A 1,116,384-nucleotide genomic window follows, 5' to 3' on the forward strand; every position below is an offset into this window, starting at 1 on the left:
TCCAGGCTCCTGGCTTCAGCCTGGCCTAACCCTTGCCGTTGTGGTCATTTAATGAGTGAACCAGCAGATGGAAGACCTCTGTCTCTATCTCTCCCTCTCTGTAGCTCTGCCTTCCAACTAAATAAAATTTTCAAAAACAAGAAAAGTACATTTAAACATTGTGGCGTAGCAGGTTAAGCTGTGGCCACTTGGGGAGTGAACCATGGATGGAGATTCTCTCTCTCTGTGTGTGTGTGTAACTCTGCCTTTCAAATAAATACTTTTTTAAAAATAACTCAATTTAAAAAGAAACTAAAAAAACTGAGAGAAAGCCTCAGAACATCCTTTTCCTTCAAATTCACTAAAATCTAAGCTGATACATTTGGCTGTATGTGTCATGTTGAAGTATAATGATCCATCTCTCTATTTTTTTAAACAGACCTCTGTTTGGCATTAATGTCACTGGGGAAAATGAATTTTATATTCCTAACCCAAGTATAAATTTAAATTATGATTAGACATTGTAACCTTCATGGCAGTATTTAAACAAAGCAAACGATATAATTGTTTAAAAATGCTATGAATATATGTGTATTTAAAATCTACCCTTAGTTATACATATGATTACTAAACATATAGTGCAAGATATCACAGAGTACCGGTTCTCAAATGTTTTAGTCTCAAGATCTCTTTAAATTTAAAAACTTAAAAAGCTCTCATTTCTGTGGATTACACCAAGGTGCTTCAAAAAGTTTGTGGAAGATCAAATTGAAAAATGAATATGTATTTTGGTGCAAAAATATTGAAATTAATGCATATAAGAGGTCTTCAAAAAGTTCATAAAAAGGCATACTATGAAAAAACTATGCATGGATCTCAAACTCTCATTTTGCCATGAATTTTTGAAGTGCCTTTATATGTATCCATATCTATTGTATTAAAATTTAAAGCAGGGGCAGCACTGTGGCATAATGAGTAAAGTCACCACTTGCGATGCCAGGATCCCATTTAGGTACTGGTTCAAGTCTCAGCTGCTTCTTCCCATCTATCTCCCTGCTAATGCACCTGAGAAAGCAGCAGAAAATGCCTCAAGTTCTTGGGCCCCTGAACCCACATGGGAGACCTGGAAGAAGCTCCTGGCTCCTGGCTTTGGCCTGGTCCAGCACTGCCTGTTGCAGCTGTTTGGGGAATGAAGCAGTAGATGAAAAAAATCTCTCTCTCTCTCTCTCTCTCTCTCTCTCTCTCTCTCTCATTCTCTGTGTCTTTCTCTCTGTAACTTTGCCTTTCAAATAAACAAAACCTTTAAAAAATGCTGATATCACAGTGTTGCAGAAAGCATATTTTAAAATGTAAACCGAAAACATTTTAAACAGAAAAAGTTGAGATATATGCTTATTAATTAATTTAAATAATAATAAAGCTAATGCATACATTTTTGGGAGTGACTACCTTTTTCAAGAAAACAGACATTTCTAACAAATCTCTTTTCAATCTAGCTTAATACAGACACTTGGATTCTCATATTCTGCCTCTGCATTCAATCTGTTGTGATATGTTGTTATACCTTAGGTATTAAGAGATTCGACCTCATACAATTCATAGTTTAAAAAAAAAAAAAAAAAAAAAAAAGGAGGACTTTGCAAAGCCCAGATAGAGTCTCAATGACCTCTAGAAGTCCTGAAATCTCACTTTGAGAATTACTACCAAACAGCAGTTTGCATTTCATTTAATTGAATGCCAAACATTCCCACACATGAGTCAGCTAACATCTAAAATTACAGCCCTTCATTCATTCCAATCAAAAACTCAAATTCAGGCCGGCGCCGCGGCTTAATAGGCTAATCCTCTGCCTTGCGGCGCCGGCACACCGGGTTCTAGTCCCGGTCGGGGTGCCGGATTCTGTCCCGGTTGCCCCTCTTCCAGGCCAGCTCTCTGCTGTGGCCAGGGAGTGCAGTGGAGGATGGCCCAAGTGCTTGGGCCTGCACCCCATGGGAGACCAGGAGAAGCACCTGGCTCCTGCCATCGGATCAGCGTGGTGCGCCAGCCGCAGCGCGCCTACCGTGGCGGCCATTGGAGGGTGAACCAACGGCAAAAAGGAAGATTTTTCTCTCTCTGTCTCTCTCTCACTGTCCACTCTGCCTGTCAAAAAATTAAAAAACAAACAAAAAACTCAAATTCAACAACTCAAACCAAACCATCACATGTATATAGGTTTTTCAAAGCATTTACTATAGCAACTCTGATAAAACTGATATTCTTATTTGAACAGAAATAAAAATATTTGACATTTAATTTATATCCTTCAATTCAAACTTTTTTGGGAAATTTTGAATATAAATGTGTAATCTGTAAAAAAGGTTGGTAATTAGTGTATAATTACCAACCAAATTTTAGGTATACTTACAATGAATGGTGTGCATTTCCTTTTATATACATAATTTAAAGTGAGCCTAATAAAACAAGTAATTGCAGTTTTATTTATTATCTAAATAAATACTAGTTTCTAAAATTAGTGCATTGTGGCACAGTCAGTTGAGCTACCTGCAATGCTGGCATCCTATATGGGCCTAGTTCAAGTCCCAGCTGTTCCACTTCCAATCCAGATCCCTGCTAATGGCCTGGGAAAAGCAGAAGATGGCCCAAGGGCTTGGGTGCCTACCACTCCAATGGCCATTGCAGCCATCTGGGGAGTAAACCAGAGGATGGAAAATTCTCTCTTTCTCTTTTTGTCTCTCCCTCCTTCCCTCTCTCTGTAACTGTTTCAGATACAGTTACACAGAGAGAGAGAGAGAGAGAAAAAAAATGAAAAAGAGAGAAAGAGAGAGCTCTCCCATCTGCTGTTTCCCTCCCCAAATGGTTGAAAAGGCCAGGACTGGGCAGGCTGAAGCCAGGAGCCAGGAACTTCTTCCAGGTCTCCTACATGAGTGGCAGGCCCAAACACTTGGGCCATCTTCCACTGCTTTCCTAGGCACATTAGCAGGGAGCTGGATAGAAATGGAGCAGCTGGGATTCAAACTCTTGCTGGCATTGCAGGTGGCAGCTTAACCCATTATACCACAACACCAGCTCCTAAATAAATCTTTTTTTAAAAAAGTTACTGCCTTGAGATAAAATTTTACGTATACAGTCATGCACCACTTAACAATAGAGGTATGCACTGAGAAATGCATTTCAGGCAATTTTGTCTTTGTGCAGATGTTACAGAGTATATGCATACTTACATAAACCTAGGCTATATGGTATGGATTATTGTTATTAGGCCATAAACTTATATTTATGTTATTCTACTGACTACCGCACAAGAAACTGCAGCACAGTGGCATTTGTGTCCCTAAACACAGGCACAGCAAAATACACTAAGCAATAGGGATTTTTCTGCTGCATATACTCTTTTTTTCTATTGAAAGATCACAGCTGTATTGATTTAATGTTTAATCTTTGGTCAGTATAAATGTTCAGATCAAAATTAAGTCATGAACTGTTTACTAAGATTCTAACATTTTCTTCTCAGTATGTCTTCCTACGAAGGGGGAAAAAATCATCAGAAGCTTTTGTTCTTTGCCTGTGAGGGCATTTATGAAAATCCTACTAAACTACAAAAGCAATTTTCTACAAAACTAAAATTCACTACAAAGTCAAACAGGTAAATAAACAACAAAATCAAACTGATTTCAACAAAGTCAAGTCATATTTCCAAAAGTAAAATCTATTAAGAACAAGTAATACACATGTACATGCACAAAAAATTACAAGAAATGATGATCATGCTTAGTAATGGAAGCAGAATAATATCTAATTATCCCAGACTTGTGAATAATTAAAATCAAATTCATATGGTAGTACAAATATCATATATAATTTAAATAAGCTTATCAAGTATCATTTGAATACATACCATATTTGGTAAACTTATATTACCTTTCATTTTCTTTTAATATCTCTTACAAGTACATGCCAAAATAGAAAGCAATGTAATTTTCATTTATGGGTTAACAGAGTAACAGAAAATTTCTACTGCAGAAGTTAAAGGAACTTTTAAGGAGAAAAATAAATTGCCAAAAATTAATTGATGAAATTAATTAATTAATATAACTTATAAAAATGAAAAATAAAGTTTTAAAACAGATGCCGAGAGGCGGCAAGATGGCGGAATAGGCAGGAAGCACACTTAGTCCGGGGGGAGAGAAAGTTTAATATAAGTGGAGATACTGCAGGGTCAAGGAAGAGTAGGGGATGAAACAGCAGAGGAAACTCTTCCGGAACTAGTGATTCACAGTGGACCTGCGTGGAGAGCGTGGGAGCCCAAGTTCGGGACACCAGCGGCAGACTCAACGCACCAGCGCTGGAACGCGAGGTGAGCCGAACCTCCATAGCCCGAGATACCAGCAGGCAAGCAGAAAGAGGAGGCTAGAGGGAACGAGGCTTGAAACTCCGTGGGGAAAAGTTCACCAGGCTAACTAGAAGAGAGAGAAAAAAAAATAAAAAAAGTGACTGATACGGACACAAGTTTCTCTCTCTCCGCTCACCTCTCAAAGGCGAGCAAGACAGAGCAGGCGCCATTTTGGACATACGTCATAAGCAGGGCGACCTCAGGTCTGCACCAGCCCTGAGCCTAGCAGAAAAACCTGACTCTGGGGGGAGGGGTGAAATAACAGGAGATTAGCATCTAACTTGGCAACCCAGTGGGAGACTGCAGGAGAATTGGAGCCCACACTGAGGGCAGCAGAGATTCCCTGTGTGGTCCTTGGGAAAGAGCTTCCAATCTCTGGCTCCTGTGGGTATATCATTTGCCTGCTAACTACCTGCAATTACGTTCAGCTGTGCGGAATTACTTCCCTTTTAAATCAACAAAAGAAAGAGAGATTTACCACACCTAACCTGGGAGTGTCATCCTTGACACACCCTCAACCCTGAGGAACCAAACACAGCTCTCAGTCCACACTCATCTCAAGCCTCTAAGGCTCCACTGAAAGCAGACAGTCCACTTAATATAGAGCCATAGTGTAACAAGAAAAAACACCACAGTGAAGAAACCAAATATCTCCAACATGCCAAACAACAAACGCAAAAACCAAGCTAACAAGAACAAGGAAGAAACTATGACGCCCCCAAATGAAAAAGACACCCCAATTCAAGATTATGAAGATGATGAGATCGAAGAAATGCAAGAAGCAGATCTCAAAAAATTGATAAGAACATTAAGAAGTTCTCAAAAACAAATTCTTGAACTACAGAAATCCTTCATGGACAAGATAGAAAATCTCTCTCGTGAAAGTGAAATATTAAGGAGGAATCAAAATGAAATGAAACAACTAGTGGAACAAGAAACTCTGATAGTGACTAGAAATCATAATGAAATGAAGAGTTCAATAGAGCAAATGACAAACACATTAGAGAGCCTTAAAAACAGAATGGGCGAAGCAGAAGAGAGAATATCAGACTTAGAAGACAGAGAGCAGGAAAGGAAACAGGCAAACCAAAGAAAAGAAGAAGAAATTAGAAATCTAAAAAATATTGTCGGGAATCTACAGGATACTATTAAAAAAACCAACATTCGGGTTCTAGGAGTTCCTGAAGGCATGGAGAGGGAGAAAGGATTTGAAGGCATTTTCAGTGAGATACTAGCAGAAAATTTCCCAGGTTTGGAGAAGGACAGAGGCATCTTAGTACAGGAAGCTTATAGAACCCCTAATAAACATGACCAAAAGAGATCCTCACCACGACATGTTGTAATCAAACTCACCACAGTGAAACATAAAGAAAAGATCCTAAAAGGTGCAAGAGAGAAACGTCAGATCACTCTTAGAGGATCTCCAATTAGACTCACAGCAGACTTCTCATCAGAAACCCTACAAGCTAGAAAGGAATGGCGAGACATAGCCCAGGTACTAAGAGAGAAAAACTGCCAGCCCAGAATACTATATCCTGCAAAGCTCTCATTTGTGAATGAAGGTGAAATTAAGACTTTTCATAGCAAACAGAAACTGAAATAATTTGTTGCCACTCGTCCTGCCCTGCAAAAGATGCTTAAAGATGTGTTACACACAGAAACACAGAAACATGGTCACCAATATGAAAGAAGGTAAAGGAAGGAAACCTCACAGCAAAAGATCACAGGAAGCTCAATTTCTCTTTGACATAGAATTAAACTCTGATGCTCTGTTAAAGCAATGTGTTAAAGTAATCTATTATGTTCTCTTGATGTCTGTTAAATTCTAATTGTTCAAAAACAGCTGAATTTTTATTAAGAGCTATGGGTTATTTAAATATGTGCTTTTTTCAAAAATTTGAATAATCACCTTGTAACAATGATCAAATTTGGTCTATGTTATGTCATGATTTTAAGAAATCTTATTTCAACCAGATATTTTGGATTTTGAGCCTTCTTGGCATTCTTGACAGACATTCAAAAAATCAAAGTTTCAAACAATCTGGTCTCTAAAATCTCCAGTAAATCCTGGACTTTGGTTTTTCCAGTTTGGGCCCAACTGAAAAAATCGAAGGACCTATGTCTCTCATCTTATAGAGACACCAACTAATCAGTCTATTTGGAGTATATTAGAAGTACTGTCAAGATGTGATGTGGTACCAGACTTTAAGTTTCTATAATGGAAAATGCTATTAATACAAATGTTTGAGAATTAAAAAGTCTAATGATCTTGTGTTACTAGACATGATAGTTATCTTAATGAGAAAGCCCCAGAGGCTTAAAGGGTTAAATACTTGTAAAATCCTACAGGTGCTTTCAAAAATACTGTGAAGTAAGCAAGTGCCTCTTGTTGGTTGATGAGTTTATAATTTTAAACATGGCGACTTAAAGTCTTTTGTCATCCACAGTTATATATGATGTGCTGCTCATAAAACTAAAGCGTTGTTGGTTCTGTGTTTAGCTGTCCTCCTATAGGTTCCTATGGACTTTTTCCAGCCACTTTTATTGTATTCAGTACTTTGGGATGGCTCTGTAAACAGATGAAGCCAATAATGTATTAACAGTACCAACTGAGAGAAAGTATGGTTAACTGAGGTTACTAAAAAGGAAAAGCAATTCAAATCAATTGGCAATCTACAAAAAGAGTTAAAGATTTTAAAAGCTATTATTAAAATTGCTATATTGGTCTATTATGCTATATTATATGTGTGTACATATTGTATGTCCACATGGGGAAATTTTATTAAGAGTTTTATTTTAAATGGCTTATAGATAAGATTGTCCATAAATTTAAGCTGCTAAAATCAATCAAAGATACATTTTAATTTGTGGGACCTGAATCTGTGTATCATATGTTTTAGACTTGTTGGTAGAAAGAAACAAAACATTTTAGATGGTTGTGCTTAAGTTTACTGGCTAAACAAACTACACCATGTTAGATATTTAAGAGGTGTTTTCAAATACATGATTCTTAAAATTTATAGAAGGCATTGGACCTTCTGGTAAATGTTTTCTTAAGTTGTTATCTAATGGTTGAAACAGTTTGCTAAGTATTCATGTGATATTGCTATTGTCAGCAAGCGATCTAGGACTTGCTCCCTCATTTCTCTATGCTAAGCCCAACTTGTTCTTTCATTTCTCTATTCTCTTCAAGGTAGGAAACTAATTCTATTATGAAGGAATCTGTAGGATGCACAATTTAATCTTTAGACCTTATAAAAGAGATGGCTAACATTTTTCTGCAATAGCATAGCCAAAATAAGAACTCAAATAATAATCTCATAGCTAGATTCACTTCGCCATCAGCCAAGTATACAGTAAGTAGAAAAAACCTCCCTTTCAGACCAAAGGGAAAGAAAGTTTTAAAGTGAGAATATAATTTTCCTCATGGGCATTGTCTACCTTAGAAAAACTACTACAGAACATGCCTGTGACTATAGACTTGTAGTTCAGGCCACTGAAGATTAGAGATGGGAAATGGGCACTCCCTTGACTTGCATCCTCTGGTCTGCTTTAACACAAACCAGGAGGAAAAGAAAGCTCGGCATCAGAAGCAATGGGTGGCAGGCCTATTAATGGCTGATCTGTACAGTGATCTGCCCTCAAGGAGACCCAACAGGCCAGTCCACTGCAGTGGCTTTCAATGTGGTAAGCCTGGGCTTCAGCAGAAGTCAGCTTGTGAAGAGCCCTGGCAGCTCTGCCAAGAGTTGGATCACTGGAAATGGACCTGCCCTGGAGTCGAAGGATGCCCAGGTCAGAGCCACAGATCTTATTGGCTCTAAGCTGAAAAGCCCTTCACTCAGCCCAACTTCCAAAGTGACCACTGCAGCTGAGGGGATGGTCAAGTAGTGTCAGCAACATTGCAGGCAGAACTGTAAATTTCTTGTTAGAGATGCCCCCTGCCTTTACCTGGCCAGCTCTCCTCCCAGGCCAGCCAAGTAATGAAAGTCAACAGAGTGCCTTCCCCTAGGAGGTTCACACCTCCCTTAGGATATACCCCATGTGAAGAGATAGATAGGTCTGGGCCTCTGAATTTACAAGGCCTAAAGCCCACCAGATTATTATCAAGCCCCTTCTATCAGGTTCTATTTGCCTCTCAATCAGAAAACTTAATTGTAGCTTAGACAGCACCTTTCTTAGCTCCTCTAATAATGACTCTGTCCTTTGTTCTAGGCCCTGTCTAGTGCACTTGGGCCTCATTCCTTTGTAATCATAACCTCTACTCTACCACCAATGGCTCTACTCCCAACCCGTGTGTACTGATGGTCCTCTTCCCCACTTAATGCTGTATAATTGTTCAAACCTGGTAAATGCCACTCTTAGGATCATTGGTTACTATCCTCACTCTGTCTTTTATGACCTTGTCTAAATATGATCAGAGTCGGCAAACTTGGAAGGCTTCCATAGCCTTGGCAACTCATGACGACAGCCTGGGATGGTTACTGGCGCCATAAACTAGAGTGTCAATTTGTTGGGTCAACAACAGGAGCCACTGTGCACTTGCTCCTCATGTGGGATCTCTGTCCTTAATGTGCTGTACATTGTGATTTAATGCTGGAACTAGTACTCAAACAGTATGTTTCACTTTGTGTTTCTATGTGGGTGCAAACTGTTGAAATCTTTATACTAAATTGATCTTCTGTATATAAAGAGAATTGAAAATGAATCTTGATGCAAATGGAAGGGGAGAGGGAGCGGGAGAGGGGAGGGTTGCGGGTGGGAGGGAAGTTATGGGGGGGGGAAGCCATTGTAATCCATAAGCTGTACACTGGAAATTTATATTCATTAAATAAAAGTTTAAAAAAAAAAAGATGAAAATAAAAAAAAAATAATCCCTCAATAAAAGCTGTGCAATGATAAAAAAAATAAAATAAAAAAAAAAAAATAAAAAAAATAAAACAGATGCCATTGGGGCCGGCACTCTGACGTTATAGGTAAAGCCGCTGCCTGCGGTGCCGGCATCCCATATGGGTGCCAGTTCTAGTCCCGGCTGCTCCACTTCTGATCCAGGTCTCTGCTATGGCCTGGGAAAGCAGTGGAGGATGGCCCAGGTCCTTGGGCCCCTGCACCCTCATGGGAGGCCTAGAGGAAGCTCCTGGCTCCTGGCTTCGTATCATCACAGTTCCAGCCATTGCAGTCATCTGGGGGTGAACCAGAGGATGGAAGACTTCTCTCTCTCTCTCTCTGCCTCTCCTCTCTCTGTATAACTGTGACTTTCAAGTAAAATAAATAAATCTTAAAAAAAAAAAAACAGATGCCATTATGACCTTGTCTAAATAATGTCAGAGTTTGTGAACTCAAGAGGCTTCCATAACCTTGGCAGCTCATGACAAGAGCCTTGGGTGATCACTGATGTCATAAATAAGAGTGTAAATTGTTGGGTGAACAGCAGGAATCACTGTGCACTTGCTCCCCATGTAGGATCTCTGTCCTTAATATGTTGTACTGTGAGAATTAACAGTAAAACTAGTCTTCAAACAGTACTTTAAACTTTGTGTATCTGTGTGGGTGCAAACTGTTGAAATCTTTACTTAGTATGGAGCTGATCTTCGGTATATAAATATAATTAAAAATGAATCTTAGGGGCCAGTGCTGTGGCACAGCGGGTTAACACCCTGGCCTGAAGCGCCAGCATCCCATATGGGCGCCAGTTTGAGTCCCAGCTCTGTGTTGTGGTCTGGGAAAGCAGTAGAAGATAGCCTAAGTCCTTGGGCCCCAGCACCCGCGTGGGAGACCCAGAAGAAGCTCCTGGTTCCTGGTTTCGGATTGGCGCAACTCCGGCCATTGCGGCCAATTGGGGAGTAAACCAGCAGATAGGAGACCTCTCGCTCTCTCTCTCTCTCTCTCTCTCTCTCTCTGTGTGTGTGTGTGTAATTCTGACTCTTTCAAATAAATAAATCTTAAAAAAAAAAAAAAAGAATCTTGGTGAGAGGTGGGATAGGAGAGAGAGTAGGATGCTTTGGGGGTGGGAGGGTGGGAATGGTGGGAAGGGCAGCTATGGTCCAAAAGTTGCACTTACAAAATTTATATTTATTAAATAAAAGCTTTCTATTAAAAAAAAAAGATGCCACACAATTATTATACAGTGACCCTATTGATCTGACTACAAAAGGCATGTAAGGAAGGTATGTTCTATCGAAAACTAAGGGATGAATGTTGCTTTAAAGATCTATTTTGCAGATAAACTATTTGCTTGGCCTAGTTTTAAAGCTAATTACAAAAATGCATTTTCTTAATGGTCCAGATATTTTGCCAATTCTTCCAACTCAACAGAACTTCCAATGATTTTCACATTCATTGCAGACAACAAATTTGGTCATCTGTTCATCAGTACTATGGGCTTGCACCTGAGTGTAGGTGCAGGTCTTCTTGTTACATTTGCTACACGTGAACAAGTCAATCTGGGTTCCACCTGTCTTGGCCACCAGATGTCCTCTGATGGCTTCTTTGGCCAAGTTTTTCCACATCTCCTTGAGCTCGTCACTAGCCATTTTCTCTACCACCATTCCAGCTAATCAGGAGGAATATCACCACACAATGCATTTTTCCATAAATTTGGATTTTCTGCAACTTTAAAAAGAGTCGCTATTCTATTTTGTACTCTGTTTGAATTTCCTGTCTGTATTCCTTATTTCTTGGTTTATAACTTCCTCAACTTGAGACCCCAGTTGTTCCTCATCAGCTCCAATAGCAACATATCAGCTCCTGTTCGGAGAGCTGCAGCCAGCATCTCCCTACACTTCAACTGCACAGAATCAGAAGTGCTTGATGCGGAGGAAAAGACGAAACGTAAGGATCTCAAGCATTTGTCTCATCTTTGCTGCTGCTTAGGTTGCCACTGGAGCTTTTTATTCTCTTGCGTCAGGGCTACTCTGTGATGTAACTACAGATCTTTTTTCTTTTCTTCAAGGTCTTTTTCTGTTGATGGTTCATCTAATAACTTTTTCCAGGATTTGATGAGAGACTTTGCTAAAGATGGAACTTCTTCTTTTTGATTCTCGTGGACTATAACAATTCCAGGGTCATAGGAATATTTTTAAGTTCCTTCAGCAAATCCAATGCTCCAGCCATGTTCTTCTGCACCATCTTGTCCATCTTCTTGTAGGTGCGGAACACCTTGTCCTCCATGGTGCTGGCAGGTCTTCCCTGCAACCAACCCACTGGGACTGCAAAGTGGCAGAAGCTGGGATAGAGAGGACGTAGGCAGGAGTGAGACCCTGTGTCCGGTGAGCTCCACACAGCAGGATCCGCCCTCCGTGTTTTTATTTTTCAGTTTATGAAGCTTTTGTCATCTTGGGGTCTTGAAGACCAAGGAAAGGCCTGCCCCTCCCACTGTTAGTGAATTCCTAGAGTTAGTAACCAACCTGTCTGAGAGCACACCTTTGACATGCAACCGACCAACCCTGAATCTGTCTCCCATCTACTGCTTTTTGCAATTTCAATCACCCCCAGGCTGGCACTTGAACATTAGGACCCAACCCCATAACCCAGAGCATGCCAAACTTACTCCAACTACCTAATCCTAAACTTACTCAGCTTGCCGGTGAAAATCACAACAAAGGCCCTGGCCTCTGCTTTTCCCTGTCCTTCTGCTTCCTGACCAAACTTGCTGCTTCCCCACACGTCCTCCTCTTGGGAACTGCAAGTGTTGTGTCCATGTCTGTCATCTAATCCTAGGTGATTATAACAAATCCCAGGTACATCTTAAATCAGTTAGGCAACTGGAAACTGACCCCTAATACGATTTCCACAATAGAAAGCTGGAATCCTAACAACATTTGAAAATTATCTCACAAAACCCATTTAGTACGCGTTTTGCAGGAAGGAAAAAAAAAAAAAAACCTTTAAACTTCTCTTTGACTTCAACTAATATAATCAGCATTCTGCCAAATACCAGTCTATAATTACCCCATGTTCAGGAAGGGAGGAGGACATTTGGCCCAGCAGTTAGAATTGCCTGGGTTTGAGTCCAGGCTCCACTCCTGATTCCAGTTTCCTGCCTATACTGGGAAACAGCAGGTGGCAGTTCAAGTAGGTGGGTCCCTGCCACCCACACAGAACACCTGGATTGGATTCCCAGCTTCTAGCCCCAGTCTTTACAGGCATTTGAGGACTGAACCAACAGACAGAAGATCTCTCTCTGCTTCTCAAATAAAATAAAAACAAAATCTGATGAATCAATTTGAATACCAAGTGCCCCTCATGCCCCCTCACATCCCCATCCTATTAACCTTCTAGGACTATCACAGTAGCTTCCTGTCTGTAGACCTGTCACTCTGTTGTTCTTAAGAGAAAGCACAATTCTGATGAGATAGCCCTGTTTGCAAACCTTCTATGGCTCCTCATTGCCAAGATCTTCTGCAAGCTCTCTAGCCCAGATTCATTTTTCACATCCTATCTTTCTCTGTTTCATAAACTTGTCTTGGGATCTTCCTTCATGTATATCCTCTGGTGAAAACTAGCCACACTCTTTTGTGCTATTCCTCACACCATAACACACCCAGAGGATTCTGCTTACCCTCCCACCAAACCTCCATCATCCTGAATTGTGACATCCTTCAGCGCAGAAGTCTGTTATATGCATCCCCATATGCAGGTTCTGCATGGGAGTTGCATATACTCTTATAGGACAACTGTTCTGTATACAGGCCAGTGTTGACTGAAAAGTTGTCATGTGTGTGGCACACAAATGTGAAAGCTTAGATTTCTACTACACACAAAGTAACGAAGGTCATCCAGCTTGAGATTTTAAATGAATGAAGTTGTGTGAAACACTAAATACAAAAATAGAAAAATTCATGACATTTCAATGATGCTCCAAAGTCCAAGCCAACAAAAAAAGGGAAGGAAGGAAGGAAGGAAGGGAGGGAGAGAGAGAGAGAGCGAGAGAGAGAGAGAGAGAAAGAAAAAAAATGTATTGTGCAATAGCACTAATTTCTGATTCTAGAATTGTCCTGAGGTAGGCCTAGTGGTTAGGTCTCCCTTTGGGAAAATTATATTTTATGTCAGAGTACCTGAGTTTGAATTCCAGCTCCACTTCCTACTCCTGGCAAGGCATAACCAGAAGACAGCAGGTAATGTCTTAAGTAGTTGGGTCCATGCCACCCAAATGGAAGAACAGGACAAATACTATAAACTAATAAACAAATAAATAATTTTAAATTGTTAACTAAAGAAAAAAAATAAAGTTTACATTGCCTTTTCTGATTGATTGAACTATATTTCAAAAAACAAATAAATGTTTTATAATAATTAAGAAAGAAATAATAGAATTGGAAAAAATCATCATTTAGCAATCCCACATGTAATAAAGAGTTGAGGCAGTAATCATTAATGGATTAAATCATTAATGAAAGATTGATGAGAAACTTTATGATGTAGATTAGGCTGTGGCTACCTGGTCTAACAATCCAATTATCACTACAAGTAGGACTTTAGATGCTGGGTGCAAACTACCCTAATACCATATGAAACACTCAGCATACCTATGAAGTATTCTTTTTTTTTTAATTTTATACTTTTATTTAATGAATATAAATTTCCAAAGTACAGCTTATGGATTACAATGGCTTCCCCCCTCCCATAACTTCCCTCCCACCCGCAACCCTCCCCTTTCCCGCTCCCTCTCCCCTTCCATTCACATCAAGATTCATTTTCAAATCTCTTTATATACAGAAGATCAGTTTAGTATATATTAAGTAAAGATTTCAACAGTTTGCCCCCATATAGCAACACAAAGTGAAAAAAATACTGTTGGAGTACTAGTTATAGCATTAAATAACAGTGTACAGCACATTAAAGACAGAGATCCTACATAATATTTTTTTAAAAAATTAATTAATTTTCTATGCCATTTCCAATTTAACACCAGGTTTTTTTTTTTTCATTTCCAATTATAAAACAAAATCAGAATCTAATCAAGCCATAAAACTGACTTCTAGGGCAATTAAGACATCATTACCCTTTTACCTTTACCCCACTTCAGGATGCCTGGGTTTAATGCCCTACTCTGGCTCCCTACTCCATCTTCCTGCAACCTGGGAAACAGTAGATGATAGATGGTTCAAGTAGTTAGGTCCCTGCCACCCATGAGGGAGACCAGTATTGAGTTCCCAGCTCCCAGCTTCAGCCTGGCTCAAATCCAGCCATCATGGACATTTGGGGAGTGAACCAAAGGACTGAAAAGTATTGTCTGTCTCACTCTCTCTTTGCCTCTCAAATAAATATAAATAAATAAATAAATAAACTTATTAAGAATGTCAAAAATTGATATCTAAAAGAAAAAAAATTATTTCACACTTAGGAGCTTCCAGGAAACATGAAGACTAGTTAAATAACACCACAAAGAAGGAAACAGATGAATCTAGAATGTGGGATAATCTCTAAGACAACTGCTGTGGTCTCTGCAGCAAGTTAGTGATGAGACAAGAAGGACAGGGGAGGGGATAGGAGCTCTGGATGAAAGAAATAATGAATTCTATTGGATCCTGGTTCAAAGATCACACACACCTATACTAAGCCTTGTAAGACAATTGTGGACATTTGCCCTTATACTGGTATTAGACAATACTGAAGAAATATTGTTATTTCATTAGATATGATAATAGCAACATGGTTGGCATTGTGATGCTGCGTGTTAAGCCCAAACTTGGGATGCCCGCATCCACTATTGGAGTACTGACTTGAGTCCTGGCTTTCCTACTCTTATCCAACTCCCTTAATATGCCTGGGAAACAGAGGATGATGTCTCAAGTACTTGAGTTCCAGCTGTGCACATAAGATTCTTGGATGGAGTTCCTGGCTGCTGGCTTCAGCCTAGCTCAGCCCTGGCTGTTTCAACCATTTGGGAAGTGAACCAGCACATGGAAGATCTCTCTCTTTTTCTCTCTCTCTGCCACTCTGCTTTTCAAATGAATGAATGAATGAATCTGGAAAAGAATGATCTCCTCCAATTAAAAATAAATAAATAATGGCATCTTTACATAAGTAATGTGTTTGTATAAGAAAGTGTCCAGGGCCGGGCTGTGGCACAGTGGGTTAACGCCCTGGCCTGAAGCACCAGCATCCCATATGGGCACCGGTTTGAGACCTGGCTGCTCCACTTCTGATCCAGCTCTCTGATATGGCCTGGGAAAGCAGTAGAAGATGGCCCAAGTCCTTGGGCCCCTGCACCCACGTGGGAGACTGGGAAGAAGCTCCTGGCTCTTGGCTTCGGATCAGCACAACTCCGGCCTTTGTGGCCAATTGGGGAGTGAACCATCGGATGGAAGACCTCTCTCTTTCTTTCTCTCTCTCTCTTTCTCTCTCTCTCTCTCTCTCTCTCTCTCTGCCTCTCCTCTCTAAAAAAAAAAAAAAAAAAAAAAAAAAAGGACATGGGAGAAGAGGCCTGCAGTATGGTTACCAACTGGGACCTTTACTGTCTACACAGCTGGTTGCTTGGGCACACAGCACACCCCAGGAAGCATGTAGGAAACCCTACATAACAGAACAATCCTTCAGGAGAAGAAAGGGTGAGTGATTTTTTTTACTGGATTCTTCCTGCCACTGTCTCTCATTTGTCAATACTTGTTCCATAAAGGAGGACATGTGTGTGGAGAAAAAGCTTGGGGTGCAGTGGAGTGGAAACAGAGGCAGCTAACTGGGATTTATTTATTCTTACCATTTAAGACTTGAACCAATCAATGACTTTCAGGTTGAGTGAAGCCTCATCTATTAATTTAATGTCTTCTGAGTCAAATAATCATTCTGCTTAATCTTTGTTCGTCTCAAAAATAATTCATTCAGGCCAACATCATTATTTTTGATTAACAAAATTATAGTCTCATAAATACATTGCTGCAGAGACTGAATGTAGGAGATGGCTCCACCATGGTGTCTTACACATATCCACACAGGCCCTGGACTCCAGGCCTGGCTGCTTGTCTAGGTCTTGGTGGATCACCCTTTGTGCCTCCTAAAATGTGAGATCCTAAGTGGCTTGTGAGGAGCTGCTGCAAGGCTGTTTTTCATTCACCACCACCCCCGACCCTGCCCTGTCTCCCAGTCTATGAGGAAGCCCTTGTGACATTTTCTCATTGCCCCCTGCCACCTGATGATGTGTGAGACTCTCTGCCTCACCCTCCTGACAGTACAGCTGAAGACTGGAGCATTGCTTGGCAGGTACATGACATTAACTCCTCAGCAGCAAGGCATCCAGCTAGCAGCCATCTGGCCTCTTTGGTGTCAGAGTCACCCTGGTGCAGAGGGACATCAGAGCTGGCACTTTGAGCTTCTCTAACTTTCATTGTCCGGTAAATCATAAATTATCTGAATCTAAACAATGATTGATTCATTGTTTCCTTACTGACCAAATCTATCAGGCTTGCCTTTCCCCCCAACACATTCTAAGCAGGAAATTTCATACGGTTTAATCCTAAAGGGAGTCTTTACTCTTTTGTCTTTGCCCTTTATTTTTCTACAGTGTGGATAGTCAGACACCAATACACAAACTAATTGGAAGACGTGGAAGGCTTAGACTTTTCAGAAGAGGGACCATTCTCTTTATGTCGTGGGATAACTTTTGGCTAACCTTCAAATGAATGAAAAGATGATTCTTGCAAGTTCAATCAGGATTCAGATCCCCTCAAAAACAAAGGTCAATCAGAAGTGTTTTCAACAAAGTCCCTTTATGTTCTACTCATAGTTAGACATTACCTATGTTGGTTTTCGAAAGTCTTAGGAAAACTGGAATAAGAAAGAGATACATCAAAGATCAAAGGCCTCTCTAATACCAAGGGAAGGGAGGGAGGTAACCAGAGTGCCACCTTGCCCTGGCTTCCAACACCTCGTTCTCTTACTGATGCCAGTTTGAACTGGGTCCTGCTTACTTGAAGAATGAAGCAGTGGGGGCAGGAGACTGACTTGACTTGAATCCAACTCCCTGGTTGGATCATGTTGATGCTGGGTGGGAGTAGCCACTCAACCCCTTGTTGGGCCTCGCTGACTGCACAGCTGTGATATGCCCTGTATTCCACCACCTCCTTGAACTAAGTTTCTGTGTGTGTAGGGTCAGCTCCTTGCTGAACCTGCTGACCCCACCCCAGCAGGAAATCAGACAAGGGCCTGTTTCTGCCAGATGAGGATTGGAAGAGCAGCCTCCTGATCAGCCAGCCAACACCACCTTGTGGGGCATTCATTCATTCAAAAGGCAGACTGACAGAAAGATCTTCCAGCCATTGGTTTACTCCCAGATGTTCATATGGGATGCTAGTGATGCAGGCAACAGATTTACCCACTATGCCAGAGCGCTGGCCCCTCAAAGCACTCTTAATGCAACTAATGTCTACAGAAAATGAAAATTTTTTCTATGTGTGGAATATTTATCACATTAGAAATATCAGTACTACCAGATAAATTCATGTTTTGTGCATTTAGAATTTTTATCTTTTAATATTTTAATATAAAATATTTGTATTACTATTTTCCAATTTTCAGTTAATGTTATTTAGTATCAAGTGATAATTTTCTCTTTTTTAAACTTTTTATATTGTCAAATAGAGATCATTTTTACATGTTGTTTAAATATATACTCTTATCAATGAGTTTGGTATTGTATCTACTTTTATAGAAAACCTCTGAAACTTTTAGTATAACCTCATCACCAAAAAGTGATTCACCACTTACCTTTTTTTTTTTAAGATTTATTTATTTGAAAGTCAGAGTTACACACAGAGAGAAGGAGAGGCAGAGAGAGAGAGAGAGAGAGAGAGAGAGAGAGAGAGGGAGGTCTTCCATCCAATGGTTCATTCCCCAATTGGCCACAGTGGCTGGAGCTGTGCCTATCCGAAGCCAGGAGCCAGGAGCTTCTTCCGGGTCTCTCACGCAGGTGCAGGGGCCCAAGGACCTGGGCCATCTTCTACTGCTTTCCCAGGCCATAGCAGAGAGCTGGATCAGAAGTGGAGCAGCTGCGACTCGAACTGGCACCCATTAGGATGTCGGCACTGCAGGCGGTGGCTTTACCCATTATGCCATAGCACCCCCCCCCCCTTATTCTTATGGTCACTCATCATTGTTTAAAACTTATAAATATTATAAAAAGACACAGAGTAAGTTATGACCTACAACTTACAAGAAATTTCTGGGGTTTTAAAAATCTGAGTCTTGACTCTGTCAGATTTAGAAACTCTATGAAGCTGTGGCTCATTTCTTTTAACAGAAACTTTTTAAAATTTCTTTTGCAATGTCAAGCCTTAATTACATTTTTTCTCTCTTTCTAACTTCTACATGCAAGCCTACTTGGTCATTCCAGACACACTGATTCAGGAAAATCATGGCATATGCTAAAATAACTTGAGAATACTCAGGCTCTCAAAGGAAAGGCAAGAATTTGATAGCTGTCTTCATAAACTTCAAGGGCCATTCTGAACAAGAGAGATTGCATTTATTCTGTGTGACCCAAGAGGAGAGAATTAAGATAAACGAAATGGAGTTACAAGTAAGAAAATTTTGATTTACTATATATACAGTCACACTTTAGCAACTACAGGACTCTAAACAGAGAGCAGATCGGGTCAAGAAATAGTAACTTCCTGTTAAGGAAAAAGGCTAAACAACCACATATTGGTGTAAGGATCTTTCTGTCTCTATAATCTCATTTTTATTCTCCTACTTAGATACATAGGACATGTATTAAAATTGCCAATTATGGATGAAAATAATGAGATTCTGATAGTATTTTACTTAGGATTCTTTGTAAATTATAGAACAACTTGAGATAGCCTAAGCAAAAACAAAATTCAAATACATGGGTACATCAAAAAGTTCTTTGTCCAGGTTGATAAGTCACTGGGCTAAATCACTAGGTGTTTAGACTAGTGATGTAGAAGCCACTTAAGACACCCATGTTCCACATCAGAGTAACTCGATTCAATTCCCAGCTCTGACTCTTGATTTGGGCTTCCTGCCAATGCAGACTCTGGGGAGCAGCAAAGATGGGAGACCTGAATTGTGTTTCCATCTCTTGGCTTTTGCAGGCATCTGGAAGAATGAACTAGCAGATGGAAGCTTTCTTTCTCTGTGTCTGTTCCTCTCTCTTTCTGCCTCTCAAATACGTTTTTTTAAATGTTCCTGAGAAAATTGCATTAAAAGATATGTTTACAGAATTTTTTTGAAAATACTTGCGTAGCTTTTATAAGTTGAATTTTATTCCATGAGCTTTTTTGAAGACTTCTCTTCTCAGATTGTGGTGGTGTTTCACAGAATTTATGGCCACTATAATGCACTTGGGCTCCAGGGTGGACTGAAGCCATCTTACCCTCTCCGTCTTGACTCTCTCAGACAACTGCTGTGTTCTCACATTCTACAAATGTATTTCCTTTTATATTTTTCTTTTTTAAGAATTATTTTTATTTATTTGAAAGGCAGAGTTATAGAGAGATTGGGGGAGAGAGAAAGATAGAGAGATCTTGCAGCTGCTGTTTCACTCCCCAGATGGCCCCAATGACTGGGGCTGGGCCAGGCCAAAGCCAGGAGCTTCTTCCAGGTCTCTCCTGTGGGTGTAGGGGCCCAAGGACTATCTCCTAATGCTTTCCCAGGTGCATTAGCAGGAAGCTGGATTGGAAGTGGAGCAGCCAGGACTCAAACCAGTACCCAAATGAGATGCTGGCATTGCAGGTGGTGGCTTAACATTTTACATTACAACAGCCCTGCAAATCTATTTTCTATGCTTCCCATCCACATGAAAGGTAAAAGATATATCACTTAGGAGATCAATGTAGAATGATTGGGTGTTTCAATTATTTGGGACATAATGGAGCCAGTTAATCACATCATTCTACCTTCTGAGTTCGAAATCAAATGAGAAATAGCCACAGCAAAACTGGATCGGAGAATGTGGTCTGGACTGGGGGCAGAAATATAGTTTTCCACAACCTTCCTTTGGATGTAACTCACTCAGGCCAGAAAGATTATCTGGCAATTGCATTTCTTGCATCTTAGGAATGGGTCTAACCCGGTGAGTTTATCATGTGCCAATGCCACCCAAGAGGTAAGCACACTGCACTTGCAAACGTGCAAAAAGAAAATAAAGGATTTGGTCAGACACATGCAATAACTTACTAATTGAGTCACCACACTGATTCCCACAGGGATGAGGAAAGGAGAGAAAGGACACAAACTTTCTTCATATTATTTCCAAGAGACTGAGATTTCTCTGTGCAGACCAAGGCAGGTATGTGGAGGTGGGGAGCAAACAGGCTTTCCACAATTATCAAATCTTTGTCTGGAGATAAGAAGCTAATTTGCTCCCCTTTGAACCTGGTATTTATCTTGAGCCAATCAATTATATCTTTAGCAGGGTCTCTAAATGGGAAAACAGCAGTGTCCATGGATAATCATTATGGATGGAGAAGCAATTCCTAGTAAATAATGGCTAGGCACATATTTCATTGTTACACTCAGAACACACACACTTCTCTCTTTACATGATAAAAGTATTCCTAACTAATGAGATCCAAGCACCCCATCTTCCAATGCAAGTGCACACATATACACCCTTACACTCACACCTGCTCTGCAATGGAAGACCAAGTGAATGGATAATCCATTACATGTGACAGTGATGCTGTCTGAAGGCTTTTACTCACCTTGTGTATCATTTCCAAGTGGTGTTCATTTCCTCTTCTAACACAATTTTCATTTGCTTCTCATTTTTTTTTTTTACAATTGGAAGGTTGAATTAAAAACGAACATCCTCCCCCCACCCCTGGCCCTGATCCAACATACACTACACTCAGGGGCAATGCTCATGTACAGAAGTAGCAAAAGGAAGAAGGCTTCACATAGTCGTTACTGGTCTAGAATACATTGTTTTGCTAGACATGCTAGTTATGGTTTAACAAGCAAAAGAACAAATGGCTTGAATGGGCATAATTTTGACTCACTTCTGCAACAAATTTCTCAGTGACCCAATGATAAACTTCCAGCTGGTGTTACTTTCCTTCAGATTGTGTCTGAAGATTTCTTCAGAATTGAGTCTCCATTCTCATCTGGTTTGAGTCAGATACAGGGCCAGATACCAGGCTTAGTTTTACACTGTCTGCCTTTCTGGGTAGTTTTGCATTAATTTTGATTATGTTTGTTAAAATCCAACACTGCAAAGCTCATTAGGTAATGTCTGAAAATATCCAGGCTTCTGAACTGAATAGTTGGGACTTGCCCACTCCACTCAGGCCTTGGTTTATCTGGTTGGGTGAAGTGACTCTGAAAGTTCTCCACACACAGTGCTCACTGAGACATGAGGTATAAACTCTGGCCTGACTTGGGGGCTAGCCAGAAGAGCAGACTCCCTTCTTTTTAAATTAGCAATGGCATCTGGACTTTGTTCCCCTAGTGCCACCAGTAGGAGGTGTTTTGGTAGGATGGGGGTGGGTAGGTAGGGTACTGGACAGTGTTTCCCTATATACTGTTTCCTCCAGGATCTCCTCATTCCTGCTCCCAGGATCTTGAACTTTTCAGTTAAGATGTTTAATTATTTGATTCACAAAAAGAAGAGTCAGTTGAGGATTGCACTACATCAAATCACAAACACTGAACTTAGAATCTGAAGCTATGCAGCAATGGCAGTGGCATTGAGTTCTGGTATCAGGAGTGCCAGTGACAGTAGTGCTGGGAGAAGCTTCTAATGTCTGGTGACACAGGGGTGACTGCTCAACAGTGAAAACAGCCATGGCCTGATTCCAGTTATTTATTTATTTTTTAAAGGTTTAGGTTTATTTATTTGAAAGACAGAGTTACAGAGAGAGATAGAGACAGAGAGAGTGATCTTCCACCCGCTGGTTCACTCCCCATGTGGCTACAACGACCGGAGCTGTGCTGATCCAAAGCCAGAAACCAGGAGCTTCTTCTGGGTCTCTCAGGTGGGTGCAGGGGCCCAAGGACTTGGGCCATCCTCTACTGCTTTCCCAGGCCATAGCAGAGAGCTGGATTGGAAGAGGAGCAACCGGGACTAGAACTGGCGTCCATATGAGATGTCAGCGCTTCAGGCCAGGGCTTTAACCCACTGCACCACAGTGCCACCCCCACAGTGTAATCATAGCTGTCCCAGGCTATGGCCTTTCGTGATTGTCACTCATTGTTTTTCTTCTTCTTTTTTATTTTTAAGATTTATTTATTTATTAGAAAGTCAAATGTACACAGAGAAAGAAGGAGAGGCAGGGAGAGAGAGGCCTTCCATCTGCTGGTTCACTCCCAAAATTGGCCACAATGGCCAGAGCTGTGCCAATCCGAACCCAGGAGCCAGGAGATTCCTCTGGGTCTCCCACGTGGGTGCAGGGGCTCAAGGACTTGGGCCATCTTGTACTACTTTCCCAGGCCAGCGCAGAGAGCTAGATCAGAAGTGGCGCAGCAGAGACTCGAAACAGTGCCCATATGGGATGCCTGCACTGCAGGTGGTGGCTTTACTAGCTATGTCACAGCGCTGGTCACTCACTGTTCTTCTAAGTCTAGTCTTCAGTCTTTTCACTGGTTCTATGGGCATTTGTAAACGCTTCCAATAATTGCTTTGTCTTTAAGGTATACCAGAGTCATGTTTTGTCCTTGGTAACTAACAACTTGCCTGTATTCCACTCAGCTCCCAGTGGGTGAGGCCCTTGGAGAAGTGACCTAATGGTCAGAGATATACTCCTAAGCAGGAAGAGTCACTGCCGGGGAAGAAGGGATGGGCAGATACCACAATACCTCTTATTTTGCAAGAATATTTATCAAATTGCTTAAGATCATAGAGGAGATTAATATCAGAATTCTAAGAAGAACCTAAATATGTTGCCAATCAATATTGGGTTTATTTTTTTGTCCTGAGGATGAATTCTAACTTGTGAATTAATAGTTACCAAGGAGGCCTAAAGTTATAAATACAAATATCAATATTAGGACTTTACAGTCTCAATAATTTGTTCTTTCACCAAGTTTAAAAGCCAATTAAAGGGGCTGATGCTGTGGTGCAGTGAATTAAGCCACAGTCTGCAGCATCAGCATCCCATACAGGCACTGATTCAAGTCCAGGCTGCACCACTTTCAATTCGGTTCCCTGCTAATGCTCCTGGGAAAACAGCAAAGGACAGCTCAAGTCTCTGGGCCCCTGTACCCATATGGGAGACCCAGAAGAAGCTCCTGGCTCATGGTCTTGGCCTCACCCAGCTCTGGTCATGGAGGCCATTTGGGGAGTGAACCAGCAGATGGAAGACCTCTCTCTCTGTCTCTCTTCTCTCTCTGTAACTCTTCCTTTCAAATAAATAAATATTTAAAAAATAAAAACAAAGTAAAAATAAAACACTGAATTTAAACAACTTAGTTCTTTCAAAATAACTGGTTACTTAATTAAATGTTACTATTTCCTTAAACTTTGTAAACATATCCTGAACACTACTATTCTAATAGAGGATAGAGGAATGAATTATTGATAAAACTCACAGGTGGGGCCCTCGCTATGGTACAGTGGGTTAAAGCCCTAGCCTGAAGCACTGGCATCCCATATGGGTGCCAGTTCTAGTCCTGGCTTCTCCTCTTCCAATCCAGCTCTCTACTATGGCCTGGGAAAGCCGTGGAAGAAGTGCTGAGAGACCTGGAGGAAGCTCCTGGCTCCTGACTTCAGATTGGCCCAGCTTTAGCTTTTGCAGCCATTTGGGGAGTGAACCAATGGATGGAACACCTCTCTGTCTCTGCCTCTCTCTGTAACTTTGTCTTTCAAATAAATACAAATGAAATCTTTAAAATAAAACCTCACAGGTTTTTTAAAAAAAAGATTTATTCATTTATTTGAAAGGCAGAGAGAGAGAGAGAGAGAGAGAGAGAGATCTTCCATCCGCTGGTTCACTCCCCAAATGGCTGCAATGGCCACAGCTGGGCCATTCTGAAGCCAGGAGTTGGTAACTTCTTCTGGATCTCCCACATGGGTTCAGGGGTCCAAGTACTTGGGCCATCTTCTGCTGCTTTCACAGGCACATTAATAGAGAGCTGGATCAGAAGTGGAGCAGCTGGGACTCAAATTGGTGCCCATATGAGAGGCCTGCACCGCAGGCAGCAACACTATGCCATGGTGTCAGCCCCTCATAGGCAATTTTAAATGATGTTACAAATACTTTAATACATTCCACCACATCATACAAAATAAAACTGCAATTTGAGTTATCTCCATTAATTGTTTAATTCTGCAGAGGAGATAATCTTTGAAATTTAAGCAAAATAATGAAGGCAAGATTTAAATAATCAACCCAAATGATTAAGAGCGCTATTTTTTTTTTTTTATTTGACAGGTAGAGTTATAGACAATGAGAGAGAAACAGAGAAAGGTCTTCCTTCCATTGGTTCACTCCCCAAATGGCCACTATGGCTGGCGCTGTGCTCATCGGAAGCTAGGAGCCATGTGCTTCTTCCTGGTCTCCCATGCGGGTGCAGGGGCCCAAGGACTTGGGCCATCCTCCACTGCCTTCCCCTGGCCACAGCAGAGAGCTGGACTGGAAAAGGAGCAGCCGGGACTAGAACCCGGCGTAGCAAGTGGAGGATTAGCCAAGTGAGCCACACGCCAGCCCAAGAGTTGCTATTTGAATTCTACTTGTACACAACTAATATTGGAGTCAAGGAGCCAGTGATGTGTCTCAGTGGGTTAAGCCACCACTTGTGACATTGGCATTCCATATGGAAGCATTGGTTTGGGTGCCAATTGCCCTGCTTCTGATCTAGCTCCCTTCTAATGTGCCTGGGAAGGCAGTGGAAGATGACCTGAGTAGTTGGGCTCTTGCCACCCACGATCTCTTGGCTCTTGGCTTCAGCATAGCCCTGCTCTGGCTATTGTGGCCATCTGGGGAGCTAACCACTGAATGAAAGATGTCTGTGTGTGTGTGTGTGTTTCTGTTCCACCCTTCTGCCTTTCAAATAAATAAGTCTTTTTTAAAAAATTGGAGTCTAATATTCTAAGTAAACTGTACAGTAATGAACAGAGATTACCCTCTGAGCACCATTAACTAACATTAGCTGCATGTTAAATAAATGGAGGACTTTTAGACTTCTGAAGACATGAATGAGGCCATTAGAACTCTGTAAATGTTCCTCCTACTCTCCCATTTGCAATAACAGGAACAAATCATAAAGGATTAATATTTAAATGCTTAAGATTATGTGTTTCAATACTTTTAAAAACCTCAAGCAACTCTTTTTAATTGGCAAATCATTGTATACTTGCAGACTTTGCCTTTGTTGTAGTAATGAGCCAGATGATGTCTACCCTTTTGAGAGCCAGTCGTCATCCATGGTTTATGAAGAAAGCAATTATATGAAAGGGCTTCAAAAATTCAGGGAAAATGTGTATTATGAAAAACTATGCATGGGTTTCAAAATTATTTTGCACCAAAAAATAAACACTTAAAATTGTTATCTATTTATTATTTATTCATTTGAGAAGCAAAGAAACAGAAGCAGGCGGACAGTGAAAGAGACTCCTGTCCACTGGTTCACTGCCCAAATGCTTGCAATAGCTGGACCAGGCCAAAGTCAGAAACTAAGAATTCAATACAGGTTTCCCACATGAGTAGCAGGAACACCATGACTTAATCCATCATGGCTACCTGCAAGGGTTCACATCAGTAGGAAGCTGGAATCAGGAGCTGCAACTGGGAGTTGAACCCAGCAGATATGGGACATGAACTTCCTACTTATAATTTTAATTGTGAGGCCAAGTGCCCATCCCTACATTTATTTTTTAATTTTATTTTTCTATGAACTTTTAAAGGACCCTTGTGTAGGATAACTCAAATAAGCAACAGTGATAAGAACAGGCATATTTTATTCTTTGCTTCAGGATTGGAAGTTCCTGCAATTCAGCTTCAAAATAAGAAAGGCAACAGGTAAAATATATTCCCATGGAATTAAAGACTGTTAGTAACCGTGATATTCATTGGTCAGCAATTACTATAACACTAAAGTATAGTGACCCAAAAGAACAAGCTTCTATTTTTGTTCACATGTCTATGGATTAGCTGGTGTTGGCTGATTCAGGCTGGGCATGACTGGTGTGATTCTGTTCTGCATGTGCTTCATTCTCTTTGAGCCACAAATGAAGCAATGATAATGCTAGTATTTCTTAAAGTAGAGACTGTTGAAGGTTTACTGTGTGCCAGACTCTGCTAAAAATATTTTTAAGTATTATCTCCCTTGTTTCTCACAAAAACACTATAAAGTAGGTACTATTGCTATCCAAATTTTATAGATGAGGCAATGAAGCAGGACCTTTCTTAAACCTGGCTACAACAGCTAGGTCTGAGCCAAGCCAAAGATAGGAGTCAGGAACTCCATCTAGGTCTGTCACATGGGTGGCAGGGGCCACCTTCTGCTGGCTTCCCTGGAGAATTAGCAGGAAGCTAATGGGAAGCAAAGTAGCTAGAACTTATGGCTCCAACCAGTGTCACAGCAATAGCTTAATCTGCTGTGCCACAACGCCAGCCCCAGAAAATAAGCCCTTTTGAAAGAATAAACAACAGACAGAATTGGGGACAGGGCTAGGGGGAGGGTGGAGTTATGGTGTTCCTGGGAAAGCAGCAGAAGATGGCTCAAGTCCTGGGGCACCTGTACCCAAGTAGGAGACCTGCAGGGAGTTCCTGGCTCCTGGCTTCAGCCTGGCCCAGCCCTGTTGCCAGTATTTGGGATGTGAACATAATGGATAGAAGGTCTCTCTTTCTCTCTCTCTCTTTCTTTAACTCTTCCTTTCAAACACATAAATAAATTTTTGCAGGGAGAGAGAGAGAATTGGGGATGGAGGAGATAGAAGGGAACATTTTTGATAATACTTTGTAAAAATAATAAATATATTTTGTTAATAAAAAGAAGGTAAAACCTAGTAAATGTTGACATTATTTATAATTTGGAAAATGTGAATTTGTTCAAAAGTAAAGTATTATTTATACTAAAGGTTTACCTACGGTGATGAGAGAACTTATGCATATAATCACTGTTAAGGATCATAAGGTTGTTAGAGATTTCAAAGTGGTAAAATACAAATATTAAATGAACATGTATTGGGGCCAACATTGTGGTGTAGTGCATAAAACCACTACCTACAACACTAGCATCCTGGTTGTGTACAGGATCATTCAGTTACTTTTTTTTAATATTTATTTATTTATTTGAAAGTCAGAGTTACACAGAGAGAGAAGGAGAGGCAGCTGGTTCACTCCCCAATTGGTCGCAACAGCCAGAGCTGAGCCGATCCAAAGCCAGGAGCCAGGAGCTTATTCCAAAAGGTCTCCCACGTGGGTGCAGGGGCCCAAGGACTTGGACCATATTCTACTACTTCCCCAGGCCATAGCAGAGAGCTGGATTGGAAGTAGAGCAGCCGGAGCTTGAACAGGTGCCCATTTAGGATGCGGGCACTGAAGGCGGTGGCTTAACCCGCTTTGCCACAGCACCGGCCCCTCCTTCACTTCCAACCCAGAACCCTGCTAATGTGTACCGGAAAACAGCAGCAGATGGCCCAAGACCTTGGGCCCCTGCAACCATGTAGGAAACTTGGATGAAGCTCCTGGCTTGGCCTTGGTGGTTGTGGCTATCTGGGGAGTGAAACAGCAGATGGAAGACCTCTTTCTCTGTCTCTCCTTCTCTAACTTTGACTTTCAAATAAATCTTTTTATAAAAAATAAGCATATATTAAAGATTTTATGTAACTCATTAATGAGAATCCAGAACACACACCTGACCTGGGGCTGGCTCGATAGACACCCCGCCCACTCTAGCGCAGGCCCTTTCTAAAGTCTTGAGCTTCTGCTAGCAAGAGACCTGTGCTCTTGCTCACGGCTGGGGTTGGAGGTCAGGGTGAACATCTTGCAGACCAAAGAAGGAAGATGCTGGAGGAGATTTAAAAGGACCCAGAGAAACCCAACCACCAATGGAAGATATCCCTGCTGTTGCTTGGGATCTTCTCCATCAATAACAGCTGCCACCACCAAATGGAGGCGAGCCTCTGCAGATGTGAGTCATCCAGCTAGCTACAGAGCTGCACTTGGGTGGATGCAATCTCAAGAGAACTGACTGATTTGGCCAAAGAAGTCTACCCAGAAGCTAGGAAAAAAAGGGACACAATTTGCAATTGTTTTTATGGGTGTTAAAGGACCTGGACAAGGAAATCAACAGCACCGTGTCTGGTGGAAAGGGGACTGATGATTCCATGACCCTGTGGTCACAGAAGTTCCAAAGAGGAGCTTATTTAGATATAGCAATTACTGCTTCAGATCTGCGCACCACCCCCACCACAGTGCATGAGACCAAATCAAACTCCCTTTACTGTTTCTTGAATTTATTTTTCAGTCAGTTATGTGAAATAGAATTAAGTACTCCTTTTCTTCTCCAATTGAACCTTTAAATCAGAAGATTTGGATGTGCTACAGTATGAATATTAATAGAAAGTTTCTCTGTTTCAAGCTCTTCTGTAAAACATGTAGAAAACTGCTCTTCACATTCTTTGTAAAACTGTATTGTTAAATACATGTGTGCAATTAAAAAATGAGGTTACTGGCCGACGCCACGGTTCTCTAGGCTAATCCTCCGCCTGTGGTGCTGGCACCCCAGTTCTAGTCCCAGTTGGGGTGCCGGATTCTGTCCCGGTTGCTCCTCTTCCAGTCCAGCTCTCTGCTGTGGCCTGGGAAGGCAGTGGAGGATGGCCCAAGTGCTTGGGCCCTGCACCCGCATGGGAGTCCAGGAGGAAGCACCTGGCTCCTGGCTTTGGATCAGCAGCAGCATGCCGACCAAAGTGGCCATCTGGGGGGTGAACCAACGGAAGGCAGACCTTTCTCTCTGTCTCTCTCTGTCACTGTCTAACTCTGCCTGTGGAAAAAAAAAATGAGGTTACCAATAAGATATTCCAAAAAAAAAAAAAAAAGGGGGCCAGCATTGTGGTGTAGCAGGTAAAGCTGCAAGTTGCAACATCGGCATCCCATATAGGCAATGATTCATGTCCCGACTGCTCCACTTCTGATCCAGCTCCCCGTTAATCGCATGGGAAAGCAGTGGAAGATGGTTCAAGTGCCTGGGCCCCTGCACCCATGTGGGAGACCAAGATGAAGTTTCTGGCTTCTGGCTTCAGCCCAGCCCTGGCCAACGCAGCCATCTGGGGAATGAACCAACAGATGGAAGATCTCTTGCTGTCTCTCCCTCTCTCTTTAACTGTATTTCAAATAAATAAATAAATAATTTTTAAAAAAAGGATATTCCAAAAATGAAAAGAAATAATACATGCAAGTAGTCAGGAATGCTGATGTGAATTTGCTAATAGATATACCAAAATACATAAATAAATAAGTCCTATAAGTACTAAATTATGCTTGGGATAATCTTTTCTACAGAAAGAAAATCAGTTGTAACTGGTTAAAATTTATTTGCATATCTATTGATAAGAATAACTTGCATTTTACTGTCAGTCAGCTTCCTACAGCTTCCTTGCTTGTCAAATATAGCCCAGCCAAGGACACTCCAAAGCACAGTTCTAAAAGATTCTAATACCTTGAAGGCTAAAGACAATGTCTACCAGTGCCTTGAAAGAGCCCTCAGTAATCGTGCCCTTTTCAAAAACTTTCACAGTCCTTCCTGACAGTTTTTCTAGGACATCCAGGGGGAAAATTGGCAGAATCTTGCCAATCACATGAAAATTTACCGGGTTTGAAATATGTTATTATTTTTTTTTAAAGACATGAGAATCTGTAAGACAAGAAATAATTAAGGAAAGTTATAATAATATTTTTAAAAATTCTTCTCCATTGCATTCTTCAAATAAGCCTATTAATCAGTACAAAAGCTCAGATGGAAACTGAAAAAAAAAAGGAAGGGAAAATTATCAACCATTTGCCAAATTTGTATTTAAAAATGGTATTATATTACTAATGACAAGTCGTGATCATTACTAACAAGCTGAGGATCTTGTTTATGTTAACAGATCAAATGAGATTCAGGCATCTGCAAAGAAATTATAATAATAGTTAATATGCACATGAAATGATGTTCAGCATCACTAGTTATTAGGAAATGCAAATCAAAGCTGCAATAAGATACCACTTCACACCCATTAGGAAGAGTATTATTTAAAAAAATAAGAAAGAGCATGAAAGTAAGAAGTGTGAGGATGTGGAGGAATTGGACTCATCTTGAATTGCTGGTGGAAATGTATAATTTTGCAGCCCCAATGGGAAACAATATGATGGTTCCTCAAAAAGCTAAGCATGGAATTACCACATAATCCAGCAATTCTTTTTCCTAGGGCAAAACCTGCATGGCTTAGTTAGGTTTATACCCCAACCCTAACTTTCTTTCTCTCTCCACTCCCATATATATATATATATATATATATATATATATATATATAACTTCCTCTAGAATTAATAAAAATTTTAAAAAGTCAGAGTTGTTTTTCCTATGCCAAAGACAGTGATACCAAGAGGACTTGCAGTGTTGCTAAATTTCCCTCAGTTTATTACCATTAGATCATTCCACCTTTGTCCCAGCCTGTTTCTCCAAAGGTCTTTCTACTTTTTCATCAAACCTAGTATAAAAGCATACAAGTCAGGCCCATTTTCTTTGGGTCTTCATTTCCTTATGAAAGTTCTCATGTCACCTGAAACTGATATTAAATAGATTTGTGTGCCATTAACCTAGGATGGTTGAAGAAAAGCCACCTATTTTTCCTATTGTCAAATTGTAGAAGCAATCTGAGTATCCATCAACAGAAGAATAGATGAATAAAATACAGTATTACATACAATATAATATTATTCAATCCTTATCTATTTATTTATTTATTTTTTTTGACAGGCAGAGTGGACAGTGAGAGAGAGACAGAGAGAAAGGTCTTCCTTTGCCGTTGGTTCACCCTCCAATGGCCGCCACAGTAGGCGCGCTGTGGCCGGCGCACCGCGCCGATCCGATGGCAGGAGCCAGGTGCTTCTCCTGGTCTCCCATGGGGTGCAGGGCCCAAGGACTTGGGCCATCCTCCACTGTACTCCCTGGCCACAGCAGAGAGCTGGCCTGGAAGAGGGGCAACCGGGACAGGATTGGTGCCCCGACTGGGACTAGAACCCGGTGTGCCGGCGCCGCAAGGCAGAGGATTAGCCTAGTGAGCCGCGGCGCCGGCCTTATTTATTTATTTTTGACAGGCTGAGTTAGACAGCGAGGGAGAGAGAGAGAGAGAGATGAACATGTCTCAGCTCCACCCAGAAAGGCAAATCACCTAATTGAGAAAACCCTATAGATGGTAAGAAAAAAAAAATAAAAAAACTCACCCTAACTACAAGGAGGCTGTTGTTACAGATGTACCCTTGGATTAAAATCTTTGGGCAGAGTCAGCTCCTGGCTGTCCTGTCCGTTGGTCCCTTGCAGCATGTTCAATAATCCACCTTAGCTCACTCTGACTGTTCTGGTAAATTCTTTCACCACCCTCAACGCTGGCCTCCATCTTTAGCTTCCTGAGACATTATGCTAGGTGAAATAAGCCACACACAGACAGACATACATCCTATGATTCCACTTATGTGAGAAACAGAATAATCAGATTCTAGAGATAGGAAGTAGAATAGAGGTTTCGAGGACTGAGGAGATTGGCGCTGGGCAGGTATTGTTTAGTGGGCACAGTGTGTTTGTTCTCATAATGGAAAGTTCTGGAAAGGAATGGTGGTAGTAGTTGCACAACAATGTGAATAAGTTTAATGCTACAGATTTATATGCTTATAAGTGGCTAAAATGGTAAACACTATGTATGTATGTTTTACCACAATAAATAAAAATCATTGATTAGAAGTCAAGTAGGCTTGAAAGCTCATTCAGAGCTCTAAATACTCCAAATTGGCTTCCATTTCAATTTTCTCTCATTACTTTAATTAGTTAATATGCACTTATTAAGAGTTTTTCTGCTAAATACTGTTCTAGGCACCGCAGAAAATTCTAAATTATAAGGTACATCTCCTTCTCTAAAATCTATCCTTTAGCTCTTCTTAAGTTGGGACTAAGGGAGAATTGTTCAATTTGCATATTATTTTGTTTTCTTTTGTTGAATGGGAAGGGATTGTTAATAGGTGTGCTGAGGGAAATAATTCTTCTTCTTTACTAGTAAATGTGTTTTATCATTAAACAAAGTTAAATGGATTTTTTAACTGTGGGACTTCTCATAGACTTTAATATGCTAATGTGTGTTTTGAATTTCCCCTACAGAATTTAATGAGTGGGATTCCTAAACTTATTTGATCAGGAATTTTTTGTTCTCTTGTAGCCCAATTAATCAACATCTCCCTTTGTACTATGCCCAAAGAAACTGAGCTACAGACACACCAACTACATGGGGGATTCTCTTTATAAAGGTCTAAACACATTACCTAATCTGCCATTACAGTATAATGTATTTTACTCCTAAAAATGTATACATGACTATTTTAAATATTAAAAAAATTTAATGTATATTAAAAATTAAGTAGGGATAAAATAATAAATTTCTAAGGGAATTTCCTACCTCAATTTACTTCAATATATCCTTTGGTAACATTTAATATTCTGGAAACGTTTGGAGGAGAAATACTTGCTAATGCAGATTTTGCAGAAGAAAATCATGATGCTGACTGTGATATGTAACTTTCTAAACATTTTTTATGATAAAAAAAAATAAAACAGAGGTGGTAGGGCATAGTAGATAATACTCCAATTGGCATGCCAACAGTCCATGTTGGAGTGCCTGGGTTCAAGTCTTGACTCCACTACCTACTCCAACTTCTTTCTCATGTGCACCCTGAGAGGCAGCAGGTGATGGCTCAAGTAGTGGGTTTTTGTCACCTGCATGGGAGACCTGGATTGGGTTCTTTGCTTTTGACCCAGTCTATCTCCAACCATTGTGGGCATTGGGGAGTGAACAAGCAGATGGGGAGTACTTTCTCACTGTCTCTTGAATAAATAAAATTTTAAAGATTTTTTCAAACTGGAACTTTGATCATCATTCTTAACAAAACAATTCCTACCAAGTTGTACCCAATCAATAGCTTTAAGGGGTGGGGGGAGGTCAGGAGTATTGTGGCACAGTGGGTTAAATCAACACTTGAGATATCCACATCCCATATTGGAGTGCTAGTTAGAGTCCCAGGACTTCCAATTATGATCCAGCTTCTTCCTAATGCACCTTTGGAGGCAGCAGATGATGGCTCAAGTTCCTTGTCCTTTGCCATCCATGTGGGAGACCTGGATGGAGTTGTAGCCTCCTGGCTTTGGCTTGGCCCAAAGCCAAGCCTGTTTGCAGGCATTTGGGAAACAAAACAGAGGATGATTCTCTCTCTCTCTCTCTGTCTCTCTCTCTCTCCTCCCATCTCTGTATCACTGTACCTTTCAAGTAGATGAAAATAATAAAAAGATTTTAAAATACAGGTACAGGGGATCTGTGATTTTCTACCTTTGGAAAATCTCATAACTTTAAGGTTGCATCTTAATTCATAACTTTAAATATGTCTACATTTCCCCCATTATGAGACCTGGGCTTTAAATTACAACATTCAACAACATACTGCCACATTTTCTACATATTCTCTAATTTCGGTGTCATTTCTTCAAAATTAAACATGGTAGACCAATTTAAATACAATGAGCATCTGATTAAAGTTAAAGATATAGCAAATTTGAATTCAGTTCATTATTTTAATGTTGGTCTCAATTACATTCTCATCAGTAGTCTCTCTTTAATGTTTATAAAATATCAAAGGTAAAATGCATTAGAATATTTGTATAATTAAATAAACATTATGAATGGATAAACATGATGACATTGCCAGGATCAAATAGCTAGCTGTAGGCCAAAGCATCCTATCATGGTGTGAAATGTTTGGGTAATGGTGAAGAATCAAAGTCTAAATTCAACATAGGAAAGAGAAGTTTTAAAAGGATTTATTTATTTATTTGAAAGGCTGAGTAAGAGAGAGAGGGAGAGAGAGATCAATCTTCCATTCACTGCTTCGCTCCCCAAATGCCTACAACAGCAGTATAAACACACTGAATGGTGGTACCAGTTATCTGAAAGTCAGGTGTTTGGAAACCTAGGGCTGTCTGAAATATAACAACAATGATACATATTATGAGAATTCAAGGATTTATTCCTACTGGATAACTATGGAGGCCTTCCTGGAGGAGGACACATTTGAGTTGGAGTCTGAGAGAGAAATGAAACTCTCACAAACATTTCCAAACTGAAGAGAGATGCTGAGATGTGAATGTCCTGAGTGTATTTAGGATTGTAATTTTGTGGTGCAATGTATAAAGTGTATGAGGAATAGAGAAGTAAATGTAACTAGGAAAAATAGATTGAAGCCATATCATTAGCACTAACAAGTTTAGACTTCATTCTCTAAGTAATTGGGAGCCAAGGGAAGTTTTTGAGCAGAGGGCATGATCTGTATTTCAGAACAATTACTCTGGTGGGCCCATAGGAAATAGATGAGACTGGAATGAGACAGGGCAGCTAATTAGGATGTTGTAATTATCTAGTGAGAAGCGATGAAGACCTGATTGAATGGAAAGGAAGAAATAAATAGGACAGGCATTTAAAAAAGAAAATTAACTGAGCTAGGTGAGCAAATCAATTGGAAATGCATTCAGATGCAAGAAACAGAATTTCTGCTGAACAGGGATTAATACACAGGACCTCATTTTACTCAAGTAGATGCAGGTGGCTGGTTGCTGGTGTTGGTACAGAGGTTTGACAATATTGGCAACAGCATTTCTCAGTTCTCTCAATTTTCCTGTCCTGTTGTTAAGCAAGTCTCTCCTCCACAGACAATTTTAGCTGTGATTGACCAGAGCTGGGTCACATGGCAGCCTCTAGCTGCAATAGAGGCTAAGGAAATGGGGGATAGGAGTGTCTTATTGGTCTGAGATTAATTATGGTCCATAACTAGACATTGATCACGTTGTCCTTTTGAAAAACCAACTAGGGGCCGGTACTGCGATTTTCTACCACCTGTGGCACCGGCATCCCATATGGGCACCAGTTTGAGTCCAGGCTGTTCCACTTCCAGTACAGTGCCTTCCCCAATGTGGGCACCAGTTTGGGATGTAGCTGCTCCTCTTCTGATGCAGCTCCCTGTTAATGGCCTGGGAAAACAGAGGAAGATGGCCCAAGTACTTAGGTCCCTGCACCTACATGGGAGATAGGCATGAAACTCCTGGTTCCTGGCTTCAGATTGGCTGAGCAACAGTCATGGAGGCCATTTGGGGAGTAAGCCAGAAGATGGAAGGTTTCTTTCCCTGTTTCTGCCTCTCTCTCTCTCTCTCTCTGCAACTCAGCATTTAAAATAAATAAACCTTTTTTTAAAAAAAGCCAAACAGATCATTAACAAGGAATGCATAAGCATTGTTTTTAGGTGGACAACTAATAAAGATGGCCAAAGCAACTAATTGGGTATGGAGTGCAGTAGGTTGAATAGTGTTGCCCCAAAGTTCCTGTCTATCTAGAACTTAACAGTATGATCCTAAAAAATAGGATCTTTGCAGATGCAAACAAGGTAAATATCAAGATGAAATCATACTGGATTAGGGTGAACCCTAAATCCAAATTGAGTGCCCTTAAATGCCAAAGAGACAAAGGTCAACACTAAGGAAAGATTTTAATTAGTAATTAACTACTGCAATTGGAGAGATAATCCAGTATGAACTGAACCCAACTTTGGTTTGTTTTAAAGAAAGGGGGGGTGGGGAGGTAGGGAAAGGAGCAATAAGGGACAAAGTCAAAGATTGGAAATTTAAAAAAAGTGGGAAGGTGAGATTGGTCCAGTGAAACCTTTCTGGGTTTGCTAAGGGGTGCTAATTAAAATTGGGTTTTTCCCTTCCCACAAAGACTAAAAGACAGGGGCCTTATCTTCCAGTGTTTGCTGGAAAAAATAGTAGATTTTTTTGGCAGCCTTGAGATTACCTAAGCAGGAACGTAAAGTGAATGGGGTGTTCATTGTAGACATGCTAGAAATTCTGATAGTGTTTGCTCAAGTCTTTTAATGAGGGTGAAGTAGGGGCGGTGGTTGGCTGATGAACAAAATCATTTGTGCTGGCGGGCACCACGGCTCACTAGGCTAATCCTCCGCCTGCGGCACCAGCACCCCAGGTTCTAGTCCTGGTCGGGGCGCCGGATTCTGTCCTGGTTGCTCCTCTTCCAGTCCAGCTCTCTGCTGTGGCCTGGGAAGGCAGTGGAGGATGGCCCAAGTACTTGGGTCCTGCACCCACATGAGAGACCAGGATAAGCGCCTGGCTCCTGGCTTTGGATCGGTGCAGCACCAGCCGTAGCAGCCATTTGGAGGGGTGAACCAACAGAAGAAAGACCTTTCTCTCTGTCTCTCTCTCACTGTCTAACTCTGCCTGTCAAAAAATGAATAACAAAAAAAAAAATCATTTGTGTTGTGAGATGGCAGTTTTATAGACCAAGATTGAGGCCTAGTTAAGAACAAAACTCAGAGGAGTCTCACTGGAGTTTGGACAAAGAAAACTCTATCTTAGAAAACTGACACAATAATCAGAAGGCCTTGTGAAGATGGAGGCAGATACGGGAGTTATGCAAATCACAAACCAAGGAATGCTAAGAACCATCAGGAGCTGGAAGAGGCAAGGAAGCATCCTTCCTTGGAACCTTGGAAAGGACTATGGCTCTGCTGACACTTGGATTTCTGCTGCTTTAATTCACCTAGTTCATGCTAATTTCTTACCCAGCTCTAGGAACCTAATAAGGTACAGGAGGAAGTTTCTAAAAGGACATTAGAAAGGCTTTAAAAGCAAAAGTTCTCAGCCTTCTCCTGCCCTCTTCTCTCCCAACCTCTGAGTTTCCCTCAAAGCAAGTCAAGTAGAATTCCTCTTCCCAAGGCAGATCATAGAAACTGGAACCGCTCTCTTTTGAAGCAGCCATTGAACCTAGAAGGTCACTTTCCAGAAAGTCTTGCCCCATTCCTGGGAGGAAGGAACACTTCTAAGACAGGCCAAGAAGAATCTGGAGAGCCCTTGTTGGGCTTCCTCACTCAGTTGATCACTGTTAGATCACACACGTTTGTCCAATCACACTTCTATACGCTGCCCATTTGTCATCGAAATAAAGCATCAAACTGAAGTTCTCAATGGATCTTTGGGTCCTCATTTCTGAAGATACCACATCCTATAAAACCTTACTGAAATAAATTTGTTATACTTTTCTCTTATTCACCTGCCTTTTGTGCTAGGAGTGTCTGTCAGCCATGATCTTTATGACAGCTGAGCGAAGGTCTGACACCTTATATTCCTATAATGTTATAGGAATAACTTGGTTTTAAACATGCTGACATTTGAGAAAAATCATATGGAGATGTGAAGCAGGAGTTAGGATTATGGATTTAGAATTGAGGTATGAAGAAAGAATAAAGAGACTTCAGGGGAAAGAAGTAAATCTAACAATCTTTAATAACATAAAATAGACTATAATTATAGTGCTTAATTGAGACTTTAACACAATTATTCCTCTCTCCCATCTCCAGATATTCCTCTGTGGCAGGAATAGAAGAGAGAGCATGTACCATTGTGGGTTAATGAAGATAGCCTAGAAGGACCAATGAAAATCCATAAACTGAATCTGGGAAGACTCACTAGTGGCTCTGTGATTTCCCATTTGCCTCAGAGGTAAATTCGGCAACACTTTAAAGACTGCATGGTGGATTACTGTCTCTATTAGTTTTTTCTTTAATAAGAAAACAATATACACTAAACATGGCACTGCTTTATCCTCAGTGCTTCTCACATATTAATTCATATTTCTAGTATTGCATTTATCCCACTGCATTGTAATTATCATTCTGTCTCCTCTTCTAGATTGTATTTCTTTTTCTTTTTCTTTTTTTTTTTGGACAGGCAGAGTGGACAGTAGAGGGAGACAGAGAGAAAGGTCTTCCTTTTTGCCGTTGGTTCACCCTCCAATGGCCGCCGTGGTAGGCGTGCTGCGGCCGGCGCACCACGCTGTTCCGAAGGCAGGAGCCAGGTGCTTCTCCTGGTCTCCCATGGGGTGCAGGACCCAAGAACTTGGGCCATCCTCCACTGCACTCCCTGGCCACAGCAGAGAGCTGGCCTGGAAGAGGGGCAACCGGGACAGGATCCGTGCCCCGACCGGGACTAGAACCCAGTGTGCCGGCACTGCAAAGCGGAGGATTAGCCTGTTAAGCCACGGCGCCGGCTTAGATTGTGTTTCTTGAAGGTAGTTTCCAATTTTTTTTTGTATATGTATCTAAATTGCTTGGCACAATATCTAGTATTTATGCAATATCTACAATATCTACATTTATGCAACCATTGAATGAACTGTAATAACAATAGGAATAGTCAAGGCACAGACTCCGGGGCCAGACTACTTAGGTTAAGTCTTGGGTCTGCTACTTTTTAGCTTTGTGACCTTGGACAAATTACTAGACAACTCTGTGATTCATTTTCCTCATCATAACGTAGAATAATAATAAGGCCCTTGTCTTACTTTGCTCAGGCTGCTATACCAAACATCCATGTACTGAGTGACTTCAACAACAAACTTATTTTTCAAGTTCTCGGGGGTGAAAAGTCCAACATCAAGATGCCTGAGGTTTGGTATCTGGTGAGGGCCCTTTTGCTACTGTGCAAACAGCTTGCTTCTTACTGTATATTCTTGCTTGGCTGAGGAAGAGGTTCTCTCTCTGGTGTCTCTTCTTTTCAGGGCGCTAAACCCATGGATGAGGATCTATTCTCATGATCTGATTACCTCCCAAGAGGCCCACCTCCGAATATCATTGCATAGGGGATTAAGGTTTCAATAAATGAATTTTGGGAGATCACATTCAGTCCCTAATAGCCACCTCATAAAATTGTTGCAACAATTAAATAAATACATTCAAAGCACTTAGAAAGGTACTAGTCTCAATACATTACCAATATCTACAAATATGTTGCTAAGTTATTAAACAGAATAAAGTCATTTGACCTTCCATACTGCTACCCAATCCTGACCTCTTTGTTATTTTATTTTACATTTTCCTTTTTATTTCTCTCATGAGAATATCATAATTTGTAAATAAACTTACTTGTTTATTGGTAAATAAGTTCCATGAGGTCAAGGACCTTGTTTGTCAAATTCATTGTCCATCCTGTGCTCTGCACAGCATCTACACATGGCAAAGATTACATTACTCAGTTTGTTAAAGGGAAAAAAATATAAATGAATGATCCATTTTTGCTTTCTGTAAAGTCCACCTGCAATCTTTCTCATATAGCCAGCATCGTACTTACTAGTTCAAAGATAAACGAAAGGCAAGGTACAGTAGTAACAGACTTTCAGACAGATCTAGGATAGCAGGACTTCCTATTCATACTGGGACTAACTGAAAATATTATAATAGCTCACATCACTATTTTCACATTCTTATAGTTCCCTGTGTCAGAGTAAAGACTCCAATCTAATACTTTCTATTCTGACTTTGACATCTTTTATTGTAAGATCTTGGGGGCAGTTTTGACATTGCAATAACCAACAATCACATTATGTCCTTTGGGAAAGACTGAAGCACTCTCTGGAATTGGGTTAAAGGTTATTTAATGTAAATTTTCTTGTTTTAATATGATTTATTTATATAAAGAGTGAATGTTAAAGAATTGGTTATTTTTAAATGGATCCTTCTGCTGGGATACCAAAAGTATTTGTGAATGAAGGTTAACAAAATCTATATGGCATTAAAAGGTTTCAAAACTGAAATGCAAAATATTCTTATTTAACATAAAGACCCTCATGTGACTTTGCTCTGCCATCTTTCTATATGTTTGCCCAGAGAGGACAGCAACAAGAGAATATGTAAACATTTTCATCATTTCTAACTTGCCATCTGTGACAATTCATTGTGCTGAAATCAAAAAGAATGGGATCACTTTTCCATTTCCTTAAGGTCACCAAGGACAGCAAGCTCAGGACATACTGTATTTGTCAGAAGCAAAAGAGATGACTGGTGAGGTGGCATTGACGAATCTGTTCTAGGTTCAGCTCATTTTACTGAAGAATGTGTGTCCCCTTCTGACATTTATCAAAAGAAATTCAATTTTATAAAAAGAAGGATGTCAAATAATAGTACATTGCTAACACTCATTCTGCTGCTGTCAGAAAGGCTGATGGGGGCAAAGAGAAAAAGAGTGGGTGGAAGAGAAAGTTAGTCCAGCAAGAAACAAAGAAGGTGGAAGGTCAGGCTGATATACTTACAGGCTTGATTTTACATCTCTAATTAAATCATCTATTTGTGAGATCCGTGTTAATGCCTGATTCACACTTTACAATACCACTTTTCATTATGTCCCATTATAAGGAATGACATGAAGTGCTTGGTTTTTTCCTTTGTATTTTGTTGTTGTTTGACTACAGTGCTACTGCAGCAGGGAGGAAAGTTAATGGTAAAACCCCATAGCATCAGGTACAAAACATGCACCCTGTGGACAAGCAATCAATATTTCTTATGATAATGATGATGATTTTTCTCAAGCAGGGAAGGATATTCTGGGTCAAAACATAAAACCTAAAGTTGTGGCAGAGAGGTGGTAGGAAACAGAAGTCAGATTAACATCAAAGGAAAAAGTCCTATCAGAATAGTGATAAAGCTGACAAAATACTGTCACAAGTAATAGTATTGGCTATACTGCATAAAAATATTGAGTTATGGTACAGATTAAATCCCTTTCCTGGTGAGAGGTTACGGCAGGCCATAAGCAATTAGGCTGCCTTCTATGGAAGACAGGAAACTTGACTAACAGATCCAAACACCAGGCAGGGAAGATGGGTTTAACACTAGGAGGTGTGACACCAACTGTTAACACAAATTGACTTTTCCCAAAATGTTGGATAATTTCAATCAGGCACTGAAATACACTTAAAAAAATTCTCAGTGTTTTCTGTTCTTAAACTAGTCATTGGGTTTAGCAATAAAAGCCAAAGGAGGTTGGTATTAAGTAAATGCTATTGATGTATATATTCCAATCAGCCTCCAGAGATAAGTGTGGGGACACTACAGAATATTTAACCATGAAACAGCATTTGGAGGTGACTTAATCAAGTGGCTGAGTAGGCAGGCAGCTCTGGGACCTGTAAATAGTGCAGGACACATGAGTGATAAAGTGTTGGTGCTTGACCGATTCTGAGTCCTGTGGTCTCCATAAGATGCCTATCTGATGCAATCCAAGACAGTCTTGTTTAGAAAAGGAACTCTAAGAAGTTACTAATCATGGCCAGCGCCGCAGCTCACCAGGCTAATCCTCCGCCTGCAGCGCCGGCACCCAGGGTTCTAGTCCCGGTCGGGGTGCCAGATTCTGTCCTGGTTGCCCCTCTTCCAGGCCAGCTCTCTGCTGTGGTCCGGGAGTGTAGTGGAGGAAGACCCAGGTCCTTGGGCCCTGCACCCCATGGGAGACCAGGATAAGCACCTGGCTCCTGCCTTCAGATCAGCGCGGTGCGCCGGCCGCTTGGAGGGCGAACCATCGGCAAAGGAAGACCTTTCTCTCTGTCTCTCTCTCTCACTGTCCACTCTGCCTGTCAAAAAAAAAAAAAAAGTTACTAGTCAAAGAAAAAAATACTTCAGAGCATTTTTCCCCCAACAACAAAGGCATTGTGCTAAGTCTAAGAAAAATCATAGCTATTGTGCTCAACTCCCACATTTGTGCTTACTGTTTGTAATTTTCAAATTCAAGGTTTTCAAAGCTATGTAGAATATTTTTAAATCTATCTGCTCCATTGAGCAAAAATAAACCAAACTTAACAGCAATATAAACTTTCTGCTCCCTCTTGGAAGATTTTTAGAAGAATTACTGCCATATTTAGATGATCTGCATGGGTTTAATACAGCCATTTTCACAAATATTACTACAAGCACAGCTTTCAAGGTGTAAAAATTTGTACTGGGCTAGCCATAAACGTGTGCTGTGGATTAGCCATAAACATTTGCATAATTCCTTGTGCAGGCAGTACAGGGAATAAATAACAAATGAAAAAGAATCAAAGAGAGTTAACACACACATTTTCAGCCCTTTAAGTAAGGGTTGGCAAACTTGCTAAGAGTCAAAAGGTAAAAAGAGGCATATTTGTTTGCTATGCCGTACACTCTCACAGCCAGTCAGCTCCACTGTTGTAGCACAGAAGCAGCCATAGACAAGTGCGTGTGGCCATGTTCCAATAAAACTGTTTACAATAAAAGGCCTCAGAGTTTGGCCTTCAGATCACAGTTTGCTGACTCCTGCTTCATGTGAAGACACTTCAAACAATTCACAGAAAAATGGGATTAAAGGATAAGGCTCATTTTCCATGAACTATCATCATCCCCTCCCCTTTCATTTCTTTCCATTCACTTCTAGCACAAAGGCACAGCCTTACAGTCAAAATGCAAGACCAAACTCCATAAAGAAAGAGTCAGCGGAAACAAGAATCAGCTGAAACTCTTGAGTTTCACTATGAATGAAACGCACACTAGGAAACAGGAGTGCTAACAAACCATCACCCATCTTGTGCCTGTGTGATCTTTCTAAAATGCAAATGTGGTCATGGGGCTCCCTAGCTTAAAATAGTTTAACTGCAGCCTAAACCCTACTCTGGCTTTGTCACCACAGGCTGTCCCTGGCTGACCCTGATTTCCTGACTGCCTCATCTCTTGCTGTCACTTCCTCCTCACATTCTATGCTGCTGCTGCTACAGGGAAGGACTTGCAGTTTCCAGAATGATATCTGCCCTCTGCCTTTCAACCCACACATTGTCATTCACCTGAAACACTCTTTCTGAAACGTCTCTGGCTTTGCCAAACCCAAGACTGACATTAGGTGACTCCAACTTCCTGATGGGGTTCCCAAGACACCCTCTGCCTATCTATATCATATTATTCTCCCCATTATCTTTGGATGGTTATTGCTGGAGATGAGTTGAAAATTCTTGAAATCTAGAATTGCATTTTTTAAAGATTAATTTTATTTATTTGAAAGGCAGAGTTTCAGAGAGAGAGAGAGAGAGAGAGAGATCTTCCATCCGCTGGTTCAATCCCCAAATGGACACAATGACTGGGGATGGGCCAGGCTGAAACCAGGAGCTTCTTCCAGGTATCCCACGTGGGTGCAGGGGCCCAAACACCTGGACCATTTCCAATGCCTTCCCAGGTGCATTAGTAGGGAGCTGGATCAGAAGTGGAGCAGCTAAGGCTTGAACTGGTGCCTGTTTGGGATGCTGACATGGCAAGTGGTGGTGGCTTTACCTGCTACGCCACAGCACCAGCCCTGGAACTTCATTTTCTTTCTTTTTAAGGGAAAGTGTTTATTGGAGAAAACCCAGCAGACTGGAGGGAAGGGGCAAGGAAGGAGAAAGCAAGTAAGAGAGACAGAGACAGAGACAGAGGTCAGGAGACAGAGAGTGAGAGAGAGAGAGAGAGAGAGAGAGAAAACTTCATTTTCTCAAGGCATGGTGCCTAGCACATTGAAAATACTCTGTGATTTTACATCAATCAGTTGATCAATTAAAGGAGCTTTTGGCCCTATAACTTATTACCAGCTGTAGACAATTTATTTTCCTTTGCATATTATCTATAAATGATAAATAACTACTTGAAATTGTTTTTTGACTTTTTTCTTTGAAAGGCAGAGTAGCAGAGAAAGACAGAAAAACAAAGACAGAGATCTTGCATCTGCTGGTTCACCCCCCAGGTGACTGCAATAGTCAGGATGGCCAGGCTGAAGCCAGCTGCTGGTAACTCAATCTTGGTCTCCCACCAGCGGTTGCAGGAGCCCAAATACTTAGCCCATCCTCCATTGTCTTCCCAGGTACATTAGCAGGAAGCTGGATGGGGAGGAGCAGCCAGGACTGGAATCACAACTCAAGATATGGGATGCTGGCGTCCCAAGTCGCAGCTTACCCTGCTGTGCCACAACAATGGCCCTGAAAAAATATGTGTAAATCAGTTAAATCGCTATGGGAAATAAAATAATTTTCTCTCTACCATGCATGGTTCTTAGCTGAGACTCCTTATAACAAAAGATTAGCCAGAGGAAAACAAATAAAAGTTTCCTAAAATGGGTACCTCCTATCTTACTCTGGTTTTTGGGCTGCTATCACAGAATGCCACAGACTAGGTAATTCATAAAACACCTAAATTCATTAACTTGTGCTTCCAGAGGTTGGGAAGTAAAAGGTCAAGGGCCTGGGATTTGGTGAGGACCTTCTTGCTGCGTTGTCCAGTGGCAGAAAGGCAAAAGGAGGTTGAAATAGAGAGAAAAGGGAACTGAACTTTTTTTAATACAATTCCCATGGCAACAAGTCCATGCCCCCCATAACATAATTAATCCAATCATGATTGGTGGCCTAATTACCCTTCATTGGATTAGACCCCACCTTCCAACACTGTTGCATTGATGATCACGTTTCCAACACATGCTTTTTGGGGAGCAAATTCAAACCATAGCACCTCCTGTATATTTCTGTAAGGTACTCACAGAAATCTCAGAGAGGATAATATGCAGGGGGCAAATCTCAGGAAGTAGATCTTAAAAGTATATTCTAAACTTCAGGTTTAAAACATCATGCATTGGGGCCAGCATTGTGGCATAGCAGGTAAAGCCACCGCCAGCGACAACAGCATCCCATATGTACCAGTTTGAGACCGCATTGCTCCCTTCCAATCCAGCTCCCTGGTAATGCACCTGGGAAAGCAGTGGAAGAGGCCCCAGGTGCTTGAGTCCCTGCACCCATGTGGGAGACTTGGAAGAAGATCCTGGCTCCTGGCTCCTGGATTCAGCCTCACCCATCCCCAATCATTGAGGCCATTTGGGGAATGAACCAGCAGAGGGAAGACCTTTCTCTCTCTCTCTCTCTCTCTCTCTCTCTCTCTCTCTCTCTCCTTCTAACTCTCTCTCTGTAACTCTGCCTGTCAAATAAATACATCTTTTAAGAAAAGGCCATAGCAGAGAGCTGGATGGGAAGTGGAGCAGCTGGGACTAGAACTGGCGCCCATATGGGATGCCGGCACTTCAGGCCAGGGCATTAACTTGCTGTGCCACAGCGCTGGCCCCCCTCAAATAAATACATCTTTAAAAAGTATATATGACTCATTGCTCAAATAAAGGGAGAGGTGTGTAGGGGAAAGCTGGTTATAGGAGATGGTTGGGAAACAGTCTGGTAACCCAGAGCAAAGTTTGCTAGCCTTGAAGAGTCTCTTGTGATTTAGGCCTCCTTCCTTTCCTGGTATTGAGAAGGAACTCCCTCACGATGCAGATCTGCTAGCTAGGTGTATACTTCTCAAATAAAAGGCTGACTTCTGCTCTTGCTTTCAGAGCTTCTCCACTGTATGCTGCTTCCCAAAATAATCAGCTCAAAATAATCCTTATGCAAAAGAGGCATGCTAGGGTAGCATATTCAAGCCTCGTATAGTCGTATTTTGTGATGGTGTGTCCTGAATCCCATCATTTTAAGTTTCTTTCGGATCGAAATGAAGCATACAGCTTTGTGTTGTGATTATTTGAATTAGTCAGCTTTTCATTACTACAGTGAAATTCCTAATACAGAAACTTACAAAGAACATGGAAGTTTATTTAACAAATAATAGTTCTGGAGGATCACATGCATGATGCCTGCGTTGCATCAGTTCTGGTGAGGACATCATGGCAAATGGTGAATGGCAATGATGGGAGAGTGTGTCAGCACAAGTGGTCACATATTGGGGGAAGGGAGAGAAAGGAGTCCCACAGTCATGTTCAAAGCCTTGCCCTAGTTGATCCAATTAAATATGCATACATTCTCCCAATACTGACTTCCTGTAGGCCAAGTTTTCAGGGAACACAAATTATATTCAAGACTTAGCGTTATTGTTTTGTCTTCTTAGAGACAACATTAGGCCACTTGCTGCACTATGCATCAGTATTCATGAGGCCACTTTGCAGAAGGAGTGTTTGGCCTAGCAGTTAGGACACCTGCATCCCACACCAGCACGCCTGGATTTGATCCCCAGCTCCGGCTCCTCACTCCAGCTTCCTGCTAATGCAGTGGTGATACACCCACATGGAAGACTTGGACTGTGTTCCAGCACCACCCTGGCCATTGTGGGTATTTGGGAAATGAACCATAGGATGGCAGCATATCATTCTCTGTTTCTCTGCCTCTCTCTCTCTCTCCCCTTCTCAAATAAATAAAATTTAAGAATAAGTAGGCCGGCGCCGTGGCTCAATAGGCTAATCCTCTGCCTGCAGTGCCAGCACACCGGGTTCTAGTCCCGGTCGGGGCGCTGGATTCTGTCCCGGTTGCCCCTCTTCCTGTCCAGCTCTCTGCTGTGGCCTGGGAGTACAGTGGAGGATGGCCCAGGTCCCTGGGTCCTGCACCCACACGGGAGACCAGGAGAAGCACCTGGCTCCTGGCTTCGGATCAGCGTGGTGTGCTGGCTGCAGCGTGCCAGCCGTGGTCGCCATTGCGGGGTGAACCAATGGCAAAGGAAGACCTTTCTCTCTGTCTCTCTCTCTCACTGTCTACTCTGCCTGTCAAAAAAATAAATAAATAAAAAATAAAAAAATTTTAAAAAAGTAAAGCCACTTTGCATTTATGCCATGGGTAGGAATTTTTTTCTCAATCAAATAAAACCAGGTTTTATTTGAAAAGCAATTAAGCATGTATAGGGTCTACAAGAGGCAAGAACAAACACTAAAAACAGAGGTCTATTAGAACAGAGTGTAGGAGACATAAATTTGTGCTTCAATAGGAAACTAAGCGTTATCTACACATAACGTGTTCTTCTGAGTTATTAGATTCCAGCCTTTCACCATCTTTGAATTATTTTATGGCTGTTTTTGATGATAGTGATGGAAACTCTTTGGCTTCTCTGACTCCTCTGACTAGGCCTCACCCATGGGCTCTTCCCATGGCTGGCTAGTCCAGTTGTAGCAAGAATCCTGGTGAGTCAAATGTAGCAAAAACCCGATGCCCTTCGAATCAGATCCCCTTCATAACTCAGATTGCTCTTTCCCCACCTCTATATCTTATCACCTTGGCCTGCCTCCAGGAAGAATCTTGCTAGTAAGAAGTCCTCTAGCCTAGAATTTTCTGTCTACTGAACCGCATCTTACTCATTGACTATAAATTCCTATTTTTCCTTGTTGTATTCAGAATGGAGCTGAATCCTATACTGGGATCTCTTTCCTCCTATTGAGTAGTTCCTAAATAAAAATTGCCTTCACTGTTGTAACTTCTGCTTGGTTCTGGTTTCCTCTGACAATAGACATGCACATTCTGTCTTGTCTGACAGAGTTCAAGTGACTTCCCATCCCCTGTGAATAAAACAGCTGCTTCCATTTGCAATTTCATTCCTTTACTGCATAGAACACTGTTTCTTTTGACTTTTCCCTTAATCTAATTATAGAATCTATCTGATAACCTCACAGAATGAGAAAAAATAAATCTTTAACACATGTTCATTTTTATATCTGTATGAGAATCATGACTTCACCTTTTCCAGAATATTATCTTTTAACACTTTTGGAGGTTGCACTGAGCCCAGCATATTCCTGGATTAGAGCTAGATAACCTTTGTAGGCAGGGATGTGCCCCTTCACAGGCAGTCTGAGTCTAAGGGAGTCTTTTGTTGCCTCACAGAAGCGAATCCAAAAAGTAAAAACAGAACTTCACTCGGCTTGGTGGTTTGGTTTTTTTTTTTTTTTTTTTTTTTTTTTTTTTTTTTTTAGTTTTTCTCTGTACTAATTTAATGTTCTGTGCTTCGATCTTGTTTTTTGTGGCCAATGAGTTACTCACCACTGCTGACAGTTATGATTGGCAATTCATTGTTTTTTAAGATTTATTTATTTATTTGAAAGGCAGAGTTGAGAGAGAGAGAGAGAGAGATCTGCCATCTACTGGTTCACTCCCCAAATGGCCACAAGGGCAGGAGCTGGACCAATCCAAAGTCAGGAGTCAGGAGACACCTCTGGATCTCCCATGTGCATGCAGGGGCCCAAGAACTTGGTCCTCTTTTGCTGCCTTCCCAAGCACATTAGCAGGGAGTGGAACAGGAAGCAGAGTAGCCAGGACTCAAACTGGTGACCATATGGGATGTTGGCACCACAGGTGATGGTTTAACTCACAGCACCGGCCCCAGAAATTTGGTTTTATGGCCTGTATAAATGGATGACTGGTTATAGAGCTCTCTGTGAGGTAAGAGAGAGTGGGGAATCTGGGGTGTTGATCTCTTCTTTTTTTTTTTTTTTTAAGATTTTATTTATTTATTTGACAGGTAGAGTTACAGACAGTGAGAGAGACAGAGAGAAAGGTCTTCCCTCCGTTGGTTCACTCCCCAAATGACCGCAACGGCCAGAGCTACACCGATCTGAAGCCAGGAGCCAGGTGCTTCTTCTGGGTCTCCCACGAGGGTGCAGGGGCCCAAGCACTTGGGCTATCCTCCACTCTTCTCCCAGGCCACAGCAGAGCGCTGGACTGGAAGAGGAGCAACTGGGACTAGAACCGGTGCCCATATGAGATACTAGTGCTGCAGGCAGAGGAGTAACCCAGTGCGCCATGGCACCGGCCCCTTGATCTCTTCTATTTTTCAAATTTCCATTTTGAGTTTTTGGAGAAACTAATTCAAATGTATTTAAGAATCAAGTTCACAAAATTCAGGTACATATTTGGCAAATGGGACAAGTTTAATATTGTTTTAATAAAGAAAAAGCTATGTCTTCTTTCATTTATCACAGTAAGAGAATAATAAAAGTACAAATATTCATTCTACTTGGATATGTTCTTCCTTAACTTTAAATCGATTGAATAAATTCATGTATCTGAGAAAAGACGTGTATAAAGAATATATACAGAAGTCTTACAATTCCATAATAAAAAGACAGTCTAACTTTAGCTCTGCTACTACTGAAAAATGCTGTTGATCATGCACAATTAACCATTTCCCACTTTTCTCTTGAAACACAAGTTGGTTACTTTGGCCAAAAATTATAATGAATATGCAGTTTAGACTATATTTAGAAGCCACAGTTTCAGAAAAATGCAGCTGTATATTTTCATTTTTTGAGGAAAAGTGGAAATATTTTTGGTTTCCAAAATGCTTTCTGCTTTTCACACTTAATGAGGTCTTCAAAGAACTAAAATTGTCTTTGAGATTTCCGAGAGGGTCCCTGTAAAATCATAAAGACTTGTACTTTCATCATGTAAAGAGAGTTCCAAGGCATTATTATCTTCACTTGATATATTATTATTTTTTAAAAGATCATATTTATTTGATAGGTAGAGTTAATAGAGAGAGGGAAAGACAAAGAGAAAGGTCTTCAATCTTTTGGTTCTCTCCCCAAGTGTCTGCAACGCTTGGAGCCGGGTCCACCTGAAGCCAGGAGCCAAGAGCTTCTTCAGGGTCTCCCATGCAGGTGCATGGACATAAGCACTTAGGCCTCCTTCTACTGCTTTCCTAGGCCATAACTGAGCACTGGATCGGAAGCGGAGCAGCCAGAACTTACTGGTGCCCATATGGGATGCTGGTGCCGCAGGCGGAAGCTTAGCTTGCCATGCCACAGCGCCAGCCCCATTTTCTTTAATATATTATTATTGATGAGCTGGACAGAAAGAGTTGTCAGATCAGAGGAAATGGGGCTGGCATTGCGGCACAGTGGATTAAAAAGCCACTTGCACCATTGGCATCTCATATTGGTTCAAGTCTTTGTTGCTCTGCTTCCCATCTAGCTCCCTGTATGCCTAGGAATGCAGTATAAGATGGCTCAAATACTTGGGCTCCTGCCACTCACGTTGGATACTGTCCATCCTGGACCACTAAGACCATTTGGGGGAGTGATCCTACAAATGGAAGATCTCTCTCTCTCTCTCTCTCTCTCTCTCTCTCTCTATATATATATATATATATATATATTCCCCTTCTCTGTCACTCTGCTTTTTAGAAATAAAAATAAATCTTTTAAGAAATCAAAAGGGGGCTGATGCTGTGGCGCAGCGGGTTAATGCCCTGGCCTGATGCACCAAGATGGCCCAGATCCTTGGGCCCCTGCACCCATGTGGGAGACCAGGAAGAAGCTCTTGGCTCCTGGCTTTGGATCAGCACAGCTCTGGCCATTGCAGCCACCTGGGGAGTGAACCAGCGGATGGAAGACCTCTCTCTCTGTCTCTACCTCTCTGTAACTCTGTCTTTCAAATAAATAAATACATCTTTTAAAAATAATAAAATAAATCTTAAAAAAGAAATCAAAAGAGATACTTAGACTTTCCTAGTTTAAAACTGAATGAGTGAAATCTTGCTAATACAAACATTTCAGAAATTGAAGTCTGTATGTAAATTTCCTAGAAACTTATCAATGTTCTCATGGCCCATTATGTTTTTATAAAAAATATTGGTGCTGGGGGCCGGCACTGTGGCGCAATGGGTTAATGCTGTGGTCTGAAGCGCCGGCATCCATATGGGCGCTGGTTCGAGACCCGGCTGCTCCACTTCCCATCCAGCTCTCTGCTATGGCCTGGGAAAGCAGTAGAAGATGGCCCAAGTCCTTGGGTCCCTGCACCCACATAGGAGACCCAGAAGAAGCTCTTGGCTCCTGGCTTCGGATCGGTGTAGCTCTGGCCATTGCAACCAATTGGGGAGTGAACCATCGGATGGAAGACCTTTCTCTCTGCCTCTCCTCTCTCTGTGTAACTCTGACTTTCAAATAAATAAATAAATAAAAAATGTGTTAAAAAAATCTTGGTGCTGTTTTGCCCAATATTAGACAGCAGTGTGCTCTTGTCAGTCATAATTTCAATTATTTTTATATGCCATTTTAACTAAGGTATAAATTATATACTATACAATTTCACCATTTAGAATTTATACTTAATTATTTTTAATATGTTCACAGTTATAAAACCATCACCACAGCCATTTTAGAACACATTCATCACCTCAAACAGAAATCCTGTATCATTAACAGTCACTCCTCATTTCCCTCTAACTACCAATCCAAATTGCTGAGTCAGCAGGTTTCATCTAAATGCAGTCATACCAATGTGATCTTTTGTGATTAGTTTCTTTCCCTAGCATAACATTTCAAAGTTCCCTATTACTGTCAAATGTTTCATTCTAAGATTTATTTATTTATTTGAAAGCGACAGACAAGGACAGTGATCCTTGATCCACTGGTTCACTACCTGAATACTCACACCAGTCAGGACTGGGACAGGATGAAGCCACGAGCCCAGAACTCAATCCAGTTTTCCCGTGTGGATGGTAGGAACCCAAATACTTGGGCCCTCATCTACTGCCTTCCAGGTACATTAATTAGCAAGTAGCTGGATTGGAAGGAGAGATGGACTTGATCCCAAGCATCCCAATATAGGCTATGGCCATCACAAGCCACAGCTTAACCTGTTATGCACAGCACCCGCCTGATGTATATTATTATTGCAAAGTTACATGTTTTTCCATGTATCAGTACTTCATCATTTGCTATTGTCAACTATTATTCTACTGTATTCATACAGCATATTTTACTTAAACATTCTTCAGTTTGTGGGGATTTGGGTTGTTCATACTTTTTGACTAGAAATCTCACTGCTATAAGAATTATTTATAAGCTTTTTGTGAATGTACATTTTTATTTCTCTTGTGTATTTACTAAGATGTGGATCTACTAGATTATACAGTAACTCCATGTTTAACTGCCAAACTGTTTTTCAAAGTGTCTCTAATACTCTACATTCTTACCAGTAGTGTATGCTGGCTTCAATTTCTCTACACCTTTGTCAACAGGTTTTTTAAAAAAATTTTTAAAGGTTTATTTATTTATTTGAAAGTCAGAGTTACAGGGAGAGAGGGAGAGACAGAGAGAGTGCTTCCATTCACTAGTTCATTACCTAAATGGGTACAATGGCCAAGGTTGTGCCAGGCCAAAGCTAGGAGCCAGAAGCCTTATCCAGGTTTCCCATGAGTGGCAGGGGCCTAAGCACTTGGCCATCTCCACTTATTTTCCAGGCCATTAGAAGGGAGCTGTGTCAGAAGTGTAGCAGCCAGGACATGAACCAGCTCCTAAATAGGATGCCAGCATTGCAGGTGGCAGCTTTACCTGCTATGCTACAATGCTGACCTCTGTCATTATGTTTTTTAAATTATAGCCATCCTAGTGGATGTGAAGTGATATCATCATGTGTGTGTGTGTTTGGGCCTTTTCCTGATAACTACAGTGTTGAACACCTTTTTATGTGTGTATATAATTTTAAGAATATTCATATTCTTTGTCCATTCTTAATTGTCATTATTATTGAATTCTAAGATTTCTTTATATATTTTTATACAAGTAGCTTATCAGATATGAGTTGCAAGCATACTGTCACATTCTAAACATTGTCTTCTCACTTTCTTTTCATAATACACATAAAATTTATACATATTTAAAGGGTGCCATGTAATGTTTTGATATATGTATATATTGTATAACATTCAGTCAGTGGAAACATATCTATCGAAACATTTAACATTTCTTCATATTGGAAACCTTCAAATCTTCTAGTTTTTTTGTACAGAAATATAGAGTTCATTATGTATACTCACCCTTCTGTGCAATATAGCACCCCAGAACTTCTTACTCCTATTCCTTAGTACCTGTTAGTCAGCTTTTCCCATCTGCCATGGGGGCTGGCACTGTGGCTTAGCAGGTAAAGCTGCCGCCTGCAATACTGGCATCCCATATGGGCGCCAGTTCAAGTCCCAGCTGCTCCACTTCTAATCCAGCTCCCTGCTAATACACCTAAGGATGCAGCTGAGAATTGCCCAAGTCCTTGGGACCTGCACCCACTTAAGAGACTCGATAAAGCTCCTGCCCCCTGGCTTTGGCTTGGCCCTGCTCCAGCTGTTGTGGCCATTTGGAGAGTGAATCAGTGGATGGATGATCTCACTCTGTCTCTCCTTCACTCTGGAACTCTGACTTTCAAATAATCACTTATGAATAAATATAATTCAGATGGAATTAATAAACTTTAACATAATATAGGCATGGGGAACCTTTGTTCTGCCCAAGGTCATTTAGAGGTTTATAAAATTATTTGCAGGCCATACAAAATTGTAAACTTAAAAATTAGCATGCTATATTTTAATTGAATTTTGAGTGTCTCTTGTGGTTGCCTTGGCAAGATCAGATGAAATGATTTTGTGGGCCTTATACAGCCCATGGCCTTGTCCATCCCCGATGCAATTAGTATACTTTACCAATTAACATCCTGTAATATACTTTTCTGACATTAATTTCCATCTGTCTGTACTTACTCGTATGGTATACATACTCAAAGTATAGTCTTTACCAGGCACATAGCATAGTATCATTTTAAGAATTTAGATCTTAAGTTACTCCAAAATGCTATAGGAAATAGATTTGATCAGGCAACCAAACCAATGTCATGGTTCACTATCCATAAATACCATCGCAATTAATGATAATTAACTTTTACCACAGGCTGAGTGCACTGAAATTACTTCTGTCAGTTGTGCCTGCAAGCAACTAACTCAATGAGGTAGGTAATCTTGGTTTAACAGGGCATAATTTGAGGAATAGAGTGAGCGAATGACTGACCCCTGATTTCTCAGAGGATCAAAGTCAGCATGCAGACCAACATCCTGGAGGACAGCTCTGCAATATTACTTAGTACTTGAAAGGCCATTCTTGGGAGCCTTTTATATATTGAAGACAATTTTGGAGAAGTAAAACACATGCATATAAATCATGCCCTGGTCTGTTTGTTCTGCGATAGCAGAAATACCACAGCCCAGGTGGCTTAAATAACAAGCTTATTTCTCATGGTTCTAGGGGTCAGGAAGTCCAAGGTCAATGTACCAGCAGCTTCTGTAAGGCCCATATCCTGATTTGCAGGTGACACCTTCTTTTGAATCCTCACAAATGGAAGAGGCAGGAAAGATCAGTGGGGCCTCTGGTAAGGGTGCCATTCATTTGGGCTTCATCTTCATGATCTAATCATGTCACAAAGGTTTCCAACATACAAATTTTGGGGAGGACACAAGCATTCGGCCCATAACAAAATCCCTCAAGGAAGTGTACAGATGAGATAGCATAATAATCCTCAACAGTGTCCTTCCCAAGCTTAGTTGTTACTCAGTATTCACAGTTTCCAGCTGCTTTCTATTTACCTAAAGGAAATAGGTATATTGTGAAACAAAACAGCCACAAGGAAGCTGTTCAAAACTCATGTTTTGGTGCTGGTGTCTAGCTTTATCCTTCATTGTCTAATTCTCCTCACCTTGTTCATGATTGCACTCTGACTATAAAAACAACCAGTGCTGGGTGGGCACTTGGCCTAGCCGTTCAGATGCCCTTTGGGATGCCTGCATCCATATTGGAATGCCAGGGTTCCAGTCCCAACTCTACTCCTAACTCCAGCTCCCTGCTAATGCAGGCCCCAGGAGGCAGCAGGTGATGGTTCAATTAGTTGGATCCCTGCCATTCATTTGGGTAACCCAGATTGAGTCAACTATTGTGGGCATTTGGGGAGTTAGCCAACAGATGGGAGTTCTCTCTTTCTCCCTCTCTCCTAAACCTCCCCCTGCTCCAATCTTCCTTACCCCAACTATCTTTCTCTATTTCTGTATCACAAATCAATAAAAATAAATGAAAACTAAAAATAAACCAACCAAACCAATAAACTACCAACCAGTGGGTGCTATTGCTAGACCCAGAAGATTGAAATAGGTCACCAAAGGGTATCAGAAATTCTTTTCCCCAGGAGATCCTCAACAAGAATATCTGCCTAGAGTGAACTATTACTGAGAATGTCCTTGAGGATAGAACACTAACAGGTAGCACTTTCAGGACTATAATTCCTGAAAAAAAAATTTTTTTCTCCTTCATGGTTGGTTATAACATCTAAACAGTTAAATCCGACCTCTTCCAATCAGTACTTGTCTGCCACCCTCCCTTTTAGAGAAACTGATTTCTGAATAATTCTTCTTGTACATGCATTTTAAAGGTGTGTAATTAAATGGTAACAGGTTGTTAGGTAGCTGATGAGGTGTGAACCAGCCACTAATTTGTTTTCTTTATTTACAACTTGCCTTGCACTTGAAGATGACAGCATGGTGTTTTTCATTCCCTGCTTACTTCACCAGATTAAAAAGTGATTTGTGAAGCCATTTTTAATTCCTCAAGTTCCATTAAAAATGAATATCCAGGGGAGTCTTAATCAAGACATAATAGGCACTCAAATGTGATCACACAATAGCACTTCTAACGTGGCCCTGATTCAGGTATAATGTCAAGGGTTTGCCTCTAGTGCACTGAACTCAGCGGCAACGCTGACCTACAACTTCTGAAATATCCTCCCTGCAGATGGCACTGACTTCATTGCAAACATTTGCAGCTGGCATTCTTCAATGCTTTAGAATTGACCAAATAACCTAAAGGGAAAATTTGTTAGAAAATTATTATTATTGTATTATCAGTAAAATAGTTTGCTTTCCCCTTCAAATTGCTTTGCATTCTATTTAATGATAAAATTCTTAATCATTAGTTTGAGAAGAAATTAAAATAGTAACACAATGGAATGAGAATGGCTAAAAAACCCACAAGACTGAAATACTGAATATGTACCTGAAAGAGAAATGGCTGAATGTGGAAGCAGTATATAACCAAAAGGAGCCATTTGGAACCAGCAAGCACACTGAACTATTGGATAGGTTTGAACTCACAAATAAAAATAGAAACTCTGTACTTACATTCTTAAGAAAATAAAACCAGAAGTTAAGCTACAGAATAAGTGAAAATATCATGCCCAGAACTGCCTACAACAGCTGGACAGTTACCAACATTCAGTAAAGCATAGATGTTAGGTGAGTGAGAACATTTTATTTTCTACCTGCCAGGGCTACATCAGTAAATCAACTGAGAACACAGAGACCTCTAGGATATTAGTTTTACATACAAGTATGTCTCAAAGCATTGAATCTAGAAGCTTACATGGTGATCACTTTCATATAACGGCCAATGCATATTGAATTCCTGATTTACTGCTTATTAAACATTTAGGTACTATTTATAAAACATTTTTTATTTATTTATTTTGAAAAGCAGAGACAGAGAGAACTCCCATCAGCTGGTTCACACCTGAAATGCCCTTAATAGTTGAGGTGGACCAGGCAAAAGCCAGGAACTAGAAACTCAATCTGGGCCTCTCACATGGGTGGCAAAACCCATTACTTGAACCTGCTGTCTCTAAGGACACCATTAGCAAAGCCTGGACCCAGGCACTCTGATATGAGATGCAAGGCCTCCCAAGCAGCATCTTAACCACTACACCAAATGCCTGCCCTGGCTCTATTTTCAGTGATTTATATTATTAACCAATGTAATCTTTGCAATAACTCTGAGTCACTAGAGGTTGACTCTGAAAGTCTGAAATGTTCTAAAGTCCTAAACTTTCTTGGCACTATCATGATGAAAGAAGGGGAAAATTCCACACCGTGAAACTTTGTTTCATGCATAAAATATTTAAAAATATGGGATGAGATTGCCTTGAGGAGATATGTATAAGGTGTATATGAAACATAATTGAATATGATGCTTAGACTCAGCTCCCTTACCCAAGATAGCTTATTACTTATATTAAAATATTACATTCCAAAATAAAAATACAAATCTTTTAGTCCTAAACTTCTCTAAGACAGCCTAGCATTGGTTTGAAGGTCCTTCTCTCTCTGTCTTCCTTTCAAATAAAATGAAAATAGATTAAAATGTAAAAACAAAAGATAATCATAAAAAATATATTTTACTGACCCGTAGAATACTAATTAGTGTGCATCTATTAAAAGTTTTCTTCAGGGGCCAGCACTGTGGCACAGTAGGTTAAGCCTCTGCCTGTGGTGCTAGCAACCCATATGGGTGCCGGTTTGAGACCTGGCCACTCCACTTCAAATCCAGCTCTCTGCTATAGTCTGGGAAAGCAGTGGAAGATGGCCCAAGTGCTTGGGCCCCTGCTCCCACATGGGAGACCCAGAAGAAGCTCCTGGCTCCTGGCTTCGGATTAGCCCAGCTCTGGCAGTTACGGTCATTTGGGGAGTGAACCAGCAGATGGAAGCCCTCTCTCTCTCTCTCTCTGCCTCTGCCTCCCTGTAATGTCTGCCTTTCAAATAAATAAAATATTTTTAAAGATTTTTTATTTATTTATTTGACAGAGTTACAGACAGTGAGAGCGAGAGACAGAGAGAAAGGTCTTCCTTCCATTGGTTCACCCTCCAAATGGCCGCTACCACTGGAGCTATGCTGATCTGAAGCCAGGAGCCAGGCGCTTCTTCCTGGTCTCCCATGCAGGTGCAGGCACCCAAGCACTTGGACCATCCTCCACTGCCTTCCTGGGCCACAGCAGAGAGCTAGACTGGAAGAGAAGCAACCGGAACTAGAACCTGGCGCCCATATGGGATTCCGGCAGCGAAGGCGGAGGATTAGCCAAGTGAGCCACGGCAGCGGCCCAATAAAATATATATATATTTTTTGACAGGCAGAGTGGATAGTGAGAGAGAGAGACAGAGAGAAAGGTCTTCCTTTTGCCGTTGGTTCACCCTCCAATGGCCGCCGCGGTAGCGCGCTGCGGCCGGCGCACCGCGCTGATCCGATGGCAGGAGCCAGGTGCTTCTCCTGGTCTCCCATGGGGTGCAGGGCCCAAGGACTTGGGCCATCCTCCACTGCACTCCCTGGCCACAGCAGAGAGCTGGCCTGGAAGAGGGGCAACCGGGGCAGAATCCGGCGCCCCAACCGGGACTAGAACCCAGTGTGCCGGCGCCGCAAGGTGGAGGATTAGCCTAGTGAGCCGCGGCGCCGGCCAAAATATTTTTTTAAAAAAGATTAACGCAGTTATTTGACTTTGATATCACCTCTGTAGTTTAGAATCCTTCAGATAATTTCCCATCATTTTTTTGGATGAACAACAACATTTTAAACTAAGTCAATCTATTTTCCTAGCACCCACTGCTCTTGCTCATGATGTAGAAGGATGAGGAGGGCAAAAGCTGCATCAAAAGCAAACTGTCGGCTCACTGGGCCACTCCCTATCTCCTTCCAGGAAAGAGACTAAAATAGGTACATACCAACATTTTGGCTAGAACTGTCCAAATTCTACCATTCTCTTGGCTGGTGCTGTGGCTCAGTAGGTTAAAGCTCTAGCCTGAAGCGCCGGCATCCCATATGGGCACCGATTCTAGTCCTGGTGGCTCCTCTTCTGATCCAGCTCTCTGATATGGCTTGGGAAAGCAGTAGAAGATGGCCCAAGTCCTTGGGCCCCTGCACCCGCGTGGGAGACCTGGAAGAAGCTCCTGGCTCCTGGCTTCGGATCAGCGTAGCTCCGGCCGTTGCAGCCATCTGGGGAATGAACCAGCATATGGAAGACGTATATCTCTCTTTGTCTCTACCTCTCTCTGTAACACTCTCTTTCAAATAAATAAAATAAATCTTTTAAAAAAACAAATTCTACTATTCTCCCTTCAATGAAGAAACATTCTCTATCCGAAAGTCAGGCCTATTTTCTGGATTTTTTTTTTTTTTTCAGGGCGTGGGGAGGGAGGGTCAGACATTCCACCTACTGTTTCACTCTTCAGTTGGCTGCAATAGCCAGGGTTGGTCCAGATTGAAGCCAGGAACTCAGAACTCAATCACTCAATCTGGGTCTCCCACATGGGTGGCGGGGGCCCAAGCCCTTAGGGCATCATCTGCTGCCTTCCCAAGCATAATAGCAGGGATCTGAATCTGGAGAAGAACAGTGGGACTGGAACTACTACTATAGGGGATGCTGGCATTGCAGGGCGGTGCTTAACCCACTGCACCAAAATGCCAGCTCCTGAAAATTTCCTCCTCTTTAGGAAAGCCTTTCCATTGTGTGAATCTAGTCAGGGGGCAGATTCACATATTCAGATTTATATGAGTGAGAAGGCATTTGCCTCTTATTAAATAGAAGGAATGCCTTGAAATGTTGCTGTGCGCAAGATATCCTAATTGTCAGCATTGAAATCAGTCACATGGAAAAGTTGATCCTGTTTTAAATACAATGGATGTCACCTTGGACACACGTGTGTGTGAATTCGTTGATTCATTATTGAGCCCCAGTTACTTGCAGGTCAGACTGGCTTCTGCTCCACATGGTTCCCTCATGCAAGACAGTCATCACAACGCTCATTCTACTCACTAATTTTCTCCCCAACCCATTAAAAATATGTGGTTATTTTGAGGGAGGGGGAGAGAGAGAGACCAACTTCCCATCTGCCAGTTTATTCCCCAAATGCCACAATGCCAGGAGCCAAGAACATAGTCTGGTCTCCTACAAGGGTTGCAGAAGCCCAACTACTTGAGTCACCATCTGCTGCCTGCCAGGGTATGAATTAGCAGAAAGCTTGACTGGAAGTGGAGCTGGGAGTGGAACCCAGCGACTGTGATATGGAATGGGGGTGGGCATCTCAAGCAGTGTCTTAACTACTGGAATAGGCCCCTCCCAGGGCTTGCATTAGCAGGAAGCTGGAGTCAGGAGTTGGAGCCAGGAATGAAACTCAGATACTCTGATGTGGGATACAGGCATGCTAACCATCATTCAACTGCCGGGCTGAAGGCCCACCACTACTTCACTAATTTTCAGTGGGAACCAGGAAGTGGAAGCCAATGCTGCCTCTTCTCCATCACTGTCATGGAAGCATACAACAGGATATGTGTGACACTGGTGACTCAAAAAACCACTATCCTCACAATGTGATATACTCCTCTAGAAAATGAATCCCATTCTTAAGAATTTCTAATCTATGAGAATAAGACCCAAAAGAGGGGCGTGTTGAATGGGGGTCCACCAGGGGTGTTGCTCAGATATATGAAGCTGGGCTGTCCATCAGAGCAGGGACTTGATGGGCACTGGGTCCTGGAATAGGGGAGGCCACCGGAGAGGGGGTGCATGCAGACAGAATTCATGCAGAGCAGCCACGACAAACCTAGTGTACCTCACGCTTTCATCCAAAGCCACGGTGTTCTGAGCCTGCAGGAGGCAGGCTCTGTGGACAGAGATGAGGGGAAGAAAAAAACCCTGTATCTTCCTGGGCTGGAAACCCTTTACTGAGAGGGGACAGGAGGTCCAGTCCATAGGATTTAACAGGCTGCCAAAGGGATCCGTGTGCAAAGAATTGTTCAAGAGTTCTTGAGGCTGAGTCATTTCTCATTCTTATGTGCTTCAATACCATTTTTTTCTTATCAACAATCTCTCTAAGAACTTTTCCAATTTACCTTTTTTTTTTTTCTTTTTTTCTTTTTTCTTTTTTTTTTTTTGACAGGCAGAGTGGACAGTGAGAGAGAGAGACAGAGAGAAAGGTCTTCCTTTTGCCGTTGGTTCACCCTCCAATGGCCGCCGCGGTAGCGCGCTGCGGCCGGCGCACCGCGCTGATCCGATGGCAGGAGCCAGGTACTTCTCCTGGTCTCCCATGGGGTGCAGGGCCCAAGGACTTGGGCCATCCTCCACTGCACTCCCTAGCCACAGCAGAGAGCTGGCCTGGAAGAGGGGCAACCGGGACAGGATCGGTGCCCCGACCGGGACTAGAACCCGGAGTGCCGGCGCCGCAAGGCGGAGGATTAGCCTGTTGAGCCACGGCGCCGGCCCCAATTTACCTTTTTGACAAAACTTGATACCCTTACAGATGGATCTCTGGTGCTGTTCTTAGACGTATATCTTATAAAGTCTGGGTTGCAGGGACTCTGGGAAAATGGACTACCTGGAGAAAAATACACAGACCAGGGGACGGATGAGAACAAGAGTGTGATTTCAGTTTAGAACATTGTGATGGATTTGAGATTGTTGATGGTGCATTTAAAATCTGCAAAATATTTTACCAACACATCCACTGGCCTTTAGCCAAATGCCAAAAATGAAAAAAGAAAAGAAAAGGAAAGGTGAAGCCGTATAAACATGATAGTGTGTAGTGTTGCTGCCATTTATCTCAGGCTGCTCAATACTAACTTCAATCCATCTTCTCCCATGAAGGGGTATTTGTAAATTGCATCAAAATGATTCTAGACCATCAGGAAGGCTGAGCTGCCTGAACTCCTGGAAGCAGTTAGAGAGGCTCTTACTTGTAATGTCAGTTGGCTTCTTATTATTCAACATGTCAGCCAAGAGGAAAAATGCCCATATATTTGGGCTCACAGCAGTGCAACAACACATCCCTTCTTGTAGGAAGGATTTTAAAGGGAACATGTTTACCTTGAAGTGCCTGATTAGAAGGAAGAGGTATGTATCTGTCATCAAGAGTTCCTAACTGTTTTTGTTTAACTTTCTGCTGCAGGTATTTTTAAAGTACTCTACAACATATCATTCCAGTTGTGTAGTTTCAGATTTTAATGGAAACAGCACAGTTCAGAACACAGTGAAGATATTTTAGTGATTAGAGACCAAGTTTAAATTCTATTTATCTATGCATTTTGGAAATGTTAGGAAAAAAAATTTATTCTCTGCAAGATTGTTTCACACTCTGTTGTCAAGAATGCTCAAGAAGAGAATACAATTTCCACTTGTTTCTAAACAATTTTATATCAGTGTTCTCTTGTTTTGTTGTCATATATATGCATACAAACACACACACGCATACACACATGCACATGCATACTGGGCTAAAAATGTCAGTGAAAGATAATTTCAAATATATATTATTATATTATCCTAAGCCTTTTAGTTTTCTTTTTTAAGATTTATTTGAAAAGCAGAGTGACAGAAGGAGGGAGAAACAGAGAAATTCTGCATCCACTGGTTTACTCCCCAAATGACCCCCATAGCTGGGGCTAGGCCAGGCTGAAGCCAGAAGCCTGGAACTCCACCCATGCTTCCCAAGTGGGTGCAGGTGCCCAAGTTTTCAGGCCATCTTGTGTTGCTTTCCTAAGTGCATTAGCAGGGAGTGAGATCACAAGTGGAGCAGCTGGGACTCAAACCAGAGTTCATATGTGATGCTGGCATCACAGGCTCAACCTGCTTTGCCACAATACCAGCCCCAGCCTTTTCACATTTAATTGATGACACATATCCTATGACGGAAATCTTACCTGAGAATACAACGCATCTTTTCTATGATTTTTGTTCTTTATTCCTGCTACTCTTCCTTTGTTTGAAAAAATATATAAGAATTGAAAGCATCTGTAGAAGAGACGTGATTACATTTCTCCTCTCTGGTATTTATTGCACTAATACAGGTTAAGAGAATCCTATTTTCTTTTTATTTATGTATTTTAAAAAAATTATCTATCCACTTGAAAGGCAGAGCCACACACAGGCAGAAACAGAGAGAGAGAGAGAGAGAGAGAGAGAGAGAGAGAGAGAGAGAGAGAAAGAGAGATCCTCCATCCGCTTGTCCACTCTTCAAACGGCCACAGTAGCCAGGACTCAGCTAGGCAAAAGCCAGTGAAAAGAAGCTCTATCTGGGTCCCTACATGAGTGCAGAGGGACCCAAGCACTTAGACCATCTTCCCGTGCTTTCCTAAGTGCATCAGCAGGAACATGGATTGGACATGGAGCAACCAGGACTCGAACCAACACCCATATGGGACAGCAGTGCCACAGGTGGCAGTTCAACCTGCTGTGCCACAGCACTGGCCCTAAGAACCCTATTTTCTAGATTACCTTTTCTTATAGCCTTCCTTGGGACTCTAAAACAGAGGTTACTAATATATCAGGTAGTTAATGGGAACATTGAGAGACATTGCTACAAGTGTAACAATCAACTAAAAAATCACTCTATCTTGAGTTGTCAGGTTCAAAAGACATTTGAGCTCAACCCAAGTGCACTGGTAAGAAGCCAGCAGATTGCTCTCTTTGGAGAAGAGTCTGATATTTTTTCCCCAGGAAGATTTGATATGGTGCATAAAATTATTTAAAAAAAAGACCTTCTCAGCAAAATCCCATTCCTATAAAACTGAAGGAAAGTTTTGTCTCAGAGAGTTTTCTTATTAAGAAGAGTGATAAAAATACTATATTCCAAAGGATTAGCGTTACTTGGATGAGGGGAAAGGGTAGAAAATACTTGAAAATTGTTGCCACTTACAACTCGTGATCCCCCTGGGAATTTTGTTTATGGATTATCAGGAACCAGAAACTAAGATTTTAGGAATAAGGGCTGGCATTGTGACATAATGGGTTAAGCCACCTTCTGCAATGCTGCCATCTCATGTGAGTGCTGGTTCGAGTCCCAGCTGCTCCACTTCCCATCAAGCTCCCTGCTAATGCACCTGGAAAAGCAATGGAAAATGGCTCAAGTCCTTGGGCTCCTGCACTCATGTGGGAGACTCAGAGGATGGTCCTGGCTCCTGGCTTCAGCCTGGCCAGGCCTCAGCTGGCCTAGCCCCAGCCATTGCAGCCATTTGGGGGAGTGAACTAGTGGATAGAAGGTATTTCTGTCTCTCCCTCTCTCAGTCTATAACTCTGACTTTCAAATCAAATAAAGCTTTAAAAAATAAAAAAAAATTTAAAAAAAAGATTTTAGAATAAGTGAAGGGAGTGGGAGAATGTCAAGAGACCGGTCAGCCACCGGTTCAACATACAAACCAATTAGAGTATTGAAACTAAGCGAAGTTCTTCCTGTACTGTCTTTGAAAAGCATTAAAATCCCCCCCCCCCTTTCAAAAAAAAAAAAGTTTTGCCACCTGGAGAATTCACCTCCCTCATCGAGAATCTAAATGAAAAAGAAAAAAAATAATTTTTTGAATCCTTTCCAGACAGGAAGGTCTTTTCTATAGTTTGCATTTCAAAAACAATGAAATTTATTGGTTTGCTTTCTGCATATAGAGTTATATTGTTGAATATAAATTTTCTTTTTCAAAATCCCCTCCCCTGACACTGTATAAAACAAGACAAACTTCTCTACCGACTGACTCTAGGACCTGGAATTGCCACAGTAGTTCCATCTTTTGATTTTGGCAACAAAAGAGTCTTGTTTTGATGTATGTCAGCCACTGAGCCTACTGAAAGCGCAGTCCTCCTGCTCGGCGCTGAATTAAAACAATGAGGACAAAGGTGGAGGGTAAAGGAGAGGCAGTTTCATCTGTTGATAGATGAGGAGGCAGCAGACTGACATTTTAAGAACGGCTGTGCTGCTCAGTGAGGACAGCTGGGGTTTTTAAAGAGGCTGTGAAGGTTGGACTGCTGAGTCTCTTGAAGCCAGTGCTGGGTCTGATACAGGGGCCTTGGATGCTGGTGCAGTTCTCTGGGAAACTTGTTTGATGGTTTGACTTTATTATGAAGAGGATATAGCAGAACACCTAAGTAGCTACAAAACATTATTTGACTGAGATCTGAAAGAGGCCAAGTATCAAGTTGAGAGATTTGTAGCGTTTTCTTAATCAGGATGGAGCCCACTCAGCACAGAGACCATGCTTACTGTGTCCTTAGTTATTTGTACCCATTTGTATTTGGTTACAACAAAGTCAGACCTCTGTCCTGCTGACTGGGGAGGGCCAGATTACTTTACCACTGCAGCTGGCTTTTTCAAGTCCCGTTTCTGGAACCCATGAGAAGCTCTACTTATCTGTTTGTACAGTTTAGTCATTCACAAGCTCAGTGGTTTGCTTTTATACATCAGAGTATGAAAAGGAAAGGAAGGATGCATTTGGTCTGCTTACAGTCCTTTTGTAAAGTAGAGCAGATTGCTCCAAATCCCTAGTGGAGTCAACATCTGTGTAGGAAACCAAGATACATCCAGGTACTGTTGCTTGGTGAGGGCAGCCTCAGGTAGGGCATCACTGACGGGGGTTCTAGGCAGCTGTGGAAGGAAGATCAAGGAGCCCTCCAAAAGGGCTCGCCTGTGCCTCTCTGTCTTATAGTTAAAACGCTTATGCAGTGCCTTGAAGGATTAACCAGGTCATGAGTGGTGCACTTTTCTGCTAGTGCAAGAACAAGTCATTGTCCAAGATGGGTGGTTTCACGTGGGATAAGTGGAAGTAGTTGATCTGTATTTTCAGCTTGCTACAGATCTGGCTGGCTCTTGTTTGTGCTGTTGGATGTGTTTTACTAAGTCTGTTTTCTAGAAGCTGTGTAAGGGCAGACCACCGTTTCTGCCACATACCTACTTATGACCCCAAGATTTACAAACATCCTCTGAGGGCAGAAATGGCCAATGGTGGATGACTCATCATGCAGAGAATTGACTGTGGGTGCTCCTAACTTCTGATTCCTGTTTTATGTAAAAATGTATTTGAAGGAAACCACACTTTATACATCAAATAATATTCTGCCAATGACATGTTCAGTTTAAGATATATATTCCCATATAACATAAATATTGACTTCAAAACATCATAAAATCTGTATATTTAACACAAAAAATAAAACTTCCTATAAAGCCATGGCATCAAAAGGTTAAATATACTTTAAAACTATAATTGCAGTACCAAATGAAAAAATGGCTATTATCGGTGAAGAATAGGAAAGATCACTTAGCATTTTTTAAAAGGTCCTCAAAGCACATTTTTTTCTCTATACAATTTCTTGTTCCAGATTAGTTAAAGAATTTCTTTCTTTTTTTAAAGATTTTATTTATTTATTTGAAAGTCAGAGTTACACAGAAAGAAGGAGAGGCAGAGAGAGAGAGAGAAAGATCTTCCATCTGCTGGTTCACTCTCTAATTGGCCGCAATGGCCAGAGATGCACCGATCCAAAACCAGGAGCCAGGAGCTTCCTCCAGGTCTTTCCATACAGATGCATGAGTAAAAGGACTTGGCATCTTCTGCTTTCCCAGGCCATAACAGAGAGCTGGATCAGAAGTGGAGCAGCCAAGTCTTGAACCGGCACCCATATGGGATGCCGGCACTGCAGGCGGCGGCTTTCCCCTGTGCCACAGCACCGGCCCCTAAATAATTGGTTTCTTTCTGAGAATTTTTAAACTAGAAGTGTTAATAGGCACCACCACCACCCAAACCCTTCAAACCAAATCGAATAGTCTCCACACCCTCTTTACTAAGCATTTGCTCTATGCAAAGTCAAGTGATAAGAGACTGTTGGGGTGATGCATGATTTCCCTCTGCCCTCCGGAGGTGTGCTGGAATTAATTAACTGACCATGGATTATATAGGAAACCGTTACTCATATTTATTAACACGCAGAGGGAAAATCACAGCACAGAGGAGAACCGCAAGAGTAAGACTGGGAACAAACATACTCTTCTTCTATAGGGAAGCTGGAGAATGGGGAGTGCAGACAATTATGAGGGGGATAGGAAATCATTGTAGGGGAACTGAATGTCTACAGAACATACAACGGCCTGGGGCCAAGGCCAGTGCTATGTCATAGTGGGTAAAGCCACTCCCTGTCACGTCATTCCAGCTCCCTGTTAACCAGCCTGGGAAAGTAGCAGAAGATGGCATATGTCCTTAGGCCCCTGCAGCCACGTGGGAGACCCAGAAGAAGCTCCTGCCTCTGGATTGGCCCAGCTCTGGCCATTGTGGCCATTTGGGGAGTGAACCAGTGGACAGAGACCTCCTCCCCTCCCCATCTCCCCCCACCTCCCCTCCCCATCTCCCCCCACATACACTCTCTGTAACTGTGCCTTTCAAATAAATAACTAAATCTTAAGAAAAAACAATGGCCTGGGGCCACAGAACAGACTCTGGACTGTAAATGTATGTGACTAAAGTCTATCCAAGTATGTAGACAGACTGCAGTCTTTCTCTCTGTCAGGAATTTAGTAATAAAATATTGTTTCTTTTTTCGTAGGGTCTGAACTTCAGGCAGGTAAGGGCTCTTTGTGGAAAGTCCCTCCCTCCCTGCCCTGGGAGTAGGGCAGGAACATCATAGGGAGGTCAGAAGGACTTCAGTTCTGAAGTAGGCCTCATGGCCTCTGAGCAGGCCAAAGCCCGTCTTTGGGGTATACCTTCTGAGTCCCAGTAGGATCTACACAGGCTATCTAATCTTATCCTTACTGCAATTCACTGTTACCACTATCCATGGTGTAGAGGTATCAGATTCCTCATTAAAACTTATTTCTACACAGTAGAAGGAAAAGTTCTTAGCAAGGATGGCTCATATTATTATTTTTCAAGATTTATTTTATTTATTTGAAAGGCACAGTTACACGGAAAGAGACTGGGGAGAGAGACAGATAGATATCATCCATTGGCTGGTTCATTCCCCAAATAGCTACAATGGTCAGGTCTGAGCCAGACCAAAGCCAGAAGCCAGGAATTTTTTTCCAGGTCTCCCACGTGGATGCATTTGGGCTATCTTCTGTCACTTTCCCAAGCACGCCAGCAGGGATCTTATGGGAAGTGGAGCAGCTGGGCCTTGAACTGGAGCCCATATGGGATGCTGGCATCGCAAATGGTGACTTTACCAGCTACACCACAATGCCGGCCCTGGCTGTGTTTTTTCTAAAGTGAGTTCTTCTTCCTTCCCATTCTTTATTTTGTTGATGTTTCTTTGCCCCCAGAAGTTCTGTTATAGCTGTTCTGACCTTTCCTCTTTGTTAGACTGAAGTTATTTTTGTTTTAAGAAAACTTTTATATAATAAATATAAATTTCCAAAGTATAACTTTTGGATTATAGTAGCTTTTCCCCCAATAACCTCCCTCCCACCTGCAACCATCCCATTTCCTACTCCCTTTCCCATCCCATTCTTCATCAAGACTCATTTTTAATTATCTTTATATACAGAAGATCAACTTAGTATATACTAAGTAAAGATTTCAACAATTTGCACCCACACAGATACCCAAAGTATAAAATGCTGTTTGAGTAATAGTTTTACCATTAATTCACATAGTACAGCACATTCAGGACAGAGATCCCACACAGGATGTAAGTGTACAGTGACTCCTGTTGTTGATTTAACAATTGACACTTGTTAGTAATCACCTGAGGCTCTTGTCATGAGCTGCCAAGGCTATGGAAGCCTCTTGGGTTCACAAACTCTGACCTTATTTAGACAAGGCCATAGTCAAAGTGGAAGTTCTCTCCTCCCTTCAGAGAAAGGTACCTCCTTCTTTGATGGCCTGTTCTTTCCGCTGGGATCTCACTCACAGAATCTTTCATTTAGGTCATTTTTTGCCACAGTGTTTTGGCTTTCCATGAGGATGGCTCATATTAAAGCAGCTAGTTAGTGTTTTCTCTAAGCTGAGTTAATGGCAGAATCATAGCCCATGACTTATGAATTTAACAAAGGAGAGAATAGAATGGAATAAGGCAAAATAGAGCAAAACAGAGAAAACTTAGCAAAACTGTAAAAAAGTGGGATTAGGGGGCCTAGTTGTAGCTGGTAAAGATGTTGCCTGCAGTGCCAGCATCTCATACGGGCACCATTTCATTTCCTGGCTGCTACACTTCCAATCCAGCTCTCTGTTATGGCCTGGGAAGGCAGTAGAAGATGGCCCAAGTCCTTGGGCCCCTGCACCAGCATGGGAGACTGGGAAGAAGCTCCTGGCTCCTGGCTTCAGATTGGCCCAGCCCTGGCTGCTGTTATGACCATTTGGGGAGTGAATCAGTGGATGGAATATCTCTCTTTCTCCTATAACTCTGCCTATCAAATAAATACAATATTTTTTTAAAAGCAGCATTAGGAAAGATCTAGGAAGTAAAATTTGAGTACAAAGACATAGTAATCAGCAGTGATTATTTCAAACACAGAGTTCGCTGTATGTATTTGTTCATTCTTATCTGATAAACATGTCTTGTCAGGCATTGTGCTAATTTTGAGAATACAAGGAGGGAAAGACATCTCCTAGCTTCAATAAGCTTACTGTCCATGCAAGCTCATACTTAAAGTTATTTTAAGTTCATACTTAAAATAACTCATAAAAGAAAAAAACAAACATAAAAACTTCTTGAGGAAGTCTGGGGTGTTCTTAGAGAAGAGATTTCCATTTAAAATGGAACAGGCAACGTGTGCGGAGCCACTGAGGAGCAGGGCGGGAGAAGCAATGTGTAATTTTGCTGCTGCAACGAAGAGCGCAGGTTGAGGGCTGTGGAAGTGAGTAGGGAAGATGCGACTGGATAGAGGCCTGTGCTAGATAGGAATGTGGGAGAAAATCATAAAAGGTCTTGTTTGTCGTGCTAGGGAATTGAGATTTTATCGTGTGAGCAACAGGGAGCAGCCAGGCATTTTAAAAGTGAATATAATATAATCAGTCACATTTTAACAAACTCCTCAAAGTCCTGGTCTTCTATTACATGTGGAGTGACTATTGGTAAACTAATACGTGTAGATTTCAAATAGCTAGTAGAAAAGACTTGAATTTGTTATTTCCACAACAAAGATATAATGAAGGATCAGCATTGTGGTATAGCAGCTTTAGCTGCAGCCTGCAACATTCCAGCATCCCATATGGCACTGATTTGCATCCCAACTGCTCCACTTCTATTCCAGCTCCCTGCTAATGCACCTAGGAAAGCAGCAGAAGATGGCCCAAGTCTTTGGGCCCCTGCACCTCAGTGGGAGACCCAAATGAAGCTCTAGGCTCCTGGCGTTAGCCTGGCCCAGCCCCAGTCATTGTGGCATTTGGGGAGCGAACCAGTGAATTGAAGGTCTGTCTGTCTCTCCCTTTCTCTGTAACTCTACCTTTCAAAACAATAAATCTTTAAAAAAATATGATAAATGTTCAATTTAATGGATATACAAATCATTCTGATTTGATCATCACATAATGAATATACATCCTAAAACATCACATTGTACCCCATAAATTATTATGTCAATAAATTTTTAAAAAACTCTTCTGGGAACTTGATGGAGTTGGAATAATCTAGGTCACAGACAATGAGACTCTGGTGAGCTGCACCTCTGTGAGCACAGCCTGGCGATGAGGACACCTCAGCGGCAGAAACAACATATCTTAGCAACTGAGGGATGGGGAAGGGAGGCAAGGGGGAATTTATGATGCTTCCCATATGTCTGCCTTGGGCAAATGGGTGTCCGGTAGTATCACTCTTTGAAGAAGGAATTCATGGAAAGGGAACAGATCTTTCCAGAACCTCTCTCAGATATTCTGTTCTCTATCAGACCCTAAACACTCTTTTTATCAAAAACAAACAAAACAAAATTTAACATTCCGTTGACTACCTTGAAAATTTTAGAGTTAATAGAACCTACTTATAAACATGATTTAAAAAACTTCAACACATGGCTCCAAAGTAAGGTAAAATATAAATAAACAGAAAGTAATTGAGATCTATGTCTATATGTGTGTGTGTGTGTGTGTTCAGATATGGCTACATGAAAGTATAATGCAGCAATCAGATATTTGGGCCCACATGTGGAGACATTGCCAGTGACCCAATCACACCTACAAATCACTACACAACTGCCTGAGAGAGGGCCGATCTTACCAGTCTATCATTTAAATCACAGAAGTTTTCTTTTTGCAGTTTAAAGATGATGGCACGTTGCAGAAGCTTGATAGACAGCATGTCTTGGTTGCAGTATAGGAAAAGGCCTCTTATACTTCAGCCTGGCTTTTCAAGAAGGAATGCAATGTTCTAAAGAATTATTTGAGACAAAGAGACAGAGGGGAAATTCCCATCTGCTCGGTTACTTCCCAAGTTTCAGCAGTGACCAGGGTCAGAGCCAGGAGCTGGGAAGTCAATCCAGGTCTCCCTCATGGGTGGCAAGAATTCAATTACTTGGGTCATCATAATTGCTCCCCCTATATGTGTTAGAAGGAAGCTGGAGTCAGCATTGGAGCCAGGTGTTGAACCAGCTACTCTGATGAGGGACACAGGTATTCTCACTGTTAGGCCAAATGTTGACCCCACTGCTACTACCATAGGAGGTAGTAGATTTAGCCAGGTTGAACTAGATGAGGTAAGGTATATTCCCAATACAAATAGGACACAGAAAAAGGAAAACACAGGATGATCTTTGGCTGTGTGGAGTTGGTGTGCAAAGCTGACAGGTATGTTATGTTTCATTTGGAGAGAGCCTTGAAAGTCCACCAACAAACTGAAACTTTAATAATAATCCCAGTTGAACTTCTAGCTTGCTTTGGTTATTTGCATTAATCATCATCTTGAAAAATTTTATTTTGCCATGAATATTGAACAGATCATCTTTAGGCTAGCACTGTCCAAATTATCTCAAATTTTAAAGTGATAATGTACAAATTAGTGAGATTTTATTTTTCAAATTGATAAAGCTCCATTAAAGAGAGTTTGAAGGCAATAAGTGGATATAAGAATGAGGTTTTTTTTCATATAAAATTGGGCTTAAAAGATCAAATAAAGCACTTTGTACAATATCTTTTGTATAATAATCTGCAAAGAAGACATTTGCAATCTCTGCTGGCAGTGATGTTAGCACAAGAGTAAAAAGTCTCTAAATTTTGGTAGGAGAGGAGAATGAATTCCACTACACAACTGCCTGCAAGAGGGCCCATCTTATCAGTCTATCATTTAAATCACAGAAGTTTTCTTTTTGCAGTATAAAGATGCATTAGATCATACTATTTACCAGGGGTAGGCACTGTGGTACAGTGGGTTGAGCCACCACTTATGAGGACAATATCCCATATCAAAGAGCCTCTTTGAGTCCCAGTTGTTCTGCTTCCAACCCAATTTCCTGCTAATGGGCCTGGAAGGCAGAAGAAAATGGCCCAGGTACTTGGGTCCCTGCCACTCACATAGGAGATTCAGATGGAGTTCTTAGTTCCTGGCTTTGGCCTGGCTCAACTCTGGCTATTGCAGCCATTTGGCATTGAACCAGTAGATGGAAGATCTCTTCCCTCCCTCTCTGTCTCTCCCTTTCTCTTGGTTACTCTGCCTTTGAAATAAGTTAAATAATAAATTGTAAAAAAAAAAAATTACCAGTCTTAAGTTATTTGTTAATTATTCTTACAGAAAGACAATAAGAAATGTTTTACTCAAGCAATAATCTCTGAGAAAAATTTTCTCTTTCTTTATGCCTGTCTCCTTTTTAATTTTATTTTATCCTGAAGTGTCCCATTAGCTTTTCAAAGCCATATCTACCTTCTCTGTAATTGTCCATTTGGCTACAGAGCCAGCCCACAGGAATCAGGAATAAGCTTAAACTACTTCCACGCATTTAAAATTTCATAAATAACGGAGATACAGTTGATGGTTGCTAAGCTACAGTCAATTCCATTTCATCCTATCCCATTATAATTTAGGTCTGTTTGGTTGTAGCTTTTTTGCTTCCTTTCAGTCCTACAGGGAAAATCTTTTGATGACTGAACTGCCATATCTAATAGTACCTATTCTAAGGCAACGACTTTGAGGTACTGTATTTCATGCCATTCTTTTCAAATCTTCAAACAAAAGAATGTATAAAATTCCCATGCTACCTCACCACTGGCAAAATTAAAGAGAAGGAAAATGAGTAGAGCTGAAAATTGCTCTCTGGTTCCAAAATGACTCAACTTCAAGACACTCAGAGGAGAGGGCACTAAGTTAAATCAGTTCTTCAGGTGAAAATCAACAACAGGCAAATTAAGAGTCAATACCGGGGGCCAGTAGTAGCTGGTGAAGTTGTCACTTACTATGCTGGCAACCCATATAGGCACCAGTTTGAGTCACAGCTGCTCCACTTTCTGCTAATGGCCTGGGAAAGCAGCAGAAAATGGCTCAAGTCCTTGGACCCCTGTACCCATGTGGGAGACCCAGATGAAGCTCCATCTCTTGTCTTTGGACAGGCCCAGCTCTGGCCTTTGCAGCCATTTGGGGAGTGAGCCATTGGATGGAAGATCTCTTTCTTTCTCTCTGTAACTCTGCTTTTCAAATAAATTAATTAGTTTTTTTTTTTTTTTTTAAAGTCAATACCAGGGGCTGGTGTTGTGGCATAGCTGTTTAAGCTGCTGCCTTTGACACCAATATCCTGATGCTCTACTTCTGATCCAGCTCCCTGATAATGGCCTGGGAAAAGCAGTGGAAGATGGCCCAAGTGCTTGGCTCCTTGCTACCCATGTGGAAGACACAGAAGAAGCTCCTTCTGGCTTCAGCATGCCCAGCCCTGGCCATTGAGGCCATCTAGGGGAGAGAACCAACAGATGGAAGATTCCCTTTCTCTCTCTCTCTCTCTCTCTGTCTCTCTCTCCCTCTTTCTCTGAATAACTCTGCCTTTCAAAACAAATAAATTTTTTAAATAAAAGTCGACACCCAGATGTTGTAATGTCTCAGTCCTTTAGCCCAGGAATTCTGGGAAGGTTCCATCCTCAGATTCTACTCTGAGTACTGGCCAGTATTCAGAATAGGAATCTGCAATCTACAGCAGACAAACTGCAGTCCTCGGCCCACAGACCCTATCTGGCCAACCATATGTTTGTGGAAAAAAAGTTTTGTATTAGAACACAGCCATGCTCATCCATTTCACGTTGTTTATGGCTGTTTTAATCCTATGACCACAGAGTTGAGCAGTTGCAACACAGACCATGTGGTTTGCAAAGCGTAAAATATTTACCGTCTGGCCTTTTATAGTAAGCATTTGCTGATCCCTGGTCTAGAATACTATGACTGACTTTTTAAAAGTCTGCTTATATTGAGGAGGAAAAATATGCATTTATCATCCCTACATTTCATTCGAAGAAGCAACAACAACTTAATGGGAAATGGGAGATGTAAACGAGTAGCTTCAGCATCAAAACCAAAGCCTGGCTTTCTCCACCAGGAAAGGAGGACACTGAATAAATTTGCAAAGCAGTTGGTGGCCAGGATTCAGAGGGTGATGTCACATAAAAAGCAATGAATTGTCACAGGGATGATTAAAGACTTGTGCAACCAAATCTGTCTTTCCAAATATAAGTACATTAAGTTTCGTTTTCTATTCTATGGGTTCACTTATACTCATTGGAAATACAGAAAAATTGGGGATTAAAATCCCCCATGAGTTTCCTAAGGGAATGAAATAGACATAGTGGTAGGAATGACTTCACCTTACCTTGGAAATGTATGCATTTCTCTTTCTCTGCACCATCCCTCATGTGCATACACATCCCCTCACACTCTCAGTTCTCCTCCTCACACCAAGCTACTGATCTTGGGAATAATGACACTTCATACTACTGAGATACTGGTGTCAGAACTGGAATATACAGACAACCCTTATCTAGGTGGTCAGTAGTTATTTGAATTGATTTTATGATTTGTTTATTTGAAAGTCAGAGTTACTGAGAGAGGGGGAAAGTAAGATTTTCCCTCTGCTGATTCGCTCCATAAATGGCTTCAACAATGCCAGGAGCCTGCAACTCCATCTAGGAGTTCTTGGGCCACCTTTCGTTCTTTCCCAGGTGCGTTAACAGGCAGCTGGATTGGAAGTGGAGTAGTTGAGACTCCAACCAGTGCTCATATAGAATGCCAGTGTCACAGGAGGTGACTTAACCTTCAATTCAGTGCTTATGAATGGACAAAGGGAGTATTTCCATGACTCCCTGGATCCTAAGGGCATATTCCTATCTCTTATAAAGTCTGAATAGAACCTAACAAAGATCATCTAAAAATGTTTGAATATTTTTAGAATATAGTGTTAGGTATGCTTGTCAGTTAAAATGAAAAATCTCAATTTTTGGAAGATACAAATGCTCTATAGATAAGCAAATTAACAAAGTAAGAGCTGCTGGGTACTTGCCAATGTGCCTTGAGGAAGAAACCAGTGAAGTAAAGTTAATTTCTTCCTCCAGAATACTGACAAAGGAGAAGCAAGAGTCATAATACATCCAGACTTCAGGAAGGCTTTGATACCGTTTCACATGACATTTCTTTTCAACAAGCTGGTAATGCATTGCTTGGATCACAGTGCTGTCAAGTGGCTGAGGAGTTGAATCAAAGAATGGCTATCAGTGACTTGCTGTCATCTTGAGGACATTCATCAAGTGGTGTCCATTCATAAGGGCTGGTTGTGGACCAGAGTTATCCACAGGGTGATGGAAGTGACACCAAGTTCAATAGATCTGATGATAACACCTGGAGCAGCTGCTTATACCTGGCAAAAGGGGAATAGTTTTCAATGACCTTGATTAAGTCAGGCTGGTAGAGGGAGATGATCTGGGAGCCAGGATGCTAGGTCAAGACACAGTGGGCAGGTGTTCTATACAGGAAGGCCTAGGGCATGTTGCAGTCAAATTCAACAATGTTTTGATTTCCAAAATTTTCTGAAGCATGGTAATTAATTAACAGCTCTCCATGAGGCCAAGTGACTTGGAGCTACTTTTATTATGCTAGTTTCCTAATTTGCAAAGTAGAGACTCAGAGACCTGTTTCACAATACTCTTTTAAAATTGAAATAACCTCTAGAGAGTGCCTGACAGATACTCAATACTGAGTGTTAGTTCCCTTCCTACTCCTTATTTTCCCACTTTTGCTCCAGTGAGACCAGTATGGGGAAGGAAAAGCCCTCATTACAATGTAGAAATTCAAAAGAGAAAGAAAGTCTTCTAAGAAAGAAAAATATTGGCATTCAACCGGAAACTACTCTCTGCCATATCAAAATATTACCCCCTCATTAACAACATCTCAACTATCGAGTGGAATACTTTTGGAAGGATGTCCCAAATTATACTTGTGCCTATAAAGTGTTTAATAAATTCACCTTCAGCAAGTTTGGAAGGCAGAGAGTTATTGCTTGTTTCATATTGTAGATCCTACCAAAGATTAGTCCCTTGCCTGTGATGGGCAGCCAGTAGCTGCTTGTTTTACTTGCCTTATGGATTGTGGGAAGGAATGGATTGAAAAGATCAGGGCAGTGGTTGAGATGCCTGCATCCTGGGTTCAAGTCCCAGCCTTGATGGTTCAAGTATCTGGATCTCTGCCACCTACACACCAAGACCCAAATTGAGTTCCTGGCTTCATCTGGGTCAGCCCCGAGCAGCTGGAGATATTTGGGAAGTAAAACAATGGATGGGAAAATTTCTCTGTGTGTCTGTGTTTGTATCTGTTTCTGTCTTTCAAACAAATGAGAATAAAGAAAACCTATTAAAAATAGGCAGTTGACAATATCTCTAAAGCAGTTGTTCTAATCCCCTGTGGAGATTAGATATTCTTTTGAGGATGAGGAAGGAAAAACAAAAGCTGGTGCCACACATTGAATATGATTTACTCTAAAGTCATTATCTACATGTAGACAGAGGTCAGGCTACATTCCCATTAGCAATATAACCACACAGACCCTCATAGGCAGGGTGTGGGTGGGGGGTGGGGTCCGGCTAAGTAAGTTGGCTGGCGTTCTTGGTGAGTCACCTTCAAAAACAAACTAAAAGATGCCCTTAATTATAAATATTCTGCTTGAAGAAGATGAGGTGAAAGGGCTCCCGCTCCAAATTCCCTAAGTTCAGTTGAGGAAAACAGACTCACAGTCAGATAATAAAGTTCTTTGCATTTATCACCTTGTCCCTTCATCCTTACTCTACACTTATTACTTCTATTTCACTGAAATAAATTGACAAATCAAAAGAGTTTTGTCACATTCTCACCACCAAACCCAACACCCTATGTGCAGCTATAGCCAAAACTACCTTTTTTCTTGTCTGAATCCAACTTCTACACTTAATTTAGCTCCTCTCATCCTGCCTTATCAGATACTCCTCCTCTGATACATCATTTTTACTGCATACATGCATATCCTTTAACCTAAAAAACAGAATAAATAGACCATTACTGTGTCCCTCTATTAGACATACTCCATCTTTTTTTAAATTTTTATTTAATTGAAAGACAGAGTTATATAGAGAGAGAGTCAGAGAGAGAGAGAGTTCTTCCATTCTGCTAGTTCACTCCCCAAATGACCGCAATAGCCAGAACTGAGCTGATCTGAAACCAGTAACCAGGAGCTTCTTCCAGGTCTCCCATAAGGGTGCAGGGGCCCAAGCACTTGGGCCATCTTCTACTGCTTTCCCAGGCCATAGCAGAGAGCTGGATTGGAAGTGGAGCAGCCGGGACTCAAACTGACGCCTATGTGGGATGTTGGTGCTGCAGACTGGGGCTTTAACCCACTGCACCACAGTGCCAGCCCCAACATACTCCATTCTTTACCTTCTCTAACCTCAAAATTCCAAAAAGAGTTTCTCCTATAAACACATAAACTATTTGTTTATTTGAGGTAGAGGAGGTAGGTATCAGATAGGCAGACAGAGCTCCCACCCACTGATTCACTCCTCAAATATCCACAACAGCTGGGGGTGGGCCAGGCTGAAGCCCCCACATGAGTGGGAGGGACCCAATTATTTAAACCGTCCTTTGCTCTGGAAACATCCCAGAGTGTCTATGAACAGGAAGATGGAATTGGGAGTGGAACCAGCATTCGTACCCAGGCCCTCCAATATGGGATGCAGGAATCGCAAGCAGCATCTTAGCTCCGGCACCAATGCCTGCTCCAAGTTACCCATATTTTATGTATGCTTCCTCTCATCTATGTTATCCTTGAAGGGAACTCAGTTAGGCATTTATTTACTATATTCAAATGCTGACAAGCAAGATACTCAAGACTCTCACACTGATAAAAACCAATGGAGAATTCAATTCCTGTCTGTAGATCACTTCCAATGTACTTCAAAACACTTCCTTCACTTCCCCTTGAAGGCCCCACCTTCCCTGGGATTTTCTTCTGCCTTACTGGCTGTTTCTCCTCTCCTGACCTCCAAATGTTGGAGCATCCCTAAACTGTGTCCACAAATTCTCCTCTTCAGTCTCTGTATTTGCTTCTGGAGATTGTATCCAGTCTCCTGACTTCATAACTGACAATTCCCAAACACATTACATTACTAGCTAAGACCTTACCCTTAAATTCCATACTCAGGGCCAGTGCTGTGGTATAGAAGGTTAAGCCTCCACCTTAAGAGCCAGCATCCCACATGGGCACCAATTCCAGTCCCCACTGCTCCATTTCCAGTCCAGCTCCCTGCTAATGTGCCTGGGAAAGCAGTAGAAGATGGCCCAAGTATTTGGGCTCTTGCATTCACATAGGAGACCTGGATGAAGCTTCTGGCTTCAGATCAGCCCAGCCCTGGCAGTTGCTGCTATTTGGAGAAAGAATGAGCAGATGGAAGATTCTCTTTCTCTGTTATCTCTGACTTTCAAATAAATACATTTTGAAAGAGAGAGAGTGAGAGAGTGCCAGTAGATGGTAGCTCTTCTCTCTAAAAAAACATTGAAAAAATAAAAATTAAATTCCATACTCATCCAACTGTCTTCCTGAATATCCACTTAGCTGGCTAAGTGACATCTGAGATGCGACTCTCTCAAAACCAGATTCTTAACCCTCATCCCTCCTGCAGCAGCTCTTTTCACACACTTTTCCATCTTAGCTAATTCCTTTCTTTAAGTTGATCATATGCAAACACTGGAGTCATGCTCAATCCTTTGTTTTCAGTTCTCCTGACTCTACCTTTGAAATGCAAGTATATCAGACTCCATGTCCACTGTCAGCATTCCCAGCTTTCACCCTCTCACACTTTCTCTCATGCCCAGAGTAGCCTAAGGCCCCTTAAACTGTTTAGGGGATTGAATTGTGGCCCTGCAGGTAAGCCACCTCCTGTGATTCCCACATCTCATATGAGCAATGCTTCAAGTCCCAGCTGCTCTATTTCCAATTCAGCCCCTTGCTAATGTGCCTGGGAAAGCAACGGAAGATGGCCTGAGTGCTTGGGCATCCGCCACCCACATGGGAGACCTCTGTTTCTGTAAATGAGCCTTTCAAAATACATAAATGAAATCTTTTTTAAAAATTAAATTGTGTAAATATTCTGCTCAAAAAGCTGCATTGTCTTTCCATTTCATCTAGAACAAAATCTGTAAGGCCCTACAAAGAGTAGTGCTGACAACCTCTCTGGCTTCATCTCCTACATCTTCATCTCGTACTTCTCTCCCTCACTCAGTCCTTTGTAGACACCCCATCCTCCTTGTATTCCTTTAACACTCTGTGTGGTGGAATGAGAAGGCCATGCCAAGATGGCCGCTGGCAACAGAAACTGCCTGGCAACAGGCTGTGATTGGTTAGGGCATAGACTGTCCCTTGACCAGATTGGCTGCCTTGGCTATATAAGCTGCTGTAGTAACTGAAATAAATGAGTCTGCAGGCTGCTTGCCTCAGGCTTGCTTTCACCCGACTCCTGGGGTCTGTGTGGTGACTCTGTGCCTCTTGCCCCCACCATGATCTTCCTTTCAGGAACAAATCCACGGCAACATCTGGTGCACCAATGTGACTGAGAGACAGTGTGTCAGACTCAGCGAGGTCCCCCCTTGATTTCAGCAAGTAGGCCCCTTGGCGTTTTGTGTGCTGTTCGGTTCTGTGAGGGTGAGCACAGAAGCCCCTCCTACACCCCTTTCCTTGTCCTTGTCCTCGGTCTAAGTGACCCCAGGTTAGGCACACACCGCCTAGAAGGGTAACACTGCTTCTCGGTTCCTCCTTATACTTTCGGTTAGCCCGACGAATTCACATAAGGGACTGATCATCCCAGAATTCAGAACCAAGTCATCTTCCCTCACTCAAGAGAGGTGATGCTCTGGAGACACCATGTGGGCATATGGTCTTGACCTAATGAATCAAGGAAGTCCCCCATTAAGCACAGGACATACATACGATCTGATATACCACTGTCTGTTCGTCTAAGTTAGGGAACCCCCTGCATAATGCCATCAGCCGCTGAGATGCCAGAATTTGCTTTGTTATGGCAGCAGTGCTGTATACATGTCTTTCCTTTGGCTAGAGTTGGTGTGGCACGCCGCTTTTAAGCACTCAAACATGGGATAGATACCCCCCTCTCAGAATCCTGAACATAATGAATCTGTGAGTGATAAGAGCCTGACACTCCAGTCCCTGTCTCACTGACAACAGTTGATAACTTAGGGAGAGAGAGCTCCGACAGTGAAAATGACATGACAGCAGACAACGCAGCAAAGCCTGGTCAGCCACCCCCCACATACTCGTGGGATGAACTTAGATGACCTCAAGGCGATAACCCATGCAAGGTCATCCCATCCGCACCCAGTGAGGATCCCCAATTTGTGGCAGTCCTCGGGCACCCCAGGCTCTCAGGGCAGCTGCTAGACCCCATCCCACCTGCATGTTTGTTGTTAATCTCAAAGTGGACACAGAATTGAGGTCCTGGATTCCAACGCCTGTAAAAAGGCTTCTGCTAAACAAGGGCCGAGGATATACTTGTGTCTTTCCAGAGAATGCGGGACAGCCTATTTGTACTATTTGGGTACCAGCCAGAAGCATCAAGCCTGCAACTGACAGCCAACCAAAACCAGCTGAATAACACTGAGAGTCCACCTTAGAGTCTGCCTTGTTAGTGGATGCACCTGCCCTATCATCCTACCCTGAGAAACTGCCCATAGCCACATCTGTTACTGTTTTATACCCCACTAGCTCTGGTCAGCCACTCAAATGGCCCACAGCCTGTGTGCAGTCATGCCATTCCTGATTACCATTGTTCCTCATCCCTACCCCCATCTGAGCAAGCACTCCTGTGGTCTCCCGTTTTGAGCGCTGGTTAGTCAATGATGGGTAAGATCCCCTGAGGGAAAACCTAAGACAGGCACAGCTGTGTACGGCGACCACATGGAAATGGGGTCAACAATAGTATGGCCAAGAATCATGCCTCCCATTACTCAAAAATAAACGAAAAGGGGTAAATGTGGTGGAATGAGAAGGCCATGCCAAGATGGCCACTGGCAACAGAAACTGCCTGGCAACAGGCTGTGATTGGATGGCTTTGGAAACTGCCTGGCAACAGGGTGTGATTGGTTAGGGCATAGACCGCCCCTTGACCAAATTGGCTGCCTTACTACATAAGCTTCTGTAGCAACTGAAATTAATATGTCTACAGGCTGCTTGCCTCAGGCCTGCTTTCACCCGACTCCCAGGGTCTGTGTGGTGACTCCACGCCTCTTGCCCCCACCACGCTCTTCCTCTCAGGAACGAATCCACAGCAACAACTCTGAACACAATTCTGCCCCATGGCCCTGCCTTAACTGCTCTCAGAGCCTAGAACCCTTCCTGTCCATAAGTATACACGGCTCTCTAATTCACTTCATCTAGATCTCCTCTTAAATGTCTTTACTTCAAATACATCAAACAAAATTACACAAACCTACTTTATCCCATCACTCTACATCCTAAAACAGGGTTAAGTAGTTCTATTCTTAGCACTTACCACCATTTGACCAATATAAACTTATTTATCTCCTACCATTAGGATATAAATTCCATACAAACAGGAATATGTTTGTCTCTTTTATTCGCCACTTTATTCTCAGTGCTTCGAACAGTGCTTTCTACTGGCTAAGTACTCAAAATTATTTGTTGCATAAGTGCTGCCTATTGCAATTGCTTAAAACTTCAACCTTTGTCTCAGGAGATTGAGCTAAAGCTAGAATTATTTAGAGTAGTTTAATAATCAGCTCATAATGCTCAAATTTCTCCCTGGAATAATCTAGAATAAATGTGTAAAATAAATGGGAGCTACTGACCAGGATATTTTGTTGTGGATAATATTTCCAAGAAAACATAAAAAATGGCTTTCATAGCACAGTACATTAGTTCAGAACAACAGACCCAATACACACATGGTGTGTGAAGAGCTTCGTTTTAAGGAATTTGTTCATCTGATTATAGGGGCTTGGTGAGTCCAAAACCTGCAGTGCAGACTGGCAGGTGGAGACTTAGAGAAGAATTACAGGCAGGCTCCTGGCAGGATTCTTTCTTGCTCAGAGGTGGTCAGTCTTTGTTTTATTAAGGTCTTCAATTAATTAAATGAGCTTCCCACACACATATATGGAGAAATATCTAATTTACTCAAAGTTATGAGTTTCAATGTTAATCCCATCTGACAGGAACATGCAGAATGATATTTGATCAAATGACAATTGACCCAGCCAAGCTAACACCAAAAATTAGCTCTCAGATGTAGATTATTTTAACCACATAAATTTTTGATTTGCTATCTTTGTCTCTTCATTCATCTCTAAACTCCCTGAGAAGGGTGATCAACCAATGTGTAAGGAATTTTCTGAAAATGAGGCCAAGGGAATACAATGAGTGGCAATCAGCATTATTCTTCCTGTTTAAAATTGCCCTTATGTTGGGGAAGCCCTGCTAGATCCTCAGTTTCTTTACTAAAGTAGTTTATATTCTATTTTTTTTAATATTTACTTATTTGAAAGTCAGAGTTACACAGAGAAGGAGAGGTAGAGAGAGAGAGAGAGGTCTTCCATCCACTGGTTCACTCCCCAATTGGCTGCAATGGCTGGAGCTGTGCCGATCCAAAGCCAGGAGCCAGGAGTTTCCTCTGGGCCTTTCCATGCAGGTGCAGGGGCCCAAGGACTCAGCCATCGTCCACTGCTTTCCCAGGCCATAGCAGAGAGCTGGGTTGGAAATGGAGCAGCTGGGACTTGAACTGGCTTTATCTGCTATTCCACAGTGCCGGCCCCGTTCATATTCTATTATATATATATATATATATATATATATATATATATATATATATATATCTCCTTTAAACAAGTTGAGAGTTGAATATAGAAGGTCTACCAAGAGCAACACTTTTACTGGAAATAGCCTAATAGAATCTCAGGGTTTTCATTGACAATGGCCTATAAGAGCAATGTTAAAGATGGCTTTTGGGCTTGAATAAAGTGTGAAGCTCTAAGATTTACAGAAGCCTCAAGCCCCATAAAAAGTCCACAAAGTATACTGTGGTCATTGCAAACCATGAGAGTTTAGCAACCTATGTTATCAGTCTGAAACTACAGAGTTTTAGAGATCCCTGTAAAACATGAGGCTGCCCATGATTAGATTAAATACAGGATCTCTACCTATATATGTATATATATGCACATCTGTGAGTATATGAGGGTAGTTCAAAAAGTTCATGGAATACTGGAATTAAAACCTATTATTTGGGGGTGGACATTGTGACATATTGGCTAAGCTGCCACTTGGGATGCCCACACCCATGTTGGGGCCCAAGTTCAAGCCTCACTACTACTCTGTTTTCAATTCAGCTATCTCTCAATGTGCCTGGGAAGCAGCAAATAATGGCCCAAGTTCTTGGGCCTCTGCTTGCTACATGGGACACCCAGATGGAGTTCTTGGCTCCTAGCTTCAGCCTGGCCCAGCCCCAGTTGTTACAGCCATTTAGGGACTGAACCAGTGGATGGAAGCTTGCTTGTGCCCACTCTCTCTCTCTCCTTCTCTGTGTTACTCTGCCTTTCAAATAAATATGTGGCTAAATACGTTTTTTAAGCTAAGTTTTTTTCTTGCAAAAATTCTTGAAATCCATGCATTGTATTATCATAATATACATTTTTCATGAACTACTTGAAGTACCTACTGTCTTATATGTGCATGTGTGTGTGTGTGTGTGTAGTGGGCATATAGGTGATATATGTATATATGTGTATGTATTTATACTATGGGTAGATGTATATGTAAATATGCATGTAGTGGGCATGTGCCTTTGTTTTATTGAAAATAGGGCTCTTGATTAATAAGCTTTGATGCTAGATAGTGTTTTATAGTTAATCCCTAAAGAGTGAAATGCCATGGGATAAGATGATGGTTTATAGTCATTTAGTGTACCAGCATAGATTTGGAAGCCAATAAACACTTGACAGTAAATGACTAAGTAAAAAATTTTAAAGACCTCATGTGGGTAAATCTAGTGTATGGGCTGTGTTTTTCAGTAGCTGATAAAGTGTTTCAACAATGACTATCCTATATTAATGAAAAAAGTTGAATAATCTTTAAATCACTCTATTTTATTGCAGTTTAAGTAAGAACTATTAAAATATGAAAAAGGGACATTGCAGATGGGGTTCACTCCCCAAATGGACTTGAGAAGGGGAGACCGTTCTGGGTTACGAAGGTGAATGCAATCTATTCCTGAGTCCTTAAAAACAGACAAGCAGGCTCAGCTGTAGAAAACAAGAGTCATAGCAGCATGAAAGGGACTCCAACCTCTGCACCAGCTTTGAAGATGGAGAAAGGGGGTCATGAGCCAGGGAGTTCAAGTGGCCTGTAGGGGATAGAAAAGGCAAGAAAACTATCTGTTTGGAGATGAAGCCTCCAGAAAGGATTAGAGTCCTGCCAAGACCTGTGTGACCCCTGTGTCACATTCATAACCTACAGAACTGTACCATAATAAATTTGTGTTGCTTGAAGCTCAAGTTGCGGTTTTTTGTCATGCTAACTATGGAAAACCAGTAGAGGGTTTTTGATGTTTTTGTTTCAGGATAAGAGAACACCTCAGTATATAAATACATATATTTATGTATAAAATATATCCATAAATATATATATATGTAATATATCCATAATACATGTATATATAAGTATTTATACACATATATATTTCTGGATATATGATGATTGACATCAAAGTATTCATCAGACTCCAAGAATCAATGTTAGAGCATTGGATATATTCAACTGTAAGAGTTTAAATGGTGGGGCTGGCACTGTGGTACAGTAGGTTAATCCTCCGCCTGCGGCGCCGGCATCCCATAAGGGCACCAGTTCTAGTCCCGGCTGCTCCACTTCCAGTCTCTGCTATGGCCTGGGAAAGCAGTAGAGGATGGCCCTAGTCCTTGGGCCTCTGCACCCACATAGGAGACCAGGAAGAGTTGCCTGGCTTCTGGCTTCGGATAGGTGCAGCTCCGGCCATTGCGGCCATTTGGGGAGTGAACCAACGAAGCAAAGACCTTTCTCTCTGTCTCTCCCTCTCACTGTCTATAACTCTAACTCTCAAATGAAATAAATTTTAAAAATCTTAAAAAAAGTTTCAATGGTATACTGGTGTACTTGAAAATAGACAGATGTGTCACATATTGCTTTTTGAGTATCTCTGCTTCCTCCCTAGAAAATGTATTGTTTTGGGTAACAGTATTTACAGGCTGGGGGTTGGGGGTTGGACAGGCCTTGAACAATGGTCCCAGATCTGGTAGCCAACTCCTTGCCCTCTACAAATAGAATAACCAAAATGTTGCTTTGAAAACCACCAAGTCAGTGTAGAGCATCTGGTTTCCAAACCAAAGTCATTGCTCTGGCTGTACAGAAAAACATGGGATTGCTGACCCACCAGTATTCACTATGGAGGTTATAAAATGCTGATGTTCCTCAAATACCGGATAACTAAGTACTGCTTTATGTAGCCACATAACTCATTCAATTTACACTTCAAGTGTAAGTCCAAGTCACTTGTGCCACAGAGTATCAATAATTAGGATGGGAAGGACTTAGGGAAGACCGACATTATTCAGGCTTTCACTTTGACTCTCCACTTCATTCCTAGGCATGGATGTAACCCATGTGCCATCAAGTGTGTTGCGAGGCAGTAACCACAAGAAGAACATTTCCACTGCTTCAGCTACAATGATTCATCCCTCAGGAGAAAGCTCTTTCCCAGGCCATTCCATCTGTTTTGCAAGTGGAAAGGCTGTTTTTTTTTTTTTTTTTAAGATTTATTCATTTTACTTGAAAGGCAGAGTTACACAGAGAGAGAAGAGGCAGAGAGAGAGAGAGAGAGAGAGAGAGAGAGAGGTCTTCTATCTGCTGGTTCACTCTCCAATTGGCCGCAACGGTTGGAGTTGCACTGCTCTGAAGCCTGGAGCCAGGAGATTCTTCCAGGTCTCCCATGCGGGTACAGGGGCCCAAAGGCTTGGGCCATCTTGCACTGCTTTCTCAGGCTATAGCAGAGAGCTTGATAGGAAGTGGAGCAGCCGGGCCTCAAACCGGCACCCATATGGGATGCAGGCACTGCATGCAGTGGCTTTACCCGCTACGCCACAGTGCCAGCCCCTGCATCTGCCTTTGTATTAAATTCCATTGTTGTTTTTGTGCCAACTTGATTTCTGAATTTGAAGTTTCAGGATTGCAGATGAAAAGAATTTTAGAGTTAGATAAGGAGGGGTTAAGATGCAAGAATGCCCCTTGCCAATCTTACAGTGTTGACATGCCGAATAGCTGATTAGACAAAAGTCACAGAAAGAAAAAGAAAAAGCCACTACTGCAAGAAAAGATCTCACAGAGCAGTCAAGACATGCATCTTCACTGAAGACCAGACCACAGAATTCAAGGAGGCCTTCCCGCTTTTTGACTGGACAGGAGATTGTAAGACCCTGTACAGCCAGTGTGGGGATGTGATAAGGGCTCTGGGCCAGAACCCCACCAATGCCAAGGTGCTCAAGGTCCTGGGGAACCCCAGGAGTGATGAGATGAATGTTAAGGTGCTGGACCTTGAGTACTTCCTGCCAATGCTACAGATTGTGACCAAGAGCAAGGACCAGGGAAACTACAAGGATTATGTTGAAGGCCTTTGGATGTTTGACAAGGAAAGGAATGGCACTAGCATGGGTGCTGATATCTATCATGTCCTTGTCACACGGGGTGAGAAGATGACAGAGGAAGAAGTAGAGATGCTAGTGGCAGGGCACAAAGGCAGCAGTGGTCATATCAACTACAAAGAGCTTGTCCGTATGATGCCAAGTGGCTGAGGACATTCTCAGGATCCTCAGAGCCAGTGCCTTTCTGTGTGTGAGATTTTGTATCAGGTTCTCTGGTCACAGCATCTTTCTGAGCTCTCAGATGATGCTTGCTGTCAGCATAGAATAAGTCAACTTGCTCTCTGTGCTACATCCCCCCCCTCCAAAAAAAAAGATAAAAAAGAGAGAGAGAGAGAAAATCAACTGCAATGGGATGGAGAATTCAACTTCATTGTGGTTGACACCTATTTATTTATTTATTTATTTATTTATTTATTTATTTTGACAGGCAGAGTGGACAGTGAGAGAGAGAGAAAGAGAGAAAGGTCTTCCTTTTTCCATTGGTTCACCCCCCAGTGGCCGCTGTGGCCAGCGCACCGCGCTGATCCAAAGCCAGGAGCCAGGTGCTTCTCCTGGTCTCCCATGCGGGTGCAGGGCCCAAGCACTTGGGCCATCCTCCACTGCCTTCCCGGGCCACAGCAGAGAGCTGCACAGGAAAAGGAGTGACCGGGACAGAACCAGCACCCCGACCAGGACTAGAACCCGGTGTGCTGGCGCTGCAGGCGGAGGATTAGCCCATTGAGACCTATTTATTTTTTATCTAGAAGCTGTTTCCCAAGGGAAAATAAAGACTAGATATATACATAAAAAATAAATATGACTCAACAAAGGATGTTATAATTATATTTCATTTCTTCAGTCTTTTGGAAACTTTTGATTACAAGTATCCTTTCTGCAACTCTGGCAGATAGACTGGAGACCAGCTCCTATAAGTGAATGTGCCAAGTGTTTTCACTGTATCTCCTAAGAATGATTTGGTTTTTAATCTGAAAGCAGGAGAGAAAGAGACAGAGACAAAGAGAGCTCTTAAATCCACTGTTGCAGTCCCCAAATGCTTACAAGAGCTGGGGCTGGCCAGTCTGAAGCCAGGAACCCAGAATTCAGTTTGGTTCTCTTGTATGGGTGGCAGGGGCCCAAGTACTTCAGCATCATGAGCTGCCTCCCAGGGTTTGCATTAGTGGGAAGTTGGAATCAAAAACAAAGCCAGGACTTAAACCCCAGTATTCCAACATGGGATTCTGGTAACCCGAGCAGCACCTTTAACCACTGTGCAAAACACCTTCCCCTAACAGCTTTTGTCACCATCACTCAAAACATTTATATAGGTCCATGCTGTTGATGATTTCCCACACTTTTGCCAAGTATCCTTTTTGATTTGAGAATCACTTTCTACCAAAGATGTAATACCTCAGAAAATACCATCTGCTTAGTGTTCCCACCATGTACCAAGGAGCATGCTTTTGATTGCATCAGACTATCCCAACAAAGCAGTTTAGAGAAGAGGAACTGTTCTTTGCCTCTCCTAACAGGAAATCTGGAAGGGATTCCAGGTCCCTGGAGGGGCTCATCCATCTTTCTCCTCACTGATCTTCTACACATGTGCTCTTCCAAGACTCTAGGCACAGCTTCCTCATACCACCAAGCCTATGACGAAAGGACACTATTTCTTTCTTTCTTTTTTTGACAGGCAGAGTTAGACAGTGAGAGAAAGAGAGACAGAGAGAAAGGTCTTTCTTCTGTTGGTTCACCCCAAAGATGGCCATCACGGCTGGTGCACAGCGCCAATCTGAAGCCAGGAGCCAGATGCTTCCTCCTGGTCTCCCATGCAGGTGCAAGACCCAAGCATTTGGGCCATCCTCCACTGCCTTCCCAGGCCACAGCAGAGAGCTGGACTGGAAGGGGGCAACCAGAACAGAAACCGGTGCTCCGACCAGGACTAGAACCCAGGGTGCTGGTGCCGCAGGCAGAGGATTAGCCTAGTGAGCCGCGGCACTGGCCAGGAAACTATTTCTTAGATGGTCGCAGAAAACTGTCTCCTTTTAAATCTTTGCCAACAGAAATGAGTCCCTAAACCAACCCCCGAGAAAGAAGCTGAGGTTGCCTCATTTGCTTTATTTATTTATTTATTTATTTTTAAACTTTTATTTAATGAATATAAATTTCCAGTGTACAGCTTATGGATTACAATGGCTTCCCCCTCCCATGACTTCCCTCCCACCCACAACCCTCCCCTCTCCTGCTCCCTCTCCCCTTCCATTCACATCAAGATTCATTTTCAATTCTCTTTATATACAGAAGATCAATTTAGTATAAAGATTTCAACAGTTTGCACCCACATAGCAACACAAAGTGAAACATACTGTTTGAGTACTAGTTATAGCATTAAATCAAAATGTACAGCACATTAAGGACAGAGATCCCACATGAGGAGCAAGTGCACAGTGGCTCTTGTTGTTGACCCAACAAATTGACACTCTAGTTTATGGCGCCAGTAACCACCCTAGGCTATTGTTATGAGTTGCCAAGGCTATGGAAGCCTTCCAAGTTTGCCGACTCTGCTCATATTTAGACAAGGTCATAAAAGACAGAGTGAGGATAGTAACCAATGATCCTAAGAGTGGCATTTACCAGGTTTGAACAATTATACAGCATTAAGTGGGGAAGAGGACCATCAGTACACACAGGTTGGGAGTAGAGCCATTGGTGGTAGAGTAGAGGTTATGATTACAAAGGATTGAGGCCCAAGTGTGCTAGACAGGGTCTAGAACAAAGGACAGAGTCATTATTAGATGTGCTAAGAAAGGTGCTGTCTAAGCTACAATTAAGTTTTCTGATTGAGAGGCAAATAGAACCTAATAGAAGGGGCTTGATAATAATCTGGTGGGCTTTAGGCCTTGTAAGTTAAGAGGCCCAGACCTATCTACCTCTTCACATGGGGTACATCCTAAGGGAGGTGTGAACCTCCTAGGGGAAGGCACTCTGTTGACTTTCATTACTTGGCTGGCCTGGGAGGAGAGCTGGCCAGGTAAAGGCAGGTGGCATCTCTAACAAGAAATTTACAGTTCTGCCTGCAATGTTGCTGACCCTACTTGACCATCCCCTCAGCTGCAGTGGTCACTTTGGAAGTTGGGCTGAGTGAAGGGCTTTTCAGCTTAGAGCCAATAAGATCTGTGGCTCTGACCTGGGCATCCTTCGACTCCAGGGCAGGTCCATTTCCAGTGATCCAACTCTTGGCAGAGCTGCCAGGGCTCTTCACAAGCTGACTTCTGCTGAAGCCCAGGCTTACCACATTGAAAGCCACTGCAGTGGACTGGCCTGTTGGGTCTCCTTGAGGGCAGATTACTGTACAGATCAGCCATTAATAGGCCTGCCATCCATTGCTTCTGATGCCTAGCTTTCTTTTCCTCCTGGTTTGTGTTCAAGCAGACCAGAGGATGCAAGTCAAGGGAGTGCCCGTGTCCCATCTCTAATCTTCGGTGGCCTGAACTACAAGTCTATAGTCACAGGCATGTTCTGTAGTAGTTTTTCTAAGGTAGACAATGCCCATGAGGAAAATTATATTCTCACTTTAAAACTTTCTCTCCCTTTGGTCTGAAAGGGAGGTTTTTTCTACTTACTGTATACTTGGCTGATGGCGAAGTGAATCTAGCTATGAGATTATTATTTAAGTTCTTATTTTGGCTATGCTATTACAGAAAAATGTTAGCCATCTCTTTTATAAGGTCTAAAGATTAAATTGTGCGTCCTACAGATTCCTTCATAATAGAATTAGTTTCCTACCTTGAAGAGAATAGAGAAATGAAAGAACAAGTTGGGCTTAGAATAGAGAAATGAGGGAGCAAGTCCTAGATCGCTTGCTGACAATAGCAATATTACATGAATACTTAGCAAACCGTTTCAACCATTAGATAACAACTTAGGAAAACATTTACCAGAAGGTCCAATGCCTTCTAGAAATGGTAAGAATCATGTATTTGAAAACACCTCTTAAATATCTAACATGGTGTAGTTTGTTTAACCAGTAAACTTAAGCACAACCATCTAAAATGTTTTTAGTTTCTTTCTAACAACAAGTCTAAAACATATGATACACAGATTCAGGTCACACAAAGTAAAATGTATCTTTGATTAATTTTAGCAGCTTAAATTTATGGACAATCTTATCTATAAGCCATTTAAAATAAAACTCTTAATAAAATTCCCTATGTGGACATACAATATGTACACACATATAACATAGCATAATAGACCAATATAGCAATTTTAATAATAGCTTTTAAAATCTTTAACTCTTTTTGTAGATTGCCAATTGATTTGAATTGCTTTTTGTTTTTAGATTACTTTAACACATTGCTTTAACAGAGCATCAGAGTTCAATTCTATGTCAAAGAGAAATTGAGCTTCCTGTGATCTTTTGCTGTGAGGTTTCCTTCCTTTACCTTCTTTCATATTGGTGACCATGTTTCTGTGTTTCTGTGTGTAACACATCTTTAAGCATCTTTTGCAGGGCAGGATGAGTGGCAACAAATTCTTTCAGTTTCTGTTTGCTATGAAAAGTCTTAATTTCACCTTCATTCACAAATGAGAGCTTTGCAGGATATAATATTCTGGGCTGGCAGTTTTTCTCTCTTAGTACCTGGGCTATATCTCGCCATTCCCTTCTAGCTTGTAGGGTTTCTGATGAGAAGTCTGCTGTGAGTCTAACTGGAGATCCTCTGAGAGTAATCTGACGTTTCTCTCTTGCACCTTTTAGAATCTTTTCTTTATGTTTCACTGTGGTGAGTTTGATTACGACGTGTCGTGGTGAGGATCTCTTTTGGTCATGTTTATTAGGGGTTCTATAAGCTTCCTGTACTAAGATGCCTCTGTCCTTCTCCAAACCTGGGAAATTTTCTGCTAGTATCTCACTGAAAATGCCTTCTAATCCTTTCTTCCTCTCCATGCCTTCAGGAACTCCTAGAACCCGAATATTAGGTTTTTTAATAGTATCCTGTAGATTCCCGACAATATTTTTTAGATTTCTAATTTCTTCTTCTTTTCTTTGGTTTGCCTGTTTCCTTTCCTGTTCTCTGTCTTCTAAGTCTGATATTCTCTCTTCTGCTTTGCCCATTCTGTTTTTAAGGCTCTCTAATGTGTTTGTCATTTGATCTATTGAATTCTTCATTTCATTATGATTTCTCGTCACAATCACCATTTCTTGTTCCACTAGTTGTTTCATTTCATTTTGATTCCTCCTTAATATTTCATTTTCATGAGAGAGATTTTCTATCTTGTCCATTAAGGATTTCTGTAGTTCAAGAATTTGTTTTTGAGAACTTCTTAATGTTCTTATCAATTTTTTGAGATCCGCTTCTTGCATTTCTTCTATCTCATCATCTTCATAATCTTGAATTGGGGTGTCTTTTTGATTTGGGGGCGTCATAGTGTCTTCCTTGTTCTTGTTACCTCGGTTTTTGCGTTTGTTGTATGGCATGTTGGAGATATTTGGTTTCTTCACTGTGGTGTTTTTTCTTGTTACACTATGGCTCTATATTAAGTGGACTGTCTGCTTTCTGTGGAGCCTTGGAGGCTTGAGATGAGTGTGGACTGAGAGCTGTGTTTGGTTCCTCAGGGTTGAGGGTGTGTCAAAGATGACACTCCCAGGTTAGGCGTGGTAAATCTCTCTTTTTTTTTTTTTTTTGATTCAAAAGGGAAGTAATTCCACACAGCTGAACGTAATTGGTGGTAGTTAGCAGGCGAATGATATACCCACAGGAGCCAGAGATCGGAAGCTCTTTCCCAAGGACCACACAGGGAATCTCTGCTGCCCTCGGTGTGGGCTCCAATTCTCCTGCAGTCTCCCACTGGATTACCAAGTTAGATGCTAATCTCCTGTTATTTCACCCCTCCCCCCAGAGTCAGGTTTTTCTGCTAGGCTCAGGGCTGGTGCAGACCTGAGGTCACCCTGCTTATGACGTATGTCCAAAATGGCGCCTGCTCTTTGTCTTGCTCGCCTTTGAGGGGTGAGAGGAGAGAGAGAAACTCGTGTCCGTATCGGTCACTTTTTTTTTTTTCCCCTCTCTCTCTTCTAGTTAGCCTGGTGAACTTTTCCCCACGGAGTTTCAAGCCTCGTTCCCTCTAGTCTCCTCTTTCCGCTTGCCTGCTGGTGTCTCAGGCTTTTGAGGTTCGGCTCACCTCGCATTCCAGCGCTGGTGCGTTGCGTCCGCTGCTGGTGTCCCGAACTTGGGCTTCCACGCTCTCCACGCAGGTCCACTGTGAATCACTAGTTCCGGAAGAGTTTCCGCTGCTGTTTCTTCCCCTACTCTTCCTTGACCCTGCAGTATCTCCACTTTTATCAACCTGTGTGTCTTGCTGAACTATCAATGTGCTCCCTTCCTATTCCGCCATCTTGCCCCTCATTTGCTTTAAATTAATCTTGACTCATCTGCTGGGAAATGGGCACAATTTTCTTGAGCATTTCATCCTCGAGGGCCAAGCAACAAAATCAGAATTTTATTAAGCTGACAGAAGTGAATGTTTCTCATGTAGACAATCAACTATGCCACCTATAGCCCAGGGAGGGCTTTCTTTGGTATGAATCAGAAAAACCTAGGGTGTTGGGTACAAGATTCCCAGTGTCAGAGATTCTGATTCCCAAGGAGTTCAGGAGTCATCTGCATGTTCACATGCTTCCAGATTACTCAGATCTATTTGATTCACCTAATAGTTTGAGACACCACTTTAGGAAAATACCAAGCAGTCCTTTAACAGACATATGTGTGTGCGCATGTGTGTACACATGCACACACACAGTCTGGTGTTGCGGTGCAATGAGTTAAGACCCTCCTGCAATGCAAACATCCCATATGAACACTGGTTCACGTCTTGGCTGTTCCTCTTGTGATCCAGCTCCCTGCTAATATGCCTGAGAAGGCAGCAGAGGATGGCTCAAGTACTTGGGCCCCTGCCACCCATGTGGGAAACCTGGATGGAGCTCTTGGCTCTTGCCTTTGAGCTAGACCAGCCCCAAATGTAGCAGTGATTTAGGTAATGAACCAGTAGATGAAAGATTGATCTCTCCCTTTTTTTTTTTTTTGACAGGCAGAGTGGACAGTGAAAGAGAGAGAGACAGAGAGAAAGGTCTTCCTTTTGTCATTGGTTCACCCTCCAATGTCCATCACGGCTGGAGCGCTGCGGCCAGTGTATTGCGCTGATCCGAAGCCAGGAGCCAGGTGCTTCTCCTGGTCTCCCATGTGAGTGCAGGGCCCAAGCACTTGGGCCATCCTCCACTGTACTCCCGGGCCATAGCAGAGAGCTGGCCTGGAAGAGGGGCAACCGGGACTAGAACCCGGTGTGCCTGCGCCACAGGCAGAGGATTAGCCTATTGAGCCGTGGCGCCGGCCATCTCTCTCCCTTTCAAGTAAATACATTTTTTTTAAAACGTGCTAATTGATAAATATTTACTCATATTAACTGTATGTTACTGATTCACATGCATAAATCTACTGCTAGGACACAGTACTCTTTTTTTTTTGAGGAGCTAGATATATTGATTGAATGTTATATAATGTATGCATAAATCAAAACAGCACATGGCAGTTTGTAAGTGTGTCCAATTTTTATATGTCTTTTAAAAATATTTTCCTAAAATAAAAATAAAATTGTCAATAAAAATACTATACACATAATTGATGCTAAAATTCATATCAAAACACAATAGGCCTTTTAGCTTAATCAATCTTAAACAACAAAAACAAAGCCATAGGCATCACAACACCAGATTTCAAAACACACCACAGGGCAGCCATTCTTAAAACAACATGGCCCTGGCACAAAAAATAGACATGAAAACCAGTGGAACAGAGCAGAAACCTCAGAAACTCGTCCACATGTATATAACCAGCTAATCTTGATTTAGTTTAATGTGCTAAAATCACTCTCTGGAGAAAGGACAGTCTCTCCAACAAACTGTGCTGGGAAAACTGAATATATGCATGCAGAAGTGTGAAAGACCCCACCCTAAACCTTTTACAGAAATCAATTCACAATGTGTCAAGGATCTGAATCTACAACATGATACCATAAAATGACCAGAGGAAGTCATTAGCACAGGCAGAGACCTCCTGGGCAAGAACCTAGAAGCACAGGCAATAAAAACAAAAATAGACAAATGGAACTACACCAACCAAGAAGCCCCTGCACAGCAAAGGAAACACTCAACAAAGAAAAGAGGCAACCAACAGAACAGGGGAAAATACTGGCAAACTATGCATCTGACAAAGGATCAATATTCAGGATCCACAGAGAGCTCCAGAAACTCAACAACAACAAAACAATCCCGTCAAGAAATGGGCAAAGGACAAAATAGGCACCCTTCAAATTCAGATGGTCAACAGACACATGAAAAACTGCTCAGGATCACCAACAATAAGGTAAATGCAAATAAGAACCACAATGAGGTTCCACCTTACACCCACAAGAGAATGGCTATCATCCAAAAATAAAAAAAAATAATAAATGCTGGCAAGAATGTGGGGAAAAAGGTACCCCAATCCACTGCTAGTGGGAATACAAAGTAACACAACCACCATGGCAGACATTATAGAGGTTCCCCGGACATCTGAAAACAGATCCACCATATGACCCATCCACCCCACCCCACCTCCAGCAATCCGTCCAAAGAAAATGAAATCAACATACAAAAGAGCCATCTGCATCCCTAACATCCACTAAAGCTCAACCCACAAAGGCCAAAACATGGAATCAACCCAGATGTTCACTGACCAATGACCAAAGAAAATGTGATATACTACACAATGGAACACCACTCAGCGGCAAAAGAAAAAAAAAAAAAAGAAAGTCTGTCATCTGCAACAAAACTGATGCAGCTAGAGCCCACCACCCCCAGTGAAATGAGCCAGTCCCAAAAGGCAAACACCACACGCTTCCTCTGATATGTGGTAGTTAATATAGAATACCAAAATGGAATTGACATCTTATGATTTGATTACTGTTTATAATCCTGTCTATATTCCTGTGGAACAGTGGCCCTTCTACTTTTTGCTCATTGAACATTATGGTTAGTGGTGGATTAAGCATGTGGTTATAAAGCAAACTGAAGTTGTGTTATTGCAAAAATAAAAGGAAAAACAGAAAAAAAAAGGATGGAAGTTTGAAGGAGAGAGGGAAGTATAGTTATCTTCTTTGAATTGTGCTTATGAAATACATGAAATCCATTTTCTTTACGTTAATAAAAATTAACAAAAACAAAAAACAGACAAAATAATAAAAAATACACTAAGAGAAAAAATAATTAATAAAAAAAAACCTTCTGCTTTGTGAAAGACACAGTGAAAATAGTTCAAAGATAAGCCATAGAGTGAGAGAAAATGTTTGTACAAGATATGTCTGGTAAAGGAGTTGTGTACAACATATATGAAGAACATGTAAAACTCAACAAGAAAACAAACAACCCAAATAGAAAGCAAGCAAATGCTCTAGCCAAACGCTTCAGTGAGATGTGCAGAAAGCAAAAAATGACATGAAAAGATGACTCACATAAGTTGTCATTAGGGAAATACAATCAAAACAACAATGAGACATCAATACATGCCTATCTGAGGAGCCAAAAGCCCAAACACTGACAACACTAAATGCTGACAGAATACAGAGCAAAAGTCATTGTTGATGGGAATGCAAAATGGATTTTAGACGGCAGCATTGGCAGTTTCCTAAAAAACTAAACATGACCTTAGCATATGACTCAGCAATTGCCTTCCTACATGTTTTTTCCACTGATTGGACAATTAAGTCCAAATGAAAAGTTGCACAATGGTGTTTATTGCAACTTTATTTTCATAATTGCCAAAAATAGGAAGAATCAGCAAATCAAAATATTTCCTTCAATTATTGAGTGGATGGGCAAATTTTGCTACCCTGAAATACTATTTTATGTTTTTCAAATAAGGAGCTATTAAACTATAAAAAGATGTGAATGGATCTTAAGTGCTTGTCACTAAATGAAAGAAGCCAATTTGAAAAGGTTACCTGCTAGATGAGTCTAACTGTATGCCATTATAGAAAAGACAAAACTATATCAACAGTGAAAGATCAGTGGTTGCCAAGTTCAAGGGGTAGATCGAATAGATGAAGAATAGGGGATCTTTTGGAGTGGTGAAACTTCTGTGTGATTCTGTAATTTTGTATCTATCAATGTACTCATTTATGAAAATACATAGAACTTTGCAGCACAGAGTGAACCTTCCTGTATTCAAACTAACATATACACACACACACACACACACACATATATATATGTTATGAAAACACACACATATAATTTAGAAGGTCAAGGAATCTCAGGATGGAATTACATATGTGAGAAAACCATCTAGGCCGGCGCCACGGCTCAATAGGCTAATCCTCCGTCTGTGGTGCTGGCACCCCGGGTTCTAGTCCTGGTCAGGGCACTGGAATCTGTCCCAGTTGCTCCTCTTCCAGGCCAGCTCTCTGCTGTGGCCTGGGAGTGCAGTGGAGGATGGCCCAAGTGCTTGGGCCCTGCACCCACATGGGACACTAGGAGAAGCACCTGGCTCCTGGCTTTGGATTGACGCGGTGCGCCAGCCGCAGTGGCCATTGGGGGGTGAACCAATGGCAAAAGGAAGACCTTTCTCTCTGTCTCTCTCTCTCTCACTGTCCACTCTGCCTGTCAAAAAATAAAAAATAAAAAAATAAATGTTTAAAAAAAGAAAGAAAACCATCTAGTCGTATTACAACTGTATGAAACGCCACATTGAAGGAAATGCAGCAAAATGTTGATCTAAGTAGCTTTGGGAATGAATGGGTCTACAAAATTAAAGGCAAAAGAAGCCATGTACAAATACTGTGTCCTTGTTGAAAGATTGTTTCCCACAGGGATATGGGTTAATAATTCTGATATTGCTATATAATATGCTGGAAGTGAACAATAAACTGGCTGATGGGAGCCAGGTTTGTACTCTTGGAGTGAGTGTGTATGTGTAAGCCAGAGGAGGAAGCTAGAATGTTCCATATGGTAATAGATGAGAGTTGGAGAGCTTGGTATGAGCCACATTTAGCTTAAGACAGACATAGATGGGACACAGCATTCTTAAGCAAAGCAAAGGAAGCCCACCTATGAGTCAACAGAATAATGCAGAATGCACCAGTACAACTTCTGGCAAACGTGAGGCAGTAGCCTGGTGTCCTGGAGCCTGAGCTCTGGATTCAGACTTTAGGTGTTCAAATCCGATTTCCTTCATATATTAGCCATGTGAGCCTGGGAAGTAATTTCTCTTACCAGAAGTCCTGGCTGTTAAAACAGATAGGAACACTAACACCTATATCAAAGGTTGGTAGAAGACAATGATATGATGCGTGTAAGGTGCTTAGCACATTGGTTCCCCTGGACCAACTCCTTAATACACCAACATCATGAAACGTGCAGATGGAGCCATTATTATTTGCTTCACCCCACATTTTGGCTGCTACTGAATCTTCGCATGCTTGTCTCTTGCTAAGTGTTTTAAACAGGCCTCTACTCTGAATGTCAGTTCAAAGAACTGCCACATATCATGATGTGAAGTTCTATTATTTGTTTTCCGTCCCTTGTTTGTTTACCTCACCATCAGCTCTAAAAGGACTGTGTCTTGTTCATTCTGATTATCTAGAACCTAGCTGCTGGAACACTTGGTTATTTCAGTGACAGGGTTTTCAAAGGTTTCTAGACACCTGTTTCTTACATTTAAGAAAATTATCCAAAAGTAGACATTTGGTACAGTGGTTAAAATGCCACTCAGGAATCCTTCATCCTATAGAGTCCGATTTGAGGCCTAGCTTCCTTGCTTCTGGTCCAGTTTCCTGCTAATGAGCTCCCTGGAAGACAGCAGATGATGGTTCAAGTACCTGGGTCTCTGGCACGTAAATGGAGTTCTGGTCTTGTGGCTTTAATCTGACAGAGCCCTAGCTAATATGCATGTTTAGGAAGTGAATCAGTTGAAAGAATTCGCCATATATCTCTCACTTGCTCTTTCTCTTTTTGCCATGTTTTCTGAAGGAAGCTATATTTCTTTGCTTATTTCACTTTGGCACTTTCATTTCTTTTCAATATACACATGTCTGGGCAAGGACATGTAACTTCAACCGACTCCATGGCTTCTGATTACACAGGCTCTCCTTCATCTCCGTGGTACATTCACATGATACACACCAACTTAAAGAGGCTTCTTTCTCGGTTTTCATTGGGAATCAGTCGAGTAAGGGGTAAAATATTCCATATCTAAATGTGCGATGTGAGGGTAGAGTACCTTGATTAACTTTGAACAAATCCACCAGAATTGTAAATTGGCCACGCAGCTTTGAGCCTCCTATGGTTTTCCCCACTTGTTAAGGTGAATAGGTGAACCTATTCTGAGGTTTTAAATACTAAAAACTGAAAGCTGGTATAGATAATAATTCAAATGGTTAAATTTGACATTTAAGGCTTTCATTTGAAAACAAATTAAGGGATAGGTGTGCATATTCATAAGTCCATTTGGATTTAAAGCATTAGTTACTTAATAATTTAAAAAATTATACACAATTTTGAAAAGGTTGCTTATTTTTATTTCTTTGAAAGACAGAGTGGCGGGTCAAGAGAGGCCTTCCGCCCTCTGGTTTGCACTCCAAACATCCACACCAGCTGGGGCTGGGCCAGGCTAAAGCCAAGGAGCCAGGAACTCCCCAGGTTTCCCATGTGGGTGGTAGGCATGTAAGTGCTTGAGCCATCATCTGCTGCATTAGCAGAAACCTGGATCAGAAGTGGAGGTAGAACTCAGTCCCGGGCACCCCAGCATGGAACCCAGTGTCCCAAGCAGCAGCTTGACCTGCTGAGCTACCACACCCGTCCCAGGAATAATGTTACTTTATATTTTTCATAATGCCTAAATTGGCCAAAAGATCTGTCTTAAAAACAGATACTATTTTTTGACAGGCAGAGTTAGCGAGAGAGAGAGACAGAGAGAGAGGTCTTCTTTTTTCTGTTGGTTCACCCTACAAGTGGCCGCTAAGGCTGGCCTGCTGCGGCCGATCTGAAGCCAGGAGCCAGGTGCTTCTCCTGGTGTCCCATGTGGGTGCAGGGCCCAAGCACTTGGGCCATCCTCCACTGCACTCCCGGGCCACAGCAGAGAGCTGGCCTGGAAGAGGGGCAACCGGGATAGAATCCGGTGTCCCAACCGGGACTAGAACCCGGTGTGCCGGCGCCGCAAGGCAGAGGATTAGCCTGTTGAGTCACGGCGCTGGCCAAATTAAGTCTGTTTTAAAAATTCATAATAGTAGGGCCGGCGCCGCGGCTCACTAGGCTAATCCTCCGCCTTGCGGCGCCGGCACACCGGGTTCTAGTCCCGGTCGGGGCACCGATCCTGTCCCGGTTGCCCCTCTTCCAGGCCAGCTCTCTGCTGTGGCCAGGGAGTGCAGTGGAGGATGGCCCAAGTCAGGTTGGGCCCTGCACCCCATGGGAGACCAGGAGAAACACTTGGCTCCTGCCATCGGATCAGTGCAGTGCGCCGGCCGCAGCGCACTACCGCGGCGGCCATTGGAGGGTGAACCAACGGCAAAAGGAAGACCTTTCTCTCTGTCTCTCTCTCTCTCACTGTCCACTCTGCCTGTCAAAAAAAAAAAAATTAAAAAAAAATTCATAATAGTAGTACAAAAACCTGACCAGGTCCATCCAAGCCATTTGTTACAGAGGTCAACATCTGCTGCTAACATCACATTTATCCCTATGGAGTTTGACCAGGAAACATACCCCCGTCCCATAATGATAAATGGGTTTACTTTCAATCTCCATCCAGTTTTGGATGCCTTGTCAGAGCTGTGCATTTTCTTTGTTGGATGACTTCTTGGGAAACTTTGGCAGCATCAGTTATGTTTTGCATATTATCATTTTTGGTCTTCCGTATGAAGTAGAACATCTGAGTTCAACTTGCTTATCTGATTACATAATTTGTAGTGGTTTTCCCTCTAGTAAATCTACTAGTACATTGTTAAAACTTATTCATGTTTCAGGGCTGATGGGTTAAGTAGAATCATTATTTTATTCCTAATAATTCATAGGAGCCAAGGTTTCCAAATGCAACTACAATGGATCAAGGGATTGCTGTGTGACTCAGGGCTTGAATGCCCAGGAGCGGAGCAGCCCAACTCAGGGCTGAGCTTTCTCACAGGCACAGAGGAGCTTCTGTTACACATCCTACCTGCAGGAACTGGGGTCTCTGTCATAAGGCCCAGCCCTTGCTAGACTGGGGGACCACAACCTAACTGCAGAGAGGACAGTTGGGTTGCTGTAGTAATCCAGGATTTGCCAATAAATTTCTTGGCTTCTGAAAGGCTGTTCATTCAATACGTTCCAAGTATGGTGTGGGGGCTGAAGCCAGGAGTGAGATTTAAAAAGTTAGCTGGAGGAGAGAAAAAAGGATAAGGTTTTGAGGATGTCCAGTGGGCCCCTCAGACATAGGTAGAATGTCCTTCACAAGCAGGCTGCCAGCTCTGACGGGAAAGCCTGGCTCCAGACAGGCCGGCATCTCCTCCACTCACAGCTTCTTGTGCTGCATGTGTGACCTTGGGCTTTTAAGTCACACTTTCAAGTTAGTTGTAATCTTCTGCCCAGAGCTGACAGAGGGGGCTAAGCCCCCTGGGGAGAGTCTGGCTATCTCCAGGAGACCCCCACTATCTCCATAAGCCTCAAGCCAATCAACATAGCATGTGAAACCCCCGTCCAGTGGGCACCCCCAAGAATGCCTTAAAAACTCTAGGTACTTCCCAGGGGTCAGTGCTGTGGTACAGCGGGTTAACAACCTGGCCTGAAGTGCCGGCATCCCATATGGGTGCCAGTTCAAGACCTGGCTGCTCCACTTCAGATCCAGCTCTCTGCTGTGACCCGGGAAGGCAGTGGAGGATGGCCCAAGTCTTTGGGCCCCAGCACCCACGTGGGAGACCCAGAAGAAGCTCCTGGCTCCTGGTTCCTGGCTCCTGGCGTTGGATTGGCACAGCTCCGGCCATTGTGACCAATTTGGGAGTGAACCAGGGTATGGAAGACCTCTCTCTCTCTCTCTGTGCCTCTCCTCTCTCTGTGTAACTCTGACTTTCAGATTAATAAATATATCTTAAAAAAAAAAAACCCTGGGCATTTCCTGAAAGCCAGCATACCGTTTGGGCACTCTGCCTGGTCTCCTCTCAGACCAGATGATTTTTCTGTCACTTGCCAATCAAATAAAAGTTTCTGCCTCTTTGTAAATTGTTCCCTGGCTTCTTATTTCTATGCTGAGCTGAGGAAAAGAACCCACAGAACTCCTCCTGCAACTGCCCTCCCCTCCATGACCAGTAAGAGTTCTCCAAGAAAAGGAACCTGTGGGGGCTCCAGGATGGTGGAATAGGGACAGGAAGGTCTGGCTCATGTGGAGCAAAATTAATACTTAAAGGGGGGTGGAATCTGCAGCGGGAAACCCAGCGAAAACAGTAGAGACGGTCCAGGTCTGTGCCAAAAGAGCAAACACGCATCAAAAAAAAAAAAAAAAAAAAAAGCAGAAGCTTTGCCCTGGGAAGAGAACTCTGGCCCTGGCAGACCAGGTGAGAGGGGAAATCCACAGGTCCATGGTGCTGCAGACAGCCGCTGGAGGGAGAGCTCGGTGATCTGCTTTTGAAGTTCTACATGAGCCCCCTGGGACAGCAGAGGCAAGAAGAGAAAAATAAATAAGTAAATAAGGTGGTGGCCTACCTCCTCCCCCTCCCCTCCCCACTACAGCATAGACCTGCAGCCAGTCGGGAGAAGGGTCACACCATTTATTTATTTATTTTTTTTTTTTTGGATGCAGGCGAGTGACTGCTGCCCCCATCTCCTCTGTGCAAGACCAGCAGTAGTGGGGGTCACCTCACCCCCAACCCAAACAGTGAGGGTCACAACAATTCAGGAGAATTCTTTCCCCCTCCATGGAGGCTCTACCTTGCCAGTTGCCCAGCAATGGGAGGGGAAGGGAACCCCATCTATGGGAATCTCTTACCTGCCCACCACCATCAAGAAGTGAGCAGGGCTCCAGTAGGTGAGGGTTCTGCATGTCCATGATCCACAGACCTAACCAGAGGGAAAAAACCACCCTGGGAGCTGAGTCTAACAAAACAATGACTGCACAAGAGGAGACAGAGTGTGGCTTGGCCCTGGGTAACCACAGAGCACGTCCCTGTACTCCTTGAGCTCCTTGGTTACCTTTAGCAGCTCATAACAGATGGAACCATGCTCATAGAAAAGACTCCACAGATCAAATATGCAGTTCTCCTGTTCTCTGAATTGTCTCTCCCCTCTTTTGACTGCTTCTTTTGATGTGCCGAAGCTTCTTAATTTTCTATAGTCATATTTGTCTTTTTCTCTTTTGTTGCCTGCTATTTTGGGGTCCATAAAAAAATCATTGCCTATGCCAGTGTCTTAAATTATTTCCCCTATGCTTTCTTCTAGTAGTTCCATGTCTCACATTCAGGTCTTTGATCCATTTTGGGTTGATTTTTGCTTAGGGTCAGAGATAGGGACAGAGGTTTGCACGAGTCTTCTAAATATGAGTATCAGTTTTCCCAGCACCATTTGTTGAACAGACTTTCCTTTCTAGAGTATATACTTCTGGTACCTTTGTCAAAGATTGTTGGCTGTAGATATGTGAATTTATTTCTGGGATCTCTATTCTGCTTCATCGGTCTATATGTCTGTTTTCATGTTAGGATCATGTTATTTTGGTCATAATAGCTCTGTAGTATATCTTGAGATCTGGCTTGGTAATGCCTCCAGCTCTATTTTTTTTGTTGTTCAAGATTTTCAAGATTGCTTTGACTATTAAGGATCTTTTGTGCTTCCATATGAATCTTAGTGTTTTTTTTTTCCCTAGTTTTGTGAAGAATATAATTGGCATTTTGATGAAGATTGTTTGAATCTGTAATTTGTTTGGGTAATATGAACTTTTCAATAACATTAACTTCCAATCCATGAACATGAGAGGTCTTTCCATTTTTTTATGTCTTCTTGAATTTCTTTCATAAGTGTTTTATAGTTTTTTTTTTTTTGCGAAAATCTTTCACGACCTTGGTTAAATCTATTCCATGGTATTTTTTGCAGCTATTCTGAATGCTATTGCTCTTATAATTACTTTCTCAGTGAGTTAGCTATAGGCTTATAAAATGCTACTGATGTTTTACATGCTGATTTCATATATCACAACATGATTCAATTTGTTAGTCAGCTCTAAGCGTCTCTTGGTGGAGTCCTTAGATATCTTTGAATACAGACCTGACAATGGAGATGATTTGACCTTTTCTCTTCCTGTATGTATGTCTGTATTTTTTCTCTTACCTAATAGCTCTGGCTAAAATGTCCAATACACTATTAAACAAAAGCAGTAAGAGTGGATATCCTTGCCTTGTCCTAGGTCTCAGAGGAAATGTTTTCAGGTTTTTCCCGTTCAATAAGATGTTGGCTGTAATGTTTTCATTTAAAGACTTTATTATGTTGAGCCTATATTCTTTCTATCCCTAATTTTTAAAAGTTTTATTGTGAATGAAGCTTAATGTTGTCTGATTATTCTTCTGAATCTATTGAAATGGTCATATGATTTTTATTCTTATTCTGTGGATGTGATGAATTAAGTTTCTTAATTTACAAGTGTTGAACCATTCCTGCATCGCTGGGATAAATCACACTTGATCATGATTCAAGATACTTTTAATCTGCTATTGGATTGAATTTGCTGGCATTTTGTTGAGAACTTCTGCATCTATGTTCACTCAGGATATAGGCCTATAGTTTCCTTTTTTTGTTGTGTCCTTGTCTGGATTTGGAATCAAAGTAATGCTGGCCTGATAGAATGAGTTTAAAAGAGTTCCTTACCTTTCAAATTATTTTTGGTATAGTTTGAGAAAAAAGTGGTATTATTTCTTCCACAAAAGTGGGATAGAGAGGCCAGAGTGGTGACATAGTGAGTAAAGCCACCTACCATGCCAGCATCCCAAATGGGAGCTGGTTCATGTCCCAGATGCTCTACATCTGATCCAGCTACCTGCTAATGTCCTGAGAAAGAAAAGCAATGGACGATAGCTCAAGTGTTTGGGGCCCTGACACTCATGTAGTATGCCAGATGAAGCTTCTGGCTCCTGGCTTCAGCCTGTCCCAGTGCTGGCCATTGCAGCCATCTGGGGAGTGAGCCAGTGGATGGAAAATACCTCTCTCTCTCTCCCTCTCTCTGTAACTCTTACTTTCAAATAAAGTAAATAGGTCTTTTTAAAAATTAGAGTAGAATTCAACAATGAAACTATTTGGCTTTTCATTGCTGGTTTTTAATTACTGATTCAATCTCATTAATTGTTTTTGGTCTTTTAAAGTTTTCTATATCTTCTTGGCTTAATTGATAATTTATATGAATCCAGAACTTTATTTCATCTAGGTCTTCCAATTTGTTGTCATATAGCTGTTTATAATAGTCCTGAGTGATCAATTCTTTTTATTTTTTAATATTTATTTATTTATTTGAAAGGCAAAGTTACAAAGAGAGAGGGATAGACAGAGAGAGATCTTCCATCTGCTGGTTCACTCCCCAGTATCCACACCAGCTGGGGCTGGGCCAGGCTGAAGCAGGAGCTAGGAGCTTCATCCCAGTCTCCCTGGTAGGTGAAGGGGCGCAATCATCTGGGCCATCACCTACTGCTTTCCCAGGCACATTAGCAGGGAACTAGGTCAAAAGTGGAGCAGTTGGGACGTGATTCAGCACCCATATGGGATGCTGGTACTGCAGGCAGCAATTTAACCCTCTGTGCCACAGCGGCTGCCCTCCTCTCCCTCCCCACCCCTCAACCCGGTTAGTTCTGTTTCATGGCACCAATTTTTTTCCCCCACGACAAATAACTAAGTATATTTTGGTGCTAAATAATTTTGAAACCCATGCATATTTTTAAAAATAATACACATTTTCTGTGAGCTTTTTAAATTTTTTTTTGTTTTAATATCTCCTTTTTCAGAAAAGGAGATCTCTGAAAATATTTGTAGTTAGGCTCATAGAGAAGACTCCAAGTGTTCTTGAATACAGGTTTCTGGCAGCTTTAAGATGAATAGACTAGGTAAGAATTTTCAGAACTCTAAGGAAAAAGAGTGGAAAAGTCCATAAAATGGCTAATGGAGATCAAACAAAAATAGTTACATGAGATTGGATGAATTAATGAAACTTTTGGATCTCTATGTCTTTTATTTAAAATATCATTGGTTTTGCATTTGAACGTTTCACCCTCTAGGTTTCTTCAGGGAAAGGTTTCCTTCAGGGAAATTTTTCCTGTGACTTCTATGGTGTACAGTGCTTTGCTAAAGTATACTTTTGTAAACTGAGATAAAAGTGTTTATTCCTCTTCCCCTACTTAATTCCTCTAAAATGCAAAAACTTTTATGAGGATTCTGGGTTTTCATAGCAATGTGATTGTTTGTGTGACTTCACTAAGTTTTTGTCATAACAGGATATAGTTGGAAACACTGGCATATCAAAAAATTGTACATATAGGGTTGGAACTGTGGTGCAATGGGTTAACATCCTTGCTTGAAGCGCCAGCACCCCGTATGGGTGCTGGTTTGAGGCCCGGCTGCTCCACTTCCAATCCAGCCCTCTGCTATGGCCTGGGAAAGCAGTAGAAGATGGCCCAAGTGCTTGGGCTCCTGCACCCACGTGGGAGATCCAGAGCAAGCTCCTGGCTCCTGGCTTCGGACTGGTGCAGCTCCGGCTGTTGTGGCCAATTGGGAAGTGAACCATCGGATGGAAGACCTCTCTCTCTCTTTCTATCTCTCTCTCTCTCTTCCTCTCTCTGCCTCTCCTCTCTCTGTATATTTCTTACTTTCAAATAAATAAATAAATCTTTAAAAAAAATTATACATAGAATGCCTGGTTCCACAGGTTCTCAGGCTTGCAGTGATTCATGGAGCTTTCATGTCCTAGTAAACTCAGAAACTTCAGGAGATCAAACACTGTAGTTTTCAAAAACCTAAAGCTGCTTTGGATTGGCATCTTAACTTAAAGAGCTTTTCCAAATCTATTATTATTATATGGTAAAGTAGCTATTGTTATTGTACTTAAAGCAAATAGTCATTCAATAAACTATAACAGACCTACTTTTAGATCACCACCCTGTTTATTATTTTTCAAATGCAAACTTCATATTGTTTATTGTATATCTTCCTTTATGAGCTTTGTGCCTATAGCTGTCAGAATTCTCCAGAAGTGCAATTTCCATCAAGATAATGCTGGCCTGGCACTCTGAGATTATGGCTCACACCTACAGAATAGAAAAAGTTAAGTTTAATAATGGACTCCAGGTAAAGTTAGCCTCAGAACCACTTCTTCTAAAACTTCCGTGTTGCTCAAATGTGGTTGAAAGTGTTTTTGACACTAACTCCTGGTGATGAAATACCAGCCAGATCAACAACCACGTCAAATCCAACCTGGCAAAGAGGGACAGACAGGACCAAGCTACAGGATGATTGATAAGTGGCATTTTCAGAAAAGATCTTGGTCAAAAGAGTGAACAAAAATCAACATGGAGTCACTGGTGTCAATCCTAAACACAATTAGATAAAGCTGGGAAGATATAAAGGAAGGGGTCTTGTGTATGATTTTCTGATAGTGATTGTGCAAAAGACTTTGCTAGAACTATATCTTTTGGATGGGTCCCCATATCAGAAACAGATGCTATCTAGATGTGATACTTGTTATTCTCACACCTAATGCTAGAACATTGTCACCCAAGGCTGGCTGATATGTTTGATAGCAGCAATTGTGAGCAGTTCATTTTGGGCAATCCACAGCAGACCCTACAGCTCACTGTGTGCTGCCATTTCTTGTCAGGGAACTGACCTTGTTACAGCAGTTCTACAAAACTGAATGGTTCCCGCTCTCCTCACAGCTGCCCAAAGTGGAACCTTTGCCCTCATTAAAATACTCATAGCTGATAATTCTGGAAACATCTCCAAAGCTTTTCAAGATATGCACATCCAAAATAGTGCTATGTCAGATTCCACACTTGGTCTAAATCAATGTTTTACCACTGGTTTGGGACTGAAGTTCCTGGTGACAGAAACTACACTAATCACAAGTATGGCAAACCTTTATTGTTGCTGTGGAATGGTGATGCATATTCAAGATGCAGAGTAGGGGCTGGCACTGTGGCGCAGTGGGTTAGTGCCCTGGCCTGAGGCGCTGGCATCCCATATGTGCGCCGGTTTGAGACCTGTTCAGCTCTCTGCTATGGCCCAAGTCCTTGGGCCCCTGCACTTGTGTGGGAGATCCAGAGCAAACTCCTGGCTCCTGGCTTCAGATCGGCACAGCTCCGGCCGTTGAAGCCATTTGGGGAGTGAACCAACGGGTGGAAGACCTCTCTCTCTCTCTTTCTCTCTCTGCCTCTCCTCTCTCTGTGTAACTCTGACTTTCAAATAAATAAATAAATCTTTTTTTTAAAAAAAAGATGCAGAGTAAATGGGCCAAACTCTATCATGGTGTGGAAAATCTCCTTTAATCCTGAAATGCCTCATTTTACCCCTTAAAATCATGAAGTAGCCAGAGCAGTCATCAGCCCTACTCCCTCAGGATTGAGGAGTAACAAGAAATGGGGGTTGAAATAGAACCCCTATTCATGTGTCCCTGAAGCAGAGGCAAGATATTTTCTGGACTTAGCCTTTCACACTGAGCTCAAGGTGTCCTTGCTATTACTTTAGGGTATTGAAAGGAATTCACTGACTAAAGAGAGTTGTGCAATTGGCCCAGGGGAAATTCTCCAGTAATTCACATCTATTTGATATCTTCTCACAGGGCCTTGTTTCGAGGGAATTCTAGTACAAGGTGGGAAGAAATGGGCTGGCGCAGTGGCACAGGAGGTTAATCCTCCGCCTGCCTGTGGCGTTGGCATCCCATATGGGCACCGGTTCTAGTCTCGGCTGCTCCTCTTCCCATCCAGCTCTCTGCTATGGCCTGGGAAAGCAGTGGAGGATGGCCTGGGTCCTTGGGTCCCTGCACCTGTGTGGGAGACTGGATGAAGCTCCTGGTTCCTGGCTTCGGATCAGCACAGCTCTGGCCGTTGTGGCTATTTGGGGGAGTGAACCAGCGGAGGGAAGACCTTTCTATCTCTCCCTCTCACTGTCTGTAACTCTATCTCTCAAATAAATAAATAAAATCTTTTAAAAATTTTTAAAAAACCAGGTGGGAAGAAACTACCACCTGCATGCAACCCCAAGACTGACCAAAGCCTGCTTGGCCATCATAAAAATCCCCCAGGACAAGCATGGCATTGCCAGTCAATCCAAGGAAGGCCACTGTTGTAACACTGCTTGTCCTCATTACCTCCTGAGATTTAATGAGAAATAGCCACTTAATAGATTCCTGGGTTATGTCACTGTTTTCTGGCTAGGATTGTTTTAGGAAAAGAAAAGAAAATGGGAGTAGGGGATGCATTGTGGTGTAGCATATTAAGCTGCCACCTGCAGCGTCGGCATCCCAGATGGGCACCTGTTCGTGTCCAGGCTGCTCCACTTCCGATCCAGCTCTCTGCTAATGCACCTGAGAAAGTAGTGGAAGATGGTCCAAGTACTTGGGCCCTGACCCCATGTGGGAGACCTGGAGGAAGCTCCTAGTCCTGGTCTTGGATAGGCTCAGATCCAGCCATTGCTGTCATTTGGGGAATAAACCAGAGGATGGAAGATCTCTCTCTCTCTCCCCAGCCCAATAACTGTACCTTCAAATAAACAAAATCTTTAAAAAAGTAAAGAAAATGGCAGTAAGTTCTGTATATGTAAGCTTTTATGCTATTGTAGCAAAGCAAGTCAATAGAGAGCAAATGGAATACACCTAGAATAATCGTTATGTTAATCTAAATGACTATTGGTTCATGTAACTTAAGTAAATCTTTGAAAGATAAGCTGCTTTAGATTTATTCAAGGAAAAGAGGTAAGGATATTTTCAAAACTGTTAATATACATTTATGCCTGGGTTTGCTGGGCAAGAAATGTTCTATGTGTGAATAAATAATTCAGAAAGTAAAGGAACCAATAGATGGCAGCAAGAAATAGAAAGGAAACTGCGAGCATGAGAATGTAGTCTTGGTACGGAAGGTTAAGAAAGAGCATTTTTTGAATGAGGAAAGGCATTGTGTATAAAAGTGTTGTCCCAAATTGGAATAACTGGAAAGAAAAAGATAAGGACAAACAATTGTGGAACTACAAGAATGTTGTAGAATGTTTGTGGAAGTTGAATGATGGGTAAGATTCGGTTGGTTGAGATTAGAAGGAAATTAGAGGCTCTTGGCTGGGGTTCTCAGCTCCCCAGATGGAGAATTTGCTTTCTGTCCTCTCTCCTGCCTCTAGTGATTCCTGTAAGAATTCTCTTCCTGGCCCCAGTCTCCTAGGCCTTCTCTTCTGAACAAACTAATTCAGTTTATCTCCTTCAGAATACAGCAAACCCATTTCCAAATGGTAATGCGACAGATATCAGTTCCTTCAACATCAAATTCCTCTTGACAAAGCCACCTATGGTCCCCTGGATAACACAGGTGGACATTTCTGGAACAGATCACCCCTCCTTCTGCTGGATCCCTGCAGCCAGGATGTCAGGACACCTGAACACCCCAGGAAACTGACAATCTTCACACTGATGTAACCCCTTGTCCAGGATGAAGTAGCTTCAGAAGACGAGACCGTTGGCCAAATGCCAAACATTTGTCATTGTTGATTAATTGTGTATGTGTGTGTGGTGGTGTATGTGTGTGTGTGTGTGTGTGTGGTTGTGGTCGATGTGGAGGACTGCCCCAAGGCACTGGGAAAGTCAGGAAGAAAGGGCTGTTTAAGCTCCACAGCACCGCCCAGAAATGTAGATGACCTGGGTAAACCTGTTGGATCATGGGTAAAACCCTAGGAAGGGACTGCCTCTATAAGTTTGCATTTTGAATTACAGTCTGTAACAGTAGTTACATTAGCCAATTCCTAGCTGTCCTGCCTAGCTGCTGATCCCTTTGTAGCACTTCAAGAAATCTAACTCTGTGCACTCCATCTGACTCTCTGGTGAATTCTTTCACCACCCATGATGCCAACCTCAATCAGTTGCTTCCCATGACTGATTTTGCCCAATCACATTGCTCCATAACTATCCACTTCTCTCATCAGACTTGGCACAACAAGTCATCTCTGAGTCTGTAGGTCATCATTTCTGAAATCTCTTGCATAGTATAAAAACTTCAGTAAATAAATTTGCTAGACTTTTCTCTCATTTACCCATTTTTTGTTACAGGGCCATTCAATCATGATCCTTGTAATAGCTGAGGAAAACAAATGACTTTTCTGCCCTACACCATGTTGTAACTCTCATTTGCTTACTTTAAAACAGGTAAAACTCTATTAGGCACAAAGCTTGGTGGAAAAAGTACTTAATAAGTGCTGGGAAAAAAGCCTGCTGATTACTGATCATGGATTTAGAGTGGACGTCCATGGTGATAAACACCTCTGTGCTGTTTATGTGGAAGTGAGCATTGCTGCAGCTCTGATTTGATTGATAGCACTCACCCTTTGCAGATTGGAAACCCTAATTAAAGTCAAAAGGGTCTAAATTGCAAAGCATGGATTGTCTCTTAATTAAAGGGAGAGTGCAATTGAATTAAATGATCTGGTAAGTGTTTAAATGACCATGCTGAATCCTTAGACTCACCTTCCATTCCTGTCTTGCCTAGCTGACGGGCAGGCACTACAATGTCAGGACCCTGCCTGGAGAAGGAAACTTTGGGCTACCTACAAGGGAGGATTCCTCCTAACTCTGTTGCTCCTCAATTCCTATCCTTGTCATTTCTTTTTTCTCTTTCCTACTTGAGTTCACTCTTCCCTAACTTCCAATATTATCACATATGATATAATTCCTGCCATATCTATGTCCCACTACTATTTTTATGTTGTTAATGGTTTATTTTATTAATGTGCACAAAGAGAAAGTTTATATGGCTACTTTAAACAAAAAACAGTATAACTTGTGAGAATCACTTTAAAAATAAAGAACAAGAAAGTTCTTGACCTCTAGGCTGCCAGAAATTCAGCTCCACTCTCACAAAGCTACAGAATTCAAGAAGGGCTCCTCTCTTGGTCCCTGGTGGCTTCTTGAGTCTTTCCTCTCTTTAATATCTGCTTGGTATGGATGTGGTATAACTAAGGTAGTTAGTCGAGGCCTGTTAGCTAGAAGGAAGAGGAAGAAGAGGAGGAGGAGGAGGAGAAGGAGGAGGAAGAGTAATGCTAACTCTCTACCTATCAACCCTTTTCCAGGATGTACCTGCTTCATCCCAGACCTAAAAGGTGTGTGTGTGTGGGGGGGGTGCCATGAAAATATGGATATTAAGTTTCAAATGGAATTTATGGAGACATCATAAAATTTCCAGGTGGCTTGCTGCATGTAGAGGCATCACCCCTTAACTCATAAAAGAGGTCAACAAATAGGAGAACCCTGTCTTTCACCAGGGACTATGGTGTTGCTTTGGTGTCCACTTTCCTGCTCCCCCACCCCTTCTCCCTTTGGGCAATCCTTTGGCCCACTCATGACAGGTACTTCTCCATGTGGGAGAAGACCCAGCCACACTTGTGTCTGAATGTATAGTTTCTCTCGCTGTTAAATAAATCCTGTTCCTATCTGTGCATTAATGTAAATATTGTCACTTAGAAATCTTACCTTCGTAAGAACCTGGAATACAGATTAGAATGTTCCTGCCCACATTAGCATGCATTGAAAGGCTGCAAAATTATAATTCAGATCCTATTGAAAGCAGGGCAGCTATTCCATCCCCAGGGATGAACATCAGATACTATCCCGATATCTACAGTCCTGCACTTCCAGTCTCAAAATAGACGTGAATGTCTTGTTACCATCTTGTTCACTCTGTATCAAGTAGAAATTTCCAATTTTTCACTTACAAACCACAAACAATTCGGATTAACGGCTTCCTGATTTTATTTTCCAACCCTTATAACCCACTCAGGCACTTTGCTTTAGGACTTTCTGCATGTCCCTTTAAAATTGCTGCAGTGAGAATCTGGAACTGACATTTAGCAAGCACCTATTTTAAGGTAATTTACATGGCCTATCTCTACTAATCTTCATAACCACCTTGAGAAATAGGTATCATGATCCCTATTTTACAGATGTGGAAATTTTGTAGAACATTATAGTGCTAGAGATTCCAATTGCCCATTCATTCACCCCTACTCCGCGCTGCCCCGTGAAACCTGCTGGAGGTCTTTGAGCTGTCTCTTGTCGGCCGAATACAGAGAATACAGCAATACAGCGGCAGCATTGCCTTGAGAGTCCTGCTTGCTCTAGTCCTGGTGATAAAATCAAGTCAGCTCTGCTGTGCGGTTGTGTGAGTGCAGCCTGTTGAAATCCTTGCTTAGTATATACTAAGTTGATCTTCAGTATATGAAGGCAATTGAAAATGAAACTCGATAAAGGGCGGGATGGGAGAGGGAAAGGAAGAGGGGAGGGCCACAGGAGGGAGGGAAGTTGGGGGGGGGGGAAGCCACAACAATACAAAAGTTGCACTTTGTAAATTCACATTTATTAAATAAAAAAAAAAAAAAAGAAAAAAAAATCAAGTCGGCTGTACATAATACTCATTTTCAGTTTGGGATCACCAGGGCCATTTTGTCTAGAGAGGGTTGATGGCTTTCATCTGAACGCTGATGCCTAACAAGAGGCAGGCGCTGCCTGGAGTTCTACACAGGGAGATTGTTTCTGGGCTTGGCAGGAAAAGAAGATTAATTAGAAAAGTCTCCCGCGAGCGCCAGAGCATGGAATGACAGCACAAGTACCATGAGTTTACCATGCTTCCTGGAATTACTTGTGCGTTTAGCCATTTCCCAGGTTAAAATCTACATGCTCAGTACTTTCCTTCTTGTATTTATGGCTCAACAGAGCTCTTTTTGTTTTTCATGACTTCTCTGGCTTCCCAAGTTTTAAAATTTAAACTAAATTGCATGAGGACACTAGGAAATCTCGGTTTATTTATCTTCTTTATATAACCCAATATTATCTCTTTACCTAAGGGGGCGTTAAACTAATACAGGTCCTTACAGAAAGAGCCAGTAGGACAAAAGCGCCTGCGTTTGATTTTATCATCTGTTAAAAATGCAGTTCACAAAACACACAATAAGATTTTGCCCATTTTTGTGCTTGTACTGCTAAATCCAAAATTATTTGCCTTTGACTGAACAAATCCAATATTAAGTGGATTATATAATCCATTTGCAATCTCACAGATAAAATTTTCCCAAGTGGTAAGACTAGCTTCAGGGTTCAAACACACAACTGAGGTTGTTTGTCTTAAGAATTTTACTGTTTAACTCATTGGCTACAATTCAATAAAAGCAATTTTTAAAATTTATCTATGGCTTTTAAAGCCCCTAACAATTGTTTTTCTTCTTTATTAAACTTAAGTAGGCCCCAGATATCAGTTTACAAAATGGACTTCTAGCCAGTATCTGAAAAAGCTATGTTTTCTAATATCCATAAAAAATAGAATATATGAAATGCTTTTCCCTGAAATGACTTTTTTTTTAAAAAAAAGAAATCTACGTATAGAATATGTTTGCTGGAGAAGGAGTAAATCATACACATAGTGGGGTTACAATTAAAGTTACTGATTTATTATGTTTCAGATAGGGAAAGCACAATAACTTTTTCCAACAAAAAGCTTTGACACACACCTCAAGAGCTTGAAGTTCTTAGAACTATTTTATATGTGTGAGTCATTCATAATTAGATATTCTGTGCTAAGCATTTACATACTAATTCTTGGCTTAAAAAATGGTTCTGGAAACTAAATTTACCTGCTACAAATTGTATTTTCTCAGAGCGTGCTTTCTCAAGTACCCCCAACTAACAGCTCATGAATAAGAGAGAGCACAACTCATAAGACAGCCTCAAGAGAATATTCATTTTAATTGCATTGATCTTACTTCATAAGGTTAAACACAATTGTTCCCCAAGTCATATATCATTTTTTATTGAGGTTAATGTTGAGTCAAGATCTAATTTCAGCAGCTTCTTAAAGGTATTTGAACTATTTCCCTAAGCTACGTGATGACACTTCCTATTCATTTGAAATTCCAATTCACAATGTCTTACTCCACTCATACATGTTATACTTGTAATACTTATTGTGTGCTCATTAAATCAAGAAGTGTCAGAAGTCTTCTGTTTCTGAACATGGCAAACTTGAGAACAAAATCCATGCATGAGGTTGAAAACTTTAAGTAGATATGCCTCCTATTGAGGGGTGTCGTCTTTACCCCTGAAATTTGGGCAGGCATGGCAGCTTCAACAATAGAGCTCAGCAGAAGTGACGCCCAGTGATCTAAGACATTAGGACAGAAAGGCCCATGTAGCGTGTCTGCAGGAATGCTTCCTCTTAGAGCCCTGGTGTTACTGAGTATGGGGCTCTGATACCTGAGGGTGACCTTGCTGGAGAGGCTCCAGGGACATTTTCCAGGGGCCACGGATGGCTGAGGCCAGCCTTCCTGCCCTCCCCACAAAGGCACCACGCATGAGGGAAGAAGCCTCCAGATGGATGATCCAGCCCTCTGCACCACCCCCAGTGCTGGAGGCTCCTCAGCTGAGCCTCACAGATGTCATGGGATAGAGACAACCCACGCTTACTGTGCCCCACTTGAATCCATCCCCCACCAAATCCATAAGCACAATGATAGGTATTTTATGCCTCTACACTGATATTCAGCAGCAGATACCTGGAACATAACTTGGAGATGGAAAAAACAAGGATGTTTTCACAATAAAGCCCAAAACATGTGGCATGTGTTAAGGGGCCAGGCAAGTGGAGGCTTGATGGACCTCGAGGGACACGAAGTGCCGGGGTTAAGGGCATTGAGAGAAACGCCAGGGAAGCTGGGAAAAGTACTCTAATGAGCAGACACAGCCAGGTGTCCAGGATACCTACAACATTGTATTTGTTTAACATTTTATTTTTTATTCTTTTTTTAAAGATTTATTTATTTTTTTTATTTGAAAGTCAGAGTTACACAGAGAGAAGGAGAGGCAGAGAGAGAGAGAGAGGTCTTCTATACCCTGGTTCACTCCCCAGATGGCTGTGCTGATCTGAAGCCAGGAGCCAGGAGCTTCTTCCGGGTCTCCCATGAGGGTGCAGGCGCCCAAGGACTTGGGCCCTCTTCTACTGCTTTCCTGGGCCATAGCAGAGAGCTGGATTGGAAATGGAACAGCCGGGACTTGAACCAGCACCCATATGGGATGGCCCTGTAGGCGGTGACTTTACCCACTACACCACAGCGCTGACCCCTGTTTACCATTTTAAAACATGGGAAATAATATTTATTTTATTCATAGATAGAGACACATGTAGTAAAAATCATACCTAACATGGAAGTGATAAACACAAAATACAATATCATAATGATGTTTGGAGAAGTAGAGATGGAAGAGAATCTCAAGGAGCTGCCATTTTGATTCATTTCTTGTAAAAATGTCTGAATCTAGGGATAGAGTGGTATTTTGGTTTTTCACTCCATATGCCTTCCATACCTTCATAGCATTCATTATAAAAAGGAAAAAAAAGGCTTGGGATAGCATTCTTACTTGGTTATGAAAGAGTTGTTTCTTGATTGTATCTAATACTGTTTATAAGGATTTCCCTCTTCCCATTCTGAGGTACCACACCAACACAAAATATCAAAGGATATTCTGTGGTTATGAAATACTGGTAACAACAGAGCACAAGTATTACTACACAGGGGCACTTCAAAGAGTTTGTGACAGAGAGGGCATTACAGCACAGCTGGCCCCTTGGGACACTGGCATCCCATATCCAAGTGCCCATTCACATCCCATCTGCTCTGCTTCTGATCCAGCTCTCCACTAATGTGCTTGGGAAAGTAGCAGCTAATGGTAAAAGTGTTTGGGCCTCTGTTGCTCATGTGGGAGATCCTGGTGGAGTTCTTGGCTCCTGGCTTTGGCTTGGCACAAAGCTGGCTATTGCAGTCATTTGGGGGATGAACCAGTTGATGGAAAATCTCTCTCTCTCTTTCTCCCCCCCTCCCCCGCCTCTCTGTGTTTGCATTGTGATGTAACAGATAAAGCCACTGCTGGCAGTGCCAGCATCCCATATGGGCACTGGTTCAAGATCTGGCTACTCCACTTCCCATCCAGCTCTCTGCTATCACCTGGGAAAGCAGTAGAAGATGGCCCAAATCCTTGGGCTCCTGCACCCATGTGGGAGACCCAGAAGAAGCTTCTGGCTCCTGGCTCCTGGCTTCTGATCGAATGGCCCATTGTGGCCATTTAGGGAGTGAATCAGAGGATGGAAGTTCTCTCTCTCTCTCTCTCTCTCTCTCTGTAACTCTGCCTTTCAAATAAAATAAATAAATCTTAAAAAAAAACTATTAAGACTTCTGAGAAAGAAGTCAACAACGTAAAAAAAAGGAAGGAAGGGAGGAAAGAAGGAAGAAAGACACCCCATTTGGGTGCAGGTTCAAGTTCTGGCTGCTTCATTTCTGATCCAGCTCCCTACTAATGTGCCTGATAAAGCAGCAGAAGATGGTCCAAGTCCTTGGGCCCCTGTACCCAAGTGGGAGATGCAGAGAAAGCTCCTGGATCCTGGCTTTGGATCAGCCCAGCTCCAGCCATTGTTGCCATTTGGGGAGTGAACCAGTGAACAGAAGTACCTCTCTCTCTCTCTCTTTCTCTCTCTCTCTGCCTCTCTGTAACTCTGCCTTTCAAATAAATAAATAAATCCTTTTTAAAAAATGTGTGGAAAATGGAGTCAAAGTATTTTTATTCTGGTACAAAAAATTTAAAATGGCAATCCAGCCAGCGCCACAGCTCAATAGGCTAATCCTCTGCCTGTGGCGCCGGCATCCTGGGTTCTAGTCCTGGTCAGGGCGCCGGATTCTGTCCCGGTCACTCCTCTTCCTGTCCAGCTCTCTGCTGTGGCCCAGGAATGCAGTGGAGGATGGCCCAAGTGCTTGGGCCCTGCACCCACATGGGAGACCAGGAGAAGCACCTAGCTCCTGGCTTCAGATCGGCGTGGTGCGCCGGCCACAGCGGCCATTGGAGGGTGAACCAACGGAATGAAGACCTTTCTCTCTCTCTCTCTCTCTCTCACTGTCCACTCTGCCTGTCAAAAAAAAAAAAAAAAAAAAGGCAATCCTTTCTACTTGCTAAGCCAAAGACCCAAGTGGTTTTTATTCATTCAGCACATATTTAGAGATCGTCCACTAAGCCAATTACAGATTCTGGGTACAAAATGACAAATAAGACATGGCCCTGACTTTAGGCACCTGACATCTGACACCACACTTGTGTAGACAATTATTACACACTCATGATGGGGGTGAGCTGGAGGTTGCATAAGGTGTGCCAGGAACTTCTGTTCAAGTAGAGCAGCCTCTTGGAAAGCACAGAGCATCCAAGGAGACTTCTGGAGGAAGGGCCATGAGAAGTAAGTCTTGGAAGATGACAAGCAGGAGATAGGCAGAGGTGAAGGACACTCACGCCAGAGGCAGCATCACATACAAACTCACGGTCGAGCAGGAACGCACAGCAGTACAGGCTTCCTAGAGGCTCAGGGTGCCTGAAGCCCAGAAATCCAGCAGATGGAGCTGAAGAAAGATGCTGAGTTAAGGTCACAAGTTGTGTAAGATGCAGTGCTAAGGGTTTTGGACATTTCCCAGAAGGCTATGGAAGAGCCACTGAAAAAATTTCAGCAGAGAATCAACAGGATAATAACAACTGTTCTAAGAGATCTACAGCTCTATATTAGTAGGAGCTGGACTCAAATGGGGACAAGCAGAAGAGATGTTGGGAGTCTCCCAAGCCTCCTCGGGCATCCTGCTCTGTAGAAAAATTCTTTCTGCCCTGGATGAAATTTTCAGTAGTCTTCACCACTTCCTTGGTCACTCTGCAGCAATACAACCTCTATTCAGTTCTATCATCCCTTATCCAAATCCAATTCATCCTCCACTTCCCAGCTGAAACTTCCCAAGGCTTGGAAAGCTACAGAATGGGCCATGAAATAAGGCTATCCTTAAACAACTTCTTTCTCAACCACTGGTTACTGCCTGGGACCCTTCCACAGGTATCTGCTAAAGGGAAGCCTTTTTGGTGAGGTAGAATTTGACTGATGCACTGGGGATTCAAGCTGGTGTCCTCTGGCCATGGCAGAGTCCAAAGCTGTTTTATGTCACCGTATATTCCTGAGACAGCCCCCCAAGGACCCTCGGATCGTAGGTCACATGTCGTAGGTAGTGCTTCTCTTCCAACCAGCTGCTTGCTTCTCCCATCTGGGAAAGTAATGGCTCCAGGTTTCAGGTAGTCTATCAAGTGGTCTAGCAGCTCTCCTCCACTGAGGATGAGTCCAGGCAAGCTCTCCTCAACAGTGTCTAACTCGAGTCATCGGGAAACAGAGCACTTGTCATTGCTGGAGTTGGAAGGTCAGCTGTCTCCAGGGCAGCTTCATCTCTGTCCAGCCTCCTCATGCAGATCTAGGCATAGACTTTCTTTTTTTAAACTTTCCAGACATGAGCCAGTCATGAATGTTCCCTGCACTCCAGAGAATATTTGTCAGGCTCTTTGACACCCCTCTTACTCTGGCTATGAGGAGCAGGAGAAGCACCTGTTGGTGACACACTAACACAAGAGCACATGAACACACTCACAGCACCCCCAGAGCCCTCTCTGGACACTTTCCATGTCAATTCGGTTCTTTTGCATGCCCAGGGAGAGAATGGGTTAATGCTGGTGAAGCCAGTGTTACCATCTGTCAGTATGACTTGCCTGCTTCAATGGTGTAGAGCAGAGTTTGTCATATTATGGCCCACAGGCCAAATCTGATATGCCACCTGTTTTGGTAAATAAAATTGTATTGCAAGCACAGATATGCTCATTCATTTGCATATTGTCTATGTCTGCTTTTGTGCTACAATGGCAAGGTTGAATAATTACAGCAGAGATCATATAGTCCACAAAACCCAAAATATTTGCCATCTGGTCCTTTACAGGGAAAGTTTGCTGACCTCTGGTTTAGAAGTACACTGCTCAGCATGGTGGCCACTGACAATACGGCTACATAAATTTAAATTAAACTAAATATTTAGTTCCTTAGTTGTACTAACCAGAATGCCAAGCGCTCAATATGTGTGCATAGTGTTACTGTATTGGGCAACACACATTTCTATCAGTGTAAAATGTTCTTTTTTAAAAGATTTATTTGTTTTTTTGAGAAACAGAGTTACAGAGAAAGAGAGAGAGAGAGGTCTTCCATCTGCTGGTTCACTCCCCAAATAGCTGCAAGTCCAAAGCCAGGAGCCAGGAGCTTCTTCCAGGTCTCCCATGTAGGTACAGGGCACAAGCACTTGGGCTGTCTTCCACTGCTTTCCCAGGCCATTAGCAGGAAGCTGGATCAGAAGTGGAACAGCCAGGACTTGAACCGATACCCATATGGGATGCTGGCACTGCAGGCAGAGATTTAATCTAGTATGTGCACAACCTGGGAGGCAGTGGGTGATGGCTCAGGTAGTTTGTTCCATGAAAACCCACATGGGAGATTCAGACTGAGTTCTTGGTTCCTGGCCTCAGTATGGCCCAGTCCTGGCTGTTGTGGCCATTGAGAAAGTAAACCAGCAGATGGAAGTTCTCATTATGTCTGTTTATGTCTCTCTGCCTTTCAAATAAAATAAAGCAAAACAATAAATAAATAAGCTTGTGCATAGAGGAAAATAGTTTGACTAATGGCTATTATTTGATGTAAGAGTGAAGAAGATTTTTGTTTTGTGTTGCTTACTTAATATGGGAGCTGTTTGAGTGTATTTACATGATGAGAGGATGGAGTTAGCAGAGAGAAAAAGTGGAAGAGTCTGAATCAAAGGGGAATTAATGATGTAGAAGCTCTCTGAGAAAGAAAGAGGGACTGAGAGAATGTATTCTGATGGAGAGAGCACATTTTCCACTTAAATAGGGAAAGAAAGCTCACCTGGGAACAGCAGCTAGTAAATTCAGGAGGATGGGGCAGGAGTTTAAAATTCTTACTTGACGGCCCCTATGTTCTTGTCAAATATAAGCAAGGTCCCCAGGAATAACCACAAATGTAAAGAGTTCCAAGAAATCTTGTTCTTCTTTACATCAGTGATGGACTCTTTAATCTTTATCCTTGGAAGTCAAAATTATTTTTGTTCTCACCTTAAAAAGCATGGTGTTGCCGGTGCCATGGCTCACTTGGCTAATCCTCCGCCTTGCGGCGCTGGCACACTGAGTTCTAGTCCTGGTTGGGGCGCTGCATTCTGTCCTGGTTGCTCCAGGCCAGCTCTCTGCTATGGCCCGGGAGTGCAGTGGAGGATGGCCCAAATGCTTGGGCCCTGCACCAGCATGGGAGACCAGGAGGAAGCGCAGCACTGGCCATAGAGGTCATTAGGGGAGTGAACCAATGGAAGGAAGACCTTTCTCTCTGTCTCTCACTGTCTAACTCTGCCTGGCAAAAAAAAAAAAAAAAAAAAAAGCATGGTGTTGGATCCTGAAATTCATCTCCAGCAGATTTGCTTCTTCCTTGCTTGCTTGCTTGGATCACTACACACCCACTCTTGCTCAGGTTGGATAAAGGGAACTGCAGTCCAGGGAGATTAGGCTAGAGAAGATCATTCATGGGCTCCTGGGAGGGCTGGATTTCAGCCAGGAGTCTTTTCGTTTGATTACTGTTTTCACAAGTGGTGATTTTGTGCATTCCAGTAAATGACTCAAAGAGATTCTCCACTAGAAACTCTTAGAAAAATAAGCTCTGTCTTGCTCTAAATTTTTATCAGCAAATGAAGTAAAGATATTAAAAGTTATCAGGAAGGTAAGGCAACATAAAAGATAATGAAATTATTATTTAAAATATTCTCCATGTGTTAAAATAATAGTCTATCCTCTCTCTCTCTCTCTCTCTCTCTTTTTCTCTCACTCTCTATCTGTCAAATAAAAAAAAATTTTAAAAAATGGGCTGACTCCATGGCTCACTTGGTTAATCCCATATGGGCACTGGGTTCTAGTCCCGGTTGCTCCTCTTCCAATCCAGCTTTCTGCTGTGGCCCAGGAGGGCAATGGAGGATGGCCCAAGTGCTTGGGTCCCTGCACCCAAGTGGGAGACCAGAAAGAAGCACCTGGCTCCTGGCTTCGGATTATCGTAGTTCTGGCTGTGGCAGCCATTTAGGGGTGAACCAGTGGAAGGAAGACCTTTCTCTCTGTCTCTCTCACTGTCTAACTCTATCTGTCAAATAAAAAAAATTAAAAAATCATAGTCTAAATAAACAAAAGTAATTTTGAAAGACATAAACATACAGTTCTGCATTTTGCTTTCAATTGATTAATTGCCAGAATATATGCCCAACATGCATGGCAGGTTTGGTGGAGTGGTTAAGATGCCACTGGAACACCCACAGCCCATATTTCAGTGCTTGTATTTGAGTCCTGGCTCTGCTTCCTGCACCCTGAGAGGCAATGAATTATATCTCAGGTAATTCAGTCCCTGACACTCCTAGGCTGCTGGCTTTGGCCTAGCCCAGCCCTAGCTGTTGCAGATGGAAGATTTCTGTGTCTGTCCTTCTGCCTTTCAAATAAAAATATAAATATAAATATAAGTACAAATATAAATATATATTTGTAAAGAAAATCCAAGAAGTAATTACTTATTGTACTGTATACATATGCCTATTATAATACTCTATTAAGCAAAGTAGTAAGATATTGGCTCAAGCAAGGACAGACAGTCTAATAACATAATCCAAATCAATCAGTGATATGTGATTGAACCAACCGGCACTGTAATTCAGCAAGTAAAAACAGGAATATTTAATAAATGGGACAATTAGTTGTATAAAAAAGAGAAATATATTTTTACCTCATACAATATACACAAATCAATTCTAGTTGTATCAAATACGTGAACGTGAAAGGCAAGTTTGAACCCTACACAAGAATAACTGTATACCTGAGATATGGAAAGGTTTCTTAAGTAAAACAACAACAAAAGCCTTTAAAAATATGGATAAACTTGAACATAATGAAATTAAAATGATTATCAAAGGCATCCTAAGAGTATAGAAAATATATGGTACATACTAGAAAAAGCTATATGCAATACATTAAAATGACAGATTAATATGTGTAATATGTAAGTGAATCCAGTAATCAATAAGAAAAAGACATTTCAACTTAACAGAAAAGGGCGCAGAGGCAGTTCCCAGGGAAGATACAAGAACAGCCAATAAACAAATAAAATGTTCAACCTCATTAGTAATCAAGGAAAAACAAATTAATATCACAGTGAGGTACCATTTTATCCCCATTACAATAGAAAAACCAATTAGTCTAGTCTTACAATATTAAGTGTAGCAAGAATGTGAAACCACAGACCTCCTACACCGTTGCTTGCATATTGATGAAATGACATTGGAAAACAAGTATCTTTCAGTAAAGAGGAACACGTGTGAACTCTGCAACTCTTCAGATCAATACCTTAGGGAAACTCTTGGACATGTGTATAAGGAGGTATGCAGGAATCTTCACAAAGCTTTTTAAAGGCATAAAAATAGAAACACGTCAAAACATCTACCATCAGGGAACCGGATAAATGAGGCAGTGAATATTAACAAACTACAGCTATATGTGGGGTTGTGGATGCATCTTGAAGATGATACAAATGGGAAAAAAGTCAAAGATAGTAATGAACATCATGAGTCTATTGATATGAGGTTTAAAATTGGATAATATCTACAATAAATGGTTTAAAGATATGTGATGGGGCTAAAATAAACACAAAATTGAGAGTAGTGACTTCCTCTGGTGTAGGAGGTGGACATGGTCAGGAAGCCATTCTCCCTTGGCTTCAAAGGTATAAGAAATGTTCTGTTTTTCAAACTAGTTAATGAGGACTCTGGGGTACACTTATTTTTTTCATTATTTCTTTAGATTTACAAGTTCATAATATGGGTTCTTTGGTATATATAATTTACAGCCTAAAAAAATAAGTAAATAACACTTATATAAAATAGACTTCAGAACTCATTTTAAATGTTTATTTTTTTTCATCTATTTGAAGGGCAGACAGATATATATATAGATATATATAGATATATATAGATATAGAGATATATAGAGAGATATATAGAGAGATATATAGAGATATAGAGATATATAGAGATATATAGAGACAGACAGATAGATGGAGATCTTCATCTGCTATTTCACTCCCCTAAAGCCTACAACAGCCTGGGCTGGGCCATGCCAAAGGCAGAAGGCTGGCACTCAATTAGAGACCCAAGTATGCTTCTTTCTTAGCATACTATCCTCAATTTTCATCCATGTTGTAGCACATGATAGGATTTCTTCCTTTTTATGAGTAATATTTCAATACCTGTCTATATCGCATGATTCCATTTATATGAAGCAAACTGATAGGAACCAAAAGTAGAACAGCAGTTGTCAGGGACTGCGAAGGGGCACAAATGAGGCCCTTCAGCCTACAAGATGAAAACTTTGTAGAAATCTGTTCTATAACACTGTATTTGCTATAGTCAACAATTCTGTATTGTACAGTTAACATTGGCTTGCCAGGAAGATTTTACCTTGTATGTGTTTTACTATCATAAAAATAAATAGCTACATAAATAAGTAAATAATAAGTACATTTTTTAGAGAAAAGAATGGGTAGGGTGTTCTAAGCTGCTCAGACGTCTAGAGTTCAGATCGTTGCAAATAGTGTGTGATGCCCCAAACCTGTAAGAGTATCCTGGAACCCCACTTTTTGTTGTGGCACCCTGAGAGGAGAATGGCTGCTGGAGTTTGTGTCAGGGCACTAAGTGGTCTAAGTGGTCTTGAGTATGTGGCATATAGAATGTTCAAAAACGTTCAGTTTGATCTGAAGCAGGCTAACTTGTCTGTAGATGTTGGAGGAGTTGTTCTTGGGAGGTGAGAGACTTGTACTCCAAAGAACTAGGCCAAGAGGGCTAATGGTGCATCAAGAAAGCTATTGCCTCCCCTAAAATGCTCCAGAGCTCCTCAGCAAGAGAAGACGATGTCTCATGAGGGGGTGAATCAGGTCCCCCAGGGGCTGGGTGACCATCTGCCAGGGAAATCATAGGAAACTTCCTTCCAGCTCTGAAATTCACTGACTAATGACAACATCAATTAAATTAACAAATGATTCCACATTAAGCCCTGAAGTTTCAACATGGACTCCTCTCCTCATGCTCTGTGCTGAACGTGACTCCAGATATGGGACAATGTTTCAATCTTCTTTAGCCATCTCTGGTGAGAATCAACATGGTGCTGACACTCTGGCCTCCACAGTGGATGCCAGGCAACCTTCTGCTTGGAGAACCAGGCTCTTGTGGATGGGAATCAGACAAATGCACTTCACCAGCCTAAACACAAAATGTTGCATTTATCAAAAGTGTTAATAGGGCTATTGGAAGGGCAAGAACAGCCAAGCCTGACAGAATCCAGCCTGGGAGAACAATCAGGCAGATGCTCTTAATTTCTCTCTGCCTCTTTGAATCTCTCAATCTCTGTGGCTACGTGGTCGTTTATGCTCTTAATCAGTCCATCAACTTCATTCTTCTCTCAGCAGATAAACCTTCTCAGCTTTCCTAGAAGCAGTGCTGCCTCACAGGTGTATTTGCAAGTTCAGACCAACTACACATTCTAAACTCCTGGTGCCCTGCCTCGATCGGCTGAGTTTGGGTCACGTGTCCACACCTGCTCTGCATTGTTGTGGTCAGCGACAGGTGGTAGAAATGTGATCTCAAGGTTTCTTTCTACAGGTTGAAGGTAAATCTCAGGGAATAGAATAGAAATAGGGAAATAGAGAAAGTCAGAAATAGAATAGTTAGTGACCCAAACAGACAACTCAAATATTTTCAAATCTCTAACTCACAGGGCTTTTTGAGGATTAAAATTGTGAGGACACAGCATGTGGTCCACACACATGCCCAGTTAATACTGTTTTTCTCTCTTGGTGCCCTCCCTCATTTTACAGCCTCAGTTCGTTATATGATTAGAATGCAATATTGTGATTCTCTTGGTGTTTTTGAGAGGATCATTAATATATATGAAAAGACTTTGCAAACTTAAAAGCAAATATAAACATAAATAACTGCTGTATACTACTCTACTAAAGTAATTCCAGGCACCTGCAGCTCGAGTTCCCTGATGGAGCTGATTTAGCTCACCCACTATTACTGCTGTGGTCTCCTCTTGTCACCTGCCTTACATTTGTGAGTCTGTCCAGTCTCTAGGAAGCAGAGATGCACTGTCTGAGTCATCGACTAAGCTCTAATAAGAGCAAATTACTAATTTTCAAGTTGGAATTAGCCGAATTTCTACAATTAGTTTTCTGCCCAATTTTCGTTACCCTTGCCCAGAAGGCAAAATCAATGGAGAAAATGAAAGTTCAGCTATGTCAATAAAATACAGCCAAGCAAGACTACTCCGGCGATTGTGGCTCTTTTGTTCACAGCAATCATCAACTGACTGGCAACTGATTGCAGCCACACACTTGTTTTGCTATTTCAGTCACCTTAATGAATAAACTGGAACCAACTGTGTCCTTATAAGTCACTTCTTATTTAGTCATTATTCTATGAGTACGCAGTGACGGGCTAGAAACTGTTAATTCAGCTGCGTGTGTTAGGCATAGCTCATACTCAGCTTCTCAGGCAGAATGGCAATACTAAATTAATTTAATTAGTATTCCTAGTAAAAGATGGAGGTCAAAATGTTAGTCACTAGCCCTGGAACCTAAAAACAAAACAAAACAAAAGCCTGATAAGGTAAAATCAAGAACCACAGCTATATCCACATTATATATTTTTTTGTTATTCTTAATAAAATACAGAATTTTATAATATTGTATGTTGAAATTATTATAAATGAGATAATTCACGTAAACAAATTCCCCTAATAATTTCAATTTCTTTCACTGCCACAAAAAGATATCAGTGATTTTTGAATGGCAGTCTCTCTAAAAGATATCACATAAATCTAAAGCAGTTTAAAAAAATATTTTAAACTAAATTCGGCATTTGTAAAGATGTCCTGAGAAGTTATACAAGGTTGAGACCACAGGAATGTAGGTACAGATGCCTAACTTCCTCATGGGTCTCATTTATCACAAATGCTAGCTTTCACCAGAATTTTATTCTCAGTTAATGGTCATGGTCAGTAGCACTGAAATACACTGTATGTGGCCCTGAATGCAATAGTGTGGAGGGGAGGAGAATAGAGCAGGTCCTAGAGTCAGAGTGACGGCATCACATACTGACTTTTCTTTCTTTTTTTAAAAAGATTTATTTATTTTTATTTATTTGAAAGGCAGAGTTACAGAGAGAAGGGGGGAGACAGAGAGAGAGAGGCAGAGAGAGAGAGAAAGACATTTGCTGGTTTACTCCCCAAATGGCCACATCAGCTGGGGCTGGGCTGGTGCGAAGCAAGGAGCCAGGAGCCAGGAGCCAGGAGCTTCTTCCAGGTCTCCTATGTGAGCAGAGGGGCCCAAGCACTTGGGCCATCTTCTGCTGCTTTCCCAGCACATTAACAGGGAGCTGGCTCAGGAGTGGAGCAGCCAGACTGGAACCAGCACCTATATAGGATGCCAGCGTCAGCATCGTAGGTGGAGGCTTAACCTGCTACACCACAATGACAGCCCCAAATACTGACTTTTCACCATTGACCTTGAACTAGGTACTTGACTTTTTCATGTCCTACTTTCCTCATTTGTAAAATAGGGATAGTAACAAAACTTGCCTGTAGGCATTACTGAGAGGACTAAGGGATAGCAAGTTTTGTCACTATACTCGTACATACAACATACTTGCCAAACAAATGTTAGATTTAAATTAATTGCAATTACAGAGACCAAAAAATTCAGTTGAATTATTGATTCCACATGGATCTGGGTGGTAGGGTCACATACTACCAAGGTGATTTGAAGTTCATTGAATTCAAATTTGTGGCTTAGTAAGGTTCCAATTTATGTCACCAACTGCTAAGGTAACTATTAATAAATCAAAATTATGATTTTTTCAAATCTGGTAATATTAGAGATTGATTATAATTACAGTGCTTCTCTCCTAACTATCCCATTTGTAAAAAATAAAAGTCAAGGAGCCAGCTCTGTGCCGTAGTGGGTAAAGCCACTGCCTGCAATGCCGGCATCCCATATGGGCACAGGTTCAAGTCCAGGCTGCTCCACTTCTGATCCAATTCTCTGATATGGCCTGGGAAAGGAGTGGAAGATGGCCCAAGTCCTTGGGCCTCTGCACCCACATGGAAGACCTGGAAGAAGCTCCTGGCTCCTGGCTCCTGGCTTCAGCTTAGTGAAGCTCCGGCCATTGCAGCCAACTGGAGAGTGAACCAGCAAATGGAAGACCTCTCTCTGCCTCTCCTCCTCTCTGTGTAATTCTGACTTTAAAATAAATAAATCTTAAAAAAAAAAAAAAAAAAAAAAAGACCAGGGACTCACTATGTAGTGCCTAAGATATAACATTAATTTGGAGTCAAATAATATAAGTCTAAGCCAATTACTTGAACCTTTCAAATGTGTTTCTATGTAGTGACCAAAAACATAATTTAAAAGCAAAAGAGGAGTTGTTTAATATGTTATATCTTTGAAGTTCTTTTTAGAAAGTATTAGGTAAACTTTGATATTTGACCTATAATCACCCATCACTTCTCAGTGAAACTTTCGCTGGGAATCTCAAAACCATCCCAATGGGGTTAAAACAGGCCTAGAGGCTGAGAAATTCACTTTATGAGAAAATATAATCTATGGAGCTCTAAGGTCTGAGTTGGTGTGATTTTATATGACAAAGCCAATTATAGGCATACTCACTCTCTACTTACTGAGAGCTCATTTAAACTAACATCATTTTATATAATATTTCTTGAGAACTAAATCCTTTGCTTCTTAGGTAACTAAACCTCTTTTTTTGACTTCAAAGAGAATTTTGCCTACCTTAGAAACCAGATCATGTTTCCAAGTATATTACCCTTATATGATCTCCTTTTTTCTCTACACTTCTTTTAAGTTGCTTGATGTCTGAAAATTCTGATGGACATCTACTAATGGATAGATTCAACTTCTATGTTAGTTTGTGTTAATGCCACTCTCTTATGCCTCAATGGCCAAAGTAGCTTTTAAGAAAAGTTTTGCTGGAATGCTTCTGAAAAATTATACATTATAATAGATATAATAATCATTTTTAGAAGGGTTATTATTTGAACAGCAGAGTGACAAAGGGAGAGACAGGAAGAGAGAGAGATTTATCTACTGGCTCACTCCCCAAATGGCTGCAACAGCTAGAACTGGAGCAAGCTGAAGCCAGGGGTCAGAAACTCTATATGGACCTCCTATGTGGGTGAAAGGGACTCAAGTACTTGGGCTGCTTTCTGCTGCTTTCTATGACACATTAACAGGGAGCTGGATTGGAAGAGGAACAACTAGGACTCAAACCACTGCTCTGATATGGGTTCCTATTGTCACAGGCAGTGACTTTACCCACTGCACCACAACACTGACCCCTAATAATTATGTTGAAAATATCAGGGGATGCATTATACTAGAAAATTCATTTAGTCCATAGAAGTGGCATGATGAACAGATACATCCACAAGTATTCTGGTTTTGCTATATGCCACTTAGTAACATCCTTTTTAAAGGCGTGGATGGGTGCAGTAAGAAAGTAGAGAAGCTTTGTCAAAGACCTTCAGCAATTGTTTGATATTTTGAAAAATTGATGAAATACAGCCAATTAGCACTTCTTGTTCCTTTCCAGTGAAAATGCATAATCAGTATTCCTTACATTTCTGAAGAGTGAGCAGGAATAAAGCTTTCTGTCTTGGCAAGTCAAGGCTAATTTCACACAGCAGATTCATGCAAATTGTTATTTCAGATGAAGATGTCTCAAGTAAAGGTCAAGAGAATGCCCCAAACTGAATTTGGTTTCAAAGGGCAAATAAGAACTCCAGACTCATTTGTTTTCATCAATATTTTGTTGCACCCACAACGCACACACCATAATCAAATTCAGCCAGAGCAGAGGAGCCTGACCATAGCTCCCCAATGTATGTGTCAACGTGTAGCCATGTAATAAACATTCTGTGTCCCCCTCGCTGCTGCCAGTCATCATTGAATCCAGTTTGGAAATTAATGCCAAGCTCAGTTATTTGGAGTTGTATTCTTAATTAATTGAGACTATGTGATCATAACTAAGACTTTTGGCAGCAGTGGCTGGAACAGACTTATTAATGATGATCAATTATGACCAGGTGGACTTTTTGACAGATGATTCTTACCTGACAATATGTGTGAGGGCTTTAATTAGGTAAATAGAACTAACAAGCTGACCTCACCATCTGCTGTCATTTCTCTCCCTGGGTAGAGCATTGCACTCACTGCAATATGGACTTCTAGTTCTCTTCAGTGCAGGCCCCTTCAATTGGCCCCACCCAGAACTTATAGTTATCCTCAAGGATAGCCACTGTCATGGTACCTGTTTATAGCCTATTATACCCTGATAGTCAGAAGACACTTGTCTGAAACCAGCTGATGAGGATCTAAGTAATTCCGTTCTTGCTCCAAGCCAAAGGATGCATATCCGGCCCCTTTCTCTTTTGTCTGGTCAATAATAGCTTTGCATTAAGGAATTGTGAGCCCTGAAAAGCTTGCTTTGCTGTGATGGCTATAGTGATGTGGTAGACAGAGTAGGGGAGCTGCTTTAGCCAACTCAGATACCCTCAAAAACAGTTACAGGTGGAGGCCTGCATCTGGGTTCTTTCTGGCAGGCACAGATAACAATTATAGATCAGCGAATGAAACTAAGGCCAGCAAATTTTGCAGAAGTATGTTCCAAGGGAGGCACAGGCCAGTTGAGATGATATGGTATAACTAGTTTTAGTGTAGGTGAGCTGGAATTCTTGTATGCATGCAAACGATGCTGTCTCTTTAATTCTCGATTTAATATGCCTACCTTCCCAGGATGCACCTGTCACCTACAGGACCAGGGCATATGCTAAGACACCACTCCAATTTACATATCCAATGGGGGGGTACCATACCCATCCTTATAAAAAGAGGTGGAAGAGGGAAAGGGCTCTTTCTCTGCCATGGGCCTTGCTTAGAGTTACTGCTTCCGTCTTTGCTCTTTCCACACACAACTCTTGTGTGTGTTACTCTACAAAGGAGCTGGGCAGGGCGGTGGGGGGTGGGGATAGAGGGCTTCCCAATTATTGGTACCATTTTGGTCTTTCTTTTCTAATTTATGGGCAATCCTTTGACCCACTCATGTAGGGTATTTCTCAGTATGGGGCAGTCCACACTCACACATGAATGTGCGTTTGATTTCAGGTGTGGTGTCTTTGACATGTGGGGCTGCATGTTCTCTGGAGAGAGACAGCCCTTTCTGAGGACAGCCCTGTTCCTCTCTTTTGCCCTTTAAAGACCATTATTTTGGAAGGCAGAATGGCTCTAAACTCACAATGTTAATTATATTGTAATGATCCTATAATGAGGCAGGGTTGACTGAATGTCAAGTGGAAGTCTCATTACTCATGTGCCATAAACCGGATTTTTTCTGTTTGGCTGAGTTCCCCTTTTGTCAGCATACATTATTCTTGAGCTACACCACAAAGTCGAGGGAGTTGGGCAGCTCTTAGGTGGGTCTTGGGTGAAAGCATTGGTCCTCTGTTCCTCCCAAGGAGGAGGGTCTTGTGGCCCTTCTCTCAGTCACTCATGTCTAACTTCCCGCCTAAGAGGACCCTGGTGTTTGTTGCTGGAAGGGTGGGCACAAGTGGCTCACAGGTGTGTCCCTGCTTTTCCCTCACCCTCAGAATTAGCCTCAGCCAAAGGAAGCTGGGTTACACCACTCCTGCTGCTCTGAAGTAGGCAGGCATACAAGTTAAAATGGATTGGATTTGTGAACTGGAAGACCACACCTTCGCCACACCCCTGTGTGGCCTCATGCCCCTACCTGATGCCTTTGCCACGCCCCTGAGTGGCCTCATTCCCCTACCTGGCCACACTGGGGTGCCCACCAGCCAATCAGGTTAACCACTCCCCTTTGGAGTGGGTTAAAAGCCTAGGGCACAGTGTGCCCAGCTCTGCTCTTCTCCCCTGGCCTCTTGCCAGGACAGGGCTTGCTGTAGCCCTGCGCCTCCAGGGCACATGGCCTTTGGGCCATGTGCTCTAGCCTTCCTGGCCTAGATGCTATCCACGTGGCTGGTTCCTGGTGCTTGGTATGAACCCCCATTCACTTCTCTCCCCTAAATAAAGCTCTCACTCTCCTATGCACCTTTCTTACTAAATAATAGCTTAAAACGTACCATGCTGTCTTGTTTATCTGTGCCGGTATTTAGAATTCTTCTCTAAATATTAGGCAAGAACCCTCTTGGGCTTATTAATATTGGGGGTTTAGTAATAAGCCTGTGGTGAAATCATAAGGCACCCCAAATTCTGTTAGCACATGTGGCACCCCAGATAGAATTTCTAGAGAACTTTAAGGGGCCACATTTTAGTGTAGATTTTAGGGGTCTTGTCCGATTTCAGCCCCACCCTGACTTCCAGCAGTTGCAATGCTCAATGAGTAGTCAATGTGGGGGTAAAAAGGCCTGCCCTTCTCATCTCAGACTAACCCAACTGTATAAACCACATCTGCTCCAAGCTTGCTGTGGAATCTTCAGCAAGTGCATCTCAGCTCAACTTCTTCCTTCTGCCTAATCATGCTTCCCTTACCCAGATAAGAATCCTGCACTCAGATCTTTCTCAGAGTCCATCTCCTGGACACCCAAGGTGCACCATTCGGTCGGGATACAAGGTCTTACAGATAAACAGCGGACCTATTATTGTGCTGAATTTTGTGTCTTAAGATTCACTCCACATTTCCATGCATCTTCTCTGTGGGTAAGAGAGTGATTTTATTTTGCATCTCTTTATGGACTCAGTTTGGTGAAGGCTCCATCTTGTCTAGGGTATAGATAAAACACTTACTCAACCAAGGGTTTCAGGGCACTAATCAGTTTTGGTGTGCTTCTGGTTATGCCTTGTCATCTGTTGCCTCAGAGTGTTTATCTATTTCCCCATGCCATGTACTCTAACTCCTGGTTACTACCCTAAGTTACAGTTTTCTACACCAAGTCACTTTGTGTATTTTAAGATGTTGGTTTTGGAAAAGCTAAAATTGAAATGCTTGTAAGACCTTCAACCAGAGTTACCAATGAGGTTATTCGATAGAGAAATGTTGAATTCGCTGAAGAAGGGTGGGTGTTAGGAAAAATTGCTGCAGGAAATCAAAGAACAAGAAGAGGTTAATTAGGAAAAAAGGAAAGAGAGCGAAGAGGAACTAGGATGACTTGGGTACCTCAGCCGAGAGGCCTGGGAGAGGACGCAGAAAGAGCTAGCTGCCAGAGAGAAAAGCGTCTAGGGTGTCCTGGGAGTCGGAATACTTCCAGAAGGACCAGCTGGTCAGTTGTGGGGTTTTTAAAAGACTGGTAATTCACAACCCATAACGCTCAATCTTTTAAAGTGTGCAGTTTAGAGAGACCTTTGTATCCATCACCACTGTCTACCTCCAGACATTTTTGTCCTCTCTGCTTCCCAAGAGAAACTCCACATCCATCAACAGTCATTCCCTCCTCCCTTTCCCCAGCCCCTGGCAATCTCTACCCCACTTTCTGTCTCTGTGAATTTGTCTGTTCTGGACATTCCATATAAATGTAATCATAAAATATAGGGTTCTTTGTGACTGGTTTCTTCCATTCAGCTTTTCAAGATTTATCATACTGTAGCATCAAGAGAACTTCTCTCCTTACTGCCAAGCAAGAAGGAATAGACCACATTCTGCTTACCATCCATCAGTTGATGAACATGTGGGTTGTTTCTACTGTTGGGCTATCGTTAGCAATGCTGCTAAAAGTATTGAGATATATTTGTTTGAATGTATGCTTTCAGTTCTCTCAGCTATTTTCCTGGGAGTAGAATTGCTGGGTAATTCAGGAACTCTGTGTTTAACCATTTGAGGAACTGCCAGACCGTTGTCTAAAATGGATTCACTATTTTATATTCCTACATCAGCAGTATATGAGCGTTCCAATTTCTCCACACCCTCACCAGCACTTGTTACTGTATAGCTTTTTGATCTGATCACGGCTATCTCAGTTTGTGTGAAGTGGTATCTCATTGTGGCTTTGATTTGCACTTCCCTGGGGCTAATGTTGTTGGGCATCTTTTCACATGCTGATCGTCCATTTGTATATCTTCTTTGGAGAGAAGTCTGTTCCAATCTGGTGCCGGTTTTTTGTTTTGTTTTGTTTTGTTTTCAAATCAGGCTGTCATTCATAAGTAAAAGTTCTTTATATATTCTAGATACACATCCCTTACCAGCTAAATGACTGGCAATATTTTCTCTCATTCTTATGTCCTCTTTCCACTTTCTTATCAGTGCTCTTTGAATCACAAGTTTTAAATTTGGGTCAAGTCCAGCTTAACACATTTTAAATGTTGCTGCTTGTGCTTCTGCTGTCACTGTCAACTGGGCTTGGAGTGCTGCTGAGAGAAAGGGTAAAGAGAGGGTAGAGAAATAACCACAGGTTTGTTGACAAGGAAGCCATTTGTGACCTTGCAAGGTTTACCAAGTGTTGGGCTGGACCCCTGATGGAGTAAATGGAAGGAGTAAGGAGAATGTGTAAATCAACTCCTGCTGTGAGGCCCAGGAGGTGAGAGAGAAAACAACCTCCACTGGAGAGGGCTGCAGAGGGGCTGCTCTCAGGGAACAGGGCAAGTAAGTCCAGGGAAAGTCCACCAAAGAGCTTAAGGACATGGGACAATTTATCAGTCAGTATTTGGGAGTCAGAGAGGGCAACAGGGAAAGGTTGGGGCAGGTGGATGAAGGGTAGACTGGGTCACTTTAGGGGAAGCCCAGAATAAACAGGAATTGGCATTGGAATTCACATACTAGAGCAAGAGTCAGAACTCACGAGGTGGTGACGTCAGATAGACACTGCTGGGGAAGAGAGAAACAGGTGTAGTGCTCTGGGCTTACACAGTGGGAGACTGAGATCTGCTCCCCAACATCCCACGTGTAATGGAGGCTTCCCCCAGATTCCTGATGTTGCAGTCTAGGTAATGTGCCCCCAATGGAAAAACCTGCTATGTAAATGGTTATTTTTTTCTACCTTAAAAGAACATTTCAGATAAAAAATCCTTTGGAGTAGGTGACAGAGTCAATATCAAATCAAATCCACGTATTGGATTCGCTGTCACTTTTAAATGTGCATGTTTGGTCTGGATGGTTTGAAACAGGATTTAGATCAGCCCCTAGTTTTGGGAGAGTGTAATCTCCAAAAGTATTTTCAAAGCATCACGTAATCCTTTCATATTTTCAACACATTGCACATGCACACACACACAAACACACAGACACAGAAGACTGTGAAAAGAGTCTTTCCTGTATATGTAAAAATGTTCCAAGTGCTTAGATGTTTTCCCATTCCACCTATGGTTGCTTATCATGGCACAAAGATCCAACAGGAAGTCTTTGAAAACGTGATTTGAATTTACTGCAACAACTTGCACCAGTGTTCAAATCCAAATTCCACATGAATGTCTTAGGGTTTACTCTAAGCTGCTTAAGTCTGTGGATTAAACTTGACAGAATCTCATCCCACCTGCCATAATAATCCAAGGGTTCAAAATGCGTAAATGGCTGTGTTCCATCACCGGTCATCTGTGCCTTCAACAAGTGGCTTCCATCTCTAGCCCCAAGAACACTGCTCCAGTTCTTCCCATTTCCAGCTGACTAGGAAAGGGGGCAATGGCTACAGTCCTGGGTAGCCAGCTTGCATTTATGAGTTACCCCAGAATTTTCAGAAATTGCTGATGATCACTTCCCATTGACCTGACTTTAGTCACCTGCCCATTTCTAGCTAAAATGGAAGGCCTGCAAATGTAGTGTTTGCTACGAGCACAGCTAAAATACAGAGGCTCAGGACCGAAGGAAGGAGAAAATAGCAGGGAGTTAACAGTCTTCATCAAAAGAGGGAACAGCTGATGTACGTAAGTTCTCAGTATCTCCTCTGTCCTTGCCTCTGTGGAGTGCAGAGGGGAACTTCCTACTGAACAATCAACCTCTTCTGTCTGCTCCTTACATGGGAGAGAGGCGACAGACCTTCGACTCAAGAGTACGGGAACTACATAGATTTGTAAGGGCTTTGCTATGGATTGGCTCTGTGATTTGAACAAATTGCTTACGGTTTCTGTGTCTCTGAGTCCTTATTAGTGTGATAGGGATGAAAGAGATTGGAACACTGCCTGGGTTACAGCAATCGCTCAATGTTTATAGATGTATATCTATTTAAACAGCCACTGAGACTGATTCATTGCTTTTGAGCTAATATTTTGCATTTGCTGTTTGTATTGTTCTAACATGGGTAGTACTTTTCAGAGTAACTCCATGGCCCTGTTTAATGAGCTCATCTCTCATCTTCTGTAGCAATTGCAATTTCATTTTTTCTTCCTTCCCAAATTTCCCTCTATTTCTAACAACTTCCTGCTTCTGACCTTGGCTTACTCTATGCATCCCTCCTAATCCTTTCCAATTTATCTCCTCCATGTTTGCCCTCAAATGCCATTCTTCCTCTTGCTTTCTTCAAATGTGAACATACATCAGATATCACATGATATCTGAAATGGTAGCAGCCATACACATGAGGTGACATGCAGGAGGAAGAGATCCACTGAGGCCAATGTGCTAGAAATATAAAAGAGCTAGAGGCTGGCACTGTAGCTCAGTAGGTTAATCCTTCCCTGCGGTGCAGGCATCCCATATGGGCACCAGTTCTAGACCCAGCTGCTCTTCTTCTGGTCTAGTTCTCTGCTATGGCCTGGGAAAGCAGTGAAAAATGGCACACAAGTGCTTGGGCCCCTACACTCACATGGGAGACCCAGAAGAAGCTCCTGGCTCCTGGATTCAGATTGCAGGGTCTTGGTCCACCCGTACAGGGTGGACTGGGTCCGAGGAAAGGTAAGTGCGCTGCTCGCCGGTTCCCCAGCCTCCCCATCCCGGAGACTATCAGATGCAGCAGGGAGCCAAGTCTAGCAAGAACTCATTTATTTTGCATGCAACAGAGCCTTTTATAGCACAAAACTGTGGAGTCATTGGGGCAGGGCTAAGGGCCAACCAATCACTTAAACGGTCATTTTACTGGACAATTTTTACAGGACTAGCCACATGTCTATACACTTGTTACTAGTTTTGTTACCTCCCCTGATGTTGCATGGTCAATTAGCTTTAGTGGTAAACAACTTTGGATTCCACCCACCTTACTTCCTCTGGGCACCATCTTCAAATTGCTTCGTGTAACTAATTTCCCCACACAGATCATTCCAGCTCCAGCAGTTGTAGCCATTTAGGGAGTGAACCATTGGGTGGAAGACCTTTCTCTCTGCCTCTCCCTTTCGATCTGTAACTCTACCTCTCAAATAAATAAAATATTTAAAAAAAAAAAGAAAGAAAGAGCTAGAGTTTCTATCAGCATTACAGAAAACTGAACCACCACTGGCAACCACCTAACTCCTCATTCCTCATCTTTTCTACCTCAAGCGACACACTGATAACCCATCACTGATCACATCCATCAAACATTCTGTTGCCTTGTCACCTCATGTGAGTGGTCTGCCATATTCAGCTCCAGAATTAGTATCGGAAGCAGAAAAACAAAAAACCCTTACTTTAAATGTACCTTTGCGTCACACCCCACCCCAACTCAGCTTTGAATTCACTGGACCAGTTAACCTGCCCAGCATGGGGTTGCCCAGTGCTCCCTACAAAGCTCCTGAACTCTGTCTTTGTGTACCTGCTTGATCCCTCATTGAGACAGGGGATTCCAAAGAGAATGATGGGCTTCTCAATTGCTCTCTGATATAAGGCACTTCCATATCTTACCTGTCCTTTTGTACAAGTAAACTTCTGAGTCTTTTCAGCCCAAATATTCCCTCCAAGTATCAGCTTGCAGAATTAGTCTTCTTTATGTTTTCTACCCTTACTTCTGGTTTGAACAGCTGATGGAACTACACTTCTTTCCCGGTTAGAGCGGCCTGAGCTTTGGCTGCCTGTGACTGCTATGTAGAGGCCAGCACTTTGCTCTCCTTGAGAAGACTTCATGGACACTGACGGGCAGCCTGTTAGCCTCCTGAGCATCCACTGCCCCTGGTTTCCCTGTAGAGCTCCCTTGCCCACGTCTGGGAACCCCGTCCCTCCACTCATCCTGAGCTCAAAGCATGCACAAGGCCTTGAATGGAGGTGTCTGTAAGATTAGGATGTTCTGCTTTTCTTCATCCAAAACTGTGCTCAGCTGTTAGCTTTTGTAGCTAATCAGCAACCTCAGCAGCAGTTCTGCCCTGGTAGGTGGGTGCAGTCCCACTTGCCTGGACATGTCACAGGAAGATTGTCACATCTTAGCCACAGAGCCTTTGGTATCTTGATAATTATCCTAGTTATTTGGGCTTTCTGATTTTTGCTTTAAGCAATACTATTCAAGTCCTCACAGTTCCCTTGTTTAAATTAAAAAGAATGAACTCTCAAAAGGTATTTATGAATATATAATAGGCTCAAAATAATTGTTGAATGAGGGGGCAGTGAGTTACTGAGGCCACGGAAACCCATAGGTCAGAGTAACAACAGGGCTTTCTTCTTCTATTTCTGTCTTCTGAACAGCTTCAGGGATTTTGGCCAGGGTGTAATTGATAAGGAAAACAGGAGTCTTTAATTCTCTCCAGTACTGTCTTTTTTGATTAACAGTATGATTTATGGCTAAGTAGTTACATGAAAAAAATGTGTTATCTTGGCATTTAAGCTGGTAATTCCAAATGTGACACAAAATGACCTGTACACTTCTTGTGGCAGAAAATATGAAAGGGGCTTAATGTAAAATCCAACCTTCAGGGCGTTTTGTGGCCACCTCTACTGCTCAGCCTCCGCTCATGCCTGACGGGTCCCATTCTCTGGTTCTAATCCACGTGTCTGGTTCACCGACTGTTTCTTGGCTCATTACATTTGACAGAATTCCCAAGGCTGTGAGACGAAGCCTCCTCGGCACTTCTTTCTTTTTCATTCGTTCTTAAGGACATGAAGTAGAGGCAGGACACATTTTCATCTTCTCATTGCAATTTTTAACGGAATGTCAACAAGTTTTTCTTGTTATGTGTGAAGTAATAGTTAGTCAATAAGAAACTGCTGGGGCATGAAGAAAAGCATGAGAAAAAATGGTAGAAAGAGATGGCCAATTGAGCTTATTTGATGAGGAGAGAGATCTCAAAGGCTGTCCATCTCTGGACTTGAGTCAATAATTGCTCATCTGACTCACTGTCAATTCTTTGGAGATAGAGTTTGCAAATGTGACTTCTTGCTATTGCAGATGAGTTTTTGAGCCTTATCAAACACTGGTCTTGGAGTGCAAAGATTCCTGTAATGAAATCTACCAAGGCATTAATCTGAAGTCTCCTAAACAAAGAGAAAGGCCTGAAGAAGCCTGCTTCACAGTGTGTGGCAGTACATGAGGCAAGAGACCCCACCTCACCTCTCTATATTTCAGCAAAGGTTCTGACTCTGTAGAATCAGAGAAATAATTGAGTATTTTTACCAGTGGAAAAAAATCAAAGCTGTTTATGAGAATGAGCAAAAGTATATTTTCAGAGGAAATTGTATGTATCCACAAACAAAGCAGCTAAAAAATTAAATATAAGAATTCCAAATGCATCAAGGGTCATTACAGCAATTTACATTATAGCAGACATTATGGTCATTTGCTGCCCCTGTGTTTTCAGAATTTCACCTCTTCTTAATATTTAGCCACTCATTTCCTTGGTACCCCGTGGACTGCTATCCCCCAGAACTACTCTAATATGACATCATTCAATATTTCACTCTTGACCCACCTCTTCTTCCATCCAATGCTCACTCATTTTTCATTTCCTCTTTGGCTTTATCCAAATGACCCCCAGTCACATCCTTCCGAGTCTTTTAGAACCCACAAGGTTTGAACCAAGATGAAAGATGAAGGCAAACTGTATTTGCTTTTCTAGAAGTTAGACCCTGACAACTATTAGGGAAAGTCACAAAATTACACCATTTGATTCCATCACAAATTCACAATCTCCTATTACAGCTGGCCCTCCACACTGTCCGGGAATTCCTATGTTTATTTAGACATCCATAGCTCCACAAACTTTGGCCCAAACTTTACAACTCTCCTTACCAGTTCACTGCCTTTGTTTTCATCAAATAATTCTCCTGTTAGGATAAAACAGGGTCACTGGGAGTGAACTCTTTTTCTTTTTTTTAAAGATTTATTTATTTGAAAGAGTTACAGAGAGGCAGAGAGAGAGAGAGAGAGAGAAAGATAAAGGTCTTCCATCTACTGGTTCACTCCCCAGTTGGCTGCAATGACCAGAGCTGTGCCAATCGAAGCCAAGAGTTTCCTCCAGGTCTTCCATGTGGGTGCAGGGGCCCAAGGACTTGGGCCATTTTCTCTGCTTTCCCAGGCCATAGCAGAGAGCTGGATAGGAAGTGGAGCAGCCAGGACTTGAACTGGCACTCATGTGGGATGCCGGCATTGCAGGCGGCAGCTTTATCTGCTACGCCACAACGCCCGCCCTGGGAGTGAACTCTTTAAAGTCCCTAAAACCTACTGTTCTGTAATCAGTACAAAGATCTCCAGAGGATCAAGCTCTCCTCCTGGTCAAGTACAATCCCCTTTCTGTTCCATGGACCCCATTCCCTGTCTGCAGAACAGCTTCACTCATGCTGTAGGCCAACTCTCCCTTCCAGCACACCCTATAATTTCTATGACAGACTATCATACTCCCTGTGTTGCTGCAACAGAAGACTGGAGGCTGAGTACTTTATATGGTGGAGGAGTTTATTTTGGTGACTGCTAAAGGGCCAGTGTCCTCCTAAGGGCCCCTGGCTGCATCACAATGCAGTGGAGAAGGGACGCCTCTGTATGCAAGGCAGGAAGACACTGAGGAGGGACCAAGAGGTATCATTTTTCTAAAAAAGATGTTTACTTGTTTGAAAGGCAGAGTGACAGAGAGGAAGAGACAGAGATCTTCTATCTAATCATTTACTCCCTGGTGAGGCCAGGCTGAAGCCAGGGACTCTACCCAGGTCTTCCACATGGATGGCAGGAACCTGAGCAGCTGGGCCATCATTGGCTTCCTCCAAAGCACATTAGTAAGAAGCTGGATTGGACGGGTAGAGTGACTGGGACTTGAACCAGCACTCTGCTATGCGGTACAGATGTCTGAGGTGGCAGCTTAGCCCACTGCAGCACAATGCTTGCCCCTAGGCCCTGTATTATAACAACCTGCAGGAATGAACACAGCTCCGTTCCTCCACAGCATTAGTTCATTTGTGTCAGTGGCACCCCCCAATATTAAATTACCTTCTGGTAGGCTCTGCTTTTTTTTTTTAATATTTATTTTATTTATTTGAAAGACAGGTACAGAGAGAGGTAGAGATAGAGAGAGATGTAGGTCTTCCATCTGCTGGTTCACTCCCCAGAAAGCTGCAACGACTGGAGCTTTGCTGATCAGGAGCCAGGAGCTTTTCCCAGGTCTCCCATGTGGGTGCAGTGGCCCAAGGACTTGGACCATCTTCCACTGCTTTCCCAGGCCATAGCAGAGAGCTGGATTGGAAGAAGAGCAGCCGGGACTAGAACCAGTGCCCATATAGGATGGTGGCTCTTCAGGCCAGGGTTTTAACCCACTGTGCCGGTAGGCTCTACTTCTTAAAGATGCTACCACCTGAACACTGACACATGGGTCCAAGCTTCCAGCACCTGAACCTTTGGGTGACCAACTATATCAAAACCATTGCTTCAGTCTGCCCTCCCTGCTTCTCTGACTTCACTCAAATCACTCTTTTTTTGTTATCTTTTTTTTTTTTTTTTTTGACAGGTAGAGTTATAGACAGTGAGAGGGAGAGACAGAGAGAAAGGTCTTCCTTCTGTTGGTTCACTCCCCAAGTGGCCACTACGGCCAGTGCTGTGCCGATCCGAAGCCAAGAGCCAGGCGCTTCCTCCTGGTCTCCCATGAGGGTGCAGGGCCCAAGCACTTGGGCCATCCTCCACTGCACTCCCGGGCCACAGCAGAGAGCTGGACTGGAAGAGGAGCAACCAGGACTAGAATCCGGTGCCCATATGGGATGCCGGCACCACAGGCGGAGGATTAACCAAGTTAGCCACAGCACCGAACCTTAAATCACTCTTACTGCAGCCCCGTGGGAGCCCTGGCTGGCCTTCCCGTCACCTCCATTCTTTGCACCTTTTAATCTATTCTCCTCATCATGAATGAGTGATCTTGCACAGCAAACCTTCTGAAGCACAGGCCCGAGCAGTCCTTTCCTTGCACTTAAAATCCTTTAACAACTCTGTATCTCCCCCAGGAAAAAGGGCCAACTTCATGGCACAGCAAATCATGCCCTGCAAGCCTTAACCCTTGCCTGCCTCTCCAGCTCCATTTCTCTACCCTCACAGCTCGACCACCTGATGCTTCAGCAATCAGAACCCACTTACCATTCCAGATCTCTCTAGCTGGAATTTCTTTTCCCTGTCTTTTCAGCCCTGATTGTTCCCAAGTCTTCAGTAAAGGGCGACGACCTCTGTGCTGTGCTCCCCAGCACACTTCACTCTGTCGTGCTCACTTAGGTTAAATCCCTCAGTGTTGCCACAACACTCTCCTCAGGACCTTCCTGCTCTCTATTGTGCCTTTGTCACTTACTCATCTATGTCCTTATTTATGTATTTATATCAAATTAAATACAGAAAACATTAAAAATACCCAAAGGCAAGCAAGAAAGCAAGAAATGTACAATTTTTAAAAAGATTTTATTTATTTATTTGAGAGGAAGAGACAGACAGAGAGAGGGAGAGACAGAGAGAAAGGTCTTCCATCTGCTGGTTCACTCCCCAAATGACTGCAATGGCCAAAGCTGAGCCAATTTGAAGCCAGAAGCCAGGAGCTTCTTCCGGGTCTCCCACATGGGTGCAGGAGCCTAAGCACTTGAGCCATCTTCCACTGCTTTCCGAGAGACTGGATCAAGCAGAGAGCTGGATTGGAAGAGGTGCAGCTGGGGCATGAATTGGCACTCATTTGGGATGCTGGTGCTGCAGGCAGAAGCTTGGTTTACTATCCCACAGTGCCAGCCTCTGATAGTTTTTTTTTTAACTTTTTAATAATTTATTTGAAAAGTAAAGAAGGAGAGAGAGAGAGAGAGAAAGTTCTCCCATCCACTGGTTCACTCCCCAAATGGCCGCAATGGCTAGGGCTGTGCCAGACTGAAGCCAGGAGCCTAGGGCTTCTGCTGGATTTCCATGTGGGTACAAGGACCCAAGGACTTGGATCATCTTCAGCTGCTTTCCTAGATGCACTAGCAGGGAGCCAGATCAGCTGAAGATGATACAGCTGGGTGTTGAACTGGCACCCATATGGGATGCTGGCATTGCAGGCGGTGGCTTAACTTGCAATGCGACAACACCAGCCCCTGGTAGTGGCTTTATACATACATAATTGTTCAGTTAGCAGTGTTGTGAAATATCTCCCCATGTCAATAAATATGTGCACACACCATAATTTTTAATAGCCACTGGGCATTACATTGCATGGATATTTTATTAAAGCTATTCCCTACTGTTCACTTTGAATACTTCAAATTTTCATTATTGTAATCAATGTTACAATGACTATGCACAAATATGTATGCAAACTTCTGATAGGGATATTATTTTGCAGTATGTTGCTAGAAGAAGAATTTTTGAGTCAAGGAGAATTTTAGAGTGTTGGCTGGCATTTTGCCCAATGGCAGAATCACCCTGTTAGTTAAGTGCTAGTTTGTTTTTCTTCCTACCCAACAGTCTGGAACATCCTTCAAGACAGAAATGTCTTGTTAGTTTCTGCGTCCCTAGGACGGTATCTCTACCGCATATCCAAGTCACCATGTCACATATTCATGTGGCTGACCGCTCTTCTCTAAGAACAGGGCAGCGCTAAAGAGGACTTCCGGATCAAGAGGCACAGACAAACTTGGCTCCAGTGTTTTCAGGAAATGAAGACAATCTAACAGTACGTTAAGTGGAGTGGACTATGTGCTGAATGGCTATGTACCACGTGGAGTCAGCATTTACAGGCTGTGTCATTCATCCGGAGACTGTGTACCACCCAGAGGCACTCTTCTGATGTTAAGCACGTACCTGTAACTGTTCACATACCTACCTCCATTTTTCCCAATTACAAGGAAATTCCTGGAAAATGGTGACAATTATACTTCTTTGTATATTCTTCTTAAGCCCTTCACAAATATTTCTTTTATCACCTAGAAGAATCTAGTTTTGATCAAACAACTACTAGGAGGAGGGACAAGGTCTTATTCTGCTCATGGTTCCAGTCTCTGATACAGGGCCCGATAAGAGAATAACTACCTTCCCTGGTGAGCCTCAGCACACTTGAACGTAGCTGAAGGTGATGCACTGCTAGGATCACTCACACGTGGCCGCGAGTGGACAGTCTTGACCGAGACAGCTGGTGTGCACTGTCAGGAGCCACACAAAAAGCCACATAGCATTTCAGCACCCTAAGTAAACGTATGTTTACTGTTAACACCTGGCTTCTACCCTTCAACCCATCAGTTCCTGTTAGCACTATGATCCTAATATTCTATGCATCTGACTTGAACAAATTTTCTGAATGACATGTAGCTCTCCAGCAACTTTAAAGAATGTCGGACTTTTCTTTAAAGGCCAGTAATAGGAACATGGGACACAAAGAAATTCGTGTCTGGGAGCCATTATGCACTCACTGCGGTTGCTTGAGTACTTCTGACTTGAATTTGGCAGCAATCAAGTATTCAAGGTTCAAGATGAATTCTAGTCTCTTAGCCTAAAAAGCCTGAAATCACAGCTGAGCACAGTGAGGTGGAGAAGAAATGAAGCAGGCTCAAACTCATCAAATGATGTAAAACTGCTAATCCTTGGAAATCATATCCTGGAACTGGCATTGTGGTATAGTGGGCTAAGCTGCTGCCTACAGTGCCGGTATCCCATATGGACATTGGTTCGAGTCTCAGCTGCTCCACTTCTGATCCAGCTCCCTGCTAATGCCCTGGGTAAAGCAGCAGAAGATGGTCCAAGTGTTTGGGCCCCTGATACACATGTGGGAGACCTGGGTGAAGCTCCTGGCTCCTGGCTACAGCCTGGCCCAGCCAGCCCCAGCTGTTATGGTCAAGTGGGGACTGAACCAGCAGATGGAAGAATCTCTATTTCTCCCTCTTTCTTTCTCTGTAATTCTAACTTTCAAATAAATAAATCATTTTAAAAAATGAAATTATACACAGCTAAATACTCGAGGCCAAGAAGGCTGCTCATCCTGCTCCTCTCCTCAGGCACTCACCTGTCCCTGTTTACTCTTAAACTGTTCTTTCTCCAGTTCTCCCTCCTGCTGTCCTTCCCCTTTAACCCCGTGGGGCCCTGATGCCACTGAAGGCCAATCCCAGTTTTATCTTGAGCCCCCTTTCCCCCCATTTCTGCTCTGTAAATTGCATTCTGGATACTCTGACTATACCTCTTTACCAGGAGTGCTTGGCACTATGCAGTGAGACAAAGGACAAGTGGCAAGATCAGTCCACGAGGTTTACTCCCAGATCAACCAGAGGAGACTGGTCACTCACTTGCCTCTGCCATAGGTAAGAAGCCAGGGATCAGAAAAAGAGCAAGAGGAAATGACACCACACCCTTCCCCAGGACTGCCTCTGAAAGTCCTTTCAGGGGCCGGCACTATGCCGTAGCAGGTAAAGCCGCTGCCTGCAGTGTCGGCATCCCATATGGGCACCAGTTCAAGTCCTGGCTGCTCCGCTTCCAACCCAGGTCTCTGCTATGGCCTGGGAAAGCAGTGGAAGATGGCCCAAGTGCTTGGGCCTCTGCACCCACATGGGAGACCTGGAAGAAGCTCCTGGCTCCTGGCTTCAGATCGGTGCAGCTACAGCCAACTGGGAAGTGAACCAGTGGATGGAAGACCTGTCTCTCCCTTGCTTTACTTCTCCTTCTCTCTCTATGTAACTCTGCCTTTCAAATAAATAAATAAATCTTTATAAAAAAATAAAAAATAGGAGTCCTCCCATGGCTGGCAATCTGAAGTCACTATTATGGCAAAGCCACTGCTGTAGAACTGATACTGGCTAAAAATATCCAACATGGATGCTGACTGCATTTCCTTGACCTATAGCCTATCATAGTATCACTGTAATAAACTGACCATGGCTGACACTCCCATTCCCATCATGCACTGAGGCCATGACGCTTCTGAGACTTCCTAAGAAGGACTGAAAATAGGCAGTCACCAAATCTCTGGAAATCTCTACCCTTTCTTGGAAAATTCCATCAAAGCACACCCCCTATGCCTCCCAGATCACATAAACAGATGACCCTGAACCTCATGGATTGTAGTTCACTTCAGAGTATGCCCACGTGTCTTTTTGTGTACTTTTGCTTTGCTAATCAATCTTATTCCTTTGATAACCTTTATCTATATTTCATCCTCAAATTCTCTCATGCATTGGTCCCAAATCTGGACCCCTTGGCACCCCTATATCCCCAGCACATGTTCCTCCCAGAATTCAACAAATTTCACTCTTGAGGCCACTCCTGTATCTCCTTGACCAGGATCTGTGCACTTTTAGAAAATGTTTTTGTTTTTCTCTGATTAGCAGAACCATTAATTATTTTACTATATGTTTGTTTCTGGCTTCTCTTTTGTAAATAATGTACTATTTGTCTACTGTACTAACATATTTTCTTTCCTTCCAATACTGCACATCTTAATAGCATCTCATTTATTTTTGTTGATCAATTTGGATGAGTTCTTATAAAATAAAGACATTAACATTGTGTTGTTTGCTGCAAATGTTTTTTTTTTTGTTGTTGTTGTTGTTCCTTTTTTGCTTTTATTTCGGCCATCTTTTTTCTTTGACTTACAGAATTTTTGAAATTTCAACTAATTCTTTTGTAATTTTTTAAAATTCTTAAGCTTAGATGCCTTATCAAAAGGAATAAAAAGGAGTGAAAGGCAGAAGTTAGTGACTATTCAATTGCATTTGTTCTTGTCTTCAGGCCTGGTTATCAGATCAGCTCAATGAATGGGGTCAAAGGTCACAGTCAGGCCTGCTCACTTCCCCACCTGTGAGGAAGGAGTAACAGAGGAGGCAAAATGAGAGGGACCCATGCGTGGGTAGAGAGCAGGAGGCAGAAGGTGACAGCATTCTTGAATGTATGCCTAACCCTTGACTTAAATTCTATCACAGCTGACCACCGGGGATGCTGTGTCCTGTTCATGTATACACTGTTGGACTGTTAACCCCAGGTGATCCGGAAGCAACAACTAGTCCTCTTTGTGGACAGTACTGTGTTCCCAAGGCTTTCCCTGCTTTGTGCTACTCTGTGCTTCCTATTAACAGCCAATGCAGGTTTCCTGCAAACAGCTGTACTTTCCTTCTCCAATATTTTCATTGTAAAAATGTTAGGCAGCAAGTTAGAAATTAGCTCATCTGCGTGAGCGAGGCCTAAGGAAGGCAGAGCACCGTGGAAAGGAATGTGGCCACCTCTAGCAATCTTAGAAGCATACCTTGGAAGTAGCCAAGTATTTTACACGGCAAAGTTCTGCCAATACCCAATAACTTTACAAGTGGTCCCAACTTTCCCTGAAGGAGGGCACCCTAGGAGGATCCTCTCTACCTGGCACCAAGTGGGCTTTCCAGTCTGATAACATTGGGCAATAAAGTCTTGGGAGGAATTTTACCTATTTCGCACCCAGAAAACCCTTTGTCCAGTAGTAAATGTGGGGGCTACAAAACCTAGACCCTGTTCCCTTATAAAACCCAGTCTGAATACAGACTGTGTGCTCAGCTCTTTCCTGAGATCCTCGCCTGGTCTCCCAGGTGGATTTTAGCTCTCAGCTCTTGGCTGAGATGCCCACCTGGCCTGTCAGGTGTATTCTCTCTACTCAGCTGTGTATCCTTGGTTATTCCAATCTTAATGTCTGGGCACTCTCTCTCAGATCTCATCTGGAAAGGTGCTCATCTGTTCTGACAGACTCCCTATCCCATTAAACCTTGCTGCCTCGCTTCCTGAATTCTTTCTTGAGTGGACACAAGAGCCATCCTGCTAACAAAAATACTTTTAGCTCTAGGCTGAGTGGACACTTTTCTAACTGCCCTCTAGCTAAATGCAGGTAGTTCCAGGAACTTGTCCCAGAATCTGGTTCTTTTCTGGATGGCATCTTTATTGGCTCAGGGAGAATTGTACCCCTACCCAGACTGGGGTCATCTTTTTGCCTTTCAATCAATCCTGCTCTTGTTTATCTCTACCTACGTCTTCCACTTTCTTACACACAGGAAGACAAGAACCTGGATTAAATCTAGCTGGGGGTGTGTGTGTGGGGTCTCTAAGCCCAGCTGGGCTTTCACTCCCCACAACATAATTTGGCAATTTCCACCCCTATATCATTGTCAATATTCAACCCTGAAAATTGCCTCGGAAGTGTATTGCTGGTGGCATTAACATTGGTACAATGCTTTGAGGCAGTAAACTGCCAATAGACAAGTGTAAGAAACCAGAATATGCCATCCCCAAATAGGCTAGAAGATACGGCCAAAGATGATTTTGAGCTGATTATATAGAAAAATAGCAGACATAGGAGATCTCTGGAAAGAGGTTTTTGTAAGAGAAATTTACATCTATACAGGAAATCATCATTTGGAAGGTGTCTCTATCTCTGTACCGGATAGGACAGATGATGTTATCACTAGAGACCCTTATTGATGGGAGAAGATGGATTTACTTATTTTCTTTTTTTAAAGATTTATTTATTTACTTTGAAAGTCAGTGTTACACAGAGAGAGGAGAGGCAGAAAGAGAGAGAGAGGTCTTCCATCTACTGGTTCACTCCCCAATTGGCCACAATGGCAGGAGCTGCACTGATCAGAAGCCAGGAGCTTCTTCTGGGTCTCCCATGAGGGTGCAGGGGCCCAAGGGCTTGGGCCATCTTGTACCGCTTTTGTAGGCCATAGTAGAGAGCTGGATCAGAAGTGGAGCAGCTGGGTCTTGAACTGGCACTCATGTGGGATACTGGCACTGCAGGAGGCAGCTTTACCTGCTACACCACAGCGCCAGCCCAGGAAGATGGATTTAATATGTATCACACCTTACTCTTGTTGGTGATACCTTTCCTGGAATCTTCCCACCCCTTCCACCTTCCTCTCACTGTTTTTAGCTAAAGATGATATTTAAGCCTGAATCCTCAGCCACCTTTTCAAGGGTTACTTTTTTCCTTGGGTATCTCATGTACACAAAAGCTTTTTTGTTTGTTTTTTAATCTATCTCTTCTTACTGGGGAAGTGTACAGCTAAGAACTATGAAAAATGGCGGGAAATTGTTTTTTGGTTTCCTACAAAGCAATACTATAAAAACCATCATTGCTTTGCCCTTGCAGAATCCATTTTATGGAAATAATGCAAAACATTGAAAAAGCTGTATGTAAGAAGGTCACAGTGATGTTATTTTAGTATAGAAAAACTGGAAACAGTAGGATGTTCATTAATAGGAGAATGGCTAAAGAAACTGAAAGAAAACATATTCTTTGCTTTTTAATATACATTTAATAATATGAGAACAAATATGTATATACTGTAACATTAGGGAAAAATAAGGGTGGTGTGTTCACTGTGATTACAACTACGTAAAATATACATTTGGGGAACTGAAACCATCAACCCTTAAAACAAGTTCTTATGCAGTGCCTTGAATGCATAGATGCTAGATACCATCAGTTTCCTCCCTTCAAGTTTCCTCATCCTGCGTTTAGCCTGCAAATCAACCTCAATGACTTGAGGGAATGGTGCAGCTGGCCCTTCAAAATCCTTAATGATCAGCTCTGCAAGGTTCTAACCAGGGCACTCGGGAAGGTATTTATTTCTCCTATGGATAACATTGTGATGTTCCATCTTGTAAGAGGGGTTTCTTTTCCAGGAACTCCAGGCTTGGAGCAACAAGTAATTACCATCTGCATGTAGCCCCCAGACTGACTGAAGCTCACTTTGCCATCATCAAAATTCTCAGAAGACCTTTGACCAATCAAAGGGAGGTTAGGAGCACTGCATGACCAGGACATGCATTGAGCACCTCTCAAACCCAGCTTTGGTCTCTAAGAACTTTCAGCCCTAACCCCTCTGGGAACCTGGGTCCTGAGCAATAGCTGCCCAGAGCCTTCCTCTGGGCTCTGCTTTAAAACACCTCCTTTCTTCCACCATCCTGATGTCAGTGATTGGGGTGAACAGACCCAGTTTTGGGGGGTCTATAGCAACTCCTCCAACCAGTTTTGGGGATTGTTCTTTATCAACCCCTTGTGACCTATGTCTATGGGAACCTGACTTCGCTATTCCACTGTTCACTAGCATAACTTTACTCTCCTAAGAAGCTCTTGCCCAGGCAAGTAACTTCATTGTTCTAAATGGGACTTTGTCAACAGACCCATCAATTCATCAGTAGAAAGCATCAACTGAGTTTCTGTCCTAATAGTCAGGACTCAAAATCCTTGCCTTTCTATCTCCGCCAATGCTAAACAAATACACTATCACCTTCATCTTATCATAATCAAGGCCTGGCCAACCTTGGACAAAAGTGCAAAATTTCTATAAAATCTAATCTTGCTCTTCCTCTCTGTGACAGTACCAAAGCTCTCTCAAGGTAGGACACTCCTTTATGGCAGTAGGCAAAGAACTCAGCCTTGTATTTGGGAAACCAGCATTCAAAAACGTAGAAAAACTATGTAACACTTATAAGAAAGACAAAGGGAATATTGAAAAAAATGTGACATTGTTAATTTTTAAAGCTCTTGTAAAGATACTCTTATATTAAGGGCAAAGCTTACTTTTATCAATAACTAAGAATTCACTTGGTCTGAGACACCTTTTAAAGCTGTGCAACTTGTTATTCTCTTTGTTGTATTTGGTACAACAATCAATAACAATACAGAGAAAACCTACTTAGGTAGGGAACTGAGCTATTCATATTGTAATTATGCTTGTAGAATCAAAATACTTACAGGCTCAGTTGTAATGAAAATGATCCAAAGAGGCTCTGAAATCACTTCCAGACATGATGAAAACCAATCAGGTGGGCTTTGACAATGGTCTTGAAATGTGTTTTGGTATTTAATGAGACAGACATGGTTTGCTTAGCACTGAGTCACACAAATGCCAGTGTCTCACAAAAGTAAAAGCCAGGTTTGTTAATAGGAATCTTGTAGTCAATGAGTTTTGCAGACTTTGTTAAATACTCTCACTCAGATTTCCTATCATTTTATGAAAATCGGGGGAAAAGCTGGCTTATGGATTAAGCTTGTCATAGCTGGCAACGGCAGCATCCACCATTCCATTGTCCATCTGACTTGACAGTTACCTTTTCTGTCCAGTTCACTAATACAAACAAACTTAGATGGTTTGACTTGTTAAATTGCCTCCAAGTTAGGCCAATTAATGGTTAACTGCTTATTAGGGGTGGGGAACCATTTTTCTGCCAAGAGCCATTTGGATATTTATAACTTCATGTGAGGCTTATACAAAATTATCAGCTGAAAAATTAGCCTGCTATAGATTTATTAACTCTTGAGTCTGACCTGTGGTTGGTTGCCTTGGCAGGGCCTGACCAACCGGTTTTGTGGGCCTCATGGGGCCTGCATGCTGGATATTCCCCACCCCTGGCCAGGTGAAAGTTACCTCTTCAAGGAATATTCACCCACATTGTTCTCTTTTCAACCTTCGTTCTCTATGATACAAATGAATTGCAGTGGGGCTGAAGGGCATTCTCCAGGGTACAACAAGGCCAAAAAAGGGATCCGCCGACAAAGAAGTCTGATAATTTTACTAATGATAGTGACAAGCAGCTTCTATACCAAGTCAAGACAAGCCGACGTTAGGAATAAAGACAGAAATATTAAGATTAATCTAGTAATTTTATTTAATATTTACCATTCAGCAGCAACCAACATGAACATCTGTGCTAACAGAATCTCTTGAAATCTGCTATATAGCTGATTCAGAATTACACGCACATGAGTCAACTGTTCACTGCCAAAAACTTAAAAAAAAAGGCTCCAGGAGCAAATAACACTGATTGATACTGTGCCCAAGCACTAGTCAAGGGATCTGTTAAATTACACAGGAAAAGGAAATCAAAGAAGCTTTGTTATCTTATGCATGTCATCTTATTTAAATGGAAGGTTTTACTTTAAAGCAACAGAAATATGGAGTTTGCTATACATATATATATATATTTTTTAAGGATGTAATTACAAACACAAAATGTTATCATCAAAAGCAAAGCCTATTTCAAGAAATTCCAATTGTAAAACTTGCAAGATACAAAGCTAAAATTCATATGTTCCTTTTCTCAATTATGAATACTTTCACTAAACATAAATATTTTAACATATATTAATTTTTCTGACATTCAAAATTGTAAAGTCAATATGGCAGAATTATTGTTAAAAGCACATATGTACAAATATTCTTTTTCCCATACATAAAGTATTTGGCATAATTATAACAATCATACTGCATCCACAACTGTTTGCTTTTATTTTTACTTTTTTACACATAATGGTATCTCTTATTAAAATTAACCAGTTATGTACAAAAATACTTGAACATTTATTATAGAAAACCTCTATAACCAGCCTCAACAGCATATACCTGCTGAATGGTTTCATTAAGAGAGTATAAAAAAGTGGTCACTGCCTTCCAGGTAAGCTATCCACAAAACAAACACAGTTAAACTGAAATGAGCTTCCCAACAAAAGAGGGAAAATATTTAACAGTATGATTTAAAATACAGTTCATATCTATTGTCAATTGAGTGTTATATTATAAACAGTCAGTGAAAGAAAAAAATAAAGATACAAAATACATTACTACAGACAAGGTGCTTTTCCCACACTCCTACAGCGGTGGCTCTGGCATCCCTATCTAGAGCTAAGACGCTACGTTGCAACATTCAAGCTACTGTGGTCTACAGCCACCCCCTTGGACAAAGGGACACAGGATCAGCTGAGAAGACAAGCTCCCCAGAGCTGTGAGGAATTCCTAATTTTTGTGCAGGACTGAAAGCTAATGCCCTTGCTTTTTCAAAGTCCTTTTGCCATTTAGTCATGCTGAATATATTTTCGCCAAGGTTTTTTCCTTCATCTACGCTATTGATCTAATACTGTCCTGTATTGATTCCTGAATTCCTGTTAACGGGACACAGTCATTTGTGCCTGTTGAAATACTTGAACGTTTGTTCTTCAGTGACATATTTTACATAGGAAATCATCAAGTAAGGAAGCACAAAATTCAAGTAAACATTTCTCCTGGGGTCTTTTGTTTAATTTAGCTGATTGGAACTCTGAAAGCAAACTGCACCTTGAAAAGAAATACAGGAGATACCAAGGTGTCAGCGTTCTAGGAATTTAGCAACCAACTCACAAAGTGGAGTTTTAAGAATGTAGGCTGTCAAAGGTCAACAGCAACCTTAAGGAAGGGTTTTGCTTCAAGAACAAACCAACCTTCAGTCCCAGTCCTTGCAACCCCTTAAGTGCCTTACCCTTTAATTCCCAGGATGCGAATTCCTCACCTGATTTACCATCAGGCCCATCGTGTTAGCATGTGCACTGACTTCATAAGCTTTCTGGGAGTATCAAGTATTCAGTGAAAAGCATACAACATTATCACGCATCGCATTGGTTGACAATATCGGATTGGACTGAAGATCGAGCGACGTAAAAACGGTGAACGTAAAAAGGTACAAAAGGAGTCTTTTTCGCTATTTACCACAGTCCAATGAGACCATTTCAATGCATTTCGGCCACACTTCATGGAACCTCTGGCGTCTCAGATCAGCAATTTTTAATATTGTGCAACACTACGTTAATAAGCAGGTTTTTCGAAATCCCATTCCTTTAAAGGAAAGAGCCGAGTTAAGTGATTAAAGTGCCTACGCTAAACGTCTTCTCGCCACCCCTCTCTCTTCGTAAACGCAGGACTTATAACTGCGAGACCTTCCTGGGCAGGGGCCTGGGCCGCGGGCCGGCCTCCGTCCTCCGGGTGCCATTCTCCAGGTGGCTGGGCCGCGACGCCAGCGGCTTGGGTGGCAAGGCGGGCGGCTCGGCGGTGGCGGGGATGGACAGGCTGTGCGGCAGCGGCACCGGGCGCCGCAGAGTCCGCTCGTACACGCTGTACGGCGGCGGCGTCTTGCTCTCCTTGCGCACCGGCTCCTCCGGTCCGCCGCTGTAGCTGGGCACAGGCGCCGGCCCCGACCCGGGCGCAGGTGCAGGCGCTGGCGTAGACGGTGGGGCCGACTGTTCGTTCACCTGATTCTCGAAGCCTGAGGTTTCCGACGTGCTGCACCGGCTGAGCGAAGAGATCCCGCTGCTGTAGCTGCCCGACAGGACCGGGGAGTGATACTCCACTGGCGAGGGGGTGAACGACTGCACGGAGCCCTGCTGCTGGAGGGAAAGCCAGGGCTGAGTCAGGGAGGCTGACACGGGCTCTCCAAAGGGCCCCCCAGCTCCAGAGGAAACCCTAACCCCTGGCACTCAGCGGGAGCTAGAGTGGAGGCCCAGCCTTTAAAGAGGGGAATTAAACTGCATCAGCCTAAGTCATTTACAGCTAGCTAAGAGGTTAAGTCCTGGGGTCCCTCGGCACGGTAGGATGACTATAGATGATAGCATACTGCATGTTTTCAAAAAGCCAGAAGAAAGGATTTTGGATGCTTTTCCCAAAGAAAAGATCCATGTTCGAAGAGATGGGTGGACTTACCCAGATGTGAACATTACAGAGTATACACCCCAGAAGTGTGGGCAATTTTATGTGTCAACAAAAATTAATTAAAAGATGGTGAGGCTGCGAGGCGCGCCCTAATGCATTCTGACTAGCTTCCTTATTGGGAGAGGAAAGGGACATTGCACACATATCTGCACAGAGGAGACCACGTGAGCATCCGGGGAGGCCGCCCAGCTGAGAGCCACCGGAAACCCAGTCCACTCACACCTCGATCCTGGACTTCCAGAACCGGGGAAAAGAATTTGTCGTTTTTTATATTTAATTTTTATCTGTTTTACTTCTTTGAGAGAGAGATATACTGACTGACTGATTTCCATCCGCTGGTTCACTCCTCCAGTGCCTGCAACAGCCAAAGCTGAGAACTCGATCTGGGTTTCTTGGGTAGGTCTCGGGCACCCAACTACTGGAGCCACCATCTGCTGCCTCCTTGGGTCTGCGTTAGCAGGAAGCTGGGCTCAGGAGCTGGAACGGGGAATCAAACCCAGGCACTCCAATATGGGATGCTAATGTCCCAAGTGGCATCGCAACCACTGTGCCAAGTGCCCACCCCGTTTCTTTTGTTCAAGACACCCATCTGCGGTATTCTGCCCGAGCGGCCAGGCTCCAATCTGAGCGCCGTCGTTCTCAGCACTGAGCGTTTACATCGGGCCCTCATTCACTGAGTCCATTAACTGCCTGTATCACTCTGCACTGCAGGCCAGAAAGAGGACGGCAGTGGTCAGGATGAGCATTCAGAGGCACACAATTAGTCGCACGGTTTGAAGGAGAGGGAACGGGTTTAAAAAGCACTGGGTGCGCTGTTGCACCTCTCTAGCTGGGAACTGCAGGATTGGCCATGGGCTGGCTTGAGGCCCTGTGGAGGGGAGCTCAGCGGAGGCGGGAGAGGCACTGCAGTCCCTGTCCTCTGCTCTGCCATCCTCACGGCAGGCTGCACACTGGCAGTCCTTGGGCTCTGTACTTGACCTGTGAGCAGCTTCAGAGCAGTGTTTCCTGAAAACCTAATTTGGTCGCTGCGTTTTCAAAATAAGAGAACTTCATGTAAAACTCCAGATTCCTTAAATGGGCAGAGTCTTCAGTTTGCCACAGTCTCTGCTCCCCCACAAGATGCTCCACCCAGCCTCCTTCCCTCAATTATGTCAAGGTCTGGCCTGTCTAGCACTTGAATTGGCTGCTCCTCCAACTGGTACCCTAAGAAGAATGAGTGCAAAGAAATGCCCCCCGGGTAATGCTGCATACGATCTACTCTCTATGTACATTCAAAGTACATTAGTGTGTCAGCCTTACAGAACAGAAAGTTGAGAGCCTGTTCAGCCCACTGTTTTCTAAAATTAGGTGACCACAGGCCACTTTTCCCCTTATCAACATCATGTCCTACAAAACTACTGTTCTAGGGAATACACCGAGAAATGGTGCTCTAGAGTAACTTTATCTTAGTCTCTTATGTCTCCGATAGACACGAGTCCCTTTATTAAGTCAGGGTGTAAATTAAGCATGGCTAATTAAGATACTGAAATTCACTACCGTCTTTGAGCCCAAATTCAAAATAAGGCAGGTTAGCTCAGTCTTCTACAGTTAACACTATTAATTGCTTAAAAAAAAAAAAAAACCATCCAATTCGATCAGTTAAGGGCAGCCAACTGCATCCTCAGCACAGGAAAGCTGGTAACTTGGAAGCACTGTGCCCCCTAATGTATACCAGGAGTTACAGCACAGATCTTCCATCCATTTTGTCTTCCTTCAAACCCGGTATGTAAACACGGTCAAGACTGCATCTGGCCAATAAGAATGCACACAGGTCTGCAGAGAGATGGCAGCCACCAGCTCACTAACAAGGGCTCCATGGTAGCTACTTGAACAGTTTCCACGCCCCCCTCCCTTTTTTCAGAATCAATCACTAAGACTTCTTATTGTCTTATGACTACTCTGCAAAATCAAGTTGAAAACCACAGATGATAATTCCACAGCAGCCCGTGGGAGGGCTCTGGGAGTCAGGGGAAAGTGAAAACGTGCAGAAGTCACGCTGCTTTCCTTCCCTTCCCATCAAGATGACAGGCATGGGATTCCAGAGCAAATCTGTCACATGAACTTTCTGATAACAGCTGTACTGCAGAACGACAACAAAACGAGCAGATAATTGGCTCTTACTGGTGCATTTCTGCATCAGACATTTCGGCAAGGCAATGGAACCACACTTCACGGTGCTTCTCTGCTCTTTCTTCTTTGGTTTGGTTTTCCAGGGTCTCCGTTTCTATCTAGCAGCACAGATGCCTCCGACCACAACCTGCCCTTACTTCTTTGCAGAGCTGATTTGTCTTTTTCACAGTAGAGGGAGCTGTCTTAGCAACAAAAAGGACATGGAGTGTGTGACTCCCAAGTCACTCAGGTACAAAATTGTTCTGTCTGCACTCATTGCAATCTCCAATTTGCCTCTGGTGCAGCAGCTCTGAACATCAACCTCTCATATGTACTGACAAGCCCTGCAGCCAGTCTGATTCAATTTGGATGGAGACTAAATATTATTCTTTATTTTCATGGGGGATTTGTATGTTTAGAGATGTTAAATAGCCTATGTCTACATGCCAGTGCAAACATCTGACCTCTGCAGCTTTCGAGTTCTTGCCTTTGAGTTTTTTTTAGCTATTTTACCAGCTTGTATCTTATCAAGGAGGATGTATTTCTAATGTAAATGAGATCCTTGGTATAAAATAGTGGAGGAGAGAAAATTGGGTTTGGCTTTGTTGAAGTCAGGTAGATGATGCAGGCAAAAAAAGAAAAACCCACACAGAAGAATATTTAGTAGTTCTTTGATTTTTTTTTTTTTAAATCTAAGTATGTGTATGTGCTTCAAGTCAAAATATCAGGCTGAGGGGCTGGCCTTGTGGTGCAGTGGGTTAAGCCATTGGTTGAGATGCTGGCATCTCATATTAGAATGCCCATTCAAGTCCTGGCTGCTCTGCTTCCAATCCAGCTCCCTGCTGATGTGCCTGGGAGAGCAGTGGAAGACCGCCCAAGTGCTTGGGCTCTCGCCACCGATGTGGGAGACCAGGATGGAGTTCCTGGCTTCAGCCTGGTTGTTGAGGCCCTTTGACAAATGAGCCAGTGGATGCAAGATCCCTTACTCTCTCTTTGTTGCTCTGCCTTTCAAATAAAAAAAGAAGTAAATAAATCTTTAAAAAGACCAGGATGAAAATGTCCTAGAAGATACACAGGAACCACATTTCTTTTCTGCTTCAGTCGCACAGATGTACGGGTGTTAAGTTCTCACTGCTGCCTTGCGTCTATCTGTGCACAAATGGCTGCCTTCAGGGGGAAGGTCCAAGGCTGGTTTTGCACCCATGATTCCCTCCCCCTTCCTTAGATGAGGTTGCTCTTGTCTGTGCAAATTACAGTATCTCTTGATGTAACTGGGCCTAAGTGTTGGAGGAAAAAGGACCAGTTTCTGGGCCATCTAAGGAGGGGGCTTTACCTTTAATGGAGATCGTCCTGCAGGTGAGGGGGATACTGATGTCGTTGTGTGTCTTGCTGGTGAAGCTGTGCATGGAGAGAGAGAGAGAGACAGCACATTTCACTGAAGGAAAACCAGATGGTTGATTATTGCAGATGCCCTCCATGTGTACCAACCCAGTGAGAGGACTCAGTGCATGTGAACCTAAGAGAGGTGAGGTTAGGGGCTGGGGACAGACAGAAACAGAACGAGGCCTGCGTGGAACAGATTTCTCACACACGATGGCATTACCAACACATGGGACAATTAGTGAAGCATTATCAGCACATACATGATGCTCTGGCCAAAGTGACAGGGCCCCACACTAGTCCAGTGTCCTTTCCATCTCTCCCAAGTCAGATGCTTCTGCATCGCTCCACGTATTGTATCAGGTGCTTTTAGGTATGAGGTGTCTTGGGGCCGCCCTTGGGACACAGCTGCTGACTTTGGCCTGAGCAGCAATAGGAAGACCAAGACCATCCAGCAAGCTTAGAATAGGCCCATGGGAATACATTTAGTCAGTCCCTACTCTCATATACCCAGTCTCCCTGCAACAAATAGAATATCCTTGGCCATGGCTATACAAGAAGAGAACAGTTTTCCACGTCTCCCCCTAATGCCTGTACTCAGCTTTTCCCTTTACTCTGGACTCTCTGGATTTCACTGTCATGGCAAAGAAGGGTTCTCTTCTTGTGTCGCCCACTGCAAGTTTCAAGGGCACAGCCTGTGTGCTGGCATGGCTGTGTGTGTGTGTGCGTGCGTGAGCGTGCTTGTGAATCAAAGCCAGCTCTCTGCAGCGTACCTGTGAATGGTAAAAGCTGGCCATGACACAGTCAACAGGGTGAGGATCAGCCTCACTTCCCAATGCCTCACAGAGAGGCTCTAGCAAATCCACAGTGTGCTGCTCTGTGATTGGCTGCTAATCTCCCCATTGTCACAGTAAGGTTTGAAACTCATTAAAAAACTACAAAGAGGCTGAATGGAAGACAGACAGGTACAGAGCCCACAACCACGGGTGATAACATAAGGACAGACCAGGAGAGCAATCCGTGCAGCGGGGCAGCAACCCTGCCAGGTGAACTCGGAGCACTTGCGCGCTCTGCATCCTAAGGGATCAGTGAGAATGGTGCATTATCACATTGTGGGTGGTGTAGCTTCCTTATGGCACACTGAGGCCTGCTGTCAGCACACGTCACCTTCCAATACCAGCCTAGCTTGTCAATTGCAGGTGCTGATGCTAAGAAAGCCATGCATGCATGGAGAAGCCAATCGCGGCTGGGAACTCTGTTTCTGTTCCTGTAGCAGAAGTCAAGGTTTCCAGCTCCTTGGGACCATCTTCTTGACTCAGGCAGTTGCTGGCACCAGCACAGTGGCCGTGGCTCCCAGTGCACACTCACGGAGATGCTTCTCTGGCAAGATGTTTACCCACATTGGCCTAAACAGTGCCCTCAGCAACCTCGTCTTCAGGTTTGAACTGGCATGGGGACCTAGCCACCATTGAAGCTACTGTTCCTTCAAAATTGCTTTGCAAGTTTTCAGTTTTAGGGATGCAACCAGGCTTAAATCGGAAACTATACAAATACAGGAACATCATGAATGAATACAAACAATTTGGCTGATGAGTCTTACTCTTCCATGGTCACACTGACACAGGAAACGCAGGTGATCAATCTGTTTAATGTGATTTCTTGTTCTATTTAAAGATCTCACATGCCTCTCAAAAATTATTGGTGACTAGACGTTTAGCTTCGGGTAGTATATAGTTTACTTTAAAAAGTGGTAAAATCAGCTTTCTTTTCTGAGTAAGAAACAAAATTGAGACAAGGATGAGATGGCTGAATACAGTGAATGAAGCGTGGATGATCAACTTGAAAAGTCCCATGAAGGAAACAGTGTCCTACTTTTCTCCTTGTTGGTAGACCTGTGCTTGTAAAGCGTCACCCCTGCTTTAGAAGTGCTGAAAAGAAACCCCGTCCCCAGGACAGGCAGAGGTGGTCAAGTAGGAAGGGCCGCTCTTACAAGTTGCCATGTGTAGCCCACCAAGGAACAACTGAATCAGAAGGAAGTGGGGCTGGATGTTGCTATGCATTCACCAAGGAGGTCTCCTAGCCATTTTCAGTGGTCCCCAAAATCTAGTGACAGCTCCAGCAAAAACCAGTCGATGGCCCTTCCCCAGAAATACAGAAATCCTGATCCAGTGGGTCTGAGGTCAAGCCTGAGAATAAACTGCCACCCTATGGGATATTGTCCCCTGAATCAGCTCCTTGAAAAACATTGCCCTTGAACTCAGACCTCTCCAGGCAACAGACGACTGTGAGGCTAGGTTACTGATTCCCCGGACCGCTGGGCAACCTGAAACCTGGGTGGTGGCAGAATAAGGCTGAAGAAAGTGGCCAAGTTAGCAGAGGTTGAGAGAATGAGGGAGTTCAAGCGAAGGTGAGAGGAAGCGTCAGTGGCTTAGCAAGGTGAGAGCATTCCCCAAATTTTGAGGATGGTGCTTGGAGGAGAGCACCCTACAAAATTTGTCTGAGGGGTTTATTAGCAACGGACCATTGCCTGACGCCGTGCGACGGAAGTTCAGGAAAGGGAGAGAGCACCGCCGTGAATTAGCAGCTGCTAAGCGTTTACCTCAGAAAGCAGACGCCTACCTTTCTCTCAGGAATTCAGAACAAGGTGGAGTCAATAAAAGTGATTTGATAAAAGTGATTGTTCAAGTGCTTCAAATACCCACCAGTCTGTGTGGGTCTCGGAGGGACAGGGGGAGAGATAAGTTTCCCACTATCCGACATGTTCTTGGCTTCCTTCCCACTGTCCAGGCTCCAGCTGCTAGGAGTGGGATTCACAGCTGGAAGGGAATAACACAGCTAAACACACACAGCCCGGCTTTGCCCTTCGAATGCTTGGGATCTTAGAAGAAAGTCAGACTAAAGTCGACTGGATTTAAAAAAAAAAAAAGGAAGAAACTTCCTGAATACTAAACCTTTATTTAATTGGCTCCCTAACAGATTTGACATTTAATTGGGCAAATGCATGTCTCTTTTGTCCCTCAAGCTGTCAAACAGAACTACAAATCTCTGCACCAAAATGTAGAAACTTGTGGAGAATTTCAAATGTGTTTAGGCTCTGGGTAAGAGATGGTGGATGTGGTCACTAGTCTAACAGGGTTTTGGTGGAAATTTCTGGACAAGTGGCACCAAGAAAGAGAGAAGGCCATCATGTGCTAGTACGTCAACTGTCTGGCAGTACCTGGCAAAGAACAGCCAAGCCACCCGGAGTCACAGATCAACCCTGAGGAAAGGCCTCTTGTACTGGAAACCAGTGGCTCACAGTGGCAGGACCAGGTGTCTTCCAAAAGTTCTTGGAAAATGCATGTTGTGGAAATAAAACTATGCAGGAATTTCAAAATCTTTTGCATTAAAAAAAATTAACTTTGAGCTCCATTTTCCACAAGCTTTTTGAAGAACCCTTGTGTGTCCTCAAAAAATAACCTGGCACACGGAGTGTTCTTTCACAATCTGCTGGCTCCAGCAAAGATGCAGTAATACGGAGCAACCCTGTCAGGAACAAGGGCAGGAGTCCCAGGGTTATAAATAGAGGCTGTGGGATGAGCCTTCCATCATGTTCTGGTGCCAGGAGCTCACTCCCTGGGCAGACACTGCCATCTCCTGGACATGATGGGGATTTCAACATCGAACCACTATTGTTAACCATTGGATGGGATGGAGTCACTCTGAAACATACTTTTTTTTTCTCCTTTCCTTTCAATTTTGCTTTGTGGCTTTTTTTTGGGAGAAGGGGTGGGAAAAATACCACCTCCCTAAGTCCAACTGGCAAAGATCAATGTTTGACTTCTAAAGGTAAAGCTAAATTTGTGGTTTACAATCATTTTGGCTAGGCCCTCACTCATTTCTGGCTCTCAGGGAAAAGTTTGAAGTTCATGGGTCAGAGGACCCAAATGACAATACAGTTTAGTTTTCAATGAGGGCAATGGAAGTGCCCTTTAGCGAGACATTTCATTAGTGACTGCTGATTCACTGGCCTGCACCACAGCTCCTGTTCTTGAGGCCTGGGCCCCAGAGAGGTAAATGAATGACCGGCAGTGGGACTCCCCCCTCACACACACCATGTGTGCGTCTGCTTCTCATTTGTGTGTGAGTGTGACCTGCAGGCAGGCTGCACCCCAGGAGGCACTAGACTGTGGCTCTTCAACAGTGTGGGATTCAGATGTCCAGGAGCCCTCTCTGAGTCACCAAAGTCACAAATGAGCTGATCCAATGAGCTCTGTGAGGAACAAAGGATGGCGACCCCAGAATCAATCTGGAAAGCTCTGCGCTGGTGGTGTTGCCCCGGTAGCCCAATTGGCCACTTTGTTTCAGGAAGAGTAGGCATTGGGAGGTGACTCAGTGAGGGACAACCAGAGCTGTTCAACAGAGGAGATGCTCAGAACAGATTCTGCTGTTCAGTCTACAAGGACACAACTGAGGAAGAACGGATCGTGAACAACTACCCTTCATGAATCCCTAACGGGTCCTGAGCTCCAGAGCACTCTCTTCCACATCGACACACGGAAGACTGGAGGAAATGGGGACAAGACAAACCCTTGCATGCTGCAGCACAGACAAGCGGCTGACGTACTCACCTTTCTCAGGGGCAGAGAGATTGGGATCACTGCGTGGTAAGCCCCCATCTCCAATGTGATTGAACAGCATCCTCTGGAAAGGTACAAGAGTGTTTTTACGGCCTAAGATGTGACATGTGAGACCTTCTAGAAAATGAGATGATTGTCTCCTTACCCCAGGTAATTTGGTGGATGAGCCCATGGACTGGGAGTTCAACTTCATATTTAAGGAAAAAGGGGAGAAGAGCCTTAGCTTTCAAGAAAGGGAACCTAGTGTTTAAAATATTTGTGTGTGATTTTAAATATAAATGGCAAAAAAAAGTGTTCATTAAAAAATGTAGGGGAAAATAGTAGTAGTTAGCAACTGAGCTCTGGTGTTTCTTATGGGTACAAAAGGTTAGGGCTGGCAACATGAAATGCAAATTAAGAATTAAGGGGGGAGGTGGCACTGTGGCATAGTGGGTTAAAGCCCCAGCCTACAGCACCGGCATGCTATATGGGTGCTGGTTCGAGTCCCAGCTGCTCCATTTCCAATCCAGCTCTCTGTTATGGCCTGGGAAAGCAGAAGATGGCCCAAGTCCTTGGGCCCCTGCACCTGCGTGGGAAACCTGGAAGAAGCTCCTGGCTCAGTTCTGGCTGTTGTCATGTGAGGAGTGAACCAGTGGATAGAAGACCTCTCTCTCTTCGGCTCTACCTCTCTAACTCTGTCTTTCAAATAAATAAATCTTTAAAGAAAAAAAAATGAAATAAGGGGGAAAGATCAGCTAAAAGAAGTCTCTAGTGAATGGACTTTAACCCCTTCACATTTTAAATCCTGTGTTAGATTAAAACAACAATAAACAAACCATAAAATAGCCACAAGGTTTAACCTACAAAAATGCCTATTTTACATGGCTTCCCCTGATACATTAGAGGAAAAAGTGCCAAGTCCTTAAAAACAGAGTCCTGCAGCAATGTGTATTATTGACATTTTGGCAACATACAAAGCAACTGCTTTGGATTTCATCAAGAGCAGAAAGCTCGGGGGGCTAATCAGGGAAGGCTTTCCAGGGTTCCCCATGCTGAGCAGACAGCACAAACTGTGAAATCCCCTCGCAACATCAAGTGACAGAGGGAAATCAAACTGGTTAGCTGCTCCAGCCAGACGCGCTCAGAGTCCATTTCTGCACGACCTCCATGTGGCACAGGGGAGGTACCCTGGGACTTCCAGGAAGATCACACAGTCAGCAAAGATAAACCAATCAAGCCAAATCCCACTCACTCATCCACTTCCAGAGGCAGCTACGGTCTTCTGCCAGGGTGGTGTAGAAAGACAAATTAGCTGGAGTAGAAAGAACTATTTTTGCTGCTGTTAAATTCTTCCCAAGTCATCTGTTAAAAAGTAGGGCTGCTCATGAATCTTCAACTTTAAAGCCAGCCAGCTCCACAGGGCTGTCAGTGTAGTCCCCTGTGTGGCCCCAGGGGTCACACGGCTCTGTGCAGCTGAGACAATGGGCCCAAGGACCTGACAGCAGCAGGTGTCTGTTGAGGGTCTGAGAGTGGAGGCCATGGCCTCCTGTGGACTAAGAGGGACCAATCCTGAACCGAATTTGGGCAGCAGTGAAGGCCTTGCTCCCTTATTCCTGTGAGGAAAGTATGGAGCAGGCCAGAGTGCTCACTGCTTTTCCCTCCCTGCGTTAAAGAAGGATGATGAAGGCACAGAGAAATTGCTCCTGCACTCTTGGGTACCCCGGAAGGGAAGCAGCTGCAGTTTTCTTAGCTGGGCAACAGAAAAAGGAAGGCTGCTGGCTTGCAGCGTGCTTCTCAAGGATCTTCTGCTAACATCAGAAGTTCTGCAGACCAGCTACCTACACATGCAAACACACACACAGACAATGCATTCAACGCTACCCCTTGCAGTGTTTAAGTAGCAGCCATGAACTAGAGAGTTGGGCCAGGAAGGTAAAAATCATCTCCCATTTCCCCTCTCAGCTTTAGTGCTCAGGTGCAACCCATGTCTTCCCATCACACCTGTGACTCAGGCCAAAATGCCTACCAGAGGCAGAGGCCATGGGGGAACCTGCACCCAGCTGGACCTATGGCCTATCACTGCCCAGCTGGCTGCTTTTGGAAGCTATGCTGTGTTTCTGCAGAGGGACAATGTCAGCAATTCCAGATTTTTCCTTGTTTTCTAGTTTGTCCATCCCACAAGGAATACCTACCTGAGAAGGCTCCACAGGTGTTGGATAAATGGCACTGCATGGTCTCTCTCTTGGGGACAGGCAAGAGTTTTCTCTGGAATGTTTGTGTTTGTCAGACAACAAGGGGGAAGCTGGGAAGAGAAGGAAAGAATCATCAATGGTGTCCTTGCTCCTGTGTGGAGGAGAGGGCCTGTGTGTCCTGAAGCCTGGGTTCCTGAGGGTAGGCTGGGGGCCCTCGGTCTCCCCCACATGCTGGCACTGACCTCTGGCACTCGATGGAGCAGAACTTGTCACATTAGGTGAAGCAGAGTGAGTAGAACTCAAGCTTGAGGTAGATGGACTTGGCTGGAAACACATGGGGAGCTGTTAGCATATACTGGCGAGAGCTTCTCACCACACTAACACAACAGGTGAAACACAACCATCAACATTGCTTTTCAAATCAAGAAACACGGAGGCCACTTAGAAATCTAGAAAAACCTTACAAACTCAGGCTAAGAAGGGCTGCCTGAGTCAAACAAGAATCTGAGATTCTGACTACTACCAAAGGGACGCATTCACATTAGTTTCAGCTACGATCTGGGACCTGGTACCAGTTAGTAATGCACTCCCTGGCTAAAGTCTATGCAGAACGACTTCTGGCCTAGGGTACATAAACGAGGGATTGCTTCCCAAAGGCACAAAACATGCCTTCTCATGCCTTCTGCAAAAATGTATTGAAAGTACCAGTTTGGAAATAAGTATTGCTGGTCCCTTTCCAAAGAGAGTGGCTAGGAAAATTTCAGCTTAGTCTTACTGTACCGTCATAAATACCATAATAGCGGTGTTTAGGTAAAATGTTCTAAGTGTCACAATGGCTCTCCTTGTGTAAAATGAAACCTTTTTCCTCTAGACATTTTCCAACAAGTATGTCGGCAGAGAGACTTTTGTGACTACATTTCCTTAAAGAAAAAATTCACTTATTAGAAGTGCTGGGTGGCAGTGAGCATGTGGCGACAGCCGCAAGAGCTCTGGAGTCAAGAAGCCAGCTAGAGGTAGGGCTCAGAGCCAACGCCGCACAGCTTGTCTAGCTTTGCCCACTGCTTGCTCACTTGCTTCTTAGAGCGACGGGCAGCAGTGAGAGAAGCGTCTCTGTAGACTCAACACCAATAAAGCAATGCGAGTGTTTAGAGCTTTGACCTTAAGCCAAATGCTTGCTTGCAGGTCTGTTCATGTGCACGGCAGACTGGACAGAAACTCCCGTGATTGAGACAGAGGAGGAAGAAACACGAGCAGACAAAAAGCTGATCAAGTACCTGCATGTTAAAGACTTCATCAGAGCTTTCTGATTGCCCTGTAATATTGCTTACTTCAGCAGAGGCTTGTGAGGACAGTGAGGAGGAAGAATACCGGTTGACAGCTGGGTAACTTAACGGGCTGTTTCGGGGGGAAAAACGATTGTTAAGTCAGTCTGTGAAATGCACTTTATCACATGCTGGCGTGATAGAAAACCAAAGGGAAAACACATCCATCCCATTCCTGGTGTCTCCTGTTTGTCTCGACATAATCCAGTGTTTGACTTTATTTCTCGGCCGGCTGTTGTTTTACCAGTGGCAGATGTCTGTGGCTGCCTCGCAGGTTCATTATTTCATTAAGAAACAGCATCTTTGACAAATTGTGCAATAAAGAATGAGAGAATCAATCCAGATCACCTTGTGGGGATGCCAAATTGTCAGGTAGTATGGAAGAGGACTTACCTGCGCCTCGGAATTACCCTGGTGCCATCTGGGCTCATAGAAGCAGGGGCGGAGTTTCTGCACACACGAGGGCTTCCGTTAGGGAAATGCACAGGGCTGGCCTGAATGCAAGCAGTGAACTCCTGCAGGTGTGGTTAAGACAGAACTTTAGTTACTACAGCAATGGGATGGGCAACCCAACTCGTGTGATACTTGAGTAGACTAGATACATATCCTCATCGTCGTGAAATTTTTACAGACCCATGAAGGTAAGTTCCAGAACTATTAAGCTTTTCCTCCTGTGACACTTATTGTTTTCATAGCAAAATGACAGGCACGACAAAGAGCAGACGATGCTGTTTTAATGTGGAAGGCGCTAAGTAAAATCATGCAGTTTGGCAGGAAAACCAACAGATGTCGCTGTGGGATACCTCACCGGCTCTCTAACAAAAGCTGAAAGCAGTGGCCAGACCACCCCGCCATCCACACTCAGTACACGTACCTGGATCCCTAAGCTCGACTTCATCACAAAGAACTGGTCCACCAGCTTTTTGTGAAGGGGTCTCATATCCTGAGGCACAAACTTCTCATGCACAGCCAGACCAAATTCCAGAATCTGTGCCTTGATGATGACATAAGGAAAAAACCCTCATCAGTGAATGCCTTTCACTAAGGCTGCTGTCGACCCAGCCCTGCGCTGTGCATTTGCCCGCTTCATTGCTAATCCCTTGGCTCCCACAAGAGAGGAATGGGTGTCCCTTCATGGGGGGTGTGGCGGGGAGGAGACTGAGTGTCAGAAAAGTCCTACATGAACTAAAAGACAACTGAGGGATTTGAACTAGGGTCTATATGATGCCAGAGACTTGATTTTCCCACGGCTCCCAGCTTCTTCCAGCTCTAATTACAAAGCTTCTTGGCAGTTCTTTGTCCCTTGGGCCCCTCCCGGTCCTTCTCAGGATCCAGTAAGGAATGAAGGCAGGACTGCTCCCCAGACAGGCCTCCCCTCTCTGGATGGCACCTGACTCTTGTTACTCTCCTCTCTTGCACTAGGTTTCTCTGTGCCCAGCCCTCCCTCTGCCAGGGAGGGAGGAACATGTGAACAGGAATTCGGTACCGGTTGTTGCTATGCTTCTTGTTTTGTTTTAAAATATTATTCCTTGTTCACATATGATAATGCCACCAGAAACCAGGTCCTGCTTTAATAAAAAAAAAAGTGTTCCTGCTGTGAGGACCCAAACAAAGAGGAACATAAACAAGCAACTTTCCTTTGTTTAGCTATCAATACTGCATGCTCCTTTGATTTGAGTAATGCTGTTACATTAGAAAAAAAATGCCCCTAAGTTCCAGTGATCAAAAGCTTCCGCAAGCAGGAAGGATACAAATCATGCAACCCCACCAGCTCTTTCATCTTTGCTGCCAGTGTAGATTCTAGGTTGAAGACTGTGGTCAAACAGGACTAACCCTCTGTTAGGGCAGAGGTCAGCAGCCTAGGGGACCAGGTAGGGCAATCAGGGCTCTGGAAGCCCACCCATTGTCAGCGTATTTGCATAAACAGCAAAACACCCTTAGGTAAACATCAAGGACACCTGCGAAAGGGAGCTCTGGAGGGTTTGAGGCATCAAAGGGCAGGCTGAGCTCTGTGATGAGGCCGGGGCAGGGATGCAGGAGCTGAGGCTCAGGGCCACTGGCTGCCAGGTGACCTCCCTTTTGTTCAGATAGTGTTGTAAGTTGAGTCTCAGGGAAGCGGACTGTGCCACAGAGATGAGGATGCTTGCTGCCTGTGAGAGTGAGAGGCAGAAGCAGACTGCACAGAGACAGAGGCGGGGCAGCTGGGTGGGCCGCCAGCCTCTGTCATAGCCATTGATCGCTTGTGGCCTAGGCCAGGTCCCAGGAACATGACCAGGAAAACAGAGGCTTCCTGGTCTTGTTTTTCTTGAGAGGCTCCTTGACCCCAACTTTAACTTGGGAAAGAACTCAGGCTGAACACAACATACATGGTTTTGGTGGAAAGCAAACCACTCACAAGAGACTGTGCTCAGGTAAAACACAGATTTTGGAAATTCAACAAAGGATAAAGTCATTCTATAGCCAAAGTACTGGACGACCTAAATTGTCTATATCCACTCAGGGTCACACTGGGAACTTGACTTATTTGCACTTCCATGAGGTTCAATGTCAAGTACTCCTTTTCTTTTCTTCCAGAAGCTATCCCTGGCCATGGCCCTCAACCACGGCCACTTCTCTCCTCCCCACGCCGTATTAGGTAAGGTGGACTAAACCTATGGAGTATATACTATGGACTCATCATGTTCTAACCTAAAAGAGCATTCTTTACTGACTAATTTGGTATTATCAAGTGTGAAGAGATGGTTTTGTCACGTTTTTCCATATCCATCCCAGTTTTCATGGAAATAAACTGTCTTTATTTCCTATTTAACTCAGCCTTCCAACTATAATTTCTCCTACCTCCAAGGTTTTCAAACTGTTTCCTGCCCAAGAGCTACCAGACATCACAGGCAGCAGATAACTCACTCCAGTTCTTCATACTCGCTGGTATCAAATAAATGAAAGTAAATTGTGGTCCTATAGAGTAGAAACCTAAAGAGTAAACTGTGGTTCTATAGAGTATAAACCAATGGTTTGTATTTACTTTTACCTGTATCATGTACTTCCTAAATTGAGTTTCCAAACACCATCTTGAATTAAAGAAAAGCCTATCAGTTGCCCACTTCCCTATGCTACCAGATAAGCAGCAATCTCATTCATGCATACACATATTTGAGTTGTCTTGAACTTACTTAGGCTCCACCTTTTGAATGACAAATCAGCATCAAGCATATAGCAAGTTCTTAGAGAACAAAGAAAGCTCTAAGAGATTCTATGAAATTGTTATAATGAGCTACTGGTCTACTCCTTGTTAAACCAATTTTTGCATCCAAAAGGGAAGGAAATGTAGAATTTAGTAAGTTGGGATATATTACAAGTGAATCTGTACTCGCAGACTGCCAGCATCCATTAGACTCCTGATGCAGTAAACCACACAGCAGGGTCTCTGGGTGAGCAGGCACCTGTCCAGGCAGGACAGAGAGAAGGCGGCTGGCTTCTGCTTCCCTTACCTGCTCAAGCATCAGCTCTCTTAATCGTGCAATTTTCTCCCCATCTTCAGGGTGACTTAAGATATATTCTTTGACAAAGAATGCCTAGTAAGAAAAGGGACAGCTGGTTAACTTCAGGCGAGTTACAAAGGAAGCAAATGACTTAGCTGTTGTTTTTAAAGACCTGGCATCTTTGGAGAAATGACATCATCAGAAACTACATCTGGGGACAGATGGAGGGATGTCTGGTGTGGGCAGCTGGTCAGAAGGGAACCAAAAGGAAAAGAAAGATCAGAAACTGCATGGCAGCAATAAACAAAGAGTAAATTCATTCTTTGACATTCTACCCTAAACTAAATTTCCTTAAGATTCAGTGTGACTAAGATAGTGGCCTCACCTTCCAGGTTGCTGTCTTTCTATTTAAAACTAAGGCGGGGCTGGGGTGGTGGTGGTGGTGCTGTGGCATAGCAGGTTAAGCTGCTGCCTGCAATGCTGGCATCCTATATGGGTGCAGGTTCGAGTCTCAGTTGCTCCACTTCCAATTCAGCTCCTTGCTAATGCGCCTGGGAAAGCAGCAGAGGATGGCCCAAGTGCTTGGGCCCCTGTACCCATGTGCAAGACCTGGACAGAGTTCCTGGCTACTGGCTTTGGGTTGGCCTAGAATTGGCTGTTGCAGCCATCTGGGGAGTGACCCAGCAGATGGAATATCTCTATATCTCTCTATATCTCCTCCGCTCTCTCTGTAACTCTGTTTTTCAAAAAAATAAATCTCAAAAAAAAAAAAAATCTTTAAAACGAAGAGGGCAGGTGGTGGTTTTGTGACACAAAAGGTTGAGCCAGCACTTGCAACACGAGCATCCCATAACAGGGTGCCAGTTCAAGTTCCAGCTATCCCACTTCTGATCCAGCTTTCTGCTAATATTTCTGGGAAGGCAGCAGATGATGTCCCAAGTACGTGGGCCCCTGCAACCCTACATGGGAGACTTGGATGGACCTCCTGGCTCCTGACATCAGCCTGCCCCAGCCTTGAATGTCTGTGGGCATTTGGAAGAGAGAGAACCAGCAGATGAAAGATCCCTCACTCTGCCCTTCAGATACGTAAATGCACAAATCTTTAAAAACAAAACAAAACAGAGGGCAGATGAAATGTCTACCTAAAGTATCTTTGAAGCAAGATTGTAATTTTCTAAGCCCATGGATCTCTTTACTCTGAGAAATAAACATTTCTTAAACAATCCTATTTCCCACTACATTTATTTATCTAAGGACTAACTTTCCATCTCTTTATCTTTCTGTCTTGTCTTCAAAATACAACCTGTTCGGAAGATGGAGTAAATGAGCATCACAAATGACTGTGTTACTCTTTTTAACAAAGGACTCTTTCTGTGGTCTGTAGCCTTTGCCTGCTACAATATGGGTATATATTTTGAAAAAAGATTCATGAACCCCATGAAATCACATATGAAAGCTTTTCCAATGCAGCATTGAATCCTTACCTCTTGGTACCTGGACACTCCACCGTTGACTGCAGCATCGATGACTCCGTTCAGGCACATGGTCAGGGGGTTGATATTCTGCATCTGTCGTGTTTGACATTGACCAATCAGAGTCTTCAGCTGTTGATTCTTATTTTCCAACACTTCAATTGCATTTTCCAAAGGACTCATTTCTACCTGAGAGGCAAATGAACAAAAACAGATATTGAATTTTGTGACATTCAAGAAGAAAGACAAAGTAGATTATCCATGTTCTGAATTATCTGCGCTCCCCTCAGCTCCTATCAATATGGCTACTACCAGGGGCCCTCCAATAGAACAGACAGGATGTGGAAGTCAAGATAGCTATTCATTAGTAAGGTCTGAAAAGCCTAGGTAGCTCATTACTCCGGATAATCAACAATTATCAATTTCTTATTAGCACTGCAACAATTAATTGAATCCTTAAGACAAAAATCCAAGCATCTTGTGCATTTTAAAGCTAGTTTTACTTTTCTTTTGAAGAGCTAAATATTCAGAGACTCTGAACATTATTATCACCTATCTAGATGCTTATTGGATGCAAAGTTTCATGGGAAGGACAAACAAGCCTTTACAGATTCCCCTGATGTCAATGAGCTCTCAGCCCTTTTGGCAAGATGGGACCTAGGCCCATATGGACCCCTTATGCATAGGTAATTGCATCAAAAGGGGGCACAAATTGGCAAACATTTGGGAGTTACAGAAAACAAGATCATCATATTTATTTAAAGATCTCTTTGTTGACAGAGAGCCAAACAGAGTCATAATGACTTAAAAATTCTGAGTTGTAGGGAGGACCTAATTGTGAAAAGAATACAAATATTCTTCAAATGTGTGACATTGAGATTGCTATTGTTAATGACATTCTCCTCAAAGAGAAGGTGTGCCAAGCTCCTAGCAGTGAAGTAATTCGGGCTTACCATAGTACATTTAAATATGGCTTCCTTCAGTTTAGGGAACAGCATGGCTTCTTTCAGTTTAGGGAATAATCAGAGTTTTAAAAGTCACTGAAACCAACACTGGAAACTCTAGAATGCTCCGACCATATCAAAATTAAGAATGAATAGAACATTCAACAAAGATACTATGAAGAGAAGGGGAAATAAGCCAGAGCATATGAGATTTTATACTTGATCTTAGCCAAAAGGCCGAGAAGCGATTGCATATGATATATATATATATATATATATATATATATATATATATATTTGGACAGGCAGAGTGGACAGTGAGAGAGAGAGAGACAGAGAGAAAGGTCCTCCTTTGCCGTTTGGTTCACCCTCCAATGGCCGATGCGGTCGGCATGCTGCGGCCGGCGCATTGCGCTGATCCGAAGGCAGGAGCCAGGTGCTTCTCCTGGTCTCCCATGCGGGTGCAGGGCTCAAGCACTTGGGCCATCCTCCACTGCACTCCCGGGCCACAGCAGAGAGCTGGCCTGGAAGAGGGGCAACTGGGACAGAATCCGGTGCCCCAACCGGCACTAGAATCTGGTGTGCCGGCGCCGCAGGCAGAGGATTAGCCTATTGAGCTGCGGCGCTGGCCACATATGAGATTTTATAGCATCTACAATTTCAAAGAGCCCATGTCTAGAATACAGCAAAGACATAAAAACTAGTATGAAAAAGGCAAACAACTCAATAAAAATGAACAAAGAAATTTAAACACTTTAAAAAAAATCAAATTTGCCTGCAAACATATGAAAATATTTTAAGTCTCATTTATGATTGAAAATGTGAAAAATGTGAAAAGTGACACCCCCCCTTTCAACCCTAGAATTATCATTTTTATTATTTGGCTTAGTGAAATAAGCCAGTCCCCTAAAGACAAATATAATACGTGTTCCCTGGTTTGTGGTAACTAATATATAAAGTATAAAAAAAAAATGTATAAGAATGAAATTGACATTTTGAGATTTGATTATTATTCATAGCTCTTATCTATACCCCTGAGGAACAGTGGTTTTTCTACTTACTACTTGTTGAATTCTTTATTTAGAGGAGGGTTAAGTTTGTGATTATAAAGTAAATTGGAAGTATGTCACTGCAAAAACTAAAAGATGGGGTCGGCATTGTGGCACAGCAGGTTAAAACCACTGCCTGCAATGCTGGCATCCCATTTGAGCATGGGTTTGAGTCCTGGCTGCTCCAGTTTTGATCTCGCTTCCTGTTAAAGTGCATGGGAAAGCAGTGGAAGATGGCCCAAGTTCTTGGGTCCCTGTACCCACATGAGAGACCTAGATAAAGCTCCTGGCTCCTAGTTTTGGTCTGGTCCAGCCCTGGTCATTGCAGCCATCTAGAGAGTAAAACAGTAGATGGAAGATTCTCTCTCTCCCTCTCTTCCTCTTTCTCTCTCTGTAACTCTACCTTTCAAATAAATAAAAAAATTTTAAAAATTAAAGAAAAAGAAAAGGAGGAGGAGGGAGGGAAGAAGAGAGGGAGGGAAGGAGGGTAGGGTGGGAAGTATCATTATGCTCTTAAAACTGCACATATGAAATACATGAAATTTACTTCCCTTATAGAAATAAAACATTTTAAAAAAAGATTCTATAGCTTGCCTCCAAATCATACCACTAGTGAATAGAAGAATCTAGATTTGAATCTAGAATACTAACCACTATTTTATATATGAAAGCATTTTGAGAATAAACATGTCAGAATAGTATCTGATACCCAATACTGGAGAGAATGCTGGGACAATAGATATTCCCAGAAACAGCTATCCCTTCAGAGGGGCAGAGATTAATACACCCCCCTCGCTGACCCACAAATTAGAGGTTATACCAGAGGTACCCGTGATAAATTCATTCAGTTTTAGGAAACAATGCCAAGGAGACATCAAAGAAATAAGCAAAGTATGTGCAGAAACAATGTTCAGCAAAGGATTATTTTCCTCTCTTCCCCAGACTGATCTTTAAATACCGTTTACCACTAACAAGAGTCAGGAATCAGGGAAGAAATGGCAGCTCTCGGGCCTCAGGCAGGAGATGTGTAACTGAATCTGGACCACTCTGTCATTCCAGAAAGCAAGGGAAGTCAGGGAGGGGGTCCTCAGAGGAACTGGCCTGCGATCCAGTCATTCTCATCACTGGGGAATGTCCTTAGGGGACAGAAAGGCAAGCAGGTAGAACCGTGAAGTACATGGACTAAGAATAATTACTCGGAGGAAAAGGTGTTCCGTTACAGAATGCTGTTAGCAGGAAGTCCCCAAAGACTTCTCACAGTAAGTAAACCAGAATCCACAAGGCACAATCAGAGAATGTCCCTGAGAAGCTCTGTAACGAACTCTCTGGTTCTGAACATGGAAGTTTCAGAACCGAGGCTTCATAATATAAACGTGTTCCCTGTAGGAGGGACCACATGACCCTCACTCAGAGGCTCCATCTGAATGATGACTGATGTGGGGAAGGATCTGGAGGTTGGAGCGAGATGTCTCAGAAGTCTTCCTGCTTCACTAAGGGCATCCTGAGTGCCTTGGCGATTATTATGAAGTCAGGTCCTGGGCCAGATTGCTGTTCTGCACGTCTGATCTGACAACACAATCCTGTGTACTAGCGCAGTAACACAGACCACTTGGATACTGCCACAAAGACACAGGGGCCAATGTGTAGAGGCTCTTAGTGGACAAACTGTTCCAATTTGAAATTCAGTAAGAATTACAGAGTTCGTTACAGAGTTCAAACTAGAACAAAAAAATACTAAAAGGGATAAAGTATTGAATTGTACATCAACAGTCAGGACAAGGGCTGATCAAGTCACTGTTTCTCATAGTGTCCCTTTCACTTCCACAGGTTTCCTTTCTGTGGTTGGTTAGTTGTCACCGATCAGGGAGAACATATGATATTTGTCCTTTTGGGACTGGCTTATTTCACTCAGCATGATGTTTTCCAGATTCCTCCATTTTGTTGCAAATGACCAGATTTCATTGTTTTTGACTGCTGTATAGTATTCTATAGAGTACATGTCCCATAATTTCTTTATCCAGTCTACTGTTGATGGGCATTTGGGTTGGTTCCAGGTCTTAGCTATTGTGAATTGAGCTGCAATAAACATTAATCTGCAGATGGCTTTTTTGTTTGCCAATTTAATTTCCTTTGGGTAAATTACAAGGAGTGGGATGGCTGGGTTGTATGGTAGGGTTATATTCAGGTTTCTGAGGAATCTCCAGACTGACTTCCATAGTGGCTTAACCAGTTTTCCCACCAACAGTGGGTTAATGTCCCTTTTTCCCTAAATCCTTTCCAGCATCTGTTGTTGGTAGATTTCTGTATGTGAGCCATTCTAACTGGGGTGAAGTGAAACCTCATTGTGGTTTTGATTTGCATTTCCCTGATTGCTAGTGATCTTGAACATTTTTTCATGTGCCTGTTGGCCATTTGGATTTCCTCTTTTTTTAAATTTTTTTTTGACAGGCAGAGTAGACAGTGAGAGAGAGAGACAGACAGAGAGAAAGGTCTTCCTTTTTGCCATTGGTTCACCCTCCAATGGCCGATGCAGCCGGTGCACCACGCTGATCCGAAGGCAGGAGCCAGGTGCTTCTCCTGGTCTCCCATGGGGTGCAGGGCCCAAGCACTTGGGCCATCCTCCTCTGCACTCCTGGGCCACAGCAGAGAGCTGGCCTGGAAGAGGGGCAACCGGGACAGAATCCGGTGCCCCAACCGGCACTAGAACCCGATGTGCTGGCGCCACAAAGCGGAGGATTAGCCTATTGAGCTGTGGCACCGGCCTGGATTTCCTCTTTTGAAAAATGTCTACTGAGGTCCTTGGCCCATCTCTTAAGTGGGTTGTTTGTTTTGTTGTTGTGGAGTTTCTTGATCTCATTGTAGATTCTGGTTATTAATCCTTTATCTGTAGCATAGTTTGCAAATATTTTTTCCCATTCTGTCGGTTGCCTCTTCACTTTCCTGACTGTTTCTTTTGCAGTACAGAAACTTCTCAATTTGATGCAATCCCAAATGTTAATTTTGGCTTTGACTGCCTGTGCCTCCGGGGTCTTTTCCAAGAAGTCTTTGCCGGTGCCGATATCTTGCAGGGTTTCTCCAATGTTCTCTAATAATTTGATGGTGTCGGGTCATAGATTTAGGTCTTTAATCCATGTTGAGTGGATTTTTGTGTAAGGTGTAAGGTAGGGGTCTTGCTTCATGTTTCTGCACGTGGAGATCCAGTTTTCCTAGCACTACTTATTGAATAGACTGTCCTTGCTCTAGGAATTGGTTTTAGATCCTTGATCAAATATAAGTTGGCTGTAGATGTTTGGATTGATTTCTGGTGTTTCTATTCTTTTCCATTGGTCTATCCATCTGTTTCTGTACCAGTACCATGCTGTTTTGATTACAACTGCCCTGAAATCTGGTATTGTGATGCCTCCGGCTTTGTTTTTGTTGTACAAGATTGCTTTAGCTATTCTAGGTCTCCTGTGTCTCCATATGAATTTCAGCATCATTTTTTCCAGATCTGTGAAGAATGTCTTTGGTATCTTGATTGGTATTGCATTGAATCTATAAATTTCTTTTGGGAGAATGGACATTTTGATGATGTTGATTCTTCCAATCCATGAGCATGGAAGATTTTTCCATTTTTTGGTATCCTCTTCTATTTCTTTCTTTAAGGTTTTATAGTTTTCATCGTAGAGACCTTTAACGTCCTTAGTTAATTTTATTCCAAGGTATTTGACTGTTTTTGTAGCTATTGTGAATGGGATGGATCTTAGAAGTTCTTTCTCAGCTGTGGCATTGCCTGTGTATATAAAGGCTGTTGATTTTTGTGTATTGATTTTATATCCAAACTCTTCTATGAGTTCCAATAGTCTCTTAGTAGAGTTCTTTGGATCCCCTAAATAAAGAATCATATCATCTGCAAAGAGGGATAGTTTGAGTTCTTCCTGCCCAATCTGTATCCCTTTAACATCTTTTTTTTGCCTGATGGCTCTTGCTAAGACTTCCAGAACTATACTGAATAGCAGTGGTGAGAGTGGGCATCCCTGTCTGGTACCAGATCTCAGTAGAAATGCTTCCAACTTTTCCCCATTCAATAGGATGCTGGCTGTGGGTTTTTCATAAATTGCTTTGATTGTATTGAGGAATGTTCCTTCTATATCCAATTTGCTTAGAGTTTTCATCATGAAAGGGTGTTGTATTTTATCAAATGCTTTCTCTGCATCTATTGAGATAATCATATGGTTTTTCTTCTGCAGCCTGTTAATGTGGTGTATCACATTGATTGATTTGCGAACATTGAACCATCCCTGCATACCAGGGATAAATCCCACTTGGTCTGGGTGGATGATTTTTCTGATGTGTTGTTGTATTCTATTGGCCAGAATTTTATTGAGGATTTTTGCGTCTATGTTCATCAGGGATATTGGTCTGTAATTTTCTTTCAATGCTGCATCTTTTTCTGGCTTAGGGATTAAGGTGATGCTGGCTTCATAGAAAGAATTTGGGAGGATTCCCTCTTTTTCAATTGTTCTGAATAGTTTGAGGAGAATTGGAGTTAGTTCTTCTTTAAATGTCTTATAGAATTCAGCAGTGAATCCATCTGGTCCTGGGCTTTTCTTTGTTGGGAGGGCCTTTATTACTGTTTCAATTTCTGTCTCAGTTTTGGGTCTGTTTAGGTTTTCTATGTCTTCCTGGTTCAATTTAGGTAGGTTGCTTGTGTCCAGGAATCTATCCATTTCTGATAGATTTCCCTGTTTGCTGGCATACAAATTCTTGTAGTAATTTCTGATGATTCTTTTTATTTCTGTAGTGTCTGCTGTTACGTTTCCTTTTTCATCTCTGATTTTATTGATTTGGGTCTTTTCTCTTCTTTTTTTAGTTAGTTGGGCCAACGTGGTGTCAATTTTGTTTATTTTTTCAAAAAACCAGCTCCTCCTTGGCTGATTTTTTTGTAATTTTTTTTTTTACTCAATCCTATTGATTTCTTCTCTGATTTTAATTATTTCTCTTCTCCTACTAGATTTGGGTCTGGTTTGTTGCAGATTTTCTAGATCCTTGAGATGAATTGAAAGCTCGTTTATTTTGTGCCTTTCCAATTTATTGATGTAGGCACCTATTGCTATAAACTTTCCTCTTAACACTGCTTTTGCTGTATCCCATAAGTTTTGGTATGTTGTGCTGTTATCCTCATTTACTTCCAGAAAGTTTCTGATTTCTCCTTTGATTTCTTCTATGACCCAGTGATTTATTCTTAGGTGTTGAAATTTAACTGAAAAGTGATCCCTGTTAAATATAAGAGTGGGAATAAGAGAAGGAGGAGATGTACAATTTGGGACATGCTCAATCGGACTTGCCTCAAATCGTGGAGTTAGAAATGTGCCAGGGGATTCCAATACAATCCCTTCAAGATTGCATGTACCAATGCCATCTCACTAGTCCAAGTGATCAATTTCAATTCACAATTGATCACACTGATAGGTCTAAGAGTCAAAGGGATCACATAAACAAGACTAGTGTCTGCAAATACTAACTGATAGAATCAAAAAGGGAGAGAACTATCCAACGTGGGAAGTGGGATACACAGCAGACTCATAAAATGGCAGATGTCCTAAACAGCACTCTGGCCTCAGAATCAGCCCTTAAGGCATTCAGATCTGGCTGAAGAGCCCATGAGAGTATTTTAGGCATGGAAAGCCAAGAACTCTGGAAAAAACAAACAAACAAAAACAAAAACCTAAATGAAAGATCTCTGTAAGTGAGATCCCAGTAGAAAGAACAGGCCATCACAGAGGAGGTACCTTTCTCTGAAGGGAGGAGAGAACTTCCACTTTGACTATGACCCTGTCTAAACAAGATCAAAGTCAGCGAACTCAAGAGGCTTCCATAGCCTTGGAAACTCATGACTTGAGCCTAGGGAGATTTCTGACGCCATAAACAAGAGTGTCAAATTGTTAAGTCAACAACAGGAGTCACTGTGTACTTACTACTCCTCATGTGGGATCTCTGTCCTTAATGTGCTGTCCAATGTGAATTAATGCTATAACTAGTACTCAAAAAGTATTTTTTTTTTTTTTGGACAGGCAGAGTGGACAGTAGAGGGAGACAGAGAGAAAGGTCTTCCTTTTTGCCGTTGGTTCACCCTCCAATGGCCGCCGCGGTAGGCGTGCTGCGGCCGGTGCACCGCGCTGTTCGGATGGCAGGAGCCAGGTGCTTCTCCTGGTCTCCCATGGGGTGCAGGGCCCAAGCACTTGGGCCATCCTCCACTGCACTCCCTGGCCACAGCAGAGAGCTGGCCTGGAAGAAGGGCAACCGGGACAGGACCGGTGCCCCGACTGGGACTAGAACCTGGTGTGCCGGCGCCGCAAGGCGGAGGATTAGCCTACTGAGCCGCGGCGCCAGCCATCAAACAGTATTTTACACTTTATGTTCTGTGTGGTGCAAACTGATGAAGTCTTTACTTCATATATACTAAATCGATCTTCTGTATATAAAGATAATTGAAAATGAATCTTGATGTGAATGGAATGGGAGAGGGAGCGGGAGATGGGAGGGGTGCGGGTGGGAGGGAAGTTATGGGGAGGGAAAGCCATTGTAATCTATAAACTGTACTCTGGAAAATTATATTTACTAGATAAAAGTGTTTATAATAAAAGAAATTCAGTAAGAATAAAACAGCCATCAATTTTAAAAAATATGCTTAAATTTGTACGTTACTGATAACACAGAAACAAAATCAACAAAACGAAACCTTTTCTGGTCTTTTTTAGTACGGTGCTAGGGAGCCAAGTTATTATTTTGAAGCTGGTAAATAAAGGGAAAGAACAAAACATTCTCTTTTCTTTCTTATACCTCTTCAAATAGATGATGAGGAGATATTTCTCTTTGTAGAAGTATTCTAATGAATTAATAAAGATGGAATGGAAAAAAAGTCGCCATTTTGAAACTCCTAAGGGGTGAACGGATGTAGGCAATGGTCATCAGTAGCTGCCAACATCACCAAAAGAGACAAAAGAAAGACAAGAGAAAAAAGACAACCAGAAACACACATCACCCATGAGACAGACTTACAAAAACAAAAGCAATAAAATCCTAGGAAGCCTCCAGATCTAACTACAGGTGTACAGGAAATGTAGGTGACAGAGAAATATGTTAAATGGCACCACTGAGATAAAGTCTAAAATTCAGACTTAGGGAAACACTGTAGAATAAGCAACCTATTTTCTTCAACAACGAATTTCAAGTAGATATAAGGGAACATACAGGTAGAAAGAGACTTGCGAAACATTTCAGTGCAGCGTTTATTTGGATCTAAATTTAAACAACAATGAGTTTAAACAAAAAGGCTTTTGATGAGGTGGGAATGAATACTGGGTATGTTATGATCAATGAATTATTATATTTTTGGCTGTGCTAAATGACATTGTGACATTGTAGCTTTTGGTCTTTTATTAAACAAATAAATATTCTAAAGTCTTTACAGATGAGATGAAATGATGTCTGAGATCTGCTTCAAAATCCAATGTGAGATGGTGTAGGTAGAACTGCAGATGAAAAACTGGCCCTTGTGACAGCTGTTGAAGTAAGATGATGGGAAAATCTGGTCCATTCTATATTTTTGCCCTACTTTTATATGATACAACTTTAGTTTCAAAAGGCTGCTGTGTTACTGAACAGACTGAGATACTGGATACTGGTAGAAGCCAACCTCTCAGGAGGTTGCTGTAGTTATGAGGCACTAGATGGCGCTATCAGCGTGTGCTAGTGAGGAGAGGTTGTAATCTGCACAATCAGGCAGAATAAATGTTTATTTTCTTTTCATCTAGTTGAAAGGCAGAGTGACAGAAGACATAGAAAGGTACAACGCATGAGAGAGTTCCTTCATGAACCGGTTCACTCTCTAAATGCCTGCAAAAGCCAGGGTGCCTGGAGCCTGAAACTCCATCCAAGTCTTCCATGTGGATGGCAGGGACCCAAGTATTTGAGCCAATGTTTGCTGCCTCCCAGGACAGCCTTAGCAGGAAGCAGAGATGAGCTAATGTCCCAAGAAGTGGATTAACCTGCAATACAATGCCAGCCCCTCTGAGTCTATTTTGAAAGTGGAGCTACATGACTTTCTGATGTATTTGATATGTTGGGTTGATATTACCATTATCTTTAGTTGAACTTTTAAAAATCATATTTATAGATTTTAAGATATAAAATGTCTTTTAAAGAAATTTTAAAGTGAACTTATGTTTTAATCAGAGAGGGAGCTTGAAAGACTGAATGAGTTTGAAAACAGAATTAATTTTAAAAATGATGAGGAGTGGCTGGTGCTGCTGTGCAGTGAGTTAACGCCCTGGCCTGCAGTGCTGGCATCCCATATGGGAGCCGGTTCGAATACCTGTTGCTCCACTTCTGACCCAGCACTCTTCTGTGGCCTGGGAAAGCAGTAGAAGATGGCCCAAGCCGTTGGGTCCCCGCACTCCCGTGGGAGACCCAGAAGAGGCTCCTGGCTTTCGATGGGTGCAGTCCGGCAGTTGTGGTCATCTGGGCAGTGAACCAGCAGATGGAAGACCTCTCTCTCTGCCTCTCCTTCTCTGTATAACTCTGACTTTCAAATAAATAAATATTTTTTAAAAATGACTGAGGAAACTATTTCAAAGGCACTGATATCTCATTACCATTTTATTAACTATTCCAGATTTATGAAATAAAGGGCCACAATTTCTCTGGAAATCTTTACCATCTCATGTCTGAGATTTTTTCAGGTTTATAAAGGTAAGATGGGGTCTCCCTAGCAGAGCAGGAAACCCTCAGCAGGGTCTGGTGCACTTTCCTTGAATCAAACGTCTTAATATTTCTGCAGTGAGACATAGGCAAAATGAAGCTAACAACTAGTGTTATGATAGAAGAGCTAACATGCATAAATAAAGGAGTTTTGGAGCCAAACTGGTGAAAACATCTTTTGATTTTTCAGATTTTGGTATTACAAATAAAGAATTTCAATTCTTTGGACACAAACGTGTTGGGGTGTATTGTGTAATTCCATTCTTGAAGACTTTATGCATGAACAATTAAACTGACTTTAATAGAAGGGTGACATTCTAGGAAGCGGGAACAAGAGCAAGATACAAAGGCCGTTAGGAATGGGCTGTGCTCAGGGAGGAAAATGGCCTTGTGTGATTTCCTGTGACACAACATCAGATTACGTATCTTGATCAAGTAGCAGCTGATGTTTGGTAATGCTCCTTTTATCATTATCAGCATACTGCTTTCTATTAGTACTTTGTGTGTGTGTGTGAGAGAGAGAGAGAGAGAGAGAGAGAGAGAGAGATTGATTTAAAGAACCAGTGCCATTGGTGAGACTGCAGAATTTAATGTTCTGGGTAGTAAGTAGCTGAAAATGCCTTCTGGATCATTAATGCAGCGTGGGTGGTAAGAATATTTCTGACCCCAGGCCATTCATTAAGAGGCACAATTGGGGTACACCTTGTCAGCAAACAGCTTTTGGGGAACCTTGACTCAAGACTCAAGACTGTACAAGAACACGAACACACTGATACAATCTGCTGAATCAAGGGCAATTTGTTTAGGGAGCCGGACTCATGTTTTGGCCTTGCAAAATGAAACTCCCATGACATCCTTAGCTTCCTTGAACATGATAAGCTGAGGGTGGTTTCCATGCTGAGAGACTTCGGGTTGGACAAGCCACTCTTGAAAGCCAGTTTGGGCAGGAGCTCTTACTCACTGACAGAGTGAGCTTGCTACCTAAGTAAGGAATGGGTTAACTTATATTTTTGTAATTGGCATGTTTTCTTTTGGAGAGAGGACTATGGCCATCAGAGGGTTGGCCTTGGCCACAATGGAGGAACCAAAGGAAGGACAAGGTATAGGGTGAGATGGCAGGACTGTGGCCAGTGTCAAGGTGCTGCCGGTCTCCAGGGCAGCAGAGGAAAGGGTGGGTCGCCCCCTGACCTGGCTATCTTCAGCAAAGGCCTCCCTGTTCTCCATACCCAGGGTGGGCGTAGGTGCTGGGGGCATGTTTGACCACCAGAGGGTTCCTGTTCCGCTGGTGATCAGGTTCAGTGACAGCGACCCTTGGTCTCCAGCCAGTGCTCTAACCAGGACTGCTCAGGGAGACCAGCCACCCCTTCTACCTGGAATTGCACCAGCAGGGCATGGACTTACGGTTCATTATACACTGCACTGGGCCTCCTTTGGCCTACAAGGAGGCCAAGGCTAGAGAAGGTCAACACAACCACTTTAGGATCAGAAACATCTGGGTTCCAGCCTATCCCTGACATGGGATCTCTGGCAAAGGCTTTTGAAGTCTTGTTAAAGACTGGAAGAACAGAGATAAGAACACTTCATGGCTTTGATGTGTTGATTAAATCAGATAATGCCGATAAATGTAGCACTGACCTGGCACACAGCAAGCCCTGAAGGTCATACAGCTCTGATAATTAGGAGAACTGGAATTCCAGGTGTTGTGACTCGAGTGCCTGAGTAGTTTTGCTCCCATGCTGTGATCTTAGCTGTCTCAAGGACTCCCTCTGGCTGGAAGCAGTAGTACAATCCTGATGCCATCTACAGCCTTGGTTACAGCGGTATCACACGCATTCACTAACTAGGAGGGTGTTCAGGGAGTTTGCATCAAAAGCACAGGTCGGTAATACAGGGCATGCCTCTGGGCGAGCAGCTGTGAAGACAGGTAGCTGAGAGGGAGCGATTTCCTTACCACTTCACGCTTCTCCACTTCAAACCAGCGGGAAATGCCGGGCAAACTCTGCACCAGGTACAACGATGTTCTCTCCACCCAGAGACTCTACAAAACACAAACAAATTAGGTCTCCAAGCTGCCTGTCCAGCCATTGAGCTCTGAAGGATGCCTGCCATGCAATGTTAGCTTTTCTTTACTCTTCATTCGAGCGCTCATGAACTATCACTGGAAAATATTGTAGAAGTTTATGTGAATAATTCCATTGCATGCCCTCTGAAATTTTTTCTATGTAGAACAGATGACTTCCTACTTCAGACAACAAAAGTCAGATTTAAATAAGCTCTTTAGTCCTCTAGCTCTAGCCTTTTTTTTTAATCTGGGAAAAGGAATAGTATCAGACAGTCAACACAAGGTTACAAGAAGAGATCCTGAAGGATGCGGGTTGGGAATCACAGGGCTCCCTCTTCTCGTTTCAAAGCTGAAGACACCGAGCCTCGCAAGGCACTGAGACCAGCTCAGAAGCCAGATTGATTACCCGCAGACCCTGCCCTAGCATGAACCCACACTCGAACCTCCACATCCCTCTGAAGGCTCACCCACAGGGCCACACTTGCTTTTGCCTGTTGGAATGGCTGCCACCTGGGAGGATGTGTGTCTCACAGCCAGGGGGACCACCCTCAGGCCACGTGGAACCACAGGTGCCTCAGGCAGGAGCTGTGGGCGATTACAGGTCTCCCGTGGGGAACTGGGGTCAGCATCTATGACTCAGCTTTTTTATTGAAGCAAGTGTGTTTCCAAGAGGATAAAAAGCTCGGCAATAGTCCTGAAATCATGCCACTTATTCAAACAGCAACAACACATGGAAGGATTTCTCTGGTGCCAGCCTAGAGGTAGTGAGATGAGTGTAGCAGAGCCCCTGTGACGAGAGCTGGCGGAGTTCCACGTGACAAGGTCAGCAGATAAATAAGAGCTCAGAGGGAAGGGAAAGGGTGCTCCAGGCGCAGGGAGAAAACAGGGGGATGCAGGCGTGCACCCTGGGGGAGGAGGACAGCCGTTCCTGGAGGAGGTGACACGTGAGCTACCCCGGGTGAGTAGGAGTTTGCCAGGAGGAGAGGGGGTGGCAGCGCAGGCAGCAGGAAGCAGCTGCACACAGAGCTTGTGAAAGGGCAGGGCGAGAGGAAGGCAGAAGCTGCGTGTGGATGAGTGGAGGGGGAGGGTGGGTGAGTGGGTGTGGAGGAGGCCAGGCTTCTGGAGGGGCAGTTTGGCGCCAGGTTCCAGGCTGCTGGAAGCACAGAAATAAGGGTTCAGTGGAAAAAAAGCAATGGAGAAGGATCAGTTCTGGTGCTGAATCCGCCGGTAATTGGAACGTGACTTTGAGCAGGTCAGGTTTCTGACCCCTGCGCATCCCTCACTTGTCATGCACTAGAAGCAATTGCAGGGAGAGCGCTATCACACATGAACGAGACAGTTACTTGATTTCGCAGGGCAGAAGGAAAAAATGTAGATTCCGAAGGGAGTAGAAAATGATCACAGATCTTTTCAACAATATCTCCATGGTGTTTTCCAACCATCTCCTTGCCTTGGTATTTAACTCATCAAACCCCCCCCCCCCCAAAAAATAATAATAACCTGTTCTTTATTCAGCCTCAGCATAACTTTGCCAAACCACCCCTGCTTCCCCTTCAGTGCTCTTGCCTAAGAAGAATTCCTGGAGTTACTTCTGGGGGCACTGGGAACTGACAATGAACCCACAATTACAAGTTCACTTTCTGTGCTTTGTTTAGGTGGGGAATACCACACTACTGGGGCTCTACCTGGTCTCACTGTGTCACTGTTTTTAAGGAAAGGGAGGATTGCAATTCTTCTGCTGAACCATCTTGCCTCTTTCCCCCCAGCAGGGCTGTGATAAATCTTATCCTGTTCTGGCTGAGAGCATGCCGAACTAGTAAGGTGTGGAACCACTAACAGCGAGGACGTCCACACAGGCAGGATTTGCTTTGCCTCCAGGTCCTCTCAGAAGTCCTAATTACACAGGGTTCTACAAGAAAAAGCAGCAAGAGCTTAGAGGGAAGGGAGAGGGTGCTCAAAGTGCAGGGGGAACACAGGTTGTCGCAGGCACACAGAACTGACCCACCGCACGAGCAGCCCACACAGCTGCTCTCTCTTGTCTCCGGATTCTCCTGCCCCAGTGCACCAGGTATTCTCCACTCACTGCACTCCCCTGTATCTGAAAATAAATACCCCAAGGGTCCCTGACATGGGCTCAACAGGAACGAATGGCTGAGCTCAGCCCCGAGTTCTCAAAGAACAAAGGACCAGTGGCATCGGACTTGTCAAAAAAGGCTCATTTCAGGACCTCCTCCTGGAACAGAATTCCTGGGTGGGGACCAGAAATCTGCAGGGTTAGAAATGACCCCTTGTCACTGATGACCAGCATGGACCCCTAGACCAGATGGCTTCTGGAGTCCCTCCGTGGATCATTTGACATCATCCCGAGTGCCCTGAGGAGCTCACGGGCTATGAGGCGAGGGCAGGCAATGAGAACTGCATGGTACCTTGAATTCGTTCTCTTTGTCCTTCGTGCCTTTGTGAAATGGTCGGTCATAGCGGAATTTCCAGATGTGGTTCACTTTATAGAAACTTTTGATGTTGTCCGGCACACCCTCTCTCTGCAGCACCTCCTGGCTCTCTGGCATGGGAGTGACAGCGTAGATCTGCAGGTCTGGGATTAGAGAGTCAAGGAAGGAACCCGAATTGGCAAGCTCCATGGGGTTCTGGCTCCAGGCGAGCCGTGCCAGATAGAAGAGAACAGGTAACAATCTGGGGTTGCCATGTCAGTCAGTTGAAGTCGTCTAAAAATTGCCAAGAAGATGCCAAGAACTCACTTCATAGCAAATCAAGTCTCAAACGACAGGCCTTGAACTAGTTCTAGGCAAGTGATCCTCAGACAGTGTCAATTTGAAAGGTCCATGGTCTGTGACTTTTTATGTCACCAACTGTGTTTTAATGAAGGTGCCAGGAGGCACTCTGAGTGAGAAAAGTCACTCATCCTTAGTGCATGCATGGCTCTGTAAATCTTGTTGTTATGATAACGTGTAAATACTCATAATGCAGCCATGACAGGAAGGAGAACAGTGATGAGGACTTACGTTCGTACCTGTGTGCTCCCTTATCACACGTGTGGTATCCACTCTCCCGATCTTCAAGAGCAGACTATTTAGTTGTAGGTGATATTGCAAAAATCATATTAAACAGGTATCCTACTGTATGTGTACCTCCTCCTCTTGTCATTCAAAAAAGGATAGCAAAAATTTTCCTTATGTAATTCCTTGCTTCTCTTGCATTTTGGTTTCTGCTTTGAAACAGTCACCAAAATTCCTAGTGGGAGTTTCAGATTTTCTTTACAATCACTTATTTTAGCAAGAGGCAGAGAGGTTCAGAGAGGAGGGCTGGGGTGACTGGCCTTTGCCTAACGTCTATGTAATTCCAATTCAGATGTTTGTGTTTTGACAAGGGGAGTTGAATTACATAGCCATTACTAAAAGCAGTCCAGGTTGTGACAGCTAAGAACCCCGAAAATACCCTGAGGTACCTCTTTCTCTTGCTGTTCTCATTCCAGAATGAAAACACCAAAGGAATTGGTGAATTATGTGTAGCTGCCAATATAATGTTATCATTGAACTGAAGCCATTCCCACAGAATGTGTCAGAGGAAGAATCATTCTAGGGGACATCTCTAAGAAAGGGCTTTAAAAGGAGGGCTGAGAAACAGAAGACTTTTAATGAAAGGAAAAACATTCTGTCACAGAATCTTTAAGGGGTTTCTTATCAAGGGGCATCGCGATAAAAAATTCAGTTGAGAAGGAGCTACGTGAAAATTAAGCTGATGCAAAAGAGGGAAGCGTAAGAACATGGCTGCTCTAACAACCTCGCATGAAAATGCTTGGGAGCTAGCAGCCAGCGTGCAGTGGCTGGCAGGCAGCCCTTCTGGGTGTGGATACACTGAGCTTCTGCCTGGAAGATGGTCTCGTCGGGCTGGTTGGCGTGCTGCATGGCGATGGCATGGGGGAACTCATTCAGCATTCTCTGTTGGAAGGCCTCCAGCCTCTCGTAGTCATGCCCTCGACACACAAACTCCTTATTCTGGAGGTGGAACAAACAAAAAATCAGGACCAAATAATTCAGTACATTAATGACAGAGAGAAGCCAAAAAGTACGGCACAGGCAGTAACTGAACACATACTCCACATCACCACCTTAGAACAACAAAACCACACTGCAATGGGCTAGAAAATTTGCCCAAATTAAAAATATAGGGCTGGGCCGGCGCCGTGGCTCACTTGGTTAATCCTCCGCCTTGTGGCACCAGCATCCCATATGGGCACCAGGTTCTAGTCCCGGTTGCTCCTCTTCCAGTCCAGCTCTCTGCTGTGGCCCAGGAGGGCAGTGGAGGATGGCCCAAGTGCTTGGCACCTGCACCCTCATGGGAGACCAGGAAGAAGCACCTGGCTCCTGACTTTGGATTGGCATAGCTCAGGCCATAGCAGCCATTTGGGGGGTGAAGCAACGGAAGGAAGACCTTTCTCTCTGTCTCTCTCCATCACTGTCTAACTCTATCTGCCAAATAAATAAATAAATAACTAAAAAAAATTTAGGGCAAGGATCCTTAAGACCTAGGCAAGGCCAGCGCTGTGGCTTAACAGGCTAATCCTCCGCCTTGCAGCGCCGGCACACCAGGTTCTAGTCCCGGTTGGTGCACCAGATTCTATCCTGGTTGCCCCTCTTCCAGGCTAGCTCTCTGCTATGGCCCGGGAAGGCAGTGGAGGATGACCCAAGTCCTTGGGCCCTGCACTCGCATGGGAGACCAGGAAAAGCACCTGTCTCCTGGCTTCGGATCAGCACGATGCACCGGCCGCAGCGGCCATTGGAGGGTGAACCAACGGCAAAAAAAAAAAAAAAAAAAAAAAAAAGACGTAGGCAAATGTCTCACTCTTGCTAGCTCACTTGCAAGAGATGCAAAGGGCTGTCTGAGTTCAGAGCACCCAAGTACAAGAACAAAACGAAGCAATCGTGTTCCCTCTAAATGTTAATGAACACAGGTGTTAAAGACTATTTTTATAAATTGGCTATCAAACTCATGTGGATAAAGTCACAATTTGGAGGAAAAGGAAGTAAATGAAATCTCTAAAAATGTACTTTATTGCCTTCTAAAAGGCCACTGAGATCAGCCTTAACATTTTCACTCATTAGAGCCTCTTTGTTCCCACTTTCAGAGGCACTGACACAGAAATGTCCCTGCTGTAAGCAGCTCATCGTAGCTTCCTGCAGTCAGGAATCCTCAGAACTGGCCAAAGTTAGAATTGGTATTTTTAGGGTCTTGCAATTTTCTGAAATATCTATCTACCTGTCTGGGTGGGGGGGGAGAAAGAGAGAGGGTTTCCATCTGCTGTTTTACTCCCCAGGTGCCTGCAATGGCTATGGCTGGGACAGGGCTGAAACCAGGAACAGGGAGCTCAATCCAGGTCTTCTAGTTGGGTAACAGGAACCCAACCACTGAGTCATCACTGCTGCCTCCTTGGGTCTTCATTAGAAGGATTCCATTAGTAGAATTGAATCCAGGTTTTCCAATGTGAAATGCACGCATCAGAACCACAGGCTAAAATGCCCATTGTTGTTTTTTGCTATAAATATCTCACATCACACACAAAGGGACTTCAAAAACTTCATAGAAAATGGAATTAAAAGATAATTTTGGTGCACAAAATTTCAAAATCCATGCATACTTTTATATAATAAGTATTTCTATGAACTTTTTGGAATCCTCTGTATACATGGATTTCAAAATTTTTCGCATTAAACCAAACTTACCTTTTAATACCTTTTTTTCTGTGAAACTTTTGCAGTGCCCTCTTACACAATTATTCTGTGGTTCAGAAGTCTCTCATTTAGGTAAGAATGGTGAAGGTTATTTTTTGAGTAGACTAGAGAGCTAGGAAAATGGGCAGGTTTTCAAAAGGTGCCTTAGGGGCCCACACTGTGGCACAGTGCAGGCATCCTATATGGGTACCAGTTTGAGTCCTGGCTGCTCCTCTTCTGATCCAGCTCTCTGCTATGGCCTGGGAAAGCAGTAGAAGATGGCCCAAGTGCTTAGGCCTCTGCATCCACGTGGGAGACCCAGAAGAAGCTCCTGGCATGTGGCCATTTGGGGAGTGCACCAGGGGATAGAAGACCTTTCTCCCTGTCTCTCCCTCTCTCTGTAACTTTATCTTTTAAATAAATTTAAAAAAATCTTTTTTTAAGTGCCTTAATCAGTTGGTTAGATGTTTGGAAACTCTTTCTGAAAGTTTAATGATGATGAACTTGAAACTGTTGAGCCCAGACATTGACTAGACACGTTGCAAAGATCTCACTTCATCCTTACAAGCTTGAGACGTAGTTACCCATCCTAAACTCCATTTTATTTTTAATATTTTAAAAAAAGATTGATTTATTTATTTGTTTGAGAAGCAGAGTCACAGACAGAGAGGGAGAGACAGAGAGGTCTTCCACTTGCTATTCACTTCCACTTGCTGTTCACTTCCTAAATGGCTGCAACGGCCCAAGCTGAGCTGATCTGAAACCAGGAGCCAGGAGCTTCTTCCAGGTCTCCCACGTGGATGGATGGCCATCTTTAACTGCTTTCCCAGACCACTAACAGGGAGCTAGGTTGGAAGTGGAGCACCCAGGTCTCGAACCAGGGCCCATATGAGATGTCAGGGCTGCAGGCGGAGGCTTAACCTACTACGCTACAGCACAGGCCCCCAGACTCAATTTTATAACTGGAAGAATAAGCTCCAAATCTTTAAGTACTTTTCCATGAGTACTAGATTTAGCCTCAGATCTGAGCCAAGGCCGGAGCTCCATCTACTCTGCACACGTCCTGTTATGCCCCAGAAAACATCCTAGGAGCTCCCAGGATCAAGAAAAGTTGTAGATTCTCACATCCTGGAAAGAAGGTCATATTTTCTGATGAAATATTTTGAAAATTCTATTGAAAATACAAGAGATTTTCTGGATAAATAAAAGACAATATATCTCTTTTTGTCCATTACAAGAGTCCCCAAATAAATACCCAAATATTCCCATAACTGAAATAGTTAAACAATAATGTTTATACATAAGTATAGTTTGTAAAATCCAAGAGTTAATCTAAACATATAGATATCCAAAGGTACTAGGAATCTATTTGGATCTGGTGTGTGTGTGTGTGTGTATTTTAAAAGAAATTAAAAGGAGAAATGGCATTGTGGCACAGTGCGTTAAGCTGCCCCTTGGGATGCCCACATCCCATATCAGAGTACCTGGGATAAACTCCCACCTCTGCCCCAATCCAGCATCCTGCTAAGGTGTACCAAGATAGGCAGCAGGTGATAGCCCAAATACATGAGCCCCTGCCACCCATGTAGGAGACCCAGATGGATTTCCTGGATCCTGGCTTTGGCCTAGCCTAGTCCTGTTGTGGGCATTTTGGGAGTGAACCATCAGATGGAAGAAGTATCTATCTGTCACTCTGCCTTTCAAATAAATAAAAGAGAATAAGCAAACATTTAAAAGAGGAAATACAAGGGGAATTGAGTATTTCTTTCCTCCGATACTATTTTTTAAAAGAAATCATGACTTCACCAAAATATAATTCCCATACTACAGCCAATTTATCTTTTTAAAATGTGCAATTTAGTGATTTTCATTATATTCATAGGGTTATGCAACCATCAGCATAACCTAATTTCAGAACATTTTCATCACCTCAAAAAGAAACTGCACCCATTAGCAGTCACTCCCTAAACTCTTCTCCCAGGCCCTGGCAAGCATGAAACTTTTTTCTATTTTCTGTGGGTTTGCATAAAATGGAATTAAGCCATGTGGCCTTTTGTGACTAGTTTCTTTCAATTAACATAATATTTTCAAAGTTCATTTATTTTGTAGCACAGATCAGTACTTCGTTCCTTTTTATTGTTGAGTAACATTCCATTGTACAACTACAACACCTTTTTTTTCCTACATTCTGAACAGCTATCTGGCCTGTTTTATTCTCGGGCTATTCTGAACATTCAGATGTAGGTTTCTGTATGGACATGTGTCCAGTTTTCTTTCACATATACTTAGGAGCAGAACTGCTGGGTCAAATTCTTCTGTATTCTTTAAAGAACTCACTTTCCATGAAAGGAAAATAACACTTAAATCATATAATTATATAGACATTAATTTACCTGAGCTTAAAACTTTGCTCAAAATTGATCAAGCAATTAAAGTTTTAATTATTTAGTTTCAAAGATTTTTATTTATTTACTTTGAAAGTCAGAGTTACAGAGCGAGAGGGAAAGGCTGAGAGAGAGTCAGAGAGATCTTGCATCTGCTGGTTCACTCCCTAGATGGCTGCAATGGCTAGTACTGGGCTAGGCTGAAGCTGGGAGTCAGGAGCTTCATTTGGTCTCCCACATGGGTGGCAGGGACCCAAACACTTGGGCCACCTTCCGCTGCTATTCCTAGGCCATTAGGAAGAAGCTGGATCCAAAGTGGAGCAGCTGGGATACGAACCTACACCCATATGGGATGATGGCACCACAAGCAGCAGCTTGTGTGCTATGCCACAACACTGGCCCCACAGGAAGTTTTAAATGTTAATATTTATTTTTAAATCAAAGAACAGACTACAGTCTAATTTCCTAAAGAAGGTAAGGCCTTATGAATGTGAACAGTGCAGTGCCCTTTAGAAACCAACAGAGGGTGACTCTTCTCTTTCATTTAGAAGGAAATGTCACATACCCAGAAAAGCTGTTTTAAAAAACCTGATGATACAGATATTGATTTATTCTAAATTGACCTTTTAACAACGATTATCAGCTAATGCAGGTTTTCAATTTGCTAAACTCTTTTTAACATTATTGTTCCCAAACTGCTTCTGATTTTTAAAAATGCTACACTTTAATTAATGGGAAGCAACTTCCTGTGCACTTGCCAGCAACATTCAGGATTGGACTGGGGATGCTTAATGACTTTTGTGGACTCTAAGTACTTCTGCTTGCATGGACTCTTTATTCTATAAAAATTATTAAAAATATATTGTATTACTGATTTGGTAGACAGAGAAATATATCCACATTATGTATAATACAACATAACATACAGCATGTTATAACATTTTCTTCAACCTAAAAGTTCTTTTTTTCTTCTGAAATTTTTAAATCAGAGGTGTTGTGGGCTGGTAAAAATATTATGACCTGTAACCTCTGTGGCAATTATGCATCACGAATCAGCTAGGCTCGGGTATGATACACAAGACAACAAACAAAATCTGTCACTTTGAATGACTGTGCCAACAGAAGAAGGGGATCGACTGCAGTAAAGCCCCCTCTGTACCCCACTGTGGGGTTCCTCCCCTCCTGTTCTGCCTACAGCCCCTGAGGACCTCTCACTCTTTGTGATACCTAGACCAGCCCACGTGCACTCCTCAGAGTACTAGCAGGTCCACCCATCCCAAACCCAGGCTTTTACATTCAGAAAGTGCTCTGAATTTGCCATTGTTTTTGAACTGGAATCCAGCTTGCCCCCAACTTCAGGAAGGCCTATCTATCCAGTGATACAGGTGAGACCAGACTGCAGCAGCCCAAGCCACTGGTGATAAAGGTACAGGAAGAGCCTGGTGTGAGTCTGGCTAAGAGCTCACTGAGGGACAGTATACCTGCTAACCTAGAGGGAAAAGGGCGGGGATGTCATGTTTCTCTCTCCTTGACCACCCAGCACCGGTGTCCTGTAACTAGCTGAGAGAGGGCAGGCACTATTTAGGACATATGTAACAACTGTGCCAGCTTGTATCTGTTCCACCAGCAACCAGCCAAGAGTAGATGCCTGAGTTTGGCTGGGAGACTTGACAAGGGGCTGGTGCTTGTGACTTTGGGATTCTTCTGTGCTGGGACAGACTGTGAAAACACTGTGGCTGCGTGGGAGGGCGTAGGGTGTGGCTGGGTCTCTGAGCAGTCACTGTGGGTAGCTCCACAAGCTCAGGGCTCCCTGATTGCCTGCTCAGAGACATTGCTCTGGGATCTGTGCTCACACTGAGGATGGCAGTGTGGATGAATATTGCATCCACTGAGGCTAGCACCTGAACACCTGAACACTCTCCTTGGAGGAGAGGAAGTGAGCATTGAGACTACGCCAACAGAACTGATCAAACCCTTCCCTCTGATAGGAAAAAAAAAAAAAAAAAAGACTTACCACGCCCAACTTGAGTGTCACCTTGGACATTCCCCTCACCCTGGAGCACAGAACAGAGCTCCTGGGCACAAACCTCTGGGTGTGCACTGACAGAGCAGACACTTCCAAAGCCACAGAGACAAAGTCCAAAGATAAAAGCCATAAAATCCATCACAGGAGGAAAACAAACAAACAAATATCTTTGCAAATGCCCAAAAATAAACACAGAAACTCAAGAAACAAGAATAAGGAAGACAACATGATGCTCCCAAAGGAACACAACAACATGCAGTACTAGAATGTGAAAATGAAGACATTGAAGAACTGATGGAAATGGAATTCAAAAAATTGATTGTAGGATTATTTAGAAGTAATCAAAAACAAGTCCACAAAATAAAGAAATCCATACATGACATGAATGAAAATTTTTCCCATGAAATAGAGATTTTAAAGATAAATCCAAATGCAATATTGGAAATGAAGAATTCAATGAATCAAATAAAAATGTGGTGGAAAGCCTTAACAACAGACTCGGAGAGGCAGAAGAAAGACTATCTCTGGAAGAAGACAAATCTCTGGAAATTTTAGTCAGGCCATAAAAGGAAAAAGAAAAAAAAAAGAAGAAATTAGAAAAATAAAATTAGTGTTGGAAATGTATGAGATACTATCAAATGACACAACATGCAGGTCTTAGGAGTTTCTGAAGGCATGGAAAGAGAGAATGGATTAGAAGGCCTTTTTAGTGAAATAATTACAGAAAACTTCTCTATTTTGGAGAAAAAAAGGAATGTCCAAATACAGGAAGCACACAGAATTCCTAGTAGACATGACCAGGAAAGATCTCCATGACTCACTGCAGTCAAACTCTCCACAGTAAAACATAAAGAAAAGGTTCTAAAATGTGCACAAGAGAAACGACAGATTACTTTCAGAGGATCTCCAATCAGACTCACAGCAGACTTCTCATCAGAAACTCTACATTCTAGGAGAGAATGGTGAGATATATTCTAAGGTTTAACAGGAAAAAACTGTCAACCCAGAATAGTGTACTCTACAAAGCACTCATTTAAGAAAGAAGGTGAGGGGCCGGCGCTGTGGTACAGCGAGTTAAAGTCCTGGCTTGAAGTGCTGGCATCCCATATGGATGCCAGTTTGAGTCCCAGCTGCTCCTCTTCTGATCCAGCTCTCGGATATGGCCTGGAAAAGCAGTAGAAGATGGCCCAAGTCCTTGGGCCCCTGCACCCACATGGGAGACCCAGAAGAAGCTCCTGGCTCCTGGCTCCTGGCTCCTGGCTTTGGATCGGCGCAGCTCCGGCTGTTGCTGCCATCTGGGGAGTGAACCAGTGGATGGAAGACCTCTTTCTCTGTCTCTATCTCTCTCTGTAACTCTTTCAAATAAATAAAATAAATCTTTAAAACAAAACAAAACAAAACAAGAATGAAGGTGAAATAAAGAGTGTCCATAACAAACAGAAATTAAAAGTATTTGTCACCACTTGTTCAGCCTTACAAAAGATGCTTAAGGATGTGGTATACATAGAAACACAGAAACATGGTCATCACTACAAAAGTAGGTGATGGCAGAAAATTTCCCAGTAAAAGTACAAAGGGAATCCAAAGTAAACAATAGGAATATGTAAGGAAAAAGGGCAGGTCCAAGTTATAACTATCAATAGTCACCTTGAATGTAAATGGCCACAATTACTCAGTTAAAAGATATAGACTGGGGGCTGGCACTGTGGTGTAGTGGGTAAAGCCTCTGCCTGCAGTGCCAGCATCCCATAAGGGTGCCAGTTCAGTCCTGGCTGCTCTACTTCTGATCCAGCTCTATGCTATGTCCTGAGAAAGCAGTACAAGATGGCCCAACCCATGTGGAAGATCTGGAAGAAGCTCCTGGCTCCTGGCTGCAGATTGGCGAAGCTCCGGCCATTGCGGCCATTTGGGGAGTGAACCAGCACAAAGAAGACCTCTCTCTGTTGCTCTTTCTGCCTCTGCTTCTCTGTAAATCTACCTTTCAAATAAAATAAATAAATCTTAAAAAAAAGATATGGAGTGGCTGAATGGGCTAAAAACAAAACCCATCTGTTTGCTGCCTAAAAGAAACACATCTCACCAACAAAGACACATGCAGGCTGAAAGCAAAATGATGGAAAAAGATACTCCATGCTAACAACAACCAAAAAGGAGCTGGTGTAGCCATCCTAATATCAGACAAAATAGACTTTAACATAAAAACTGTTAAAAGAAACAAAGAAGGGCATTGTGCAACAATTAAGGGATCAATTTAACAGGAAGATGTGACCATAATAAATGTATATACACCTAATTACAGGGCACCTGGCTATTTAAAAGAAATGTTGATGGATCTAAAGGGAGACATAGCTCAAACACAATAGTAATGGAGGACTTCATCGTCCCACTTTCAGCAATGGATACATCAACTACACAGAAAATCAGCAAGCAAACAGCAGAGTTAATCAACACTACAGACTAAAAGGAACTAATGGATATCTATAGAACTTTTCATACTAGATTGGCAGAAGACACATTCTTCTCACCAGTGCATGGAACTTTCTCTGGGATAGACCACAGTCTAGGCCATAAACAGAGTCTCAGCAAAATAAAAAAAAAATCAAAATCATACCATGCATCATCTCAGATCATAGTGGAAAGAAGCAGGAAATCCACAACTCAAGAATCTCTAGAAAATATGCAAGCACATGGAGACTGAACAACATGCTCCTGAACGAACAGTGGGTCACAGAAGAAATCAAAAGAGAAATCAAAAAATTTCTGGAAACAAATGAAGATGACAATACAACATATCAAACTTATGGGATATAGCAAAAGCAGGGTTAAGAGGAAAGTTTAGAGCAATTGGTGCCTACATCAAGAAATTGGAAAGACACCAAATAAATGAGCTATCAATGCATCTCAAGGACCTAGAACAACAATAACAAACCAAACCCAAAACTAGTAGGAGAAAAGAAATAATTAAAATTAGAGAAGAAATAAACAAAACAAACAAAAACAATACAAAAGATCAGTGAAATGAAGAACTGGTTTTTAATAAAAAATAAACAAAATTCACAGACCATTGGTCCAACTAACCAAAAAAAGGAGAGAGAAGACCTAAATCAATAAAATTAGAGATGAAAAAGGAAATGTAGCAATAGATACCACAGAAATAAAAAAGAGTCATCAGAAATTATTACAAAGAACTGTATGCCAACAAACTGGAAACTTAGACGAAATGGAAAGATTCCTGAACATATACAACCTACCTAAATTGAGCCATGAAGAAACCAAAAACCTAAACAGACCAATAACCAAGACAGAACTTGAATCAGTAATAAAAATCTCCCAACAAAGAAAAGCCCAGGACCAAATGGCTTCATTGCTGAATTCTACCAGACATTTAGAAGAACTAACTCCAATTCTTCTCAAGCTATTCAAAACAATTAAAAGTGAAGAAGTCCTCCCAAATTCTTTCTATGAAGCCAGCTCGCCTTAATTCCCAAACCTGAAAAAGATACAAATGAAAAAGAGATCTGCAGACCAATTTCTCTAATGACTATAGATGCAAAAATCCTCAAAAAATAATAGCCAATCTAATCCAACAATGTATCAGAAAGATCATTCACCTGGACCAAATGTGTTTATTCTTGCTGTGCAGAGATGGTTCAACATTCACAAATTATTCAATGTAATACATAACATTAACAAACTGAAGAACAAAATGTTTATGATTATCTCAATAGATGCAGAGAAAGCACTGATGAAAATAAAACACTCTTTCCTGATGAAGACTTCAAGCGAATTGGTATAGAAGGAACATTCCTCAATACAATCAAGGTAATTTATGACAAACCCATGGTTGGTGTTCTATTGAATGGGGAAAAGTTGGAAGCATTCACACTAAGATCCAGAACCAGACAAGGATGCCCACTCTCAACACTGCTATTCAATACAGACCTAGAAGTTTTAGGCAGAGCCATTAGGAAATAAAAATCAAAGGCATACAAATTGGGAAGGAAGAATTTAAATTATTCCTCTTTGTAGATGACATGATTCTATATACATGGGATCCAAAAGACTCCATGAAGAGGCTATTGAAACTCAAAAAAGAGTTTGCTAAAGTGGCAGAATATAAAATCAACACACAAAAATCAATAGTTCTTGTATAAATACCCAAGGCCATGACTGAGAAAGACCTTCTAATATCCACAGCATTCACAATTGCTGCAAAAAAATTAAATACCTTGGAATAAATTTAAATAAGGACATCAAAAATCTCTACTAGAGAATTACAAAATATTAAGAAAGAAATAGAAGAAGACACAAAAAAAATGGAAAAGTCATTCATGTTCATGGATTGGAAGAATCAATATCATTAAAATACCAAAAGCAATTTACAGATTCAATACAATACCAATCAAAATACCAAGGACATTCTCAGATATAAAAACATGATGCTGAAATTTATATGGAAGCACAGGAGACCTCCAACAGCTAAAGCAATCTTATATAACAAAAACAAAGGGGAAGGCATCATAATACTAGATTTCAAGACATACAACAGGGCAGTTATAATCAAAACAGCCCGATATTGGTACAAAACAGATGGATGGAGCAATGGAACAGAATAGAATCACCAGAAATCAACCTATGCATCTATAACCAAGTTATCTTTGATAAAGGAGCTAAAATAATAGTCTATTCAACAAATGATACTGGGAAAATGCAGAAGTATGAAGCAAGACTGCTACCTTACACCTTACACAAAAATCCACTCAAAATGAATCAAAGACTTAAATCTATGACCTGATACCATCAATTATTAGAGAACATAGGGGAAACCCTGGAAGACTTTGACATAGGCATTCAGCAAAGTAAAGAGACAAATGAAGGGATGGGAGAAAATATTTGCAAACTATGCAATTGATAAAGGATTAATATCCATAATATACAAAAAGCTCAAGAAACTCAACAACAACAAAACCCTAACTGGGTTTCTTAACTAGAAATGGGCAAAAGGGATTCCAATTCAATCCTATCAAGGTGGCGTGTACCAATGCCATCTCACTAGTCAAAGTGATCAATTTCAGATCATAATTGACCATAAGGATAGGATTAAGAGTCAAAGGGATCACATAAACAAGACTAGTGTCTGCTAATACTAACAGATAGAATTAAAAAGGAGAGAACAATCAACATGGGAAGCGGGATACACAGCAGACTCAGAGAATGGCAAATGTCCTAAACAGCACTCTGGCCTCAGAATCAGCCCTTAAGGCATTCGGATCCGGCAAAGAAAAATGACCTAAATGAAAGATCTCTGCGAGTGAGATCCCAACAGAAAGAAAGGGCCATCACAGAGGAGGTACCTTTCTCTGAAGGGAGGAGAGAACTTCCACTTTGACTATGACTTGTCTACATAAGATTGGAGTTGGTGATATCAAGAGGCTTCCATAGCATTGGCAACTCATGACAAGAGCCTTGGGTGACTACTGACACCATAAATAAGAGTGTCAATTGTTAAATCAACAACAGGAGTCACTGTGCACTTACTCCCCATGTAAGATCTCTGTCCTTAATGTGTTGTACATGTGAATTAATGGTATAACTAGTACTCAAATGGTATTTTTCACTTTGTGTTTCTGTGTGGGTGCAAACTGTTGAAATATTTACTTAGTATATACTAAATTGATCTTCTGTATATAAAGATAATTGTAAATGAATCTTGATGTGAATGGGATGGGAGAGGGAATGGGAGATGGGATGGTTGCAGGTAGGAGGGAGGTTATGGGGGGAAAAAACTGCTATAATCCAAAAGTTGTACTTTGGAAATTTATATTTACTAAATAAAAGTTAAAAAAAAAAAGAAATGGGCAAAGGCTTTACATAGGCCTTTTTCAAAAGAGGAAATTCAAATGGCCATCAGACACATGAAAAAAGGCTCAGAATCACTAGCCTTCAGGGAAACGCAAATCAAAACCACAATGAGACTTCACCTCACCTCAGTTAGAATGGGCCTCATACAAAAACCAACAAATAATAAATTCTGGTGAGGATGTGGGGAAAAAGGTATCCTAATGTGTTGTTGGTGAGAATGTAAACTGGTACAGCCACTGTGGAAGACAGTATGGAGATACTACAGAAATCTAAATATAGACCTACCATATGACCCAGCAATCCCACTCCTGAGAATTTACACAAGGGAAATGAAATCAGCATCTGAAAGAGTTATCTGTACCCCCATGTTTACTACGGCTCAATTCACAATAGCTAAGATATGGAATCAATCCAAATGTCTGTCAACTGAAGACTGGTTAATATGTGCGCCATGCAATACTACAGATAGGTAAAATATAGAAAGGAATTCCTCTCATTTGCAACAAAATGGATGCAACTGGAAAACATATTTAGTGACATAAACCAATACCCAAAGGAAAAGTACCATATGTTCTCTCTGATCTGTGGTAACCCTAGAACACCTAAAAGGTAATTTATGGAAATGAAGTAGACACTTTGAGATTCGATGTCTTTGAACAGCCCTTGTCTCGACTGTTGAGGAACAGTTTTTTTTTTTTTCATACTATTTGTTGAAATCTTAATATAGGGTTAATCATATGTGTATAAAGTTCATTGAAAATAAATCTTAATAAAAAATAAGAATGGGAATAGGAGACGGAAGAAGAAGGGTGGGAATGTGGGTTGGATGGTGGGTAGGGTGAGAAGAATAACTGTTCTTAAAGTAGGTTTTCAGCACACTGCACTGATCTGAAGCCAGGAGCCAGGTGCTTCTCCTGGTTTCCCATGTGGGTGCAGGGCCCAAGGACTTGGGCCATCCTCCACTGCACTCCTGGGCCATAGAAGAGAGCTGGACTAGAAGAGGGGCAACTGGGTCAGAATCCGGCGCCCTGACGGGGACTAGAACCCAGGGTGCTGGTGCCGCAGGCAGAGGATTAGCCTGTTGAGTCGTGGCGCTGGCCATCCATGGAAATTGCAGACTAGATAGGGAAGCTATAATTGCACCAAATTGTTCAGAAAATATAGTCAACTTAAAAAAGAATACTTTGTATGAAATCTTGGGAAACTATACAAAATTAAGCATTCTCAATTAATACAGTGGTTGCCAACTAGAAAGCTAAAAAATCCTGTGTTTCATAGAAAGGCAGATGTCCTAAACAGCACTCTGGCCTCAGAATCAGCCCTTAAGGCATTTGGATCTGACTGAAGAGCTCATGAAAGTATTTTAGGCATGGAAAGTCAAGACACTCTGGCAAAACAAAACAAAACACCTAAATGAAAGATCTCTGTGAATGAGATCCCAGTGGAAAGAACGGGCCATCAAAGAAGGAGGTATCTTTCTTTGAAGGGAGGAGAGAACTTCAACTTTGACTATGACTTCGTTTAAATAAGATTGGAGTCGGTAAACTCAAAAGGCTTCCATAGCTTTGGCAACTCATGACTAGAGCCTTGGGTGATTACTGATGCCATAAACAAGAGTGTCAATTGTTAAGTCAACAATAGGAGTCACTGTGCACTTACTCCCCATGTAGGATCTCTGTCCTTAATGTGTTGTACAATGTAAATTAATGCTATAACTAGTACTCAAACAGTACTTTACACTTTGTGTTTCTGTGTGAGTGCAAACTGTTGAAATCTTTACTTAATATGTACTAGTTTGATATATAGAGAATTGAAAATGAATCTTGATGTGAATGGAATGGGAGAGGGAGCGGGAGATGGGAGGGTTGCGGGTGGGAGGGAAGTTATGGGGGGAAAAAGCCACTGTAATCTATAAGCTGTACTTTGGAAATTTATATTTAGTAAATAAAAGTTAAAAAAAAGAAACTGCAAAAAAAGTATATATTTTGCAGAGATTTATTGTAGAAATTGTCTCAAGTGATAAAAAAGCACAAAACCTGTCTTATCAGATGTCACCAATATCTTAGTTTTATTGATTGGAGATCTGTATTGGAAACAAGAATGCAAATTAAATAATATATTACTTACTCTCAAGAAAAAAGGAAATTTTTTCCCATAAAATCCGACTCTGAAGAACTCCGGTTCCAGGCGTTGCTGGTCCATAATTTTATCATACAAAGAGGCCTCCATCATCTGGGAATGCAGAGGAGATGTTCTCATCTCAACATTTTATCTAATTTTTCAGCTCCACCAACTTGCAGAACAGGACTATCTCTTCTCCAGCAAGGAAAATTTCATTTTAATTCAGTTGGCAGAAAGGAAGACTTGACTCCTTTTTGAAGGGTTTAAGGCAGGGCTCTGCAAATTTAGTCCTAATGTCCAGAGCGGAAATATTTCCAGGTTGGCAGTCCTTATTGTCCCTGTCACAACTACCTAACTCTGTTAGACCCACAGGCTCCTGTTTGCTCATTTCTGCTTTAAAAGATCAATGCATTACTGCATGTTATCACTACAAAAAGACATTTCTATGCACACAGAGGAAATGTCTTCTTCACAGTTAGATAGAAATTAACCTGAACTGTCAGAAGCAAAGCCTTTCTAGAGAATTCGTAGGCCAGACATACTTACCCGTGGACTTGCTTCCAGCACCTGGCAATTCAGGATATATGGAAGGTGCAACCCTGTCCATATTACACAGGGGTAGGCCAAGAAACCAAACCAAAGGAGGCCCATCGTGCAAAATGCTGTCTGGGCCTAAAGCTCTTAAGTGTGTCTTTGACAATGTTGATACGATGAAGCCTATAAAGCTTATGACTTCCCATTCATAGTTCCATCGTCCCCAGGGTTTCCAGGGAAGGACTGATATTGCACTTGGAGCTTCCGCCCTCGTCCCCCTCCCCCCGTAATAGTGCCCTAAAGAGCAATTGACACAGAGTGTAATGCTTTGGGTTTATAAAAATCTTAGTGACTATGATACCCAAGGGCTCTCACGGGTAAACATTGTAACCTCATTTCTATTACTAGGACAGGACACCAAGAGAACGGCCACATTTTCACATAAACCGGCAGCACCTGCCAGCCTCAGCAGGATGGACTGAAGTTAAAACAAGGTTCTTCTCTTTGGTTTCCACGTTAGGAGAAATACGGATGCAGTGCTGACATGAAATATGGTGCTAAAGTACAGAGTCAGGCCCTGCTAGCTGAGTAAGTTACTCGCAAGTGTAAAGGATTTTATGAGCTGTTAAAGGTTTATGGGTCATCTTTTAAATGGCTACCTTAAAATTAAAAGGAAATGTCATAACTTTTTTTTTTTTAATGTATAAAACATGATGACCTCATTTTAGAAATCCTCCAGAGCTTAAACACTCATCAGGACCTGGTATATTACAAATGACACTGAGTACTCAGACTAAGGACTTGGAGGGCAAGGACTGGTTTGAGCCTCAAAGCAAAGAAGATAGAAAGTATTTGGTTGATGGATACAGATCATTGAAGTTCTTGAACTCTGGGGTGTTAAGATCTTAGTTTAGATTTCACAAATAAAAATATATTTCTCATACTAAAGAGAGTTGATGCCTACACAACCTGGCCTTAAATTATTTACAAATGGGTCATCTGATCATTTCTACAATTCACCCTTGCTGATTATGATACCAAGAATGGTATTTGTCACAGAGATTTAAGTATAAGTGGGAAGCTCTTCAAACAGCGTAGAGATTTTGCACAATAATCTAAAAGTTAATCGTGGATTACATTGTGTGTTTCAGATGTGGTATTTTGGAAACAGACCAATGGCTCATTTTTTGTCCATTAATCAAAAATGTTACACAGATCACTTTGCTATTTCTTTGCATAAATAGCTGAGTATGCCTTAAAGGAAATACTTATTGGAGTACGTTTCTACAAGGCCTATCAAGATGATCACAAAGTTTTCATAGAACCATACAGGAAAGCAAATCAAAAAGGGAGGCCACATCCAGCTCAGTATGTGTCTAGGCACCTTACCCTCATCTTGCTCAGGTTCCTGTAGTCATAATAATTCTCATACTGCTCTGCAATCTTCCGGCACAAGATAATGCCATTCTCCCAACACTGTGGACAAATGAATGACATCAATATAACTACCCCACCACACTGACTTACTTTTGCCCAAAGGCAAGGACACAACTGCTTATAGATCAAGCAGCTTTGCTCTTTAATCTTTGAAACATGTAATAGCACCACTATGATTTTAAGCAGGAAAACACCACATAATGAACATGTAGACTATTAGACGTCTTTAGGAAGTTGGAAATGATAATCCACCACAGTAATCATTAACATATGTGCATAAGCAATACTTTCTGGTGTTGTTTCACGATCATTATCTCGACATAAGTACTGTTCCACCTGGGCAAAACAGATGGCTATAAACGGGTTCTCAGTGCTAAGGAGGGAACTGCACTGACCCATAAGGTCCAATTATCTGAGACTGGCACCCTGCAACTCAGCTAAGTTGCAATTGAAAATTCTGAGGGGTCTAACTCAGTTGGTTATTTCTGGCAGAAATGAAAAAAAAATTCTTTCATCTAGCATATGCCCAGCAGACTTTTACTGCAAAGAGCCAGTCAGTCAATATTTTAGGATTTGAGAGCCATCCAGTCTTTGTCACAAGCTCTCAATTCTACTGCTATAACATGAAAGCACCTGTAGACATGAAAGAACACAGCTGCATCACAAGAAGAATTTATCTATGGACACAAATGTGAATTTCATGGAATTTTCACAAGCCACAAACTTTTACTCTTTTGAGTTCTTTCAGCTATTAAAAAATGTGTAAGTGATTGGTAGCTGTGGGCTGTACAGACACAAGGCAGTGAGCCATTTGACCTGTAGGCCAATAGACTGTAACCCCTGACACTGACACCATTATATGAAGACTGAGATTTGGTAACAGCTATGTCTGCAGGTAGAAATTTTATAGCAGGAGGATACAAAAAGACATTTCTTTTGCTATTAATATAATAATATGTCAGTGTAGTTAGATAAATAATAAAGCAGGATATGCAAAGCAATTTCCTTGCATCAAATTTTTAGGTATACTCAATTATGTTTTGTTTAACTTTTGCAATTTGGAAGATATATTTAAAATCTCAGACACTTACCACCAAGCAACCAAAGTATTCAAATAAAATAAACAGTGGTGGTCAGATTCACAGTTTTTTTTTTTTTTTTTTTTTAAAGAGTATTGCAAGTCCTTGAAGAAAGAGGGCTTGAAAAAGTGAAGTGGTATACACAGAATCATGTTGTTAGGACAGTGAGGTTTGCTCAACATATCAAGGCAGCTCCAAATATATGAAAGGATCCCAGAAAAACCTGGGAGAAAATCCAGTTTCATTTATTTTATCTTTAAAAAAAAAGCAAGTGGAATGAGGCAGAATGCATACTAACTTCAGGAAGGGGTGAGGATTCAGAGAATAAATACCTAGGCACTGTGGTCTGTTTATGTCCTTCCAAAATTCACAGATTGAAATTCTAACCTCCAGGGTGACTGTATCAAGAGGCAGGGGTCTTTGGGAGGCGATAAAGGTGGAGCCCTACGAATGAGATCAGTGGCCTTACAGAAGAGGCCCCAGAGAGCCATGTCCCATCACTGAAGAGCAAGAAGGCATCACTGAATCTTCCAGAGCCTTGATGTTGGACGCCCCAGTCTCCATAATTGTGAGAAACCAATTTCCATTGCTTATTCGCTACTAGTATATAGTGCTTGTTAGAGCAGTATCCATGGACTGAGACTTGGAGAGTCAAAACCTCTCGTGCAAAGTTTCCTAAAGTGCAATGCACAGTTCTTTCATATGGGGACATCCTGGAGTCCTTCAGACTGCAGGTTCACCAGTCACACCTACTTTATCAGCTTGTCTGGGCAGGGCTTGGGAATCAGCATTTGAACAGGCTCTGATGTGTATCTTATGCATATCAAACTGTGAGGACCCCTGCTGGAGGAGGTGGGTAGCAATACACTCTAAAGGAAAGGGACACACATAGTCAGCCTAGGAGAGATCTCGGGGTTGGCAGGGCAACTTACTTTGCCTCTGTCGAAGTTCTGGATGATGGTGAGGTGCAGGTGCTCCTTGCGTTGCCATTCCGTTTGCATGGGGTAGGTTAGGAACTCCCTGAGGGGCCGATCAGACCACTCCAGTAGCTCATCATACAACAGGAGAGTATATGCTGCCTCTGTAAATTGGGTAGTAATGCAATGTTTGAGGCAAGACCCCAGACCACTCCTACTCATTTGAGACTGGTTTTGGCCAAATTGGAGAAAATACTGTTTCTGAATTTCATGATGCAGCAAACAAAAACAAAAACTAAACAAAAAACAACCAAACCCTGTATATAATACATGCAATAGCAGCTTAATGAATGTTGATGACCCCTGCAAGATAAAAGTATCTGAGACCTGTATTGCATCTTTTGGTTTCCTGTACTTTGCTTCTCCCTTTTTTGTGTATTTTGTCAATGTCCATATGCTACAAGGTCAGTATGCTACTGGCATCATAAAGATGTTCAAGGATATTTTGGCATAGCTGATTCAAAGATATGCAGGGAAGACAGGCCTTTGCCAGGATGGTTCATTAGTAAGTCCCTTGGGGACTGCCAGCACTTTCCAAAGGGCTTGCTTAGGAAATTAAAAATGGTAGCTAAATTCTTCTGCATGGTAAAGGGCTGAAAAATTGCAGCTAGTGTTTGGGAGGGGGAATCAAGGGGCAGGTAGAATGTAGAAGGGGCAAAGAGAATATATAGGAGCTGAGTGAAGACAACAGAAAGAAAAAGTTTAATGACATAGTAAGGGATTGGAGAGGGTAGAGGTGTTCAGTGGCAGGGGGAGGGAGAAGACATTTTTGTAGTAAGACCCTCACAGTTGGCCCACAATTCTCCAGGAAGGGCTATTGAAAACAGTACATGCTGGTGCAGCTGGATTTCCTATAGAAAGAGAGGGTGATTGTTCTGTAAACACACAAGAGGCAATGCTGACCTGCACACTTAGCACATACTTGACAAATGGGCAGTGCATTTAACAAAATATCTGCCATTATACAGGCCTCCCCTTTTCCTGAATCATAAACATGACCAAAGAGATTGAGAGTAGGACCCAGAATTCATCATCATGGATAAGGACTACACTGATTTTTCCTTTAACATTGTAATGGTCAACTCATTCACTAAACTGAATAAAATGGACAAACCCTTACAGTATTAATCCATTCAATCACCACTCCAGATGTCTTACAAAAGACACAATAGTAGCTTTTAACACAATATGAGAAGAAGTGGGAATTTTCTTCCTTCATGTATTTGCCTTAAGGGTAACTACACATAGAGCTCTAAATTCCCATGTTAAGTTCCAATGCTATGATTTGGTTAGCTCTATGCATAAAATAAAGTTGTAGCAAGAAAGTTCCAGGTCCTTATCACTTTCCTCACGCCTGTTAAGTGTCAAAGTCCCAAGAGGCACAGTCTATGATCCTTTTTTCCTTTGGTGAGTAAAAATTATTTCCTGGCTTCAGTTACTGTTGCAACAGTTTTCATAACCCAACAGCATTCTCTTAACTGCTCCATGCAGTTTGTGCACTGTTACCAATATGATCTTTCCACACAAGTGATCATATGTCAGTAGCTAAAACACAAATTCAGGCTTCCTAAAGGATCTGGTCCTAGCCAACCTCTCCACCCACATTCTCCCACTGTCCTTTGAAGAATCTCTGCAGGGAAGGAAGGATGTCTCCTTTCCAAAGCATTAGTAGCTGCTGATCCTCCAGGCCCCACAGTGAGAGCCCCTGGACCCCATCATCAGTTTTGAGCAATGAAGCAAGATGCTCAGACAAGCTGCCCAGCAGGGACAAGGATGCCATCTGCTTCAAGGGCACCTTCTGATCCCCTTCTTGTGGAGGCTGGACATGCAGTGCACACAGAGAATGCCCACAAGGTATCAGGTAACTGCTGGATGTTGAAACAGAGCTCAAACACTTTAGCATGGGTTGCATGGAGGACTTCTCTGATCATACAGGAATGAGAACATCATATCATCAGACATGTGCTTTTATTTTGAATAGCCTTCTAGTTTTCTCTGAACTCTCCAAGATGATCTCTTATGTTTAACTCCCTACTCCCATGTCCTTATAATAAATGCTAACCATCTAAGAACCTCCTCCCTGACCCTGTGTCTGTGTTTTCTCAACCATACCCTTTGGTCTTGTTGGGTGAGCAAACTGTAGCTTCCCTCAGGCCCCGGGCTACTGACCAACTCCTACTTTCTGTTGACTACTTAATTCATAAGTAATCCTTTCTCTTAAGTTGTCTGTGCATTTCCCTAGCAACTCGCACTCAGAAAGTGCCCTAGAGACAAACCAAACCGAACATTTCACAGGATCTTTGGAGGACTGCCCAGAAGGGTGGCTTACCAGGCATGAAGGTCAATTTCGTAGAAAAAGAGAGAATGATGACTTAGTGTTTAATGGATGCAGAGTTTCAGTTTCAGTTTTAAGGATGAAGAAAGTTCTGGAGGTAGATGGCAGTGTTGGTTGAATGGCAATGTGAATGTATTTAACACCATCAAGCTATATATGTGTAAAATTATTAAGATGCTAAATACTATATAATGCATATTTTATTGCAATAAAAACACAAATAAAGAGCAATGATTTCCAACTCCAGCTGCTTTTCTGATCTAGCGTGCCCTTAGAAGATCAATGGGCTGATGGAAAGTCAGGCATGGGTGAGTTGCCTGCAGGAAAGTCTGGGAAAACAAGGAGATATCAGCAGGCTACCCAAGCAGGCAGACCTATGGCTGACGGTGCCATAGGAAAGATGTGAACACAACATACCTGTTTTAGAATGGCATTTGGGAAAATTACAGTATGCATCTGAGATCAATGGCGTGCGAGGAAGAAGCTGTAGAACATTTTTATTAAATAAGACATATTTATCTTTGAAGCGTGAACACAACATACCAATGAGGCTGATTTTGAACACATTAACAAACTGTAAATGTTGTAGTGCAATATGCTGCACACTTATTCTTCTGTATCTTTAGAAGACAATGTGTACTGAAAAGGGAAGAATGAATCACATCCAAAATTTCCAACAACCTCTTGAAAAGTGTTTATAATTTTGAACAAAATTCTTCACCACATAATTAAATAGGGGCCATCTCATTCCATCATTGTAAGAAATGTTCAGTAGGGGACCCATCTGCTGAAACAAAGAGTCCAGGGAAATAGTAGAGATGAATTAGCACTGCTGCAGAAGATGAGAAGAGAGTTAAGTCATGTATCCTATAAAGATAGAAAAGTTTTCTCAGGAACTTCACTTTCTCTAAGGACACATGAAAGTGGGGACATAGAGAGTATAAACAGCTTTATGTAGAGAGAATTTATTTCTTATGACTTTGGGAAACATAAAAACTGCAAGTTGAGTAAAAAAATTAAAAGAAAAAAAAGTTCCCATTTCTGAAATATAACCAGAAAAATTTGGACTTTGTTTCAGAGGACCAAAATAGATCTGTCACAGATCTGGAATAACTTGTCCTTGGTTCCCTTTCTCATTCCTTTTGGTATAGATTTTAAAATGAAACAAGTCTACTAGGTTGTAAGCTTAGTGATTCAACAATTACTAAATTGAAAGAGAAATTTTGCTCACTAGGTATTAAAACTTAATTAATGGGTACATTCATTAGTGATGCATTTATTTAAATCTCATACTGCTAGGCACTGTTCTAACAACTGAGAATATGAGGACAAGAAAACATCAAGTCTGCCCTCAAAAACTCAAGGAACTCTACTACCTATATATATATATATATGCATATATATTATATATACATATGATATAAATTTCAGTATATGAATATATATACACTTCAATATAAATGCACTGAAATGGATACTCATCTCTACATATTATTCAAATATGGGAAAATGGAATTTTAAAATTTATCTTGGTGCAAAAATTTAGCAATCCATGTATTCTTTTCATAATAGCATTTTCCATGAAGTTTTAAAAAACACTCAATGTACCAAAACAAAGGTATCTTAAACTAATTTTTAATTTTAATTTAATTTTAAATGAATTATTTGAATCACTTTTGCATACAAGATTTTTTTTTTTTTTTTTTTTGGACAGGCAGAGTGAACAGTGAGAGAGAGAGACAGAGAGAAAGGTCTTCCTTTGCCGTTGGTTCACCCTCCAATGGCCGCCGTGGCTGGTGCGCTGCAGCCAGCGCACCGCGCTGATCCAAAGCCAGGAGCCAGGTGCTCATCCTGGTCTCCCATGGGGTGCAGGGCCCAAGGACTTGGGCCATCCTCCACTGCACTCCCTGGCCACAGCAGAGAGCTGGCCTGGAAGAGGGGCAACCGGGACAGAATCCGGCACCCTGACCAGGACTAGAACCCGGTGTGCTGGTGCCGCAACGCGGAGGATTAGCCTAGTGATTAGCTTAGTGAGCCGCGGCACCGGCCTGCATACAAGATCTTGTAAAAGAAGTCAGCCTTCAACATCTGGGGGTCTTTCCACAGATGAAAAATACCGGAAAAGAGGATAGCAATTTAATCTAGCTGTTAGAATCCCAGTTGGGCTGCCAGCATCCCATATTGGAGGATGAAGATTTGAGTCCTTCCAATTCCAGCTTCCTGCTGATGCACACCCTGAGAGGCAGCAGGTGATGGCTCAAGGAGATCTGAATTGAGTTCTTGGCTCCTATCTTTGGCTTGGCGTATCTTTGGCCTGGCAATTGTGTGCATTTGGGAAGTAAACCAGTAAATAGGAGCTTACTCTCTTTCTCTCTCAAATAACTAACTTAACAATAATCTAAAAAAAATCCCTACAAAATTTATTCGGGCTGAACATATAAACTTTTTTCTTCCTGTTATTCCCTAGATGATACAGCATACCATTTACACAGCACTTAGATGGTTTTAGGCAATATAGTGTAGAGGTGATCTAAAATGTAGGGGAGGATGCAGATTCTATACAAATACAAAGCCATTTTGTACACAAAGATACTTCAAATAGTTCATGGACAATGGAATTGGAAGGCGAGTTCATTTTAATACCAAAATTTTTGAAGTCCATGCATACACATGTAAGGGACGTGAGTATCCTCAGATTTTGGCATCTACAGTGGGTCCTGGAACCAATCCCCGGCACAAAAAGAGGGAGAAGTGTGTACAACTACGAATAAAAATGATATGATAAGCACTTTAAAGGAAATGTGGTGAAAAAAAAAGATGGAAAGATCCAATCGGCCCATGAGAGAAGGATGGAGGTGGGGCATGGAGTTGGTGAAGAGACTTCCGGGGGAAGAAGACCTTGTGGTGCTGATCCTGAAAGATGACAGGTCTGCGGGACAGGAGGTGAGATGAGGCTGAACAGACAGATGTTGGTGCCTATGACAGCTGTTACATAAAGAATTTTTACAGGGGTTGGTGTTGTGGAGCAGTGAGATAAGCAGCTGCCTGTGATACTGTCCTCCCATCCTGGAGCATGGGTTTGAGTCCCAGCTGCTCTGTTTCTGAGCAGCTAATTCTCTGTTAGTGTGCCTGGGAAGGCAGTGGAAGATGACCCAAGAACTTGTGCCTTTGTCATCCATGTGGGAGACCCAGATAGAGTTCCTGGCTCCTGGCTTCAGCTGGGCCCATCCCTGGCCATTACAGCAATTTGACGAGTGAACCAGTGGAGAGAAGATTCTCTCTCTCTCTCTTTCTCTCTCTCTCTCTCTCTCTCTCTCTCTCTCTCTCTCTCTCTATCATTCTGATTTCCAAATAAATAAAATAAATCTTGAAAACAACAACAAAAGCTCACAGAAATGGTGGGTAAGTTTTTTCTTAAAGGGCCAGACAGTAAATAATTGGGGCCTGTGGGCCACGTGGTCTACATTTCAGCTCATCAGTTCTATCATTGCAGCAGAAAAGCAGCCACAGACAATGTGAAGATGAGCAGGCACGGCTGAGTTCTTATAGCACCTCCTTTACAAACCCACGTGGCTGACCTGCAGGCTGTAGTACACTGACTTCTGTTCTAGAAAGTAATACCGGTTAAGAGGCAATCCGGACAAAGAAGATGAAGGCCTAACAGGCAGTGACAGGGGGAGCAATAAAAAGGAAATGGTTAGGAGAGATGCAGGGGGCTTCAAAAAGTTAATGGGAAATCCACATTCTCTTTTGATTTCATTTTTTCACGACCTTTTTGAAGTCCCCTCATCCCTTAGAAATAGAATCAACAGAACTTCATGAATGATGACTTCAAGGAGGATAAAAAGAGAAGAGTCTAAGATAAAAAGCTCGTCAACCCCTTCTCTAGTTGTAACCCTGCTGTCAATTTATGTCTTTTACAAAATAAGGTTTAAATTCTTTATTCAAGATCTGTCCTAATTGAACCAACATCAAGGTCTCCAGACTGAGTCAACAGGGATGCTAACAACAGAGATAGTGCAGCCTTAGTGAGAGGCGGTGTTTAACTTTTTCCGAAAGGATTTCGTTACTCTTCTCTTCAAATTTTTTCATGTTTTTGAAACACAGAGAGAGAGACAGAGAGAGAGAGGCATGATGAAGAGAGATCTTCCATCCACGGGTTCATTACAATGTTTGCAACAGCTGTGGCTGGGACCAGGCGAAAGCCAGGAGCCAGGGACTCCATCCGGGTCTCCCACAAGGACGGCAGGGACCTAGGTACTTGGGCCATCACCATTGCCTTCTCTAGTATACTAGCAGGAAGCTGGATCAGAAGTACCGTAGCTGGGACCTGGACCAGCACTCTGATGTGAGTCACTGGCATCACAAGTCTTGGCTCAACCTGCTAAGCCACAATGTTTAGTCCCTCCTTTACTTTTTTAAAGCTGAAGTGAGAGCCATAATTCAGGAGTTCCTTGGAGGAACACAGTGGCAAAAGACAAGGATCTGTAGTTTTAAAGTTTAATTAAATGTTCCTGGTTCTGGTTAACATGGAGTAAACACATTTCATTCCACCTTTCCCACTGACCACAATTAAATCCTCTGGATGGAATACTCCAAAAATGACCAGACAATGTTGAGTTATGTTTTTATTTTTATTTTTTGCTTCCAATATCTCTTGGCTTAGAAACCCCTATGTCTTAGAATTGGAAGTGGGAATGGACAGAAACAAATTCAAGAAAATCTTCTCTAGTCAGAGGGCTGGGAGAAAGACTCCCTGAGGGCTGGATCTCCTTATAGTCTTGTGGCCCCTAAGCAGGAACAATGCCGCCAACTACAGTGGTGGCAGCAGAAGCAGTGTCAGGAGCAGCAGCAGCTTCAAGAGAATTAGGAAGCTTTGCTGCCCAGGCCCCAGCAGACCAACTGTGGGGAGTCTATTAGAGAGTTGCGGACTACAGAGTGCAAGGGTTTATGCAGAGGCCTAAGTCAGCCAGGATAAGGTCTGTGCTGTGCAGATGTCCAGCAATCAGTTCCCCTTACAATGTGACTTTTCAATAAACTCCAACTGGGACCAAGGAAACATCTGTTGTACATTTAGAGGGGATATAAGCTTTATATCTTGGGAGAAAGTGATTAATGACTCCATTGTCTGAATAATTAACAATCTTATCGTTTGCCTCTCGCTGAATACAGGTAACATTGGAGTATGGGAATGTTGGGTACTCTCTTTAATTGATAATCAAGTTTGTTGACTATTATCAGGCACTCTTGGATTTTAACATGATTGATAACCACACAAAAATCTGTTTTGCTTAAGCCTGATTCAACGTGCCCTGTAAGAAAAATATAAAACCTATAACCAAACCCAGACTCATGGAACAGCCAACTCAGGTAATTGACTGGTTGTTTCCAGGTTTAAATCCTCAGTTTGACTTGTTAAATAAACTCTGATATTGAGAGGCTGAAGTTGTGGTACAACAAGTTAAGCTCCTGCTTGGGACACTGGAATCCCATATGGAGAGTTCCTGGGATGAAGTCCTGCCTCTGCCAAGCACTAGCTGCAGCCTGACCCAGCCCTGTTTTTGTGGGCATTTGGGGAGTGAACCAGCAGATGGATGATCTCTTTCTCTCTCTCTCACTCTTCCTTTCAAAAAAATATTTTAAAAACACAAACAAATTCTAATATTTAAAAAACACACAAAAATTCTAACATTGATTTTCTAATCAGACTCTGATTATATTGGTCAACAGTGTGAAGCAGATCCAGCTTACTTTTGTAGCCAGGGTATGAGGAAAGAAATCCTTGGGAGCTGGGGGAAATGGGGAGGATCATAGAGGAGAGGGAGCTGAAGAATGAAGTCTCAGGTTCATCTCCAAGGTGAGTATGTGTAGAACAGACCACAATCAGCAGAACCAGTATCAGGGCCCAGATCTCTTCTTGGGAAGCACAGTGCAGGAGGGACAATAGTAGAGTAAAGGCTTTGAAAACTAAAGTGACAGTAGAATCACAACCTTTGGAAAGTAGTTCAAGACTTGGGATTTGAACCTAACTATATCTCTATTATAGTGTTCAAAAAGTCAATATTCCCTTGAAGTCTGTAGCAGAACCAGTGTCACATAACATAATATTCAAAAGGCCGAGGATATAATCCAAAATTAGTTGACATTCAAAGAACCAGAAAACTAAACAACTCTCAAAGGGAAAAAGCAATTAACAGATGCCAACTCCAAGCTGAGTCATAAGTGGGAATTATAGACAGGACCATGAAGCAGCTATTATAATCATGCTCCACCAAAAGTAAACGTGAAAACCATGACAAGGTGAAGGTCTTTGCAAAGAAATTAAAGTTAAAAAAGAAAATGAGCACATGGAAAATTTGGAACTGAATTATATGAAAACAAAAATAAAACTTTTACTGGAAAGGCTCAATGGAGATGACAGAAGAGAAGCAGTGGTCTTTGAAGACAGACCAATAGAAATGATGAAATTTAAACAATACAAAGAAGAAAATGAGAAAATCCCAAGTGACACTCATGCCACTACAATCCCAAAGAGAGGAGAAGGATTGGGGAAAAAACAATATATTTGAGGAAATAATGCCTGAAAATTTCTCATATTTGGTAAAGGAAATAAATATACAGATCTATGAAGCTCAGCAAATCCAAACATGCTAAACTTAAATGAAAATCATACTTATACATTTTATAACCAAACCACTAAAAACCAAAGATAATACCTTGAAAGCAAACAGAGAAAAGTTACACATTACAAATGGGGGAGTAATTTAAATGACTTTGGATTTTGCATCTAAAGCCATGGAGTTCAGAAGATAATGGAACTATATATTCAATATATAAATTTTTTGAAAATATAAATTATATAACATATTATATGATATATAAATATTACATAAATTTTTATTTTTTAAATCTTATTTGAAAGGCAGAGAAAGAGAGAGACAGAGAGATATCTTCCACCTGCTGGTTCACTCCCCAAAGGCTCACAATATCCAGGGCTAGGCCAGGCCAAATCCAGGATAATGGAACCCCATCTAGGTCTCCCACTTGGGTTGCAGAGACCAAAGTACCTGGGCCATTACCTGCTGCCTCCCAGGGTGTGCATTAGCAAGAAGCTGGATAGGAAGCAGAAGACCAAGGACTTGAACCAGATACTCTGATACAGGATGCAGGCTTCCCAAGTGGCTGCTGCAACAAATGCCAGCTCCAGAACAATATTTTAACTTTAATTTTATTTTTTAAAGACTGATTTATTTATTTGAAAGGCAGAGTTACAGAGAGAGAGAGAGAGACAGATATCTTCCTTCTGCTAGTTTACTCCCCAAATGGCCTCAGTGGCCAGGACTGGGCCAGGCCAAAGCCAGGAGCCAGGAGCTTCATCTGGGTCACCCATGTGGGTGCAGACACCCAAACACCTGGGCTATCCTTGGCTGCTTTCCCAGGTGCATTAGCAGCAAGCAGGATCAGAAGTGGAGCAGCCAGGACTTGAAATGGAGCCCATATGGGATTTCTGCATCCCATCAAGGTGGCTTAATCCATTGTGCTACAATGTTTGCCCCCAGGACAATATTTTAAAGCACTGAAAAAAAGAGAACTGACCATCTAGAATTCTGCAACTAGCAAACACATCCTTTAGAAATAAGGTCGCAATAAAGATATTCTCAGATGAAGGAAAACTAAGAAATTCTTCATTTCTAGATCTACTTTAAAAGAAATGCTAAAACAAGTTCTTCAGATTGAATAATGAAGCTTATAACAGAGGAAAATCAAGAACTTCATGAGTGGAGACAGTAACAGAAATGTAAGTACATGAGTAAATATAAAATTATTATTATTCTCTTGAATTCTTTAAAATAGATATGCCTGCTGGAAACAAAAGTTATGACATTATTTGAGGGGTTTTCAAAGTAGGTAAATGTAACTCTATATAAAAATCATATATATCTATGATATATCTATGATATGATATATATATATATAGGAGACATACATATTAAAGCAATATACTTAGAAACATGTATCCAATTAAAAGGAAATTTCAGTTTTAAAGTAGATATGCTTGCATCCTCAGCTCTAATTACAAAAAGCAGAGGAAATACACCTGTGTCTAACAGCTCACCTTCCCCAATTTGAGTCAAAAATCAGAATTACCTGTAAAGTTCTGGGCTTTGAGATGCAGGTCGTAGAGTTTGTGGATGTAGCGTATATACATCTCCTCCTTGTTCAGTTCAGTCTTATAGAAGTTCTGTAACACAAGAGCACACCTATGGATGATTCCTCAAAAGTCACACCATAGAGGCTTTCTTTTAGTTTGCTGAAATTTCAAGAGAACTGATGTATTTCCCCAAGTAAACATTGTTTGAAAATGAAGTAAGGAGGCCTAGCAACATACTGAATTCAACACAGCACGTAGGAAACATTACCCCACTGGAGAAATTGGTAACTCTTGGGTTACTGACTACCACTGATTCATATTTTCCTTGTTGTTTTCTATTATTTTTTGTTAATTTAATAGACAATCAGCTTATTCAACTAAACAGTACTAAAACTAGGTAACAGACCAACCTGTTCATTCAATTTGTTGACTAATAGTTTTATTTTAAATTTCTAACTTATTTTGCTCTACAGGTAAAGGTCTCTAATATATATAGGTAGGATAAATAAAAGCAAAATTAAATCATTTTCCCCCTTGTAGAAGTAGGTAAAGAGGATAAGTAAATAAAGATGCTCTTTATTGTTATTCTGCATTTATTATTTGTGTTAGAGTGTAAATGTTTCCAGTTATGTTCAAAACACAAAGGGACAAGAGATTTTCATTTCCAGTTATTATCCTAGGACCATGCTTACTGAAAATATTTGTTTACTTGTAAAAAAGTATCTGGACTTCACTAAACTTTAAAATGTTTTAACATTATCAAAAACTCAATGTTGACTGACTGGGACATACTATGTTGGCATTTTAAGGGCGTATTGATAAGCACCCACACATGTTCCTTAGCACACCGGGAAGCCTAACAGTCCTCACTGACCTTGGTAACACAGGAGTAAATGTATATGAAGTTAGATTCCAGGACAAACACGATGTTGTGAGTTTCCAAATGAGGCACTTCTAGGAGCAGATCACTGTATACTATGAAATTCCTGCTTAACACATTTGAAGGACTATTATTTACTGCTATTGTTTCGACTAATGGTACAGGGTATGTAGAAGAAGCAAATGTGAATAGTGACAGGGGCCAAAGGTGATGATTTGAAGGAATGACAAGCTTCTCTAAGGGGTAGAGACCAGGAATTTGATGAAGGAATGATTGTCTTTTCTAAGCCAGACAGGCCAAGAATTCAAAACATTTTTGAAGCTGATTAGCTAGATGGTACCAGATCAAACTAATCAATGTGGCTGCTTAAATTGTCCTTGAACTTGAAACCAGATGACCTCCTATCAAATGCACTTCAGTGCCTATCTCATGGATGTCCAGTCTTCAATCGAAGATTCTTTCAATCTGGGTACACTGACATTAAGTTGGATGCAGTATTAAAATTAAAATAAAAATTTTTTTCTGCAAATTTATGCCATTCTTCTCCTCCTTTTCATTTTGTTTCTTTTCTTTTCTTTTCGAGATTTAAAAAGTAAGATTTATTAGAGTCAAAGACTCCAGTCAGAGTAGCATAGAGGGGGGTTTCCAAGAGAGGAAAAAACCCAAAGGACCCCATGGCACTGGGATTTTAAGTACAATTTTGAGGAAGAAGCTCAATCAATAAGGTGGGAACAAACCCAACAAAAGACCCGATTTAAAATCCTTTATCCTGTCTGGCTTGCTTTTGATAAAACAAAAGCATCAAAAGGGTGGGATACCTAATTTGTTTTCGCCTAATTTGTTTTCACAATAAACTGGGAGCTCAGAAGGGTGGAGTCATCACTCCCTTGTTATTCGAATGTTAAGATTGAAAGCTCCCAAGGAGAGGGCAGGCAGGCACTTCTGACCTTGCTAAAGATAACTTTTGAGGGGAACATTTTCCACCCTCAATTTCCAGACTGCCTATTTACCCATGACTCCTCACATTCCCTTCTCAACAAGAATGGACCCTGACTTCTTTTTTTTTTTTTTGACAGGCAGAGTGTGTAAGACCCTAAAATAATGTTAACAAGGGTAAAAGAAATTGGGCAGGTTTAAAATGGAGTTGCTTGTGAGCTAACTGCATACTGTTCTGCTTCTGTGCAAAATGGCTGGGCTTGCAAAATGCTTTCATGAGATAATTGAACTTTAGTTGAACCTGTAGCATGTGATAATTATTTTAGGAGCTATGTTAAGTTTTTGGGAATCATAAAAGCAGAAGTTGATCGAAAATGTACCCAACCTATGTCCTGATGACCCCGTATTTGTGCTTGCTCAAGTACTTTGTTCCTTTACCCTGGAAAAACCCTTTACCTTGTGATCTTTTGTCATGCTGTAAAAATATGCTAATGTTGTGGTTTTAAGCCTTAAATACTCTGTGCAATTGATGGTCGGGGTCGTTCTCTCAGCACTGCTTTGTAGTGTTACTGAGACGACCCATTTGCAAATGAAATAAACTTTCCTCTGCTTTTGCATCGATTGGAGTGGAATCCGTGCTTCTGGGGGTCTCTCTCTGTGGGACACCAATTTTAGGGTCCTACAAGTGGATAGTGAGAGAGAGACAGAGAGAAAGGTCTTCCTTTTTGCCATTGGTTCACCCTCCAATGGCCGCTGCGGCCAGCACTTTGTGCTGATCCAAAGGCAGGAGCCAGGTGCTTCTCCTGGTCTCCCATGCGGGTGGGGGGCCCAAGGACTTGGGCCATCCTCCACTGCCTTCCCGGGCCATAGCAGAGAGCTGGCCTGGAAGAGGGGCAACCGGGATAGAATCCGGCGCCCCAACCGGGACTAGAACCCGGTGTGCCGGCACCGCAAGGTGGAGGATTAGCCTGTTGAGCCACGGCGCCGGCCCACCCTGACTTCTGTTAGGGGAACTGGGCAATGATCACTCTGGCTGCTTCATGCTGAAAAGGGGCACTGCTGGGAAGGGCAGTCAAGACAGGGTTCCAGCAGATGCCAGCTTGCAGAAACTGTTTCCATCCAAGGTTTCCTGTGCATGGCCACCTAGAATGTTACTTTTTCAAGTCTGTAGAAAATGAAGCTAATAAACAGTTTAAAATGACAATATCTAAAACAAGGACAGTCATTGTTACAGGACCTAAGAAAGGTGCCATCTAAACCACCAGCAAGTTTTCTCATTGAGAGGCAAACAGAAACTGACCAAAGGAGCCTGGTAATAATCAGGTAGGCTTTAAGGCCTTGCCAGTTATGAGCCCCAGACCTGTCTCTTCACATGGGGTACATCCTAAGGGAGGTGTGAACCTCCTTAGGGAAGGCACCCTGTTGACTTCCATTACCTAGCTGGCCTGGGAGGAGAGCTGGCTAGGTAAAGGCAGGTGGCATCCCCAACAGGAAATTTACAGTTTTACCTGCAATGTTGCTGACCCTACTTGGCCATCCCCTCGACAGCAGTCGTTACTTTGGAAGCTGGGCCGAGTGAACAAGGCCTGCAGCTCTGAGCTGGAGCCCTTTGACTCCAGAGCAGTTCCACTTCTGGTGACCCAACTCTTGGCTGGCAGAGCTCTTCATGAGCTGACTTCTGCTGAAGCTCTGGTTTTCCATATAAACCAGTGCAGTGGACTGGCCTGTTGTGTTTCCTTGATGGCAGATCACTGTGCAAAGCAGCCATTAATTGGCCTGCTACCTATCTTTACATTGCTTCTGTTGCCTAGCTTTCTCTTCCTCCTGGTTTTTGTTAATCATTTTGTTTCTTAAAAAAGCTAAGCAAATAATGCTATTCATATCTCTCGTATTATAATTCAAATCATTTTAATTAGCAAGAACTGTTGTACCATACACACTTCTAATAACCCCATTGCGGGTTTTCATATTGCTAGAGGATGATTTGCTCTAACAGCTTTCTTGCAAAAAGCAGCTTTCTTTGAGAACAAAGTAAGTGATCACTCATAAATGAATAGTTCTCCTTAGAAAAACCTCTCCAGGTAGCAGAAGAGCATCTTTCACATATGTTTGGTAAAACTTGGGGCACAAAGAACAAAACAATAATTCTACTTCTAGTATTAGTCATGTCAAATAATACATAGTTTTACCAGTTCAACCCTGGATTTTAACTCTGCACATGTAAAGGATGCAAGAGCTCTCTTGAATACTCTCTTACTTGGTCCTACCACATGGTTGAGGTAAACCTCTAGGAGGAAGTAAGGAGTTGAAGAGAACCACATTGCTGCTAAAAGCATCAGGAATTTTCCATATGGAGCAGAAGCTAACAAGATTAGCCTCAAAATGATATATCTGGTCCTTTAATAAGTATTCTTGAGATAGCTAGGAATTAGAACAGCTTTCAAAATGTTAACACTTTCTGTAATGATGATTGGTCAGTGCAGATCTATCAGGATAAATTTTTTGTCTCAAGGATCACTGCTGGGGGCCACTGATTTTATTAAGTCTTCAGCTTATTCTCACAAGGAGACTAGAAGTAAATACACTTAGCAAAGAGTATTAATTCTTCCACCAAAGGAAATTATCTTTTTTATATCAATTGAGAGAGAAAGAGCACAGGGTCTACATTTATTCCTTCACCTCCAATTGAAAGGCACTTGTGGAAGTAGATGGAGACAGTAGAAGAGGATTCCTTTGGAAAATGATATATAGGGGCTTTGCTTTGGGGTTATTGCTTTGTGCTTGGGGTAGAGCCAGGATTAAAGTGACAAACTGAGAAAACCAAAAGCCTATAGAGCACCTGGCTTTCCTCCCCTCTTAGAATCAGTATACAAGAAAGGGCATGGAGAAACCTCAGGCTGAGGGCCTTGACCATGATGCAAGGCTGTTTTGCTGGCAAGAAACTGGGGAAGCACAGATGAGAGATTTCACACAGAGACTGATCAAGCTCGAGATTGGAAATGAGCATTAGAGGAGTGGGGGCTGACTTAGTGAGTTTGAGGTCATGACCTGGAGGTCACTGTTGGATCTGATAACAAGAATTACAGAAGGAAAGTAAATACCAGCTGAACAAGACGTAGCCTGTTAGAGGACCCTCAGGTCTCACTATTTTTAGGGACTGGTATTGGAGGTGGATATGTCACAAATTAAAACTGAGGAGGAAGGGGCGGGTGTAGTAAAGATGGGTGTAGGCATACCCTCAGGGATGAGGATCAGTACAGCAAGAAATTGGGGAATCAAAAGGAGATTGTCACAAGAAAGAGAAAGAACTGAGCTTTGAAGAGGACTGTGAGAAGAATAAAGAAATAAAAAAGACAGAAATTGATGAGCTGAACCAAGACAGAATCAAAGTGGTGGTAACACAAACCTCAAGGTGTAGGCAAATACAGATCAATACAGCATGTATGGGATTCAAATCACCAGACTAAGAATAAGAACAATGGTATCAGTAATTGGAACAAACACCGAGGCTTCACCAACTCAGCAAAATATACTATAACATTCACAGAGTTAGAACTGAAAACAGTCACTCTTTTATTTCAAATATGATAAAGGAAAATGGTCAAAAGTATTAATTTACTGTATTTTAAAACATGAAAAAGAAATGTCTAAATGTATTTTCATCCCTTTGCTCTGTGGTAAGAATACCATTCTAAGAGTTCATCTGTGACATTCTGTATAAATTTTGGTTTGCCCAGGATAGTTCTGGGTTAGCTTGTTACCCTTCAATAACTTTTAATTTTATTCTAAAAAATGTCCTGCTCAGATGACAAATTCTATGGCTATCCTACTTATAATGTACACTTTAACAACAGGGCTATTATGAACTCAATTTCAAAAGAACCTAGTGAATGAAAGTTAGCATGTTCAACAGAAAACTGTCATTTGTTCACACAAGAAGAGACCACTACTATTCATTAAAATGTAGAATGACTTCTCTGGGGAGAAGGACAGAGAAGTAAAATGAACTTTCCATGGAGAGACTGAGCTTTCTCCTAGGAGACAACCAAAGACTTGAGGATTGAAAGCAATGTACCAGAAGATCCCAGGGTCACCTGGGGCTCCACAGGGGTCTGCTAGTGAAGCTGTCAGGAATGCAGCAGGTGCACCCTGCAGGGTTTGGAGCTGAGGGTTCTCTGGGCATTAAGTCAACCTGAAGTTCACCATGTTTCTTTTAAAACCACTTACAAGAAACATCCAAAAATAAAAATTAAAAAGTCCATTACAGGTCACAAACAAAACATAGTATTTCTGTGGAAAACAATAAAAAAGGATAAAAGGAAGAAAAAGGAGATAGGTTACTAACCAGAAGGCTAACTGTGCAGCCAATCTTTTTGCCATCTACCTCTCCCATTTTCATGCAGTCCCTAAAAACAAAAAACAATAGTTATAACTTCCTTTCAAGGGAAAACATAGTTTCTTCTTTTAGAAAAAAATATACACATATTTGCAAGTGCCTGTTCAGTTAAAGGCTCCAGGGACTGTTGGTCTCTGGGAAGGTTGGGCAGCCAGAGACTCCCGAGCTCCTGCTGAGAATTTCATTGTGGATCAAGAATGCACAGGTTGCTCAGGAGGCAAGAGGAACAGAGGTGTACTATCACATGCCTCCTAAAGCAGGTGGGAGATAGCGGGCTAGTCCGGCCAGTCACAAGGAGCATGAGAGTTTAGTTTGCAAAATGAAACAAAATCATCATGCATTTAAGTGGGTCGAGCTGTTATAGCAGTTTAGATAATATAAACATCAGAGAATTATGTCTTTGAAAAGTGATAATGTTAGTTTCATTCCCTCTGCCCTGCCCTCTTTTAAAAGAACAGCTTGGTTATGCAATCATCTGTTTCATTGCCTTCACATTAAAATGAGCTAACCACAGGGTGTTTTCTAGTTGATGAGTCTAAATGTTTAAAAAAATTACTTACAATTTTTTTTTGAGGACCCTCAGGAACGCTGAGAATCCTCTCAACTCAACAAGACTAAGAAAGAACTATCAGAAACTGAACCAAAAGAAACAAGTCCAAACTGTGAACAAGCTGGTTAAAAGTCTGTTATCTTAATGCACCAGGCTCTGTGGTCTAATTATCAATTTTCAAAGTGAGAATCTTTAAGTGGAATGTTGACTGTATGCTAACTATTTGATTTTCTAACTGGAGATTAGCCTATCTGGAAGATGTGGGACTTGGCTTACCTGTAATCCAACAACCTCTCCATTAGACGGGTAACAGTGGCAATTAATGAAACACCACTTTCCCTCCATGTTTCCCGCTCAATTTTCTTTAGTAGACTGGAAAAGAAAGAACCCAGGGCATTTTCAACATTTATTTTTATCAGTCACCATGACAACCACTTTACTTTCATCAGTACCTTAAAGGCCTTAGCAACCACTGCAACATCTCACAAGTAGCACAATTTGCAAACAACATCTTACCTAGGATAGGGACCAAATAGTGGAATTCTAATCCAGGAAGCATTGACAAAGCAAATTGATTTTCAGATTATCCAAGTCATAAAACATAAACACATGCACATAATCATATTTTCAAAATAGACAAGCACCTTACATTTCAAAGACATTTTTCCCTAGCTTCTCTCTTAGACTGAGAGGCATATGCCTCACCACAAAAAATAGCACAGTGAACAGCAAAAACAGAAGAACCTCCAAGTTTGCTGTTAAGTAAGATCTGGCTTTATTCACATAAAAATGTTTTCCTACCTCTCAGTGGAATGCATCTTCATCCAAGCGATTTTACTGCAATGCAACGGCTACAGGAAAATCCTTGTACAGACGGTATGACGTTTTGCGTTTCTTCCTTGCGCTTAACATTTGCCCACTCAATACATATTGTACTATCTGTGCACTCACTCCACAGTTTCATTCATTTTGCCATTAATCACAGAGGATTTTCTATGTGGTTCTTTTGGCAGACTGATGACAAGTAGCGAACCACATCTTTCCTCCTACATTTCCCCTACTCCTAAGTACCTTGGAGCAGAGGTACCATTGTAAACACAAAATAATAACAATCTTCATAATCAGGACCTGTTTTACTTTCACTCCTGCCTCTTGGCAGATTCACAGCCTACTTGGCAAAGGCTTTACAATTGGACTTTCCCCAAAAGATAAAAGTAAGGACGCAAGCACAGCTGTATGAGAATAGTTCCCTACCCCTCTGAATTTAATGATCTTCATTTTAGTCTTGTCTCTCTTTCATCTCAGCTTCAGGAGTAAGATGGGGAGAAAACATTTCTTACAAGTACAGTCTAAGCATTATATATGTAATTAGTGGAAACATCAGCATTAAAGGAGACAAGCTGTTTTGTCAGAGCTTTCTTTTGTCTGGGGCCATGGCCTCTCCCAATTTTCCTCCTCACGCCCCAACTTTTTCTTGCTGTTGCCATTCTAGAGGCCACTCTTCTATCTTGTCTTCTCACTTGTTGCCTCTGCATCCCCGATCATTTGTTTCTCTGGTTGATTCTAAACTCTCTCCTACAGGAAGGGTGGGTGGGTTGGTGGGTGGGGGTAGTCACTACAAACAGAAGGGGTGGAGCTTGCCATTCCCCAGGGCAGACTCCTTTGTTTGTTGCAATAGGTTGCCTTTTAAAAATCTCCCAATTAATAACTGTTTCAGTCTCAAATGAATGGCAAACTGTATGGAACCAAGTCCTCAAATGAAATTCTGCCTGCCAAAGCAGTGCAAGATGATGTAGAAATTTTCCCAAGTGACAGCCCACACCTCATATATTTTAGAGGCTAAAAAACAAAGAATCCAAGTTAAGTAATAATTCTAAAAATATACGGAGGCTTCTTTTATGGGCATGAGTTTCATTAACTTGCATAGCTTCCTGAAACAGTAAGGATTCTGAGCTACAATCACTCTTGTAACAAGAGGCAGACTCTGCAGAGCCTGTTTGCCTGACTCCTGCAGAGCAGGACCAGTCCACAAGCCAGTTCACCTGCATTCTCAGCTGGGCTTGCTCCTTCTGTTGGGACGCTTGCCATTTCCCAGTCTGTCTGAAACAAACAGAGGAGAGGCTACCCGCAAGAAAAGAATCTTTCTAGATCTCTTGGCTGAGAGAGCGCATGTTCATTGGATCTACAATCACATGCCATTCCCAAGTTGAGTACACCTGGACCTCCTCTAACAACAGTGAAAGCTGATTTCTCATTGCTAACTGCAAAGTCTGTCCTATTACCTGCAATGGGATTATGTAACATTGGGGATCAGACTGAACTATGACCCTCTAGCATTACACTGCTCACCAGGCTTTTATTTGAAGAAAGAAATGGGAGTAGGGAGTGATTAGAATTTGATCCTTAATCTACCCCTCTGTACCACAACAGGGTCATGCTCAACCCATCACCCTGATGTATCACACTCACATCTGTGGACACAACCCAAAGAGAACAGTTGAATCCCTAAAGCTTAGTATTTACACACCTAAGTTTGTCTTAAACAGTAAGTGTGTGATAATTAAATAAACATGTTTGAAATAATTTGAAGTCTTACTGAATTATGTGGTGTAACATAGGAGAAAGCAGAGTAAAAGACCAGGAGACAGCTGGGGTGCAAGTTACTTCTGGGAAGTCCCTTTTCAGTGTTCCCAAGACTGCAGGTAGCCCTACTGTGACCTCCTACAGCCCTGTCACTGCTGATCCTACAAGAGTGTCTGACACTGGGGTGGCTCCATCGAGATCAGGATAAGTAGAATTTAGTTATGGATGCTGTTCTGGATACTACATTGGTTATCTATGATAGGTATTTTCAGCGTTATCAAAAATAAACAAGTCCCACCAATTTCAGAAATATGTAGTGTGGATAGGTGAAGAAGATAATGTTGGAGGTCAGGGAAATAGGAGCTGAGTTTTCAGGAAGGAAGGTACTACACAATTTAAAGTTTCATTCCAGGCCGGCGCCGTGGCTTAACAGGCTAATCCTCCGCCTTGTGGCGCTGGCACACGGGGTTCTAGTCCCGGTCGGGGCACCGATCCTGTCCCGGTTGCACCTCTTCCAGGCCAGCTCTCTGCTGTGGCCAGGGAGTGCAGTGGAGGATGGCCCAAGTTCTTGGGCCCTGCACCCCATGGGAGACCAGGAGAAGCACCTGGCTCCAGCCATCGGAACAGCGCGGTGCGCCGGCCGCAGCGTGCCTACCGCGGCGGCCATTGGAGGGTGAACCAACGGCAAAAAGGAAGACCTTTCTCTCTGTCTCCCTCTACTGTCCACTCTGCCTGTCCAAAAAAAAAAAAAAAAAGTTTCATTCCACCCAAGGGGCCCCATTTGGCAAATACTTCATTTTAGGCAGCAGTGAGCCACTTTCAGCTTCTGAAAAATGTCGAGAAGTTTCAGGCATGAATTATAGAGAAGAAATGAGAATGTATACCAAAACAGCACGTGTTCCTAATTCATAATGCGTGCAGTGACTCATTGTGATTATACTAATTCATTGTGATTTCCATTGCCCCAAAAGTATCTTAGTTTTTCCTGAAATACAGATTTTTACTTTGTTTGCTGAGTCCACAGAGTAATGGTATTTATTATTTTAGATTTGATTCATTGTCAATATGTTGATGAAAAGGGTATGAAGGAAAAATATTTCTAGCAATATGATAAAAATCAACAAAAGAATAAAAAATCTCCACTGAATGAATCAGGTACCTTAAAATAGTCCTAATTATAGAAGTTTAAATATTTTAATTATTGGTTTGATTCTAATGTCAAGGTAAATCTTCTATTTCAAAGTCATATTTATACGCAAGCAATCTAAATTGCATGCTATCAAGTCTTTATTAAAGTAGATAAGAGGCACTATTGAACTATGTGTATTTATTAGTCTTGTAAATTTACTATAAATAATTAATCACAAATCTCAAGAGATTCATTGCACTGAGTGCTTTCTCATCTTAGCTCTTTGTTCAACCCAAGGACTAGTAACTGAAATGAGTGTAGTTTTCAAAAAAGCAATTTATTACATTAGATGAGGTTTTAATCAGACTCCTTGCTAAACTCCAGCTGTCATGAAAGACAGGTGCTTTGTACACTAGAATGAACAAGGGCTTGGTGAATAATTATTAAAAGTTCTGGTTTAATTACAGTATCAGAAGAAAATAGTATTCTTCAGGGTTCTGTACAAAGAACGAAATTTTATCACCCACTGCTACTACATGAAATCTCTATACCCTACCTTGGTTTTTCCACTCAATCTAATTTTCCTGAAAGCTTCAAGAATGATTTTGAACCAGGCAAGATGATATCTCTTCAGATTATCCGTCACTAATAATACTTTTCAAACCTATACATTCATGTTTCCACTGTTGGAAATTAATGATCATAGAATGAACTGCAAAATTTTGCATCTGGTCATCCATACTAAAGCATTAATGTTTAGCTATAGGTGAAATTTGGACCTAAGTACAAATAAAAATATGTTCTGTAATAGAAAAGTGTATTGCTGAATTATTTTTGCACTTCTGAAAGAGCTGCAAACATTTACCAAGCACAATGAGCTAATTCTTCCTACCAAAAGAAAGACTTTATCAGTATTTCAGGCTTGAAAATGACTAAGATCCATCGAAAGCCATGAAGAAATCAAGTGCCAGAAGTGAAATCTCAAAGCACTAAAACATTCCCATGTGTCCTCCTGGGCCATCTGAATATAATGAATAAATACTTGGTACAAAAACAATCCATTCTGTGATTATGATCAGATTCTACAGGAATGGTCAACCTCAAAGTCCCTTTATAGAATTCCAGTATTTTTCTATCTTCCATGCAAATCCAAAACACAGAATACATTAAAAATAATTTGCTTCTGTGATATTCTGAGATGATACGCCAAGAAGCATTCAGGAAGCAATTAATAATGTGAAGTGAACAATCAGAATTGATGAATTCAATCAAGTGTTGAAGAAGATGTAAACTAGGTTAATTTTCCCCATGGCAAAGCAGCCAAGGATATCTTGTTTTGGAAGGTACTGTACGCAAACATTACAATCACACTCCTGTTTTCCTCTCCCACTCATAACCCTACTAAAAGTCATCATTTTGCAGTAATGGCTTTAAAATGATCATGCATGAAAAGAGTGAGATTTGTTAGGTAAGACAAGCAACCTGTCCCAATCAGGGACTAAAATAAGGGGACATATCTAACACCAACATAATAAGATCCATTCGCCGGAGTTAGGCAATTATCCGGTATTTCACACTTCACAAAGACAAAGCACTCCTGAGAGACCCAAGCTGTCTTTGCAGCTCTCAGCTACAGCAGTGCAGTGCGGAGTGGCTCAATGCTGAGACCAAATCCCCTGCATAGAATGCACTTGAAATAAACACGGTACTCACATACTGTTGAAGAGCTCCCGGTAAGTTTCATCACCTTTGCCTTCTGACATCAGGCTATCCAACTTGTCAATCAGCTTGGCTTCCACCTGAAACATAACCCAAATATTACTCTCTCTTTCCTCTTCTCCACAAGTAGGATTTCTCGGCAGATTAAAACATACTGATTTATGCCAGGGAAAAAAGCTGCAGTAAATTTTACAAAAGCGACTTTATCAGCTTTGGTGTACAGCAGACATCCCTTTCCAGGGGGCTAATTTAGATGGAGTTACAGGACTTCAACTCCCAGTCTGGTGGCAGCTACTGCTGCCAAAGACATGTTTCTATTTCTTGATTCAAACACAAACGCTTGCAGCCCAGTTTAAAGCTTGAGTTCCTTTCTAAGGGCTACCCAAACTGCAAAAATTCCATTTTTCTTTTACGTCAGCAAATGAAGATACATTAATTTAAATCCTTAATGTGTTTTGCATTTATTTTCTCTCTCAAAACAGTTCAAGGCTGCATTCCATCTTTGTTGAAGTTGAGAACAGGTCCTATCCATGTACAGATGGTAGATCCACAGAAATATTCTCAGTCCTGAGCAGCAGGAAAGACACATGACGTATTTCCTAAAAACCGTAGGCAAAACATTTGTATTTTCAAGGACATGAATCCTTTGGAACTTGATTATTAGGAAGGGAGAAAATATCCCTTCACCTATGAGTGTCTGAGGCTGGAAGGGGAAGAAAATGACAAATCTCTCCATCACCAGAGAAAATTAAAACCATTAGGGATTAGGATGGGCTTTGACTTTGTCAAAGGACAAAGCCCAATTACTCCTTTAAACCAAATTTCAATCAAAAGATAAAGAGGGAAAGAAAGCAGGTCCTCCTCCCACCCTGCTAGTATAATTTTTTAATAGCCTTTCATTCCACTATTGGATTTCTTGAAAATACATACATCCACCAACAGAAGTGAAACACCCATAGGACGGTTCTCTATGCTTTTGGATTACCCATCCAATTGACAACCATTTCTAAGATTTGAGGAGGGCTTCATTTGGAGAAGCATGAAGGAGGGGCAAATTCTGGAGTACACAGGTTGATGTAGCCTGGGTAGTAGGTCAACTGTCTCCAGCTTGAGGGACATGGCATGGGAAGTGCAGCTGACTCATTATGCAATCTGATTTTCTAATAAGAATGCCTGTCTTCACAAAACTGAAGCAGAGCTATTAGAACCTCTGTCAATGAGAAATGATAGGTTTATCCCCTCGGAATTTCCTTCCCAAGAACTTCCACTGCTTTTTCCTTTAAGTTAATTCTCAGTGCTTCGAGCGAACAACAATAAAACACTGCGAACCAAATGCTCAAAGCTAAGCCATTCACCAAGTCCCAGTGTGCAGACCACTGAGAGCTCAATGACTTTAAGAATCATTAACCCTCTGATTCCTCTGTGTTGTGTCCAACTGGGATCAAATGAAGCCTCTGCAAGTTCTTAAATACAGACTTGGGAAATCAAAGAAAATTTAGCTGAAAGGAATTAAATGTTTGTTTCAGGCTTCCCTGGGGGATCAGGGTACCACAGGATCTGCTATATGGCCTGGCAGTGTACGGGCCAGCCTGGAATTCAGGTTTGCCAGCTCAGCTGGTTCATTTCCCAACTCAGGTTTGGATCAATGATATATGAAACTCTTCCAGTGCTTCTGAGGAGCACACCCGCCTACCTGTTTAAAGTTGCCACTCCGCCTCTGCTCCCAGTCCATCATGTCATGAAAAATAGGAATCATGACATTCCGGAGATCGGGCTGGGGTATCAAGGTCACTTCAAGGAAGGGGCCAATCAGGGCAGGGATAAAATGAAGCTTGTGCTCTCCTAAAGTGAACAAAATAATTGTGCTTCAGTATATTGAGTCTTAATAAGACTGTAAGAAATTAATACCATAAAATTTGCTTATAACTCTTGCCACAAATTTCTAAGAATATTTCAAAAGGCCCATGGAAAATAGAATTAAAGATAAGTTTATCTTGGTGTAAAACAATGTTGCAATCCATGCATAGTTTTTTTCAAAATAAATATTTTTCCATGAACTTTTTAATACCTTTCCTTTTCAATTATGGTTGTCTCTGCAATCAGGAACAAGAAAATCCATAAGCTGCAAATAAAAATTCTAAAAATGATCAGGAATTGATTATGCAAATCATTATATATTAACACAATAATGATTTTATGCAGTCATTGGAAGTGAAGCTAACATGGTTGAAGTTTTCTAATATTATCAAGTGAAAAAGCAAGCTACAATGCAGTCTGTACAAGAACATCTTTTACATTAAAAAATGCATACAACAGTCAGAAAATTATTATCATTCAACATTAACCACAGTGGTTATTTCTGGTTGGTGATATTACAGGTGATTTTTTTAATATATGAGAAAAGATGTTTCTGATCTATATCATAAAATTTTTCTAGTGTTTTGATTTTAACATAATGAACACACAGCCTAAATAAAAATCTAAATGGTGATCTCCAAAAAGAAAATAAGCACTTTCAGAAAAGACTAAGATATAACAATAGTGAACTCAAATGGCATGCTGCCAAGGATCAAGAGGTATCATGCTGCTCATTTAGAGGAAAGGAAGGCAGGGGATGGTCTGGATGAAGAAGATTTCATGGGGCAGGTGAGTGTTAAGTCCATTGCTCTAATCCTCTATGTTCAGTATCATAGGAGCCTCTAGTGTTACAATGAGAATTCTACATGCCATAAAAGAGAGTTCAGCCTTCAACATCATGGCTGAAAGTTGACAATCCCAAGACAACAGGACAAACTGAAAGCAGAAGACAGACAGCTTCATGAAACAGGTTCATTTCCTCCATATTATTCTTTTCTACATTTGATCTTTTGTAGTGAGGGCTGAATACAAAGTCATATTGCCCACAGTAACTTGTATTTGCCAATTTCAGAGTTCAGTGCCTTTAAATCAGCAACAGTGTTTTCTATTTTGATTTTTTTCATGAAAGAAGGAATTAAGGTAGCCCCAGAACTCAGACAAATATACAAGTGGCAATATGTACATCCAGGGTGCAAATGTATAGTTTAAACTTCTACTGACCTTAGAAGGGTTTAAAAAGGGAATAGAATATAAAACAGAGAACTGGGGACTAAGAGAATGATGGCTAAGATGGACATGGGAAAAGCTCAGTGTGTGTATGTGTGTGTGTGTAAGTGCCTTGGGAAACATTAACTGCCTTCAAAAGGGGCCTCATTGGCTCAGTGACTGCCTTTTTCTCAGTGCTATGGGACACTAGCAGGAGCATGGCTAAGTCAGGAACAAATTTTGCAAATCTTTGCATAGAAGGTAACACTGGCAATAGTTTGGGGTTGGAGAAAGTGGGCAGAAAATAACTTCTGGACAATCAATGAAACTGCTCAAGCATTTTAAAGTCAAATTCATAAATTTCCCTCCTTTAGGCTAAAAAATTCAGCATCAAGGAAACATTTTTTCTAATTAATTATACCCCATAGCATTTGTTCTTTATTATATCCTCAGAGGATGAGGGTTTCTATTACAATAAAATGCTGCCTATCTCAGGCACACACAAATAATGCTACTATACGGAGCTGAATCTTACAGACCATACTGCCCCAGCCTCAGGAGTAGGACGATAACCTGGCTGTTATCAACAAACAGCTTCGTCCCAGGCCCCACAGTGGGCACATCACCTAGCAGGGCCATCTATGGCCCTGAAGGGAAGAGCTTTTCTAAAAGGGCCCTTATGAAACAGGAAATAGGCTTGAAGCTGACAGATGCCGTTTTCCCACTGCCTGGAGACAGCCTGCCTGGGAATAAAGTCAGTACATAGCGTAAGGGACAGTTAAGACACAGTGAGCTCTGAGCTGGCTTTTTCAAACAGTCACGCTCAAATCCAGATCTGTTTACAACCTCCCCACTACATGAGGCCATGTGCAAGAGTGCTTCAAAAAGGTCATGGAAAATGGAATTTAAAAAATCAGCAAAGAATGCCTAAATCCATGTGCAGCTTTTTCATAATATGCATTTTCCATAAACATTTTGAAGATTCCCCATGGGTATGGATTTCAGATTTTTTTTTTTTACATCAAAGTAAACTTATCTTTTAATTCCATATCCCACAAGCTTTTTTTAAAGTACCCTTGTGCTACTTTAACATGAGTTTAGCTTGGTGTTTTGGGCTTTGGTTTTTCCAAATGCAACCAACAGAGGTCTGATACACCAGTTGGCATGTGAGCACCAGTTCCCTCTGTTAAAGATTTTGCCTACCTCCAAGAGACCAATAGGACAATAACGAGAATGTGAGACTGTGTTAAGACATCCAAGGGGCTGAATTCTGTCTCAGTTTACACTTATCTGGAAAAAGTGCCTTCAACAGAGGCCACTGATCTGAATGTCTTTCTATCTTGATATCAAGAGGGCTTTGAATCAACTTTTGGCTGCAGTCTGTGACAGTGTCCCAGGGCTGTCCCAGACATCTGTCTCAACCAGGGACTGGATGTCCTTGCCCTTTCCCTGCATCTTGGGTGCCCTACAGACTGAGGTCCTCACGCTCTCTCCTGGCAGATCCACTCCTTTAGCCGGTTCAGATCCCAAGCCCTGCAATATCTGTGATGGTCCCCAGAGACCTCACACCATCAGGGAGATGCCCTCTGCAGCCGCTGGGGACCAGGTTGATTTTTTCTTGGGTTTGGTGTTTGTGTGAGCCAAAGTGTTCATCAGCCACGTGCTTTGAGCATTCTCACAGAATACAGCCCTGGATGCAACCCATAAGCCCTGCCCATCTTGAAGTCCTTTTGCTTTCCATCACTGAAACCCATAGTCCCCTCCTCTCTGAGGAATTATCAAAGGCATCATTAATTGCTTTTCACAATCTCTAAATAACTTATCCATAACTCATTACATGTGAGGAAGAAAGTTGGTTTGCAATTCCTTTTGTGTTCCTACCTCTGCTTATTTTATTAAAAAGCTTTATTGGCTTATTTTACTTTATTTGAAAGGCAGAGAGAGAGAAGGAGAGAGAGAGAGAGAGAGAGAGAGAGAGAGAGACAGTTAAACACACACACACACACAGAGAGAGAGACAGAGAAAGAGAAAGAAAGACTGGGCCAGGCTGAAGCTCGGGGCTCAGAACTCAATCTGAATCTCCCAGGTGGGTAGCAGGGACTCAAGAGCCAACACCTGCTGCCTCCCAGGGGCACATTAACAGGAAGCTGGAATTAGAAGTCCAGCCAGGGCTTGAACCTAGGCACTCTGATAACAAATGCCTCCTTAGGGTAATCCTTTGTTTTTCCCAAAGGATTGCTTACTTTTCCTCATCAGAGCACGGATACAGCAAAAGAAATTTGATTATTGGTCTTTATATATTTTACTTTTAAGACCAACACCTCACTGAAGTATCAATTATTTCCCCATCTTCCCAACACACATAATAGCTGGAGCAGGTAACTAGCAGGTAGCATTTGCAATTCCTTTCCTCGGCTATTTTTGTCAAGCAGAAAGCAGAAGTAACACGAACTCAGTCACTCTTACTGTCACTTTACAAAGCCTAAAGCACTGAAAAGCATATTCAAGTGAGGGGAAAAAAGAGAGAGGGGGGGGAAGATATGCCTGGGAGGGCAAAGGCTGGAAATTCTGACATTAGCAGGTCTTCCACCTGCTCTATGATCCTGGCCCAGGAGATGGTTGCAGGGGTTCAAGGTCTGGCCACAGATCATTGGACCAAAAGGACCACACATGCTAGGACAAAGGCCATCTTGGGATTTGATCAGCAACCAGGAAAGCCTCTCTTCCAAGATAGCTTACATAGCTTTTGGGGGTGTGTGTGGGGGGTGGGGTGGGGGGGGGGAGGAGAATGGGAGAGAGAGGGAATACAAAGTAAAACTTAGTTTCTTGGGCTGGCGCCCTGGCGCAGAGGGTTAACGCCCTGGCCTGAAGCGCTGGCATACCATATGGGCACTGGTTCGAGACCCGGCTTCTCCACTTCTGATCTAGCTCTCTGCTATGGCCTGGGAAAGCAGTTAAAGATAGCCCAAGTCCTTGGGCCCCTGTACCCACGTGGGAGACCCAGAAGGAACTCCTGGCTCCTAGCTTCAGATCGGCGCAGCTCTGGCTGTTGTGGCAAACTGGGGAGTGAACCAGCGGGATGGAAGGCCCCTCTCTCTCTATGCCTCTCCTTTCTCTCTGTAACTCTGACTTTCAAATAAATAAATAAATAAATCTTAAAAAAAACAAAACAAAACTTAGTTTTCCACCAGCCGGGACAATTTTCCCATACCTGAGCCTGCAGAATGCTCTTCAGAGTGGATACATTGCTATTGTACTCTTTAAATCTGGCAACCTTTGGCCTCTCTCATGGAGACTGCCATCAGCATACACATATTTTATTTGCCACCATTAGCTTGAGTATTTTTGAATCTCTTTTTAAAAAACTTTTCCATTTAGATATTTTATCACCAAATGTTCTTATTTGACAGTTTATTTTACTATGAAACATACAGTTGTAGAGAACAGCAAGACAAATCCTCCCATACCTTCAACTAACTTCTATAATTATCAAGATTTTTCTGATACTGTTTCACCTAATACAGATTTTTTTTTGACAGGCAGAGTAGATAGTGAGAGAGAGAGAGAGAGAGAGAGAAAGGTCTTCCTTTTTGCCATTGGTTCACCCTCCAATGGCCACTGCGGCCAGCGCATCTCGCTGACCCGAAAGCATGAGCCAGGTGCTTCTCCTGGTCTCCCATGCGGGTGCAGGGCCCAAGGACTTGGGCCATCCTCCCCTGCCTTCCTGGGCCATAGCAGAGAGCTGGCCTGGAAGAGGGGCAACCGGGATAGAATCCGGCGCCCCAACCGGGACTAGAACCCGGTGTGCTGGCGCCGCAAGGCGGAGGATTAGCCTGTTAAGCCACGCCGCCAGCCTAATACAGAATATTTTAAAAGCAAATCTGAGACATTATATAATTCTCCTTGTACACATCACCTTTAACAGAGAAGACATTTTATAAATATAGATTTGCAATGCTTTTATTACACCTAAAATTCCTAATATTAATAAAAAATCTGGCATATTATTAAAAATCCTCCTGATGGTCTTAAAATCTGCGTGTATAATTAGTTTCTTTCATGGTCTACACACTACATTTTGTGGCCTAATTTTTCTAGCACCAGTAGGAGAGTGACAGAGATGCCATACCCACATTCAGAATGAGGTGCAGGAATGCAGAAGAGACTTATTTGCTGAAAACAAACTTTGGGAGCAGAGAATTTGTGCCAGCCTGAACAGGCTCTTCAACCATAGCAAATTTAATTCCCACCAAATCAACAAAGCAAAATTTTGAGCTATGTATGGCAACAGCAAAATAAACTTCATTTAAGTGGTTTCTTTTCTAAACCATAGATTCAGTATATTTTCTCCTTCTCTAATTGGCAGCCACATGGTCTTGTTTTGAAGTATTGAGGGCAGCTGCTACTTGGGCTGTTGGTGCTTTATATTTATGCATACAGAACAGCCTGCTGGGGAAGTATTGATTTTTCTGCAGCAGTTACAAGACACTGTTTGTAAATGTGGAACAGAGTCCACTTTATATTTAGGAAAGACATGAGTTCATCTAAAAATAGAAAGAAAAAACAACCTTGTACCAAGGTGAAAGCCAAATATGGGACACAGTAATGAAGACCAACCTCTTTTCTTGCCAACTTTTCTTGCAAGTATAGGTACAAGTTGATAACATTTTTGGGGGGAAATACATGTTTTTCTTTCTCTCTTGACAAATATTTTTTATTCGACAGGTAGAGTTAGACAGTGAGAGAGAGAGACAGAAAGGTCTTCCTTCCATTGGTTCACTCCCCAAATGTCCGCTACGGCCGGCACTGCGCCGATCCAAAGCCAGGAGCCAGGTGTTTCCTCCTGGTCTCCCATGTGGGTGTAGAGTCCAGCACTTGGGCCATCTTCCACTGCCCTCCCAGGCCACAGCAGAGAGCTGGACTGGAAGAGGAGCAACCGGGACTAGAACCCGGTGCCTAGACAAAATGTTTTTAGTACTTCAATTTAGAAAATGAAAGTACAGAAGAATAATCCGTTTAAGGAAAGGTATTTACTTATCAGTAGTTGGTCTTTATTCTTCAAAAATAAGTTATTTTATTAAAACCACAATGAGATACTATTTCATAACCAAAAAGTGGCTATAAAAAACCAGAAAGGAGTAAGTATTGGTGAGGATGTAGAGAAACTGCAACTGTTGTGCTCTGTTAGTCTGAACGTGAAATGGTGCAACGGCTGCAGAAAACAGTAGGGTGGCTCCAGATAAATATGGCCTTTTCCAAATACTGACGGGGTTTCTGGACTCAGAAGGCTTCCATAGCCTAGGCCACTCACGTCAAGAGCCTCAGGTGGTCACTGATGTCACACGTAGAGTATTAATTGTTACATTAACAATAGCAGTCACTGTGTACTAACTCCCCATGCAGGACTTTTGTCCTCCATGAGTTGAACTATGAGAATTAACTGTAAAACTTGTTCTCAAAGAGTGTGTGTGTGTGTATTTTATATGTGTACAAATTGTTGAACTCTTTACTTAGTTCTTCTGTGCACAAAGTTAATTGAAAATGAATCTTCATGGAGAATGGGACTGGCAATGGGAGAGGGAGGGGGAGGAGGGGTGGATATGTGGGTAGGAGGGCAGGTACGCTGGGAAGAATAACTATTCCTAAAGTTACACTTATGAAATTTATATTCCTTCAAAATAAATTAACAAAATAAAATAAAACAATCTACCAGAAAAAATATTTTAAAAAATAGAATTACCATATGATTCAGTAATTCTACTTCAGGGTATATATCCTAAAGAATTCAAAGCAGGATCTCAAAGAGATATTTGTACACCCATGCTCACAACAGCATTATTTACAACAGCCAAAAAGTGGAAGTAACCTAAGTGTCTATTGATAGATGCATGGACAAAGAAAAGTGGTAATCTATTCAAGGGAATATCATTCAGCCTTAAAAATAAAGAAAATTCTGATGTATGTTATAACACAGATGATTCTTAAGGATATTCTGCTAGTAGAAATAAGCCAGTCACAAAAACACAGATATTGGGGCCGGCGCTGTGGTGCCGTGGGTTAAAGCCCTGGCCTAAAGTGCTGGCATCCCATGTGGGTACCGGTTCTAGTTCCGGCTTCTATTCTAATCCAGCTTTCTGCTATGGCCTAGGGTAGTAGTAGAAGATGGCCCAAGTGCTTGGGCCCCTGCAGCCACATGGGAGACCCAGAAGAAGCTCCTGGCTCCCAGCTTTTGATTGGCGCAGCTCCAGCCGTTGCGGCCATCTGGGGAGTGAACCAATGGATGGAAGATCTCTCTCGCTCTCTTTCTCTCTCCCTCTCTCTGTCTCTCCTCTCTCTGTGTAACTCTGACTTTCAAATAAATAAAATAAATCTTAAAAAACCACAAATATTATATGATTTTATGTTAGGTACTTAGAATAGTAAAATTTGTAAAGACAGAAATCAAAATGGTGGTGACAGGGGCAGAGAGAGTAGGATGGGAAGTTAGTTTTTAATGGGCCTAGAGTTTCAGTTTTGAAAATCAAAAGAATTCTGGAGATGGATGTTGGTGGTGGTTGCATTACAATGCAAATGTTCTTAGTTACACTGATACGTACAAGGAAAAGTGGTGAATATGATAAGTTTTAAAAAATATTTCATTTGAGAGAAGGAAGAGAACACCCGTCTGCTGGTTTACTTCCCAAAAGCCCTCAATGTCCAGGTCTGGCCATTCCCGGCTAGGAGCTGGGTTGCAGGATCCCAGTTACTTGAGCCATCAACGTTGGCTCCAAGGATCTTCATTAACACGAAGCTAGAATCAGGAGCCCAAGCTGGGTATTGAACCTAACTGAAAAGTTAGGACAAAACTCCAGAGAAATAAAGCAGAAACCAAGAAATGAAGTGAAAATTTACACTCACCCTATGCTTGAATTATGTCATGCTGGGAAACCACAACTGGATATAATGAGCCTTTTCTAACATAGTCCTAGGACTGTGCTAAACCCGTGTTTAGGGTTGAGACAACAAAGAAAGGGGCAGTGTTGTCAATAGTTCATATTTATTTCATAAATTTTCCTCTCTTCTTTGTTCTAAAACAAAAATATTTCTACCTCTTGATTTTTATGTTAAATTACTTCTCTGAGTGAGGGAATTTAACTTAACAATAAGACACCATATTACTAAGTGGATAGCTACTGTGGTTTGCATACAGATGTGCATGGAAATAAGCATATGAGGCAATGATGAGAAGAGGAAACCTGCCATGTTTGTCACCACTCTGGGCATCCAATCAGATCCACCCCACTCTCATAGTTTGAGCTCTGAAAAGGGCCTGCAACTGCCTCCAAAGAGAATTTCACTGCAGTATTCTTTGGTAGACACTACCTGGTGAAATAATGCCAAATGCAATACGGACACCACGAGGGCCTTGGTGTGTTTTTGAAGAAAACAAGGACATAGAAAATCAAGGCATCGTGAAGATTAAGAGAAGCATTTCTTTTTTAAGTGAGATGAATGTCTGATACTATTTTTGAGATGAACCAAAAGGCAGAAAATGGTTTCTACTGGATGCCATTTTTGAGATGCTAACTTGCTTTTTTCTGAAATCAGCAAAAAGCTTTGAACACTGAGCTCAACCCTTGTATATAACAAAGCTCCCTCAAATTGATCTGTATATTTGAGGGACCCTGGTCAAAGAAAATCACTCTGTACCATGAATGTAAATATAATGACAGTTGTTCTTTTTTACTCCAAGAAAACAAATACTGTTGTCTCCAAGATGGATGGGTCCAAGAGAAGATACTTTCAGATCATTATACATTCAAGTCAAATCAGTCAATCATTTTAATAAATCACAAGGACAAATTAAAATGCAGTCATAGTAAAAGAACACCAATACCTTGCATAGCTAACATACAAAATTAAATAAATTATGAATCTATAGCAAGAGACATTTTACTAATGCATTTTATTTTATTTTATTTTTTGACAGGCAGAGTGGACAGTGAGAGAGAGAGAGAGAGAGAGAGAGAGAGAAAGGTCTTCCTTTTGCTGTTGGTTCACCCTCCAATGGCCGCTGCGGCCAGCGCATTGCGCTGATCCGAAGGCAGGAGCCAGGTGCTTCTCCTGGTCTCCCATGCGGGTGCAGGGCCCAAGCACTTTGGGCCATCCTCCACTGCCTTCCCGGGCCATAGCAGAGAGTTGGCCTGGAAGAGGGGCAACCAGGACAGAATCCGGCGCCCCAACCGGGACTAGAACCCGGTGTGCTGGCGCCGCAAGGCGGAGGATTAGCCTATTGAACCACGGCGCCGGCCACTAATGCATTTTTAAACAATTTATTTTTCCAAGTATTATCCTTTTCTGTTCAAGCAGATCTATGTCATCAATTTGCTAGAATAAAGTGCTCCCTCTGCTCTGGCAGACTAACAAAATTGGATCTAACAGTCTCTTAGCAACTGAAGATGCTTTTAAAATCTTTTGATGATCTCTTTATGATATAGGTCAGTCACTTCCAGTATTTAAGAGTAGTGATACTCAAGTCAATGTTTTATGAAGTTTAATCTGAATGTGTTATGATTCATAGTCTCAATTCAGAGTTCTAGAAATTTTGACTTGCTACAGTCCCAAAGTCTGAAAATCTACCTCATTACTGGAAATAGTGTGTGTAACACTGGAGCTATGCTAGATTATAAAACCTATCATTAATTAACAATGAACCACACAAAGGTAAGATGATTTTTCAGACAGATAACCAATTTAAAGAATTAGTTGTAACCTTATTCAATGCCAAAGTGCCAATTATTTTCTGTAGATATCTTTATTGATTTAGACATTTGGTTTCCAGCACTGTCATTGGTAAATTGTCCTTGATTTATACACTTAAAAGTACAGTGACAAGCTTCACAATGGCAATGGCTTCTCTTCTCATCTCTTACCTAGGTTCTGCCACATGCTGAAAATTTCACAACCCATTGTGACCCGCATGTCACCATACCTGAAATAGAGAAAAAAAAAATCAAACCTGACACAAAGCCTCTAGAATACAGCTATGTTTCTTTAGGACACAAGCCATCATTCTGAATCAAAAGGCAAGATGTTTTTAATTAAAGATGTTTAATATATGTCTTGGTGCCTCTGAATCAAAGCCTTATTTAAATCTTTCCTAAAACATAGGTTTTTTTTTTCCACTATAATAATTGTGAATCTTGAAAGATTCAGGGAAAAAGAAAATATGAAAATAAGTTCAAAATATTAACAGTTTCAGAAAAGACTGCTTCTTGTCCTCTTGGTCATTGCTTCTCTACTGTGTGATTTCCAATTATAGACATTTGATTTATGAATCATTTGAAATAAATATCATTTAAAAGGCAACATTTACCACCTGATTATACATTGGTACTTACTTTTCTAATACCTTTTTCTTTTTGGAAGGTGTGAACATCTCCAATTGTAGACATAACTGGTTTATAAAAATGACTGCGAGATAAAAGTAGGAATCCCAGATCTAAAACAACAAGATATTTATTTACTTATTTTCATTTTGTTTGAGATAAAGACAGGCAGATAAAGACATGTATTTGTTGGTTCACTCTGCAAATGTCCGTGATAACTAGGGTTGGGTCACGCCAAAGCCAGGAGTCTAGAACTCAATCTGGGTCTCCCATGTGGGTGTCAGGGACCCAAGGACTTGAGCCATCATCTGCTGCCCCCCAGGGTGCAGCTGTACAGGGCTATATAGGAGGCGGAGGAGCTGGGACTCAAACCAGATACTCCAAGGTGGAATGGAGGCATCTGAAATGGCATCTTAACCACAGTGCCCACTCACTCCAAGAACAAGATACTTAAATACTATGGTGGTACAAAAATATTAACAGGTGAAGTAACATGATATCTTGGATTTGCTTCAAAAGTGATTAAGTGGGCCGGCGCCGTGGCTTAACAGGCTAATCCTCCACCTTGCGGTGCCGGCACACCGGGTTCTAGTCCCGGTCAGGGCGCCGGATTCTATCCCGGTTACCCCTCTTCCAGGCCAGCTCTCTGCTATGGCCCGGGAAGGCAGTGGAGGATGGCCCAAGTGCTTGGGCCCTGCACCCGCATGGGAGACCAGGAGAAGCACCTGGCTCCTGCCTTTGGATCAGCACAAAGTGCTGGCCGCAGCGGCCATTGGAGGGTGAACCAACGGCAAAAAGGAAGACCTTTCTCTCTGTCTCTCTCTCACTGTCCACTCTGCCTGTCAAAAAAAAAAAAAGTGATTAAGTGGATGGGAGTATGTACAGTTGAAATAAGACTGGCCATCAGTTGGTAAAGAGTCAAAGCTGAATATTGGTGTATGGGGTTTTTTATACTATTCTCCATTTTTTAGAAAGATTTATATTATTTATTTGAAAGACAGAGTTATGGGGGCAGGGGGAGACAGAGAGAGGTCCTTCCATCATCTGGTTCACTCCTCAATTGGTTGCAATGCCGGGGCTGGGCCAGGCTGAAGCTAGGAGCCCAGGAGCTTCTTCCGGGTCTCCCACGTGGATGCAGGGGCCCAAGCACTTGGGCCATCTTTTGCTGCCTTCCCAGCCATATTAGCAGGGAGCTGGATTGGAAGTGGAGAGTTGGGACTCAAACCTGCACTCTTATGGCATGCCAGTACTGCAGGTGGCAGCTTAACCTGCTAGGCCACAGATTTGACCCCTATTCTCTCTCCTTTTACACAGTATCTGCTTGATTTTTTCCTTCCTTCCTTCCTTCCTTCCTTCCTTCCTCCCTTCCTTCCTCCCTCCCTCCCTTCCTTCCCTCCTTTCTTCCTTTCTTTCTTTTAAAAAATATTTATTTTATTTACTTAAAAGGAAGAGATACAGAAAGAGATGGAGAGATAGGGACAGATATCTCCCATCCGCTGGTTCACTCCCCAAAGGGTTGCAATGGCCAGGGCTGCGCCAGGCTGAAGCCAGGGGCCAGGAGCCAGGTCTCCCATGTAGGTGCAGTGTTCCAAGGACTTAGGTTATCTTCTGTGGCTTTCCCAGGTGCTTTAGCAGGGAGCTGGATGAGAAGTGGCGCAGCCGGAATTTGAACCAGCACCCAGATGGGATGTTAACACTGCAGACAGTGGCATAACCTGCTGCACCACAGCGCAGGCCCCTTGATTATTTTCTTGACAAAGAAGTATCATAACTAAATACCATTTATGTATTGCTTCAAAGCTGTATCTCAGGTTTCATGAACTCTGGTACATTCTAAAGGGTAGATGCTTTGTTTCTCTTATATGTCTGGGCATCTTTAAGCAGGTTGAGGTGTAAGATGGATTACTTTATTCCTGTTTGAATTCATTTCTGGGACTCCTTTTACTGTAGAACTTAAAAAAATTCATAGACTTCTTTGAATATGCTAATTGCCTTAAATTCAGAAAATCTATAAAAATTCCCTGCCCGGACAAACCTCATCAGTCTAAGTTTGCTTATACTAAAAACAGAATCAGAATGAGATCAGAATAAAATTTGCTGAAATAAAGTTAGTGAAAAAGAAAGAAAAGTCACCAAAACAACCCCCCCCCCCCACCATGTGGAAAGAAACAGCCGCTCTATTGACACTAAATAAAATTAAAGACAAATAAAAAAAGAATAGGACGAAGAGTTAAAGATCTGTTATAAAGACTTTTCACACAAAAAAGAAAATAATAAAGCCCCAAGCAAAATAATGAACAAAAGACAAGATAATTCACAAAATAAGAGTTTTAGTTAATACCTGCTATTTAGGCAGTAATTAATAATTAGAAAGAAACATAAATTAAAACAAAGAAGATTTTTCTCTTTAATTGTCAAAAAAAGTGTTAGTATACTAGAGATGCAATATAGCATCTACAGTTAGAATAGCATGATATAGGATAAAAGGCAGTCAAATATAATTGGTAAAACCTTTTGACAGGCAGAGTGGACAGTGAGAGAGAGAGACAGAGAGAAAGGTCTTCCTTTGCCGTTGGTTCACCTTCCAATGGCCACCGCGGCTGTCGCGCTGTGGCTGGCGCATCGCGCTGATCCAAAGCCAGGAGCCAGGTGCTTCTCCTGGTCTCCCATGTGGGTGCAGGGCCCAAGCACTTGGGCCATCCTCCACTGCACTCCCGGGCCACAGCAGAGAGCTGGCCTGGAAGAGGAGCAACCAGGACAGAATCTGGAGCCCCGACTGGGACTAGAACCCGGTGTGCTGGCGCCGCAAGGTGGAGGATTAGCCTAGTGAGCTGCGGCGCCGGCCACTAATAAATATTTAACCAAGGAAATAATTAGAGAGGTAGTCCAGGCTTAATTTTGTAAGAATGCCCAGAAGAAGAGCTATTTGTAAGAGATAGATAGTGGAACAGGTCAAGTATCAAAAAGTAGAGCTATGATATGAAAGTTTGATGTACTGTTATAAGATACAAGATAGAGAAACATAAAATCATTGAAATCCCATTGGTTTTATATTACTTCCTAGTTATCTGAAATTTGTAGTAACATAAAGATCTATTTCCTTATAAGCACAACATTTGCCGCCAAGTTAATAAGTGAGGCAACCATCATATATTGTTCATAGACTATAATATAATTAATATAACATTAACTATTCATAAGTAAAAGTAAAGTGGACCAAGAAAATGCAGTAGGCAATTTCCTAAAATACAGAGCAAATATTTTAGTCCAAGTAGGTCAGTCATCTAAAGGAACACTTACCTTATAATCAAAGTTTTCATTTAAGAAATTCTTACGAAGTGCATCAGAGAGGTACAGAACTGTTGTAATAATAACGCTAGTGATAAAAAAGAATACAATTTAAGTTTAAAGATTCATATTAGTGAAAATCACTTAATAGATGAGAATAAAAACCAACCAAGATGAAAGAAAACCTTTCAGCAAGCATGTTAGATAATTCATACTTGAAATAAAAGAGACATCAAGCCAAAAAGAAAAGGAAAAAGAAATCTATCATCAAAGTCAGGTTCTTTGTGAGAGGATACAGAGTAAGAGCTAGGAGCTTAGAGATGATTCAGACAGAAATACTTTGATATTTTGATGTTTTATAAGTTTTAAAATTAATTTTTGAATAAAGCAAATGATTTAGTACAAGCAAAACATTCTGTATTGATGATCATGGGATAAACCCACACTTCTCAAAAATATTGCAAAAGAAAATAAGTCCAAAGATGAAATGGATAGGATGAAATGATAAAGAATATAGTGTATTTATTAGACATTCTCTCTCTGGTGTCCCACGTTTAAAGTGATGGAGGGCATGCAAGAGCTGCCAAAGGAAGATTCCATCTTTCTCAGGACAGCAAGGTTGCCACTAAAGAAACAACTACAGCCTGTGAACTTGTCTATTACTCTGTGCTAAGCTGTGTGAAACCGACAGAGCACGTGACAGTCATTCAGAGGAAGGCACCGCTAGGGCAGGAGTCGCTCAGAGAGGGGACAGGTGCACTCTGTGTCCTGCAGGGGAGACTGAGACAGCAGAACCTGGGGGCATTCTTGATGAGTTCCAGTATTCTGTCATTTGTTCTAAATCTCATTTTTACAGCCAGAGGAGTACATAGGACACAAAACACCAAAGTCTGTGACAAAATAGAATTAAAAGATTAGTTAATTTCGGCGCAAAATACTTTTTGAGATCTGTGCATATTTTTTTATGAGCATTTTCTGTGAACATTTTGAGGACTCTTCATATGCATGGATTTCAAAAATTTCTGCACCAAAATACACTTATTTTTTTAATTCTGCTTCCCATGAACTTTTTGAGGTATGCTCCTACATTCAAGATCGAATGTATTCATATTTCAAGTTGGTTCGTTTAATGTTAGATGTAGCATAATATTGAAACAAGAAAAGCCACTCATCCAATTACCATTCACTAGATACCAACATACAAGTGGTTGGTATTTAAAACTTCTTTGGCTTGTTCTGAGATGCATGCATAATGCAGTGTTGTGATGTGATGAGGCCCAAGTTCTCAGTATAAGATTTGGAATGGAAAAAGTAGTTGTATGACCCAGGGTAAAATGGAACAAAACCAAACTTCACCAACTTCACTCCTTGGAATTTACTATTTAGAAGAATGTTTATAGTCTTTGAAGGGCATCCATGTTCATTATTGCTATCTGCTAGGAAACTCACTATTACAGGATCATTGCAGTGTAGGGCTGCATGATTGAATGTGGAAGTTTAATATACAGGGAAAGATACCATTTCATAAGTGTCTGCTCTCCATGCTCAGGCACTATGTTACACGCATGTATACTTTGTCACTTCTTCCAATGAACTTTACTGTGAAAGCTAAGTATCTGAAAATCTATGAGACTGAGAAGTTCTGTGTTTTCTTCAGCCTCCCAGATGACAGATATCATTGGTGAACTTTACATTAAAAGGACAAATCATCTGCAAATAATGCTAAAAAGGGACAGTTTTTCACAGATACTGACAATATCCAGCAGTGATAATTGAAGAAATCATTGAATTTTCCAAAGTATTTCACCAAAATGTTAGTATACAGCATTAAAGTTTAATTATTAGAAAATGAGATGCTATCAGGCAAGGAAACACTTAGCATCTAGTATAAGGTCTTTGGACTTCTAAGTTTAAAGAACAGGCTTTGTACCCATAAGGTGTGGTTATAAGCACTAACTTCCTGTCTTGACATTTCAAAGGAGAAATACACACATTCCTACCATCTCTGAGCTTTTACATAAAAAACTGACTTCTGCCACACCTAGACGGCATCCTTGTTCAGAAACCATAACCTCTGGCAGTGAAACATGACACAGCTGGGGTTGAGAAGGCTGGGCCAAGTGTACTGAAAAGGAGCCAACATAACTCAGTCTTCTGAAAGAGGTCAGTCTGTGGCCAGGGCTAGTAAGTTGTTATTTATACACAAACTATATTCATGGTTTCTTGAACTGCACTTTCTAGTAAACAACATGGCCCATCCATGGCCTTACACAGCTTGGGCCGTGCCTGGCATCACCTGGCAGCTTTCACAATACAGGTATCTGGGTCCCACCTGGACACCGGGATTGTCAAAACTCACAGGTGACTTTTATGTGTACCCAGAGCAGAGAACAACTGCTGTAGACCAGGGAAGTGCTTCAGTTTGTAATGAGTGATCTGGTTAAAACCATATGGGAGGCCGGTGCCGTGGCTCACTAGGCTAATCCTCCGCCTGCAGTGCCAGCACACCGGGTTCTAGTCCCGTTTGGGACGCCGGATTCTGTCCTGGTTACTCCACTTCCAGTCCAGCTCTCTGCTGTGGCCCGGGAGTGCAGTGGAGGATGGCTCAGGTCCTTGGGCCCTGCACCCGCATGGGAGAACAGGAGAAGCACCTGGCTCCTGCCTTCGGATCAGCTCGGTGCGCCAGCTGAAGCGCGCCGGCCGCGGCGGCCATTGGAAGGTAAACCAACGGCAAAGGAAGACCTTTCTCTCTCTCACTGTCCACTCTGCCTGTCAAAAAATAACATATATATATATATATATATATATATATATATATATATATATATATGGGAGACCCGGATGGATCTGCTGGTTCCTGGCATTGGCTTGGCTCAGCCCCAGCTGTTGCAGGCATTTGGGGGAGTGAACCAGCTGATGGAGATCTCTGTTTCCATCTGCATCTCTCTCTCTCTCTCTCCCCCACCTTTCAAATAAATAAAAACAAGTAAAAAAGAAAATGCAGATTATGATTCAGCAAGCCTACAGTAGGACTTAAGTCTCCATTTTTAATAAGCTCCAGGTGTTACTAATGCTGCTGTCTGCAAGCCTCCCTCCAAACCCCACCCCTTAAGTGAAAGGCAAGATCTAGAGTCCTGAGTCACACGAAACATTCTGCTTAGCACTCTCCTTTATTCTGAATTTCAGCAAGATTCTTTTTATTATTTTTTATTTGAGAGTCAGGCAGGCACATAGGGAGAGCTCCCAGCTGCTTGTTCATTCCCCCAAATGAGTACCACAGCCAGGGCTGGGCCAGACTGAATCCAGAAGCCTGGAACACCATCAGGGTCTCCTACGTGGGTGGCAGGGGCCCAAGCACTTGATCCATCATCTGCTGCTGCCTCAAAGAATGTATCAGCAGGAAGCTGGATCCGAAGTTTGGAGTAGCCAGGACTCAAATCAGGCACTCTGATGTGGAATGTGGGTGTCTTAACTAGCATTTTAAACACTAAGCCAATGCCTTAGTAGGCAGACTTGTATGGTAATTTAATGGAGCACAAAGTCCTAGTTTCTAGGACTAGTTTCTCTCTTATCAGAACTGCTGTATCACTGAAACCAAGAGACACAAGATATATGGTTCAGCAGCCTTTCAATGGTTTTGGAAAACACTGAGATCTGGAAAAATTTTATAGAACCAAATTAAAACTGAAATATAACAAGTAAAACATTATTAGTTACATGCTCACAGAATGTATCAATGTAAATTTCATTAATTGTCCAATTTAATATGTATGCAATTTTTATCATATTTTTAAAAAGTTATTTTTTTATAATCTCAGGACTTTCAGCATTTCCATAGATGCTGAGACATCACAGCCAATCAGAACTAAATGTTGTACTCTTAGGCCAGTAATTTAAGAAGTAAATGCAGAAAATACTTTTAATTTTTTTCTCCAGCAAAAACAGAGCTAATATGCTATGTGGGTCTATTTAATGTCTGACACGATGAAGAGCAGGGCCTCCAAAAATAAGACTGCCCAGGGCTAGAAAGATCTTAAAATGACTCTGCTTCAAATGCTTTTCAATTATGTCTATAACTTTCAGCCCAAGTCCCAGAGGCAGCTCCTGGGGCTCTCTATGGGAACTCAGCACTGAGACAGTTTCCTGGCACACAAGTCCTCAAGCCAGCTAAAGGCATTTACACATTATTGCTCCTTCAAGGTAGTGGATGCCTGTGGAGCCAAGGGACCTTTCTATACTTGTTCCAATTTATCTAAAACCATGTGGCTCCTCTGGTTTCATTCTTTCAGTCATTACCTAGTTTCTGCATATGGGGATATTCAAAAGCCAAGAAAGGTTTGCAATCTGCTGCCACAAATGGCCAAATTACTGATTTCTGCTACAAAAATGCAGGCACAAGGATCACTTTTGACAACCATAATCTATAGGCACAGCATGATAAAATTTATACATAAAAGGGGCACCAGTGCACAGGAAATGAAAGCTATTGCTTCATGGTTTCCAGTTGCTACCTCCTTCTGCAATTTAGGGATTAGCTTCAAGCAACCCTATTTCTCCATTTTACTCCCCACCCCCATAGAAATCTTATCGTCTACTGTCCAGTAGTTTTCTCTTTAAAAATTATTTATGTATTTATTTGAAACAGGAGGAGGGAAAGAGGGAGAGAGAGAGGGAGTGGGAGCGGGAGAGAGAGAGGGAGAGTGCAGGGAGAGAGAAGAGAAGAGAGGAGAGGAGAGGAGGGGAGAGGAGAGGAGAGCATAGGAGAGGAGAGGAGAGGAGTGGAGAAGAGAAGAGAAGAGAAGGGAAGAGACAGAGTCCTTCTTCTGGTTTACCCTCCAAATCCCTGCAACGGCTCAGCAGGGGCAGGGAACTCAATCCAAGTCATTCAAATGGGTGGCAAGGACCCCACTACTTGAACTATTACTGCTGCTTCCTACGGTCTGTACTAGTAGGAACCTGGGATCTGGAGTCAGAGCTGGGCATGGGACCCAGATATTCCAACATGGGACATGGGAATTGTAACCACTAGTTTAAACACTTGCTTCCTTTTTAAGACATTTTGAACAGACTGAAATTAGATGGGTAAAGCTGAACCAAGTGGACAGCATACCATCAGCTAAAGTGGGGATGGAGGAAAAGGGATTTTGATTGAGGTTGATGTGGGAAGACATAGAGAATGAAAAGGCATTTACATTAAATGATTATGGAAACTCTATTAACCAGTATCCCAATGAACAGCACTGGTAGAAAATCACACACATGGGAAAGCCTTCTGCTTTAACTTATTGGGCTCAAATTATAGGAACACTTTTCCTTCATGCATCCATTCTCACTACCAACTCCCCACAACTCACCATGTATAGGTGATTCTTGTGTAAATATTTGCTGTAACTAAGTTTTGCCACACTCATCAAAGTAATATATAGTTTTGATAAAAATCAGTATCTTATCCCTCCCTAGACAGTAAAATCCTTTAAGGATAATTAGTCTTAGTAAACAAACAACAAACAAGTGTAAGTAGTTGTGTCAATCAACTCACAACAGATTACCTACTCTACCACTCAACTTCAGGGTCAGTATCTTGTACTGTCTTCCTTCTGTTACTGTGGATGAACTGTCGATGCTCCTAAGGTAAAGCTTTCCTTGCACTACATCAATGCTACCCTAAGAGGGGGTAAGCTTTTTTCATTGAGAAAAATCTTACTACAAAAAACATCAGCTGAACTGTACTGCATGCCTACATAGTTGGTTTATTTTCAGGTGTAAGATCATTGTGGACAGCTAACAGTTCTTGAACTGGTACATACAGCAATACTGTACTGAATCCCATCCTCCATTGTATGCCCAAAGACACTCTTCCTTAAATTATCCCTCTTTTACTTAGCACGATGAATATTTCTGTCTTCAATGGGCCATTCCTATTAGCAAATCAGCATGTTACAATATCCCATATTTTAAAAATAATCCTCATTCTGATAAGTCTTTCCAGATGTAGCCCTATTTCTCTGCTCCCTTTTATAGCAAAAGTCTTTCTAAAAAGCTGTCTATAACTCCTGGCCTCTCTTGAATTTTCTCTGCTCAGGCTCTCACTGTCACCACTTGAAACAGCACCTGTCAATGTCACCATCTATCACACAGCCAAATCCCAGAGCCAATGATCTGTCCATATTACCCCAATCTCCCAGCAGCTCTAGATCTCCTTTCCTTCTTGAAAGACGTTCTTCATGGGTTCTTATGCTCTGCTGGCACCTTACCTTACGTCATGGGCTTCCCTGTTTCAGTTTCCTTTTCCAGATGCTTCTCCACTTGCTGATGTTTAAGATGCCAGCATGCCACAGAGCTCCATCATACATGCTTTTGTCTTTTTAAGCTATGCTTTTCTTCCTGGGTGCTATTCAGTTCCAAGGCTTCAAATCACATCCATATGCAGATGACTCTAAATGTACATTTCCAGCCATGACCTCTTCCCTGAGTCCCATACAGGCATGTATAGCTTTCTCTTCTACATCTCTACGTGGATATCCAACAATGGCTTGAACTCACACTCAACATAGAATCCTTAACTTTCTCATTGGACAGCATTTTTCATTGAAATGAATGGCACCTCAATTTTGTCCTTTTACTCAGGTCAAAAATCTAGCGGCCATCTCTATTTCCTTTTTTTCCCCCTTTCCCACCAATATCCAGTCATCTGCAGCTCTTGTCATCATTCATTTTCAAAATCCATCTTGTCACTACCTTCATTGCTAACCACCAAACCATCATCATCTCTCACCTGGATGGCTGCAGTATGCTCCTAATTGGTTCTTCCTAGTTTTCCCTTTGTCTCTGTACTCACCAATATATGGATACCATGTTCTTCCAGTCTCATCTTTACTGGTTCCTCCTTATCCACATTTCACTCATCCCACCAGTCTTTCAGTTGCTTGAAAGTGTCATATCCACCCTGACCACAGGGTCTTTGTATATGCTATTTCTACTGACAGGAACATTCTTCATTTGCTATCGGCCTGCTACCTCCTGCTTTAGCTTTCAGTTAAAATTCATGCCTTCATCAAAAATGCTTCCTGTTCTGATCTGGGACAAAGTTCCTTTCATGAACACACCTTTGTACAAGTGCTGTTTATCCTTATGGTACCTTTCTGACACAGATGAGTCAGTGAATGAATGAATGACCTCCATAAGAATCTCTGAGTTAGTAAATCACTTATTTGCTACAGAGATCTCATTTGAAACCTGAGATGGCTAATGTATGAGATGTTTGAAGTCTGCAGGTGGGCGTGATCAACAAAATAAGGACCTGCAATTTCATCTGAAGGACAAGAGAGTTTTTACATTCCTCAGTAAGTATCTTATACGATTCATCTTCTTGAAAATATGTATAAAGCTGTGACTTTATTTTTGTACTTTATTTCTCAATGTGTACAGGAAGGGGGTGGAGAGAAACTTCCCTGAAAGTGTCCTGTATTTTTGGCACCTAATTTCATCTTCCTTATGTTTCTCCTTTCCAGATTGAGCAGCTGAGCTCATCAGAAACATCTACCAGGATCTGAGGATGGCACAAGACAGCTTTGTCGGCGTAAGAAAGAGAAGACATGCTTCTAGTCCTTGTGGAGCTTCCACTGGACACTTCTGCTATGTTACATAGTAGACATTCAGGTGGAAAAAAACAAAACATCATACAAATTGATGGAATGATTGAATGTTTACGTGAGAAAACTAGTATTCTGGAAGAAAAGGTGGCCAAGCTCACAGGTGTAGATCTGCCTCCAGCAACTTGCCCCTTCCCAGTTTAGCAAGAGGGATTTTTTTCCTTTCCGGTGTATGCTCTTTAATATATTTCAACTACCTGATTTTAAAAAAAATTAAATATTCATTTATTTACTTGAAAGGCAGAGTTACAGAGACAGAGAGGAAGGAACACAACACAGAGATCTGCTGGTTCATTCCTAAAATGGCACAATGGCTAGGGCTGGGCCAGGCAGAAGCCAGGAGCCAGGAGCTTCTTCCAGGTCTCCTATGTGGATGCAGTGGCCCAAGCACTTGGGCCATTCTCCACTGTTTTTCCCACTCCATTAGCAGGAAGCTGTACTGGAAGTGGAGCAGCTGGGACACAAACCGGCATCGATATGGGAGTCCAGCTTCCCTGGCAGTGGCTTAAACCACTATGTTTGTCTTTTCTTTTTGACAGGCAGATGGCGAGTGAGAGAGAGATAGAGAGAAAGGTCTTCCTTTGCCGTTGGTTCACCCCACAATGGCCACTGCAGCCGGTGTGCTGCAGCTGGCACACTGCGCTGATCCGAAGCCAGGAGCCAGGTGCTTCTCCTGGTCTCCCATGCGGGTGCAGGGCCCAAGGACCTAGGCCATCCTCCACTGCACTCCCGGGCCACAGCAGAGAGCGGGACTAAACCACTATGTTTGTAACACTGGTCCATCAACTATCTTTGATATCATTCACAAATCTACTTTTCTACCAGTATTATACAAGTTAATATTTTTTTACAGGAAAAGCACAAAGAATTGAGGGCCTGTTTCTCATTTACAAGGCAGGATAGATTTCATATGTCTTCATAATTTGAGTGAGAAATGACGAGGACAATAAAATCAGGAGAGGAGAAGGGGAACAGAACAGTATACAGCAGGCAATCTGCTCCTACTTGGCAGGTGTCTCACCAGGCCCTGGAGTCCTGTCCATGAATTCGGCTGGACTTGGAGCCACCAGCCATTGCCAATGGAGAACCAGTATCAGACTCCCTGGCACTCACTAGGGTAACAGTGGAATAATAACATTGCGTTAAGTAAAGGCCCATAGCAGTTTTGTGGGGTTGCTATGGGAGTAATCTTCGGCAAAAATGTATTACATAGAGCTCATCTCTAATTAAATCATGTTCCCTGTCTAGTCAGTGCTGTAGATGAAAATCTTCCACATGTTATGTTTACTCAAAAACAAAATCTGTACTTCTAAGTCTGTTACTTGCGTGACCATGAGGTCTTCCCAAATGGAGCTGGGACTTTTAGATGGGGCAGAGAGAGATGGTATTTAATATATAAAAGACACGCTGTTGTCATGGTTTTTCTGCAAACTCAAGCACAGTCTGTGTACTTAAGGAACAAAAATGTCAGATGTGCTTTCAGTTTGAATTTCTGTCACTGAAAATTCTAAGCCACAATGTCCCTCTGCACCAGGGACAGGCTGAACGCCGAAATGCTGATGTATGTGATGATGATGTCAGCAGCCTGTCCTCTTCCCATCTGGCTTCCTGGATCACTTCACTGTGATCTGGTCAGGGTGTCAGAATGCTTGATCTTTGGGAACAAAGCAGGAAGCATAAGAAAGACTCCTGGGGCCAGTGCTGTGGTGTAGCAGGTTAAGTTACTGTCTATATAGGAGCCTATATAGGAGTCACATCCTATATAGGAGCCAGTTTGAGTCCCAGCTGCTCTACTTCAGATGCAGCTCCCAGTTAATGAGCCTGGGAAGGCAGCAGAAGATACCCAAGTGTGTGAACCCCTGTACCCATATGGCAGACCCAGATGAAGTTCCTGGCACCTGACTTCAGCCTGGCTCAGCCCTGGTCATTATGGCTATTTAGGGAGTGAATTAGCAGATCTCTCTCTTCTCTCCCCCCGCCCCCTGCTCTGTAATTCTGCCTTTCAAATAAATAAAGAAATCTAAAAACAAAACAAAACAAAACAAAAAAACAAAAACAAAACAAAACAGAAAGAAACAGAAAGAGAAAGCTCCTACTTAAAACTGTAGTATCCAGACATCCTAGTGAATAGATAATTGAGTCTACTCACAGACAACAGATGAAATATGCCAAATTCTAAAGGAGCTATTTCAGTAATGTCAATTAGTCTTCAAACTGGGAAAGCTGCTGCTGTACTGATGTAATATATGCCATATTATGCTATTTGTTACTTTGCAAAGTTTGTAACACATTGTTTTAACACCTCCAAGTCTATAAGCGGATACTGCAGCAGAAGCCATATTGAGCCTATCTAATCAAAATCGAATGCTGTGTTCCTGGAGCTCACAGCACCACCATACTGGGCATCTGGAGAAGACATATGGGGACTTTGGCCTGTGGAGAGATACTGAGAGAACCCAACCATCACCCTGAGCAGGAGGATGTTGGCATTTGGAGAAGGGGAGGAAGCAGAAGCAGGTAAACATGGACTGGAAAAGTGAGAATGCTAATGAGACACAGAGTAAATAACAAGTCTGGAAGTGAGGGTCAGGCCTGTTTCCTAAAGGATTTGCTCTTTACTCTGCATCCTGAGACGGTGGAGATGGGCAGCTGGGGGAGCAGGTAAATCCACGACATTGGAGTCTCTAGGAAAGTACCCTGTTACTCTGCCCCCTAATCTCCTTCCCCACTCTAACCCCTTCCAGTATTGCCCTCAGGTCATTTCCTTTTTCAACGGACATCATGCTCACAAGAAGTTAATTTCATCAACTCCCAGAAATTCAAATACCAACTTTACACCAGTGACTTTCCAAACATCTGCATCTGGCTCTGAACCCCATGTGTATGCCTTTTGTTGAGTTAAAAAGAATTAAGAAAGATAAAAAATAACTAAAATGTCCAGCAACAAGGTATTGGTTAAATTAGCTATGGTATGACAATTCAGTGGCTTATTATTCAGCTGTAAAAGAAAAGACATCCAAGAATGAGGAGGCTTGTATCTGCTAACATGGCAGAAAAACTGCCAGGACTTTCCAGTGTGAGAGCAGTGTACAGAGCAGTGTGTATGTTATGCTGCCTGCTAGGCATAAAGGAGCAGTGGAAAGGTATGCGAGAAACAAACAGAAGTGTTCACCAGAGATAGGTGGAGGGCAGGGGAACAGGCAAGGTGTGGGAACGGAGCTTCTCAAGGCATACTCAGGTTGTTTAATTTTTCAACGATGTTGATATATTCAAAATAAATTGTAACAACATCAACAACAAAAGGCCAAGAGAAGTTAATTCAAAAGCCAAAACAAAACAAAACAAAACAGCCTTAGGACTTGGAGGTTTCAAACTGATCAAACTAGGAATACCATTCTGTATTCTTCTCTGTACAATGAGCTGCAATTGTCATCGATTTAAATGAGCCTCTTACTTGTTAGCAACCAAGCGCATAACGGTCCAGTCCTTCGGGAACATCTCCGGGCGAATCAGTATTCGGAACACTGTGAATATCTGCAGCAGGAAGTCCTGCAGTAAGGAGGAAACAGGTCATTTTGTTGATTTACTATAACTGTAAATACAGACGCTAAATAAACGGAGTGCACAGCTGTAGCCATTTTCAAAGCATTACAGAGAAGAAGGGAACCTTATTTCAATAGTTTATGCAGGGGGGCCAGTGCCGTGGCTCACTTGGTTAATCCTTCACCTGTGGTGCCAGCATCCCATATGGGCGCTGGGTTCTAGTCCCAGTTGCTCCTCTTCCAGTCCAGCTCTCTGCTGTGGCCCGAGAGGGCTATGGAGGATGGCCCAAGTGCTTGGGTGCCTGCACCCGCATGGGAGACCAGGAAGAAGCACCTGGTTCCTGGCTTTGGATCAGCGCAGCTCCAGCCATGGCGGCCATTTTGGGAGTGAACCAACGGAAGGAAGATCTTTCTCTCTGTCTCTCTCTCTCACTGTCTAACTCTATCTGTCAAATAAAAAAATAATAGTTTATGTAGGGGCCAGCATTGTGGTGCAGTGGGATAAGAAACTGCCTGTGATGCCGGCAGCCTATATGGGTGCCAATTTGAGTGACTGCTGCTCCCCTTCACGATCCAGCTTCTTGCTCATGTGCCTGGAACAGCAGTGGAAGACGGCCTAAGACTTCCACCTACATTGGAGACCTGGATACAGTTTCTTGCTCCTGGCTTTGGCTTGGCCCAGTCCTGGCCATTGCAGCTATTTGGGAAGTGGAGCAGCAGACAGAAGATCTCTCTGTGTCTCCCTTTATCTTGTGACTATCTTTAAAATGAATAAACAAATATGAAAAAAAAAAAATAGCTTACGCAGAAGAAAGAATTATCATCCTTCTCATTCTTAGCATCTAAACTCCCTGGCTTGCTACCTTTCCCAAACATTCCATTTTCCTTTCTCAGGCATAATGGAAATGACTTATAATTTCCATTTAGATTTTGGAAATAAAATTAAAAACTCATAACAAAAGCAAGCAAAAGTATTCCCTTTAATGTATTAAATGTCATAAACATCTGAATACTCTGTTAGATGTGTTAGAGAACAGTCTAACAATTCTGATTCAGTTCTGCTTTCCTTAAAGTGAATGTCAAAATTGAAAAAGTAATGTTTATCAAAAAGCATGTTTCATACAAACCTATCTTTTTGAGAAGGTGTCTCAAGATGTAGTATTAATGGGATATATACAAGTTTATAGCATCTAGGTGAATTTCCCAGGGTGTGCAGTGCAGAATCAACTCTGCGCCAACAAGTGCATAGAAGCCCTGAGTGTCATGATACTACTCAAGCGATGCCAAGCGCCAGGACACTGGTATTTACTGAGATGTCATTTTTAGATTGGTCACCTGGAAGCACTCTTGACAAGAGGCTATTATCAGATACGGAAATCTCTTCTTTAAAAGAGATAGGGCCCAAAGTGCCACCACGCAGGATACTTACCAAATATCAGGGTGGTGATGTGACAAATGTAATTAATGAAAAGGAGTTTTCCCTACTCAAAAAAAGATTGGTTCAATCTAACTTTGACTTAGATTTAGTAACTAGAAAACTTGAAGACTTTTTTAGTATTCCTAAATGACCCTAGGAAAATGCATTTCTCTAACAGTTTGAAGACAACAGTATGGTGTTGCTTAAAAAAATAAAAAGCAACTCAAAATATAAGAGTTTTATTTATCAAACCCAACAACACATTATGTTAAACATGTAAGCTGCTTGCATATATGATTCTGGTTGTCACTCATATCAACAGAAAATAGAAAGATAGAATCTAGAAACTGAGAACCATGTGGTAGGTTTTCTTTTCTTTTTTTACATGCTCTAACAGCTTCGATCAAGCCTGTAAATATTGTGACAAGAACTAATTTAGCGTCCTTGGCATCTACACATATGCACAGATACGTAGTATGCGCCATGTGGAAACATGCCCACTTGGTTATATGTCTTTAAATGGCCAGACAGATCCTTCCTGTGTCTCTAGAGTCACAAACAATGGTTTCCCAAATGCGTCCCACTTCCAGTCAGAGGATTTTGGGGAATGTGGCACATTCGAGCTCTCCCTTGGGGTGGGAGATCATTAGCCTACCAAAACTGTGAGCCACCACTTTTAATGTATTTCTATAACTTCTTTTAATTGTTTTTTAGTTGATTTTTCTGAGTTTCTCAGGCACTAATACCTCTAATCCCCATAAAAAGTAGGTTTGTTTTTATATTCTCAAGAGTTATAACCCACTTCAGTTTCCTATCTTATTGCATTTGCTGACAGATATTAAAGAAAAATCATGAAAGTGTGAACAAATTTGCCTTTCATTAGTTTGGAATAGTTTCAGTTAATTCTTTTTTTTTTTTTTTTAAAGATTTATCTTATCTATTTGAAAGAGTTACAGAGAGAGGTAGAGACACAGAGAGAGGTCTTCCATCTGCTGGTGCACTCCCCAGAGGCTGCAATGGCTGGAGCTGCACTGATCCAAAGCCAGGAGCCAGGAGCTTCTTCCAGGTCTCCCACGTGAGTGCAGGGGCCCAAGGACTTAAGCCATCCTCTACTGCTTTCCCAGGCCATAGTATAGAGCTGGATTGGAAGAGGACTAGAATCGGTGCCCATATGGGATGCCGGTGCTTCAGGCCAGGGCTTTAACCTGCTGCGCTCCAGTAAATTCTAATATATTTGTTTCATCCTCTTGCCTCAAACCCTTAACAGAACTGGAAGTTGGAGGCAGCATCCCTGGAGGTGGTGGTGCTGTTGTGAGGTGTGTGTGTGTGTGTGTAGTTGGGCAGTGAGGTTATGGTGTCAGCTGCACAGAGAAAAAATAGGCAGAAAGGATTGACTATGGGAGGCAAGACATTTATTTCACTGGCTAGCAACTTCAGTTGTTCTTGTGTAGTGCAGAGAACACTGTTTTAGGGCTGGGCTCTAAAGAAAAGTTATTCCAAGTGCAGGAGTTGGGAAGAGACAGCCTGCTTCTGTGCTATCTCATTTTCCTGTTGCCATTCAGCTCACAAATAAAAGCCTGTGGCAGCATGTGACACTGTACTAATGTTATGGAACAACATAAATCTTTATGTCTATCAAGAAAACTGTTCAGTGTCTCAAGTAGCTTTCTTAGGCATCTACTCAAGCTTCTTCCACATTTATAGAACACACTGATTTATAGAAAATACATTTTAAACAAAGAACAATGTACTGAGAATCAGAAATCCTAGCTCTGCAACTACTTGCAATTAACTAGGCTCAGTGACCTTGCCAATTCATTTAACCTTTCTGGAACTAATCTCTCACAATTAGAAAAATGGGGAGGGGGGCTTTATGGTCTCTTATAGATAGAGGAATTAAAAAAAAAGAATATGATTATTTTTAGTTTCCTTATTTCTAAACTGTAGGGTAATGTTTCATCAGATCACATTGTAATAACACAACACTTTTCCTTTTGCTATTTATTGTAATTTATTTCAGCAAGTACTTGTCCACTACCATGTGCCAGGCTTCATTTCTTTTTTGTTTTTTTAGCTTTTATTTAATAAATACAAATTTCATAGGTACAACTTTAGGAATATAGTGATTCTTCCTCCCATACTTGTCCTCCCCCCTCCACTCCCATCCCACCTCTTACTCCCTCTCCCATCCCATTCTTCATTAAGATTCATTTTTTAATTATCTTTGTATACAGAAGACCAACTCTATACTAAGTAAAGATTTCAACAGTTTGCACCCACACAGACACATATAAAGTACTGTTTGAAGACCAGTTTTACAGTTAATTCTCATAGTACAACTCATTAAGGACAGAGGTCCTACATAGGGAGTAAGTGCACAGTGACTCCTGCTGCTGATTTAACAACTGACACTCTTATTTATGACATCAGTGATCACCCAAGGCTCTTGACATGAGCTCAGGCATCATCTCTAACTAAGTTCTAATATTAAAATACACTAAGTTCTGAATACTAGATTTTTTATCATCTCTTTTCTTCCTACCCCAAATAGCAGGGTATTTCCTTGTCTGGCCTCTCTCAGTACTTTGCACTTGCGTCATTTCATTGCATACATGGTTTTGCATAGATAGCTATGATTATTTTACACAGATGAGTATAGCCAAGTAACAGATTCCTTCTGTAATTTATTTTATTTATTTATTTATTTTTTTTCCTTTTGTAATTTAAAAAAGAACACTACCATGCCTATAATATTCCTGTTTGGATGGCACACAGAAATAATTATTTCATATGCCATCATTTCAAAATTGGCAGACTGGGAGAATTTATTTTTCCTTGTGTTTTCTTCATTTAGCACAACATGGTAACTAACTTGTATTATTGGTATTCTTCAAATCAGAGTTCAAAGAAACAGGGAAAGGCTACTTTATAAAAGTATATTTTTGGGGGCCGGCACTGTGGCATAGTGGGTAAAGCTGCCTACTGCAGTGCTGGCATCTCATACGGGTGCTGGTTCAAGTCTTGGCTGCTCCACTTCCAATCCAGCTCCCTGCTAATGAGTCTGGGAAAGCAGCAGAACATGGTCCAAGTCTTTCTGTGGGAGACCTGAAAGAAACTCCTGGCTCCTGGCTTCCGATTGGCCTGGCTCCAGATTCTGCGGCCAACTGGGGAGTGACCCAGTGGATAGAAGATCTCTCTCTCTCTGCCTCTGCCTCCCTGTAACTCTGCCTTTCTGATAAAGAAATCTTAAAAAAAAATACCCAAAAGTAGATTTTCTACAATGCAAGAGGCTCAAATAAAAAAGTTTTTATAAAACCCAAAACAATAAAAGGCCCATGTGAATGGAAGGAAGGAAGGAAGGGAAAGAAAGAAATCAAGAGGAGATCTAAAGAGAGTTCAATAGATCAAATGACAAACACATTAGAGAGCCTTAAAAACAGAATGGGCGAAGCAGAAGAGAGAATATCAGACTTAGAAGACAGAGAACAGGAAAGGAAACAGGCAAACCAAAGAAAAGAAGAAGAAATTAGAAATCTAAAAAATATTGTCGGGAATCTACAGGATACTATTAAAAAACCCAACATTCGGGTTCTAGGAGTTCCTGAAGGCATGGAGAGGGAGAAAGGATTAGAAGGCATTTTCAGTGAGATACTAGCAGAAAATTTCCCAGGTTTGGAGAAGGACAGAGGCATCTTAGTACAGGAAGCTTATAGAACCCCTAATAAACATGACCAAAAGAGATCCTCACCACGACATGTTGTAATCAAACTCACCACAGTGAAACATAAAGAAAAGATCCTAAAAGGTGCAAGAGAGAAACGTCAGATCACTCTTAGAGGATCTCCAATTAGACTCACAGCAGACTTCTCATCATCAGAAACCCTACAAGCTAGAAGGGAATGGCGAGACATAGCCCAGGTACTGAGAGAGAAAAACTGCCAGCCCAGAATACTATATCCTGCAAAGCTCTCATTTGTGAATGAAGGTGAAATTAAGACTTTTCATAGCAAACAGAAACTGAAAGAATTTGTTGCCACTCATCCTGCCCTGCAAAAGATGCTTAAAGATGTCTTACACACAGAAACACAGAAACATGGTCACCAATATGAAAGAAGGTAAAGGAAGGAAACCTCACAGCAAAAGATCACAGGAAGCTCAATTTCTCTTTGACATAGAATTAAACTCTGATGCTCTGTTAAAGCAATGTGTTAAAGTAATCTATTATGTTCTCTTGATGTCTGTTAAATTCTAATTGTTCAAAAACAGCTGAATTTTTATTAAGAGCTATGGGTTATTTAAATATGTGCTTTTTTCAAAAATTTGAATAATCACCTTGTAACAATGATCAAATTTGGTCTATGTTATGTCATGATTTTAAGAAATCTTATTTCAACCAGATATTTTGGATTTTGAGCCTTCTTGGCATTCTTGACAGGCATTCAAAAAATCAAAGTTTCAAACAATCTGGTCTCTGAAATTTCCAGTAAATCCTGGACTTTGGTTTTTCCAGTTTGGGCCCAACTGAAAAAATCGAAGGACCTATGTCTCTCATCTTATAGAGACACCAACTAATCAGTCTATTTGGAGTATATTAGAAGTACTGTCAAGATGTGATGTGGTACCAGACTTTAAGTTTCTATAATGGAAAATGCTATTAATACAAATGTTTGAGAATTAAAAAGTCTAATGATCTTGTGTTACTAGACATGATAGTTATCTTAATGAGAAAGCCCCAGAGGCTTAAAGGATTAAATACTTGTAAAATCCTACAGGTGCTTTCAAAAATACTGTGAAGTAAGCAAGTGCCTCTTGTTGGTTGATGAGTTTATAATTTTAAACATGGCGACTTAAAGTCTTTTGTCATCCACAGTTATATATGATCTGCTGCTCATAAAACTAAAGCATTGTTGGTTCTGTGTTTAGCTGTCCTCCTATAGGTTCCTATGGACTTTTTCCAGCCACTTTTATTGTATTCAGTACTTTGGGATGGCTCTGTAAACAGATGAAGCCAATAATGTATTAACAGTACCAACTGAGAGAAAGTATGGTTAACTGAGGTTACTAAAAAGAAAAAGCAATTCAAATCAATTGGCAATCTACAAAAAGAGTTAAAGATTTTAAAAGCTATTATTAAAATTGCTATATTGGTCTATTATGCTATGTTATATGTGTGTACATATTGTATGTCCACATGGGGAAATTTTATTAAGAGTTTTATTTTAAATGGCTTATAGATAAGATTGTCCATAAATTTAAGCTGCTAAAATCAATCAAAGATACATTTTAATTTGTGAGACCTGAATCTGTGTATCATATGTTTTAGACTTGTTGGTAGAAAGAAACTAAAGACATTTTAGATGGTTGTGCTTAAGTTTACTGGCTAAACAAACTACACCATGTTAGATATTTAAGAGGTGTTTTCAAATACATCATTCTTAAAATTTATAGAAGGCATTGGACCTTCTGGTAAATGTTTTCTTAAGTTGTTATCTAATGGTTGAAACGGTTTGCTAAGTATTCATGTGATATTGCTATTGTCAGCAAGCGATCTAGGACTTGCTCCCTCATTTCTCTATTCTAAGCCCAACTTGTTCTTTCATTTCTCTATTCTCTTCAAGGTAGGAAACTAATTCTATTATGAAGGAATCTGTAGGATGCATAATTTAATCTTTAGACCTTATAAAAGAGATGGCTAACATTTTTCTGCAATAGCATAGCCAAAATAAGAACTCAAATAATAATCTCATAGCTAGATTCACTTCGCCATCAGCGAAGTATACAGTAAGTAGAAAAAAACCTCCCTTTCAGACCAAAGGGAAAGAAAGTTTTAAAGTGAGAATATAATTTTCCTCATGGGCATTGTCTACCTTAGAAAAACTACTACAGAACATGCCTGTGACTATAGACTTGTAGTTCAGGCCACCGAAGATTAGAGATGGGAAACGGGCACTCCCTTGACTTGCATCCTCTGGTCTGCTTTAACACAAACCAGGAGGAAAAGAAAGCTCGGCATCAGAAGCAATGGGTGGCAGGCCTATTAATGGCTGATCTGTACAGTGATCTGCCCTCAAGGAGACCCAACAGGCCAGTCCACTGCAGTGGCTTTCAATGTGGTAAGCCTGGGCTTCAGCAGAAGTCAGCTTGTGAAGAGCCCTGGCAGCTCTGCCAAGAGTTGGATCACTGGAAATGGACCTGCCCTGGAGTCGAAGGATGCCCAGGTCAGAGCCACAGATCTTATTGGCTCGAAGCTGAAAAGCCCTTTACTCAGCCCAACTTCCAAAGTGACCACTGCAACTGAGGGGATGGTCAAGTAGGGTCAGCAACATTGCAGGCAGAACTGTAAATTTCTTGTTAGAGATGCCACCTGCCTTTACCTGGCCAGCTCTCCTCCCAGGCCAGCCAAGTAATGAAAGTCAACAGAGTGCCTTCCCCTAGGAGGTTCACACCTCCCTTAGGATATACCCCATGTGAAGAGATAGATAGGTCTGGGCCTCTGAATTTACAAGGCCTAAAGCCCACCAGATTATTATCAAGCCCCTTCTATCAGGTTCTATTTGCCTCTCAATCAGAAAAATTACTTGTAGCTTAGACAGCACCTTTCTTAGCTCCTCTAATAATGACTCTGTCCTTTGTTCTAGACCCTGTCTAGCGCACTTGGGCCTCATTCCTTTGTAATCATAACCTCTACTCTACCACCAATGGCTCTACTCCCAACCTGTGTGTACTGATGGTCCTCTTCCCCACTTAATGCTGTATAATTGTTCAAACCTGGTAAATGCCACTCTTAGGATCATTGGTTACTATCCTCACTCTGTCTTTTATGACCTTGTCTAAATATGATCAGAGTCGGCAAACTTGGAAGGCTTCCATAGCCTTGGCAACTCATGACGACAGCCTAGGGTGGTTACTGGCACCATAAACTAGAGTGTCAATTTGTTGGGTCAACAACAGGAGCCACTGTGCACTTGCTCCTCATGTGGGATCTCTGTCCTTAATGTGCTGTACATTTTGATTTAATGCTATAACTAGTACTCAAACAGTATGTTTCACTTTGTGTTTCTATGTGGGTGCAAACTGTTGAAATCTTTATACTAAATTGATCTTCTGTATATAAAGAGAATTGAAAATGAATCTTGATGCAAATGGAAGGGGAGAGGGAGCGGGAGAGGGGAGGGTTGCGGGTGGGAGGGAAGTTATGGGGGGGGGGAAGCCATTGTAATCCAAAAGCTGTACACTGGAAATTTATATTCATTAAATAAAAGTTAAAAAAAAAAGATGAAAATGAAAAAAAAAAGATTTTTGAAATGATTGTTTACTTTTATTCATTTACAGACACACAGTGTTTACTATGTGCCAGGCACTGTGGTAGACACTGGTGACACTTGGTCAAGTAAGATATAATCTTGATTTTAAAACATTCTTAGTTATGGCTGAGGGAGAGAGGAAGAGAGAGGGAAGAGAGAGAGAGAGAGAGAGAGAGAGGGAGGATACACAAGCTCTCTTATTCTCTGATTCACTCCCCAAATGTCCTAACAGCCATGGCTGGGCCAGGCTGTTGTAATGACAGGAGCCTGGAACTCAACTCAGGTCTCCCTTATGGGTAGCAGAGACCCAAGTACTGGAGCCATCACCTGCCGTCTCTCAGGGTGTGCATTAGCAGGAAGCTGGGATTGGGAGTGGAGCAGGCAAAATGTATTTCTGGAGTGCCTGCAACAAGCCATGCCACAGTCAGTTGAATGTTTTTGCTTTTATGGAGCTCGGAATGTGGTGGGAGAGACGAATGTTAAATGAATAACCACACAGTCATGTCACACTTTACAAACTAGGATAAGTCTGAGGGCCAAGTATTCCACACAGAGGGATCAACAGGTTCAGGCCTCAGAGGCAGACAGGGCATAAGGTTGACTGGATTGCAAGGGGCATTGGCAAGAAATGGTGCTAAAAGGCAAACAGGGCTAAATAAAAGATGAACAAATTGAGATAAAGAAAAAAACAAAAAAATAAAAAGGACAAATAAAAGACAAACCTCATTATTTTTGCAAGGGAAGGGGTTTGGCAAGTTACCCTCAGGGCAGCAATGTGGAGACACTAATAGGTTTTATGCAGATGTGTGAGATCAAATTTGTGTTGTGGATTTTTTTGACTGTACTACACACACACACACACACACAAACTGCTTTGTATTTACATGTGATACTATGATATTGAGAATGACACAAGGCAGAAATTAAGTTTATGAAACAGAACTGGTAAGACACAGAATGGAGAATTCAGGGACCATGAAATTTGAAGACATCCAGGAATTATAGCATTGTTGAGGAAGGCAGACAGACAGAACCTGTCTTCCTTACACTTGTGTCAAGCGTACTGAACAGCATAGAATTCTCTATAAACACACTTCATCCACTTATGACCTAGACCATAATCAAATAGTATTTAAAAAATTTGTCACAAATTTCAAATGTGCAATATGCCTGGAATGAACTTCAGATTCAATTACAGGGTGTTAATAATCATTGTCACATTGAAACTTACATCCTTAAAATGAAATCTTTAAGAATATATATGCAAAATAACTCCCACATGATCTTCAATCTCTGAGAGCTATAGAATGGTTTTCTCTCATCGATATATTCAAATAAAAATAATGAGTCAAAATAATCACTTGTCGAGAGATGGCTTGTTTAAGCAGGCAGAACTTTATTAAGAGGACTCACTCGTTCCACAAAGACTTAGTGTTCCAGGCTGTGATTCAGAAGCAAAGATAGGGTCCCTACTTTCAAGGAGCCCAGAGGCATTGAAAGCAAGGTACTAGTAAATAATTACAGGGCATCAGGGTGTGCTGTCAGAGAGGGGGACCTGTGGCCTCTGAAGGCTTCAAGAAAGGCGAACCTGGGCTGAATCTTGTAGCATGAGCTGGAGGCAGGGGAGGGATTAACAGGGGCATGCATCAAGCAATAGAAATGAAGTAGTGGTAGAACAGGCATGTCAGAATTGAAAAACAAAAAAGATTCAGAGGAAGTAAAATTCTACCTATCTATCAAGATAGACAGATATTGTTAGCTAGGAATGCACATATAGTTTTAAGTGGCTGGAGTGGAAGCTGTTTGGGAGGAGGTAGAAGATGAGACTGGAAGGTACATGGAAGATAGGGAAGATGTGACAAAGAAACTGGACTTGAACCTGTAGGTAATGGGAAGTACTTAGAGTTTTAAAGTTGGATTGAAGCTTGATCAGAGATGATTTCTGAAAGCCAGTGGGCCGGTATATAGGAGACAATGGCAAGTTATAAATGTGCTGTATTTAATTTCCAGAACATGTATAATCTCAAGCTTAGGGCAAGATCCCTACAGTTCTATATGAAAGTCATAATCAACAACGAGCAGGAGCCTTGCTGTTGTATATTCATGAAATACCAACCATATGGACAAAACTTTAGCTCCCAGGATAAGGTGGGTGTAAAATAAAACATTACTGACTATATGAAAAGAAAAAAAAAAACACCTAATCACTACCTAGTATTTGCTTTTGTTCATTTTAAAATAATGTCATGTTCTAGAGAAGGAAAAGATTAAACAATACAGAGCAGCAGTCCTAAGGCCTTTGCTCCTACACGCTTGTGTTTAGACACTGTGACTCACGCCACTCACACACACAAGGGCCCGAGGACCAAAATAAGAAATGGCACAGTGTTCAAAAGGCCAGAAGCCACTTCAACAGTAACCGTGGAGGTACCTACACTCTTCAAGCATGAAGTAAGTGAAAACATCCCTAGTCTTAGTAGATACTCAAGAACTACATACTTTGAAAATTCATTTTGACTTAGAGAACCACTAGGAAATGCTAAGACAAATCTTTCTTTGAATTGGTGAAAGAAGAAAGGGAAAAAAATAGTGATGCTAGGAATGAAGAATAAAAAGATGTTCATTTGAAAATCTCAATAGATAATTTGCCAATTTTAATTAAAATTTAAAATGTCTATAACCTGTGGCCCAATAATTCTACTCCCAGGAATTTATTCTACAGCAATAAAAGCACAAGTCCATGAGATTATTTACTGCAAGATTCTTCCTAATGGCAAAAATCAGAAACATACTGCTCATCAGATGGGAATTAATAAATTATTTAGCATCCACATAATGAAACTCACAAGAATGAGATATTGGGCTATTTAATATCCATAGAGATGTTATTGTACAAAAAAGTATAGACCAATATGAACAATATGACTATATTTAAAATATGTATGGAAAGCACAGGAAAATAGTTTATAAGGATACTCTTCTAGGTGTTAACAGTAGCTACCTCTGGGGATTAGGGCATGTATGTGTGTGATATGTACTTTGATTGACTATTTTTTAAAATTATTTGAAAGGTAGGGTTACAGAGAGATGGAGATACAGAGAGAGAAAAAGAGATTGTTCATCTGCTGATTCAATTCCCAAATGCCAACAACGTCCATTACTGGGCAGGGCTGAGACCAGGATTCTGGAACTTCATCTGCATCTCCCACGTGGGTGCAGGGGCCCAAGCACTTGGGTCATCTTCTGCTACTTTCCCAGGTGCATCAGCAGGAGCTGGATCAGAAGTGGAGCAGCCAGGATTTCATTGGTACCTATAATGGATGCTAACATCATAGGCTGGGGCTTAACTGCTGTGTCACAATGTTGGTCTCTGAATCACTACTTTTTAAAGCAGTACCACTGCTGAGATTGTAGTGTTTAATGTCAGTATCAGTTACATTCTATTAAATCTCACTCTGTTAAATTGTACATCGTCGTATGGTATGGTCCTTTTATTTAATAATTTCTACCCAAAATGTAGATATAAAAACCCCAATTAACTTTTCCTCTACTAATGGCCTTTCTGAGACATCTCTACTCTATGAGTAGGCCTACTTTATTACCTTTAAAGTGTTGACAGATGAGATTTTACATAATGTGACAGCAAAAATTTTGGTTTAGGAAAGTCTACCAAAGTTTAAGGAAAAGCTGAGTTTAGCAAAGCACTCAGATGTAAATAACTTCCTAACTCTCCCAAATACTTGGGAACCATAACATTAGCAATCATTTTCATGGGGGCAGGTGGAGGGGGATGCTGCAGGAGAAGTCAGCTCCCCGTGTCTGGCTCATGGCTGGGGGCAGGATCAGGAGGTATTCTCTAATTTTCAGCCATTATCATTGTTTGCGTATCACACTCATTTATAGCTTGATGATTTAGATGCCCGTGGTAACACAGATTGCTGAATTACTCTTGATATTCCTAATGTCCAGCCAACATGCTCAATAACTGCTTGTGCAATCAGATAATATGTAGGAAAAGAACATAGGTCTATCTCATGAGATCGTTTTAAGGATGAAATAAATTAATATTAATATTTGCTTAGAACAGTGCCTGGCACATACTAAGTTGTCTATAAAATGTTGGATAGTAGAAGTCCTTGGGTCCCTTTTTGCAATATCAAAATCCCAAAGTGCTCCGAAATTTGTTTTGTTTTATAATACATTTGGCAGCAAAACTACCTTGTAGTTTTGATTTGTAGTCTTTACTTATACCACCTACAGTGAGTATTTTATGTCACTCCAGGTCCTATCAAAGGGGTTCTATCATACATCGCATGTGCACCAGATGCTCTCTCTGAAATTTAAAAATTCTGATTTTTTAAATACATTGAATACAAAGGACTTTGGATAAGGGACTAGAAACAAGTATCACTATATTTGAAAGAATGTTGTAATACAGGTTTCAGAACTGGGAATATTTGAGTTTGAATAAAATTAAGGACATGAAATATTTACTTGTAAAAGATAAACTTTCAAGACATATACTAAAAATAGATGAATAATTAGCCCTTAGCAAATTTAATAAATGTCCTTAGCTCACATTCACTCATTCCTTCCCTTCCATTCTTACTAAAAATGATCATCTTTCCAGCCAAGGCTAATTCTGTTCCCTCCTGCTGCCTCCTCAGGGACCTTACCCTGTAGGTTAGCAACTCTTTCTTCTATATCCAGCTTATTCTTCTCTCCTTGTTACAATCACTAATGTTTAAACTCACTTAATTCTCTCCTGTCATAAATCTGGCATTTAAACTTATTCTCCAGTAGCCACCTTGTCTTCTTCTTGAAGCACTGCATGCATCTACCTATTTTTCCTTTCATTCCTCAATCCAGCACAGGTTGGCTTCCAATCTCACCACTGCATGACATTGCTCAGGACTGCATTAAAACACCTGTTCGTGATGTAATTTGACCTCCTTTCAGCAGCAGGCACTGTTTACCACTCCTTCCTCCTTAATCCTTAAAATTCCATGTGTGGCCTTTGAACTTGATGCTCAACACACTCCTTGCATGGTCACATTGACTCATGATGCAATTCTTCATTGGCTGATGCTTTCTAAATCTGCATCCTGCAATCTCTTTTTCCTAACTTCAGATGCTGTCTAATAGACATTGTCACCTGGATGTCCCTTGGGTGACCAAATTCAGGTTGAAACTGAATTTACCTGTTTTCCTAAACCTGTATACTTGATCCTTGTGTGTTCTCCATGGAGTGAAAGGCACCAACTTCCAGCCAGTTATCAAAGAGCCAGGAAGTCATCTTCAACTCCTTCTTCTTCATCACCTTTTTACATAATCAGTCATCAAGACCTGCCAACTCAACTTCCTGAATGTCTCTAGTATCTGAGACCAAAAGTGTCTCTATTTCAGGGCACATATTTCCAGTTTAAATTACTAAATCAAACTCTTCACAGGGTTTGACCTCCTATATTGACCTTGACTAATCCATTTTCCACAGTGTAACCAGACATGAGATCGTGTCTCCCCCTCGTTAGAACTCTCAACAGCTTCAAAAGTCCTCAAAATAAAGTCCATACTTATTCATAAAGCCTTATGTCTTACAATCTCTTCCTTAAACTTTATATTCTATCAAACAATCAACAAATATTTCTTGAATGCCTATAATGTGCTAGGCATGGTCTGGGATCTGAGGACACAGCAATATACCAGCCAAAAGTCCAGGCATCAAGGAGCATATAACCAGGGAAAGCAAACACAAATATTCCAGATTCTAATTTGGAACAAAGAACCAAGAGAGGGTGGGAGTATGCTACGTCAGTTAGGATACACAGGTGACATTTTAATCGAGAGATCTGGAAGTCCCAGCCAACCATATGTCTAGCACACTCCTACTAATCTTTCCGATTTCAGCTGAGATTTCCCTTGGGAAGTTTTCCTGTTGTCTTGAGTCTGTGTTGGCAGCAAGTCTCAGGTTCTCTGTAGCACTGTGTATTGATTATACACTTACTACTCAGGGTGCCAATGTCATTACTTCTCTGTTTCCTTGTCTACAGAAACAGGAAATCTCATGTCAGGGGACATCCCTAGTGCCTGGTTCAGTGCTGACCGTCCTTGAGGTGCTCAATCTGTATTTTCCGAATGGGAGATTAATTAATATCATCAAATAATACTGATCCACAGGCCCAGTTGATTTTAAAGAGGGAAATACATCCTCTGAAAAGGAGTGTTGATCAACTGAAATAAAGACCACATAAAACACTTCACTATTTCCATTTGCTTTAATATTTTTTTTCAGGATTTATTTATTTATTTGAAAGGCAGTGTTACAGACAGAAAGAGAGAGACAGAGAGATCTTTCATTCGCTGGTTCACTCCCCAAATGGCTATAACAGACAGGACTGGGCCAGGCCAAAGCCAGGAGCCAGGAGCCAGGAACTTCCTCCAGGTCTCCCACGTAGGTGCAGGAGCCCAGGCACTTCAGCTATCTCCCACTGCTTTACCACATGCATTAGCAGGGAGCTGGGTCAGAAGTGGAGCAGCTGAGACTCAAACCTGCACCTACATGGGATGCCAGCACCACAGGCCATGGCCCCACTGAGCCAAGGTGCTGGCCCCATGCTTTACTATTGTTAATCTAAATACTGAGGCATAAAACTCAACATCTAGATTACTCATGTCTTTCAATTTATGCTTCTCTGTTACTTTTAAATTCCAGACTCTGTAAAAATATACAGCTTTTGTTGTGCATGAAATTTTGGAATCTGAAGTTACAGACTTAAGAAAAAACTAATGATTCTTCACTCTGTTAAATACTCAACTTTCAATGAAAGTTAACTGCATGATGATCTTCTCTTTGATGTCAGGATTTTTGTACTGACAATGGGTGAGTATTAAGGCCTCATATCTACTCTTAATTCTAAACTCAAGAATAAATGAAAGAATGGCAATCTACTGACTGCTACATAGGTGACATCTGCCCCACAGGATTCTGTCCCATATGACTCTGGCAAGGCTCCCAGATAACAGAAAACTTCTTTTGAGCTCATGCATCACCTTCTAGGCACTTCATAATAGTAACTCCTAAACACTGTCCACGTTAAAAAAAATCTACAGATCTTCCCCTGTGGCACTCACTGTGAAGGTCTCCAGCCAAGCAGACATAACTGTACTTGGTGTCTTATAATTCTCCACCAAACAGTTTCTAAGCAACCCTCCCAATGTGATAGTTAACACATAAAAGTTGTCTGGGAAAATGAAGAGATGGAAAAATAGGTAAGTGCAGATGACTGGTCAGTCCTCTCACTGAGGACCATTAACTTGTAAGTTTTTAGTGACGCCTTGAAGGTAGCACTACAGTCTCTATAGTTTCAGCAAAGATTGGATTTTTGTAAGCTTGGCAGCCTTATTTTCTATCAGTTGGTCAGGCTATCACTGTATATTGATTAGATTGTAGCTGGTAGGCAATGTCATGTAAGGACCACATGCTAACCGATTGTGCAACTGGAGCTCCATAGTAGACAACATCAAATACAGCTCTGCTTCCATATTCAGAAAGTGATGCCAGACCTTCTCTATGTGGCTAACAGCGAGGAAATCAGCTAATGGTCTCTGTTTGCTCAGGTAATATTTCTAGGTCCCCATAACTATAGTTAGTCAACTTGCTTTTGTTGCCTTAGTTTTATTACTCTGTTTCTAGTTTACTGAACTTCGGTGAAAAGCATTTCAAATCCAAGGTCCTTCTTCAAAATAAGAGTTAACTGCTTTGCAGGAATAATAGAAATTGTAAAGAGGTAATACAGATGAGCACATCTGTGTTGAAACTGAGAAAAACCAGCTTAAAATTTAAAGGAAACAGGTAAAGCACTGTTGAGAAACTATGTGAACAATGACAGACAGAACAAAAGAAAATAAAAAGATATATAAGAGAGAATATTTAAAAATGTCACTTACCCTTAATTCCTCCTTTGTATTGAAACTGTCAAGGAGCTGTTGATAATGTCTATCTGTCATTTGCCGTAAAAGGGACAGGAGACAAGCAACAAATTCCCCCTAGTTAAAAATAAAAAAGGTATACATTTTAGAAGGCGCATAAAAGAACATCAGTAACTTACTCTGAACTGCCCTTAATGAGAATACTGTAAAAAAATCACCATGATTCAAATTTATCCTGAGAAGTCTTTTTTTTTTTAAGATGTATTTATTTATTTGAAAGGCAGAGTTACAGATTGAGAGAGAGAGAGAGAGAGAGAGAGAGAGAGGTCTTTCATTGCTGCTTCACTCCACAGATGGCTGCAACAGCCAGAGCTGCACTGATCCAAAGCCAGGAGCCTGGAGCTTCTTCCTGGTCTCCATGCAGTGCAGGGGCCCAAGGGCTCGGGCCTTTTTCTATTGCTTTTCCAGGCTATAGCAGAGAGCTGGATCACAAGTGGAGCAGCTGGGACTCAAACCGTTGCCCATATGGGATGCTGGTGTTGTGGGCAGTGGCTTTACCCACTATGCCACAGTGCTGGTCCCAGAAGTCTTCTTAATTTCCATTACTTATAATGTCACAGCCAAAATTTCTCCCTACGGTGACTATCATTTACTTGGGATATATGCATTTTTCAATTTCAAGTGGATTCTTTTTCTGTTGGGTGGAAGCTTTTCACTCAAAAACTAACTCCATACACTAAAAAGAGATAAGGCAATGAAGCCCTTGACCATTTGTTAGGTATTTAAAATACCTTTGTTCATTTCTTATTTAAGCCTCACATGAATGATGTTAGGTAGGGTGTATAATGCTCATTTAAAGAAAGCCTAATGCGGTTTCAGTTGGGCTGAAGACTTGCCCAAAGCCAACAAATAGAAAGCTGAAGAGCCAGAGTTATCCTGAGGTCTTTCTGACTCTAAAACTCTTCCTCCAACTTCATCCTCCATTTATGAATTCATGTGAATCCCTCCACTGTGTTCAGAGTTCTGGTCTGCTCACTTGCAGAGGGCAAAGAAAGCCACACATTGTGTCATACTCATTTCAATCTTCATTTAAAAAGTAGTTTTAGGGGTGGGTGTTACAACACAGTGAGTTAAGCCATTGCTTGGGATGCCTGCAGCCCATATTGGAGCACTGGTTCAAGTCCTTGCTGCTGTAACCTTCTGATCCAGCTTCTTGCTAATGTCCCTGCGAGGTACGGGATGATGGTCCAAGTACATGGTTCCTTGCCACCTACGTGAGACTCACAGGAAGTCCTGGCTCCTAGTTCTGGCCAGGCTCAGTCTTAGCTATTTGTGGACATTTGGGAGAGTGGACCAGTAGACAGAAGATATCTTTCTCTTTCTCTCTCCTGCTCTGCCTTTCAAATAAGTAAATAAATAAATAAATAAACCTTAAAAGGTAGTGTTAACAGATGCATGTTCATGTCCCAGCTGCTTCTCTTCCAATCCAGCTCTCTGATTATGACATGGGAAAGCAATGGAAGATGGACCAAGTGCTTGGGCCCCTGCACTTGCACAGGACATGTAGAAGATGCTCCTGGCTCTGGGTTTCAGATTGGCCCAACTCCAGTCGTTGTGGCCATTTGGGTAGTGAACCAGTGGATGGAAGATTCCTTTCTCTCTGCTTCTCGCTTTCTCTGTCTGTAACTCTACCTCTCAAATAAATAAAATAAAATAAAAAAAATCTTAAAAAAAAAAGAAATAGCACTAACATAATAATTACTCTTTGTGCTTTGGACTACATGTGATTTACTCCTACAAAGTCCAATTCTTAAAAATTAATGATGAAAAGAAAAATATCCATAGAATCTTTAAAGACATACATAAAATTGCTATCACTTAAGTTTTCTAATTTAAAATACTTGTGTTTCCAATACAACCTTTTTTGCTTATCAACGAGTTTATAGACTTTTAAATAGAGCAATAATGTTTAAAACTTTATAAACACAAAAGGAGAATCAGTGGTATCTGACTATATATTTACAAAAGTGGAGTTTAATTAGGAGTTGTTTCTTTGAATTTACATGGAAAGAAATTATAACCTCACATGTAAAATAAAAGACTAAAAATCTTGAAAAGTGGAGTTTTCTAACAGAGACAGCCGGTCAGCAGAGTTAAATCTATCTCCAATAACTCCCATGGGAGCTCTGAGGTCACCACTCAACAGCATATCAGGGTAACCAAAAATTCAGGCTGGCTCTTTACATGTCATTTACAAAACAGAGCCATGATAATGAATTATTCTTTTATACTTATTTGGACAAATATTCAATAAACTGATCACTATGGGCTCACAGAAATATCCTTCATGTTCAACATACTACTCTGCTAATAAACAACAACAAAAAAAACCACCCCCTGATACTTAGCATAAGAAATGAAAAATTTAAAGGCTACCTTTCTGATATTTCATGCAGGTGTGTGAAAACGATCCAAGGCTAGAAAAGTAACTGTTTAAAAGGGCTGAAAGAACAGTGCCCTGTGATCACACTCAACTAGGAATACAGCCTTTTCTCAATAGCCAAACTGAAAAGATGTGACAATAAATAGGGTATCAGCTAGAGACCTTTCAGTGGTGGGAAAACATGGCTACTTGTACAAATGTTGCTCTGGTCTTACCTCACAAAATTCAAAAGAAAGGCTTCAAACGATTAATTTCTAAGAAATTTAGCCTTACCCAAGATTAAATCTCATTTTTTTTTTTTAGGAATTAAAAAAAAAATCCAACTGCCCAAAAGTAAAATTCACAAAATTCAGCATTCAATCAAACATTACTAGGTAAGCAAATAAGCAGAAAAACATAATGATGTGAATGGTTGATTTTAGAAAAATCAGTCAATTGCAAGAGATCCAGAGCTGACACAGATCAATACATTTGATAGGTAATGACATTAAAATAGTTATTATTACCATATTATATTTATTCAGGAAGCTAGTGGAAACATTAAGTGTGTTAATTAGACTCACTGAAGACATAAAAGAGGACTTAAACTGAATTTCTAAAGATTAGAATGTAAGAAGAAAATTTATTCAGCAGGACCAATAGCAGGTAAAATATTACAGAAGAAAAGATTATTAAACTGAAGGGAGTAACAGAAATTCTCCAAAATAAAGCACAGAGAAAAAAATTAGAAAAACAATGGCTAAAGCATCAGTAAATCATAGGACAACTTCAAGAAGAACAAAAAAAAATAAAAGTAACTGAACGTCCTTAAGTGGAAGAGTGACAGAAGGAACTGAAGACAGAGGTAACAAACTTTTCCAATTTTTTTGAAAACTATAACCTTATATACCAAAGAATTTGAAGAAATCCAAAGCATAAGAAACATGAAGAAAATTATACCAATGCACATCATAATTATACCACTTACGGTCAGTGATAAAAAAGATCTTAACATCAGGATGAAAAAGGCACATTTCATACAGAGGAACAATGATAGGGATGAGAGAATATTTTTCTTGGGAAAATGTATGCTAAAAGACAGTGGAGTGGCTGGCGCCGCGGCTCACTTGGCTAATTCTCCGCCTGCAGTGCTGGCACCCCAGGTTCTAGTCCCGGTTGGGGCACTGGATTCTGTCTCCGTTGCTCCTCTTCCAGTCTAGCTCTCTACTGTGGCCCGGGAAGGCAGTGGAGGATGGCCTAAGTGCTTGGCCCTGCACCCACATGGGAGACCAGGAGGAAGCACCTGGCTCCTGCCTTCAGATCCGCACAGTGAGCCGGCTGTAGCAGCCATTTGGGGGGTGAACCAATGGAAGGAAGACTTTTCTCCCTGTCTCTCTCTCTCTCTCACTGTCTAAATCTGCCTGTCAAAAAAAAAAAAAAAAAAAAAAAAAAAAGACAGTTGAGTAACAATCTTAGGGAAACAAAAGGCAAGACAAACAAAATCCTACAACTATCCTATCCTGCCAAATATTTCTTATAGACTTTTCTTGCATTCTCCCAACCTCCCCACCACAAACCGACCTTAAACAAACACACAATATCTCTCTCTCTCTCTCTCTCTCTCTCTCTCTCTTTTTTTTGACAGGCAGAGTGGACAGTGAGAGAGAGAGACAGAGAGAAAGGTCTTCCTTTGCCGTTGGTTCACCCTCCAATGGCCGCTGCGGCTGGCGCGCTGTGGCCGGTGCACTGCGCTGATCCAAAGGCAGGAGCCAGGTGCTTCTCCTGGTCTCCCATGCGGGTGCAGGGCCCAAGCACTTGGGCCATCCTCCACTGCACTCCTGGGCCACAGCAGAGAGCTGGCTTGGGAGAGGGGCAACCAGGACAGAATCGGGCGCCCCAACCGGGACTAGAACCTGGTGTGCCGGTGTCGCTAGGTGGAAGATTAGCCTGTTGAGCCACGGCGCCGGCCTACAATATATCTCTTACATATGGCCCTATGCTGAACTGAGACACTTGAATTATAAATTCTGCTTAAGAGAATTAGGTGCAAAGAAACATTTATAAAATGTAAGAAGCTCTGGAGTTTAATTAGTTGAGGGTGTGAGGAAAATGGCTACTTATGCTGCTTTATAAAATCTGATTCTAAGTACAGTACAATAAGACTTTTTAAAGGAACTGATTACAATGGTACTTTTTCTTTCTTTTCAGCTAGAGAGAGCATTTTAAAATTTAACGAACAGTTGGTAGAAGAACAAAAAGTACAATCCTTTTAAATTTGTACAAATAGGGCCACTAGTATCTGGAATCATGACACAACAGAGCCAGTCCTCTTGCACGGCCTGGGAAATTCATCAGACCAACATGGGGATCTGTTTTTACAAAACCCAAGTGTTTCTACTCTTCATGGGCACTTTTTCATACAGATGTTCAGAGAGACTGAGAAGGTCGGTGTATGACTACCCAGTAAAGATGCCCAGAGTAAAGATACCCAGTAACAAGCCAAGAGGATGTCAAATTGAATCAAAAAGGACAAACAATGGATGTCAACATTGAGATGACAAAGATATTAAAATTATTTGATACCTCTCACTTAAAAGTTAACTAAAAATGATTCATAATGTATCAAAATATAAAGTCATAATACTCTTGGGAAAAAACAAAGCAGTAACTTTCAGGCTATAGGGTTAAGCAAAAACAGTTCTTACAACTTGACAACAAAAGCACAATCCTTAAAAGGAAACAATAATAAATTGGACTTGATCAAAATTAAAAGTACTTGCTTTGCAAACCCTGTTAAGGGGAGGAAAAAAAAGCTGAAGAATGGTACAAAACATCTTCAAACCACATGCTGAACAGTAATCTACACAACACCTAGAAAATATGAAGAACTCTTAAAATGCTACGGAAAAATCCAGCTACAAAATGGGAAAAACCATGGAGATATATTTCACTGAAGAGTAAATATCAGAAGGCAAATCAGGATATGAAAAGATGTTCAGCATCATCAGCCATTATTCATTAGGAAAATGCAAATTAAAACCACAGTAGGATATCACCATGTACCCAGCAAAATGCACTCCTCTAAAAACAAGGTGACAGCATCCAATGCTAATGAGGACTTTGAGAAACCAGATTATTCACACATTGTATACATGAGAATACAAAGTTGTACAGCCACTAGGGGAAGAAGTTGGGTCATTACTTTAAAAAAGTGAACAGGTAGCTACCATACGATCCAGAAATTATACCCCTGGGAGCCCATATTAGAGAAATGAAGACTTTTGTGCACATGAAAACCTACATGTGAATGTTTATATAATAGTTTTATTAATAAAATTCTGAAACAACCCCAAAATCATCATTGGATAAATGGTTAGACACACTGTGGACGTCTATACTATGCAGACACACTGTGGACGTCTATACTATGCAATACCATTCAGCAAAAACAAAACCTCAAAACAATAACTACTGAAAAATATAGCAACCAGCTGAACTTCCAGAGAATCATGCTGAGCTTAAAAAAAAGTCACAAAAAGCTATATATTGTATGATTCTATTTATATAACATTCTTGATAAAATTATGGAAATAGCAGTTAGGGAGGAGGTGGAAGTGGTAAGGTTCAGCTATAAAGATACAATGAGGGACATTGGATTAAGATGATGGAGTATGGTGGGAGCTTACAGCTCTAGAGTAGGAGGAGATAATTTAAAAAAAGTGGAGAGAGTGCAGTAGCAGGGAGGAGTTAGGGAGAAAATGGTAAAGCAAGCTCCATGTAAATTAGAGGGACAAAGTGGACCTGCGTGGAGGGTGTGGAAATGCACAGATCAGGACCCCAGCAGCCAAGATCAGCACCAGCTTTGGAGAGTGAAGCGAGACCAGACTGCAGCAGTCTAAGCCACTGGCGATAAAGCTGCAGGAAAGCCTGGAGGGAATCCGGCCTGTGGGGGATAGTGTACCTGCCTAATTAGAAGAGAAAAAAAAGGGGGGGCACGTTTCTCTTTCCCCAATCACACAGCAATGGTGTCCTGTAACAAGCTGATATAGAGTGAGTGCCATTTTGGACATATGTAACAGCTGTGCCAGCTCGTGTCTGTGCCCAGCAACTAGCCAAGCATAGACTTGGGCACTGTGTAATGATTAACAGATCAATTCAACAGGAAGATGTTACTATTATAAACATATATGCAACTAATTACAAGGCACATGGCTATTTAAAAGAAATGTTAAGGGATTTAAAGGGAGATACAGACTCCCATACAACAGTACTGGGGGACATCAATACTCGACTTTCAGCAATGGACAGATGAACCAGACAGAAAATCAACAAGGAAACAGTAGATTTAATCAACATTATAGACCAAATGGACCTAACAGATATCTACAGAACTTTACAACCTATAGTTGCAGAATACACATTCTTCTCACCAGCACATGGAACCTTCTCTAGGATTGACCACATACTAGGCCATAAAGCAAGTCTCAGCAAATTCAAAAGAATCAAAATCAGACCATGCATCTTCTTGGACCACAATGGAACGAAGCTGGAAATTGGCAACTCAGAAATCTCTAGAGCATATGCAAACATATGGAGACTGAACAAGATGCTCCTGAATGAACAGTGGGTCTTTAGAAGAATTCAAAAGTGATATCAAAAAATTTCTGGAAACAAATGAAAATGACAACACAACATATCAAAACTTATGTGATATAACAAAAGCAGTGTTAAGAGGAAAGTTTATAGCAATAGGTGTTTACATCAAGAAATTGGAAAGACACCAAAGAAATGAACTATCAGTGCATCTCATGGATCTAGAAAAACAACAGCAAACCAAACCCAAAGCTAATAGGAGAAAAGAATAATTAAAATTAGAGTAGAAATCAACAATATTGAATCCAAAAAACAATACAAAAGATCAGCAAAATAAATAGCTGGTTTTTTGAAAAAATAAACAGAATCGACACACCATTGGCCCAACTAACGAAAAAAAGGAGAGAGAAGACCGAAATCAATAAAATTAGAGATGAAAAAGGGAATGTAACAACATACACCACAGAAATAAAAAGAATCATCAGAAATTACTACAAAGAGTTAAATGCCAACAAACTGGGATACCTAGCAGAAATGGGTAGATTCCTGGACACACATAAGCTACCTAAATTGAGCCATGAAGACAAAGAAAACCTAAACAGTCTCATAACCAAGATGGAAATAGAATCAGTAATAAAAGCCCTCCAAACAAAGAAAAGCCCAGGAATGGATGGATTCACTGCTGAATTCTACCAGACATTTAAAGAAGAACTAACTACAGTTCTTCTCAAGCTATTCAAAACAATTAAAAGTGAGGGAATCCTCTCAAATTCTTTCTATGAAGCCAGCTCACCTTAATTCCTAAACCTGAAAAAGATGCAACAGAGAAAGAGAATTACAGACTAATTTCCCAGATTAACACAGATGCAAAAATCCTCAACAAAATTCTAGCCAATAGAATCCAACAACACATCAGAAAGATCATCCACCCAGACCAACTGGGATTTTATCCCTGGTATGCAGGGATGGTTTAACATTCACAGATCAATCAATGTGATATACCACATTAACAAACTGCTGAACAAAAACCATAGGATTATCTCAGTAGATGCAGAGAAAATATTTGATAAAATACAACACCCTTTCATGATGAAAACTCTAAGCAAATTTGGTATAGAAGGAACATTCTTCAACACAAGGCAATTTATGACAAACCCACAGCCAGCATCATAGTGAATGGGGAAAAGTTGGAAGCATTCCTACTGAGATCCAGTACCAGACAGGGATGCCCACTTTCACCATTGCTATTCAATATAGTACTGGAAGTTTTAGCCAGAGCCATTAGGCAAGAAAAAGAAATCAAAGGGATACAAATTACGAAGGAGGAAGTCAAACTATCTCTATTTGCAGATGACATTATTCTATATATAGGGCATACAAAAGATTCCACTAAGAGACTATTGGAACTCATAGAGGAATATGGCAAAGTAGCAGGATATAAAATCGATACACAAAAATCAACAGCCTTTGTATACACAGACAATCCCAGGGCTAAGAAAGAACTTCTAAGGTCAATCCCATTCACAACAGCTACAAAAACATTTAAATACCTTGGAATAAATTTAACCAAGGATGTCAAAGCTCTCTATGATGAGAATTACAATCATTAAAGAAAGAAATAGAAGATACAAAAAAATAGTGTAGTGAGTAAAGCCACCGCCTGCAGTGCTGGCATCCCGTATGGGTGCCAGTTGAATCCCCACTGCTCTGCTTCCTATCCAGCTCTCTGCTATGGCCTGGGAAAGCAGTAGAAGATGGCCCAAGTCCTTGGGCTCCTGCACCCACGTGGGAGACTTGGAAGAAGCTCCTGGCTCCTGGCTTCGGATCAGCCCAGCTCTGGGTTGCAGCGATCTGGGAAGTGAAGCAGTGGATGGAAGACCTCTCTCTCTGTCTCTCTGTAACTCTGCCTTTCAACTAAATAAATAAATTTTTTTAAAAAAATTATTTATTTGTTTAGTTGAAAGGCAGAGTGGGAGAGAAAGAGAGAGTGAGGGAGGGAGAGAGAGAGAGAGAGATCTTCTATTTGCTGGTTCACCCCCTTGATGGATAGCACTGGGCCAGGCTGAACCCAGGAGCCAGGACATTCATCCAGGTCTCCCACAAGGCTATAGGGGCCCAAACACTTGGGCCATCTTCTGCTGCTTTTCCCAGGCCATTAACAGGGAGCTGGATCAGAAGTGGAGCAGCTGGGACAGGAATCTGCACCCATTTGGGAGGCTGGCATTGTAGGTGGCAGCTGTGCCTGCTATGTCACAACGCTGGCCCTGGAAGAATATTGTTAATAAGACCTAAACATTTTTTCCCCTTTGGTCAACTGAATGTGAGTTTTAAATAGATACATGTGTGTATATACAGCCATATAAATTTATAAATATCTAGATATAAACTATCAAATACATTATTTTTAATATTTTGTATGATTCATGTACATCAGACTTAAAAGAGCAGTGCTTGAAGGCATTTTAGAATCGACCAGATCCAACCTTCTCTTTACATCGAGGAAACAGGCCTAAAGAGTTAAGGTCCTGAAAGCCATAGTGAATAATTCAGAATCAGAACCCAGGCCCCTGATTCCTATTGTTCTACTTCACTATTTTCAGGTCCTCACACAGTTTGATGTATAAGAAGAGAATGGTGGCCGGTGCCGTGGCTCACTTGGCTAATCCTCCGCCTGTGGTGCCAGCACCCCGGGTTCTAGTCCCAGTTGGGGTGCTGGATTCTTTCCCGGTTACTCCTCTTCCAGTCCAGCTCTCTGCTGTGGCCCGGGAGTGCAACGGAGGATGGCCCAAGTATTTGGGCCCTGCACCCGCATGGGAGACCAGGAAGAAGTACTTGATTCCTGTCTTTGGATTGGTGCAGCATGCTGGCTGCAGCGCGCTGTCCGTGGCGGCCATTTGTGGGGTGAACCAACGGGAAAAAAAGGAAGACCTTTCTCTCTCTCTCACTAACTCTGTTGTCAAAAAAAAAAAAAAAAAAAGAAAAGAAAAAAAAAAAAAAGAAAAAAAGATGGCCGGTGCTGTGGAGTAGCCGCTACCTGCAATGTCAGCATCCTACATGGGTGCTGGTTTGATTTCCTACTGCTTCCCTTTTTTTTTTTTTTTTTTTTTTTTAACAGACAGAGTGGATAGTGAGAGAGAGAGACAGAGAGAAAGGTCTTCCTTTTTGCCATTGGTTCCCCCTCCAATGGCTGCTGCAGCCGGCGCATCTCGCTGATCCAAAGCCAGGAGCCAGGTGCTTCTCCTGGTCTCCCATGCGGATGCAGGGCCCAAGCACTTGGGCCATCCTCCACTGCCTTCCCGGGCCATAGCAGAGAGCTGGCCTGGAAGAGGGGCAACCGGGACAGAATCCGGCACCCCAACTGGGACTAGAACCCGGCGTGCCGGCGCCGCAAGGCGGAGGATTAGCTTGTTAAGCCACGGCGCCGGCGACTGCTTCACTTCTGATCCAGCTCCCTACTAATGCACCTAGGAAAGCAGCGGAATATGGCTCAAGTGCTTGGGCCCTTGTACCCACATGGGAGACTCAGATGAAGCTTCTGGTCTTGGTTTTGGCTTGGCCTAGTGCCAGCCACTGTGGCTATCTGGGGAGTGAACCAGTGGATGAAAGATCTCTCTCTGTCTCTCCCTTTCTCCTTTGACTTTCAAATAAATAAAGTAAATCTAAAATTAAAAAAAAGAGAATAAAAAATGACCAAGCTGATTAGGATATTAAAATCATTGATTCATAGAAACTGGGTAAAGAACCAGTAATAAGGCTGGATTTCTGACATTAAAAACTGTTCATTCCAGTGCTGTTATCGCCACATAGGTGGCTTTCGCCTGTGACACCAGTAACCCATATGGGTATCATACGGGGTCCTGGCTGCTCCTCCTCTGAGCCCACTGCCTGCTAAAGGCCTAGGAAAAACAGTGGAAGATGGTCCAAGTACTTGGGCCACTGCCACCCATGTGGGAAGTCTGGAGGAAGCTCTTGGCTTTAGCCTGGCCAGCCCTGGGTGTTGTGGTCATCTATGGAGAGAACCAGTAGATTGAAGATCTCACTGTTTCTCTCCCTGCCTGCCTCCGCATCTTTGACTTTCAAATAAGACAGAATTCTTGAAAAAAATCTGCTCATTCCAAGTTAGGAAAGAAGCCTCCTATCCCAGTGGCCCTGTAAAAGGAACGCAGCCTGATGAATGTTTGAAATGCTCACAGGTCTTTTCCCCAAGGCCAGACTTCCCCACGTCTAACAGAAACCCACTCTCCAAGTGACATAAGCAGGCTGTGTTCTGTGTGCCACTCGTTTCAGGCTCTTACAGTGACATCCTGGAACTGGAGCCGCATGGTGGAGCCCGAGGGCTGGGGCCGACTGGTGATCTCCAGGATGGTTCTCAGCAGGATGTCCAGCAGGCTGGCCACGATCACGTCTATCTCCTCCAGCACCGATTTTTCCTTAGGAGAAGAAAAGCATGTGCTCAGGAAAGTGTGGCTTAATTCGTTTCTGGAAATCTCTCCTGGAAAAGGGTGAAAGCCCATTCCCAAATACAGAATAGAAGGGTCTAAGAACTCAAGAGCATAAGAACGCTGGACTTCACCTGAGGGAATGACCTTTGACAAAAAACAAAAGGCAGATAAGTAAAAGGCTTTCAGGGGATACCTGAGATGCAAAACAAACAAACAAAAGAGTTGGCATGATCCCAGCTATGTGCCTACCAGGGCATGCGGCCCTGGGTGAGCTGGTATCCCTCTCTGGACCTGGTTCTTAAAGTCTGTAACTCCTCAGTTCCTGGCTGTGTTTACATTTGCTCTTCTCACTACTGGAGTTGCACAGGTCATTTTGCAAAATTCTATTTTGTATATAAAAAAATCCCTACATGTAAATAGGAAACAGGGATCAATTTAGGCAAATGTCCCTGGCTACAGAGAAGACCTAAGATTAGCAGTCATGGCAGGGATTTTTCCTGAGGCAAAGTTAATCATATCCAAGCCCCTAGGACATAAGAAACACAAACTTCTCTGCACTGAGTACCTGTGGTGGATCTGGGTTCTTACACTGGCAGAAGACCAGACGCACATACATATGTTCCTACCAAGGATTTTGTTAACTGGCCATGGATACTTCTGGAAAGTGAGTTTGAAAGAGCCTTTGGCTAGGATTTTAATTCACATTTACAAGAAAACTCCCAAGGTTTTTCCCTTAATGAATTTGTTTCTGCTCTCAAGTCCTATCAACTAAGTCCAAAAAACGGACTGCAAGGAGCAGATGCTTGGCCTAGAGGTTAAGATGCTGTTCAAGACACCTGTGTCTCACATTGCAGTGTCTGGGTTTCATACTTCACTCCGGCTCTTGATAGCGGCTTTATGGTAACACAGACCTGCAGTGGTGATGGTTCAAGTGATTAGATTCCTGTTATCCACATGGGACACCCGGATTGAGTTGCCGGCTCCCACCTTCAGCTCTATTTAGGCATTTGAGGAACAAACCAGAGGATGGGAGTACTTGCTCACTGTCTTTCCCTCTGCCTTTCACATTAATTAAGTTTAAAAAGGCTACAAATTCCAAATAGAAATATTCAAGGAGAAACAAAAGGAAATTACCTCCACAACTGCTGATATTTGATTTTGGCTTTGAGTAGTAAACTATTTAATCTACTTTTTACTCTCCATCTGTAGTTTGGTAAACCATTCTCAGTAGGCATGGCAAGTCTGTTCTCTGTTGAACAGTACAAGGGGGTTTTAAGGCAGAACCAGCACCTCTGTCCAGGTCATCCCTGGGTCTGGTGGGAGGTAAAGGTGAACTGTCCCCTTCTGGGCAGGTCCTTCTTATTACACTTTCAGAGAAAGGTGCAGCTTCTGCCTTTTTCTCTCAAGTACCAACTTAGTGTTCACACTCCTGGGGCCCCGTCTCCAACACCATCCCTGGGGTCTCACCCTGGTCCACTTATCTTTGGAAACTGATCATGAGTAAGAGCAACAAAAATGGGGAATCTGTAGCATAGAGGAATATGGAGACGGAGAAGCAAGGCTCAGGACTGGTCACCAAGCTGCTTTTCAGAGCCCATTCCAGGTGAGCACAGCACCTAGTTAACAGCTGCAGATGGATAGGACCGGAGCAGAACATCCTCCCTGTGTGGATCCACACCAGACCCCTGACCCATGGACACAAGTGCTCTGAGCTGTCCATTGTAAGCAAGCCTGCATTTTTTTCCCATTTCGCACTGTACTCTTTAATGCAATTGCATTGCATGAGGAGTCAAGCGCATCAGCAGAAATCTCCAAAACTGAAACAACTTGGAAGATTACTACTGGGGCCAAGGAATAGCTGTGCTCCAAGATACCCCGGTCTCCTGGGGCTGTCCTCTGCTTCTGCAATCTCTATGGGACCAGACCCAAGGGTCATGGCCATCACCATCACCATCACCACGCAGCTTTTCACAGAATGGGCCCCAGATGACTTGACTTGCAAGCAGTAATTTTTCTTGCCATGGAGACTTCATCACATAAAGATTAAAGACACATGTGGGAGCTTTTCTCTTTCTAATTTTTCTCACTTCTTCCTTGAATACAAGCTTAGGAAACCCAGGTTATTTGGGGTTACCACAATCTCACAAGGTTTAAAAAAAAATTCTCAGAAGAGAAGCAAAAAGTCCAGCGCAGCTAGAAATAAAAGTCAGAGTCTCAGAGAGTTCCTCTTTAGTGTGATATCTTTGAAGATTTTTCAAATGCTATTTCCAGAAGGCATTGGATGGGAACTACGTACTATGACCTGTATTTACTTACTGAGCTATTTTTCTTGATGAGACAAAATACGTTGCTAAGGATACGAGCGCACATGATCAAGTCCTTCTGCTCTTGCAAGTGGATGTGGAGGTGATGCAACACGACAGGCAGGAGAATGTACCGGGAGTCTGAAGAGAGAAGAATCATTAGTGTCACATCTGTTAAGAGTCCCACGCAAACCTCCAGCGGATCCTTATCTACTTTTTAATCCAACTTTAATTGGTAAAGGACAACAGAAGTAATCACAGGGCACTAGTTCTACAAGGTTTTTATTGAAAAACAGCAGTCCCCTTCCCCAGAGCACCATCACTGCACCCAGGAGGTCTTTGACTCTTTCATTCGAAATAGGTTTCTCCCCCTGCCCTGTGATTATTTGTTTTTGCCTCCAAATTTCTAAATCATGTGCTTCGTGAGCTACTTCCTGAATTTTCTTCAAGACAGACCATCTACTGACTCTTACCACAGTGGATGCGGATTGGCTTTAAACCTCTCCCTTCATCCCCAGCCTTTCACAAAATTACATCACTATTTCAGATTAAATGAACATTGTAGTTTTGCTGCCATTCTGATTTCCAACACTTTGCTCATGATCGAATTCTTTGTTTTTCTCTGTCTGAAAGTGGTTGGGAAATTCTTTGTCCATGGTAATTCGATATTGCATGATAAGTGCCTTGCTCTGGCCCTCTCAATCCACAAACTCATGCCCTTCAGTTCTGGGAGCTTGCCTTGAATCCTAGGGTGGTTTCCTCCCCTTTATTTTTCTGTCCTCTGTCTGCAGCTTCAACCACATTCACATTGTGATTTGCTGGAAGTGCCTTCTATTTTCCTCAAATATTTTTCCATCATTTTGTCCAACTTTCTGGTTAATTTCTTACTCCTCCAATCCTGCTAATAATCTTAGTTATGCTGTCACATATTTCTTTTTCTTACTCTTAGGACCAGTGTTATGCATGTGTAAACTAGACACACAGGGCTCTGTGCTCAGAGGGGACCATGTTTGCTTTAATGCTCTGCTTCCTTGAAATGTTTTAAAAGTTTTATTAATTTTACTTGAGACACACACACACACACACATAGCTCCCATGTTCCCTTGTGGCTGCTCTATTCCTCAAATGCCTGCAACACCTGGGCCTGGCCTGGGACTGGAGCCAGGAGCCAGGAACTCAACTCAGGTCTCCCATGTGGGTGACAGGGACCCAACTACTTTGAGGTATCACCTGCTGCTTCCCAGGGTCTATATATTTGCAAGAAGTTGTTGTCAGGAGCTGCAGTTGGGAACCAAAGCCAGTCCTTTTGATGTGAGACACAGGTGTCTCAACCACTAGATGAAACACGCAGTCTCTGCCTTAAAATTCTTAATTTTCAAACAATAGGTCTACATTTTCATTATGCAGCCATTCCTATTAACTGTTCTGTTTTTATAGCTTCCTATTCTTGTTTCATGAATGTACAGATTTAATATCTTCTTGGCTTCCTGAGTTGCCTTTTTTTTTTTCAAGTTATTTTTCTGTTTCTTCATTCTGGCCTCTGCTTTTCACCTTAGATGTCCTTCTCCAGTATCTGGTTCTCTTTTGTTGCCCATTCACTTTTGCAAGAGGGAGCCTAAAAGGTTCACCAGCAAAACCAAAAGTTTTGCAAGTGTGTGGCGTGGTGCAGCCTCACCGAAGGACCGGAAGCCTCTGGGGTTTCCTTGGGCAGGGCACCTCCCTGTTCCAGTGTCTGAGATGATTCCTGACGGCTGCTCCGCTTCCCTGGAGAGGAGTCTGCCAATCTGCTCTCTGAGGAGCGTGCGCCTCTCTTTAGGTAACTTGAAATCCACAAAATGGGGGATGGGAATCTTTCTGTCTAAGTTTTTAATTTTTCTGTCCATCTAATCTTAAGGCGTGGAGTCCAGTGTGGAGCCTCATTCCCAAGCCCAGGTTGTCTGACGCTCCTGCACCTCTTATCCAGACCAAACCTGACTCTCTGTGGAGAGTAAACCTTCAGCATTTTGAACAAGAGGGAACAGGAGCAGGACAAGGCAGGATGCTGACCCTTTGCACATGTATGGCAAATAATCTTCAGCGATAGCCAATACTTCACTTTCTGATGCTTTCTGGGGCTGCCTGGCTCTTAGACTGCACCGTGAGAGAGCGCGCTCCTTAGCTCTAACACAACTCCACGCACAGGGCGCCTGCACTTCAGCCTTCTTTGACTGCCAGGTCGGTGACCCACCTCTTTGTAAAAACCACAGCTTTCTCAAAAGTGTTAACACCTCCTCTCCCATTCTCATATGCATGTGAGCTTATACCTTCACAAAAATACTCCATTCCTAACCGGAGACACAAAACTCTGTTTCAAAACTTCAGCAAATCAGTTCCTGCAACATATAAAGTACTACTTCATAACCAGATAGGGTTTATCCTAAAAGCAATATTTAACATCTGAAAATCCTATCAGTACACTAAAAAGCAGATAGTATCAGGAAAGAAAGATAAATACAGTTGGTCTCTGTCATTTGTGCCAGTTATGTTTTATACATTGCCGAGAACAATTAAACAGCAAATACTAAATGACTACTCCCAGGGGAAAAATAAGAGTAAAGACTGACATAAACATAAAGATTCAGATATACACAATACACATGTCACATAGAATACAATCTAAAACAACTCATCTGGGGAGACTTTATTTTCCTTATTTTACAGAAGAGAAATGAGCTCAGGTGTTAAGTGACTTACCTGAGGCTGTCCCACTCAGAGGTGGCACCTGGCCAGACAGCTGTTGCTGCTTGCACTGCCCTGCCCCCTACCACCTCCATCCTCTGGTCATTTCTGTTTGAGAGTGGAAATGAAGGCTGAGGGCCACCTTGCTCCACCTCAGCAAGGGAATGTGTGCACCCAGTGACTTACGTTTTTCTCAGCTCAGTGTTTATCTGCGAACGACTGCAAAAGCGCTGTGAGTTTTGATTTTGGGACTGCAAACAAGCTTTAGTAAGCAGGTGGATCTGTAATTATGGGATGTGCCCCAGACTCTTTCCCTGCATTGCTTGGTTTTTCTAAAGGATGTCGTCTGTGCCACAATTCAGATGGACTATTAATGGTTCATAAAAACCCATGTGCCTTTAAAATAGTTTGTATAAATTATAATTCCACTTGAGTCACTCAAGAAAAGATACTGTATATAATGAAGAAGCTGAACTTGGAATTAAAAACCTCCACACAAGGAAAATTCCAAGCCCAGATGGTTTCCCTGGTAGGTCTAAGACATAAATAATACATTAGAGAGAAATACAATGTTAATGCACTGGAATTCTCAACATTGTTACCAGGCCAATCTTCTCAAATTGATTGATACAGTCAATACAATCTCAGCCAAAATCCTAGCAGGTTTTTTACGAAAAGAAATCAACAAGCTGAAGCCAAAATTGATAGGAATATGCAAAGGACCCAGGAAAGCCAAAACTGTTTTCAGAAACAACAAATTTGGAAGACTTCTGCTACCTGATTTCAGAACTTTTTATAAAGCTATAGGAATTAAGATAGTAAGGACGGATCCACAGATCACTGGAAAATAATGGAGTGTAAAAACAGATAGCTGATTTTCAACAGATTCTCTTATTACCAAACTCTACTTAAACTCCCCTAAACACATTTTCAACTAGGCCTGACTTTTGAACTCCTGTGTTCATCCCTGCATTGTCTAATTTTAGCAAGAGTCCTAAGTTATAATTTAACCAAAATATCCCAACTTTGATACCTTATTGGGTCCTTCATTCTCAATCACTCTGTAGGTGATAACTGATGACCCTGGCCTGTGTTCAGCAAGAATCCTGTTACATCATTTTAGTCTGAATCACCCCTTATCTATATTTCATCTTAGTAATTTATTGTCCATCAATGCCCATTCTGATTCTTGGTATAAATTTCACTTGCCCATGCTGTATTTGGGGTTGAGCCCAGTCTCTATCTCCCACTGAAAACTCCATTACAGTGGTCTCCACACTTAACAAGCATGACCTCCACTTTTGAATAAAGTCTGCCACAACATCTACAACAAGTCTCACTGAATAATTCTTTTCTTTAACAAGTGCCATCAGTCTAATGGAGAAATAATTGTTTCAACAAATGCTGATTGAACACTCAAAAGCAAAAATAAATAAATAAACCTTGGGGGTCAGCATTATGGCACAGTTTGGGACACCTTCATGCCATATTGGAATGTTGGTTTGAGTCCTGGATCCTCTACTTCTGACCCAGCTTTCTGGAAATGCAAACTTGGGAGGCAGCATGTGATGGTCCAAGTAACAGATTCCTGCCATTCACATCTGAGAACTAGATAGAGTTCCTGGCTCCTGGCTTCAAGTTGACCCGGCCTTGGCTATTATAATTATTTGGGGAGTAAACCAAACATTGGAAGATATATTTCTCTCCTCTCTCAAATAAGTAAATAAATATTTTTTAAAAAAGAACTTTTTGCCTTACCTCACATCAAAAATGGAAATTAACTGGAGTGACCCATAGATCTAAATGCAAGGAGTAAAGCTAAAAACTTTTGGGAGGAAAACAGGAGAAAATCCAAGTGACCATGAGTTAGACATTTTTTAAAAATTATTATTTTTTGACAGGCAGAGTGGACAGTGAGAGAGAGAGAGAGAGAGAGAGAAAGAAAGATCTTCCTTTTCCATTGGTTCACACCCCAGTGGCCACACTGATCTGAAGCCAGGAGCCAGGTGCCTCTCCTGGTCTCCCATGCGGGTGCAGGGCCCAAGGACATGGGCCATCCTCCACTGCACTCCCAGGACACAGCAGAGAGCTGGACAGGATCCGGCGCCCTGACCAGGGCTAGAACCTGGTGTGCTGGCGCCACAGGTGGAGGATTAGCCTATTGAGCTGCGGCGCTGGCCTGAAACGTTTCTTAAAAAGTTACAAAAGGGCCGGCGCCGCAGCAGAGAAAGGAACTGAAAACTTAAATATCAGGAATCACTGCCTGGTGATGTTAATTAGGGAGGAAGATAAAGCTTATCTGGTATGTTCCTGCAGGTAGTGAGATTCAATTTCTGAAAATTCAATTTGCAACCAACTGTTAAGAAAATATCTACTGCCAAAGAAGTATTAGGTGAACACATAATTTCTGTGTGGTGTGGATAAACAGAAATACCTGACTAGCCTGCAGATTTGCTTTTCCAGGTTACTGATTTGTTGAAATGCTAGCTCTAACCTTTAACAGAAAACACCTGGACCCATCAAGTAGGCTCTTCCCTAAAAAAGGTAAAACAAAATAAAAAACAAAAAAACCCCACAGTTGAACACATACACTAACTTTTCTTACACTTAGCAACTGAATTGTAACACAGATTCTACTCTTAAAAGGGCCAGGACACCAATATTCCCCACTCGGGTCCTTGATTGTGTAAAGTGGCTTTTGCTCTCTACCTGGACACACTTGATAGTATAAAGCCAGCTCCCTTCAGTCTTTTCCAATGGGCATGAAGCTAGGAAGCGGTAGCTAAGAGATGCTGGTAAACTCCCTTCTTCAGGTTAACTTTGAGGAAAGCCAGACCTTTGCTTCCTCTATCTACAAGCTTTATACAAGGATCCTTTTTATCGACTTATTTACACCAGGAATTGAACTGTCAAACTCACAGCCAGCCACAAAACCTGTACATAAGTAGATGCTGCAGCACAGACATACACATACCCGGAGAGGGACAGACCGCAGATTCAGGGGGCTACATTCTCATGCGGACAGCATCAGAGCCGTAGAGGAAAGCAAGAGGGGCGGGCTATGGAGGATCTGTGTGTCGTTTACAGATCTCACCCAATGGCTTCAATCCCACCTGGATGCCTCCACCGTGGAGCATCCTTCCTGAGCAAAACGCATGCTGTGCGTACTTTCTGCTTCTGTCATTTGCATCTTCTCCTAGCCTGGGACTCCCATTCAAACCACTGTTCTATGGTTCACCCTTCCATCAACAGTTGCTTCTCTAATTTTCTTTTTTTCTTATGCATCATTAATTCAGAAGCTATTGCTGCTATATCCTGATTCTCAGTGCATGAGCCAGGGCACAGTAGTCACTCATGAAACACCTGTCAGGCACCTATGTACACCAGACACTATTATGGAGGCTAGAGCTAAACTTGTGACTAAAGGAAATATAGTCCTTGCCCTCTGGGAAAGGCAAACAGACATTAAACAGCCAATTTCCCAATTTTTTATTGGGTTACAGTTGTGCTGGGTGATTGAAAAGGCAAAACACAATACACTGTGAATGTAATGATAGAGTGGGTGGTGTAGAAAGGTGTCTTGAGAAAATGAGAGTGAACCTTGGCCCTGAAGGGTGAGTGGAGATTAACTGGGTGCTGGAGGAGCTGGAGAAGGTGGCTTCTGAACAGATGAAAGTGGTAAGGATATGGGAAAGGCAGGTGGGCAAGATCCGGAGCCCAGAAGATCAAATCCTGCAATGTGTCTGCTGAATGGAACAAAATAACCAGGATGTGCACAAGGAGCTGGGAGTGCATCCTCCAGCATTTCTCTGAAGGCACTACTGTGACATGGATGGCTGGGCTAAAGGCCACAGGGGAAACACCCATGGAAGTGCTGAGGCCACTCAGCCCAGGTGCAGCCGGACTGCACATGCAGCAGTGGGGTTGAACAGGGCTGATTCTGAGAGATGCTAGGGTGGCACATAAGGAGGCTTGGTGACTGGCAGAGACGAAGGGCTGGGCAGTGGTTTCAAGGGTGACTCAGAGTTTTCTAGGTGGACAGGTTGCCAGGACATGAGCAGGCTAAGAGAGCACAAGGCTGACATTTCCATTTTAGACAGGCTGAGGTGAAAGAGCCCGTGAGACATGCACACAGAGATGTTGTCAGGATGGATGGACGCTCAGGCCCAGAGTGCAGAGGAGAAATCTGGCCCAGACCCACAAATCTGAGAGTTGTGCAGGCACAGGGAACACTAGCGGGGATGCAGTGGGTGGGATGCACTCTGAGATCTGCTCACATTTACCTGCTACATAGCACCCTGTAAACTTTCCCATCACAACTGCAGTCAGACCTTCTTGCTCGAAGTCTGCTTTTGTGCTAGGCTATAAGCAAAGGGCAGGGACACTGTTAAATTAGCTCTAATATTTCCAAAATAATGTATTACTAATATGAGTTTAATATTGCTGGAAGCCTGCCCACCATGGATATTGCATGAATGAATGAATGAGCTTCATCACTGGATATCAGAGGCAACTGAAATGGAGCCTGACATTTTTGTCTTCTTGTTCCAACACAGCTTCAATGGGAAGAGGGTAGGAAGCCCATGCTCGCAGTCCAGTTGATTGGTGGAATAAGGCCATGCCAAGATGGCCACTGGCAATGGAGCCTGCCTGGCAACAGGCTGTGACTGGATGGCTTTGGAAACCACATGGTAATGGAGCCTGCCTGGCAACAGACTGTGATTGGATGGCTTTGGAAACTGCCTGGCTGTGATTGGTTAGGGCATAAACTGCCCCATGACTGGATTGGCTGCCTTTGGCTATATAAGCTGCTGTACCAACTGAAATAAACGAGTCTGCAGGCTGCTTGCCTCTGGCCTGCTTTCACCTGGCTCCCGGGGTCTATGTGGTGACTCCGCGCCTCTTGCCCCCACCACGCTCCTCCTCTCAGAACAAATCTACCTCAACAGTTGACAATGACTGCTAGCTGGTGCATGCCCTGAGCACTAGAACAGAGTTATTCCCATCACCATGCAAAGCATCAAGCTGCTGGGGGACTTGTTTATCTGCTTACCCTGAAACTGTGCAGATGTGAATGAGTGACAGAGGGGAACACAGGAGAGTGGGCCAGGTAGGAGGCTGCGATAGTTACAGGAATGGAGACTCAAAGGGACAGTACACTAATGATTTGTTCACTAAAGGCTTCCTTGAGATCCCAGGTAATTCTTTCAGTTATATTCTTACAGTGAATAATCAACACAAAATCTGTATACTTTTCTGAATGGCCCTTCATTCTCCCTCTGCTCATGGAGAAAACAGGGCCTGATGCTTGCGACTCTGTCTACTGCTTTGCAAGCCCTGACCAGCAGGAAAACTTCCAACAAGTGGCTTTTTCTTTTTTCTTTTTTTTCCCAGAGGTCGGGATATTATCTTTATTTGGAATTTATTTGTAGGATTAGTCAAGAAAATGTTCATCAAATTAATTAACATGAAAAGTCTACCATATAATATCATCCAAATAATGGTCTCCTTTGGATCCCTGTTACACCACAGACTATACAGCACATTTTTCATCTACTGCCAAAGAGAAAAACTTTTACTCCAACAGAGACAAAGGTAGTAGAAAAGCTTTATATTATTATTTAAGACAACTTTTTTTTTTTTTAATTTTTGACAGGCAGAGTGGACAGTGAGAGAGAGACAGAGAGAAAGGTCTTCCTTTGCCGTTGGTTCACCCTCCAATGGCCGCCGCGGTAGCGCGCTGCGGCCGGCACACCGTGCTGATCCGATGGCAGGAGCCAGGTGCTTCTCCTGGTCTCCCATGGGGTGCAGGGCCCAAGGACTTGGGCCATCCTCCACTGCACTCCCTGGCCACAGCAGAGAGCTGGCCTGGAAGAGGGGCAACCGGGACAGGATCGGTGCCCCGACCGGGACTAGAACCCGGTGTGCCAGCACCGCAAGGCGGAGGATTAGCCTAATGAGCCGCGGTGCCGGCCTATTTAAGACAACTTTTAATTGAAAAGATTAAAAGATTAATTTTTAAATATATGGATAGTATAAATGTTCATAGTTGATGGTTTTTGTTTTCCATAATATTTGGTCATTCACTCTGTCAATGTAGCTTTGCTAAAAAATTTAAAAAGCATATAAAGTAGTAGAGATGGCTGAAGTGCTTGGGCCCCTGCACCCACATGAGAGGTGGGAGAAGCTCCTGGCTCCTAGCTTCGGATTGGCCCAGCTCCAGCTGTTATGGCCAACAACAAATGGCATCTTTCAGTGAATGAAAATTTAGTCACTCACAAGACAATAAAAGTCGATACTAAATGGAACCTGAACTACATTCTATGAAGGAAAAGCCACAAGGTATCCATCCATTGTAGATTATTTTTACTGTTGAAGTTGTCAAATTAAGACTTATTGATATCCTTCTCTTAAATTATGGCCTCAAATTGGGGGATGAGGGAGGCATTAATTCTTAGGCTATACATTAAAAATAGTTTAATAGTCTACATTCCTTTCTCTCCCCCTCACCCCACTCTTTTTAAATTGCAACCTGATATCAAATAATTGCCAATGCAGACTGAGGAATTTCTTCTGACAAGAAAAAAAAATACATTTAATTACTTTATTACAAAATTCCTACCCTAAAATAGTTGAATTTTTATTTTAGTGGCAAAAGAAACTAGCATTGTTATGCTTCTCACAAATGGTACATTATCAGTGCATTTAGGTTTTTATATTTACTTCTATTATCTGAGTGGATTTTGCCTGACAAGTAGATCAATTATCCCCAACTAGAGACATATATAACTTTCTCTTAGCAAGAAAATAGCCCAGCAATGACTGCAGACTTCTGCTAACCAAATCAAGTATCAAGCAAGGGGGACAAATGCAAGGTCAATGTCAAACCCATTGCACCAGCAGAATCTGAGCTTGCAGAGTTTAAGAGACCCAATCCATGACCTCTTGCTACCATGCCCTAAACTGCTCCTCTCTGCTAACAGACTCCACACTTCCTTTCTCCACAGCTACTATGCATCAAATCTATTCTTTTGCTGTTGACAAAGCAATTCCAGTAAAATAATTTAGACTTTTCTGTGGCAGGTCTCCAAGAATAGCAAGAATATGGGGATGGAGATGTGATGCAGCAGATTAAGCTGCTGCCTGTGATGCTGGCATCCCATAAGAACACTGGTTCAAGTCTTGACTACTTTACTTCCAGTCCAGCTCCCTGTTAATGTGCCTGGGAAAGCAGAAGGCATCCCAAGTGCTTGGGCCCCTGCACTCACATAGAAACCTGGATGGATTTCCAGGCTTCTGGCTTTGGCCTGGCTCATCCCTGACAGTGAACCAGTAGGTGTGAAGTAGGAGTGAACCAGTAGGTGAAAGATCTTTCTCTCTATCTTTCGCTCTCTCTGTAACTCTGCCTTTGAAATAAATTAATATTTTTTATTTTTAAAAGGAATAATAACATTTAGGGAAGAAAGGAAAGGAGTACTAGTTCTTAATTCCTTAAATAAGTATGTCTGGACCCCAGATGATCCAGACATTGAATATCACCTACTGAGATTCCAAACATAGCTACCTCCTTCAGTTAGGGTCAGGTGCCCTTGCCTTACCTCGGGGACGTGACCAAGGGGATGATTTGGTCCTCTTGCCTGACTATGGAATGATTCCTCTTGCCTGCCCTGTCCAGCCACGAAGCTGCACAGTCATCTTTAACTCGACCTGACTTGAATCTTCCTATGACATCATTCCATTCTATCTTTGGTGCTGACCTTAGTATGTGTCTTCCTTTCTGTCTTCTGTTTGTGTTAACTGCTTTCTTTCTTTCTTTTTTTTTTCATTAAAATATTATTCATTTGAGAGGCAGAGAGAGAGAGAGCGAGAGAAACAAGCCCTAGCTTCCTCCTGTTGTTTACTCCCCAAACACCCAGGCTGGGGGCTAAAGCATCAGGAATGCAATCCAGTCTCCCTAGTGAGTGGCAGGATCCAGCTCAACCACTTGAGCCTTCACTGCTGCCTCCAGGATGTGCAGTTGCAAGAAGCTGGTGTCAGAAGCCAGATCTTTGATTGCTCTCAGGTACTCTGAAGGGACAAGCAGGCATCCTAACTGGGATCTTAACTAGGCCAAACACCTGCTGTGCTAATTTCTAATCTAAGCTCAATCAAGAAAGCACATTCTGGGGCCAGTGCAGTGGTGTAGCAGGTAAAACTGCTGCCTGCAGTGCCCGCATCTCATATGGGCACTGGTTCAAGTCCTGGCTGCTCCACTTCTGATCCAGCTCGCTGCTATGGCCTGGGAAAACAGTAGAAGATGGCCCAAGTCTTGGGCCCCTGCACCTGCGTGGGAGACCTGGAAGAAGCTCTTGGCTCCTGGCTTTGGATCAGCCCAGCTCTGTCTGTTGCAGCCATCTGGGGAGTGAACCAGCGAATGAAAGGTTCTCTCTCTGCCTCTTCCTCTTCCTCTCTGTAACTCTGCCTTTCAAATATATATATATATATATATATATATATATATATATATATATATTTAAAGAACATTCTGCAGCCATGTTGTTTCCTTTGCATGCATCCTCTGCTTTTTTCTCCTTGGGATTTGTGATGGTTAATTTTAATGTGTTCGCTCAACTGGGCAATGGAAAATTTCCAGATACTTTAAGATACTTGGTTAAATATTATTCTGGGTGTCTGTGATGATATTTCTGGATGAGAATAGCATGGGAATGGGCAGACTGAGTAGAGCAGATGGTTCTCCCTAAGATTGGTGGGCTTCATCCAACCAGTTGAAGACAATGATGAGAACAACAGGCTGAGTACAGAATTCACTTTGCCTGACTGTCTTTGAGCTAAAAGACTGGTCTTCTCTGGCCTTCAGACTCAGGCTCAGGCCACGCCTAGATCACTGGCCCTCCTGCTTCTCAGGTCTTTGGTCTTGGACTAGAATTATGTCATCTGTTCTGAGGGGTCTCCAGCTTATAGACAGTTATGGGAATTCTTCAGCCTCCATAAGTGTGAGAGTCAATTTCTTATATCAAATCTTTGTTTTTTCTTTTTTGTTTTTGTTTTTTTCTTGACAGGCAGAGTTAGACAGTGAGAGAGAGAGAGAGAGAGAGAGAAAGAGAGAGAGAAAGGTCTTCCTTTTTCCATTGGTTCACCCTCCAAATGGCTGCCACAGACGGTGCGCTGTGCTGATCTGAAGCCAGGAGCCAGGTGCTTCTCCTGGTCTCCCATGCGGGTGCAGGGCCCAAGGACTTGGGCCATCCTCCACTGCACTCCCGGGCCACAGCAGAGAGCTGGACTGGAAGAGGAGCAACCGGGACAGAATCCGGCGCCCCAACCGGGACTAGAACCTGGGGTGCCGGTGCCGCAGGTGGAGGATTAGCCAAGTGAGCCATGGTGCCGGCCAAATCTTTGTTTATACACATCATATTAGCTTTGTTTTCCTGCAAAGCCCTGACTGATACAGGATTTTAAATACAATGTCAGCTTTTAACACTTCCTGGATCCCTTGGTGGTAGGTGGGTAACACTTGACATTTCCAAAATGTTTTGAAATTTCTTAAAACATGGACAAATTGTACTCTTTTCTCTGGCTAATGTGAACTCTCCCAAACAGATCAGGTTATTTATTTATTTTTTTTCAGATTATTTTTTACTTCTGTAACCAATTCTTTTCTGCTGATCAGAAATAAGCTGAGAATGAAAATCTTCTTCATCATAATCTATGTTCAGAGAAATGGAACTGGTATTATGTGGGTCAAAAATTAACCTGTTTTTTTTTAGCAAATACCTATCCAGTCAATATTCTATAATGTTTTTATCTCTACTTTATCTCACCTCCATTTCATGTGTATAATATTAATGAGGAAAATGACATTTAATTTATTACCTCTATTTGGTCAGGATGTACATACATAAGTGCAGCATTTCTGTGTCTCATTTTTTTTTTTTTACTTTCAATAAATAAATAAAATTCTTGAGATTTCTGAGAGCTTTTCACTTTCTGACATGCAGCTAAGCCATCATTGCTTTTAAATATGTTGTTTCCTTTCCTATGTGGTAAAAGGAATAACAGTCCCTCACAATGTCCATGTTTTAATTATGAATGCTGAGAGAGAGGGAGACAGAGACAGAGAGACAGAGACAGAGAGTGAGTGAGAGACCGAAGGCAGGTTTGATTGAGTGAAGGATTTTGAGGTGGGAAGATTATTCTGGGTTCTCAGAGTTGGCTCAGTGTAAATCAAGGGTCCTTATAGGTGACAGATACAAGTGAATCGGTCAGAGGGACTTGAAGATTCTGCAGTTGCTGCCTCTGAGAAGGGCAGGGGGCCATGAGCCAAGAGATGCAGGAACCCCCTGAAGCCTTAAGACAAAAAAATGAATTGTTTCCTAGACCTTCCAAAGAAGAACGCAGCTCTAGCCATGTTTGATTTAACTCAGGGAGAGCCACTTTGGACTTCAGCCCTACAGAACTGTAAGTTAAGAACTGTAGGTAGTTTTAGGCCACCGAGGTTGCAGTCATTGGTAGAGTTGCAGTGGGAAACTGCTACAGTCACCAAAACATGAGTCTTATTTGACCAGTTTTGGTGATGCTGTTCATTTCTTCATGTTTATAGTAGAAGTTTTTTTAAAAACCTATTTCTTTTCATCTGGATATTGTTAACAATGGGGAAATATGATAAAAAAAAAGTGTATTTTTTGGGGGGAGGGAGAGGTCCAAGTATTACATCCAACTCCTATACCTGCTATCTTGAAGGGACTACTATAGCAACCTCCCTGATTATGTCTCTTTGCACCCCTACCACAGCCTTTGTTACCCAGTTTTATATTGGTTACCTCCTCCTCTTCCCCTCTGCTTGGACAGAATCTGCCTAGATCTTGTGAGATCACACCCTTGTAGGATCACACCCTCCTCTTAACCACAGTCCAAGATACCTTGTCTGATTCTTTGACACTATTTGTAGAGCCTGCTATTTGCATTGCTCATCTTGTTTACCTTCCAATGTCTTTTTTTTTTTTTTAACCAGACAAGAGACACGCCTGTCTTCTCCAAGTTCAAGGTTACTGACTTAGCACTTCAAAGTCACTAGAAGCACTTCCCAGGTTTCCTTAGCCCAATCATGGGGTCCCGCAGGATTTAAGCAAAGGGTAGTTTGAGTCTTGGAAGCCTCCCGGGGATACTGCCTATTCTTTTCCAAGAAGATATGCTTCTTCCTGATGTGTCATTCACACATGACAGTTGCTGTTTGCTTCAATGATGACTCAGTAAACAACTAGCCAAGCTGCATCCTGCTAGGGCGGTGGTGAGAGAAGCTTTCTTCCTTTGTTGCTTTTGCTTCTGCCTAACAGTCCTCCACAGAAGTATCCCCCATGGTGCAAGCAGGTAGGATTGCCCCCTCCCTGTCACCCAGCATGAGCAACTTCTTTGACATTGGCTCCAAGCCTCTCTACCAGGGTTCTGGCATGGACTCCTATATATTTCCTGGGTTTCATGAGCCCTTCCATCCCTTACTCCTGGAAATATTCTCATCGACTTCCATAAGACCCACTGAATTTGCTGCTGAATCAAAGCAGATTCTTCCCTTGATCTCTCTCTGGTCCTGAATTTTCCACCGCCTATCGAGTGCCATGAGTCAACTGGAGAAGGGGTCACAGACAGAGCACAGCTCCCAGAGGCATCCAATCAACGCAATTTCCCCACACCTGGAAGTAACTATGATTACCTGGGTTGCCCTTCTGGTGTAAGATTTTAACCTAACAGAATTATCTGAGTGGGGGAGAAATACACTGGTAATCACCAACTTCCCTATGACAAGAAAGAGCTCTCCTTAGTTTGGTGAAAGCAGAGGTGATTCTTAAGTTATAACTGGGGAGCCTGGTGGGATATCCACACTCCCCATTCCCTGGTTTCTTCAGGCCACAGAAACCCTGGGCTCTGAGCAGCAAAGTTTGAAAACTACTCCAAGAAATACCTTTTCTTCAGGATGGGATTTCCTTTACAGTGTTTGAAGCATTATTTATTGAAGAAAACAAAAAAGAATACATATCAGAAGTCTGGCAAAAGGAAAAAAATAAATTAACCAGGATTTATTATTTCAGTGGAAGATTATACAACAGTAAAAGAAAATCTAAAGCTATACCTAGTATTTCATTACAATTAATAAAACTACACTACAGTTTGAGCAGCTTTAATCTAGAAAATCCCAAATCCAAAATACTCTCAAACCCACAACTTTTTGAGTATGGACCTGGTGCCACAGTGGAAAATTCCACATCTGACCGCATATGACAGATCAATCAAAATGCAAGTATACTAAAAAATTGCATAAAATTATTTTCACATTATGTGTAGAAGGTATATATGAAACATAAATGAGTTTTGTGTTTAAATTTGGGTTCTATCTCCAAGATACCTCATGAAGTTCAAGGACATATCCAAAAGTTTGTAAAATGTAGAATTAAGTGCTAAGTTTATTTTGGTGCAAAAAAATTGGAAATTGTGCATACTATTTTCATAATACACATTTTCTATGTACTTTTTTAAGATTCCTTGTATGCAAGGATTTAAAAAAAATTTAATTTAATTCTACTTTTCACAAACTTTTGAAAGCTTACACATGTAAGTATTCCAAAATCCAAAATAGTCCAAATGTGAAACACTTCTCTTCCTAAGCACATAGGATAAGGGATACTCAACCTGTATTAAAAAATATTCAATGGAATGATACAAAAACAATATTATCATAAAAAGATGAAAAGAAAAAATTGGAAAAATTACAAATAATACAATATTTTTATAAGGATACAATAAAAGCATATAAAATAGGGACTGATATCTCTGACAGTAGAAACTGCTATGAAGGAAGTGAGAATATATACAGTAAGACGTTGGGTATATTTATGATGAATGTCTTCATACAAGATCTAATGCAAACCCTAATAATGTTAAACTTTATTAATGATTTCTCCATATTGTGCTGTACTCTTATCTGAATGCTTAAAATGTTTTTCAATAAAATAATTTTAAAAGGTTTGTTTACTGTATTTGAAATCCCATTTTAAAAAATGATACACACACACACACACACAGTCATCCCTTAGCATCTGTGGGGGACTTATTCTAAGAACACCTAAGATACCAAAGTTTGTGTATGTTTAGGTCCCTTAAATCGAATGGCACAGTATTTGATATAACTGACATACAGTCTCCTGTATGCTTTAAATCATCTCTAGATTCTACACAACACCTAATACAATGAGAATGTTATGTAAATTGTTCTAGTGTACTATTTAAAGAATAATGACAAGGAAAAAAAGTCTGTAAAATTCAGTACAAATGCAGATTTTACAAAATATTTTCAATTTGTGATAGGTTGATGGGGCCGGTGCTGTGGCTCACTCAGTTAATCCTCCGCCTGCGGCGCCGGCACCCCATATGGGCGCCGGGTTCTAGTCCTGGCTGCTCCTCTTCCAGTCCAGCTCTCTGCTGTGGCCCGGGAAGGCAGTTGAGGATGGCCCAAGTGCTTGGGCCCCTGCACCTGCATAGGAGACCAGGAGGAAGCACCTAGCTCCTGGCTTTGGATAGGTGCAGCGCGCCGGCCATAGCAGCCATTTGGAGGGCAGGGGGGTGAACCAACGGAAGGAAGACCTTTCTCTCTGTCTCTCTCTCTCACTGTCTAACTCTATCTGTCAAATAAATTTAAAAAAGAAATAGATAGGCTGCATGTGAAAGCTAAAGCTTGAGGAATCTGAAGACATGGATGGCCAACTGTACATGCAGGCATATGTAAAAATTCTCAGCCGGTGCTGCGGCTCATTTGGCTAATCCTCCACCTACGGCGCCGGCTTCCCGGGTTCTAGTCCCGGTTGGGGCGCCAGATTCTGTCCCGGTTGTCCCTTTTCCAGTTCAGCTCTCTGCTGTGGCCCAGGAAGGCAGTGGAGGATGGTCCAAGTGCTTGGGCCCTGCACCCTCATGGGAGACCAGGAGGCAGCACCTGGCTTCTGGCTTCATCGGCGCAGCGTGCTGTCCATGGCAGCCATTTGGGGGGTGAACCAACGGAAAAGGAAGATCTTTCTCTCTCTCTCTCTCTCACTGTCTAACTCTGCCTGTCCAAAACAAACAAACAAACAAACAAAACCCCAATTTTCAGTACAATCTATTGTAAACAGTTGTTTTATTAGGTGAAGTTGATGGAAATTGCTTAAACTTTAAAATGACGTTGGTACTTTATTATTTTCTTCAGGGAAAAAAAGATGAAAACAAGAGACAAAGGGCCTTAGTTACACATACTGTGACAAAAACAATTTGGTTCCTGGTCATTTTCTGTTCAGATAAGATAAAAAACGACAGTACACCAAAACTTTCATACAGTCAGAACACAAACCAACGAAGGACTTCTAACAATGGAAGAGACAAAGATCACATCACGACCCTGAAAGAGTCTCTGAAGAAACAAAAAAAGGAAATCTAGGGTAGGAAAAAACAATGTCCCACACCACCAACAGCAGTGATTAGAATCAACAATTTAATCATCAGTTTTCATTCTGTTCATAAATAAAGTTTCAATGGCCACACTTTTCTGAATACTATACTTACCATCCACATAATGCTTCTGACAAAGTACTTTTCTATTTTTATTTTGAATGGCTAATGCTGATCCATGATGACTACAAGCTGTAAATGATGGCTTTCTAGAGACTTCCAAGAGACTACCCCCCCTACCTGGGTTGGTGTAAAGCTGGCTTTCCACTGTTTTTCCGATACACTGTAGTTTAATGGCTTGCAAGGAATCGTCTACGTGCATGATGGTCGGCAGACTGCCCAGAGTATCCTGAACCAAGTTGGCCACTTCCCGGACATCAAACAGCTTCAACAGTTCTGAATACACAGCTGGGAAGGAGCTCAGGAACACAGCCTTAAAAAGCAGAAGAAGCTGAAATCAACTCCCAATTACATCAGGAGAAGCAACCTGCAAACCATCAGGAAGTGTAAGGATGGTGACAATTATTTTTGAATGGTAGGAAAACGAATGTTAAATTGTTCAGTTATACCTATAAGCTAAAAGGACAAACATTTGAAAACAAAATAATAAAGTATAGTAGAATAGGGCAGTTTTTTGAAATGCACAGAGAAAAAAATAAAACTAGGTGATTATGGAAAATCATTGACATTAGCAGAATGATAGGCAAAAATCTCATAGACTCAGCAAAACAGCATAATCAAATGACAAAAATGTTCCAGCAAGATCTGGTTAGCAGTGACTCATGTTTCTTTCTGTTACTGGAGCAGCTTTCTGAGGTGCTCATTTAAATCTCATTTATCTTTAAGAAATTAAATACGCTATTCCCGAAAGAAACCAATTTGTGACTTAAGAAAAAACAGGATGGAGCATCGGAAGACCTGGGTTATATGTAGTACTAGTTTTGTTTTTAATCAATTCTATAACCTTGAACAAATCATTTCAGCTTACGAGGTTTTAGGTTCATGATTTGTAAGATAATCACTGGAACAACCCCTTTGGTTGTTACAAGGTCTACTGTAAACAAAGAACTGTGTGTGCAGACCAAGAATAGTATTTTAATTACTATTGATTATATTTATTTGAAAGGCAGACAGAGGGAATGAGAGGGCTCCTATCTGCTAATTCACTCTCCAAACACACAAACCAACCAAGGCTGGACCAGGCACAAGTCAAGAGTTGGAAACTCAATCCAGATTTCCCATGGGGGTGTCAACAGCCAAAGTACTTGAGCCATCAACTGCTGCCTTCCCAGATCCACATTAGCAGGAAACGAATTAGGGCAGAGCAGGACTTGAACCCAGGCATTACGACTGGGGAAGTGGCACCCCCAGCAGCATCTGAACTGCTACACTAAAAGCCTGTCCTTAATTACAGTATATTTTATAAATAAAGAACTCTGATAACTATTTTCTATGAAGAAAATAAGATGCTAATATCAACTCCTAAGGGGCATCCTAAAAAACTGGGCTAGGATTGTACATCAAAACAAACAAACTCAGCCTTTAAAAATTCCATAAAAGGAGGGTATTGGAAGTTAGAGTGGACCAGCTTTTCCCTGTGGGGAGAAGAAGGCACTGATATGCTGAGATTCAAGTGTTGCTGGAAAGTAGGTCGAGTCTACATGTGCTAATAATTCAAACATGAGATCAAATTCAAATTCAAGGATTTTAGTACTTCTCTACGAAGCAGCAGCAAAAATATGTGGAAGAGCCATGACCTGGTTTTGTGCCAGAGCCACCACAGTGCTAATGGGTACAGTCAACAGTTACACTCCTTGTCTCCTGAAAACTGTAAATTTACTGAAACATATTTAAAGCCAATAACTTGGTATTCTCTGTTAAAGACTACATGTAGATAACTTTCATTTCAGTCTGTAAAGAACTGAATCAAATAAAGTTTAACAAAATAAAATGAGTCCAGCTTTCTTATTTCTGAAAAGTCAGTTAAGTCATTTTCCCCCAGGTATCCCTTAATTTATCCATTTTTTCTTTATACTGCTTTGTTTAAAAAAAAACTTAACATGCTACAGTAAAAGATAGATTTATACTACTACTACTACTAAATAGGATAAAGGAACAAGAACCCTGTGATGACAGCAGAAAAATGGCTGTATTATGACAAGCTAAGGGTTTCTGCTGCAAATAAAAAGAAAAGTCCAATTTAATTTTGACTGTTCTGGTAGCTAAGACAAAAAAAAAAAAAAAAAAAGGAAGATAATTTGTAGCACAGTCTTGGGCCATGACTCCTTTTGACAGTCTTCTGGGGATTCTAGGACTGGGAGTCTGTCCATGAAGTGGGTAACCAGGAGTCACTGCTACACCAGCTGAGGTGGCCCTTAGTCCACGCTGAGCAGGGCTACCATGGAAAATGTTATCAGAGAATCTGGTTTACACTTCAACTAAATAAACCTCTCCAGGAGAACCAGGATGGATCTCTACTGATCCCACCTGAAGGATTGTTGGGACAGTGCTCTGCCTTCAGGTGACAGGACTAGCCCTCAGTTGCAGCCCACATGGAAAAATGTAGAATGGAGCAAGGAAACTGGGTTTCTACCGTTAAGGCAGCCCAATAATAAAATTTGGACCAATGGATTACCTTAACTGTGGATATGTAGGCTGAATTCTAATATGACTCTCATGATCTCTGCCCCTACCTGTTGTTCCTACAATTACATTGTATTACAGGGTAAAAGAGACTTTGTAGACATAATGGAAGGTACTAATCAGTTGACCTTTAAATATAGATTACCCAGGTGGGCCTAACCTAATCACAGGAGTCTCTGAAACATAGAGTTTTCTCTGGTGGTAGCAGGAAGAGCTTTCAGAGAGATTCAAAGAATGAGAAGAATTCAGGCCGGCACCGTGGCTCAACAGGCTAATTCTCCGCCTTGTGGTGCCCACACACCAGGTTCTAGTCCCGGTTGGGGCCCGGATTCTATCCCAGTTGCGCCTCTTCCAGGCCAGCTCTCTGCTATGGCCCAGGAGTGCAGTGGAGGATGGCCCAAGTCCCTGGGCCCTGCACCCGCATGGGAGACCAGAAGAAGCACCTGGCTCCTGGCTTTGGATCAGCGCAGTGCGCCGGCCGCAGCGGCCATTGGAGGGTGAACCAACAGAAAAGGAAGACCTTTCTCTCCGTCTCTCTCTCTCTCACTATCCACTCTGCCTGTCAAAAAAAAAAAAAGAGAGAATTCAACACACTGTCATTGGCTGTACAGATGCAGTGGCCATATATCAGGGATACGAGTGGCCTCTGGAACCTGGGAATACCTCTTCCCTTTCCCCCAGCCATAGATGTCAGTCATCAAGGAAGTAGGACTTCTGTCTTAGGAACACAAGGACATTAATTTCTGCTAAAAAAAATCATGGATGCACATTCTCTGAAGCCTCCAGATAGGACACCAAAGCCAACACCTTGATTTTGGTATTAGTAGACCCTAAGCCAAAAACCCAGCCAATCTCGTCCAGACCTCTAGCTTACAAAATTATCAACTAATAAATAAGACTTATTAAAGCCAATAAATAAAAGTTGTTCTAAGCTTGCAGTCCCTATGAAGCAACTGAAAACTAAAAGACTGGATACCCTGCTTCTTTGAAGAGAGGTGTGGGGGTAAAAAGGAAACCTTACATGAAAAGAGGTGTGTAGCATTCCCCTTTGTCCCAAAGTACACAGGGGTAAAGCTCCTGTTGCTTGATAAAACAAAACAAAGCAACAAAAAACAAAAACAGAAACTAACCATTTCATCATTTTATATGAATTTTTTCTTAGCATCAAACTAAAAATTATTGCATCTGAATTTACAAGCAAGAGATATTGCACAACTGTTGAAATCTTTACTTAATATATACTAAACTGATTTTCTGTATATAAAGAGAATTGAAAATGAATCTTGATGTGAATGGAAGGGGAGAGGGAGCAGGAGAGGGGAGGGTTGCGGGTGGGAGGGAAATTATGGGGGGGGGGGAGCCATTGTAATCCATAAGCTGTACTTTGGAAATTTATATTCATTAAATAACAGTAAAAAAAAAATTTAAAAAAAGAGATATTGCACAGAATGATAATGACTTCAGCAGAGTTTATGAGGCTATTCAGAAACATTATGTATACATTTTTATGTTACCTTTTATTTCAAAACTAAGAGCAAGAAAAATCAAATATGATTCTTTAGAGATTCTTTGGTTGTGGAATTGAACAATCTTTGATTGTTGGATACAACCTAGGGAATCAAGAGCAGAGGTAGTCAGGATTTGCAGATACAACAGCAGAGTTTCTCTACTCTGCTGTAGCGTGGTAGCTCATGTCACTTTAAGAAGATCATTATGATTCAGTGGAAATACCTGTACAATTAAGTCTGCAGAAGGAAATGATCTGTTCAGTGCATATGAAGTAAGAAACCATGATGTGAGATTATTCTTAAGAGTCAGAAAATATTTTTCAGATGTGAATTAGGCAAGTTTTATCACTGTAACTGGTATAGATGGAAGAGAAAAAGTTCAGGATGAAAATCCAAGTTTTGAATTACTTTTGTAGAAGACATAAACTTCTGAGAACACTAATATCAAGAAATCCAGGGTCAGCCTGTGGGATTATCCTTCTCAGATATCAACTGTTTTTAAGTATGGTACATTTAGTGGGCAATTGGGACTGAAGTCAGTAGTACAGGGATTGCACTGTTGACTCCAGAGGCCAAAATGACAGTTCTAGGAGCCTGGGCTGTGCTCTTGCCCAGATGGTAGATGACTCTGCTGCTGCAAAGTGGGTCAGGAACAGCCCCTAAAGAGTCCAAAAGTATGACACTGTTATCAGAGGGCTGGTACATTTCTGCAGTTTTGCAATTATACACTATACCTTCCATATGTCATATGGCACCAAATTAGAACAACACTGCTAAGGATTGAGTTTGGTCTTCTAATCTCCCAATTTTAGGTCTTAGTTCTCAGATAGCATAATCTCTAGTTTCCAGGGGGATGGTAAGAGGCTGCTTCTCTCTGTGACATGTTTTCCATCAAGTCATTAGAATTAAAAGTATACAAAGAGAATTAAGATCATATGGAAAAAGATAATCAGAATTATCTCTTAGGATACGTTCAAGTTCATGCTATTTGGAAAGTGGATGGATTCTGGTCTCAGAAGAAAACAGACAGACGCGTGGGGACACTCCAGATAATAGAATCTGGCAGCAGCAGCTCAGCAGTGGTCTTGTAAGATCAGTCCCAGGACAATTAGGGTCAAGTTAAATAAAGCAAAACAACACCAGAATTTGGCCAAGTCCAAGGCAATGATTCTCAAGCTGATAGATTAAAATGCAGCGTGAAGCTTGGGGAAAGCAACAGACTGGCTCTCATGAAATTCCTTCCCCAAGGCTGACGGTGACAGTGCATCCAGTCATTAGTGTATCTTCAGCTGAATGGAATGAGGCTGATGCCCTCAATGGCTCCACCACACAGACAGTAAAGTGTCTGGGGAAAGGCAAGTCCCCTTCTACTCGGGTGGCACTGAGAAGGTGGGAGATTTTAAATCTATTCATAAAGATGGTTAAACTACAAAGAGAAACAGCAGCTACAGCTTTCTAGTGGAGAAAACATTCAATTATGCTGCTGTGGAAGAATAAGCAAGTTACACTCATACTTTTCTTCTGTTCTGCAGAGATGAATAAAATTACCTGGGACTGAGATAACGCTCCAGACCCTTTGCTCTCTTGTGAAAGGAAGAAGCGGACGGACATGAGGAGCTCCTGAATGCAGCAGCGGAATTCCTCTTCATTCTGCCCACCAGTGGCCAGGGAGAAGAGCCTTCGAGATTGCACTATGTATTTAAAAATGTACTCTTGTGCCTTAAAATGAAAATTTTACAGTTAGCTTCCAAGGACGTCAAGGGTAGAAATAATGATATAACATAAATAACTCATGGTGTAGCATTAGACTTCTAAATTGTTGACTTATACACTAAGGGCCTGTGAGGTTTTTGAATGGTATTTATGTGCAGAGGAAATAGTCATTTTCCTCTAATGGAAGAGAAATTTACACAGCTTTGAAACATTCTTCGTAATTCTGGAGAGTGATGAGCACTAAGAGATTTCTATCCTCAGAAGGTTCTTTAATTTAGCCAACAAGAGATAACAGGTTTTCAAAAATGTTTTTCCTTGGTAGATCCTATTCCCATTTAGCATTTTACCCTCAACCAGACCAAAATGATAAATATATAATTAACAAAATGGTTTTATTTTACTTTCTTTGTATTTATTTGTTTGAGAGGCAGGCAGACACACACACAAGCTACAGAAAACTCCTTTCCACCGACTGACTGCTCAAATGCCCGCAACGGATTGGGATGAGGCTGGGCCTGGGTGGCAGCCAGGAGCCAGGAGTCAGGAGCCAGGAACTGAGTCTAGGTCTCCCAAGTGAGTGGCAAGAACACTACTGGAGCCATCACAGATGTCTCCCAGGTCTGCATTAGTGGAAAACTGGAGTCAGGTGCCTGAGCTGGGTACTGAGTCCAGCTACTTCAATGTGGGGCATAGGTATCTTAACCACTAGGTCTAACACCTGTCCCAAACAAAATGCTTTTCTTGTAAAATGTATACATTATCTATTTTTATCTGCTGATACCAAAGAGGATGACATCCAATAACAGCAATCAGAAGATGGCTAGGGCTGTGACTGGAAAATGCCTTCCAGAATTATTTTTTTTAGCAAGTTTGCAAGTAGACATTAGCATCTCCATATACAGTTGAGCATATTGGGCCCAGAGGTATAGGCAGTGTTGAGCCACAAGCCCTAGCAAAACTTGACTTCACCTTTGTGAGCCCTACTAAGCCACTCTACTCCTAAAATTTAAGGTAAATGGTTCTCACATGGTCTCTGTTGGGTTGGGAGAATTAAGAGCCAGAAACTTCTAAGCTTCATTGCTCACCTGTCATCCTTTCTCATAAGTCCTCCCTCCCCTGCCAATTCTAGACTTCAATTCAAGTGTTCTGGAGCCCAGAGGAGCAAGGAACCAATCCTGAGCGGGTTCCAGTGGACAAGCCTGGCAAAGATCCCTTCAAATCTCATTAGCTCTGGAGCAGCCATAAGCTGATTAAGATACTTGAATTGAAATGTCAGTGATACGTCAGCCCTGGTACTGTCAGTGTGTGGGTGGCCAATGAGTCTAACGTCACCCTGTCCCAGCTTTGCTGAACTGCATCATCCGCCATCTCGTGTGTTTTTACCTTCAGCACCTCCTGGATGTGCTCCTGGCGCTCTGCCTCTGTGATCCTGTCCACATACCACTTGAGCACTTTGATGAGATCTCTGCAACACAGGGAGCAGCGTGTTTAATGTTTAAATCCCAAGTGAATGCCAACAAATCCAGTACTTACATGTAATATGAGGAGTCTTCTTTCCCTATCAGCTCGCATATTTATTTGCAGTATGATGTAATTTTTTCTAAATCTGCAGCTCAACATCATTGTCCCTTTTTGAAGCACAACACAGAAACAACTTCCCCTCCCTTTGAGACCAGACCCCCTATTCTGGACATATTCCACCAGTCACGTTTCTGGCAAGGCTCCTAAATGGGTAAACACAGACATCAAAGAAAAGGACACTGCCTAAGCAAATGCCTGGAAATATTACTGTCGTGGACAATTGGGATTTCTTCCCCAGTGGCCAGGTAAACAGTGCAATGGAATATCATCAAGCTTCAGAGAAAGAGGGTGTCGGCGGGATGAATGCAGCTCTCCCCTCCAAGTTAGACTTGAAAAGCCAATTCTATGACCTGTCAGAAGAGTAGAGCTTATTGTCAAGGTGAGCTTAGAAGGAGAATTTCTAGAAAAGTAGTCTTTTCAAAAGAAATACAACAAATCCCCCCCGAACCCCAATTCTCAAGATTACAGTCTTGCTACCTTGCACATTGGGCAGCTTTTGGTTTCTAGGAAACAGTTCACACAGCAATGTTTGTCTCAGTCAGAGAATAATCCTTGAATGTGCCAGTAGATAAATGCTGCTTTGAGGACAAAATCTCAGTGAGTTTCTGACCACCCACAGCCAGAGAGGATTCCACAGGCCTCGTCTGTCTGGTTAGGACTGACTCTCCTGCCTTCTCAGCCAACTTGAAACATCAGATATTGCATTCTTGTTCATTAGCTTCCAATGGCCATCTCAGTTGCAAGCGGTGCTCTTCTTACTCTTGGACCCAGGGTGTTAGGCCCAGTGGGCCAACATTTCAAAACTATCCCTACTGATACATTTCACCCTCTACAAAAAGTCATGTTGTATTTGGCTGCTGTGGCCATCTGGGGTTAAACCAATGGATAGAGGTTATTTGGAGGAATGACACAGAAAGGCTGCTGCCTTCTGGCATTTATCAAGCAGGCCCCAGCTGGAGCAGAACATTATTCATTCACTCTTAGCCTTCCTGGCACAATCTGAGCTGATAGGAAAGGAAGAGAAATTAAAATGGCAGCAACCATCAAAGGGCAGATTCCAACGATTCAACTGCTTGAGGCCAGAGACCAAGTCTTCACATTATCACCACCAAGAAAGAGTTGTCCAATGGTATCCACAGGGGATTGGTTCTCAGACACCCTTGTAGATACTAAAATCTGCAGATGCTCTGTTCTTACATAAATAGTATAGTATTTGCATAAATCTATGTATATCATCCCGTATACTTTAAATCATCTCATCTCTAGGTGGCTTAGAATTCCTAGCACGATGCAAATGCTACATGAATACTGTTACACTGCATTTTCTAAGGAATAAGGACAGGAAAACCATTCTGAACATGTTTAGTAGTGATACATTATTTTTCCAAATATTTTTGAGTTGTGGCTGTTTGAATCTGGGCACATGTAACCTCTGGCATGCAGCCGGCACTTAGTGAATATTAACAGATGAATGGATGAATGATGTCAAACAGGTATGAAGGCAAAGTATGTGTTCTATGAGTCCGTATTTCCTAAAAATACATCTATCTATAGTCAAGAAGTGCACTGATTAAAAAGATGAAATTTTCAGACATTTTACACCAAAGGATAGCAAGTAAAATATAGACATGAAGAGGAAAAACTTTGTATTTTAGGTCTCAGGAACATAATTCAGGTAATTCTTTCCCCCCCTTTAAACAGAATAAGTTCTAGCTATTAAAAAGGGTGTGTGAGCAGGAAAGATACTGTCTCAAGAGACACTTCAGTGCTGTGCCTCATTTCTTCCTAGACACTCTTCTACCTTTCCCTTTAGAGCTGCTTCTGCTTAGAAAAGCTCAGCAGGAACGACTTCTGAACCAATTACAAGGTAAAGCGCCTTACCTGTATGCAAGGGCCCCAGCAAAATGACTCTCAATGTAAGTGTCCATTACAGGTTTGAAGTGATGAAATTTGCTATCTTGCAGCAAGTTTATTATGTGAACCTAAAAAGAAAACTGAGCTTCATAAAACTGAACACAAATTGGGATTTTTGAGGTTCTTTATAAAACAGACACTTAAAGTATCAGGTGCAATACTTCTGAAACCATCTTCTTACAGTCAAGATTGAGAGAAAAACTGCTAAAAGGTTAATGAAATAAATTCAAACTTACCAAAGAATCAAATACTTTAGACCCATATTTTTGGGAATTTTCATCTAAAATTCCAAATAAGGTATCCAGTGTATCTTGCAGAAACTGTTAAAAGAAGTAATCAAGCAATGAATGAAACACCATCAGTCCTTCCCCTCCAAAAGTGTATTCTACGAATTTGCAAGAGGAGTAATGACATAGTATTTACCTTCACTATCTCTGAGCCATCGATTTCTTTTAACTTCGAGAGACAGCCTGTGATCTTGTCTGGGTGGGTTCTCCATTTCAAAAGATCAAGCATATCACCTTTCCAAACAGAAAAGGAAGATTAATCACCACAACACAGCAGCCTCTCATGTCAAAATGTTCTACAGGTGAAGGTTGAGTTCTTAAGCATCTGGTGACCACCTTGCCCTTGCTCATATCACTGGTTCCTCATGATTCTGACTAACCCTCTCCAGGATGACATTTATTTCAGTGCATCCTAATGATTCCCTTCAGGGGGAGAAGTTGCTTAGACCAAGGAGTCCTTCTTAACTCCTTGACTAACTGTGCTTTCCATGTGTTCTCTATCTTCCTATTATAGTAGTGCATTTATTTGTCTATATCCCAACTGGACAGTAAACTCCAAGAAAAAAAATGCTGAACTTGATATTCATGTATTTCCAGCACCAAGAACAGAAGCAAGTAGGAGTCAAACATTTGTGGAGTAATTTTCTGCACCCTCCTGGTAAGATGAGAGTTCTTGAGAGCTGGGAACCTGTTTTATTCATGATTGGATTCCCAGCTCACAGTTTTCCCCTGGCAACCAATTCTACCCAGCAACAACAGTCTTGTTGACAATGGAACCCAAACCGTGCAAGATTACAAGGTCTCTGCACAATGACAATAGGCCCAGTGAATTGTCAGTTCATCTAGTGAGATGCTGGATCTGACAGTGCCAGCTCTGGACCTCCGTGCAGCTGCCTTCCATTCCCAATTTTGGGCAAGCACAGCCCCCAGACCTTCAGTGTTCTCCCTCTAGCAAACTGATGTGTGGGCCCTGAATCCAATAAGTCCTGTAAGAATCTCTTCACCTGGGGAGGGAATAAACTCTTCCCTCATCTTTCTTGGGCAGAAGCTAGAAGGGTGTTGGGGTGCCAGCTTCATTAGTCATCAAAGAGAGTGAGTGGGTAGTGGTGGTTTCAGGAGGCCTGGGAAGGCGGTGAGAACCACGGAGGGGCCTGCAGAGCAGGAATGCACAGAGCAGGGCAGGCTTCTGTGCTCACATGGCTGAGATGCCAGGAGGATTTTTCCATGGGGAAGAGTGAAGAACTCACTGCAAAGCACTTGTTTAGGAGAAAGCCTGATTGAGACTTGCTGAGACCAACAGAGAAACTAAACACCAAAAAACACAAAAACAAAAACAAAACAAAACCCCCCAAAACAATCAAAAAACCCCAAGCAATCAAGGAAGTAGTTAAGAGGAGAAAGAAAACACAGATTCAGTGAACAGAAATGAGAAAATGCATACAAATCAATGGAGGAGAAGCCATCTCCACTAAAGCCAGATTTGGGAGAAAAACTCCCCAAAGGATTTAACAGTAACAAATTTCACATGAAATAGGAATGTTTGCCCACAACAAATGGGGATAAGAGAAGGAGAGGGATTTAAAATGAGAAAAAATGGGAGAATTTTTAAAATATGCAATTGGTGATTTCATAACCAAAAATTCTTGAAAATGTTTAATATTCAAATCTAACTCAGAAGCCCTGGGGGCAGGATTGAAAACTTTTTAACAGTGATTGGTTATATTTGGAATATCAGCTATTGCCACAGAGTGAGACTCAGGCTGACATGGGCAGGGCTCTATTATGCTCCCTGTCTATGTGCTGCCTCCCTCCCTCCTACTTCCTTCTTCCTGCATTGCTCCCCTCCCAGGCACCTTCTTTTTCATAATCCCTCCATGCATTTTCCCCTGCCAGTCACTCCTCACTTCCCACTCCACCTCCATCCCTGCTCTCTCACTTCCCTGGCCCTCCTTCCCTTCCCTTTGAAGGGGAGGGCAGGGCTCTCTGCCCAGTGGGAGGGGTGTGGGGAGGTAGGAAGTGGCTCCATTGGCCACAAGGTGGCACCGCAGAAGCAACAGTGGGATACCAGGAGTCCAACCCCCATGAGCAGGGCAGGGAAAGAGATTACAGCTATCCTGACAATCAGATCAGGGTGGGACCGTCTATCTTTCCTGCCAGAAGACTGACAAGTCTCCAGACTGCTCACAATGGAGTTGTGAGTCTCAGTAAATTACCGTCTCCCATGTCTGAATTTTAGCCCCTAGAAGATATGTTGGCTGCAAACCACTATTAACAATGTGAATTTTCTACATTCCCATTCAGTAAATACTTATTACGCATGTACTATGTGCCCAGCTACGAATATCTATAAAAACAGGTGGATGACATGATCTGTACTTTTAGGAAATTTAAAACCTCTACTTGATCTAGCAATTGCAGGTGTTTAGCTCAGTGCTGTGGCCTGGTATCCTATGCATGAACAATGTTGGGCAACAGAGAGTGGAGAGTTATACTCTAGGAATCATGAAACACAAATCTGCTCTAATAAACTGTTTGGAGAGACTACATAACTTATTAAATGCCCAACTGGAGAGGAAATGGGATTTGTATATTTTCCAAATCAAGTAAAATGCATGCATAGCAGTTTAATCCCACTTTGGAACTGTATTATTTCTACACAGAGATATGTGTCTGGCACATCAATATTAAAAAGATCAACTAACTTCCTTCTTTCTTTCCATTTTGCAAAACATGGTATTCATTCCCTTGGCTCATTTTGAGCTGTCTTACATTGACAAGGGTAATCAAAGTCAAAATGGCAATTAAGTGTTTATCAACCTCCAAAAATGAGCCAGGCATTGCACAGAATTCTGATCCTGCTTCCACATAGGGAATATAATATAATGAATTCTTTTTTTTTTTTTTTAACAGGCAGAGTGGACAGTGAGAGAGAAAGACAGAGAGAAAGGTCTTCCTTTGCCATTGGTTCACCCTCCAATGGCCGCCACGGCCGGCGTGCTGCAGCCGGCGCACCGCGCAGATCCGAAGGCAGGAGCCAGGTGCTTCTCCTGGTCTCCCATGGGGTGCAGGACCCAAGCACTTGGGCCATCCTCCACTGCCTGCCCGGGCCATAGCAGAGAGCTGGCCTGGAAGAGGGGCAACCGGGACAGGATCCGGTGCCCCAACGGGGACTAGAACCCAGTGTGCCGGCGCCGCATAGTGGAGGATTAGCCTATTGAGCCGTGGCGCCGGCCTTGAATTCTTGAACAATTTATCTAATCATATGTACCTGAAAATGTTCTCTTCTTTTGCAAAGTAGCAACTTGCATTTTCAGCATTTGGTTCCCTCTGTCCTAAACTCATGCTTCTATCTAACATCCTAAATCCTACAACTAGAATGCATTTAGGAGTCAGGGCCAAGTGTTTTGATGACAAAGAATCTATTGTCAGGCTTACTTGTGTGGTAGCTAATGCCTCCTAAAACATTCATATCCTAATTTCTGAAAATTGTCAACATGTGTACTTTATCTGGCAAAAGACTCCACAGATGTAACTAAATTAGAGATCTTAAAATAAGGAGCCTACACTGGATTATACAGCCCAGTGTAATCACAATGGTTCTGTTAGGTAGGAAGTCAGATATGAGCTTATGTGTGTGGTGACAAAGGCCTAAAGAGAAGACGTCTATGTCCAGCATGTGCATCTCAAGGTCATCCCGATGACGGTTCAGGGGCAGCCCATTATTTGCATCCTGCCTTGCCCCCTTCTACCCAATAACCTGCCAGGTGGGGGTCCCTGCCCCTTCTGCCTGATAATCTTCCAGTTGCAGCCCAGTATCTCCATTTCAAATACCCTGCTCTGGATCCTGATTCTCCAGGAGGTCTTGCTCACCCTTCCTCTAACTCAGGGTGGTGCCAGCCAGGCTTCCCCCTGTCTGATAACTTCACAGGGAAAACTCAGATAGGAGTTTTTAGTATTTACATCCATAAAGTCTTTTGTTTCAGGAGAAGATGTGTGAAGAAAAAGACCCATCTCCTTACCCCCCCACCCCCACCCCCCGGCCTCAACGGGACTACGTGCTCAGCCCTCTGCCTCTCTGCTGAGCCGCCCACCTGGCCTGGTCAGGTGTATTCTCCACTCAACCATATAACCTCGCTCTCCCCATTTGAGCGACTCGGCACTCTCTCAGGTTCTGTCTGGAGAGGTGCCCATCCATTCTTACGGATGTCCCTTCCCAAATAAACCTTGCTATTTTACTTTCCACTACTCTCTGTCTCACGCCTGAATTCTTTCTTGTGCGAAGACAAGAACCCTGCCATTCACCGGTAACAGTTCTTTAAAGATGGAAGAGGGCCAGAGTTAGAGATGTGAAAATACTTCGCTGCTGGCTTTTTTTTTTTTTTTAAGATTTTATTTATTTATTTGAGAGGTAGAGTTATAGACAGAGAAAGGGAGAGACAGAGGGAAAGATCTTCCATCCACTGGTTCACTCCGCAAATGGCCAAGCACTTGGCCATCTTCCACTGCTTTCCCAGGCCATAAGCAGAGAAAGAGCTACTTCGGAAGAGGAGCAGCCAGGACAGGAACTGGCGCCCAAGAGGCTTAGTCTACTATGCCTCAGCATGGACCCCTAACTGCTGGCTTTGAAGACAGTTGGCAGTCTTGAGGGCAAGGACTGCAGGCAGCCTATAGAAAGTAGGAAAAGTAAGGAAAAAAATTCTGCCCTGGAGCCTTTGAAAGAAATGCAGCCCTTTGAAACACTATAAATGTCCAGGAACAGGAGATTGTTTTATGCAGTTATTTATTTATTTATGAATGAGACAGAGAGAAGAGAGGAGGGGGGAAAGAGAACGAGAGAGAGAGTGAGCGAGCTGAGATTGGGATGGGCAGAAGCAGCAGCAGCGAGTTAGGAGGTGCTAGGTCTGTCAGGTGGGTAGTAGGGATCCAATTACTTCAGCCATTGCTGTTGCCTTCCAAGGCGCATATCTCCAAGAGAAAGGAGCTGGAGCCAGGAACTTAACTCGGGCACTCCAATATGGGACATGTGTATCTTAACAACTAGGTTCAGGAGTTTTTTTTTTTTTTTTTTTTTTTTTTAATTAAGATTCAATACCTTATTATGCAGCGATTATTCCCAATATAATCAATCTAGTTTATTAATACAATACTCAGGATGTTGGCTGGAAGCCTTACATGGCAACCATGAAGAACTCAAAATATTTACTTCTTTCATTTCAGGCCATGCTTTCACAACAATTTGCCAAGGATAGGGTTTGCTTTATTAATCATAACTTGCTAAACAGTCAGTGACATAAAAAGTAATGCTAGAACAGAAAAGCAATATCCATCTCATTAAACAAAAAACAGCCTTTAATCTAGAGTCTGCAATTAGCACTGTTTATGGAGCTATAAAAAAAAAGAGATTAAGGTGGTGGTGTTTTTTTCTAAAGCAGCTGAGTTTTGATGATTTCTTGGATCCAATGCTGGGAGAATTTGGAAGCCCTTGTTAAATTGCATGCATTCAACAGATCCTTGAGTTAACAACTGTTTTCCATTTTATTAAGCACAAACAAAAGGATCAACAATTTTTCTAGTGCAAAGTTCTTAAATATAATTGTGTGCTTGCTGACTGTGCCCACCAACATTGACATGAACACGCAGGTACAGGGGCCTTCAGATAAAACAGTTGTTGTACATTACCATTTTGTGTGAGCTTTGTGGAACAGAGAAGAGATGTTATCCAAAAAGATTCCTTTGTAGCCTTCATGGCTTGATTATTATTCCCAAGGAAAATGCCCTTGGAAAAGGGAAGTTTGAGGTAGCGGGTAGTATCCTGAAGGTTTGTATTTTCTTCACACTGTGAAAAATATTAAAAAAAATAAATTAAAAAGGGAGGGGAAGAGATCTCATAAAAATTATTAAGCATAATTTCCATTTCCAGTGTTTATGAACTGGGAAATATTCCAAGAAGCATTTTAAACAGAATTTGGCTTTTAAGTAACCTGTAATGAAAATCTATTAAAGAATTAAACATGACTTTTGGATCCAGCTTGATGTAAATCTCAGTCCCAGCTTTGTCACGTGCCATGTGAGTGTCAACATCACGTTATTTAACACTTGGGCTTTCGATTCTGTCTCTAGAACTTCATGGTATTGTTCAAAGAATTCCACTGCAGGAAGCCTTTACCACCACCCCTGTGTGTTGGAAATCATATTCACGGTGACCGGAGCATTTTTAGAAAGTGCTTACATTCTTCTAACATGGAGATGGTTAACATCTGAGGTAGTCGGTGAAAGTTCCTGACTTTGAAAGCTGACAACTAAGAACATAGTATTTCCATCATCTAACAGTCCCACTATGTGAGGGAAATCTTTACTTCACAGAACATGTCAGCACACAAATATAACAGGAATGACAGGCTTAGAAAATAGGATTTATATCCCTACTTGTCATTATTTCTGAAGTCAGGGATGGTCACTTAGCGTAACCACCAGGAGAACAGTTGATGAAGAAGGATGTTCCTAAGGTGTCAGCACAGTCAGACACAGGTTACTTCCCACTGGTGACAGGACAGACAGAACAGCACATGAGGGATCTGGCTGCGATCACATCTCACCACCTACAGTGTATTCTTACCAGGGATGCTCAACTTCTGCGTCACAGGAAGCACAAGGGACACAGCAGCACATCAAGCAACAGAACAGAAGCAAAGGTAGAGTAGAAGGCGGGACTTCCTGGCTGTGTCTTTTCCAATAAAGGGGGGGAGGGGCCAGTGTTGTGGCCCAGTGGGTGAAGCTGCCACCTGCTGTGCTGGCATCCCATTATGGGTACAGGGAGTCCCAGCTGGCTGCTTCGCTTCCGATCTGGCTCTCTGCTACTGCCTGGGAAAGCAATAGAAGATGGCCCAAATCCTTGGGCCCCGGCACCCATGTGGGAGACCCAGAAAAAGCTCTAGGCTCCTGGTTTGGATTGGTCCAGCTCCAGCCATTGCTGACATTTTGGGAGTGAACTAGCGGATGGAGGACCTCTCTCTCTCTCTCTCCCCACTCTCTCTGCCTCTTGCTTTCTGGAATTCTGCCTTTCAAATAAATCAATAAATCTTAAAAAAAAAATAAAGGGGTGGGGAGGGAGAAGGGAAGGAGGGGGAGGAAGGGAGGATATGGTGGGAAGTATCGTTATGCTCTTAAAACTGTATATATGAAATACAAAAAAGTTACTGTGTAAATTAAAGGAAACAAAAAGCAAAGAAGGAGGAGAGTTTGAGGGAGGGAAGAGGGAAGGGTGGGCCAAGTATGGTTATCATTTTAGGATTGTATCTATGCAATACATGAAATCTGTTCTCTTTATAGTAATAAAACTTTAGAAAGGGAACATTCAAAAAAAGGGATGTTTGAGATCAAATGGAATATTCTAGATCATACTTAAGAGGAAAGCCTGATGTGACATAAGGTTCTGAATTTGTCCCATTTTTTTCAGAAATTTGTCAATTGAAATAGTTCTGGATGGGTTTAGTGATTAAAAAAATTAACCAGAAAGTATATTTAAAAATGTATATTATCTTCCATCATTTACTTAAAAAGATACTCAGGGCCGGCGCCGTAGCTCAACAGGCTAATCCTCCGCCTTGCGGTGCCGGCACACCGGGTTCTAGTCCCGGTCGGGGCACCGGATTCTATCCTGGTTGCCCCTCTTCCAGGCCAGCTCTCTGCTGTGGCCTGGGAAGACAGTGGAGGATGGCCCAAGTCCTTGGGCCCTGCATCCGCATGGGAGACCAGGAGAAGCACCTGGCTCCTGGCTTCGGATCAGTGCGATGCGCCAGCCGCAGCGCGCCGGCCACAGCGGCCATTGGAGGGTGAACCAATGGCAAAAGGAAGACCTTTCTCTCTGTCTCTCTCTCTCACTATCCACTCTGCCTGTCAAAAAAAAAAAAAAAAAAAAAGATACTCAGAACATCTAGAAAAATACATACTATATGTTAACAGTTAACATCATTTGGATAGTACAGACATACTGCTTTTATTTCCATTTATCTGTATACTGTGTTTGTAAAGATAAAAGGTGATTTCACATTAAAAATTTTAGGTAAAAGTTAAGAAAAATAGAGTCTGTATAACTTATTTTGTGTATAAACTTAAAAATTCACATGAAATTTATTCCTAGAAATGTATTCAAATATTTTCAATACTAGTATCTTGGTAACAGGCACAAGTTTAAGCATAAAATCCCTTTGATATTCTAGACTGTTTTGGGTGATTCACAAAAGAACTCTTTTATTTTTAATAATAAATTTTTGGGAAAGACCTCTCTAATGAATTTCAAGCAACAGAATACTGCAAGATGTTCTTACTAGCGCTCCTGCCTGGTAGCAGGAGTACCAACATAAATGTAAAGTCTTCATAATCCTCTTCTAGCACTGTACTCCAAGGGCTCTCATTTATTCCTGGGAGATACTTCATATAGACAGGAAAGTAAATATGATACACATGTATAGTTTAAAGACTCAGGGCCAGCACTGTGGCGTAGCCGGTAAAGCCGCCACTTGCAGTGCCGGTATCTCATATGGGCGCCAGTTCGAGTCCCGGCTGCTCCACTTATGATCCAGCTATTTGCTATGGCCTGGGAAAGCAGTAGAAGATGGCCCAAGTCCTTGGGTCCCCGCACCCGTGTGGGAGACCCGGAAGAAGCTCCTGTCTTCTGGCTTTGGATTGGTGCAGCTCCAGCCATTGCAGCCAACTGGGGAGTGAACCAACGGATGGAAGACCTTGCTCTCTCTGCCTCTCCTTCTCTCTCTGTATCTGTGTAACTCTGACTTCCAAATAAATAAATAAAAATCTTTAAAAAAAAAAGACTAATTAGAAAATGAACACTTGAAATGAAATTGGTTAGGCAAAGTGATATTCCGTAAGCCTGAATGGCCACCTTCTCTCTCCTCTTTGGTCTTGTTTCTGGCATCAGGGCCTGGTGTAAGTAAATCACAGCACCCCGTACTCGCCCTTTCCCTTACCTGGATCTGGTATTTGCGGCTGGGCATGTGCTCTGGATTCCCATCCCTCACCTGACCTCCATAAGTCTAACCACCACTCACTACTGCAGCTAGGATCTATGCTAAACCCAGTCCTGATATTTGGCCCAAATATTTCTAGGCTCCTCCCCGGGAGCTGGAGCTTGCCCCGGTCAGGAATGCTCCAGCTGTTCACAGAAATTCCGTCACATCCTGCTTCTGGAGCACCTCTGGCAGAACAGTAGTGTTCTTGCATAACAGCCTCATCCAGTTCAACTGGTTGTCCCCTGTACTGGCCACTTCCATGAGATGTGAAGGCTGCATAGTGTCCTCAGGGGTGCTGTGAAGAGAAGACTTGGCTGCCTTCGCCTGGATCAGCCATTGTCTCCTAGTCAGTCCCCCAGCTATGGTTCGTATCACTTCTCCCCCAGCCTTGGAGTCTGTCTGAGGCACAGCAGCTTGTTAGGTTCTTACAGATAAAGTCTTACCCAAGCACAGAACATGGTTGTTAAAAGGTTCTCTCAAGACCTTCCACAAGAACACTGGTGTGGGGATCAGGGCAGGGCAGGTGGAGGCAGAGGTGGGAAGAAGAGGAAGGAGGGCATTCAGTAAACTAAAACATGGAACCATTCTTTGGTCTCCAGGTACCCTGTGAATAAGAACATTTACCAAGGATTCAAAATGGAAGTTTTCTGGCCAGTAGGATGATGCTAGGTATAGGATAGAGTCAGAGTTTGAATCTATTTCTCTTCTTAAGCAATCACATAGAAAATCTTATAGCATGCTCTTTTATTGTTCTGTGAGGTTTTAAGCATACATCATACAAACAAGAGAGAATTTAAAAGCACTCTAAGTCGTGACCATTGATGAGGAAATTCTAAAGGTCAGGTACTGGTAAGTATTAGTGTGCACATGTTCTGTCTTCTCATAACCACCCTAGGAGGCAGGATACTATAAGCAGAGGTGCTTATGTGATTTGTTCAGTGTCAAAACATTAGTAAAGGTCAGAGCCAGGATTTGAACTAAAGTTTGCATTGACAACTATTTGTGGAATATAATGTCCTTACACAGCTGTTCTAAGTTTTGAGTTTTGCTATAATGAATTTAAAATGTGTTAATTTATAGATACAATACTGAATGGTAGGCACAGATTAAAAACACCAAAACAGTTTCATTTTTTGGGGTGGTGTTGTAGCATAGTGGGTAAAGCTACCACCTGCAATCCCTGTAGTTGCCAGTTTGTGTCCTGGCTGCTCCACTTCCAATCCAGCTCCCTGCTAATGTGCCTGGGAAAGCAGTGGAGGATGGCCCAAGTGTTAGGGACCCTGCCAACAATGTGAGAAACCTGGATGAAGCTCCTAGCTCCTGGCTTTGGCCTTGCCTAGCCCTGTTGTTATGGCAGTCTGGAGAGTGAACCAGCTGATGGAAGATATCTCTGTCTCTCTCTATGTGTGTGTGTATACATATACACACATATATACAAAACTTTTTCAAATAAATAAATAAATAAATAAATCTTTGAAAACCCCAATTTCACTGTTCTTAAAAAACGTGTGTGTGTGTGTGTGTGTGTTTTGCTCCTTGGGGGAGTAGGGCTCAGAGTGATGTGTACAGCTGAAATAATTTTGAATGCAATAAACTCATGGTTGTACAGTAAAGTGGCCAGTCTATGTCTTGAGTCCAGGCAGGAACAAAAGGGGTACAGAGGCAGTGGGTTGAGGAAGGAGCAGGTAGCAGATAAGGCTTGACACAGGAGCTTGGGATACAACAGGCTGCTAATCATTTGTTCTTTTTTTTTTTTTTTTTTTTTGACAGGCAGAGTGGACAGTGAGAGAGAGAGACAGAGAGAAAGGTCTTCCTTTACCGTTGGTTCACCCTCCAATGGCCACTGAGGCCAGCACGCTGAGGCCAGCGTACCGCACTGATCCGAAGGCAGGAGTCAGGTGCTTCTCCTGGTCTCCCATGGGTGCAGGGCCCAAGCACTTGGGCCATCCTCCACTGCACTCCCAGGCCACAGCAGAGAGCTGGCCTGGAAGAGGGGCAACCGGGACAGAATCCAGCACCCCGACCGGGATTAGAACCCGGTGTGCTGGCACCACAAGGCAGAGGATTAGCCTATTGAGCTGCGGTGCTGGCCCGATCATTTGTTCTTTTTTTTTTTTTTTGGACAGGCAGAGTGGATAGTAAGAGAGAGAGACAGAGAGGAAGGTCTTCCTTTTTGCTGTTGGTTTACCCTCCAATGGCCGCTGCGGCCGGCACATCTCACTGATCCGAAGCCAGGAGCCAGGTGCTTCTCCTGGTCTCCCATGCAGGTGCAGGGCCCAAGGACTTGGGCCATCCTCCACTGCCTTCCCAGGCCACAGCAGAGAGCTGGCCTGGAAGAGGGGCAACCGGGATAGAATCCAGCGCCCCAACCGGGACTAGAACCCGGTGTGCCGGCGCCGCAAGGTGGAGGATTAGCCTGTTAAGCCACGGTGCCAGCTGCGATCATTTGTTCTTTAATGAAGGAATCTACAGAGGAGAAAGGGGGTCCAGTAGGTAGCTGTATAGCGCAGGAGTACTGTCGTCAAGAGTCTAAACAAAAAGGTTTTCAGCCTCTGAATAGGGGAAGTGTGGAAGCTAGCGAGTCAGGAGGAGTCAAAGGTAAATTCTGGGCATTCTTCACCCAGGAGGAAGAAGGGTCTACGTCAGTGAGATTCTGGACTGAGGTATGGCCTGGGGAAAGCAATTCCCCTTTTAGGTGAAAAAGAGAGACCAGAGTGAATGAAGTCACCAAAAGGAGGCTACAGTGCATGGTCGGGCACTCCTGTGCTTGGGTTAGAAATATCAAGAGCAACAAGTGGTGGTCGGGTATCTGAACATTTGTGACCTCTTTTAAAGATTTATTTATTTATTTGAAGAGTAGAGTGATACAGAGAGAAGGAGGAGGTAGGAAGAGACAGAATGACAGCAAGAGGGAGAGTGAGTGAGCGCTTCCATTTGCTGGTTTACTCCCCAAATGGCTGCAAAGGCTGGTTCTGGGGAGCCTAGAACTCTATCAGGGTCTCCCACATGAGTAGCAGAGGCCCAAGTACCTCGGCCATCTTCTGCTGCTTTCCCAGGTGCAATAGCAGGAAGCTGGATCTGAAGCGGAGCAGCCAGAATTTGAACCTGAGCTCTGATATGGTATGTCAATAGTGGTGGGAGGCCGGCACCGCGGTTCTCTAGGCTAATCCTCTGCCTGTGGTGCCGGCATCCCGGGTTCTAGTCTCAGTCGGGGCGCCGGATTCTGTCCTGGTTGCCCCTCTTCCAGGCCAGCTCTCTGCTGTGGCCCGGGAGTGCAGTGGAGGATGGCCCAAGTCCTTGGGCCCTGCACCCGCATGGGAGACCAGGAGAAGCACCTGGCTCCTGGCTTCAGATCAGCGCGGTGTGCCGGCCGCAGCGGCCATTGCGGGCTGAACCAACGGCAAAAGGAAGACCTTTCTCTCTGTCTCTCTCTCACTGTCCATTCTGCCTGTCAAAAAAAAAAAAAAATAGTGGAGGGAGATGGCTTAACCACAGCACCACAATGCCAGCCAAGTGCTGGCAAAACTGAGTGATGAACTGAAGCTAGCATACTCTCGCACTGGACATAGCTGCAAGATGTATGTCAGCTTGGCAAAATCCACTTAAACCCACAACAGGACAGGATGGTAAAATATCCAGCCTCTGCATTCTAGGGAATGCTCATGAAACAACTCTTTGGCTTTGGAACTGGGAATTTTTCACTTTCTTGTCACTGAACCCAGGCACAGACAAGGCAATATGGATATGAGACTATTAAGGCATCACACGCTCCATGAGGGAGGTGTTCTCTTGTGGGACCCACAAACACAGCAAAGTATTGCTGGTGTTCGAGATGTGTGATGGAGGATCAGTAGGGAAAGAACTAATTGTGCTGTTCTTTCTAGGAGAAATGACACATGACCACAGCCTTGTGAGGCTGCTACTGGACAGTCAGATAGTCCTCTGCATTTGCTTTAAAGTCATTGGAGTTAGTTTGCGACAATTTGAGAAGAAGGAGACGAGAACCTTTCCACCGGTTTGCAATACTGAAATCAGAGCTGATCAGAGGGATGTGCTTCCTCAGACTCGTACCCAAGTATTAAAATGCAGGTTGTATGCTGGCAGAAGTAGACCCCATTTTCCTGGAGATACGCAGCTTGGCTCATGGTCTACTTCTTCCCCCAGCATCAAAGTCAGCTGGTAAACCAATGAACGGCGCCTATGTCCTAGTCTACTTTTTGACCACAATTTTAGATTATGTAAAAGAGAGCTACAGTGGTCAGTCATGACTAACATTCCAGAAATGTGATACTTCAAATTATATCAGACATGTGACTGACAGATCCACATTTATAATTTACTAAGAAGACAATCTGCTCAGAAGTCATGGCATATTAATCAAATTGAAGAGTATGTACTTTGTAGGAGAGAATAAAATTTAAAAAATACAGTAAAGGGATCCAGTTAGAACTCTTTATTACCAGTTAATGAAAACCAAATTAAGATAGTTTCAGTGGCAAAATACCTTCTTACAGGGACTTTTTAATGTGACTTATCATGCTTAGTATCACTAATAAACATTTATTACATTCCTAGTCCAGGTTGATAATAAGAATGTAACAAGATAATGAACACAGGCCTTGTTCTTGAGGGCATTACATGTCTGACCTTCACACTCATTGGTTAATTCTGACTACAAAGCTGTGATAAAGACCACTGCATACCGGTTCAGCTTGGGAAGGAAGGCCACATGGCTTCAGTCATGGGGACTATGGGTTGTAGGTGGGGGTCACCAAGCAGGCAGGGGAAGGAAGGAAAGATGCATGTCAAGGCCTTGGAGAAATGAAAGTACATGTATGAAATTGTAGGAACCTAAATGGGTCATGGGCAGAAACATATTAGTGGAAAATTTACTGTGAAACTCAAAAAACTTTGCGTTAACAGTATTGCACCAAGATTAATTTAGTTTTGATAAATGTGCTATGGTTTATGTAAGAGGTTAACATAAGGGAATGATGGGTGAAAGGCATATGGGAATTTTCTATACTATTTTTGCAACTTTTCTTTGTATCCTAAAATACCTTAAAAATAATTGCTATAAAAAAGTACAAGCATATTCAAGGACCTAGATATAGTTTAGTATGGCTACAGCATGAAGTTTTCAATAGGAAAAAACCTTAGGACTACTCCAATTCTCTTAAATAAGAAAATTCCCCCCACCCCCACCCCATGATTCTCATAATAACATCTGGCTTAAATTCTCTGCATTAAATTCTGAATGGGGATGTGGAATTGACCAGTCACACAACAACTGTTTGGATGGGGAAGTGAGTGTGACAGGAAAAGAAGAACCTACAGGTTTCTGCTCACAGCAAGAAGGAATGGAGGTGAGATAAAGAGCTCAATTTTGGACCTGCTGAGTTTAAGGTGTTCCTGGGAAAACCTACTGAGGATGTGTAGTAGGCTGCTGTTAAATTCTAACTAGAGAAACAGATCTTCCTGTCACCCGCACAGAGTTGCGGTAAGTTAACCCACTGAAGTAGATGAGACAGATGTAACTGGATACAGGCGGCAGCTGAGGGTTCAACCTGCAGTAATACCAACATTTAAGGTTCAGCACACAAGAGGGAAGAAGTAGAGACAGTGAGGGAAGACCGGATTTTTCCTATCAGCTGGCTGTCATGATGGGACGGGAAGAGGGAATGGTGTGGTGTCTATTTAAAAGTCTTTTTGTTTGTTTGTTTGTTTGTTTGTTTGTTTTTTTAAAGAAAAAGCCTTGATCAGGCCTATAACCTGAGAGAATAGTGCCAGAAGAGAGGAAATAGTTATGATTGCAGGAGGAAGGGAGGTGAGGGGCAGGGGCAGGATCCTAGAGACAACGTCAGGAGGGAGGAAGGTCCTGAAGGAAGTACTGGAAGAATCAGCCTTGGGCAGAAGGATTCTTGCCCCATCCCCTGAGACAGGAAGCAGGAAAAAAGGGAAGGATGTAGATAAGTTTGCAGGTGGTTGGGAGAGAGCAGAGGAAGCTGAGGAAGTTCCTGTCTGATGGCCCCTGTTTTCGCTGTTAAGTAGATAGAAGTGGGAGAGTAGAGAGAATGGTGAAACCTTGTAAATAGATCTGGTGGGGACAGAGGGAGGAACTGATTCATCTGTCTGCAGTGTGGAGGTCCTGATTCTGTCCCCTCTAGGCTGAGGCTAATCTATAACAACTGCAATTTCCTCTAGTAATACCCAATTGCCTAGGGCTCGGGTATAGGAGGAGGCAGTGTTGACAGATTGATTCAGGACTGATTTTTACTTCTAACAGTAGTACTAAGGATCAAGGAATACCCTGAATAAGAAAAGGAAGTCTTTGCAGGAGAATAACACTGAAAAATAGGTGTAGCTAGAAAATTGGAAGGCTAAAAGTTGTAGTCAGAATATTGAGAGTTTATGATTTTTGATAGGATACAGTTCTAGATGATTCCATCCATCCCTCCCTCCCTCCCTCCCTCCATTTGATGTAGGCAGGCATATAGGACAAAACTGATTAGGTTTGTGAGCTGGAAGACCGTGCCTTCACCATGCTCCCTGTTTGATATAATGCCCCTACCTAACCACATCTGTACACCCACCTGCAAATCAGACTAACTAACTACTCCCTTTTGGAAATGGATTAAAGGCCTGGAGCATAGTGGGGCTGCTTTTTTCCCTCCCTGCCCTTGATCCCCTTGCTGCCCCACACCTTCGGGGAATATGGCCTTTGGGCCGCCAGCTCCATGCTTCCCAGTTTGCATGCTCCTCCATGTGGCTGGCTCCTGGCCTGCTCTCTGCTCAGTATGAATCCAAATTTCCCTTTCTTAGATATGGCCCTCACTCTCCAATGCATTTCTCTCATTAAATAAAAAGTTTAAAAACTTATCATGCTGCCTGGTTTATTTGAGCCAGTATTCAAAATTCTTCTCTGAATTCATGGCAAGAGCCCACACAACTTATTAATTTCAGGATATATTAATAAGCAAATCAGTATCATATTGACCCATGCACCTACCCATCCATTTATCCATCTATCCAGTTATTTAATGTGTATGTATTTATCACCCATATGGAGATCCTGTTGTAGAAATGAAGCAAGGTCAAGAGAGTGGCCATAGTGAATTAGAATGTAGATGAAGGTCAACAGAAGTGGCCAAAGAAACAAGAGGAAGAAGAATCAAGCATAAGAAGACTCTGAGCTAGGGCTTTAGCTAACTGTGGGAAAGTCAACAGTCATCCTCTCTTCCTCACTGGATTGCAAAATTCATGTAGCTGGGAGACAGTAACTCAGAGAGATATAAAGTTCAGTGCTACTCTGGCCTCAGAATCAGCCCTTAAGGCATTCAGATCTGGCTGAAGAGCCCATGAGAGTATTTTAGGTGCAGAAAGCCAAGACACTCTGGCAAAAAACAAACAAACAAACAAGCAAACAAACAAAAAACAAAAAACAAAACCTAGATGAAAGATTTCTGTGAGTGAGATCCCAGCGGAAAGAATGGGCCATCAAAGGAGGTACCTTTCTCGGAAGGGAGGAGTGAACCTCCAATTTGACTATGACCTTGTCAAATTAAGATTGAAGTCGGCGAACTCAAAAGGCTTCCATAGCCTTGGCAACTCATTTTAAGAGCCTAGGTTGATTACTGATGCCATAAACAAGAGTGTCAATTTGTTAAGTCAACAACAGGAGTCACTGTGCACTTACTCCTTATGTAGGATCTCTGTCCATAAAGTGTTGTACAATGTGAATTAATGCTATAACTAGTACTCAAACAGTACTTTACACTTTGTGTTTCTGTGTGGGTGCAAACTGTTGAAATCTTTACTTAATATATACTAGGTTGATCTTCTGTATATAAAGAGAATTGAAAATAAATCTTGATGTGAATGGAATGGGAGAGGGAGTGGGAGTTGGGAGGGTTGCGGGTGGGAGGGAAGTTATGGGGGGTGGGAAAAGCCACTGTAATCCATAAGCTGTACTTTGGAAATTTATATTTATTAAATAAAAGTTAAAAAAAAAAAAAGAAAGTTCAGTGCTATATGGAATGAACCTTTGGAGGGTGGGGGACTCTTCACAGAAGGTTGGAGAATGTTGTATCTTTTTTTTTTTTTTTTTGACAGGCAGAGTGGACAGTGAGAGAGAGAGACAGAGAGAAAGGTCTTCCTTTTGCCATTGGTTCACCCTCCAATGGCCGCCATGGCTGGTACGCTGCAGCCGGCGCACCACACTGATCGGAAGGCAGGAGCCAGGTGCTTCTCCTGGTCTCCCATGGGGTGCAGGGCCCAAGCACTTGGGCCATTCTCCACTGCACTCCCGGACCATAGCAGAGAGCTGGCCTGGAAGAGGGGCAACCGGGACAGAATCCGGCGCCCCAACCAGGACTAGAACCTGGTGTGCCAGCGCTGTAAGGCAGAGGATTAGCCTGTTGAGTCACGGCGCCGGCTGAGAATGTTGTATCTTTGAATGGCACTGGGTCATTTGGAGACAGATGACCTCCAGACACTGGATATGGGGCTTTAGAAAGGAAGCTCTCTGGAGTAAGACACCCTCTCTGCAGATTGGAGCCAGGGTTCAGTTATGTCAGAACACTCTGAGAAGACCAAAGATGCAGCAGTACTAACTGGCCAGCATGGGAGGGACTTTCTGGAGGTCACATAAATACTCAGGTTTTAGGGCCAAGTTTAACCATTAAGATATATTAGCCTTTATTTTTTTTTCCCGTTCAGCTTCCTGATACACTTTTTTATGATTTACTTATTTATTTGAAAGGCAGAGTTACAGAGAGAAAGGGAGAGACAGAAAGAGATTTTCCATCTGCTGGTCCCTCCCCAGATGATCGTAATGGCCAGCACTGGGACAGGCTGAAGCCAGGAGCCAGGAGTTTCTTATAGGTCTCTCACAAGGACAGCAGAGGATGAAGCACTTGGGCCATCTTCTGCTGCTTTTCCCAGGCACATTAACAGTGAGCTGGATTGGAAGTGGAGCAGCCGGGACATGAACCAGCGCCCACATGGGATGCCAGCACCGCAAGTGGCAGCTTTACCTGCTATACCACAATGCCCCACCTGATATACTTTGATGCTAAACACTTACCAGATTATTTATTCTTTTTAAAAAATTTTCCAGGTGTTCTACAATTTCTCTCACAGTGTATAATGACAGAAAGGTTAAGTGATCAATTCCTCTACACACAAGCCTGGGGTATATAAACATATTTCCGGCTTGTCCAGATACATGGATAGTTCAGGATACGTGGAGAGTAATAGCTTCCAACTAAATCTGAGAAGTCCACCTTAGAGACAGTGGCCAGTAAACAGTAGCTGTGCCGGACTACTACCCTCAGAGCTGGGAACCAGGACACAGCCTAGAAAACTAAAAACTTAGAGGGGAAAAATATGAGCCATAAAGAGTCCAAGGGCAAAGCATTAGGTAGCACAGGTGAAGTAAATTAACCTGCAACAGATTTTTGCAGTCAAGGTCATCACATTAAATTAATCCTTCTCCAACCAAGAAACAGCACACTCTTTCTGGCTGAATCCTCACTGGCCCTTTCCCTGCTCAGATGCAAACACTGGAACAGGAAGCCAATAAACCCCAGGACAGGAATCAGATTTCTACCATGCAGAGCCGCAGCTTGGTTGTGTTGGGCCATGTTGGCCATGGTGCTGTTGGACCCTAATGAATTTACAACATCCCCGTTTCTCACAAGCAGATTGTATCGTTTTATTTTTTAACTGCCCTGAGGATATTTTACAATATACTCTGAGTGAGTCAGAAGAGGGGCTTGAATGCACAGCTGCTGTCTTCCTAGCCTTCTCTATTTTTTGACTTTTTGGATTCCCTCGTTACTCTCCATCAAAGACTTTGCCTTTTTGGAAAATGAATTTGCTTGCATGCATCACTTCGTTACTTGCTTTCTGGTACACAGGTGGCCAAAAATATCCCTGCAGAGTTAAAGGAACACAAAAATCCTGACAGAATTTAATATGATTAAATACCGAAACTGGCAAACCGGCGAGTCTGAAGGGGTAGCTTCAGACTTTGCTGTCAACCACTTGGAGGTATCACTGGTGTTCTGAAAGTGGGGAAGGGGCCGTGGCAGGATAACACCTTGGCTGATGACTCACCAAGTTACCTCTGGTATGCCTCTGGAGCGGAAGTACTCTGACTTCTGTAGATTTCTGAATTCATGTCCACTAGAAACCACTCTAAACATGCGACCAGTTAAGGGAAGCTGGAAGCAGGAAGGCAGGGTAGCCAGTGCTACCTGCAAGCTTCCCAATCCCCATCACAGTCATCTCAACACCACTATGGTGAATGAGATTTTGTTAATCCAGTGATGTGAAACCCCCCTCTCTTGCCTCCCCCCACCTCTATCCTTCTTTCTTTCTTCTAAAATAATAAATTCAAGGTTGCAATTACCAGCAGGCTGTGTGCCTTCTTGCCATGGCAGAGGAAGGCTAAGAATTATGCTGGTAATATGGGTTTTATAATCACAAACTGCAAGTAGCCTTAAGCTGAAACTGAACTTATTGGCTCAGCACAAGCAAGACGACCACAGCATCGACCAGACCCAAGATAAAAGTTGCTATACTTGGCAAGGGCTTTGCAGCTCTTTAAGTAACCATTACTAAAAAAAAATCCTAGTTCGTGGGGCTGGTGCTGTAGGGTAGCAGGTAAGGCTGCTGCCTATAGTGCCAGCATCCCATATGGGCACCGGTTCGAGTCCTGGCTGCTACACTTCCTATCCAGCTCTCTGCTGTGGCCTGTGAAAGCAGTGTAAGATGGCCCAAGTCCTAGGGTCCCTGCACCCACATGGGAGACCTGGAAGAAGCTTCTGGCTTCAGATCAGCTCGGCTCCAGCCGATGCAGCCATTTGCGGAGTGAACCAGTTGATGGAAGACTTTTCTTTCTGTCTGCTTAACTCTGACTTTCAATAAATGAATAAAATCTTTTTAAAAAATTAAATTAAAAAATCTTGGTTCATAAGAAAGCTTAGACTCTTGGGGTTTTCCTGGGGAGATAATGCTATCCACAAGGTAGTTCTGCCCCCAACAGGCTACCTACATGCACCACCCTGATCCTTCCTGTGGTTGAGGACAATCACTGGGAACACCTGTCCTTTAAGTGCTTCAAGTGCAAATGGATGAGAATTCTGTGCAAGGACCTATGTTGATTCCAAGTTCTGTTTTTGAGAAATGGTTTGGCCCTGACAGTAGGCAGCTTGACGGCTTCTGCGTGAGACTCAGCGTCAGCTGGACTCCTAAACGCTCCCCGGAGCAGCAAGCACGGCTGCCGTGCTCCGGCACTTGGGCTTATGGGTCCAGGAAGCAGGCGGAACCTTGGTGTTGTTCACACTCGTTTACAGTTGGCCAGGATTTCACTGGAAACCCAGCACTTGCCGAAGAAGCACCCTCTGACGCACTGTAAGATAATCCTACGCGAGGCTGCTATACACTATGGTTCACTCCTCTACATTATTAGGAAGTCAGAAGCCCAGTTTTAATGATCTCAGCCCTGCCTTTTCTGAGCCAAGGTTTAATGTTACACAGCTATCTACAGGAAATACCATTTATGTCTTTTGAAAATCTGTACCTGAAGATATTACCTGGCACATATCTCTTCCAGGTGAGCCTTAGACCTCACAGGGACAAAAATAGGTCATGGCAGGGGACTAGTACCTTAGGTTTCTGTTGCTATGCTGGTTACTCTGCTTTAAAATAGTTTTCTCTGCATTTTCAAATAGGAAGTCTTTAAGACCACTTCATGAAGTAGTGAGAACGTAAGTGCCAGAAATAAAGGGATATGACTATTTTGTTCTCCATTGTATCCCCAGGACCTACCGCAGAGCCTGTAGTTTGTGATCAGAAAACATACTAACAAGCAACTAGAAAATGGATGACTGAAGACACACACACACACGCACACGCACACGCACACACACACAGAAATTAGCTGTGTGGTACGTCACCACTCATTTTATTAATAATTTTCCAAAAGTAAAGACAGTTTGTGTTTGTGATCACCTGGATTCATTCAACAAATCTTCACAGCACAGCAACCGTGGCCCAGAACCCCTCGGACACAGCTGTTGCTCTCCAGGGGTTCATGTGTCTAGTAGGTTAAGTGAAGGGATCAGCTGATAATTTTAGGACAGTGTGATGAGTGCATTGGTAAGAGAAGTTTGCAGATACTCAGGGAGTTCGAAGAAGGGCACTTGGCTAGCTGGAAATATGGGGAGAATGGACCAGAGTGGCAGTCCTGAAGGGGGCTATGGCCAAGGTGAGCCTCAGCGGATGGACAAGAGACAGAGGAAGGGCAGGGGAGCGTCCTAAGGGCAGCGTCGAGCAGAGAAGCTGCAGGAGTGGACAGGAGAAGAGCTGGGTGTGGCTGCAGCAGGTGGTGAGATAGAAACGCAGGGGAGGTGGCAGCTGGGCACTTCTAGGAGCCTGGGATTTGTTTCTCAGCGAGGCTCTTACATGGGGAAGTGACCGGCAGGATCCGCCCCTTGGATGATTCACGCTAATGGAGCCTGGACCAGAGCAGGACAAACCACGGGTCAGTAGGCCCAGTTAGACAGGTGATAGCGGAGAAGGGCCTGGAACCCGGCATGGTTACGGAAACAGAGAATCCCCTGGGAGAAATACTTAGGAGAAAATGCTTGTGTACTTTGAAAACACATTTCTATTTTATACTACATTATTAGTAGTATTCTCAGACAATTCCTGTGGGGTTCTTGCTTTGTCAATTTTCTTTTTGTTACCTACCAAAGCACACTTTGTCCCAAATATTTTTATGGCAATTCTTGATTTAAAAGACTAACCTCTGAAGTTATCATGACAAAAATATAGATGGTTCCCTGCTTTCTTAGCTAGAGTGGCAGACAAACAAACAAGCAAACAAACACTGATCTTGCTAACCTGAAATCTGAGGACATACAGAGTTAGGTAAGAATGCATGTATTGGCAGCATTTAAGAAGTTATTTGTAAGGTCTATTTAATCCTATCACAGTAGTGGAAAGGACTTGAAGACAGACATACAGACTCATCCAAATACCTATCTCTAAACTGAGGTGAAAAAATAAGCCATCTTTGCAATCTTTTAGAAATGTCACAGAATACAGAAATGATACTTTTCGAAAAGACATTTTCCCCCAGCAATCTTACAAAAGAGCATTCTTTTTGTTTTTCTGTCTCCCAAAGTGATAACAATAAAATGGGTTGATACCACACCCTGGTTTTCACAGCCCGTCACCAACATTAGACTGACGGTACCTTGTGCACAATGAGCTCATGGGTGCCGTCTGGAAGAGTCCTGCCATCTTCCTGCATCAGGGGGACAAAAGAGAAACCAAACAACTTCTTTTCTCCTTTCTCCTTGGCTGTGGAAAGAAAGAAAGAAATCACTTGCTTCCTGAAGTTCATGCTTAGACCCCTATTGTCAGAAATACAGACTGCCAACAAGCATGGGCGTGAAGAACTGCAACTCCCACCACAGGTCCCTCTGCACAACTGAGAGTAGTTTCAGTGAGAGGACATGGATGTAAGGAAGTCACCTTAAACCCTGGATCCCTGCTCCCTGATCTTCCAGTTACAAGGCTTGTCTAATTCTCTCCATGGGACTCAGTATCCAAAGTGTTTTTGTTTTTTTTTTTTTTTTTTTGGACAGGCAGAGTTAGAGAGAGAGACAGAGAGAAAGGTCTTCCTTCTGTTGGTTCACCCCCAAAATGGCTGCTAAGGCCGGCGCGCTGCGCCGATCCGAGGCCAGGAGTCAGGTGCTTCTCCTGGTCTCCCATGGGGTGCAGGGCCCAAGCACTTGGGCCATCCTCCACTGCACTCCCGGGCCACAGCAGAGAGCTGGCCTGGAAGAGGAGCAACCGGGACAGAATCCAGTGCCCCAACCAGGACTAGAACCCGGGGTGCCGGTGCCGCAGGTGGAGGATTAATCTAGTGAGCCACGGCGCCGGCCCCAAAGTTATGTTTTTTAAAAAAATCGACGGATTGCCTTTTTCTTCTCCTATCTCACATCTTACTCTTGAACATAAGTACCACTGAAGGTGGGATTCTTGTTGGCTTTAACTTATCATCTCAAAGAGTGCCAGGAACATAGTAAGGTTTCAATAAATACATGCTAAATGAAAGCATGAGAAGCATGAGATTGTTTGCTACTCACAGAGAGGGAATCTTTCAGCTCTGCTTTGGTCCCGGACAGAATTTCTGTTTCTATATCTGCACATGGGAGAGACTGTGCCCTGTGGATGCTGCCTTTAGAGTGTAAGCCAGGCAGGCTGCATGAGTGCACTCTATAGTTTAATAAGGGCTTCCTGTCATAGCACTCTGGAAGGCAGAAATGAGGCTTTCAGATGCTGAATTAAAAATTACACAGACTAGACTTGAGAAGGGTCATAGCAAGCATTTATAAATGAGGAAGCTGAGATCATGGGTGTCAGGCAACTTGCTCAAGCTCTCTGAAATACCGTTCTGGTCCTTCCCACCAAGCTTCGTTTCTCAAAGCATGGAGAAAGCACTAACAGAATTTTGTTCAACCTGACTGTCCTTATACACAGATGTGCAAGGCGAGGTTCTCCAGGGTTGCTAGACTATTCTGGGATGGATAGTTATTCTTAGCCACACAAGTATGGAAAAGGAGTCTCACACTTGAAAAAAGTTCACCTTTGGGATACAGTAGGATACAAGCTATAGTTAGATATGCAGTCTTGAAGATCAGAAATCCTCCCTTCATCATGGCTTCTGTCCTTTAGCCACAGAGAAGTGGGGGCTCACGCAGAGAACAGTGATTTTTGCCTGGCATGAATGAGCTCCAAGCAAGAGGACAACCTCCAAAATGCGATTACAGCAAAGGACTCTCTTTTAAAACCATTAATCTCCACCCCAGAGAGAAACTAGGAGAACACTGATTTTTTTTTTCAAAGTTAAGCCAAAACCACAGGAAATATCCCTGGTAAGAGTTTCCACATGAATGATCTGGAACTTAGGATTCAGATGTGAAAACTTATTTAGATATAATTCCCTAAATTTAGTTGACTATCTTTTTTGGTGTGGTCTGTGATATTCAATTCAGAAAGATAAAAAAGAATAAAAATTCCATAATGGACACAATTAGCAAAGATAAAAACAAGCAATAGTTTATTCAGATGTCCCTTCCATTGTAAAATAAAAATAAACACTAAACAAACTTTAAAAGACATGGCCATTACCTTAGGACTAGTACAATGAATGGATGGTCACATTTCACACAGTATGGCCCCCTTTTGCTAATAAAAACTTCTAAGTCTACGGATTCTACTTTTAACTTTCCAATTCGTTTTCTAGTACTGTGACTCCAATAAACCAGCTTCCTGGGTCCTCCAATTCACAGACTCTTCCCTCCTTTCCCCCTCCTGTCTTACCCCCATTTTTTTTTTTTTGTTCATCATTCCAATCACTTCTCTAAGTCCCTCACACCTCTATACTTCTACTGTAACTTGCAGGTGATGCTTTCCCAAACTAATTTCACTGGAATTAAATACACACTAACCACAGAGAGGTCCTTAGTGAGGGAAACCTTGCATTTAGTCAACTCACTTTCCCTCCACAAGGTAAGATCACAGCCCACCTGCACTTGTCCTCCCTGGAACTATTCTGAAGTCTCCAAGATCCCAGTGAAGGCTAGGATTCCATAACTCCCACCCTCCAGGACCCTATTCCTACAGCTGTCCCTGCTTTCTCCTACAACACCCTTTCCATCCCTGCTGAATCATCTCTACCAAATAACCATGTCCTAAAAGCTTCATATTAAAACAAGTCGCATAACCCAAGGTTTCTATCCCATGTCCCCATTCACAGACTTCCTTTTACAATAGTCTATTTTTTAAGCAGATTTAGGTTCACAAAATTGATAAGAAGGTTCAGAGAGCTCCCTGCCTCCACAAATATACAGCTTCCTCCACTGTCAACCACCAGGGTAGCACATTTGTTCTAAGTGCTGAACCTACATTAACACATCAGTACCAGAGTCCATAGTGTACATCAGGATTCATTCCTGGTGTTGTGTATCTATGGTTTTGGACAAGTGTATAATGGATCCATCATAATAGTGTCATTCAGAGTAGTTTCACTGCCCTTAAACTCCTGTTACTTGCCTACTCATCTCTCCCTTCCTCAAACATTGGCAATCACTGAATTTTCTACTCTCCCTAATTTTGCCTTTTGTAGACCACTAGAGAGTTAGATTCACACAGTCTGTTGCCTTTCCACACAGGTTTCTTTTACTCTGTAATATGAATTTAAGACTTTTCCAAGCCTTTTTATGTCTTGAGGGTTCATTTCATTTTAGTACTGAATAATAGTCCAACAGATGCACCCCAGTTTTTGTGTGGACGTGATGTCAAGGAGCCTGATTGTTACACTGTGTAAGTGTGTATTTAGTTTGGCAAGAGACCGCCACACTGCCTTCTAAACTGGCTTTGCCATTTTGTATTTTCCCTGGCAATGCCTGAGAATTTCTGTTGTTCTATATTCTCACCAGCATCTGGTGTTGTCAGTTCTCTTGGCTTTGGACATTCTAATAGGTGTGGGTGGTACCTCATGGTTCCTTTAATTATTAGTTTGCTGATGATATGTAATATGTGATGTAGAGCATCTTTTCCTGTTTTTCTGACATGTACATCTTCTTTTTAAAAATGTATTTATTTATTTGAAAGACATAGAGAGAGTGAAATCCCCCAACTGCAGATGCACTCCTTGCATCAGCTTGCAATACTTGCAACAGCTATGGCTGGGTCAGACTGAAACCAAGGAACTTAATCTGGGTCCCCCACATGGATGGTAGTGACCCAAGTATTTTAGCCATCATCTGTTGTCTCCCAAGGTGTGCATTATCAGGAATAGGGACAGGACTTGAATCCAGGAGTTCTAATATGGGATGCAGGTGTTCCAAATGACGTCCTAATCATTACACTACACAACAGTTTTGGTATATCTTCTTTAGTAAGGTATCTACTAAGATCATTAAAAAATTTATTTTTCATTTATTAAACTTTTATTTAATGAATATAAATTTCCAAAGTACAGCTTATGGGTTACAATGGCTTCCCCCCTCCCATAACTTCCCTCCCGCCCGCAACCCTCCCCTTTCCTGCTCCCTCTCCCCTTCCATTCACATCAAGATTCATTTTCAACTCTCTTTATATACAGAAGATCAGTTTAGTATATATTAGGTAAAGATTTCAACAGTTTGTCCCCATATTAAGATCATTAAAATTTTTTAATATGGGGGCTGGTGTATAGTTTAGTAGGTTAAAGCTGCAGCCTGCAACACCATCATCCCATATGGTTGCTGGTTCAAGTTCTAGCTGCTCTACTTCCAATCCAGCTCCCTGTTATGTGTCTGGAAAAGCAATATAGGATGGCTCAAGTCCTTGGGCCCCTACATCCACTTGGGAAAACCAGATGAAGTTCCAGGCTCCTGGTTTCAGCCTGGCCCAGCCTGGCTGTTATACCCATTTGGGGAGTGAGCCTGTAGATTGAAGATCTCTCTCTCTTTCTTTGTCTCTCTTCTCTCTGTAATTCCACCTCTCAAATAAATCAATCTTAAAAATTTTTTTTAATTTATTTTTTTACTTTAATTGAAAGGCAGAGAGACAGAGATTTTCCATCTGCTGGTTTACTCCTAACATACCTTCAACAGTTGGGGCTGGGTCAGGCTGAAGCCAAGAGCCAGGAAGTCAAACCAGATCTCCCACATGGGTGGCAGGGACTCAAGTACTTGAATCTTCACCTGCTGCCTTCCAGCATGCAGGTGTACCGGAAGTGGAGGAGCTAGACCTTGAGCTAGGCACTCCACTATGGGATGCTGATGTCCCAAATGGCATCTGAACCACTGTGCCAAACATCTGGGTTGTTCACTTTCTTATTAGTGAATTAACACATTTTTTCAAAGATTTATTATATTTATTTGAAAGGCTGAGTGACAGAGAGGGAGAAACAGAGAAACTTATTGAATTTTAGGAACTCTGTGTATTTTGAATAAAAATCTTTTATCAAATATGTCTTCTGCAATATTTTCTACCAATCTGTGGCTTGTCTTTTCCTTCTCATAGACTTGAAAATTTTTGATTTTAAGAAAATAGTTATTAATTCTTTCATAGATCATGTCTTTGCTATTGTATCTATAAACTCATTAACCCAAGGTCATCTACATTTTGTCTTATATTACATTCTGGATGTTTAAGAGTTTTGTGTTGTGCATTTGGGTCTCTGATCCATTTTAAGTGAATTTGGATGTAAGGATATATCTATATTAATTTTTTGAAAGTGAATGTCCATTTGCTTTAGCATCATTTGTTGAAAAGATTATCTCTCTCTATTGTTTTGCCTTTTTTTTTTTTCTTGTCAAAGATCATCTGACTTTATGTGAGTCTTTATCTGGGCTCTCTATTTTGTCCCACTGATATTGTCTATTCTTTTTCAATAAACTACTGCCTTGATCACTGTAGCTACAAGTAAGTCTTGAAGTCAGGTAATGTCAGTCAGTTCTCCAACTTTGTTCTTCTCCTTTAATATTATGCTTTTGTTTTTCCACATAAACTTTAATTTTTTTAAAAAAAGATTTATTTATTCATTTGAAAGGCAGAGTTACAGAGAGAGAAGGAGAGACATACACACACACACACACAGAGAGAGAGAGAGAGAGAGAGAGATTTTCCATATGCCAGTTCACTCCCCAAATTGCTCCAATGGCCTGGGCTGGCTGGGCCAGGCCAAAGCCAGGAACCAGGAGCTTCTTTTGGGTCTCCCATTTGGGTGGCAGGGGCCCAAACACTTGGGTTATCTTCTGCTGCTTTTCCAGGCAACATTAGCAAGGAGCTGGATCAGAAGTGGAGTGGCTGGGACTTGAGATGGTGCCCATATGGGATGCTGGCACCAGAGGCAGCAGCTTAACCTACTGTAACACAGCACCAGTCCTAGGATATTTTAACATCCACAAAATATTTTGCTGAGATTTTTACTGGGACTATGTTGAATTTATAGATCTAGTTAAGAAGAACTGACATTTCAATTATTTAAAGCCTTCCTATCCATGACCACTGCTCTTGTATTTGTTACAGCAAAACTTCTCAAAAACTTTGGCTACGCTTACTGCTTTCCCTTCCTTTTCTTGGTCTTACTCCTGAACTCACATTCATCACCATAAAACCACACATTGGGCTCAATGACTTCCATGATGTCAGACAGAATATTTTTTCTGTCCTCATATTATTTACCTGACATTTCACCTCTTGAATAGAATTTTTCCTTGATACTCTAACCTACTGTCTATTCCTTCTTAATATCACTTACTAGCTCTTTCTCATTCTCCCAGCTCTAAATGTGGTGAGAAACCCTAGATACCCAAATCTTTGGCCTTTCCTTTATTGTTTAGTAAATTTTCTGCTTAGGAATCTCATCCAGTCTCATGGCTTTAAAACACATCCAAATAAGAGCAGCTAAGATGCCAGTTGGGACACATGCATCCCATGTTGGAGTTCCTGGGTTGGAGTTCCAGCTCGGCTTCCAATTCCAGCTGCCTGCTAATGCATACCCTGGAAGGCAGCAGGTGATAGCTCAAGTAGTTGGGCTCCTGCCATGCACGTGACAACCTGGATTGAGTTCCCAGCTTCCTGGTTCATTCTGGCCCAACCCTGGTTATTGTGGTCACTTTAAGGAGTAAGTCAGCAGATTGGAGATCCCTGTTCGCCTGTCTCTCTCTCCTTTTCAAAATAAAAATAAATATTAATTAAAATTGGGGATGTGCTAGAGCCGGATTAGACTGGCTCACAGGCGCTGACAGTGGGCATCCTTCCTCAATTATACATCCACTGACATCAAGTTGGTAACCGAAAATTGAGAGCAAAGGGATTATTGACATCTGGGAATCAGCCAATGCTACTTTTTATCAAAGTAATCAATTTTAGGAGACTGCAGGTTTCCCATATGTATTTGTTTCTCTTCCTTCCTCCTTGTTTCATAGAGGTTATTGCCTTTCATGAAGAGAGCACACTTACCTTTCGGGATCCCCACTCGCTTCTTTTTGGCCCTCCTGCAGGTTCACTTGTTTTAAGCACTCTACAAATCAGCCTACATCATCAGCACTGCTCAGTGAGCAGACTATGCCAATACTACAGAATACAACCAAGCCACGTGGCCAACCCACCAATACTTACTAGAACAATGCCGAAACTCAAAGCGGATGTGTGCGCCCCTGAATTTATCCACAGGAATGGGAAGTTTCAGCAGTTCAGCCCACCTGGGACTGTTGTTATGATAAAGCACAAATGAGTGGTACTCGCTGGCTGGAGGCTCTCCAGAGCCAAAGGAGATAAAATCCTAGCAAAGGAAACAGGCAGGTTAAAGACAGCTTTATTCAAAGCTGCATTTGAAAGCAGCAGAACAACCATTCAGCTGTGACTGTTCCCCACATAGCACCTGCTATGAAACTATCTCCCTGGGCTTCTGCTGCTCTCCTCTTGCTTCCATCAGGTTCTGTGTTTCATTCTGATGCTGGTCTCCCAGGGCTTACTGTAGAAGGCATGGACTCTGGAGACACGTGGGAGAGGGACAACCTGTGCCCCACTGAGTTAATTGTGAGACAAAGTGCCCAACGTGCTACAGTCAAAAGCCTGTTCCATGCCTCAATGAGTGATACACTAGGCTCTGGACCAACTCTCGTGTTGGAAAGGGCAACTGCACCTCAAGAAGGGACTCGTAAGAACTTCTTCCATGAAGGAATCTGATATCATCATGTGAATTACTAATAGTTAGCCTATCTTTAGGCTCATTTTGGTCAAAATGAACATAAATAGCAGGGAAGGAGTTTGGTGCAGAGGTTATGATGCTATTTGGGTGGCCCCCATCCTGTATCAGAGATGCAAACTTGAATCCCAGCTCTGTTTCCTATTCCAGCTTCCTGCTAATGTGCACCATAGGAGGCAGCAGGTGATAGCTCAAGAACGTGGGCCCCTGTCACTCATGTGGGAGACCCACATGGAGTTCTGGGATCCTGGCTTCAGCTTGGCCCACTCATGGCTGTTACAAGTATTTGTGGGAATGAACCAGTATATGGAAGATCTCTCTATCTTTTAAATAAAGATAAATAAATAATAAAACAGAAAATAAATGGAATATGATTTATATATATTTTAAAAGAGGGTTCATCTCCAAAAAATACATATGGTAAAATATGATAGTTTAAAAAGCTTGCCAGAGATAAAGTGTACATCTATAAAACTATGGTAGATGAAAGGGAAAAAATGAAATGGCACAGCAAATTACTGCATTTAAAAAATAGCTGCTATAAGGTAATTGTTGACACAAGTAATTAAACAAAACGCAAAAGATTTGTTATCTTCCTACTTAATTTTCTGAGAGGCATTTTAATGAATTTTTTTTTAAAAAAAAACTAGAGTTGGAGAAGAAACATAAAACAGAAAACACTGTGAGACAGAAATTGAGCGCATTAAAGATGAAGCAAATACAATTGTTTTACCAAAAAAGAACCCATTATTAACATACCTTTAAATTCTGGCCACTACTGTCTATAATGAACATGGTAACTTCCACATTTCTGGCCACACTCTTCCCTCCTTTCTCAAATTCTCCCCTCTCTATGGTGATATACAAGTCGTTCCTCATTTCACCTATTAGAAAAGGAAAATTAAAACCATGTTACATATAATAAGAAATATAGTCGTCTCTCAAGAAAACCATCCTGGCTCTAAAAATATATTGTTATAATTTTTTTTTTAATTTTTGACAGGCAGAGTGGACAGTGAGAGAGAGAGAAACAGAGAGAAAGGTCTTCCTTTGCCATTGGTTCACCCTCCAGTGGCCACCGCGGCCAGCGTGCTGCGGCCAGCGCACCGCGCTGATCCGAAGGCAGGAGCCAGGTGCTTCTCCTGGTCTCCGATACGGGTGCAGGGCCCAAGGACTTGGGCCATCCTCCACTGTACTCCCGGGCCACAGCAGAGAGCTGGCCTGGAAGAGGGGCAACCGGGACAGTATCCGGCACCCCGACCGGGACTAGAACCTGGTGAGCTGGTGCCACAAGGCGGAGGATTAGCTTGTTGCGCCACGGCGCTGGCCTATATTGTTATAATTAATAGTGATTTACTACTATGGTTCTAATAATTTGTGACTATTTTAAAATTTATGGCATACAAGTGAAATAGGCATCTTTTCATTTGAATACTGTTTATAGCCCTTGCCTATATTCCTGCTGAACTATGGTCTTTTTTGCTTTGTATGTGTTGATCTCTTTATTAAATATTATTTTACATATAAAAGTACAAATATATCATATTTATCTGTTTAGCAAAGGGGACCTACCCTAACTGCCTATCCACGAGAATAAAGCAAGACTCTGCTAATCTGAATTAGCAACCCTGCACAACTGTGCATCTCTGAGGCGAGCCCTGGGATCCAGCAGGAAGGTGCTGTCAAGTCTCACCATTCTTCAGTATTTCCCTCCTTTCATTTATGAGGTGTGACCCCAAAGTGACAGGATGACAAGGGTAATAAAACACAAGTCTTAATACTTAATAGTCAAAGAGCTTTGTAGTAGAAGAAATACCTAGCTGGAATAAAATGATAGGACTGTAAAGGGTACAATTACAATTTAAATCCTTCCCAAAATTCATGGACAAAATGATCTCACTGCTGGAAGAATCCAGATTAGTACTTTATGAACACAGATGTTGAATGATTCAGCCATACAGACAAATGCTACTTCGTATTTCATACCATCAAGTTTTAGAAAGCAGATGGGAAAGGCCATAGGTTCAAACTGACATATTCTATGCCACATAAACCATTTACTTTTTTCTGTTGGTGATTTATCATAAACCAACACTTTTCCATCTTATCCCTTTCTTAGGGCAAGAAAAGGAAAGAAATTTGATAGCAACTAGCAAAATTAGGCAAATGCGCTACAGCATGCTTTTACCTCTCCTATAAGAATTAAGTGGTAAATGGAGAGGGAATTGAGAAGTCAATGAAATGCTACTTGAAAGCTGTTGAAGGTAAATGCTGAGGTTACAAGGTTGAAATTGCTTCTAGATAACATCCCTTTGTAACATCTGAAAAATCAGAAGTACTACTCTGTGTTTTCTAATAAAAATATCCTCCCCATAACAAAGTAGATCACTAGAAGGAAAAATAAGCATGTAAATATGTCCATAATTGGGAGATTTATAGAAATTACTGAGCAAAATGCATACAAGAAGGGAACCAGCTCTTTAGCACTATGTCCGGGGTTAGGGGAGGTGGGAGAAAGAAGGGGAACCAAGACCAGTGTGCCTAGCATCTTCCTCTATACAAATCAACCTTTGATGATGTATTCATTTAAATATGGCCTGACAAGAACATGGATTGGCCCTGACACAGGAGCAGAGTAAGCTCTGAAAAGTAGGAAATCTTAGGCACCTTCTTTTTATTTTTAAAGATTTATTTATTTATTTGAAGGTCAGAGTTACATAGAGAGAAGAAGAGGCAGAGAAAGAGAGGTCTTCCATCCGCTGGTTCACTCCCCAATTGGCTGCAACGGCCGGAACTGTGCCGATCGGAAGCCAGGAGCTTCTTCCGGGTCTCCTATGTGGGTGCAGGGGCCCAAGCATTTGGGCCATCTTCGACTGCTTTCCCAGGCCTTAGCAGAGAGCTGGATTGGAAGAGGAGCAGCTGGGACTTGAACTGGCGCCAATATGGGATGCCAGCACTGCACGCGCCAGCTTAACCCACAGCACTGGCCCTTAGCCACCTTCTACAAAGAGTACAGGAAGCATCCATTAGTGGAAACAACTGATACTAAGGTTGCTGCCTTAGGGATTTCTAGTGCTCTCATATGGGTCACACAATCCAAGTTAGGAAGGCAATGAACCTGAAAAACCCAGGAGAAAAGCAACATATTTCAGCATCTTAATAACTGTATTTATATCCTTTGAAAGGTTTTCATTTTAACTATTTTGATTTCATTTTTTTAATTTTTAGAGAATGGCCCAGCAAATTTTACAAGATTGCCAGATATTTTATAACCTATCTCATTTTATTACTATATAGCCATCTCTTGGAATCTGTGGGTGACTGATTCCAGGACCATCTGTGCATACCAAAATCCATGGATGCTCCAGTGCCTTATATATATAAAATGGTACAACCTACAAGAGCATAATTCTTGTATACTTTGAATCACCTCTAAATGACTAACAATAACTGATACAACTTAAATGCTATGTAAATTATTGTGTATTATTTAGGGGATAATGCTGTGAAGAAAAATCTGTATGTGGTCAGGAAAGAGGCAATCCCACCCCCTTCCACTAATATTTTTGATCTGTAGTTGATTGAATCTGTGCATGTACAACCTGAGGATATGGAGGGCTGACTGTATACTAGTTTTTAGTACATAAACAAGCAAACACACACATATACTCTTTCTCTCTCATACACACACACACATGTGCACCTTTCATGTTATTTACTCTAACTTGGATGTTATTTACTCTAATTCCATTATAGAACACAGAGTAGACTCAAACTTTGTCTTCTGCCTTGGAATTTACCCAAAGGAAATTAAATTGGCAAACAAAAAAGCTGTCTGCACATTAATGTTTATTGCAGCTCAATTCACAATAGCTAAGACCTGGAACCAACCCAAATGCCCATCAACAGTAGACTGGATAAAAAATTATGGGACATGTACTCTGTAGAATACTATATGGCAGTCAAAAAAAATGAAATCAGGTCATTTGCAACAAGATGGAAGAATCTGGAAAACAATATGCTGAGTGAATTAAGCCAGTCCCAAAGGGACAAATATCATATGTTCTCCCTGATCAGTGACAACTAACTGAGCACCAAAGGGGAGACCTGTTACAGTGAAATGGACACTATGAGAAACAATGACTTGATCAGCTCTTGTCCTGACTGTTGATGTACAATTTAATACTTTATCCATTTTAGTATTTTTTTTTGTTCTAGTACTATTGGTTGAACTCTGTAATTAACACACAATTATTCTTAGGTGTTGAAACTTAACTGAAAAGTGATCCCTGTTAAATACAAGAGTGGGAATAAGAGAAGGAAGAGATGTACAATTTGGGACATGCTCAATCGGACTTGCCCCAAATGGTGGAGTTAGAAACGTGCCAGGGGATTCCAATACAATCCCATCAAGGTGGCATGTACCAATGCCATCTCACTAGTCCAAGTGATCAATTTCAGGTCACAATTGATCACACTGATAGATCTAAGAGTCAAAAGGATCACACAAACAAGACTAATGTCTGCTAATACTGATAGAATCAAAAAGGGAGAGAATGGTCCAACATGGGAAGCGGGATACACAGCAGACTCATAGAATGGCGGATGTCCTAAACAGCACTCTGGCCTCAGAATCAGCCCTTAAGGCATTTGGATCTGGCTGAAGAGCCCATGAGAGTATTTCAGGCATGGAAAGCCAAGACACTCTGGGGAAAAAAAAAAAAAAAAAAAAAACCTAAATGAAAGATCTCTGCAAGTGAGATCCCAGGGGAAGGAAAGGGGCCATCAAAGAAGGAGGTACCTTTCTCTGAAGGGAGGAGAGAACTTCCACTTTGACTATGACCCTGTCGGAATAAGATAGAAGTCGGTGAACTCCAAAGGCTTCCATAGCCTTGGCAACTCATGACTAGAGCCTAGGGAGATTACTGACATCATAAACAAGAATGTCAAATTGTTAAGTCAAAAACAGGAGTCACTGTGTACTTACTTCTCATGTGGGATCTGTGTCCTTATTGTGTTGTCCAATGTGAAGTAATGCTACAACTAGTACTGAAACAGTATTTTACACTTGTGTTTCTGTGTGGGTGCAAACTGATGAAATCTTTACTTAATATATACTAAATCAATCTTCTGTATATAAAGATAATTGAAAATGAATCTTGATGTGAATGGAATGGGAGAGGGAGCGTGAGATGGGAGGGGTGTGTGTGGGAGGGAAATTAAGGCAGGGGAAAGCCACTGTAATCCATAAACTGTACTTTGGAAATTTATATTTACTAAAGAAAAAAAAAAGAAAAAAGAAAAAAAATTGAAAAAAAAACAAAAACAAAAAACTTTTGTCTTCTGGAAGACCCAACCTCAACAAATGAAAAATGGCTCTGTTATACCAGTGGTCTGTACACATGTGAGCTCAACATGAGGTTTGGGAGGAAATTCTTTTTATGAGACAAGTGGGGTGGGGGTGGGGGAGTGTGTGTGTGTTAGTTTTCATCCATTGATTCACTCCCCAAATGCCTGCAATGGGTGGGGCTGGGCTAGGCTGAAGTCAGGAGCCAGGAACTCAATCCAGGTCTGCCCTGTAGGTGCCAAGGACTCAACTAACTACTTGAGTCATCAGTGCTGCCTCCTAGCATGCACAGTAGCAGGACGCTGGAATGGGGAGTGGAGCCAGGACTCAACCCGGGTACTACCATATGTAATTTAGATGTCCTGATCAGTGTCTGAATCACTAGACAAACATTTCCCTGGGAGGACATTCTTGGCAATTATTTTCCCACTGATATATCTGACAGACAAAAACAAAAACAAACAACACTCAGTCAAGGTACTTGAGAGCAAATGTTGGTTAATAACAGAAAATTCCTTTGCTTCTTGGAGTAGATGACAATAAGTAACTGCTTACAAACAGACAATAAACCATATGCTGATTAAGGAGAAGTTCTGCTCCTGGTGTTCTACCTTAGGAATTTCTCAGTAATTAGCTTGTCCAAACCCAAAGGAATTAACCGACTTGCAAAATGAAGAGTAGTTCTTGGGAGGGTGGTTTCCTCTCTCATCTGTTGGAAAGTCACAGCCACAGAAAAGTCGAGAAAAGACAAGGGAAATTTGTTCTCCTGTCTATGGGCTATGCCCAAAGGAGGAAAGGCAGGAGATACACTGCCAGTGGCACAAAATTCTTTCCTATGTACTCGTTCAACAAATATTTCTTGAGCATCTACCAGGTGCCAGATACTATTATTCCAGGCCTGGAAGATTCAGCCTTGAACAAAGCAAAAAATCCTTTCCCCACAGAGTCTAGATTCTAGAAAGGGCAGGTCTTTAATAAACACAATATTTATCATATTGAAAGGAGTTAAGTGCTGTGGATAAAAGAGAGAGAAGATGTAGGGTACAGAGGAGTCAAAATTTTCTACAAAATTTTCTATACTATAATCCAGTTGAATTCTTTTATTTCTTCCTTACAAAAGAAATTCTAATGTGCCCATAGGCTACAGGGTCATGGAACAAGTAGGATGAGGAGTAGGCATTTGGCCTGGGGATTAAGAAACTGTTTGGGACACCTACAACCCATATAGGAGCACCTGGATTCAAACTGGGGTTCACTCTAGATTTTAAGTTCCTGCCTCTCAAATAAACAATAAATAAAAAAGAAAGAATAAAAGAAAAAGATGAACAATCTATCTTTAAAAAATGAGCAAGAGTCTTGAATTAAAATTGTACAAAGGAAGAAATTGAAGTAAATGAATGCTGTGTGACAAGCCATGAAATTCATTATCAAGGAAATGCAAAGAAAAATGCAATGAGGGGCCGTGCCCTGGCACAGCAGGTTAATCCTCCACCTGGGGTGCCAGCATCCCACATGGGCGCAGGTTCTAGTCCCAGCTGCTCCTCTTCCAATCCAGCTTTCTGCTGTGGCCTGGGATAGCAGTAGAAGATGGCCCAAGTGCTTGGGCACCTGCACCCGCATGAGAGACCAGGAAGAAGAATCTGTTTCCTGGCTTCAGATCGGCACAGCTCTGGCCATTGCGGCCATTTGGGGAGTGAACCAATGGAAGGAAGACCTTTCACTCTGTCTCTCCCTCTCACTGTAACTCTACCTCTCAAATAAATAAATAAAAATCTTAAAAAAAAAAAAAGAAAAATGTAATGATACCACTCATCTCTCTGTCCTTCAAATAAATAAATTAATTAATTAAAATAATTTTATAATTGTACAGGTTTATAAACTTTAAAAAAGAACAAGAAGACCTACGTCCTAGCAATTTTCTACGGCTGCTACTGTGTGTGACATTAGTCTCCATGGCAATCGAAACTTCTGGGCCTCCCTTCTGTGTTATTAAAATGGGAGTGGGCTACAGAGAAGTAGGGCTGGGAAAGGTGGGAGGAGCAACAAGACTCTTGTTATGTTAGGCTGTTTCCATGACACACACACCAAAAAAAAAAAAAAAAAAAAAACCTTCTGGAAAACAACACATTCACAATTTAAAACAGCTTATTACATATGCTTTAATTCTCTATTCTGTAACCGTCACTATCCCTGTAACCCCCTTTATCTTCTGCAAATCTGTTAGACTAAAACAAGATTTCTTTGGAAAGAGAACACACGACATGAAGAGTATTTCTGCAGGATGACATTCTACATATGCCTCTCCCCAGGAATTTTGCAGCTTGCTCTGTTCCAATACTGCAAGGTGCCACAGTTTGCCAAAATATGCAGAAGGATGAAGTTGAAACAAGTGCTAATTAAAATCAATACACTTGAGGCCTGCTCTGGAGAAAATTAATAAGCTCAAATGGTGTTAAGAAAGCATCTTGGGTAATTAAGAGAGAAAGCATCAAGTGAGTATGGAATGAAGTCACAGTAGCAGGGTGAAAAGTTGTCATCCTGACAATGTTTCTTAACATCTCACACCTCTCAGACTTGCTATTATATAAATCTCACGTGCACGACACTTTCTTTAGCAGGCCCACTGGCTGGGAAGCCTTTATGCATGTGAAGGCTAAACATCCTTGTAGACAAGATAAGGGTAAGGCAACCACAGTGGGAACAAATCCCCAAGACATCGGCAACTGCAGTTAAGTGGGTCAATGAATGACGTGATCTAAGTGGGCAAGATGTCTCCATCCACAGCTAAAAACTCAGTTCCTCAAACCTGTGATGAAGTCATAGGATGCGTGATTACCACATCATGTAAACCCTTGTACTTAACTTGTCCTTGATGTTTGTGAGGATTTATGGATCTGGAAAACAAAGGTTCTGTCATTGGGTTTTAAAACAAAAGAAAACATGTGAAAGACATAGGGTTTTTGTGAACATGCATGACTAATGATGATGACAGTAGAAGTCCTAGTAGAAAGTGACAGCAACAATCAGACTCATATGGAGTCTTGCTATGTGTTAGGTACTTTGCAAACTGCTAGCAGTAGAGCATCCCATTAAATCCTCGCCTCAATTTTCTAAGGCACAATCAATTCCATTTTACAAGCAAGGAATGTAATGTGTGGAGATGAAAATCTGTGTCCAAGATTCTATCAGTAAACCCACTTTACCCATGAGAAAATATAAACGAACAAAAGGAGAATGGTGGTCAAATATGCTAGTACAATTCAGCCTTTATCATCAGCCTTGACTTGACCAAGGGAAGGGTTAGTCCTTTGCTATTTCTGCATTGGTCATATTCAGTTCTAGAGGCCACTTTTCAGATCTCAGATACAAATGCTATCAAGCAGACCATAAACATTATGGAGCAAGGTCTTGGGAGGGACGAGGAAGACAAGAGAATTAATTGAACTTAAAAATGTTGACTCCCAGGCAGAAAAACTCAAAACAATGGGTAAAGTCTGAAGAAGGTTGATCCAACAGGGAAGAGGTCATTTTTTTTTTTTTGGTTTTATAAAACTTTTTTTTTTAACTTTTATTTAATGAATATAAATTTCCAAAGTACAGCTTATGGATTACAATGGATTTCCCCCCCATAACTTCCCTCCCACCCACAACCCTCCCCTTTCCCGCTCTCTCTCCCATTCCATTCATATCAAGATTCATTTTCAATTCTCTTTATATACAGAAGATCAGTTTAGTATATATTAAGTAAAGATTTCAACAGTTTGCACTCACACAGAAACACAAAGTGAAAAATACTGTTTGAGTACTAGTTATAGCATTAAATCACAATGTACAACACGTTAAGGACAGAGATCCTACATGAGAGTAAGTGCACAGTGACTCCTGTTGTTGACTTAACAATTTGACACTCTTGTTTATGGTGTCAGTAATCACCCTAGGCTCTAGTCATGAGTTGCCAAGGCTATAGAAGCCTTTTGAGTTCACCGACTCTTATCATATTTAGACAAGGTCATAGTCAAAGTGGAAGTTCTCTCCTTCCTTCAGAGAAAGGTACTTCTTTTGATGACCTGTTCTTTCCACTGGGATCTCACTTGCAGAGATCTTTCATTTAGGTCATATTTTTTTTTCCAGAGTGTCTTGGCTTTCCATGCCTGAAATACTCTCATGGGCTTTTCAGCCAGATCCGAATGTCTTAAGGGCTGATTCTGAGGCCAGAGTGCTATTTAGGACATCCACCATTCTATGAGTCTGCTGTGTATCCCGCTTCCCATGTTGGACCATTCTCTCCCTTTTTTGTTCTATTGGTTAGTATTTTCAGACATTAGTCTTGTTTGTGTGATCCCTTTGATTCTTAGTCCTATCATTATGATCAATTGTGAACTGAAATTGATCAAATGGACTAGTGAAATGGCATTGGTACATGCCACCTTGATGGGATTGTATTGGAATCCCCTGGCACGTTTCTAACTCCACCATTTGGGGCAAGTCCGATTGAGCATGTCCCAAATTGTACATTTCTTCCTTCTCTTATTCCCACTCTTGTATTTAACAGGGATCACTTTTCAGTTAAGTTTCAACACTTAAGAATAACTGTGTATTAATTACAGAATTAAACCAATAGTATTAATTAGAACAGACAAAAAAATACTAAGAGGGATAATGTATTAAGTTATTCATCAACAGTCAGGGCAAGGGCTAATCAAGTCACCGTTTCTCATAGTGTCCATTTCACTTTAACAGGTTTCCTTTTTGGTGCTCAGTTAGTTTTCACCGATCAGGGAGAACATATGATATTTGTCCCTTTGGGACTGGCTTATTTCAGGGGAAGAGGTCATTTTGAGAGACAATGTGACAATGTGTTCCTGGTGACTATAAATATTACAGTATGAGCCAGAAACCACCATTAGGGTCCCTGTGGAAGACATTCACGCAGTAGACACATTGCTAGTTGAACTGTTATTTATGTATGTGGCAGTAAAAATAATAAAGATGTCCAGGTAGTAATTTCTGGAACTATGAATATGTTACCTTACATGGCCCCAAAGGATTTTGTAGATGTGATTAAATGAAAACTTGAGATAGGGAGATTTTCTTGGATTATTGGAGAGGGTCCAATATAATCCTAAGAGTCCTTAAAAGAGAGAAGCAGGAGGGTCAGAGTTAGAGAAGGGGATGTGAAAAGAGAAGCAGAAGTTGGAATGAGGCGGGACCAGGAGGCAAGGATAGATAGCATTCATGTGCTGGAAAAGGCTAGGGGAGAGTGTCCCAGAGCCATCAGAGGAAATGCAGCCATACAGACACCTTGATCTCAGCCCAGTGAGACTTGTGCAGTCACTGATGTCTGGAACTGTAATACAATAGATGTGTTGTTTGAAGCTACCTCATCTGTTGCAGAAACTACAGGAAACTAACACAATGTGCTTTCTACACTGAAGTTTCTATCACTTTATGACACCATCAAGGAGGCGGAAGACAGGTCAAGAGTCACAGGTAACTGGAGACTGAAGCAAACCACATACAAGGAAAATGTCTATGTACATGGGCTAAAAAATTAACTAACATTATACTTCAGGTCTCTCATGTACAGCACTCTTCAGTAAAACCCATTAATATTTTCCGTTTTCTATTGTTTCCAATTTTTAAAATTAAAATGTTTACTGTTTTCAGTTGCTTGGAAGGTAGAACAGGTAGCCAGATTTTGAGAGAGAGAGAGAGAGAGAGAGAGAGAGAGAGAGAGAAAACCTTCCATCTACTGGTTCATTCTCCCAAAGTCTGCAAGAGCTGGGGCTGTGCTGGGCCAGGCTGAAGTCTGGAGCTTGGAATTCCACCCATGTGTCCTTATGTGGTGGGGGTCCAAGTACTTCAGGAATCACTGCGGCTGCCTAGGATGCATTAGCAGAAAGCTGGATTAGAAGCAGAGCAGGGGTCGGCGCCGTGGCTCACTTGGTTAATCCTCCACCTGCGGTGCCGGCATCCCATATGGGCGCCAGGTTCTAGTCCCGGCTGCTCCTCTTCCAGTCCAGCTCTCTGCTGTGGCCCGGGAAGGCAGTGGAGGATAGCCCAAGTGCTTGGGCCCCTGCACCCGCATGGGAGACCAGGAGGAAGCACCTGGCTCCTGGCTTCGGATCGGCATAGTTCTGGCCGTGGCGGCCATTGGAGAGTGAATCAATGGAAAAGGAAGACCTTTCTTTCTGTCTCTCTCTCTCTCTCTCTCTCACTGTCTGTGAAATAAAGTCTTAAAAAAAAAAAAAAAGAAGCCGAGCAGCCAGGACTCAAACTGGTGCTCTGATATAGGATGCCAGCATCCTAAGCAGTAGCTTAACTTGCTACTCCTCAATGCTGGCCTCCAGGACATAGTTTTTTCCTCAAAGATTTATTTATTTGAAAGGTAGAATTACATAGAAAGTGAGAGAGAGACAAATTTGCGGGTTCACTCCCCAAATGGCCTCAATGGCTAAAGCTGGGCTGGTCTGAAGCCAGGAGCCTGGAGCCAGGGGCTTCTTCAGGGTCTCCCATGTGGGTGCAGGGGCCCAAGTATTTAGCCATCCCCTGTTTCCTTCCCAGGCGCATTAGCAGAGAGCTGGATCAAAAGTGGAGCAACCGGGACCCGAACCGGCACCCATATGGGATGCCAGCACCACAGACAGCAGTGGCTTCACCTGCTCTGCCACAATGCAGGCCCCGAATATATTTTTAAGAAAAATCAAATCATATCTTACTAGCCTGGACGTATTTTCTCCAAAGGAAACATTATCTCTGGTTTAATTCTACCTGCTGATGGAATTTTTCTATCAGTAAGTGGTAAAGAATAATATGTATGTTTTAAAAATGAAATTGTTTACTTTCTTAAATATGAAGCAAACATATCTACCATTCTTCTTAACCCAGCCCTGAAAATCATCACCTAGTCAACTTTACCAAATTGAAATTTTTTTTTTAAATTTTTTTATTTTATTTTTATTTATTTATTTTTTTTGACAGGCAGAGTGGATAGTGAGAGAGAGACAGAGAGAAAGGTCTTCCTTTTGCCGTTGGTTCACCCTCCAATGGCCGCTGCGGCCAGCACATCGCGCTGATCCGAAGCCAGGAGACAGGTGCTTCTCCTGGTCTCCCATGCGGGTGCAGGGCCCAAGCACTTGGGCCATCCTCCACTGCCCTCCCGGGCCATAGCAGAGAGCTGGCCTGGAAGAGGGGCAACCGGGACAGGATCGGTGCTCCGACCGGGACTAGAACCCGGTGTGCCGGCGCCGCAAGGCGGAGGATTAGCCTGTTGCGCCACGGCGCCGGCCTACCAAATTGAAATTTGACTTCTCTGAACTATGGCCCAAGACCAGACAAAAAAGGTGTTTTGCCTGAATAAGACTTGCAAAATAAATACTGAGATCAATATCAAAATAAGCTTTCAAATTTCAACCCCTCCCTCCTCCTATCACTCCATCATTCTTAGTTATTTTTAGGGTCAGGAGCTTCAAAGATTTAGTAAAAGCAAATGCACTGGAAGGCATCAGTGATGGGTTCCCTAACAAAGAGTGACAGGCTAACACAGTGATATGTGCGGACAAGTCCTGGGGAACTGGGCACAGGTGCAGACCGTGAAGTAGGGGTATCAGGATGGAGAGGAGGAAAATTTTGCCTAGAAAGAATCATAATCTTCAGGGTAAGAATGAAAGCTGAGGGAAGGGTGCACTCAGACCTTCCATGACATCCCTGACACACCAGCCAGCTCTACTCCAAAATACCTGATGGACGGAAACTTACATTTTTCTGATACTCAGCAATGGTCCAGGCCTTGCTTCCCAAAGTCTGTTAAGACATTCAGGGCCAGGCTGTCCAGCACAGTAATGGCTGCCGCATGTGGCAGTTGAGTGCTTGAAATACGACTTGGCTGCAGAGACACACTTTAAACATACAGCATTCACCAGCTCTCAAAGGCTGAAAACCAGAGAGTACAATAACTCACTCACTTTTTATATGTATTCCCTATTGAATTGCTAATATTGTTGATGCACTGGGCTAAATAACATTGTGAAAATTAATTTCACTGCTTCTTTCTTATTTTTATAGAGGCTAGTAGAAAAAGACCACATTGGTGATTTACATTATACTTCTGTAGAGAACCTGTTTAAAAATCTTTTGCTGCTTTCTCCTTCATGGACTAAAGGCCAGACTGAGGAATTGCCCTCTACGTTATTTGCCTCGTACGTTACAGCGATGAGGTTCTTAGAAAATGACCTTTTGGGGCTGGTGCCATAGTGCAGTAGGTTAATATCCGCCTGCAGCGCTGGCATCCCATTTGGGCACCAGTTCGAGTCCCTACTGCTTCTCTTCCAATCCAGCTCTCTACTATGGCCTGGGAAAGCAGTGGGGGATAGCCCGAGTGCTTGGAACCCTGCATCCATGTGGGAGAACCGGAGGAAGCTCCTGGTTCCTGGCTTTGGATCGGCACATCTCTTGCTGTTGCAGCCATTTCGGGAATGAACCAACGAAGGGAAGACCTTTCTCTCTGTCTCTTCCTCTCACTGTCTGTAACTCTACCCTCTCAAATAAATAAATGAAAAGAAAATGACCTTCATTGGTTTGAAACCAGATATCCTAAGAAATAAAGTGATAAATCACCGAGCCTTAGCTCAAAGAAGGATCCAAATGACTTCATGGTGGCTTGAAAAAGTACACAGGTAGATCCTTTCCTCACACCAGGTAACAACCTAGAGATCTGCTTATGCCTGCAAGATCAAGGGGGAGAATTTCTGTTTCCATGTGTTTTTCCATTTCAAAAAGAGTTAGACATTGATTACATCCAGAGTCCCTTATAAAGGGGGTTGTGTGTGTTTTGTCTGTATCAGGGAGGCAAGAGGTGGTGTCAATGAAGCCGGCTCTCTGAGCATAAGCACTTGCTTCACCTTCCTGCCCTCTAACAGAACAGTAAAGAGCAAATCAACTCTGAAGGGCAAGTCTAGAAAATGAAGCGAAAATCATGCTTGCAGACTGTGTAACAACGGGATCAGCAATGTTCACATATATTTCTCGTTGAAGAATTCAGCTCACTGATGAGAATTAAATACGTTTATGAATAACAAAGGAATATAAAACAACTGTTTTCCAGTTTGAAAACTTCAATGATTTTTAAAGTTGTTTTCAGCTGTTTAAATAAAGATCTCTCTCTCTTTCCTCCATCTAATTAGGAAGATTAAGGAGACAAAGAAGGAAAAGAAAAGAGAGAATTAAGGAAGTGCTTGAAAAAAAAAATCTCAAGTCCTCTGCGCTGCACACTTGTGTCTGGACAGCGCGAACCCTGCCTTACAAGTGGTGCTGGCGAGAGACAGAAAGTTCATTTCCATCATTAAAGCCAGACAAAGTGGCTTGAGCACAGCACATCCCAGACAATTATTCAACCAGTAAAGTGTCATCTTGCTGTATGTTTTTCCATTTCTCAATGATACTGCCCAGAGCCCAAGCTGAGGAATGCTAACAGCTGGCCGCATTCACCTCTAAAATGTTGTTTATATTAGATTTGCCCATCAATTTGCTTCCCAGTGGGATGAAGTTTTTTTCTTTTTTGTTGAAGAGGAAATACCAGTTATTTATAGCAACTAAAGGAAATAATGAACGGTTGCAAGAGCCACTGAATCACACGCCACCGAGTAAACACTGCTATAAACAGTCATTTCCAACAACAGCAGGCTGAGACGCTTGGGCAGACTGGGTCGTTCAGCTAGGTCAGGTCATCTCAGGAAACTTCCAGGCTGTTCTGTCTGCCTTCCCTGCATGAACAAATCTCCATCAAGACATCACAAAATGGTGCAATGGGCAATGCTGGTCATTTTAGGTCCTACTCACAGCAATCCTACACTTGGGTCTGATAGCTGGGTCATATGCAATGTCCTTTGCTTACTTTTACAAACAAAATTGAAACAGTAGTCTAGAGGATCTCATTTTAAAAAATATTGTCAGCATTTATGACTCTTTTGCTTGGACTTTCTACCTTTCTTGTTGTGGGGAGTAGAGCAGGAAACCCTGAGAAATACTACTGCTTACTCTGCTATTTGTCATCCTCTAACAAGGAGACAAAGGGGGGAAGCTCTTTGTGTCTATGGGAGACCAAACATACTTCAGTGACTAATAAAAATGCATCTTTGTTCATATAACAAGAATAGGACATATTTACAAACAAACATAATCCACAATGACCTGTCTGATTGAGTCCTATTCAGAGGTAGGATTAGGAGGCCTAAAGACAAAAAAGAAAAAAAAAGAAAGAAAGAAAAAAGATCAAGATCAAGACAGAAAGGAAAAGAGAAAGAAAATGAGAGATTGAGATATACAAAGCAATATACAGAGATGGAACCATAGCACGGCAAAGGTCATCTCATGTGGTCGCAGCTCTATGTTCCTAGGGACAGTAAAATTTCTAGAACTCCAGCACCTTTGGTTCATTTCTCAAGGGCAATTCAACTTTTTTGTAAGTTTTTTGCTTTTAAAAGCCAAAGGTTTTAAAAAGACCATTCTCTGATAAGATTCACAGAATTTTAGAAATTAAAAATATTTACAATTTAGGCATTTCCTTCTAACACTGCCAGTGGAGTGCTGATAGCAATGACGGTATAGTCTTTCAACACGGAAGCAGGTACAAGCTATTACTGTGCTAGTGCATAGTATTACCTTGGAGGATGTGAGCCAAGAATCACAGGCTCAGGTGTCATCTCTTTAGTGAAACTTCATGAAAGAGATTCCACACTCCTCTCTCTAACCCCTTCAGACTAGTATCTTTTCACGTAGACTGTGACCTTCCTGAGGGCTTCCGTGTCCACTGCTAACACCTTGCTCCAAGCGCTGATCATCCCTTACCTGGATTACCTCAAAAAGCCTCCCCACTAGTCTCCGTATTTCTCCGCTGACCTCCTGCACTCTCCAAGTATAATCTCCACACAGCAAACACAGTGATCCTGTGACCAGGTTAACCAGCTGGTCACACCTCTGCTCAAACCCTTCCTGTTGCTTCCCTCTTTATTCCGAATAAAAGTCAAGGTGCTTCGTGTGACCCATGTGGTCCCCTGTGATTTTCTCTCCATTCCTCCCCATGTCCCCATTCTGGTCAAGTTGGCCTTTTTGCAATTCCTCAGACATGCCAAGAATTCCACTGCTCCAGGACCTATGCCCTCATTCTGTGTCTGGAATGTTCTTATCTGAATGGCTTCCTCATTTTCTTTAGGTCTCTACTCTCATACTATCTTCTCACTTCTTATCTTCCTAAAATTTCAATCCCTCAACACACTAGTAATTCACACATTCCCTAGCCCTTTATCTACCGTATTTTTACCTGAGCATTTATCAGCTTTGGACATATATATTTTACTTACACCTTTATTATAACTTTCCTGATTAGAAACCAAGCTCTAGAGGAAAGAGGATTTTTCTGTTGAGTTCACTATTATATCCCCAGGACTTGGAAGAATGCCTTGCACATGGCACATGGGAAGGTGCTCAACAAATACTTGCAGAATGAAGAAATTCATCTCTCATTTTTGGCCCCTAGCACAAAGCTGGCACTCAGTGTTTGCTGACCCAAAGTAAAGCAAGTTTTACTAAATACATACCCTTCTTCTTTAGCAAGCATCCTATTAAAGGCTATAAATTAAAACTGTCATAAAATCCTAAATTTCCACACAAATATAAGGGGGTGAGTTTTCCAATGCTTACTTTGGTTGAGACATTAGGATGGACTCATTCCAAAATGCATCAGTTTCAATGAACTTGGAATTCATTTTATAAAGTATTAAATCTCCACCTTTTTGACTTATAAAAAAAATTGGAGAAGTCTTTTTTGGGTACTAGTATAGATACAAATACTATACCTAAATAGATCTAGAAAAGTATAGAAAGATACATGGCACTTTCACAACTGCTTCTTTACATATACAAGTAGATGTCCACAATGGAAACCTCCCTCCCCCTCATGAAGGGGTAACTGTACCTCAAAAGCTATTCTTATCAAAGCCTTGATGCAGCTTCACCAACATTTTCTACCAAGAGGTAAGCTATTTCCTGAACACTATTAAAGTTTTCCTTTTTATCATGGCCATAATGAAACGTAGCCATGGCCTCCAAAGGTTATCCACTTAAATGTAATAAAAATGTAAAGCTACTTCAAAAAATTTTGCTTCTTTATTGCATACTTTATTTCACTTTTCAGCATGGCCCATTTGAAGTCTTCAAAGCAAGCAACTTGAAAATTTTCTCAAATGTCAAAAAGAAGCAATACACCCTCATTTAATCATTTTGGGGCATCCCAAGTCACTTACCAGGCATAATAATATTAGAAAAACCCAACTTCCTTGTTATGGACACTCCATGAGAAAATACGGATGAATATTCTCTTCTGATTTGTTCTATGTCTCCATGCAATAGCTGTAGGGAAACTGCCAAACCTAAAAAAAAAAAAAAAAAAAAAAAATTGAAAACAGAAGAACAAAGGATTTGAATGAGCCCAATTTTATGATATCATTGCTTAAACTAATGGCTAACAGTCAGACAAAATAAATAAAATCTATAGGAAAAACTTACAGATAATATTTTTCCAATGTCAGTGCCTGAGCTTTCCCACTTAAAGGAGATACATAGCTACTGGGGAAAACTTAAGCAGAACCTTAAGTAGAGGAAGCCTGGCTTCCAGTCTCCACTCCTCCGCTCCAGCCTCAGCCAAATGGGGAACATCCCTGACCATAGTCATTCCAGCATAAACTATGTCTCCCTAGCCCTGGAAGATATTGATACCAAAATTAGGGTTTTCAGTTTTTTACCTCTATAAAGCTTCTGAATAATTACTTATAATATATCAGAAGGAACAGCATCATTTTGAAAATGCATAATAATTCCAAGATTTTAAGGATACTGATGGAAGTTTTCTTGAAATGTAAGTAGCAAAAGTAATTACAAGGAAACAAAGATTATATTCTTAATATTACCTATAGTAGAAACTCATGATGGCATTATTTTCTACTGCAGAGAATTTAGTAAGATGCATGAAACAGATAATTGGAAATTTAGTCAGTAAAGTTGTAAAATTGTCTGGTTTTTGTGTTTTACCCCAATTATAGTGACATTATCACAGTGGGATATACAGATGATGAATGACACTTTCATATATTAGTTTCCCAATTTGCAGGTAGGAAGTACAAAAAGGAAATTAATGTCATATCTTTGTGAATATGTTTGCATGTATATTTCAAAGATGCTATTTTTCTTTCAGCACTTAAAATTCCTTCCTCATTTCTTTTATTCTTCTACAAGACAAAAAAGTCCCTTGCCTATATTAGTGACAGAAAAGGAAACTGTCAACATTACTTCTTTTTAAAAAATTTCATTCATCGGCCAGCACCGTGGCTCACTAGGCTAATCCTCCGCCTTGCGGCGCCGGCACACCGGGTTCTAGTCCTGGTGGGGGCGCCGGATTCTGTCCCAGTTGCCCCTCTTCCAAACCAGCTCTCTGCTATGGCCCGGGAGTGCAGTGGAGGATGGCCCAAGTGTGGGCCCTGCACCCCATGGGAGACCAGGAGAAGCACCTGGCTCCTGGCTTTGGATCAGCGTGGTGCGCAGGCCACAGCACGCCGGCCACAGCGGCCATTGGAGGGTGAACCAACGGCAAAAGGAAGTCCTTTCTCTCTGTCTCTCTCTCTCACTGTCCACTCTGCCTGTCAAAAAAAAAAAAAAATTTCATTCATCACTACCCAAACTCAGTTTAAAAATGAATGTGGATGGCAGAGTCAAGAAGATAATGAATCTGGCCCCCACAGGTGCTCAATCTATGACATTACTTCTCAATATCTTTCCCTCAATAATGTACACATCATGTCTAAGTTATCAGCCCCATTAATAGCTAACAATATTACAATGCTATCTGAAAACAACCATGTAAGAACGACAACAATCATGCTCCAATGAAAAAGAAATGCAAAACTTATTGGCCACACATCTAGAGTACAATAGGATCTTCATTTGCCTCTTCAACAATTCAAACAAACAAGCTATAACAACAAAAACAGTGTTTTGCAGGTTTTCTTGCACAGGAAGAGGTGCAATAAGTAAACAGTAAACAAAAGGACAGGGACACAACTACCTGATTGTACCTTCACTTTCCAGTGTCTAGCAGAATGTGTGCCTCAGAGAATGGTTGATTTAATTAATTCTGACAGATATTTGGCGCTTTAAATCTGTCTCCCATTTTCACCTAACTATCCCTTACCTTACTCTCTGTGTCCACCCTATTTACTTTGTGTTGGGTGAATGAAGGCAACGGAATGGAAGAGTATTACAGATTGAGTAGGAATCGTCTCCCCAAAACTCATTGCATGTTTAAACTGATGTTTTAATGGTGATAGATGAAGGGTGGAAACTTGAGTTAATTACGGTGTCTCAGAGATGGGTCTGGTTGGTGGTCTTTAGGCAATTGGGGGCATGCCTTTGGAGGGCTGATTATTTGAGTTCAAATTCTGCCTAGCTTTTTTCAATGTTTCCTGGCTCGGTGTGATCATTCCTCCACACCTGCCGTGACCAGCCTCCACCAGACACTGAATTATGGGGCTGCCCAATCCTGAACTCTAACCTCCAAACTGTATGCTGAAATAAACATTTTCTTTCCCAAGAAGCTCCGTTTGGATATTTTAAAGTAACAAAAACCAGACTAATACAAGGAGCATCTGTATTCCCATAGCAACATGGAAGGAAGGAGGGGAGAATAAGCTGTCTGGAAGATATGATGGAGCCAATGATCAGTGCAACTTCAGGACACTTTCGTGTTACTGGTCCCTTTTAAAAACCCCAAATGAAGAAAAATGAACATGTGTTGTAATCCATCTGCTGCAAAAGTGATTTTTTTCTTGACTACCCTCAGTTTATCACTCTTTTATCCTCCTACTTCTGTCCTTTTGCCTTCAAAATACTCACCCACACCCATCACCATCATCATTAGCATCATGAAGCTGGTATTTGTAGAATACCAGTGTGTGCCAGACACGCTACATAATAACAGTCCCTCCTGCTGGGAGAACACTGTTCAGATCCTGGAGTCCTACCTATATGCAATGCTTTCAGTAGAGAATAGAACAGATTTAACAAAATACTTGAAATCCTGTGATTTTTGCAAGACAAAACCATTTTACTGGCACTCCTCATAGAAGATCTGATCAGAGACACTAGCAACATTATACAGCGTGTATAATGGAAGAAGAGAAAAAAATCCTCAACAGCAGTGAAAAAACAAAGAGACCATGCTATTCAGGATAGGGGCTGGAGAAAGGAAAACTGACCAGAATTCTTGTTTTGCACTACAGGGTTCATTTAACACACAGAGATGTTTTTTATTTTCATTTATTTATTTATTTTTTACATAAGCTGCATTCTTTACAGAAGATAAGACAATGAAAAAAGAAAAGAATTCAGTGAGACAATTTGAATCCTGACAAAAATTAAAGAAGGAAAAGGAGAAAAAACATGTTTCAGAGGAAGGCATGTATGGGAGGAGAGTAACAATGAACAGATTCTATCAATATTCTCTAGATAGCAAGAGCCATAGGAAGGACAGAGTCCAAGAGGATAGAGAGGACCCATTTAGGAGGTGGTGGACAGAGAGGATCCCACTAGTGGATGAAGGAAGAGTAAGGGTGGGTGAGGGGATAAACAGACAAAATAGTGTAGGGAAAAGGAAACAAGACACTTAAAATGCATCCAAGTTTTTGACAGATATCAAAGTTTTCAACCTGAAGGTTGAAAGAAATGTAGATTAAAGTAGGTATATTTATTTCACTTGTCTAGCCAAGTGAGACTAATTTGGAGTGGGGTATTACCATTTGGAGGTGACTCAATTTCCCTAGAATGAAGAACTCATAATCAAAAACTGGAGATGTCAACTGAAAGAAGGGACTGACCACAACATACTTGCTCTGCCCAAACCAACTCATTCCATAAAAAGAACCACAACACTTAACTAAAAATCATCAAAGAGTGGGTGTACTCTCAGTAGACAAAGAAAAAATATGGCACTGGTGGTGAGTTCACAAGGATCAGTCCCCAGTAGCCACTGCAATGCTATGGATTTTCCAACCAGGGAAACTCCTGATCCTATTTTTACAGTGATCCTTAATCATCATGACCACAATCATGAAGTTGGATAAAATGAGTCACCAGGGATTGGCGATGCGGCACAGTAGGATAATTCTCTGCCTGCGGCACTGGTATCCCATATGGGTGCAGGTTCAGATCCTGGCTGCTCCTCTTCCCATCCAGCTCTCTGCTGTGGCCTGGGAATGCAGTGGAAGATGGCCCAAGTGCAGCACATTAAAGACAGAGATCCAAGTGCTTGCGCCCTTACACCCATGTGGGAGACCTGGAGTAAGCTCCTGGCTTCAGATCAGCCGAGCTCTGGCTGTTGTGGCCATTTGGGAAGTGAACCAGCAGATGGAAGACCTTTCTCTGTCTCTCGCTGTATTTGTAACTCTACCTCTTGAATAAAGAAAAAAGAATGTAAAAAAAATCACCAGAACAAGAAATAACACACTAAGACCAAGAAACTCATCACTACGTAGGAGAGACTGAGCAAATATGTATACATTCCTTCTTAGAAAGTTGAACTCAGAAAAGCAGAGGGCGGAATGATGGTTGTCAGGGGCTGGGGGGGAGGTACAGAGGGGGTCTAAAGGGTACAAAATTGGTTAGGGAAGACAATTATGTTCTGCAGATCTATTGTGTAGCATGATGACCATAGTTAATAATAATGTATTTATATAAAGGAAAATGGCTAAGAGAGTAGAGCTTAAGTATTCTCACTACAAAAAGTATGTAAGGTAGTTCAACACCCTCAATAATTGACTTAATTAAATCATTTTACAATGTATACATATACCAAACCATAATGTTGCATATCATGAATATATATATGTATATATATGGATAAACACACATACTTTTTAAAAAACGATTTATTTATTTATTTATTTATGTGAGAGGTAGAGTTATAGAAGGAGAGAGGGACAGAGAGAAAGGTCTTCTATCCACTGGTTCATTCCCTAAATGGCCACAATGGCCAGAGCTGGGCCCATCCCAAGCCAGGAGCTAGGAGCTTCTTCTGGGTCTTCCACATTGGTGCAGACATCTTCCACTGATAGCAGAGAGCTGGATCAGAAGAGGAACAGCCAGGACTTGAACCAGAGCTCATATGGGATGCTGGCATGACAGATGGTGGCTTTACCCACTATGCCACAGCACTGTCCCCAACATACACACTTTTTACCTATAAATTAAACCTTCACTCTCTCTACTGTACTGAGGGTTGTATATTCTCTTTCTATTCTTTGAATCTTTTTTTTTTTTTGACAGGCAGAGTGGACAGTGAGAGAGAGAGACAAAGAGAAAGGTCTTCCTTTTTCCATTGGTTCATCCCCAAGTGGCCACTACGGCTGGCGCTGCACCGATCTGAAACCAGGAGCCAGGTGCTTCCTCTTGGCCTCCCATGCGGGTGCAGGGCCCAAGCACTTGGGCCATCCTCCACTGCCCTCCCAGGCCACAGCAGAGAGCTGGACTTAAGAGGAGCAACCAGGACAAAATCTGGTGTCCCAACTGGGACTAGAACCCGGGGTGCTGGCGCCGCAGGAGGAGGATTAGCCTAGTGAGCTGCGGTGCTGGCCCACACTGGACTTTTTCATTCACTCCTTTATAACCATGAAATTAAATGCTGGGTATTTTTTTCCATTGCATTTTCCCTTTTTGGAGTAGTCTGGCTAATATATCAAGCAATAACTTTGCTTTGTTGATTTCTTTTTTCAACTGTGCTCATCTGAATGAGCAGTCATTTGAATTTTTAAAAAATTTCAATGACTTTCTTTAAAGAAAGAATTTTAGTTCTATTTAGTTCTCTTTAACCACCATAATTAAATAAATCCTTGAGGACATAGATTTTCATTTACTTTGTTAAATCCTAAATTACCATGCCTTGAGTAATGTCAGACATATAAATGCTCAACTAATATTTTTGATATATAAATTTCTAAATCTTTGTTCATCATTTCATGATATTTTCTTTTTCATTATGAGTATCCTTTGTTTGGTCTTTTCCTGATAGCTTGTTACCTAAAACTCTAGGATGTTATGATTTCCATTTGTTGTATCTGCTTACCCTTATTCTTTAATGATTGATTCATGATGATCACCTTCTTATGACTCTTCTTTAGCGGTGGTGCTTTTTTCACAGAAATCCCATGCACCACAGGTGCACAAGTGACAATATCTGTTTACTTCTTCAGTCTACTCGACTGGGACTAGTTTTTTTTTTTTTTTTTTTTTTTAAACAATGGGATTGTTCCCAATACTGAATTAATACAAATTCAGACTAAGGCATAAAAATGGAATTTCAGTGCCTAATGAGAGAATCATTCAGCTTCATCACCTTTAACAACAGAGGACACATCTCTTCCAGGCTCAGCACTGGAGGAGTGCCTTCTAGGCGTCATTTGTATAGACCTAGGTCATGTCTCAGCTTCTATGAAAAATTTAAAGCTTAGGCTACCAACTATCAGGGTCTACATTAATGCTCCCACCCCCTTCCTTCTCAGAGCGTCTACTTAAGTGTTGCCCCTCTACTTTTGAATTCCCATTTTCCTGTCTTGCAGTAGGACTTCCCTTTCTTTCTTTCAACTTCAATTCTTTGCCATCCATGTGGGAAACATGGATTATGTTCCTGGCTTCTGGCTTCAGCCTGGCCCAGCTCTGGCTATTGTACACATGTGAGAACTGAACCAGAGTTGTCTGTCTCTCAGTCTTTTAAATAAAATACAAGTAAAAAATTATTGTCATTTTCAAAAAATTAAACTTTAATTCCAGATTTTGATTGTAATTTATCCAGCATTTTATTACTGTTTTAGAAGAAGAGGCAACAACCATCAAGTCTACCATGTTTCAGAAAACCGAGTTATTTTAAAACCTTTGAGATTCCTATTCTTTTCCATCAATTTAAGTGGTCCATGAAAATGAGAATAGTGTGCCTACAATGTACAATTGAATTGGAATTGTAAATGGGTATTCAAATTGTAAATTAATTCACCAAACAAAAAATTATTCTAATTATATAGTATTTAAGGACTATCAATCTCATCAGTATTTAATTCAAAACTGTCCTCTGCTGAAACATTCTTATAAATGTGCCAAATTAAAGCATAAAATAAAGTCACAATATTGATGAAAAGACTGACCCAAGAAATTTAAGGCAATGAAAAAGTACTCAATATTGGATATTTGTTTTTTTCCTTTTTATTCTCCTGAGTTTCCATAAGTATAGAAGGAAGTTGATACAATATTAAAAGATATGTTCTAAAATACATGTGCTAAAAACAGCTGATCTAAGAATAGATGTGCCAGTAGTGTAAAAAGATTTCACAAGAGGAGTATGTAAAGGTCACATTTTAAACCAGAAGTAATCACAAGCAAACCTCTAAAGTGAACTATGGGCACAGAAAAGGAAGCCTATAGTTGGCATCTGTATGTGGGTGGGTGAATACGTGTGTACATCCCTGTTTGTTTCACTTCCTTTATCAGAAGTTTCATAGAGTTCGATAAATAAACGGAAATGATCCTTTTACTTTCAGCATTTTAAAGTATGCATATGCTAAGAAAAAGCCAATAATTGCTGCATTTTACTTTTTCTCAAACTAAATACAAATAGAGAATCCTAAATTAGTCTCTTCATTTCAACTCAGCCAAGATACCCAAAAGCTTATGGAAACTCATTTAAAAAAACAGACCCAGTTGAACAGATCTGGTGGCAGCACAGAGGAAAATTAGGTAGTCTGGGATGGAAATAATGAGGGATTACACTTAATATCATAAATTATTACAGAAGGAGAGATTAACCTCAGCAGGTTACCATAAGCACACTGAGACAGTGGAAATAAGCCTACATAGAAAATCCAACTCTTCCTCCCAATCCCAAACAATTTCTTGCAGGTTCTATTCATTAATACTACAATTCTATATCTTCGATTTCCAATTTCAATTTCCAATTCTTTGATTTTATCTGTTGTAGGTTATTTACATTTTCTCCCAAAAAAGACCAATCTAGTTCCATTTTACTTTAGCAATGTGGCGAAATTCATAAAAAGTTAATATTTTCCCTTAATTTCACCATAAAGGCAGTATTTTAAGGACATTTTCCATAATGCAAGTGATGTTCCTTATGTTAGTTACAAATGTGGAAAACTTGAAAGCAATTAAATGTCCACCAGTAAGGACTGGACTCCTAAATTATGGCCTGAGTCCTTAAGCCAGGAAAAATTATGCAATCTACTTAGTGCTCAATAAGTTTTTTTCATCTTTTAATTAAGTTCTTTCCTGATTTGGCCCTAGGAAATTACAGAAACAAACTTGAGGTACATATCCCACAATTACATTGGGGGGCATTTACAAATTTAACTATAATGAAAAAATTTAAGTAGTGCAGGCATAGGTTAAAAAATTCAAATAGTATCAAAGCTCCTATTATAGACAGAAATGTGCTTCCCTACCCCACTTCCTGAATTCTATTTTCTAGAACTCATTAATGTTTCTAATTTCAGGTGTATCTACCACAGTTTTTGATCTTCTAAATGTGAGAACTGATATAAAGACAATAAACCAGAGACTGGAAAGGAGAACTGATCACAGGAGGTATTTTAGAGAAGGTTAGATTAACACAAAAACATGGAGCATGTAAACGGAATGCAGTAGCCTTGCAGCGGCAAGGGGTTTGGGTAACTGACAAGCTAGAAGGCCCATGTTTCCAGAGGTGAGGCTGGATAAGACAGGCAATCGTTATGGAGGCCATGAAACGTTTCTCTTGTCCTCAGAACAAGGAGAAGCCAGTGGGGGATTTTAAGTAAGGAAACATGATCTAATTTTTGTCTTAACACACTGTTGTTGGTATGTGTGGCCTGCAAAATGGGAGTGGGAAGGGGAAGAATGGAGCTACAGAGCCCAGGTATAGGCTGTTACAGAGATGATGTTGAGCATCAGTAGGGGCTTGGGATAACATGGTTGCAATGGGATGGACAAAAGTGATTTAAAAAAAGTTACATCCTAGAATACGAGAAGCCATGTGTCTTGATGGTGTATTAGATATAGGGAGACAAGGGGAAATGAGGAACCAAGGAAGACTGCAGAGTGATTTAAGAAACTGCATATATGGTAGGGCTCTGTATTGAGATGGAGAGATTATTTAAGAAAAGAAGAGAGAAGAAACAGTCATTGACACAGTATCTTAGAAGTATATCCCTGCCTTTATTGGCACTCTGCATGATTTGGATTATGGTCTGGGGCCACTTGCTTTCAGTGGGAATAATTTCCTTTAATATTTTTTGTAATATGGCTAGATCAGCAACAAATCTTCAGTTTTTGATCATCTGACATGTCTTCATTTTGCCTTGTATTTTTAATATTTGTTTGAAAAGCAGACACACACACACACGCACACACACAGACACAGAAAAGGCTCATTTCCTATTCACTAAGTTACTTCTTAAATGGCTGTAACAGCCAGGGCTGGGCAGCTGGAAACCAGGAGCCTAGAACTCATTTGCAGTCTACCTATGTGGGTGGCAGGGATTCAACTACTTGAGCCATCACCTGCTGTATCTGAGGGTATGTATTAACAGGGGAGCTGGAGCTGGAAGTGAAGCCAGGATTTGAATCCATACACTCTGATATGGAATGTAGGAATCCCTAGATTACCTTGAATTTTTAAAGAGAGTTTTGGAGGAAGTGAGATTCTTTGCTGACAGATTTTTTTCTTTCATGAGGCTATGTTCTTCCTTGCCTTGTGATCTCCATTGTTTTGCTTTATTTTCTCATTTTAAAATTGATTTTCATTGTATTTGAAAGGCAGACAGAGAAAGAGACAGAAAGAAGCTTTCCATTAACTGGTTCATTTCCCAAATGCTCACAACAGCCTGGGCTGGGCCAGGCTAAAGCTGGAAGCCAGGAACTCAGTCCAGGTTTCCCATGTGAGTGGCAGGAATCTAAGCATTTGTGCCATCACTTGCTGCCTCCCAGTCTGCATTAGTAAGAAGCAAGAATTGGAATGGAGCTGAGATTTGAATGCAAGCCCTCCAAAATTGAATACAGGCATCCTAAGAAACATCTTAAATGCTGTGCCAAATGTCCACCCCACCATTCTTTTTTATGAAGGGTCGAATGCTAATCTCATTTGGTTTTCCCAGTACATAATATGCAGTTTTTCTCTTGGAGCTTTCAAGATTTTTTTCTTTTGTCTTTCAGTGTTCTTATGATGTATCTGGGTGTGGATCTCTTTCTGTTTATCATACTTAGAGTCACTGATCTTCATAGATATGAAGATTAATGCTTTTCATTAAATTTGAGAAATTTTCTGGCAGTATGTCTTCAAATTTTTTTCCTAGTCCTTTCTTTTTCTTTAAAGATTTATTTACTTGAAAGAGTTACACAGAGAGAGGAGCGGCAGAGAGAGAGAGAGATCTTCCATCTGATGGTTCACGCCCCAATTGGCCACAACGGCCAGAACTGCGCCAATCCAAAGCCAGGAGCCAGGAGTTTCTTTTGGGTCTCCCATGGGGGTGCAGGGGCTCAAGGACTTGGGCCATCTTCTAATGCTTTCCCAGGCCAGAGCAGAGAGCTGGATCAGAAGTGGAGCAGCCGGGTCTCGAACTGGTGCCCATATGGGATGCTGGCGCTTCAGGCCAGGGCGTTAACCTGCTGTGCCACAGCGCCAGCCCCTTTACTCCTTTCTCTCCTCTCTTCTCTTTCCTGGTAAACCCATTTCGAGTATGTTAGCATGCTTGATGTATTCCACATTTCTCTAAGGTTCTGTTCATTGTTTTCCATTCTTTTTTCTTTTTTTAATACCTTCGTTGCCCAATTTGCAGTGTTTTAGAAGTGTCTTTAGGTTTGAACTTCCACATGCTTCTGCTTCAAATAAAATCCATCTCCATCAGGAGAGCTTCTGATTTTTCTCTCCTCCTGGACTGCCTCTGCCCGGGGCCCAACTCTGAACCACTATTCCAGAGCTGGAGGTAGGTACACCAGCCCACTCTGCTTTATAAGCAAGCCAACAGACAGGGATGGTAACCTCTGCTCTTCTCAGCTGTGTGGAAGCTACACAGATAATCAAGCTGGGGTGAGGGCCATTGGTGTTCCCACAGGCTCAGTTGGCCATACTTGGCGTGCAGTTTCTTCCCTGGTTGGGTAGAAGACTGGAACCACCCACTTCTAAGTCACTCTCACCAACAGTGTAGCCTCTTCAACCAGGAGATGAGGGGATGAGAAATGCTGGCAGCATTCCCCTCCAAGTGAGATGCTGGATCCTTTGACTAGGAGCTAAGGGGAGTGGGGGAGTCCCGTGTTCTTGGCCATATCTGCTTGGAATGGAATTTCCATCTTGCTGAGTTCAAACAGGTGGGAGAAGGATATGGGTTGTGGCAATTCCAATTCTTATCAGTGTTCAATAAGTGTTTTTCATTTGCTGTACACTCTTTGGAAAATTTAAAGACTTTAGCAATGCTTTGAATTATAATTTTCAGAGCCAGCACTATGGCCTAGTATGGCTAAGCCTCCGCCTGTGGCTCTGACATCCCATATGGGCACTGGTTCATGTCCTCGCTGCTCCTCTTCTGTTCCAGTTCTCTGCTTATGGCTTGGGAATGCAGTGGATGATGGTCTAGGTACTTGGGCCCTGCACCCACGTGGAAGACCCATAAGAAGTGCCTGGCTCCTGGCTTCAGATGGGCCCAGCTCCACCAATTATGGCCATTTGGGGAGTGAATTAATGGATGGAAGATACTTCTCTCTGTCCATCCCTCTGTCTGTAACTCTGTCTCTCAAATAAATAAAATCCTTAAAAAATATGATGTTCATATTTTTATTGTGGTTGTTTCAACTTGGAGCAGTTGTTGCAGCTCCTCACAGCTATTCTGCGGTGACTCTAAAAGCACTATTCCTGGACATTACTCGCATACTCAGTATGTGTTTGGGAGGTAGGAGCTAAGAGCGAAACACAACTGGTAGGAATTCTAAATTTGTACTGTGAAACACTGGCATCATGAGGTGTCAGCAAAACATTCTAAAAATGCTGTTAGAGTTTTTCAGAAAATCACTCACAGTGCAAGATCTGTTCATTTCTGAAGTACCTGGGACCTCAATACTACCAGGGCAACAAGTTTTACTTCTATTCCCTCCTATGTGCTGGATTTACAAAACTAAGCATTTAGGTTTTGCTTCAGGTATGGAAAAGTTATAAATACTATATACAAGGCCAGGCAATTAACTATTTTTTTTTTTTGACAGGCAGAGTGGATAGTGAGAGAGAGAGAGACAGAGAGAAAGGTCTTCCTTTTTGCCGTTGGTTCACCCTCCAACAGCCACTGCGGCCGGCGCATCGTGCTGATCCGAAGGCAGGAGCCAGGTGCTTCTCCTGGTCTCCCATACGGGTGCAGGGCCCAAGGACTTGGGCCATCCTCCACTGCCTTCCCGGGCCATAGCAGAGAGCTGGCCTGGAAGAGGGGCAAGCGGGACAGAATCCGGCACCCCAACTGGGACTAGAACCCGGTGTGCCGGCACCGCAAGGCAGAGGATTAGCCTGTTGAGCCACGGCGCCGCAGGCAATTAACTCTTAAAATAAATACTTTAGAAGCTACATATCCCATTTGGATCCATCTGAAAGCTAGTGAGAATGTTCAAGGATAGTACATCCATGCTACAAGAAGCAGTAAAATCCTTGGCAGATCAGAAGAGGTGTCTACACTTAGAAGTTGGAGACAGGATCTCAGGATCTCTGGAGCATAGGAAAGAAAGGAAGCTGAAGGCCCATACGGTGTGGCATTAGGTGGGCCTACAGTGTTGGAAAACAAGCCAGTGGAGCCAAAGCAAGGGCATCAGGAAAACTGAGGGTAGAAATAGGCCAGGTTAGATGAAGAAATCAAAGTGGCAAGATGGGTGCAGTTAAGAGTGCTAAAGATCTACTTAACACCGTCTGAATGACCTGATGAAAGACACCTGGTTGTTCAAAGCATCTCCCCAGCAGGACCAGATTAACCAAATGACAGCTCTCTTGTCCCCATGGCAACTTGGACAGCTAGACATTGATGTCATTAATACTGCCATTGCTAAAAGAAAGAAAGGAAGAAAAAGAGAGGAAAAGAAGTAGGAAGAAAAGGAAAAGAAAACCACTATTTTAACAGACACTTTGATTTCTGACTTTCTGCTAGTATTATTCAAATTGTGAATATGCTTACTGCTGATTGATTCCTTAAACTGAATTACATCTTAAAGAATGCAATCCTGGGGCTGGCTCCGTGGCACAGTAAGTTAATCCTCCATCTGTGGTGCCGGCATACCATATGGGCGCTGGTTCTAGTCCCGGCTGTTCCTCTTCCAATCCATCTCTCTTTTGCTATGGCCTGGGAAAGCAGTAGAAGATGGCCCAAGTGCATAGGCCCCTGTACCACATGGGAGACTGGGAAGAAGCTCCTGGCTCCTGGCTACAGATCAGCGCAGCTCCGGCTGTTGCGGCCATCTGGGGAGTAAACCAATGGATGGAAGATTTTTCTCTCTGTCTCTCCCTCTCACTGTCTATAGCTCTACCTCTCAAATAAATGAATAAAATCTTAAAAAAAAAAAAAAATGCAGGCCGGCGCCGTGGCTTAACAGGCTAATCCTCTGCCTTGCGGCACCGGCACACCGGGTTCTAGTCCCGGTTGGGGCGCCGGATTCTATCCTGGTTGCTCCTCTTAAGTCCAGCTCTCTGCTATGGCCCAGGAGTGCAGTGGAGGATGGCCCAAGTCCTTGGGCCCTGCACCCGCATGGGAGACCAGGAGAAGCACCTGGCTCCTGGCTTCAGATCAGCACGATGCGCCGGCCGCAGCGGCCATTGGAGGGTGAACCAACAGCAAAAAGGAAGACCTTTCTCTCTGTCTCTCTCTCTCTCACTATCCACTCTGTCAAAAAAATAAATAAATAAATAAATAAATAATAAAAATAAAAATAAAAGAAAAGAATGCAATCCTGAAATGACTGGGAATAACTCAATGGGTCTGACAATGGGATCACCTATTGAAGACCATCTCTTGAGATCTCTCAAGTAGGTAACCCTGTTTGTTGGGATTTTACCCTCAAACATGTAAAAGGTATGAAAAGCATGAACAATTTATTTTCTGCTCATGCACAGATCTGCTAATTCTAAATGGAAAAGTTTGGGGAAGGCTTTTATATTTTCTTTGAAGAAACAGCTTATGGTTAAGAGTTACAGAGGAAGTAGGATTGAAGTCTACATAATAAGCTATGGAATGTAAAATGAAGGAATGTAAGAGACAACTGAAATTATTTACTTTCATTGAGTCCTATCCGGAAAGAAATTTACTCAGAAGACAGGAGAGTTGCAGAGAGGTCCACTCACATTTGGTAAAACTGTATTTGTAGCAGAGGATGAGCCTAATCAGAGACAATGGGAATTTTTCACCTTAAATTTTCCGTCTGCCTTATGATTTAAGATATCAACATTTCTGGACGGTGCCGTGGCTCAACAGGCTAATCCTCCGCCTGCAGCACTCGCACACCGGGTTCTAGTCCCAGTCGGGGCGCCGGATTCTGTCCCAGTTGCCCCTCTTCCAGGCCAGCTCTCTGCTATGGCCCAGGAGGGCAGTGGAGGATGGCCCAAGTCCTTGGGCCCTGCACCCACATGGGAGACCAGGAGAAGCACCTGGCTCCTGGCTTCGGATCAGCGCGGTGCGCCAGCCACAGCGCGCCAGCCGCGGCGGCCATTGGAGGGTGAACCAATGGCAAAGGAAGACCTTTCTCTCTCTCTCTCTCTCTCTCTCTCTCTCTCTCACTGTCCACGCTGCCTGTCAAAAATAAAAACAAATAAAAAAAAGATATCAACATTTCAAGGTATATACTGAGGATTATATCAGGGTTTTATTGTTCATTTTTACTGAAACTACTATTATCTACTTGTATTTTTTTATGACACCAAGCACATAGTAATCTACTGGCTAAAATCATTTTTGAAAACTTGTAGGGGCCAGTGCTGTAGTGTAGTGGGTAAGGCCGCTGCCTGCAATGCTGGCATCCATATGGGTGCTGGTTTGAGTCCGCGCTGCTCCGCTTCTGATCCAGCTCTCTGCTATGGCCTAGGAAAGCAGTAGAAGATGGCCCAAGTCCTTGGGCCCCTGCACCCACGTGGGAGACCTGGAAGAAGCTCCTGGCTCCTGGCTTCAGATTGGCACAGTTCCAGCCATTGCGGCCAATTGGGGAGTGAACCATCGGATGGAACACCTCTCTCTGTTTCTCTCTCTCTCTCTGCCTCTCCTTTTCTCTCTGTGGAACTCTTTCAATAAATAAATAAATCTTAAAAAAAAAAAAAGAAAAATTGTATACAGGGGCTAGCACTGTGGTTCAGTATGTTAAGCTCCACCTGTGATGCAGGCATCCTATATGAGCATGGGTTTCAGTCCTAGCTGCTCCACTTCCAATACAACTTCCTACTATTGTTCCTGGGAAAGCAGTTAAAGATGCTTCAAGTACTTGGACCCTTGCCATCACATGGAAGATCGAGATGGAGTTCCAGGCTCCTGACTTAGCCTGGCTCAGCCCTGGTCATTAAGGCCACTTGGGGAGTGAACCAGCAGATGAAAGCTCTCTCTCTCTCTCTCTCTCTCTCTCTCTCTCTGTAATTCTGCCTTTCAAATAAATAAGTAAATCTTCTTTTAAAAAGTATATAGAGAATAGTGATGGAGTTCAAAAGACACAACCTAACACATGGCATCTTGAATATTTTGAAAGACAGAAGGTCTCTGCCCTTCACTGCCCTTCTCCCCTGAAGCAGATCATAACACCCTCATGCACTAAGTGAGTTCCCTATATCTGGAACATACTTATCTCTAAAAAGAACATTCTTATTTCTGAAGGCTAGAAGGGAATGATCTGAACAAATAAGTATTGCCAAGTTTTCCCATTTTTCAACCATTAGATCATACCTTTTCTTGCTGTTCATAGTTCTCCATGACTCCCATTCATCACCACATCTACTACTAGGGGCTACTGTTGTGGCACAGTAGGTAAAGCCACTGCCTGTGGTTCCAGCATCCCTTATGGGTGCTAGTTCGTGTCCTGGCTGCTCTACTTTCAATCCAGCTCCCTGCTAACACGCCTGAGACAGCAGCATGTCCCAAGAGTTTGTGACCTTGTACCCACATGGGAGACCCAGAGGAGGCTCCTGGCTCCTGGTTTTGGTCTGACCCAGCCCCAGCCATTGTAGCTATTTGGGGAGTAAACCAGTAGATGGAAGCTTACTCTCTCTCTCTCTTTCTCTTCTCTCTTTTTCTCCAACTCTGCCTTTCAATATAAAATTAAAAATTAATCTTTAAAAAGAGAGTAGGTCTAATTTAGTACCATATTTTGAACTATATATTTTTTTCTTCACTGTCACTAGAAGAGAATAGTTTGTATTAAAGAATACTGAAGAATATGACAACTGCATGCAATGCAGCCTGGGTTTTCTTTTACTATAAAGGACATTTAGAAAGCTGTCAAAATTTGAATTATGTCATTGCCAACTTCCTGATTTTTGTAATTGTAGTATGGCTATGTGGCCACATTCTGAAGTAAGGATAGAAAGCATCATGGCTTCATTTTGCTTTCAAGAAATTCAGGAAAAGAACCACATCTGTATGTGTAAAATAGACATGTATAGGTATATACTGTGTGTGTATACACATGTGTGCGTGGGCGTGTGTATGTACATACTCCTTACACATATGAAGTCAGGAACACTAAGGTCACCCTGGAGAATTACACCAGTTGAAAAGCACTGCATTACGTGATTATCTGTATGGTGAGGGAGGATAAAGCCAATGTAGTAAAATGTTCACCTTCAGGAAATCAGGAGTTCTTTGTACTTCAAACTGTTCTATTAGTAATGTGTCAAGTTCCTTGAAAATGAAAAAAAAAAAAAAAAAAAAAAAGAAACCCTTGAAAGAATTATAAACAGATCATGATTCACTAAGTCAGCAGTTTCCAAAGTAATTAAAACAGTCACATCCTATAGTTCTATTTCCAATATGTGGTGCCAATAAGCACTTTTATTTTAATGATAATAGACAGCAAAGTTTCTAAATGCAAATTTCAAAAATCAAGGCACAGATAAAAATCTTTACATACTATGCCAGTTTGGTAATAATGAATTAAATGTCCATTTTGGTGCATATAGATTAAGGACTTTCAACCACAAAATTAGAACCTAACACTCTCATAAGCCTGCTTTCACTTCATCCAAATGAAGAGTACTGCATTCTTCCTAAACAGAGTTCAATTACTCTCTCCATGTTCTGAGCTCCTTTAAACCTTCTATGGGGTTAGAAAGTACAGTGGCAGGAATGCAATCATGAACATTCATCCTACTAGTGCAAAAAGATTCTAGAAATTTGCATTATTAGCAAATATAATTTCTTCTAGTTGTAAGCTACAGGTGCAAACTACAGTAAATATTTCATAACTATCCAAATAATATGAAGATTTTGAAGTTTCTCTTAGGACATCTTGAACCCACAGCCAATAATTTTTACATACTTTATTTCAAATTTGAGAACTGAATTTGCCATAATAAATCATATTGGTTTAGTATAATTTCAAATGCTTAGAATTTAACTGCTGTCTTTCAGAGGTGACATTTATAATAATCATTTGCTGAACAAACCTAAACTAGGCTCATTTTAATGAATATTTTTAGAATTCCAAATTCTTATTATATTGCTTTTGGGTTTCAAAATTCCCACACCAGCACAACTTTGGAGATATGAAATTATTCAATATAAGTAAATCTCACCATAGAGGTATATTAATTCAATTACTTTTTATCTTTAAAAATTAAATGGATCACTTGCAATTTTCTCCCAATTTCTAAGCTCAACAAAGACAGTGGTTAATGTACCTTTGCAACTTAAGTTTTAGGTTAGAGGGAAAAAACCCAGTTAACCAGATGAATCCCTTTATCTATTAAAAAGACAAGATTACAACTCCAAGAGATAGGAGAACATCAATGGAGCATAAAGGGCCTGGAAATTAGTTGGTGGAATTTGTTTCCAAAACTAATTTCAAAGTTCTTTTCGTTAGTATCAATGACCAAGGAATAGCAAGAGAAAAGAAAAACTACTTTTAAAATTGAACTTAATTCCTTTGAAAATGTTTGACTGCACTGTTCCATGTAATCAGCAATTCCTTGGTCCAAAGAGAAAACAGAGGAAGTCAACCTCTCTTAGCACTGTGATAGCCTGAACATTAGGCATTGCAATATCCCACTTCAATTTCTGGTACTCTTGCTTTGCCTACTATTTTAAAGGAAGCCATTAGGATGCCAGCCTTTCAACACTGAAGGTGAACAGCTCCTGGGTGTCTGCCTGCTGACCCTTACCTCCCTTTCCTCAGAAGGACAATAGATCCGGTGACACAGAACCCACTAAGACCCAAGGGTAGAAACACTGGTGAGAAGATCAATGTGTATCTTGTTTCTTCCCCAGCTCTCTCTCACTGGAGCATGGTTTTAACATGACAAGGAGTGGGTGAGTCTTCCTGCTGAGGTCTAAGGATAGGGCAGCTGACAGGGCCCTGAAGCAGAACCCAGGTATAAAATGCATGCAATCTGGGGTGATGCTGTGGTATGGAAGGTTAAGCTGTGGCCTGCAGCACCGGCATCCATATTTGGGCTGGTTCAAGTCCCAGCTGCTCCACTTCTGATCCAGCTCCCTGCTAATGCACCTGGGAATGCAGTAGAAGACAGCACAAGTGCTTGGGTCCCTGCACTCACATGGGAGACCCGGAAGAAGCTCCTGGATCCTGGCTCCTGGCTTTAGCCTGGCCCAGCCCTGGGCCATCTGGGGAGTGAACCAGCAGATGGAAGATAACTCTCTCTCCTCTCTCTCTCTCCATCTCTGTATCTCTGCCTTTCAAATAAATAAATAAATAAGTAAATAAATCTTTAAAATAAATGCATAGAATTTTCTGGGTAGGAATCTAAGTACCACATTAGGCAGCAGAACGGGGATGGAACCTACCAAAGAGAAGAGAAGCCCCGCATACAAGGCTTTATGGTTCAATGTGGCTCTTCTTTTAATTAATTCTTTCCAAAGGGTGCAAAGAGCAGTTATTATTTCAGTACAGATGACTAAATGAAAAAGGAGACACTCAGGGAGTAAGGTGGTTTGGACCTCACTTTCTGGTAGAATATTGTGCAAAATTCCAATAAGCACAAATGGTCAATCAGTCAATCAAATTGTCAAAGTACACAGCTAAGTATCTCAGGAACTGCCCCAGCAAATAGAATCTGCTGCCCTTCCTTCCTGGAGACAATACATGTAATCAGAACAACAACAAACAAAAGAATCCAGAGAGATGAACGCCAATCAGTAGAGAGGGAATGGAAAAAACAAAATGTAGGGAAAGCTGGCTCAAAGATACAACCCAGCAAAGATCCCAGTTGTGTAATTCTAAACCTCTTTACTAAGAAGATTAAATCAAGGTACATTTTGGAGAAATGTAACAAAGTGGCATGAATTAAGAGGAAGCGGTAGAATAGCCCAGATGATGATTTCAATGTGAGTAAACAATACAAGGATTTCTAACACTAAATACACACACTTATGTATCAAGTCCCGTGGTACATGTTTTGCATACATTCTCTCTCTTACAGACCCCAATAACACTAAGAGGATGATACTCCTACTATCATAGTAAAACTGTAATTCCAACTAGGACAAGCTGCATGTGGAGGCAAAACTCTCAAATGTCATGTTATACTCTCTAAGGGATGACTCCTGTCCGGAAGCGGAAATCTGTGGTTTAGCTTATTTAGAACCCTAACTCCTGACAGAGGCCTTTGGGATACAGGATCAGTTTCATTAGGAATCCACCTGGGGACACAAAACAAACTGCATTAACAAGGATTCACTACGACTCAAATGACAGCTGTCACCTTGGAGTCAGGACACTGATGTATTCAAACAACCTAAAAATGGATGAATTTTATTCTGCATGTGGCATATTGAAAAGAGGAAGAGCTTGGGAGTCAATGAGCAGCTGGGAAGGGACAGATCCTGGTTAGTCAGGGCCGCGTGAGATGTATGTCAGAGACTACATGGGAAAGGACAGGCCAGGGTTAGTTTTAGACTTATTACTCACACAGAGGGCAAACAGAAGCAGATTAAGAGAAGCAGGGCTTTCGGAGAAGAAGCACAGATACACAATGGCCACCATCAACTCCTCTGTTCTTAATGAGAGGGCAGAAGAACAGGGCAGGGCATAGTGAATTTGTGAGGCAGAGGAACATAACAAAATGTTACCCTTTCAACTGGGTCTGGAGCAGTGCCCTTCCACAGAATTGATGTGAGTCATGAATGGAATTTAAACCTCTCGAGTAGCCATGTTAAAAATGTGAAAAGAAACAAAATCAACTTAATAATATTTTATTTAGCCTAGTACTTCTACAATACTATTTGATAAGTAATCAATATAAATCTATTAACAGAATATTATACATTCTTTTTATGCTATTAAATCTTCAAAATCTGGTATGAAGCTAACACTTATAGCATGTCTATCTCAACCTAGACCTGTGCCAGGCTCACCTCTAGTGAATGCCAAGCAGCTAGTGTCTAATGAATTGGGCAGTATAGATCTACAGTGTCTTTAGTGATAAACTAATGTTTAACGGCATCAAGAAACATCGAAAGGTTTAGAATAGAACAAAGAGATTTGGTTGGAAGTCTGTCAGAATCAGGTAAGATAAGTTTTTTAAAAAGTAGTGACTCCACACCATCTTTCAAGGGTACACTGGAATGAGACCATGTGGTCCATATCAGTATTATCAGAATTCTTTTACAGGAAAAGACAGGCATATTCATGGCAGCTTCTGAAGTATGCTTATTACGTATTCCACGCCTACTACCTCCTCTTATGCTTTAAGGACTCTGCCCTAAATAGCAAGTGCTTTGAGTCTTTTATTTATTTTGTGTTAGACATAGGACTTTATCCAAAGCAAATGACCAACTGCATGGAATAAAACCCTGGTTACCTCCTCAGCTCTTGGGAGAGGGAGGAGAAAACTGACCTCACCGCTCATTAAGTCTGAAGCACTGTCACATGTGTGAGCCATGAATACTTGTGGCTCTCACTGAGTGGAACCACAAAGCTCCTACTGCTGTTACTTTCTCTTTGTGGTCATTTCGGCCTAGCAAGTTGTGCACAAGTCTGAAAAAAAAAAAAAAAGTTGATCTGAATTTAAATTCTGGTTCTTCTGTTTGCCAGGTAAGTTGGATGACAGCATAAACATCTATATTTGGGGCCAGCACTGTAGCACAGCAGGTTAATGCCCTGGCCTGAAGCACCGGCATCCCATATGGGCACTGGTTCAAATCCTGGCTGCTCCACTTCTGATCCAGCTCTCTGCTGTGGCCTAGGAAAGCAGTAGAAGATGGCCCAAGTCCTTGGGCCCCTGTACCCACGTGGGAGACCCAGAAGAAGCTCCTGGCTCCTGCCTTTGGATCGGCGCAGTTCCAGACGTTGCGGCCAATTGGGGAGTGAACCATCGGATGGAAGACCTCTGTTTCTCTCTCTCTCTACCTCTCCTTCTCTCTCTGTGTAACTCTGACTTTCAAATATATCAATAAATAAATCTTTTAAAAAAAATCTATACCCAAGGTGCTTTAAAAATTGGTTTAAAAAAACAACGCATTCAAGTAAGAACATACTTAATTTGAAGTTTCTTTATGTTGATGAAAGCACACTTCATGGTTTATTTTACTTTAATGTGGATTTCAAAGGTAGATAGGGAGCAAAGTTTACCAAGTTTTTGTCTATTGATGAAACGTCATTCTGTGTATATGCTATATACTCTATGTATGCTATAGGATGCAAAATATCCCATATAGCAGTGTAATATCATACTGTGTGTTGTATGTTACATTTAACTTATAGTGGTACATAACATTTCGTTCCCCCCAATTTTTCTCAGCAAATGATACAGGACTTTGCAGCCAGCATCAGTCTCCTTCTTAGCCAACTTCAATCTGTGAACCTGTATGTTTGTTCTATAGTACAATCACGCCACTGCTCACAGCCAGCTGTGAACAATAAAGCATGTTTTTATTGTACCTTACTGACAGATCTGTGTTTATCAAAGCTATTTCAACACAACAGTCACAAACCCTAACATATTTAATACTTGGATTTTAGCTTTCAGTAATGATGTGGCAATTTCAAGACTCAGTGCTATTGAACAAATTCAGATCCTCTGCTTGTTCTGAATTGAAAGTGGAGTAACTTTTTCATAAACAGTTACAGGTACAAGCCTGTTATTACACAGTGAGATGTACCAGGATGTTGACTGAGCATTTTTAAAGTTTGAGAGTGAATAGAGAGAAAAACAAAGGGCTGATCACCTTCCTCTCCACAGACAAATAAAAGAAGGGCTTAAGATAAAAACCTATAGGAAAAGTCAGGCAGCCCTATATACTCACCTGCATTGGAGCCAGTCAAATTATAACGTGCATTCAACTTTTTGATGATGTTCTCATGGATTTGGTACCACTCGCTCTCTGTGTTACACCTGTGAAAACATTAACACTCAGTTAAGCTTTAATGATGCATGAGAACAAGCAATGACCTTGATAGCACACCTGCTCTTTTTGTGAAAACACATTATGTGGCTTAGTAGGTTAAACTTCTGCTTCTGGCACCAGCATCCCAATATGGGCTTCGGTTCATGACCCGGCTGCTCCTCTTCTGATCCAGGTCTCTGCTAATGACCTGGGAAAGCAGTGGAAGATGGCCCAGGTCCTAGGGAACCTGCACCCATGTGGGAGACCTGGAAGATGCTCCTGGATCCTGGCTTTGGATTGGCCCAGTTCTGGCTGTTACAGCCATTTGGGGAGTAAACCAGCAGATGGAAGATCTTTCTCTCTTGTCTCCCACTCTGCCTGTAACTCTACCTTTCAAATAAACAAAATCTTAAAAAAAAAAAAAAAAAGAAAAAAGAAAACACACTAGGATATACTTCTCTAAGCCTCCTTGGATCCCCAGCAATCTACTACAAATGACTGTCAGTTTTAATAGGGTTGCCCCAAGATGAGCAGGAACGCCCACACCTGGGAATGTCTAATTGCCTGCCTCACAATTAAGCAGCACTTGGGATGAATGGTTCATAAATTACATGTGGTCACTCCAAACAAAAACAAACCCCAGAGAACACTGCTTACGGCATAAGGCAGTGCAGACTAAGATTCTGATTCTCCAGATTAGAAATATCAACATTAACTGAGCCATGTTCTTTGGGCAACTTATTCACCCTACTTGTACCTTGATTTCCTCACCTGTGAAACAGGATTACTAACCAAAAACATTAAATAAGCATTTGCTTAGGGTAATACCTGCTAAATGATCAATAAATGCTAGCTCTTAGTGAGTCTCTACCTTCTGTAACATGACAAGGTTGGGCAATCATAAAAATGAAACAAAGTAAACAAAATAAAAGGCATGTTAACACAGCTTCCACAGGCAAAGGGCTGTCAAGACTCACCAATGGGTAGTAAAAAGCTCTCAAGATATTCCAATTTTGGGAGAAATGGCATCTCTGTCTTACTCTTAGCCATTGGCACCTTTTTAATTTTGCTCTTATCACCTGCTAGCTGATGTTGGTGTAGATGGTGCAGTTCCCTGAAACCATCAGGACTAGATCTGGGCTGCTGACATGAGCCCCCCTCAGTACTTTGAATTTTGTGGGTGCTTAGAAAATGTCAGTTGAATGCATTGCAAACATGGGTCAATGGATGGATGGATGTCTCTCTGACTGTTAATAATTCTTGATGATTCCTAAATATCTGGGTCAGCTACCCATCTTCACTGCCATCACTCTCCCATTTAGGCAGGGACAAACTTCCCTCATGTGAACATGTTTGTAAATTTGCCTGTGATCTTTGATTAGCCACAAATGTGCCCTCCAAAGAGTCCTGAATAGCAACACTATACACTATCAATCAAAACACTCTTATGAAGATACTTGTTTTCATAAGAAGCAACACTGCATCACAGCATTATTGCCACACTACAAGAGGGCGCTGCAAAATAACACCAGAATAAATACAGCTGCTGATTTGAGACCTCAGGTTCTGGAGCTGGGCAGTCCTGAATTCAAATCTGCTTCTCTTTCCTAGTAGCTAAGTGGCTTAGGGTAAGTCATTTAACTCTTGGTCTCCTTCTGTGCACAACTGTGCTAACAGCAGCTGCTTCAAGGATTCATTGTAAGGATAAAAGGACAAGATATGTGCGAAGTGCTGAACTCAATCCCTTACACCCAGTACAAACACCGTACAGGGAAGCTGTTACCAAACATTATCATTTCACAAGACTTCAGTTGCATGACTACCAGTAGAGTTTGGAAAGATCATCATGGATTTCAGCCCAACCACTGAAACTGAGGGCCACCATGTGACAAAAACAATAACAGTTTTTACTACCCATTAGTTTTGCCAGAATGTTCAAGTTCAAAATCAAGGCCACGGGTTTCATGTGCATGAAAGGAATAAAAAGAGTTTCCATTCCCAAAGCACAGGGATAGATCTCTGACAACTAGTTACTAAATGTGTTGTCTAAGTTCCCCTGAGTGGAGGGTAAATACTTGAACTCTGCAGCAGTGGACAAAAAGCAATTTGAAGCATACACATGTCCCCCAGATGATGGGCCAATTGTGTTTCCCCCTTACATGAAAAAATGACTGGCATCTGTTGTACATATCAACACAGTCTGTAGAATAGAAAAGCAGAGCAAGTTTACTCATGGAAGTGGCCAGCAACGTGGTCCTCAAACCAGGAAGAGAAGCTCAGGGTTTTCTCTGAGGATGACATCACTATCAGCTCCCAATTATCAACCTGGGGGCAGGTGTTCAGGGTGAGTAGATCCAAATCCACATGTATTTCAAAAACCATAGAATTTAGGATTTGGAATGTATCAAGTGACTTTCTTATTAAAGCATTGCAGGTCAATCTGTGCCCACTCCAACCCTTCCCATTATAATGTTGAGATCCTAATTTTATTGAGGTAATCAAGTCACAATGAGGCCATCAGAGTGAGCCCCATGACTCAGTATGACTATGTCCCTATAAAAAGAGGGAAACTGGACACAGGACAGCCATGCACACACCACGGTGGGCACAGCTGAAGATGAAAGCAGACATCAGAGTGGCACAGCTCCAAGGCTGCCAGCAAACCACTAGAAGCTCAGAGAGAAGCAGAGAGCAGATTTTTCCATCTCAGCCCTCAGAAAACAACAAACCTGCCACGACCTTGATCTTGGATGTCAAGCCTCTAGGACTGTGAGTCAGTACATTTCTGTTGTTTAAGCCCCACTGTTGTGGCAGGCCCAGCAACCTCATATAGGGAGTAGAAGGTCAATCACCTGCGAGTCCCTCAGCTAATTCTAATTAATTTATACTCAAAAGCATGTCTGCCTTCCAAGAACAAATTAGATGTCCACGGTAAAGCCATGCCAAGTTTATAAATTCAAAGGGGATACTCTACACAGTAGACATTGTACCTAACTGATAAACAGTCCGTATTCACTGGCTCCCAACATCATCATTCCTTTAGCTGGGAAACAGTCACTTGTGGGTTCACAAATTTACGGATTATTGGATTTTTAAGGAATGCTCCATCAAATCAACTTACCCATTGCTTTTCTGTTAGCCAAAGAAAGTTGTGTTCACCCAAGCAGCATCCATGTACTCCCGTGTGCCCACCCCAGCCCCTACCAAGTGTGTGTTTCTTACATGTACACTTTCAGGATGAGGTCATCCTTTGTTTCTCCTGTCAGCAGGTCAGCAATGCTAAGAACTGCACAGCCAAAAGGTCGCCGATACTGCACACTGCAGGCATTCTTTTTTTCTCCTGCTCCCATTCGACCTGTCAGATAGAAGAGTAAATATGATCCATGCAGTCACTTGACTCCACGCATTTTTAAAAGAAGCACATAGAGCTACAAGAGAGGCCCCTGTAAAATGCAACTGGGTGACGGGAAGCCCCTAAGTTCAGGGTAAGAGATGATGTTGCTTCAGTCCTGGGCTCTCTTCTCCCATTACCCCAGCCCTGTGACCTTGGGCAGGTAGGTTAAACACTGGGCTTTATTTGTCATCTAAAATGTCAAGACTGGAGCTCGACCCATGCTTCGGAACCACCTCCCTGCTCCTGGGATCCCTGAAGGCTTTCCAGGAGGCAGTAATGTTTCCCATTTCATTTTCTAGTTTTTTGAAAATTCCACTTTCAAAAAGCTATTCCAAAATTTCACCTTTGGAAAAGAACAGCTTGGGCTCAGCACTATGGTGTAGAAGGCTAATAAGCCTTTGCCTGCATTTCTGCCATCCCATACAGGCACCAGCTACTCCACTTGGAGTCCCAGCTACTCCACTTCCAATGCAGCTCCCTGCTAATGTGCCTGGGAAAGCAGCAAGGACGGCCCAAGTGCTTGGGGCCCTGCACCCATGTGGGAGACCTGGAAGGAAAAGCTCCTGGCTCCTGCCTTTGGCCTGGTCCAGCCCCGGCTGTTGTGGCCATTTGGAGAGTGAACCAGTGAATGGAAGATTCTCTCTCTCTCTCTCTCTCTCTCTCTCTCCTGCTCTCTGTATCTCTGCTTTTCAAAAAAAAAAAAAAAAATTAAATCCTTAAAAAAAAGAAAAAGAAAAGAGAGTAGCGTGAGACTCTCAGCAGCAGAGCAAGTCAAGTACAGATGACCAAATGGGCGTGCTCTGGGCTCAGAGTTCAGGCTGTTGACAACTCTGTCCACCCCTGAAACTGCTTCAGGGGGCTCAAACTATTATAAAGTTCTAACCTGTTTAAATGATCACATATTTTAAAAAAATATGCTACTGGTATATAATATTTGTTATTGGTATTTAACTATGGTGTTTGATTGTCCATGGTCTCTTTGATGAGGGAAAGCTAATTATATACTAAAGTTGAAATATAATAAGTATTAAGTGGAATAAAATATGCAAGGTCTCTAGACGCCTGCCAACAGATCCATACATTGTTTCCATGTGAGCAAAATTCTGCTATAGCACATCAAGGCATCTCCAAAGCCCAGTGCTAAATAGAAAAGGGGGTGGTAATATCCACTCTTGCTTTCCTCACTCAGCAACAACAAAAAACTGCCTGTGATAGGTCACTTTCAGGAAACTGCTTTCAAATTATAGCTTGAAAACCTCTTATTTTATCAGTTAGTATCAAAATCCAAAAAAATATTCAAAATAAGTTAGTTGCTTTTTAGATGTATGAATTAAAAATAAAATTAAAGGCATTATGGGTGCCTGTTTCATTTTCTATTTTGATTTTCATGACCTGATGCTATAATATGTAGCTAACTGTCCAGCTATGTGATTTTAATATAAATTCAGCTTTCAAATCACTTTATAATGTCATACTTAAAAATCATCAATTAAATTTTTATCTATAGAATGGATCTAAGCAAATTTAAAACTTCAGTCACATGTGAAATGAAAAAGTTTTGATTTACCTCTATTTTGATTATTATTAGGATGAAATATACAATCCCATCTTTATCAATAATTATTCCCTTGTAAATGGAAGACAACAAATTGATTAGAAGATTTCTGATTGGAATACTTCTGAAGTATTTAATTTAATAAAAGAAGTCCACAATTAAAAATGAGAAACTTAGAAATACTAAACAAAATTATTCTTAAGAATGCTTCTAGCTTTAAATTTCCACAATTTAGGGAGCGGGCTGGTACCGTATCAGAGTATCTAGATTCAAGTACTGGCTCCACTCCTGATTCTAGCTCCCTGAATACCTGGTTGCAGCGTTTGATAGCTCATGTACCTGGGTCTCTGCTGTCCACATGGGAGACCTGGATTGAGTTCCCAGTTCCTGGTTTCAGGTTGGCCCAGCCTCAGCTTTTGCAGGCATCTGGGCAATGAATCAACAGATGGGATCTCTCTCTCTCTCTCTCTCTCTCTCTCTCTCTCTGTATGTGTGTGTGTCTGTGTATGTGTGTGTGAGAAAGAGAGAGAGAGAGGGAGGCAGAGAGAGAGAGATTGAGTGCCTTTCAAATAAAAAAGTAAATAAAAATAGGTTTAAAAAATTCCTACAACTTATATAAGGGCATGCTAGACATCACTATATTTTTTCCTTATTTTTAAACACTCCCTTCAGCTACTACTATGCTAAAGAAACAACTGGAGGGGGGCACTGACAAAATAAGGGGATGGGGGAAGTGTGACCTCCATAACTACCTGCAATGTGAGGTTTGTGTTATTCTATGTGACATGGTGAAGCCGAACTCCTAAACCCCTGCACCTCTCATGTCCTCTAACATGGAGTTTTAAGTTTTCTTTTCTGACAATTTGGGCACCAAAGCTTTGCTATTAAGGTCTAGCTACTATAATACAAAGACCATTGGATATTCCCAAATGCAGGACTAACAAGAATTCACATTTCTGGTTGGATTTCTAGGAAGATTCTCTAACAGGGAGGAGGAATGGGAAAAGGTAAAAACATTGAGCAATTGGGCCATCAATGAGGCATGGCAGGTTAAGCTGCTGCATAGGAGGCAGGCAATCCCATGAGTACAGGTTTGAGTCCCAGCGGCTCTGCATACAATCAAGCTCCCTGCTAATGGCATGGGAAAAGCAGTGGAAGATGGTCCAAGTGCTTGGGACCCTGCCACCCATGTAGGTGACCAGGATGGAGTTGCTGGCTCCCGGCAACCATTTGGGGGGTGAATCCAGTAGATGGATGATTTCTTTTTCTTTCTTTTTTTTTTTTTTAAGATTTATTTATTTTGCTTGAAAGTCAGAGTTACACAGAGAAAGGAGAGGGAGAGAGAGAGGTCTTCCATCCGCTGGTTCACTCCCCAGTTGGCCGCAACGACCGGAACTGCACCGATCCAAAGCCAGGAGCCAGGAGCCAGGAGACAGGAGCCAGGAGCTTCTTCTGGGTCTTCCATGTGATGCAGGGGCCCAAGGACTTGGGCCATCTTACACTGCTTTCCCAGGCCAAAGCAGAGAGCTGGATTGGAAGTGGAGCAGCCAGGACTCGAACCGGCGCCCACATGGGATGCTAGTGCTTCAGGCCAGGGCGTTAGCCCACTGTGCCACAGCAGCGGCCCCATTAATGGATGATTTCTTTCTCTCTCTCTCTTTTTCTGTAAAGTCTTTCAAACAAACAAACAAAAAAAAAGTCTTAAAAAAAAAACCCCAAAACTGAGCAACCAGAAAAAAAAGGAAGGCACAGAGGTCAAAAAAAAGTGCTAACTGGGACAGACAGGAAGATATAAAATAATTAATTACTCCCTTTTTACTCCCACTCTTTCCAAACCAAAGATCTCAGCTTAAATTCCAGAAGGTGAAAAGCTCCTGCTTCCTGCAGCCTGTGAGGGTCAAGGTATCCTTTCCCTACTAAAGCAGGTCCAAGGGAGGTTTTTTTTTTTTTTTTCCAGGACACATTTTTTTTTTTTTTTAATGATTTATTTATTTATTTTTTTGAAAAGCAGAATAGAGAGAGGAACAGACACATAGAGAGGGAAATCTTCTATCCACTGGTTCACTCCCCAGGTGGCAGCAGCAGCTGGGGCAAAGCCAGGCTGAAGTCAGGAGCCAGGAGCTTATTCCAGGTCTTCCACACGGGTGGCAGGGGCCCAGGCACTTGGGTCATCTTCCACTGCTTTTCCCAGACTATTAGCAGGAAGCTGATCTGGAAGTTGAGTAGCAAGGATGGGAACCAGAGAACTTGATGTGATGCCAGCATTTCAGGGGCAGCTTATACTGCTGCACCACAGAGCCAGGCCCTCATGGGATATTTTATTAAAAAAAAAAAAAAAAATAGAAGCACCTGTCCCAGCATCAAAGGAGCTGTCAGATTAAGTATTAACCTCTCTTAAATTTTACCCTGGGGCATGCATGGAAACAGCAGTTAAGATGCCATTTGAGATTTGTGTATCTCACCTTTCAACATCTTAGTTTGGGTTCCTGCTCTGCTCCCAATTCCACTTTCCTGCTAATGTGCATCTTGGGAGACAGTGGTGATGGCTCAAGTAGTTGGGTTCCTGCCAACCATGTGGAAAACTCAGTTTGAATTCATGGATCCAGGTTTTGAGCTGGCCCAGACCTGGTAGTTGCAGGCATTTGCATAGTGACTAAGCTGATGGGGGATTTCTATCTGTCTGTTTGTCTCATTGCCTTTCAAATAAAATAAATAAAATTTAAAATAATTTTACTTTCATCTTGTTTTTCTTTAGTCTCAAAATACTGAAACAGTAATTTGTTTTTTTTTTTTTTTTTGGTAATAATCCTAGAGAAGTATTCATTTGATCCAAGTTGGAGACAGGTGGGTAGGTAATTTCTGGTTCAATATTCATTTTTATGCCTTAATGACCATTTGTCTCAGGAAAAAAAAATTCAAGTGTCATATACTCAGAAGGCAGCCTGTTAATAGTACTGAGATGGCTGCCTCAGCAATGACACTGAGTGAAGGCCACAAATTAGATGGGCATATACTCACTCTGCCACATGTTTTTCTACCACTTGAAACCTGTACATACATTCTAGAAAGTTCTGAAAGCATGTCAGTAATTTTGTCTCTCAATTCTATAGAAGTTTTTTCTTTTTTTTTTCTTTTTTTTTTTTTTTTACAGGCAGAGTGGACAGTGAGAGAGAGAGACAGAGAAAGGTCTTCCTTTGCCATTGCTTCACCCTCCAATGGCTGCCGCAGCCAGCGCATCGTGCTGGCCAGGAGCCAGGTGCTTCCTCCTGGACTCCCATGCGGGTGCAGGGCCCAAGCACTTGGGCCATCCTCCACTGCACTCCCGGGCCACAGCAGAGAGCTGGACTGGAAGAGGAGCAACCGGGACAGAATCCGGCGCCCCGACCGGGACTAGAACCTGGTGTGCCGGCGCCGCAAGGCAGAGGATTAGCCTATTGACCCGCGGTGCCAGCCCTATCGAAGGTTTTATATTCAAGTTTTAACAATGTGTATATGAAGATATACAAAGCCACATTAACAATTGGTAGTATGAATTTGAAATAAGGGGCTGGCGCTGTGGCACAGCAGGTTAAAGCCCTGGCCTGAAGCACCAGGATCCCATATGGGAACCAGTTCTAGTCCCAGTTGTTCCTCTTCCGATCCAGCACTCTGCTGTGGCCTGAGAAAGCAGTAGAAGATGGCCCAAGTTCTTGGGCTCCTGCAGCCATGTGGGAGACCCGGAGAAAGCTCCTGGCTCCTGGCTTCAGATCGGCGCAGCTCCAGCCATTGTGGCTATCTGGGGATTTTTTTGTCTCTATCCTCTCTCTGTAACTGTCTTTAAAATAAATAAAATAAATCTTTAAAAAATTGAGTTAAAAACAAACAAGCAAACAAAGAATTACCTTCTGGGAATAGACAGAGGTTTTATCTCATAAGTACATGGCAGCATGGGTTGCAACTTTAACAACACATTAAAAGATCCTTTCTAATTTTTTTCAAATACTCATTTGTAAAAAGAAAATTTAAAACCAAAGCCAATTCAAAAATTATTTAGGGGCTGGCATTGTGGCGCAGTGGCTTAAGCTGCTGCCTATGATGCAGCCATTCCATATGAGAGCTGTTCAGAACACCAACTGCTCCACTTACGATCCAGCTCCCTGCTAATGAACCCTGGGAAAGCAGTGGAAGATGGCCCACAAACTTGGGCCCCCGAGACCCATGTGGAAGATGCACATGGAGTTCCATATTCCTGGTTTCTGCCGGGTCCAGCCCCAGTTGTTACAGCCATTTGAGTAGAGAATCCGAGTATGGAAGAGCTCTCTCTCTTTGACTTTCAAACAAATAAATCTTTAAAATAAATTAATTAATTTAAAAGCCATTTACCATTTCCTTCAAATATAGAAATAGCAAAACATGAAAATGGGTTTTCAAAACAGATTTTGATTAGAAAAAATATAGAAAATCTATGTTGTAATGCCAGCATGTTTCATTAGCCTGTTTCAGTGTACAATGTTGTTATTATACGTGTAACATGAAAGAATACAAAATGAAAGCTCACACTGCAGGACTGCAAGGCGATGTACCACAATTCTCAGTATTCTGACAAAAGTAATGTAGCACAGTCAGTGAAGAAGTGGGAAGGATTCTCCAGTATTACCTGGTTAGCCTTAATAGAAACACTCAGTAGTCTAACCACTTGTTTTCATATCTAGTTTCCTTGCCACAAAACATGTGCTTTTAGAGTAAAACACACATAAAAACATGGGAACACATTCTAGCTTCATGGAGCAAGTTCACACAGAATACCCAAGTGTGTTCTGCAAGACATTAATAAATGCTACATGGGGTGGGCACCGTGGCACAGCAGGTTAAAGCCCGGCCTGAAGTGCTGGCATCCCTTATGGGTGCCGCTTCTAGTCGCGGCTGCTCGCTTTCTGATCCAGCTCTCTGCTATGGCCTGGGAGAGTAGTAGAAGATGGCCCAAGTCTTTGGGCCCCTGCACCCACGTGGGAGACCCAGAGGAGGCTCCTGGCTCCTGACTTCAGATCGGCTTGGCTCTGGCCATTGTGGCCATTTGGGGAATGGATCAGCGGATGGAAGACCTCTCTCTCTATCTCTACCTATATCTAACTCTATATTTCAAATAAATAAAAATAATAAATAAATAAATAAATAAATGCTACATTATGTAAGTGTTTTCAAACATTGTCACAGTCAAAGTCAAATTTGGGGAAAGCTTTGGGGACAAACAAAATCAGAGAGGCATACTTTTCAGAACCTTTAATAAGCTGACGACAGAAGTGAAAACACATCCATTATTCAGTATTTCATAACCTTTTTATCATAGTGCTTTCTGCAAGAATGCTCTATAGCATTCTGCACTCTGGAAAATGCCAACGGTACAAAGTTTCCATAAACTAGTAGGAAACTCAGCTTCTAATAGTTTAGTTTATGGTAACATTATAATTATAAAAGACAAACAGAAACTAAATAAACCACTTAACAATTTATATAGCAAGAGACCAAAATTTATCTAAGATGAGTAAGGAGCTGCCTGTGAAGCTGAGGAGGCCAGGGAACAATTGGCAATTTTGGTGATTCTTGGGTTCAGATCCGGCTTTGACTGCTTTCTGATTCAGACAGCAGACAAATCACAACCACATAGAGCCTGTTCTCAGAATTTCTTCTTCTCATAACTTGGCCCTGTCATACAGACAAATGCTGTACTTACCAATCCTGATAATGTGCACTGTGATAAAAATGTCCTTTCTTAGCTCACTGCTACCCAAATCCTATGAAAAAAACAAAAAAAAGTCTAGTTATTTTAGAATTCATAATCTATGCAGCAGTACTTAAGGGACATAGCTGATTATTCTCACACATAATAGAATAAAGACAGAGATGAACATAGGCCTTCTTGATGGAATATTTTTAGAAGAAGCACACAATTTCTGTTTTAAAAAGACCTCTGTAATCAACTTTAGGTCTACTGATATCAAATAATACTTTAAGAGAAAGACTATTGATTTAATCTCTCATTCATTCTTTAAACATTTATTAAGCATACACTAAATGCCAATTGCCAGGCTAAGCATGATCACTATAATGCTGGTCATACTATAACTGAGTCAACAACACACTAACAGCAGTATTGAGCAGGCTAATAATACACTAAAGGAAGTAAAGTAGATGGGAATGATGGTTTACAGAATTCTGGAATTTATAAAGTTTAAGCAAACTACTATGTTCTATCATAGTAATTTATTTCGCCTAAGTAATAGGAAGCACAATTGGAAGATCCCACCTAATGGATGAAACAAGACCCACTCACCACAAAGAGAGAGCAGTGTCGTTCTGGCTTATCTGGGGCTTTCGGAAGCCCATTCCTATTCAGCCTCAAGAAAAACCTCTCACTGCAAGAGAAGAAAAGTTTAACATTTTGAAAATTATCTAAGTACATATCCCCTTTCTGAATGCTCTTCATCTTAGGAGTTAAGCTCAACATTTAACATCAAAATTGCTTATATAATTTCGTTTCCTAAGACACTAAATATTTGCTTCATTTCTGATAAAAATGGCAAAGCAGCAACTGCATAACCAAAAAACACATATGCAAACCAAAATTAACTTTTAAAGAATAGATTAAGTTTCCATATCAGTAATATTATGGCTATTGTTTCAAAAGCTGGAAACAAATGCAGTAAAAGAAGGGAAAAAAACAAACTAATGTATTTTTTTGTATGTACCTACCAAATTCTTTTTTGTCCTATATTAACATTAAGGACATTATTCCGAGTGCTAACCATCCGATAGAAGGCTTCATATTTTATGGTCTTATAAGTCTAAAACTCAAAACATAAATACAGGATCCAAGAAATGAGATTGAATTTTCTTTGATCTACAGAGAAACAGATCTCAAACTCCCAACTGAAACAGATCTCAAACTCCCCACTGAACTTGCATTTGAAAATATAGTGCCACCCAGATTTATGTAACCACAATGATCCTGCTGATCACTTATTAATTCAAGGCAACAAATGCCTGTGGACACCACTAAGAAACAAAATAATGTATGACACTACCTATTTATGTTCAAAAAATAAAACGACAATCAACCGAAGAAAACTTTATCTGTCAGCTGGGCTTCAAAACTGACCTGAAATTCAATATCCTGGTGCCTGTGATAAAATCAAATGGCTGACTGCCTCAGGCAGAGAGCACACAACAAATATCAACAGAACGTGAAGTTATCACACGGTGTGACTGTGGTCAGGGTAGGCAGCCTATGGAACAAACAGGGAAATGGAGTGCAGGGCATTCGTAAAAGGCTCGGAGTCTACAAAGCCCTGTGTTGCCTGTCACTAGATCCTCACCTTAAACCTTAAACACGGCTCTGTTGCCCAGATATCTACAAGGGGAAAAATGAGAAACACATTTCTAAGGAAGCCTATGGATTTGAATTTATAACTATTTCAGAACTCATATTCTCTTTTGTGATCTAAATCTCAGTAGATACATTTAACAGATTCAATTGCCTGGCTTACCTCGTCTTTTTCTTATATTGTGTCTTATTCTTATATTGTGTCTGACCTCTCATATAAGAAAGGGCAACCAATACATATTTCTGTGGGGTCATTTCCTCTCCTATTACTTATGCTTTTCTTCCAAGGGCAGGGGGGCTGAGCAGGCATGAAGGAAGAGAATAAGTGCTGCAAAGATCCTCAACTGAATCTAAAGCTCCCACATGATAGGATTCTGAAGTGGAGGCTGGGAATGGCTGATACAACCGAAAATACAGTTCCATTAATTTTATCCAATTGTCACTTACTATGTAATTCAAAGAATAGGACTGCAAGCTCTCTTCATAATAGAAGCATAGTCACTATTCTTTCAAACTTAAAATATGATCAAAAGAAAAGTACAAAAATTCACATTGGGTTAAAGGAATTACACTTCAGATAATCAAATAATTATGTAATACTCTTTTTTTCCCTACGAATTCACCACTTCACAGGCACTATGCTAAGGACTTTACATGGATTAACTAATTTTACACACACTACGGTTTGGGAAGTAGGGTCTATTGTGATGCCTGTTTTATCAATAGGAAAACTGAGAACTAGTAGATGGTTTTGGTCAAGGTTACAGAGCTGACATAAGGCTCAGTAGGCATTCTATTCCATGTACTAATTCAAAATCCTTGCACTTCATTCAAATGCCACAAGGTAAATCCTTTCTCTAGTCTAAAGAAATATTGAGCACATATTTCTAGAAGACTGAGATAGAAGGCATTCATGTGCCTGGGACATCCACAGGACTTAGTCAAGCCTTGTCCAGGAGTTCAGGGTAACTTTCACTTGGCCCTTTCCAAGAAAACAGGAGTAAAAGACGTGTGAATCTTGATTTATCACTTTTCAAAGTGGTCCTTGTTTTGAAATTGTTGCTTGGTAAACATACCCAGAAAAAAATGATTTTGGATAATAAATTATTTTAATTCACAAATGCAAAATACTAAAAAAAAATTAAGAACTGAGCTTCACATGGTCAACACTGCTATAGTTCTCTATTTAGTCATCAGCCACTTAATCACATATATTTATTAATTTTATCACAGAAGACAACATAAGCAAAGTGAAGGCTCTCCACTTGTATCATGGACAATCACTCTGCTCTATGGGTTTTGAGACGTTTTCAAGCTTGAGGTACCTCTTCACGCCTCCTCAAACATTTGAGACAAACTAGAATATTACCTTCTGACAGTTCAGTCTCAGGTGATGAATACCACTAAGATTAATATACAATACAGCTGAGTATTTTAGATATTAAAATTCCAACTTAAAAAAGATATAAAATATTATTTTATACCAGAAGCTTCACCAATATTCTGATAACACAATGTTTCCTGAAGTATTCTATTTCAGAAAGAGGTATCTTTTGTGTCACTATTTTAATTTCACTGGTCTGGACAGAATCCTGAAAATGCAAATATTATACTGGATCATATTCCACTTCAGAAGGGATATCAATACACACTAAGCTGATGACATATTCCTGAATTTAAGCATGCCATGAGGGGGAGATAAAAATAAAATGAAGATAGATGTACTATAGAGAAGTAAGTCACGTGCAAGTTTTTAAACACAGATTTCTTTCAAAAAGGCAAAGAAAAAAGAAAAAGAAAACCTCAGTTAGTGGCACATTGTTACTACTTAATCAGCAAATGGTTCTGGAGGAAAAAAAAGACCTACACCCACACATTTCAGAGGTTTTGTATTAAAATTACCCACACACACCCTCACATATTTGGTGATGTCAGAACATATGCCTTCATAGCCAGGAGAAAAAAGGAACACGACAATTATACTTCAGTCCAGCACATCTGAAAATCCCATAAATGTCTCCTGTGACCTTTTGTGACCACACGTACACAAACACTGGTACTCTACCGTGAGTCTACTGTAAGTCTGTTCTTTAGCAACTGTATTCTAAGTCTGATCAGGAAGCAAAACTAGGCCTTGTAAGCTTTATACAAGAATAGGCATACCTTCATGACATCATTTATGCTTTTTTCCTAATCAGAAGAGGTCTATGTTTCTTTCCTAGAAACCAGAACACAGGTCTATGATTATTAGCCTTTATATCTGCAACCTCTGGCTAATGATTTGGTAAAATTGATATCTGATAAGAGCATTTAAACATACTCATTTTGGATACAATATAACAACATGCCTAATAAGATTTCAATTCCCTTCCTTCTCCCCTAAAGTCCTTTACTTTATGGTAGGGAAATACACAACTCTCTCCAAACAGAGCTTTTAATCAGTGGTGCCTCACACAAGAAGATTACTTTCACTTCCAGATTCTAGATCATGACATTTAACCCTGCCCTCATGTATATTTTATATCTATATTATATCAAACCTGGAAAAATATACAGTGAAAGAATGAAAAGCTACTTCAAACAGTTCAGAGAGAAAGGAATTTTTCAAAAAATATTTCAGGGGCTGGTGCTGTGGCATAGTGGGCTAAGCTTTCACCTGCAGCATCCCATATGGGCGCTGGTTCATGTCCCAGCTGCTCCTCTTCTGATTCAGTTCTCTGCTAAGGCCTGGGAAAACAGTGGAAGATGGCCCAAGTGCTTGGGTCCCTGCACCCATGTGGGAGACCTGGAAGAAGCTCCTGGCTCCTGGCTTTGGATCAGCTCAGTTCCAGCCATTGCAGCCATCTGGGGAGTGAACCTTCCTCTCAGTCTCTCCCTCTTTCTGTCTGTAACTCTACCTCTCAAATTAAATAAGATCATTAAAAAATACAAGTATTTCAGTGCAAAAATTTGAAAATGCTTGCCTACCTGAAGATCTTAACAAGTTCTCAGAGGTGTGGTTATTACTGCACTGTGGATTAGGCTGCTGCATGCGGTGCCGGCATCAAATCAAGAGTGCCTGTTCAAGCCCCAGCTACTTCGTTTTGGATCCGGATCCCTGCTAATGTGCCTGGTAAGCAGCAGATGATGGCTCATGTGCTTGGTCCCCTGCCACCCATGAGGGAAACTCAGTTAGAGATGCTTACCTCCTGGCTCTGGCCTGGCCCAGCCATGGTTGTTGCAGCATCTGCAGAATGGGCCAGCAGATGGAAGATCTCTCTCTCTGTCTAACCCTCTCTCTCTCTCTCACTCAATCTTTCAAGTAAATAAATACATCTCTCTCTCTTTTTTAAAAAAGCTCACAGGAAATATGCACTATGTTTAAATCTGCATGGATTTAAACATTTTGCATCAAAATAATCTTCCTTATAAGAAAATTTAATCTTATTTGTAATTCCATTTTCTGTTACCTTCCTCTTCTTTTTTAATTTTTTTTTTTTTTTTTGACAGGCAGAGTGGATAGTGAGAGAGAGAGAGACAGAGAGAAAGGTCTTCCTTTTTGCCGTTGGTTCACCCTCCAATGGCCGCTGCGGCCAGCACTTCGTGCTGATCTGAAGCCAGGAGCCAGGTGCTTCTCCTGGTCTCCCATGCGGGTGCAGGGCCCAAGCACTTGGGCCATCCTCCACTGCCTTCCCGGGCTATAGCAGAGAGCTGGCCTGGAAGAGGGGCAACCGGGATAGAATCCGGTGCCCCAACCGGGACTAGAACCCGGTGTGCCAGCACCGCAAGGTGGAGGATTAGCCTGTTAAGCCACGGCGCCGGCCATTCTTTTTAAATTTTTAAGCTTTATTTTATTTATTTGAAAGAGTTACAGAGAGAGGTACAGACAGAGAGAAGTCTTCCATCCACTGGTTAACTCCCCAATTGGCGACAACAGCCAGAGCTGAGCCGATCTGAAGGCAGGAGCCAGGAGCGTCTTCCAGTTCTCTCACATCAGTGAACTCCATGTGGGTGCAGGGGCCCAAGCACTTGGGCCATCCTCTGATGCTTTCCCAGGTGCATTAGCAGAGAGCTGGATAGGAAGTAGAGTAGCCGGGATTCGAACCAGCATCCATATGGAATGCTCGTGCTGCAGGCCAGGGCTTTAACCCACTGTGCCACAGCGTCAGCCCCTACCTTCATCTTCTTAAAGAATGGATAAGCAAACAGAAAGCTTCTAGAAACAGAGAGAAATGAGAGTGGACATGAATACCATCTGAGAAAAGCCATCGCTTGACTCCTCATGTACTCCTATGTTCTCCAGAGGAAATTTCACCGCAGGAGAAATTTAGTGCCCACCTGTGTATAACGGGGTGAGCCATTATAAATCATGATATTATAAATCAACAATGGCTAATTTCTTATTGAAAATAAAGGACAATAAGTCACAATTATTCATTATTTATAGCCTATCTTCTTCTAACAAGGATTTGAGAAAATCGAGATGATGAAATAAGAATGTAAACAAGCATCCCCAGCACAGCCCCTGGGGGACAATAATAGAGGCAAACAGGCAGCAAATAGGCCAGATTCTGAGAATTATGCCTTGTACATATCTTCTCATTTTCACAAGCACTTAATGAAGCAGAAAACATTCTCACCTGCACTTGACACATGCAAATGCTGGGGCTTGGGGACAGTAGCAAGCTGGTGAATGAGGGAAGATCAGGAAAGGATGGACCCAGGGTTTTAACACCTAGAGTTTGACTAGAGATTCTTGGCTCGTAATCACAATTCTATGCTGTCTTTGAAAGAAGAGAGCACTCAGAAGCGGACAAAGAAGAGCAAGACTATGTCACAGGAACCAAGGGATCTCAGGTTATATTCAAGCAAATTTAAAAATCATTATTAAAAAATACACAAGGTGGGGCATGTGTTTGCCCTAGTGGCTAAGACACGGTTAAGATTTGTGTCGGGCTGGTGTTGTGGCATAGTAGGCTAAGCCTCCACCTGTGGTGCTGGCATTCCATACGGGCACCGGTTTGTGTCCCGGATGCTCCTCTTCTGATCCAGCTCTCTGCTATGAATTGGGAAAGCAGTGGAAGACAGCCCATGTCCTTGGGCCCCTATACTATGTGGGAGACCCAGAAGAAGCTCCTCGCTCCTGGCTTCAGATTGGCATGGCTCTAGCTGTTGTGGCGACTTGGAGAGTGAACCAGTAGATGGAAGATCCTTCTCTCTGTCTCTCCCTCTGTCTGTAACTCTACCTCTTAAATTAAAAAAAAAAAAAAAAAAAAAAAAATCTTAAAAAAAAAAAAAGGTACTTGTGTGCAGTATTAGAGTACCTGGGCTGGATATCTGGATCCAGCTTCAATCTCAGCTTCTTGAACAAGCAGTCTAGGATGAAGAAGGTGACAGCTCTCCCCCCACCTCCCCCTCTCCCCCCCCCCCCCCCGCTCTCTCCCCCCGGCCCCATCCCTGCAATGCATATGGAAGACCCAGATGGAGTTCCCCGCTCCCAGCTTTGGCCTGGCTAAGTCATAGCCATTGGAACATTTGGGGAGTAAGCCTGCAGATGGGCACTGTGCAAATATGTGTGTGAATGTGTGTCTGTGTGTGTTTCTCTCTCTGCCTTTATAATTAGGGGCCGGCGCCGTGGCTCACTTGGTTAATCTTCTGCCTATGGTGCCGGCATCCCATATGGGCGCCGGATTCTGTCCCAGTTGCTCCTCTTCCAGTCCAGCTCTCTCTGGACTGTGGCCCAGGAGGGCAGTGGGGGATGGCCCAAGTGCTTGGGCCCTGCACCCGCATGGGAGACCAGGAGGAAGCACCTGGCTCCTGGCTCCAGATCGGCACAGCGCCTGCCTTAGCGGCCATTTGGGGAGTGACCCAACAGAAGGAAGACCTTCCTCTCTGTCTCTCTCTCTCACTGTCTAACTCTGCCTGTCAAATAAAGGGAAGAGGGTGGATATTTGTTCTAGGGATTAAGATGCCCACACTCCTACTGGAGCACCTGGGCTCTAGTCCTTTGCTCCTGATTCTAGTTCCCTGCTAATGTGGATTCTGGGAGGCAGCAGTGATGACTCAGTTAGTGGGACTCATCTGGGAAGCGTGCCAGTGATAGGAGCTCCCTGTCTATCTGATTCTCTGTGTGTCTCTCTGCCTCTCAAATAAAGTATTTATAAAAATGTTAAAGAAAGCATGAAACAGGTGCTGGCACAGTGGCATAGTGGGTAAAGCCACTTCCGGTGGCTCCCGCATCCAATATGGGTGCTGGTTCGCATCCTGGCTGTTCCACTTCCTATCCAACTCCCTGCTAATTGCCTAGGAAAGCAGTAGAAGATGGCCCAAGTTCTTGGCCCTCTGCACCTGCATGGGAGACCTAGAAGAAGCTCCTGGCTCCTGGCTTTGAATCGGCCCAGCTCCAGCAGTTGGGGCCATTTGGGGAGTGAACCAGCAGATAGATTTCTCTCTCTCTCTTTCTAACTCTGCCTTTCAAATAAAGAAACAAACAAATAAATAAATAAACACATTTTTTTTAAAGTATGAAACAAAAACAAATAAACAAAACACAACATCTCTGGGTTGAAGGAGCTCATGCCTGGCATGACTTACTCCGCCAAGCTCCTGACATTCCAATTACTCCAAAACATCTCCAATTATGAAGAGTGGGTTCCCATGGCATAGTTTGGTAGAAATAACCTACAAATGTTCTTACCATTGGGGCAAATTATACAAATAAGTATTGGAGGCACATTAAGGATATGAAGACTTTAATAGCATCTCTCCTATTTCTCAGCAGGATGGTCTTGATTTTTCTCTACCTGTCCTCCTCAATCCCTCAAAAGCAGTCACCCATCCTTCAGAAAGGCCTGCCTATGGGGAGTGGAGGTCCTTGGCCAGATCTGGGAGGGTTCTCCCAGCTTTCTGAGTAATAACATCAAGTGGCTCTCCCAGTAAGGTGCTCCTACTATAATCTATTGCCTTCAAAGAAAAATGTAACTGAATATACGAATGGATAACATCAAAGATTTTGATATTTTATATGAAATATATTCCTACATCTCTAAGATTTTTATATTTTATATTTCAAATAAAGATTTTTGTATTTCTCTGTGTGGATTCATGTTTTTCACTAGATTGCTTACATCACATAAGAAGTAAAGTGGTCTAGTGATTTGATATACATTAAAGTTACACAAACATGACTTTTTAAAAAAATATATGTCTGCATATTATCTTGGATTAAAACATGTGTTGTGAAAGATTAGGAAGTTGACCGATCTATAAAAAATTATGAAGAGTACTTCTAAAGGCATTTGAACAGTTAAATCATTGAAATAGATTTATAGTTTCCCAAAATAACAGTAACAAGAGAGCAAAACATTTAGATGTTCATGTTCTGGTAAAGTTATTGGAAAAAAACTGAATGCCATGATGTTTTATACTCATACAAATCAATTTTACAAAAAAAAAAAAAAAATCTGAAACAGAACACCTCTCCATGCAGCACATTTGAAAAAGTCACCTGTCTTTAAGTGAACTATGCTGTGTGTGAGAATAATGATTAATACTTACTTTACTTTATGAAGGCAGATAGACCAGAAGGCAAGGAGGAAAATGTGGGAGAAATAAGATAGACCAGGGAATAAGAAGAGGTAAGAGGATGGCTCAATGGGGTAACATCTAGAGCTCTATCTTAAAGACAATTGAATGCAAATGCAAGGTGACCTGAACAGCTTCTAATTCCTTGCTTCTCCTGTATTTTCTTAAGATGCTTCCAAGAAGTTGTGGGAGAACTGAAAACGCCACTTCTTAAAAGCAGTTATGAAGAAGCAGCTAAAGGATATGTCCCTGCCTTTCCTCAATTTGCCTAAAAGTTAGATACCAATCTACAAATGGGAAAGGTTTGCTAACCCCACTTCTACCAAGAGGAAGAAAGCTTTGTCAGCAAAGACAACTTCAGACCCTTTTGCAACATGAAGTGGCACCAGAGGTATCTACATTATCAGTCTTTACTAACCAGACTAGGTCTGCCATTTTCACTTTCCTTCCACATGCTACAGCCCCTATAAACCCAAGTCCTTTTCCTTTGACTCACTACTTCTCTAAAAATATCCTGTTCTTTGTTGGACGCTATACAAGTTGTAATTCCATCCACTTCTCATTTCCTTGGTAACTACCAGGTACACACAAAATGTACATGTTAATAAACTTGTTTGTTTTTCTCTTATAAATTTGTATTTTGTTATAAGGGTCTGTTCTAAGAACTTATAAGAACTGAAGAAAAAGTTCTTTTTTCTCCCTGAACATGGTGAAGAGTTTTTACTGTGTTCTTTCTTCGAATGAATATCAAAGAACAAATCAAAAAGGAAAGGCTCTTACAGCACAATAAACCACCGCAGGAATGTCCCCAGGAAAGTGGTGCTACTTCAGGCCAGGCAAGTTACTGGGGGAGCTGAGTGGAGGGTGGCTGCTGGGCCATGGGCTTTGGTGCCACTGTGGATATAGGATGAAGGGCTACCATATGTAAGGTCAGATCAATGGAATCAGTGGAAAACCGAAGAGTGCCATTGGCCTTCTCACCCAAGGGCTCCCAACCTGGTTGTGCACAACATTCTCTTGGGGAGGCATAGAAAGTCCAGGCCCTAGCCTGGCAATTCTGGTTTCCAGGTCAAGATGGATTTAACAGCTTCCTGTAGGTTTAAAACCCGGTCATGTTAAAGTCCCCATGTTTGGATCTAAATGCCCAGAACTATGAGTCAGGGTTGTAGATTTTCACTTATGACAGTCATATATATATATATATATATATATATATATGCCAGTAAACAAGTAACAAATGTCTGGTATTCTAGGGCCAAACTTTTCCCTTTTCTTTCCCAACTTCATGATTGACCAATGACAGAATTTTTCCTTGGCAATAAATGAAAGCAACTCCTTAAGAAATTCTTCCTAAATCAGACTATTAACGTGCTTTCTAGTTTTACAACTAAAGCAACATTAGGGTCACGAGTTTTTTTTTTAGGAAGCTTTTATTTAATAAATATAAATTTCATAGGTACAGCTTTTGGAATATAGCAGTTCTTCCCGCTATACCTGCCCTCCTACCCCTACTCCTGTCCTCCCATCCCATTCTTTATTAAGATTCATTTTTAATTATATTTATATACAGAAGACCAACTCCATACTAAGTAAAGATTTCAACAATTTGCACCCACACAGACACACAAAGTATAAAGTACTGTTTGAAGACAAGTTTTACCATTAATTCGCATATTACAACTCACTAAGGACAGAGGTCCTACATAGGGAATAAGTGCACAGTGACTCCAGTTGTTGATTTAACAATTGACACTCTTATTTATGACATCAGTGATCACCCGAGGCTCTTGTCATGAGCCACCAAGGCTATGGAAGCCTCTTGAGTCCACAACATGAACTCTTTTGATTAAAGAGAAATGATAAAAAGAAATGATAACGCTGGTATAAGCATGTTACCTAAAGGCAAGACAGACTCTGAGATTTTTTTTTTTTAATATTAATGTCCAAGCCCAGATTCACTTCATAAATAACATGAATGTGGAGGGACTAAACAACCAAATAATGTGATGGTTTTGTTTGACCAGCAAAGGATTTGGCTTCAACTTAGTGATGTTAAAGGAGATAATATTTAAAAGTACAGCCAAATCCTGAATTTCAGGACAATTCCTTACTACTCAGGAGGATATTAAACTACAACATGCTATTTTTTTCTTTATAGAGAAAATAAAGATAACAGAAATAAAACCCTTTTTAGGAAGATAAAACTCAGGCCAGCGCTGTGGCTTAACAGGCTAATCCTCCGCCTTGCGGCGCCGGCACACCGGGTTCTAGTCCCAGTTGGGGCACCGGATTCTATCCCGGTTGACCCTCTTCCAGGCCAGCTCTCTGCTATAGCCCAGGAAGGCAGTGGAGGATGGCCCAAGTGCTTGGGCCCTGCACCTGCATGGGAGAGCAGGAGAAGCACCTGGCTCCTGGCTTCGGATCAGCACGATGAGCTGGCCGCAGCGGCCATTGGAGGGTGAACCAATAGCAAAAAGGAAGACCTTTCTCTCTGTCTCTCTCTCTCACTATCCACTCTGCCTGTCAAAAAAAAAAAAAAAAAAAAAAAAAAAAAAAAAAGGAAGATAAAACTCAATGATTATATAAATGCAACATTATTTAAAATTACAAATAAATGATGTTCAGGTCACCTGCTGTTTCACCTAGCTAGTGATATTACCAGACTAAATAACTGACTAGTGAACTAAGAAATGATTTTGAATGGCTACTTATTTAAGAAAGAAAAGCGAGGACTCTAGATTCAGAAGACTTGAGGTGCTAGACACCCCCAAAGTTCAAGTACAATCCTTAGAAAGAAGCACACTGTACATAAAGGAAACACTGAAAGACATTGGCATAGGCAAAGACTTCTTGGAAAAGACCCCAGAAACACAGGCAACAAAGGCAAAAATAGACAACTGGGAAAACATCAAGGAAACACTCAACAAAGTAAAGAAGCAACCTACAGATGGGAGAAAATATTTGCAAAGTATACATCTGATAAAGGACTAATACTCAGGACACATAAGGAACTCAAGAAACTCAGCAACAAAACAAACAATCCAGTGAAGAAGTAGGCTAAGGATATGAACAGGCATTTTTAGAAGGATGAAATACAAATGGCCAACAGACACATGAAAAAATGCTCAGGATCACTAGCCATCAGGGAAATGCAAGTAAAAACCACAATAAAATTTTACCTCACTCTAGTTAGAATGGCTATCATTCAAAAATCAAAAAATAACAAATGCTGACAAGGATGTGAAGAAAAAAATAACCTAATGTACTGTTGGTGGGGATGTTAACTAGTACAACCATTATGGAAGACAGTATGGAGAATCCTCAAAAATCTGAAAATAGACCCAGCCATTCTACTCCTAGGATTTTACCCTAAGGAAATGAAATCAGCATATGAAAGAGTTATCTGTACCCCATGTTCAAAGCAGCTCAACTCACAATAGCTAAGATATGTAATCAACCCAGATGTCCATCAACTGATAACTGGATAAAGAAATTGTGGTATATATACATGATGAAATACTACTCAGCCATAAAATAAAAGAAAGAAATCCTATATTTTTCAACAAAATGGATGTAATTGAAGACTATGTTTAGTGAAATAAGCCAGTCCCCAAAAGACAAATATCACATGTTTTCCCTGATTTGTAGTAATACATAGAGTATAAAAAAAGTATGAGCAAAATTGACATTTTGAGATTTAATTATTATTTATAGCCCTAATCTATACTCTTGAAGAATATTGGTTTTTCTACTTACTACTTGTTGAATTCTTTATTTAGTAGAGGGTTAAGCTTGCAAGTATACAGTAAATTGAAAGTATGTCATTGTGAAAACTGAAAGAAAAAAGAGGAGGAGGGCAGATGGAAACAAAGGAGAGAGGGAGGGTAGGATGGGAAGTATCATTATGCTCTTAAAATTGTATATATAAAATCTGTTCCCTTTACATAAATTTTAAAAATTAAAAAAAAGAAGTATACTATATAACTGAACAATTTAGGAAAATACTTGCTTGGGAATCTCTCCAGAGAATTCATGAAGAATTTCACTGGAAAACGAGTTACTCAGAGATGTAACCAAAAGTAGGCACCGGGAAGATCTAGGTCAGCAGAAATGGGGATTGTGAAATTAGACGGCCTTATGTAGGCAGAACGTCTTACATGCACTTGTCTCAGAATTTACATAATTTCATCACTGTAAACACATTCCTTCTTTGACATTTCATGAGGCGGGAATCACTTTGATCTGTAGATGGTAATTACTGACTTCTTCAGAACATATTTATTTTTATTTTATTTTTTTGAAAGGCAACATTATAAAGTGGAGGGGAGGGTTGCGGAGTCACATACACACAGACACACATAGACACAGAGATCTTCAAATCCACTGGTTCACTCCCCAGATGGTCACAATAGTAGGGGCTGGGCCAGACAAAAGCCAGAAGCCTCATCCAGGTCTCCTTCCCAAGCACATTAGCAGTGAGCTAGATCACAAATGGAGCAGCAGGGACATGAACTGGCATCCATACAGTATACCAGTGTTGCAGGTGGCAGCTTAACCCACAATGCCACAACATGGGCCCCCATTACTGACTTTTTAAAAACAATGTCCCTTTGATAAGGAATGTTGAAAACAAAGTAAACTCAAGCTCTTTATAAGTATTCTTGGTTGAAGCATATAGTTTCTTGAAAAGGCAGAAATGCCTTTAATGAATAGAATAGTAAAAATTCCTGTAATTCTAGCCCTGTAAAACCAGTTAGTAATAATAAATCTTCTATGCATTTATTATATCAAAAGAATGTTCTATTTTTTAATGAAAATAAGCCAAAATCAAATTTCCTTTATACAGCTCATTGAGAGGTTCCTCAGGTTCATTACAACCTTAAAAAAAATGAAATCTAAGTCACCATTAAACGCTGTTTATTTATCAGATGACCCATGGAACTGTACTTTTTAAAGGTCTTTTTTTTAAAAAAAGTTTTTATGTCTTTATCTTATTTTGGAGAGAGACAGAGAGAGAGAGAGTGAGCGAGAGAGAGCATACTCTCATCCACTGGCTCATTCCTCAAGTACCCAGAACAGCCAAAACAGGGGCAGGCTGAAGCTACGAGCTAGAAACTTAATTAGCATCTCTCATTTGGGTGTAAGTGACCCAACTACTTGAACCTTCACCAGCTACTTCCTTCCCAGGGTGGAAAATAGCAGGAAGGTAGAATCAGCAGTGAAGCCAGTTTCAAACCCAGGAAGTGTGATACTGGATGTGGTATCTCAACTGGAGGCTTAACTGGGCCAAAGGCCCAGCCCATGTCAGGTGCTTTATTAACAGGGATCTCCAAGCCTCTGCCTGGATAATGTTAATGTGTATGAGAACAGGTACATTACTTATATTTTCTGTTGAGGTCTACAGTTTATGTAAATTAGAAAAGGAATGTCAGGCAATTGGAAGGCTAGGAATCATTGCTTGAGACACTGGATATACTTTTGTGAAGTAAAAACTGTATATTGGACACCATTTGCGATAGAAACTCTAGGCTTAAAAACATTTTTGGCTTATACCTTAGTAGTATTTTGAACATCAGAAGAATATAAGTTCAGTGGGGGCAGGATTTTTCTTTTTTGATGTTTTTTTTTAATGATGTATCTGTGGTGCCCAGGTAGAGGGCCTGGCCCTGTGGACACTCAGGTAGCCTGAATGAGTGAACGACTGAACACCAGCAATTTCACAGGAATACTCTGACACTTATGAGGCTCCACTGAAATACAAAGAAAGACAGAGCCTCTGCTTAGGAGTCCAACATCTCCAAACGAAAATATTTAGGGGACAATGGGATACATTTACTTGACAAGTTTTATGAACTTTTTAGTGTGATTGTGTTTGCAACTGCTGCTTCCCCACAGAGAGGTGTGAGATCAGAGTTCTTACACATGATATCATGAAACAACTCCGTTAACATTTCTGACAGACTCAGTGCCCTGAGTTCTCTCTCTTATTAAGAAGCAAAGCCCACCTGCAGTGAAAGGATGCTAGCGAAGATAAAGAGAATAATTGCGTGATCTCTTAATGCTTTGCCTCAGCACCAAGGTCAGACTAGAACTGTGCCAATCCCCACCTTGTGTCAGGTGTTCTGCAGGTACTGAGAATATAAAAAAGGAAGTGAAATTTCTTATCTTTAGGAAAGGAAATAACCAGGGCCATGTCATTAATACTTCTGTTGTCGCTGTAGAATCATCTTAGGACACCAGTGGCATTGAATACTAAAGAAGTCATTGCGAGGTCAGTTGCTGTGTGTGATCTCAGCTTCTTCTGTAGAGACCTTGGGAAACTAAATTATTCTGAACTTCCTAATGATATAGGCAGGCAGACAGGAATGAATTGATTAAATCTGTGAGCTGGAGACCACGCCTTCACCCTGCCCCCTTTCGTGATCTCACACCCCTACCTGACCTCACCTGTACACCCACCTGCCAATCAGACTACATAACCATGCTCCTTTGGAAGTGAATAAAAGGCCTGGAGCCCTTCCCTTGTTGTCCTGTGCCTTCAGGTGTGCAGCCTTTTGGCCACCTCTCTGCCTCTGCTTTCCTGCCCACGCTTCGCCTCCTGTGGCTGCTCCTAACCACATGCTTTGCTCCACCTGGCTCCCAGGCTGCTCTCTGCCTGGTATGGACCCAGCTTGTGCTTCTAGACTAATTCCTCCCCTCAATAAAGCCCTCACTTTCCTGTGTATTTCTTTCACTGTAGAGAGCAAGGAGTCTCAAGATATTAATATTAAAAAGTATTAATAAAGCTAGTCAATAATACTACAGGACAGCAGGAACAGAGCAGAGGAAGAAAGACAGAGATGATCAGAATTTTGGAAAATGAGCTTCAGTTTAGTCATCTTGTAAAACACAAGGACAGGGGTTTTAAAAGGGCCTTTGATCACCTCCTAAAATACTGACCCTTTAAGTGAAAAAAGAGGTAGCCTGAATAGGCATGGAGCTAAAGAGAAAGAGAAAGCCAGCGCTGAGTACATTTACTCTGAAGTGTTCGATTTTCTGCAAATGTGAATTTCTAGCCACTTACTATTACAATAATGTAGTAATTTACAATTTTAAACATAATTGGAAATGTCTGGCTCTTTAAAAAATGCTAAGGAGAAAAGAGTGGATCAGTCCTACCCTGGATGTTCTCCATACGAATAAAGGGTTTCTTTGCTTGTTTTGTTTTCATTTGGGTTCTCCTCCTGGCTGATTTCTTATTTAGACTCTCTCCCATTAAGGACACCAGCACATCCCTAAAGCAATTATTTGTTTTCTTAAGTGACACAGAAGTGTGAGCAAAGGGGAGTAAACCACAAAATCTGATTAACTCTGAAGTGACAACAGTGCACCTGCTGAAAGATCGACTAGGGAGAAGAGGGAGAGCGAAAAGCAGCCAGGCTTTTCCACCAGAGGCTGGAGGCACGGCAGCTGGGGTCACTGGCAGACAGACACCCACAGGGAAGTCTGGGCCAGGGAGTCTAGACACAGCAGGAAGTGTCCGTGGCTCTGGGGAACAGCTGATAATTGCCACAGTCCGTGGAGGGTCTCGGCATGCCTCCTCTTGCTATTTTTGTTTTCAGAGTAGTGCTCCCTATATGACCTGCTAGCCAAACCTTCCCCTACCTTGTTGCTTTGCTTTGGGGAAGTGCAATTTTGAGTTACTTTTCTAACAAGAAGCTGGAAAAAGCATTCTGTGCCCACTGTTCTTCAAAGTTCAAAACAATGGGTGCTTCTCACTTTTCCACAGACACAGATGCTGAATTCCTGTGATCATGCCATAAGAAGTTGTAAATGATGTGTGAAATGAGAAAGGCTGGCACAGGGCACAGAGAATTTAAAAATGATATTTGCTCCTTGAACCCCATTAGGTATCAACACACTTCCTGAAAGAGATTAGCATTTTTCCTCCTCTCAGCCTAGTAACTATTCTCCCTAAGAGCTTTCTTCTGTAAACTCGTGAAAATTTTTCGCAATGACTGAGTCTTGAAAAGCAGCGCAAATTCTTTCATTTTCTTTAAAAAGTGCAAAGGCCATCAGATCATGTGAGCCTTTAAAGAGAACTACTAGAAACTACAATCATCATTTCTTGGGTTCCCCTCATTATTATGCCATTCTCAATCTTACTCTCTTCCCCCTGTGATGGTTCAGTCTCCAGCCCTATCACCTGTTCTAAGCCCTATTTCCTGAGTCCCTCTAGGAAAAAAAAAAAAGAAAGAAAGAAAGAAAAAGTTAACTTTCCCTCCCTCTCCCTTTTCTGCTTTCTCTTTCTTTTTCTGTTGCTCAAGTGTTGTAAAGCAAATCATTCTTTACTGGTAAGGTGAATCTAAATTTTTCAGAACTATGATACCATATGCCTAAAATCAAGTCAATAACATACAATACATGATTTCTTTCTTGAGGTTTATTTATTTCTGTATTTATTTGCAAGGCACAGTTACAGGGAGACTCTTCCATCCACAGGTTCACTCCTCAGTTGGCCACAACCGCCAGGATTTAACCAAGCTGAGAGAGTCAGGAACTCAATCTGGGTCTCCCACATAGCTGACAAAGGCCCAAGTACTTGGGGCATCTTCTATTGCTTTCCCAGGCACATTAGCAGGAAGCTGGATTGGAAGTGGAGCAGCTGGGACTTGAACCAGTGCTCATATGGGATGCAGGCAGCACAGGCTGAAGCTCAATCCACTGTGCCACAATGCTGACTGTGATACATGATTTCTTTAAGAAAGCATTCAAGGAGTGGGCAGATAGCTTAGAGGTTAAGATGTCCATGTCCCATCTAGGAGTATCTGGTTCTATTCCCAACTCTGGCTCCTGAATCCAGCTTCTTGCTAATGCAGACTACAGAAGGCAGCAGTGCTGGCTTAATATAGGGTTCCTGCCACCAACACTGGAGAACTGGATTGTGTTATAGACTTCAGCCGGGCCCAGCCCTTGCTATTGTAGATACATGGGAAATGAACCAGTGAATGCGAGCTCTCTGTTTCTCTTGCTGTCTTCATCAAATAAACAAAATGTGACATAAATTAAAATTTAAAAAAAAATCCAAGAGCAACTAATGCGTATCATTTCTGGTTATGTTAAAGTGTATTTCCAGTTTTAGTTTTTGTAAATCATCATCATTGTAGCTAAGATTTACTGACCAATTACTAGGTGTCAAGGATTATACTAAGAATTTAATCCTCAAATAATAACAAGGGATGTTATTATTATCCTGATTAAGCAGATACGTTAACAGCCATAAGAGCTATGAATTAAATTGGCCAACCTGATGCAACTGCTAAATGGCAAAGCCAGAGTTTGGATCCAGACTGTTTGATTCAGACACTGTACAATGGTGAGCAATATATAAGAAGATATATGTACTGAGAATGGAGAGAAATTTAGATATACTTAGAGTTTACTATGAGTCCATATTTGAAAAAAATCTGCCTTACTAATTGTATTCACAACTCATATTTTCCTTAAATAGAATAACATACTAATCACAAGATGCATTAGTATGCTTTTTTGTTACTATAACAAAATACTCAAAACAATCAATTTATGAAGGAAAGATGTTTATCTTGGCCCACAGTTTTGGAAGTTCCCAGTCTAAGATCTGGAGGATTGAACTGGAGTGGCCTCTAGTGGAGTTTTTCCTGCTGGCAGAGTTCCAACAAAACGCACAACATCATATGGTAAGAGTATGTGCAAGTCTGTCTATGATGTCTTTTTTTTTTTTAGAGGCAGAGAGAGAGAAGTAGAAGTCTTCCATCTGCTGGTTCACTCCCCAACTGGCCTCAATGGCCAGAGCTATGCTGATCTGAAGCCAGGAGCCAGGAGCTTCTTCCTGGTCTCCCATGTGGGAGCAGAGGCCCAAGGACTTAGGCCATCTTCTACTGCTTTCCCAGGCCATAGCAGCAAGTTAGATCCAAAGTGGAGCAGGCAGGATAAGAACCAAACTGGCACCCATATGGAATGCTGGCACTGTAGGCAGCAGCTTTACCAGCTACACCACAGTTCAGGCCCCCAATGTCTTTTCTTGATAAAGCCATTGTGATTCAAACAAAGGAGCTCTGCCCTTGACAATCCAATCACTTTTCAAAGGCCTCACCTACAGACACCACAATTGGATTAAGTTTCTACCTTCTTGGCATCATTAACATAAGACTCTAGGGATGAGACTTTTATTCTTTGTGAGATATTTAACACACAAGCTAATATCCAAACCATGGCATAAGGTAATTGTAGGCAATATAAATTTATATAAAAACGAAACACTTCAAAGAAAATGGAGAGTGTAATTGTAGGATGGTAGGAAAAAAGATTATCAAACTTCAAGAAAGTATGTGAATGAAGTACCAGCTGAGGGTAAACTTCATCTGTATCTAATTATGGGGATAAGACTTTCTATATTTAATCATCAGGATAAGTGTTTCTCCAGAAGTACTACCCTTCTGCTATTTTCCCAAGTAAAAGCCCAGGCCAGCAGCTTGCACGCATGAACAGCTCTACATGAAGCCTAGTACCAAGTGGTGGCACTCACTCAGGTCCTATTAAATAAGTTCTCAGATGAAAATGAAACACAGTAATAGATTAGTCCCAGGACAAATTTACAGCTTTAATTAATGAAGCCTTAGAATGCATCAGTAAACAAAGTAATGAAAGTTATAAGGGAGGGAGTCAATGAAGAGCTACGTCGTTTTCACTGGCCCATGTAATTTACAATCTGTTGTAGAGTAATTGACATCTATCAACAAAGCAGAGAATTAACATACACATCGATAGCTGCACAGCATATGGGAAGCATAAGCACTGTGACCATTTCTATCACCATACAGTGCAACAGCCAACTTTAAATACAAGCTACTGGAGACGCTAAGTAGTTTGGTTTCCTTATATAAGAAGAACTGATACCTCCTCTTAGGCATATCTGCACCCTTTCCTTGCTTCCTTTCTCTGGCCCATAGTTAATCTCCCCACTCGCACACTCAAGCCTGTCTCCTGATCCATCAGGACCTTGGCCTACCAAAGATTTCCCCAATTCCTGAGTACAACCCCTCCCCCATTACTGGATCCTTCTTGTAGATTTTTTTTTTTTTAAGATTTATTCATATTTATTTGTTTAAAAGGCAGAGTTACAGAGAGACTGGGTAGAGAGAGAGAGAGGGAGAGAGAATTTTCCATCTACTGTTTTACTCCCTGTGGCTGGGCCAAACTGAAGCCAGGAGCCAGGAGCTTCATCTGGGCCTCCCACGTGGGTGCAGGGGTCCAAGCACTTAGATCCTTTGCTACTGCTCTCCTAAGCATATTAGCAGGGAGTGAATCAGAATTGGAGCAGCTGGGACTCAAACTGGCACTCATATGGGATGCTGATGTTGGAGGCAGAGGTTTAACTCGCTATGCCAAAATGCCACTCCAATTCCTATAAATTTGTAACAAGTTCAAGTCTCTCATGCTCTGGTTTATTAAAAAATAAATCCTTTACTTGCCCTTTACTACACATGATGAGTAAAATTTGACTGATAAAAAATACAGAGTATTAGAACTATGGCACAGAGGCTGCTTCTCTTTGATCCAGCTGTCTGCTTATGATCTGGGAAGGCAGTGGAAGATGGCCCAAGTGCTTGGGCCCTTGCACCCACAAGGGAGATCCAGAGGGAACTCCTGGCTCCTGGCTTTGGAATGGCTCAGGTCAGACTGTTACAGTGATTTGGGGAGCAAACCAGTAGATGGAAGAGCTCTGTCTCTGACTCTCCTCAAATAAATAAATAAATACATTTTTTAAAAAAGGAATGCTGATTCCTACATACACTGCCTTGCTAAAACACCAGCTCCACCACACACTGCTTTATGGTGGTAGACAAGTAATTAACCACTCTGTGCTTCAGTTTTGTCATATACAAAAAATGAGGATTCCTATCTTACGGGTTTGTTAGAAGGGCTACATATGTTACTACTTTTAAAAGAGCTTAGAACAATGTCTGGCAGGTAGTAAGCACTGTGTGTGTTAAATGAATATAATACAATAAAATTACAGATGAGTCCCAGAGAACTGACTCTCTGCCTTTCCTAGAAATGCTATGGTGTACTAGGGGAAATCCAGTTAAATAGTCTCAAAAATACTTAACTATTGAAAAATACACATGCCAAACTCATTTAAATAACTTTGAACTAATAATTATCATTCATAGAGAGAAATCAGGACTGTACAAACCTCAAATACATAAAAAGTGCAATCTTCTGCTGCTGTGTGTCTCTAATGCATCTGTACCTTCGAGACACTCTAGACTGGGACTGATACAACACAGCAGAGGAAGATAAACTGGGAAAGAGGCATGGAGTGGGTACATGTAAGCAGAAGTGATGTCAGTATATGCTAGGATTTTTGATCCTTATAACAGGAGGTGTCCATAACATACATCAAAATCCCATCATTCTGTGCCACCTTCAGGCAGATTCAGGAACTGTTTTGAGATAAAATTAATGAGCTTTCTGATTATGGCCTGGCTTCAATGACCTTTTTCTAATTTTATTATTATTTTTTTTAATCAGAAAATGCACCCCTCCTGTAACGAGGACTTACATACCTAACAATTTTACTGAGTGAACTAGAAGGGAGCTTTTTGCACCTGTTGGCTCCTTTGGAATTTTAAAGCAATCAATCCATGATTTTGATCACTGGCATATAGTAATAGCTGAAGCTACTTAACTATTCTTTGAGTGTTTTTAGAAGGACTTAATTCAAAAACCAACTTCTATAGCATAGAACATTTCTTAGGTCCTGTATTAGTTTTCGTATTATCATGATGAATAATTTATAATTTCTAATTATGACTATGAGTCTTGAAAGCTCTAAAGGCATTGGGAGAGTGAACAAGTGGATGGATGATCTCTCTAATTCTGGCCAATAAAATCCTGGTCAACTATGGATAATTTTAGACAATGACTGAAACAGGGAAGGAGTGATTCTAATGAGGCCAACGTTGTAGGGGCTAAGGGGAGGCTTTACGGCCTGCCAAGTGTGCCACTCTGATTTGCCTCTAGCCACTGATACAAGCTTTGGCATTGTATCTAACCTCCCTGTGTTGTAGCTTCCTCACTTACAAAACTGGAGCTAATAACAACATATTTAGTGCACTTAGAACAAAGTCTAACAGATGGCTAGTGTTTAGCAAATGTTGGCTGTTTTCTTCTCAAAGAAAGGAAGTTAAAAAGAAAAGTCCTACCCAGTTGTCCATCTTGTAAGAAGAATAAACATTCTTTCTTAATCTCACATCTACAGGTGTGACACACAGTGGCCCTTCCAACTGTATCTGCACAAGGTAACTTCCTGTGACCCATAGTGAGGGTAATGCCAAAAGACTATACTCAAACTGTATCTTGTCTTATACACGGTAGCATTGATGAGCCTATTTAACAAAAGAAGCATCTTTTTGACCACCGATGTTTCACTGGTGGGAATTTGACTTTAAACTATCAAAAAGAAATAAATCAAATGACCTCATTTCTTCAGTAAACAAATTACAAGGAAATTGAGAGGGACAGGGAAGCTACAATGTTGATTTACAACTCTCAGCAGCAGTTACAGTATATGGACCTCAATACAGTTTCATCCATTCATTCATTCATTCATCTGAAAGGCAGAACTACAGAAAGAGGCAGATGTAGAGAGAGAGGAAAAGAGTTTACTCTGCTAGTTTACTCTGCAAATAGCTGCAATGGCCAAGGCTGGGCCGGGCCAAAGCAAGGAGCTTACAATCTCGGTCTCCCATGTGGGCCATTCTCTGTTGCTCCCCCGCACATTAGCAGGCAGCTGGATTGGAAGTGGAGCAGCTGGGACTCGAACCAGCACTCACTGGGATGCCAGCATTACAGGTAGTAGTTTAACCCACCGTGCTACAATGTCACCCCCACACTGGCTCTTGATTTGAACAATTTGTGAAATAAATACTTATGAGTCAACAAGGGAAATCTGAATGCCAATGAGAAATACATCTCTGGATTTCCCTTTTTAAGATATGCATTTTGAAGCATATAAATATATATATATATTTATCTTTGGAAATGATACAAGGTCAGGGATTTGCCTCAAAATAATTTGTGGTGTGGATGTTTGGTACAGTGTTTAAAACATTGCTTAGGAAACTCACAAACTCACACTCCATTTCAGAGTGTCTTGGCTTGAGCTCTGGCTCTGCTCCTGCTAATACATACCCTGGAAGACAGCAAATGATGGCCCAAGGACTAAAGTCCTTGCATGCATGTCAGAGACCTGGATTGAGTTCTGGCCCCCTGGTTTTGATCTGGTCTAGCCTTAGCTACTGCAGGCATTTGGGGAGTGAACCAGTGGATGGAAGATCTCTCTCTATATATTTTTCTTTTCTTTCTTTTTTTTTTTGACAGGCAGAGTGGTCAATGAGAGAGAGAGACAGAGAGAAAGGACTTCCTTTTACCATTGGTTCACCCTCCAATGGCTGCTGCGGCCGGCACGCTGCGGCCGGCATACCGCGCTGATCCAAAGCCAGGAGCCAGGTGCTTCTCCTGGTCTTCCATGTGAGTGCAGGGCCCAAGCACTTGGGCCATCCTCCACTGCCTTCCCAGGCCACAGCAGAGAGCTGGACTGGAAGAGGGGCGACCTGGACAGAATGCGGTGCCCCGACTGGGACTAGAACCTGGGGTGCCGGCGCCGCAGGCGGAGGATTAGCCTATTGAGCTGTGGTACCGGCCTCTCTCTATATATTTCATTCTCTGTCTCTCTGCCTTTCAAATAAATAAAAATAAGTAAGTCATTTTAAAAAAAATCTGGGGGTAAAGAGGACTGGAAAGGGATATGGCTAGAACAACATCTATCCTGAGTTGATAATTATTAAAGCAGATGGTGGGTAGGTACATGAGGGTTGTTTCTAGTATTCTACTTTTTTTATATGTCTTAAACTTTCTAAAAAGTTAATTAAAGTCATTTACATTTAGCATACCTTTTTTTTTTTTTTTTTGAAAAAGATTGGTTGATTGATTTGAAAGGCAGAGTTAGAGAGAGAGGGAGAGACAGAGCAAGATCTTCCTTCTGCTGATTCACTACCAAAATGGCCACAACAGTAGGGGCCAGGCCAGGCTGAAGCCAGCACCCTGGAACTCTACCTGGATCTCCCCTGTGGGTGTCAGGGGTCCAAGCACTTGGCCAATTTCTGTTGCCTTCTCATGCACATTGGAGGGGAGCTGCATCAGAAGGGGAGCAGCCAGAACTTGAACTGGCACCCATATGGGATGCAGGTGCTGCAGGTGCTGTTTCACCCGTTGCACCGTGACACTGGCCCCTGTACTTATAACAGTTTTTTAAATCAGATGCCACAGATGCTTCAAACTCATCAGCTATGTGAAGTGGAATGAAGAATCCCAGACTTGTTACCAATTCTGAGATGAAGGAAGATAGATAAAGAGAAGGTTGTGGCTGCTAGATCACCATCAAGGTAGACAGGAATCGAGCCAAACTTTCAGCTCTGTGCATCCTTTGGTCCCTTTTCAAAGAGAAGGGGACACAGCCCTGTATCACTGACAGCTTGGGCCAAATTTACTCATAATATGGGTTTGAATACACCCTAAAAAATAATAACTGTGCTGCCTGAGGTCTCACAAACATATAATCAATAAATCTGAGACCGTTCCAAACACCTAGTAAACATATTGTGCTTCTAATTCATACTTTCACCAATCACCCTCACAAATCACCTTCACATTGATTGTGAAGTTGAGAGGTGAGAGCCACAGAGTGCCAAATCTAGTCAGTGGAAGGGAAGAGAGAGGGATGCAGGCTTGCGCCCTCATAGGATCATTATAGAACAGATGGGATACTCGAGGACTGAGAAAGACTGAGTGGGGTGGTGGGCAGGCAATCATTAAAGCTCAGCCTTATTACAGATTAGGAAAGAGGCCCTAGCTCCTCGCCTCAACTTGGGGACAAAAGGACAATATTTGGGAGATCCTGTACCTAGATTATTTTGCTATATTTTCCAAGTATATAAGAACTAATTAAGGAGAATTTTGGACATTAACACCTAAATAGGACATTTCAGAACATCTGAAAATGCTTATGACAATACAAAACTCAGAGATAAGCTAATATTAATCTTAAATCAAAACAATTCTATGTTAATTCAATTTGAACAAGAGTGGCAAAGGGGAATTTGTACTCTTCGAAAATTTAATTAATAGGAATTAGCAAAAGGGCTATCTTATTTCTTCCTTTTACATCCCCTCTAGTTTACTACATATATTAAAGTGATCATACAAGTATATTGCACAGTTTATAAAGATTTTGTTAAACCAACCCACTCATAAATAACTTTCCACATTTTGAAATCAAGTGGTAAGCTAACTTAGACCAGTTTTTCATGCTCTTAACTTCCCTATTTAGTAAAACTGACTTGTGACAGGGCAGAGGTCTTCTAACACACGAACTCATTTCTCCAACAGTGTACAAAGTAGAATTTTGAAACTGTATTACCACTGATATTCCTCTACACCTCATAAATCCTGTCCTTGCTGCACAAACACAGCACTTTCCAAATCCCATTTTTATAATCACTTGTCAAGAAATAAGAAGTACACTTACAAGTAGATAATGATGAATGAATAAATTAATTCACCAAACACTTTTTGGCTACCAATGCATTAAAAATAATCCACATATATGTCCTAGGGAAATAAATCTGTTTTATCAGAAAAGAAATATACCAAATAATTTTATGTTTATAAAACAATATATGTGCCTCTGTATTATTTACAAGCATTAGTATTTATTGTAATAAGTAACTTTTAAAAAAACTAGGTACAGTTGGGTTGTTGTGTGTGATCTATGTTATTTTAATTCTCAATTTAAGTGTAAATATTTTCATTTAAAATATACAGTGCTTTGTATTTACTTTTAAAAATATAAAAAATTATAAAGCATAAAAAAACTCATCAAGAGTAAAGACTATGGGATAAAACTAAAAACATCCATACTAGCCTTTTTCTAAATACTGAAAGAGTACCATCAGAGAACTGAGAAAGAAGAAACTATGTGAAAACTATCATTTCATAGCTTGGAAACTAATGGAAGATTTTCAAGTATTTAGCTGTGTCCTCATATAATCTAATCTAGACAGGATTAAAATAATCTAATCATTTACTGAATAATTGGGAAGATGCTAAGTGTGGCTTCGGATAGGCAAACAAACTTCAGACTAGAGGAACTGTATTCTCCTTCCATTATCAATACAAGATAACTAAAACAAATAATAGATTTGAGATCAATACCATACTTCCATCTAATATCATTTTTATGACTTTAAAGTCCCTTTGAGTTTTCCAAGGAACTCTGCAGGTGTCATCCCTCTGTCATGGAAACATACCAAGGGCAGACAGCTTAGAGAGTCGCAGAGCGCTACAGATGGGACAATTGAGGCTGACAGAGTAAAGGTGTGCAAGAGCACATATTTTAGCTTGCCGATCACAAATATCCAGCATTCTAACATTAAAAAATTCAGGTCCTGTCTCCATGTGTGATTACCTGATTGGTCGATTCTCTTTACTGTCAAAGAGAGAGAAGATGACCTCTAGCTCCTCTCCCAGGTTGGAACACATGAGGCTCTTCATCTGGACAAACAGGTGGTGACTGCTGGCCTGCACTGGAGTGTCCTTCTTCCGATGCCGATGTTCCATCTGAATGACACCCCCCAACACAAACACAATCAGCATCAACTGAAGAAGATAATGGAACCAACAAACTAGTTAAAGTGTGATGATGATGTCTTAGGCCACATATGTTTTTTTCACTACAGATTCACTAATTGGCTGTTAAATTCTGGATTTTCTTCCATATTCTAAGATAACAAACTATGAAGTTGATAATCATCAAGGAATCTTGCTTTAAAAATTTTTTAAAATAATGAGTGTTAAAATGATACCAACTCACTGAGTAGATTGAGAAAGCAATAAATTAAAGGATTTTGTTGTTCCCTATCAACTCCCAGGGTGAGGAGAAACTATTTGTCACCTTTAAAAAATTGAATTATATGGCACTGATCATTGTATTGATGGTACCTGAACAATGTCACCATGACTTCTCATTTCTCCTAATTAAGTGTTCTTTTAAATTATGCTAAATTACATGACTGTGGTAGTTTTCTGAGGTGGGCTGTGGCAAATTACATTTTACTACTAGAGGAAAAAGAATCTTTCTAACCTGCTGTGGAGCTATAGTGAAACAGAACTAGGAAAGCTGGAGCAGTGCTCAAGGTAGGAATAGCATCTGATTCACACCTCTATCCACTTCACAACTTGTCCTCAATACAGTCAGCTGAGGCCACGTCTGGGAGGCAGAACCCGGAGTGAGAGTACCCACAGGTGAAGGGGGAAAGGAATCACCCAAGGATCCAAGAGCAAGCACAAAGTGGGTATGAGTCTTCATTTAACACATGTGTGTTAAGTGTGTACTAAGGGCCAAGCACTGGGATTGCACAAATGAGCAAAAACAGATGGTATCTAGGGAGGGCCGGAGCCACCAACAAAAACTGTTGCATATACACATGTAAACCATGACTGTACTGAATTGAGGGAAGACTCAGATTACCATGAGTCTAGAGGGAGATTTTGACTTGAATGTGGGCAGTCATAGAAGGTTTCCTGAGAAATAGACATGTTAGCCAGGAGCTAAAAAAGGAGCAGGAATTATTAACTATCTAGGACAGAACTCTCCAACAGTGAGGGACCAGCTCGCTTCTCCCCTTAATCCATTGCAGACTGATAGTTTCATAAAATAAAACCGTCATGGCAATGTCAAAATATTATACAAGTTTCTGATAACTTAGCTGTCATTTCTATATTTGGACCAGATACCAGTAGTTGATAGCTTAGTCAGTTCTTAGACTGCTGTTTGAATAGTACTAACTCGGGACGAGAAGACAGGAAGAACACATTGAGAGGCCTGTATTAACAGAACAGGTGCTAAGACTGTGGGGGATTATCACTTTCACAACACTGATCACTAATAAAGCCACCTCTGTTGGGATCACTCAACAAACAAAAAAGATGCTCAGGAACTGTGACTCAATGGTAATGGAATCAGCCTCTAAAGGTAGTTAAGGCCCTAATTCCATTTCAATATTAGTTATCTTCTTAAACTTCTAAATAGAACTCAGTAACTACTGAATGGGTGACCAACTTTTACAGCTAAAATTACTGTAAATTTTTCATGCCTTTTATTTTAAACAACTTGAAAAGTAAAGGGCAGAAAAAATATAATTAACTAAATGCACCTATAATTACTATGCTCAACAGGCACACTGAATACCAATCTCTAAAGTGGAAGGTAAATATGTATATTTCTTAAAGTCGACCTCAGCATTGTGACATGTGTTAGCATAATTACTAGGAAAAGGTTCCTGGAGAAAAATATTTCAACTGTAGGGAAAAAAGCATTATTCTGCTGCATTGTTAGGCTGCTCTATTGTTCTGTACTTTGAAAATTCTTTACACTACAGGAGAAGATGCATCATATATTATTAAAACTATATAAGCTCTTTGAGTCACAAAAAAAGGCTTCACCCCACCTTGAACTGCTTATTTGTTGATGTACCTAAAATTTCAAGATCTATTTGGTTAAAACAGTAACACAATACAAGCTGCTATGAAGAAATGAATGACTACTTTAAGGTCAGAGCTGGAGAGAGGTGAAAACCTTACAAAAAGATCCAATCTCAAGCAGGCGTCTGCTCTTGATTTCAAACAGTGCCAAGTTTCCAGCATCAATCAGCACATTCACTAAGAACTGAGGGAAAAAATTAGTTCCCTTACTCATGCAAAAAAATCCAATATATCTAAATCAGTGGCTCTCAACCTTGGCTGCACTTTAAAGTCACCAAGAGAGCTTTTAAAAAATACTTAATGCCTAGGTCCTATTCCAGAACAATTAAATTAGGATTTCTAGGGGATGTGGGGGGCCCAGAGAGTGACAGCATTGAAAGCTCCCCAGGTGATTCCAATGGACAAAGGGAGTTGAGAATAACTGACGATCATATGCAGAGAGAAGCAAATCACAACAGGAAGAAAAGTGCATTGTTGCATCTTTTGAATAACTATTTCTAGAGACCTTTTGGTCTTTGCATGTGTGCTGGTAATGAGCTTGTCTGATTCTGCCCTTCATCTATGTGACAAGGGTCCTCATGTATGCACACTCTGACATTTAAATTTTCCCCAGTAACACTCCCTCTCCCCATCCTTCCAGATCTGGGACAGACCTGGACTTAAGTAGATTACGATTATTTGCTTATCTCTTTGTAACTCACTACTTTGGGAAATTGCTAAAAAATATCTTTGTGCAAATATTATTGCAATAACAAAATTCAAAAGGCATGTTCACACTTCAAGAGCTATAATTTGGCAGTTATGACACAGAGATAAAAAATCTATCTTGAAATAATTTATGGTTACAAATGCATCTACTAGTTACTCTAAATGTGTTTATAGTGCAACAAGATCTTTGGAAGAAAAAAACAGATTCATCCCAAAGATTTATTTAACTGACTCAAATTTTCAATCCTTCTGTAATGCATTCTTTATTAGATGCATCTTCATTAGGGTTTCCCAATTTCAGTGCCATTGACCATTTAGGCTGAATATTTCTGTCTTTGACCTCGGCCCTCAGTGTGAGAACCAAAAATAACTCCAGACAATGTCAACTGTCCCCTGGGAGGTACAATGCTTCTGGGAACCACAATTTTCTGTTTGAGACCCACTGGTGTATCTCACTAAAGATTGCAAAGCAGTTCAATAACATGATCTTATAAAGCAAGTCAATAACACGATCTTATAAAACCATAAAATATTCCTAAAAAGATAATCTGCAAGAACAAATAACCAGAGATCCTAGCTAATAAGTGTCGCTTTATTTATAGAAGATAGAGATCTGGCCTTTGGCACTAAAACAAACATTCTAAGTGGACACATGTTAACACTGTGAGTTCTTTGGCACTTTTTTATGTTTAGATGAACCCAATTAGATGAGAAATACCTGCTAATGGAGCTATCAAAAACCTAAAGCAAAGACAATTATTTTTAATGATGCAATATGAATTTTGTAAGATCCAAACAGTTTTGTTTCAAACCTTTTACTGGCAAGAAAGAAGCAGAAGAGAAACAGCAACAATTAACCAAATATCCTCTAATGGGGCATTTTACCTCCATGCCCGGTCCTTGACCATAGAGTGGCAATAAACTACAAACAAGGACAACAACAGAAGATTGATGAAGGTGCCTCCCAAGTCTCCCTAGTGAAATCAATACAGTCAGTCATGTTTATGTTGCACAGAGAGAAAGATCAGGAGTACAGAGAATTTGATTACTGTTAGGCCAGGATACAAACAGGAACTTGAAAAAGGAACTACTTGAGAGAGAGAATGTGTTCAGCCAGTAATCACTGAGTTTTTCTTGGGCTACTAACTTTCCTTTGAAACATTAAAGCACAATTACTACAAGCAAAATTAAGTTTTCATGGAAAACCACAATGTTTTATCCTCATCTGTAAAATGAAGACACTGGTTTAGGATCTGGACTGTAAAATACTAAAATATCCCCATTTTCTCCACCAAGGGCAGAAATCGCTAATCAATCAGAACCCAGAGGAGACCTCAGAAATTTATCAACATTGTACTCCAGGCAACCACTGCTAATAAACTGGAATGTAGAAGAAGCAAAATCAATTTGTCACCCTATATATAATACAAGTCAAAAGCAGAGACTAGATTGCATACACATAAAAAGAACCAGGGAAAACATATTTATGTAGATATTATTTTATCAAATATCTGACATCCCTAGCTACTTTGGGGTATGTGACTGTGCTCTGCCTATCAAATGTAAATGTGAGTGCTGTATGGTACTTCCAGGAAGGCTCATTAAAGTAGCTGAATCAACTGAGTCTTTCTACTTCCTGCTACCTGGAATAGAGATGTAATGGCTAGAATTCTTGCAGCTTTACTGTACTTTGAGATGTCCTTGATGGAAGCCATGCTTCCCACAGCAGAAAAACATGAACTTGTACCACTTTTTATGTCACAAAACCGGAAAGAAATCTAGAGCTTCTTGCTTCTAGACTTGCAAATTTTGAGAAATAAATTTCTATTATGTCTAAGTTTCTATTTTTTTCATTAACTCTAGGCAAACCTAATCCTTAGATTTAGCATATTGGGTTTCAGCTATGCTTGCCATTTTTGTCTAACATGGACATACTAAAGATGCAAAAGGACGAAAACCACTGAATGCTTAGGTGTCAAATAGGTCACGGACAGGCATTTTACAGCATTTCCTGCTTGATCTTCATCACGAACATGAGAAGAATTACTTCTCGGTTAAGCATATGAAGAAAGTGAGGCTTGGAGACTAAATAGTTTATTCCAAGATCACAGACCCAGTTAGACGAAGAGACAGATTACAAATCATAGTTGTTTGGAGCCACACTTCACAGTCTATTCATTTTACCATAAAGTGTTTTTCTCTTTTTTAAATTTTTGAGATAACATTTTTAATTTACATTACCATCAAAGGCTTATGCTCCACTAAAGAAAGAGTTGAACACATAAAAAAGTAAAAATACCACAATTCAGCAGGATTATAGGTTGGGGTTATAAACAACAAGCAAATGAGAAGATGTTCAACTTCACTCATACTAAGTAAATCCTGTAGTAGTCACAGATCATTAAAAATATAGTAGTATATAATTCTTAATCTGTTTGGCAAAGATTTAAAACAAAGCTTAACAAAACACTATTTTGTTATAAAAATTTTGAAAACACTGAGTGCTTATATGCAAAGCAGTAACTAAGATTACTTTCAATCTAAGAGAGGGAGTAAAAGGCATTGTGTGTCACGAAGGGGCTTCATCTTGAGCCTGAAATTTGACAAAAGTGAAACAAAACATGATGCTCAATGAATTAAACTAACAACGTTATAGATGTCACATTAAAGGATGTGACTGTTCAATGAATCAAACATACGAAATATGCTCTCTAAACCAAGGGAGGGATGGCATTTGGAATACTCGTTGTTTGTTCCTTCCTGGTTCCCCTGCCATTGACTTTCACCTGCATTTTTGTTATATTCCCAGATTCTCTGCTTGGCACAGAGGCTACAAAGGCATAAGTAGGCAACACCCACAAGAAGACCAACATACAGTCAAGGAAATCCACTATAAAAACGGAATTCTTTGCAACTGAAAAAGTGAAATGTAATGAGAACAGGTGAATGACTAAAGAAAAACCTGAAATCGGTATTAGCTATTATCTGACTTCTCAAATCAGATATAAACCCCAATGGATTCAATGAAATTTCCCCACATTTTTCAGATATGGATAATCTTTGGGTTAGCCTGAGTGGGAGGGCAGGTATGGTAGGAAGAATAACTATATTCCTAAAGTTGTACATATGAAATATGTATTCCTTACAAAATAAATAAATTAATTAATTTTAAAAAAGCAAAAAAACTCAATTGAAAGATGAAAAAATAAATGAATAAATAGATAAATAAGAATATTCCACTATTCTCAAAAAGATAATGTAAGCTTGGGAAGCTGCCACAAAAGAGGCAGACTCTTCCAAAAAGGAGAATACCATTTCCAGCAGGCGCTCCTCATAGGAACATGATGGTAAGGCCAAAAGTTAAGGAGAGCAAAGTAACATTATGCTTAGGGCAGTGGCTTCTGAAAGTCCTTCCCAACCACCTTCTTCTCTGATTTTGGATTTTAAGAGAGCTTAGTTAACAACAAGAGGTTGGGTAGGTTTCATACATGTATTTAAGAACACAAGGCTAAATATAAGGCAGATTGGACCAGATTTGGAAACCTGGATAGCAAGCACAAAAAAACTGGACTTTAATATATCAGGTAACTAGAAAGAAACTCAAGTCATATGTGATGTTGTTATGGACAATATGATAAAATATTTTAGGGATATTAATGGATTTCAGCACTCAGGAATGGATTGGGGCCTGGGAGGAGTTAGATGTTCAGAACAGAAGTTGAATATTAAGGAGAAGATACTTTTAGTAGTTGGTATACAAACAATGATAATAGGGGGAGGGAGTAGGACTGACATTTTGGTGGGAAAAGACTAGCGACCATTAGAACACTGTGCTAGAACATGCCACATAAGTATGAGTGACTTGTAAGCATTTCACTAGATGAGGAAAAATGTGTGAAGACTGGCAAAAGAACTGGAAACTTCTTTGAATGTACTGCCCAATGGCTAGGTGGAGAATATCATGGCATTCCGAGATGAGTAAAGTGTCTCAGTACTGTACTCAGGGCATGGTCACCTCAACTCTCAATTCTCTTTACTCCCTCCAAATTAAACCTGGAACATCCTGTTCCCAAAAAATCAAGCAAGTATGAAGAGTGCCATGGAAACCACAAAATTAGCAGTGAGGCTGTGAGTCAAGGTTTCCTATACCTACCAATCGGTAGAGCTCAGTGATGCTGATGTCTTCGGGATCCACCATTGCATACTCTTTCCTAGGCACCAGGTCCAGTCCCAGTTGTCTAGAAAACAAATGGCAAAAGTTTGGGAGAAAAGTCATCTCTGTGTAAGACAGTAGGAGTTAATATTTTTGTTGCATCTCCTTGAAGTTGGATGTATCACCCACCATGTTCCTCTCCCCATTTTACTCCACATGATTTTGTCAGCATAATTTACAACACTTGGCCATTCTTGAGAAACAGAAGGTGACTCAGGGAGACAAACTGAGAGAGGATGCTAAGGGTTTCTGCCACTGAGGGCCTTTGTACACTATGGGGAGCCTTCAGCATCCTAAAAATATCATCAGAGAAGCCCTTCCACACAACAATGGGGTGAAAACCTAGAGCTAGACATTATTTGGCTCTGGAAATGGGAGTATAGGAGAGGGAGTCTGGGCTTTTATGATTTGCCTTAGCCCCCAAAGAGCAAAAAATGCCCAGAGTTAACCTGCTTCTAATGGGAGTCTGACAACCTGGGCATACTTCTCACTCAGGGCAGGTTCTTGGCTAGGCCATTATGAGACATTCAGCAAGGGCAGGAAACAGGAATTGGGCAGCACAGTGCAGGCCTGGAGAGGCCAAACGGTTTAATCTCTTGGGCCAAGTGTCATTTCAGCTGACATGTGGCTTGCTGTGCTGACAAGTGTTCTAAGTACTCTAAGCCTCGATGGGATGTGGAAAGTGACTTGCAAAGTGTGCTTACTAGGATGGACAGAAGAAAGTAAGAATTTCTTCTAGCTAGGTTCTCACCCCACCCTCCAGTGGCCTTGGGAACACCCCTCCCCTAGAGAACCCACCACTGCACTTCACCAATGTCAACCTTCCTCTCAGGAACCACCTGGGACCGTCCCACAGCTTCACGAAGCTTCTGTAATGCCCAAAGGATCAGTGCGGAGATCTTGTTCTTCACCAGAATTCCCTCAGTAACCACACCCCAGGCCCCAAGCTTAGTTCTCTAGAGATCATTTATTCTGCATCCCTTTGACATCATGGCTCTGACATGGAAGCCACGGGCCCTGCACTTCCAATTACAGAACCACAGCTTTCTTACTTTGGAATTTTACAAAGAATACTGAAATTTCATTCCCTTTACAAAATCTCACTAAAGTTTCATAAGTAAAATTCATTAATTCAGTGTCTACTTCAAGGCCGGAACTGCCCAGGCACCCTGAGGGATATTTGTTCTAAGAAGATTAGAAGATTGTCAACTTTCTTGAGGAATTGTCTTTCAGATGTTAAGACAGTTTCTTAGTTTTCCTACATTTCCCTTTAAGAAAACACAAAGTGATCATGTTGAACTGTAGATGAACTTTAAAATCATAACAAGCACTGTGATTTGCTTTCTAGAGACCCTTATCTCCCATGTTATATCCTCAGCCATACTTCTGGTAGGGGCTGGTCCCCATTCTCCATCTCCTCCAAGACAAAATCACAGCACTACCGTCCAAGACCTCATTTTACAGCAAGTCAGTGCTGCCGCTGCAACAATATCCAGCAAAGGAAGGAGGACACGGAACCACATCTGAATTGTGTTGCCTGCCAAACCCCAAACTCCTCATATGAGAAGCTTCCCTGCCTACATTATCTACTGGGAGGTGGGTGACAGATGAGACAGTCACCTGACTATCACCCCTTCCTGAGCCACAGCTGACCAGCCTGCGGGTAGGCATCTGACCTAAGGACAAATACTCCATGAACTGGAAGTGACATATGAGAAGCTGGTATAAAATGTATAGCCCAAACTGAAGTAAGCTATTGGCTATCAATGAGAGTCCTTCTTTGTGAACTTGAACTTGGAAATTCAGGCAGCATTGGCCATGTGGCATGGATGGAAAATTTACTTGAAAGACAACTGAACTGTGCCATTGCAGGATTGAGTACAGATCAGCTGCAGCTACACAGGTTCTGTAGCAGCTGTGGGCTCCAGAACCTCCAGGGGCGTTCAGGCTCAGTAATCTGTATTATGCAAGTCCCTTTCTCCCTAAGTCTTGACAGTCCAACTTCCACTAGCTGCCTGGAGTCCTGGCTGCTATGAAGTATCTTATTTGTGTTTATTTGATGTTATTTTGTCAACTCCTAGGTATACCCTTAGGATAACAAAACAAAACAAAACATTGATTCAGGTTTCTGAGCCTACAGTATCAGGGCACTGCTTTACAAGGCAGAGAGAAATGATATGAAAATAGTCACAACAAGATGGGGGGACATCAGGAAGGATACAGGAAGCCAGTAGTGGAGTGGCAGAGAGAATCAAGTCTTGTATCAAACCGGTCACTAAGTTACTCTGTGACACCAGGAGTAGGTATAAATAGATGATCTCTCCTGTAATATCTCCGCAGCAAAGTCAAAGGACATCAGAAGACTCTGTGAGCCACAGAAACAAGTGCCAACGCTAGACATCTGTCTGAAACTCCCAGGTGAGAGCACCTGTTTGACTGGCACCATTTGGGGACAAAATGATTTATCTCCTCCTCCTCCCCAGGCTCCCACATCCAGGGGGCTTCTCTTTAACACTCTTCTACAGTTTGACGTACAACTTGACATTGAACACATTCTTCATTTACGTTCATCCACAGATTTATGTGTGGACGGACAATTTTGCAGAGTAGTTTCATCTCGTAGAAATGGCAAGAGAAGGATCTTCCCTGGCTTTCTACTTAGCACTATTCAAGAAGAAAACAAACTTATACTTAAAGGCAAATACATAATCTCTAAGCTGAAAGTCATTTTCAAGTAAGTGGTCAATGAAATTTAAAGAAAATAGAATGAGAGCCAGAAAATTCATGAATTTGAGGATGAATATATTACACTACTCATTTTTATGCATCAATGGTTTACCAACTTACTATAAATTAGCCACAGAACTGCCCAAAGCATAAGCTGGAACTTATGTAAGTCAGAACCTGAGTCATGATCCAGTCATGATTTTCCTCCTTTCTCCCTTTACTTAATCCATCATCTTCCTTCATAATACCAAAAAAGTATTTTCTTGCTTGCTCTATATCATATTTTTAATGATGCAGCATTTGTTCATGACCTATGTACACATTCCTGTATACTTTAAAGTATTTTAAAAACTGATTTGAGTAGAAAAAACAAAGACAGAGTCTGGAAAAGTACTCCCATCTGCTGGTTCACTCCCCAAGTGACCACAAAGGCCATGGCTGAGTGGGCCCAAAGCCAGGAACAGGGAATCTATCCAGTTTTCCTTTCGAGGAGCAGGGAGCTAATCACCCTGGTGTCGGCAAAACAGGAAGCTGGAGTCAGGAGCTGGAGCCAGGAATTGAACCCAGGGACCCAGATGTGGATCACGGGTTAGTGACATCCCATCAGGCAGCTTAAATGCTAGGCGAAATGTCTATCCCTGTAAGTTGTTCTTGATAAACTAACTCTACCCAACTTCCTTCTATTTACAAACAAATGCTTTAAGTGAGGATGAGCATAGTGATTAAGAGTCACTATCATTCAGTGGAAACTCAAAGGTTTTTCAAAATAATGAAGGAAAACACGAAAGGCAGGCAGCACAGGGCACACTCCAACAGTACTTTAGAGCTACCCTCTTAGTACTTCTCCACCTCCTATGGCAAGACTGGAAGCTCCATGCAAACGGCTGGCAAATCTTGTCTGTGAGAGGAAGGATGTATGTTTAATCTGATCATCCTGGAGCTCAAAGGGCCCTTGGACCTCCTAAAGTCAAGAAAAGTTCATTAATTTTCTCAAGTCTTAAAAAAAGCAGTGTTTCAAGTCCAGTTCTCCTGCTACCACTCCGCACCTGCTTTATTTCTCACAGGAATGGATCCTCCAGAGATAAATAAATCAGGCAATTCTATTCACTGGCCATAAAAAGATGAATGGCACATTGTATTTAAAAAAAAAAAATACCAGCCGTACTCTGAGTGAGATGGAAGTTTAAAATCTGTTTGTAAGCCTGTGTATTGGTATCTGTAGTCTATAACATCTTGGCAGGCATCAAACCCAGCTGCTGATCAAGTGACTTCCTTCCTATGAAGTGGAAGCAGCATTCTAGTTTCACACTGGTTCCTCCAGATTCAGTAAGAGGCAAATTTATCTGTGGTTCATTTTCTGCCAAGTTCTCTTTGCTGTTTCTTTTCTCATTTTTTGATGCTCTAAGATCCTTTGAAAATCCAGAGAAAATGGGGCCTTGTGGCAAGGAAAGAACAGGAGGATATGACCACATGCGATATTAAGAAACCACTTCACTACCTCAACCAAGCCTTATGTGATCTAGGATCATGGGCAAAGTTGGCTTATTCTAATCTCTCATTCCTATATTAATATTCATACTTAGTATTATATCAGCTTTGGTCAGAGCTTTTTACTCTCAGATTTACTACTTAAGTGCCTGGCTGTTATTTTAAATAAATCACAGTTTTATTTAAAAGCAAACTTCAGTCAAGAACAGTTTTTCATTGAGTTCTCCTAAGCAGCTCCTCAAAATGGCTAAAATGAACTTCAGGACTAATCACAGCAATAATAAAAGGCCCCAGTGGTGTACCTGTCATGAGACTCTTAGCTGAAGCTGTTAACATCAATGCCTCCCTCTTGCTGTAATATGGAAAAGGTATTTATTAAAAGCAAATAGCATATACCAAACTTAAGGCCCATTTGAAAATAAGACCCATTTTAGCCAGAAGCCACAGCTAGTTAATCCTTGTGAACTGTTGATTTTCTTTGAGCCCAGGCACTCCATCAGACCACACAGGGCACTGGAGAACAAATGATGTCTTAGTGGCACCCCAGCCTCAGAGGCCAAGGTTCTTGGCTCTCCCAGTGGTAGCCAGCACTAAGCATCAGAAAGGGAATGCTGGAAAAACTCCTTGTGATTTTTTGCAGTGATATCACCAGACCCTGCTCATACTACGCCGTTTCTGCTGTGTTCACCCATGGAAGACTGCCTTGCAAGGCTCAGTACTCACTCATTGCCCCAGTCCAGGCGGGCAGTGATGTGGCGCTTCACATCCTTCATGCGGTCATGGGTGAGATGGCCCACCAGCACCTGCCGCCGGAGATCCAGGATTTCATTCATGATGTGCCACAGCCGGTGGAAGAGATCACCTTCATTTCTCTATGAAACATGGAAATGTGGAGAGCTGGTCGTCAGTCCCCATATGGAAAAGGAAGGAGGCGTGCCATCCTGTCTCTGTGTGCTTGCTGCTTTATGGACACATTCTCTTAACAGACGAACTCTTGCTGCACTGTCCGTCAGTGCATTCAGTGTGCTATGCATTTTCATGCAAGCAACACAATGCTGTCTTCCTGTCCAGGATCCAGCTTTACTTCTCACACTCCCCCATCAGACACGGTGTTCCTGTTTCTCACTACACCTCCACACCTGACACTGGGCCCAGGCTCCATGCTTTATATACTCTGCCTGTATTTCCATTTTAAGTGCCCTTTCCTTGGTTCCAGGCAAGTTCCACTGTCCTCCAAGTCCCAGCCTAATCCACACTTCTGTCAGGATATCTTCCCTGGCAATTGTTGTTCCTATTCTTTTCTCTCTTCTCTGTGACATGACTGACTGCATGCAACTAAAACCAATGAAAAGGAAAATCATTTTCCAATTATTTCTTGCCTGTTTGTCTTAATGCTTTATTGGCTCTCCCATCAGCTTTTGGGCACATGGAGGGTGTTCAAACTCATTCATTGATGGACTGCAGTGGCACTGAGACCTTTAAAAAAACGCATTGCTTTCTTTCCTATTTTTTAAAGTCATGTGAAACTCATTAAGCTATGTGGCTTGGTGGAAGAAGACCTGTTAAATGCCTGACTTCAAATGCTGATGTGGACACTCACTAGCTTTATAGTCTGTGAGTTTGAGCTCTGTCATCTGTGAAACAGGGGCAGAACTATTTTCCTGCAACATTGTTCTATAGATCAATGATGACAGTTACGAAGGGAGTTTTATAGCACAGACTTAGTGCCAGATGACCTTGGTCTGAGTTCTAATTCTGCCATTTACTGGCTGAAAATTACTGGCAATGTAATCTGTTTATATAAGAATCACAGTACCTACCTTATTGGTTGTTATGAGGAGTTATGAGCCAGGAAGGTTGTCCCTTGGTATTTGCAAGGGATTGGCTACAGGATACTCTGAAGATATGAAAAGCTCTGGATGCTCAAGTCCCTTTATAAAATCATGGTAATATTTGAATGTAAACTATGTGTATCCTCCCATATACCTTAAATCACCTCTAAATTACTTAGGACAGCTTATACAAGGTAAACACAATGTTTATAGTTGTTACACTGTCATTTTACAGAATGACAAGAAAAAGGTCTGTGGTGTATCAGTATAGGTGAAATTTTTTTCCAATTTTTTAAATCTGTAACTGATTGAGTCTATGGATGAGGAATCTGTTGATACAGAGGGCTGACTAGCCTAGAATAAATACCATGAAAACATCAGCTGTTACCATGCTGTGGTTTGGGAATTGGTCCGGGTGTCCGCCAGAGGTCCATGTGTTAACAACTTGGTCCCCAAAGTCTTATGTTAGTGCTTAATGGATTAAGTAAGGGTAGAAGCTTAATCCAATTAAGGTATCTGAAGGTGAGCACATTGGGAGATGTTCAGATTGGATTAAGTTGTTAGGGTGGAGTCCCCCATGGAATCATGGTGGCTTTCTAAGGACAGACCACATAGACCTCTACAATGAGTGGGTTTGGTCTCTATTCCTGGTGACTCACCATGTGATCCTACACTCTGCCAGTAAGGCTCACCCTATCTTGGACTGTGAGCCAAAACAAACCTCTTTCCTTCATAAGTAGCTTCTCCTAGGTATTTTTCATAGTGACAAAAAGAGTGACTAATACATACTAGGAATTTTATTGTATTGGGCTTGATTCAGAGTAAGCTTATGATAAATACTATTTCTATACCCAAACCAGGCTATTTATATTTTAGCCCAGAGACATTCAGGTTAAACTCTATATCCATCTTTCTTAACCACAGAAGTTGCTAGTAGACTAGATTACTGAGGTTATCATCCACCTACAAGCAGCCAGAAATACCAAGTTCTATGTGAGGGGTAAATATGCTATGTCATAATGTAACATTTTGAAGTATTTTAAAAAGTACTGACATGTTTTCTGCTTGATCAGTAATTGGGGTCTTGAAGAGCTCCATGTACTGTGCAGGTAGATATGTTTGCCATGGAAACCAGAATTCTCCAGGATCACATCCGTGGTCCTCTGAGACAGGACTATTCTTACTCTCTTCTCAACTTCTAATGCACTCTGATGAGCCTCTTCTGCTATTTCTCAACCTGTACTCACATTTATGCTACCTTTTAAGTTATTACGAGGGCTCTGTCACACAGTACTCTTATGTTTTTTAAACTTTTAGGGAAATTTTTTTAAAGATTCATTTCATTTATTTGAAAGGCAGAGTTATAGAGAGAAAGGGAGGGAGGGAGAGAGAGAGAGAGAGAGACAGAGACACAGAGAGAGAGAGATCATTCATCTGCTGGTTCACTCCTCAAATGGCCACAATAGACAGGGCTGGACCAGACAGAAGCCAGGAGACAGTAGTTTCTTACGGGTCTCCCACATGGGTGCAGGGCCCAAGCACTTGGGTCATCCTCCCCTCCACCTCTTTCCCAAGCTCATTAGCATGGAGCTAGATTGGAAGCAGAACAGCTAGGACTAGATGCCAGCACTGCAGGCAGTGGTTTTACCAGCTACACCACAATGCTCTGATACTCTTATAACTGTGCTGTGGTCAGTGCCTGTGCTATGTGACTGCAAGCCTCCATCACAATGGCTGCCATCTACCTTGTGCATCCCCAGCAGCTGGAGAATGCATGAACAAACAAATGAATGACTACCTTCAAGCACAGGTGTCAGTTTTTGTGGACACTGAGAGACGGGTTCTGTTTAGGGCTTACAAAATAAGTATGAAAAATCAAGAGGCCACTTAAGAACTCAGCAGTGGGAAGGAGCTGTAAGCCCACTTAGGTGAAAATAAAATTCTGTAAGGATGGCATAAAATGAGTAAAATCTCTTGTTGCAAGGGAGAGAGCCAGTATCCTCTTGAACTGTCACATGAGACCATTGTCTGCCTGCTCTTGGGGAGGGCACTGTGCAATTTTTTATTAGGATAGACTGCACTGTCTATGATGTCATCTCTAATACTTTGTGGAGATGAGAAGGAAGCAGGGTCCTTTATAAAAATAAGAACTGCTCAGCCAGCTAGCCCTTTAGGGAACAAAACCAAGGGCAGAGAGAGGCAGTCATCCTGACATACCACAGGCCTGCTCAACCAACAGGCCCTACTACTGAGAAAAAAAACTACACACAAGGTTCCACATGCAGTCACACAGTTGTGATTCTTTAGATTAGAAACTCAACAGAGAAATATGAAAAATGTTTCTGATTTAGTGTGAAATGAATGAGGTAGGCTAAAAAAATCAAACACTTAGAATAAAACAATATCTAGAAATTCCTGCAACAAAAGTCAAATGAAAAGATAATTGTGAGCTCTTCAGCATTTTAGAGAATGGGTAAGTTTTTATTTGCCTTAAAGCAGCACACATTTGGGCAGCAGTGGAGCTAGATTTAAATTCAGGCTCTACCACTTTATGTGGGACCCCAGATAAATTATCTTTGAAAAGATTCAGGAATAAAAACGATCTGGCAGAACCCGAGGGAAGAGAGATATAAAATACAAGGAACTCTGTAAAATATACAGAGCTCAGAGCCTGCATGAAAATATTCAATAAGAGACGGCTACTGTGTTTCTCCTAAACTTGTGGTGGTTATATTACTGATAGACTAATAAGTTATATTTAAAAGAGCATTATTTGGGCTTTTAGTGATGTTATTTAAAAGAGTAACATTTACCATGTGCTTTTATGCCATTTGACATATATTATCTCATTTAATACCTTACAACTTAGAAAATATTATTACCCTCATCAAACATCTTCAAGTAGAGAAGCCAAGTGTTTTAAAACTGTTGCAAAGTAACATGGATAGCTCCCTAAGTACAGTCAAGAATGAAAAATGCAAACCAAAATATTTTCATCAGGAAAAAGAGAAATCACAAAGTATGACATGCTCAGGTCAGTTTCATTCTCAACGTCAAAAATGTGGTATCTCTGGGTTAAAGTTTCCTTTTGCTCCTAATATAACTGACAATATTCCAGTATCCAGGGAATTTTTTGGAAAATTCTTTCTCTTTCATACTACTTGAGACATCAGGAAGAGAGGTTGGCTCTGGCATGTACTACACATGGATTTTCAAAGTATCCACGAATGTCCTCAAAATAGTTGCAACTCTAAAAGCAGATTAAAAATAGCTAGATAAGGCAAAATCAAGATACATTCATCTTTGTTCCCCTGCAATTGCCACATTAAAGGAAGCACTGGTGCTCTAGCTCTACTAGTAGATGATACTTATACTATCTTTATTTTTATAACTTTCCCTTGTTGAGTATTTAGGATGCAGTGGTTCAAACGTTTCAGTTTTTCTGAGCATTAGTGCCACACATAATGTCCCTTTAAGTGAAGTTATACTTGGGTTTTATATTCTTTGCAATGTATATATTTTTATAAAATCTAAAAAGGATATCTGCATTCCCTTTGTACCATGTTAACACTGAATGTTGGAGGTCAGTTCTTTTGACTTTGTGTTTACCAAGGCTACACTCTGGCAATCTGTCGAACATTGTCTTATGGATTTCCATACTGAGTCCTGAAGCCACCGGCTTGAGAAAGGCATAAGCAGAAAACGCCAACATCAAAGGGTTTTCATCAGTGACATTTTAACATCTTACCTGAACGGAATACCTATGGCTCTTTGGATGTAAAAGGCAATAAAAGCCGTCATTTTGTGCCAATGCCCCTCACTAATTTGGATTTTCTCTTTGATAGACTGTTGCAAATCATTTTGTCAGGATAAGTATACCTTTGTATTCAGAATGAATCCTTGCACATGATTAAGCTATTCTATAAATTTCTTCAAAATAAAAGCAGAAATTGCATCTATTTTCTCTTCTTTAATACTGCACTATCCTCATACTTCCCAGTATGTAGCAGTTCAGAGGGAGCACACCAGACTGCCAGGGGAGTCCCAGCTCAGCCAGTTTTCTGAGTACAGCAGCACCCCTTAGCCACACAGTCACTTTCCGAGAGTTTGGTTACCATCAGTCTATCAAGGTCTGAAAATATTCCATGGAAAGTTCCAGAAATAAATAATCTCTAAGTTTCAAATAACTTTTATTACAGAATATGTTTACAGCTTTTAATTTTTTTGTTATTGTTGTTCCTATCTTACTGCACCAAATTAAATTTTATCACATGTATGTATGTATAGGAAAAAACCAGAATGAAGATATTCTGTGGTTTCCACAGTGTGAGGTATCCACCAGGGCAAGTTAGAAATTCTCCACTACAAACAAAAGGGGAAGACTGCACTTGGTCCACAATAAGTACTTCACTCTCTATCCCTCATCTTTCTAATTTGTTTGCTGGAGGTAATCATAGTTACTATTGTCCTTGACGGGTTTAAAGATTAAATGAAATGCAGCATCTGTATATGGACTACTCCTTGTGGGTTTGTTACACAGTAAGTTCTCAATAATATAATTACTTATAATAAGTAAAAAAGGCATGCATACATACTTCTAATTAATATTTTTAAAGAAGCATTTTCTGTAGTGCATTCAGAATATTCTAATTGATTCTGGCTAAGAAGTCTGTTACTTAGAGTACATGTGAATTACTTGGAGAATCAGAATATGATGAAATACCACTGTCAATAAAATTATACAAAAATAAGTTAATTTCTCCTTGAAAGTTAAAAATATCCAGGAAGTCCAACACGAGTTACTAGGTCCATGTAAACCATCCTATTTGGTAACATGCCAGAAAAATAATCTTATATATTTCTGTGGTACTTGAAAAAAATATATAAAATCCATGTGCAGTGGATAGATTATAAGACTGTCTTATTAAGATGTATATTCCTGACTACTCGTGGAGTCCTAGTGAATTATAGTAGGTATTGAAACATTATTCACATTTGGTTATGTTCAGATACATCTTAGAACAACTATCTATACCTAAACTCACACCATTAAAAATGTACCAACCACATAGAGCTGTTTCCACATGGTTCCCCAGTCTCTTAACGTTGATGTCATTTCTGTGATAACGGAGTCTTCAGTGGGAATAACCATTTCAAATTGTCTGTGAAGTTAAAACAGAAAAACAAAGTATAAAAGCAAATACCATAGACAACTCTCCTAAGTACTCTAAAAGATAAACTAAGAAAGGAGCTGCCAAAATGCTTTGGTTATGCAGACAGTAACCAGGATCTGATTATGAGCTTTGTGTGAGGAATGCTTTGTGGGTTCCAGCACTACGCTACCAAAACTATCAGCCACTCCATCCAAATCGAGTTTGAGCAGTGTGGTGGAAAAGTAACACTATCAGAAGAGTTCCGCTCCAGCTGTAGTCTGACTACCAGACAGCAACTCATTTAACCTCACCTAGCCCTAAAGCCTTCATCTGTAACAGGAGGTCATCAGGCTACATAAACTCTGAAGTGACCTTTGCCTTCCAAGTGCTATGAGCACAGGACTCAAAGGGAATAAAAGAAACACTGTGCAACCATTAAGATAGGAAAGCTGTGAACATCCAAACTAACATAGTATTATAAATAACTAGATACCCAGACACTGCCTGAACCCTCAGATTCATTAACACTTCATTTTTATGCAAACGGAGCCATCACAAAGGATCAGGATAGATCAGCACAGAATTTAAGGGCCTAAGACCTCATGGATATTTGGATATTCTCTCTTTCCATGACTCATGCAATGTAGTCTTCCAATGTCTTCTGTCAAAGTCAGAAACTCAACTTGGAGAATATTTACTCCAACAAATAATTAAGGTACATATGGTGGTCCAGAATTTGAGAAGATACATATGGGGGAGGGGTACAGAAGAGGTAGATTTAGTTTGTCCTTTTTTTTTTTTTTTTTTTTTTTGACAGGCAGAGTGGACAGTGAGAGAGAGACAGAGAGAAAGGTCTTCCTTTTCCGTTGGTTCACCCCCCAGTGGCCGTTGCGGCTGGCGCACTACAGCTGGCATACTACAGCCGGTGCACCGCGCTGATCCGAAGCCAGGAGCCAGGTGCTTCTCCTGGTCTCCCATGTGGGTGCAGGACCCAAGCACTTGGGCCATCCTCCACTGCCTTCCCGGGCCACAACAGAGAGCTGGACAGGAAGAGGGGCAACCGGGACACAATCCGGCACCCCAACAGGGACTAGAACCCAGTGTGCCGGTGCCGCAGGCGGAGGATTAGCCTATTGAGCTATAGCGGTGCCAGCTAGTTTGTCCTTTGAATCTTACCTTTGGCATAAAATAATCTCCTTTTCTTCATCTCTAGTTTCTTTTTACAAATACTTTTAGTTTTTATACAGGTTAAAGTAGTTAAATGGCTCTTATGACTACAGCTTCTCAAAAAATCCTACCAGCTATCTTGCTGGGGATGATTTTCTTTATTTCAATACATTTTTCTCAAGGCCAACATCCAATATGGAGACTGTAACAGCACATTAGACACTAAGCCAGGTTGTCTAGATGGTCAAGGGAAAATTACTTCTTAGCATGAGGCTAATAACTGCTCTGCTGTTCCTTTTTGAAGTTATATCCAAAACGTATATGCCTGTCACTCCTCCGATGGTATTGACAGAAGAAATGGGAACGAAAATTTTTTCCAGATTCCTTCACCAATGGTCCTTCATATTCTCATATTACACTGCAGCTAAAATACCTGTTCTGTGACTAGTTTCCTTCTTGCTAGAGTTTAAACACTGCAGAAAATATAAAAATTGGATTTTAAAACTAGAAGTGAAAGTAAATAATAATAATATATGCCCTGCAGCAGATACAGAGCCTTTTATTAAGTCTACATATGACATTTTCACATACTAGTACATTTATTTTGCTTTCAGAGCAGCTGTTGGAATTCAAATGATGAATATTTTGAGAGGAAGATTATAAAATGATCCCTTATGAGGTCAAGAAGGGAGAACTGAATTTCAAGGAAACCTTGACATTCTACTTAACATTTAAGAAGTGACAGGACCTCCACAAATACTAATACAAAGTGGCCTCACTATTCACAAACTATAATTTAATTTAAGGACCCCATCAGTTCTACATTGCTCTGAAGACCCAGGAAAAGAACAGAAAGGCAATTCAGTCTGCTGGAAGTTGTTGTGAGGGTTGTCCAATTAAAATATAAATTTTTAAGCACAAAATTGCCATTGTAGTCAAGGTAGCTGTTTCCTATTAAGTATACCAAAACCAAAATTAGCATTCAAATACTCGGTCACATAAGTAGTTGCTCTTGAAATTATATTTTGTTCAGTTATTCGCAGATGTACTCTGCAACTGTTTCACTCTGGTAGATCAGCAGGCTGCAAATCTGTTTCAAACAAGACAAGTTACATCTAATTTCAAAAGAGATCCTCTCTGGGAAAGCAATCATCTGCCAATAGGTGTCCTCAGAAGATTCCAGGCCAAAGTTTTCCTCCCAGCAGCATTCCTAGAACTGGTGTCTGAATCAATTCCAGTAATTCTTTAATTGGAAAATATTTTGTTCTATAATAGAGCTCTTCGGCCTGTCACCGCGCCTACTGTCAGGTGGAAAAGCCACAAACAAGTCTTCCACCAGCATGAACAAATCTTTAGACACCTTTACATTTGAGCATCCTGGGGGTACACAGAAGGGGACCAGATATATACCAGTTCCTAACAAGTTTCAAATAAAATGAAGGTATTTCTTTTTAAAATATATACTATCTCAACACACTTTGAGGTGTGGATCTTGTCGAAGTGGTGTGAGACTTGACATCATCTTTGCTAGTTTATCACTGTCTCCTCTGTTCCTTTCTCAGAATGTATGATGGGGGCTGGGTAGCTCTTTGCTCTGCAGAGTTGAAGGGGTTTGGGGATAGGCCTAGGGCAAAAGTAGCCGAGAGTACAGGCTGAATAGACTAGCCAGATGGATATGTTAAGATCTAGCTACTTCACTTCTGATCCAGCTCCCTGCTAATGGCCTGGCAAGGCAGTGGAAGATGGCTCAAGTGCTGGGGCCCCTGCACCCACTGGGGAGACCTGGAAGAAGCTCCTGTCTCCTGGCTTCAGATCAGCCCAGTACTGGCCATTGCGGCCATTTGGGGGAGTAGAACAGTGGATGGAAGACCTCTGTCTCTGTCTCTTCCTCTCTCTCTCTCTACCTTTACCTTTCAAATACACACACACAAAAACAAAAAAATAAAGCTTAGCACGAGCACTCAGAGAAGACTGAAAACTCTTCTGTTATGTTGTAGCTACATGGCATTTTAGTGATAATTACTAACACCAGAACTATGCTTTTAATGTACGATTTAAAATAATTCCTATTACTAACTACTACTACTACTGCCTAAGCTAGCTGACATGTGTGAGATATATCGTGTAAGTCACTTCAATTCCGTGTTTCATCCACACAGGGTACACTGAAAGTATTTCTACCATGGGCTCACCACATGCAGACTTCCTACCACTGAACTAAAATTGAATACCACACCTTTATGGATACAAGAATAATCTTTTTGAATAGCTGCCTTGGAGCTTTTTGGTAATGATATCACCTACTATACTTCTGGAACTTTAATAATAAGCTGTGTTTTAGTGCTATGTGAGATAAAATGTAACTTCTATGGCTAAAACTGCATTCTTTGGTCATAAAATGAATATTATGCAAAGATTCAATGAATACTCCTGGTGACACTGGCACCAATATTTGTGTTCAAATCCATGGCCGCCTTATAATTTAACTATTTAAATAGGCAAATTCTACTACTTTATCTTGCAACCTTATAATGAATGATCTACTAATTTAACTATTTAAATAGGCAAGTTCTACTACTTTATCTTGCAATAGCTTCTTTGATGTTAAACTGACAGCTACTTCAAATCCTTTTGGAAACACTGGCAAAAAATTTAAATACAAAAGAAATCCTAGGTGATTAATGACCTTAATCCAACAAAGAATCATATAAATGACAGTCTCCAAAGTCATATAAAGGCTGTGTGAAGAAGTCACAGGAGAATATGATATTATACTCATTTAGAGAAAGACTTAACTTCCTATAACCAGTGGTGAGTCTAGGAAATTTCTGGGTTTTGAAACATTATGACTCAGCATTTAATGGGCCTAACTGCCATGCTTCCCCATGGAGCAGGAAACCAAAAGGAGTCAACTCCTGCTGTAGATGAAGCCGACTCTATGATTTGTGGACAGTTCAGTGCCCGAGATCCAGTGTTGTCCAGCAAATGCAGACATGTTCTTTTGCTCTGCCAACTCCATTAGTGCAATACATCTTTACCAATGCTATGATCTTCTACAGTTCATTTTTCAAAACAATTATTAAGCCTTTCAAATTCCAACATTTTCCATGAAAATCCTAAAACTATTAATAGAAAGTATTTCTTACCCTTTGTTTTTTACACAGGCATTTTTCAAATGAACATAGCTGGAAGGAAATATACCCTGGAAGAGAGAATAGAAAAGTCACATCACAAGTTGTTTGGAAAGGCTGGGTTGGTTTTATAAGTCAAATATCACACAACACGACATCTGACAATCACACAACTCTGAAACAGTAACATCCATACATTATCAGGAGTTGGGGAAGACCATCTCTATCATGTTTTACCAGCTAAAATCTACTGTGGCTTAGATCCATTCCTTTCATTTTCTATTATTAACTAATTCACAAATTTAGAGATTCTACAACAAATAGAATAGCAGAAAACCCTAAATTTCATTCAGAAAATATGTTCTTTATAAAGCTGAAAGTTAAAAATTTTCAGGAACTCTACATTAAAAGATCATGCAAAATAAGATTTTAAAAATATTCTATAGTTCTGAACAAAGATTTGTTTTTCTCTTTTGTTCTCTTCCACATTTCTCTTTTAAAGTATACATTAAAAATACCCAACACTGTGAATTAGGAGACAATATGTACACCACATCCCAAAGAAGATTGTTGATGACAACACAGCAGCAATTAATCACCATGCTGTCATTGTGATGGAGCAAAAATTAAACAAAAGGAGCCATGCTCTGGCATCCAGCATTTTATTGTAGGGAAATGACAAGCCCAGAAAATTGTTCTTTGTTCTAAACAGGAAATTGAAAGAAACAACAAAACGAGCAACGGTTTTATTGTCCACTAAATGACAATATCCTCTGGAGGATTTCTGATGTCTAATCAAACAACAAACTTAATTAAATATTTAAGAATAAATTCCATTTGAATATATTATCATTGTGGATCCAAGTATAAAATAAAATTTAATAAGCAAATTTTGTATATTCAAAAATATCAAATAGATCTATAGATATGAAAAGTCAGTTGCCTCAATATTGTAGGATTAAAAAATAGAATAATTATAGTTAACAAGGAAAAGTCAGAGTTTAAGATTTGTTAGAAGTGACAGAGTTAACAGATAAGTCATAATAAGATTTTTCCTCAAAGTTTTAAACAAATAATTAAATACTGAAGGTATATTTGTATGTGCTTTGCCTGGCAGATGTCCACTAACAACTAAACTAAATGAGGGGTAATGTATTTAAAAATTAAATTTGTATAGTCTTTTGTTCCTTAGAGTCTCCTTTAGAATGACTTAAAATAAATGAAATGAATAATATGCAGTTGGATGATTCAGAAAAAGAATTGTTTAAACAAAAAATGCAGGCAAGCCAGATTATATTTCTTACACTCTACTCTGAGGATGAGAAATGATATAATTTATTATCTACAATCCTGATAAAGTTAGAATTGAACCAAAAAAATGAATAAAGCTTAAGAACATTTAGAGAATGTGGAAAGTATGGATAAAAGCTGGGGAGATTAGAATAAGGTAGAAAAATCTAGATATTAGTAAGGATTAGTGTCAAAATCGCAAACTACACCAATGAAACATAAAACAAAGACATATTACATCCTACTATAATTCCTGAGAATTTATGTAAATACATGGAGGATAATGAATCCTAGTTTCTGTCTGGAATGGTAAAAAAGATGGACACTTTTATTATATGGTTTCAATAGCTCCAGCTCCCTAACCCCAAAGGGACTCTCAACATGCTGCTAAAATAAATGTTTCTCCACACCAATATTTTACAAATGATAGAACAAAACAACATGAAAACTAAATATTTCTATTCAGTATTTCTTTTGAAATATATATTCCCTTGGCCTGAATATTAATTTAGTTCCTGAGAAACTAACACTTCAAAAAGATGTCTATATATAATGAGCTTATTAAGGTCTTCTCAGCACAACTTTCAAGAGCTACATGGGATTATAATTTGAGTAGCATATTTTAACTATAATCCAAGTTCAAAGGAATTTCCAAAATTAGGGATACCTGTATTACCATTTGGCATTTCAACTAAAAGTCTTAATTATAACTGCAATTGTATAACGCAATGACTTAAGTAACAATTTATCTTTTTAAAAATTCTATGATTATGAAGAATAATAATTTTTACCTTGATATTTGGGTTTTTTAAGGCAAATCCTCTGTACCAGCCTGTAGAGAAATAATTGTAGTAATATTTCAATAAGCCATTGTAATAATATAAACAAATAGTAATAAATAAATCTGTTCTCTGCTGATGGAAATTTATCCTACATGGAAATATTGGTAGGCATTGGGATTAGGCTAAAAGAGCTCCAGTGACAACTAGCTTCAAATATTCTATTGATAAACCTGTTTTATTTTTTATTTTTATTTATTTATTTATTTATTTTTTTGACAGGCAGAGTGGATAGTGAGAGAGAGAGAGACAGAGAGAAAGGTCTTCCTTTTCCGTTGGTTTACCCTCCAATGGCTGCTGTGGCTGGCGCGCTGCGGCCGGCACACCGCGCTGATCCGAAGCCAGGAGCCAGGTGCTTCTCCTGGTCTCCCATGCAGGTGCAGGGCCCAAGGACTTGGGCCATCCTCCACTGCCTTCCTGGGCCACAGCAGAGAGCTGGCCTGGAAGAGGGGCAAGCGGGACAGAATCTGGCTCCCCAACCGGGACTAGAACCCGGTGTGCCGGCGCCACAAGGCGAAGTATTAGCCTGTTAAGCCACGGCGCTGGCCGATAAACCTGTTTTAAAAAATGATCAGGGATTTATATAAGAAATAGACACAGATGTCACAGCAGTAAAAAATCAAACCAGAGCACTGGGCAGAAATTATGGCTTTGGTATGTATCAGTTATTTAATCTTGGGCAAGTTACTTGACTTCTCTGAGCACCATTTCTCCCCATTTTATAACAAGTCATCCTATGTTTTTAAGAAAATCAAGAGACTGCAGAAGATTTACGGTATTTCTAGATTTGTTTGCCTGACTACAAAGCTCAGACTACCACCAAATAACAGGGCCTGAAAAATAGTCATGTAGTGAATCTGGACATCATTAAGGCCACTGTCTTGAGTTAGGATCAGTTTTACAACATAAAAATAGGAAAGCTAGGTTTCATTTGCTCCCAGAACCAACCAGTACACATGCACAGCACTGTGCCAAATTACCTGAGTGCAGCATGAATTTTTTCCTATAAAATGCCTATTTCTTGGGCTCTGAGCAACTGTTGCAGCCCCATCCTTACAGAGCAACATATCATTTTATAGTTTAAAACATATGTATGGATTTAATACATATACATTACAAATATAATTTTATGCAGCACTGTATAAATGCATTATTTGTAGCTTATATTTCTTTTCAAATGTAGAAACCTCTTTGCTTATTGACAAGTAATTCCTCTGATAAACAATAACTATTCTAATTGAATTTTTGAGTTTTTTGGCTAATTGAGGCTTTAAAAGCAAGTAACTGTATGAGCTTTGGATTTAGTCATTTTTGTTCTTTATAATACATTTTCTTAAAAGTATACACAAGATTGCGCAGTACTGTCCCTAACAATTTCAAAATCAATCTGAAAAAATCTTATTAAGCTGAAAAATCAGAACTCTTTACCTCAGGGATTATCAGCTTCCATAAAGACAGAGCCAAGAAACAGTTATTCTAACAGAAACCAAAACTTTTTAAGGATTGCATGAATGTCACAGAGAGGTCTCTGTCCAATTATAACATATAGAAAAGCTTTACAAGGCAGCTTCCACTAGGCACTGAATCCTTTTTTTAAGCCACAAATCAAAATAAAATTTTTATTTATCTATACACAAAAATCGACAAAATATACCTGCTAATGACATATGATACCTTATTGTACTTTTGAAGACATCAGGTACAGCAGACATATTAAACATCCATGTAGCAGCCCCATTCAATGCTGGTCTCAATAAAATAGTTCCATTTAGGGGAATACAATTTAATCTGTAATGAACCTGATATGATAGAATGTGATTCTATTTTTAATGTCTAATAAGGAAAGCTTGTTAGGAGGAAAATTAAATTTTTAAGACACACTGATGGGGCTTTAAAACAGTCATTTTGTTAAGAATAAAAGAATAAGCTGGTGCCATGGCTCAACAGGCTAATCCTCCGCCTTGCGGCGCCGGCACACTGGGTTCTAGTCCCGGTTGCCCCTCTTCAGGCCAGCTCTCTGCTATGGCCTGGGAAGGCAGGGGAGGATGGCCCAAGTCCTTGGGCCCTGCACCCGCATGGGAGACCAGGAGAAGCACCTGGCTCCTGGCTTCGGATCAGCGCGATGAGTCAGCCGCAGCGGCCATTGGAGGGTGAACCAACGGCAAAAAGGAAGACCTTTCTCTCTGTCTCTCTCTCTCTCACTATCCACTCTGCCTGTCAAAAAAAAAAAAAAAAAAAAAAAAAAAAAAAAAAAAAAAGAAAGAAAAAAAAGAATAAAAGAATAGTCATTTTATTTGGAATCTTTTGAGTTTAAGGAGAGAAAAGGAAAGTATATCAGACACCTTTAATGAGTTACCTGCACTACATAAATAAACAACAGTCATATAAGGTCACATATGTATTTGCACTAACATTTCAAATGCATTGAATAATTTCATTCCAATTTTTTTGAGGGGAAGGGAGGGGAGAAAAACTGCAGGTCTACAGCTGATTGGCCTGGGCAGGAGCCCTCCCTGGTGGGCTAGCCCTCTTTGCTCACAAACTGCTTTTTCCTGTCCTGGAGGAACAGCAGGACTGCTGGGATTCTGTGAAAAGTTTTCTAGATTGGCACTGACTGAGTCACAAACTCGCAGAGTACCTGCAATTATTTTCTAGGTAGGCATCTAGGACATTAAGGAAACAATATTAGGAAACATGCAATCAGCTTAGAGACATCAAATGATGCCTTTTCATAAGTCAAACATTGAATATGCAAGAGACAACTTTTTTTCCAAAATGATGTGCTGTGACCAGAAATTAATCGCGGTAAAGACAGCATTTGTAAAGTGTATGTTGAGAAGGTTGCTCATACAACCTCAAGCAATCAGCAGTAGGCCACTCACCATCACACTTCTCCAGGATCTGAACTGTGTCTCCAATTTCCAATGACAGGCCATATGGTATGGTTCCTCGAAAACTGGCAATAACTGTAAAAATGACATAGAATATATGAAGATAATCACATCAGTTACAGCCAGTTATATTGCTTACTATTAAATGTTACTGACTAGGAAAAGTGAAAGTGGACAGAAAGTATACTTTTATAGCTAGAACCTGCTGTCATTTCTACTTTATGTATGTATATCTATTTACTTATGTATAGCTATATATATTTATTATTATTTTATATATACTTATTTTTTTAAGAAAATCACAGTCGGCCGGCGCCGTGGCTTAACAGGCTAATCCTCTGCCTTGCGGCGCCGGCACACCGGGTTCTAGTCCCGGTCGGGGCGCCGGATTCTATCCCGGTCGCCCCTCTTCCAGGCCAGCTCTCTGCTGTGGCCCGGGAAGGCAGTGGAGGATGGCCCAAGTCCTTGGGCCCTGCACCCGCATGGGAGACCAGGAGAAGCACCTGGCTCCTGGCTTCGGATCAGCGCGATGAGCCGGCCGCAGCGGCCATTGGAGGGTGAACCAACGGCAAAAAGGAAGACCTTTCTCTCTGTCTCTCTCTCACTATCCACTCTGCCTGTCAAAAAAAAAAAAAAAAAAAAAAAAAAAGAAAATCACAGTCAATACACTTTGCCAACACCTTAGTCAAGAAAATATTATAAACATGCATCTCAAGATGTGGAACTTATTAAGATTGTATTTTTTTTTTTTGAAAAAAAGTTTTTTTTTTTTTTTTATTTGAAAGACAGAGTTACAGAGAGAGGTAGAGACAAAGATAGGGGTCTTTCATCCTCTGGTCACTCCCCAAAAGGCCACTACAGCCACAGCTGAGCTGATCAGAAGCCAGGAGCTTCTTCCAGGTCTCCCATGTGGGTACATGGGCCCAAGGAATTGAGCCATCCTCTGCTGCTTTTGCAGCTTACCCAGGCACATTAGCAGAGAGCTGGATCAGAAGTGGAGCTGCTGGGACTTGAACCAGCACCCATGTAGGATGCTGGTTCTGCAGGCTGGGGCTTTAACCCCCTGTGCCACAGTGCCAGCCCCCATAGTACTACTTTAAAAACTGTTTTAAATTTGTTTGAAAGGTAGAGAGACAGAAGCATAGAGATTTCCCAACTGCTGGTTCACTACTAAAATGCCAACAACAGCTAGGGCTAGGTCATGCTCAAAACAGGAACCAGGAATTCAATTCCATATCTGCAATATGAGTTGCAGGGACAAAAGTCCTTGAGCCATCACCTCACAGCCACACATTAGCCACACGGGGTACACACAGGAAGCTGGAATCACAAGGGGAACCGGGCCCAGAACCCAGACACTCGGATATGGGATGCAAGCATCCCAAGTGGCATCAAGATTATCATCCAATCACAAACGTAAGCAAAGGTCTTTAAGGGACTTTGTCCCTCATAGTCACTGCTATATTCACTTCCTCATCTAGGTGCTTGACCCATGGCAAATTGATCAATATGTGTTCAATATTAAGTAAGGAATCTATTTCTCACTTGTCATTAAGCTTTGCTTAGCTTTCAACTACATTCTTTGAAGCAGATTTCTTTTCCCTAGGCAGGAGGCACCTCAAAAGAAGAGTTGGACCGATTAGTCCACTGTTAGGTCCCCAGGGCCCAGTACAACTTGTGGCATTAAAGCAGTTTTCTTGTGTCATAATCAAAGGTGGAATTTTATTTAGTTATGAGTAGATTCTCCACTAGGACTAACTCATAGCCACCAAGACAATTCCTACCTGCCTGGGTTCTCATACCATTTGGAAGTAGGGATGACACCATTAATTATAGAGGAATGGTTTAGACTATTAAGTTTGTGAAGCATTTCCCAGGGTGTGGCAATATCTACAGAAGAAAGTATGCACTCATGAATCACCCCCAAGCAACTCCAGAAAATGACAGAGAGGGTAAAACTCAGTTGTTCTTCCTAGATAGTAACACTTTTTATCATATAGGAGGCCAGGAGGGAGAAATAAGGAAAATACCATCAACACATGAAAGAAGACATCTCTTATGAAATACTATGTACCCTGAATTGAGCTATCAGTCCAAATCAAAAGACGACGATTTCCAAAAGGCCAAAATTTTGGAATTGAATTTTATAATACTGTTTCAGATATTGAAGTTTAGAAACAACCTTGATCCCAAAAGGAAGGTATGGCTACTGCTGGGAATGTATATGAAGGAACGCATGAATCTATCAAAAATCAAATATCCCATGAGAAATGGGCTGATAGAGAAGTTTCAGGCCCTCTTATGATCTCAGGAAACAACCCAAAGTCAGTGAGATGAATAAAAATAACTATAGGAGAACCAATCTAGAACATTTTACTCAAGCGCTAATTTATGATGTCTTCTTTGAACACTAACCATAAATAGCACATGACCTCATACTGATGTGCAAGAAAATATTTACTTGAAAAACCATCAAGGGTCTATATATCTTGATGAACTACTTCATATAACTTTTAGAGACCTCTTCTCACAAGAGATCAACAACTGAAGAGTCAAGTGATGATTACTTAAAAGACTTCAAAAACAAGCTTAGACCCAGAATTGCCTTTTTATACTCACAAAGTTACCTTCAGTTAGCACAGCTCAGGTGGTCCAAGACTCTCAGGGCATGTACTCCCCACCACAGCTCTACATTCAGCTCTTACCACTCAAGGAAGTCCTGTAGACCTCAGGCTGCCATGAGCCCCTCCGCTGCTGCCTTCTCCATGCCCTGGGCACCTTCTACACCCAGCAGTGCTGCTCAGGGATTTCCTTTCCTCACCTTCCCTTCATGCCTCACCCCATACAGCAGTCTTCATGTATTCTGATACCACTCTACTAATCCACCCTCTCTTCAACCTCCCACCGCTTCTCTCATACTCTGCCACCTCTTCTACTCTAGACCTTTCTTAGCCCACTTCTTAAAAGCTGGTGTCACCCATGGTTCTATCCTCAAGTGGTTGACATGGAATAGCTGAGGCATAGGAGAATAGCTTTGAGCTTGACATCATGAGACTTTGGTTTGAGCCCTGATTTTATCACTTCTTGGCTGTGTGACCTTGGACAAGATACCAACCTCTTGGAATTTCCATAGCTTCCTTAAGCAAATGGGCTAACAATAAAGGTATTGCCAAAAAATAGTGAGGGATTAAATAAAACACTGATCTGAAATAATTTACTACATTATCTCATATATTTCAGTCACTCAATAAGCATCTCAGCTAAATAAATGTTATTCTTTTCTGTCCATTTGCATTCTCCCTAGATGGACAGAGAGAGTTTCAAGACATTCAAAATCACTTACTCATATGTGATTTCACAGCTTCCTCTCTATTCCTGATCTCTGCCCTGAGCTTCAGACACAAATTCCCTTGGATATCTCTATCTAGATGTCAAAGCACCTAAACTTAGCCTGCTTCTAAGTGAGCTCCTTACACTACTCTTCCCTCAACCGAATTTGAGCTGTTATCTCTTTTAATCATCCACTCTAAAATATTACTCATCTACCGCTAGCCCTTTAACCTGCTATTCTTAGGTGGGGTTTTCTGGATCTTTCAACAGGGACACTGCAAAGCCTTACAAAAGGTTTCCCTGTCTCAACACAATGTTCACAACACCACCTGAGTTATCTTTGATTCAGCCATGTTTGTACTTACCTATTGTTTGGATGTGGCATTGATAGGCTCCAGCTTTTAAAAAGAAAGAGCCAATGAAATATACAACACAGTACTGGAGAGCAGCTTAAGAGATTATTTTCTTATTCCATGCTGCCACGTAGCTCATACATACAATCCTTAGATGTCCCCAAACTGAACTCTCCTATACTATTCCTTGTTCTGTTGAACCACAGCACTGTCTATCGACTGTACAGGCCAGAAGGCCTGAAGCCAGGGTAATCCACACACACCCATCCTCACCTACAAGCCAATTCATTACCATGTCATGATGATCCTATCTCTTAAATATTTACAAAACCTTCCTTTTGCCAACACTTCCACTCTCAGTACTTCCTAATCCTTGCCATCATCTATTATCAGGGCTTCTCTAGCAGTGTCCTAAGGTGTCTATGCACAGGTTTCTCTTCAATCCATTTCTCACACAAGTCAGAGAAGTCTCTTCAAAATGTCTATCAGGTGATTCACCCCCACCTCAATATAGCAGAGCCCCAAGAGTAATACAAAAATGACTGCACCAGCCTGCATGGCCCTGCCTTTTGTCTGGTATCATCCCACATGTATTAACCCTGAATGTACACGAGTCACAATGACCTTCTGCCAATACTTGCCTTGCTACTTGCCCTCCCACACAGAATTTGCAAAGGACATTCTTCTTTTCCTCTATTACCAAGTCAACTCAGGTCCATTCATCAGATGCTGGTTCTCTGGGCCCTCCCTCAAGGAAGCCTTTCTTGATGGCCCTCCTCTCACATGCACAAACAGCACATTTACTACCTAGACACCCCCTTATTTGTGCAAGTGTTTGAATAGTAGCTTCTGTCCTAGGCTGTTCGGTTCCATGGATGCAAGGAACAGGCTGGTTTTAGCTCCTAATTGTATAGCCAATTCAGCACAGAGTTTGACATCGAGTCTGAGTTAATCTTCAATGAGTGAATGAATGAGGGCATAGCCATTGCTGTTAAATATTCTGGTCTTAAATAGGTTCTTTTCATATTGGGAGTATTATTTTAAAAGGGTTCTCAAAATTCTAAGAAGCCAACTGTATTACCTGTGGAAACTCATTCTTTCAGAGGAACTGTTTAAAAATGAGGGGGAGGGGAGGCAGTCTGTCTGAGTCGCAACTGCATCCATGCAGACTTTGTGAGTGAATTCTGATTTTAATCTTCAGTCCTGGAATGCTTAATAACTATTAAAGGCAAGCTAATAAATTTGTCAGTCATGGGCCTTCAGACGTCTCATCTTTTAAAACAAAGGCACTGACATGGGATAAGGCCGGTAGCTAGATTAGGACCACAAGCCAGAAGCCACATCTCCCCTGCTCTATGTGATTCTATCCACCTGTCCATTAATCAAATGCCACCTTTCCCAAGATGTATCTCCCTTCACCTGGACCTGGGGGAAGTGCCATGGAACTACTCCCTTTCCAATCTCATAAAAGAAGCCAGCAACTAGGAAGGAGGCATGTGTGTGCACTCAAGCTCGCTCTCTCTCTCTCTCTCTCTCTCTCTCTCTCTCTCTCTCCCTCCCTTCCTCCCTCCCTCCTTCTCTTGGTATGTGAGGACAAGATAGGGTGCTGAGGCACCATCTCTTTACTTCCCTCCCCAGACCTTTCCCTTCCTGATCCACTCTACTCCTGAACCATGCGCACGTGTGTGTGTTTGATTCTTCACCTTTTAAATAAAGTTTACCATTTTGTGCACTGTATATGTGCCTGTACTTACAATGCTTATCTAGGTAGAAGGCAAGGACCTGAAATAGGAATGTAGATCCCCCACCTCCCACAACATAACTAGACAAGGTGAACTGAAAGGTCCCTCCCAGCCCCAAACTCTGAATCAATAATGGATTATTTTGGCTTATAGCTGACATGGCACAGAATTTACTGAAAAACTGCCCCTAAATCAGTGTAATTGTGCAGCAGTTGCCTGTGATCAAATGGACACCTGTTGGCAATTGGGAAAGGCTGCTTTCACCAGTTCAGGAAAAACCCTTAGAAACTGTTCTACCTTCTCATCCTTACACCAGGTCTATCACACAGCACCCCATTCTCAGCCATACCTGAATTCTCGGGAAGTTCTCTCCTGCAGGTCAGGCACCTTCACACCTTTGATACATTTTATCATGAGATGCTGTCTCCATACCTTCTACACTGGGAAGAGCAAAGCAGTCTTAATTTATGGCTAAGCTCTGAGTCAAATGTTTTAAAAGGTTTCCTGATGCCATTTCCTCCCGCTCCCCATCCTTGGAGCCACTTCTAACATGGGAGAGACAGGCAGGAAGATTAGGCAGGAATAGGTGAACTGAAGATGTTCCTAATAATTTTTGCACAGCCCTGATTGTAACCCCACCCCTTTACATGTCAATCCAGTAACACCAAGTTTCCTATGATGCACCCATGTCTGATCCAGAACCAGGAAGAATGAGATGCCATTACAGCCACGTGGAAGTTAAGCTCCAGGTGGAGTCGCCACGAAACTCCTAGAAAGAGGCATGCTTGCTAAACCCCATCCAAACCCCACCCTATTTGTCTATTCAATTAGGGTACCACCCTCTACCCCGTGAAGGGAGCTATTACATGTAGGAAAGGCTCTCTGCCTTGGCTCCTGGTTCTGCTTGTGGTTCTTGCTCTGGCCTCCTCCCATACTCTCTGCTCACTGGCAAGTCTCTGGCCCACATACAAGTATGTCTCTGTGCGGGGCTGCCCACACTCACTCATGAATGTATATCCATTCTCTCGGTTTTAAATAAATTTTGCTCTCACTTGTGCCCAGTATTTATGGCTCTGCTTTAAATTCTTATCTCTGTGGGGCTAAGAATTTGGATTAAAAATTGAGATAATTATTCCATTTACACATAGAATCAATTACTCCCTCATTTGTGCTCTCAAGGCATTTGACCACACCTCAAATAAAGTATTGCATAATATTACAGCATTCTATTTATCTGTATCTTTCTACCTGAAAACCATGCAAGTACTAATTATGACACTATGGATCACATTGTAGAACAGTCTGAGGATGTAGTTCAAGGTACGACTTTGATCTTTACCCTGTAAACAGCAAACCACTGTTAATCTCTGAGTTAGATAAGCAACTGCACCTTGCTGTGTCCTAATGAATAGATGGATGTATGCTATATCCCAGGAAGATATTTAGACTAGTGTGTGACACAGAAAAGGTGAAAGGAGGAGGCAGTTCTAGGAGAAAGAGTAAGGATTTGAAAACATGGCCAGCTCATGTTTATTAGGGGTAGCATGTAATATATCATAAAATAAGGAAAACTAGCTTAGCAAATCAAAGATACAAAGACAACAAAAACATTAATAAATCCTCAATTTACATTTCTATTCCACACTCTTAAAACATATGTTATTTTTAGATTATGTTTTAGAAACCAGTTTTCAACTAAATCTCCTTAGGTTTCTGTAGGTGTTTTGGTATGCAACAAGTCTATAGTTGGAAACTACTTCTGTCACCAGTTATTGTGAAAGAGCTATAACTTGATCTAAAAATCTACTTATTGCATACGTTCCAGGGGTAGTATACTCCAAACAGGAGTGCACAGTGTCTTAATCCTGTGATTTCCTGTTCTTGTTACTTTTCTTATAAACTGAATTTTATTAGCTACCAAAAAGATCACAGAGAACAAACCCTTAATAGAGCTGAGATAAGGGACTTTACTGTACAATTTTAAATGGCAGGTCAGAACCATGGTGCCATGTTCATTTCAGTCTATTTGCTACGATGTAAACTTTATTTGCATTTATTAACATACATATAAGCCTAGTTTATGTTCAAGTGCTTGAAAAAAAAGTAAGCTGAAAGTATTAAATTTATAGCATAACCATCTTTTTTTTTTAACTTTTATTTAATGAATATAAATTTCCAGTGTACAGCTTATGGATTACAATGGCTTCCCCCTCCCATAACTTCCCTCCCACCCACAACCCTCCCCTCTCCCGCTCCCTCTCCCCTTCCATTCACATCAAGATTCATTTTCAATTCTCTTTATATACAGAAGATCAATTTAGTATAAAGATTTCAACAGTTTGAACCCACATAGAAACACAAAGTGAAACATACTGTTTGAGTACTAGTTATAGCATTAAATCAAAATGTACAGAACATTAAGGACAGAGATCCCACATGAAGAGCAAGTGCACAGTGGCTCCTGTTGTTGACCCAACAAATTGACACTCTAGTTTATGGCGCCAGTAACCACCCTAGGCTGTCGTCATGAGTTGCCAAGGCTATGGAAGCCTTCCAAGTTTGCCGACTCTGATCATATTTAGACAAGGTCATAAAAGACAGAGTGAGGATAGTAACCAATGATCCTAAGAGTGGCATTAACCAGGTTTGAACAATTATACAGCATTAAGTGGGGAAAAGGACCATCAGTACACACAGGTTGGGAGTAGAGCCATTGGTGGTAGAGTAGAGGTTATGATTACAAAGGAATGAGGCCCAAGTGCACTAGACAGGGCCTAGAACAAAGGACAGAGTCATTATTAGAGGAGCTAAGAAAGATGCTGTCTAAGCTACAATGAAGTTTTCTGATTGAGAGGCAAATAGAACCTGATAGAAGGGGCTTGATAATAATCTGGTGGGCTTTAGGCCTTGTAAGTTAAGAGGCCCAGACCTATCTATCTCTTCACATGGGGTATATCCTAAGGGAGGTGTGAACCTCCTAGGGGAAGGCACTCTGTTGACTTTCATTACTTGGCTGGGCTGGGAGGAGAGCTGGCCAGGTAAAGGCAGGTGGCATCTCTAACAAGAAATTTACAGTTCTGCCTGCAATGTTGCTGACCCTACTTGACCATCCCCTCAGTTGCAGTGGTCACTTTGGAAGTTGGGCTGAGTGAAGGGCTTTTCAGCTTAGAGCCAATAAGATCTGTGGCTCTGACCTGGGCATCCTTCGACTCCAGGGCAGGTCCATTTCCAGTGATCCAACTCTTGGCAGAGCTGCCAGGGCTCTTCACAAGCTGACTTCTGCTGAAGCCCAGGCTAACCACATTGAAAGCCACTGCAGTGGACTGGCCTGTTGGGTCTGCTTGAGGGCAGATCACTGTACAGATCAGCCATTAATAGGCCTGCCACCCATTGCTTCTGATGCCTAGCTTTCTTTTCCTCCTGGTTTGTGTTAAAGCAGACCAGAGGATGCAAGTCAAGGGAGTGCCCGTGTCCCATCTCTAAACTTCAGTGGCCTGAACTACAAGTCTATAGTCACAGGCATGTTCTGTAGTAGTTTTTCTAAGGTAGACAATGCCCATGAGGAAAATTATATTCTCACTTTAAAACTTTCTTTCCCTTTGGCCTGAAAGGGAGGTTTTTCCTACTTAGTGTATACTTCGCTGATGGCGAAGTGAATCTAGCTATGAGATTATTATTTAAGTTCTTATTTTGGCTATGCTATTACAGAAAAATGTTAGCCATCTCTTTTATAAGGTCTAAAGATTAAATTGTGCGTCCTACAGATTCCTTTATAATAGAATTAGTTTCCTACCTTGAAGAGAATAGAGAAATGAAAGAACAAGTTGGGCTTAGAATAGAGAAATGAGGGAGCAAGTCCTAGATCGCTTGCTGACAATAGCAATATTACATGAATACTTAGCAAACCGTTTCAACCATTAGATAACAACTTAAGAAAACATTTACCAGAAGGTCCAATGCCTTCTATAAATTTTAAGAATCATGTATTTGAAAACACCTCTTAAATATCTAACATGGTGTAGTTTGTTTAGCCAGTAAACTTAAGCACAACCATCTAAAATGTCTTTAGTTTCTTTCTACCAACAAGTTTAAAACATATGATACACAGATTCAGGTCACACAAATTAAAATGTATCTTTGATTGATTTTAGCAGCTTAAATTTATGGACAATCTTATCTATAAGCCATTTAAAATAAAACTCTTAATAAAATTTCCCCATGTGGACATACAATATGTACACACATATAACATAGCATAATAGACCAATATAGCAATTTTAATAATAGCTTTTAAAATCTTTAACTCTTTTTGTAGATTGCCAATTGATTTGAATTGCTTTTTGTTTTTAGTAACCTCAGTTAACCATACTTTCTCTCACTTGGTACTGTTAATACATTATTGGCTTCATCTGTTTACAGAGCCATCCCAAAGTACTGAATACAATAAAAGTGGTGGAAAAAGTCCATATGAACCTATAGGAGGACAGCTAAACACAGAGCCAACAACGCTTTAGTTTTATATAGCATAACCATCTTGAAAAGAATGTCCTAACCAGCTGTCTATTATTGCTTCCATGTCATTCCATTATATAATGATATCAGCCTAATGCTTACTGGCAGTTTATTAAAACTTAAGTAACTGTGAGGAAGATGCTCAAGTGCAACTGCAAAATATTTTCTATGAGGAAGATAAAAAGAAAGCAAGATTATGCTATGTAATGGGGACTAATGCCTGGGTTTCAATAATACTATTTGCTCATGCAAATAACAAATGCGTATTTTAAAGTATTTCAGATAATAACATATTCTTCATCATCAATGTCAAAATAATATCTGCAGTGAGTCTACCAGCCACAGTTCAATTGCAGCCCAGGAAATGCTATCCTTGCCCTCTACAGGCTGACAATCTAAAATGAATGGAACATAAAGCAGGAAAACAAACAAAAGCAATAAAAATATATTGTCTCTATGTCACAAAGAGGGAAACTCATTTACTCAGTGGCTTTATCTTTTTGGCAAAAAGATCTCCAATGCACAAACTGTTGTCTAAAAGGTCACCGATGAGCTGACTGCTCACAGCACAGTATCTGATGCTGCTGTTCTCAAGTTCTGAGGCTATCCCACAGAATTCTACTTAACATCAAAATGAAACTGATTTTTTTGACAACAAAAATGAGCTGCAACTGCACCAGAAATGAAATTGAAAATTTTATATGATATAGTTGTAAAAGCTTGAATGCTGGTACTCAAAGCACAATAATGGTCAGGCAGAGATGAAGCAGGCATAAGTGTTAGGAGCATCCTAAAGGAATTCTATGAGTCTCGGAGCATACATTGGTTTTTTCCCATGTCCATGTTCATGTCACATAGTACATTCATCTTTGGCTTGTCATAGAAGTAAATTTAGATTTCACTAGCTTTTATGAGGATCATTTGGGGAGTTCACATGGGTAAAAGTGGGAAAGAGGTAGAATTTCTGAAAAACCTGGATATGATTTGGAGGGAAATAGAGAAAAGGGATGGTTAGGAGTGACCTATATTCTTGTGCACATGTTGTCTCACAAAGTGGAGAACTGTGACGGGAGAGGAAAAGGGCCCACATGTACAAGTCCTTCCTGTAAGAAAAGATGAAATGTGGGGTGGCGGTGGGGCCAAGCCATAGTTTAATCAAAGACACTTCCTTCTTTCTAGCTGTCTAGGATGGGCTTGAGGAAAGATGCAGGGCAAGTCATTTGAGGACTTCTATTGGCACCACCATGCCACATTTCAGGTCACAAAGACCAAACACATGAGAAGTGCAAGACAGAACTCTCTTTCAGGGTTATGCCCTTCTGTCTCCCCTCCACCCTCCAAGATGATGTTAGAAGCAAGAGTTTGTTCCTTACTGCAAGGGACTCCAGGTGAACATCAGTGTGACAACAGGAATATGGGTACAGATGGTCCTGAAAAGCTTCAAAGAGGAAAAGAAAATGTAGGAGGAGACAGAGTGGTCTCTCCAGGGTATTGCACAAAATGAACTTATCAGGAAAAATAAAGAGATGCTTTAAGTTGACTTCAAGGCTGCAGACCTGCCCCGTGTCTGGGGTGTGTCTTTATTCTAGTAACTTGCACACATACCCGAGAGGCACATGCACATTTACAAACAGGCTTCCATTCCTCTGCACTTCATCATGGTCAGCCTTTGAGACACATCTCTTAGGGCCTAAGTGATTTTGAAAACTCCAGAGCATCCTGCATAAAATGATTTGCCTCCTTGCCTGTTATGTGGACAGTCCTCCTAGGGGTTGCAGCATCTTATCCTACTTGAACCTCTTGAAGGGAAAGACAGAATGTGGTGCAGGAGGGGGCTCTGAGGCACCATGGAGATTCCTCTTCAGAAATGAATCTTACTCTCCCTGCTGCCAGGAGTGCTGGCCCAGACACTCTTCTGCTGCCAGCTCCCTTTTGGGATGGCCCCAACAGAAGACAGCTGCTTTGTTCAAGGTCAGGCTACCATCCCAAGGAAGCTTACATCAGTGAATGCCAGGTCCTTGTGCTACAGCGTGGTGCAAGTCTGAAGGGCCCTTCTAGCTCAGGTGACTAAGGTGGTCACTGGGCTTGCATGGCAAGGTCCACTTCATGTCTGCCCACCCCTGCTTCCTTCCTCTGTTTCCCATAGGGTGAGCCCCAAGAGTACTTCCTGACAAGACTCCTTGTAAAGCTAATCTCTGTCTCAAGGTGTGCTTCCTGGGAAGACAAGCTGCTACAAGCTTCAAAGCTACTCTCTTTCAAAACCTGGTACTTGCTGGATCTGTTTTCAAGTCCGATTCTTAAGGGAGAAGGGAAGTAACTATCATGTTAGTATTATGTTGTAAGGTTTTTATGAATTAGTTTTAATCTTCCATGATGTAGGTACCTCTATTCCCATTTAAGAGAGAAAAACAAGAGGAAAGGAGCAAACAAGGAGGTATATTAACAGTATCAGGAGGTAATTATTCCACATTAAGATTTGTCTGAAGGGGCTAGCATAGTGGTGTAGTAGGTTAAGCCTCCACCTGTGGCGCCAGCATTCCATATGGATGCCAGTTTATGTCCCTGCTGCTAGCTGCTCCACTTTTGACCCAGCTCCCTGCTGATGTCCTGAGAAAGCAGTGGAAGATGGCCCAAGTGCTTGGACCCCTCCACATACATGGGAGACCCGAAAGAAGCTCCTGGCTCTTTGCTTCAGATCAGCTCAGCTCTGGTAGTGCGGTCATTTGGGGAGTGAACCAGTGGATGGAAGACCTCTCCCTCCATCTCTCCCTCTCTATATCTTTAACTCTGCCTCTCAAATAAATCTTAAAAAATATATATATCTGAACACATTGTCACTGTGACAGTTAATGTGCCAGTTTTATTCCCCCAAAGAGTCATAAATATATTCTTCACCTTGGTTTTCATGTTACAAATGCAAAAGCACTTTCCTAAGTGACTATAATAACTGAAGGTCAAAAAATAAAACTAATTATTGCACCTACCTATCAGTGCTTTTAAAGACAACTTAATATGACAGAAAAGGTTATGGCTTTGGACAACTGCCAGCCAAGAGGAGCAACCTGAATGAGAGAGAGTTCAAATAATTACCCAAAAGCATCTAGCACTTAGGAAAGGGAGACAATGTCAAAGAGAGAAATGAAGGCTTGGGGTGTAACTCCACCATTTATGAACCACATGCTCCTTTCTAGCACCTGCCTGGACTACTACTACTGAGTGATGTCATGAAGACCCAAACAAGTCTATAAATACAAGTAAATATGGGATGTTATTTCTTCTTCACCATTGCTACTGGGAAATTTGGAAGCAGGATCTCAGTTAGCCATACATTCATAAGCCAAAATCAGTCTTCAATTTGTAGAAGTCAAAAACCTTTTCTTTCTTTTGCTATTATAGCTTCTCAGAAGTTATTTTTAAAAAATGTTTATTTATTTGAAAGGCAGAGTTACAGACACACACACACACACACACAGAGAGAGAGAGAGAGAGAGAGAGAGAGAGAGAGAGTGAGCGAGCGAGAGCTCATCCATTTGCTGGTTCATTCTCCAAGTGGTTGCAATGGACCAGGCTGGGCAAGTCCGAAGCCAAGAGTCAGAGCTTCTTTCAGGTCTCCCACGTGAGTGCAGGGGCCCAAACACATGGGCCATCTTCCCCTGCTTTCCCAGGCACCTTAGAGAGCTGGATTGGAAGTGGAGCAGCTGGTACTCAAACTGGAGCCTATATGGGATGCCAGCACTGCAGACTGTAGCTTAATCCATTGCACCACAGCGCTGGCCCCAGAAGTCATTATTAGTAAGTTAAACTCTTAGAAAGATTCAGGCTTAAGACACTTGAGAGGAAAAAAAGGCCCATCCTACAGCTTTTTCTGATAAGACAGCAAAAAGAAAAAAAAAAAAAGGCATTGACACTGGTAATCAAATAATGAGGCAGAGGTAGATAGGAAAGGAAGAAGAGTCAGCTTTTACCATTTACTCTGTGGGACAACAAACAACACTAGGAAAGAAAGAAAATATAATATAGTCTTTTGTGTCACAAAGGGCAGTTACAGAAACAATGACCGCTTTTCGCACAATCCAAGTGACGATTTTTCACTAGTAAGCAAAATACCACTTTCCGATTAAATGCATTAAATTCACCACCAAATACTTGCCAAAAATGGCCCATTTCCAAGGTGTGATGGTTAATATTATCATAAGGTTATTTAAGAGAATTATTTGAAACACAGAATTCACTTTTTTTTTTTAATTTGACAGGTAGAGTTATAGACAGTGAGAGAGAGACAGAGAGAAAGGTCTTCCTTCCGTTGGCTCATTCCCTTAATGGTTGCTATGGCTGGCGCTGCGCTGATCCAAAGCCAGGAGCTGGGTGCTTCCTCCCGGTTTCCCATGTGGGTGCAGGGACCCAAGCACTTGGGCCATCCTCCATTGCCCTCCTGGGCCACAGCAGAGAGCTGGACTGGAAGAGGAGAAACCGGGACTAGTACCCAGCGTCCCAACCGGGACTAGAACCCAGGCTGCCGGCGCCGCAGGTGGAGGATTAGCCAAGTGAGCCACAGCACCAGCCAGAATTCAGTTTTTTATTTTAGTTCTTTGCTTTAAAGGGAAAGAAAAAAAATGTTCTGCCCTTCTGTGTCTTTCACCCCGATTTCTCTCTCCATGTAGCCAGCACTGAAAGTCATGACACATACAGCACAGAAGAACTGCAGCAGCACATCCAAGTCCAATCACCTCTGCGTGCCCAGCACAGCCGAGTGGCCCTGGTGCAAGGGCCAGCGCAGTATGGAGAGCACCAGCCCCTCCTAATGTTCTCACCAGCCCAATGTTCAGTCTTGTCTCAACTCTGGTCACCTACCTTCCCCACACAACTCATCGCTCATTTTTCTGATTTTGGTCTCCATAGGCATTTCTTCTTCCAACTTGAAGTCTAATTCCCATTCCCAAACGTGGCCTCTCAAGAGGCATTACATGGGGCCGGCACGGTGGCACAGTAGGTTAATCCTCTGCCTACGGCACCACTATCCCATATGGGTGCCACTTCTAGTCTCAACTGGCTCTCTTCATCCAGTTCTCTGCTATGGTCTGGGAAAGCAATGAAGGATGGCCCGGTAACTCGGGCCCCTGCACCCAAGTGGGAGACTTGGAGGAAGCTCCTGGCTCCTGGCTTTGGATCGCCTCAGCCCTGACTGTTGTGGCCATTTGGGGAATGAACCAGCAGTTGGAAGACCCTTCTCTCAGTCTCTACTATGCATCCATTGAAACAACCCATACATTCTCCTCAAGGAAGGCACATTCCAGCCCCCACTCCACCACACCCCTCCATCTTACACACCTGAAATGCCTACTGCACTTGTCACTCTAGGCTTGGGCTTCTTTATGTGCCCAGCACCTAGCACATGCAAGGCATCTAGAGGTACTCAGTAAATGCCAACTGAATACACTATGGAATGAAATTATACAGTATGCCGTTTACTCATTTATTCAGCCTGTATGTTGAATGAGCACTGTGTATATGCCAGTGCCAGCATTGTGTTGGACACTGGAAATACAATGGTGAAGATAACACTTTGACCTCTTCACTCAGTTCCTAAGTCATGAGATAGAACAAATTTCCTGCATCTTTGTGTTCCTCTTAGAAAACGCAGCTCAGAGTATGCAGATGGACTGTTTTTCTGCTGCTTGGATTTTGCCACTTGGTCATTCACTTTGGTACTTCCTTTATGTGCACTTAATATATTTTCCATTTTATTTGTTTTTATTGATTTTATCAATTTCTAGAATGTGTAGGAATCTTGTTACTCCAAGTACTCCATCCAGCTGCACACCTAGCAATGAGGAACCACCAAGTGTTCAGCAATGCAGCTGAAGTGACCCGGAGGACAGGGGAGCTGCTCCCCACTCGCAAGCTTACAGTGCTGATGTCCTCCCCTGCAAAACCTGCTCCAAGCCTGACTGGGACATAGGCTGAAATTACTTTCTCACTCTTTTGTTTTCAGCATCCCCAGTGATTTAATTTTTAAAAATAATTTTAGTTAAAACAAAGATCAGGAGACACATAAAACTCAAACCTATTTATGGGGGACTTATTATATGATGTTTCAATATAGGTATACATTGCATAATGTCCAATCAGAATACACACACACACACACATATATCTACAACATTTAACTTTTAAATAGATATTTTTATTTATTTGAAAGAGTTTACAGAAACAGAGGGAGAGACAGAAGATAGAGAGAGAGAGAGAGAGAGGGAGAGAGAGAGAGAGAGAGAGAGAGAGAGAGAAATCTTCCATCCACTGTCTCATTCCCCAAATTGTTGCAATGGTCAAAGCTGGGCTGGACTCCTGGGTCTCCCGAGGGTGCAGGAGCCCAAACACCACCTTCCCAGGCACATTAGCAGGGAGCTGGATCACAGGCTGCAGATTTACCTGCTATACTACAACACTGGCCCCTTAACACTTTTTTTCTGGTGAAAACATGCAAAATCCTATCTTTGAGTGATTTTACACTGTATACACAAAAAGGACACACTTACAGTTTTATTACTGTTATGAGAAAAAAATCAAGCCCTTTGTCACTTTCTTTAAAATTTAAATTTGAAATGATTCCATATTTGTAGGAAACATACAAAAACAGGATAAAGAGTAGATATGAGCTCCAGTAAATACTATAATCTTAAACATACAATTGTTAGGGTTTGGCTGTAGTTTGAGCAGACATCCCCCTGGGTTCAGGTATTGAAATTTAATTCCCACTGTGATATACTAACAGGGTGGTAACTTAATCTGACTGTGGTGCTTAGAGGTAGGGTCAGTGGGAAGTGATGAGCATCAGATAATAACATCATCAGGATGGATCGGCTATAATTGAATCCTGGTAGCTTTACGGAAAGGAGAGACACACAGACAGAAATGTTCTCTAAATCTTGGCATGTGATCATCTGTGCAGTCTCAGGATTGTGCTAGGACAAAGGCTATCACTAGACGTACCTCCAGAATGGTAGGTGAAAACAAGACCCTTTTCTTTTTTTTTTTTTCCCCCACAGGCAGAGTTAGACAGTGAGAGAGAGAGAGACAGAGAGAAAGGTCTTCCTTTTTCCCGTTGGTTCACCCCCCAAGTGGCTGCTACGCCCTGTGCGCTGCTCCGATCCGAAGTCAACCGGGACTAGAACCCGGGGTGCCGGTGCTGCAGGCGAAGGAATAGCCTAGTGAGCCGCGGCGCCAGCCGACTCTTTTCTTTTAAAAGAAATCTGCCTCAGGTATTTTTTTTAAAGATAGATTTATTTATTTATTTGAAAGTCAGAGTTACACTCAAGAAAAGAGAGGCAGAGAGAGAGAGGTCTTCTACCTGCTGGTTTACTCCCCAATTGGCCACAACGGCCGGAGCTACAGGATGCCAGCACTGCAGGTGGCGGTTTTACCTGCTACTCCACAGAGCCGGCCCCTGCCTCAGGTATTTCATTATAGTAACAACAATAAAAACAGACTAACACAATGGTGCAAATACCAAAACCAGAAAATTAATGCTGATACATTTTGTTAGCCCATTTTGTGCTGTTATCACAGAATACTAAGCAATGGGTAATTTATAAAGAACAGAAATTTATTCTCCCAGTTCTGGAGACTGGGAAGTTCCACCTCAGGATTCTGGCATCGAGAGAGAGCATTGTTGCTATATCGTTACACAGGGCAAAGGAGAATAAACTATCCTAAAATAGCATGAAGCTCTTTCTGAAAAAAGCCTCAATCCCATTAATGAGGGAGCACTTTTTAAAAAGATTTATTTACTTGAAAGTCAGAGTTACAGAGAGGCAGAGGCAGAAAGAGAGAGAGAGAGAATCTTCCACCTGCTGGTTTACTCCCCAGATGGCCAATATGACTGGAGCTGGGCCAATCCACAGCCAGGAGCCAGGTGCTTCTTCAGGGTCTCCCATGTGGGTACAGGGGCCCAAGGACTTGAGCCATCTCCCACTGCTTTCCCAGGCCATACCAGAGAGCTGGATCATAAATGGAGCAGCTGGGACTCGAACCAGTGTCCTTATGGGATGGTGGCACTGCAGACGGTGGGTTTACATGCTATGCCACAGTGCCAGTCCCCCAGGGAGCATTAATCAAAGCCTAATCACCTCCAAAACAGTCTAACTCTTAATAGTATCACATTGAATTATGGAGGGGATCAGGTTTCCACATGAATTTTAGAGGGGCTAGAAACGTTCAAACCACAGCATATACTATTAAACATTTTACAGATGACATGCAAATTTCACCAGCTCTCCAGCTACTGTACCTTTCCTGGTTAAGGATCCAATCCAGGATTCCACATTACACTGTTACATTTTGGTAATCTGCTCCCATAATACTGGACAGTTTCTCAGTCTGTCTTTCACGACCTCTGCTTTTTGTAACAATGCAGAGTATCTCAATATTTAGGTTTGTCTGTTTCCTCATAATTAAAGGCAGAACATGCATTTTTGGCAAGTGTATCACAGAAGTGATGATGAGCTCTGCTCGATACATCTCACCAGGAGGTACGTGATGGTGATGGATTTACTACAGGAGATACTACTGGGATTGAGTGAGGCTTTTTCAGAAGAGGCTTTATGCTGGATTTGGAAAGTTTGTTCTCCTTTGCCCTGTGTAAAGATATAGCAAAAAATCTCTCACTGGATGCCAGAATCTTGATGTGGAACTGGAGATACTAATCTTGATCACTTGGCTAAAGTGGTGTCTGCCAGATTTCTCCAGTGTAGAGCTATTTCTTTCTCCTAATTAACACATGTCTTATGGAGACATACTTTGAGACTATGCAAATATACTGTTTTCATCACACTTTATAGCATACATTGATGATTTTCGTCTGCAACTTCAACCATTTCTAATCCTGATGTGTTTTTGCAGGGTTATTCAGACACAGCTGGATTACTTTAACTGCAATCAAAACCTGTGATGGGTCCTTTATGAAAGTAGGCACAATATGTTGAGTTTGGATTTCTTAAATGTAAAGTACAAAATTAACTCTACTATGATGGTGTTAATCCCTAAGATGATCTACTTAACATATGATGTAAAATTTCATTTGTCTCAGAAAATTAAAAACATTTATTTCAGAAAATGAAAAAAAAGTATTGTCCAATTTTCAGTACACTGTATAATCCTTTAGATAGCATCTCCTTAACAAAATAATTTGTATGTATGTATTTAGTGAAACGCAACTTTCAAACTGTGTCAGTCAATGTCTTCAAGGGAATATTTGGGTGAATCCTGGCATCGGTTATCACACAGGATGAGGGGAGGAGAATTTTTGTTCTACCAAGGACCATTTGGATATTTATAATATCATTTGCAGGCTATACAAAACTATCAACTTAAAAATGAGCCTGATGGGGCCGGCGCTGTGGCGCAGCAGGTTAATGCCCTGGCCTGAAATGCCGGAAACCCACATAGGCGCCGGTTCTAGTCCTGGCTGTTCCTCTTCCAATCCAGCTCTCTGCTATAGCCTGGTAAAGTAGTAGAAGATGGCCCAACTCCTTGGGCCCCTGCACCTGCGTGGAAGACCTGGAAGAAGCTCCTGGCTCCTGGCTTCGGATTGGCGCAGCTCTGGCTGTTGCAGCCAATTGGGGAGTGAACCATTGGATGGAAGACCTCTCTTTCTCCCTGCCTCTCCTGTCTCTGTATAACTTTGACTTTGAAATGAATAAATAAATCTTTAAAAAAAAAAGAGTCTGCTATAGATTGACTGAATTTCAAGTCCCACCTGCAGCTGAGTTGGCGGGGCCAGACTAAATTATTTCTCAGGCCTTATACAGCCTACGGGGTGGACATTCTCCACTTCAAACCATCTGCAGGTTCACATTTAACCATTCTTTCTTCATTGCAATTATCAGCTACTTATAAAACAATCTTGGTAAAGTTTTATATATATATATATGCACATATATATATATATATATATATTCAGTGGCAAGAATTTAGTCGTCCTAAAAATTTTGTATAATACTTATTTTTCATGATGGTCTTCGGCTGTACTGATGTTCAATAGCTATCACATTACTGATTCTGTTCTATAATTAATTTAGAACTGATTATTAAAATAGAATACAAAGCAAGACATTCATCACAAACTAGAGCAAGTATCCTACAAAAGGGAATTTTACAAATTTTATAAATTTGTTACTTAAAATCAATAACTAGATTTTCAAAGCTACCTCATATTAGCTTATTTAACCAATTCAACGGCTGACATAATAATTTCATATGCTGACAATTGGGAGAAGGTACTGTAGAGAGTACAATATGGGAGAGGTGGATAATTCTTGGCTCACATGGAGAGAGAGTGGGTATGAACTATCTCTTCCCCAGTGCCATGTTTCTTACATTGGACTCCTGGAAAACCCTAATTCCAGAAAAGGCCACTACATCCCAACTTTGCCATGATCTGGTGATCCATCCACATGGCTCAGAGCCCACAGTAATTATGAAAACAACTTGCTCTTCTCCCATCGTTTCTTTTGTCCTCAGGAGAACACAGTTGCATCAGCAACTCCACGCAGTTTCCAGGGCAGCCACAGTAAACTCCTGACCAATGACGGCAACTGAGGAAATGAACACCTGTGTCTTCTGGGATCTGGAGGAAGCCCTAGAGAGCCGTTCAGTAGACTTGCACAGTACTAGGAGTAGGAGAGCTTTGTAAGAATGATCACAGAACTGTGCATATGGTAGTTACAAGGTTAGTATTCATGTGACTTATATTATGCAGGAAATTAATAGAACTCTGTTACTTCTACCTTATAAATTCTCCATAAAGCATTTCTGCTTCCCCTCAATGCCTATTTTTAAAATGAAAAGATATTAAGGAAAGAAATGCCACTAGTTTATCTTTGAGATTTTAATGACAAGTTAAGGCAACTCTCAGGAACTGTAATGGCCAAATCAGGGAAGCGGGATAAAAATGAATGTTACCGACTCAGCATTTATCAATTATAAATGAACTTTTAAAACCCTTCCTCAGGGTTTTTAGAGGGCACCAAGTTCCCCTGGGGATCATGGCCTCTGTTTGTGTTCTCTTCCAATTTTATAACCTAATGAAGCAGTTGCTTCATTGTAAATTTCTCATTGTAAATTTCAGCTAACTATTGATACCAGATGTTGACTACAATAATTGAAATCTGGGTTGTCTTTATTTGCATAGAGCAGCACTGTGTAAAATAAACCTTTGAAAACTACCCTCCCATCCCCTTATTTTTTGGTATGAAAATTAAAATCTCTTGGCTTGGCTAGGGTTAAAATTTTTATAAATATTTATCCTTTCCCCTGTATTATGAAACTTGCCAAACAAATTAGATAAGTTTTCCAAAACATCTCCAAAACAGACAATAGGTCTGGTGTTGGGGCCAAACAGTCACTTATTTCACAATATGTTAATTAGGAACATTTATTGCCCTTCTTTCGTTCAAATGACAATTTTGCATTTGCTTTTATTTTTCTGAACATCAATGGAGGTGACTCAATCTGCCCATGAACTAGATATGCCAATGAGAATGCCCTTGAGATTCATGTACAAAGTGAGTACCCTTAACATGCAAGATGAAATGCAAATGTCCAGATAGTAAGATTAGGAAAAAAAATTTAAACAACTCAAAAAATATTACTTTCCAGAAGATAATCTCAAACTTCCAAAACTACACTCACTATACAAATTTTTTTTTTGACAGGCAGAGTTAGACAGTGAGAGAGAGAGACAGAGAGAAAGGTCTTCTTTCCGTTGGTTCACCCTCCAAATGGCCACTGCGGTTGGCACGCTGCGCCAATCTGAAGTCAGGAGCCAGGTGCTTCTCCTGGTCTCCCATGTGGGAGCAGGGCTCAAGCACTTGGGCCATCCTCCACTGCCTTCCTGGGCCACAGCAGAGAGCTGGACTGGAAGAGGAACAACTGGGACAGAATCTGGCGCCCCAGCCAGGACTAGAACCCGGGGTACCGGCGCTGCAGGTGGAGGATTAGCCTACAGAGTCGTGGCACCAGCCACTATACAAAAATTAAATTGAAGGTAGGAAGTGTTCTTACACTGGTGTGTGTAAGAATTTGCAGATAATCCCCATTAACAAACAAACCAACAATCAAAGAATTAGGAACTCAAATTCCCAAGTACAACTAGAAAAAGGTACATGTATATGAAAAGAATGTGTGTGAATTTTTCTCCTAATATAACGACTATAACTAAAAGTATCTTGTTTTACAGCCTCTAGTAATAGCCATATGTTAGTTATAGCTTACAAAGCATTGTCAGTTCATGGAAACATTTATTATAAATAATAAATATAGGTTAATGTAGTGTATGTAATGTAATGTATTTATTTATTTGTGTATTTGAAAGGAAGAGTGACAGAGAGAACTCTTCCATGCACTGTTTCATTCCTCAAAGGGCCACAAGAAGCAGGTCTGGACAAGGCTGAAGTGGCAACCAGGAACTCCATCTGGGTCTCTCACAATGGTGGCAGGACTTAAGCACTTGACCCACCATCTGCTGCTTCCCAGGTACATTTGCAGGGAGCTGGATGAGAAGTGGTATAGCCAGGACTTGAACTTGCATGCTGGTATAGGATACGAGCATTGCAATTAGTAGGTTAACCCACTGTACCACAATGGCCACCCTGTTGTAACAACTTCTTAAAATTAAAAAGCAATCTCTATAAATGAATAACTTAGTTATTTCTAAACATAAGTGAATGGAAAAAAGCAGTGAACCTGGGGCATCAAGTCTCCAAAATGTCTTTAAAAATGCTGTATTTATCATCTTCTTGTAAAATATAAAATAAATAAATATCATGCCATCTTTCCTAATGCCAAGTGAAATTTTAGTAAAAAATTAAGATAATCTTGACTATTTTAAAATCAGAGTTTCATGATTTCTTTAATAAACTAAATATTTTCTCATTTTTAGCCTTTTTAATGAATCTAAAACAGCGAATTTGCCTACTACAAAAGGCAAGTTTTAAAAAATTCTGCATTTTGCAGTGAGTTCTTCCTAAGAACATGGACACTAAGAAAGTCAGTTTATTCATTTGTTCACCTAAAAGTTAAATGTGCAACTACATCATATTATACCAGGAAATTCCAATTGACAACTGAAACTGCAGAGATAAAAATACCAACTATTATAGGGAACCCCTTTCCTTACTTGCATTTGAAGCTGCGTAGCAGAAACATGCAAGTATAGAGTTTTTTTTTTTTTTTAAATATTTGACAGGTAGAGTTATAGACAATGAGAGACAGAGAGAAAGGCCTTCCTTCTGTTGGTTCACTCCCCTAATTGCTGCTACGGCTGGTGCTACTCCACCGTTCTGAAGCCAGGAGCCAGGTCCTTCCTCCCGGTCTCCCATGCAGGTGCAGGGACCCAAGCACTTGGGCCATCCTCTGTTGCCCTCCTAGGCCACAGCAGAGAGTGGACTGGAAGAGGAGCAACTGGGACTAGTACCCAGCGCCCCAACCGGGACTAGAACCTGGGGTGCCGGCGCCGCAGGTGGAGGATTAGCCAAATGAGCCATGGCGCCGACCAAGTATAGAGTGTTCTTAATCATTTCATGCTCTGCACCAAACTCAGGTCTGACAAACACATAAGCAAACAGATCTCATAGAAAAGATGAGTTAAAACCTAGTATTTCTGGGGCCAGTGCTGTGGCGTAGCAGGTAAAGCTGCTGCTAGCAGTGCTGGCATCAAGTCCCGGCTGCTCTACTTCCAATCCAGCTCTCTGCTATGGCCTGAGAAAGCAGTAGAAGATGGCCCAACTCTTTGGGCCCCTGCACCTGCATGTAAGACCCGGAAGAAGCTCCTGGCTTCTGGCTTCGGATTGGCGCAGCTCTGGCTGTTACAGCCATTTGGAGAGTGAACCAGTGGATGGAAGAATTGTCATTCTCTCTCTCTCTCTACCTCTCTGTAACTCTGCCTTTCAAATAAACAAATAAATCTTAAAAAAAAAACCCTAATATTTCCTTTCTTTGCTATAAAATTGAAACTTTGTTCCTGATACATGGCTCATTCTGCCATTTCCCAAAGACTAGCTGGGTCCTACAAGAACTAACATATGCCAAGCTGTTTACTGCACATCAATCCTGCATCCCCCAAGGTGAAAAAATCCAGTTTCATTACTATTCCCTGGCTGCGATGGGTCCTTTTATTCATTCAAACAACACAACCATCTCAGTCCCAACTCCTGTTACCCTTAATTTAGTCTGCAGCCTTCTGGCCTTCTGGAAAACAAGCTTCTGAATTTATATTTCTTTTTAGAAAAATGGATAAATGTCAATCATTCTTTGAAGGTAAATTATTGGCTAAATGGACACATCTTCAGTACCTCAAAGCTGAGAGCATGTATGGTAAGATCATATGACAAAGAAAAAGGCTGAAACGGATTCTACTTTCCATACCCCAGAGTTATTTGTACCTCATAAGAAGGAAAATAAAAAATGTAAAGAAACTTGGGCTGGTGCTGTGGCATGGTAGGCTAAGCATCCACGTTTGGTGCCAGCATCCCATATGGGCACTGGTTCATGTCCTGGCGGCTCTTCTTCCAATATAGCTCTCTGCTATGGCCTGGGAAAGCATTGGAAGATGACCCAAGTGCTTGGGACCCTGCACCCATATGGGAGACCCAGAAGAAGCTCTTGGTTCCTGGCTTTGGATTGGCCCAGCTCAGGCTGTTGCCACCACTTGGGGAGTGAACCAGTAGATGGAAGATCTTTTTCTCTCTCCTTCTCTTTGTCTGTAACTCTACCTCTCAAATAAATAAATAAAATCTTTTATAAAATGTAAAGAAACAGTGAATCAAGAGCCACTGCTTACAGCTGGTGTCCCATATCAGAGTACTGGTTTGTCCCAGCTGCTCCACTCCTGATCCAGTCTCCTGCTAGTGTGCCAGGGAAGGCAGTAACACCCTGCCCCCCAAAATGGAAGCCCAAGATGGAGTTTCTGGCTCCTAGTTTTGACCTAGCCCAGCCCTGGCTATTGCAGCCATTTAGGGTGTGAACCAGCAGAAGGCAGATCTCTCCCTACTTCTCTGTCATTCTGCCTTTCAAATAAATAAATAAATATTTCAAAGGGGAAAAAAGGAAGCTAGGTAATGAAGGGATTCAAATCAACATGATATGGGCCGGCGCCACGGCTTAATAGGCTAATCCTCCGCCTGCGGCGCCGGCACACAGGGTTCTAGTCCCGGTCGGGGCACTGGATTCTGTCCCGGTTGCCCCTCTTCCAGGCCAGCTCTCTGCTGTGGCCCGGGAAGGCAGTGGAGGATGGCCCAAGTGCTTGGGCCTTGCTCCCACATGGGAGACCAGGAGAAGCACCTGGCTCCTGGCTTTGGATCAGCGGGGTGCGCCGGCCGCAGTGCGCCGGCCACAGCGGCCATAGGAGGGTGAAGCAACGGTAAAGGAAGACCTTTCTCTCTGTCTCTCTCTCTCACTATCCACTCTGCCTGTCAAAAATAAATAAATAAATAAATAAAAAATCAACATTATACGGCAAGACTGCTACAAATCACAAGTGGCCTTTCATGCCCCCTTTAAATCTTGTGACCATAATCCCTGGTGAACCATGAGCTAATCCTGACTTTCACTTGAGATGTCTTACACTAACTCCTTAAATGTTCTCTATCATTATTCAAGTATTTCTACTTTGTTCTCCAACTCATCTCTCCTCCAGGGAAATGGAAAAGTTGGAAGAACAACATCATCTCCGGAGATCAGATTCTTAAGACTTTGGCTCTATACAGAAGTATAGTTTTAAAGAGAACTGCTTCTCCCCTCCCTTCCACACTGTCATTCATACTCTTCATCAGCAGGAAAGTGGCAGGGTGCAAGGCATCTTGGACGGGTACTGGTCCACATGAGACTCTACAACTGGATGCTTCCATATTTCATTCCCAGTGACTTGTTACACCTTCCACTGAAGCAGTAGCACTGTTTCAAGAGGACAGCAGAACAAAGGAGACAATGCTCAGTGTTTTACTTCCCAAACAGGTTTGCTTATTTTCCAATCATTAGGAAAGTCCAAGGCTTTCATTATTAGCAAGAGCCTGGCTTTGCTGGCAGACATGTTTTCAAAATTCCTAAAGCTTCTTTTAAATATCAGAAACCAGACTCTGGAGAACAGCTTTGCTGTAAACCCAAGGGTTTCCTCATAGGAAGGAGAAAAAGCTCTTTTAGTCTAGAAAAGAAGAGAAGGGGAAGAAGGAAGAATGAAAGAGGTATGTCAGAGAGGGGCACACAAACACACACATGAGATCTGCTTGCTCTTCTACTGGGGTCAAGACCCAGGAGTAGGGGAAGAGGTTGAGTACAGATTTCCAGATGGGTTTGGAAATTTCAAGGAAAAGGGACCCGTGTTCACTGGTCTGTGGTATTCCGGAGGTCCTGCCACAGTAACAGCAGCCAAAGTGGAGTAGAAATGGCAGCCTCATATAGTTAATAAGTTGCATCTAAGTCCCCCTCAATCCCTAATAAAAGGCAGTCTCTCCTACTTGACAGAGCAGAAGACTGTAGCTGAGAACATAGAATCATAGTCTTGACAGATCTGCAGAGGTCCCGTGGTCAATAGCCTAGACCCAGGCTGGATGGAGACAGCACCTGAGTTTTGGAGGTTCAATAATACATCTGGAACAAAGGTGGAGGTCAACTGAGAAAGGAGAAGGCTCATTGCCATGGCTAACTCATGTTTGGAGACAAATCCCAGAGGATATGCAGAGAGCAACAGCCGATGCCCAAAGCCAATGCACTATTTCTATTCTAAATCAGTCCTTTAACCTGAGGCACAAAAAAGAATTAAGAAACACCCACCAGTGACTATCAAGAGCTTCAGCACACAGATTTCAGCAAATCTATGTTGTCTGTTCAGAAACTCACTTAGCAGTTCTTGCCTGTGTTCTATATAGCAAGGTGAATCTCAAAGATACAGATTTATGTGTACTATGGATACGAGTATGTGTCTACCATATATACACGAGACTAGGTACCTATTCTCTAAGGGCCTACACCCAGGTGAAGAACAAGGGCAGACATTTACAAATGACAAGTAAAAATCAGCACCTGTTTAGCTTTTGACTAGACTAAAAAAGACAGAAGCAATACATGAATTTCATACACAGCTCTCACACATATGAATTATGCACAAAATCCCTAAGCTACTTGCAATGCAGGAGGAAATCCACCAGGCAAGTTAGACTGATCTACTCTGTAGGTCTGACTGCCAGCTTAAGCATTTTATATCACCCACAAAGGAGCCAGTCATTTCCATAAATTCTTCCATGACTACTCTATAAGCTATTTCCCCCCTCATCTTTCAAAATCTTCCTTAAAGTCTGTCTTTTAATTTACTTAACACATGGGGAGTTCTAACCTAATATTTCCTTAAAAGATTTCCAAGCCATTCCCACCTGTCGAACACAGACTAGACACAAAAATGAGTAAATACTGTAACCATGGCCATCCCTGGGAGCCCACCTCCCAGATTCCAAGTTAAAATAAGTCACTAGGGACAGGCATTGTGGCATAGTCGGTAAAGCTGCCACCTGAAACACCAGCATCCCACATGGGTACTGATTCAAGACCTGGCTACTCTGCTTCTGATCCAGTTTACTGCTAATGTTCCTGAGAAAGCACTGGAGGATGGCCCATGTGCTTAGGCACCTGCGTCTACATGGGAGACCTGGAAGAAGGTCCTGGCTTTTGGCTTCGGCTGGGCCCAGCCCTGGCCATTATGGCTATCTGGGGATGAACCAGCGGAAGGGAGATCTCTCTCTCTCTCTCTCTCTCTCTCTGTATCTCCACCTCTCTCTCTGTAACTCTATCAAAATAAATAAATAAAAATCTCTAATAAGTCACTAGACCCCTACCACTTGTACAGGTCAGAGCAGAAAAAGATCCGACACCATGTTAAGGGCATATTAACTGTTTCTTTTATTAAAATAAATACTTTAATATTAATGTTTCTAATTCATGTAAACATTTTAAGCCAGTAAAGAGCAGTAGCCTTTAGCAGGGTCACATTTGAGCTCGTTTGAGGGGGCTTCAAAAAATTCATGGATTATGCACATCATCTTTTAACTCCATTTTCCATGGACTCTGAAGCCCCCTGCAAGCTGTTCTGTGCCATGACGGTGGGGGAAATGCTGTGAACAGAAAACTTTGCCATCCCCTCTTCACCAGCATCTCCTCTGTCCCTAGCCACGTTCCCCAAGATTTGCAAAGGTATCAGCTTAGCACGTTAGAACCACTGACTCATTAAATGCTTATGAAACATCTGCCATGGAGTGCACATTACTCTATGTACTGACCCAGCAGTATCTACAATCTTGTCACTCCTCACAGCGACTATCTGTGAGTTGGCATTATTATATGTATTTTTTTTAAAGATTTATTTATTTTATTTGAAAGTCAGAGTTACACAGAGAGAGAAGAGGCAGAGGGAGAGAGAGAGTGAGGTTTTCCATCCGATGGTTCACTCCCTAGATGGCCGCAATGGCTGGAGCTGTGCCGATCCGAAGTCAGGAGCCAGGAGCTTCTTCCAGGTCTCCCAGGTGGGTGCAGGGGCCCAAGGACTTGGGCCATCTTCTACTGCTTTCCCAGGCCACAGCAGAGAGCTGGACTGGAAGTGGAGCAGCCAGGTCTTGAACCGGCACCCATATGGGATGCCGGCGCTTCAGTCCAGGGCGTTAACCAGCTGCACCACAGCACTGGCCCCTATTATATGTATTCTATAGATGAGGAAACTGGGCCGAAGCAAGTGAAGCCATTTGCCTGACATCAGCTTGAAAGTGACACCACACAGGAGGGTTCAACCCTAAGACTTCTGATAGATGACCCAGCTTAATCACTGTTACTTAAGAAGGGAACAGACACTAGAGAGATGAGGAAGACAATGATGCAGGCTTCTGCAGAGGTAGGTTCAAATCACATTCCTGCTACTGATGCACAACTTGTTACCTACAAGTAAAATCACGGTAATAGCAGTCCATGCCTTATAGGTGCTGTTGGAAGAGAACGAGCTCCCTTGAGGGCACAGAGATGATGGGCACATAGGTTGGCACCCTTGGGAGGTAATTAAATGTGAGCTGTCAATGTACCATTTCTACAATCCTTCCTAAAATCACCTGGTAAGGAGTTAACAACAAGAAATCCTTCCTTAATGAAATGCTTATTCTCTCAGCTTCCAACCTCTGTGATTTATAATTCCTACCAAGCACCTGAAGCTAAAGGCCTGCAAATTGCCCCAGAAATTCAAGTTCAGCTGCTATCACAGAGAGGACCTTTCGAAGCAGCCTCCTGGCAGGTTTTCCAGAGCCAGTCCATGAAGCAGAGGGAAGGATGTGCTGGACATAGCACTGAAGCTGTGGAGTGTCTTGGTGCTGAGTTCATGCAGAAAGCTTCGACAAAGGCCTCTGTTTCCCCTTAAGACTCAATGTTCTGTCATTCAGGTTAGAAGCAGCATCCAAGGAAACCAGGCTGGCTCATGGGCAAAGTCGCTCTGTCCTTCATGAAGACACATCATTGACTTCTCATGGGGTAAAGCTTATGGAAGAAAGTTCAATGTCAGATGACATCATATGCCTTCTAGATCAGAGTTCTTAGCTTATTATTCACTCTACTGTTCTTTAAATAAGTAATAGTGAAGGAGTTCTGTTCCTTTGTTTTTTTGACCCTTCTCCTTGGAATGTAACCAGCAGAATACTAATGAAAGGGACATTCTGTGCTCCACCTCCTACATGGCAGTAGCATATTACTTGTGCAGCATTATTTCTGCAAGCTGAAAATCCTCAAAGAACACCCTCTACTTATCAATTTGTGATATGTCTGCGAGGAATTAACAAAAATAATTCTCAAAGACAGACTTACTCTTTAATCTGTATCCTAGCTCTTTTCATGTCATTAAAAGACTAAAAACTTTGATATTTAATGTTGCAAACTGTCAACAAGGAGAGTAAATGATACTAGTCCAGAAAACTGTCTCTTTTTCTTGATTTATCAGTCATAAATGCTGGTCGATAGGTTTTCTTCCCAAACTACTTTGTTTACAGCTTTCAGTGGCAAGGCAATGTGTATCATGCACATGTGAGTTGTTTTTCATTTTGACTGCTTTCATTCACACTACTTAGGTATGTGTCTTTGAAGAGACACAATCAAGGCTGCAGTGCTGTAAATTTCCTAATACAATCACTCTATAAAAGTAATCAGTTTGCCCTAAAAGCTTAATGATTACATAATTCAAGTGTCACAAGGGATCTTCCAATGACTGCTGGCTATAAATAATTATATTTTTAGGCAAGACATTTTCCCTTGCACTCCAAATTATAGTACATTTAGTATAATCCATGTCTTATTTAATATCTCTACCAAACTGAAATCTTAAACTCCTTTTCCACTCAACATGAAATTTCAATCCATAATCTCTTCAACTATCAGCCTGCCATCTCAGGAAATGGTGGCTGCATCCTTCTGATTGCTCAGAACAAAACCCTATGAGTCATCTGTGCCTCCTTTCTCTTACTTGCATTAACCAACCCATCAACAAATCTTGTCTTCTCCTTGTTTGATATATCCAGAGTCTGGTGACTTCCTACACGTGACCAGTGCTATCCTCGTCAAACCATCATCATGGCTGACCTAGATTATGGGCATCATTCCTAAAGCTATTGTTGTTGCAACTGCAGAAAACTTGACTTTCAGTTAGCTTCTTCACATAACAGTGAGTGATTCTTCTAAAATTTAAGAAGATAATGACATACCTCAGCTCAAAATAACACAAGATCTTGCTCTATTGTATATGGATAAGCATTGGTTATTTTCATATTGGAGGCTCTTATGAACAGTACTGCTAATAAGTTCTTAGTCATTTAAGGTGTGTAATCAGCAAAATGATACATAACTTTTCCAAACTAAATGCTTTACCTTTTAAATCATAACCTACACAACTCTTTGAAAAGGACAGCTCCTTCTGCATTACCATGCTATTACATACACATAAAATAACCAAATTTCCAAGTTGAGAAACTTGGTTTGCATAACACAGCTGGTCATTGAGAAAGCACTAATCAACAGAAATTTTGAAGACCAACCTAAAGTATTTAGTGGCACTGATGATAGCACAGATGTCTTCCAAATGCTGACATAAGCTAAGTCCTCAGTGTTCCCTCAGCACCTATCATATGTTGGGACTATGCCGGGAGCTAGAGTCCAGCAATGGATTTTTTCAAAAGCTACTGTATCTACCCTATCCTCACTGAGTTTCCCAAGCTCTCATTGAGCTTCCAATTAAGTTCCATTCCTGTGAGACTACCACAAGCTCACAGATACCTTGGATGAGGACAAACAGAAACAGACCTGACTTTTGCTTTATACAGTAGATAGTATACTGGGCATTTGAGCTTTGCTAGCAGTGAGAACCATGAGATTCTTTGCCCTCCTATTCTTAGTTCAAAGTACTTAGTTATCAGTCTAGGCAAGGAGAAGATAACATACTCCACCAGCACAATAAAACTTTTTCAGTCACCTTAATGCTGGCTCCTATCTCAGCACTTCCAATTCCTCCTCCCTTCAGGGGTCCATGCCAACAATGATGTGCCCCAAACTGAGTCAATCATATGTCTCTATAAAAATGCCTTCAGTGACTCCTCATGACTGTAGGATGAAGTTCTCATCCCCAGTGGCCTAACACAGGTGGTGGCTTTGTTTTGGGCCAACTCCCTAATCGTCCTTTATTTTCCATCAACCATCTTACAGCTGCTCTTTCTCATGATGCTTTCTTAACTTTTAGTTGGCCTAGGTGGTCTTTCTGTAGGACACCTTTTCACCCCATTCACTGCCTAGTTAATTTCAGATTCAAAAGAGAATACGTTACTTCCACAGTAAACCTACCCTGCCTGCTTATTTTTTTTAAGATTTATTTTATTTATTTGAACGTCAGAGTTACAGAGAGAGATAGAGACAGAGAGAGAGGTCTTCCATCCACTGGTTGGCCGCAACAGTTGTTCCACTCCTCAGATGGGTGAAACAGCCGGAGCTGCGCCGATCTGAAGCCAGGAGCCAGGAGCTTCTTCTGGGTCTCCCAAACAGGTGCAGGGGCCCAAGGACTTGGGCCATTTTCTACTGCTATCCCAGGCACAGCAGAGAGCTGGATAGGAAGAGGAGCAGCCAGGATTCAAACCAGCACTTCAGGCCAGGGTTTTAACCTGCTGTGCCACAATGCCTGCTCCCTCCCCTGCCTACTTCTATACAGGGATTTATCTATCCTCCAAACCCAAAGCTCAGGTAAGTGCCACTTCTTGATACACCCATGAAAACCACACAAGCCCTCTCATTGGGCTCACCTTTTTGCTTTATTTTAATTATTTATTTTATTAAAGATTTATTTATTTATTTGAAAGGTAGAGTTTCAGAGAGGCAGAGACAGAGACAGAGAGGTCTTCCATCCACTAGATTACTTCCCAAATGGCCACAATAGCCAGAATTGAACCAATCTGAAGCCATGAGCCTGAAGCTTCTTCTGGGTCTCTGACGTGGGTATAGGCCTAAAGACTTGGGCCATCTTCCACCGCTTTCCCAGGCACATTAGCAGAGAGCTGGATTGGAAGTGGAGCATCCAGGACTTGAACTGCTGCCCATATGGGATGCCAACTCTTTAGGAGGCGGCTTTACCTGCTATGCGATAGTGCTGGCCCCACCTCTGTGCTTGTATAAGCATCAGACTGCCTTACCAAACTAGTTATCAGAACTTTGTCAAACACATGGCACATTATCTAACATGAGAAGGTACTTAATAAGGACTCCATTGCCACCTCTGTACCTGTCCCCTAGAACAAAGGTCAGCAAACAATACCCCTCAACTAGCTCCAGCCCACTACCTGTTTTTGTAAGCCTGTGCCTCTGAACCACAAATGTTTCTCATGTTTGTAAATGTTTAGGCAAAACTCAAAACAGTAATATTTGTGACATGCGAAAATTACAATGAAAGTCAAGTTATATTGTCAAATAGTTTCATTGAAATGGAACTATGTTTATTCATTCATGTACTGTCATTATCAGCTTTTGCACTATAATGGCAGAATTGAGTACAGCAGTTGCCACAAAGACTATTTGTCCTTCCAAAGTCTAAAATTCTATCCAGCATTTACAGAAAAATTTCCTATCCACGTTCTAGAACTTCAGCTCCCTTGCTTATTACCATCCTTGTCACCTTCATTCCAAAACACTGAACTTATATGAGAAATGCAACAAAAGGTCAAGTTAAACAGGGTCAAAGCAACTCAAAGTGGCTGGGGATGGGAGGTTGGTCTTGAAGGAGACAGAAAAATTGCTCAGGAAGCAGTTCTATCACAGAAGCAGTGCAGCCAGCTAAGGTCATCATCATCAGCTTAGATGAACTCATTTGCTCTTCACTGGCACTTTAGAATATGGGACAACTACTGAAAATGATAATAATATAATTCAACCTCACAAATATGTTGGAGAAAATTGACATTCTCATAGAATTCTATAGTTTTGAACCTCTAAACATTAACAGGAATTTTGTGTTATAGGTAGGCTACCATCCTTTACTCATGTCTTTATGGATTCTAACTTCAATGAGCTTAAATGAAGAATCGTTTGCATTAAGTCGGGAAGCAAACAATCAAAACAGTCATCTCATTTGGCTTCTGTCATTCTGGCCAAAGCTTTAGAGTCAATGTGTTTAAAATAAGCAGATGGGGCTGATGTTGTGGCACAGCGGGTGAAGCTTCAGCCTATGGTGCTGGCATCCCATGTGGGCATTGGTTCGAGTCCTAGCTGCTCTACTTCCGATCCAGCTCTCTGCTATTGCTGGGGAAAACAGTGGAAGGTGGTCTAAGTCCTTGGGAACCTGCACCCGTGTTGGGGAACTGGGGGAGGTTCCTGGCTCCTGACTTCAGATCAGCACAGCTCTGGCTGTTGCAGCTATCAGGGGAGTTAACCAGTGGAGGAAGACCTCTCTCTCTCTCTCTGCCTCTCCCTTTCAAATAAAATAAATAAATCTTTGGAATAAAATAAAATAAGCAGAACACATGTGTGCTAAGAAGCTGAGCTGGGCCCCAAATATTTGATCAGAAGGAGCCATAAATGTACAAGGCTCAGGAAGGCAGAGGAAAAAATGGGACTTTGTCTCCCTTTCCCTTCAACATTCATTTAAAAAAATGATTTATTTAATTTTAAAGATAGGGTGACAGAGAGGAGAAGTAGAGACAGAGAAAGAGATCGATCTTCCATCTGCTGGTTCACTTCGCAAATGGCTGCCATGTCCAGGGCTGGGATAGAACAAAGCCAGCAGCCTAGAACTCCATCATGGTCTCCCACAAGGTTGGCAAGGGCCCAAATGCTTGAGCCATCTTCTGCTGCTTTCCCAGGTGCTTTAGTAGGGAGCTGGATCAGAAATGGAGTTACTAGGACTAGAAGCAGCACTTATATGGGATGCTGGAATTGCTGGCAATGGTTTAACCTGTTGCATCACAATGCTGGCCCCTCAACGATCATTTCTAAAACACTAGTCTGAGTACCAGGCACAGGTGCTAAGATAAAGTGACTAAATCATAGACCTTTCTCCAATCTTGCAGCCTAGAGAAGGAGAAGAGACATGAAACTCCATGGTTGGAGAAGGACGGGACTCAACATGAGGCCAGAACAGTATACAGAAGAAGCAGTAGTGACAAATCTGGGAGAGGAATGACAAGCTTCCATGACACAGATGACACCTGTTGAGTTTTTTTTTTAAGATTTTATTTATTTATTTGAGAGGTAGAGTTATAGACATTGAGAGGGAGAGACAGAGAGAAAGGTCTTCCTTCCATTGGTTCACTCCCCATATGGCCACAGCGGCTGGAGCTGTGCCGATCCGAAGCCAGGAGCCAGGTGCCTCTTCCCAGTCTCCCATGAGAGTGCAGAGACCCAAGGACTTGGGCCATCTTCTACTGCTTTCCCAGGCCACAGCAGAGAGCTGGATTGGAAGAGGATCAGCTGGGACTAGAACCAGTACCCATATGGGATGCCGGAGCCGCAGGCAGTTTTAACCTACTGTACCACGGCATTGGCCCCACCTGTTGAGTTTTAAATGAGGACTAGGATTGCCAGAGAGAAGGGAAAGAAAGAGGGAGCCATCAGTAGATGAGTATCACCAGAGCATAAAGTACGGATCCCAGGAGGATGAGAAGGCGCAGGAACTGGTGAATTGACTATTTTTAAATTAACTTGAAGAAGGCCCAAAGGACTATGTCAAAGTCCATATCCACTGAGGGCTGAGATCCTAATAGGTCACAGCATGTGTTCCTGTATCTTCTTAGAACTTTATGAAAATGTACTCCTTTTCCAAGAGTGAAGCATTTCATTGGGAGAGTGGAAGCCACACCCTGCATCCATAGGACGAACGGTAGGCTGGTACTGTAGAGTAACAGGCTAAGCCTCCACCTGCGGCACCATTATGTCCCAGCTGCTCCTCTTCCCTTCCTGTGCAGCTCCTTGCTATGGCCTGGGAAAGCAGCAGAGGATGGCTCAAGTGCTTGGGCTCCTGCACATGCCTGGGGGATCCAAAGGAAGCTCCTGGCTCCTGGCTTCAGATCAGCCCAGCTCTAACCTTTGTGGCCATTTGAGGAGGGAACCAGCGGATGGAAGACATTTATCTTTGTCTCTCCCTCTTTCTGTCTGTAACTCTACCTCTCAAGTAAATATATAAATAAATAAGGGCTGGCACTGTGGCACAGTGAGTAAATATGCCGCCTGCAGTGCCAGCATCCCATTTGGGTGCCGATTTGGGTCTCAGCTGCTCCACTTCCGATCCTCCTCTCTGCTACAGCCTGGAAAAGCAGTAGAAGATGGCCCGAGTCCTTGGGCCCTGAGCCGGCATGTGAGACCTGGAAGAGGCTCCTGGCTCCTGGCTTTGGATCAGCCCAGCTCAGGCAACAGCGGCTGTTTGGGGAGTGAACCAAAGGATGGAAGACCTCTCCCTCTCTGCCTTTCTGTAACTCTGCCTTTCAAATAAATAAATAAATCTTTATAAATAAATAAAATCTTTTTTTTTTTTAAAAAAAGGACCAACTGATGCTTCCTTGGAAATTGCTACCCCACCATTGTAAACACAGAACTACATCATCTTGCATGCTTGGTCGTAGCAGTAAAGGTCATGGCTGGCGCCACGGCTCACTAGGCTAATCCTCCGCCTTGCAGCGCCGGCACACCGGGTTCTAGTCCCGGTCGGGGCACCAATCCTGTCTCGGTTGCCCCTCTTCCAGGCCAGCTCTCTGCTGTGGCCAGGAAGTGCTGTGGAGGATGGCCCAAGTCTTTGGGCCCTGCACCCCATGGGAGACCAGGAGAAGCACCTGGCTCCTGCCATTGGATCAGCGCGGTGCACTGGCCACAGTGCGCCTACCGCGGCGGCCATTGGAGGGTGAACCAACGGCCAAGGAAGACCTTTCTCTCTCTCACTGTCCACTCTGCCTGTCAAAAATAAAAAAATAAAAAAAATTTAAAAAAAAAAAGATCACAAGCACAAGTGATTGGATGAAATGTTATTTTGTGATAATGCTTTAAACAGATCTAGCTAAAAGAAATCACCCCATAGCTGAAATCAAGTGGGAGAAATTGAAACCCAGAAAAAAAGGATTTCTTAAAGGATCCAGATCAACTGAATGAACACCTCGGATCATTGTCCACACAGCAAGACATCTGTGCTCCATTCTCTGGCACAGTCACACTGACTCCCCCACACACTCTAATTGTCCCCCTGGGTGTCCTTTCATCCATTGGGCTGGCATCCATTTCACACCAAATCAAACTGCAGCTCAATCCTGCTCACGTGGTTGTGATCTTCTTCTTCTTTTTTAGATGTCTCTGTATCTGTTTAAACATGATACTGCTGGGGCTAGTATTTCCCTGTTAATTACCTGAAGGGTAAATCAGCTACCTAGCAGGGCTGGTCCTGCCATATTATGTTGCAAGCCAGGTGCTTTCTGAGTTTTCTCTCTTTTCTCTTCATGCACCGACTGCCCTTGAAGAACCTGTCATGACTGGGTTTCTGGCACCGAGTTCTGAGATGTGCTTGCTCGTTTCCTTGGTCCTGTGCCCCATTGTTTTGAATGCCCAGGTACAGAAAGGTTAAACAGCTGCTCCCAGGGAACATCACCCTTTCAAACACAACTGCTGTGTGGACACACATCTACCCGTGTCCCACATCCAGTTCATATAATTCACCTGGCAAAAAACCAGAGAAAGAAGAGCACTTTAACTTCTCATATTATGTAGCATGGAATCATTTCTTGCCTATGAAGCTGTTTTATAAAAATGAAAACCTTAAGCAGCCTCAAAGGATGAAAGTATAGAGGGAAAATAACCCCTATTAAGGCAGTGTTCATGTTCAGCCTAGCACCAACAACTGTGTTTGCAAAATCTTTTGCAAACTCAAATTCGTATTAGATGAGTACTATTATTAACCACTGAATTCCTCTGATAATCTGAATGACAGAACTTGTCACTTTGGTTGGATAATTTAAAATGTCAGCCCGCCGTCACTCCTGAACCTACAAGGAAATTCATTAGTTCCAACAGACAGCTGTGTTAATGGAGATGGTAATTGCACTCACTCAGTGGTTTGCTTTTGTTGACAGAAGGAGATTCTAAAATGAACTGATCTGATTCCCACACAATCCTTGGAAGTGTGAGAGTCAACTACGGATGTATCACAGAAAGAAATTATTTGTGAGAAATATGACTGATATGAAACAGTATGAGGACTGTTTTTCTAAACATTTATGAAAATTAGTTGTAATATTTCAAAAAGGATTTAAATGCAAATGTAACTTTCTGATTCAGAAGGACTTGAAAAATTTGCTTTCCTAACATAAGCAAAACAGTTAAGTAAGTAAACCATTACATCTGCCAAGGAGACTAGTAGTTTAAGGACTCTGGTACTAGCATATCACATCTCTAATTCAAATGCTAGCTTCAGATACATGTTGACCAGTATAGAGGGCCAGGATCATGGTTTTGCAGAAAGCAAATAAGATGTCCTTTGAAGAGTAAACAAGCATTTGGGCATGTAACAGCAGGCTTTACAGAAACCTGTTTTCTAAGGAGAACACATATCTAGAAGGCTGGGAAGGGATTTCATGTTGGATTTGAACAGTTAAGCTGGAAGTCTTTTTTTTTTTTAATTTTCAAAATTTATATAAAGGGAACAAATTTCATATTAACAGTTTTAAGAGCATGATACTGCATGCTGCTGACTGTGGCCTGGGGGCCTAGAGTGGCTGAAGCAGCCCCTGTCCTGACCCCGGCCTGGCCCCCATTCTGGTCTCAGCCAGCTGGGGCCGGGGAAGCGGGAGGAGGATCTCGGTGGACGAACGGACAGGATCTGGATGAGGTGCAATGCCAGGACACGGATTCAGACATGCTGGAGCAGAGGGACAACAAGTGCAAGGTCAAATGGACTCACGAGGAGGATAAGCAGCTGAGGGCCCTGGCGAGGCAGTTCAGACAGCAAGACCACAAGTTCCTGGCCAGCCACTTTCCTAACCACACTGACCAGAAATGCCAGTACCGGTGGCTGAGAGTTTTGAACCCTGATCTTGTCAAGGGGCCCTGGATCAAAGAGGAGGACCAGAAGGTTATCGATCTTGTCAAAAAGTATAGCATGAAGCAGTGGGCATGGATCCCCAAGCACCCCAAGCACTGGCTGGGGAAGCAGTGCCGTGAGCGCTGGCACAACCACCTCAATGCTGAGGTGAAGAAGTCCTGCTGGACTGAAGAGGAAGACCGCATCATCTTCGAGGCCCACAAGGTGCTGGGCAGCCGCTGGGTGAGATCGCCAAATGCCGCCCGGGGGGATGGGCAATGCTGTTTAGAATCACTAGAACTCCACCACCAAAAGGAAAGTGGACCCGAGGCTTCCTGAGTGAGTCCAAAGACTGCAGACCTGTGCGTTTGCTGCTGGAGCTCGAGGACAAGGACAGCCACCAGGGTGCCCAGGCTGCAGAAGGCCAGGGCGGTCTTGTGGCCGGCTGGTCCCCCGGCGCCCCCTGCCATGAAGGCGGAGGAAGGCAGCGAGGAGCAGGCGGCTGTGCTGGGGCTCATCCCTGTGCAGCCGGACAGTGTGCGCACTCCAGAGCCCTTGCAGTAATTCTCCAAGTGCCAGGACCAGGAGGGCTCCCCACTGGAGACGAGCCTGCCCTACAAGTGGGTGGTAGAGGCTGCCAACCTCCTCATCTCTGCCATGGGCTCCAGCTTCTTGGAGGCCCTGGACCTGATCGAGTCGGACCTGATGCTCGGTGCCATCTGAGGAAATGTGACCTCCCGGAGGAGCAATCCACAGAGGGCAACGGCAACAGTAGCCGAGTGCAGCCTCAGGCACCACCCCAGTAGCGGGCACTGACACCCGCCCAGCCAGCAGGTCTGGTGCCCCAGGTGACTGAGTATCTCCTGGACGGCCACACCATCTCGGACCTGAGCCGCGGCAGCGAGCTGACCCCCATCTCCCCAGCACAGACATCAGGGGCTCCGGCGCTGGCACTCCGCCCTCGGTGCTCAAGTGGCTGAAATAGTGGCGAGTGGCCCTGTTCCCCCATCACGGAGAGCAGTGCCAGTCTGTCCTTCCTGGACTGCAACAGCCTCACACCCGAGACCACGCCTGTCTAAACGCTGCATTTCTCGGCCTCCTAGTTTCTTAATTTCTGGAACAAACAGGATACCCTGGAGCTCGAGAGCCCCTCACTGACGTCCACCCCCGTGTGCAGCCAAAAGGTGGTGGTGACCACGCCCCTGCGCCAGGATAAGACGCCGCTGCGCCATAGGCACGCCGCATTGGTGACCACAGATCAGAAGTACTCCTTGGACAACACTCCCTGCACGCCCACCCCGTTCAAGGACGCCCTGGAGAAGCACGGACCCCTGAAGCCCTTGCCTCAGGCCCCGCAGCTGGAGAAGGACCTGAAGGAGGTGCTGTGCTCCGAGGCCGGCATCCAGCTCGTTGCTGAGGATGACGTGAGGCCTGAGAAGCAGAAGAGGAAGCCTGGGCTGCAGCAGAGCCCCATCAAGAAAGTGCGCGAGTCTGGCTCTTGACATTGTGGACGAGGACGTGAAGCTGGTGATGCCCACAAAGCCCAAGGGTCTGGCTGTGCCGCTCAGCATCCCCTCTGGCTCCGCCAGCCACGTCCTGTCTGGAGTCAAAGAGGACAACAGCCTGCTATACCAAGGCTTCCCCCAGGCCAAGCCCGAGAAGGCGGGGCCGGCCCCAAAGCCCTGAGGCCACTTTGTGGCCCCCGCTCCCGTGAACAGTGCCTGGAAGACGGTGGCCTGTGGGAGCACTAGGGACTACTTGTTCATGCAGGAGAAAGCCTGGCAGCTTCTGGGCCGCCTGAAACCCAGTCATAAGTCTCGGATCCTCATACTGTCCTGAGGACCTGGGGACCGTGAGCTGCTCTGGTGTTTACAGGAGTTGGGGGTGCAGGGGTGCAAATGTGAGAGTCACCCTCAGGTGCTGCCAGCCCCTTCCCAGACTGTTCAGGTCGGGGCAGAAGGGCCACACACTGGGCAGGTGCAGCTGCGGGTGTATCAGAACAAAGTCCTATTCTGGGGCCTGCCTGTCTCCTCCCCAGTGGCACTGGCACCAGTGGCACTGGTCTGGCCTGGCCTCATCTCAGACCCCTGCTTAGGGCACAGAATGTGGCCAGGGCTGCCTCTTTCCTAGTTCAGCCCCTGCTGTTTCATTTCCTTGAAAGAATAAACTAGTTTGTTTCAAAAAAAAAAAAAAAAAAAAAGCATGATACTTCCCACCCAACACTCCCTCCTCCTTCCACTCTTATTTTTATTTTAATTTTTACACTGACATACTTTGAATTTACTTTATAATCACAAGTTTAACCCTCCACCAAATAAAGAATTCAACAAGTATGTCAAGTAGTGCAACTAGCAAAACCAGTGTTCCTCAAGAGTAGAGAAGGGCTATAAACAATAATGAAATCTCACAATGTCAATTTCACTCATATATGTTACTTTTTTCTTTTTTTGTACTCTGTATATTCAGTTACCACAAAGCAGGGAAAACATATACTACTTGTCTTTTGGAGACTGGCTTATTTCACACAATAGTCTCCATTGTACCCATTTTGTCACGAAAGACAGGAGTCTGAAATCTGAACCACACATAGAATTACACAAAGCCAACTGTATAGCACACACTCAGCAGTGTTAACACTGCCTCAGTAAATGCAGCTAAAAAATGGGCTGGCATTTTCCAAGTTTCTAAATCACAGTGAAAGCACAAAATTGGTGAGATGAGAACAAGGCGGCTGTGGTGAACCACACTGTTGGTGCAGCAGGCTTTTCAGCCTCTAAAACCAATATATGCACTCTCTGCAGCATGGGGGCAATGGCCCCACAGATATTACACCCTCTCCAGTCAGGCAACAAGCAAAGTCTCAACAGACTATTCCCTCAAACCTCAGCCAGAACTGACAAGAAAGAGTTTCAACTTAGGGGACTTTGTGCTTTAGGACACACAAAAGTCCAGGGCCTTGTAGATAGAACCTGCTATGAAAAGAAGCTTTCACAGAGTGACAGAGAAATCTTCAGAATACCCTGAAGATGTCCTGGTTCAAACGATTGCTCCAGCAAGTCAGCACCTTGGATTCCCAGGTTGAGGTGGATTGCTACTTGTAACTGCCCATAATCTATGGGAAACACATGAGAAAGGATGAAATGCAGGACAAGGGGCAGAGTTTGAAAGGCAAAAGTCACTTATAGTCTCTTGTAACTTGCAGTTCATCATGGTAAACCTATGCCCACCTGTCCCATTCACTGTGTCATCAAACCAGAAAACAACAGAAACATTATGTAGGAGCACTATAAAACCATGGCCGTTACTTACTAACAGGCAGGCCAAAGAATCAGAGACACCAGCAAACAAGAAAAGAGCAGGAAGGGATGACACTGCTAGAAGAGGGGCTGGCTCAGGTCTCCAGCCCACAAGGGTGGCCTGCACTCTAATTCACTGCCGACCCAGCGAGACATGCTTCCTGCAATTGTTCAACTCTTTCCTGTCTGCTGGGCTTTGTAGAAGCGAAGCGCCCTTCTCTCACCTATTTATGGAGATGCTATGGGGTTTATTCGTTGACTCAGGAAATCTTAACCCCACTCCCCTACTCTACACAGTTCTTTCTGCCCTCCTTCCTCCCCCTCCTTCTTCTCTATCCTTTCTCTTGAGTTTTGCAGTGTTAAAGATGATCCCATCTTCCTACAAACATCTCAAAAAGAAAACCAAGCCTAGCTTTTGTAATTTTTCATTACACTGCATCCTACTCTTTTTTTTTTTTTAATTTTACTTATTTATTTGAGAGGCAGAGCAACAAAGAGAGAAAAAGCAATCTTCCATCTGCTGGTACAGACATTAGCCAGGGTTGGGCCAGGCTAAGGTAAGGAATCTGCAGCTCCATCTGGGTCTTTCATGTGGGCGGCAGGGACCCAGGCACTAAAGCCATCACCTGCTGCCTGCCAGGCTACACGTGAGCAGGAAGCTAGATTGGAAGCAGATGAGCCAGACTTGAACCAGACACCAGATATGGGTGGCAAGCATTCCAACCAGCAGCTTAACACTAGGCCACAATACCCGGCTCAGTCCCACCTTTAATCCAGCTGGAGCCTCTTTCTCACTCTCTACCACAATCTCCCTTTTCCTCTCTCTTGAGCTTATTAATTCACACACTGATTTCTTTTCAAAGAGAATTCGCGATGTGTATTTCATCACTTCAGCCCTCTTCATATTAATCTCATTGCTGCAGGATGATTGCTTGCTTCACTCCAGAACATTCTTAAAACTATTAGATTAACCCCTGGAAAATACAGATTTATAAGGGAAATGCTGACAACTGGAATTAAAGTGAGGTGAACATGTCATTAAAATGTCTTCTGACAAAATACTAAAAGATACGCACACGGTATATTACAAAGTCAAATCAACCAAATCAAATGATATTGCTTCTGAGAGAGTCAAACCAAAATGCATGTATACCAAAAAAGCAAGCAGTGGGTTTGTATGACAAGGCTGGCCATTATCTCCATAGGAACAAGCTAGGAAACACAAGTACAAATGCAGAATCCAGTCTCCAGCACAAAATTCACTAGAATTTCTAATCTTGTCATAAGACCTTTAAGTAGGTCATAGCAAGCTCAGAAAATTTTGACAGCAAGAAAAGTGTGATGGGTGACAATGTGTGTACATCATCTTGGAGAAAAGTCAGTATTTTGTTATTCTGTCCAAACCACAGCTGCTTCAAAATTATGAAATGTTTAAGAAGAGAGTGCATATGTACACTAACAGAGAAACTAAAAGATGTCCTTTATGATTTTCAACTAAAATATTTGACAACTAATTAGGCTTATTGTGCTCCTCATGTCAAGCAGGAAATCCTAAGCAAATGATTATAAACTCCAAATACAATCAGAATCCCAAAACAAATAAACTGATCAGATTTTTATTTTATTTGTTTATTTAAACTCAAGAATACTTTTCAAAAATTTTATTTATTTGATTGAGAGACAGAAGAGAGAGAAAGAGACAGGAAGACCCTGGTTTACTCCCTAAATGCCCACAATGGCTGGGGCTAGACTGGACTGCAGCTAGGAGCTGGGAACTCAATCCAGGTCTTCCATATGGGTGACAAGAAGCCAAATACTTGAGCCATCGCTGCTTCTCAGGATTTGCACTAACCAGAAGCTGGAATCAAGAGCTGTAGCTAAATAACCAAACTACTGTGATGGATGGTAGAGGCCCTGATTAAACTTTTTTTTTTTTTTTTTTGACAGGCAGAGTGGACAGTGAGAGAGAGAAACAGGGAGAAAGGTCTTCCTTTTTTCTGTTGGTTCACCCCCCAATGGCCGCCGTGGCCAGCGTGCTGCGGCTGGCGCACCACGCTGATCCGAAGACAGGAGCCAGGTGCTTCTCCTGGTCTCCCATGCGGATGCAGGGCCCAAGGACTTGGGCCATCCTCCACAGCACTCCCGGGCCACAGCAGAGAGCTGGCCTGGAAGAGGGGCAACCGGGACAGAATCCGGTGCCCTGACAGGGACTAGAACCCGGGGTGCCTCGCCGCAAGGTGGAGGATTAGCCTATTGAGCCGCGGCACTGGCCCTGATTAAACTGTTTTAAAAAATCTTTCGTATATCACTATACTATCCATGCTGTCATTGGCGTCCACTCCTGGGGCTGCTTGCTTTTTGTTTCAAAGGGGCCTTTTGGTGGTACTTGTTGTAAGGAAACAAAGGCTTTGTCTTATTTTGAACTCCTTCCTTTCCAATATTGTGTTGCACTCAGGTTACTGTGTGTTCTATGAACATCATATAAAACAGCAAGTGAGGCTGAAAGGTAGACAAGATTTTACATTTCTAGCCATCCCACTGTAATCCTGTATTAGTTAACGTTATCACTTTATTCCTGCCAAAGCCTACAGAGGCGGAATGTGAGGGGTCCATGCTGTGGCAGAGTGGGTTAAAGCCAGCAACCCATATGGGCGCCAGTTCGAGTCCCAGCTGCTCCACTTCTGATCCAGCTTCCTGCTAATGTGCCTGGGAATGCAGCAGAAGATGGCCCAAGTCCTTGGGCACCTGCACCTACGGTAGGAGACCTGGATGAAGCTCCTGGCTTCTGGCTTCAGATAAGCTTAGCTCCAGCCATTGAGGCCATCTGGGGAGCGAACTAGTGGATGAAAGACTTCTCTGTCTCTGCCTCTCTCTGTAACTCTTTCAAATAAATATAATAAAAAAAAAAAAAAAAGAGGGAGGATGTGATGTGAAAAGAAGCAGTGAAAACAAATTTACTACCTTTTATTCATAGCCTCAAAGATGCTAATATGAGATGCTAATAGGGGAAATGTGGGTGAGGGGCATATGAGAATTCTTAGTATTACTACCTCTCAACTTTTCTTTTGTAGAATTCAAACTGTGCTGAAATGTTTTTTTAAAAAAATACGGCTCAAGTATCAATTGGATAATTTCATCTAATATATATTTCACTTTCAGCAAGAAGAAAGCATTCAAGTCTCTAAGGAAAAAGAAAAATCCTGTTTTAAAACATTCCCAAAGGAAAGGGGAAAGGAGGTACCAAATCACTCAATTTGGCTAAAAAATGCAAATAAAATGAAACTCAAAAATCACATCTGACTTAAATCACTAAAGGCATGCATTTATTTTAGCAGCAATAAATCTGAGCAAGCAAACAATCCCATAAGAGATAAGGTATATTTTAATTGTTTCCTGATTTTTATATTACACATGGAAAGCTCAATGTAAAGCACATAATCCCAAATTAAGTATAATATGCAAACAGATACAGCATAATTCAGAAAGAGGCAAACTCTCTTCACTATTCAAATTAGAAGAAATGGGCTAACGATAGCAAATATTAAAATGATAATTTCTCATTATTATCTATGAAGTTTGAAGAAGAGAACGACAATACAGCATAAAACTTCAGACTTATTAGTGGATTTCTGAACACTCCCAACACCACTTGACAACAGAATACAACCAAACAAAAGTGCCCTCCATAGAGGGCATTTACCCGGATGGTACACGTGACATCCCGCTAATGAATTCAGTAATGTTGTCAAGTATGCCTTGCATTTCTGTAGAAATCTATTTGCAGTGATTTCTCACCTTCATTTAAACCTCAAATCTTACCCTCTTTTAGGCCATACCACCGTTTTCCTGGCACAATCAGTTAAGACTAGGCTTATTGTTTCTGATTTTATGCGTTACAAGTGGCTGATTGACTTCCACCGTCACAAAATTATTAAAACGGTTCTGCTAAGGACACAGATGCAGAGAAACAGCACCACTTTCCACTGTTGATACTCATTGCCCCAAACTAACATGGTCTTTGGAAATCTGAGCCACTAGTTCCACACAAGGGACCATAATCTTCTTTATTCATGAAAAAAAACAAAAAACAAAAAACAAAATTAGGTCTTAAGAGAACTAGTAAACTCAATGTAAAACTCACATCAGCATTAGGATTTCAGTGTTGAATATATTGCTCAATCTGAAGCAATCCCTAGAAATAGGCATCCAAACAGTATCTAAACTTACAAATCCTGCCAAAAGGCAATGCATTTTCTTTTTCTTTATGTACAGTACCAAGGTTTATTAGTTTCCATGTGTTTTCTGATATCATAAGTCAGTTGAAAATGCTATAAGAGTATGCTATAGTGTATATATATATATATATATACACATATATATACATATAGTATGATATCACATGATATACTATTACAGTGACATAAATATGATTTTAAAACATAGCTTCTAGGAAAGATTTTAATTTTACCAAAGTTTGTTGTGATGCCTCATATTTTTCCTCTTCAATTTCAAGGCAGATATGTCTCAGGAGTCAATGTAAATAATTAGTTTTTTTTATTTAAGGTAAACAAATTTCATGTATTTCATATATACAGATTTAAGTACATAGTGGTCCTTCCCATCCTACCCTCTCTCCTCCCCATGCTCCTACCTTCCTCCTCCTTCCACTCTTCGGAATGCATTTTTAATTCATGCGAGAATCTATTGCAGTTTTGATTGGGTTTTGGCTATTAGCTCTTTTTCAGGCCTTTATTTTAATTTAAAGGGCCTTGCATTTTCACTTGCACACATGTATAAGCAAATGAAAGATGGTCAGTTGTAAGGATGTGAGGAGACAGAGAGGATACACAAGCATAAACCATTTGACCAATGAGATAACAAAATTTTTATAATGAACTAGGTCACAATAGTGGAATCACATGGGATCACTAAATATAATTCCTCGAATGATCAATATCTTTTCAAATAAAAAGGAATTTTTTAAATGACCAGGAAAGAAAGTTAACTTTTAGCATGCAAAAGACAGATGGAGAACTATGATTGTAAGGAACATAACTTCCAAAACAGACAACTACTTTCACTGAGCATGTCACATTCCAGAGATAAGGACCCAAAAACTAGATGATAGAACTAGAGACCAAAATAAGAGGACTATTGTAGAAATCAGGAAACTCACAGAAAATTGAACCATAGTATTATTCACTTAATAATATAATAAACTAGAAATAGCAAGATACAGAGTTGAAAATCTAATGAATGGCATAAAGGCTAGAAACAATCACACTCCATGCAACAGGAAAAGACAAGCTAAAAGTAGAGAAAGTGATTCATGGAAAATCATTGACAATCAAATCTAAGTATATTGTTCTTGAAGGAACAATCACAAAGAAGAAAAGGAGAAAAGTATTCATATTCAAAAAACAGAATCACTACAGAGAATTACAACATACTATTAAAAAGCTCTTCAAAGGAAGAAGAACTGAATCTGCAGATCAAAAGGACATTAAGGAATTACAATGGTAGGGAAAATTTATACACACTAATGGAAAAATCAATCTATAATGTGATTAAGTTATAGAACGTTAGAATAAAAATATTCAGGCATGGAATATACAAAGTAGTGCAAAGCAAAGAGCAACAAAAATAAGCTCAGTACACACTTTTCACAATAATATGCAATATTAAAAGACAGTGAGGCTGTGCCTATAAAAAGAAAAAAGTACGACACAGGAATATTAAATTCAACTAACTTATGGTTTAAGTTTAAAAACAAAACACAGGCATTTGCAACCTTTTAAATATGCAGGAAATAGAGCATCCATGAGTCTTCCCTTAGAATAAATAAACCAAAAAAAGTACTTGACAATGAAATCTGAGTAAACAAGAGATGAATCAAAACAAATAACTCAGACATGGAAAAACTGTGGCAAAAGGATCCATGGTGAGCACAGAATCTGTTTAAATACAGCTAAGACTAAACAACTGGGGGATTATGATTGCAGAGCAGAGAATGAATGCCACAAAACCTAAAAAAGGAAAAACGAATACACATAAATTGAAGGGGGCTTGGAGGAAGTACAAGTGTGTTAACTTCCTCTCATCTTGTAACAGGGAGACAACACGTAATATCTAAAATGTCTACATTTAATGTGTGGCCAACTTTTTATACTGAAGTATACTTATATACAATAAAGCACACAAATCTTGCATTTCTATATGCTCTTTAAGCAATATCCCAGTTTTCATCCCAAACACTGTCATCATCTTAAAAATATCCTCTTGCCCATTCCCAATCTTCTTCCTCATAGGCAACCACTGTTCTGACTTCTATTGGCAGCTAGATGTTGCCTATTCTTGACGCTGTAAGTGGACTTACACAATATAATACTCTTTTGTGTCTTTCTTTCTTTCTTTTTTTTTTTTAAGGTTTTATTTATTTATTTGAGAGATAGAGAGTTATAGTCAGTGAGAGGGAGAGACAGATCTTCTTTCCATTGGTTCACTCCCCAGGTGGACACAACAGCTGGAGCTATGCCGACCCAAAGTCAGGAGCCAGGTGCCTCCTCCTGGTCTTCCATGTGGGTGCAGGGTCCCAAGCACTTGAGCCATCCTCCACTGCTTTCCAAGGCCACAGTAGAGAGCTGGGTTGGAAGAGGAGCAGCCGGGACTAGAACCAGCGGCCATATGGGAGGATTAACCTACTGCACTACTGCGGCCGGCTGAGTGTGCCTTGCTTTTTTTGGCCAACAAAAATGATGTGAAATTGGTCCATGCTGTTATATATATTAACAAGCCCTTTTTAAACTGTGAAATATTATTCTGCTACATATCTTTTACCAGAGTTTATTTATGGAAATTATTTCTAAGTATTTTAATTAGGAATAAATCTCAAGTAAATATTCTTACACAAATCTTTCTGTGAATATGAGTTATCATTCCTACATGTAAACACTAATAGACTTACTGGATCATAAGATAGGGGTACATTTAACTTCTAAGAGATATTTTCTTATTGGGTTAGTATCATGTCACTTCCCTGCCAAAAGTGCAAGAGAGTTCTACCTGTACCACATGCTTAAATAAACATTATATTTACAGTTTTGTTCATTTCAGCAATTCTAATGGTTGTACAGCTCTAACCTCCTAACAGTTCTCAACTCTTTCCCTTACCTTACCTTGGAGAAATTATTTCAGAAACTAAGATCTTTATGATGGAAATCTGTCAGTAGTTCAAAAGTCCCTCCAGTTTCATTTTATTAAATGTAATGTTTTAATTTTTAAAATATCATGTACACCATGTATACACAGCTATAAAAGTATTCATGCATGTCTACCTGTCCATTAATCTACCCTTCTCTCTCCCTATATATATGAAGAAAATGACATTCCTCAGTTGATAGCATTTTGTCTCTGGCACTAAGGCTTGGAGGTGATTTATAATAGTCTTCTATTTTTCTGTGTTCCTTGGATTTTATAAATCATCATGTCTTGGATTTTACAAAAACTTAAAGCCATTATTTGCTGTTTCATAGGACGGAAACCATGAAGCCATATAAACACATACAGAGGAAAAACATGAAGAAGAGATCAAAGGGCTCTTGAAAAATTATCAGGCGTATCATATTGATAGCTGATCTCTATTTTGGGGACTTTTTGATGCTTCAAAAACTTTGTAGGGAAGAGGGATAGGAGAGGCAGAGTGGTGATGAATACTAATGTCATCCTGCCCATAACTGCATGAGGACTGAAGATCAATATGGCAAGCGAGCATGTCGTCTGAAGGCAGCAGTGTTGTCACCCCCGTGCCATCACTGCCCAAGAGCTTCTCTTGCACACAGCTCAGGCCACCACCTGCACTGGCATCCAGAAGGTGTCTTGAAAACCAGTAACAAAAACCACTGTGCTCTTCCAAGTGGCCAAAGCAACAACATCGTACAACCTAAGCGGAAGCTACATAATCCCCAACCAGAGAACCAATCCCTGGATTTATGGAAAGGGTATAACCTCTGTAGCTACTAGAGCTGATTTAATTCCCTGTTCCTTAGTCATCAACTCAAAAGCTTTGTGGCTATACACAAGATCATGTCTATGGCAATTCATTATGAACTTTTAAAAAACCCAGCATGTTAGACCAATGTCATTAACTTCTCAGTCTCAGGAATGGTACATGCCTGCAAGGTCACCAGCATGAAGGTGGTCCAGTTCATTCTAGCTCCTTCTTTGCCTCTGAGAGATAACTGAGTCTTCCAGGTACAAAGTAAACAACAGGAAAAGGCAGACCAGAGAGGCTGAGTTCACATTCTTATACCCTGATATGATATATATAATGTTTCATGTTTTCATTTCCACCATCTTCTAGAATCATCATTCATATTTAACATATACACTTCAACTACAGTCCATGCTTTGTATAAGTGATATGGAAATCATCTCCATCTCTTACATTATTATTTCAATGTACAGATATTTACTGTTTACCTACAGAGAAAAAGACCTTGCAACAATCCTGCTGATCAGACTGTATTACCAAGCTCTCACTGTGCGCTGTAGAAAATTGATAGTTTTAAAGAGGATTTCATTTTTTTGGGGGGGGGGGTCTTTAGATGTGCATAAATCTAGTTATAATAGTTAGTCTTCCTTTTTTTCTCTCCCCTTAAGTAATTGCCTACTTGATCGCTTCTAGATTTTATAAATTAAGGTACCACCCTGAAAAGAGGAGTATGGGAAAGGCCTTTTCTTTGTGAAGGATTTCCTGACTCCTTGATTGCTGACCACTTGCCCTCCCAAACTACCCCCACTTAAGGTTATGGACCAGATGAGATCTACAGCACCTATACCATGGCCTAGACCATGTTTTAAAAACAATTATAGTTACTGTCAACATCCAAGAATTAGGAGTTTTTCAAAAATAAATTTCCAGCTTTTTCTGAAAAATCAGAAAATCTAGTTATTTTGGATTTCATTTCTCATGTTAATAACTTACTTTGAATTCAATACCAACTGATTCCTTGAGATGAAGGATAGTCTCCAATTATCACTATTCCTTCTGCCCAGCCCTGCTTGGCTTCAGTTAGCTTTGAATTTTCAGCCCCTGCCCTATACCATGTATACTCTATTGCAATTATCTTATTAAATACTGCTGTTTTAACTGATGAAATGTAAATGCTTTGGGGCATGTACATATGACTGTCTTGCATGTAGCCCATTAACTGTGAAAATACAGATTTCAGTATATGTATGCTAAGCCAAATTTAAGTAAGGTCAAAATGTTTTACAGAGAAAGTTTAGTGAAGCCAATAAGTAATAAAAAATGATTAAGTGGAAAATTTCCAACTGGGTAGTCAAGGAATAATATGATATTTCCAGATGCTGTACCATCAAATTTTATCTTCTACCTAAAATTCTAAACACAAAGGTCTTCCTATTGAAATGATACAAATAGAAGAAATTATACCCCATGTAGATTCTAAACTTTCATTTTAAAATATCCAATAATAAGAGTTTTGTTGAATAAATTATTGTGCTTCATACAGAAGAAAAACATGGCCACCTTGAGAAAAATGTTGCAGAAGAAACTTAATCACAGAAATAGATAAAAAGTATCATTAAGTGGAAGGAACAGACTCTCAAATAGAACATGCAGTATTAGTCCTTTAAAAATATATAATTATATGTGAGTGCATTAAATATGTACATATATATATATGGGTTTATAAACATGCATTTAAAAAGACATAGTATATATAATGTCTAAGTTATCTGCTGGTGGTAGACTAGATTGAGAAGTAATTATTGTACTTTTAACATTTTTACAATGATCACTTATTACTCTTTGATGAGACAATGATAACCAGCTCAAGCTGAGGTGTAACTCCAAGTTGAAATCACAAGTTGAGGTATCTTGTGAACTATTTTCCTTGGGCCTAACAGAGAAACAGTGCTGATAAAAATCTTTCCGGAATCTCAAAACCCATCTATTGTGACAGGAAGGTCACAGAATGCCCAATTATTATAAATCTTTTCAGGAAAGGTGAGACCCTGAGGTGTACCTGTCAGAGTAGATAATAATATGCAATTACAGGAGTTAAAAAATGTGTTTCCTCTGACCTCAAGGAAATGGGAGGAGAAGAAAAAGTAGTTATAGCCAATATTTTTCATCAAATCACAACCTTGAGAAAATTTTAAATATCAAAAATGCTGTTATTCAATGTACAGAAATACATGACAAATTTTAGATGAAGCAGGGTCTTTGATAAACTCACAACTTGAAAAGCAATGAAACTCAATGGTCCAAAATCATACTACTATGAAATAATAAACCTGGGCATAAAACCCACATCTTTGGATTGCAAACCCAATCCTATTTCTATTGTACCACCCTTCCTTTTAAGGTAACACAGAGCCAAAAAGACTTTCTAGTTATGGTCCCTGTTGTGTTATTAATTTTCAGTTTGGCAAAGATAGTTCCAGTTTATGAGTTTCCTTTCCTCATCAGTGAAATGATGACCAGATCTACATGATTTCCATGAGTTTCTCAGCTCCAAAAGTCTATGATTCTATGGCAAAGAAAAGACATTTGCTGGGGTCCCAGGCTGCTCCTTTGTGCACCACATAACCTACTTCAGGAGAAATGCCTATATCTCTTATTACACTCTACTGAAATAAGTGCCAGCCTTGGGGCAGGTGTTGTGGAGCAGAAGGGTAGGCCACCACTTGGAATGCCTACATCTCGCATCTGAGGGCCTGGGATCAGGTCCCTTCTTCACTGCTGATCCAGCTTCCCGCTAATGAGCCTGGGAGACAGCATGTGATGGCTCCAGTTCTTGGGTTTCTGTTACCCATGTGGGAGACCCGGATTGGGTTTCTGGCCCCTGGCTTTGGCCTGGCCCAGCCCTGGCTATTGTGGGCATTTAGGAAGTAAATCAGTGTACAGGAGATCTCTCTGTCTCTGTCTGTGACCCTCTCAAATCAATAAAGATGAACAAATTAACCTTAAAAAATGAGAGTACTAGCCTACAGACTTACAGGTGAGCACAGTTGCCAAAGTAAGGTTCCCCTCATTCTCTGATGAGACAAAAATGATAGCCACGTGCAGTGATGATGAATTATAATGTCAGGATGCTTATGCATCATTTTAGTGAAACGTACTCTGCTTACTGGGACAGGTGTCACTGTAGTGCAGGGAAATCTGTGACTACAAGATAACAATATCATTCTCTAAGCTCGTGTCTCATTGACCTTGGGACAGTAAGATCATGGCAAGAGTGTGAAAAAGGATAGTGGACCATATGAATCAAGAAATCACCAAACAACACTGGACAAAACCCACATCCAAAATAGTCTATGTAAATTATACTTATAGTTACATAAGGAAAGGTTAGAAGAGTAATATGAGTCAAGGAGAAATTCAGTGAATACAACATGTCAAAAATGAAAGCAAATACATGGAGGAAGGAGATAAATGGTAATTACTTGATAATGCTTGATCTAAACAAAATTAAATATTTGCTATCCAATTGCTTTCTCCCTCCATGACTAACCATCTTTGTATATTAATGTACTTGTCAACTCATTGTGTTTATCTCAAGATTGACATTTAGCATGTCAGGAAGGAATAGGGAAATAAACAGACACTATCACTGAACAATGAAAGAAAGAGAGACTTTCACATGCCTTGACTAAAAGTATGTCATTAAATCTTCTATATAATTTAAAAACTAATCAATAATGGCAATATTCCCTCAGAAAATTTGCCAATTTCACTCATAAATCATAATATTAAATTCTTCCCTCAAGACATTGTCACATATGAACTCTTATCCACACACAAAGAATGATACATTAAAAACAGGAGCTTGTTTTAATTAGTACACAAAGATCCATTGAAAACATAAAGACACATCAACAAAATGCTACAGTGTGGATAACAAAGCCATTGCCTAAAAATGTTAAAAGCAAGATTAAGATCTCTATTAAAAAGACATCCATAAAGCCATCAGTGGAGAGAATGAGATGTCACAGAATCATGAATGTTTAATGAGAAGGCTGATAAGCTATTCTCAGAGAACACAGACAATTTAAAGAGCAAAATACATAATCCCAAAGAGCAGAGCATGTTACCAACCCATTACAATCACAGTAGATGCTAACATCAGGGAAGAAATAGGCAACCCTGGATAGAAGAGATTTAAGAAAATTTGATAATAGAGCTTAGCCATCGTATTTGAAGATCCCCAGACATTGAGCTAATTCTGCTCTCCAGAAGTTGTAATGAAGGCTCTTAGATTTCACTCTGAAGTTGAGATCTTAGAGGGGGACCATTTAGCAGACAACCTTGTTCTGCATCGAGCCATGAACACTCAGGTTAAAAAAAATGAAAACAGCTTTCTGAGGAGTTCCTTACTAGTTAATTAGAATAATAATGAAATAAATCACAGCTGCAGCTTCATTAGGATAGCACAGTGTGGTCTGAAATGCTTTATATATGCTCTGTCAATTAATCTTCTCAAGTCTCTGTGTGGTGTTATTATCCATCTCATTTTACAGTAAGGAAACTGAAGCACAGAGAACTATATTATTTATCCAAGGTCACACAGTAGGCATGTAACCAAGTTTACAACCTAGGAAGTTTGTTTCAGTTTGCAATCTCAAGCATGGCCTAAAACCACTACTTACCATCCTCAGCTTCTTTTCCCCCTACTATATACTATAGCAGCACAGACAAAGGGCTGTGTGCTGGGCTGGAAATGGTACAAGATGAGGAGTTAAGTGATGCAGATTCCAGGCAGATTCCACCAAAGATTTGTGGTCCTTGGGTACCTCATTCTATTTCCCTGGGGTTAGATTCTCCACCTGCACTAATAGTGGTGTACACTGGATAACATTAAATATTATTGCTGTCCAGCACTGACTGAGGTGCATGAGTCTGTATTTCTACTTTAATTCTGTCATAATAAAGTCTTTTATAGCCCAAACTAATTCCTTTCCTCAAAACTCCAATCTAATTATCCCCTTGACTTGTCCATTTGATGTCTTACATGTACATGAAATAAAACAGGTATGAGATCAAATTCTTCCTTTCCCAAACCCTACCCAGATGTGGTCTTACCCTCCCCTACCAGTTGCTCTGGCTCCAAACCTTAATATCTTTCTTCCATCACACTGTATACCCAATCCTTCAGCAAATGCCTAGGGTAAGTTTTTCAGCATGTCTCCCAAAATAAACCAGCTCACACTCCCACAACTACCCACCCAACAAGGACAAGTCCCATCACCTAAGCACTCCATCTCTCCCATGGACTTTATTTCAAACAGCCTCTAACTGCCCCCAAGGAAGCCCCAGGACTTCTCCCTACCAATGCTTTGTAGGACAAAGCCATCATGTTTGTCGTCTACTCAGAATCTCACTCAGAAGGAAAACACATCATTTGCACATCTTACAAAGACCCAGCTTCTCTGGTTGCTGAGCCCAGCCCCCGCTCCCCCACACCCTTACTCTACAGAGTTGGGCTCCAGTCACTCTCCCCTTGTTCACTATCCTTGGCATTCTGACTTCCATGGTTCTTCAGTCTCACAAGCACATTCTCTCTTCTGATTTTGTGTCTGCCTCTGTTAAAACCAGTCTGTCCTCAGACATCCAGGTGATGTGTCCTCTCAATTTCTTTTACGCTCCAGCTTAAACATCTGCTTACTACAAAGGCCTGACCGTCATACAAAAGCAACACTCTCCCACTGAAAAGCCCCATCCCCTTGTCCTAACTTATCTTCGTGCATTCACTAATCCCCCATGCCCTTCACCATCACCCCTCATTAAAATGCCAGCTCTATGAAACTAGGGAATTATTCACTGCTGGGAACCCACAGCCTCCAATAGCATCTGGTACATACATGATCAAATCAGCAAATAATTATCACAATGTGTTAAAAAGATCATTTGCCACCAAATGCTCCTGGGCACGGGACAAAGATCAAGACTTTTTATCTAACACATTTAAAATTCAGCACTTGCCTGAAAGATAATAATTGCTTGATACTATTTATCCAACAAATGAGGGCATTTATTCCCCTGAAACATACTAATTCCTTTCTAGAACTGGTTAAGAACCATGTCTCTAAATCTGATTGGTGAAAGCACACCATTATGTCCAAGAGACAACTGTTGACTGAAAAACCCCTAACAGGCATCAAAAGAAAAGTCATGGCACAGACTACCACTTAAAAGATGAGGGAATATATGTCAATTGCCATTTGATAAAAACAAACCAAAAAAACTATGTTAAAAGTCAAGCCTCACAATGTGAAGTGAAGAAAACTGCAGTCATTTCTCCACAGAGTGGAAGACAAGTTCCCCTTAGCGTCCATGTGTAAGAGCAGTCACGGCCTGTGGGACTATGCTTACAGAAATCACTGTTTCATACTCTAACCCTTGAATAACAACAGTACAGAAAAAGTTGTCACCTCAAACACTTGTCTCTTTATTAGATATCCTTGGCATTTACTGAATTCTGGGAGTTCTTACTGATGCTAACAAACAAAACAAAACAAAAAGTAACCATTCTACTTTATGTAAGAGAACATCATGGCCAACTATCAAGTAGATTCCCACAAGTTAAATCACCACCTGTACAACTTGGGAATTAACAAAAGATAGCATTTATTTGGGTACACTGGGTTTGGTGAGCCTCTTCCACACCAGGGTTATCATAAGTGACAAAAACCAGAGGTCCAGGGTCAGAGTTGTAATGCAGCAGGGTAAGCTGTGGTTTGAGATGCCTGCAAATCCAGATCCAACTGGGAAGTAGCATGTGATGGCACAAGTCTATGGGTTCCTGCCATACACGTGGGGAACTCAAATAGCTTTCCTGGCACCTGGCTTCACCTTGACCTTGTCCTGGCTGTTGCAGACTGGGGAATGAACCAGTGAATGGAACATCTCTCTCTCTTTCTCTTTGCCTTTCAAATAAATAAATTTATTAAAAAAAAAAAAAGGACCCAAAGTCTGTCTGTCTCATTTATTCCAGTTTGCATCATTTAAAAAATTCAATTCAAAGAATATATCTATGAAAACTGTATTCTTGTGATAAAGATAAAGGTCAGTTCTAAAAAAGTAAAAACCAAGGTAAAGAGGAACAATCTCGTAAAAAGCTACCAGATTTAACAAAAAAAATTCCTTCAGTTGAAGAAATTACACCTAATACTTAAGCTTTCAGCCAAGATGGAGTAACAGAAAATGGATTGAACCTGCTGCCTCAAACAACAAAATGCTGGATAAAACATATGAAGCAATAGTGTTCGAGACAGCAGATTTTATGCACTGAAGGACAATGAGGGTTGAGAGGGAATGCACGTGGGATGAGCTAGAAGCCTGCCCCAGCTTATTGCCCTAAGAGGGTGTCTGGTCCATACACAGAGCACTGGAGACTACAAATGAGCCCAGTAGACTCTTGGAGCTGGGGAGTTAAAGGCCACTTGGAGCTTACAGTAAGCAGCAGCAGAGAGCAGTAAAGAAGAGAAAACTGCACAGAGAATGAACCAGAGATTTGTACAGGGTCTGCCTTACATATTCAGGAGAATACTGATCAGTGCACACATGGACAAGGAAAGAAACCCTACAGAACTACTATAAAGGATTGGAAGGAACACTATCTGGAACTCACACAGGGCCTGTTCACATGAATCCGACTAGGAAGCTTCTTGAGGTATTGAGGAAAGAAAGGTTTTTCCTTGGTTATGAGCAAAAAGTAGCCCTAGACGAAATGCTACATTTTCCTAACTAAAAAAATATTTTTAAACAGCAAGAGCCAAGAGGATCCAATGAGTTTAAATGATGCCCAGAAGGAAGGTTAAGCGTATTTATTGGAATTCAAAATATTCATCACTCAAAAAAGGTAAAATCTACCAGTATGCAACAAAAAAAATTTCCAGAAATGTAAATAAGTATGAAAATATGGTTCTTCATGTGAAGAAAAATCAACAACTGAAAATGACTCGGAACACATACAGCTGTTAACATTAGCAAAGACACACCAGAATAGGGGCCGGCGCCGAGGCTCACTTGGTTAATCCTCCGCCTGCAGCGCGGCATCCCATATGGGCGCTGGGTTCTGTTCTGGCTGCTCCTCTTCCAGTCCAGCTCTCTGCTGTGGCCTGGGAGGGCAGTGGAGGACAGCCCAAGTGCTTGGGCCCTGCACCCGTGGTGGAGACCAGGAGGAAGTACCTGGCTCCTGGCTTTGGATCGGCGTAGCTCTGGCCGTGGCGGCCATTTGGGGAGTGATCTAACGGAAGGAAGACCTTTCTCTCTGTCTCTCTCTCTCTCACTATCTCACTCTATCTGTCAAATAAAAAAATAAAAGACACACCAGAATAGCAATATAACTGTATTCCATATATTCAAGACTGAGACGTTATGAAGCAGACATTAGAAAGACATAAATTGAATTTCCAGAGATAAAAACCATCAGGTTAGATCAAATAAATAAATAAAACACTATTTGGATTATCAGGTACAGAGGATGAAACAGTGAATTTGGGAGCATAAAAAAACTATTCAAAATAAAACGGAAAAAATGTTTAAGATTATTTATTTTGAAAGACAGAGCAACAGAGAGAAGAAGAGAGCTCTTCCATCAGCTACTTCACTCTCCAAATGGCCACAACAGCCGAGATTGAGCCAGGCCAAAGGCAGAAGCCATGAACTCCATCAGAATCTCCCATTGTGGGTGGCAAGGGTCCAAGCACTTGGGTCATTTTCTATTGCCTTCCCTGGTGCATTAACACAAAGCTAGATCAGAATTGTAGCAGCTGGGACTTAAACTGGCACTCTGATATGGGATCTTGGCAGCTTAATCCACTGAGCCACAATGTTAGTTCCAGGAAAAAAATTAAAACAAACCAAGCACCAGTGATCTGTGGGACAACATCAAGTGGCTTATTATGTGTGTGTTACTTCTCCCACGGGAGAAGCAGGAACAAAGTATGCATATGAAGATAGAATGGCTAAAATTTTTCCAAAATTGAGGACAACATAAAAACCACAGATTCAAGACACTTAAAGAAACCCAGGAACAAGAAAAATGAAGAAAATTAAAGCAGGCACAACACTACAAAATTAGTTAATATCAACAAGAAAGAAAAATCTTCACACAGAAAGAAAACCATGCAATGAGTACAAAGGAACACAGAAATGAAAGTTTCTTTCTTTTTTTTTTTTTTATCAAAAGCAATGCAATCAACAATCAACCTCTAAAAATACAGTTCAGAAACATCTTTAAACTATGGGAAAAATTCATCAACTTACAATTCTAGATATAAAAAAAAACCTTGTCAGAAATAAAGGTTAAATAAGAACTTTTTTTCAGAAATATAGAAGACAGGCACTGCCAAGAAAGTTAAAAGAAGTTGTTTGGGCAGATGGAAATATGGATGGACACAAAGGAATAAAGAACACAAAACAGGGGCCCGGCGCCGTGGCTCACATGGTTAATCCTCCGCCTTGCGTTGCTGGCATCCCATATGGGCGCTGGGTTCTAGTCCTGGTTGCTCCTCTTCCAGGCCAGCTCTCTGCTGTTGCCCAGGAGGGCAGTGGAGGATGGCCCAAGTGCTTGGGTCCTGCACCCGCATGGGAGACCAGGAGGAAGCACCTGGCTCCTGGCTTTGGATCCACACAGCGACAGCCCAGCCGTAGTGGCCATTTGGGGAGTGAACCAATGGAAGGAAGACCTTTCTCTCTCTCTCTCTCTCACTGCCTATAACTCTACCTGTCAAATAAATAAATAATAAAAAAAGAACATAAGACAGAAATTACAAGAGTAAAAATATTAGCAGTTAAGACGCTGGTTAAGACACCTATGTCCCACACTGGAGTACATACCTCATCTGGATTCTGACTCCAGCTTTCTGCTAACGAAGATTCTGGGGGACAGTGGTGATACCTCGAGTTATTGGGGTACCTGCCACCCACACAGGAGGCTCAAACTGAGTTTGCAGTTCCTAACTTCATCCTGAACCAGCCCTTGCTATTATGGGTATTTAAGAAGAGGATCAGTGGATCAGAGTTTCTCTCTCTCTCTCTCTCTCTCTCTCTCTCTCTTTATCTGGCTCAGATAAATGAAAATTTTTTAAAAAACATTTTAGTCCAGTGCCGCAGCTCACTAGGCTAATCCTCCGCCTGTGGCGCCGGCACCCGGGGTTCTGTCCCTGTTGCTCCTCTTTCAGTCCAGCTCTCTGCTGTGGCCCGGGAAGGCAGTGGAGGATGGCCCAAGTCCTTGGGCCCTGCACCTGCATGGGAGAGCAGGAGGAAGCGCCTGGCTCCTGGCTTTGGATCAGCGCAGCACCAGCCGCAGCGGCCATTTAGGGGGGTGAACCAATGGAAGGGAAACCTTTCTCTCTGTCTCTCTCTCTCACTATCTAACACAGCCTGTAAAAAAAAATTTTTAAACTGCTGTTATTTAAATCACCTTAAAAGGCAGCTGACTGTTTTTTTTAACTTTTATTTAATGAATATAAATTTCCAAAGTACAGCTTATGGATTACAATGGCTCCCCCCCCCCATAACTTCCCTCCCACTCGCAACCCTCCCCTTTCCTGCTCCCTCTTCCCTTCCATTCACATCAAGATTCATTTTCAATTCTCTTTATATACAGAAGAACAGTTTAGTATATATTAAGTAAAGATTTCAACAGCAACTGACTTTTTAATCAAAATAAGAACAGTGCATGCTGTAGTTCATAATACACATATACACATATAAATAAAATACATAATATACAAAGGCCCAGAGGGAAGAAATGTAAAAATAACATTTCAGCATTCTTATACTACATGTGAGATGCTATAATATCACTTGAAGGTAAGCTGCGACAAGCTAAAGATACATACAAATCTAAAATAATTATAATTACAAAGCTAACAGAGAAGATAAAAATCACCACAAGAAAAAATCACCCTAAAGGAGACAGAAAGAGGAAAAACAAACAAACAAACAAAAAAAACAAATGAAACAAACAGAAAAGATAGCAAGATGATAAATTAAAATCTACCCATATCAATGATCACAGTTAATGCAAATGAGTCTACACACAATTAAAAGGCAAGGACTGTCATACTGGATGTAGACAGCAAGACTGAATTGTATGCTGTCTACAAGAAAAGTACTTCATGCTAATGCTAACCAAGAGAAAGCTAGATCACCTACATTAATATCACACAAAGTAGATTTCATAGAACAGAATATTAGTACAAAGAAGGCAATTGTATGATGATAAGAGAGTCAATTCATCAAGGGGACCTAAAATTCTAAGCATTTATGTGCCTAATAGCAGAGATGCAAAATATACCTAATTCATCTCTGTGAAGTCAGATATGTTGGAGTGTCGTGCTTATTTTTTAAATTTTTATTTATTTATTTTTACTTTATTTGAAAAGCAGAGAGACGGAGAGAGAAAGAGATCTTCTATCTTCCAGTTCATCCCCAAATGGCCTAAACAGCTAAGGTTAGGCCAGGCTGAAGCCAGGACCCTGGAACTGAAACCAGGTCTCTGTGTGGGTGGCAGCATCCAGCTGAGCTGTCAACTGCTGCCTCCCAGGGTGTACATTAGCAGGAAGTTGCATTGCAAGTGGAGCCAGAACTTGAATCAGGCACACTGGTACGGGATGTGTGTGTGTCCCAAGCGGCGACTGAATGCTACACTAATGGCGTATCCCAAGTATGGTGTTCAGCAGCCCAGAGTCTTTACTCTCAAGATTAGCTTCCTCACTGTTTACTTTATAACACAAAACAAGCGACAGAAAGCTTCAGAGCTTCATTTCTTTGTCCACAACAGGTGTACTCAGGAGCTAAGGGAATCTGTCTCAACACCTAGCATGATGTCTGACACAAAGCAGACACTCAAAACTGATCGTTTTTCCTCTCCCTTTAACTTGTCACTGTGTCTGTTTTAGCTTTCCTTCAAAACAGGAGATACAACCCCACAAATAAAATGTGGTATTTCCCTTCAGAATTTAAAGAGGCCCATCCTAAAAGACTTTAAAGAGCTATTCATGTCTGGATCAGTCTTGTTTTTGTTTAAATCATAAGAGAGGCCTCCAACAGAAGTAAAACAAATGCTTCCCTGAGCCTTGGTGGTGGTTGTGCTGCCATCCAATGCTAAGGTCACTGGGTTCATTTCCTGACCGTAAGTGAATGGGGCACAAATCAGATCAATGCTAAGAATGGTATTTACTTGTCCAATAGCCTTGTCTAGCATGCTGCCTAATCCACAAACCGGTTCTTGACAACACACACTTTTGGGTACTGGGTTTGAGTGTCTTCCAATCACTTCTCGGCCTTTTGGCTAAGATCAAGTGTAGTATCAAGTGAACTGGTCTTCCACATTGTCGAACAATTACTTAGGTAAAAAGACTAAAGGCAGTCATTGATAAGAACAACTTAAAACAGCAGGGCTAACAATATTTTTTAAAACAAAAGTCAAATGTGGGAATTCATTGTGGAGTCATTAACAAGAGGCGAGAACTCCAGCTTCCAACACGTACTTATTCTTTCACTGTTAACTTCCTTCTTAAGAAAAATTACTGAATTCAATTCTGAGTCTTGTTGCTGATTTAAAAGTCTATATATGTTTCCATGACAGTGCAATAAAAAACCCTGAAATTGTCCAAGTTTTGAAGCTACAGTGTCTATGGGATGCTTTTCTTTAGCTTAGTATTTAAAAAAAGAAGTACAAATGGCCAACCGATATGTGAAAAAGGTCCAACATCACTAATCGTCAAGAAAATGCAAATAAAAATGCAATTAGGTATCACTGCACCCTGTCAGAATGGCTATTATAAAAAAGAGAAAAATAAAAAATGCTGACTAGGATGTGGAGACAGTGGAACTCATCTACACTGCTCATGGAAATGTAAATTAGGAAAGCCAATATGGAAAACAGTATAGAGGTTTTCTTAAAAAAAAAAAAAACAACTAGAAACAGAACTGCCACTTGATCCAATAATCTCACTACTGAATATGGATATGTATGTGTGTGTATATTCACAAACACACACACACAATGGTTTCCTGTCATACATATAACATATCATATATATATGACCGGAAATCACTGTATCAAAAAGATACCAGCCATACCATGTGTATTTCAGCACTGTCTGTAGGAGCCAAGATACAGAATTAACCAAGGTGTCCATTATCAGACAAATGCACAGTGAAAATACGGAGTACATACAAAATGGAATACAATTCAGTCATAAAAAGGAATGAAATGCTGTCATTTGCAGTGAAATAAACTAGACACAGAAAAGAAAATATCACACATTCTTCATCATATGCGGAAATGAAAAAGCTCTCTATGAACACAGACGAGTAATGACTGGAGGCAGGGATAGGCAGAGGGAGCAGATACAGCTTGGGTAACAGGCATCAAACCAAGCTCTGTTGAAGGAGAAAGATCCTAGTGCCACACAGCACAGTGGAATGACTGCAGTTCACAATAACCTAGTATGCACTTTATGAGCAAATAAAAAAAGAAGCTCCAGAGCTCCAAACATAAAGTAGTAAAAGAAGGGCAAATGTTGATTACCCTGATTTGATCAATACACGTTATATACATGTATTGAAATGTTGCATGGCAGTCCATAAACATGTGCAGTTAATAGTAATTAAAACAAGTTGAAAAGTAATTTCTGATGATGGTACCATACAGAAAAATCTGTTACCTGTGAAGATCCTTTGTGACCTGGCGATATAGACTACTGGGTACACAGCTCTAAGAGTAAGATATATCTATTGCCCACAACTAAGAAAAAAAAGTAAATAAATAAATAAGAAAATATGAAGCATACATATATATATATTAATAGTATCTAAAAAACTTTACTATCTGAACAATACAGTTCTCTGCTGTACTTTTCTTACAGATAGAATAATGAATGAAATATTAGAAAATAAGGTGTTACTTTCTAAGATTTAGAAAATAAGGTCAAACAAAAGAGCAAAATTATGATGGATGGGAGTTATCAAGAAAGGTTTCTTTCCTGGTTGAATTACAAATTCATCCTAATGGGGTAAAGGTAAAAAATTAGGAATTAAGAATTCATCCTAGGGGCTGGTGCTGTGGCATAGTGGGTAAAGGCTACTGCCTGTAGTGCCGGCGTCCCATATGGCTGCCAGTTCAAGTCCCTGCTGCTCCACTTCTGATCCAGCTCCCTACTGATGCACCTGGGAAAGTATCCTATGATGGCCCAAGTCCATGGGCCCTGTATCCACTTGGGAGATCTGAAAGAAGATCCTGGCTCCTGGCTTCAGGTTGGTCCAGTTCTGGCCACTGCAGCCATTTGGTGAGTGAATGAGTGGATAGAAGATCTTTCTCTTTCTCTCTCTCTTTCACTCTCCCCATGTGTAACTCTGCCTATCAAATGAATGACTAAATCTTAAAAAAAAAAAAAGTTTCCCAATGGGGGTGGTAGGTAAAAAAAAACTCTCAGAGAAGATGGGTAGAATAGGACTTTTCAACAGCAGGTTTTATTAATATTATTAATATTATTAATTAATATTATTTATTTATTAATGTTATTAATATGATAGGGGATATGTTTAGAGGCACCAGATTACAAAAGGTGTTGAAATGTCTGCATAAAGTTATATTTTTAAATGCAGAACTGCCAGTGATATGAAATTATAGTCTTTTTAAATGACTTACTTTATTGAAGAGGAATAAGAAGATAGCAGAAAATGTGTGTGCTTACCACTTTTAATGCTGATTTATGAAGTAAGAAAACTAAGAAGCATTACAACTGATTTTAGAGAAACCATTACTAGGTCAGAAAAATATTACAGAAAAGAATGAAATTTTCTAATAGTCAAAAAATTAATTTGCTCTTGGCTACAAATATTTTTACAATAAACACTTGGGATCATGAAGGAAAAACCTTTGGAACTGTTCAAGTGATACTACATTATTACATGAGATGATTTTATATTGCAATGAAAAAAATATTCTGGCATTTTTAGAAAAGAAAAAAAAGTACTCTTAAATATTCCCAAGGGTATTTTATTTCTCAGAAATCTTACTTTTAATTAAAACCTTTAAAAGGTCTAACTAAATAACTCGACAGATATCTATGTTATAGATTTGTATCTATCCTCATACATATTTGTATAGTTATATGCTTAGCTAGACATATTTTTAAATATTATTTCTTGCTTTCCCTTCTCTCTCTCTTTGGGCATATAATATATTATAGATCTCTCAGGCTGCATTTCTTTGAAATTCATTATAAAGTTGTGCTATTTCAGTGAAGGATCCTTAGGCCTTTGCTGGGTTAGACATGTTTCAACTTATCCATTCACCATCTGCATCTTTATGCTCTATTGTAATGCCCTAGGAGCTACAAAACAGAAAGCTCTGTTGCTTCCCACTCACCCACCCGCAGTAATGCTGTTTCCTCCTGTACAAGCAGCTGGGCTGGTACAGCCACCAGCTCCCACCTCCTCACTTTGATAGGTTCCTGTATTTATTTCACACTCGTTGTCTCCAATGTTATTATTAAGCCCTTAATTCTTCCTCCCAACATTCTCATTTTACAGGTTAGCAATCCAAGGTCCAAGGAAATTTGCATAATTTATATCAATTATAAACTCAGTCTGTTTCAAAAATCAAGTACCAGAACACACCTGTATGATTCCAATTTCAAGTTCTACTTCTTTTATAAAAAAAAAAAATCTAATTATTTCAATGGCAGAAATAGAGGGACAGACAGACAGAGCTCCCATCTGCTGATTCTCCAAATGCCCACAAGGGCTGAGATTGGGCCAGACTGAAGCCAGGAGATAGGAACTTAATTCAGGTTTCCCATGTAGGTGGCAGGGACCCAACTACTTGAGCTATCACTTGCTGCCTCCAGGGGGCTGCAATGGCAGAAGGCTGAAATCTGGAGCAGAGCCAGGATTCGAACCCAGGCACTCTGATACAGGATGATGAGCAACCTGATCCTCAGCCTGCACCCCAGACCAAGTGCCTGCCCCTAGTTCTAGTTCTCCATTTTAATTCACCATACTATTAGGAGTTAAAAAAACTAAGTGGCGAGTCAGCTAAATGCTCCATTTCCCCCTACTCAGTGTTTATTCTTTTCAATTATTGTTATTTCAAAGAATTCATATAAGTTCCTATAATATGACTTAATTCTGTTAACTGTTCAAAGCCTGGAGCTAATAAAAGCACTAATGCTTACCATTCAGCCATAATTCAGGAAAGACAAGAGCAGACCATAAACCTTACTAATTATAGTACAATATTTGACCACTGCCAAGACCCTGGAGAGCTATTTATATTCTGCTCCTCAGATCAGGTTCAAGGGTTTTAAGTTCAAGGCAAGGACAAGCAAGGTGCCACAAACAGAAGTTTCGGCTGTAGACCATGCCACAAACATAAACACAAGGCAAGTAAAAAAAACACCCTTGTTCCCCACATTTTTAAGTGCATAGTGCATATGCCTATTTTAAAAGGATTTTTCTGTAAGAAACAAAATCATTCCACTCACTTTCTCCAACTCTGATCATATTTCTCAAAAGTCCAAGTGAAGTTAACCTGAACCCTCTTGTGATGGAAAATACCACTAACTCTAAAACCCCAACAAGGCATCATCCAGTGTAATTACAAAGAGTTACAAAGCATAATAATCATAAAGAAGGGGCTCTTTCCAAACACTTGGGAATACTCAACTTGGAAGACAAAATATGAGGTTGGGCATTTTATTTATTTATTTTTATATATATTTAAAAGGCAGCGAGATAATAAGGGGAAGAGAGACAGAGAGAGAGAAACAGAGGGAGAGAGATCTTCCATCAGCTGATCCACTCCCCAGATACCCACAAAGCCAGGAATGGGCCAGGTTGAAATCAAGAGCCTAGAGCTTCATCCGAATCTTCCACGTAGGTGGCAGGGACTCATATCCTTGAGCTATCACCTGCTACTTCCCAGTGTGTGTATTAGCAGGAAGCTGGGTCAGAGAAGCAGAGCAGGGACTGGAACCATGGCAGTCTGATATGGAATGTGGGTGTTCAAAGTGGCATCTTAACAGCTGCCCCAAGCTCGCCCAGAACATGAGGTTTTATTTGGATAGTTTATTTAAAATTGTCTCCCTTTCCCACTCAATGGTATGCATGGAATTACTAGCCTCTGCAAAAGCTGTTTTGTCTACCAGCAACTGTGGAAGAACAATCCAAGGAAAGGCACTGAGGTCAATATCATCACAGTCTGAGCCAACCAGTTGGGCTGAAACCTGACCCAAGCACACAGGTAAGGAGTGCAGAAGTGCAAACTGCCAAAAGGACGTGGGAGCTGCTCTTGGAAGAATGGATGCCAGTTGGGGGAGAAGTCAACCAACGTCAAGGAGCTCATCTATGAGTTTCTCCAGCTCCCACTGTGTGAAGCCATAGAGTATTTCTGATGAGCCACTCCTCTGAGGAAGGCAGGAGCTAAATAATGAGTTAAGGGATTCAAAGCAGTGAGATACATGCAATGAGTACCCCACTTCAGAACTGGGTCACAACATAATGCCTTGCTCAGCAACAATGGGCTTGTGCCTGCAAAATTGTACATTCCTTGCATAAAAGCTATTTAATACTGCTGTCCAACTTCAACAATGACAAGAACTATCATTATATACCTTTGTAAGTTGCCATTCTCCAAACCACAACTGACCTCAAGTTCCAGAGTAAAGAACCTCTCTTCTCCCAGTAATCCCAGCAGTAAAACCCCAAAGTTGTTGCCAAAAACAACACAAAAACCATGATTACATTAAGTGACTTTCAGAATCAGAGAGCTCTGATGTTTTTCTTTTCTGAAGTAGGAATTACTAACCAAAAAAATTCTACAAAACAATGAATGACAATTCTCTATTTTCCAGTTTTTGTGGGGAAAAAAAAGATTTTTTAACAATGCTGGATTTATTAGCCTCTGCCCTCAAATTAAGCCCTTTTAATTAAGCATAAGTCACTCACTGAATTTTGAATTACCTTATTTTACATTTATTTAGAAAATACTTGAGGTTAACTTATGAAAAACAAAAGGGAATATATTTTCAAAGTCTTGGCTCATATTCCAAAAGTGATTAAGGTAATTTAAGATATCTAATACAGGAAGTTAAGGTAAATTTAACTTGTTATTTTATTTACTTATTTTTACTTGAAAAGGAGAGTATGAGAGGGAGAGAGAGAGAGATATTGATTGATTGATTGATTGATCTTCCATCCACTGGTACACTCCCCAAATGCCCACAACAGCCAGGGCTGGGACAGGCGGAAGCCAGGAGCCCAGAACTTCATCCAGGTTTCTGTTGAGCCGTCATCGCTGCTTCCCAGATACATTAGCAGGAAACTAGATCAGAAGCAGAGGAGCCAGGGCTCAAATCAGCACCCGCATATGGGATACAGGTATCCCAAGCAGCAGCTCAATCACCTGTGCCTCAACACTCACCCTTCATTTTAAAAGCAAATATAAATAAAGAAATACAAAGCAAAAGAAAATAAAAGGATGAAGTAAACTGAAACTGGGAGTGAGCCTATCATCCCAGATGTATTCCATGTGTTCCTGCACAGTGCAAAATATCAAACAGAGAATTGGCTTAAAACTTTTCTTAAAGAAAGGTTAAAAGAAAAAGGTGATTATTGGCAAGAACATCGGGGTCCCTAAGATGAAAGCATAACAGCACTTGATATTAACTTCAAGGGACAGTTTTCCCTCCTGCCTTGCATCAAACTGCTCTGCCAGCTTTGCCTGGAAAGGGAGCAAAGTGGCAGTTGTTGAAGTGATAAGGCAGGGGAGAGCACCTGAGATTTCAGCTCCTCAGTCCCCTTTCAAGAGAATCTATTTTGTTTACTTATTCCATAACTGGCTTCTCCGTATGATAACATTTGGAGAAAAGTGTTACGGAGCCTTGTTTTAAACAATAAATCAACAAGGGCTGATAGAGTCAGGACCACAAGCGCTACTGAAGCAAAGGAGAATATGAGAATTTCTCCGTACAATAAATAAGTATATATTTAAGTACATTCATGCATCTAACGACAGGAATATGTTCTGGGAAATAGGTGGTCAAGGGATTTCATCATTCTGCAGATATCATAGTATACTCATAAAGTAAGACTATCATCATACACGTGGTTCATTTTTAACCTAACATGTCATTACATATACATTACATATACATACATTGTATGTATATATAAAATATATATTAAAAATGCATACCATATAATAGCAAATAAATGACACATAGCTAAAAACCTAAAGTGTTAAAACTACATGAAATACATTAAAAATGAACTAGGCAATGTTAATGCTTATTATCTGAACTCTCACTGGTGCATTCCCTACACCACACAGAAATGGAACTGTGAAGCATTTGGTGAGAATCCTACCCTCAGGGCTGGACTCACACTCAGTTCTTCACTTTCTGCATATTGTCACTTTCTGCATGTTGTCAAGTAGATTTACAAACAAGATTATACTGTTTAATTGATGGGCAAATGCTTTTAAGAGATATCCCAGTCAAGAAAACCAGGATTAAGGATAGAGATAAAGATGTTAAGCACATCCAAACAAAAACTGCTAGAACTGAAACTTTTGTGGTTAAAAGGGTGACAAAAATAAGTGTACACACACATGCTTGAAATAATCAAGAAAACTATTGGAAAAATTACTTATTATCATTGATAATGAATTGAGTCCTAGCTATAACTTATGCATTAAAAGAAAATACTAAAATAAGTTACTTAGATTAAAATACGGCAGGTTTTATTCCTTAAAATGGTTGCAATTAATTGCACATAAATTATAATAACAATGAGGAGAAAGATAATGAACTAGTTGGAAGCAAACCTTCAAATCCCTATATCATAAAGAATTAAGCTAAGGTTAAAAATAATAAAGCATATTGTGCTCACTAAAAATATAAGATTATATTATATGATTAAAGGGTTTATAACCTTAATAAAAATAAATGATAGTATATTTCAGCTTTATTTTATGCCAAAGAAATGTCTATTTTTAAATGCATTATAATTTGCAGAATAAAAGTATGTAATACATGGATATAAACTGTTAACAGAAAAGATATATGAGGAATTGGACTCAAATTTTTTTTTACCAATGGAGTCTCACTAATATAGAAGATACCATAAGAATTGTATAAAGTAAGAATATTGGGAAAATACTTGAATGGGTACTTGGCAAGAAGGATTTATAGTAGCAATGACAGTGCCTTATCTTTACTTTTCCCCATTCTGCTTTTTTTTATCCCTCTGTCTTTAACACTACCATGGCAAATGTGCTTTCATAACATACATAGTTGAGGTAATTATTTGTTTTTAATAAATCATTAAAATTTCTGTTATAAGGAATAGCAAACATTGCCTCCTCTACTCTAGATGGTTCTAAAAGCAATATGAAGTGATGAAATAATAGAACATGCCTAAATTATTTTCTTAATATGAATTACCTTAGCATAATTCACATTAAATTTAATTTGTGACCTTTCAGCTAAACCAATGCTGCTTAATGAGAATCTCTAGTATGTCTTTTCAGCTCTCTCAAATGCTTACTCTCCTGCATGGGGCTTCCACAGTGTAAATTTGTCACCTGCTCCCTGTTTTATTAACCCAATCATGAACACATTAAATATTGAGTCCCTTGAGCAAAGGGCTCATGTAGCCAATCCTCAGAGCTTTAATTTGGCAAGAGTCTTGACTATGGGTTCGTTTGCTGTCTCACTGGGGTTGTGGACAGATAATGAATTAGAAGACAATGAAGTAAGAAAGAGAGAAAAAGAAGAAGGGTGCAGGGGAATCTGGGAGCAGGTACTCTGAGTACACACCAGCAGGGATCAAAGTCTGTTTCCTCTTCTTCCTTCTGTGGCCCTAGGGATCACACATCCTGGGAACTGGAGAAGGAAGAAAGGGAGCTACAGTGCACAGAGGGACAAGATCTTGCCAAGACAGCCAAAGCTCTGGAGAAGCTGATTCAGTGAAAGGAAATTCTACTGTTAGTGATACGGTGTAACTAGGCAGTTGGTTAAAGTTTAGGTGAGCTGGAATTCTTTTACTCCTGCAAAGTAATGTTTCTCTCTTTAACTGTCAGTTTGATATGCCCACCTTCCCAGAATGCACCTGTCTCATCCGGGACCACAGCACATGCTAAGATCCCACATCATTTGTATATTCAATTGGGGTGCCACCTGCTACCTCATAAAAGAGAATGAGAGCGGGAAAGAGGTCTCTTTCCCTCAGTGACTATGCTTAGAGGTACCATATTCATTTTCTCCTTCTCTCTTTTATGGGCAGCCTTCATAGGATGGGCATAACTCTGTGTGGGGTAGCCAACATTCGCATGTGAATGTACACTTATGCCCTCATTGTTACATAAGTCTTGTTCCTATCTGCCTATATTACTAGTCTCTGCTTAGAATTCTTATCTCTGTGTGAGGCACCATCATGATGTGAGCATGAGCATCTTAATTTTTACTCCAGGTTCTTGCCTCACACAGAGATAAGAATTCTAAGTGGAGGCACTGTATGGACAGGATTTATTTAATGGTGAGGGAGAAAATACACATTCACAGGTGAGTAACACAGGTCATGAGTGGGTCAGAGAGAGAGAGAGAAAGACATGCCATAGTCTGTGGTGAAAAAAGAACTCTCCCCTGTTCTCTCCTTTTATGAGGTAGGAGGTGGCACCTTAACTGGACAAATGGGGTGAGGTCTTAGCATGTGTCCTGTCCTGGATGAGACAGGTGTATCCTGGGAATGTGGGCATATCAAGCCGACAGTTAAAGGAATAAACATTACTTAGCAGAGTTGTAAGAATTCCAGCTCACCTAAACTTTAACTGCCTGGCTATACCATATTATTAGGATGTCTGGGGTTTCCCAGTCTGACCTGGCCTAAAGTTCAGAAGACTCGGGAGGACAATTTTGTTTCAATTTTGCTTCAATTTTGTTCTGAGTAGAACACTCAAAAGCAAATGAAACCATGTTAACACCTTTAAACACATGTCACGGCTTCACATTCATAAAACTACATTTCAGCATTTCAGAATTTGTGAAATGAGTGAATATGAAATTATCATGGCAGAATTTAGAAACCTACACACTTTTCACCTGTCAAATCAAGTTGTGATGATAATAATTCTATGTTTTTCCCCTTTTAATAGAAAACTGATACACAATTATTTTACCAATTCACGATATGATAGCGTTAAAGATAATTCTAAGTCTACAGCCCTGACTATGCATCCCTGTCTCCTCAAAGAAGTCTCTCCAGGGAATCTAACAGGGATAGTTAACTAATGCAATAATCCTTCAATTAATATAAAAGCTGTTTTAGGATTTTAGATGAACACTTACTTCCAAAGGGGGGAAAAAAAACAGATTACAGTCTTGGATCATGGAAGTTGAGAAGTAGTTATAGAGATATAATCCCAATAGCTTTGTCTAAGACTTTAAGAAACCTTCTTTTTCAGATAGCTTGTACTAACCACTCACAACTACTGCTCTCAAAGTCTATACTATCTCAGAACAATAAGGAAGATGATTCACTTAGGAGGCAATAAAAAATGTTATTGCAACTTCATAGAAATATTTAACAGAAAAACTTAGAAAACATTGGTATATAGAAAGAATTAGGATAATTTTATAAAAGATTTATTTATTTATTTTGAAAGACAAAGTCACAGAGAAAAAGGTAGACAAGACAGAGAGATCTTCCATCTGCTGGTTCACTCCCTAGATGGCCTCAATGGCCAGGGCTCTCCTAGGCTGAAGCTGGGAGCTTCTCCAGGTCTCCCACGTGGGTGTCATGGGCCCAAACACTTGGGTCATCCTCTGCTGCTTTTCCCAGACCATTAACAGGGTCCTGGATCAGAAGTGGTGCAGCCAGGACATGAACCGGGGCCCATATGAGATTCCAGCATCACAGGTGGCAATTTAACCCACTACACCACTATGTTGGCCCTGTAAGACCGTAAGATCATTTCTAAGGTGCTCACTAGGAGGATCACAACATTCTGTTCAGGAACTGCACATTCTTGACATCATGTCCATGGGACATGCTTTATAGATAGGCACCACACACTCCATAAGGGGCTGCTAGTGTGTACGGAGAGACAGGTACACTTCCAATCTCTTGAAGAAATAAGAACAGACGATTGATTTTTTAAGCCATATAAAGATCAAAAAGCAAAATCTAGTAAGAAAAGATGGGCTTGAGTAAATGACTCATTTTCTCCTCCCAATCTGTTGGTGCCTTTCCCACAAAGTAATGATGATCACACATGTGTAAATCAGTAGTTCCAATAATCACCACTTTGGAAGAATCTGAGACTACAGCTCCACATACAGAAGGGACTGCAGCACACACTTTGGAGGACAGCTGCATCCCTACCCAGCTGACCGGCCCAGAGCCCTGGAGAGCTGCAGGGGTGGCTTACACGACCAAGCAGTTGCAGCCAAAAGAAGATGACAGCCACAATGGAAAAGACTGCTCCTGAGTGCCAGGCTCTGGCGGAGGAGGTAGCTACAGAACATACCCCAGGAGCAAGAAGCAAACAAGGCCTCATTCAAGAGAGCTGAGCCATGGGCCTGCTGCACACTGGCCTGTCACCTGTTTTCTACCATCCTATCCTCCCTCCAACACAGAGCAAGGATCAGCACAAAGCAAAAGCTTTAGAAGCTCTCTCTGGCCACTTTAAAAGAGGCCTTAACTAGTACTCCAACAGTATTTTTTTTCACTTTGTGTTGCTATATGGGGGCAAACTGTTGATATCGTTGCCTAATATATACTAAACTGATCTTCTGTATATAAAGAGAATTGAAAATGAATCATGATGTTATTGGAAGGGGAGAGGGAGCGGGGCGGGGGGAGGGTTGTGGGTGGGAGGGAAGTTTTGGGAGGGGGGAAGCCATTGTAACCCATGGGTTGTGCTTTGGAAATTTATATTCATTAAATAAAAGTTTAATTAAAAACAAAAGGCCTTAAAAATCCACTAAATATGTCCTTTATAAAGAATTATAAATGTAACATTCATAGCAGCTTTTCCCACATTCTTTTTGTGGAACACTATTATGGGAGGAAGTTAATAATGTTCCATGCACTAGAGAAGGTGTACATGAGTTTTAAAATGTCAACAGGTTCCTTTGCTGGAGAAGTTCCTAGAAGCTTTGTTATGTTAATCTTTACCAGGAATGTTCCAGAGGGAAATGAAGTGACCATGATAGTGGTGATGGAAATGATTACTCAATGCTTCAACTGAAGCCAGCCCAGCCTTGTTTCTTTGTCTTTGTGTGTGTGTGTGTGTGTTTGTAGATATTATATTTCTTTTAATTTCTAAAAATTTATTTATTTGAAAGGCAGAGAGAAAAAGAGAAACAAAGAGAGAGAGGGAAAAACAAAAATCTCACATCCGCTGTTTCACTCCACAAATATACACAGTTGAAAGTCCAGAGCTGGGAGCCAGGAACTCAACACAGGTCTCCACGTACCTGATCTACCCAGAGTGCACATTAACAGGAAGCTGGAACTAGAACTGAAGTTGAGACTCAACCTCAGGCATTCTGATACGGGAAGTGGATGTCCAACCAGCATCTGAATCCCCACACCAAATGCCCACCCATACAGATATTATCTTATTTAATTGTCATAGTTCCATGCAGTAGATACAATTACATAGTATAGAGATAAGAAAGTGAGGCTTAGAGAGATGATTTAGTAGGCATAAATTTGAACTCAAATCTGACCCAAAATATGTTGACACTCATTCATTCATTCATCCAATAAATAATTTACTTTGTGTAGGATACTCCTAATATGTATTATATCCGAATAAAAACTGACATCACCATATCTTTCCTCTGGCCAACTGCATAGTTTTTTTTTTCTTTTTTTAAACTTTTATTTAATGAATATAAATTTCCAAAGTACAGCTTATGGATTACAATGGCTTCCCCCCTCCCGTAACTTCCCTCCCACCCGCAACCCTCCCCTTTCCTGCTCCCTCTCCCCTTCCATTCACATCAAGATTCATTTTCAATTCTCTTTATATACAGAAGATCAGTTTAGTATATATTAAGTAAAGATTTCAACAGTTTGCCCCCATATAGCAACACAAAGTGAAAAAATACTGTTGGAGTACTAGTTATAGCATTAAATAACAGTGTATAGCACATTAAAGACAGAGATCCTACATGATATTTTTTAAAAATTAATTAATTTTCTATGCCATTTCCAATTTAACACCAGGGTTTTTTTTTTTTCATTTCCAATTATCTCTATATACAGAAGATCGATTCTGTATATAATTAGTAAAGATTTCATCAGTTTGCACCCACACAGAAACACAAAGTGTAAAAATACTGTTTCAGTACTAGTTATAGCATCACTTCACGTTAGACAACACATTAAGGACAGATCCCACATGAGATGTAAGTACACAGTGACTCCTGTTGCTGACTTAACAATTTGACACTCTTGTTTATGGCGTCAGTAATCTCCCTAGGCTCTAATCATGAGTTGCCAAGGCTATGGAAGCCTTTAGAGTTCGTATAGTTTTGAAAGTGTCAGGTCTACATGAGTTGAAAGCAATGTACAATGAATAACTTTTCCACTTTCGAAATAACTTCACTTTGTGTAAAGCAGAGTCAGTTTCAAAAGAGAAGAAGATTATAAGGCAAGTCACAGAAGTAGGGAGAAGGCAATAAACCATTGCAAGACAATTAATTTTGAAGTAAAAACTTTACATATTGTTCTTTACGAAAATGAAGGCTGTTGTCAACATTTATACAGTTAGCTTAGTGCTTCATGTGGCGTATCTTGAGGGACATATTGCAATGATCATGAAGATGTACTAACCTGTCTTTATCTCTGCTATATCTCCAATACCCAAAACAGTGATATGTTGAGTGATAGCCAAGATGGACTCTAACCTTCTGGCTGCAAGTACACGCACAGACAGTACATATTTTATGATGTGTGCTCAGTCCTTCCCGATAGCACAATAGTTTCCTCTGCCTTTACATCATGTGGATACTCAACTGGTACTGTGTATCTACGCTTGGTTTTCCCACAAAATGATGGAGAATTTATAAGCAAAAACCTAGTTTTGGTAGAGTCCACCTAAAGAAATAAAGCACACAGATTTCCCCAGTTTATAAGGCACCACCCTAGGCTAAGATATCTACAATCTTTTTCACTCTGACCCAATCCAAACTGCCTATCACAGAGATCAGAGCTCAAGAGAAGCCTTAAGATAAATCCAGGGGATCATAAATGCTGGGCAGCAGTGGGCACACACCAGTCCTTCTTTCCTGGCTTCCATCATCCTCCTGCTATACATGACACAATCACAAAAAAGGAAGAGCATCCCTATGGGACCTCTAGGGCTTCTCCATGTTTCATGTTCCACACAATGTTCTTTGTGTCTTATTTTACACTCTTAAAGATATAACAGACAAGCAATATAGGTAGATATTACTCATATTTTATAATTCTGCCAGGCTAGGGTTGGAGATGTAAAATGTTAACATAGCTTAAACAAATGGGATGGCAGAGGACATTTGTCAAATGACACTTAAGGGGACCCCAAATCTTTTTTTTTTCTTAAGACGAAAGGGCTATGTTTGACAGCTCCCCAGGTCATCAATCTTTCCTTCCCAGCTCATCCTTGCAGCAGAAGCACAGCTTTAGGAGATCAAGTTACAGCCATCAGACATGAAATGTGATTTGAAGATAAACTATGTGAGAAAACATGCCAGGCCCAGGGCAACTGCTTTGCTGGTGGCGGTGATGGCAGAGATGTGACATATGGGAGTCAGATGTAGCAGCAGCTCTGTGGCTCACAGCAGCAGCATTGTGGCTTGGGGTTGGCGGTGGCAGCAGCTCTCTTGTCAGACTAATCCTGCGGGGGTGGTTCTAGGAAATGTTCATAGAAATCTAGCCTGGAGCATGTGCCTGCATTCTCCCAAAAGTATATATGCCAGCTAATCTCCCGTGATACATCCCACTTACACCAGCAAGGGCGGATTCTGCTGTCTACATCAAAGAACTCTGGCAGATACAGGACTCTCTAGAAAGGAAAGGTTTTGAAATGGGTGATGATCTCAGCCAGCAGAGTAGAAATTTCACCAGCCAGTACCCTACCACTCTCCAATCACTCTGCAGGGACACTGAGCCAGGCTGTTTAGTTGAGGCTTATTTCAATCCACAAACATAATACAGATACCCCTTCTGGTCCCAGAAATTGTGCCTCCTCAAATTTACCTGTTGAAGATTCACCCCTAACACCTCAGAAGGTGACCAGATTTGGAGACAGGGCCCTTAAACGTGGGATTCAGTTAAAATGAGGCCAGTAGGATGCACCCTAAGCCAACCTGACCGGTGTCCTTAGAAGAGGAAGTATGAACTCAAAAAGAGACACTAGAGGCACTGGTGTTCAGAGAAAGGGTGCTATGAGGACAGAGAGAGAAGGTGGCAATCTGTAAGCCAATCAGAGATCTCAAGAAACCAAACCTGCTGATAGCTTGAGCTTGGACTTTTGGCCCTAGAACCATGAGAAAGTGAATTTCTGCTGTTTAAGCCTCCCAGTCTATGTTAGTTTGCTATGATAGCCCAAGCAGGCAAGTATAGCAGCATATAGAACAATCAACAGCCATGCCATCAGCAGAGTAGGTTCAAGCCAGCATTCTATCCGTTACGTTAGGAGGTGCAGGTGCAGTTTTCAGAAATTCATTAAACCAACTTTGAACTTAACTGTGTACCCTCCCGTCTCTAGCCACATCACAGACGGGTTGCTACCTTGATTCCCGCAACATGCCAGGATTTTTACTCACACAAGGGTATCTGTGGGTGCCCTTCCTCAGCCTGAGGCCACTTTCCCATACTCTCAATGCTGTTGCCTCTTTCTCAGCTCACAAGTCCTGAGACTTTGTGTCTCTCTTTGAGAGGCCATCCCTGACCACTGTATCGGACATTTTTTTCATCAGTACCTTTTCTTCAAATCACCTACCACAAGTTTAATTATTATTTTTATTGATTGGTATTTTGCTGTCTAACTAAGTAAAATGTAAACTCCATGAGGGAGAATACCATGTCTATGTTGGACATAAGGGTATTATTAAAGCCTAGCAAAGTACCTGGTGCCTAGTAAGTTCTTAACAATTAATGAAAAAAATCAGTGAACAGGCTGTCAAATTCTAGTCCATCCACTGAATGACTCTTGGCTGACCATAGAGATTCTCTAGGGAGTTTACTATTCTCCCAGGCTCTAGGAATAAGATTCTGATTCAAGTGGTCTAGAATGGCAGCAATTTAAGAAGATCCCCAGATGCCCCCTTGCACAGCTGGACTTGGAGCCATTGGATTAGGTGACTACCAAGGTTCAATTCAACACTAGGTCCTCATGATACTTTTGGGTTGTGCTGATGTTTTCTCTCAAGTTACAATACAAGCTATTCTAAGGTAAAACTGTTGATGAAATAAGTCATCATGTGATGTGTACAACGCAAGCACTTAAAATGAAACTTTTCTTCAAGTACAAACAAATAGACATATACTGATTCTCACAACTGAATCTAAAAGCAAATGCCCAGAAGTGGTAATTCTACTTGTGATATTTACTTTTAGGTGTCAATATGCTCGGGTTAAGTAATACCTGGATAGCCAGTAAAGCATTATTTCTGGACATGTCTATGAAGATTTTCCAAAGATACTGGAATTTTAATTAGCAGACAAAAGAAAGAACATTCTTATCCACTGTGATGTGAGCGGGCATTGCTCAATCAATTGAGAGCCCAAATGGGGTCTGCGCCGCGGCTCAATAGGCTAATCCTCCACCTGCAGCGCTGGCACCCCAGGTTCTAGTCCTGGTCGGGGCACTGGATTCTGTCCCGGTCGCTCCTCTTTCAGTCCAGCTTTCTGCTGTGGCCCGGAAGTGCAGTGGAGGATGGCTCAAGTGCTTGGGCCCTGCACCCCATGGGAGACCAAGAGAAGCACCTGGCTTCTGGCTTCAGATCAGCGCAGTGCGCTGGCCACAGCGTGCCAGCCAAGGCGGCCATTGGAGGGTGAACCAACGGCAAAGGAAGACCTTTCTCTCTGTCTCTCTCTCTCACTGTCTACTCTGCCTGTCAGAAAAAAAAAAAAAAAAAGAGCCCAAATGGGAAAAAACCACCTAGAGGAAATGCAAATGTTCTCTGTCTTGAAGCTGGGACATTCTTCTTATTTCAATTGCCCTGGACATCACAACTACAAGTTCTCTGGCCTTTGGATTCCAGGCCTTGCACCTGCATCTCCCCACACCCCCAGTTTTAAGGCTTTTGGCCTTGGACTGAGAGTTACACTATCGGTCTCCCTGGTCTGGCATTCAGACTGGGACTGAACCACGCAGGCTTCCTGGGCCTTCACCTTGCAGGGACACTACCACCGTGCTTCTCAGCCTCCATAATCATATGAGCCATTTTTCCCAAGTGAATTCTCTCTCATCTGGTCTGTCTAGACAGATAGAGATACAGACCGACAGAGTTCTCTCTTGAGAATACCAATTAATATGCTGGTGATATATAGGTTATAAATTTCTAGATGATTTCAGTTCACATATAAAAAGGATTCATTTCATTTTATTTGAGAGGCAGGGTGACAGAGACATAGGGAGAGGCAAAGAGAGAAAGACTCTCCATCTGCTGGTTCACTCCCCAAACGGTGGGCCAGGCCAAAGTTAGGAACCTGGAACTCCACCCAGTCCTCCCATGTGTGTGGCAGGGACAGATCCAAAGCCAGGAGCCCAGAGCTTCTTGTAGGTCTCCCACATGGATGCACGGGCCCAAGCACTTGGGCCATCTTCCCCTGTTTTGCTAGGCACATTAGTAGGGAGCTAGATCCGAAGCATTATAGCCGGACTCCAACTGGCACCTGATACGAGATACTGGCACTACTAGAGGCGGCTTAAACCTCTGGGACACAACGCCAGCAGCTTATTTCACTTTTTAAAAATCTCTTTTAAAACTGCTGTGCACTGCCTATTACTACATTTATGACAAGGGAAAATCATCACATTTATATAGGGAAAATAAAAAGATTCCTATTCCTAGATGTCAACTGGCTATAGTCATGCTACCAAACAAAGTTCACCAACATCCTGTTGTCGAGGAGCTGGTCAGAAAGCCCACTGAGGTGCTGTTTCCTCCTGAACAGTTGCCAAGAGTAATTCAAAGCATCCTGATAAAGGCAAGAGCCCAGAGTTTCAGTATGAGTCAGCTAGAAAGGAGTTCCCAGAGGAGGTATGACTCTGGCTAAGCCTTCAGGGGTTGGAAAATACCCTGAAAGGGAAAATAAAAAGTCTTATATACACTTACTGGGTGATAACTGATGGACTAAAAACAATTAAAATTGTGCAAATTAAAGAATAAAGTACTGGGTCTGCTGCCTGCTTCAAACAGCATTACTTGTAGGAAACAGGCAAGAACGAGTTTCCTGCCAGTTCTTCTAGAACTGATAGCTTTGACTTGTTTCCAGTACCTATGTGGAACAGGAAAACTCCCTGGAGCAGGATGGATGTACAAAACAAGCCTTCAAAAGCCACCACTTAAATCCCTAGGGGACTCTTAAATGCCTACTGCATTACACCCTGGACACCTATCTGTATGAACTCTGGTTATTTGTTGCCACTAGCAATTTAATGTTAGGGTTTTGGGGGAAAGATATTGAACGATTTAGACTGCACTATAACCACACACAATCTCAGCCCATTAATCACTGCACTTAGAGTATTCATCTCAAAGCAGGTATGTAATTATATACAGAGCCAAGAAAATTATCATGTCCCACACAACAAGGGAAAGGAAAAATGAACTGCAGAAAATATAATAAGTTCCACATTTCTTTGTTCCTACATAATCCATTGTTCATGTTTGTTTACTTGCTGTAGGGAGTTGTGCAAAAAAGGACTGGACTATATGTTCACAACCCATTATCACCAATTCATAATAGAGGATGACTGTGGTCTAAGTACAATTCTTTTGGGTCAACTTCCTCAATTGTCAAATGGGAATAGTGCCTATATCCCTTGTTGATTCCTTAAAAAAAAAAAAAGCATGCAATGTTAGAGCACCTTGTAATGACCTTTAAAGCTGTTCTCCTCGACTGCTTTGGGTCAAACAGGAAGACAGAACAGCACAATGGCTGAACGTCCCATCTGTCCTAGGAACATTACAATTCCATCCGTTCTGGGAACATGAATGTGGGCAAGTTATTAAACCTCTCTAGGCTTTTGTTTTCTCTGTTGTATGAGAGAGAGAATACTATGTATCCCATATTTTTTTGGTCAAAATTAAATAAAAGAATCCACATTGAGGATCTGGCACAGTTCTGAACACATTATAAATGCATACAAATTATTACTGTAATTATAACTTCAGTCTTAAGAAGCCATGAACAACCCAGAAAGCAACATGCCTTCTCTGAGTTCTGTATTGAGTGGGGGAGACCCATATTTTTGGAACAGAGGTGGTGTCTCCTCATCCTTACATCTCAACATTCCTCTTGCAATGCCCTACGTGGTCTGATCAATGAATGCTCCCATGATCCTTCTTGAAAATTCGAGGAAAAGAAAGGATCTCTGCCTGCCTTGCTTATACCCAAGTGTTTTACGGGGGAATTGCCTCTTTAAAAGGTAAGCATGAAATACCCAACCAAAACATTTAACAATGAAAAAGAAAAATATCACTAAGATGATATTCCGACTTCTATCTCCAGTCCTTCACTCTGCCACAAAACAGGTCTCCCTGAGAGCAGCACATGTCTGACATTTAAAATGCACTCCGGAGTCCCTGAAGTAACACTGGCTGGCTGTTCCAAAAACCCCAATGATGATGTGTTATCTGACACTAGTACTGCCAGACAGTGAACAAACCAAGCAAATTTCTGTCATCAGGTGATGATGGCTTAGTATAGCCATGAAGAATGAATGAATGTTTGCTCTCTATGCTAAACACAGTTATGATATTCACACTTTCTCTTAGCTTTTCATCCAAGCACTCACTCAACGCACCCTAAGTGAAACACACAATTCTTGCCTTCAAGGAGCTCTCTGCCTAATAAGGGAAACTGCACAGAGTCATGGATAAAAGGTGGGACTTCAGAGGAACATTGTGGTGCAGCAGGTTAAGGCACTACTTGGGATACCTGCAAAGTATCAGAGTGCCAGTTAGAGTCCTGGATCCTCTGTTTCCTATCCAGTTTCTTGCTAATGCACTTGGCAGGCAGCACTCCATGGCCCAATCACTTGAGTTCCTGCCTCCCACTTGAGAGACCTCGATAGAGCTCCTGTCTCCTGGCTTTGGCCTGGTCTAGCCCTGGCTATTGTGGGTATTTAGGGAGTAATCCAGCAGATCTCTCCCTCTCTATCATTCTGCCTCTAAATTAATAAATCTCTCTCTCTCTCTGTTTTTGTTTGTTTGGTTGGTTGGTTAAAGGTAGGACTCTAGGGTCAGCATAACTTATCTGAATCCCAGTTCTATCTCTTGTTTGAAGACTTAGGGGGAAATTAGTTTAACCTCTCCAATTCTCAGTTTTCTTATCTGTAAAATAAAGGAAATCATACCTATCTCATAAGTATGTTTTAAGGACTAGATGAAATCACATACAACAGTACAAAGGCATCTTACACAGAATTTTTTGGTTTTAAAAACACATCTGCCTTTATTGCTTCCATTAGTATGGGTGATGGTAGCCCTGGTGGATGTGCAATGACAAAAACATTTGTGGGCTGATGTCACAGCACAGATGAAGGGCACCCAATCTAGTGGTAGAAAACAGAACATGCTTCCTGGAAAAGGATACACCTACCTAGAAATTGTGAAACAGACAAGGAAGATGGCACAGCAAAGAACAGAAAACAAAAATGCTAGGCACACTTAGACATGGGCAAATAGTCACACAGTAAGCAAACTGAGGAACAGCGGGACATAAAGTGAAAAATTGGACTTGTTTTCCACAGAAATTTACAGTATTGTTTTAAATCATGGGTGTTATTTTAATGCTGTTTTTAATTTTTATTTTATGAGTCCTTAAATTTTTGAATAACATGTAATATTTGAACATGTTCACGGGGTACAGTGCAATAAATTTAACACATATGCATAGCAAAAACCAATCAAAGCAGACAACAAGCCTTCCATTTCCGTATCTTTTCTTCATGTTTGGACCCCATCAGTTCCTGTCTTCAGTTCTTCATATCCTCTGTAACTACATTGTTAACTAATTGTTAACTACAATTGCCCCACCAAGCTGTGGAACACTAGAACTTGTTATTGCTGTGTTTTGGCACCCATTATCCAACCTCTTTTATCCCTTGTACCTTACCCTTCCCAGCCTTTAATAATCACTATTCTAAATGCAGATCAACTGGGGTTTTTTAATACCCACAAATGAAAGAAAAATATGGTATTGTCTTTCTGTGTCTGGCTTATCTCACTTAGCGTAAAGATCTCTAGTTTTATCACCTTTGCTGCACAAGTCAGGATTTCTTTTTTTAATGGCTTTTAATAAGATTTCAAAAGTATATACACCACATCTTATTTATTCATTCATTAATTGATGGATACATAGGTTGATTCCATATCTTGGCTACTGTGAATAGAGCTGCAGTGAACATGGGATTCAGGAATTTCTTTCATATGCTGATTTCAATTCCTTAGTACATACACCCAGAGGTAGAATAGCTGGGTTGGAAGATAGATCTACTTTTTTTTTTTTCCAGAAACTTCCACACCATTCTCCATAATAGCTATACTAATTTTGCATTTCCACCAACAGTAAGTAAGCATTCCCTCTTATCCATATTCTCATCAGCACTTGTTATTTTTTGTTTTTATTATACCAGCTATTCTAACTGGAATTAGATTATTACCTCACTGTAGTTCAGATTTGCATTTCCCTACTGGTGAGTAATATTGAGCAGTTTTTCTTGTATTTGTTAATCATTCATATTTCTTCTTCTGAGAAATGTCTATTCAGATCCTTTGCCCATTTCTCAACTGGATTGTTTGCTTTTTGGTGTTTTTTTTTTTTTTTTTGAGTTCCTTATATATTCTCAATATTAATCCTTGTCAGATGCAGAGCTTAGAAATATTTCCTCCCATTCTATTCGTTGTCTCTTCACTTTATTATTTCTTTTGCTTGGCAGAAAGTTCTTCATTTGGTATAGTCCTGTTTATCTATTTTTGCTTTCGCTACCTTTGTTTTCATGGTCTTCTTACCCAAAAACTCATTGCCTATACCAGTGTATTGAAGTCCTTCCCCTATATTTCCTTCAAGTGATTTTATAGCTTCAGATCTTATATTTAGATCTTTCACCCATGTTGAATTGATTTTTGTATAGGGTGAGAGGTAAAGCTCAAGTTTTGATCTTCAGTATATAGATGTCCAGTTTTCTCAGCACATTTGTTGAAGAGACTATCCTTTCTCCAGTGTATGTTTCTTGGCACCTCTGTCAAATATATATAAAACGATTAATTTCTGGTGTCTCTATTCTGTTTCATCGGTCTATGTGTCTATTTTTATGCCAGTACCATGCTGTCTTGGTTTCAATAGCCCTATAGTATGTCTTGAAATATGGAACTGTAATGTCTCTAAACTTGTTCTTTTTTTGTGCAAGGTTGGTTAGGCTACTCAGGGTCTTTTGTGCTTCCATAGGGACTTTAGAATTTTCTTCTGATTCACTTTAATTTTCTTCTTCTTCTTCTTCTTCCCCCCCCCCCCCCACAGGCAGAATGGATAGTGAGAGAGAGAGAGAGAGAGAGAGAGAGAAAAGTCTTCCTTTTTGCCGTTGGTTCACTCTCCAATGGCCGCTGCGGCCGGCGCATCTCGCTGATCCGAAGCCAGGAGACAGGTGCTTCTCCTGGTCTCCCATGTGGGTGCAGGACCCAAGGATTTGGGCCATCCTCCACTGCCTTCCCGGGCCATAGCAGAGAGCTGGCCTGGAAGAGGGGCAACCGGGATAGAATCCGGCGCCCCAACCGGGACTAGAACCCGATGTGCTGGTGCCGCAAGGCGGAGGATTAGCCTGTTAAGCCACAGCGCCGGCCTGATTCACTTTAATTTTATTCATTTATCTGAAAGGCAGATTATCTATCTATATATCTATCTATTTATCTATTTATAAAGAGGGGGAGAGAGAGAGGGGAGAGGGAGAGAGAGAGAGAGCAAGATCCAGCTCCCATGTTCTCATTCACTCAAATAATGCCTGCAATACCTGTGAATGGGGCAAGCCAAAGCCAGGAGCCCAGAACTCAATCTGGATACCCCATGTTGGCAGGGACCCAACTACTTGAGACATTACATGCTGCTTCCCAGGGTGCATGTTAGCAGGAAACTGGAATCAAGAGCAGAGTCAGGACTCGAACCCAGGCACTCCAATATGGTATGTGGTGTTTTTAACCAGTGTGCCAAAAACCTTCCCCCATCCAGTTATTTTTTTATATGAGTTTTGATCTTAGTTGGAAGGTGATGTTGATCATTTGATGGACCGGAGCAGTTACAGAAAAGAATCACAATTTAACAAGTTCATTTTAAAGGCAGTATGGAAGATAGTAGATGAGATGAGAAACACAGTAAGACTAGACAGGAAGCAGTTATAATAGTGGGCAGGAATTCATCAAATCAAATTTATGGGATGACAGAAGGGTTAAGAGAGTATGACTAGTTAAAAAGGTATTTAAGGAGTGGACTTAGAAGCAGATGAGAATCTTAGATAGAGGAGCGAGAGGAGAAGGGATAGGGTGATTTCACCATTCCAGGCTTAGGCAAGCATATCACGGATGATGTCATTAACTGCGAGGAACTGTGGAAAGGATATTCCTCTGTGGGAAAAGAGAAGTTGAGTTTTAGTCCTAATGAATTTTAGAGTCAGGAGAATACACAACTGCCTGTATTCTGAGTACTCATCTAGGAGTTCCAGATTCCCAGGAAACAGCTCTGCTCAGAGACAGAGTTTTGAAAAACATAGTGAAAGCCATGGTGTTTTAGTTAACACAGTTTTATTAAAATGAGTAACTCAAAATAATAATGAAATTAAAAATAACAAGTCAAGGCCATGAGACTTGGCTTGAGATTAGGAAGTGAACGTGAAAAGCAAAGCTCCTAATCGTGGAGGGAAGGGGAGTCTTGGGCATATCAGTCCCACCACCTCCATTCCCCCACCACCCCTCAACCCCGATTCCCGGGCGCTTGATGAGTCTGTTCTGGTGACAATCTAGGAATCAGCTGGTATCGTGTAGATGGCTGGATTTCTAGGGGCATGAGGTAAGCAGTGATCACCAAGGAGGTGTTCAAAGAAGTGTGGGCTGCCCAGTTACAACCTTGTCCCACTTTAAAAATAAACAGCCAAGGCAGGCAAATACTTACAGGACAGCTAATGACCCAAGAATGTCCTGCAATCAGATCAACAATGTTTTGGGTTCATGGAAAGAAGGAAAACCAATTTGTATTACAAACCCCCCTTTTTTTTCAACAATAGCAGCAAGGGTTAAAATATGATCCTAGCTTTGCCACAGCCCACCACTAAGCTCTTCCAAGGTAGATGGCACTTTTGTTGATGCCTGATGCTGGCAATGAATGTGAAAACTTTAAGACAGTTTTACTCTCCTATTTTCCAAGATTATTCCTTAGTTTTCCTTTATTTTTATCTACCTCCTGACTAGCAGTTTTAAGGCCAGGGACTTCTATCCCTTACATCTTCCACTGCACAGTGCAGAGTGTACTAAACTAAAAAGAAAATATTCCTTTACACCATCAGGAAAGTTAATACTTTGAAATTTAACTGATCTGAGCTGATTTAAATTGCAAATCCTTATCAAACTAGTGCCTGAATACAAAAACAATAAAAATGAAAAGTTTAAGCATTCTTTTATTCCTGTAGCCGGAATGATTTTATTTCAATAGGAATGTCATACAAACTGTAAAAGTATTACACACTTAGAGCAATCTTAATCCGCTCAAAGGAATGCAAGTATAATCCTCTTAAATATTTTCTCACCTTTGAATTTATTTTTATTCACAATTACTTGCCAAATTCTTATCTTCTCACTTGCATGTCCTTGCCCTTAGCAGAGAAAAACTAAAAGTGCAGTAGCTTTAGAAAAATGTACCAGAAGCAACATGTACTACAGACATAAAGCCACTAGGAAATAACCAGATGACCCTTGTCAAAGGAAACGTGGAGACTGACTTCAAGTTTCTAATTAAAATGAGGATAATGAAACACCAGATTACACCTGAGTCTACATGCATACAATTTGTGTGCAATTTCTTGATTTGCATAGCTGGAAGTGAAATGTATATCTCTTCACCTTGCTGAACTCGTTTCACTACAAACCAACATAAACATTAATTCATGAATCATAACCTGCTCTAACACCAGAGCTACCAGGAATTAAAAACATCTGGTTTCTTTCTCGGAGGCTCTAACAAAAGAGCTCCCATTTCCTTTTTCGAAGTGCTAATAAACCATATTTTCATGTACTGAGACACTACAAAGAGCTCAGAGATTTATCACCTCTTTAGAAATCCTCTTCTTTAAAAAAACTATCCGTTAACAGAGTATCAGCCTGTAACATAACAATAGCAAGTTACTCCACAATCTGTTTTCATTAGAAGGAATCCTCACTGAACAACTACACAAGACATTATGCTAGGCCTTTGTTATCCATGATCCCTTATCTGATAAACTGGGGGTCAGATGTGTTTATAATGCAGAATTATTCCAGTTTTCAGAAGTAATTTATGTAACTTTCCCAGGCAGATGTGGGTCAGTATAAAGGCAGAGTTGATATTTCTGCAGCAACATGAGTAATTATCACATCGCTGGGTTGTACTGAGTTTTCTTATGAAAAGATTTACATTTCAGATATTTGAGGATTTGAAAATATGAAACAGTTCCTGTCCCAAAGAGCTCACGGCCAAACAGAAGGAAGGTACTTATTCCTCTGCATCAGTTATGACACCGTTGTCTATCCACTACAAATTCACCCTGTTGTGTCATGCTAGGTTGACTCTCTGGAAACTCCAGTTCAGTTCTGCAAGTGCTGTCTCTGGTACCTGCCTTAGGGTCCGCTGGAGGTAGACTACAAGACTGCAAGACTAAGAAAGGAGGAGGGATGCACTCCTTCATGTCTACGGATGCTCCCATATTGCCTCCTGTCTGCAGTTCCTGTGTTACCCTGGCAAAGCTTCCTTACTTGGATGGCAGCAGTTCTCTTTAGCACCATTTGAATCTAATTCCCCACACTTGCAAAACCAACTGCATTGGGCCCCAGACTCCAACCAGGAGATCAGCACAGGCTGACTGGCTAGCCCTCCTTAAAGACCTGGATCCCTAGCCCATAGGAGCCCTTTTCTGAACCCAGCTACGGCAGCACCAGCCTTGCCTCCTGAGACTCTGCTCCAGTCTGGAGGAACCCTCCTCTAAGCTTCCATGTTCTAATAATCCCGTCTCTTCCCCAAAGATACAACATCTTTGACCCTTTCGGGTTCTCCTCTTGCCCTGTCAGTTTCCTAGGTAACATCTTTCTACTTAACTCTTTATGTTAATGTATCCCTGTTCAAGTAGCTACCCCGATTGGTCTCTATCCAGTCATGCTATAATATAATATAATAGGCTATAATATAATAAATGCAGAACACAGGTTTTGGGACATAATATACATTTTTAGTTTTCACTATACAAAATTTAATTATATATATTTATATTTCACTATGTAAAATTTATTCACTATTTTATTTTTAAAAAAATTTAATAGCATCACTTACTTTTAAGTCAATTAATGAAACCACTCTCTTCTGTAGAATACACATTAGCATTGAGATAGTTTAAAGAAATATAATGGCTACCTACAAAAAAACCCCTAGTTTTGATTGTTACATTCCCTCTCTACTTTGTGTGTCTGCTCACATAAAATAAAAATTTTGGACATTTTATATTCAGCAATTGTTTAAAAAAGGACACTATTTCCCACTGCAATTGTTTTTACAAAGGATTGGCAAAGTTTTTTTTTTTTATTTATTTAATGAATGCATTTTTAGGAATACAGTGGTTCTTCCCCTCATGCCCCCCACCCCGCTCCCTTCCCACCTCCCATTCCCTCTCCCATCTTCTTCATTATGGATCATTTTTAGTATGACTTTATATATAGAGGACCATCTCTATGCTAATCATAGAGTTCAACAATTTGCCCCCATGCCCACACACAACATATAAAGTACAGTTTGGGGAGAGAATTTGCAGTCAATCCTCATACTGCAATTCAATAGGGACAGAGGTCCTACCTGGGGAGCAAATGCACAGTGACTACTGTTGTTCCTTTAACAATTAACACTCTTTTTATGACGTCAGTGATCATCCAAGGCTCTTGTGGTGAGCTGCCAGGGCTATGGAGGCCTTTTGTGACCATAGACTCCGTCGTTATTTGGACACAACCATAAGCAAAGAGGTTGTTCTCCTCTCCCTTCAGAGAAGAGTGTCTCCTTCTTTGATGACCCTTCCTTTCCTCTGAGGTCTCGCAGAGATCCTCCGTGTAGTTTTTTTTTCCCCCACAGAGTCTTGTCTTTCCATGCCTGAGATGCTCTTGCAGGCCTTTCAGCACGACCAGGAAGCCTTATGGGTTGATTCTGAGGTCAGAGTGTTATTTACTGTGAAAGTCATTTTAAGATTCTGCTGTGTGGACTGCTTCCCATGTTGGTCCTTCCTTCCTTTTTTAATTCTATTATTTTTTTTTACCAGGTATTTGATGCTATTTATGTCGTCCCTTTTAAATTTAAACCGCTCTATCTGCTGCCTTTAACATTTAAGTTGATCACTGTAACAGTGATGATGGTGTTTATACTATCGATTCTTATGGGTTTGGAGTCCCATGATTAGTTCTTAGCCTGTACACTTAGAGGTAAGTCTATATGCCTGTATGCAGAACTATACTGTTTTACAGTTTTAGACTACCTCCTCCATCTCTTATTCACTCCCTTGTTTTTAACTGGTATCTTTTCCTAATTGCTTTAAAATATATGTAATTAACTCTGTGTTACATAGAGAGTTCAGCCTACAGTGTGAGGTAGAGAGATGAGAGAGAGAGAGAAAGAAAACAGAGGAAAAAGAAAAAAAAAAACGACAAAACCAAACCAACAGGATATACACAGTAAAAAGTAACAATACTTAACTGTCTCTTGATAATCAGGTCAAGGGTTCTTGAGGACATTAGTTCTGAAAGTGACTATTTCGCTCCTATACCTTTCATTTTAGCTGCGCTGTTAATTCTCCTGAATCAGGGAGAACATATAGTATTTGTCTCTTTGGAACTGGGTTATTTCACTGAGTATGAGGTTTTCCAGCTTGCTCCATTTTGTTGCAAACGACTAGATTTCATCCTTTTTTACTGCTGTGTAGTATTCCATAGTGTACATATCCCACAGTTTCTTTATACAGTCTTTGGTTGATGAACATTTAGGTTGCTTCCTTGTCTTAGCTATTGTGAACTGAGCTGCAATAAACATGGAGGTGCAGATAGTTCTTTTGTTTACTGATTTCATTTTCCTTGGGTAAACTCCCAGTAGTGAAATGACTGGATCATATGGTAGGTCTATATTCAGGTTTTTGAGGTATCGCCATACTGTTTTCCACAACGGCTTTACCAGTTTACATTCCCACCAACAATGGGTTAGGGTGCCCCTTTCCCCACATCCTCTCCAGTATTTGTTGTTTGTTGATTTCTGAATGAGGGCCACTCTAACTGGAGTGAGATGAAACCTCACTGTGGTTTTGATTTGCATTTCTCTGATGGCTAGAGATCCTGAGAATTTTTTCCTGTGTCTGCTGGTCATTTGGATTTCCTCTTTTGAAAAATGTCAGTTAATGTCCTTGGCCCATCTTTTTATTGGGTTTTTTGCTTTGTTGCTATGGAGTTTCTTGATCATTTTATAGATTCTAGTTGTTAATTCTTTATCAGTTGTGTAGTTTGCAAATAATTTCTCCCATTCTATTGGTTGCCTCTTCACTTTCCTGACTTTGTTTTGCTGTAAAAAAACTTCTCAATTTGAGGTAATCCCAATTGTTCATTTTGGCTTTGACTCCCCATGCCTCTGGGGTCTTCTCCAGGAATTCTTTGCCTGTTCCAATGTCTGGAAGGGTTTCCCCTATGCTCTCGATTAATTTGATGGTATCATGGCGTAGATTTAGATCTTTAATCCATGTTGAGTGGATTGGCAAAGTTTCAAATGAAAAAAATTAAGGCATTAAGATAACTGGAACATAATATTATACCACTGGAGCCATGGAAAGACACTGAAGACCTAGAGACTTGAGCCAGAAACTTCTAGGAAGAGATTTGCCAAGATGAAAAGGTGGGAGTGGGATATTTGGGTAAAAATAGTAAGGGCACAGAAAATGCAGAGCCTGATCATGAAAAGAATTTTTGCAGGAGCAAGAAAGCAAGGCTGGAGGACAGACTTGTCGCGGATGCTCAGAAATGTTCTTTGTAGACAACTGATAGCCATAAGGAGACACGCAGGCACATCCCTGCTTTGGATGCACAGCATTGACAGTCATGGAGAGCACAGTGCACAGGTGAAGCATAGGACAAAGGAAGATCAGTTAGAAACCTTGATACTAAGACGAAATCTTTCATCTGAAGATTTATCTAACAGCAGATTAGATACAGTTCATCAAATGCAACAGGACTCATCACAACTTGTTTCAAAATTTAGAAATTTTACATTTAAAAATTTACTGACATCAAATATGGAATTTTAGTTGACTCCCCAAAGTGAGAAGACAACCTTAATTTCTGCGCTGAGATTTTCATTAAAAAATACATTTACCTAGATGTAATTGCACCCTACTCAACACATACACATCTATCGTGAAACCTGTGAAAGTAAGAAAATAACTGAGGCTATACTTTGTCCTTATTAAAAAAATTAACCTATAGGAATGAATAGTATAATAAGAATAAACTTGACAAGCCCAAAAGAAATGCCAAAATAATGTAGTGAAAACTGATTTCTCATTCCCATTTTCTATGTTCTCTCACAGCACTTAAAAGTTAATGTAACTATAATTTAACTCATATCATAATACTATCTCTTACTTTGATTTTTCCCTAAAGCTAGATCATAAAAAATTACCCTTTCAAGGGGAAGTGCTACATTTGACACTTTTCCTATATTCTCTTAGGATCTACTCAGTGAGTTAAAACTCCCAAAATGTTTGTTGACTTTTATAACATGAACGAAGTATTTTCAGGTACCCACTTAAAGAATTCTGTAATAAATAACCCATGGAATTCTAGTACTTTGTTAAAACAGTTCTTGGTAATGTGAGAGTGAGTTTCTTAAATCTGATATTAAATTGTGTTTCAAATTTGATATTTACTTTGAAATCTCCTGAAAACAAGCATAGGACTGTATTTATAATAGGTATACAATACACATTGCTGACTTGAGTTGACCAAGAAAAAGAACTAAGGATATTTAAAATATATATTTTTAAAAGATTTATTTATTTACTTGAAAGTAAGAATTACACAGAGAGAGAAGGAGTGGCAGAGAGAGAGAAAGTCTTCCTTCAGCTGGTTCACTCCCCAGTTGGCTGCAATGGCTGGAGCTGTGCCAATCCAAAGCCTGGAGCCAGGAGCCAGGAGCTTCTTCTGGGTCTCCCGCACGGGTGCAGGAGCCCAAGGACTTGGGCCATCTTCCACTGCTTTCCAAGCCATAGCAGAGGGTTGGATTGGAAGTAGAGCAGCTGGGACTGGAACTGGCACCCATAAGGGAGGCTGGCACTGCAGGCGGTGGCTTTACCCACTACGCCACAGCACTGGCCCCTTTAAAATATTTTGAAATCATATTCCTCACTAATTTAGGGTCTGGACAGTGAGTGTTAACAAGGACAAACAGGATTTGCAAAAATGGTTAAATATTTTGAAATTTATTTTCATAATCAATGATTATTTAAATAACAGATTAGGAAAGTTTAGGACACCTCGGCATATGTCCATAGATTATGTGATGATCAAGGACATCTGGCTGTTTTGGTTATTTATGGAATTCCACACTAAGGCCCACTTGATATTTTCAAAATATGTTTTGCAATATTTGGATATTATCCAGGTGGCTGGTTTAATTCATATTTCCTCCAACACTCATCTTATTGAGGAGTCTGATTATTTTTCCTTCCTGGTTACAAATGAGTCTTAAATTCTATGTATAGTGTGTTCAGGGTTTTGTTAAAACAAAATGAGATCTTTTAAAACAAATCATTTTTCATTTAAAATTGGAATTAAAGTGATAAACACTCAAGTTGTCAATTTTCTATATTCTAATTTTCTGAATAATAGTGGATGAACTAAACATTGTAGTTTTACTGTTCAGGTAAAAACAATAAAATTAATCAAAAGATGACTGAATATAATATTTGTTGAAGGTTGACAAACATAAATAACATTTCCAATAACATTAAATGAAGACAGTATAATCTGAGGATTCCATTCTGCCCAGTGAATACAAATGGCAAATGTGTATGGTAAGTGTAGAAGTTGCACAGGTTCAACTTTATTCAATGTAAAGCCAAAATGGGAATGAAGAAGAGAAAAGTCCATGGAACAGACAAAGAGCAACTGAAGGCTAGCTGATACTCAACAAATAAGGTTAATGTCTGCCTGGAGTGAAAAGTTCAAAATCCTAAAGCAGTACACTTTTCTGATGAAAGTATTTTTTTTTTCTTTTTAAGATTTATCTACTTATTTGAAAGTCAGAGCTACACAGAGAGAGAAGGAAAAACAGAGAGGGGAGGGGGTATTCCATATGCCGGTTCACTCCCCAACTGGCCATAATGGTTGGAGCTGCGCTGATCTGAAGCTAGGAGCCAGAAGCCTCCTCCAGGTCTCCCACGCAGGTGCAGTGGCCTAAGGACCATCTTCCAGTGCTTTCCCAGGCCACAGCAGAGAGCCAGATTGGAAGTGGAGTGACCGGGACCCGAACCAGCACCCACATGGGATGCCAGCACTGCAGGCAGCGGCTTAACTCACTATGCCACAATGACGGCCCTGAAAGTAACTTTTGAGGCAAACGTCTACCCTACTCTAACACAAATGTTCATAGTACTCATACATTATGTTATCCAGAAAAAAAGAAAGAAAAAGCGAATGCTACCAGTGTTAACCTCATATCATAGCAACAAAAACAGAAATCTATATGGGTTTCCTCTGAATACGAATGACAAAATGGAAAAGTATTTCTATGTAGATGACAGGAAAACAAATCATGTAAAAGGAAACCAAATTAGATCATTTTTCATTGTATGCATATCCTACCATAACATTACTTTAAATGTTTATAGAAACCATCATTTTAAGGGTATATTGTTTATAAGACAGAGAAAATTACAAATTGGTTCTGCTGTGTGTTTAAGAGTGATAGAATGAGTAGTTATAAAGAATCTTTCATTAATAAATCATTCATAAGCATTCCATAATAAGTTGTGGTACCATGCACTATGAAATCATTTTTTAAACCATGGTGTATAATATATTACCTTCAAAGATCTCCTGTAATAGATTCATGTATGTGTGTGTGTGTGTGTGTATAGTTAACATGCCAGTTATTTATCTGCAGCATCATGGCAACAGTCTGGGTCAAATGTTGATATGAGAAAGCACTGAAAAATACTTGTGATTTTCTGCATAATGCTCTCAAGTTTTTACAGAATGTTATTCATCTCAATACCTTTGGGAAATAAAAATTATAATCAGCAAATATAATACATAAAAGATAACTAAGAAATGTCAAAGCAGTGCCAGAAAAAGAATAACAATACACTTTGATCATTCTGTGGTGCTTTGAATAAAATTCTATTATTTATTGAACACATTTGCATAGATGATATGGTAATTACTGATAACAATGACAAATATAGAAAACTGTTCTCTACAAAATGGTATATTGATAGATGGATCAATTTAAGATATAAATTTATCTTTTTTTCTTAAAATTTTAGGACTGTCACATTTAATTAGTATCTAAATCTGATTCTCGCTTAACAACAAACACACAGAAGTACCTTTTTTCTAAATTTCCTTTCCCCATTTCTTTCAATATATTCTGCCTCTAGTTACATCCTATATCATGAGAACTGCCATATTTGTAGCATATAATATAAATAGCCTGCAATTCCCCAGGAAAACAGTTTTTCATATTATTAATTCTGCCCTACTTTGATTATTAAGAGCAAGGTATTATAAATAATAGTCTTATTATTTTGAAAGAAAATTTACCAAAACTATGGGTACAATCAAGATACATAAAATTGATGATTTAGGGATAATATAAATGATGAGGCAAGATCACAGTGATTATCAAAGGGAGGTGATTGAAGAGTTTGTCAAGCTTAAGGGAGAAAAATGCTGCAACATAGTTTCAATCTTCTTCCTCTAAGACAGAAATTGTCAAACACTGTATACACTGATGTCATCCCCATTGGACAGCTACATCAGTAAACTGGGAAGAATAAGGACTCATCAGGAATGACCACGGATAAGGAACAGGAGGCAGCTCATCCACTCACAGGTACACCTGAATTCTGACTCTGGGTCCTTTGTTAAAAGCACATGTTACTAATGGAGTACCTAAAAGGTAATCTATAGGAGTGAAACTGACACTTGGAGATGTGATGAATGTTTACAGCCCTGTCTCAACTGTTGAGGAACACTGTTGTCTTTTTTTTTCCCCCTTCATATTATTTGTTGAACTCTTAGTGCAGGGTTAATCTTATGAGTATAAAGTAAACTGAAAATGGATCTTTATAAAAAATAAGAATGGGAATAGGAGAGGGAGAAGGAAGAAGGGTGGGAGCATGGATGGGAGGTAGGGTGGGGTGGAAAGTATTACTATGTTCCTGAATATGTATATATGAAATACATGTAATTTATATACAAATCTTAAATAAAATTTTTAAAAACTGCCAAAAAGCACAAGCTATTTTTAGCATCATTATATACTACAAAGCATTATATAATACAATAGCAGGCAGGAAGAGTACAGTAAAACAGAATGCCTTCTAAAACTCATACACACATAAATACTGCCCATCTGTTTAAAAACACACATACTACATGTGTGGCAGCTAAAAGAGAGTCAGCTTACTTCCATCTTAAGTAGGTGAGAACCTGAAAGCTTTACTTAACTAAAAGGTCAGAGGCAAAGATGTTATTTGAAAGGTCACTCTTCACCCAAACAAAATTAAATTAAATTCATGTAATCCTTGGGTTACTATTATTAAAGATATAACATCCAGGACAAAGGCCATTGAAAATTCTGCTGCATTCTGCTTGTAAATTACATTACATAAGAACTGTGTTTTAAAACGGTGGCCATAAAACATTCCATGACACTGAAAACAACCACTAGCCAAGAGCTGAATGAGGACAGAAAGTGGTCGGGGCCAGTGCTGTGGTGCAGTGGGTTGAGGCCTTGGCCTGGAGCGCCGGTATCCAATATGGGCGCTGGTTCTGGTCCCGGCTGCTCCTTTTCTGAACCGGCTCTCTGCTGTGGCCTGGGAGGGCAGTAGAGGATGGCCCAGGTGCTTAGGCCCCTGCACCCACGAGGGAGACCCAGAGGAGGCTCCTGGCTCCTGGCTTCGGATCGGCGCAACTCAGGCCATCTAGGGAGTGAACCAGCAGATGGAAGACCTCTCTCTGTCTCTGCCTCTCTCTGTGGCTCTTTCAAGTGAATAAAATAAATATTAAAAAAAAAAAAAGTAGTCTAGAGACCATGTCCTATAAGAAGCAGAAGGAAATAGGAACTTTTGAGTTGACAGAAAGATGTGGCCTTGGCCAAGCTAACCTTAGTTTCTTAATTTGTAGAAAAGAAATTATAAAAGCACCAACTTCGTATGGTTGTTGCAAAGATTAAGTAAATCAGAAGCACAGAACAATGTATGTAACTGATCTCACCAAGTGCTATTATGAATAATGTCATATGACAGAGAAAGTGAGAGAGGCAGAGTCAGAGATCATTTACTGCTTCATTCCTCAATGCCTACAATAGCCAGGGCTGGGCCAGGTCAAAGCCAAGAGTCCAGAACTCCATCTAGGTGTCCCACATAGGTGGCAGGACAAATACTTAGGCCATCATTTTTTGCCTACCCAACTGCATTACAGGAAGCTGAATTGTGACACAAACCAGCATTCTGATATGGCATGCAGGTATCCCAAACCACAGTTTAACCCGCCACACCATAACACCTGTCCCTTCATTATTATCTGTAGCCTCTAGAGGGCAGACTTGGGAGTAAAGGGTAGAAATGGAAGAAAAACAACAGGTTTTGACTGAATATTAGCTATAAACCCCATTTTCCTATTTCAGAGATCCCTTTGCTTCATTTTAAATCTAACACAGCTATGGTGGTTCCTGATATTTCAACTTTTAAATTCCTATGGTTTCTTTGTTGTCTAAATTAGTCTCTATCAGAGGAACTAAAGTTAGAACTAAATGTTTTTAAAAACATTTTTATTTTAAAAAACAATTGGCCGGCGCTGTGGCTTAACAGGCTAACCCTCCGCCTTGGGGCGCCGGCACACCAGGTTCTAGTCCCGGTTGGGGCACCGGATTCTATCCCGGTTGCCCCTCTTCCAGGCCAGCTCTCTGCTATGGCCCGGGAAGGCAGTGGAGGATGGTCCAAGTGCTTGGGCCCTGCACCCACATGGGAGACCAGGAGAAGCACCTGGCTCCTGGCTTCAGATCAGCGCGATGAGCCGGCCACAGCGGCCATTGGAGGGTGAACCAATGGCAAAAAGGAAGACCTTTCTCTCTGTCTCTCTCTCTCACTGTCCACTCTGCCTGTCAAAAAAACAAAACAAAACAAAAAAAAATCAATACTCTACCAGTTGGGTAAATATGGATTAGTAGACTCTCTTAATAGTAGGTTGCCAGATAAAATACATGGTTGTCAGCTAAGAACAGGCTGAAATTCCTTATCTGAAATGCTTAGAAACAATGAAATGTTTCTGATATCAATTTTTTTCTTTAGATTTTGGAATACTGCCCATATACAATGAACTATCTTAGAGATGGGACCCAAGTGTAAACACAAATTTCACTTAGGTTTGATGCACTTCTGTTACATATAGCCCAAAGGTAACTTCATGCAATAATTTTAGTGTGCCTGTATGGAATTTTCCAGTTGTGAACTCAAAAACTTCAGGTGTGAGATAAGTCTGAATTGCTGATTTGTCATATTAGTGTTTATCAACATGTATGAATTTCAGATAAACAACAGATAGCGAATATACTAAAAAATTATTCTTTACTTATCTGAATTTAAAATGTATCTGGGCATCCTGTACTTCTATTTGACCGCTCTAGCAATCCCATGTAAAAAGATAACTGTTAATAAACTCAAGTAACATAAAATATCTTTACATAACAAATTTTTTGAGCTTCCTATGTCATCTAGGTTGGTTTCCTGTATCAATAGACATGTTACATATCTGCCACTTTCTGTTTAAACATTTCAGACATTTTTTTCATCTCTGACACATCATTGAGTTGTGGCTCACATGTCCTGTGCCAGCTTAGCTTGCTCAAAAAGAGGTTATGATCAACTGCCGACTCATGGCAATGCGTAGCAACACCACTTCCCATTTGGCTAAGCGAAGACATACCTTATGGTAGATGTTTGTTTTCGCTTCTGCTGGGGTACAGATAACACAGCGCCTCTGTTCCAGTGAATATTTACACAACCCTCAGATCCTGCTTTCTGAGATGACCAGTGTCAAACAACACCTCTTAGGCCATTTTCCTAGGCTCTACAAATGCAATCATGGCTACCCACATGATGGCAGCAACCACTGAGACAGCAAGATATGTTGAGGTCTCAGAATTATTTGTATCATAAAAAACTTTGCTACATGATTTCTGAGGTGGGAGGAATGTGAAAGCAGATGTAATTGTTCCAGCTGTTCAATGATGTCAAAGGAATCTCAAAAATGTATGTACGACACTGCTGGGGGTTCCTCCAAGTAGCCCACAGACCACAGGTGGGAAGCAGACATCTGAGGAGACAAGAGGGGCAATGCTAGTAACAAAAAAACCTGGCAGCTGAGATGACCACGTCCCCTTGTCTGGGTTCAGTGCCAGCCTCTGCCTCCTGACTCCAGGTTCTTGTTAATGCACATGCTGGGAAACACTGGTGATGGGCCACATGATGGGGTTGCTCCTACCCATGTGGAAGACTTATATTAAACTAAATTCTGGGATCTTGTCTTCAGAAGTGGCCCTGGCACTTGGGGAGTGAATCAGTGGATGCGAGTATTCCATCTATCTGTCTGTCTCTATCTATCTGTCTATCTATCTATCGGTCTATCTATCTCTTTTAAATAAATAAATATTGATATATGAAGGAGGCAGTGTTACAAAAAGCCCATGAAAGAATAACTGAAAGAGGAAGAAAGAACCCCAGTCAGAGAGGAAAGCAAGTCTTATGGACAATTCAGGAAGCAGTGAGGTTTGGAGGAGGTGCACAGTACATGGGCAAATAGAATTCCATGACTCAGTTTCTGTGTGACAGCTACTCCTCAGGGTTACCGGACAATACTGCAAATGGGAACAAGAGTGTACATGTGAAAATACCCCAGATGGTATAGAAATCCTTAGGCAATGCTGGTTATCATGATCATGAATCAGGGTTAACTTTTATCCAGGGCTCAGGGTGAAGGCACAGTCCTTGAAGGAAGTCTGAAATGGGAAGTGCAGATGACAGAATTCATCTGTCCCATACTACAAGTGAGGTAGACAAATCAAGAACATGGAGGAACCACTCTCATGTGGGACTCTTCCAGGAAGCGCCAGTCATTATGTCTTAAGGGTCTCTAACTCATTTTTCTCCCCTTCTTGTTTTGTATATTTTATCAACTACCGTAGTTTTACATATGATAATAAAGATGAACAAACAAATCTTGGGGCAAGTGTTTGGCCTAGTGGTTAAGCTGCCAGTTTGGATGTCCACATTGCACATGGGACTTCCTGGGTTTGCTCTGCCCCAGACTCCAGTTTCCTGCTAATGGCAAGCTGGGAGGCAGCAGGTGACACCTCAAGTAGTTGGATCTCTGCTATCTACGTGGGAGACCTGGATTGCCAGCATCTGGGGAATGAACCAGTGCATGGAAGCTCTCTCTCTTTCTCTCTCTCTACGTGTGTGTGTGTGTGTGTGTAAGTCTCTCTAATAAACAAATAAATAAAAATTTATAAAACAAATCTTTGTAGCTATGGTCCCTAATATAACATTCCACATACAGTTGATGGGAAATCAATGTTGATTCAATTAAATAATTCATGGCTGTTCTCTTTAAGGGACTGAAAAGTCAGCAATTGCAGTTTGGGCTTGAAAATGGAAAGAAGGAAAACTATGTAAGGTATCATAATCCAAAAGAGTGAGCAAGCACAGTGCTTCTGAGGGCAAGCTCTGCAAAGCCAGACCCGGGTTGGCACCCTGCTCTGTCTCCTACCAGCTATATGACAAACTGGATAAGTTTCTTATCCTCTCTTGGCCCCAGAATCTTCTTGAAACAAATACATGTCATAAGGGAATCTACCACTAGAAGTCATAGAAATTACATGAGATTTGGTGGCCATTGGAGGATGAACCAACGGCAAAGGAAGACCTTTCTCTCTGTCTCTCTCACTCACTGTCCACTCTTCCTGTCAAAAAAAAAAAAAAAAGAAATTACATGAGATTACACAGAGTATTAGCCCATCACCAGGCAGAGAATAAGCACTCAACAAATATAATGGAAATGGCAATAGAGGAAGCAATAGTCACGATGCACTGAAACATGATAACTTTTGAAAATACCTATGTCATGACTAGGTTGAGGAAAAAATCTATGTGAATGAATTTGGCTTACTGAGACCTCAAATACAAAATGCTTCACCTCGAAATATTCATAAATTGTAGTAGTGCCTGTAGAGATAACAGCCACCCCACATTGCCATCTATGGGTTTGATGGGTGAATTGTTATTTCCATGGGAAAGCAGAAGAGAAGGAAGAATGGCTACAAATAAGATGGTGGCTTCTATGGTATAGAATCTGCCATTTTTCCCTCTATCAAGGATAATATGGTTGGAAATCCCTAGGCAGGCTAGAATTTCCCATGGATCCAAACATCATAATTGTTTCTCATTAAAAAATTCTTCTTCCTTCCTCTATGGAACTGGAAAATCCTACAGAGAATATAACATTGAACTGAACCCCTCGCTGACTAAGAGAAGAAGGTACTTATGGATCATGGTGACCTTATTTTCTCTCCTTCTCAAGTTGTAATACATTTACCACATATAAGGCATCTGACAAAAGAGAAGAGAGAGAAAGCACTATTAATCACAGCACATGCTGAGACTTTCATATCTAAAACAACTGACATTTTTATACATCTAGAAAACACTCAAGTTTATAAATATGGTAAAACCCAACCCATGTGATTTGGTTACAAATAGCTTAAATTAAGACAGTGTCACATATTGTAGGATATATTTAAATAAAAATTACTTTGCTACTTTAATTTATTATGGACATGGCCAATTTGAAGTCCACTGAGTCTGCTTTGAGAATAGATTAAGCCCACTTGAAATTAGCACTAATTATAATTACCATTAATTATACTCCCCAAATAAATGTTCTAATTTTTATAAATGTACTTTTTCTTCAGTGGGTTCATAACACTAAATTAATAAACCCTTTTTCCATTACATGAACTAAAGTAAATTTCAATGTAGCTTAGGAAGAATGATTGCAAATTAGAAATTAATAGAACTTTACATTAATATGATTTTAATGTAGTTGAAAATAATCTTATTTGATATGTGAATACCACACATTTGCCATAGGCTCTCACATCTATCATCTCAATTTGTTTTATTTACAAGTACCTAGAGATTTAGCCAATTTCCTTCTGGTTGTTTTGTGAGTTAGTTGTCCATAAAAGACTAGAATCTGAAATCTACAAGTACTAGTACATTGCATGACCTATTTATTATAATGAAAATGAATTAACCTCTGTTTCCTAGTTTACTTTTACTGGGATAGGCATTTAATCTAGCAATAAGATGCCCATATCCCACATGGAAGTACCTGTGTTCAGTTGCCAGCTCTGGATCCTGACTCCAGCTTCCTGCCTCCTGAGAGGCAGCAACAATGGCTCAAGTAATTGGGTCCGCGCCACCCATGTGGAATAGCCAGAGTGACTTCCCCTTGTTGTTGGCTTTGTCTTAGTAAACCACTAGCCACTGTGGGAATTTGGAGAATGAACCAACAGACAGCAGCTCTCTCTCTGTCTCTCTGTCTCTCTCTCTCCCTCACCCTCTCCCTCTCCCGAGTAAATGAATAGCTTTTATATACTGAGTTAACCCCTTACTCCCAGAAGTCAAACTTCTGGTAACATGACTGATTTGTTGTTGTTGGGGAAGAAAAAAAAAAAACTGGGCAGAAAAGTAAAAAGGAAAGATGAATAGAATCCAAAACAACTATGAAAAAGGTGCTTCATTCTGGCCGGCGCCGTGACTCAACAGGCTAATCCTCTGCCTTGCGGCGCCGGCACACTAGGTTCTAGTCCTGGTCGGGGCACCGGATTCTGTCTTGGATGCCCCTCTTCCAGGCCAGCTCTCTGCTATGGCCCGGGAGTGCAGTGGAGGATGGCCCAGTGCTTGGGCCCTGCACCCCATGGGAGACCAGGAGAAGCACCTGGCTCCTGCCTTCAGATCAGCACAGCGCGCCGGCCGCGGCGGCCACTGGAGGGTGAACCAATGGCAAAAAGGAAGACCTTTCTCTCTGTCTCTCTCTCTCACTGTCCACTCTGCCTGTCAAAAAAAAAAAAGTGCTTCATTCCTCAAGCCTTAATTCCTCCTACTGAACTTATTTCTTTTTACCTAAGACATAGGTATCTGTAGAACAAGATGAGCAAGGTGAAAGGATTGAGGGCAGGGTAATCAAAGGTATGAATAATAACTGTATATGACACAAACCCTTGTTGGATAATAATACTGATGACCTGGTTATTATGGTAAATGATACGGCTATTTGGTGAATATTCGTTTTTTCCCCTCCCCACCTTCATGTAAGAAGTATAGTTCCCTGCTACCCATTGTTAGGCGTAGTGACTGATTTTGACCCATGGGATAGAATGAGATGTGATTCAAACTGATACTTGAAATGTGCTTGCATAGTTGGTCTAAGCCCCTTGTTCCTTTACTATCCTCATAAGAAAAGCTTCCCTGTTTTGTTGTCCCTTTAAATTGGGCCCCAGTACAAACATGTGCAGAATAGATCTAAACCTAATCCACAGTGAGGACCCAGCCCGGATAGTTCGTCACACACCGACAGTTGCACAGCCAAGCCTGGCCGAGAACTCACCAAGCCAATCTGAATCTTGGGGAAGGAGAATGAGTAAAAATTACTTTAAGCCAGTGAGTTGTGGGATTAGTTCATTTCATAGTGGTAGCTGCCTGATACAGCAGTAAAAGGAGAATAAATGTTTAAATTGCTTCTGCTTAAAACAGTGACATTTTTAGTAAAATTTCTTCTATCAAAAGCTATTAGAATGTTAAAAATGTAGCATTGAAGAGGTCAGAGTTTCAACAGGCTGTAAAATTCCTTTGCAGTGGTCTCTCAGTCCTACAGAGATAGGCTCCAGGTCTCCTCATTGGATGCTCAAGTCCCTTACGTGACACTGGAATAGTATCTGTAGATAACCCATGCACACCCAGGATACTTCAAATCATCTCAAGATTACTTATAATACCTCATACAAGGCAAATGCTACACAAATATTGCCATACTATGTTGTCTGAGAAATAAGAATGATGCAACTTTTTAAAAATCTGTTTTAAAACTTTTTTAAAAAATCCTACTTATTTACTTATTTGAAAGGCAGAGTTAGAGAGTGAGAGAGGGAGGGACAGACAGATATTTCCCATGTGCTGGTTCACTCCCTAAATGGCTGTAATGGCCAGGGCTGGACCAGGCCAAAGCCAGGAGGCAGGAACTCCATCCAGATCTCCCACGTGGGTAATGGGGCCCAAGCACTTGAGGCATCCTCCACTGCATTCCCAGTCACATCAGCGGGGAGCTGTATGGTAAGTGGAACAGCCAGCACTCAAACCAGCATTCATATGGGATGCTGATGTCACAGGTGGTAGCTTAACCTGCTGTGCCACAATGGTGGCACCCCAGACACAACTTTTTTTTTGTCTTTTTAAGATTTATTTATCTGTTTGAAAGGCAGAGTTTCAGAGAAGCAGAGGCAGAGAGAGAGAGGTCTTCCATCCGCTGGTTCACTTCCCAGATGGCTGCAACGGCCAGAGCTGTGCCGATCCGAAGCCAGGAGCCAGGAGCTTCTTCCTGGTCTCTCACATGGGTGCAGGGGCCTGAGGACTTGGACCATCTTTCACTGCTTTCCCAAGCCATAGCAGAGAGATGGATCGGAAGTGGAGCAGCCGGGACTAGAACTGGTGCCCATTCCGGCAGTGCATGCGGCGGCTTTACCCGCTATGCCACAGCACTGGACCCAGACACAACTTTTTAAATATCTGTTTGATCCATGTTTAGTTGAATCTTAAGAAGCAGTATCTATGGACACAGGCAACAGACTGTATATAGAAAACATCCCAAACCCACGCTACTTAACAGCGTGATTCATTGTTCTTACAAGAATCCTTAAAGGATCACGAGCACTGCCTCCAGATAAAGTCTGCTTAGCTTGGCGGAGCAGCTGTGCCAGCCCCGAGTTACTATATTTCATCTGAGGTCTCACACGGCTGATGAGAAGTCAGGGGTCACATGATGCTGTGGGCTGAGAAAATGTTTACTTCAGTTCCCACAAATAAGCCAACACAGGAAATTTCAAGACTTGCATAGTAAAAATGAAAGAAAAACCTTGTTTTCTTAGAAAATCCCCCTTCGTGTTTACAGAGTGAAGAAACAGACACCAGATTTAAGGTCAAATCACAAGGACTTGACTTGCCACCATTATCATAGCACCATTTGCTAAGCATTTCCTGGGCAGCATTTTTTGTGCTGGGTGTTTTCACCATTAATGCTTCAAGTAAGTCCCACAGCTACCTTGAGAGGTATGTATCATTACCTAACATCTGCACTTTACAGAATGAGAACTAAAATATCCAGTGTAAGTACTTGAGCAAGCCATTTAGCAGTCAAGCAGGGACTTAGAGCCAGCGCTGTGTGACATCAGATCAGGACTCTTACCCATACGCCAGCCTATGAGAAAACAATTCCAACAGTGGGTGTTGTAGTGCAGCAGCTTAAGCTGTCGCTTGGGATGTCCACATCCCGTATCAGAGTGCCCAGGATCGTGCCCCACCACTGCTCCTGATCCAGCTTCCTGCTGATGCACGCCCTGAGCTGCAACAGGTGAAAGAGAAAGCCAGCAAATCTACCCACCATGGGTAACACTCTTTTCAATGTGGAGACTGTTGGTTAATGTGTGTCTGCCACTCTCTGTGTTCTTTATTTTTCTGAATTATGGTTTTGCATGAGGTGACTAAGTCTGGAGGAAGTTCCTTTTCTATGAGAGTCAATGAAACTTAAAAAAATATTAAAATTGAGGGCATTAAATCCATACAGGACATACTTACTGAACACCTACCTTCTCCTCACCATCAGCACCCAAGGCAGTGGGGGAGGCAGCTGTGTATATGACACAGGTGCCTCTCGTTAAAGCAGTGCTTGCTAAAAGTCCAGCAAACGTCAGCATCCTATTAGGATCAGAAATTAGGATGTGGTAACAGAGGCAGTTTCCCAAATCAACTTTGGCACGTAAAACGTCAGAGAAACCGCACTCTGCAGTCACATCTAAACGATCTTGACAGTGTTTATGTGGAGCCAAGATCCTCCTGCCCAAGCACAAGCAAGGAATTAAACAGTAATCCAGGAGTGCAGGGGGTTCTGCCACAGTTTACACAGTCAGTAGCACTCAGGACCAAAGGGACATCCCACCACCAACGACCCCTTCCACCTCCAGAAACAAAGTCAGAAAACGGCAGGATTTAAATTAATAACATTACATACAGAACCCTGGGCAAGAAAGAGGAAAAGGAAATGAAAGAAACCCTTGGGATCTCAGTTCTTGTGTTGTGGTACAGGCAGAACAGTTCACCATGCCAGGACTGTGATAAACCATTGCATCTGTTTAACATCTCCAGACGCTGGTCTAGATGATACCGGTCTCCAGGCATCTGTCTCTCCTTTCAACACCTGGTATCTGTAGTTTCAGATTAATTCAATAATTTTTTTTCCACTTTCTTGATTACCTCTTCTGAGTCCCAGGTGCCTAAGAGAGCATTTCTTCTTCCTCTTACAGGTAATACATCTCTTTGTTTTATGGAATAGGTATAACATAAAGGTGTCCCAGACAAAATTGAAAATTACCATTAAATTTAGATTTCCTTTCCATTGAAAGGAACATAGAGACATGCATATTTACACAAAAGTTCATGTACTCATAAAAATATCCAATAACACTGAAAACTGTATACCTCTAACAGATTTCAGTCTAAATAATCATAAAGGAAAACAGACGGCAGCTTTGGAAGGCAGCATTAAAGTGTAAAATGTCAAAACAAACAGTAAAATGCCTATCAAAGAGGAGAATATTTTTCTGTTCTCTTTGGGAGGAAAAAAAAAGGATAATCTACCTGAAATACTATTCACAATGGGACAAAATTAAGTGTCAGACAACTTCATTTTGGATTACCTCCCAAGTACAGAGCCTCTGTTTCCCCTAAGCCTGTCTCTTCAGCCCCACTCCAAATTGTGTATCTAATTCCAAATATGTAGATAATGAAAAAACATGATATTCAAATCATTTACTTTCTTGTTCAACATCAATTATGGTCCAACTACCTGTCAGGAGACACCTCGGGATTTAAATGCAATCCCGCTCAGACATCTCTAACAGGCCCATGAAGTGGTGTGCAGTTGGGAGACTTGTAATTACAACTCCAATGAAGGGTTTCATAAAGGACCATAAAGTGGTGTCTTCAGAGAAAGGGGCATTTCCAATAGGGGTCAAAGTGGAGAGGAGTTTTTTGAATAACTAGCTGGGAAGATGGCAAGCAAGTGGTTGAGCAGCAGGATCACAACACAGAGTCCCACAGAAGATCTCTCATGCAGGCGGAAAGACCGACAAGGTGAGTGAGTTCTTTAGGAAAACCACAAAAGCACAAAATCACCACACATTCAGGCAGTTCACCCATTTGGGCAGGGGCATGGTTTTTAAAGAGTTTTAATACACAGTCATTCTTCAAGTTAAATCACCTGGAAAAGGTTATCAGACATGGCTAAGATTAACCATCAGTAGATACACAGAACTGCAAAATCTTTTTAAATATCATCTGTTTGTTATTGACATACCCTTTCATTACTCCTGAAAAGGGCAGGTACTTTATAGACCAGAAAATAAATATCTTAGCTAATTAGCAAATTTTCTCAGCCTCTTTTTTCCTGAAGTTATTTTATTTTCTAAAATTTTGGATTAACTTATAGTACTTAAACATTTTTAATGAAGTACACTGCAATATTCCAACCAATATGCCATAGCATTAACCAATCACGTCAGGCAATTATCCTTTCTATTTTCTTTTCTTTGTGTTTGGAGCCTACTAGCTCCTGTTTTCAGTTCTCTCTCCAGTGTATACCACAGTGTTGTGAATGAAAGTCATCTCACTGTACTACGGAATACTAAGACTTGTTGCTTCTAACTTGACTGTGTTTCGGTACCCAATATCCAATGTCACTGTTTCCTTCCATACCCTCAATTTTCCAGACTCTATTAATCATGACTGGAAGTTCAAACTGACTAATGTTTTCAACTTCCCAATACAGAACATACAGTATTTGTCTTTCTGTGTCCACCTTATTTCCCTTGACATTCATTTTCCATAAATGCCAGAATCATATTCTTTTTTAAGGTTGAGGAAAGGAAACACTTATATACTGTTAGTGGGAGTGTAAATTAGTACAGCCATTATGGAGAACAGTATGGAGGGCCCCCAAAATCTTATACATATATATATATATAAATATATATAAATCTATCATATGACACAGCTATACAACTTCTGAGTGTCTATCTGAAGGAAACAAACCAGCCTATAAAAGACATCTGCTCTTCCATGTCCACAGCAGCACGATTCACAGTGCCCAAGATAAGCAATCAACCTAGGTTCCATAGATGGCTGAACAGATAAAGAAAGCATAATATGGACAGACCATGGAATATTTTTCACTGTATCTCTCTTTTGAAAACATATAGGACAATGCTTCATTGCACACATATACACATGCATGAAGAAATATGTATGTATGAGTCCAGGACTAATTATCAAGTACATATCAAGGTCATTATCAAGTACACTGCACTAATCCAAAGCATCAATATTTGCAAGTAGGATTCCCAGCTCAGAATTCATGGAGCTGAGGAAAGGACCAGAAAAGAGTCTTAATCCCCTCTTCCTGAAGAATCTGACTTAGACTTTCAAGGATGGACCCCCAGAAACCAAATTGCAGCTTTCAGTCTCAGAGTGTGACAACATGGACTGATTACACAAACAAGTGCATAATTATCAAGGATGACAAACAGTATAAAAGAAACCTACATCATATGATTAGAGCATCTAATAAGATTTTTAAATTACCATGTAAAATCATGTTTAAAAAATCAAAACTGTAACAGCCTACCTTATCCTAATAAATTCAATATTAATGGGGGGCATGGAATGCATTTTAGATATTCTGTACAATGTAAAGTTGTAGATTATTTCACTCCTATAATAACATTGTAACATAAACATTTTTTTTTTTTTGACAGGCAGAATGGATAGTGAGAGAGAGAGACAGAGAGAAAGGTCTTCCTTTTTGCCGTTGGTTCACCCTCCAATGGCCGCTGCGGCCGGCTCATCGCGCTGATCCGAAGCCAGGAGCCAGGTGCTTCTCCTGGTCTCCCATGCGGGTGCAGGGCCCAAGGACCTGGGCCATCCTCCACTGCCTTCCCGGGCCACAGCAGAGAGCTGGCCTGGAAGAGGGGCAACCGGGATAGAATCCGGCACCCCAACCGGGACTAGAACCTGGTGTGCCGGCGCCGCAAGGCGGAGGATTAGCCTGTTAAGCCACGGCGCTGGCCCAAACATTTTCATAAGGTAAAAGTTTTATAAAAGCTAAACAAAAAAGTCAATTTACCTCTAACACCCCAGAAATACCTGTCTAAACAAACCTCTCTTATCTATTTCTCAAATAATCTATCTGCACATGTAAATAACCAAATTTTATAATCTGAAAAGACATTCTATGATCATAGAAATCATATTGTTAAAGTTGAAAACAGTTGGGTAATTGCATTAACGGCAAATCGCTTAGGTTTTGAAAGGAAGGCTATATATACTAGCTCCTTCTGGAAGACCACACAGACTATTTTTCATGAAAAGAAGCAAACAATAAATCTTGATTCCATAAACTATATTCTGGGTAAGCTATAAACACAGGGCCTGAAGAGAAGAATCACAATAGACAGGCACTGAATGGATGGGCACATTGTGAGAAGTGACAGAATTTCAGAACTAGAGATTTTTTTTTTTTAATGTAATTCATTTTACAGAAGAAACAGTTGCAGCCCAGGGTAATAACATGATGTAGCCTAAAGAGCTAGGGCTGGCAAGTGAGCACCAGAACTTCAGAATCCTGGCCAGAGTCCCCATCCCTTGAGGGACCCACACTCATCCTCAGGCTTAAAGGCCTGTTTCCTAATGACCAGGGGTGCCACAGACATTAGACTTGAGAAGCAGTACTCCACTAGAGACCACCAAGTTACAAGAAGACAACTCTGTTTTGTTACACAGAAAAATTCACCAGGGTTTTTGACCTGAGTCCCCAGTTAGCTATTCACATTGCTTCACAGACTTTTTTTTTTTTTTTTTTTTTTTTTTTTTTTTTTTTTTGGACAGGCAGAGTGGATAGTGAGAGAGAGAGACAGAGAGAAAGGTCTTCCTTTTTGCCGTTGGTTCACCCTCCAATGGCCGCTGCAGCTGGCGCATCTCCCATGCGGGTGCAGGGCCCAAGCACTTGGACCATCCTCCACTGCCTTCCCGGGCCATAGCAGAGAGCTGGCCTGGAAAAGGGGCAACCGGGATAGAATCCGGCGCCCCAACCGGGACTAGAACCCGGTGTGCCGGTGCCACAAGGCGGAGACTAGCCTGTTAAGCCATGGCGCCGGCCGCTTCACAGACTTAACATTGAACCCAAAGTAGCCGCTGACACATCTGGAGACATAACCAAGCCACAAAAACTCATAACTCTCCCTGTCTCTCATAAAGATCAAGAAGTGAAGTAGGAATTAAAGGATATGTTTGATACTTGAGCATCAGGCCCAGGAAGATTGAGCTTGAATTGGGAGTAAGCCACACAAAGAGAAGGAGAAACATCTAGGAACTCCCATGCCTTCTGCACTGCTAGCCTGGACCCAAACTGCATGCCTGAGTACTGTCTGAATTCTAGAAAGAGACACCATCCATCTACATTCATGAACTCAAAATAAACATTTACAATACTCAAGGCTAACTCCTAGAACAGGTGCTCTTGCTGCCCTGGGCATTACCAAGAGAGACTGTACCCCACCAATGAATGGTGACATCTTCCCCACACTCATTCCTGTCTCTCAGTGCTAAAACAGCATGCAAGGTTCCATCTGAAAATAATTCTCAACTCCCAGCAATTCCACACAGTGCTGAAAAGGGCAGAGGAAATTCACAAGGACATTTCTCAGATCTTTCCACATCTGGAGAAGGACCCTTTACCTAATGGAGCTCCCAGTTACTATGTGGGCTGCTGAGATCTAAAATGAACAGCAGTCTGTCACTTACAGCCAGAATCTTTTCTGCACCTTCTGAAGGCATCAAGACCTGAAAAGCATCCAACCCACACAGGCTCCTTCACTGGCCTGGCATCTGGTTATGAGCATTAGAAGGCAACCTAATCATCTTTGTCTTCACCCTGTGTTGACCATTTTGCCAAGACGACTTCCAGCTATACTAGGTTCTAGGCTCTCACAATTTCACAGGATAAGCAAACAAGTGAGGGACAGTACTTTCCAAGCAAACTGCTGGAGACTCCCTCAGTGTTGAAAGAGCCATCTTTGTTAAAGAGCAACTTTGTTTAACAAAAGACACAAAGGACTGTCATGAATCATTCCTTGACTGATACCACACTGTGCATATGCCCATTCTGACTCTTGTTCATCTACCATGAACTACATTTGCCCCACTGCTCTGTCATCTATGAAGAAATAAATGAGTACTTAGGGGAACACTTGCCACATACCAAGCAGTATTTTAGACTATTTAGAGGTTTCACGTTTTATTCTTTTTCAAATCTTACCAATTTAGTTAGCTTGTGTATTTGAAAGAGAGAGAGAGTGAACTTTCATCCACTGGTTCACTCCCCAAATGCCCAAAACAGCCAGGGCTGGCACAGGCTGAAGTCAGAATCCAGGAAGTCCATCCAGGTCTCCTGTGGGTGGCAGGAACCCAAGTACTTGGGCCATCATCTGCTACTTCCCAGGGACATTAGCAGGAATCTGGATCTGAAGTGGAGGTAGGACTCAAACCTAGGTACTTTGATATGGGATGCAGACTTCCAAGCAGCATCTTAATCCACTATGCCATAATACTCATTCCCACATTTTATTTTTCCTCCCCAACAACCCAGGGAGATATTTTTAACAATATTTTCTAATAGATGGAGATGATACAATTCAGTCATATGTCCACAAAGCAGCTCTGCACAGAGCTGACCTTTGTTAGAGAACCCTAGCTAACAAAGTGATAGGCTCTCTACCTGACCAGGAAGAACTCAGGCTCCTGCATGTCCTTGGACCTGCAAGGGGACTTTGGGCCCAAAACATGAAGTCTCTTCAAAGCAATGTCTAAAAGAATTCAGGTGAAAAACAGTTTCTCCAAAGGCTACTGCAGTGTGAAACAACTAAAGATGACCCTGCCTCAAAGAGACCGTGATTTGCATTAAACTTGTCTTCCTTTTCTTTTTTAACATGCCCGACAGGCAGCAGTAGATCAGAAAGCCATAATCACTATTCCAGCTTTGAAACTGCACTGTCCTCCCGCCCGAAGATGATGGAATGAAAAGCACAGACAGCAGGCTCTGGGCACCAGTAAATTGCACCCCTCTGCACCTCAGGATGTCAGAGAGGTTTTCTGCTCTCAGTGGGCATCTTGGAAGAGAGGGAGCAGAATTCTGAAATCTCTATCTGCCCAGAAACCCAAGTGGATAAAGAATCAAACTCCAGGTTATCAACAGAGGACTCACTTTTTTGCATGTCATGTGTGGGGATCATCACAGAAGATTTGGGACAAGTGCAGATAATTACATCAGAAGGCAGGAAAAGTAAGCTGAATCCAGTTGAGGTGTGCTGCCACGTTCTTAAATAGGTGGACAGTCACCTGCGGCCTGAAAGTCTACAGGTGGGCACAGTGTTAGCCAGGAGCTGCTTCCTAGTCATCAAATCACAAATAAACTTTGTATGGCTTTTAATATATGTGCCCTCCTCAACACCTCCTGACCTCCTCTTCCCCATGATTCACTGTCCCTCTTAACGCTGTAATTAATTCTCTCTGGACAATTAACTTTTTAAAAGTATCATTTAAAATGGTCTATAAATCATCATTGATATGTTCTTTATGAAAATTCTACTTAATACTACAGTTTAAATATAAAGCCATCACACATTTAAAGGGCAGAGAGCAGGGTAGGTATTTGATGCAGCATTTAACCCACAGCTTGGATGCCCACATCCCTTACCAGAGTGCCTAGGTTTAAGTTCTGGCTCTGTTTCTGATTTCAGCTTCCTGCTAACGCACACCCTAAAAGGCAGCAGCTGATGGCTCAAGGTCTTGGGCCCCTGCCACTGATGTGGGAAAAGCTGATTTAGAGTGGGGCCACCGACTTCAACCTGGTCCAGTCCTGCTTATAGGCTTTGAGGGAAAAAAGCAGCGGATGCAAGATCTCTTCCTCTCCCTCTCTCTATCTCATTCTCTCTCTTTTTCTGCCTTTGACATAAAAATGAAAACAAACAATAAAAATTAAAGAGGAAAAAACAATTACATTAATATCACCACATTTGAGTCCTATGATAAGCACCTCTCAGTTGCTTCATGTGGGCCAATGATTTTAACACGCAGGTCTGTTTTCCCTATTTTATAACATTCCTGCAGTAGAGCTAGATGCCAACAAAGATAGTATTTCTTTTAAATGAGAAATGCTGTATAAGCAAAACCACTGTTCTGTAAGAAAACTCTTATTACTGTAATATATCATTTCAAAGCTAGTACAAAAAAAATCCAAGGATTTTGATCCTAATATTTAAGGAAGAGAATGTCCCATACTCATCTCATATGAAAATATTTTTATAAAGCTTGCCTTCAAAAACCATTCTACTCAAAGATCAAGATTAAAAAAATATTATTGATCTACCAGGACATTAAATCCTTACTAAATAAAAAAATTAATGGCTCTCTGACACATGAGGAAGAACAAAAGGGGGAAAAACCAAAACAGTCAGAAATGGTTATTTTTGAAAGCGGAAACAGTAAATTTAGTTCTGATCTGATACAAACATACTGAGCCTAGATATTATAAGACCATTTGACTTACCGGTAGTAAGTAGGAAAATGTACTGAAATAATAGCAACTGCCTGGTAAATATTTACATTGAAAAAATATATATAACAGGTACACTTCTAAAAGCATCTCATGCTTTCTCTCAAAACAAATTTATCATTCATTTAATCTTAGTAAAATAAAATATTCTTTATTTCAATAGCATTGGTTTTTCACAGGATATATATATATATATATATATATATATATATATATTTAAGGGAAAGAGTTTATTGGGGGAAACCCAACAAACTAGAGGGAAGGGGTGAAGAAGGAAGAGAGGAGAGTGTAAGAGACAGATAGAGTCAGATGTCAGGAGAAAGAGAGAGAGAGAGAGCCACGTGTTCAGCCACAGGTCCTTTTAAAACTTTGCCGGGGGGTGGGCAGGGAAGTAGGACCAATGAATCCCATTAGGATGGGGTGTAGTTTGACACCGGTGGTTGGGCCATATGGCCACCTGGCTTCCAGCAATGGTGGTGGGGGCTAGAGCCTAGGATGGTGTCAGGGTATAGATCATGCCATAGATAAGACTGTGCCATTTTACTAATATTCCCCCTTTTGTTTTTTATAAAGTAGGAGTTGTGTGGGATTACATTAGTCCCAAAAGTCCAGGAGGAGTAGAGGGACGATGATCTGTCTTTAGAGCTGCTTCTTGCTGACATAGGACAACGAGGTACTCTTCACTGGCATGCGGCGATATGTCAAGCCACTGTCTCCTGGGTGGGGCGGCGAGTATATCCTTGTAGCAGAACTTGGTTGACCGCCTGGATGCTGAAGGCCTTGGTTCATTCCATTATCACCTGCTCACAGGTCATATTAATCACCATAACAAGGAAAAAATTACAATGCCATAGGTCAAGACTAGAGGGAACGAGGCTTGAAACTACATGGGGAAAAACTCACCAGGCTAACTAGAAGAGAGAGAGGAAAAAAAAAAAAAGTGACCGATACGGACACGAGTTTCTCTCTCTCCGCTCACCCCTCAAAGACGAGCAAGACAAAGAGCAGGCGCCATTTTGGACATACGTCATAAGCAGGGCGACCTCAGGTCTGCACCGGCCCTGAGCCTAGCAGAAAAACCTGACTCTGGGGGGAGGGGTGAAATAACAGGAGATTAGCATCTAACTTGGCAACCCAGTGGGAGACTGCAGGAGAATTGGAGCCCACACCAAGGGCAGCAGAGATTCCCTGTGTGGTCCTTGGGAAAGAGCTTCCGATCTCTGGCTCCTGTGGGTATATCATTTGCCTGCTAACTACCTCCAAGTACGTTCAGCTGTGCGGAATTACTTCCCTTTTGAATCAAAAAAAAAAAAAAAAAAAAGAAAGAGAGATTTACCACGCCTAACCTGGGAGTGTCATCTTTGACACACCCTCAACCCTGAGGAACCAAACACAGCTCTCAGTCCACACTCATCTCAAGCCTCTAAGGCTCCACCGAAAGCAGACAGTCCACTTAATATAGAGCCATAGTGTAACAAGAAAAAACACCACAGTGAAGAAACCAAATATCTCCAACATGCCAAACAACAAACGCAAAAACCGAGGTAACAAGAACAAGGAAGACACTATGATGCCCCCAAATGAAAAAGTAACCCCAATTCAAGATTATGAAGATGATGAGATTGAAGAAATGCAAGAAGCGGATCTCAAAAAATTGATAAGAACATTAAGAAGTTCTCAAAAACAAATTCTTGAACTACAGAAATCCTTAATGGACAAGATAGAAAATCTCTTTCATGAAAATGAAATATTAAGGAGGAATCAAAATGAAATGAAACAACTAGTAGAACATGAAACTGTGATAGTGACAAAAAACCACAATGAAATGAAGAACTCAATAGATCAAATGACAAACACATTAGAGAGCCTTAAAAACAGAATGGGCGAAGCAGAAGAGAGAATATCAGACTTAGAAGACAGAGAACAGGAAAGGAAACAGGCAAACCAAAGAAAAGAAGAAGAAATTAGAAATCTAAAAAATATTCTCGGGAATCTACAGGATACTATTAAAAAACCCAACATTCGGGTTCTAGGAGTTCCTGAAGGCATGGAGAGGGAGAAAGGATTAAAAGGCATTTTCAGTGAGATACTAGCAGAAAATTTCCCAGGTTTGGAGAAGGACAGAGGCATCTTAGTACAGGAAGCTTATAGAACCCCTAATAAACATGACCAAAAGAGATCCTCACCATGACACATTGTAATCAAACTCACCACAGTGAAACATAAAGAAAAGATCCTAAAATGTGCAAGAGAGAAACGTCAGATTACTCTCAGAGGATCTCCAATTAGACTCACAGCAGACTTCTCATCAGAAACCCTACAAGCTAGAAGGGAATGGCGAGATATAGCCCAGGTACTAAGAGAGAAAAACTGCCAGCCCAGAATATTATATCCTGCAAAGCTCTCATTTGTGAATGAAGGTGAAATTAAGACTTTTCATAGCAAACAGAAACTGAAAGAATTTGTTGCCACTCATCCTGCCCTGCAAAAGATGCTTAAAGATGTGTTACACACAGAAACACAGAAACATGGTCACCAATATGAAAGAAGGTAAAGGAAGGAAACCTCACAGCAAAAGATCATAGGAAGCTCAATTTCTCTTTGACATAGAATTGAACTCTGATGCTCTGTTAAAGCAATGTGTTAAAGTAATCTAAAAACAAAAAGCAATTCAAATCAATTGGCAATCTACAAAAAGAGTTAAAGATTTTAAAAGCTATTATTAAAATTGCTATATTGGTCTATTATGCTATGTTATATGTGTGTACATATTGTATGTCCACATAAGAAATTTTATTAAGAGTTTTATTTTAAATGGCTTATAGATAAGATTGTACATAAATTTAAGCTGCTAAAATCAATCAAAGATACATTTTAATTTGTGTGACATGAATCTGTGTATCATATGTTTTAAACGTGTTGGTAGAAAGAAACTAAAAACATTTTAGATGGTTGTGCTTAAGTTTACTGGCTAAACAAACTACACCATGTTAGATATTTAAGAGGTGTTTTCAAATACATGATTCTTAAAATTTATAGAAGGCATTGGACCTTCTGGTAAATGTTTTCTTAAGTTGTTATCTAATGGTTGAAACGGTTTGCTAAGTATTCATGTAATATTGCTATTGTCAGCAAGCGATCTAGGACTTGCTCCCTCATTTCTCTATTCTAAGCCCAACTTATTCTTTCATTTCTCTATTCTCTTCAAGGTAGGAAACTAATTCTATTATGAAGAAATCTGTAGGATGCACAATTTAATCTTTAGACCTTATAAAAGAGATGGCTAACAATTTTCTGTAATAGCGTAGCCAAAATAAGAATTTAAATAATAATCTCATAGCTAGATTCACTTCGCCATCAGCGAAGTATACAGTAAGTAGAAAAAACCTCCCTTTCAGACAAAAGGGAAAGAAAGTTTTAAAGTGAGAATATAATTTTCCTCATGGGCATTGTCTGACTTAGAAAAACTACTACAGAACATGCCTGTGAATATAGACTTGTAGTTCAGGCCACCGAAGATTAGAGATGGGATACGGGCACTCCCTTGACTTGCATCCTCTGGTCTGCTTTAACACAAACCAGGAGGGAAAAAAAGCTAGGCATCAGAAGCAATGGGTGGCAGGCCTATTAATGGCTGATCTGTACAGTGATCTGCCCTCAAGGAGACCCAACAGGCCAGTCCACTGCAGTGGCTTTCAATGTGGTAAGCCTGGGCTTCAGCAGAAGTCAGCTTGTGAAGAGCCCTGGCAGCTCGGCCAAGAGCTGGATCACTGGAAATGGACCTGCCCTGGAGTCGAAGGATGCCCAGGTCAGAGCCACAGATCTTATTGGCTCTAAGCTGAAAAGCCCTTCACTCAGCCCAACTTCCAAAGTGACCACTGCAGCTGAGGGGATGGTCAAGTAGGGTCAGCAACATTCCAGGCAGAACTGTAAATTTCTTGTAAGAGATGCCCCCTGCCTTGACCTGGCCAGCTCTCCTCCCAGGCCAGCCAAGTAATGAAAGTCAACAGAGTGCCTTCCCCTAGGAGGTTCACACCTCCCTTAGGATATACCCCATGTGAAGAGATAGATAGGTCTGGGCCTCTTAACTTACAAGGCCTAAAGCCCACCAGATTATTATCAAGCCCCTTCTATCAGGTTCTATTTGCCTCTCAATCAGAAAACTTCATTGTAGCTTAGACAGCACCTTTCTTAGCTCCTCTAATAATGACTCTGTCCTTTGTTCTAGACCCTGTCTAGCACACTTGGGCCTCATTCCTTTGTAATCATAACCTCTACTCTACCACCAATGGCTCTACTTCCAACCTGTGTGTACTGATGGTCCTCTTCCCCACTTAATGCTGTATAATTGTTCAAACCTGGTAAATGCCACTCTTAGGATCATTGGTTACTATCCTCACTCTGTCTTTTATGACCTTGTCTAAATATGATCAGAGTCGGCAAACTTGGAAGGCTTCCATAGCCTTGGCAACTCATGATGACAGCCTAGGGTGGTTACTGGCGCCATAAACTAGAGTGTCAATTTGTTGGGTCAACAACAAGAGCCACTGTGCACTTGCTCCTCATGTGGGATCTCTGTCCTTAATGTGCTGTACATTGTGATTTAATGCTATAACTAGTACTCAAACAGTATGTTTCACTTTGTGTTTCTATGTGGGTGCAAACTGTTGAAATCTTTATACTAAATTGATCTTCTGTATATAAAGAGAATTGAAAATGAATCTTGATGTGAATGGAAGGGGAGAGGGCACGGGAGAGGGGAGGGTTGTGGGTGGGAGGGAAGTTATGGGAGGGGGAAGCCATTGTAATCCATAAGCTGTACACTGGAAATTTATATTCATTAAATAAAAGTTAAAAAAAAAAAAAGGCTTGGAGAGGAGCCACAGTGTATTTTCTTTTGTGACATATAGACAACTATGTAGACAAAAGGAGACTGCATTCCAGCAAGGGCATTCCTTCCCAAATGATAGCTTCTCTGAATGGAGATAGTCTGAAGTCAAAATAGTTTCAAACATTTAGTGATTACACTTGGGGAACCTCAAGTCAGTATCAGTGCCACAAATTGGAAAAAGATATTTTTCAAATTACATTGGCTTATGGTTGTAACTTACTTGAGGGACAAAAACATGACAACTGTCAATTAAAATCGGATTTACACCTAGAGCTAAAAAATTTTATGTGGGCTGGCTCAGTGACACAGCGGATAAAGCTGCCACCTGCAGTGCCAGCATCCCATATGGGTGCCAGTTCGAGTCCTGGCTGCTCCACTTCTGATTCAGCTCTCTGCTGTGGCCTGGGAAAGCAGTAGAAGATGGCCCAAGTCCTTGGGCTCTTGCACCCATGTGGGAGACCTGAAAGAAGCTCCTGTCTCCTTCCTTCGGATCAGCACAACTCCAACTGTTGTGGCCAACTGGGAAATGAACCATCAGATGGAAGACCTCTCTCTTTCTCTTTCTGCCTCTCCTTCTCTCTGTGCAACTCTGACTTTCAGATAAATAAATAAATCTTTAAAAAAATTGTATCTTTTGTGACAGAAAATAACAAAATCCACAACAAAAAATATTCTGGAAAAAAAAAAAAACTAGCCAAATCTTACCGGTTTATTTTAATTATCAAAATAGGGACTATTATGATAAATCTCTATAGTGCAAAGTATAATTTTTAATCTTGAAAAAAATCCTTCTATTTGACTTACCATTGATTGGTTTGATCATTCTTTCAATGGAATACGGCCTACCTTAGGTTTCTTTGTTTTATATAGACACAGTTGAGAGGGTAATGCTGAATCATTAGGAATGGATAAGGATTTGCAGTTAATTAAAAGAAAACAAAAGGAAGAAGCAGAGGAAGGTAAGGGATCTCAATTGCTTTAAGAAATATTCCACTTACACATAGTTTAAAATTAGGAAGAAATAGTGAGCAGGACAAAAGGGAATCAAACCTCACGACTTCAATCTACTAAGAGACATAATATGTGACTAAGTGACCCATGACATTTCTTCAAGTCATTTGGCTCTAAGAGTCTCATGGTAAGAGAATTCAACAGTCTTTCTTGTAAATATAGCAGTTAAAATTCCACCAACAAATGGCCACTTTTTTTTCTAATTTATGTATGTTAATTTGAAATACTTTTATATAAGTTCATTGATGAAGACTAAGACAACATAAAAGCAAGAAATTTTAAGAAAAAAAATCGAAACGTCAGTATTTCACAAATAGCTGTAAGATGACTGAATCAGCAAGTTTTGAAAATTTAAATGTACCTAGCAGTGAAATACATGGAGATAGCAAGGGCTCCTTGAAGTTGGCTATTTAGTTATATACAATTGTGTGTATGTGTGTGTGTATATATATATACTATTTTTAGACCATTCTTTAACCCATTGTGTATCATGTACTAAATTTTATTTTGTTCTCTAACCGACTATGTAACTAGAAGTCATGAACCAATTTTACTCATGTCTTTGTCAGAACAAGTATTACCTTGGACACAGCTCACACTCAATAATTTTTTATTCCACCAAAAAGCATCCCAAGGCTTTTGAATCCTACTCTGTAGCCAGGACAACAGTAAAATATCAATAAGGCAATCCAGAATGAGTGAGACTTGGTGCTGGTCAGACCCAAAGCCCAAAACATAGCTTATTAGAAAAGACCTCAGTGAGAAGATAAGGCAAGTCACAAGCCCAGTCACCATGGAGAGAAGCTACTGGTTATCCGGGCAGTGGGCCACAAGTCATAGCACTGGGAGATGCAGGAAGAGAGTCACCTGATGGAATAGGACAGAGGCTGAATGTCAGGGCTCAAAGGCAGAATTGCAGCTGTGGGGTGGTTTAGGGTGAGCATTAGGGGACAGTCACAGAGGACTGTCTAGGGAAAACAAGGTTCTAACAGAGAATAAAAGGAATGCATATCAGATGGCACATACTGAGACAGGGCAGAACACGGGACCTGGTAACAACAAGGTCAACTCTTGGTCCTAAGTAAAAGGAAAGATGCTGACTGAACAGAACCCAGGCAATCAACCAGAAGAGAATATATGACAGAAGAGAAGGGGTACCAAGCCTCAAGGAATCAATTTAAGGATTCTTAAACTTCCATGGCTGGGAAAAGTATGGGCTTCTGATCACAGAAGAACTCTCCACATATGGAAAACGTTAAAAAGGTCTAGGTAGCAGCAGACATTGGACACAGTAGTCAAGTCAATGCCCGGGACACTAGCATCCCATATTGGAGTGCCTGATTCTAGTCCTAGCTGCTATACTTCTGCTCCAGTATTTCTGCCAATGTGCATGTTGGGAAGCAGTAGATGACTGCTCAAGTACTTTGGTCCCTGCCACCCTCAGGGGAGTCTCAGAATGAGCTCCGGACTCCTGGCTTCATCCTGGTCTGGCCTTGGCTATTGCATGCATTCAGGGAGTGAACCAAAGAAGATCTCTGTCCTTCAAATAAAATGCAAATAAATATTTTTTTTAAAAAAAGGCTGTGGGAAAGCAGTAGATGTCCCAAGTCCTTGGGACCCTGCACCCACGTGGGACAGAGGAGGCTCCTGGCTCTTGGCTTCAGATGGGCACAGTTTCAGCCATTGCAGCCATCTGGTGATTGAACCAGATTAAAGACCTCTCCCCCCAACCCCTGCCTCTCTGTAATTCTGCCTTCAAATAAATAAATAAGTAAATCTTTTTTTTAAAAAAAAGGCTCTAGGTGAAAGGATGAGATGGATGCAGGTTGTTTCCTGGGTCACTGACACTGAATTTCTGAAAACTAAACATGTTTTTATAGCAACATGCTTAGTCATACATAGTCTTGCTATTCTGATCACTACAGTTTGTAATAACCACACAGGTGTATATATGGAAAGAACTTTCCAAAAGTCATCTGTGGGCCTTTGAGGACTCATTAAGGACTTATTGATCACAGGGTAAGTTGCAAGAGGTAATGTAAAATGTCAAAGTAACTCCAGGAGAATTTAGACACCAGAGGTTTCGCTGTGGGAAGCTGAAATTCCTTCATGAAATTCAAGGGACTTCACTGTATATTTCACCATGAAAAATCTGTTACAAAATCATGGCTTAAATATCTTATATAGACATAGTATATACTCTTTAAATAAACATGTTCCTTCTCTTCCCCCACTGTGTCTCAATGTTGCCACACTAAAAAACAACATAGATGTGATAGACCACTAAAAAATACAATTACTTCACATCTCTCTGTGTAAATTCCTTTACTAGTAATTTCAGATACACACACACAAACACACACATACACAAAGTCTTCAAAAAGTTCTCAGAAAATTCATCATATAAAAAACCTTTGCATGGGAACAAAACAATTTTTGCACCAAATTAAATATATATTTTAAATCCATCTTTCTTTAAATTTTTAACTTCCCTTGAAATGTTATTAGCACAATTTGAGATAAAATGAATACTAGACACAGCTGAATATATACTGAATTTTAAACAATCCAAGAAACACTTTTAACTTTTAACACTAGAAAACCGGGGCCGGTGCCGTGACTCACTTGGTTAATCCTCCGCCTGTGGCACCAGCATCACATATGGGTGCTGGGTTCTAATCCCGGTAGCTCCTCTTCCAGTCCAGCTCTCTGCTGTGGCCCGGGAAGGCAGTGGAGGATGGCTCAAGTGCTTGGGCCCCTGTAGCCGCATGGAAAACCAGGAGGAAGCACCTGGCTCCTGGCTTGGGATTGGCGTAGCTCCGGCCGCAGTGGCCATTTGGGGGGTGGACCATCGGAGGGAAGACCTTTCTCTCTCTCTCTCTCTCTCTCTCTCTCTCTCTCTCTCTATCTAACTCTGTCAAATGAATTAAAAAAAAAAAAAATGAAAATGTACTACCTTCACTTATAACCCAGACAGGCAAAGCAATAAGAACCCACAGAAACACCAGCAGGGGTCAGCCCTGATAACCGTATCTACAGTAGGACCCCCCACACACCTGCTTCACTTCAGAGTGACCCCTTATTTCTTTAGCAGGAAAAAACTGGTTGATAGTGCGCCTTAACACACTGGTAATTATGTGTTTACTTGTTGGCTTACTCATTCAATGCCTGTCCCTAGTACTTCACTACAAATTCCATGAGGTCATGGAAGGTGGCACTTATGTATATCACTCAGCAACTATCATAGCACATAGTAAGCATTCATTAAAATTCATAAGCTAATTAACTAAATTCATGATTAAACAGTTTTATTTAAAGTCACAGACTTTATACATACAAATAATTCAAAAAAAAAAAAAAAAGAAAAGAAAATAAAAGAAAAAAGCAAACTGGGGCCAGCACTGTGGCATAGCAGGTAGCTGCTACCTACAATACCAGCATTCCAGTTCCCCCAGCAAAACCTCTGGTGTCTAAATTCTACATTACTCTTGCAGCTTAGCCTGATGATCCTGTCCTGGCTGCTCCACTTCCCCTCCGTATCCCTGCTAATGGCCTGAGAAAAGCAGCAGAAAGACAGCGCAAGTGCTTGGGTCTCTGCTACTCACATGGGAGACCCATATGAAGCTCCTGGCTCCTGGTTTCAGCCTGGCCCAGCCCTGGCCATTGCAGCCATCTGGGATCTGGGGAGTAAACCAGGGAATGGAAGATATCTCTCTCTCTCTAACTTTGACTTTCAAATAAATCTTAAAAAAAAAAAAAAAAAAAAAACCTGCCTTTATGTCAATCATGTATAAAGTCGGCCAGGGATCTCACAATATGTGCACATAAGGAAAGAAAAACAACGGATGCAATTAGATAACTAGATGTTCATAGTAGATGATGAAACTACCCCTCTCTAATATTTATAAATATATCTGATGGTTTTTGAACCAATTAACATGTCACTAATGACATAACTATAGGTGGGCTACAATAAATTAAAAATCAATGAAAAAATAATAGGTTTTCTTTTTGTGGATTGATTGCACAAATTAAACACAGATAAATATTTGCAAATGAGAATTCATAAACAGCATTTTATCATTTTATCCTCTTAATGTTCAAGATTATTATAAATTTACAATAGTAAATTTATTTTTAGACTCCATGAAATATTTTAACAAAAATAAATTCTGGCAACAAAAGTGAGTTGTGTTTCAAACATACATATGCCAACTATCACACCTCTTTCCAACTGCACAGAAGGAATATTATGCATGAAGTTACAATGCAAGTATTAGAAACCAACTAAAGCAAGTGTTTAAAGTAGAAACTCCAAGAAACAACTAAACAGAATTCCACTCGAAGATAAGTTAGTTGGAAGACTGCTCTTTAGGGATCTCTGGCATTCCCATAAGATTCAGTGTAGAAGTGATATGCATGTGAATGTTGAGTTATGAAATTTTAGCAACCTATCCATTCCCTTTGAAAGCCAATTCATTCTTGATGAGAGGCAAATGGGCATAGAGGCTTCACTTTGTCTCAAGCTTGAGAAGATGCTTATTCTCCCACCAAAGTTGCCTGGAAAACTGCTCCTTTCTTAAGCCTCAGCCCAAGGGCCCTACCCTTAACTCCCATTCCTACGGAAAAGCCTCACCTAACTTTCTACAAAAGAGATAGCTATGCACTTCCATCAATACCCACTCTATATCAAGTATTGCATTTATCAAAGTCCATTAGAGATGTTGTTTATGCCTGTCTCCTCCATTAGGCTCAGAGCTCAGTGAATTCAGGAACAATACAGTGTTCATTCCTATATCTCCCTTAGCCAGTAACAATTCAAATGTTTACCAAACACAAAGATGAAATCAGAAATTATAAATATTGAAAGCTATATAATCTCTGTATATATCTATGCAGTGATACATAGATATATTATTTGTATGTTTATACATACAAATACATATATATACACATGCACACACACACAAACACAATCCAAAAGACACCTGGACTAAAGAAAACATTTAAAATAAATCCCTCCCTCTTAAAGAATGGTCTGAGTGTCAATTGTTAAATCAACAACAGGATTGGCCGGCGCTGCGGCTCTCTTGGCTAATCCTCCGCCTGTGGCGCCAGCACCCTGGGTTCCAGTCCCGACTGGGGCTCTGGATTCTGTCCTGGTTGCTCCTCTTCCAGGCCAACTCTCTGCTGTGGCCTGAGAAGGCAGTGAAGGATGGTCCAAGTGCTTGGGCCCTGCACCCGCATGGAGACCAGGAGGAAGCACCTGGTTCCTGGTTTCAGATCGGCGCAGCGCGCCAGCTGTAGCAGCCATTTAGGGGGTGAACCAATGGAAGGGAAGACCTTTCACTCTGTCTCTCTCTCACTGTCTAACTCTGCCTGTCCAAAAAAAAAAAAAAAAAAATCAACAACAGGAGTCACTGTGCACTTGTTCCCCATGTAGGATCTCTGTCCTTAAAGTGTTGTACTATGAGAATTAACGGTAAAACTAGTCATTAAACAGTACTTTATACTTTGTGTGTCTGTGTGGGTGCAAACTACCGAAATCTTTACTTAGTATAGAGTTGATATTCTGTATATAAAGATAGTTAAAATGAATCTTAATGAAGAATGGGATGGGAGAGGGAGTAGGAGGTGGGATGGTTTGGGAGTGAGAGGGCAGGCATGGGGAGAAGAACCACTATAATCCAAAAGATGTACTTATGAAATTTATATTTATTAAATAAAAGCACTCTGTAAAAAAAGAATGGTCTGAGTTCAGAATTAAATAATTAAGAGCCAACACTGAGAAGTTTCAAGCCATTTGCCTATTGTGAGAGTCGCCTTGGCACTAAATGTGGGATGTTTTATAGATGGAGAGGGAAACGAGATATGCATAGTGAGAAGATACCACTTTGGGCACCACTTCTAAGGATGAGAATTACAGTCAACAAACCACTAAAGAAAAATGTCATCTACTCAGAATTAACAAGCAGTTTTATCACAGGCAAACAGACCATTGGTATAAATTCAGTTCCATTATCCCAGGGTAAGGTCACGATGATTTACTACGTATTTCACATGCTAGTTAAGAAATCCATCTATAATATATCACCCAAATTGTCTTCTGAATCAAGATGATGGTGGTTCTGTCTATGCCACAGCTCAGGTCCCCAGAGAGGTAAAATATATCCTATGAAGAAGAAAGGCTTGATTTTTGCACATGGTTGCTTAGCATCAAGTACTTTTATGCCAAAAGACAAATGGGCCCAATAAAAGTTTATTACAAAGGATACCAATCAGACCTAGAAAAGTCATGACCCAGTGCCAACTTCCCAAAGCAATTCTCTCAGTTGAATTTGATATTTATTGTTATGATTTTTCACACAATGAAATCCCTCAGAACCCTTCTTCTTGGTATTTTTAACTCTAATACTTCACTTTCCAATCATAACTGTTTTTCTTTTCTCACAGTAGCAAATACACTCATTTTTATCTTCTGCCCTGAAATAGATCTGCAGTTTACTCTGCAGCCTTCTACTTTATATAACCATTGACCAACTTTTCTTATTGTCTTTTTTTCCCATGTCCACCCATCCTTAAATGCTGATGCTCAGAGGCCTCTCCTGAGATTAACCTGCCCCCTCCCCCTGGCAAAATGGATTCTCCACTCTTCACTCAAATTCCCAAGCATCCTTGCTACACCCTCCTTCTATAGCATGCTCCTCATTCTGTTGGTGTTTAAGACCAAAGCTAAGATTTGTGAAGACCGGAAACATATTTAACCACAAAGTCTATTTAATAGCAGATGTCAATGAATTTAAGATTTGCAAGAAACTGATAACTGGGTAAAGAAAGAATCAATGTGAATGCTGCAAGGAGGCATAATAGTCATTAATAGGTCAGATCTAGAGCAGCGTATGGGGTTCACAGCCTAAGCCTTCCATTTTCTAGTTGCATGAGCTGTGGAAAGGTAGCGTGATGGACTAAATGTTTGCATATCTTCAAAATTCACAATGGAAACCCCAATACCCAATGTGATAGAAGTAGGAGCTGGGGCCTTTGAGGGGTGATTAGGCCTTGATTGTGGAGTTCTCATGAATAGGATTAGTGTCCATATAAAAGGGATCCCTGAGTACTCCCAGGCCCCTTCTGCCCCTTGAGGATAGAGCTAGAAGATGCCATTTATGAACCAAGAGTCAGCCTTCTCACCACACACTGATTCTTCTAGAGAATCTGCTGATTCTTCATTTGGTCTTCGATTCCCCCAAATCTGTTTGTTGTTTCAGCCACTTACAGCCCCAACAGATAACATCAAGTGTCTAGCTTTCAGAGTATTGTAAGAATAACGGAGTTGATGACAAGCCAACATGTAGAAAAGTGATTTTAATTATTCTAAACACTTCTAAGTAAAGGAAATAAACATTAATATTAGCCCTTTAAATACTGTTTAATAGAACATCTTAAGTTACTGACAAAATAAAAAGTTTAAAATTTTTTAAAAGAGTCTTCTTAGTGAAAGGGAACAATTCATATATGCCTAGACCTCTGCTTATGATCATGTGGATTTGTGCACATGCCTCAGTTTACCTGTTATCCCACAGATTTCACTGAAAAATTTGTATTTTCACTGCGTTTCACTAAAAATACACAATTAACTCAAAATATTGAAACAGTTCCATTTTTGAAACTTATAAATTATATGCATTTTCCTTCAAGCTATAGGAAAGTAACATGTGGTTACTTGGGTTCTTTTTTATTATTATTATTCCTATATCATAATTCTCAAACTTGGAAAGCAAATAGAAAGTAAGAGTAAGGTGGACATTTTATGGAAAGACTGTAGGTACTGAAAAATGAATGGGAACTTGGCTGAGTCCCAAGGAGAAGTCATAACCACAAATCCAGAGACCTCCTTCCTTCCTTTCTATGCCCAGACCCAGGTTCCAGAGAAGTGTGGTTGCCTGGGCCTAGGGGCAGGGCCTTTTATATAGGGGAATCAGGCTTGCAGTATATTTGACCCTGGTCCTTGAAAATCAGAGGTCACTCTTGGGATAAGGTAGACTGGAGAAAGATGATCTACACAGGATTAGAAATTTCACGTGAACCACAGAGTGCTCTTTCAGGGCAGTCCTGAACAATCTTTCCCCTTCTCTGAGACCCTAACCTGCCTGCCCTTTCAAGATAAGAACAGGCCAGCTTCTGGGGAAACACCTCCCAGCAAGAGCTATATTCCCATGGAAATAGTAAATTCAAGTCCCCACATCCCATTCTCAACTCTCCTTCCCTATAGAGCCAGTATTTGCCAGCCCAGCCATACAGCTTCTGCAGAGACATTCATTCTGAATTTTGTCCTAGAATAGCCATCATTAGTGAAGAGGGGTCAGGTAGGTTAATGTTTTCTCAATCTTCTAATGATGCTTTCACAACAGATGTGTTATTGCTACTGTGTGTTCTGGAATATGAATCATAACACGCGGCAATTATTACTGAATTACTTTTAAGTACACCACTGAAATAGAATGCCTCATTAACCAGGCCTGCTCTCTCCATTAGCAAACTAATCAGGAGAATAGGGCCCTCAAAGGAGAATGGGGGGAGGAATCCCAAACCAGAGCCTTTACAGCTTCTTGGAGTGTAATTGCAGGCCATGGCTCCTGAAACTTGGCTCTCTGATTGCAAGGGAAGCGCCAAAACTCAAAATTAACCTTGGCTGCTACCAAGTTCTGAGAATCAGCTGTCAGAAGGAAGCTGCTCTGCAGGCTTCCCATCCCCTGTAGGGGACAAAAAGCATAATTAGAATGGACAGGTATCAAATAGCACATTTTAGAAGAAGAATATACAAATGACTTACTGGGCTTCAAAACTATGCTAAGGAATATAGAAGTAACATAAACGGTGGATGGCAGAAGTTTCAAAACATCAATAATCTGGGTAGTGAGACTAGGCTGAAAATGGGTAGAAGATAGAATTAGAACAATGCTGAATGGTTGAGTATCAATAATATAAGCAGTAAATGAACTCAAACTACCTTGGAGATGAACCATGCTGAGGGGCATTAGGTTCTAGAATAACCAGTATAACTCAAGAGAGGAATGTAAGCATCATTTAAATAAACAAAAATTTAATGAAAATACTATAACTATATAAGCTAACATTAATAATCATGACCATGTTTCAGATTTGCTTCTAAGCTTCCTTGAAGCATAGGGCACACAACCACTAAATTCTAAAGGAATTCATTACAAGGAGCTTTCTTTGATGGACAAGGACGGCCACAGCAGATCGTATTTGGCAGATCCTTCACCAAGAGAAGAGAACTCCATATTCAGCTCTGGATAGGTGGCAACAGAGTCTAAAAGAACCTGGTACCTCTAGGTGCAAGTGATTACAAGTCCTTTAGTCACATGAAATTAAATGTCTTTCTCTTCAGCAGGATTCTGATAAAACTGCTTGTCAGAAAGGTTGAGTGTATACTCCCACCTGACTCCAGCACCTGGTATCCTAAACTGCTGCTGAGGACAACTCCAAACACAAGCAAGATCAGACTGCCAGATAGCAAGGCAGTACCATGTTGAGAAATTTACTGAGACCTTTCTGAAAAAAGCCAACACACTTAAGTGGCACACTGAGAAGGCTGTAAACAACACAAACATTCTCCTTTTTTTCTTAAGATTTTTTTATTTTAGTTTTTGAAAGGCAGAGTGATAGAAATAGGGAGAGACAAAGAAATCATTCATCCACTGGTTCACTACCCAAATGACTACAACTTCCAGGGTTGCACCAGGTTTAAACCAGGAACTGGGAACTCCATCCAGGTCTCCCATGTCAGTGATAGAGGTCCAAGTATTTGGGCTCTCTTCCACTGCTTTCTCAAGTACATTAGCAGGGAGCTGGACTGGAAGTAGAGCAGCCAGGCCTCAAATTAGTGCTTCAAAAGAGGATGACTGCATCAAATTCAGCAGCTAAACCCACAGCACCACGACCAGGCCCCTAAAAGGCATATTTCTTGGCATGCACCAAGATTCTACTCTGACAGTTACATGTGCATTTGCAAAGACTGACACCAGAGTGCATGGCAGAAAAGCATTGAACCTTGTAAGTTTTCAAAATGGGAGCTCCCACGGACCTAATTTAGCCAGTGTTAACTCCATAAACATTCCCAAGGAACACCCAATTCCGATGAAGGCTTCACTGTCACCTCCCCAGATGGCTGAATGACCTGGTTTGTTAGACCCGTGTATTTTATTTAACATCTGCCTTCTTTGCATTGCAAAGGCAGTGAAAACTGATGTGTAGACTTGGAAAGCAGAAATCCTAAGTTCTGCCTTGACTTTTTCTTAACTTTGACTTTGTAAGGATATATGCAAAAGAACAATGAGCATTATTCAAGTCTGAAGGAAAAAGAAAGGAAAGTAACTTACCGTCTTTGCAATGTCAGGTTTTATAAATTACTTGGCAGCATTTGGCCAAATCCATAAAGTAATTTTAAGTATCATGTTTGGCCATGGGCACTTTCCATAAAACTCTAATAACTACACTAAATTTTTGGAAGCATTGATTTAATTAAAATTAAACTCAACATATATTTAGTAACTATTTATCATGGGTGAGGCATTATATTAAGGTCAAATGAGCCCATATGTGTAAGATGCCTATAAATATCTCACAATCTAATAGGGGAAAAGCAAGAGAAGTCACACACTGTATATAAATATTATGGACTGAATTGTGTTACCCTGAAATTCCTATGGTAAATCACTAGTGTTTAGAATATTACGGTATCAGGAGATGGGGGTTTTTAAAAAGGTAATGAAGGTTAAATAAGGTCACGTGGGTAAGCCCTAGTCCAACCTAACTAATATCATTAGATGAGCAAGAGGCACGATAGAAACATGCACTCAGAAGAAGGGCCATGTGAGGACACAGAACTGTCTGCAAACCAAAGCAAGAGGCCTCAGGAAAACCCTACTGGTGAACACCTTAATCTGCAGCCACTCAGACTGTGCGGTATTTTGTTACGTCAACCCTAGCAAATGAACACAGCCACTCTGTAGAGGAACCAATGCTACACACTAAGCAGGAATAGTTCATCTAATTGGAGGAATCTGGGGAGACAACATGGAAGAAATGCCCGAGATGGAACTTGAACAACGAGGGCAATCCTGAACAATGAAGGGGAGGGAAGCATAATGGGAAAACATCACTGCAGGCATGAGCCAGGATCGCAGGGTAGCAAGGAGCAAGGTGTGTGGAAAACACCCAGTTGCACATTTTGGTTACTACTCCAATTTCCTGTGGGCAAGGAAGGAGATCCTTCAAAAGCCACACAGTCAAGGACTTTGTAAGTGTGAGAAATTTACTCTGAGTTTGGAAGAGGAGGAAATGCACACGAAAGATAAATTATTAATCAACCTGCCTTTATGTGTAATAAGAATAACTCTTTCAGAACATTGAGAAGGGGCCAGCGCTGTGGCACAGTAGGTTAATTCTCCGCCTGCAGTGCCGGATTCCCATGTGGGCGCCAGTTCTAGTCCTGGCTGCTACTCTTCTGAGCCAGCTCTCTGCTAAGGCCTGGGAGAGCAGTGGAGGATGGCCCGAGTGCTTGGGCCCTGCACCCATGTGGGAGACCTGGAAGAAGGTCCTGGCTCCTGGCTTCGGATCAGTGCAGCTCCGGCCACACCATTTGGGGAGTGAGTCAATGGAGGGAAGACCTTTCTCTCTGTCTCTTCCTCTCACTGTAACTCTACCTCTCAAATAAATACACAAAACCCTAAAAAGAAAAAAAAAAAAAGAATATTGAGAAAAGCTTTGCAAGGGGTAATGGAGTTAGTAAAGTCTTAGTTTTTATTTTTGTAAAAACACACAAAAGTTCTAAGAATTAGAACATCAACATTTCTGAGATTACATGCTTAGATGTAAGTTCCGAGATACTATTTCACTGCAAGCTAGCCTGAATTCTGAAGAGCTTGCAAAAATAAATGCCACTCTCTAAAAAAGGATGCTGACTTGATTTCTAAATTCATGTTCATTACATAATCAGGTGTCACACACAACTCTGGAGTGATACACATACTTCTAGGAATTGAATAAAAATTGACAGATCTAAACAAATCCTTCATTATCACCTGCTACTCCTTTAAACTTGATAGTGCAAGTCACAAATATATTCACTCTCTCCCTGAATTGAGATTTCTACCTCAATTAATAAACAAGACAGTGTAACATTTTACACCATTAATTATACCATTTATTATTAGACCATTGAGGAAACTGTTAGGTTTCTCTCTTGGCAACAAGACATTTATTTATATTTCTTTAATTTGCACAGCTCACTGAAATTTAGATAATTAAAAAGGTATTTAAAACTTAATTCATTAAAAAAAAAACAACTTAATTTATTAAAGAACACTGGCCAAATACGGTAAGTTTCCACAGTCATCAAAATAAACTAAAAACCCATCTCTGGATCTGACCTTTAATTACAGCCTTTCTATCTATCAAAGACAAATGTCAAAATACCCACCTGACTGCATTACAATGCCAATGGAAATCCAACAACTTCTAAAGAAACCATGACAGTGGATGCTGTAATCCTGTGGCTTAGGAAAGAATCTAGTAGAACATAGAGGATTTCAACTGGCAGTAAATAAAACCAGACCCTTAACTGGCTGAACTCTGCTGGAATCAGGATGCAAAGGTGAGCAACTGCTTCAGGCTTTAGCCCCATCTCATTTATTGAGGGAGGCAGGGAAAAGCCATGGAGAAAAGAAGGGAAGAAAATGGCCCATCCTAACGTCCTTTTAACAGATTGATGTAAGGGGCAAGTACCTTTGCCTCTCTGAAAGGACAACTCTCAATAACAGACCTTTCCTTCTCTTAGGAGGAGACCAACTCCCCAGCCTTGTCTCCATGGCATGGCCAGGAGGCCCAGCTTTCCTCCTGAGCAGAGGTTCCAGGCAGGGAACAGGGAGACTGCAGTAGTGGCTCCCTCTGGCCCTCCCCCCAGTGCATTTTCCCCAAGCAAAGATGACAAAGTGAGAGCATGAAGCGGAGGACCTTTCCCAGGAGGCAGCCAAGACGAGATGAAAGGCTGACTGATACCCTCTGCTAGGATTCCAGAAGAGGCAGCACTGAGCACTAGAACCCTGGCTCACTCAGTTCCTTTGCAGGCCCCAAATGAAACAGAGAGAAAGAAAGAGACCCATGGGAAACTTAAAAGTCAAAAAAGCAAGACTGCACTTTGGAAGGCAGTGCTATATAAAGTCAGGCAATCCACCTCAGCGTAAATGCAGCACCCGGGCCAAACAAGCTCTCCAGGTAGAACTATTGAACTAAAAATAAGAACATATTGATTTTTTAAGCAGTATTGTGCCACTGCGGAAAAGGAAGGTCCTGAGGTCTGGAGTACATTTGGAGGGCAGCTCACACAAATGTGTGAGTGGCCAGGCTGCACATCCAGAGACGGCACTGATTGCTGCTGTTGTGAGACTGCAGGAAAATCATCCCCGAACATAGCACTGTGTCTGGATGCAAAGTCATCTGTGGATGACCCCCACCCCTCCCCAGAGAAGCCAAAGAACAGCCCAATATGAACAGGAACCTCCAAGCCTCCTCGTATTGTTTTCATTCATTAAAATGTATAATATTAGCAGATACCTTGCCAACACAGGTAAGCAACTTAAATAAATGTACTGTAAAATCTGCTAACTTTGTTAAAACCTGCAGAATTCAATTGTGATTCAAATAAAACTCCAAAGGAAATGAGTATTTCCTATGAACACGTGTCCTGGCATGCGTATTGCGAATAACCATTCACATTTACCCCTGTGGGTTGTGTCCAGGGTGAGATATTTATAGCTCTACTACCTGCCCATCCATCTTAAGAGACTTGGTCTTCAAAGACATGACTAGACATGCAAAGAGTGAGACCACACAGGAGGGAATGCATTTAAGTTTTATTTCCCCTGCATCAGTGCTCCAAGGTTACACCTGTCTAGGGAGGAGCCTCGTGCCAAACACAGACTTCAGGTCGCATTCATCAGCAGGCTGAGGCAGAATAAACACCTGATTTGGCAAGTACGGCGCACAGTGGGGGTCACCCAGAAATCTCTGAGCCAAGCAGATGGTGCCCTGATCTTAGGGGTGATCTCTCTGTTGGACTGGCTTCCTGACAGCAGTCTTTCCCAACAGGGACTCCCAAGCCAACTCTCGCCCGGCTCTCAGGACCCTCTCAGACACCTCCACTACTACAGACCCAGTGTCGACTGCTCAGGAAAATCAGAGCAGTGGTCTGCTAGAAGGGTGGCTTACAGGCTACAGGAAGAGCCTATCCCTCAGGGCTGGACAGCCACCTCCCACCTCACTCCTTGCCTGCATCATATCCCACATTCAGAATATACCTGAATGTAAGGCCGGCGCCGTGACTCAATTGGCTAATCCTCCGCCTTGCGGCGCCGGCACACTAGGTTCTAGTCCTGGTTGGGGTGCCGGATTCTATCCCGGTTGCCCCTCTTCCAGGCCAGCTCTCTGCTATGGCCTGGGAAGGCAGTGGAGGATGGCCCAAATCCTTGGGCCCTGCACCCACATGGGAGACCAGGAGAAGCACCTGGTCCTGGCTTCGGATCAGTGAGATGCACCGGCCGCAGCGGCCATTGGAGGGTGAACCAACGGCAAAAAGGAAGACCTTTCTCTCTGTCTCTCTCTCTCACTATCCACTCTGCCTGTCAAAAAAAAAAAAAAAAGAATATACCTGAATGTAAAAAAGAATTCCTGCCCCTGGCCCATCCATCACCCTCCCTCAGGTCCCTCCCACCACTCTGAACAGCCACCCACATGACAGCATGCAAGACGTATGCACATGGCTGGCGCAGCAGCTAACTAGGCTAATCCTCCATCTGCGGCGCCGGCACACCGGGTTCTAGTTCCAGTTGGGGTGCCGGATTCTGTCCCAGTCGCTCCTCTTCCAGTCCAGCTCTCTGCTGTGGCCCGGGAGTGCAGTGGAGGAGGCCAGTCCTTGGGCCCTGCACCTGCATGGGAGACCAGGAGAAGCACCTGACTCCTGGCTTCAGATCAGCGCGGTGCAGCGGCCGCAGTGCACCAGCCACAGTGGCCATTGGGGGGTGAACCAACGGAAAAGGAAGACCTTTCTCTCTCTCTCTCTCTCTCACTGTCCACTGTCAATAAAAAATAAAAATAAATTTAAAAAAAGACGTATGCACAGGTGCCTGCACAAGAAAAACAGTGGTCATTTCTGAGAAGCCCTCACAGCAGGGGATGTCACTGAGGTACCAGTAGAGTTTGCCCTACTAGCTCATCACATCTGGTGCTTGATCCTGACCCAAGCTCAGGAGCTGGTTCTTGAAAGCATTCTGGGAGGCCAAATGATGCCAAAGAGGAGGAGGGCAAGGACACTAGGCAGCACAGAGTGATTTAGAGGCCCCAGTTTGGGCAGAGTGCTGTGATGTATAAGCAGTGGATGTGAGAATCTTATGTGTGGATAGAAGCCACTGCATTACTTCCAGTTATTCCTGCCTGCTTCTTAGGACATTGGTGGGAGTCCTGGTCTCAGTGGTGCCTCCATTAGGCTGAGAAAATCCATTCAATTTTACAAACTGGTAGAAACTGCCAGTTTACATTTACATGATCTGCCACATACTGAACTTATACCTATTTATGCATTTTGCAAGTCATTTATATTACTATTTTTATTTTAATTCCAGGCACTAGTTTCTACTTTACATAGTCACAATTTCCTGACTATTTTTAATGTTTATGAGCGTCAATCCAGAAAATGTATTACTCTTTGACCTTCAGTCGTCAGCCTTTGCTTGTGCTCTCAGAACACCTATGAAAGCCTTCCCCTTGGAAGGGGCTGGATCTTCATGTAAACATGATGACCAAGTTCCCTGTTTTGGACAGAATATGACCTTCCTGCCTAGCCTAGGATCTTTTTTTTTTTATTCACATGAAAATTTATTAAAGTCTTATTAGATTAACATCTAGACAAAGTTGAAATCAAAACAGATTTTTTTCTGTTTTCCCAAAAAAGATTTATTTAAGGAATACAAACTTCATGTACTTCATAAACACAACGTTAGGAATATAGTGATTTTTTTAAATAAAAAAACCTTATTTATTGATTTGAAATGCAGAGATAGAGAGAGGCAGAGGCAGAGAGAGAGAGAGTAAGAGAGAGAGGGAGAGAGAGAGAGAGATCTTCCATCCACCAGCTCACTCTCTAGGTAGCAAAGTCTGGAGCTACAATGATCCTAAGCAAGGAGCCCGGAGCCTCTTCTAGGTCTCCCACGTGGTTGCAAGGGCCCAAGAAATCAGACCATCTTTCTACTGCTTTCCCAGACATAGCAGAGAGCTGGATTGGAAATTGAGGGGCCAGGACTTGAACCAGAGCCCAGAATGGACGCCAGTACTGCAGGCATCAGCCTCATCTGCTGTGCTATAGCACTGTCCCCAGGAATATAGTGATTCTTTCCATCATTTCCACCCTCCCACCAATACTCCCATCACTCTTCCTCCTCCCCCTCCTATACCCATTCTTATTTTTTACTAAGATGTATTTTCAATTAAGTATATACATATATGATTAACTCTATACTAACTAAAGAGTTCAGCAAATTGTTCAACAGTCAAGACAAAAGCTGTTCAAAGTTATTACATCTTGAAATGTTAATTTCACTTTTATAAATTACCTTTTAGGTTCAGTATTAGTTATCATAGATCAGGGAGGACACATGTTATTTATCCTTTGGGACTGGCTTATTTAACTAAATATGATATCTTCCAGGTTCATCACTTTTCTTGCAAATGACAGGATCCTTTTAATGCTGTGTAGTATTCCATGGTGTACCTATCCCATAATTTCTTTATCCAGACTAAAGTTGATGGACATTGGTTTGATTCCGTACCTTAACTCTATGTGAACTGAGCCTCAATAAATATGGGAGCACAGATAACATTCATATGCTAATTTCATTTTCCTTGTGTAAATTCACAGTACTGAGATGGCTGGGTCAGATTTCTGAGGTAACTCCATACTGTCTTCCACAGTGCCTGCACCAGTTTACATTCCCACCAACAACAGCTTAGGTTACCTTTTCCACCACATTCTTGCCAGAATTTGTTATTTGTTGATTTCTGTATGAAAGCCATTCTAACAGGGGTGAGGTGAAATCTCATCATGGTTTTGATTTGCATTTCCCTTATGACTACTGATCTCAGCTACTGAGCATTTTTCATGTGTCTATTGGCCATTTGGATTTCCTCTTTTGAAAAATGCCTATTCAAGTCCTTTGCCCATTTCTAAACTGGATCATTTGTTTTGTTGTTGAGTTTCTAGACATCTTTATATATTCTGAATATTAATGCTTTATCAGTTGCATAGTTTGCAAATATTTTCTCCAATTCTGTTGATTTTTTTTAGTTAGTTGGGCAAATAATGTGTCAATTTGGTTTATTTCTTGAAAAAAGTAGCTCTTCATTTCGCAATATTTTGTATTATTTGTTTAACTTTTATTTTATTTCTTCTCAATTTTAATTATTTCTTTTCTCCTATTAATGTTGGGATTGGTTTGTTGTTGTTTTTCTAGGCCCTTGAGATGTACTGATAGTTCATTTATTTAGTGCCTTTCCAATTTCTTGATGTAGGTACCAATTGCTGTATCCCATAAGTTTTGATATATTGTATTGTCATCTTCATTTGTTTCTAGAAATTTTTTGATTTCTCTGTTGATTTCTTCTATGACTCACTGTTCATTCAGGAACATGTTGTTCAGTCTCCATATGTTTGCATATGTTCTAGAGATTCTTCAGTTGTTGATTTTCCAGTTTCATTCCATTGTAATCACAGAAGATGCACGGCATGATTTCATCTTTTTTTTTTTTTTAATTTGCTGAGAATTGCTTTTATGGCCTAGCATGTGATCTATCGTAGATAAAGTTCCTTGCACTGGTGAGAAGAATGTGTATTCTGCATCTGTAGGATGAGAAGTTCTGTAGATATCTGTTAGGTCCATTTGGTCTACAGTGTCAATTAACTCTGTTGTTTCCTTGCTGATTTTCTGTCTAATTGATCTATCCCTTGCTGAAAGTGGGGTACTGAAATCTCCCATTACTATTGTATTGTAGTCTATGTATCCCTTTAAGTCCACTAGGTAGACAGGTTCCCCTGTAATCAGGTGCATATATGTTTATAGTAGTCACATATTCCTGTTGAATTGATCCCTTAATCATTACATAGTACCCTTCTTTGTCTCTTATCACAGCTTTTGTGTTAAGGTCTATCTTGTGTGATATTAGGATGACTACATGAGCTCTTTTTTGGTTTCTGTTAGCATGGATTATCTTTTTCCGTCCTTTAACTTTCAGTCTGCGAGTATTATTGCTGGTGAGATGTGTTTCTTATATGAGGCCAATAGATTGGTTTTGTTTTCTAATCCATTCAGCCAGTCTGTATTTTTTAACTGAAGAGTTGAGGCCATTTACATTCAAGGTGACTATTGATAAGTAATGACTTGGCCCTGCCATTTTTTTTTTCCATAAACATTCCTAGTGTTTACTTTGGATTTCCCTTGTGTTTTACTGAGATATTTTCTGCCTTCACCTTCTTTCATAGGGATATCCAGGTTTCTGTGTTTCTGTGTGTAGCACATCCTTAAGCATCTTTTATTTTTATTTTTATGTGACAGGTAGAGTTATGGACAGTGAGAGAGAGACAGACAGAAAGGTCTTCCTTCCATTGGTTCACTCCCCAAATGGCCACCATGGCCGGCACTGCGCCGATCTGAAGCCAGGAGCCAGGTGCTTCCTCCTGGTCTCCCATGCGGGTGCAGGGGTCCAAGCACTTGGGCCATCCTCCACTGCCCTCCTGGCCACAGCAGAGAGCTGGACTGGAAGAGGAGCAACTAGGACTAGAACCTGGTGCCCATTTGGGATGCTGGTGCTGCAGGCAGAGGATTAACCAAGTAAGCCATGGCACTGGCCCTGCATTTTTATAAGGCTGGACAATTTCTGCTTGTTATGGAAGGTCTTTATATAACCTTCACTCATAAATGAGATCTTTGCAGGTTTCAGTATTCTGGGTTGATAGTTTTTGATAGTTTTTTTCTCTTAAGACTTTATCTCACCATTCTCCCCTAGCCTGTAGGGTTTCTGATGAGAAGTCTGCTGTGAGTCTAATTGGAGATCCTCTGAAAGTAATCTGGCAGTTCTCTTGTGTACATTTTAGAATCTTTATGTGTTACTGTGGAGAGTTTGACTACAATCTGTCATGGTGAAGATCTTTTCTGGTCATGTCTATTAAGAGTTCTATGTGCTTCTGGCACTTGGATATCCCTTTGTTTCTCCCAAATAGGGAAGTTTTCTGTAATAATTTCACTAAAAGGCCTTTGAATCCATTCCATCTTTCCACACCTTCAGAAACTCCTAAGACCCATATGATGGGTCATTTGATAGTATCCAATAAATCCCCAACACTGTTTTTTTAGTTTTCTAATTTATTCTTTTTTTTTTTTGGTCTGACTGTAAGATTCCTAGAGATTTGTCTTCTAATTCAACTATTGTTCCTTCTGCCTCACTGAGTTCTCAAGACTTTCCACCATATTTTTTATTTGTCCTATTGAAATCTCTCTTCCAATATTTTGTTTTGATTTCTCTTAAAATCCCAATCTTGTGGGAGAAATCTTTCATTCATTTCATATACAGATTATTTCTAAGTAATCCTATTATCAATTTTTAAAATCCCATTTCTGGCATTTTGTCAAACTCTTCATCTTCACATTCTAGTATTGAAATGTTGTGTTTTTTTAGAGGCATCATGTTGTCTTCCTTATTCTTGTTTCCTGAATCACTGTGTTTACTATTAAGTGATCATGGTCATATTAGTTGTTTTTTTTCCCCCTGTGGAGGCTTTAATCTTTGAACTATGACTCTGTGGCTTGGTGGAGTGTCCACTCTTTTAGTGAATACCCAGAGGCATGTGCTGGGTGTTGTAGGGAGTTCTGTTCAGCGCTCCAGAGTAAGGGAAGGGAAGTTTCCAAGTTGGGCGTGGAAAATCTACTCTTTTTTTTTTTTTTAAATCAGAGGAGAGGTTTGTTCTGCTCTGTTGGCATATTCTCATGCTCACCTCTCCTCAAAGGAGACTGATGCCTGGGCACTAGCCACAGTGAGTTCAGTTCTGATCTGCGCTACCACAAGAACCACACAAAGGATCTATGGAGTCCATGCATTCCTCGGTATAAACACAGTTCCTGCAGCAATGACCCTCACCAGGGAATCATGTAGTCCCAAGCATGTGGAGCCTCCCACAGTGACTGTCCAAAGTTCCAGACATACCCTGTGCTTTCCCACACAGCCAGTTTTTTCAAAGTCCTGGCACACAAGGCTCCCACAGTCACGACTCCCAGCTCCCTGTCAATTCTCCCAGCCAGACTTCTCTTGGCTGGTAGCTGGGCACACAGACACAAGCTGGCACAGCTGTTAAGTATGTTCAAAATGGTGCTCTCCCTCAGCTAGTTACAGGAAGCTGGTGTTGGGTGGTCAGGGAGAATGAAACATGCCCTATTTTTCCTCTCTAGGTTGGCAGGTACATTGTCCCTGACAGGGCTCCAAACCTGACTCACGTCAGGCTCTTCCTGCAGCTTTATCACCAATGTTGCAGTCTGGTCTCACTTTACTCCATAGCTGGTGCTGAGGTTCTTGGCTACTCGGGTCCTGAGTTTTGGAGGTCCACACCATCCGTTTAGGTCCACAGTATCCTTCAGATTTGGGTGGAGTTTCCTCTGCTGTTTTCTCCCTGACTCTTCCCTGAGACTGCATTCTCTCCACTTTATTTTTTAACCTTCTTCCCCTAGACTAGAGCAGTAAGCTCACTCCCTATTCCATCATCTTGAGAAACCTCCCTGGAATCTTTAATATTTTAAATAAGCAGGCATCTTCATTCATGTAAAACAGTTGAAGAGGCTGCACAACTCTAAGTTGTCTCTACGGTTCTGCCCAAGCCTCAATTTAGAATTCTCATCTAGAAGATTCCATTCACAGGGAACTGGGAGAGAGAACTGTGGGTTCTACTGAAGATTTCACAGGGAGAAGTGTCTGGGTGCCAACACTCACAGAACTGCATTAAGCCCTGAAGGCATCTCTCAGTTCTCCAATATTTCCTTCAGGTCTCCAGCCACCAGCCTACCTTCTCTGTGGCTTCCCATGAGAAGTCTCAATCTCACTGGCTCTCCTTGGTCGCTCCCTCCCTTCCCTACTCAGAAAAATCTCATTCTATCCTTGTCTTATGCCAGTGGTTTTTATCTCAAATCGTGTACCCCTCACCTGACACTCCAAAGTCATGATGGGCTCTCCTCTGACAGAACTAACTTTATATTTGACAAACAACAGAGTCTCCTCAGCTGGGCTCCACAGAAGGCATACTGGATTACTACTGCATATTCAGTAAAAATGGGCATGCAAATAAAAACAACAACTAATTAGGTCAGAGGCCATGGTGAAAGGAGCCATTATTATCAGGGCATTTCGGAGACAAAGTTTGGTGTCAGGCAGTTGCAGCAGCTTAAAAGCCAAAGATATCTGTTCCAAGTTCTCAAACCAGTGCCTAATGACAGAACATCTCTGGGGAACATAAACAACAGGAGAAGCAGACTCCTGGTAAAACAGCTGGAATAAGGAGTAGAGGGCTGCTTGACACAAGTAGAGGTTCTGACTGGAAGGTTAGCGAGCCAGAATGGGGTAACAGTTAGTACCTAAAAATGTAAAAAGTGAATAGAAGGAAATTATGATTATTAAAGAAAAGAAAGGAAGAAAAAAATAATGGAAAATCATTTTCTTGATATTTTACTTCATAAAAGTTTCTCCCAAAACAGACAAGATTTATAAGTTTATCTTCTGTCCAGAAGATTATATAAGGACATTTTCTTAAAAATTTATTATCAGACCCAGTCAAAAGCAAAACATCACTTCCTTTGATCCCTTCTCCCATAACCAGCTCCCTCACTTGGTTTCCATGTTTTTTTAAAAGTGCTAATTTCTAAATCCATGAGGCTGGAAACATTTGTGTTCTTCAAATTTTCATTCAACCACCCCCCATGCGGGAGCTTATTTCTGGAAAGCTCAAGCAATGTTTACTGAATAAATAAACCATCCTGTTTACTTGAGCTGTCCACATCCTAGTGAAGTCTTCGTGACACCAGTCATGACTACCATTGGAAAACAGAGATTCAACTCATTAGTGCAGATCTTCCAAATATCGAAGCATTAGGTCAGAGGACATGGTGATAGCAGCCATTATTAGGGAACTCCTGAGGCAAAGGGGGATATGAGGCAGTTCTATACAAATAGCACAGAAAGCCACCAGAAAAAAGTTTAGAGTATCAGTATGCTGGTATGTTCACAGTGGCAGGTACAAATTCTCCACAATTTGCATTTTTGCTAGAAAGTTCAAATTTTATCATTGGCAAGTAACGCTGTCAATTACTTACCTTGAAGTGACGGACTCATGCTGTTCGTTTCCCAGAAAACGTCTGCCAAAAACCAAAGTCTGAATGACCGCACTGTGTCAGTCTTCCAAGAAAGATAATGTTGCACAAAAAAGAGTGACTAGTTCATTTTCTTCGTCATTCAAACACTTATGGAAGTGTATTTTTCCTAAGACAAGCAACATTCTATATGTAGCAGAAATACTTTACGTATGCATCCTATTCTCTCACACACTAAAAAGATGAAGGCAGCCATTTATTCCAGCAATTAAGCACCAGGTTAGGATGCTTACATTCCACGTCTGAGTGCCTGGGTCCAGTCCCAGATGGACTACTCATGGACATCCTCAGAGGCAGCAGATAAGGAATGACTCAAGAACCTGGGCTCCTGATGCCCACATAGGAGACCTGGATTGCGTTCCTGGCTCCTGACTACAACCTGGGCTACCCTTGGCTGTCTGGGGAGTGAACAAGGGCACAGGTGATCTCTCTCTGTCTCTCAATCTCCTTCCTTTTCAAATACAGAAATTTTAAAAATTAAAATATAAGTCCATGGGGGGAAACAAAAAGATGTGAAACTGAAAGTTGAGATTTTTATTGCTTTAAGTCACACTACTATCTTTTTTCCTGCAAGTATGATGCAGGCAGAAAACATGACTGTAGTTTGGTGCTATGGTCTTGAATCATGCTAATGCATGAGAAGTCTCCCCATCATTGTTTTTGTATCATCGACACACGTGTCAACCAGAGAAAAAGGCTAGTAATATCTTAAAATTATCATCAAACCAGTTTTGTCCCTACAGGCCACCAAAAAGGGTGTTGGGGTCCCCAAATTCCATTTGAGAACCCCTATTATAGACCATTAAAACCCACTGCTAACAGGCTTCCCAGTCTCCAATCTACCAACTCTGCGAACAACTTTTATCTCAAAATGCTGCCAGATTCACCTATCTAAAGCACAATTACAGACTTCTGACTAGCTCACCCTCATCATAATCATTCAGGCCTTCCCCACTGACAGCAAAATTAACTGCAGATTCCTACACTGACATTTAAGTTGCCCCATGGCATCTGCCTTTTGCATCTGGCTTACCCATTGCCTTTAATCATGCCCTGGCATCAAGTCATACAGAACTTGGGTTCCCCCAACTGGGCACTGACCCCTACAATTACCTCTGCCCTGAAAGCACCTAGCACTATCAGACTGTTGCTTCAACCTGTGGTGCTCACCCCTGGCTATATCAGAATATAATAATCAGCTAGGACACTTTTTTTTAAATAGCTATTTCTAAGCTCCTCCAACCAGAGATTTTTTAAATTAAATTTGAAATATGCCACACCCAGGAAAAGGTTGTATCTCAGAGCTCCCTAAGTGATACTCAGCTAAGACCCATGATTCCATCTCATGTACTACTGATTTTTGCATAGGGTAGGTGTATTCCTTCTTTGGACACCTACCAACTACATTTCTAACCTCATGGCATATTTAATTCCTGCCTTGCAAATTGGCTATTTTTCTGTGATCTCATCTCCCAGCCAACTTGCAGATTCCTTGGAGGCAGCACCATGTTGCCTCATCCTCACCACATACCTTGCAGTGCCAATCACAGGGCCCCACCCAGGATACAGATTCCACATACAATTTTTTCTAAAAGATTTATTTATTTAATTGAAAGACAGAGTTACAGAGAGGCAGAAGCAGAGACAGAGGTCTTCCATCTGCTGTGTAACTCCCGAAATGGCCACAATGGTTGGAGCTGGGCCGACCTGAAGCTAGGAGCCAGGAGCCTCTTCTGGGTCTCCCATTAGGGTGCAAGGGCCCAAGGACATATACCATCTTCTACTGTTTTCCCAGGCCATAGCAGAGAGCTGGGTCAGAAGTGGAACACTGGGTCTCGAACCGGAGTCCATATAGGATGCCAGCACTGCAGATGGCAACTGTACCCACTATGCCGCAGCACCGGCTCCTACAATTATTCTTTAAGTGTGGCAAAACATACATCACATCAAATGTACCATTTTAATAATTATAAGGTATACAATTCAGGGGCAGTAAGTACATTCAAAATGTTGTACAAAAACTTTCTTAATCATTGTATCATCCCAACTACACAGTCCACATCCATCAGCAGTAACACCACCCCTTGGCAACAATTACCCTGCTTTCTATCTCTGCAGATTTACCTGTTCTGGATATTTGACATACTTTGAATCATTTACTATGTGATCCTTTGTGTCTGGCTCATTTCACTTAGTGTTAACCTTTCCAAGGTTTACTGGAGTTGTAGCATATATTAGCACTTTATTCCTTTTTAATGGCTAAATAATATTCTATTGTATGGAAGCATTTGGTTTAATCATTCATCATTCATAGGCATTTGAATATATGTTTACTTTTACTCAAAATGTTCTCCCTATAATGAGTAACCAAAGAAAAGCACCTGCCTACCCCACAGCCTGCCACAAAGAAAATGTGTCATAAATGAGTAAACCATGAGGGAAAAACCCAAGATTAGCAAGTAACTGCAAACATTACATTCTACCTGGAAGCGAGGCTGAGCCCTGGCCACAACCTTGTGTATCACACTCACAACTAGGACAATGAACAACCTATTTTCTAGACCAACTAAAGGATTTGCATTTATATTATTTAAATGTTAAAGAGAACAAATTAAATCAAAAGAATGCAGGGTACAGTCAGCTTTCTAAAATGCTTGTTTTGTAAACATGAATTTGTTCCAAAGAGATTGATATAAAAGGGAACGATTTGAATGTAACAAAAACTTCATGTTTATTTAGCACAATTTCCTCTGAACACGAGGGGAACACATCCTGCTGAACCAAGCCATACAGGAACACACACGTGCACGCTTGGAACATCCACCACCACCTCCATTCACCACCTCTGTGTGTGTGTGTGTGTTTTTTTTTTTAAGGATTTATTTTAAAGACAGATTGACAGAGAGGCAGAAGCAAAGGCAGAGAGAGAGACAGAGGTCTTCCATCCGTTGGGTCACTTCCCAAATGGCCACAACAGCTGGAGCTGCACTGATACAAAGCCAGGAGCCAGGAGCTTCTTCCGGATCTTCCATGTGGGTGCAGGTGCCCAAGCACTTGGGCCATCCTCCACTGCTTTCTCAGACCACAGCAGAGAGCTGGGTCAGAAGCAGAGCAGCTGGGACTTGAACTGGTGCCCATATGGGATGCCAGCACTGCAGGCAGTGGCTTTACCCAGTATGCCATAGCACCAGCCCCCACTACTTGTGTTTTAAGCCGATTCCCACTACTGTCTGTTAACAGCACCCTGGAAGTTCACAAGCTTCAGTACTACTAGGCTCACTTTCAAGAGCAAACTTAAAGTCTTTTAAGATAAAATGCCACACTTACTTAGCATTTATATATTTCTGAACCATTTACTATGTATCAACCCATGTTATTTTTAGTAGGATCTTACCTTTTCTCTCTTATCAATATGTGGCTGATAAAGCTTCTGGATATAGGGTCCCTAACATTATTTTCCCCATAAGTACTGAGGTTTTTATTGTGCAAATTTGTATGGTATGGTAATTTTTAGGAACACAGAAATTGTGTTATTAGAGAGTTGACAAATGGTTATTATTTCAAAATAGAAGCTAAGGCCTAAGACCTGCCTCTTTCTTCACTTTGAGTCAAACGTGGACATCCAAACAAAGATATCACTGTATTTCTAAAACTGTCTCTCTATATAACACTTTATAACTCCCCTGCTCATATCACTCTAAGTAAGAAAAGCAGCCACCTTCAGAGTCAGAAAAACCATGTAAGATTTTCTGCACAAAGTGTCAAGCTATTGTGCAAGGAAGCTTATGTGCTGATGAAACTATCCCCATTTTCCACAAAATTGTCTCATCTGCTTGCAGATCTCTTATTTGTAAAAGAATAACAAAACCACAGAAACAATATAGAAGAAACTCATTTCTCTAAAAATCCCTAGAACTTACTCAGGCTACATTCAATTTTCTCTTCTCATATTTTAGCATATTTTTAGAAATCATTCTTCAATTTATTGTCACACTTAAAATTTAATTGGACTGCTTCAATGAAAATCATTCAATGAAAGAGAAGCAAGATGATGATTAGAGTAAGGAAGTGCAATTTGAGATTAATTTGGGAAGAAGATAAACATTTTGGCATCTCAGTTTACCCAACTATACCACTAAAACAAAATTTACACTTCAGATAAGACAGTAACAAATATTCAACTACTTCACATGATATAAGGAAGTAGTTACCAAAAAAATCTTCCTTCTGTAGCTATTTGACAATTTTCCCTCTTACTGCCCATCCTCCTCCTCTCTATAATTCTACCAAGAGGCAAAGACTCTATTGTCTTGTAACCCCTAAAACCCTAGTCCTATCCTCAAGGCATGAAGCAAAACAAGCCTATCTGGCAAATGCAGGCAATGACAAGAAAAAAAGAAAGTATAAGAAACTGGCACCCTTCAGTCTATCCCTGCTAGCACTTCCCAAACTCTCCATCTGTTATGTATAGGAACCATGGCCCAGATTCCTCAACGACTACCTAGATGACTCACAAAATCTTCACTTCCCCTAAATGTAGATGTGTCTTTCCCTAGAAACCTGAATATTCAGTGAACTACAAATAGCTCCTCTGTATCTGCAGCTTTCCCTAAAGAAAGTGTGCATCTCTGTGAAAAAAAGAGAGGGTGTGGGACCAAAGCTAGTAGTCACTTTAGCTCCTTGTTTCCAACCATGGTTACCAGAAAAAAAATTGCTTAGACAAGAGTTAAGTGGTTATGTCATTCTACCAAGGACCCAGAGAAGGAGAAGAGATGACTTTCATAGAGGAAGCAGAAGGAATCGTGTGGCAAGACCAGAAGTGGAAAACTGCAGAAAAAGAAGAGGTTTAAAAAAAAAAAAAACAGTAATAAAGAGCAGAAAATAAAGATTCCCAGAGTCATTTGCTGCCTCCACCCCATCTAAGCCCAGAGTTTTTAGCCTCAATCCCACCCTCTCTGGCAGGTGATCACCGTCAGCCCAAGCAGTAGGCAGAGGGGTGCAGGGACACCTAGAAATGTCTGAGGTCAGGATAGCACTGAGGACAGAGGAGTTCCTGCCTCTCCACATTGGAGAAAAAAAAAAAAAACAAAAAAAACCACTGTCTCAGGATCTCAAAATGGCTTCGGAATGAACAGTAGTATTGGCACAGAGATACTGCAAACACATTAAGGTTGGCCCAAGAACATAGTACTTATTGCAATATAAGTTCTGTGCCAATCTGAGCACAAAATCCAAGCAGCTGCATCATAAATGAAAACACAGCCATTTCATAAAGAACTAGAATAGGGTGGTGACGAAATCTGAGCACCGGAATCAGAGAATCTGGGTTCACCTCCCATCTCCACCCAGCTGGAGCCCCTGAGGAAGTTCTACCCCATCTCACTGAGGAAGCCATTGATTCTTCTGAGCCTCAGTTTACTGATGCATGAAGTGGGTATAATAATGGAGCCCATCTCAAGGAACTCCTGCAAGGATTATGTGGAGCCTGACACATACTATGTGCTCAAGTAAATGGTTAGGTTGCACTTTTTATTAACCTTATTTAGACTACTATAGTGAATTTCCAATTGGTCCATTTGCCTCAAAACCTAACCTATGCAGGAATATCACAATTAGTCAACAAATACCTAAAGCTTACAATAGTAAAATTTAATAGCAATAATTTTTTTATCCAATGTGTCACATGCCATTTTAGATAAAATTATTCAGTAGAACTTTAAAAATTATTTTATAATGCCATGAAAACAAAATCTGGTCCCAAATTTGAAACATTTTTGGAGAGGCTTAAATTCTGTCCAAATTAGAAATCTAGGCAAAAGAAAAAAAAAACACTTTTGAATTTACACACTCAAAATCAGACACTCAACGCTCTATGTTCCTACTCATTGTACTATAAGTAAGAAGACACAATTAGAGAAGACATATTTTGCGGGCCCAACTAAATGGAGTAAATTTGTCAATTTAACATCAACTTCTAACTATTGACCTTCATGATATAGACAACTCAAAAAGCAAAAAAAAATCTAGTTTTGTACTGAAAATAAACTTACATACAGATGTACGAATGTCTGAGGATCTACCTGTGTATCTGGGTTGATGCCAAGAGAAGATAATATAAGTATATATAACTGGAGATGCTCAAATGTAATACACCTATAAGTAAGATCTTGGAAAACTGATTTCATGATTTCCAGGGCTTCTTTGCTAATTTTAGAATAATTCACCAACTGGAGAGACACTGAGACATTCAAAGGCCTGAAATAATATAGTTAACAAATTTGGACACTCCAACCATTTGACAGTGGGAGACTGGGAAGTACTTTATGCTTTTTTAAAATTCTTCCATAACAGATAAGTCAGTCTAATAGCATCAAAGGAATTCACTCCCTGACCTTAGCATTAAGGGGACATTTATTAATTAGCAAGTCTTACTTACTGAGTGCTACATATGTGATACATATGTGCTACACAGTGATAGATATTTTTTATGTTACATCCTCAAAATGGAACTGCAAGATTCAATAACTCTCCAAGATCATCTATGGAGAAAATGGCAGAGCTGGGATCTGAAGCTAGATCAGATTGACTCAAAATTTCAAGGCCCTCTGCTGCCACAAATTCCATTTCTCCATTGTATGTGATTTCTTCCCTATCTCTGATCTCCAAGCAATCTTCCTTCTGGGGACAACAGCAGGATTATATCCCATTACTGTATTCTTCCACTGCTTTCCTAAGCCATTAACAGAGAACTGGATCAGAAGAAGAACTAACAGGGCATGAACTGGTGTCCATATAGGATGCTGGCACCCCAGGTGGGGCTTAACCTACTACGCCACAGTACTGGCCCCTTTAACTTACTCTGAATGTGTGAAACAAGATGAGTGAGAAATGGTTGACATGGGCATAGCTTTGTAACCTACATTTAACTAATAAATGAATAAGCTAGAACATTCTGTCCATGGCCCCATAACCACACTCAAGAATACCTACCCAACCAAAGACCCAAATCCCAGCTGTGTTCCTCCTTCTTCTACTGTAAAGATGGAAGAATAAGGCTCAGAAATAGAAATAGCAATACATGGAGAGAGGCCTAGCTACTCACTGGCCATGTGATCTGAAATTGCATTTCTTTACTTGCAACATGCAGGTATCATCATCAACTACTTGGTAAGTTCATTTCAAGGACAAAATAAATTAAATTCCAGAAGTTGCTTTCCCAGGCAGCGTGTGCGTCCGGTGTGGTCTTTGTGAGATTCCACCATGGTGTACCATGGCCAGGGCCAGAAAGTGCAGAAGGTGATGGTGCAGCCCATCAACCTCATCTTCAGATACTTGCAAAACCGGTCTCGCATCCAGGTGTGGCTCTATGAGCAAGTGAACATGTGGATAGAGGGCTGCATCATTGGTTTCGATGAATACATGAACCTCATATTAGATGATGCAGAGGAGATCCATTCTAAAACAAAGTCAAGAAAACAGCTGGGTCGGATCATGCTAAAAGGAGATAATATTACTTTGCTACAAAGTGTCTCCAACTAGAAAAGATGGATGAAGGGAGAAAATACTGAGAAGGCAATTTTGTGTCTTTTGGTTTGTTTTTTAGGTGCCCTTTCATTGCGAGTGTAGGTCCAAAACACTTGTTCATGTTGTTTTTATTACCCTTATGTTATTACAAGAAGACAATAAATACAGTGGGAATTTTATTTTAAAAAAAAAGGAACAAAATAAATTAAATCATGTTACTTTCAATCACTTAGCATAGTACCTGGTCCATAGTAGGTATTTGTTACTGTTTTAAAAATAAGCCAGTTAGCTGTTATTAATTTATTTGGGGCAAGAAGGAGTAGAGAGAAAGAAAAAGAAAGCTCCTATCTGCTGGTTCACTCCCAAATGGCTGCAATGGCTGGGCTGGTCTGGGGCTTAAGCCAGGAGCCTGTAAGGCAATTCAGGCACCCCATGTGAGTGGCAAGAACCCAACCTCTTGAGCCATCAACACAAGTATGGGATAGGAAGCTGGAGTCATGAGTGCGAACTAGAAATTGAGTTCAGGGATTCCTGTGTGGGAAAAGGGAGTTGTAACTGCTAGATTAAACAATAGCATCAACTGCCACTTTTCAATTCAAAGAACAAACCTATTTTTATTAAAGTAATATATTTACTGATACATTTAGAAGTTTTCTTTTTCACCTAACTATAACCTCCTTAAATTGTTAAAACATAGGCTGTCTTTGAATCTACTGGTGTGCTGAAAAGTGAAAAGGAATGAATAGCAGACTTAGATGAGACATTCATACTAATAATCAGTTTGGTCTCCTAAGCACAGAAAGGCTCTTTACGTTAAGAAGTTTCACATGTGAGAAGGAGTCAGGCATCACTCTAAAGCACTGAGTTTACTGAGGTATCACTGTGAAATCCATAGTTTCACCAAATCTGAAATTATAAACAATACTGAATTATACATGTTTAAAGTAACATCCCTAATAAAGGGATGGGTCAGTCCACCCTCAGCTAATTGTAATATCAACTACTTTCTATAATATCTTTATGAATTAAATTACAGTGTATAGGGGAAAATCATATGTTTTAGAAACTAAGATTTCTTCCCCCATCAAGATGATCCAAAACCGCTTCTATCATGTCATTTAGAGTAATTATCATGCCTCTCAAAAATCCAAACCAGTTATTTAAAAAAATACCCAGGCTTAGTTAGAGTCTTTCTTTTTGAAACTCAAGGTCATTCTGTTTATGTGGTAGCTTCCGCTGACCTCCAGACAAAGCTCAGTCATACTTCTTGGTGGGTTGGCTCTGAGTAAATGCAGTAAGGGTATCAGGTGGTACTTAGTGTAAAGCTATTTCAGTTACAATTTATGCTATGCAGAGAGCTGCATTTGAAAAAGCAATCAACACTAAGCAACAGGTATTGGCTTATAATTAAAAGAGGAGCATTATGGGTGGGCATTTAGGCTGGTGGTTAAGACAAAAGTTAAGATAATTATGTCCAACATTAGAGTACTTGAGTTCAATTTCCAGCCCAGGCTCCTGATTCCAATTTCTTGTCAAGGCAGATCCTGGGAGGTAGCCTTGACATCTCAAGTAGCAAGGTTCCTGTTACCCATATGGGAGACCGAGATTGAGTTCCTGGCTTCCAGCTTCTAACCAGCCCAGTCTCAGCCATTGCAGGAGGAGTAAACCAGCAGATAGGAGCTACCTCTCTCTCTATCTCTCACTCTCCCTGTCTCTCTACTGTTCAATAAAAAGAAAAAAAGGAAAACGAAAAAAACCTAGAGAGGAACAGTCAATTTAGGCTAGAATACCAGCTTGTTAAGATACAGACCTTCATCAACTTAAATAACTAACTAAGCCTCATTTTATTATCTGAAAACTGGGTATTATAAGAGTCCCTAATCATAGGTCTGTTGTGAAATTTAAATGAGGCAGGTAATTTATACTTGAGCATGGCATTGGATTCACTATGCTCTCAATAGATAATAGGCTCATCGTTACTGTTCCTTATTATTACATTACCAAAGGAAATTTTATTCTGCAAAACTAATGGAAATATTAGCTATCTTTACACAATAAAAACTAATTTTAAGGACCATAACGTCGGGATCTTCATATAGAATAGAAGATCTCTGAGAACATATCATAATCTAAGATCATGCCATTTAAAATATTTGGTATTTATACCAGCCCACAAAAAGTAGGTTTTAACATCTTCACATTACAGATAAAGCTAAAAAAAATGCAAATACCTTGGAAGAAATTTAACAAAGAATGTCAAAGATCTCTACAATGAAGATTATAAAACATAAAAGAAAGAAATAGAAGATGTAGAAAAAAATGGGAAAACTTCCATGTTCATGGATATCAAAAATGTCCATAGTAGCCAAAGCAATTTACAGATTCGATGTAATCCCAATCAAAGTACCAACAACATCCTTCTCAGATCTAGAAAAAAGATGCTAAAATTCATACGGAGTACAAGAGATCCTGAATAGTTAAAGCAATCTTAAAAAACAACATCAACAACAACAAAAAAAAGCCAGAGGAATCACAATACCAGATCTCAAGACATACAAGGCAGTTAAAATCAAAACAGCCTATGGCTGGCCCAGAAACAGACATGTAGACCACTGGAACACAAACAGAAACTCCAGAAATTAATTCACTCATCTATAACTAAATAATCTTTGACAAAGGAGCTAGACTCAATCCCTGGAGAAAGGATAGTCTCTTCAACAAATGGTGCTGGGAAAATTGCATGTAGGCACGCAGAAATATGAAACAAGACAATTATTTCATACCTTATACAAAAATCAACTCAAAATAGAACAAGTATCTAAATCTATGATCTGATACCATCAAATTACTAAAGGAAAACACCAAGGAACTTCTGCAGGACATAGGCATAGACAATGACTTCATGGAAAATACCCCAGAAACATAGGCAATAAAAGCAAAATAAGCATAGAATTACATCAAGCTAAGAAGCTTTTACAATGTGAAGGAAAAACTCAAAAATGTGAAGAGGCAGCTGGCGCCGCGGGTCAATAGGCTAACCCTCTGCCTGCGGCGCCAGCACACCGGGTTCTAGTCCCGGTCGGGGCGCCAGATTCTGTCCCCGTTGCTCCTCTTCCAGTCCAGCTCTCTGCTGTGGCCCGGGAGGGCAGTGGAGAATGGCCCAAGTGCTTGGGCCCTGCACTCGCATGGGAGACCAGGAGAAGCACCTGGCTCCTAGCTTCGGATCAGCGTGGTGCAGCGGCTGCAGCACACTGGCCACAGCGGCCATTGGGGGGTGAACCAATGGAAAAGGAAGACCTTTCTCTCTGTCTCTCTCTCTCTCACTGTCCACTCTGCCTGTCAAAAAAAATATATATATATGGAGGGGAGAAGAATGCTTAAAAAAAAATGTGAAGAGGCAACCAACAGAATGGGAGAGAAATTTTCAAGCTATGAAACTCATACAGGGTTAATATATAGGATCTATATATAGAGCTCAAGAATTCAACAACAACAAAACAAACTATTCAATTAAGAAATGGGTAAAGGACACAACAGGCATTTTTCAAAGGATGAAATACAAATGGCCAACAGACACATGACAAAATGCTCAGGATCACTAGCCATCAGGGAAATGGATATAAAAACCACAAGGAGGTTTCACATCACCACAGTCAGAATTGCTATCATCCAAAAATCAAAAAATAATAAATGCAGGTGAGGATGAGGGGGAAAAGTTACCATACTACACTGTTGGTGGGAATGTAAACTAGTACAACCATCATGGAAGACCATATGGAGATTCCTCAGAAATCTGAAAATAAATCTACCATATAACCCAGCCATCCCACTCCTGGGAATTGACCCAAATGAAATGAATTCAGTATATGAACGAGTTATCTACCCCTCATGTTTACTGCAGCTCAATTCACAATAACTAAGATATGGAATCAACCTAGATATCCATCAACTGATGATTGGATAAAGAAAATGTGGTATATATACACTATGGAATACCACTCAGCCATAAAAAAGAATGAAATCCTCTCTTTCCAAACAAAATGGATGCAACTGGAAACCACTGTGCTTCATGATATAAACCAGTGTCAAAAAAATCAAATCTGCTCTCCTCTCTGATATGTGAGTTAATACAGAATACAAAAAAGTATGGGAATGAAAATGGACATTTTGTAATATGGTTGTCATTTTTAGCCCTTGTTTATACTCCTGTGGAACTGGTCTTCCCGCTTTTTACTTGTTGAATATTATGGTTAGTGGTGAAGTAAGTCTGTGAATACAGAGTGGATTAAAATTATGTCTCTGTAAAAACTGATGATAGGAAGAGAAGGGAGGGAGGATGAGGAGGGAGGAAAGAGGAGGGAAGTGTGATTGTCTTCTTGGAACTGTACCTATGGAAAATGCTGGAATTGTTGCTAATCAAACTAAGAAAAAAAGTTCTGGCTGCTCCACTTCCAGTCCAGTTCCCTGCTAATAATGTGCCTGCGAATGAAGCAAATGATGGCCCAAATGCCACTGACGTTGGAGACTCAGATGGAGTTCCAAACTCCTGGATTCAGACTGACCTGTCCGTGGCTGTTACAGCCATTTGACAATGAACCAGAGAATGAAAGGTAACTCCCCACCCCCGCCCCCAATCTCTCCCTCTTGGCCACTCTGCCTTTAAAATAAATTAAAAAAAAAAAAACCGTATATGAATGTTCACAGCAGTTTTACTTGCTATAGCCCCAAACTGTAAACAACCCAAATGTTCTTCAATGGGTGAATGGTTAAACAAACTGCTATAGTCATATGTATCAGGGAATACTAGTCAGCAATAAAAAATGGTCTATTTATAATAACTTGAGTGGATCTTAAGGCATTATGCTTAGTGAAAAATAACCTCAAAGGTGTATACATGGTACGATTCTACTGATATAACATTCTCAAAGTGATATAATTATAGAAAAAGAGTAATATCAGAAGTATTATCAGGGATCAAGGACCAGTGGTGACAGGGTATATCTATAAGGAAGTTGCACAAGGAGGTCCTTTGTGGTGACAGAATAGTTTGTATCCTGATAACTGCAGTGCTTATATGATATTTACTGATAGGATTAAACTGCATAGAACTATACATATACACATATACACACTCACACACACACACACACAAGCATACATACAAACTGGTGGAAACTAAATGTGACAAATAATATGGTTAATATAATACACCAATATCACCTTCCTGGGTTTGACAACATACTACCACTAAGTAAGACATCACCATTGGAGGTACTGAGCAAAGGGTACATAGGACTCTTCATGTGTGTGCAATTTTCTGAGAGTCTATAATTATTTCAAAAGTAAAAGAAAAAAAAATCCCAAGCAGTTTTTTTTAAAGCTCTGTTGTCCATAGAAACCTACAAGTAACATAGGCTTTTATAAAGTTATGATTTTCCCCAGGCTGCTTAAGCTGGCAGCAGATTACAAACTAGAACCTGTGTCACCTAACTCACCATCAAATTATCTATTACTCCTTTTTTAATAGAACAAAGCAAAAAAACAATTGCATTCACATTCCCATAGTCCTGGCCTCCTAGTCTTGGAAGTCCTTCTCCAGATGAGCCAAGGCCTTGCACACATCTAGACTTGGAAGCACTTAACTCTGCCTGGCAAGGTCAAGGTAGGCTTTCCCGACACGGGGAAATTTGAGCAGAGTTGAAGGTTGAGTAATAGGTCACCTGGCAGACTAAGAAGGAAAGGGCAATCCAGGAAGCCACAGGTCTGGGACAGCATCCCAGGTCCAGAGCACAAGAGGAGCAGCAGGGTGTGATGACAAAACAGTGTCTCTGTGGAAAAGAGGGGGGAAGGGCTGGGAAACAAGCAGGCACTAGGTCTTAAAAGGCCCATAGTGCCACGCCACTGGTGTTAAGTCTCAAAGCTCAAGGATATACAACCCCCATGCTCCCAAAATGACAGTGTTCGCTTGAGATTCTCGGATACCTACATGATATTTCTCTGCTTCACATGAGTGCCATTTTCAAGTTAATATAAACAAAATATCATGGTTCTAACGATCCTCCAGGTAAATATAACAACAAGATTATTTGTCTATTTGTTTTCCATCTAAGCAAAGCAATTAAGATTCTTTGGAGGTAGTAAGATAAGCCAGTAAAGAGTGACATCAAAATCACTAGCCCAAATAATATATAATGATAAAGGGATCCCATGCTCCAAGTACATGTTTTGATTCAGTCTTCCCTTTCTTAAAGCTCATCTATACTCTCAAAACAAACTTCATATTTTAAGTTGGTAAATGTGGGAAAAATAAAATGTACAGAGAGTGACTAAAAATATAGAATGCCCTACCAAAAGGAACCAGTAACTCCTGATTTGAATTTAACAGTCATATTCACTGTGGCAGTAAAATATTAATGGGATTGCAAAGTTGAATTCACATGGACAATAATTCCCCAATCTGCAACACAGCAACACAGTCTTTATGTCAAATCATTACACAAAGTTACCAAAAATAAATCCATTTGACTTCCAGTATTTTAGGCAATAAATAAAGCCATTTATCCTGGTGTCAAGTTAGCTCTGAAATACTCAGGTTTAGGGCCGGTGTTGTGGCACAGCAAGTAAAGCCACCTGAGATGCTGGTATCCCATATGGACACTGGTTCAAATCCCAGTTGCTCCACTTCCAATCCAGATCCCCACTAATGGCCTGGGAAAGGGAGGAGAGGATGGCCCAAGTGTTTAGGCACCTGCACACACATGGAAGACCTGTAAGAAGCTCCTGGCTTCAGCCTGCCTCAGTCCTGGATGTGGTGGCCATCTGGGGATTCAACCAGGTGACACAAGATCTCTCTGTCTCTCCTTCACTCTCTGTAACTCTGACTTCCAAATAATAAATAAATCCTTAAAAAAAAAAAAAGAAATACACAGGCTTATGAAAGTGAAAACCCATATGATATCAAGGAAATGGCAGAGTGTGCCATAAATATTTCTTAAAACTAACAAAAGGGATTCTGCTTCCTGCAGTTTTTGAGGTGTCTTCTTGTTCCTTGAAATAATCTAAAACTATCAGTTCTGAGAAAGATGCTGGATGAGATCAGGTCACCTTTCAACACTGGAGATTGTTTTTAAATGTGCTGTGGCCTGTGACTGATCAGTCTACAAGGACTAGAGCATCCAAGTACTAACAGCCATAGGAGTCTCTGTCTGCCTGGGCAGGACAACAAGACAGATACTTCCAGCAGACTATGGGAACAGCAATGTGCCAACCATTGGGTGGGCCATTCACCATGTGGGTACTTATTTGCCTATGGCTATATAAGACAAGGAAAGGGGAGCTGTGGCACAGTGGGTTAATCTTCTGCCTGCCATGCCGGCATCCCATATGGGCACTGGTTTTAATCCTGGCTGCTCCTCTTCCAATCTAGCTCTCTGCTGTGGCTTGGGAAAGCAGTAGAAGATGGCCCAAGTCCTTGGGCCTCTGCACCCATGTGGGAGACCCAGGAGAAAGCTTTGGATCGGCGCAGCTCTGGCCGTTGCGGCCATTTGGGGAGTGAACCAACCGATGGAAGACCTTTCTCTGTCTCTCCCTCATTGTCTGTAACTCTACCTCTCAAATAAATAAATAAAATCTTTAAAAATAACATAAGGCAAGGAAGATACCAACTGTCTTAAAGATAATAAGCCATGGACTCCTTGAAAGTAGTAACAATGTCTTATTCCTCCCCATATCCTTGACCCTTAATATGACCCACACAATATGTTTTCAAAATTAAAATGTGCTCAATAAATTATTTATTCACTTACATTTTGGTTACAATGCTGATCAGGTCCCTGTCATGAGTGAAGTATGGTATCAGGTAATAAGAAGGAGAAACAAATCACATATCATAGACTCTTGTCTATGAGAGACAGACAGCAACTCCAATGACCCAAGAAAGAAGGAAGGGAAATACACAAAGGAGGGTTTAACAGACTTCATGGTTTTGAGCCAATTGACTAGCAGAGAGGGGAGGAGAAGATGCTTTTAAATTCCATCCCTGGAAAGAGGCCAGTGGCCAATGGGAAGAACATGCAGGATCAGGAGACAGAAGACTAAGTCAGAAAAAAAGGACCCTTCACGTGCTCATCAGCACAGTGAGCCTGCAAAGCTTTCAAAATCTCATTTTGGTTAAATGTATTAATATCTGCAATGGGGGCTGAGATCAAAGACGTGTGGGGAGGGAAGGTTGGCAGTTCCTCGGATCATTAGGAAAACGTGGACTCCTGCCGCAGTCAGTTCCCGCTTTGATAGGACCTCTTAAATCCTTGTAAACTGGCCCCCCACTTTGGAGCTGGAGGTCATTTTCTCAGCGGTCGCTTAGTCTTAACTACAGGGATTCCTGAAGAGGCTAAAGCCACATGGTTTCAAAGGCATGGTTTTGCTTGAATTTAGGCTCAACATAGTTAAAGCAGCACACACTGCCATCCCACAAGGATTTCTAGGTATCATGAACAAAAGAATGGAACTTAACCAGGAAAAACCTGAGAGAAAAACAGGACATTTGGTCACCCCAGCCTTGCAGCTGCTCACACAAAGGATGCAATGTTAAAAATAGAATCAACAAACATTCACACAGAGATGGTTATCTAGAAACAGCACAAAGATGGACAGCATCCCTGCCCTGAAAGGACCTCAGAGGAGGAAGCTATAGAATGCAGGCATGCACACATGTGGCTAAGCAGTCAGACAAATGCTACAATAGAGGGCAAAACGCTGGGGGAGGGCCTCCAGTCTAGCTTTCTCACCTACATTCAATATTCTTAGTAACAAAGTAGGAAGGAGCTTGGGACACACAAGGTTTATTAAAGGATGAACAGAAGAGTCTCTGGCCTTACCAAAATTTACTGCTGATTTTAATTTTTTTTTTCTCCTTGGGCACTTGGCCTACAGCTTGACAGAAGAACACTCTCTGCAGGATCATTAAGGTCAGAGGCCCCTGTAAGCCGGTACTTATACTTTGTTAGGAATTCTAAGTTTCTCTCTCAAATTTCTATTGTCGATGGTTGGAAGTCAAATGGATGAATGCAGAGATTTAGTGTTTAGCTTCCTTAATTTAGAATCTCAAATTCTAGGATCACCACCAACCTCTAAATTAAAAAAAGAAAAACAAAACAAAAAAAATAGCTCTCCACTTCTCTAACTGTGAAGCCATCACTCCAACCTACATTGCAGAATAGGTATACAGGTAAGATGGCTCGCGTCAGATGTTTTAAGGAAGGTGACAGGCTACAAGCGAAGATGGTCGTATGAGTACCTGCAAAAACCGCCCAAAACTTTGTACACAAAAACATCCCAGGTATAGTTCTTTCTAGCCAGACAGAAATAATAATATAGTCCAGAACTGATCAAGACAGAATTTACCTTCCATTCCCTTAATATTTTTTTCATGAGCCTTCTTAAACTTCTTAAAATAAAGAAGACATACTTGCTAGTTTAATTTTATATTCAGGCTCTCAAATTTTATACTTCCTCACCTGAATGGAAAAGAATATGATTGTAATAAGGCTGCTTGGATATATGTTTATGAAGACAGGTTAAGTCTTTGGAAGAACACTGTATAAGAGCAGGTGGTTATTACATATACCCATATTTCTCAAACTGTGAGTGGTCTCTCATTTATGTTCCTGAAATGGTTGGTGAGACTTGCGCCATGGTGGGAGGCTAGGGTGACATCAACTTGACATTTTGAAAAATGTAAATGTCTTGCTCATATTACTTTAAATTAGTCATTCCATTACAATGCTTCAAAATCACTTCATTTGTCTTCAGAGTAAGTCTTTATAATTAACATTCTAGATAGACAAAATTAATAAACTGGGTTGAGGGATGCGTTTGTGGCTCTGTGGATTAGTCACTGTTTGGGATGTCCACATCCCATATTTGAGAGCCTGGGTTCCAGTCCTAGATCCTCTGCTTCCAATCCAGCTTCATGCTAATGCTCCTGGGAGGCAGCAGATGATGGCCCAAGTACTTGGGCATCTGCCACCCATGGGGAGACCAGGATGGGTTTCCTGACTCCTGACTTTGGCCAGCCCCTGCCTGGGCTGTCACAGACATCTAGGGAGTTGAGCCTTTATTACAGCAACAACAGTCTTCTACCGTGCAGCACAGAAAGCGAGCAGTGACATGAACAGCTTTCAGGAGGGATCAATCCACCATCCAAAGCCATCAAGACCCAACATCTCTTAAAGGAATCTGTTCCACAGATATGAAATCTCAGCATAGTAAGTTAACTCATTCAGTAGTGGGAGATTTAGAAGAGTGCTTTTCTCTAATATCATAAAATAACTTTTAAAAATTTTAACAGGACTAGGCATTTGGCATACCATTTAGGATGTTTCTTGGGACATCTGCCCTGGCTACTCCACTTGTTATCCAGCTCCCTATTAATGGCCTGGGAAAGCATTCGCACGCCTGAACCCAGGTAGGAGACCTAGAAGAAACTCCGGCCTCCTGGCTTCGGATCAGCCCAACTCTGGCCGTTGCAGCCATTTAGGGAGTGAACCAGTGGATGTAGGACCTCTCTCTCTCTCTCTGTCTCTCCCTCTCTGCCTGTAATTCTGCCTCTCACATATATAAATAAATCTTAAAAAACAAACAAAAAAAGATGGTTACATTCTATACTGAAACACCTGGGTTCAATATTCACCTCCAGCTCCTGACTCCACCCACAAGGAGATCTGAATGGAGCTCCTGGCTCTTGGATTAGGGCTCTGCCAAACTCTGACTGTTGCAAGAGTTTGGGGAATAAACTATCAGATGGGAGCTCACTCACTCTCTCTCTCTCCTTTCTTCCCTCCTTCTTAAATAAATAATTTTTAAAGCTACTGGAACATCCGTCAAGATCTCTGTAAAGTGTCTATTGTATACTTCCTCAACACAGTACCATACGCAGAGTAGTAGTATATACGAGAAAACATTATTTCCTGGATGGAAATATTGCATAGGGCATGTTAACTTTATTCCGATAACCAACTATCATCTAACTTATTTATTAAACTTCACTCCCCAAAGCAAATTCTTATTAGCTATATAACCTACCTCCTTTTATCAACAAAAAACCATCGATCCAAGCATTCAGTATCACATCCTCTCAAATGACATCCTTTGATTAAGCTGCCTTTGATTAAGCTGCCTGCAGACTATTATGCAAGGAACTAAAGAACAAACAGAAAAGAAATTTAACAATCAAAAACTTTAAAAGAAAAAAAAAGGACCCAGCAGTTTCTTCTTTTTTTCCCAAGAGTTACATAAAATATGAATCATTCATCAAAAAATTAAACCTAATTACTCCAAAAGTTAATGATGAAAAATCTTCATTTTGTTGCATTCACCTCGCACTATCTGAAAAGCCAGTGGGTGTAGAAAACAAGAAAAAACAACCATTTTCATTGACTCTCTTCCACATTCTTCCTAATTCCAGGCCACCTGCCAGGAATTAATAATCTGCATCTTTAGCCAAAAGGAGAAAGCCAAGTATTAGGCAACAATCAAGAACTAATCAGATTTTCCCTTATGTCATACACCACAGCCACAGGTTGAAAGGGGAATTCTCTGGGCCAATTTCCAACGATGTCGGTGTAAATCAAACACATGCTCCGAAGTCTTTATCTCACTGTGGTTTATAACCCAAATCAATAGGTTATAAAATTTCAAAGCTCTGAAGAAATTCGAGCAAAAAAATGAAACTTGTTTCATTTTATGTCCAATAAGTATTTTAATCTAAAAAGAAATACAGAAACCATAAAGGACTGGCAACTCATAAAAAGCCATCATCTGCTTGTATATTTTTCTCTCTGTGATTTATTTCACATCTGCAATCCCAGGCTGGCTTGGAAATCACTCAGTCTAAAAGCATCCACAAAATTCTGCTCCTACAGACAAGTACAATGCACTTAGGGAACACAAAACAATGTTTATTAGCTTAATCCAGAAACTGATGAAAAGAAAAGTCAGCTTGAACATGGCCTAATGCAATTCCTCAATCATAAGTAGCACCTGCTTGTGTGTAATGCCCCTTTGCTGGTGTATGAAGTGGCAAGTAAGAAATGTCTCTGCACGCAAGCTTAGAAGCATGTGGAGGAGAAAAGACCAGATACTAGTAACTAGAGTTCAAAACCAAATGTTGAAAATGCCATCAGATGCGCCAGCACTCGGCGTGGCAGGTTGGGCCGCTGCCTACAGTGCGGACATCCGATGTGGATGCTGGTTTGTGGCTGGCTCCCTGCTGGTGTGCCTGGAATGGCCTGGGTGCTTAGGCCCCTGTACCCATGTGGGAGACTCGGAAGAGGCTCCTGGCTTCAGTCTGGCCCAGCCACAGTTGGTGTGGCTGTTTGAGAGGCAGACCAGCAGATGGAGGACCTCTCACTCTGTCTCTCCTTCTCTCTCTCTAACTCTTCAATATAAATAAATACAAAAGAAAATGTCATCAGAATGATATAAACACAACCCTCTGGCCGTCATCAAGAAGGGCAGAAATTACCACTACTTTACATGACCTGGCAGGGATCTTATTGGAGGAGACCAAATTCAGACTGGGTCTTGAAGAGTGAATAGGACTTTGAAAAGTAAAGATGGATAGAAAACCCTAAATGAGAAAAGAAGGAGTGCTGGTGTTTTCCAGAAGCCTAGTCTGTATGTCAGCACATTGTGAAGAGATTTATATGGATGGTGTCTCATCATGCCTTTCCAAGGAGAAAGTGCAGAGGAGCACAGCTATACGATTTAGGGAAAAGCAAAAAGGCAGGAAAGATGAACTAGGTGACAATGGAGATCACCTCCAGGACCGAGTCAAGAAATCTGACTTACTGGCAGGAAAAATGGAACACTTCCAACATTGTTCCTGAATGTCCCGAATAAGAAAAAAAGAAAGAAACAACCAAAAGAGAAGAGAGCTAGAAAGAAAGGGCACTGGAACATACATTTTGCTATAGATTAGTGGCCAGCACATTTTAAAATGTTTCTAATTGCTTGTGTTGTACATGTGTGCTAGATTTCATTAAAAACCATAAGGTTTGGAAGAGTACTAAAAAGTCATTTATGTCACCTTCGATTCGGTGAAATAAATCTGTCCACATCATCCTGGCAAGATCCTCTGGCTTATCTCTGCACTTTCACAACAAGGAACTCACATGGAGCCCTGCTGTGTGGCACACCCTCGGAACAGCTCAAGAGGTTGGGAAGCTTTTCTTTGAACTAAAATCTCCCTCCCAGCTTGGTCCTTTGGTCCGTGATCTGGAGGGTCATAAAGTAACCTTTTTCCATGAAGCTTAACATATGCTTTCTTCACATCTGAACAACTATTAAGCCAGAGGGAGTCTTACAACTGACTGTGATGTGTTACGTGGCAGCAATTTTTCCTAAAGACAACTAATGATGCATTTTATAACCAGTGGTATCACAAATGCAATAAAACACGGCAAGGTAATATTTTACACAAACTTGACCTAATGTCTCTTCAAGGTCTCATCTCTCTCTCTCTCTCTCTCCCATGTCTGACAAATGCCCTAGAGCCAGCACCTCTCTCCCAATTACTAGCTGAGTGACCTTGACCTGGATCACACTTCATTGTATCTCAGTTTCCTCATCTGTAAAATGGGGCTAACAATAACGGGCTTCCTGTGCAGGCATTATATGGGATAATAAGTAAGTTCTATTAGCATACATCATCATTATCATCACCTACTTCTAATAACTCCCTCTCTGCAGCCATCCTCAAAATGACATAGTTTCTGTTGCTTTTGCCCACTTCTGGATCTACTCTGATTTGCCAAAACCTTGTAAAAAATGCTTTATCCAGAAATGAACACAATATGCTCTCATTGGTTTGGCTTATATATGGTACAGGAGGACAATCAATTGCCTTCATTCATGACATTGATAAAGAGCATGGGATATAGTCTCTTAGCTAGAGATAAAGTAGAATGGCCAAGAAAGCATTTGCAGAGAGCAGGTTCTTAGCCTTGAGGTTAAAAAAACAGGATTCTGTCATCAAAGTACCTAGGTTTGACTCCCTGCTGTGGTTCCTGCTACTATAGATTTTGGGAGGCAGCAGTGATTGCTCAAGCAGCTGGGTTCCTGCCACCTACCTGGGAAACCTCCATGAAGTTCCTGGCTCCTGGCTTCCTCCTAGTCCAGCCAAGCTGTTGCAGGCATCTGGGGAGTGAGCAAGTGAATGGAAGACCACTCTGTCTCTTTCGATGCTCCCAATCTCTGCTTCCCTAATTTTTTTTTAAAGAATGGATATTAAATAAGAAAAAAGAGGAATCAAGGGATTGTGAGAGGCTACAACTAAGCTATAAGTTTTTGCCAACATATAGTTTATAAAGGCAGTAAAATATCTCTAGATTTTAATTTCTATCCAGCTCAATACTCTTGGAGTAAAGATGAGGATAAGGAGGTCCCATGGGGATGAAAAGCAAATGTACCCAGTGAGCAGAACCTGGACACCCAGCTCCCAAGACCAAGATCACTGTTCCTCTCTCCCAAAGGCTTGTAACCGACTCCAAGAATACTAACCACAGCTGGAATTCCCCCAAGAAACACTCAGGGGCCAATCTACATGGTACTAATGAAGAGCAGAAGTAAACAATCAGCTAGAATAACAAACAAAGCCATTCAAAGCTCTCTGCTGCCCAGAAGAGGAAGCTGCTATGAGGAAGCCATGGTGCTCCCAGCCCCACCTGCAGGGCAGGCCTTCACTCCAGCCACAGCACGGGCCACACCCAGAACCCACTGACATGGGTACTCCTCAGTGGCAGTATGCTCCACAACAACTTTCTGGGATCAGAATCTTGAAGCTGAGCTGATGAGTTGTTGGTGTCATTTCTTAAGATTAATCTTTCTATATCTTCAGGCTCATCTATTGTTTCATGAAATAAAACACATTGAGTATTTTAAATTATAGCCAATTCTCAAAAGGCATATAGAAGTGGGATCTTGAGGCTTTATTCAAAACCCTATTCCCCCATAAAAAGAAAATTAACAAAAAAACACTAAGAGAAAAATCATATAACCTGATGTATTTTTTAAATAACTTGGAGAAAAATACACATGAAGGAATTTTTTTCCCCTTTGGCTTTCAGCCTCTCTATAGCAGCTCTGCACAAATCTCTGAGAAACAAAGAAGGCTTTAGGAGAATTCCTTTTAAGCTTGGATGGCAACCTTCCAACACACAGAGCCACATGAGGCCAATGGTAGAGACCTGTTTCTAGAACCTGCGTTAGTACCTACCTTCAGCAGGCAGAGCACGCACACACCCACACATGCACACCCACACACCCACACACCCACACCCCTGTACACTCAGTGAGCAGGAAGCTCTAAGCTGATGAAGCGATCTACAGCTTCCTAAAAGCCCTGTCTTCCTCCAAAATCCTGAATCCATACCCGACTACTCCCCATCTTGAATGGCACAGCCAGAACTAGCAAAACCAGCATCTGTGTTGCCTCTACTCTAGGAAGGCATTCTGCACCATCCCTCTCCAACATCCCGCCTCTTAGACTCCAGACACAGGCATAGCAGCTTTATGTGCAAAGCTCAGCTGTTCTCAGAGTTTTTTATACTCAACTTCTTTGAAAAGAAATCCCCCATCACGCCCCCAATCCTCTACCATAAGGAACAGGAAAAAAAAAAAAAAAAGTATAGATGCCACATAGATACCACAAGACTGCTTCAAAAGTTGCAATCTGTGATGGTTACTTTCATGTGTTAACTTGGCTAAATGATAGTACTTAATTTTTCAAACCCTAATCTCGAGTTGCTGTGAAGGTATTCTGTAGCAGTTAACATCTACCATCAGTAAGGGCAATCACTGTGGGTGGGCCTCAAGAAATCAGCTGAGAGGCCCTAGAAGCAAAGGTTGGGATTTCTCAATAGATGATCTGCCTCAAGATGGCAGCAGCAACTCCTGCCCAAGGGATTCCTTACAAAAAAATGTGATTACGCATCTCCTACTCCTTCTCTCTGGAGAGCCCTGACTACTGAAACACAATCCAGTCTCCTCCTTGCATCATTACAGACCTCTTTAAATGGTATTACAACTCAAATGCCAATGAGGGCCAGGCAGATAATGTCAGTGTCAACAGCAAGTGGCTGTTAGGCAATAAATGGCAATGAGCAGGCTACCTCATTGTCTTGAAAAAACAGAGAATGTGAGGAACCACACTGAACGTGGGGGCACTGAGATATACAGGGTAAAATGATGTTGCCAGGCCGCAATGGGGAACCAGTGCCACTAGATGCTCCAAGCATTCAAAAAAACCAGAAATCCATGCTTTAAAAATGTAAATCACCCTCCTCCCAAAGCGTAACTACTGGCAACTAATTCCAATTGAAAACATCTAGAAACTCAACTCTCTGGAAATCAAGACGGGAAGCCAGATGGTAGACCAAGGGAACAGGCTCTGTGTTCCACATGCACTCACTCACCCAGTCCTCATAGCACCTCTGTGGCGTAGGCAGCATTACTGTGCCCCTTTTCCAGGTGAAGAAACTAAGGCATAGAAAGGATACACAGTGTGGACAGGGTCACAGTACTCGGAAATGAGGTGACCAGGAAGGCAACCCTGGGTGGAGCATGGGGCTATGGACAACATGACATGCTTTTGTCTAGGGTCTTATTACTGAAGAGCTTGAAGCTCTTCATTTTCCTTTCTGTACATTACAATAGACTTGTAAAAGCAATTATGGAAACTACAAGTGGAGAAAACGTGACCCAGAGAACCAAAGAGTGACAGGCATTTGGTCTACTGATTAAGGTGCTGCTTGCTATGGCTGCATCTTATCCCATATTGGAATGCATGGGTTCAAGCACCAGCTGGTCTACTTATTCCAGCACCCTGCTAATGAGCAACCTGAGATGCAGCAGGTGATGGCCCAAGTACTTGGGTCCCAACCACCCATGTAGGCGACTTGGACTGAATTCCTGTATCCCAGCTTCAGCCTGGCCCAGCCCTAGCTATCATGGGTATTTGGACAGTAAAGAAGCAGATGGGAAACTGATTCCCTTTCTCTATCTCTGCCTCTCAAATAAAAAAAAAAAATAAAGAGAAAATTAAAGGCACATCGGGGTCTCACACAAGTGGAAGAGCCAATAATGCCACCAAAGCAGTTCTTATTTGCCTTTCAACTCCTAGGAAAGCTTACCATGAATGCATTTCTAGCAAATGGCTTTGCAGGACTTTAGAAAATATATTGAGCTGGTCGGCGCCGCAGCTCACTAGGTTAATCCTCCGCCTGCCGCACCGACACCCCGGGTTCTAGTCCTGGTTGGGGTGCCGGGTTCTGTCCTGGTTGCTCCTCTTCCAGTCCAGCTCTCTGCTGTGGCCCGGGAAGGCAGTGGAGGATGGCTCAAATGCTTGGGCCCTGCACCCACATGGTAGACCAGGAGGAAGCACCCGGTTCCTGGCTTCGGATTGGCACAGCCCACCGGCCATAGCGGCCATTTGGGTGGTGAACCAACGGAAAGAACACCTTTCTCTCTCTCTGTGTCTAACTCTGCCTGTCAAAAAATATATATATATATATTGAGCCACATAGAGTGTCTACCTTAAATGTTACAAGTCATGGGAAGCTCATGCCCATTCTGTGCTACTATGGAAGTAATCAGGATTCCAAATTTTGTGTGTATCATCCACATGCATATGCCAGTGTTTACACTGTGACCTCATAAGCTATAGAGCATCTAAGATGCTTTGTATTCTTTTAAAACCTGAAGTAAATGGTACCATCAGGTATATACTCTTATGCAACTTGCTTTTGTTTTTTCTACATTAATGCATTTACTATTTATTTCTACTATTGTATAACAATCCACTGTATGAAATGACATGGGGTATTTATCCATTTGTTCCTAGATACTGAGCCTGTATTATGCACAATGCACAACACAGCAGAGTTCATTCTCATATCAGTCATCTTGTGGATAAATGTGGTTAAGTAGAGGTGACTAAAATGATTTTACTATGGTTATGTAAAATGCAAAAAATAGAGGAAGTGGGTGATTTAGGGATGTCCAGGGACTCCTGGTATTATTTTTGTGAGTGTGCTGTAAACCTAAAATTAGTTCAAGATATAAAACTTTAGAAAAAAAATAAAAAGGAAATCAACATCTCCTTTAAGCCACTGAATGCAATTCCTCACAGGACTGCAAAGCTTTGGACTAAATCCCAGGCACAGACAAGACCGCCACAGTGATGGAATCTAGAAGAGGTTGCCTCTAGGGCTTCCAATCCCAGAAATGTCACAACACCACCACGTGAATCTGGCTGTTAAGAATGCCTCAAACAGCTGAGATTACATATGGGCAAATATAGTTAAGTAACATCAAAGCAATCCTTTGAATACTTATAAACTAAAGACAGGAAGAAGTGACTTAAATTTAAAGGACAACAAAGATCCATTAGAGTAAAAAAGTGCCTCAAGCTGGCTGGCGCCGCGGCTCACTAGGCTAATCCTCTGCCTTGCGGCGCCGGCACACTGGGTTCTAGTCCCATTCGGGGCACCGATCCTGTCCCGGTTGCCCCTCTTCCAGGCCAGCTCTCTGCTGTGGCCAGGGAGTGCAGTGGAGGATGGCCCAAGTCAGGTTGGGTCCTGCACCCCATGGGAGACCAGGAGAAGCACCTGGCTCCTGCCATCGGATCAGCGCGGTGCGCTGGCCACAGCACGCCTACCGTGGCGGCCATTGGAGGGTGAACCAACGGCAAAAGGAAGACCTTTCTCTCTGTCTCTCTCTCTCACTGTCCACTCTGCCTGTCAAAAAAAAAAAAGTGCCTCAAGCTATAATACCTCTCTATCCAATATATGAAATGAGTTGACTTTTTCACTGGCTTAAATTGAATCTGATATTGTTCCTTAACTCTGTTCATTTGAAGGTATACCTAAGAGTCTGAGATTCCCCCTACACCACGAGTGAGGGGGATCTCATGGAATTCTAACATCTCTTCTTTACCCCCCTATTCTTGCCAACCAGTCAGACACCCTGGGCCAGGAGAAAACTATTTATGTAAAGTCCCTGGAGGGTGGGACTCGGAAGAGCTCATTCCATGGGCCAAACCTGACCCTAGCCAGCTCCTCTAGGAATCCTGCCAGCACTAGCCTCATCTGCGCCACATCACTCATCTCCTCCTCCCTCCGTTTGGACTTACATATTCCCTCTGGCCTCCATCACTTAGCACTAGTGGATGTTTTGACTGGGATGATCTGTAAGCCCCTGTTGTTGTCTCTTCCTACAAGGATTATAAACATCTTGAGGCATCATGTCAATCTGTCAACGGTGCAATTGCCAGAATGCAACAGAAAGAAACTGAACTGGAAAGGAAGCAAGGGCTTGGTTCCTAGTAACATGTCTGTAACCACAAGCTAAGGATGTTACAATCTTTGTGAGGACTCAATTGCCACATCTTTCTTCAATTTCTAAGATATGTCCCTCCCATTAAATTCTATTTGTAAGTAGTCCACACATCTCACCTTCCTCTGCTGACAGAGGACATGTCAGACATGAGAGACACAGACCCAGGGAGATACAATTCTTGCCAATAAGAAACATCTGATTATTTTTTGGTACTGATCACAATATAAGTAGTCCACTATCTACTAAAGGCTGCCAAATAAATGTTGCTGGAAGTAACAGACTGATAAAGCCGTGACAGGGGAATAAACAGCCACAGCAGATCCTTTATCCAATGTGTGCTTTCTCTCTCGCCTCCTCGTCATGGCCCACACTCAGGAACAGTTTGACATTTTAGCACCATATGGCTCAGTGAGGATCCAAAGGCCACACAGAAAGTTGCCAGGCCATTTGGCATTTCCCACATTTGCCCAGCCGGATGGCACCAGGCTTCCAGCTGCAGCCTGAATCAAGCCTAGGAGGACCAGGGCTTGTCCAGGATGCTAGTACAGCAGCAACAGAACTCTGCGGTGTGTACGTTGACGCCAAAGATAATCATCAAATGATAATTTTCGCAGATTTCTGACACAGCTGAGAGAAACACACACTGGTGGTTTGCAACGACCTCTCTTTCCACCAGAGGTGTCCCATCATCACAGTCTACACCATAATGCCATATCACCAAAGCACCCTGTAGTATGCTCACTCTCCTTGGGAAGCTTGAGTGCATCAAGGAACCCAACAGTCACCAGCATACAGTAAGCAGACAGGAGTGCAAAGAAGGATCTCATCCCATGAATACTCCTGGATTTCATCAGTAGAGGTTTTTTCCTATTGGGTTACAAATACCTCTTGCTTGTGAAAATGTTAAATGCTACACTTACGAAGTATAAACTCAGAAATTTTCATATGCTTCTGTAAGAGCTGCTGCTTATGTGATAAAACACTATCTATGTTGTGAAAAGAAAGAAAGCTAGGGCTGGCACTGTGGTGCAGTAGGTTAGACCTTCACCTACGGTGCCAACATCCCACCTGGGTTCTAGTCCTGGCTGCTCCTCTTCCTATCCAGCTCTCTGCTATGGCCTGGGAAAGCAGTGGAAGATGGCCCAAGTGCTTGGGCCCCTGCGCCCGCGTGGGAGACCTGGCAGCAGGTCCTGGCTCCTAACTTTGGATCGACCCAGTTCCTGCTGATCTCTCTCCCTGTATGTAACTCTGCCTCTCAAATAAATAAATAATCTTAAAAAATAAATAAATAAAAGGAGGAAAGCTGAAAGTGGTTCCATGGCAGGGAGCGGGCACTTCTCTTGCAATGAAGCAAAAGAGGTAGGTAGTGAGCACAGCAGAAATGAAAGCCGAATGTGAATCTAAGACAATTGGTCTTGGGATCTGGAATGAGGCTATCTTCTAAGCATTTGTGTTCAGACATAGGCTGAGGTCACTGAACCACATCCTGAAGCAAGGATTTGTTTTCACTGCCCATGTCTCATTATTCCAAACCCTAAAATCTCTCTTAACATATGAACAGACACATACTAATCACTCTCATGCTAGACTTGAGATTGCTTTGGCTCACATAAAACTGAGCCACATGCAAGCATATGCTATTTAGGAAAAGGGCCTCGAGGCTCACCGTCCCACAATGTGATGTATTCAGAGATACAACAAAAGTCTTCCCAGTTGATGGTGAGAAAGCTGGCTATTGAGAGGATGAGAAATCCAGACGGACTCACCATTCCTAACTTAATAACAGTTAATCTGCACACACACCTAACAGGATCATTAAGTTGGATTTTTATATTTCCTTAATGATCTATTTCATTCTTTCTCTGGTAAGCTTTGCACTGCATTAGACATTCATGCACGCTAGGGATAATTACAGAAACATGATTTGCATGGAAATGCTTTTTCCATCAGACTTCTCTAAAGTCCAATCACAGCAGGCAAGTCACAGAACTCAGTTTCCTAGAAGAAAACAAAATGGGAAATGTGCTGGTTGAGGGCAGGCAAAAGAGCAAGGGCATAAAAATATATCTATGACAACCTACTGCAGACTTTATTAGAATATGCTCAAATGTTTACTTGTGATACAGAAAGAACTTTGGTGCAGAAAAGATATTTGACAACCTAGAAAATATATTTGACAACTCTAGAAGGCTTGCTGCCATCCAATGGCTTCATTAATTTGAGGTTATGAATTTGTGATAATTCAGCAATATCAAAATTTTGTTCTATTTTCTCTGAAGAAAAGAATTGATAGGGAAAGCGGGAATGGAAATAAAAAATGATTTTGTAAAATATATAAAAGTCTTTCTTCAAAGGCCTACAATACTTTGTAGACACATCTGAACAAATGATATATTACTAATATATAGTGAATTTTACACAGATACCTCATAATATTTATAAAAAACTTACTAAAATATTTGAAGGCAATAAAAGGCTGTGTTTAATAATGTTTTATATAATGATCCTGTCCCTTGTTTAGAGTATCCTCAATCTAAATTTAGCATTGTCATTAGAAATACATATGGGTAAATAATAAATTACTACCTTTTTAAGAGATCATAATCAACTATCTTTTCCAAATGGTAAATAAAAACATCTGGGGATGTACAGGAGATACAAATCTAGGTTCTACTAGTACCAGAATAATAATTTTTTTAGTCTTCTGGAATGTAATTGAAAGCATAGACATTTATAGGTGTATCAGTGAATGCCTGCCACCTTAGAGTCTGTACTGGATCCTCTTTTCCTCTAACTCTTCCCTTTTGGCCTAACAATGAGTTTTACAGTTAGGAGACCTGTGGCCTAAAAATACTTTCTTTTGAAATAGTGTTTACTCCTTGCCAATACCCCAAAACACCCTCCAATGCATTTCCTACAAGGAAGTTGAGTTTGCCTACTTTTCTCATAATGTCTGGTGACGCTACTTTAGAAGATTCCGGCAACAACCTTAACAAAAATAAAGGATTCATCTGGGAGACAAGCCCTGCATCACAGAATCTCTGCACCACATTCAAGTAATTGAAGATAGGGGTGAAGAATCCATCCTTAACTACACAAGAACAGTTCCCAGGAGCAACAGCAGATTTTGATAAAGAAACGCCTCCGCAAGGAGTCGGTTTAAAACCCTCAATTTAATTACTTTTCCATCTCCTTTCTCAACTTCCCCATCTCATTTCACAACCTCTCCCAGCTCTTCCCTTGGGCCTGATTCCACCCTCTGCACAGGCACAAGCTCCCTCCTTCTCTTTCACAGTCCTGTGGCCTGGTGATCTCTGCTCACTGTGTCTGACTTTCACAGCCTCCAGCCTTCTAGTAAACTGTGGCTGAATCAATGTCTTTCACTGGAAGTATGTGCAGATAGTATTGTTCTTGACAGATAGAAAAGCTCTTCCTTTAAGACATATAAACCACAGGCAAAATTAGCCAAAGAACTTTCTTTGCTAGAGTCCAGAATATAGTATAGGGTCCAGCAGTTGATGCTAAACCTTTCAGAGGCCACACCTCAGCCTCTAGAATGCAGGCAGATGGACAGGACATGGTGAAAAGAAGTCAGAAGAATGGCTAAGAATAATATACAGCAAAATAACACAGAAAAGGGTTTTTAACTTTTTTGCCAAAATGTGGAACAGCCTATGGACCTCTTCTCAGAATAATGTGTTTAAGACCACCTTTAAAAAATAAGATTACAAAAGAAAACAATTAAATTGAAATTTCATTATCAATATTAAGAAATAAATTTCTGATTTAGCTGTGTCCATCCTTTTTTGTTAATATATTGACTAAGGAATGGTGTCATTCTTCACAAGTGTTATAATTTCAAAAGCTAAATATTACCATGATTTGTTACCTACATTCATAATGGAAGGAAATGCAATATTTCAGTTACAGGGTAGGGAAAATAAAGTATTTTTTTTCCCCATCCAAGTTCAGTGGCATTCTATCCATGGGCTTTTTGGTCAACAACCCGTACCACAGAGTATTTCTTCCCACCTACTAATGTCATTCAGGTGTCTTGAAGAAATTGCCCCTAAATTCACTGCCAATACAAATTCAATGTCAAACCCAACTCAGGGATAATGGAGCACACAAACCGCTGGGTCAACTCCAGCGTTTTGCAGATACAATGATGTCTATGTGGCCCTAAAGTCTGACTCTCTGAAACTCAGAATAAGCCTCTAGCCACTGAGGATGCCACTACTTCCTTCAATGGGTAGGTGTAGCAACATCTCATTCCCACACCTTGATTCTGTACTTCCTAAACTGAAGACAGATGAGGGGTTTTCAAAAAAATCAGGGCAATGAAATTACAAGGTAAGTTTATTTGGGTGTAAAAATGTTTCAGAAATCACGTGCACAAGGGTCATCCAAAAGTCCATGGAAAATGTGTTACAAAAAACAATGTAGGGACTACAAAAATATTGTACCAAAATAAACCTATCTTTTTTGTAAAGAGATATATTTATTTATTTTGAAAGTCTGAGTTACAGAGGGAGAGACAGAGAAAGATGTTCCATCCATTGGTTCACTCCCCAGACAGCTCCAACAGCCAGCTCTGGATCAGGCCAAAGCCAGGAGACAGGAGCTTCATATGGGTCTCCCACACAGGTAGCAAGGGCCCAAATATTTGTGCCATCCTCTGCTATCTTTCCCAGGCCATCAGTAGGGAGGTGGACTGAAAGTGAAGAAATCAGAACATGAACCGGCACCTGAATAGAATGCCAGCATCACAGGTGGTGGTATTACCTGCTACGCTACAACACCAACTCAATAAGCTTATCTTTTAATTTCCATTATTTTAAAAGATTTATTTATCTATTTGAAAGGCAGAGTCACAGAGAGGCAAAGGCAGAGAGAGAGAGAGAAAGGTCTTCCATTCTCTGGTTCAAATGTCCACAACGGCTGGAGCTGGGCTGATCCGAAGCCAGGAGTCTGGAGCTTCTTCCAGATCTCTCACATGGATGCAGGAGACAAAGGACTTGGGCCATCTTCTGTTTTCCTAGGCCACGGCAGAGAGCTGAATTGGAAATGGGGCAACCGGGACTCAAACAGGAGCCCATACTGGGTGCTAGCACTACAGGTGGCAGCTTTACCCACTATGCCGTCCCCTTAATTTACATTTTGAAATACCCTCAGATAAGTACATTTTCAAGGATTCATGAATTATTGTGTCCTTGTTCAAATATAACACTGCTTTTACATTCTTAGAACTGTATCTATGTAATGCATGACATCAATTTGCTTTATATTAATAAAAATATCATAACATTGATTTTTAAAAAACATATAAAGGGGGCGTATAAGACATTATGTATATCCACTGATTTTAAAATACATACAATCATCAGATATTTAAGTGTAGGGGTAGAGATAAAATGCTTCAGAATTGTCAAATAAAAAGCATAAGTGATTTCATGTTATTACCAATATGTAGAATATTGTGCTTAGGTTGAAATTATTTGACAAAAGTAGTATCTTATGGAGTTACAAAATGAATTTTATGCATTCAGGGATACCATCAAATAATTTATTAAATCAACTTAGCCCTATGCAGAAACATACACATGCCTGCCAGTCAAGTCAACGAGCTCCTAGTTTTTATCATTTTTCTGTATTTTATTTTGTTTTAAAGATTTATTTATTTATTTGAAAGTCAAAGTTACAGAGAGGCAGAGGGGGAAAGAGAGAGAGGGAGGGAGAGAAAGAGAGAGAGAAAGGACTTCTATCTGCTGGTTTACTCCCCAGATGGCCGCAATGGCCAGAGCTGTGCCCATCTGAAGCCAGGAGCCAGGAGCTTCTTCCGGGTCTCCCACACGGGTGCAGAGGCCCAAGGACCCAGGCCATCCTCTACTGCTTTCCCAGGACATAGCAGGGAGCTGGTTCAGAAGTGGAGCAGCCACTTTTCAAACCTGCACTCATACAGGATGCCAGCACTTCAGGCAGTGGCTTTATCCACTACTCCACAGCACTAGCCCCTTGTTTTTCAGTATTTTATTACATAGTGAACATATAGTGACAAGCATCCCTCTAAACAGTTAACTCAGTTCAATTTCAAGATAAATCCATGAGAAAGTAGCTAATATCCCCATTTCAACAGATGAGGCACACAAGGATGGAATGGCTATTTCAAGGTCATACAATTACTAAGTTGCAGTGCTTGATTCAACCAAAGTACCTTGGTTGTAGGATCCACATTCTCAATTATGTCTATTGCTTTGTCTTTCTCTTCTCTAGATTATTTGAATATCTTTTCCCCCCACAGATTTAAGGCTTTTTGCTAACATGTCTCTTTTTCACAAATAAATTAGAGAAACTCTCTATGGACATATTTCATGCCAGTTCACAGGGTCATACGATTCATGAATATCTATGGAGTAAAAGACAGTGCAGCTGCAAGACTATTCCCAAGCTCTGGAAGAGGGTGTCACAAAGCTCCCTACTTGAATATACCACTCTTCTGTGCTCCAGCAAAGAGCCCACAGGCTGACAGAAGCCAGCACTAGAGGGAAAATGCAAGACAATCATGTTTTCAGCAACTGGGCCTTACAGAGTACAGATTCAGAGCACACGTGATACGTTCTGTTACCACGCCAACATGAGTCTGATAACCCCTCTGTGTATGAGAATACAGGGTGTTCATAAAGTCTCTTCAGGAAAGAAAGAAACAATGCAGAAAGAGATTTAAAAGAGAAGGAGGAGAGAACGACATTATAAAAAGCAAACAGTGTATCCTTATTTTGCAGCAAATAAGGCTACCCAAGAAGAAAAGGTCAATCAAGAGGACAGAAGTTGACATAGGCTGTGAAAAGAAAATTCACCCCTTATCAGAAGACATTATTTTGAATTTGCCTGCTTCCTGGACTCAGCATATCTGGGAAAAGGATGAAAATGTTGTTAAAGGAAATAGAAATGAGCTTCCAGAGCAAGCCACCTGATCTGCTTTTGAAGTAGAAGCCCAAAGACTCTAAAATATGCCCCTGGGGCAGCATCCAAAAAAGACTTTCGAGCCAAGTTCAACTGCCACATGCTTAGAGGATGGAGAGAACAGGCAAGGGGCGACAGATGCTGACATTCACCGAACGTTCATTATGGGGCAGTCAAGGCACCAACTGCTTCCAATCCACTCTCTGCTGATACTTCCAAAGGCAATGTGTGTGGAGTATTACTACCGTCTTCCATTTGAGAAAAGAAAAATGTAGGCTTAGCAAAGTCAAGTAGACGGTCTACAAAAACAAAACTAGTAAAAGCCTAGGCTAAACTTTGAGCCTAGATCTGACTCAACAGATCACGCTTTGAATGGCTTTTCTACCTGAAAAGTGTCTCTTCCTAAGATCTAACATTACCCTTCTATCCAAAGTATCTTCCAAAACATCCCATGCAAATGTACTCACAGATGCATATGGTTTTAATACAATTGGCAGAAATATGAAGATACAAATCACTCAATTGGGTAACTTATGGGTCAATAGTCTAAGGTTACTCAAGGGTCTTTCCTTTAAGAATGAGTCCTTCTCTGTTGACACTCCATTTTGTCAGCTGGCTTTTGGTCTCTGCCCTTCAATTCTTGGAGGTATCCTTGTCCCATCTTTCTTCAACCTCACTGACAGCCTTGCACCAATTGTTTCCTTCAAAAACAGAAACAAAGTCCACCAATTTAACAGCAAGTCAATCCTGCTCCCCATCACAAACCTACTGTAACTATTGTTTTGCCTCCTACTTTCCATTCCCACATCTTCCCCCAAATGAACACCTACTCAGATCACCTACTGCCATCTCTATCTCCAGTTTTTGATACAGCTCAATTACTCTGCTCAGTACACCTCAGAGCTCTAACCATAAAGGTGACTTACCTGCCCACTTTCTTGGAAATATTGGAGCAACATAAGCCCCCACAATGTCATTACAAAGCACTACTTGGCCCTAGCCAGACTGAAGATGCTGAAAGGCTTGGAAAGGTTTGATTGTTTAAGCCATAGGTACCCCTTGAGGATAGATTTTCTCAAATTATTAAATAGTGGGTTGGAGCTACACTTCCTTATCTCTAACAAGAACATCGCACATAAAATAAGTGACTTCTAATGATGGGAAGCAGTAATTTAATTCTGTACACATTTATTACCCCTCTGGAGTCAGTGCCTAGGAAATATGATGCAATATACATCTCTGAAGCAGATTATAACAGAAAAGGTTTGCACCTTAGCTAGGACAATTTAATAGTTAAACCTTGGGGCTTTGGCATCTGCACTGAAGTTGGTAGCACATCCTCGATAGCTACAGGAGCCTCTTGCAGCCTCAGTTTTCCCATATGTAGGACGATAACAATAACACTACCTTGTAGGATTGGAAAAAAAAAACACAAAAACCAGTACATTTTAGGTATATAACACAGCACTCAACAAAAAAGATGAATACTCAAAATATAGCAGGTATTACTTAGTAGCAGTAGTAAAAAGAGTGACTCAATGGCACACACACTGCACAACTATCCCATATGTAGGGCATAAAAGCTGGCTGTAGAAGGAACTGTTGAACTTTCAGTTCAGTGGAAATCCAGAGATCACCGAGGCTGACGATCACACCAATATGTGCACCTCTGAGCCCCACACCATAGGGAAGCATTCTTTCCCAAAATCCATTTTGATGCTGAGGTTAAATCTGACAAACACAAAGTTCTAGTATCATGGGTCCCTGATTGCTTTTCTCAACAAAGAGCATTGTTGCTCTGATCCTATTCAAATGAATGTCTTTTTTCAAAAGTGAACAAAGTTCAGTAAGAAGTAAACACATGGGGAAAAATGTGTGTTTTAACATAAAGATTCCTATGATCCAACCACCTATAGAAATCCGATTACTAAAAAAATAATTTATGTTTGGCTTTGGATTCTGCATAATGTAAATGCAGAATGTCACACAAATGCAGAATGTCAAACCATGTCTTTTTAATGACAGCACCAAATCAATGCTTCTATATTATTTCAAAATACTCCAGCTGATTGAAATTAATATGCACTAGCTTGATGCCTACTTGCATTTGAGACAGAGGGAGAAACTAAAATCTATTAAAAGACAAATCAATAATAAATGCTGATGTCTCAAAAGTTCTATTTCTTTTAACATATATAGGCACATGCTCAATATGAATTTTAAAAATGCACAATAGTAATAACTCTTCTATTTACTATGTAACAAGCTCAGAAAATGGACAATAAGATCATTCCATGACAGAAAGTATTAGTATTTAATGCCTCTAAATATAGGTGACAGTTTCAGCACAATTGACTGCTAAGGGACTTCAATATTAACAAACAGACTTAATATTCTTGATTTATTACAGATTTGCAATCAAATGAAATGGTCGTGGAGATGACAACTGAGCCTTCATGCGACACAGCATGCCTCCTAAAGAGGCACAGCTCTGTGGGGTGACAAGGTGCAAGGGGGCAGAGTCAACAGGAAGGCATGTCCACAGCATTTCTGAGCTTGCAGTGTTGACAAGCTTCTTCTTCCTAAACGAGCAAACATGGTACATGCAGCCCAAATGTCCTTGTCACAGATTTTAAGCGACAAAAGCAAACTGATTCCACCATTCAAAATATACCAAAGGTTGGATTCTTAAAAATACATTGAGAGTCTATACACACAAATCTAAAGGATGTATCTTAAGCAGTAAACGTGAAAATATCATTGTTTTCAAGCTAATATCCTGTAAGGGTAAATGGGTAGTCTATTATGTTACAATTTAAATAATTTTTCATGTTTAACCATTTCAAGAACATGTAGCAAATAGGACTGGTAACCACACAGGAGACCAATGTCAACTTCAATAGTAATTTAAAGACTATAGAATTTGAAATGGCAGATGGGAAGTACTACATTGTAGTCTTTATATTATTTTACAGTAAATTATATTTATCTGCAAGTTCAGGCACAATAATTCTTAAATGTAATGTCATTGTTAACACTGTGTACTTGCTGAGTTTTTAAGTAACTCTTAATAACAAAGTAAAAAATATCTAAATTAATCCAACAAGACCTTTTAAAAATTAAATTTAATTGCAAGAAAAGAAAAGAAAATTAAAACCATAGTGCTAATTTCTAAGTCATCACAACGTTGGCAACTCAGCAGACAAAATTAAATTTAGCTCCGCTTTTACCAGCTGCTAAATTTTTATTGGCTTCAGCTTTAAGGTTAAAGTTCCTATCAACAGAGGCTCACACTGAAAAGTCAGAAGTAACTAAAACTTAAACAAATATGATAGATATTTAGAATTCATATTACAAAAATGAGCAGGCAATTCCCAGCATATCAATGTAAGTTGCTGGCTGTGTGAAATTCAGCTGTGAGTGAATTTTTGTGAGCGCTTCAGATTGCAGCATGTATGTTTCTCCACCAACTAAGCCATATTATGGGTTAATTTAGTAGACAATTTTGGGAACCAACTCATCATTTATAACATTATTCCAACTAGAAAATTAATTGCCAGTTCCAATATGGAACGTGGGATGTGTGTGAAGGACACACTGTCCCAGCAAAACAAAAGGATCACCTTCCAAATTCTATCAACCCCAGCTATCAAAAAAGCAAGCAATGGAGGCAAGGCATCAAACCAGGTATTTTGGAGAAGTGAAAGCAGCAATATTTCAGTGATATCAGTTGTCAGATTATAATCTAAAAGTAATAAAAAAAATGGACCACTGTTATAGAGGTGGCAGACTTCCTGTATAAATAATTTAATGATGGAGCAAATTTGTAGTATTGGTTAAGGGAAAATAAGCAACCTGCAAGAAAAAAAAGTACAGGTTTGAGAATTACGATAATCATAATCACCTACCTTTTGCAGTTGAGAGCAACATCTCTGTACTGTCCCCCACTTTTTTTGTTGTTGTTTGTTTGTTTGTTTGAAAAGCAGAAAGAAATCTTCCATCACTGGTTCACTCCCGAAGTGCCCGAATTAGGTGAGGCCAAAGCCAGGAATTCTATCAAGATCTCCTACATGGTTGGCAGGGGCCCAAGAACTTGAGCTATCACTTGCTCTGTCTTCCAAGGTGCTCATTAGCAAGAAGCTTGAATCAGAAACAGAGCCTGGACTCAAATCCTGTTACTCCAGTATGGAATGTGGGCATCCCAAGCAGTGTCTTAACTGCTGTACCAAATGATTGATCTTTCTACTGCTTCAAAATTGTTAGGATAAATCCTTTTTCTGTGCACCTGATTTCTGAAATACAGTTTACCATGAAATTCTACAAGGATATTCTTCATGTGCTACAACTTCCTTCTAGGTTTAACTAGTGAAATTATTATACCAATTCCCCTGTGCATGAAATAAAGATGGCAGCTGACACACAGAGTAGGAGCTACAATATATCAAGGTAACTGATCTCCACAACAGATTGACTAAGATAGACACTGAGATATTTTTCCTCCATGGGGTAAAGATGCTCTCATTTCCCAGGAACACTGTTCACCTGAACAAGTTCGTAAGCGGAAGATAGCTCACATGTTTGCTTCCCGTCATTTGAGAACAGCTCACAGTATTGTGGAAGGACAAGAGCTCAAACCACAATTACCTCAAATGTGTTTTGGCCCCTATGAGCCTGGCAACCAAGTAATGTAATTACAGAGTGGTCTTCCGACACCCACCTTGTGGCGGCCACCGGAGACGTCATCCTCTCCTCCCTGCCCTGAATGCTGGCCTACTGTTGGCTAGGTTCTGCACCAGCTGTTGGCTTGCTCCCCAGAGGTGTGAACATTTTAAGGGTAAGAACACTTCCTCTTGCATCAGCTACACACCTAGGGAATTTGTCCTGAGAAGTCTCTATTTGGCAGCAATAATTTTTAAGATACAAAATCTGTAGTCAGTGATTACTTCCGAAGAACACTGACAACTTGAAGAATGAGGTCCCTCACTCATCCTAGGATGCTGTCCTGATTTCAGATAACTGTGTAAAACTTCCCTCCATGGCCAGATGCTAAGCATCTACAAAACAAGGACTGTATATTACACATGTTGGTACCCATGCCTCCCCCTCAGGGCACTGCAGTTGGAGCAAAGGCTTCATGGACATCTAACTCTGTGACAACACATTTGCAAATGTGGGCTCCTGTGATAGCTCCCTCTAAGGCCTTTTATGAATATCAAATGGGATAATAAACTATTTCATTGATAAAACTACAAATTGAACTGGTGGGATACTGTAACCAGAGAGGCAGTTATACATTCACACAGCTGCAGAGAGACAAACAGGACAACAGTGATGCAAGCAGGCTACAGGCATTCAGGGTAGCAAAGGGCCTCCAGCTCCCCTGTGATTATTGAGAGAAGTTTTCCCTGGAGAGGAAGATTTGAGGCAGGCCCTGAGGGAGGAGCATAGCTGGAAAAAGGAAACCTACCAAGCCTGCCCAGTCTCTGAAAAGCATTTTAATCTCTTTATTAAATCACCAAGAATCTGAAATTGGCAGCCAGAGGTTACATAGAAACCTTCAGAACAGCACTGGGTGGTCTCAAACAGGCACCACAGTTTCCCCAGCCAGAGGTCAGTGGCCACTGCAGGAAAAAGCAGAACATTCCTCCAGCAGGGAACAATGGTTAATTTGTGAAACTTGAGCTTGCTATACATCTATCTTTCCAAACCACTAACTTGCTTGGCTATCACTTCTGTTAAAGACCTTATCACTGCCCATCAGCTTACATTTCACCACTTTGTCCCCAGAACGCAGCCTTAGCAAATACTTACTGGACTCACATGGACTCTGGGCTCTGGGAAGAGGGCCACATCAGGATCACTTCTGCAACCCTGCTCCTCTTGTACTCTTCTGTAGATATCTACCACCATTTGGGTGGTGTGAAGGGACAGAAAGAATTAACAGCTCAAGCAGGTCATAGGATTTTAACAACTAAAGTCAACTTTGAAAGCAGACATGTATAGAAAAGTTCTACGAGTACCAAATTTCTTGCGGTTCTCTTTCCCATTGTGATGTCTACCTGATGACAAGTAATCAATCTTCAAACATATCTCTCTCTTTTTTTTTTAAAATTTATTTGTTTACTTGAAAGTCAGAGTTAACACAGAAAGAGAAAGAGAGGCAGAGTGAGGGACAGAGAGAGAGAGAGGTCTTCCATCTGCTGGTTCACTCACCAGATGGCCACAACGGCTGGTGCTGCACAATCCTAAGCCAGGAGCCAGGAGCTTCTTCCGGGTCTCCCACACGGGTGCAGGGGCCCAAGGACTTGGGCCATCTTCCACTGCTTTCCCAGCCATAGCAGAGAGCTGGATCGTAAGTGGAGCAGCCGGGACATGAACTGGTGCCCATATGGGTTGCTGGCACTGAAGGCAGTGGCTTTACCCACTATGCCACAGCGCCTGCCCCCAAACATATCTCATACATAAATACTTCTGCAACATTAAGCACAGTTGCTACTACTGCCTGTAAGACTCTTTTATTAAAAAAGCTGTGGCACAGAGGGTAAAACTGCCGCTTGCAGTGCTGGCATCCCTTTTGGGCATTGGTTCAAGTCCCGGCTACTCTACTTCCGATTCAGCTATCTGCTATGGCCTGGGAAAGCAGTAGAAGATGGCCCAAGTTCTTGGGCCCCTGCAGCCCTGTGGGAGACCCAGAAGAAGCTTCTGGCTCCAAGCTTTGGATAGTCACAGCTCCAACCATTGCAACCAATTGGGGAGTAAACCAGCAGATGGAAGACCTCTTTCTCTTTGCCTCTCTTTCACTCTCTGTATAACTCAGACTTTCAAATAAATAAATAAAAATTTTTAAAAAATAGAAGAAGAAGGAGGAGGAGGAGGAGGAGGAGAAGAAGAAGAAGTAGTTGAGAAGAAACCTGTGGACCAGTAAACTTTCTATACTGGTTTTAAAAACTGAATAAACCATTTGCCCATTGCCAAATCCAAGTGAGGACATTTCATATATTGGACCACCTAAGGAGGTTGCTAACAGCATGAAACAATCCAGCTGGGTACATTGTAACAGAAAGGACAGATAAATGTTCTCCCTCACGCTTGGCATGGAAAAGCTAATAGAAGATTACATTTCCTATAAATTCTAATTAGACTCAAAAGATTGTGCTTTGATCCTGGGATCTGTCTTTACCATTGCATCAACCTGGGAAACACAAAAGCAATTCTTGCATTCCAATTTCAAGCAACAAAGTTTTTCTTACTATTATCATTTAGGGTTTTCTTTTTCTTTTTTTTTTGGGGGGGGGTAACTTTAACTTTATTTTTTTTTCTTTCCCAGAAACCTTTTATTTAAGGTATACAAACTTCATGCATTTCTTAAATACAAATTTAGGAATATAGTGCTTCTTCTCACCCTCACTCCCACCCCTCTTCATCCTCCCTCTCTTCTTCCCATTCTTTTTATTTACTAAGATCTATTTTCAATTAACTCTATACACATAAGATTAACCCTATACTAAGTGAAGAGTTTTACAAATAGTATGAAAAAAAAACTGTTCCTCAACAGTTGAGACAAGGTCATTTCAAAGTCATCAAAATCTCAAAGTGTCAATTTCACTTTTATACATTACCTTTTAGGTACTCTATTATGGTAACTTTAACTTTAAAACCCTATCCCTAACCTTAACCCTTAAGCAACAAAGCCTTTAAGGGTGAAAAAATAAATTGAAATCCATACTGCCTGTCTCAAAGGTTGGGCTAATTTATATGATGTGAGAGAGGCTTTATTTATGGAAGGAAAGTAGACTGTGCTCTCTTGGGGGTAACAGAAACACTGGAACAGTCTCTAGAATCACTTAAGCAATATCAATAGTTCACTTATGACATTTACACATCTTGGTTAATGTGGCATAACAACACTGGAGACCTTTATGCCAAAATAGTTTTTTTTTTTTTTTTTCCCATGGTGACTGTAAGGAGAGGATGATAAAAAGCCCTCACGCTGAGCCAGGCAGTTAGTCTTGTGGTTAAGATCTTGGTTAAGACACTATGTCCCACACTGGAGTATCTGGGTTCAACTCCTGGCTCAAGGTGATGACTACAACTTCCTGCTAATACAGATCCTGACAGGTGGCAGTAACAGCTAATATAATTGGTACCTGCCACCTTCGTGGGACACCTGAATTGAATTCCCAGTCCCTGGCTTAGAACCTAGCAGAGCCCCAACTATTACAGGCACTTGGGAAGTGAATCAGCAGATGGGAGCTTTCTTTCTGCCCCCACCCCTTTCTCTGTGCTCCCCCTCTTTCCCTCTCAAATGAATAATTTTTTTTGTAATAAAAGCTTTCATCTTGAGCATCCTAACTAAAGAATATTGTGAACTCATAGTTTAACACCTGTTCATAATGGTTTCATCTTTCAAGGTTGTTAAAAAGCTATTTTTTTAAAAAAAAAAAAAAGTTCCCATTTTAGAGTAAGTTAAAAAAATTGAATCAGAAAAAGATTAGTGTAAGCATTTTTTTCAAATGTGTCACAATTTTTATTTTCCATGCTCCCAAGGAGCAAGTTAAGTGATTCCAAAGAGTGTGAAACCTCATTTATCTGGCATCCAGGGAGTAGAGCTCTGGAGGAGTGGTTTCCTGAATAACAAGCACTCTGCCTTTCACTGCCAGGGTGGAAGTGTTGTCCCTGCCTGCCAGCACCCCTCCCTCTGGCCTTCCCTCCACCATGAAGTAAGGCCCAAGCTGGGCTGTCACTTGTGGTATCCCAGCCCCTGGCCTCAGAGGAAACACATGACCCAGAGTGGAAGTATCTCAGTCATTATCCCCCTGGATAGAGTGGGACATCTGGAAGTAGCCACGTGACCCACAGAGGGCCCTGTCGGTTTGCTTAATTTATGTACAGGCATTAGGAAGAAGATGGTCTCTTTTCTTCTTTATCCAAAAGTCACAGCCATGCAGGCTTTGAGCAGAAACAACAGAGCCCTAAGAAATCCTATTCAACCCCCTGGGTTCTGCTTGGGCCCCAGCCAGCTCTGTCCCTGGACTACTACTTACATAAGCCAAAATTTTCAAGGTATGTTTTTACCACTTAAAATTAAAAGAGCACTGACTCATTCAACAGCCAAAGTTCATCCAATTAAACTGCACCTAATGTTAAAGAAAATCTGCATATTTCTCTATCTTGCTGCTAAAAAAAAATGCTTAGTAAACACAGTTTGGCATTTTTTACTGATGCAATCACTTATAATACATGATATTTACAAGCACTATTGAATTATCTAAGGAGACTTGACTCTTCACTTATGAGACAAATACTGTTTTGCAACAGGTTTCTTTGTTCATTATTTTGTAAGCAAAATAACATTGGCTGAGTGTGGGGGGCCAGATGGCAACTTGCCCCACCTTGGTAGCCACTGCTGTTCCTGTTGCCACGTTCTGAAACAGGTGACATATTTTTTTCTCCCCTAAAAAATTAGCCATTTACCAAAAAGGAATAAATTAAAATATGCCAAGCTGGTTGTTGGGAATAACTAATCACACCACATCCGTTGTCTCCCAAGGGACAGAACTTCATTCCAGCTACAAGACAAACAAAGAGGAAGGGCTGGGGGAAGAGTCACTCTAATATGGCTTCATACCCAGAGTCCCAGCCTTCTGCCCTCCTGCTCCCCCTCCCACTTTCTCCCTTTCTCTTTGAACAACATGCTCTGCCCTGGCCAAAAGCATCCCTTACTGCAGGGACCTGTTAATGGCCACCCTCTTTACTGGACTTTGAATCTCCTTTCGCTCAGCTGGTTGACTTCATTTCTCAATTTCCAAAACACAAGAATCTGGCCTACCTCTTCTTTTTGAGCTAGACCAAAATCACTCCAGTGTCAGCCCAGGTTAGGTAACAGATAGCTATCTCTGAGCTGTGAGCAGACTCCTGGCACAATAACTGTAGCCAAAGAAAGGTTCCATTTGTTTACTTATTCATTAGTTAATCATTTAATGAACAACTACTTACATAGAATGTAGTATAGGCAAGGCAGATACTCTTATAGGTGCACAAACATTCATTAATATTCATAATGAACTAATGAAGCAGTTATAATTATTATCTCATTTTACAGATAAGGAATGTGAGGCATAAGGCCCAAGGCCAGTAATCAGATCTGAACTGTTTCTGTAATCCATACTCTTAAGCACTATGCCTTGGGAAAATTCATCAGCAGTTCTGACTACAGGGGCTGAGCAATCACACCCTCTGATATGTACCTAGAACCTTGACATCCACTCATCCATTCACACATATTCAGCATCTGTTATGTTGCAGACCAGCTTTAGGCTGTGAGGAGATGGCAATAAACAAAATCCATACACTCCTACCTTGAAGGAATTTATATTCTAATCACATTAAAATGATCCTATACATCTTTACTGGCTATAGAACACACTTAGCAAGCACTTTTAAACAAATATGTTTATTGTTTTCAACTGCATATAACCATGTTAATAAAGTATATGCTGTGTAGGCTTTTGAAGAGTGAGTAAACAACAATTTTCACTGTCATTATTCTGCAATCTGTCTGAATTTCCCACTCCTTGCCTGTCGGGAACTATATATACCAAGTGTGCACTCCACTTGTGCATACACATACACACATACTACAAGCCCATATGCACTACTCAAAATTCAGTAGGTAGAAATCCATCTCACCTAACAAATTTTACAACTGGCCAGAGAGCCGATCTCATGCTCAATATTTATGATTATTTTTAAAAGCTTTGAGTATGAAATGTGCCAGGCATTGTGCAAGCTATATTACATCCTTGACTTCATTTGCTCTTCATGGTCATCCTGAGCTGTGTACTATTACTATTCCATTACACATATGAGGGAGCTAAGGCTCAAATACCCAGTAAGTGGAAAAGCCAGGACATCACTCACAGTCTGCCTGCACTCTACTACAGACTATTGAGAAAATGCCAATTATTGATGATAGACATATTATTACAACCTTGTGGGTTTAAGGGACAAGAAAAAAAGTTCACCTTTTTAGGTAGTAACATTGGCAGTAGCTCTCCAGTTAATGTTATTAATAAGCAGAACAACAACTAGGGCTTCAATCTATGACCAGAAGCAAAAAAATTATCCGCTCTATGTCTACAAAGTAAATTTCTTTCCCAGGGTTATAAATCCCAAGATGAGAACTATTATTCCATTCTCTTATTTTGCTATTTGAATAGCAACTGCATTTCTCAAGGTGAAATAAGTAAAAAAAAAATCAAGTGTGTAACTTTCTCTGAGAAGCTGAACTAAACAGAAGGATAAATTCTGTTAGAAGCAGACCAAGATAAATGAGAACACAAAGAAACCATGTAATAACACAAAGCTGATCAAATAGCTCTGCTATGAAAATACCCTCTTCACATTCCTCATCCTGTGCAAACTCTTGGCACATCTTGTGGTACCCTTGCCCCCTTCAAGTAACGGCCACCTTCTAGTATCTGCAGCACTGCCACAACCCTGTGAGGACCATGCTGACACTGCAGAGTAAGTAAACAGGCCACTCTTCTCTTTCAAGAGGAAAATCATGTTCTTGCTGCTGCTGCTTTTTAACATCAGATGTGTATGAGGCAAAGAAAGGGAAGCGCCATAAACCACCATTGCCCGCTACACCATCTGAGCCAGGTATGTTGGGAAGTGAAAAGGCATGCTTTGGGTTTAAGATAAGCTAGCCACCATGACATGAAAGAAAACAAGAAAAATTCCTGCCAGGGATAAGTGCTCTGTTCTCCTTTCTTAAAAAGGGTTTTGAAGTCAAAATGACATACCAAAAGATGTATATATTTAATATATTTAATTTGGTGAATTTGGAGATAAGGATAAACCTTATGTATTGTAACTCACTATCATCTACAACATAAACAAATCCTTCATCTAAGAAAGTCTCCCATCCTCTTATTATTTTAATTATTATTTATGCACAATAAGTTACATATGTGTGTGTATGTGTGTGTGTGCATGTGTTATTTTCCTTGCTCTTGTTCTAAGTGATCACTCTGGAAGACTGACACATATACTATGGACATATTTTGTCACTGGAGGTGCCTACCTTGTATTTCAAATCAAACCCCTGTAAGAGCAGACTTGAATGTAAATTTCAATTTCAATTCTCACAAGAGAATGGGATATAGCAATCCAGCTAGATCACTAAAAGTTAAAAAACAAAGAAAAGGCAACTCTGTTGGGCTGTAAAATATTCCTCTGGGACCGGTGTTGTGGCATAGCCACATATAGGTGCCAGTTTGTTTCCCAGTTGCTCCACTTCCCATCCAGCTTCCTGTTAATGGCCTGGGAAAAGCAGCTGAGGATTACCTGGGTCCCTGCTACCCATGTGAGAGACCTGGAAGAAACTCCTGGCTCCTGCCATGGGCCTAGCTCAGTGCTAGCAGCAATGCAGCCATCTGAGAAGTGAACCAATGGATGAAAGACTCTCTCTCTTTATCTCTCTCTCTCTCCCTCTCTGTCTCTGCCTTTCAAATAAATATTAAAAATATATATAGTCCTAATATTCTCAATAGTGGTAGTTAACATTGGGACACAGGCTAAATGTTTAAAGCAATTTCTCTTGGGTACTAGGAGCTGCTTGGAAGAATAAATTCTGACCGTTTTATCTTTTAAATTCTCACCTACTGCACATTTTATTGGGTACAATGTGGAGGAGAAGTAGGTGAAAAGGTTTATAAGCTTCAAGGTTCCCATCATCCCCAATACTTCTGAACTACAAAAAGGATTCATTAGTAGACAAAATGCCATTAAGCCAATGGCATATGACTGGACCAAAGTCCCAGAATCTCAACAAAAAGATGTTATTCCTCAGGGAACAAAATTAATAACCTCTTGTTTTCCCTTGCCACATTCTTACAAGAAATATTCTAAATTGAAGCTGATGCCAGAAGAAGAACAAACACAATCCATTTGCAAGGGGAACAGAAAAATAGAAGCAGGTGGTCAAGCAGCTAAGCTGGCAGTGCTTCTGGCCAGTGGCCGGCCGGATGGCCTGAATTCAGTCTTGGCTGAAGTTACCAGTGACTCTCCCGTACACAGCTGTATGGTAGCTAGGCCCACCTTGACAACAAAATGCTTGTGAAAGACAAGCAAAGGCCTGAACACGAAAATGCTCCCTTTCTTACGGGACCTGCAAATACCATAAAGCACATTAGAAAATCAGCCCACTGATTTTTTGCCAAGACACACAGGTACCATTTGGTGAGGAAAGAATCACATACATTCAAAGAATTTGTTTTAATATATCAATAATCCAAACTACAAATCCTTTATTCTTAGGGATTATTCTTTAAAGTTTATTTTCAAGGGCCTAGGCCTTTGTATGGTTGGCTTAATTTCTGGTTCAAGTCTAACCTGAGTAAATTAAAATAATTCAAATAACCACCCCATAACTTCACCCTTTCTTCAGGAAAAAAAAAATCACAAAGTTTGATTATAAATAACCCCTAAGATCTTTTAAAGCCTTTTAGTTTCATCATTGTAATATTAAAACTTCCTTAGTTCCTCCTATGCTAACAGATGTCCCAACAGCCCCTTATCATGCTTCCTACCTCTAAATAAGAAGAGTCCTATAATTTAAAATCCAATAACTGAGACATATAAAAACAGTAATGATCACAACTTACATCTAAACTAAAATTTTAAAATTGTAATATTTTATCACTTAATCTGATACACAGCTGTATGGAAAAAAAATACTACTACTTGTGATTATTTAAACTATTCTCTCAGTTTGAACTAAAAGCTGCCTGCTAATCAATAGTTTTAAAAAAAATCAAGTATTCACCAAATTTTAAAATGCCTCTAAATCATTATTCAGTTTTGTAAAACCATCTAATTGTATGTTTTAAAAATTCTCCAAAATGTTTAATGACTCAATATGGACTACAACTGAAGGAGAATTAAATGTTTTCCATCTTAAATCCATTACACTCATCCCAGTATTACTGCTTTCACCTGGATATACCATTTGGAGCCATAGAAGTAAAAAATCTCAAAGTCACTCCTTTTGAGTAACCTGCTAGTGTGCATACAGAAAGTTCCTTGAAAAGCATGGTTAAGCAATGCAAGGAACTGGCAAGTTAAACATCGAGCATGGGTATTGAAGAGAATAATTTTGAAGTCTACTTACAGTTAGATTTGTAAATTGCTAAAGGGGAAAATTAGGTACCTCTGCTGCCCCACTTTGGGTCACAAGTCCATCAAAAATTGCAATTTAACAATGGCAATCCCAAAAAGCATGGTGGGTGGTCATTTTCAGGAAAATGCACATAAATTTGCACCATCACTATTGCTCTGAAGCTACAGTTTTCCAAGCAAAACCAGTAGCAACCCAGCTTGAGGGATGACATTTTAAACACAAACATGAAATGCCATTTAGAACAGGATAACTTATGTATTTGAAAGATTACACTGAGAATTAAAAGACTCAAGTATTTTATTTTTTTGAAAGAAGTATTTTCTATCAGAGAGGGAAAAAATTATAAATTATCCTGTGGTTGACTCATGAAAAAATTTTTGAAAAATATCTTGCCCATAACTGAGGGATGTAGAATTAGGCAGATGAATGTCAATTAATGCACTTATGGATAATACCAGGCCTTTTATTCCTTTCCACTTTTCTCTCATAGCCTTTGATGAGACTTTTGGCCTCTATTCCAAAGTACAAATCAGGACTGGGAGAAGCAGAAGCTCTTATTTCTCAACTGCAAAAACTAACTGGTCATAGCTGATAAGGGAGGACAGAGACAATCAGCTGACCAGTGCCAGCACTGGGTGGGGCTCACCTACAATAGAACAACAAATAGGGCAACAAATAGAAGCTCTATTAATCTGAACAGTTGAGCAAAGCAATTGGATAGCACAAATCCCATCCGTACTCTTCTCCCACCAGTTTCTTAGGCCTCATAGAATCCTGATTTTTACTCAGACACAACAAGCTAACTTGTCATCATATCCATTCCTACAAGAGAAGCAGAGGTAAAAAATTATAATGAGGGGAGGGGCTGCAAAAAGCAGCAAAGAAAACTCTAAGAAATGGTCTGATGATAAAATAACAGGGAAAAAATAACAAAAGGCAGCAAAAGCATGTATGTTCGGGATTATTTACCACAGAAGCAAGCCATTCTTACCCTAAAGCTCCAAAGACATCATTACAGGACAACTGCCTTAATAATGATGATCTTGGTTAATTAAATAAAAGGTCACACTATAATCACAACACTCTGAGATGAGAAGAATATTTAACATGTTTTATAAACATGTTCTTAAGCAATATTTTCAATTAGGGTGCTAACCAGGGTACTCTTACATATCCAGGAAACCTTATGAAACACTCAAGTAATCTAAGAAATCTTAAAGTCAAAATGACTCCCTTTGAATAACTATCAAGATATTGAGATATACAGAAATATTTTCAGCTACTGCCTCAAAAGATAGCATACTCAGAAGCAGCACCATATGTGTTTTAAAAAAATGCTTCTCTAGCACAATGATCCAGACATTCTACTTTATAACCACTGCCATGCATTTAAAATGTGATTTAGCAATGTGAAAAATCTTTATACTCACAGTAATGCAAATGAAAAGGGTAGGGGGTGTGAAAGTGATGTGAATATGGATCGGATCTACTCCCACTAAACACCCACAACTCACTTTCTAGGACACAATAATATTTTCAATTTTAAATGTTGGAGAAAAATGTTCAAAAACAATCCTGACCCTCCTTCAAAGCACTGATATTTCAGAAGCATGCTTCAGTGACCAAAGCTTCTGCATTTTCATATCACTTTGGCAAAGCTGAATGGCTCACTTTTGATATTAATTTTCCCCTTAAATGGAAAAATAATTAACCCATTTCCCATAAAGAAATAACTAATGAATACAATTACAATCTGCTTCACAGAATAGACTAGCTATTGAAAAGAAAAACTATGTACATGAGGAATAACAAGATTGCCCATGTCATATTTTATCTGACTAAATACAATCCATGTAAACAAGTACGTTTTCCTTTTTTTAATATTTACCTTTCCCCTTTATCTTTAACATAATGGGAAGAAAGCAGATAACATTACATAGATGTAAATTATAAAGCATAATAAAGTAATGCAACACAATGAAATGACCACACAATCCAATCACTAGCGCTTCCCCCAGAATCTGTATTCTCCCGCAGGTTCTTGACCCCATTCCATCCCCTCGCTGGCTGAGGTGTTTTCTTCGCATTGAAATTTTCTCTATATGATTAGAGTTAGAAAACACATTCCCAAATATTTCAAATGATTCTTTTAGTGGCCTTGCTACTTGACTATAACAAACTAGTTGCCATAATGAAACACCAGGCTGGATGGTTAAACAATAGAGCTCTCATTTTCCTCATAGGTTAAGTTCAAGATCAAGGTGCTGCCAGGGTTGGCTTCCTTTCAGACATCCCTGGTTGACTTGCAGAGGGCTGCCCTCTTGTGTGTCCTCACGCGGCCCTCCCTCCGTGCACGCACACCCCTGGTGTCTCTGCGTATTCAACTTCCTCCTCTTACGTTGACACCAGTCAGACTGGCATGGGGCCCACATGAATGGACTCCTCCTTTGGACTGACTCACCTGTGGAAAGGCCCTGTCTACAAATGCAGTCACATTCTGGGGTTCTAAGCCAGGGCTTTAACACATAAAGTAGGCAGAGGGGGAGATACAATTCAGCCCCCAACATTGCCTTAAAGAATGGAAAGCATACATCCCAGCAAGTTTCATGTACTGTGCATTTGAGGATTCTTCACAGCAATTTAAAGAAATATCCACTCCCCTAAAAGGTGGATGTCCACTTAACCAAACAGAGGAACTACCTACAAAAACAAGACCACTTCCAGAATAAGAAAAGCCACAGCCTTCTCCCTTCTTAGAGGAAAGGTTTCAGCCTCTCTAATGTTTCCATAGTAGGTAAACCTGAGAAGGGAGTTTTGACCAAATCTCTTAAGAGCTCATCCTCTAGTTGTTTTGTGGTCTGTTTTTTGTTTGTTTGTTTTTGTTTGTTTGTTTTTTTAAGAGCACCATGAGAAATTTTCACTTTTTCTTTTTGGACAAGGGCACTATGGACTGACAAAGTTTGGAAACATCTGTTTTTTTTTTTTTTAAACTTTTATTTAATGAATATAAATTTCCAAAGTACAGCTTATGGATTACAATGGCTTCCCCCTGCCATAACTTCCCTCCCACCCACAACCCTCCCCTTTCCCGCTCCCTCTACTTTTCCATTCATATCAAGATTCATTTTAAATTCTCTTTATATACAGAAGATCAGTTTAGTATATATTAAATATTTATTTATTATTTATTTGAAAAGCAGAATTACAGGGAGAGGAAGAAGGAGAAATAGATAGATAGATAGAGAGAGATCTTCCATCCACAGGTTCACTCCCCAAATGGCTGCTACAGCCAGGGCTGGGCCAGGCTGAAGCCAGAAGCCTAGAACTTCATCCGGATCTACCACGTGGATGCAGGGTCCCAAAGAGTTGGACCAACTTCCACTGCTTTCCCAGGAGCATTAGCAGGGAGCTGAATCTGAAGTGGAATAGCCAAGACTTGAACGGGAATCCATATGGGATGCTGGCATTGTAGGCAGTGGCAAAACCCATTGAATCACAATGCCAACCCCCCTAGTGAACAGTGAACCATCAGAAGCACCAGACTTCTGACAAAGGGCAGGTAAGCTCCCTTTCCCACAGAAGAGAACCAGTGACATGTGGATGCTCACTTTACTACTAAGAACAGAAGTAAAAATCAGACAATTGTTGTTTCCCAAACCAGACAACACTGATTACTTAAAATTACAGTAATTTGCCTTTTCAAGAATTTATTTTCTGTAACAGAGAGAAATTCATGAGCAATCATTAAGTGACAAAGCTATATAACTGATACCTATTACACAATGCTATAAGAATCTATCAATACACAAAATAAAAATGTAAAGAATACTAGTAGGTAATTCTGGTACTGGGATTATAGGTAGACTTTGATACTTGGTCTTGACACTTTGATATTTCCAAATATTCAACCATTAAGTGTTAAATCTTATTTTCTGCTCTTTAGGCTAAACATCTAAACCTTTAGACTAAACATCCACTGCATATTGATTTATGTTACTAACTGCTTACAATTGATAAAAACATAAATATTACATATGTTGAAAGTGATTATTAAGATGTACAGATAAAAATCACTGTCTCTTGTAATGAAAACCCTCATGTGCCAACCAGAACACAGAAGGCCCAGGCTCATTTCTGAACTCACCAGAAACAAGCTTAATCACCTTATGTGAATCTCATGTCACAACCAGTCTGATCACATGAACATTTATCATTTCACTGATACCAAAGACATCTGGCATGTCAGCAGCCCAAAGGCCACCAATGATTACCCAGCATCAAGTATAATCTCTCTGACATTCTATACATTTGCCTGATTAACTTCAGTGTCAGGTTTTACAGACACTCTGTCCAAAAACCAGGAGAAAAGCGAACTGCTAAAAGGCATGATCTGGCTCGTGCATTGTGTGAGAAAGAAACAAGAGGGATGGCACCCCACCCCCTCCCCAATTCTTAATGAGTCTTCCTCATTTCAGCTCAAGGGAAGAAGGGAAATGTCACTTCCGGACAATAGCTCTTGTTGTACTAGGTTATTTTCCATTGTCTCCTTCTAAAGACTCCGTGGTGAGGCAGCTGTTTTGTAGGCAGCAGGCTCTCTTACCCTGGTTCCCTAAGGAATCATTTCCTAAAGAGATTAATAACAGAGCCAAACAGAAGTGGCTTTGAAGCCTGCACTGCTCTTTTCAAGGCAGTCAGCAGCTAGTTCAAAAGGGTTCCATTGGGATCTAGTCTGGCGTTCCAAATAGTTATTAGTTGGCAATATTTAGGAATCACCTGCTCCCAAAAGCTGCCATAGACTCTGAATACACCATAAAGACTTCCAAGAGATACTGGTGAGGGCTACTATGCCAACCAAAAGAAGCTGGAAAAAGTACAAGGGCAGGTCAAATATTTTCATTGACCATTCCAAGAAAAAAATGGCCTCCAAGAAAGGCTACCTAAGCAGTATTATGTCCAAAAATGCGGTGACCAACATAGATAAACCAAGAATGTAAGCAGATACAGCCTGACAACAGAGAGGTGCTGACAGGATCTGAGAGGGGGACCAGAGCTCCTTCAGCAGCCCCCAGTAGGTGACCAAAAGGATGCCTCCAACAAAACCACTTTGGTCTTCCTGCCTCCTCTCCTCTGCATCACTGTTTTCTTCAGTCTCCACCTGTGTCTTCCTCTGCTTTGGCCTGGCAGGCATGGTCTGGACTATGCCACCTTTTGAATCCCATTCTGGACCATGCAATGACCTTTAACTTGGCTGTGAGCATGTCTGGTGTACCAGCAAATGCTAGTGCACAACCTGAGGCAGTTTCTATCACCTAAAAACAGAAATTGTTCACACATAAACAAGCACACAACCTGGAAAAGGCTGCCATGCTCTTCAGCACACTCTGCCTTTTCTAGTTTGAGCTTTCTCTCTCAGGGGGCTTAAGAATTTAAGCGCTCATTCAAGTCACTGCTCCATTTAAGGGCCAGGGCCCAACATTGGCTCATGGAAAGGTACATGAGTACTATTTTGTACTTAATCACAAGCTCACTGATGCTTATCTTTGTCTAGCAAAAGGAAAAATACCCTTCTGTTTATCATCACACCAGAACTATTACATATGCACATCCCACATACATCACCATATAGGTGGGAAAAATCATTATGGGAAATAAAGGCAGGCTTTTACAAGATAATAATCATAATGACCATTTTAATTAAAAGTCTCACTACTACCTTAAGAGAGTAGAAGATACCTTCTCAATACCCTCCTTCATTGTGATGCCAAATGGTTCTAAGACTTGTAACACTACTGGATGTGAAGGATCTTTCTCTCTCCCATATAGTATTCCCAGGAGACCTCATTAGATAATGCTTTATCGCAGGGTTTTCCAAGGTGTTGCAGCTCTTAAAGAATCATAACAACTATGATACCTCTTGTGTATTTCTGGCTGACATCTTAACAATTTTTTATCTAAATTTTAAATAGTTAAAAGGGATCTAAATGCCCAAGGTATTCATATAATGACATTTGAAAATTAAACCGTAACATGATTCTCTAAAATGCATCCAACTGAATCAAAACAAGCTATTTGCTATCTACCATTAGACATGTTTATAAAAATACAGAAAAAGTACTTGTGTAAAAGAAATTTTGCAATTATCATTCTTAAATTTTTCTTTCCATTCCACTGTTTCCATGAATTCTCTAAATGTAAAATATTTTATGTTTGAAGTTTTATGTTTTATTTACTTATTTATTTATTTGACAAAGAGAGAAATAGGGGCAGAGAATGAGCGAGATCTCCTATTTTCTGATTCACTCTCCAAACACCTGCAACAGCCAAGGCTGGGCCAAGACAAAGCCAGAAGCCAGAACTCTGTCTGGATCTCCCATGTAGGTAGCAGGGACCCAAGTAATTGGATCTTGATTTGCTGACTCCCAGGTGCATTAGCAGGAAGTCAGATCAGAAGAGGAGGTGGGATATGATCCTAGGCACTCCAACCTGCGATGAAGCATCCCAAGCAAGAGCTTAATGCACTGAGCCACAACACCTGCCCCTGATGTTTTTGTTTTGTTTTTAAAGATTTACCCATTTATTTGAAAGTCAGAGTTACACACACACAGAGAGAGAGAGAGAGGGAGAAAGAGAGAGAGATAGAGGTCCTCCATCTGCTGGTTCACTCCCCAGATGGTCACAACAGCTGGAGCTGGGCTGATCCGAAGTCAGGAGCCAGGAGCCTCCTCCAGGTCCCCCATGCGGGTGCAGAGGCCCAAGGACCTGGACCATCTTCAACTGCTTTCCCAGGCCACAGCAGGGAGCTGGATCCGAAGGAGCGGCCGGGGCTCGAATCAGCACCCATATGGGATGCCAACACTGCAGGTGGCAGCTTCACCTGCTACATCACAGCACTGGCCCCACCCCTATGGTTTTATTAATCATTCTCTAATATACAAGTTGTCCCTGTAGCTTAAGTGTACATAACATATATGCATAACTTACTGAAATGGTTTACATGTATGTCAATACCTTCTCATCAAAGGAAACTTTAAAAGTTTACATATAAACCTAAGTATTTCATGGCCATAGGAACTTTTTAAATTTACATGAATCTAAATGTAAATGTGAATTTTTTAGAGTTTCTTATGACCATTGACTCTTATTTTACCTGTATTGATTTATATTTCTTTTTAAATGTTTACATATTTATTTGAGCTGCAGAGAGAGAAAGAACTTCCATCTGCAGGTTTACTCTCAAAATGCTTGCCAACAACCAGGGCTAGGTTGAGATCAAAACCAGGAGCTGGGAACTCAATCCAGGTTTCCCACATGGGTGGTAGTAGCCCCCAGTTAATTTAGCTATCACTGTTGTCTTCCAAGGTTTGCAATAGCAGCAAGCTGGAGTCAGGATACAAAGTCAGGACTTAAAACAGGTACTCTGTTATGAGACAGAGACATCTTGATCAGCTTCCTAACCTTTAGAATAAACATCCACTGCATATTGATTTATGTTACTAACTGCTTACAATTGATAAAAACATAAATATTACATACGTTGAAAGTGATTATTAAGAATAAAAATGTTATTTTATAAATGCATTTCTCTCTTATGAGACAGAAGAGGTCTTATTCTAATTAAATTATGTACTCGTAGATGAATACTGCTAAACTGGGTATTAATTTCATTCCCATCTGCCCCTCCCCTTTTTAATCTAAAAGCAGAGAAAACTTGTTCACACAAAAAACTACACAGAAATTTAAGTTTGCTACAATAAATTTCCCCAATAGTTTAAATTCTTTCTGGGACATATGCCAAAAAAACCTCAGGGTGATCTATCATCAAACTTATTTTTAATGATCAGCTGACAACTCAATTAAGTCCTCTTTCAATTTTGTGGAAAATAAAGACTAGGATGCCACTGGAATTGCAAAAGTATTTGTTATCCTGTCACCAGAGCCATTAATTTTCATCAGCACCAACACCACTATTTCAATCAGTCCTTTGTTTGGAGCCCAGATGTTTTTCCTCTCCCAGTCTCCAAAGACCACCCTAATAAGATAAAGGAGGCCTGGGAGATTTCTCCTTGTCTTGTCCAATAGGGGAAGGTCTATTGAGAAGGGAGATCACAGGTACTAAAAAAGAGTATATATTAATCTTGAAACTGGAAATAGAATCCCTTATTCCATCATATGACACCACCACCACCCCAGTACATACCCACCAGAAAGCCTCTGGGACCATGAACCCCCCCTGTACAAAAATTTCTACTTGACCCCACAATGCTCTGTTTGTGCTTCCCTCCCACATTAAAACGCTGCATGCTCTCTTAGTCTACCTTTCCATGATTAAAGACAATACAAAATTTATAATGGCCCAATGTCCTGGCACAAAAGAATGTATTGGAAAAGAACTTCAGACCTACAACGCCTTTATGTGGCTTCTCAAGATGCAAACCAGAAAAACCTATATTTTGCGCAAAGCTGCCAATTACAGTATTTTAATTACAGCAATACCCACCCCCCAGGGTCTTCTAACCACCAAGTCCTGTTCAGTAACAATATGGGAACTGCCTCATTATGGTAAGCTGTCTCCTGAGACCCTGCTTCTCTCAACCAAGTGCATTTGCTCAGAGAGTACTGTCCTAGCGCTGAGACTGCCCATGAAATAAAAACAAGATGGATGATGGTAGTTGTTTGCAGTTACTCTCAAATGAAATAATGGCACAGATGTCGATCGTCCAGATATGAGCAGCCTCAAGAATCCGTTTTCAAGATTTTGGTCCTCTGTGACCTAAGCTACCCTAGGTTACAAAGACAGCGTTATGGGGTGAGGATGGGAGAGAAAAACAATTCTCCTACCAATTGACTTCCTTTTTTTTTTTTTTTTTTGACAGGCAGAGTGGACAGTGAGAGAGAGAGAGACAGAGAGAAAGGTCTTCCTTTGCCGTTGGTTCACCTTCCAATGCCGCCGCGGCCGGCGCATCGCATTGATCCAAAGCCAGGAGTCAGGTGCTTCTCCTGGTCTCCCATGCGGGTGCAGGGCCCAAGGACTTGGGCCATCCTCCACTGCACTCCCAGGCCGCAGCAGAGAGCTGGCCTGGAAGAGGGGCAACTGGGACAGAATCCGGCGCCCCGACCGGGACTAGAACCCATTGTGCCGGCGCCGCAAGGCGGAGGTTTAGCCTATTGATCCACAGCGCCGGCCACCAATTGACTTCCAATTCCAGTTATCACTGCCCAACAATCAGGCTTGGGTTACACAGGTGCATCCAGAACAGGTCACTGGGGAGCGACACCAAAAATTCATGTCCTTGCACAGCGGCACCTGCCCCTGCCATTACAGACAGCAGTCTAGGTGGAAGAGTTCGTCAAGAGTTAACACTGGGATCAAACCATGGTATCAGATCAAGAAGGATGTACTTTTCTCTGAAGGGAGGATAGAACTATGCTTATGGCCCTGTCTAAATACTGACAGAGTTTGTGGACTCAAAAGGCTTCCATAGCCTTGGCAGCTCATGACGAGAACCTTGGGTGATCACTTACATCATAAATAAGAGTGTCAATTGTTAAATCAACAAGAGTCACTATGCACGTGTTCCCCATGGAGGACCTCTGTCCTTAATGAGTTGTACTATGAGAATTAACTGTAAAACTTTATTTCAATCAGTACCTTATACTTCATGTGTCTGTGTGGGTGCAACTTGTGGAAATCTTTACTTAGGATAGAATTGGTCTTCTGTATATAAAGTGAACTAAAAATGAATCTTAATGAAGACTGGGATGGGAGAGGGAGTAGGAGGTAGGACAGGAGTCGGGGTAGGAGGATGAGTGTGGGGGGAAGAACTGCTATATTTCTATGTACCTATGTATGAAATTTGTATTCATTAAATAAAAGCTTTCTCTAAAAAAAAAAAAAAGGTATGGTATCACCCCTTACTATATCCACATAATGCTGGGCAAGTAAGATTTAGTTCTTCTAAAATATAGTGGTGATAGTAACAGCACCTACTTCTCAAGGTTATCGGGAGGAGTATACCAGCTAATAACAGATTTTAAAGTACTCAGCCTGGCACCTGGCAAACAGAACTGTTCACTTAATAGTAGCTGTTGTTAAAATATCCTTACACTTTTGCAAACTAGTTTCTTTGGAAATTGACTCACAGATCATGTATCAAATGAAATAGGTGAATATTGATATTTTCAAAAAAATCTGAAATAAGCCCTTTTATAAGATTAATAGAAAAAAAGTCACTTGATAGAAGAAATGTAGCTATCTATCAAGACAAAATTAAATGTGCTTAAAGGAAAGGGCTTCTGCTTTCTAGAAACATTGTTCTTCACGCTACGCAGGCACCATGGGCAGTCTCAGACATGACTAGTCATCAGCCCTTACCAGTTTAGCACAAGCTACATGTGTGTGTGCACTTGTGTATATGCACACTACACACTCAGCCCTGGGGCTTTCATGATCGTATAGTGCCTTGGGACCATGATCAAGCCAACAGAAAACTGTATTAAGTACCTGGCATCAGGATACAGAAGAATATCAAAAAGCTCACTGACACAAGAAGCAGAGTCTCATTCTCCAGAACCATTCTGAAGGATGCTTCGAGTTGCATTTTCTTTCTTCACTGTCATAACTGAAATTCAGCTTTATATTTATACATGGGTACTTTAGAAATGTTATGAGAAAATGAAATTCAAAGGTAAGTTTGTTGTGATGTGGAAAATGTTTGAAATCTATACAGTTTTCTTCATAATATGCATTTATATATGTTTTGAAGACCTCTCAAAGCAACTCATGCACCCAAAGAGCTGTAGTGTTCTTGCTCTGGAACATATCATCCCCCACTTTTTACTTCTGAAGGGAGGCTGAGTATACCTCTCTTCTTATTTAAATTTTTAATAGTCCTAAGTCATTTCATAATTGCAATGAATGGAGAGCTTTATCAGAAGCAGTCAAAGAGAAGCAAGGAAGACACTGTGTTAGGGGGTAGAAACCAGTGAAAGAGAGAGAAGACCATTGGTAACAGCACTCCCTCTCCCACCCACAGCTATTCAAGACTCACCTTACAGAACTTTACATATTTTCTTTCTTCTGCTTCTTGCCACTACAACTCAGCCAGAACAGAAATGTCTACCAGAAATGAGAAGAACAACCCTAGAAAAACAGCTCAACTGAAAAGAAACCGTTTCCTCATATCCTGACTCAAGGACCAGACACATATTAACAGGCACCACGTTCCAGGCTGACTAAGAAGCTGCCTCAACTACAATGATGAGGATATCACTGGGTCTCTGGTAGCTGTCAATCAAGTAGACATAACTGTTAAGGGCATATTCTTTAAAAAGTGATTGAAAAAGTAAAAACATGTTTCCTGTCCCTCAGCCAACATGCTTTGATTCATTCCTCTTTTTCACCCCTCCAGTAAGAACCATGAAAGCAGAGCTCAAACACAGTGCAAAGGAAGCAAAATACACAAGAGATCCAAACCACAAGAAATCAAGACAATATCCACTTAAAGGCGACCAGGAGGACACAACAACTTCTCACATAAGATAAAATTATGATCATAAGAACAAGCCTTTAAAAATCATACTGAGTCTAGCCAACTCTTCAAAAGCTGTAACTAGTATTCAAAACATCAGCATGAGGGCCAGTGTTGTGCAAGCCACCACTTGTGAAAGTGTCATCTCACATCTGAGTGCCGATTAGAATCCCAGCCGCTCCATGTCTGATGCATCTCCCTGTTAATTCACTTGGGAAGGCAGTGGTAGATGGCCCAAATACTTTGGCCCCCACTATCCATGTGGGAGACTCCAATGGATTTCCTGGCTCCCGGCTTTGGCCTGGCACAGCCTTGGCTATTGCATTCACTTGGGTAGTGAATCTGTGAGTGGAAGATTCTCTCTCTCTCTCTCTACCCCTTCCTTTCTGTCACTCTGCCTTTCTCTTGTTTTAAGAAATACTTTTTAAAAAAAGATTTATTTATTTATTTGAAGGGCAGAGTGACAGACAGAGAGAGAAACACAAAGAGAGAGAGAGCTCTTTCATCCTTTGGTTCACTCCCCAAATTGCCACAATGGCCAGGGCAGGGCCATGCAGAAGCCAAGAGTCAACAGCCTCTTCCAGGTCTCCTACTCAGGTGCAGGGGTCTTAGAGCCTGGGCTATCCTCCACTGCTTTCTCAAGTGTATTAGCAGGAGACTGGATCAGAAGTGGATCACAGGGGACTCAAATGAGGGCCCATATGGGATGCAAAGAATCACAGACAGCAGCTTAACACAGTATACCACAATGCTGGCCCCAGGAGAAAAACTTGTAAGTCAACTCTAGAAGCTCTGCCTTATAAATACTGAGTAACATTGCTATTTGTTAGGAAGTTTCGGCAAAACAACCAGCACAAAGGGTTTTTTTAAATCTAGACAGATGCACACAAAACCTAGAAATAAATTAAGCCTGGCACTCTCCTTCAAGGAGAACACAACTTGTTGGCTGTGTAAGTTTTGACACATAAGGTCATGTCAAAACCCTTTTTTTCCACAACCCACAAAAACCCAGCTGAATCAGAAATATGGAAACACAAAGGGCAGCTCTACTGACAGGAGTAAGAGATTAGAACAATTTTATTTAAAACCCTTCAAAATCAGGAATAAACCAGTGAAACAGGCACCTCAAAGGTGTGATGAATATTAAACTCCTATCATTTTAGCATAAACACTTTTCAATTTAGAGTCTTCATATTATGCAAACTTCTGACATGTTGTTAGTAAACTGACAAGCTGTCAATCCAGTTTGTAAAGGGGCTGAGGGTGAGGGGGAGCAGGGGTGTGTACATGCATCTTCAATTTCTTGATCTGCATAAGTCCTAAAGTCTAAAGGAGAACATGACTGGAAAACAAAATTTCAAAATAAAAGCAAAAAAACTGATAGCTCCAAAGTCAACCACAGAGGAATTGGTAGTACCATGTACACATAGTTCATTATTCAGAAAACTGGCCATGATAGAGAAATGACATCCACCACACAGGAGGTGAGGTAGCAGCAAACCCAGATGAGGAGCCAAACAGACCTCCCTGGTGGCTGCAAAATGCTTCTGGGAAGCCTTGCCTTCCCACTAGCATCACAGAACCAAAGACCTCAGGAAACAGAGGAACAGCACCTCTTTCTATCCAAGAATATCCTCTTGCTTCAGCAAACCACCTTTTAGCCCAAAAGCCCACACACCACCTCTCGGGATCTGCCAGAAAAGCTGACACTGGAATGCTGTGCTTCCAGGCTAGAAGGCCGGTGTAAGCCAATCCTGGGGAGCCAAGACAGTCAGAAACTGAACTTGTGGGCATGTGGTTAAAGGCACTGGCTTCTCCTTAGAAAACCGTCTCAGAGTAGAATGGTGCCCAGGAAAAGCGCACAAGTCCGACAGTCGTTGAGGCAACTCTGTCAACACCACGGGGACAGCGCGAGATTCCTGGCACTTTGTGTGAGGCACTGCCTCAACAATGACATGCTTCTTTGGAGCTGCACAGTGCCACCAGCACTTTGTTGCTCTGCACTGCTCAGAGGGTGGGATTTATGCATTAAAGGGCAGTAGGCAGCACCCCAATCATCACCATTTGTCCCTCCAAGAAGCAACCCCACATTGGTGGTGTGGCAGTCATTTCTCTGATTTGATCAAAATGGCTCACAATAACCACATTTTTGAAGGCAAAAGCATGAGATATTTCTTAATAAAAATATTCCTTATCTGCATGAGGGCTGACACATAACTTCTCTTCTTGAGCAAGTGAACGCTAACAAGATTTGGTAAGCTAAAAGATGACAAACTCCAAGTATTGCTGATGCCACTTATTTGGGGATACTGACGTCACTCTGCAGGCTAATAAGGTATTAGAGACAAAACACAGTGTTGGTAAGAGAGTGAGAAACCAAATACCTTGGTGTGAAATACAAAATGGTTTAGCTTTTGGGGAAGATAATTTGTCATGATCTATAAACATGATAAATGTGAAAGAGTATTCTACAGAGATACTCACTTATGTGCAACTACATGACTACAAGCAATTACATATAAATGCAAAGCTCTTCAAGGCAACGTTGTTCAGAAGAGCATGATATTGGACAATACAGGAGTACTGTTTAAATACATTGTAACACATACTGACTGTGAAATAGTATGCAGCTATTAAAAAGGGTAACAGGAAGTAGATCACAGGGTTGAAATGGATACAACAGTAGATGTACTTACATTCCATGGAATAAAGAAAAATATTTCATGACATGTGTATGTAACCTCTTGAGCAAGAGCTCTGCAAGAGAGCTTGGCTACTGGTACCCAGAAGGGCTGAGGCTAACAAAGGGCTACTACCTCTAGGACCAGAACTAGAGGCACTGGGGCACAGTGCCAGGACCTTCAATTGTGATCATACCACTAACATTTGGCACCTTTTGAATTTTATGCCATCTGCTGCCAAGTATAACAGTTAAAAGTGCATTCTGGAACCTTGCCACCTGCCTTCAAACACAATCCAACATAATTGCCCAGGATGACCTTAGACAAATTACTTGATCTCAATTCCTTGCTGTTGTTCAGATTTATTTATTAATTTGAAAGAAAAGAGTTATAGAGAGTGAGGGAGAGGAAGGGGAGGAGGGTGGGAAAGAAGGGAGTAGAAAGAGAGAAAGTGAGAGGGAGAGAGAGAGAGAGAGAAATGTTCCATCTGCTAGTTTTCACTCCCCAAATGGTCATAATAGCTGGTGCTGGGCCATGGCAAAGCCAGGAGCCTGGAATTCCATCTAGGTCTCCTACATGGGTACAGAAGCCCAAATACTTGGGCCATCCTCCACTGCTTTCCCAGGCACATTAGCAGGGAACTGAATCAGAAATGGAGCAGCCAGGACTCAAATTAGAGCTCATTTGAGATGCCAGTGTTGCAGGAGACAGCTTAACCGGTATGCCACAACACTGCCCACCTTGGTTTATTAAGCTAAAAAAATGGTGTGAGCACTGTCTATCCCATATCATTACTGTGACACAAGTCATGGACTTAGAACAGTGCCTGGCACACAGTAGTTCTCAATTAAGTATTATGGTTATTCTTGTTGTCATATGATTTTTCAAATACATGAATTTTAAGACTTTTTTTATTCTTAGAGAGCTAGACTTATAGTGTACTTTTTGGAAAAACTTCTCCATGGTAGAATGTTAAAAAAAAAAAAAGTCACAGGAAAAACATACTGTATTCAAATTCCTTTAAATATACATATTGGGGCCAGCATTGCAGCGTAGTAGGTTAAACTGCTCCTTGCAATGCTGGAATCCCATGTAGGTTCAAGTTTCTGCTGCTCCACTTCTGATCCAGCTCCCTGCTAACGGCCTGGGAAAGCAGCAGAACATGGCCCAAGTCCTTGGGCCTCTGCACGCACATGGGAGAAGCTCCTGGCCCAGTCCTCGCCATTGTGGCCATTTAAGGAGTGAACTAGAGGATGCAAGGTCGATCTCTCTCTCCTTCTCTCTAGCTCTGCCTTTCAAATAGATAAATAATTATTTTTAAAAAGACAATAAAAAATAAATAAAAATATAAACATCAACAGAATCAGAAAGCTCTCAGAGGCTTCATCCCAAAGCATTAGCAACAACAATTTATCAGAAGAGACTGGGAGAAGAAGGTGAAGGAAGACTTCTGTTTCATACCTGAGATGCTTCTATATCACTTGAACTTTCGATCTAAAACATGTATAAACAGTATATGTGTATGTGAGAGACAAGATTTAGACTTTACAGATCATCAAAGCCTCATTTCACTAAGGAAACTAAAAGTCCAGAAAATTCCTCTCACCTCCTGGAGAGACAGAGGAAGCAGGGCAAACAAATGCCAACTTTGCAGCCAATCAACTCCCCACAGAGGTCCCCAGCTAGGTGTGTAGCCACCTAGCTCACAGTCAAGGCAGCACACATAAGAACATTAGACATGGAATCCAATGGAAACACGAAGTTGCTCTCTGGAGTTGTGCATCCAAGTGGACACATGACTACACAATGACCTTGTTCAAATGAATCACAGAAACTGCTGGGTCCTACCACAGCTGGCTAAAGCCAGCAGAGCTCTGGCTGGCTTCCAGGTGCCACTTTTTCCCTTCGTGCAGGACACAAACCACACCACTGTACCCAAAGCCCAGCTATTGTTCCCTAATACTAAGTTTGGGTCACAAACATACAGGCTTCTGTGACTACCACTAACTTTACAAATTCCAAAGCAGACTCTCTACATGGAACAGATCTCCAAAGGAAGGAAGGAAATCCAGTCCAATCTTTGAAACTCACCAGCCAGTTGCCAATCAAGTACTGAAGGGAAGGAAAGGGCAGAGAAAGGCCATAACTATTTCTGACAGGGATGGGGAACCATTTTTGTGCCAAGGGCCATTTGGATATTTATAACATCATTCGTAGACCATATAAAATTATCAATTTAAAAATTAGTCTACTGTAGATGTACTGAATTTTGAGTCCCACCTGCAGTGGCTTTTGTGTGGCCAGACCAAATGATTTCGTGGTCCTTATTTGGCCCGCAGGCCAGACATTCCCCAACCCTGCATAGAAAGCCCTTCACCTGGAAACAGGAAGATGGGTACAAAGTGTTGGCTCTAAGCAAAGATTGTATCAACATAAAATACTGCCTAGGATGTTATAAAACAGGGTACCAAGTAAAACATGGAAACTAGAAAGGGCAAAAGAAATTCCAAGCAAAAAGTGTTGATGAGAAAAGCACTCCACCCTAAAAGCTGCATAACCTTGGTTTTCACGCCCTAGCTGAAAACTGTAGGCATGCTCACTGTCTTTTCATCATTTGAAATTATGTCTACCAGGATTCAAACTAAACCTCAGTATCTCATGTGGGACAGGATAGTTCGTCTTTCTGAAAGCCATGTATCTCATCCAATAAATGCCAGGAAGACTTCCCCATCACTCTATTAAAAAAAAAAACAGCACAATTCCAAAACACCCAGATGAGTAGGGGCGAGGGGTGAGTGGTTCAATAAGAAAAAGAAACATGATTTCAATTGGAATAAGGTAATGTGTCAGCTATAGGTAGCAGTATTATGATGACAACAATGTTTATGTCAGTAATATATGCACAGTTCTCCAGCCATTTCACACATATCTTCAGTCTTCCCAGCCTTCATTTATCCAAGAATACTCTACCATTTCTTCCATCTGTTAGCTGTTACAATACCTTCAACTCTCCTACCCGGATCTAAAGGGCCTTTCCTTCCTCTATGCAGCTCTCTACTGCAACCAAGCTTGAAAGACCACAGCCAGTGACCCTTCTCTGTCTTCTTCATGCAGTTGTGAGCTCCTTGGAATTCACTCTTCTTCATCTCTGTGCCCTGGCACACTGCACATGCTTCATGTGAGGGCCTAACATATATTTAATAGATGAGTGAATTTCTAAGCTTCAAGGGGTCTGAGAACTTTTCTTTCTCCAACACAGACCCAGCATCTAGCACAAATCCCGGCACTTGGGAGGAAATCACATATCTGTGAATACAGCACAGATACAAGTATATGAGTGACCATCAGCTGGTAAAACACCTGGATGGGGCCAGGTTTTCACATACCCTTCCCTCCATAAGATCAGTGGGCACTTCCTGTGGACACTGCATTAGATAAGTCTTTCACAGGAGAGTACTGTAATAGTCCGTTTTCCACTATTGTAATGAAATACCTAAGGTTAGGTAACTTTATTTTTAAAATGGAGGGGTTATTTAGCTCACAGTTCCGGAGGTTCAGGCACCAGCTTGGCTAAGGTAAGAATCTCATAAAGGATGAGATCTCAGTGACAGCAGTGTATGCCCAGAGGGAGACATCAAAGGCAAGACAGGATATCAAGGGCTGGGGAAGGGCTCTTTTAGAACAATTTGCTCTTCCAAGAACCACTTTAATTCCTTCCAAGGGCAGCCCCCTTACTGACTCAACCAATTCCCACTTGGCTGCATCTCTTAAAGGTCCTATCTCCTCTTAACATCGCTATACTAGGGGCTAAACTTCCAAGAAAATGAACTCTTGAGGGGACAATACCATAACAGGTGCCACAGCCTCCACTGCACCATCACACCAGAGAATTTATAGAGAATAATACTAGTATAGTCCTTTGACTCACTCAAATTAATCTGGGAGTTAATATGCATAATCCAACTTGTCCTTTTCTTCTTTTTCCTTTCTTGAGTAAAAGGTACAAACAACTTTATTCTGGTGAGTTCCAGGCGGCACGGCCTTGGCTCCTCATAGATACTCAGTCCCATGCTGGTCCCATCTTCCTGACACTGAGTCTCCATTCCTCTGGGCATATTCCTGAGAAGTATGAGCCAGATCTCTCCCAAGGGGCTTGAGAAACCTTTCTGTTACTTTACAGTCTCAAGCAGTAACACCTTCATGACCCTCCCCTAACACCACAGAGCTTACAGATCCTGACAGAAGGGGTTACAGATGATATCATAACCCATCCTCTAACTTGGTGTTGACTTGCAATTTGAACTCAAGGTCATTCATAACAATTCCTTATGATTGTAAACCACTTTGTAATTTGTATGGTTTCAAAAAATTATCATGATAATTATACTGCAAATAAACAAGGCAAGTAGAATTATTCATCCTTACAGAACAAGAAACAAAGCTTACGGGACCAGCATTGTGGCACAGTTAGTTAAGCCTCCACCTGTGATGCTGGCACCCAATACTGGGGACCAGTTCAAGTCCTAGCTGCTCCAATCCAGTTCCATGCTAGTGCACCTGGGAAAGCAGCTGAAGATGGCCTAAGTATTTGGACCTCTGCAACCCACATGGTTGACCCAGATGGAGCTCCAGCCCTCTGGCTTCCACCCAGCCTAGTCCTGGTCATTGCAGCCATTTTGGGAGTAAACCAGCAGATGGAAGATTTCTCCCTTTCTCTCTTCCTCTAACTCTGCCTTTTAAATAAATAAATATTTAAAAGGAAGGAAGGAAGGAAGGAAGGAAGGAAGGAAGGAAGGAAGGAAGGGGAGGAAGGAAGGAAGGAAGGAAGGAAGGAAGGAAGGAAGGAAGGAAGAAAAGCTTAGGACCCTTCCCACACTTAAATAAAAATGCAGGGGCCAGCGCTGTGGCATAGTGGGTAAAGCTACTGCCTGCAGTGCCAGCCAGCATCCCATACAGGCGCCAGTTAAAGTCTTGGCTGCTCCACTTCCAATACAGCTCTGTGCTATGGCCTGGGAAAGCAGTAGAAGATGGCCTAAGTCCTTGGGCCCCTGCACCCACGTGGGAGATCCAGAGGAAGCTCCTGGCTCCTGGCTTTGGATTGGCACAGCTCTGGCCATTGTGGCTATCTGGGGAGTGAACCAGTAGATGGAAGACCTCTCTCTCTCTCTCTCTCTCTTTTTCCCCCTGCCTCTCTGTAACTCTTCCTTTCAAATAAATAAATAAATCTTCAAAAACACACACACAAAAAAAGAAAAAACGCATGACACAGGCTGTAAAAATGATTTTAAAATCCATAGGAAAGCAGTAATACCGAACCACAGAGTACCCAGGACACAGTATTGGCAGCATGGAAGTCACTGCTTGTCTGGGTAAACACGTAGCATGGAGGCACATCAGATACCATGCTGCTGGTATCTGATGATGGTGACTTGGTGTGAAAATGCATCTTTAAAAATCATGTGGCAGGGGCCACCACCGTGGCTTAGCAGGTAAAGCTGTCGCCTGCAGTGCTGGCATCCCATATGGGTGCCGGTTCGAGACCCGGTTGCTCCACTTCCGACCCAGCTTTCAGCTATGGCCTGGGAAAGCAGTAGAAGATGGGCCAAGTCCTTGGGCCCCTGCACTCACGTGGGAGACCCAGAAGAAGCTCCTGGCTCCTGGCTTCAGGTCGGCGCAACTCTGACCGTTGCAGCCATCTGGGGAGTGAAACAGCGGATGGAAGACCTTTCTTATCTCTGCCTTTCAAATAAATAAATAAACCTTAAGAAAAAAAAATCATGTGGCAGATGGTCAAAGTTCTGCAGGTGCAGAAGATAAGTACACAGAAGAACAAACTGAGATAGTCCTTCAAACAAACAGCATGGCTGGGCCATCCTGACCTGTCACATTTTATCTAAGCTCCAATGGTTACTTCATTCACTGTGCCTTGACTGTCTCATCATTAAAATAAAAACAACCCTCTCCATCTACTTCCTAAGAGGCTATGAGGATCAAATAGGACAGTGAGAAAGCATCCTGAATAGTAAAATGCCCCATATAAATAGAGCAGAGTATTCTCATTCTACTCACAGGAAAATAATGACTTAAGCATTCAAGACATAGTGTGTCTATCAGGCCTGACAACTTCACAAGAGAGCCACAACGTGCATCTCTGTCAGTAAGCTCTCTCGGGCAAAAAAATCACTTGAAATGGAAGACACACTCAGTCTGACCACAGTCCTGAAACTGCACAATGCTGTTAGCATTAGCTGTCCCTTGTACTGCTACAGATCCATCCCTAAAAAACAAGCAGTTCTCTACTTCTTATCTGTTCTATTTTCACAACCTGCTCCTTCCCTGCATGAATTCATAGTCCTAAACTGCCTCGGCGGGGTAAAATCCAGTCTTCATAGATCACCTGACGAATGATGACTGTTGCAAGGAAGAAGACTGTAATTGAGGGAAGGAGTCATCTTGGTAGAAATATTGTCACGACTGAACACTGAAGATAGGCGGTGGCTCAAGCCTCAGCCTTCTGGAAGCACATCCTGCTAAGTCACAGCCCATAGTCCATACTCCCTACCAAGACCCTGAAATAGGGCTGTACTGTGCTGGGCTGAGCTCACTGGGACATCATTGGGGATTCTCTCTAAGGAGCAGATGGTCAAAACTGCAATCCAGTGCAGAGGTTTCAAAATCACAGGCTATCCAATTATGAGACTTGGCTCTGTATTGAACATACACCTTTGCGTCTCATAGAAGGTGCCCTGTCTAGTCTCAAAAGAGGTAGCATATGCCACAATACGTGCTTTAAATTTTGTCATTTGCTTAGTTCATGGTAATGGATAACCCTTGGTCCCGCACCACTATCACCAACCTAAAACAAATAAAACAACCAATAAAAACTTGACCAGGGTAGGGCCAGTAGTGGGTAATGCTGCCATATTCAGCGATGACATCCCATATGGGCACCAGTTCAAGTCTCGGTTGCTCCATTTCTGATCCAGCTCTCTGCTATGGCCTGAAAATGCAGTGGAAGATGGGCAAAATCTTTGGGCCCCTGCGCCCACGTTGGAGATTCAGAAGAAGCTCCTGAATCCTGGCTTCAGATTGGCCTAGCTCCAGCTATTGCAGCTGCTTGGGGAGTGAACCAGTGGATTGAAGACACCCCCCTCCCCCGTCTCTGCCTCTCTGTAACTTTACCTTTCCAATAAATAAATAAATCTTTAAAAAAAAAAAAATACTTGACCAGGGCAATACTATAACATGATGGCTAAGGCACTGGGCTTTGGACAGCAGATCACAGTTGCACAACTCTTTGGCCTTGTGATCTGTGCCTCAGTTCCTCATTTGTAAAACAGGGTGAGAATAGTGTCCATATTATGCAGTTGTCATGAGCATTGAATAAAATGATGCATGTATAACACTACTTGACAACAGTAAGTACAGGTGCTGTTAATGTTTATTATTTTTTAAAAGCAAGGCACAACCAAGAATACCGTATTTCATCACAAAATATGGTGGCACGAAGAATCTGAAATCAAATTAATGCTAGTACTGAGGTAGAAACATAAACGCAAAAATCTTTCCACTGTGCTTAATAAGATACCAATAGAAAAAACAAAGATTTTAGACCTAATGTTTACCCAATATGTCATTTTCCTTTCTTGAAACTATTAGAAACACAGAAGATATCAGCTCCCTTCCACAGTAGTACAAGAATTACACTGTTTGGAATATGACAAAATTTCAGGAACATAGAAAAGAAATTACTTACCAAGACTGGCATTGTGGCACAGCAGGTTAAGCCATTGCTTGTGCTATCAGCATCCTATATCAGAGTGCCAGTTCGAGTCCTGGCTGTCTGTTTCTGATGCACTTTCCAGCTAATGATACTTGGAAGGCAGTAGAAGATGGTCCAAGTGCTTGGGACTCTGCCACCCACATAAGATACCCGGATGGAGTTCCAGGCTCCTAACTTCAGCTTGGCCCAGTACTGGCTATTGCAGCCATTTGGGAAGTAAACCAGCAGATGAAGATTTCAATCTTTTTGTCTCTCCCTCACTCTCTGTCACTCTACTTTTAAAATAAATAAGTAAATTTTCACTTACAAAGAGATGCTGCTTATTTAGCCGGAAAACAAAAGTCATCCAACAAATAGACCATGACTATCAGATATGCATAGTAATACCAAAACTTGAACATTTCTGTGCATGCACTTACATTTGTTTCTTTTTTAATGAAAAAAAAAAAAGGAATTAACACTGTTAACACTGATCCCTCAGAGAGAAAAAGATGAAGAAATCTTATCAAAAGCCAAGCATGAGATAAACTAACATTTGTCAGTTACCTCTTCCTTTTAAATTCTGCTTAAAATGTGCAATTGCCCAAATAAATTTTGACTATGCCAAAATACTGAGAAATTATAAAACTCAATACCAAAATAATTCATGTGTTACAACCATAATTACTTCTATAGCTAGAAAATTACTATCCTCACAAGGAAATCCTGGCAAACTGCTTAAAACATTTCCCTCCTGAGTTAATCTAGGACAGGAAAAAAAAAATGAAAATTCAGAGTTCTGTCATTTTGATGTTCTCAAGCCTAAAAAGACTTTATATCCATCAATTACCTATATGCAAATAACTTTAAATGTCTTTGTACAACAGCCACATTTCCTCAGCTCAGAAAAGCTCTCTCCTACCCCCAACTCATTTTCATTTTCACGGCTGGTTCTGTGGAATAGAAAGGAAGGAACACTTTCTTCCTGTTTCTGTGCTCCCCGCTTTTTGCAAGACTTTGTCTGATCTATTCCAGAGAAGCACAGCCAGAAAGGAAAGGCAGAGAGGGAGTGGGGAGAAGAGAGTTGATTTCCCTCTCAGAAGCCACAATTTCTCAGTTAGAAAATAAGAATGTCATGCCATGATGACATTTTGCCTTGTGTCACAATGATTAATAGTCTTAATTTTTTCCAATTAGGGAGCAAATGCAACCAGTAGGTAGAATCTGACCAATCTTGCACAGTACAGTCAGCGTGGGCTATAATTTGGATGTAGAATGAGATCTAGGATGATTCGTTTTGTTTCGACAGCCAAGTGTAATATTATATTTTCAACTCTGAGCTTTTTTTTTTTCCACAAGCAAAAAAGAAGCATTTTAGAAAAACCCAAGTTATTTCCAAATCTGACCCCTTTAACCAATACATTTCCACTGAACTAATGTGACTCAAAAATATATGAGTGGGTTTAGTCAATTCATTTGAACAAAACTTGATGATGCCTTATTAGGGATACAAAGACTTAGGAAATAGATTGTTTTGGGGCCAGCACTGTGGCACAGTGGGTTAACGCCCTGGCCTGAAGCGCCAGAATCTCATATGGGTGCCAGTTCGAGACCTGGCTGCTCTACTTCCAATCAAGCTCTCTACTATGGCCTGGAAAAGCAGTAGAAGATGGCCCAAGTGCTTCGGCCCCTGCAACCCATATAGGAGACCCAGAAGAAGCTCCTGGCTCCTGGCTTCAGATTTGTGGAGTTCCAGCCATTGCGGCGAATTGGGGAGTGAACCAGCGGATGGAAGACCTCTCTCTCTCTCTCTCTCTCTCTCTCTCTCTCTTTGCCTCTCCTCTCTCTGCGTAACTCTGATTTTCAAATAAATAAATAAATCTTAAAAAAAAAAGGAAATAGAGTGCTTTTATGTGACATTTGTCAAATACTTACTAAATTCACAAAATCAAAAGCTTCAAGGCAACACATAAAGCTGCAAATATAGTAAATTACCTGAAGGGACTAGCACAAAGAGTATCTCTACATTTCACTTTCAGTTACCTGAACACCAAACAAAACATTGTAGATATAAAATATTCCTGACATTTGAGTGCCCCAGGAAATCTCTAACTTGCAATGAAGTTCAGAATTTCAAGGAAACTTGGAAATCTCCTCAAACAACTTTCACTTTACCACTGAGGCCCTAGAAAATAAATATTTTACTTCAGTTTGTAGCTATTGCAAGAACCAAAACTAGAAGCCATAGGGTCTTACATTAGTAAGATAAATTCCTGTTAGGCTTTTATGACATCATAGTATAAACAAATGTTTATTCAGACATGAATGGCTTTATTACATCAGTGAGGCAAGCTGCACCACATGGTGTGTGTGTGTGTGTGTGTTGCAGAAATTGCAGTAATTCCATGGCCATTCACATGTCTCAAACTAAAAGACTAAGAGGCTAAGCAGCCTTTTGCAATGCAGGCATCCCATATCTCCTGCATTCCATATCAGAGCACAGGTTATAGTCTTGAATGCTCTGCTTCCCTTCCAGCTTCCTGTTAATGCACCTGGAAGAGCAGCAACAGATAATGGCCCAGGTGCTTGGGTCCCTGCCACTCACATGGGAGACCTGGATGGAGTTCCAAGCTCCTGGCCTCAGCCTGACCCACACCTAGCTATTGTGGCCATTTGGAAAGTGAACCAAGGAATGGAAGAGATTCCTTTTCCTCTCCCCCTGCCTCACTCTACCCCTCCCCTCTCCTTCATTCTTTCCCTCCCTTATATTTGCTTGGTTCTGCCTTTCAAAATAAATAAAGTCAACTGTAACAGAATTTACCTGTAATATTCTGGTGTCATTTCAAGGAATTCCATGAATTTAGCAGTTTTCAAACCTGAGTTTATACAGCAAAGTCTTTTCACTTTTTTTAAATAAACTCCTTGGTAGAGCCAGATTAAACAGAGCTGATAAAAGCAGTACATTATCCTATTTTATATTTCAAAATCTACATTTGCAGAGTACCGAGTCAATGAGAACAACAATCAGAGTTCCTGTTGGCCCAAGTCACACCATTGTATGAATTACGAAGAGAATGTCCTTCCTTCTCAGCAGAGACAACCCAAACTCAGCCACCATGTCAGAGCACAACCTGTAACATCATACACATAACATGACAAATCACTTGTAATAAAATGTACTAATGAATGAAGCTATTCCGATAAAAAAATGCAATGGGAAGCTATAAATGACAATTATAGTCTCTTTCTTCGGTATGTCAAATATCTCTCTGCTTTGGGTTACACAGTACAGTGAAAATGCAGTTTCCTACCAACAATTAATTGTGGTTTTGGTAGTTCTGTTCATGCCTTTTGATAACAGATTGCCTGTTATCAAAATCTCAGGATACTCTTACTCTGAAAAAAAAAATGGTGGGAGGAATTTTTTGCTGAAAAGTTGAATCATTAAAAGGTTTTAAAATACCTCAAACTTGCAGGAAGCACTAAAAATACCCAAGACAGAATATTAGCCTGAAGAACTTTTACAATTGACCATGACATGGTCAGAGCATGTGACAAACAGATGTGCATGAGCATCTTCTGGTATTTAAATGGAATGCAGAAGTCATATGATTTCATAGAGACTTCACTTGTAAAGGCCCCTTTAAAAATTTAGACCTGCATCATCTCAAATAAGATTTTATATTTTTATTAAATTTTGAAAACCATGCATAGTTGTTTCATAATACACACATGTTCTATGAACATTTAAGACACTTTGGATTATGTAGTAAATATTATGCTAAAAGGCAGACAATACAATAGGTAAGAAAACCCAGGCTGTCCTTCATGAAATTTGGTGGTTAGCGATAGTTTTCTTATGAAACAGCACTCATAGCCTTCGTGATTTTATTCCCTATCTGGGTATTTTTACTGGCAATTTTACATGGTCACAGACATAAGTTTCAAATTACGTGTAGTTAATTTTATGTGTTTTTGACAAACTATCACTTCCTTGATAAATATTTCTAGCCTCTAGGTCAACACTTAGGGAGGTTAGAGACATGCCCTGTCCCAGTTAGGTTATCCTCAGCTGCTGAAATAAAGCCTGGTATAGACATTCTGAACAACCTGGCATGTAAGTTTAACCCAGGAACCAGGACTCACTGAGCCTAGAGCTTTCTCCCCCATCCAAGGAATTCATTCATCTGCTAATCTAACCCTTGCTAAGCCCAATGCAGGTGAGCTCTGTGTTACCCTCTAGGGAAACCAAAGCTGAACAAGATAGCACCTCTGGCCTCAAGGGCTTCACAAGGCTGTAGTAAAGGTAGGCAACTTCAAAACAGCAGTATGGAGGGCACGGAGAGAGGCAGCCGCAGGGTGCAGAAGTGGAAGAGAGAAGAGCAGTTTTCATGTCTCTCAGGAGCAATCAGAAATGGACATTCAGGCACTCATGGAGAACAGACATTGCAGGTAGGTTTTTCAGCTAAAGAAGGAGGTGTGGATGGTTAGAATTCCTGCAAACACAGAGACCTATAATACTGAAGCTATGCAGCATTTCTGGGGAGTTGTGTGATGGGATGGGACTGCGGATGGGGGCCAACTGAGGAGTGCCTTATGTGACTGTGGACCCTGTCCTGGCAGCAAAGGATATAGTAAAGATTTTGTTTTTGTTTTATTCCAGGTGAACCACTTGAACAAACCTGCTTTATACAAAAGGTCAGTCACAGCTTTGAGTTTAAGTCAAAAGTGATGAGCATATACTAGAGGGAGGAGACTGCAGTAAGAGGACAATTTTCAGAGAAAAAAGAAGAGCCCCTCCAGCATTGGCCACTTGACCAGGCACAATGAGGCATTCACAGGACTGCAGGGAAGGCCCCAGGTCTGTGTGGAGCAAGGGCTCCCGACCTGAGTTGCACAAGACTCAGAGTACAGCATTCTAAGTGCCATAGCTCCTCCAATAAGGCAGATCGTCCCTCCCTACAACACTCCTCCCTTCAGGAGGCCCTCCCTCCAGGAGCTCCTATCACTGCAGACTTGGCTTTCACTCCAGGCTTCCTCACTATCCCTGGTCAACCATTTAAGTCCATCCTCACAGGCAGATGCCCACCTTGATTCCCTTCAGGTCACTCAGCACTATTTGGTCCTTGACTCTCATTCCTCAACTTACCCCCTACCCTGCTGGCACCCATCCCCATGTCCTGACCCCCTACATGGCCCCTCCAGCCCCACTGTGCTCCACAGCCCACACACACACTAAGCACACTGATTCTCACCATGACTATGAGAGACTAGAATGAAAGCACAAGACGAGCTGGGGGCACATTTCTGTCATACTGATATTGACACCAATGTGTGTTTTAAAAAGTAAAGTGTGCTAAGCAGTTTCTTCATTGCCCTCCATAGAACCCCAAAGCCTGAGGATATGCCTGCAGACTCTCCCCTTAGGTGCTGGGGGTAGCGGTGGTACCAAAACAGCCTTGAGGCTTCGATTCAGACAGGTGTGTTCAAGAGAGCACTGCCAGATGGCTTCCCCTTAAATAAATGCCTGGCCCTCTCCAGGCCTGCTGTACAATTTAGGAGTACACACACAAGGCCAACCACACAAGCTTAGCCCTTAGAAGCATTGGTCCTATTTCTTCCTCTGCCTTCCCAATGCTAGTTTTCTATCATTTAAACATACACTAAGCTCTCACATAACACAGTGAAGAGATAACCCACAGAATGAGAGACAGTTTGTGCAAGCTGTACATCTGACAAAGGGTCAAGAACCAGAATATGGCCAGCGCCGCAGCTCACTAGGCCAATCCTCCACCTGAGGCGCCGGCACACCAGTTCTAGTCCCAGTCGGGGCGCCAGATTCTGTCCCCGTTGCTCCTCTTCCAGTCCAGCTCTCTGCTGTGGCCCGGGAGGGCAGTGGAGGATGGCCCAAGTGCTTGGGCCCTGCACCCACATGGGAGACCAGGAGGAAGCACCTGGCTCCTGGCTTCAGATCAGCGCAGCGTGCTGAGATAGGGGCCATTTGGGGGTGAACCAATGGAAGGAAGACCTTTCTCTCTGTCTCTTTCTCTCACTGTCTAACTCTGCCTGTCAAAAAAAAAAAAAGAACCAGAATATGCCTGGCCTCACTCAGCCAGGCATTGTGGCCATTTCTGGGGAGTGAACCAGTGGATAGAAGATCTCTCTGTCTCTATGTCTCTGTCTCTCCCTTTCTCTGTAATACTGCCTTTCAGACAAATAAAATAAATTTAAAAATAATAATAATGCAATTTTTAAAAGATTTATTTATTATTTATTTGAATAAATATTATTTATTTGAATAAATAGAAGAGGCAGAGAGAGAGAGAGAGAGAGAGAGAGAGAGAGAGAGAGAGGTCTCCTATCTGCTGGTTCACTCCCCAACTGGCTGCAATGGCCGGAGTTGCGCCAATCCGAAGCCAGGAGCCAGGAGCTTCCTCTGGGTCTTCCATGTGGATGCAGGGGCCCAAGGACTTGGGCCATCTTCTACTGCTTTCCCACACCATAACACAGAGTTGGATGGGAAGGGGAGCAGCCAGGTCTCAAACTGGCACGGGATGCAGGCGCTTCACTGTGCCACAGCGCCGGCCCCTAATAATGCAATTTTAAAATAGGTAGATCTAAACAAACATTTCTCAAAGGCCAACAAGTACATCACTAATCAGGGAAATGCAAAACAAAACCACCATGAGATAGCATCTCATGTCAATAAAAATAACTCTAATCAGAAAAAAAATTAAAAATAATAAGGGCTAGCAAGGATGTGGAGAAAAGGGAACCCTTGCATGCTCTTGGTGGGAGTGGAATTAGGGCAGCTACTGTGGAAAATGGATGGAGGTTCCTCAAAAACCTAAAAATGGAATTAACATATGATCCAGCAATACCACTACTGGATATATATCTCCAAGGGAAATGAAATCACTATGTTCAAGAGACATCTGTACACTCATGCTCATTGCAACACTATTCATGATAGCCAAGAAAAGGAGAGAACCCAAGTGCGCATCAAATGATGAATAGATAAAGAAAATGTGATCCATATATACATACACAGTGGAATACTACTCAGCCATAAAAAGGGATGGAACATTGTCATTTACGACAATAGGGATGGAACAGGAGGTTATCCCTGAAATTAAGCACAGAAAGACAAGATCTCACTTATACATGGAACTATAAAAACTTGACCTCACAAAAGTTAAACATAGTTATCAGAGGCCAGGGAAAGAAAGGAGGAGGAAGCAAAAGGTTATTTAACAAGTATTGAATTATAGGCAGGCAAGAGTAATAAACTCTTTTATTGCACAGTAGGGTAAATGTAGATGATAATGGATATTTCTCTTAAAAAACAGATGATATAATTTTTCATGTTTTCACCATGAAAAAATGCTAAATGCTTGAACAGGTAGATATGTATACACTGACTGGACATTATTTATACATGTATCAAAACATCTCTTGGGGGACCGGCACTGTGGCACAGTAGGTTAAACATCTGCCTGCAGTGTCAGCATCCCATATGGGCACCAGTTTGAGTCTTGGCTGCTCCACTTCCAATCCAGCTCTCTACTATGGCCTGGGAAAGCAGTGGAGGATGGCCCAAGTGCTTGGGCCCCTGCACCCTTGTGGGGGACCCAGAAGAAGCTCCTGGCTCCTGGCTTTGGATGGGCCCAGCTCCAGTCATTGCAGCAATTTGGGGAGTGAACCAGCAGACAGAAGACCTCTCTCTCTGTCTCTTCCTCTCTCTCTGTAACTCTGCTCTGCCTCTCAAGAAAATAAATAAATCCTTTAAAAAAAAAACCTCATGGTACCTCAAAATATGTAAATTATTTTTAAATTTATTTGAGAGCAGTGAGATGGAGACAGAGAGGAAGAGTGAAAGAAGGAGATCCCATTCACAGATCCATCCCCCAAATGCCCATAACAGCCCATAAAGGCCAGGGCTGGCCCAGGGCTGTTACCAGGAGACAAAAACACAATCCAGATCTACCAAATGGATGGTAGGAACCCAAAAAACAAAAAATTACTTGAGCCATCACTGCTGCTTCCCAAAGTCTGCATCAGCAGGAAGCTGGAATCCAGAGTTGAAACTGGGCATCAAAGCCAGGCACTGTGATATGGAACATGGGTATTCTAGGGTTTTAAGTGCTAGGCCAAATGCCCAATATATTCAATTTTTATGTGTCAACTGAAATTTTACAAAAATGCAAAAACTAAGTACTTCTTACTCCCAAAAATCTCTTGAAGGAGAATAATCAATGATTACTCTCTGGCCTGTCTTCGAAGGAAATCACACACACACACAAAAAGGAAAACCATTGTCCAAGACACTTAACCTGGAACACGTGACAGGAATGAGTGCAGTACAGGCTGGGGTTGGGGTTGTGTGGGGGTGGAGTGGCGAGGAAGGAGGCAGAAATTACCCAGAAGGAAAAGGAAGAAGCTCTCCCAGCTATTTAAAGTATGATTCCCGAGGTGTTTATATTGGACAATGGCATAGCTGGTGACTCACTCCTATGAGGTATATCTTAAAATGAAACTTCTATTCTTTTACACAAGCTCTGAGTTTTCCAGGATGTGAAACAGTCCCTCTTCAAAGCCATTTCCTTGGGCATGTAAATGAATAACATCACAATTTTAAAGCTGAAGGGAGAAATATCTGTCTTGATGATCACACTGGTTTCTCTATGATATGAATGTATTCACTTATTAAGGCAGTGCATAGTTTTTTTCTAATCTAGACAACACAGACCTTGAGGAAATGTATAAATTAATTGAGATTAAACTAGGTAATATGTCCAGCTCCTTCACTGCCCAGACACCTAGTTGTATACCTCTCTGGATGCTCAATTACGCTAGCACAGTGCTTTAAACACATTTATCACAGGCCTATCCCATAAATAATCATCCCGCAGTAGTTTTTTCGCCAATATGTCATAAAATATGCCTTTCAACTAAGGAGAAAAAATGAAGCAAATGAATCTTTAGTGGGAAGGACTAGCTACTTTAAGGAAACACATAGTAAGGAAGTATACAAACAGAAAAAACATTGCCCCCAAATATCGCTTGACATTCAAAGGCTAAGCCTTTCAAAAACAAACAATATCTGAAGTGTATTATAAGTCTATGTAATTAAACATCAGCCAACTGTTTTAAATATTAACTGAGATGGCTAAACTTGTCACCCTAGATTTTTAAAAATAATTGTGGCAGGGGGAAATCCAATGAATATCCTCTTACTATTGGTGGCTTTGCAAACACTCAGAGTGATCTGATGATTGCAGACAATGTGAGCAACCTCATAAACTTGCCATTATTCAAATCAATAAATGCCTGAAGTTACTGGAAAATAACTTTCATCAAAAAGTCTTACTCAATTGACTGTGTGCTTCCAGGGATGGGCCAGGGGAGTTGAATTTCACACCACAGAAAGGGCCAATAATAATAACATGTATTATACTGATTCCATTGCTACTTTCTTCACCCCTCTTTGTACTGTGCCTAATTTGCTCTCACCTACTATATTAGTCGGTTTGGGCTGCCATAGCAAAACACCACAGGTTGGGCGGTTTGAACACAAATTTATTTTCTCACAGTTCTGGAAGATGGGAGTCTCAGTGCTGCAAGATCTAGGGAAGTGGGTTCCTGGTAAGGTCTCTCTTCCTGGCTTACAGACTACAGCCTTCTGACTGTGTCCTCACAACATGATATTTCCTCAACAAAATGCAAAGAGAGCAAGCAAGCTCTCTGGTGTCTCCTCATAGGCCACAATCCTATGGCATCAAAGCCCCACCCGATGACCTCATTTAATCTTAATTACTTCCTTACTCCAATTAGTCACACAGAGGGTATGGGCTTCAATGTATAGTCCATAATATGCATGAATAAGTAATTATTCCCCCAACCGCTAAATAAGACCCCTTCAAGTTGTTGAGTATGTTGAAAGGTTTCTCCTGCATAAATTATCCCAGGGCCCACAGTTTCACAAAGAAGAGTTTATGGAACAATGGAAACTGAACAGTGATACCAACATCAGTCTTCTAAGCAAACAGTTCATGGAGAAAACAGCATTTTTATCTTAGTTGAATTTGTTTGAACTTCTTTTTCAAAGAGGGATTAGGGCTCTTTTTCAGACTTATCGCCCAAGGCCATCTGAATGCACAGCTTCACTGTGGCTACTGGGGAATGAACGGGGCAGCAACACCACAAATAATCAAACTGGCATAGCAAGGACAGCTACTTAAAAACTTTGGAACAGGATACTTCCTGGACATAAAAGACAAATTAAATTCAGTCTATCCTCTAATCCTGAGAGGAAAGCCAATATAGGAAATACTGCTCAGCTTATAAAAGAGTTAATAAAAAATTTTTAAGTAGTAAATAAAAACAATAATAATAATTAAGAAGCCAGCTCCTCAATTTTAATACTTGGTTATTACACCACAACATGTAATTTGTTTCCTATTTCTTCATGGCTCATAAGCATTTTCCCATTTTTAAATTCATTACATTAAGTTTATATAATGTATATAAAATATGTCTTCTTCTAACTTGGAGCCAAGGAACATAAACATTTAGTCTTCTGAATCAATTTCTATAACTTATCGATGAGAGTATTAAAGGAAATGCTGAGTACAATTAATGCAAATATAATTCTTAAAAAAAAAAACTGGGGAAAGGGCACTTACTGTATGTGAAATTTTGTAGGAATCTTCCTGTTTTATTCTAAGTGCTTTTCTCCGGCCTTCTAGAGAACACTTTAGAGATTTCTTCTTTGTTCTTTATAGAGCTTCGTGTACATGTTTTGGGTTTTCCTATTCCTCTGAGAGCCTGGCTAACCTCTGGGCCTGTTATCAGACAGGCTTAACACACTCCTGAACCAACTCTGGCTACCTCAAGAGAACCACAAATGAAGTTCCCCTCTCCAAAGGGATGTGAATATATTTTATTCAGGGCTTCCAGTGGGGTTATTTTTAATTGTATCACATACATGCATGCTCATGTTTCCAAACCTATCAACCACTAGTTGCCAATGACAGACAGAATTCTTCCATTTTGGAGGAAACAAGGAGACACAGAACAAGATCGGTACATTTCTACTTACAAATTTCAAGAAGATATTTTAAAGTCAATGACTAGTTCATATTCTAATAAACTAGACAACAAGCTGCATGGTTTATATAAACTGTTCACGACATAAGGGATTCGTTGTTATCAAATTTACCCAGAAACTTTCAAATTTCCTATCCAGAAGGGTTCTTGCCAACCAGCCTCCCACCAACCTTCCCTCTGACACATTAACAGGGAACATGAATGGGCGTGGAGAACAAATACACATGATTGATAATTTCCAAAAACCCCCCATGCAAATGTCATGCTCTCCCTTCTTCCTGGCCAGTTTGGAACAGCCATGTTTTTAGTTGATTACTAAATGACAGATGCCTGGTTCCAGATTTAGCTACTTTCCCTCTTCCACAGGGATGCAAATATGATGACTGTTGAACCTCTCTGCAGTATTAGAGATAGTGCACAAAGTAAAAGTGTGGGTTCAATCCCACTTGAAGGCCTTCTTTCCGAGGCCAGGTGATGTGCACAGGTCCACACAAAGTTCTCAGCTGTTAAGCCATCATGTAGCAGAAGCTGCAGTGTGGGGGCAATTCAGATGAGGCCATCTCTTTCCATACTGCCCCTTTCTCTGTCATCACTGTAGGGCAAGAAAACCTATAATATCCTGTAAGCTTTGTTGCTGCAGTATTTTAAGGGCACCCACGAAACCACTTTTCTCCTGAAGACCACAGACCACTTCTCAAAGATGAAATGGCATCTCTGCAGACTCTGGTCCACCCACTTGCTTTCCTGTCATAATTGTTCCTATAGGCAGTCATCTTTCAATGAAAGTGAAAAAGACAAGGTGGAAAGGGAAGAAGCATAGTTGTCTCAGGCTTGTGAAGGACTCACTCCAGGTTGAAGGTAGGGACCAGTCTCTGAGATAATGACAGACAGTGGGCAAGGGCCACTGGGTAGCCCAGCCATCTCTCCAAACATTAAGGCCATTCCACCTTATAACAGATAGCAAAGAAATATTCATTTTCTTTATTTCGCACAGCTTTATTATAGATCACAAATAAAAATTGGTCATATTAATAGTGCAGAATGTGAAGTTTTGATAAGCATATATATTACAAAATGATTACCACAATCACACCAAGGATCCTATCACCCCACATGGTTATCTCCCCCCTCTATGGTGAGAACACAGAATATGTAGTCTCTTAGCAAATTTCAAGTATATGACAACACTGTTATTAACCATCATTACTATGCTATACCACAAGCTGGTTTTCTTAATCCAGTCCCACCTGCCTTAGAAAAAGTTCTTCCAAATTTTGGCAATAGACTTTTTGTCATATTGAATGTTTACTATTATTAGTGTTTGCCTCTTTCTGTGCATTTATTGATTTTTCAGTGTTTATAAGAAAATAGATTAGGTAAGAGTGTCTAATGCCATTGTAAGCTGGACTTCCTTACTTCAGTAGCATATTATAAGAATTATAAATTTGGGGCCAGCACTGTGGCGTTAGTGGACTAAGCCTCCACCTGTAGCTCCAGCATGCCATATAGGAACTGGTTGTACCTCAGCTGCTCCTCTTCTGATGTAGCTCTCTGTTATAGCCTGGGAAAGCAGTGGAAGATGGCCCAAGTGCTTGGGCCCCTGCAACTATGTGGGAGACCTTAAAGCAGCTCCTGGTTCCTGGTTTCAGATCAGCCCAGCTCCTGCCTTGTGACCATTTGGGGAGTGAACCAGGGGATATCTCTGTCTCTCCCTATCTCTGTAATTCTACCTCTCAAGTAAATAAATAAATCTTAAAAAAAAAAAGAATTATATATTTGTACCATATATTGTGGCACAGCAGATTAAGCTGCCACCTGGATGCCTATATCCCATGAGTGTGCTTGGGTTCATGTCTCGACTCCTCCTCAGCTTCCTCCTAATGCACACCCTACAGGCAGCAGACGATGGCTTAAGTACATGGACCCCCACCATCTATGTGGGAGACCCAGATGCATTTCCTGGCTCCTGACTTTGGCTTCACCCAGCCCTGGCTGTTGCAGGCATCAGAGGAATGAACCAGTGGATGGAACATTCTCTCTCTCTCTCACTCTCGACCGCTCTCTCCCAGTAATTCAGCCTTTGTAGTTAAAAAAAATTTTTTAAAAGTTTTTACAATTATGAATTTCACTTTGTGGTTCCTGAGAAGTATTATATATTTATCACAAAAAGAAGGGCCAAAAGTACAAATCTATTACTTTAGCTATTTGAGCATTTTCCCATTTTTGGATATGTGTATGTATATATATGTTACTTGAGAGATGTATAAATCTTGTTCATTCACATATCATGTGTACATCCTGTTTTTGAACATGCTTCAAGGGAAATCTCACAAACATGCATGATTGGGCTTGAAGGATTTGGGAGAAACCAGTCATAGAAATAGAAATAACATACTTTAGTCAGCCGATACACTAGTGGGAAGCAAGAAAAGACCATGAAATTTAATATCAGCTCTACACAGAGTTAAGATTTCTTAGAGTCCTCTGTACTCACATTAACAAAATGCTTCAAGATGACTGTCCACTGGGAATCTGAGATCTGCTACTATACAATTTACAGTGGACAGGCAAACTACACAATCAAAATCAAAACAATACACAAGGTCTCATCCAGGTCTAACACTTCAGTCTTCACAGACAAACCAAATCTAATCACACTCTTTGGCCTAGCACTTCTCTCCTTTGGCTCTAGTCCTACTTCCTACTAGATATCACCAGCTGAATGTTTTGCAGCATCTCAAAATCAATATGGACAAACAAAACCCTTCATTTTATACCTTAAACCTGTCCTGGCTAGGAAAAAAAAAAAAAAAGACTCTTTTGTTGAATGTTCCTGTATTCATCCAGTTGTCCAAGCCAGAAACCGAGAAGATATCTGCTATGGGTTGCATGTTTGTGTCCCCTACAAAGTTCAGATATTAAAAAGAAACCCCAATCTTCAATGTATGGTATTTGGAGATGGGTACTTTATGAAGTAATCAGTTCATGAGGGTGGAACCATCATGATGAGATTAGTGCCCTTGTAAGAAAACATAGGAGGGGCTGGTGCTATGGTAGGTATGGTAAAGCCGCTGCCTGCAGTGCCAGCATCCGATATGAGCACCGGTTTGAAACCCAGCTGATCCACTTCTGATCCAGCTTTCTGCTATGGCCTGGGAAAGCAGCAGAATATGGCCCAAGTAAGTCCTTTGGCCCCTGTGTAGGATACCCAGAAGAAGCTTCTGGCTCCTGGCTTCTGATAAGCGCAGCTCCTGCCATTGGGGAATGAACCAGCAGATGGAAGACCTTTCTCTCTCTCTCTCTCTCTCTCTCTCTCTGCCTTTGCTTCTCTGTAACTCGGCCTTTCAAATAAATAAATAAATATTTTTTTAAAAAGAAGAAGATGATGACACAGGAAAGAGCTTGCTTCCTCTCCCCATTTTCCTACATGCAATGTGAGGACACAGCAAGAAGGCATCCATCTGCAAACCATCAAGAGAGCCCTTACAGAGAACTGAATCATTGGCATCTTGATCCTGGACTTCCTAGCCTCCAGGACTGTGAGGAATGAAATTCTGGTATTTAAGCCTCAAAGCCTATAACCTATTATTTTTTAATAGGCTGAGCACCCTCCTTTCTCTGACTCCTCACATCTGATTACCCATCCTTGTCACTTCCACATCCTACAGACACAGCTCTAAGGTCCATCCACATTGCTCCACGCCAGGGATTACTAACCTGATCAGGTACTGTCATTCTATCTCAACCACCACCACAGCTTCTCTTCACCCATTTTTATGCCACTCTCTTCCTTCATCAGCAAACAAATGTGTTGAAAGTTTCATGCTGCTCAGATTTCCAAACAAAAAGAATATTTTTAAAGATTTACCAATAATCTCCACATCCAAACAAAAGAATTATCCTCATCTGTGCATTAACTGTATCTTCTCTATGGGTCACACATTTTATGCCATTCCAATCATAGCCCACATTTACTTTCTTTGGTCACTTAACACTAGATACCTGGGATATGTTTTTAAATTGTATAATTTATAAAACTATCTCATATCATGATCACATGATACTCTGATGTAAGAAGACACTCATGGAGGCAGCATTATGGCACAGCAGGTTAAGTCACTGTATGCAATGCCAACATCCCATTTGGACACTGGTTAGAGTATCAACTGCTCCACTTCCAATCCAGCTCCCTGCTAAAACGCCTAAATAAGCAGCAGAGGATGGCCCAAGTCCTTGGGTGCCTGTACCCTGCTGGGAGACCCAGATGAAGCTCCTGGTTCCCTGCTAATATCATGACAAGAACATGATAGAAACCCAGTAAAGTCTTAGTTCCTATTCTGCCAGTATCACATATGTGAAATTCAGAGTAGTATTTTTCAAACTGTGAGTCAAGACACTCTACTACTAAGTCATTAGGTGTATTTAGTGAGCAGCATATATTTTTAAAAAATTTATTTATTTGAAAGGCAGATTTACAGAGAGGGATGGAGGGAGCGAGGGAGGGAGGGAGAGGGAGAGAGAGAGGGAGATATAGAGTCAGAGACTCTAGAGTCAGAGAGATCTTCCATCCACTGGTTCATTCCCCAAGTGGGCATAACCACTGGAGCTGGGCTGATCCAAAGCCAGGAGACAGAAGATTCTTCTGGGTCTCTCACATGTGTGCAGTGGCCCAAGGATATGGGACATCTTCCACTGCTTTCCCAGGTGAAGCAGCTGGGACTTGAAACGGTGCCTATATGGGGTGCCAGTGCTGCAGGTGGCGGCTTTACCCACTATGCCACAGCACCAGTTGCAGTGAGCAGCACTTTTTTAATAAAAAAAAAAGAAAAGGAAGAAATATGGGTACCATTTCAATCATATTTGTGTGGCAAGGTACTAGAGGGCATTTGTACATATAGAGTGGGCACTACAAAAGTTCCCCAGGAGGTACCAGCATTGTGGCACAGCTGTGCCTGGGAAAGCAATGGAAGATGGCCCAAGAGCTTGGGATTCTGTCACATACATGTGAGACCTGAATGGGGTTTCTGGTTCCTGGCTTTAGCCTGGCCCAGGCCTGGCTGTTGTAGCCATTTGAGGAATGGAACCAACAGATGGAAGATCTCCCCACTACCACCACACCACCCCCCACCTTGATGTCTCTCTCTCTCTCTCACTCACTCTTTCCAATAAATAAATCTTCTTTAAAAAAAAAAAAGTTCCGGGGTTGGCGCCGTGGCTCACTTGGTTAATCCTCCACCTGCAGCGCCAGCATCCCATATGGGTGCCGGGTTCTAGTCCCAGTTGCTCCTCTTCCAGTCCAGCTCTCTGCTGTGGCCCGGGAGGGCAGTGAAGGATGGCCCAAGTGCTTAGGCCCCTGCACCCTCATGGGAGACCAGGAAAAAGCACCTGGCTCCTGGTTTCGGATCGGTGCAGCGCCGGCCGTAGCAGCCATTTGGGGAGTGAACCAGCAGAAGGAAGACCTTTCTCTCTGACTCTCTCTTTCACTGTCTATAACTCTACCTGTCAAATTAAAAAATAAATAAATAAATAAATAAGTTCCAAGAAAATGGAATTAAAAGATAATAGGGGGCAAGCACTGTGGCATAGGGGGTAAAGCTGCTTCCTGTAGTGCCAGCATCCCATATAGGCGCTGGTTCTAGTCCTGGCTGCTCCTCTTCCTATCCAGCTCCCTGCTGTGGCCTGGGAAAACAGTGCAAGATGGTCCAAGTCCTTGGGCCCCTGCACCCACATGCTAGACCTAGAAGCTCCTGGCTCCTGGCTTCAGATCTGCCCAGTTCCAACTGTTGCGGCCATTTGGGGAGTGAACCAACGGATAGAATATCTCTCTCTTTATGCCTCTGCCTCTGCCTCTCTTTAACTCTGCCTTTCAAATAAATAAACAAATCTTAAAAAAAGATAATACACATTTTTCATGAACTTTTTAAAGTACTCTCATATACAAGGGTACAAAATTGAATGTGTTTTTTATTAGGGATGATAGTGAATTAAGACTAAAAACTACTGAAAAGTAGTCAACTGATCTGTATAAAATTGTTTTCTCATCTCTTAAATGAAAATTCTCAGTCCTCTTCAAAAGGTAGATTCAAATAAAATAATGTCACAACACTTAATAGTGTTAGCTATAACATGTTACAGTAACATGTTATAGTTAACAGCATTTGGGCTGGATTTTCTTGGAGTTTATCTGCATATTTGCTCATAACATAAAATCACTTTGCTAAACAATTAAGAAATGGTGTAGTTAGTTAAATTCTAGGCTAGTTGGAACTCTTATATCCTTACAAAATAATGCTGTCTCTTTAACAGTATTATTTGATACACCATTTTCCCATTATTTGATACACCCATTTTTCCAGGATGCACCTGTTGCATCCAGGACAAGACACATACTCACACCCCAACCCGATGGTATATCTGGTTGGGGTACCACTCCTTTCCTTAAAAAAAACAGGTGGAAGGCAGGAGAGAGAGCTCTTTCTGTCCCACACCTCACCTAGAGGAACTACTCCCGATTGCAACCTTCCTACCACAGACTGGTCTCAGACAGACTTTCTCCCACACTCTTTCCCAATTACAGGTACTATTTCTGGGCAATTCTTTGGCCTACTCATGTTTGTTATTTCTCAGAATGAGGCAGCCCACACTCAGGCATGAATGTGCATTTATTGCCTCCCTATCAAATAAACTCTGTTCCTATTTGCACAAGATGCCAGTCTCTACTTGTATTTCTACCTCTGTGGGAGGCAAAGAACCTGGATTTAAAAATTGATATGGTCATTGCCCACATCACTTAGACATAGTGCACCAAAGATAATTCTGAAAGTGTTGTCTCCTTTAGGTAGAGTAGAGCTCCAGGCAGGGAAACCTGTTTCTTCAAAAATTGTTAATTTCCTTTGTGATACCAACCATAATGCCCCCTGGGGACCAAAGGGAAAAAAAATAGACTAGCAAGGAAAGGCAGCATCTCTATGTTCCTGTGATTAGGAAATGGCAGTCAGGAGAATGACCAAAAGAGGGACACATTTTCAAAAGCTATTCCCAGAGGAGGCTAGATCAACAGCCATCCTGCCATCAGCACAGCCCACCCATGGCACTTTACTTGGAGATACAAATCACTCCTGTTTTCTTTCCATTTACAGCTGAGAAGCCCATGTTAGGCTTTAAATTTCACCAAAAAAAATCACAAGCTGTGCATCATTACATAGTCCTACATGTTACTTACATAGACCGGATCTTACAATAGGGAACCGTTAGCTAGGAAACTGAAAAAAACTAAAAGTAAAGGCACACACCCTCCAAACTCCCTCCTGTAAGTTCAAAGGGAAATATATTCAAAAGACCCTCAGTATCAGAGAGGAAGTATTTCTTCCCTTAAACTAGAAGAGGACTTAAAAAGGAATGTGATCCCTGGTCTGATGAGTTCAACAAGCAATTCACCATACAGAAACCGGAGACAGGAATATTTATGAGTACTCACTGATACTGGTACTAGTTTATTTTTAGTTTTGTATATATTTTCATTTTATTTGAAAGACAGATGGACACAGAGAAACAGACAGATAGGACAAAGTGTGTGCATGATGGGTCACTCTCCAAATGGCCACAAACAGGAAGGGTTGGACTAAGTAAAAAACCAGGAGCCTGTAACTCCATCCAGATCTCTCAAGGAAGTGGAAGGGATCCCAGTACTTGAGCCATCAACTGCTGTCTCCCAGCATATACATTAGCAGGAAGCTAGATTAGAAGAGGAGCAGCCAGGACTTGAACCAAGCACTCTTGATAGGGGATGTGAGCTTCCCAAGTGGCAACTTAAACCACTATACCAAACATCATTCCTCATAGTTTGTAATCAAAATGATTCTTGTGATCTTCAGATTAGCTTGTTCTGAGTTTTGCTTCTTTTAAAAATTTTTGGCTGGATTTTTTTTCCTGCTCATGCTCTCTGGCCAGATGCAAAAGGCATCTGGTTAGGTAGGAGGAGGGCAGCCTGCAGCTCTGGATGGAAGACTGGCTCACCTGGGAATGTCACGCATAAATGCTGGTTCCACAAAGGAGCACAGAAACATTATCTGCAAAGAGTCTTAACTTTCTGTAAATAACGCCCATCACAAAAAGCAAAGGGAGGGGCTGACAGATGAGGGCATGCAAGAGGCAGAGAGGGATCGTGAGGAAATCTGTGAGTGGGTGATCAAGAATGCTTTAGTCACTGCCCAGGAGCTGCTGCTGGAGAGAGAATCAAACGGACTGTGTAAGTGAGCAACCAGCACCTCAGTTCTGGCAGTCCGCCAAGTAGCTTTTGCTTACCTCTGATCTTGGTTTAAACTCATGGGGGGCATAGCACAACCAAAGTGTCCCTCTCATGGCAGTCATCTCTATACAAGGGAGACTTTTTCTAAGGAAAGAATGCATTTGGTGGGAAGAACTCTACAGAATTAGTACTGGGCAGGACTTTACGTAGCGCTTGGGCACAAGGCTGGGACCCAGAAAGATGCAGTGACTGAAGTGTGGTCACACAGTGGGCAGCAGACACTAGACCAGGAGCAGGAGCTCACGACAATCTCCTAAAATCAAATACACCTGTCTCTGCCCTTCCTAACATGGTTTTAAAAAGACGAAGTTCTCTATCCCTTGGGGCTGTATTTTGACCACTTACCTCTGCCTAGAATCAGAGAACACTTAGGTACCTGACTGTGTTCCTGCACTGTGTTAAGGTCATTCATCAATTCCAAGGAGGAGACAATGCCCAGGCATAGGGTTGGAAAAGGAATCTCCATGATTAATTGCACATTGGCTGATACATGTTACCAGGGGTATAAAACTTTAGTAATTTCCTCCATGTGCACAGTATGTTGTTTGAATTGTAATCATAAATATATAAAGACATAATTATCTCATACAAAAAAGATGGCATATAAGGTATCACTGCAGAAATTCCCCATTTACACTGAAACATCAGGTATTCCAAGTTACAAAGATGGATTTATTTCAGAGAATGAAGCACTTGAACTACTATTACAACTGATTTCAGCCAAACAAGTATGGTCATAAAATATCTTTTAATTAGTAACTCTAAGAATGATACGAGAAAACACATACCCTACTGAAAGTTTAAAAAAAAAGACTTGCAGTAATAAGCAGCTACAAAGAGTGCTCTCCGTAGTGAGAAATCCAGTCTCTGTAAGTATCCTAGCAAAATTTTCACCACACACACACACACACACACACACACCAGATGGATTCCAGAAAACAGCTAAGCATTCCACAAGCCAAATGCTCAAAAATTAATAGTGCAAGATGATTAACATTCTCGTGTGTGCAATATTGCCTATGTGGGCAGAAGACCCCTCTCTACTCTTGCCTCTCCTGTGACTCAACCTCTTCTTCCTAAATGTCTGCACCCCCTTCTAGCTCCCCCTACTCTGCAATCAAATCACAGCTACCCCAGAGGTGTCTGCTGCAACCCAAAACACTTGACTGATAATATCCGGTTTGCCATTCCAGGAAATCCCAGAGTGGTTTTTAAGCCTCTGCCCACAGCTTGTAAAGAAAGGCGAGAGAAAAACTAATCGATAGCAGCACCCCAGCTGTGACCTGGTATATAAAGAAATCAAGAAAATAAACCCCATCCATAATCTGTATAATTTAACACCGGGGAAAAAAAGCAACATCTGGGATCCACTCCAAGTGGGACGGTGTTGTCTGGATGGGTCTGCCTCTCCAGCACTGAGTGCTAAGGCGGCTGCGAGGCAGTGCCCTGGACTCTTCCCCAGGTCAGCAAAGGCAACTTCTTTTTTTTAGCAAAGGTTAATCGACACCTCCACCATCCCCCCCCCCCCCCCCCCCCCAGTAAAAAAGATGAGTGAGGAGCAGGAAAACAACCACCATCAGCATCAACTCCTCGCCAGCAGAGCAACTGGCAAAGGCTCCCCTTACACTGTGAGTAGAAGCGAAAGCTGGAAACCTTTCCCGAAGGTGGGTCCAGGACAAACTATTGTCTTCCTGAGCAGTCCCAATCCAGAACAGAAGCTAGTGTAAAAACCGGGAATGACTGTTTATAATCAATACAGTCATTTCTGTGGATTCCAAAGTCCCAGCTCTGGGCAAAGTTGGGGGTGTGTGGGGAGGTGGAGAAAAAAATACCCTGTGATTACGACTCCCTGGAAAGGCTGTCCAGATTTGTTAAATTGCAGTAAAACGAATTTAGAACATAAGCAGATACCTTACACTTGATCTAAATCACCAGATCTGTCCCCAAGAAAAACAAGTGCGCCAGCCGGCAGGACAGGGCATTATAGGAAATAAAGATTGTTAGTGAGATCCCTAATGCTCTCTGTGTTTCTCTGGTAGACCTTCTGGGAGGTTATAATTGCATTTGGCCGCTGCAGGTTTGTCAGAGAGCCTGTCTTAATAGTCTCAACCCTAAAAGGAGTTAACTGTCAAAGGGCGACAGGGCTGAAAAGAAACGACAAAAACGGGAACTGTAATCCGCCTGCAAAGGGAGGAGGGAGGGAAAGGGAGACTCCCGTATTCATCAGTCAACATTAATGTCCTTTGTTGTTCACCTTTGCACGGAACACCCAGCGCTACCCTGCTCCTCTTCCTCCCAGCGCCTGAGTCCGGCAGTCCCTCCCCCAGAGCGGCTCCCCGGCCCGAAGCCCCAGCTTTCCCATCCCCTCCTCATTATCACTCCACCGCCGTCCTCCACCCCCACCCCGGCAGCCAGGGCGCCCAGAAGTAGCAGGCACCGCTGACAGACCCGCTCCCTCCTCCCACCCGACCCGGGAGCGCCGCGGCGCCCAGGGTGAAATTCACCAGCCCCGGCCCCAGCCCCACAGCGCGCACGGCCGGCAGACCCGGGATGGGCGCGAGCCACCAGGCTCCACCCGGGCTCCGGCAGACGGGGCGGCTCTCGGGGGAGCTGGGGCACATTCCGCTCGGGCCGGGGATGTGGACGCCGGCCGGCGGGGAGACGGCTCGCGCCTCCGCACCGCTCTGGGGGTGCTGTCGCCGCGCCACCGTTGCCGCCTCCCTCTCCACCGGGGGGACTCGCTGCAGCCCACGGCCATCTCCGGGAGAGAAAGGGAAGGGAGGAGATGTGTGCCGCTCGCCTCCTCTCCCAACTTGACACGTTCGCGCCCGTCGCCACTCCAAACTCCGCAGACACAGCCCCGCGCTCCGGGAGCCGGTGCGGGGCGCGCCGAGCGGGCGGCGGGGGCGAGAGCCCGGCGCGCGCCCCCTTTCCCCGGGTCGGCTCGGCAGTGCCCCGGACCCGCCTCCCGTGACCAGGATTCGGCATTTCCAGGCGGGCCGAGCGAGAGGGGCGCGGGGCCGAGGACAAGAAATGCGCACCCGCTCTAGCCAGGGCGGAATAAAAGTTCGCCCCGCGGAGACTCACCCACGCCGTATTTCTCGTGCTCCGTAGGTATCCACATGGCTACCGGGGGCTCCGGGGTCTTCAGGCTTTGTAATCCCCGCGCCCCTTCTCCCGATCACAACAATGCACAGCTCCTGAGGAGCGGCTGCAGCGCCGGAGCCCCGCGGCTCCGAGCGGGCTGTGGACGCTGGGCAGGTTCTGCGCTGGAGGCTCCCGAAGCCGGCGTTGACACCGCGCCGCACAGGCTGCGCCGCCCGCCGCTCTCCCGGCAGCGGCAGCTCACAGTCCTCCAACGCGCTCCCGGGGACCCGGCGGCGCAGTCATTGTTCTGATTCACTGAACTAAGCGAACACGCCGGGGCACTCTCCGGCGAACCCCCGCCCGTCAGCGCCTCGTCCGGCCCTCCCTGCCCAGGGCCCCCGCGGCACGCTGGGAATTGTAGTTCCTGTCCCGGAGAGAGGCGTGGCGGCAGCGGCTACGGGGCGGGGACCAGGCTTCCGATCGTCACATCCTATTGGCTTAGAGAGTGACGGCGCGGCCTAGGCGGGGAGGAAACAGCCCGTCGACGCGGAGTTCTCCTCCAGTCGCGTTTCTATTGGTGGCGGCCTAGGCCCGCCCCGCCCCGCGGCCCTCCCCTTTCCTTTCCGCCGGGCAATGGCTGCAGCGAAGGCCTTGGGGGCTGCTGCCCGACTGGAGGAAGACTGTGGTGGGACCCGCGGTGGAGTTGGGAGTGGTGGTAATGCAGGTGAGTACGGTGCCCCTGAGATGCAGGTGACTTCTTCCTTTCTCCACGACCCGACGTGCGGCTGATTAAGGTCAGACTCTGGGCACCCTTCAGCTCTGAGGCCCCCTGGGCGCGAGGGGTCCCGGGCGGGGTCCAGCGGCGTGGGGTGGGGCCGGGGGCGGCTTCTTGGTAGGGGCTGTCCCGGGAGGGCTGAGAAAATGGGGTGGAAGACCCTTGCCTGCAGCCGGGGAGGCTCGCTGGGCATTTGTCTTCAGCTTTGGGAGCTCCCGGCTTTGCGCTCGCTGCTGATTGGGTGTGGGTCGGGTCGAGTTCCCTGTGTGCGATTAGAAGGCTGGGGTTAGCGGCTCTTTTTCCTCGCCAGGACGCTGCCCTCGCCTCTGCTTGGCTTGGCCACAGAGACGTGTTTGGTTTGGTGGGCGGATTTCCAGCGGCAGATCGACCCGCTGGCTGGCTGGAGCCGCCTCTGAAGGCAAAGTACGCGCGCGGCTCGGCCTCCGGGTCTCCGGCGCTGGGGGGAAGAGACAGAAAATACAACTGGAGAGAGAAAGGGGTGGTTGGCACTCGTGGCTTCGGAGAACGTTTAAAGAGGGTTGTGAACATCATTCCGGCTGCTGTGGCTCCGCCTGACTTTGACGTTGCCCTCTGATGTGCTGTAGGGGTCAAAACACAAACTTCCGAAACGGCAAAGGACGTTGTCTTTAGGGCGGGCCGCTCCATTCCTCGTCCTAACCCCGTCCCGCTGTTTGACTTAGCACCGCAAGTTATCTTTCTCTGGTGAACAGCAGATCTGGGACTTGAATCCGGTTCCCGGTACAGTCCTCCTGGAGGGTTTGGGGTTGGCTGGTTTTGGTTTCTGTTTGTTTTCACGGTTAAACTGGCATTAATCCTAAGCCTGCAGCCTCAACAGCACGGAGATGAGGTGTTTTCTTACACTTCCCCCATCAGTGGAACTCAACTATACCCCTACCAAATTCCCGAGTTAAATACTGAGTTATGCTCATTTCCGAACTGGTTTGTTTTGGGGCTGGCCATGTATTCTACTCTTGTCTGATGGTAACAGACTATTAAGATTTTGCAGATTCTCAAAGTCCCAGAGGAGACTTTAAGATAGAAAGATGAAAATTTTGGTGAATTTATCTCACAGATTAACTCATTAAAAAAAAAGAAAACCGGATATTCCCTTTAAAAATGTAGAACATTTAAAAATCATTAGTTACCTTAAAGTTATCATAGTTTTCATTATAAACATTTCACACCATTTAGAAATATATAAAATTAAAAATTTAAAAAAAAAGATTCCTTACCTCACAGTCCCACTTCCAAACTAATAAATGGAGTTTTGTGAGTATTCTGATTTTGTTTTAATAAAAGAGATAATACTGTGTAAACTCAAAGATGTACAAGCCTCATATTTCTCTCAATAATCTATTATAGATACTCTTCTTTAAACAGTGCATTTGATTGTTCATATTTTAAGGACTGTACACATCATGTTCCCTAATGTGGATGTGCCATCCTCCAACCATTCCTCTATTATATGGCCTTAGCTTTTCCATAATGTTGTTATAAACAACTCTATATACAATATACATATATCCTTGCCTAATGATTGTGTTACTTGAGAAATCACAGAGTCCAAGTTTATGCACTTTTAATTTTTTTTTTTTTTTTTTAATTTTTGACAGGCAGAGTGGACAGTGAGAGAGAGACAGAGAGAAAGGTCTTCCTTTTGCTGTTGGTTCACCCTCCAATGGCCGCCGCGGTAGCGCGCTGCGGCCGGCGCACCGCGCTGTTCCGATGGCAGGAGCCAGGTGCTTCTCCTGGTCTCCCATGGGGTGCAGGGCCCAAGCGCTTGGGCCATCCTCCACTGCACTCCCTGGCCACAGCAGAGAGCTGGCCTGGAAGAGGGGCAACCGGGACAGGATCGGTGCCCCGACCGGGACTAGAACCCATTGTGCCGGCGCCGCAAGGCGGAGGATTAGCCTATTGAGCCACGGCGCCGGCCGCACTTTTAAAATTTTGATAGGTGCAAAATTTTCCTGGGTGTTTAGCTCATATTCCCACCAGCAATGAGGAACTCATTAATCTAGGACCAATGTTTAAATGATTATTGAATTAAATAATTGATAGGTTCCAGTTTGTTTTCAACAACGGTATTATGTGGTAGTAAATTGGCACTATTTGTAACATTAAAAAAAAATTCCTCTCCCTGGCTTAGAGCTGCCCAGTATTCTCATTGATGGGTAACTGTCAATGGGAGAGCTTTATTGGTTATCATTCTTAGAAAGTTGACATTAAACGTTTTCCTTAATGATCTATGTATCATTTTGTGACTTTATCCAGATTCCTTTAAACCCAGCAAAGTATGATACAAAATTTAGGTGGAAATAACTATATTAAAAGTCTATCCATACTTTAAGGTGTCAGTATGCATTGTTTAATTTATTGGGACAGAGGGGACTAGTGAGTCTTTGAGAAATCCTTGCAGTTCTACAAGTTCTGTGCTAGAATGAGTCACTGGGTGGTGTGCAAGTAGGTACAATACGTTCACTCGGATCTCTGTGTGGTCACACTTCCTACAACTCCATCTCTCCCCAGGACAATGCTGAGTAGCTGGATATCAGATCAGGTGCTTTCCATACACATGAACAGTAGCTAGGAATTTTTATTGTCCCCTAAATTCGAAACAGATAATAAACAGATTTAACATCTCTCACACTTAGACAAGTGTTCCTGGGTTTTGTTCAATTGTTTTTAGCTAAAGTTTGTAAAATAATGTATCTGTAGTTTATTAATTGATAATACCTTTAGAAGGATTTTATGAATGAGGTGATTGCTTCTGATAATGTAAACCTGTTCATGCATATTGTAATATTTTGACAAAGTCACTTTTTTCCCTCCAGATGCAGGTGATGATCATTATAATATTTAGACTTACAATGTTTGTCCTCTGGAGACCTTATTATCCCCTTTGTTATGTCTCTAGAAGACTTGGAGGATGTCACCGGTGGTTTCAACTCCTCATTCTTGTTATTCCCATTTGAATAAATGACACAAAGTCTAAGGTAGAAACCCAGGAAGCATCCTTGTTTTCTATCTTGCCCTCAGGTCCTGAATTTGATCAGTTACTCAGTCCTGTCTTTCTGTGACTGAAATATCTTGAATCTATTCCTTCATTCGCAAAGCCATTGTTTTAATTCTCTTTCTTACCCTCACCATCACTGCTAAATTAACTGTACTCTTAAGGACCAAAACCTTGCTATCTTTGTTTCAGTTTGCCTGATTCAGTTCTTGGCACATTGACAATGTTTAATAAATGTTTTATCAGAAAGGAATTCTAGTTGAGATGACTGAAAAAAACCTTGTCAATTCTTTAACTCCTGACTCTTGATTTTATTTCCTTTAAAAAAAAAAAAAGATTTATTTGTTTACTTGAAAGGCAGCATTAGAGATACAGAGGAGAGATCTTCCATCTGCTGATTCACTCACCAAGTAGCCACAAGAGTCCTAGGCTGGACCAGGCAGAGGCCAGGAACCAGGAGCCTTTCCTGGTCTCCCATGTGAGTGGCAGGGATCCAACCTCTTGGGCCATCTTTTGCTGCTTTCCTAAGCATAGTAGCAGGGAGCTTGGTGAATTAACCTGATATGCCAAAATGCTGGCCCTGATTTTACCTCTGCTAATGTAAATTCTAGAACAAATGTATTCATTTGGCATCTTCCCTGTTACACTACTGAAGGAAGGCCAAATTCTCTATTTGGTATTTCCAGCTTCATCCTGAGGTACCCTGTTTCCTTCCCTGTGTCTCCATTACCCACATACCATACCAGACTAGTTATTTGTTGGCAACTTGTCTTCCCCAATGGAATGTGAATTTCTTGAGGGCAAAAATTATCTTATTTTACTTTGTACATTCAGTTATTAGAGCTACATGTAGAAAACATCCTATAGTAGTTCAGTGCTTAGAATCTGAAACTGATTCAAAGTATTTAGCAGCTATTTTAAGCAAAAGAATTGAAATGGGAGAATATTTAAATTTTAATGCTTGTGAAAAGTACACACACAACTTCAGATGGTATTTTACCAGAAGTAATAATAATTAGTGTTTTGGCATAATTTTTGCCTTCTTTTTTTTTTTTTTTTTTTTTTTTTTTTTTTTTTTTTTTTGACAGGCAGAGTGGACAGTGAGAGAGAGACAGAGAGAAAGGTCTTCCTTTTGCCGTTGGTTCACCCTCCAATGGCCGCCGCGGTAGCGCGCTGCGGCCGGCGCACCGCGCTGATCCGATGGCAGGAGCCAGGTGCTTCTCCTGGTCTCCCATGGGGTGCAGGGCCCAAGGACTTGGGCCATCCTCCACTGCACTCCCTGGCCACAGCAGAGAGCTGGCCTGGAAGAGGGGCAACCGGGACAGGATCGGTGCCCCGACCGGGACTAGAACCCGGTGTGCCGGCGCCGCAAGGCGGAGGATTAGCCTGTTGAGCCACGGCGCCGGCCAATTTTTGCCTTCTTTTTAAGTGAAGTGTTAATGGTATTTGTAGGATTAAATTTTTTTAAAGAATACTTCAGGTCTAGCCTTTTTAACCTTGAACCCATAACTGAGTGACCTACCACACGGATCTTGAAACATGCCTTCTGTTATCAGTGGGACTGTTATCCAGTTTCCCATTCCTATAACCTAGCATTAAGTCTAGTCTCAAATATTTGACATGGCAGTAGGAAAAAGACTAGAGCCTGTTTAAAAAAAAAAAAAAACTATTTCAATTTAACATTTATTTGCTTGACATGGGCTTATTGTATTACTGCCACATTTATGAAAATTATGTATACAATACCTACCTTGGAGAGTTATTGTGGTTATTTCATTGAGTTATATATTTCTGAAGGCCCAACACATTTCTTGTTAGGAAAGTTACCCCTCAGTAAATATTAGTTCCTTTGGTTATAAAGAGACATCTAATTGGAATATAAAACTGCTTGCTCTCTGCTACTTTGTTCATTTAAGAAGCCATCTAAATTGTGGCGTAACCCAGGGGAAGCTTTGGAATGTGTTGACAATAACTGCCTTTGCTGCCAGTTCTCTCCTGGAATTTGGGGGTTGTCAAGAGTGTTTGTTGGTGCTGGGTACTAGTATTGCAACTCTGTGCTCTGAAAGCCTTTTGTATTCTGTATCCTTTCTCACCCCTACCCAGCACTGCCCTTTATGCCAGCTCCCCATCCTCCCACAGCCACTGACACTCAGAGTCCTTAAGAGGCTCAGGCGGCCTTGCATATTGGGATGGCCTTGCGAGGTGTAGGTCAGAGGATGCCATGGAAGAAAAGGATTGTTGAAACCTAGCCTTCTAAGTCTTGTTTTGTGTAAAACACACATACACACACACACACACACCAGGACCCAGCTTATAGGATATTAACAGTGGAGCTCTTTATTAAAGGAGCTTTATTAGTAGTGATGCTGATGATAGCTAACATTCCTGGAATACACACTGTGTCAAGTACTATTTCAAATGCTTTCACCAATCTTGTCTCCTTTCATCCTCCCATCACCTCATTTTGTCCCCTTTTTATTTACAAATGAAGAAACTGATGCAAAGAGAAGCTTGCACAAGGTCACAGTAACTGAAAGAAGACTTCTGTCCTATGCACAATTAAAATAATGTTTTCTCATATTAATTAAATTCCACTGGATAAAGTCTAAAGCAGACCTTTCTAACATAAATATGTTCTAAAGCTAATGTTACTATAGAAAGGCTATATGATATATACATTATAAACTTAAATCATGGATATATAGTGGGAAGATTTTTGAAGTCAGGCCTACATAGCATCAGGTGCTGGTTACTTGCCAGTCACAAGTAGTTTCTCTTCTGTAAACAGGGCAGTATCATGTCTGTCTTGCTGAGTTGGTGAAATAAAAAAGGAGCCTGATCTTCTGTAAATGATGATATTCTCTGACATAGACCCTCCATTCATGCTGAAGATTAGTGCTGCCCCTCGCAGCATTCATTCATAGACTTCCATCTTGAAAAACTGTGGAGATGATGTACATATCAAACTCTTCTCAACATAAATCTCAGCTGTGCAGAAAAAGGCAGTGTATATAGACTGCCATCATCAGTGATTGAATCTTTTTTGTTTGTTTCAACCTGTTTACAGAATATGAATCTCTTCAAAAATACATTCCTTCTTTTAATCAATGGTAAAAAGCCTTATTAAACAAACAAAACCTAAACATCATCACTTATACAGAAATACAGATCATTAAAAGTATGAATATAGAATGTAAGAAGTTACATGAAGGAAGCTGTTTTTAAGTGTCTTCAGTGACAACCCCATTTTAGCCATTGAACAAATTGTACTTAAATTAACAGTAGTAAAAATGTAAAAATTCAAATCTAAACATGAAAATATGGAAAAACAACAAAAAAAGAACAGGACATATCTTCATTATCAAACTGCTTAACAAATTCCCAGACACCCATGCTTTCTGAGGCATATCAAAACACCTACATCAAAAGTTGCATTCATTTGAGAAGTATCAATACTTGTTCAGTGCTGAGACTATTTGTAGAACTTATAGTATATATGAAGTAGCATTACACTACTGTGGTTCTCGTTTGTGAAACGCAGATTTAAGCTTTATGCTACAATTTGCCAATTTAACATTATAGCTAATGCAGTGACAGTTACTCATTTCATATTTTTTCTTCTGAAACTCAATAGCAAGTTATCGTTAGAGCACATGGAATAATGCTGTCTTCTTCCTTATAAAAGTAAATTTTAAAATCCAAATGCTTTGTATCATGGAAACTTTACCTAACTGTACAATAGGCTCCCAATACAGTACAGTCATAAAGTTTCTTCTTTGTAGATTCCATTAATTCCTAATTATTTTAGTAGAGATAAATGCAGGACACTAATCCAGATTATTGGGCAACAAAAATGTCAGTGTGCCACTACCTGTATGTAAGTATGAGCACACCACAACCACAGCCATGGGAAGTGAATGCCCTCACATGTCCTCCACTGCTTCCAGGTTTCCTTTCCATGTCACAGGAGCTAGTTTAATAGATATCGTTGGGTTTCAATCTATCTCTGAAAGTTCCTTTATTAGGCTGGTGCCGCAGCTCACTTGGCTAATCCTCTGCCTGCGGCTCCGGCACCCCGGTTCTAGACCCAGTTGGGGCGCTGGATTCTGTTGTGGTTGCTCCTCTTAAGTCCAGCTCTCTGCTGTGGCCCAGGGAAGGCAGTGGAGGATGGCCCAAGTGCTTGGGCCCTGCACCCGCATGGGAGACCAGGAGGAAGCACCTGGATCCTGGCTTCAGATCAGCTCAGTGTGCTGGCTGAAGCAGCCATTTGGGGGGTGAACCAACAGAAAAGGAAGACCTTTCTCTCTGTCTCTCTCTCTCTCTCTCTGTCTAACTCTGCCTGTTTAAAAAAAAAAAAAAAAAAAAGTTCCTTTATTAAAAAATTTGAAGTTTAACCAATGGAACATCTTTTTTTTTTTTTTTTTTTTTTCCCCATAAATGAGAGCTTTGTAGGGTACAGTATTCTGGGTTGACAGGTTTTTTTCTCTTAAGACTTGTACTATGTGTTGCCACTCTCTTTTAGCCTGTAGGATTTCTGATGAGAAGACAGTTGTGAGTCTAGTTGGAGATCCTCTGAGAGTAATCTGGCATTCCTCTTGTGCATATTTTAGACTCTTAGATTTTACTGTGGAGAATTTGACTACAGTGTGGCCTGGTGAAGATCTTTTCTGATCATGTCTATTAGGAGTTCTGTGTGCTTCCTGTACGTGAACATCCCTTTCTGTATCCAAATTAGGGAAGCTTTCTGTAATTATTTCACTAAAAAGACCTTCTAATCCATTCTGTCTTTCCACACCTTCAGGAACTCCTAAGACCTGTATGTAGGGTCGTTTGATAGTGTCCCGTAAATCTCCAACAGTGTTTTTTAGTTTTCAATTTCTTTTTTTTTTTTTTTAAAGATTTTATTTGCTTGAAAGTCAGAGTTACACAGAGAGAGGAGAGGCAGAGAGAGAGAGAGAGGTCTTCCATCCGCTGGTTCAGTCCTCAATTGGCCGCAATGGCCAGAGCTGCACCAATCTGAATGCAGGTGCAGGAGCCCAAGGACTTGGGCCAACTTCCACTGCTTTCCCAGGCCATAGCAGAGAGCTGGATGGGAAGTGGAGCAGCCAGGTCTCGAACCAGCCCCCAAATGGGATTCTGGCACTTCAGGCCAGGGCATCAACCCGCTGCACCACAGCACCGGCCCCAGTTTTCTAATTTCTTCTTCTTTGTTTTTTATTGGTCTGACTGTAAAATTTTCAGAGATTTGTCTTCTAATTCAGATATTCTTTATTCTGCCTCATCAATTCTGTTGCTAAGGCTTTCCACCGCATTTTTTATTTGTTCTACTGAATTCTTCATTTCCAATATTCCTTTTGATTTCTCTTTAAAATCACAATTTCCTGGGGAAAATGTTCATTCATGTCATGTGGATTTCTTTAATTCATAGGTTTGCTTCTGATTACTTCTAAGTAATCCTATGATCAATTTTTTGAATTTTGTTTCTGGTATTTGTTCAATCTCTTCATTTTCACATTCTAGTATTGAAGTGTTGTTGTGTTCCTTTGGAGGCATCATGTTATCTTTCTTATTCTTATTTCTTGAATTGCTGCATTTATTTTTAGGCATTTGTGGAGATACTTGTTGGTTTTGTTCCCCCCTATGATGGCTTTTATCTTTTGACTATGCATCTGTGGATTAGTGGAGTGTCTGCTCTTTCAGTGAATACCATGAGGTGTGTGCTGAGTGTGACCAGCTAACTGTTCAGTGTTCCAGGGTGTGGGGAGTGTTCAAGGTGACACCCCCTCTCCTCCCAGTGCCTGGTGTTAGCCTCAGTGGGTATAACACACATTCACAGTGCCACAAGAACCACCCAAAGGATCCATGCAGTCCTCAGTGTGAACACAAATCCCATGGTAATGACCTTCACCAGGAAGTCAGGGTGCCCCCAGCATGTGAAGCCAGCCACAGTGAATACCCAAAGACCCAGCCACACCCTGCACCCTCCAACACAGCCACAGTATTTTCACAGTCCCAGCACACAAGGCTCTCACACTCACGAGCACCCATCCCCTGTAAGTTCTCCCAGCCAGACTTAGGAGTCTCTGCTCAGCTGATTGCTGGGTATGTTGACATGAGCTGGCACAGCTGTTACATATGTCCAGAATTTCAAAATGATGCCTTCCCTCTCTCACCTAGTTACAGACACCAGTGCTGGGTGGTCAGGGAGAGAGAAATGTGTCCCTTTTTTTCCCTCTAGGTTGGAGGGTATACTTTCCCCCACAGGGCTCCAAGTCATACTCATGCCAGCCTCTTCCCACAATTCTGGCTTGGGCTGCTGCAGTCTGGTGACTCCTCACCCTCCAGAGCTGGTGCTCAGGCTCTTGGCTGCTGGGGTCCTGAGTTGTGCGCCCATACCCTCCTTGTAGGGAGTTGTATGGAGTTTCCTCTGCCATTTTCTCCCTAATTCTTCGCTGAGATTGCACTCTCTCCATGGGTTTTTTTGTTGTTTTGTTTTTTGTTTTTTGTTTTTTAAGGACTCTTGTTTTTGACAGTCAGAGTGGACAGTGAGAGAGAGAGACAGAGAGAAAGGTCTTCCTTTTCCATTGGTTCACTCCCCCCACCAGTGGCCACTGCGGTCGGCATGCTGCGGCCAGTGCACCACGCTGATCCGAACCCAGGAGCCAGGCATTTCTCCTGGTCTCCCATGTGGGTGCAGGGCCCAAGGACCTGGGCCATCCTCCCCTGCACTCCAGGGCCACAGCAGAGAGCTGGACAGGAAGAGGAGCGACCAGGACAGAATCCAGCGCCCCGACCGGGACTAGAACCTGGTGTGCCGACACCGCTAGGCGGAGGATTAGCCTAGTGAGCCGCTGCGCCAGCCTTTTTTTTTTTTTTTTTTTTAACTCCAGTGATCGAATGTTTAAATGCTTCTTTTAGCTGCTCTTGGAGAACTTTGCCTCAGAATTAGGGTTGAAGATTACTATCATGTATTTGGTAAACAAATGAAACTGATTTGGTATTTCAGTGGCAGTATGGTAAAGACGACACACACCACCAGCTGAAACAAGTGTGTTCTACCAACCTACTAGACTCAAGGTGGACAGAGCAGCTTTTTTCAGAAGTAGTGAGAGTTAAGTCTTTGCTTCATTAGTTAAGGGAGAGAGGAACCTACAATTGACAAATGATAGAATATCTTAAGTAATATAAGATAATATAGAAAACTATCAGTGTATTTTAAATAATCAACATATTGAATAAAATAATGTGTGAAAGGAAAAACCTAAATAACAATATTCACATCCAAACTTGCTATTTTATAGCAGTATGAACCTGATTGGGAATATCCTTTAACCTTTCTGAGCCTCATTTTCACCTAAAAGTAGCACTGCTATTATTGTGAGGTGTAGTGTATGTGAAATATTCTATAACATTGATGCAAATGAAAATAATGAGATAGAGTGATGCTACTGATGCAGATCTTTCTTAAGAGGCAATAGCGGATACCAGTACAAGCTTTAAAATTGTAAAAATTAGGCCAGCGCCGTGGCTTAACAGGCTAATCCTCCGCCTTGCGGCGCCGGCACACCGGGTTCTAGTCCCGGTTGGGGCGCCGGATTCTATCCCGGTTGCCCCTCTTCCAGGCCAGCTCTCTGCTATGGCCCAGGAAGGCAGTGGAGGATGGCCCAAGTCCTTGGGCCCTGTACCCGCATGGGAGACCAGGAGAAGCACCTGGCTCCTGGCTTCGGATCAGCAAGATGCGCCAGCCGCAGCGGCCATTGGAGGGTGAACCAACAGCAAAGGAAAACCTTTCTCTCTGTCTCTCTCTCTCACTATCCACTCTGCCTGTCCAAAAAAAAAAAAAAAAAAATTTAAATTAGACTCAAATGGAACTGTCAATTAAAAGGTATGTGACCTTGTGTAAGTCATATGACCTCTTTATTATGACAACTGTCACTGTGACTATTCCAAAAGTCTAGGTATAACTTTAACATGGTCACAGACTAATTAACGAGCATTCAAGCTGAAATCAATACTTATCCCTAATTCTAACATGTACCCCTTAGGGACAGGATTGTCATCCACATCTTACACCACATCCTCTGGGATGCCATGTTGTGATGGCATTTGGGGTTGAGTGGTGACTGTGGTTCAGTTCCATGTTGGGTGCTATATGGGAGACAAATCAAGATGAACCCTTGGCTTTGTCCATAAAGAGATTTCAATTTAGTTGGTGGAGTTCAGCATCCCTGCCTTAACCATAGCTCACTCTGGGAAGAAGTGGATCTATGTGAGTCTGATTGCATGCGTTGACTGAGGAACTGGGCATACCACAGCTTTTACATTTTTTTTTTTTTTTTGAAGAAAAGAAATTCATGTTCCAGCTCCTTATTTCTGTGACACTGTCCTCATTTCCTAATTTTTCCTAACTGAAAGACGAACCTTTCCTTCCACCAAGAAAAGGGGTGTGCCTTTAAATCTTTTTTTAGCTTTTTTAATACAAATACTGTTTTTTCCCTAAAGATTTCAGAATTATAATAGTTGTTATTTATTTAATACAGGTTTCTGTTATGTAACAAGCTGGTATTCACCAGTAATAGCCAATTAGAAAAGAAAATATCTTGTACCAGCTAAACGTAATTACCATTATAAAGTGATTAGTAGCAGGAATTGATGCTGTACTGTAATGTAACATCAATCAAGCTATCTTTGCTAAAGCACCATACAACTAATTTCCTCATATAGAGGAGGATCTTACAAACCCATTTATGAAGGACTTTCAAAAGCTTTTCAGATGTTCATCCACTGATGGTGGAAAGTAGTGCTAATAACCAAGTGGAACGTTGAGTCTTTTTTCTCCAGCAGCAATGATCAGAGACAATATGGCTTAGTGAAAAGATCACTGGACAAGAAATTAGGAGGTAGTTTTTAATCCCACTTATGCTGCCGATTGTCTTTGTGGTTTTAGAAAGTCCTTTGCACTCCTGTTTAAAATTTCCTGGTTTGTAAATGAGGCACTTGGATTATATTAGCATCCTTTCAGAAAGCTGAATCTTTCAACTATCAAAGAAGAGGTAGGTTTACAGCTACATATCATAGTGTTTATAAAAAGAATTAGTTGTGTCATTAATCAGTGTTCCAAGTTAGAAAATTAGCTGAGGGGCCAGCGCTGTGGAGTAGGGGGTAAACCTGCCACCTGCAGGGCCAGTATCCCATGCAGGCGCTGGTTCTAGTCCAGGCTGTGCCACTTCTGATCCAGCTCTCTGCTATGGCCTGGGAAAGCAGTAGAAGATGGCTCAAGTCCTTGGGCCCCTGCACCTACCTGGGAGACCTGGAAGAAGCTCCTGGCTTCAGATTGGTGCAGTTCCTGCTGTTGTGGTCATCTGGGGAGTGAACCAGTGGATTGAAGGCCTCTCTCGTTTCTTCTCCCTCTGCCTCTTTGTAACTCAGACTTTCAAATAAATAAGTAAATCTTAAAAATAAATAAATAAATAAATAAAGTAAGAAAGAAAAGCAAGAAAATTAGCGGATGCATCTAACCTTGTTGTTTTGTTAAAAATTACTTTGTTTTTTGTGGTTCCATATAAATTTTAGGATTTAATAGGGGTTGCATGAGTCTGTAGATCTTATGGAGTAGTATGAACATTTTAACAAGATAAATTCTCTTAATACATGAATATAAGATGTCATCATTTATTTATATCTTCTTCAATTTCATCAATGTTTCATAGTTTTCAGTGTACAGATTTTTCACCTACTTTATTAAATTTATTCCTCTTTTTTTTTTTTTTTGGTGATATTTTAAATGGGACTGTTTTCCTGAGTTATTTTTTCATGCAGTAAATTATTAGTGTAAAGGGACCAGCACTGTGGCATAGTACATTAAGCATCCCCCTGCGGCCAGCATCCAATATTGGCTCCAGTTTGGGTCACAGCTGCTCCATTTGCAATCCAGTTCCCTGCTAATGGCTTGGAAAAGCAGTAAAAGATAGCCCAAGTACTTGGGCCCCTGCACCTGTGTGGGAGACCTGGAAGAAGCTCCTAGCTTCTGGCTTTGAATAGGCCCAGCTCTGGCTGTTCTGGCCATTTGGGGAGTAAACCAGCAGATGGGAGACCTCTCTCTCTCTCTCTTTCTGTCTGTAACTCTGCCTCTCAAATAAATAAATAAATCTTTTAAAAAAATTATTAGTGTATGGAAGCCTACTGAGTTTTTTCTGTTGAAATTTGTATCCTGCAATTTTACTAAATTTGTAGGCTTTTTTTTTTTTTTTTTTGGATGGAGTCTTTAGAATTTTTTCTATGTAAGATCATGTTGTCTGCAAACATACATTATAACTTTTTCGTTTCCTATTTGGGTACCTTTTGTTTCTCTTTCTTGGCTTATTGCTCTAAGACTTTCAGTACAATTCTGAATAGGGATTGCTAAAGTTGGCATCTTTGTGTTCTTCCTGACTCTAGAGGAAAAGCTTTCAACTTTCCACCATTGAGTATATTTGCTATGGCCCTTATTTATATTAAGGTACATTCCTTCTGTACCTAATTTGTTGAGTTTTCTTCATGAAAGGATGTTTAATTTTATTTATTAAGTTCTTTTTCTATATCTGTTAAGATGAGCATATGATTTTTGTCCTTCATTTTGTTAGTTTGATGTATCAAATGTATAGATATATGTATGCTGAACCATTTTTCATCTCTGGGCTAAATCCCACTTGATACTGGTAAATGATCTTTTAATGTGCTGTTAAATTTGGTTTCTAGTATTTTGTTGAGAACTTTTACATGTGTATTCAACAGGAATATTGATGTGTAATTTCTTTTTCTTTAGTGCCCTTATCTGACTTTGGTATCAAGGTAATGCTGGCATAATAAAATGAGTTTGGAAATGCTTCCCCCTTCGGAAGAGTTTGAGAAGGATTGATATTTGTTCGTCTTTCTTTATTTTTTCTTATTTATTTTTTACTGATTGATTGAGGGAAATTTAGCTGCCATCCACTGGTTTGCTGCCCAAATGCCCACAATGGCCAGAAACAGGCCAGGCCAAAACTGGGAGCTGAGAGCTCAATTTAAGCCTCCCACATGAATGGCAGGAAGGAACTCATGACTTTAGGCAACACCACTGCCTTCCAGGATCTGAACTGGCAGGAAACTAGATTCAGGAGCCAGAGCTGGATGCAGATATGGAAGCCAGGTACTGTGGTATTGGACATGATATCTTAACCATTAGGCCATGTAACCACATAATTTCCTTAAAATTGCTTAGAATTCAACAGTGAAGAATTCAGACTTAATTTTTCTTTGATGGGAATGATTGGTTCTTGACTTAATCTTATTACTTGTTACTGGTATGCTTAGATTTTTATTTCTTCATAATGCAGTCTTGGTAGGTTGTATGTGTCTGGGAATTTATCCATTTCTTCTAATTTCTTGACATCTAATTGTTCATTACAGTCTCTCTCTCTTTTTTTTTTTTTGACAGGCAGAGTGGACAGTGAGAGAGAGAGACAGAGAGAAAGGTCTTCCTTTTGCCATTGGTTCACCCTCCAATGGCTGCCGTGGCCGGCGCGCTGCGGCCGGTGCACCGCGCTGATCCAAAGGCAGGAGCCAGCTGCTTATCCTGGTCTCCCATGCGGGTGTAGGGCCCAAGGACCTGGGCCATCCTCCATAGCACTCCTTGGCCACAGCAGAGAGCTGGCCTGGAAGAGGGGCAACCGGGACAGAAACCAGCACCCCGACCGGGACTAGAACCCGGTGTGCCGGCGCTGCAAGGTGGAGGATTAGCCTATTAAGCTGTGGTGCCGGCCCATTATAGTCTCTTAATGACCCTTTGTATTTCTCCAGTGTCATTTGTATGTAGCTTCTCCTCTTTTGCTTCTGATTTTATTTCTTAGATCCTTCTGTTTTGTTTTTTAAAGGTAGAGAGACAGAAAAACAGAGATCTTCTATCTTTTGGTTCACTTCCCAAATATAACAACTAGGGCCGAGCCAAGCCGAAGTGAAGAGCCATGAATTTAATTGAGGTACTGCAGGGTGGCAGGGAACCCAAGTACTTGAGCCATAACCTGCTATCTCCCCTAGTGCACATTAGCAGGAAGTTGGTATCAGAATCAGAGCTGGGACTTGAACATAGGCACAATGATATGGGATGCATGCATACCAAGCAGTGCCTTAACTGTTGTACCAAACGCCACCTCCTTTATTTCTTAGTTAACCTGGCTTCAGTTTGGTCAGGTTTGTGTAGCCTTTAAAAAAACAACTCAAATTTTTTTTTGTCTTTTCTATTGTTTTTCATGTTGTTGCCATGAGCCTATGTTCAGCAAGTCTTTCTTGAGGCCGTGGGCAGGTATGTCTCTCATTAGGTCCCTGGCCAGACAGTACTGCTGTCTGCAGCTGAGAGAGGACTAGGACCAAAATTCAGGGCTGTATCAGGATCTACTCTGGGACTGAATTTGGCAAGCCTACCCAGGGGACTCAGATGAGTGTTTACTTCGGCATCCTTGTCTAAAAAAGACCAACCTAGGACTACAGTTGAGAAGGGCTGGAGCCAAGATTGAGATTAGGGAGCCTGTCTCCTGATGACTACTCTCAGCCCCCTGGGTGCATGCTTTTGATAGAGGCCAGAAGACTCTAACCAACCTCATTGTGGGTGGGGCCATTTCCAGGACTGGAGCCAGGGCCAGGGTCTAAGAGTCTGCCACCTGGTTTTGGATCTACCTCTCAAAATGACCCTCCTAGGTTTTGCACTCCACAAATCTCAATGGCATTTTGTCAATGACTGTGAAATTGTTTTGGCTGTTAAGAGATATGAACAGGAGACATCCTTTCCCACCACCTTGCTGACCCAGAACTCTCTGGTTAGAATTTTTTAAACTAGGAATCATGGACAACTGTAATCATAGGAAGGCTTTCAGAAGCAGCTAGTGTTGCAGTCTTCTTGTCATATCCAGAAGAGAATGTGCCTCTCTTAGTGAAGTCAGCTCTGTCTGTAAGGAAATTCCTAAGAATAGAAAATACACTGGAACAGAGAAGTTTGAAATATGAAGATTTTGTCTTTGGGCTCTGTCATGAGAAGTGCCTAGCCAAGTCCAGGCAGAGCACACTGTAAAGATAAGATAGGCAATGTCTGTACATTAGAGTACAGACAGACAGGTAGGGAGATCTGGTTGCAGATAGCATGAAAGAGGACTAGAGCTGGACAATAGCTGGCAAAAATGATAATAATATTCAGTAGCTATTGAGTAGGGGGAAGGAAACCTCAGTGTGGAACCGAGCTCAATTCCAGATGCCAGTAAAAGTGGGGATCTATAGCCAAGAACTAGATTGGAGGGGATAAAATCTAAGAAGAAACCAGGGGTATGGGAGGATTCTTGCTGAAGACAGGCCAAGGTGATCAGATATCACCCGGGGGATGGGGCAGGGGGTATGGAGTTTGATCAGATACTGAGGGTGATCAGATACTAAGGGTGAGGGAGTCTATCTGAACTGACATAGCAGAATTCTTGCTACCACAAGGGTTTGCAGCTCTGGCAAAGATGGCGTCTGGTCGGGAAAAGGAGTCAGAGGATCCTGACTAAAATTTTGTCCAAGAAAGTTTTCGTCAATAGCAAGTTCACATCTACCAGTAAACTGAACTTTAAGGACTTCAGTCATTACAATGCCTTGAGAAACAAATTCAGAGGACCATGGATTCTCCGTAAAGCATCAAGTCAGGCACTTTATAGAAACGGAACAACAGATTGAAGATTCAGCATCTAGAAAAAGAGTACAAGTTGAAGGTTTGGTAAGAAAGTAGTCACTTGGCCAGTAACTAGCATCTGTTAACCAGGTAAAGATGAAGCCAAGAAAACTGGGTTGAAGCAGGGATATTGGCTTGACGTGGTTGGTGCCAGAACAAAACCAGACTGATGGGGCGGCTTACAACCCTACCACACTCATCAGTGGTATTGGCAGCAGCCTAGCACCAGACGAGTCATTACAGTTGCCCATATGCCCACTGAACTCCTAACCCTGAGCTCATTAATTCTGAATAATTAGCCAGTTGTAATATAATTCTCAAGTATAATGTGATAACACCCTGTCTATGTCATGACCTGCAGCAGACAAGAAATTTGATGCTGCAGAGGAAACTTCTTGTTCTTGATTTTTTTTTTCTTGAGAAATGTCTGAAGAGTTTATTGGCAGAACAGATTAAAGTATAATGATGATAATCCCCCCCTTCATATAACCAAAACCTCTAGGTAGTGCACTTAAAAGAAATTCAACTCTCTATTTATGCTTTTGAGATGTTTTCATACAAAGTTATGTTCTCATACTTGTTTTCATGACGTAAAGTAGGCAGGGTCAATGTAAATTTAGTATGTTTTATATGTTTCCAGGATCAGTACTTTGGACCCCATAGAACTGTAAGGCAGAAAATTGTACTCCTTTACACAAAGCAAATTTCAAAAAATTTTCAAATACTAAGTTAATGTTATAAAGCTTTCCACTTCAAGACTTGAGTACACTAATTTTTGTGATTGTCCAAAGAATAAATATTGTATGAAGTTTCTCAGATATTTGACTATCATTAACTTTTTCTCAAGCAGCACCCGCTAACATTTCATGGGATACTCATGTTCTTTGGAATTTACTGTGGGGAATGTTAATCCGGATCATCTCCCCTTGATTTATTAAGAGTTCAGTTTTCCCAAACAGTGATATCTGTAAATGTCTCCAAAAAGGGATCATTCAGCCTATGTCTATAGTAATAACTATTGTTGTTATAGTTTTCCTACTATACTTCATGCTCTCAGTGGGAAGACAATAAATATAGGATGCTACACACAGAGCAAACAGGAGAAACATAATTTTTTTTTTCTATTCCAGGGAAATGCAGCATCTTTTATGTAACTTTTTTTTTTTTTTCTGATTATATCTAGGAAGAGAGAGGTTTGGTTTTTTTTTTTAATGAAATAAATATTTGTATAAACCAAACTTGCCAAATTAGCAAACTATGACAACAGTCTTCAAATCAATGTCTTTTGTCTATTTTAGTGCCCCTCAGTATCTTTGATTTAGGATTTGAGTATTAAACAATAAAAAAGAAACATTTATTAAGTAACCAGTTTCTGACCTGCACTTAGGTAACCAAAGCTGTTTAATATATTATTTAAGGCTATAAAATTTTAATTCACATTCGTCTATCAGCTTTCATTGACTTCAAGAATGTAGGTTAGTTGTTAATTTTTTTAAATTGTGTGTGGCATTATTGTCAGAAATGTCAGTTCTAAATTACTGTTTATTAATTCTATTATGTAACCAGGCAACTCTGATGTAAAAGCCACAACTTGTATGATTTAGAGGAATTTATTAGTGAAAGGTTTTGAAAAACAGCTTCAAGAAGATTCATGGGGTCCACTGTTACTTGTAGTTAACAGTATTCAGAGCCAGCTGGCAAATGTCCATTTCTTCAGGATTCTCCTTTTATACTAAATGTGGTTTCAAAGTAGCCTGATTTAGGCAAGGCATATAAATGAGACAACTGGATTGCTCTCTTTGTCCAGTTACCTTTTCCTAAAACTACATTTGCTGTGGCAGTAGTTAGTGAATCCCTGTGTCAATTAGTCAACTTCAGAGTTTATCTTCCTTATGGATAGTTTTCAAAAATAATTACCATAGCACTAGTAGCTGATTATTGGATCCTGCTGTGAAATGCACTCATAGCTGTGGGTATTCAAACACCTATTCATATGCTTTTGGGCAACATGTTATATTTCTTATAAAACTTATAAAATCCTTTATAAGTTATGCTCTATAAATATTATAACCCTCATTATAAATGTATGCCCACCTCTTCCTTGTTCTGGTAAAGTCATATTCATACTTCAAATCTTAACAGAAATGTCACTTTTTTTTTCTTTTTTTTTTTTTTGACAGGCAGATTGGATAGTGAGAGAGAGAGAGAGAGAGAAAGGTCTTCCTTTTTGCCGTTGGTTCACCCTCCAATGGCCGCTGCGGCCGGCGCATCGCGCTGATCCAAAGCCAGGAACCAGGTGCTTCTCCTGGTCTCCCATGCGGGTGCAGGGCCCAAAGACTTGGGCCATCCTCCACTGCCTTCCCGGGCCATGGCAGAGAGCTGGCCTGGAAGAGGGGCAACCGGGATAGAATCCAGCGCCCCGACCGGGACTAGAACCCTGTGTGCCAGCGCCGCAAGGTGGAGGATTAGCCTGTTAAGCCACGGCACCGGCCAGAAATGTCACTTTTTATATGAAATGATTCCAGCTGTACACCTTTGTTATGGACTTAATCATTTTGTACTATGTATTATCTAGGAAAAGCCCATTTACCTGCTTAGCAAGAGATAAATTTTAATATTTCAGCTATTTCATACTGTATTTGTGTACAGTATGTGTATTTGGGCTTGCCTGGTAATTGCGCCAAATTACACAAACTGGTGTCTTAAAGCAAGAGAAATTTATCTTCTCACCGAAGACCACAAACCCCAAATCAAGATGTCATCAGGGCCATACTCTCTCTGAAGGCCTTTGGGAGAATCCTTCCCTACCCCTTTCAGAGTTTGGTAGTACCAGTTATTCTTGGTTTGTGGCAGCGTAGCTCCCGTCTCTTCCTCCATTTTCACATGGCATCCTCCCCAGTGTCTCTTTATCTTCTCCCTTTTTGTTTCTTATAATAATCTGTCAAGAGATTGAGGTTCCATCCTAATCCAGGATGATCTCAATTCAAGATTTTTATCTGAACTACATCTGCAAAGACCTTATTTGCAGATGAGATCACATTCAAAGGTTCTAGGTGAATATGCCTTTTTTTAAAGATTTATTTATTTATTTGAAAGTCAGAGTTACATAGAGAGAGAAGGAGAGGGAGAGAGGGGGAGAGAAGGGGAGAGAGAGAGAGAGAGAGAAAGAGAGAGAGAGAGGTCTTCTGTATGCTGGTACACTCGCCAACTGGCTGCAACAGCCAGAGCTGCGCTGATCCAAAGCCAGGAGCTTCTTCTGGGTGTTCCATGCAGGTGCAGGGGCCCAAGGACTAGGGCCATCTTATGCTGCTTTCCAAGGCCATAGCAGAGAGCTGGATCAGAAGTAGAACAGCGGGACGCGAACCAGTGCCCCTATGGAATGCCAGCACCGCAAGCAGCAGCTTTACCCACTACGACACAGTGCCAGCCCCGGTTTATATATCTTTTGTAGGTCTCCATTCAACCAACCATATCTGTTAAATTCCAGATAGATGTCTTTTAGTCTGGCCTTTCAGTAAGGCAAATGGTACCTACTGTTTGATTTTATAGGCATTGGAACTTAAGCACTGGCCTTAGTGTTGCCATCGAAAGTAAACTCGTCTGAGAAAATCACCTCCTAAGGATTTGAATAGAGCTTATTAAATATACTCATCTACAGTCTTCTTATGCTGCAGTTTTTCCATTATTTTTTACTGGCCGTATCTTTTATTGTTCTAGATGCTCAGATTTTATGCAGCATAACATATAACATGGTGTTTGTTGACAGATAGCTTTAAATGTATCATTTGCACTTACAGCCCCTTAAATTTGGCCTCATTGGCAGGATAAAATGGCACAAACACATTGAACTTGTAGACAAAGGAATCAGAAAGGAATCAGGTTCACAAATTAGTTGTGTGACCTTAAACAAATCACCTTCCAAGAACTTCTGTTTTTTCATAACTAAAACAGAAATACTAATCTTATTTCACAGGGTGATTAAGAGTTATAAAGTATTTAGGTGATGATTTTATAAAATTTAAAGGATATATGAATTAAGCAGTCACATATTAATATCCTGCATGAGAGGATTCTCTTGTGTTTATTGAACAGTGGCTTTCTATTCTAACTATGTACTGCAAACTAACTGCTTCCCCTTTTAAACTATCACTTATCATTTAATCTAAATATAAGTGTTTGCTATGTTGGTGACATGGAAAAAATTCACTTCAGGAAATATTTTTAAAAGACAAGACATTGTTTTTCTCTCTCTCTTTTTTTTAAAAGATTTATTTATTTGAAAGTCAGAATTACACAGAGAGAGAGGAAAGGCAGAGAAAGAGAGGTCTTCCATCAGCTGGTTCACTCCCCAGTTGGCTGCAATGGCTGAAGCCGCGTCAATCTGAAGCCAGGAGCCAGGAGCTTCTTCCAGGTCTTCCACGTCGGTGCAACAGCCCAAGGACTTGGGCCATCTTCTACTGCTATCCCAGGTCATAGCAGAGAGCTGGATTGGAAGTGGAACATCAGGAACTAGAACTGGCGCCCATATGGGATGCTGGTGCTTCAGGCCAGGGTGTTAACCTGCTGTGCCACAGCGCTGGACCCTGTTTTTGTCTTTTTGAGTTTATAGTCTAATTAGAAAGTGAAATACAAATTGGTAACTGAGGTAAGTTCTAAATAAATTGGTAGAGATATAGAAAACATGGAAGAGAAAATATTTGCTTGCAAGGAGTTATCATGGTTGGCTTCCTAGAAGAATTGAGAGACCAGGGCCAGGGCTATGGTGTAGTGGGTGAAGCTGCCACCTGCAGTGCTGCATCCCATGTGGGTGCCAGTTCAAGTCTTGGCTGCTCCACTTCTGATCCAGCTCTCTGATATGGCCTGGGAAAGCAGTAGAAGATGGCCCTACTCCCTGGGCCCCTGTACCCACATGGGAGACAAAGAAGAAGCTTCTGGCTCCTGGCTTCAGATTGGCACAGCTCCAGCCATTGCTGCCAATTGGGGAGTGAACCATCAGATGGAAGACATCTCTCTCTCTGCCTCTGCTTTCTCTGTGTAACTCTGACTTTCATATGAATAATAAAATAAAATCTTAAAAAAAAAGAGAGAGAGACCAAAGTACCAAAGAACAGACCAACACACATGTAAATGGATAAAACTCACCTGAGCCTACAGTAACAGCTGTCATACAGTAGTGCAAAAAGAGATCATGCTGCCATCCAGCAACATTTCAGAAACTCTTCTTAAAGCTGCAGCTCCAGAGAAAAGTAGTGAGAGATACAATAAAACAAAATCCTACATCTGATAACCAGCTTATACGAAACTGTCCAGTATGCTAAGCCCTTATTTCTGTGGCTATGAATAAAGACAGTACACAGACAGTCTTCCTTAGAGAGGGACCACCTTTGGTCTTCTCCAGCTCTGATTTTTCAGCAAGCACTTGTTTATTAAGCAGTAATTATGTGCTAGGACCTAAAGGCACTAAAACAGGCAATACAAAGTTCTGTCTTGAAGGAGCCAAAGCAGTGAAAGAATCATACTGAAGCAGCAGAATATCATCTCATTCCTCTATGTTACAGTCTGTCTGGAGGGGTAGGATAAGCTTCAGAAAGAGGTGACACCTGGGCAAAGTCTTTGCCAGGTGACCAAGGCTGGAGAGGCTGTGATACCAGAACCTGCATGATGAAAACCTTAGAGAGTCCCTTACACTTTGATTTTGCCAAAGGTTAAATGAAGTGGGGGAGTAGACAAGTCTAGGAGATAAGCACTGCATTGAACAGCACTTTTGTAGGCCATGCAGAAGAACTAGAATATTCCCTGAGATGATGGGAGTGTCTTAGGTGAGTGAGTAATGTGAATCAGATTTCTTTTGTACCAGTCCTAATGTGAGAACAGATACAAATGAAGAACAGGTAGGTAGGAGACTTATTAATAGAACGCATTCCTAGCACAATTAGCACAATTCAGACTACTAAGTCCTTCTAAAATGTGTCAAGCATCATGTCAACAATCTTCTGGCTAAAAAAAAAAAAGTAGCTATAATTTCTTTATGCTATAGGATAAGGCCCAAAATGAAAATGTATCTTATTTGCAACTCCTGGCATTAGTCTCTCTAACTTAATCTGCTGCTGCTTCTCCATGGCAAAGATGACTAAAGGTTTTCTCTTTATCTCTTACTTATAATCACTGCTCAAGGGTGAGTCCTATATTAGAAGAATCATCTAAGAGGCACACATTGAGGAGTTAAGTGTGTTCACTGAGCACACACATAGCTTTTATTGTGTGGAAATCTGTACTTTTGAATCTTCTTTTCAGCTGAAAATAAATTTTTAAAAGTCATGTTTTTTTCTTATTTATAAGAAATTTAACAGCTGCTATCCTTTCCATGTTCAGAAGTGGCTACTTACCTCTGCAATTCTGTATTTTTGTTCTGGTTTATGATGAGTTTTACCAGGTATTCCTAGTAAGCTCCAAATTTTGTACGAATCTCAGAGATTTCAAACAACACTTCATCTCAATTAGGATTCGGGGTGGAGGAGTGTGTGTGTTGTGTGTGTGTGTGTATGAAATTTCTAAAAGTATTTTAAAATATTGATGTGTTAATTGGGATGAAGTTTATTATTGATAAACTGGAAAGGGTAAGTGCTGGCTTGTCAGCATGATTTTTCTCGTATTAAAAACTTACAGGCACAACTACTGCAAATTCGTTATTCTGTTTAGCACAACTGATGAATCCAAAGTCACCCTTACTCAAATTTCAGAGGTATTTAATCTCTTACTAGAAACTGCATGTTTTGCGAGTAGCTCTTATCTCTGAAGTCTCTGATAGATGCCAGCTGGTCCTGGTTGGATTACAACTTTTCAGATTGTGTTCTGGCTCCTTCCATTCCTCTATCACCCTAATTTTTTGTCATTTGATAACTTATTATTATAGTTGATTATTTCATCATCTATGTATGCTTTAGGGTTTTTCTCTAGATTTTCTTCAACATGAATGATATCTCCTTTTATTTCTGAGAGAAAGGAAGCACACCAGCCTGGTTACTGCTTTCTATCAATTACTGGCATCAAGACAACTGTGGACTTATGCTAATTCAGAGAATGTTTCGATTGGTCAGTATTCAACTTATGTATTCCTTCCTACTAGTAAATGTATTTATTTCAAATAGGTCATTTTGTGGAAAGAATTTAGTCTGTTATTTCAAGAAACAGACAAAATTGTAGTTTCCACTTCATTAGGAAAGAAGATTGGTATCAATTTAAATTGTTCTGCTTTCCCAGTTAGCTTCTTTAATGAAAACAGCAGCAGTATTCAGGAACTGCCACCAAAAATCAATCAATTAATTAATTAAAATTTCTCTGGACTAAAAGTGATTTCCAAGCCTTTGTCTCATAACTGTAATATATTAAAGATTGGGTGGATTATTTTTAAAATGGATTTCCGGATGTAGAGAATTAAGATAGGAATTGGAAATCAATGTAATTGAGACTAAAGTCTAAGAAGACAAACAGAAAGTGAATTTCAAGAAAAAGAAACAAGGTATAAATTAGACAATAGAAGAATCTTTGTGATAGGTAATAAGATATGTCCATTTGGAGAATTACAACAAAATAGTCTGTCTAGATATTTTCAAGTGAGCATGTTCTATATAAGATAATGCTCTGAATATTCAAGTGCTCCTCACCACTACCTTTTCTAAATTGATTTGCCTAATTTCAATTGATTTGAAAGCGAGATTACAGATGACTTCTCTGAGGTTTCTGAAAGTGTACACGTGTGTATGTGCCATGTTAGCAGTTGATGTTGATCTAGGCATTAGAAGAGATAGGCAGGTGTTGAAACTCTCTGCCCTATGGAATGTCCTTTCCTCAAGCTTCTCTTGAGTCCTGAATCTGGATAGCAATTTAGTAACAGTTTTGTTGATAGAGCTCTCCTATATCAAATGTTTTGTGCAGTTTCTAATTCCGGAATGTAGTGATCCAGTTGTTATCCCTACACTGAAGTTGTGTATATGATGAATGAAATCTTTCTATCCTTCAGAGTCATGGCTAGTGATTCTAAAATCATAGGATTACTCAGTGATCTATTCTCGTTATCCCTGCGTGCTTTGAAAAGCTATCATCTTCTGACCAGTTGAATGCTAATTCATAATTCTTTCTGCATATCTAACCAACCCCTACATTCCAAGGGATTTAGTTGAGTTATCACCTTTTACCTTTTCTATGAAAGTTAATTCTGACTGTATCTAAATGGTAACCATCTAGCCAGCCTTTCTTTGTTTTCTTAGTGCTTTGTTTTCTTGATGGTTCCTTTCCCAGTTCCTATATTGGGATTGCAATTATGGTATACTTTGCTCTTATATTTTATATTCAATTACACAGTAAATGATATTAATGTTATTGCTGACTTGGCATTTGCCACTTTGGTGGAATGAAATATCTATCTACTGTATAGTCAGTGCTGGAACAAAGGCATCCCTGTTTCCATCTCCTCCTTTCCTGCCTCTTAGCCTCTGGGAGCCTGTCCTTATGGAATCAATGCTTTATATGCTTTCCTACACAATCCTCCCTACTTTGTTAGCATCTCAAATTTTCTGAAATATTGTTCCGTGCTTGACCTCATTTTTCACCTGCTGCACCACAATGTCAGGCCCCTCCATGAATGGAATGTCAGCACTTCAGGCCAGGGCGTTAACCTGCTGTGCCACAGCACCAGCCCCTGTCTTTTTATTATTATTTTTATTATTAAGTTGTAAGAGTTCTTTATGTGATTTGCAAATATTTTCTTCAAATTATAAGAATTATCAATTATGTGATTTTCAAATATTTTCTTCAAATCTATGGGCTGTCTTTTTGCTTTCCTGATAGTGTCCTTGGAAGCACAAAAGTTTTATTTTTAATTATATAAAATCTGTTTTTTCTTTTGGTAATTGTGTTCTTCATGTCCTAATTAAGAAGATTCTGCTTAAAGGTCATCACTATTTACTCCTTTGCTTTCTTCTAAGAGTTTTATAGTTTTGTTGTCACATGTAGGTCTATGGCTATTCTGAGTTTAATTTTTATATATGATCTAAGGAAGTGGTCTGCCTTAACTCTTTTGTATATGTGGATATCTAGTTGGAAGGCTATTGTTCCCCAGTTGAATTTTCTTGAATTTCTGTCAAAAATACCTAAACGTTAAGTGTGAGGGTTTGCATCTGGACTCTGAATTCTCTCCCAGTAATCTCTATTTTTTTAATTTTTTAAATTCATTTTAAAGAGTTACAGAGAGAGGTAGAGACAGAAAGAGAGGTCTTCCATCTGCTGGTTCACTCCCGAGATGGCCACAACGACTGGAGCTGCGCTGATCCGAATCCAGGAGCCAGGAGCTTGCTCCAAGTCTCCCACACGGGAGATTTGGGCCATCTTCTACTGCTTTCCCAGGCCAGAGCAGAGAGCTGGATCAGAAGAGGAGCAGCGAGACTAGAACTGGTGCCCATATGGATGCCGGTGCTTCAGGCCAGGGCTTTAACCCGCTGCTTTGCAGCACCGGCCCCTGTATTGGTGTTTTCTTACACTAGTTCCACACTCTTAGTTCCTTTTTTTTTTTTTTTTTTTACCAAGTTTCAGATTCAGTTGAGTCTGAGAGCCCCAAATTTGTTCTTTATCTTTTTTGTTTCAATTTTATTCTTTTTTAAGATTTCATTTTACTTAGCTGCTGATTTTTCCAACATCAGAGCATATCAAAACAAAGACAGCAGCAATAGCACATCTAATAACTATTTTCTAGAGATTTGTTCTTACTTGACTATTTTCAGTTACTATTCCTGGATTACATTAGACATAGCTACTAATCTGGTCAGAGGACAGCTGAATATTTCTGAGCTTTAGCTTCTGTTCAGAGATTGAGTTAGTTAGATACCCTTGTAAGTTGCCTATAGACACTAAAAATATGAGTTCCTCCTTTATTTTATAGTTGAACATGTAAATAATGTATAGGAAAACATGGGAATTTCCTGCTGAGTCAATATTAGTGAAGCTTTTCATGTACTATTGTCAGTAAGTTTTAGAATCGAAAACTATAATGATTGTGAAAACTATGGTGAATACCTTGAGTTTTTAATGACCCTGCAAATCATCCTTCAAAAACAATAATTCACTTTCTATGTTAGAAATTAAACACAATCTGGCCGGCGCTGCTGCTCACTAGGCTAATCCTCCGCCTGTGGCGCCAGCACACCGGGTTCTAGTCCTGGTTGGGGTGCCAGATTCTGTCCTGGTCGCTCCTCTTCCAGGCCAGCTCTCTGCTGTGGCCCGGGAGTGCAGTGGAGGATGGCCCAGGTCCTTGGACCCTGCACCCGCATGAGAGACCGGGAGAAGGCGCTTGGCTCCTGGCTTTGGATCACTGTGGTATGCTGGCCGCAGCGCGCCAGCCACGGCAGCCACTGGAGGGTGAACCAATGATAAAGGAAGACCTTTCTCTCTGTCTCTCTCTCTCACTGTCCACTCTGCCTGTCAAAAAAAAAAAAAAAAGAAAAGAAAGAAAGAAATTAAGTACAATCTAATTTTTTTCTTTTTTTTTTTTTTTTGGCAGGCAGAGTGGACAGAGAGAGAGAAACAGATAGAAAGGTCTTCCTTTGCCATTGGTTCACCCTCCAATGGCCGCCACGGTAGGCGCGCTGCGGCCGGCGCACCGCACTGTTCCAATGACAGGAGCCAGGTGCTTATCCTGGTCTCCCATGGGGTGCAGGGCCCAAGGACTTGGGCCATCCTCCACTGCACTCCCTGGCCACAGCAGAGAGCTGGCCTGGAAGAGGGGCAACCGGGACAGGATCAGTGACCCGACCAGGACTAGAATCCAGTGTGCCGGCGCCGCAAGGCGGAGGATTAGCCTACTGAGCCGCGGCGCCGGCCAGTACAATCTAATTTTTAAATTAGAAACCAAAAAGTAATTTTAGAAATATTAATAGTATGAAAAATATCTTTCTGTGCAAATGTAGTATACCTTCTGTGATCATGAGTGAACTATTAAACATCATCAGAATAATATGGATATTTATATTTCTGAATATTTCACCCATGTTTCTACTAACAAGCACTTTTACCCTCTAAATTCTCTGCCTTTGTGACATATTTGAGGTTTGACATACTTTTTTCTGTAAAATTATGTAATTCTTCTGTTTATCATGGTGGACCTATTGACATTCTGGATATCAGTGACTTTTACTTCTTTAAAATTAAGACAGAGAAATTAGCAGATATGAATCTAAGTATTCACAGAGATAGAAAAAACACAAAAGGAATAGATGTGTTTTCCCTAACCAGTCTTTCTTTTAAAAACCATGCATGTATACAAGTACAGTTGGCCCCCCATTTCTGTGGGTTTTCTATCTGTGGATTCAGCCAAGCACAGATAAAAAATATCAAGCTGAAAATTGCACCTATAGTGAAATTAACACTTCAAGATGCAATGACTTTGAACAGCCTTTGTCTCGATTGTTGAGGGACAGCTTTTTTTTTTTTTGCACAGAATTTGTTGAACTCTTTATTTAGTATAGAGTTAATCATGTGTATGTAAAGTTAATTGAAAATAGATCTTAGTAAAAAGTAAGAATGGGAATAGGAGAGGAAGGAGAAAGAAGTATGGGAGTATTATGGGAGGGAGGGTATGGTGGAAGGGTTATTATATTTATATATATATTCTATATTCCTAGAGCTGTATTTTTGAAATGCATGAAGTATGTATTTCTTATATAAAAGGTTTCTGGGGGGAAAAAAACTTAAAAAAAATTGTGTCTGTTCTAAACATGTACAGATTTTTTTTTTCTTGTCATTATTCCCTTAAAAATCCACTACAACAGCTATTTACATAGCATGTATTTTGATAGTAAATTACATTGTTTTAGATATTGTAAATATTGTAGCAATTACTTAAAGTATGCAGGGGAATATGTGTAGGTTAATTGCAAACACAATGCTATTTTATTATAAGGGACTTGACCAGCCATGAATTTTAGTATCACAGAATGCTTGGAAACAATCACCCACAGATATACAAGGATGCCTGCATGTGATTTTCTTTATTACCCCATTCTATTAAGATTCCTGAATATCTCTGTTTATGATGTCACTTACTTGCCTAAAGTTATTAAAGTACCTAGATTAGAATTTTTGATCATGTAAGTAGTTTATATGTTTCTTAAACCACTATTTATAATCTTGATGTATGCATTGAACATAATTTCTATAATTTAATAGTTTAGGGGCCAGCATTGTGGCATGGAGGGTTAAACCACTGCCTGCAACACCGGCATTCCCATATGGGCACTGGTTCATTTCCTGGCTGCTCCACTTCCAATCCAGCTTGCTGCTATGTGCCTGTGAAAGCAGTGAAGAATGGCCCAAGTGTTTGGGCTCCTACATGCACATGGGTGACCCAGAGGAGGCTCCTGGCTTCTGGCTTTGGCCTGGCCCAAATGGCCTGCGATCATTTAGCGAATGAACCAGTGGATGGGAGATCTCTCTACTTATTCCTCCCTCTTTCTCTGTAATTCTGCCTTTAAAATAAATTTATTATAAAAAAAGAAGCTCAGGGTTTACAATCTTAGAAAATTAGTTTAAACCTCATAATATTCAGTTATTTATACAATTATGAAATAATTCACAAGGCAATAAATGATCAGTTTGTACAAATGAATTCTGTCACGGAAGGAACGTAGCACAAATCTTTTCATTTCTACTTTGAATGCTTCACTACTGTCACAAAAGAGCTCAAATTATATATCCCTCGAACAACTTGGCGGTGCTCAAGATATTTTTTTTTCCTCAAACCTACCCTTCTTTTCTAGCCTGCCCTTCAGAAACCTACTCTTCTTCCTCACTTTCTGATTTGTTAGTGACCACTAGTCTCTTGGTCATTTTGCCTTATGCTCCATCAGCTCATCAATTCCTCCTTCAAGTTGCCCCTACCCCAAGACAGCAGGCAGTACAAATACTGCTTTGGAAGCCATAGGTTCCGAGGGCCAGTGCAGGTGGGTAGACAGGCTACCAGTGGAAGCTGAAGCCACGCTTCTCCCTTACGCAGCTTTCACACAGGGAAAGGGGAAGAGACAAAAGACAAAAGAAGGAAGACCAGGAAGAAGGAAGGAAGTGAAGAAGAACTTGGGCTGTCTGCGGTTGTGGCCTGTTAGATCCTCTTCTGATCTCTTTTCCAGTCAGTTCTAGGGAGAAGGTCAGTTTCACAGATGTTGTGAGTATATTAGTTTGCTGAGGCTGCTGTAGCAAAGTGCCACTCATTGGGTGTCTTAACAGAAATTTATTGTCTCAACGGTCTGGAGGTTTGTACTCTGAAGTTAATGTGTCAGCAGGGCTGGTTGCTTCTGGGAGCTGTGAGGGAAAATGTGTTCTTTCTGAGGTTCTGGTCTGCTGGCGACTTAAGACATTGCTTAGCTGGCAAACATGTCATCATCCTATTTTTTGCCATCACACAGACATGGTGTTCTACTGATGTGTGTGCCTCTCTGTCCGAATGCCTCCTTTTTATAAAGATACCATGTTGGACAATGACTTCTAATGACCTCTTTTTAACTTGATTACCTCTATATTAGACCCTGTTTACCAATAGCATTATATTCTGAGATACAAACAGGTTGGAACTTCAACCTATCCTTTTGAGGGGACACAATTCAAAACCGACAACATTGGACATGTTATAACAGCCAGTGTTTTGATTTGATAAGCATGTTCCAAGAACTGAAAGATGATAAGGAAAGCCTTGTTTCATCTCTCTGTCCCCTAGTCTACCACCAGAGAACTTTGAGGTGGTTCTCAAATATGTAATGATCCATGAACTACGTTGGCATCGTAAGCAGTGAGTATATAGCAATGTCCATCCACAAAAAAGCTTAAGAAGCAATTTGATAAGGTATTTGAGAACAGGTCAAAAGTAAAACAGAAGATAAAAAGAAAGATCTATGAGAACCTCAGCAAGCCAGCTGTGGAAGAGACAACTTAAGCCTCATTTGAGATTAGGCGACACATAGGAAAGGAAAGGCATTACAAATGAGGAGAGTCGCAGAGTCTGACGTCTGCAGAAGGCATGTGTTTGTACAGAAGAGATAGGCAAAAAGACAATGACTGGAGCAGATTTATGGGGAAGCAGGGACTTCTCTGTTTTACTGCCTGTGGTTTCTTCAGTGTCTTTCCAAGTGGTTAGCACAGAGTGAGCACTGAGCAAATATCAGGCTAATCAATAATTGTCAGACAGTCATAACTAGTCATCCATGGTGGAATCAGATTAAAAGGTATAGAAACAACTTGGCATGATAAGAGTATGTTGCTCCTGTAAGAATTTTGAGCCAGGAGATTGATATTAGCAAATTGTATTAAGATGACACTACTGAGGTTAACAGAGATAGTGTGAATTCAAGCTGGGAAAGCCAGAGGTTCAGGAAATAAATAAGCTAGGAAGTTTCAGAAATAATCTTTGTAGGAAACAGCAAAAGCCCAAAGTTGGAAATAGAAGAGAGACAAATTCAAGAGATATCTGTTGAATCATTTAGGACCTACCATGATGTCTGACTATGAATTTTTAAAATTTTTAAAATTTTTTTTATTTAGCAAATACAAATTTCCAAAGTACAGTTTATGGATTACAATGGCTCCCCCCCCCCATAATTTCCCTCCCACTCACACCCCTCCCATCTCCCGCTCCCTCTCCCATTCCATTCACATCAAGATTCATTTTCAATTACCTTTATATACAGAAGATCGATTTAGTATATATTAAGTAAAGATTTCATCAGTTTGCACCCACACAGAAACACAAAGTTTAAAATACTGTTTCAGTACTAGTTATAGCATTACTTTACATTGGACAACACATTAAGGACAGATCCCACATGAGAAGTAAGAACACAGTGACTCCTGTTGTTGACTTAACAATTTGACACTCTTGTTTATGGCGTCAGTAATCTCCCTAGGCTCTAATCATGAGTTTCCAAGGCTATGGAAGCCTTTTGAGTTCGCCGACTTCGATCTTATTCCGACAGGGTCATAGTTAAAGTGGAAGTTCTCTCCTCCCTTCAGAGAAAGGTACCTCCTTATTTGATGGCCCCGTTCTTTCAACTGGGATCTCACTCACAGAGATCTTTCATTTAGGTCTTCTTCTTTTTTTTTTTTTTTTCCCCAGGGTCTCTTGGCTTTCCATGCCTACAATACTCTCATGGGCTCTTCAGCCATATCCAAATGCCTTAAGGGCTGATTCTGAGGCCAGAGTGTTGTGTAGGACATCTGCCATTCTATGAGTCTGCTGTGTATCCCGCTTCTCATGATGGATCTTTCTCTCCCTTTTTTGATTCTATCAGTATTAGCAGACACTTGTCTTGTTTGTGTGATCCCTTTGACTCTTAGACCTCTCAGAGCCATCAATTGTGAACTGAAATTGATCACTTGGACTAGTGAGATGGCATTGGTACATGCCACCTTGATGGGATTGTATTGTAATCCCCTGGCACGTTTCTAACTCCACCATTTGGGGCAAGTCAGCTTGAGCATGTCCCAAATTCTACATCTCCTCCCTCTCTTATTCCCACTCTTGTATTTAACAGGGATCACTTTTTAGTTAAAATTTAAACACCTAAGAATAATTGTGTGTTAATTACAGAGTTCAACCAATAGTACAAGAACAAAAAAAAATACTAAAATAGATAAAGTATTACATTGTACATCAACAGTCAGGACAAGAGCTGATCAAGTCACTGTTTCTCCTAGTGTCCATTTCACTTCAACAGGTTTCCCCTTTGGTGCTCAGTTAGTTGTCCCCGATCAGGGAAAACATATGATATTTGTCCCTTTGGGACTGGCTTAATTCACTCAGCATAATGTTTTCCAGATTCCTCCATCTTGTTGCAAATGACCGGATTTCGTTGTTTTTGACTGCTGTATAGTATTCTATAGAGTGCATGTCCCATAATTTCTTTATCCAGTCTACTGTTGATGGGCATTTGGGTTGGTTCCAGGTCTTAGCTATTATGAACTGAGCTGCAATAAACATTAATCTGCAGATGGCTTTTTTGTTTGCCAAATTAATTTCCTTTGGGTAAATTCCAAGGAGTGGGATGGCTGGGTTGTATGGTAGGGTTATATTCAGGTTTCTGAGGAATCTCCAGACTGACTTCCATAGTGGCTTAACCAGTTTGCATTCCTACCAACGTGGGTTAGTGTCCCTTTTCCCCCACATCCTCTCCAGCATCTATTGTTGGTAGATTTCTGGATGTGAGCCATTCTCACAGGGGTGAGGTGAAACCTCATTGTGGTTTTGATTTGCATTTCTCTGATTGCTAGTGATCTTGAACATTTTTTCATGTGTCTGTTGGCCATTTGGATTTCCTCTTTTGAAAAATATCTATTGAGTTCCTTGGCCCATCTCTTAATTTTTTTAATTTATTTTAAGTCAGAATCAGAGGTCCTTTGATATTGTAACATAAGATTTCATCAAACCTTGGATAAAAGAGCCTCACATTGTATGTTATAATTTTTGGATATTATATAGGTATCACTGGAGAAATAAAAAAAAAAATGATGTATAGAAGGTCATTGTCTATCTTTTACAAAAGGTGTGAGACTGGAAATCTCTGCCTCGGGTTATGAAGGAAATAAGAGACTATAGCTACATTCAATATGACTACAGCATATGCAGATAGTCTTGGTTATTCCTGTTGGTCACGATGGCAAAGGCAGATTGGATCGTCTGCTGTTTCTAAAACAGTGAAAGTGAATGTGGCTTTGAAGGGGTTGGTTGGGTTTATATTTTTTCATAAGGAGAAAAACAGAAGCACCAACGTCTTAGGAAACTCACATAGTTAAAGCTTAGCAGAAGGAACAAGTGCTAAAACAGAGGAGGGGGAAGCAGTCAGAAAAGTAAAACAAACAGAACAAGAGATTTTAGGAAGTAGCATTATTTTCTCCAATAATATGTAACATATGATAACACATGCATATAAACAAATCAATAACAGTTATGCCAAAAAGTATGATGTAAACGGAAAGAGACTCATGCTATAACCCACTGCATAGTGGCAGGCGTTTAGTGTAACAGTTAAAACAACTCTTAGGATGCCCACATCCTGGGTTCAACTGTGCTCTGTGCTCCTGATTCCAGCTTCCTAATCGTGCTCACCCTGGAAGGCACAAATGATGACTCAAATGCCTTCATTCCTCCTACCCATGTGGGACACACAGATTGACCTAGTTCCTGGCTTTATCCTGGTCCAGCCCCAGCTGTTGTGAGCATCTGGGGAGTCTACCAGCAGATGGAAGATCTTTGTCTGTCTCTGTCTCTATTTGCCTGTCAAATAAATAAGTTCTTTTCAAGCCATCATAGATAATCACTATTAATAGTTTTGTTTGAAGATTTATTTGTTTAATCATTCATTTGAAGGACAGAATGACAGAGGGTGAGAGGGAGTAACCCAGAGAGAAATCCTCTGTCCTCTGGCTCACTCTCCCAATGGGCACAACAGCCTGGTCTGGGCCAGACCAAATCCAGGAGCTAGGAACTCTATCCAGGTCTCCCACACCGGTGGCAGGACCCCAGTACTTGAGCCATCTTTCTCTACTTTCCCAGACACACTAGCAAGGGGCTGGATCAGAAGCAAAGCAGCTGGAATGCAAACCAGCCCTGTGATATTGGATGCCACTGTCAAGCAGCAGCTTAACACACTACCACAATGACAGCCCCACTATTAACATTTAAATGTCCATTCTGGTAGACTCTTCTATGCATATATAAACATAATGGACATTTTTATGGGATTATTACATAAATTCTGTTTTCTAGTATGGTGGTCCTAAGTTTATCTTATATTTAACTTTACATTCAAAAATGGTAGTAATCTTTTTTTTTTTTTTTTTTTTTTTTTTTGGACAGGCAGAGTGGATAGTGAGAGAGAGACAGAGAGAAAGGTCTTCCTTTTTGCCTTTGGTTCACCCTCCAATGGCCGCTGTGGCCGGCGCATCGCGCTGATCCGAAGCCAGGAGCCAGGCGCTTCTCCTGGTCTCCCATGCAGGTGCAGGGCCCAAGGACTTGAACCATCTTCCACTGCCTTCCCGGGCCATAGCAGAGAGCTGGCCTGGAAGAGGGGCAACCGGGATAGAATCCAGCGCCCCAACCGGGACTAGAACCCGGTGTGCCAGTGCCGCAAGGCGGAGGATTAGCCTGTTAAGCCACGGCGCCGACCAGTAATCATTTTTGATGACTAATGTTCCCTGGGTTCTTAGCTTTTCTTCACCTTACACATCAATTGCCTTCTTCAGTTTTCTTTCTAGTGGTGTTTCACATCACAGAAGAAATTTCTTTATAAAACACAATCTGAGGCCGGCGCTGCAGCTCACTAGGCTAATCCTCCGCCTGCGGCACCAGCACACCGGGTTCTAGTTCCGGGTGGGGCGCCGGATTCTGTCCCAGTTGCCCCTCTTCCAGGCCAGCTCTCTGCTATCCCTGGGAGTGCAGTGGAGGATGGCCCATGCCCTTGGACCCTGCACCCGCATGGGAGACCAGGAGAAGCACCTGGCTCCGGGCTTCAGATCAGCGTGGTGCACCGGCCGTGGCAGCCATTGGAGGGTGAACCAACGGCAAAAGGAAGACCTTTCTCTCTCTCTCCCTCTCTCACTGTCCACTCTGCCTGTCAAAAAAAAAAAAAAAAAAAAAAAAAAAAACCCACAATCTGAAATGACGTATATTTTGTAAAAAAGTTACCTGTGCCCCTGACTTGGCCTGTTGTTTCCATGCTGTTAATTTCTCTTCTCTCTTCTCTTTTGTTGTCTCTCCTCTTCTCTTCTCTTCCCCTTAAAAGGCTGAGCTGTCAGTTCCAAATTCTGCCTGTCTAGACTGAACTTCACATTCTTTTCTCACTCTTAGATAATACTAGCTGTGGTCCCAAACCTGTCATTGTAAAATTAACAGACCAGAGATTTTCAACTGCTCTGAGTTGCTAGGAGTCCTTCCAGCTAAAACCTTGGAATCTCCATAGTTTTTTGTCTAAAGCTAGGTTGGGAAACCTTTTTTCTGCAAAGGGCTATTTGAATATTTACAACATCATTTGTGGGCCATACAAAGTTATCAAGTTAAAAATTAGCCTGCTGTAGATTTATTGAATTTCAGGTCCCACCTGTGGTTGCCTTGGCAGGGCCAGGCCAAATTATTTTGTAGGCCTTAAACAGACTGCAGGCCTGACATTCCCCACCCCTAGTCTAAAATAATGTGATGTTTAGAGGATGGACTGAGACAGTGAGGGCACCTAATAACTGATCCTTTTTCCTTTGAGTTTTAGCCAATAAATACATATATCCAGTGAACTGAGAAATAAAATATCAGCTTTAATACTCAAAATTGAGTCTTCCATCTAAACTGTATCTGTAGAAATGACTGTGGACTGTGTTCACTTTGTACTGTGCTAAATGAGCTATTCTCTCCCTTTTGTGCCTCAGGGATTAGATAAAAGAGGTCTGCTTAGTAGAGTTAAACAAAGGAAATGAGTTGGAATAGTTTCACAAACCAGGTTGGTAGTAGACCCAGAAGAAGAGCCCAAAGAGGAGGATCCTGAATACAGTGTTGAAGGCTCAGGTAGTCCAAGAAAAGGAGATTGAGAACAGGATCAAGATTGTGATGTTTGCCATGGTATTATTTTGTTTTGTTTTTTTAAGCTGTACTCTTCTTGTGGGGAGAGGTGAGCAAAAGATTAGAGAGAAAAATAGAAACTCTTTCCAAATCTCCCTCATGATGGGAGTTTCATTGGTGGAAATGTTGATATGAGTTGCAAGAAGAGTTCCTCTGAAAGCTAGAAACAACAACTCTGTCTCCAAACTGTCTTACCTCTGCTGCCAACCTCCCTTCTTCAAATCTGATATCATCATATCACTGCCCAAGATTAAAAGTCTAATGCTACAGGGCCAGCACTGTGGCTAAAGACTCTGCCTGCAGAGCTGGCATCCCATATGGGCACCAGTTTGAGTCCTCCACTTTCAATCCAGTCCAAGTGCTTGGACCCCTGTACACATGTGGGAGACCCAAATGAAACTCCTGGCTCCTGGTTTTAGCCTGGTTTAGCCCTGGCCATTTCTGCCATTTGGGGAGTGAACCAGGAGATGGAAGATCTTTCTCTCTCTCTCTCTCTCTCTCTCTCTCTCTGTAACTCTGACATTCAAATAAATAAAAATAAAGATTAAAGAAAAAACACAGGCAAATCACAGTATAATTTGATAAATGATGTCTTGTAAATGGAGTTGATAGACAGTTATGTTTGGCAAGGAATACTGATGGAGAAGGTAAATGTAATTTTGAAGTCTTGAGAAAGGAGGCTAAAACCAAGAAGTCTTCAAAAAGGGGTTACTTGATGTCTCTATTTATCATAGCACTTCAGATATGATAAATCATGATCTTTTGTAATGTAGACAAATTTGCTTAAGAGTTCTATTAGATTTACTTCTTTTTTTTGACAGGCAGAGTGGACAGTGAGAGAGAGATACAGATAGAAAGGTCTTCCTTTGCCATTGGTTCACCCTCCAATGGCCGCCACGGCCGGCACACCACGCTGATCCGAAGGCAGGAGCCAGGTGCTTCTCCTGGTCTCCCATGGGGTGCAGGGCCCAAGGACTTGGGCCATCCTCCACTGCACTCCCAGGCCATAGCAGAGGGCTGGCCTGGAAGAGGGGCAACCGGGACAGAATCTGGCACCCCGACCGGGACTAGAACCCGGTGTGCTGGCACTGCAGGCGGAGGATTAGCCTGTTGAGCCACGGCGCCGGCCTAGATTTACTTCTAAAATCAATGATCTGAAATTTGAAATGAAAATATGGAGAAACTTTCATGGATACTGTCGTTTGTGTTTGCTAAAATTACATCTAAAATTCTAATATAAGCATTGTTTGTTATAGGTAAGCTGATACATATGCTCCTATGCCTCTAAAAGCAATTTCTAATGGTACTTATTGCCCTATCCTTTTGAATCTACCTCTTAAGTTATTTCTCCTTCTCTGGCTCTGAGTTACATCGTTCGAGAGTTTGCAAGCAGACCATCCATCTATCCCTTCCCTCTCTGTTGTTTCATCCCTAGAACTTTGTTTCATACCTGGCTGAGCTGTCTATGCCGCTTACTGTGCAAAACTGAATGAATCCAGTTGGCTAAATAACTCCTGTCCATGTACTACCCAACTTTAGGGCCATTATCCCTAACTCCTTAATAAAATCTCACAATGTGATCTCTGCCACTTTTCTTTCTCATCTTTTTAAAAAGATTTTGTTTTTGTTTTCCTTTTTGAACTGCAAAAAGATTATGCATCTTCTAAGGATGGAGAGCTCTATATATGACTGCATCTCATTGTTTAAGGAGAATCTGTACCCAAAGTTATGTAAATAGCAGAAAATGTACAGTTTTTTTTTTTTTTAATGTTATTATTCATCCATTCTCCTCTTTTCCATTACTGGTGTACTGATGATTCCTTTCCAGTTGGTCCCCATAGCAACACTGGGTAAAGCTAGTAAAACTACAGCATCTAAAGATCTCCTACAGAGCATCCCTGTTAAAATAGCCATGTAGAGTCACTGTATTTCTTATTTTCTTTCCTTAAAGGGGAATAATGTTTTGGAATCTTTCCTGAGATCTGGACTTAACTTCCTAAACTACATGTCTGTAATTTAGAAAAGCTTTTTAGAAGGCAATAAACCACCATTAGGGTGCCTTCTCCTCCCCCAAATTCACACCCCAGGTTGGTGTACAGCAGTGGTTCCCAAAATAGGGTTCCCCAACAGCATCAGCATCACCTGGGAACTTGTTAGAAATGCTAATTCATATGCCACACCCTAGTCCTACTGAATCAGCAACTCTGGGGACAAAGCTCATAACTGTTAGCAAGTCCTTTGAGTAGTTCAGGTTTCTGTTATTTATATCCGCTAAACTTATTTATACCAGGAAATATTAATTGAATACCATTTTATATTAGGATAAAATATAACATTGGGTGGTATCTGGTTGATTTTAGCTAAATTTTTTTAAAGATTTATTTGATGAAGCCTGTGCAATAGCGCAGTAGGTTAATCCTCTGCCTGCGGTGCCTGCATCCCATATGGGCGCTGGTTCTAGTCCCAGATGCAGCTCTTCCAATCTTGCTCTCTACTATGGCCTGGGAAAGCAGTGGAAGATGGTCCAGGTCCTTGGGCCTCTGCACCCTGGTGGGAGACTGGAAGAAGCTCCTGGCTCCCGGCTTTGGATCCTCGCAGCTCCAGCTGTTGCAGCCATTTGGGGAGTGAACCAGTGGACGGAAGACCTTTCTCTTTGTCTCTCCCTCTCACTGTCTGTAACTCTGCCTCTCAAATAAATAAATAAAATCTTACAAAAAAAAAATAATATTGATTTGAAAGAGTTAAAGAGAGGGAGAAACTGAGAAACAGAGAAGTCTTTCATCTGTTGGTTTACTCTCTGCATGGCCACCCTGGCTGGAGTTGGGCCAAGCGGATGCCAGGAGACAGGAGCTTCTTCTGGGTCTCTCCCATGGGTTGCATGGGCCCATGCACTTGAGCCATCTGCTGCTGCACTTCCCAGACCATTAGCAGGTAGGTGGATCAGAAGTGGAGCAGCCAGGTTTCCAACCTGCAGGCTGTGGCTTAACCTGCTAAACCACAACGCCTGCCCCTGATTTTAGTTACTGAAAAGAAATATTTCCTAATCTAGATTTATCTGTCATTAATTGTAGAAAAGTCAACTTATTGCCATTATATCTATAGAAATAAGTAATGACTCAGGCTATAAAAACATGGTTTTGTTTTCTGTTGTTTCTTAGATGGAAAGCTAATACATATTGATGTATAGCTGCTAACAAGCATCCACCTTTTTGAAAGAAGTCTTTTAATAGTGCTTTTCCTGCTTGTTATTAATTCATCCTTTTTCTCCTTAAACACATTAGAAGCATATAGTAAAAAGAAACATTCATTCATGTGCTTGACTTAGCAAAAAATTATAAGCAGATATAAGAGAAAATTAGAAAAAGATTAAGTTAGCAGTGTCATGTGAAGAGGCAGGTATAGACTCCAGAACTTGGATATCCAAAGCAAAAATTTAAATTGGAGAGTGACAGTTTGAAAGTTAAGGTATTTAAAATTGCTGGTCATCACAAAAACTAACCCACCTATATACCAAAATGTTGGAAGAGAGCCTAAGTTATTTGTGTTGTTGGTGGTCTGGTGAAGCCTAAAGACCATGCTATCATGGATTGTAATGAAGAGCTAAATAAGATTCAGAAATCAAGATAAGTAAGATTCATCTGATCCGGAATCCAGAGGTTAGTACCAACACACAGTAGCAGCAGGGTGATTCTCACCCACTTCAGCCTGATCCAGTGAGCCTAGTATTTACAACAGCTGGGGCTGGGCCAGCTGGAAGCCAGGAGCCAGGAACTTCCGGGACTTCCACATGGGTGGCAGAGACCCAAGTACTTGGGCCATCTGCTGCTGCTTTTCCCAGGTCATTAGCAGGGAACTGGATTGGAAGTTGAGTAGCCAGGATATGAACCAGTGCTTACATGGGCTCTAAGGGAGTTTGAACCCTCATAAAATAAATGCACAAGTTGTAACATCTAATCTGAATGCACAGAGCCTTTTTCGCTTCCTATTGTGGGGTAGCCCCTGTTTCTTTCACAAAGAGGAATTCAAGGAGGAAGCATAGGTATGGTCAGTATAGGAAAAAGACTGATTTACATGAAAAGTGAAAGTACACAGTCTGAAATAAGTGCGGGGAATCTCAGGAAAGAGAAGCACACTTAACAGAGTTTGGGACTGTCCTTTTATGTGATCCAAAGGCATAGGAGTTAGTGTTGGTGTCTGCCATGGGGCATAATTGAATATTCAGAGAGTGCAGAGTTTGGGGCAGGGCTTGAATACCGTCCATTTCCTTGCCCTGTTTTTGTAATCTCAGAAGTATCATGGCATCAGGTGCATGCTAGTGAGAGGGTCAGCCATGGTCATTTTATCATAATGACATTATAATGGGCTAAATATAAAAATCATCAATGGGACACAGCTGGCAACTGTATTGCATATGTGTAGCCTGCGCCAGTTCTAAGCGCTGATAACACTGCAGAAGTTGCAGTTCCCCACTGCAGCGAAGGGGGTATGATTTGGGAGGTACATGCAGGGCCACAGCACAGGTGCTGGCTTGCCACAGCTCCTCCTTGCTGGCTGTATCCCTGCCTACATCATTCCTAGTTAGGATCAGCAGGTTAAGCAAATGAAAATAACAAATGACACCCAATTGTATTTGAATTTCAGATAAACAACAAGTTATATTTTTAGATACTATCTCAAGTACTGCACAGGATATATGTACTATGCAATATCTTGTAGTATTTAGGACACAGTTACATTCATGTAAGGATTTGTTGTTTGTGTAAAATTCAAATTTAACTGGAAATACTGTAGTTTATGAGGCAGCACTATTATAAGTATTGTGCTAGTATTTTGCAGTTAAGTATGCTAAAACCATGGCCTATGAGTAAATGAAGTGTTTAATTGCTCTTCCTATCTATTAATATTAATAATTAATTTTAAATAATTTGAAATTTACTTTTTATTGAATGTGTACCAAGCAGGAAAAATCCTTCAGATATGAATTTTTTACATTTGCTGCTATCTACAGGGAGATATAATTTAGCTTTTACATATACAATTTTTTGTAAAGATTTATTTATTTATTTAAAAGGCATAGTTACAGAGAGAGAAGGAGAGACAGAGAGAGAGAGAGAGATCCTCCATCTGCTGGTTCACTCCCCAACTGGCCACAAAGGTCGCAGCTGCACTGATTGAAGCCAGGAGCCAGGAACTTCTTCCGGTTCTCCCACATGGGTGCAGGGGCCTAAGGACCAAACTCTATTGCTTTCACAGATCATAGCAGAGAGCTGGATTGGAAGAGGAGCAGTAGGGACTCAAACTGCACCCATATGGGATGCCAGCACTGCTGGCAGCGACTTTTACTGGCTTCACCACAGCAGGAGCCCCTACATATAAACTTCTAAAATGTTCTTACTGTGTTTTTTAAATCTTGGCACAAAAATTATTTGTGTGGTTCAAATGAACATTTTAATCTACATATTTATTTCCATGTACCAATTTGCCTTTGTGGCATCTTTTAAGACATATCTTTATAAATGTCTTCCATGTTAGCAAATTGAAAAACACATTTTCGTATTTTTGCACAAGTTAAACGGCACTGATTTTCTTCTAATTTTTATTCGTATAAAAAGCAGATCATCTGTCTCCTGGCTCACTTCCCAAATTCATGCAACAGCCAGGATCCTCTGACTCAATCTGGGTCTCCCACATGGCTTATAGGAACCCAAGCCCTTGAGCCATCACCTGCTACCTCCCAGGATACACATTAGCAGGAAGCTGGAATCAGAATCAGAGCCAGGATTCAAACTCAGGCACAAAGATTCACTTAACTTAATTTACACAAAATTAAAGCCTAAGAGTAGAGAGTGCCATAACTTTCACATTGACAGAAAGGAAGCTGAGCCATAGGTGCATTCCAAAGATTTTTTAGTGTATTTGTAGGGTATGTGTTTTCTAAATTAATTAACCACCTTAAAAGTCACTTAAATATTGATTCGAGAGACACCAGCCAGTGATTTTGGTTTTTTGTTTGGTTCTGTTTTCATTTTATTCCTGGTTTTACAGAGCCCAAAGGTCTTTTATGAAGCAAGAGAGAAGGCAGGTTTTAGGAGATACTGTTTTTAGGAGATACAGGTTTTAGGAGATAATGTTCAAGGCTGTATTAGAGAGGGAAAGTTATAAATGTGACAATGCTTACACAAAAGTAACAGCAAGTGCAAACTGAGTCATCTTCATTTTGACTTTCAGCTTATTGCGTGCTGTTTCTAGAAAAGAAATAAAAGGATTTTATACTGTCTCCCAGTTGCCAAAATAATGTATGATGTTGAGCAACTTCTGAATTAGAAGTGCATTGGGGGATGGGGGAGTCTATCAGAAAAATTTACCAAAGTTCATCTGTTGGGTAAACTTCATGAGATACAGCATAAAATCTTCTAGAGCACCAAGAATATGAAAAGGAGGAAAGCAAAGTAGTTCCTCCCCTCAAACTTAGCTTTCTTTGTTCTCTATTTGGTGGCCTCTTTGGTTTAAAAATAAGAATCTGACTATATTTATTTATGTTCATTGGTTTTATGCGGTTTTTTTATTTCATACTATGTCCTGAATATTTTCCAATGTCTAAATCTTTAAAACAGGTTTTTCATTAACTGGTTAATTCCTGGAATTCATATCATCGTTCTCATTGTTGAATAGTGGGTCATTTCTATTTTTTCTATCTTTAAATTAACACCAGTGAATATTCTTGAATGAACTCCTCAGTCCTGTGTTTGTAGAGCAAGTATTTATGGAAAGAGATCAACTTTAGGTACAGTTAAACTTGAATTTTTGAATTACAACTCAGAGTGTAAGGAATTTATCTCTTTGCTAAAAACCACCACCAGAGTGGACTAAAATCAGAGGGAGACGCTAGGCATACAGCACAGGTGGTGGAAACAGAATTATGCATGTCTGTGCAGTCTCTCTGACTTCTAAAATGAATAGTTCCTGTACACAGTGATTGCAGTTTTCGGCTGAGGTTCACTTCTTAGAAATTTGTGGTGTTCTTTTATCACAGTAGCTAACTCTTTCATGATTTGGTAGAATTGTTAGTGTCATTTAATGCCAATCAGAGAAGCACTCACATATGTGAGAATTTGGGATGATCACTCACATAAGCCTTAAGTACTTTCAAGCACCTTGTTTCAGTGGTTCTCCTGCTTGCAGGGTTGCTCAGGCAGCTTGGGAAAATCCCAGACACCATAAAAGCTTCATCTATTGGTAACTTCATAAATGTTAAAGGTATCATTAATCTTTGAATTCCCTGCTTGGCTTCCTTCATGGTGTAGGTTATCTAGTGTCATCAGTTTCAGCCAGATGCCTGGTTGATGGCAATGAGGTTTCAGCTTTGATGTTTGCCTTCAAAACTGGAAATAATGTACTTTGAGGCCAACTGTGCTTCCTTTCACTGTTTCTACAGCCTGTTTTACCTAAAAGCCAATAGTTTCCTACCTATAAGAAACAGGAGAATACAAAATAAATTTGCTACATATCATAAAGGGTAAATGGATGCCTAACTACATGTACTTTCTGGTTGTGTTTTTGTTTTTCAGATTAAGAAAAGTGATTGCTTGATTTGGGACCTTATTTCTTTCTTTTTAGAGGGAGGTAAACTGGCCATTCTAATTGATGATGGTAGTCGAATCTCATGTTTTAATGTTAACCCCTCCCCTAACTTATATTTATTATTTAAACATTGCCACAGGTACCATTTCAGCTCAGATTCTTAAATTATATAACCTTTGGGGCTGGCATTGTAGATGCAGGGCCTGCATCCCATGTGGGTGCCAGTTCAAGTCCCAGCTGCTCTACCTCTGATCCAGCTCTCTGCTATGGCCTGGGAAAGTAGTAGAAGACGGCCTAAGTCCTTGGGCCCTGGCACCTACATAGGAGACCTGGAAGAAGCTCTTGGCTCCTGGCTTCGGATTGTCCCAGCTGCAGGCATTAAGGCCATTTGGGGAGTGAACCAGCAGATGAAAGACCTCTTTCTCTCTCTGCCTCTGCCTCTCTGTAACTCTGCCTTTCAAGTAAATAAATAAACCTTTTTAAAAAATTATATAACCTTCATGATGCTTTTAGAATTATGTCTCTTTGTGAGTTTCATCATTGTATTCTCTCCATTAAAAGATACCAATATGTTTGCTTTAATCCTATTAAATACCAAAGCCTGTAGTTGAAGCTCTTGTGTTATTCTTGCTTTCACTTGAAAATTCTATAATAGAAAACTTTTTAAAAGCGAGGTGACCTGAATCATCATTTGTTCCAAGTAAAGCCAGTTGGTTGATTTTTAAAATCACATCTTTTGACTTATATGAAAGCAATAAACATAATTTTATTTAGTTTTTAAAGCACTGTGCTAAATGTTTAGAGTATTTCCTCTACTAAACATTTATTTTTTGTTCAGTGTCCTGCAGCATATGAGTATCCAGGGTGTACTCATTTTCTACATAAATTGGAGTTCTCTAACTCATTATGTTTCCCTACAATGAGTTCTTACACTGCTGTCAGCCTGCCTGCATTTAATAGGTCTCCTCCTGCTGCAGTCTGTCTTTCTAGTTTTGCAGGCTCAATAGATTTCATCTCTCTCTCTCTCTCTCTTTTTTTTTTTTTTTTTTGATGTCTTGTCTTCCAAATTACTAAGACGTTTTAAAGTGCAATTAAAAAAAAAGAAAAGAGATTATTGTTGAACTGTTTGTACAGACTGCTTGCCCAGATTTGTGGATCTAAAATGGTCAAGCTGATGACCAGGAATTTACATCTTTTTGTTAAAGCTCCAAATGAAAGCCAGAGAGCATTATAGGAAATATTCTTGTTACAAAGAGAACTTGAACTCTTAAGTTCCCATAGCATATATATTTTATTAGCAGTTTGTAAAGGATTATTTGTCTATTTACCTTATGTTTTTAATTTTTTTAAAACATGTATTTGAGAGGCAGAGAGAGTGAGCTCCCATCTACTGGGTCACCCCCACAAATGCCTACGATAGTTGTGGATGGACCAGCAGGACAAAGCCAGGAGCTCAAGCTAGGTCTCCCATACCAGGAGCAGAGACTCAAGTACTGGAATCATCACCTGCTATCTCCCAGACAAGAAGGTGAAGTCAGGAGCAGAGCCAGGAATGAAACTCAGTCACTTAGATTTGTGATCCAGGTGTACCAACCTGTTTCTTAACTACAATGGCAAATGCCTGCCCCTACTTTTCTTATGATAAAAGTACTGGACATGTTTTAGTATAGTAAGTTAACTATATCAGTTAAGGTAGTTTAATGAAAACAATTTTTTATTCCATGGGATTACCTCTCAGAATGTTTTATAAGTAATATAGAGTTAATATTAATTACAAGTTATATATTATTATACAAGTATATATATATATTACATGCAAGTTATATAATATTAATTATAGGTTAATATTAATTGCAAGTAATATAGAGTTAATATTAAGAAACTAACAAGTTAATTTTTTTTTTTTTTTTTGACAGGCAGAGTGGACAGTGAGAGAGAGAGAGAGACAGAGAGAAAGGTCTTCCTTTTTGCCGTTGGTTCACCCTCTAATGGCCGCCGTGGCCGGCGCGCTGCGGCCGGCGCACCGCGCTGTTCCGATGGCAGGAGCCAGGTGCTTATCCTGGTCTCCCATGGGGTGTAGAGCCCAAACACTTGGGCCATCCTCCACTGCACTCCCTGGCCACAGCAAAGAGCTGGCCTGGAAGAGGGGCAACCGGCACAGGATCGGTGCCCCGACCGGGACTAGAACCCGGTGTGCCGGCGCCACAAGGCGGAGGATTAGCCTGTTGAGCCACGGCGCCGGCCCTAACAAGTTAATATTAAGAAAAATGCTTTGTCAGTAGTATAAAAATATGCTGTTATTCATATTTAGAAACTCTTTGAAGCCTAATTTTATTTTAAATTTGTTTCAATTGAAGATAAAGATACTTTTGATGAATAGTACTAACTTCCTAGGGACTTAGCTATTGTTTTATAAGATAATAATAAAAATGGAATGGGGCAGTAATAAATTATGATATAGTGTATTTAAATAGCATTCCTCCTGTCAAGAAAGGGAAGGAGAAACCAACTTTTCTTCAGCGTAGTCCAAATGTTAAGGGACTTACTCAGAGATAGTATGATGTCTTGATGCTTGGGCTCTGGAGTCAGACTATGTTGGTTTCGGTCTTTTCAGCTTCTTACTGGTTGTGTAACTTTTTGTCCTGGTAAAGGCCACATATTTGAAACAGAAAACTGGGTTTGTTGGAGCTGGACAGTGGATACCCATACTTGTAAGACTCAGTCTTTCTGAGTAAAGCAGACTGCTGGTATTATTCAGGGATTTGGGGGTTGTGGAGGTCAGGGACTGGTGTACCTTCTGAAGCAAGAGTGTGTGAGGATTAGTGGACCTTTAGATACGGCAGGAGAGTCACTGAGGGAGACTGTTACCAACTGACTGGCTTTCACAAATGTGGTCATGGAATTGATTTGTCACCAACCTGTTGGGGTGAGTTTAAAACTGATTATGAGTCTTACTACTTAACAGTAACAAAACTGCCTTCCTCACAGGACAATTCAGGTCATTAAATCAGAGATTATCTGTAAACTTCCTAGAATAATGCCTAATGGAAACATGCCATCTTCTTCGTCAGCCTGACCATTGGATAAAGCCCACCAACTATGAAAACCCTAACTTTTAGAGCTCAAGATCCTCACACTGTGGTGTGGCCCATCAGACTTATCATATCTCATAGTGTTATAAAATTAATGCCATACATTTGCACTTGTGTGTGCTCAGTACAGAGCTCTACGTTGTCAGCATTCTATGCAGTGTTGATCACACTTTTAAATAGATATCATTTGCTTTCTAGACCAATGGGCTCTTTATGGATTTTCTTTTGTTCTTAAGCTTTTATGAGCATCATAAATGTCTTGCAGAACCTAGTGAAAGCTGTGAGCACTTTACTATAATAAATATATTTGTGCATATACACATTTTTTGTATATAATTTCTTGGGATCTCATACTCCATGAAGGTACAAATCCTGCTCTTCAGAACTATATAATTATATAAGTATACAATTTCTTGGGATCTCATACTCTATGAAGGTACAAATCCTGCTCTTCAGAACTACCTCTGGTTAAAAAGATTCTCTATCAGAATATTCACCCCTAGAAGCAAGGATTTTAGTTGCAGAACATTAGACAACACCAATAAAAGTAGGCATTTATGACAGATGTATCTTGGAGATTAAAGGCAGGTGTTGAAATGGCTTGGGCAGGAAAGAGTCAGGTCTTAGAACCAACAGTGTAAGCCGGGGTGATGAGTGTTGAACATTAGTGTAATAAGCCATTCCTGGGTTCCTGCTCCTGGCCTTATCTGCAGAATTTGATTAATTAGATCTAGCACGGAATGACTGTGGTCCTAACTACTCTTTGAGAAAAATTGAATTATTTTATGAAATCCAAACATTTTGTTGTGACTCAGTAAATTTTCCCTGACTGGTTACCTCCTTGCTCTCCAGTCTTTATTTTTCATATCCATCTGCTGTCACACTTTACTCCTGTGAAATAATTTGAGTTTCTCAAGATCCCGTGGTGTCAGGTCTCAGAGATTCTTCAACTGTGTCATGCTCCCCTGCCAGACTTGGTAAAATGAAGATTTTGGGCCCTGGACTAGTTTCAGTGCTTCTGAACTAGGGCCCAATAACTTGTATTCTTAACAAGTTCCAGGTGCTGCTGATCTGGGGCTGCACTTTGAGAACAACCACAGAAGGACTGGATACATCATTTATCCTACACTTACTACTGGTCACAAGCACTAGATTGTTTATGCCACCTACTAAAAAAATTACTCAAAATCAGTAATTTACCTTGTGTTAGACAATTACTATAATCGCTGTAGGGAGCAGGCATTTGGCCTCCTTGTTAAGACACTAGTTGAAATAGCCGCACCCCACGCTGGAATGCCTGGGTTCAATCCCCAGCTCCAGCTTCCAGTTTCAGCTCTCTGCTAATGCAGATCCTGGGAGGCAGCAGTGATGGCTCAGGTAACTGGGTTCCTGCCACCCACATGGAAGGCTTGGATTGAGTTCCCAAGCCTGGCTGCAGCCCCAGCTGTTAAGGGCATATGTGAAAATTAACAAGTGGATAGAATCTCATTCTCTCTGACTGCCTCCCTCACCCCCCATCTCTCTTCATATCAAACAAACAAACAAACAAAAAGTAGTATTCCTGTAGGTCAGTTGAAAAGGAGAGTTGCTCATGGTTAATGTCTAATCAATAAGAGTGTTGTGTTAGTGACTGATCCATAAGAGTGTTCCTACACTACTGGGCCATTCCTCCCTAGAAAGGAAGTAAGAAGCTCCTGAGGGTGAAGAGATTCTTCATCATTCTTTCTGCCTCTCTTCACGTCAAAATGAAGGGAAGAAATCAGGTTCAGATTCAAAGTCAACCATTATGATGTCTAGTTCCCCCTACTAACCTCACCCCCTAATCACTAATTCCCAAACTTGTCTTAGCCACTCCATAACTAAAGATACAAGGAATCCATATTAAAATGTCTATGACTTTACCCTAGAAATTCTGCTTCTAAAAACTAATTCCAACAAAATTATCTCTAAAAAGAGAAAAGACTTAGCGACAGGTGCTTTCAAACTTTGTAATAACAAGAAATATGTACAACTTAAATATCTAACTTGGAGAATTGGTTAAATAAATTGTGTTATCTTCCAATGTTAAAATGCTATGGTATAAGTAATTTTATAGAAGGATATTTAATGCTATGGAAAGTTATTTACAGTACGTTAAGTGGAGAAAAATCGATTATTTTGGAAGTTTTAGATAAAAATATATGTTGATATATAGAGAGGAATCATTAACAATGGTTATTTCTGGATGATGGCATTGGGAGTATTTTCTCCTTTTTTTTTTTTTGACAGGCAGAGTGGATAGTGAGAGAGACAGAGAGAAAGGTCTTCCTTTTTTTTTTGCTGTTGGTTCACCCTCCAATGGCCGCTGCGGCCGGCGCATCTCGCTGATCCGAAGCCAGGAGCCAGGTGCTTCTCCTGGTCTCCCATGCGGGTGCAGGGCCCAAGGGCTTGGGCCATCCTCCACTGCCTTCCGGGGCCATAGCAGAGAGCTGGCCTGGAAGAGGGGCAACCGGGATAGAATCCGGCGCCCCAACCGGGACTAGAACCCAGTGTGCCGGCACCACAAGGCAGAGGATTAGCCTGTTAAGCCACAGCGCCGGCCTTCTCCTTCATTTTACCTAAAAATTCTACAGTGAATTATATACTGTATTCATTTTTATATACAGAAAATTTCGTTTTAAAAAAATTCTGAGTCAGGGCTGGCACTGTAGCATAGCCGGTTAAGCTGCCACCTAAAACTCCAGCATACCATATAGGTACAGGTTCAAGTCCTGGCTACTCTACTTCTGAGCCAGCTCCCTGCTAATGTGCCTGGGAAAGCAGCAGAAGTTAGCCCAAGTGCTTGGTCCCTCGCACCCACGTGGGCAACCCTGAAGAAGCTCCTGACTCCTGGCTTTGGTCTGGCCCAGCTCTGGCTGTTGTGGCCATCTGGGGAGTGAACCAGCATATTGAAGACTTCTCTCTCTGTCTCTCTCTCTCTCTCTCTCTCTCTCTAACTCTTCAAATAAATAAGTCTTAAAAAATTTTAAAAAGTCTTATAAAGTGTAGGGAAAGGTAGGCATTTGGCATAGCTATTAAGATGGTGTTTGGGATGTCCAAATGCCATATCAGAGTGTCTGGGTTCAAGTCCCAGCTCTGCTTCTGCTTCCAGCTTCCTACTATTTTGCCCCCTACTTGGGTCCTTGCCAACCAATATGGAATCCCTCTCTCTCTCTCTCTCTCTCTCTCTCTTTCTATCTCTGCCCAGCCCTCCCTCTAATTTTCAAATAAAAAATAAAAATATGTATTTGTAAATCTTTAAATAGTGTAGTGAAAGTTTTAATCTAGGTATTTATTTCAGACTATTGAGAGCTATTCCTTTCCTTTGACAGAAGATGAAAGTCCTAGAACAGGACTTTCTGTACCTACCTTTTTGTAGAAAAGAAGGGTGAAGAAAGAAGCTGCTGAAGGCAGATATTTTGCTGGCCCTGCACTGTAAAGTAAGACCTGTAAGCAGTATTGTCATCTTACTTCAGAGAGAGACAACTGTGCTTCCTAAAGTTGACATTGTTAGTACTTTTTAGTTCATAAGATTGCTGTAGCCTGGCCAGGAGGTCACTATCAATGATTCAAGGTTAATAAAAATTTAAAACAAAAAATGAAGTTTTTCTTTTCTTTTTTTCTTTCTTTTTTTTAACAATTAGGTAAGAGTTTGCAGTCGTGTCTGAAATTTCACACATCATAAGCAGGGTATCATAACAACAAACTGGCTTTTGAAAGTAATAAAATAATTTATGTAGAACATTGAAAACGCTTTTGAAAGCTCTAAAGTTTTATTATATAATTCAACAATTGCTTCACTCAGGAGCAGACATGTGGTGCATGGCATTAAGCTGCCATTTTGGACACTTGTACTCCATCTCTCAGTGCCTGGGATTCTGTCCTGCTTCCACTTCTGATCCAGCTTCTTGCTAGTGTGCCTGGGCAGCAGCAGGTGATAGCCCAAGTATGTGGGTCCAGGCCACCACATGGCAACCTGGATTGAGTTCCTTGTTCCTGGCTTCATGTTCTTATATTGAATAAAATTCATTGTTCCCTTAGCTTGTTTTGTTAACTGTAGCAAATAAACTCCTCATATATAGTGTTTAGTCATGCAGCAGTGGTTAAGTACTTAAGAATACAGTGTTTAAGAATATAAAGGGCTTAGAGGATAAAATGCTTGGGTTTGAAGCTTGACTCCTTTTCTTCCTAGCTGTGAGACCTTGGGGAAGCTACTTAATCTCTGTGTACCCCCTTTTCTGGCCTAGCTTCAGCTGTGGCAGCCATAACTTTTTAAAAAATTGCTTCAACCAAAACCAGCAGTGCCAGTCGTGTTAGGTTTTCCACATTCTCAAAGTATACCTTGGCTGTTTGTACTTCTAGGCCTTTTATGAAGTTACTGATGTTACGAAGTCACAGAGATGTTACATTTTAAAGATATCATCATTGTAATTTCCAAATAATCCCTTTTCTTAAATGTAGGAATCATCTCTGATATTCATAAACTTTCTGGTCTTCATTCATTTTTCAGTAACAATGTGTTCATTCAGATCCCTTTTACCTGGGATGGTGGGGGATAACAAGGCTTCCCAAATTATAACAGCAGTATCCTCTCCCTGATTGTGCATCACTGGTTTAGATCACAGCTGAAATGACTGCTGTATGAGATTGACCTCAGAGCACCTTTCTGCTCTGCGAAAGATTCCTTTGACCATGACTTAAACGAGTTGCGTATGTCGAATAGAATGTATTCCTTTAGCTTGTTTTATACAGCCCACATAATTGATTTCATGTTTGATTGTATTTAGTGACTGTCATGCATGATCAATAATCGCTGCTTAGGGAAGTGTTAGGCTTTGGGAAACCTGGTACTTTCTGATACTAATCTCTTCAGTTTCAGCAATGAAACATTTCGCTAAAGTAGTTTAACTTTAGGATCTTACTAAAAATCATCATGTTCTCACCCAAAGGTCTTATTTCTTAAGTGCTTTAAGCTTTATAGAATCAGAACTGAGAGTGAAAAAAGGCTAGCAGATAAGGAAGAATGTGAGGAAAGACAATTAACAATCCATTTTAACTAATACTAATACTTGCATAGCATTTGCTTGCTTTTGTTCCCTCTTGCCTGCTTCTACAAGTCCCTTCCACTTTTTCCCCTTTCTAGTTTTTCCATTTTCTTTTGTGAGTGTGACTCTCATTGCTAGGATACCTCTGCTGACTAGAAGAGGACTGGGAGGTTTGAGACATAAAAACTGGTAAGACATGGCAAGAAACAACTTTTCTCTACTGTTGACATTTCCTTATTCCACAAAGGGGATCTGAGCCCACTGCATTTTCACAGTAGCATGGAGACAGCTTGCCGTGGCTGACCTTTGTGAGAGTTCCCTGGATGTTCCCACAGGTGATTGGAATTCTCAAGCAATGTGTACTCTATCTTCCCTACCATAGGGTTAGCTAAGCCTACAGTGAGACCTAATCACATGAGTCTCCATGATTTTGAGTGCCTTCTTAGGAAAGGCAAAGTCACCTCATGACAGTTTGCCATGACGGTTGACTTAATTTTCCTATATGTCCACTTCATCAAGGAAGATATCTCTCATTGAGGTACAGCCTTCACCTAATGACCAGAGAGAGTGACTATGCATTAAAGGATGGAAATACAAAAAAAGCAAAGTTGACATTCAGAGAAGAAAACTCCTTTTAGATTTGTGGGGAGAAGATTCCAGATGCCTGGACACACATGCACATGTATGCATGTGTACACACACAGAGCTTAGTGACTGAAAACAAATTCCAAAATATTTAAACTTGAAAGCCATATAGCTTAATTGATATTTCCAAAACTATATGATTTGCACAAGACTTTCCATCAGGTAAAGAGCATTCTTCCTCAGAAGCTTGGAATACCTATTTTCACTTCTGGAAAATCTTCGCATTCTACAAAATCACACAATAAAAAATAACATTGTATAGAGGAAATAGGGTTAGGAACAGATCATTCAAAACCAATAGAATTTTGTAATCTCAGCCATCCTTATAAAAAGAGTAGCATAGGTAAATCTCCACTGAATTTGCATCCAGAATCCTAGCCTACTTGATTCTCTGCATATTGGAATTCTGGGATTCATGCTTCCTTCTTTAAAATGTAGATCCTTGTGGCTAGCACTGTGGCATGGTAGAAAAGCCACTGCCTGTGATGCCAGCATCCCATATTGAATGCTGGCTCATGTCCCAGCTTCCTGCTAGTGGCGTGGGAAAAGCAGCAGAAGATGGCCTAAATGACATGGATGAAGCTTTTGGCTCCTGGCTTCAGCCTGGCCCAGCGCTGGCCATTGAAGCCATCTAGGGAGTGAACCAGCAGATAGAAGATCTCTGTGTGTGTGTGTGTGTCTTTCCCTCTGTATCTGTAACTTTGACTTTCAAAATAAATAAATATATCTTTTTTTGAAAAAATTTTTAAAAACAAAACATAGGTCGTTGAGGTGGCCCTTTAGTTTAGCAATTAAGATGCCACTTTTGATGTCTGCATCCCGCGTAGGAGTACCTGGGTTCAAGTCTACTCTGCTCTGGATTCCAACTTCCTTCTAACATACACCTTGGGATGCAGCAGAAGATAATTCAAGTAGTTGGGTTCTTGCCACCCATGTAGAAGATGCAGATTTAGATTGAGTTCCAGGGGTTGGTGCTGTGGGCACAGCAGGTGAAAGCCCCAGCCTGCAGCAGTGCTGTGGTGCAGCGGATTAACGCCCTGGCCTGAAGCACCAGCATCACATATGTACATCAGTTCTAGTCCTGGCTGCTCCACTTCCAATCCAGCTCTCTGCTATAGCCTGGGAAAGCAATGGGAGATGGCCCAAGCCCTTGGGCCCCTACACCTACATGGGAGACCTGGAAGAAGTTCCTGGCTCCTGGCCATTGCAGTCATTTGGGGGAGTGAACCAGTGGGTTTCTCTCTGACTCTACCTCTCTCTGTAACTCTGTCTTTCAAATAAATAAAATAATTCTAAAAATAATGATAATGATAATAATAAAATTAAATTAAATTTAAGAAAAAAAAATTACAGTCCTAGCTCCTGGCTTCAGCTTGGCCCAGCCTAGCTGAAGTGGGCATTTGGAGAGTTAAACAGCAGATTGGAAATTTTTCTCTCTCTTAAATAAATATATAAATAATATTTATGAGAATATGAGTGTTAGGAGTATTTGCTTCTCATGAAGATCTGTTTCATCAGAATTAAGAATCTAACACAGGGTACAGACCTCTATCAAGCAGGTATTTTTTTCTAACACAGGAAGAAATGCCTTGGACACTTCTTCTGCATTCTTGACTTCCTTAAATGGTTTACCAGTAGAAGTGTAGTAGTTCTTAAAGCTCCACTTGCTATAAGGAGGGACTTACCTAGAATTTTCAGGAGTATATGAGTCAGATCTTTGTCATTATAACTTGAATCTCTGAGAGAAGCTAACTCATAAAGAAAGGTTTTATTTTTGCTCACAGTTTTGGAGGGTCAAAATGGAGCAATCCCAGTTGTCTGGCGTCTGATGAGGGCTTTGGCTGGCAGACGAGTACAGAGAGAGGAAGCATGCTCATCATCCTACCCTCTATATGTGCTCTCCTTGCAGTGCCATCATGATTTGATCATAAGCTTCACCTAGCAGCCTGATATTAGTCAGTTTTTTTTGTTACTTTAACTGAAATACATTCCTGAGAGCATTCCATCCTTGGAGAGGAAAAGGTTTATTTTTGCATACAGCTTGAGAGTTCACAGTTCAAGATCAGAGGGCCCTATTTTTCTGGTGTCTGGTTTAGTCTGGCAATGGCAGAGTATACAGAATAAGAAATATAGGTGATCCAGGAATCAGAGAGACCCATGGAGCACACTCTAACTCAGACATCCATATAGTCTCTACATGTAATGCCATCATGATTCAGTCATGAACCTCCATCCTTGACACCTAATCCAATCCATTCACTTCCAAAAGGACTCTACCTTCAGACATCATAACTGGATCAAACCTCTACCCTAATGGATCAGTTCTTATCTCTGACCCATTAACTGTTAACATAAGACTTTGAGGTTTAAGCATTTGTATAATTTGGAGTAGCTAAGTCCTATGCAGTCCACAGTACAACCCAAGCTACTCCAATCACATTCCAAGGCCCTTAACCTATTAACATAAGACTGGACATCAGGGCCTTGACAACATGGGCCTTTCAGAGATACCCAAGCTATTACCCACTCCATAATGAGTTTCATTAAAAGATCTTTGTGTATTGTTCAGTCTTTTTTTTAATAATGAGAAAGTTTGCCCCTGATTGCTTTAAACCATTATTGTGCTAGAAGAAACCCATACGAATCATTAATACTCTGTTATCTTAACATTTTTCTTCAGTTTATAAATGTGTTATGGCAGATTCACATTAGAAGAACATGTATCAATAAGGAAGCAATTTGATTATATTTTATAAGGTCTTTTCTCTTTTTAGCCTGCTTACTATCTAGAAAATATGACTTCTTCCATCACAAAATATTCCTTCTTCTAAAGTCTTTGAAAGTTTATATTTTTCCCAAGAACAATAACCATATTTTTACTTTTATGCCACAAATTGTACTTATACGAATTTACAATCATGGAATTGATCATGACAGATTTTCATTAGTTGTCTGTGACTTCTCATAAAACATGTCCAAGTTGCCATGGGAAAATTGCATTAAAATCTCTATTTTTTAAAAAAAATAAGCATGTTTTGAAATCTCCAGAGTTGCTTCATATATGCCATCAGGGTTAAGAACCACTGCACGAAAGTTAAAATAACTAAGGTATTCACTAGGATGTCATTTTACCAGAGTTGCATTTAAACATTCCAAGGAAGCCATTGTGAATTAGATTAACTGCTAGAAAAATTCAATGCATGTTACATAAATAATTTTCAACCTATATCGCTCATGGTAACTGGATCACCTATTCTTTTAGTGATACAAGATTTGTATCAATTTTTGGATTCATTGTTGTAATTATGATGTAAAACATAGAAAAAGTAATACTATATCTGAAATGATATGACTAAAACTTTTTGTATCTTGTTTTATTTATTTTTTTAATTTTTTATTTAGTAAAAATAAATTTCCAATGTACAGTTTATGGATTACAATGGCCCCCCCCCATAATTTCCCTCCCACTCACACCCCTCCCATTCCATTCACATCAAGATTCATTTGCAATTATCTTTATATACAGACGATTGATTTAGTATATATTAAGTAAAGATTTCATCAGTTTGCACCCACACAGAAACACAAAGTGTAAAATACTGTTTCAGTACTAGTTATAGCATTACTTTACATTGGACAACACATTAAGGACAGATCCCACATGAGAAGTAAGTGCACAGTGACTCCTGTTGTTGACTTAACAATTTGACATTCTTGTTTATGGCGTCAGTAATCTCCCTAGGCTCTAGTCATGAGTTTCCAAGGCTATGGAGGCCTTTTGAGTTCACCGACTTCCATCTTATTCCGACAGGGTCATAGTTAAAGTGGAAGTTCTCTTCTCCCTTCAGAGAAAGGTACCTCCTTCTTTGTGTATCTTGTTTTATTATCTCTTTATTCCTTCATCTTTTATCAGTCAAGTGATTTTTCAAGTGTGGTCAGATATTTATAGGAGATTGTGTTACAGAGATAGCATTTATGGCACTAAATGTCATTGAAGACACAGGAATAGGTGTCAACAAATTCTTGGAGAATTATGTTTTTAAAACTGCTCTAAACATAAAAATGGACATTTAGCAAAGCAGCTAAGAATCCAGCATCCTGGTCCTGGGGCAAATGTTGTGGCCCAGTGATCAAAGCTGCAGCCTACAATATCAGCATCTCATATTGGAGCAGTGGGCTGCTCTGCTTTGAATCCAGCTCCCTGCTAATGTGGTTGGGAAGGTAGTACAAGTACTTGGGCTCCTGCTACCCATGTGGGAGACCCATATGAGGCTCCTGGCTTTGACCTCGCCTAGCCCCCAGCCATTTTGGCCATTTGGGGAGTGAACCAGTAGATGGGAGATCTGTCTCTATCACTCTTTCTAATTAATTAATCTTTAACAACAACAAAAACACCATTGTCCCATATTAGGGTTCATACCTAGCTCTGGCTCTTGCCCCTAGCTCCCTGCTGCTGCAGACCCTGAGAGGCAGTGATGATAGCTCAGGTAATTAGGTTCCAGCCACCCAAATAGGAAACATAGATTGTGTTTCCATTCCTAACCTTGGCCTCAGCCCAACCCTGGCCATTGCAGGCATCTGGGGAGTGAGCCAGTGGATGGTAGTGCGTGTCCTCTTTTTTTCCCTCTCCTTTTCCCTCTCTCAAATAAATATATGAATAAAATGTTTAATGTTCTGAACATGACTGAATCTGAAGTGTTGGGACTTTAAAAGAGTTCTTATAACTATGCCTTTATAAAACCAGCCCAAATCTTCATAGAGTCAAGCAACCTTAAGAAAAAAAGTCTTGTGGCCAGCGCTGTGGTTCAATAGGCTAATCCTCCACCTGTGGTGCCGGCACCCTGGGTTCTAGTCCTGGTAAGGACGTCGGATTCTGTCCCAGTTGCCCCTCTTCCAGGCCAGCTCTCTGCTGTGGCCCGGGAGTGCAGTGGAGGATGGCCCAAGTGCTTGGGCCCTACACCCGCATGGGAGACCAGGAGAAGCACCTGGCTCCTGCCTTCGGATCAGCGCGGTGCGCCGGCCGCAGCGCGCCTGGCTACAGCAGCCATCAGAGGGTGAACCAACAGCAAAGGAAGACCTTTCTCTCTGTCTCTGTCTCTCTCTTACTGTCCACTCTGCCTGTCAAAAAAAAAAACAGAAAAAGAAAAAAGACTTGTTAAATGCCTCTAAATAAGGCCAGCCCACTTTCTCTGGCATGTGATTGAAACAGACAAAATGAGTGTCATGAGTTAGCATCTTACTTGCCAGATAAGGACTGTCTTAAATTTGTGTTCTGTTCTCTAATTTCCTCTGGTGCTTCTGACATTTTAAGCTGTGATAGTTGTGTCTGTGAAAATGACCAGCCTCCCCTGGAAGAAAAGATATGAGTTCCTTGAGGGCTGGGTAACTAAGTATTCTTCATTTGCTCCCTAGTGTCTAACAGTCTTTCATGTGGAAGTGGACTGGAATCCAGAATTACTTTTTAGGGAAACAAATTTATAAAACTGTGGTCATACAGGTAAGCTAAATTAAGTCAGCTAAGACTCTGCTTAATGTTAGGAAAGTTTCTATTTCATATACCAGGACAAGGAGACAATTTATTGGTCTTTAAAAAAGAAAGATTTATTTATTTATCTGAAAGAGTTACAGAGAGAGAGAGAGAGAGAGAATGGGCTTCCATCTTCTGGTTCACTCCCTGATTGGCCTCAATGGCCGGAGCTGTACCAATCCAAAGCCCAGAGACCGGAGCTTTCTCTGGGTCTCCCACATGGCTGCAAGGGCCCAAGGACTTGGGCCATCTTCTTTTTATTTTTGACAGGCAGAGTGGACAGTGAGAGACAGAGAGAAAGGTCTTCCTTTTGCCGTTGGTTCACCCTCCAATGGCCGCCGCGGTAGCGCGCTGCGGCTGGCGCACCGCGCTGTTCCGATGGCAAGAGCCAGGTGCTTATCCTGGTCTCCCATGGGGTGCAGAGCCCAAACACTTGGGCCATCCTCCACTGCACTCCCTGGCCACAGCAGAGAGCTGGCCTGGAAGAGGGGCAACCGGGACAGGATCGGTGCCCCAACCGGGACTAGAACCCGGTGTGCCGGCGCCGCAGGCGGAGGATTAGCCTGTTGAGCCACGGCGCCGGCCTTCTTGGGCCATCTTCTAATGCTTTCGCGGGCCATAGCAGAGAGCTGCATCAGAAGTGGAGCAGCCAGGACTCGAACCGGTGCCCATATAGGATGCCAGCACTGTAGACGATGCCCTTACCTGCTATGCCACAGCACCAGCCCCAATTTATTGGTCTTTACCCTCAAATCCTTTAGATTTTTGTTATTAGAAAACTGTTACATTGCTGAGAAGGATATTGTAATATCTTTTACTATTTCAACAATTATGATCCTTCTTCCATCCAGAGGATGAAATCTCAGATGGCTACCTACTGCTGTATATTCCAGCAATAATCCAAGCTCCACTGCATTAATAATAAACTTTCTCCTCAAGAAGTTGAATTAGTAATTATTAACTTTAACACCAAAGATAAATTGGCACAGGTTTGCTTTTTTTTTTTTAATATTTATTTCAAACCAGATAGAGAGAGATCTTCCATTTGCTGTTTCACTCCCCAAATGGTCGCAATGGTCTCATCTGGATCAGGCTAGGAATATGGCACTTCATCCAGGTCTCGCACATGGGTGGTAAGGGCCCAGGCACTTGGACCATCTTCCATTGCTTTCCCAGATGCATTAGCAGGGGGCTGGGTTGGAAGTGAAACAGCCCGGACTCAAACCGTCTTTCATAGGATGCCAACATCACAGGTGGAAGCTTAACACTTGAGCCACAATACCAGCCCCAGATTTTCTTGATTTTATAATTTGGTGAGGTAGTTTCTGTTTATGACCAAAACTTTTTTTCAGAAAAGCAAAGAATATATTCCATTACTTCTCTGTAAATGAAAAATCCACTTAACATAGATATTTATTTGAAAGTACCACTTGACGTCATTCTAAATTTTTATAGGATACATTTACTTATTTGAAAGAGTTTGAGAGAGAGAGGGAGAGACAGAGAGACATCTTCCATCTGATGGTTCACTCCCCAAATGGCTACATTGGTCAGAACCAGGCTAATTCAAAGCCAGGAGTTTCTTCAAGGTCTCCCACATGGATGCAGGGGCCCAAGGAGTTGGGCCATTTTCCTCTGCCTTCCCAGGAGCATTAGCAGGGAGCTCTGTTCATATGGAATGCCAACACCGCAGGCAGTGACCTTATACAATCAATACACCACAGCTGCAGCCCACATTCTAAATTGTTAATATGCTTAGGATATAAGCCAAAGAGGAAAGTAGTCAGTAAAACAGTATTTCAATCAGTAGAAAGGCAAAATCTAAATTTTTTTTGAAGAATTAATTGATATGAGATATATATCTGTCTGTGTGTCTTGTTTGAAAAATTCAGATGTTCTAAAATAAGAATTTAATAAGGGCTGGCGCCATCCCATATGGGCACCAGTTCTAGTCCCAGCTATGCCTCTTCCGGTCCAGCTCACTGCTGCCTGGGAGAGCAGTGGAGGATGGCCCAAGTGCTTGGGCCCCTGCACCTGCGTGGGAGACTGGGAGGAAGGTCCTGGCTGCAGGCTTCGGTTCGGCGCAGCTCTGACCGCTGTGGCCATTTGGAGAGTGAACCAACAGACGGAGGACCTTTCTCTCTGTCTCTCCCTCTCACTGTCTGCAACTCTCTCTCTCAAGTAAATAAATAGAAAATCTTAAATAATAAAAACAAGAATTTATTAGAGTGGTTATGTGGTACATTTAAAAGTCTATTATTTATAGTGCATTTTTGTATGCCTTAAAAAAATCATTCTTTGCCTGATCCATGAACAAAACTATTTACTAAAAATTACTCATATTAGTGAGGTAAACCATCAAACACTAAAATAAAAACATGACATAGATATTTAGTTTTATAAATAGAGCTGTATTAGTCTTAGAATTCAGAATTTATTATTCTATCAAAAACACTAATTATATTTAATAGGGAACATCAATAGGTAATTTACAATTCTCTAGTTGCCAACCCATTGCATTAAAATATTGACTAGACTGCTAACTCTAAAGTAATTCCCTGTTAAATCAAATCAACTAAATTAAGTTAAACCTAACCTCTGTGGAGGTACTGTGAAATTTCCACTGGGCAGCGTTTACTGAGAAAGGATAAGGCAGGCCAATAACCATTCAGATCTTTCTCAGTCAGAGTTTATCTCCCTTTCCATTTTTTCTCCCATAGAATTGAGGAAATACGAACAATCACCATTTTCTTTTCTCATTCTTGCCAAAAAGCCTTTTTTTTTGTCAATTTATTTTTTGTACATTGACTCTTTTGTTAGGACTACTAGCATTATTAGCAATAGATTTTTCTGAAAAACTAAGTTTACCCTTAAGTGAGGTTAAGATTGTAATTCCTGTTTAGATTATTTTCTTTTTTTTTTAAGTTATTTATTTATTTATTTGAGAGGTAGAGTTACAGACAGTAAGAGGGAGAGACATAGAGAGAGGTCATCCTTCCGTTTGTTCACTCCCCAGATGGCCGCAACGCCCGGAGCTGTGCTGATCCAAACCCAGGAGCCAGGTGCTTCTTCCTGGTCTCCCAAGTGCGTGCAGGGTCCCAAGGAGTTGGGCCATCTTTTACTGCTTTCCCAGGCCATAGCAGAGAGTCGGATCAGAAGAGGAACAGCCAGGTCTAGAACCGGGGCCCATATGGGATGTGGGCGCCTCAGGCTGAGGATTAACCTACTGTGCCACGGCACCAGCCCCCTGTTTGGATTATTTTCAACTTTACCCTTGAGAATCAGTTTGCCTTTTACTGGTAGAAAAAAGTTCCCATGAATACCCATTACTTGAAGATTTGTTTATTTGAAGGGCAGAGTTACAGAGAAGAAGAGACAGAGAGAGAGAGATCTTTCATCTGCTACTTCACTCCCCAAATAGCCAAAACGGAGCTGGGCTGGTCCGAAGCCAGGAGCCAGGAGCCTCTTCTGGGTCGCCCCCGTGGGTGCAAAGGCTAAGCATTTGGGCCATCTTCCACTCTTTTTCCCAGGTGCATTAGCAGGGAGCCGAATCCGAAGTACAATAGCTGGGACTTAAACTGACGCACATATGGATGTTGGCACCCCAGACAAGGCTTTACCTGCTGTGCCACAGTGCCGGCCCTATACTATACCCATTACTTCTTACAATGAAATATATACTCAGCCTCAAATTCCACATAGAACCTCAACATCCCTAGCCCTGGCCTTAATTGAATGTTCCAAAGTATCTTTCATAGTATGAAGTAGGAGTATTACAGGAAATAAATTATAATTGATGTGAAAGATTAATGCAGTCATTTAACAGAGTTTGGTTCATCATCCTTCATTTCATCCCTTGTAGATTCTAAATCTCTCATTGACAGTAAACTAGAGTTACTGAAAATGTTTCTAGAGAAATGAATATAATTAACAGTATGTTTTAAGACATTTTTAACAGTAGAAATCTTGTCTGATTTAAATCCATAAATAAATCATTTATCATATTAATGATTTTTAAAAGATTTATTTATTTACTTGAAAGAAAGGTAAAGTGACAGAAAGAGAAATCAGTCTTCTAACCATTGATTCATTCCCAGACGGTCACAACAGGTAGATCTCAACCAGGCCAAAGCCAAGAACCAGGAACTCTGTTCTGGTCTCCCACATAGGTGGCATGGGCCCAAATACTTAGGTCATCTTCACTGCCTTCCCAGGCACATTAGCAAGAAGCTGAATCAGAAGCAGAGCACCTGGTAGTCGAATTGGCACTCAGATATGGGGTACTGGCAGTGTAAGCAGCACCTTAATCTGCTGCACCACAATGCCAGCTCCAGGAAAGATTTTATCTTTGCCCTTTTACTTTCTCCCCAGGATTTATATTTCTCTAAAAATGTCAGGAATTTATAAAATTTCAAACAGCTGTTCCTTCCACATTGCATACACCACTAATTTCTCTTTATGGAGTGGTTTAAGGTAAGAAGGTATCATGTATAAGCCAAAAACACATGTAATCTATAATCAAGAAAGGCAACCTGGGTACCACTTAATTGTCCACTCTTTTCAGCTTACCAGAGTTGTCTGAGAAAGGAAACCTGATCACAACATTTTCACCATTTGGTAATTTTGAAACTAAGAAAAGCTGCACAGAAGCAGGGTAGCAGCCAAAATTTGGGATCCTGCAGTGCTTTTTGAGTGTAGTGGGAAAGGACCTTGATCAGAGTTGTCTCAGTAGCCATGTAGTCTACCCACGCATGATTGTGAAATCAACCCTTTTCTACAAAGAAGTCTACCTGTAGTCTACTAAATGAGTTGTTGTTCACTAGTTTATTTTTTTACTCAGACCTGCCTGAGCTCTTTGAGAATTTTCTAGACTAAAAAGACCTAAAAAATAACCATCTTCCTAGCCCATCCTGAGGGAATTTAATGACTACACTGTCTTCAAGGAGTATAAGAAATGATTGAATATTTCCACAAAGATTGAACATTGTGGCACAGTGAGCTAAAGTACCACTTGACATGCCTGCATCTTTTGTCAGAGTGCCTGGGATTGAGTCCAGACTCTACTTGCAATCTAACTCCTGCTATAACTTTAAGAAAAAAAAGACTGAACATGTTAGTAGCTTCGGTGTTACAGTAGGATAGTTGCCACATGTTTTTACCTGACTTATCTTTGGTATTGCTAATGCTTGTTATAAACAAAACAGACTTTCATTAGAAGTGATCAGAGAGGGCTAGTGCTGTGGCGTAGCGGGTAAAGCCGCCACCTGCAGTGCCAGCATCCCATATGGGCTCCACTTCTGATTCAGCTCTCTGCTGTGGCCTGGGAGGGACAGCGAAAGACAGCCCAAGTCCTTGGAACACTGCACCTGTGTGGAAGACCTGGAAGAAGCTCCAGGCTCCTGACTTTGGACCAGCCCAGCTCTGGCTTTTGCAGCTGCTTGGGAGAGTGAACCAGCGGATGGAAGACTTCTTTCTCTCTGCCTCTGCTTCTCTGTAACTCTGCCTTTCAAATAAATAAATAAATAAATAAATAAATAAATAAATAAATAAATACATCTTTAAAAAAAAAAGTGATCAGAGGCAGTGTTGTGGCATAGCAGGTAGCTTTTTGTGGGAATTCAAAAGAAGCTCCTGACTCCTGCCTTCAGCTCAGGCTGTTGTGGCCATTTGGGGAGTGAACCAACTGATGGAAGATACCTTCTCTGTATGTCTCTTCCTTTCTCCATGTAACTCTTTCAAAAATAAATAAGTATATAAAATAAAATAATAATAAAATATGTTTTTAAAAAAGTGATCAGAGGATAAAAGATGCTACATAGCTTAACACCTAAAACATAAATTTCTTCATAGAATAAGAATGTAAAAAGGAGTCTTTGAGAAGCAAGAATTTTTTTTTACTCTGTGTGGAAGAACATATTGCCTTTTCTCAATCTTTATTGTAGGCAGGATGGCATAATCTGACCCTGTTAAGAGACTGCAGAATATGTATCCCCAATAGTTTGAGAACTCCCTCCTATTAATTATAACAAATTATAGAAAATTATAGCAATTAGTGAATTGCTGTTTTTATATAATGTTTTGCTTCCAGAAACAGTAGTCCAAAGGAGTAACTTTAAAAGAGACGTCAGACAATGTGATGATCAAAGTTTAAAAAAAAAAAATAGTCCTACCAAAGGGATTTCTCAGTGGTTTCCGTATTATACCCTATGTACTTTTTGCCTTTTCTATCTTTGGACTGATTCCTTCAGCTCTGGCTGCCTAGTGAGATAATTTACACACTACTTCCGAATGGTGATTACTTTAATAAAGTATTTAAATCAAAACCCCAGTAAAAGGACATTATTCTTGTATACATTGTAAATAAACATAGTAGACCCAATGATAGAAAAACATAAGAAACAGGATGCATGATGTTTTACCTTTCTTGGATCCTAGAACCCTTGAGGAATTTTCTTCCCTGAAAATTCTGTATCTATATAATGTTGAACATAGTTTCATACAAACCTCCAGAAACCTGAGGATTGCCCATTGACTCCAGGTTAAGAACATCAATAATTAGACTTGCCTTGCTACTTGATCAGTAGCCACATGATGTTATTTAATTTTAAGTTAATTAAGTCAAATTTCCTTTTTCACTTTCCACATTTTATATGCTCAGTAGCCACATGTGCCTAATGGCCACCATTATTGGACATAGTAAATACAGAATGTTTTTTTTCATCACAGACAGTGCTGTTGGATAGCAGTAGGTTAGATGGTTCTAAAATATTTGCTTTAAGAATTTTATTGGGGGCCAGCACTATGACATAGTGGGAAAAGCTGCTGCCTGCGGTTCAAGTCCTGGCTGCTCCACTTCCAATCCAGCTCTCTACCATGGCCTAGGAAAGCAGTAGAAAATGGCCCAAGTCCTTGGGCCCCTGCACCCACGTGGGAGACCCGGAGGAAGCTCCTGGCTGTTGGCTTTGGATCGGCGCAGCTCTGGCCGTTGCGACCAATTGGGGAGCAAACCATCAGAAGATCTTACTCTCTGCCTTTCCTTCTCTCTCTGACTCTGACTTTCAAATAAATAAGTAAATCTTAAAAAAAAAAAAAAAAAAAAAAAAAAAAAAAGAATCTTATTATTGGGGGCCAGCACTGTGGTGTAGCAGGTTAAGCCTCCGCCTATGGTGCCAGCATCCCAGGACGCCAGTTTGTGTCCTGGCTGCTCCTCTGCCAATGCAGCTCTTTGCTATGGCCTAGGAAACCAGTAGAAGATGGCCCAAGTGGTTGGGCCCCTGCACCCATGTGGGAGGCCCAGAAGAAGTTCCTGGCTCCTAGCTTTGGATCTGCCCAGCTCTAACCATTGTGGCAGTGAACCAGCAGATGCAAGACCTCTCTGTTCCTCTCTGTGTCTGTAACTCTACCTCTCAAATAAACCAAATCTTAAAAAAAAAAAAAAAAAAAAAAAAGTCTTATGTATGTTCTTGTGTTTTGAAAACCTAGAATATAGCATGTATTGTAAGAAAGTTTCTTTTAACCACAGAATAAGTCTGTTATCAAAGCATAAGTACATGTATCGCTAGAACTAAAGCAAGACCTTTAGGATTTTGGCTTTTATCTTGTTGTATCTCAATTAAATTCTCCATACTGGTAGTTCTAAATCGTTTCCACTTCTATGTAAGCCCTTGTCTGCAGTATAGGTGGAACTTTTACAAGATGATACTTCAAAAACTTTGAAAAAAATGGAATTTGAAGTGTGAATTTACTTTGGTGCAGAAAAAAATTTGAAGGCTATGTATTGTTTTTCATAATGTGTATTTTCCATATATTGTGAAAAAAATTACACCAAAATAAACTCACTTTTAATTTCATTTTTCATTAACTTTTTAAATATCCTTATATGCTCAGAAAACTGATGCTATCAATTTTCCACATGTCTGTGTCAAAAATATCATGTGTTCACCTTTTCTCTTATTATGATGTGCTACAGAAACAGCAAAAGGATCAAGGAAATGCAAAAGCTTTTGAATTCAATAGTATAATCAAGACTTAAACGAGAGTTGAGAAGTAGACTTACTCTTTTTTAGAAGCTTAGGCTCCACTCACTTGATTTGATCCTTTAAATCTGTTTTGGGGCCCTTGCACGTGTATTTTGAAATAATTAGCAGGAATTCCTAATACATGGTGCAGACGATACTATATTCATCCTCAAATATACAGCCGACCTCATTATCATCAGAGATAATAATAGGAGCTAACCCTATATTCACTGTGGAGGGAACCCATGTATTTCACATTAGCTTCTTCATTTAACTCTTAGAACAACTCTTACTGGGTGAGTAGTGTAATTAATCTAAGTTTTGAAACAAGATTAGAAAGGTTATATAACTTGGTCCAGATTGGTTAATAGGAGTTTTGGAAACCATAATTTCTTGAATTATTCACTTGAGTCTTCTCCATTTTTTTAATTGTAGTTAAAAAAACATAGAATATGAAATCTACTCCCTTAAGCTGTTAACTGTATAGAAAAGTAATGTTAACCATCTGCTCATGTTTTTTGTTTTTTGTTTTTTGTTTTTTTTAAGATTTATTTGAAAGGTAGTTACAGAAAGAGAGGGTACATACCCCAAATAGCCACAACAGCTGGAGCTAGACAAATCAGAAGCCAGGATTCAAGAACTTCTTCCAGTTCTCCCACATGAGTGCAGGGGCCAAGTACTTCTGCTTTCCCAGGTGCATTAGCAGGGAGCCAGATCAAAAGTGCAGCAGCCAGAACTCAAACCGGGACCAATATGGGATGCCAGTGCAGGAGCCAGTGGTTTTATCCGCTATGCCACAGCACCAGCCCATGCTCATTTTTGTATAGCAGATTTCTAGAAGTTTTCACCTTGTGTAATAGAAAATTTATACCTATTGAACAGCATTTCTCCATTTCCCCTCCCCTCCCAGCCCCAGTAACCTCCATTCTACTTTCTGCTTCAGTGAATTTGACTACTTTAGATACCTATCATGAGCAGATTCTGTTTTTAAGAAACAGGTCATCTACACAATTTGAGCCTTTCCACAATGTCAAGCTTTATTAATGATTCACACATTAATTAAGCTATGAGCTGCATGGGCTTCACTGAGTGCTCAATGACCTAAGTATACCCATTTTACTTGTAGTCAGCTGTTGGGTAGAACTGGTAAGGCACATGCAGTTATGGCTACTGTCAATGTATTGACCATATGAATAATTGTACATTATTTCATATTTGTCATACACTTAACATGTATCACACACTAAGATGGAAGAAAATAAGGTCAGTGAGCCAGGGAAAGAAGGAGAATTAGAGAATCCTTGGAGAGGTCTGGATGTTGGTCCTCATATTGCAAAGAAGTCAGTGATGAGTCAGGCTTAGCCTTTGTTGGCCAAAGCCTGGGTCACCAGCGTTGCAAGGCGTTCCACAGGACATGCACTGGACATGGTGTAAGAGTCTGGAGGTTTAGTCTGTATATAATCCAGATCTGGAGTGTGGTAGCTTATGCCCTTGTGTGTAATTATGCCCTTTTTTTAATTACTGAAAAGTATTCATAGTGTTTATGTACCACCTTGTCTTTATCTGTTCATCTGTTGTTTCAGCTTCTTGGCTGTTGCAAGTTATGTCTTAGTGAACATAGGAGTGCAAATATCTCTTTGAGATCCTGTGTTCAGTTTTTTTGGATAAGTTATCAGACCTAGGATGGCTAGATCATATATGATAATTCTGTTTTTAATGTTTTACAGAACCCCCATCTTTTTGGCAATAGCAGCAGCAGGACCACTTTACATTCCTACCTAGAGTGCACAAAGTTTGCATTTTTTCCACATCCTCACCAACACTTGATTTTTCTCTATTTGTTTTAAAATGGCCATCTTAGCAGGTCTCAGGTAGTATTGTGGTTTTGGCTTCCATTTCCCTGATTAGTTATTTTGAGCACGTTTCCATATACGTGTTGGCCCATGAGTATGTCTTCTTCAGAGAAATGTCTATTCAAATCCTTTGCCCATTTTTAACATTTAGTTATTTGGTATTTTGCTATTGAGCTTTTGGAGTTCCATATCTATGTTGCATATCATTCCTTTGTCATTGACTCAGCAGCTGGGGGGTGGCTTAGCTTCAGCGAAATAGCAATGTCAGAGCACAGTTACCCTCATTTTGACATGAGATCTGAACAGTGAGTGCGTTTGCAGTGCCACCACACCTACCAGACCGGATCCACATTGTATCAGAAATCACCAGGTGACACATGTGCACATTAACCTTTGAGGAGCATTGTCTTAGAATAATAGTTGAACATTTTGAAGGTTTTTACCTACAGTCAAACTGTTAATACTCTTCAAAGAACCTCCTCAAAAATTCCACTTCCTAGGGATATAGTTTTATAGTTCATTTGAGCAGAGTTGCTGTTCAAAGTGAGAACTAGAGCAGATAATTTGTTGCTGTTAATTTGTAACACATATGCAAAGTGAATTTGGGCCAAAACAGAATTTCCAAGCAGCTTCACCTCTTTGCTGAAAGGAGCTAGATGTGATTTACTTCCTTTTGCTTGTTAGGGTTCAAGGTACATGTGGCAAAGATTATATATTTCTGCATCTACTGTCTTTTTGCCATGTGGTGAGATATATAAACATGTACTTGTGGTGACAGCTGGAAATAATTCGCTAGAAAAATCTTAGTTATATCTGCTGGCCCAGCATTTAGTATTTTGGAGACTCTTTTTTAGGACAGAATACTATCAAGCTTTGCCACAAGGCCCTGTCACCTAATTTATGTCCTTTTCCATGAGTTCAAAATACCCACATTGTCTATTTTTGTTTGTTTTTAAGATTTTTTTTTTATTTATTTGAAAAGTGGAATCACAAAGAGAGAGAGGGAGAGACACACAGAGAAAGGTCTTCCATCTGCTGGTTCACTCCCCAGTGGCCACATCAGACAGGGCCAGGCCAGGCCAAAGTCAGGAGCTTCTTCCAGATCTCCGCACAGAGGCACAAGCATTTAGACTGTCTTCCACTATCCTCCCAGGCACACCAGCAGGGAGCTGGATTGAAAGTGGCTCAGCCAGGACTCACCGTCATCTCAGATGGCAGTTTTACCTGCTACGCCACAGTGCCATGTGCCCCCTACACACACACACACACACACAGTCGTATATAGTAATGATGTTCACAATCCCCAGGTGATCACCCTGTAAATCCTTGATTTCCACATAGAAATTTAGGTGCTACTGCTTGGTAAAAATTGCATTTCTTCAGTATGATAAGGTCCAATATTTTTTAAGTGCTCTACACATGGTGAAACCCAGAGATTTGAAAATCACTGCTCTAAATTAATTATATATTCAAGCTTCAAGTCTATGCTATGTAAACACTCTCTGGAGTGATTAGTTAGAGTGGATTCAACATCCCACTTGGTCCTTATTTACTGAAGACTGTCCTAACATGAAGAATGAAAAAAAGTGAAAGATTCCTATCTAGGGAAACATCCTTTTGTTAACACTCAGCAATGTTTATTGTTATTTTAGGACTTAGTGTAATTTTTACACCATTGATTGTTAATTGCCAGTGGACCCATTACAACACGGCCCAAGCACTAACAGTCTAGCTGTGAATATAGCTGGACCACCCACAATTCCAGGCAGAGAAAGTTCTCTGAAATAGACTTTTCCTAGAAGCTAAATTAAAGTTAAAACTCCAATTACTGTTCCATTTTCATTCTTTCATGTCTTCATTCAATAATCATTTATCAGATACCAGATCCATTCCAGGCATTATATCTATGTAACAGATATAAAATAAATAAAACTTTGTTCTTGACCTTGAAGGGGTTCATAGCCTAACATACTGATAGAGATGTACATATAAATAATTAATTAAACACAGATATTGGCCCTTATTGGACATGGAGATGTAGAGTGAGTCAAGCTATAGGAGAACCTGAATGAAAAGAATTGTATGAATGCTTCACATGAGACACTAATCACTACTGCCATTGTCTGCCAGCTGTAAAAGGAATGTCTACCTTCTGAGCAAATCATTTGGCTGTATCTAAAACTCATTATCCTTCCTCCCATTTAAAAAAAAAAAAAAGAAAGAAAGAAAGAAACACACCTTCTCTACATGTTTTCCTAGATTGTCCACTGGCACTCCCTCAGCCAAAACACTTCTTTTGGCCCATCAGCAATCAAGGACTGTCAGTTTAATCTCCTGTAGCCTCTCCATCCCTTCTCCTCAGTAATCACTGCTAATGTTGCTGCCTCAGATAAGCCCTCAGAGGACATCTGCAGTAGTCTCCCTATTGGTCTCCCCATCTTGAGACTTGCCTCTTTCCAATCCATTCTCTTCATATCAGTTTAAACCATAGAAATGGCTCTAATTCCTTAGAAAAAGGTCTAAACTCCTTCATACTATGTACAGGGTAAGCCAAACTGCTTAGATTCAAATCCTGACCCTCTATTTAACAGCTGTCTGGAGCAGGTCACTTCAGTGCCTGAGTTCCTTCTTAAGTGGAACTTTCACAGGGTTAATGCAGGGCTAAGTGAGTTAACACTTTATGTGTGAAGTGATTAACAATGCATGGAACAACATAAACACACAATGATGGTGCTAATCCTGGTGGGCGGTTATCAAGTACCTCCCCTGTGTGGTACTCACCTTCCTTTCCAAAACCTAACAATCTAGAGAAGGGAAAGGGAAACAAATAGGTAAACAAATTATATTATGGGTACAATTGCAGATTTGAGCAAAGTGCTAAATGACTAGGGAGTCAGAAAACTACAACATCTTGTTGCTTAGGGGACCTGCACTGTGACAAAGAGGGTAAAGCCACCACTTGCAGTATGGGTGCTGCTTTGAGACCCAGCTCTCCACTTCCAGTCCTGCTCTCTGTTATGACCTGGGAAAGCATTAGAAGGTGATCCAAATGCTTGGGCCCTTGCACCCACATGGAGACCTGGAAGAAGCTCCTGGCTCCTGGCTTTGGATTGGCCCATCTCCAACCATTGCAGCCATTTAGGGAGTGAACCAGTGGATGGAAGATCTCTCTCTCTCTCTGCCTCTGCCTCTCTGTAACTCTTCCTTTCAAATAAATAAATAAGTCTTTTTAAAGAAATCTTGTTGCTTAAAAATATTATATTAAAATTTTTATTTATTTGAAAAACAGAGATAGGAGAGACAGAAAGAAAGATTTCCCACCTGCTGGTCACTCCCCAAATGGCACAATGGCCAAGAGTGGGCTAGACAAAAACCAGGAGCATGAAACTCCATCTGGGTCTTCCACATAGGTACAGGGACCTAAGGACTTGGGCCATCTTCAGCTGCTTTCCCAGGAGCACTAGCAGGGAGCTGGATTGGAAGTGAAGTAGGCAGGATACAAACCAGGGCCCATATGAAATGCCAGCATTGCTTATGGAAGCTTAACCTACTATACCACGAGGCTGGACCCCAAAATTTTTATTTTCTAAAATACATAGTTACTTGACCTCCCAAATACAATTGAATACCTTCCAAGCCATATGTTCCTCAGGCATGGAAGTTGCATATTCATGATTTTGTTCCCCTATACCTTTGCAGTGACCCTAAACAATTTAACTCTAGAATATGCAAACATTTAGGTCCATTCTTTTTGTAATAATTTACAAGAAAAAAAAACAACCAGAAACTGGGCATTAGACATACAACAGGGAAGGAAAATAACCAAAGAAGTAAAGCCTTGGGGAAAAAAAATAGACAATGATAGAGATTAACTGTGCTCTATTGATTTTTGGAGCATGTGGGCCACTGAGCTTTGTGCAAGAATTATCATGGGAGTGGTAGTGAGGAGACTACAGAACACTGGCAGAATACACAAAAATTCAAAGTAACTTCTATAAACATAATTCAAAAACAACAGTGAACCTATGTGTAGAGGAAACACAGAGTTGGTTGAAATGACTTCTGCTACTATGCGTAGAGTAATTGTAATATTTTAATTTAGGCTCAACTTATTATTGTCTAGGCCACTTATTAACATTGTGACTCTGGGAAATTATTTAACTTCTCTCAGTACCAACTCCCTTATCTGGAAGACGGGATTATAGCTGTACTGCCAAATACAACAGTTAGAATTAACTGTGAAGATGTCCTAAAGCACTTTATTGATAATTTACAAATAGTGAACACTCAGTAAATGTTAGTTCATGATGTCGGTGGTGATTATTAACACCATGGGCTTGTTTTCTATTATAAAGCAAAATGAATTTGCAAATAATCACATTTAAGGATAGGGTGTGATGCAGTAGTAGTTACTTTCTGTATGACAGTAATATTTATTAATAGTACCCTTATTTAGACTATGCTGTCTGTGGTTATCATGTTCTTGTCAATATAACATAGTATTATAGATTTTCATAAGTATATTACTTATCTCACTTTCCCCTATCCTGTTTTTCACATATGAGCTTTAAATTCTGATATACTTTGACTTATAACTGAAGAACTATAGAATTCCAGAATTCCTTGATTCCACTTCCTAATTTAATAAATAGAATAATTGGTAACACAAGTTTTGTTAATAGTGCTTCTAAAGTGCTTGTGTATTTTAAATATTCTCCCTGATGTCATGTGTACTCTACTGTTTTCACCTTCTCTGGTCTGGTGCTGATAAGTAGTTTTAGAAACAAAGATAAACAGTTTGACTTTGCATTGTTTTATTTTTGCATACTATTTATACTATATATATATATATATATATATATACTATATATATAGTATTTATTTTGTATAGCTCAGTTAGGTGTCTTCTCCATCCTCCTGCTCACATAAACCTATGCATTCTCTACCTCTGTATCTTTACCCTTTAAACTTATTAGTGCCTTCAAATAATTGTGAGCACTCTAACCTTGTGGGTAAGGATTATGTCTTGCAACATGGTACAGAAAAAGATGAGTACCCAGCAGATACTCAGTTGGTTTTTGTTGAGTGAATACATGCTGTCCTCTGGTATCACCTATCTCATTCCTAGGCCATTGTCATCAGTGTTTGGGTAGCTCATTCAATTAATTATTCAATTATGGATACCTTAATATGATAGGGTAAAATAAATGAAAAGAAATGAAATTTACCAGGAGATCTGGTCTTAATTGTAAAGACTGTTGTATGTAGAATAGCTGTCTGCCTTTCTGAAGAAGATTCCCTGTGCCTTTGCAAATGCCAGAGGCTTTACCCCATTTTCCTTTACCCCATTTGCCATTAGTAATCTACGTAACAGCCTGAAAAAGGTGAAAGGTCCAGGCTTCCACCCTGGCAGACTAAAGAGGACTCATGACACAACTCACTGTAGTTTGAAGACCTGAAATCAAAATCATAGACTTGATACATTTCAAGTCTTAGATCCTGTAGGTGATATTAAGAAAAGGAATATTACAGCCAGAAAATATGATTTCCACACATATCTAGTATTGACCCTATAATGCTTCATAAAAGTTGGAATTGTAATACATAATTGTGTAATGAACAAATGATAGACATAGATCAACATAGGAATTTGCCACTGGACCACCCAGCATATGCTGTGTCAGTCTGATGTGAGAGTTGTCTTCTTTGTGCTTGACAAATAATCTGAAACAGCAAAGGGTTTGCAGGTGCAACAACCAACAGCATAAAAAAATTGGCCTGGAATCATCTGTCTCCTCAGTATATACCATTTATTTCCCTCTGTGTGTTGTCTCTCAGCCATAGGTCACAATTGGGCCTTAGAGCCCAACCCAGCATGTTGCAGCCTACCCCCTCCCAAGTACCCCCGGAATTGCTGCCATTGGCCAGTGTCCAAGGAGAAGGCTTGAACAGCTGCCCTGACAAATGGATTTCCCCCATTCAGGCAAGCAAACGGGGAGTTTGAGCTGCTTTGCGATACTCCCTGCCTCTGGGTTGCAGAAGCTGTTTAAAATGATAATAAAGCATCCTACTCTCTGACACTATGTATTTTTCTTTTTGGAAATGTACAAATATCTCCAGGATTCTTTCAGTGTAGGAGTTGAGAAATCATCTTACTAAGAGTTGATTTCAATTTTGCTTTTTCATTTCTTTTTTTTTTTTTTTTCTTTTTTCCTCTCTTTCTCACAGACAGTAAGGATTGTATCCTGGAGCCGCTTTCCCTGCCAGAAAGTCCAGGTGGCACCACCATTTTAAAAGGTTCTCCATCTGTGCCTTGTATTTTCTGTGAAGAACATTTTCCTGTGGCTGAACAAGACAAACTTCTGAAACACATGATTATTGAGCATAAGATTGTCATAGCTGATGTCAAGTTGGTTGCTGATTTCCAAAGGTAAGTTTTGTTTCTGTCCATTTAAGAATTAAATTCCATGTTCATCAGAGGAATGGCATGACCTATATATAAAATCATCCCTATACAAATATGAAAATTACTATTTTTTCTCAGAATTCTCCTTAGACTTTAAAAAAAAAAATTGTGCTCCATTGCATACTGTACTTTTTTAAAAACTTTCTCATTCTTTTTTTCTTGAATGTGTATGTTGTATTTGATAATGTCACTGTCTCCACATCTGGAAACGGTCCAGCTTTCCAGAGTAGATAATAGGCCTTTTGCCACAATTCATGAGATTGTTGACTTCTATGAGATTAATGTTCTTTTCATTTTTTAAGCCAAAGACATTCTGAATGAGTCCTTCCAGAAGGCGAAAATAGACTTGGTAACAGGCCACCCAGGAGGCAGTGATTGAGAACACGGGTCCTCAGAGCCTTTCAAGCCAAAAGGATTTTGTTAAAACAATTCTCAGTTTAAAAGTACTGTGATAAGACTGAAAACAACAAATAAAAAACTGTATCACTCAAGAAGCAAAAGCCATAGAAGAATAGATATCTGTTGAGATCAGTAACCAAGATGTGCCAGGGAAGATTAAAACAACAGCAACACAAAAAAACATATAGAACCGAGTGCTTGAAAACTACACACAGTGGACCTGCAGGAATTTTTCTGTTTTTAAGATTTATTTATTTATTTTGAAAGCATTAGAGAGAGGAGAGCATGAAAGGAGAGATCTTTCATCCACTGGTTCACTCCCCATCTGGCTACAACAGCCAGTGCTGAGCCAGGCCAAAGCCAGGAGCCAGGAGCTTCATCTGGGTCTCCCATGAGGGTGGCACAAATACTTGCACCATCTTCTGATTTTCTCAGACCATTAGCAGGGAGCTGGATCAGAAATGGAGCAGATAACACCTGCCCTGGCACTAAAATGGCGGAATAGGGAGGGAGCTTACTGCTCTAGTCTAGGGAAAGATAGTTTAGAAAAACATGGAGACAGTGCAGTCTCAGGGAATAGTTAGAAAACATCAGAGGAAACTCCACGCAAATTAGAAAGACACTGTGGATCTATGTGGAGTGCGTGTACATGCACAATTCAAGACTACAGCAGCCGAGAGCCTCAGCACCAGCATGGGAGTGTGAGGTGAGATCAGACTGCAGCAACCCAAGCCACTGGCAATAAACCTACAGGAAGATGCTGGTATGAGTCTGGCTTGTAGCCCTGTGAGGGACAGCATATCTGGCAACCTAGAGGGGAAAAAAGGGGGGTACACTTCTCTCTTCCTGACCAACCGGCACTGATGTCTTGTAAGTAGCCAGAGCAGGCAGGCGCCATTTTGGACATACGTAACAGCCATGCCAGCTTGTACCTGCACGTCCAATAACCAGCCGAGAGGAGACACCCAAGTCTGGCTGGGGGAATTGACAGGAGGCTGGGTGCTTGTGACTGTGGGAACCTTGTGTGCTAGGACTGTGGCAACACTGTGGCTGCGTGTGAGGATGCAGGGTGTGGATGAGACTTAGGGCAGTCACTGTGGGTGGCTCCACATGCTGGGGGCTCCCTGATTCCCTGATGAGGGTCATTGCTGCAGGATCTGTGCTCACACCAAGGACTGCATGGATCCTTGTGGCAGGATGAATATTGCACCCACTGGAACTAAGGCCCAGGCATTGGCCTCCTTGGATGAGAGGAGATGAACATTAGAACAGAAATTTAAAGAATTTGTCACCACTCGTCCATCATTACAAAAGATGCATAAAGATGTGCTGCACACAGAAACAGAAACATGGCCATCACTAGGAAAGAAGGTGAAGGCAGAAAATCCCCCAGTAAAGGTACAAAGGCAATCCAAAGTAAGCAATAGAAATACTTATGGAAAAATGGCAAGGCCAATTCATTACTTATCAGTAGTCCCATTGAATGTAAATGGCCTCAACTCTCCAGCTAAAAGATACAGAATGGCTAAGTGGAAAAATACAAAATCCATCTATTTGCTGCCTACAAGAAACACATCTCACCAACAAAGGTACATGCAGACTGAAAGTGAAAGGATGGAAAAAGATATTCTATGCTAACAGAAACCAAAAGAGAGCTGTGTAGCCATCTTAATATCAGACAAAACTGTTAAAAGAAACAAGGGCACTGAGCAATGACTAAGGAAGATGTGACTATCATAAATGTACACACACCTAATTACAGGGCATCTGGCTATTTAAAAGAAATGTTGATGGATCTAAAGAGACAAAGACTCCCATACAGTAGTAGTGGGGGACTTCAATACCTGACTTGCAACAATGGACAGATCAACCAGACAGAAAATCAGCAAGGAAACAGCAGAATTAATCGACACTATAGACCATATGTACCTAATGGATATCTACAGAACTTTTCATCCTTCAGATACAGAATACACATTCTTCTCACCAATGCGTGGAACTTTCTGTAGGATAGACTGCAGGCCAGGTCATAAAGAAACTCAGCAAATTCAAGGGATTCGAAATCATACCATGCATCATCTCTGACCATAATGGAATGAAGCTGGAGATCAACAACTCAACATATGCATATCTACAACATATGCAAGCACATGGAGGCTGAACAGCAGGCTCCTGAATGAACAGTGGGTCATAGCAGAAATTGAAATAAAAAAACTGTTGAGAAAGTTTTCTTTTTATACTATTTGTGGAAATCTTTACTTAGTATAGAGTTAATTTTCTATGTATAAAGTTAATTGAAAACAGATCTTAGTAAAAAATTTTTTTAAAGATTTTATTTATTTGAGAGGTAGAGTTACAGACAGTGAGAGAGAGAGACACAGAGAAAGGTCTTCTGTCCACTGGTTGGTTCACTTCCCAATGGCTGCAACGGTCAGAGCTGCACCAATCCAAAGCCAGGAGCCAGGTGCTTCTGCCGGGTCTCCCATGTGGGCGCAGGGGCCCAAGGACTTAGGCCATCCTCCACTGTTTTCCCAGGCCACAGCAGAGAGCTGGATTCAAAGAGGAGCAGCCAGAACTAGAACCGGCACCCATATGAGTTGTTGGTGCTGCAGGTGGAGGATTAACCTACTGTGCCACAGTGCTGGCCCCAGTGAAAAATTAAAAATGGAAATAGGAGAAGGAGGAGGAAGAAGGGTGGCCGTAGGGGTGGGAGGGTGGGTACGATAGGAAGAATCACTATGTTCTTAAAGTTGTACTTATGAAATGCATGAAGTTTGTATACCTCAAATAAAAGGTTTCTGGGGAGGGGGGGAGATAAAAGATGCTAAGATCAAATATAATTGTATATAACCAATAACTACAATTATACTTTGATTGTCTTACCACCCATTCTATGGTTCTGTTGCCTGCTAAAGTTAGTATATATTCAAGTTACATGTCATATTGTAATACTTGGAAATTAAAATGCTGGATATTAATACATATTGGACTTCATTTTCATACATTTATTTAGCTTTCACATGTATTATTTCATTTAATTTTTACAAGTGGGAAGATAGAGACTCTAGATAAGCAGGCAGAAAATGGGAAAATTAGGCCTTTACTCCCATTATATGGGCCTCCACCCAAAGTCCTACTTTATTTCTACTAAACCATGCAGCTTCTCAAATGTGACTAACTACTCTTTCCTCCCTGCTATTTTCATTCTTGAGTTAAAGCCAGGCATGACACGTAGAATGAAACTCATATTTGAAAATGTGAAAAAAAAAAAAAGACAAAGTGAAGCAACCGGGACACAAACTAGTGCCCATTTGGGATCCTGGCATTGCAGGCAGCAGCTTTACCCACTATGCCACAACACTGGCCCCGGAAAGTCTTTCTGCATGAAATCTTACCCTTATAACCAGAGCACCAAGTGAGTTAGACTCGAGTGGGAACACCTGACTTAGAATGTCCATACCAGCAGTCAAATGATACAAGAAATTATTCCTTTTTTCCCAAATTATAATCTCTGGAAATATTTGTTCAGGGAAAATACCTCCTCTTAAACCAGTAGTGGGGCAGCACTGTGACATAGTGTTCTAAGCTTTGGCCTGCGGTCCCAGTTCATGTGGCTTGGAAAAGCAGTAGAAGATGGCCCAAGTGCTTAGGCCCCTGTACTTGCATGGGAGACCTGGAAGAAGTTCCTGGCTCCAGGCTTCAGGTTGGACCAGCTCCAGCTGTTGGGGCCATTTGGGGAGTAAACAAGCGTACAGAAGACCTCTCTCCTGTCTGCCTCTCTCTGTCTGTAACTCTACCTCTCAAATAAATAACTAAATAAAGTTTTATTAAAAAAAAAACCTGCAATGGGTTAGTTATGCTTATGTCATGACTGATTGAAAATTGGAAAGATGTTCTATAAAGGCAACATCATGGTGGTTACTGGCTTAGTATAGTTAACTCTGAAAGCATACAATTTGGTGTATCTGATAGTATCTCTCAGTTCCCCTAAAAACCATCAGAGTGTGCCATACATTGTAATATCCCTGAATCTAAACTCTGTCTTTCAGATCACATACATCATTCTCAGTGACCAAATTACTTCCCAGGATGGCTCTTGCAGAGCAGCAAGCATTTAGAGTATGAAATCAAGCAGGCCTAGGGTTGAATGCAGGCTCCAAAACTTCCCAACCTTGTGATTTCCAGCCAGCTACTTAATTTGCTCTAAGATCAGTATTCCCATCTACAAATTGGGGTTAACATGAGCCTTAGCAAGGTTGTTGAATAGCATATAAAATGGTATGTATAGCACCTGCAAGAGTCTGAGATATAATGTGTACCTATGCTGCCCATTGTAGTCAAAATGTCATTTGTATTTTGGTTACCAAAGATACATTTGAAATCTTAGTTTTCTACAACTGTATCTTGTCTGCAGTAGGCATTTATGTGGGTTTGAAAACCTAATTAGCATTTGTAAAATTTTATTCTGAGTTCTAAACAATCTAAACTTCTGGAAAGAAAAAATTGTTTTTAAATTAGAATAGCCAGCATACCCGCAGCAACAATATTAGCTGTTCTCTTGTCCTGATCTTTTCTCAGCTGCCTAGCATAGATGCTGAATACCTGTCGTGTGCCTTTCATCCACTCAATGTTGCTGAGTAGATTTTGGTGCTGCTTGGTAAGGGAACAGAAATAGAATAAACTAGGGGGACCATTATGTGAATGATAGTCAGTGAATGTCACTGACTAGTAAAATAAGCTAATTTCTTACTTTAAGAGAAGGCAATCTGTACTTATTCTAATTCATTATTTATTTTCAATGAAGTGTATGTTCATAGAATATTCTGGAAGTTTTCTCATATGATACCTAGTTATAAGTAGTCAGATATGTGGAACTTCTTACATTAAAAGTCAATCATTGACAAGATAATTAAGATTATTTCTGTGTAAGCCACCTAGTTCAAGATACGAAATTTTAACTCTTTAATCATATAATCTCAGAAAAATATGATCATCTTTCAGTGATAATTGAATATTGTTAAGATTTTTCTTTTTCTTTTGTTCCTAAAATCTGAGGATTGTCTGAATTTAAGTTTGTACTTTCTTCTTTGCCTATGTATGATAGTTAAGTGGCTGTATTTGTACTGATCAATCTGTTTTCATCATTGACATTAATCTTATTTGGAAACCTAGATTCTGCTTGTCAGCTATCCCATAATTAAATGAAATCTTCACTTAGGAAGTAAAAATTTGATTACTCCAAATTGACCAAGAGTATATCTGAGTAGATGCTGTTGTTTTTAAATACTTTTCATCTTTTTTTAAAGATTTATTTATTTGAAAGCCAGAGTGACATAGTGATGAAGATAAAGATCAGGAGATGTTTCATCTACTGGTTCACTTCCCAAATGACCAGACCAGCCAGAGTGGTCCATGCTGAAGCCAGGAGCCTGAAACTCCTCCAGGTCTCCCATATAGGTGGCAATGGCCCAAGTACTTGGGCTATCTTCCACTGCCTTCCCATATACATCAGCAGGAAGCTGGATCAGGAGCAGAGTAGCCAGGACTCAAACCCTTGCTCCAATATGGGATATCTGCATTGCAAGCAGTGGCTTTAACCCTGTGCTCCACAATACCATCCTTTAAATAAGGTATCCAACTTCCTTTAAATAATAACCTCCTACTATTTAAGGAAACTAAAATTTTGTCTTCAAAACAAATGTTTGTGATCAGAATTATTTTAAAGATTTATTTTATTTAAAGGCAGAAGCAGATTGAAGGAGAGAGAGAGAGGTCTTCCATCGGTGATTCACTCCCCATATGGCCGCAATGGCCAGAGCTACACTGAGCCAAAGCCAGGAGTCTTTTCTAGGTCTCCCATGTGGGTGCAGGGGCCTAAGGACTTGGAACATTTTCTGCTTTCCTAGGCCATAGCAGAGAGCTGGATGCTGGATCAAAAGTGGAGTAGCAGTTGCTCGAACCGATGCACATATGGGATGACAGCACTGCAGGCAGCAGCTTTACCTGCTATGCCACAGAGCAGGCCCCCTGTGATCAGAATTAAGTTCGACCTTTAAGACATTGTAACAAGGGGGAGGGGAAGGGAAGGAAGAGAAAGTCCTTTCTCTTTAACACTCCCAGCTTTCTCCTCCCTCCTAAGAGCAAGTGGAGGAACGGAAGTGATCATGGACAGAGGCCCAAGGAGGTCACGTGCTTGCACAGGAGGCATGTGCGGGACATGCCAGGAGTAATTGTTTTACAGTTGGCAGCTGCAGGTGAAGCCAAGTAAAGAATGCAATCTTGGGAAGAATGAAGCGGTCTTGGGAAGTGATTCTTACAGTCGCTGGATGCCTGCTTTGTCCTGAATTTGAATTTGTTGAATAACAACTTAATACATGCAGAATGCCTTTCACAGGTACAAAGAATTTTACGTGCAAGATTTTGTCATCAGAATCGTCATAATAACCTATCTGGAGTGCAAGTACAGTACAAACATTTGAGCTGCTAACTGGGTATTTTGGAACTTTTAGAAAATAGAGAAGTCACAATTTCCTCACTGACAGATACACTTAATGAATTCATTTGGTTTTCCACAGTATGTTAAAATATTTAAAGAACAATTATCTCTACCTGCAGAAATTCCAAACAAGATTTCTGCTGAGAAATGGAATAAGAATGTTTAGTGTCTCTCTGAAGACAGAAGTGTGAGAAAAGTATCACAGAAGCATTTCTCTCTCTCTCTCTCTTTTTTTTTTTTTTAAGATTTCATTTATTTATTTGAGAGGTAGAGTTACAGACAGAGAGAAGGAGAGACAGAAAGGTCTTCCTTCACTCCCCAAATGGCCGCAATGGCTGGAGCTGCGCTGATCCGAAGCCAGGAGCCAGGTGCTTCCTCCTGGTCTCCCATGCGGGTGCAGGGGCCCAAGGAGTTGGGCCATCTTCTACTGCTTTCCCAGGCCATAGCAGAGAGCTGGATTGGAAGAGGGGCAGTAGGGACTTGAACCGGTGCCCATATGGGATGCTGGTGCCACAGGTGGAGGATTAACCTACTGCGCCACGGCGCCAGCCCCCAGAAGCATTTCAATGTCAGCAAAACCTGCAGTCATTACACAGGCTACTGATGCTTGCTTTTAATTGAGTAACAGCATCTCATCCATTTGTGACTCCAGCAGATCTGATGGAGGCTAACCAGTTGTGTAGCATGGGTTCTAAAACCAATATTGTACATGATCTATCAGTCTTGGAAATCTGTCTTATAATAGCAATGAAATATTTAAGTGACATCTATGAAGAGGAGTCCTTTAATATTCAAATGGTCTATAATGAGTTTCAAAAGTTTGTTCACTGGCTTCAGATCAGCGCAGCGCCGGCCATAGCGGCCATTTGGGGAGTGAACCAATGGAAGGAAGACCTTTCTCTGTCTCTCTCACTCACTGTCTATAACTCTACCTGTCAAATAAAAAAAAAAAAAAAGTTTGTTCAAAGGAAGGCCCATTCTGTTCATAATTTTGAGAAACCTTTTGTCATGAAGGCTTTTGAACACTTACGACAATTAGAATTAATAAAGCCCATCTAAAGAACTTCAGTAAATTCACAGAAACAGTACCAGCTGATGAAACTGCTTTTGGATAATGCTCAAATTATGAATGCTCTGAAGAAATACCCAAACTGTCATATAGATGTTAAGCAGTGGGCGACATCCTCACTAAGCTGGTTAAGAATATAACTTCAACTTTGGCATTTTAGGCATTCTGTAAAAAGCTAAAAAGTTATTGTTTCATAAGATATGACATTTTCTTATTAGCATTTTTGTATTTAATAGAGATTGTTGGATGTGTTAAGTGTCTTGGCTGTGTCTTTTCTTACCTATGAATCCTGTGCAGCAACTTGATTTATAATTCCAGTGATTGATTTAGATTATGTTTAAGTGACATATTTTACTCAATAAAATGCAACTGTTTTAGGGGAAAAAAGAATTAAGTTCAAATCTTCTCAGCATTCTATGACTGTTCCCTAATTTCAGAAAAGAAGTTAGAGGAGGGATGGGAAGGAGGGATCAGTGAGAGGCTCAAGTTGTTATGAATGAATTCACTCAGAGGATTTCTCAGAAAAGAACTGTTCATTTTTTTCATTGCTTTTTAAATATTTATTTATTTATTTAAGAGGCAGAGTTACAGAGAGAGGGAGAGAAAAGGAGGATTCTTTCATCTAAGGGTTCAATTCCTAAATGGCCTCAATGGCCAGAGCTGGTCCAATCAGGAGCTAGAAACTTCTTCCAGGTCTTCCATGTGGATGCAGGGGCCCACGCATTTTGGCATTTTCCACTAGTTTCTCAGGCCATTAGCAGAGAACTGGATTGGAGCTGGGACTTGAACCAACACCTGTATGGGATGCCAGCACCACAGGCAGATGCTTCACCTACTATGCCACAGCGCTGACCTGAACTGTTCATTTTGAGTACAGTATATAGAAGAAGATGACAGGGGCCAGCGCCGTGGCCCACTGGGTTGATCTTCTGCCTGTGGTGCCGGCATCCCATATGGGCACCAGGTTCTAGTCCCGGTTGCTCCTCTTCCAGTCCAGCTCTCTTCTGTGGCCCAGGAAGGCAGTTGGGGATGGCCCAGGTGCTTGGGCACCTGCACCCGCATGGGAGACCAGGAGGAAGCACCTGGCTCCTGGCTTCGGATCGGCGTAGCTCTGACTATAGCGACCATTTGAGGGGTGAACCAGCGGAAGGAAGAGCTTTCTCTCTGTCTCTCTTTCTCACTGCCTAACTCTGTCTGTCAAATGAAGAAGGAGAAGGAGAAGAAGAAGAAGACAATAGATGAATTTAAACCTTCTTGTGCTTACAAGAAGTAAGCTATATGGTTTCATATTCATTACAGTTGATGTTTTCTCTACTGAAACAAAGTAACAGTAAGATTTCCTGGGACAGAGGAATAAAAACAAAAATAAAAATCTTTCCTTTGAGCTCATTTAACATAGTTATTTATACAGAGCTATTTTCTGACTTTTTTTAATTAGATAAAAATTTCTCCAGAGACAAATGTGAACTCCTAAATTCTTGGCCCCTTCTATATTAAATTCTGCTCATTCAGTGCTACTTAATTAACAGCCATATCTCAAACCTTTAAGCCTTTGTCAAGAAGCACAGCATTACACTGAGGGCCTGGGCCTGCTACAGGGATTTTTTGTGTGAGACAATTCTATGAGACATGAAGTTCTTTTGAAAGACAATAAGTATTTGCCACTGACCTTATAATTACCTTTATGGTTCTTAAATAAAGTACGAAATACCTTGATGACTATCATCCAAATAAAGAGTCTGTGCCCTGTATTTCATGATGACTTTTATATATTGAGTAGTCGAAATTCTAGCTTTGAATTAACTAGAGAAGTAGGAAAAAAATGCAGGAGAGAGTTATAAATGATCCCTTAAGTTTGAAAAATACATTTTAGTGGAAGAGAAAAAATGTCACAAGAAGTATGTATTGAAAATCTGCTGGCCAGCGCCATGGCTTAACAGGCTAATCCTCCGCCTTGCGGCACCGACACACCAGGTTCTAGTCCTGGTTGGGGCGCCGGATTCTATCCTGGATGCCCCTCTTCCAGGCCAGCTCTCTGCTATGGCCCGGGAAGGCAGTGGAGGATGGCCCAAGTCCTTGGGCCCTGCACCCGCATGGGAGACCAGGAGAAGCCCCTGGCTCCTGGCTTCGGATCAGCGAGATGCGCCGGCTGCAGCGGCCATTGAGGGGTGAACCAACGGAAAAGGAAGACCTTTCTCTCTGTCTCTCTCTCTCTCAATGTCCATTCTGCCTGTAAAAAAAGAATAACTATGTAGAACACTGATGAGTGGAAGTCATGAGGCTCACTGTGGAAATAATCTTTCAACCTTCTGTAGGTACACTTTCTCTTGTAGGCTGTTTTGATGGATCCAGTATGCACTTTCCTTCTGCTTCTGAGGCCTCTAATATTGATGCTAGTGAGTTAGCCAGAGACAAATAGTGCATCATTTACTGTATCTGTGGTTTGAGGTTGAGCTGGAGCCCAAGATTGTCATTTTCAGATCTCTTAGGACAAGTCCTAGCACTGTAACATAAGAAAGGGATTCTCCCCTTACTTAACCATCAAAGTTGCCAATCTGGTTGTGCATGAGAAGAACTAAAACATGTGGTTCTATTGTTATGTATTATTCATTGGCTTTTTTCCGTTCATATTCTGCACTCACTGTGTTGGCATCCATTTGTATTTGTATTTTATGTGAGCTTGTTATTGTGTTTTTCTCTCTCTCAGACCTCTGTTCAGCATAGAATTTTTTTTTCTTTACAGGTAGAGTTATAGACAGTGAAAGAGGAAGACAGAGAAAGGTCTTCCTTCCGTTGGCTCACTCCTCAAATGGCCACTACGGCTGGCACTGCGCGAGGAGCCAGGTGCTTCTTCCTGGTCTCCCATGCGAGTGCAGGGGCCCAAGGACTTGTGCCATCCTCCACTGCCCTCCCGGGCCACAGCAGAGAGCTGGACTGGAAGAGGAGCAACCAGGACTAGAACCCGGTGCCCTTGTGTGCTGGCGCCGCAGGCAGAGGATTAACCAAGTGAACCATGGTGTAGGCCCCGCAGCATAGAATTGTTTTTTAATACACAAATGCCCTTTCTGTATAGTACCATGGGAATGAGAAATTACTGTTAGGAATAAAGGAAGTAAGAATTAAAAGGAGACAAATTTTGAGAGTTGAAGGCTGCTTAGAGAACCTTACAGAAATCTTCAGATGTTCCTCTACATCCTTAAAATATCTGTTGTGGACTTACTCTGTGCAAAACACTGCTAAGTAGTACATCAAGGCATTTAAAATATTCAGTTTTCTTCCTTTTCATACACATTATCTATTTCAGTAAGTAACATCTCTCCACAAGGCTTTGGTTCTTTGGTGTTACTTGATTTCAGCTAGAGTCAACCTTTACATTTCCTTTCTTCCCATGAAGAACACATTCTTTCCTTGGTAGCTTTGATGAAGAGATTGCAGTTGCCAATAGAAATCTTGCTAAATAGGTGGAAAAATGAACAGCTCATTGAATCCTGTTACTGTACTCCCTCTTCCAGTGATACGCAGGTCTGTGTATTATGATTTCCTTTTATATTTAGGCGGTTGAAGCAGCTACTTCTAACTTTACTCATTAGACACAAGAATTGTAAGCTCAGCTATTTTTCCAAAGGCAAAATTCACCTTATTTCAGAAACAGTGTGGACATATGGGATTTTCTATCTTAATTATATAGATTCTGAATTTAGATTAATTTCTCATTCCATGTTCTTCTGACCTTTGTTCTTTCACTGTGTAATATACCAATCAACTTTCTCTTTATTAGAGAATATGTTATGAGGCTATTTAATCGTTATTACATCTTATATATAAACTTAGATGTTATTTCAGGAAACTTTATTATCACATAAAAATAATTCATTTTAACTATCTTAGATGTCTGTTCATTGAACCTGGAAATAGTAGAGTTTAATCATTTTCCTGCCATTACAGTGTAATTTCATTTCATTAAATATTTACTATGTATTTCTACAATGCTTAATGGCCTTTGTATTCCAAAATTTTCTAGCAGTTTTCAGAAACATTTGATTTGTTGCTTTGGAATAATTAAGTTTCATATATAATACTATCATTCTAAAAAAAAACTAGTATGCTTAGTCTGTTCACCACCCCTTTTGTTATTGTTCTAAGGTATGTTTTGTATTGGAGAAAGAGGTTCACTGAACAGCCCATCACAGATTTTTGTACAGTGATCAGAATCAATTCCACAGCCCCACCTGGTAAGTATATCTCAACTACCATCTTTTCCCTGCCATCAAAAAATTCTAAGGAATAACCTTACTTTCTTAAATTGGAATTTCTCTCATTTACATGATAGCTAAAATTAAATATCTATGTTTATTTTGCCTAACTTGAACAAAGCTAAAATAGTATTCTGTACCAAAAGCGATCCTAGCAGATGTGTAAACACACACACACACACAAAACACGTTTATAGGAATAAGTCTTCCTGGACAAAACTGATTAATATCTCTTTTCTCATTTATTTTTCCAATCTCTTAACAGAAGAACAAGACAACTATTTTTTGTTGTGTGATGTTTTACCAGAAGATAGAATTCTTAGAGAAGAGCTTCAGAAACAGAAACTGGTAAGAGCTATTTTAAAGAGTGAATAGTATGTTGGAAAGTCATACAGAATCATTTTTGTTATTACTTGTCTTTTTCTTTTCCTCTTTCTTTTGTTTTTATTATGAAAACTCAAACATACAGAAAAGCAGAGACTACAGATAAAGATCTTGAAACAAAAAAGTATACACTTGACTAAAAGTTAAAACATTTCATGTTAAAATGCAGAAAATACAGAGAGAATTTTTGGCTTTGTTTGCTTCCTGGATTATCTCTAAAATAACAACAGAGCTTACACGTTTTAGTGTAATTTTAGCTTCCTGACACATGCTAGGGTTCAGTAGTCGTGGAAAAATGCCCTCAGCTAAAATTGAGTTGAATTGATTAACCTTTTTTCTTCTCTTCACTGGAATGTGCTGTGTACTAGCATTTCTTTTATTCCCCTTTATGAATTAAGCATATAGTTTAATCAACACAGTAGCCTTTCTCATTTTCAGTTTTAATTATAAACAAATTAACTTGAAAACTTCAGCATCTTGAATCTGTAAAAGACAACATGTGTAAGAATTAAATTTTTCATTTTGATAATCATAAGTTAATCTTTTTACATTCTTAGTTTGTCCAAAGGCACTCAATTTCCTATGATTTTAAATTTAATCTTAACTGTTACCCAAAAATGACTTATGCATTCTTTAGTGGCTTCCTATTAAATCTCTTTGTACCTTTAGACTTAATTTATTTTGAGAGGGATATGATTTGAAGGTTTGTGCTGCACTCTCAAGAGATCTAGCAGAAAAATAAATTCTGTTTACCATAGTCATAATTTGAAAAAGTCCCTTGAAACACATTTTGTGTACATCCCAGAGGATAATTTCTCCCAGTAAGAGAGGATAATATTGTTGAACATCAGTTTACATGTAAGAAAAATTGTGCTTTTCCTGGATAACTAATCCAGAGCAGAACTTCTTCTCTCCCTGCAGCAGTGACTTGTGAAATCTCCAAAACAAAACTGAACTTTCTGTCCTATTTTATGAATTTCATTTGCTTGAACTTATTCATAAGTTTTAGTTTCCACAAGTTTCCCAGCCTGACTCACAATGGCCTTGATCAAGAATGACCAATTTGTAACGATTCCCAAGGTTTTGTCCTCTGTGCAGGATAGGCATGTCCATAACTCAACAGCCACACTCAACAGCTTGAACTCTGGTGCTGGTTCAGAGTAGTCAATAAATATCCTTTCATCTTTACTGACTTCTGACACCCAAATCTAAATTTTCTTATGTTCTATTTTTCCATGTAAATTTCCAGTCAACACCTTAAACTTAAATGCCTAAGAATTGAACTTAGTTTTTCCTCTACCAAAATTTGATATCTGCCTGTTATCCTTTCTTGTATAATGATTCTACATTCTCCTGGTCACTATGGAAATTTCTAAAATCATCTTTAATGCATCCCTTTTCCTCTCCTCCATACCTAAATCATTTGTCAAGTCCTGTCAGTTCCACCTGAGTCCCAAATGCATCCGTTCTTTACAATTCTTCTCTTGTCTATGGATTTACCTCTTTAGTCAGTTGACATTGCCGCCAGAATTGTAATGTTAAAAAATAAATAGCAAATCACTTTGTTCCCTTCTTCAAAAACTTTCAGTGTTATTATCTACATATTCTTAAGCTTTTCTGGGTTCAGAGTGCATTTCCACTATTTTCCCTCTTTTTCAGTTTCCCAGTATCCAATTTATTCAACAGATCTGAGACCAGACATTGTCCTAAATACGAATGCTATAGCAATGAATGAAACAGGAAGTAGTCCCTACCTTTGTGGAGTTTGCACTTTAGTGAGAGCGTTACTTGTCCCATGTGTACTCAAACATATTAGGTACTTTCAGGACTCTGCTTCATGAAACAGGAATGTCAGCCCCACATTGCCACCTGTCTTAATATGCAGCCCTCAAGGCATTGCTGTACTACCACATTTTCAAAAAAAAGTCTCCCAGGTGTAACATATCAGAAAAAATAACATCTTCTAGATTCTGTTAACAAACTATTTTACTTGGTTTTTAAATTATAGTTACTTGTATTAACTTAAATTTAATCCTGAATTACTGGCTTGGTGTTTATATAGCAAAATCTCCCTAGTTTAAAAAAGAGATTTACAGAGAGGTATTTGCTGTAGCATTTAAAACACTGCATGTTATACCTGTATCCCATATCAGAGTGCCTGGGTTCAAGTCCCTGCTCTTCTACCCATCCCAGCTTCCTGCTAATACACACCCTAGGAGGTAGCAGTTGATGGCTAAAGCACTTGGATCTCTGCCACCCACGGGAGTCCCAGACGAATTCCCAGCTCCTGGTTTGAACCTGCTATTACAGGCTTTAGGCAAGTGAACCCGCAGATGGGAGATCTCTGTCTGCCGCTGTGTCTCTTTCAAATAAACAAAATAGTTTTTAATTTACAAAAATGTAAATTGTCAAGGCAGACATCTTTAATCACTGGGTTACTCTTCACTTAAGCATAAAAATAACTTGTTTTTCTCTTTGCCTGAAGGAGAAAACATGTGGTACTCATAAGCTCTCAGTAGCAAGATGTGACTTAAATTGAGAAAAGGGAAAATATCCATGTAATTGCATGGAAGGTGTTTTTCTTTTCTTAATCACTATTATAAATGTCAACTTGAGGCGAAATTCATGACAATTATAAATAATTCATGAAAATTTTAACCTATATAGCAATCTGATCCTCTCAAGAGAAACAGTATTTTTTTGCTTTTAATGCTACTTCATATATCTCACCTCCCTCAAAATAAAATAGCAAAATAAAATTACATATCTCCCACTGAGATTTTTCTTTCTTGTGCCACTTGATAAATTTTAGAGACTAGTAAAGAATCAAATTATTGTATATTAAATACCTCAAAATAAAAGGCCAATTAACATTTGTTGTTTTCTTGCATAATTCCCAGCTTTGTAGCACAATGTAAGTTCTAGTATGCATCTAAGTCACTGTTTCCTAAATACAAGGTATTTGCCATTGAATGTAACAATGTTATTAGCAGTTCAATAGAGATCAAGTTAGCTACAAATATAGAGTGATTTTTAACCTTTTAAAAAAAAAAAAGTCTGAAAAAAAATACTAATCTGAATCCTAAAGTTTACCACTAGGAACTTTCTCAAGACCTAAAGATTGACATGGGCATTTTTAAGTATGTATTGACTCTGTGAGATCAGTAAGGCAATATTACTGTTTACATGGAAAAACCAAGTTAAAGATACTAAAAAACACATGCACACACCACAGTTGTGTGGAATAGGAAGGGAAGCAACTCAGACTTCTTTTTTCCAACCCCAAGCACCATTCTCTAATTGTACCAGTATCCTTTATCAAATTTGATCTTCCTAAGCAAATGTGACATTTTCTAAATTGACATTTGTTAGACATTTAATAAAAATGGCTGAACAGGATATAAGTACATATGTAAATAATAATGTTTTGTTTTCATTGTTAAAAAAACTTCAGAAAATCTGCTTTCTTACTATCTTAGGTCAATATTAAATGAGATTTTTCTTATTCCTTTTGCCCTAAGCTTCTTATTTCTTTTAAAATTTGAAGATAGTGTATTTTCAGAGTTTTCTCTATCTCAAGAGAAATATTTGAAGATAGTGTATTTTCAGAGTTTTCTCTATCTCTAGAGAAACATGGGGCTGTACCTGACCTTGAGTTTATCAGGAAAATACTTCCTTAGGCAGGTAACAGGACACTAAGCCCTGACATGCTCTCTTTCTTCTTCAGTTGAAAAGGTGGGTCCTTCGCAATCTCTCTGCAGTTTTTCAAAGACTTTCTCTTGCCTAAGCTAGATTCCCTCATCTTTAATTTAGTACAAAAAAGGATTTGACTTTCTCATTTCTGCTGTGCCTAACTCTTTGATCTTTTGGTTCTGTGCCATAACTTATCTTTTTCCAGTGTGATGATCTATTTCATGTAAATGGTTAAATTTCATTTTTTCTCTTAGTTTTTAAATGCTCTGTCTCTTCCTTACTCTTCAAAAGCTCCTTCAGTGAGATATGAAGTAGAAGGAAAACACTTTCTATCCTCTATAACAAGCAGATGGTCGATGCCTTTATCATTGCAGTTTCAGAAAGGGTGGGAGGTACTGATGTCTTTCAAGAAGGTGAGATATTAGATCTAATCTCGTGGATTTGAGGGGATGTATCATCCAGTTAAGAAATTTGTCTTTATTTTTTGTTTGTTTGTTTTAGGGCCTCTTTAGTCATTGACATGTATGATCTTTCCTTGTTTATTATGATCCTTAATATTTCCACAAAATTTAATATTCCATCATCTCTCATACAATGCTGAGAAACATGAATTCATGAAACTATATTATACCATTGATAATCCTTGTTTTAGTTCAACTATTCCCACCTCTACGTGTAGAGGTTTATTTTTGTTTAAATATGTTAAGTATATTGTGTGGTGTATATTGCTATCATAAATACATGCTCAAGTCATCATATTTTGGAAAACAGATCAGTTTTTCCCAGTGCTGTGTAGTACTTTTTGATATGTTAAAGGGAATTATTTTATGGATAATTTTTCTCATGTCAAATGTTATATCAGATAGAATAGTGGGTATGATAGAAAAAAGTAAGCTTCCACTGTAACACTGAGTAGGACTAAAATGAAAAATCTTACTATTTTTTTTAAACATTTATTTAATGAATATAAATTTCCAAAGTACAGCTTATGGGTTACAATGGCTTCCCCCTCCCAAAACTTCCCTCCCACCCACAACCCTCCCCTTTCCCGCTCCCTCTCCCCTTCCAATCACATCGTGATTCATTTTCAATTCTCTTTATATACAAAAGATCAGTTTAATATATATTAGGTAACGATTTCAACAGTTTGCCCCCATATAGCAACACAAAGTGAAAAAAAATACTGTTGGAGTACTAGTTATAGCATTAAATAAGAGTGTACAGCACATTAAAGACAGAGATCCTACATAATATTTTTTAAAAATTTATTAATTTTCTATGCCGTTTCCAATTTAACACCAGGTTTTTTTTTTTTCATTTCCAATTATCTTTATATACAGAAGATCGATTCAGTATATAATTAGTAAAGATCTCATCAGTTTGTACCCACGCAGAAACACAAAGTGTAAAAATACTGTTTCAGTACTAGTTATAGCATCACTGCACATTAGATAACACATTAAGGACAGATCCCACATGGGATGTAAGTACACAGTGACTCCTGTTGCTGACTTAACAATTTGACACTCCTGTTCATGGCGTCAGTAATCTCCCTAGGCTCTAGTCATGAGTTGCCAGGGCTATGGAAGCCTTTAGGGTTCGCTGACTTTGATCTTATTCCGATAGGGTCACAGTCAAAGTGGAAGTTCTCTCCTCCCTTCAGAGAAAGGTACCTCCTTCTTTGATGGCCCCGTTCTTTCCACTGGGATCTCACTAACAGAGATCTTTCATTTAGGTCTTCTTCTTTTTTTTCTTTTCCATGGTATCTTGGCTTTCCATGCCTACAATACTCTCATGGGCTCTTCAGCCAGATCCAAATGCCTTAAGGGCTGATTCTGAGGCCAGAGTGTTGTATAGGACATCTGCCATTCTATGAGTCTGCTGTGTATCCCACTTCCCATGCTGGATCTTTCTCTCCCTTTTTGATTCTATCAGTTAGTATTAGCAGACACTTGTCTTGTTTGTGTGATCCCTTTGTTTCTTAGACCTATCCAAGCCATCGAATGTGAACTGAAATTGATCACTTGGACTAGTGAGATGGCATTGGTACATGCCACCTTGATGGGATTGTATTGGAATCCCCTGGCACATTTCTAACTCCATCATTTGGGGCAAGACTGATTGTGCATGTCCCAAATTGTGCATCTCCTTCCTCTCTTTTTCCACTCTTAAATTTAACAGGGATCACTTTTCAGTTAAAATTTAAACACCTAAGAATAATTGTGTGTTAATTACAGAGTTCAACCAATAGTACTAGAACAACAACAACAACAACAAATACTAAAAAGGATAAAGTATTACATTGTACATCTAGTGTCAGGACAAAAGCTGATCAGGTCATTGTTTCTTATAGTGTCCATTTCACTTCAACAGGTTTCCCCTTTGGTGTTCAGTTGTCGCCGATCAGGGAAAACAAATGATATTTGTCTCTTTGGGACTGGCTTAATTCACTCAGCATGATGCTTTCCAGATCCTTCCATCTTGTTGCAAATGACTGGGTTTCATTGTTCCTTACTGCTGTATAGTATTCTATGGAGTACATGTCCCATAATTTCTTTATCCAGTCTACTGTTGATGGGCATTTGGGTTGGTTCCAGGTCTTAGCTATTGTGAACTGAGCTGCAATAAACATTAATGTGCAGATGGCTTTTTTATTAGCCAAATTAATTTCCTTTGGGTAAATTCCAAGGAGTGGGATGGCTGGGTTGTATGGTAGGGTTATGTTCAGGTTTCTGAGGAATCTCCAGACTGACTTCCATAGTGGCTTAACCAGTTTGCATTCCCACCAACAGTGGGTTAGTGTCCCTTTTTCCCCACATCCTCTCCGGCATCTATTGTTGGTAGATTTCTGGATGTGAGCCATTCTCACCGGGGTGAGGTGAAACCTCATTGTGGTTTTGATTTGCATTTCTCTGATTGCTAGTGATCTTGAACATTTTTTCATGTGTCTGTTGGCCATTTGGATTTCCTCTTTCGAAAAATGTCTATTGAGGTCCTTGGCCCATCTCTTCAGTGGGTTGTTTGTTTTGTTGTTGTGGATTTTCTTGATTTCTTTGTAGATTCTGGTTATCAACCCTTTATCTGTAGTATAGTTTGCAAATATTTTTTCCCATTCTGTCGGTTGCCTCTTCACTTTGCTGACTGTTTCTTTTGCAGTACAGAAACTTCTCAATTTGATGCAATCCCAAATGTTAATTTTGGTTTTGACTGCCTGTGCCTCTGGGGTCTTTTCCAAGAAGTCTTTGCCTGTACCTATATCTTGCAGGGTTTCTCTAATGCTCTCTAATAATTTGATGGTTTCGGGTCGTAGATTTAAGTCTTTAATCCACGTTGAGTGAATTTTTGTGTAAGGTGAAAGGTATGGGTCTTGCTTCAAGCTTCTGCACATGGAAATCCAATTTTCCCAGCACCATTTATTGAATAGGCTGTCCTTATTCCAGGGATTAGTTTTGGATCTTTGATCAAATATAAGTTGGCTGTAGATGTTTGGATTGATTTCTAGTGTTTCTGTTCTGTTCCATTGGTCTATCCATCTGTTTCTGTACCAGTACCATGCTGTTTTGATAACAACTGGCAGGCTGTATTCTTGAGGAATCCCACTTGGCAGATCTACTGACAACTTAGTTCCTACAGTTTCTTTTTTTTTTTTTAACTTTTATTTAATGAATATAAATTTCCAAAGTACAGCTTATGGGTTACAATGGCTTCCCCCCTCCCATAACTTCCCTCCTACCCGCAACCCTCCCCCCTCCCGCTCCCTTTCCCCTTCCATTCACATAAAGATTCATTTTCAATTCTCTTTATATACAGAAGATCAGTTTAGTACATATTAGGTAAAGATTTCAACAGTTTGGCCATATAGCAACACAAAGTGAAAAAACTACCATTGGAGTACTAATTATAGCATTAAATAACAATGTACAGCACATTAAAGACAGAGATACTACATAATAGTTTTTTTAAAAAAAATTGATTAATTTTCTATGCCATTTCCAATTTAACACCAGGTTGTTTTTTTCATTTCCAATTCTCTTTATATACAGAAGATCAATTCAGTATATAATTAGTGAAGACCTCATCTTACTATTGAAAGAGACAAGAAATGGATGAAAGAACAATAGGAGATGATATTTTTTTAGCCTGCCTCCATGTCAAACAATTTGAAGGCTATCCCCATAATATATATGCTGTTCACTTACTCAACTCACAAGATTCTAATGATTAAAATTCTCTAATATTTTCACATTTGTTTAGACTGAAAGTCCAGGCTCCTCATCAAGATCTCAAAGGATCCATTGCATGCTTTTCTTCTCCACTTGCTTCTCTGCTCATCATACTCCAGGCACATGAACCATGTCCCTGTACACCAAGCTTTTCACAGCTTCAAGGCCTTTTGCACTTACTGTTTGCTCTGCTTGCAGTATTGTCCTTCCAAATGTTATATCTTTATGAAGGGGAAAGGAAGAGTTTTAGAAGAAGTTTCTTCTGCAGTGAGTCTCTAGAATGACACTACAGGGAAACAAATGCCTTGGAAGCACAGTCTGAAGATAAGGCATTTAGAGCAATTCTGATGGTTGATTGAAATGATTTAGGAAAAATTGCCTTCCTGTGGAGGATTCACTTTAGCTATGAGTTAACATATTTTAGAAAGTAGACACTCAAAAGTGATGCAGATGACTTAAATTATTAAACTCTTTTCTCTTTGGATAGGAAAGATTTAAAAGTACGCTGAATTTGACTTCATGAGCACACAGGATGCACAGGTTGCAGTGCCTCGTATAATACCAAGCCTTTAGTCATCGTCAACCTATGAGAGATGTTTTGCTCACTAAATGGCTTTTCTTTCCTTCTCCCAATTGGGGTAGCAAAGTCAACTGTCTTAACAAAAAACAAAAACAAAACACAGAAAGAAAAGGAAAAAGAAAAAAAAAAACACAAATAAAACCCCTTATTTCCTATATGTTATTTAAAATTCATTCACTCCCTTATGTCTTATGTGTATCTGGAGGAGGGACTGAAAAACAGGGCTTGAGAGCAGGCAAGTATCTTTCATCCCACTTGTTTATTACCAGTGATAGAGCTCTATGCCTTAACATCAGTTCCTTAAAGAAATCAAGACCTGACTGCAGTGCTTGTACTAACAACTCCAAATATTCTCAGTACTGAAGAGAAGAGGCTCATCATCCTTCCATATGATTAGGGGCTTTGCCATTTAGTATGCAGCCTGGTCCTGGTTGTTGTAAACAAGTTGCTTCAAAAGAGAGCTAGTATTTTGTGTCTCATCTGATTTCTGCATCTGATTAATCAAAATTTTAATTCTCATTACCTTCCTTTTTACCCATTTTTATAACTATCTGGCTGTTTCATTTTCTACCATGAACCTTTATGGATAACTGAAAATTAAGAAAATTCTAAATTGTTCCAGAATTGATTCTTTAAGGGTTTTTCCTCTTTTGAGACTCCTAAGCATTTTTATCCCTTTCATCAAGAGGTTCTTTTATAATCTAAATGTGTAAATAAATAGTACAGTGTTAGCGAGCATAGTGACCAAGGACTGGTGCTGTGGGTTGTCTCTTCTTTTTTTTTTTTTTTTTTTAAGATTTATTTATTTATTTGAAAGACAGTTATAGAGAGAGGTAGAGACACAGAGAGAGAGGTCTTCCATCCAATGGTTCACTCCCAAAATGTCTGCAACAGCGGGAGCTGCACCGATCCGAAGCCAGGAGCCAAGATCTTCTTCCAGGGTTCCCATGTGGGTGCAGGGGCCCAAGGACTTGGGCCATCTTCTATTGCTTTTCCAAGCCACCATCTGCCTTCTTTTATAGCCATCATTCCATGAGGTTGTAGCTGGAGTCACTTCATCTTTTTAAAGGATAGACCTTCCTTTTCGTAAATTTTAAAAATTTGATTTTTTAATAATTAAATCCTTTAAATCAGATACATGGCTATAGAGGCATACATTTGACAGAGAGGTTAAGATACCACTTGAGACAACTGTGTCCCATATCAGAGTGCCTGGGTTCAAGTCCCAGCTCTACTTCTGATCCCAGCTTCCTATTAATGGGCATCCTGGGAGATAGCTGGCTATGGCTCAAGTACTTGGGTCACTGCCACGCATGCTGCAGACCCAGATTCAGTTCTGGTTCCTGACTTTGTTCTGGCGCAGCCCTGGCCATTGCTGGCATTTGGGGAGTAAGCCAGAAAATGGGAGATATCTGTATTTCTCTCTGTTTTTGCATCTACCTATCAAACAAATTTAAAAAAGAAAAAGAAAAATCATGCCTATAACTTTCTGGAATGCTCTTTAAAAAGTACATTGCAGGGCCGGTGCTGAGGCATGGCAGGTAAAGCAGCCGCTGCCTGTGATGCTGGCATCCCATATGGGCACCGGTTTGAGACCTGGCTGCTCCACTTCCGATGCAGCTCTCTGTTGTAGCCTGGGAAAGCAGCAGAAGATGGCCTAAGTCCTTGGGCCCCTGCACCTATGTAGGAGATCTGGAAGAAGCTCCTGGCTTCTGGCTATGGATCGACACAGCTCTGGCCATTGCAGCCAACTGGGAAATGAACCATCAGATAGAAGATCTCCCTCTCTCTCTCTCTCTCTCTCTCTCTCTCTCTCTCTCTCTCTCTCTGCCTCTCCTTCTCTCTCTATGTAACTCTGACTTTCAAATAAATAAGTAAATCTTAAAAAAAAAAATACATTGCAGAACTTGATTGAAAAACTGTATTTCTCAGGCCTGTCCTTATATCCAGCTGTTATAGCACACATTTAGTTGCCTTCTGGAGGAGAAACTCAGGAGTTGTAAATTGTTTCTCAGGGTTTCTGCCCCCTTATCCCAGCAGTGGCATCTCTTTCCTTTTGTATCAGTAGTGCAGGATTTCGATTCTTCCCTCAGCAGCTTATAGTTTTTGCTTTGTATGGTAAGGAGTGATTTCAGAGAAGCAAGCCTGGGATAGCTTCATCTCCATTTTTTCTACCTTACCCTGAGTCTTTTCCTGAGAACATGGAGGAAACCAGTGGAAGAGTTGAACTGCCTGTGCTAAGGACTCCCAGGGATTTAGCCTTTAAGATAGCTTTATAATTCCAGCTCTTTACTTCCTGCTTGCCTGTTCCTTCCATGCTCCACTGAAGGTGAAGTAGTTCATGTTTCCCTGCTTCCTCAGAGAGGCTGATCAGCTCTTGGAACTCAGTTTATCTGATTGCTTTGTGACTTCCTCTTCTTTCGATACCAAATAAGTTACAATTTTTTATCATTGTTATTATTATTATTATCATTATTACCTATCTTTTTCTGATTGTAAAGATGTTCTCTTATAGCTTTCTTCAACCCAATCAGAAGTGGAACTCCTCCCCATACTCTGTTAATTCTTAAGTACCTTAGTGATTCAGCACAATTTTTTTTTAGTATTTTTATTTATTTATTTGAAAGTCAGAATTACAGAGAGAGAGATCTTCCATCCAGTGGTTCACTCCCAAGGGGCCACAATGGCCAGCACTGGGCCAAGCCAAAGCCAGGAGACAGGAGCTTAATCCAGGTCTCCTACATAAACAGCCAGGACCCAAACACCTGGGCCATCCTCCACTGCTTTCCTAGGCCATTAGTAGGGAGCTGGATTGAAAGCGTAGCAGCCGGGGCACTAACCAGCTCCGGGATGCTGGCATTGCAGGCAGGGGCTCTACCCGCTGTGCCAGCCCTTAAACACTAATTTTGATTAAAGTAGATGCTTTTCCTAATTTCATAGAGTTCAAAAAAGCACACACACTCAGAGATACTAAATGAATAATTTAAAGAGACAGCCATAGATGTCATAAATGCTAACGCTTATTATTACTGTTTGGCATTTATTCTTAGCTTTTTAACTGACTTATCGATAATAATTACATCAATAAATTGCTGCATTTAGCTGCCCTCATTACATTTTGCCAGAAGTTCATCTTTGGAGTATTGTAGATTCATCAAATTATGGCCTTAATATCAGATGTTTTTTGAATAATTTTCTGATCCCCACCCAGTAAGGGCAAGGCATCTGGTAACACCTTACTTAAATTTTAATCTGTGTTAAAAATTGTTACCATGATATATGAAGCAAACTTTGGAGGCTGATAGGTGTTAGGAGGGTGAGATGGGACTCATTTGTGTAGTTTGTGACTATTCTCTTGAGTCATTTTTGAGTAAGAATTAAATGACTTTCCATGCAAATTCAAGTCTATGTTTAGAAAAGATTTCTTAGCATATCTATGTCTAGGTTCATGGCTGAGACTCCTAAAACAAAACAAAACAAAACAAAAAAACAGGTTATCAAGTGATAAACATAGAAACCTACTTCATGTACACAGAAGACTTTATAAGAAAATGGAGACTCAAAGAAATAGAGAAATCTGTGCATTTTTTGCTAAGTTTGATGAGAATGGGGGTATTTATGGCAGAGCATGATTTGACAGAATGGATATGATCTCAGGTTGGTAAACTAGGGAGGACTCAGCAAGGCAATTTTGTTCCTGTCCTTCTCTGTGTCCCTTTGCCTTTGGAGAAAAGGATGCTCCTTTCCTCCAGTACCGGGAGGACACCTCTGAAATGAAGCTTTTGTGGCCTGCTTCAGGAGAGAAGGGTGACAGAGAAGATGAGAGAACTTCCTGCCTCTGCTCTTTGACACATGTTAAGGTACCATATTAAGGTGCCCATCAAGGATGATGAGTTTTTATAAGAGCATGTCAACCCTGATGTTTTCTGGTTATTTTCTGATAACCATAACTCTGTCCGTGTGAGAGCTTAGAAAAGCAACATTCCAATATCTGACTAGAAGAAGGAAAAAGTCAGGATTATCAGTGTCAAGGGGAAATGCCCCCCACCCTCTCTGAAGGTTCTCTGGAATGAACTGACAATTGACAAATGAATTAACAGGGGGCTGGTTCTGTGGCACCGTGCGTTAAAGCCCCAGCCTGCAGCATAGGCATCCCTTATGAGGTTCAAGTCCTGGCTGCTCCACTTCTGATTCAGCTCTCTGCTATGGCCTGAGAAAGCAGTGAAAAATGGCCCAAGTCTTTGGACCCCTGCACCCATGTGGGAGACCCAGAAGAAGTTGCAGGCTCCCGGATTTGGATTGTCCCAGCTCCAGCCATTGTGGTCATTTGGGGAGTAAACCAGTGGATGGAGGACCTCTCTCTTTCTCTCTCTCTCCCTCTCCCTCTCCCTCTGTAACTCTGCCTTTGAAATAAAATAATCTTAAAAAAAAAAAAAAGAATTTACTTCCTATTTGTATAAGATGTAACTACTTCATAAACTTTACTAAAAGGGGAACTTGATACCATTATTTCAATTGCTAATATTTTTTTAAAAGATTTATTTCATTGAGAGAGGTAGACACAGAGTGAGGGGGCTTCTTCCATCCACTGGGATCACTCCCCAAAAGGCCACAGCAGCCAGAGCTGAGCCAATCTGAAACCAGGAGCCAGGAGCTTCTAATAGGTCTTCCACATGGGTGCAGAGGCCCAAGGACTTTGGCTGTCTTCCACTGCTTTCCCAGGCACATTAGCAGGGAGCTGGATCAGAAGTGGAGCAACCAGGACTCGAACCGGCACCCATATGGATGCCTGTGCTGCAGGCTGGAGCTTTAACCCATTGCATCACAGCTTTTTCTCCTAATATTTTTTTAAACTAAAAAATAATTATCTTCTATAGCAATATACTTAGTTTCCTTAATAATTGGATTTAATAGTTATCATTTAGCAGTTATCATTTAGTTTCTTTCCATATTTTAACTTTCATCTGTTTTGCTCAAAAAGTATCTTAGTAACCAACATGTATGCTTTTCAAATATATACTTAGGGGTGAAAATTTTACACTGGTAAAGACACTGCTTAGGACATGCACATACCATATCAGAGTGCCTGGATTTGAGTCCATGCTCTACTTCCAATTCCAGCTTCCTGCTAATGTGCATGTGGCGGGGGCAGAAGATGATGGGTCAAGTGCTTAGGTCCATACCACCCATGTGGATACCTGGATTGAGTTCTGGGCTCCTGGCTTCTGTCTCAGCCCTGGCTATTGCAGACATTTGGAGAAAGAACCAGTAGATAGAAGATCTCTTTATCTCTATCTCAGCCTGTCAAATAAAATGGAAAAAATTTAAATAAAAAGTTACATACTTATTAAAGTACAAACATGCATACATGCCTGAACACACACATACACATACCCATGTTACTTCAAAAAGTTTGTAGAACTTTGTTTTATACCTTTATAAAACAAATGGTTAAGAATGTTATACTATCATAGTTTTAATGATCTGTGATTACTCTATGATTATTTTTTATATATCATTGAAATGGTCGTTTTCCCATTCAGCTATTGTCTGTACTCTCACTAAAGTCTTTTTTGCTTTTTACTGTTAAACTTTTAAAGATTTATTTATTTTTAAAGTAAGAGTTACACAGACAGAGAAGGAGAGGCAGAGAGAGAGAGAGAGAGAGAGAGGTCTTTCATCCACGGGTTCATTCCCCAGATGGCCACAACGGCTGGAGCTGTGCCAATCCAGAGCCAGGAGCTTCTCCCGGGTCTCCCATGCGTAGGCAGGGGCCCAAGGACTTGGGCCATCTTCCACTGCTTTACCAGGCCATCGCAGAGAGCTGATAGGAAGTGGAATAGCTGGGACACGAACTGGCTCCATATGGAATGCTGGCACTATAGGCAACAGTTTTACCTGCTACACCACAGTGCTAGCCCCATTGTTAAACTTGTTAATCAGTGAAGTATTAAGCCTTTGACTGTAAGTAAATTGAAAATGTTATCTTGAAAATTAAAAATAGAAAAATAAGAAAACAAGGGCAAGGGGAAGGAAGGAATGAAGGGAATATCATTATATTCTTAGAATTTTATCTACAAACTAGATGGAATCTGTTAAACTAAAGTTAAAAGTAAAAACTTTAAAAAAACAGATAAAATATTTATAACCTAAAAAATATTATGGAAACGCATACTATAAAAACATGCATGGGTTTTTAAAAACTCCTGTGCCAAATGAAACCTATCTTTCAATTCCATTTTTCCATAAACTTTGAGGTTTCCTCATAGTATTATTTTATTTCAGAAAGTAAAAATCTACCCCCAAATGCCTGATCTATAACAATGTAAAAAAAAATTTTAAGAGTTATTTATTTCAAAGAGTTACACAGAGAGAGGAGAGGCAGAGAGAGAGAGAAAGAAAGAAAGGTCTTCCATCCACTGGTTCACTCCCCAATTGACTGCAACAGCCAGAGCTGGGCAGATCCGAAGCCAGGAACCTGGAGCTTCTTCTGGGTCTCCTATGCGGGTGCAGGGGCCCAAGGACTTAGGCCATCTTCCATTGCTTTCCTAGGCCATAGCAGAGAGCTGGATCAGAAGTGGAGCAGCCGGGACTAGAACCGGTGCCCATATGGGATGCCAGTGCTTCAGGCCAGCTCAATAACCTGCTGCCCCACAGCGCCAGCCCCAACAATGTAAAATTATCTCTATCTCTGTATACTTCTAAAAATTGCCAATTATGATTTTAAAAAATAGCAACTCTAGGACTTTTGAAATTGTAACCAACAATAAATTCCTTTTCTTAAACTAGTTTACATGTGTAAAAAGCTATTTTCTTTATCTAAACAAGTAGCAACTCACCATTGCTGTGGAGAGCTGTTTCATATTATATATGAAATACAGCCATTCAGTTGGTGCCAACCCTGGGTCAGGAAGGATAATCAAAGGTGTTATAAATCCTCCTTTAAGAAGGCCATTTTAATTTTCAGAAGAGTGTTCAGAATTGTAGTGTGTATGAACCTGGGGTGCAAATTTAATTGTCATGTATCATTAAGAATCTGCTGAAAGAAATTGTGTGCTTCACAATTATTCTTAGGTGTTTAAATTTAACTGAAAAGTGATCCCCATTAAATATAAGATTGGGAATAAGAAAGGGAGGAGATATACAGTTTGGCACTTGCTCAATCAGACTTAACCCTAAGGTAGAGCTAGAAATGTGCCAGGGGATTCCAATTCAATCCCATCATGATGGCATGTACCAATGCCATCTCACTAATCAAAATGATCAGTTTCAGTTCATAATTGATCATAATGATAGGATTAAGAGTCAAAGGGATCACATAAACAAGACTAAGTGTCTGCTAATACTAACTGATATAATTAAAAAGGAGAGAACAATCCAACATGGGAAGCTTACGACTCATAGAATGGCAGATGTCCTAAACAGCACTCTGGTCTCAGAATCAGCCCTTAAGGCATTCAGATCCAGCTAAAAAGCCCATGAGAGTATTTCAGGCATGGAAAGCCAAGACACTGTGGGGGAAAAAAAAAACAAAACACCTAAATGAAAGATCTCCGCAAGTGAGATCCCAGTGGAAAGAACAGGTCATCAAAGAAGGAGGTATCTCTGAAGAGAGGAGAGAACTTCCACTTTGACTATGGCCTTGTCTAAATAAGATCAGAGTTGGCGAACTCAAGAGCTTCCATAGCCTTGGCAGCTCATGACAAGAGCCTCAGGTGATTACTGACATCATAAATAAGAGTGTCAATTGTTAAATCAACAACAGCAGTCACTGTGCACTTACTCCCCATGTAGGACCTCTGTCCTGGCTCCCACCCCTTGCAGCCTTTTGGGGAGTGAACCAGCAGATGCAAGATTCTATCTCTCCCCCCCCATCCTCCCTCCCTCCCTCTTTCTCTCTCCCTTCTTTCTCTTACCTCTACTTTTCAAATAAATAATTAAATCTTAAAAATAAATAAATAAATATTTTTCAAAATCCCTTTACAACCAGATTTTGTCTTTATCCCTTTGGACATGCTTCAGATAAACATACTTTTTAAATGTATCTTTGGAAACAGTCTATCCATCTGATGCAACTCAGGGTATACAAATTGCAGAGCTAGGGGACAAAGCCTCTCTCTACCAGATGAAAAGATGTACCATCAGCCCCTCCAGGGAAGATCATGGGAGCTGCTCTTTTCTTAGCTACCAAAAATACTTGACTTCATTTTATTATTGGAATTTCATTATCTTTTTCTCCTTAGCTGGGTTTTGGGAGTCCCTATAGGTTTTTCCTAGTTTAAGGGAAATAACAGGAAGTTTCAACAGAATAGCAAATGGAAAGGATGTAGATGAGACAACCCCACTAAAAATGATGAAGAGATGCAGAGAATAAAAGCAGAAAATACATAGATGACAATAAATGTGAGAAAATAAAGCCCAAAGAACATAACAGTATAATTTGTAAGGGTACAAATCCTGAAGGTAAAATATATTTATATTACAGTATTAATAAGGTGTTAGTTGTTCAAAGCTAGGACCCTGTATCATAGAACAGGTTAAAATTATGTGTTGAGGGGCCAGCGTTGTGGTATAGCTGGTAAAGCTGCTGCCAGCATCCGATCTAGGCACTGGTTTGTGTCCCAGCTGCTCCATTTCTGATCCAACTCCCTGCTAATGGCCTGGGAAAAGAAGTGGAAGATGGCTGAAGTGTTTGAACCCCTGCCAACCCATGTGGGAGACCCAGATGAAGCTGCTGGCTCCTAGCTTTGGCCTGGCCCAGCCTTGGTCACTGCATTATCTGGGGAGTAAATCAGCAGATGGAAGATTTCCTTCTGTCTCTCCCTCTTTCTGTGTAGCTCTGACTTCCAAATAAATAAATAAATCTTTTTAAAAATTATATGTTGGACTTGAAATGCAGAAAAAAAACCTCAAAGCTGTCTTAGAAATCACCCTGTACATAACTTAACCCTTTAAATACCAAGCTCCATTTTCTATAATCTAGAAAATCTTCTCAGCTAGAATACCTTTTTTTTTTTTTTTTCAATTTGACAGGCAGAGTTAGACAGTGAGAGAGACAGAAAGGTCTTCCTTTCGTTGATTCACCCTCCAAATGGCCACTACGGCTGGCACGCCACACCGATCTGAAGCCAGGAGCCAGGTGCCTCCTCCTGATGTCCCATGCAGGTGCAGGGGCCCAAGCACTTGGGCCATCCTCCACTGCCTTCCCAGGCCACAGCAGAGAGCTGAACTGGAAGAGGAGCAACCAGGACTAGAACCCAGCACCCATATGGGATGCCGGCACCGTAGGCAGAGGATTAACCAAGTGACCCATGGCGCTGGCCCCAAGAATACCTATTTTTCTAATTAAATCAATAATACTTAATTATGTTGATATATATTATCCTATTATTTAAGTTTTTATTTATTTTAAAGGTAGAGAGACACAGTGACAAACAGTAAGAGATCTCTCTTCCACTGGTTCACTCCCCAGATGCCCTTAACAGCCGAGGCTGGGCTGGGCCAGACCAGGAGCCACAAATTCAATCTGAATCTCCCACATGGATAGCAGAAACCCAACTACTAAAGTTATCATGTGCTGCCTCCCTCCTAGGGTGTGCTTTAGCAGGAAACTGGAATCCAGAGCAAACCCAGGACTCGAACCCAGGCACGTAAGTAATATGGGATGCAGCCATCCCAAGCACACATTGTTAGTGTGTGTGTGTGGTTTGTTTGTTTTTTTTTTTTTTTTTTTTTTTTTTTTTTTTAAGTTTTAAGCTTTGTATTCGGTGAGAGAAATGCATAGGAAAGTGAGGGAACTATCTAAAAGAGGGAAATTCATACCAAGTACCAGGAGCCAGCCATGTGGAGGAGCATGTAGGCCAGAAAGCATGGAGCAGGTAGCCTGAAGGCCATGTGCCCCAAAGGCATGGGGACAGCAAGCGGGTCCAGGGCAAAAGGAAAAAAAGGGCCAGGCCCACCGTGTTCCAGGCCTTTAATCTACTTCCAAAGGGAAGTGGTTAATTATCCTGATTGGCAGGTGGGCACACAGGTGTGGTTAGGTAGGGGCATGACGTCACACAGGGGCGTGGTGAAGGCATGGTCTTCCATCTCACAAACCTGTTCAATTTTATCTTGTATGCCTGCCTACAACATTCCCCTCTCAGAGACTGCATTCTCTTAATCCTAGGAATGTTGAATGGAGTAGAATCATGTCTTCTATAGCTTCCTGTTGATGAGGGGTGTAGTGCAGGCTCTCCCTGTCCCAGGACTGGAAGTCTTTGTCTATCTTAACTAACAAATTCGTTTTGTGAGCTGGAGCAGTCTTGGTCACTGCTAATATCTGTGTTCCCTGTATGGTCAGTTATTCCCAGAAGTTGAGTTCTGAAGCATATAAGTTTGTTAATTAGCTTAAGTGAAAACTGGAACAAAACTAATTGTAAGTGGCGTGCCCCTTAAGTTGGAAAGAATGTATCTTACAGACTCCCAGATAGTGGGTGGTGATTGGCTACCCTTATGTAGATTATAAAACCCATTTAGCTTGAGCATACAGAATTAGAGAAGAACCCATTTGGAGTTTTATTGTCAGTAACAGTTCCCAGAGAGAATCAGAGGAGGCAGGTACAGCATGTCTGCCTTAAGGTGCAGCCGTCTTGATTTGAGGAAAGTAAAGGCTCTACTTACCCTTTTGCTTTGAAGAGGTACTTAAGGTCTCTGATTGGCTTACAGGAATAGTCAGGCGTGTCTTTTGAGTTCACCTGTGAAGACTTAAGAGGTAGAAGTTTAATCCTAATTTCACGGAGGTGGTCCTGCTGAGGAGCACCTGGGAAGGTCCCTTTCCCTATTAATCTGAATCTGATCTGAAGGGGATCTTTCTATGAGCAGCTTGCTCAGGAATTCCTAATGTTGGAGTTTCTGTCAGAAGCTCCCTAATTCCTTGGAACACCTTCTGTAGCTCTCCTGTCCAGTACAGTGTGTCTGGGTCAGGAGCTTTTTAAGCAAATACAAGGCTTAGAATCTAAATCCTGGAATCCATATTCCATAGAATCCCATCATCAGCAATTCCCAATGTTGGAGCTTCAGTTAGAAGCTCCTTAATTCTTTGGAACAACTCTTCTAGCTACCCTTTTCAGCACAGTGTCTGCATTGGGGCATTTTTAAAACAAATACAGAAGCTTGGAATCTAAATCTTGGAATCCAAATTCCACAGAATTCTTGCCATTCCCAGAAACCTCCCTACTTGCTTTTTAAATATAGAATAGCTTTCCTTCTTTTGACTGAAAGAGCACGCTTTCCTGGAGTTAGAACATATCCCAAGTAATCCCTCTACTTTAGAAACCTGAGCTTTGTTTAGGAAGTTCTGTATCCTCACTATCCCAGATTCCGAATTTAGTGGGATGCAGAAGAAATTATCCCTTAGGCAAAGCTTTAGCACACAATAAGATGCATTGAAACAGCTGTCTTATTAGTAGTCCTGAGGCTTTTAACCATTCTGTACACTGTATCTGACCTTACGGTAAAGCATACAATATAGGAATTTCACAGAGAGACATGGATCCAAGGGTTCACGTTTGAGACAATTAACTTTGAAGAAACACCTAAGAATATAGGCAATGGAGTTTGACACTTAGACATAACTAGAACTTATGGTACATAAGAATATAACACATTAGAACTTGTTCTTTGGAAACAAGTTTTACCATTAATGCTAATACTGTAGCTCTTTGAGGACAGAGGTCCTGCATGGGAAGTTAGTGCACAGGGACTCCTGTTGTTAACAATTAACACTCCTATGTGTGACTTCAGTGATCACCCGAGGCTCTTGACGTGAGCTTCCTAGGCTATTGAATCCACAAACTCTGTCAATATTTAAACAAGGCCACAATCAAAGTGGAAGTTCTCTCCTCCCATCAGAGAAAAGTACATGCTTCCTTGATGACCACTTCTTTCCACTGGCGTTTCACCCAGGAAGGTCTTCCATGTAGGGACACTTTTTGCACAAGTGTCCTGGCTTTCCATGCCTGAATTGCTCTTGTGGGCTTTTTAGCAAGACCAGAATGCCTTTAGGACTGACCCTGAGGTCACTGAGCAGTACTTATGAATCTGGTATATGGACTCCTTCCCATGTTGGAGCATTTACTCCTCTTTAATTTTATTTATTATTAGCAATAATAATCCTATTGAGATGATCACTTTAACAATCAATCCTACCTATATGATCACTTTAAAATTTAATCCAATCTATATGGTTGCTTTAACAATGAAGATGTTACTTTTACTGCCCAGCCCAAAGGGATTTGGGATCCCATGGCGAATTTTAAACTGTACCCTTAGAAGTAAGTCCATAGGAATGCATGCAGAGCTATATGGCCTTACAGTTTCTTTGTAGGACCAAGTGCCAGGAGCCAGCCATGTGGAGAAGCTTGTAGGTCAGAAAGCATGGAGCGGGTGGCCCAAAGGCCACATGCCCCGAAGGTGCAAAGACAGCAAGCAGGTCCAGGGCAAAAGGAAAAAAAAGGCATTAGTGTGTTCTAAAACCTCAAATTCTGAGAAGCTCATCCATTATCAGACTCATCTCAATGAAGCTTTTATAAGAACATTTTGTAAGAGAGATTTTAATGCTTCCTTTTTCTCCAGATTTCTATTCCCTGTATTTTAACCTTATGTGTTCACTAAAGAGAAGGTCACTGGTATAAGTTCTGTTTCTACACAAAATATGTTGGGTATTTTCTGAGTTGGGGGGAAAAATCATGAAAATAGCACCAATCTTGGCACCAAATAGCTGTATACCTTTAAACAAATCACCCTAATATCTCTCTTTATCAGAAGTTGGTAAGTTGTTTAATGAGGTCCCCTTCTACTCCCATGTTCTGAAAATAAAGTACTGAGTAGTATTGGTCAGAAATATATAACTGGAGTAGAGAGGCTAGATGTGGTTAGTGAAAAAAGAATATGTTAATGGAAATAACACTGAGAAAATAGCTAAGAAGGAATAAGCAAAGTATTCACATTATTGTAACCACAAGAGTCAAGTTTGAGGTCAACAAATGGAGTGGAGAATCCAGCTGTAACTAAACTGCTGAGTCCTCAAGTCTGTTTTTGCCAATGAAAGGGCCCTTCCTTGCATTGATGATGCTAAAATGAGTAAAACTTTATGCAAGTGAAAAAAGCTGAAAGCAGGAATGGACCAAGTGGTTTAAGTAGCTCACCTTGGAGGACTGTGTTGGAAGAAGTTTGAAAAAAAAAAAAAAAAAAAAGAGTTTGGCAAGAGCCAAAGGAAGATACTTAAGAAATGGACTGAGGTCAAAATTAAAGGAGTTGGATAGCCTGCAAGGTCAGGGACAACATGTGTACTCCCAGACTTGTCTCTTAATATGATCATGGCTAGCATGGATAAACTAGCTGAGAATCTTCAGTGCCATGCCATTACTATATGAGAGATACTCAAGAAGCAAAGCATGAGGAAACAGAATGATTTTAGGACTTGCCATTAAGCGAGCTTCTTACTCTGTCTACTCTGAACCACCTTTAATTAGGCTTCTCAAAGAGAAACCGTTTTGCTGCAACTTCAGGGGCCTATACTCTTAGGTTGTGCAATTCAAGTTCAACAGACAGAACTTAAATTTGACCAGTAAAAACCTTAGATAGCTTAATATCACTAATTTTGAATCATAAAATCCCTTTCGTTTGTGTTGAGTCAAAATCAAGAAAATATGAAGCTGAGTAGGTTTTTCTTTGGAGAAATTTAGGCTGTTATCATCATGAACTTGGGAACTAGGAAACAGAATGTTGATGTTTCATGACAGTGACCAAGTCTTGTGGGCTCATACAAGCAGAGAAAGTACACACTCAGCCATTCCGCAGGGTAGTGATAGTGATCATTAACAAGAACTTCAGCTGTTTGATTTTGGTTTAGCAGAGTTGTCAAATCAGTGCTTCAAAATGTTTATTTTTTTTTTGAGTCCAACTATGTTTGTAAAAGTTCAGATTTCCAGTACCTCTTTCCTTTGACTTTCACTGTCAATTTCAGTTCTATGTAAGAGTCACTCAAAAAACAATAAATAAGATTTGTATGATACATCATTTTTCCCATTTATTTCTTTTCTGTGTGTCAACCTGCTACCAGCATAAAACCTTTACCTTCATGAACTAAAAAGGGTTTTTTTAGTTTTGCTATTTACCATGTGCCTGAAGTGTTGAACACCTTGTCCCATTCTGTTTGTCAGAATGCCAACATATGCCAATGCTGCAACTGCTAGACCCCATTAAGCTGTGTATCCCCTAGAAACTCCTCCAACTTGCCTCATAGAATCCTATTCTATACACTGACCAAAAATTAAAAGAATTCCATAATGATTCTTGAACTCCTTCTCTGTAGCTCTCCACTCTCTAGAACCTGATCCCGCAAATTTGACTCATGTTAGTATCCTGAACTACAGTATTTTTTTCCCTCTGCTCAATGAGGTAGCTGCTCTTCAATTATGTTCAACTTGTCTTTGTTGCAGTTATATACTCCCAGAAGAAAACTGGTAATGTACGAGGCATTTCAAAAAATGTATGGAAAATGGAATTCAAAGTTTATTTTGGTGCAAAATAAAAAATTTTGAAATCCATGCATACTTGGCATCTTCAAAAAATTTGGGGGAATATATATTATGAAAAAATTACAGAAGAATTTCAAAGTTTTTTGCAGCAAAATAAACGTATCTTTTAAATCCATTCCTTCAAACCTTTTTGAAGTGGCCTTGTATAATTTTTTTTCCTCAAGGATCACAGCCCTTAACTGTTATCCAATGCCTGGAAATAGATAAAATATGTGAAGCTATTTGCTTTATAGTAGGAAGATTAAATCTGAAAGCTGTTTTTCCATTTGTGGCTAAAACTAGAAATCAATTGAACTGATTTTTATCATGGCAGATACTTAATTTATTTCTTTTCTTTTTTTAAGATTTATTTATTTATTTACTTGAAAGGCAGATCCACAGTGAAAGGGAGAGAAAGTCCTACCATCTGTTGGTTCACTCTCCAAATGGTGGCAGTACCTAGGTCTGGGTCAGGCCAAAATCAGGAGCCAGGAACTCTATCCAGGTCTTCCACATGGGTGGCAAGGACCCAAGCACTTTGGCCATCTTCCACTTTGTTCCCAAGTTCATTAGCAAGAACCTAAATCAGAAGCTGAGTAGCTAGGATTCAATCTAGCCTCCAATATGGGATGCCAGTGTTGCAAGAACAGCTGCAACCACAATGCCAGCCCTCCTTAATTTTTTCTTCAGTGAACTAAAATATCTAGGTGTTTGTGGTGCATTTCCAGAACTTCAGGTAGAATTTATTGAAATTCTATGTACTACATCTTTTTCATTCTGTTCTGTGAATATTTATAGAGTCAGCAATAAGCTTTCTGAAATTCCTATTTTAAACTCCATGTTGTAAAAGAAGTATGCGCATGTAATATAAGAACAGCTTAGAAAGGCAGGCATTCAGCCCAGCAGTTGAAAGTCTGGTTGGGACAGCCATATATCACATTGGAATGCCTGGGTTCAATGTCCAGCTTCACTCCTGACTGTACAGACCCTGGGAGACAGCAGTAATGGTTCAAGTGATTGGGTTCCTGCTACCCACAAAGGAGACTAGAATTGAGTTCCCAGCTGTTGTGGGCATTTGGGGAATGAGCCAGCAAATGGGAGCTCTCCCTTTCTCTCTCTCTCTCTCTCTCAAATGAATAATTTTTAAAATTTTAAAAGATAAGAACAGTTTAGAAGCCTTCTTTTCACTTGAAATGCTTTCCGTTTCCCTTCAAAAGATAAAATAGACAACAGTTTCCAGAGATGATGGGCAATGGGAATTGATGTGGATTGTATAACAATACAATACAACATTTAATACCCATGTACAATTTGAACTCATTAGATGAGTTGTGTGATTCAGTCTTATAAACAGTGCTATGATATTTTTATTTTCAACTTAAAAATGAGAAAACTGAGGGTTAAGGAGGTTAAATGATATATGAACTACAAATGAGAGCACAATTTCAAATCTCGATCTGTTTCAGAGCCTGAGTTCCTAACTGTTGTACTGTAGTCAGAAATCCAACCTGATCTGTAATGAACACCTAAGATTTGTAGGAATGAAAAGGCAAAGGGAAACAAAACTACCTCAAGGAAAGATAATGTGTGGAACCACCCTGATAAGAGCAGAACATTACCAGAGCATATTTTAAATTATTTGAGTTGTAGAGTAACAAAGTAATTGCACATGAAAACAAAGCTTAAGAAAAAATTTTCTAGCAGGAAAAAAAAAAAGATGAAGGATTGGAATCAGGGAGACACTAAGAAGGTTTATTTATTTATAATAATTCCAAAATAATTGCATAAAAACTGGACCCAGGATGATGACTTTAGGAATGGTGGACAAAATTAATAGAAAAGAGTAAAATATTGATCAGTACTTTATTACAGACTGAACTGAAAATCAGAGAAAGGAGCAAGTTAAAAGTGCCTCCAGGTATTTGGTTTTGGAAGCAAGTAAGGATAAGGAAGGATAGGATAGAGAAGAATGGCTACAATTTGTTGACTTTGAGTTTCCTGTATAGCTAGCTGTCCGAGGGAAGTGTTGTATAGGTATTTGATGTTATAGACTTCTTTAGATGCAGGAACAGGAGTGAAGAAATTTGAAATATTGTCAGCCTTCATGTACTCCCTTTGTGCCTCCACTCCAGTTTCCTTCCATTTACACTATGACATTTTTCATTAGCTAACTGTATATTTATTAGATATACCATCATAAGTCTGTTTCTAACTTACAGAAAGAAATTCTGGAACAACAGCAGCAAGAACGAAGTGATACCAGTTTTCATGGCAGTTGTATGTTTTGCAGTGAGGAATTCCTCGGAAACAGGTTTGCCATTATGCATCTTTAATTTAAGTGTTACTATTTTGGGAGAGGGTCTTGTGGTGAAGTAAGTTAAGCCACCACGTGAGGATGCCCATGCACCATATCAAAGTGCTTAGTTAAAGTCCCAGCTACTATATGCTTCAGATTCAGCTTTCTACTAATTTGCCAACACATGATGCCCCAAGTACTTGGGTCCCTGCCTGCCACATAGGAGAATCAGATGTAGTTCCTGATTCCTGGGTTTGGCCTGGTCCAGCCATTTTTGGAATGTAGGGAAGATAATCTCTCTCTGTCACTCTACCTTTCAAATAAATAAATACATCTTTAAAAATAATAAATAGGCCAGTGCCGCGGCTCACTAGGCTAATCCTCCGCCTTGCGGCGCCGACACACCGGGTTCTAGTCCCGCTCGGGGCACCGATCCTGTCCCGGTTGCCCCTCTTCCAGGCCAGCTCTCTGCTGTGGCCAGGGAGTGCAGTGGAGGATGGCCCAAGTGCTTGGGCCCTGCACCTGGCTCCTCCCATCAGATCAGCGCGGTGCGCTGGCCGCAGCGCGCCAGCCGCGGCGGCCATTGGAGGGTAAACCAACGCCAAAAGGAAGACCTTTCTCTCTGTCTCTCTCTCTCTCACTGTTCACTCTGCCTGTCAAAAAAAATAAAAAATTAAAAATTAAAAATTAAAAAAAATAATAAATAAAAATGTTTGATTTTTAATCTGAAAACTCATCTAAACATCCATAAGTGATGATTACATAATTTGACTTCTATAGGTTGGCTCATATGGTAGAGTGCCTTTTTAAAAAGATGCCTCTTGGGGCCAGCGCTGTGGCACAGTGGGCTAATCCTCCGCCTGCAATACCAGCATCCCATATGGGCACCGGTTTTAGTCCCAGCTGCCCCTCTTCCAATCCAGCTCTGTTCTGTGGCCTGGGAAAGCAGTAGAAGATGGCCCATGTCCTTGGGCCCCTGCACCCACATGGGAGACCAGGAGGAAGCACCTGGCTCCTGGCTTTGGATCAGTGCGGCTCCAGCCATTGTGGCCATTTGGGGAGTGAACCAATGGATGGAAGACCTTTCTCTCTGTTTCTCCCTATCACTGTCTGTAACTCTGCCTCTCAAATAAATAAATAAAATCTTAAAAAAATAAAAATAAAAAGATGCCTCACATCAAAAATGGACTGTGGTTTCTCTTAGCAGAACAAGGGAAAAAAATTCTTAAAATGCCAAAAAATAGATTTATGCTTCATTTTGTAGGGCTTTAAAAAATATACTGACATGGGCTGGCATTGTGACATAACAGGTTAAGTCTCTACCTACGATGCCAGCATCTCATATGGGCACTTGTTTGAGTCCCAGCTGCTCCACTTCTGATCCAGCTCCCTGCTAATGGTCTGGGAAAGCAGCAAAAGATGGTCCAAATGCTTGGTCCCTTTCACTAATGTGGGAGACCCAGACAAAGCTCCTAGCTCCTGGCTACAGCTTGGCCCAGCCGCAGCTATTGTGGCCATTTGAGGAATGAACTAGTGGATAGAATATGTCTCTCTTTCTCTGTCTCTCCTTCTCTCACTGTAACTGTATCTTTTTTTAAAAAAATTGACTGACAGGTAAGACCATATGTCCACAACAAACTACTGCAAACGTAACTCTCAAAACTATTCATTAACTAAATCTTTGCAGTTCTGATTTTTTTTATTTTTTTTTTATTATTAAACTTTTATTTAATGAATATAAATTTCCAAAGTACAGCTTATGGGTTACAATGGCTTCCCCCTCCCAAAACTTCCCTCCCACCCACAACCCTCCCCTTTCCCGCTCCCTCTCCCCTTCCAATCACATCAAGATTCACTTTCAATTCTCTTTATATGAAGAAGATCAGTTTAGTATATGTTAGGTAAAGATTTCAACAGTTTGCCCCCATATAGCAATACAAAGTGAAAAAAAATACAGTTGGAGTACTAGTTATAGCATTAAATAAGAGTGTACAGCACATTAAAGACAGAGATCCTACATAATATTTTTTTAAAAAAATGATTAATTTTCTATGCCATTTCCAATTTAACACCAGGTTTTTTTTTTTCATTTCCAATTATCTTTATATACAGAAGATCGATTCAGTATATAATTAGTAAAGATCTCATCAGTTTGTATCCACACAGAAACACAAAGTATAAAAATACTGTTTCAGTACTAGTTATAGCATCACTGCACATTAGACAACACATTAAGGACAGATCCCACATGAGAAATAAGAACACAGTGACTCCTGTTGCTGACTTAACAATTTGACACTCCTGTTCATGGCGTCAGTAATCTCCCTAGGCTCTAGTCATGAGTTGCCAGGGCTATGGAAGCCTTTAGAGTTCGCTGACTTTGATCTTATTCCGATAGAGTCATAGTCAAAGTGGAAGTTCTCTCCTCCCTTCAGAGAAAGGTACCTCCTTCTTTGATGGCCCCGTTCTTTCCACTGAGATCTCACTCACAGAGATCTTTCATTTAGGTCTTCTTCTTCTTCTTCTTTTTTTTTTTTTTTCCAGAGTGTCTTGGCTTTCCATGCCTACAATACTCTCATGGGCTCTTCAGCCAGATCCAAATGCCTTAAGGGCTGATTCTGAGGCCAGAGTGTTGTGTAGGACATCTGCCATTCTATGAGTCTGCTGTGTATCCCACTTCCCATGTTGGATCTTTCTCTCCCTTTTTTGATTCTATCAGTTAGTATTAGCAGACACTTGTCTTGTTTGTGTGATCCCTTTGACTCTTAGACCTCTCAGAGCCATCAATTGTGAACTGAAATTGATCACTTGGACTAGTGAGATGGCATTGGTACATGCCACCTTGATGGGATTGTATTGGAATCCCCTGGCACATTTCTAACTCCACCTTTGGGGCAAGTCCGATTGAGCATGTCCCAAATTGTACATCTCCTTCCTCTCTTTTTCCACTCTTAAATTTAACAGGGATCACTTTTCAGTTAAAATTTAAACACCTAAGAATAATTGTGTGTTAATTACAGAGTTCAACCAATAGTACTAGAACAACAACAACAAATACTAAAAAGGATAAAGTATTACATTGTACATCTAGAGTCAGGACAAGAGCTGATCAGGTCATTGTTTCTTATAGTGTCCATTTCACTTCAACAGGTTTCCCCTTTGATGCTCAGTTAGTTGTCACCGATCAGGGAAAACAAATGATATTTGTCTCTTTGGGACTGGCTTAATTCACTCAGCATGATGTTTTCCAGATTCCTCCATCTTGTTGCAAATGACTGGGTTTCGTTGTTTCTTACTGCTGAATAGTCTTCTATGCAGTACATGTCCCATAATTTCTTTATCCAGTCTACTGTTGATGGGCATTTGGGTTGGTTCCAGGTCTTAGTTATTGTGAATTGAGCTGCAATAAACATTAATGTGCAGATGGCTTTTTTATTAGCCAAATTAATTTCCTTTGGGTAAATTCCAAGGAGTGGGATGGCTGGGTTGTATGGTAGGGTTATGTTCAGGTTTCTGAGGAATCTCCAGACTGACTTCCATAGTGGCTTAACCAGTTTGCATTCCCACCAACAGTGGGTTAGTGTCCCTTTTTCCCCACATCCTCTCCGGCATCTGTTGTTGGTAGATTTCTGAATGTGAGCCATTCTCACAGGGGTGAGGTGAAACCTCATTGTGGTTTTGATTTGCATTTCCCTGATTGCTAGTGATCTTGAACATTTTTTCATGTGTCTGTTGGCCATTTGGATTTCCTCTTTTGAAAAATGTCTGTTGAGGTCCTTGCCCCATCTCTTCAGTGGGTTGTTTGTTTTGTTGTTGTGGATTTTCTTGATTTCTTTGTAGATTCTGGTTATCAACCCTTTATCTGTAGTATAGTTTGCAAATATTTTTTCCCATTCTGTCGGTTGCCTCTTCACTTTGCTGACTGTTTCTTTTGCAGTACAGAAACTTCTCAATTTGATGCAATCCCAAATGTTAATTTTGGTTTTGACTGCCTGTGCCTCTGGGGTCTTTTCCAAGAAGTCTTTGCCTGTACCTATATCTTGCAGGGTTTCTCTAATGCTCTCTAATAATTTGATGGTTTCGGGTCGTAGATTTAAGTCTTTAATCCATGTTGAGTGAATTTTTGTGTGAGGTGAAAGGTATAGGTCTTGCTTCAAGCTTCTGCACGTGGAAATCCAATTTTCCCAGCACCATTTATTGAATAGGCTGTCCTTATTCCAGGGATTAGTTTTGGATTTTTGATCAAATATAAGTTGGCTGTAGATGTTTGGATTGATTTCTGGTGTTTCTATTCTGTTCCATTGGTCTATCCATCTGTTTCTGTACCAGTACCATGCTGTTTTGATAACAACTGCTCTGTAGCATGTCCTGAAATCTGGTATTGTGATGCCTCTGGCTTTGTTTTTGTTGTACAAGATTGCTTTGGCTATTCGAGGTCTTCTGTGTCTCCATATGAATTTCAGCATCATTTTTTCCAGTTCTTCTCTAAATGTCTGGTAGAACTCAGCAGTGAATCCATCTGGTCCTGGGCTTTTCTTTGTTGGGAGGGCCTTTATTACTATTTCAATGTCTGTGTCAGTTATGGGTCTGTTTAGGTTTTCTATCTCTTCCTGGCTCAATTTAAGTAGGTTTTATGTGTCCAGGAATCTATCCATTTCTGATAGATCTCCCTGTTTGCTGGCATACAAGTCCTTGTAGTAATTTCTGATGATTTTTTTTATTTCTGTGGTGTCTGTAGTTACGTTTCCATTTTCATCTCTGATCCTATTGATTTGGGTCTTTTCTCTTCTTTTTTTAGTTAGTTGAGCCAATGGGGTGTCAAGTTTGTTTATTTTTTCAAAAAAGCAGCTCCTCGTTTGGCTGATTTTTTGTAATTTTTTTTTATTCAATCCTGTTTATTTCTTCCTTGATTTTAATTATTTCTCTTCTCCTACTGGGTTTGGGTTTGGTTTGCTGCAGATTTTCTAGATCCTTGAGATGACTTGAAAGCTCATCTATTTGGTGCCTTTCCAATTTCTTGATGTAGGCACCTATTGATATAAACTTTCCTCTTAACACTGCTTTTGTTGTATCCCATAGGTTTTGGTATGTTGTGCTGTTATCCTCATTTACTTCCAGAAAATTTTTGATTTCTCTTTTAATTTCTTCTATGACCCATTGTTCATTCAGGAGCATGTTGTGTAACCTCCATGTGTTTGCACGTGCTCTAGGGATTCCCGAGTTGCTACTTTCCAATTTCATTCCTTTGTGGTCTGAGAAGCTGCATGGTATGATTCTAATTCTTTTGAATTTGCTGAGACTTGCTTTATGGCCTAGTATGTGGTAAATCCTAGAGAAGGTTTCATGTACTGCTGAGAAGAATGTAAAGTCTTTAGATGTAGGATGAAATGTTCTGTAGATATCTGTTAGATCCATTTGGGCTATAGTGTCGTTTAAATCTACTGTCTCCTTGTTGATCTTCTGTCCTGTTGATATGTCTATCTCTGAGAGTAGAGTATTGAAGTCCCCCAGTACTATTGTATTGGGGTCTAAGTCTCCCTTTAATTCCCTTAACAAGTTTTTTAATAAATCGGTGCCCTGTAATTAGGTGCATATACATTGATAATCGTTATATCTTCCTGTTGAATGGATCCCTTAATCATTAAATAGTGCCCCTCTTTGTCTCTCCTAACAGTTTTTGTGGTAAAGTTTATGTTGTCCGATATTAAGATGGCTACGCCCACTCTTTTTTCATTTCTGTTGGCATGGTATATATTTTTCCAGCCTTTCACTTTCAGTCTGCATGCATCATTGTTGGAAAGATGAGTTTCTTGTAAGCAGCAAAAAGATGGGTTTTGTTCCTTAACCCAGTCAGCCATTCGGTGTCTTCACTGGACAGTTCAGGCCATTAACATTCAACGTGACTATTGAGAAGGAGTAACTTTGCCCTGTCATTTGCCAAAGATATTTTCTAATGTATGGTTTGAGACTCCTGTGATCTTTTGCTGTGAGGTTTCCTTCCTTTATCTTCTTTCATATTGGTGACCGTGTTTCTGTGTTTCTGTATGTAACACATCTTTAAGCATCTTTTGCAGGGCTGGATGAGTGGCGACAAATTCTTTCAATGTCTGTTTGCTGTGAAAGGTCTTTATTTCACCTTCATTTATAAATGAGAGCTTTGCAGGATATAATATTCTGGGCTGGCAGTTTTTCTCTCTTAGCACCTGGGCTATGTCTCGCCATTCTCTCCTAGCTTGTAGGGTTTCTGATGAGAAGTCAGCTGTGAGTCTAATTGGAGATCCTCTGAGAGTAATCTGGCGTTTCTCTCTTGCACATTTTAGGATCTTTTTTTATGTTTCACTGTGGTGTCCTGTACTAGGATGTCTCTGTCCTTCTCAAACCTGGGAAATTTTCTGCTAGTATCTCACTAAAAAGGCCTTCTAATCCTTTCTCCCTCTCCATGCCTTCAGGAACTCCTAGAACCCGAGTGTTGGGTTTTTTAAAAGTATCCTGTAGATTCCTGACAGTATTTTTTAGATTTCTGATTTCTCCTTTTCTTTGATTTGACTGTTTCCTTTCCTGTTCTCTGTCTTCTAATTCCAATATTCTCTCTTCTGCTTCACCCATTCTGTTTTTAAGTCTTCTAATGTGTTTGTCATTTGATCTATTGAGTTCTTCATTTCATTGTGGTTTTTTGTCACTGTCACAGTTTCTTTTTTTTTTTTAATTTTGTTTAATGAATATAAATTTTCAGTGTACAGCTTATGGATTACAATGGCTTCCCCGTCCCATAACTTCCCTCCCACCCACAACCCTCCCCTCTCCCGCTCCTTCTCCCCTTCCATTTGCATCAAGATTCATTTTCAATTCTCTTTCTATACAGAAGATCAATTTAATATAAAGATTTCAACAGTTTGCACCCACATAGAAACACAAAGTGAAACATACTGTTGGAGTACTAGTTATAGCATTAAATCAAAATGTACAGCATATTAAGGACAGAGATCCCACATGAGGAGCAAGTGCACAGTGGCTCCTGTTGTTGACCCAACAAATTGACACTCTAGTTTATGGTGCCAGTAACCACCCTAGGCTGTCGTCATGAGTTGCCTAGGCTATAGAAGCCTTCCAAGTTTGCCCACTCTGATCATATTTAGACAAGGTCATAAAATACAGGGTGAGGATAGTAACCAATGATCCTGAGAGTGGCATTTACCAGGTTTGAACAATTATACAGCATGAAGTGGGGAAGAGGACCATCAGTACACACAGGTTGGGAGTAGAGCCATTGGTGGTAGAGTAGAGGTTATGATTACAAAGGAATGAGGCCCAAGTGTGCTAGACAGGGTCTAGAACAAAGGACAGAGTCATTATTAGAGGAGCTAAGAAAGGTACTGTCTAAGTTACAATTAAGTTTTCAGATTTAGAGGCAAATAGAACCTGATAGAAGGGGCTTGATAATAATCTGGTGGGCTTTAGGCCTTGTAAGTTAAGAGGCCCAGACCTATCTATCTCTTCACATGGGGTACATCCTAAGGGAGGTGTGAACCTCCTAGGGGAAGGCACTCTGTTGACTTTCATTACTTGGCTGGCCTGGGAGGAGAGCTGGCCAGGTAAAGGCAGGGGGCATCTCTAACAAGAAATTTACAGTTCTGCCTGCAATGTTGCTGACCCTACTTGACCATCCCCTCAGCTGCAGTGGTCACTTTGGAAGTTGGGCTGAGTGAAGGGCTTTTCAGCTTAGAGCCAATAAGATCTGTGGCTCTGACCTGGGCATCCTTCGACTCCAGGGCAGGTCCATTTCCAGTGATCCAACTCTTGGCAGAGCTGCCAGGGCTCTTCACAAGCTGACTTCTGCTGAAGCCCAGGCTTACCACTTTGAAAGCCACTGCAGTGGACTGGCCTGTTGGGTCTCCTTGAGGGCAGATCACTGTACAGATCAGCCATTAATAGGCCTGCCACCCATTGCTTCTGATGCCTAGCTTTCTTTTCCTCCTGGTTTGTGTTAAAGCAGACCAGAGGATGCAAGTCAAGGGAGTGCCCAAGTCCCATCTCTAATCTTCAGTGGCCTGAACTACAAGTCTATAGTCACAGGTGTGTTCTGTTTTTCTAAGGTAGACAATGCCCATGAGGAAAATTATATTCTCACTTTAAAACTTTCTTTCTCTTTGGTCTGAAAGGGAGCTTTTTTCTACTTACTGTATACTTCGCTGATGATGAAGTGAATCTAGCTATGAGATTATTATTTAAGTTCTTATTTGGGCTATGCTATTACAGAAAAATGTTAGCCATCTCTTTTATAAGGTCTAAAGATTAAATTGTGCATCCTACAGATTCCTTCATAATAGAATTAGTTTCCTACCTTGAAGAGAATAGAGAAATGAAAGAACAAGTTGGGCTTAGAATAGAGAAATGAGGGAGCAAGTCCTAGATCGCTTGCTGACAATAGCAATATTACATGAATGCTTAGCAAACAGTTTCAACCATTAGATAACAACTTAAGAAAACATTTACCAGAAGGTCCAATGCCTTCTATAAATTTTAAGAATCATGTATTTGAAAACACCTCTTAAATATCTAACATGGTGTAGTTTGTTTAACCAGTAAACTTAAGCACAACCATATCAAATGTTTTTAGTTACTTTCTACCAACACGTTTAAAACATATGATACACAGATTCAGGTCACACAAATTAAAATGTATCTTTGATTGATTTTAGCAGCTTAAATTTATGTACAATCTTATCTATAAGCCATTTAAAATAAAACTCTTAATAAAATTTCCCCATGTGGACATACAATATGTACATACATATAACATAGCATAATAGACCAATATAGCAATTTTAATAATAGCTCTTAAAATCTTTAACTCTTTTTGTAGATTGCCAATTGATTTGAATTGCTTTTTCTTTTTAGTAACCTCAGTTAACCATACTTTCTCTCAGTTGGTACTGTTAATACATTATTGGCTTCATCTGTTTACAGAGCCATCCCGAAGTACTGAATACAATAGAAGTGGCTGGAAAAAGTCCATAGGAACCTATAGGAGGACAGCTAAACACAGAACCAACAACGCTTTAGTTTTATGAGCAGCACATCATATATAACTGTGGATGACAAAAGACTTTAAGTCGCCCTGTTTAAAATTATAAACTCATCAACCAACAAGAGGCACTTGCTTACTTCACAGTATTTTTGAAAGCACCTGTAGGATTTTACAAGTATTTAACCCTTTAGGCCTCTGGGGCTTTCTCATTAAGATAACTATCATGTCTAGTAACACAAGATCATTAGACTTTTTAATTCTCAAACATTTGTATTAATAGCATTTTCCATTATAGAAACTTAAAGTTTGGTACCACATCACATCTTGACAGTACTTCTAATATAATCCAAATAGCCTGATTAGTTGGTGTCTCTATAAGATGAGAGACATAGGTCCTTCGATTTTTTCAGTTGGGCCCAAACTGGAAAAACCAAAGTCCAAGATTTACTGGAAATTTTAGAGTCCAGATTGTTTGAAACTTTGATTTTTTGAATGCCTGTCAAGAATGCCAAGAAGGCTCAAAATCCAAAATATCTGGTTGAAATAAGATTTCTTAAAATCATGACATAACATAGACCAAATTTGATCATTGTTACAAGGTAATTATTCAAATCTTTGAAAATAAGCACATATTTAAATAACCCATAGCTCTTAATAAAAATTCAGCTGTTTTTGAACAATTAGAATTTAACAGACATCAAGAGAACATAATAGATTACTTTAACACATTGCTTTAACAGAGCATCAGAGTTTAATTCTATGTCAAAGAGAAATTGAGCTTCCTGTGATCTTTTGCTGTGAGGTTTCCTTCCTTTACGTTCTTTCATATTGGTGACCATGTTTCTGTGTTTCTGTGTGTAACACATCTTTAAGAATCTTTTGCAGGGCAGGATGAGTGGCAACAAATTCTTTCAATTTCTGTTTGCTATGAAAAGTCTTAATTTCACCTTCATTCACAAATGAGAGCTTTGCAGGATATAATATTCTGGGCTGGCAGTTTTTCTCTCTTAGTACCTGGGCTATGTCTCGCCATTCCCTTCTAGCTTGTAGGGTTTCTGATGAGAAGTCTGCTGTGAGTCTAATTGGAGATCCTCTGAGAGTAATCTGGCGTTTCTCTCTTGCACATTTTAGGATCTTTTCTTTATGTTTCACTGTGGTGAGTTTGATTACGACGTGTCGTGGTGAGGATCTCTTTTGGTCATGTTTATTAGGGGTTCTATAAGCTTCCTGTACTAAGATGCCTCTGTCCTTCTCCAAACCTGGGAAATTTTCTGCTAGTATCTCACTGAAAATGCCTTCTAATCCTTTCTCCCTCTCCATGCCTTCAGGAACTCCTAGAACCCGAATGTTGGGTTTTTTAATAGTATCCTGTAGATTCCCGACAATATTTTTTAGATTTCTAATTTCTTCTTCTTTTCTTTGGTTTGCCTGTTTCCTTTCCTGTTCTCTGTCTTCTAAGTCTGATATTCTCTCTTCTGCTTCACCCATTCTGTTTTTAAGGCTCTCTAACGTGTTTGTCATTTGATCTATTGAATTCTTCATTTCATTATGATTTCTTGTCACTATGACAGTTTCTTGTTCTACTAGTTGTTTCATTTCATTTTGATTCCTCCTTAATATTTCATTTTCATGAGAGAGATTTTCTATCTTGTACATTAAGGATTTCTGTAGTTCAAGAATTTGTTTTTGAGAACTTCTTAATGTTCTTATCAATTTTTTGAGATCCGCTTCTTGCATTTCTTCTATCTCATCATCTTCATAATCTTGAATTGGGGTGTCTTTTTCATTTGGGGGCGTCATAGTGTCTTCCTTGTTCTTGTTACCTAGGTTTTTGCGTTTGTTGTTTGGCATGTTGGAGATATTTGGTTTCTTCACTGTGGTGTTTTTTCTTGTTACACTATGGCTCTATATTAAGTGGACTGTCTGCTTTCGGTGGAGCCTTAGAGGTTTGAGATGAGTGTGGACTGAGAGCTGTGTTTGGTTCCTCAGGGTTGAGGGTGTGTCAAAGATGACACTCCCAGGTTAGGTGTGGTAAATCTCTTTCTTTCTTTTTTTGATTCAAAAGGGAAGTAATTCCGCACAGCTGAACGTAATTGGAGGTAGTTAGCAGGCAAATGATATATCCACAGGAGCCAGAGATCGGAAGCTCTTTCCCAAAGACCACACAGGGAATCTGTGCTGCCCTCAGCGTGGGTTCCAATTCTCCTGCAGTCTCCCACTGGGTTGCCAAGTTAGATCCTAATGTCCTGTTATTTCACCCCTCCCCCCAGAGTCAGGTTTTTCTGCTAGGCTCAGGGCCGGTGCAGAACTGAGGTCGCCCTGCTTATGACATATGTCCAAAATGGCGCCTGCTCTTTGTCTTGCTCGCCTTTGAGGGGTGAGCGGAGAGAGAGAAACTCATGTCCGTATCGATCACTTTTTTTTTTTTTTTTTGCTCTCTCTCTTTAGTTAGCCTGGTGAACTTTTCCCCACGGAGTTTCAAGCCTTGTTCCCTCTATTCTTCTCTTTCCGCTTGCCTGCTGGTGTCTTGGGCTATTGAGTTTCGGCTCACCTCCCGTTCCAGCGCTGGTGTGTTGAGTCTGCCGCTGGTGTCCCGAACTTGGGCTCCCACGCTCTCCACGCAGGTCCACTGTGAATCACTAGTTCCAGAAGAGTTTCCTCTGCTGTTTCTTCCCCTACTCTTCCTTGACCCTGCAGTATCTCCACTTTTATTATCTTCCCCGGACTAACAGTGTGCTCCCTTCCTATTCCGCCATCTTGCCGCTATATTCTTTTTTTTTTTTTTAAGGTTTATTTATTTATTTGAGAGGCAGAGTTACAAAATTAGAGAGGGAGAGCTATTCCATCCACTGGTTTACTCCCCAAATGGCTACAACGGCCAGAGCTGGGCTGATCCAAAGCCAGGAGCCAGGAGCTTCCTCCAGGTCTTCTGTGTGGGTGCAGGGGCCCAAGGACTTATGCCATCTTCCACTGCTTTCCTAGGCAATAAGCCACTATCACAGTTTCATGTTCTACTAGTTGTTTCATTTCATTTTGATTCCTCCTTAATATTTCATTTTCACGAGAGAGATTTTCTATCTTGTCCATTAAGGATTTCTATAGTTCAAGAATTTGTTTTTGAGAACTTCTTAATGTTCTTATCAATTTTTTGAGATCCGCTTCTTGCATTTCCTCTATCTCTTCATCTTCATAATCTTGCATTGGGGTGTCTTGTTCATTTGGGGGCATCATAGTGTCTTCCTTGCTCTTGTTACCCCGGTTTCTTTATTTGTTGTTTGGCATGTTGGAGATAATTTTTGGTTTGGTTTTTTGTTTTTTTGTTTTGTTTTGTTTTGTTTTGTTTTTTGGCTGTGGTGTTTTTTCTCGTTATACTATGCCTCTAAGTGGGCTGTCTGCTTTGATGGATCTTTAGAGGCTGTGATGGGTGTGGCCAGAGAGCTCCGCTTGATTCTTCGGGTTTAAGGCTGTGCAAAAAGTGACTCACCCAGATTGTTCTCTCCCTTGCTCCTTGCTGGATCTCTCTCTCTCTCTCTCTCTCTCTCTCTCTCTCTCTTTTTTTTTTTATTTTTTTTTTTTTTGACTCAGTTGGGAAGTAATTCCGCACAGGTGAGTGGAATTGAGGCGCTTTACATATGTAAAATGGCGCCTGCTCTTTGTTTTGCTGGGTGAGTGAAGAGAGAGGCCTCTGCCTTTCCCCACCAATGTCTCGGGTTTCTGACATTTTTGTCTTACCTCCCGTTCGTTCCCGCGCTGGCGAGATTCTGCGGCTTGGCTCCCGCGGTTGGGTTTCCATGCAATGGGCTCCCTGTAGGTCCTCTGTGTCACATCCACTAGATTGGAAGCGTTTTCTCTGCAGTTTTTTTCTTGAGTCTTTTCCTGAGGCTACAGTAATTCCACTTTTATGAAACTTTATTTTCCCAAACTATCGGCGCACGTCCTTACTATCCGCCATCTTGGCTCCGCCCCTGATTTTTTATTTTTAGATATTAAAAATCATAAAGACTTTAAAATGAAGTTGGGGGTTGATAATTCTGTCACCAACTCAGCTGGTCCAAAACCATCTGGTACATTCTGGCACTAATCACCCAGAGTTAGCATCAGACTCTATAAGTTAGAAGGCACAGCCTCCAAGATGACTGCCCCCACTTTAGACACCAACCATCAGCTCATGTGACCCCAGGATACTTGAACTTTTCACTGGCTAGTTACCAACTAAGAGGTTCCCACTGAAAGTTTCTATTGGTTTGATAATTCACTGGTGACTCCCAAAACTTAGGAAACCACTATACTTAATATAGTTTATTATAAAGGCCAAATGAGGAATGCATAGGGAAAGGCCCAGGAGAATAGGAATATAGCTTCTGTACCCTCTCCCCACATATTAGAACCATCACCCTCCTGGAACATTCATGTAGTCACCAACTAGCAGACTCCACTGAGCTTTGATTTCCAGAGCTTTAACTGGGATTTCGATGTGTAGGCATGATTGATTAATTCATTAAACTCACTCTTCAGCCTCTTCCCCTCTGAAAGTTGGAGTGGCTCAACCCTCTAATGTGATTGGTCTTTCCAGTGGCCAATCCCCATCTGGAAGCTATCTGGGAACCCACTATGTTTAACCTCATTAGCATTACAAAGTTACTCCTGATGCTAAAGTAAAGGATTTTTAAGCTATGTGTCAGGAACCAAAGACAAAGACTAGATATATATCTTATTTTTTAGATACATATCTTATTTTGTAACAGTGATATTTACAAATGTACATTCACTTAAATACAAGTCATAAGGTGGGAACCTGTAGGAACTGGGAATAATTCAGTGACTTGGTATACAGTGATCAGAAAAATACCATATTCTGCCCACTTGCAAGAAAACAGTTATTTTAAAAAAAAAAAAAGCATAGCCAGTACAATAACTAATGTTTCTGTGTGGAAAACATTGAATAGTAGAGAATACTCATTTGAGTTTAGAAAAATGTTTGGTTGAGATATTATTGTTTCAAACACCAATTATAAAGATTTGATTCTCAGTAGATCAGGTGGTATGGAGAAAAATCTGTGCCAGGACTAAAAATTGTGCTTCAAACCTTGTCCTTTATTTAAGAGGGTTTTGTGGGGATAACAGGGAGGACCAGGCTTAAGAGTGTTATGGATCAGTGAAAACTCATGTTACTCTCAGAAAATTTACCAAACATTATTACTGACAATATTTGTTTTTTTTCTTTTTAAGAAATATGTTTGTTTGAAAGGTGGAGAGAAAAAGATCTCTCATTCACTGTTTTACTCCCCAAATTTTCCCTTAACAACCGGAGCTGGGCCAGGCCAAAGCCAGAAGCCCAGTCCAGATCTCCCACATGGGTGGCAGGGACCCAACCATTTGGACCATCATCTGCTGCCTTCCTGCAGTGCACATTAGCAGGTAGCTGGATCTGGACGTCCAATATGGGATGCAGGCATCCAAGGGTGTGCCTCAACCACTGAGCCCAGTACCCACCCCCTGACAGTCTTTGAATAAAATGTTTCAGATTTAAGACTAACCTAGTAGAGAGGGATATGGTTATTATTCAAGATCCCTAATATTCACATATGGGAAACTACAAATGCTATTTTTGTTTTCTATAATTTAAGTATTCATGAAAAATGTACATGTTGATATGATTAGAAGTATCTGTCTATATGATATTAAGTTCTGATTATGTTAGCATTTGCACGTAATAGAATATTTGTTCTTTTCTACTTTATAATATAATCCTAATAAAATCCTATTTTCTAATATAATGCTCTTGTTCGTCTCTGGATGTGTTTATGTACTCTATCAAATAGGGTCACATGGAGCACTGAGTGAGGCTCCTCAGCAGGCTTCACTGATTATGCCATTGTTCTCTTAGTAAATAATATTTTTAAATGAGCAGGATAAGCAACATCTAGTTCTTATAAAATGCTCCCTTTCCTTTGGTAGTTTTTCTTATTTGTGAACTTGTCATTACATAAGATTAAAAGTTTTAGAATACAACCATATTTCCAGATATGCAGTATATAAGCAGTGCTGGAAGACTACATATCTGTTCTCCCAGCATATGTGCATAAAAATAATATACAAAGATGTGAATATTGGACAAGGATAGAGAAGTTAGCTCTTATTACCCTGCATATACTCTTTCCCTCACCCTGTTTCTTTCAACTTATTTGTGCCTTTGAATTTAAAGTATGTCTCTTATAGACAACATTTAGTAGTGAGGTTTTATTTTTAAAGATGTATTTATGAGTCAGAATTAGAGAGAAAGGGAGAGATCTTCCACCCACTGGATCACTCCCCAAATGGCTGCAATGTCCGGGACTGGGCCAGGCCAAATCCAGGAGCTAGGAGCTTCCCCCAAGTCTCCCATGTGTGTGCAGGGCCCCACGTACTTGGCCATCCTCTGCTGCTTTCCCAGGTACATCAGCAGTGAGCCAGATTGGAAGTAGAGCAGCTAGGACTCAAACTGACACCTCTATTGGATGCTGGCACTATAGACGGCAGCCTAACCTTCTGCACCACAATGCCAACCCTGAGGTTATTTTTTATCCATTTTATCAGTCAGCACCTTTTGATTGGAATCTCTGATCCATTTATGTTTAATGCAGTTACTGATGGAATGGGATTTGCTTCTACCATTTTGCTATTAGTTATAGACTACATTATCCCTCTCTTCTCCATTGCTGCTATCTTTTATGTTGAACATGTATTTTCTCTTAAAAAAAAAAAAAGATTTATGTATTTATTTTTTACTTTAAAGGCAGAATTTCAGGCCGGCGCCGCAGCTCATTAGGCTAATCCTCCGCCTGTGGCGCCGGCACCCCGAGTTCTAGTCCCAGTTGGGGCGCCAGTTTTGTCCCGGTTGCTCCTCTTCCAGTCTAGCTCTCTGCTGTGGCCTGGGAAGCTAATGGAGGATGGCCCAAGTGCTTGGGCCCTGCACCTGCATGGGAGACCAGGAGGAAGCACCTGGCTCCTGGCTTCAGATCAGTGCAGCGTGCCGGCCGTAGCAGCTTTTTGGGAGGTGAACCAACGGAAGGAAGACCTTTCTCTCTGTCTCTCTCTCTGTGCCTGTCTGTCAAAAAAGAAAGAAAGAAAGAAAGAGAGAGAGAGAGAGAGAGAGAGAGAGAGAGAGAGAGAGAGAAAGAAAGAAAGGCAGAATTTCAGAGAGGCAGAGGCAAAGGCGTAGCTGGGACTTGAACTGGCACCTACATGGAATGCTGGCACTGTAGGCAATGGCTTTACCTGCTATGCCACAATATCAGCCCCAAATATGTATTTTCCAAGGTAAAATTTTAACTCTCTTGTTTCTTTTACAATATTTTTAAAGTATTTTCTTGATGATTGTCCTAGAGATTACAGTTAACATTTTAATGGAAAGTAATCTATTTCAAATTAATAAGAACTTGATTTCAATTATACATATAAACTTTGCTGCAAGATAATTTGTTTCCACCCCACTGCTTTCTTCTATTGTTCAGATAGGAATTACTCCTTTGTACATTATAAGCTCATCAACATGTTTCATAATTATGCAGTTATCTTTTATATCAGATATGAGAAGAAAATTATATAAAAATATTTTATAATGTCTTTTATATTTACCTTTGTAATTACTTTTAGTGGTGCATTTGATTTCTTTATGTAGACTTGGATTCCTGTCCAGTGTCCCTTTGTTTTAGCCTGAAGAATTCCATTTAGTTCTTGATCAAGTCTTTCAATAAAAGATTTTCTCAGAGAGTTTCTTTCTATCTGGGAATGTCTTGATTTAATTTTCTCTCCATTTTTTAAGGAATAGCTTTGCTGAATTTAGAATTCTTGGTTGATAGTCTTTTTCTTTCAGCACTTTGAAATGTCATCCCATTATCTTCCAGTTTTTGTAACTGCTAATGAAAAGTCAAGTGTTAGTCTCGTTAAGGATCCCTTATGTATGATGAGGTGTTTTTTTTTCCTTGATACTTTTAAGACTGTCTGCCGTCTTCAGTTTGTCCTGATATAGCTCGATTTGATTTTTTTCCACCCAGAGTTTCTCAGGCTTCTTCGAAGTTTAGGTCAGCATTTTTCATCAAATTTGGGAAGTTTTCAGACATTATTCAGATATTCTTTCTGCCCTTTGTCTCATTCTCATCTTGCCTTTTGACAATCTCGATAGACGTAAATTAGTCCTTGTTTATGTTTCCTTATTCCTTCTTTTTCTCCTGTTGGGAAATTTCAGTTGACCAATCTTCAGGTTCACTGATTCTTACTTTAACTAGTATAAATCTTTTACTGAGGCCTTCTGAAATTTTCATTTCAGTTATTACACTTTTTTTTTAAAAAGATTTATTTTACTTATTTGACAGGCAGAGTTACAGTGAGAGGTAGAGACAGAGAGAGGTGTCTTCTATCCGCTGGTTCACTCCCCAGATGGCCGCAACTGCCGGAGCTGCGCCAATCTGAAGCCAAGAGCCAGGAGCTTTTTCTGGGTTTCCCATGTGGGTGGAGGGGCCCAAGGACTTGCGCCATCTTCTACTGCTATCCCAGGTCATAGCAGAGAGCTGGATCGGAAGAGAAACAGCCAGGACTAGAACTGGCACCCATATGGGATGCCAGCACATCAGGCTAGGGCATTAACCCACTGAACCACAGCACCAGCCCCAGTTATTATACTTTTATACTCCAAAATTTCTACTTCATATTGAGTTTTTTTTTTTATGTACATATGATTTCTGTATTTTTATTTGTATTGCCTCTTTGATAACATTCTCAAGTTCTTTCCTTCACCACCATGGCTGCAGCCATAAACGTACTCAGATGTCAAAAGAGGCTTGGTCAGGGCCAGTGTCATGGTGTAGTACATGAAGTCACTGCCTGCAAAGCTGGCATCCCATATCAGAGTTCCAGTTCAAGTCCTGATTTCTCTGCTTTCAATTTGGCTCCCTGCTAATACATCTCAGAAGGCAGCAGAAGATGGCCCAGGTACTTAGACCCTTGCCATCCATATGGGAAACCCAGATGAAATAATTGGCTCATGGTTTCAACCTGGCACAACCCCAACATAACAACCATTTGGGGAATGAACCAGCAGATGGAAAATCTCTTTCTCTCTGTCTCCTTCTTGCTCTGTCATTCTGCCTTTCAAATAAATAAAATAAATCTTAAAGATAGAGAGAGACTTGTCTCCAATGTCCTCCACTGTGACAAAAAGGTTTTGTTGGAACCTAGTGAGACCAATGAAATTTCCAGTAACAGTTCCCATCAGCAGATCCAGAAGCTTATCAAAGATGGGCTAATCATCTGCAAGCTTGTGACTTTCTATTCCCAGGCTTGATGCCAGGAAAATACCTTGACCTGCTAGAAGTGCGGGCATATAGATATAAGTAAGTGAGAGTGCAGTAGTGTTGGCATGCCAGAGAGAGTAAACTGATTGAGGAAGACGCAGGTTCTGCACTGCTGCTTATAAGATACTGTTAATCTAAGAAGATTGACTTCCACATGTATCACAGCCTGTACCTGAAGGGGAATGTGGACATGCTAAAAAAAAAAAAAAAAATGGATTCTCGAGGCCAGCTCTGTGGCATAGCAGGTAAAAACCGCCGCCTGCAGTGCCAGATCCCATATGGGCACTGGTTTGAGTCCTGGCTGCTCCATTTCCAATCCAGCTCTCTGCTATGGCCTGGGAAAGAAGTGGAAGATGGCCCAAGTCCTTGGGCCACCCGCGTGGGAGACCTGGAAGAAGCTCCTGGCTCCTGCTTCATATCAGCGCGGCTCTGGCCATTTCGGCCAACTGGGGGGTGAACCAATGGTTGGAAGATCTTTCTCTCTCTCTCTCTCTCTCTCTCTCTCTCTCTCTCTCTCTCTCTCTCTCTGCTTCCCCTTCTCTCTCTGTAACTTTGACTTTCAAATAAATAAATAAATCTTTTAAAAAAAAATGGATTCTCAATGAACACACCCACAAGCTAAAAGTAGACAAAACCCATCCAAAACCCACCCAGACACTTCTGGATGACCAGCTGAGGCCCATAGCTCTAAAACTAAGGAAATACATAAACAGCATGAGAGTCCCTCCAGGCCAAGAAGGAAGAGATTATCAAGATTGTCCAAGGAGGAAGAGACCAAGAAATAAAGCTCCCCCTCTCTTGCCCAAGTGATTGCATAGATCAATCACTGACGTAAAACAAGTCTTTATCTGCTTGACAAAGAAAAAAATATATATAACATTCTCATACATCAACTTCAGAAAATTCATGAAAATTTGCATTATCTTTTAATTGTATTTTTCCAAATATTTTTTGAAGCTGCCTTATACTTTCCTGAAATTCCTTAATATGATTTCCTTTAATTCTTTGAACATTTTCTAATATTAGCATTGTCTTTGTCTAGTATCTCCAATATCCAGGCTTTCTCAGATGTAATTTCTTTTTTTTTTTCTTTCTTTTCTTTTTCTTTCTTTTTTTTTTTTTTAACTTATTTGACAGGTAGAGTTATAGACAGTGAGAGAGAGAGAGAGAGAGAGAGAGAAAGGTCTTCCTTCCATTGGTTCACTCCCCAAATGGCTGCCACGGCCGGCGTTGTGCTGATCCAAAGCCAGGAGCCAGGTGTTTCTTCCTGGTCTCCCATGCGAGTGCAGGGACCCAAGAACCTGGGCCGTCCTCCACTGCCCTCCTAGGCCACAGCAGAGAGCTGGACTGGAAGAGGAGCAACCGGGACTGGAACCAGTGCCACAGGCGGAGGATTAACCAAGTGAGCCACGGCACCGGTCCCCTAGATGTAATTTCTATTGACTTTTTTTCCCTGTATGTATCAGACATAGTTTCATGCTCTGTATTATTTTTTGTGTGGCAACTCTGGAAATTAGATTCCTCTTCTTCAGCAGAGTTTTGTTGCTCTTTGCATACTAATGACTTTCATGGACTGATTTTCTGAAGTGTATATATATTCTTAGTCCTGTTTGGCCTAGTGTTCAAGTGAAGATAAGGCAGAGATTTCCTTAAATGCCTTGGATCAGTATATTTTCTGCCCTCTGTCATGGACTCTATATGTGGTTTGGTGACACCTTCAACACTCTCATCAGCTGACACTGTCTTTAGCCTCCACTTCATGCTTGTGTAGAGTCTCAGGCCATCCAGGGGTGAGAAATTAGGGTCTTAGCATGTCTCTCATGGACATATACATAGCCCTACATATCTCTGTGGCCTTCTGGATCCCCAGGAATTTGTCAGAATTTTTTCAAAGTCTTATGTAGATACCTTATTCCACAGATTTTTCCTTTAAATTTTTTGGCCTGTCTGTGGTGTGCTCCACTCGTTAATGCCTTGGGAAATTGCAGTGCCAAAAAATTGTTACTGATTTTTTTTAGCCAATGCCCAGTGGGGTAAAAAATTTTCTCACTGAGTGAACTGAGTCAACTGAAATAAAGATAAACCCTGTGACAGGAACTTGCCCCATCTCCTGCCAGACACGTTGGTTAGTAACAGTTTTTAGGAATGGGACTTTCTCCCATTCTGCCCTTTCCAGTGGCTGTGATGCAACTGATTTTCAAGGCCTTTTTAGAGCTTAGGAGACAGAAATGTAATACTGCATATTGACACATGATGGCCGCCTTCCTAACCACTGTTAAGCCATTTTTCTTAAATAGCCAGGCACCCTCTAATTGGGTGCTGATACATTTACAATAGTCACATCTTCGGTAGAATTAATCCTTTAATCATTATGTAGTACCCTTTTATGCTTGTCCAAAATGGTGCCCACCCTCTTGTGTAGTTGCCTCTTTACTTTTTTGAGTGTTTCCTTTGCAGTACAGAAGCTTCTTAGCTTAATGTAATCCCATTTTTTTCTATTTTTGTTTTTATTGCCATTGCTTCTGGGGTGTTTTCCAAGAAGTCTTTGCCTATGCCAATGTCTTGCAGAGTTTTCTCATTATTTTATTCTAGTAATTTGATGGCATCAGGTCCTAGATTTAAATCCTGTATCCATTTTGCATTGATTTTTGTATAAGGTGTTAGCTAAGAGTCTTGTTTCATGCTTCTGCATGCATAGTTCCAATTTTCCTAGCACCATTTATTGAAGAGACTGCCCTTTCTCCAGGGATTGATTTTAGTTCATTTGTCAAAGATTAGTTGGTGGTAGAGGCTTAGATTAGTTTCTGGGGTTTCTATTCTGGTCCATTGGTCTACATACCCATTTTTCTGCAAGTACAAGATTGTTTTTGATTATAACTGCCCTATAATTTGTCTTGAAATATGGTATTGTGATATCTGTGGCTTTGCTTTTGTTCTTTAAGATCACTTTACCAGGGCTTGGCATTGTGGCATAGCAGGTAAAGCTGCTACCTGCAACACTTGCATCCCATATGGGCACCAGTTCAAGACCAAGCTGCTCCACTTCCAATTCCAGCTCCCTGCTAATGCACCTGGGAAAGCAGTGGAAGATGACCCAAGTGCTTGGGCCCCTGCACCTGCATGGGAGACCTGAAACAATCAGAGTCATGGCTTTGGCCTGGCCCAGCTCCTATCACTGTGGACGTTTGGGAAATGAAACAGCAAATGGATGATCTCTATCTGTGTGTCTCTCCCTCTTTCTCTAATTCTGACTTTCAAATAAGCAAGCAAACCCTTAAAAAAAATTTTAAAGACGATTGCTTTAGTGGGGACAGCTTTGTGTGGCATAGCTTTTAAAGCTGCCTCCTACAACCCCAGCATCCCATATAGGCACCAATTCAAGTTCCAGCTGCTCTACTTCTGTTCCAGCTCCCTGCTAATGCACCTGGGAAAGCAGCGGAAGGTGGCCCAAGTCCTTTGGCCCCTGCTACCCACATGGGAGACCCAGATGAAGCTCTTGGTTCCCAGGTTAGGTCTGGCCCAGCCCTGGCTGTTGTGCCCATTTGGAAAGTGAACCAGTGAATGGAAGCGCTCTCTCTCTCTCTCTCTCTTTTTTTTTTCCTCTCTCTCTCTATCTTTCTCTCTCTCTTTCTGTCTCTCCCTCTCTGTAACTTTGACTTTTAATTTAAAAAAAAAAATCTAAAAGAAAAAAGATGGCTTCAGCTATTTGGGATCTCTTATGTTTCCATATGAATTTTAGCATCCTTTTTTCTAGATCTCAGAAGAATGTCCTTGGTATTTTTATTGGGATCACATTGAACCTGTAAATTGCTTTGAGTAATATGGACATTTTGATGATATTAATTCTTCCAATCCACAAACTTGGGAGATTTTTCCATTTTGTGTGTGTATGTATGTGTGTGTCTATGTATCTTCTATTTCTTTCCTTAATGTTTTATACTTTTCATTGTAGAGATCTCTCACCTCCTTGGTTAAGTTTATTCCAAGGTGTTTTAATTTTTTTGTACCTATTGTGACTGGTACTGATCTTACAACTTTTTCCTCAGCTGTGGCATTGTTTGTGTATACAAAGGCTGTTGATTTTTGCTTGTTTCTTAGTGTTTCATAATGTAGTCAGGCTGACACCTGTACTTAATGGTCACACCTATGATGAATTAGAAAAATAGAAGAAGCACTGTTTATTTAATAAGTTATAGGACAAAAGCCTGATACTGTACAGTGTGGCTATGTTGAGTAGCAGATCATGCTACAAACCTTGGCCTCCCTTCTGCAGTACAACATGACTATGTGTGTGTTATCTACCTATTTTATAACATCACATCAAACATCAAATGTTTGTGCCAGAGTTTAACACTAGTTTACACCTCTGATTACACAGTTATTATACAAATGCTAATCCTAAACTCATTTGACAAATAATGCAAATTTTTTCCTAGATCTGTTCTTTTAAACCACATGGCTAGGGAACATGCTTTCAACATTGGATTGCCTGACAACATTGTGTACTGCAGTGAATTTCTGTGTACATTACAAAGAAAGCTTGACAAGTAAGTGCTGCTTTATGAAATGTAGCCTAAAGCTATTTTAATTCTGTTATGAATTTTTAAAAATTAATTTAATATTCAGAAGTAATTAAATAAATGGAAATTTCTCATGTCTGAGGAATTTGCATTTTGTGTAACTTTCCTCATCTAGATCATTTTGCCTTTTATTTCTTTTTAAATTTTAAAAATAAAATATGTCATATATGGCAAACAATGTACATACCATTTATAAGGTTTGTAAGATAGGATATGAAGATTATACTCACCACCCAACCTAAGAAATAAAACATTATTGATTCTTTTGACTCTTGCTGTGTTCTTCTCCATATTAGTAGCTCACTAGAAACCATTTGTCATTATTTTGGAATTACAATCGCCTTACTTTTCACAATAATTTTTTACATATTTGGTAAAATAGATAAATTATAAAATTATTGTATGTTATTCAGTTTTATGTGAGCTATAGGATATGTATGCAATCTTCTGTCTTTTAGTTCTCATTTCCATTTACATAGAATGCTGCTCCATTTTCCTAAGGTCATATTCTGTCAACTGGAACTTAGCCTGTTGAAAAATGAAATGAAATTCTCTACATCACCAAAATGGGCTTCAAAGATGGTACCCGGTTGTCTTTCTAAGAAAGAACCCAAGATTTTTTTTTTTCTTCTAAGAACTATCATTCTTTGTTTAAATATAATACTGGCAAATGTGATATTTCAACCTACAATATTTTAAGCAATGTCATTTAAAAAACAAGAAGCATCAAGCATATAAATCGGGATTTTTTTTCTTAGCTCAAATTCTGCTTTCAATACTATATTAAAACAAGTTCCTTTACTCTTGTTAAATTAACTTCATTTATAAAATAAACCCACATGTGCTTTCCAGCAAAATTAGCAATATTACATTTTTAGAATCACATATTACCCATGAATTGTTTACTATAGAAGAATATATTTATTCCCATGGCACAAGAGGTAGGTGAAAGACATTTAGTAGAGATTTAAAAAATTATTCAAAATTGGAATGTGAATAGATTGCCATCATTTAAGTTTTCATGTAAGAGTGATTAGACTTACTCTGTGTGGCTCCAGAAAGCAGAATTCTCATGGCTGTTGGGTAGACATTATAGGTAATATCAGTTGTCAGGCTTGGCATGATAAAGTGATTTTGTTAGTAATCTTTTCAACACTGGTAATCACTATTTTATTGTGTAATAAATTCTGTATCCATGGAAATATTTGAGCAGAAGATACATGAAAATGATATAATATCTACCATTTATTTTATTCATATATGTGTGTATATGTATATATTTATATGAATAAAATACCTAGTATAGTTCATAGCATACAGAATGTGACCAGTGTGTGTGTGTGTATATATTTATATATGTGTGTGTGTGTACACATATATATATATATATATATGAAAGTAACATAAAAATGGTTAACTTCTGTAAATGTAGATACTATCTTCATCTAGAAATCAGAATATGACAAGCAAGAAAACCAAGTAACTTTACCAAGTCCCATAGCTAGTAGGTACTGAAACTAGAAATCAGACATGCAAATCAGCTCCCAGATAGGTCAAATGATGTACTTATTATTACATAAAATGTGGGCAGTCAGTGGTTATCATCATTGTAATTATGTGAAGGACATAACTACATTTTCATTTGCAAAATAGGTAATTCAATTAGTAAAGCACCAATAACTTTTTTGTCAGCTATCTTTCAATTATAATTGAATCATCAAGTTGGCTAACTTAGCAAACTACAAAATAAACTACGTCATGTTTTCTACAAGAAGTAAAAATGAGCAGGGATTCTAACATATATGGTATATCTCATTTGAAGGTTCTGCATGATCTCAAATGAATAAATACAAAACTCACTAATAGAGGGTTATCACAGCACCTCTACAACAGACATGTTTAATGTATGCCTGCATCTCTCCAACAGACATGTCTATCAGTGTTGTATATTTCTTTTAGTTTACAGTGCTTATACTGTGAGAAGACTTTCAGGGACAAAAATACACTTAAAGATCATATGAGGAAAAAGCAACATCGTAGAATCAATCCCAAGAACAAAGAATATGACCGATTTTATGTCATCAATTACTTGGTAAGGCTTTCTCTTTCATAATTTGAAACTTGATTGTAATACTCCAAATATAATTTTCCTAAGGGCCAACTAGTATTTGAATAAGAATTTAACGCAAGTGTTAAAATGTTAAATGTTAAAATGAGGAATGCAAGCAATGATTAGTTTGTGAAGCATGATTTGATTTGTCTCTGATTTAGCAGAACTTTTGGATATGCAAACACATCCCCTACTTATTGTCTCATCTCTCAGCTTGAAGGCAGAGACTTTTATGTTCTATTCAAAAAACACTTGTTAAGTATTGAGTGTGCTAAATGCTATGCAAGGTAATTTTTTAAATTTTATTTGAAAGGCAGAATTACAGAGAGGCAGAGGTGGAGAGAGAGAGAGAGAGAGAGAATCTTCTGTCCACTGGTTCTCTCCCCAAATGGCTGCCATCTTCCACTGCTTTCCCAGGCCATAGCAGAGAGCTAGATCAAAAGTGGAACAGCCACAACTCAAATGGGTGCCCATATGGGATGCTGGCACTGCAGGTGGTGACTTTACCCACTTTGTATATAACAAAGGAGGGAAAACTACTGGTGTAAAGAAACGGTTAAGTAACTCTCCAAAGGGATTGGGAGAAAGATGGAGAGTTCCCTTTCTAACTGGCACTTTGCTTAAGCAAATGGAAATTAGATTTTTTTTCTTCTCAATGTGAATGAATTAAGACCCAATTCCATTGGCCACAAGGCTAGTTGAATTAAATCAATCGTTTTATCTATTGGATAAAGCCTGTCCTGACTAATTTTGAAAATCTGTGCTCTGGGGTGGAATTTTTTCTAAACTAATCTATATAGCGTTAAAATTCTCCTTGAGAAGCAAATTTAGCTTGTACTTGGAAACTGACTCTGGGAGATGACTATTGTTTGCTACAAATGTTTTACAACCAGCTGATGGCAAAGGGTATCCTTTGAGTCCTTCAGTCTCCTCTTGGAATCAGTCAGTATTTCCTAGGGCAAATTCAGCTTCCGGTCCCAGCCCAATCCAATAGGGAGCTCTAAGAAAAATTCAGTTACTGTAATAAGCTGTAGGAGCCATTTAATAGTTCTTCCTTCCCAAGCTCTTCGAAACTGTTATTTAAGAATTTGGGACTAGTAGAACATTGTATAGCTGGAGGTGTTTACTTTTACAGGAGACTTCAAAGTGTCTGCTCACTTATCCCACTGGCACTTTTAGGAAGGTCTGTTACTTTATCTCCTGGGCATCCAGTAATGTAGCTGTCAAAGTGGAAATGATGGAAGGCCAGCTGTTTCTAGATGAGCATGCTAGAATATACTGCCCACAGAATGCCCAGATTTGATACAACATGAATCATAGCTAGAAATTTCTTCCTTTTTTTAAACTAGCAGTTCTTTGAATACTTACTGTGGACCAGCTTTGACATAGGTATTCATATTAAATCATTTAGGGACCAATGTGCTCCTTAATAGCATCCTATGAATATTTTGAAGAATATTATTATAAATTAAAAGTATAATAATACATAGAAGGTGAGTGCTGAAGAGCCGCAGGTTCAGCCATTCCTTGGGATGCCTGCATCCCAAATGATTGGGCTCCTGCCACCTACTTGAGAGACCTGGATGGAGTCCAGGTTCTTGGCTCTTGCCATAGCCCTGGCTGTTGTGGGCATTTGGAGAGTGGAACAGCAAATAGAAGAGCTCTCTTGCTCTCTGTATCTCTCTTTTCCTCTCTCTCCCTCCCCTTTATCTTCTCTCTTGTTGTTCCTTCCAAGTAGATGAAAATCAATAGATAAACATTTTTTTGCAAGACTGTTCCAAGTACTAATATGTGTAGTTAGAGAAAAATGAGGACCATTAGTTCCTCTCATTATTTTAGTTTTATTTCAGATGAAAAATGTTTAATATGAAGTGTGAAACATTAATATGAAGAAAAATTCTTCTAAAATTTTACTTAAGTAACAAATAATGACAATACTTTGTTATCGAGAGAGAGAGAGAGACATTCCTGCTTTATTCCTTGGAGGGAAAAGGCTGACATGAGAGTATGTATGCAAGAATTTTATTAGGGTCAGTGTCTGTACCTCCGTTTCCTTGGCTTCATACATTCTAAATTTTTTGAGCACCTTCCAGGTACTAAATGCTGGAACAGAAAGAAAACTATTATTCACAGGGTGGCTGATTTGAGTCACTACTCTCAAAAAGTTCAGAGATTGGTATGGGAGGTAGACATGTAAAGCACATCAGTCTGAATACCTCGTAATGGTGTGCAGGAAGTCAACCTCTGACCTCTTCTATAGCAGTTAAATGCAGTGATCGCGCCATCTACTCACAGTTCCTCCCCTCCCCTTCAGGCTCTTACTGAAACTCCAGTGTAGCTGTGATAGGAACAGCCAGGTATCGTGGCAGGATACACTCTTATAGCCATCCCAGGTGGGCAGCCTACAGACGCAGAGGCTGTTTTTTGGATCTCCTCTGAACTCAGCAAACTAGTGATTTCCTTTTTCCTTCCTGGGTGAGATCATTTCCATATTTAATAGTTCATAATCAGTTTCTGAAAAGTAAACTTTTAAATACCTTAAAGGTACTTTGCATGATCTGGGTTATTACTTCAAGTTTTTGTTTTTCACGAACAAGAGTTCCAGGTTTCAGGTATCTGCCTCAGACAGCAATGGACTGCTTAATGTCATCCAGGCTTTAGCCATGCTCTTCAGGTGCTTATGTTTCAATTCTTCATTTTACTAAAGGGAACTATTGTTGCCATGGTTTTTTATCTTTCTCTGATTTAGTTCATTTTATTCTTAAAACATACAAAACCACACATAACAAAAGTAAGCTCTTAACCTGTTTTTCATAATTCTGGTATAGTTGTAAGGAAATTGTTTACATTTAAAATGCCTCTCTGTTTCTAATGGGTTTTATTTTAAAAGATTTACTTATTTATTTGAAAATCAGAGTTACAGTGAGAGAGAGAGGGAGACACAGAGAGAGAGTGAGACCTTCTATCTACTGGTTCACTCCCCAGATGGTCACAACACCCAGGGCTGGGTCAATCCAAAGGCAGGAACCAGGAGGTTCTTCCACATTTCCCACATGGGTAGCAGGGGCCCAAGCCATCTTCCACTGCTTTTCCCAAGCACATTAACTGGAAGTTGGATTGAAAACAGAGCAGCCAGGACACAAACTGGCACCCATATAGAATGCTGGGATTGCAAGCTGCAGCTTAACCCACGATGCCACAATGCCAGCCCCTCTATGGGTTTTTGTATAAGTATATGTAAAGTGTGTATGTGTTAAAAGTGCAGGGATACTAGATAAAAGGAATTTTTTTCCCCATGGTTTTTCCTGCTCTCTTTATTCTCATAAGCTATCTGATGCAGTCTGGAGAAGGTGTTCTGAACATCTCTGCTGACATGCCTTCCCAACTTTGTTTCCCTAGCATTCTTTGCTTTCTTTACATGATTCATTAGCAGGCACAGTGTCTTAATGCAGGACTTATGTACTTCGTTGTTTTGATTGTTGTTATTTCTCTTTGGATCTTGCTACTGCAGTACATAATATATTTAACTGTATCAAAGCAAAGCACTCCAAGAAGTTCTGAGCCACTGTCACATGCAAATTGCTTATTCCATAATAGACTAGTGAATATGGAGTTCCATTTTCCTCCAAAGAAAGTGGTAAAGTGTTAATACTGTATTACCTAGGTAAATCCCTACATGTCATCCTTAACACTGAAAAAGTTGGAAAATAGTGCTTTGAGTTTGGAAATCTGACAGCTGATATTTTTTGTTAGCTTTTATGTAAAGCTTTCATTGACAAACAGCATTTTCTCATATCATTCAGAATAATAGTATCACAGATGAACCATCCTTGAATAATATTTTGGAGCAATCAAAGCATGGTCTTTAGTCCAAGTCCAGTCAGACCAAGAAAAGCATGAGAGATTAAATCCATCACTAAAAATTCTCAGAGAAATCTTGTGGATAGTATGAACACCATTCTTGAGTCCTGTAATGAGGTCCAGACACTTCAGGGTGACTGGGATGTATGTTAGAAAGCCCAGATTCACTGTCTGATGACACTGTGATGGATCTCTGCACATCTGAGTTTATGCATCATTTAGCTAATAGATAATGGCAGCTTCAGAATCTCTCATTAAGTTGATGAATGATGGATTTTCTTTCTCGCCCCTAAATCATAATGGTATTCAAGTTCTTTGTTTTTGGCTAAATTAATACCTTTACCTGAAGAAAAAGAATGAATTTTGGTTGTGTAATTGCAAAAGAATGATACGGAGCAACAAAGATTGTTATACTTAATAGCAGGTCAAGTTGGGCTTGACCTTAACCATGGTGGAGCTGCTTCAGAGGCATCTATTCATATTCCGACAGTCCTGTTTGGCACACTGTCTGCTTTTGCATGGCATTTATAGGGAGATTAGGAGTTAGAAGATAAAAAGAGATGAAAAAGTGTCTCAATGGAATAGAGACATTTTCAGACCAAGAGAAACCATTTCTGCTCATCATTCCATGAAGCTTTGCTGAAACTATTACTAGGCTTGCCAGATAAAATCCCCCAAAAAGGTGGCCCTTTCCACTCTGCCACTAAACTGTTAGGGATAAAAGGGATTTGCTTAGGTATTTGGGTACCCACATAAGCCCAGTACTGTGTGCTTTATTGACATCTAATTCATTTAGCAGCCTTAAGACCTTCTTTTAAAGTAAAATCTCTGTCAGCCTCAAGTTTTTATGTGATTTTCAGTTAAAATTCAGCTCAGAAACTACTTTCTAATATGTCCTACGTGCGATTCTCTGGAATTGGAACAATGAACAGAGGCCATGTCTTAGATATTTTTTGAAGATATTTATTTATGAAGTAGAGTTACAGACACACACAGAGAGAGAAAGGGCTTCCATCCATTGGTTCACTCCCCAAATGGCTACAATGGCTGGAGCTGGGCCTATCCGGAGCTAGGAACCAGGAGCTTCTTCTGGGTCTCCTGTGTGGGTACAGGGGCCCAAGCACTTGGTCCATCCTCCACTACTTTCCCAGGCCATAGAAGAGAGCTGGATCAGAAGAGAAGCAGCCACGTCTCAAACTGGTACCTGTATGAGATGCCAGCGCCAGAGGTGGAGGCTTAGCCCAGGATGCCACAGCACCAGCCCCCTTAGATATTCTAATGGGATAAGAAACAGATAGATAAACAAAGTAATCACAGGTGGTCATCGATGCTTTGAAGAGAAGTAAAATACGACAGAATGATTTAGTGAAGGGTACGATTTTAGGCTAGTCAGAGGAAGGCTGAGATGGCATCATTTAAGCAGAGACTCAAGTGACCAAGTGATGTACAAGCATGGGAGAGCAGTGTTTCAGGCAGGGGATACATCCAATGTGAAGGTAGCTGGGTAGGAGTAAGATATCTATGTTCAAGGTATAGAAAAAAGATTGATCTGACTGAAGCAATTTATGAAACAAAAAAGTAAAGATAAGTAAGGATGGAGAGGGTTCTGTAGAGAACATGGAGGTCCTACAAGTCATGGTAAGCACTCTGAGTATTGTTCTAATGTGATGTGAAGCCATGGAGGGTATTACAAACAGGGAAGCGTCCTTTAGAAAGATCACTGTGGCTGCTATCCAGATAGAGACTTTAGGGGACCATGACTAGAAACATAGTCCCAACTTGTTCAGCACTAAGATGATTCCATAAGTGTGAAATTCCATCTGTGACAGTTCTCAATCAAAACTCAGCATAGCAGGTAAAGCCACCACCTGCAGTGCCGGCATCCCATATGGGCACGAGTTAGAGTCCCAGCCACTCCACTTCTGATCCAGTTCTCTGCTGTGGCCTGGGAAAGCAGTGGAAGACGGCCTAGGTCCTTGGGCCCCTGCACCCACGTGGGAAATCCAGAGGAAGCTCCTGGCTCCTGGCTTCAGATCGACACAGTTCCAGCCTTTGCAGCCAACTAGGGAGTGAACTAGCAGATGGAAGACCTCTCTCTCTGCCTCTCCTCTGTGTGTGTGTGTAACTCTGACTTTCAAATAAAATAAATTTTAAAAAATCGGGTACACCAAAAATATTGTATAAAATTACCTTTGAGCTGTGTGCCTAAGTATATATGAAACATAACTTCACATTGAAATTTAAATTATGCCCCCGAGATACCTCATCATATATATGCAAATATTCTGAAATCCAAAACACCTCCCAAGCATTATCAGTAAGGGCTGCTCAACCTTTTAGGATATATCTTTCGTTATGTATGAAAGAGAACATTTAATATATCCCACTTGTATTGTTTGAAAACCACTTTTAAGTTCCATATCTATTTTTATCTCTCCCTCTCTTCTTTCTCCCAAACTTTCCAATCCCTCTGATCTCCCTACAAAGGAATTTGGAAAATCATGGGAAGAAGTTCAACTGGAAGATGATCGGGAATTCCTAGACCATCAGGAAGAGTAAGACTTGTTATTGCTGCTAACTCATTAGTAGTATTTCCAGAGTAGGAAGACAGCTCTTTAGTTTGGCTTACAATTATTCTGATAAGGCAGAATAAAAAGAAAGAAAATCTCTCTGAGCCATGCACCCTTTCATGTAATGGGGCAGAAACTTGAATTCAAGATAACTTTGACATCAAAAATCCCTAAAGACACTGTAAGCCCAACCAAATTAAAGCTGTTAGTTCAAAACATAGATAACATGTAATCCAGAAAAAAAAAAATACATTCTAAAATGCTTTGCTTATTCATTTGGTCTTTAGACCTTAAAGTTATATGATCTTTGAACCCACCATGAAGCAGAGAGCACAATTGAATTTAAGTCAGTTTTATTCTATGTTCATTCCAGTGATGACCAACTCAAAACACTCACAGCTTCTTTTCTTGAAATTAGAAGCTGGAGAAGTATCCTTTCAAACTAAAGTGATTCTCTGCTGCTCATCCTCTTTCCAGTCAAAGCTGTTTGGCCTTTTTATTCCCACCCAGGGTTTTGAATTGGCAGTACTTTCTTCATGAAGTAAAGCCCAAAGTTGAAGAGTTTTTATTTATTACATTTCCTTGATGGATGGAGATTCAGCCAGGGAATCCTCCTGACTGGAAAAAAATATTTCTTCACCCTTGTGGCATACTAGTTAGAGTAGAATATGAGTGAATGTTGAAGTTTTAATGACACGAAATATTATTCATTGTAATGGCCATGACCTAGAGCCAGTGGGCTGGTGACTCCCTCCTGGATGGATAGTGCTGGGGAATTGTTTCCTGTTTCCTGATAGGCAAGCTCTTATGTGAATTGGATTAGGCTGATCTTGAAAGTTATAGCAATGATAAGATCTGTACTAGACATGAGAAATTCTCCACTATTTGAATTTGGGTGAGTAACTCCTCATCTCCACATCTCTTCTCTCTGTGAGCAGTTTTCCTAGCTAAGGAATGCCAGCAGATTGGCATATTTCAAAAAAATAATAAATGCAAGGCAAAATGGGAAAAGGGATCCTATATGCTTTTTTATTTCTCTTTGTATCATTAAATTTAACACTAACCCATTTAAAATAATCAGTATTTCCCTCATGGTAGACATATGGCTTGTCTTTTTTTAAATACACCATTCATCTTACAGAAATGTACTCCTGACATTGCATCTCCCAGTGTGTGCACCTAGTGGTCATGGTTAATGAGAGCAGGCATCACATCTCTTGATATGTCTTCTTTGTAAATGTAACCCAGTTGTCTCAGGGATGTTGTACCAACTTCATAGTAAACTAGTGGCTCAAAAGAGGGGCAAATATTAAAAAAAAAAAAAAATGGAGCAATGCCTGTTTACCATTGTTATTAATTTCAGGGTGCTGCTTTGAATTTCAAAAATTGTATCAGAAAGTCATAATATGATGTGACAGTCTTTAACAAAATGTCCGAGTTGGAACAGATTGACTTAATATGAAGTCACTGTAGTGTCCCATATTAATGAAGAGAATCTCCACATTTTCTGTTTTCCTTTTTAACCCAGTGATTGGTCTGACTGGGAAGAGCACCCAGTCTCTGCTGTCTGCCTATTTTGTGAAAAACAAGCAGAAACAGTCGAGAAATTGTATGTCCACATGGAGGTGAGATATATTTATTCATTTGAATTTTACTTCGTTCTGACATGAGAAAGCTGATGTTATTGCTCCCACATCTAATTATACTTCAGTTTCTCAATCATTATCCAATTCCTGAAAATGCGTTAGGCAAGGTGGAAGAACCACACCAGGTCTATGAAGCAGAGCTGGACCCCACTGCAATTGAGTTAGTTCAGTTGACTATAGCTGAGCAAGCTGCTAGTTTGGGATTTTACACACCTCTGATCCTTCCCACCCTAGAGGTGCTTACAGGCTAATTCTAGCTCAGAAAGTCAAGTGTGCTGCCATGATTAACAGTCCTCAGATATGGACAGTTCCAAGTCTTCTCAGTGCTTCCCGTGCTGGTGAATCAGAGAGCAAGAAGGGAGGACGTGGTCATTGACAAAGCCTCTGAGGGGATGGGGAGAGGTGGCTGATGGACAAGGTCCAGAGTGTTATCTCCCAGCTACTTCAGGATTGGAGAGAAGACACTCAGGAGTATTCCCAGCTTGGGCTGTCCCTTCTGGGAGCCATAGTGAAAGCTACACCTAGAGCTCCGCGCCTTTGTTCATCCTACCACACCTGAGAAATGGCACACTCCCGACACCTCAGGGCCTTCAGGGGTGCCAATGGAAAGGAAGGGTAACACTGAATGACTCATGACAGTATCTCAACTTGAGGGGAGCGCTAACTATAATGGGAAAATATTGCTTCCCCACCCCCAGACTCCTCTGCCAAGAGTGGCCCTTGCTCTCCTCTTTCACCCACCTCATTTCCCGCTTATTCAGAAACATTCTTAGAACAATAAAGTGAGGACCTGGAAGGTGTCAGAGACCATGGGCTTTACCCTTATGAAGGCAGAGAATTCATTTCTCTAAAACGTGGTGTCACGAGTTACCTGTGTTTAAACTGAATTCATAATACCTTAAAATCTTTCCATTGAAAGGCACCTCAGTCCCTCTCCCTGTGTGAGGATTCTCTTGTCAGCATCCTTGACAGGTGTCCTTAACCTCTGTTTGCTCACTTTGAGAGGTAACAATATCATGAATTCCTAATCACCCCACATATGGTGCTACACTAAATGCCATCACAGTGAGTGACATGGTCTTTGTCCTCTGTGAGCTTGTAAGTTGCAGCATGTACACAGAAAAGCAGTTGCAGAAATGGAACAAACAGTAAGTCTTTACATTGTGAAAGTCAAAAGGAGGTTTGATTTATGAGAAGATGTGAGTGAAGAGAAACCTTCAGGTTTAAATAATGTAATTGACAGCATGAAATGAAAAGCAGGATGTGTAGAATTAGCTATCTGCTTGAACAACACAGAACCCTTATCTCTTATTCTAGTCCAGAAGCACATACTGTAGAGCCTCATCTCACCAACACATTTTTACCAAACTGCAGAATTCATACATTGTAAATTATAAAAACTGTGGGTATAAATTGTGAACCATTAAAATGTTTGAATGATTGGACAGTGCTTTAAAAAGCAATTGGATGCAGAGGGAAATAGTTAGATTTAGAAGACTTCATATGCAAACGATGATGAACTCCGGCTGCATTTCTAAAGTACTCCAACTCCTGTGAATAAGCTGTCTGTTTATAACTTCAGCCTGAAAGATTAAATAATTCATATGCTTACAGATGTATGCATTCTTTTTTTAGGATGCGCACAAATTTGATCTCCTCAAAATAAAGTCAGAACTTGGTAAGTTTGATTTGGAAGTTGTTTTCCATGATGCTGCATTTCTTACAAACCATTCTGTAAATGGCAGCCGTGATTGGAGAGTGCACAGCCAAAATGTGTCTCTGTGCAGATGGTGTTAGCAGAAATCTCTGAAGCAGTGATTCTGAACCACTTTGAGATGTGATATTCAAATACAGCGTGGGGGTTCGTATTCCCTCTCTTCGTCTTTCCTACACAAATGAGTGCTTCAAATAAAATACAAGTTTTAACAGTCATTACCTCTCATAGGTAGAGGGGATGAATAGAGCATGGGTTTTGAAATGAAACTAGAGTTCCTATCTGGCTCCAGCACTTACTCACCATGACATTATGGTGAGTAACAGGGAGTGAATAATGTATGCAAAATACCTACCTCACTGCTTAGCAGTGTGGCTAACATCGTTTATTATAAATGTGCCCACCAATTGTGCCATTCTCAGTGTCACTACGATGGAAGAACTAGAGAAGTTAGACTTGCTAATGGATATAAGACTGTAAAAAGCTCACTTCTCACATCTCAGCTCAGTGTCTACTTTCCAAGAATCTTGGATATGTTACTTTGCAGATATGTATATACATTGTATATATATTAGTTTAGTGGTCAGAAACATGGGATCTGAAGGCAGTAGCCTGGTGTCAAATCCTGGCATTACCACTTAATAGTTATGCAAGCTCTATCAGTTTCTTGATATGTATTGTGGATGGGATAATGCTACCCTGCCTGACAGAATTTTACAGGGATTAAGTGTATAAATATATGGAAAGTGATTCAAGTATTGACTGTTACCATTTGGTATTTATTGTTACACTTTATAGTTGCACTGCCTCTTCAGGTTTGTAAATGACAATTAGTGGCTCCCTTAAGAAATTGTAACAGCACAATAGTAGGTCTGACCCGGTGTCTGATGATTCTGCATACTGTCATTTTTAGGATTAAATTTCTATCAGCAAGTGAAACTGGTGAATTTCATTCGGAGGCAGGTTCACCAGTGTAGATGTTATGGCTGCCATGTGAAGTTCAAATCTAAAGCAGACTTAAGGAGTCATATGGAAGAAGCTAAGCATATTTCACTGCTTCCTGAAAAAAAGATATGGGACCAACTACAGTAAGTACTGCTTAACCAGAAGTATGCTAGTTTGCTCTGTCTCCTTCATTTTGTCCCTTTAATTCCTTTCAGCTTAAAGAAAAGAGGAATATATATTTATTGTATTTTTATAAGTAAATACATATTTATTGTTTTATTGTAAGTAAAAATTTTCCAAAGCATTATTTTTAAAATAGTCTCCCTCTTTTTTTTTTAAGATTTATTTTTTTATTCATTTGAAAGACAGAGTTACAGAGAGAGGTAGAGATAGAGAGAGAGGTCTTTCATCCACTGGTTCACTCCCCAGATGGCCGCAACAGCCAGAGCTGCGCCGATCCGAAGCCAGGAGTCAGGAGCTTCTTCTGGGTCTCCCACGTGGGTGCAGGGGCCCAAGGACTTGGGCCATCTTCCACTGCTTTCCCAGGCCACAGCAGAGAGCTGGATTGGAAGAGGAGCAGCCGGGACTAGAACCCAACACCCATATGGGATGCTGGCACTTCAGGCCAAGGTGTTAACCTGCTGTGCCACAGCGCCAGCCCCCAATAGTCTCCCTCTTAAAAATGAAACTACCTGTTTCACAATTTGTGATGTGGAGATACAGTCATAGATATAGATCTTGTAATTATTTTCTAAACAAAATACTATAAGCATCTTTGTATATCCATTGCACATCTGTAGCATCATTAGTAATGATTGTCAGGTAGACCATTGTATGAATAAGTCCTAATTTGCTACATGTATTTAGTTTGTTCCTTACTTTTTGCTATTAAAAATAGTAACACAATGAATACCCACATAAGCCACATTTTTGGTCACTTACCTTATTATTCCACATGGATAAACTCCTAGAGATAAAATTACTGTGTCTAAAGGTATACCCACTGCTAAGACTTATGTATTTTTGAATAATCGCACTGCAGAACTCAGCAGCTGGTTACCTGGTGTGTATTTGTTAAGTTGTCAGACTTGCTGGTGTCCTTTGCCAGACCAGCCTTCTAGGCTGTTTCGCAATCTAGGTAACCTCAGTTGGAAGATCCCTGCAAGAGACTGTGAGATTCTGGCTGCCCAGAAGTTCCTCTGTTCTCACTGAATATTAAATCAGATCCCCTAGAAGCTTAACCAAAAAGCTTTGATTTCTTCCCCTTTAGAAAGTTTCAGATTTGTGAAAGCCAAAAATCAGCCCTGGACTGAACTACAGTGGGGACTCTATTCCTATAATTCTTCTTATATAGGGAGTGAAATCCTTGGAGGTATCTTAAAAAAAAAAAACACTCCAGAGTGTATCTAGAAAAGGAACCAGATTAACAGACTTAATATTCTATGAATGTTTTCTTTTTTGACGCCCTAGAGTGAAGGAACCAGTAATGATTAGGTAGATAAACAAACCAGAAGGGAAAACCTAATTGTTTTCATCAGATATTTAAAGGATTTCTATTTGAAAAAAGTAACTACATTTGAACTTCATTAACCTGTAGAGAACAAGAACAACCAAGACCTTTGAGTAGAAATGAAAGGGGAACTTTTTTAGCTTCAGGGGAAGAGATACTGTCTAACAACTAAAGCAGTCCAGTATGGGACTAGAACTGCCTTTTAACATAGTGTGTTTCTTACCATGGGAGATATCAAGTGGAGGCTGAATGGCCTGCCAGCAAGAAGAGTAGAATCAGTAAGGCTGACATCACACAATAAAGGTCAAAGTGAAAGAAAGTTAACTCAGAAGCTGGTTCCAATACAAGCCTTTGCAAAATGCCATGAAATTGTTAGTAAGGAAACCTAGCAAAATTAAAGGTACACAATGCTGTCTAGAAATATTCTGGACAACTTAAATTCAATGAGTCTCTTGTTGTTTTCAGATATTATTTTCCAACCTATGAAAATGATGCTCTCCTGTGTACACTATCTGACAGTGAAAGTGACCTGGCATCTCAGGAACAAAATGAAAATGTGCCCATCATCGGTGAGGATACATCTAAACTGCAGGCTTTGAAACAAAGTAGTGTTTTGAACCAGTTGCTTCTACAAGATTGCTTGGAAAGCTAGAAGAAACTGCTGCAGAAGCAATTTGTCATCTTTTTCACTCATAAGACACATAGGAAAGAATAGCTTAAATGTAAACATCAGCAAAGGATACTCCTTGGTGAAATAAACCTTTTAAAAATGAACACTTGTTTCAAAAAATAAAGCAAAAAGAAAAAGACTTGTTCAGCTGTAAAGTGTTTTTGCTTGATCATCTTAAATTATTTCATTTCATTAAACTTGTAATGTAATAAGGAGGACATGCAAACCACAAAGAAATGTTCAAATTCTTTGTAAACCTGGTTTTAACCAGTAGTTTCAGTCTCATACCCACAGGTCTTTTTTTTTTTTTCTTTTTTCTTTTCCATTTACGTATTTATTTGAAAGGCAGAGTGACAAAAAGAGAGTGAGAAATTTTCTATCTGCTGGTTCACTGACAAAATGCCTGCAACACCAGGGCTGGGCAAGGCCGAAGCTAGGAGCCAGGAGCCCTGTTCATGTCTCCCATGCAGGTGGCAGGAACCCAAACACTTAAGCCATCTTCTGCAACCTCCTGGGCACTTTGGCAGCTGGGAGCTCTATCAAAAGCATGGAGTAGCTGGGGCTCGAACCAGGTACCTCAGTGAGATGCAGGCATCCCAATCGGCAGCTTAACCTACTACACCACAATGCCTGCCACCTCCTTTAGCCCCCTGCCTTCACCAATAGACCTTCTTGATCCAACAAGTCATAGAATTTGACAATGTGGTTTTTCTAACTTACTGGTTAAGATGTAAATGTAGTGATTAGAAAGCCACAGAAGGAAGGAAAAATGAGTAGAGACCTAGATAATGCACAGATTGGGCACCAGCATGGTGGCATAGTAGGTTAAGCATCCACCTGTGGGTGCCACGGCACCCCATGTGGATGCCAGTTTGAGTCCTGGCTGCACCACTTCTGATCCAACTCCCTGTTGATGGCCTGAGAAAGCGGTAGAAGATGGCCCAAGTGTTGGGGCCCCTGTACCCACATGGGAGACCCAGAAGAAGTTCCTGGCTCCTGGCTTCAGATTGGGCTAGCTCCACCCATTGCAGCCATTTGGGGAGTGAACCAGCAGATGGAATACTTCTCTCTCTGTCTCTCCTTCTCTGTGTCTAACTCTGCCTCTCAAGTAAGTAAATAAATCTTTAAAATAATAATAATAATAATAATAAAGATCCAGCTATCCTATCATTATTGCTTTCTACCTGGAGTTCACAAACTTCCTAGAAATAGACATTGAAGCAATTAACTTCACTTTTCCCTATAATATATATATAGATAATATATAAGTGCCATTTTTTAAAAATATAACCATAATTTGTTATGTCACCCAGACAATAACTTTTTTTTAAAGAAAATGCATTTATTTATTTGAAAGGCAGAGTTACAGAGAGGCAGAGGCAGAGAAAGAGAGAGAGAGGTCTTCCTTCCACTGGTTCACTCCCCAAATGGCCGCAACAGCCAAGTTGGGCCAATCCAGAGCCAGGAGCTTCCTCTGGGTCTCCCACTGGAGTGCAAGGGCCCAAGGACTTGGGCCTTCTTCTACTGCTTTTCCAAGCCATAGCAGAGAGCTGGATCAGAAGAGGAGCAGCCAGGACTCGAACCGACACCCATATAGGATGCTGGCACTGCAGGTGGCAGCCTTACCCACTACAACACAGTGCCAGTGCCAGACAATAACTTTCTAATAGCATCTGTTTTCAGTTTTCGCCAGTTTCTTAGGAATATGTTTTTATAGTATCATCAGTTTATGAGACAGATGTGTACCTCCCGATAAGATGCACTGACAAAGATAAAAAAATATCACGTTTGTGGATTTCGACCCAAAAATGCATAAGCTTTTATATAATGAAAAAATAAGTCTAACACAGGTTGAGGGACTGTCTGCAAAATACCCCTTACTCTTCAAAAATGTCAAGGTCATTAAGAAAGTGAGACTGAAAAACTGTTCCAGATTAAAGAGAGCTAAAGATAGCACAACAGATGGATTGGATGTTAGACCAAGGGGAAAAAAAAAATGTCTTCCTTTTGCTATAAAAATTTTTTTAAAAAAAATAGTTGGACAATTGGCAAATTTGAATAAATTCTGAAGTAAATGTTATGGTATTGGTGTTAATTTCCAGATTTTGATGATCATACTATGGTTAATTATGAGAATGTCTTTGTTTTGGAGATGTAGGAATAAAAAAGCATTTTGTTTGCAATGTACTCACAAAAAATTAACATGTATATACAAAGAGAGAGAGGATGATCAAGTAAACGTGTTAAGATGTTAACACTTGGGGAATGGAGGTGAAGCGTATGTGGGTATTCCTGGAAATGTGGCATTTTTTTCTAAGTCTGAGATTATTCCAAAACTAAAAGGCTTTAGGAATGTCTTGTTCTAGTTGGTATTTTTTAAAGAATTTATTTATTTGTTTGTTTGTTTGAAAGGCAGAATGATAGAGAGAGAAAGATCTTCTACCCTCTGGTTCACTCCCCAAAGGGCCATAACAGTCAGGTCTAAGCCAGGCCAGGGCCGGGAGCCAGGAACTACAGCCTAGTCTCCCAAGCAGGGGAATGGAGGCCAAGAACCTGGGCCATCTGTCTCTGCCTTCCCAGATACATTAGCAGGGAGCTGGATAAAAAGCAGTGTGACTGGGACTTGAACTCACACTCCTGTATGGAACTGTGGTGTCTCAAGTAGTGACTTAGGCCACACTGCCGCCAAACTAGCCCCTAGTTGGTTGATTTAATCTGGTTCCAAGTGAAACCCATACATAACATTTGGTTGGTGTGGTCCTTATGGATTTTGTGATCTATAGCAATTCATCTTCCTTTTTTAAAATGTCACTTATTATTAAAGAAACTGGTTTCATTTGTCTCATTTCTGAGCTGGAATGATTGTATCCTCCTTGTATCATTTAGCATGTTTCTGTATCACTCATTTTTACTGCTACCTGATACTAGAAAGCTTCATTAAATCGAGGTACAAAAAAATTTGCACAATACTTCATAGTACTATGTGATTCCCTTTTTGTATCAGATCAGGTACATAATATGTGATAAACTACTTTTAGAACTGTCAGAAAGGACCAGTGCATTCAAGTGCTGTCATTCTGATGCATCAGTAGAAATTCCTATAAATGTTTTAGGTAACCACCTTAGTAACTTTAAGTAATTGTTATCTATTATTTTCTTAGGGATTGTAAGATGGTGATTTTCTAATTCTGTGGCTTCTTTACATGGCACAGGTACTACAGAGCACTAGAGACTGAGGTTCCAGTTTTCAGTTGCTAGTGTCAGCCGAGGTTGGTAGTGTCCCAAAATCCAACCAGCTATCCAGAGGGTCACAACTCAGTTCCTTCCACCATGTGGTGATTGTGGCTTTTGATATCTGAGCCACCAGCTTCTCAAACACCCACGGAAAACCTTTAGAAATCCAAGCGGAGAAAGACTTGGGAGCCCTTATTGTAATGAAAAATGCCTAAGTTCAAGACAGTTAAGCTTTGTTGTTTACAACCAAAGATTAAGAAAGCAGTCAGTCCTGTACCTAGAGCACTCTGTCTCCAGGGATCTGTTTGGTCAGGAAAATCAAGGAATGTCTCAAGTGTTTTCTAGAATGTGCTTTAATCTGAGGAGCCATGGAAAGAGTAGGAACAAAATAAGAATAACGGAGCTTGAGAAGAAAACTTTTTCAGAAAAAAAAGTGAATATAATAGAGAACAAATCAGATTTAAGAAGGAATCTGGAGTTGAAGGACAAACCAACAGGGTAAAGATGATGTACTAGGGGTAGTTCATATAATAAATTTTGGGGTTTTGTTTTTTGAGTAGATGTTTTTGAGTTTAGGACAGAAATGCTAACTTGGGACCAAAGAAACCTAACAAGACTGGAAGTTAAACCTCAGCAACAAGAATATAGGCCACTGCTGGCACAGTAGAACTGCATGGAGACTCCTTGGTAAGAAGCCTGGGGAACTGCTCCTTCAGAGCAAGGACGGTGATGCCCAGTGTTCCCTGGAAGTCTGGAGAATCCAAAAGGAAACGATGAATCAGATGAAAGTAGATGACTCAGGGAATCACTGAGTGTCCAGATGTCACTGTATAGACAGACAGGCAAGTGCTCCTGTGCCTAGAGAGAACACACTTGAGAGATTTTTAGAATTTAGACTCAAATGAAGACAGGTGAAAAGGAAGAGAACTAGGCAGAACCATGATTAATGGAATGCACACTTTGATTCATTGTACAACGAAACGTATCAGTTGGAGTTCTCTTTACTTGGGTGGAAAATGGCCACCAATTTTTTTTTTTAAGAGTTATTTGTTTATTTGAGAGAGTTACAGAGAGAGAATCTTCCATCTGCTGGTTGACTCTTCCAATGGCTGCAATGACTGGGGCTGGGCCAGGCTGAAGCCAGGAGTTTCAACCAGGTCTCCCACATGGGTGGCAGTGGCCCAAGCACTTGAGCCGTCTTCTGCTGTTTTCCGGGCCATTTGCAGGGAACTGGATTGGAAGTGGAGCAACTTGGACTAGAATCATGCCCATATGGCATTTTTTTTTTAAAGCAATGATTGCTTTTGGCAGACCAGAACATACTGACTTATTTATCACAATGGAAAGTCCCATTAGGTAAAATATAGAAAAGAATGTTAGATAACAAATGCCTGGACCAAAAAGGAAAGAAAGCTTAAGAAGGTGGAGCAGAGGAAAGCCATCAGATCCTACAAATAACATTAGGCCTATAGTATGTGCTGAGGTAGAAAAGGGATAAGTTTAAAGTCAGTTACATGGGCCAGCATTGTGGCATAGTGTATTAAGTCACTGCCCGCAAGGTGGCATCCCATATGGGTGCAGGTTCAACTCCTAGTTGCTCCACTCCCAATCCAGCTCCCTGCTAATGTGCCCAAGGAAAGCAGCAGAAGATGGCCCCAGTGCTTGAGTCCCTGCGCCCACATGGGAGATCCAGATGATGCTCCTAGCTCCTTACTTCAGCCTGGTCCAGCCCTGGCTATTGTGGCCACTGGAAGTGAACCAACAGATGGAAGATTCTCTCACTCTTGCTCTCGCTCTCGCTCTTCCTCTCTCTCTGTATCTCTGACTTTGAAGTAAATAAAATAAATCTTAATAAAATTTAACAAAAATAAAACAGCTATACTGTGACAAATTCAGGTATTCCTTCTTAAAAGCTATAGAGGGAAGTCAAGCACTAGGACACATCCACTATTACTAAAAAAAAAAAAAAAAAAGGCAGAGTAGTACATTTCATCAATCAAAAGCAAGGGCAGCTGTGGTGTACTGAGGAGGGCTTGGCCGAGGTAGCTAGGTTAAACTAGTCTGGTTTTTCTCAAAATGCACTCTCCCTTTTCTAGTAATAATGATAATAAGCTTAAATGGCCATATGGCTGTGTAGGATGAAAGTACGTTTCCACACTCCTCTTGTAGTTCAGGATATTCATGGGCTGGATAATTTTTTGAATGAACAGAAAAATATTTGGCTCTTGTTCCAGAGGCTTGGAAGCCCAAGACTAGGAGGTCTACATGGTGAGGGCCTCCTTGCTGTGTCACAGCATGGCAAAAGATATCACAAGGAGAGAAAAAAAACAGACATCCCTTTCTCAGGAATCCACTCAATAACCATGGTAATCCAGAATCTTCATCACCTAACCATCTCAGGACTATCCCGCTTCTCAACAGTGTTACATCTGGGATTACACTTCCAACAATAGATGAACTTTGAAAGTCATGGTTAAATCATGGCACCATGCAACTCCTCGATAGCACAAGCCACTGTAGCAGGGAACTGAAAAGTGAGCACACAGGAGAGTGTGGAAACCGTGTCGCTATTCACAGCCCATACTGGATCCTGGGATGCTGAGACAGAGGCTCTAAGGAGAAATTGAAGTTAAGAGGTTTTTTTGTTGTTGTGTTTTGACAGGCAGAGTGGACAGTGAGAGAGACAAAGAGAAAGATCTTCCTTTGGTTCACCCTCTAATGGCCGCCGCGGCCGGCGTGCTGCGGCCAACGCACTGCGCTGATCCAAAGCCAGGAGCCAGGTGCTTCTCCTGGTCTCCCATGGGGTGCAGGGCCCAAGGACTTGGGCCATCCTCCACTGCACTCCCTGGCCACAGCAGAGAGCTGGCCTGGAAGAGGGGCAACCGGGACAGAATCTGGCGCCCCGACTGGGACTGGAACCCGAGGTGCCGGCACCGCAGGCGGAGGATTAGCCTATTGAGCCGCGGCGCCGGCCCGAAGTTAAGAGGTTTTAACGTGCAGAGCAGAAAGACCTCTCAAGAGTCTCCATAACTGAACTCGCCATCATTGCCTATTCCTAGACCACAAAATGCTCACATCCCACATGACACCCTGAGAAATATCTATGGGTTCTTCCCAGAGGGATGGTTACCTCCTCAAGGGGAGATTCCTCCCAATGGGTTTTAAATTTAAGGTCAGGATTTTAGGTAACCTACACAGATTGAATAGCATCTTGCAGAAACCAAAATCAAGATGTCACTGAGTCTCTGAATGGAGAATGCAGGGTTCTGGAAGGATCATTATCTCCCTTTTATTTTTTTAAATATTTATATACTTATTTGAAAGACAGACTTACAGAGAAAAAGGGAGAGACAGAAAGAAAGGGATCTTCTATCTGCTGATTCACTCTCCAAATGGCCGCAATAGTCAAGGCTGGGCCAGGCCAAAACCAGGAGTCAGGAACTTACTCTGGGCCTTCTATGTGGGTGCAGGGACCCGAGGACTTGGGCCATCTTCTGCTGCTTCCCCAGGCCATGAGCAGGGAGCTGGATCAGAAGTGGAGCAGCTGGGACTCTAGCTTTGGCCTGGCCCAGTCCCAGCTGTTGTAGCCATTTGGGGAGTGAGCCAGCCAACATTCTCTCTCACCCCACCCCACCGTCTTTCTCTGTCTTGCTCTCCCTTTCAAACAAAAAAGAATTTTAAAAATAAATAAATAAAGTGCTATGCAGGCATCCAGAAACTAGCTCAGAAGGAAAAGAATCCAAAATTGCGCAGGAAGAATTTTAGACTTTACCGTCTTTTAACTTTAACTCGAGCAGACAAGAGATTCTAATCTTTGACCTTTAATTTTCCCTGGGAGAGTCACAACAACGGTAAAGGTTATATTTAAATTGGGGATGTCAACATTGTACTGGAATGATTTCTATTGAAGTGCCTTTACATCGTCATGTTTCTTTCCAGAACCTCTGATAGACGGTTCTGAACAACATGGTTAAACATAATTAAGGATGGAAAATACAACTGGGAACTTTCAGCAGGGGTTCAATCCGTCCATCGATGAATTGCTATGCTATTTGCTGCTGTCCTGCTCACAGCTTCGGTTGGCCTTCAGCTTAATGGTTATGCTCAATGAGCAAGCAGGAGAATCTGAGTTGTGTTGGAAAGGTGGAATGTCCTTTCCCCTAATAGCTTATTTCTGTGAGGAAGGGAATCCATGAAATAACATTCTTGGTTTCTCTCTGTACCCTCCCTCATTCCTACCAGAGAGGAATGAATTTTCTGACTGGAAACTTGGAGAACAAAAGCAGACATCTGTGCTCAGCCCCTTCCTCCTCCGTTTTCCTTTCAGATCTGCTTGTCTGCAGAGAGAACACATCGTGTTCTGCAATTTGTTCTACAAACTTTAGAGTGGCAGGCTCTGCCCATGCACTTGGAAGCCTGAGGTCTTCTAATACCATATGCAACTGTGCAAAAGTCAGCTTACTCCGCAGGTCACTGCCCACAGCTCTAAGCGCTGCCCTCCAGTATCTAAATGAGCACAAAGGTGGCATTTCATCTCCAGCTGCTTGACGGCGTATCAGGTGGCTCTTCCAGAGGGTACTTAACCCCACAAGGATGGCTCCTGCTGCCAGGATTGCCATGAAACCAGACTTACCACGAAAGACACTAAGGAGGCAACATAGATTTAATTCCACATGGCACTGAGGCTGGACGGTGAAGCCAGAGAATGGGTTGCTGGGATATGGGCTTTTTCAGAGATAATCAGAACTAGAGTCTCAGTCTGAGTTCTACCAGAAGCAGACCTTGAGACAAGACTGACAACAGGTCATTAAGAGACAAACTAAAGAGTACAGTGTTGTGGTAAAATGGGTGATGCCACCACATTCCACACCAGCATCCTATATTGGAGTGCCAGTTCAAGTCCTATGTCCCTGCTAATGCACCCACGTACTTGGGCCCCTGCCACCCATGTGGGAGACCCAGATGGAGTTTCTGGTTCCTGGCTTCAGCAAGGCCCAGGCCTGGCTGTTGTAGCCATTCCTATTTATTTATTTATTTATTTGAAAAACAGAGTTACAGAAAAGCAAAGGCAGAGATGGAGGAAAGGTCTTCCATCCACTGGCTCACTCACCAAATGGCAGCAACAGCCAGAACTAGCCCAATCTGAAGCCAGGAGCCAGGAACTTCTGAGTCTCCCATGCAGGTGCAAGGGCCCAAGCACTTGGGCCATCTTCTACAACTTTCCCAGGCCATAGTAGAGAGCTGGATTGGAAGTGGAGCAGCCAGGGCTTGAACTGGTGCCCATATGGGATGCTGGCACTGCAGGCAGTGGCTTTACCCACTATCCACAGCACTGGCCCCTATTGTAGCCATTTCAGGAGAGATCCAGTGGGTGAAAGATTTCTCTCCTCCACTCCCGTCTCAGTCTCTGTCTCTCCTTCCCTCCTTCTTCTTCCCACCTTTCCTGTCAAAAAAATAAATACATAAATCTTTAAAAAAAAAAAAAATAGAGGCCAGTGCCGCAGCTCCATAGGCTAATCCTCCGCCTGCGGCGCCGGCACCCCGGGTTCTAGTCCTGGTCGGGGCGCCGGATTCTGTCCCAGTTGCCCCTCTTCCAGGCCAGCTCTCTGTTGTGGCCAGGGAGTGCAGTGGAGGATGGCCCAAGTCCTTGGGCCCTGCACCCCATGGGAGAGCAGGAGAAGCACCTGGCTCCTGGCTTCGGATCAGCGCGGTGTGCTGGCTGCAGCGGCCATTGAGGGGGTGAACCGACGGCAAAGGAAGACCTTTCTCTCTATCTCTCTCTCTCACTGTCCACTCTGCCTGTCAAAAAAAAAAAAAAAAGAAAGAAAAAAAAATAGAAAAACCAGTTTGGGAAGTGGCAAAGTAAGAAAAAAATGAAATGGGAAGAACACAAAGCAATGCATGGGTGAAGAGGTTACTGCCATGGAGGTTGGGGCTGCTTTTCACAGACACCGTGTGGAACACCCCTTCAGTAGCTCTCATCAACCACCACCACCAAGGGACAAAAAGGCAGGACATTTATCCACCAGTGTCCATTGGTCAGGGGTGTAGGACTGCCTGCCTTGCATATTGCCTAATGTAGTGTGCTGTGGGGGCTGGAGAAGCCACTCATGCAAGGGCAGAACAAACTGAAATGGAAAAAAGGTCTGGGCAGGCCCCTTACCATCAGTGCTACAAGCTGTAGGTGATGCATCCTCACGAGAGACAACATACAGAGGGCTTGGCAGGCCTCACATGCTTCTTGGTTATCACCTGCCACTGTGAGGTGTGTAACCAGGAATCTTTACCCTCATCAAGACTAAAAAGGGGCGGGGCCAGCACTGTGGCATAGCTGGCACAGCCACTGCCTAAAATGCCACCATCCCAAATGGGTGCTGGTTTGAGACCCGGCTTATCCACTTCCAAACCAGCTTTCTGGTATGGCCTGGGAAAGCCATAGAAGATGGCCCAAGTCCTTGGGCCCCTGTATCCACATGGGAGGAGGCTCCTGGCTCCTGGCTTCAGATGGGCACAACTCCGGCCGTTGGGGAGTGAACCAGGGGATGGAAGACCTCTCTCTCTCTCTCTCTCTCTCTCTCTCTCTTTCTCTCTGCCTCTCCTCTCTCTGCCTCTCTTCTCTCTGTGTGTAACTGTGACTTTCAAGTAAAATAAATAAATCCTTAAAAAAAATATAAAAGACTAAAGAGGGGGCCAGCAGGTTAAAGCCCCAGCCTGCAGTGCCAGCATCCCATATGGGTGCCGGTTCAGGTCCTGGCTGCTCCTCTTCCCATCCAGCTCCCTACTATGGCCTTGGAAAGCAGTAGAATATGTCCTAAGTCCTTGGGCCCCTGCACCTATGTGCGAGACCTGGAAGAAGCTCCTGGCTCCTGGCTTCAGATCAGCTCAGCTCCAACTGTTGTGGCCATTTGGGGAGTGAACCAGCAGATGGAAGACACCTCTCTCTCTCTCTCTCTCTCTCTCTCTCTCTACCTCTCTCTTTGCAACTCTGTCTTTCAAATAAATAAATCTTTTAAAAAGAAGAAGAAGGAGAAGAAGAGGAGGAGGAGGAAGAAGAAGAAGGAGCCTAAAGAGAGGATGAGAAAACTGAGTATGGGAGAGAAGGGGACTTGCCCAGAAGAAAGGGTGGTGGGAGAGGGTGGGGGAGTGAGAAAAGCCCAACAAAGTAATCATATCATATATGAGAATTTAAAGTGGGACTGAGCCAAGTCCTAAGCTTTTTTAATGAATGGAGGAAAAGCAATTGCTACTGTGAGAACAAAGTAGAACTTGCAATCAGAACAAGAATGATTTTTAAAATATGTTTTGGGGCCGGCATTGTGGTGCAGCAGGTTAAGCAGCTATCTGCAGGGCCAGCATTCAATATGGGTGCTGGTTTGAGTCCCAGCTGCTCTACTTCCAATCCAGCTCCCTGCTAATGCACATGGGAAAACAGCAGAGGATGGCCCAAGTGCTTGGGCCCCTGCACCCACATGGGAGACCTGGGTATAGTTCCAGACTCCTGGCTTTTGCCTAGCTCAGCCCCAGCCTTCTTTGCATCCACTTGGGGAAACCAACAGATGGAAAATATCTTTCTCTCTCTCTCTCTCCCTCTCTCTCTCTCTCTCTCTCTCTCTCTCTGTGTGTGTGTGTGTGTGTGTATTTCTCTCTCTCTCTAATTCTGACTTATAAATAAATCTTTTAGCCGGCGCCGTGGCTTAACTGGCTAATCCTCCGCCTTGCGGCACCGGCACACCGGGTTCTATTCCCGGTCGGGGCACCGATCCTGTCCCGGTTGCCCCTCTTCCGGGCCAGCTCTCTGCTGTGGCCCGGGAGTGCAGTGGAGAATGGCCCAAGTGCTTGGGTCCTGCACCCCATGGGAGACCAGGATAAGCACCTGGCTCCTGCCATCGGAACAGCGCAGTGTGCCGCATTGGAGGGTGAACCAACGGCAAAAAGGAAGACCTTTCTCTCTATCTCCCTCTACTGTCCACTCTGCCTGTCAAAAAAAAAATAATAAAATAAATCTTTAATAAAAATACAAATGTTAGTGTTTTGCAGGATTTATATACAGAATTAGCATATCCAGTCCACTAACATCGAGAGCATAAAATTACAGCTATTGTTCACTTAGTCTATAAAAACAGCCACCACTACCACCCCTATCCTTGAAGTTTAATTCAACCCTTTCAATAAATTTTACATGGTAGACAGCTAGAGGATTAAACTAGGGGCTGCAATTTGAACTCTTATGCCTTACAATTGATATTTTGAAAAGCTAAAACATGTTCAATTCCTTATGATAGCAATTTGAAAGACTGAATGGCAATGTAAGCATGTTAATTCAAACTGAAACCACTCAGCAAAGTGAATATTAATTTCACAATGTTCTGAGACAAGTGAAGCTGTGTGCTTTTTGATTTATCAAATTAGACTACAAAAGTATTTTTGAAAATATTCTCAGTCAATTAACTTGGATATGGGGTGAGCAATAAGTAAAATTAAGAAAATCATAGATTGTGATTTTGATGTTTTCTACATTGGGAGAGCATTTAAAAAGCAAAAAAAAGTAGTCATATATTATAAAATATTCTTTTCTGAAAGGAGTTGGAAAATCAAAAGTAAAAGACAAGCAAAAATTATTAATCTCTCATTGTCACAAAAAGCAGCCCACTCCAACACCATCATCATTGCCTGCAAAGGTGAAGTCCAAAGCTTGGCATCCAAGAGCTCTTACTATAGAGCTGCTTCCTCCATCACCCAATCTGTTGTTGAGTCCCATGGGTTCTATCTGAAAAATACATCTCAGTCTCTTCTACCTTTCTTGGTCTGAATTGCTACGATGGTTTCCTAACTGGCCCCCTAGTTCCTCTCTGGTCCCTCTAATCCGTCCTTATAGCAGCTAGAGTCACCTTTTTTTAAAAAAATATTTTTATTTGAAAAGCAGAGGAGGAGATACAGAGAGAAAGATCTTCTATCTTTCTCTGTGCTGGCTCACTCCCCAAATGGCTGCAATAGTTGGGACTGGGAAGTGACTTAATCTGCTGTGCCATGGAGCTGGCCCGTAAAGTCACTTCTTAAAAATCCTTCCATACAAGTTGGCATTCTGGCATAATGGGTAAAGCCACCACCCACAATGCAACATTGCACCAGTTTGTGTCCCAGCTGCTCCACTTTCAATCCAGCTCTCTGCTGATGGCCTGTGAAAAGCAGCAGAGGACGGCCCAAGTCCTTGGCCCCTGCACCTATGTCAGAGAAAACACTCCTGACTCCTGGCTTCAGCATGGCCCAGCGCTGACAGTTGTGGCCATCTGGGGGAGTGAACCATTGGATGGGCGATCTCTAAACAAACAAACAAACAAACAAACCCTAAAACAAAAAAGTCCTTCCTTGGTGAAGTGACTTTGTGGGTTACTTTCCCCAGCATCTGCACTCCCTTTCTTCCTATCCTGGGTGTCTCTGAACGCTTTGAGGAAACACTGAATCCTCATTAAGTAGCAGCCATGACACTTGGGAGTGGTTCCAACACTATTTCCAAAGGGAGGGGAGTCCTGCTTGGAGTCAGAACTTCTGCCTCACTGCTGAGACTGGGTTAGGCATGGGCAGTAGCTAACTTAAGAGAAAGATGCAAGGCGAGCCCCCAATCACTGGTCCAGTCATAGGGCAGCAGAGGGCTTCTGTGAAATGACAAAAGCTAGGCTCTCCCATTCCTCATGGACAAAGCATCATGGACTCTGGTGGATGCCAAAACCACCTTGACACCTTGAAAGAAACTGCTCTAAGGACTTTCAGAGAGAATCTCCTAGAAAGAACCCAGAGCCATCCTCACCTAAAGGCAGCCCTCCTTTAGACTTGTCCACTACTCCATAAATTCTCTTCTTTGTTAAACACTTTAAGTGAGGCTTCCAGTACGTGCAGTTTCACAACTAATACAAATGTCTTCCTGGTGAACATGGAACTGAGTCTAAACCCTGGACATGCCCCATGTATCTCCAACCCCATCTGACCATTCCTGGCAGCCAAGCCTCTGTGGCTTCAACATGAACCCTCAACATTCTCCCTCCTATTTCTGCCCATGTTTTTCTCTCTGAATATTCTTGCCGCTGCTCATCGCATCCATGTCTTCCCATCATTCTGGCTTCAGCTTACTTCTATCCTCGTCCTAACCCAGTCAATCTAGCCCTATACTAACTTGTCCACAGCCAGTGCCGTTTCAAATTCAGCAGCCCCATAAGAAAAGAAAAAGAGCAGGTTCAGGCTATCTGTAGGAAATATGTTTGGATGCCACAAGCAAATACTGCCTTGGATTTCTTCCCACTTTTCTCTCTGGGAGAAATTTAGACAGTAGATGTGTGGGAGGCTCAGATCAATAACTTGACTCACAAGTATCCCAGGAGGCTGATCCCCAGAAGACACATGCCAGAGTAAGAAACCAGACTCCCTTTGCTGCCAACTGTGTGTGCCAGAGGGCATGGGCTGGAAGCTGGGGCAGAGCCATACACACAGAAAGGTGGACAGAAGAGACCAGCAAGGTGGGACAGCACCTGGAGAGAAACTGCAGTGGTTAGAGGCAGAGCACTCTGCTCAGCCTGGGACAGGTGGAGAGGACTTTGAGGATGTTTTTGCTGTACAGTGCACTCTGTACAGGTGTCTTCCTTTAAAATGTGCCTTGGGAAACAGAAAATGGGGAGTAGAAAAGGGGAGCTACTTCTTAATGGCTATGTAATTTGTCTTTAGCGGTAATCAGAAAGTACAAGAAATAGTGGAGATGGTTGTACATTGTGAAAGTAGTCAAAAGGGGGGTAGTGTTTGGCACAGCAGGTAAAGTTGCTGCCTGCAGTGCCAGCATCCCTTATGGATGCCAGTTTATGTCCCAGCTGCTCCACTTCTGAACCAGCTCCCTGCTAATGCTCTTGGGAAAAGCAGTGGAGATGGTGCAAATGTGTGGGCCCCTCCCACCCATGTAGGAGGTCCAAATAAATCTCCTGACTTCAGCCTGGCACAGCCCTGGCCATTGCAGCCACTTGGGGAGTAAACAGCAGATAGAAGATCTCTCTCAGTCTGTCCCTCTCTCTCTCTCTGTAACTCTGACTTTCAAACAAATAAATAAATCTTTTTTAAATAAAATTGTCAAAAGGATAAACTTTTATTATGTACATATTACCACAACTAAACACACTAAAATATTAACTGCTGCCTGTGTGAAGGTAGAGGCCCAGCTGCCCTAGGAGACTGGAGCATCTATCTGGTAAGGAAGGTGTGAGAACTTGAGCCAGGACAGTTGTCTTAGTTTGGTGTTGCTGTAAGAAAATATTGGAGACTGGGTACTTTACGAGGGAAAGAGATCTACTTAGCTTACAGTACTGGAGGTCCAAGAGCAGAGGGCCAGCACTGGCTTCTGGTGAGGAACTTATGGCCAGTAACATGACACAGCAGGAGCACCTGTGAAACAGAGGTCACCTGGCAGGAGAGGAAGCAAGAGAGCAAGCCGAGGAAGGTGAAGTCACTTTTTAGCATCCACTCTTGGAGTCACCAATCCAGTCCCCTGAGATGGGCATTAATCCCTCTGAGAATGGTGTCTCTAGGCTCTAGATTTCAATGCTTCTCAGTATCATTGTCCTGGGGACCATGCCTCCAGCACATGAACCTTAAGGAACCAACAACATCCAAAGCAGAGCAGGTAGTGACAGGGAAAATTAGAAAGTAGAGTGCTCAGGTTTGGTTTGGGATCTGCTGAGCTTGAGGCATGTGGTGGAAACTGCCCAGCTCTCTCCCTCAGCACTGAAGCACCCATCCCCCCAGCTGGCTGATTGATAATGCACACAGCTGTGTTCCTTTCTGGGCATTGCTGTTTGCTAAAAGGAGTTCCAAGGGATCATGGAGAAATGGTTACCAGAAGGGGGAGGTGATGGACAGGGAAGGCGATCTAAGAACTCTGGCAGGATTTGGCAACATTGGTGAGTTTATAAAGAGGGGCAGGGTCTGGGCCACAGAGGGAAGGAGGCCACACAGGGGACAATGGGGAGTCACTGGACCCAAGCCTTGAAGGAAAGGTAGGAATTGAGACACTAGAAGATTGGCCTCTCAGGGGAATAGTGTTAACCAAAGAACCCCTGCTGGGGAAGTCACCCGATTTGAATGGAACTGGAGTGATGCCTGGGGAATTTGAGGTGCCCCAGCCTGACTGAAGAGAGGCTGTGCAGTTTGAAAACAGTCAACCAGGCCATGTCCACACCTGTGCTCAAGGTCCACTGGGTTCTGGAACTGGCATTCTGTCCCAGGAATGGACCCAACCATTGGACCATGGGTGCTTATTTTAGTCATGGGTCTCTGAGACTCCCTGTTTATGAATGCAGGCATCCTAACTCATCTGAAGAGGGTTCTGTTAAGCCAGTTTCACTCCTCTGTCAGTTTCTTACCCTGTCTAGTAACTTGTTTCTTATATGCTTTGCTTTTATTTTCATTTTACTAACATTAATTTTAAAAAATTTTGATTATTTAATATAAATTGCACCAAAAGAATTTAATACATCTAATAAATCATATCCATGATAATTTCTACTGTTGAGAATTTTCCTTTGTGACCAGTTTCTATCAAATCTGATTTTCATGGGTATATTTTTGGAGGCTCTAAATTTTATCAAGACAATTTGATCTCTGCTTTTTAACAAAGTGTTCAGCTTGAAACTATAGGGATTACTCCATTTTTAGGAGAGTATTCGTTCTAACAACATTCACTATAACTAGGAAATAAAAATTCCACAGCATTCCATTGTCCAGGCTTCAGCTATTAGCTGTGTTCTTTCTGGATATGCCATCTGAGAGGCAGGCCACAGCACAGCCTCCTGGCAGTCCCATTACAAATAAATAAGCCTAAACTTCAGGGTGAAACTTAGTATCTCCTTGTACCAACCGCCCACCTTACAGGCATTGACTGCTTTAAGCTCTGGAGAGAATCTGGTTCATCCCTTCATAGGATAGCTTTCATCTCCGCACACGCTTCCTTTCCTTGCAAAGTGACAACGAAGTTATTTTAAATCTCCCTTGAAACCAGCGACAATGTGAACCATGCTTTTAAAATGCCTGGGTCAGTGAAACGCCTTCCAGCAGCATGTTATTATCCCCAGCCACTGAAATAACCTGGGTGAAGTTGTTAAAAACAAGCTATCTCCATGGTGCACCTAATAATCATGGGCTTATGATTAACTTTTTAAAAAATCCTTTATTTTTAGCATCTTGGAGCCTACAAAAATGGCAAAATTCACATGGATCAAACTAAGATGATTAATTTTAACAGTTGAAGGGGTAAAATCTATCTGGCAGCACACAACACGCCGAGACGAAGATTATCTTCATGTTAGGCTAGAATAAGAAATACTCACACATAGGCCATAGATGTGACATCAAAATCTGCAGTGCCCACCAGCTGGATAATTACTGTGTGTGGGGTGGCAGAGGCAAAGACTACAGTGGCCCAGAGGGATGCCAGTGCACACTCTGCCCGCGGGGCCCACTGCTCAGCTCCAGCCCATTTCCCATAAGCAGTCCCTGACAAGAGTTAAGTCAGGAACTCAGGATGGAGTGGCCAGATCTTCTGTTTTCCAAAAAGAAGTCAGAAATCTAGACTTGCATGTATGATTTGCTGATTTTGAATACAGTGTGAGGGCTATTTCTGGTTTATGACTGCTGATATTTGTGGCATGATAAAATAGAATGACCAATTCATGTTGTATTATCTATCAACCCATGTTCTTGAAAGCGAAGCAGAATGCATAACCCTAGGGGACACTTTAAAATTCATATTTGTAGAGGCAAGTAATGTGGCACAGCAGATGAGCCGCCACCTGCAATGCCAGATCCCATACCTGAGCCCCGGTTCAAGTCCTGGCTCTTCTGCTTCTGATCCAGCTATCTGCTAATGCATTTGGGAAAGCAGTGTAAGAAGACCCAAGCACATGGGCTGCTACCACCCATATGGGAGACGAAGTTGGAGTTCCAGGTTCCTGGCTTTGACCTGGCCCAACCTCAGCCATTGTGGCCATTTGGGAGTGAACCAGCCAGTGGAAGATCTCTCTCTCTGTCTCTCCCTCTCTCTATCACTTTGCCTTTCAAATAAATAAAATAAATCTTTAAAAATAAGTTAAATTTGTAGTGTATATTATAACAAACAATAGACATAATAATTATATCTAATATAGTAGATATACTAAATTACATATAGTATAATGAAATAAAATACAATAATTAGAATAGGCATAATTAGAGTAATAATCTGTATATATAATATTGTAAGGAGTCAGTTTTAAAGAATAGATATAATTTAGAAAGAGAATTCTTGGAGATAATGTATTTTAAAATATTTTGTAGATAAAGGTAAGAAGCAAAAAAAGTTCAGACAACCTCTGGTGGAGATCTATGTCTTTACAATATGTCATGAAGAATGGTTCTCAAATTTTGATGGACTTAAAAAATTTGTTTCAAATGCATGTTCCTAGACTTGATGTATGTGAAGGTAGGACATTGATCGAGGATCTACACCTGGTCTGGAAGGGGTGGGAATAAGAAATCAGCCTTTTCAGCAAGTGCCCCAAGTGTTTTTTTTTTTTGCCAAAAAGCCCACAGACTAGACTTAAAATACACAAGCTTGATGTGAAGAGTACAGGCTCTTAAGGCAAAAGGTCCTGGGTTCAAATCTTGTTGCTGGCACTTCTGAGTCATCAGCCACAAACTTTGAGAAAGTTAACTCAAACTTTTCCAAGCCTCAGTGTGCTAATTTGTAAAATGGTCATAATGATAGCTATCTCATAAATTAGTAAAACAGTGCATAGCACAGAGAGGGTTCAATAAATATTAACTATTTTTATTCTGTTTAATTTATTCTTAAGTCCCGTGGGTGGTACCAGGAATATCCCCAGGGCCCTTGTCCCCCACCGTAGAAAGAGGCTTTGTGTGAGCATGACCTCTCCCTCTATCACACCCTTCTTTATGCTTTCTCAAATTCCTCTCCTCTTCAAGGCCGCCCTTGATGTTCTTTTTAAACTTGGTTTTATCTGTACAAAAATATTCACAGGCAGGAATGCCCATCATGCTAATCTCTCTACTTAAGAATACTCCTACGTTTGAAAATGTCCTCAACTGAAAAGTATAGTCCATGGACTGCTCCAAGCACAGCCTCAGGATGGCCCTGACTAGTACCAAATGAAATTTATACCAGGCAAGGATTTCACCATCTCTTGAAGTCCTATCAAATGTGAGTTACTGGGAAAGCTGCTGGTGACCAAATACAAATTAAGTCTACGTCTTACTCAAGGCCTACCATGAGGTTCTGTGCAAAGGACAGCATCTTGCCAATACGTACAACACCAGTTCATCAGAACAGATATTTCCAGGCTGATAGTCATCCCCCCGCTGGGATGACCCAGTTGCCCAAGCCCTGTCCCCAGTCCTGGAGCCAATCTCCCACAAACAAAAGCAGATGACCTTAGGAACAGGTCAAAAGAATGCAGATGGAGGAATATTCATTATCACTACCAGGAAAGTAGTTCAAATACAAGCCCTAGTTTGCACAGCTCAGTGAATAAAAAGGAAGTAAAAAATGGTCTGTGTTTTGGTCCTTCTTTCCACCAGGAGACAATTATAAATGAAGCAACCCCTAAAAATATAGAACTCCTACAAACATAGTCAAGCAGTGAACGCCAGACATTCTTTCCTTTGACATGTGTCATGGACTCCATGGATCCTATTGGAGTCACTCTTCTCTGACTCTACCATGTCCAAGGGACTGCTCTCAGACTTATCCCATCACAAAGAATACTCACTGCACTGGGTGCTGAGATCCTTGGTGGCTGTAGTTCCATTCAATGGGCCCCAGAGCAACTGGAGCTTCCCAGGGGATTTAGATAGTAGGGAAGGTTTTCTGTTTGCCCAGGAACTGGGTCATGATTTGAGCCATGATGAAAGCCAGCAGGACATTTGTGTGACCCTGCCTTGCAAGGGAGTTGTGAAGTGATTTGCATGCAGGTAAATGAATAAGCATTCATTGTTGGTGTGCACAACCCTGGACTTTAGTGAACAGCAGCCGTGGATGTCTTAGAGAGCAATGCAAGGGACTGGGACTCTGATAGTCTCATGAGGGGCTCTTAACCTGGGGTTCCCAAGCCCTCCCTCAAAAGGTCCATAACTAGGATTCTGGGGTCTGTGTACATAGAAGGGAAAAAAATTATGTCTTTATTTTCACTGACAAACTGAAATTTAGCATTTCCATACACTATGAATGTAGGAGAGAAACTCAGAAGAGATCAGCAGTGCATTTGATGATAGCATCACAGATACATTCATATCATATTCAGTTATTGCAGATCTCTCAAAAGATCATGTACATTCAGAGCTACTTCAAAATTCAGCAGTTATCAGACACCACTGGATCTTGTTTGTGAATGCATTAATAAGTAAGCACATATATTTCTAAATCATATTTTGTTAGTATTTTATAACTGTATTTTAATAAATTAAAATTCACATTAAATTAATTGAATTAATTTGTATTAAATTAAAATTAAAATTTATATTTGACTTTAAAAAATTTTTGTTCTGAAAAGGCACCCATAGTCTTTAGTAGATGGCTAAGGGGCCATTGGCACCCAAAATCGCTTAAAGCAAAACACAGAAAACCACAAAATGCTGATCTAGAAGAATTCCCTCCATTAATCTAATCATGGAACTCCTTCTCTCAGAGAAAACTGATACAGCTTCAGAATCCTACTCAACAAGGTGCATAGGCAGCCACCAGCAATGCACTTGAGTCACCCTCTGGGATGATTCCTGTTTAGCATCTCTTGTCAATTGTAAAGGAACTGAGAGAAATGACAGGCCATCTCCTAGTCCCCACAAGATTCAAGTCCATATGAAGATTGGGACATAGTCAGTCCATGGTTCTATCAGCCCTGAAATGCTTCTGCCCGTGGGACAGGCTTTTGAACTCTTGCTGAGTGCTTGCAGCAAGTCCCCAAGAGTCCTGGAAACTCTTGAAGATGGACGCCTGGGAGAAATGACCAGGAGCTCACTCAGAGCTTGATCACAGCCTTGGGAAACCTCCACACACATGTCTGCGACTAGCCGGGCTGCTACCAGCACAGCTGTCTACATTCGATGCTCCTTTGCAGTGGATAAGTAGCCAGTGGCCAAGTTCCCTGAAAACCCCACCTCCATTCCAGCCACCTATGTCCTAGGGAATACCACAGACCCTAAAGGAGGACACTTGGAGGTGGCCAAGTCCCCTGGGCTGTCTTGTGTGCCTCCTCTGCCCTCCTCCCCAATCTGAACCCCCTCTCCACTGCTGCTAGAAGAGTCTCAGACACCAGCAGTCCTGGCGAGTGGGCTGGGGGGATGGGTCTGCCCTTCCGGAAGATATGCTCAATGCCCACATGGCCACCCCATGTGCCACACTCTGCTGCCTGGCTCCAAGACTCACTATGGCATGGCCTCTTCAGGGAACTACAGAATCCACAAGGGACCACGATGGAGAAAGATATTTTTAATATCTTCATGCTCTCAACCACCTACCCTGTCCCTAAATTTCCACCATGCTCCCAGGGGTGGAACCAGGGAAATGTACTTGCCAAGACCATGGAGTGAGGGACCACAGTGGCACTTGTCCACATTTTCCTAACATGCTATCAATGAGTGGCCAGAAATCTATAAATAAAGGCAGGGCTGCACCAGAGGGGAGGTGGATTAGAGGCGCCCTCCATCAGCTGTTGCTCCCTGAGCCCAGCTAATCCTTTGGGGCGCAAGCATCATGGTTGCTGGTGGGCTAAGGCCATGGCATCCGCAGTCACCCCTGCTGCACACATCTGACACAAATGACAGTCACTGAGCTATGGTAACAGCAATTTTACTTTTATTTACTTAAAAGATTTATTTATTTATTTATTTGAAAGGTAAAAGAGAGAAAGGGGGATAGAGAGAGAGAGAGAGAGATCTTCCATGTGCTGGTTCACCCCACAAATGACTGCAACAGCTGGGCCTGGGTCAGACCAAAACCAGGATCCAGGAGCTTCATCCAGGTCTCACGCATGGGTACAGAGGCCCAAAGACAGGCTATCTTCCACTGCTTTCCTAGGTACATTAGCAGGGAGTTGGATCAGATGTGGAGCTGCTGGGACTTTAACTGGCACCAATATAGGATACCAGCATTGCAGACAGTAGCTTAACCTATTAAGCCACAATGCTGGCTCCATGGCATATTATTTCTTTTGTTTTTTAAGATTTCTTTATTCGTTTATTTGAGAGGCAGAGGCAGAGAGAAAGAGAGAAAGAGGAAGAGAAAGAGAGAGAGAGAGAGAGTTATTCATTTGCTGGTTCACCCCTCAAATGACTTCAACGACAGCTGTGCCGATCCAAAGCTGTGCTGATCCAAAGCCAGAAGCCAGGAGCTTACTCTGGGTCTCCCACGCAGGTTCAGGTGCCCAAGGACTTGGGCCATCTTCTACTGCTTTCCCAGGCCATAACAGAGAGCTGGATTGGAAGTGGAGCAGCCAGGACTAGAACCAGTGCCCAATGGGATGCTGACGTTGCAGGTGCGGCTTTACCTGCTATGCCACAGTATTATTTCTGATCCTGTACGGTGAGTAACACCTTTGGACATTAGGAAACAGTATCTCAGGGGCTGGTGAGTGTCAGGAAGGCAGCTCACATGAACACCAGCTGCTGAAAGCTTCCCTTCCTCAGGCCTGGGCATGTGGGGTCAGAAGCCTGGCAGATTCCCCATGATGGTCCCAAGCCTCAGCTGTAAGCAATGGAGCTGGAGTGGAATTCACAGGATTATAAAAGCCCAGCTCAGTGACTAGCATTAGACAAGGACGCTGTCACTTGTTAATTTTGTTGTTTCTAATGCTTTTTGGGGATTTGAATGAGCCAAGAGTCTGCTTGCAGAGTAATGGAATACAGGGATTTGCATTTGTAATGCTGTAGGGAAGCTCAACCTTTTTATGACTGCATGAACTTCAGGTAGAGGAGGCTGGCATTGCAAGATAGCAGATTAAGCCAATGCCTGTGATTTGAGTGCTGTTTGCTCCACTTCAGATCTAGCTCCTGCTGATGCACCTGGGAAAACAGAAGTTGACCTGAATGCTTGGGCCCCTGCTATCCACACCTGGATGGAGTTCCAGCCTCCTGGCTTCCCTTCCTGGCCATTTGGGGAGTGAATCAGTGGATGGAGATCTGTCTATCTAATTTTCAAATAGATAAATAAATCTTTTTTTTTTTTTCAAAATCCAGTTAGACAGTCTTTGGACTAATCACTTAAAAAAATACAAAAGCCCTGGGATAGATTTCATGACGCCATTAGAACTCATTTTACAGTGATAGGGTGTGAGAGTGATCAGGACAGAAATGCAACATGTAAGTGTCCATGACCAGAGAGAGAATGAATGGGAGAGAATGAGGGCAGGGCTCATTCATGGAGCCCAGTATTTTTCTCCCAGGTTGTTGTAAGTCTGGGAAATCACTTCTAACAGTTTTTTTTCTAAGGAAAAAGAGTAGTTTTGGAAGGCTGTGCACATCTGGGGAGGAAGTTGATGTGAGCCCTTGTTGCTGCAGTTCCTTTTCCTTTGGGCACCTGCCCATGCTGCTTGTTTACAATTGGGTTCCCCAAAGTCAGCCCCTGAAGTGGGCTTTGGCTTGCAGGAAGTGGATTAGGGACCCACACCTGGTCTGGAAGGGGCAGGGCAAACGAGGAACTGGGCCGGCCTGACAGATCTTTAGGTGCTGGGTGTGTGGCCTGCGTTCTGCCTCTCACTGTTTCACTCAGTCCCTGATGTGGGTCCCCAGGAGGAGCGTGACCTGGGCCAAGGGGCTTCATGGAGAGCTGACAGCTGGGGGCCGCCTGCTTCCTTGACAACCCGCAACCAAAACCAGATGTGGTGACATAATCTTGCACCTGCAGCATTCTCCCTGTGCAGTGCTGGGGCCCATGGTTCTGGATGCACTTGCGTTCCTCATCAGGCTTTTTCAACAGCCTTCAGGCCAGCAGGCTCTGGGACATATAGTGTGTGCTACAACCAGAGGATTCAACGGCCATAGGCCCACTCTTGTGCTTCTTTCACTATGAAGTACTGCCTGCAGTCTTATGTGATGTTGTGTGGAATTTCATATCAGTGGACCAGATATTCTGTAGGCCCTTGGACCTGCTGAGACCTGCAGTTGGGAAAGGCACATCTATGTCTTCCTGAATTGCTGGCTTTTCCAGTGTTGAAGGGGGCCCTACATAGTCAACTTGCTGGAGTTGGCCAGCTGGTTTCTTTGAGGAATGTCAGGAGCTCCATGCCGGTCCCTGCTGCTAGACATTCAGCATCCTTAGTAGCAGGGTCAGGCTTGGTGAGAGCTGTGCTGCTGCCTGTGCATTGATTGCCTTCACCTTTGCCACCATGACTACTTCAGTCCTGTGTCTGTATCAGGAAAGCTGATGACTGACGCTGGCTGGGTCACTTTGCCACATTGGCTGTTTATTGCCTCTTCCATGATGGACACTGTGTAGCGAGTGCTAACACATGATGGGAAGATCTTCACACTATGCACATGCCTACTTTTCCAAATGTATGAGCTCCCCAAGACTTCCTTCTCCTCAGTCTTTTCAGCTTTTTTCTTCCAGCCTCTTCACTGGCTGGCTAGCCCAATTGACACCATCTATGAATTCATAATTTTTTAAAGATTTATTTCATGTATTTGAAAGACAGAGTTACAGAGAGAGACAGAGAGGTCTTCCATCTGCTGGTACACTTCCCAAATGGCCATAATGACCGGAGCTGAGCCAATTCTAAGCCAGGATCCAGGAGCTTCTTCTGGGTCTCCCACATGGGTATAGGGGCCCAAGGGCCCAGGCCATCCTCCTCTGTCTTCCCAGGGAGTTAGATCAGAAGTGGAGCAACCAGGATTCAAACTGGTGCCCATATGGGATGCTGGCACTGCAGCTGAGGCTTTAACATGGTGTGCTACAGCACTAGCCCTGAATTTATAAATATTCTAAGCTTGAGCTATTTCACTTATCACACCAAGTAAATAAAATGATTTAGCCAACATTCTGTCCTTGGGAAAAGTTTTCCCTTTCTGCCATCTTTCAAGGCCACCCTTGGGGGAGACTAAAAGGCATCTGTTGTCCATTTTTAGCTTGTATACACACACTGAGATGACCTGCCCATAGTTGAGTTTGAGTTTTATTCCAGTTAATCTACAGGATCACCACTGCAGTCACAAGTATGAGTTGAGGGAGGGGTGCTGGTGCAACCATGGTGGATGCCATTGGGATTTGGTCGATGTTTCATTCAGCTTATTATGCCTTCTAGTCCTGTTTATATCCAATCTTGGAGATAGTTTTATCTCTCCATTTTGTGAGGGATTGTTGCTGGACCATTCCGATTTTTTTTTTTTTTGACAGGCAGAGTGGACAGTGAGAGAGAGAGATAGAGAGAAAGGTCTTCCTTCTGCCATTGGTTCACCCTCCAATGGCCGCTGCGGCCGGCGCATCGTGCTGATCTGAAGCCAGGAGCCAGGTGCTTCTCCTGGTCTCCCATGGGGTGCAGGGCCCAAGGACTTGGGCCATCCTCCACTGCACTCCCTGGCCACAGCAGAGAGCTGGCTTGGAAGAGGGGCAACCGGGACAGAATTGGTGCCCCAACCAGGACTAGAACCCGGTGTGCCAGTGCCACAAGGTGGAGGATTAGCCTATTGAGCTGCGGTGCCGGCCTGGACCATTCCAATATTATGATTGATGAGCCTGACAGGATTCAATGTAAGATGGGAAATTCTGAAAGCTTGGAACTTAATGTCCTTTGGTCCAGCATTCTGTCTCTGACAGGATCCAAGAACATCCCAGGAGTTGTTTTGGGTGCCTATGTTGTGAATCTCCAAAGGGAGCTTGCCACAGACTCCACCTATGACACCAGAGGATCTGCTGAGTCATATGATTATGCAAGAGGGCTGCTTGCGGTGCAACCCGGACCTGCTGCAGTGCCTTTTCTTGTTTTGATCCTTTCAAATCCACCAGGTTTTCACCTCACTCAATACCTAGGCGAAGGGAGTACTTCTAGCCATAGAATATGATGCCTCCAGATCCCAAAGATGCCCATCAGGCATTATGAGTCCTTCTTCAGTGTCAGAGGGAAGCCATGCAACAATTTGTCTTTTCCTTAGGAGCATGCCCCTAAAATCTGAAAAGATGTAACTGGCCCCTGTATCTTCATAGTTTATCGCATTCCTTCTGGAATAACCGTGGAAGGCCTCTGGCATTCTAGTCTAATCACCTTGCTAATCTCAATCCATCAGCATGATATTGCTTGTGTAATAGATCAGTATTCTGCTCTGTAGAATGTAACATAGCCCAGACCTTGTCACAGTATTTCGTAACAGAGGGTAGATGTTTTCACAGCTCTGGGATAAAACTGAAAATGTATATTGTTATTTGATGTGAATATAAACCATGTCTCATCCCTTTTCTTGACTGTAAGAGGGAGGAATGAATTTACCAAATCAGTGACCATATCCCATACACTGAGGACATATTAATTTATCTAGCAAAGATAGTATATCTTTCCTGATGACTGTCCTTGGGGTTCCCATGTGATTGTGTTTCTTTATTCTAGATCAGGGGTCAGAAGAATCAAGGCTGAGGGCCAAGTCCAGTCTTCTGACTATTTTGAAAGGGGCATTTTATTAGAAAACAGACACATTTACAACTTACCCATAAACTACTTTTATAACACAATAGTAGAATCAAATACCTGCAACAGGAAACTCTGTGACCTGCAAACTCTAAAATACTTACCAGCTGACTCTTATGGAAAAAGTTTAGTGATCTTTGGTCTACAGTAACCCTCCAGGATCCATCTAGTTTCTGCAGGGTCTTAACTGGCAAATTAAATGGAGATGTTCTGGGATCTACCACCCCTATGTTCTTCAGAGCCTCTGCTTTTCCTCACAAATGCAGTGTTACTATCTTGGGCTTGGGGGCAGAAGAAGTCCAAAGCCTTCTGTGGTGCCTTTCCAGTGGTGATAGTTCTTATACCAGAGGCCAAACCGCCAATGTGGCAATTTTACCAGTGCTATTAATGTCAATCTCAATCTCAATGGCACATTTAATTGCAGGTCCAGTAAGGCAGAACTTGGTTAGGTTTTCATTAATTGCCTAGTCTCCATATCACTGTCACTATAACTGGGGTGCTATGGTGATGCCTCAGGTCTCTGAGTATCCGTGTTTACTCAGATCTTGTTTCTGGGTCTTTTCCTTATCATACAGTAAATGCATTGGGGTAAATGTCACATGGTGCTTTGAAGAGGAAGAGGCTTCTGCATTATCTTCTGGGGTGGGGCATGAAGGATATTTGCTCATAATAGTGTTAAGTGAACAACATCTGTACTCTGCATTTACAGGTTCAGCAAATTCAGACGAGTAAACCCTCCTGAACTTAGCCACTGGCTTTCTCCAGACTTCTGAGGGGAGATGAGAGTTCTCTTGAATGCATCTATGGAGACCTTCTGGATTTCACTCCTGACTTTCAATAGCCTATTACTTGGGGGCCAACACTGGGGTGTAATGGGTTAAGCTGCTGTTTGAAACATTGGCATCCCATGGAGTGCCAGTTTAAGTCCTGATCCCTGTTAATGTGCCTGGGTAAGTAGTGGAGGATGTCCCATGTCTTTGGTCTCCTGTACCCATGTGGTAGATCAGATGAAGTTCCTGACTGTTGGCTTCAGTATGGCCAGGCCTGGCTATTGCAGCTGTTTTGGGAGTGAACCAGGGCTCTGTGTCTCCCTCTCTGTCTGTGTCTCTGCCTTTCAAATAAATAAATAATTTTTTTTAAATAGCCTATTACTGAACTCTCAGATGTTCATTACTTTTCTTCAGAGCATCGTTGCCACCTAGCTGTTACCATCCGGTATCATCATCCTTGAGCTATTCTCTCCATACACTTCAAATGCCTGAAATTGTCTTGGCTGGCTCATTCCCTTCCCCCAGCATGCCCTTCCATTTCACCACAGGTGGGAGCTTTATCCACCAGACTGCCACCTTGCGCAGGGCTGTGCTCCTTCTACTACTATCAGTGACAGGTCCTCACTGCCAGCCAGAGGTGACTGATGACTGTTCTACAGCCCCATCATGCTTTCTTGGCAGCACTCCTGCTACCAACTCTCATGGCTGAGTTTCTCTGGAAGCCAATGCTGAGATGGAGTTTGGAGTGCAAAGTGTTTACTAAAAATCACCACCTGTGAAAGGAAGAATAAGGAATTAGGACTGGGCAAAGAAAGCAATTGAATGGCAATGCAGTCTCCATATCGCCTTGGCCAGTTCAGTGGGGAGTAGTATTGTGTGCCAGGCCAGAATGATGTGTTTTTGTTTATCCCAAGCTGCTCAGTCACACCATGTGGGCTGTCGTAGGAAAGAAGGGACCTCTGAAGTAGCTCACTGCATGCGCCACCTCACCTGCCCCAGCTGGGAAGAAAGTCCCTTTTTAAGGGGGTATGAGTCACCAATCTATGTGTCTATTCCAACCCTTTTCTCAGTGTGAAGACATTAAGGAAAGAAGTTGAATTATTTTAAAATAATTGAGTTATTTAAAATTATTTTGGCCTGTTAACCTGTGCCCCTGGGTCTTTGAGCAAAAAAGTGTCATGGCTGAGGAATTAAGGAAGGACTAGTGTTTTAGAGTTTGGGACATAGCAACATCTGGGAGTGGGAAGGGTGGAAGGGACCCACACCAAGGGAGGGTATGGGTAGGGTATTTGGAAGAAAATTTATTTAGAAAGGAAAGGGAAGCAAAGGGAAATAGGAGGGCCCAGGATTCTGACTTTGCCTCTGTTATAAGATTGTCTTGTGTTAAAAAAAAATGGGTGAATGAGAATGAAGAACAATTGGAACCCTCATACATTGCTGATAAGAATGGGCAGTGGTGAGATCCCTTTGGAAAACAGTTTGTTCATTCAAAAAGTTAAAGATGGTGTTACCACATGGCCTAGCAATTCCATGCAAAGCTATACAAGAGAAATGAAAACTCACCTCTACATGAAAATATATAGATAATGATAACCCAATATATAAAATATATACATAATGATAACCCAAATGTCCATCCATTGATAAATGAGTAATCACAATGTGATACATTCATACAAGGGGATATTATTTGTTAATACAAAGAAATGAAGTACTGATACATATTCCACCATGGATGAAACTTGAAAAGATGAACTTTAAAGAAGTCAGTCACAGGAAACCATGTATTGTATTATTCCATTTTTATGGGATTTTCAGGATATAGAATCTATAGAAACAGAGAGCAAATACAAGGTTTCCAGGATCTGGGGAAAGGATAAATGGAGTGATGGCTAATGGGTGGTGTTTCTTTTTGGGGTAGTGAGAATGTTCTAAAATTCTTTGTGCCTATAGTTGAAAAATTCTGAGGATATACTAAAAACCACTGGATTACTTAATTTAAATGGCTAAATCATTTGGTATGTGAGTGATTCTCAATAACACTCTTAAAATAAAAGATTTCAACCAAAAAATTGCTTTTCATTGACTGTAATCGGTGCTACCCCTGAAAAGATGCTACCAGTTATGAGAATGTGGCACATTCTCTGTCACTTTTTAGGATTGTATTTCTAAGAGTTCTCTTCTGCTGCTTGGAATTTCTTGTATGTGGAAAGTTAGGAATTTGAGCAAGTTGCTGATGAGAGTTTAGTGGGGGTATAGGAGAAGTCTGTGGCTATGGCTGTGGTAGCGGCAGTTGAACTTCACATGGCTATGAGGAAACTTTCCTACTTACTGTAGCCAAGGAATGTGTAACTCCCTACCACCACAAATGCATGAGCTAACCCACCCATCTACCCACATAACTATATACCCACCCACCTACCCACTCATCATCTATCCTTCCATCTACCTGTTCATCTGCCCATGTAGCCAGCTCACGTGTGTCCACCCATCCATGTATCCAGTAAGTATGCACTCTGTGTTAGATCCTGTATAATTGCTGGAGATACAATGGAGAACACAACAGTCACCATCCTTATCCAAAAGCCTATAATACAGTGCTGAGATAGTCAAATAAAAAGACCATTGTAACACAGTGCGACTTAGATGCTAGACAGGAGGGGAATAAAGGGGCTATGAGTGAATATAGGTCTGCCTTGATAAGTCAATCACTCAGTGTATACCTCATCCAATCATCTTTCTACATAGTTGATCTCCTTTCATTTTTTTTTCTTTCTCCTACTCCCCAGTATAGCTTTTCTCTTTCTCGGTTATCTTCAACATATGTCCCTTTGGCACATAATCAGAATATCAATTTCCTACTCCACATAAAGCATTCTAATAGAGTATATTTGAGAGATCATATTTTGTATTAGGCCCTCACTGTTACATTATAAATAGATGACCACACTGTCAAGGTCACAGCCAAGTGAGTATTCCAGAAACACTGTAGCAAGGAGGAATTCAAGTTCATTGAAATAATTGGATTAATCACCTTCTCTTCTGAGACTTGAGATTTTTTGCCTCCTAGTAACTCTCATTAGAGAAAGTTTTATTGCCTAGTCCTGCACATCTGTCTCCATCTGCCTTAGATGGCTGGTTGAGGTTTTTCTACATGCTTGTTGAGTAGTTCTGTGAAATTACTCACTATTGCTTCTCCAGTTCTGTTATGATATGAGATATTTTGAAAGAAGAGTGGTTTGTTGATGACCACATTATGTTGACCACATCCTCACCTGTATCTATGTACTTCCAAGTTCCTTTTTTTTTTTTACCACAGTATAAATCTCTATGCTACAAATGAGATTTTTTTTTTTAAATTTTATTTTATTTTTGACAGGCAGAGTGCACAGTGAGAGAGAGAGAGACACAGAGAAAGGTCTTCCTTTGCCGTTGGTTCACCCTCCAATGGCCGGCGCAGCCAGCACACCACACTGATCCGAAGGCAGGAGCCAAGTGCTTATCCTGGTCTCCCATGGTGTGCAGGGCCCAAGCACTTGGGCCATCCTCCACTGCACTCCTGGGCCATAGCAGAGAGCTGGCCTGAAAGAGGGGCAACCGGGACAGAATCCGGCACCCCGAGCGGGAGTAGAACCTGGTGTGCCGGCGCCGCTAGGCGGAGGATTAGCCTATTGAGCCACGGCGCCGGCCTATAAATGAGATTTAAAGTATTGCAGATGTTTTCAATAATTTATTTATTTTGATTTATGTAGTTTCCCAATTTATTTATTTGTTTTTAAAGATTTATTTTATTTTATTTATTTGAAAGACAGAGTTACACAGAGAGGTAGCAACAGAGAGAGAGAGAGGTCTTCCCTTCTACTGGTTCATTCCCCAAATGGCCACAACAGCTGGCGCTAGGCCAAGCTGAAGCCAGGAGCTTCTTTCAGGTCTCCCATGTGGGTACAGGGGCTCAAGGACTTGGGCCATCCTCTGCTGCTTTCCCAAACACATTAGCAGGGAGCTGGATCACAGTGAAACAGCCAGGACTCTAACTGGAGTGCTGGTGCTGCATGCCAGGGCTTTAACCCACTGTGCCACAGCACCAGCCCCAGTTTCCCAATTTAAAGGAAGCCAATATTATTCACACTTCAGGAAGATCTGGGCAAATTCTGAGAGTCTGAATCCTTGGAAGTAGGACATTGAAAGAATATATATGATAATTTCAGTTTTCTTTATAGTGTCTCAGCAACAAAAGTTTAGAAATTTTTAAAACTTATATATTTGAGATGGAGAGGGAGAGAGGGAGAGTGAGATGGAGAAAGAGAGGTCCCTTCCACTGGTTCATTCCTCCAGTGTCTGCAATAGCCAGGGTTGGGCCAGGTTGAAGCTAGAAGCGGAAAACTGATTGCAGGTTTCCCACATGGCTGGAAATAGCTCAGGTATTTGAGCTATCACCTGCTGCTTCCCAGGGTGTGTATTAGCAGGAAGCTGGAATGGGAGCAGAGCGGGAACTCAAACCCAGAAACCCTAATATGGGATGTGGGTGTCTGAAGCACTGTGTTAACTGCACGGTTAGATGCCCACTCCAGCACTGACATTTTTTGAAATGAGAATAATTTAAGAAACACTTTTGATTTCACTTAGCAAGTAAAAAAAAAAAAACACTTTAAAGATCTAAATCCTCTTCTGAGAGATGGAGAGGACCATTGACTGCCGGTGATTCACAGGATGAAATTAGGCTATTTTGTTATAATTTCTGCAAGAAAGACCCCATAACAATGTTTGGACATGATATGTAAATGTTATGGCTTTTTTCCAGTCCAAGTGTTGCTTTGAAACATTACTGGCAATTCCAATTATTTCTGCCCCAGTAGAGCAGTTTCCTCAAATTAAAACTAATTAAAGAGAAAAAAACCTAAAAATTTTAATTACTCAAGAAATACTGTCTAATTTGATATTACTGTCAATAAGACTCAAATTATCTGAAAATCTTGACTAAAATAACTATAAAATCAGTTATTTATTAAAATGAATGCAAGAAAAAGGAATGAATGGAATAAGTAGAAACAATGTTAAGGATTACATGCCCTTGTTTTGTTATTCTTACCCATATCTCTAGATCAGCATGCACAAGACCACTCTCCATACAGAATAATATTAAAAGTCTTTGTGTTTGAGGGGCCAGCATTATGGTGTAGCAGGTAAAGCTGCTGCCTGCAATGCAGGCATCCCATATGGCCTCTGGTACATGTCCCAGCTGCTCCATTTCTGCTCTGGCTCCTGATCCCTAATGGCCTGGGAAAAGCATTAGAAAATGGCCCAAATTCTCGGGCCCCTGCACCCATCTGGGAGATCTGGAAGAACCTCCTGGCTCCTGTTTTAGGCTGGCCCATTCTGGCTGTTGCAGCCATCCAAGGGAGTAAACCAGAGGATGGAATCCCTCTTTCCCTCCCTCTCTTTCTCTCTCTCTCTCTCTTTCTCTCTCTGTAACTCTGACTTTCAAATAAATATATAAATCTTTTAAAACAGTCTTTATGTCTAATAATTTTCCAACTTTCACACTGTAGACTTATTTTTTCTATTTTGTCATTAAGAACATTTGTCAAAATAAAGACAACATATTTTATGTAACATTTTGCTAGCTTGATTTTTTTTTAAGATTCATTTATTTATTTAAAAGTCAGAATTACAGAGAAGGAGAGGCAGAGAGAGAGAGAGAGAGGTCTTCTATCCGATGGTTCACTCCCCAAATGGCCGCAATGGCTGGAGCTGCGCCAATCTGAAGCCAGGAGCTAGGAGTCAGGAGCTTCTTCCAGGTCTCCCACGCAGGTGCAGGGGCCCAAGGACTTGGGCCATCTTCCACTGCTTTCCCAGTCCATAGCAGAGAGCTGGATTGGAAGTGGAGCCCTGGGTCTCAAACTGGCACCCATATGGGATGCTGGCGCTTCAGGCCAGGGTGTTAATCCGTTGTGCCACCGTGCCAGCCCCACTCACTTGATTTATAACTAGACTCAGAGAATGTGGCTCTCCACTTGTATTCTTAACCCAGGCTCTATAATTGCTTGATGAAAACCTACCTCAGTGCCTTAGTTTTTTTTTTTGTTTTGCTCTTGTTTTTTAGCATCATGTTCATGTTTTCTTTTTTTTTTATACATGTTATTCTGAAAAAAAAAATTTTAAAGAAAGTATCTTATTGCTGGGTGGAGCAGGTGTTTGGCGTAGTGGTTAAGGCACTTAACATATTGGAGTAACTGGGTTTGAGTCCTGGCTCCATTCCTGATTCTGACTTCCTGCTAATGAGCACCCTGTAAGACAACAGGTGATGGCCCGAGTCTTTGAAACTGACACCCATGCGGAAGCCCTAGATTGAGTTTCTGGCTCTTGGTTTCAGCCTGGCTCATCCCTATCTGTTGTGTTCATTTGGGGGATGGACCAGCAAATAAAAGCTTTTGTTGTCTGTCTCTTTGCACCTCAAATTTAAGAAAATTTTTTTTGAAGTCTAAATGCCATGCCAACTATATCTGCTACACTCTCACTCTTGCCTGTAAACTGTCTCTCAGATAATCACGTTTGTTAAATCATATATATATACATCTTATTGTTCCCCCTCCTTTTACAGAAATGCTAGCCTTCTGTGTGTATCATCCTATACCTTACTTTTCACACTTAAAGTATTCTGAAAATCTTTCCACACTGGCACATGGAGAAATTTCACAATCTTTTAAAACAGCTGCTTAGTGTCCTGATACATGGATATCCTATAAATTACTACTTAACAAGTCTCACATTGAGAAAGGCATTTGAATTATTTCCAGTCTGCTACAATCACAAACAAAACTATTTTGGATACACTTCCATGTTCATGGTTTTGTCTGAGTGCAGATGAATCTTGGGAAAATGTTTCAGGAAATGGGACTGCAGCATTATAAGGCTGGGCAGTGCTTCTGTGTTGGTGGCAATTAAGGTGGGGGGTTTCTCCACTGTGGAGGGGCTGCTGCCTGTTGCAGCCTGTTTCCCACTGCTTCTCTTCATCCTCTAACACCAACGGCCCCTCTAGCCAGGGGCTGACCACCATGTGCCCTTTCTTCTCCAGCTTCTTGGAGATGGGTCTGACACCAACGTACTCTATTTCTAATATAAAAAACACCCTATTTTCATTTTATTTGAAAGTCAGAGACACAGGGAAAGATCTTCCATCTGCTGATTCACTACCCAAATACCTGCAACAGCCAAGGCTGAGCCAGACTGAAGCCAGGAGCCTGGAGTTGCATCTGGGTCTTCCACATGGGTGGCAAGGACTCAGCGCACTTGGGCCTTTAGCTATTACCTGCAGCCTCTCAGCAAGAAGCTGAAACGGAAGTGGAGGAGCTGGGACTCAAACCAGGCACTCTGATACTCTGTTTGGGTCTCAAGAATTGCCTGAACAGCTTCGGCAAATGCCCCTCCCCACTTCTAATGTTTTTTATATTTCTAACTGTTCTCACATTTCTGCTTGTAAGTATGATAATGTGTTCATAGCATGATTGCTATAACAAATTAACCACAAACTTGGTGGCTCAGAACAGGAGAAATCTGTGCCCTCACAATTTTGGATGCCAGAATCCTGGAATTAAACCAGGAATTCAGGTGTCAGTAGGGCTGCATTACCTCCAGATTCCAAAGAAGAATATGTTCCCTGCCTCTCCCAGCTTCTGTCAGTGCTGGAGCATTCCTTGGTTTGTGACCACATCATGCCAATCTCAGCCTCTGTTCTCACATTTCTTTTCCCTCTTCTCTGTGTCTTCCTTGTGTGTGGCCTCAAGATTCCATCCGCTTGTCTCATTGTACAGGTGATCTTATTATATCTGTGATGGGCAAATGTCATCTTGACATATGTAGACTGCATTTAGGGCCTCTTAAAGAATCGGAGATAAACGCCTATTTTCAAAATCCTTAAAGTAATCACATCTTTGCCACATCGAGTGATCCCAGGGATGAGAACACAGACATATACTTGTGGCCTTCATTCAGCTGACTTCTTGTAGTTGTTCTCTAAAAGAGTCTGAACAAAGCTTATACTTTGTGTAGCCCTTCTTGCTTGCCTGTTTTTCAGTCTTTTATTTTTTATTTTTTTATTTTTTGACAGGCAGAGTGGACAGTGAGAGAGAGAGACAGAGAGAAAGGTCTTCCTTTTGCCGTTGATTCACCCTCCAATGGCCGGCATGGCCAGCGCGCTGCGGCAGGCGCACCGCGCTGATCCGAAGCCAGGAGCCAGGTGCTTCTCCTGGTCTCCCATAGGGTGCAGGGCCCAAGCACTTGGGCCATCCACTGCACTCCCGGGCCATAACAGAGAGCTAGACTGGAAGATGGGCAACCGGGATAGAATCCGGCACCCTGACCGGGACTGGAACCCGGTGTGCCGGCACTGCAGGCGGAGGATTAGCCTGTTGAGCTGCGGCGCCGGCCAGTTTTTCAGTTTTACCAACAGAGATTGTTGCCAGCCAAGCTTCTGGCTTTTACCAAACTGATACACAGCAAAATGATATCTGTGTAGCTTCAATTTGCATTTCTCTGTTGTGATTTTGAGCATCTCTATATTTATGAATCTTGTATGAAGGTACTTTTAAAATTCAAGGAAAATGGAATTAAATGATAATTTTATTTTGGTGTAAAAATATTTTTTAATCCATTCATATTTTGTAGTATACATTGTCTATGAATGTTTACAAGTATCCTCAGAGCCTGAAAAATCATATGAATGGGTTTCCTGATGTTCATGGTAAATGTGTATCATGGATTTCAAATTTGGGGGCCACAAAAATAAATATCTTTTAATTCCATTTTGCTCTGGTTTTAAGTGCCTTTTAAATTTTTTTTTTTAAGTTTTCTCACATCCTTTGCTCATTTTTTACATTTTTTCCTATTGGATTGTTGCTGTTTTTTACAAACTGATTTCTAAGAGCAAAGAGGTTAGCCCTTTGTGCCTAATGTGAGTTACCCAATGTTTCCTTGATATTTTTACTTTGTTTGGAGTGTTTGTATTGGGCAGGTACAGGCAGTTAATGTAGTGTTTTCCCTCCTCCTGGACTGAACTTGTCAGTCTTTCAAGGCTTCTGTGTTCCTTCTAGTTAGGAAGTTATAAAGGAGTTCTCTCACATGTATTTCAAGATCATTTATGATTTCATTTTTCTAGTCTTACTTTCTTAAAAAGCTTTTTTTTTTTTTTTTTGGACAGGCAGAATGGACAGTGAGAGAGAGAGAGAGACAGAGAGAAAGGTCTTCCTTTTGCCGTTGGTTCACCCTCCATTGGCCGCCGCGGCTTGCGTGCTGCGGCCAGCGCTCCGCGCTGATCCAAAGCCAGGAGCCAGGTGCTTCCTCCTGGTTTCCCATGGGGTGCAGGGCCCAAGCACTTGGGCCATCCTCCACTGCACTCCTGGGCCACAGCAGAGAGCTGGCCTGGAAGAGGGGCAACCAGGACAGAATCTGGCACCCCGACCGGGACTAGAACCCGGTGTGCCAGTGCCGCAAGGTGGAGGATTAGCCTAGTGAGCCGCAGCGCTGGCCTTTTTTAAAAAGCTTAGCTGGCGCCGAGGCTCACTAGGCTAATCCTCCGCCTTGCGGCGCCGGCACACCGGGTTCTAGTCCCGGTCGGGGCACCGATCCTGTCCCGGTTGCCCCTCTTCCAGGCCAGCTCTCTGCTGTGGCCAGGGAGTACAGTGGAGGATGGCCCAAGTGCTTGGGCCCTGCACCCCATGGGAGACCAGGATAAGTACCTGGCTCCTGCCATCGGATCAGCCCGGTGCGCCGGCCGCAGCGCGCCTACCGCGGCGGCCATTGGAGAGTGAACCAACGGCAAAAGGAAGACCTTTCTCTCTGTCTCTCTCTCTCTCACTGTCCACTCTGCCTGTCAAAAAAAAAGCTTTTATTTATTTTATTTGAGAGATAAAGTTACAGACAGTGAGGGAGAAACAGAGAAAGGTTTCCCTTCCATTGGTTTACTCTCCAAATGGTTGCAACGGCCAGAGCTGTGCCCATCTGAAGCCGGGAGCCAGGTGCTTCTTCCTAGTCTCCCATGTGGGTGCAAGGACCCAAGGATTTGGGTTATCTTGGGCTGCTTTCCCAGGCCATAGAAGAGAGCTGGATTGGAAGTAGAGCAACTGGGACTAATACTGGCATCCAAATGGGATGCTGGCACTGGAGGCGGAGGATTAACCTACTGCTCCACAGTGCAGGCACTCTAGTTTTACTTTTTAAGAAAAATATTTATTTGAAAGAGAGTGAAAAAAAAAAAAAAGAAAGAGAGTGACAGAGAGAGTGAGATCTTCTATCCACTGGTTTCCTTTTCCAGTGGCCTCAATAGCCAGGACTTGGCCAGACTGAACCCAGGAGCTGAACTCCATCCAGGTCTCCTATGTGGGTAGCAGAATCACAAGTACTTGAATCATCATCATCTACTACTTCCCAGATGCATTAGCAGGAAGCTGGATTGGAAACAAAGTAGCCTGGGCTCAATCAGCTCTGAAATATGGAATATTGGCATCCCAATGGACAGCTTAATCCCCTGTGCCAATACACCCACCACTTCAGGTTTACTCTGAGGTCTTTGATCACGTTAGAGTTTATCCTTATGTATTGTGTGAGACAGAGATCTAGCTAATTTTTTTTTCCAGAGCAAGATATTTCCTGGGACCTAGGTTTCTCAGATACATGAAATATCCTACCTTACAAAACTGCATACTTTGGAAGGTGCTTTTCTCAGACTGGTTGTTATTATCACTGTTCAAAGGAAAACATTGAAGAACAGGTTCAGGCTTGAATTTGGGTCTCCAGGATGGCTAACACGTATTCACCAAAATATACTAAACTAGCCAGTTTTAGTGTACTGAAGAGATAAATTATGATATGTCCCTATATTTAGGTATAATGTGTCTGATAGTTAGTACTGCTTGCATACTAGACTCTGTTCTGAATATTTGGCCTTCACAACACTCATATCAAATGTTGTTACCTGGATTTTAGAAATTTAGGTGATAATTTCACAGATGGAGAAACAGAAGCAGCCAGAAGTTAAATAGCATTCCCAAAGACACAGAGATGATAGGCATAGGAGCCAGGATTTGAATCCTGGTGGTTTGACTCCAAAGCCTACCTATATTTGACTATTGTGTTACTTATCTCTTAAGAAGAATGAGGGACACGACAATGTGAATGTACTTCATGCTGTATTAATCTGTTTCTTGTTACTATAAAAAAATACCTGAGGCTGGGGAACTTTGTACAGAAAAGGTTCCAGAGGTTCAAGGGCAAGGTATTTGCATTGGCCTAGCTCTGCTGAGGACCTCTCAGCAGATGGCACCTCAATGATGGGACAGTGTGCAAGAGGGAAAGATCGTATTGCAGTGGGTTAAAGCCCTGGCCTGAAGCGCCAATATCCCATATGGGCACTGGTTCTGGTCCCGGCTGCTCCTCTTCTGATCCAGCTCTCTGTTATGGCCTGGGAGGGCAGTAGAGGATGGCCCTAGTCTTTAGGCCCCTGCACCCACATGGGAGGCCCGAAAGAGGCTCCTGGCTCCTGGCTTTGGATTGGCGCAGCTCTGGCCATTGCAGCTATCTGGGGAGTGAGCCAGAGGATGGAAGACCTCTCTCTCTGTCTCTACCTCTCTCTGTAATTCTGTCTTTCAAACAAATAAAATAAATCTTTAAAAAAAAAAAAAAAAGATCGTACTGACAGACAAGAAAGACAAGAGCAAGGAGGGGCCAGTTTTGTGACCTCCCTACTTCTTGGCCCCACCTCTTAAAGTTTCATATTGGGGACCAGTCTTCCCACACATAAGTCCTTGGTGGAAAAACCACATCTGAACCATCACAACACAACTGAACTGTACACTTAAAATGGTTAAGATGGTAAACTTTATGCTGTGTATGTTCTACCACAATTTTCAAAACCTATTTAACCTATTTTAAAAATAGTATACTAAAAACATGAGGCAAATCTATACAACATAATCTGGAGAGAAGGGTATGAAGAAGTAGGAGGTTGCAGGAGGGGAAACACGGAGGAAGAAGAATAGCAAAACATAGGCTGGAACTGGGAGCAGAGCTGGGATTCGAATCCAGGCATTCTGATATGGGATGCAGGCATCCTAAGTGATGGCTAACTGCTAGGCCAAATGCCTCTCCCATACCCTATTTTTAAATGCAACCTACTCTATCTTTCTCTCCTCCTCTTCTCTATTTTTTTTCTTTCTAACAAGAATTTGCAATTCTTTTGTGCAATGAAAGCCCTCATTATCTTGATCAGCATTGGAAAAATAGTAGATGGACATTTAATAGTTCAAGAATGAATTCATTGTATCTTTTAGAACCATGGGATCTTCAGATAGGATATGCTATTTCCATCAAGTCCTGGCCTCTGAGGTCCTATTATGTCTTTGTTGCTGGTTATTACAGGTGATAGTAGTGCCGGATTGTGCAAGGGTTACTCCTGGATCAGTAAGTTGAAGGTACACCATGGAGAAGTCCCTAATGTGAAGGACCATGATGATCTGTCACACTGGTCAGTTGCAGGAAAAGCATGAAGAGCTGGATCCATCCCTTAGGTCATCTAGAAGGCTCTTATATGGACCCATCCGCTATGCAGGCATGATGTAGTACGTCTGGCATTATTATTTGGAGGTTCAATTTCCTGATTTCAGAAAAGAAATATGTCCTGAGAAGGACAGGCAGAGAGAGAGAGAAAGAGAGAAAGTGAGAAAGAGAGAGAGAGTCTTCCATTTGCTTGTCCATTCCCCAGTTGGCCCCATTGGCTGGAGTTGCACTGATCCAAAGCCAGGAGCCAGGAGCTTCTTCTGGGTCTCCCACCTGGATGCAAGGGCCCAAGGACTTGGGCCATCTTCCACTGCCCTCCCAGGCCATAGCAGAGAGCCGGATTGGAAGTGGAGCAGCTGGGCTCAAATCGGCGTCCATATGGGATGCTGGCACTGCAGGTGGCAGCCTTACCTGTGAAACCACAGCATTGGCCCCCTTTTTTATTTTTTAAGACTGACTTTTGGAAATCTTTGTTGTGTGTGTGCATGCATAGTAAATCCCCCAGTCCTTCACTAACTTTTAAAAATTAATTAATTAATTTGAGAGTGAGAGAGAGCTCCCATCTGCTGGCTTACTCCCCAGATATCTACAACATCTGGGGCTGAGCTAGGGTCAAAATTGAGAGCCTGGAACTCATTCCACATCTCCCAAGTGCGAAGTAGGGATCTGAATACTTGAGCCATCATGCACTGCCTCCCAAGGTGCACATTCTCAGGAGTGGAGCCAGGACTTGCACCCAGGCACTGCGGTAGTGGTTGCAGGTATCCATCCCATGCAGGGTCTTCATTGCTGGGCCACACTCTGCCAACTTTCTCCGTCTTTGCCAGTTGGAGACTTCTACCACACAGTGTACAAGACTACTGCAGCTGAAGTGAGGAAGACCTTAGGAAGACTCCTGTCCTTTCTAAGCATAATCAACCACCTGTCTGATGCTCTAATGGACACATGGTTGTCAAGGATAGACCATTTCCCTGACATAACATTCCAAGAGTTTGCTAACATTCTATGAATTCTGCTCAGTTTGTGCTTATAGCTAAGAGAAAAAAGATTTAATAATTCCAATTCTTGATGAAAATGAATACAAAATTAGCAATATGAGTCACTGAGCATTAATATGAATATGAGCTATGAGGCCTGTCTGGGAAGAACATATTCAAGATCACTTCATTCCACAACCGTGTATCTGGAATTTTGTTTTTCTGATGTTCTCCTTTTTCTCTTGTTCCTTCTCATTTTCTAAGTCTCTCTCCCTGTAAAGTTGTTTATAATGATTTTGCTAGTTGACATTGCATTACTAGTATTATCAAGTAAGGAAATGATTGGTGTGTTGGCTACTATTTTATTGCCACTATTGTAAGCCCATTCAAATATACATGGATGACATATTTTTCAAAATATTCTGAGACTGGGGCCGGCACTATGGCATAGTGGTGAAAGCCACCACCTACAGTGCCAGCATCCATATGGGCGATGGTTCGAGTCCTGGCTGCTCCACTTCCAATACAGCTCTCTGCTATGGCCTGGGAAAGCAGTGGAAGATGGCCCAAGTCCTTGGGCCCCTGCACCCACATCAGAGACATGAGAGAAGCTCCTGGCTCCTGGCTTCAGATCAGCACAGCTCCGGCCGTTGTGGCCAATTGGGGAGTGAGCCAAAAGATGGAAGACTTCTTTCTCTCTCTGCCTCTCCTTCTCTCTCTGTATAACTCTGACTTTCAAATAAAATAAAAATTCCTTAAAAAATATTCTGGGACTATGATATATTTACATTTTCCTCATGGATTTACACTCTAGAGTCCATTTCTTCTTAATGTTATTATGCCTGTTGGTATAATCCAACAGTGTATGTGATATTTTTCTCTTCTGAGTATAAAGAGTATCATCAAATTATAATTAAAGCAGTTGATTGAACAATGCATAAAATGTATAACCATCGCACATTTAGATGTTATTAATTATCACTCTTTAACTCTTTGTAACACTATCTATTGCTATTATTTATTTAGACCAAAAGAAAACATACTCTAAGGTTTTTGACTGTCTGCCTAGATATTTTCATGTGGATGATAAAATGGTGTTACATTCTATGGTAGTAACTGTGTAATATGTCTTGGCAGATTTCTCCCTGTATGAGGCAAATGTTGCACCTGATCAATAAAACTTGTTGGTGGAACTGCTCACTTGGGTAGAGAAATCGTGAAGTACCTGTAATGCCCTGAGGTTTAGCGAGCAGTATCTGCAAAGCCGCACAGCAGCTGTAGTAGAACTGCAGTGATTATTTGATCAGCTCGCTCCTAAGGAGTCTTCTGGGACTCAGCCAGGGGTCCTCAGAGCCTGTCTCAGCTACAGGAATAAACTCTGAAGGTTTCCCCCAGGGATTCTGCCACTTTGTGCTCTTAGGAAGCATCCCAGGTGTGACTCTCCTCTTACAGGCTGAATGAAAGTGAATTTCTGCAGCCTAATTTGAAAAAAGAAGGCATTTCCCACCCCCTCCCCATACTTGATGATGATATCAGAAACAACTTTTGAGGGAACAGAAGTATAATCAGTTTCTTGAATGCTTAAAAACCTGGTGTCAAATTCCCTTTGAGATGCAGAGCTCTGTCATTACAAGCAACTCCCTTCAGCTTCCCTCTTTTGCCTCAGACTTAGCCATAGATGCACCTGTAAAGGCAAGAGAGGAGGAACAAAGAAATAACACTTATTCCAAATTATTTTCATTGCCTACAGGAATCATAGAATATTTGGAAAATATTGTAAAAAAAAGAAGATAGAATAAAGTCTTTAAGTCTTTAGTGATTATAAACAATTATGCAGTAAGCATCCTTATAAATAGACAAGTATGTTCCTACTTTCTTAGGGTAAATTCTGAGAGCTGAAACAGTTGGATCTGAGGCTTCTGAAACTTTAGGGTTAAATGGCCCTTCAGAGGGATCGTACCATGTGTCTTCATATGTGTTGTGTGAGAATCCCCAGAAATGGGGAGAGACATCAGTGTTGCCTTTCTAAGTAGTCACACTGAAGGGCACGTTCAGGTAAACACTGCTGCTGTTTCCTCCAGTCATGAAGCAACAATTTGGGAATTTTCTCACAGTCAAATTATATGCCACGCAAACATCCCTTCTTAAATTTGCCATCAGTCCCTGGGTTCTTTTTGTTCTTGGTGGGGGTGGTGTTTTACTTCATTTTCCCCAAACCTTATTCAACACCAAGATGATGAATCAGAAAAGATACAGATAATAACAGGAATCGGCAAAGTTGTGGAAAATGGAAACCCTTGTACATAAAATGTACCATTTAAAGCAGTTTAGTAGTTCCTCAAAGTTAAGCATCAAGTTTACACGTGACCCAGCAAACTCACTCCCAAATATATACTCAAGTAACTGTGAATTGAAAACACATGTCCATACAAAAACTGGGGCACAAGTGTTAATAATAACATTATTCATAATAGCCAGAAAGTGGAAACAACCCAATGCTTGCTCACTGATGAATCAATAAAGTCAGAATATCCATAAAATGGAATATTATTTAGCACTAAAAAAGAATGAAGCCCTGGCACATACTACAGCATTGAAGAATCTTGGAAACCTTATGCTAACTCAAAGAAGTCAGCCACAAAAGGCTACAGATGGTGTTGTTCCTTTTATGTGGAATGTCCAGATTAGGCAAAGCTATAGAGAAAAAGAAGTAGATAAGTGGTGACCCCTGGATGGAGGGAAGAGAAAATAGGAAGTGGCTGCTAATAATTATGTGGATTTGGGGGGGATGGTGAAAATTTTGGGGTCAGATAATTGTGATGGTTTCACAACTCTGAATTACACACTTAAACATTCTTATTCAACAGAAGTGAGAACATAATCAAACAGACATGCATGTAACTGTTTATGGCAACAGTATTCATCAAAGCCCCAAACTAGAAACAACCCAAACATCCATCAACCGGTGAATAGATCCGTTTATGTACCTACGATGAAATATTTACTATTTAGCAATAACATGAAACCAAGTGCTGGTACAGACAGCATGCATGAAACTAGAAAACATAATGTTGAGTGAGAGAAACCATGTATCAGGTGATTGCCTTTATATCAATGTCTAGGAAAAGCGAATTAAAGGGATACAGTTAAGATCAATGGTCACCTAGAGCAGGAGGTGGAGATGGGGATTAATTTTAAATGGGCATTGGGGAGCTTAATGGGAAAATGGTGACGGTTGTATAACCCTATACATTCATAAAAAAAAATCACTGTTTTCAGTTATCATGGTTGAATTTTATCATATATACTGAGACCTTGACAAAGCTGTTGAAAATAAGAACCTTGTCAACAGACTTGGCTATGAATGCCCTTAGGCATTGCCCACATCCTTGCTGTAAGGATGAGCATTTTCCGAATTTCCTAAGAGGGAGAGGAGTTCCACAGATGTTTCCAGCAGTGGCAGCCCCCGGTTCTCCCCAAGGAGCTGGTTTGAAGGGAATTTGGATGTCTCAGTGTGAGTATACTAGAAGCAGTTGTATCCGTGAGGGTTAATGCCTGGTGTGTGACTCCAGTCTGTATACACCTTTCAGGCTCTGGAAAGAGTAGGGGAGGGGAATAAGACTAGAGGAATTTCAAGTCAATTCCTAAGTCACAGAAATAAACACACTTCTCTTTTTCATATTGGAAGTCTCTTAATTGAACATGACAACACAAAGCAAACACAGGCTTCATTTACAGAACTCACTTGCCCATCCTAATATAGATAATAGTACAAATCAGGGTATCAGGAAACAAAACGTTTCCCCACCCCACTGCACCCCTACATATGTATAAACACCTGTACAAAATGTACCTGACCTTAGCCCAGTAATGATTGGCATTCTTCTGATCATGAGCAATATGGTCTGAAGGCAATGACTATATACTCTTTTGCTAGATTACTTGCGTTTGAATCCTGGTTCTATCATTTGCTAGCTGGGTGGCCTTGAGCAATGTTTAATCTCCCTGTGACTCAGTCTCCTCATCTTTCAAATGGGGATGACATAGGATTGCTTTGCCAGGATTAAATAAGTGAATGCATATAAAAGTGCTTACAATATTGCCAGGCAAGTAGTAGGTGCTTCATATGTCTCAAACTATTCAGGCCCTGATTCCAATGGGTCCCAAACTTGTGACCTTGGGGAGTGATTTTTCTCCTCTGGATCTCAACTTGGTCACATGTGGAAATGGTAATGATAATTCTGTATGAATTCATTCTGGATATTGTTGTGAAAGTCTTGTCAATACCATGGGGATAGTGCCTTGAAAAGCAGCAATTCTTACTTTCCTATCATTTGTAGCCCCCTTTTTTTGCTGAAAACAATGTTTTTAAAATTTCCTCCTCCTGTTCTGACATTATGTTTCCCTTTCTTTTTGATCATTCCAGCAATTTCTCTATTGTAAAAAAAATGAAAACTTAAGTTATATTTATTTTATTTATTTGTGTCAGAGAGACAGACACCTCTTGCCTGCAGGTTCACTCTCAAAATGCTTGCAGTAACTGGAGGTATTGTGGGGGGGAACCAAAGCTGGACCTCAAGAATGCACACTCTCCTTGCTCTCTTCATCTCTGGCTGTTTTGCTTTTGTGGCTTTTCTGGATCTTGGTCTTTGTCATGGCCTCCAAATGCTGGAGTGCCCTTGGTGAGGTTCACAGGCGTCCCCTCTCCATCCACACTCACCACCTCAGATCCTGCCCATCGTGGGACCCTTCAGCCTCTCTTCCTGTTTCATTTTTCTTCACAGCACCTCCTTGGTGGTATCATCCATTCCTGTGGCGTTATACCACCCATGCACCTTTGGTATCCAGCTCAGATCTTTCACCTGAATTCCGGATTCAAAGAGCCCACCGCCTGCTGGCCATACTCATTCAGTGTTGTTCTTCCGGTGCTCACATCTGAACTGTATGCAATTATTTAATAGACCCATCTGGCTTAACTGTTTTAACTGTCTTATTTAACTCTTTTTTCCATTGTGCCCTTGCCTCCACTCATTTTTTAAAATAAATATTTACACTCCTAGATCTTAGGGAAATATACACTACGGTGATGTCCATTATTTCTCACGAGACTCTGCTTTTTTTAAAAAAAAGATTTATTTATTTACTTGAAAGTCAGAGTTAAACACAGAGAGAAGGAGAGCCAGAGAGAGAGAAAGAGGTTTTCCATCTGCTGGCTCACTCCCCAATTGGCCACAACGGCCGGAGCTGAGCTGATCTGAAGCCAGGAGCCAGGAGCTTCCTCCGGGTCTCCCATGTGGGCCCAAGGACTTGGGCCATCTTCCACTGCTTTCCCAGGCCACAGCAGAGAGCTGGTTCTGAAGTGGGGCAGCCGGGACTCGCACTGGCGCCCATATAGGATGACAGCACTGCAGGCACTGGCTTTTACTCACTACGCCACCGTGCTGGCCCCAGCCTCTACTCATTCTACTCTATGCTGGTCTCCTAATCTGCCAGTCCTGCCTCTGCATCAGAACCTTTGCTTTTAAGCTGCTGCCTCTTCCTGGTAGAAAGTTCTGGAACCACACAACTGCCTTCTTCACCTCCTTCAGCGGCTTTCTCTAATAGTCCACATTTAGTGAGGCTTCCTCTGAATACCTTTAAAAATATACCAGCTGGTTGGCATTGTGATATAGCGGGTTAAGCCACTGCTTGCAACACTGGCATTCTGTATTGGAGCACTGGTCTGAGTCCTGGCTGCTCTTCTTCCAATCCAGCTTCCTGCTTCTGTGCCTGGGAAATTGGAGGAAGATAGGCCAAGTGCTTGGGTCCCTGCCAGTCATGTGAGAGAGAGAGAATTTCAGGCTCCTGGTTTTGGCCTTGCCCCACCCTGGACTTTACAACCATTTAGGGAGTGAACCAACAGAGAGATATCTTTTTCTTGCTGTCTCTCTCCCTCTCTCTGTAACTCTGGCTTTAATATATAAAAAAGTAAACCCATAACAGCCCACCCCATTTCAGCTCTCCTGCTCCCCTCTCTCCGTCTATGCCATAGCAAGTTATCATCATCTCAACTACTGGTTATGTATCTGTGTCACTCCTTGCTAACTTATAAGCTCTGGAAAGCAGATTTTTGTCAGCTTTGCTGACTGCTCTATCCCAAGTGTATACAATAGTGCCTGGCACATAGTAGTCCTTCAGTAAATACTGTTTGAATGAATGACTCTGCAAGAGTGTGTGTGATATCCAACATAAAGTTCCCAGTATTTGTTGGGGTCTTCTATTTCTTGCCAGTCTTTCCAGACCATTCGAGCAGAGCTCTTGCCATTCCCTTCCTCACGACTCCTGTTTCTTGTATATGTTTTTATACTTGTGCTCAACACATTAAATTCTAGTTTATTTGTGAACATGTCTGTCTCCCTTCCAGTGCTGTTGGTTCCTAAGGGCAGTGACTATATCTCATCTGTTTTTAAATCTTCACTACCTCAAACAGTGTCTGGAACTTGTTAGACACCAGAGAAATGTCAGTGGGAATGATTGTTCATGCTTTAAAAAGTAGGGATGGACAGACAGTGTGGGATGTGGAGATGATGGATTGAGTTTGTTGTTCTACTGTCCCTTTCTTCAGCTTCCTGAATCACAGGATCAGAGGACCTCCAGATGGCCCATCTCCTCCACCTCCTGTGCCCTCTGTATTGTACAGGCTTCCTGCCTCCCTCCCCTAGGAGTGCAGAACAGCAGGTGCAGCAGTTCTCTGCCCCTCCTCTCTACCTCCCTCCCCTCTGCCTGCTGCCGTCCCACCCACCCTGCTCACAGACTGTCTTATCCCAGGCCTGCTTCTTTTCTTCATTTTTTTCTTTTCTTTTTAATGTGTTCATTAAAAGAGTGACAGAAGGAGACAGAGATGATAGAGATAGGGAGAGAGAGAGAGAGAGAGAGAGAGAGAGAGATTTATTTTCCACTTGCTGGTTCATTCCCCAACAGGGCTGGGCCAGGCTGAAGACAGGAACCAAGAAATCCACTCAGGTCTCTGACACTGATAACAGGAATCCAAGTACTTGGGCCATCGCCTCCCAAGTGCATTAGCAAGAAACTAGGTTGGAAGGAGAGTAGCCAGGGCTCAAATCGAGACTCCAATATGTGATGCAAGCATATCAAGCAGTAGGTTAATCTTATAAAGCAAAATATCTGCCCTGTTCTTCATTTCATTTTTAACATTGTTTTCTGACCTTACTTTTTTTTAAACAAAATTTATTTATTTATTTGAAAGGCAGAGTTACAGAGAGGCAGAGGCAGAGGCAGAGAGAGAGAGAGAGAGAGAGAGAGAGAGAGAGAGTCTTTCATCTACTGGTTTACTTCCCAAATAGCTCAAATGGCTGCAATGGCTGGAGCTGGGCTGATCCAAAGCCAGGAGCCAGAAGCTTCTTCTGGGTCTTCCACATGGGTTCAGGGGCCCAAGGACTACGGCTTTCCCAGGCCAAAGCATAGAGCTGGATCGGAAGTGGAGCAGCCAGGACTTGAACCAGCGCCCATATGGGATGCTGGCACCATAGGCTGAAGCTTTACCTGCTATGCCGCAGCACTGTCCTCCTTCACCACCCTGTTCTTCATTTCTTAATTTAAGATATTAAAAGCTTAAACCATTTTGTCTTCTCCCATACTCTTCCTTTAAGGGTCTTATCTACTCCTCCAGTTCTACCTGTGACAATACCATTAGGCCAGAGAGAATTTTGAACTATTGAATATGAGCACTTTGTCAGCAACCTAAAATTTGGTTTCCCAGGCTTATCATTTGCTGTCTTCATAATTTCTACTTTAACAGCATACTGCCTATATTATTTATTTCATACTTTAACAAATTAATATGTGGAGCTGCACTTGGCCTAGTAGTTGAGATGCTAGTTGGGTATGCCTACATCCCATATTGGAGTGCCTGGGTTTTTGATGCCTTGCTCCAGCTCCTGACTCCAGGTTCCTGCTAATACAGACCCTGGGAGGCAGCTGGTGATGGTTCAAGCAACTGGGTCCTGGTCATTTATGTGGGAGATTGAATTCCTATTTTCTGACTTTAGTCTTATCTAGTCCTGGCCGTGATGGGCATTTGAGGAATGAGCCAACAGATAAGAGTCTCTCTCTCTCTTTCTCTCTCTCTCTCTCTCTCTTCCTCTTGGCTCTCCCTGCTTCTCAAATTAAAAACCAAAAAACAAACAAACAAACAAACAAAAAAAAACCCCTCTAGGTTGGTTATACAGATTTCTCAGAAGCTGATCCATAGAGCTGTGAAAGGGACATAGTTTTCAAAATATCAACATGCTTTTCTTCTTTACTTAGCCAAAGATATATCAGTGAAATTAAGGTTGTGCAATATTGTTCTAAAATACACTACAATAGATAAACAGTAATTTTTTTTTAAAGTTTCCATGTAGGCACTTTAAAGCATGTCAAGGACCATGATTTAGGGGCCTTGGATTTAATGCAACATCTTTATTTTGCAGACAAGGGAACTGAGACTCAAAAAGAGACTAAGTAACACACCTGAACCTCATTTCTGCTTGGCAGTTGAGCCTTGATGCTGACTTAGACAACCTGTCACCTTCAGCCTTGAGCTTGGGACCAACATTCCTAATTAGTTGCTCTTTCTTCTCCTTAGATATCCCGGCAACATATCGGAGTCAGTTCTAGATGGAACTCATCTTCCCTTTTCAAAAGCTATTCCTCTTTTTGATTTCTGTTATGGTTTAAGCAAGATTTGGGTCCCAAAACTCATATAGATGTTTAAACCCCAAAGTCTTATGTTAATGGATTAAGAGTGGAAATCTAATCTAATTGTGACATCTGTAAGGCAAGCCCAGTGAAAGGTCTTTAGGTTATAGAGTGCTGTCCTGGGAAGGTGGTTCTTGTGGGAGACTTCATTGTACATGAAGAATGTTGAACCTGTGCTGCTCTCTGCTACCCAGCTTGCCATGTAATCATCCCTCCATAATCCTTTGGTCTCATCAGATGCCAAAACCAGAGAGGCTGCCTTATCTAGGACTGTGATGGTCCTTCCTTCCTACATGGTTCCTCTAAGATATTTCTAATTTAATTTAATTTTTAAAAAAAGTATTTATTTTAAAGGCAAAGTTACAGAGAGGCAGAGGCAGAGAGAGAGAAAGAGAAAGAGAGAGGGGGGGAGAGAAAGAGAGAGAGGTCTTCCATCCACTGGTTCACTCCCCAAGTGGCCACAATGCTGGATCTGGGCCAATCTGAAGCCAGGAGCCAGGAGCTTCTTCTGGGTCTCCCACACAAGTGCAAGGGCCCAAAGACTTGGGCCATTTCCCACTGCTTTCCCAGGCCATAGCAGAGAGCTGGATCAGAAGTGGAGCAGCAGGAACTTGCCCATATGGGATGCCAGCACAGCAGGTGGTGGCTGTACCCGCTATGCCACAGCGCCAGGCTCTAATTTCATTTTATTTGAATGGGAAAGAGAGAGAGAGAAACAGACAAAAAGCTCCCCAAGTGCTTTCAACAGCTGGGGCTGGGTCAGGCCAATGCCAAGAGCAGAGAACTCCATCTGAGTTTCCCACAGAGGTGGCAGGATCCTAACTATTTGAGGCAGCAGTGCTGCCTCCCAGGCAGTACATTAGCAGGAAGCTGAAATTGGGAGCAGAGCCAGGACCCAAACCCAGGCACCCTGATATGGATACAAGCATCCCATCTGGTGCCTTAACTGCTGTACCAGGTCCGGGCACCACTTCTGATTATTTTTACCTAGACTCCAAGCTTCTCTTGTCCTTTGACCCCCATATCAAGTTTGCTGCTGAGCCTGTCTGTCCCACTTCCTCGTTATCTGAGCTGTCAGTGGCAGGGCAGCTCTGCTGAACCCAAATGACAGCCCCTCTCTCACCTTGAAGCTCCCACAGTACTTCGTGTGTCAGGATTCTGGCATTCTGCACACGCTCTTTCATCTGTTCTGCCACGCCTTATCTATAAACCTTTTTTTCTTTTTGAGACAAGCCTTTTGAGAAGACTTGTAAATATCTTTGGACCTCCAGTTTCTCACACGTATCTATCATGCTCTCTATATAAGGACTGGATGGAAGACTGATTAAACCAATGAATAAATAAATAAGTAAATGGGTTATCTGCAATTAAGGCAGGGTAAAAGCAGCATGGAGAGTTATGATTTTAAAGTAATCCTCGTGTTGCCATTCTCATTGCAAAAAATGTTTTAAAGACTTGAAAACCATAGCAAGTTTCTTTGATGTTTTATGACTTAAAGAAGTATTAATATATAGTTAGTTGACCTAGGGTCCAGGTATGAAATATAAGAAATCCCTAATTCAGAGGTAGCTGGAAAAATCCAGCTTCACTTACTATGGGCCACAGATAACTTATAATGGAGGTACAATCTATTAGTCAAGCAATTAACTTGTTTAAATATAAGCATGGATAATCAATAAATATGTTAATTATTCTGCCAGGCTATAGACACTGCCAGCATTCAGTTTTTAACTCTACCATATATATTCTTTTTTAAAAATATTTTTATTTATTTATTGGTAGGTAGAGTTACAAACAGTGAGAGAGAGAAAGACAGAGATAAAGGTCTTCCTTCCATTGGTTCGTTCACTCCCCAAATAGCCGCAATGGCTAGAGCTGGGCCGATCCGAAGCCAGGAGCCAGGTGCCTCTTTCTGGTCTCCCATGCAGGTGCAGGGGCCCAAGGAATTTGGCCATCCTCTACTGCTATCCCAGGCCACAGCAGAGAGCTGGATTGGAAGAGGAGCAACCAGGACTAGAACTGGTGCCCATTTGGGATTCCAGCACCACAGGCAGAGGATGAACCCAATGCGCTGAGGCGCCGGCCCCTACCATATATATTCTTAAGGCAGCAAATTCCAATTCAATCCCATCAAGGCGGTATGTACCAATGCCATCTCACTAGTCAAAGTGATCAATTTCAGTTCACAATTGATCATACTGATAGGTATAAGAGTCAAAGGGATCACATAAACAAGACTAGTGTCTGCTAATACTAACTGATAGAGTAAAAAAGGGAGAGGATGGTCCAACATGGAAAGCGGGATACACAGCAGACTCATAGAATGGCAGATGTCCTAAACAGTACTCTGGCCTCAGAATCAGCCCTTAAGGCATTTAGATCTGGCTGAAGAGCCCATGAAAGTATTTTAGCCAAGACATTCTGGCAAAAAGAAACACACACACACACACACACAAACAGAGGACCTAAATGAAAGATCTCTGTGAGTCAGATCCCAGTAGAAAGAACGGGCCATCAAAGAAGGAGGTACCTTTCTCTGAAGGTACCACTTTGACTATGACCTTGTCTAAATAAGATCGAAGTCAGTGAACTCAAAAGGTTTCCATAGCCATGGCAACTTAAGACAAGAGCCTAGGGAGATTACTGACATCATAAACAAGAATGTCAATTTGTTAAGTCAACAACAGGAGTCACTGTGCACTTACTCCTCATGTAGGATCTCTGTCCTTAATGTGTTGTTCAATGTGAATTAATGGTGTAATTATTACTGAAACAGTATTTTATGTTCTGTGTGGGTGCAAACTGATGAAATCTTTACTTAATATATACTAAATCGATTTTCTGTATATAAAGATAATTGAAAATGAATCTTGATGTGAATGGAATGGGAGAGGGAGCGGGAGCGGGAGTGGGGAGGGTTGCGGGTGGAGAGCGGGAGTGGGGAGGGTTGCGGGTGGAGGGAAGTTATGGTGGGGGAAAGCCATTGTAATCCATAAGCTGTACTTTGGAAATTTATATTTGCTAAATAAAAGTTAAAAAAAGAAAGAAAGAAATTATTATTTTTAAAAGATTTTATTTATTTATTTATTTGAGAGGTAGAGTTACAGACAATGAGAGAGAGACAAAGAGAAAGGTCTTCCTTCCATTGGTTCATTCCCCAACGACTGCAACAGCCAGAGCTGCGCTGATCCGAAGCCAGGTACCAGGTGCTTCTTCCTGGTCTCATGTGGGTACAGGGGCCCAAGAACCTGGGCTATCTTATACCGTTTTCCCAGGCCACAGCAGAGAGCTGGATTGGAAGAGGAACAGCAGGGACTAGAACCAGCGCCTATATGGGATGCTGGCGCCGCAGGCAGAGGATTAACCTACTGTGTGATGGTGCCAGCCCCCTAAATTATTGTTATTATCACATGTGGTTTACAAGCTAGTAATTTAGTAAAATCTAGAATTGTATATTTGATCCACTACAATTTATGTAACTATTTTTATTTTTTAAATATTTATTTCATTTATTTGAAAGATGGAGTTAAAAGAGAGAGAGGGAGAGACAGAAAGAGATGTCTTCTATCTGCTGGTTTACTTCCTAAATGGCAGCATTGTCTGGGGCTGGGCCAGGCCAAAGCCAGCAGCCAGGAACTTCACCCAAGTCCCCCATGTGGGTGCAGGGGCCCAAGCACTTGGATTGTCCTCTGCTGCTTTCCCAGGCATGTTAGCAGAGAGCTGGATCAGAAGTGGAGCTGCTAGGACTTGAACCAGTGGCCATATGGGATTCCATAATTGCAGGTGGCAGCTTCACCTGCTACATCACAACACTGGCCCCTTGATCTTTTTTATTAAATGTTATTTATTATTATTACTAAGTGTTACTTATAAAATGTTATTTTATATAACATTGACTTACTTTACAAAGCTTTATCACAAAAGTAACATGTACTCACTTTATTCACAATTGTAAACATTGGCACAAAAGACCCCAAGAGAGGTGTCTATGGTTACCACATGGGCCATGCTGCGATAGAATTATACATGGCAGTACTTTACATGTTTTAATGAATGAAATGATCTTTGATTGCTCACTTTTAGAGATGACATTTTAAAAACAGAAAATACTTTCAATTGTCCTATACATTCTAAAGAGGAAGACATGTTTAAGGAGCAAACTACTTTTTAAGTTAGGTTCTTAGTTAAAATTTTTACTTGTTTCATTAAAGTTCTTGTTCAAACAGCAGAAACTAATTCTCCCTAAATGAACCAAAAAGAAGCTTTGCTGGAGGAAAATAAGGGTGCCCACGGGACTGAGGTAAAGCTGAAGGGCTGGGCTCACAAGAGACAAGAACCTGGCATCTGTGGAGGGTAGCAACAGCCTCAGACTCCTGCCCCTGCCACCTTCCTTTCTTGCCCTCTCTTCTCAAGAACCAAAATACCAGGGGGAGACTAGTGTTTGTCTGGTTTTGCTGAACTTAGTTGACATAAAATTAGCTGAACTTGGCTGTCGTCAGACCACAGGTGAAGAAGGAAACAGAGAGGCCAAGAATAGTTTCCAGGTTTCTAGACTGCATAAACAGAATGCCAAAGGGGCCATTTCCCAAGGTTAGGAACAACGAAAGACTAGGTTTGCAAAATCTGGGGAGGGGTTAGATGAATGGTTGGATTTGCAGCATGTTTTATTTGAGATGCCTGGAGACGTCAAATGGTATTCAGTAGGTAACTGGATATGTGAGATATGCCGCACACATTTTGTCTGCCTTTCCAGACCATTCCTACCCCTCCTCCACCCTGCTGTGGACCCAGAGAGACTGACATGGTGAACTCCCTCTGCCTTCTGGCTCTGGATTGGGTTAGTTCAGTGCAGGCACTGCAGACAATCTGGGGAGGAAAACAGATGCCATGGGTATTTATTTCCCTGACTTCCTCCTTGCTGTCTGCTAGCTCTATCTCTGAACCACAGCTCATAGGTCTTGTCAGGTGGCCCCATCCACTTCCCTCTCTCCTAAGGTTCTGGCTACACTTTTGCTTGTTGTAGAATACTGCCTGATGCTGTCCACCTACTCCAATTGTACCAGTCTGACTGTATCACCTGTTTCTGCTGGGGTCCTGACTCACACATGGGTACAGAATTCAGAGGACAGGAAAGGCTCAGGATATAGATGTAGTTTGTGAGTCATCTGCTTGTAGATGGAGCAGAAGCTAATGTAGATGGTAAACTCCTTTGTGAAGGACACAGTCAAAAATTGGAAATACTAGGGGCAAGTATTCAGTGTACACTTGGGACTACCATATCCCACACCAGAAGGTCTGCCTTGAGTCAGTTCCTCCTCTTCTAACCCAGCTCCTCCTAATAGGCACCCTGGGAGGCAGTAGGGAATGGCTTGAGTGATTGGTTCCCTGACCCCTAGATGAGCCCAACCTGAGTTGGGCTCCAGGCTCCTGGCTTTGGCCTGGCCCAACCCTATCTGTTGCGGGTATTTGGGAGTGAACCAGCAGATGGAAGATCTTGTTCTCCTCTCTGCCTGTCTCTATCTTCCTGCCTTTCAAATGAAGTGAATATAAATAAGTCATTACTTTAAAAAAAGAAATGGAGAGAGTGAAGGGCTGAGCTCTAGCACACTCTTCCTGGCCTCCCACTAAAACATGGCAGTCAGAAGAAAGTCTGATGAAAGGAACCCTGTGAAACCATGAAGGAGAGAACAGGCGCCTGTGCTGACCATCCCACACGACACCACACGGCAGGAGACAGGCAGCTCCTTAAAAGAAAATCAGAATGAGATTAAAACTGAAGAGTGAATGCTGGGAGCTGAACTTAACACACACACACAATTCACATGGGCACACATGCACACACATAATTGTGTTAAGATGGGATATGAATATTCTGACTTCGTCAGCAAGAGTAATTCTGGTGTGACAGAAAATCTAAACTTGTAGTGACTTAAACAAGGGAGTAGTTCAATTCTCTGTCATGTAAATGAAGTTTGGATATAGTTCAGGGTTGTTCTAGCACTGCATGGTACAGGGAATCAAGGATCCTCCATCTTGCTACTTTATGGTTCAGGTAGGCTTCCTGTGCTCCAGTCATTTTATCTGCATTCCAGCCAGAAGGATACACCACAGATGTTGAACAAAACACGTCCACTTACATTTCATTGGCCAGAACTGCTGGCAAGCTACTGAGAAACATCTTTGCTTCAGATGGATATGTGCCCAACCTAAAATCATGAGTTCTAATCTAAAGAAATAGGGAAGAATGGAAACTGGGATATGACCAGTGGTCTCTGGCAAAACATATTGTTTTGTTATTGCTTTTTCTTTTTCAGACAAATATTCCTTTTAGTTTCAACTTATTTTGATGATTCTTTGTTGTACTGCAATGTTCTTCCAAAGACGTGCTGTCTCCTCATCCGAGGTATCCATGAGAACTGATCCATCAAGGACTAAAAACACATGGCCAGCAAAGGGTAATTTCTTCAACCCACTCAGCTGCTCCACAAGCCTTACAGTAGAGCCAAGAGGATCCAATGGAGAACATTCAACCTGGGAAATGGAGCAGCGACAGATTGAGGCACATCTCAGCCAAGTGCAGCCTAGCCACAAAAGCCTGCTTCGCATAGCTTCCCACGACTCTCTGTGATTTAAAAACACTATAGAGTGTTTGACTCATTGAGAACATTTTACACCTGCTGCAGGCACATGTGCATGTGCACATGCCAACCCTGGCTGCACATCAGTTTCCAGAGAAGAAAAAACTACCCATGGCTTCTTTTTCTAGGAGGCTTAGGATGCTGCAGTGAATGGAGCCAGAAATCTCTGCGGGGGAGGAAAACTCCACAGTAGGCCCTCATTACCATGTCACTGCACCATCTCTTCCCATAACAAATATGGTCAGTTCTTTTATTAGGTTGGCAAGAAAGGTAGCAAGTGGCTCAGAGAATTTGGCTCATTAAGTTGAGCAAAGCAAAGCAAAACAAAAACAAAAACAAAACCAAAAACAACCTTGTGGAACAGAAAAAAAAAATTCCTAGGGCAGGTAAGGAAGGCAGTGTAATATCATTTTTTCACAGTATGGTGGAACGATCTTGTTTGTGTATTATTTGAAAGGTAGAGTAACAGAGAGGGGTAAAGAGATCTTCCATTTGCTGGTTCACTCCCAATGGCCACAACAGACAAGTATGGACTAGGCTGAAGATAGGAGCCAGAAACTCCATCTGGGTCTCCCCCATGGATGAAAGCAGCCCAAGGACTGGAGCCATCCTCTACTGCATTCCCAGGTTCATTAACAGGAAGCTGGATTGGAGCAAGACACCTGGGACTTGAACTGCTGTTCTGATATGGGATGCCAGCTTGGCAAGCAGCAACTTAACCCTCTGTGCCACAATGCCAGTCCCAGCCATTAACTTTTTGATAGGCATTTCATGGCTCAAAGAATCAACAATCTCGTAGTCTGAGGAAAAGTAAAGCAAAGAGGGGGAGGAGTCACAGTTTTCGATTTATTTTTAAATATTTTATTCTTTATTAACATGTAGTATTTATATGTTTTTATGGGGTACAGAATGATACTACTCTATTTGCAGCAATTTGTTCTTGAACTCTAGAGTTATCAAATCCTGTTCTAGATACATAACAAAAAATACAGCTTGGTGAGAGGGACTTAAAATAAAAATAACATGTAGTGTGCATGAGTTTTGGTGGGAAGCAGATGAACCTGTGAATAATAAATAATCATATGAACTTCAAACTATTCTACCAATGTTACTTTAATCATTCTCTTGTCTCATGACTCTGGCACAGATGTTACTAGTTTGCTAACAGGGGTCATATGTATTAGTCTGCTATAATTATTAGGTCCCGGGGAGCCCTTGGTTATTCGTCCCAGATGGCCAAAGGGTTGTTGTGTCATCTCTGCTCAGTGGGGGAGATTGTGAGTCATCAGGTAGTTCCAGCCCTGTGTGTGGGTACAAAGTGCTTTAACTTGGAACCAACATCAGCAATCAAAGATAGTGCTCTGGAACACCATGATTTGTTTTAAGATTTGATTGAATTAGAGAGAGAAAGAGAGAGAGAATCTTTTATCTGTTAGCTTACTCCCCAAATAGCTGCAATAGCCAGGGCAGTGCCAGGCTGAAGCCAAGAGCCAGGAGCTTCTTCTGGGTCTCCATGTGGGTGGCAGGTGTCCAAGCACTTGGGCCATCCTCTGCTGCTTCCCCAGGCATATTAGCAGGGAGCTGGATCAGAAGTGGAGCAGTCAGGATGTGAACCGGAGCCTATATGGGATGCTAGCATCGAAGGCAGCAGCTTCACCTGCTGCACCACAACACTGCCTCTCTGGAACACTTTTTTAAAAGAACCTAATAAATTCTTAAGATCATAAAATGGTAACAAGAGTCCAATAATAGAGACATTCCTTTGGTTTCTGGTAAAATATGTCCTCTGCAATGTACTGCTCATTGGCTGAATAACTTGTGATACCAGATTTTGAGTCTCCATTTAATAGCCTGCTTGTGTATCACCTATTGGCTGTTCCATGAAAATCTCATGATGCACAAAGAAGTGAGTAGAATTATCTCCTTCTATGTTATAAGGAAAGGATCTTTAGGATTTCTTCCTGGATAAGATATTTAAACTGCTGAATAACAGCTGTGTTAATTATCTATTGCTGTGTAACTAATTACTCCAGTCCCTAGAGGCTTGGAATAATTCCTATGGTCAGGAATCTGAACACAGTTTAGTTGAGTGCCTCAGGCTTATAGGCTCTCTGAAGGTTATGATCAAGCTGTTGACTGGGCTTTGTAGCAGTCTCCAACAGCCCAGCTGGTGTTGGGTCTGGGCTCTGCTCTCAAGCTCATGCATATAGCTGTTTGTCAGTCTCTTGCCAGCTGAGCTTTTCCTCAGACTATGAGACTGGCTTTCCATAGGTCAGTAATGAGACAGAGAGACAGAAGAATGAGAGAGAAATAGGAAAGAAAGGAGAGTGAGAGAGAGAGAGAGAGAGAGAGAATGACCCAAACGAAGCCATTGAGCTCAAAATGGCATGTTATTACTTATGCTATATTCCACTCATTAGAAGTGAGTCAGTTACAATGTGGTATACACACACAGTGCAGCAGTATTCAGCCATAAAGAGAATGAAATCCTGACACTGGTAGCAAAATAGATGGTACTGGAGGTCATTATGTTACGTGGAATAAGCCAGACACAGAAAGGCAATACTGCATGTTGCATCTCATGTGTGGAAGTTTATAAAAAGGCAAATCTGAACTTAGAATAGTGATTATTATTTGAGGTTAGGGTGGGGAGGGAGGAGGATAGAGAAAGATTGGATGATGGGTTCCCAAATACAGTTACATAGGAGTGATAACAGCATAGTGGGGAGATGGTAGTTCACAATAATGTGTTATATATCCTGGAAGAGAGGAACTGGTAGACTTCAAACACAAAGAAAAGATAAGGAAATGGAAATGCTGATTGGCTAATTTGATCAGTTTACATTGTATTAATGTGCTGAAATACCATTCTGTACCCCATAAAAATGTGTAAGCACTACATGTTATTAAAGAATAAAATATTAAAAAATAAAAACTGTGACTCCTCCCTCTTTGCTTTACTTTTCAAGATTGTCTTAGCTATTGCATTTCTTTTTCTTTTTCTTTTCTTTTTTTTTTAATTTATTTTTTGACAGGCAGAGTGGACAGTGAGAGAGAGACAGAGAGAAAGGTCTTCCTTTTGCCGTTGGTTCACCCTCCAATGGCCGCCGCGGTAGGCGCGCTGCGGCCGGCGCAGCGCGCCGATCCGATGGCAGGAGCCAGGTGCTTCTCCTGGTCTCCCATGGGATGCAGGGCCCAAGCACTTGGGCCATCCTCCACTGCACTCCCTGGCCACAGCAGAGAGCTGGCCTGGAAGAGGGGCAACCGGGACAGGATCGGTGCCCCGACCGGGACTAGAACCCGGTGTGCCGGCGCCACAAGGCGGAGGATTAGCCTGTTGAGCCACGGCGCCGGCCTCTTTTTCTTTTTTAAAGATGTATTTTATGTATTTGAAAGGCAGAGTTGTAGAGAGAAGAAATAGAGAGAAGTCTTCCCTCCACTGGTTCACTCACCAAATGGCTGCAGTGGCCAGGACTGAGCCAGGCTGAAGCCAGGAGCCAGGGGCTTCTTCTGGGTTTCCCATGTGAGTGGCAGGGGCCCAAGCACCTGGGCCATCTTCCAGTGCTTTCTCAAGCACATTAGTAGGGAGCTGGATCAGAAGCAGAGCAACTGGGACTCGAACCCACACCCATATGGATGACCTGCATCACAGGTGACAGCTTAATCCATTACACCACAATGCTGGCCCCTGGCTATTGCATTTCTATATGCATTTTAGGATTTGCTTATTAATTTCTGAAAAAAGTTTACTTTGGAAAATTATATTTACTAAATAAAAGTTTAAAAAAATTTCTGAAAAAAGTTGAGATTTTGATATTGATTGTATGGAATCTATAAATCTATTTCAGCTATGGAATTGTTTTCATTTATGTTGTTTTCTTTAGTTTCTTTCAAATAGGTCTTCTTTTCCCCTTTAGCCTGGCTTTTTATTTAAGAGTCAGAGAAAGAGAGCTCCCATTGCTGGTTGACTCCCCAAATGCTCATGATGGCCAAGACTGGGCTGGGTTGAAGGCAGGAGCCAGGAATTTAATTAAGGTCTCTGTTGAGTGTGATAGAGACTCGACTACTTGAGCCATCACCACTGCTTCCCCAGGTCTGCATTGGTGGAAAGCAGGAATTGGGAGCTGGATGTGGAATAGAACCAAGATACTGTAATAGGGCATGTGGTATCTTAATGGCTAGGCCAAACACTCATCCCCCCACCCCGGATAATGTTTTATAGTTTCCATTGTGTTGTATTCTTTTTTTTTTTTTAAGATTTCTATTTATTTATTTGAGAGGTAGAGTTACAGACAGTGAGAGGGCAAGACAGAGAGAAAGGTCTTCCTTTCATTGGTTCACTCCCGAGATGGTTGCAATGACCGGAACTTCGCCAATCCGAAGCCAGGAGCCTCTTCCTCGTCTCCCACGTGGGTTCAGGAGCCCAAACACTTGGGCCATCTTCCACTGCTTTCCCAGGCCATAGCAGAGAGCTGGATTGGAAGAGGAGCAGCCGGGACTAGAACCGGCACCCATATGGGATGCTGGCACTGCAGGTGGAGGATTAACCCACTGCACCAAGGCACCAGCCCCTATTGTGTTGCATTCTTACGCCAAATTCATTATTATTTGTTATTTTGGAGAGTTTTATTAACTTAATCACCTGCTCTAATAAAGAAGGGAGTCAATGCAGCCCACCGTCAAGGGACAGGAGTACACATGGCATGACTGACAAGGCAGGAGGGGTCATTAGGGGTCATCAGAGAGGCTTGCTGCCACAGTGGCCTTGGAGTTCTCTATTTTTAGAATCATTGTTTGGCAGATGGTCTTGATGTTAATAAACTTTTGTGTTAATAATGCATGTCTGTTAATATCCTGTGGCCCTGTGAGGTTTGGAATCTCCTGATAATCTTCTAGAAAGTGCTTAATGTAATTTAGGTTTCATGGCCGATTTGTAGACACTGATCCTATAAAACCTAATATTTTCAATAGGTTCAATGCTTCCATCTAGTAAGTTCTCTTTCAGCGAATTAAATGGTAAACTAATTCTAGTTCTCCCTCCCCCTCTGCCCCAACCCCAGCCACCACCTTTTTTTTTTTTTAACCCTAATGAACAGAAAGTAAATTTTGCATGATGAGAATTTGGTTTGTTATCTATTTGGCAAGCTTGGCCTAGATGTTATACACATTTTCCGAATTTGTGAGGGGTGCATGTGTATGTGTGTGATATAAACTCTCTAGGACTTTACATCAATTAGCAGAAAACATGTTAGAAAAACAAATCAGTATCATTTCTTTTTGCCTGCACAACTTGATTTAATGTTTCTCTTTTTAAAACAAAGATGTACTTACTTATTTGAAAGGTAGAGTTACAGAAAAAGAGAAGAAGAGATAGAGAGAGATCTATCACCCACTGATTCTCTCCCTAAATGGCTGCAATGTCTGAGGCTAGACCAGGCCAAAGCCAGGAGCCTGAAACCTCACCCAGCTCTCCCTTGTGGGTGATTCGGGCCGTCTCTGCTGCTTTCCCAGGCACATTAGCAGGGAGCTGGCTTGGAAGTGAACAGCTGAGACTCAAACCGGTGCCTATATGAACTGTCGGCATTGTAGGCGATAGCTTAACGCTGGCCCCTTATGTTTCTCTTAGTACAGGTCTACTGGCACTAAATTCTCTCAGCTTTGTGTATCTGATGTTTTCTTTGGATGCAATATTCTACTTGACAGCTTTTTCTCTCAATGCTTTAAAAAAACCAAAAACAAATGTGTGTAATTATTTCTGTATTTTTGAAAGGCAGAGTGACAGAGAGTCAGTCTTGCATCTGCTGATTCATTCTCCAAATGGCCACAACAGCAAAAAGCAGGAGCCAGGAGCTCCATTCAGGTCTCCTACAAGGATGGCAAAGACTCAAGTGCTTGAGCCATCATCTGCCACTTCCCAGTTACATTAGCAGGGAGCTGGATTGCTGTATGAGCAGCCAGGATTGAACCCAGCACTCTAGTATGGGATGAGGACATTTTAAGTGGTGGCTTAATTTGCTGTGCCACAACACCCACTCTTCTCTCATATTTTATATTGTTCCAAGCCTCTCCTGGCCTCCACGGTTTCTGATGAGAGCTTTGCTGTCGTTCTCATATTTGTTGTCTTACATAATTTTTCTTGGTGTGCTTGTCATTTTGTGTATCCCATTTGTGGCTTGTTGAGATTCTTGGATCTGTGGGCTTATGATTTTCATCAAATTTGGAGAAGTTTTTACCATTCTGTCTTCAAATATTTCCTGTCTCTCTGCTTTGGGACTCCTACTACCCACATGGTGATTTTTGATCTTGTTCATTGTAGCTGAGGCTCTGGGTGCTTCTTAGTCTTTTTTCTCACCATGCTCCAGGATGCTTCTCTATTGTAGCATAACAAACCATCAAAAACTTTGAACCTTAGAAAATGCCCATTTCTTAGCTCACAGAACACCTGGCACAATATGTTCAGGTTACCTATAAGGCTGAAATCAAGGTGTTGGGTGGGGATGAGGTTACCATCTGAGGTTCAGCATCATCTTTAATGCTCTCTGGCTGTCAGCAAAACTCATGTTCTAAGGACTATAGGATTGAGGAACCCGTTTCCTTGCCCGCTGTCAGCTGGGGGTTACTCTCTGCTCCTCAAGGCTCCACCCCTTAGCACTCGGGCGCCTCTGCAGTCAAGGCTACAGCAGTGCTGTGAATTGTTCCTGACTTCTCCTAAGTGATCCCACCAGAGAAACTCGGCTTTGAAAGAACGCCTGTGATTACATTAGACCCACCTGGGCAATCTCTCTCATTTAATGTCATGTGGGTCATATCCCACAACCTACTCACTGATGAAACCCATCATATTTGCAGTCCTGAGGATTGTGCTGGGTTTGTATAGTGGGAAAAGAAAATCTTTGGGGACACTTTAGGATTCTACCTCCTATAGATAAATTTTATTGATATTTCTTTGCATGTGATGTTTTCCCCCTGCAACATCATTCCTATTGTTTATCCTGTCCAATGTGCTTTCAATCTGAATATTTTATCTTTCATCCCTAAAAGTCCCATTTGAGTCTTTTTTGATACATTTCATAGTAGTCATTTATTCTCAACTTTTTTGAATATATGAACCATATTTATAATAGCTAATTAAATATCTTTGCTAATTCCATCATATCTTTTATTTTGGTTCTGGGTTATTTTTAAAAGAGTTATTTAGTTATTTGAAAGTCAGAGTTACACAGAGAGAGGAGAGAGAGAGAGAGAGAGAGTCTTCCATCCTATGGTTCACTCCCCAATTAGCTGCAACGGCCGGAGCTGCGCCGATCCGAAGCTAGGAGCCAGGAGCTTCTTCCAGGTCTCCCACGCAGGTGCAGGGGCCAAAGGACTTGGGCCGTCTTCTACTGCTTTCCCAGGCCATAGCAGAGAGCTGGGTTGGAAGTGGAGCGGCCAGGTCTCAAACCGGCACCCACATGGGATGCTGGCACTTCAGGTCAGGGCGTTAACCCTCTGCACCACAGTGCCAGCCCCTCTGGATTTGTTTTAAATCAAGTTTTCTCCTTGTTATAAATATTTTCCTGCTTCATTGTATACACAGTAATTTATGACTGGGCATTGTGAATTTTACGTTTGAAAGTTTGATTTGGCTGTATTCCTCTTAATAGTGTTATATTTTGTTCCAACACACAATTGTTTGAAATCTAATTTAGTCCTACTACTAAGGTGCATACTTTTGAGGATTCTACTCAATTCTCATGTCTTACAAAACATTTCCACTCTAGCTTGTGCAGCACAAACGAGTCTCAACCCTGTGTGAGCTCTTAGAATTGTTAAACTTCTTGTCTCCAGTGGTTCCTTCCCTTGCCTTGGGAGGCTCCCTCTCACACCTGTGCAGTGTAAGCCTCAGGCAAAAATACCTAGTGTACCCTTCTGAAGATAACTGGAGCCTTCTCTCTCCCAGTATGTTCCCCACTTTCTAGTAATTTGTGCTGGAATTTCTACTTGCCTTGATCAGTATCCACTTTCCAATGCAGCAGGAGCTCTCGTGTATTTTTAGGGTCCCCCTCTTTGTACTGCAGCCTGGAAATTGCCTCTAGGAAGTAAATTGGGGCAACTGCAGGGCTTACTTTGCCTCCTTCCTCTCAGAGAGCATGGTCTTGATTTGCCTGTTTTCCAGCATGGGGGAAATGTTTCATTTCTTTTGTCCATTTTTTCTAGTTGGTATAGTAAGAGGATAAATATGGTCTGTGTTATTCCATCTTGGATTATAGTAAAATTGTTACGATGAAACCAAAATAAATGTAGAATTATACTTTTAAGAGCTGTTTAGACTATAGAATAGTCTTACTTTTAGGTCTAATTGAACTGAGATTAGAGTGCAAAGGTGACTTGTACAGTGGTTAAGAAGCCGTCTAGATGCCTGCAACCCAAGTAGGTGTTTTTAGGTTTGAGTCCTTGCTCTACTCCTGATTCCAGCTTCCTGCTGTTGGGTGCCCAGTGAGGCAGCAGGTGGTGGGGTCAAGGAGTTAGGTCTTTTTCACACATGTAGGTGATTTGGATGACTCCTCACTCCTGGTCGGCATTCAGGATATGAACCTGTAGATGGAAGATTGCTCCGTCTGTCTATTTATGCCTCCCTGCCTTTCAAATAGAAATAAATAAATATTTAAAAAATAACTACAAGCATGTGTGAAGTGTTAGGGTACAGTTTTCCACTTCTTGAATAGAGAGTTCACATAGGAAGAGGATGTATAGGAGGCTTTAGAAAGACAATAGGAACAGAATACAAAGGAGAGTTTGGAAGAAGACACTGTGTCAGTGGAATTGTTGGATTTGCTTGGGTTTATTGATCTGACAACATTTTTGCAAAGTAATTGTTTTCCTGACTTTCCTGCAGGTGGGAGCTGTAAGGAAAAATGCATCTCAGTACAGTGAGAAATTCTGGCAACCAGGGCCTCCCTTGCACTCAGGAGCTGCCATGGCTGCCTCCAACTTTCACTCCTGTTTTCCAGGGTCAGCACCATTTTTTTTAAAAAAAATTTGTTTATCTGAAAGTCAGAGTTACACAGAGAGAGGAGAGGCAGAGAGAGAGAGGTTTTCCATCTGATGGTTCACTCCCCAATTGGCCGCAACGTCTGGAGCTGCGCCGATCCAAAGGTCTCCCTTCTGGGTCTCCCTTATGGGTGCAGGGGCCCAAGGACTTGGGCCATCTTCTACTGCTTTCCCAGGCCACAGCAGAGAGCTGGATTGGAAGTGGAGTGGCTGGGTCTCAAACCAGCACCCAAATGCGATGCAGGCGCTTCAGGCCAGGGCATTAACCCACTGCGCCACAGCACCAGCCCCAGCACCATTCTTAGATACAGGCAAGATGGTATCTCTCTCAGGCCCTGAGACTTAGACACTTGCATTTCACAAAGCCAGAAACATGGAACATCTTGATATATTAAAGAACAGCTGAGGTTCTCTGTAATGGAGATCCAAAGCCCAGTACGTAATTCTTCACATCCACTCTCATGGATACTGTTGTTCAGGACACAGGAAAACACTTATCCACATCTTTTTTTAAAAAAAGATTTATTTGGCTGGCGCTGCAGCTCACTAGGCTAATCCTCCGCCTGCGGTGTTGGCACACTGGGTTCTAGTCCCGGTTGGGGCGCTGGATTCTGTCCTGGTTGCCCCTCTTCCAGGCCAGCTCCCTGCTGTGGCCCGGGAAGGCAGTGGAGGATGGCCCAAGTCCTTGGGCCCTGCACCCGCATGGGAGACCAGGAGAAGCACCTGGCTCCTGGCTTTGGATCAGCGCGATGCGCCAGCCGCAGCGGCCATTGGCGGGTGAACCAATGGAAAAGGAAGACCTTTCTCTCTGTCTCTCACTGTCCACTCTGTCTGTCAAAAAATTTTTTTATTTATTTATTTGAAAGGCAGAGTTACAGAGAGGCAAAGGCAGAGAGAGAGAGAGAGAGAGAGAGAGAGAGAGAGAGATAGGATCTTTCATCTGCTGGTTTACTCCCCAGATGGCCACAATCACGGGAACTGTGCCAATCCAAAGTCAGGAGCCAGGAGCCTCCTCCAGGTCTTCCACGTGGGTGCAGGGCCCAAGGACTTGGGCCAAACTCTACGGCTTTTCCAGCCCATAGCTGAGAGCTGGATCAGAAGCAGAGCAGCTGGGACTTGAACTGGCACCCATATGGGATGCCCGCACTGCAGGTGGCACTTTACAGGGTGCGCTACAGCTCCAGCCTCTATCTACATCTTAAACCACAGGTGATGACATCCAAATATCCTGGCGATCTTTGTGTTTTACCACTGTAGAGGTTGCAGATGGATACCACTGTGGTGCAGGGATCTCAGTAGAAGAAATGCTTATGAAAGAGAAGAGCAACTGGTCAACTTGTTGTATGCCTCCTCTCTGATAACTGAAATGCAAACCCTAAAGTCACTGGAATAGATTCACTAATTTATTAGTGTCCACGTTCTTGCTGCTTGCATTCCAATCTGGTTCCAGAGCACAGGATTCACAACAGTGGCAGATGGTGGCAGAGGAATTGTTTGCAAAATTATATATAGGCCTGGATGTAACATAAGTATCAATACCAATTTTTTACACTATAAACTAAATGGATACAGACTGGTAGAATATTGTGCCAGTTTGAGTTTCCACAAAGCAGATAGGATGGAGTAAGAGGTGCAAGAGGAAACTGCACTATTTGGGAAATGCCTGTAAAAGATAAAGGGAAGAGGGAGCAAGAGTGGACAGGAGAAGCCTCCAGAACACAGCACAGGTCTGGTGCTTCTGAATGGAGAAGGGGAAGGAAAGGGTGTTTAGTAAGAGGAGCTTCAGACAAATCCAGCTCTGAGGAAGTCCAGGTCAGGGGGGTGGGGCTTGCGGGTGCAAAGATGACCAATAGAGGAGCCACGTACTGAGTGGAAATGGCGAGGCTCTCATGCTCCTGCCTTGTAGTCTCTAACCAAGAGCAATCTGGGAAGAGCATAGCCACAGTCCAAACACTCAGCAAATATTAAAATTATTGAGGCTATAGGCTATAGATTAACTATACATCATGGCCATTTTTCTCTTTGATGGAAAATTTGAGGTGCTCACTTGCATGGCTGGTGAACTAGTGAGTTATTGTATTTTCATTATTTATTTTGTGATTTTATTTTCTAATGATATTTAATACTTTTGGAAAATTAAATTTAACAATCAACTTTTTATAGATTTGATTAAAATTTTGATAATCACATGACAGAGTGGGTGAACTATGAAGACATTATGCTAAGTGAAATATGTCAGTCACAAAAGGACAAATAGAGCATGTTACCACTTACGTGAAGTGTCTTTGGTAGCCAAACTCTTAGAAAGGGAAAGAACAGTGGTCACCAGGAGCTGGGGAGGGGGCCGAGCAGGGAAGGGTCATTGTTGTCCAGTGGATAGAGAGTTTCAGTTTTGGAAAATTGAAAGGTTTTAAGAGATTACTGCACATCAAGGTGCACATAGTTAACACTATGGCACTGCACACTTGAAGGTTGCTAAAGTTGGGGCTGGTGCTCTGCCTGTGGCACTGGCATTCCATATAGGCAACAGTCATGTCCTGGCTGCTCCTTTTCTGATCTCTCTGCTGATGGCCTAGGAAAGCAGCGAAACATGGCCCAAGTGCTTGGGCCCCTGCACCCATGTGGGAGACTGTAAGAAGCTCCTGGTTCCTGGCTTCAGATCGGCCTAGCTCTGGCCACTATAGCCATTTGGGGAGTGAACCAGTGGATGGAAGTCCTTTCTCTCTCTCTCTCTCTCTCTCTCTGCAACTCTACCTCTCAAATAAATAAAAGAAAAAGAAAGAAAGAAAGAAAGAAAGAGAAAGAGAGAAAGAAAAGAGAGAAAGAAAGTGAATAAAATGGTAAATCTGATGTTATGTTTTACCACAATAAGAAATTTGGTGACCATTCTTTATCATTTGTATTTTTCCCTCTTAATGTTAATAGAACATTCCAAAATTCACTATGGCTCCAGGCCCTACAAACATAAAGTTTGTGGAGCTTTCATTGCTCTCAAACCCAGACCTCCCTTCCCTAGTACAAAGGGGCTGCAAAGTGTTCACGGAAAATGCTCATTATTTTTTCATTCCATTTTCCACAGAATTTTTGATGTTCCCTTGTGTATCAACCTGATCTGATCAGCATGATTTTTATGCCCACTTCATTTCATAAATCTGATTTTTAATATATAGTTTTAAAAAGAGGGGCTGGTACTATGGCGCAGTGGGTTAAAGCCCTGGCCTGAAGCACTGGCATCCCATATGGGCGCCAGTTCTAGTCCTGACTGCTCCTCTTTCGCTCCAGCTCTCTGCTATGGCCTGGGAAAGCAGTAGAAGATGGCCCAAACCCTTGGGCCCCTGCACCCACGTGGGAGGCCCAGAAGAAGTTCCTGGCTCCTGGCTTTGGATCAGTGCAGCTCTGGCCGTTGCAGCCAATTGGGGAGTGAACCAGTGGGTGGGATCTCTCTCTGTCTCTACCTCTCTCTGTAACTCTGTCTTTCAAATAAATGAAATACATATTTTTTTAAAAAAAGACTATATATTTGAAAGAGAGAGAAAGAGATTGTCTATCAAATTCCTCAAAATACCAAGAAACTGTAATTCAACCAAGTCTTTTTTTTTTTTTTTCCTTGACAGGCAGAGTTAGAGAGAGAGAGAGACAGAGAGAAAGGTCTTGCTTCCATTGGTTCACCCCCCAAATGGCTGCTATGGCCAGCACGCTGCGCCCATCCGAAGCCAGGAGCCAGGTACTTCCTCCTGGTCTCCCATGTGGGTGCAGGGCCCAAGCACTTGGGCCATCCTCTACTGCCTTCCTGGGCCACAGCAGAGAGCTGGAATGGAAGAGGAGCAACCGGGATAGAATCTGGTACCCCAATGGGACTAGAACCCGGGGTGCTGGTGCCGCAGGCGGAGGATTAGCCAAGTAAGCCGCGGCGCCGACTTCAACCAAGTCTTTCTCATGGATAGGTGGCACCTAGGAACTCAGGCCATCATCTGCTGCCTCCCAGGGTGTGGGTTAGCAGGAATCTAGAATCAGAAGCAGAGCCAGCATTTGAACCCAGGTATTCTAATAGGAGATGTGGGAATCCCAAGTGGTGTCTTAACTCCTATGCCAAATGCCTTCCCCCGGATCCTGATTATGATAAAACTGGTTCTTAATTATAACTTGTATCTCACTTGACTTAAAACCACATGAGAACCCCTTTTCCTGACCCAGGCTGGGTGAGAGAGTCAGAGGATGGTAGCAAGAACAGGAATGGGCTGGTGCCGTGGCTTAACAGGCTAATCCTCCACCTTGTGGCGCTGGCACACCGGGTTCTAGTTCCGGTTGGGGCGCCAGATTCTATCCCGGTTGCCCCTCTTCCAGGCCAGCTCTCTACTGTGGCCCGGGAAGGCAGTGGAGGATGGCCCAAGTCTTTGGGCCCTGCACCTGCATGGGAGACCAGGAGAAGCACTTGGCTCCTGGCTTCGGATCAGCGAGATGCACCAGCTGCAGCGGCCATTGGAGGGTGAACCAACGGCAAAAAGGAAGACCTTTCTCTCTCTCTCTCTCACTATCCACTCTGCCTGTCAAAAAAAAAAAATTAAAATAAATAAATAAATTAAAAAAAGGACAGGAATGAAGCCTCAGATGGGCAGGGTGGAGATGGGGCAAATATTCCAAGGCAGCCAGGAAGGAGTGGGCATCATAAGGCAGGAAGAGTACATTGTGCTCAGGGGAAACTAACCATGAGCTTAGTCACAGCTCATAACCAGCACATCTGGACTTCTCATTTATTTTTTAAGTGACCCATTATTAAGACACAGTTTCAGCTGACATTTGAGGATGTCCAACAGGACAATGCACATTCAGAAATATTAACAAGAAACTTTGAATTCACCCTCAAGAGTTTCATTGACTTGGAGCTTCCTGGTTCTGTTATGCTATTTTCAAAACGTTAAAGACTTGGCAGTAGGGATGCTAACTGGGGGGAAATTTTAGAATTTCACATATCAGAGGAATTTGGTTGTGTCCAGAAAGTAGTTTATTGGGTGCACAGTACTAATGAATGCAATAAAGCAGTCCCAGCTGAGCACATCCAGATGGCAGCACTTGCATGCTGTTTGGCTTTGAAATGTCACTTCACCTCTCTGTGCCTTGGGTTCCTTATCCACAGCAAGGAGGGATACCTTTAGTTCTTACAGCATTAACGTGATGATTAAGTACAATTACATATGAGAATGAAACACTACACCATGGCCTGGTCCATACCAACAGTTCAATAAATATTATTTATAATGATTGTCTCTAAGAATTGATTACACTTCTAAGCTTAGCTGGCTGCCTTGCAAAAATGTGCTCATTGTGAGGGTGTTGAGTGCACCAGTTTAAGCTCATCACCACAACCAGTGAAAAATAAATCAGCTCGAAGATCCTATAATAGTGGTGGTGGGTCACCCTGCACCAAAAGACAGAATGTTAGTTAGGATGAATAGTCCATTTTAAATTGCTGCTGTAAATCTCCCAGGGAGGATTTGAAATGACTCTTCTAAAGGGCATGAAAAGAGTTTATTTTTCATGCCTACTCTGGAAATAGGCTGCAGATGCTATGAAAAATAAGAACACGAAGTGGGAGGCAAAGTTCTTAGATGAATGTGAAATTTAAGATATCGCTTTACAGAGACATACCCTAGGAGTTTTAGTCTTGTTTTCTTGGATTTATTTTTTTAAAGACTTATTTATTTGAAAATCAGAGTTACAGCGAAAGAGGGAGAGACAGAGAAAGAGAGAGAGAGAGAGGGAAGAGATCTTCCATCTGCTGATTCACTCCTCAAATGGCTGGGCCAGGCTGAAGCCAGGAGCCAGGAGTCTCTTCAGGTCTCCCACATGGGAGCAGGGGCCCAAGCACTTGGCCCATCTTTGCTGCTTTCCCAGGGGCATTAGCAGGGAGCTGGATCAGAAGTGGAGCTGCAGGGACTTGAACTGGCACCCATATGGCATGTCAGTGCTACAGATGGTGGATTAACCTGCTGTGCTCAGTGTTGACTTGACCCTTCTTGTATTTCAAAGTTGTGTCCAGCAATTCTCCATAATGACATGCTGACGATAGTTGAATTATTACTGATACCAATCCGTGGTCCTTCTGGCACTCCTAGGCTCCTGCTGTGTTGTTGTTGACCATTCATCCTCAAAGGCCATGAAGCCACACAAGGGCAGACATCTCTTGACCCCGTTGAGTTCCAAGCTGATGATATCAATAGGTAACATGGGAACTTGGGAGCCTTGAAACAATGATTTACTCCACTGAAATATATTGGACCTATTTACATTTCCTAAGAGCCATTAGCTCTGCTCTGGCTAACCTCTTTCTGCACTGGGAGCCATCACCCTTCCCATTCACTTCGTGTGCTGGTTCTGAACAGTTCTCTGCCTTGGGATGTGGACCCAGGAGAACCAGGCCCTGAAACATGCAATTTCAGTCCTTGCCTGTCTCTCAGCCGCCTTTGAGTTCCAGTTTTGTGTCTGAGTAGTTACCTGGTCATTGGTCCTGGATGTTTCAAGAGAGAGAAAGCTCACAGACAGGAATGGCCTAGCTCGCTCAGCCTCAGGGTAGCTGTCCCTCCTAACAGACAATGGGGGGCCATTTGATAGACACCTCCTAAGACGATCCACTGCCCACTGATGCTCACAGCACCAGGGCATGCTGCCTCGGGCATATATAACCCGTGCCACCATCAGACAGGTCCCAGCTTTCAGGATGGACCTCTCCAAGGTCTCCAGGCTCAACCTCAAGGTTCTTTCCTGGTGCTCATTTCTGAGTTTCTCCTCTCCTTCTTCTCCAGTTTGTTAGTCTGGAAGCAGGGCTCCTGGAATGAGACATTTGACTGTAGACGTGCTGTGTCGGCCTGGGTAGGTGAGTGACAGCGTGTGAAGCCAGTGCTTCCTACTTCAGAAGCTTCTGGAAAGAATCTAGACTGTACTCAGTCAATATCTGCATCTACTCTCGGGTTGGTTGAGATGTCCAGGCTGTCATTTTCACCTTGCCTGCTTTGAAGTTTCAGAGAGAACTTGAGGTCACCCTGCTCTCAGCCTCTGACTTTAATGAAAGGGCTTCTTCTCCATCTCACCCAAGATGCTGCCCACGCAGGAAACACCCCCAGGCTGCAGCTCAATGGTGTGATCGCCAGCTTGCTTTCTCATGGATGGCCACACTCAAGCCTATGCAACAGTCTACGGTTTGAACTGCTCTCAAGCATCATGTTGCATTTTCTTTTCTTGTCCTGTGGACATCATGGGCACAATCCATCTGCTTTTGCTGTCTTTCAATGACTGGAAGTCTTGTTTTCAGGCATTCAAAACTCTAGTCCGCGTGGAAACTTCAACTTCATGTCCCTCCTTCGCCCCCTTGTGCCCATCTCAGGCCTGACCCGCCATCCCACAGGCCAGCAGTGGGGAGGGAGCTGTCATTCCCCATGCCTTGCTTCTATGCCTCGTTCAGCGTTCCGCTGCAGATGAGGATGGCAGAAAAAGAACACTCTGCCTTTAAGCTTGCTGTTGCTGTTCGCAGTTCTCTCAGATATCAAATGTCCTTTGTTATGGGGAATGTCCAAATGCCAGGCTTCTTCTCTGAGCCACTTCAGAGAACCACCCTTCCTCTGCTCTGCCCCCACACGCTCCACAGCCATCTAAGGGTCTGCTACTACACTATTATCTGACATGTGTCCTGTGCTTTCTGTCTGATCTCCTAGGAGCCTCTCAGGCCCTATTTCAGAGTCCTCACCTGGGACCTCCCATCCCTGTAGGCATCCTCCTGGGCAGAGCTCTGTGAAGATGACTATAGCTGCATGTTGGCAACTTGGTCCATGGGAAACAAGGCTCCTTGTGCACCACAGGTGGCAGTGCCCTTGCTCCCATTGTTGTTCTCTGTTCTTGTTCTGTTAGCTCTGGCCCCTCTCTCACCTGACACTCTTCTGGGTGAGAATCAGGCTAATTTCTATGTTGCTCCATTAAATCAAATCCACAGGATGCCATTTGTTTGGACTGAATTCCTATGCTAGTCCCAACAGATCAAGACAAAAGGAATCACTCATGCTGAAGTTCATGCATGGGACCAAAACTAAGTTGTCCATCTGACCTCCCAAGAAATCCCGAGAGAGAAAGCTAGTAGCCAGGTCCCCAGACAAGCCAGTGGTAGTCAGCCGGCATGACAGGGAAGTTCCCACTGTGTTAACCTTTACGACTGATTGATCCGTTGTTTCCTTCTGGCCTTTTCTGTTATTAAAGCCAGTCTGAAGGGCTGGCACTGTGGTGCAGTGGGCTAAGCTTCTGCTTGTGGGGCTGGCATCTTATACGGACACTGATTCATGTCCTGGCTGCTCTTCTTCTGATCCTGCTCTCTGCAATAGCCTGAGAAATCAGTGGAAGATGGCCCAAGTGTTTGGGCCCCTGCACCCACGTGGAAGACCTGGAAGAAGCTCCTGTTTCCTGGCTTTGGATCTGCCCAGCTCTGGTGGTTACAGCTACTTAGGCAGTGAACCAGCAGGTGGAAGACCTTTCTCTGTCTATCCCTCTTTCTGTGAATCTACCACTCAAATAAATAAATAAAATCTAAAGTAATAATAATAATAAAGCCAACCTGAGTCTGGTCATCTCACTGGAACAGTCAGTCACTTTTTTAGAATGAAGCATTACTGATTCTAGAACCCAGTCTGTTGAAACTGTTTTTTGGGGTCGGTGCTGTGGCTCACTTGGTTAATCCTCCACCTGTGGCACTGGCATCCCATATGGGTGCCGGGTTCTAGTCCTGGTTTCTCCTCTTCCAATCCAGCTCTCTACTGTGGCCCCGGAGGACAGTGGAGGATGGCCCAAGTGCTTGGGTCCCTGCACCTGCATGGGAGACCAGGAAAATGCACCTGGCTCCTGGCTTTGGATTGGTGTAGCGCCGGCCGTAGCAGCCATTTGGGGAGTGACCCAACAGAAGGAAGACCTTTCTCTCTGTCTCTCTCTCTCACTGTCTATAACTCTACCTGTCAAATAAAAAAAAAAAACAACTGTCTTTTGACACCTCCAACTGGGGGACACCTGTCAAGCTTTCCAACTGTGGCTTCATGGCACTCCCATCACTGGCTTCTCTCTCCCTTACAACAGTTAACTGTAGGCTGTTAGCTCCTTCAGGAAAGTCCTGTTTGGTCAACCTCTTTGATTGAACTTCCTCACTGAACTCTTAATATCTTTGTGCTTCTTTGTAGGTATACTAAACTGCGATTAGAAAGTTATTTAATAAATATTCTGAAATGAATCGTACACTTACAGATACACTTTATCTTAGCTTTAAGTTGCTTTGCCATTTAAACCTCTAATGAACTCGGGAATCCACACATGCATGAAGGAGCTTCCATACCTAGCAGAGCACCTGACACAGGTTTTTTTGAAAGCAGTGGTAAGTGCAGTCATGTGAACTGGGGAGTTCATTGTCAATCACTCAATAATGTGACAATTTTCTGAACCCTAGGGAGTATAAGAAGGAATTAGAAGTCTTCAAGTGCTCCCTGTTGCATGTGAAAGAACCCTGGCAGCCTCATAATTTGGTAGTGAGAATAGTTGGGTATTTGTTTTGGAACTTCAGACTTACTGAATAGATTTTTTGACATAGAGACATACATGAATTCTTTTTTAAAAAGATTTTTTTATTTGAAAGGCAGAATTACAGGAAGAGAGAGGGAGAGAGAGAGAGAGAGAGAGAGCGCTTCCATTTGCTAGTTCATTCCCAAATGGCCACGACAACAGCTGGGGCTTGGCTGGGCTGAATCTGGGAGGCAAGAACTCCATCTAGGTCTCCCACATGGGTGGTAGGGACTCAAGTACCAGAACCATCATCTGCTGCCTTCCCAGGGACATTATCAGAGTAGTCAGGACTTGAACCAGCACTCCAACATGGGATGCAGGCTCCCCAGTGGGCTGCTTAACCTGCTGCTCCACAACTCTTGCCCTGTAAACTCCTTTTTTTTTTTTTTTAATCAAAAGGAGTAAAACATCTAAAGAGTACTTCAACACCTCAAATGCATTTTGAGGGCCTATTTTTTTAAAAGATTTATTTATTTATTTGAGAGGTAGAGTTACAGAGAGAGAGAGAGAGGTCTTTTATCTGCTGGTTCACTCCCCAAATGTCTACAACAGCTGGAACTGTGCTGATCTGAAGCCAGGAGCCAGGAGCCAGGAGCCAGGAGCCAGGAGCCAGGAGCCAGGAGCCAAGAGCTTCTTCCAGATCTCCTGCGTGGGTGCAGGGGCCCAAGCACTTGGGCCATCTTCTGTTGCTTTCCCAGGTGAATTAGCAGGGGCTAGATCATAAGTGCAGCAGTTGGGATGCTGACATCACAGGTTGCAGCTTAACTCCTTATGCCCCAATGCTGGCTCCTGGAGGAATCCTTTCTATCTCCCTGGATGGCCTTAAAGGCCAAGCCACAGACCAGTTATATCTCTGGCTTTTCCTTCCTTCCTTCCTTTTTTCCTTCCTTCCTTCCTTCCTTCCTTCCTTCCTTCCTTCCTTCCTTCCTTTTTTAAAAATATTTATTTATTTATTTATTTGAAAAGTAGAGTTACAGAGAGGCAAATGTAGAGAGAGAGGTCTTCCATCTGCTGGTTCACTCCCCAGATGGCCACAACTGTGCTGATCTGAAGCCGGGAGCCAAGAGCCAGGAGCCTCTTTTGGGTCTCCTGTGTAGATGCAGGGGCCCAAGGACTTGGGCCATCTTCTACTCCTTTCCCAGGCTACAGCAGAGAGTTGGACCAGAAGTGGAGCAGCCAAGACTTGAACCAGTGTTCATATGGGATGCTGGCACTGCAGGAGGCAGCTTTATCACAGCACTGGCCCTCTGGCTAAAGCAGGTAGATGGTTGGGAAAGGTGACTTTCTATTGCCCCTCTTTACTGCTTAACGTGAGGCCTAGCAGCTGTGTTCTGTGAAATAAGCAACTTTCCCACACACTGGCCTTTATTCTCATTAAGATTTTCACACAGAGGTAAAAAAATCACTGCATAAAAAGTGGGTTAACGAAATCTGCAGATTCCTTGCATTAGCATACTGTGTTAGTGTACAAGGCACAAGGTAGAAAGACAGTCTAAAGGCTTGTTCAGGAGACGGAGAGAGTTAGTTCCTAGGTGGAAAGTAGTCTGATGTGTCACAAAATGGATTTCACTCATGAGGGTAAACCTTTCTAGTGATCCTGGAGGCACAGTTACTTTTTGCACAACGGTTTTGACATTTTATCAGCAAGCAATTAAAATCCCTTTGTCTAAAGCTCTGGCTCTTGAACAGATAGGAGCCCAGAATGAACCATGTTATGCATTTCACAAAGAAGAGATGAAATGCATGACTCGGCGGCATTCTGAGCCGGGAGGGAGCACGCAGCGTGGTGCTGAGCTCTACGGGCTGTGTATAAACACACAGGGTGTGCTTGTTCCTCTGCCAAGACAGTCTTCCTCAGGCACCATCTCTATTCACTTTCCTGGGAATAATCTGGCAGCCTCATCAACACTGCTATTCTTCTCCCGACAGAAGGGCAAGAGAAGCAGTAAGCTGAGCAATACTGGGGAAAGGTAGAAATCAAACAGGTTAGTAGCACAGCAGGTTAAGCCTCTGCCTGCAACACCAGCAGCCCATGTGGGCATCTGTTCAAGTCTCAGCTGCTCCACTTCTGATCCAGCTTGATACTAATGTGCCTGGGAAAGAAATGGAATATGGCCCATGTGCTTGGGCCCTTGCACACACATCGGAGACCTGAAAGAAGCTCCTGGCTTCTGCTGTTGTGACCATTTGTGGAGTGAACCAATGGATGGAAGGTCTTTTTGTCTCTCCTTCTCTCCCTCTCTCTGTAATTTTGCCTTTCAAATAAATAAATAAATCTTTTAAAAACTGTCATTATATTGGGCCAGTGCTGTGGCGTAGTGGGTGAAGTCACTGCCTGCAGTGCCAGCATCCCATATAGGTGCTGGTTCGAGTCCTGGCTGCTATACTTCCAATCCAGCTCTCTGCCATGGCCTGGGAAAGGAGTAGAAGATGGCCCAAGTCCTTGGGCCCCTGCACCCACATAGGAGACCCAGAAGAAGTTCCTGGTTCCTAGCGCCTGGCTTCCGATCAGCACAGCTCTGGCCATTGTGACCAGCTGGGGAGTGAACCAGTGGATGGAAGATGTCTCTCTCTCTCTCTGCCTCTCCTCTCTCTGTGTAACTCTTTCAAATAAATAATCTTTTAAAAAATCTTTCTTTAAAAATTTTTTAAAAATCATTATAGGTGGTAAGCTGTGCTCCTAGCTGTCATTCTTTTTTTTAAAATATAATTCATTAATCTTTAATTTGACTATAAATCTTTTTTAAACAAATTTTACTTAAGGTATACAGATTTCATGTATTTCATATCTACAGATTAGGAACATAGTGATACTTACTTCTCACCCTACCCTCCCTCCCTACCCACCATGTTTACACCCTTCTTCCTCTTCCCTTTCCTATTTCCACTCTTAATTTTTACAAAGTTCTATTGTCAGTTTATACTCATAATATTAATCCTACACTAAGAGTTCAACAAATAGCTTGAAGAAAAAATGTCTGTCCCTTAACAGCCTAGACAAGGGCTGTAAACAATGATTTGAGGAGTAAAACAGTGGATGGAAGATTCTCTCTCTCTCTCTCTCTGTTTTTCAAATAAATAAATAAAAATATTTTAAAAATTTTATTTATTTAATTGAGAGGTAGAGTTACAGACAGTGAGAGGGAGAGACAAAGAGAAAAGTCTTCTTTCCATTGGTTTACTCCCCAGATGGCCTCAACATCCGGAGCTGGGCTGATTCAAAGCCAGGAGCCAGGTGCTTCTTCCCTGTCTCCCATGCGGGTGCAGGGGCCCAAGCACTTGGGCCATCCTCCACTGCTTCTCCAGGCCATAACAAAGAGCTTGAATGGAAGAGGGGCAGCTGGGACTAGAACTGGTGCCCATATGGGATGCCGGTGCCTCAGGTGGAGGATTAACCTACTGTGCTATGGAGCCGGCCCCATAAAATCTTTTTAAAAAATGTGATGATAGGTGATCAGCTGTGCTCCTAGTTGTGATTTGATTAAAAAGAAATAAAAAAAGAAGTCAAACATGTTAAAACTCCTTTGGTGAGTACTATAGGCTGAATGTGTCTCCCCCAGATTTGTATGGAGGATTTTTTGTTGTTTTTGTTCTTTTGATTTATTCATTTGAAAGGTAGAGTTGAGGTAGGGTGGGAAGATCTTCCATCTGCTGGTTTGTTCAGCAAATGGCTACAACATCTGGATCTGGGCCAGGCTGGAGCCAGGAGCCAGGAAATCCATCCTGTCTCCCACATGGATGGCAGAGGCCCAAGCACTTGGGCCATCTTCTCCTTTCCCAGGTGCATTAGCGGGGAGCTAGAACTGAAACAGAATAGCTGGGACTGGATTAGGCACTTCTATAAGGGTTGCCAGCATTGCAATTGGCAGCTTAGCCCTCTGCATTAAAACACCTGTTTGTATATGGAGTTTTGAAGCCCTCATCTGCAATGTGGTGGTACTCAGACATGGGGCATTAGGGAGGGAATTAGATCATGAGAGTGGAGCTTCATGAATGGATTTAGAGCCCTTACAAGAAGAGGAAGAGGCCATGTCCCCCACTCCCCCTTCACCTAGTGAGCATGCAACAAGAAGGTGATTATTTGCAAACCCAAAAGATGACCCTCCTAAGAACCCAACTGGCCAGCACCATGATCCTGAACTGGGAGAAATAAAAGTTTGTCATTTAAGCAACCCAGCTTTGGTATTTTGTTATGATAGCCCCAGTTGACTCAGGCAGCAGAGTTGAAATGAAGAAGTGAAGTGAGAAAAAGGAAAATCAACTTCGGTGTTACACATTCAAATACCAACCTACTCAAGAAGAAAAATCCAGGCAGTCAGAGACAGTTTGCTAATCTAGAGTTGGGGTATACATTTGCAAAAGCATGGGTTTAAGAAAGAAAACACACACACACACACACACACAAAAGAAAAGAAAGAAGGAAAGAAAACACATGTGGCATACTTCCCTTGTGGTTTACTGGATATCTGGTTTCCCAGAGATGAAAAAGAGCTTTATGAGCCAGCGTTTGCTCTTTATTTTAACAGACTTACCATGAAATGAACATTGGGGAGGTTTGGATGCTGGAGTTCTTTTGGGACCTGGCATGAATGTGTATTTTAACTTTCTAGGACTAGAACAAATCAGGGAAATATGCAAAGTGGTAAAGAAAATGCAAACTGCAAATAGAGCATCCATTTATTTTATTTACTTAAATGTATACAATAGCATTTTCAGATATTATCATTACCACATACATTTGGATGGGCTTTTCTTCTCCAATTGGGATAGATTTTTCTGACAGATTCTTACTCTTTCTCCCCAATTCCATGTGATCCACAGTTCGCCTCTGCTGGTTAGAAGGCACTGAGACATGTGTATGCCTGTCTTTGGAACAGAGTAACAACATTTGGTCTAAATGAGCTTTATGTCCCTGACTTTGACTCTATTACCACTATTCTTGACTCAAGTCATGATAAATTATTCTTAAATGTTAATTTTCACTCAGAACCAAAGTTTCTTAAAAATATAGAATGGTACTAAAGTAAGGGTGTTAGAAATGTGCTTCTTCAACTCTCTAATTTTAGTGCTGAAAATTATGTGTCATATCGTTATCTATGACTCCTCTTTACTCCATGTTTACATTGAGTCTTTTTTTTTTTTTTTTGACAGGCAGAGTGGATAGTGAGAGAGAGACAGAGAGAGAAAGGTCTTCCTTTTTGCCATTGGTTCACCCTCCAATGGCCGCTGCGGCTGGCGCATCTCGCTGATCCGAAGCCAGGAGCCAGGTGCTTCTCCTGGTCTCCCATGTGGGTGCAGGGCCCAAGGACTTGGGCCATCCTCCACTGCCTTCCCGGGCCACAGTAGAGAGCTGGCCTGGAAGAGGGGCAACCGGGATAGAATCTGGCACCCCAACTGGGACTAGAACCCGGTGTGCCAGCACCACAAGGCGGAGGATTAGCCTGTTAAGCCATGGCGCCAGCCTTACATTGAGTCTTATCCCATAGTTCTTATGTGCCAAAACTCAATACTCAATAGGCTCTTCCTTCTTGTGGTTATAGCAGTGAACTGGGAGTGAATCAATTACCAGCCCATGAACTCGTACTTCATAAAGGATCAGAAAAAGCACCAGAGAAATCTATGAAGCCTGATGTGCAAAGAATTCAGGTTCCCTAAGGTTAGTTGATTTCAATTCAAGGAGACAAAAAATAGTATCGATCATCTACTCTACCAACAGCTGTTTCTTATTTCCCATCTCTCAGGGCCACCTGTTGGGTTTAAATGTGGCTATTATTTTGATCCAGCAGAGAAATACTATCTCCCCTCTTTCTGAGGTCATTTGAAAAAAAAAAAAAGATTGATGAGCCACTGAGTAAGTACTTCCTCTCTTCTTTTGAAAAAGAACTCATTGTTTGGCAACAATGTGTCTGCCCAATAGTAAGAGTAGCAATAGAAAGTACAGGTTTGAAGCCCCAGGTTGTAAAACAGGTCAATCAAAGTTGGGGGAGGGTCTTGTTTCCCTATCTTGAAGAGGGCACATGACCTAGTTCTGGCTCATGGAAGTGTGTTGGGGTGTGTGTATGTTGGGGGAGTTGCTCCCAGAACAGAGTAAGAAACACATGAGAAGAAAGTTGTATTTGCCCATTCTCATCCCTTCCTGCTTATGGCGCTGTTGGTTAGGCTATGTAGACCCGGCAAATGTCCTGTAATGTGAGGCCTGAATTTTGCAGATGATTCTGCTAGAAGGCTGACTATAACCCGGGAGAGACTAGCTCTGAATCTCTTGCCTCTGTGGTTGAGTAGCTATTGCTTAGAGAGGAAATCATTTTGAATGCAGCAGATGGTCTCAAGTCTGGAAGACACTGCCACCTGGAAGAGCATTAGAATTGGTCATCCTACTTCTGTTCATTCTCTTGGCTGATACTTGGATTTCCTAGAGCCCTAAGGAATACAGTTCAATAAAGCCTGGGATAGTATCAAAGCAGACTACATTTACAACCTGAAGCTGGCTTCTACAGGTATGGTTTAGAGGACATCAAAAGCTTTCATACGGAAGATAAAATTAAAAAAGAAAAATCAAATTGGGGCTGGTGTTGTGGCATAGCAGGTTAAGCCACTGCCTGGCAATGCTGACATTCCATATGGGTGCTGGTTTGAGTCCTGGCTGTTCCACTTCTAATCCAGCTCCCTTCTAATAGCCTGGGAAAAGCAGCAGAAGATGGCTCAAGTGCTTGGGCCCCTGATATGCAGGTGGGAGACCCAGATGGAGTTCCAGGCTCCTGGCTTCAGCCCAACCCAGCCCACCCTGGTTCTTGCAGCCATTTGAGGAGTGAATCAGTGGATGGAAGATCAATCTTTCTGTCTTTCTCTCTGTAACTGTGCCTTTCAAATAAATAAGTAAATAAATCTTTTTTACAAATGAAATAAAATCAATTTCCTTATTACCTACCTTCAGGTCTGGAGTTCTACTTGTGGAGATTAATTTCTTAGTGTATTCAAGAGCTTCTTTATAGATTACATTTTTTAATGCAGTCTGGCATCACTCTCTGAGTAGCTCACACGTTGACTGAGATGAGAATGGTAAGATGGGGCTAAAATGAAGAGAATCTTTTGTGTTCATAGGAATCTTTGGGAATCAGCCTCACACCTTCATTTTGTAGATGAAAACAAACAAACAAACCCCAAAACTGCAGAGCAGTGAGGTTCAGAAGTTTATCCAATAACATTCTCATTAGAGCCTCTGTCCAGAGCCTTTTCCACTCTTGCCACCTTAAGTTAAGTGCATGAACAACACATGCTAAACACCTGGAGGAAGATTTCTGCAATGTCTCTGTTGGAGTCTGAAGTCTGAAGTGGTCCTGAAGCTCCTCTTGCATAGTAAGCATGTTTTTAGCAGTGGTGGACCTGGTGATGGCTGGGGGTTGTGGCATGAAGGGAGGAACTGGCGGACCCCAGAGAAGCAGACACTCGGCCACTGGCTTCAGGATTTGACTGAGCTCTGATCCTCTCTTGCTCTCCATATGTTGCAAAGGACAATTCCTTCTCTCATTCTTTCCACTTCCCTTCTTTCTAATTTGATAGAATAAATATGTGTGTGTTTGGAAGAATTCACTCCTTTAAGAGCTGTTGTTCTATGCTGTATGTAGAATAGCCTTCCCTTCTTTAAAGAAGACTGTTTCTGGGTTTGGGAATTGGTGCAGTGTTTAAGATGCCAGTTGGGACATCTGTGTCCTATACTGAAGTGCTTGGGTTCTGGTTCTGGCTCTGCTCCTGATTTTACCTTCCTGCTAATGCACACCCTGGCTGGCAACAGGTGTTGCCTCAGTTGGTTGGGTCCCTGCCACCCACATGGGAGACCCAGATTGAATTCCCAGCTCCTGGCTGCAGCCTGGCCTAGCCCTGGTTGTTGTGGGCATTTGGGGAGTGAACCAGAAAATGGGAGCTCTCGCTGTCTCTCAAATAAATATAAGTCAACCCCCACTTAAAAAAAAATTTGTTGAGGTGAGATGAAAGATAGGAACAGTCTTTTTTTTTTAGCTTTTATTTAGTAAATATAAATTTCCAAAGTACAGTTTATGGATTACAATGGCTTCCCCCACCCCCATAATTTCCCTCCCATTCACACCCCTCCCATCTCCCACTCCCTCTCCCATTCCCTTCACATCAAGATTCATTTTCAATTCTCTTTATATACAGAAGATTGATTTAGTATATGTTAAGTAAAGATTTCATCAGTTTGCACCCACACAGAAACACAAAGTGTAAAATACTGTTTCAGTACTAGTTATAGCATTACTTCACATTGGACAACACATTAAGGACAGATCCCACATGAGAAGTCAGAACACAGTGACTCCTGTTGTTGACTTAACAAATTGACACTCTTGTTTATGGTGTCAGTAATCTCCCTAGGCTCTAGTCATGAGTTGCCAAGGCTATGGAAGCTTTTTGAGTTCACCGACTTCGATCTTATTCCTACAGGGTCATAGTCAAAGTGGAAGTTCTCTCCTCCCTTCAGAGAAAGGTACCTCCTTCTTTGGTGGCCCCGTTCTTTCTACTGGGATCTCACTCACAGAGATCTTTCATTTAAGGTTTGTTTTTTTTTTGTTTGTTTTTTTTTTTTTTTTTTTTTTTTTTTTTTGCCAGAGTGTCTTGGCTTTCCATGCCTAAAATACTCTCAGGGGCTCTTCAGCCAGATCTAAATGCTTTAAGGGCTGATTCTGAGGCCAGAGTGCTATTTAGAACATCTGCCATTCTATGAGTCTGCTGTGTATCCTGCTTCCCATGATGGATCGTTCTTTCCCTTTTTGTTTCTATCAGTCAGTATTAGCAGACACTAGTCTTGTTTGTGTGATTCCTTTGGCTCTTAGACCTATCAGTGTGATCAATTGTGAACTGAAGATGATCACTTGACTAGTGAGATGGCACTGGTACATGCCATCTTGATGGGATTGTATTGGAATCCCCTGGCACATTTCTAACTCCACCATTTGGGGCAAGGAAAAAGAAGGGGTGATGTTGTGGTACAGCAGGTTAAGCTGCCTCCTGTGACAGTGGCGTCCTGTATCAGAATACAGATATGCAGAGTCTGGCAACTCTGCTTCTCATGCAGCTCCCTACTAATGATCCTGATAAAGCACCATGAGATGATCCAAGTGATTGGGCCCTGCCACCCATGTGGGAGACCCAGATGGAGTTTTGGGCTCCTGACTTCAACCTGGTAGAGTCCTAGCCGCTGCAGGCATTTGGGGAGTGAACCAGCAGATGGAAGATCTCATTCTCTCCATCTTTCCCTCTCTCTATGTCACTCTTTCAAATAAATAAGATAAATCTTTATTAAAAATTCTTAAAAAAAGGGGAAAGATTATTTCTGAAATTTATAAACTGAATCACTGCTATGTGTTTTTCTTAATGTTTTGGAGATCATTTCTATAAGATCACCAAATAAGTGTTTCTTAAAAATGTTAAGTTACTCAGACATATTCCCATAGTTTTGTCAAGCATTTAAGGATCTATAAATAAATGCACACACTCTTTAAAGAAATTCTCAGTTTATTTGAAAAGCATGAATTCCTTGCAATGCCAGCAGCAATCAATCTTTGTTTTAGACATAATTTTAAAATATTTTCCTTCAAAAGTGCCATATTTGTAATAATTTTTGTGGTTTGTTTTTGAAAACATACATACAAAGAGTCCTTCTATTCTAACCATTTCTAACACCATAAATCTTAGAACGTTTCTGTGTTCTCTTGCCCTCTGCTGGCTAAGCTGAGATTTTCCTAAAAACTTGTCAATCGGACACACAGTGTGTGTCATTTTTAATGCCTTTGGCAAACATCTGCTCAACATCTGTGGGCCAGAGATAGAAATCTAGCTCTAGATGCTTCTCATTAAGACATCGATGGCCTGATGGTTCCTGTTCATGAGATCGGTTCTTACATACCTTTTGTGTGTACCCCCCTGCATCCTACAATGAGTGACTTATTATGTGCCACAGTATTCCCAAATTTTCTCTACTACACAATTAGAAAGGCTATCACATCAGTGAGTCAGCATTAGGTGTGCCATTCTGTTTGGGTTATTAATTGCTCAGTGTCTACCTTGTGTCTGCAGTGTGACTGTCACCTGGATGCCAAGGAGGCCTCAGCCACAGAAATGAGGCCCCCCATTTCCCCTAGCCATTGCAGGGTGAGGAGGGGAACCTGCTACTTGCTGTAACCCTGGCGTTCTCAGGCATCCTCCAGCCCATCTCAGAGAAAGAGCTCTCATGCTTGGGGAGGTCGACCCTTCCCCAGGGGCTGAGAGGAGGCAACTGAGCCAGCACCTGCCCGAGACCCGTGTTCCCTTCCTGCTGGCAGGGGACTCCAGCTGATGGGATGGATGTGTTGCTGTCTCTGGGCCCAGATATTTCTCCCCCCCTCCTGCCCCCTCCTCTGTAATTCTTGCAAGTCTGGTGATATGGGGAAGGCTCCCAGTGACTGTTGCTTTTGGGTTTCATCATTTACATCCAGATTGAATTCTGTATTTTTGTCTGTCTATTGGTTATTCTGCAGGTACCTGCTATTTATCAGAGGAGAGGGCTCTCTTTATTGAGCTGTATTTTTTTCCCAGAGGGAGGGTGTAAGGAAACAGTGAAATTTAGGTGACTGATATTATCCTATGGAAAATGGTGGAAGCTCTTCCAATTTTTGTTTTGTTTCCTTCTCTCAGTGAGGTAGAAAACGAGAGAGCTGAATGAAGATGAAGGAGGAGGGAGGAGGAAGTGTGAGTGGTTGCCTGAATCTGGGGACAGGAACCAGGCAGGGTGACTGCCTAGTAGCACTAAGGCACCGCTTGAGGTTTGTGGTAATAAATTTAAAGGAAGACCAGTCAGCATGATTGTGGGCTTTCCTCCAGCCAAGTTCAGCTGCATCCTGTTGTGGTTTTGCTAAATGAGTACAAAGAAATGTGCAAACAGAGATGAGGAAAGCTTTCATGCACTCCTGTGAAACACGGATGTGGGAAGAATGGCCCTGTGCTTGGCTTAGACAAACCAGCATTGGCAAAGGCACCTCCCCCAACTTAATGGATACATTTGTTGTGATCACGTTAAAAGTAGCCATTTGTTTCTTTCCAGAGTGGGACTAGTACATAGGGAAATTCTAAAGTTCATAAGAAAAAGTTAACAAGCAAGAATGTTCAGAAATCTCCCACTCCCAACAAAGACATAAGAAACAAATGATATGAACTTCAGACAAGGAAAACATTTTTAAAAGAAAATGACCTTTTTTTTCCCTCTTTAATCAAGGCTTTAAACATGGAATAGATTTCTTGAATAAAATGGAGAGTTTCCAATACATTGAAACATAAAATCAGAAATCACCATCCATCCAATACTCAGCAGGAAAAAACAAAAGAGCAAGGTCACACGACCCCTGTGACAACCACGGTCTTACTCTCAGATGCTCTGTGAGCTACAGAACACACCGTGGCTTCTGGGGTCACATTCAGGGGAGGCCGTGGCCTACAGAGCACTTGCTGGCTGGGTTGTGGTGGTGTTGGCAGAAAATGACCCTTAAATATCTGAACAACTGAATTCCATTCACATTAAAATTGAATGAAAGTATTTTAAATTATTATTGCCTACCTATCTGCTTGGCAAAACTCAGAGTTTGTTAAGGGACTGGCATGCTGCTGCCACCTGTGATGCCAGCATTCCACATGGGCGCTGGTTTGAGGCCCCTCTGCTCCACTTCTGATCCAGTTCCATGCAAATATGCCTAAGAAAGCAGAAGAGGATGGCCCAAGTGCTTGAGCCTCTGCACCCATGTGGAAGACCCAGAAGAAGCTCCTGGTTCCTGGTTTCAGCCTGGCCCAGTCTCAGCTGTTGTGGCCACTTGGCAGGTGCACCAACAGATGGAGAATCTCTGTCTCTCTGTGTCCCTTTCTTTCCCTTTTTAAACTTTGACTTTCAAATAAATAAAAAAAAAATAGATCTTAAAGAAAAGGAAAAGAAAGTTTGTTAATATAGTTTGTTGGTCTGTTGGTGAGGTTGAAGAAAATGAGGTGCCATCATCATTATTAGTGGGGATGCCAAAGCCTTTTTTGGGAAATAGACGAGTTAACTAATAAAATGGTGTTTGCATTTCCCTGTTGATTTAGGAATTCTTCTTTCAGGCTTCTCCTCAAACTCAGAACAATATGTGCAGGAAGTTATTCATCATAAAGCTATTAACAAAGGAGATAAACTTTTGTATCATTTATGAATGAAAGAGCAGAAGGTGGTAAAACAACCCAAATATTCATCAGTGGGAGACTCGTTAAATAAACCCTGGATGCTGTGGTATCAATGTGTCCCCTTGCCTCTTGCCAGGTTCATGTGTTGGGAATTCTCAGTGCGGTAGTGTTGGAAGGTGGAGCCTAACAGCAGTGTTTTGGTCATGAGGATTCCACCATTGTGTGGATTAAAGCCGTTCTCCTGGGAGTGGCATTGAAGAAAAGCAAGTGCTTCGAATGCATTCACTTGCCCTTCCCTTTTCTGCTGTGGGATGAAGCAGCACAAGGCCCTCACCAGATGCTGTTGCCATGAGCTTGGACTTCCCAGCCTCCAAAACTGTGAGTCAAAAAAACCTCTTTTCTTTATAAATTACTCAGTCTCAGGGATCCTATTATAACAGAAACATGAACAAAGACATATGGAGCATCCACAGACTAGAGAATGGAGCAGCTGTAGAAAAGAAAAAGCTTTCAAAAAACTAAGCTGCAGAACAGAAGATCAGATATATGGGTAGATAAAAGGTATGTGTAGAGTGCTATCTTTTGTGTAAGAAAGGAGGGAAAATAAGAATGTTGGCTTATTTTTGCCAAAAGCTAAAATCCTGGAAGGATAAATCAGAAAATCGTAAAAGTGGTTTATCAGAGGGTACAGGATAAAGGAGCTGAGGAGATAGAGATGAAGGTGACATTTCTCTAAATATATTGAGCAATGTCAGTGGTTTACCAATTAAAAAATATACTAGTGATATAAAATAAAAATAAAAGCAAACACTAACATTGGGAACAAATGACCTAAAGTGAGAATCAGATTGAGGGACCTCATGCCTCCCCCCTGTGGAAGTCTCTCCATTGAAGCCAGGCACCCTAACGTGAGATGTAGTATATTAATTAGCTTCTTAAATGCTGTGCCAAATGCCCACTCCTCTAATTTTTCATTACTTTTTCCAAAGATTAGAGAGACGGAAAGACAGAATTTATTTCTCAAATGCCCACAAAAGCCTGGGATGGATCAGGCCAAAGCCATGGGAGGCAGTTGAAATCAGTATAACTCACTTCAGTAATCCTTATTTTTTTTTTTTAATCTTTCTGCACTACGCAGCTGGTTCCACCTGGTAGAATCTTGGTCTGTTTGGTTCACAGATGCATCCAAACACCCTACACAATGGCTGGCAGATAGTAAATGCTCCATAAATATTTGCCAAGTGATTGCCATTCTTTGTGGGCAAGGAAGTCATTCTTTGTGTATGTATTTGCACACCCTGATGCTAGCACAGGGTAGGGATTTCCTCACACACACACATACACAAGAGTGTGTGTGTGTAGTTCTACCAAAAACACCTGGGCTCAGATAAGAATATATATATATATATATATATATATATATATATATATATATATATATAAAATCTATCTATCTATCCATCCATCCATCCATCCATATATCTTATCTGAGCCCAGGTGTTTTTGGTAGAACTACAAATGCAGTTCTGTTCTCACTGACTTCCAAGCATATCTGGTCAGCAATCGTGGACCCTGCTGCACTGACATTCTTTGCAGCCAAAAGTCCCTGGAAGCCTAGCACTGTTCAGGCTCGGGCCATGTTACTCCATCCAGGTCTCTTCTACATGAATAGAAGCAACCCATTAGTTGAGTCATTACCTGCTGCCTCTCAGGGTGTATATTAGCAGAAGCTGGAACATGTCTTAACCACTGAACCAGATGCCTGCCCCAAGTGAGAATGTTTGGGACCTGGTGAGCAGGTGGTGAGCCTTTTAAAATGCTGGTCAAGAACAATCTTGAGATCATTGAATGGGCCAACAAGTACCCTTTGTGAGCCAGAGAGAAGCCCCCATTCTTCTGCTAGGAAAGCACCCTCTTCCAAGACACTTCTCAGGAATACTCAGGGTAGACACTCAGCCAGGCTACAGCCATACTCAGTGACCAACTGGTACAGTAGGTCTACAGTGAGATGGCTATTGTTTTCATCATCCGAAGGGTGGGGCAATACCACTGGGTCAGAGAGCTCAATCTCAGAGATTGGTACCCAAGAGGTAAGGAAGTGCCCAGATGGTGGTTGCTGCTCCCTGAACTGCCCAGCCCCTCCCATCTCTGTCACTTGCAGTGCTGTGGTCAGGATTGCAAAAGGAGTAATGGGGAGGCATTTGTGACATCAGACCTCACACATGTGACTTCTAAACACTGCACATTCCACAAGCACAGAGATAGCAACAGCATTGAGACAGGACCAAGATTGGTAAGCTCAAAACTTCAAGGGCAAGTGCTCTGGCCTGTCCAGGTTCCCCAGTAAGCAAAGATGCAGGAAGGCATTCCCCCATGTTTCTTTTCTCACTGTGTTGACCAGCTCTGTAATTCATGACATCTGCAATCTGCTGCAGAACTCTGCAGCCTGGAAGTCAGAACAAACCATTCATCTCACAGTTCCGTGGTGTAGATCAAGGGTTGATGAGTTACCAAAATTGATATTTATTATAGGGAGAATCTATAACAGAGAATAGGTGGCAGGTCATCTTATAACTCCGGCAGTGAGCTCAGATGGCACAGATAAGATTAGGAAATTAATAACGTAGCTGTGCCCCATCTATCTTCTAGAAAACACATCTAATGTCCCCCCTTAGCTTCACATTCATCCATTTCCCCTTTGTGCAGTTTTTTTAATTTGATTTCTCCTCCCTTTCATTTAAAAGGAGAACCTGAGCAATGTACCCAGGACAGATGTTGGCACTTTTTCTCTGCCCATGGTGTCCACTGATTTGAATGTGGAAATTGCCAGGTGTCTCAGAGCACCTGCCCATTTGGCTGAGCTTCAAGGACTGAGATCAGGTGGCTTGGGCCTAGAGAAGGAAAATAACCAGTTGAACCAGTGGTCGAGAGGCCACAGAATAAACAGGGCTGTGACAAAGAGAAGGTCAGCTTTAAGTGGGTCAGGAGACCCGAGTGGACAGAGTAGGCCCTGGAACTCTCTGCTGGGAGGCCTATGGCTGAGGAGTGGAGTCCCAGCCTATTCCAGCAGAAGGATGACGCAGCATTTCCTATTATTACCAAGGCCAACCCAGGAGGTCCTACCAAGGCTGACTGCCCTAAAACTACACTGTTCTTCTGGCTCCTGATTCATTCTAGGCTTGCAGGGTGCGTGGTTGTTCCAGAAGGGGTGTGTGTAATTTATTCTAACATTTGATGCTCCTTTATTCTTTTTTCCCCCCGTTTTATTTTACTGGAATCAAGAATCTAAACTAGTTAGGCTTTGGGCTGATGCCAGCTGCTTTATCTGGCACTGTCCCAGAATAATTAACATTTATTGGTGATTGCTAGGTGCCACCATTGTGTGAAGAACTTCACATGGACATCCTGTTTCATTCTCAGAGGTTGACCACAAGGTAGGTATTGTTATCATTTCTATTTGTAGATGAGAAAACTGATGTTTAGAGATATTAATTTGCTTAAGAACAGAGACTTAAGAACCTGGACTAATGGTGTCTGGATCTTTCTATGAGAGAGAAATAAACTTACATTGTGTTTCCATTGCTCTGTCTTAGGGTTCCTTTGTTATAGCAGTTGACCAAGTACCCTAATAAACTCCTTTTTTATTCAAAAAAGGACATATTCATCATAGAAACTTAACTTGATAATAAGTAGAAAGAAGAGAACACAAATAGTTCCTGTTGATCCTTCCTACTGACCTGTGTTTAACTGCCTTTTCTTTATTCTATCTACAATCTTGGGCATACTCCAGAACTAAGTTCTTTATTCTCTTGTCTATTTAGACTTCTGTAATAGAGAAGGACTCTGGAGAGGTGATTTAGTTGTTACATTTGTTCATTTATTCAAAAATATCTAGGGAGGACCTGCATTTTATTAAGTACCAGGGACACAAAAATGAATCAGATGTGGCTCCTAATTCCAAGGAGAGTGCAGGCAAGAAAGGAAAGGGAAGTGATGATATGAACTCATTCTTTCAATATGTGTATTGAATAACTTGGAGGTGCAATGTATCTGGGATTACAGAGAAAGGCATCCAACTGGAGGGGTGGGTGTCTAGGAAGTTCCATGGGAAAAGGTGAGCCTGTAGAGGGAGGTGGAAAGGAGGAGAGGTGGGGGAGAGGGAGGCCATTCCAAGCCAAGAGGTCACCCAGGAGCCAGAAACCTGGCTGTGAGAACATTGAAAGAACCACAGGCCATGTAGTGTTAACATGTGAAATGTGCAAAGCTGGGAGCTGAGGGCTGAGTGTGTGAAGGTCTAGAGGGGTTGAGAGCATGAAGACTTTTCCTGTCATGCTGAGGAGGTTTGGGCTCTCCCCTTGAGGCTTTAAGGAAAGATACTGACTGTAGCATAAAACTGTGGGATGTACCTACTGATAGAGTATTCTGGGTAGATGCTTAAAGGATAAATTTCTAGGGCAACAGAGTGGAAAGAGGGAATGTTTGGGATCTATCTGTAATGGAGTGGTAAAGAGGTGGTGATGTGTTGGGTATTTGGTCCAGAGCTCAAGGCACTTCTTGGGATATCCACATCCTATAATGGAGTGTCTGGGTTTAACATCTGGCTGTGTTTCTGATTCCAGATTCTTGTGCACCAGATTAATGTTCACCCTGGGAAGCAGGTGATGGCTTAGATATGTGAGTGGTTGCCACTCACAGGAGACCTGGATTTAGTCTTGGCCTCTTTTGTCTTTATCTTGGCCCAGCTCCAGCTGTTGTGGACATTTGGAGAGTGAACCAATGGAGGGGAGCTTTCTGGCTTTCTAATAAATAAAAACTAAAAGCAGTGGTGATGACTAGACCTAGTATTAAGAATAAAGAAAGCAATGAATCTGTGATATACTTAGGGAATAAAATGGGTGAGACTTGGTGATAGGAGAGGACATGAGGAAGGATCAAAGATCACTGGGATTCCAGAGTGGGTGGCTGGTGAGATGTAGGTGGCAGCATCAGTGGCTTTTGCTATCACTGGTCTATGAGGTGATGTATTGTCAAGGTAAAGAAGCTTGATTTCCAGGCAGGCTCCCTTCCTACACGGTACATTCAAAGGCACTGGGAAAGGCCCCAGCAGATTTATATTCTGAAATCTGTACTTTTTTCCTAAAGAGGGCCCATATCCTCTTTAAGCTGGTATTAGCTATAGACACACAAAACCTGAATCCACCCCATCCATCCCTTTTCCACTGATCCTTATTAACATTAGATTGTTCCTTTAAAAAAAAAAAAAAAGGTCAATATGCTGTGATCCTCTCCTCAAAAGCTATTGTCACCATGTCAATGGCCTAGATCAACTTGACAATTTTACCTTGGATTGCCTTCTATCTCTTTTGTCTAATATTCATCTCCCGGCAAACGTTTAGTTTCAGAAAAATAATTGTGACCTGTCTGGCATAGAGCAGGGAAGTCACTGACAAATAAAGAAATTCTTTGTTCCTTTAAGACCCATCCACCGTAGAGCTGCTTTGGTTGTAATTAGTCTGTTGCACTTGTTTGCTACCCATCTTCTTGCTTTGTTTTATACCAAGTGGCCTTTCTACCTTTAAATACTTGTTTGATCTCAAACTTGGAAGTTTAGTGGCCACTGTTGTTGGAAATGTATCATACCTACAGAAACCACCTGGCAATATGTAAACACCACTCTATGGTGGCCGTGAGGCATGGCTAGCACATGACTTCACACTGAGATGCTGCTTTTGATAATGTTGCAGTGAAGGTGATTTGCACTCTGGAGTTTCATTCTTGACTACAGACCTTTGCACATGAGTTATTTAATGGCTCCTGTATCTGGACTGCAGCCTGCTGTCATGTGCAGTAACAGGGCTCTCCTGGACCATTCCCTCATCTGAAAGCAGAGTTGGCTTCACTATTGTTTGCTGCATTACTACCTGATAAATTACTTCGGAGGATTTTTTTGCAATCTGAGCAGCTGCTACTCTGTGTATGAGAAATCTAATTTCACTTTCTAAGCATTTTTCCCATAATATCCCGTCTGCTTCAACAGATTCTCACTCAGACACACAAAAATAGGACTCATAATATCAATTTATTATGTTAGTGATCTCAATAAACAAGGCAGTCTAGCCATGTTCTTTTTTCTTTAGGGATAAGGCAGGCCTAGCATCCTTCTGAAAAAGAACATTCTGTATAACCTTATGTTACAAACATTGCTGCTTGGCTCAATTATCCTCTGAAAGTCCTTCAGTTTTCCTAGTAAGAGGGTAACTTAGTAGGAGAATAAGTTGCTATAGAAATAAAATACAATGTTACTATGAAGGGACACTTTTAAGCTACAGAACACAGGGCTGGTGTTTCTCATCACATCTTTCTCATCTTCTTTTCAGCATCTTCTTTGTACTCTTCAGTACCTCTGTGTCTGTTACATGTTGGCAGGTCCAAATTGAGGTGCTGCAAGGCTGATTGCTCCTGCAGAGCCGTGAGGACTTTTCTTAGATAAAGGGACTCAGGGCTGCCCACCAGCATTCCACGGAGGGAGTTATAAGGTAAGCCATGCAGAAACTTGCAAATGTAAGCAATGTACAACAGATGCAGCCTGGGGTATGTGGAAGAGTTACCCAATTCTTTTTTTTTTCACTTGTTTGTTTAAATATTGTTTTTTTATATCTTGATTCCATCCTGTTGTCCCAAGCACTGTGATCTCAGGGATAAACGTGCGTCATCACAGGGTAAAGCAGAAAGAGAAGGCAGACAGCAGAGTGGGGAAGGTGATAATGAGAAGACAAGGGGTGACTTGCTGAGGACTGGAGCAGCTGCCTGGCTCCACGCTGATGCCTGAGGGGACAAGCAGCAGTCAGGGCAGATGTGCAAATCAGGGAGGGAAGGATTCTTTGGGGATCTTACTTAAGCAAGAAAATCTGGTCCAAGACAAAAAAAAATTTTTTTTTTATGCCCCACATGGTCCAAGCTGTAAACCTTGCTGCCTTTGGAAGTCTAGGGTATAGGGCGTAGGACGGTCTTTAACTTCAGCTAGCCGACCCAGAACGAAACACTGAAGAGCGCATGTCCCAAGCAGGGATATTCACTGTCTCCTCTCCGCATACACTTTCGCTCCTAGCTGCCTTTCATCTGCTTTCTGTCTCTGTTCCACTTGGGGGTGGCTAAGTGGGAGGGAGCAGACTACAAGGTATTGTATATAAAGGGATCCAGGAGCACGTCAAAAGATTCACACCATCCGTCTGCAGTTTTGTACCCCTAGTCTGAGACAGCCCTAGATTCTCATACAGCCTCAAGCCTAAAATAGAGGATTCGCCCAACATTCTCTTTCCTATAGGTCAACATCATGTTCTCCAGCTAATTGGTCCAGATGCCCCTCAAAGGTCAGTGAGGAAAGCAGGGCCATTCCTCAAGCTCCTTCAGTTCACTGTTTCATAGAATTAATCCTTGAGATGGATGTAATTTGTTCATTGGTTATTTCTTTCCTTTCTCCTTTCTTTTCATCACTACCCTGCTACCTTTTCTTCTTGTGTCCTTGATGCTAGAAAATTTTCTCCTCATTATTTTTCAAGCTGTGTTGCTGGTAGTACAGTGCCCTGTGTTCCCTGTTGTGGGCAGAAATCTGCTTCCATCATTAGTGGCTTAGAGAACACAGAGGGAGCTGAGCAAGCTTAAGGCTAGGCCAGGAAGTTACAGTTTAGACTTTTGCCTAGAAACTGTATCTAGACTTGCAACAGTGTTTTAATTCTATGTCCTATTGTATATTTACAATTTAAAAGGATGGTAGAATTATAAATGGATAACTTAGCATGATAGCCCCGGACTTTTCCTTCTTCTTTGATGAGCAGGACTCCCATACCACTTATGGCACCTTGTTTACTATCAATGTTGGAAAACTCAAATGCCATGCTTTGGTTTATGATGCATGCTGTCATCTGAAAGCCAGGTTAAGCATGAGGTGTGACCATTTATCTTTAATTTCTTAATTTTTAAAAAAAAATTTTATTTTTTTGACAGGCAGAGTTAGACACTGAGAGAGAGAGGGAGACAGAGAGAAAGGTCTTCCTTTGCCATTGGTTCACCCTCCAATGGCCGCCGTGGCCGGTGCACTGCGGCCGGCGCACCGCGCTGATCCAAAGGTGGGAGCCAGGTGCTCATCCTGGTCTCCCATGGGGTGCAGGGCCCAAGCACTTGTGCCACCCTCCACTGCACTCCCGAGCCATAGCGGAGAGCTGGCCTGGAAGAGGGGCAACCGGGACAGAATCTGGTGCCCCAACCGGGACTAGAACCCAGTGTGCCAGCGCCGCAAGGTGGAGGATTAGCCTGTTGAACCATGGCGCCGACCAATTTCTTTAGATTTATTTATTAACTTATGTATTTGAAAGGCAGAGTTACAGAGAAGGATAGGGAGAGGCAGAGAGAGAGAGAGAGAGAGAGAGAGAGAGAGAGTCTTTTATCCATTGGTTCACTCTTCAAATGGCAGCAACAGCCAGAGCTGGGGCAGGCCAATGTCAAGAGCAAGGAGCTTCCTCTGGGTCTCCCACATGGGTGCAGGGGCCCAAGCACCTGGGCCATCCTCCACTGGTTTCCCAGGCACATTAACAAGGAGCTGCATCAGAAGTAGAGCAGCTGGGAGTTGAACTGGTACCCATGTGGGATGCTGGTGCTGCAGGCACTGGCTTAATTCATTGCATCACAACACCAGATCCTGACCATTTTACCTTTAGACCCGCAGTTTAGCCTCTCACCACCCACTCTTTGCATCTCCGTGGTTCTCCTCCCCTCCTATTTTCTTAGGGGAAGGAAGGGTCCAGTGCAGCAGGAGCATCATTGTCTTGACCTCTGTACTCTGTTCCTATCCTGCCTGCATTATGACAGAGGTCAGAGGGCTTCCTTTCCTCTGCCGAGATGGGTGGAAGCGGAAAGGTCACAGTTAGGAAAGAAACATTTGGACTAGAGAAAGGTTAGGGGCTACACACTGTCCATCCAGCATGATCTTTTGGGAATCATCTTTATATGCAAGCTCTGCTCATCTAAGGCCTCGCTTCTGATGAAGCAAGCAGCTCCATGCTCTGTCTCTGACAAAGGCATATTTGTTCATACATATTTTATCCATTTGGTGCCCTCTACGTGCCAAGTGCTCAGTAAATATTTGCTAAATGAACGAGTGATCCTTGCTGCCTGCAGTGCATTGGAGCCATGAGCATAATTTAATACTAGAAGATTAGTTGGCAGGCCAGCCATTTAGCCCTGTGTTCTCATTGCCGGTTCCTAATGTTACATAGGCGTGAATGCCCACAGCACTTTTTTCACTTTATTTCTTGTAACTCATTTGTTTGAGCACCAGTAATCAGCTATCGTGGCCTACTGTGTACCAGGCAGTGTAGCTGTGAGTGGTACTTTGTATTTAATTCTCACAATAGTGCTGTAAGGAACGATCTTCATATTTCCTTCATTCACTGGTTCATTCAACAACTTTGCATGAGGCTCTGTGGACACTAGGGACGCAACAGTGAAGGGAACAGACAAGATTCTGATGCTCCTGCTGCTTAGAAGCTGAAGCATACAGAAGTAATTTGTAGTGAGTGACGCACAAAGTGCTCAAGCCAGGACTTGAATCTGTCTGACTCCAGAACGCACACTGCCTCCAAAAATAGCAATGGTCAGTTAAAAAGAAATGCAAAGTGCCAAACACAACTTGGCTCAGTTTTTTTTAATTAGCGATTTTATTATTTATTTGAAAAGCAGCATGACAAGGGGCAGAGGGAGACAGTGATCTCATTTTTCTGCCTTTTTCATCAATTCCAACTGTTAACTCTCATGTCCCCATTTTACAAATGAAGACGTGAGACTTCAAGTGGTTAAATGTTACTTGCTCAGGATCATAGGCTCGGTAGGTGACAGAGCCAAGAGCTGAACACAGGTCAGCCTGCTTCCAGGGCTCCTGCTGCTCATGCTGGGTATTCTGCCCAAGGTGGGCTGGCAGAGATGATAAAGACCCATGGCCCCTATGCTAGAGGAGCTTACAGGCCAGTGGGTGAGAGGAGAAGCTGACCACAGGACAAAGCAGTAAATGATACGGCCGGCCACAAAGCGAGCATAAACAGCCTCCTCTGGGGTTGAGCGGGGATTATTTTAGGCTGAGGAGCCCTTGATGACAGAGGACGAGGGGTAGTGCTCTATGTGTGCTTGACAGATTGACAGTATCATCTTTCAAGCAGGGCATGACTCTTCATTCTGAATAGAGACACAACAAAAAGAAGTTAGCATTATTTCACTGTATTAATCTTTTCCTGTCTCAGTGAGTATATTCATTATATAATATTTACTGAAGGGCCAGCATTGTGGTGCAGTGGGTTATGCTGCTGCCCATGGCACTGGCAATCCATATGGGTGCTGGCTGGAGTCCCAGCTGCTCTCATCCTGCTTCCTGCTAATATACCTGAGAAAGCAGCAGAAGATGGAGACCTGGATTGAGTATTAGCCCTTGCTTTTGTGGCCATTTGGGGAGTGAACAAGCAGATAGAAGATTTCTCTCTTTCTCCTTCTCCATCCCTCCACCTATGCCTCTTTCAAATACATACACAAATTTTAAATTTTTTTATTGAGTTGCAGAATGGGTATATCCCTGTAAGACATGTCAGTCTCAGAGATGCCACACTGTTAAAGCATTTGAATCAATTAAATATAGTTCATATTCTTATGGCTGAAAAAGGTATATCTTTGTCTCTGTTCAAGATATTTTAATTTGTGAAAATATCAAAGGGTCATATCATATTCTCATTTTCTCTGGACACCCAGTGAGACACTTGTTGTATATTTTGTGAACTTCACAAAGGTACCTGGCTGAGGGGTGAGAAGGGTTGAAATCTAGTCAGCATTCCCCATACCAAATAATGTTCCCATTGCAGGACTGCCTGACTCCCACCAAGAAAAAGGGCATGTAGGATCCTTTACAAAATTTGTATGAATCCAAAACATATTTTTCTTTTTTAAATTTATTTTATTTTTTGACAGGCAGAGTTAGACAGTGAGAGAGAGAGAGAGACAGAGAGAAAGGTCTTCCTTTTGCTGTTGGTTCACCCTCCAATGGCCGCTATGGCTGGCGCATTGCCTATCCGCCAGGAGCCAGGTGCTTTCTCCTGGTCTCCCATGCGGCTGCAGGGCCCAAGCACTTGGGCCATCCTCCACTGCACTCCTGGGCCACAGCAGAGAGCTGGACTGCAAGAGGAGCAACCAGGACAGAATCCGGCACCCCAACCAGGACCAGAACCTGGAGTGCCAGCGCCGCAGGCAGAGGACTAGCCTAGTGAGCTGCGGCGCTGGCCCCAAAACATATTTTTCTACGGGCTAGCAGTGACTGTGGGTCCCTCAGTAGCAATGATGGTGGTGCTTGCAGCCAGGGTTGGGGATGGTTTACTTTTTATAAGTCAATTATATGATTGTAAAAAACCATGGGGGTTCATTAAATTCTACATTCCATTTAAGATGAACTCAATAATGAAGTAATTACATTATCATTATAAAGTCTGTTAATGAAAACTTTTATTAATTCCATGTTATTACATAGACACATTATAGTAAGTGGGATACAATTAAATCATTTTGACTCTCAGCTACATAATATTTTGCATGTAATTTCAGAGGTTTCACAGAACTATCTGAATTCTCTTTGGGAGATTTTCAGACTTCACACCATGCACCCATGCTACTGTACAGATGACTCAAAAGCATTTAACGAATATAAATATGTGGTCAAAACATAGCCTTTTCTGTATCCCTAGACAATGCAAAGGCCAATCAGAGTTTGGCTCCTATAAGAATGTGTAATAATACCTGGTTACTGAGTAACACATTTTGGAACTGTTGTTTTCAAAACACTCTGCATCATTTAACACCCTCTTCTGATAGGTTTCAAATGCCAACCTGGCACTCCTAGTTTTGGATGCTATTGTTCCATGAATCAGTGTTTGTTATGGCTCATGTTGCAAGATGCCTTGTATAGCTGGGCTTAATGGTAAACAGAGTAATGGCAATAATTTTACTTTAGATCCCAGTGAGGGTTGGAGGTATTAGCTCTCCCCTGCAGCGTACTCTCAAAGGCAGGTCCAATATATAACCTCCTGCAGACCTACAGGGTCTCTGAAAGCTTGAGTTATCATAGTGACCACCAAATTATGAGCTGCTCCAGGGCTTATTCTCATAGATGGAGAGGGTTCCCAAGACAATGGGTCATTGTTAAAGCAGAGAGGGCCTCTAAATGGTTCCCTCATTAGACTGGTCAGTGCTATACTGTAAAACATGTGTCTGCCAGTGTAGTTATCATCAGCAGCCAGAGGCTATCTTCAGTTTCACAGACTAAGTCGTGAAATTGTCATGTTGAACATTTATTATTCTGGCTGAATGTCATCTTGAGGGAATACTATTTCATTGGAGAGTTTGCTGAGAGGAGACTGGACTTGGAATTTACCAATGAAAAGCCAAGCCAGAGGAAACTTCCTGCAGGTCAGTGTGTGTGCACTAGTTTGTTGGTAGAAAATGCATATGATCTGACTGCACCAATGTACATGCAGCCAGGAAAATTTACAGTTGTCTTTATCAAAGACTGACTTGGAATGTACCAAAACTGAGCCAGAGGAAACCTGCTGCAGGGGTGTGTGTATGTGTACAAGTTGGTAAGCAGAAAATGCCACGTGATCTGATGCAACAACATATATGAACTCCATCAGCCAGAATAAATCAAAGATGACCTTAACAGCAATATACCTTACCTGGTGAGTTTAGATAATTGCTTTTATACAGTTTTAATGGGCTCTTATTAATATGTGCATTCATATTTCAATGTATCAACAATTTTGAAAAATATTATGCATTTTATTCTCTATCAATATCTTTCTTCTTAAAGGCATCAGATAATGTTGATGTATCACAGTAGATCACTTTCTTTTTTAAAAAATGGAAGTGTATATTGAGAGAAGACATGTGTTAACTGTGAAAGACAGCTAAATGTAACAAACGCAGTATGAGCTTGGCACAGGCTTAGCATTCTGCATCACCACCCAGAACAGAAGGGAGAAAGTGATTGTGGGGGGATTTATATAATAGGGATATTTACTATTGATGACTAAGTAGGGAGGCAGTTTTTCTTGCCTTCCACAACAATGATAATCATTTGTTGACATTTTATTGATTCAAAAAGTATTTGTTAGGTGTCTGTGTCAATCACTGGGTTGAATGGTTGAGGTGCAATGATGAGTAAGGACATCTGTGAGCTGTGTTCTGTCCCAGGTATTCAGTGGTTCACAAAAGAGGCAAAAGGCATGAAGGAGGGAGGGGTCAGTTCTAGCCAGAGGGTGGTCATGAATCCTAGAAATGTAGATGTATTATTTCATCCTGTGTTGTAGTGCAATACCAACAAGTTGTTCATTTTCTTATGCTTCCTAGAATTGGTGACTACTTATCAATGCTTCAGGAAAGACTAAAGGAAAAAATATTTGATTTGGGTCTTGATTATCAAAAGATGCTCAACCAGATCTGGGGAAAGGTCCTGGAAATATATTCCTGCTGAAGGAAATGTCTGCTTTGGGACCCACAAGTGATACTGCTTAGTAGGAGTGTAGGGAGATGAAGCTGAATAAATGTGTAGCAGCCAGATTTCAGAGGGTTTGTAAATCATGTTAAAGAGCATGGATTTTATTGTACAGGCAATCAGGATCCAATGAAAGGTTATGAGCCAGGTAGTAATGGGATCATTCAATCAAAAAATGTTTATGAAGTGTCTGCTGCTTTTCAGGTTACTGCTGAGTCCTGGGTTGCAAAATAATTTAGATGCTAGGAACTCAAAGCTTAGTAAAGAAAAATATAAACAAGTTAGTGCAGTGAATTTCACAAATTTTCAATAATAATGATGATGATAATAATATACACATTTTGAGTATTTACCATGTGTGGGCATGCCCTAAGTGCTGATATGTTTTATATTATTTAGTTCTCCCGTTAACCCTCAGAAGTACTATTTTTTAGTCCTATTTCATAGAAAAACTGAAGCATAGAGGTTTGATATAACTTACTCCTGGTAAGTGGTAGAGCCAGGCAGGGTTCAAATCCTAACGGTCTGATTCCAGATAATGTATCTTCTTACCACTAAGGGTTATGCTATTTCTGCATGACAGAAAGCTCTCTAGAGCATTAGGGGCCATACCAGAGAGGACAATCCATTCTGCTGGGATGGAGGTGGCAGTTAGATCTTCGTGAAAATGATTATGAGATTTGCCTTAATTAAGGATGATCGTCCAGATGGCTTAATGTGCTGAATGAGGTTAGATTTCTGGTTTGGATGTTGAGATAGACAGTAGAGCCATTAACCATGATTCATAATACTAGAGAAGAAACAGGTAGGAGTGGGGTAAGAGTGCAGTGGATAAATTTTTCCTTTGTTGAATTCGAAGTTTCTGTCAGACAGTAAACAGAGAAGTCAGGGACTGGATATAGTTTTAGGTTGAATATCAAAGCTAGATGTTGCATTCAATGTCATCTATAATTTTAAATTAATACATTAGTTATTTGCTTCTCTGTCAAACCCTATTTTTAAAAAATATTTATTTATTTATTTGAAAGCAGAGTTACAGAGAGGCAGAGTCAGAGAGAGAGAGAGAGAGATCTTCTATCCACTGGTTCACTCCCCAGATGGCCACAGTGGCCGGAGCTGCGTTGATCTGAAACCAGGAGCCAGGAGCATCTTCTGGGTCTCCCACATGGGTGCAGGGGCCCAAGGACTTGGGTCATCTTCTACTGCTTTCACAGGCTATAGCAGAGAGCTGTATCAGAAGTGGAGCAGCTGGGACTCGAACTGGTGCCCATATGGGATGCCAGCACTACAGGGGGCAGCTTTACCTGCTATGCCACAATGCCGGCCCCAGACCATAACTATTGATTCCACCCAAAGCAAAAAAATAAAAACAACAACAACAACAACAGCAAAACAAACAAGGGGAAAATTTGAAAAAATGAAAGAAAACAGTGAAGCTTACAGAGTGCACTCCCTCATATAAAAGCAAACAGGGAGATATTCTGGTGTATGGCTATGAAAATGGTGTGCAGTACTGTGTACATCTTCAAGATAAAATATACTAAAGGTGAGAAGAGTGGATTAAGGAGGTAGAACTTGGGAGTACAGGAGGAGGAAAAGAACATTCCTGAATGTTGCTTTAAGGTTCTAAAGAGCAGGAAAGTATAATAGTTGCTGGTCCCCCTTCTATTTTGAGAGTTTCTTAGTCTGGGTTTTTTTTTTTTTAATTGTTTTATTCCAGTTGAAAGGCAGAGACTGGATTGGAGGGGAGATCTTCCATTTGCTGGCTCACTCCTCACATGCCCATAACAGGCCAGGCAGACGCCAAGAACCTGGAAGTCCATCCAAGTGTCCATTGTGGGTGGCAGGGACCCAAGTACTTGCTGACTCACAGGGTGTGCATTTGCAGGAAGCTGGAATCAGGAGAGGAGCCAGGACGCAAACTCAGGCACTCTGATATGGAATGTGGGCATCCCAAATGGCCAAACTGCTGCACCAAACCCCACCCCTAGCTTTGAGCTTCTTAAAATGCATCTTAAGAAACAGAACTAGGAGACAAAGGTGAATTTGATTCAATGGATGTATAAATGGAAATAATTTGGGACTATAAAATACCTCCTTCACACACACACACACACACACACCCCACACACATACAGAAAAGGTAGGGCATGGAAATCAAGCCAAGAAACAACCTTCATGACCTATAAATGTAGAGTCCAATTAACTACATTATCATGTGGGCAGAGCACATTTTACACTCTCCTCCTTTGGAATACAGAGAAGTTACCATTGTTCACCCATTGTGACAACTGTGGAAGGAAAACTACTATTCACAAATCATCCATTTTGGCACAATGAAAGCTAGCCACCTTTAGGACACCACTGACAGAAAAGTAGACTCCTCCCATGAAAGATGCTCTAGTAAAAAGAAAAACAAAACAAAACAACTGATACAACAACCTTATTAAGGACCATTAAAGGAAATGAAAACCCTTGATTAGGAAGGACAATGATGGAGAAAGAATGAAAGGAGAGTAAAGAAAGAGTTCAAAATGACATGCATGGTAATATTGGGTACGGAAGGAAATTCTCCAAATAGTTTTAACAGGATGTCCTTGGACAGAATTCTGCAGAGGTGGCATGAAGTGAGCAATGGCCCTATGTTGGTACAATCTGCGTATAAAACAGCAGGTTACAGGAGTGGAGACTTTAAAGATATTTCCTTCCTTGGAACATATGGGACTTTTCAGGGTAGCATGGGAATAGTTTTGGCAATATTTTTACTCAACTAATTTCTTCAGACATATAGAAATATTAGAAACTGCCACATGGTACCATTTATTAAAATTTTATTTATTTATTTTTGACATGCAGAGTGGACAGTGAGAGAGAGAGACAGAGAGAAAGGTCTTCCTTTGCCGTTGGTTCACCCCCCAGTGGCCGCCGCAGCCGGTGCGCTGCGGCCGGCACACCGCGCTGATCCGAAGCCAGGAGCCAGGTGCTAATCCTGGACTCCCATGTGGGTGCAGGGCCCAAGCACTTGGGCCATCCTTCACTGCACTCCTGGGCCATAGCAGAGAGCTGAACTGGAAGAGGAGCAACCGGGACAGAATCCGGTGCCCCGACTGGGATTAGAACCCAGGGTGCTGGCACCGCAGGCAGAGGATTAGCCTAGTGAGCCGTGGCACCAGCCACATGGTACCATTATTGTAAGGAGATTGTTAGACATAGCAATGCTGGGATACTTTTAGCCCCACATCAGAAAAATTTCCAGTTAAAGTTGACTTAAATATTCAAAGCACTTTTTATCTCACATAATAAATGGTCTAAAGGTGGTAAGTGGAGCTTATTGACTCAAAACCTTGTTCAGGTTCTTCGATCTGTTTTTTTTTTTTCCCCATTTGTGTTAGCTTTGCTTGAACTTAGGTTCACAAATGACAACATCCAGGGAAAGATAAAACCATATCTTCATGTGTATTTCTTTTGGGAAGGAGAAATCTTTCCCGCAAGCCCTTTAACTCTTCCATCTCAGTGGCTAGAACTGATACACACCCAAGACTTAAACAACCATTTTTAAGAGGAATCAATCATAAGTTCATTCATGACCCAACCCCCAGTACTGAGACTAGGTCCAGCCTGAAACTTCTGGTCACTCAAAGAAGGTTGGATATTTGAACAAAATTGGGGTTCTGAGAATGAGAGGGGGTTGTGTGGTAAACACACAATATTATCTATAAAAAATTAATTATGGAAGACTTTCCTGAATAGAATGAAAAATATTTACTAAATATAAATATATTTAAAAGTTTACCAATCTTTGAGCAATTTGTTCAATGGCTAGCTTTTTCTCATCTTGAATAACAGTTAATTATAATTTTTAGACTATTTAAATATTTCAATGTGACAAACTTTGTGTGGTCAGTTAAGTTGGGCTTAGGTTTTTAAAGTGTCTTTTCAGAATTTTTTTGGCTGGGTTGGTTCACAATAAATATTACTAATTATGAATGAAACTTTGCAGTTCACACATTCTGCATAATTTAGAAAAATGCTAACATGCCTGGAAGGTGTTGGAGAATCTGTTCCTAGTTCCTACTGCAATTTGTGTGAGAGTAACAGACATTTTTTTAAAGTCCTACTTGCAAGTGACTGGATAGTTTTCTGGGTTTCCAAGACAGAGAAACCAGATCAAGAAAACACTGGAGTTCTAAGAAGAAACTATCAACTACTTTGACTTGTAAGAAATAGAAACTGACTTGACTTAAACACAGTTTATTTTAAAAGTTCAGGGGTGTCCTCTGGAACCCTAAGACAGGAATTCAGTTACATCTCTAGTAATTCTACTACTTGCCAGTGGAAGCCCAGGAGAAGCTAAGCAGTTCCATCTTTTGTCTCAGCTTCTGTCTCTAGTCCTGCTTCATTCTTTTCTCTCTGCAACCTTTCTTGTTTTTCCATATCTGTGGTGCGCAGATGATAGATGCTTTTTATCTACTGTTCAAGAGACTAGTCCAGACCCTATGAATATCTCTCAGTTCTAATTCTGAATTTCCATGAAAGATAATCTGATATACAATGAAGAAACCATAAAGAGATTTTTATATTTATTTGAAAGGCAAAGTGATAGAGAGGAGGACACACCCACACACATGCCATGAAGATTTCTTCCAATATTTCACAAAAATCACTGTCTGGCTGCACTTATTATGGAACATATGGCTCATAATACTTTTTAAAAAAGTTTTTTTTTTTAATTTATTTGGAAGGCAGAGTTAGAGAAAGAGCAGGAGAGTAAGAGAGAGAGAGACAGAGAGTTCTTTCATCTGCTTGTTCACTTCCCAAATGGCCATGATGGCCAGGGCTGGGCCTTACTGAAGCCAGGAGTCTGGAACTTCTTTCAGGCTTTTCATGTGAGTGCAGCAATCCAAGTACTAGGGCCATCTTCTGCTGCTTTCTCAGGTGCATTAGCAGGGAGCTGGATTGGAAGTAGAGCAGCTGAGTCTTGAACCAGCACACACATGGGATGCTGGTGTCGCAGGTGGCGGCTTAACCTGCTACATCTCAATGCCGGTCCCTAATACTCTTCTAACACGGTGTCATAATATGTTTTTGATAATACTGTAATTTGGTGAAGTAAGCAACATTCTCATTTTAGAAGGCAACTGAACATTACTCTTACTGCTTTTTTGTCAGAAATTTAACTAGAGAAAGTATATGCAATTTTCAAAGCTGAAAACTACAAATAAATGTCTCCTATATAAAAATGAGGCCAACAAAATATATTTTAAGGTTTATGGATTCCAACAAATTTGCCATTCTAGCCTTTCTTAAACAGGCATCTCAAATGTAGAAGTTTTTTTACATTAGGTTGCATAACACAACTGAAAACATAACAGATGATAATTTAAAAAATTAGATTGAATAACATCACTATTTGACAATACAATTCCTCTATAGCCTTAGAAACATATCAGAGAAATGTAAATCTGAAAACAACCATCAGCAGTCAAAACCTGAATATCTGTTATATTGACAACCAGAAATCAAGGCACACTAAAAAAAAAAAAAAAAAAGACCAAGGCAAGGCTTGGCCCAGATATGCTGTTTCTGGCTGGAATGCAAACATAACTCCAGATTCCTGAGAACTAGCAGTCAGGTTCCCATGTGGCAAAGGCAACCTTGGAGACTGGCGCTCTGGCGCAGTGGGTTAAAGCTCCAGCCTGCAGTGCCGCTCAAGTCCCAGCTGCTCCACTTCCAATCTAGCTCTCTGCCTGGAAAAGCAGTAAAAGATGGCCCAACTCCTTGGGCCTGGGCACCCACATAGGAAACCCAGAAGAAGCTCCTGGCTTTGGATCAGCTCAGTTCTGGCCGTTGAGGTCATTTGGGGAGTGAACCAGTGGATGGAAGACCTACCTGCCTTTCTCTCTCTGTAATTCTTTCAAATAAATAAAATAATAATAATAAAAAAACTCCACACACACAAAAAAGGCAACTTTGGAAGCAGATGGGCCTTGGTTTCAATCTTGGGGAAGTTGCAAAACATCTCTATGAGCCTATTTCTTCATCCGCAAAATGGTAACACTGATCTTTCCTGCACAGGGCTGTTGTAAGAATTACCTGAAATGTGTGAAAAAGACTCTAGAACAGTGACAGTGTGGACTTCTGATAAAGGTTAATCTCATCCTTCCTCCCACCTTAGTTCCTTTGCTTTTAAGAGAACTGCTCAGGGGCTGGTGCCATGGCTCACTTGGCTAATCCTCTGCCAACGGCGCCGGCATCCCAAATGGGCACCGGGTTCTAGTCCCGGTTGCTCCTCTTCCAATCCAGCTCTCTGCTGTTACCCGGGAGGGCAGTGGAGGATGACCCAAGTACTTGGGCTCCTGTACCCGCATGGGAGACCAGGAAGAAACACCTGGCTCCTGGCTTCGGATGGGTGCAGCGCTGGCCATAGCGGCCATTTGGGGAGTGAACCAATGGAAGGAAGACCTTTCTCTCTGTCTCTCTTTTTCACTGTCTCTAACTCTACCTGTAAAAAAAAAAAAAAAAAAAAAGAGAGAGAGAGAGAGAGAGAGAGAGAGAGAGACCCCTGCTCAGAAAGAGAAGCAATTCATTCCTGCAGGAAATACACACAGGTATCATCTACCTAGGCCACTACAGACTGATGTGTGTATTGTTCTCTTCTAAGGACAGAGTGGGGCTGCATTCCAGCCCATTAGCACTTAGCAAGCTGAAAATCCTTTTTCTAATATGTCCAAAGGTACTGCATATATTTGGAAAGAACTGTTGTGTGTTTCATAAATTACAGACTTTACCCAGTGAAGTTTGTTTCTGATGGGGAAACAGACAAGCAATCAAGAATTACAATATAGTGGTGGGTGCTGTGGCAGTGTGTTAAGCTGCTGCTTGTGATGCCTGCATCCCATATTGGAGTGCTGGTTTGAGTCCTGGCTACTCTATGTTCTGCTCCAGCTTCCTACTGATGTTCCAAGAAGTGCTTGGGTCCCTGCCACCCAAAAGGGAGATCCAGATAGACTTTCTGGCTTTTGGCTTTGGCCTGGCCTACCCCCAGCTATTGTGGGCATTTGGGAAGTAAACCAGAGAATGAAAGACTTCTCTCTCTCTCTCTTCTTCTTCTTTCCCTCCTTCCCTCTCTCCATCTCTGTCATCCTGCCTTTCCAATAAGATAGTTTAAAAAAAGAATTACATTATGTATAATTGATGCTACTCTAGAGAAAGCAATATCAGAACACAGAAGAGAGAGTGTTAAATCAGACATGTTGGGGAGTCCAAGATCTGTAACTTAAAGGATGAGGGGGAGATTTTATGGAAGGATGTTTTGGGCAGAGGAATGCCTTTCAATTATTTATCCATGAATTTATGCAGTAAATATGACCTACATATATACTAAGTGCCATGTACCATTTGGTTACTGATGATACAGCAGTGAATAAAACAGACAGGATCTCTTCTCATAATTCTAACATTCTAGTAGGGGAGAGAGACAGTAATACTTAAACTAGAAGAGCACTAGGTAGTGAGATGTGCTTTAGGAAAATAGGTAGGTGGTATGAGGTGGTAGCAGATGGGTGAGGAAGCTACTTTAGAATGCAGAGTGGGAAGGGCTCTTCTGGGAGATGTCATTTACAGTGAGATCTGAGTGGCAACTGTGGAACCCAGGATGTTCATACCAGGCAGAGAGAGAAGCTACTGCAAACGTCTTTCTTCCACTGCCATCACATGCACATTAGCAGGAAGCTGGATCAGAAGTAGAACAGCTGGGACTCGAACTGGCACTCTGAAAATTGGATAACAGTGTCACAAGTGGCAGCTTATCCTGCTGTGCCACAATGCCTGCCCCTGCAAAAGTCTTAGGAGGGAATAAACTGTATTTGGGGTTGGCAAAAACCAGTGTGGCTGAAGTACAGTGGGAGAGAAAAGAGGGCAGCAGATAAGATGAGGAGGTTGGCAGGTGCCAACTTTGTTTGAGTCCAGAGGCTCAGAAGGTATCCCATTGAGCTTGGAGACCTGCTAGGAGTTCAATATGGCAGAAGAGAGGGGATTGTGTTAGGTGGTGTTATTTGAGAGGTACAGGCAGAAACCAGATTCTGACAAGTTCTACATGGAAGATCCGGGAAACACTGAATTCTGCTTAATGCCATGTAAAGAATCCCAAGGAATACATGACCAAAGTCATCCAAAGAAAATCTTTCTTGTTCATTTCGTCAAGGATGGTTTGAATATTGAGTCTCAGGTGTGTTACTTGTCCTTGCAACAAAGTCTGCAACACACAGACCACACGGGAGCTTGAACCTCTTCTCAGGTGTTTCCCAAATTCTGATTAACATAATATTTATTTTTGCAATATTTGAGTGTACTTACCATGGTGGTGCTGTTAGATGGAATGTTAAACCAAGTAAGTTGTCTTTTATAGGACACTACGTACAGCTAACTATGACTAAGAGGTAAGAGGCAGTGGTATGGCAAGCTGATAACCAACAGGTGATGCTTATTAGAGCGTGGGCAACTTCTGCCTCACAGTATATGAGTCAGACATACTAGTTGCCCATTTTACATCCATTATGTTCCCCCTTCATTCCTACCAACAGAAGCTCAGATTTGATTGTCAATGAGCTCAAATGAAATACTTGTCTTCTAGGCTTCCTTGCAGCTAGGGATTATCATATGACACCATTCTGACCAATGAGATGAAGGCAAAAACCTAGGAGGGTGTTCTTCTTGAATAAGAAGTCAGAGCCTGGCTAGGAGAAAGCCCCCCCCCCCTTTTTTTATTTGACAGGTAGAGTTATAGACAGTGAGAGAGACAGAGAGAAAGGTTTTCCTTCCGTTGGTTCACCCCCCAAATGGCCGCCACGGCCGGCGCTGCGCCGATCTGAAGCCGAAGCCAGAGTGCAGGGGCCCAAGCACTTGGGCCATCCTCCACTGCCCTCCCGGGCCACAGCAGAGAGCTAGATTGGAAGAGAGGCAGCCGGGACTAGAACTCGGTGCCCATATGGGATGCATGGTGCCGGCCCCAGTAGCATTACTGTGGCATAAAACATGGATAAAGACTGGGAGATTCCTTAAAATGTGCGGGCATGGATTGAAGCCATTTGTGAGTGGGGAATAGGGTATGCATTTAAGAGTTTTGTTTTAAAGCTAACTTTTTTGGGGGGGGCACTAAGGAGAGAGAAACAGAAACAATGTTATGAGTCTTGGAATGTGAACATATGGGAGGATAATAATAGCACAGTGAACACACAAAAGGAAGACAGGAAGAGGGAAATATTATTTGTTTTAGAGATGCTGGGTTACGATGCAAGTGGGACCTAAGAGAATAGAGCTCAGGTAAGAGGTGGTATAGTGGATGAGTCACCTCCTAAGAGGTGAGTAGGTGAGTTTGGTCTGTCATAAGCATGGTTAATATATGAACCTAATAATAGGCTCTAAATACATAACAAGTGTTGTAATGTATTTAGATGTTGTTATTGCTCAGGAGCACCTTGAGCAACAAAAAACAAAACAAAAAATCCCACTGCCAATTACTGATATTTAAAGCTCATGTTTGCTTCATCCAAAATTGACCTCCCCACTGGCAGGTAGAATTGTCAAACGATACGTTCTGGTATAGAACCTCGGACACTGGTTTGCCAGATCTGTGCAGCCTGGAACGCGAGCTAGACAGGAACGACACACTAGCGAGATACAAGCACGCATTCTGGGGAGTGGAGCACAGGCGGCACGTAGCCCTGAACTACAGGAGGGAGGATCGCTGTTATTTTCAACAGCTGACACCGCGGAGATCCCAAGCAGGAGTTATATAGTTCCTTACAGGCCGCACGGAAGTAGGGGAACAGAGAAAAATAACGCGACACGCCGAAGGAAAGAGGAGCCAAGAGGACTGCGTGGCTCCCTGTTGGAAGCTGGCTCTGGGCCTCCCGCATACCCGGCCTATGGCTCATCACTGGTGACTAACGCAGTCAATCCCAAGGCGGAGGCCGCGCCGAGGCAGGGGCTGGGTCACGACAGGAGAAGCGAGTGGGCAGAGGAGCCCTCGGAGGGGAGCTGGGAGGAGCTGGAGCCTGGACCCCCCCAACTCCATAAAGACTACATTTCCCAGAATCCTGCGCAGCATCGGGGCGCGTTCCCGAGCGCTGGAGGGAGACTGGCGGCAATGGGAGTCGTAGTACGGTCCGCGGCGCCTCCCGGAGTGGACTCTAGTGGGGAGATCTGTGGGGATTGGCTAGTGAGAGTTCGAGTCCCGCCTACACATGGTGACGACGGTCGGCAGTCTTGCTACTTAAGGCGTGGAGGCCTCGCCCGCCCCGCCTTAGCTCCCGCGCTAGAGAGAAACATGTATCGTTTCCGATCACAGCTCTTCACGGGGATTTCTGCTGCCGCCACCGCCCACTCTTACCCGCGCCGCTTCTCGCCTATCTTGTTAGCCGAAGACTCGCCTCTCAGCCGCCCGCCGCACAGACGCACGAGTAAAAAGTGCAGCTCCATCGGCTGATCCTCGCTAATTTCCGAGTTTGGGCGGCACCGGGCGTCCGACGATGCCGAAGAACAAGAAGCGGAACGCTCCCCACCGCGGTGGCAGTGGTGGCGGCGGCGGCTCAGGGGCAGCTGCGGCGACGGCGGCAACGGCAGGTAAGGAATGGTATCCCCGGCGCCGGCATCCCGGTTGCCGGCTGGGCTGGCCTAGCCGAGGGCGCTGTGGGAGTTGTAGTTCTTTCCTTCCTTCAGACGTTGCGACTCCAGGGCGGATGGTTTGGCTGGAGAACTACGATTCCCAGCGTGCCTTGGGCCCCGGCCTCGCGCTATTTGAGCCTGGCTTGCGAACCGGACTACTGGACACCGGCTGTGGGGGCGGGGAGGAATGGGTCCTTGGGCTTGGCAGTGTGCGTGGTGACTGGGAGCTGGCGGGACAGGAGCTGTTCTTAACGGCTGTGGCGAGCTCCCGCTGACCAAGGGTGGGGTGCTCTGAGGCCCGACGAGGCGCCCATGCTGTCACTGGCCGCCTGTAATCCCCAGGCTCCAACATGGAGTTCTCGGGAATGCCAAACGTCCGGCGTGTTTGGATGGGCTCTCGCGTCACGCGCGGCTTGGGCTCAGAGACGAGGATGACGCAGAGGCATTCGAGTGGCTTCGCATCCCGCTGCTACTTGGCGCGTCCCGCGTGTTCACTTGTTCAGGCCGAGGAGTCGGAGGCTGGGGAACATCGCCCCACTGCAGTCTGAGCTCACGTCCCTAGCTGGCACCTGCGGTAGTTCCCAGCCCTACTGCCGGCAGCCCAGGCGACCTCCTACACCCCGGGGCAAAAAACACGTTCTCCTTTGTGTTGCATTCTGTGCGTTCTCTGCAGTGAGGCCGGAGTAGCGGGGGTGGTGAGGAGCTCACGTTGCAGTTGGCTGAAAGTTTAGGGTTTTTGTGTCCTGACTGCAAAACTGAAGCTTTTGCTGGATGGGTAGGTGCTTACTGAATCAGAGTGTGTAACTAGCCAACAGTTACAAAGTCTTCCCCGGGAGATACCATACCAAACTCAAATCCGGTATTAAACTTCGTAAAGTCATTTCTGAGTAGTTTCTTTTGTTGGGATTATGGTGTTAAATAGTATCATATTTTCAGACATGGTAACATTGGAGCTAACAGCCTTTAGGTATTTGTTGACACAGATACCACTTTTTGGCACTCAGAATGATATTCCTTTGTTCATTGGAAAAGTATGCCAGTTACGGTGACAAAGATGATTGGGAACAGGTGTTTAGAAAGCTTTCCTATAGGTTTTATGGCAGCACAAAAACTTGTGATCATGTGATGAACATTTAACATTGGGAATGGATTATTAGAACTGTAATTTTGTACATGCTGTGCGTGTTCTTGAGGTTCATTGTTTATAGCAAGGTGAGAAGTTGTGACATCTGTGTGAGTTGAGGATACTTTTTACCTCTGTGTTTCTGTATTTTCTCACCTGAACTAAACATTTGAATTCCATCTAGATCCTTTTTGACTGTGTTCTTTATAAGTTTACCTTTTGTTGATAAAGCAGAAACAATGGGGAAGCAGGAAGCTAAAGTCGTTTTGAAAATGGTAATGATGTCAGTAATGACCTCTATGAATCACAGACATGTATATTTCTTAAGCTTTCTGGCAAGATGCCTTCCTTCGTTGTACAATATTTACAGTGTTGGCCTCCAGCGGCTCTATATACCGACTTGATACCACATTTTGTCTCACGGGTTTTTTGTGACCTTTCTTAAGCTTATTGCTACTGTCTTTTCTGTTAGTTATATTTTCTGTTAGTTTTATATATATATATATATATACACACACACACATATATATAACAGAAATTCATATATAGTATATATGAATTTTAGCATCTATGGGACAAGCACTTAAACACCGACTTTTAGCATGCATAAGGAAATGGGAAAAGGTTCTTTGATTAGCTTATAAAAGTATACATACTTTGAAGATTATAGGAGCTTTAAGCCAGTTGCCTCTTGTAATTGCAAAATCTGGTCATGAGGTTGACTTTGGAATTTTAGAGTGGTCACACGTTGAATGTTTTGTGTATTCAATAAATAATAATTGAGAAGAGATGGAAAGTTATCATAAACTTAATTACAAATCCTTATCATTAATGACATCTGGGAGGAATTATTTTTTAAAAGATTTATTTACTTATTTAAAGGCACAGAGACAGAAAGCTAGATCTTCTATCTTTTGAGACACTCCCCAAATGGCCACAGCATCCTGGGCTGGGCTGTGCTGAAGCCAGGGCCAGGAACTCCATGTGGGTAGTAGGAGCCCAAGTACTTGAGCTGCCTCTCAGGCACATTAGCAGGGAACTGGTTGGGAAGTAGAGTAGTTGTAACTCTGTAACTGGCACTCCAGTATGGGATGCAGATGTCCGAAGGCTTTAATCTGCTGCACTTAAGCAGCTGCTCTAGGATGGGATGAGGCCTTGAGATAACCAACTTTATCACTTCAGTGCATTTTATAATTAAAGTCTTTATTTTTAATGTTAGTACACAGTTCTGGGAAGCTAATAAAACTGAGCTCTTATTAGGTACGCATACCTGTGTCACAGCACTTAACTATAATTTGAAAAGAATTTTTTAATAAGGTTTATTTATTTGAAAGGCAGAGTGACACACACACACACAGAGTTCTTCTGTCTCTTGGCTTACTCCCCAAATGGCCACAATGGCCAGGTCTGGTCCAGGCTGAAGCCAGGAGCCAAGAACTCCATCCTAGTTTCCCACGTGGGTGGCATGGGCCTAAGATTTGGCACATTAACAGGGAGCTGGGTCTGAAGCGGAGCAGCTGGGACTTGAACTTGTGCTCTGATATGGGATGTTGCCATTGGAAGTGGTGGCTTTAGCCCACTGTGCCACAACTCTACCTCTGAAAAGAGTGTTTTTAAGAAAGAGCAACATCTTGTTAGTAAGTCTTCTACAAATAAGGTTCTAGAGTGCCACTTCTTTAGTGGTACCTAGAATCAGAAGGTGGGTTTGACCTAGCTGTTAGGCATTCATGTAGGGGTCTTTTATTTAAAACCCCTTCTTCTTTTGAGTCTTAGGAAGACATCACTGATGCTGATTAGTTAGAAGAGACCTGAGTAAGAAAAATGCAAAGGAATACCCCAAGAGAGGCTAACCATAAAAAATAAAAAATGTGAGTTGACTTGTGAATGAACATACTGGAAGTAGTCAGATGGACACTCAACTATTGCCATGACTTCAAATCATGAAGGCAATGAATGAAGAAAGATGCAGAAATAGACTATGATGTCATATGTCTTTGTTTATTTCTGTACTTGGCATCATTACTTTTTCTTAATGCTTTACTGCTTTGATTGATACTTTTTTCCTATTGGGCAAGCAGGTTTAAAGGCCACTTGCTATGCTAATTAAAAATCTGCTAAGTACTGTTTTGACTAAAAAAAAAAAAAAGACAACCCCCATTAAAAAAATTAACCCCAAAGTAACAGACTTAAAAAAAAACTTAAGGTAGAAATAACATTACATTTTTGAACATAGGGATCTACTATTTGGTGTGATCTTTGCTTTTACTGGGAAGAGAAATTAAGCTCTGGGGTAAATGAGGTGGCTTTTGAGGTGGCTTTGAGGTTACTTTTGGGGCAGACATACTTAATTCATTGCTTGATGTAATTTATGACTGGGCAGTTGCCTTATTAACATAAGAATTCCTAAGTGATTATGCATTTATTTCTTAAGTTAATGAACTGGAGAGATTCTAGAACTTTTTTAAAAGATTTTTTTAGGCTTAATAGGCTAATCCTCCGCCTGTGGCGCCGGCACTCTGGGTTCTAGTCCCGGTTGCTCCTCTTCTAGTCCAGCTCTCTGCTGTGGCCTGGGAGTGCAGTGGAGGATGGCCAAGTCCTTGGGCCCTGCACCCACATGGGAGACCAGGAGAAACACCTGGCTCCTGGCTTTGGATCAGCGCGGTGCGCTGGCCGCAGCGTGCCGACCACAGCAGCCATTGGAGGGTGAACCAACGGTAAAGGAAGACCTTTCTCTCTGTCTCTCTCTCTCACTGTCCACTCTGCCTGTCAAAAAAAAAGATTTATTTATTTGAAAGGCAGAGTTACAGAGAGGCAGAGGCTGGGAGAGAGAGGGAGAGGGAGAGAGAGAGAGAGAGGTGTCTTCCATCCCCACTCCCCAGATGGCTGGAACTGCAATGATCCAAAGCCAGGAGCTTCTGGGCCTCCCACGTGGGTGCAGGGGCCTGAAGACTTGGGCCATCTTCTGCTTTCCCAGGCCATAGTGGAGAGCTGGATCGGAAGTGGAGCAGCCGATACTCAAACCAGTGCCCATATGGGTTGCGGGCACTGCAGGCGGTAGACTTACCTTGAGCTCCGGCCCCGAGAGATTCTAATTTTAAAAAAGGAGATTGCATTTATAGTAAACTCTTGATTATGTTGCAATCTTTGTCATATCAAATACAAAACTTCAGTTTCCAGCCTTTTTTTCCTTCTCTTAGTTCAAGTTGTCTTTAAAATTACTTCCCTTTAACTCCCTAATTTCCCTTAACATGAGTTGCTTAAGAACCTATTCACCATCTGGAAAATATCATGCTGAGTGAAATAAGCCAGTCCCAAAGGGACAAATATATGTTCTCTTTGATCTATGACAACTAACTGAGCACCTACAAGGAAATCTATAGAAGTGAAACTGACACTCTGAGAAGCAATGACTTGATCAGCCCTTGTCCTGACTGTCAAGGAACAGCTTACTATTTTATTCCTTTTTAGTATTTTCTTCTTAATACCATTGGTTGAACCTTTTACTTAACACCAAATTGTTACTAGGTGTTTAAATCCAATTGAAAATTGATCCCGGTTAAAATTAAGAGTGGGAATAAGAGAGGGAGTAGATGTGCAGTTCCACACACGTTCCCTCGGACTTACCCCTAAGGATAAAGCTAAAAACTTGCCATAGAACTCCAAATTCCATTAAGTTGGCAGGTACCAATGCCATCTTAAGTTAAAGTGATCAGTTTAAGTTCATAACTGATCTTAAAGATAGGATTAGCTATCAAAGGGATCACATAAATAAGACCAAGTGTCTGCTAATAATAATTGTTAGAATTATGGCCGGCGCTGTGGCTTAACAGGCTAATCCTCCGCCTTGCGGCGCCAGCACACAGGGTTCTAGTCCCGGTTGGGGCGCTGGATTCTATCCTGGTTGCCCCTCTTCCAGGCCAGCTCTTTGCTGTGGCCCAAGTGCTTGGGCCCTGCACCCCATGGGAGACCAGGAGAAGCACCTGGCTCCTGGCTTCAGATCAGCGAGATGTTCCGGCCGCAGCGGCCATTTGAGGGTGAACCAACGGCAAAAAGGAAGACCTTTCTCTCTGTCTCCATCTCTCACTATCCACTCTGCCTGTCAAAAAAAAAAAAAAAAAAAAGAATTAAAAAGGAGAGAACGATCCAACATGGGAAGCAGGCCACACAGCAGACTCATAGAATCACAAATGCCCTAAACAGCACTCTGGCCTCAGAATCAGCCCTTAAGGCATTCAGATCTGGCTAAAAAGCCCATGAGAACATTACAGGCATGGAAAGCCAAGACAGTGTGGCAAAAAATGACCTACATGAAAGATCTCTGTGAGATCCCGGTGCAAAGAAGGGACCATCAAAGCTGGAGATACCTTTCTCTGAAGGGAGGAGAGAACTTCCATTTTGGTTATGGCCTTGTCTTGTGAACTCAAGAGGCTTCAACAGCCCTGGCAGCTCATGAAAAGATCCTCAGGTGATCACTGACGTCATAAATAAGGGTGTCAATTGTTAAATCAACAACAGGAGTCACTGTGCACCTGCTCCCCATGTAGGACCTCTGTCCTTAATGTGTTGTACTATGAGAATTAATGCTAAAACTAATGGAAAGTCTTCAAACAGTACTTTATACTTTGTGTGTCTGTGTGGGTACAATCTTGAAATCTTTACTTAGTATATGCTAAGTTGATCTTCTGTATATAAACATAATTAAAAATGAATCTTAATGAAGATTGGGATGGGAGAAGGAGTAGGAGGTGAGATGGTTTAGGAGTAGAAAGGTAGGTATGGGCAGAAGAACCACTATAGTCTAGAAGTTGTACTTATGAAAATTATGTTTATTAAATAAAAGCTTTGTAAAAAAAAAAAAAGAGAACCTAGGCCGGCACCACGGCTCACTAGGCTAATCCTCCGCCTATGGCGCCGGCACACTGGGTTCTAGTCCCGGTTGGGGCGCCAGATTCTGTCCCGGTTGCTCCTCTTCCAGGCCAGCTCTCTGCTGTGGCCCAGGAGTGCAGTGGAGGATGGCCCAAGTGCTTGGGCCCTGCACTCGTATGGGAGACCAGGAGAAGCACTTGGCTCCAGGCTTCGGATCAGCATGGTGTGTCGGCTGCTGCGCACTGGCCGCAGTGGCCATTGGAGGGTGAACCAATGGAAAAGGAAGACCTTTCTCCCTGTCTCTCTCTCTCACTGTCCACTCTGCCTGACAAAAAAAAAATTTTTTTTAAAAAAGAGAAACTATTCATCAATTAATGTTTATGAAGCCCAGTCATTCTCATTGGAAACCATATTTATGTGTGTTACATTAATTTCTGACATAGTACTCTCTTTCTGGATCTATTCTCTTCATGGTTTTGAAATAATGGTTTGGCAGTTATTTATTTATTTATTTGGCAGCATTACAGACAGATGGGTCCTCCATCCGCTGGTTCACTCCCCAAATGATGGCAACAACTGGAACTGGGCCATTCTGAAGTCAGGAGCCAGGAGCTTCATCTGGGTCTCTCACATGGATACAGGGGCCCAAGTACTTGGTTCATTTTCCACTGCTTTCCCTGGCCAATAGCAGGGAGCTGGATGGGAAGTGGAGCAATTTACTACACCACAGCGCTTACCCAATACTAATTTTTTCATATATTAGTTTTTATATCTCAAAATTGTTGTGTCTTATTAGATGATTGATAAATATATCTGAGGTTGATGTAAATTGTAAATGGTGCTATAAAGTACATATTAGATGAATTGACTTATTTTAGGAAAATTTATGTCTTTTGTTCATCTCTTTTGAAAAATAAGTTTGGTGTAGCCGGTGTTGTGATGTAGTGGGTTAAGCCACCACCTGTGATGCTGGCATCCTATTCGGGTGCTGGTTCATATCCTGGCTGCTCCACTTCCAATCTGGCTCCCTGCTAATGCTCCTGGGAAAATAGCAGAAGATGACCAAGTACCTGGGCCCTTGCCACCCACGTGGGAGACATGGATGAATCTCCTGGTTTTAGCGTGGCCAATCCCTGGCTGTTGTGGTCATGTGGGGAATGAACCAGCATTGTATGGAAGCTCTCTGACTCTTCTTCTCACGGTGGGGCTCTGCGATTCAAATAAATAAGTTTGGGGCTGGGTGTTTGGTGCAGCAGTTAAGATGCTGCTTGCAACACTCTGTCCCATATTGGAATGCCTGACTCAGGTTCCTGTTCTCTTTTTTTTTAAAGCGGTGAACAGAAGAGCAAGATTTATTGAGAGGCAGAAAGATAGTGCGCATCAAATATGACTGTAGGCAACCTCAAAAGAGAGAATTGATTCTTTTATTTAAATTATTTTTATTCATTTTTTTCTTAAAGATTTATTTTATTTATTTAAAAGCAGAGAGAGAGAATGAGAATCTTTGGGCCAGGCCAAAGCTGGAGTCCTGGAACTCCATTCAAGGTCTCCCACGTGGGTAGCAGGGGCCCAAGCACTTGGACCATCTTTTGCTACTTTCACAGGCTCATTAGCAGGGAGCTGGATTAGAAGTAGAGCAGCTGGAATTTGAATCAGAACCCATATATGATGCCAGTGTTGCAGGCGGTGGCTTAACCTGCTATACCACAAAGCCAGACCCCCAGTTCTGTTGCTGATCCAGCTTCCTTCTATAATGTGCTTATTGGTGGTTGGGTTATTGCCACCCACATGGGGTTCTCAGATGGAGTTCATGGCTCCTTCCTTCAGCCTAATTCAGCCCTGAATGTTGTGGGTATCTAGGAGTAAACCAGCAGATGGAAGATCTTTTTGTCTGTTTCAAATAAATACAAATAAATAAGTAGAAATACAAAGTAAGTTTGGGTTTTTTGTCCTGGATTTCTCTGAAGTAAATTAAATTTCCAAGTTAAGTGTTGGCATATGTGGTCAAAAGATCATTTACCCTTGGCATCTTTTACCTAACAGGTGGCCAGCATCGAAATGTTCAACCTTTTAGTGATGAAGATGCATCAATAGAAACAATGAGCCATTGCAGTGGTTACAGTGATCCTTCCAGTTTTGCTGAGGATGGTATGAGTTTTAAATTTCAACTTGCCACTTTTAGATACAAAGGTGCTTTTGCTGGAGAAGTTCTTGTAGCTAAGGTATACTATTACTAGTTCCATATTTGCTTTTTTCCTTCTTAAGTGATAATGGTTGCTTTGTATTATTCCTTAGGACCAGAAGTCCTTGATGAGGAAGGATCTCAGGAAGACTTAGAGTACAAGTTGAAAGGATTAATTGACCTAACCCTGGATAAGAGGTAGGAAATACTGGAAATTCTCCAGTCTGCATGATTCTAATTAGCAACCTTATCTATTTAATTTTGTTTTTTCGATATAGCAATGTGTTTCCCCAAAGCTTGATATGTTTGCTTTGGGTTATTTAATGTTTCTTGTTCCTTTGGACTTTTAATGTAGATAGTAATGTGACTGATTGGTCATTGTTGTAACATAATGGCATGTACATACCAGTGTTTAATTAAAGTAGGTTTGTTCAATTAAAATTTAATCTTCAACTAGAAATGACAACTGAGCTTTGCTGTAAACTGTTCACCGTTTTTGTTATGGACATGAAAAATGTCAAAGCTACATTGTTTTCTTCATAGTAACTTTACACCTGACTTAAACAAAGGGAATTAAAAAGCCCAGGAGATGCCAACATGAATTTTGATTTTTATAGAGTTAAACAATGTGAACATACATAACTATATAACGTAGAACATATCTTGTATACTGAAACTATAAAATATTATGTAGCCATTTAAAGTTGTGGCTCTCAAACTAATGAGCAAAAACACTATAACATAAGCACTTTAAAAACCTGTTGTGATAAGGTGAGTTGTGGGTGAAAAATAATATTGAGAAATGGTTAAAGCTTGATAATTTAAAAACAATTTATGATGGAAAAAGTTTAGGAGGAAATAAGTGATGCTTTTTAGAGTCATAGTCTGATGGTGCACTCCAACTGGATCTTTTTTCTTCCTTCTTACGTTTTGTTATAAACAGTGCAAAGACAAGGCAAGCAGCTCTTGAAGGTATTAAAAATGCCCTGGCTTCAAAAATGCTGTGTGAATTTATTCTGGAAAGAAGAATGACTTTAACTGATAGCATTGAACGCTGTTTGAAAAAAGGTAATGCCCTTGGTTTTGAGTTCAGCTACACAACTAATAAGTTATTTACTGCCTTATTTGTAGTCACATTTGTTAATGGTACTGTAACACTAATATGTTTTTTATGACTCTGCAACCATCAAGGAATATACTATGGTTGTTGTAACTTAGAGTGAGACTCAGCAGAAACTGTGTTTATGTAGCAACAGGTTGAAACTGGGAAGAATTGGGGTGACTTATCTTTTTTTCTATCAGAAAAGGCAACTGCCGTTCTCTTCTTATATGAACCGAGCTTTAAGTGTATCTTGGATATCAGTATAAACTATTATTTAAAAAGCTGGGGCCAGTGCCATTGCACAGTAGGTTAATCCTCTGTCTGTTTTGCCAGCATCCCATGTGAGTGCTGGTTCTAGTCCTGGCTGCTCCTCTTCCAGTCTGGCTCTCTGCTATGGCCTGGGAAGGCGGTGGAAGATGGCCCAAACGCTTGGGCCCCTGCACCCGTGTGGGATACCGGGAGGAAGCTCCTGGCTCCTGATCAGTGCAGCTCCAGCCCCTGAGGCCATTTGGGGAATGAATCAGTGGAGGGAAGACCTTTCTCTCTGTCTCTTCCTCTCACTGTCTGTGGCTGTACCTCTCAAGTAAATAAATAAAATCTTTTTAAAAAAAAAATTAAAAAAAAGCCATGCTACTTAACTTTTCTAAAGTTGGGAGTTTTGTAATCACCTCACTCATTTTCCCTTCCAGTTATTGGAAACACTGACTGTACCCGTGACTCCATTTTCAGGATGGCCCTTGGAATATTTGAATGCTACATTTTGTAGTAGAGGTTCTAGAATTCCTGTTGTTATAATGCTAGAACTTTAAAGAATAAAGAGAGACCTTAAAGATAAAATATAATGTTACCAGACTTTTCAGTTTTAGGAACTAAGAAACTTAAGAGGGTACACATCTGCCAGTTTTCTTATTTTTTCAGTAGGATGTTATGAAAATCATTACTTTGTACTATCATCATTATTAAGAAAATATCTTTAGCACCAAAGATGTTGAAGCATGCTTGGTTCTTTAAATTGAATGAACTTTATATGCTTATTTTTCTCATTTTGCCTCAATGTGGATGGAAACTTTGTTATGACTGAAACCCTTGATCAAAGCTACCCCTCTCTTTATACAGAACAAGTAAGAGCTTCAGAGAAATGAGACAGGTCAAAGTTTATAGCAGAGCTAAATTTTTTAGGTACCACAATGGTTTTTAAAATTATTTTATGTGGGAGACCAGTGCTGTGGCACAGTGGGTTAAGCCATAGCCTGCAGTGCCAGCATCCCCTAATGGGCACTGGTTTGAGTCTCAGCTGCTCCTCTTCCAATCTAGCTGACTGCTAATTTGCCTGGGAAAGCAGCGGAAGATGGCCCAAGTCCTTTGGCTCCTGCATCCATGTGGGAGACCCAGATGAAGCTCCTGGTTCCTGGCTTTGGCCTGACCCAGTCCTGGTTGTTGAGGCCATCTGGAGAATGAGCCAGCAGATGGAAGATCTCTTTCTTTGCCTTTCCTTTTCTCTCTGGAACTCTGCCTTTCAAATAAATAAATAAATCTTTAAAAAATTATTTTATTTGGCTGGCGCCATGGTTTAACAGGCTAATCCTTCACCTTGCAGCACTGGCAAACCGAGTTCTAGTCCCGGTTGGGGAGCCGGATTCTATCCCGGCTGCCCCTCTTCCAGGCCAGCTCTCTGCTGTGGCCCGGGAGTGCAGTGGAGGATGGCCCAAGTGCTTGGGCCCTGCACCCCATGGGAGACCAGGAGAAGCACCTGGCTCCTGGCTTCGGATCAGTGAGATGCGCCAGCCGCAGCGGCCATTGGAGGGTGAACCAATGGTAAAAAGGAAGACCTTTCTCTCTGTCTCTGTCTCTCTCTCACTATCCAATCTGCCTGTCAAAAAAAAAAAAAATTATAAAAAATAAAAAGAAAATTATTTTATTTGAAAGAGAAGACGAGCTAGAGATCTCCCATCTGCTTGTTCAATCCCCAAATATGTGCACAGTGTTTGGGGGTGGGCACTAACAGGGAGCAGGAATTGGATCTGGGACTAGGACTGGATTTGGGACTCTTAATCAGGCACTCAGGGATGTGAATATTCCAGACAGCATCCTAACTGCTGTACCAAAATGCCCACCCCTGGAGCTGGCGCTGTGGTGTAGTAGATTAAGCCTCCACTGCAGTGCCAGCATTCTATATGGGCACCGGTTCATGTCCTGGCTGCTCCTCTTCTGATCCAGTTGTCTGCTGATGGCCTGGGAGAGCAGTGGCCCTTTTACTTTTGTGGGAGACCTGGAAGAGGCTCCTAGCTGCTGGCTCCTGGCTTTGGATTGGCCCAGCTCTGGCTGCTGTGGCCATTTTGGGAGTGAACTGTAGATGGAATATCTTCTCTGTCTCTCTGTCTATAACTCTGCCTCTCAAATGAGTAGATAAATCTTTAAAAACAAAAGAAAGCAAAAAAAAAAAAAAAAAAAAAACCAACAAAAACAAAAAAATCAAAAAACAAAATGCCCAGCCCTACAGTGACTTTTTAGAAGATGTTTTAACAGTAAAACAGTTTCCCTTAATGGCAGTTAGACAAGGTGACCTTTAAAAATTCCATTCAAGTCTGCATGTTTTGCAAATTTTTTAGTTTATCAGATAATGATTTAGGTTATGTTTGCCCAAACCCTTTGGTGTATACAAGTCTCAAAAAGGTTAATTTATACAGGTGTATTTTCTGTTTGAAAAGAATCCTTAATTTTTAGTCCCTTATTAAGAGGGAAGCTGTGAAGGATTACCTCTTGGGCCATGTAATGAAATGCTTGGGAAAATTCATTCAAGGGCTACCTGAGCACTATTCGTATGAGGACATTAAGAAGTTGGAACACAGAAATCAGCATGAAACACAAGGGTACTTCAAAACATTCATGGAAAAATAGAATTAAAATATGAGTTTATTTTGATGCAAAATTTATTTTTCATAATGTGGAATATCTGTATTTGCACCAAAATTAGCTCACACTTAAAATAAATATCATTTTTCTGTGAGCTTTTTGAAGTACCCTTGTATTTTGTTGAAATATTGTAGAACTCCCATCCATAGGGATTAGTCTACTTTACAGATGAGGAAATCTGTTTAGAGAATAAGGGTGCTTAATTGAGGATCTCTTGGCTAGTAAGTGATCTAGGATTTGAGTGAGATCTCTTTCTAAAATTGCACTTCTTGGGACTGGCGCTGCTTAAAGCCATGGTCTGCAGTGACGGCATCCCATATGGGCATCAATTTGAGTCCTGGCTGCTCCACTTCCAGTTCAGCTCCCTGCTTATGTGTCTGGGAAAGCAGCAAAAGATGGCTCAAGTGCTTGGGCCCCTGCACCTATGTGGGAGACCCAGAAGAAGCTTCTGGCTTTGAATCAGCTTGGCTATGGGCATTGAGGTCATTTGGGGAGTGAGCCAGTGGATGGAAGATATCTCTCTCTCTACCTCTCTCTTTCAAATAAATAAAATTTTTAAAAAGTTGCACTTTTAACTTCACTAATTTGTAGATTATGTCAAAACCCATTGCATAATGAGGGTTTGGTAGATGCTGTTTTATAATTGAAAAAAATTGGGAAACTGCCGTCTCAACCAGTTTACTGAAAATAATTCATCGTGGTTGCATCTTGTCGTTTTTTGTAGGGAAGAGTGACGAGCAACGTGCAGCTGCAGCATTAGCATCTGTTCTTTGTATTCAGCTGGGCCCTGGAATTGAAAGTGAAGAGATTTTAAAAACTCTTGGACCAATCCTAAAGAAAATAATTTGTGATGGGACAGCTAGTGTCCAGGCAAGACAAACTGTAAGTATAAGACTTAAGTTTACAGATTTATCTAGGTCTGTCATCCAGCCACTTAGATTTTTATTGATATTTTATTCTCATTTGTCTTTTAGTAAGTAGACTTAATATGATAGTTGTTTTCCTAAATTTTCTGGGGGAGGGCATTTTGGAGCAGTAGCTTAAATCGGCAGTTGGGACACCCATATCCCATATCAGAGTGCCAGGTTTGAGTCCTGCCTACTTTGCTACAGATCCCTCTTCCTGCTAATGTGCGTCTTGGGAGATAGCAAATGATGACTCAAGGTCTTGAGTCCCTGACACCCTTAAGGAAGACCTGGACAGAGTTCCAGGCTCTTGGCTTCAGCCTAACCAAGCCCTGGCTGTTGTGGTCATTTGGGGAATATAGAAATAGAAGATCACTCTCTTTCTCTCTGCCTTTGGAATAAAAAAATGAAAATAAATAAGTAAATGAAAATTTAGAAAAACATTCCATATGGAGCAAACTCTTATATAATTGAAGACCATATAGTGATATAAAATATTTCATAGGGTTATGGAAGATGATTATAGAATAATTTTGCTTATAACTTAAAGAAAGGATCTAGGTTCTTAATGTTTATTTGGATGTTATTTTTTCTTGTTTGCTTATTTTTATTTTTGCTTCTGTGGCCTGTAAGTCCTTATGAAAATGTTGAATGTTGTATTTACATGAGTAGATTTGGGGAGATAGCTAAACTGACTTGTGAAATACTCATCTAGTTTTGGGATATGAGAAAGCTTTCAGATTCTAATTGTTTTGTACATTTTTTGTTTTATAGTAATTTAAATTTTATGAGATTTCTGCTCTTATTTGCTTGCTTTTTGAAGCCACTTTCTTTTAAAAATTTTCATAATAGTCTTTATGAAATCCAGTAAATATAGTTTTAAAATCTTTTTAAAAAATTTTATTCATAAGTACTTTATTCTTTTTGAAGTTATTGCCAATGGAATTGTCTTTTAACTGTATTTTTAAATTTTTCACAGATTACATATAGTTTACTAGATCTTTTCTATCTTGTTATGCCTTCTTTTTTTTAAATTTTTTTTTTAACTTTTATTTAATGAATATAAATTTCCAAAGTACAGCTTATGGATTACATAACTTCCCTCCCACCTGCAACCGCTCCCTTTCCCCTTTCCAGCTCCCTCTCCCCTTCTGTTCACATCAAGATTCATTTTCAATTCTCTTTATATATAGAAGATCAGTTTAGCATATATTAAGTAAAGATTTCAACAGTTTGCACCCACATAGAAACACAAATTGAAAAATACTGTTTGAGTACTAGTTATAGCATTAAATCACAATGTACAGCATGTTAAGGACAGAGTAGTTTTAAAATCTTAAAAACCAAAGGAATCTTAGTATGTTTTAAAGATCTAAAGATTTATTTTGTAAAGAGTGAGTGAGCTTCTTCCTCTCAAATGTTTATGTTTCATTGGAATTGAAGTTTGAAGTGACTTAGTAGGTACTGCTACTATATACAAAAACAAACAGGGAATAGTTGATTTACCCTTTCAGAATGCTTTACTTATATAGATTAAGAAAAAAAAAATCATTCAGTAATTTGAAATAATTTAGGAATTAGGTACCTAATTTGTATGCATTTGTCCCTTTGGTTTTGTGTCCTGAGAAGAACAGAATCACTTTCCTAAAGTTATGTTGTGAGTTTCATGGCAAAGGTGGAGTTGAAATTGACTTCTTCGACTACTATGCCCTGTTAAATTCTGTACTTGGGCCCTAATACAGCTATGTAGATAGGAAAATCTTCATATTCAATTATAAAGACAGGAAGATGTAGAATTAATAAGAAATAAAATTGCAAACATTAATGTCTGTATGTGTTCTGTGATTTTTTTTTTTTTTAGTGTGCGACTTGCTTTGGTGTTTGCTGTTTTATTGCCACAGATGACATTACTGTAAGTAGAGACCGTTGATGCCAGTTATCTGTTGTTGTTTCTGATTTAGGATGATTGTCTTACTCATATTCTTATGCATTAGGAGCTGTATTCAACTCTAGAATGTTTGGAAAGTATCTTCACCAAGTCCTATATCAAAGAGAAAGACACTAATGTTCTCTGTAGCACCCCTAGCACAGTGCTTCATATCAGCTCGCTCCTTGCTTGGACGTTGTTACTGACCATATGCCCAATCAGCGAGGTTAAGAAAAAGCTTGAAATGTATGTATCTTCAGTTTCACATTTTATAAAAGCTGTGGTTAGCTGGGCGAATTGGTTTGCATTCATATAGTAACGACTGACTCTTTTCTAGGCATTTTCATAAACTTCCAAGCCTCCTCTCTTGTGATGATGTAAACATGAGAATAGCTGCTGGTGAATCTTTGGCACTTCTTTTTGAGTTGGCCAGAGGGATTGAGAGTGTAAGTACATAATTGGCAGAGGAGAAAGTTTGTGTCACAGGGACCATTCTTCCATCATTACCTTCTCAATGAAAAACTGGATCATAACTTTAGAGCACAGCCAGAGAACCTGTGATTGTTGCCCTACTTCTTGGCAGTTTTGATGTAGGCCTCTTGAGAGCATAAACCAATAAGTTGGTGGAGAAATATTTGAGTGTAGTTCAATTGATTATTATTAATTAATTATTAATATGATATTAATACTTGACTATTGCTGTCTATAGAACTCAGGTTTAGGGATCCTGTTAATTCAGCTGTCTGAAACTGCCTGGATATATGACACCTGACACATTACGGTAATTCAGGCATGTGGTATTTTATAAGTGTCAGACAAATGGATGAAATATTAAGCCAGTATAGGTTTGGGATGAGACAAGTTCAGACAAGTTCAGAACTTCTCTACATCAAAGATGGAAATAAACATTGCCCTTTAGAATGGGGCAGGTGCTTTATAGCTTGTAGATGATGCCATGGCCTGGCTTTCCAAGGTATTGAGTTTGTGATAGTTGAATCAACTGCTCCAGGTTGCTTCATACTGTTTAAGGTTTAGCACTGCATGCCTTGTGTTCCAGGAAAGCCCTTTTCTCCATCTATCTCTGGGACAATTGGCAACCTTACTGTGTGTTCCCTAGGCTGACAGTTGCAGAAAGAAAGGATTGCCTCAGATCTCGTTTCTAGAAGGGGGAATTTGTTTTTAAATACATGATCTAGATAGGATGCAGATATTTAGAATTTCACAGCAGCTTTTAGTGCCCCGACACTGAGGATTCAGTAAAGAAACCCAAATATATGGGAAATGAGTAACTGAATAGGAGATAGAATTGGGTTACTTACTAGATGCCTTCTAACCGAAGGAGAATATACTTCCATAACAAAAATTTTTTGCATTTACTGAAGTTATATAACAATGAACACTTCCAGATAAGGTTAAGGCAGTGTTCTGGTTTGCCTCCTGTATTTAGTCCTCTGCATTCCATTCTAGGCTTGCATTTTACAAAGGTTTAGACTCTTAAAATGTATATATGTGAAGTGTATGTCCAGCCTCCCTGCCCCATCCCCATTATTTTGGAAGGATAATCGGTAAGAATGGAAAATCAGTTAATGCAGTCTATAATGATTGTCTTTATGTGAGAAATTGAACTCATTTAGTAATTTAGTTTAATTTTATTGAGCTGGTTAATGGTTCTTCAACTTCAGGCACAGAAACCAGATGTGCTAATTTTTTTATCTTGTTTCCTCTACTGGCTGAGAACAACAGTTTCATTTTTTTTCCTTTGAAATGCATCTTAAAAGTAAAGTAATAATGCAATTTAAATTGTACATGTTGAATTTGTTTACATTGATTTGAACATTGCATGTTATTGCCCATGGATTTTGTGTTCTGTGATTTAGTAAATTATATTGGATAGCCAAGAAGGCTCATCTAAATGTTTTTAATTTGACTTAAATAAGTGTTTTGAATGTGTGGTGGTGGTAGTTACAAGGTATTAAAAATCAGTTTAGTGAAGCTATTGATAAAATACTTAGCAAAATTTACAGTAGAGTTCTAGTAGCAAATGGGTGACATTGTATTATTCAAAGCCTTTTGCTGTCATAATTTTTTTCATGACATTTTTAACCTGGAAATTAGCAATGTGAAGAATTCTGCCTGCAAGACTTAGAAAAAATTTTTGAAGCGCTGACTTGAAGTTTGGATATTAGAGAGTGAGTTGGTTAAATATTGATAACTCTTTGTTCAAAGTTGAAATTAAGAATTATTAACCCTTTGTGAGAGTTTTCCTGGCTTACTGTGTGTATTTGCCATACAACCTGCTGCATTAGAGTGGACTCAAGCCATGCTGCCTAGGTTCAGAGCTCTCTTCTACCCTTAGGAGTTGAACAGTGTTGGGCAACTTCCCTGTGCCTCAGTATCCTTGTCTTTACAATGATGACAGTAATAGTGACTGCCTCATAGAATTGTGGAGCATGTGTGATGAATGTGGTACAAGTAGTAGCTGTGACTGCTAAGTGTTGACAGAATTGAGTATTGCCTTTTCCCCCTCCAATATGAGTCTCCTAGTGGCCTTTCAGGGGCTCTGGGGTAACTTAAAATAAGGCAGCGACCATTTGGTGGGCAGATTTATAACTCTTTGAGGCCACTTACTTGCTAGTCCAAGAGTGACTCAGGAAAATTTACCAAAATACAGTATATTCCCCCCATGCTCCAAGGAATCCAAAGACTTAACATACTCCTTGGCAATAAATCTGAAATCACTTAGATTTTATACTTCAGAAGGGGCAAGATAACATTCCTTTTGTTTCCTACTTTTGCTTATAGGATAACTGACTGCAAAACTGTCTCCGTACCAGGACAAAAGTAGTCTGTTTTGATTAGCAGGGAAAAGAAAGAGTCTTTGTGTTTGAATAGGGTCAAATGAACCCATTTTAGAGATATTTGTCAGTATTTTGCAGTAAGTCAGAGAGGAATCAAATTCAGTTTTAATGTTATACTTCATACTCTTATTTCTTAATACTTAGAATAGATCTCCAAGACACAGTTTATTACATTTTGTTTATAACCAGTGGCCCAGTGATATCTATATATTAATATTTTGTGACCTTAAGTATCTCACCCCATTGGTCTAAACTCCCAGAAGTTTCCTGTGGTTTCATTTCCTCCTAATTCTGTTGAGCTTTTGATTCATTATAGCTGTTATTACCTTCAGCTGACCAGTTTGTCATGTTTTTATTGTGTTAGATTCAAACAGGCTATGTCCTAACAATAACTTAATGGATTTATATATACTGTGTTTTATTTATTTTTAACTTTTCATTTAATCCTTATAATAAAGTAACCTGGAGATGAGTAGTATTAGCTGTTTCCATTTTACACAAGAAAACTGAGATGTAGGATGCTAATGTAATCATTATGCCCGAAGTTTTATGGATCTAATCAGGGAAATGCTTGTGCTTCAAACCTAGGTCTTCTGAATGCAAAACTTTTTTTTTTTTTTAAATGACATTGTATTGCCTCTATGGGTGTAATTGTACAGAGATTTGAAGGATATAAATTCTATACGGATCCCTCCAAATCAAGAATATTAATATAATCATTCATGCTTTGGCATTTGTTGGGCAGCTTATAATTGCCATCTTATTTAATCCTTACACTCATCATGTGATAAAACAGATTCATCATTTCTAAAACTTGATGTGACCAGTAGTAGATTTGAGAATATAATCCAGGACTGTTGATCCTGTTGAGTAATAATGATTGTATTATTATTTTTTTCATTATTGTTAAGAATTAAGAACTTATTGGTATCTCTGGAGGCCCATATTTTATTTGTCCCAGATTATACAGTTATCCTAAACTCCAATAGATAGGTTTGTGGATGCTGTTTATGGACTATTTTTGTTATGTGTAACATTTTCTTTCTTTTGTTTTTTATAATGCCCAAACACTTTATGGAAATGATTTCCTAAAACTGTTAACTTATTTTTACAGGTTTTGGTCCTTTATTGAACTCAGAGGTTCACAGACTATAAACCAGATTGAATTTTACTATTGCTAAAATCATATTATATTGGAGTTTTTCTACCTCAGCACTGTTGATATTTTCGAATGGATAGTTTTTTGTTGTTGTTGTTGTTGAGGAGGCTGGAGGCTGTCCTGTGCATTGTAAGATGTTTAGCTGCATCTCTGGCCTCTGCCCACCGCATGCCAACAGCAACTCCCTTCCACATTTTTGTGGCAGCCAACAATGTCTCCAGACAAGGCCACATGTCCCCTTTATGGCAGGATCATTCCCAGTTGAGAATCATTAGCAGTGATTCTCATTTCTTATAAGAAATTAAGATAATGTGGCATTTTCTTAAGTTTTAATTTATTCTTCTATATAGATTTAAAATTTTTTCCTATATCTTTTTTTTGAGCCTACTGTAAAAAAAAGAGGCAACCAATAAAATGAGAAGTTGCCAGTGCCTCCAGTGTACTTGTTTCTTTCTTCTTTTTTAAAATTACTTATTTCTATTTGAGAGGCAAACAGACAGCCACACAGAGTTCCCATCTGTAGGCTCATTCCATAGATGCCCACAATGGCCAAGTCTTGGACTGGCTGACACCAAGAGCTGGGAATTTAATCCAGATCTCCCATGTGGGTGGCAGGGACCCACCTACTTGAACCGTCACCTGCCGGAATTGGGAACAGAGCCAGGGCTGGAACCCAGGCACGGTGATGTGGGACGTGGACATCCCAAGCTGCTTCTTAACTGCTAGGCCACATGGCTGTCCCTATAGGTTTCTTTTTTTTTAATTTTTTTTTTTTTTTATTTCTTGACATGCAGGTTAGACAGTGAGAGAGACAGAGACAAAGGTCTTTCTTCCGTTGGTTCACTCCCCAAATGGCTGCTACGGCCAGCGCACTGCACCAATCCGAAGCCAGGAGCCAGGTGCTTCCTCCTGGTCTCCTATGCAGGTGCAGGGCCCAAGTACTTGGGCCATCCTCCACTGCCCTCCCGGGCCATAGCAGAGAGCTGAACTGGAAGAGGAGCAACCGGGACAGAACCCGGAGCCCCAACTGGGACTAGAACTTGGGGTGCCAGCGCCGCAGGTGGAGGATTAGCCAAGTGAGCTGCGGCGCTGGCCAATCTCTACAGGTTTCTTACAAAGTATACTATTCCCATCCTATTATATTAGAATGAAATGTATTCAAATTTAAATATGGAGATCAACAGAACTTTGGTCTATTTTAATATCTACATTGTATCTTATTACTGGGTCTTGCCTCTAACTCAGATGTAAGAGACTGAATTAGAACATTTGAGAAAATATTTTCTGGAACAGTTAATATACAATCTGAAATACTGATGATGTGATAGTATCTGTGTACTTAATAACTGAAATATTTATCACATTTATTTCAAGCTTGTTTTCACCAGTGTAGTTTTTTCACTTTAGACATCCAAAGAAATCACATTTATACTTTTTGAGATTAAATATATACACAATTTGAAGAATGCGTAGAATAGGAGCTGCTTTTTTTTAATAGAATAAGTTGAATGATTACTACATGTATTGCAAAAAATGCTAAACATGTATGAGTAACTAGAATTGCAGATTGCTCATTTTGTACTCTAGTTTTGGTTAACTAAATAAGTTTTTTGTTAAAATTATTTATTTATTTGAAAGGCAGAGTTAGAGAGGAGACAGAGAGATCTTCTTCTTCTTTTTTTTTTTTTAAATAAAGTCAGAGTTTCGTAGAGAGAGAAGGAGAGGCAGAGAGAGAGAGGTCTTCCATCTGCTGGTTCACTCCTCAATTGGCTGCAATGGCTGGAGCTGCGCCGCTCCAAAGCCAGGAGCCAGGAGCTTCTTCCAGGTCTCCCATGTGGATGCAGGGTTCCAAGGACTTGGGCCATCCTCTGCTGCTTTCCCAGACCATAACAGAGAGCTGGGTCGGAAGTGGAGCAGCTGGGACTCCAACCAGTGCCCATGTGTGATGCCAGCACTACGGGAGGCGGCCTTACCTGCTATGCCACAGTGCGGGCCCCAGAGATATTTTCCATCTGCTAGTTCACTCCCCAGATGGCCACAATAGCTGGAGCTTCCTCTGGTTTTCCTCATGGGTACAGGGGCCCACGTACTTGTGTCATCTTCCACTGCTTTTCCAGGCCATCAGCAGAGAGCTAGATTGGAAGAGGAGCAACTGGGACATGAACCGGTGGCCGGATAGGATGCCGATGCAGCAGGCAGAGGCATAGCCTACTACACCACAGCACTGGGCCCCAAATAAATAAATTTCAATCATCTTTTAGGTTTTAATGTGATTGCACAATGTAGTTAGGGAATAAGAACACCCCAGATAAAGAGTCCTTGAAATGTACAGCCATAGTAACTGTGACCAAAAAGCCCTTCATCCTTAGCAAATAGTAATACATTTTGTAACTTTCCCCTAAAAAGAATAAAAGCATCTCAAGTTAATCACCTGGGCTGTATGTCTGATTTAAATGCTATATTGCTTATTTGAAATATAGCAGTAAATTAGAAACTCAGTGCTTTCAACAGCATTAATGATAACCTTGAACCTTCAGAATAAGAGTAATTGGAATTCTGGAATGTGTGATTTGGGATTAGAGAGCCAGAGGGTCAAAGTTTTATCAGGAAACATGTATCTGTTTTTCCATGAAATTCTTTGAAACTTTTATGCGGTGGGAGCACAAGTAGTATTTGTTAACTGCATCTGGATATACTTAGAAAGGGAATGTTAATTGTCTTGTGTATCATTGTGTAGTCAGCATTTCTGCATTTAATTTTTACACACAGTAATATAAATGTGTTTATGCATGCCAAAGCCTCTGAACAGCTTAAAAATTTGTGATGTTCTATACGGTTCTAACTCTAGAAGAGATTAGAAATGAAAAAATTCACAAGACAAAATTGTTTTTCTTGACCAGGACTTTTTTTACGAGGACATGGAGTCTTTGACTCAGATGCTTAGAGCTTTAGCCACAGATGGAAATAAACACCGAGCCAAGGTGGACAAGAGGAAGCAGCGATCAGTTTTCCGAGATGTCCTGAGGGCTGTGGAGGTAAGCTGCTAAAATGCTCTTAATAGCTCTGGCTGCTTTTTGGCAGATGGGTCGTTTTGTTGATTGGATTTTCCCTTTGATCAAAATAATTTCTTCATTTTGAGACTCAGGTCTTCAACGGCAGAAGTGTAGGCTACTTCTTTTTTCTTTTTTTTAAACAAAGGGAACTTTATGCTGATGTATAAAACTAATTATTTTTCTTTAAAAAACCATGGTGGTAGAAATGTATTTCATCTTGATACACTTGACATTATTTAAGCAATGCTGTGTGGCACACCAGTACATACTTGCATGCATTTTTTTTTTTAATGAATATAATAAACTCAGTTTCTAACTTAACTTTGCCTTTAAGCAAAGACCTTATGATGTCTGAAGGAAGGCCATGAACTAAAAACCAAAATCACAACCCAGCATTTTACCAGGGCCACTTAAAACCACCATCTGACACTTGATTTTGTTCTGTAGTCCTCTCACCTGCTTCAGTCTGTATGGCAAGTAAAGTGATTCAGAAACCTTCAGGTATTAGAATGCTTGGTTAAAAGGAGCTGTAGGATAAGGGCAGTCTCATTGGAGAACACTGGAGTCTTCTTAATAATGTTTTTCCATTAGCCAGGCAGGAAGTAATTCTTGGATTTAAATGGTATATTTCTGAAACCTTTGCTCTCTGATAGGGCATTTCTGCTAAAGATCTGCATATCTTCAGAGTGTCATTCAGTGTGATGGAGTGTGTGAAAATTTAGAATGGGAATTTAAACGAGAGAAGCTAAGGCCCCTCTGCACACCCAGTTTTGTTATATTCCAGTGATTCTCATGTGTGCTTTACTTTCGTCATTTTAGTTTACTTTTTAAAAGGCTTATTTATTTATTTGAATAGCAGAGCTAGACACAGAGAGAGAGAGAAAGAGGGAGAAAGGTCTTTTTATTTTTTTTTAATTTTTTTAAATTTTTTATTTTTATTTTTTTGATAGGCAGAGTGGACAGTGAGAGAGAGAGACAGAGAGAAAGGTCTTCCTTTTCCGTTGGTTCACCCTCCAATGGCCGTGTGGCCGGTGCACCGCGCTGATCTGAAGCCAGGAGCCAGGTGCTTCTCCTGGTCTCCCATGCAGGTGCAGGGCCCAAGGACTTGGGCCATCCTCCACTGCACTCCTGGGCCACAGCAGAGAGCTGGACTGGAAGAGGAGCAACCGGGACAGAATCCGGCGCCCTGACCGGGACTAGAACCCGGATTGCCGGTGCCACAGGCGGAGGATTAGCCTATTGAGCCGTGGCGCCGGCCGGGAGAAATGTCTTGAATCCATTGGGATCATGCCATCATGCCTCAAATGGCTGCACCAACAGGTCTGGGCCAAGCTGGAACCAGCAATTCCATCAGGGTCTCCCACATGGTTGATAGGGGCCCAAGTACTTGAGCCATCTTCTTCTGCTTTCCCAGACACATTAGCAGGGAGTTGAATTAGAAGTAGAGTAGGTGCGACTTGAACCTGCACTCTGATATGCAGTGGTTTGACCTCCTATACCAGAATACTGGTGCCATAATCTACTTTTACAAAAGCTAACACTAGCGTATGAATTAGAGATTCACTAGGATCTATATGTTTTGGTTAATGTGATTCTGATTACATTGCAGTCATATTTTATATATACTCTGAATTTTATAATCTAAAAACAAAATCACAACTTGAGCAGACAAGAATAATAAGAATTGAAATTATCATTAAGCCATTTTCTCCCATCCAAGTACTAACCAGGCCCGACCCTGCTTAGCTTCCGAGATCAGACGAGATCGGGCGCGTTCAGGGTGGTATGGCCGTAGACCATTAAGCCATTTTCTTCAAGTAACTATACACTATACCTCTGTTTAGAGGTTTTAATTTTCTGGAGTAGATCTGATTTCAGGTTTCCTGCTTTGATGCCTCTTTTCTGAGTAGTAGATTGTAAGGGTCAGTAGGAGCTGACAGATGAGCTCAGCACTGATTAACGTGAGAACGACATAAGTGAAGTCTCATTGTATCCAGCAGTCCTCCTGTACCTGTACTCTGCAGACACGGCTACCCATGGAAACCATTCTTGTACTGATCTTGCCCTCCTAGCCCTTGCCCAGCCTCTCTTCATCTCACTCCCTACTGTTCCACTGGGCTCACTGTTCTCCAGGTGCTGCTTGAGTGCATTGCCAGACAGGACTCTTTAGAGCTTTTCTTTCTTTCCATGGGAATCTAATTTTTTGTTGTTGTTGTTGTTTTTTTTTTTTTTGGAGTGCCTTGCTTCACTGATGAATCTGTTAAACAAAGGTTGCTCAACTGACATAAAGGATAATTATTTATCTTAAACCTTTCTCGAGGAGCTGGCATTATGGTACAGCTGGTTAAGCTGTAGCTTGCTTACTTCGGATCCAGCTTCCTGCTAGTGTGCCTGGGAAAGCAGCAGAAGATGTACTTGGACCCTTGCCACCATGTGGGAGATCCACATGGAGCTCCAGGCCTGGCTATTGGAGCCATTTGGGGAATGAATCAGCAGATGGAAGATCTCTGTCCCTCTGTCTTTCAAATAAATAAATGAATAAATAAACCTTAATAAACAAAACCAAAAGTTTGTTGAAATTCATGTACTCCTTAAATCAGCAACCATAAGGTTTTCCTATTTCACTTCCATTATAGCTTTTAAACAACAGAATTATCTCCTTTTTTAAGGAAAAATGGGACCTAAGGAATAAAGAACAGTAAGTTGCAAAGCAGCAGTTTAAACCCACTGTGCTGTGCCAAATGATTCATTCATACTTAGTTGTGCCTTCAAGTTGAGTATGACATACAGGATAGTCCTGTATAGTCTGTCCACATTGCAGGTGTGGAATTATCAGGTTAAACCACATTTCAACATGTGTATGTATGTCTGTTTAGAAACTGTGTTTCTCAACAAAAGTCTCTTGGAACATTTTAGTGCCTGTGATGATTTTGGTTCTTCCATTGTCTAGGAACGGGATTTTCCAACGGAAACTGTTAAATTTGGTCCTGAACGCATGTATATTGATAGCTGGGTCAAAAAGCACACCTATGACACCTTTAAGGAGATCCTTGGATCTGGGATACAGTATCACTTGCAGGTAAATGAGTGACATGCTTTCTATGTGTTGCTTTTAAATTAAGGTCACTCTTCAATGTTGTTCACCTAATTGGCTTTTGAAGTTAATTAAATATCCAAAATGTTTCCATATGTTAGGGAACAGCAAATTTATTCTTGAAAGTAAAATTGAATAGATCTGAAATGTGGTGGGATGTTACTGGTGTCTTTGTATGAAAGCCAATAGCTCAATATAGCTTTCTTGGATTTGAGGCATTAGAAAGGAGTCTGCTGTCATTCTGTGAAACAAAATAAGTGACCTGAGTTCATATTTATAGGTGTCACAGAACTCTGCCCATCCCCATCAGATTCATTCTGTTGTTAAAAAAAAAAAAAAAGCAATGATATTTACACTGAGTCTTAACACCCTTTTCATTCATTTAAGTCAAATGAATTCCTTCGCAATGTGTTTGAGCTGGGACCCCCAGTGATGCTTGATGCTGCAACACTTAAAACGATGAAGATTTCTCGTTTTGAAAGGGTAGGTTTTGTTTTTGTTTTTAACAGAACTCAATGCATCAAAGAAAAGTGGAGCTTTAGCTTTGATTTTCTTTGTTGATGGGTATTTTGCAATATCTGCTGATTTGTAGTTTTTCATGTCATACAGAATAGCTATACTAAGGGTATAAAAACTTTACTACATTTGAGGAGGAGGTTTATACAAAATTTTACCCATAGTCCTAGTATTTTAAATTAAATTATTTTATTTTTTGTTTTCTTCTGTTCTATAGAGTTTTCATATTTAAGAATAAGTGCTTCTTTTGTTCCAGATAATACCTTGCTTAGTGAAGTACACCACTCATTTACAAATGAGAAAACTGCTTAGAGTGTAAGGTTAATTAAAAATTAATATTTTCACTTAATGTTTCATAAATCCTTAATTATGTGTGTCTATTTATTATTTTTTAAAGATTTATTTATTTTATTCAAAAGTCAGTTACAGAGAGAGAGGGAGAAACAGACTGAGAGATCTTCCATCCTCTGGTTCACTTCCCAAATGGCCACATCAGCTAGGGCTGGTCAGGCTGAAGTTGGGAGTCAGGTGCTTCATTTGGGTCTCCCACATAGGTGCAGGGGCCCATGGACTTGTGTTTTCCCAGGTGCATTAGCAGGGAGCTGGATTGCAAGTGGAGCAGCTGTGGCTTGAACCGGCATGCATATGGGATGCCAGGGCTGCTGGAAGTGGTTTAACCCACTATTCCACAGTGCTGGTCCTTGTTTTTTATTATTGAGGTGTGATTCACACACCATTTTTTTTTTTTTTTTTGACAGGCAGAGTGGACAGAGAGAGAGAGAGAGAAAGGTTTTCCTTTGCCGTTGGTTCTCCCTCCAATGGCCACTGCGGCCAGTGCGCTGCGGCTGGCACACCGCACTGATCGGAAGGCAGGAGCCAGGTGCTTCTCCTGGTCTCCCATGGGGTGCAGGGCCCAAGGACTTGGGCCATCCTCCACTGCACTCCTGGGCCATAGCAGAGAGCTGGACTGGAAGAGGGGCAACCGGGACAGAATCTGGCGCCCTGACCGGGACTAGAACCCGGTGTGCTGGTGCCACAGGCGGAGGATTAGCCTATTGAGCCGCGGCGCCGGCCTCACACACCATATTTTAAGGCACACATTATAGCGGCATATGCTACAGTGATAATGCTGTGTAGCCCTCGTGACTGTTTAGTTCCAGAGCATTTTTTCACCTCAAAAGAAAGCCCTGTAGTACTTATTAGCTATCACTCCCTGTCTATGTGACCCCAGCCACTCACTGGCAGCTGCTAATGTGCTGTCTCTGTGGATGTACCTATTCTGGATTGTTCATTTAAATGAATCATACACCATGTGACCTTTTGTTGTCTGGCTTTTTTTCACTTAGCATAGTGTTGCCACTGTTCAGCCACTATCCTTTTTGTGGTTGCATAATACTCCATTGTGTGAATATACCATGTTCTGTTATTCATGCTGTTTATTTATGCTGATGGGCATCTGGGCTACTGTCTCCTTTTGGCCATTGTGTGAATAATGCTGCTCTGAACATTGACTGGCAAGTTTGAGGTTTTTTGTCTTTTTTTTTTTTAATTTTAACTCCTACATATAAGTGAGAATATGTGGTATTTGTCTTTCTGGTTCCAGTTATTTCACACTACATGGGTCCTCCAGTTGCATCCATTTTGCTGCAAATGGTAGAATATCATTCTTTTTTTAATAGCTGAATAATATACCAATGTGTATGTATACCATATTTTCTTTATCCATTCATCTGATAAAGGACACCCTGGTTGGTTCCAAATTTTGGCCATTGTCAACATGGTGGTACAGGTATCTCTGATACATTGTGTTCAAGTATTTTCAGTATATACCCAATAGTGGGATTGCTGGATCATATGGCAACTCTATTTTTTAAAGATATCTTCACACTGTTTTCCACAGTGGCTGCACTAATTTACATTCCCACCAACAGAGTGTAAGTGTTCCCTTTCTCCACTTCCTTGCCAGTGTTTGCTCTGTTTTAGATTTGAGCCATTCTGACAGGGATGAGGAGATATCTCATTGTGATTTTGATTGCATTTCCCTGATGGTTAGTGGTGCTGAGCTTTTTTCATGTATCTGTTGGCCCATCAACTGGATTGGTTGTTTTTCTGTTGTTGAGTTTTTTAAGTTGTTGATGTATTTGGGATATTAAACCTCTGTCAGATAGACGGTTTGCAAATAACTTTTTTCTGTTCTGTTGGATGTCTCTTCACTCTTCGGATCGTTTCCTTTGCTGTGCAAAAGCTTCTGAGTTTGATATGGTCTCATTTGTTTAGTTTTGCTTTTGTTGCCTGTGTTATGGGGATCTTGTCCAAGAAGTCATCCCCCAACACCAGTGTGTTGGAGTGTTTTTCCCAACATTTTCTTCCAGCAGTTTCATAGTCTCAGGTATTAAATTTAGGTCTTTGATCCATCTTTAGTTGATTTTTTATATGGTGAGAGGTATGGATCTAATTTCATTCTTCTGCAGAAATCATCCAATTTTGCCAGCACCATTTGTTGAAGAGATTATCATTACTCCACTGTATGTTCTGAGCACTTTTTCAAGAATCAGTTGGCTGTATGTATGTGGATTAATTTCTGGGCTCTCTATTCCATTGATCTATGTATTGGTTTTTATGTTAGTACCAAGCTGTTTTAATTACTGTAGCTTTGTTGTGTGTTTTGAAATCAGGTATCATGATGCCTCTAGCTTGGTTTTTCTTGCTCAGAATCACTTTGGCTATTCGAGGTCTTTTGTGATTCCATATGAATTTTAGGGTTGTTTTTTCTAACTCTGTAAAGAATGCCATTGGTATTTTGATAGGGATTGCATTGAATCTGTAAATTGCTTTAGGTGGTATAGACATTTTGATGATATTCTTCTGATCCATGAGCAAGGAATACCATTCCATTTTTTGTATGTTTGATGATGTCTTTCATAAATGTTTGATAATTTTCATTGTAGAAATCTTTCACTTCAGTTAAATTTATTCCAAATATTTGATTTTTTTGTGTGTGGCTATTGTGAATAGGATTTCTTTCTTGATTTCTCTTTTAGTGAGCTCATCATTAGCATACAAAGAAGCTACTATTTTTTGTATATTTATTTTGTAACCTGCAACTTTACTAACAGCTTTTTTCGTGGATGTGTTTAGGTTTTTCCATTTACAGCATCATGTCACCTGGAGACATGGATAATTTGACTTCTTCTGTTCCAATTTTGATGCCCTTTCTCTCTTTCTTCTCCCTAATTGCTTTTGCTAAAACTTCCAGTACTACATTGAATAAGAGCAATGAAAGTGGACATCCTTGTCTCGTTCCAGATCTTAAGGGAAATGCTAGCTATACAGATTTGACAGCAGAGGATTTCATAGTTTTTAAATGTGTTAATTTAATTAGTATTAAAATGACACCCAATCACTTTTTTATTTCAATTGACTTGAAAGTTGGACTTTATAGTTCACATGACTTGTGATTTCTTTTTCTACATCAGATTGAATGTTGATGCCCTTTTACTTACTGGAATTTTCTTGATGTTTGACTTATTTGAATAATTATTTTCTTAGTATGAAATAGCCATTCACTTTATGTGTTAATTTTTTCCTTCATTTCTGTGTGTGGATGTGTTTTATAAACATTTAAGATATTTATAGGGTCAAATTAATTCATTTTTTCTTTTTGATGTATTTTTTTTATCCTTTGCCCCCACTTTATAAGAACATCTTAAGTCTAACTGATCCACACGTATTTTCTCTTTCTTCATTTCAGCATTTATATAACTCTGCAGCGTTTAAAGCTCGAACAAAAGCTCGAAGCAAATGTCGAGATAAGAGAGCAGATGTTGGAGAATTCTTCTAGATTTTCAGCACTTGAAGATTTAAAATTATTTTTCTTTCATTATTGCTAATGTATTTAAACTTTAGAGACAGTTTTTATATTGGGTCAACTTAGATAATTTTTGTAGCAGGGGTTATATTATAATTTAATATACATATTGCTTATGGTAAGTTCTGATCATTGACTTCTGTGTAAATATAATCAGTAAATATGAATAAAATGTTTGTAATGTTTTGTCCTAATCTATTTATGAAGAGAGCAAAAATACAGCATTTCACATGATTTCATGAAAAGAAAAATTATCAGCCAAGGTTTCATTTCTTATACATGTGGTTGTCAAAAATTCAGGTTGATGATAATAATATATACAAATACACTATCTTAAATAAGAGTTCAAGAAAAAATTTTGGGGAGCTAGTTCCTCTGGAGAAGCTGCTGTATTTTTACTTTGAAATGTAAAGTAGTTAACTTTGTCAGTGGATCAGCAAAAGGAGTGATGCCACCAGCCGTTTGTGCTGCCTTGGAAGTCCACGGAGCCCACGGTGAGTGGGCCAGGTGGTGGCTGACCTTACCCTCTGAGAGCAGCGACCCTGATTTTTCCTGCTGAATGAGACCTCGTGCTTTTGACTTTGAAATAAAGACCTTTTCACATGGAATATGCTTCTTTTCTAACAAAATAAACACTATTTATGGTGTTGAGGTACAACATTCAAAATGGCCAAGCCAGGGAAGGAGGAAGGGAGACAAAACATTATGTATGTGTTCAAAAATGTTAAAATAAATGAAAAAAATGTAGCACAATATAATTGGGATTCAAGTTACTGACTTTTCAGAACATTGTTGCTGCTTGCCCTTGTGTTTGTTTGTTTGTTTTTTTTTAAGAAAAATTGAAAACTAAATATTAGCATTTTAAATGTTGAACTCTACATTAAAATTGTATAGCAGAAGTCACATATGCAGGTTAGGATCTATAGACTTGTTGCTTTGATACGCTTGCTGTGGAAAACAGTGAGAGTTGGGGAAGCAGGTATAGAGTAAGCTCCCACAATCACACAATTTTTTCCAAACCACTCTCCCTCCTGTCCCACATCCCCAGCAACTCCTAGATGGAAGGTCTCCAGAAAACTCTCTAGATGAAAACATTGCCTGGTTTATGGAATCTTTGTTCCCAAGTTCTATCCCTGAAGTGGAAAACAGATTTGGAATCTTAGAACCTGAGTTTATGTATCATCACTTTATATTCCAAGTAGATTAGATCAATGGGAAGAGATTGCAAGTAGTATTTTACCCCTAATTTTATAGTTTCATATGTGTATATATACATTTTTATAATGTTTCAGAAAAATTCATTTGAAACAGAGAGAAAAAGCTATCACCCACCTTCTGCTGGTTCATTCCCCAAATGCCTGCAACAACTGAGAGCCAGGAAGTTAGTTCAGGCCTCCCACATGCATGGCAAGGACCCAACCCCTTGAACCTGCCTCCTAGGATTTGCATTAGCAGGAAGCTGGAATTGGGAGCAGAGCTGGGACTCAAGCCCAGGCCCTGCTATGAGGTGTGGGCATCCTAAGCAGTGTCCCAACTGCTGAGCCTGCTGCTTACATAACTGTACAATCACTTTTGATAAAAATTTTTTATGAATGTTACATCAACAGCTTAATAGTATTTAAAGACTGATAAGGAAAAAAGCCTTCTACTCCATCCTTTGCTGTTCCTCAGTCCCATTCCTGGTGGCATTCAGCCTTCAGTTTTTTCAAGCACCTTGGTTTCAAGTTTTAAGTAATATGCTTTTATGAGTTGTTATTTCAGGTTTCTAACTTTTTTGTTAAGTCAACATAATTCTTTGCATTACTGTGATAGAGTTTATATGTTCACTCCCACATAATCCCAGATCAATTTATTAGACTGTTCTATATTTCAGTCTAGTTACTCATCTGAGTATACAGTTGCTGTCCTGAGACATCACTATCATGTTGAGGATTTGTTGAAAAGCATCCCATGTTTTCTGGACAATTTGTTAGTTTATTTCCTTGTTAAAGTGGAGGGTTTCCTTCACTAGTTTCTTGGGAATAGGTGCATAAGAGGTCAGTTATTTTGCTTATACAGAATTCTAGGTAGGAAGTAAAATTCAGAATAAGAAGATGAATTGACAAGTAGTTGTATTCAAATTAGGAATTCTGAAGGCATTTCACCAGTGTCCTCTTCTCAGCAGAGTATTGAGATGTGCAGTTTTTTTTTTTTTTTTCCTGCTTGTGGAATCTCTTTGTTCCCAGAGTTCTAAAACTGCACAATACTGTGCTTTGGTGGACTTGGCAACGTGGGAAAGAAACCTTTTTTAAATCCATTTGAGAGTGAGCATATGCTCCCATCGCTGGTTCACTCTAAATGCATGCAATGGCCAGAGCTGAAGCCAGTCCAGACCTCCCATATAAGTAGCAGAAACACAATGACCTAAGCTATCGCTGCTGCATCCTAGGATCTACACTGGCAGGAAGGTGGTGTCAGGAGCCAGAGCCAGAAGTCAAACTCAGGTTAGAATGTTAACTGCTATGCTCAATGCCTGCTCCCTGGAGAATGCTAAAGTTCTTGGCCGATGAGATTCTGGAGCACTTGAATTGAACCTAACATTTTTTTCTCAATCATTTCATTTCTGGGACATTTTCTCAATGTGATTTCCCAATATTTCTATTGAATTTTATTTCTGCCTAACATTAAATTCCTTGCTTTCTCCTTGCCTCTAAGTCCTGAGCCTTCCTGAGTTCTATGGCTGTCAGCTCACTCATCAGTGACAGTGCTGCTGAGGCTAGAGGCACTTTCACCTCCTTCCCAATATGTCTATTAAACTCTTCAGTGTGGTTTCTTATTTTCATTCTTTTGGCTTTGTTATTTTTATTCTGCCCCCTTTTTGAGGGTTTGGGAAGAAGAGGGAACAAAAGCATTACTCTGCATATGAATATATAGGTAGGTGATTATTCATGAAATTGATGGGTATTTGCTAGGCTGGGGTTCCTGGGGACTCAATGTGTAAGAATGCTTGACTTTTTTTTTTTTTTTTTTTTATTCGACAGGTAGAGTTAGACAGTGAGAGACAGAAAGGTCTTCCTTCCGTTGGTTCACTCCCCAAATGGTTGCTGTGGCCTGCGCGCTGCACCGATCCAAAGCCAGAAGCCAGGCGCCTCTCCTGGTCTCCCATGTGGTGCAGGCGCCCAAACATTTGGGCCATCCTCCACTGCCCTCCCGGGCCATAGCAGAGAGCTGGACTGGAAGAGGAGCAACCAGGACTGGAACCTGGTGCCCATATGGGATGCTGGTGCCGCAGGTGGAGGATTAACCAAGTGAGCCATGGTGCTAGCCCCAGAATGCTTGACTAAAATGCTAAAATGCTAAAATGCTGTGTGATAGGTCAGTTGCTTGATTCTTGGTTAATCTTGCTCATTTGAAGGAATTTGGTATGGTCCCTGCTCAACTTCTTGAAACTTTGATTTTGAAGTAGTCAACATACATGACAAATCTTTGCCTGCGTTTACTGAGTTTCCTGGGTATTGAGCCTTAGTCACCTTGAGAAACAAGACTAAAGAATTTCTTCCCAGTTAAACAATCTGGATTAGAATATTGTGTCTCAAAACTCTTACTAACGTGCCCATAGATTTAGATAAGTGGGTCATCTTGCTTTGCTCTTAGAGTTCTTCAGAAGTGTAACTGTTCTGAAGCCAGTCTTGTCCTCTTCACTGGTGTAAGCATGGTAGGATTCAGACTTCGGTGTGAGGTCTGCTGCTTCCAACCTTCGATGATTAAATGCCTTTGCCAACATTTTTTTTTTTAAAGATTTATTTATTTATTTGAAAGAGTTACACAGAGAGAGGAGAAGCAGAGAGAGGCCTTCCATCCAATGGTTCACTCCCCAATTGGCTGCAATGGCCTGAGCTGTGCCGATTCGAAGCTAGGAGCCAGGAGCTTCTTCCTGGTCTCCCACGTGGGTGCAAGGGCCCAAGGACTTGGGCCGTCTTCTACTGCTTTCCCAGGCCATAGGAGAGAGCTGGATGGGAAGTGGAGCAGCCGGGACTAGAACTAACGCTCATACGGGATGCTGGCGTTTCAGGCCAGGACGTTAACCCGCTGCGCCACAGCGCTGGCCCCAGCCAACATTTCCTTTCTGAAAATTTGTAATTTCAATGTATTTGAAAGCCAGAGAGAAAGAGAGAGAGAAATCTTCCACCTGCTAGTTCACTCCCCAAATGCCCACCACAGAAGGGACTGAGCCAGGCGGAAGCTAAGAGTCAGGAACTCTATCCAGGTCTCCCATGTGGAGGGTAGGGACCCAAGTATTTGAGTCATCTGCTGCCTTCCAAGATGCATACTTACAGGAAGCTGGATCAAAAGCAGAACCTGGACTCAAGCCCGGGTCCATTTTCCTTATCCCTTGGGGGAACAAAGTGGGGGTTAATACTTCACAGGGTCATTAGGTTTACAGGAGGGAGGTAAAATACAGCAAACATAAAAAATGAGGCAATTCTCTTTTCAAAGAATAGGTGGATTAAAAATAGATCAAGTAGTTGGGAGACTTTTTTTTCCACTTAAACTGGGCTTGATAAAATAATAGCTAATGTGTCTTTCATTTTTCAGAGGAATTTGGCATAACTATCAAATATAACGCTCTGGAAAGCAGTGAGAGTGCTAGTGACAGTCTTGCTCTGTGAATTGTTTCTTGGGTGTTAGATGAAGCTGAAGAAAATGACATTCCTCTTCCTTAAAAGCAGAGTGAGGTTTGTACAGAATACAAGTGTAAAGAGAATTCTGTGAAGCACATTTTCTAAGGGCTGTGCAAAGCAATTTCAGGATGGATAGGGCCCATTTAGTCATTGGGCCATGGCAGAGCTTCCCAACACCGCAGCATTACTTTTGTCCACTAGAGGGCAGAAAGCTCCTTTGCCATGCATGTGTGGGAGCCGCTGACATTCTTGGTAAACGGTGTGTGAGAACACGCCTTTAAAGGAAAAACCATGGATGAGATGCAGTGCTACCTTCCTCATGCCGACCGGTAGCTTCCTGCCATCACCCTAATTATGATGTCACGACCACACTCTGGCCCTATTGATTGCATTCCTTGAGTGGTCTGGGGTCCTTGCTACATTAGTTGTCACAGTGGCACTCCTGCTGCTACAGGACATTTATGTATGGGAATGTGTCATGGCAGAGGTGCTGAAGTGTGTCAGGACTGTGAACAGCGCATTGACTGCAGTCTTATCAATAAATACCTCTTGGGTTACCAACTCAGAGAGCATGGAGGTCTTTTTGTTGCTTCTTAAAAGTATAGTTTTGGTATATTTCCTAAAAACACCAGATACTATGAGAAAAGGTGGCATTTGGAGTCCTACACTGCTTGCCTGCATTAACACTAAATATAGACCCACAGGCTCATGCTGGGGCTTATGGGCCTCCTAGGAGCTCTGTCTGCTGAAGAAAGGCAAAGGAAGACGACCGAGTAAGCAAGTGTTGTGGTTGCTCCTGAATACTTGGTGCTGTTTTCCTGGTAACCTAGCAGCCAAAGCTCCCATTTCGTAAGTAATTTGCATGCTGTTAGTCTGCTGAGACTAAATTATGATTCTGGAGTCTGGGAGGTATTGTTGCATGTGCTCTGTGCTTTTAAATTTTGATAGATATGGTCTAGACTTGATTTTAAAAATTACTGCCTAGATATGAAGAAGCCTCGGCTCTGAAGTGGAATTAAAGGACAAATTATCATAACTCACTCAGTAAATCTTCTTACTAGCTTTGAATCAAGCCCGATTTTAACACTTCTGATTTTGTGGCTAGCAATATGGGTACAAGTTATTACTGTGGAAAAAAAAGCACAAAGCAATTTTTCATAGTTATCTTTATCAGAATATTTATTTGTGGTTGAAGAATTCTTTACATGGCAAAAAGAATCAGCCACAGTGATCGAAAAACAGAGGAAAGTGAAATTACTTACATGTTTCAGTTCAAGCTACTAGAAAGGGTCCTGTTTTAAAGGATGCTGCTTTGGCCGTTCTTGGTGAATAAAGCAAGTTTGCACGCTGGAGTTAGGAGAGAGTTGAGTTATTGTCCCACAGATTATCTTGGCTCCTCCAGCCTTGCTCTCAGATGCCCTCATTTGGAGATGCCAAAGATAGCAACCCCTGGGTGTCAAAACAGCTGTGAACCCTGATTTTATGGCCATGTGATTTTGTATCCATGCACTACAGAGTCATTTGCAAGTCATCTGTCAGCTCTTGGTGGCTATGGACATCCCCCAGCTCAGTTTTCTCTGCTAGTTCTTTATTTCCTTTTTGCATGTTGCAGTTCATTAAAAAATATATTTTCTATTTACATTGTGACTTCACCCTAAAAAAGAGATTTTCTTTTAGGGCATGGCTTTTACTGAGCACTTCCTAGCACTTTCTAGGTTGTTTTAGTTTTATTGGAGATTTTATTAGCTCTACTACTACTTTTTCATTAAAAAAATTTTTTTTGGTGGCTGATTCTCTAGCTGGTCCTCTACTTTGTAAACATTGATTAAACTTCAGTATGAGGTTTATTAAGAGCAGTTACATTCCTGAAAAGGAAACTAAGGCTCAAGGATATTAAGTCAGAGATCCAAAAATGTACTATATGTCAGTCACTATGACTAAAATAGAACTATACTTGGAAAGATAATCCTGTGATGTGACACACAACCTGCATTCCTGGTCAAATGCTAATGTTTGAGATAATAAAGTAAAACATGATGCTAAAAGACTTACTGGAAACTTTGTGGCCATGTACCAGTCAACACTTTGAGACCTTTGTCTTGGCTTTAAAAGGATAAGATCTGATTTATTTCTAAAGCTCTTTTACTCTATCTGCTGCTGTTTTTCTTTAATTTTTTTTTATAAAGGCAGAGAGACAGAGACAGATGGAGATCTCCCACCCACTGGTTTATTCCCCAGATGACCATAACACCTGGGGCTGGGCCAGGCCAAAGCCAAGAGCCAAGAACGCAATCCAGGTTTCCCATATGGGAGGCAGGAACCCAAGTAGTAATCCTTCACCCACTGCTTCCCAGGGTCTGCATTAGGAGGAAGCTAGAATCATAGGTGGAGCCAGGACACAAACCTAGGCACTCTGATGGAGATGTGGGGGTCCCAAGTGGCATCTGAACCACCTCATTAAATGCCTGCCCTTTCTTTTTTGTTGTTACATCAAGTCATTCCCTTAGTCATGCTCCATAAAGTATATTTGTATTCCATAATATTAACATCAAGAATGATACCGTAAATCAAATACTCACAGATTTGTGTATTCTTGCGAAATAAAATTTCAGGATAACTGAAACACATTTTAGTTTTAACTCTGAAAGAACACGACTTGTTAAGCTCACTAGCTAGGCTTTTAGGGGCCCATTTTTCATAAGTACCAGCTGGTTTTATTCCTAAGTTTTAATATTTTTACTTTTTAAATAATATTTATTTATTTATTCAAAAGTCAGAGTTACACAGAGAGAGGAAAGTCAGAGAGAAAGAGAGGTCTTCCATCCGATGGTTCACCCCCGATTTGGCCGCAACGGCCAGAGTTGCGCTGATCCGAAGCCAGGAGCCAGGAGCTTCTTCCAGGTCTCCCACACGGGTGTATCGGCCCAAGGACTTGAGCCATCTTCTACTGCTTTCCCAGGCCATAGCAGAGAGCTGGATCGGAAGTGGAGCAGCCAGGTCTCTAAGCGGCACCCATATAGGATGCCAGCGCTTCTGGCCAGGGTGTTAACCCGCTGTGCCACAGCGCCGCCCCCCCTCCTTCTTTTTTAAAGATTTATTTATTACTATTTTTACTTTTGATTGACACATAATAGTTGCATGTATTTATGAGGTACAACATGATGTTTGGATAAATGTATACACTGTGAGGTGATCAAATCAAGGTAATTTTAGCACATCCATCATGTTAAACATTAATCATTTCTTTGCAATGAGAACATTCAAAAGGTTCTCCAGCTGTTAACTATGGTCACCATCCTGTGACTAGAACACCAGAACTTAATCCTCCTACCTTACTGCAACTTTACCAACTTCTCGCTTCTCCCACCTTCCTTCCCCTCCCTAACATCTGGTAGCCACTAATCTACTCTCAACTTCTGTGTTTTTGATCTTTTAGAGGACAGAGGAAGCTATATACTTAATTATGGGTACTTTCCTCAGATATTCCATAGGTGTCCCCTCCCAACTCCATTTTTTTCCCCTGAATTTGGTTTCTCTTAACTCTAATTATATTTCTCTCCACTCTATAGTGGGGCATTAGAGGAAATTTTTAAAAAATGGTGGAAGGAAGGAAATACATGTTGCCAGTATTGTTGCAGAAACAATGTTTACTGTATTGACTTCACTTGAGTCCAGGTAGACATCAGATGAGGACCTCCATCTTATTTCTGTTGGTGCACTTATTAACTGGCTCAAATTCATTGGGAAATAGTGAGATTTAAATCTTAGATATTTTAGGTGTTCAAGTTCACTTTTGGGGGGTAAAGATTTATTTTACTTATTTGAAAGGCAGAGTAATGGAAAGAGATATGGAAACAGAGAGAAAAGGATGTTCCACCTGCTGGTTCAGTCTCCAAATGGTACAATAGTTGGGTTTAGGAGCCAGGATCTCCATCTGGATTTCCCACATAGGTGGCAGGGTTCCAAGTACTTGGGCCATCTTCTGCTGCCTTCTCAGGCATATTAGCAGGGAGCTGGGTAGGAAGTGGGAAAACTGGAACTCAAACCAGTGCACCAATATGGGGTTTATGGAGTCTGGAATTGCAGGCTGCAGCTTTGCCCAGCTTTGACACTGAGCATTTGAAAACAGAATTGGTTTCTACCCTGGGGAATTTTCAGTTTATTGGGGAAGTCAAATCTGTAAGCAAATGAATGTAATAAAATACCATCAATATTCTGGTAGAAAAACACACAAGGCTCCAGCCACAGCACAGAGGAAGGAGATAGATTATCTCCTCTCAGCGGGAGTGATAGTGAAGCTGTCTTGAAAGAGGATTAGGGGGCCAGCACCGTGGCACAGTGGGTTAATCTTCCTCCTGTGGCGCCGGCATCCCTGTGGGTGCTGGTTCTAGTCCCAGCTGCTCCTTTTCCAGCCCAGCTCTCTGCTATGGCCTGGAAAAAAAGCAGTGCACCCGTGTGGGAGATTGGGAGGAAGCTCCTGGCTCCTGGCTTCGGATTGGCACAGCTCCAACCATTGTGGCCATTTGGGGAGTGAACCAGCAGAGGGAAGTCCTTTCTCTCTGTCTCTTCCTCTCACTGTCTGTGACTCTACCTTTCAAATAAATAAATAAAGAAAATCTTAAAAAAAAAGAAAGAAGATTAGGAGGGGTGTGGAGAGCAAAGACAGCATCAGGGAAGATCCACTGAACTCTGAACAACAAACCAGTTCCACTTTGCAACAAGCTAATTAAGTCTTTGGCATTTATCTCTCTGAGTGTCAACTTCTGCATTTGTGGAAAGGATGGGGCTAGACTAAGCATGTCTAAAATCCTTTTTAGGTCCAAAAATATACATTGCCATTAAACTTGTTTAATGAAAAGATACAGCCATGAAAACGCAGGCTTTTACAGTAACTAGAATTTTCATTCTAGAACCTCTTTGCATGTAATGACATGGCCACACATTCTCTTGTTGTGTCAGAGGCATGTCTTCATACAAACCTTTTCCATCCATTTTGGCTTTTCAGTATTACCTGAAGTTGTGCTTTGTTAGAGAATATGACATTTAATGGAAATGTAAACATCAGAGTTAAAAATGACTTCAGTGAAGGGACACCTAGATGCAAGAGACCTGGGAGACCCTTGAGTCCAGCAGGGTTCCTCCCTAGCACATCAAAATTTGCTAAGATTTTGTCTTGGGGACTCACAGCCAGCATTTAGTGACTTAAGGACTCAGATACTGGGGCTGGCGCTGTGGCATAACAGGTAAAAGCCGCTGCCTGCAGTGCCAGCATCCCATATGGGCTCCAGATTGAGTCCCGGCTGCTCTACTTCTGATCCACTCCCTACTTATGTGCCTGGGGAAGCAGAGGAAGATGGCCCCAAATCTATGGACCCCTGTATCCAGGGAAGACCTGGAAGAAGCTCCAGGTTCCTGGCTTCTGACTGGGCTAGCTCCAGCCATTGCAGACATTTGGGGAGTGAACCAGGAGATAGAAGACCTCTTGCTTTCTGACTCTGCCTCTCTGTAACTTTGTCTTTCAAATAAATAAATAAGTTTTTTAAAAAATATTCATTCGTACACTCTACTGAGGAAAAATATAAAAAATCATAAATTTGACTTAAAGCCTTGGGCAGTGAGGATGGTACACAATCGTTTTTTTTTTTCCCTTTTGAGACTCTTCATGCCCAAAAGCTATAAGCTTAATTTGTCTTTCTATATATTTATTACCAGTCTTGCATAAAAGATTTGAGGAAGCTTGCCAGAATATGAACAATGTAATGAAAGAGAAAAAAAAATCTAAAAATCAATTTTAAAAAACAGGTCCAGGAGAAATACAGACATAACTGAAAAATCTGAGGAGAAAAGAGCGAATACAGACAGGCAGGGCACGGCACAAGGAGCTGCTCTATTGTTGAAGTTCAACCACAGGTTTGAGCCTGAGCTTCCTGGAAAGCAAAGCAAAAAGGATGGTTACAGAGTTGTCTGAGAAGGAAGCATTTCTTTTGGATAAGCTAAACTTTCTGAGACCTTTAGTTGAAGTAGTAGTTGTGATTCTGTTATGGGATGGGTTAAGGCCTAAATTAATTTTCCAATTTCTTGAGAGAAGAAGTCTAAATACAGGCCTAAACATGGCATGCAGTGTGATAAACTTTATTTACAAAGTGGTAAAAATACATAGACCCATTAGGGCTTTATTTTGGGAAAGGAGACCAAAGGAAGGGGATTATCACAGCCTGCTCTGCTCATCCTGAGTGTACATGGAGGAGAGAGAGCACTTCCATTCTTCCTAGCTTTTTATGAGCTTAGAAAAATGGAAATGTTTACATGTACCACCCCCATGTCCCAGGTAAGAGGAGGTACTCCCTGGGGAGGGGTCCCCTGAGTGACAGGTAGATGAACATGGCAACACAGAGTGAAGGAGGTGTGGCTTCCAGCTCATGAACTTAAAATTACCTATCTAAACTTTCCCACATCATTCCCTCCTCAGAGAGTTCCAACCCTTACTCTTAAGGAGATGCTGAAGGATGTAGACCATCATATCTTCTATAGCTACTTGACGCTGATCAAGGATGCAGGTCCTGCCAATCTTGGGTCCAGAAATCTGTTCCTACTTTGTCTAATGATTCTGTTTCATGAGCTGGAGAACTTTCAGTCACCACCAATGGGTGCATCCCCCACATGGTCATCATTATTTTAGAAGATGTTGGATTCTGAAACACACAAGTTCATCAATCAGCATGAGCAAAACTGGAACAAAACCAATTACAAATGGAGTGCCCTTTAAGATGGAAAGAACATATTTTATAGACTCCCAGATAGTGGGTAGTTGGAGCTGTGCTGATCCAAAGACAGGAGCCAGGAGCTTCTTCTGGATCTCCCACATGGGTGCAAGGGGCCCAAGAATTTAGGCCATCTTCTATTGCTCTCCCAGGCCATAACAGAGAGCTGGATTGGAAGAAAAACAGCCCAAACTAGAACCAGAGCCTGTATGGGATGCTAGCACTGCAGACCAGGGCTTTAACCTGCTGCACCACAGTGCTGCCCCCTAAAAGCTCTTTGATTTTTTGGAACACATTTTGTACTTTTCCTGTCGAACAAAGTGGGTCTGTGTCAGTATCTTTTAAAGCTTCATACATAGCCTTGGCTAATTTTTTTTTTTTTAAGGGTAAGGGTTTATTGTAGGAAATCCAACAGACTGGAGGGCGAGGGCGAAGAAGGAGAAAGAAAGAGAGGAGAGTGTAAGAGAGAGATCAAGAGACAGAGAGATCAGGAGACGGACAGACATAGACAGAGAGATCAGAAGATGGGGAGAAAGAGGGCTATGTATTCAGGAACAGGTCCTTTTAAAACTTTGCTGAGGGGCAGGCAGGGAAGTAGAAGCACCAAATCCCATTAGGATGGGGGTGGGGCTGACACTGGTGGTTGGACCATGTGGCTACCTGGCTTCCAGCAATGGCAACGAAGGCTAGAGCCTAGGGTGGTGTCAGGACTGCACCATTTTACTAACATTCCCTCCTTTTGTTTTTTATAAAGCAGTTGTATGGGGTTACATTAGTCCCAAAAGAACAGGAGGGATAGAGGTCCGATGATCTGTCTTTAGAGCTACCTCCTGCTGACATGGGGCAATGAGGTACTCTTCACTGGCATGGGGCAATGTCTCAAGTGCTTTCTCCTAGGTAGGGAGCCAAGTATATCCCTGTAGCAGCATTTGGTTGATTGCCTGGTTGCTGAAAGCCTTGGTTCATTCCATTATCAACTCCTGTAAACACTTAAGCAGACATGGTAGTATAAAAGACATGGTTAGAATATCAACCAATGATCCTAAGAGTGGCATTAGCCAGGTAATGAGAGGATTTCATAGAGGAGAGGAAATGAGGGGGGCTCTGTGGACCCTTGTGAAGACTATTTGGTGGACGTGGTTTAAAGCTGATCCCAACCAAAACCAGGAGAAAGGCCACTCAGCTTTTGCAGTAAAGCCTTGGCTATTAACTCAAACCCTGGAATCCATATTCTACAGAATCCTGCCATTCCCAGAAATGTTCTTAGCTGTTTTTTTGTCTGTGGTGATCCTATACATCGAAGAGCATTATTTCTCTTGACTGAATGAGCACAATTTCCTGGATTAAATCTTAGAAGGTCCACCATGCCTGAGATACTGAACCCCAGGAGGCAAGAGAGCAGCATAAAGCTAAAACAAACAAACAAAAAAATCACTCTGCTAATCAGGCATGCAGCATGTGACTGGCCACAGGGGCTACCGTGTTGGAGGTAGAGTCTGTTGCCCATCTTCCTGTAAGGATGGAAGTCCTCAAGGTGTCCACTCACTTGGAAACCTTGTGTTTTTACTGGAAACTGTCATTTTGTAGGGGAAGTCCCACCCTTCACCACAGGAAGTGAACCCTCTGCCATGTTTGGGCTCCCACTTCTTGAGACTGTTACCAGAGAAGCAAAGAATTCAGGTGTGGGACAGAGAGCAGTGGAAAGCAAAATAGCAAGGTTTATTAGGGTAGGGACATCCATAAGAATGGATGGGCACCTCTCTAGACAGAACCTGAGAGAGAGTGCCCAGTTCACATTTAGGCTGGGGCTTTTAAGGGGATGGGTCTTGCCTTCCTGCCTTTTCTTTCCCTCTCTCCTTCTTCTCCTTCTGAACAAAGGACTTGTTGGTTGTAAATATGAAAAATTTCTTTCTGAGTTTTCCCCCTGAAGTTATCAAACAGGGGAAGCCTGGCTGGCATTGCCCCGCCTTAGAGGAAGGATGTTTATCAGGCCAGGTAGAAGGGGCAGGACTCCCTGGAAGGTCATCAGGATCCTGGCAGGACTTTGAAGTGCAGATACTGGGCTTCTGGAGCTTCCACAGTAGGTGCTGGTCTTCAGGCCTTTCTCATACACACATAAGCTCAATTTCTGACTTCCTACCTATGAGACCATGTGGTTACTATGCAACAGGACTGTTTCTTTCCAGTTTGTTCCACAAAAAACTGGTAAATGAAAAGTCCCTCTAGCATTCCTGGTTTTAAAACCAAAACCTGAGGCAAACTCATTGTTGATAACTGTGAAATCCTTCTGTATGACTTAGAGGTTAAGTTTTATATATATACATTTTCCTTAATGTATAAATATATACATTTTCCTTAAAAACACATCACAAACAACTTGGAATAATTTAAATATCAGCAAACACGTGTAAGCTGGCCCCCTTTCTTGCATTTTCTCCCAAATTCCATTAACCCTAGCATTTTGTGTTGGCATATGTGTTATATATTAATGTTAGCCATCGCAAAGCACACCGGACACCGGAGTAAGGGAAAGGGCTTATTGGGGAACACCCTACAGACTGGAGTGAAGGGGCGGCGAAGGAAAAAGAGAGAAAGAGAGTATAAGAGACAGAGACAGAGAGGAGGGAGAAGAGAGACGAGAGGCGGAGAGAAGCCAAGAGAGGCCAAGAGAGCAGGGAGCAGAGTCAAGAGAGCACGTGTTCAGGAACAGGCCCTTTTAAAACTTTGCCTGAGGGCAGGCAGGGAAGCAGGAGCAGCGAATCCCATTAGGATGGGGGTGGAGCCTGGCTCAGGTAGCTGGGCTGTGTGGCCACCTGGCTAAACCTGCGCCAGTTTCCTAACAATATGCTCACCCAAAGCTACCAAGATTAGGAACAAAAGACATTAAGATTTGCATTTTATCCCAAGCTTCTAAAGCTGAGAGAAGAGAAACTGAAACTGAATCCACCTGAAGTGAAAACCTCTGCTGCATTTGCTCAGGTGCATTTCTAAAGAAAAAAAAAAAAAAAAAAAAAAAAAAAGCTGAGCATTTGCTGAAGTAAAAAGTCCTCACATTTAATCAACAAATCAAATTTACAGCCAGGCCAATTTTATTCAGAGAAAATAAATCCATAGAGTTGGATGACCTACTGCCCGTGTGTACATTGATGGAACACGTGGCAGAAGGCCCCAGCCTCCAGGGGCCAGGCCTTTTTAAGGAAGGCTAGGGATTGGGGTAGGGGTAGGGGGAAGCAGGCGGAGGGGAATTCCTGGAATTAGGCGAGGCCTTGGGAACCTGAAAAAGAATGAGGGGTGGGGTATTGGTGTGAGATGCAATTGGGATTCAAGGGCAAGGTATATATTCCAATGTTTATCTTTTGGGCAATGAACAAGAATGGCTGAGGCTTATGTCCTTGTTCCATCACAGGGTGAGAGTAGCAGCCAATGGTTCTAAGAGTGTGACTATTAGAGTTGTTTTTGGAGTCGGTTGGTCAAGATAATATTGTGGCCCAAAGCTGTTCCTGAGATCACTGCTAAAGGAGAGGAAGGATTTGAAGCTGATCCCAACCAAAACCAGGATAAAGGCTGCTTGTCTCTTGGGGGTAGAGGGGTTTGTCTGTAGAAAAAATTCTGAATAATCATACAACATTAAATGGGGGTAGAGGACCACCAATACACACAGATTAGGAGTACAGCCATTAAGGTAAGAGTAGAAGATATGATTACAAAGACATGAGGCCCCAAGTGGTGATATTGGAATTGGCCCCCTAAAATATGATAACAAAATGTGGCCTCCTTAAAGTTCCCCAAAAGTCCCACCTGGGGTGCCATATGAAATCAGAATTTAGGGTACCATACCACATCGCCATATGCTTATTAATAAATTCCCAATATTAAAGAGCCAATGTGGGTTATTGCCTAATATTCAGAGAAAAATTCTGAATTCTGGCATAGATAAATGAGGCAACATGGTACATTTTTAAGCTTTTATTCAGTGAGAGAAATGCATAGGAGAGAGCTTTATCTAAAAGAGAGGGATAATCTGGATTCATACTGAGTACCAGGAGCCAGCCACATGGAGGAGCATTTAGGCCAGGAAGCATGGAACGGGAGGCCCAAAGGCCATGGTGCTCTGGAGGCACACAACTGCATTCAGTGCTTTACTGGCAAAAGGCCAAGGAAAGGAGCCAGTGGGCACATGGTGTCCTAGGCTTTTAATCCACTTCCAAAGGGGAGTGGTTAATTAACCTGATTGGCCAGTGGGTGCTCAGGTGTGGCCAGGTAGGGGCATGAAGTCACACAGGGGCATGGTCTTCCAGCCCACAAACCTAATAAATTTTATTCCATAAGCCTACCTACAGCACAGAGTCTAAAACAAAGGAAAGAGTCATTGCTAGAGGACCTAATTGAGGAGACCTGGCAGGGTCAGCTTGACATTCAAATTACATGGTGGGATCAAAAGACTTGATTTGCAATCCTTTTTCCTGTCTGACCTGCTCACAATAGAACAAAGAACCATCAGAAGGGTGGGATAAGTGAGTTGTTTACTATGAGCTCAAAAGGATGGAATTGCTACTCCCTTGCTATTCTTATGGTAAAATTGGATCAGGACGGGAAGGGGTGAAGACCAGTTGGATGCCCTGCCCCAAAGGGTGATGGCATGGAGATGGACCATTTCCTAAACTTGCCTTTGCTTCTCCAGGATGAAGGTGTGTGTTCTGGATCGCCCAGATAGAAAGAACCAGCCAGACTCACCAAAATGCAAAGAACAAAGGGACTTTATTTATAGGTCCAGCATGCTGGGGTCTGGTTCTCTAAGCAACGCAGTGAGTGAGTGAGAGACAGTGAGAGCCGGAGCATCAAACATAGAAGAAAGGGGTGTTGGTTTTTAGCTTTGGAAGTTAAGAGAGCATGACCCAGAAAACAAGGTGTAAAGAGAAGATTTAGAGCTGAGATAGGAGAAAGACTGAACATAGATTTTCTTCCACTTTTTGAATGTTCACAGAAATGGTAGAGATTCTGAATGTCAGGATCAAACATGCCATTGTTGGGCAGGAAGTCAGAAATGAGATTATGTGTGTGTGACAAAGGCCTAAGGAGTTGACATCTAGGTCCATCCAGTATCTGCATCTCAAAGTCATCCTGATAACCTTCCAGGTGCAGCCCAATATCTGCACTTCAAATGCCCTGCCCGTTCAGATGCCAGCCAGGCTTCCCCCTGTCTGATAACTTCAGGGGGAAAACTCAGAAAGGAATTTTTTGTATTTACACCCAAAAAGTCCTTTGTTTGGGAGGAGGAGAAGGAGAGGGGGAAGGGAAGGCAAGACTCATCCCCTTAAAAACCCCAGCCTAACTGTAAACTGCGCTCAGCCCTCTGCCTCTCTGCTGAGCTGCCCGCCTGGCCTGGCCAGGTGTATTCTCTCCACTCAACCATGTAACCTCACTCTCCTCCAGCCTGAGCGACTGGACACTCTCTCTCAGGTCCTGTCTGGAGAGGTGCCCATCGTTCTTATGGATGTCCCTGCCCTAATAAACCTTGCTATGTTGCTTTCCACTACTCTCTGTCTCACGCTTGAATTCTTTCTTGTGCGAAGACAAAAACCCTGCCTTCTCCAGTAACACCATTGAGTGGCCATTTGGATTGTTTTTTAAGGTAGCAGACAACCGAGAGGAGGATTGGATGAGACATGGGACAAGGAAGTTCCCATGGTGACCTGTGGATTCAGATTGGTAGATATCAGGCTTCCCCAAGATCATAGCCATTCGATGGGGAGGGTACCGGAACAGAGAGTAGGGGTTGTCACCTATGCACCCACTGGAGCCTGAGGCCTAAAGCCTCTGGAAAGGTGTAGAGCCCATGGAAGGCAGAGTCCATGGGAGGTTGTGGTACATGGTACCAGGACTTTGAGATGAAGCAGAGCAGAACCACAACCTGTGGTAGAGGTCACCATGAGAGACTTTCTCATTCCCCATCTTCCCTCAGAATTTTGGAGGGTCCGTGGGTGGATGGAGATCACAGAGCATTCCGTGGTGAGGGAGTTCTGGGGGTGAGTTTTATGTTTAGCAGAAGTCCAGGATCCTGAAGCAGCTCACAACCCTGAGAGGAGAGCAAGGTCACTGGGAGAGCCTGGTCCTGGGTTTTGGCACCAGTGAAAGACCACCACAAAACACACCAAACACCAGAGTAAGGGAGATTTATTGTCGGGTAGGGAAAACCCAACAGGCTGCCTCCCTGTGCATAAGAGAACAGCAGCCTGTACTAGGAGAACAGGTCTTATAGCTTTGCAGAGGGAAGGAAGTGGGAGCAGTGAATCTCCTTAGGGTGGGGGTGTTGTGGTTGGGCCACTTGGTCACCTTACTTCTAGTAAGCCAGGCTGGGCTTAGGATTGAAGCTTATTGTACAGATGGCAATGGGGCCAGAGCCTTAGATGATGCCCAGGACTTAAGATGGTGCCTCAGATAAGATAATACCATTTTGCTAACAGAGCCTAAATTAATTTTCCAGCTTCTTGCCTTTTACTTGGAGAAGAATTCTAAATACAGGCCCAAATGCAGCATACAGTATGATAAACTTTATTTACAAAGTGGGAAAAATGCACAGACTCATTAAGACTTTATTTTGGGAAAAGGGGCCAAAGAAAGGAAATTATTATACCCTGCTCTGCTCCTCCTGAGTCCACAAGGAAGAGAGAGAGCACTTCCATTCTTCCCAGCTTTTTATGGGCTTAGAAAAATGGAAGTGTTTATGTGATGCCGCCCCCACGTCCCAGGTAAGAGGAGGTACTTCCTGGGAAGGGGTCCCCTTATTGACACATAGTGGAACATGACAACACAGAGCAAAGAGGGTGTGGCTTCCAGCTCATAAACTTAAATTTATCTATGTAAACTTTCCACATAAATTGGTTCTTTATACACCGGGTCAGCTTGCTTCTGGTTATGTCTTATCGGGCTCTATTTTTTTGTCTTTTAATTTTTATTTATTTATTTGGAAGGGGGAGAAAGAGATATAGGCAGGCAGATAGGATTAAATCAATTAGACTCATGAGCTTGAAGACCACGCCCCTCCCACCCCAATGTGATCTCCTGCCCCGAGCTGACCTCGCCTGTATGCCCACCTGCCAATCAGATTATGTAAGCATTCCCCTTTTGGAAGCAGATAAAATGTGTGGAGCATGGTGGGCCCTTCCCTTGTTGTCCTGTACCTCTGACACACAGCCTTCTGGCAGCCTGTTCTCTCTGCTGGTGCTATACTATCTTTGGCTACTCCTAACCACTTGCTTTGCTCCATGTGGCTCCTGGCCTGCTCTCTGCCTGGTATGGACCCAGCTTTCTTTTCTAGACTCCTTTCTCCTTTAAATAAAGCCCTCACTTTCCTGTGTACTTCTCACACTAAATAAATGCTAAAACTTATCATATTTTTGCTTATTCGAGCCAATATCCAGAATTCTTATCTGAATAGATGACAAGAGCCCTCAAAGTATTAATATTAAAATAATTAATAAAGCTAGCCCACAACAGTATCTTTCATCTACTGATTCCCTCCCCAGATTCCTACTCAGCATCTTATTTTTCATGTCAGTGTCTTGCAGACAATGAGTCATGCTTCCCAGGACACTGGTTCTCGTGAGCGTCATGAAGACAGGAAGCTTTATGTTGTGGATTCCATAAACGACTTAAACAAACTGAACCTCTGTCCTGCCGAATCACAGCATCTCTTCCGTATGTGTGCCGTGGAAGGCTTCGTGTGCCTTACTTCCTCTATGCTGCCTGGAAAGAGCAAATGCTGATGTGGATGTGTGGGTGTGTTGGGCAGAAAGTGGGCAGTAGGAATAGCCTGGCATTGGAAATGCTATTACACTTGATCTTAACCAAAAGGCCGAGAAGCGATTTTTTTTTTTTTTTTTTGAACAGGCAGAGTTAGACAGTGAGAAAGAGAGAGAGAGAGAGAGAGAGAGAGAGAAAGGTCTTCCTTTCCATTGATTCACCCCCTCAATGGCCGCTGTGGCCGGCACACTGCACGGATTTGAAGCCAGGAGCCAGGTGCTTCCTCCTGGTCTCCCTTGCAGGTGCAGGGCCCAAGCACTTGGGCCATCCTCCACTGCCTTCCCAGGCCACAGCAGAGAGCTGGACTGGAAGAGGAGCAACTGGGACAGAATCCGGCGCCCCGACTGGGACTAGAACTTGGGGTGCTGGCGCTGCAGGTGGAGGATTAGCCAAGTCAGCCACGGTGCCGGCCTGGAAATGCTATTGACTGTTGGGCAATTCTTGCTTTTGTCCTCTGAGTCCTTGACAGGATCCTGGGCTTCCTTGGCCTCTAAGTCACATTTGAGGTCTTGTCTTCAAGAATGCTGAGACTTGCTGTCACTGGAAATGGGTGGGGCCTATCTAGTGGCCACAGCGGGTCACTTAAGGTGCCTGCTTCTCTCAGGGGTCTTGCTCCATAGCAGATTGTTGAAAACATGCTCAATGTGTTCACCCAGTTTTTAAAATATCATTTAAATTATGCAGGGCAAAAACATCACCTTCATTTTCTACTTAAAAATTGCCCAATTAAAGGGTTAGAAAAAGGGGTGAGGGGGAATCCCTGAAGACCATATTTTGCCTCCTAAATATTATGAATGAGTTCCATCAGATCAGTATGTGCCTCTTTTCCAGCTTACACACTAATGTCCAAACACAGGTGTAAATTGCCTCCTTGTCATTTGTTTTATATGCATTCCAGGTAAACTTGTTTTCCTGGTTTTTATACCTATATTTTCCCCTTCAAGTCCTTTTTGAAGTATTTTTTAATCTTTGTTTAATGAGTTCAGGTATTCATTTGCAGTCAGTTCCAATAAAATAGGTGTTTGAGTCAGCCCATGGTGTTTTTTAGTTGGGAAGCAAAAGCTATTAAGGGGATTGATGTAGGGTGTACTTATAAGACCTGAGTTGTAAACTGCCCAGCTATTCATAATGAATGAGCACAGTGAGTGAGAACAATTCAAGTAGGAGAATGTCCAAAAGTAATTCAATCTGCTTCACTATCTCAGAATTCTCTATTTCTTATTCATTTTAACCTATGTGTCACTAGGCCCCTAAACCTCACAAAATGGTGGGTAATGTCAGATAATTCATGGTTTCGGGAGCCAGACTATTGTATGAGCATTGTTGTAGCCCCAATTAAATGACAAAACATTGAAAAGAATCTTGCTTACAAAACACATCCACCCTGAAAGCAGCTTTAAGAAGCCAAACCACAGCAGGGCCACTTTTGTTGAAATGGATGTAGACACAATTGATCATTCCTGAAATAAGAAGAGTTTTCTGGGAGATGTTCAGCCTTCAGTTTCTTCATTCCTTTTCCCAAGAAAAATCCATGCCTTGCTATATCAGTGCTAAGAGCCTTCAAAGAACTTTCTAGACAGGTGTCAAGATTAGCTTAGCCATGCTTATTCTTTGTGAACCAATGTAGAAGGTAAACAAACTGCCCATGGCCCAAAGACATTCCTAAAGCATAAGTCATGGTCCAGGCTTGTCAGAGGGAAATTGGGTGTATCGTGGCTCATGCCCAACAATAGGCTACTGGAACTGTTCAGTTCTGTTGACGACTTGTATGCCATTGTGTTCTGTTTGTTTCCTTTTAGCTCTAGAGGAGAAAAGCCCAGAGCTTGGCACAAACTCAGGAAGCGGAAGCTGGAGCCTGCTCTTCGTGGGGCTGCTGATTGTGCTGACTGTCAGCCTGGCACTGGTTTCCTTTGCCATCTTTTTGATAAGTAAGTAGCACTGGCAGAGTTTTCATCACTTGCATGCATTTACTTTGTAGCTCATTGTTTAACTTTGCTCTTGGAATGCATCCTTGCTTTCTGGCAGTTCATTCTTACCCTGAGAGACAGAGGGACAAGGAGTTCCTCGAATAAATCCTACTGCCCAGGGACAGCGTTCCTGGGACCAAATCCACTGCAAAAGTCCATGGGGCTGGGAGTCACAAGTGTGTTTGCTAAACATTTCTGAAACACTTTAATTTCCCATTTGGCTCCCCAAACTTCCAATGGTAACTTATTCTAGTTACTCCCAAGTAACTTTATCTAGTACATGCATTGGTCCATTAAATTCAAGTTTATAACATAGAGTCACATTCAGGTTTTGAACTCCCTCTTAGATTTTCTAACTTGTGCATCATCCCAGAATTCAATTCTTGCACCTGTAGTCTTGCACCAGGCCCCAGAGGAAGGTATTGGGATGTGAAACCTTCCCCACATCAGCTGCTCAGTCAGGGGATCCTCTGAGCTTTTGGGTCACCTTTCTCTCTGCCTGGGATGAGGGGCAGGTGCATGGTGTTTCTACCCCTTCTGCATGTTATGCCCACCGAGCCTGCCAGTTTTCTCACTGAACCCTGCACACAATCATGGGGAATTACTTTGATTTTTTTGTCCAGATCATTTAAGAGCAGGAGTCTGAGAGGGGAGTGCCACTTTTGCTGGGTTGCATCATGCTGTCATTTCTTCTGCCCTTTCCTGCCTTCAAACATTCTGAAACTGTACTCATGTGGGAGGGAGATTTCCTGGAGGAGGAATGATGTCACATGTTACAGATGACTGTAGCTCCACACTTTCCCCCAGAAGCAAGTATTTTTTCTGCATAGCACTGTAGCTGTGTCCAAGACTCATGTCTTGGACCATATTTTATCCAACATAATTTTTCTAACTTGAGGAAGACATAACTGTTGGGCATGTGAGTCTCTCATGTTTGTTATCAACTGAGCCTAATAGCCAGCCTGTTATCAACATTATCAGCCTCTGAAAGATGCTTTCAAATAAACCTCAAAATGGAAATGATAAAGAGCTCAAATAGAAAGCAGTGATTTTGTTCTTAGTTCTTGGAAATTTTAACTCTGATAAACAGATCTCCTCCAAATGTTCCATTCCCTTGCTTAACTGTAATGCTGAGTATTCTGTTTGTTTGGAAAATATTGTGCCTCTTTGCTCAGGAGTGGTCTGAGGAGAATTATTACACATTCATTACGGGCTGGTAATTCAGAGCAAACAAATCAAAATAGGATGGATCTTGAAGAATGTCATTTCCCCAATGATTGGGATAAATCCTTTTCTAGAATGGCTGTAGAAATGAGACAATGCCACAGTCACTTCTAGGGAGATAATCAGACATGCTGGCAATTTCTGTTGGCTACTCACAATGATCAATTTCTCAGCCAATGTCTGTCTGGAGCTGCCAATGGGACTCCAGGCTGACATCATGAGGTTGTAAAGATTTTAGTTCCCTTAATAGACAGCTTCAGTCTTAACCAGTTTCTCTCCTGGCCTCTGGGACCCAGGGGTTTGGGAACAGAGAATTGGTCAAGGGTGGCTTTCAGTGTTCAGCTGTGCACCAGTAGATCTCACTGGAAACCAGGGTAACACTGTTTTCCATTTTGAAGTCCAAACCGGAAACAGGATGGATGACATGTCAAGAAGACTAGTAGCTGAGGGAAGGGACATAGATGATCTGAAGAAAATCAACAACATGATCATAAAGCGACTCAACCTGCTGGATCCAGAACAGAACTGAAGAGATTTTGTGAGAACAGCTGCTAACACCTCAAGACTGAGCAAGTCATTTCTTCAAGGCAGCAGATTCTCTTAGCAGAGAGCCAGGCCTGGGCCGACCTGTGGCAAGCAGGGAAGGGAGCAACTTCAAAGCAAACAGGATTGGGGAGAGCAGCTAGAAAGGGGGCGCTTCTCACAGTCTCACCTTCGGTAGGGTGCTTGAGACTTAATGGGATGATGAGTGGGTGGCTAGCATGAAGAAAGACCTAAGAAAACAGAATTGATCTGCATATGTACAACTTTCCTCACAAAAGGGGCATTGCCGCTGGGTTGAGTTCACTGTGCCAGTGTGGTTCATTATGTCTCATGCAGCTTAGAAAATTCCTGCGAATGCCTAAAGAATTCATTGAGCTCTACTCAGTGTTGAAGACAACCAGGTGGTCATTCTTTTCAATAAAGGTGCTTCTGCTCAGTGGCTGATTAGATGTTGACTTGTTTCTCTAGGGGCTGTGATGGGTGGGATTCAGAGCTGGTTTACCGCCTGATACTTACTGGTAAAAACATGAACAGTAGTTTTGTGGGTAGAGTTGGGGCCAGGGGTCAAAAAGGAAAGACCAGGCTGTTAATTCAATTGATGTTTACTGAGCTCCTAGCCTGTAAATCATCCTACAGGTGATCACATTCAGATGTGGGACAAAGGAGATATGTAGTTTTATAAATCCCTCAGCAGCCTACCAATTATTTTGGAAAAAAAAATCTGATAGAATTGTGGTGTTTGCTAAGCTATGGTATGAAATTCTGCGCTTGGAATATTTGGAACCTGCTTTGTTTTAGCACAAAAAACAAGGCACAAAATATATGACTGGGGTTTTTCAATTGAGGTTACAGGACACAGGAGTATCCATTTTAAGAGCACGCCACCCAATAGCCTTGCATTCCAATTTTTATTTAGAGGCTACCAACAGTTCTAAAAGCTAACAGGCACATAGGCAAGGTTGTACATCAACTTAAGGTTTGGGAAAAGAATTTGGTCTGGTGGTCTAAGGTAGGAATTAGAGCTGTGTTATAAATCTTCAGAGACAGGCCTTTTTAAATACTCATGTAAATTTACAAATTCCCAAAAACACCCTAGCTACCAATTAACGTCCATTAGTCCTCTGCTGCTCCTGTTGCCACATCCCTTTGAGGGCGTGTGCACCCATCCCACAGCCAAGTGTGAGCACAACCTGTTGTGCCTCTAATTCCAGAACACTTTGCTGTCTGAGAGACACTTATGCAGCAGTCTCTACATATGACAAAAAGATATGGTAATAAATAAATACGTGTAGAAAGCATGTGAGTCATAGAAAAATCTTTTATTTACTATATACTGTGTGAGTCAGTTTAAGAATGTACTGCAATTCTGTCATTTGGAGTTGATAAAAAATATTTGGGTTTACCTGAAGATTAAACACACACACATACACACACACACGGTACAACACTAAATAGCTAACGAAGTAAGCAAAGACATTTTACTTACCCAGTTTTGCACTCAAAAAAGAATTTGTACTACATAATCTTTTTCTTAAAATTGGTGGATACCACACAGAATTTTTTTATGTTCCTTTTTGAAGGTTTTTATTTAATGCATGCAAATTTTATATGTACAGCTTTTAGGGATATAGTGTTTCTTCCTCCCATTCCCAAACTCCCACCCCAACTCCTATCCCACTTCCACTTCCCTCCCATTCCATATTCCATTAAGATTCATTTTTTAATTGACTTTATACACAGAAGACCAACTCTATACTAAGTAGAAATTTCAACTATTTGCACCACACAGACACATAAAGTATAAAGTACAGTTTGAAGATAAGTTTTACCATTAATTCTCATAGTACACCTCATTAAGAACAAAGGTCCAACATGGGAGCAAGTGCACAGTGACTTCTGTTGTTGCTTTAGCAATTGATACTCTTATTTTTTATGTCAGTGACCACCCAAGGCTTTTGACATGAGCTGCCAAGGATATGCAAGCCTTTTGAGTCCACAAACTCCATCAGTAGTTAGACAGGGCCATATGCAAAGTGGAAGTTCTCTCCTCCCTTCAGAGAAAAGTACATCCTTTGATGGCCGCTTCTTTCCACTGGGTTATCACTCACAGAGATCTTTCATGCAGACCGTTTTTGCCACTATGCCTTGGCTTTCCATTCCTGAAATGCTCTCATGGTATTTTCAGTCAGATCAGAATGCCTTACGGGCTGATTCTGAAGTCAAAGTTCTGTTGCAGGTGTTTTTCATTCTATGAGTCTGCTGTGTGGACTGCTTCCCATGTTGAAACATTCTCTCCCTTGTAATTCTATCTATTTTTATTGCCAGACACTTGGTCTTATTTATGTGACCCCTTTGACTTTTGGTCCTCTCTATATGATCAATTCCATACTTAATATGATCACTTTATCACATAAGATGGGATTAGTGCCACCCAGCTAAATGGGATTTGGAGTCCCATGGCAAATTTTTAGCTCACCCTTAGGGGAAAGTCTGTGGAAATGTGTGTTGATCTGTACATCTCCTCTGTTTCTCATTCCCACTCTTATTTTTAACTGGTATCTATTTTCAATTGACTTAATATGTCTGTGATTAATTCTATGTTACATTAGGCATTCAATCAATGGTATTAAGTAGAGAAAAAAAAGAATAAAAATAAATAAATAAATAAAATGAAATAATCAACTGTTCCTCAACAGTCAAGACAAGGGCTGTTTAAGTAATTGCTTCTCATAGTGTCAGTTTCACTTCTATAGGTTTCCTTTTAGGTGCTCTCTTAGTTGTCACAGATCAGGGAGAACATATGGTATTTGTCCCTTTGGGACTGGCTTATTTCACTAAGTATGATATTTTCCAGATTCATCCATTTAGCTGTAAATGACCAGATTTCATTTTTTAACCACTGTGAAGTATTCCATAGAGTACATACCCCATAGTTTCTTTACCCAGTCTTCCGTTGATGGGCATTTAAGTTGATTTTGTATCTCAATTGTGAACTGAGCTGCAATAAACATGGAGGTGCAGATGACTCTTTTAGTTTATGCTTTTGTTTTATGATTTTGTTTCCTTTGGGTAAATTCTGAGGAGTGGGATGGCTGGGTCATATGGTAGGACTAGATTCAGCTTTCTGAGGTATCTCCAAACTGCCTTCTGTAGAGGCTTTACCAATTTGCATTCCCACCAACAGTAGATTACAGTAACTTTTTCCCCACATTCTCGCCAGCATTTGTCATTTGTTGATTTCTGTCTAAAAGCCATTCTAATTGGGGTGAGGTAAAACCTCATTGTGGTTTTGATTTGCATCTCCCTGATGGCTAGTGATCCTGAGCATTTTTTCATGTGTCTATAGGCCATTTGTATTTCCTTTTTTTGAGAAATGTCATATTAAGTCCTTTGCCCACTTCTTTACTGGGTTGTTTGCTTTGCTATTGTTGAGTTTTTTGATCATTTTATATATTCTGCTTATTAATCCTAATTTATCAGTTGCATGGACTGCAAATAAATTCTCCCATTGCCTCTTTGCTTTCCTTACTGTTTCTTTTGCTGTACACAAGCTTTTCCATTTGATGTAATCCCACTTGTTAATTTTGGTTTTTATTGCCTATGCCTCTGGGGTCTTTTCCAGGAACTTTGTGCTTACGCCAATGTCTTGCAGGGTTTCCCCAATGATCTCTGGTAATTTGATGGTCATAGATTTAGGTATTTAATCCATTTTAAATGGATTTTTGTGTAAGGTGTAAGGTAGGGGTACATACTTCATATTTCTGCATGTGGAGATCCAGTTTTCCTAGCAGCATTTATTGAAGATACTGTCCTTGCTTCAGGGAATGGTTTTAGCTCCTTGGTTGTAGATGGTTGGATTGGTTTCTAGCATTTTTATTCTGTTCCATTGGTCTATCTGTTTTTGAACCAGTACCAGGCTGTTTTGATTATAACTGTCTTGTAGTATGTCTTGGAATTGGTATTGTGATGTCTCCAGCTTTATTTTTGTTGAATAAGGCTGCTTTAGCTATCCGAGGTCTCTTGCATTTCCAAATTAATTTTAGCATCATTATTTCTAGATCTGAGAAAAACTCCTCTTATTTTATCTTGGTGCTTGTGGTGAGATTTTTCTTTGCTATGAGCTTCTGTGTGTCTGTGTGTTGCCAGTGGAAATCCATAGCCCCACCCCTGGAAGTCCTGCTCACTTCTGGATAGCAATGGGGGCAGATAGGAGAGCTCTGGTGTGCTAAGCTCCACATACTTGGACTGGGCTCTGGTGTGTTAAATGAGCTAGGGATTTCAATGTTTGGAACTTCTCTGCGTTGTATAGTTTGTGTGGTGATGGTGGGGAAATTACTCTGAAATGTTGTGATACTTGTTTCTGGGTGGGGGTGTGTGGCAAAGTGGCCCCACAATTGATGGGTGTGTGCGTGCACAGGAGGCAAATACAGTAGCTCTGTGTTACATTCAGAGATGTAAACAGACAATATGGCTGCAGGTCCGGTTTGGAGTAGGGGCAGACATGGATGGGCAGAGGTGTGCCCAAGTTCTCTGTCTTTTCTCCTATTCTTCCAACTTGGAATTTCAAACACAGTTCACCCAGCTCTCCCACCCACTGCTAATTGCAGCTCTGTGGACTCTGACCTCAAGTCTCACTTTGTCTGCCTGGGGAGGGAGGAGGGCGTAGTGTCAGTCGCCCCATTCAGTTTCTTCTCCACTGCACCTCTGCTGTGTCTCACTGACTCTTTGCTTCCTCTGTGTGGTCCTGCTTGGTTTCTGCTGGACTCCTTGGTTTCTCTGCTCTAAATTCTTGCAGCTCTCTCATCAGCCCATATTCCCTTTCCTCTCATTAACTATCTGTCTTCCCCCAGAGACTCAGAACGTCCTGTTGCTATATTGCCATCTGTTGGGCATTGACTAAAACCTCCATTACAATATTGCACCTGACGGATGTTCGAGGGGTGTGTCTGTGGCTGCTGCGGTTAAGCTACGTAAGATCAGACCACCGGCAGGGATAGGTCTGCTTTGGTTCCGGACACGTGGACAGTGCGTGGTCCCTATACTTTGCTTAAGATGCCCCTGTGCGTGGTCCACCCATGCTTGCATGACTTTTTCGCTGATTGTTTCCCCTACTGGACATGTCTTTTGTAAGCTTTATAAGCCTGTACAGGTTGTACCTGAGCGAGTGCAAACAAAGGAGCTCCACACATTGATAAAATTTGATGGTCCTTTATTTGCTGGCGGTGGAGAGTGGGCTCATGCCCTAAAGAACTCTCGACCCTGAAGCCTAAAGCAACAGGGTTTATAAAGGCAAAAACCACAAAATCGGGAGGGGAATTCATGGTTGCTAGGAACAGGGGGGAATACATGGTTACCGGGGTCAAGCCGACCTAAAACCTATTCGAAACTAGTATCAATTATAATCTTGACAATACCAGTTACAGTCTTATAATCCTGACATTAATCCAGGTATTGGTTTTAATTATATGTAGGACATAGACAAATTATATTTTTATCATTAACCCAGGTGCAACCTTTTTACTTTTAAGCTTGAACAATTATGCTAGGGGGTTTCTATGCTCTGCCAAGTGTGATGTAGTGGACTGCTATTGTTCTACTGTTTTAGATCATAGTTTTAGACCAGAGTTTTACAGTGTGTGTGTGGGGGGTGCTTTCCCAGAATGGAGTCTCAAGTGCTCCAAAATGGAGGCCCTACTGTCAAGGTGCTACTTCATACACTTCCTCAATAAAGTAGTTCCTGCTTTGACAGAACTCACTGGTGCTTGTGATGTGTTCATGACCTGTCAACCTTACCTCTCCTGTTCGTCTTGTTGGGAAGTGCCTGTACTGTCCCCTGCTGGTCAGGGGCCAGCCTCAGGCTTAAGACACCAACAGCCATCTTGGCTCTTCCTCCCAGAATATTTTTAAAATCTAAGGTTTATGTTTACTGGGAAACTCTTATTGACCTGTTAATAGGATGTGGCAAAAATCATTTGTAGTCAAGATTTGATGAAAAATTATTTCAGAAACAACTGACAATCTGATAGAACAACTCTTTGAAAAAAATAGTTACTTCTTTCCTGTTTGCTGTATTATGCTTTCTAGATGTTCTGTCTTCATAATGAGTGTGTTTCATGCTCAATCTAAGAAATTTGTAACTTTTACAACATGCAGTAAGTCTGGTAAATCATTTTGTCCATCTTTTTGGATCTGCACTGTTCTGCATGTATTGCACTGACTAAGGAAGGGAGATTCCTCTGACCCTCACAGCCAGGAATACTCTAGTCATGAGAGTCTCAAGATTGGATTAATAAATTATCAGCTCCTATTCAGCATGTTTAAAAGTATTTACTGGTTACACATAGTGTTGTGGCAATCTCATATTGTGGTTAAGAAAATGGGCTTGGGAATCCAGCTTCCTGGTTTGAATTCTGGTTTGAATTTTCATGACTTTGAGGAAATTTAACCTCTTTGATATTTTATCAGTAAAATCAGATAATGAAAAATCTATTTCACAAATTGTAAGACCTAAAACAGGTGATACATGTAAAGGACTTAGACTCAAAGTAAGTACTCAATACTAATTGTTATTATAATAAATATTGTTTAATAGATTTATGATGAGTGTGGCATAGTAGGAAAAAGTGATACATTTAAATCTCCAATGTAGCATCCCAATTTCTTCTGTTGCACTGTTTAAGATCATGACCTTGTTCCCATATGATCAAGGAAAGTGGGGGTGAAAGCCTTAGCAAGTAACTCATTAAGGTATGAGGAAATGTACAAAACTTTGTGGAAAAATGGAATTCAAAGAAGTTCATTTTGGTGCAAAACAAAATTTGAAACCTATGCCTAATTTCCTTTTCCATGATATAAATTTTCTATGAATGTTTTGAAGACTCCTTTTTGCATAGATTTCAAAAACTTTTTGTGCCAACATAAACTTGGTTTTAATTTCCATTTTTATGATTTTTTTAAATTTATTTTTTGTCTTTTTTTCTGCTATTTTGTTCTTTTCTGTGATGTGTTTGAGGTATCTTTGTATGTTACCAGGGGTAGTCAATATAAACAGGAGAGTTTGCTGTTTGCCAAATGATCTGCTTTGAAGAACATGGGAGTCTATATTTGTCTACCTGAAATGAAGCCAGCCACCTGCCTGTTTGCCCTGGACTAGCGATTTGACCACAAGGTACATTGGAAGAAGGGATCTTGGATTCTAAAGGAGCAGAACAATAGAAGGGACTGCTGATCTGAGACAGGTGCTAACGGGAAAAGAAAAGGACATTGTGCACTGTTCTTTCACTTTGTGTGTGTTACCAGATGCTAAGAGAGAGATGTTTTTACTGCTAGTGTGCTTTCTCTGCTTGCCCCTCTTGATATCCCCTCTCATGATGGGAGGATTACACAACCAGGTCCAGTGCCATGCACTTCTGTCATGGGGACCCTGGAAGGGCCTCTTACAGCCCCTCAAATTGTTCTGCTGTGGCTAAGATCTGTAGGTGAGCCTGATCCAGCCCTGCCCACCACACTCCACTGCCACTTCTGCTGGTTTTTAGGACATGGATACCTGGAACTAGGAGGCCCTGGATTCCTAGCTTGGCCACTAAGCTCAAGCTTAAAGAGGTATACAGTACTCATTTCCCAGGACTAGCCAGGGTCATCTGTCCAGAACTCTGTCAGTGGACACTAATCTCCAAAGCAAGGTTCTTGGATAAGAACAAAGCCAACCAGGAGGTTTAAAGGAAAACAACCTGTGGGAATGGGAAGCATTTTGGTGTGCTATGCATTTGAACCAACTGAGGCATCTTGGTGTATAATATTGAACAAAATATCATGTTATAATCAGTTTTTATTACTTAGAAGATTTTAATGGGAATAAATTCTTCTTGAGCCATGATGTGTAAAATAATTTTATTCCAGCTAAAAATAATGACCTTACTTATATTCAACAGAGAAGGATAAGCAGAAGAAATAGATAATCAGAAAAGTCTGATTATCTATCTCTTCTGTGAATGACTTTGTCCAAAAGGAGCTGTGAAAAGAAGAAGAGTCTTAGTACTGGAAGCTAGTTTTTCTATAGTCAGGAAGTGGATTTAATAACAATAAAAAGGTGGCAATGAAGGGAGTCAGCTTTGTGGTGCGGCAGGTTAAACCACTGCTGCGACACCTGCATCCCACATGAGTGCCAGTCAGAGTTCCAGCTGCTCCACTTCTGATCCAGCTCCCTGCTAATGTACCTGGGAAAGCAGTGGAAAATGCCCCAAGTGGTTGGACCCTTGTCACTCACATTGGAGTGACACATTTCTGGCTCCTGGCTGTGGCTGTTTGGGGAGTAAACCAGTGGATATATCTCTTTCTCTCTGTCTCTGCCTCTCCCTCTCTGTAACTGCCTTTCCAATAAATAAAAATAAATACTTTCAAATAAAAGAAATATGATAGGATTCTGATTGGAACCTGTGTAACTACTTATTCTTAAATGGTGAAAATAGAAACCTCTCAGTAATTTCATAGGGAAAATATTACTGAAATGAATTTGTAGAATACAAGAAATATTATTGACAATGTTACCAAAATGTTACTTATGATGAAGATGAAAATGTGTTTTTAAAAATTGATAAAAATTCTGGAGAAATAGAATGTCATTTAACAAATACATGCTGTGCCCAGCAGCGTGGACTGTGTTATGCTGTTCTGGGAACTACAGAGAATCAAAAGGGAGGAAAGGTGTGGTTGCTTCTCCAAACATCTGCTCATCTGGTCATGCAAAAGAGACAAGTTTAAGACCTCAGTAATGATCTAGAACCATGATCTGGAGACAGCAGTTCTCTATGTCATCAGAAATCTTGACCTAGCAGTCGAGGGTGAGATTGAGAATTGCTGTTCTAAAACAGATGCTTTGATGGTTCTTGTGGTCAGTCAAGTTGAGTGCCTGGACAAATTAATAAGTTTGGAATAACCTGGGTTGGATTCTGGATCTATATACAAATTAACCTGTGTTCTTGAGCATTTTCCTTTTTTTGTCTTTTAATATTTATTTATTTATTTATTTGAAAGGCAGAATTACGAGAGAGGGAGAGACACACAGAGAGAGTTTCCATATGCTGGTTCACTCCCCAAATGGGCACTATGGCTGGCCAGGCTGAAGCCAGGAGCCAGGAGCTTCTTTAGGGTCTCCCACATGGGTGCAGGGGTGCAAGCATTTGGGTCATCCTCCATTGCTTTCCCAGGTGCATTAACAGGGAACTGGACTGAAAGTGGAATAGCTGGGACTCAAACCGGTGCCCATATGGGATGCCAGCACTGCAAGTGGCAGCTTAATTTGCTAGCCCAGTGCCTGCCTAGAGCATGTTCCTAAACCTCCCTGACTTTCAGGATTTTTCTTTGTTATGTGGAACATGGTATTGCCAGTGGGAACAGGGAAATGGGTAGGAAGCTCTTTAGCCTCTGTGTTGTTGTTTACAAGTCGCTAAAATATTAAAGGATTTTATATTGGATATGAAAGAAGGAGGACATCTGACTACTTTGGTATCATTTTTTACCCCCAGGCAATATGAACAATCTGTCAGAGAACTCACAGATGTCTTCAAAAGAGTGCAACCACCCACATCTGCCCTTGCCTTAGTTTTTCTTAAAGCTTTTATTTAATGAATGCATTTTTCATAGGTGCAATTTTAGGAATACAGTAGTTATTTCCCTCATACTCACCCTCCCACCCCGAGTCCTATCCCACCTCCTACTCCCTCTCCCATCCCCTTCTTCATTATGGTTCATTTTTAGTTTAATTTCATATACAGAGGGCCAACTCTATGTTAAGTACAGATTTCAACAGTTTGCACCCCCCCACACACAAAATATAGAGTACAGTTTGAGAACAAGATTTGCAGTTAATTCTCATAGTACAACTCATTAAGGACAGAGGTCCTACATGGGAAGTAAGTGCACAATGACTTCTGTTGTTCCTTTAACAATTAACACTCTTATTTATGATGTCAGTGATCACCCGAGGCACTTGCCATGGGCTGCCAAGGCTATGGAAGCCTTTTGTGACCACAGACTCCATCAATATTTGGACATGGCCATAAGTGAAGTGGAAGTTCTGTCCTCCCTTCAGAGAAAAGTCCATCCTTTTTTGATGGCCCCTTCTTTCCATTGAGGTCTGACAGAGATCCTTCATGTAGGATATTTTTTTGTCACAGAATCTTGGCTTTTCATGCCTGAAAAGCTCTCACAGTTCTTTCAGTCAGACCAGGGAGCCTTAAGCATTGATCCTGAGGTGAGAGTGTTATTTAAAGCCAATGTCATTCTAGGAGTCTGCTGTGTGGACTGCTTCCCGTATTGGAATTCCCTTTCTTTTAATTCTATTATTATTACCAGGCACTTAATGTTATTTATATGATCACTTTTACACTTAAACCTATCTATAAGTTGACTTTAACATTTAATACAATCATTTTAACATTTAAGATGGCATTTATACCATTAATTTTTATGGGGTTGGAGCCCCATGACATGTTTTTAGGCTGTACCCTTAGAATGAAGTCTGTAGGACTGTATGCAGAAATACACAGCTTTATGGTTATAGACTATTGCCTCCCTCTCTTATTCGCTCTCTTATTTTTTATTGGGATCTTTTTTCAATTGACTTCATATACATATGATTAACTCTATGTTACACAAAGAGTTCAACTTATAGTACGAATAAGGGAAATGAAAAAGAAAGAAAGGAAACAAAAAAAAAAGGAAATACAAAATAAAAAATAACAATAAAAAACTGTCCCTCAACAGTCAGGATGAGGGCTAGTTAAGTCGTTGTTTCTAAAACTGTCAATTTCAGAATGGGAAAAAATATTTGCAAACTATGCAACAGATAAAGGATTAATAACCAGAATCTACAAAGAGATCAAGAAACTCCACAACAACAAAACAAACAACCCACTTAAGAGATGGACCAAGGGCCTCAATAGACATTTTTCAAAAGAGGAAATCCAAATGGCCAACAGGCACATGAAAAAATGTCAGGATCACTAGCAATCAGGGAGATACAAATCAAAACCACAATGAGGTTTCACCTCACCCTGGTTAGAATGGCTCACACAGAAATCTACCAACAACGGATGCTGGCGAGGATGTGGGGAAAAAGCAACACTAACCCACTGTTGGTGGGAATGCATACTGGTATAGCCACTATGGAAGTCAGTCTGGAGATTCCTCAGAAATCTGAATATAACCCTACCATACAACCCAGCCATCCCACTCCTTGGAATTTACCCAAAGGAAATTACATTAGCAAACAAAAAAGCTGTCTGTACCTTAATTTTTTAAAAAACTTTTATTTAATGAATATAAATTTCCAAAGTACAGCTTATGGATTACAATGGCTTCCCCCTCCCATAACTTCCCTCCCACCTGCAACCCTCCCCTTTCCCACCCCCCTCCCCTTCCATTCACATCAAGATTCATTTTCAATTCTCTTTATATACAGAAGATCAGTTTAGTATATATTAAGTAAAGATTTCAACAGTTTGCCCTCACATGGCAACACAAAGTGAAAAATACTGTTGGAGTACTAGTTATAGCATTAAATCACAATGCACAGCACATTAAGGACAGAGATCCTACATGATATTTTTAAAAAATTGATTAGTTTTCTATGCCATTTCCAATTTAACACCAGGTTTTTTTTTTTCATTTTCAATTATTTTTATATACAGAAGATCAATTCAGTATATACTAAGTAAAGATTTCACCAGTTTTCACCCATACAGAAACAAGAGGTGTAAAAATGCCATTTCAGTACTAGTTATAGCATTACTTCACATTGAACAACACATTAAGAGAGAACGATCCAACATGGGAAGTGGGAGACACTGCAGACTCATAGAATGGCAGATGTCCTAAATAACACTCTGGCCTCAGAATCAGCCCTTAAGGCATTTGGATCTGGCTCAAGAGCCCATGAGAGTATTTTAAGCATGGAAAGCCAAGACACTCTGGAAAAACAAAAAAAGAAGACCTAAATGAAAGATCTCTGCGAGTGAGATCCCAGTGGAAAGACTGGGGCCATCAAAGAGGGAGGTACCTTTCTCTGAAGGGAGGAGAGAACTTCCACTTTGACTATGACCCTGTCGGAATAAGATCGAAGTTGGTGAACCCTAAAGGCTTCCATAGCCTCGGCAACTCATGACTAGAGCCTAGGGAGATTACTGACACCATAAACAAGAGTGTCAAATTGTTAAGTCAACAACAGGAGTCACTGTGTACTTACGTCTCATGTGGGATCTGTCCTTAATGTGTTGTCTAACCTTAATGTTTATTGCAGCTCAATTCACAATAGCTAAGACCTGGAATCAACCTAAATGTCCATCAACAGTAGACTGGATAAAGAAATTATGGGACATGTACTCTGTAGAATACTATATAGCAAAAACAATGAAATCCATTCATTTGCAACAAAATGGAGGAATCTGGAAAACATCATGCTGAGTGAAATAAGCCAGTCCCAAAGGGACAAATATTATATATTATCCCTAATCGGTGACAACTAACCGAGCACCAAAAAGGAAACCCGTTGAAGCGATCAATTTCTGTTCACAATTGATCATAATGATAGGACTAAGAGTCACAGGGATCACATAAACAAGACTAGTGTCTGCTAACACTAACTGATAGAATAAAAAAGGGAGAGAATGATCCAACGTGGGAAGCAGGATACACAGCAGATTCACAGAATGGCAGATGTTCCTAAACAGAACTCTGGCCTCAGAATCAGCCCTTAAGGCATTCGGATCTGGCTGAAGATCTGAAGATCATGAAGATCTCATGAGTATTTTAGGCATGGAAAGCCAAGACACTGCGGAAAAAAAAATGACCTAAATGAAAGATCTCTGCAAGTGAGATCCCAGTGGAAAGAATGGGTCATCAAAGAAGAAGGAACAGGAGTGTCAAATTGTTAAGTCAGCAACAGGAGTCACTGTGTACTTACACCCCATGTGGGATCTGTCCTTAATGTGTTGTCTAATGTGAAGTGATGCTATAACTAGTACTGAAACAGTATTTTTATACTTTGTGTTTCTGTGTGGGTACAAACTGATGAGGTCTTTACTAATTATATACTGAATTGATCTTCTGTATATAAAGATAATTGGAAATGAAAAAAAACAACCTGGTGTTAAATTGGAAATGGCATAGAAAATTAATTAATTTAAAAAAAATTATGTAGGATCTCTGTCTTTAATGTGCTGTACACTGTTATTTAATGCTATAACTAGTACTCCAATGGTAGTTTTTTTACTTTGTGTTGCTATATGGGGCAAACTGTTGAAATCTTTACCTAATATATACTAAACTGATCTTCTGTATATAAAGAGAATTGAAAATGAATCTTGATGTGAATGGAAGGGGAGAGGGAGCGGGAAAGGGGAGGGTTGCGGGCGGGAGGGAAGTTATGGGGGGGGAAGCCATTGTAACCCATAAGCTGTACTTTGGAAATTTATATTCATTAAATAAAAGTTTAATAAAAAAATAAAAAAAAGAAGGTACCTTTCTCTGAAGGGAGGAGAGAATTTCCACTTTGACTATGACCTTGTCTAAATAAGATCAGAATTGGTGAACTCAAAAGGCTTCCATAGCCTTGGCAACTCATGACTAGAGCCTAGGGTGATTACTGACGTCATAAACAAGAATGTCAATTTGTTAAGTCAACAACAGGAGTCACTGTGCACTTACTCCTCATGTACATTGTGATTTAATGTTATAACTAGTACTGAAACAGTATTTTACACTTTGTGTTTCTGTGTGGGTGCAAACTGTTGAAGCTCTACTTAATATATGCTAAATTGATCTTCTGTATATAAAGATAATTGAAAATGAATCGATATGAATGGAATGGGAGAAGGAGCAGGAAAGGGGAGAGTTGCAGGTGGGAGGGAAGTTATGGGGGGGAAGCCATTGTAATCCATAAGCTGTACTTTGGAAATTTATATTCATTAAATAAAAGTTAAAAAAAATTTAAAATGTGTCAATTTAACTTCTATACCTTTCTTTTTTAATTTTAATTTTTTATTTCATAAATGTGAATTTACAAAGTGCAACTTTTGTATTGTTGTGGCTTCCCCCCCCAACCTCCCTCCCTCCCGTGGCCCTCCCCTCTCCCTCTCCCTCTCCCATCCCGCCCTTTATCGAGTTTCATTTTCAATTACCTTCATATACTGAAGATCAACTTTGTATATACTAAGCAAGGATTTCAACAGGCTGCACTCACACAACCGCACAAGGTATAGGGTACTGTTCGACTAGTAGTGTTTTTACGTTTCATAGTAAAACACATTAAGGATAGAGATCCTACGTGGGGAGCATGTACCCAGTGACTCCCGTTGTTGATTTAACAATTGGCACTCTTATTTATGACATCAGCAATCACACAAGACTCTTGCTATCAGCTGTCTAGGCTATGGAAGCCCCTTGAGTTCACTGACTCTGAACTTGTTTAGTCAAGGCCATATCACAGTGGAGGTTCCTTCCTCCCTTCAGAGAAAGGTGCCTCTCTCCTTGATGGCCTGTTCCTTCTGCTGGGGTCTTGTTCACCAGGATCTTTCATTTAGATTGTTTTTTGCCACCATGCCATGGCTTTCCATGCCTGTGAGACTCCCATGGGCCTTTTAGCCAGATCCGAATGTCCCAAGGGTTGATTCTGAGGCAGGAGTGCTGTTTTGGGCATTTGCCATTCTATGAATCTGCTGTGTGTCCTGCTTCCCCCACAGGATCATACTCTCCCTTTTAATTCTATCCTTCATTATTTGCTTACACTGGTCTTATTTGTGAAATCTCTTCGACACATACCCTATCTTTTTGATTGGTTGTGTATTTATACTTATCACTTTACCAAGTGCGCTGGCATTGGTACCTGCCTCCTTGGTAAGATTGAGTTGAAATCCCCTGGCACATTTCTAGTTCCACCATTGGAGGTAAGTCCGAGTGAGCATGTGCCAACCTATATATCTCCTCCCTCTCTTATTCCCACTCCTATGTTTAACAGAGATCATTTTTCTGTTAATTTTAAACGCCTAAGAATGATTGTGCATTGATTACAGAGTTCAACCAGTGGTCTTATGTAGAACAAACAGAGCAACAACAACAACAACACCAACAACAAAAATACTAAAAGGAATAAAATAGTAAGTTGTTCCTCAACAGTCAAGACTAGGGCTGATCATGTCAACATGTCTAGACAAGGGCTGGTCCTGTCATTGTCTCTCATAGTGTCCATTTCACTTAGCAACAACAACACCACCAACAACAAAAATACTAAAAGGAATAAAATAGTAAGTTGTTCCTCAACAGTCAAGACTAGGGCTGATCATGTCATTGTCTCTCATAGTGTCCATTTCATTTCAATGGGTATCATTTTAGATGCTCATTTAGTTGCCATCGATCAGGGAGAACATATGATATTTGTCCCTTTTGGACTGGCTTATTTCACTCAGCATGATGTTTTCCAGCTTCCTCCATTTTGTTGTAAATGCCCAGATTTCATTGTTTTTTACTGCTGCATAGTGTTCCATAGAGTACATATCCCATAGTTTCTTTATCCAGTCATCCATTGATGGACATTTAGGTTGATTCCATGTCTTAGCTATTGTGAATTGAGCTGCAACAAATATAGAGGTGCAAATGGCTCTTTTTTTCTCCCCTTTAACTCCATTTGGGTAAATTCCAAGGGGTGGGATGGCTGGGTCCTGTGGTAGTGCTATATTCAGGTTTCTGAGGACTCTCCAAACTGTCTTCCATAGTGGCTTTACCAGTTTGCATTCCCACCAACAGTGGATTAGTGTCCCTTTTTCCCCGCATCCTTGCCAGCATCTGTTGTTGGTTGATTTCTGTATGTAAGCTAATCTAACCGGGGTGAGGTGGAACCTCATTGTGGTTTTGATCTGTATTTCCCTGATGGCTAGGGATCCTGAGCATTTTTTCATGTGTCTGTTTGCCATTTGGATTTCCTCTTTTGAAAAATGTCTGTTAAGGTCCTTGGCCCATTTTTTTATTGGGTTGTTTGTTTTGATTCTGTGGTGTTTTTTGATCATTTTATAGATTCTAGTTGTTAATCCTTTATCTGTTGTGTAATTTGCGAATAACGTCTCCCATTCTGTTGGTTGCCTCTTCACTTTCTTGACTGTTCCCTTTGCTGTAAAGAAACTCTTCAATTTGAGGTAATCCCATTTGTTTATTTTATCTCTGATTACCTGTGCCTCTGGGGTCTTCTCCAGGAATTCTTCGCCTGTTCCAATATCTTGAAGGGTTTCCCCTATGCTCTTGATTAGTTTCATGGTGTCACGGTTCAATATTCAAAAGTCAATCAATGTAATACATCACATTAATAAATTGAGAAACAAAAATCATATGATTATCTCAATAAATGCAGAGAAAGCATTTGACAAAATACAACACCCTTTCATGATGAAAACCCTAAGCAATTTGGGGTTAGAAGGAACATTCCTCAACACAATTAAGGCAGTCTATGATAAACCAATGGCCAGCATCATATTGAATGGGGAAAAGTTGAAGGCATTTCCATTGAAAACTGGCACCAGACAGGGATGCCCACTCTCACCATTGCTATTCAATATAGTCCTAGAAGTGTTAGCCAGGGCCATCAGGCAAGAAAAAGAAATTAAAGGGATACAAATGGGAAAGGAGGAAGTTAAACTATCCCTATTTGCAGATGACATGATACTATATATAGGGGACCTGATAAACTCCTATAAGAGACTATTGGAACTCATAGAAGAGTTTGGTAAAGTAGCAAGATACAAAGTCAATGCTCAGAAATCAACAGTCTTTGTATACACAGATAATGCCAGGGCCGAGGAAGAACTTCTAAGATCAATCCCATTCACAATAGCCACAAAAACAATAAAATACCTTGGAATAAATTTAACCAAGGATGTCAAAGACCTCTATGATGAAAATTACAAAACACTAAAGAAAGAAATAGAAGATGACACAAAAACATGGAAAAACCTGCCATGCTCATGGATTGGAAGAATCAATGTCATCAAAATGTCCATTCTCCCAAAAGCAATTTACAAGTTCAACGCAATACCAATCAAAATACCAAAGTCATTCTTCAGGACCTAGAAAAAACAATGCTGAAATTCATATGGAGAAACAGGAGACCAAGAATAGCTAAAGCAACTCTTTACAATAAAAACAAGGCTGGAGGCATCACAATTCCAGACTTCAAGACATACTACAGGGCAGTTATAATCAAAACAGCCTGGTACTGGTACAAAAACAGATGGATAGACCAATGGCACAGAATAGAAACACCGGAGATCAATCCAAACATCTATAACCAACTCATATTCGACAAAAGACCTAAAACCAACCCCTGGAACAAGGACAGCCTCTTTAACTTCTATACCTTTCACTTTAAGATTGCTATTAATTCTCACAGATCAGGGAGAACATATAGTATTTGTTGCTTTGGGACTGGGTTATTACACAAAGTTTGCTGTTCTCTAGTTTCATCCATTTTGTTGCAAATTATAATATTTAATTTATTTTACCTCTGAGTAGTATTGCCTCTTCACTTTCCTGAGTGTTTCTTTTGCCATATAGAAACTTCTCAATTTGATGTAATTCCATTTATTAATTTTGGCTTTAACATCGTATGTTTCTGGGATCTTTCCCAGGAATACTTTGCCTATGTCAATGTTTTGCAGGGTTTCTCCAATGTCTTCTAATAATTTGATGGTGTTTTCATATATTTAAATCTTTCATCCATGTTGAGTGAATTTTTGCATAAGGCATAAGGTAGAAGTCTTGCTTCATCCTTCTGCATCAGGTAATCCAGTTTTCCTAGCACCTTTTTTGAAGAGACTGTCCTTTGTTCCAGGATTGGTTTTAGCTCCTTGGTCAAATATAAGTTGGTTGTAGATATTTGAATTGATTTCTGGTGTTCCTATTCTATTCCATTGGTCTACCATCTGTTTTTGCACCAGTTCCAGGCTATTTGATTATAACTGCCTTGTAGTATGTTTTGAAATCTGGTATTGTGATGTTTCCAGCTTTGTTTTTGTTGTATAGGGTTGCTTTATTTATTTAAGGTCTCCTGTGTTTCCATATGAATTTCAGCATCATTTTTTTCTAGACCTGAGATTAATATCTTTGGTATTTTGATTGGTATCACATTGAATCTGTAAATTGCTTTCAGAAGAATGGACATTTTGATATTCATTCTTCCAACCCATGAACATGAAAGATTTTTCCATTTTTTTGGGTCTTCTTATTATTTCTTTCTTTAATGTTTTATAATTTTCATTGTAGAGATCTTTGACATCCTTGGTTAAATTTATTCCAAGATACATATTGTTTTTGTGGCTATTGAGAATGGGATTGATCTTAGAAGTTCTTTCTCAGCCATGTCATTTTCTGTGTATATAGAGGGTGTTGATTTTTGTGTATTGACTTTGTATCCTGCTACTTTACCAAACTCTTCTATGAGTTCCAATAGTTTCTTAGTGGAGTCTTTTGGATCTCCTATATATAGAATCATGTCATCTGCAAATAGGGATAGTTTGACTTCCTCCTTCCCAATTTGTATCTCTTTGATTTCTTTCTTCTTTTTTTTTTCCTAATGGCTCTGGCTAAAACTTCCAGGATTATATTAAATAGTAATGGTGAGAGTGGGCATCCCTGTCTGGTGCTAGATCTCAATGGAATTGCCTTCAACTTTTCCCCATTCAATATGATGCTGGCCATGGGTTTGTCATAAATTGCCTTGATTGTGTCGAGGAATGTTCCTTCCTATTTGCTTAGAGTTTTCATCATGAAAGGGTGTTGTATTTTATCAAATGCTTTCTTTGCATCTATTGAGATAATCATGGTTTTTCTTCTGTAGGTTGTTAATGTGGTGTATCACATTGATTGATTTTTGAATGTTGAACCATCCCTGCATACCAGCGATAAATCCCACGTATTCTGGGTGAATGATCTTTCTGATGTGTAGTTGGATTCAATTGGCCCGGAATTTGTTGAAGATTTTTGTGTTCATCAGGGAGATTGGTCTATAGTTTTCTTTTTCTGTTGCATTTTTCTGGGTTTAGGAATTAAGGTGATATTGGCTTCATAGAATTTGGGAGGATTTCCTCCTTTTCAATTATTTTGAATAATTTGAGAAGAACTGGGATTAGTTCCTCTTTAAATGTCTGGTATAATTCTGCAGTGAAGCCATCCAGTCCTGGACTCTTCTTTGTTGGGAAAGCCTTTATTACTGACTCAATTATTTTCTTGGATATTGGTCTGTTTAGGTTTTCTATGTCTTCATGGCTCAATTTAGGTAAGTTGTATGTGTCTAGGTTTTCCAGTTTGTTGGCCTACAGCTCTTTGTAATGGTTTTGGTGATTCTTTTTATTTCTGTGGTGTCTGTTGTTACATTTCCTTTTCCATCTCTAATTTTATTGATTTGAGTCTCGTCTCTCTCTTTTTTTATTAGTTGGGCCAATAATGTGTTAATTTTGTTTGTTTTTTTCAAAAAACCAGCTCTTCGTTTTGCTGATCTTTTGCATTTTTTGTTTCAATTTTGTTGATTTCTTCTATATTTTTAATTATTTCTTTTCTTCTATTGGTTTGGTTTTGATTTCCTGCTGCTTTTGTAGATCCTTGAGGTACACAGATAGTTCATTTATTTGGTACCTTTCCAGTTTCTTGATATAGGCAACAATTGCTATAAACTTTCCTCTTAACACTGCTTTAGTTGTATCCCACAAATTTTGGTAAGTTGTATTGTTGTCTTCATTTGTTTCCAGAAATTTTTTGATTTCTCCTATGACCCACTGCTCATTCAGAAGCATGTTGTTCATTCTCCATGTATTTGCATATGATGTAGAGATTCTTGTGTTGTTGATTTCCAGCTTCATTGCATTGTGGTCTGAGAATATGCATGGTATGATTTTGATTTTCTTTTTGAATTTTCTGAGATTAACTGTATAGCCTAGCTTATGGTGACTCCAAGAGAAAGCTACATTCACTGGGAAGAAAAATGTGTACTCTTTTGTTGTAGGGTGGAAGGTTCTGTAGATACCTGCTACTTCTATTTGGTCTATAGTGTCAATTAACTCTGTTGTTTCCTTGTTGATTTTCTGTCTGGTTGATCTGTCCATTGCTGAAAGTGTGGTATTGAAGTCCCCTGTTACTATTGTATTTGAGTCTATAACTCCCTTTTAAATCACTTAATAATTCTTTCAAATAGCCAGATGCTCTGTAATTAGGGGTATATACATTTATAATAGTCACATCTTCCTGTTGAATTGATCCATTAGTCATTATATAATATCCTTTTTTGTCTCTTTTAATAGTTTTTGTGTTAAAGCATTTTTTCTGATATTAGAATGGCCACACCAGCTCTTTTTTGGTTTCTTTTAGTATGGAGTATTTTTTTCCATCCTTTTACCTTCAGTCTGCCTGCATCTTTGTTAGTAAGGTGTGTTTCTTGTAGGCAGCAGATAGATGGGTTTTCTTTTTTAATCCATTCAGCTAGTCTGTGTCTTTTAACTGTGGAGTTGAGACCATTTACATTCAGTATGACTATTGTTAAATACTGTCTTTTCCCTGCCTTGTTTCCTTAAATAGACCTGTTTATGTATTTTGGATTTCATTTGTACTTTTGCTGGGTCATTTTCTATGTTCATCTTCTTTTGTAGTGAAGTTCCTCTTTTTGTGTTTCTGTGTGTATAGCACATCCTTGAGCCAGTGTTGTAGGGCTGGGTGAGAAGATACAAATTCTTTCAATTTCTATTTTTTGTGGAAAATTCTCATTTCTCCTTCATTCATAAATGTTAAGTTGTGTAGGATACAGTATTCTCGGTTGACAGTTTTTTTTTTCTTAATACTTGGAATATATCTCACCATTTTGTCCTATCCTGTAGTGTTTGCAATGAGAAGTCCAGGGTGAGTCTAATTGGATTACCACTGAATGTGATTTGTCATTTCTCTTGGGAACATTTTAATATCTGTTCTTTGTGTTTCACTGAGCTGAGTGTTGCCACAATGTGTTATGGTGAATTCCTTTTGGGAGTTCTGTGTATTTCTTGTACTTGGATATCTCTTTAAATCTGCCTATTGTGGAAGTTTTTTTCTGATGTAATTTCATTAAGAGACCTTCTAATCCTTTCTCTCTTTCTACACCTTCTGGAACTCCTATCATCTGTAGGTTGGATTGCTTGATAGAAACTTCTAAATCTCCAACCGTGATTTTTAATTTTCTAATTTCTTCTTCCTGTGTTTGGTCTGGCTGTATTATTTCTGGAAGTTTGTATTCTAGTTCTGATATTTACTCTTCTATTTCATCTGTTCTATTACTAAGAGATTCCACTGAATTTTTTATTTGCTCATTTCTTTTCATTTCCAGTATGTCATTTTGGCTTCTCCTTAAAAATCTCAATATCTTGGGAGTGCTTTTCATTCAGATCTTGAATCTGTTTCTGATTGCTTCTAAGTAATCTTATTATTAATTTTCTGAATTCTTTTTCTGGCATGGTCTCAATTTCTTCTTCTTCAGCCTCCATCATTGAAGATATAGATTGCTCCATTGGCAAATACATAAATTCTTCCTTATTTTATTCAGGATTTTTCCTTTGATCTTCAGCATTTCTGTTTGGTTTCTGGTTGGTTTTATTATTAAATTGATTTCCCTCTGCTATGAGCTTCTATATGTCTGCGCCCCTTGCAATCGGAAGCATGCAGCTCCACCTCCTGGAGCTTTGTTTATTTCTGGGTCCTTATGGAGTCGGGTATCTGGGCTTTGGTGCACTAAGCCCCACCTACTTGGGTTGGGCTCCCTGCTCACTGGTTTGTAAAATGAGCTTGGGTTTTTGTTGTTTAGTGTTACTCATTGTTGTACAACTTGCGTGGTGGGAGGGAAATCACTCTGAATTGTTGTGATCCTTGTTCCCGGGTGGGGTGTGTTGTGAGGTGGTCCCTGCAGTTGATGGGTTTGTGCACTGGAGGCAAATGCAGCAGCCCACTGGCTACACTTGAAAATGTAAACAATCAATATAGCTTCTCCATGCCAGCTGTAGCTCCAGTTGGGGGGAGGGAGAAGACACCGAAGGATTGTGGTGTGTCCGACCTTTCCGCTTGTCCCCCCAGAATTTTTTCTTCCTGCTTAGAGCTCTAAGCACTGTTCACCAAATTTCCCTACTCATCACTCATCACTGTCTGTATCTCCATGGGTTCACAACCTGTCACCTGGTTTGCTGAGAAAATGGCTCCTGTCTCCTCGCTGGGTCCCTGCACTGCTCCTTCTCTACATTTTGCCACCTCTCTGCTTCCCTTGGTGTGGATCCAAGCAGTCTCTGGGACTCTAGGACCACTCTGTGCAAACTTTTCATGATTCCACTGACTGCTTGTATCCCCTCTACTCACTAATTACCCATTTTTCCCTGTGTGACTCTTGCCATCTTGCCCATCCCCCCAGTTTTTAAATTTCCATCCCATTCCCTTATCTTCTGTCTCCCATATCCTGACTTCCTCATTTGTGCTTGGCTTAATCTCCATCTGAGCTCCTCCCCCCGAGCTATGTCAGGACCCATCAAGTCTGCTATGACAGGCCTCCTGTCTTGAATGTCTTCATTTGAGGATGTTTTGTAGGTCCTTCAACAGGTGAAGGCAGATGTTCCCTGGAGATTGTGAATAAAATCTAGAATTGGTCAGGTGCCTTTCCTCTTTGATTTAATAGCTGTAAGTGCCTTAGAAACACTTCTACTCTTCAGAGCTAGTGGAATTAAAAATATAATCAATATAAAAATATTCAGTAATTGATCAACTTAAATGTATAATATACATACATGGACCATGACCTGAGTCAAATGATTAATTCTTAACATGTGAGAAGCAAAGCAAAGCAGTAGAGTGATCAGTGACTTGGTTATCATGCAGTGTAGAATGATTCTTAAAATAGTGATGAGAATAATAACCTCAGTTGAGTTTTCTTTCTTTGCAAAAATGTCTGTTTGGGGACCAGTGCTATGGCATAGCAGGTAAAGCCTTCACCTGCAGTGTCGGCATCCCATATGGGTGATGGTTCAAGTCCTGGCTACTCCACTTCTGATCCAGCTCTCTACTCTCTGCTATGGCCTGGGAAAGCAGTAGGAGATGGCTGAAGTCCTTGGGCCCCTGCACCCACATAGGGGATTGAGAAGAAGCTCCTTGCTCCTGGCTTCAGATTAGTGCAGCTCCAACTATTGTGGTCAATTGGGGTTGGGGTGAATCTTTCTATTTCTCTGCCTCTCCTTCTCTCTGTGTAACTCTGACTTTCAAATAAATAAATAAATCTTTTTAAAAGAATGTCCATTTGGACAAAACTTGTGTTGTTGCTGAATTTCTCTCACTAGCTAAGAGAAATCAAGCATGGCCTATAAGCAGTTACATAATTGGTCAGAAGGAAAGGAAGCTTTTACTATTATTTCACTTATTATTTCTTTTTTTTTCCCTTCAAGGTGGGTATTGCCAATAGGACACCTAGGGATTTTTTTATAGATATTTGATTTTTCTCCAGCAATGTGGGAAGTATGATGTAAAGTTGAGTAAGGGCATAGAAAGCAGCCATGGCATGAAATATACAGCCTGCCTGTAGGGCTAAAATGTCTGAAGTCTTCCCAGGTGTCAAATAGGTGAAGAATGAGTAGGCTGTGAGAAGACAAAACTTAATTTAGGTGGAGGAAGGCTTGATTCCACTTTTTCTTTATTTCTTAGCCCCCTTTAATTCTCCATCTCTTTTAAATTTTAAAACATGATTCATTATTCATTATTCATGTATGAATCCTCAAAGACAGAGATTGTAATAAGCTTAATCCATAAGGAATATTTTTTCTGAATGTGGCTTGCTCTGCTATTGCAAAGAATTTACTATCTGATGAACAGATGGACCAGACCAAACAATTGAAAAAATGATTAATACTTTAATCATGGCTCCTCAAATGCACAAAATATCTAAGTTTTCATGCCATAAAATGATTTTAAATATTTCCAGAAACAGATTACACTCCTATTCTGCATGTCCCCCTACCTGCCAACTAGGCAACCTTCTTTAATATTAATGAGTTCAGATCAACTTCCAAGTTACTGTAAGTTCCATTTGGGAACTCAAAAGTACTTTCTTACAGATACCACCCACCAAAAATGTAGTGATAGAAAAAGACATTAAGAAACCTTTGTGGGGGTGGTTGCTGTTGCATAGTAGGCTAAGACTCTGCCTGCCCTGCTGGTATCTCATATGGGCACCAGTTTGTTTCCTGGCTTCTTTTATTCTGATCCAGCTCTCTGCTATGGCCATGGACCCTTGCACCCATGTGGGAGACCTGGAAGAAGCTCCTGGCTCCTGGCTTTGGATCAGCTCAGCTCTGGTCATTGTGTCCATTTGGGGAGTGAACCAGTGTATGGAAGACCTATATCTCTGCCTGTAACTTTACTTCCCAAATAAATAAAATAAATAAAAATAAAAAGAAACCTTGGATGTATGATCTTGGACCTTTAGAAAGAAATCTTAATTAAATACATATGAGGGAAAACTCAAATTTTTTCCATAATACACCTAGAAGTTGCAGATGAATCTTTCATAATCGTTTCCTCTGGTGACCTGGTACTATGAGGCTAGAACTTCCTTTAAACCTCTCAGATTTTGACTTATGGTTGTGTACTTGTGTTGTACCCTTTGCAGGACTTTCTCATCTGGGCTTTCCCAGGGTATAATACCTTGCTTAGCAATGTTAAGGTGTTTAATGGAACTAAATGAGGAAGAGTTTTCAGGCTCCTTGCATTGCCTCCAATTTTCCCTTAGAGCCAAGTGGTGCTCACTCATAGGAGAGGAGAGACACCTGATGGTAGCTGCTTATTTCAGGCGGGAAGGAGATCATGTTGACCCGAAAGAAGGTAGGAGAAATATGTGTGAGATACTGACAGTTCTGCTGGATGTTGCATGGAATAGCTGGGGAAATTGATTGCTAGGCTGGAACACAGACTGATGGTGGTGAAAATCATGGACTTGGTGTTGAAGGAGCTGTGTTTGAATCTGGTTCTGCTGCTTACAAGCCATGTGACCTTGGCTGAGTTATCTACCTATTCTGAGCATTGGTTGCCTATCTATATAGCAGACATAGTACCTAACTCACAAGGTTGCTGTGGAAATTGAACAAATGGATGCCTAACACTTGGAAGTACACAATTAATGACAGTGGCTGTTATTTTTGTTATTTGCTAAAAGAAGAGGGTATTTGGAGTCTGAGGCCAAGGAGTGGCTACCTACTGGTACTAGTGAGGGGCTAATAGTTGTTTTGGGTTTGGAAATTTCTTTTAAAGTGATATAGGCAGGCAGATAGGATTAAACTGATTAGATTTGTGAGCTGGAGACCATGCCTTCCCCCTGCACACTGTGTGATCTCATGCCCCTACCTGACCTCACCTGTACACCCACCTGCCAATCAGACTACATAACCATGCTCCTTTGGATGTGAATAAAAGGCCTGGAGCACAGTGGGCCCTTCCCTTGTTGTTATGTGCCTTCGGGGATTCTGGCCACCCTGCTCTGCCTCTGCTTTCCTGCCCATGCTACATACCTGTGGTGGCTTCCTAACTGCACACTTTGCTTCATGTGGCTCTTGACCTGTTCTCTGCTTGGTATGAACCCAGCTTATGCTTCTAGACTTCTTTCTCCCCTAAATAAAGCTCTCACTTTCCCATGTATTTCTTTCACTGAATAAATGCTAAATCTTTACCATGTTGCCTGAGTTACTCAAGCTGATATTCAGAATTCTTATCTGAATAGTTAGCAAGAATTCTCAACATGTTAATATTAAAAATTGTTAATAAAGTTTGCCAATTTCATAATGGTGAGCATGGAGGGACCTTTAATAATGGAAGGACCTATTAAAAACAAAGGGACCATTTATTAATATTTGTTTGATCAGTTTAAAAACCCGGCAACATGGTAAGAAACTTTCAAATGGCTTTCCAAGGCTTCTAACTTCTGAGCATCTTTCCGCACCCAATCCCTCCTCTTTCAGTGTTCACAACTCCCTAGACTAGGAACACACTGTGTATAGCATGTCATGACCATGCTGGCCTGCTCCAGCAAAGCTGTGGCAGGTGCAGGAGGAGGGCAGGAAAGCATGTTGACAAAAGCTAATTTCTGGCTGTGGAACGTCCCACATGGGTATGCTCCCCCCTCACTTTCTTGGGCTTGCCTCCCTCCCATCCCCCTGTTCCTGCAGCTACTGCTGCTGGGGTGTGCTCCTCGGGGAGGGGTGGAGGCTGAGGCAGACTGGTCGGAATAAAGAGTCGCAGCTGCTGCTGTGGCCCCTCCTGCCTGCCACCACTGGCTCACCCAGGTGTGCACACTCGCCTCCCTCTGGCTGGGGACTCCTGCCACCTCTGCATACACACTCAGCCCCTCTCACAGCAGCCACCACCACTGCTGCCCCAGATGCCTGTGGTGGCGCACTGCAGGATACCAACTCCCGCTGCAGCTCTGGTGTTCACTGCCCAGCACTGCTCAGAGCTCAGGGTTTCCACAAGTAGGTGCCAGGTGGAGTGTGTGGTGCAGGCAGGCCTTGCTGCACCCTCTTGACTCCAGTTTGGGGCCTGTGCTCAGCTCCAGTGTCCACCCTGTGGAATGGCTCCCACTGCAGTTTCTAGCTCTACCAATAGTGGTAAGTCCGATTGAGCATGTCCCAAATTGTACATCTCCTCCCTCTCTTATTCCCACTCTTATATTTAACAGAGATCACTTTTCAGTTAAATTTAAACACCTAAGAATAAACTTAAAGAATGAACTTAAAGAGTTCAACCAATGGTATTAAGTAGAACAAAAAAATGCTAAAAGGAATAAAGTAGAAAGTTGTTCCTCAACAGGACAAGGGCTGATCAAGTCAGTTTCTTATGGTGCCCATTTCACTTCAACAGGTTTCCTTTTAGGTGCTTAGTTAGTTGTCATCGATCATGGATAATATATGATATTTGTCCCTTTGGGACTGGCTTATTTCACTCAGCATGATGTTTTCCAGATTCCACCATTTTGTTGCAAATGACTGGATTTCATTGTTTTTTACTGCTGTATAGTATTCTATAGAGTACATGTCCCATAATTTCTTTATCCAGTCTACTGTTGATGGGCATTTAGGTTGATTCCAGGTCTTTGTTATTGTGAATTGAGCTGCAATAAACATTAAGGTGCAGACAGCTTTTTTGTTTGCCAATGTAATTTCCTTTGGGTAAATTCCAAGGAGTGGGATGGCTGGGTTGTATGGTAGGGTTATATTCAGATTTCTGAGGAATCTCCAGACTGACTTCCACAGTGGCTTTACCAGTTTGCATTTCCATAAACAGTGGGTTAGTGTCCCTTTTTTCCCACGTCCTCGCCAGCATCTATTGTTGGTAGATTTCTGAATGTGAGCCATTCTAACTGGGGTGAGATGAAACCTCATTCTGGTTTTGATTTGCATTTCCCTGATTGCTAGTGATCCTGAACATTTTTTCATGTGCCTGTTGGCCATTTGGATTTCCTCTTTTGAAAAATGTCTATTGAGGTCCTTGGCCCATCTCTTAAGTGGGTTGCTTGTTTTGTTGTTGTGGAGTTTCTTGATTTCTTTGTAGATTCTGGATATTAATCCTTTATCTGCTGCATAGTTTGCAAATATTTTTTCCCATTCTGTCGGTTGCCTCTTCACTTTCCTGACTGTTTCTTTTGAAGTACAGAAACTTCTCAATTTGATGTAATCCCAATTGTTAATTTTGGCTTTGACTGCCTGTGCTTCCAGGGTCTTTTCCAAGAAGTCTTTGCCTGTACCTATATCTTGCAGAGTTTCTCCAATGTTCTCTAATAATTTGATGGTGTTTTGTCATAGATTTAGATATTTAATCCATGTTGAGTGGATTTGTGTGTAAGGTGTAAGGTAGGGGTCATTCATTGACTTCTAAGCTCTACTGTGACAGTATTTGAAGATGGCGCCTTTAGGAGGGAATTAGCATCTAGATGATGACATCAGGATGGAACCTCATAATGGGATTGTTGCCTTTATAAGAAGAGATTCTAGAAATCTCTCTCCCTCCATCCTCCTCTCATTTCCCTCCAAGTGAAGATACAGTGAGAAGATGGTCATCTTAAACCAGGGAAAGGGCCCTCACCAAAAACCATTCAGGCTGGCACCTAGACTTTGGAATTCTAGCCTCCATACCATGAGAAAATAACAGTCTGTTGTCTAAGCCACCCCATTTATAATATTTTGTTATGCCAGTCAAGCTCACTTGGACACCTGAAACCAAGAACTTAGCAGAGTACATGGGGATTTGAAAGGAATTAAAGAGCCCAAACTATTGAGGATTTTTGCATCTATGTTCATCAGGGATATTGGTCTGTAATTTTCTTTTAATGCTGCATATTTTTCTGGCATAGGGATTAAGGTGATGCTGACTTCATAGAAAGAATTTGGGAGGATTCCCTCTTTTTCAATTGTTCTGAATAGTTTGAGAAGAATTGGAGTTAGTTCTTCTCTAAATGTCTGGTAGAACTCAGCAGTGAATCCATCTGGTCCTGGGCTTTTCTTTGTTGGGAGGGCCTTTATTACTGTTTCAATTTCTGTGTCAGTTATGGGTCTGTTTAGGTTTTCTATGTCTTCCTGGCTCAAATTAGGTAGGTTGTATGTGTCCAGGAATCTATCCATTTCTGATAGATTTCCCTGTTTGCTGGCATACAAGTCCTTGTAGTAATTTCTGATGATTCTTTTTATTTCTGTGGTGTCTGTTGTTATGTTTCCTTTTTCATCTCTGATTTTATTGATTTGGGTCTTTTCTTTTTTAGTTAGTTGGGCCAATGGGGTGTCAATTTTGTTGATTTTTTCAAAAAACCAGCTCCTCGTTTGGCTGATTTTTTGTAATGTTTCTTTGGATTCAATCCTGTTGATTTCTTCTCTGATTTTAATTATTTCTCTTCTCCTACTAGATTTGGGTCTGGTTTGCTGCAGATTTTCTAGATCCTTGAGATGACTTGAAAGCTCATCTATTTGGTGCCTTTCCAATTTCTTGATGTAGGCACCTATTGCTATAAACTTTCCTCTTAGCACTGCTTTTGTTGTATCCCATAGGTTTTGGTATGTTGTGCTGTTATCCTCATTTACTTCCAGGAAGTTTTTGACTTCTCTTTTGATTTCTTCTATGACCCAGTGTTCATTCAGGAGCATGTTGTTCAATCTCCATGTGTTTGCACGTGCTCTAGGGATTCCCGAGTTGCTAATTTCCAACTCCATTCCTTTGTGGTCTGAGAAGCTGCATGGTATGATTCTAATTCTTTTAAATTTGCTGAGACTTGCTTTATGGCCTAGTATGTGGTCAATCCTAGAGAAGGTTCCACGTACTGCTGAGAAGAATGTAAATGCTTTATGTGTAGGATGAAAAGTTCTGTAGATATCTGTTAGATCCATTTGGGCTATAGTGTCGTTTAAATCTACTGTCTCCTTGTTGATCTTCTGTCCTGTTGATCTGTCTATCTCTGAGAGTGGAGTATCGATGTCCCCCACTACTATTGTATTGGGGTCTAAGTCTCCCTTTAAGTCCCTTAACAAGTCTTTTAAATAAACTGGTGCCCTGTAATTAGGTGCATATACATTGATAATCATTATATCTTCCTGTTGAATGGATCCCTTAATCATTAAATAGTGCCCCTCTTTGTCTCTCCTAACAGTTTTTGTGGTAAAGTTTATGTTGTCCGATATTAAGATGGCTACGCCCGCCCTTTTTTCATTTCTGTTGGCATGGTATATCTTTTTCCAGCCTTTCACTTTCAGTCTGTATGCACCACTGTTGGGAAGATGTGTTTCTTGTAAGCAGCAAAAAGATGGGTTTTGTGCCTTAACCCAATCAGCCAGTCGGTGTCTTTTAACTGGACAGTTCAAGCCATTAATGTTCAATGTGACTATTGAGAAGGAGTAACTTTGCCCTGCCATTTGCCAAAGATATTTTCTAATATCTGGTTTGAGATTCCTGTGATCTTTTGCTGTGAGGTTTCCTTCCTTTACCATCTTTCATATTGGTGACCGTGTTTCTGTGTTTCTGTATGTAACACATCTTTAAGCATCTTTTACAGGGCTGGACGATGGCGACAAATTCTTTCAATTTCTGTTTGCTGTGAAAGGTCTTTATTTCACCTTCATTCACAAATGAGAGCTTTGCAGGATATAATATTCTGGGCTGGCAGTTTTTCTCTCTTAGTACCTGGGCTATATCTCGCCATTCTCTCCTAGCTTGTAGGATTTCTGATGAGAAGTCAGCTGTGAGTCTAATTGGAGATCCTCTGAGAGTAATCTGGCGTTTCTCTCTTGCACATTTTAGGATCTTTTCTTTATGTTTCACTGTGGTGAGTTTGATTACGACGTGTCGTGGTGAGGATATCTTTTGGTCATGTTTATTAGGGGTTCTATGAGCTTCCTGTACTAGGATGTCTCTGTCCTTCTCCAAACCTGGGAAATTTCCTGCTAGTATCTCACTAAAAAGGCCTTCTAATCCTTTCTCCCTCTCCATGCCTTCAGGAACTCCTAGAACCCAAATGTTGTGTTTTTTAATAGTATCCTGTAGATTCCTGACAGTATTTTTTAGATTTCTGATTTCTTCTTCTTTTCTTTGATTTGCCTGTTTCCTTTCCTGTTCTCTGTCTTCTAAGTCTGATATTCTCTCTTCTGCTTCACCCATTCTGTTTTTAAGGCTCTCTAATGTGTTTGCCATTTGATCTATTGAGTTCTTCATTTCATTGTGGTTTTTTGTAACTATCTCAGTTTCATGTTCTACTAGTTGTTTCATTTCATTTTGATTCCTCCTTAATATTTCATTTTCACAGGAGAGATTTTCTATCTTGTCCATTAAGGATTTCTGTAGTTCAAGAATTTGTTTTTGAGAACTTCTTAATGTTCTTATCAATTTTTTGAGATCTGCTTCTTGCATTTCCTCTATCTCTTCATCTTCATAATCTTGCATTGGCGTGTCTTTCTCATTTGGGGGCGTCATAGTGTCTTCCTTGCTCTTGTTACCTCAGCTTCTATGTTTGTTGTTTGGCATGTTGGAGATAATTTATGGTGTTTTTTTTTTTTTTGCTGTGGTTTTTTTTTCTCTTTATACTATGCCTCTAAGTGAGCTGTCTGCTTTGTTGGATCCTTTGGGGCTGTGATGGGTGTGGCCAGAGAGCTATGCTTGATTCTTCAGGTTTAAGGCTGTGCAAAGAGCGACTCTCCCAGATTGCTCACTCCCTTGCTCCTTGCTGGATCGCTCTCTCTCTCTCTCTCTTTTTTTTTTTTTTGACTCAGTTGGGAGTGGAGTTGAGGGTAGTTGAAATCTGGCCTCTGTGAATATTCGTTTGATCTACCCCTGGAACCACACAAAGAGTTTATGCAGCCTTCAATGTGTTCTCGAGTTTTGCTAAAGTTACTGAGTTTGGCTGCGCTTTACATATGTAAAATCGCGGTGCTCTTTGTTTTGCTTGGTGAGTGAAGGGAGAGGCCTCTGTTCCCCCCCCCCCCAATGTCTCGGGTTTCTGAGGTCTTTGTCTTACCCTCCTCCATTGGTTCCTGCGCTGGCGAGATTCTGTGGCTCGTCTCCCGCCGCTCGGCTCGTCTCCCGCGGTTGGTTTTCCACGCGGTGGGTTCCCTGTAGGTCCTCTGTGTCACATCCACTGGATCCGGAAGCGTTTCCTCTGCAGTTTTTTTTCTTGAGTCTTTTCCTGAGGCTACAGTAATTCCACTTTTATGAAACTTTATTTTCCCAAACTACGGCGCACGTCCTCACTATCTGCCAACTTGGCTCCGCCCCAATGTTTCATTTTCGCGCGACAGATTTTCTATCTTGTCCATTAAGGATTTCTATAGTTCAAGAATTTGTTTTTGAGAACTTCTTGATGTTCTTATCAATTTTTTGAGATCCGCTTCCTGCATTTCCTCTATCTCTTCATCTTCATAATCTTGAATTGGGGTGTCTTGTTCATTTGGGGGCATCATAGTGTCTTCCTTGCTCTTGTTACCTTGGTTTCTACGTTTGTTGTTTGGCATGTTGGAGATAATTTATGGTTTTTTTTTGCTGTGGTGTTTTTTTCTTGTTATACTATGCCTCTTAGTGGGCTGTCTGCTTTGATGGATCCTTAGAGGCTGTGATGGGTGTGGCCAGAGAGCTCTGCTTGATTCTTCAGGCTAAGGCTGTGCAAAAAGTGACTCACCCAGATTGTTCTCTCCCTTGCTCCTTGCTCAATCTCTCTCTCTCTCTCTTTTTTTTTTTTGACTCAGTTGGGAAGTAATTCCACACCGCTGAGTGGAACTGAGGGTAGTTGAAATCTGGCCTCTGTGAGTATTCATTTGATCTACCCCTGGGACCACACAAAGAGTTTATGCAGCCCTCAATGTGTTCTCAAGTTTCGCCACAGTCCCAAGGTTACTGAGTTTGTGTACTCGGTGAGTTCGCTTGCCACCCCTCGGATTTTCACAGTCACAGATAGTTAGCTTCACCTGTTTTCACTAGATTTTAACCTCCTGTTATTTCTCCTGACCAGAGTCAAGTTTTTCTGCCTGGCTACTCACCGCTTTACATATGTAAAATGGCTCCTGCTCTTTGTTTTGCTTGGCTTTGTAAGGTGAGTGGAGAGAGAGGCTAGTGTCCATGCTGGTTCCCCTGATTTATTAGTGTTTTTTTTTTCTCTCCTCCAGTCAGCCTGGTGATCTTTGCCCAGTGGGGCCTCAGCCTCTGCCTTTCCCTGCCAATGTCTCGGGTTTCTGAGGTTTTTTGTCTTACCTCCCATTCCCATGCCAGTGAGATTCTGAAGCTCTATTCCCACGGCTGGGCTTCCACGTGGTGGGCTCCCTGCACGTTCTCTGTGTCACATCCACTAGATCTGGAAGCGTTTCCTCTGTAGTTTTTTTCTTGAGACTTTTCCTGAGGCTACAGTAATTCCACTTATTAAACTATATTTTCCCAGACTATTGGTGCACGTCCTCACTATCCGCCATCTTGGCTCCACCCACTGACAGCAAGTTTTACAGTTATTTCTCATAGTGCAACTCATTAAGGACAGAAGTCTCCAGTTATTGATTTAAGAATTAACAGTCTTATTTTTGACATTAATGACAATCCGATGCTCCTGACATTAGTTGCTAAGGCTATGGAAGCCTTTGAGTCCACAAACTCCATCGGTATTTAGACAGGGCCATATGCAAAGTGGAAGTTCTCTCCTCTCTTCAGAGAAAAGTAAATCCTTCTTTTTTGGCCCCTTCTTTCTGCTGGGGTCTCACTCACATGCAGAACATTTTTTTCCACTATGTCTTGGAATTCCATTCCTGAAATTCTTTCATGGGATTTCAGCCAGATCCGAATGCCTTAGGAGCTGATTCTGAGGTCCGAGTGCTGTTTAAGGCATTTGTCATTCAATGTTTTTGTTTTGTTGACTGCTTCCCATGTTGGAAATTTCTCTCCTTTTTAATTCTATCTATTATTATTAGGCACTTAGTAATTTATGTGATCCCTTTGACACTAAACCCTACCTATATGATTAATTCCACACTTAATATGATCACTTTATCATGTAAGATGAGATTAGTACCACCCAACTTAATGGGATTCAGAGTCCCATGGCAAATTTTTAGCTTTCCCCTTAAGGGTAAGTCCTTGGGAATGTGTGCCATCTGTATAGTTCCTTCCTCTCTCATTTCCACTCATTTTTAATTGGGATCTATTTTCAATTGACTTAATACACCTATGATTAATTCTATGTTAAGTAAAATGTTCAACCAATGGTATTAAGTAGAAAAAAATGAATAAATAAAAAAATGAGTCTTGTTTTTTTACCCCCAAAACACCTTAGGCCAATGATGCCTAGTGAATAGTTAGCTGCTTGGGACAGTCTCTGAAACAAACTTGTATTCAGGTAGTTGCAAGACAGGTCCCAAGGGTGACTATGGGCCAGGGTGCCACAGACAAGTTACCCACTAGAGATCGTTCATCATTATTTTAGGTTTAATGGCAGGAGGGCATCCATCAGAACAGATGGGCATCATTCTCATTGGAGAAATTCCTAAGGAGGAGAATCTGATAGGTGACAGAATGAAGGGGCATTATGGAGAAATAGATATGCCAGGAAATAGTAATTAATCCAGTGAGACTGTTGGTTTGAAGGGCCAGTAGTCTTATTCCAGATAGGTTGGGAGAGATATCTCCCAGGGTAATGTTGCCTTGGGAAGGGGGTCTTTATTTTGTTTCCACTCCCTGTGTGGAATACTGCTGGGTAGAGGGCTTCATGGATGTAGAATTCCTAAAATTCATCCCAGGACTTTACAATGGACTTTCTGGCCTTTTTGGTGCATGGCAGGGGTGATGCCAAGGTAGCTATGTTAAAAGAATAGGCAAGACTTTGTTTCCATGAAATATTAGCAGAGATTTTGGCTGCCACTAGACAAGGTAGGGGGAAAAGTTAGAAGAAGGCTAAGCATGGAGCATTCTTTGGAGCGAAGTTGCTTAGGACTTACCACCATTCTTGGATTCTTCTTTGCTTGCTCCACTGAATATATTACTGGAGATGGCTAGAATAGAGATTTTTCTTTGTGCAAGTGTGAATTTAGACATGAGACAGACAGGTAATGCAAGATGTGGCTCTATTATGTTAGGTTTTAGGATTTTAGGGTTCATAGAAGTAGAGGAGATGGTTAGTTAGAGAAGACTATTTTATGGAGGACAGAATTGGGGGTGGTAAAGAGAGTAGGGGCTGAGTCTGCTCAGTGGGAGTGGGGGTCTATTGTATTATTTTATTTTATTTTTAAAAAAGATTTATTTATTGATTTGAAAGGCAGAGTTAACAGAGAGGCAGAAGCAGAGGCAGAGAGAGAAAGAGAAAGAGAGAGAGAGGTCTTCCATCTGCTGATTCATCCCCCAAATGGCTGTAGCAACCAGAGCTGGGCCAATCTGAAGCCAGGAGCTAGGAGCTTCTTCCATGTCTCCCACAAAGGTGCAGGGGCCTAAGGGCTTGGGCTGTCTTCCACTGCTTTTCCAGGCCATAGCAGAGAGCTGGATTGGAAGAGGAGCAGCTGGGGCTTGAACCGGTGCCTATATGGGATGCAGGCACTGCAAATGGCGTCTTTACTTGATACACCACAGTGCTGACCCTGTATTATTTTTAGTAACTAGATACTGAATTTCTTCTAATGGTCTTGGACTTTGTAACCTATGGTTCTTTCTAAATTTTCTCATGCAGTGAATCATATCAACTGACTTATACTAATAAATTATCCTTAATTATTGGAATATGCTCAATTTTGCCAGCATATCAGTTCATGATTTTAATTGTAAGTAATAAAACCAACTCATGCCAAGTTATGCAGAAAAGTATTATAAAAGACTATCAGACAACTTTTAGAATGTCTGGGAGACCAAAGAGTTAGACTTCTAGGCTATCTGGGCCAGAATAAACTAGCAGATAATTTCTCAGAATTGCTCCAGCAAAGATCACTGCAGAAACTGTGGAATACAGACACCACAGCTTTTCTGACATAACCTGGACAGTGTGTGCTCCCACTGGCCTTACCACCATCATACTTGGATGTAGTTTTCATCACCTAATAAACAGATTTTTTTTTTTTAATTTTTGACAGGCAGAGTGGACAGTAGAGGGAGACAGAGAGAAAGGTCTTCCTTTTTGCTGCTGGTTCACCCTCCAATGGCCGCCGCGGTAGGCGCGCTGCGGCCGGCGCACCGCGCTGTTCCGATGGCAGGAGCCAGGTGCTTATCCTGGTCTCCCATGGGGTGCAGGGCCCAAGAACTTGGGCCATCCTCCTCTGCACTCCCTGGCCACAGCAGAGAGCTGGCCTGGAAGAGGGGCAACCGGGACAGGATCGGTGCCCCGACCGGGACTAGAACCCGGTGTGCCGGTGCCGCAAGGCGGAGGATTAGCCTGTTAAGCCACGGCGCTGGCCCTAATAAATAGATTTTTTAACAGTACCTGCTTCTTTGTTTCAATTGCTTCCAACTCAAAGTCTGGGGTGATCTTTTCTGATGAGCAAAATCTGGATCATGGATCTCTTGTTTTAGTTTCAAGGGAAGGAAGGAAAGAAACTACATGGCATGGGTAGCTTCTTTGATGGAAATTGGGGAATTCCCTAAACAAAGGCAGTTGTTAGATGTTGAATAGCTTAGAAGAATGACAATGTCATTGATAGTTTTGATATGTTATTTGAAGAGTAAACTGATGGATTCAATTTCAATAATACTCTATTTAGGATTTTTATATTTGTTCAAAATTAGATTCTTAATAATGTTTTATTTTTGAGCTATCCTGATTAATTTTTGATAAAAGCTTATACTGTTCTTATAGAATGATATGAGAAGAATTTCAAGTTTTCTATGCTCTGAAAAAGTTTGCATAATGCAGTAATTATCTTTTTTAGTTTAGTAAAACTTACTTATAAAATCACCTAGGAGGTGGGCAGTGGTGATTTTTCCTCTTGGGGTTCCCACATCTCATTTGGAGTATTGGTTCAAGTCCCAGCCACACTGCTTCCAATCCAGCTTCCTACAAATGCATCCTGGGAGGCAACAGATGATGGCTCAGATGCATAGGCCCCTATCACCCATGTGGGAGACCTAGATGTAGTTCTAGGCTCCTGGCTCTGGCCAGTCTTCATCCTTTTGAAGGCCCTTGGGAAGTGAGCCTGTGGATGAGAGATCTATTTCTCTCTCATTCTCTCTGTCCATCTTTGTTTCTGGGTCTTTTAAGTTGACAGAGATAGAAAAACATTTAATAAACCCACTTCAGACTGGAACCTATTTTTAAGATAAAGTGCTAAAAGGGAGAAGATATGTACCTTCTCAGTTTTGCATTCCTGATGACAGCAAAGAGATAGTTGGAGTTGGAGCATAAAGGGGATTCACCTTGGCCCATGAGGATATCCATGTGTTGAGTGTGATGGAGCAATGACAGAGGGAACCTGGTGATTGGGGAGCCAGCACACAACCCTGGGTTGTTTATCTCTAGGGTTTATGAGAGAAGAACTGTTTCTCATGGTTAACCCAATCTCATCTGATACAGAGAAAATGGAAGTCTACTTTATACTCCTATTCTGGGAGGAGTATTTACCACATATCTGCCTCCATCTCTCTCCCTATCAACATCCATTAGTCCATCTGATTTAACTTCTGGCCTTCCCACCACAGTCCACTTAGCTGCTTCCAAGGCCTCAGGATGGCCCAGCTTTGGAATTGGCTCATGCCTTACATTTTGTATGGTATAGAGAAGTTCTGTCATTATCAAGGAAGATTTGTTACTGGTCTCCTGTGACTGCTGTAGAGTCATTTGGAGGATGCGGATGTCAGAAGTTGGTATTCTGTGTCTCTTCAGCCTCTAGGGTGACATTTCTATTGTGATGATAATTTGTCTGAATTGCTATTCTGAGGGAAAAATGATGGCTATGCCTTATCCTTCACAAAGTCATATTGTTCTGGTTCCTTACCCCATGCTGTCCAGCTGCTTGGCCTGGTTTCAAATCCCCAGTTTTTCCCAGTCTTTTGATTCCCAATATTTCTTATTTCCTCCTTACTTTTCCCCCCTGCAGCACAGATACTCAACTTGGGGTCTGTGTATCCTTTTTATGTAGTCAAATTTTCCTCTTGATTTTAGTCAAAAATAATTTTAAAAGCTTTCTAAAAATTTAAAAGAGCATTTCAGGGCTGGCACTGTGGTGCAGTGGGTTAAAGCCCTAGCCTGCAGAGCCAGCATCCCATATGGGCACTGGTTCATGTTCCAACTGCTCCACTTTGGATCCAGCTCTCTGCTATAGCCTGGGAAAGCAGTAGAAGATGGCCCAACTCTTTGGACTCTTGCAGCCATCTGGGAGGCTCGGAAGAAACTCCTGGCTTTGGATCAGCTCACCTCTGGCCATTGTGGTCATCTGGGGAGTGAACCAGTGGAATTGAAGATCTCTCTGGTTCTGCTTCTCTCTGTAACTCTGTCTTTCAAATAAAATAAAATTATTCTTTAAAAAAAAAACAAAAAAGATCATTTCAAAGTAAATTGAAATATTTGGAAAATCCCTGCAGAATGTAAGAAATTATCCATTATTAGTAGCAAATTTTAATATTTTCCATGGTTGTCTTTTTTATTTACTATATATTTTTATTTATGTATATATATATATCTTTTTTTAAATGATAGCTTTCTTTTTTTTAAAGATTTATTTATTTATTTGAAAGTCAGGGTTACACAGAGAGAGAGAGAGAGAGAGAGAGAGAGGGAGGGAGAGAGAGAGAGAGAGAGAGAGGTCTTCCATCCGATGGTTCACTCCCCAATTGGCTGCAACAGCTGAACTGCGCCGATCTGATGCCAGGAGCCAGGAGGTTCTTCTCAGTCTCCCACATGGGTGCAGGGGCCCAAAGACTTGGGCCATCTTCTACTGCTTTCCTAGGCCATAGCAGAGATCTGGATCAGAAGTGGATCAGCCGAGTCTTGAACCAGCGCCCATATGGGATGCTGGCTCTTCAAGCAAGGGCATTAACCCTCTGTGCCACAGTGCCAGTCCCCATTTATATATATCTCTTAAATACAATATTAAGAACATAGTAATTCTCCCCATCCACTCCCCCAGCCTCTGCTTGCTCTCTCTCCTGCTTGGTCTGAGAATGAAAAAGAAATGGAAGGAAAGACAAAAGGAGAGAATGGAATAAAAAATTAAGAGAACTGTTCCTCAACAGTCTAGACAATGGCTATTCTATGTTATTGCTTCTTGAAGGTGATTTCATTCCCCCTTCTTTATCTTTCCTTCCTCCCCCTTCTTTCCTTTTAGAAAGTTAATTGTCTTTAAAGAAGAACCCAAGGATGATACATCTTTTGTGAGCTCTTAGACATAACTATGAGATTGCTTGATTTTAGGAGTTTCTATCCTATTTCATTGATATATTCATTTGTTTTTTTACAGATCCATGTTGTGTTGTTTATAACTGCCTTGTAATATGTCTTGAACTCTGGTATTGTGATTTCTCTGGCTTTCTTTTTTTGTATAAGATTGCTTCAGCTATTCAGGTTCTTCTGTGTTTCCATATGAATTCCAGCATCATTTATTCTATATCTGAGAAGAATGTTCTCAGTATTTTGATTGGTATCACATTCAATCTGTGAGTTGCTTTTGGTAATATGAACATTTTGTTGATATTTATTCTCCCAATCCAGGAACATGGAAGATTTTTCCATGTTTTGTATCTTCTTCTATTTCTTTATTTAATGTTTTGTAATTCTTATTGTAAAGATCTTTGACATCCTTGGTTAAATTTATTCCAAGGTATTTGATTTTTGTAGCTATTGTGAATGGGATTGATCATAGAAGCTCTTTCTCAGCTGTGGCATTGTTTGCATACACAAATGCTGTTGATTTTTGTGTATTGATTTTATAGCCTGCTAATTTCCAAACTCTTCTATGAGTTCCCATAGTCTCTTAGTAGAGTATTTTGGACCCCCTATGTATAGAATCATGTCATCTGCAAATAGGAATAGTTTGACTTCTTCCTCCTGATTTGTATCCCTTTGATTTCCTTTTTTTGTGTAATGGCTCCAGCTAGAACTTCCAGGAGTATAATGAAAAGCAGTGGGGATAGGCTGGCGGCATGGTGTAGTGGGTAAAGCTGTCGCCTGCAGTGCCGGCATCCTATATGGACGCTGGTTCAAGCCCTGGATGCTCCACTTCCAATCCAGCTCTCTGCTATGGCCTGGGAAAGCAGTAGAAGATGGCCCAAGTCCTTGGACATCTGTACCCGCATCGGAGACCCAGAAGAACCTCCTGGCTCCTGGCTTCAGATCAGTGCAGCTCTTGCCATTGTGGTCAACCGGGGAGTGAACCACTCTCTCTCTTTTTCTCTGGCTCTCCTTCTCTCTGTGTGTAACTTTGACTTTGAAATAAATAAATAAATCTTTAAAAACAAAGAAAAGCAATGGGGAGAGTGGTTACCCTTGTCTGGTTCCAGATCTCTGAGAGATTGCTTCCAACTTTTCCCTGTTCTCAATAGGATGCTGGCCATGGGTTTCTGATAAATTGCCTTAATTGTGTTGAGAATGTTACTTCTATTCCAATTTGCTTAAAATTTTCATCCCTAAAGAGTTTTGTGTTTTGTCAAATGCTTTTTCTGTGTCTATTGTGATAATCCTATGGTTTTTGTTTTTCAGTTTGCTAAAGTGATTTATCAAATCTATTGATTTGTGAATGTTGTACTATCCCTGCATACTACTACTAATAAATAATAAATCCCACTTGGTCTGATTGAATGAGCTTTCTGATGAGTTATTGGATTCGATGCTAATATTTGGTTGAGGAGTTTTTTGTGTCTAGTTTTATCAGAGAGATTGGGCTGTAATTTGTCTTTCTCAGTTGCATCTTTTTCATGTTTAAGAATTAAGTTATGGTGGCTTCATAGAAAGGATTTGGAAATGGTCCCTCCCTTTCAATTGTTTTGCATAACTGTTTTTTTAACTTTTATTTAGTAAATATAAATTTCCAAAGTACAGTTTATGGATTACAATGGCTCCCCCCCCATAATTTCCCTCCCACTCGCACCCCTCCAATCTCCCGCTCCTTCTCCCATTCCATTCACATCAAGATTCATTTTCAATTATCTTTATATACAGAAGATCAATTTAGTATATATTAAGTAAAGATTTCATCAGTTTGCACCCACACAGAAACACAAAGTGTAAAATACTGTTTCAGTACTAGTTATAACATTACTTCACATTGGACAACACATTAAGGGCAGATCCCACATGATGAGAGTATTTTAGGCATGGAAGCCAAGACACTGTGGCAAAAAAAAAAGTGACCTAAATGAAAGATCTCAGTAAGTGAGATCCCAGCGGAAAGAACAGGCCATCAAAGAAGGAGGTACCTTTCTCTGAAGGGAGGAGAGAACTTCCACTTTGACTATGGCCTTGTCTAAATAAGATTGGAGTTGGCAAACTCAAGAGGATTACATAGCCTTGGCAACTCATGAGAAGAGCCTTGGGTCATTACTGACGTCATAAGACGTCATAAGTAAGTGTCAATTGTGAAATCAAGAGCAGGAGTCAATGGGCTCTTACTCCCCATGTAGGATCTCTGTCCTGTCCTTAATGTGTTGTACTATATGAATTAACGGTATAACTAGTATTTAAACAGTATTTATACTTTGTGTTTCTGTGTGAGTGCAAACTGTTGAAATCTTTACTTAGTACATACTAAATTGATCTTCTGTATAGAAAGATAATTGAAAATGAATCTTGATGAGAATGGGATGAGAGAGGGAGTGGGAGATGGGATGGTTGCAGGTGGAAGGGAGGTTATGGGGGTAAAAAGCTGCTATAATCCAAAAGTTGTACTTTGGAAATTTGTATTTTTAAAATAAAAGTTAAAAAAAGAATGAAACTCAACAACAACAACAACAAATCCAGTTAAAAAATGGGCAAAGGACTTAAACAGGCATTTTTCTTTTCTTAAGATTTATTTATTTATTTGAAAGAGTTACACAGAGAGAGAGGAAAGGCAGAGAGAGAGAGAGAGAGAGAGAGAGAGAGAGAGAGATCTTCCATCCGATGGTTCAATCCCCAATTGGCCGCAGCAGCTGAAGCTCTGCCAATCTGAAGCCAGGTTCCAGGAGCTTCTTCTGCGTCTCCCATGTGGGTTTAGTGTCCCAAGGACTTGGGCCATCTTCTACTGCTTTCTCAGGCTATAGCAGAGAGCTCAATTGGAAGTGTAGCAGCCAGGACCTGGAGTGGTGCCCATATGGGATGCCAGCGCTTCAGGCCAGGGCATTAACCCATTGTGCCACAGCACTGGCCCGAACATCATTTTTCAAGAGGAAAGTTAAGTGGCCAATAGAGACATGAAAAAATGCTCAGGATCACTAGTCATCAGAGACATACAAATGAAAACCACAACGAGGTTTCACCTCACCCTCTTCAGAAAGGATTTCATACAGATATCAACAAAAAATAAATGCTGGTGAGGGTGTGGGAGAAAAGGTACTTTAATCCACCGTTGATGGTAATGTAAACTGTATAACTATTGTGGAAGACAATATGGAGATACCTTAGAAATCTGAATATAGACCTACTGTATGACCCAACCATCCCACTCTTTGGAATTTACCCAAGGGAAATGAAATCAGCATGTGATGGAGTAATCTGCACCCCCTTGTTTATTGTAGATCAATTCACACTAGTTAAGATATTGAATCAACTCAAATATCCATCAACTTAAGACTGTATAAAGAAATTTTATATGTTACACCATGGAATATTACACAGCAAAAAAAAATAAATCTTGTTATTTGCAACAAAATGGGTGGAACTGGAAAATATCTATCTAGTGAAATAAGCCAGTCACAATAGGACAAATACCACATGTTTCCCTGATCTGTGATAACTAATAGAGTACTTAAAAGATAATCTATAGAAGTGAAATTGATACTTTGAGATGCAATGACTTTGATCAGCCCTTGTCTCAACTGCTGAGGAACAGTTCATTTTTTATACTACTTGTTGGACTCTCTATTTAGTATAGAGTTAATCATATGTGTTAAAGTTAATTGAAAATACATCTTAGTAAAAAATAAGCATGGGAATAGGAGAAGAAGCAGGAAGAGAAATGTAAGTGTGGGTGGGAGGGTTGTTACTGTGGGAAGAATCACTATGTTCCTAAAGTTATACTTATGAAATGCATGAAGTTTGTATTCATTAAATAAAAGGTTTCAGGGAAAAAGTAATGTAATGTATATGAGCAAAATTGACATTTTTGAGAATTGATTATTGTTTATAGCCCTTGTCTATATTGTTGAGGAACAGTGGTGTTTTTTTTTCTTCTTACTATTTGTTGAATTCTTTAATTAGTAGAGGGTTAATTTTATGAATATAAAATAAACTAAAAGTACACCATTGTAAAAATTAAAAGAAAGAATAAGGAAGAAAGGTGGAGGGAGGGTAAGAGCATGGGCAGGAGGGAGCATGGGGGGAAGTATCGTTATACTCCTACATCTGTATATATGAAATACGTAAAATATGTTTACCTTATATAAACTAAAAAATAAACCCATGGCCCATTTCAGAGCACCTGAGTTCAATACTCGACTCCCACTCCTGATTCCAGTCTCCTGCAAATGCAGACCCTGGGAAGCAATGGAGATGGCTTGAGAAATTGGGCTCCTGCCATCTACTTGGAGACCTGGTTTGAGTTCCCACCCTGGCCATAGTAGGCATTTAGGGAAGGAACCAATAGATGGGAGTTTCTCTTCTCTCTCTTTCTGCACCTCAAATTTTTAAAAATTAAATTAATACAATTTGAGTTAGAATGCTCTATTCAAGTATTATTCTGATAAAAATTTTAAAATGTTAAAGTCATTCATTGAATCACATAATATGTATTTAAATGTCACCTAAGTCCTGGGAGTGTACTAATATTTGAAAGAGTTCTTATTTATAAATTTTGATTTCTTTTTTTATTAAACTTTTATTTAATGAATATATAAATTTCCAAAGTACAGCTTACGGGTTACAATGGCTTCCCCCTCCCAAAACTTCCCTCCCACCCACAACCCTCCCCTTTCCTACTCCCTCTCCCCTTCCAATCACATCATGATTCATTTTCAATTCTCTTTATATACAGAAGATCAGTTTAGTATATATTAGGTAATGATTTCACCAGTTTGCCCCCATATAGCAACACAAAGTGAAAAAAAAAATACTGTTGGAGTACTAGTTATAGCATTAAATAAGAGTGTACAGCACATTAAAGACAGAGATCCTACATAATATTTTTTTAAAAAAATTAATTAATTTTCTATGCCATTTCCAATTTAACACCAGGTTTTTTTTTTTCATTTCCAATTATCTTTATATACAGAAGATCGATTCAGTATATAATTAGTAAAGATCTCATCAGTTTGTACCCACGCAGAAACACAAAGTGTAAAAATACTGTTTCAGTACTAGTTATAGCATCACTGCACATTAGACAACACATTAAGGACAGATCCCACATGAGAAATAAGAACACAGTGACTTCTGTTGCTGACTTAACAATTTGACACTCCTGTTCATGGCATCAGTAATCTCCCTAGGCTCTAGTCATGAGTTGCCAGGGCTATGGAAGCCTTTAGAGTTCGCTGTACTATTCAAGCTTAAAGTATCAACTGATTCATATGATAGTTACAGAAATTCATAAAAAATTATAATTAAGGCTTAAAAAGGTAGGAACATTTGTGTGACAGTTACAACTTTTATGTTATCATGAAAGAGAATTGAACCAAGATCTCTGAAAAATATCCTTTACACTGTCAGGAACAGAAAACCAGTTGCAAGGACTGCAGATCTGACCTTCAAATTAACAATAAAAGTTTCTTCAAGTGTGACCATTTGTTCAAATGTTGGTTAGGCCCAAGATAGTTTTAGTAACACAAGAGATATTCAAATATTTCATTGAAAATGAGTATCATCTAAAAACTATGCATGGATTTCAAATATTTTTACATACAAGTAAATTTGTACTAACTTGTTCTCACATGTAAAAACAGAATATATTTGGAGGCACAATGAAAGATGGCAAATTGGAAAGATCCCAACATGAATTCTAAGTGTAAGCAAGAACAGATATCCAATGATGTTGAAGCCTGGATGGAAGAATGGTAACATTATTGATGCTTTATGGAAGGTTTATGAGGACAATGCCCAAATAAATCATCAGTTTACAAATGGATAACTAATTTTAAAAAGAGATAGCACTGAAGATGAATCTCACAGCAGTGGACTGTCCATATCAATTTGCAAGTGAAAAATTAATCCTGCTCATGTCTTTCATTGAAGAAGACTTGTGACTCATGGCAGAAACAACAGCTAACGTCATGGACAATCTCCACTGAATCAGTCTACCCTATGGAAAGGGTAGATGGAAAAATTATAGTAGCACAAAATTCCTGCTCAATAGGTGTCAAAACTTCTCCACTCAAATCAGCTACATACAAGAACAGAACTTCCAATGGAAATCTGAAAAAAAAAAAAAGTGGGATTAAGAGTCTATCATTTCTTCAAAGAATTGAAAAAGGAGATGAACCATGGTTTTCCCAGTGCAATCCTAAAGACAAAGTAATGGCTATCAAGAGGTAAAGTTTCCAAAGCCAAATCAGACCCATCAAGAACAATGTTTTTGTAGATTCTTAAGGGATCTTGCCTCTCAGCTTTCTGGATGAACAAAGAACAATAACATCTGCTTACTGGAAGAGTGGAGAAAGTTAACCTAAGCATTAGCAGAAAAACTACCCAGGAAAGCTTCCCCAGAGAGTCCTTCTCTACCATGACAAGTTCCTGCTCACTCTTATCATCAAAGACAATTTTGTGATTTTGTAAAGATTCCCTTGTTCATTTGAAAGTCAGAACTACACAAAGAGTGGAGAGGCAGAGAGGGAGAGAGGTCTTCCTTCTGCAGGTTCACTCCCCTATTGGCCTCAAAGGCCAGAGCTGCCAGAGCTGAGCCAATCTGAAGCCAGGAGCCAGGAGCTTCTTCTGGGTCTCCCATGTGGGTGCAGGGCCCAAGGACTTGGGCCATGTTCCACTGCTTTCCCAGGCCATACCAGAGAGCTGGATTGGAAGAGGAGCAGCCAGGACTAGAACCGGTGCCCATGTGGGATGACAGCACTGCAGGTAGCAGCTTTACTCGCTGCACCACTGTGCCAGCCCCCGAGAATTTTGATGAGAAATCATTAGGCATACACTTTCCAGTCCTGATTTGGCTCCTTCTTACTCCTTTTTGCTTCCTAATCTTTTTTTTTTAAGAGAGTACAGATGTCATAACATTTATTAAAAGGCATGCTACAATGGAGATATCAAGTAATAGTCAGCAAATATACAAACTGAATGAAAATGGGTGTAATATACAGATAATATACACTGTAATATACAGAAGCTTGAATTAACCATGTACTACTCATTTAGAAAATATGTTTTTTTAATATTTTATCATCTCTTTGCATTTATAAAAATTCACTTCAACAATCACAGAATCCTTTTCTTCCAACGCCACAAACCGTGTTACAAATGAAAGCTGGTACTGATGCTTATCAAAATATACAAGACAATTGATGTTTTATATAAAACCACTTTATATGTTAACTTGTTCCCAAAAACCTCTTTCTCTTTTTTTGGCCTGGCTTAAAAAAATTTGTTATAAATCTTTACAGCACTTTTTTTCCTGTTTGATGAACATTCTTATAAACCAAAAAAGGGAATTTTATGGACAGACCATATAAAACATGAGACAGTGTCAGAGGCTCCTAGCTGTGCTATTTTTTTTTTCTTAAATACAGTACTGAAAATGCCCACCAAACCTTGCCATTCTAAACATTCTGTTCACATTTAAACTCCCTTTTTCTCCAAGTAGTCTATTCATCAATAGGTAACAGAAAGTAAAGGCCACTCTGCCTTGGGTCTTCTTTCAGAAAGGAGGTTGGAGAATGCTTCCTAATTTTATAAAACCATCAAAGGGCACCTAGGTTTTCATGAAATGAAAAAGACTGAATTGACATGTTTAAATTCCCAGGACCTTCAGTTCTTTAGGGCTATACTAACTTCTTGGTATCATCACTTACAAAAATGTTTTAAACTTTATGAAATAAAGTTGAGAATTAAAATATATATTTTTCTTTTTATCTTTTAGTTCCATTTTCCATGAACATTTTGAATTCTCCTCAAATTAACCAAAATAATGTTGGTCAACAATCTCTTCTATTTATGAATGATCCATGTCATCCTTATTGCTTTATATTGTCATCAGTTATCATCATCACTAACATGCTTCAAACAATATTCATGAAAACATCTTGAATTTCAAGACAAAAAGTATATCTTCAGTACAATTTAAAAATACTCTAAACAATGTGCCTTCCAGTAAAATTAGATGGGATTGTTATTCTTTCCAAAAAACTGAAACCAACAATTTGTAATCTTTAATAAATATGGGAAAACTCAAATCCTTCAATTAATAGTAGTACTTTATAGTTTAGGGGTGAATTGCTACACTTTTCTAAACTGAATTTGGTGGTCTGAAGATCAGAAGAATCTTCACTTCAGAATGCCTAGGCTAATTTCTGCTTGAAGCTATGGTTTGTTCGCATGGGTGTTTTAGTAACAATCATATCTCATAAGCCGGAAAACCTACTCTCTACTCCAGAACTCAGAATACATGGGTTGGCTTTCTGTAAAGAATGAATCCCACTGCAAATTTAAGAGAGGGACTTGATGGCATCACAGAATATACTCAGAATCAGCTCCCAAAGTGCTCATTCTGCACTTGAGATAGCTTTAGTTCTGCCTGTTCAGTATCTTCAAGAGGAACAAAAAAATCAATCAGAATAATTATTCTAACCTGAATATGTGAATAAGTGCAACTCATCTTGAACTTAAAAAAAATCATGCCTTTAAAATCAATACTCTTTGTACCTCCACAGGAAAGCCAACAGGCTGTTCAGAGACTGTCATGAAAGAAGCTGGTTTTCTCAAATGCTTCCTTCCTTTAGCCTAAGAAATTGGACTTTGAAGTATCACAGTTAACTAAGAATCCTCTCACACATTGCTTTTTTGCCTAAAAGCCATATCCTCTTGGTTCTTAATTCCCCTTCTTGGTGAAACAGCATCAAAAGAACTCTAAATTTATTTCTATGATTTCTTTCACAAAAATCTACATTTGTTTTAAGCTCAGTTTCACATATAAAAGGCTCTTCTCAAGTTTTAAGAGCATTAAATTGATTAACAAACTGATGCATTCATAGTTGATTCTCCACCTTTACTACCCATTGAAATCCCCTAGGGAGATTTAAAAAATTGTCCTCTGGAACCTTCCCCTGACATTCCACCTGAGCAGTTCAGCTCAGCCTCTGCTGAGGTGTGTTGCTCTGGAGAATCAAGTGCCCCCATCTCTATGATGTTCACTTGATGTTTGTCATCCTCAATAGACTGTATACTCTTTGAGTCAAGTGGATTGATCTTGTTTTTCTACTGCTTTGACTTCAGTTTTGTTCAGTCTTTCAAAAGCTGAATCCTACAGAATTATGCTGCACAAATCATTTTAGGAGTGCTTACCAAAAACCCCACCATTTCTGATCCTGTCCAACTGGTTAACTTCATATACATCACAGAATATTTATTAAGGCTAGTAAGGATCAATAAATGCAATAACAAAATTAATAAATAGACTTTGCATTTTCCATTCCTGAAATTCAACTCTATTTTGAAGCATCCCTTTAAACCATTAGAAGTTTTTTTGGCCAGAAATTTAAAATTACCAGTTGGGCTAAATGAATGTCAAGGTCAGAGTATCTGCTATGTTTCCACTTGATTTAGACTGTCCAATAGTTCCATGTTATATTCAACAACCTAAACTTTTAAGTAAAAAGATGTATCTTGGCCATATTAATTTCTAGAACTTAATGTTCACCCTTATACTTACCGTGGCATGGCATTGTTTTAAGAACTATGGGGCTTCTTCCATGTGGCTGGCTCCTGGTACTCAGTATGAACCCAGATTTACCCCTCTCTCCTATAGATAAAGCTCTCACTCTCCTATGCATCTTTCTAACTAAATGAAAGTTTAAAATGTAAAAAAAAAAAGAAATATGGGAAGTCACTGAAGAAACTTTAGTATAAGAACAATATTATTGCTGCCTCATAGAAAACCAGGAGGAAAGTTAGAAAAATGAGTTCAGTTTTGGATTACTGAATTTGAAATATGTTTGAGGCATCCAAGTAGAAGTGTCAATAGTCAAATGTCTGTGCTGTGAAAAGAAATAAATTTGCAAGTATCTACAGAAAGAAAATACTGAGGGTAAAGGCAAGATGAAAGGGCCTTAGGAGCGTGAAGAGTAAGGAATTCCAGCACACAAGGTCAGAGACAAGAGGACCTCAGTGAAAAAGAAGAAGTGCAATAAATACACTTTTACATTAATCTCTGTCCATATCTCTATTTTTAATATAAAACTCTCATGGGGAATCATTGAAAATTACATATATTGACAGATTTCATATGACTCATCAATATCACCCCATCTCTTCTTCCTAGTTCTTGGAAATAATTTTTGTGGTAGAGGTGATGCATTTACTAATAAAATTGTACCTTTAAGAACTGACCAACTGGCTACCACTACAGACATCCAAAGCTTTTTGCCCCAGCACTCGCACTATCTCTGGAATTATTATGCCATACATGAAATACATGATATTTTTCTCTAATTACTGAGATGCTGAAAAAAATTCAGAGCATTGAAAACCTCTTCATCCATAATGACATTATCCCAGAAAGTTAATCTTAACCTTCCTTTTTCTCATCAGCACGAAATAGGATATTTGCCAGACTGATTAATGAAAATGTCATCCCATTATCTCAAACAGCTTTATGAAATAATTTATATTATGGAAACACAAATGGAATTCCTACATAAGTGAGACCACCAGACTTCAAGACATAGAACTGTGTTTAAACTTAGATGTGGAGACTGGCATTTGGCCTAACAGTTAAGTCTCCAGTTAAGATACCCACATCCCATGTTGGAGTGGGTTCATTTTTCAGTAGTAGCTACTTCCAATGCACACCCTGAGCAGCAGCAGTGATGGCTCAAGTGATTGGGTTCCTGCCACCCATAGTGGAGCCTTGGATTGAATTCCTGGCTCCCAGCTTCAATCTGGCCCAATCCTGTCCATTGTAGCCACTTAGGGAATGAATCAGCACTCTCTCTCCTTCTCTATCTCCACCTCTCCAATTGAAAAAATAAAAACAAAAATAAAGCTGACACCATATAGAAAACATAGTAAATACAAAATAAATAATAAAATAAAATAAAAATAATAAAATTCACATGTAAATTTTCTGCTATACACTCATTTTTGGGTTACTTCAAGAATAAAGAAGTATCATGGATATATAGTGATTTAAATTCAATGTTCAAAGTGTTTTGGCTTCACTGACAAATCATAACATGGCTTAGGTCATGTTTCATTAACATTTACATTATTCTGATAATGCACAGAATTATTTTCCTTAAGAGAGAATTACATGGAATTTCATAGATATAATCCTAAAAAATAACTATACTTCCCTCCTTTCCTCTTTCCCTCCCTCAATCTCCCTCCTCTTTTTTATTTTTGCAAAAAACATAATTTTAGTTCACTCTATATTTACAGGCTTAATACCCCAGTAACCATAATATGCAATAAACAAAAAAGAGTACAAAAAAGACTGCAGTTCCACATGAGTATAAACTAGGGCTGAAAACAACAATCAAATCAAAGATGTCTGTTTCATTTCTATACCATTTTGTATTCTATATTAACTACCACATATCAGAGAAAACACATGATATTTGTCTTTTAGGGACTGGCTATTTCACTAAGATAATGATTTTGAGCTGCATCCACTTTGTTATGAAAGATCAGATTTCATTCTTTTTTATGACTGAGTAGTATTCCATAGTGTATATATAACCTATTCTATTTATTGAGTCATCTGTTGATGGATTTAGGTTGACTCCATATCTTACCTACTGTGAATTGACCTGCTGTACACATGGGAGTACAAATAACTCTTTCATATGCTGGTTTCATTTTGTTTAGGTAAATTCCCAGGAGTGGGATGGCTGAGTCATACGGTAGATCTATTTTCAGATTTCTGGGGAATCTCCATACTGTCTTCCATAATGGTTGTATTAGAGTATATTCCCACCAACAGTGGATTAGGGTATTTTTTCCTCACATTGTCACCAGTATTTATTATTTTTTGATTTCTGGATGATAGTCATAATATTTGAGATGAGATGGTGGCTAGTGAACCCAAGCATTTTTTCATATAAATGTCAGCCATTTGCATTTCATCTTTTGGAAAATGCCTGTTCAAGTACTTTGCCCATTTCTTAACTGGGTTGTTTGTTTTATTGCTGTTGAGTTTCTTGAGCTCTTTATAGATCCTGGATATTAATCCTTTAACATTTGCATAGTTTGCAAATATTTTCTCCCATTCAAGAATTCTGGACACATACAATCTACCAAAATTGAGCCCTGAAGACATACAAAACTTAAATAGATCAATAACAGAGACAGCAATTGATGCAGTAACACAGACCTTCCCAACAAAGAAAAACCCAGGGCCCAATGGCTTCACTGCTGAATTCTACTAAACTTTTAAAGAAGAACCTGTTCCAATTCTTCTCAAACTATTCAAAACAACTGAAAAGGTGGGGATCTCCCCAAACTCCTTCTATGGGCCAGAATCACCTTAATTCTGAAACCAGAAAAAGATACAACAAAGAAAGAGAACTATAGACCAATTATCTCTGATAACATAGATGCAAAAATCCTCAACAAAATACTAGCTAATTGAACCCAACAACACATTACAAAAATCAGTCACCTGGATCAAGTGGTATCACATCCCTGATATGCAGGGATGGTTCAAAATATACATAATCAATAAATGTGATACATCATGTTAATAAATTGAAGAACAAAAAGATACAATTATCTCAATAGCTGCATAATAAAAACCTTATCTAAATAGGTTTATCTAAATAGGATTAAAAACCTTATCTTTCTTGTTAAAGACCTTAAGCAAATTAGGTATAGAAGGAACAATCTTGAACACAATCAAGGCAGTATATGACAAACCCACAACCAGCATCATATTGAAGGGGGAAAAGTTGGAAACATTTCCACTAAGATCTGGAACCAGACAAATATGTCCACTTTCACCACTGCTATTCAATATAGTTCTGGAAATTTTAGCTAGATCCATTAGGAAAGAAAATGAAATCAAAGGTATAAAAATTGAAAAGGAGAAAGTCAAATTATCATTATTTCTAGATGACAGGATCGTATACATAGGGGACCCAAAAGATTCCACTACGAGACTATTGGAGCTCATAAGAGTTTAACAAGGTGATAGGATATATAATCAACACACAAAAATCAATAACCTTTGTATATACAATGTCATGACTGAGAAAGAATTCGTAAAATCAGTTCCATTCACGATAGCTATAAAAAAATTTAAATAACTTGGAATAAATTTCACCAAGTAGGTCAAAATCTTTACAAAGAAAATTACAAAACATTAAAGAAGCAAATAGAGAGAGGCACAAAAATATTGGAAAAATCTCCCATGTTCATGGATTGGAAGAATCAATATCATCAAAATATCCATCTATGAGTTCCAAGTCTCTTAGTAGAGTTCTTTGGATCCCCTAAATAAACAATCATATCGTCTGCAAAGAGGGATAGTTTGACTTCTTCCTTCCCAATTTGTATCCCTTTAATTTCTTTTTCTTGCCTAATAGCTCTGGCTAAAACTTCCAGAACTATATTGAATAGCAGTGGTGAGAGTGGGCATCCCTATCTGGTACCAGATCTAAGTGGAAATGCTTCCAACTTTTCCCCACTCAATAGGATGCTGGCCGTGGGTTTTTCATAAACTGCTTTGATTGTACTGAGGAATGTTCCTTCTATACCCAGTTTGCTTAGAGTTTTCATCATGAAAGGGTGTTGTATTTTATCAAATGCTTTCTCTGCATCTATTGAGAGAATCATGGTTTTTCTTCTGCAGACTGTTATTGTGGTGTATCACATTGATTGATTTGTGAACACTGAACCATCCTTGCATACCTGGGATAAATCTCACTTGGTCTGGGTGGATGATCTTTCTGTGTGTTGTTGCATTCTACTGGCCAGAATTTTATTGAGGATTTTTGCTTCTATGTTCATCAGGGATATTGGTCTGTAATTTTCTTTTAATGCTGCATATTTTTCTGCCTTAGGAATTAAGGTGATGGTGGCTTCATAGAAAGAATTTGGGAGGATTCCCTCTTTTTCAATTGTTCTGAATAGTTTGAGAAGAATTGGAGTTAGTTCTTCTTTAAATGTCTGGTAGAATTCAGCTGTGAATCCACCTGGTCCTGGGCTTTTCTTTGTTGGGAGGGCCTTTATTACTGTTTCAATTTCTGTCTCAGTTATGGGTCTGTTTCAGTTTTCTATGTCTTCCTGGTTCAATTTAGGTAGGTTGTATGTGTCCAGGAATCTATCCATTTCTGATAGATTTCCCTGTTTGCTGGCATACAAGTCCTTGTAGTAATTTCTGATGATTCTTTTTATTTCTGTGGTGTCTGTTGTTATGTTTCCTTTTTCATCTCTGATTTTATTGATTTGGGTCTTTTCATTTTTAGTTAGTTGGGCCAATGGGTGTCAATTTTGTTGATTTTTTCAAAAAACCAGCTCCTCGTTTGGCTGATTTTTTGTAATGTTTTTTATTCAATCCTGTTGATTTCTTCTCTGATTTTAATTATTTCTCTTCTCTCTACTAGATTTGGGTCTGGTTTGCTGCAGATTTTCTAGATCCTTGAGATGACTTGAAAGCTCATCTATTTGGTGCCTTTCCAATTTCTTGATGTAGGCACCTATTGCTATAAACTTTCCTCTTAGCACTGCTTTTGTTGTATCCCATAGGTTTTGGTATGTTGTGCTGTTATCCTCATTTACTTCCAGGAAGTTTTTGACTTCTCTTTTGATTTCTTCTATGACCCAGTGTTCATTCAGGAGCATGTTGTTTAGTCTCCATGTGTTTGCATATGCACTAGAGATTCCTGAGTTGCTAATTTCCAACTCCATTCCTTTGTGGTCTGAGAAGCTGCATGCTATGATTCCAGTTCTTTTGAATTTGCTGAGACTTGCTTTATGGCCTAGTATGTGGTCAATCCTAGAGAAGGTTCCACGTACTGCTGAGAAGAATGTAAATTCTTTATGTGTAGGATGAAAAGTTCTGTAGATATGTGTTAGATCCATTTGAGCTATAGTGTTGATTAAATCTGCTGTTTCCTTGTTGATATTCTGTCCAGTTGATCTCTCTATTTCTGAGAGTGGAGTATTGAAGTCCCCCAGTACTATTGTATTGCAGTCTAAGTCTCCCTTTAAGTCCCTTAACAAATCTTTTAAATAAACAGGTGGCCTGTAACTAGGTGCATATACATTGATAATCATTATATCTTTCTGTTAAATTGATCTCTTAATCATTATATAGTGCCCCTCTTTGTCTCTCTTAACAGTTTTTGTATTAAAGTTTATGTTGTCCGATATTAATATGGCTATGCCTGCTCTCTTTTCATTTCTGTTGGCTTGGTATATCTTTTTGCTATCTTTTCCTTTCATTCTGCATGCATCTTTGTTGGAAAGATGTGTTTCTTGTAAGCAGCAAATAGATGGATTTTGTTCTGTAATCCATTCAGCTGGTCTGTGTCTTTTAACTGGAGAGTTGAGGCCATTAACATTCAATGCGACTATTGATAATCAGTAACTTTGCCTTGCCATTTTCCCAATGATATTTCTAATATATGCTTTGAACTTCCTGTGATCTTTTGCTGTGAGGTTTCCTCCCTTTGCCTTCTTTCATGTTGATGACTGTGTGTCTGTGTTTCTGTGTGTAACACATCTTTTGCAGGGCTGGATGAGTGGCCACAAATTCTTTCAATTTCTGTTTGCTATGAAATTTCTTTTCTATATTTCACCTTTATTCACAAATGAGAGCTTTGCAGGATATAATATTCAGGGCTGGCAGTTTTTGTCTCTCAGTACTTGGGCTATATCTCGCTAATCCCTCCTAGCCTGTAGGATTTCTGATGAGAAGTCTGCTGTGGGTCTAATTTGAGATCCTCTGAGAGTAATTTGATGTTTCTCTCTTGCACATTTTACAATCTTTATCTTTCACTGTGGTGAGTTTGATTACAATGTGTTGTGGTGAGGATCTCTTTTGGTCATGCTTATTGGGTGTTCTATGTGCTTCCTGTACTTGGATGTTTCTTTCCTTCTCCAAATCTGTGATGTTTTCTGCTAGTATCTCACTAAAAAGGCCTTCCAATCCTTCCTCTCTCTCCATGCCTTCAGGAACTCCTAGAACCCGAATGTTGTGTTTTTTAATAGTATCCTGTAGATTCCCAACAATTTTTTTTAGGTTTCTGATTTCCTCTTCTTTCTTTGGTTTGTATACTTTCCTGTGCTCTGCCTTCCAAGTCTGATATTCTCTCTTCTGCCTCACTAATTATGTTTTTAAGGCTCTTTAATGCTTTTGTCATTTGATCTGCTGATTTTTTCATTTCATTTTGATTTCTCTTCAATATAAAAATTTCATGTTCTACTAGATTCTTCATTTAATTTTGATTCCTCCTTAAGATTTCATTTTCAGGTGTGGTCTCAAAATGGAGGTAAAACCACTGCCCGGTCACCCCCAGCCTGACTCCGGCCGTCACCGCCGGGGGGAAGAGGGCCATGATCCAAAGGAACCAGAGCAGTTGAGGAAACTGTTTATTGGTGGTCTGAGCTTTGAAACTACAGATGATAGTTTGAGAGAACATTTTGAGAAATGGGGCACACTTACAGATTGTGTGGTAATGAGAGACCCCCAAACGAAACGTTCCAGGGGCTTTGGTTTTGTGACTTATTCTTGTGTTGAAGAAGTGGATGCAGCAATGTGTGCTCGACCACACAAGGTTGATGGGAGTGTTGTGGAACCAAATAGAGCTGTTTCTAGAGAGGATTCGGTAAAGCCTGGTGCCCATCTAACAGTGAAGAAGATTTTTGTTGGTGGTATTAAAGAAGATACAGAGGAATATAATTTGAGAGATTACTTTGAGAAGTATGGCAAGATTGAAACCATAGAAGTTATGGAAGACAGGCAGAGTGGGGAAAAAAGAGGATTTGCTTTTGTAACTTTCAATGATCATGATACAGTTGGTAAAATCATTGTTCAGAAATACCACACTATTAATGGGCATAGTTGTGAAGTGAAAAAGGCCCTTTCTAAACAAGAGATGCCATCTGCTGTTGGATCACCAAGAGGCTGTGGAGGGGAATCTGGCAACTTTATGGGTTGTGGAGGAAACTTTGGAGGTGGTGGAGGTAATTTTGGCCGTGGTGGAAACTCTGGTGGAAGAGGAGGCTGTGGTGGTAGAGGTGGTGGCAGCAGAGGAAGTTATGGAGGAGGTGATGGTGGTTACAATGGTTTTGAAGGTGATGGTGGCAACTATGGTGGTGGTCCTGGTTATAGCAGCAGAGGAGGCTATGGTGGTGGACCAGGATATGGAAACCAACGTGGTGGATATGGTGGAGGAGGAGGATATGATGGTTACAATGAAGGAGGAAATTTTGGAGGTAACTATGGTGGTGGTGGAAACTACAATGATTTTGGTAATTATAGTGGACAACAGCAATCAAATTACGGACCCATGAAAGGGGGCAGTTTTGGTGGAAAAAGCTCGGGCAGTCGCTATGGTGGTGGTTATGGATCTGGTAGTGGAAGTGGTGGATATGGTAGCAGAAGGTTCTAAAAAAAAAAAAAAACAGAAAAGGGCTACAGTTCTCAGCAGGAGAGCGAGCGAGGAGTTGTCAGGAAAGCTGCAGGTTGCTTTGAGACAGTAGTCCCAAATGCATTAGAGAAACTGTAAAAATATGCCACAGAAGGAACGATGATCCATAGTCAGAAAAGTTACTGCAGCTTAAACAGGAAACCCTCCTTGTTCAGGACTGTCATAGCCACAGTTTGTAAAAAGTGCAGCTATTGATTAATGCAATGTAGTGTCAATTAGATGTACATTCCTGAGGTCTTTTATCTGTTGTAGCTTTGTCTTTTCTTTTTCTTTTCATTACATCAGGTATATTGCCCTGTAAATTGTAGTAGTGGTACCAGGAATAAAAATTTAAGGAATTTTTAACTTTTCAATGTTTGTGTAGTTCAGTTTTTCTACATTTTAGTACAGAAACTTTAACACAATGCAGTTTCAAAGGTGTTTCCTTGTGAGTTAACAAGTAAAGAAGATCATTGTGAATTACTATTTTATGAATTTAATTACTATGAATTTAATTTAAAATTTAATTACTATGAATTTTGCTAAAGTTTACTGTAAAGAAACACCTACTGACCTGCGGGTTAAGGGGAATCTATTCTCCCCATTTCCAAACCATGATGTGAATGGGTACTGACGTGTGGAGAGAATAGATATTTGTATGTTTGCAATGTGTGTTTTAGATAAATAGGATTGGGTATTTAAATTAGCATATTTGTGAATTTAATAGCATTAAGATTACCTTCAAATGAAAAATCTCAAAATTCCTAATTGGTTTTGTGCATTTTCTTTCAAAATGTAATCTTATGATTTTAGTGTGTTAGATTTGCTGAGTCCTAGCTGTGTTTAGAACATCTCCACTTACCTTGGTCACATTTGAACTGCTGCCGTAGTTTTTGGGTATAAAGAATGCTACTGCCCTCTTCAAATTCTGGGAAGGGAGGACAGTGGGTGTTTTCCCACTCCTACCTTAAAAACCATTCTTAAACACTTCAAAATATAGGACCACTAAGCTTGCTATATCTGAGCATATTAGTTGGGTACCTTTATTTTTAAAGCACAAGAGACCCATAAATCTGATTATTTTCCATGGTTTACTTTTTTTGTTGTTGGTTACGAGCTCTCAGCAAGAGAATAAAATTCATGTATTATGGAACCTTTAACTGGCTGGCATGCTTTCCTGTTTGTACCCTGTACATTTTGCTGGGTGAAACCAAGCAAAATACAGTCTAGATATACTTGTCCAAAATAACCTACTGCAGCAGAAATGTAGCTTAGTTGCTTAGTACAAGCTTCTCTTCTTGGAGCCCTGAATTGAAATTTGAGTAGCGGGAGTTCCCAAAGAAGACACTGTTTCATCTTGTGTACCCTTTCACCTAAATACTGTTGGTGTTGGTTCTGTGTTTGGAAGACTGGTTGAGAAGAGTTTTAGATGACACGATCATATCTATAAAAACAATTGCCAGCTAGTGCTTTCAATTTCACTCAAGCCCTAAGAATGTGCCCTGCTATTACTTTCTTTGGCAGTTGAACCTGGAATTCAAGAATTTTTTTTTTATTTAAAAAGTACTAAGCAAAAAAAAAAAAAAAAGCAATAAAAAGGGGAATGGGGTGTGCTAGTGTTTGAATATGCTCTCTTGTTGCTCTAATTTTGTGCCTCTGTGCATTAATATCTGGATGCATGCAATGCCAGCATGGAAATCGGTCTCCACAGATAATTCAGTTTTCCAGAAACACTCACAAACCAATAAATGTAACACACACCATTCCATTTGTTAATGGGCATATGTGAATAAGCAGTGGAGAAAAAGGCTAATATTAGAAAATGGTTTAAGTCTTTCAAAACTTCAAGTGTGGTTATATAAATGGACACTGTCAATGTTCATAAACTTGGGTACCTGGTCAAAATGCTTGGGAAACATTTTATTAAAATCGAGCTAAATTGTTTCAAGTTCTTTTATTCATACAATAAAGGTTGAAAATGGGGGAGATGGACATTTTCTGTTTTTATGTTTGTAAAACTGTTTGACACAACCTTGACAGTATCCTTTAATGGCATGAGGTTAATTGTACTATTAACCAACTTTCTGTATTCTGGAACTAGTTTGAGTGAAAATTTTTTTCAGTAAGTTGATGTTTGCAATCTATAAGCAGGTGAAGTCTGTGTATGTGACCTGTTTATAAGTTGTATTAGCTTAGCTCTTGCGAACAGTGTGGAAAAGTAAGCCATGAGGAGAGCGATTTAACCAGCTTTAAAGGACCTAAGATGTACTATTTTTTTCTTTTTTTAACTTTTACTTAATGAATATAAATTTCCAAAGTATAGCTTATGGATTACAATGGCTATCTCCCCCCTGCAAACTTCCCTCTCACCCATAACTCTCCCCTTTCCCACTCCCTCTCCCCTTCCATTCACATCAAGATTCATTTTCAATTCTCTTTATATACAGAAGATCAGTTTAGTATATATTAAGTAAAGATTTCAACAGTTTGCCCCCACATAGTAACACAAAGTGAAAAATACTGTTGGAGTACTAGTTATAGCATTAAATCACAATGTACAGCACATTAAGGACAGAGATCCTACATGATATTTTTAAAAAATTGATTAATTTTCTATGCAATTTACAATTTAAAACCAAGTTTTTTTTTTCATTTTCAATTATCTTTATATATGGAAGATTGATTCAGTATATACTAAGTAAGGATTTCATCAGTTTGCACCCACACAGAAACACAAAGTGTAAAATACTGTTTCAGTACTAGTTAGAGCATCACTTCACATTAGAAAACACATTAAGGACAGATCCCACATGAGACGAAAGTACACAGTGACTCCTGTTGTTGACTTAACAATTTGACACTCTTCTTTATGGCGTCAGTAATCTCCCTAGGCTCTAGTCATGAGTTGCCAGGGCTATGGAAGCCTTTAGGGTTCACCGACTTCAATCTTATTCTGATAGGGTCATAGTCAAAGTGGAAGTTCTCTCCTCCCTTCAGAGAAAGGTACCTCCTTCTTTGATGGCCCCGTTCTTTCTACTGGGAACTTACTCACAGAGATCTTTCGTTTAGGTTTTTTTTTTTGTTGTTGTTGTTGTTGTTGTTGTTTTTGCCAGAGTGTCTTGGCTTTCCATGCCTAAAATACTCTCATGGGCTCTTCAGCCAGATCCAAATGCCTTAAGGGCTGATTCTGAGGCCAGAGTGCTATTTAGGACATCTGCTATTCTATGGGTCTGCTGTGTCTCCCACTTCCCATGTTGGATTGTTCTCTCCCTTTTTGATTCTATCAGTTAGTATTAGCAGACACTAGTTTTGTTTGTGTGATCCCTTTGACTCTTAGTGTTGCCGTTGATTTCTCCACAATGTTGCAGTGGGTTCGTTTCTGAGAGGAGCAGCGTGGTGGGGGCAAGAGGCGTGGAGTCAACACACAGACCCCGGGAGTCGGGTGAGAGCAGGCTTGAGGCGAGCAGCCGGCAGACTTGTTTATTACAGTTGGTACAACAGCTTATATAGCCAAGACCAGCCAATCTGGTCAAGGGGCGGTCTATACCCCAACCAATCAAAGCCTGTTGCCAGGCAGTTTCCAGAGCCATCCAATCACAGCCTGTCGCCAGGTAGTTTCAAATCCATCCAATCACAGCCTGTCGCCAGGCAGTTTCCAGAGCCATCCAATCACAGCCTGTCGCCAGGCAGTTTCAAATCCATCCAATCACAGCCTGTTGCCAGGCAGTTTCCGAAGCCAGGTGGGTTTCAAAGCCATTCCTGACTAACTGACGCTCGCTTGCCAGTGGCCACCTTGGCATGTTCTCATTCCACTACATTTCCCCCTTTTCGTTTATTTTTGAGCAACGGGAGGCATGATTCTTGGCCATACCATTGTTGACACCGTTTCCATGTGGTCTCTGTATGCAGCTGTGCCTGTCTTAGGTTGTCCCCCAGGGGATCTTACCTGTCATTGACTAACCAGCGCTCAAATCGAGAGACCACAGGTTTGCTTGCTCAGATAGGGGTAGGAATGAGGAATAATGGTTATCAGGAATGGCATGACTGCACACAGGCTGTGGGCCATTTGAGTGGCTGACCAGAGCTAGTGGGGTACACAACAGTAACAGATATGGCTTTGGGCAGTTTCTCAGGGTAGGATGATAGGGCAGGTGCATCTGCTAACAAGGCGGAGTCTCAGTCTTGTTCAGCTGGTTCTGGTTGGCTGTCAGTTGCAGGCTTGATCTTTCTGGCTGGTACCCAAATGGGCTTTTCTGCATTCTCTGGAAAGACACAAGCATATCCTCGACCCTTGGTTAGCAGAAGCCTTTTTATAGGCATTGGAATCCAGGGCCTGAATTTTGTGTACACTTCAACATTAGCAGCAAACATGCTGATGGCATGGGATCTAGTGGCTGCCCTGAGATATTGGGGTACCCAAGGACTGCCACAAATGTGGGGATCCTCACTGGGTGCGGATGGGATGACATTGCATGAGTTATTGTCTAGAGGTCCTCTTAGTTCATCCCACGGGTATGTGGGGGGTGGCTGACTAGGCATTGCTACCTTGTTTGCTACGTTGTTTTTTTCACTGTCAGAGTTCTCTCTCCCTAAGTCATTAACCATTGTCTGTGAGACAGGGACCTGGAGTGTCAGGCTCCTATCACTCACAGATTCACTATCTTTGATAATCTGCACAGGATTCTGAGATGGGGGTATCTTTCCCATGTCTGAGCGCTTAAGAGCGGCACGGTACGCCAACTCTAGCCAGAGGAAAGACACGTATAGCACTGCTACCGTAACAAAGCAAATTCCTAGCACCTCAACTGTTGATGGCATTTTGTAGGAGGTTTCCCTATGCTAGACAAACAGATAGTGGTGTATCAGATCGTACGTATGTCTTGTGCTTAGTGGGGGACTTCCTTGATTTGTTAGGTCAAGGCCGTATGCCCACCCGGTGTCTCCGGAGCGTCACCTCTCTCGAGTGAGGGAAGATGACTTGGTTCCGAATTCTGGGATGATCAGTCCCTTATATGAATTCACCGGGCGAACCGAAAGTAAAAGGAGGAGCCGAGAAGCGACGTACGCTTCAGGGCGGTGTGTGCTAACCTGGGGTCACTTAGACCGAGGACAAGGACAAGGAAAGGGGCGTAGGAGGGGGTTCTGTGCTCACCCTCACAGAACCGAACAGCACACAAAACACCGAGGGGCCTACTTGCCGAAATCCAGGGGGGACCTCGCCGAGTCCGACACGCTGTTTCTTTCTCAGTCACGTTGGCGTGCCAGATGTTGCCGTTGATTTCTCCACAATGTTGCAGTGGGTTCGTTTCTGAGAGGAGCAGCGTGGTGGGGGCAAGAGGCGTGGAGTCAACACACAGACCCCGGGAGTCGGGTGAGAGCAGGCTTGAGGCGAGCAGCCGGCAGACTCGTTTATTACAGTTGGTACAACAGCCTATATAACCAAGACCAGCCAATCTGGTCAAGGGGCGGTCTATACCCCAACCAATCACAGCCTGTTGCCAGGCAGTTTCCAGAGCCATCCAATCACAGCCTGTCGCCAGGTAGTTTCAAATCCATCCAATCACAGCCTGTTGCCAGGCAGTTTCCGAAGCCAGTTGAGTTTCAAAGCCATTCCTGACTGACGCTCGCTTGCCAGTGGCCACCTTGGCATGTTCTCATTCCACTACATCTTAGACGTATCAGAGTGATCAACTGTGAACTGAAGATGATCACTTTGACTAGTGAGATGGCATTGGTACATGCCACCTTGATGGGATTGTATTGGAATCCCCTGGCACGTTTCTAACTCCACCATTTGGGGCAGGTCCGATTGAGCATGTCCCGAATTGTACATCTCCTCCTTCTCTTTTTCCCACTCATATTTAACAGGGATCACTTTTCAGTTAAAATTTAAACACCTAAGAATAATTGTGTGTTAATTACAGAGTTCAACCACCAGTACTAGAACAAAAAAATACTAAAATGGATAAAGTATTACATTGTACATCAACAGTCAGGACAAGAGCTGATCAAGTCACTGTTTCTCCTAGTGTCCATTTCACTTCAACAGGTTTCCCCTTTGGTGCTCAGTTAGTTGTTGCCGATCAGGGAGAACATATGATATTTGTCCCTTTGGGACTGGCTTAATTCACTCAGCATGATGTTTTCCAGATTGTTCCATCTTGTTGCAAATGACCGGATAAGATGTACTATTTAAGCACAGTGTGGATCAAAGGAAATTCCCTAAGACAGGACTTCAGCAGCCTTTTGAGTATGGACAAGTCAGCATAAATAATGAATGACAAGGCAACTGCAAGAGCTTCAACTACAGAGAAGTGGAGGCATAAGATACTATGATGATAGTGAGCAACTTTCCAAAAGCTAGTTAAATCTGCTTATTACAACTGAAATATTGAAGAAAGTCTTCAGGAAGGAGCTCTTCACCTTTTGGAACATCAATGAGAGATAGTTGCCACAGTTGCTAGGTCTAGCACTTAGACCTGCAAGGAAGGGTAATAAGCATTAGGTTGAATGAGAACCCTACTTGCCTAAATGAGGAATGTCTTTTCTACCATCTTAAATACGAATGTTTCTGGCTGGTAAGGTTGGTAGCTCACAGTAAACCTGACACCATTTATTTCCCTACAAATTTATATTAGAAACTTTAAAACTTTGTCCCCCCATTTAGTAGGTCCGTTGGCAAAATTTTCTGTTAAATTATCTTGGTACCATGTCCAGTATATTTTAAACATTAGATATTTTAAAATTCCCCTGTAATAGCCAGAAGTATTCACCTTAGGTTAGATGTGGCCCTTTTTCATATATACAATTGTTAGTATCTGTAGCATGAAGTCAATTTTTAGAGATATAATAAGCTCAACTTTAAATGAAAGTAGTTTATGTAATAAGCATGACTTACATAGAGACACATAAAACTAATCTTCATGCCAGGAACAGCTCTTTCAAATGAATCTTCAAAACTCAGATGATACAGATATAAAAATAGGCTCTGGTTAAGTGGCTCACACTCATACATGAGTTCTCTTTCATACAATTCAGGGAATGTTTGGTTCTCATTTTGGTTATCTTGTAACCAGAAGCAGTGGAGGTCTGATTACATTGATGTTCCTTTTTTCAAAAGATCTTTTCCCAAAGAATAATTACTCAGCTGCTCTTTAGTTGCTGATCATAAAGGGCTATTTTTACTGCCCTAAAAGAGTTTAATAGTAACATTTTTTTATTTACAAGTAACTTTTCGGGGATACACTCAGTAGGAATTAGTCTGTAACTTAAATATGTTTTCTATGTGAGTAGTCCTTGCCAGTCTGTTCCCAAAAGTGGATGACTCTGTGTGTAAATCAGGACTCAGTTTCAACACATTACTGGAATGAAGTGTTAAATGAGGTATCAGTCTTTTCATGATGAATTTTTCACAACATGGTTTTACTGCATCAAATTTCAGAAGATAACAAAACTTCTCTTTTAAAGGCATTGCTCTTCCAAGTCCATTGCATTTATGAAATAAAATTATTTTATTAAAACATGTTACGGGGGTGGGGAGAAAAAAAAAAACATGTTCCATTGTCATTTCTGATAAGTACCATGTTCTCAAGTTGTAGTACCAAAAAAAGTGGGAAATGGTTAAATTTCTAGGTTACTGCTTCCAGTGCATTTCTTAAAAAGCTGACTTTATGCTCATATCCTATAAGACTGTATGGTAAAATAAAGTCCATTTGTTAAATTTCCATAATTGAATTTGGTTTGGTTTTTAAGAGTTCCATTATGTCACAATTTGAAACATTTCTGATGACAATTTTGAGAGTTCTGGTAATTGATTTCACAAAGCAGTGGATAAGCATGCAAATGTGTTGGTAATGCAAGAGTTATTAAGCCTACCTAATAATTGAAATTAACTTCTAAAACTTTGGTTATGTTGTGATTTTTAAGATTTCAGGTGGTCTGTAATGGATTCAAATGTTTCATATAATGAGATTTTTACAGAAAGAACTTTTTCATTAAAGTATTTTTAGAAATGTGGAAAAAAAAAGATTTCATTTTCGCTAGAGAGATTTTTCTATCCTGTCCAATAAGGATTTCTGTAGTTCAAGAATTTGTTTTTGAGAAATTCTAGATGTTCTTATCATAAATTTTTTGAAATCCATATCTTGCATTTCTTCCTTCTCATCACCCTCATAATCTTGAATTGGAGTGTCATGTTCATTTGGGGGCATCATAATGTCTTCCTTGTTCTTGTTTCCTTGGTTTCTGCATTTGTTGCTTGGCATTGTGGAGATATTCTTTGGTTTCTTCTTTTTTTTTTCCTTGCTGTGGTGCTTTTCTCATTATATTATGACTCTAGATTAAGTGGACTGTCTGCTTTTGGTGGATCTTTAGAGGCTTTGATGGGTGTGGCCAGAGAGCTCTGTTCAGTTCTTCAGAGTTAAGTGTGTGCCAAAGGTGACACACCCAGGTTTGGTGTGGCAAATCTCTCTCTCTGTTTTTTTTTTTTTTTTCAGAAGGGAAGTAATTCCACACAGCTGAGCTATTCTCCTTGAAGGCAGTCAGTGTCTTTGTGCTGGCCCCTGAGGGTATAATATTCATCTGTTCTGTCCCTAGGATCACACAAAGGTTCTGTACAGTCCTCAGTGTAAGCTCAGATTGCCCTGCAATCTCCCACTGGGTTACCAAGGTTACCTAGTTTGTGGCGTTTCCCATTGAGTACTCACATCTCACATACTCCATGAGTTCTCTCACACACCCTCAGTTTTTTTTTTCACAGTCTCAGTTCATAAGCTCCACACATTCACTAGTTCTTAGTCTCCTGTTATTTTTCCCCACCAGAGTCAGGTTTTTCTCCTTGGCTGAGGGCAGGTGCAGCCCTGAAGTGGCACAGCTTTTACATATGTCCAAAATGGCACCTGCTTTTTGTCTTGCTCACATTTGTAAGGTGAGTGGAGAGAGAGAATCATGTCTGTACCGGTTGCTTTTATTTTATTTTTTATTTTTATTTTTTTCTCTCTTCTATTCTAGTTAGGCTGGTGAAATTTCCCCCACTGGGCTTCAAGCCTCATTCCCTCTAGGTTCTTCCTGCCACTTTCCTGCCAGTGTCAGGCTACTGAGGTTTCTCCTCACCTCCCTTTTCAGTGCTGGTGTGTAGACTTGGTGGCTGGGGTCCCAAGCCATGGTGCCCGTGCCCTCCACATAGGTCCACCATGTCCCACTAGTTCCAGAAGAGTTTCTTCTGCAGTTTTTCCCCTAACTCTTTCCTGAAACTACAGTACCTCCACTTTTATTAAACTATCTTTTCCCAGACTATCAGTGCACTCCCTCCCTATTCCACCATCTTGAAGGACCTATATCATAGTTTTCAGGAATGAAAAGAACATGCTTTTATTCTCTAGTTATCATTTCCTGGCCTCAAAATAAATTAATTACTGAATAAATTAATAAATGTCAGGTGATCAGTAGAAAAATATCTGCATCATTCAATTAGCCATAGGTGACAAAATGTGCATAGGTTGTATGTTAAGAATCCATCAAAGTGTTTTTAGATCCATTGTAAAATGCTCCTCTTTGTGTGAAGCTGAACAGTACAAGAAATCAAGGAAAAAGGAACTAGCCTGAAAACCCTATGATGGCAAATTCTGACTCTAAAAATATATAGATATTCTGATTCAACTTTAATATTTTTTTATTTGAGTCTGTGTATGGGGGGGGCAACTCTGAATGTGCCTGTGATAGGCAGATGCTTCTATTCTCTGAGAATGGCGACATATGAATCAGTAGGTGGTGGTGCAGGTGGCAAAGAGAAGGTAGGGTGACATTTCAAACTGTTGGCAGGAGTAGTGTAAATTTGGCAGTCCAAGTAGAATTTCTGTGAGCCTGACAATTTTTGTAAGACATCTTATTTTGCAAGCAATCTACATCTACCCACCCATATTTTTAATACACCTAGATTGTCTTTAATTTAAAAAGTTCATGGAAATGCACGTTATGAAAATATGTCTTTACATATTTCAAAAACTGTTTTGTGCCAAAATAAACTTATCTTTTAGTTCCATTTTTTCCCATGAACTTTTTGCAATCCCTTCATATATAGTACATACATATAACAGAAAGAAAGAGACTTCAATCCTCTCTATTGGAAATCTTACATAATTATCAAATACAATGGAGTCCCTCTCAAAAGTTTCTTTATGGAATCAAACTTTATATTTCTAACACATAGGAAACCACAGAAATTTCTGTGAAAAGTGATCTTGTGTAGGCATTTGGCATAGTGGTTGAAATGCCACTTGGAACACCAATGTCCAATGCTGAATGCCTGGGTTTGATTCCGTGTTCTACTCCCATTTCCAGCTTCCTGCTAATGTCCTCATTGGGAGGCAGCTGGTGATGGCTCAAATATTTGCTTCCTGCCACCCATGTGTGAGACTTAGATTGAGTTCTAGCTCCAGGCTTCCACCTAGTCCAGCAGTAGCTATGGTGGACATTTGAGCCGTGAAATGGCAGAGGGGAATTCTCTCTTTTTCTCACTCTGCCTTTCAAATAAATTAAATAAAAATTTTAAAAGCTTAAGTTACCTTAAGCATAGTAAATTATATTTGGTTTTCACTATGTATTTAATTCTTTAAAATATTACATGTGTACAGTTTTAGAGAAAGTGCAAATTATTAAATCTGATTTTTTTAAGATTAAGTGACATTGGATTGCCTAACCATAGACTACAAAAGTACCTGAGTCAAGTCAGCCTCTACACCAAGCTCTGCCAGCATTACCCAATATCATTTCTAAGTAATCAGAGTGGAAGAATTTAATCTCTACACCCTTGACCTCTAATTTTCTGTTGAAAGAGTGTCCTCCAGCTCACTGATATCTTTTCAAAGAAATCTGTCAACAAAAGTGGTATTCTTTCAACCATCTCACTGTAAGAACTCATTTGGCTATATTCTCTATTTTTAAAATGTGCTCAATCATCAGAAGACAAAACGTGTTCCTATAAAAAATAACTTTTTGCAAATTATTTCAACTGAACCTCTGTAGCTATAGGTTCTGCACCTGTAGGTTTAATTAACTAACCAATAATCAAAATATAATTATGCCTACAATGGTTGTATCTATACCAAACACCAACAGACTTTTTTCTTATCATTGTTCCATAGACAATACAGTATAACAGCCATTTATTCACCATTATATAGCATTTACATTATATTAAGTATGATAAGCAGTATAGAGGTGATTTAAAATATAGAGGATGATTGCTAGGTTAAATGCAAATACTATGCCATTTTCATAAGACACTTGGGCACCAGAGGACTCTGATATACACAAATTCCTCTATAGATAGCAAAGGATGACTCTCCTTCCAGTATTCTCATTGACCAAAGCTGTAGAAGATTGGATGTTTCAAAGGTGAAACTATTAACTATGATTTTTAAAAAACCACTTGTTTGGTAAAGTCTAATATACACTTATTCCTGATTCCTGGTAAATTTGTTTAGTCAAAAACAATGAGATCTGGTCATTTGCAACAAAATGGAGGAATCTGGAAAACATCATGCTGAGTGAAATAAGCCAGTCCAGGGACAAATATCATATGTTAGGCTAGGACTAGGGTTAAGGCTAGGGCTAGGGTTAGGGTTATTATTATGGTTAGAGATAGACCTTGGGTTAGGATTAGGGCTAGGGCTAGGGCAAGGGCTAGAGCTAGGACTAGGGTTAGGTTTAGGGTTAGCGATAGTGATGGGGTTAGGGTTAGAGTTAGGTTTAGGGCTAGGGCTAGGGTTAGGGTTAAGGCTAGGACTAGAACTAGGGCTAAGTTTAGGGTTAGGTTTTGAGATAGGGTTAGGGCTATGGTAAGGGGTAGGGCTAGGTATAGGATATGGTTAAGTTTAGGTATAGGGCTAGGGCTATAGTTAGGTATAGATTTAGGGATAGTGCTAGGACTAGGGTTAAGGCTAGGGCTAGGGTTAGGGTTATTATGGTTAGAGATAGACCTTGGGTTAGGATTAGGGCTAGGGCAAGGGTTAGAGGCAGGGCTAGAGCTAGGTCTAGGGCTAGGGCTAGAGCTAGGGCTAGGGTTAAGTTTAGGGTTGGCGATGGTGATTGGGTTAGGAATAGGGTTAGGGTTAGGGCTAGGGCTAGATTTAGGGCTAAGGCTAGGGTCAGTGTTTTGGTTATGATAAGAGCTAGGGCTAGTGCTAGGGTTAGGGTTAAGGCTATGGATAGTGATAGGGATAGAGCTAGGGTTAGGGTTTGTGTTAGATTTAGGTTTAGGCCTAGGCCTAAGGCTAAGTCTAGGACTAGGGCTAGGGTCAAGTTAGGGTTAATGTAGGGCAAGGGCTGGGACTAGGTCTAGGTTTAGGTTTAGGTTTAGGTTAGTGTTACAGTTAGGGATAGGGTTATGGCTAGGTTAGGGCTAGGGCTTGGGCTAGGGTTATTGATAGGGCGAGGTTAAATTATGTTAGGGCTAGGGCTAGTGTTAAGTCAGGGCTATGTTTAGGATTAGGTTTTATGTTAAGTGTAGGGCTGGGGACAGGGTTAGGGCTAGGTCTCGAGTTAGGTTTAGGTTTCTGATTAAGATCAGCCCTGAAGGCTTTCGGATCTGGCTGAAGAGCCCATGAGAGCATTGTAGGCATGGAAAGCCAAGATACCATGGAAAAGAAAAAAAGAAGAGGACTTAAATGAAAGATCTCTGTGAGTGAGATCCCAGTGGAAAGAACAGGGCCATCAAAGAAGGAGGTACCTTTCTCTGAAGGGAGGAGAGAACTTCCACTTTGACTGTGACCCTATCGGAATAAGATCAAAGTCAGCGAACCCTAAAGGCTTCCATAGCCCTGGCAATTCATGACTAGAGCCTAGGGAGATTACTGATGCCACGAACAAGAGTGTCAAATTGTTATGTCAGCAACAGGAGTCACTGTGTACTTACATCCCATGTGGGATCTGTCCTTAATGTGTTGTCTAATGTGCAGTGAGGCTATAACTAGTACTGAAACAGTATTTTTATACTTTGTGTTTCTGTGTGGATACAAACTGATGAGATCTTTACTAATTATATACTGAATCGATCTCCTGTATATAAAGATAATTGGAAATGAAAAAAAAAAACCTGGTGTTAAATTGGAAATGGCATAGAAAATTAATTAATTTAAAAAAATATTATGTAGGATCTCTGCCTTTAATGTGCTGTACACTCTTATTTAATGCTATAACTAGTACTCCAACAGTATTTTTTTTCACTTTGTGTTGCTATATGGGGGCAAACTGTTGAAATCGTTACCTAATTTATACTAAACTGATCTTTTGTATATAAAGAGAATTGAAAATGAATCATGATGTGATTGGAAGGGGAGAGGGAGCGGGAAAGGGGAGGGTTGTGGGTGGGAGGGAAGTTTTGGGAGGGGGAAGCCATTGTAACCCATGAGCTGTACTTTGGAAATTTATATTCATTAAATAAAAGTTAAAAAAAAAGATTAAGTTTAAGGCTACATTTAGGGCTAGGGCTAAGTTTATGGTTAGGAATACAGCTCCAGCTAGGGATAGGGCTATAGTTAGGGTTAAGGCTAGGGATAGGACCTATAAGGCTTTAACAACTAGAATTTACAAAGAGATCAAGAAACTCCAACAACAAAACAAACAACCCTCTTAAGAGATGGGCCAAGGACCTCAATAGACATTTTTCAAAAGAGGAAATCTAAATGGCCTACAGACACAGGAAAAAATGTTCACGATCACTAGCAATCAGTGAAATGCAAATCAAAACAATAAGATTTCACCTTACCCTGGTTAGAAAGGCTCACATACAGACATCTACCAACAACAGATGCTGGTGAAGATGTGGGGGAAAAGGGACACTAACCCACTGTTGGTGGGAATGCAAACTGGTGAAGTCACTCTGGAAGTCAGTTTGGAGATTCCTCAGAAACCTGAATATAACCCTACCATAAAACCCAGCCATCCCACTCCTTGGAATTTACCCAAAGGAAATTACATTGGCAAAAAAAAAAAAAAAGCTGTCTGCACATTAATATTGATTGCAGCTCAATTTGCAATAGCTAAGACCTGGAATCTCCTAAATGCACATCATCAGAAGACTAGATAAAGAAATTATGGGATATGTACTCTATAGAATACTATACAGCAGTAAAAGAAAATGAGATCTGGTCATTTGTAACAAAATGGAGGAATCTGGAAAACATCATGCTGAGTGAAATAAGCCAGTCCAGAGACAAATATCATATGTTCTCCCTGATTGGTGACAACTAACTAAGCACCGAAAAGGAAACCTGTTGAAGTGAAATGGACACCATGAGAAACAATGTCTTGATCAGCCCTTGTCCTGACTGTAGAGGAACAACTTGCCACTTTATTCCTTTTAGTATTTTTTGTTCTGCTTAATACCATTAGTTGAACTCTGTAATTAACACACAATTGTTCTTGGGTGTTTAAATTTAACTGAAAAGTGATCCCTGTTAAATATGAGTGGGAATAAGAGAGGGAGATGTACAGTTCCACACATGCTCAATCAGACTTACCCCTAATGGTAGAGATAGAAACATGCCAGGAGATTCCAATTCAATCCCATCAAGGTTGCATGTATCAATGCCATCTCACTAATCAAAGTGATCAGTTTCAGTTCATAATTGATCATATATAGGATTAAGAGTTAAAAGGGATCACATAAATAAGACCAGTGTCTGCTAATACTAATTGATAGAATTAAAAAAGAGAGAACGTTCCAACATGGGAAGCAGGATACACAGCAGACTCATAGAATGACAGATGTCCTAAACTGCACTCTGGCCTCAGAATCAGCCCTGAAGGTGTTTGGATCCAGCTAAAAAGCCCATGAGAGTATTTCAGGCATGGAAAGCCAAGACACTCTGGCAAAAAAAACAACAACAACAACAACAACAACAACAAAAAAAAAAACAACAACAACTAAATGAAAGATTTCTGTGAGTGAGATCCCAGTAGAAAGAATGGGGCCATCAAAGAAGGAGGTACCTTTCTCTGAAGGGAGGAGAGAACTTCCACTTTGACTATGGCCTTGTCTAAATAAGATCAGAGTTGGTGAACTCAAGAGGCTTCCATAGCCTTGGCAGCTCATGACAAGAGCCTCAGGTGATTACTGACGTCATAAATAAGTATCAATTGTTAAATCAACAACAGGAGTCACTGTGTACTTACTCCCCATGTAGGATCTCTGTCCTTAATGTGTTGTTCAATGTGAATTAATGGCATAACTAGTTCTCAAAAAGTACTTTATACTTTGTGTATCTGTGTGGGTGCAAACTGTTGAAATCTTTACCTAGTATATACTAAATTGATGTTCAGTATAGAAAGATAATTGAAAATGAATCTTGATTTGAATGGGATGGGAGAGGGAGTAGGAGATGGGATGGTTGTGGGTGGGAGGGAGGTTATGGGGGAAAAGGCCATTATAATCCAAAAGTTAGGCTAGTGTTAAGCTAGGTTATGTTAGGGTTATTATTAGGGCTAAGGCTAGGGCTGGGCTTGGGCTAGGACTAGTGTTAGGGTTAGGGTTAGTGTTACCATTGGTTGTTAGGGTTACTGTTAGGGCTAGTGTAAGGGCTAGAGCTATACTACATCTAGTGTAGGGTTAGGATTAGAGCAAGGGTTATCTTAAGATGAAGTTTAGCATTAGAGCTAGGGCTACTTCTAAGGTTAAGTTTTTGGTTAGGGATAGTGCAAGGGCTAGGGTTAGGTGTAGGGCAAAGTTTAAGTTTAGGGATAGGATTAGGGTTAGGAATGAGATAGGTCTACATCTAGGGCTAGGGTTAAGGTTAGAGTTAGAGTTTGTCCCAGGTGCATTGGTGGTTCAGTGCTAGAGTTAGGGTTTGAATTAGGGTTAGGGCTAGCGTTAGGGCCATGGTTAGAGTTAGTGTTAGTGTTAGGTCCAGGGTTAGGGTTAGGGTTAAGGATAGGGCAATGGCCAGGATTAGGAGTAGGGCTATGGTAATCATTATGTTTAGGGCTATGGCTAGGGCTAGAATTAGGGCAAGGACTAGTGCTAGGGTTAGGGCTAGGGTTAAGGTTAGTTGGGGTTAGCAATAGGGCTAGGTCTAGGGTTTGGTGTAGAATAGGTTTCATTTTAGGGTTATGGTTAGGGATAGAACTAGGACTAGGCTTAGGGCTAGGGTTAGGACTTAGACTGGGACTAGCACTAGGTCTAGAGCTAGGGCTAGAGCTAGGTCTATGGTTAAGTTTTGCATTAGGTTTAAAATTAGGATTAGGGCTGAGCTTGGGCTAGGGCTAGGGCTCAGTATAGTGCTAGGGTAAAAGGGTTAGGATTAAGGCTAGAGTTAGGCTAGGTCTAGAACTAGGGTTAGAGTTATGCTTAAAGATATGTTTGAGGTTAGGCCTTTGGCTAGGGTTAGGTTTTGGTTTATGCTTATGATTAGGGCTAAGGCTCGGCTAAAGGCTAAGGCTATGTATAGGGCTAGGGCTAGGGTTAGGTTTAAGGCTAGAGCTGGGACTATGGTAGGCCTAGGTCTAAGACTAGTACTAGAGCTAGGACTAGTTATTGTGTTAGGGTTAGGTCTATGGATAGGGATAAGGCTAGGGCTAGGTATAGGACATGGTCCTGGTCTAGAGATGGGCTAGGGTTAGGGTTATGGTTAGCATTAGGGCTAGCACTAGAACTAGGTATATGGCTACGTTTAGAGTTAAGGTAAGGGTTTGGGTTAAGTTTAGGTCTAGGGCTAGGATTAGGGCTAGGGCTAGGATTAAGACTAGGGCTATAGCTATGATTAGTTTTATTGTTTGGGTTAGGGTTCTGGCTGTGGCATGGCTAAGTTTAGGGGTAGGGATAGCATTAAGGTTATGTCTAGGGCTAGGGCTAGGGATATGGCTAGGGCAAGGGTTGGGGCTAAGGAAAAGTTCAGGGTTCAGATTAGGTTTATGGTTACACATAGGGTTAGGGCTAGGTTTAGGTCTATGCCTAGGGTGATGGTTAGGGTTAGAGCTAGGGTTATGGTTAGGGCTAGGGCTAGGACAGGGATAGGGTTAGTGTTAGGGCTAGGTTTCAGGTTAGGGTTAGGACAAGGGCTAGGGTTAGGGTTAGGGTTATGGATAAGGATAGGGCTAGGGCTAGGGCTAGGAATAGGTCGAGGGTAAGGCTATGACTAGGACTAGAGTTAGGATTAGATTTCTGGTTAAATTAGGGTTAGGGTTAGTTTTATGGTTGTGCTATTTATGAGTAGGGTTAGGACTACAGCTAGGTCTAGGGCTAGGGCTAGGCCTAGACCTAGGGTTAGGGTTAGGATTAGGGTTAGGACTTGGGTATGGGCTTGGGCTAGGTCAGTGTTGGGTTTAGGGCTAGTGCTAGGGCTAGAGCTAGCTCTAGGGCTACGGCTAGGGCTAGGGCTAGGATTAGTGTTAGGTCTACGTTTCAGGCTATCTCTAGGGCTAGGGTTAAGGCTATGGCTAGGTCTAGGACTACAGTTAGGTTTAGGCTTAGGGTTAGATTTGGGATTAAGGCTAAAGTTAGGCATATGGGTAGCCCTAGGGTTAGGACTACTTTTAAGGTTAAGTTTAAGGTTAGGGCTATGGCAAAGTCTAAGTTTATTTTCAAGTTTAGGGCTAAGGCTAGGGCTAGGGTTAGAGATAGGGCTAGGATTAGGACTATGGCTAGAACTAGGTCTAGGGCTAGGGCTAGGGTTAACCTCAGTGTTAGAGTTAGGGATTGGCCTAGGGTTAGCTAGAGATAGGACTAGGGATTGGTATAGAGCTAGGGCTGGGGCTAGTGATATGTCTAGGGCTAGGGCTATAGCTTAGTCTAGGGCTAGGGTTAGGGTTAGGGCTTGGTTTAGGGCTAGAAATAAGGTTATAGTTAGGTTTAATATTATGGTTAGACTTGTTATTGGGGCTAATGTTAGAACTTGGGTAGGCATAGGTTTAGGGCTACTCTTAGGATGAAGATTAGGGATAGCCCTAGTTTTAGGGCTAGGCTCTTGGCTAGGTCTAAGTTTAGCATTGGAGCTAAGATTAGGCCTAGGGCTAGAGCTAGGGCAAGGGTTAGGGTTAGGGTTAGGGTTAGGTTTAGGGTTAGGGTTAGGGCTAGGGCTAAGGTTAGGGTTAGGGTTAGGGTTAGGATTAGTTTGTGGGTTTGGGTTAAGGCTAGGGCTAGGTTTATAACTAGGGAAATGGTTGGGCTTAGGCTACAGCTGCTGTCAGGGTTAGCATTAATTTTCTGTTTAAGATGTGTGTTAGGGCTAGGTTTAGGGCTAGGGCTAGGTTTAGGTCTATGGTTAGGACCAGAGCTATGGCTAAGGCTAGGGCTAGGGCTAGTGTTAATGTTAAGGTGAGTTCTGGAGCTAGAGTTGGTCTAGAATTAGGTTTAGGGTTAGGGTTAGAGTTAATGTTAGGGCTGAGCTTGGGCTATGGCTATGGCTAGGGTTAAGTCTAGGGTTTTGGCTAGGGCTAGGTTAAGGACTAGGTTCTGGGATAGGATCAGGGTTAGTTTTAGGCATAGTGCTAGAGCTAAGGTTAGAACTAGTGCTAGGACTAGAGTAGAGTTAATGCTAGTGTTAGGTTTATGGTTTGGGTTAGGGCTGGGGCTAGTGTTAGGGTTAGGTTTAGGGCTAAGGTTAGAGCTAGGGCTAGGGCTAAGGTTAGCTTTATGGTTAGGGTAGTGCTAGGTTTAGGGTAAGGGTTAGGGATAATTCTATGGCTAGGGTTAGGGTTAGGGCTAGGGATATGGTTAGGTTTAGGGTTATGGTCTGCTTAGGGCTAAGTCTAGGGCTCAGGTTACAGTTATGGTTATGGTGAGTATTAAGGCTAGAGCTAGGGTTAGGATTAGGGCTACAGCTAGGTCTAGGTTTAGGGTTAGATTTACGGATAGGACTATGTCTAGGCTTAGGGCAATTTTAGGACTAGGGCTAAGACTAAGGCTAAACTTAGGCTTAGATTTAGGGTTACTTTTAGGGCTAGGGCTAGGGCTAGGCTTAGGGTTAGGGTTAGATGTAGGGCTATGATAAGGGCTAGGGCTAGGGCTACATCTCAGGTTACAGCTAGGGTTAGTGTTGGGGTTAGGGATAGGACTAGGTCTGGGATTAGGGCTATGGATAGGTTTTGTATTAGTGTTATGTTTAATGATAGGGCTGGGGATGGGTTAGGGTCAGATCAGGGTTAGGGCTAGGGCTATGGATAGGGAGAGGTTAGGGTTAAGGTTAAGGTTAGGGCTAGGACTAGGATTAGATTTAGGGTTTGGGTTTGGGATAGTGGTAAGTCTAGGGCTATGGCTAGGGTTCATGCTAGGACTAAGGCTAGGGCTACTGTTAGTGTTAGGTTTAGGTTTCTGGTTAAGAGTAGGGTTAGGTCTAGGTTTAGGGCTAAGACTAGAATATGTTTAGGGATAGGACTATATATTGACCTAGGGCTAGGGCTAAGATTAGTGTTAAGGCTAGTGCTAGAGCTAGATCTATTGTTAGGTTTTGGGTTACAGTTAGAGTTAGGGTTAGTGCTGAGCTTGGGCTGCGGCTATGGCTAGGTCTAGGGCTAGGGTTATGTTTAAGGTTAGGGTTAGGGCTTGGGTTAGGTCTAGTGCTAGGACTAGGTCTATGCCTAGGACTAGGGCTAAGTTTAGGTTTAGGTTTAGGTTTAGGGCTAGGACTAGAGCTAGGCTTTGGGTTAGGGTTAGAGCTAGCACAAGGATTTAGGTTGAGGGTTAGGACTTGGGTTAGGGTTAGTGTTAAGTTTAGGGATATGGCTAGAGCTGGGTCACAGCTAGGTCTAGGACTAGGAATAGGGTTATGGTCATGGTTAGGGATAGAGATAAGGCAATTTTTTGGGCTAGGACTAGAGCTAGGCTAGTGTTAGGGCGAGGGTTAGTGTTAGGGTTAGGGCTAGGGTTAAGGCTAGGGTTAGGTCTATGTCTATGGCTAGGGCTAGTGCTAAGGCTAGGGCTCATGTTAAGGTTAAGGTTATGTTTCCAGTTAAGATAGGGTTACAGCTAGGTTTAGGTCTAGGGCTTTTTTAGGGCTAGTGTTAAGACTAGAGCTAGGGCTATGGCAATGGCTAGGTCTAGGGATAGGGTTAGGGTTAAGGTGAGGGCTAGGCTAGAGTTGGTCTATGGTTAATTTTAGGTTTAGGGTTAGAATTTTGTTTAGCCCTGAGCATGGGCTAGAGCTAGAGTTAGGGTTAAGGTTACGCTTAGTGCTAGGGCTAGGTTAAGGGGTAGGTTATTGTTAGGGTCAGGGCTAGAGCTACCACAATAGGGCTAAGACTAGGGCTATGGCTAGTGCTAGGTTTAGCATTAGGTTTAGGGCTAGGGCTAGGGCTAGGGTTAGGGGCAAGGCTAGGGCTAAGGCTTTGACTAGGGGTAGGGTTATGTTAGGGCTAGGGTTAAGTTTGGTTTTCATGTTTGCATAAGGGCTATGGCTTAGCCTATGGCTACTGTTATTGTTAGTGTTAGGTTTCCAGTTAAGATTAGTGTTAGGGTTAGGTTTAGGGCTATGGTTAAGACTAGAGCTAGGGCTAGGGCTAGATGTAGGGCTAGGGCTAGCGCTAGGATTAAGGTGAAGGTTAGGGCTGGAGTTGGTCTAGGATTTGGTTTAAGGTTAGGGTTAGAGTTAGGCTTAAAGCTGAGCTTGGGTTAGGCCTAGGACTAGGGTTAAGGCTAGGGTTATGGTTAAGTCTAGGTTAAGGACTAGGCCTAGGGCCAGGATTCAGGTTAGGTTTAGGGTTATGATTAGGTTATAGGTTAGGGCAAGGGTTAGGGATAAGGTTAAAGGTACAGCTAAGACTAGGGTTATGTTTATGGTTAGTGTTAGGTCTAGGACTAGGGTTAGGGTTAGAGCTAGGGCTATGTTAAGATTTAGGGATAGTGTTATGGGTAGGGTTACGGTCAAGGCTATGGATAAGGTTAGGGTTAGGCTTAGGGTCTGCTTAGTTCTAGGTGTAGGTCTAGGGTTAGGGTTATAGTTAAGGTTAGTGTTAAGGCTAGGGCTAGTATCAGAGCTAAGGCTATGGCTATGGCTAGGGATAGGGTTATGTTTAGCAATAGGGCTAGGGCTTAGGGCAACTCTAGGACTAGGGCTAAGGCTAGAGCTAAACCAAAGGTTAAGTTTATTTTTAGTGTTATGGCTTGGCTAGGTCTAGGGTTAGATTTAGGGTAAGGGATAGGGCAAGGTATAGGTTTGGGGCTAGGGCTAGTGTTAGGGCTAGGTCTAGGGTTAGGGCTAGGGATAAAGTTACAATTAGTATTAAGGTTACTATTAGGATTAGTCCAAGGTATAGGCCTAGGGCTAAGGCCAGGGATTAGTAAGGGTTAGCCTTATGGCTAGAGCTTAGTCTATATTAGGGCTAGGATTAGGATTAGGATTAGGGTTAGGGTTAAGGTTAGGATTAGGGTTTGTGTCAGGGGAAGGGGTAGGAGTAATAGTGCTAGGCTTAGTTCTAGGGCTAGGGCTGTGGCTCAGGTTACAGTGCTAGGGCTAGAGTTGGGGTTAGGGCTAGTGCTATGTTTAGGGTTAGTGTTATGGTTATTGATAGGACTAGGGCTAGGGTTAGGGTTAGAACTAGGGCTAGGGCTATAGCTAGGGCTTGGCTAGAGTTAGAGTTAAGATTAAAGCTAGGACTAGGACTAGGGTTAGGGTTAGGGTTTGGATAGCAGTAGGGCTAGGTCTATGGGTAGTTTTAAGCTAGGGTTAAGGCTAGGGCAAGGGTTAAGGCTAGGGCTAGAGCTAGGATTAGGTTAATACTAGGGCTAGGGCTACAGCTAGGTCTAGTGTTGGGTTAGAATTATGGTTAGAGTTAGAGTTAGTGCTCAGCTTAGGTTAATGCTTGGACTAGGTCTAAGGCTAGGATAAGTTTAGGGTTAGCTTTTAATCTTGGGTTAAGTCTAGGGCTTGGACTAGGTCTAGGTCTAGGGCTAAGGCTAGGGTTGGGTTTAGGGATAGGGATAGGGCAAGGGCTAGGGTTATATCTAGTGCTAGAGTTAGGGTTAGCATTAAGTTTAGGGATATGCTAAGTCTAGGATCATAGCTGGGGCTAGGGCTAGAGCTAGGTTTAAGGTTATTGTTAGGAATTTGGCTAGGGCTAGGGTCATGGTTAGGGCTTGGACTAGGGTTAGGTTTAAGTTTATTTTTAGGGCTAGGGTTAGAGCTAGGTCTAGGGTTAGGGTTACAAGTAGTGTTAGGGTTAGTCCAAGGTCTAAGTGCTAAGGCCAGGGATTAGATCAGTTAACGTTATGGCTAGAGCTTGGGCTAGTTTTAGGTCTTTGTTTATTTTTTTAAAGAATTATTTATTTGAAAGTCAGAGTTACACAGAGGAGAGAGAGAGAGAGAGGTCTTTCATCCAATGGTTCACTCCTCAGTTGGCTGCAATGGCCAGAGTTGTGCTGATCAGAAGCCAGGAGCATGGAGCTTCCCCCAAGTCTCCCACGAGGGTGCAGTGACTCAAGAACTTTGGCCATCCTCTATTGCTTTCTCAGGCCATAGCAGAGAGCTGGGTTGGAAGTGGAGCAGCTGGGTTTTAAAATGGCGCCCACATGGGATGCCGGCACTTCAGGCCAGGGAGTTAACAAGCTGCACCACAGCACCAACCCCTAGGTCTAGGTTTAGGTTAGGGTTAGGCTTATGGTTAGATTTAGGGTTAGGCATATGGGTAGTGGTAGGGCTAGGCTTAGTTCTAGGTCTAGGGCTATGGCTCAGGTTAAGGCTAGGGTTAGGGATGGGGTTAGGGCTAGTGCTAGGTTTAGGGTTAGTATTATGGTTATGATAGGCTTTTGGTATTCTGGAATACGAGGTTTGTTTTATGTTTTGAATGCATCAGCCCAATTTTTCCTTTCTTTTTCTGAAATTTCAGACATTTTTAATGGTTTTCAATTGGTTGTTTCATTTTCTTTGTGTTACTCTTTTATTCTGACCACAAAAAACAAGTTTTGACATAGTATCCATTAGGATATACCAAAAAAACTACACATTGGAGTTTGATGATTTGAAATCTAGAGGCAACACCTACCAAATTCATTTTTTCACTTCCAAATTTAAGCCTTTTGTGGAAGTGAAGGATGTTCATTTTCTGCAAAACATGTTTGATTGCGTTTTTCTGGTTAAAATCCATCAGAATTCCACAGCAATTTGGCCAGTTCCGGATGGATCAAACCAGCAAAAGTCGGTTCCCTTGTTGCTAACTCAATGCCCTTTCTTGCTAATGCCTCTTGGTTTCTTCTTGTTTTTTTGCACATTTTTCATGTGTTTTTCTGTTTGTTTTTTTTTTTTTAATTTTTAAAATTTATTTATTTATTTATTTATTTTTTTGACAGGCGGAGTGGACAGTGAGAGAGAGACAGAGAGAAAGGTCTTCCTTTGCCATTGGTTCACCCTCCAATGAATGTTATGATGTTCATTGTGTTTTCATGCTGGATACTGGAATTCAGGGAACTGGATGAATGCTCCTTGGAAATCAGGGCACAGTCTTTTGTGTTCTGGAATACAAGGTTTGTTTTATGTTTTGGGTGCATCAGCCAAATTTTCCTTTCTGTTCCTGCAACTTCTGACATTTTTTCTGCTTTTGATTTAGTTTTTTTCTTATTCCTTCTGCAGCTTTTTATTCTGACCCCAAAGAACAAGTTTTGACATAGTATCCACTAGGATATACCAAAAAACTACACATTGGAGTTTGATTGTTGGAAATCTAGAGCCAACACCCATCGAAGCATTTTTGCACTAAAAATGAAATTTAAGCCTTTTGTAGTAGATAATGATTTGCATTTTGCAAAACTAGTTTGGCTGCATTTTTCTGATTAAAATCTATCAGAATTCCTCAGCAATTTGGCCGGTTCTGCCTGGATCAAACCAGAAAAAGCTGATTCCCTTGTTGCTCAGTTGTGCCCATTCTTGCTAATGCCTCTTGGTTTCTTTTCAGTTTTTTTTACACATTTCCCACATGTTTCTCTGTTTTTCATGGATGTTATGATGTTCCATTGTGTTTTCATGCTGGATACTGGAATTCAGGGAACTGGATGAATGCTCCTTGGAAATCAGGGCACAGGCTTTTGGTTTTCTTGAATACAAGGTTTGTTTTATGTTTTGGGTTCATCAGCCGAATTTTCCTTTCTGTTTCTACAATTTCTGCATTTTTCTGGTTTTGAATTGGTTTTTTACTTATTCTTTGTGTGCCTTTTTTATTCTGACCCCCAAAGAACAAGTTTTGACATAGTATCCATGAGGATATACCAAAAAACTACACATTGGAGTTTGATGGTTGGAAATTTAGATCCAACACCCACCAAAGTCATTTTGCTTTTGTGTCAATGAAATTTAAGCCTTTCTAGAGGAGAAGGATTTTCATTTTCTCCAAAACGAGTTTGACTGCATCTTTCTGGTTAAAATCCATCAGAATTCCACAGATTTGGCCGGTTCTGGCTGGATCAAACTAGAAAAAGCCGGTTCCCCTGTTGCTAAGAAATTGCCCAACTTGCTAATTCCTCTTGGTTTCTCTTCGGTTTCTTGCTCATTTTTCATGTATTTCTCTGTTTAATGAATCTTATGATGTTCCATTGTGTTTTCATGCTTGATACCATAATTCAAGAAACTGGATGTATAGTCATTTTAAATCAGCGCACAGGTTTTTGACTTTCTGGAATACAAGTTTTGTCATATTGATTATGGATTCATTATCTGAATTTTCCTTTGTTTTCCAGCAATTCTCTACATTTTTTTCTGGCTTTTAATTTATTTTCTCCTTCCTCCTTGAGTTCATTTGTTGACCCAAAACACATTTTTCACATAGTATCCATTATGTTATACAGAAACACTAATATTGGAGTTTTATGGTTAGAAAACTACAGGCAACACGCACCAAGATGATTTTTGCATTTGTGAAAATGAAATTTAAGCCTTTTCTAGAAGGGGAGGATTTTCATGTTATCCAAAATGAGTTTAACTGAGATTTTCTAGTTAAAATTGATTAGAATTCCACATCATTTTGGCCGGTTCTGGCTGGGTAAAACCAGGAAAATCCGTTTCTCTTGTTGCTAACTTTATCCCAGGTCTTCCTAAAGCCTCCTTGTTTGGTTTTTGTTTTTTGCACATTTTTCATATATTCACAGTTTTGAATTTATTTTATGTTGTTACACTGTGTTTTCATGCTGGATACCAGAATTCATAGAAGTGGATGAATGCTATTTTGAAATCAAGGCACAGGCTTTTGGTTTTCTGGAATACAAAGGTTCATTTTATATTTTGGGTGCATCAGCCGAATTTTCCATTGTTTTTCAGCAATTTCTCACATTTGTTCTGGTCTTCGATTTTTTTCCTTATTCCTTGTGTTCATTTTTTATTCTGTCCCAAAACAAAACAGTTTTGATATAGTATCCATTATGATATACAAAAACACTACACATTGGAGTTTTCAGGTGAGAAATCTACACACAACACACACCAAGATGACTTTTACATTTTTGAAAATGAAATTTAAGCCTTTTGTAGAAGAGAAGTATTTTGTTTTTCTCCAAAATGAGTTTGACTGTGTTTTTCTGCTTAAAATTGATCTGAATTCCAAAGCAATTTGGCCAGTTCTGGCTGGATCAAACCAGACAAATCCAGTTCTCTTGTTGCTAACTCAATCCCAGAATTGCTAAAGCATCTTTGTAGGTTTTGGTTGTTTGCACATTTTTCATGTATTTCACTCTTTTTAAATCAATTTTATGATGTTCCATTGTGTTTTCATGCTGGATAATGAATTTGAGGGAATTGGATGGATGGTCATTTAAAATCAGGCAGGGCACAGTCTTTTGGCTTTCTGGAATACAAGGTTTGTTTTATTGTTTTGGGAGTAACGGATGATTTTTCTGTTCTTTTTCAGCATCTCCCTACATTTTTTTCTGGTTTTCAGTTGGTTGTTTTCTTATTCCTTGCATTCATTTTTATTTTGACCCCAAAAAATCAAGTTTTGATATAATATGGTTATGATATACAAAAAGCTTCACTTTGTAATTTTATGATTAGAAATCTACAGGCAACAACACCCAATATGATTTTTGTGTTTGTGAAAATGAAATTGAAGCCTTTTGTAGAAGAAAAGGATTTTCATTGTCTCAAAATCAAATTTGACTGTGATTTTTAGGTTAAAATCAATCCAAATTCCAAAGCAATTTTTTGGGTTCTGGCTGAATCAAATGAAAAACATCCGGTTCTCTTGTTGCTAACTCAATCCCAGATCTTGCTAAAGCATCTTTGGTTTTGCTTTTTTTTTGCACATTTTTCATGTATTTCACTCTTTTTAAATCAATTTTATAATGTTCCATTGTGTTTTCATGCTGGATACTGGAATTCAGGAAACTGCATGAATGGTCTTTTGAAATCAGGGCACAGGCTTTTGCCTTTCTGGAATACAAGGTTTGTTTTATTGTTTTGGTCGCATCAGCTGAGTATTCCTTTGTTTTTCATCAATTCCCTGCATTTTTTCAGGTCTTCAATTTGTTTTCTCCTTATTCCTTGAATTCATTTTTTATTTTGATGTAAAAAACATCAAGTTTTGACATAGTATGGTTATAATATACAAAAAGCTTCATATTTGAATTTTATGGTTAGAAATATACAGGCAACAACACCTAAGATGATTTTTGTGTTTGTGAAAATTAAATTGAAGCCTTTGTAGAAAGAAGGATTTTCATTGTCTCCAAAACTAGTTTGATTGTGATTTTCTGGTTAAAATCAATCAGAATTCCACAGCAATTTGGCCAGTTCTGGCTGGATCAAACCAGACAAATCCAGTTCTCTTGTTGCTAACTCAATCCCAGAATTGCTAAAGCATCTTTGTAGGTTTTGGTTGTTTGCACATTTTTCATGTATTTCACTCTTTTTAAATCAATTTTATGATGTTCCATTGTGTTTTTATGCTGGATACTGGAATTCAGGGTCTTCCTAAAAACTGTTTTGTTTAGGTTTTTGGCACATTTTTTATGTTTTTCACTCTTTTTAATGAATTTTATGTTGTTCTATTGTGTTTTCATTCTGGATACCAGAATTCAGGGAACTGGATGTATGCTATTTTGAAATCAGGGCACAGGCTTTTGGTGTTCTGGAATACAAGGTTTGTTTTATATTTTGGGTGCATCAGCTGAATTTCAGTTGTTTTTCAGCAATTTCTGACATTTTTTCTGGTTTTCAATTTTCTTTGCGTATTCCTTGTGCTCATTTTTATTCTGTCCCAAAACAACAGTTTTGATATAGTATCCATTATATATACAAAAACACTACCCATCGGAGTTTTTTTGTTAGAAATCTTTTTATAAGAGATTTTTATAAGAGAAGGATTTGAATTTTCTTCAAAATGAGTTTGACTTTGATTTTCTAGTTAAAATCGATCAGAATTCCACAGCGATTGGGCTGGTTCTGTCTTAATCACACCTGAAAAATCTGGTTCTCTTGTTGCTAAATCAATCCCAGATCTTGCTACAGCCTCTTTTTTTTTTTTTTTTTGCATTTTTTTGTATTTTCTTTTTTTTAAATGAATTTTATGATGTTACATTTTATTTTTATTCTAGATAACAGAATTCAGGGAACTGAATGAATAGTCTTTTGATATAGAGCACAGGCTTTTGGCTTTCAGGAATATAAGGTTTGTATTATTGTTTTGGGTGCATCAGCCAATTTCTCTATTTTTTAAATTTCTGTGCATTTTTTCATTTTCACTTTTTCCCCCTAATTCCTTGCATTCATTTTTTATTCTGAAACAAAGAAACAAGTTTTGACATAGTATCCATTATGATATACAAAAACACTCTTATTCAATTTAGAAATAGGGTTAGATTCATTATTAGGGTATGGATAGGTACAAAATAAGGTCTAGGTTTTTGTTTAGGATTATTGAGAGTTCTAGGGCTAAGGTTAGGTCTAGGGCTATGGCAAGAACTAGGACTAGTGTTAGGGTTAACATTACGGTTAGGGTTAGGGGTTAGCTTTAATGTTAGTTTTATTGTTAGTGTTGGTGTTAGTGCTAGGGGTAGGACTAGGGTTTGGTTTAGGGTTAGGCCTAGGGTTATGGCTAGGGACAGGGCGAGGACTACAGCAAATGATAGAGCTCAGATCAGGAATAGGGCTAGTGCTATTTAGGGAAGTGCTAGAATTAGGTCTAAGGTTAGGTTTAGCTTTATGTTAGTTCTATGGTAGGGTTTGGACTAGGGATAGGGATAGGGCTAGAGTTAGGGATTAGAAATCTTAAGGCTAGGGCTAGGTTTAGGGTAATGGTTAGGTTTAGTTCTAGTTCTAAGGTTAGTGCTTGCCCTATGGCTAGAGTTAGAGTTAGTTTAAGGGTTAAACTTAGAACTAGCGTTAGATTTAGGGTTAGGGATAAGGCTATGGCAAAGTCTAGGGTTATCACTAATGTTAGGGTTAGTGGAGGTACTAGTGTTAGAGCTCATGTTTTGGCTAGGGCTAGTGCTAAGTCTAGGCCTAGGGTTAGGATTAGGGTTAGGGATAGGGTTAAGGTTAGGGTTAGGGTTAGGGTTATGGATAGGGTTAGGATATATCTAGGGCTAGGGTTAGGGTTAGAGCTAGGGCTAGGGTTAGGGTTAGGGTTAGGGTTAGATTTAGGTTTAGTGTTAGGGTTAGGATTAGGGCTAATGTTAGGGTTATGGTAAGGGCTTGGGCAATGGCTAGAGCTAGGGCTAGGGTTAGGGTTAGGGTAAGTGCTAGGGTTAGGATTTGGCTTAGGGTAAGGGTTAGGATTTAGGTTAGGGCTTGTGTTAAGGTTAGGGCTAGGGCTATGGTTAGGGTTAGGTTTAGGTTTAGTGTAAGGGCTTGGGCTAGGGCTAGAGCTAGGGTTATGTCTAGATTAGGGTTAGGGTTAGGGCTAAGGGTAGGGGTAGGAATAGGGTTATGTTTAGGGTTATGGTTATGGCTAGGGCTAGGGTTATGTTTAGTGTTAGGTTTAGTTAGGGTTAGGATTAGGCCTAGAGCTAGGTTTAGGGTTGGTGTTAGGGTTAGACTTAGGGTCAGTGTTTTGGCTAGGGCTACGGTTAGGGTTAGGGTGAGGGCTATGGCTAAGACTAGGGTTAGGCATAAGGTTAGGACTAGGCCTAAGGTTAGGCTTCAGGTTAGGGCTAGGGCTGATTAAGTTTAGGGTTATGCTTGGTCTTAGGGCTAGGGTTAGGATTAGGGTTAGGTTTAGGACTACTGCTAGGGTTAGAGTTAAGGTTAAGGTAAAAGCTAGAGCTAGGGCTAGGGCTAGGGCTAGGATTCACGTAATGTTAAGTTCTAGTTCTAGGCCTAGGGCTAGGGCATGGTTAGGGTTAGGGTTAGGTTTAGATTTAGGGCTAGGGTTAGGGTTTAGTTTAGGCTAGGGTTAGGGCTAAGGCTAGGGCTAGGGTTTGGCTAGGGCTACCTTTCTGGTTAGGGTAGGGCTATGTTTAGGGCTAGGGTTAGGGGTAGGGTTTTGGATAGTACTAGGGTTAGGCTTCAGGTAGGACCAGGGCTAGGGTTAGGGTTAGTTTAAGGTTAGTTTAAAGGTTAGTGATAAAGTAAGGTGTAGGGTTAGGTTTAGGGTTATGGTTACGGCTAGAGTTAGGGTTAGGATTAGGGTTATGTTTAGGACTAGCGCTAGGGTTAAGGTTAAGTTTATGGTTAGGGATAAAATTAGGAATAGGTTTAGGTTTATTTTTATGCTTAGGGCTAGGGCTAGGGTTAGGATTAGGGTTAGGTTTAGGTCTAGCACTAGGGATAGGGTTATGGTTAGAGTAAAGGCTAGGGCTATGGCTAGGTCTAGGTCCTGGCCTAGGGCTAGGGCAAAGTTAGGGTTAGGGTTAGGGTTAACGCTAGGGTTAGGGTTAGGGCTAGGGCTAGGGCTAGGGTTAAGGCTAAGACTAGAGTTTGGGTTAGTGCTAGGGTTAGATTAGGGTGAGGGTTAGTGCTCCGTCTAGGGTTAGGTCAGGGCTAGGGCTAGAGTTAGGCTTAGTGTTAGGATTAGGTTAGTGTTAGAATTAGGGCTAGGGCTGGTTAGGGTTAGGTCTAGGGCTAGGGTTGTGGTTAGGGCTAGGACTAGGCTTTTGGTTAGGTTAAGGGCTAGGGATAGGGCTATGCACAGAGTTAGGCTTGGGTTAGGGTTAGGCTTAGTGTTAGCATTAGGGTTAGGGTTAGGGCTATGGTTAGTGATATGGTTAGGGTTAGGGATAGGGCTAGGTCTAGCATAGGCTAGTGTTAAGGAAACGACTAGTGTTAGTGTTTTGGTTAGGGATAGGAATACAGCTAGGGTTAGAGTTAGGGTTCAGGTTAGGGTTAGTCTTAGTACTAGGGCAGGTGTTAGAGTCAGGGTTAGGGTCAGGCTAGGGCTAGGGTTATGGCTAGGTTTAAGGCTAGGGCTAGGGTTATGGTTAGGGTTAGGGTTACAGTTAGGGCCCCGGCTAGGATTAGGTTTGGGCTAGGTCTATAGCTAGAGTTAAGCTTAGTGTTGGTGTTAGTGTTAGTGTTAGTGTTAGTGTTAGTGTTAGGGCCAGGGTTAGTGTTACTATTAGAGTTAAAGCTAGGGCTTGGGCTAGGGTTAGGGTTAGGGTTGGGTTAGAGTTATCATTAGGACTAGGCTATGGTTCGGTTTATTGTTAAGCCTAGGGCTAGAGCTATGGTTGGTGTTATGGCCAGGGTTATGGTTATTGTTAGGGCTCAGGTTAGGAATGGGGTTGGTTTAGGACTAGTGCTAATTTTAGGGTTAGATTAGGGCTATGGCTAAGGCTAGGTCTAGGCCCGGACTAGGGTTAGTGTTAGGATAAGGGCTAGGTCTAGGGCTAGGGTTAGGAGAATGTTAGGGTTTTGGTTATGGTTAGGGTTAGGACTAGAGTTAGTGATATGGTTAGGGTTAGGGTTAGGGCTAGGGCTAGGACTAGGGCTAGGGCTTGGGTTAGGGCTAGTTCTAGGGTTAGGTGTAGGGTTAGGTTTAGGGCTAGGGTTAGGGCTTGGGTTAGGGCTAGTTCTAGGGTTAGGTGTAGGGTTAGGTTTAGGGCTAGGACTAGGGCTTGGGTTAGGGCTAGATCTATGGTTAGGTGTAGGGTTAGATTTAGGGTTAGGGTTAGTGTTAGGGCTTTGGCTAGGTTTAGGGTTAAGCTAGGGCTAGGGCTAGTTTTAGGTTTAAGTTATGGTTAGTTTAGAGGTAGGTCTAGGGCTAAGGTTAAGGCTAATGTTAAGGTTAGGACTAGAATTAGGGATAAGGCTAGGGTTAGGGTTAAATTTAGTGTTAGGTTTAGGGTTAGGGTTAGGGCTTTGGCCTGAGTTACGGTTTGAGCTAGGGCTAGGGCTAGGGCTAGGGTTAGGGTTAGGGTAAGTGTTAGGGTTAGAGTTAGTAATAGGGTTAGCTAGGGTTATGGTTAGGGCTAGGTTTAAGGTTAGGGTGAGGGTTAGGGTTGGATTAGAGTTAGGGCTAGGGCTAGGTTTAGGTTTAGGGCTAGGGCTATGGCTAGGACCTGGGTTAGGGCTAGGGCTAGGGTTAGTGTTAGGCTTTGGGTAGGGCTATGTCTAGGTTTAGTTTATTGTTAGGTTTAGGTGTAGGGTTATGCTTAGGTTTAGGTCTAGGGTTAAGGTTAAGGTTAGATTTAGGACTAGTTCTAGGACTATGGTTAGGGTTAGGATAAAGTCTAGGGCTAGGGCTAGGGCTTGGGCTAGGATTCAATTATGGTAATGTCTAGGTCTAGTTAAGGCCAGGGCAATGGTAGTGTTATTGTTAGGTTTAGGTTTAGGGTTATGTTAGGGATAGGGTTAGTGTTGGGCCTAGGGATATGTTTAGAGTTTTGCTAGGCTACGTTTAGTGTTAGGGTAGGGCTATGGTTAGGACTAGGGTTAGGGATAGGGTTTTGGATAGAGTTAGGGTTAATCTTCAGGTAGGGCTCGGGGTAGGGTTAGGGTTAGGTTAAGGTTAGGTTAAGGGTTAGGGCTATAGTAAAGTGTAGGGTTAGGTTTAGGGTTATGGTTAGGTTTAGGGCTAGGGTTAGTATTAAGTTTAGGTTTAGGACTAGCACTATGGTTATAGTTAAGTTTACAGTTAAGGCTAAAGTTAGGAATAGTTTTAGGTTTAGGTTTATGCTTAGGGCTAGGGCTAGGGTTAGGATTAGGATTAGGTTTAAGACTAGTGCTAGGGATAGGGTTAGGGTTAGGGCTAGGGCTAGGGCTAGGGTTAGGGTTAGGGTAAAAGCTAGGTCTAGGGCTAGGGCTAAGGCAAGGTTAGGGTTTGGTTTATGGTTAAGGTTGGAGTTAGGGCTAGGGATAGTGATATGGTTAGGGATAGGTTTATCATTAAGGGTAGGAATACGGTTAGGGTTAGGATATGGTTAGGTTTAGGGATAGGGCAGAGAAGTTATATGGTTAGAGTTAGGTTTATCATTAAGGCTAGGGCTAGGGTTAGGTTAGGGTTAGGTTTAGGACTAGTGCTAGGGTTAGGCTTAAGTTTAGTGTTAGGGCTAAAGTTAGAAATATGGTTAGGTAGAGGGTTATGGTTAGGTCTGGGGTTAGAGTTTTCATTAGGGTTAGTTTTAGGACTAGTGCCAGGTTAGGGTTAGGGTAGGGTCAGGGTAGGGTTAGGGTAAGGATTAGGGTAGACCTTGTTATAGGGCTAGGGTTAACTTTAAGGTAAGGTCTATGTCTATGCCTAGGGCTTGGGCAGCTAGGATTAGGGTTAGAGTTAAGGTTAAGGGTAGGGGTAGGGTTAGGGTTAGGACTAGTTCTGGGGTTAGGGTTAGGGTTATTGTTAGGTTTAGGGTTAGTGCTAGGGTTAGGTTTAGGTTTAGGGCTAGGGTTAGTGTTAGGGTTATGATTAGGTTAGTTTTAGGGTTATGGTTAGGGCTAGGTCTATTGTTAGGGTTAGTGCCAGGCCTAGGGATAGGGCCAAGGCTAGGGTTAGACTAGCGTAGGGCAAGGGCTAGGGTTAAGTTTGTGCTAGGTAGGGTTATGTTTAGTGCTATTGTTAGTTTTAGGACTAGCACTATGGTTAGCGTTTTGGTTAGGGATTATGACTAGAGCTAGAGCTAGTGCCAGGACTTGGGTTATGGTTAGAGTAAGGCCTAGGTCTAAGGCTAGGGCTAGGTGAAGGTTAGCAATAGGGTTATGGTTATGGTTAGTGTTAGGGCTAGAATTAGTGATATGGTTAGGGCTAGGGTTAGGACTAGGGTTAGGATTAGGGTTAGGCTATGGTTAGGATTATGGTTTGGGCTAGGGCTATGGTTCAGGTTAGTGCTAGGCCTAGGGCTAGGGCTAGGGCAAGGTTTTAGCTAGCATTAGTGAAAGGGCTAGGGTTAGGGTTTTAGCTAGGGATAGGATAATGGCTAGGGTTAGAGTTAGGCATAGGTTTAGGGTTAGGACTAGGGCTAGGGTTAGTGTTAGGTTTAGGTTAGGGCTAGGGTTAGGGTTAGGACTAGGGTTTGAGTTAGGGCTAGGGTTAAGGTTAGGGTTAGGGTTCCAGGTAGGTTTAGGTTAGTGTTAGGCCTAGAGTTAGAGTTAGGCTTAGTGTTAGGTTTAGGGTTAGTGTTAGAATTAGGGCTAGGGCTAGGGTTAGGGCTAGGGTTGCAGTTAGGACTAGGGCTAGGGTTAGGCTTTGTGTTAGGGTTAGGGTTAGTGTTAGAACTCTGGCTAGGTTTACAGTTAAAGTTAAAGCTAAGGCTGGCCTTGGGTTAAGGTTAGGGTTGGGGTAACTGTTATGGTTAGGGTTAATATTGGGGTTAGGCCTAGGTTAGGGGTAGGGCTAGGGTTAGGTTTAAATTTAGGGCTAGAGTTAGGGCTAGGGATAGGGTTAGGGTTTGACTAGGGCTTCGGTTAGGGTTAGGGCTAGGGCTAGGGCAAGGGCAAGGGCTTGGGCTAAGGTTCAGCTTTGGGTTAGGGTTAGGGCTAAGGTTAGAGTTAGAGGTAGGGTTAGGGTGAGGATTAGAGCTTTAGTTAGTAATAGGGTTAGGTTTAGGGTTATGATTAGGGATAGGAATAGGGTTAAGATTAGGGTTAGGTTTAGGACTAGTGCTAGCATTAAGGTTAAGTTTAGGATTAGGGCTAAAGTTAGAAATAGGGTTAGGTTTAGGGCTATGGTTTGGGCTAGGCCTAGGGTTAGGATTAGCGTTAGTTTAGGATGAGACCTAGGTTTAGTGTTAGGGTTAATGTTAGGGTTAGGGCTAGGGCTATCACTAGGGCTAGGATTAATGTTAGGGTAAGGTCTAGGTCTAGGCCTATGGCTGTGGTGGAATGAGAAGACCATGTCAAGATGGCCACTGGCAAGTGAGCCTCAGTTACTCAGGAATAGCTTTGAAACCAGCCTGGCAACAGAGCCTGCCTGGCAACAGGCTGTGATTGGATGGCTTTGGAAACCACATGGCAAACGGTGCCTGTGTGGCAATAGGCTGTGATTGGTTAGGGCATAGACTGCCCCTTGACCAGATTGGCTGGTCTTGGCTATATAAGCTGTTGTACCAACTGTAATAAATGAGTCTGTGGGCTGCTTGCCTCTGACCCGCTTTCAGCCCTGGGTCAGTGTGGTGACTCCGTGCCTCTTGCTACACCACGCTCCTCCTTTCAGAACGAATCCACGCAACATATGGCTAGGGCAAGGTTAGTGTTAGGGTTAGAGTTAGGGCTAGGGTTAGTGATCTAGTCAGGGTTAGGGTTATCGTTAGTGCTACAGGTAGGGTTAGGGTTAGGTTTAGGGTTAGTGTTAGGCTAGGGTTAGGGTTATTGTTTGGGCTAGGACTAGGGTTTTGGTTAGGGTTAGGGCTAAGGATAGGGCTATGCTTAGGGTTAGGCTAGGGTTAGTGCTAGAGCTGTGGTTAGAGTTAGCGTTAGGATAGGATTAGGTTTGGGCTATAACTAGATTTGGGCTTAGTGTTAGGGTTAGGGTTAATGTTAAAGTTAGGGCTAGGGTTAGAGTTAGGTCTAGACTTAGGGTTAGGGCTAGGGCTAGGGTTGCAGTTAGGGCTAGAGCTAGGGCTAGTGTTAGGCTTAGTGTTAGGATTAGGGTTAGGGCTAGGGCTAGGGTTAGGCTTAGTGTCAGGGTTAGGGTTAGGGTTAGGGCTAGGGCTAGGGCCAGGGTTAGGGTTAGAGTTAAGGTTAGGGTAAGTGTTAGGGTTATAGTTCGAGTTATTGTTAGTTTAGTGTTAGGGTTAGTGCTAGTTTAGGGTTAGGGTTAGGGATAGGGTTAGCTTTAGGGTTAGGGCCAGGGTTAATGATAAGGTTAGGGTTAGGGATAGGGCTAGTGCTGTGGTTACACTAGCATTAGGGCAAGGGCTAGGGTTAAGGTTTGGGTTAAGATTAGGAATATGGCTAAGGTTAGAGTTAGGTTTAGGGTTAGGGTTAGAGCTAGGGCTAGGGTTTGGATTAGGTCTATGGTTAAGGTTAGGATTAGAGTTATGGTTCCAGCTAGGGTTAGGTTAGGGCTAGGGCTAGGGCTAGGGCTAGGAATAGGGCTAGGGCTAGGGCTAGGGCTAGGGCTAGGGCTAGGTCTAGGGTTAAGGCTAAAGCTAGGGCTAGGGCTATGTTTAGGGTTAGGGTAAGGGCTAGGAATATGCCTAGGGCTAGTGCAAGGTTAGGGTTAGGCATAGATGTAGTGATATGGTTAGGGTTATGATTATCATTAGGGCTAGGGCTCGGGTTAGGGTTAGGCTTAGGTTTAGGCCTAGCACTAGGGATAGGAATAGGGTTAGCACTATGGTTAGGGTTATGGCTAGTGCTACAGCCAGGGCTATGCTTAGGGTAGAGCTAGGGTTAGGGTTAGGGTTAGGATTAGTGTTTATGGTTAGGTTTAGGTTTAGGGTTAGGCTATGGCTATGGATAGGTTTGTGCTAGGATTAGAGCTAGAGTTAGGCTTAAAGTTAGGGTTATGGTTAGGTTTATGGCTAGGGCTAGGGCTAAGTCTAGGGTTAGGGCTAGGGCTAGGGTTAGTGTTAGGATTAGTGTTTATGGTTAGGGTTAGGTTTAGGGTTAGGATTAGGCTATGGCTATGGAAAGATTTGTTTTAGGATTAGAGCTTGAGTTAGACTTATAGTTAGGGTTATTGTTTGGTTTGGGGCTAGAGCTAGGGCTATGTCTAGGGTTAGGGCTGAGCTAGGGTTAGGGTTAGGAGTATGGCTAGATCTAGAGTGAGCTGAAGCTAGGGTTAGCATTAGGGTTAGGGTTAGTGTTAGGGCTACAGCTATGGTTATGTTTCTGCTAGGATTAGTTCTAGAGTTTGGTTTAGGGTTTAGCTAGGGTTAGGATTATGGTTTGGGCTAGGGCAAGGGTTATAGTAGGCTAAGGCTAGGTATAAGGCTAGGGCTAGGGTTAGGCTAGGGTTACAGATAGGGGTAGGGTTAGGGTTTGGGCTAGGGTAGCTCTAGGGTTAGGTTTAAGGTTAAGGTTATGCTAGGGATAGGGAAAGGGCTAAGGCTATGGTTAGGCTTGGGTTAGGGCTAGGGGTATGTTTAGGGTTTGGACTAGGAATAGGACTAGTACTAAGTTTATGTTTAGGGTAAGGTTAATGTTAGGTTTAGTGTTTGGGTTAGGGCTAGGGTTAGTGTTAGTTTTAGGGCTAGGATTAGGGTTATGGCTAGAGTTGGGTTAGGGTTTGGGTTTGGGTTAGTGCTAGGATTAGGAATAGGTTTACATTTAGAGTTATGGTTATGGTTAGGGCTAGGTCTAGGGTTAGCTTTAGGGTTAACATTAGGCTAGGGTAAGAGTTATGGTTTTGGCTAGGGCTAGCCAGGGTTAGGGCTAGGGCTATGGTTATGGTTTGGGCTAGTGATAAGACTAGAGATAGGGTTAGAGTTGGGGCTAGGGCTAGGGTTAGGGTTAGGCTTAGTGTTAGGTTTTGGTTTAGTGTTAGAGTTAGTGCTAGAGCTAGAGTTAGGGTTAGGTCTAGGGCTAGAGTTGTTGTTTGGCCAAAGGCTTGGTATTGGGTTAGTCTCAGTGTTAGGGTTTGGTATATTGTTAGAATTAGGGCTAGGGCTAGGGTTTAGATTTAGGGCTAGGGCTAGGGTTGTGATTAGGATTAGGGCTATTGTTAGTCTTAGTGTTAGGGTTAGGGTTAGCTTTATAGCTAGGGCTAGGGTTACTGTTAGAGTTAAACCTTGGCTTGGGCTAGGGTTAGGGTTAAGGTTATGTTAAGTATTAGGGTTAGGGTTAAGGTTAGAGTTAGTATTAAGGTTAGGGCTAGGATTAGGCTTAAACTTAGGGCTATGTTTAGTGTTATGATTAGATTAGGGTTATCATTAGGGCTAGGGTTAGAGTTAGGGTTATGTTTTGGGCTAGCTGTAGGTTTAGGGTTAGTGCTAGTGTTAAGTCTAGAGCTACGGCTATGTCAAGGTTTATGGCTAGACCTAGGGTTAGTGTTAGGGTTTGGTTAGGTTTAGTGTTCAGGCTGCAGCTATTATTAGGTTAGGGTTAGGATTAAGGCTAAAGTTAGGCTTAGTGTTAGATTTAGGGCTAGGGTTTGTGTTATGGCCAGCATTAGTGTTATGGTTAGGGCTAGGGTTAGAAATAGGGTTAGGTTTAGGATCAGTGCTAATGTTAGGGTTAGATTACGGCTACAGCTAGGGCTGGGGTTAGGGCCATGACAAGGTTATGGTTAGGATAAGGTCTTGGTCTAGGGTTACGGCTAGGGGAAGGTTAGGTTTAGGGTTATTAGGGTTAGGATTAGGGCTAGAGTTAGTGATATGGCTAGGTTTATGGTTACGTTAGGGCTAGGGCTAGGGCTAGGGCTTGAGCTAAGTCTTATGCTAGGGCTAGAGCTAGGGTAGGGATAGGTTTAGGTTAGGGTTAGGGTTAGCGTTAGGGTTTAGTGTTAGGGCTATGGCTAAGGTTAGGGTTAGGCTAGGGCTAGGCCTAGGGTTAGGCTAAGGGTTATGGTTAGTGTTAGGGTTAGGGCTGGGCTTAGGGTTAGGGTTAGGGCTAGGGTTAAGGTAATGGTTAAGTCTAGGGTTAGGGCTAGGGTTATACTTAGCATTATGTTGAGGGCTAGGGTTAGTGCTAGGGTCTGAGTTATGGTTTGAGCTAGAGCTAGGGCTAGGGCTAGGGCTAGGGTTAGGGTTAGATTAAGTGCTAGGGTTGAAGTTAGTGTTAGAGTTATTATTAAAGTTCGGGTTAATGCTAGGGTTAGGATAGGGCTAGTTATAGGGTTAGTGTGAGGGTAGAGTTGGGTTAGGGTTATGGTTTTGCTAGGGCTAGGCTTAGTTTGGGCTAGGAATAGTCCTAGGGCTAGGGCTAGTGTTAGGGCTAAAGCTAGGGCTAGGGTTAGGTTTAGGGTTAGGGTAAGGGCTAGGTCTAGGCCTAGGGCTATGGCAAGATTAGGGTTAGGGTTAGGGATACAGGTTTGATATGGTTAGGTTTAGGATTATCATTAGGTCTAGTGCTAGGGTTAGGGTTAGGCTTAGGTTTAGGCCTATTGCTAGGGTTAGAGTTAGGTTTATGGCTAGCACTATGGTTTGGGTTAGGGTTAAGGCTAGGGCTTGGTTAGGGCTAGAGCTGGGGTTAGGTTTAGGGTTAGTATTAAGTTTAGTGTTATGGTTAGGTTTAGGGTTAGTGTTTGGCTTTGGCTTGAATAGGTTGGGCTAGGATTATGGCTAGAGTTAGGCTTAGTGTTAGGGTTAGGGTTAGTGTTAGGGCTAGGGTTAGGGTTAGGGTTCGGGTTAATGAAGGGTTCAGCCTAGGGCTAGTGTTATGGTTTGGGCTAGGACTAGGGTTAGGGTTAGGGTTAGTGTTAGGCCTAGGGCTAGGGCCAGGGCAACCTTACAGTTATGGTTATGGTTATGGTTATGCTTATGGTTATGGCTATGGATAGTGATATGTTTTTGGTTTGGTTTAGGCCTAACACTTGGTAGGATAAGGGTTTGGGTTTGCATTAGGTTTAAGGCTAGGGCTAGGGCTAGGTGTAGGGTTAGGTCATATATATATATATATATATATATATATATATATATATATATATATGTTGACAGGCAGAGTGGATAGTGAGAGAGAGAGACAGAGAGAAAGGTCTTCCTTTTTGCCATTGGTTCACCCTCCAATGGCCACTGCGGCTAGCACATCTCGCTGATCCAAAGCCAGGAGCCAGGTGCTTCTCCTGCTCTCCCACGTGGGTGCAGGGCCCAAGGACTTGGTCCATCCTCCACTGCCTTCCCAGGCCATAGCAGAGAGCTGGCCTGGAAGAGGGGCAACTGGGATAGAATCCGGCGCCCCAACCAGGACTAGAACCCGGTGTGCCGGCACCACAAGGTGGAGGATTAGCCTGTTAAGCCACGGCACCGGCCAGGTCTTGAGGTAGGGTTAAGGATAGGGTTAGGGTTAGGGCTAGGTTAGCATTAGTGCTAGGGCTAGGGCTAGGCCCAGGGTTCAGGCTAAAGCTAGGGCTAGGGCTAGGTTTAGTGTTAGGGTAAGGTCTAGGTCTAGGACTAGGCCTAGAGTAAAGTTAGGGTTAGGGTTAATGCTAGGGTTAGGTCTAGGGTTAGTGATATGGTAATGTTTAGGTTATTGTTAGAGCTAAGGCTAAGGTAGGGTTAGGGTAAGGGTTAGGCCTAGTGCTAGGGTTAGGCTTAGGGTTAGGGTTAAGGCTAGGGCTAGGGTCAGGGCTATGGTAAGGCTAGAGCTAGGGTTAGGTTTAGGGTTACCATTAGGTTTAGTGTTACAATTAGGTTTAGGGTTTTTGTTAGGGCTTTGGCTATGGATAAGCTTGGGCTAGGATTAGGTCTAGAGTTAGGCTTAGTGTTAGGGTTAGTGTTAGTGTTAGAGTTAGAGCTAGGGCTATCGTTAGTGTTAGGGCTAGGAATAGGGTTCGGTTTAGGGAAGGGTTCAGCCTAGGACTAGGGCTAGGACTAGGGCTAGGATTAGGGTTTGGGTTATGGTTATGGTTAGGGCTATGGTTAGTGATATGCTTAGGGTTAGATTGATCATTAGGTCTAGGGCTAGGGTTAGGGTCAGATTTAGGCTTAGCTCTAGTGTTAGGGTTAGGGTTAGTTTTAGGGCTAGGGCTAGCTAGGGCTAGGGCTAAGTCTAGAGTTAGGGCTTGAGCTAGTTTTAAGGATAGGGTTAGGGTTAGGGTTAGGGTTAGGGCTATGGCTAGTATTAGGTTTAGGACTAGGCCTAGGGCTAGGGTTTGGCTTACTGTTTGGTTTTCTTTTAGGTTTAGGGCTAGGACCTGGATTATGGTTTGAACTAAAGCTGGGACTATGGCTAGGGTTAGGGTTAGGGTTAGAAGTAATATTAGGGTTAGGTTTAACCTAGGGTTAGGGCTAGGTTTATGGTTAGGGTTAGGGTTAGGGTTAGGGTTAGGGCTAGGGCTAGGTTAGTGTTAGTGCTAGAGCTAGGGTTAGGGTTAGGGCTAAAGCTAGGGCTAGGGTAGGTTTATGGTTAGGGTAAGGTCTATGTCTAGGCCTAGGGCTAGGGCAGTGTTAGGGTTATGGTTAGTGCTAGGGTTAGATCTATGGTTAGTGATATGGTTAGGGTTAGGTTATTGTTAGGGCTAGAGCTAGGTTTATGGTTAGTGTTAGGTTTAGGGCTAGTGTTAGGGTAGGTTTAGGGTTAGGGTTAAAGCTAGGGCTATGGCCAGGGCTATGGTTAGGGCTAGAGTTACCGTTAGGTTTAAGGTTAGCATCAGGCTTAGTGTTATGGTTAGGTTTAGGGTTAGTGTTAGGGCTATTTCTATGTTTAGGTTTGGGCTAGGATTAGGGCTAGAGTTAGACTTAGTGTTGGGTTTAGGGTTATGGTTAGTTTGAGGGCTAGGGCTAGCGTTAGGTTATGGTTATGGTTTGGGTTAGAGCTAGGGTCTGATTTAGGTTTAGGGTTAGGGTTAGAAATAGCTTCAGGTTTAGGGTTATGGTAGGGCTAGGGATAGTTTTAGAGTTAGGTTTAGGATTAATTGCTAGGGTTAGGTTTAGGGTTAGTTCTAGGAGTAGGACTAGGGCTAGTGCTAGTGTTAGGGTTAGGGTAAGAGCTAGGTCTAGGGCTACGGCAACCATATGGTTAGGGTTATGGTTAGTGTTAGATATGGTTAGTGATATGGTTAGGGTTAGGTTTATCATTAGGGCTAGGGCTCTGCTAAGTTTTCATTTAGGGTTAGGTTTTTGCCTAGCACTTGGCTTAGGGTTAGGGTTAGGTTTAGGGCTAGGGCTAGGGCTAAGTCTAGGGTTAGGGCTAGAGATAAGGTTAGGGATAGATTAGGGTTAGGGTTAGGTTTAGAGTTAGGGTTAGCATTAGGCTTAGGACTAGGGCTAGGGCTAGAGTTAGGCTTAGTGTTAGGGTGAGGGTTCCTTTAGAGTTAGGGATAGGGCTAGAGTTAGGGTGAGCATTAGGGTTAGTGCAAGGTATTGTGTTGTGGTTAGGGCTAAGGTAGGGCTAGGTTTTGGCTTGGTGTTAGTGTTAAGTTTGGGCTTAGGACTAGTGCTAGGGTTACGGTTAGAGCTAAAGCTAGGGGTAGGGGTAGGTTTAGGGCTAGGGTAGGGTTATGGTAATTGCTAGGGTTAGGGTTAGTTTAGTGTTAGTGTTAGGTTTAGGGTTAAGGCTCGGATTAGGGTTATGGTTAAGGCTAGGTTTAGAGTTAGTTTGGCTAGAGTTAGGGTTATGGTTTTGCTTAGTGCTAGTGTTAGGGCTAGGGTTAGGGTTAGGGCTAGGGTTATGGTTAGGGTTGTGGTTAGGGCTAGGACTAGGGCTAAGGTTAGACTTAGGGTTAGGGTTAGGGTCGTGTTTAGGGCTAGAGCTAGGTTTATGGTCATTGTTAGGGTTAGCACTAGGTTAGCGTTAGAGCTAGGGATATGGTTAGGGTTAGGGTTAAGGCAGGGCTAGGGTTAGGGCTAGAGCCTAAGTTAGATCTAGTGTTAAGTATAGGGTTAGGGTTAGGGTTAGGGTTAGGGCTAGCACTAGGGTTAGGTTTAGGATTAAGGCTAGAATATGGCAAGGGTTAGATTTAGGGTTAGAGCAAGGTTTGGGATTATGGTTATTGTTACGCTTAGGGTTAGGGTTAGTGTTCGTGTTAGGTTTATGGTTATGGTTAGGGTTATGGTTAGGATAGGCTATGGCTATGGATAGGTTTGTGCTAGGATTAGAGCTAGCGTTAGGCTTAGTGTTAGAGTTAGTATTAGGTTTAGGAGTATGGCTAGGGCTAAGTCTAGGGTTAGGGCTAGGTGTAGGGTTAGGGTTAGCATTACAGGTAGATCTAGGGTTATGACTAAAGCTATGGTTAGTGTTAGGTTTAGGGTTAGGGTTGGGTTTAGGGCTATGGCTATGGTTATGTTATGGCTAGGATTAGTTCTAGAGTTCGGATTAGGGTTAAGGTAAAGGTTACTGTTAAGGTTAGGGTTAGGGTTAGTGTTAGTGCTAGGGTTAGGTTTATGGCTACAGTTAGGGTTAGGGTTTTGGTTTGGGTTAAGGCTAGTTTAGGCTTAGGGCTATGGTTAGGGTTAGGGCTAGGGCTATGACTAGGGTTAGGCTTAGTGTTAGGGTTTTGGTTAGTGTTAGAGTTAGGGCTAGACTAGGGTTAGGGATAGGGCTAGTGCTAGGGCTAGGGCTAGGGCTAGGGTTAGCTTTAATGTTAGGGTTTGGGTTAGTGTTAGACTTAGGGCTAAGTCTAGGATTAGGGTTAGGGCTAGGGCTAGGGTTGTGGTTAGGCCTAGGGCTAGGGCTAGGGTTAGGCGTAGTGTAAGGGTTAGGCCTAGGTTTAGTGTTGTGGTTAGGGTTTGGCTAGAGTTAGGCTTAGTGTTAGGGTTAGGGTTAGGTTTAGAATAAGGGTTGCTGTTAGAGTTAATCCTAGGTCATGGGCTAGTATTAGGATTAGGGTTATGGTAAGTGTTCGGGTTAGGTTTAGAGTTAGTATTAGGTTTAGGTTAGGGATGGGTTAGGTTTAGGGTTAGGACTAGGGTTAGGCTTAGGCTTAGGGCTAGCGCTATGTTCATGGTTAGGTTTAGGGTTATGTCTAGGGCTACAGCCAGGGCTATGGTTAGGGTTGGGCTAGGGTTAGAGTTAGGGTTAGCATTAGGTTTAATATTATGGTTAGGTTTAGGGTTATTGTGAGGGCTTCGGCTATGTATAGGTTTGGGGTAGTATTAGGGCTCGATTTAGGCTTTGTTTTAAGGTTAGGGTTAGTGTTAGAGGTTAGTGTTAGAGTTAGGCCTGGGCTATGTTTAGGGCTATGGTTAGGGTTAGAGCTAGGGCTAGGGTCTGGGTTTGGGTTAGGTTTAGGGCTATCACTAGTGTAAGGGTTAAGGTTAAAGCTAAGGCTATAGCTAGGTCAAGGGTTAAGGCTAAATCTAGGATTAGGTTTAGGGTTAATGTTAGGGCTATGGCTTTGCTTAGGTTAGGGCTAGGATTAGTTCTAGAGTTAGGTTTAGGTTTAGGCTAGAGTTAGGGTTATGGTTTAGGATAGGGCTAGGGTTAGGACTAGAGTTAGCATTAGGCTATTATTAGGCATAAGGCTAGGGTTATGGTTTAGCAAGCAATAGGAATACGGCTAGGATTAGGGTTATGGTTAGGGCTAGGGATAGTTTTAGGGTTAGTTTTAGGACTAGCACTAGGGTTAGGGTTAGGGTTGGGGCTAGGATTGGGACTAGGGCTAGGGCTAGCATTAGAGTTAGGGTAAGGGCTAAGGCTAGTGCTAGGGCAACATTAATGTTAGGATTATTTTCAGTGTTAGGGTTAGGGTTAGGGTTATGGCTAGCATTAGGCTTAGGAGTAGGGCTAGGGCTATAGTTAGGCTTAGTGTGTGGATTAGGGTTCTGTTAATGATAGGTTTAGGCCTAGAGTTAGGGCTAGCATTAGGGTTAGGACTAGGGCTGGGCTTACGGTTAGGGCTAGGGTAGGGCTAGGTTTTGACTTAGTGTTAATGTTAGGGTTAGTGTAAGGAATAGTGCTAGGGTTACAATAAGAGCTAAAGCTAGGGCTAGGGTTAGGGCTAGGGTTAGGGTTACTACTAGGGCTACGGTTAGAGTTAGTGTTAGATTTAGGGATAGGGTTGGCCGGCGCCGTGGCTCAACAGGCTAATCCTCCGCCTTGCGGTGCTGGCACACCGGGTTCTAGTCCCGATTGGGGCACCGATCCTGTCCCGGTTGCCCCTCTTCCAGGCCAGCTCTCTGCTGTGGCCAGGGAGTGCAGTGGAGGATGGCCCAAGTGCTTGGGCTCTGCACCCCATGGAAGACCAGGATAAGCACCTGGCTCCTGCCATCGGATCAGCGCGGTGCGCCGGCCGCAGCGCGCTACCGCGGCGGCCATTGGAGGGTGAACCAACGGCAAAAGGAAGACCTTTCTCTCTGTCTCTCTCTCACTGTCCACTCTGCCTGTCAAAAATAAAATAAATAAAAATAAAAAAAATAAAGATTTAGGGATAGGGTTATGGCAATTGCTAGGGTTATCGTTAGTTTAGCATTAGTGTTAGGTTTAGGGTAAATGCTACGGTTAGGGTTATGGTTAAGGCTAGGGTTAGGGTTATGGTTTTGGCTAGGGCTAGGGTTAGAGTTAGGGTTAGGGCTAGGGTTAGTGTTGTGGTTAGAGCTAGAGCTAGGTCTAGGTATGTTTAGGGTTAGGCTTAGTGTTAGGTTTAGTGTTAGGGTTAGGGCTAGGGCCTGGGTTACTCTTTGAGATAAAGCTGGATCCAGGTCTAGGAATAGGATTAGGGTTAGGTTAAGTGCTAGGGTTAGGTTTAGGGTTGGAGTTAGTATTAGGTTTAGGGTTAGGGTTAGGTCTTAGTGTTAGGGCTAGGGCTAAGTTTAGGGCTAAACCTAGGGCTAGGGTTAGTGTAAGCTCTAGGTCTAGGCCTAGGGCTAGGGAAAGGTTAGGATTAGGGTTAGCGCTAGCTTAGGTCTGGGTTTAGTGATATGGTTAGGGTTAGGTTATTGTTAGGGCTACGGCTAGGATTTGTGTTCGGTTTAGGGTTTTATCACTAGCACTAGCATTATTGTTAGTTTTGGGGTTAAGACTAGAGCTAAAGCCAAGGCTAGGGTTAGGGCTAGAGCTAAGGTTAGGGCTAGGATTAGGGTTATGGTTAGGGCTGGTGCTAGGTTTAGGGCTACTGTTAGGGTTAGATTTAATGCAACAGCTAAGGCCAGGGCTAGGGTTAGGGCCAGAGCAAAGTTAGGGCTAGGTTTAGGGTTACAGTTACGATTAGGGTTAGTTTTAGGTTTATGGTTAGGGTGAGGGTTAGGGTTAGGGTTAGTATTAGGCTACAGCTATGGATAGGTTTGTGCTAGGATTTGAGCTAGAGTTATGCTTAGAGTTAGGGTTAGGCTTAGGTGGTAAGTCTAGGGTTATGGCTAGGGCTAGAGTTAGGGCTACAGTTAGGATTATATCTAGGGCTAGGATTAGGGTTATATTTAGGTTTAGGGTTAGGGCTAGGGCTAGGGTTAGGACTACAGCTAGATCTAGGGTTATGGCTAAAACTAAGGTTAGCATTAGGTTTGGGGTTAGGGCTATGGCTATCATTATGTCACGCTTATGATTAGTTCTAGTGTTAAGTTTAGGGGTATGCTAGGATTAGGGTTATGGTTTAGGCTAGGGCTAGGGTTCTGGTTAGGGATAGGGATACAGATAGAGCTAGGGCTAGTATTAGGCTAGACTTAGGGCTAGGGTTAGGGTTTGGTTGCTGGATAGGACTAGGACTAGGTTTAGGGTCATTTTAAAGTAGTGTTAGGGTTAAGGTTAGGGCTAGGGCTAGGATTCGGGTTAGGGTTAGGTATAGGGCTGGGGTTAGGGCTAGAGTTCAGGGTTAGAGTTTGGGTTTTGGTTATGGCTAGGGTAAAAATAGGTTTAGGTTTAGTGTTATGGTTAGGGCTAGGGCTAGAGTTAGGGATAGGTTTAGGACTAGCACTAGGGTTATGCTTAGCGTTAGGGCTAGGGCTAGGGCTAAGGCTAGGACTAGGGCTAGGGCTGGGGCTAGCTTTAGGGTTAAGATAAGAGTTTGGTCTAGGGCTAGGGCTAAGGTAAGTTTAGGGTTAGCATTATGGTTAGGGTTAGGGTTACAAGTAGAGTTAGTGATATGATTAGGGATAAGTTTATCCTTAGTGCTAGGGTCTGGGTTAGTGCTAGGGTTATTGTTAGGTTTAGGTTTAGGACTAGAGTTAGTTATATGGTTAGGGTTAGCTTTATCATTAGGGCTAGGACTAGGGTTAGGATTAGGGTTAGGTTTAGGACTAGCACTAGGGTAGGTTAAAGGTTAGGGTTAGGGCAAAAGTTAGGAATGGGTTTAGGTTTAGGGTTATGGTTATGGCTAGTGTTAGGGTTAGGATTAGGGTTAGGTTTAGGACTAGCACTAGGGTTAGGGTTAGGGCTAGGGTTAGGTTTATGGTTAGGGATAGGGATAGGGCTAGGATTAACATTATGGTAAGGTCTAGGTCTAGGCCTTGGGCTATGGCAAGGTGAGGGTTAGGGTTAGGGGTAGGTTTAGGGTCAAGTTTAGGACTAGTTTTAGCAATCTGGTTAGGGTTAGGGTTATTGTTAGGCTGGGGTTAGGGTTATGGTTGGGTTAGGGCTATGGTTAATTTAGGGCTAGGGCTAGGGTTAGGGTTAGGTTAGGAATAGGTTTAGGTTTTGTGCTATGGTTAGGGCTAGGGCTAGGGCTAGAGTTAGGCTTAGTGTTAGATTTTGGGCTAGGGCTAGGGTTAAGGCTAGTGTTAGGGTCAGGGCTAGGACTAGGTCTAGGGCTATGGTTAGTCTTAGTGTTAGGGTTAGAGCTAGGGTTAGGGTTATTGTTAGAGTTAGAGCTAGGACTAGTGTTACTGTTAGAGTTAAGCTAGGGTTTGGCCTAGGGCTGAGGTCAGGGTTAGGGTAAGTTTTAAGGTTAGGTATAGTGTTACATTTAGTATTAGCGTTAGTGTTAGGGATGGGTTAGGGTTAGGGTTTGGTCTAGGGTAGATATGGTTAGGATTAGGGTTATCATTAGTGCTAGGGCTAGGGTTAGTAATAGGGTTAGGTTTAGGGCTAGTGTTAGGGTTAGGGTTAGTTTTAAGTCTAGGGCTATGGCTAGGACTAGGGTTCTAACACCAGAGCTAGTGTTATAGTTAGGTTTAGGATTAGTGTTAAGGCTGTGGCTATAATTAGGTTAGAACCAGGATTAGGGCTAGAGTTAGGCTTAGTTTTAGATTTAGTGTAGGGCTAGGGTTAAGGCTAGGGTTTGGGTTAGGGCTGGGACTAGCATTAGCATTAGGGTTACGGTTATGGTTACGGTAAGTGCTAGAGTAAGGGTTAGTGTTAGAGTTATTGTTAGGTTTAGGGTTAGTTCTAGGGTTAGTTTTAGGTTTGGGGCTAGGGTTAGGGTTAATGTAGAGTTAGGGTTATAGTTAGGACTAGGTCTATTGTTATGGTTAGTGCTAGGACTAGGGATAGGGCTAGGGTTAGGCAGCATAAGGCAAGGGCTAGGGTTACAGTTTGGGTTAGGTTTAGCATTATGGGTAGGGCTATGGTTAGGTTTAGGATTAGGTTTAAGACTAGCACTATGGTTAGTGTTAGGGTTAGGGTTAGGGCTATGACTAGTGCTAGGGGCGTGACAAGATTGGGGTGATAGTTTAGCTAAGGTATAGGTCTAGGGCTTGTGCTAGGTGAAGGTTAGAATTAGGGTTATGGTTATGGTTAGTGTTAGGGCTAGAGTTAGTCATATGGTTAGGGTTAGGGTTATCCTTAGTGCTAGGGCTAGGGTTTGGGTTAGGTTTAGGCTTAGGCCTAGTGCTAAGTTTAGGGTTAGTGCTAGGGCTAGGGCTAGTGCTAGGGCTTGGTCTAGGGCTTGTATTAAGGTTAGAGCTATGGTTAGAGATAGGGTGAGGGTTAGGATTAGGGCTAGGCTAGGGCTAGGGCTAGGGCTTGTGTTAAAGCTATGCTTAGTGCCAGGGCTATTGATAGATTTAAGGCTAGGGTTAGGGTTAAATATAGGGTAAGGGTTAGGGCTAGGTTTAGGGTTAGGGTTAAGGCTAGGTTTAGAACTATGGGTAGGGCTAGTGCTAGGGTTCTGTTTAGGGAAGGGTTAGGGTTAGGACTAGGGTTATGGTTAGTGTTAGGGTTAGGGCTAGGGCTATGGCTAGTGTTAGGGTTAGGGCTATGGCTAGGTTTAAGGTTAGTGTTAGGGTTAGGGTTAGGGCAAGTGATAGGTCTAGGCTAGGGCTATTGCTCGGGCTTGGGCTAGGCCTAGACCTAGGGTTAGGGTTAGGTTTTATAGTTAAGGTTAGGTTTTTCATTAGGGTTAGGGTTAGTGTTAGCATTACAGTTATGGCTAGGCCTAGGGCTATGGCTGGGGTGGGGCTAGGTAGGGTTAGGGTTAGGGTTAGGGTTTATGGTTAGTGTAAAGGTTAGTGCTAGATTTAGGGTTAGGGTTAGGGCTAGTGCTAGGGTTAGGGCTTATGCTAGGGTTAAGGTTGGGGTTAGGGTTAGATTTAGGGCTAGTGATTTCTATGGCTAGGGCTAGGGTAGTGTTAGGTTTAGGATTAAGGATAGGGTTAGGGCTAGGGCTAAAAGTAGGGGTAGGCCTAGGTCTAGGGCTAGTGTAAGGGTTACAGTTAGGGTTAAGGTTAACTCTAGGGCTTGAGCTAGGGTGGAGTTTGGACTCAAGATTGGGCTAGGGTTTGGGTTCAAATTAGGGTTATGGTTATGGTTATGGTTAGGGTTATGGTTAGGGTTAGGGCTAGAGCTAGGGCTAGTGCTAGGTTGAGGGTTAGGGTTAGGGTTAGGGCTAGGCTTAGGCCTAAGGTTAGGGTTAGGGTTTTGGCTAGGGTTAGGGTTAGGTTTAGGGTTAGGGCTAGCATTAGGTCTAGGGCTAGGGTTAGGGCTAGGGCTAGGGCTAGTGCTAGGGTAAGGGTTAGGGTTAGGGTTAGGGCTAGGCTTAGGCCTAAGTTTAGTGTTTGAGTTAGGTTTTAGGATTAGGTTTAGGTTTTGTGTTAGTGTTAGGGTTAGGTTTAGGCTTAGGGTTAGGGTTATGGCTAGTGCTGGGATTATGGCTAGGCCTAGGGTTAGCGCTAGTGTAAGGGTTATGGTTAGGTTTATGGTTGGGTCTTTGGCTGAGACTAATGTTGGGGTTGGGCTTAGGATAGGGCTAGGGTTTGGGTTCAAATTAGCATTAGGGTAAGGTTTATGGTTTGGGTTACTGTCAGTGTTAGGGCTACGGCTAGGACTATTGTTAGATTTAGGGCTAAGGCTAGGGCTAGTGTTAGGGCTAATGTTAGATCTACAGTTAGGTTTTTGTTTAGGGTTAGGGTTAGGGTTAGCATTAGGTTTAGTGTTAGGGCTACAGTTAGGGTTAGGGCTTGGTTTAGGGTTATGATTATGGATAGGGGTAGGACTAGGGCTAGGGCTAGGGCTAGAACTATGGCTAGGCCTAGTGCTAGGGCTAGTGTTAGGGAAAGGTTAGGGTTAGGGCTAGGGTTATGGGTAGTGTTAGGGTTAGGGCTATGACTTGCTAGGGCTAGGGCTTGGTCTAGGTTTCTGGCTAGGGCTAGGGCTAGGGCTAGGGCTAGGGCTAGGGCTCGACTTGGTTTGGTTTAGGCCCTAGGCTATATGTAGGGTTAGGCCTAGGGTTAGGGTTAGTGTTAGAGCTATGGCTATTGGTAGGGCTAGGGCTAGGCCTAGACCTAGGTTTAGGTTTAGGGTTGGGGTTAGGTTTAAGTGTTAAGGTTAGGTTTTGGATTAGGGTTAGGGTTAGGGTTAGGGTTAGGGTTACGGTTAGGGCTAGGACTAGGGCTAGGGCTAAGGCTAAGGTAAAGGTTACTGTGGTTTAGGCTTAGGTCTAGAACTAGGGCTAGGGCTTGGGTTAGGGTTCAAATTAGGGTTAGCTTTAGGGTTAGGGTTAGGGTTATGGTTAGGGTTAGGGCTAGGGCTAGGGTTAGGGTTAGTTTTAGAGTTATGCCTAGGGATAGGCCTGGGCTAGGGCTAGGATGAGGGTTAGGGTTAGGGTTTTGGCTAGGGCTAGGGCTAGGGCTAGGGTTAGGGCCTTGGCAAGGGATAGGGTTATGGTGAGGGTTAGGTTTTTGTTTAGGGTTAGTGTCAGGGTTAGATCTAAGGCTAGGACTAGGGTTAGGGTTAGGGTTAGCATTAGGGATAGGGTTTGGCTAGGGCTAGGGCTAGGATTAGGGCCAGGTCTAGGCCAAGTGCTATGGCTAGGGTTAGTGTTAGGGTTATGGTTAGGGCTAGGGCTAGGGCTAGGGCTAGGTTTACCTTTAGGGTTAGGGTTATGGCTAGTGTTAGTTGTAAGTCTAGTGCCTGGGTTAGGGTTTTGGTTAGGGTTAGAGTTAATGTTAGGGTTAGGGCTAGGTCTAGGGCTAGTGTGATATTTAGGGTTAGGGTTAGTGTTAGGATTAGGACTAGTACTGGGTCTAAGGCTAGGGGTAGGGTTATGGTTAGGGCTAGGGCTAGGGCTAGTGTTAGGGTTAGAGTTAGGTTAGAGCTAGGTTTATGGTTAGGTTTAGGGGTAGTCTAGGGCTAGGGCTAGGGCTAAGCCAAGGCCTAGTGCTAGGGTTAGTGTTAGGGTTATTGCTAGGGCTAGGGCTAGTGTTAGGGTTAGAGTTAGGTTAGAGCTAGGGTTAGGGTTAGGGTTAGGGGTAGTCTAGGGCTAGGGCTAGGGCTAAGCCAAGGCCTAGTGCTAGGGTTTGTGTTAGGGTTAGGGTTAGGGCTAGGGCTAGGGCTAGTGTTAGGGTTAGAGTTAGGTTAGAGCTAGGGTTAGGGTTAGGGTTAGGGGTAGTCTAGGGCTAGGGCTAGGGCTAAGCCAAGGCCTAGTGCTAGGGTTAGTGTTAGGGTTAGGGCTAGGGCTAGGGCTAGGGCTAGTGTTAGGGTTAGAGTTAGGTTAGAGCTAGGTTTATGGTTAGGTTTAGGGGTAGTCTAGGGCTAGGGCTAGGGCTAAGCCAAGGCCTAGTGCTAGGGTTTTTGTTAGGGTTAGGGCTAGGGCTAGGGTTAGATTTATGTTTAAGGCTACAACTAGGTCTATGCCTCAGGCCATGGCTAGGGCTCCATTTAGGGTTAGGGCAAGAGCTAGGGCTAGGGCTATGGCTAGTTTTATGGTAAGGGTTAGGTTTAGAGCTAGGGCTAGGGCTAGGACTAGGGCTTGACTTAGGGCTAGTGTTAGGGTAAGGGTTAAGGTTAAGACCAAGGCTAGGGATTTGGGCTAGACTTATCTTCAGGTTTAGGGTTAGCGTTAGAGCTTGGGCTAGAGCTGGGACTAGGGTATGGCTAGGTTTAGTGTTAGGGTTAGTGCTAGTGTTAGGCCTAGGGTTAGTGTTTGGGTTAGGTTTAGGGCTAGGGCTAGGGCTAGAGTAGGGCTAGTGCTAGGCTTAGGGCTAGGGCTAGGGCTAGTGCTAGGGTTAGGGCTAGGTTTAGGCCTGGGTTAGGGTTAGGGTTAGGATTAAGGCTAGGGCTAGAGCTAGGGATAGGGTTAGGGCTAGGGTTAGGGTTAGGGTTAGGGTTAGAGAAAGAGCCATGGCAAGGGCTATGGCTAGGGTTAAGTTTAGGTATAGGGATAGTTCTAGGGTTAGGGTTATGTTTAGGTTAGGGTTAGGGCTAGAGGTAGGTCTAGGTCTAGGGCAAAGGTTATGATTAGGTTAAGGTTATGTAGAAGATTAGGGCTATGGCTATGACTAGGTCTAGGAATTGTGTTATGGTTAGTGTTAGGGTTAGGGCTAGGGCTTTTCCAGGGTTTGGATTAGTGTTATATTTAGGGTTAGTGTTAGTGTTAGGGTTAGGGTTAGGGTTAGGGTTCTGGTTGGGCAAGGGCTGGGGTTAGGGTTAGGGTTAGGATTAGCGTTATGGTTATGGTTAGGGTTAGGGTTCTTTTTTAGGGTTAGTGTTAGGTTTTAGTTAGGGTTATGTTTAGATTCAGTGTTAGGGTTGTGGTAGGGCTAGGTCTAGGGTTAGGTTTCAAGTTAGGGTTAGGGTTAGTTTTAGGGTTAGGGTTAGTGCTAGGGTTAGGGCTAATTTTAGGGCTAGGGAAAGGGCTAGGGCTAGGGCTAGGTTATGTTTAGGGTTTTAGTTAGGGTTAGGGCTAGGACTAGTGCTAGGGTTAGGGTTAGTGTTAGGGCTAGGGCTGGGGCTAGGTCTATGGTTAGGGTTATGGTTAGACTAGGGTTAGAGCTATGTTTAGGGTTAGGTTTATGGCTAGGCTTAGGGCTAGGGATAGGGCTTTGGTTAGGCTAATGCTAGGGTTAGGGGTAGGGGTAGGCTAGGTTTAGGCTTAGGGTTAGGGTTATGGTTAGGGCTATGGCTAGTGCTACGGCTTGGGCTATCGCTAGGGCTAGATTTAGGGTTAGGGCTAGAGCTAGGGCTAGGGCTAGGTTTAGGGCTAGGGCTAGAGCTAGAATTAGGGTTAGAGTTAGTGCTATGGATTGGGCTTGGTCTAGGGCTAGGGTTAGGGCTAGGTTTATGGTTTGGTTAGGGTAAGCATTGTGGCTAAGGTTAGGGCTAGAGTTAGGTCTTGGGCTAGGGTTAGGGCTAGGGTTAGAGTTAAGGTTAAAATGCCATTAGAGCTAGTGTTAGGGTAAGGTTAGTGTTAGGGTTAGGGATTGGGTTAGGTTTAGGGCTAGGCTAGGTAAAGGGTTAGGGTAGGGCTTGGGTTATTGTTATTGTTAGGGCTAGGGTTAAGCCTAGGGTTAGGGTTAGGTTTAGGGCTACGGTTAGTGTTAGGGTTAAGGCTAGGGCTAGGCCTAGGGTTAAGGCTAGGGCTAGGTTTAGGGCTAGGGTTAGTGTTAGGTTTAGGCTTAGGTTTAATGTTAGGGCCAGTGCCAGGGTTAGGGCTAGGTCTAGGGGTAAGGTTAGTGCTACGGCCAGGCCTTGGTTAGCATTAGGGTGTTAGGTTTTGGGTTAGAGTCAGGGTTAAGGGCTAGGTTTAGGCCTAGGGTTAGGGTTAAGGTTGATTTGGGTTCTAATTAGGGTTAGGGTTAGTGTGACAATCAGCATTAGGGCTAGGGCTAGGACTAGAGTTAGGATTACTGCAAGAAATAGGGATAGGTCTCGGAGTAGGGTTAGGGTTAGGGTTAGGGTTAGGGTTAGGATAAGGTTAGTGTTAGAGTTAGGGTTAGAGTAGAGCTAGGGCTCAGCTAGTGTTAGGGCTAATGTTAAGGTTAGTGCTAGTGCTATGGCTAGTGATAGGGCTATGGTTAGAGTTACTGCTAGTGCTAGTGTAGTGCTAGTGCTAGGGCTAGAGCTAGGGTTAGGGTTAGTGCTAGTCTAGGGCTAGGGCTAGTGTTCGGGCTAGGGTTATGGATAGGGCTAGTGTTTGGGTTAGGGTTGCAGTTAGGGTTAGGGCAAGGGCCAGGGCTTGGCTAGGACTAGGATAAGGCTAGGGCTATGGTTAGGGTTAGGGTTAGTGCTAGGGCTTGTTCTCCAGTTCGGGCTAGGGTTAGGGTCAAGGTTAAAATTATATTAGGGCTAGTGTTAAGGTTAAGGTTAGGGTTAGGACTAGGGATAGTGCTAGGGCTAGGGCTAAGGTTGGGCTAGTGCTACTGTTAGAGTTAGGGTTAGTGTTAGGGCTAGGGCTAGGGTTAGGCTTAGGGTTAAGGTTATGGTTATGGCTCTGGCTAGGGCTCTGGTTCTGGCTTGCTAAAGTTAGGGTTAAAGTTAAGGTTAGAGTTAAGGCTAGGGCTAGTGTTAGGGTTATATTTAGGTTTAGGGCTAGGTCTAGGGCTAAGGCTAGGGCTAGGGCTTGGGTTAGGGCTAGGGTTAGGGTTAGTGTTACAGATGGGCTTAGGGATTAGAGTTAGACTTATGGTTAGTTAGGGTTAGGTTTAGGACTATGGCTAGGGCTAGGGCTAGGTTTAGGGTTAGACTTAGGGCTAGGTTTAAGGCTAGGGCTAGGGCAAGATTTGGTCTACTGCTAGGGTTAGGGTTAGGGTTAGGGTTGGGGTTAGGGTTAGGGCTAGGGTTAATGTTAGATTTAGGGCTAAGGTTAGGGTTAAGGTTAAGTCTAGGGCTAGGGCTAAAGCTTGGGTTAGGTCTAAGGTTAGGGATAGGTTTAGGGTTAGGGTTCAGGTTAGGATTAGGGCTAGGGTTAAGACTAAGTTTAGGGTTAGGGCTAGGCCAAGGCTAGGCTTAGGGTTTGGGCCTTGTCTAGTGGTATGGTCAGGGTTTGGTTTAGGGTTAGGGTTAGGTTTTGGGTTATGTTTGGGCTAGGGCTAGGGCTAGGGCTCAGAGTAGGTCTAGGGCTAGAGTTAGGTTTAGGGTTAGGCTTATGATTACGGTTAGGGCTAAGGCTAGGTTTGGCCTAGGGCTAGGGCTAGTGTAAGGGTTACTGTTAGGTTTGGGGTTAGGTCTAGGGCTAGGGCTAGGTATACGTTTAGGGCTCAGTATAGGGCTTGGGTTATGGTTCAAATTAGGGTTAGGGTAACAGGGTTAGGTTAGGGTTAGGGCTAGGACTAGGACTAGGGTTAGGATTAGGATAGGTCTATGTCATGGGCTGGGACTAGGGTTAGGTTTGGGGTTAGCGTAAGGGTTAGTATTAGACTTAGGGTTAGTGTTAGGGCTAGGGCTATGGCTAGATCTAGGGTTAGGGTTATTTCCATGGCTAGAGTTAGAGTTAGATTTAGGGTTAGGGTTAGGGTTAGGTTTTAGGGTTAAGGTTAGGATTTGGGTTAGGGTTAGGGTTAGGGTTACAGTTAAGGCTAGGGCTAGGGCTAGGGTTGGGATTGGGCTAGGGCTAGGTTTAGGGTTATGTTAGGCCTATGCTAGGCCTGGTTTCTTGGCTAAGGTTTGAATTATATTAGGGCTAGAGTTAGGGTTAAGGGTAGGGTTAGGGTTAGCGTTAAGGCTAGGGCTAGGTCTGGGGCTAGGATTAGGAGATTGGTTGGGGCTAGGGTTAGGGTTAGGGCTATGTCTAGGTCTAGGGTTAGGGCTAGGGTTAGGGTTAAGGTTAGAATTATATTAGGGCTAGAGTTAGGCTTAAGATTAGGGTTAAGGTTAGAGTTAGGTTAAGGCTCGGGCTAGGGCTAGGCCTAGCATTAGTGTTAGGCTTAGGGTAAGGGTTAGGGTTAGGGTTAAGGTTAGAGCTAGGTTTAGGTTTAGGGTTAGGACTAGGGCTAAGACTAGGTCTAGGTCTAGCTAAGGCTATGGTTAGTGTTAAGGTTAGAATTATATTAGGGCTAGAGTTACGGTTAATGTTAGGGTTAGGGTTAGGCTTAGGGTTAGGTTTAGAATTAGGGCTAGGGCTAGGGCAAGGACTATGGCTAGGGTTAGGGTTAGGGTTAGTTCTAAGGCTAAAACTTAGGCTTGGACTAGGATTAGGGTTATGGTTAGGGTTAGAGTTAGTGTTAGGTTTAGTGGTAGGCCTAGTGCTAGGGTGAGGGCTAGGGTTAGGGTTAGGGTTTGGTTTTAGGGTTAAGATTAGGATTTGGGTTAGGGTTAGTGTTATGGTTACAATTAAGTCTAAGGCTAGGGCTAAGGCTGGGGTGGGGCTAGAGCTAGGGTTAGGGTTAGGGTTAGGGCTAGGGCTTGGGCTAGGTCTAGGGTTAGGGCCTAAGCTAGGGCTAGAGTTAGGGTTAGAGTTAGGGGTAGGTTAGGGTTAGGGCTAGGGTTTGGGTTAGCATTAGAGTTAGGGTTAGGGTTAGACTTAGGGTTAGGGCTATGGCTTAGGCTAGGTCTGGATTAGGGCCTGAACTAGGGCTAGAGTTAGTGTTAGGGTTAGGGGTAGGGGTAGGGGTAGGGTTAGGGTTAGGGTTATGTTTTAGGCTTAAGGTTAGCATTTGGGTTAGGTTTAGGGTTAGGGTTACAGGTAAGGCTAGGGCTAGGGCTAGGGCTGGGATAGGTCTAGGGCTAGGTTTAGGGGTAGCATTAGGGCTAGGGCTAGTGCTAGGCCTAGGGTTAGGGCTAAGTTTAGAATTATATTAGGTCTAGAGTTAGGGTTATGGTTATAGTTTTGGTAAAAGGGTTTTCATTAGGGCTAGGGCTGGGGCTAGGATTAGGGGAAAGGTTGGGGCTAGGGTTAGGGCTAGGGCTAGGGCTAGGTCTAGGTTTAGGGCTATGGTTAGGATTAAGGTTAGAATTATATTAGGGCTAGAGTTAGGATTACGGTTAGGGTTAGGCTAGGGTTAGTGCTATGGTTAGGGCTAGGGTTGGGCTAGTGCTACTGTTAGGGTTAGGGTTAGGGCTACAGATAGGGTTAGGTTAGGCTTAGGTTTAGGGTTATGCTTATGGCTACAGCTAAGGCTATGGCTCTGGCTATTGCTAATGCTAGGGTTAAAGTTAGGGCTAGAGCTAAGGCTAGGGCTAGCACTAGGGTTAGGGTTAGGTTTAGGTTTAGGGCTAGGTCTAGGCCTCAGGCTAGGGCTAAGGCTCAGGCTAGGGTTTGGGTTAGGGTTAGGGTTAGGGTTAGGGTTAGGGTTAGGTTTAGGTTTAGGATTAGGGCTGGGGCTAGGGATTAGAGTTAGTCTTAGGGTTAGGTTTAGGACTATGGCTAGAGCTAGGGCTAGAGCTAGGTTTAGGGTTAGGCTTAGGGCTAGGTTTAAGGCTAGGGCTAGGGCAAGATTTGGGCTACTTCTGGGGTTAGGGTTAGGGTTTGGGTTAGAGTTAGGGTTAGTGTTAGGGCTAGGGTTAGTGTTAGGTTTAGGGATAGGTTTAGGTTTAAGTCTAGGGCTAAGGCTTGAGCTAAAGCTAGTGTTAGGTCTAAGTTTAGTGTTAGGTTAGGATTAGGGTTCAGGTTAGGATTAGGGCTAGGGTTAGGACTAAGTTTAGGTTTAGGGTTTGGCTAGGCCTAGGGCTAAGGCTAGATCTAGTGCTAGGGCTAGGGCTAGGACTAGTTCTAGTGCTAGGGTTAGGTTTAGGGTTAGGCTTATGATTAGGGTTAGGGCTAGGGCTAGGCCTAGGCCTAGGGCTAGGGCCAGTGTAAGGGTTACTGTTAGATTTAGAGTTAGTTCTAGGGCTAGGGCTAGGTCTATATTTAGGGCTCAGGATAGGGCTTGGATACAGTTCTAATTAGGGTTAGGGTTAGGGTTGTGGTTAGTGTTAGAGCTAGGACTAGGACTAGGGTTAGTGTTAGGGATAGGTCTATTTCTAGGGCTAGGGCTAGGGTTAGGTTTAGGGTTAGGGTAAGGATTAGTATTAGAATTAGGGTTAGGGTTAGAGTTAATGCTAGGGCTATGGCTATGGCTAAGGTAAGGGTTAGGGCTAGGGCTATGGCTAGGTCTAGGGTTAGGGTTAGGGTTAGGTTTAGGGCTAGAGCTAGGGTTAGATTTAGGATTAGGGCTCAGGCTAGGGCTAGGACTATGGCTAGGGCTAGGGTTAGGGTTAGGGTTAGGGTTAGGGATAGGAATAGGATTAGTTGGAAGGCTAATTCTTAGGCTTAGGCTTGGTCTAGGGTTATGGTTAGAGTTAGTGTTAGGTTTAGGGCTAGGCCTAGGGCTAATGTGAGGGTTAGGGTTAGGATTAGTGTTAGTGTTAGGGCTAGGGCAAGGACTAGGTCTAGTGCTAAGGGTAGGGTTAGGGTTAGGTTTAGGGTTAGGGCTAAGGTTATGGGTAGGGCTAGGGCTAGTTTTAGGATTAGGGTTAGGTTTAGAGCTAGGGTTAGAGCTAGGTTTAGGTTTAGGTTTAGGTTTAGGGCTATCATTAGTGCTAGGTCTAGGGTTGGGCTTAGGGTCAGGGTTGTGTTTATGGGTATGGCTTGGGCTACGGCTCTTGGTATTGCTAATGCTAGGGTTAAAGTTAGGGCTAGGGCTTGGGTTAGGTTTAGGGTTAGGGATTAGTTTTAGACATAGGGTTAGGTTTAGGACTATGGCTAGGGCTAGGTTTAGGGTTAGGCTTAGGGCTAGGTTTAAGACTAGGGCTAGGGCAGGATTTGGGCTACTGCTAGGGTTAGGGTTAAGGTTAAGTCTAGGGCTAGGGCTAAAGCTAGATTTAGGTCTAAGGTTAGGGTTAGGTTTACAGTTAGGGTTCAGGTTAGGATTAGGGCTAGGTCTAGGACTAAGGTTAGGGTTAGGGCTAGGGCTAGTGCTAAGCCTAGTGTTTGTGCCTGTTTTAGGGGTATGTTTAGGGTTTGGTTAGTGTTAGGGTTTGTGCTAGAGCTAGGGCTAGGGCTTGGACTAGGTCTAGCACTAGGGTTAGGTTTAGGTTTAGGCTTATGATTGAGGTTAGTTCTAGGGCTAGGGCAAGTGTAAGGGTTACTGTTAGGTTTAGGGTTAGGTCTAGGGCTAGAGCTAGGTCTACATTTAGGGTTCAGGATATGGCTTGGGTTACATTCAAATTAGGGGTTAGGGTTAGGGCTAGGACTAGGACTAGGACTAGGGTTAGGGTTAGGGATAGGTCTAGGTCTATGACTAGGGCTAAGGTTAGGTTTAGGGTTAGGGTAAGGGTATTAGAGTTAGGGTTAGAATTATGGCTAGGGTTATGGCTAGGGCTAGGGTAAGGTTTAGGGCTAGGGCTATGGCTAGGTCCAGGGTTAGGGTTTGGGCTAGAGCTAGGGTTAGGGCTAGGGCTAGGGCTTTGGCTAGGTCCATGGTTAGGGCTTGAGCTAGTTCTAGAGTTAGGGTTAGTGTTAGGGTTAGGTTTTAAGGTTAAGGTTAGGATATGGGTTATGGTTAGGGTTAGGGTTAAAGTTAAGGCTAGGGTTAAGGCTAAGGCTGGGGTGGGTCTAGGGTTAGGTTTAGGGTTAGTGTTAGGGCTAGGGCTAAGGCTACTTCTAGGGTTATTGTTAGGGTTAGGGTTACAGTTATGGCTATGGCTAGGGCTCTGGCTCTGGCTATTGCTAAGTATAGGTTTAAAGTTAGGGCTAGAGCTAAGGCTGGTGCTAGAGCTAGGTTTAGGCTTAGGTTTAGGTTTAGGGCTAGGGCTAGGGCTTGGGTTAGAACTAGGGTTATGGTTAGGGCTAGGTTTAAGGCTAGGGCTAGAGCAAGGTTTGGGCTACTGCTAGGGCTAGGGTTAGGGTTAGGGTTACAGTTAAGGCTAGGGCTTAAGGCTAGTGCTGGGATAGAACTAGGGCTATGGTTAGGGTTAGCATTTGGGCTAGGGCTAGGCCTAGTTTTTGGACTAAGGTTAGAATTATATTATGCTAGAGTCAGGGTTACGGTTGGGGTTTGGGTAAGGGTTAGAGTTAGCATTAGGCTAGGGCTAAGGGGAAGGGTTGGGGCTAGGGTTAGGGCTAGGGCTAACTCTAGGTCTAGGTTTAGGGCTAGGGTTAGGGTTAAGGTTAGAATTATATTAGCACTAGAGTTAGGATTAAGGTTAGGGTTAGGTTTAGGGTTAGCTTTAGGGCTATGGCTAGGGCTAGAAGTATGGCTAGGGCTAGGTTTTGTTTTAGGGTTAGGGCTAGGGCTATGATTAGTTGTAAGGCTATGGCTTAGGCTTGGGCTAGGGTTAGGGTTAGGGTTAGAGTTAGTGTTAGTGCTAAGTTTAGGGCTAGGTCTAGGACTAGGGCGAGTGTTAGGGTTAGGGTTAGAATTTGTGTTATGGTTATGGCTAGGGCTAGTGCTAGGGTTAAGGTTAGGGTTAGGTTTAAAGCTAGGGTTAGAGCTAGGTTTATTTTTAGATTTATGCTAGGGTTAGTGCTAGGGCTAGGGTTGGACTAGTGCTACTGTTAGGGTTAGGGTTAGGGTTACAGCTAGGGCTAGGGTTAGGCTTAGGGTTAGGGTTATGGTTACTGCTATGGCTAGGGCTATGGCTCTGGCTATTGCTAATGCTAGGGTTAAAGTTAGGGCTAGAGCTAAGGCTAGGGCTAGCACTAGGGTTAGGGTAGGTTTAGGTTTAGGGCTAGGTCTAGGCCTCAGGCTCAGGCTAAGGCTAGGACTATGGCCTGGGTTAGGACTAGGGTTAGGGTTAGGGTTAGGTTTGGGCTGGGGCTATGGATTAGAGTTAGACTTAGTGTTAGGTTTAGGGTTTTGTTTAGGACTATTACTAGGGCTAGGGCTAGGGTTTAGGGTTAGGCTTACAGCTAGGTTTAAGGCTAGGGCTAGGGCAAGGTTTGGGCTACTGCTAGGGTTAGGGTTAGGTTATGGTTATGGTTATGGTTAGGGCTAGGGTTAGGGTTAGGCTTAGGGTTAGTGCTAGGGTTAGGGTTAGGGCCAGGGCTAGGGCTAGGGCTAGGGCTACAACTAGGTCTAGGGTTAGTGTTAGGTTAGGGTTAGGGTTATGATTAGGGTTAGGGCTAGGGCTAGGCTTAGGCCTAAGGCTAGGACTAGGGTAAGGGTTATTGTTTGGTTTAGGATTAGGTCTAGTGTTAGGGTCATGGTTAGGGTTAGTATTATAGTTAGGGGTAGGACTATGGCTAGGGTTAGGTTTAAGGTTAGGGTTAGGGAAGGGCTAGGATTAGTTGTAATGCTAAAGCTTAGGCTTGGGCTAGGGTTAGGGTTATGATTAAGGTTGGAGTTAGTGTTAGTGTTAGGGCTAGGCCTAGGGCTAAGGCTAAGGCTAGGGTTAGGGTAAGGTTTAGGGCTAGGGCAGGGGCTAGGGCTATGGCTAGGTCTATGATTTAGTCCTGGCTAAGCATAGGGTTAGGGTTAGGTTTATTGTTAGTGTTAGAGTTAGGTTTAGGGTTTTGTCTAGAGCTAGGGTAGAGCTAGTGCTATGGCTAGGGTTTGGGTAAGGGTTAGGTTTATGATTAGGGTCAAGGCTAGGGCTAGGCTTAGAGCTCAGGCTAGTGTAAGGGTTATCGTTAGGTTTAGGGTTAGGTTACAGAACTCCCATGAACTGCATCTCTCTACACCCAGGATGCAGAACACCCGTATACTGCATCTCCAACACTCAGGCTTCAGAACTCCTGTAAACTGTATCTCCCTAAACCCAGGTTACAGATCACCCATATACTGTATTTGCCTCCTCCCAGGTGACAGAACTCCATTCAAGCGTCTCCTACACTCAGGTTGCAGAACTCCAGTAAACTGCATCTCTTTACACCCGGTTTATAGAACTCCCGTAAGCTTCAACTCCAACACTTAGGATACAGAAATCCCATATACCATGTATTCCTACTGCCAGGCTACAGAACTCTTGTAACCTGCATCTCTTTACACCCAGGTTACAGAACTCTCATAATCTGTGTCTCTCTACAACTGGGTTACAGAACTCAGGTAAGCTGCATGTCCTACACTCAGGCTACTGAAATCCAGTATACTGTGTATGCCTACTCCCAGGATACAGAACTCCCATAAACAGTGTCTCTCTACACCCAGGTTTCACATAAAATGATACTCTCTAACACCTGGGTTACAGAACTCTCACAAGCTGCATCTCCTATACTCAGGTTTCTGAAATCTGGTATACTGCGTATGCCTACTCCCAGGCTACAGAACTCTTGTAAACTGCTTCTCTCTACACCCAGGATACAGAACTTCCATAAGGAACATCTTTCTACACCCAGGTTACAGAACTCATATGAACTGCATCTCTCTACACCCAGGTTACAGACCTTCTGTAAGCTGCATCACATAAACTCAGGCTTCAGAACTCCCGTAAACTGTGTCTCCCTACACCCAGTGTACAGATCTCCCATGTACAGCGTATGCTCACTCCCAAGCTACAGAACTCCCATAAACTCTGTCTCCTACACTCAGGCTACAGCACTCTCATAAACCGCGTCTCTCTACACCCAGGTTACAGAACACCTGTATAGTGCGTGTCCAACACTCAGGCTTCAGAGCTCCTGTAAACAGTGACTCCTTAAACCCAAGTTACAGATCTGCCGTATAATGCGTTTGCCTCCAGGTGACAGAACTCCCATGAAAAGCATCTCCTACACTCAGGTTGCAGAACTCCAGTAAGCAGCGTCTCTCTACACCCAGTGTACAGAACTCCTGTAAACTTCAACTCCAACACTCAGGGTACAGAAATCTTGTATACCACGTATTCCTACTCCAAGGCTACAGAACTCTTGTAACCTGCATCTCTCTACACCCAGATTACAGAACTCCTGTAAGCTGCGTCTCCAAAACTCAGGCTTCAGAACTCCGGTAAACTGCGTCTCCCTACACCCAGGCTACAGATATCCCGTAACCCATGTTTCTCTACACCCAGGTTACAGAGCTCCAGTAAGCTGCGTCTCATACACTCAGGCTACAGAAATCCCAGGGAATGCATATAGGACTCCTGTAAACTGTGTCTCGTAAATTCAGGTTGCAGAACTCCTGTAAACTGCGTATCAAATACTCAGGCTTCAGAACTCCAGTAAACTGTGTCTCCCTAAACCCAGGCTACAGATCTCCCGTATACTGCATATGCTTACTCCCAAGCTATAGAACACCAATAAACTCTATCTCCTACACTCAGGCTACAACACTCCAATAAACCGCATCTCTCCACACCCAGGTTACAGAACTCCCCTAATTGCGTCTCTCTACACCCAGTTCACAGAACTCCCATAAGCTTCGACTCAACACTCAAGGTTCAGAAATCCCGTATTCTGCATATTCCTACTCCCAAGCTATAGAACTCTTGTAACCTGCATCTCTCTACACCCAGGTTATACAGAAAAAAATCCGTAAGCTGCGCTTCGTACACTAAGGATACAGAAATCCCATATAATGCGTATTCCTTCTCCCAGGCTATGGAACTCTTGTAAACTGTGTGTCTGTACACCCAGGTTGCAAAACTCCTGTAAACTGCATCGCACTAAACTGAGGCAACAGATCTCCTATAACTTGCGTCTCCCTGCAAACAGGTTACAGAACTCCAATAAGCTGAGTCTCCAAAACTCTGGCTTCAGAATTCCTGTAAACTGCGTCTCCCAACACCCAGGCTACAGATCTCCCGTTTACTGCATATGCTTACTCCCAAGCTAGAGAACTCTCATAAACTCTGTCGCCAACACTCAGCTACAGAACTCCCATAAACAGCGTCTCTGCACCCAGTTTATAGAACTCCAATAAGCTGCTTATCCAAAACTAAGGTTTCAGAACTTCTGAAAACTGTGTCTCCCTACACTCAGGCCATATATTTCCCATATACTGCTTATGCTTACTGCCAAGCTATAGAACACCCGTAAACTCTGTCTCCTACACTCAGGCTACAGAACTGCTGTAAACTGCATCACACTACACCCAGGCTACATCTCATATAACCTGCCTCTCTCTACACCCAGGTAACAGAACTTCCCTAAACTACATCTCCCTATACCGAGGCTACAGATCTCCTGTATACTGTGTATGCTTACTCCCAAGCTAGAGAACTCTCATAAACTCTGTCTCCTACACTCAGGCTACAGAACTCCCATGAACTGCATCTCTCTACACCCAGTTTACAGAACTCCCATAAGCTGCTTATCCAAAACTAAGGCTTCAGAACTTCTGTCAACTGCGTCTCCCTCCTCTCAGGCTACAGAGCTCCCGTATACTGT

General features: G+C 41.5%; 8 protein-coding genes and 4 pseudogenes across 13 annotated transcripts; 10 read left to right on the forward strand and 2 right to left on the reverse strand.

Moving 5' to 3' along the window:
• Positions 1-10,674: 10,674 nt before the first annotated feature.
• LOC133765406 (transcription elongation factor A protein 1-like) lies at positions 10,675-11,536 on the reverse strand (annotated as a pseudogene).
• A 59,576-nt stretch (positions 11,537-71,112) lies between these two features.
• Positions 71,113-86,840, forward strand: LOC133762612 (myosin light polypeptide 6-like). The gene is made up of 2 exons (XM_062195562.1): positions 71,113-71,208; positions 86,319-86,840. Exons 1-2 carry the CDS (start codon positions 71,113-71,115, stop codon positions 86,838-86,840), a joined length of 618 nt encoding a protein of 205 aa, XP_062051546.1.
• Positions 86,841-151,824: 64,984 nt separating this feature from the next.
• On the reverse strand, positions 151,825-682,683 carry DOCK4 (dedicator of cytokinesis 4). Of its 3 annotated transcripts, none has more exons than XM_062177670.1 (52): positions 682,364-682,683; positions 447,750-447,833; positions 444,820-444,860; positions 442,754-442,809; positions 438,353-438,449; positions 432,179-432,327; positions 427,181-427,265; positions 420,245-420,396; positions 394,081-394,162; positions 393,481-393,541; positions 386,044-386,176; positions 382,741-382,829; positions 360,493-360,618; positions 343,606-343,730; positions 342,258-342,420; positions 335,329-335,435; positions 318,715-318,871; positions 313,172-313,269; positions 312,985-313,068; positions 312,716-312,816; positions 310,637-310,718; positions 309,089-309,259; positions 303,630-303,822; positions 286,222-286,349; positions 283,759-283,893; positions 272,467-272,565; positions 255,711-255,805; positions 244,617-244,692; positions 241,329-241,429; positions 240,861-240,919; positions 230,579-230,727; positions 228,880-228,965; positions 223,731-223,826; positions 222,854-222,914; positions 216,689-216,782; positions 206,161-206,309; positions 204,102-204,188; positions 202,185-202,289; positions 187,931-188,072; positions 186,486-186,652; positions 183,949-184,035; positions 171,275-171,451; positions 169,800-169,883; positions 167,186-167,305; positions 166,705-166,826; positions 166,318-166,384; positions 165,232-165,313; positions 164,990-165,099; positions 162,810-162,882; positions 160,902-161,015; positions 158,153-158,217; positions 151,825-154,349 (listed from the first exon to the last, which is right to left on the reverse strand). In XM_062177670.1, the coding sequence occupies exons 1-52, from the start codon at positions 682,398-682,400 to the stop codon at positions 153,888-153,890; spliced, it is 5,865 nt and encodes a 1,954-aa protein (XP_062033654.1). In that variant the 5' UTR covers positions 682,401-682,683; the 3' UTR covers positions 151,825-153,887. The 3 variants fall into 3 exon arrangements, with proteins under 3 accessions (XP_062033654.1, XP_062033583.1, XP_062033521.1); XM_062177599.1 differs by having other exon boundaries at positions 151,825-154,346; positions 166,264-166,384; XM_062177537.1 differs by having other exon boundaries at positions 166,264-166,384.
• On the forward strand, positions 485,948-488,125 carry LOC133764158 (myb-related protein B-like; annotated as a pseudogene).
• LOC133768346 (U2 spliceosomal RNA) lies at positions 509,893-509,965 on the forward strand (annotated as a pseudogene).
• LOC133765416 (small nuclear ribonucleoprotein E-like) lies at positions 597,025-597,524 on the forward strand. The gene has a single exon (XM_062198982.1). The coding sequence runs from the start codon at positions 597,082-597,084 to the stop codon at positions 597,358-597,360; it is 279 nt and encodes a 92-aa protein (XP_062054966.1). The 5' UTR covers positions 597,025-597,081; the 3' UTR covers positions 597,361-597,524.
• A 288-nt stretch (positions 682,684-682,971) lies between the features above and the next one.
• Positions 682,972-833,820, forward strand: ZNF277 (zinc finger protein 277). Of its 3 annotated transcripts, none has more exons than XM_062177919.1 (12): positions 682,972-683,087; positions 757,524-757,725; positions 769,869-769,957; positions 770,244-770,326; positions 795,639-795,730; positions 818,512-818,622; positions 820,615-820,747; positions 827,114-827,181; positions 828,725-828,821; positions 830,478-830,520; positions 831,470-831,644; positions 833,477-833,820. In XM_062177919.1, the coding sequence occupies exons 1-12, from the start codon at positions 682,997-682,999 to the stop codon at positions 833,661-833,663; spliced, it is 1,371 nt and encodes a 456-aa protein (XP_062033903.1). In that variant the 5' UTR covers positions 682,972-682,996; the 3' UTR covers positions 833,664-833,820. The 3 variants fall into 3 exon arrangements, with proteins under 3 accessions (XP_062033903.1, XP_062033986.1, XP_062034024.1); XM_062178040.1 differs by having other exon boundaries at positions 682,997-683,087; positions 757,528-757,725; XM_062178002.1 differs by lacking the exon at positions 818,512-818,622.
• LOC133764786 (origin recognition complex subunit 4-like) lies at positions 764,378-765,865 on the forward strand (annotated as a pseudogene).
• Positions 833,821-943,937: 110,117 nt separating the features above from the next.
• Positions 943,938-944,148, forward strand: LOC133749097 (uncharacterized). Its single transcript, XM_062178293.1, has one exon. The coding sequence runs from the start codon at positions 943,990-943,992 to the stop codon at positions 944,146-944,148; it is 159 nt and encodes a 52-aa protein (XP_062034277.1). The 5' UTR covers positions 943,938-943,989.
• A 43-nt stretch (positions 944,149-944,191) lies between these two features.
• On the forward strand, positions 944,192-974,648 carry IFRD1 (interferon related developmental regulator 1). The gene is made up of 12 exons (XM_062178168.1): positions 944,192-944,285; positions 952,360-952,464; positions 952,612-952,696; positions 953,442-953,566; positions 957,238-957,395; positions 959,280-959,330; positions 959,413-959,591; positions 959,683-959,791; positions 966,263-966,397; positions 969,366-969,494; positions 969,897-969,992; positions 973,777-974,648. The coding sequence occupies exons 1-12, from the start codon at positions 944,192-944,194 to the stop codon at positions 973,864-973,866; spliced, it is 1,356 nt and encodes a 451-aa protein (XP_062034152.1). The 3' UTR covers positions 973,867-974,648.
• A 4,627-nt stretch (positions 974,649-979,275) lies between these two features.
• Positions 979,276-997,275, forward strand: LSMEM1 (leucine rich single-pass membrane protein 1). Of its 2 annotated transcripts, none has more exons than XM_062198988.1 (4): positions 979,276-979,403; positions 992,874-993,013; positions 994,918-995,046; positions 996,708-997,275. In XM_062198988.1, exons 2-4 carry the CDS (start codon positions 992,887-992,889, stop codon positions 996,836-996,838), a joined length of 387 nt encoding a protein of 128 aa, XP_062054972.1. In that variant the 5' UTR covers positions 979,276-979,403; positions 992,874-992,886; the 3' UTR covers positions 996,839-997,275. The 2 variants fall into 2 exon arrangements, with proteins under 2 accessions (XP_062054972.1, XP_062054977.1); XM_062198993.1 differs by having other exon boundaries at positions 992,884-993,013.
• A 54,837-nt stretch (positions 997,276-1,052,112) lies between these two features.
• LOC133765445 (heterogeneous nuclear ribonucleoprotein A3-like) lies at positions 1,052,113-1,053,583 on the forward strand. Its single transcript, XM_062199002.1, has one exon. The coding sequence runs from the start codon at positions 1,052,113-1,052,115 to the stop codon at positions 1,053,238-1,053,240; it is 1,128 nt and encodes a 375-aa protein (XP_062054986.1). The 3' UTR covers positions 1,053,241-1,053,583.
• Positions 1,053,584-1,116,384: the final 62,801 nt, after the last annotated feature.

Source organism: Lepus europaeus, chromosome 1 (assembly GCF_033115175.1).
Source record: "Lepus europaeus isolate LE1 chromosome 1, mLepTim1.pri, whole genome shotgun sequence".
NCBI classification, from domain to species: Eukaryota; Metazoa; Chordata; class Mammalia; order Lagomorpha; family Leporidae; genus Lepus; species Lepus europaeus.

Bases quoted from the DNA above. Each gene is read 5' to 3' on its own strand.
- LOC133765416 (XM_062198982.1), top strand. From the start codon at position 597,082: ATGGTGTACCATGGCCAGGGCCAGAAAGTGCAGAAGGTGATGGTGCAG.
- LOC133749097 (XM_062178293.1), top strand. From the start codon at position 943,990: ATGTATCGTTTCCGATCACAGCTCTTCACGGGGATTTCTGCTGCCGCC.
- DOCK4 (XM_062177537.1), bottom strand. From the start codon at position 682,400: ATGTGGATACCTACGGAGCACGAGAAATACGGCGTGG. The intron at 420,397-427,180 runs GTAGGTATAGGA...GGTGTCATTCAG, and splicing joins TCACTGAGCTCTACCGATTG to ATGGAACATCGGCATCGGAA. The intron at 202,290-204,101 runs GTAAGGTGCCTA...CTGCATTCCCAG, and splicing joins GGAACCTGAGCAAGATGAGG to ATGATGGAGGCCTCTTTGTA.
- LOC133765445 (XM_062199002.1), top strand. From the start codon at position 1,052,113: ATGGAGGTAAAACCACTGCCCGGTCACCCCCAGCCTGACTCCGGCCGT.
- IFRD1 (XM_062178168.1), top strand. From the start codon at position 944,192: ATGCCGAAGAACAAGAAGCGGAACGCTCCCCACCGCGGTGGCAGTGGT. The intron at 959,592-959,682 runs GTATGTATCTTC...ACTCTTTTCTAG, and splicing joins GTTAAGAAAAAGCTTGAAAT to GCATTTTCATAAACTTCCAA. The intron at 959,792-966,262 runs GTAAGTACATAA...TTTCTTGACCAG, and splicing joins TGGCCAGAGGGATTGAGAGT to GACTTTTTTTACGAGGACAT.
- LOC133762612 (XM_062195562.1), top strand. From the start codon at position 71,113: ATGAGGGACACAGGTATTCTCACTGTTAGGCCAAATGTTGACCCCACT. The intron at 71,209-86,318 runs GTAAGGTATATT...ATAGCTGATTAG, and splicing joins GCCAGGTTGAACTAGATGAG to ACAAAAGTCACAGAAAGAAA.
- ZNF277 (XM_062177919.1), top strand. From the start codon at position 682,997: ATGGCTGCAGCGAAGGCCTTGGGGGCTGCTGCCCGACTGGAGGAAGAC. The intron at 769,958-770,243 runs GTAAGTATATCT...ATCTCTTAACAG, and splicing joins CAATTCCACAGCCCCACCTG to AAGAACAAGACAACTATTTT. The intron at 820,748-827,113 runs GTAAGGCTTTCT...CTCCCTACAAAG, and splicing joins TTTATGTCATCAATTACTTG to GAATTTGGAAAATCATGGGA.
- LSMEM1 (XM_062198988.1), top strand. From the start codon at position 992,887: ATGAGTCATGCTTCCCAGGACACTGGTTCTCGTGAGCGTCATGAAGAC. The intron at 993,014-994,917 runs GTATGTGTGCCG...GTTTCCTTTTAG, and splicing joins CGAATCACAGCATCTCTTCC to CTCTAGAGGAGAAAAGCCCA. The intron at 995,047-996,707 runs GTAAGTAGCACT...TCCATTTTGAAG, and splicing joins CTTTGCCATCTTTTTGATAA to TCCAAACCGGAAACAGGATG.